Below are 1,153,433 nucleotides of genomic sequence, written 5' to 3'. Positions count from 1 at the left end.
GGGACTCTACTCATTGGAGTTCAGAAGAATGAGAGGCGATCTTATTGAAACATATAAGATTGTGAAGGGGTTGGATCGGGTGGATGCGGGGAGGATGTTCCCGATGATGGGTGAAACTAGAACTAGGGGGCATAGTCTTAGAATAAGGGGCTTCTCTTTCAAAACTGAGATGAGGAGGAACTACTTCACTCAGAGGGTGGTAGGTCCATGGAATATGCTGCCCCAAAAAGCTGTAGAAGCTACATCATCACATAAATTTAAAACAGAAATAGACAGTTTCCTAGAAGTAAAGGGAATAAAGGGTTATGGGAAACGGGCAGGAATTTGGACATGAGTCTAGGTTCGGATCGGTCATGGCCCTGTGGGTAGCGGAGCGGGCCCAGGGGCCGTGTAGCCTGATCCTGCTCCTATTTCGTGTGTCTAATTCTGTTAGATTCAGGAGATGGTTCTGTGATAGTGGATTGGCGGTTAGGATCAGATCAGCCATGATCTTATTGAATGGCGGAGCAGGCTCGAGGGGCCGATTGGCCTACTCCTGCTCCTATTTCTTATGTTCTTATGTAAAATCCCATTTGGCCTGGTTACGAGGTTTACCGCAGCCATTTTGGGTACCCTGGTTTTAAAATCAAATCCATCCAGGGTCCCTTTTGATTAATAATTTCAGGGAATGTTGGAATTTTGAGAACCTTACAGGCATCAGAGGCAGAGACAAAGATTGGAAAATGTGGCCAGAGGGAAGAGGGCCAATAGGGCTGTCAACAGGAGGCCTTACCCTCCCAGGGTATTCTGGGAGCTCTTCTCCTACATAAATTTAACTGAGGAGCAGTGTCTTAGAAGTCTCTGCTTCAACAGGCCACCTCCTGCAGCCAGACCTCGAGCCTCACATCAGGAGCACCACGTCTCTCTCGGTGGCAGTCAAGGTCACCGTCGCCCTCAATTTTTACACCAGTGTATCCTTCCAGTCTGCAGAAGGAGACATATCTAACATTTCGCAGTTCGCCATCCATTGCTGCATCCGGGAGGTAACAGAGGCTCTCTACAGAAGGAGAAGGGACTATATTTCCTTCCCCATGACCAGAGAGAAGCAGGACGAACGTGCATGTGGCTTTGCCAGGATAGTGGGCTTCACCATGGTGCAGGGCGCCATTGACTGCACCCATGTGGCTTTGTGGGCACCCCGTAACAATCCTGAGGTATTCCGTAACTGCAAAGGATACCACTCACTTAATGTGCAGTTGGTGTGCGACCACAGACAACGAATCCTCACCGTCAATGCCCGCTATCCTGGCAGCAGCTACGATGCCTTCATCCTGCGCCAGACCGGTGTTCCAGCACTCTTCCAGCCACCATGTCAAGCTCGGGGCTGGCTGGTCAGAGACAAGGGCTATCCGCTCTCCACCTAGCTCATGACTCCCCTCTGCAATCCCAACACTGCTGCTCAGCACTCATATAATGAGAGCCATGGTGCCACCAAGAACATAATCGAGCAGACCATCGGAGTGCTCAAGCAATGGTTCCGCTGCCTTGACTGCTAGGGAGGAGGTCTCCAGTACTTGGCTGAGCGAGTGTCCCTTTTCGTCATGGTGTTCTGCATGCTGCATAACTTGGTCATCATGAGGGCCCAGCCATTACCACCAGGCATAGCGGCACCACCTCAGGAGGAGGAAGAGGGAGAGGAGGATAAGGAGGAGGAAGAGCAACAGGAGGAGGAACAGAAGCAAGGGAGGAGGCAGCCACTCAATCGGCCTTCTGGAAGGGCCGTCCGTGATCACCTGATCAGACTGCGGTTCCAATAAATTGTGCCTCACATCCTGGTTGCTGACCACATCTCCATCATTTCATCCATTTCGCTTGCCATATCACAGCGCAAAGCTGAAATGAGAGACATCACAAAATCAGCAAAATTCCATTAATAAATTTATCAACGTTCAGTAAACACATATATACAACAACAATATTAACTAATCACCCTTGTGCAAACCCTTACTTCCCCTCTTTACAGTGCCTTTTCCTAATCCACTGCTCCTACGTAGTCTGTCCCCAGTGGCTGCAGCAGGGCTGGTGGAAGGCTGCTGAGTGTCGGTGCCAGAGACTACAGATGGCTTTGCAGGACACCCTCGACCAGCTCTGAGCCTGGAAGGCCCAGCTGTAAACTGCACCACCTCAGGCTGGGCTGGCTGGATGACAGGCAGCAACAAGGGCAATGGCGGAGTAGCAGTGGTGGGAGCAGGAATGCTGTCATCCTGAGAGAGGACAGCAGGTTCCTGCTCCACTGATACACTGCCACTCCCCTGGGGCAGCACCTCAGCATCCCTACCAATCTGCTGGAGCACAGATTGCTGGCTTGCTGCGACACTGTGAGATCCCCGGTGGACTGGTAGACCCAGCCATAATGGCTGCAATCAGAGCTTGCGTGGCATCAAGCTGAGATTACATGAGAGCAGTTTGAGACTCGATGGCAGCAACCATTGACTGCATTACAGCACTAAAACGTTGTGTGGCTTCCACCTGTGCTGCAATGGATGCTGCCACATCGCCCATGACATGCGGCTAGAGGTCTGGGTCCCCACGGTCTCTTAGGGAGTCCACCATCCTTTACAGTCTGCTGAGGATGGGCTCCATGGTGTGCGCAGAGCTCTGTGCAATTTTGGAGGCGGACTCCTCCACGCTCCTTACCATTGCCGAGAGGCTCTCGGGCACCCTTGCCATTGCACCTATGATCGCCGTGTGCATGCTCATCACCCTTCTTGTGAACGCCTCCCCATCGAGGTCTTCATCTGAGTTCTGTGCAGCAGAACTCGCCCTCCGGGCAGCTGGCTCCAGAGCTACCCTTTCCCCCTGGTCTTGCTGCAGCCTGCTCGTCCCCGGTGCATCACCCAGTGCAGACCCTTCTACTAAACTTGCCTCTAAAGATCGCGTAGTCCCAGTATCTGAGGCGGTGCCTGCGGGTGAGACATGCAGTAACGCGGTGCTTTCTTCCTCCTCCTCCTCTTCACCCACCTCACTCTCACTGGGTGGCTCAGGGACAGGCTGGTCATCTGGTTACTGATTACCTGAAAGCATAAAGGCACAAGACTCACATTAAGGTGAGGGCAGGGGGGCAGGAAGGGAGCAAGGAATGCGGACAGTATAATAAGCTGGAAAGTGGGAAAGGCTTGTGCTGTGAGGGGGAAGTGGGATGAGAGAAGGAGAGGGGATGAACATACTGGTGTTGCTCCCAAAGGGGTCAATGTCGCCAACGGCCACCACCTGGCGCCCAATGACTCTCAACACTCGCTCCTCCAGATCTGTAGGCTGTTGGATGTCCGCTTCACCACCGCCTGTTCATTGCTGCTCCCTCCTATTGTGGGCCAGCTTGGCCTGCAAGAGAAAGGAAAGTGTGTGATTGAGTGTGGAGCAATGTGTTTGGGAGATGTGCCTGCCATAGTTGAATAGCTATGATTGTAGGCAAGGCGTGAGATGTGGATGAGAGTTTTAGTAGGTGGAGATGCTTGGTGGGCGAGTGGTGCGGGTGTGGGGGTTTGTGCAGTGTGTATAGACTGAGGTTCAGATGCTGGTATGTAGGACTTATTGAAGCATATATTCATCCTGACCATCCGAGTGAGGTCGTTGAATTTTTTACGGCACTGTGTGAGGGTCCTGATGACCACACTGTTGGCTGAGATGTCCTGTACCACTTCCCTCCAAGTTGCCCTGAAGACCTGGGCAATGGCCTCCTGCCAGTGGCCGGGAACAGCACTGCTCGCCTTCTTTCGATTGCCGCGACCAATGCCTGGTCGCTGAAACGGCGAGCTCTCTCCCTGGGACTGGGATCAGCTATGAGGATAAGAGGTGTAGCTGTTGAGTTGCTTGGAGGTCGCCTTCAGAGCCAGCAATGTTGAGAATGAGGTTGTGCTGAATGATTGAACCTCCCCTTTAAGAGCTGGAAGGAGCCAGTGTGAATGATGAGTCCCGATTGCAGTGCACCTGAAATTGGTTATGGTTCTGCAGATAGCGTCCCACTCTGTGTGTGTGGCGCCCTAAGTTGGGTGATTAATGCTTGATTTAGCACTCCAGTTCTCTCTTGGATTGCTAACAATCAATTTAGCAGGAGGTCAGAAGGATTAGCGCCTGGTGCTAATTCTCCAACTTTTTAAAATTTAGCGCCCCAACCGGGACGATTCCGAATTCCTAGTCCAAAGTATCTAAATGGGGTATCGGTGCAAAGTGATCTAGGGGTATAAATTCACAAATCATTAAAAGTAGCAATGCAGGTTAAAAAAGCCATAAAAGTGCAAATAAAGCACTGGGGCTCATTTCTAGAGGAATAGAATTCAAAAGCAGAGATGTTATGTTAAACTTGTATAGAACCTTATCTGATGGACTCATGATTTGAGACGGTGGGGTGGCAATATGGCATTTCTGTAGATATGCTTTTAAGTGGTTGCTGTTGCTGTCATCATTGTAAAAGTTGTTGTTTTAACATTTGCTCACGGACGAAAAGGTCGTGCTCAAAGGAGTTCATGGCCCGCTCAGTACAAAAAAAAATTAGAGAGAACATTACATACCACCATCTGAACCACAATCTTCACACACTGCCCAAAGCACCACACCCCCAGCACTCCCCCACCAACAATCTCTACCTACCAACACTCACACCCACATCTCACACTTTGCACACAATGACAGCTATTCAGCTATGGCAGGCACATCACCCAAACACATTGCTCCACACTCACTCACACACTTTCTTTTCTCTTGCAGGCCAAGATGGCTCACAACAGGGGGGAGCAGGAGCGCACAGGCGGGGGACAAGCCAACACCCAACCTCTGTCTGCGCTGGAGAATTGAGTGCTGCAGATTATTGGGTGCCAGGTGGTGGGTGCCGTGGCCACTGGTGACGTTGACCCCCTTAGGGACAACAATGGTATGTTCATCCCTACTCCTTCTTCTCACATCCCACTTCCCCCTCACCCCACAAGCGTTTCGCACTTTCCAGCTAATCATGCTGTGTGCATGCATTTCTCCCTTTCTGCCCCCTCCCCTCACCTTAACCCGACTCTTGTGCCTTTATGCTTTCAGATAATCAGCAAGCACCTGAGCAGCCTGTCCCTGCGGGCACTGTAGCGAGCGAGGCGGGAGAAGGAGGAGGAAGAACACACCACGTCACTGCATGCCTCACCTGCAGGCACCAGCTCAGATACTGGCACCAAGCGTTCTTTAGAGGCTAGTATAGTAGCGGGATCTACACAGGCTGAGGCACCGGGGACGAGTGGGCTGCAGCAAGGTCAGGGGGAAAGGGTGGCTCAGGGGCCAGCTCCCCAGAGAGTGAGTTCGCGCGTGGGTGAATAGTTATTATTTTTGTTGTAAATATGTGTTCACTGATTTTTGATGAATTTATTTATTCAATTTGGATTCTTATGTGGTGTCTCTCATTCAGCTTTGCACTGTGATATGGCCTGTGACAGGGATGGAGTGATGGGGAGGTGTCGTAGTTCACTTAGTTATGGCATATAATCAGTATTTAAGGGCACCTTGCAAACAGTTAGGTTTCAATATTCAAAGGAGGTGCTGTTGCATTATTAAGTCTGACATATTTCTACCAATTAATTGCATTTTCATGTAAACTTTGCTAGTAGAAGTCTATTTCCACGAAGTATGATGGGATTATTAGGCAATGTCTTTTTTAAACATCCGGTTAGACTCCTGGCACAAATATAAGAAAGTCATAACAGAGATTAATGAGCCATGATGGTAAGTTTGGCTTTTCAAGCAATATCATCCAATAGTCATAGAAAAAAGCCTGCAAAAAAGTCAAAATAGACATTTTTCTGCATTTATACTAAGTATTTGTATTTCTTTTTGTGTTGACGCAGGTTTAAATTACTGACATATGTCTCCTTGGTTTCAAATTGACACTTTACTATATTGATTATTCTGACCTTTCTGTAGTTTTTTAAAAAAAATTCTCAGATTAAATCTGGATCTAAACTAAATATTACTGATATGTAACAAAAATTGGCTACTGCAGAAATGAATAGATTGTTCAGGACTTACAAAAGTTGTTAAACATTCCTGACTATGGTATTTTTATGAATAAACTGAAATTTTCTAACTATGTCATTTGTGCGTAAATTGTTGAGGTATAGTGTGTCAAACATTGACTGTATTGAATTGGTTATAGATATAGTCAGGCTCCTCACTTAGGGATTTACCAAGATGTAAATCTATTTTGGATGGAGAGGCCCCAGTAGTGGACACCTCTCCCTCTCCTCGGGTACCAAAACCACACCTCATCTCGGTCTCAGCTCAGGATTAAAAAAGAATTCAACTTCTGACCTGCGCAGCTCCTCTGCCCCTATTAAATGGCCTCCTCTCTTCTGGTGCTGCTTTGGCGCCCGCAGTTCTCTCATCAGCGTTGGCAGGCTCCCTCTTGGTGCTGGAGATCCCGACGGGAGTCCATCCCCCCTTTCAGAAAATGCATTACAATCAAAAGGAGTCATTGGTCTGAAACTCCTGTGGTTTTTCGGGTAAGGCATAAACCTCGACCTTTAGCATCTTTTAATTTTTAGCAAAGAGCAGAACTCTTTCCAGACTGATAGTATTAATGCAATTAGAAGGGCCGAGAAATACCTCACTTTTGCTCCACTGGCATTATTTCGCCGAAGTGCAGTAGAAACTCTGTTTACACGTGTAAAAGGGATTTCCGCCACACTTTCAGTGAAGTAACGCCGTCAATGTGGGAGCAGCTCCGAGGAGTTTCCTAGCCAAAGTGTTTCTGCACCTTTCTGCTCTGTTGGCATGTATGAAAGGAGAATGGTTGGGAAGCTACAATCTTAATGCCCAGCCATAGTTCTGTAGCACATTCCCTAAAGTAATAGTAGCATCTAAAGTTTTGTTTTTTCCTTGAGCTTGGAGAGTTGCTCCAGGCATATTCATGACTGTTTGCTGACCCAGAGAAACTTAACTGTGCATATTGAGATCATGGAATTACTGGGGCATGATCTTGCTGGGTAGCATTTGGAACAGTTAGAGGAATCAGGGCAATATATTGATTTTTATTGTATCTGTCCACCCTACAATATATATATCAATGATCTAGACGAGGGAACTAGATGTAATATCTCCAAGTTTGCAGACAACACAAAGCTGGGTGGGCGTGTGTGCTGTGAGGAGGATGCCGAGAAACTCCAGTATGATTTGGACAGGTTGGGTGATTGGGCAGATGCATGGCAGATGCAGTATAATGTGGATAAATGCGAGGTTATCCACTTTGGTGGCAAAAACAGGAAGGCAGATTATTATCTGAACGACAATAGATTGGGAGAAGGGGAAGTGCAACGAGACCTGGGTGTCCTTGTGCACCAGTCGCTGATTAAGTAAGCATGCAGGTGCAGCAGGCGGTTAAGAAGGCAAATGGTATGTTGGCCTTTGTAGCGAGAAGATTTGAGTACAGGAGCAAGGATGTCTTGCTGCAGTTGTACAGGGCCTTGGTGAGACCACACCTTGAGTATTGTGTGCAGTTTTGGTCGCTTTATTTGAGGAAGGATGTTCTTGCCATGGAGGGAGTTCAGCGAAGATTCACCAGGCTGATACCTGGGATGGCAGGAATGACGTATGAGGAGAGATTGGGTCGATTGGGCTTATATTCGCTGGAGTTTAGAAGAATGAGAGGGGATCTCAGTGAAACTTATAAAATTCTAACAGGACTAGACAGACTAGATGCAGGAAGGATGTTCCCGATGGCGGGGGAGTCCAGAACCAGGGGTCACCGTCTAAAGATAAGGGGTAAGCCATTTAGGACAGAGATGAGGAGGAATTTCTTCACCCAGAGAGTGGTGAACCTGTGGAATTCTCTACCACAGAAGGCAGTTGAGGCCAATTCATTAAATATATTCAAGAAGGAGTTAGATATATTTCTTAAGGCTAAAGGGATATGGGGAGAAAGCAGGGACAGGGTACTGAATTTGGATGATCAGCCGTGATCTCATTAAATGGCGGAGCAGGCTCGAGGGGCCGAATGGCCTATTCCTGCTCCTATCTTCTATGTTTCTATGTTACAACTCATGTGGGCAGGCTGCCTCACCTATTTAGGTTGGTGTATCTGTTTGCCATGGTCAAGATAGAAATGGCAATTATTTGTTCTGTATAGGAAGTGTAGGGGTTCTGTTACACCCAAGCACCATGAATGCTATAATCCCACGTGTTCTGAGTAGAAGCACTCTTTTTTCCTAAAATTTGTTTTGCACATTAATGTGATTTTTTTTTGTAGAGGTGGGGAATGGGTTTCTGGTTGACTTTCTGTCTCTGGAGTTTTCTCTTTCTGAAAAGTGTTGTGTTGGAAGTCGATGCAGCATGGAAGGCTTCCACTAGAGATGGTTTTTGCACTTCTGTTATTAATGAAGGAAAAATTAGTCTGTGCATTACATTTATCCCACAGGCAAAGTCATGTATCCACTATTACATTATCTGTGGGATAAATGTAACACACAGAGGAAATGTTACCGTGCTGAGTATTAAAAAGGTATGCCTGGAAGGCACTGTACACAATGCTTCTCAATTCAGTGTTGGAATACAGCATTTCCCTAGAACCCTTCTTTCCCTTCCAGGTCTTTGGCAGCTCTATTCCGTCAAATAGTTATGTGAGTCCTGACTCTCACTTCTGTGCACCAACTTTCAAAATCACCAATCCACATTCGATACTCTGCAGTTCTGAGCAATGTTTATACTGTACTTACTGTCAGTTAGGTCAGAATCTTTGTATTGTCAAATGTTTCAGTTTGTAATTGCAGAGTGTTTAGTTTTTTGTTTAACTACTGGCAATTGCAAAATGTTTTTTCTTCTCCTGTGACATCATTAACATTAGTAGGAAAGGGTGAAGAAAATTAGTTTTGCCGTTACACTTTTTTTACATTGCTTGTTGCAAACTAACAGATACAAATGGAAGAGTCTATACCACACTACTTAGCAAATAGCTTACCAGGGAAAGGAGAGCTATCGCAGCAGGTCAATAATGCACCCACTGTCTGTTAGTACATAGAGAAAAATGAGCAATGTATTTAAGATGTGTTAATTAAGGACAGTTTAATGTTAAAATAGTACACATTTGTGTAATTTGTACATAAATAGGAGGATATTGTTTTAACATTCACTGAACTGCTTATTCTTTATGATCTATTGTAGTGGTTTTGAGCAATTGGGCAAATATAGCTTTGCTCAATTTGAGGGGTTTTTTCAATCTGGAATACAGCTTTTCTAGTACTGTAATTTCAGACTTACAGGCTTAAGCCAATTTCTCAAATATAAGAATGTAGGAGCTGAAAGAAAAATTCAGGCCATTAAATTATTTTGTTATTCAGACCCAGTGACTATTTTAGGATCCAAATTGACTATTTTCGATATATTACACTGACCATCTCATATTCTTCTGTTCCCTATGGAATCAGAAGTTCTCTTTTGAAGGAAAAAAAGTAAAGTTCCAACCAAAGGTCATCAACCTGTCCCTCGGGTGAGTATTTCCAGCATTTTCAGTTTTTATTCCTTTTTGCAAGCTTCAATTGCCTGTTTACTGGACTCAGTGGCAGTTTAATCCATTATCTTAACACTATTCTATATAAGAAGTTATTCCTTAAAAGTGTTTACGAATAATTATAAAAGTGCACACAGTCTGGGCAGGTTTTGCATGGTTGGATTGCGAAGTTAGTTTGAAACTCACCCGTTGCTCCAGAAATCAGACCCAGCCTGTTTTAACTCCCGGGCCTCATTTAAATCCTACCAGATGACTTCCTGCCTGGAACGAGCAGGAGGTTGGTGGGAAGTGGCGGAAAATCACACGACCCAGGGGCCATTCGCCAACACCAGGTAGGTGGCAAGATTGGTTTCCGGGACATCTCACGGAGGTTACGCGTTCGGGAAGTGAGGACTCAGGGGTAGGTGAGGCCTAAACGTTCCTTGCTCCTCCTGGCCCCACAAAGGAAAGTGTAAAACTTAACTTTTATGGCCTCTTCTTCGGGGCAGGTTCTGACCAGTCTTCACCTGGTGGGAAAGCCAAGGCGCCTTCTCTACTCAGGCTGGAATTACAATTGCAGTTGGGGCCTGATGACATGATTGGCCCCTGATCTATATATTTAAAGAAGGACTTTGCCATCGTGAAGCCTGAGTGAAGTTACGGTTGACGGGATCTAGGCAGCTTTCTGGTGAGTAAGTAATCTGGGCGATTTTAATTACCCACCTGCTCGGTTTCCACCTGGTGAGTAGGGTTAAAATCACCTTCATGGATTTACCCAGTAATGCGGTGACAGTTTATTTAGTTTAATCTGTTGAAAACCTTAATATTAAAAAAAACTGGTTAAAACTTTCATCCAGCAACTAGTAAGAATTTCAAAACCGAAATGGATTGTTAAGAACTAATCAACTGGCAACCCTAGTGAGGGCTGTAAGATCAAACTATTAGAATGTGTGAGCCCATTAATGTGTATCTATAACTAACTCTGAAGGCAAGCTATTAACAAAATGGGTGAAAATTGGTATGACTGCTGATATAAACATTACTTTTTCAGGGAAATTAACAGTAGCAGTTACGAGGATGCTTTAAGGTGATTTTATAGTTAGTTATATTCTGATCATTATAACATTTCAGATGTAATAAGGTAGTGAAGTCAAAGAGGAAGCTTTTTTGACAGTGCTTAGTAACAGGAGTGCTGAATCATTACACCGCCTTCTAAGCAACTCGTTTGCATAATATGCAAAATTATATCAACCACACTAGCTTATTGACTGACTAGGCCAGTCTGGTGGTTAATAAGATGCTAAGTTCTTTATAATATAGAAAGCAAGTGTTGGTGAGTTCTCTTGGACTGGAGTTAGTTTATAATGCCAACAGAACTTGTCCCTGAGCGACAGCTCTGTGATACAGTTTGAAACTTGTGACCTATGATATGTACAAATAACAACTGCCAATTCTCTTTGTATTACCTCTCGAGCTGCAAGTTGCTCTGTGTCCTTTTCAGGCTGTCTAATATAATTGCTGTTGCTGAAATTACATGTAGTCCTTGGAGGGGTTGTGAAATACTGATGGATTTGAACATTATGTTGTCTGATAACACACTGCTGAAACTATTTTGTCTTATCAATTTTAAATACCCAAGTGCTTTTCCAACCGTGTTGGTTTTTCAAAGCCCATACTTAAAGGGGGTTATTTTGGTGAAAGTGTGAAAACAGGTGCTAAACGAGTGCTGTGCTAATAAGACACGCCTATTTGAAAGTCTGGTTTTAGCATAGAATTTGGGCCTAATTGCTCATTACCATAATTTGAACTTGCCTGGAGGTGCTAGAACAGACACCTGCAGGTTTAGCACTCAAGTGCTGATTAGAAACAATTTTCGTGGAGCACTGCATGTGGGCTCCACACACCCACTTCCACTGAAGGTGTGAAGTGCGCTGGCTGACACACAGCGGCAGGTTTCAAGATAGCTCAGGGAGCGAGGGAGAGGGCGCACAGGTTCTCGGATGCGGCACTGGAGGTCTTGGTGGAGGAGGTGGGATATCTTGTAACTGCAGTGAGTCCATCTCACCCTCCTGTCACTCTCTCCTCCAGCAGCAGTGCTACTCTGCCTGGCCTCATGTCCTCCTCCCATTCCTCCTGCAGACCAAGGGGGACCCCTAGCAAGGTGCCCATGACCAAGCACTCCCTTTCTCTTGGTGACTCCTATAAGGTGTCCAATAAGGTAGAGTAGCACAGCACTTACTCTTTTTACGTGAAGTCCTCAGAGAATTTCCAGAATAAATATTGATAAAGTATTGGTGAAGTCTTAACAAACTGTCTCAGAAAGTCTCCCTAATGTGTTTCAAAACTCCTCTTCAAACCTCCAGCAGCAAGTGAACAGTAAAAGGTGAGTATGCCTTTAAATAGTCCTCAAAATCCTCAGCAACGACATGTTTGCTTCCAATCAGCTGGTCACTGTTCGGAAAGGATGTTCGGTCAAACACTATCCACCAAAATGCCATGCAGCCTCGTTAATGAGTGTTAGCAGACAATTTAAGTGGAAATCAACTCCTTAAAAATCTTCCAGGTGGTTGTTCCTTCAACTCCTTTACCAAGATGGCGTCTTGCACTAACCGGCGTTGCAGCACAAGACCCTGTTTTGGCCATCTCGGAGACCTAAATGAGCTGGTGAAAATCACCCCCATTACATACTGGTCTGTGTTTTGTATATGGAATTTGAAAAAAAAAATCATTAGAATTGTTATAATTGTTATACTTATTACTTTCAAACAACTGGATATTAGATTTTCAAATAAGGAATAAAAATAATAAAACTAGCAATAACATTTTATAAACTAAAATAAGATTTTATGGTATATGAGTTGATTTTGGTTTTAGTGCCTTTGTAAGTGATTCATTTTCACAGAAAAACTGACAGTAGTGTTACATTCCAGCATACGGAGATATATATATTATGTAACTCTCCTCCTTACAAGTTAGTGAGGGATGCTGAGTGTGGTGTGGGGGAGGGGGCTTGTACTGAATTCCATCATATGATCAGTTTGCCATCTTACACTCGACTCCTTCTGCAGGTGCATAGCAGAAGCCCAAGGCCATAAATCTATCTGTGTTCTCCTGTTTTCCCTTAAACTGCCTGCAGAGCTCTTGTAGTCCAGATGGCTCTAATTTGAGGTCCAAGTACAATGCATTTGGTGTATTGAGTTTCTACCCTGAAACCAACAGCATTTGCTCTTGCATTTGCTTGGATTAAAAAGTTTCTCTCTGTTTTGGGCATAACAGGGAGTCCTGTAGCAACTGAAGGAAGGAAATCATTACAAAGTTACACAGAACAAGGCTATGTGCTACAGCTGCTCATCGTTTAAGAGGCAGAAATATGGGGCCTCAAACATGAAACAAGATTCTTTACAAATGCTTGAGAGTGATCCTAGAAAAAACATCCTTAGAGGCTCGTTTAATAAACATTATGTGTAATAGTCTCAATGTGTGCACATTTTTCCTGAGGTGCTTTCACAAACTTCCCTTAGCTAACAAGGTCCCAATATAGAACACTAAATAATTTAATATAGAGTTTTTACAATTTGTGTTAAAACTAATATGATCAATTAGTAGCTGTCATTTTTATAAACAATGAAGGTATATTGCTCTCATGTTTAGCATTAGATCATTACTTTCAACATTACTAATGACTGAGCTTTGTCATGTTTCCAAGTCCATGTACATATATAGACAGGAGCTACCAGACAAACAATGATTTCTGTCATTAGTATAAACTGGCAGAACTTACAGAATAAAGTAAATACTTTGCTTTTGCAAATACAGATGTCATCTTATGCACCTTGAACAACATTTCTTATTAAAACAGTCCATATAATAATAATGCCATGTAAGCTTCCAGTATGTTAAGGGCATGTATTTTTGATGATTTGCATTTACAATTAGTAAATAAAAAACAAAGGTTTTTTTAACATATCAGTTTTTTTTAGTTTACTTAAAAATTGAAAATTATGTCATATATGAACTGTTATTTCCTTGTAATTAGTGATGTTATCACATGATAAATTTACAGTAATTATGTCACAGCAGTTACTCCATTGGTGATGACATCATCATTCATCAATCCCATCTCTTAGTTGTCAACATCCGCTGCAACAACCAGTGCTAACAAAATAAAAACAGAAACATAAGTTGAATTTCACAGTATGCAATGTGAAAATAATAGATGCATAGTAATATTTTCAAAACAGTAATCATGGTCTTCAAACAGCTGTTTTTTTACGATTTTTATTTAAGATTTTCAAATGAAAAACAGTGAAAGACTGAATACAAGCAAGCAAAGTAAGTAAAGAAGGTAACATACACTGACCCAACAATCCATCATAATTAGTAGTTGGCAGTGATCAAAAGAACAAGCATAAGTGTGAGGAACCAGTGTCAAACATCCTCCCTGGCGGTAGTCTGTCCTCTTCAGAGGTTTAGGTATTCAGCACAGACAATGAATACTGAACATCACATGGCAGAGGTGGCAATATAATTGACTGATGCTAATTATGGCATTATGAAAGGAGTAATGGGGAATAGGAGAAGAAACGTTGATGTAAATATATCCCTATAATGCTAGTAGAACTATACCAAATATGGCTGCAAGTATTACAGCTAAGGCCCACAGTTTCAGTGTATGGGAAAAGACAATAGTTGAAACTATTGTTCCAGTGGAAAGGGCAGGATCAATAGATTTAACCTGGTTAGATAGTTACAGCACTCGGGGTCACCACTGCAATGAGGAGACGATATAGATACAGGTACTTTAAAGTTTAGTCTGACCCACTATGTCACAGCTGACATTTTTGAACTCATGTTGCCTTGCTCTCTCAGCTTAATACATCTAAACAATTCATTTAAACTGAGATTTTTTTTATTGTCCTCACACAAATCTGTTGTTCTACATTTAGTTTTGGGGGGGAATCACATAAAAGAATTATAAATGATTAATGAAGCTGCTAAAAACAGATCCTGCAGCTTTTAAGAAACCTATGTTTTACATTTAAAATAAATCACCTCTAAATTGGAAATTTAAAAAAGTCTGTATTTTTGTTTCCTAAGTTGTGAATATGATTTCAAATAAAAACATTTTCATTTAGTCTTTTCCCAGAGTTCACATGATCTTAAAGTAGAATTTTGCTTCACTCGAAAGCCAATTAACACAATGAATTGTTGATTTCTTGTTTAACAGGAGCTACTACCATTGAAAATAACTAGCAAGGAGGTCAGCTTTGATTTTCTGTTAAGAAAAATAAGGCTTTTTTGTTCATGTACTTTCTAAGATACACCATTATATTTTATTTTTTTGTTTCTGTCTCTCTTTTACCCCCCCCCCCCCCCACTCCACACACATAGACACACACACACACACACAAGCACACAACAGTCTGCTTGCCATCACACAGGCAGGGCAGGATAGATTACACAGTAACTTTCTTTTCTAGTGCTCTCAATACCATCCTATGCTTAGCTGGCAGAAGGCTCAATTCAAATAGGGTGTGCTGGATTATGTCAACCTTTCTTTCCTCAGGAAAAAGGGGGCCTGGGGGAAATGCCTCATTTCTACATAGCACTTCATCTAACCACATGGCCAAGAACTGAGCAAACTCAGTGACTATGGTAGGAAGAGTTGAGTAATAAGTACCCAGAACTTGAATTTATTATATGCTCAAATACTGCACTATATAGACTACTCAGCAGTGTGAAGAAGCATTTTGAAATTAGGAACAGTTGTACAGAAAAAGAACAACACAATTTTCTACTTTAGTATATGCAAAACCTTTTCAGCAAATGTGGAAATAAGACCATTCGGCAAATTGTTGTCTTAAATGCTCACAGCACAGAGGTTCACATGCCTGGTGTGCATATATAGACCTATTCTTTGATGTCATGCTCGGGGAGCAGCCCTTCGCTGGCAGCACATGAGGTCTGTAGAATCAGCAAAATAGGCATCAGCTCACTCAGTACTGAACTCCTGATTCCACGGGAGGACAAGTTTTCGCAGTTTTTGTTGCAGCACTATGTACATGCATTGGACTCATATCCCACAAAATTATTCAAATTCATTATGATTGGTTCACTATGCTCTGTAGTGCAGCTAAGGTTGGAGGTATGCATCATGGAATACTAAAATGTAGATGGAAGGTCCACAAACTGTTTAATCCAGTACTCTCACACCTAATGCCAAGATGCTGCATTTGTGAGAGTTGCATTTTGCCTACTTGGTTTTTTTGAGTAACGGAACTCGTGCATCGGTGCTAATGCATTTTTTCTACATTTTAACATTCCATGATGCATACCTCCAACAGCAGCATTTTAGTTGCCACCTTCAATTATAAGTACAGTGCTTAGCATTAGCATTTCACTGGGCCTGCTAGTGGCTATCCTGAATTTGGAGGAGGAAGAGAAATTGCTGTGGAAGGAGAAAAGCTGGAGTTGTTCTTCCTAGAGCAGATAAGGTTAAAGGGAGATTTAATAGAGGTGTTAAAAATCAGGAAGGGTTTTGATAGAGTAAACAAGGAGAAACTGCTTCCAGTTGCAAAAGGGTTGGGAACCAGAGGACACAGATTTAAGGTAAATGGCAAAAGAACCAGAGGTGAGATGAGAATTTTTTTTACACCGTGAATCATGATGATCTGAAATGCACCGCCTGAAAGGGTGTTGGAAGCAGATTCAATAATAACTTTCAAAAGGAAATTGGATAAATACTTGAAGGGGAAAAGGTTGCAGGGCTTTGAGCAAATGGCAGGGGATGGGACTAATTGGATAGCTGTTTCAAAGAGGCAGCACCAGCAAAATGGGCCAAATGGCCTCCTTCTGTGCTGTATTATTCTATGATTCTATGTGATTCTATGAACTACTTGGTCATGTCTTCATCATATATAATTCAGAAGGGAGGCAATCATCAAGTTGTGCCATCTTTGGAACATGATCTTTAGACTACATCCAACACAGGGCAGCCCTGCCCACTGTGGTTAAAGTAACTACCATATTGAACCTTTATTCAACTGGTTCATTTCATGCCATCACTGGTGACATTTACCAGAACATTCATATGTATTTATATCACTACATCAAGTAGATCACTGAAGCTTTGTTTGCCAAAGGCAACATGTTTGTCATTTTCCTCATGGAAAGGAGAGAATAACGGAAGAGTCTCAGCACTTTTAGCAGATGGCTGTTTTCCTAAAACTGCTGGCTGTCAGTGATGGCTCTTATGCAGCCATCAGGGCAGCAAACAACAATCCTCTGGCATATAATTGATTTGCAGGGGATTTCCTTCAATAAATGTCCAGGTGGTCAGAGACCACCACAACAGAGCACTGCAGGATTCAGGATACCTGGCAACAGTCAGAATACTTTTATCCTGAGACAGTCCATGATGTCACAACTATTTGAGGGAGCAGGCACAATGGATGGATAGTTGTGGGGACACGTCTGTCCGTGGGATCCCAACTATTAACACCAGTCATGAACCCCCACATCGAGGCAGAGCAAAAATACAATGAGAAAACATGATCAGGATCTCAAAGCAGTACTTCCAATGTCTCGACAGATCAGCTCGGGTCCTATGCAACCATCATGAAAAAGTGTCAAAGATCATTTATATCTGCTGTGTGCTACACAACTTTGCCATTTGGAAAGAGGAACCCATGCAGCCAGAATGGTTGGAAGGTGAGCCTGTATCCTGGCCTACAGAGGAGGAGAAAGAAGAAGAATAGAAAGAAGGAGAACTAGCTGAGACTGGTGCATAGCCATCAAGCAGTCTGGTGCATCAAGGAGTCCTTGACAGGTATTTCTCTTGAAAGCATCCTTAGTGCCCCTTCAAGAACAATTCTATGGTTCTTTCTATAGTATACTGATCCAGAACAACATAATGGCCCAAATTGCCCCAGGCTTCATTACCATTGCTACATATCAGCTCCCAACACCAATATTCATATGTCCTTTCTGTGAAAAAGCCACTTGGACCAAAGTGGGGGCAAGGGGGAGGGTAGATGGAATGAGGGAGTAGTGGGAGGGAATAGGGGGAAGTGTGGGAGGAGAAGGGAATGGGAGGGAGAGCAAGGGATGAGAGGCGGAGAGGGATAAAAAGGAGAGGGGAGGAGGTGGGAGGTCTGAGGGGGTGGAATGGGGATATGATGAAGGTTATAGATAGGAGGGAGAGGAAGAGAGAGCGGGATAAGGATGGAGAGTGTTACCAGTGGTGTCCCACAGGGGTCTGTTTTGGGACCACTTTTGTTTAATACCTTTATAAATGATCTGGAGCTAGGAGTCACAATCACAATGGCTAAATTTGAAGATGATACAAAGTTAATGAAGGTGTTAAACTCCAAAACTGAACACAATAAGCTACAGGAGGATTTGAAAATACTTGAGAATCGGACTGACAGATGGCAGGTGAAATTCAATGTAAAGAAATGCAAAGTGCTTCACATGGGGACAAAAATTCAAGGAAGGAACTATTACTTAATTGGAAAGAAAATGATGTGTATGAAAAATGAAAGGTATCTGGGGGTCCTGATTGAAAATAAATTAAAGCTCTTGCAACAATGCTCAGTGGCAGTGAGTAAAGTAAATCAGATGTAGGGATGTATTAAATGGTCAATATTGAGCCAAAATAGTGAGGTAATCCTTCCACATTATAAATCATTGATGCCACCGCACTTAGAATACAGTGTACCATTCTGGTTGCCATGGTACAAAAAGGATATTGCAGCTATTGAAAGGATACAGTAGAGAGCAACCAGAATGATTGAGGGGATGGATGGATTGGATTATGAGGAGGGATTATGTAAATTGGACATGATCTCACTGGAAACAAGAAGGTTTAGAGATGATATGATTGTTGTTTTTAGGATTCTAAATGGATTAGATAATGCAGACCATGACAAGCTATTTCATCTTGTTCAGAACAGTGGAATCAGAAAATATGGCCTGCGCTTGAAGTGGATAAAATTCAAAACTAATCTGCGGAAACATTGGCCCTGATATTTACTGGGGTGGAGGTTCGGAGTGTGGAGGGAGGCATTATAGTTGGGAAACCTGGAAGTGTGAGTTTCCTTGAATGCCGTGGAGTTTTAACTCCATGGTGTGTGTGATTTTTTTCCAAAAGGATCCCCGCCCGAAAGTCAGTCTGGTTGACCAGCTTGGCCGCCTGTCGGGTGAGGAAAGCTGTGGAAAATGCCACAACTGAGGAGCAGGTAGGTTTAGTAGTGGTGGTGGGGGAGAGTGATCACGGGGAGGCGTGGGTGGAGCATGGTTGGGGGGATCGGGGGTGATTGCGAGGGGGTCAGGAAGAGAGGTCGGGGGAGTTCGTGGAGATGGTGGGAGGGGGGGGTTGTTTACGAGGTAAACTTGTTGGGCTTGAAGGAAACACTCTTGCTCCTCCTGGCCCACAACCAGTGCTTATGGATCTAGCCCTTCTTGTCTCCTTTTACCTGCTGGGTTTCCCGAGGCCCAGGAAACCCGGATAACAGCAGTGAAAAATACAAGCCTTGTTAAAATGGAATCACGCAGCCTTCTGAAAAGGTTTCAATGACCAACCCACCTCCTGAAAGCGGATTGGTTGCCTACCTCTTGTCCCACCTCCATTACAACCAGAGGTGGGCGGGTTGGAGGCGATTTGACTTCCTGGTTGACATTTTTAACTTTTTTACTTCGCATCTGGCCAAAATCCACCCGTTTTGGGGTGTTAAAATTGCCCCCATTGTTTCAGTAAGTGAGTGGTCAATCTATGGAAGAGGCTCCCTAGGAAGACGGTGGAAGCAGAGAGTATTTATTAATTCTAATGCAAATTAGACAGATTTCTTTCAGAAAATAACATTTTGGGATACAGTCATTTGAGACATGATATATGGTAAGTGTAGTATGCTTGGGTGGAACAGGTGACTTTGGACCTATGTTTCCTAAAGCTCTCCACCATTAGGGTTTTCCTTGCCTTGTAGTGTCCGAGTATCAATAATACACGGACTGCAGGAGAACAATAAAAGAGGTATTTACTGAACAGAGGGTAAACTTAAGACTGAAGTACAGAATCCTGCTATGGCTTTTTATACAGGTGTGGTCATTGCCGGTACTGCAGTATAAAATCAGTTCTTCTCTTAAAGGTACATACACAACAATTCCTCCCCTTTTAGATAAACAGTACATAACATTCATTTAACAACTAAATAATAACGAATTACAATTACAATTTTCTCTGTACTATATACATCAACTGAAATAATTATTTATAAGTTCAGTGTTAGAGGAGGCTTCCTGATCCTGACTGGATAGCGCCTTTCTCGAGTATCCTGTTCTTGCGGCGGAGTTGATTCTGGCTCATTGTCATTGGTAGGTTCGTCAGCTTCCAATACCACTGCTTCTGAGGTAGACGCAATCTGTACTTCGGGTTCATTACCAGGTGCACATGCTCGTGGTATGGGTTTGGCTTGTTCCTGTGACTAGAATCTGGTCAGCATGGCATCTCACAATGCTCTCTCCAACGTCCACTATGTACATTGGTGGTCCCTGCTGTGTGCATTTCGTTCCTGGCTGCCATTTTTCTGTTCGGTAGTCGCGGGCCAAGACTGGTTGCCCTATCTTGAAGCTCCTGGTTGGCTTCTCATTGATGTGCTGGAATTGCTTATCCTCAACATCTCGTCTTATGTTTGGTTTGAGCAAATCCAGGCGACATCTTAGCCTTCGGTTGAAGAACATTATGGCTGGAGCTTGGTTGGTGACTGCATGTGTCGCATTCCGGTAAGCAAACAAGAAATTATCTACCTTGTGTTGTAGTGGTATGTCGTCGTTATACATCGCCTTTATTGCCTTTTTAAAGGTCTGAACAAACCTCTCAGCCAATCCATTTGTGGCTGGATGATATGGGGCGGATGTGTAATGTTTCACCCCATTATTCCTCAGAAACCTCCGGAAATCCTTGGACACAAACTGTGGCCCATTGTTGGAGCAAATCTGTTCTGGCAAGCCATTCCTGGCAAAGATGGTCCGTAGGACTGCAATAGTTTTCTCCGTGGTGGTGGAGGACATTTTGATGACCTTTGGCCATTTCGAATGGGCATCCACGGCGATTAGAAACATTGAGTCCATAAATGGACCAGCAAAATCAATGTGTACCTGTTGCCATGGAGATGAGGGCCACTCCCATGGGTGTAGCAGGGCCTGTGGTGGAGCGTTTTGGACCTTCTTGCATCCTGTCCATCTCTTGGTCATATCCTCGATTTCTTTATCGATTCCCGGCCACCACACAAACGTCCTAGCTAGGCTTTTCATTTTTACCCCTCCCAGATGACCCTCATGAAGCTCATTGAGCACTCTATCTCTCAACTTGGGCGGAATTACCACTCGGGATCCACACATCAAGGTCCCCCGGCACACTGACAGCTGTTCTCTCCTTCGCGAGAATGCTGGCAACTGTGAGTCGCCATGTGCTGGCCATCCCTTCACCGTCAAATCATAGACCCGAGAGAGTGTCGGGTCATTTCGGGTTTCCTTCTCTATACTTGAGTTTGTAACAGGTAGACATTCGACTATGGTCGCATGGAATATCTCAACAGGGTCCACTGCAGGTGCTTCCTCTACCATAGGCAACGGTAGGCGCGACAGCCCATCAGCGTTTCCATGCTGTTTTGTACCCTTGTACTCTATGTCGTACTGATGTGCCCCTAGAAAAAGTGACCATCTTTGCAGCCGTTGCGCCGTCATCACCGGAACGCCCTTCTTTGGGTTAAAAATGGAGACCAGGGGCTGATGATCAGTCAGTAGGGTGAATTTCTGCCCGTGCAGATAGTGATTGAACTTCTTTACCCCCCACACCAGGCTGAGGGCCTCCCTGTCAATCTGGGCGTAGTTACGCTCGGCTGAGGTTAACGAGCGCGATGCAAAGGCTATTGGCCTCTCTGAACCGTCAAGGAATTTGTGTGACAGCACTGCTCCAATGCCGTAGGGAGATGCATCACATGCCAACTGAATCGGTAGTGTTGGGTTGTAGTGGGCCAATACTTCTTTTGAAGTGATTAGGCATTTACATTTCTGAAAGGCACGCTTACACTCATCACTCCATTTCCATGTTACTCCAGTTTGCAGCAGGGCGTTCAGTGGGTGCAGAATTGTAGATAAATTCGGCAAGAACTTATGGTAGTAGTTCACCAACCCGAGAAACGACCTCAGTTGCGACACATTTTCCGGTGCTGGAGCCTTGACTACAGCCTCAACCTTGTCTGGCGACTTATGCAACACTTCCTCATCAGTCATGTGGCCACAATACGAGATTTGCCTCCTGAAGAACTCGCATTTGGGGCGGTTGGCTCATAGCCCATATTCCTGTAATCTAGTGAGCACCTGCTCCAGGTTGGCAAGGTGTTCACTGTCATTTTCGCCCGTAACCAGGATGTCGTCCAAATAACACTGGGTCCCCGGGAACCCTTGCAGGACTTGTTCCATCACCCTCTGCCAAATAGCCGGGGCTGATGCTACCACGAATACCAGTCGATTGTACTGGTAAAGGCCTTTGTGAGTGTTTATCGTGACGTATTTCCTAGATGCTTCTTCCACCTCCATTTGTAGATACGCTTGGGCCAGATCAATCTTCGTAAAGCGTTTCCCTCCAGATAGTGAGGCAAAAATATCTTCTATCCGTGGAAGTGGATATTGTACTGTGTGCAGGACTGGGTTCACAGTTACCTTGAAGTCCCCACAGATACGAACCTTCTTCGGCTCCCCAGGCGTGCTGCTCAATGATTTCTTCATTACAGGAACGATGGATGTGGCCCATTCGTTCCAGTCCACCTTGGACAGCACACCCGAACGCTCCAAACTCTCCAGTTCTGCTTCAACGGCTGGGCGGATCGCGTACGGTACCGGTCTGGCCTTAAAAAATTTTGGGTTTGCGTTATCTTCGATTTTTATCATTGCCGTTACTCCTTTTAGAGTCCCAAGCCCTTGTTGGAACATCTCTTTCGCGTCAGTTAGAATTTTTGACAGTCGTCCAGGTGTGACGTCATCATCCTTTTTGTCAGTCACAGTTAGCGCCTGAATGGAATGCCAATCCAATTGTATTTTTCGGATCCATTCATGTCCCAATAATGGTGGTCCTCCATCTTGTAGTATATATAGATACAGTTTCTGTGTTTCCTTGCCGTTGTATTTAACTGGCACCCTTATTTTTCCTCTGGGGTAGACTTTTTGCCCCGTGTATGTCTTCAATACAATGGACGTGTCCTTCAAGGGTATGTGTGAGAATAGCCGCTCATAGTCTCGTCGATTCATGAGAGTTAGGGCTGATCCTGTATCCAATTCCATCTTTACTTGGGACCCTGCTATCATGAGGGTGACCCAAATGGTTCGGTGATCCTCCTTTGCGATCACGTTGTGTAACTTTAGACAACTTAGTCTCCTGCTCCCGGAGTCATTATCACTCTCCTGATCTTCCGAACTACAGTCTGTCATTTTTTTAACTTTGTTGTACTTTTCCTTAGTAGTTCTTGTAGTGTTGGTTTTCTTTCCCGACCTGCAGACTCTTGCTATGTGTCCCATTTTCCCACATTGCCTGCATACTTTGTCCTTAAACCAGCAGTCCTTCTGATCATGGGTTGTTCTGCCGCAGCGATAGCACTTTTCTGCTCCATACGCCATTTCGTTAGCGCTGTATTCTTGTGGTTTCTGTTGTATTTCCACAGCTCCCCGTGCTGCTGCTTCGTAGGATACTGCCACGCTGAAAGCCTGTTCTAGCGTCAGGTCCTTTTCCGAAAGTAGTCGTTTCTGGGTTCCTTCACTCTGGAGCCCGCAGACAAACTTATCCCGTAAGGTGTCTGCCAGTCCTGCTCCAAACTGGCAGTGCTTCGATAACTTGCGTAGTTCCGTAAGATAGTCAGCATTGCTCTCATCTTTGTGCTGGTTTCTTTTATGGAACTTGAATCTTTCTGCTATCAGCAGCGGTGTAGGGTTTAGGTGTTCCTGTAAGATATTAATAATCTCTTCAAAACTTTTCTCCATTGGTTGAGCTGGGGTAATTAAATTCCACAATAGACCGTACGTTCTCGCGCCCATCAAATTTAATAATACTGACGCCTTCTTTCCATCGGCCACCTCATTTGCCTTGCAGTACACTTCAATTCTTTCCACATACGTGGTCCAGTCTTCTACCTCGTTGTCGAAAGCAGTGATACTGCCACTTTTCGGCATCTTGGGTGATTTAAAATGGCGCCTCCCGCGCTTTTTCTTCTTCCCCAATGGAATAAAATGGCGCCTCCTGCGCTTTTCCTTCTTCCCCAATGGAATAAAATGGCGCCTCCTGCGCTTTTCCTTCTTCCCCTTGCTGCCACGCTGCTCCTAGCGTTCTACAGGGTAATGGCGGCGACCCGCAGCTTTGGCGCGTCTCACTTTTCCTTCCCCTCGTTTTATTTTCTCTACGCTGCCCGGTTCTTGCGCACCGACCGCGCCCTGTGCGTTCCACCCTCTCTCACTCTTTTCCTCCCGGCGACGCTGCACGGCCCCTTTGCAGAGCCGCTCGATCGAGCTCGAGCCCGCCGCAGTCCGGAAGGATCAGCGCACTACCTGCTACCAGCACGATTTGCTGGAACACCTTGACTGGGGAGCCAAGCCCAGCTCTCCACAGCCTCTCCTGCAATTCTCCGAACTCCGATGGATCCTTGGGCGGTTGCCCGCGGTCGACGCCCGTTGCTCTGACTTCGACCTCCAAGAAGCTTTTTCCCAGGGAAAGATCCCCGTGAGGTGATGCAGTACTGCAGGTGAGTTCGAACCTGCTCGTCGCCAGTGTATTGTCCGAGTATCAATAATACACGGATTGCAGGAGAACAATAATAACAGGTATTTACTGAACAGAGGGTAAACTTAAGACTGAAGTACAGAAGCCTGCTATGGCTTTTTATACAGGTGTGGTCACTGCCGGAACTGCAGTATAAAATCAGTTCTTCTCTTAAAGGTACATACACAACACGCCTCACCTCTGGTTCTGTGGGAGTGGGTGGCTCAGACAATCATGGACGTGATTCACATAAGTATAACATTTCAAATATTTGAGTCATGGGCCCAGGGAACTGATGCTTCATTGGATGGGGGATAAATAACATTGTTTCTGGTGGGGGAAGGCTTCGTCGTAGGGTGAATTGTGAGAGTAAATGGGGTACATAATATAGTGGCAGATATGCTTGTGGTGGGAAAGAGTCTGAGGCAACAAGGCTTGTTATTTGGAAACTGGAGATGGAGGAATTTCCACAGGACACAAGGGCAGGAGTTGGCAGCTTGGAGTAGGGTCAGAGATCCGAGGCAGGAACTTAACCTGAGGAGCCTGGATGGAAAATGCATCAAAAGGGAATCTGCAGGTAAGCTGTATACATTTAAAATATTCTCCTAACCTCTATTACTTACCTTTACTAATTTACCTGGTACCACGAGAGTTCAGACACTTAAGCTGCTCCACAGCAACACCTGGTGGTCAGTGCATGCAGCCTCATAAGCCCCAATTTTCTTTAACCCGGAACAGAAATCGGAGTGGTGGGGTGGGTGCAAACCCACCTGATGTCGCCAGCGTGAAGCCTGGGCAATTTCTGCCAAGGAGTTTCAGTGTCATGATTGAAAGCACGGAGGTGTCTGCATCCAACCTATGTAATGGCATCAGCACTCTGAAGTCTACCTTGGAGAGTGTGGCAAACTCCAGGATTGCTGAAACCGGGCCCTCATAAAAGAAATAAATGCTACCAGCCTTTGCAGCTTGTGTTTAAGCTCAAATGGCTGCTATGCAAGCTCTGGACTCCAGCTTGAAAGGATTTGGACAGATTGGTGGACTGAATAGCTAGGTGCTTTCAAGGAGTCACTTATATTTTGCAGACTGCTCACCCGTAGATCAGTGGAAATGGTGAGCCCTAGCTTCACAGGAATAACAGTGGTGCTATGGGAATAGTACATGTTGTCTTCTCTCAGGGTGTCAGCATGTTTGATCCTTTGTCACCCCTTCAATCATGATGCCAGGAAGTCAGCTGGGCCAGCAACAGCTGAGACCCTCAGTCTTGAGCACCCAAAAGCCATCGACCATGAGCATCTCAGGGTCCCCACATGAGCAACAGCAGCCTCAGCTTTGCTGTGTTTACCATTAGATTTATCACCATTCTCATATTTGGCATGTTGGTCTGCAGTGTAGTTTCATAGCAATTTCTGAGTCTGCATTTTCGTCATTGATACAGAAGTTGGCTGAATGGTTTCAATGTTCTTAAATGCAGGATTAACGGAATGGTGAAGGATATAAAGGGGGAGAAATTGGGTATAGCCCCGCTTGGGGCGCTAGAATTGGCGGTGCGCAAATTTTATCACCATGTGCAACTTATCGCCACCTCCAGCGATATTGGGTTGCATCGCCCCTGAAGGAGATTGCGGTGTAAAATCAGGCACTGCATGGGACTCCTAAGGCGCTAACCTGGCAGCGCTACTCAATATTTAGGCGGACAGGCGCAGTGCAGGTACTGTCAATAATCGATGACCACGAGACATGCTGGCGCCGGCCAGCTCTTAAAGGGGCGGGTGATTTAGGTTCAGCAGCCACACTTATCTCCCTGTAGGCCTCAAAATCGGCGCTGTGCATTCTGAGGCGTTACAAACTTTGACCAGATGGAGAGGGTGAGGCAGAGAGCGGAGCGCTTTTCCGAAAGGGCATTGGATGCTTTGGTTGGTGCAGTGGAGCGCCGGCGAGGAGTGCTGTACCCTGACAATGGCAGGAGGCCTCATCAGAACGAGTACTGCAGAGCTTGGAGGGAAGTTTGTCAAAGAGTCAACTCCAGCAGCGTGGCGCCCAGGACTCCTGTGCAATGCAGGAAGAAGTTCAACGATCTCACTCGGGTCGTTAGGGTGAGTGGCTTGTTGGCAATCTTCTTCATCCCTCCATCTGCACCTGACTTTATGGCCAGAGGGTGCGCGATGCCCCAATGGCCATCTGTCAGCTAGCACCCATGGCCCTTTCTGGGAACGCACACGCACATTCAACTCAGGGCATAATGTAAGGGCTGATCCACCATGGGGGGCATGAGATGACAACTCAGGGCATAATGTAAGGGCTGATCCACCATGGGGGGGCATGAGATGACAACTCAGGGCAGCATGTTTCATAACTTCCCGTCCTTTCTCCTGCAGGCCAAGCTGGCCAGGAACCGGAGGGAACAGATTCGTACTGGAGGGGGCCCTCCTCAGCTGCAGGAACTCACGGACCTGGAGGAAAGAGTCCACCAGATTGTTGGAGGCCGGATGAGTGGTCCTGTCACCACTGGAGCTGCCGACCCCATTGTGCACAGCGATGGTAAGTCATCACCTTTTTGAACTGTCTCCTTCCACTTGTTCCCCCCACCAGCATGCTTTTTCAGTCTGGACCCATGTCAGAGCATTGCAGCACTCTTGCATCCCTTGCTGCCACCCTGTCCTTTCGCTAAAGCCACTCTTCAACCTCCCTGCTTTCAGATGCTGCATCACCAGCTTGGGAGCCAGGCCATCAAGCTGCCAGGGACACTGAATCCAGAGGCGATGAGCAGGAGGAAGCCGGACCATCCGTGCCACCCTCAGGCGAGCCAGCCCATCTGCAGACTGGGGATAGTACTTCCCTGGAAGGGAGCGGGGGGGGATGGCTCTGACGAGGAACCAGTTGCAGGAACCAGCGGCCTCCAGCAACGCAAGGGGGGTAGGGAAGTTCGGGAGCCGTCTCCCTGGAGGGCGCGTCAGGCCACGATGACTGCTGCACAGAGCGCAGAAGAGGTGCGTTCCCTCGCAGAAATGAGCGCCCAGGCTCGACTCAGGCACACTGAGCTGATGGCTGCAGTTGCAAGGATGCCTGAATCCATCGAGACACTGGCAAGGAGTGTGCAAGACTTCGGGGCAGCACAGGAAAGGAGCCCAGGGCTTCGGGGCAGCCCTGGAAAAGACTGCCCAGGGCGTCGGTAATCACTGGAAAGGACTGTCCAGGGCGTCGCCACATCACTGGAAAGGACTGTCCAGGGCTTCACTGAAGCACTGGCACCTGCCACGCAAGTGCTGAGTGCTGCCACGCAGTCCCTCGCTGGCCTCATGCAGAGGCTGATTGAGGCCACACAAGCACTGACTGCTGCCACCCTCGATGGATCAGGCAGGATTACCCGGGGCCCTTGCAGCACCACAGCAGGCCAGCAATCTGTGGACCAGCCGATTGGTGCGCATGCTGCGGTGCTGCCCCGTCAGAGTGCCAGTGTGTCGGCCGACCACGGAGCAGGTGTCCGCTCTCAGGATGTCAGCATTCCTGATGCCAACGCTGGCACGTCTCCACTGCAGCTGCCATCACCTGCAGGACAGACTGCTTCCACCCATGCCCATTTGGAGCAGTCAGCATCCGGCCCCTCCAAGCCCAGGGTCTGTCCAGGCCAGGCCATCCCTCAGGGGCATCTGCGCTTTTGGACAGTCAGCAGGCGTCCCCCAGCCTTCATGCAGCCACTGGGGTCCCATTACAGAGGAGCTGCAGGGAGGGAAGGGGCCATTCTCGCAAGAGAAGTAGATCACCATCAAAGGGGAAAGAGTAGAAGGTGCTGCTGAGACGTCCTATTTCTAGAAATCAAGGCCGTGGATGCTGGTCTGAATGTTAGTCATGTTTTGGATAGTCTCCCGGGTGTGCGAGTCACTTATGCGTTAGTTTGTTAGTTAAGCTTTCTGTTGCCATTGCTTTGTCATGTTGGAAGGAAGCACAGTTTTCAAAATAAACAAAAAAATTTAATGTCATTGGCCATGTCTGCTATTTACAATCATTCTGGCCTTCATAGGCTTTGGGTTATCCGAATGGTTCCATTCCTGGTCTTCGAATGGCACCAAGCAGTCCGTGAGAGGGGCCTAGAACCGACTCCTTATCAGCCTCTGACGGACGGCCCTTCCAGTTTCTCAGACCCTCCCATCTTGGTCCTCCTCCTTCTCCTCCTCCTCCTCCTCCTCCTCTGCTGGTCCTTCAATGTCTGCTGGCATTGGCTGGGTGCGCAGGGTGGCGAGGTTATGGAGCATGCAGCAGACAACGACGAAGTGGGAGACTCGCTCTGGTGAGTACTGCAAGGCGCCTCCCGAATGGTCCAAACAGCGGAACCGCTGCTTCAGCACGCCGATTGTGTGCTCCACAATGTTCCTCGTCACCTGATGGCTGACATTGTAGTGCTCTTCTGCAGGGATGCTGGGCGTACGGAGCGGGGTCATCAGCCATGGGCACAGTGGATAGCCCTTGTCGCCGAGAAGCCAGCCTTCTGGGTCTGGCGCAGGATGAATGCGTCGTGGCTGCTGCCTGGGAACTGTGCATTGACCGCCAGGATCAGCTGCCGGTGGTCACAGACCAGCTGCACATTCAAGGAGTGGAACCCCTTGCGGTTGCGGAACTCCTCCGGATTCAAAACAGGCGCCCGCAAAGCCACGTGCATGCAGTCAATGGCGCCCTGCACCATGGGGAAGTCCGCTATTGCCGCGAAGCCCTCTGCGCACTCCTGCTGCTTCTCCGGTGTCACATTGAAGGAGATGTACTGCCGCCGCCTTTTAAACAGGGCATCTGTACCCTGCTGGATGCAGCTGTGCACCGCAAACTGGGAGATGCTGGCAATGTCCCCAGTTGCTGACTGAAAGGAGCTGGTCGCATAGAAATTCAATGCCACTGTTATCTTCACAGCCACCGACAGAGAGGTCCTGCACCTTATCTGCGGCTGCAGATCTGCCTGAAGCAGGTGGCACAGCTCAGTCACCACCTCCTTTCTGAATCGCAGCCTCCTAACACACTGCTCCTCCGACATGTTGAGGTAAGAGAACTGCTGCCTGAATACCCTGGCAGCGAAAGGTCTGGTGTGGCGACGTCTGCTGGCCATCCTCCGTCTGGCCATTCCTGTCCCTCTCTCCCTCCGTCCCTGTGCCCTTTCCAGATGGTCGAGCAGCAGGACGTTCCCCTCCAAAGTAGCCCCCATAATAGGTTACCAGAAATTAAATAGGGTGTAAACGCTCACCAGCAGCAGGGTGATGGTATGAAGGCTGAAGGTCCTCTGGCAGCGCTGTGTCACTAGTGATATGGCTCAGAGTTCAACTTTGCTACTCTGTGTAAATCTCAAAGAAGTTGCGCTCCCAAAATGGCTGCCGCTTTTATACCAGTGCAGTCCCCTTTAAAGTGCGCCCCCCTAAGCCTGAGAGCGACTGGGGAACGTTCCAGGAAGCTGTCCTTATTAGCGCCGGTCGGAACGGAGGGGGGCGCCACTGAATTTCCGGTCCGGGGCGCCAAAAAGGCGTTGCACACTGAAATGACGTCATGATCTGCCAGCGCCGGCGCTAAAACCCACTCAATATGGCAAGAGGCGCTGGGTTCACTGCGCCCGCCCGAAAATTGGGTAACGCCCCAATTCTCGGCCTCTTTAGGTGCTAATCGCTGGCGCTACCAACCGAATTTCTCCAAAAGTCTCTTAATGCAGAGGAACTTTGTGTAAGTTTTCAGGGCAGGGGAATAAGCAAAATCATAATGCAATTAACTCATCCTTCACATCTCTTACTGCAAGGATTTGAGCATGAGCTCCTTCTCCTGCTGCTTCCTCGGCTTCACCCTGGTCTTCCTTGTCCAATGAGGTCTGCAGATGTTGCTCTTCCTCCTCCAAATGCAGGCCTCTCTATATTTTAAGAATATAGGCTTAGGAGGGCACTTGAGGATTGGGCATTGCAAGAGTTAAATGACCCTAAGCTTTTTGTTAGAACTGCTATTCTGCAAAATCAACTACTTTTGGACTCTCAGGATGATGAACAATCACAAATATCCTTGTTATTGCAAAAAAATAATTGTTATTGCTAGAAGAGAGGGAAAAAAACAGTTTTAGACTTGAAGCTGTCTACAGCATTATCTTATCTCTCTTTGACTGTGGAAATGCCCCCTTAGCTTTTGTAATTTCTTGAAATATAATCCCCTTTTACTATTTTGCTAGATTGTAGCTTAATATTAAGTTTGCTAATCTACAATTTTATTACTTTAGTTTTCTTTCTCCTCTGTTAGAATTAGGGAAAAGAACCCAGGTTTATTTACAGTTAGAACTCTTGTTGTCTTCAAGGTCCATAGGGTGCGTCATCAACTGTAGGAACAGAAAAAGCTTGTGTCTAAGGCTAAAAGATAAGGGCACAGAACTTGACGGGCCCATGATTGGGTAGAATGGGGGCTAGGGACGATACATGAGTGAATAGATTTTTCTGCAGTTCCGGTTTTTTGGGTATATTCTAGGAGGTTTGGGTCATTCTCAGTGAAGTCGGGCCAAGGAGGACACCAGACAGCTGTACAAGCATGTTTGAGTAGGCGGCACGGAGAATGGGTCACTCCTTCTACCCAAGGATCAATGGAGTAATGTAATTCTCAATTGTTCCTTGTAAATTGCTTGTGTTAAGTTTCACTTATGCTTAAATAAAAATCATAACTGTTACCAATATGGAGTCAGCTTTGAACTACTGAACAGACAGGCCAAAGGGACTAAAATATTATTGCAATATGACAAGGTTGTGCAGGCTGCAGCACACCGCTATGCTGCATGAGACTTTTTGCGGGCATATTTGTAGGGAGTCCCCAGACTTGTCGATACATCTTTACCTTTGTTTGAGGAGCCCTCTAGTGTGCTCAATTATGATCCTGATGGTTCCGTGGCTTAGACTCTACCTGTGTTGTTCAGGTGTGGTGGGTCAGCAAAGGGATGTCACAAGCCATGTATGTAGGGGGTATCCCTTTTCCCCAGCAGTCATCCTGTCACTTTCCTGGAAAGGTTGAATATTGCGCAGATAGTTGAGTGTCACAGGATAAAAACGTTGTGAAAGTTGCCTGGCACAAACTTGTAATATCCTATTTCTGTTATAGGAGACGAGCTGCACATTAATAGAGTGGTAGCCCTTCCTATTCACAAAGGCTGCTGGCTGCCGTTCTGGTGCCCTGATGGCAACATTTGTGCAGTTTGTGATGCCCTGGATGTGAGAGAAGCCAACCAATGCTGCATCTCCCTGAGCTCTCTCCTGATGACATTTGAACTGTAAGATTCACGAAATTTTCATTAAATAATCACGTAGGAAAATAGGGTTAATACAACAGCTTTATTGACCAAATGAAGCTTATACAGAGAAACCTTTGATAAAAGGGCACACAAAATGGCCGCCAGACCTTGTGACCAGCTTCTGGGACCATTTGAATTTCTGTTACTGCAAGCCAGACAGGCTTGTGGATTGAGGACATTAAAAGCCCGCGGAAACCAGTTTCGGGAAGCCGAAACTCATGGAACTGAGCATACATATTGATTAGATTATAAGTACAGGACAGATTTGGGTGGCAGGATGAGACCCATCAAGAAATGGGCGGACAATTGAACGAACGCTTAAACCCATTACACTGTACAAAGAGAAGCCGTTTAACAGCCATCCGGGGCAATCTCCAGACCGATCAATATACAAACCAAGTTACGGTAACAAAGCAAAGACATTATCGGCCCAGGAAGGCCAGTTAAGCTATCACCGACTCCCGTTATGAAGACAAAACACCCCTGCAGAGAGTTCTGCCCGCCAAAATTATTACAAAGACAGGACTATGATTTGGCGGGAGATAAGAATGTTCCAAAAAGTATAACTGTGGATTGAGTAAAGTCCATCGGGACTTCGCTACTTCTTCTGCTTCGGTTCGGAACGTGTTCGGTTCATGGTTCGGCAAACGGTGTCCAGCGGGGTGTTCAGCCGTGTGTTCCGCGACTTTGGGAGGTTCGGCCAGGCAAGGCCCGGCCACGACGAGAAGACGACGAGAAGAATTCGGCTTGGAAGCCAGCTCGGCCAGGCAAGGCCCGGCCACGACGGGAAGACGACGAGGGAGGCCCGGGTACTTTTGTCGGGAGATCATCGACGACCCAGGCCGGAGAAGAAGGCACTCAGGTCCCGGAGCCCAGGATCCAGTTGTTCCGACATCACATCGGTAACGGATTCATCCGTGGCGAGTGCTCACCAAGGCTGTACCGGCTGCCTACATCGCAGGAGAACCAAGAGGAAAACAAGCTGCGCCAGAAGCTTCCAAACCCACGTGACGACGGAAAGCTGTGTCGAAAGGCTGCAAAGCCTTTTTCGCAATTCTTAAAGTGGTGAGCATGATCCCGAGTCCCTCAAATTGAAACTTAGTTAGGTTTAGGTGAGGGGGTTAAGGGTAATTGTAATGTGTTACCCCTTTCACGATGTGCCGTGTGTTCCCCATTTCTATAGAGTTAAGTTTATAGATGTGTGCATGCTTGTAGTTGCTTTAATCTGTGCATATGACATGTATTTTATAATGCTGCAAACTGTTCAATAAAGGCATCCATTTCGTGCTATTCGACCTGGTCTATTGAGTTTTTCTGCACTACAGCTCCCTGCACCTAAGTCCAAGGTCTAGAACCGTAGGGGCGAGTGGGTCGAACCACTCACGGGTAATTATTGCAAGAAGCCCGGCAGGAGACCAGAGCAAGCAAGAGAAACCCCCTACAGATGTCAACGGCGAAAGTGATATACTGGCTAGCCCTGGTGAACAGGGCATTGGCGACATGCTTAATGCAGCTGTACACCGCTGACTGGGACATTCAGGAGTTGTTACCTATATCAGCTTGGGATGAGCCAGTGGCAAAGAAGTTAAGGGCTGTGGTGACTTTGAGAGTCGTTGGCAAAGCATGGCCACCTGGTCCCGCAGGCAGCAGATCCTGTTGCAGGAGGCTGCAGAGGTCTGCAACAGCATGTCTGGAGAAGCGCAGCCTCCTGATGCACTGCTCTTCAGATAGATCCAAGGAAGTGACTCTTGGTCTGTACACCCTATGTGCCAAGTATGACCTCTTATGAGCAGCTTCCCCACCGCTCACCAGCTGCCCTTTAATAGGCCCAACTGCTGGGGCACACAGCAGGAACGGAGCGTTAAGTAATCGGAAATGATTTTAACCAACCGCCTGCACCATTCCCACCAGGTGAGGTGGGTTTAAATCACCCCATGAACTCTTTTTGTGTTAATAGTTAGTGTGTCACCAACAGGTATTGCAGGTAAATGTAATGGAAAAATGTCATGAGTGTCAGTTGACATGGGTGTTCAATGCATTTGAAATGGAATATTGTGACCCACCTACCATTTTTAATGTATAATAGATGCATTGGGCAGGATTTTAACTCAGGTGTGGGATGGTGTCGTGTTATCCACATTTCGTGTTATCCACCCGAATCTAAATGGATGTGGGAGACTGATGCAATTTTAACTTAATTGTCCAATTGATTTCCAACGTGTGGGAACCCTTGGCAAATGGGTTTTTCCTGACTGAAAGTCGCCTCCGATGATTTCATCATTGCTGCTGCATTTAAGGTCTACAGCAAGCCTTGCTTCTTCTGCAGGCTGCCAAGCTTTCTCCGTTTGGTGTGAGAGACCTGCAGGAAAGATGACAAGCAGAAGGCCCAGATCAGCTCCTCACTTCGACGAGGCATTGGTGGATGGGGCTAGGGCCAACAGGGAAGTGCTCTTCCCTTACTCAGGGAGGAAGAGGCCTCCCAAGCAGACTAAGGCAGTGTGGTTGCAGGTGGCTGAGGAGGTCAATTCCTTGGGAGTCACACGAAGAACCTGGATTCAGTGCCGGAAAAGATTTCATGACCTTCAGCGCACTGGAAAAGTGAGTATGAATTCCCCATTACCCTCAATCTGATCCCCATTGCCTTTCCTCACCAGCACTCAGCTTCTGCAATCTCTTCCTCCACATCCCACTTGACACTGACATCCATGCACCCTTACCCATTCCCTCTCTCTCTATGCTCACATTCACATAACTATTTGGCAGCCCTCACACTCCCCATCACTGTGATGTTTTGAACACAACTGACAACACACAGGGAGGGCCCTTGGTCTTGCAACCTCACTCCATCTTTGTCTCCTTCTAAGTATCTATGCAATCTCTACACTCATTCCTTCATTCTCACTCAACCTCCACTTGTCTCCCTCATTGCAGGAAAAGAGAGCTCACAACAAAAGAGAGCGAGAGAGGACAGGAGGAGGGACAGCCTCAATAGCCCACCTGACCCCCTGGGAGGAGGCGGTACTGGAAATAGTGGGAATCGAGGATGATGCACACGTGGGGGATGGACAGACGGGTGCAACACAGCAAGCTGGTGACAGAAAAGTTTCCCATCTCTTTGACATTGCATGAGTCGCTGATAATGATTGTGAAGCTCTAACAGATGGACTATGAGCATCTGCAAAAAGCAATGTGCATGTAGCCTTGGCATCACATCTCTGACTCTTTCCTTTACTCCCCCACAGGACCACCACAAGCATCCGTCCCCCATAGCCAGGAAGAAGAAGCTGAGTAGCCAGACTCCTCAGAGGAAGCTGCAACCTCTGAGGGCGCAGCGTCACCAGAAATCTGCGCACCCAGCACCAGTGCAGACACTCACACCTTGGTGGGACCTTCGGGACATAGATTAGTGTTGTCACCTGGTGTATCACAGCTCACAAGTGAGCATCAGCAGATTGTGGAGACAGGGACAGCAGTGGAGAGTCCTAGTCGGATGGCACAGGACTCTGCCAGCTCGGCTCAGCAGCATGTCGACCCTCTGCCTCTGGATCCATCCATGAGATCAGCGGTGATGGAACTCCAGGCACAGATGCAGGAGTCTCTGGCAGGTTTTGTCTCTAGGGTCGCTGCAAGTGTGGAGCGAATGGAGGAGTCCATAGCGAACATGACCAGAGCCTTTGCGGAGTCATTGGCGCATGAACGCATCACCACGGAAAGGATGGCTACCTCTGTGGAAAGGATGGCTACCGTAAAGGAGAGGATGGCTACGGTAGAGGAGAGGATAGCTACGGCCATGGAGGAGCTTAGTCGCCAGGGTATGGTCATTGTTCAGAATAGAATGACATCTCTTGAGGAGCGATGGGCATCTATTGAACAGAGAAACCAGACCTTCATGGAAGTCTGAGCAGCAGTGCCAAAGGCGGCATTTTAATATTGTTGAAACATTATCTATTTCATATATTTGATGATAGCATGGCTTATCCAGACTTGGTGATGACCCTGAAATGGTGATCAATATCTCTGATTTAAAAATCATGTATTTTTTAACCATTTCAGTCAAAGCTATTACTGTGTTCAAAACAAAATTGTGCAGTTTTATTTAAAACTTGCCTAAATGTTAAGCATGGTTGAACTAGTAGTTGTGAGCTGTTGCAAAATATCAGGTGGAAACTGAGAAGTTCACACATCTCTTTAAATCGCAATTTCATCTTGTTCCAGTGAGATGCTTTCACCACAGTTATGGTTGAACTTTGCATGTGGCTTGCGTAATGGTGTAGAAACTGCACACGCAGCTCCAATGTTTCAAAGATTAGACATCCACATTTGGTTCATCTTCAGATATAGTGTGACAATTTATGGCAGAAATTTTCTGTTCTAAATATTCAACCATCTGGATTCTAATAAACATAAATCATTTTACAAGAAATGTGGTACTTGGGTGAGGAATTCTATAAGCTACAGATAAAAATTTGCGAATCAAAACCCCATTTAATCTTTCATTCATAAGAACATAAGAACATAAGAAATAGGAGCAGGAGTAGGCCAATCGGCCCCTCGAGCCTGCTCCGCCATTCAATAAGATCATGGCTGATCTGATCCTAACCGCCAATCTACTATCACAGAACCATCTCCTGAATCTAACAGAATTAGACACACGAAATAGGAGCAGGATCAGGCTACACGGCCCCTGGGCCCGCTCCGCTACCCACAGGGCCATGACCGATCCGAACCTAGACTCATGTCCAAATTCCTGCCCGCTCCCCATAACCCTTTATTCCCTTTACTTCATGGAAACTGTCTATTTCTGTTTTAAATTTATGTAATGATGTAGCTTCTACAGCTTTTTGGGGCAGCATATTCCATGGACCTACCACCCTCTGAGTGAAGTAGTTCCTCCTCATCTCAGTTTTGAAAGAGCAGCCCCTTATTCTAAGACTATGCCCCCTAGTTCTAGTTTCACCCATCATCGGGAACATCCTCCCCGCATCCACCCGATCCAACCCCTTCACAATCTTATATGTTTCAATAAGACCGCCTCTCATTCTTCTGAACTCCAATGAGTAGAGTCCCAATCTACTCAACCTCTCCTCATATGTCCATCCCCTCATCCCCGGGATTAACCGAGTGAACCTTCTTTGTACTGACTCGAGAGCAAGTATGTCTTTCACCAATTCAAGCCAAAATAATCAAAAGAAAACATTTAACAAAAACATATATTAATGGATGGAAAAATGGGTTAGGCCCCTTGTCTGGAGTAGTCAGCAAAACTACTAGGGAGCAGAAACAAAGGCCAACAGTAAAGAGGGTCAAAGTGCAGAAAAATATTAAACAGGCAAAGTTGAAGGCACTTTATCTAAATGCACATAGCATTCGCAACTAGGCGGATGAATTAATGGCACAAATAGAAGTAAATGGGTATGATGTAATTGCCATTACAGAGACATGGTTGCAGGGTAACCAAAGCTGGGAACTGAATATTCCAGGGTACTCAACATTTAGGAAGGACAGACAAAAAGGAGGTGGCATAGCACTGTTAATAAGGGATGAGATCGGTACAGTAGAGATAAAAAATCTTGGCTCGGCAGATCGTGATGTAGAACTGGAATCAGTTTGGGTGGAGCTAAGAAACAACAAAGGGCAGAAAACATTGGTGGGAGTTATGTATAGGCCACCAAACAGTAGTGGTAATGTAGAGCACAGTATCAATCAAGAAATTAGAAGTGCATGTAACAAGGGCAATACAGCAATCATGGGGGACTTTAATTTACATATTGACTGGGCAAATCAAATTACCACCAATGGTGTGGAGGACGAATTCTTGGAATGCATGCGAGATGGTTTCCTGGATCAGTATGTGGAGGAACCAGCCAGGGAACAGGCTATTCTGGATCTGGTACTGTGTAATGAGAAAGGGCTAATCAATAATCTTGTGGTAAAGGGGCCTTTAGGGACAAGTGAACATAATATGATTGAATTTTACATTAAGTTTGAGAGTGATGTAGTCCAATCTGAAACTAAGGTCTTCAATCTAAACAGAGGAAACTACAAGGGTATGAGGGACAGTTGGCCATGGTAGATTGGGAGACTACACTAAAAGGTATGAAGATGGACATACAATGGCTAACATTCAAGGAAATAATGCATAATTTGTAACAAACATATATTCCGCTAGGGCATAATACCCAAAAGTAAAAGTGATCCAACCATGGCTAACAAAAGAAATTAAAGCTAGTATTAAGTCAAAGGAGGAAGCTTATAAAGTTGCCAGAAAAAGCGGTCAGCCTGAGGATTGGGATCTTTTTAGAAATCAGCAAAGGGGGACCAAGAATTTGATAAAGAAAGGGAAAATGGAATATGAGCACAAACTAGCGAAAAATATAAAAATGGATTGTAAAAGCTTCTATAGGTATGTGAAAAGGAAAAGACTGGTGAAGGTAAATGTAGGTCCTTTACAGTCAGAGACGGGAGAATTTATAATAGGGAATGAGGAAATGGCAGAGAAATTAAATAAATACTTTGGGGTCAATTTTCTGGCCGTCGTCGGGCGGCTTTTCAGGCGGCCGGGGGCTGAAAATCGCCGATAAAGCGGGTCGGGACCCCCCCCCGCCTGATTCCCCACCCCGTCCGACTTTCGGACTGCCGTTTCCCCGCGCCCCGCTTCAGTCCCGGCCGCCGCTGGTGGGACTGGTCGTCGGCACACTAATTACCAATAATCAGCTTGTTGAAGTCGATTTTCCGGGGCCGTTGTGACTTTGGGGCTTTCCCCACATGAAACCCACCTGCGGGGAACCCCGCTGCTGAGACCTGACATGAAGCTTGCCTGCTTGCTTGCTGTCAGCTGCAGGTCAATCGGAGAAGCTGCGATTTAAAGGGACAGCACTTGTATGTTGAAGGACCTTGTTGTTGCAGGTTTGGGGCCACTTCTTCAAGGCTTAGGCACAGCTGTGGAAGGTTGGAGCCTCACACACTTCTCCAATGCGATCTCCTGGGAAGCCCCTCTCGCCACCCTCACTCAGCGCTTCCTCAGCGGAGGCATCTACGAGAAGCATGGGACGCCTTTTTTTCCTTCCCTTCTTGCCATTAGAGGATCTCCAGCAGCAGAGGTGGCAGCAGCAGAACCAGGAACAGCATGATGAGCACCAGGAGCACCAGGCTGCTGCTCACTCACCTGAAGCTGCACAGACCAGAAGGGGCCAGCGCTTGGAAGTGGCTTGAGACCACCTTGCTGCGCTTTAGGGGGCCATGGGGACCCATATCTGCACTGGCAGTCCTACTCAGAAGGACTTCCATGAGGATCTGGTTTCTCTGTTCAACAGATGGCCAACGCTCCTCAAGAGATGTCATTCTCTTATGTGCACTCACCATGTTTTCCGCACCCTGGCGAGTTGTCTCCTCCATGGAGTTTGCCAACCTTTCCATGGTGATGCGTTCATGCGCCAATGACTCCACAAAGGCTCTGCTCATGGTTGATATGGACTCCTCCATTCGCTCCACACTCGCAGCGACACTGGAGACAAAACCTGCCAGAGACTCCTGCATCTGTGCATGGAGATCCATCACCTCTTCTCTTGCGGATGGACCCAGAGGCAGAAGGTCGACATGCAGCGCAGCTGAGCTGAGCTGGCAGTGTCCTGCGCCCTCCGACGAGGACTCTCCACTGCTGTCCCTGTCTCCAGAATCTGCTGAGGCTCACTTGTGAGCTGTGAAACACCAGGTGACAACACTACTCTATGTCCCGAAGGTCCCCCCGAGGTGTGAGTGTCTGCACTGGTGCTGGTGTAAGATTCGCAATTTTCAGCAAAAATCACGCAAGAAAACTGGATAAAATAAGACTGTTTATTGACCAAAGTAAGCTTGCACAGAAAAACCTTTGATAAAAGGGCATACAAAATGGCCGCCAGGCCCCGTGATCAGTTTATGAACCATTTTATTTCTGTTACTGCAAGCCAGACAGGCTTGTGGATTGAAGACAGTGAGCCCACGAAAGCCAGTCTCTGGGAACCGAAACTCAGAGCAACAGCATACATATTCAATGGATTATAAGTACAGGATGGGGCCCATCAAGATATGGGCGGACAATGTAAAAACACTTATACCCATTTATCGTACAAAGGAAAAACCGTTTAGCAGCCATCAAGGAAAATGTCCGGACCGATCAATATGCGAATAGAGCCACGGTGACAATGCAAAAGACATTGAAAGACATTATCGGCCAGGAAGGCCAGTTTAAGTTATCACCGGCTCCGTTACAAGACAAAGCGCCCCTGCAGAGATTTCTGCCCGCCAAAATTAATACAAAGACAGGACTATGATTTGGCGGGAGATAAGACTGTCCCAAAAGAGTATAACTATGGATTGAAAGTCCATCTAAGTTACTTCGGACTTCGGGTTACTTGAACAACTTCTTCTTCACTGCCACGGCTTCTTGTTGGGCGACTTCAGGCTTCCATTTCTTCAAGAACTTTCTTCTACGAGGAACGAACGAAGGGCGGACGGTGCCCGGATCGGCGCCTCTTCCACTTCGGCAGATCGATGAAAACGTTTTCGTCTTTTTAAAGACGGACGGTTTCGGTAAAAGGACAACGTGGTCGGTGTTCAGCCAAACAAGGCTCGGCCACGACGAGAAGACGACGAGGGTGGCCCGGGTACTGGGGTCGGGAGATCATCGACGACCCAGGCCGACGGAGAAGAAACCCTCTGGAGGACTGGCGATCTAGGCCACAAGATTCTCCCAAGTGCATAGCCTGCATCTGGGTCTGCTCCATGAACCCAAATCGACTTAGTGGATCTCAACCTTAACGAGCGCTCATCGAGGCTGGGTCTACCCCACCGCCTCGAGGGAGGAGAGAATATCGACTGCGCCAGAAGTTTTCCAAATCCACGTGACGACGGAAAGCGGTGCCAAAAAGGCTGCGAACCCCCTTTCTCGCGATTTCGAGAGTGGTGAGCATGATCCCAAGTTCCCCAGGTCGAAACTTAGTTTAGGTATAGGGGAGGGAGTTAAGGGAAATCGTAATGTGTTTCCCCTTTTTCGATGTGCCGTGTGTTCCCCATTTCCATAGAGTCAAGTTCATAAATTTGTGCATGATTGTAGTAACTTTAATCTGTGCCTATGACATGTATTTTGTAATGCTTCAAACTGTTTAAAAATAAAAGCAACCATTTCGTGCTATTCAACCTGGTCTATTGAGTTCTTTCTCTGCACTACTGTTCTCTGCACCTAAGTCCAAGGTCTAGAACCGTAGGGGGAGTGGGTCGAACCACTCAAGGGTAATTATTGCATGAAGCCTGGCAGGAGACCAGAAAGAGCAAGAGAAACCCCCTACACTGGGTGTGCTTACTTCTGCTGACGCTGCACCCTCAGAGGTTGGAGCTTCCTCTGAGGAGTCTGCTGCACAGCCTCTTCCTCCTCCACAGTGAGGAATGGGGCTCTGGATGGTACTGTGGGGGAGTAAAGGAAGGAGTTAGAGATGTAATGCCAAGGTTCTTCTGGTGACTCCCAGCGAGTTGGCATCTGCTGACACCTGCATCCATGCAGCATTGGTCTCATTGGGAGGCCTCTTCCTCCCTGACCTAGGGAAGAGGACCTCCCTGTGAGCCCTAACCCCATCCAATAATGCCTGCAGTGAAGCCTCATCGAATTTGAAGGCAGCTCGGGGTCTGGCACTGGCCACAGCTGCTGCAGGCTCCTCTGCCATCCTGTATGGTTCATTTGGAAGCCTTCAGAGGATGCAGTGCTTGCTATGGACCTTGAAAGCACCACGAATGATGACATCATACTGTGGGGATTTCTGACTCGAATTGGACAATTAGCAAGGCTTCCCACATGCTGGGAATTAATTGGCCACTTGAGGGAAAATTGCGTGGAGCTGGCTGACACTTTTTTACGTGTGTCAGAAACCCCACATTCGGGGAAACCCGACCATTTCCCACACAAGCCAAAAATCGGGGCCTTTGTTTCTGTCTTCACGGAGGAAGACACAAAAAACCTCCCAGAAATACGAGAAAACCAAGGGTGTGGTGAGAATGAGGAACTTAAAGAAATTATTATTAGTAAAAAAACAGTACTAGCAAAATTAATGGGACTAAAAGTCAATAAATCCCAAGGACCGGATGACCTACATCCTAGGGTTTTGAAAGAGGTGGCCATTGGGATAGTGGACGCATTGGTTGTCATCTTCTAAAATTCTATAGATTCTGGAACGGTTCCTGCAGATTGGAGGATAGCAAATGTAATCCCGCTATTTAAGAAAGGAGGGAGAGAGAAAACGGGGAACTACAGACCTGTTAGCCTCACATCAGTAGTTGGAAAAATGCTGGAATCTATTATAAAGGATGCAATAACTGGGCACTTAGAAACTAATAGTAAGATTGGGCAGAGTCAACATGGATTTATGAAAGGGAAATCCTGTTTAACAAACCTATTGGAGTTCTTTGAGGATGTAACTAGTGGAGTAGACAAAGGGGAACCAGTAGATGTGGTGTATTTGGATTTTCAGAAGGCCTTCGATAAGGTCCCACACAAGAGGTTGGTGAACAAAATTAGGGCACATGGAATTGGGGGTAATACACTACCATGGACTGAGAATTGGTTAACAGACAGAAAACAAAGGGCTGGATTTTCCTAAGCCCCTGGAGTCGGGTTGGAGGTGTGCGGGCGATAAAAATCGGAGATCCGGGGGTCCCGACCCCATCCCGCCTCCAACCCGCCTCCATGTCAATTTCATAGGAGTCGGGTTGCCGACAAGTGCTGGAACCCGACTCCCAGAGGCGGGAAGGGATTAAAGGCAATTAAACTGCCTGTTAACAGGTAGTTAACAGGTAGTTTTTTGCCTATTCGCGATTTTTATTGCTGGTTTGTGGGCTTCCCGACAGCTCCAAACCACGAAAAGTTTTCGAGGCGGGACGTGGGTCTGAGGTCTTGGAGGGGTCGAGATGCCCAGTGTTCAGGTGAGTGAGGGGTGCAGGAGTGCAAAGGTAAGTGTTTTGCAAGTGTTTAAAGTGTTTAAATAAGTTTAACTTACTTTTACTTACCTTTACAGGAGTCCTGCATTCCGGTGTCGGGAGTTGGCTGCAAGAACCACAGAAGCTCCGATTTAAAAAAAAAAATCAGCTTCTTGGTTTCTGCAGCAAAATGATTTTAAAGTTATCCTGAGAAAGGACTGAGGCTGAATTAGCAGTTTTTCAGTGCTTGACAGCTTCAAACAGCTGTTAAACACTGATATTTCATCTGCCAAAAGCTTTTGACAGATGAAATGTCAATCTCTGACGTCACCTGTTGCCGGGTGGCCCTTAATTGGCCTGCTGAGCCCACAGGGCGGGCTCAACAAGGTCAATCAGAGGAAAATCCAGTGGGTTGGCCACATCTCCATGGAGGCGGGACAACAAGCCCGAATGTGGGTTTCCCACCTCCATCCCGCCCCCGTAGCAAAATCCAGCCCAAAGAGTAGGGATAAACGGGTCTTTTTCAGGATGGCAGTCTGTGACTAGTGGGGTACCGCAAGGATCGGTGCTTGGGCCCCAGCTATTCATAATCTATATCAATGATTTGGATGATGGGACTAAATGTAACATTTCCAAATTTGCTGATAATACAAAGCTAGTTGGCAGTGTCAGTTGTGAAGAGGCTTCAAGGGGATCTCGACAGGCTCAGTGAGTGGGCGAGAACATGGCAGATGGAATATAATGTGGATAAATGTGAAGTTATGCACTTTGGTAGAAAAAACAGAAAAGCAGAGTATTTCCTAAATGGTGAAAGATTGGGGAATACAGATGCTCAAAGGGACCTGGGTGTCCTTGTACATGAGTCACTGAAAGTGAATGTGCAGGTACAGCAAGCCATTAGGAAGGCAAATGGTATGCTGACCTTCATTACAAGAGGATTTGAGTACAGGAGTAAAGATGTCTTACTCCAATTATATAGGGCCTTGGTGAGACCACACCTGGAGTACTGTGTACAATTTTGGTCTCCTTACCTAAGAAAGGATATACTTGCCATAGAGGGAGTGCAGCGAGGGTTCACGAGATTGATTCCTGGAATGGCGGGACTGTCGTATGAGAAGAGATTGAGTAAACTAGGCCTGTATTCTCTTGAATTCAGAAGAATGAGAGGGGATCTCATTGAAGCATACAAAATTATTACAGGGCTTGATAGGGTGTGTTGTGTATGTACCTTTAAGAGAGAACTGATTTTATACTGTAGTACCGGCAGTGACCACACCTGTATATAAAGCCATAGCAGGCTTCTGTACTTTCAGTTTAAGCTTACCCTCTGTTCAGTAAATACCTGTTATTATTGTTCTCCTGCAGTCCGTGTATTATTGATGCACGGACACTACACTGGCGACGAGCAGGTTCGAACTCACCTGCAGTACTGCATCACCTCACGGGGATCTTTCCCTGAAAAGAAGCTTCTTGGAGGTCGAAGTCAGAGCAACGGGCGTCGACCACGGGCAACCGCCCAGTGATCCATCGGAGTTCGGAGAATTGCAGGGGAGGCTGTGGAGAGCTGGGCTTGGCTCCCCAGTCAAGGTGTTCCAGCAAATCGTGCTGGTAGCCGGTAGTGCGCTGACCCTTCCGGACTGCGGCGGGCTCGAGCTCGATCGAGCGGCTCTGCAAAAGGAGCCGTGCAACGTCGTCGGGAGGAAAAGAGAGAGAGAGAGGGTGGAGTGCACAGGGCACGGTCGGTGCTCAAGAACCGGGCAGCGTAGAGAAAATAAAACGAGGGGAAGGAAAAGTGAGACGCGCTGAAGCCGCGGGTCGTCGCCAGTACCCTGCAGAATGCTAGGAGCAGCGTTGGCAGCAAGGGGAAGAAGGAAAAGCGCGGGAAGCGCCATTTTATTCCATTGGGGAAGAAGGAAAAGCGCGGGAGGCGCCATTTTAATCCATTGGGGAAGAAGAAAAAGCGCGGGAGGCGCCATTTTAAACCACCCAAGATGCCGAAGAGTGGCAGTATCACTGCTTTCGACAACGAGGTAGAAGACTGGACCACGTATGTGGAAAGAATTGAAGTGTACTGCAAGGCAAATGAGGTGGCCGATGGAAAGAAGGCGTCGGTATTATTAAATTTGATGGGCGCGAGAACGTACGGCCTATTGCGGAATTTAATTACCCCAGCTGAACCAATGGAGAAAAGTTTTGAAGAGATTGTTAATATCTTACAGGAACACCTAAACCCTACACCACTGCTGATAGCAGAAAGAAAGAAACCAGCACAAAGATGAGAGCAATGCTGACTATCTTACGGAACTACGCAAGTTATCGAAGCACTGCCAGTTCGGAGCAGGACTGGCAGACACCTTAAGGGATAAGTTTGTCTGCGGGCTCCAGAGTGAAGGAACCCAGAAGCAACTACTTTCGGAAAAGGACCTGACGCTAGAACAGGCTTTCAGCGTGGCAGTATCCAACGAAGTAGCAGCACGGGGAGCTGCGGAAATACAACAGAAACCACAAAAATACAGCGCTAACGAAATGGCATATGGAGCAGAAAAGTGCTATTGCTGCGGCAGAACAACCCATGATCAGAAGGACTGCTGGTTTAAGGACAAAGTATGCAGGCAATGTGGGAAAATGGGACACATAGCAAGAGTCTGCAGGTCAGGAAAGAAAACCAACACTAAAAGAACTACTAAGGAAAAGTACAAGAAAGTAAAAAAAATGACAGACGGTAGTTCAGAATATCAGGAGAGTGATAATGACTCCGGGAGCAGGAGACTAAGTTGTCTAAAGATACACAACGTGATCGCAAAGGAGGATCACCGAACCATTTGGGTCACCCTCATGATAGCAGGGTCCCAAGTAAAGATGGAATTGGACACAGGATCAGCCCTAACTGTCATGAATCGACGAGACTATGAGCGGCTATTCTCACACATACCCTTGAAGGACACGTCCATTGTATTGAAGACATACACGGGGCAAAAAGTCTACCCCAGAGGAAAAATAAGGGTGCCAGTTAAATACAATGGCAAGGAAACACAGAAACTGTATCTATATATACTACAAGATGGAGGACCACCATTATTGGGACGTGAATGGATCTGAAAAATACAATTGGATTGGCATTCCATTCAGGCGCTAACTGTGACTGACAAAAAGGGTGACGACATCACACCTGGACGACTGTCAAAAATTCTAACTGACGCGAAAGAGGTGTTCCAACAAGGACTTGGGACTCTAAAAGGAGTAACGGCAATGATAAAAATCGAAGATAACGCAAACCCAAAATTTTTTAAGGCCAGACCGGTACCGTACGCGATCCGCCCAGCCGTTGAAGCAGAGCTGGACAGTCTGGAGCATTCGGGTGTGCTGTCCAAGGTGGACTGGAGCGAGTGGGCCACACCCACCGTTCCTGTAATGAAAAAATCATTGAGCAGCACGCCTGGGGAACCGAAGAAGGTTCGCATCTGTGGGGACTTCAAGGTAACTGTGAACCCAGTCCTGCACACAGTACAATATCCACTTCCACGGATAGAAGATATTTTTGCCTCACTATCTGGAGGGAAACGCTTTACGAAGATTGATCTGGCCCAAGCGTATCTACAAATGGAGGTGGAAGAAGCATCTAGGAAATACCTCACGATAAACACTCACAAAGGTCTTTACCAGTACAACCGACTGGTATTCGGGGTAGCATCAGCCCCGGCTATTTGGCAGAGGGTGATGGAACAAGTCCTGTAGGGGATCCCAGGGACCCAGTGTTATTTGGACGACATCCTGGTTACGGGCGAAAATGACAGTGAACACCTTGCCAACCTGGAGCAGGTGCTCACTAGATTACAAGAATATGGGCTACGAGCTAACCGCCCCAAATGCGAGTTCTTCAGGAGACAAATCTCGTATTGTGGCCACATGATTGACGAGGAAGGGTTGCATAAGTCCCCAGACAAGATTGAGGCAGTAGCCAAGGCTCCAGCACCGGAAAATGTGTCGCAACTGAGGTCGTTCCTCGGGTTGGTGAACTACTACCATAAGTTCTTGCCGAATTTATCTACAATTCTGCACCCACTGAACGCCCTGCTGCAAACTGGAGTAACATGGAAATGGAGTGATGAGTGTAAGCGTGCCTTTCAAAAATGTAAATGCCTAATCACTTCAAAAGAAGTATTGGCCCACTACAATCCAACACTACCAATTCGGTTGGCATGTGATGCGTCTCCCTATGGCATTGGGGCGGTGCTGTCACACAAATTCCTTGAGGGTTCAGAGAGGCCAATAGCCTTTGCGTCGCGCTCGTTAACCTCAGCCGAGCGTAACTACGCCCAGATTGACAGGGAGGCCCTCAGCCTGGTGTGGGGGGTGAAGAAGTTTAATCACTATCTGCACGGGCAGAAATTCACCCTACTGACTGTTCATCAGCCTCTGGTCTCCATTTTTAACCCAAAGAAGGGCGTTCCGGTGATGACAGCGCAACGGCTGCAAAGATGGTCACTTTTTCTAGGGGCACATCAGTACGACATAGAGTACAAGGGTACGAAACAGCATGGAAACGCTGATGGGCTGTCGCGCCTACCGTTGCCTACGGTGGAGGAAGCACCTGCAGTGGACCCTGTTGAGATATTCCATTCGACCATAGTCGAATGTCTACCTGTTACAAACTCAAGTATAGAGAAGGAAACCCGAAATGACCCGACACTCACTCGGGTCTATGATTTGACGGTGAAGGGATGGCCAGCACATGGCGACTCACTGTTGCCAGCATTCTCGCCAAGGAGAAAACAGCTGTTAGTGTGCCGGGGGACCTTGATGTGTGGATCCCGAGTGGTAATTACACCCAAGTTGAGAGATAGAGTGCTCAATGAGCTTCATGGGGGTCATCTGGGAGGGGCAAAAATGAAGAGCCTAGCCAGGGCGTTTGTGTGGTGGCTGGGAATCGATAAAGAAATCGAGGATATGACCAAGAGATGCACAGGATGCCAGAAGGTCTAAAACGCTCCACCACAGGCCCTGCTACACCCATGGGAGTGGCCCTCATCTCCATGGCAATGGGTACACATTGATTTTGCTGGTCCATTTATGGACTCAATGTTTTTAATCACCGTGGATGCCCATTCGAAATGGCCAGAGGTCATCAAAATGTCCTCCACCACCACGGAGAAAACTATTGCAGTCCTACAGACCATCTTCGCCAGGAATGGCTTGCCAGAACAGATTTGCTCCGACAATGGACCACAGTTTGTGTCCGAGGATTTCCGGAGGTTTCTGAGGAATAATGGGGTGAAACATTACACATCTGCCCCATATCATCCAGCCACAAATGGTTTGGCTGAGAGGTTTGTTCAGACCTTTAAAAAGGCAATAAAGGCGATGTATAACAACGACATACCACTACAACACAAGGTGGATAATTTCTTGTTTGCTTACCGGAATGCGAGACATGCAGTCACCAACCAAGCTCCAGCCATAATGTTCTTCAACCGAAGGCTAAGATGTCGCCTGGATTTGCTCAAACCAAACATAAGACGAGATGTTGAGGATAAGCAATTCCAGCACATCAATGAGAAGCCAACCAGGAGCTTCAAGATAGGGCAACCAGTCTTGGCCCGCGACTACCGAACAGAAAAATGGCAGCCAGGAACGATATGCACACAGCAGGGACCACTAATGTACACAGTGGACGTTGGAGAGAGAATCGTGAGACGCCATGCTGACCAGATTCTAGAGTCACAGGAACAAGCCAAACCCATACCACGAGCATGTGCACCTGGTACTGAACCCGAAGTACAGATTGCGTCTACCTCAGAATCAGTGGTATTGGAAGCTGATGAACCAACCAATGACAATGAGCCAGAATCGACTCCGCCGCAAGAACAGGATACTCGAGAAAGGCGCTATCCAGTCAGGATCAGGAAGCCTCCTCAAAGGCTGAACTTATAAATGATTATTTCAGTTGATGTATCTAGTACAGAGAAAATTGTAATTGTAATTAGTTATTATTTAATTGTTAAATGAATGTTATGTACTGTTTATCTAAAAGGGGAGGAATTGTTGTGTATGTACCTTTAAGAGAGAACTGATTTTATACTGTAGTACCGGCAGTGACCACACCTGTATATAAAGCCATAGCAGGCTTCTGTACTTTCAGTTTAAGCTTACCCTCTGTTCAATAAATACCTGTTATTATTGTTCTCCTGCAGTCCGTGCATTATTGATACACGGACACTACAGGGTGGATGCTGGGAGAATGTATCCCTTGGCTGGGGAATCTAGAACCAGGGGCCACAGCCTCAGGATAAAGGGTAGGCCATTCAGGACTGAGATGAGAAGAAATTTCTTCACACAGAGTGTGGTGAATCTTTGGAATTCTCTACCCCAGAGGGCTGTGGAGGCTCAGTCATTGGGTATATTCAACACAGAAGTCGATAGATTTCTGACTGGCAAGGGCATCAAGGGATATCGCGATGGGGCCGGTGAATGGAGTTGAGATAGAAGATCAGCCATGACCTCATTGAATGGCGGAGCAGCCTCGAAGGGCCGAATGGCCTGCTCCTGCTCCTATTTCTTATGCAAATTTGTAAAATTGGGCCTATATTTTACACTTTAGAAACTTGGTATGGCTTTACTTCAGTGAAATTGACAGTAGATTACCTATTCTTAGTGTGTTGAATTTATAATTTTGAGATAACTTGTGCTTGGAATATGATTTTAAGTAGTATGCTTGGATAAGGAATTATATGCGATAAGAGAGAATGGAAAGTAATGTGATACACTCTCATTTGGTATATGCATTAGGTATCAATTTATTTTGACTGAAATAAACTGAAGAGACATAGATGAAGAAACAAGCACAGCAGAGAAAGAAAGAGAATACAACAGTAATGAAATGGAAGTCTAGGCTCACTGCCATCTGAAGTCATGAGCAGCTGATGATGGTGAAACATATCTCACTAAAACATCCAGGTTTTTGGTAAAATATGTATATTTATAAAGTCTCCCAAGATGTTGCTCACTGTGAGTTTCAGACTATGCTGCTTGATCATAACAGGGAGCATTTTACAAATTAGAATGATAGATTATTACAGCAAAGGAACAGGCCATTCTGCCCATCAAGTCTGCACTATTACTTGGGCGTAAATAGGATTGGGCCAGAAATCAAGATGGCAACTGTCACTAGTTTGAAAAAATCTTTTGAGTGATTTGACTGTCTGGTTTACTGATGTCTGCTGGTTACTGATTGGTAGCTGTTTTCTTGTGAATGCTTAATATTTTATTAATAAGTTTGATCGAATCATGATCATTTTTGCCTATTGGATATTTTTGAAGTGTGATGCTTTACGGTCTGATGACCACTTTTCAGGTGCAACAACCTATAAGCAAGACTTTTATGCAAGTAGACTGATAGATAAATAGATAGATAGAATAATAGATTGATTTAAATTCATGATTGTCAGCTAATAGAAAACAAATTACTATTTTCTTTTTGCTTTTTTCTACATTACAACAATGACTACATTTCAAATATACTTCATTGGCCGGAAAGTGCTTTGGGACACCCTGAGATTGTGAAAGGTACTATATAAATGCAAGTCTTTCTTTTTTTCATTTTATTTACACTTCAATGCACATTTATGTCAATTTTTAAAAATGGGAGAAATTTTGGTCTTTACCACCTGGACATTAAGCATCGACTGGGTGGAGCATGGAAAGGAAAATCTGGCAGGGAGGATCACATGCGCAGAACCTGCTGGATTTCCTTCCATTGAAAATAAGGATTGTGCAATCCTCCGCACTAGATTTTCCATTCTGCGCTCCATCTAGGAGATGCTTAACTTCCAAGTGGTAAAGACCAAAATCTGCCCCACCATCTTTTTAAATTTGTATCTATATAAATGTACATATAATATATAGTAATTGGTTGCCTACACAAACAGACTACTTCAATATGAAATACGCTGTTCCCAGCTGCAGAATCTAGTTGAAAGCTTATGGTTGCTTCAAATGGATATCATACAAATTTTGGAGGGGTGCTCCGAATTTAATAAATATGGTGTCCTTTGTTGCCAGTCATATTAGGGTGGATTTGAACTGCCAGGCGGAAAGCTGGTGGGAGCTGTTTGCGCCCAAGAGTCTCCAGTCGATTTTAATGGCTGCATCTCATTTACATTCTGCCAGTCAGCTGCCCTCTTGAAATGGGCAGTAAGAGGTAGGTGGCCGGCTTTGGGGAGGCTCAGGATCTCGAGGCATCGAGGCCCAACCGTCCACCCGCCCACTGGCAGGAAGGTTACTTGCAGGGGGAGATCGGGGCTCTTTTGTCCATGGGATGGGGGAGTCCAGGGCATCAGAGCCTCGGACTTTCCTCGTAGGGTCTGGAGAAGCACACCTGCTCCTCCATAGCCCTGCTTGTTAAGTATGTGTATTGTATTGAACAATTAACACAAAGACTTAAACGTATAACTCAAACAGGTCTTTACTGGTTGGAGGTAGGGACTATACATAGGTCTTTACTTCATGCCCACAGGCGGGAACTGAGGGGGATCAGTACCCACAGTACTATTTATACCCCTATGGCCAGGAGTGGTACTGCGTATCACTACGCCCAACAAGTAGTGCAGTCCTGTCCATAGGTTCAAAGTAGCACACATATTACATACACAACATTCCTCCCTTCCTAGCTTTACAGTCATCTCCCCATTTAACATAACGTAATAACATATATACATATATAACTTCAGGTTTACATAACAGAATAACATAGATACATAGATAACTTCATGTCAAAACAGATCACAGATTCAGTCTCTGCGGAAAACAGTTCACAGATTCAATCTCTGTGGTGTAGTCGGTTCACGTTGCTGGAGTGACTCATTCAATAGTCCTTCCATGGATTTAACAGTTTGAACTTCCGAACTGAATTGGCTCCGTTCGGAGGGACCACGTGTGTGATCTGGTAGAGGTGATAATGGTTCAGATGGGTCATCTTCTGTTTTTACTTTCCCTTTTCTGCTTCTTGGAGACTCTCTGGGCTCCATTGTCAGCTGCCACAGCTGCCAGCTGCATGCGCAGTTCCTCCTTCTCTTCCTCCTGTTTCCGTCGTAGAGCCAGCTTCTCCCGATGTTCCGTAGACTTTTGGTGCTCCTCCATGATTTCTGCACTTTGGGAGTTGAAGTTACAAGCTGGGCAGGACAGGACATCGTAATATTCGGTGTCGTCCTGAGCTAGACCAGTGAGAGGGTCGTCTATTTCCTCCATACCCAGCTGGACGTTAGCCAGCTCTTGTTCCAAATCCAGACATCTTTCCTGAAGAGACTTCTTCATGTGTACCTCTGCATCCAGCTTTTTCTGGGCTTTCAGCAAGTTGTTTACTAGTGACCTCATTTGTGATTTTAATACTTCAACTTCCTTTGGAGATTGATTGATCGGACTATGCAATCCCTCTACCGGAGCAGCTGTTTCAGCGGTCTGTTGTTCTACGTTGACGTGAGTCAGCGTACTTTTGGCATCCAAGGGCTGCTCTGTTGCAGTCATCTCAGTCTGTGTTGCCACCTCAGCTCTTCCAATAACCTTTGAGAGCTCCGAACCCCTTTCGTTTGAATATTGAAGTTCATGTTCAAGTTTTTCCCATTTCAGAGTCCTGTCCTTCAGCATATGCAGAAGTTGGCTGACCGTTAACTCCTCTGACATCAGACGTTTTGTGTGCTCCTGCTCCATTTTCTCCATCAGCTGCTTCTGTTGTCTTTCCAGATTCTCCAACTCTATATCAAAGAACTCTTTCGTTGCATTCAACTCTTGCTCAAAACGGCGAAGCATTTGTTCTAATTGCTGTTGTAGTTTGAAATGGAGTTGAGTTCGAGCCCGGTGTCCCTCAGAAATGGGCACATCAGTAGACTTGCCAGACTCAGAATCCACAGTTAAACTATGTTGTTGTTGCTCAGTGGAATTCTGTGCTGAAACTTTGTCTTTTGCACCTGAGTTGGGCTTACCATCATCCGTTCCAGAGTCTGGGCCGACTATCTTCACCGAGTTCTCACTCGTTATTGTTTGTAGGAAATGCCAGTCCATATTTATTTTCCTAATCCACTCCCGTCCTAGTAGTGGAGGACCTCCTTCAGATATCACATATAAGTCCATTATTTGACTGTCTTCGCCCTTGTGGACCACTGCAACCTCTATTTTCCCGATGGGGTACACTCTTTGCCCCGTGTATGTTTTCAATATAATCCCCGTATCCTGTAGGGGAATATGTTGGAATAACTTTCCGTAATCTTTCTTATTTATGACCGTCAATGCCGATCCAGTGTCCAATTCCAGTTTTACTTGGACTCCTTCTATCTGAAGAGTGACCCAAATTGTCTGGAGGTCTGCACCCTTACCAGCGTTGAGTACTCTTAAGCTAGCCAGTTCATTACAGCTTAAGCTAGCCAGTTCATTACTGCTAGCGTCTGAATCAGACTCCTGTTCGGTCACCTTGTGTACCTTTGCGTATTTTCCTTGCGGTGACTTCTTGTTGCTGGTCTTCTTCCCTGACCTGCATACTCTAGCTATATGTCCAAGCCTACCACAAGTTCTACATTCTTGGTTTTTAAACCAACACTGGTTCTGATCATGCGTTGTCTTTCCACACCGATAACATTTGCCAGAACTCACACCCAATTTGTGTGCACTGAGCTCCGGTGACCGTAGCTGCATTACTGCCGTGCCTCTCGCTGCGGCTTCGTGTGCTGCTGCCATAGTGACCGCCTTCTCAAGCGTCAGCTCATTCTCCTCGAGCAGTCGCTTTTGTGTATCCTGTTTAAATAAACCACACACAAATTTGTCTCGAAGTGCCTCTGTCAGTCCCGTTCCAAACTGGCAATATTTCGCTAATTTACGCAATTCCAGCAAATAATCAGCATTGCTTTCATGCTGTAGCTGCCTTCTGTCATAAAATTTAAATCGTTCCGCTAGCATCAGCGGCGTGGGGTTTAGATGATCTTTCAGGACAGTAACAATCTCATCGAACGTCTTATCCGCCGGTTCATCTGGTGATAACAGGTGTTTCAATTGCCCGTATGTCTTCGCACCCATTAAATTTAATAATGTTAGTGCTTTATCAGCCTCACGAATTTTATTGGCCTTACAATAATTTTTAACTCGTTCAACATATATGGCCCAATCTTCGATGTCACTATCAAAGTTGCTAATATTCCCGTGTTTAGGCATTGTAGTACTTTATCAGATTTGCAATTTCTCAGATTTTTTTTTTTTTTACTGTTATCCAAGATGGCGGCTTCCCGCTCTTGCCGTCGTCCTCCGCCCACAAAATGGCGGTTTTCCCGCTTCTGCCTTCTTCCCCAGCGGTTTTCCCGCGTAAAATGGCGGCTTTCCCGCGCTTCTCGCTCTCCCCGCCCACTTCAATGGCGGTATTCCCGCGCTTCTCGTCGCTGACTTTCAGCCCGACTGCGGCTCTTATCTCCTGTGCGATCGCTGGTGCGCCGCCCGCCCGAAACGGTTCTCAGCCCTTATCACCGGTGCGATCGCTGGCCCGCTAAGCGCCTCCCGCTTGAAGCGGCTCCCGGCCTCTGGCTCACCCGCTCGGCGGCTCTTGCTCGCTCCCTCCCGGGCTCTGGCTTACCCGCTCGCGCCCTCCCGGGCTCTGGCTTACCCACGAGGTTATGGAGGCTTCAGGGTCCTAATGCCTGTCGCTTCCAGTCGCTGGAAGCTGTCAGGATTTCTGCTGCCCTTCAGTTTTCAGTGGGGTGTTGAGGATTGGAACCTCTCTTCAACGTCCTGTCTTTGGACGAAGCCGCTGTGGAATAACTGCCGCAGGGTTCGAACCGACTCGTCGCCAGTGTTAAGTATGTGTATTGTATTGAACAATTAACACAAAGACTTAAACGTATAACTCAAACAGGTCTTTACTGGTTGGAGGTAGGGACTATACATAGGTCTTTACTTCATGCCCACAGGCGGGAACTGAGGGGGATCAGTACCCACAGTACTATTTATACCCCTATGGCCAGGAGTGGTACTGCGTATCACTACGCCCAACAAGTAGTGCAGTCCTGTCCATAGGTTCAAAGTAGCACACATATTACATACACAACACTGCTAAGGAAGGTTTCTGACAACTTAAAGAGCCTCCTCTTCTTCCCTGCTCATTTGGCTGTTAAAATGCCATCGGGGTCCTGCAGATGTCATAGGACCCCTATTAACAAGGCTCCTAACTGAGTCTGGCAGGTGCCTCGGTCACCTAAAAAGGGGCCCAGTTAAGATGCCAGCTAACAGGAATTGAGCGAAAATGGGGCAGTAAGTCTTTGCACAGAAATTCTAACTGCGTGCCCACCCTGTTCCCTCCGGGTGAGGTCAGTTAAAATACCCTCATTAAGTCCATTTGCAAAACAGAACTTTTGGAATTAATTATTTGCATTAAATATAGTAATTAAATCTAGAATGAAATCTGGAAAGAGGATAATTAAATCCTTTATATGATTCATTAGTGATTATTGTGCCCAGTGGAGACAGTTGTCAAATATTTGTCTATCTATTTATGATTGGTTGCTGCCATAATCCAAAATGTATAGTTACTGACAGACATTTTTTTTAAATTTAAGTGATAAATAAATATTTCTTGGACAGATCAGAATTTATAAAAATAGCTGGAACACAGTCTGACCCAATAATTCACATCATTTAGCACTTGACTCCTGACAAAAATGTAATGAGCTTGAGTTCCGTAGTAGCCAGTCAGTTGATGTTGCTTGTCTCAACTGAAAGGAAGCACCAGGGACAACAACCCAGCAAGCCTATTCCCAAAACTGACCTACAATTCTATCCTTTCCTTATAGTTAAATAAAAGTCTACTATTGTTTTGAATACAGAATCATTTTTTTTCCTTCCCCACAAGTGATTCCCATCATATTAGAAGTGCCCATCCTACAAGCAATTTCCATGTTTAATGAGTGTTATCACTTAGTTAAGTCAGAGAAAAATAATTCTCTCTGTTAAACTTAGAATACTTTTAATGAAGCCAATTATTTCATCTTTCCCTGACACACAATAAATTTAGGCCAGCTCATTTATCTAATCGAGCATACTGGTACATTTTGCTAAAATGTCTGCTTCCACTGTTTTTCCTATTTTTAATTTTTTGAAACTTAAATTCAAGATTGCTGTAATATAAGGTTAGTGATTGACATTCAATCAGATATTTTGGTGAAATCAGTAAGAGTACTGTACAAAGAAAGTCTGTCAGTTGTCAGCTGGTCCACTAGATGGCAGGCCATGGAGAAAAGTTTGGTGGGGGGGAAATGAGATGGTCTGGGGGGTATATCTGACTTAGCTAATTTTAGCAAAAAAGTAGACATGAGTGAAACAGGTGGGATGCAGTACAATATGTGCTCTAAACATCCAAAATCGATTAACGAACATTAGTGCAAAGTTAATTTTAAAAAGGCAGTTTTAAGGTCATTAATTAAGGTCATCAAAAAGAATTTCACTGCCCCAAATTGTTAATTTATAATTATTGTTATATTAATGAGGCAATTGTTCACCATTGCCCAGCTGCAAATTCAAATCAAAAGATGAGTATTTTACTCCAGGTGAGACCTGCTATTAGTCAGCTTAATAAATGGGAAGTATTCAAAGGCCTAGAAGTTAGAAAGTGCGGGCTGTAGTGTATGTAACCTGTACCACCTTAAGAGGATACCTTAAGGTGATGGACTACTTTTTGATGGCTCCTGTACATTGTAGTACCGGTGGTGACCACACCGGTATATAAACCCTGTGGAGCAAAGTGTATTCCAATTCAGCCCTGACCCTCAGTTACTAAAGACCTGTTTAAGTATTTCTGTAGTCTGTGTCCAGTTATTCAGCATAACTACATTTGAAAGCACAGACTCAACAGTGGCGACGAGTCTGATCTTACCTAGCGGCAGTTGCATCAAAGGAAGCTTCGCCTCTGAAACGGGCGTCGAACAAGGACATCCACCCTCAACATCCTGCTGGGCACTGCATAGCATGGGAGGCAATCGGGAACCCGGGTTGGGTTCTGGCCACGAAGTCTAACATCAGTGAACATCCCTTCGACGACAGCGGCGGGTAAGCCCGATCGAGCGGCACGGGGGGGAAGTCGGCCGAGTTGTCAGAAGAGAACGGGAGGGAAACGACGAAAAGGGCGGAGAACACGACCGCAGCCGGTGTCAGGGGCCGGACTGCAATCGGGGCAGAGACGCGCAGCAGCCAGAAAAGCGTTTATGTCCACAAGGACCGCGGGAGCGGCGGGGAACAAGAGCAGCAGCGTCGGGGAAAATAAAGGACCGCTGGGAGGCGAGAACGGCAACAGCGCAGTAATCGCCATTTTTAGTCGGCGGGGGAAGAAGACAAGCGCGGGAAAAGCCGCCAAGCGCGGGAAGCCACCATTTTGAAAAATAAAATAAAATAATAATCATAATCCGAAGGAAAGGAAACTCAACAAGGATGCCAAAAACGGGTAACATCACTGCTTTTGATAGCGATGTGGAAGATTGGGCCACTTATGTGGAACGCGTTGAAGTTTACTGTACAGCGAATGAGGTACCGGTGGATAAGAAAGCACTAACCCTATTAAACTCGATGGGTGCGAAGACATACGGGTTATTAAGGAACCTTGTAACACCAGATAAACCGGTAGGAAAGAGTTTCGCGGATATTGTTACTATCCTGCAAGAGCATTTAAACCCCACGCTGCTGCTGATAGCGGAACGATTTAAATTCTACAAAAGAATTCAACTTAAAGAGGAAAGCAACGCTGAATTCTTAATCGAACTGCACAAGTTATCAAAGTACTGTCAGTTCGGTACAGGACTAGCAGACGCACTGAGAGATAAGTTTGTGTGTGGGCTACTAAGGGAAGGAACCCAGAAGCGACTGCTAGAGGAAAAGGATCTTACGCTGGACAAAGCTTTCAGCATTGCAGCATCGCACGAGGCAGCAGCACGAGGCACTGCAGAAATGCAGCAAAGGCCATTGGAATTCAGCACCAATGAAATGGCATTGGGCGCAGTAAAGTGCTATCGTTGCGGAAGGACAACGCATGACCAGAACCAGTGCTGGTTCAAAGATAAAGAATGCAGGCAATGTGGCAAACTTGGTCACATAGCGAGAGTATGCCGGTCAGGAAAGAAGACCAGCAGCAAAAAGTCACCGCAGGAGAAGTACAAAAAAGTACACAAGGTGACAGAGAACAGTTCGGATGAACAGAAGACGGATTCAGACTCCAGCAGTAAGGAACTGGGTTGTCTAAAAATACATAATGTGGGTAACACAGCAGACCACCAAACTATCTGGGTCATGCTTCGGATAGCAGGAGTCCAAGTGAAGATGGAATTGGACACTGGATCGGCATTGACGGTCATGAATAAGCAAGATTACAAAAGGTTATTCTCACACATTCCCCTGAGGGATACGGAGATTGTATTGAAAACATACACGGGGCAAAGAGTATACCCCATCGGAAAGATAAAGGTAAATGTGGTCTACAATGGTAAAGAAAGTCAGGAAATGGACTTGTATGTGTTACCTGAGGGAGGTCCGCCACTACTGGGACGGGAATGGATCCGGAGAATAAATATGGACTGGCATTCCATACAAGCACTAACTGTAGATTCCTGTAAAGAGGACGACGTCAAACCTAAACGACTGTCCAAAATATTGGACGATGCTAAGGAGGTGTTCCAACAGGGACTGGGAACACTGAAAGGAGTTACGGCAAACATCAAGGTTGAAGAACATGCAAACCCAAAATTTTTCAAAGCCAGACCGGTACCTTATGCGATACGACCTGCTGTGGAAGCAGAGCTGGAAGGGCTAGAACATTCAGGAGTACTGTCAAAGGTGGACTGGAGTGAATGGGCCACACCCATTGTTCCCGTCATGAAGCGTTCGTTGAGCAACAAGCCGGGGGAACCTGGGAAGGTTCGCATCTGTGGCGATTTCAAGATCACTGTTAATCCGGTTCTTCACACGGTACAATATCCGCTTCCGCGGATTGAAGATATCTTCGCTTCGCTGTCTGGCGGGAAACACTTCACCAAGATAGACCTGGCGCAGGCGTACCTACAGATGGAAGTTGATGAAGCGTCACGCCAGTATCTCACGATCAACACACATAAGGGCTTATATCGGTATAATAGACTGTTTTTTGGAGTGGCATCGGCTCCAGCGATTTGGCAAAGGGCCATGGAGCAGGTATTGCAGGGAATTCCAGGCACACAATGCTACCTGGACGACATTCTGATTACAGGAGATGATGATAAGGAGCACCTCGCGAATTTGGAGCAGGTGCTCACCAGATTGAAAGAATATGGACTCAGAGTTAATCGCCAGAAATGTGAGTTCTTTCAAAAGCGAATCTCGTACTGCGGCCACGTCATTGACCAGGAGGGGCTCCATAAGTCACCTGACAAGATCGAAGCTGTTGTGAAAGCTCCCGCTCCGGAAAATGTATCCCAGTTGAGGTCGTTCCTTGGGTTGGTTAACTATTACCACAAGTTTCTTCCAAATTTATCCACGGTGTTACACCCGCTGAACACTCTTTTGCAAATGGGAGTACCATGGAAGTGGAGCGAGGATTGTAAGCGGGCTTTTCAAAAAAGCAAGGCACTGATCACCTCTAAGGAAGTGTTGGCTCACTTTAACCCAACGCTGCCTATTCGCTTAGCTTGTGATGCTCCTCCATATGGTATCGGGGCAGTGCTCTCACATAAGTTGCCAAATGGCTTGGAAGGGCCAGTCGCGTTCGCATCCAGATCATTGACCTCCGCAGAGCGCAACTATGCTCAGATAGATAGGGAGGCTCTCAGCCTCGTGTGGGGAGTTAAGAAATTTAACCATTACCTGCAAGGCCAAAAGTTTACGCTGCTGACAGATCACCAGCCGTTGGTTTCCATTTTTAACCCTAAGAAGGGTGTTCCGGTTATGACGGCGCAGAGGCTTCAGAGATGGTCCCTTTTCCTAGGGGCACATCAATATGATATCGAATTCAAAGGTACAAAGCAACATGGTAATGCTGATGGGCTGTCGCGCCTGCCACTACCTACAGTGGAAGAGGCACCGGCAGTTGACCCTGTCGAGATATTTCACTCGACCATCATCGAATGCTTACCAGTCACCAATGCGAGTATTGAGAGAGAGACCCGAAACGACCCGACACTGTCTCGGGTCTACGATTTGACAGTGAAGGGATGGCCAGCACATGGCGACCCACTGTTACCAGCATTCTCAGCCAGATGAGAACAGCTGTCCGTCTGTCAAGGAACATTGATGTATGGAACAAGGGTGATTATTCCTCCTAAATTAAGGGAGAGAGTTCTGAAGGAACTGCATGAAGGTCATTTGGGGGGAGTCAAGATGAAAAGCCTTGCTAGGGCTTATGTGTGGTGGCCAGGTATCGACAAACAAATAGAGGATCTGACTAAAAGCTGCTCAGGGTGCCAAAAAGTTCAAAACGCGCCTCCAATTGCACCGCTGCATCCGTGGGAATGGCCTTCAACCCCATGGCAACGTGTGCATATCGACTTTGCAGGTCCATTCATGGATTCCATGTTTTTGATAGCGGTAGACGCACATTCTAAATGGCCAGAAGTGATTAAGATGTCGACCACTACCTCTGAAAAGACGATCGCAGTTCTAAGAACCATATTTGCAAGGAATGGGTTGCCGGAACAAATATGTTCAGACAACGGACCACAGTACGTGTCAGAAGAATTCCAGAAATTCATGAAAAAGAATGGGGTGAAACACTATACATCTGCCCCATATCATCCGGCTACCAATGGGTTGGCCGAGAGATTTGTACAAACGTTCAAAAAGGCGATAAAGGCCATGAGCGAAGACCATATTCCACTACAACACAAGGTGGACAATTTCCTGATGGCATATCAAAACGCCACGCATGCAGTGACAAATCAAAGCCCTGCCATAATGTTCTATAACAGGAGGTTGCGGTCCCGGTTGGATTTGTTAAAACCCAATGTGCGTAGGGAAGTCGAAAACAAGCAATTCCAGCATGTAAATAACAAGGCCACTCGGAGTTTCGAAATAGGACAACCAGTGTTGGCCAGGGACTATAGGAATGATAAATGGCAATCCGGAACAATTCGTGCCCGACAAGGACCCTTGATGTACACGGTAGACGTTGGAGAGAACGTAATACGACGTCATGCTGACCAACTTGTGGAATCGAGAACAAGGGTCGACCCCATGTCTACGGCAGAGACACCAGTTGAAGAAGTTATTGAGCCTGTAGCATCTACCTCAGACTCGAACGTACATGATGATGTTCAATCCATAGGAGATCAAATGGATGAGTCACCCCAGCAACGAGAACCAGAGACCCCTGAAAGGCGTTATCCGGCCCGGATCAGGAGGCCTCCTCAGAGACTGAATCTTTGAACAGTTTTGTGTGAAAGTTGTATATATGTTATCCATGTAATGTTTAAATTGGGGTGTACACTGTTAAGCTAAAAGGGGAGGAATTGTAGTGTATGTAACCTGTACCACCTTAAGAGGATACCTTAAGGTGATGGACTACTTTTTGATGGCTCCTGTACATTGTAGTACTGGTGATGACCACACCGGTATATAAACCCTGTGGAGCAAAGTATATTCCAGTTCAGCCCTGACCCTCAGTTACTAAAGACCTGTTTAAGTATTTCTGTAGTCTGTGTCCAGTTATTCAGCATAACTACATTTGAAAGCACAGACTCAACACGGGCCTCCCGGCACGAACTGGGCACAGGGAAGGATCCCTGCACTGGAACAGCTAGACCTGAGGCACACCCGATATTGGGCGTCGGGTTTCATTGGGCCTCAGACTTCATTTGCGTGAAGCTGCCAAGCTGCAGATGCCTGGTGGGCATCCCCAGACAGCTCGCGATGAAGTGGATTTAATTTTTTGGGCCGCTGTGTCACTGGCGGCAGCACTCAGGTAGGTCCTGGGAGAGGGGGGTCAAGCGATCAGGAGGGAGGGGGTGATTTGGAAGGAGGGGTTTGATCAGGAGGGAGGGGGTGATCGAGAGTGGGGGTAGGGGGTGGTGGCACTGCAGTGGAGCCAGGAGGAGCGCTCCTACACCTCCCGGCTCAACATTCAGGTAAGTATTTTTATAACAAACTTACCTTGTTGGTTGCAGCCTTCAGCGATCACTTTAAGGATCGCTGGTTAGGCCGCTATAGACCACGTTTTCCTGAATATAGCCACATGTGTTCATGCCGGCCCAATTCTGTAAAGGGGCCTCAAACAGCCATTAGGCCCCTTATTTGCATATGCAAAGGGCCTAACGCCTGTTTATCAATATGGTGGACAGCATACGTGCCCCGCCTGCCACATTGGTAGGCACCTGTGTCGAGCCTGAAAAATGAGCACATACCACCGAATTGCTAGTCCAAAGTATCTCCATAGTTGCCAGGATTATACAGTGTAGGCAATGTTGCTCCTAATTTTATTTGGGGTGCACGCCCCTTTCACACATGCGCAAAATTTAACATGGGAAAAGCCGATCCAGGCCGCGCAACTTAGAGATAACGTTGAGTGTAGATGTGTGGTGGGGTTCTAGCAATAAATCTATTACCATTAGGAATCTAAATTTATTTCCTAAGTGTCCCAGGCAATGTAAACCCGGAAGTGACTGTCCAATTGCAAAGGAGATCACAAAACCAATGTAGTAAAAACATTTATTTTGAGAACAAATAAAAGTTATTCAAAAGGGAAAGAAAGTCTAGAAGGTTTCCTTTTTGTCCAAAGCACTTCACTATTTCATAGAAGACAAAAGAGATTGGATGTCCCTCAAAATGGTGGTCGCCGCAGGACCCACCAGAAGCGGGCAGAAGCAATCGGGCCGCAGTTTTTTCTTCCAAACCGACCTTAACAGCCAGCTGTAAAAGCTCCAATGTCAATGCCACAGAGTGTAAACCAGGAAGTATAAAGCAGGAAGTATAAATTAGATTTAAATCATGTACATAAAGCAAAATAAAGAATGGGAAGGACAGATGGTTTAAGAGAGAGATAGATAAAAGAGACAGACAGAAAAAGTAAAAAAATACATTTTTTATTTTAAAATCTCCAACATTAATTAACTTCTGAAAGAATGTGCTCCAGACTTGTAAAATTAAATTTTCAGGGCCAGAGAGGTTGTTTGGCAGTAATGATCACTTATCTCGCCATCCTAAAAATTCACTTACTCCTGAAAGCACCAGCCCTAACTTTTTCAGGCATCTTTAGTGGGGAACTAGTGGGCAAGTACCCCAAGTTCATGCCATTGCATTGATTTCAGACAGCATCTTCCGGATTTCCATGTTTAACTGCGCATATGCAGATGCCAGAAATTGCTGTCTAATTTACTCCATTATAACGGTAAGCGCTGTTAGATTCACCGTTATTATCTACGCAAAATCCGGGCCAATGACTGCTACTGTTATGCCTATGTTTAACCCAGAACCATTGTCAGTGGTAGTGGCAAACAAAGAGCAAAAAATTGACTGAGCAGATGAATTAAAGTCTTCCCTCAAATATCATTTGAACTCTAACTTTGAAATCTAACCCTACTGAGATAAGATCCATTTTTAGTGGTTATTAGCCATTTAATAAGAAGGCAGTGTGGACACTGGAAAAACTAGGAAAGTGGGATTTGGGTCAATCGATCCACCATCCTGTTCAAGTACCCAATTCTGCCCTTCAGTAATAACCAATTAGCACCAACGCCAATGCTAGCAGTAATTAGACAAGTATACATCCTCAAAACTTACTCATTTCACATGTCATAGCTGTTTATTTGCATTATTCTTTGAATAAATTTGTGATGTTTGAACCTTCTTGGCACAAAAATGCTATGCTATGGGACTTGTGTCTATTAAAGAGTTACACGTTAACAAATGTTTAGAAAGTGATTGTTCTCTACAGCGTATAGAGGGTCTCCCTATTCTCAGAACAATTCAGTGACTATGGATGTCCCTCAAAAACAAAATCCCAGTTTCTCTAGAAAATTGATTTCTAAACCCAGGAATGGGCCACAAACAAAGCAGTTTTGTACTTCAAACTCACCTCTGTTTGAGATTTGGATAATGGCTGCACAGAGAATTTTCACCGAGGACCCAGAAAAAGGCAGCCATCAGAGAAAGGACACTTACGTCCCATCTCTCATTACTCGATTTGAGCCCTAACATGGACTCAGGACTCTAAAAGACAGTCCATGGCTTTTAGCCAATATTTCTCACAAAGCAAATTTTAAATCCCATTCACACCAGGCCAGATGAAAAGGCAACATTAAACATAAGAATATTATTAAGTATATGGAAATTGTATTAAGCACCGTGGACACCTGATTATGCCAACTACTCAAGAGACAGCAAATCAGTTCAAGTAATTGAGTTTGGCTAACCGGAAGTCAATAATTAAATACTGTAGTTAAATTGTTTGATTGACATAAAAGTGATTCACAAAATGCCTCTGTTCAGATAATTGGAAACCTGATAATTGGAATTGTACTGTACTGGATATCTGTTACACCCTTGGGCTAAGAGTTCAGTTGTGATTGTCTTAAATGTGGTTATGTAAGATTAAATCTAGAGTTTCAATTTGTCAGTGAAAAATGCTTGACACACTGAAAAATGTGTTATTTTGCCAAGTATAGTCATTTGGACAAAAAGCCTGGCAACACTGGGATATGAAAACATTTGAACTTGCCAACATTCACTTCAAGTTATGACAATTTGTTTTTAAAAAGTTGCTTCTTCTATTTGAAAAAGTGTTTTGCTTGAATTCTGAAATCCTTCAGTTTTACTATTGCTTTATTTACAGCTACCATAATCTGTGTTTGAAAGGAACTGCAAACATGTTGTGCTAGAACACTCCTTCACCTCTGGAATTGGGGCTCAAATCAAGTACGGAGTGGTGAGAGGCAAGTGTCCTTGAAGGGATATTTACTAGTCCTAGCCCCTTTGGGGCTATCCCGGATCAGGCGTATTTCTCAGACGTACACTTTCAACTAAAGTTGAGGTAGCCGAATCCTAAAGACGCTTAATTGGGTCTAAAGGTCCGGGCTATCTCTCCCTAAAGGAAAGGAACAACCTGAGAATGTTACCATCCTCCAAATAGCGCTTTTAATAAGTTTAGCTAGACTGTAACGTCCCGGATATTATGAGGGTCCGGAGAACTCCTTCAGAATCATGTAACTCTTCACCAAAGAGTGTACAGAGATTGAGTTCATGAGTTATTGATACAGAAGACTTATGTGAGACAATCCTAAAAATATATAGAGATTTATTAAAAGAACCGAGATGCAATTTACAGTTGGTGAATCAGTCAATCGCAACGTTAACACTTCTAAAAAGAGAAAAATACAATCTTTTTAACAGAGAATCTTACTTTTAAATCTTAACTTTGATACAGTATTACAGTTCTTAAAGTTTTCTATACAGGATATCCATCAATATCAAATACCTTTGATCCCTGAGCTACAAAGAGTTGGAGACCACAGAGCCGCCTGCGAGTCTGATATCCCATTTGAAACTTCAATAGTTATACCCTTTTCCAGTTGTATTTCTTTTAAGGTTTTCTGTTGATGCAAGTTCATTCATCTTTCTGTTGACCTCTGCAATTCTTACTGTTACATCAGCTTGTAATATTCCAGAATCTTGTCTTTCTCCAGGTGTTCTGGGTTAACCATATAAAACGGTGTGAAGGGCAGGTGTTCCTTATTTTATGTCATCTTTATGAGGGCAGATGTTCCTTATCTTATGTGCCATCTTTGCAAAGTTTAAATTAAAATACCTCATCCAGGGTGAACCAATGTTTTTGTTCCCAAAAGTCAGCCTGTCAGAGCCATGCACCTTCTGTTTCAATAAGGTTATTTATTCAGGGTCAACAACTGTCTTATCTCAATAGCCAGAATCCTTTCACAGCTATTTCATCGTTGGGTTTCTAAATTTCCAAACCCAGTTTGTCCTGTTTTAATAAGGCCAGAATTCTTTCATAAGATAGTGTCTTTTTCTGAATAGGTTATTTGGCTCATTCCTTCACATCCTGACCCTGATGGCTGTCTTTTACTTGGCCCTTGTTCAAAATTCTCTGTGTAGCCAATATCCAACTCTCAGACAGAAATGAGTCTGCCTTGTTTGTGGACCATTCCTGGGTTTAGAAATTCAATTTTCTGGGGAAATTAGGATCGCAAACTGTGGGACATCCATAGTCATTGAGCTGTTCCTCTAGCTCCCATTGACCTTCCCTGAGGTTTGCTAAACCTATTCATTGCCAGTAAGCCGTAAGCAATCGGTTCTTCAATGAAAGTTACAGATAATGTTGGGGTGGCACAGTTAAATAAGAATGTTATGCTTAAGCAGCTGTTATTGAAGAACCTGTAGGGGACATTTGGGAACATGTAAGCTAGGGACAATAAGAGAATAAACAGAAAGCAATATAAAAATAGAAAGGATAAGAGAAACAGAAGGAATGATAAAAGAACGATTAACAGTACATAACAAAATAATTTTAAAACTTTGGTCCTTTCTGCCTTATTACATAAAAATATTTTATTTTACTTGTGATTATCAGAACAAGTGCTGGCTGTATTCTTCTAGCAATATTATTGCAATGAATACTTGTCCCCAACCTAAAAAAATCTGACTTCTTGTGTGATATATTGCTGTTGGCACACGAGATTAATCATTCTGTTACTGTATGGAACACTATTTAACTTTGTTGACCTAACAGCAGTAAATATTTTTGACCCTATAGAGTAGATAAGGTAAAAGTCAGTCATATAATATGTACAATAGGTGGTTTCTAAAAGCTATACCTAGTCAAGAATGTTATAATTGCACATTCAAAGTAACTCGAGGTGCAGTAGTTTATCTTATTTTCAGACACTAAATATTGTTTTGTTCCAGTGTAGAAATTATTGTTACATTGAATTGATAGCTATCAATTGGAAACTATTTTGGGTTGAAATTATGTTTATTAATGGGTTAATACCATGTTAAAATAGCAGACAGAAGAGTTCCATACAATTGCATTAACATATCTATTACTAATATAACATACAGCCTGACCGTAAACCATCTGTGTTAAACTGATTAAAAAAACCTTTACTGCACAATCCCAACATATTTCTAACAGTAGGAGTCCTATCATAGACTGCATCAATGTATTTTTTTTAATAATAGGAAGGTTAATTTATAATACATAGAGCAGCAGGTGAATTTGTTGATATCATATTTTTATAATTATGATGCAAAACCAAATTGATTCTTTTCAGTCAGATATATTGAACAGTAAGTATCATAAAAGTCTGTTAAATATGAACAATGTTTGTATTAAAATAAAATTGACTAAATTTAAATTTATTTTAAAAAGCATATGCTCAGAGAAAAATCACAAAACAGTCACTGGGAAGGCCTAGAGACAATTGCTTAATTTATCAGGAATCATAAAGTCTCCTGAGCTTATGATTTCCTCCTAACCACAAATCTGTGCACAGTAAAGCTAAATTCCACAGCTTATTTTGCATGCTTTTAAATATGATACGTAAAAGCACAGTGGTCTATTTGTTTCTAGATATGTCTTACTGTTTAACATGTTTAATTATTTCAAATTTATAAGAAGCCTTTGAAGCAAGTAGATAATAAACTAAGCATAGGAATTCATTGTTCAATATTTAAAGGACTGCATCCTTCAGGTGTCAATGAAACTATGGTTTCTGACATCATGTTTAATGTGATGTTGATAGTTCAAACATAGGGTTAAAGGTTAAGTCCGAGGGAAGCTCCCCTCATCCTGCATGTGTCAGCATCTCTGTTTACTTGCTGTGTCCTGAGGCAGACGGTGACAGCATTTGCATTGACAGGCCTGGCATGGCATTCTCATTCTAATCAGGTGGGAACGGAAGCAATTTCATCTGGGCAGTGCAAGTACAGGATCAGCAATTGCAACATTTATTTAAATATTGTTTAATGATGCTTTTCTCATTATTTTATTGCAACTCAAAAATATATTTAAAATTTCTATATTTGTGCCAAACAGTTGAATGTTGGGCAACCGCTTAGAAACTGGTGCACGTATGAAGATATCAATAAAATATAAACTTTCCCTTTCTTTGTCAACATCTTTTATTATATAATTTTGTCAACGGTAGATATTGCATAGTAAAGCTTTTTATTCTGCCGAGCTTGTTCAAACATTAAAATTAAAAATGAAATTACATTCTCTTCTACATCTGGAAAATAAAAGTCTGAATGAAGGTCAAGAGTCCATAAAAGGAGAAACCTCACCTTGAAGTGAAAAATTTCAGCTATCAGCTCAAATGGTAAGCCTCACTATCAGTGACATGCCTCTCACGTATCCTGGAACTGAGCTGAAAAATGCTGACACCAGTGAAGCACCGAAAGTGCCGAGAAAGCAAAAGTAGGAGGATCAAGAGGGAACTGTGTGGTAAATAAACTCCAACTAATCTTTACTTAGCGCATAGATTTTTTGAACAAGTCTACTATTCTCCTACATTGAGACTGTAATATTACTGATTTTGCCCTGCCAAAAGAAGCCATAATACAATGGCCTGAAATCTGCGGTCAGCGGCGAAGCAAAGGCGTTCGCCGCTGGCCCCAAAGTAAGCTTCCCACAAAGACCTTGCGATTTCTGTGGCGAGAAGTTCGGCTTTCCGATGTGCAGTTGAAATCAGCGTAGTTTAGTGGGAATCCCACAGCGTGAGCTGCTGTGATGTCAGCAAGCTGTCTAAGCAGCCAATCACATTGCAGAATTCTCACAGACCGGGATCCAGGAAATAGAAAGCACTAATAATCAATCACTTTTTATAAAAAATTACAGAGAGCGAAATAAAGATTGGGACATACACATTGGGTTAAGGGAGAAGCTGAAATATCATGAACAAACTTTTACCAAAAAAAATGGAAAAAATGTGTTTTTATTTATTTTAAAATCTAATAATTTTTAACTTAATGGATAAATTTGGCATTCCACTAATATAAAATTCGTTTTTCAGGTCCAGAACGGTTGTTTATCAGTAGTTATTACTCAGATCACTGTTAAAAACACAGTTACATCTCATTTGAATGTGTCTAACTTTTTATGGGGTTTCTAACAGCGATATTTGTTCGGAAAAGGAGATGTTTTCATCAGATAAGTGATTTCACTGATTCCCAGCTCCGGGGGGGTGGGGGGGCCTCCACAGCACAGTTTGTGGAGGGGCAGTGAATGACAGACCACAACTTCAGGATTTCTGTGTTAGGCTGCACATGCGTCAAATCCTGAAGTTGCGGTCAGTTTCAAAGGCGAAATGATGGCGAATGCTGCCAGTTCGCCACCATCAGAACTACAAATCCGGACCAATGTATCTTTACATTTCTATGGTATATAGTTCCTTCCTATGTATTACTTCAGAAGCTTTTTTGTTGTTTACAAAAATAGAATCCATCCTTCTTGATACAGAGGAATAAAAGAGCCAATTTTCAGTCCTGGCTGCGATTGTGTTTATGTGTAGCTGCTGGCACACACCTGTCTCCAAATTGGTGGGTCAGTTCATTTGAATAATTGTTCATAGTTCCTTCTACAGCTTTGACTTTGTGCAAGGAGCTAATCTAATGAGGGATAGACAAAATCTGGCCATTAGCTCACATTTAAAGGGATGTGTGCCCTTTAAGCGGTTGCATATGGGGATAACTATTGTTTCAACCCTTATAAAGTTTCAAGATTAATTTCAAATATGCAGTGAGTCTTTGCCATGGTTAGGGGGAGGAGAAATGCGAAGGAGGATGCAAATATGAAGTGAAAAGAAACCCAATGCGAAGGACTGAAACAGAGTCTGTGGGTACGTGATGGAGCAGTATAGCACCCAACTCTCTACTTGATGGCGAGCAAAGCAGACTTCCTGTTGCATGAGGTGAGTGCGAGAAAGCTTTTCATGTTTGGCACTTCAGAGTACCCTCCCCTCAGGTGATGATCAGGTTCAATGCTGTGCATACTATCTGCAGGATCTGGGAACAGATGCAGAAAATGACAACCCACTTTAAAAAATCTGACAGAGTAAAACTACCCTACAGTACTATGTATTGGGTAGGTGACTCAAGAATGCATGCCATAAAACATTGCCTGTCAATACAATTACTGCTCACTCATGGCAAGTCCTTATTGTGCTTTTGCTGGATCTCATGTGTGGCCATACCTAAGTAGGGCACACATTCAAGATGTAACGTACAATTGAAAGCTTTGCCACACTCACATCTTCCAAGGGCTGTTACTGTAATGGAACCTAGCTGCATGATGACTAGTTATTTACTGACACTCAGATTAGTCTGCAAATTGGGCAGATATCTATCACTGTGCATGAGCTCCTTCAATTTCTAGTATTTGAAGATTAATTTTCTGCTTGTACAACAAGATAATACATTGAGAGCACAATCCTGACCTGGAGAAAGGCTCCATGTTGAGGCATAAATGGAGAAAGCATATGTCCTCTGAATCTCTGACATGTCCAAATAACTCTGGTAGAGTCTGTGTACCTGCGTACTTGGGTAATGGTGGGTCTGTGCAGCCTGCCTCAGGTGCAGGGAGACCTCCCATTGATTATTCTTCTGCAACTTCATCTTATCCTCAAACTCCTTCATGCCGTTGGCAACAGGAACTCCCAGAAGAATGCTCATAATATCACCTCAGAGTAATTAAAATGAGTTTTAAGTTTCCTGACATGTTATATGGAAAAAACAAGCACACCCAAAAAACTAGGGTGGAAAGTCTAAAACAAAAGAGTAAACAACTGCATCCAACAAAATGCAAACCCAGCAAAACATAAGAAAAGTAAACCTGAACAGCCAGGAAGGGTCTTCCACTGCACTGTTATTTTTTTGTTGGGTGGGGGTGGGTGGGCTAGAGCACTCGTTGCTTATATTCCAGGCAAACCGTTGGAAATTACAGGATGGTTAAATTTAAATAATCTCTGAGGGCTTAGTGAGGCCGTCAGTGATCCCAGCATAGGCCAGCAATAAATAGAACAGGCTACATGGTCCTGGCATATAGTAGGCACAAGACCTACTCCCAGGATTTTCTGACACCCTCCTACACTAGTCGCATGCATGCATGACTGGTGTATTGGATTGTAAAGGCTTCCTTAAAATATTCAAAGAAAGCACTTGGTATCAAATGTAGTGCCATGTATATAAAGTACTTTTCCACTGAACTATTAAATTCAGTGTAGGTATATAATCATCCTGTATTGCTTGTTTTAATGGAGGGAGAATTACTCTAAAATGTCCTTTTGCAAGGTACACTCAGAAAAAGCAATGATCATTTAAATTCTTAAAATCTTGTTACCTTCTGAAAAATCCTGCCAGATTCTCAAACTCTAAAAGGTGTGCATTAGGAAGGAAGAGTGTGAGTGAATTTCTAAACAGAAGCTGAATATTGATACTTAAGCTAAAATACATGCTAGTGGCTCAGTGGAGAGGTGTTTTAACAATGACAGGCCTCTCTCTGCAGCAAAGTGAATGTAATACTGACTATGAGACAGCCCAAGTTTCATAGCAGATGCTTTTGACAGAGAATATTGTTGGGATGGAAACATGCAGTTTTTAAGGCAAGCTCACACGTGTCCAGTTTGTGATACAGGTTTTCTCTGCAGGCCAGAAAACTTGCTCACTGGAATAAATGCTAATTATTTTCCAGTTAGGTATTAATTCCCACAGAGGTTTGTATTGATAAATCGCTTTGCTTTTGATGAGACTTTGTGAATTTAAAAATAAACTAGTAGATCTTCTGTGATATTGCCCGCAATGACTCAGAGGTAATGCTATTTATTGCAAGGGAAAGGGTGTCAGAATGGAAATGGTAGAGGGGTGCACATGACTGCTGAAAGAACTTGGAAAGTAGTTTGTAAGAGATATCCTTAAAGAAGATGAAAAAAAGACTTGCATTTATATAGCACTTTTCATGCTCACCGGACGCCCCAATGCGCTTTACAGCCAACAAAGTACATTTTGAAGTGTAGTCACTGTTGTAATGTATGAACAAAAATATTTTAAATTGGTTCCTGGAAATCTGAGCTGATTCGGATTTTTAGTGAGTCAGACACTCATTCTCATTCATGTGTGATGAACTCATTCTAGGTGCAACCATTATTTTACCTCTACCAGCAGGTATCCTATGGCTTTGCTTACAGTGAGTCAAATTTCCTGCTGGCTTTTTTGCAGGAGATTGACACAACCTGCAAAATTTCTGGGCCATAATGCTGAGTATGCAGGACAAATACATAATGAAAATGAACAAGTTCAGACTAAACAAACATTACCCTAAATAGGTTAACAAACAAATGTAATATAGGACCTGTATAAATCATGCAGAGAAAGGGGAAGAGATTCACTGGGATAAATATAAGAAAATGCAGAAATAAGAAAAAAGGGTCTGCAGAAGGAAAAGGAAGAGCTGGAAAAAATAATAGATGTGGAGGCCTAACATAACAGCAAAAAATATTTCAGTATTATACCAGTAAGAGGGCACTCAGAGAAGAAGTGAAAGCCATGAAAAGATGTAAATGGAATCAAAACTGAGGATAAGCGCAAAAAAGTAAATATTCTGAATGAATACTTCCTCTAAACATTCCCATTGAGCAACATGCCCTCCCCAAACAGAGACAACTAAAGTAAACTCATTGGGGCCTACATTCCTTAGCGCCCCAAACTGGGCGAGATTCCAGTGGTGCTCAGTGACGGCGTGCCAGAATACAGAGGCCCAAGAACAAATTTACAGAATAAATCGAGCAAACTGTGGTCGCCAATCAGGCGCCCAAACATAGCTCACCTGTCGGGGCTTTAATCAGTTCGTCCACACCGAGGCCCAGAGGTAAACCCAGTGGGAGAGAGGCGAAAGGGAGTGTTCTGCTTCTGCTTCCAATGTAGACTACAGATCTACAGATGCTGCCCGACCAAAGTGTTTCCAGCATTTTCTTTTTTTAATATTTGATGCTTTCCTCACCATCTCTGAGAGATAATCTTGCATGAATTTTTATTTGTCCTGTCAGATATTTTTAATCACTAGCAAATAAGCAGCAGTACAGGAGAGTGCTAAATTGCACTCATGCATGTGATTCATCGTGCATGTGCAGGGCTTTCATTACTCCCTTCCGAAGTGGTGGAAGCTGACTGTAACTGAACATTCATCTCTCCCACAGACATCACTGGGGAACTAGAACGTGAAGTCTGGATTCTGGTTTTAAAGGTATGTTAGTTCCAACTCTATGTGACCTGCAGGGCAGTAATGTCATGTCAGGATTAACATTTTGGAGTGTAGGGAACACAATAATGAAAACCTATTGTTTGGCTGTGCACATAGTCTGGCTTGTTCCCCCCCCTTTCTCCATATTGTAAGTTTGCAAAATCATTGAGGATATCAAGGCAAGACACTTCTCCTGAGGGAAGTAGGGACTAATAAATTGGAGGGCAATTGTAGGTACTAGTGGTCAAATCAAGACTGGAATTTGCAGTGGCCTGGGACAGGTTGTCTACCCAATTTCTCAAAGGTGGAATTTTGTTTCACATTTCATGGAGAATGTAATTCTAAAATCGGGTGCTTTTAAAAAAAAATACTACTTAAAGAAAACTTTCCATACTAGGAACTTGAAAATATATGAGGTTCTCAGTTCAGTGACTTATTATGATGACTACTTTTAATTTCAACTAAACTAATTGTGACATCCTGCAACTTTAAGCTCTGAGACCAGTATTTTCTTTGGCCCACTGGAAACATGGAGGGTAGGCCGTCCAACTGCCTATACAATCCCCCTGGCAACCAACAGCATTTTCCTGAGGGAGGGCACTAATTAAGCATGCAGGGTAGGTTCAAGATGGGAATCCCGCTGCTGAATGGTTTTCCCCTACTGGGAGGGAGGGAAATGTCACATAACTGCTACAGTTAAAAGGCTTCTGCAGCTTAAAGGGCCAGAAGGCAATCAATCGGCAAGGAGGCAGAGACAGAGCAAGAGCATAGAGAGAGGAGAATGGCAGAAGGTGGATCAGATTCAGGAGTGTCTGCTGTGGCCAAGGCCCAAGATTCCCAGAACCTTCTGTGGAGGTGATGTTGGCAAAGATAAAAGCAAGAAGGGAAAAACTATTTGGCAATGAAGGTAGGAAGCTCCTGAAAAGAGTGCTACAGTCAGAATGAAGGGAGGCGTCTCAGCCAGTCAGTGCTGCAACAACCACCCCATGAAAAGCAATATAATACTAAAAGCTTTTTAATGACATCACACTGTTGCTCAAGGTAAATAAAGGCATGAGTAACCATGCTGATAATGAAATAATGCTGGAAGCATGTCTCAATTCAGCACCATCCATGTCCACATGGTGTAAATGAAGAGATGAATGAGATGGTTAATATGAACATGAAACCTTACATCCCTCTTTCACTATTCCACTGTTCCTTATCCCACTCCCGGGGTGTTTGCACTAGAAGTGAATGGATTGCTGCATAGCCTGCACCTGAAATCATTATAACAATGAAACTTCTGCAGACGTCTGAAGAAAGTACTTGCATTTATAGAGAGCTTTTCACAATCTCAGCCAATGAAGTACTTTTGAAGTGTACTCACTGTTGTAAAGTAGGCAAATGCGGCAGCCAATTAACTCAGAGCAAAGTCCCACAAACAGCAATGAAATAAATTACTACAAAACCTGTTTTAGTTATGTTAGTTGAGTGATAAATATTGGCCAGGATACCAGTAAAACTCCTATGCTCTTCTGTGAGTAGTGCCATAGGGTCTTTTACGTCCACCTGAGAGGACAGATGGGGCTTTGGTTTAAGGTGTCATCCGAAAGACAGCATCTCCGTTAATGCAGCATTCCCTCAGTACTGCATTGACGTGCTCAAGTCTCTGGAGTGGGACTTGAATCCATGACTTTCTAACTGAGCCAAGGCTGACATCTGGGTGAAATTTAATTATTAATTATTCAGTAGCCTTTCTAAGTCTTAATTTTTTTTGCAGAGGAGATTGATCGCCCATAATCCACAGCAATAAGGAGCAATTCTTAGGGCATTTTTCCAACAATTGCATGGGTATTCTTTACTCTTATACTGATGAGCCAGACTTATTTTTTATTGGTTTACTTACAAAACAACAAATATCTTTGACAAATTCACATGATTTAAGGTGTGTGGAACATTGTTTTGGTCACTGGACTATAAGCAAAATGTATCTGCTTTTCTATTAGAAATATACAAATTTCAAGAGTCATCCAGGATAAATCTAAGTTCTTCAGACATTCAAAGCAGCAGTATTCATCGCTTTACTTATCCACACAAGACCACAATTTGAATCCGTTGCACAGAGGATATAAACCACTGGTAACCTATGTAATTCACTGTAAAAAAAAGTACACCCATCTATCTTCCCTGTGATTGGTTATAACTAATTAAATTATGTGCAACTATGTGGTGGAAATATGTGGATAACCAAGGTACCATGTAATAGTTAGAGCCATAGGAGTTTGCAGCACAGACCAAGTCCAAATCAGATATGTAAAGAATAAAAATGGACTCATCACTGAATCATCACTTTCAACCCTTCTCCAATCCAAGCAGAACTTATTAGCCATAACACTTTGTTTGCTGACTGTCATCCAACCTTTTATACATGCTGCTACATTTTGTCATATAGCTGAATTTTTGTAACAAAAATCCTGTGCGACGCCTTACTGAATTTTGTGTCAAATTTTGTCTGATAACGCTCCTGTGAAGCGCCTTGGGACATTTTTACTATGTTAAAGGCGCCATATAAATGCAAATGGTTGTTGAATGCCTTCTGAAGTTCCAAAAAACAACACATCAACTGCAATCCCTTTAAATACACCTAATTGACCACTTCTTCAACAAAAAATATTAGTTTTGTCAAACACGACCTGGCTTTAACAAAACTGTACTGCCTGCCCTTGATTAATCCATGCATCTCTAGATGTTCACTAAATTGATCTTGAATTATGGATTCTAAGAGTTTGTCCACAGTTGATGCTCGACTAACATGCCTATAATTCCCTAGGCTCAATTTGTAGATTTAAGGAGGATTGAAAAATTCTAGCCAGAGCCTTTGCTATTTCCTCTTTGATGTCCTTCAGTAGCCTAGGGTGCATCCCATCAGGACCCACTGACTTATGGGGGTGGAGGATTTGGTTTTGGGTGGTCACGCAAAGCGGGCAATAGTGAATCGGCAGCCCATTTTACATACCACCCAAATAATTTTTCTATTAAAGTCAATGGAAAAGAAAATCAGGCAATGCGTAAAACAGGCTGCCAGTTTACTATCGCCCGCTTTGCGCTGACGCTCAAGAACAATTTCACCCCCATTCATTATGAGTTTTGCTAATTGTTTCAGAAGCAAATCCTTAATACAGTTATTTCTAACAATGTTTCCACACTCTCCTCCAATGCACCTACATTCTTACTTCCACCACTGTTTATAAACAGACACAAAGGCCGCGATTTTATCAGCACTGAGAGGGTGGGTTTGGAGGCAGGTCAAAGGTTAAAATCGTTTTGATTGACAGCAGGGTCCGATCCTGCCGTCAACCCGCCTCCAAACAATTTTCCCAAGTGTCGGGTCCCCGATTTGCGCATGGACCCGACACCTAGCTGTGGGAAGAGGATTAAAGCCAATTACCTGCCAGTTAACAGGTACAGGAAACTTTCTGATATCCGGCACTGACGGGACCGAGCTGGTGCCATAACATCAAAAGTGCCGGACATACCAGAGTTAATGTTTAAACATACGGAACTGAGAAGCTCCATGTGAATCAACAAACGCTGTTGCTTAGCAACAGCTTCAAAACAGTCGGCTGCAGCTGCAAGCGTCTGTAGCTGAAGCTGTTGCTATAGCTACAGACCTTGCAGTGCTTGACTGGGAAAAAAAAAGCAACGAGAACTAAAAAAACATATAGAAAACGGCTCCTGATTTTTGCCGTTAGATCGAATATTCCGGACATATAACCTCCGGATAAACCAAAGTTTCCTGTAGTTGAGAGTAGTTGACAGGCTATTTTTTAATTTTGCCGCTTCAGCCTTGGGCTTCCCGACATCCGGACACCACGCCAGGTAAGTGTGGTGTGTTGTGAGTCTGCTGTAATGTTTCTGCATTGATGACAGTTGCAGAAGTGGTGTGAAGGATCCAATGGTGCACTGGTGAGTCTCAGAGGTAAGAAAATGTTGGGAAAATCATTTTTAATGCATTTACATATTTCTTTAGGTAACAAGTTTTGAATACAATGTCTAGTGCCACCTCATTGGGAGAACCTCTCTCACCAGTGACAGATTGCTTCTGTCACCTCATCTGCAGCTGCCATCTGTTCCAGCCTATGGAGGGAGACATTGGAGAGCCTGGGTGCAAGAGCTCACCTTTGTACAGTGATTGTCAGTGTTTGTAGCACCTCAATGCTGTCAAACACTGAGAAAAGAGCTGTCAAAAAAAATTGTGTGTGGTCCCTTTAAGAAAACCGGCAGATGACGTGTCATCAAATGACGTCATCTGACCAGCTTCCTCTTAATTGGCTGGCAAACCCACAGGGCGGGCTTTATATGGTCAATCAGCGTAAAATCACGACCGTGGGCCAGATATAGTTGGGGGCGGGACTGGAAGCCAGAAACCACCTAACCCGCTCCCAACCCGCATCCATTTACAAAATCGCGGCCAAAATATTTACCATACCTTCATCTCCACAGCTAGATTCTGCTCATCATGATATGTCTCCTGTTTAAGCTTCAGTTTAGTTTTATTCTCTATTTATCAAGAGAAGTCTGTTCTTTGCTGCACCCTCTTTTTGCATTATAGGAACAGATCTATTTTTTACTCTACCCATCTCATTTTTGAAGATTTTTCACTGCTGATCTATTGTTTACTAATTTTTCTGCCCTTTTAATTTGGCCAGATACTTTCTAATCTCGCTGAACTGTGCCTTTTCCAGTCCAGCACCCTTATTTTTAACTCTTCATTATTCTTTAGCCCATCATTTACATGACAAGGATACTGAATACAGAATCATGCAGGCCTTTTCAGGCATTTGTAGCATGAACGAGCTGATCTGGTTGCTATTGTCTCACTTTACATAGACAGCATCAGGGTAATTTTCCTACTTCTCTCTTCCGACGGGGAGCCTCACTCTACAAGAGCACATTTCAGAAATCTGAGCATGTGCTATACATCATTTTCCAATCATTTAAATGCATGGGCAGAAAATCGTGCTCAGAGTGTGCATTTTAAATTTCGTTATGTGCGGTTGGCAGGTGAGGCTTCTTGCCAGCAACATGAAGGCAGAAAATTACCCCTCGTGTCTTCTAATTTTCCAACCTTTGTCTCCCAGTTAATATATCCTTGCTTGTGGGGTCACTTTATACATATGAGCCAGACAATGTGGTTCAAATTTGTATGATATAAAATATTTGTAATTTGTCCTTTTTTTAAGTGGGTTAAGTTTGTGCGGATTAAAATGCAAGGGGAAGGAACATTTCCTCCTGATATTATCAAGTATGCCCAGCTTAGGTATAGCACAGGATAAGTTTAGGGCACAATACCCTCTACTGTGTCTCACCATATCCCGACCTCAGAAGACCACTCTGCCATACTAGTGCGTTAGTTCCATTTATGAATCCTGTTTTATGCTCCCATTGGTTTTTCCCTCAGATTAGGGGTGGAAGAGAATTTATCTGCAGAACCCAGAGATCAAAAAGCAGCATGCTAATCTGTTGCATCACTCGACTGATCGTTTTTTATAAACTTTAATAAAGCACTTAAACAAAATAAAAATGTGACAGTTAAGATATTTTAATAGCATTTTCTTCCAATGCTATTGTATAATTTCACCTTCTTTAAAGCTATTTCTACTATGTGCTCGCAAAGCAAGACAAAAATTGCTTCTGGAATTCTTTTGCTCTAATAAATCCATGCTACCACAACCATTGGAGAATTAATGATCAACTGACATCTATTTAAATGTAACACCGATATGAGTAACTTATTAATTTTTACCCTTTAAAACCCTGATATACGATGTTGGTATAAGCGTGATTACAATAGTTTCATATTTTGTCGTTGAATGGAATAATTAACCAGTGTGCATTGCTTATTATTCTTTTTCACTGGGGTTTTAACCTATAGCAATTTCAGATGAAAACCTTGTGCTTTTTGTGCACGTTATTTAATCCTTGTATGTATGCAGGCTCACACATCCCTGCAAACAATTAAATCACCCTGACCCACTCTGGGACAGCAGACCTGCAAGTGTTATGTGAGCAGTTCTCCTCCCCTGCTAAGTATTATTGACAAATCCATCAAAGCCAGTGATGCATTGGCTTCCACCTACCCCAGCAGGACACTAGGGCAACTGTGACATGCTGTCACCGTGGTAACTATTGCTGAAGTGAACAGCCTGTTGGGAAGATGACCTCTGTTGGCAACATGCCTGGAGGTGTTTTATTCGTGTGGCAACCATGTCACCAGGGCCCAAAGGAGAGGCCTGTTGCCCTGCAATTGATCTTTTCAGCTTCAAAGTTATTGATCTCTCCAATTTGCAGGAATTTATTATATTGATACCAGACTGATTAACATTTCATGCCAGAGCTGTTCGATGTGAGCTTGTAACAGCTTTTAATGATTAATTGACTTTTATGATTCCATCTCAGTGCTGTCAGCTGTGAACTGTGGGCAGACTCATTCCCAAACTGCCTCTCCTGTGACACAGAGAGAATGATTAAATACCTGGGAAACTATTGCTTTTACTGTCTTATTTTATGAAAGATAAACACTAAGAAAAAATTGATGTTTGATTCAGAGTTTAATCTGGAACAATACTTTAAATTTATGTCATAACAGTGCACATAAGTGGTTACTATATTCTGAGAGAGAGTTTAAAAGAATTCAGTTCAGAGTTCTGCTCACAGCGTGGTAGACATGGCCTTCAAAATGTGAGCTCAAAGTCATTTCTTGAATGGTATGTAATTCATATAAAAATTGTCACAACAGATCAAAACTCAATTTAAACTTTAAAGTCAAGGAATACTGAAGTTCACTGATGTTTTCTGTGCTAGAAAAATGCTGAATGACCACATGAAGTACAGGTCATTCTTCCTCATATTCTGGTCTTTTCTGTACATCTGTTGCCATTAACTAGTAGAGCAGACCAGTAGGCTATTTCCATGGTAAACAAAATGAATTTGCAGAGAAATTAATTTAAAAAAGAAGTATAGACTATCTTTCAAGTCTCCCTAAACCTCTCTGCATCTCTACCTCTCTCTCCTCCTTTAAGAGGCTCCTTAAAGCTCCAAGCTTTTGATCATCTGCCTTAATGTCTCCTTATGTGGCTGGTGTGTGTGACCTTACTCAATTTTCCAATGGGTGACTTTTGGAAAGGAAGAGGGAGCCTCAATTAAATTAATATGCGAGAATAGTCCCACACTGAATTTCACTGGTTTGGGCAATGCAAGCGCTGTGGGCACAGGTGATGAGCAGGTGAGGCTTTCTTTACATTGCTTCATAAAAGGAGTTGGTGGTTCTTCAGGCTGCACTTCAAATTACACTTTTTGTGAAGGGAGCATTTGTAAGTGCAAAGACACAACGGGGGTGTATTTCAGTGTGGGTTCTCTGGCTTGCCTGCTGCAACTTTGGCAACAAACTGGGATTCCATGGCTCTTCTGCCAAAGTTAATGCAAGTGAGCAGAAGAACCCCTGCAGAAATTCACTCACTATGTGTACACATAGGACCCATATCCAAGGACCCATACTTATAGATCACGCAACTCCTACTGTGACATGTCAGAGGAGACCTACCTTTGGCATCTTCACTTCAAAGTCACCAAGGTCTGTGCAACAGGATCCTTCCAGAAACCTGTATGGAATATCTGCCAGATAAACCAATCCGCAGTTCATTCCTGCATAAAGGAAGTGACCAATGCCATGATTGATCCCTTTGTCATTTTCTGTGGAGACATCTACTGGAGAGGGTCCAGAACCTTTATCACATGGCAAGCTTCCCCAGAGTCATGGGGGTTATAGATGGAAATCAATTTGACTGCAGCGATTTCCAACCCCAGTGCACATGGAAAGGAAAGGATACCACTCCATTAATGTGCAGGTGGTTTCAAAGCACAAATGTCTTCCTGTATGTTATTTCCTGCTATGCAGGAAGCACCCACAGTTTATTTTGCAGCAGTCCATGGTGCCTGTATTATTTGAAGGCGCTCAAAGTTGGCTTTTGAGAGACCTGGGCTACCTTTTGCACCCAGAGGTCATGAGCCCAGTTAAAACCCGCACACAGCAGCAGAGTGCAGATACAAGGAGGCCCATGCCACCATCTAAGTGACTGCGGAGCACACACAGGGCTGTTGAAGCAACAATTCTGCAGCTGAGTGAGATGCTGATATAAGGTGTACAAAATCATTACTGTCTGCTGCCTGTTATACAATGTTGCCATTCAAAGGCGGATAAGTTTGAAGCTAGAAGATGAGGAGGCCAATGGGGCAGCAGGCCCACACACGTAAGGAGCAACAGCAGCAACAACAACAACTTGAGCTTGAACCACCACCTTCTGAATCAGAGGTGCGAGTGCTCCCACCTAAGATCTCAAATAATGAAAGATACTTGTTGGGTGGTGACACCATGCCTCCAAGCTTGGCCTTTTTAATGCCTTGAACCATTTTAGGAATAGAGTGATGATTATCTCCTTATGTGGCGTGAACTGCTTCCAGGTTGCGAGGCCCCCACCTGTTGTGGTCCTCTCCTGGTGGTTGTGCACATCCTTGGCCTGCAAGCAGAACATAGTGAAGAATATCAGTGAGACTCATACAACACCCCAAATAGCACTCCTGTGATCACAGCACCTTCCTCCTGGGGACAGCAAGGTGGATAGTGTAGTGTTTGTGGTGGTAGTAATGAGTTAGAGTAAAATTTGCAAGTACTAAATAAAAGGTGTTACATTTCCCCACTGCATGTGCCCTTCAACTTGTATTTCATGCAAATGTTGTTTAAAGGGAAACAAGAGCACATTTTTCTCCCTGGGCTGCTACTGGGTATCTGATAAGCACAGTGCTTTGGAGGTGCACTGTACCTGTGATGGAAGGAGTGTGCTTTATTCTCCTGGCCCAGCTCATTTGCATGGCATAGGCACACTCTTGGTGTGCGCCTGCCTCTTGTCAAGGCCTTGCATTGGGAGCGGAGGTGGCAACAGAGCAAAGCTGAGAGGTGAGAGGCAGTTTGCAGCTACGCTCCTGGTCCACCAGCATTGAGGTCCATAGATCATCCTTGGGGGTACGGTTGTAGATACCATTTGTCATCTTTTGTCTTCAGGGTTTTCCCAGAAACCATGTAGACTTCCAGTTTATAAAGGATCCTGGCAACCCCCACCATCAGGTGCTCTTCCATTTGGGTGCTCCACAGTATAGCAAGACAAATGTGGCAGAAGGATTGGGACTGCCCCCTCCCACCTCCTGTACATTGTTAGGCTGCACCTGTGCCTAATCCAGACACAGGTCCTGCCATCTTACTTTAGGGAAGCTTTTCATTCCCAGGTGCAATGTAGAGGAAAATCTACCCCATCATGTTTTCCTAAGGGGCAGGGAGCACCACATCCTGTGTGTCACACCTTCCCGGGAGAGAGGGGCAGCATGCATCCCAAGGAGAGTCCACTTACCTAGGCACTACTGTGGATGCCGAAAAACATCTTTCATGTTTGCTGCCAGGTTCGCTGGACCTGAAGACGCCTCACGCGTTTACCAGTCATCATGAATATCGGCATATTGAAGCAGAGGTTCTGCTGTCTGGGTTGCAATACAATCCTGCAAAGGTCTCAAGGATCATTGTGTGTTGTTGTATTCTCTATAACATGGCCATTCAAAGGGACATCCACCGGGAGAAGGTACAAATTGAGCAGGGGGAAGAGGAGGAACCGATGACTCACCAGATGATGAGAATAAGGAGGCAGACAGAGCAAAGGTAGTGAAGACAGATGCAAAGTACATATTTAGTACCTCAGCCATGCCCTCTGCCTCCACAAGAAGATTTCCTTTTTGGTCCCCAATCGGCCCCACACTTCCTTTGACTGTCTTTTTACTCTTTACATATTTATAAAAAATTTAATAGTTCCATTACCCACTAATGTTTTCTCATACACTCTCTTTGCCCCTCATTTCCTTTTTCAGTTCTCCTCTGCACTTTCTGTATTCTGCTTGATTCTCTACTGTATTTATAACATTTAAATCAATGTCTTTAGTCATGTAGCTTTGGATGCCCTTCCTTTCCCCAGCATAGGAATATGTTTAGTCTGTACCTGAATGATCTCTGGAGGCCTCTGAGCATTCAGGAGAGAACCTATGACTGCCATTAAGGTCCCAGCTGGGGCTGTGTATTGGAAAGCCCTGGAGCAGCCATTCACTCCAAAGATGTCTGCCTACTTTCAATATTGTTTATCCACCTCTCACACATGCAAAATGTGGATTCCTCCATACTTGATGCCATGGTGCAGAAGCTGCTAGGCACATCATCAAATGACTGCAACAGTCTATCATGCTCTGAAAGCATTCTCCTTTTAAATGCAGGACCACAAAAATCCCTTTGCATTAAGAATGAGTGTGGTGCTCAGTTGCTGCTCTTTCATGCATTATATCCTTAAGTGCCGTTTCTGTGGCTTGTGACCAGGGAGTGTTTCCGAGATGGGCATGAGACCATACCATGATTACAAAATGTTACATCACAAGCAAAGAATAGTGAGTGACAGGAAGGGAACTCATGCTCGACCAACCTTATTGAAGTCTTTGAAAAAGTAACAGAAAGAGTACACAAGGGTAATGTAGTAGATGTAATATATTAAGATTTTCAAAAGGCCTTCGATAAGGTACTGCATAGTGGACTCATGACTAAGGTCAGAGCATATGGAGTCAGGGGATAAGTAGCAGAATAGATAGCAAGCTGGCTACAGAATAGAAAACAGAGAGTAGGGGTTAAGTGATGAGTACAAGAAATCAAAGTACGAGCTAAGAAAAACCATCAAAAATGCAAAAAGACAATACACGGATAAAGTGGAGTCACACTATCATAGCTCAGATTCGCGAAGGATGTGGAATGGACTACAATCTATTACGGACTACAAAGGGAAACCCAGCTGTGTCATGCCCAGCAATGCCTCTCTCCCGGACGAGCTTAACACTTTTTACGCCCGGTTTGAGGCCAACAACAACTGGCCTGTTACAAGGGCGCCCGCGGCTCAGGATGACCGAGTCTTCTCAATCTCCGTAGCTGACGTGAGCAAGACTTTTAAGAGAGTGTAAGAAATCACACAACACCAGGTTATAGTCCAACAGCTTTATTTTAAATCACAAGCTTTCGGAGCGCTGCTCCTTCGTCAGGTGAAGTTCACCTGACGAAGGAGCAGCGCTCTGAAAGCTCGTGATTTCAAATAAAGCTGTTGGACTATAACCTGGTGTTGTGTGATTTCTTACATTTGTCCACCCCAGTCCAACACCGGCATCTCCACACCATGGCTACTTTAAGAGAGTGAACACCCACAAAGCACCCGGTTCAGATGGAATCCCTGGGCGTGTCCTTAGAGCATGCGCTGACCAGCTGGCAGCCGTGTTTACGGACATATTCAACCGTTCACTGTACCAGTCTGTAGTCCCCACCTGCTTCAAGATGACATCGGTTATTCCAGTCCCCAAAAAAACAAAAGTAACCTGTTTAAACGACTACCGCCCCATAGCACTCACTTCTGTCATCATGAAGTGCTTTGAGAGGCTGGTCAAAACCCACATCAACTCCTTACTAACTGACACACTGGACCCACTCCAATTTGCTTACTGCCCAAAAAGATCTAGGGATGATGCCATCGCCACTGTACTGCACACTGCCTTATCACACCTGGATAAGAGGAACACCTATGTGAGAATGTTGTTCATTGATTATAGTTCAGCATTCAATACCATTATCCCCTCCAAGCTTGTCAACAAGCTCAGTGAGCTAGGATTTAACACCTACCTATGCAACTGGATCCTGGACTTCCTGACGGGCAGACCCCAGGTGGTGAAAATAGGCAGTAACACCTCCTCAACACTGATCCTGAACACGGGAGCTCCCCAGGGTTGTGTGCTCAGCCCCCTTCTGTACTCCCTGTTTACTCACGATTGCGTGGCCACACACAACTCCAACTCCATCATCAAGTTTGCTGATGACACTACCATTGTAGGCCTGATCACAGATGGCGACGAGACAGGCTACAGCGAGGAGGTAAGAGCTCTAGCAGAATGGTGCAAGTACAACAACCTCTCCCTCAACATCAGCAAAACAAAAGAGATGATTGTGGACTACAGGAAGCGGCAGGGGGAGGGACACACCCCAATCTACATCGAAGGGGCTGAGGCGGAGAGGGTCAGCAGATTCAAATTCCTGGGTGTATTCATTACGGAGGACTTAACGTGGTCACATCACATCAACATCGTAACGAAGAAAGCATGCCAACGCCTGTTCTTCCTCAGGAGACTGAAGAAATTTGGAATGGCCCCCCAGATTCTCACCAACTTCTACCGGTGCACCATCGAGAGTATCCTGTCTGGCTGCATCACTACCTGGTATGGCAACTGCACCGCCACAGACCACAAGGCTCTACAGATGGTGGTGAAAGCTGCACAACATACTATAGGAATTAAACTACCTGCTGTCCAGGATATCTACCCCGAGAGGTGCCGGGGGAAGGCCCTGAGATTCATTAAAGACGCGAGCCACCCCAGCCACAACCTCTTCGCCCTGCTCCCATCCGGTAAGAGATACCGAAGCATACGGTCTCGTACCAGCAGGTTTCGAAACAGCTTCTACCCCCAGGCCATAAGACTCATGAACGTATAATTTATTATTATTTATTACTGTTGATTTATTTATTATTACTGTATTTCTATTAGTATTTTTATCATTGTTATGCCATATTTATTCCAATGTTGGGAGGACTCGTAAAAATCAACATTTCATTGTGCAGTACACACGTCTGCTGCATATATGACAAATAAAATTGAATTGAATTGAAGTGTACCTACTCAGACTGGTAGAAAGTGGTAAGTGGTGTTCCATGAAGAGGGGGGGTTATGGTTGTTTAATGCGTGAGATGTGTTCTTCAGATATGCATTGTAGAACACTGGGTTTCCTGTGCTTCGTGAAGAGACAAGAATATGACTACATAAGCATACTTATTGATTTTGGGAACTGTATTGTTCTTACATGCACTAAATTGCACATACACTAACTGATCTCCCGTGGCATTGCTTATGGGCAGTCTGGAGCATGGTTGTGATGTTTAGGTCATAAGATGAAGATGTGTTTAAACTGGCCTGTCTGTTTGGGGAAATGGGTCAAATAGATATATGCTAAAGTGAATTAGAGGCTAATAGCTATTGCTGAGGGAAGTTTCTATAAAAGAAAGAACAAAAGACTTACATTTATATAGCGCCTTTCATGACACCGGATGTCTCAAAGCGCTTTACAGCCAATTAAGTACCTTTGGAGTGTAGTCACTGTTGTAATGTGGGAAACGTGGCAGCCAATTTGCGCACAGCAAGGTCCCACAAACAGCAATGTGATAATGACCAGATAATCCGTAGATTGAAGCTGGTTCCTTCCTTTGGGGAGAGACTAGATTTTGAAGGTCAGAAAGAACTAACAAGAAGTAACTGATATTTTTTCTCTTTTTTTCAGACTATTGTTACAGATTATTCATTTGAGCCAATCAGATGCAAGAGTAGCACATACTTTGCATGTAAGATGCTTTAAAATGTGACACTGATGTGTGACATATATGCGCTTGACTTAAGACATTTATATAGATCTTAAGCAACTGCTACATACCTTCATGTCTACAAGGTGGCAGGTGTTTCCTGCCTGAATGCAGCAGTGAGAGGCCCAGGCCATCTGCTACTGCCAAATGAGCAGTCTGAGGCAACTCGATGCTCAGGGAGGGCGTGAAATCGGCCAGCTCATATTCCGAGCCAACTAACAGTATGGACCTGCAGTAGGGAAGCGATCCCAGGGGAAATGTGCAAGGACTGAAGTACTTTTGTGGGGCTAGGAGAAATTAACCAAAAGAAATTTGGGACATTTTTGGAGCGGTCTGCCTTATAAGGAATGCTGGTTAGACTGCACCACATCAGAGACCAATGAGTGGGGCATGTGCAGCCTATTGGTACACAAACATTGCGTTGGGGTCCTACAGTGGACACAGGACCCTAATATAAATATTTAAATAAGGCTACTGTCTGTTTCGGTTGGGAGCGCTGAACACCCATTTTGAGACCCACTTAAAAATCGAGTCAGGCGGGCTTCGAGCAGCCGGTGGGTGGGTCTCTTTTTTCAAATTTTCATTTGCCTACCGCCTATTTTCCAGTGTAAATGGGGCAGTAAGCATGTGAAAATCAGCCCCGAAATGTCCTATATTGCTACTTTACAGTAGTATTCATGCCTTACTTTTGAGCTTTTTTGTAAGTTGTGCTGCCTCTTTCGGACATCCTGCCAGGTCATCTGAGTCTTTGATACCAAGTTCACTTTTTCAGTGACATGCTGCCCTGCTTGTTGCTTCCTTTGCATACTAGGAGACTTTACTGTCCCACCAAAAATATACTGATGTTTCTCCATAACAAAGATTATTCGTACATCCAGGGCCTAGTTGGTAAAACAGCTTTTTTGAACTTGCCATTGTACAATTTGCAGAAAATGTATGCACTGTAATGTTGGAATAGCAAACTTTTCTACATTTATACTGGTTAAGTGACTAGCTGCTTAAGCATTAAAAATCATTAGTACAGGTATGTCATGATAGGTTGTTATTATTCCTGCTAACAAAGTTCACATTCTCAGGAATTGCACTTTTCCAAACTACTTTTTGGTGCAATTTTGTTAGTGAGTCATAAATTACAATGAAAAATTGATATTTTATCCAGTTTATTTTTTCAGTGGCAAATATGGCCCTTGATCTTTAGTTATATTCACCCATATTTCTCAAACTGTACTGGTATCTTTACCTGAGGACAGATTGAGCTTAACAGAGATAGTTACCAGATGTGTTCTAATGTATATCAGAATCCAAGGTTATTATTATTTTGCATAACCATCCATAGGGAATATAATTTAACATGACTCTTTAGGTGGATAAATCAATAACTTTATGAGTACACTGCTGAACTCGCACCTTTCTTTACTCTGCCTGCATTTCTTTCTCCAAGCTTGATAGAGACCAAGGGGGAGAAATTCAGTATAGCCCCGTTTGGGGCGCCAAAACTTTAAAAGTTGAAGAATTAGCGTCAGTCACTAATCATTGTCGACTCCCGCAAAATTCATTGTTAGCGCTCCAGCAGGGAAGTGGAGCACTAAATCAAGCGCTACACTCCTAACTTAGGGCGCTAACCTCTGAGAGTGGGACGTTACTGGCAGAGCGATAAAGAAGGTCATGTGCAGTCCAAATGGCACTCTGTAATTACACAAGCTGCTTCCTTCTCTTAAAGGGAAGGGCCAATCACACTGTATAACCTCATAATCATCAATGGTGTTTTTCAAGGCAACCTGGACGACTGCCATTGCAGCCCCCATCACTTTCAGAACGTGCAGCATTTGGAGATGTTTGAGGAAAAGGTGTAAAAAATTTTGCGCAGGCAGCAGACTGGTGCAAGTAATAAATGGTGCGATCACTGAAAGGGTCTTTTTTGCGATGTTCAAGCGACACGGAAGCATTCCCTTTAATTACTGCTCCTGCAGTGCACTTCCGAGTGCACAATGCCTCCGCTTACTGGCGTTATCAGCGTAAGGTGCTAAAGCAGGGGGCGAAAGGCAATTTGGCATCGGAGCTGTTAACGGGGCGTTGCACACGCATTGATGTCACCATGTGAGAGGTGCTAGAGGCCTAGGTGCTAACAGTTAGCACCAGTGCTAATTCGCCACTGAAGGTCGCTTGCGGCGTTGGATTCACCGCAGCCAGCCGCTAACCCCTTAGCGCCCCGTTAGCGCCTCTGCCAGGTGCTAACGGGAGGTGCTAACCTACTGAATTTCGTGGCCCTAATATTTCCAGATTTGCAGTGGTGGAGAGATAACAATAAACCCTGGCAAGTCATGCTCCCACAACTACAATCTCTGATATTGGCCATGTATCAAATTATTTTGGATTCCCCCTCCCACACCAGGCTCTGTCCCACTCCACTCAGAAAATCTTGGCTCTGGCTCCAAATATGCCTTTCACCCTTTTGTCTCTGACCCGCTAAGGCCCTGCCATTTTACCTGCATGGTTGTTTTTCTCAGTACAGGCCGTTCGTGTTTTCCCATGTCAATTAGAGTAAGATCTTAATCAATGTTTTTTCTTCATTGACCTGGAACATGAAGGCAATAGACGTGCAACTGGCCTTCTTGTGTATTAAGGAAGAAATAGTGCACCCACTGTCTGAAGTCATTACCATGTTTGCTTCTTGATATCAGGACCGCCATGTCAGAACAGTGGCACATTGTACTTGCAACCTGATTATTCTTCCAATTTTCTTCCCTCCAGTCCTGAAGGTGCCAAGTCCTGCTGGTGTATGATTTTGTGAACACCAATAGTTCCCTGGTACCTCATCCAACTGCCTATCCTTCACGTGTGAGTCTGCCAGTGAGTGTCAGCATACCTAGCCACAGGGATAGGTATCAAAGCCAAGCTCAGTTCTGTTCTCGTCTGACATCCACATGTGGGCGCTTTCTAGCAGAGTCACTCAGTAGCAATCAGGATCAGGAATCCTAGCATATTTTTCCCTTCTCTCACTCAGAGGTGCTGAAGCCAATTGTAATGTCCCCAACTACCATTCCAGCTGAGATCAGTTAACTAACTCAGATCAGAGATCAAATGTGAGATCTTTCTGGACACTGATTGGTTGTTTACTCACTGAGTCGTGGGAAGAGCACCAAAAAATGGACACATTTGTTGTGCTATTGCGATTTATTCATCGGTATTATTGTTCAATAAAGTTAAAAGCAGGTGAACCATCTACATTTCCTATGTCCACAGGCCGATTTTGTTACTATTTCTTCTGCTTCTGTACTTCTCTCTTGCACTACAAGTTCTTGATTTACTACTGCATATTGGTAGGATTATTTGTTGGATCTAATCACAATAGCACTTCAGTTGAGAATCTATATAATCTATCTGGAGAGCTCAACAGTTCAGCCACTAGCTGAAAGCATATAGTTTGCATTATGAACTCTCTCCGAAAAGCTCCATAGGTCAATCTCCAAATATAGCCTGACATTATAGTGGCCACTTTTCCCAGTTAAGTTTGAAGTCTCTGCTGTTTTCCAAACTAATTAAATATTTAAAAGACAGCCAGTGGCTACATTTTCCCTTCTCTTAGAGGCACAATCTGTGGAGCAATTGCGCTGTCTTCTTCTGGAGCAATTGATAGTTTCTTGTAGGTATCCTGGACATTGACTTTGAGAAAACTCAAGGAGTATTCTTCCTTGCCGTGTTGAAGTAAAGGCCAAAGCTGTGAATTTTTAACAGGGATTCTGCTACTTAAATTAGGATATAGTAGTAGTTGCTGATTGATTTGACCATGATACTTATAAACAAGTATCTATGGTAAGCATTGCATTTAATTATTTGCTGTAATAAAATACATGATGAATGGTGCATCTTCACTAGACCGTAGCCTATTGGTGCAGTATAATTTACAATAAATTCAAGATCTACAATTTCTTTTTCCAAGCTTCTCCAAATTAAGCTAGAGTTCATTGAAGCCAAGGATACTTGCATGGCATTATTTGAAGCATCTGTTATTTGTTGCTAGTATGAATGCACCTTCCCTTGTTACATAATCAGAGAGGATCCCTGTGATCGGAAACATGTATATTTCATTAATTATCTGATACCTTGAGCAAAGTTCGACTCATGAACCATTAAGGTAGCTATTAATTACTATGGTACATAAAATGTTACATTCAGGATGATGTACAATGCTATTGGCTGTATGTGCTTCTACAGGAGTCTCCAGGTTTGTTTTATTATTCTGCTTCCAGCATTTACATTCATAGCCACAATGACGTTGCTAAATATTGAAGCAACTGCATAACAGCTTACTGCACTGTACTTCTCATACAGAGACCAGTGAGCAGTGGACAAGAAATGTCATGTACCTCTGCGACATCTGCTGCAGCAAATATTGTTACCTTTTACATCAGCTTTGACTGCATTTTAATGGACAAGTATTAAACACAGCTATCCACATATTCCCATTCCCAAATAATAAGCGAATGAGAAAACAACAAATATACAACTTGCTACGGTTAGGATGGCTTATGTATTACACACACACTGCTTTTAAGGAGAGAAAAAATACCGATATTAATCTTCTTCACTGTCACGTAATAGTTTTGCTTGTATGAAACAAATAGGACGTATTATTAAAATATTACTGCATTGTATAGTGCTTTGGGACATTGGCAGATTCTGGAAAGACAAAGCACCGTGCTAAAACTGTGATCCTGCTTCAGTCCAAATACACTCAACAATTCATTATAGTAAGTAAAATAATCTGGCTATTTTGTCTTATCCGTTTATGAGATACTTCAGGACACAAGCAGAGATAATCAGTGATAAAGGGAGACAGCTCCCCAACATCATGGTGAAACAAGATGTTCCACCACACTGAATAAGCAACTTTATGGCTAGCATCAGTCCTGTCAGCACTGTGACTGATGATAGCCAACATCAGTGCTGCAAGGTAGAGTCTCATTTCAACATGAGATCTGTAAACCTGTTTTCCTTAAAAAGTGTTCAGTTAAATGCCCTTCTAGTGTTGAAAACCAGAGATCTTTTTCAGTGCTGCATTCTATAATTCAACTTCAGTATAAAGAATTTTCACTGCCATCCTTCATCGATGACACCCATATTTGGGTGCCACCGGTGGGGTGCACACCAAGCAAACGGCCTGGACCAACAAAGACCGCAGAATTTTTTTTGAAAATGTTGCAGATCGGCTCCCTTGCTCAGATTGCTCATAAATCATAGGGGCAGTGGGGGTGTGGTGAGCAATTTCCCCACCCCCCCTCCTCCCTTCCAAGAACAGCGAATGGGTGAGTTTCCATGGGCATGGGTCAGGTCAGCAACAATGATGCACCTGCCCCAAGCTAATGTAATGCACTCCCAATAATCCTGCAAACTCTGGTGGGGTCAGTTCTGGACGGCACCATTGGGCACGATCCCAACGTAACTGCCAGGATCGCGACCTGAGTAATTTAGTGGCCAAATATTTAAAAATTGTGCCAATAGCTCTATTTGCATGTCAGTGTCAATGTCACCTGAATTGTCACTTAGAATATACAGAGCTAGATCTTCCTCCCCTAGCTAAGAATGTTGAGTAAGTTCTGATGAAAGATCATGAACCTGAAACAATCACTGTTTCTCTCTCCACAGATGCTGCCTGCTCCTAATCAGACCCTGGAGCACATCATTGAGCACTGCCCTCAGAGGAAATTCACAGGCAGCCTACAAGATATCCACGCTCTTACACCGAGAGCTTTGGCCTGGATATCTGACTTAGATATTGACATTTGATTTGCTTTGCTACTACCATACGAAGGAAGAAGACATTTTTCCAGAATTTTCTGTTTTTATTTCAGATTTAGAGTATTAGCAATATCTTTTCTTTTACCAAACAGACAATAATGTTGCCATCTGATCTCATGTGTGCATAGGCATTACATGCATTTTTTTTGCATTGAAATGGATAGTATTTACAAAGAACACTTGTTCATAGATATTAATAACTTCACAGAGCTCCCTTGATGGCTCAGCAGATGAGTAGCTGAGCCATACACACTAGAGGAAAATTGAGGACAGGATTACACCTCTCTGTGATGCCTCTCTGTGAAGCTTTCTGAAACTCACTGCCAAGGCTCACACATGCATAATGGTCACTATAGCAAGGTAGTGCATCATGTCCAGTACCATTGAAACCACGCCCCAGGGTCAACACATCCAGGAGAGGAACAGACAAAATGAGTGAGGAAAGAGAAAAAAAATCTTCATAGAACCTGACTTATTACAAAGAGATGTGCTGTTGAGTAATGCCAAACACATGGGCAAATTCTACAGGATCATGGGCTAAAAATTGAGTAGTGCCCCATTTGGGGCGCTAACTTTGCCGGGGCGCTACTTTTAGTGCCCCAGAAAAATTACCGCCCCGCACCAGAACTTGAATGGTTGCGCCCCAAGAGGGAAGCGGGACAATACTGGAAGCGACCCGCATCCCTCTTGGGGCGCTGTGAGTCAATATCACAATGCTACGGCACGTTGCGCCGCGGTATTGCAGGCCTTCCTCCCCTTCTTAAAGGGGAGGGGCCTTGTGCAGCGTGACCCGGGCCCAGCTGGGCCCCCAGGGATCGGAGTGCCGGCAAAAGAGCCCGGCACTGAAGAGAAGTGCCGGGCTCTTGAAGCACAGCCGGCACTCTGCGGGGGGGAGACCATTCAGGGGGCCGGGGACGGGAGCGCAGGCAGGTGCTGGCAAGTGGACAGCAACAAAAATGGCCGCCCCGCACCTCACCTTTAAATTGCGTCTCCCCGGCCGCAGGTAGGCCCCCCTGACCCCGTCGGACATAGCGTCCGGCGGTAAGTCAGGGGGTGCTCCCGAAGATCGCGCCCGGGCGCTAGTTGCTTTGCGCCCCATTAGCGCCCTCTTGAGGCGCAAAGCAACCCAATTGTGCCCCCATGTATTTTATGGTCACTAATCTTTTTCTTATTATGTGTGGTTTCATAAGGTGTCACATTATTTCTAAAGATGTTTGGCTAGTTAAAAAAAAATCTATCCAGTCACTATGCAATGACATAGAGATTTGTAGTAATGTTTGTCACTGCAGAATGTCAAAGTGCAAGTTTGATTCCCCTCCACTGTCAGCCATGTTACTGAGGGGAAGTACCTGACCTCCGCTTGGAGCAAAAGAAAGTTGCTACTAAACCGCTGTTGTGCACATCCTAGCATCTGACTGAAGATTAGCATCGGAAAAGGCCTCAGAACAGGTCAGCTCGCCTTCTTGCTGGTCACAGGAGATGTGTGGTTCAGTTGGACCTCCACAGCTGATCCAACCTGCGCTATCACTTCACAGCATTGTGGGCTTTAGGTGTTAGAGCAATAAAATCAGGAAACACCCTTGTTTCTAGAAGGCTAGTGAATTTTTGTTGTAGTTGTGTAAATAGGGCCAATATTACACTTCCATTTTTAGTGCAAAATTAAAATGTCATTTTTTTCCAAAAGCAAGATTTTTGAAAATGTTTATTATTCAGAAATTCTAATCCTTTATTAATTGTGTATTACCATGGAGTAGTAATTGAAATCAGAGGTACACAAAATCTCTGTTTCAAAAACTGATCATATTGAATTTAATTGGAGGTTAATTAGAGGTCACTTTGTATGAAAGTTTATTGCCCTGGCATTTGTACTGGTAACTACTTCTTTAACCCTTGTAGTGTGATTATGAAAACACCAATAGAGCAAAATGGTGAAACTAGAGATATTCTGTGGATGAAATGATGGATTGTCAAAAAACAATGCATTTCTCCTGTGGAAAATATTGTGAGTGATGCATCTTATTATATTCATCTGCACATATGTGATAAAAACTTTCTAAACGTGCACTAGAATGTATTAGGTATTAAAGTCCCTTTCCCAATATCGGTCACACTAACTACATATTATTTCCATGTGTTCAGTTGGATTAGGGCCATTCATTGCCCAAAACAATCATTGAAAGAATATATTGTGGCGTACCGATCACAGAAAGGACACAATCCGCTTTCCGGTCCGTAGACTATAAATCAGGCGTCATGCCTTTAAGAAGGATCACACCTTTAAGAAACTCGATCTGCAACATAGTTAAGCCCAGAGCGGGGGAGGAGCAGTGGAGGCTGTGCACTGATGAAAGGTAGTCGTACTTTGTGTAGTCTCTGACTCCATTTTGTGTTCAGCATGCAGCCTCAACAATTAAATCTTTTCTGTTGAACCTCTCCGAGTTCAGTATTTTTTGCTAGGAGTACGTAGACTCCTACATTGGTGACCCCGATGCTCAGGACGACTCCTAAGCGTAACCATGGCTGACACAAACGCAGTTTCTGTGAAGCTGCCGGAGTTCTGGGAGAACCTGGCCACCGCCTGGTTCCTTCAAGCCGAATCACAATTCCGACTCCGCGGCATCACCGCCGATGCAATGATGTACGACTACCTCCTCGCCTCCCTGGGCAGCTCCACAATCACGAAAGTCTGGACAACACTACAAAACCCTCCGGAGGAAGGCAAGTACGCACATTTCAAGGCCGCGCTCATTAAAAAATTCACAGCCTCCCAATTCTTGCGCAACTGCCACCTCCTTGACCTCCCGGGCCTTGGTGACTCCACGCCGTCAGACTTGCTCTCACACATGCTTGCTCTGACCGACGAGAAACCGCCCGGCTCCCTCTTCCGCACGCTCTTTATCCGCCAACTACCTCCCAGCATCCTCCCGGCGATCATGGCGTCCAGCCTCACGGACCTCGAGGCCCTGGCTGACGAAGCTGATAAGCTCCTGTCCGCCAGCTCCAAACACGCCGTCACCCCCAACCTGGCCTCCGCAGCGTCGGCGCGCGCTCCACCCTCTATCGCACGGCCACACAGCTCGGCCACGAGGCCCCCCAGGCCCCCACGTCCCCTAAGCCCTCCGACCCAGGGCTACTGCTACTTCCATACCCGGTTCAGCGCATGGGCACGCCGCTGCAGCCATCCCTGCACGTTTCCAACCGCCCCCACACCGGCCTACACGATGGCCGTGGGGCAAGCAGGCGCGCTGCTGTACGTTACGGACAGCGCCTCCGGACGCCGTTTCCTATGCGACACGGGCGCGCAGCGCAGCATCATCCCCGTGTCCGTCCTCGAGATCCAGTGAGGCGGCCGCGGCCCTGCGCTGGCTGCCGCCAACGGCACCGACATCCGGACGTACGGCACCCGCACTGTCACCATCGACCTCGCAGGCCGCCGCTACCACTGGGAGTTTATCACCGCCAAGGTGCTCTCCCCGCTCCTCGGTGCGGATTTCCTGTGCGCCCACAGCCTGTTGGTTGACATGCCTCGGCGCCGCCTCGTGGACATGAACACCATGTCACCTATCCCGGGCGCCATGGCCCCCCCCAACCCGCCAAAATGGCGTGGCAGTGCCGCGCCCGCTCAGCGGACAACTACTCAGCACTCCTGGCTGAGTTCCCAGCCCTCACCAACCCGACCTTCTCTGCGAAGGTTGCTAAGCACGGGGTAGAACACTTCATCCCCACCACAGGCCCACCGGTGTATGCCCACGCCCGCAGGCTGGACCCGGCCAAGCTGGAGATCGCGCGGGCCGAGTTCGCCACAATGGAACAGCTCGGCATCATCTGCCGCACCAACAACCCCTGGGCCTCCCCACTCCACATCATCACCAAACCCGACGGGGGATGGCACCCCTGCGGGGACTACCGGCGCCTAAACGACGCCACCACGCCGGATCGGTACCCCATACCGCACATTCAAGACTTCTCGGCTAGACTGGCCGGCCGCTCAGTCTTCTCCAAAGTCGACTGGGTGCGCGGTTACCATCAGGTGCCAATCCACCCCACGGACGTTCCCAAGATGGCCATAATCACCCCTTTTGGGCTATTTGAGTTCCTCCGAATGCCCTTCGGCCTCAAAAACGCGGCCCAGGCCTTCCAGGGGCTCATGGACTCGGTCCTCCGGGACCTGAAGTTCCTCTTTGTCTACCTGGATGACATCCTGGTAGCTAGTTCCTCCAAGCAGGAACACATCGAGCACCTCCGCACCCTGTTCTAGCGGCTCAGTGAGCACGGGCTCATCATCAGCCCAGCCAAGTGCCAATTCGGCCTCAGCAGGATCAAATTCCTCGGCCACCACATCACGCAGGACGGAACCATTCCCCTGCCCGCCAAGGTGCAAGCCGTCCAGCAGTTCCCCCGGCCTACCACCATCAAAGGCCTCCAGGAGTTCTTGGGGATGATCAACTTTTACAACCACTTCATTCCCGGAGCGGCCTCCCTCATGCGGCCCCTATATGAAGCCCTCCGGGGTAAGAAAGACAGAATGGCGATCGAGTGGTCGGCAGACATGTTGACCGCTTTCGACTCGACCAAAAAGGCGCTCGCCGACGCCACCATGCTCGCTCACCCACAGCCCAACGCCAGGGTGGCCCTCACCACGGATGCCTCCGACCACGCGGTCAGCGCCGTGTACGAACAGTGGGTCGACGGGGCCTGGCAACCGCTGGCCTTTTTCAGCCGCCAACTGCGCCCCCCGGAGGCCAAATACAGCGCCTTTGACCGTGAGCTCCTCGCACTGTACCTGGCAGTCCGCCATTTTAGATTTCTTCTGGAGGGCCGCCCCTTCACCGCGTTTGTCGACCACAAACCCCTGACATTCGCGATGGCGAAATCTGCGGACCCATGGTCAGCCAGGCAACAACGCCAGCTCGCCGCGGTGTCCAAATTCACCACGGACATCCGGCACGTCTCCGGTCGAGACAACGTGGTGGCCGACTGCCTATCCCGCCCCGCCGTCCACGGCGCCCACCTGGCAGTGGACTATGCTCAACTGGCAGCGGAGCAACGCACTGACCCCGATCTGCTCTCCGCGCCCACAACCCTCCCAGGGCTGCGACTGACCGACGTCGCCTGCAGCCCGTCCGCCGTCACAGTCAAATGCGACACCTCCTTGGCGCAACCCCGCCCCGTAGTCCCGGCGTCCTGGTGAAAACGGGTGTTCGACATCGTCCACGGCCTCTCACACCCCGGCACCCGCGCGTCCATTAGACTGGTGACCAACCGATTTGTCTGGCACGGCCTGCGCAAAGATGTGCGCGTCTGGTCCAGATCCTGCATAGCTTGCCAGCGTGCCAAAATCCACCAGCACATCAAAGCCCCACTCGAGGAGTTCACCGTGCCAGAAAGAAGGTTCGACCACGTCCACATCGACCTCGTCGGCCCCCTGCCGCCATCACAAGGTCACACGCACCTGCTGACAATCGTGGACCGTACCACCCGCTGGCCCGAGGCCATTCCACTGACGTCCACCACCACCGCCGACATCGCGAGGGCGTTCATCGGTACCTGGGTCGCTCGGTTCGGCGTCCCCTCCAATATGACGTCGGATAGAGGCCCGCAGTTCACCTTTGATCTGTGGGCCGCCATCGCCCGAAACCTCGGGGTGGCCGTTCACCGCACCACAGCTTACCACCCCCAAGCCAACGGACTGTGCGAGCGATTCCACAGGTCCATGAAGGCGTCCCTCTGCGCCAGCCTCGAGGATGAGGCTTGGATCGACCGCCTCCCGTGGGTGCTACTCGGCCTACGCTCCGTGGTCAAGGAAGACCTGCAAGCCTCGGCGGCGGAACTCATGTACGGCCAGCCGCTGCGCGTACCCGGAGAGTTCCTGCCCACCGCCACGACCCCCTGGTCGGCTGACCAGCAATGCCGCGCTTTCGCCAACCGAGCACAACAGTTCGCTCCGGTACCCACCAGCCGGCACGGCGAACCAGCAACCCGCGTACCACCTAGCCTGCACATGGCCAAATTTGTTTTCGTGCACCATGACGCCCACCGAGGACCTCTACGGCCCTCATACGACGGACCCTACAAGGTACTCCAGACGGGGAACAAGTTCTTCTTCCTCGAAGTGGGCGGCAGAACTGACAAGGTGTCGGTCAACCGGCTCAAGGTGGCGCACCTAGAGCCCGATGAACCCGTTCAAGTGGGCCAACCCCCACCATGGGGCAGACTGCCTAAGAGCCCGACGCGTCCGACCGCCCCGCTCCCGACACCAACCGCCAAGAGCCGTTCCGGCCGTGCCATCAAGCCACCACGCCGGTTCGTACACTCCCTACTAGTGGATTCTGGGGGGAGCTGTGTGGCGTACCGATCACAGAAAGGACACAATCTGCTTTCCGGTCCGTAGACTATAAATCAGGCGTCATGCCTTTAAGAAGGATCACACCTTTAAGAAACTCGATCTGCAACATAGTTAAGCCCAGAGCGGGGGAGGAGCAGTGGAAGCTGTGCACTGATGAAAGGCAGTCGTACTTTGTGTAGTCTCTGACTCCATTTTGTGTTCAGCATGCAGCCTCAACAATTAAACCTTTTCTGTTGAACCTCTCCGAGTTCAGTATTTTTTGCTAGGAGTACGTAGACTCCTACAATATCCTATTTAAAGTGTTTCTCTCTCTCACCTGGCAGCTGTCTCTTACCTGCCAGTACACTTCACACCTAATCTCAGCTGCCTTTTGTCTCCACGGGCCTATTACCATCTCGTCTGGCTTCGAATACCTTTTATTGTCTCTTTTTCTTCTTTTGTTCAATTGCAGCTTTGCCTTCGATCTATTTTCTTTTCTTTCCAGTTTTGAAGAAGGGTTTCGACCCGAAACGTCAACTCAAATTTCTATCCACGGATGTTGCCTGACCTGCTGAGTTTTTCCAGCACTTTCTGTTGTTATTATCATTCTCAGCATTACTGGCTGTGCAGCTGCCTCAGCAAGCAGCAGGTCAAGGAGAAGGAGCCAAAGGATTGAAGCAGCTGTACTCATGGCAGATCCACGCCCCAGAGAGACAGCCCGCAGATTCTGCGATCAAGCATTGGCGGCGTTGGTGTTCGCTGAGGAGAGATGGAGGGCGGTGCTCTACCTGGCCAGTGGCAGGAGGCCCTCACCACAAGTCTTCAGCACCATGTGGAGGGAGGTAGTGCAGCATGTCTTGGGCAGCTCTCTGGTCCCCTGGATCCACACACAGTGCAGGAAGAGATTTAATAACCTCACTCGGGTGGTGATGGTGAGTGAATGCGTCAACAAAAGCTACGTACCACTACCTGAACCACAGTCTTCACACACTGCCCAAAGCACCACACCCCCAGCACTCACCCACCAACAATCTCTACCTACCAACACTCACACCCACATCTCACACCTTGCACACAATGACAGCTATTCAACTATGGTAGGCACATCACCCAAACACATTGCAAGCAAGCCTGTCACTCACACACTTTCCTTTCTCTTGCAGACCAAGGTGGCTCACAAAAGGAGGGAGCAGGAGCACACCACTTTCTGCGCTGCAGATTATTGGGCACCAGGCGGTGGGTGCCGTGGCCACCAGCGACGTTGACCCCCTTGGGGACAACAATGGTATGTTCATCCCTACTCCTTCTTCTCACATTCCACTTCCCCCTCACCCCACAAGCATTTCACACTTTCCAGCTAATCATGCTGTATGCATGCATTTCTCCCTTCCTGCCCCCCTCCCCTCACCTTAACCCAACTCTTGTGCCTTTATGCTTTCAGATAATCAGCAAGCACCTGAGCAGCCTGTCCCTGAGGGCACTGTAGAGAGCGAGGCGGGAGAAGAGGAGGAGGAAGAACACTTTGCATCACTGCATGTCTCACCCACAGGCACCAGCTCAGACATTGGCACTACACGTTCTTTAGAGGCTAGTAAAGTAGCGGGATCTGCACAGGGTGAGGCACTGGGGACTAGTGGGCTGCAACAAGGCCAGGGGGAAAGGGTAGTTCGGGGGCCAGCTCCCCAGAGGGTGAGTTCTGATGCCGCGTGTGATGGGCGATCTGGTGATCTGGCAGCTTCCATTGCAGCACAGGCAGAAGCGACGCAACATCTTAGTGCTGTAATGCAGACTATGCTTGGTGGCATCCAATCTCAGACTGCTCTCATGCAGTCTCAGCTTGATGCCATGCAAGCTCGAACTGCTGGCATCGTGGCTGGGTCTACCACCGTCGACCGTGGCTTTCATGGTGTCTCAGCAAGCCAGCAATCTGTGCTGCAACAGATTGCTAGGGATGCTGAGGTGCTGCCCCAGGGGAGTGGCAGTGGATCAGTGGAGCAGAAACCTGCTGCCCTCTCTCAGGATGACAGCATTCCTGCTCCCACCACTGCCACTCCACCATTGTCCTTGTCGCTACCCATCATCCAGCCAGCCCAGACTGCTGCCGCCTATGCTGAGGTGGTGCAGTCTACAGCCGGGCCTTCCAGGTCCAGAGCTGGTCGAGGACGTCCTGCAAGACCATCTGAAGTCTCCCACACGGACACTCAGCAGCCTTCCACCAGCCCCGTTGCAGCCACTGGGCCAACACTTCGTTAGAAGCACTAGAGGAGGCAAAGGCACAGTAACAAGCGGTACTAAGGGATTGCACAAGGGTGAATAGTTAATATTTTTGTTGTAAATATATGTTCATTGATTATTGATACATTTTTGAATTCAGTTTGGATGATTTTGTGGTGTCTCTCATTTCAGCTTTGCGCTGTGATATGGCTTGCTACAGGGATGGAATGATGGGGATGTGGTGAGCAACGGGGATCTGGGGTTTAATTCATTTGAACTGCAGTCTGATGAGGCAGTCACAGATTGCCCTTTTGGAAGGCCGATTGAGTGGCTGCCTCCTCCCTCGCTCCTGTTCCTCCTCCTCCCCCTCATCCTCCTCATCTTCCTCCTCCTCCTCCTCTCCCTCTTCCTTGTCTTGAGGTGGTCCCACAATCCCTGGTGGCAAGGGCTGGGCCCTCATGATGGCCAAGTTGTGGAGCATGCAGCAGACCACCACAAAAGGGGACACCCGCTCAGCCAAGTACTGGAGGGGCTCCTCCCGAGCAGTCAAAGTAGTGGAACCGTTGCTTCAGCAGGCCGATGGTCTGCTTGATGATGTTCCTGGTGGCAGCATGGCTCTCATTATATGAGTGCTAGGCAGGAGTGTTGGGGTTGCAGTGGGGCGTCATGAGCCAGGTGGAGAGCGGATAGCCCTTGTCTTCCACCAGCCAGCCGCGAGCTTGACATGGTGGCTGAAAGTGCGCTGGCACACCGGACTAGTGCAGGATGAAGCCATTGTGGCTGCTGCTAGGATAGCAGGCATTGACATTGAGGATTAGTTGTCTGTGGTCACATACCAACTGCACATTAAGTGAGTGGTAACCTTTGCAGTTACAGCAGACCCCAGGATTGTTATGCTGTGTCCACAAAGCCACCTGGGTGCAGTCAATGTCACCCTGCACCATGGGGAATCCCGCTATCCTGTCAAAGCCACATGCATGCTCGTCCTGCTTCTCTCTGGTGATGGGGAAGGAAATGTAGTCCCTTCTCCTACTGAATGGAGCCTCTGTGACCTCCTGGATGCAGCGATGGATGGTGAACTGCGAGATGTTAGCTATGTCTCCTGTTGCAGACTGGAAAGATCCGTTGGTGAAGAAATTGAGGGCGACGGTGACCTTGACAGCCACTGAGAGAGCCGTGGTCACCCTGATCTGTGGCTAGAGGTCTGGTTGCAGGAGGTGGCAGAGTTCTGTGACCATCTCCTGGGGAAGTGGGGCCTTCTAATACATTGCTCCTCACTTAATTGGAGGTAGGAGAAGTGCTCTCGGAATACCCTCGGAAGGTGAGTCCTCCTGTTGAGAGCATTGACGGCCCTCCTCCTCCCTTTGGCCATATGCACATGCCTCCAATTAATATTGCAGTTGGATTGGGCCCTGATGATGTCATCCGAACCTGATCTGTGTATTTAAAGGAGGACCCCCTACCTTCCGGTGGATGTCCCTCTCACCTTTTCAGAAGACCAGGTTAAGATTGCAATCCATGCGACGGCAGCAGCATTGCTGCAGATAGGTTGCATGGCCCATTTTAACTGCCCACCCACCCAGTTTCCGCCAGGCAGGTAGGGTTAAAATCAGCCCTTAAGATTTCTGAGAAAAGTAGAAATGTAGGTATCAAAAAGGCGTTTGAAATATGAGAAGCTTGATTAAATTTTTTTAACTATAACTCTTTCCTCAACTTTTAAAATTGAAACCCTGAAACGGTGCTCTGCAATATTAGCATATGAGCATTTACTAAATTACTCTGATATTTTAACAGAGGCACCGATTCCTTTAATATAAAAGGATTCATGCTCCTGTGAGTGCATTAAACATCTGTACACTAATATTGCACAATATAATTTCTAGGGCAAAAGTTTTAATTTGGGGTGTAAGTTTGATTATGAATAATAGAGCTCTTAAATTGCCAGTTTTTTCCAGTATTTTTTTATACTGCAATAGGGTCCAAGAGATAATTAGGCCAAGAGAATATTAGCTCCCTGTGTATTTTCCATTTTAAACATACTGGACCTTTTATTATAACAATTACTAAATAAAACAGTTATAAAATTTGCTCTAGAATGCTGTAGTGGGTGGACCTTTGAAAACTCAAGCACAGATCTGGGTTTGATCTACTATGTTCATCTGCACATGTATGCTAAAAGCTTTATAAACGTTTGCTCTATGTTGGTCTTTATGGTTCACTAGAATCTATTAACTATTAATCTGTCATGTTAACCATGTGACATTTCTGTCTGTTCAATGGGACGAGGGATGAAGCAGTTTGTTCCATTATTTTTTTCTTGTGACTTGCGGAGAGAAGAGCAGGAACAGAAGCAGGGAAAAAGCAACAGCAGGACAGCCAGTCACTGCAAACGCGCTATTTGAGAGTCAGATGGCCAGGAACACACAAGGTCAGGTTGGACAGTAAGTCAGGAAGGCAGAGGTAGAAAAGCGTGTATGAGTCAAGAATGGGTTGGATGTAAAGGATGCATGGTGAGATATGGGTCAGGCAGAGCAGAGAGGCTGTGCTGGTTGGGCTTTGGCCAATTTAAAAAAGGGAGGAATGCTAAAGATAATTAAAAATAAAAAGCTAAAAATAAAAGTGGAAAATGGCAGTCTTGTGGGATTTGATTGGTCCATTTGATTGGTACATGATTAATATGGATCAATATGGATATCGCTGCAGGAGTTCCTCAGGGCAGTGTCCTAGGCCCAACCATCTTCAGCTGCTTCAACAATGACCTTCCCTCCATCATAAGGTCAGAAGTAGGGATGTTCGCTGATGATTGCACGGTTCCATTCGCAATTCCTCAGACAATGAAGCAGTCCATGCCCGCATGCAGCAAGACCTGGTCGACATTCAAGCTTGGGCTGATAAGTGGCAAGTAACATTCGCATCTCACAAGTGCCAGGCAATGACTATCTCCAACAAGCGAGAGTCTAACCACCGCCCCATGACATTCCACAGCATTACCATCGCCAAATCCCCCACCATCAACATCTTGGGGGTAACCATTGACCAGAAACTTAACTGGACCAGCCACATAGATACTGTGGCTACAAGGGCAGGTCAGAGGCTGGGTATTCTGCGGCAAATGTCTCACCTCCTGACTCCCCAAAGCCTTTCCACCATCTACAAGGCACAAGTCAGGAGTGTGATGGAATACTTTCCACTTGCCTGGATGAGTGCAGCTCCAACAACATTCAAGAAGCTCGACACCATCCAGGACAAAGCAGCCCGCTTGATTGGCACCCCATCCACCACCTTAAACATTCACTCCCTCCACCACCGGCGTACCGTAGCTGCAGTGTGTACCATCTACAAGATGCACTGCAGCAACTCGCCAAGGCTTCTTTGGCAGCACCTCCCAAACCTGTGACCTCTACCACCTAGAAGGACAAGGGCAGCGAGCGCATGGGAACACCATCACCTGCAAGTTTCCCTCCAAGTTACACATCATCCTGACTTGGAAGTATATCACCGATCCTTCATCGTCACAGGGTCAAAATCCTAGAAATCCCTCCCTAACAGCCCATGGACTGCAGCAGTTCAAGAAGGCGGCTCACCACCGCCTTCTCACGGACAATTAGGGATGGGCAATAAATGCTGGCCTTGCCAGCGACATCCACATCCCGTGAACGAATAAAAAAAAAAGAAAATATTGCGAACTGATTGATCTATGTTATCATATAATTAGCATGGGCCAATCATCAATGCTAAAAGCTCACAATGGCATTAAATAAAGAAGTGAGGAAGTGATGCTTCAGCTGTACAAAGCCTTGGTCGGACCTCATCTCCATTCAGTTTTGGGCTCCGAACCTCAGCAAAGATATATTATCCTCGTAGAGGGTCCATGCAGATTCACCAGAATTATACCAGGACTTAAAGGGTTAAATTATGAGGACAGGTTGAATAAACTTGATTTGTATGCCCTTGAGTTTAGAAGGTTGAGGGGTGATCTAATTGAGATCATTAAAATGATAAAAGGATTCAATAGGGCAGATACAGAGAAACTATTTCCCCCAGCAGAGGAAATCCAAAAAATGGGGCAAAATCTTAAAATAAGAGCTAGGTGATTTGGGAGGGAAATCAGGAAGCACTTTTTCAATCGAAGCATAGTGGAAATCTGGGACTCTGCCCAAAAGGATGGGTCAATTCAAATTTTCAAAACTGAGATCGATAGATTTTTAGTAGGTAAGGGTATCAAGGGATATGGAACAAATCATGGTAAATGGAGTTGAGGTACAGATCTAATTAAATGGCGGAACAGGCTCGAGTGGCTGAATGGCCTACTCATGTTCCTTTAGGCACACTGATATACAATATTACAGACAGAAATACCCTAAAATTAAGCTGTGCAATACTAGTGTGCCAATACTTAACACTTTGAAATTTTCTCTTCTCACTATTTTACCAGAAACGTTAACACAGTAATATCCCACAACTTAATTTCAGGGCCATAATTTTTTTAATTATTATTATTAATAATAATAATAATAATGATAATAGACACTGGACATAGAGTTTCCCAGTAATCATTTGCACATTATTTCAAATAAATCTGTAACAATTATGTCACAATCACTAATCCTCTTATGTGAATACCATCACGCATCAATGACCTACAGCACACTAACATTGCTGTCTGCAATGACAGCTGCAGCAGCACAAAAACTGAACAAAAACAGGATATTTCAACCCCCCCCCCCATACACATTCGTGAAAATAAATAATATATTAAAAACACAATAAAAATATACTAGCAACAGATTCTACAGTTGCAATCAAATCTTGGGGTTCACATGGTAATTATAATGTACTGGAGCTTCGGTCTCCATGGTTTATGATATCATCTGAACCCCTCAATTAGATTACTGCTTTATAATCACTTCCAGGTATCCATTATTTTTGAAACAAAGTTTAGCTTTGGAACAGTTTGAAAAATGCCTGGAACCAGATTTGCTGAAATATGTGACCTTGACATCTGACCCAAATCTTTGACCAACCATGCCCAAACTTTAATGGGTTCAAGAGCTCTGTGTTGAGTGATTGGCCTGTAATTACAAGCTTTGACTCTAAAAGTTGTTTTGTAAATATGCAAGCATGCATTACTCAATATAAACCCTTTGAGTACTGAATTACCTTTGTGAGTTTAAAATGTTCATGTTTTCTTTGCAACAACTTTCTTCCAATCTTAAATGTGGAATATGCAGAATTAGAGGAATGTATGGAACAACAACATCTTTTTAATTAACATTAAAGGTTGAATGAACTGTTTAGCTTTTTTTATTTTTGGTGTAGAAATTCAATTACAATCCTCAGAAGTGTTGCATTAGATTGTTCCCAGTTCTCTGTTGGCATGACTTTCAATAAGGATGTAGATTTAACTTTACTTTGATGTCTGACTAACAAAAAAACACTGTTCAGTTGATGGTGCTGTAAAACTATGCTGTTAGCATACTGATTTGTAGCCTACATATATTATGTAATATATACGCAGTAAAGTGAATAACTCTGGAAGACCAGTCCTATAATACCTTCAACCATGTACAATAACTTTTATTTACCTACTTGAAAACACTTCATATCACCTACAACTTATATTTATTTATGGAAGAATGGCCATTATACACCCTGAGGACAATTGTTATCCTTCAAGTAAATATGCAAGCAATGATATTTTAAACATTTTGAATTTCTTTACCGCATTGTGTATATATTACATAAAATAAGAAATGTTAATAAGTTAGTTAATGGCATTTCTGGAAGCCTGAAGGGCTCAGATAAAGCAAAAGACTCAAAATGTGCTATTGTGGCTTAAGGTATTACCTGATGATGTGTAACATTCTTATCTTATTCACTTCTTGCTATTCTATCTAGAATTTCAGCGCTAATGACCAGAAATATTAATACAAAAGCAAAACACTGCGGATGCTGCGGAACCAGAAAAAATAAGTTGGTTATGATCAGTAGTTACCACTGTTGCCAAGTGATTATTCAAGGGTACAAAATAATGGACAAGCATACAATTGCAACATTCTAAAGCAGAATGAAAAGTAAGAGAGATATACTGTAATTACAGCTGTGGATTATATTATTGTGTAAGCAATTCAAAAGGCTGCACACATGCATGCGTACATGTGCGATTATTTATTTTGATCACCCTTTATAATAATGCATGGAATAACAGTTATGTAATGCATTGAGTGGTAATTTGAAAATGCATTGTTTTAAGATCATTGACCTCACCAAGTTATTGGCCCAAACTTTTCTGTTAAAATAACGGCAAGACTAATAACTCTCACTGTTATTTGTGTGTAAATGCCACAGCAACTTTCAGGTGAGGGGAAACGTATAATAAAACTTGTAAATCGAAAAGTTGCAGTCGAAGATCCGCCGCTCCGCTGTTAGCTTGGCGAAAACAGCATCTCACTGTCAGGCTCCCCATTCAAATGCATTGAGAGCACATGAAGTTCCTGTACTTACACAGTAGATACAAAGTAAACTCACCACAGAAAGATAAGTCAAGTCATTTCAAGTCTAAGTACCCTTTTAACGACGTGGTAAGTGTTAATTACTGCCAGTCAATCTCTCTGGCACTGAAAGCTAACTATTACAAGTGTGAACTCTCATTCCTTCAGGTTTCAATTGTGGTTGGAGATTCATTTAAAAAAAAAAATTTCTTCCAGCAACTTGCAGCGCAAAATATTGCTGACATTAAACCGGTAAAGGCAAGTCCAACAGTGGGCGTGTTCATTGCCAGGAAATTTGGAGCCTTTATAACACCTGCCTGACATTACTGTAATGATACTGTGCCTAGCAATTTAAATCACCAAATCAGGTCAACTGGAACGGCTTATTTTCAAACATATTGACCAACAATTTAGTGGCACAATTTTTCTGTTGTATTTTTATACTTTCATGTAACTTTGTAATACTTCATAATACATGTGACAAGTTTAAACAGTGCAAAATATATGCTAGAAATGGGGCTGTTCCTACCTTGTTTACAAAACTTCAAATATTCCATCGGGGGAGGCTGATATGATATAGGTGCTGAGAGATTAAATAGTGTTCCACTCAAAAATAAATGAAGTAAATCAAACATTATGACGGGGTGCAGATATAATTTATTAATCTGCCAAACAGTCAACAAATGATCTATAGATCTGAAAGACTAATGTTTTCATTGCTTTGTGTGTTGGAGGGTGTGCGAAGAATTTTTGTTTTAATTTTAAATTGCACGAAATATCTTTATTCAGACAGCAGTAAAGTGTGCTGCACTTGCTTCCAGTGACATCTCCACTGATATGATACATTTTAGCTTCTATTTCACCCAAATTCATTACATTGCAATTTAACTCCTGCATACCATAGACCAGGTGCTAATAATCAGCAGTGCAAAAAGGTGCAAAATATTGAAAAATAACATGATTGGATAGGGATGTATAAGTTCTGCAAAGCCATGCATGCATACTTTTAGTTCAAAGCACACATGCTTTTCTAAAATCTAGTTCTGACTGATCTCCTGGTCAGCTACTTTTCTTAAATCATTTAAGAATTGATGTGGAAGAACTTGTTCAGTAAACATGGAAGTCCTGATTTTGTCCTTTGCTATCAGAAAATATGACTGAGAGTCATCAGCATGCGCCCTAATATGAACTATCGCTATTGTTTCCAAGTGACTGCTTCACCTCTAAAAATGCCACAAGTCATTATTGTTTGCCATGAAGGCACTGGCGCTATTTCTTGTTGTTACCATCCTCTGAACATCTTCATTCAGCAAAGTAAAACATTTCATGTTGATATGATGGATGGAGAGAGTAAAGATGAGACTTTCTTCATTAAATCTATTCAAATCCATATTGCAAAGAATCTTCATAGGGAATCAAATAAAAATGGATGCATTTGTTTTGGTATGGTGAATGTCATAATGATGTATTAATATCAAAAAGCTACTATGAGGCAAAGCACCTTTATGTATAAACATAGCTTGAACACAAAATAATACATGATGAGTCATTAAATATAATGTAATTAAAGCTACATTACACCATAGTTTTTATTTGCCATTACAGGAAATCTTAAGGATCCCAAGGGCACCAGGTGGTGAAACACAGTTCAGTTCCAATGTACTATGCCATGGAATGTTAAGACCAGTTGGGAGGGAGGATAATCAGAGGATCATTCACCTCCTACAAACCAGTTATACAGATAGAGATTGGCAGTAGGCTACTCCCCCATCCTTTGGCTAGTGATGGTATGGTTCCAAGAAAAGGGAATAGAGAAAATAATAAATAGTTCACCAAAATAAGAAAAGAAAATAATGAACTCCTTAGAATAAAACTGTAATGCTAGCCTACAGACACTAATATTGCTAACAGAAAGTTCTAGGTTACAGGTTTTTGAAACAATAAAGTAGAATCATATTGATTTTACAAGTGTTAGGTTGGCTGAGTTAGTATATTTTCACCTCTGATATGGGTTCAAGCCCCACTCCCAAAATTAAGCATGTGATCTAGGCTGAAACCTCAGTTCAGAACTGAAGAAATGTTCTACTGCCAGAGATAGTGTCCTTCGTATGAGATTTTTAACTTGAGGCTTGGTCAGGTGGATGATTAGGATCCCATGGCACTATTCAAATAAGGGAGCTCTCCTTGTGTCCTGGCCAATATATCTATCAATATCCCTACCTCAACCTACACCACCCAATTAAGAGCATCTTGTTGCTGTTTGTAGGATTTTGATGTGTGAAAAATTGCAGTAACAACAGCCCTGCACTTCAAAGTAATTCACTTTGAGATTTAATAAGACATGTGGATTAATTGAATAACCAAGGAAATAAAGAACTTTATCAAACTCTCGGGACATCCCAATATGCTTCACAGCAAACAACTTATATTTGAACAACAATCATTGTTGTTATGTAGGCAAATGTGTCAGTCAATTAATACTATTATTCTCTAACTACCAAAATTACATTTTTCCCAATTCTTATTTTTTCAATCACTGACTGTTGAAAGATTCTATTTTTGTCTCCTATCTTTTCGATGCATTATCAAAATTGATGTTTCTACTAATTTTTTCAGATTCTATCAATGATTATCTTATTGTTTCTCATAATGGTTTGTAAGGAAACCTATTTTCTACTGATAATATACTTTGATGAAACCGTAGATACAGTTACAGCCCAAAGTACGGAAGAGAACATATGTGTCATGAAGACTAATACAACCAGTAAACTCCTTTCTTAGTGCAATCCGATCAACTATTGGAGAGCTTTTAGGGAATGCCACTGTTGCATAGCAAGAATTCTGAATTATGCTGCAATTAAGTTCTAGAGAACTACAAAACATAATTTGACACACTGGATTAAACCTTTGTATATGCCTAGAATGGATTGTTGTTGTGATAAATGTGAGGGTACGTGTTTTTACATTAAATGCTCCTTTGTCTTTAAAGGTGCCAGAGATAAGGGCCTGATACCTATAGTTTTTGAAATTTGTAGAATGGTGCCATTAACAAAAATGATCTGAATTCTTTGTTGTAGAAGATTTAAGAAGATTAAAAGAAAATCATTGGGCCTATCAGGTGTAAATGAATACATTTCCCTTAACTGCAGGATGTCCAAATTTAGTAGCTTAACATGTGTTTGTGTTTATCCTGAACAAAATTCCTTTTTTGGTTTCTCATACCTCAAATGAAACAATATCCCTTTCTGCAAGCTGTTTATCAAAAGGAACCAAACGAGGGCTGCAATTATACTGACCTGCAACTGGTAGCTGTAAAGCTGTACCTGGCTGTGATTTGCAGTCTGCCTGTTAGGAGGGTGCTCTGTTCATGTGTGCTTACAAGTATATGCAAGCTTCCCTCTCTTCTGGGATTATCTTAATTTTGGAAGAAATAATAATAGTCACAGTAAAGAATGGGGTCAATATCAGCGGTTCCAGAATTTACAGACAGGATACTTCCTGGTGGCTTAATTTTTCAGAAGCGGTTGTTAGGTTTATATCAGAATGCGATATCCCAGTCGACTGGCTAGGATTTTTCTCGGGATATTCTCAACAAATTTCCTAAAGATTCTTTTGCAAGTGCTTCTTTTCTGTCCCGTTGGGATAAAACTCGACAAGACACTTCTGAAAGAACGTTGAGCAAAGAGTCCCTTGGGGGATAAACAAACATATGATCTGAAATGAGTTGGTCACTAAGGATGCAGGTCAGTCTGGTTTGGCAACGAGACCAGACCGCGCCAGTCTGTAAAGAGTATCCAGACAGAGGTAGAAACTGCTAAAATCAGGGGTGGGGTGGTCACCTGAGGATTATGAAGCTGGCTCTGTGACTACATCCTCTCAAAACTTATTCAAAACAAACTGAAATATGGGCAATGAGGGAATGTAGACAAGAGTGGCATAAAACAGATGTCTTGATCTTTGTACTGATCTCCTTAGAGATTTTAGGCCATGGAAATAATAAATGGACCAAACCAACATGCTGATGACTCAATGCTGGACACTTCTGAGGATTGGGCAACTTGCATTTCTGAAATTTCTGTGTTTTCTTCCTGCACCAAGAAAAATTAAAAGATTGCGCGATACTGAAAAGATTTAACTAATAATTAAAATTTTAGGTCATCCCTTTAAGACACAAAGTGAAGTCACTACTATCTGTAAGAAATCTGGAATTAAAAAGGGCCACGCACAAAAAAAATAAATGGCAAAGGCAACCCTAACTTTTGAATGTGCAGCTGAAAGGTAAATGGTCTGAAAGACGGGATAACTGGCAGGTGTAGAGAGAAGTAACTCTAGACAGCAAAAGGTGGCACTGTGAGGATGGAATGCAATATATCTCTAATGTGTTAGTGAGAGTGACCTTCTGGTATCCAATTTCCCACTAATTGGAAAAAGAGCAGGATAAACGTGGTTATTCAAAAACAACAATGTATAGTAGTGGCTTGGTACAAGGAAATAGGGTGAGGTGAAATAGAGGGAAATAAGGAGCTTACCTAGAGGTTGAAAATGAGGGTCCAACAGGTCCAGCTCTGAATGCTTGACATAATTCGTTCTTTCACTGAGAGCAAATTTGTTGGGGTGATTCCCAGGTTTTGACAAGAAAGGTTCATTGACTGTTGAAGACCCTGAAAGGAAGTCCATGATATGGGCAGTACATAGAGACAAACTTTCAGCCAGTAAAAAAGCGAGGGCAACCAGCTCAACATATAACTTAAGTCCTGTAACACACAAATTACTCTCTGACAATCTTGTATCACTGTTCAAGATATTTCAATGGCTATTTTCTCTCATATGCTCCTGAATTTACCATATGCCACACATAAATAAGGCTCAGATTTGAATCACTTTTTTCTGAGGATGTTTTTCTTCAAGGTAAGGCATGTCAGTACCAGGGAATGGAAAATAGTGCCTGGTGTCAATGTCAAAGTGCTACTTGATCAGGAACAGTGTGGGCTAGATGCAGAGTAAACCCCATTCCTTTGCCTTGGTAATGTGCTTTAACCCTAAACTCAGAAGAGAGTGCTCCTTATTGCATCAGTGTGAATTTTACATCGCCTGGGTGGGCTTGCCAATGTCTGCTAGATTATTATCAGTTTTGTTCTGTGATGCCACACCAATTGAGAACTGGTTTAAATTTACTTCATATAGGGGGCATAAAACATCTTACCAAGTCTGCCAGAAATGTCTCGCAATGCTTCACATACAATGAATGATTTTGGAACAGTCACTATATTGTTATATAGGGGAGAGCAGCAGCCATTTTGCAACACCAGGATCACACAGCAATTAAATGAATGACCAGTTAATGTGTTTTTAATAATGTTGGTTAACGGAAGAATGTTAGCCAGGACACTGGGAGAGCTCCCTGCAATTCTTTGAATAATGCCAAGAAATCGTTAGCGTCAACCTGAATCGCTGAAATAGGCAAATGAGGCATCAGTTTACTGTCCGGTGTGAATCGGGGCACTTCCAACTATGATGGCACCCCCTTAGTCCTGCACTGGAGTGCCAGCCTATAGTACTCAGGTCACGGAGCTAGGCTCCATATAGATAAACGATACAGTGTGCTTGCCCATGGTGCCATCCAATTCGTACAAAGTTGAATGTATCCAAACTTAGATGTCCAGTAGCTATTACATTGCAAGATAGAAAGGTTTCAAAGATAGCTTGGGTATTCTGTGTACCTCTGTATAGAGTATACAGAAATGTTCACTTGTTTCTCAACACACCAAAGATTTTCATCGGTTCGGACTTTCGACTAAATAAATGGGGTACAGTTGATTCAGGTGTCACGTAATACTCATGTTAACACTAGATGGCGCTAAAGACTTTGGAAATTAGTCTGAGGATCATCTGTTCCTTCTCCCGTCAGACAAATGTGAATTGGGTATATTTGGGAAAATATTACATTTAAGAACCGAAATTTTTGTATGCATAAGATGGCAGTGATATCTGAATTAAAAAAAAATAATTCTAGTGACTGATTAGTCGTTCGCATTCTACCAACACTAACAAAGGTTATTTGACTATTCAGCTTAAAACAAAATCTTAGTTTAATGTAATTGTTTATTACACACATATACTAAATTTATATTTTAAATAGAAAAGCATTCTGTTTTGAAACAAACTTACATCTGTAAGAATTTGCTACATTCAAAAGCGTGATGTTATACTATTTTAAATTTCCAATAAAGACGAAATATGAGCAAAAGTACAGAACTTTATAAATAAATGAGGGTTGTAAACTTTTCATTTGCAATTCGCAGTCACTTATCAAATGAATTAATGATTAAAATAGTTTAGATTTCGACTATTCGTCAATATTGTATAATCCGTAATATGAATCTTTCGAATTGGATATTTAGTCTTTAGTCCTATTTTTCTAATTTGTATTTTCTTGTAAGCAGTTGCTCCAAACACGGCAGAGCTTCCTTGTGTCTCTGGGGACTGGTTTAGTAAGTGAGACCAGACTAGATCGTTAAGGATGATTGATGGGTCTGAATTTACATTCGTATGTATGGGATCAGACCAAACAAAAAGGAATCGGTATGATGAAGAAGAAACGCTGCGGAAAGCACTCATATTCACACTGTCCGAGATATTGCAATTGTCAAAACATAAATGCGTACCTTTAAGGATAAATCTGCAATTTTAGCGCGTTCTCCTTTAAGAATTCATTCTTTCCGCATGAATATTTAAAGCTACACTCACTGCATAGATGACGTTTGCAAAAATTTAAACAGGACCGGCGTTAACATCGAAATAATACAGTTTCACATGAAAATATATACAGGCAAGATTCAAATTTGTTTTGTTTTTTTGCGACGAATTTCGACTTCATCTTGCATAATAATAATGAGGGGCTTCTGTCCAGTGCCCCCGCTCCTTTCTAGTTTAAACAGATTTGTCGTTTCCATAACAAAGCAGAAACCCCTTCTTTCTGCAGCATCTCCAAAGACCTGTTGTAGACTTTGAGTGCCAGCTTAAATAAAGCAAACGGAATTTTCAGTCGGACTTCGTTATATGCAAGTGTGGTGACTCTGCTATTTTAATTTGTTAGGGCGTTTATTGTGAAAGGTTGGCTGATTGGAAAATCTGCTAAAACATTTCAAAGTCGGCAGATCCGCTGCTGCTGAGCATGGAGCAGCCCAGCAATCGGTGAGTCAAAAGAAGAGACCAACTACATGCCCGGACTGTTTTATTTTTTAATTTGTTTTTATTTTTTCAATCTATTTAACTCGGCATGTAATTACCGGAAAGGCTGAGGGTGAAAAGATTAGTCTCGCTTTAGCGCCTGGTCTGTTTAAAACTGCAGCATGGCTGGTCATTGTTTCTATACAGTGGGAATGATCGGCTCTAGAATCTCACCCAATGCAATGTCCTTCCATGGTATGAGCGGGATAAGTACAAGACGGGTGCTTTATACACATCCACTACCTGCATTATACATTTTGAGTTTTCCAATATCTATTCTGTTGCGATAACAGGTCTGTTATTTATTTGACCGCCAAGGCTGTGGCATTAAAGCTTTCAATGACATTTTCTTGGGCTCTGTAATTTTAATTTCTTTTTAAAAATTAGTTTTATTGTTCAAACATTTCTGATAACTGTTTGAATTCTCAGATTATCAGCAAGGGGTTTTCTTCGAGCTCTGGGTCTGCGTTTTTATAGAAATCTGAGGCGAAATGCCCTCATTAGAGACTTGTCACACGAAAGTATGTTTAATCGTGGAGAAATTGAAGGAGGCCTCCCCATGTAGTTTAGAGAAAATCCCTTTGCAATGAATCGAAACGATTATATGAACGTTTTAAATTGGCGCCTATCTAAAGTGCGCTCTGCTTGTTATTGGTAAGAAATACTATTGGGTTGGACATGTGAATATATTAATGCACTGTAATTTTCCCATACAGACCAAGCATTTTATATTCAAAGTAAAGTGCACCATCTGAAAGGCCTATAAGACTTCAGATCAGAAATTTCTGTTATGGTATTAGTCGGACTGCACGAATTATATATATTTTAAATTGCTCACTCTTCACAGAGAAAAGTTAGGTTAAATTAGACAAGATACGTTTTATTTTAAAATAAGGCCTTAGCATTAAAGCCGATTAAAAAGTTAAGATTTCGCTCCCTCATAATTTGTTCAAATCTGTTGCATTCATAGCTGAATTTTGCTTCGAATAAAATGAAATGGTGCTTGGATTTGAGATACCGATGGGCGCAGGTTTTCTTAATTCATGTTTTTGTCTATAGTTTTTCTGATGACCTGTGAGATGATAGGACATGTAAAAAGTCAACAAGGCGAGTGAGGGTTTGTGCTGTGATGATTTCTGTCACCTAATATGGTGCTAAAAACGAAAAAATAAGTTAGGATTCACATCCGTGCGAGGCGGGTTTAGCGTTTTTAAGTGACAGCATACGAGGCTTTCGAAATCGTACAGAAAGCTTTTCCTTGGGCTTTCCTTGACATACATTGAAATGACAAGGACTCAATGTCGTTATGGTTGTTTTCTGATTTATTTTCAATTTATTTATTCTAAAATAAATTTTTAAAAATCAGAACGGTTGCTTCGAGCTCAATATTTCCGTTTAAAATGTAGTCTATACATTGGGACTAAATAATATGCCGATTTTCAGTTTTAATGCAGGTTATAAGACTGAAATATTTGCTGTAGAAAGCGAGACCATTGCTAAAGAATGAAAGTAGGCAAATGTTGCCTCGCAGCAGTTTAATGGGATCAGTGTCCAGCTCCACCGAAGGGGACAACTGCAGAAAGACGGTCACCATGGCACCAGATAAACATGGAATCTCTGCAATCCCTCGGGTTTATCCGCAGATCGGCCTCCAGAATCCTTTATTGCGTATGATTCTACCTTTTTGATCATTATGTATCTATCAGACTGGGGCTTGAGAATCGGTGGTCACGGAAGGTTGGTCACACTGCAGAGTACTGTGAGCAGGTCATTCAAGATCTATTGGCCAAGAATGCGATTCTAGACCATTAGTTATCCGTGAGAGGGTCATTTTCAGGAATGTTCTCTTCTCATTAGGTGTATCAAGTCGCACAATTTAGTGAGTCAGTAATTTTGAGTTGTTCTCGTCATGTTTTCGAAAATATTCAAAGTTATTAAAAGCTCCAGCGATACAGGATTCGGAGCTTTAACGTGCTGCCGTCAGTTCTATACTTAATATACACGAAATTCAGGAATTTCACTACGGAAATGAACCAGTGCAGCATTAGAGCAGGGATTTTCGCACCTAGCAGCCAAACTTGTCTTTTTGTTTCTGGCTGACGAGGAAAGTTTTGTGATGTGGTAACCTTGCTCACTGCCTTTATGTCTGACACTTGGCAACTTAGGATTTGCCCTGGCGTGTTCTCCCAAGTCACTTTCTGACAAAGAGGTATTGGGAGGTCATGTGACATACTGACAGGTCACAGTGAGAGCTGATAAATATAGGCAGTCCCAAGTCCCTTGTCAGCCATTCGCTGGTCACTCTGAAATAGCGAGGCAGCTTGGGATTTGTAGTCGGTGAAATGAAGACGATGTAATTGGCATCCGCTAGAATCTGACACAAGAAGAACTTTTTATAGTCATTGAACTGAAAATGACCGAGTTTGCGTGGGGTGGATTTGATGCCACTTTTACAGGATAAATAGCAAGCGTGTTGGTTTTTTTTAATGGGTATTTAAATTACAAAACAAAAGTGAAATTCGAAGACAATATCATAAAGAGACAAAAGATGAAAGCAGATCTCAAGCATTGCCAGTATTATATATATGTTATAATAATCTAAAGTGACCGTATTCTCATTGGATGTTGTTCCCTACAGACGCCTTGAACGCTCTCTGCTATAACCCTCTGGGGATTGGCATCAATCGGTGGAGATCTACTGAGCAGGGATTTGTCGTTTAATCGTCAGAGATCCACTGGTAACGATCAGCCACTGGTGTCAGAGCCCGCATCTCTCAGCAGATCCATTCTAATCCCCACTCACCTCATTCTGCACTGAATCCCTTCAGCTTAAAGTCAATCAGTCTTTCACAGTCTACCCGAAATCTCATCGCAGATCATCTCAAAATCGTGACCAACACTAATCTTCTGACACTTTGTTTAGGCTTTTAAATCTTTAATTTATGTGTCGCCATCGCATATAATTGGAGTATTTATTTCTAGATTGCTTGTTTTTTGATTTAATGGTGTACGTCACCGATTCAAATAGTTAACATTCAAATAAACGACACATTAAAAATAAAAAGTATAGTAAATAGAATAAATGCAACCTTCTTATCAACAAACCTAACAGATTTAAACATTGACATGGAGTGCTCTTTAATAAATCTATCTATCTATCTATCTATCTATCGATGTGAAAAGCGTCTCATATTGCCGGCACAGACACGATGGGCCGAATGGCCTCCACCCTGTGCCGCAAATTTCTATGATTCAATGTGTCGCTTTGATGGAAAGTTAACAGCATGTTTACAGGTTTTTTTTTAGTTTTACGGTTTTGCTTTTGAGGGCCGTATTTAGTTTTGATAAGCAGCGCATCTTTAATTCGCCTGTTTCTCTGCTCCCTCTCTGTACAACTATTTCGCCCAGGTGCCATAAACTGGTGGGTGTTTATCAAAGAGCGCACGAAGCCAGAATTCCAAACAGCTACTCAGAGATTTCGATTAACAACTCGCCGCAAATACTCATTGATAAGTCGACCATGTGAGAACTTCATAAACTTTAATGTGACTGGTAAACTCTAACGTCTACTAGACTATATAATATAGGATTCAAAAAAGCCGATAGTTCTTGTGTGTTTTTAATGTCTGTTCAAAGCAACTATCCTTCGAAAGGGAATCTGACTTTATGTTTGAGGTAGAGGGGTCTGTGCTCCTGGTCAGCGAGGACTATTCCTTTGCTCTGTATAGGTGCGTGCTAAAGAGTAAAGTTAGGCTTGATACTACCGATAGCTCTGTCCCTTTACTTCACTTCATTCTCCGCTCCGTGCAGTGACAGACATAGGTGCCGACACATTTACCAGGTGAATGTGTAATCTGGCTTCTATTTGAAAGGTTGAGTTACAGAAACGCCTCATTCGAATGTACACCAGAAAAGGGGAGGATTTTTTTTGGGGGGGCGGTATTTTTGTACATTGAACGGTATATACATATATTCAGACACAGTGTATATTGTGTCTGGGCTTCTGCCTCTCCGGTTGCTGTGGAGTCTTGTTGTACTGCTACTGACAGCACGTATTAGGAATGATGGACAGCAGCGTTGCTGCAAATTCTGGAGCCAAGTGAACGACGCGCGCCTCAGCAATTTACATTAGCACACTTCCCAATTTTTCATGTTTAATATCGATCCTTTGCACGTCCGTGTAAAAAGCCGGCGAGCCCCTTATGGCCATTCAATGGTGAAAAGCAGGCCTTCCCTATTTGTACACAACACTGATTGCCGGCTGCTTTATTTACCAGCTGCAGAGCTTTGCACGAACTGCTTTGACCCGCTACAAAATGCTGTATGTTAATATAGATCCCTCTGCATTTAGCCCCACGTTCACGCATACCGTAATAAACAGAAGACACGTCTTGCTTGACCTTTGACAAGATTTAAAGACTCGGGAGGAAAATCCTCGTGACTTTCCTGTCGCGCCGACATCACCCATATGTTAAAAGTGAAAGTAATGTGCTGGTGTTTGAAATGATGGGAAGCGCGCCCGGAATGGACGCTGCCAAGCGCCTGAAGAGAACAGCCGCTAGCATTTTGTGAGCGTGTCCCCATCAATCACCTCTCGGGGGCGAAAGGGATTTTTTTTGTTGTGGAAATGATACTACACGTGCGTCATAAGAACGGCGTATTTCAAATGAAAGCATGCGGGGGGCGGGAGATTTAAATGAAAGCACGCGGAGGGATGTATTTGCATGGCCGATGCGTTTGATGATTCCGTGTGTGGTAAAGCGAGGAGCTGAAAGTGCTCCGTGCATCTCTCCGCGGCACCGCAAACCGTGGCCAACTGATGGGCAAAATGAACGCAGAACTAAAACTCAGGGGACGCTGCAAATGTCAAGTGGAGAACACATGATCGAGGCTGGCGTGAACACTTACTGGGATGGGAGGGAGGAATAGACCCTAAAGGATATACCATTTAATACATTAGATTTGAAACAAGATTGAAAACAGGACAGAGACTGGAACATGATCTCCTTGACATCAGGGCTAGCTTTATTATTACAAAGCAAGGGACTGATTTGCTTTGCACCTTGCATCACAGACACATGCTTCCCTACAACTCTGCCACAGCCCTGTGCTTACAAAAGTCTCCTGTAGAATACTTTCGGGAGATGGTGGTGAGGATATTCAGCTGAACAACGCCAACAGTACGGCTTAATTCACAGCGCAATTCAAAGGTTTAAAATCTTTACCTGTATTTTCCCAGCTGGTCTTTCAAGCTTTCACCCATCCATTAAACATATTTCATCGCCGTCAGGACTAGTTTTACACCGGTGCTCATATATACCACCGACTAAATGAATAAACATAAACTGGGTGATTGTTTTAGGGTAGAAACGAAGAAGGTGTATTTTAAAATGAATAAGAAACATAAGCACAACCAGGTACGCTCGGTGTGGATAATGTGCCATTAATAAGATACCAGTATGGTTGAGAGTTCACAGGCAAACATTACAACACTTGGACATCACGGTCACTCAATGCACGTGTGATATTTGGAAGTTTTGCATTAAAATATTTCTTGTTCTACGTTTAAAACATATTTCGGACTTTAGCTTACGTCGCAAATGATTACAGGTTTTAAGTGAAACCGAGGTTATGCGATCCCACAAGTCTATGGTCAGATTCCATGACGTGCTTTAAACTCACACTTTTCACATCCTCGTTTCGAAAAATACGTTTATTCATTAAGGACAGTAAAACAATGAAGTAATGCAATTCACTAACTTTATCTGTAGACAGATAGAAAATGTAAACATACACTTCACAAACTTGGCGTAACATTGAATGTATGACATGCCCCTAGACATTGCACTCCGGAGTTTACCGGCTATGTTACAAACAGTCGCTATTATGAGGAATGTACTATTATTATATATTAATAATAATTTAAATACTATTAAGAAAACTTCAATTTAAATCTGTTTTCTGTTATTTTAGCAACTACCGCATTCCATAGCAATGGGCAGTCTCCACGATAACTGGCAACACGGCCCATTGGATAAGTGGTAACAGTGACTGTGGCCAGCACAACACGCCACAGTATCCAGATATTGCTCAGATGATGCAATTCCGATGAATCCCTCTACACTGGTGACTGCACATACTTTTAAATAGTTATACGTTGTTTAGTGACGGTGTGTTTTTGTATGTTCTTATTATTGTTCCACCACAATTTCAAATAAAATTTAAAGTAAGTCTTTCTATCTTAAGTCACTTCATATCAGAGTTCTTTAAAATTGTTTTATAACTGTACTGTAAGTGGTATTTATCCCCTTACTAAAAAAAGGTTTAATTCTTAGATCTGACTAATAATGCATTGAACGCGAATCGAGTTAATACAGTTTAAACTTTACATTCAGCAGCAGAGGGCAGCAATGCGCATGAACACGTCTGAAGGTGTTTCCAATACTGTACTGGAACAATGGCTGTGGTGAGCGGGCTGCAGCTGCGTGGTGAGTGGATTAACAACTGCTCTTCCAACTGTGGGACGTGAGATCGAATCAAACACAGACTGATGGGATGGAAGTTTCCCCTCTGGTCAGTGCGAAAATCTTTCTTGAAATGATTTTGAACAGACTCGGCCTCATTCTTAGTGACTTCAAATCTACAACTAAACTCTCCGCAGTTCAACGTGGATTAGCCCCCAGATTGAAACCCTCACTCCGAGGCTGTGAAAGAGGGCGCCTTTGGAGACTAGGTGGTAAGGCTGGTCCAATAACACACCAAAAGCACCGACATCCTTCATCTGATCAGAACCGTTGGCCTGCAAAAATGGTTAAAAAAAAGTCCACCTTTGAATTACGTCAGTGCCTCATAGCTTCAGTCACGGTGTCACATTCGGACGCTGCTGTAATATTTAGATAAATCACCGTTAACTTACAAATCATAAAAAATACATATGACAAAATGCAATCAAACAAGACGACACATTTTAATCACCTTGGAAGACTACAATGTTAATACATTGATTAAAAGTGAAAGGTTTGCCAGCTACTGTGTGTACAGTTTCTCTGTATTTTGTTGCTAGTTATTTGCAGATGAATCTACGTCACTGGTGAATATAACAAACCTTTGAGCGCTGCTGTGGCTGCCGGTTGCTCAGGCACACTTCCAACACTTCCATCGTAAAAGCAAAATACTGCGGATGCCGGAAATCTGAAATAAAAACAGAAAATGCTGGAAATACTCAGCAGGTCAGGCAGCATCTGTGGAGAGAGAAACAGAGTTAACGTTTCAGGTCGATGCCCCTTCGTCAGTTCTATGGCGCTTCATATTATCTTCGGTGTATTGTCACAATGATAACTTCCCAAAGCTCAAAATACCCATGAAATTTCACAAAAAACTACAAAATATTAAGTTAAAATTCCCTACACACTGCAATTTACGGACAATGATGGGTAGTTGTGAGTAAATGAAATGGTTGTAGCCTAATGCCTCAATTCATAGATGGTTTATCAATTGCTCTTAGTGACAGTGCTGTGACACAACCCCTTGGTGTATCACAAAGTCAGGTATCACCTCAAGCATACTTATATATCTCTAGAAACCCACTCCAGAGTGGCACTAGCAGAGTCTTAGGAGAGGGGAACTTGCTTGCATTCTTAGGGCATGCTGGATGCTACAGGAATCCTAAAAAGAATATAATACAATTTCCACACTATAAATATGTTACCAACACAACAACAACTTGTATTTATATAGTGCCTTTAACGTAGTAAAACGTCCCAAGGTGTGTTATAAGACAAACAATTTGACAACGAGCCATATGAGGAGAAATTAGGGCGGGTGAGCAAAAGCTTGGTTTAAGAGGTAGGTTTGAAGGAGTGTCTAAAAGGAGGAAAGAGAGGTAGCGAGGCGGACAGGTTTAGGGAGGGAGTTCCACACCCCTACATGTAATACTGTTCCCATTACAAAGTATAAAGCTGTTCCCTACACTGTACAAACTATGTTTCCTTGCACTAGATACAACTTCATTTCCCACACTATATTATCGTTCCCACTAAATATACAATTTCGTCACACTATATATAAGAACTTGGCTTACACTAGATAAACCATTCACCACACTGTTTGTAACACATTTCCGCACACGATATATAATACTTCACATAATTTAATAAGACCACTGCTGATGGTTATCACATCTTGTTGGGGCCACAGGGAATTTTAGGGATCAATCATAACAGGTGATGCACACACACAACCATACCAGAGCTGGCAGGCAGCTGCAATCTCCTCTTTCTCAACCGCGCTGCTGTATCGAGAGGGTCAGGCACTTTCCCAAGAGAGTAGACCAATTGAAGGGAAAGTTATCCCCAGGTGATTATGACCGTTGGGTGCTTCCCAGTGGATGTCCCAGCACAGTGAGAGAGCTGGCAGGGACCTAAGGGCAGGACACCTATTTGCGTTCTCAGCTGCAGGTGAGCCAAGGGATATGGAACAAAACAGATGGATTGATACTCCCACACAACACATAACAATGACACAAATTGCACTGCAATGTTTTAGTATGTTATGTACCATCCAATGTCCGTGAAAATGAATATCTTCATGAAGTTAAACATATATCATTGGTAATATATCTATAGAGAAAACGATCTCTTAAATATAATAAAAGTGTAAAATATCTTAGCAATTTTATTTTTTAAATATTACAACAAAGGACTTGTGATACAGTATTAGTAGAACTCATCAATCCAAACCATAGTACATTCACAAATTGATTGTTTATAAGTCACTTGGTTGCATTAGATGACATAAATATCACGAGGACATAACATGCATCTATCTCTGAATGTTCCGTTTCAGTGCAGCATTGGTAGAGGTCAGGGATCGTGCCACCCCCTTCCCTTCATCATCTTCCAAGTCACAGAATGCACATAGAACCATTGAATCATAGAATGAAACAGCACAGAAGAAGGCCATTCGGCCCATCGTGCCCGTGCCGGCTCTTTGAATCGAGCTATCAATTAGTCCCACTCCCCCGCTCTTTCCACATAGCCTTGCACATTTTCCCCATTCAAGTAAGAATCCGAGAACCAAGAAAGGGAGATAAGGAAGGAGAGGGAATGACTCAAAAAACTAAATACATAAATGTTGTATTAAATTGGGTTATATCCATTCTACTGTACCATTGAACTGATGTGTTAAATAGGATTGGTTAAAGAACAGTAACCTGCGATGGAGCCCAGCCTCGCTATTATCAACTATTCGATGTCAGTCACCGATTGAATAAAGATTGAGCTGCTAACATCGCAAGTCACCAGCTATGTTCTTCCAAACTCAAGTGGAAACTATTTCCTACCTCAATGTAAGGTTGACTTTCGTACATACAATAAATATTGTGCAATTTTCAGGATTCGATTAGTCCTTTAGATTATAGAAGCAATCTCCAGTGTACAGGCACCATCAATGGTAATTTCTCCAACTAGTAAGAGTTTTATTGATGTTTATTGTATTCAATATTTGTAGTGTATTAATGTCAGGAAATGAGATGGCGCTTGTTTTACGCGCTGGAGTCTTATCTGACCCAAGCATAGAATTTCAATATATAATTCTCGTTATGTAGTGGTTCTAGCAGGATTATTATATTCATATCAAAGCACAATGCTGGTGGCAATATAACATTTATTGGCATTTGTAAGGATTTACCTGCACTTGTTGGCTATCATAGCTTATCTGATGAGACCATTGCTGCTTTAAGACAATTGGTAGAGATGCTAAGAGTTCATGTATAAAGCCTGACGTTGAGATGCTAAGAGTTCATGTATAAAGCCTGACCTTGCAGTTTAGCCTTTCATCTTCCAGGTCTAAGTTTGGTTTTCATGTGCCAGTTTTATGGTCACAGGCCTGTCATTTTACGTGGCAAAAGAGACTAAGGAAGAACGTATTGACTGTTGCTCTCCAACATCACCCAACAAGCTGTTGCCCACCTGTCGCATTATACTGGCCCTGCATCTATAGAAACGTCTATAAACACAATGCTGCAAATCTACTCAGACACCATCCATCCTCATTTGATGTCCTGTGTTGATGTATTATGCTTTCATCGACCATTAAAACAGCATCGCTACGTATAAAGAGCCAAATCTGAACACACCTAGGTTATTCATTTCTACAGAAAAGTGCCGATATGCCCCTACATTCCAGATACGGCTTTACGGGGTTATAGGAAAGTGTAGGACTCCCCAAGCAAACGTGTGTCTGCGTGGATGTTGCGTAAAAAGAACGGTATCGTTTGCAACTCATTCTAAACAAATCAAGTCTTATGATGAGACTTGCGTGCTGCAAAATCCCCCGGCTTCCGAAAGACGTGGCCAGCTTTCTGACGATGGTACGCAGCTATTTTACCTCAAGCTATAGGAGTGACCATTATAATGTACCATAATGCGCTCAGCATGTGCCTGTGAGTACTGTAACAAACTATCAGCAAGCCTTGTAACCACTGAAGTTGAACTCTTATTGTTCTTAACAGCAGTTGTTACTTGTGTTCCACTGTTCCACACACCAAACCCAATTCACTTCGGGAAGCTGATTTGACACATTTTTTCGAAGAAAAATATGGTTAATCGTCCTTACAGTATTCAAAGCCATTTTGATGGAAAGAGAATACCAAATAGTTGTACACGAGTTGATCCTTAGTTTCGCTGCCTACTGACCTTCGGCTAGTATTAAAGTATTAGTTAGGCGTCTGAAATGACCGAGATTTCAATAATACACTTTAGGCATTTCTCCTGGGTATGAACTTCTCAAATAATCTCATTGAGCATAAACTCTTCAATTGACAAGTTATCTGCGTTGTTCAATTAACTTAATTTCCTCTAAAATGTTTGGTAGATTTACTGTCACTATTTTTGTTTCTTACAGTAAGGTAGTGTAATATGGATTGGGAGCAAAGATGGTGGTTGATTTAAAAGAACTCCCCGAACGCAGTGTGCGCTGCCGACCATCTGTACTGTGCACGGGTTGAATTTGCAGCATGGTTTAAAGCCTAGAGATTATTAGCCAAATAAGCTCAGATGTGGAAGCTGGCTACCGGCTGAGTTTAACTCCGATTTTCGTATATGCGTTACGTGTTGTAATTTGGTACACAAGGGCTGTGTGATTCCGTGGGAAAAGTAACTGAGTTAAAAATGCAAAAAAAATATGGACTCGTGGGCTCACGCCCAAATTATTGACAGTGACCAGTGACATTTAACTCCCATAAGTACTAACCCTTGCGAATTCTAAGACTTCTCTCACTTTAAAAAACTCATATTTCCTTTAAAAATGCACATATGTTCTCCTAATTCTAGTGCGCTGAATATGAGCAAACAAGATGGGAGAAATGTGCGGAACTATGCACATTTCTTAATTAGTATTATTGGGAAAATAACATTGTAATTGAGATAGATAACTACAAGGGCAGCTCTGGAAAGAATGCTTCTTCCCATCGCTGATAGTTCAGATGCATGCAGCAAAATCATCGCAGACAAAACTTTCTGTTTTCTTTGCTTGTTTAACGGATTTAATTTTAAAATGGAAAAGATATAAAGACAGTTAACACACTGCATTTTTGTTAGCGCTAACAGAATTGTTATAAGGATTGTTGTGGACTGTGGTGATGGCAGAATGAAAGATTCCTGTACATTTAAAATACTGATAAAATCATTATATGGGCCAACGGGACTTACACTATCACAGACTGGAAATGTTTCCGATTCAAACGCAGATGAACGGCAGTGACTACAATATCCGAATTCACCTCCTCTAAATTCCTTATTTAAAAAAACCTCTTTTTTTCCAAGCAAGTGTAGCGGTATTCAAGAACGACCATTTTTGTCATCTCATTCCTACTCTAGGGGTTTCCTACATTTACTGTGCGACTTACGCAATCTACAGAACACGGCTCGCCAGATTCAAAGTAACTCTGAAATGTATTTCAAAATTGCACATACCTGTTCAGCTCAGACTTGACCAGCCATATGGTGCCATCTGAAATTCTGCAGCAGGATATAATGGAGCTATAGCAAAGGGCATCTGTTGTTCATTGTGAAGAGCAATCTAAGAAAAAGTGCGCTGTTAAGCATCTGTCCAAGCATTTCGTACCGTTATGCTCAATGCCATAACAAACCCAGGATATAAGACTCACCGTTTGTACCTACATGTTGCTCCATATTGCATTCATATGTACCATATTCTAATTAATGAGCATGTCTCAGTTTCTGTGCTTAAGGTGCGTGCACAATCTGTCCTACTGATTATGTGTTGTACACAGGCATGTCGTACCGTATATTGGTTCATAAGAACATATGCCTGTTAGTGTGCATGCATTTCGTCCCACCATTCATATGCACATATTCATGAGTACTGCAGTGTACTATATGGCACACATTTATAGGCCTCGTATTTTTGATAGGAATTTGTGTTGTTGACTCCTTTGGTCTGGTAGTCAATGCACTTCAGTTCTAGATAACCTTTTCCATGTTGACAAAGATTAACCTCACAATAGTTCATGCATATACACAAAACACAAATACTACGAACAGTAACAATGTTGAGCTTACCTACCTGATCAATTTAAGAACAGCACTTCTGCTGGTCAACGGATTCCATTAAGCTCGACACAATCGTTATTATCAGGTTTTAATGATCACTGGCATTAATATTTATTTTAACATAAACGGTGTCATTACATAAATCTGATTATTTTAACTTCAGGATCTAACTTTTAGTGCATATTTGATTATTAAATAGGAGAACATAACAGCAATTAGCCGCTTTCCATGTATAATGTTTTAGTGATCCATAATGCAAATTTTGCGTTTTCACTAGTCATAAGAAGCTGAAGAAAATATTTTCCTTCCAGTTTTCCATTATACTAAAAAAAGTAACATTTATGAGGAAGTTAACCTTCAGCTGAAGGTATCCTGGAAACATTTAAACAGCAATATTTTATGGTATCCTTTGTAAATGAGGTCTATGGTTGAAAGGGTTAATCCGCCCCGGGGCTTGTTTGATGTTTCAGATATTATCCCTCCTCCCCCCTCCCACCCTCTATTCTGTCACTTTGTCTTTCTCGTCAGAATTGCTCTAACTTTGACATCCTTGTCCTCCACATACTAATTCTTCTCACCAGGCTCCACATCGACCCGCATCAGAATTAGCCGCGAGAAAAACAGCAAGTAATGGAATATTCACAAAACACACACACACACACATAATATTCCCATTATTTCTACTGCATCGCAGCGATAATTAACCTCGCCATCTAACTAGTAATAGTAACAACAAGGTGGAAGTACCTTTGTATTTGGCAGAATCAATAATTTAGCTTATAAAGTTTCAATAAATATTTGACAAAGTCTTCAAATACGATTAAAACAAGATAGTAAAACAATATGAAACCTAAGTATTTAAGCGTGCTTTAAAACGTACATTTGCCAATCTTTTTACTGTACTTTTTTTCAGTGATAATTTATGAGGTCAAGTTGACCAGTTTGTAAATATTACAGCAGTGACCGATCGGTGATGTGTGCAATTAAAGAAACATTATGCTTTTCTTTTACATACGTAGCATTTTGTTTCTGGAAACCACACACACCAGCATGACACCAAAAAGCCAACGATGTGGTTTTATGAAACTGCCAGACAGAAACTATAAACTGCATTGTGAGTGTTGTGAAATAGACGGTTAATTTCAGCAGCAGAGTCCAGACGCATATCTTCAAAGTCTGTAATACAGTCTGTATAAAGTCAGTGTATCTTTCCTCTGGCTGCAACAGTGCAGTTTGAACAAAGAACTCCCTACCTTTGTGGAGCTGTGCGGGAATCTTTGGAGACTCGGCTGTTCCCACATGGGTCACCGAATTAATATTTTTCTTTAAGGTATTTTGTGTGAGTGTAATTCTACTGTATCACTTCAGGCCTAGCTCGATTACTCTGCCCCATATAATCATTGCTTTAGGTCGGTAAAGAGCCAAGGATGAACGTACAGTATTTTAATTATTGGACCATCAGAACTAGTGAGCATTCCTGGCCATAAAACGAAAAGTTCAAATAATCGTGTAACTTCAGTTGTACACTTCAATAATATTTAAAACGGAATAGGTTGATCTACTAAGGCAGTATCTAGGTGCCTCTAGGCACTAATTTAACTATCAAACCTATGCACAACCATGCCTTAATTCTTACATGTCCGAACCTTCAACAAGACGAGCTATGCACTTTTAATACAATTCCACCTTGAATGTGGCAAATTAAATACAGACCTTTAAAAAGATGCTATGTAAAAGGCATTATACACTTTTGGCGCCGGCTTCTGCAATCAATCAGAAACTAACTGATATGTAAAGGAACGGTTAAGGTAAGCAAATAAAAACTCGGTGCAATTCAGAAATTTAAAAAGTATCCGGCATAGTATATTAATCATAAACAAAAAACTGTAACTTTAAGAGAATTGTTTTGAAATCTCGCTTGGTTACATTGAGGTTTATCACAACACTCGGATTCAGGCCCGAAGTGAAAATGTTTCCCCACCAGATGGAGTGACCTGTTCAATTACTACCCAGGCTGGGTAAGGACACGCTTCGGTTTCACCAGTCAATCTGCAACACTCTGCATGGGGAACCGTCTAAAGAGCAGCCCGCATCGCACAGCAAGAAATAAGCACAGAGCGCGACTCTATCTGAATTCATCAAGTATCCCAGAAATCACCTTCACAAACCACTTTTACAAATAATTCTAATGCCAGAGGACGTCAATGTATTATATGCTACTGAATAGTGTGGTGTAACCGAGCAGAATCCGTTTGTACTCCCTGCAACATTCCCTTATTCATGATAATTAAAACTGTATTCGGTTCCCAAGTTCTGAACACATCTCCAGAGTTGAATTAAAACACACTACAGTCAAGAGAATCTGGCAAGCGGTCGTTCTATTATTATTGTTCTCCCAATAAATAATAATATAAAAATGCACTTTATTTCAACTCCGCTTGAATTTAGTTGCTAAGCAACCGGTGTTAGCTAATCGATCCGAGAAATGCGATTTTTTTTTCAAAGGCTGCTGCGTTTTAATGAATGGTCGACACCAGAAAAACAACTTGTAGGATGGGCAGCATCTGCCTTACGTGCAAAGCAGTCGGGGCTCTCGGCAAAATCCCTTGCAATACGCCAGCACCGGCTGAGACAGACACCCCAACTCTAGGCCCTCTCTCGTGCAGCAAGAAGACAAACCATGTTAAGTTGATAGGGTTGCAGCACTGAGATATTTGCTTTTCTGTCTGTATTTGGGAGTATGTCAGCAAATTGGACGCACAAACTTGTGCATTGCAATGTTATTTTTCAAGGGGGAGGGGGTGGGTGGGTCAGTGGGAGGTTGTGGCAGCTGAAACTGCAGCCTTTTTTGCAATGGGAAAGGGGCAGTCTCAGCAGAATGGAAGCACTTTGACTTGAGCCAAGATGGGCTTCTATGGCGATTCGCAATTAAAATGTAGATCCGTTTTTGCAAAGATCCAAATATACACCTGTGCTTAAATGTGACTATTTCTGTACTACATATCGTTCCCAACATAGTCTTATTAGCAAAGATAAAGAACCCCTCGCAAAATAGCACTGCGTGATGTGGCTTCACCTATCAGCGCTCAACATTACAATAGTCTTTTAAAATGAAATCCATTTGATCTCGATATGTAGTAAGAAGATCCCTCACAGCATTAGGTATGCATGCTGTGTATTTTATATCTTGATAATAATTAAGATCAATTGTGGGAACACGCAGTGGTCAATCTCGCTTACTCAAGCTTTAAACACTATTGTTTCACAATGCATTCTGTCACTGACGTGTAACATGCTGTACAACTGTTGCGTAGATTGAGTTACTGCACACCTTGTTAACACAAGGTATTAACTAGAAACTCTTTTGCTTATACCACCCCCAACCCCAAACACGAAAACGCATAAAGTGTAAAGATCACCAGCAACATTTGTTTTTGGCGCCGCTTCTGCTGTATTTATAAAGCCACACAACCTACACCCAAACGTCAGTGTCACATATTTGTTCTCATGTCCATCCAAGTTAAACAAAAAGAGGAAGCATAGACTTGGCAATCCGTTTACGAGATAAGCCATGTGTATTCAAAAATAACGCAAGTATTTTTTTAATGAAAACGATGCAAACTGGTTGCCCACGCCGTGATTTGGAAAACTTGCATAATTAATGCAACCTGAATTGAACAAGTTCAGTACAAAATGCACCTGTTGCACCAGTTTGTGAGTTTTGATTAATTAACATTTAAGTTGGCAGCACAACTTCAACATAAACTAAGGGCTCGTGAGGTAACTTCAGAATGTTTTTCTAACTTGCTGTTTATTTTCAAGATTAATCACGCCAAACACTACTCAATCGCCAATTCTTTTAAAATTTACCTCGCCACCTCGAGCTCTTTTCAACAATCCACCCCCCTTCTCCTCTGCGACTATTGTACTTAAAAGCGAATAGATTTCAACGGATAAAAGCGACAGCAATGGCTATCTCAAACAGAACTTTCACAAGCATAACGTCTCGCAGAATGAAACAGAGAAGGAAGCAAGTTAACGGATATATATAGACTTAGTAATAAGTTCAAAAGATAAGATTGAAACACACACACACACATATATATATATATATAATATTATGTGTGTGAGTGTACTTCAATTACCCTGCAGTTTTTGCACATACACTCTAATACACTAATTTACCCTGCAAATAAATGATAACTAAACGTTTTGGAAGAGGCAAGAATGAGACAATTAAGGCTTCTACAGTATGAGAGACAAAGAAGGGGGAACCAGACATCTGAGAAATTGTGAACCGCTGGTAACCGAGAGTAGTTAAAGGTGTCACTAAAAGATACAGATAAAGGAGACAGAAATTAATGCAGCTTGATATCCCCGCAGCAGGAATCTTCCTACAAGCATATTTAATTTAGTGTAGCCATTCGCGGCGTATGGCTAACGGAAATAAGAATGAAATGAGTAAAAAAAAAGAAAAGTGAGTGCTAAGGAAATGTGATACTAAAACACAATTTGAAAAATATGAGGAACGGAATAATTGAGTAGCTGGATCCAGGCTGTCAGATTAGAATCATACAATTCAAAATTTACCACCTCAGAAAATATATTTTAAATTCTCTTACACTTTTTCTGATTCTGCCTTTTCCCACATATTTCAATTATTTTTCCAATGGATCTTCACGGAATTGAGCACAATGAGGGGTTTGGTTCAAACGGGGCCTTAAATGCAACTTCTGCAGAATAAATTGAACTAATATGGAAAACAATAGAACGATGTTTCCTATTTCACGCAATTCTCCAGTGGTTCTCCTCGTATCTAATGGAACACTTCCATGTAATCTGACTTCAACGCTTCATTTCCCCACAAACATCAAACTTACAAAATCAGAGACTAGACTGAGTTTCAGAGTTTTTAATCACTCGGGATTGACACATAAATCATTCTGGATTCCACTCTGCGCTGGGTGCACGAATCAACATCCTCCAGGACACTTCATACAGTCTTGATCATTTCCTAACAAGCAGCACACTTCATGTGTAAAAAAATGGATTTTTGGAATCACGTGTTATTATTTGCTAACAGAACTCTGTCTTACTGACAACCCTAATGTTGCCATAGCCCCCGCTATTCATTAGTATCGCTGTGCTACTTATTAACGCGTTTCCTGGTGACCATAGGTGCCGAGAAATATTTAAATTTGGCCAAAATACGTCCACCTATCAATTTGTGGTATTGTGATTGCGAATTGCCAATACAACGCGGCGCTGACCCACAACTTTCTATAGATACACACCGCACATATAGTACCCCTTAAAAAAACTAAAGCAGCGGCAGAAAAAATAATAATAACGGCAACATGATCAGGTTTTCCAAGATCTAATTGTAATATCGCACTTCACTGACGTCACATACCGAGCTGTTCAAAAAAAATACAACACAGAGCGTGCCAACAACCTAACATGCCTTGTCACCTCTTGTGGGCATTTTATATTTTAAAACAATAACGGATCTCTTTGCACCTAGCATCTCACCATATCAGCCTTCCCCTCCCCCTCCTCCTAAACGTTTTGACAGTGGAAAATATCTAGACCTGATTGTAAGTATTGTACCTGAACATAGATATGCTGGAATCATCACAGTAATATCGCACTTCAGTGTTAACCAGACATTTGTGAAGAACGTTAAACTATCAAATGGTAGGAAAAGCGGATATTCAAAAGTATATTCCCATATATTCACCTTATACTGTTGAACAGCAATACACTATTAAAGTATATAATTACATCCCATTTGTAATTCCAATGATTGCATTTTTAGTAGGGTGCTACTGGTATAAATCATGCAAAGATGTTTGTGAAAAAACCTGAACCGCAGTGAACTCTGCTGTAAATCAAATAAGCGTCTTACGACCTTTGTCAATAGGTAAGTAAAATATTAAATGTTAATAAACGTTTTTGTGATGGTCTAATCTTTTTTCATTTTAATATATTCCCTAAATAAGAAACGCGGTTTACCAGCAGAACTGTATAGGGAGTTATTAGACAAGACATCTTTGATTAAAAAATATATATCCAGACGCTCTTATTCCACTGGGTCTTGTTTTGGAAATACAGAGTAAACCAGTCTAAACTATATAAACACAACCCATTCAATGAAGCTGTGACCTGCAGCTGAACCTCTTTTAGAAATTTCCTTTGCCTCCTCTCCCAAACACTTCTAACATGTTTTATTTTAGATAAATAACTCCATATTCAAACTGACTGATTAAAGACCGGTATTTTTTGATAAGGTTAATTTATGTTCTCAAAAATAAGGCAAACCAATGGCTTGGAAAAATCATGTAAACCCATTCGGACAGAAGCAGAGGCTTGTTGTATTATGCATTTTGGAGACTCCTTAAAATACAGAAAACAGACACAGGACAAACATCCAAACTCAGCACGGGACTTAAGCGTGATTAAAAGCTTACCTAGTTCTGATAACATATAAATCAGACACTAATTGGATTTCATTTATAAATTCATAACGTAGTTTTATCCTACATCATACTTTCGGAATTAAAAAAAATAAACGTTGAATATTTAAGCCTAAAACGACATTAAATATTAAAGTGTAATTTAATGGTATGGCAATGAATTTATGGTTCATAAATAAATGCTCTATATACATCTTAAACAGACTAACGCTTTTCTGCAAAAAAATTGAGGTACTGTCATTGTACATCAGACACATGAGCCACAAAATCGTTTGACTCTAACAAATTTATTTCTTGAATCATCTCTTACGGAATCACTACTCAAATTAAATTACAATCAAATTATCACATCAAAAGATACCCTTATTACCTAACAACTGTCCATTTTTCATCGCATTTATTTGTGCTCGTTTTGAAAACATCTAATACAAGATCTGGGGAAAAATAAATTACCGTTTTGCAGCAGTTCATAGGTATTCTGAATAAAATATTAAAAGAAGTCAATTTTGATGAAAATATAAAGTAAATATTTTAGATCAGTAACTGATCTACTGACTCTATATTGCCGTCTTTGAAAAGTCTATATTGAAACCTACCAAGAACACTGCTTGGAAATGGCAGTTTTATACAGTCGCATCCACAGCACCCATTCATTCAACTTGGCAATGGTTTAGAAGAGGATAAGTTCAGTAAGTGCAGCTGCAGATGGTGGAGTGTTTTTTTTTTCTCTTTTTCTTTTTTTATTAAAAAATGCTTCTACTCCAATCGGCTGGAGATGAAATTAGAAAACATTCGGGCGAAGGTTTTTTGGGGGGTGGGGGGGATGAGGTCGAACACAACATAATGAACCAATCATCAAAGCCACATCTGGGACGATTTCTCGCCCAAATCCCCCAGTCTTTCTTTTGTCTTGTCTTTTCCAACAAGCCTTGCTGCTGAAAGTTCCATCTGTCATTATTTTTGGATCAACCCATTTAATTTTTGTGTCTTGAAATTTCCCCTGCCTTGCAGGTTTAATGTTGTTCTGAAGTTTTGCGTTTTTAAGACCCCCTTCTACTGGTCTTTTTATAGTCAGTACGGATTACCTCCTTTTCTCCTGCAGATTACCGTGTTTTACATAAGGGACAGTCTTCAGTATTTCACATAACAGAATTTTTTGTTTCAATGTTGTCTATGCACCTGATAGAGCCAAGAAAAACAAGCCGCTGGAAGTACACCAGGCACCTTCCAGGCAACCAGCGTCCACAGCCGATCTCACTGGACCAAATCTGAAATGATTTTATAAACCAGTCCTTCTGAAACAGCAGGCACATGTAGACGCACTTATCTGGAAGTATCTGGGGTCCACCTGCCGATCACCACAAGCCAAGGGGTTCGGATATTTTTTTCTATTTTTTTTAAAAGAAAAGACATCTGCAGTTTTGGTGCACTCATTCGATGCAATCGCCAGCCTCACAATCACAGTAGAAAACCTGCTATCATTGCGATAGTCCTGATCTTGTTGATTTCGTTTTGTCCTTTTTTTAAAAAAAAAATCCAGTCTAAACAGTCTATGTTTGCTGTTTTGCTTTCACTGCACGGCGGTTTGTAGTCCGTGGTGAGAGGGCGGTGTGTCGGCGTTTACATTGCCGACCTGTGAGTACACATCGTCCGTCTGCTGCACTCCTCCCGGCGGCGTCATGCGTTTCTCTTTCTGCCTCCGATTGCAGAACCAAACCCGGACAACTTCTTTTTCCAACTGAAGGCTGTCTGCCAGGGAGGTGATCTCCTGCGCCGAGGGCTTGGGACATTTCAAGAAATGGCTCTCCAGCGCTCCTTTCACGCTCACCTCGATGGAGGTGCGCTTCTTTCTCTTCCTCCCCTGAGCAGCGATTTTGTCGATGCTGGTGGGGCTGCCGGTCGACGAGTCGGCCTCCTCCAGCCACTTGTTCAGCAGGGGCTTGAGTTTGCACATATTTTTAAAGCTCAGCTGCAACGCCTCGAACCGGCAGATGGTGGTCTGGGAGAAGACGTTGCCGTAGAGGGTGCCCAGCGCCAAGCCCACGTCAGCCTGGGTGAAGCCCAGCTTGATCCTCCTCTGCTTGAACTGCTTGGCGAATTGCTCCAGGTCGTCCGAGGTCGGCGTGTCCTCGTCCGAGTGGTCGTGGCTGTGGTGCTGCTGCCCGTGGTCCACCAGCTCCGGCGTGTCCCTCAGCCCCGGGTGCAGGCTCTGCCCTCCCGCCTGACTCAGCATGCCGTTGACGGTGAACCCGGGCTGCGAGTAGATGAGCGGCTGCACGGCCGAGCCCATGGAAGGCATGTGAGCCGTGGTGGTCGCCCCCCAGGCGGTCGGGTGGCCGCCGTGAGACGGCTGGTGAGGAGGCAGGTGAGGCGGGCGGTGGTGATGGAGAGGAGCCGCTCCCGTGTGCAGTTCGTCCCGGCCCACGACCTGCACCGACGGCTTCACGTCCTGTTGCTGCTGCTGCTGTTGCTGCTGCTGCTGACCCAAGGGGCTGCCGGACATGGCCGAGGACCAGGGCGAGCCGGCATCGGTGTGCGGCAGCGCCGTCACCCACTGGTGTGCATGGCTGAGCATGTGGCCGTTGCTGGCGATGGCCCCCTGCATGAAGTCGCTTTGCACCATTTTCGAGGGATCCCGGTACGTGGTCGCCTGCTGCATGCCGCCTGAGTCGCTGTGCACGATAGAGTTGGACGACAGGATGCTATTGCTCGGCATGTAGGGATTGGACGTCGCTGTCGCCATGGCTTTTCCCCCTCTCTTGTCCTTTTTGTTTTGTAGCAGTAGTTGTTTGATTGCCAGAGATAAATAGAAATAAAGTGGGTTGGATTGTTTTTAAGTTCCTCTTTTCTCTCTTTTTTTTGCTTTCTCTCTCTCTCTTTTTTGTTGTTGCTGAGAGTTTTGTTGTTGTGTGTGGGATGCTGGTGGTGGTGGGACTTGGTAAAGCTGCTGTTTGACAGTTCCCTTCTCACATAGCTAGTGTTTACCTCGGCCGCCGCGCCGCGCTCTCCCCGCACACCACAGAAAAAAGGAGGAAGTTCAGCCAGAGGCTCCCGCTGATTGGCTACCCGCTGAGTGATTGACGCGTTCCGACTGCGCGACTCGGGCGCGCGGCTTCCTTCCGGCGGTTCCGATTGGCTGCTTTTTAATTAGGGGAACGTCGTTGTTACGGGCGGGGGGGGGGGGGGTGGTGGTGGATGCGGCCAAGCAGAAAAGCTGCAAACAGCCAGCGTTGGTGAATCAAGAGAATAGATTTTTAAAAAGTAGCAACCAAAACAAGGACAAGTTGACCATTCCTGAGGGAGTGAAGAAAAATAAATAAACTTAGTCCTGAATATGCAAACGAATAAGTTGTGTGTCTAGGAGAGAAATGCAACCGACTCATTTCGCATTGGAAACATAACTGTTCGAATGCGCTAGTTTCCGTCTTAACCGATTCACTCAGACCTGCAAAAATAAACTCCGTTTAGTGCACGATCTTAAGACCTTTGTGTGAGGTTCAAAATTTGAGTGGGACCAAATCTTGAACGGTAACAGGCACAGGATTTTAAAAACAAATATTTCTTGGTGTTAGTAGACTCGTTATATGTGGAACTGATCTGAAGCCTAAGTCTAATTCAACCCTCAGACCGTACGAATTTCTTCATTTCTAGGCTGCTAAAGAGTTTATAGATGTAACACAGATCTCATTTAAATCTCAGATCTCCAGGTGCAGACGCTGAATAGTCTGTGCCAGAGCCCCAACAGCATGTTTTCCTTTCCAGCAGATTTTCCTTGGACCACTCTCAAACCGAGTCTCGTGGTTTTGTTTACACTGAATGGGGAGTATAGGAGCGGTGCCATGGGGCCGTCTTTCATTAATATACAGTGAGGATTTTGTCTAAATTACTGCTACGAATTTCACAGTACACGCATTTAAAGGCGTCTCAGGTGGACTGATGAAACGTGAATGCGCCGCTGAAAAGAACTGCATTTCTCCCCATTAAAAAAAGCTTAAAGGTCAATGGTAAAGATGTAAAAGACCTAAAATATATTTTGTCTTTTAAAAAAAAAATATCCTCTATATCTTGTTTCCCCACCATGAAAAAAGTAAAACATCAGAGAGCAATTTGTACTGATTTACATTAGCATAAATTTTCATATATTTTGGTGAAAATAATAGACTAGTGAGTGCCGGGCTCAGTGGAGCCAGTACAAGGGTGCATCTTAGCGAGGATCGACGAAGAGCAATTCGGAGCGAAGGCAAAAAGCAAAGCAAATATTCCAAGCATACGAAACTTTTCAACGCTGTTTATGGTTTGAACAGCGAACAGCCCATTGGTAAGTCTGCTATCTTATCTCAAAAGGCTTCATTCACAGCTTCAGTTGGATTTTAGGAGTTGGGGCATTTGAGGATCGGAAGCGTTGGGCTCGATATTTTTTGTGCTTAAATTTTGTTAAATCGATCTGCCGTTCTGCGCTTCACCATTACTGTCGAGGAAATGCACAAGTAGAGAGCACTGGGCAAGGTCACGATGAATAGCAGATTCTAGCATGAATTGGGTAGCGAAAACGTTCTAAAAGCTCTCAGAAATAAACGTGCACACAGAAGCAGATCGTGCAACGACACCATATTAGACACTATAAACGAGCCCTCTGGTTCTTGGAAGTCTGTCCACAGCATCACGATCAATCACAACTAACGAGAACTTGGCTGAGTTCTCCGGAGAGGTGGGTGCGAGCGTCCTGCTCAGGCACAAACAGGCCGCCATCTCCCCACATTAAAAGCATCTTCTGCAACTTTCCTTCCATTGATTACAAAAGGTAAAACTCGGTGCACACCGGAAGCACTTCGATTGTCAAGGTCAAGTGTAAAAGAAATCTTCCAAATATGACATTTCATACAGTGTTGTCCTCCTCCGCAGCTCCCGTCTTTAAATCCAGGCACTTCATATTATTGATTCCAAAAAAAGATTCGCGTAGTGACGAGTGGAATTAATTTGAATGTCAAGCTTACTTAAATACACACAACACACATTTGTATGTATACGCGCACACACGTGTGCGTGTGTATGATTATAAGATATAACGGTGCATAGTTTTACACCGTTTTCAACTTTGATGTAGGTATTTTATGTCCATTTTCACTGCGTGATTGATTTTATAAACATTGATGTCTTTACCTTGTAAAGTGTTTGTGTATATATACTGCCATAAAAGCCTTTATTTGATCCCGTCGTTTCACTGTTTTCTCAATTTCATTATAGCATGAAAAATAAAGCTGAAAGTGTGCATCTAGTCGAAGAAATGTTGAATCATCAGTAACAAAAATCGAGTTTTTAAAGGAGCATTTTTTTTACATTGTTACATCTCACAGTCTGTCCTTTATTTTTCTTTCACACACGCACACCATTCTTTCTCCATCAACCACACATACAGTCCTCTCTGTTTCACACACACTTTCCCTCACTCACTCTCTCACACACATTTTGCACTCTTACCTTCCTTGCTTCCCTCTGTGCCCCTTTGGAACAGATGCCATGTAGAGCAGCTCCCCGAAGATCATTTGTTTTCTTGACGGGGTGCATTTCTGCGCACAGCATTTTCGTTGCCATAGAGAACCAAATAAAAGGAAAGAACAGTAGTCACATTAACCTATATGTTTGTGCACTCGGGTTTAGATAAAGGACTCCATTTCAGCCAGGAAGAACACTCGGGACCCCACGTCAGTGTATAGAGCTCTCTATATAGTCCCAATAAAGGTAGCCGTCTTCTATTCCCAATTCTGACATTTTAAAACATATAGCTTATTTTTTTTATCTGGGTGCCGTTAATTTCGTAAGACGCGGGGTCTGGAGTACACAATGCAAATTTGGGGAGTTTGAAAGACGCTGCTTTTGCACGCTGTGGGCGGTAGGGAGCACTGTCGTGCGGGGAAAGATACAGCATAGCGCAGACAAATGAACGGAGTTTGGAACCAAGTAATGAAAAGGAAGGGAAAAGTAGAGGGCACAGAATCAGTTTATAAAACCGGGCGGAAGATGTTGCGTTAAGAAAAAAAAGTCAAAATAACAGCCATTTATGTTAAAGTGAATGCAATGGGCGTGACTCTCAGCCTCTAATTTTAATTATAAAGTGTCTCTGTCACTTCTGTAGGAAGTTTTAGTGATTTAAAAAAGACATTTATTCTATGTGGCACAATATAAAAATATACGTAAAGGAATTAAAGCAACAAGAATTGGACTTACATGGAGGGTGGTGGTGGGGCGGGGGGGGGGGGTGTCTTGGGGAGGATGATTTTATTTTTGAAATTACATCTGTTGTTGAGCACAGGGTTGCTAAAGCAGAAACGCAGGCGGGAGAATTAGAGACAACTGTGCATTACTCGTCCTTCACTGGGGCACTTCCCTGTAACAGCCTGTGACGGACGAATACCCAGCTGGAACTGCAGGCCAATAGTTCAGCAATAGTCTCCTCAATTGTTTTTTCTTGTTGTTTTGAAAGTGAAATATATATTTTTGTCCGTGTTGTTACTAATTACCTACCTCAGTTTTGTTATGAAGTTTTAAGGTGAAGAAAAGTATCAGATTTTTTCTACACAGCCCCCACTCCCCCAGCCTATTTTTAAGAGCTTCCAGTTAACTTTGTAACTATTAGCTTGAATATTAAAGAAACATAGAGCGTCCCTCAAGATTTAAGATGCATGTTGAAGTGAACTTTCTGATGTACTACTAGAGTGTAGTTAACAGAATATGACGATGGTTTTGTGAAAAATCTCATTTAAAATCTTAATTTCGACACGAGAAGCAAGCCCATGGCCAGAAACTCCTTTCACTTTGAGAGATGAAACCCAGGTAAAGTATTGTTAAATCTGTAGCCTTGGAGGAATCTGAGGGATTGGTAAAGGTTTGCTGACAATGTGACCTCCACTGAAATAAATGTTCAAATCAAAACACTGATACAACACGAGGAATAGAAGAGGAGAAATGGCACGTGAAGTGTGTTATTTGTGAGGAAAAGGATGGAGATCAGCTTTAAAGGCCCAGCGACGTGTAAAGAGGCGAGATTCTGCCCGTCCAAAAATCGGATATCTTTTCTGGGGACGTTCATTATTTGCACGCTCTCTCCCATTGCTCAGACTGCAACGATGCCTGCATCTGCGAGAATCCATCTGACTGCTTTACATTTCTTTCAAAGAAAGGTTAAAAGAATTTCTTCTAGTCTGAGAATGTTTGCACAATTTTATAAATGGCAACTAGTTTTCTACATTAGAAAAAGACTCAATTTTTAAAAAAGTTTTTCATCGGCGTCGAGTCGAAACATCACAGAATCAAACGAGACCCCAAGCTATGGGTGAGCCGTTTCGAGGTTCCCATGGACACTTGACTGCATCATTAACTGCTGAAGATGAAAAATACCTTCCCAAAAAACACACAGGCATTTCCAAATGATATAATTTCTATTGTTTCCGGGCCCTTTTTATCTACGCCACTGTTCCCATTTAACATGTTACCATTCTAACAGTCTGACCTTATCGGCGTAGTCTACATTGGGTTTGGTTATCTATATTAGCATCGCTAATGATTACTTTTTGGTGGAGGAAAAGTTATAGAAGGACTCGGCTCCTGCAATGTGTTTGCATAACTCTGCACTCAATGGAGTGAGATATTACAAAGCCAAAGAGCGCCCTGTTCCTGTTCATTCATACACTGTTTTTTTAAATTAAGTTTTATTCAGCATTATTTTAAGATGTAAATTTGTGTTACATTTACTGCTGCAGTTTCTGACTGCATATCGGACCAACATTTAAATCAACCTATTGCTTGGCAGTGAGCATCTTGCAATAACGTATTTATATTCTCCTTTGGTTGACGTCAGCGTGCGGGGAAGTATTAGGGCTTTCTCGGGGGGCACTTTCATATATTTTGCAATTGCACATTTTAAGATTTAACGGTAAACAATTCAATCACTACAGGGTAATTTGTGGCAAGTGTAAATTATGACAAAACTTTTTTTGAAGCTGCAACTTTCCATAGTTTTAATTGATTGCCAGTGACTGGGAAACGAATCAAACCGCTGAACAATGTTTTCGACATACGAGCTCAACACAAAAGCGCACTTTGGAAAAGTAAGTGTTGAAACGTCAGCATGCAAAACATTTCCGCTGTTTTCGGGACTTGCTAAGATGTTGTTACACAGATGTACTTGTTGATTCACTAACCGTGTATTTAATCTAAATTCCGGTTTACATTGACTATCAACTATTGCGACATACACGTTTATTTTATAATCTGGCAGTGGGTAGGATTATAATATTAAGAAAGTTGATCGCGTGCTTCATATAAAGTTATAGTATGTTTCAGGTTGTGGACAAGTGCCATAGGAAACATTTTAATAAGATATAAAACTATAGTACACGGAAGATAGTGAAAACTTTTGGTGTGAATCATTTTCAAACGGTGTAAGTAATTATTGAACGCTTATTAGGCGCTAAATGAGAAGCTTATTATACTGAATCAACATTGTTGCGTACTGTGTTATGTTTTGAATGGTTTTATTTTTAAAAGTTATACTTAGAGTTTTCAGAAAATAAAGTACTAAATATGCAGTCAGATTTTCCCTTCGTGTGATATAACCTGTACCATTAGTGACAGTCCGGGTGTCTCTTGAATATCAATATATCAGATTTTATTAATTGCTAGGCTGGGAACTGTGCATCAGAACAGTTATCGGCCGAAGAGGCACACAGATATCCATCTCATTGCATTTTATAGAAGCTTTACGTGGGGGGCCCTTCTCTCTCCCCATCCCCCCACCCCCCACCCCCAACCATTCCCGACCGTATTGGGTTTTAATCTTATACAAGATAAAAACCGAATCAAACACGAACATGAACTGTGTAGCCGCGAAATCTTTTTGAAAGATATATTTTGGTGTTAAATAATAAATGATTAGGACCGCGAATGGTCGGCACAGACCTGGATCTTAGCATGTTCGATTTTAATTTGGATTGCTGTTATTTTAGTGCGATATAGCCTCGTTTTATGACTTATATAGCAGTGTACACTTAGCATATATTAAAAGGGAATAAATATGGATAGCAAAAGGTATGTTCCCTTTTGCTATTTTATGTCATAGAAAAACGTGAATGTTATTTTGAAGAATGGGGCTCTGGTGGTAGATTGCAATAGCTACTTCACAGTGTGACTGCTCTGGGTGCTTTGTTGTGTACTGGTTTCATGTTAGAATATGCTTATCATTCATCCCTGTTTCTTGGCTGTATTTATATTGGTTTTGTATTAGGGGTTACATACGACGATGGTAGAAGCCGGATAGCATCTATCCGGGGACATATTTCAATTGTTTCAAGATCAGGATGTGTATGTCACCTATTCTGTATTATGTCTCCCAGAGGCCCTGTGCATTTTATATAGTTTGAATTAGATCTGTGTGTATGGTGCCTATCTCCGAGCCAGTAACGGCGTGTAATAGTTAGAGCTCAATAGCAATGCTTTTCTTTTGGTGTTTTACACACAGGTTCTGGTTTACTTGCAGGTGACGGCATTTGTAACACATGCCCATTTATTTTATTTTAAAACCTTCACATCGATTTGATATTGGAAGGTGCATATTACCTGTCATGTGACTGCAGCTTGTCACGTTTTATTTGATGCAATCGTGACATTGGAATATACACATTATCCTTGTATAAATAAGCTTTTTGCAGCGGTTGCAAGGCTCTTTGACGTGAAATATTGTTCCAAATATTCAAATGTATCTGTTTTTCAACGCAGCCTGGGAGGAATTTCGAACACGTATTAAGTCAACGCGAATTTTTGTCGCTGTTTCCTGTTAGTTGCCATCGGTTAAGTGTGAGCGTGCGGTTGGAGACTGCATGGAGCCCGCTGTCAGAGCCTGGGTGCGGATCGCAGCGGTTGCAGCCCCCGCCGCTGCTCTTTTACTTCTCATTGTTGTAATACGCGTCTCCGCGAGTGGGTGCGGATTGTAATAGTTGCACTCGGCATGGCCGCTCTGTTTTTGTTTGTCAAACAGGGCTCGTCCCCAGGGAGCTGGGCATGTGGCGTATCCCTGCCTAGGATTACATTAATCAAAGCATTATTTCCCGAGGGATTCCCGCACACAAATGATAGTAAATCCTAATAAAATTGGATTGCTGAGAAATGGAGAACCAAAGTAACCTGTTCTCTTAAGATAAACACCAAAACCAAATGATTTCGATCTTGGACCTTCCCCGAACTTCACTGCATCCACACCAAACTATAACTACAACCGTGACATGGGGATATTTTACATTATAAGTGGTCTATTGCAAACATCTCGGGCTTGTCAGGGCAATGCGCAGGACTCCAGCATCCAATGACTTCAAACACGAACCAGGGCAAGCACTGGGAACTGCAGCTGCCGAATATCGGCCACGGTGACAGAAGAGCAGAGCCTCCCAGCAAAGACAGGGCAGGAAGCGGGTGGGAGTGCATCGAGTTGCAATTATTGTGATACAGAGCAAGATAAGCACTCACAAATAGTAGGCAAAATCTAAATCACTGGAACGAAGGTTAGAGCATCCTGACTGCGTTACAAAACATTATTGTGCTCTGCACACAGCCTCTGACTCCAACTATACAAATCTACATAAAATCGTCTGAGCGCTGGCCAAACAGTAAACCAGCGCAAGTGTAACCTGGGCAGATGACAGAGTCTGCAATATCAGAGAGATTCACATCTTCGCAGCCTCTCTGGGGGAAACGTTGGATATGCATATATGGTGTTTAAAATAAATCAACGCCTCACTGAAATGGGTGGAAGATTCCAGTGTCAGCGTAGAATGGAACTAAAATAAATAGCAGCAGGGATAAAGGTATATAGACTTCAAAAAAGAGCGAGCAAACACAAGAGCGTACCAATAGTCCGCGTGGCATCAGAACTAAACTAGGATATAGGAGAAAAAAACAAAATACGGCAGATGGTAGAAATTTGAAATAAAAACAGAAAATGCCGGGAAAACTCAGCAGGCCAGACAGCATCTGTGGAGAGAGGAAGGTAGGGTTAACGTTTCAGGTCGATGACCTTTAGTCAGAAAGGCCAATTGGAAAAACCTGGGAAATAAGGTTATGTTTAAATATATATTGAGGGGTGATTGCCTGATCCAGTACTCCCCTGGAGTGCTGAATCAAATTACCACTTTGATTTCAGCACGGTGGAGATATGAGGAGGATGTGTGTAAGGTAGCACATTTAGGCTAGAAGGAAAAGAGAAAAGTTCAGAGGAACACTGACCACAGGAGTGTCTATAAAGTGGACGATGACAAGAAACGTCTCAATGGAGGTTACAATGGAGAGAAATAGGGAGGTTGGGCACCAGAGCAAGAAAGGGAACTAGTCAGAGGGCAGGAGTGTGGGATTGGTAGGATGAGCCCTCTCAGAGGGGACAGCAATGTTCAAGCCTTGGAGATTACTCCAATTTTAAAACATATTCCCTTTGTGGATCATTTAAGTGATATTTTGAATGTTGATTGCCCCAATTTTATGTAGTCTGGTTTTATATGCACATACATTCACAAATAGAAAGGGCACAGTAGTGTAGTGGTTGTGTTACTGGTCTAGTAATCCAGAAAATGTGCATTCAAATCCCACCATGGCAGTTTGATAATTTGAATTCATTAAAACAATCTGGAAATAAAAAGCAGGTATGAGTAAAAATGATCATGAAGCATTATTGTAAAAACCCAACAGGTTCACTAATGTTCTTTAGGGAAGGAAACCTGCTTTCTTTACCTGATCTGCCTATATGTGACTCCAGTCCCACACCAACGTGGTTGACTCTTAACTGTCCTCTGAAGTGGCCTTGCAAGCCACTCAGTTTCTAGGGATGTGCCAGCAACACCGACGTCCGCGAAAGAATAAAAAACCCACATGTGCAATTATTTATACACATCCTACACATAAACCACACACTCATATACACACTAACACTTCTCCACATATCAGTGCACACACATACCCATATAACTCATGTACAAGTAATAACAGTCACATGCACATATTCATAATCATATGCATGTGACTGTTAGTACTTGTATACAAGCACAACATTTTCACATACACAAACTCTCACACATACAAGTACTAACAGTTACAGTCACAGGCAAACATGTATACACAACTACAAGTATTAATACCCAAACAAAACACTCATATGTACCCCATACAAGCTCTAACACTCACATGCACAAACACACATACATGCCCACACACACTTATCAAGAAGTAATAACACTCTCTACACAAAAACACATGCACAAAATACCCTTATATAAGCACTAACAACACTCTCCAACATGCACACATATCCATGTCCACAGACACACCCTCTTATACATGTATTAACAATCTCCAAACACTAAAAGAAATTCACAAATACCCCCTTCACTCACATACAAGCACTGACACTCACATGTATAAACAGTCATAGATAAGCAATCATTTTTTATATATTTACCCTCATTTACATACAAAACCCTAAATTATACATACACATTCAATACACAGATACTGTCACAGACAAAAATACCCATTTGCAAAAATACATCCTTCTCACAAGATTTAACATGTACTGTATATACATTCTCCATCAATAACACAGAACCCTTAAATATATACACAGACTCCATAGATATAGAAACATTGAAGTAACACAATTGGTGTAGGGGTTACGGGGATCGGGTGGGATATGTGTCGGTGCAGGCTCGATGGGCCGAAATGGCCTCTATCGGCACTGTGGGGTTTCTGTGATTCTGTGATTCTGTGAATTGTTTATAGACACAAACACTCAGAGACAAAGGCACATCACTCTTATGCATACAAACCCTTATAAACAGAATAGACAAACACACATGCACATACAAACAGAAAGAAAATGTTTACCACAGAAACAGTTGTATGTACACACAAACACCTTTATACAAGTACTCATACACATACAAGTACAGTCATACAGTCTCATGCAGAAACACAAATATACATATACATTTCTACATATATATATATACATACACACACACAAACAAACACACATACATGCATATATGTTTATAAAATGCTCTCATAGGAGCACACACATGCACAAAAATGCTTGTGCATACTCCTCACATAAGCAGTTTCACATGAATAACCCCCACATGAAACACTCTTAGAGATGCAGCGACTCCCTCATACATATAGATATAGAAACACAATGTTCCAAACTAATAGCCACACCAATACACATAGAAACACACTGACCCTCACACACATAGAACATTGACCTACACATAAACTGCTTTTGTACTGCTATTCTTTTAGTTGGATTCTGGGAGACCAGTGTTCATGAAACAGTTCTCAGTATTTACTAAATCCAAATCCCTTATCCCGGGAGCAGATTTGTAAATCAATTTCATCTGTCTACCACTGGGATAAGGCAGCCAGAAACATACACAGACATATGCAAATACTTTATTATTGCAAAATATGTAAGCACTCCGCACACATGCACTTGTACATGTAAGCATATGGTAACACAGAGAAATCCTCATTCATAATTACTACACATCCATAGATATATTCCATGGTACAGAGAATTTGGGTCTCCTAGAATCCTAACTAAAATAGTGTACCTATAAAACCATCTATTATTAAACATGCTCAGATAAAGAAACATTTACACATATTGAAACACATTTAACACAAGCACAAAGACACAACCATACAAATATTCATGGCAACACTGTCATACTGTCATTGGTCTTCCTTTCACACACAACACTGACACGGAAAAATACACTCATATACAATCACAACCACATTCTCCCACAAATCCTCTATCACAGCAAGAAACACTCTTACACGTTTTCTCAGACAGACGTACATAGACAAGTGCAAATATTTTCTCATCTTGTAATACTTTCAATCAGTCTTAACACCCAGGAACACACTTGCATAAATGTCATTATACACAAGCACACATATGTAAACAGACAAACACATGCAAGCATATGCACATAGAAACCCTTACCCACACTTACGACACACACTCACAGAAATATTCAATGGCATACAGACACACACACAAACTCCAACATAAATACATTCTTCCAACACAAAAATACACACAGAAATACATTGTCACACAAACAAATTCTGTCCACACAATTTTTCTTTCATACCCTTATAGTTCTTTCAATCTTTCTCAGTTTTTTTCTAACGCACACAGGTGCTATTAGACAAGGGTGCACACCAATACACAAAAACACTCTGTCACATGAACACTCTCAGCATAACACTATCTCCCCCAAAACTTAAATGTGATCTATCTCAGGCAATGCACTCACACAGCAACACACTTGGCACATAAAACACTCACCTACATCCCACATACTCAATACATCACAATCTGAGTGTACATTCCAAATGTGGGAGAGAGCGACAATTTGTTTTGCAAGGGTAGAAACTCAGATTGGTGAAGATCAGGTAAAAACAGCTGGCTTATAGTACATTCTTGTGCTCTGTTTTTACACATGCCTTAATCCATTTATATTAAACGCGATAATGCCTATGGTAAAAATGAACACATTAGGTGTTGGTATGTGAACTTCCCTGACTGGAATTTCTACCATTCGACCTTCATCTAATTTATAGCTTTAGATATTTATACTTTTCTTACTAGAAAGTTTAATGTTTATTTTATGTGTCTCAGTCATAAACTATAAATCAATATAATGAATGACAGCAGTCAAAGAGAATCAGACATAGATAGGGGATCCAGTTGCTTTTTTGATATGCACATATTTTCACAACAATAGTATCTAAATGTAAAACGTGGATCACCTAACCATCTTACTAGGCAAACTAAGGTGGTGAATTAACCATATCTGTTCATGGAAAACATTTTAGGGGTACACATATTGCGTTCAGGAATTTACCGCAACCTGTCAGATCTCTGGACACATTTTAACATAGAATCCCCAATAAAATTTCAGAGGAACAGAGATAGAATAGATGATAAAAGAAGGAAAGCAATTTTTAAAAAAAGGAAATTTGGTATTACTGATATTTGTGTGCAGGTTTGTATATACCAGCATTTAGCTGTGTAGTTAGATATGGTGATTGAATGTTGGCTGTTAGTGTTCCTGCATATTCGTGTTTCTTGTGCGTTAATGTTCTTGGCACATGTTCTATGAGAATAGTTGTGTTTCTGTGTTTCATTTATTCAGCATGTTATTATTTGTGACTGTGACTGGAGTGTGCGTGCGAGTGAGGGAGAGATTTCTGGGTTATTTGTGCGATAAGCCTGTGTGTGAGTTAAATATTTGTGCATGTATCCCTGTCTGTGTTTCTGTGTGGGTATTTCCAATCTTGGAATGCACAGTATACGAAAGCATGGCTGTGACATTCTGTTTGCCTTTCTGACATTGGTGGAAATCTGTCTGCATGCTTCATTGTTGATGATGTGTGTTTTGGTAGAGCATTGCTGTAATTGTATCTGTCCCTGTTCATTTTTGTCTCTGGATATCTTTGTTTTTAGCTATTTGATTGTATGTGTATGTGACTATGTAGGCATCTACTCATGTGCACAATTTTGTCCGGAATTTACTCAATTTGATTTATGCCGAAATTATACCAAAATCTATGCTGTTTTCTTTGCCAAACTTATGCTGAAATTTCCTGAGAATTATCAGGATAAAATACTGGCGTAAAATAAGCGGAAATCTGCATAAACATCAGGGCCCAAGGAAAGTGCGGAACATACACCATCCATCTTCTTTAAGTCCCTCATTATCTTATTGATGTTACAAAAATTAAAGTTTGAAACAAAGTATCATTTATGGACATTAGAACAACATGTTTAAGAAAATGCAATTGTGGAAGTTTTACTTTTTTAAATGTAACAGATTCTGATGCCATAAATGAAGCATTATAAAAAATACAGTGCAGGTCTCAGCAAGGAGAAATTTACAAAATTGCTAAAACAAAATAATCACTATAAAACACCAGGAATAGTACTTCGAGTTGTGTTGCGCCTAAAATTTGGGTGTAAATTTACACCTGCTTGGAACTGGATTAAATGCACTGAAACTTGCATTCCCAGGTCTTATGCATGGTGGTGCGGAGTTACGTTAATGAGCTAAGTGGGGGTTCGGCAGATTGTGCAAATGGTTGAGGAACTTTATGTGTAGTGATGTTTCAGCGTAAATCCAGAGTAAATCAGTTGTGGGCAATTTCCTCGGAAGAAACGTGCAACTCCACTCTTACTCTACAGTTACACTAAAACTTTCCAGGAAATTCCAGGCCTATGTGTTTGCGTATGTGGCTATTTATGATTGATTGTGTGATAATATGTGGCTGTATGTGTCTGCCTATGTGCATCTGTTTATGTATATGTGTGATTTTACATGTGTGATCGTGTATATATGTGTGAGATTATAGCCTGAAAACTATTGTGAGTGATACAGGATCATGTTAAATCACACTCTGCTATTTTAACAGAGATGTTCACCTATTTAAAATATACCTTATGTTAATTATTTATATAACAGTAATCACAGTAATGTTTGTCTCTGCTTATGTATGTGTGTGACTGTGAGACTATTGTATGTGTATGTGTGTGTGGGACGATATATGGGCAGTTATGTATTTGTCTTGTTTGTTCCTCTATGTGTCTCATGGTTGTACTGATTCATTTTTAATGTTTCTCGATGGTGCATCTTTATACTTAAATGTTTCCTTCCATTGTGTGTACAAGAATGATTCAAATGGTTTTGTACATCATACTACGTGCTTTGTGTAACTGAGCTATGACTCATGAGTGATGTGATTTGTATGTTCATACTTTGTTCCCAACAATGTCCTTGTGTATTGTACCTTTCTATGTTATTTCGATCTTTGTTAAGCATGTGCCTCTAGGTTTTAGTTAGTGTTCACATGTGCTTTGTGCCGTTTCTCTTCCATCTTTGCCAGTTTGAATTCGGGATGTGTTTTTTTTGTATCTGTGAGTAGTTTTTCCAGGTCTGAAAAAGAAAGACTTGCATTTATATGGCGCCTTGCACGACCACCGGATGTCCCAAAGCGCTTTACAGACAATGCAGTACTATTTTTGGAAGTGTAGTCACTGTTGTAATGTAGAAAACATTATGGGATTGATTTTAACTCCAGCCCCCACCTGGTAGGGGTTAAAATATTCAGAATCTACTTATCGGCCCTTTCCGCCTGGTGACATTTTATTTTTGTCGAGTTTGAAGTCGGCCAAGGCTCCTGCTTCAGGCAGGCGGGGGCCTAATTTAAATCTATAAATCTAAAAGACAGCATTTTAACTTCAGCACACGGGAGATCTGCATGGGGCCAAATTATGCCGAAAGTCATGGTGGGCAGAAGAGGCCAAGGTAAGTTAAAATTTTAAAATTTTATGTGGAGTCCTTGTGGGCTAGGAGGAGCAGGAGTGCTGCCCCCATGCCGCCCAAGCCCCAGGCTTACCTCTCCCTCCCACAACCATCATCAGCTCGGCAACCAGCTTCTGCCCCAATTCCCGATCCCTCCCGCAGAGACTGATTTAAAAAATGTAAATGTGGCCCAGCCAGTACAATCGGCTGGCCCTCATTTCCTTCATAACGCTCGGGTGCACCGCCCGGGTCAGGCCCACCCACGCACTGATCCTGCCCGAGTTAAAATCAATCCCCATTGTTTGACTTATGCAGTTAATTTTTCTGCAGAGATGGTTCTGTAATGGTATGGGCTACATGATGTTTATGAATGCTAGTCTCTATAGAAATCATTTAAAATTAGTGCCAGTGTATTTTCATACAGTTCTTACATGAGAGCTGAGTGTCACTTTAAAGAGCAAAATGTAACTTGAGGAGGAAACACACTAGACTGCATTTAGGAACTTTAGGAGGCATTTATATGGCAACTTTAGTGTTGCTGTGAAAATGTTCTGCTTTGCAGTAACACAAAAGTGACACCTTAACGTTGATTTTAACTTGGTGCAGGAATCAGGCCAGCGCAGCCGAGGTGGGTGGTAAACCATCCTGATCTCAGCAGCATGACACCTGGGCGATTTTAACTCCTGGGCCTCATCTGCATGCCCCCGGTCAGTTTCCCATCCGTAACCCTCAGGAAGTGACAACTGGCCGGCCAGTGGGGATGCAGTGCCAGGCGGCAGGAGGTCATCGGCAGTGACCGTAACAACAGTCCCAGATGCTCAGGTAAGTCGTGCGGAGGAGGTTTTGGAAGTGCCTTGTGATAGGGTGGGGTGGGGTGGGGGAGGGCGGTTGGGGAGGTGAGCCCAGGGCAGCAGAGGCCTAAACCTTTGTTGTGGGGCCCAGAGGAGCATTCCCACAAGGGAAGTAAAAAAAAAAGTTAAAAAGACTTAGGCTTAGAAATTCAGTATAGCCACGTTTGGGGTGCTACAGCATGGCGTTTGCTAACTTTTGCGCCCGGCGCAACTTAGCGCCACCTTCGCCGATATTCAGTTGCATCGCCCCAAGAGGTTGCTGCTGCGCTAAAGCAGGCGATGCACGACTATCATTAGGCGCCAAGCCGGCGATCCAGGGCGCAAACACCGAAGGCGGGCGCAGCGCAGGTGCGGCGAGTTGCTCATTGAGGGCAGACAGTCAGGCGCCGGTCAGCACTTAAAGGGGGAGGGTGGAATTGCTTGGCTGCCACGCCCTGCACACTGCAGCCCTAAGGCAAGGCCTGAACACTGCTTCTGGAACAGCTCCACGCCCAGGAGAATGGAGAAGGCCAGGGAGAGAGCGCAGCGCTTCGGCGAGGGTGACCTGAGGCTGCTGGTTGGCACAGTGGACCGCAGGTGCCATATCCTCTTCCCTGAGGGTGGCAGGAGGCTGCTGCCCGCCAAATATCGGAAAGCATGGAGGGATGTGGCAAACAGGATCACGTCCAACAGCGTGGTTGGCAGGACACCAACCCAGTGCTGGAAAAAATTCAACGACCTCACTCGGGTTGTCAGGGTGAGTACCCTTTCCAGTATCCTCCTCATCCCTGCATGTGCACCTCACTTTATGGCCAAACGGGTCTGAAAGCCCTAATGGCCAGCCCTCATCCAGCAGCTATGGGACTGTCATGAAAAGCACTTGCGCATTCAGGACTTTAGACACTGTCAGGGCTATTCGACCATGGGAGGCAGTGCGGGCAAGATCAGGGCTTGACACTGTCAGGGCTAATCGGCCATGGGAGGCAGTGCGGGCAAGATCAGGGCTTGACACTGTACTTAGAGGCTGTCCTTTCTCTTGCAGGCCAAGCTGGCGCATAACAGAAGACAGCAGCGACAGACTGGGGGAGGCCGTCCTGACCTGAAACAGCTGAGCGACCTCGAGCAGCGAGTGGAGCGGATCATGGCAGGCCGGCTGAGTGGCCCCATCGCCACTGGAGATGCTGACCCTGTTCTGGGAACCAATGGTAAGGTCATCACCTTTTTGACCTCTCCCTTTCCACTTGCGCCTCACACCAGCATCCTTTGCCACTATCGAACCAATGCAGTGCACAGCAGCACTCATGCCTCCCTCGCTGCCGCCCTGTCCTCACTCTAAAGCAACTCTTGTGCCTCCCTGCTTTCAGATGGTGACTCGCCAGGTGAGGAGGTGGCCCCTCAAGCTGGTACTGTGTCCGAGTCAGACATAGAGGAGAAGGAAGAGGAAGCCAGCCCATCAGGGACACCCTCAGCTGAGGCAGCCCATGGCCATGATGGTGACACGTCTTCCCTGGAGGGGAGCAGGGGGGAAGGGTCAGAGGATAGTGAAGCTCTGGGGACCAGCAGGCTGCAGCAACGCGGGAGGGGTGGGGAAGCTCGGCGGCCTTCTCCCCGGAGGGTGAGTGCGGCCTCCAGTCCTGCTACGGTGAGCACAGAGGAGGTGCGGCTCCTAGCGGAAATGGGCGCCCAGGCTGAGCGCAGGCACACTGAGCTCATGGCTGCAGTGGCAAGGATGCCTGACTCCATAAAGTCACTGGCAAGGAGTGTGCAGGAATTCGGGGCAGCACAGGCCAGGAGTCTGCAGGACGTCGCGGCAGCACAGGCCAGGAGTCTGCAACAATTCAGTGCAGCACAGGCCAGGAGTCTGCAACAATTAAGTGCAGCACAGGCCAGGAGTCTGCAGGACATCGCGGCAGCACAGGCTAGGAGTCAGCAGGACTTCGCTGCTTCACAGGCGGCTTCTAGCCAAGTGCTCAGTCGTGCCGTGCATTCACTGGCTGCTGTCATGCAGACACAGACAAGAGGCACACGGGCACTAACTGCTGCCATACTCGCTGGATCGGCCAGGCATCGCCGGGGCACTCGCCGTGCCGCAGCAGCCCAGCAGTCTGTGCCTCAGCAGATTGCTGCGCATGCTGCAGTGCTGGCCCATGCGCGTGCCAATGTATCAGCCGACCAGGGAGTGCCTGTGATCTGTCAGGTTGGTAGCATTCCTGCAGCCAACACGGTCACTCCTCCATTGCAGCTGCCACCAGCTGTTGGACAGACTGCTGCCGCCCAAGCAGAGTTGGAGCAGTCAGCAGCCGGCCCCTCTAGGCCCAGAGCTGGTCCAGGCCGACCCCCAAGGGCATCTGCCGTCTCACCATCTGACCCTCAGCAGCCTTCCCCCAGCCTTGCTGCAGCCACTGGGGTCCCATTGAGGAGGAGCTGCAGGGCGGGTAGGGGCCAGTCACGGAAGCGAAACGGATCACCCTCGCAGGGGAAAAAGTAGAAGGTGTGGCCAAATGTTTTGTTTTATATATAAAGGTCGAGACTGGTGTATTTTTTCATATATAAAGGCCGAGACTGCTGTATTTGTTTCATATATAAAGGCCGAGACTGCTGTATTTGTTTCATATATAAAGGCCGAGACTGCTGTATTTGTTTCATATTTAAAGGCCGAGACTGGTATATTTGTTTTAATTGTAAAGGCCGAGACTGGTGTATTTGTGTTTTGGGGGGGGGGTTCTCTCCATTAGTTTGTCATGTGGGAAGGGCACAGAGGTATCACAGTAAAAAAAATTCTTAAATCGCACTGTCCATGCTTTCTTTTGGAAGTCCTGGTTGCCCTGCTTGGCTGAGGGCTTGTGGAGCGGCTACATTCATCTTCTGCCATTGGCACAAGCCATTCCCTGAGAGGGGCCTAGAACCGACTTGCAATAAGCCGCCGACGGGCGGCCCTTGCACTTTCTGCCTCCCTCCTGTGCTGGTCCTTCTCCTCCTCCTCCTCCGGTGGTCCTCCAATGTCTGCTGGCAGTGGCTGAGTCCCGCGGAGAGCCAGGTTGTGCAGCATGCAGCACACGACAACGAAATCGGAGACTCGCTCAGGCGAGTACTGTAGGGCTCCCCCGGAACGATCCAGACAGTGGAACCGTTGCTTCAGCATGCCGATTGTTTGCTCAATGATGTTCCTGGTTGCTTGATGGCTGTCATTGTATCCCTCTTCAGCAGGGGTGCTGGGCGCATGGAGCGGGGTCATCAGCCAGGTGCACAAAGGATAGCTTTTGACCCCGAGTAGCCATCCTCGTGGGTGAGGCTGGGCCTCGAACATGTCTGCCACAAAAGTCTGGCGCAGGATGAAGGCATCGTGGCTGCTGCCTGGAAAGCAGGCATTGACAGCTAGGATGAGCTGCCTGTGGTCACACACCAATTGCACGTTGAGCGAATGGTAGCCCTTCCGGTTGCGGTAATCCTCGGCATTCTCTAGAGGTGCCCGCAAAGCCACATGCATGCAGTCAATGGCGCCCTGCACCATGGGGAAGCCCGCTAATGCTGCAAAGCCCATTGCGTGCTCTTGCTGCTTGTCAACGGTCATGGGGAAGGAGATGAACTGACGTCTCCTTCTGAAAAGGGCATTGGTCACCTGGCGGATACAGCAATGTACCGCAAACTGGGAGATGTTGGAAATGTCCCCAGTAGCGGATTGGAAGGAGCCGGTGGCATAGAAGTTGAGAGCCACTGTCACCTTCACTGCCACCGACAGAGACGTCCTGCTCCTCAGCTGTGGCTGCAGATCTCCGCGAAGCAGGTGGCAGGTCTCAGTGACCACCGCCCTTCTGAATTGCAGCCTCCGAACACACTGCTCCTCAGATATGTTCAGATATGAGAACTGCTGGCGGTATACCCTGGGTGGGTAAGGCCTCCTTTGCCGACGCCTGTTGGCCCTTCTCCGTCTGGCCATGACTGGCACTCTCTCACGGCGTCTCTGAGCCCTTTGAATACAATGGAGAAGCCCAACGTTTCCACCCATTGCAGCCCCCATTATATGTTTCCAATCAATGCTATGACACTGAAGTTAAAGACAACTGCAAAGCTGTGGCCTGAAGCCACAAGTAACTGTGCGAGTGTTGAGCCAAACCAGAAAGCTCTCTACCTTTGTCTCTCTCCAAAGATCCGTCTCTCACAAAGAAGGAGTGGTGCAAAATGGCTGCCATTTATACTGCAGGAGGAGTCCCCTTTAATTTGCGCCCCCCGCGCCTTGCAGCGACTGGGAACCGTTCCCCTCTACCAGTCGCTAGGGGCGCCAGGCGCACAATAGGCCGGCGCCACTGAATTTCCGGTTCGGGGCGCACAAAGGGTGTTGCACCATGAAATGATGTCAGGATCTGCGTGCGCAGCTGAGCGCGCGCAAAGGTTTTGCGCCACCGCTAAATCTTAACTGAAGTTCACGAGAGGCGCAGATCGCGCCGCGCCCGGGCGCTAGCCGCTTAGCGCCCCACTTCTCCTCCTCCTAAGGCGCTAGCGGCTGGCGCAAACAACTGAATTTCTAGGCCTTACTTCTTTGAGCCTCTTCTGGCCTGACTCTTCTTCCTGCTAGGTTGATTCGGTGGGAAAGCACAACAACTTCCCTCCTCAGGTCATTGGTTAAAATAGCAATTGGGCCCCAGATCTGCATATTTAAAGAAGGACCCCACTTGTTTCCAGCGTGTGTCCTTCTCACCTGCTCAGAAGAGCAGGTTAAATTTTGAAGCCTGCGGAAAGAGCACTGGACATCAGCAGTATGTCCCCCCAGGTGATTTTAACTGCTCACCTGGCAAGCAGAGTTAAAATCACTCCTTATAACTCACCTGTTAAGTCCCAACCTGAACCTGGAGGGGAGTTGTGGAAGTCCCCTGGAAGAGGCTGTCACATGCTGCCTGGATTTGACACTACATGGAGTATAACTCCACTGTGGTGTCAAACCGGTTTTAAAATGCTCTCAAGCTTCTTTGGAGATCTTGGGCACTTTATAAACTTACTCAAACCTTAATTATATGTACTGAGATTGCAAGATGTTTATATTCCTCTCAGGCCAATAGCTAAAATATAAATCTCCTCTTTGTTTCTCACCCAGGTACTCTGAGTCCAAATAGTTTCAGTCACACTGGGGATCAGCAGAGTAGAAGCTAACCAGTGATCCTTTTGACTGGTAAGCGGGATCATATACCCTAATAAAAAGCCATCAGTGTGGGATTTGTGTTTATGAAGCTAACCTTCTAAATGCAACCACAAATATAATTTTAAAATAAGTTGTTTTTCTGGAAGAGGATTAGTTAATATTTTCAAAGTTGATACTTGGAGCCGTCAACTTTTATACAAAATGCCCTGTGGAAAACCCCTCAAACTATTGCCTGGTGCTGTTAAAATGAAAGGATGAATCACAGCCACACAGTGAATAAAGGAGAAAAAACAAGGAAGATCTGCCAGAGGGTCTGGATGGATGAGGGCCCAATACTTGCTCCATTCTTCTAACTTCACTCAACAATGAGGTGCAAGCTTTGCTGCTTTGTTTCAGTTCCTACAGAAGCTCCTTTAAAGAAACATGTGGAGTCAGGGGATAAGTAGCAGAATGGATTGCAAGCTGGCTACAAAACAGAACGTAGGGGTTAAAGGTAGTTATTCAGACTGGCAAAAGGTGGGAAGTGGTGTTCCACAAGGATCAGTGCTGGGAGACTGTTGTTCACTATTCACATAAACAATTTGGACTCGGGAATCAGAAGTACAATTTCAAAATTTGCAGTCACCACCAAATTGGGGGATTAATACAGAGGACGGCTGCGACAAAATACAGGAAGACATTAATAAACTTGCAGAATGGGCATGTACAGTAATTGGCAAATTAACTTCAATATAGATAAGTGTGAGGTGGTAAATTTTGGTAGGAAGAATAAGGAGGCCACATACTCCTTGGAAAATAAGTGTCTGAATGGGTAGAGGAGCAGAGGGATACACAAATCATTAAAAGTAGCGATGCAGATTAATAAGGACATAAAAAGCAACAAAGCACTGGAGTTCATTTTTAGAGGGATAGAATTGAAAAGCAGAGAAATTACGTTAAACTTGTATTGAACCTTGGTTAGACCACCACACTTGGAGTACCGTGAACAGTTAGGTCTCCATATTATAAAAAGGATATAGAGGCACTGGAGAAGGTGCAAAAAAGATTGACTAGGATGATACCAGAACTGAGAGGTTATACCTACCAGGAAAGATTGAACAGGCTGGAGCTCTTTTCTCGAGGAAAAAGAAGACTGAGGGGTGACCTGATAGAGGTCTTAAAAACATAAGAAGTAGGAGCAGGAGTAGGCCATACGGCCCTTTGAGCCCGCTCCGCCATTCCTTAAGATCATGGCTGCCCTTCTACATCAACTCCACTTTCCCGTCCTATCCCCATATCCCTTGAGTCACTTAGTGTCCAAAGATGTAGCGATCTCATTCTTGAATATACTTGTTGTTGTTGTTGAATATACTCAATGACTGAGCATCCACAGCCCTCTGGGGTAGAGAATTCCAAAGATTCATCACCCTCTGAGTGAAGGAATTTCTCCTCATCTCAGTCCTAAATGGCCGACCCCTTACCTGAGACTATGACCCCTAGTTCTAGACTCCAGTCAGGGAAAACAGCATCTCAGCACCTACTCTATCAAGCTCTCTCAGAATTTTATATGTTTCAATGAGATCACCTCTCATTCTTCTAAACTCCAGAGAATATCGGCCCAATCTACTCAATCTCTCCTCATAGGACAGCCCTCTCATCCCAGGGATCGATCTAGTGAACCTTCGTTGCACTGCCTCTAAGGCAAGTATATCCTTCCTTAGGTAAGGAGAGAAAAACTGTGCACAGTACTCCAGGTGTGGGCTCAACAAAGCCCTGTACAATTGCAGCAAGACTTCCTTACTCTTGTACTCCAACCCCATTGCGATAAAGGCTAACATGCCATTTTCCTTGCTAATTGCTTGCTGCACCTGCATGTTAACTTTCTGCGTTTCATGTACAAGGACCCCCAAATCCCTCTGAATACAAACGTTTACGAGTCTCTCAACTTTTAAAAAATATTCTACTTTTCCATTCTTCCTAACAAAGTGGATAATTCTACACTTCCCCACATTATACTCCATCTGCCACCTTCTTGCCCAATCACTTAACCAGTCTATACCCCTTTGTCAACTCTACTCATAAACTGAAGCTCATCCAAAACTCTGCTGCCTGTATCCTAGTCCCGTTCACCCATCACCTCTGTGCTCGCTGACCTACATTGGCTCCCGGTTATTTGGGAATAAAGGGTTACGGGGAGCGGGCAGGAAATTGGACATGAGTCTAGGTTCGGAATGGTCATGGCCCTGTGGGTAGTGGAGTGGGCCCAGGGGCCGTGTAGCCTGGTTCTGCTCCTACTTCTTGTGTTCTAATTCTGTGTTAGATTTCAGGAGATGGTTTTATTCCTGTTCCTGGCTGGGGTGGAGATCGCCTTTACAGAAGGTAAGTACTGTAGAAAATATAGGGACAGAGTGATCTCCTGGAAGAATTTCGATCGCCTAGATGGGTTGGAGAGGAATTTCCCAGATTTTTTTCTCCCAAATTGGCCATTGGGTCTTTATCTGGTTTTTCGCCTCTCCCGGGAGATCACATGGGTTCGGGTGGATGCAGAGTGATAGAAGATTTGAGGTTAGGATCAGATCAGCCATGATCTTATTGAATGGTGGAGCAGGCTCGAGGGGCCGATTGGCCTACTCCTGCTCCTATTTCTTATGTTCTTATGTTCTTATGCTACATAATGTCTCGATTTTAAAATTCTCATCCTTGTTTTCAAATCCCTCCATGGCCTTGCCCCTCCCTATCTCTGTAACCTCCTCCAGCACTACAACCTTCCGAGGTATCTACAGTCATCCAATTCTGGCCCCTGATTTTAATCACTACACCGTTGGTGGCCGTTTCTTCCACTGCCTAGGCCCTAAGCTCTAGAATTCCCTAAAACTCTCCAACTCTCTACCTCTTTTTTGTCATTTAAGGCACTCCTTAAATCCTACCTTCTTCTGCCCTAATATCCCCTCATGTGGCTCAGTGTCAAATTTTGTTTGATAACACTCTTGTGAAGTGCTCCATAGGAATTTTTACTATGTTAAAGGTGCTATAGAAATGCAAGTTGTTGTTGTTGTTACAGCCTCTTTGCACCCTCCTCACAGCTTACTTTCCCACCTAGCTTTGTATCATCAGCAAACTTGGATACATTACACTCAGTCCCTACATCTAAGTCATTGATATAGATTGTAAATAGCTGAGGCCCAAACAGTAATCCTTGCGGCACCCCACTAGTTGCACCTTGCCATCCCAAAAATCACCCATTTATTTCTACTCTCTGTTTTCTGTCCAATAACCAATCCTCAATCCATGCTAATATATTACTCCCAATCCCATGAGCCCTAATTTTGTGTAACAGCCTCTTGTGTGACACCTTATCGAATGCCTTCTGAAAATCCAAATGTACTACATCCACTGGTTCCCCCCATCTACCTTGCTAGTTACACACTCAAAAAACTCTAATAGATTTGTCAAACACGATTTCCCTTTCATAAAACCATGTTGACTCTGCCTAATCATATTGTGATTTTCCAAGTGCCCTGTTACCACTTCTTTAATAATGGATTCCAGCATTTTCCCTACTATTGATGTCAGGCTAACTGGCCTGTAGTTCCCTGTTTTCTCGCTACCTCTTTTCTTGAATAGCCGGGTTACATTTGCTACCTTCCAATCCACGGGGGGACTGTTATAGAATCTAGGGATTTCTGGAAGATCAAAACCAATGCCTCCACTACCTCTGTTAAAACCCTAGAGTGTAGGACATCAGGTCCAGGGGATTTATCAGTTTTTAGTCCCATTAATTTCTCCAGTACTTTTTCTTTGACTTTAAGTTCCTCACTCTTATTAGCCCCTTGGTTCCCCACAATTTCTGGTATGTTCTTTGTGAATTCTACTGTGAAGACAGACACAAAATATTTGCTTAACATCATTGCCATTTCCATACTCCCCATTATAATTTCTCCTGTCTCTGCCTCTAAGGAACCCACATTTACTTTTGCTAATCTCTTCCTTTCTATACACTTGCAACCTGTTTTTATATTTCTTGCTAGTTTATTCTCATATTCTATGTAAACTCTTACCACATTGATGCTGTGAAACATCAAAATTTTCTTTATCATTAAATAATCACTTTAACCCACCTACCTATTCCCTGCCCGATAATGTCATTCTGCTTCTTGTAAAACTTTCAATCTTCACAGGCCCAATAACAAAGAAATTACTGCCAGTGATATCGGTAGATGAATGCAACAACAACAACTTGCATTTATATAGCACCTTTAACATAGTAAAACATCACAAGGTGCTTCACAGGAGCGATATCAAACAAAATTTGACACTGAGCCACATAAGAAGACATTACAGGTGAGATAGGTTTTAAGGAGCTTCTCAAAGAAGGAGAAAGAGGTAGAGAGGCGGAGAGAATAGGGAGGGAATTCCAGAGCTTAGGGCCTAGACAGCTAAAGGCACGGCTGCCAATGGTGGAGCAATGAAAATCAGGGATGCGCAAGAGGTCAGAATTGGAGGAGCACAGAAATTTCAGAGGTGTGTAGGGCTGTAAGATGTTACAGAGATAGGGAGTGGTGATGCTATGGAGTGATATGAAAACAAGGATGAATGCAGAACATGTTGGCACGACACTCCTCTGTCCACTCTTTTAATGGAGGCATTAACCCATTTAAAATAAATAGGCTAATGCCTGAGTTAACAAATAAATTGGTTCTCCATCTCCCAATGCAGTAAATTTAAAATCATCATCCTTATCCAAGTGCTTCCATGGCCTTGCCCCAAACTATCTCTGGACCGTCTACAGCTTTAAATCCCCTCCTGCACCCTTCAGTCCTCTAACTCTGGCCTTTTGTGCATTCCCTATCCCTTTGCCCCATTATTGCTGGTAGAGCCTTGAGCTGCTTCAGCCTTCATATCTGGACTTCCTTCCTAAACCCCCTCACCTCTCAACTTGTGTCTCTACGTTGAAAAACCTTCTCAAAATCCATATTTTCAACTAACCTTTCAGTGACCCCTTGTAACCTCTCCCTCCATGGCTTGGATCTCTATATTTCCATTTGTGAAGCCCCTTGGGACATTTTTTCACAAGGAAACCATAAAAAAATAAAACTTAACTGGGCCTCTTCAGGACAAGTTGCAGCCAGCTTTCACTGGCTGGTCCAGATTTGCACGGCTTGGAGTTAAAATCATGTCAGGACCCTAATTGCATCATTGGACCATGACCTTTACATATTAATGAGGCTCCTGGTTGCCTGTGGTGGGTGCCTTTCCTGACACCAAAATCAGCACTGTTAAAATGGCAGCGGTGCAAATGTACCGGGAAGTGCCTGACTGCCATTTTGACCATCCACCCGACCCAATCCCGCCAGGCACAGTTACATTCAGCCCTCAGGTTAATATTGGAACCCACGGGAAGGCAGTGGTATTGGAGGGGAAAGTCGCATGGGGCACTTTATCTGTCTGCCCACCCAGTTTCTGCCAGCTGGAGGGGTGTTAAAATTCTCCCCATGTCCCTCTAACACTTCACGGTACAAATTAAGTAAAAAAGCATTGTAATAGCATAACTTATCATTTTTGGTATACAGGTACCACAATACCGTACTGGGTTAAAAAGATGCTTTCAGACAGCCAGAGCACGTTTAACTACAAGAAGATCTGACATAAATTTGTAATTGGAAAATACAGTGGAAAATGCAGTGTACTCATACTGTAGGTGCAGCTACAACTGTCCAATTTCAGCAAAGCTATGATTAAGCATTTGAATTATCTTAATAAAGTGGCATTGAGCCAAATGAGCTTTTAAACAAGGGTCATGATAAGAATGCTGGTAGAAAAGAGGTGAAAGTGGTAACCAGTGACAAGTAGCAGCCTGCCAGACAGTGTAAATCTTGTGTTCAGGATTCAGAAGTGATGCTGAGGCATATTTATTCAGAACCATGCCGAAAAGCTAAATACAAGTAGAACAAAGCATGCATTCCACATAAAATAGGATACGGAGAACTGTACGATACTTTGAAATGATGCCGAGAAAGTACCAAGGGAGAAGGTATTAGTAAAGAACAGAAACCAAAATCGTACAGGAGTTTCATCAACCTTGAGACCTCTATAGCACCAGAGTAGAAACCCTTGGTCGTATTTCCTCTGGGTTATTGAAGAAGTGGAGAGGATGGAGTTTAAAGTGTACTATCAGCTTGAGGAGTGGGGCTTCATAAATGTGAAGTATACATAAGAACATAAGAAATAGGAGCAGGAATAAACCACTTGGCCCCTCGAGCCTGCTCTGCCATTCAATAAGATCATGGCTGATCTTGGGCTCAAAGCCACTTCCCAGCCCGCTCCCCATAACCCTTCACTCCCTTATCTTGCAAAAATTTGTCTATCTCCACCTTAAATGTATTTAATGACCCCGCCACCACAGCTCTCTGCGACAGAGAATTCCAAAGATTTACGACCCTCTGAGAGAAGAAATTCCCCTTCATTTCAGTTCTAAAAGGGCGATCCTTTATTCTGAAACTATGCCCTGGAGTTCTAGATTTCCCCACGAGGGGAAACATCCTCTCTGCATCTACCTTGTCGAGCCCCCTCAGTATCTTATATGTTTCAATAAGATCACCCCTCATTCTTCTAAATTCCGATGAGTATAGGCCCAGCCTGCTCAACCTTTCCTCATAAGTCAACCCCCTCATCTCTGGAATTAACCTAGTGAATCATCTCTGAACTGCCTCCAATGCAAGTATATCCTTCCTTAAATAAGGAGACCAAAACTGTACGCAGTACTCAAGGTGTGGTCTCACCAACACCCTGTACAGTTGTAGTAGGACTTCCCTGCTTTTATACTCCAACCCCCTTGAAATAAAGGCTAACATTCCATTTGTCTTTTTGATTACTTGCTGTACCTGCATGCTAACTTTTTGTGTTTCATGCACAAGGACCCCCAGGTCCCTCTGAATAGTAGCATTTTGTAATCTCTCTCCATTTAAATAATAATTTGAATTTTTATTTTTCCTGCCAAAGTGGATAACCTCGCACTTTCCCATATTATACTCCATCTGCCAAATGTTTACCCACTCACTTAGCCTGTCTATATCCCTTTGCAGATTCTTTGAGTCCTCTGCACAACTTGCTTTCCCACCCATCTTTGTATCATCTGCAAACTTGGCTACATTACACTCAGTCCCTTCATCCAAGTCATTAATGTAGATTGTAAATAGTTGAGGCCCCAGCACCGATCCCTGTGGCACCCCACTAGTTACCGTTTGCCAACCGAAAAATTACTCATTTATCTCGACTCTCGGCTTTCTGTTAGTTAGCCAATTCTCTATCCATCCATGCTAATATATTTCCCTTTGTGTGAACAAGTGATAGGGTGAGATGAAGTAAGGAGGAGGCTCATGTGGAGGATAAACACCGGTGTAGACTTATTGGGCCAAATTAACGTGCACTTGGAGAGATTTAAGTTAATTAAGTAGAGCCAACACGGATTTGTAAAAGGCAGATCGTGTTTGACTAATCTAATTGAATTTTTTGATGAAGTAACAGAGAGGATTTGATAGAGGTGTACAAGATTATGATGGGTTTGGATAGGCTAGACGGGGAAAGGCTGTTCCCCCTAGTTGATGGTACAAGGACTAGGGGAACACAGAATTAAGATTTTGGGCAAAAGATACAGGGGGGATGTGAGGAAAAACTTTATGCAGCGAGTGGTGAGGACCTGGAACGCGCTGCCAACGGAAGTGATGGAAGCGGAGACACTCAGGGGGAGAAATTCAGTATCGCCCCATTTGGGGTGCAATTATCGGCCGGGCGCAAAGATTAGCGCCTGGCGCTAATTATCGCCTCCGACTGCAAACTTGGCTTTTATCGCCCCTGGAGGTGATTGGAGTGCTTCACACCTGTCTTAAGGCGCAAAGGCCGAGGAGCGAGGTGCTACCTCAGAGCGCTGGCGAAGCTCATGTGATGTCAGTCAGCAATGGAACACAGACACAATGGCACCTGCCAGTTCTTAAAGGGGAGGGTTGACCTTGCTCTCCATCCACATCCTGCTCATTGCAGCCTGGAATCTTGGCCTGGAGAGACCTGTACATCAAATCTGCTGGAAAGAACAATGGAGAGAACCAGGGAAAGAGCTCAGAGTGCAGCCCCCACAGTCTCTTCTAAATCGATACAAGGAAGGGCAAATCAAAATGAATCTGCAAAGTGCTGCTCTGTACCAAAAACTCCTTCACACAGCGTTGAATCTCTCCAGAAGTCTCTCTCTCTCTCAATGCGTGGTGCAAAAATGTCACCAACAAAAAAAGGCAGGAAGCGTTCACCTTTAAATAGCGCTCCCCCAGTCCCTTCCTAACTGCAAAATGCTCCCCTCAACCTGTCGTTGCTAGCGGCAGGCAGTAAGGCAGGGGGCACCACTCAATATTCGGTCCAGGGCGCTACCGGGGCGTTGCACACTCAACTGATGTCACGATCTGCCGGTGCAGGAGATCGTGGCAGTAGTGTTTAGCGCCACCGCAAAATGTCTAGTTAATTTTGTGAGCGGCGCAAACATCGCCGTGCACAGGCGCTAGTTGCTTTGCGCCCCCATTAGCGCCCTCTTAAGGCGTTAACGGGAGGCGCAAACCAACTGAATTTTTCCCCCTCAATGTTTTCAAGGGGAGACTGGATAGGCACTTGAGGGAAATAAACTTGCTATGGGGATAGAGCGGGGGAATGGGACTGACTGGATTGCTCTACAGAGAGCCGGCACGACTCGATGGGCTGAATGGCCTCCTTCTGTGCCGTTATGACTCCAAGACTCTATACAAAGACGTATATTGTGCAAATAACAAAATAACACACTTATATAATGAATTGCACTGAAACATCCAAACACTGTCAAAGCCATTGTAACTACAACTCAAAATGTCAAAATGAAAGGCCATTTAACCTTGCCAATGGAGGGACAGTCTGATGATTTTTGCCATTCCCATTTGCAACATTTTATCTTTCCTGCCTCTTACAAAAGTACAGGATGTTCTTTCTATTTCTTCCTCCCCTCCTAACCCCCCACGCCCTGTCTCTGCACCTGCTTAATATGTTACATCTCCAGCTTTTTCCAGTTCTGATGAAGGGTCCCAGACCTGAAACGTCAACTCTGTTTCTCTCTCCACGGATGCTGCCTGGCCTGCTGAGTATTTCCAGCATTTTCTGTTGTTGGTCAGAATACTTGCAGTGGATGTTACCTATTTGCTCACTCCAAAGCAAAAATGCCCTATCTTATCACTTTCTTTCTCCTAAAAGTAGTTGGACATACTGAAAGGTGTTTCTTGTATGTGCGTTTGCACATGCACAGTACCCAGGATATCATGGCTTGCAACCAAACTGCGTTGTCTGAACCCTGCTGGTCTTAGGATTTGGGAGACCAATTGCCTATTCCGGTAGATTCTTGCCTAAAATGGGAGGGTTGGGGAGGAAAAGAGTGACAATCGGAACAGAGGGAGCCAGAGATCGGGGCATGTGGGGGGGTGGGGAAAGTCGCCGATTGCGGCAGGGGGGGAGGGGAGAGAGAAGCGGCTATCGGCAGAGGGGAGGCAGAACGCTTCCTCGAGGGACCGGGGGGAGCACTCCTGCTCTTCCTGTCTCACAAGGATTGCTGTAAAAGGGACTTGTCTTTTGGAGCCGGCAACTCCAGCCTTCATTTCGCTGCTGGGATTTCCGAACCCTGGGAAACTTGGCCCACAACAGTTAAATCTAAATCAGGCTCCGAATTGCACTGTGGGAGCCTGATTTAAATATGTTAATGATGTGTCCTGTTGCTCGAGCGCGAAACACTCGCACGGCACACTATCCGCCGCTGCAAAAATGGCAACTGGTGCGTACGTGGCGGATTGGGGATGCGCTCCCTATTTAATTTTTTTTTACCTCAGCCAGACCCTCCCCACCCATTGTGGGGGGAGGTTAATATCGAGACCGTGGTGTCATTAGAATGGGGACTCCTAGTGAGCCTGAAAACTGCCTTCCTGCTATCAGTGGCTTTGAGGCAACTCTTTGGGTTGTCACAACACAAATACCGGATGCTCTCTGGAGGACAGCATAGCAATTGGAAAGAAAGACAGATTTCAATCTCGTAAGAAATGTCTCGGAACAGGTTGTGGCTTTATAAAAGATCACAGAACATCTTAAAGCTGAGGGAGACCACACTTCTAATCTTTTCATCAATTTCTGTAAGGCTTTCGACATAGTGACTCATGCAGCTCTCGTGAAGAAACTGCAAATGATAGGAGCACAGGGCCAAATCTTACATTTTATCCGGATGTCCACTCCAACTACAAGATCCAAGTAAAGGTGATCGAACCTATCACAGTAACTATCACGAGGAGATTTTCAACTCCTGACTGCCCATTTCCCGCCTGAAAAATGAGCGACCGGTAGAGGAAAATTTGGTGGGGACCTTGGACACCCATTTGCCTGCCCGCTGATTCAATTTTTAGGCAGGCCTTTAAATGGGGGCCCAGCATCATGTCCAAAACAGGCGGGAAGCTGTTTATGCAAATTGGGGGTCTCACGCCTCTTGTAGGATCCTGATTGCAATTTTAATGTAGAAATGCGTACAGCATATGCGGTGTATGCTAGTCCTTGTTGTACCAGATGTTGGGTGGCCTAAGCACCGGTCTTTCAAGGGACCGATGGAGGTTACTCCAGAAGAGGCAAGTTTTTGGTTTGGTGATCCTGCAAAAATCTTCCAGCTCTCTTCTAGCCCATTCTCGCCTCCCCCCTCGGGATCCATTCCATCTTAATAGGCCCTACCTGCCAGCCATCTCCGTGCAGACGCTGGCCAGCTTTCCGTCATCTGAAATTGGTGAGCTGCAGGCCACCTGACTGTAGTCTTGGGCAAGCGCCATGGGCAAACGCTAATTTCACCTCCATTTTGAGCCATAGTTGAAAATATCACCTCTGTCTCAGAAGAGGAATGAGGCAAAGCGGCCCTCTGTCATCCATCCTGTTCGATGTTCATCAAACGATATTGTACGGAATAGCTAGAATGTCTGTTCCAGGCATTTCTAATAGTATTCAGCTCTCCATTCCACGGAAGATATGGGGTCACTGGTCGACTCACCTAGGGATTTAATGCTTGATTTGGAGAATCTTAAATCAAAATGTCCATATGAAGTGATTGTACATAAGTGCATAATATGACAATACAATGCACAAAGGTAGGGGTGTTAATTTACTCTTAGGGGTTGAAATTTTGCTGAGCACATTTCTTTTTAGCAGCGTGCTTATCATGCTTGTTTAAAATTCCTATGTGAGCTATTTTACCAAAACTGTTAACCTTTTTAAAAGAAGTGGGCAAAGGACTTAGTTAAAAAGTGTAGATAGGAACTTTACATGAGCACATTAAGTGCGTGCTAAACGTAGTGCTCAGCAGAATTTCAACCCCATAATGTATCATTTGCTCTCTTCAGAGGACAAGGAGAACACAGTGTACCACCAGGTGCACACTTGAAGCAGGCAGCAGTCCAGATGCACATACTAATTGAGAATATATGGTGATGTGCTGCACAGGATGAGGCACCAAGCATTGGTGAGGGAAATATATCAGTGTGGTTGTTGATGAAGGGCCAATCCCAAAAAGCTGAGTGCCATTTTTGTCTGATTACACTTCTGTGAAGCACCTTGGAATGTTTCTCTACATTAAAGGTGCTACTACATAAGTACAAGTTGTTGTTGTATGAGGACGACTTTAGAGATCTGCTTTTAAACAGAGGATGGTACATTAACAGCATAATATTGAATAATCATTTGCCTCCTTGCACACAACATTGGAAGATGAGCTGAGTAATTCAGTGAGTCTGACATTTGGATATGTGCTGCCATCTTCCTTAAGTGATGTCATGGATATTGGTTGCAGCATTGCAATCTGCCATTGAGCACATGGCAACATCAATGGGAACTCTTGTGGCAATCTCATTGGCTATCTCATTTCTCATGAATACACCCACTACCACCCCGTAAAGACTTTGAAGTAGAAACACCTTCATTTGCTTGGAGCATGGATCGAGGCAATTCTGACAGGAAACCTTAAGAAAATGACGACCCCAATTGACAAGCATCACGCAGAGATGCTCTCCACCAGTGACATGCATGAAGTAACTCATGTCAGCAGCATTTTTGTGCCATCATGTAACCTTGCAGAAAAACTGGTAGAGACTTCCTCAAATACTGAGAGCAAAATGGGCAAAGCAACAGAGATGTTTGACATTGATGCAGGTTAGTTAGCATTAGTCACATTTACAGGTCATGGGCCTTCTGCATCCCTTGAACTTCAGCAGTTGGCCATGTAATCATTCACCATTGCTACACCCTCAGTTAGGGAAATACATAGCAGTAGGGCACATCCACAAGCAACACAGAAGTTCATGGTAAACAAGGGGCAGAGTTGCTAGAAATACACATTAAACAAGCACACCTCCTGAACAACTTAAAGTTAATTCATTTTTAATTTATCACAGTTTGACACTCTTTCACTGTTCAGAACATAAAGCACACAGGAAATGCAAAAAAAGATATATATTAAACTCTTGCTTAAATTTTAAAAATAGTTAATAACCAATGCCAATGTCTGAACATAACTAACAAGAATGGCATACCTGATGTCTAAAAGTTATGAATTCTGATTTGAACCATTCAACCATTTTTATAGAATGTGCTGGTGTACAGCCAGTCTACAGAAAAGCTTATGTGAGGTGTATTACACATTTGTAAAATTGAATCTTGGCACTTGCACAGTCTCCACGTTGTGGGCAGAGTCTCATGTTGTCTTTAGGTTGCCCACCCAAGAGTTGGCTGAAAGTGAGCTGGCCAGCAGTAAAATATCAACAGCATCAGAGAGCGCTCTGTGGAAGAAATATGGATCATGTGGAGCTCAGAGTTTTCATTTTAAAAGAATGTCAAAAAGGTGAAGCATAGAAAAACTGGAAGAATCGAGAACAGGGGCCACTACTCCGTGTACACATACCCTACACACACATGCACACACACATATGTACACACACCAGATTTTCAAAAAATATTGGAATGATTTGATTTATTCCCCTTTTTCTATTGGTAGATTTTGCTGACCCCTCATGCTTGATTCTTTGCTTTATTATATCTTTAGTAGATCTTTTTATTGGAAGCTTATCTATCCACTTTCCTCTTGTTTGATTTGTACATACTTGACATCTTCAGTTGTGACTTGTGGCTGTTTTATGGATATAAAATTTGAGTTTAGCATGTGACGTATGATGCTTGCTTTGCATTAAGTGCAATGCCCGAGGTGTGATGCCTGAGTTGTAATACAAGAAATATAATGCCTCAATTACAATGGACAAAACACACACTAGAAGCAGTGACTTTACTTCTACTGGTGCATCTCCTGTGGTATTTCTCATGATGAGTTGGAGGAGATGCAATCTTATGCTATTGAACACATGGGCTGGATTTTGTCAATGGGGATGTGATGGAGGTGGGACTCCCACTTTTTGGGTTGTTGTCCCGCCTCCATCGATTTATGGTCAACGCACGCGATTTTCCCTTGATTGATCTTGTTGAGCCCGCCCAGCAGGCTCAGCAGGCCAATTACGGGACACCCGGTTACAGGTGACGTCAGGGATTGACATTTCATCTGTCAAGAGCTTTTGACAGATGAAATATCAGCGTTTGACAGCTCTGTGAAGCTGTCAAACACTGACAATCTGACTTCTAACTTGAGTCCTTCTCCACAGACTCAGTTAGAAATATCTCCAGAACAGAAAGCAGAATGCTGCAACTTTTGAAAGCTCGCGGCCATTCTGCTTTCTGTGCCGGTGAGATGAGGGACTCACGAGACCTGAAGGAAGGATGCCTGCATTAGTAAGTAAAGGTAAGTAAAACTTATTTAAACACTTTACACACACCAAACACACTTACCTCTGCACTCATGCACCCATCACTCACCTGAACACCGGACATCTCGAACTCTCCAAGCCCTTCAGCCCGACGGTCCGCCTCGCTAACTTGGCGTGGTTTGGAGCCATCGGGCAGCCCACACTTCAGGGCTAAAAATAGAGATTAGGCCAAAAACTGCCTGTTAACTACCTGTTAACAGGCAGTTAATTGGCACTAATCCCCTTCCCGCCTCAGGGAGGCGGCTCCCAGCACAGGTCGGGTACCCGCCTCCTGGGAAACGGGCATGGGGGCGGGAAGGGTTCGTGCCCCCCGATTCTGCAATTTTCCCCCCACTCCCGCCTCCAAACCCGCCTCCATGGGGCTTGGAAATTCGAGCCCATAATATCAAAGAATCAGAGAATGATACAGCACAGGTGGCTGGCTCTTTGAAACAGCTATCCAATTAGTCCTACTCCCCTGCCCTTTCCCTATAACCCTGCAAATTTTCCCCTTCAAGTATTTATCCAATTCCTTTTTTAAAGTTACTATTGAATCTGCTTCCATCACCCTTTCAGGCAGTGCATTCCAGGTCAACTCACTGCTTTAAAGTGTCTCCTTGTCCCCCTCTGGTTCTTTTGCCTTATATTTGTGTCCTCTGGCTACCAACTCTTCTGCCAGTGGAAACAGGTTTTCCTTACTTACTCTATTAATACCCTTCATGATTTTGAACACCTCTATTAAATCTCCTCTTAATCTTTGCTGCTCTAAGGAGAAAAATCCCAGCTTCTCCAGTCTCTCCACATAACTCAAGTCCCTCATCCCTGGCACCATTCTAGTAAATCTCCTCTGCACACGCTCTAAGGCCTTGACATCCTTCCTAAAGTGCGGTTCCCAGAATTAAACACAATGGCCCGATATTTACGGGGAGGGAGTGGGGGGCAGGGAGGAGTTCCGGACGGGAAACCAGAAATGACCCCCAATGGCTCCGATATTTACTTGAGGCCGGGAAGAGAACCGGCGACGGGAAACCCAAAAATAAGGGTTCCCGCGTATTCTGCAGAAATGAATCGCAGGACGTCTTTTACATTTTTGCAACAGGTTTCCCGCTTGTCAGCCAGCCAGACTGATAGGCTGACTGCCTGTCAGGCAGCAACAACAACGTGCATTTATACAGTGTCTTTATCGTAGTAAAATGTCCCAAGGCGCTTCACAGGATCATTATCAAACAAAATTTGACACCGAGCCAATCGGCAAATCGAATAACTAGGGCTGTAGATAGGGCTTTAAACTAAATAGTGGGAGGGAGGGATCCGCTGAGCGGAAATGTAAAAAGTCAAAGAAAAATGAGATGGCAAAAGTGCAGGGTAGTGATAGGGGTAATGATAACCAGAGTGTGACTGGAAGGGACAGAGCGTATACACATAAGAGTGCATCAGAAAGAGGGGTCAGAGTAGGGAAAAATGATAAAACAACAAAATTAAAAGCTCTATATCTGAATGCACGCAGCATTCATAACAAGATAGATGAGTCGACAGCACAAATAGAAATAAATGGGTATGATCTGATAGCCATTACAGAGACGTGGTTGCAAGGTAACCAAGGCTGGGAACTGAATAGTCAGGGATATTTTCCATTTCGTAAGGATAGGCAGAAAGGAAAAGTAGGTGGTGTAGCTCTGTTAATAAGGGATGAGATCAGTGCAGTAGTGAGAAATGATTTTGGCTTAGAAGATCAAGATGTAGAATCAGTTTGGGTGGAGATAAGAAATAATAAGGGTAAGAAGTCACTGGTGGGAGTGGTCTACAGGCCCCCAAACAGTACCCACACTGTAGGACAGAGTGTAAATCAAGAAATAATGGAGGCTTGTAAGAAAGATACGGCTATAATCATGGGATATTTTAATCTTCATGTTGACGACGCCATCTCCCTAACACTACACACTGCCCTGGAACATCTAGACAGGAGGGACACCTACGTCAGACTGTTGTTCATTGACTACAGCTCTGCATTTAATACTATTATTCCCTCCAAGCTGGTCCTGAAACTGAGGGACCTAGGCCTGGGCACCTCCATCTGCAATTGGATTCTGGATTTTCTGACTGGCAGGCCTCAAGTGGTGAAAATAGGGAACAACACCTCATCCACTCTGGTCCTCAACACCGGAACGCCACAAGGCTGCTGCCTCAGTCCTCAGCTGTACTCTCTGTTTACACATGACTGTACAGCCATACACAGCAACAACCGGATCATCAAGTTTGCCGACGACACCACAGTAATCGCCCTGATAAGCAACTATGAAGAGATGTAGTACAGAGATGAGATAGTCCAGCTGATGAGATGGTGCAATGACAACAATCTTGCCCTGAACATTGACAAGACTAAGGAGCTCATTGTGGACTTCAGAAGCCACCGAGGGAACCACTGCCCCATCAGCATAGATGTGACACCAGTGGAAGTTGTCAGTTGCTTCTGATTCCTGGGACTGTAGATCTCTGATGACCTGGCCTGGAATCACAACACTGAGGCAGTGCTGAAGAAGGCACACCAGTGCCTCTACCCTCTACGGTGCCTGAGGAAATGCGGCATAAGCACACAGTGGCTTGTGAACTTTTACCGCGGCACCATAGGGAGCGTCCTGACAGGTGGTGTCAATGTGTGGTATGGTAACACCACTGCACAGGACAGGAAATCCATCCAGAGGGTTGTGAGGACGGCAGAAAAGATCATCGGGTGTGCACTTTCGTCCATCGAGGAGATCTTTCAGACCAGGTGTCAGAACAAGGCCCGCTCCATCATCCAGGACCCCAATCACCCTGGACATGAACTGTTCTCCCTCCTGTGGTCCGGTCATCGGTACCGCAGCATTCGAACCAGGACCAGCAGGCTCAAGAACAGTTTCTACCCACAGGCAGTGCGCCTACTGAACTGCTAACCGCACTGCCCCACATACCATAGTCACATTCTCCCTCCCACCCTGGAACTGTATATCACTTGAACCGTGAGCACACAAGAACATTCTTGATCACTGGACTGTGTGCACATAGGATTCTTGTACCTCAACCTTAATTTATAACTTATATAACTTATAACTCATTTGTACATTGCACACTGCATTTTAACTTATACTTATTTATATTATACTTATACTACCATATACTTATCATATTACATTACTATTACTTCCAGTGGTAATAGAGGCTTTTTGCACTATTCATCATATCCTGCAACTTGGACTGTCATTGCTATACTTATTTGCTTATTGTTACTTTTGTTTTTTATATTTATACTTATATTGTGGGAGTGAGTGGGGAGTAAGCATTCCATTGTACCAGTTACATATGGCAATAAAAGAATCTTGAATCTTGATTGGACAAAGCAAATTGGCAAAGGTAGACTTGAGAAAGCGTTCTTAGAGTGTATGCAGGATGCTTTCTTGGAACAATACATCATGGAACCAACCAGGGAGCAGACTATTTTAGATCTGGTAATGTGTAACGAGGCTGGATTAATTAATGATCTCGAAGTGAAGGATCCTCTTGGGAAGAGTGATCATAGCATGGTAGAATTTCAAATTCAGTTTCAGGGTGAGAAAGCTAGGTCTCAAACTAATGTCCTGAATTTAAATAAGGGTAATTACAAAGCTATGCAGGCAGACTTGGTTAAAGTGGACTGGAAAAATATATTACAGGGCAAGACTGTTGAAAAGCAGTGGCAAACATTTAAGGAGATATTTCATAACTCTCAGCAAAGATATATTCCAGTGAGAAAGAAAGACTCTAAGAGAAGGATGAACCATCCGTGGCTAACTAAGGAAGTAAAGGATGGTATCAAATTGAAAACAAAGGCATACAATGTTGCGAACAATACTGGAAGGCCAGAGGATTGGGAAATTTTCAAAAACCAGCAAAGGACGACTAAAAAAATGATAGAGAGAAGGTAGCTTATGAGAGCAAGCTAGCAAGAAATATAAAAACAGACAGTAAGAGATTCTACAGGTATATAAAAAGGAAGAGAGTAGCTAAAGTAAACGTTGGTCCCCTAGAAGATGAGTCTGGGGAATTAATAATGGGAAACAGGGAAATGGCGGAGACTTTGAACAAATATTTTGTATCGGTCTTCACAGTAGAAGACACTAGAAGCATCCCAATAATGGATAATCAAGAGGGTGGGGGGTGGGGGCGAACTTAAAACAATCACCATCACTAGAGAGAAAGTACTAGGCAAACTAATGGGACTAAAGGTGGACAAGTCTCCCGGACCCAATGGTGTGCATCCTAGCGTCTTAAAAGAGGTGGCTGCAGAGATAGTGGATGCATTGGTTGTAATCTACCAAAATTCCCTGGATTCTGGAGAGGTCCCAGCGGATTGGAAAACCTATTTAAGAAAGGAGGGAGACAGAAAGCAGGCAACTATAGACCAGTTAGCCTAACATCTGTCATTGGGAAAATGCTGGAGTCCATCATTAAGGAAATGGTAGCAGGACATTTAGAAAATCACAATACAGTCAAGCAGAGTCAGCATGGTTTTATGAAAGGGAAATCATGTTTGACAAATTTGCTGGAGTTCTTTGAGGATGTAACGAGCAGGGTGGATAAAGGGGAACCAGTAGATGTCATGTATTTGGATATCCAGAAGGCACTCGATAAGGTGCCACATAAAAGGTTACTGCACAAGATAAGAGCTCATGGGGTTGGGGGTAATATATTAGCATGGATAGAGGATTGGCTAACTAACAGAAAACAGAGAGTCGGGATAAATGGGTTATTTTCAGGTTGGCAAACTGTAACTAGTGGGGTGCCGCAGGGATCAGTGCTGGGACCTGAACTATACTATACAATCTATATACTAATGACTTGGATGAAAGGACCAAGTGTAATGTAGCCAAATTTGCTGATGATACAAAGACAGGTGGAAAAGCAAATTGTGTGGAGGGTGCAAAGAATCTCCAAAGGGATATAGATAGGCTAAGTAAGTGGGCAAAAATCTGGCAGATGGAGTATAACATGGGAAAATGTGAGGTTATCCACTTTGGTAGGAAAAATAAAAAAGCAAATTATTATTTAAATGGAGAGAGATTACAAAATTCTGAGGTACAGAGGGATCTGGGGGTCCTTGTACATGAATCTCAAAAGTTAGCATACAGGTACAGCAAGTAATTAGGAAGGGAAATGGAATGTTGGCCTTTATTGCAAAGGGAACGGAGTATAAAAGTAGGGAAGTCTTGTTACAACTGTACAGGGCGTTGGTGAGACCACACCTGGAGTACCGCGTACAGTTTTGGTCTCCTTATTTAAGGAAGGATATACTTGCATTGGAGGCAGTTCAGAGAAGGTTCAGAGGTTGATTCCGGAGATGATGGTGTTGTCTTATGAAGAAAGGTTGAGCAGGTTGGGCCTATACTCACTGGAGTTTAGAAGAATGAGAGGGGATATATACAATTCTGAATGGGCTTGACAGGGTAGATGCAGAGAGGATGTTTCCCCTCATGGGGGAATCTAGAACTAGGGGGCATAATTTCAGAATAAGGGGGCACCCATTTAAAACAGAAATGAGGAGTAATTTCTTCTCTCAGAGGGTTGTGAATCTTTGGAATTCTTTTCCCCAGAGAGCTATGCAGGCTGGTTCATTGAATATATTTAAAGTGGAGATAGACAGATTTTTGAATGGTAAGGGAGTGAAGGATTATGGGGTGTGGGCCGGGAAGTGTTGAGGCCAAGATCAGATCAGCCATGATCTTATAGAATGGCGGAGCAGGCTCGAGGGGCCAAATGGCCTACTCCTGCTCCTACGTCTTATGTATGTTCTTATAAGGGGATATTAGGGCAGATGACCAAAAGCTTGGTCAAATAGGTAGGTTTTAAGGACTGTCTTAAAGGAAAAAAGAGAGGTAGAGAGGTGGAAAGGTTTAGGGAGGGAATTCCAGAGCTGAGGTCCTTGTCAGCTGAAGCCACAGCTGCCAATGGTGGAGCGATTAAAATTGGAGATGCTCAAGAAGCCAAAATTGGAGGAGCGCAGAGTTCTCTGGAGTTGTAGGGCTGGAAGAGGTTACAGAGATAGGGAGGGATGAGGCCATGGAGGGATTTGAATAGAAGGATGAAAATTTTAAAATCAGGCATTGCTTAACTGGAAGCCAATGTATGTCAGCGAGCACAAGGGTGATGGGTGAACGGGACTTGGTGCTAGTTAGGACACGGGCAGCAGAGTTTTGGATGACCTCAAGTTTATGATGGGTAGAATGTGGGAGGCCGGCCAGGAGTGCGTTGGAATAGTCAAGTCTAGAGGTAACAAGGGCATGGATGAGGGTTTCAGCAGCAGGTGAGCTGAGGCAGGGGCGGAGTCGGGCGATGTTACGGAAGCGGAAATAAGCAGTCTTAGCAATTGCACGGATGTGTGGTTGGGCGCGAAAGCAGCCGGGGAGTGGGTTATCAGATATGTCTGACATTGCGGACATCGCGGGGGTGGTGGAGGGCGGTGGTGCGGGGTTGGATGTCAGGGGTGGGGAATACATACATTGCGGGCATCAAATCGTACATCACGGGGAAGGGATCCGCTGATCATGAGGGTCCGATTGCGTGGAGGTTAACTTGTTGGGCCTGGGGGTAACACTCCTGTGCCTCCTGGTCCACGAGTAGTGTTGTAAAGGCACTTACTTCATAGATACAACCTTCTCACCTCCCTTTACCTGACGGGATTCCCAAGTTCCAGGAATTCTGGCCTCCACATGCTAAAAATGATCAGTTAACATGGAGGCATGCAGCCTCCTTAAAATATTTTAGTGAAAACCAGTTGCAGGTTGGGGTTGGGTTTGAGAATTTTTGCCTTCCCCCCCAATACTCCAGCTGGGGCCTAACCAGTGATTTATAAAGGTTTAGTATAACTTCCTTGCTTTTGTACTCTATGGTCCTGATGCACTGGGATAAAGGGGGGTCCCATAGCACATGGGAAACCTGGAAATAAGTGCAGCACGTCTGTGAGTGCTCTTTTAACTCAGCCACCTTATTATCATTTTATGTCTGGGTTTCCGGTCCAATCAGCGGCATCGGGCATGATGTGGACCCGCATGACACGATCTCAAGTCCGGTATTTAAAGGGACAATCCAAACATGCAAGTTGAAGGAGTTGGAGTTGGCTGTCAGAGAATTGGAAGTGTCAGAATGGAGTCCAGACAGGCAAAGGCTGCACGCCGTTTAACTGACGCCTCCCTGGATGTGTTGCTGGGGGCTGTGAGGAGTAGCAGAGAGATACTCTTCCTTGCAATGGGAGGTAGAAGCCTGCAGCTGAGACAAGGAAGGTGTGGTTGGAGTTGTGGAAGAGGTCAGTAGCAGAAGTGTGGTGTCATGCTTCTGTATTCAGTGCAGAAAGCGGTATAATGAACTAAGCAGGTCAGGAAAGGTGTGTACAGTGGCACATTCACCTACATCCAGCTGTGCTCACTCCACCACCTCACTCTTCCTTCTCAAGCCTACTCCATCACATCACTCCTTACATCACTCCATCACTTACCTTGCAGGTGCACCCATCCTTCTCTTTCTATGCACTTTCTCATGTCCCCATCTATCCATCCACCACTCCCACTCACCCTCATCCTTATGCAATGTCATGCCTCTTCTTTATAGTCACCCTCACCAAATGCACTCCAACCATCGGATGAACACTTGCCATTACACTCACTCATAGGCCTGTGCTTTCCCTCCTTGCAGGAGAAGAGAACACAGAACACCAGGGAGAGGGAGAGAACTGGAGGGGCCTCCACAGATCACGCAGCTGACAACTGCAGAGGAGGAGGCGCTAGAGTTCAGTGGAGCTTCGGCATCCCTGGCTGTCAGAGACGGGGAGGTCCCAGCTATCTGGTGACGCAATTAAAGAAAAGCCACCAACATGTCATACAGACAGCGAGTGAAATATGATCATCTTCATCGTGATAACTTGTACGTTGCCAGGACTAATTCATAACATTTATCTCCCACAGGGCCTTCATGTGTGCAGCAGGAGTTGGTGGACGTGGCAGGCGACGAGTCCTCAGAGGAGCAGAGTCTTTCTGGGGGTGCACCGTAACAGGACTCATGCAGACCAGGCACCAGCTCAGATACTCACACTTCGGTGGGACCAGTAAGAAAGATAGTTGGGTTTTCACCTGGTGACTCACACTTCACAAGTGAGCAAGAGCAGATGGTGGAGACAGGGACAGATGTGGAGAGTCTGTGTTGGAGGGCACAGCCCTTTCCAAGCTCTGCTCAGCTAGACGCAGATGCTGTAACCAGAGGCCTGCCAATAAAGAGGCAGATCATTGAGCAGCAGCAGACAATGTGTGATGCACTGACAGACCTTCAAAGTAGACTCACCAGGATTGCAGAGAGATTGGAGGAGTCTACCTCAAACATGATGGGGGTGATGTTGTAAGCCACTGAGATGATGCCTTCTTCCATGGATAGAGTGGCCAGCGCCATGGACCATCATACATTTCAATCAAATGAGTTCATGCACGTCTTGAACACTACCGTGCAGACTCTGGATGCCAACATGTCTGCCACCTTAAAAAGATTGACAGATACCTTAGCCTTGGCCTTACAGGGCTGCACTGATCTGCACCAAAGTGTCCTCCAGTATAGTGGCAGCAGTGAAGAGCGGCTGGGCCATAAAAGGGGTGATGGTGAAAGGGGTCATGGAAGTGGGGACTTCATTCAAAGCGCTTCCACTTCTCACCCACAGCTCACCTCTCTGTCAGTAGTTCACATACTGGTTCGTCTCCTGATGATCAAGTTTGCCCCTGCACAGGTGCAGGTGGAGCTGTCTTTGTTGGGCCCTCACGGGCTCCAGATCCCAGAGGACGTCGGCCAATAGCATCTCAGCAGTCAGAGCAAGGATCTGAGCAGCCTGCCTCTACCTCTGCTGAAGCCACAGAAGGTTGCACCATGTAGGAGTAGCAGAAAAAATTAGAAGTAAGGCTTTGTAATTGCACAAGGGTATGCATATGGGTGTCTGAGAAAATGTTGTTTTGATAAGTTTTTGTTCTTTATTTAAAACACATAAATGTTATTTTTCACCACTTTCCCGTCTTATCCATTCTTTGGTGCTGGGTGATAAGTGGCTTTCCAACTTGTTTGATGATGAATGTGAAGACATGACTTGATGGGGACCAATGGGGGATTGGTTAGCTGCAGGACTGCTTCATGTCAGTGGCATTGAGGGGGGAGGGGGAAGAGTGGCCATTGCATTTTCTGGTGACATGGATCCACTGGTGCAACCTAAGTGAACCTTGCATTAATAAGGGCATCCCTAGCATCCATGTGAGAAGCTGGGAGTGCATCGCCCTCATCACCCTCCTCCTCCTCCTCCTCTTTTTCTTCTTCCTCCTCCCACTCCGAATCATCCAAGGAGGATCTGAGCTCTTCATCTTGTTCCTTCTGCAGGTCAAAGCCTCGCTGTTGAGCAATGTTTTGTGGAGTATAGCAAACCACAACCATTCTGGAGACCCTGGCTGGTGCATACAGAAGGATGCCTCCAGATCTGTCCAGGCACCTGAAGTGCATCTTCAGCATGCCAATGGCCTGTTCAATCACACATCCCTGTGGTGATATGGCATTTACTGCAGCGCTGTTGGACTTCAGTGTTGGGGTTTCTGATGGGTGTCATGAGCCAAGTTTGCAGTGGGTATCGCTGGTCGCCTAGCGGCCACCCTCTAAGTCTGCTTCCGGGTCCAAAGAGATCAGGGAGCTTGGACTATCACAGCACAAAAGCATTATGGCAGCTGCCCAGGAATCTTGTGGACACTTGCATAAACATCTTTTTGCACACCAGCTGCACATTGATGGAGTGGAAGCCCTTGCGATTGATGAATACTCCTGGTTGTTCTGGGGCTGCCCAGATTGCCATGTGTCGATGGCGCCCTGCACCTGTGGGAAGCCAGTCAGAGCTGCAAAGCCGAGTGCCCGCTCATTCTGACTGGCATCATTGCAGGCAAAGTTGGCATAATTGCCGGCCCTGGAAAACAAGCTATCAGTGACCTGCCTTATGCATTTGGGGGCGGTTGACTGGAAGATCCTGGATATGTCTGTGGAGGGCGGTGGTGAATTTGACAGCCACTGGTTACGTGTGGCCACCAGGTCCAGCAGGCAGCAGGTCTTCTTCTAGGAGGCTGCAGATGTTTGCACCCACCTGACCTGACAACCTGAGCCTCCTGAGACATTGCTGTTCAGAAATGTCATGGAAACGGAGCCTCTGCCTTTATAACCTGTTTTGTGGGTAGTGCCTCCTGTGAACTGCAGCTTTCTGCTGGCCACCTCTCTGGTACGCAGCTAGAGGTCTATGACCAGTAGGCTGTGGGTGCTTTGCTGGTCATCTTGGTCCTCATCTGAGGTCCAATCTAAGGCAGTATAAGGGGCACCCATCCTGATGTGATAGAGCAAACCTTCAAACTGTAGAAAGTAACCGCTCAGCAAAAGTACTGTGAACAAACCCTTTCCCACTAGCAGGTAAGAAAGCAACTGTGAGTACTGAGTATTTCTTGGTGTATTTCCCTGAGATTGATTCAGTCCCCTCAATTACCGCTGTGTACTCGCCTTGCTTTTACTGGTGAGTTTCAGGAAGCCCGGGAAACCCGTGGACCTGACGTTAAAGTCAAAAGTGTGTGTTAATATCGCTCTAATTGAGCAATTCATATATGGTAATTGGCAAACCGCCTCTCCTGAGGGGGGTTGCATGCATGCAGCCTAACACGCTCGAGTTAAATGTGGAAGTCGGCGGGTTGTAGCCGGCTTCCCGATGCTCTGTCAATTTCCCTGGTTTTAACCCCCCCACCCGCACCCAAATCCACGCGCTCCTGCAGGTTAAAATTCAGCCCAATGCCTCTGTATCTAAAGCCAAGGACCCCGTATGTTTTTTTAACAGCTTTCTGATCTTGTCCTGCCATCTTCAAAGATTTGTGTACATACACCCCCAGGTCGCTCCGTTCCTGCATCCTCTTTAACATTGTACCATTTAGATTATATTGCCTCTCCTCCCTCTTCCCACCAAAATGGTGGAATCAAGGGATATGAAGATCGGGCGGGAAAGTGGAGTTGAGGTCGATGATCAGCCATGATCTTATTGAATTGCGGAGCAGGCTCGAGGGGTCATATGGCCGACTCCTGCTCTTATTTCTTATGTTCTTATGTATCACTTCACAGCTCTGTTAAATTGCATCTGCCATGTGTCTGCCCATTTCACCAGTCTGCCTGTAGTGTATGTACCTTGAAGAAGGAACTATATTCTGCAGCCCCTGTATACTGCAGTACCAGTAGTGACCACCCCTGTATATAAGCCTGTGTACTAACTTTGTATAGTAGTTCCAGTTTTGTCTCCATTCAGTAAACACCTGTTATAACCAACTTCTGCAGTCCGTGTCTCAATTACACACGGACGTTACACTGGCGACGAACAGATCCGAACTTACCTACAGTTCTGCACTACCTCACGGGGATCTATCCCTGAAGCGAAGTTGTTAGAGGTCGAGGCCAGAAGGAAGAAATCCAAAAAGAAAAAAAAAACAAACAGAAGAAACGGGCGTCGACCGTGGGCAACCGCCCTCTGATTCATCGAATTCGAAGATTTGCAGGAGAGGCTGTCGAGAGCTGGGCTTGGTTATCCAGTCTATGGTCACAGATCACAGATCACAGAAACCCCACAGTGCAGATAGAGGCCATTTCGGCCCATCGAGCCTGCACCGACACATATCCCACCCGATCCCCGTAACCCCTACACCAACACATATCCCACCCTATCCCCGTAACCCCACGTATTTAATCCCCCTAACACTAAGGGTCAATTTATCATAGCCAATCAACCTAACCCGCACATCTTTGGACTGTGGGAGGAAACCGGAGCACCCGGAGGAAACCCACGCAAACATGGGGAGAATGTGCAAACTCCACACAGACAGTCACCCGAGGCCGGATTCGAACCCGGGTCCCTGGCGCTGTGAGGCAACAGTGCTAACCACTATGCCACCGTGCTGCCACCGTGGTGTTCCAGCTAATCGGGCTGGTGGCAGGTAGTACACTGATCCTTCCTGGGCTGCGGCGGGCTAGAGCTCAATCGGGTGGCTTTTCAACGGGGCCGAGCAGTGTTGTCGGGAAGAGGAGAGAGAGAGAGAGGGTGGAGCACACAGGGCGCGGCTGGTGCTACGAAGCCGGGCAGCGTACAGACCCGAGAAGAGGGAGGAAAGTGTCCCATAGGGTCTGCTCTGACGACGGGGACAGTAATTAAAATAAAAGAAATTAGAAGCGCAGAAAGCCGCGAGGAGCTGCAGTTTGTCACGGGGACCGCGGAGAGCGGCGTTGGCAGCAGCGCGGGGGGGGAAGTGCGCGAAGACCGTAGGGCATCACCATCAAGGCATAAAAACGCCAGCAACAGCGCTAGCAGCAGCGGAAAAGACAGAAAGTGCGGGAGGCGCCATCTTAATCCAGCGGGGAAGAAGGCAAAGCGCGGGAGGCGCCATTTTGTTCAATCGGGGAAGAAGGCAAAGCGCGGGGTGCGCCATCTTAGATCTCCAAGATGCCGAAGACTGGCAATATCACTGCCTTCGATAATGCAATAGAAGGCTGGACCACGTATGTGGAAAGAGTCGAAGTATATTGCAAGGCAAATGAAGTAGCCGATGAGAAAAAGGCATCGGTACTACTAAACTTAATGGGCGCAAGAACGTATGGTCTATTGCGGAACCTGATCACTCCAGTCAAACTGATGGCGAAGAGTTTTAACGAAATTGTTGATATCCTACAGGAACACCTAAATCCTACACCGCTGCTGATAGCAGAAAGATTTAAATTCCACAAGAGAAATCAGCATAAAGATGAGAGCAATGCTGATTACCTTACGGAACTACGCAAGCTATCAAAGCACTGCCAGTTCGGAGCAGGACTGGCAGATACCCTACGGGACAAATTTGTCTGTGGACTCCTGAGTGAAGGAACCCAGAAGAGGTTACTCTCAGAGAAAGAGCTGATGCTAGATAAGGCTTTCAGCGTGGCAGTATCGTACGAAGCAGCAGCAAGGGGAGCTGCGGAAATACAGCAAAAGCCACAGGAATACGGCACCCATGAAATGACACGGGGATTTGAAAAATGTTATCGCTGCGGCAGAACAACCCATGACCAGAAGGACTGCTGGTCCAAGGACAAATCATGCAGGCAATGCGGAAAGATGGGACACATTGCACGAATTTGCAGGTCCAGGAAGAAGACTAACGACAACAAAAAGACTACTAAGGAAAAGTACAGGAATGTACAAAAGATGACGGACAGTAGTTCCGAAGACCAGAAGAGCGATAGTGAATCCGGGAACAAGAGACTAAGCTGTCTCAAACTACACAACGTAATCACAAAAGAGGATCACCGAACCATTTGGGTCACCCTCACAATAGCAGGGTCCCAAGTCAAAATGGAATTGGATACAGGATCAGCCCTGACCGTCATGAATCGACGAGACTACGAGCGGCTATTCTCACACATACCCTTGAAAGACACATCCATTGCCTTGAAGACATATACGGGGCAGAAAGTATACCCCAGAGGGAAAATAAGGGTGCCTGTCGAATACAACGGCAAGGAAATACAGAAATTGTATCTGTACATACTGCAAGATGGTGGACCACCGTTATTGGGACGTGAATGGATCAGAAAGATAAGTTTAGACTGGCACTCCATTCAGGCACTGACGGTGGCTGGTAAAAAGGATGACAACGTCACACCTGGCCGATTGTCAAAAATCTTGGCTAACGCTAAAGAGGTATTTCAACAAGAACTGGGAACTCTTAAAGGCGTAACCGCCTCGATAAAAATAGAAGAGAATGCAATTCCCAAGTTTTTCAAAGCAAGACCGGTACCGTATGCAATTCGCCCAGTCGTCGAGGCACAGCTGGAGAATCTGGAGAATGCAGGCGTGTTAACTAAGGTAGACTGGAACGAGTGGGCGACACCCATCGTTCCTGTCATGAAGAAAACGTTAAACAATAGGTCTGAGGAGCCAAGGAAGGTTCGCATCTGTGGGGACTTCAAGGTGACTGTGAACCCAGTCCTTCACACAGTACAGTATCCTCTTCTGAGGATAGAAGATATTTTCGCCTCACTATCTGGAGGGAAACGTTTTACAAAAATTGACCTAGCGCAAGCATATTTGCAGATGGAGGTTGAAGAATCCTCTAGGAAATATCTCATGATAAACACTCACAAAGGTCTTTACCAGTATAATCGACTGGTATTCGGAGTTGCATCAGCTCCGGCTATATGGCAAAGAGCGATGGAACAAGTCCTGCAAGGGATTCCGGGGACTCAGTGTTACTTGGACGACATCCTAGTGACGGGTGAAAATGACAGTGAATACCTTGCCAACCTAGAGCAGGTGCTCACTAGACTAAGAGAACATGGGCTACGAGCCAATCGCCCGAAGTGCGAGTTTTTTAAGAAACAAATATCATATTGTGGCCACGTGATTGATGAAGAGGGGTTACATAAGTCCCCTGACAAAATTGAAGCGGTAGTTAAGGCTCCAGCACCTGAAAATGTGTCGCAACTGAGGTCATTCCTCGGATTGGTGAATTACTACCATAAGTTTTTACGAATTTGTCCACAATTCTGCACCCACTGAACGCCCTACTACAAATTGGAGTAGCATGGAAATGGAGCGATGAATGTAAGCGGGCCTTTCAGAAGTGTAAAGGCCTGATCACTTCAAGAGAAGTATTGGCTCACTGCAACCCATCACTACCGATAAGACTGGCGTGTGATGCGTCTCCCTACGGCGTTGGAGCGGTACTGTCACATAAATCCCTTGCTGGTTCAGAGAGGCCGATAGCTTTTGCGTCACGCTCGTTAACTGCAGCCGAGCGTAACTACGCCCAGATTGACAGAGAGGCCCTCAGCCTGGTGTGGGGGGTGAAGAAGTTCAATCACTACCTGCACGGACAGAAATTTACTCTACTAACTGATCATCAACCTCTTGTCTCCATTTTCAGCCCTAAGAAGGGCGTCCCGATAATGACAGCACAACGGCTACAGAGGTGGTCCCTTTTCCTAGGGGCACACCAATATGACATCGAGTACAAAGGAACTAAACAGCATGGGAATGCTGATGGATTGTCGCGCCTACCGTTGCCGACGGTGGAAGAAGCACCTGCAGTGGATCCTGAGGAGATATTCCACTCTACCATAGTCGAATGTCTACCTGTGACGAATGCAAACATAGAAAAGGAAACACGAAATGACCCGACACTCTCCAGGGTCTATGATTTAACGGTGAAGGGATGGCCAGCACATGGCGAACCACTGTTGCCAGCATTCTCGCCGAGAAGAGAACAGCTGTCAGTGTGCCGAGGAACCTTGATGTGTGGATCCAGAGTAGTAATTCCACCCAAATTGAAGGATAGAGTGCTCAATGAGCTTCATGAGGGTCACCTGGGAGGGGTAAAAATGAAGAACTTAGCCAGAGTGTTTGTGTGGTGGCCGGGAATCGATAGAGAAATCAAAGAGATGACCAAGAGCTGTACAGGATGCCAGAAGGTCCAAAACACCCCTCCACAAGCCCCTCTACATCCATGGGAGTGGCCCTCATCTCCATGGCAAAGGGTACACATTGATTTTGCTGGTCCATTTATGGACTCGATGTTTTTAATTGCGGTGGATGCACATTCAAAGTGGCCAGAGGTAATAAAAATGTCCTCAACCACCACAGAAAAAACGATCACAGTCTTACGAACCATATTCGCCAGAAATGGGCTGCCTGAACAGATTTGCTCTGACAATGGACCACAGTTTGTGTCTGAAGAGTTCCGGAGGCTCTTAAAGAACAATGGTGTTAAGCATTACACATCCGCCGCATATCATCCAGCCACCAATGGATTGGCTGAGAGGTTCGTTCAAACATTCAAGAAGGCTATCAAGGCAATGTGTAATGAAGACATACCCCTACAACACAAGGTGGATAACTTCTTGTTTGCCTACCGGAATGCGACACATGCGGTTACCAACCAAACTCCAGCCATGATGTTCTTCAATCGAAGACTAAGATGCCGCTTGGATTTGGTTAAGCCAAACATCAGAAGAGCTGTGGAGAACAGGCAGTTTCAGAATATGAATGAAAGGCCAACCAGGAGTTTTAAGATAGGTCAACCAGTTTTGGCCCAGGACTACCGCACAGAGAAATGGCAGCCAGGAACGATCTGCACACGGCAAGGACCTCTAATGTATACCGTGGACGTTGGAGAGAGCATTGTAAGACGCCATGCTGACCAGATTCTAGAGTCACTGGAAGACGGCAAATCCACACCACGATCCTATACACCTGGTGATGAAACCAAAGTACCAATTGCATCTACCTCAGAATCGGTGATATTGGAAGCAGACGAACCAAACAACGATGTTGATCCTGAATCAACTTTGCCAGAAGAACCTGATACCCCAAAGAGGCGTTATCCGGACAGAATCAGGAAGCCTCCTCAAAGACTGAATTTATAATTGATTAAATTCAGCTAATGTATATAGCAACTGTAATTGTAAATATGTTATTTAATTATTAATCGAATGTTATGTACTGTTTAGCTAAAAGGGGAGGAATTGTAGTGTATGTACCTTGAAGAAGGAACTATATTCTGCAGCCCCTGTATACTGCAGTACCAGTAGTGACCACCCCTGTATATAAGCCTGTGTACTAACTTTGTATAGTAGTTCCAGTTTTGTCTCCATTCAGTAAACACCTGTTATAACCAACTTCTGCAGTCCGTGTCTCAATTACACATGGACGTTACACTGCCTATGTCCTCTTGAAGTCTATTACTGTCCCTCTCATTGTTTACTACATTTCTGAGTTTTGTGTCATCTGCAAGCTTTGAAATTATGTACCCAATATTATTATTATATCATTAATATATATCAAAAAGAGCAGTGGTCTTCATACTGACCCCTGGGGGACACCACTCTATACTTCACTCCAATCTGAAAAATAATATATGATCAATGTCTCTGATTTACAGTGACTTAATAAGCCACATTGCATTGTTATTACATGGTATTGTGGGAGAGGCAGTGATACTTGCAGCCTCAATTCCATGATTGTGTTCATATTTGCAGGGAAACTTTAAGTCTGTGGTCTTGAAATGTTTTATAACTATGATACAAATTTTATCTCCGTTTTACAAAAAACTCACAATACAGAGGAAAGTTGCTCCAGGTTGCGGGTAACTTGTGAAAATTGCATGGAGTGAAGCAGGGAGGTGGGCAAAACATTTGATTGGCTGTCATTGGGAGGGTGGTCCTAGGATCTGGGAGCATTGGGAGGGTGAGTCATGGATGTGGGAGCACTAAGAGTCATTGGCCGGAATTTTCCAGGGTGGTAGTGGGCAGGAATGGAGGCGGGTCGGGTGGGAAATTTGAAAAAATTGGGAGCGGGTCGAGAACCTGTCGCCATCCCGCCCCCACGCGCCTTTCCCACGGACGCATTTGTCAGTGCATCAGCGACCCGACCGGCAGAGGCGGGCGACCCAATTGAAATCATGATCAGGTAGCTTACAGGCACTGAAGAGCCTTTTCCCCCTACATTTTAAATTTCCTAGCATGGCCACGGGATTCACACAGCTCGGGATGCACATCTGTCAACCTGAGGCGGGAGTTCCATGGCCATTGCTGCAGCTGATTACTTGACAGCATCAAATGCACAGTAAAAGCTCCCACCTGACAGATGATCACTTTCCTCAGGCAGAAGCTGTTGCTCAGTCCATTTCCAGCACAGATTCTGCAGGCTGAAAGTTTTTCCAGCAAAGTCTCCATCCACTGTCACCTCATTGAAAGAACTCTCTCACCATTGGCAGAATGCTTCTGTCAACTGTACTTCACCTGCCATCTATTCCATCAACATGGGTGCTGTTTATACTGTCTTACCTTGGTCCTCAGAATCGGACTACGATCAGCTCCAACACCAGCAGCACCAGGCACACCAGCAGCACCAACAACACCAACCTTCTCCACAATCACCTGATGCTGCACAGGACAGAGGGCATCAGCACCTGAGCGCATTGCTGCCTGGGAGGCCAGGGCTGTCCTCATCATGGCCAGATTTAGTTAACTTTATGCTGTACACCCATATGGCTACCATATGATGTGCCAGGTTGGCACCACCCCACACCAACACCTTAAAGCACCCCTACAATGACCAAACCATTCCTTTCACACTCATCACCATTGCGGGGGGTACTGTTATGTCTCACCATTCACTGCAACTCACTAAGCCACTTCCAAAGGTGCACACAAATCTGTCCAAGACCGGAAAGTGTTGAAAATAAAGATTTTTATATTCGACACCACATTAACAGAAACTTTACATAAACATTGGATAAAACACCCAAGCAGCTACCCTTGTGTGTTGTTAGTTGGTATGATTGCACTAGGATAAGGGTGAGTGTGAGGGCTGGCTAGTGAGATGGGGATGTGATAATGTAGATAGAGAGAGAGGGATGGGTGGAGGTGCAAGGTATGTTGGTGTGAGTAAGGATGTGCAGGAGTAGGGTAGGGAAGGCAGAGTGATGGGAATGTGATGAGAGGTACAGCAGGATGAAGGTGAGTGTGGCTGTGTACTAACGTTTCCTGATCTAATGAGATCATTGAAACATTTGCGGCACTGCACCCAGGTCCTCCTGAACACATCCCTGCTTGTGACCGCCTCTGCAATCTGCAACTAGGCTGTTTTGTTCTCCTGGGGAGGTCTCTTCCACCCATGGGAAGGGAAAAGCCCTCCCTGCGTGCTCTGACTTCCTCCATAAGCATATGGAGGGAGTCATCGGAGAACCTGGGTGCAGCCCTCTGCCTCTGTGCTGTCATTGTCAGTGTTTGCAGTACTCCAATGCTGTAGTGCACTGACAGCACTATGTTAGATTAAACGTCAAATCTAATGTGGCCATGGTGCCTTTAAAGATCCCGGCTGAAAACATGTCATGAATGATGTCACCAGACCTGCTCCATTTAATTGAGCCGGGTAACACGATGGGTGGGCTTAATAGGCCCTATTAACACAAGTTCATTTTCAGCAGCGGGATAGAGCCAACAGCGGGGCCGCGACCCACCACGGACACTGCCAGCACTGGTCCCGCCGAGGTAGGCAAAATTTCGGCCATTATGTTTGGAAGGAGTGGGAAAGAGGTACTAAGGTCTGCTAGGAGTGGGAGGTACTAATTGGAGTATGGTAAGGAGGGGGCGGGGGGAGGCCCTGGGTTGTGGGAGTACCGAGAAGGTGGTATTGGATCTGTGTGAACTGGGATGAGTGCACCTTTACCTTTTCCCCTCTCGGATACCTCCGATTGTCTCTCGCCAATCCCAGTCCAAGCATCTGTATCATTCTGTACCCCTCTGCTACCTCGTGCCACCCCTCACTGCCCCTACTGTGCCACACTGAGCACCCATGCCTTCTCCCTCCCCCTCGCCACTGTTGATTCATCCTCAAGAAAACCCCAACCACTACACTTTGGTCAGCCGCACACCACAACACCTTTTCCGTGGTTACCAACACCACCTCCCCACCTCCAACCCAAGGTTCACTTTCTAGTACTCTCACACCCAGTAACTCTACAGCCAGTGGGAACCACGGAAAAGGAGCTGTGGTGCGCGCACAAATTTTAAAACTAACTCGGCCAGCAGAAACGGAGCGTGTTCGGGTGGGATGTCCATTTTACACCCTGCTCAATTTTATGCTCCATTGATGTCAATGGTGTGTAAAATCACGCGAGCTGTTAAACAGATGTCTGACCCGAATTCAGCGCTTGAATTTCTCAAATTCCATTTCCTTTTGTGCTCCAAAGACTACCCTAACTTGAAAAATGAATCCTGATGAGAGGTTAATAAATTTGCTTTAAGGATGATTCTCGATGCTGCATTATTCAAAAGATTTAATAGTTTACATTTGAGATAAATGGCACTTGTATGACTTAACAGAATCAAAATTATGGTGCATTGGTAATTTATGCAAGTGCATGGAAAATTAAATTAGCTCTGAAACCAGTTGCAATCCAGTCATTGCTGTTGATCAGCAGTGCAGTTATGCGGTCACTCTGGCATCACTGTATAGTGGTTTTGGATCTGCGTTGCTGTGAAAGTGGTTGTACTACTCAAGAGCCAGGTCCCAAGCTGACTGCTAAGCACACTAAAGACAAGTGATTTGATACTTCCTTCAGGAGTCTTTCTGAAACTAATTTCAGCTTATTGGTGCACTATAACTCCAGCCAGGTGCAAAGTTGCATTTTTTTAAAAGTGCCCAGATGGACCACTTTATAAACATACCATTCAATGCTTTAATGTTAGGAGAAAGTGGCGCTCACCTTAAAGTTGAACTGTTGGGGGCCAGAGTTCCGCATACGAGTCCAAACATGCAACATGATTGTTGTTGACCTCAATGAAACTTGCAGCAATACACGGTCAGGAATATAACTTATGTCTACCGACTGCATACTGATTGCCACAGAAACTGGTCTGAGATCAATGGCTGCAGTATAATTGTAACCTATGATTTATTTGATTTAGTGCTGGCATATCACAAACCCACCTCAGTAGGTTGGTTTCAAGAGACACTGATCTAAGTGCATATCAATAGAACATGACAGCAGGTATAATACAGGGTTAGTCACGATGCATTCATAAAATCACCAAGTTCCAATGGCTGCTTCCTTTCACTTTATGGCATCCAGTTGTCACATTTGTCTCAGTTAAAGTAAACAAAAATTATTTTTGTTTGCCCACATAGATGTATGCAACATGGACACATACATAAACAAAGTAGAAATAATGGAACATCAATGTGGAACTGCCCTACTGACAGCATCCAGTACAACTGAAAGTCCACATGAATTCCATTTACTGAGCCTAGATTAAGGCACCAGGAGTCAGATAGCCCTATCTTCACTAATTTTAGTGAAAAAGTAGAAGTGAGCTAAAAGTAATGGAATTGGCTTAGCTCTTCTCTGAGAGTTTTCACCCCATCAAAAATGGATTCTTGAATCTTAGCAAAAAAATTGGGAAAAAAACACTTATGCTAGATAATGTCTTAAGCATAAAAGTAGAACTGGAGGATTTTTAGAAAGAGTGTATTTAAGTCCAAGGCAGACCTGGCATTAGCTTAATGATTGATAAGATTTGAAATATCAGCAGAGCATGGCTACAGTGGCATTGCCAAGTTTCTTTTAGTGGAAGAGAAGAAGAAAGTAACCTGGGAGTGCAGATTAGATATCCTCGCAGGGAGGTTTGCTAGTGCTGTTGGGGAGAGTTTAATCTAGTTTGGCATGGGGGATGGGAACCTGAGCATAGATTCAGAGGGGAGAAATGCAAGCTGGAAATAGCAGGTAGTAAATTAGTAAGTGAGTTTGGAAGGCAGAGGAAACAAAGGCTAGAAAATAGACAACAACGGGGTTTGGCAGTGTTTAATGGTGTACAATGCAAGGAGTCTAGTGAATAAGGCAGATGAACTGAGGGCACAGATAGACATGTGGAAGTATGATATCGTAGCTAGTACTGAAACATGGCTGAAAGAAGGGCAGGGATGGAAGTTCAACATTCCTGGTTACAGGGTTTTCAGACGAGATAGAGAGGGGGATAATATAGAAGGAGGGGTCGTAATATTGGTTGAAGAAACAATTACAGCTGTGAGGGGGAAAGATATGTTAGAAGGATCATCAAATGAGTCCGTGTGGGTTGAACTGAATAACGAAGAAGGGGCAATCACACTGCTGTGGGTGTACTATAGACCCCTAAATAGTCAGAGGAAGATAGACGAGCAAATATGTAGGCAACTTTCTGAGAAGTGCAAAAAACAATAGGGCAGTAATAGTAGGGGATTTCAACTACTCTAATACTCTAATGTTAAAGGTATAGAGACCAAAAAGGTCACCTGTGTGTGGAGGCAGAAGACATGGGTATGGTTCTTAATGAATACTTCATGCCCGTCTTCACAAAAGAGAGGGACGATGCAGACATTGTAGATAAGGAGGAGGAGTGTAAAATATTAGAGATAAACATAATGAGAGAGGAAGGATTAAGGGGTTTAGCATTATTGAAAGTAGGTAAATCGCCAGGCCTGGATGAAATGTATCCCAGGCTATTAAGAGAAGCAAGGGAGGAAATAGCAAAGGCTTTGACCATCATTTTCCAATCCTCTCTGGCTACAGGTGTGGTGTGGGAGGACTGGAGGACTGCTAACATTGTACCATTGTTTAAAAAGGGAGAAAGGGATAGACCGAGTAATTACAGGCCAGTCAGCCTGACCTCGATGGTGGGTAAATTATTGAAAAAAAATTCTGAGGGACAGTATTAATCATCATTTAGAAAGGCATGGATTAATCAAGGACAGTCAGCATGGATTTGTTAAGGGAAGGTCATGTCTGATTAATGATTGAATTTTTTGAGGAGGTAACAAGGAGGGCCAATGAGGATAACGCATTTGATGTAATCTACATGGATTTCAGCAAGGCTTTTGACAAGGTCCCACATGGCAGACTGGTCAGAAAAGTAAAAGCCCTTGGGATCCAAGGGAAAGTGGCAAGTTGGATCCAAAATTGGCTCAGTGGCAGGAAGCAAAGGGTAATGATCGACGGGTGTTTTTGTGACTGGAAGGCTGTTTCCAATGGGGTTCTGCAGGGCTCAGTACTACGTCCCTTGCTTTTTGTGGTATACATTAACGATTTAGACTTCAATGCAGGGGGCATGATTAAGAAGTTTGCAGATGATACAAAAATTGGCCGTGTGGTTGATAGTGAGGAAGAAAGCTGTAGACTGTAGGAAGATATCAATGGACTGGTCAGATGGACAGAAAAGTGGCAAATGGAATTCAATCCAGAGAGGTAACGCATTTAGGGAGGGCTAGCAAGGCAAGAGAATACACAATAAATGGTAGAATTCTGAGAAGTATAGAGGAACAGAGTGACCTTGGAGTGCATGTCCACAGATCCCTGAAGGTAGCAGGACAGTTAGATAAGGCATACGGGATATTTTCCTTTATTAGCCAAGGCAAAGAATATAAGAGCAGGGAGGTTATGCTTGAACTGTATAAAACACTAATTAGGCCACAGCTAGAGTGCTGCATACAGTTCTAATCATCACATTACAGGAAAGATGTGATTGCATTAGAGAGGGTACAGAGGAGATTTACGAGGATGTTGCCAAGACTGGAGAATTTTAGCTATGAGAAAAGATTGGACAGGCTGGGGTTTTTCTTTGGAACAGAGGAGGCTGAGGGGAGACTTACTTGAGGTGTATACAATTATGAGGGGCCTGGATAGAGTGGATAGAAAGGACCTATTTCCCGCAGCAGAGAGGTCAATAACTTTAAATCTATGCCCCCTGGTTAATGGTAGAAGGATTAGAGGGGAGTTGAGGAGAACTTTTTTCACCCAGAGGGTGGTAGGGTCTGGAACTCACTGTCATAAAGGGTGGTAGAGGCAGAAACCCTCATCATATTTAAAAAGTACTTGCATATGCACTTGAAGTGCTGTAACCTACAAGGCTACGGACCAAGAGTTAGAAAGTGGGATTAGGTTGGAAAGTCCTTTTTTGGCCGGCACAGACACAACAGGCAAAATGCCTCCTTCTGTGCCGTATATTTCTATGATTCTATGATTCTAGATAGGAGGCTCAGGACTTACTCTAGCAATTATCCTAAGCAGCGATCTACCACAACAGAATCAGTTAATAAAACAAGAATCAGTTATTTGGATATAACAGATGAGCTAAAGTGGCGCAGGCTCAGTTGGTGGGCCACTTGGTCCATGAAAACCTGCAGGGACAGCAAATTTATTGGCACTTCATTGCCAGTGTCCATGAAAGGTTACCGTGGTCCCTAACTTTTATGCCACAGGGAACTTCTAGTTTTCACTGGATACATCATATTTATCAGTCAATTGGCCATGTTCCATTAAAGGGGTCACTCACACCAGATTTCACTAGACATGCACTTACATTTTGAGACAATCAAATGTGACATAGTTCTTTGAAGAAGGAGGAAGGATGGTGAGTTGTTTACATGGCAACATAAACCATGTACTGCACACATAGCGGATGGCACACTGCACGTGTGCTGTATGCCATCAGCCATATGTGCAGTACATGGCTCACGTTGTCATGGAAACAACCCTCAGGGTCCCCCAGTGAAGAACAACTGCAACAATGCAATAAGCAAACTCTTGCTCTCACTGAATAAAGCAAAGCTTCAGATGCTTGGGGGCTAGAATTTCCTTTCAGCATGTGGGCACTGGGAAATCAGACGTCCAGTGATCTTGCCCAAGTATCTGCTGGAATCTCCCCCACCAAATGCATGGTTTTTTGAATGGGCATAATGGCCATATACATTGCTCTTGCACAGAATGGGTGTCAAAGTCTGTATGTAGAAAGGAGCTCTTAAAAGAAGGAAAGACTTGCACTATAATGTGGATAAATGTGAGGTTATCCACTTTGGTGGCAAAAACAGGAAGGCAGATTATTATTTGAATGGCAATAGATTGAGAGAAGGGGAAGTGCAAAGAGACCTGGGTATTATTGTGCACCAGTCGCTGAAGGTAAGCATGCAGGTGCAGCAGGTGGTTAAGAAGGCAAATGGTATGTTGGCCTTCGTAGCAAGAGGGTTCGAGTACAGGAACAAGGATGTCTTGCTACAGTTGTACAGGGCCTTGGTGAGACCGCACCTTGAGTATTGTGTGCAGTTTTGGTCACCTTACCTGAGGAAGGACGTTCTTGCCATGGAGGGAGTGCAGCGAAGATTCACCAGGCTGATACCTGGGATGGCAGGAATGACGTATGAGGAGAGATTGTGTCGATTGGGCTTATACTCACTGGAGTTTAGAAGATTGAGAGGGGATCTCATCGAAACCTATAAAATTCTGTCAGGTCTGGACAGACTAGATGCAGGAAGGATGTTTCTGATGGCCGGGGAGTCCAGAACCAGGGGTCATAGTCTAAGGATAAGGGGTAAGCCATTTAGGACTGAAATGAGGAGGAATTTCTTCACCCAGAGAGTGGTGAACCTGTGGAATTCTCTGCCACAGAGGGCGGTGGAGGCCAGTTCATTAAATATATTCAAGAAAGAGTTGGATATATTTCTTGAGGCTAAAGGGATCAAGGGATATGGGGAGAAGGCAGGGACAGGGTACTGAAATTGGATAATCAGCCATGATCTCATTGAATGGCGGAGCAGGCTTGAAGGGCCGAATGGCCTACTCTGCTCCTATCTTCTATGAATCTATGAATAGTGCTTCCACATCCTAAGGACATCCCAAAGCATTTTACAACCAATGAAGTACAGAAAACTTTGTGATATCCGGCACCGACGGGACCGAGCTGTTGCCGATCTATCAAAACTGCTGGACATACAAAGTTAATGTTGAAGCATACGGAGGTTTTGATCTCCGTATCTGACAACAAACACTGTTGCTTAGCAACAGCTTCTAAACAGTCGGCTGCAGCTGCAAGCATCTCTAGCTGAAGCTGTTGCTATAGCTACAGACCTTGCAGTGCCTGACTGGGAAAAAAAAGCAACGAGAACTAAAAAAACTTACAGAAAATGGCTCCTGATTTTTGCCGTTAGATCGAGTATTCCGGACATATAACCTCCGGATAAACCAAAGTTTCCTGTACTTTTGAAGTGTAGTCACTGTTGTAATGTAGGAAATGCAGCAGCCAATTTGCGCATAGCAAGCTGCCACAAACAGCAATGTGATAATGACCAGATAATCTGTTTTTTTTAATGATGTTGGTTGAAGGGTACATATTGGCCACAAAACCAGGGATAACTTTCCTGCTCTTCTTCCAAATAGACTGGAGTGCCAGCTTAGATTTTTGTGTTCATGCCTCTGGAGTGGGATTTGAACCCACGATCTGCAGACTCAGAGGCGAGAGTGCTACCCATTGAACCATGGCTGACAGGGTTGGAGGATTTTTTTGTTACTTCTTTCTTCCAGAACATATATAAAATGTTCATGTTAATAGAAAAGCAGCCAAATCACCGTTTCCAAGCCATTGCAAAGCCAATTGTAAATAAAATAATCTTCAAATTTTAGAAGAATGGAAAGATCCTATAGAAGAGGGGATCTACAAAATGACTGCAAGAATCCAAACTTTCAGTCCAGCTTAGGGAACAACGGGCATATAACTAACTGCAAACTTCAGAGTCCAAACTAATTGCTTTTAAAGCACCTTAATTGCAATATTTAATGGCTAAAGTGCTACAAAATTAAAGAAGGCAATTCATGGAGATCAGCTAGCATCAGAACTTGACTGGCCACACCTACAATTATGCTACCAACCATACCTGCAGACCTACCGACCAATTACTGAGGACAGCATCCTCCATAGATTCTAGGCCAGCACACAGGCAGTTGTGCAGCTGTTCCACCTGCTGCAAGGAACCCTATAGCCAGTGGCAGTTAAGGTCACTTCCTCTCTCAACTTCTTTGCCGCTGCTTCCCTCCCTAATGAACTGCAGTATCAGCCAACTTGCTGCCAAAGAATGTTCAAATAATTGGCCCACTTATTGTTCATCTATTTCCCACTGACTAGCAACAAGACCCTAGCACAGGTGCCTAGTTTTGCTGCACTGCTATATTTCCCAGGGTACAGGGTACATTGATGGCATCTTCTAAGCCAGCTGGTTAGCGGATTCCTATTCCTCCTCTGACATCATCACATGACCCTTGTAAAAATAGTGATTGCTACTTGCTTAAGATGTGCACTGCAAACAGCCTGATGGCCCCTGTGATGGCTTGGAAAGAGCTGGTAGTTTGAAAGCTGCATACTATGGTCTTCTACAGGAAGAGCCAACTCTGTTCCAGATGTTGTATGTAGGTCATCTTGCAACAGATAGTGCAACTGTGTGAAAGTCTGTCTTGTGAAGTGGAGGCAATAAAGACATGCCCAGTACATGTGGCGTTGTCTTTAAACATGGTTCCCAGGAAAGCAACTGGTAAAAACCAAAGACATTTGGTGTTGTTGTCCCTGCATTCCTTGTCCCCTCAGCAATTAATCGTCCTCATCTAAATCCTACTGCACCATGGGAAGCTCCAAGGGAATTCTCATCCTCATCACTTTTTATGGTGCTTGTTATATTTTAGTTTTTACCATTCTTACTCTAGATTGTTTTGATAACCATACTTCAGATCTATCTCATGGATAATTACCAACTCCGTGTGTCTTTGAATATCTTCATTAGCCTTGCAATCTAAGTAAGTTTTTAATAATGGCCAAGGTAACAAATAGAAAAAGCTGTTTTACCGCCACAGAATCTCTATCCTGTCTTCAATAAGTGGTAGAGTGTCACAACTTCAGACTTTGTCTTAAGTTTAAATTATTAACTGAATTTATTTTAAAAGAAAATGAACAAGCAAGTAATAGCAATATAATACATATATTTACAGGAGACATCATTTTATCTTGTTCCTTGAAAGGAAAACAATCAAGGGTTGCAATGTAATATTGAACTATACTTTTGTAGCATACATTTATATGTGCAATGTTTCTTTTCATGTATTTCTTACCATTGCAGGATCTGATGCTGGCTTAAACTATTCTCATGAGAATTTGAAGCCCACTCAAAGATTTGAACAGATACAGCTCCTTAAATAGCCCCCAAAACAATTCTTGGGGCATCCTGGATTTGAATAACTGTCGACCACATTTGAAAATAATTGGCTATCATACACATAACTGAACAAATCACAGTCTGTGTTTGTTCGAAAGTAGCTTGGCTTCTCCCTTAAGCTTTGCATACAACTGAACAAAACTTGAAACATTTGTATTGAATTAAGCTTGATTCAACATTCAGGCTGCAGCTGGCATTTAAACTCCTTTGGCATTGTGATTAGATTTAAAGGGACAGCCATCAAGCTAAAATATTGGCAAAAATCTCCAAAAATACAAAAATGGTGCACCACCCAGCAAAATCAACGAATGAACGGAGCACAATGTAATTACAAATGCAAAATCAGCAATTTGAATGGTGATTTCTCTTTAAGAAGCCGACTTGACCAGGTCCCAGGGCTCACGATGAGCCCATTTAATATGGGCAATGTGTACGGTGTAGGTGAAATCTCGTTCAATGCCATGAGATTCAGTGTCAGACCTAATTTTAATAATTATATGACATAAATGAGGCTTGCTCATGTCTGCCCCTGTGCAGCCTCATTGTGCCCTTCAAAATTGCATTGCAAATTTGCCCTATTTCACACCATACCGCTGCTGGAGCCTCGTAAAAGTCATTTTTATTTGCTATCTTATTCTGCAAGCAGAGAAATAATCTTAAATTGTACTGTACTAAGATTAAAGCACATAACAGTGATTGACATATGCCCAACCAGTAGTAAATCTGGAACAAGTTGACATGCAATACTTTGTGGCATGCATTTATTGACCATCTGCTCTGGATGTTGTACAGTTGTGTAGCCTTATCTTGGCAGCTTCCTTAAGGTCTGCCACCTTCTTCTGCACTTGTTCCCAGCTGCTGCAAGTACGTACACAGGGCTGACCCTGATCACCATCCCTTGCCAGGCGTACGGCACTACTCTCTTCTGGGGTGAGTGGCTGAAGTGGTAAATGGAGCAACCTTTCCTGAACCCACATCAAGCAGCAACACCTCCACTTTACCAAAAGACAGAAGATCGGAGTCCTGCGCTGCTCCATCACTTGCCCAGAGACTCCTTTTCATGCCTCCAGATTTTTTTTTCCGTGGATTCTTTTACCAAAGCCGATTTGACATCCATATTCTTTTACCAGCCATAAACTCTGTGCCATTCACATTCATTACCTCTAAGTGGTTGATGCAGCCTTTTACATAGATGCAGCAGCGAATGTTATCCCCCCCACTCACTGCGCCATCTCCCAGTGGTAGGCATGTTCTGTGCCAGGAGCTCACACTGCGTATCTAATTAGGCTGACCCCAGAAGTTTTGGTGGCTCTGCATGTAGATCATGAGTGGGCATATCACCCACTGTACACTGGTCTCATCGCCCACTGTACACTGGTCTCATCGCCCACTGTACACTGGTCTCATCGCCCACTGTACACTGGTCTCATCGCCCACTGTACACTGGTCTCATCGCCCACTGTACACTGGTCTCATCGCCCACTGTACACTGGTCTCATCGCCCACTGTACACTGGTCTCATCGCCCACTGTACACTGGTCTCATCGCCCACTGTACACTGGTCTCATCGCCCACTGTACACTGGTCTCATCGCCCACTGTACACTGGTCTCATCGCCCACTGTACACTGGTCTCATCGCCCACTGTACACTGGTCTCATCGCCCACTGTACACTGGTCTCATCGCCCACTGTACACTGGTCTCATCGCCCACTGTACACTGGTCTCATCGCCCACTGTACACTGGTCTCATCGCCCACTGTACACTGGTCTCATCGCCCACTGTACACTGGTCTCATCGCCCACTGTACACTGGTCTCATCGCCCACTGTACACTGGTCTCATCGCCCACTGTACACTGGTCTCATCGCCCACTGTACACTGGTCTCATCGCCCACTGTACACTGGTCTCATCGCCCACTGTACACTGGTCTCATCGCCCACTGTACACTGGTCTCATCGCCCACTGTACACTGGTCTCATCGCCCACTGTACACTGGTCTCATCGCCCACTGTACACTGGTCTCATCGCCCACTGTACACTGGTCTCATCGCCCACTGTACACTGGTCTCATCGCCCACTGTACACTGGTCTCATCGCCCACTGTACACTGGTCTCATCACCCAACAAAATTGAGGCTCATGGAATAGTTGGGTCAGTGGCAGCTTGGATAAGGAATTAGCTTAAGGTCAGAAAACAGCGAGTTGTGGTAAATGGCTGTTTTTCAGACTGGAGGATGGTAGACAGTGGTGTTCCCCAAGGGTCAGTGTTGGGGCCACTGCTTTTTTGATATATATAAATCACTTGGATATTGGAATACAGAGTAGAATTTCTAAATTTGTCGATGACACCAAATTTGGGGGTGTGGCAAACAGTGAGGATGATATCAATCGACTGCAACAGGACATAGAAAGGCTAGCAGAATGGGCAGACAAATGGCAGATGGAATTTAATACAGAGAAGTGTGAGGTGATGCATTTTGGCAGAAGGAATATACATTTAATGGCACAGTTTTAAAGAGTGTGCAGGTACAGAGGGACCTGAGAGTTAATGTGCATAGGTCCCTGAAGGTAGCAGGACATATTGAGAGAGTGGTTAACAAAGCATATGGGATCTTGGGCTTCATAAATAGAGGTATTGAGTACAAAAGTAGAGAAGTTATGCTGAACCTTTATAAAGCGCTAGTTAGGCCATAACTGGAGTATTGCAACCATTTCTTGTCACCACACTTTAGGAAGGATGTGAAGGCCTTTGAGAGGGTGCAGAGGAGATTTACCAGAATGGTTCTGGGGATGGGGGATCTTAGCTACAAGGACAGGTTGGAGAAGCTGGATTTGTTTTCATTAGAGCAAAGGAGGCTGAGGGGTGATTTGATAGAGGTGTACAAGATTATGACGGGTTTGGATAGGCTAGACAGAGAAAGGCTGTTCCTACTAGTTGATGGTACAAGGACTAGGGGACACAGATTTAAGGTTTTGGGCAAGAGATACAGGGGGATGTGAGGAAAAACATTTTTACGCAGCAAGTGGTGAGGACCTGGAATTCGCTGCCGACTGAAGTGGTGGAAGCGGAGACACTCAATGTTTTCAAGGGGGGACTGGATAGGCACTTGAGGGAAATTAACTTGCAGGACTATGGGGATGGAGTGGGGGAGTGGGACTGACTGGATTGCTCTACAGAGAGCCGGCACGGACTCGATGGGCCGAATGGCCTCCTTCTGTGCCGTTATGACTCTAAGTGCTTGGACAGCAAAATCTACCATTTGGCCAGGAGAAGTTTGGGGAAAGCATAGTTGCATGCTGCACAATATTGACATGATAAAGACTTCACCATGAACTTGGATGAAGAACATCTACAAACTAGGGGACCATGGTTCAGAACATCTATCTGTAGCAGACTAGTTACTGTAGTCATTGAGACAGATACAGGAGGGTTCCTGGCTTCTTCTTCCACTGAGCTCTGTAATTAGACATTACTACTTGTTGTTAGTCAGATTTTACAATCACTGAACTGCTATTTGCTTTACCTGGTTCAGTTCGCTTTACTTTTAGACACTTGGGGGGAGAAATTGGGTGATTAGCGCCACCTGTTAGCGCCTAAAGAGGCAGTCAGTGGCTGTAGTGCCACTGGCTGCGTCTCCCGCGATATTCAGTAGGGGCGCTAATGGTGGCGTTAGGCATTTGCGCTGCGCCGCCACCGATGACGTCATTGGTGTGCGCAGCGCCCCATTCGTGCCCCGTTCGCGATATTTGGTAGCGAACGCCGCAGTTGCGCCGCTCGCTACCCGCGCCCGGTTCACAGGGCCTTACTGTGTCGGCAGCGGCGCAAGTTAAGGTGGAGGTGCGGAGCGGCCGCCTTCCAGCACCTCCGTCCCCGACCTCCTAAACACCCCCCCCGCGGCATTGCCGGCTGTTTTCCAAGAGCCCGACACTTCTCCTTGGTGCCGGGCTCATTTGCAGGCACTTGCAAGCGGGGATCGCGCTGTTGCAGGCACCTCCCCCTTAACAGTGGGAGGAAGGCCTGCAGTACCGCAGCGTGCCATGCCGCAGCGTGTGGCGCTGCGGCACGTTGCGCTGCGATATTCAGTTTCAGCGCCCTAAGAGGGACGCGGAGCGCCTCGAGCCGCGCCCCGTGTCCCTCGAACAGCAATGAAACTGAATATCTGACGATCGCTAAAGCCTCGAACGCTGCGCTAAATCCTGCGCTCAGGCGACTTTTGCGCCACTTTGGCGCCCCAACCCAATTTCTAGGCCTTGACATTTTCTTTTTTGTGAAACTAATTGCAACATATAAGCGCAATTTTACAAAACTGTGCTTCTGCTGTGGAGCCTTACCTGAAGGGAGCACATAGCAGGGATTTGGATGCATATCTCCCATGACTTTCCAATGTTAATGACAAACTGTGTGGGGTGGGGGTTGTGCCCCAATTCCTGATATGTGTTCCTGACAGGTGAGGATTCATGTCAGGAGCATAATTTCATAAAACTAGCCCTGTAATGAAAGTGAATTGATTTTATTGTATATTTTTGTGTGTGTGGGGTGCTTGTTTTGGGGCTGAGATCAGCTCATGTATGTTGTCAACTGTTGTTTGTCAGTTCTTGTGTTGCCTTGTCATTATGTGATCCTCTAGTTGAGGGAGTAATGTTACCCATCTGCATCGGTGCCAGCAATGTCCCTTGCTAAATTCACCATGGGTTCTTGGCTTCAGAGGTACCTACTGGAACATATGCAGGACTAGATGATTACACATATGTGCTCCTGATATGGCTATAGGGTGGCTGTTCCTGTGCTACTTCACACATGCCACTGCTGGAGAGCATCTCCTCACCATATACCCCACCCCCCGGCCCCCCCCGCTCACCCGCCCCCCCCGAATCTGTCTGAGTGTAGAACCGTGGATGTTGGCCAGTTCTGTCAAACCCTCTCTCATGATTCCCGTAAATGTTCCTAATGTGAGTTAAAGTTAGTCATACCTGCTCTTTGGACCCAAGAGTCTCCAAAGCAGCAGGGAGAGCATTCATGAGAGATGGCGCTACTGTGCCAATAGATTGTGGCCTAGAAATTCATTGACGCCACTTTTGGGGCGCTAAAGTGGGGCGTCCGCTAAAGTTTGCGTCCGCCCCCAAATCTAGGCCACTTCTCCGATATTCATTAGCTTCGCCCTACTAGTTCAGGCGAGCGCTAAAACTGCTGTTGGATGCCTCTCTTGGGGCGCTAAGCCGGAGGTGGTGATCGATAGCGCCGAGGCCGGGCGCAGCGCAGGTGCGGCCATCTCGTGACTGACAGCAGACACCCTGGCGCCGGCCAGCTCTTAAGGGGGAAGGGTCGACTGTGTCTGCTGCCACGCCCTGGATAGTGGAGCCCTCCAGCTAGGCCTGAACACTGCTGCTGGACCCAAATAGCGCCTGAAGACATGGAGAAGGCCCGTGAACGTGCGCAGTGCTTCTCAGAGCGTGGTCTGAGTGTGCTGCTTGCTGCTGTGGAGAAGAGGCGCCATGTTTTGTACCCGGACAATGGCAAGAAGGCGACGGTCCGCGTCTACAGGAAAGCCTGGAGGCATGTCGCCAGCAAGCTGTCAGCCAACAGCGACGTCCCCAGGACCGGTGCCCAATGCCGCAAAAAGATAAATGACCTCACACGCATTGTCAGGGTGAGTACCCTTTCCAATGACCTCCTCATCCTTGCATGTGCACCTCACATTATGGGCAAAGGGACCTGAAAGCTCTAATGGCCAGCCTTCATCCAGCAGCTATGGCACAGGCATGAGCATCAATTGCACATTCTGCACTGAACACACTGGCCAGGCTATTCCACCATGGGAGGCAGTGCACAGCAGATCATGGCGACACACTGGCCAGGCTATTCCACCATGGGAGGCAGTGCACAGCAGATCATGGCGACACACTGGCCAGGCTATTCCACCATGGGAGGCAGTGCACAGCAGATCATAGCGACACACTGGCCAGGCTATTCCACCATGGGAGGCAGTGCACAGCAGATCATGGCGACACACTGGCCAGGCTATTCCACCATGGGAGGCAGTGCACAGCAGATCATGGCGACACACTGGCCAGGCTATTCCACCATGGGAGGCAGTGCACACAAGATCACGGCGACACACTGTACTTAGAGGCCGTCCTTTCTCTTGCAGGCCAAGCTGGCGAATAATCGCAGGAGCCAGACTGCGACCGGGGGAGGACGACCCCATCTCCAGCCACTCACTGACCTGCAACATCGCGTGGAGCGCCTCATGGGTCGCCGGGTGATTGGGCCCGTGGCATGTGGAGATGCCGACCCTGTTCTGGGAAGCAATGGTAAGGACATCACCTTTTGCACCTCTCTCGTCCCACTTGCGCATCAGATCTACATCCTTTGCCACTGTCCGACCAATGCGCTGAATGCCACCACTCATGCATCCCGCACTGACGCCCTCTCCTCACTCTAAAGCTACTCTTGTGCCTTCCTGCTTTCAGATGGTCAAGAGGAGGTCCCTCAACTTGCCAGTGACAGACCCTCCGAGGAGGAGCAGGAGGAGGAGCAAGAGGAAGGCGGCCCATCAGGGGAACCCTCAGCCGCGGCCACCCAGGCCAATGTAGGGGACACGTCTTCCCTGGAGGGCAGCGTGGCGGAAGTGTCGAAGGGGAGGGGAGCTCCTGGGACCTGCGTGCTGCAGAAAGGCGGGAGGGGGGTGGAAGCTCGGCGGCCTTCTCCCCAGAGGGGGGATGCGTCGGAGGGGAGTCCAATTGCTGAGCCCAGTGGCCTCCAGCAACGCAGGAAGGGTCGGCCAGCTCGGCGGCCTTCTCTCCAGAGGGAGAGTCCGGCCTCCAGTCAGGAGATGCTCTTCGCCGAGGAGATGGAAGGCCTCGAAGACTTGTCCGCGGACTCGGAGCGCCGGCACACGGAGCTCATGGCGGCAGTGTCACAGTTGCCTGAGTCCATCGATTCCCTCTCTCGGAGTGTGGCCGAGTTTGGGCCCGTAGAGGCCACCAGTCGGGCGGAATACCGGGCAGATCTTGCAGCGACTGGCCAGGTGATTAGTGGTGCCGTCCAGTCACTGGCTGCTCTGCTGCGGGCAGTGAACAGGTCAACACGGGCACTCACTGCTGCCACACTCGCTGTGTCAGCCAGGCATCGCCAGGGCACCCGGCGCGCTGCAGCAGCACATCGGTCTGTCCCTCGGCAGATTGGTGCGCATGCTGCAGTGCTGGCCCGGGCGAGTGCCAGTGTCTCAGGCGACCAGCGAGCGCCTGCCATCCGCCAGCTTGCCGCCATTCCTCCAGCCGCCACTGCCACTCCCCCAGTGGAGCTGCCAGGAGCTGCTGCAGCGACTGATGCTGGCCAGCCACAGCTGCAGCAATCAACAGCCGGCCGCTCGACACCCAGACCTCGACTAGGCCGACCCCCAAGGGTATCTGCCGTCACGGCATGTGCCCCTCAGGAGCCTGCCCCCAGCCTTGCAGCAGCCAATGGCCTTACTTTGAGGCGGAGCACCAGGGCGGGCAGGGGCCACCCAAAGATGGCCAAGGCATCGCCCTAGCGGGCCAAATATTCGAATGTGTGGCCATTTGTGTTTGTTTCTTGAGGCCGAGAATTGGATGTTAGTTTTTTGAAGGCCGATGATGTGATGTTTGTTTTGGACGAAGGCCAACAAGGACGGCCATTTTAGTTGCCCTATTTTGTTAATCCTCCCCAGGTTGTGGGAGCGAGTAATGTGTTGGAGTGTTTTTTGGGGGTTTCCTCTGTTTTTGGTTTTCATGTGGGAAGGGCCCAGAGTTTGTACAATAAAGCTTTTTATTTATTCACATTGTCCATGTTTGATCTTTGAAGTGTTTGTTGCCTTAACCGGCTGAGGGCTTGTGGAGCGGCTGCAATCATGTTCTATCATTGGCACAAGCCATTCCCTGACAGGGGGCCTAGAAGTGACGTTCAATAAGCCGACGACGGGCGGCCCTTGGACCTTGTGCGTCCCTCCTGGGCTGGTACTCCTCGTCCTCGTCGTCCTCATGCTCCTCCTGCTCCTCCTCCTGAGGTGGTGGTCCAACGTGAGGTGGCAGTGCCTGAGTCCTGCGGATAGCCAGGTTGTGCAGCATGCAGCAAACGACGACGAATTGGGAGACTCGATCCTGCGAATACTGGAGGGCTCCCCTGGAGCGATCGAGACAGCGGAACCGTTGCTTGAGCACGCCGATTGTTTGTTCTATGAGGTTCCTCGTCGCTTGATGGCTCTCGTTGTATGCCTCTTCAGCAGGGGTCGTGGGCGCGCGGAGCGGGGTCATGAGCCAGGTACACAAAGGATAGCCTTTGTCCCCGATAAGCCATCCTCTTGGGGGAGGCTGTGCCTGGAACATGTCAGCCACAGTTGTCTGTCGCAGGATAAAGGCATCGTGGCTGCTGCCTGGAAAGCGGGCATTGACAGCTAGGATGCGCTGCCTGTGGTCACACACCAGCTGTACATTGAGGGAATGGTAGCCCTTCCGGTTGCGGTAATCCTCGGCATGCTCAAGAGGTGCCCGCAAAGCCACATGCGTGCAGTCAATGGCGCCCTGCACCATGGGGAAGCCCGCTATTCTTGCAAACCCCACTGCACGCTGCTGCTGCTTGTCCAGGGTCATGGGGAAGGAGATGAATTGATGTCTCCTTCTGAAAAGGGCTTCGGTCACCTGGCGGATGCAGCAATGCACGGCGAACTGGGAGATGTTAGCGATGTCCCCAGTAGCGGATTGGAAGGAGCCGGAGGCATAGAAGTTGAGAGCCACCGTCACCTTCACTGCCACCGACAGAGATGTCCTGCGCATCAGCTGTGGCTGCAGATCTCTCTGAAGCAGCCGGCAGATGTCTGCAACCACCTCCCTTCGGAATCGCAGCCTCCTAACACACATCGCGGCAGACATGGTCAGATAGGAGGTCTGCTGGCGGTATACCCTGCGTGGGTAAGGCCTCAGTTGGCGACGCCTGTTGCCCCCTCTGCGTCTAGCCAGGGCTGCCACTCTCTCACGGCGTCTGTAAGCCCTTCTGGCATAAGGCTGAAATTCAGCGTTGCCACCCAATGCAGCCCCCATTATATGCTGGCAAACACTGAGCTCTGAATGAAGGCTAAGATAATTGGTAAGCTCTGGCCTGAGCCAAAAATACCCGTCCAAGTGTTGGTCCAAAGCAGTAAACTCTCCTCCTTGGTCTCTGTCCAAAAAACCGTTGCACAAGAGTGAATGCTGCAAAATGGCTGGCCTTTATACTGCTGGGTAAGTGCCCTTTAATTAGCACTCCCCCCGGCCCGGCTGGCCTGTGTACCGTTCCACTTCACAGTCGCTCGGGACGCCCGGCGCACAATGGGCCGGCGCGAGCGAAGTTCCGGTTTGGGGCGCACAAAGGGCGTTGCACTATTATATGACGTCATGATCTGCGCGCGCAGCAGGGCGCGCGCTAAGACTTTGCGCCGGCGCTAAATGTGTCCTGAAGTTGGGGAGAGGCGCAGATCGCGCTGCGCCCGGGCGATAAGCGCCTAGCGCTCGAGATCTACTCCCCCTAAGGCGCTAACGGCTGGCGCGCCCAACTGAATTTCTAGGCCTGTGTGTCCGTCTCCCCGCAGGTGCCACTGGTGCTCCCATGTACTGAACAACAGACTGTTTTACAGCCTGGCCCTCCGTGGCATCACTACTGGGAGATGGCATAACATATCTGAGTGATAGACTCCTCCAGATTACTCAGTCCAGATTCACCAATGTCGTGTGTAAGGAGGCAAGTGACTTCTCAATACTCTGCTGTTGCTGTACAAATCTTAGCAGGCTGTCAGTGAAATCCTATGGACAAAAATGCCCATACTACTTCTACAGGGGAGTCATTTAGAAGACGTTGTAGGTTAGGTGTTAGACATCACCCGCAATCCATTAGCACAAAGCACAGTGGCAAAACACACCGACATTGTTCAAACATCACTCAATTGGTTCAAAGATTAAATGCACTTGATTTATACATCGCACTGAGAACGACTTTGTGATCATGCAGAATAATGCAGCACCACAGCAAAAGATGGGCATTGATGGTAGCAGATGGAGTGCTGAAGACTGTGTTGCTGAAGGTGCTTTGGACCAGTTTCCTTAAAGGAGCAACTAAAACTAATCACAGATCAGTATTGCATTGGTGTATTTTTGACTCTGCAAAGTACAAGTTTATTTACATATTCAGAATAGGGTAGGTCACATATCATTAATTTGAGTTAATTTGCAATAACAATTAGTATCTTCCATATATTATTTGTAACAATGCATTCTATAATCATGTTCATTGAATTACTGCTTTAAGGTTTGGGGCCTCTGGTCTTATTTTATTTTGTTATACACTAGCATTCTACATTTCAAAAATGGATTATTACAAAGGAGGTTGAGTTTAAAGGGCACTGGCATCCAGTAACTACATTTGATATCAGTGCGGATATGGTAAACAGCAGACTTTGAAGCATCGTATGTGAGAATGTAAGTAACTACTTTTCTGTAATAACAAAGACTTGGCATCAGTACAATCGAAGATAAATTGCTGGACCAAGTCGAAGATGCATTGAGGCTGTTAACTCAATGGACAGTGCCCATTGGGCTAATCCATTTTTGTTTATCTATTTTTGTTAAGCAAGGGTATTAAGGGTTACAGAATCAAAGTGGGTAGATGGAGTTAAAATACAGATCAACCATAATCTAATTGAATGCCGGAACAGGTTTGAGGGGCTGAATTACCTACTCCTGTTCCTATATTATCTATATGTAGCTCCCCATATTATAAGTGTGGAGGCTTGAGGACTGTTCTGCATCTGATGCACCCACCACCCCAATGCAACTATCTAGTGCATTGTGCACTGGGAGCCTGCACACAAGGTTTAGTAAGACCCCAGAAATTATCTAAATCAGAGGGGTGTCCACATAATGTGACTGAAGTGCCTGAGCCAGTAAGAAATAGGATCACCCTTACTTGTTCTTATTTTTTGGCCTTGCCGTCGCCACCTAGATTCTGCAAGGAAACTTAAGTCCCCAGTGACTGTAGTTCAGAAAAAAGTTGGCAGCAATCAACAGGCCCTTCCAGCGCTATTGGCACCTGACATTCTGATCCCCAACCCCCTGTGGCACTTGGAGTGCTTCAAGCACTATACATTGTCAAATTATGTAAATATAATGACCTCATATTATGGGGCGAGGTTAATGTGCTCTGCAGGATGTAAGCAACAGGGATCAAACAACACTCTCATTGATAGGCCTCAGTTGTTTCTTTTAGGTTCTTGGCATATGCTATAAATATTACTTATGGTTAGATATCAAAGTAACGGAGAAAATAAAAATGGAGAAAGTAAAAGAAATGGCATGAGGCTGAGGTCGTGTTCGAATATGTTTAAAGTCTAAACATGCCTGCGGGCAAATACAGTTTTACAGCTAGAACAAACATTTTGAAGATTTATTTTGGCTGTATCCAAGATTTATTCTTTTGAAGCTGGATTGCTCTAACATTCCCAAATGTTACACATTATGGATGTCTCTCATTCTTATACACACACACACACACACACACACACCGTGCATGTGCACACACACATACTTAAACAGAGTGCACTTAAACAGAGTGTTTTATTTGGGAATTTGGAGAGTGGGAATTCGGGGAAGAGGGGGAAGGAGTTGCTGCTTTTTGCCTCCACTATTTGTAGTGGTTTGTGTTGCAGGGAGATATTTAATTTCATTTACCCATAACTTAATCTAGATCAACTAAGTAGTCAAGAAACTAAACTGTAAACTAAGTTACTTAAATAAAAATGTAATTAAATAAAACAAGGTCATATAGGGATGGCAGTGCAGGTGGTGTTCAGCAACTGCAGCATGTGGGAGTTTGTGGAGAGCATCGAGATCCCGGACAACCACGTTTGCAGTAAGTGCCTGCATCTTGAGGAACTTCAGCCGCAAAATTCCTTGCCTCGGCGGGTCCGCTGCGGCCGGGGTCGGTGACGGGTTGCGACCCCGCTGCTGGCTCCAGCTCGCTGTCCAAAGTGATTTTTCATTCAATGGGCTTGTTAAGCCCGCCCAGCGCGTTTCCTGGTCATTGAAGGAAGCGGGTCTGATGATGTCATTTGATGGACCATGCGCAAATTGATTTTGACAGTGTGCTGTCAGTGTTCTACAGCATTGAGGTGCTGCAAACACTGCACAGAGGTGCACGGTTGCACCCGGGCTCTCCCATGTCATATGGAGGGAGTCACAGCATGCAAGGAGGTTCTCTTCCCTTCACGTGGGTGGAAGAGACCTCCTCAGCAGATCAACGTAGCCTGGTTGCACATTGCAGAGGAGGGCACAAGCAGGGATGTGGTCAGGAGGACCAGGCTGCAGTGACGCAAATGTTTCAATTATCTCAGTAGATCATGAAACATTAGTACAAAGCCACACTCAACCTCATCCTGCTATGCCACTCATCACATCCCTATCACTTTGCCTTCCCTACCCTACTCCTGCACATCCTTACTCACACCAACTTACCTTGCACCTCCACCCATCCCTCTCTATCTACATTATCACTTCCCCATCTCACTAGCCACCCCTCACACTCACCCTCATCCTAGTGCAATCATACCAACTAACAACTCACAAGGGTAGGCACTTGTGTGTTTTAGCCAATGTTCATGTGAAGTTTCTGTTAGTGTGGTGTCAAACATTGAAACCTTTATTTTCAACACTTTGCGTTCTTGGACAGATTTCTGTGCACATTTGGAAGTGGCTTAGTGAGTTGCAGTGAATAATGAGACATAACGGTACCCCCTGCAATGGCGATGAGTGTGAAAGGAATGGTTTGGGCATTGTAGGGATGCTTTATGGTGTTGGTGTGGGATGGTGCCAACCTGGTGCATCATATGGCAGCCAGAGTGTACTGCATCAAGTGAAGTAAATCTGGCCATGGTGAGGCCATCCCTGGCCTCCCGGGCAGCAATGTGGTCGGGTGCTGATGCCCTCTGTCCTGTGCAGCACCAGCTGATTGCAGAGAAGATTTGTGGTGTTGTTGATGGTGCTGCTGGTGTGCCTGGTGCTGCTGGTATTGGGGCTGATTGTGATGGGATTCTGAGGACCAAGGTGAGATAGTTTCAAGGGCACCGATGCTGATGGAATAGATGGCAGGTGAAGTTGAGATGACAGAAGCGATCTGTCAATGGTGAGAGAGGTTGTTCCACTGAGGTGACACTGGATACAGAGTTTACTCCAAACACTTGCAACCTGCATAAAGCTCAATCTATCTTCCAAATTAAGTAAGCACGTTGGAAAGTGAACAGCTGTGAGAGGGGAGCTTTTATAGCACATTTGCAGCTGTCAAGTAAAGAGATGATTTCATGGTGACACAACTCCTGACCTGCTTACCTGACGTGATCCCGAGCAGCGCAGAACCTGTGGGTGACCCCGTAAAATTTAAAGGTGAGCTCAAACTAGTTTTGAAGTGGTCATTAGCAAACTCTTAATAACCTAAATTGCCTCCCCCGCTACTTGGTGTCGGGTCTATTCAGCGATGACAGACCTGACATCTGGGAAACTAGCATGGCGGTGGGTTGACAGCGGGTTCCCTACCTGCTGTCAGAAAAAACATTTCCCACCCGACCTGCCACCAAACGCACCCGCTGACCCCCCGAAAAAATTGCCCCCTTCAGCTCAGAGTTGTTGAGCTGGAGTCTGAGGTGCAGACATTGTGGGGCATCAGGGAGGGGGAGAGTTACCTGGACACTTTGATCCAGGAGGCAGTCACACCCCTTAGGTTAGGTAGTGGTACAGGTCTGGTTAGTCGACAGGGACAGGAGAGTGTGACTGCAACTCAGGCAGGTAATGGGACCCCAGGTACTGTGCTGGAGGAGCCTCAGCCTTTGCCCTTATCCAACAGGTATGAGGTTCTTGCTGCCTGTGTGGATGAGGGAAAAGTCTGCAGAATGGATGAGCAGGCTAACTATGGCACCATGGTGCAGGAGGCCATTCAAGTGGGGGGAGTGAAAGGGATTGTAGTTGTGGTAGGAGACAGTATAGTCAGAGGGATAGATACTGTTGTCTGCAGCTGGGACCGGGAGTTCCGAAGGTGGTGTTACCTGCTAAAGACATCTCCTCGCGGCTGGAGAAGAACTTAGAGTGGGAAGGGGAGGATCCAGTTATTGTGGTCCACACAGGAACCAACGACATAGGTAGAACTAGAAATGAGGTTTTGCTGAGAGAGTTTGAGGAGCTAGGATCCAAATTAAAAAGCAGAACGTCAAAGATAATAATCTCTGGATTGGCATAGGAATAAGCAGATTAAAAGGTTAAATACATGGCTGTACTGTTTGAACTTTCTGACTTTTAAAAGAAAAAGACTTTCTTTTTTCTTTTAAAAGCCAGAACGTTCAAACAGTACTACTGCATTAATAGAGCGCCTTTCACGACCTCAAGACGTCCCAAAGCTCTTTAGTAACCAATGAAATACTTTTGAAGTGTAGTCACTGTTGTAAAGTAGGGACTGCCTTCACCGGTTCCTTCATGAATAAGGCCTTTGACGTACTCAGGGCATTCCATTCCTGTCCCCATTAGAAATGTTGGTTTTTGAAATCATACCAGTGTAACAGTCCAAGTGGTGCTTGTCTCAGGAAGTACTTACCTGTGCCTTTTCTGAATGGACACATAACAGCATCAGGAGAAGGTAAGGTAAGAACTAAATGCAGGAGCAGCTTGCATTTCATTACTATGGCAGTGACATGAAGCCACAATATGCCTGGTCATTGGAGTCAGCAAATTGAAAGGACTTTGGATTGGTAATAAATACTTTACCTGTTTTATTTTTGCATAGTATTTTGGATTTTAATTATAAAGTGAGTGTGTTTGTGTAAAAAAGCCATGGTTTGCATTTTCCCTTTGATTTTATTGGAAAGGAAAGGAAATTACAGAAGAAACTAAAAATGTTACATAAGTTACAAATCCCATGGCTCACAAAATACCTTGATGACAATTACATGACTGCTGCAAAACACTTTCTGCATTGTCACTGTTACTGAATATTAAGGGTGGGTACTTTTTAATCAGACCTCCTGGGTAGTGAACATAAGATATACCAATCATAACCATAAATATTCGGCCCATCTACCTTATCTGTCCAACAGAAACCTGCTGTCTCCCATTACAGTATCAACTGCCTATTGAATGATTCTAGCGTTTTTGAGTTCGCAACACTTTCCCGAAGACCATTCCAGGTATTAATAACTCTCTGCAAGTGATTATTTTGAAAACATTGCACTGCAGCTAATATGGGCAAGAAAGAAACACTGGGGGGTAATTTTGCATTTGGGTGCTAGCGTCAAACGGGCGATATCGATTCAGCCGCTCCGTTATACATCGCTCCGGATTTTCATTTCCATTGACTTCAAATGAGAGAGATGTATAATGGGGCGGCTGAATTGATATTGCTCACTTTACACTATCACCCAAAGTCAGAACTACCCCCCATTCAGTTACAGTGAATTGAATGTATTGGATACATTTAGTCAATTTCTTTGCAAATCAGTTGAGCCTGTGAAATACTAATTTTCTCAGCTTCAGACTGTTTCCTTATCTCTCTCGCTAATATTGTTAGAACATAATCAGCTTGTCCTCAAAAATAAACAGTAATAAATATGGAATCAATTTAGCAATATCACCGTGGAAGTACGTAAAATTACCATCTGTCAAAGTTCCCCTGTGCTTTAGATATTTGTAATCTCTTTTCTGTTAGGTGGCCCTTGTGCAATGTCTAGAGACTGAAAAGACAGACGTCTGCCATTGCTGCAATGTAAACCAGTCAATAGGAGGTGTGTGAGACTGGAAGGGGCTGACTCTCCCTCGAATTTCCCCGGTCTTCTAATAAAGAAGGTCTCTCATGTCTGCCTGGAGCCACCCATGATTGGATTGACATGGATCAAAAGTTCACCGTGTGGGGAAATCCAGATATAAACTGTTGTTCTACCATCCAGTCGCATCACAGCTCTTTAGAGCTCCTTTTGATTATACACATTTTATAAATCTGAATTTTGATCTTTTGGTCATGATATACTCTTCCAGAGTAACAAAATATAGAATTTAAGTAGACTTAAGAAACCGCATGATTGTATGACACACCCTATGATATCTCCTTAAAACATTTCTTCAATTTTTTTTCATATTTAAAGTGTGCAATTGAATAACACGGCTAACAAAACATTTAAAGAGGATCAAATTATTATGGCATGACACTATGAAGACTTCTACAGTGAAATGATTAATAAAAATGAGCGGGGATTATTTTCAAGAAAAAAATCATATAAATGTTTCGTTATGATAAATTAGAGAAAGTAACCAATATGAGCTCCCAACTTTTGCTAAGCAATTTCAGTATTATTCTTTAAATCAAGTTCAGAGTAGAATTCAGCTCTCCATATTATTAATAACATGACAGTTCAATTTTCCACCCATAATGTTAAATTATAGATTATTGTATTATGACGAAATCTTGATTTAACACTTTCTGCATACTGAATCATAACTGAAGATATCTTTATAAATTATCTATTTTCATACTTTAGGACTCAATTTACTTTAAGTCTTCTGTATTCAGGATAGATGGCACCTGTCATTATGTGTATTATTTAAAAGTGATGATTTAAGGTGTATATGATAATAATGTTTAAAATAGAATATAATTGTTTTGGCCTAAAAATCAATGTTGCTTATTAATAAAATTATAAACATTCCATTCACAAACCACAAACTTTTAAAAAGTGCATCTTTGTTTTCAGATCAGGTAGTTAAATGGCACAAAAACAATTTTGAAAGCACATGAAATTAGCCCCTTTGCAGGAAGGCTGACTCTCTGGGCCAAATGTGTGCTATTTCATTATTCCAGGGCGCTCATGTGGACTCCACTTCTGCCCAAGGAAGGTCCTGTATGCCTGTGTCTTGCAGGCATACTGTACATTAGCGCTACCAGAGATGGGACTAGTGAGAATCCTGGCAGATGACGCCATCCCACTGGTCCCAACTCCTTTTATTATGTCAGGCTGCAAGGGGCAGGCACAACTACTGACTGACACCCTCCCCAGCATCAGTTTCTACGTCACCCCATTTTCCTCTCCCGCTAATCCCTGCCCACTCAGATTATGCTGGTAGTTCACCCCATTCCATGAGGAAATTAAAGGCCCCAATCTGGTCAGCAGTAGCCTAAGCTCTTGGAAAGACCCTGAAGTAAAGAGGGTCAAAGTTTATAAACTGAAATTCATTTATTAAGTAGGCTTTAATCAGATTGCTGTCCAATTACTATGTACAGGTGGGTGCAGATCCTTCTCACATGCCATTCCTAAGAAAATATTTCTTGCTCTTCTTTCTTATAGCAAGATAACTCCAGCTTTGTTGTTCAGGTTATAGTAAGATTAATTTAATTAATTTTAATCCAAGTTTATTCTCCATTTATTAGCAGTTCAATGTAGTTGCTCAAGGACTCTTTATAGACAATGGCCTAGAAATTCAGTTGTTTGCGCCAGCCGCTAGCGCCTTAGGAGGAGGAGATGTGGGGCGCTAGGCGGCTAGCGGCCGGGCGCAGCGCGATCTGCGCCTCTCCCCAACTTCAGTAAAGATTTAGCGGTGGCGCAAAGCCTTTGCGCGCGCTCAGCTGCGCGCGCAGATCCTGACGTCATTTCATCATGCAACGCCCTTTGTGCGCCCCAAACCGGAAATTCAGTGGCGCTGGCCTATTGTGCACCTGGCGCCCCTAGCAACTGGTAGAGGGGAACGGTTCCCAGTCGCTGCAGGGCGAGGGGGGCGCAAATTAAAGGGCACTCCTCCTGCAGTAGAAATGGCAGCCATTTTGCAACACTCCTTCTTTGTGAGAGACGGATCTTTGCAGAGAGACAAAGGTAGAGAGCTTTCTGGTTTGGCTCAACACTCGCACAGGTACTTGTGGCTTCAGGCCACAGCTTTGCACTTGTCTTTAACTTCAGAGCCATAGCATTGATTGGAAACATATAATGGGGGCTGCAATGGGTGCAAACGTTGGCCTTCTCCATAGTCCTGGGCGTTGTACAGATCAAGCAGCAGTGGTCAGGCCTTGCTTCAGGGCTGCAGTGTGCAGGGCGTGGCAGGCAAACAAATCCACCCTCCCCCTTTAAGAGCTCACTGGCGCCAGAGTGTCTGCCGTCAATCAGCAACTCGCTGCGCCCGCCCTTGGGGGTATCGCCCCGGGCCGCCGGCTTAGCGCCTAATGATAGTCGTGCATCGCCTGTTTTAGCGCAGCAGCAACCTCTTGGGGCGATGCCACTGAATATCGGCGAAGGTGGCGCGAAGTTGCGCCGGGCGCAAACTTTAGCGGCCGCCCGGCTGTAGCGCCCCAAACGTGGCTATACTGAATTTCTAGGCCAATATCTTTCAGTGAAGCTGAAGGCAGCACATTACTTTTTCCTATATAGAGTAGTGAGGTGAACATCCCTAGAAATGTGAGTTAAAAAAATGACTCTGTCCAGAGGCTCAGTTAAGATAGTGCCTCCTGTCTATATGAGGCAGGTGGAGGAAAGATCACTTTAACCAGGTGTAGTCAGCTGAGCAATTGTTCCTATTGCCAGGAGCAGGACAGACAGCATGCCTCATTCCACAGGGTTTTAACGGTACATAGTCATAAGAAGCATGTTATTGAAAACAGAATATTCAACTTTGAAAATAAATTGGGCCATGTATGCGTACAAGATGGAGAAGAACTGTGAGCTTAAATCAGTCCTTTCAATATTACTAGACTGGAGAGTTCTAATAAAGTTATGTTTTCAATTGAAAGCTTCAGTATGCAAATCACATTCTAATTTGAAAACACTTATGCAGGATGCACAGACTAGTACCATCTTGGACACATGCCTAGAATTTCCAGGGGCTCTCCAGAGGGAGATTGTCGGAATCTTCGGAGAAATGGAGTAAACTGCTAAAAATGTCATTTATGCAGTTTCTCCAGGGTGTTCTGCTGATGTCCTGCCGAAGTTACAGAAGGAGAAAAGGAGAATCCGGCAGAAATTCAAGGCTATAACATTTTTACATAACTGATTTAGGTGCTTCTCCAGAGAGATTTGTCCATAGCTTAGATATTGTTATTAGTATCTGTTCTAAGGTCTTACCAAAATTGTTCACCTCCTTACTCTCTCCAGAAAGACAGCAATGAACATTGAAAAAGAGAAACCAACACTGAGTCTGTTCTTCATTCAGAAGCATGGTTTGGACTGGGGATGGCCAAGCTACCCCCGATATATATTAGATATTAAATTTATGATTGACTTGTTTCCTAAAAATGCCTTCAACTAATATAGTGGTTTGTGAGTGAAATACTTTTATTACTATTGCATATCCCCTTCTACGGAAGCTATAGGGGTAGAAATTTGCCTTGAGCAGTAGTGCAAAACGGGCATTATCGCATTGGCCCCCTGTTATACTCCCCTCCCCATATTCAGTCCTATTGACTTCAATAGAGCTGACTATCTAGTGATGCAATACCGCCTGTTTAGCGCTACTGCCCAAACATATATTAACCCCTTATATGTTAAGTGCGATTTTGCTTGTTTTTGGTAGAGCAACACCCCAGACAGTGTCACTTTCAAGTGCTTTCATTTGGTGTCATTGAGGATGTTCTTGTCTTGATTTATTTTCTTAAAGGTCTTTTCTGTATTTTCCATCATCGTTGCCTTTTTGGACATTCTTTGCTACTGCTCGAGGAAGCTATCAATGAAGATGCTGGATGGACTACAGCTCTACTGTTCTGCAGCCACAGCAGATAGCGCATTGTTTCTTCGATATTTGGTCTGAGCTTCATCAACATCCCCTGGCTGTGGCAGGAAAGTAACTTATCATTCCAGTGCAATAATCATATTTCATATCCACTTCCTTTTCAAAGACTGTAGTTCAACATAATTTTAAAAACTCTGCTGCACAAACAAAAGGAATCATTGCTATCCAGTTAACTTTCATTACTAGTTGTCACATTGTAATGTTTACTTATGCTTTTTCATATTGTATCTGTAGAATTGAAGAAATAGAACATTAGTGGGTGAAAAGAAAACATCAGCACACTGTATATTAAACAAACAGCTATTAGCAGAGGTGAAAAGAAAAACCGAGTGCTGAAAATCTGAAATAAAATCAGTGTAATGTTGGAAATGGTCAGATTCAGGAACAGAAAGCTATGTTAACATTTGAGCAGGATCAAGCCTGGATGGCAACAGGGCTGTTTACATTGAAATAGATGCCTTAGACTAGGGAGGGGGAAACTGGCCTTAGTTCCTGATTGCTATCCAGTAACCCCTGCTGAAAGTGAACGTAGGTGGGGATGTCTGGTGAGGGCAGGGTTGGGTTTGTCTGTCAACAGTTTGCCAGCAGTCACTGTCAAGACTCACACATAAATAATGGGCACTTGGTGAGGTACTGGAGAACCACCAGAGAGGAGTCAACACCTGCGGGAAAGGAGAAAATTAGCGCAAAAAATAAAACAAAATGTCACATACCATGGAAAAGATTTTGTTGGAATAAATCAGCAGTGAATTGAAACACTGAAGATAAGGCTTCACTTTTTGAGGGCAGTGGGATCTCTTAGTACAACAGCCAACTCAACCCAGGTTTCCTCATCCCCTCATTCCTTATTTCAGTCTTCACCTTTCTCTCATAAAGAGGTTCTTGCATTGATTTGCACCTACTGCTAGATTGCTCTTAAAACATTAATGTTTTTATATAGAAATCTATCAACCAGTTTAAAATAAGCAATCAATTAAAATAAGTTATAGGAAACAAGTATCTCTGTGTTTGCTTCCATGCTTATTTATGAAAACCTTGCATCTTATCCCTTGAGCTAACTTAAACAGTGTATAAATCTGTGGAATACCATGCAGATCACATTCTAGTAGAATGGATGTAACTACCCTAACTATCAAGTCATGCAGCATATTACAATGATGCTACATTGTTTGCAGTTGCCGCCTTAAGTGTATTTGAAGGATTAGATTTTTCATCACTAGTTTTTCTATAAAATCAGTGATGTAAACATGCGATCATATATCACTTCAGTCCAGATTAAGTAGAAGGAATGTGGGAGGGGTGGAGGTGTGTGAGTGCATTGCAAATGCCTGAAATGCTTGGCAGACTGGCTATTTTGAACTATGATTTTTGTGGGACAGGAGGAGGAAAGTGAGAGAAAGGATAGAAACTCACCTGAGCATCATTTTCATCAGCTAGCAACGACCTTGCATAATTAATTTTGTTTGTAGCTTTTTTCTGTAGGGAGTACCAGAACTTCAGCAGCATTTCTCCCAATTTAGAGCTTGGAATGTTTGTGTTATTTACATATGCAGAATACTGTTAGGGAACAAAACACACATGTCGTGATTGAATAAATCCCTTCTTCTTGCAGTGCAATGTTTAACGAGAACGGGACATAGGCTGAATTATACACGCCAACATGTGCAGGAAGTACTTTTTTTAAATTAGTAACTACTTAGGACTCTTGCATCATTTTTTAAATTGAGAAATCTTAGTGAAGGACCAAAGCTCACAAGGCCCACAGTGCAGGACACTACCAAGGCTGAAAAGAGTAGGAAAACAGATGAGATAAATCAAGAAGTCCTGGTTGAATGAGACCAAACATGGGTTTTAAAAGCCTGTAAATTGTATGAGGAACAGAAAGCTGAGGAAGGCAAAGAAATCCATTCAAGTGAATGGAAAGGAAAATTGGCTGATCTGCTATTGGCAATTTTCCATCTGGTGGTGAAAGTTAAAATCTACCTCTAAGAGTTTGTCCACAACTGACATTAGACTATAGTTACTTGGTTTATCCTTCTCACCATTCTTGAACAATGGTTACCCTCCAGTACCAAGGCACAATTTGTATATTTAAGGAGGATTGAAAAATTGTGGCCCGAGCCTCTGCTACCTTCTAAATAATAACAGAAAATGCTGGAAAAACTCAGCAGGCCAGGCAACATCCGTGGAGAGAGAAATAGAGTCAACGTTTCGGGTCGAAACCCTTCTACAGAACTGAGAGAAAAGGCAGTTTGGGGTCTGGGAAATGGGGGAGGGGATGAAAGAAGAGACATTAAGAGATATTCAAGGTGAGACGAGATAGTAATAGGATAGGTAAAGAAACAGACAATGGCTCTAAATGAAGTGTGAAATGCGCTGGCAGAGTGAAAGACAGCTGCCATGTGGGAGAGAGAAAAAAGGAAAAGTCACAAACCAAAAGTGTGGATAAAAAATATAAAAAGATAATAGGGGCCGAGGTTATGATCTGAAGTTGTTGAATTCGATATTGAGTCCGGAAGGCTGTAAAGTGCCTAATTGGAAGATGAGGTGCTGTTCCTCAAGTTTACAGTGAGCTTCCGTGGAACAATGCAAGAGGCCGCAGACGGTGAGGTCTGAGTGGGAATGGAACAGTGAATTGAAATGACAGGCGACCGGAAGCTCGGGGTCACCCTTACGGATTGAACGGAGGTGTTCCGCAAAGCGGTCACCCAATCTGCGTTTGGTCTCCCCAGTGTCGAGGAGACCGCATCGTGATCTGCTATCTTCTCTCTGAAACCTTTCAACAGTCTGGGGCCACCACAGCAAGGGCACTTATCCACCTTAAGTTCCGTTCATTTTTTTTTAGGAACCAATTCCTTTTCTAAAGTTATCCCAAATAATTGTGCCATATCCTCCTCGAGTACATCTGCATTCCCACTTCCACCATTATTTAGAAAAAAACCATGCAAATTATTTATTTAATATCCTGGCCATACCTTTATCCTTCACAATTAGGCTCGCTCTTTCACCCCTGAGTGAGCTTACTATTATTTTACTTTTTAGAGGCTTATTAAAACCCATACTATTTTATTTGTATTATATGCTAGCTGACATCATATCCCCTTTAAGCCCTTAGAATCATGTAATTATAGAATCATACAGCCCAGAAGGAGCTGATTCAACTCATTGTGCCTGTGATGGCTTTGTGAAAGAGTTATCCAGTTAGTTGCACTCACCTGCTCTTTCCCCATAGCCCTGCAAATTCTTCCTATTCAAGTATATTTCCAATTCTCTTTTTAAAGTTACTATTTAATCTGATTCCACTAACCTTTTCGGCAGTGCATTCCAGATCATAACAACACGCAGCATAAAAAAATATCTCATCTTCTCTCTGGTTCCTTTGCCAAGTATCTTAAATCTGTCTCTTCTGGTTACTAACCCTCCTGCCAGTAGAAACAGTTTTTCCTTATTTACTCTATCAAAATTTTGAACAACTCTATTTAAATCTACCCTTAACCTTCACTACTCTAAGGAGAGCAATCCCAGCTTCTCTAGTCTCTCCACATAACTGAAGTTCCTCATCCCTGGTGTCTTTCTGGTAAATCTCCTTTGCACCTTCTCCAAGGCTTTGACATCAGGTGCCCAGAATTGGACACAATACTCCAGCTGTGGCCTAACCAGTGTTTTATAAAGGTTTAGCATAGCTTCCTTGCTTTTGTACTGTGTGGGCAGGATTTTTATTGGGCCGTGGAGGCGGGATTGGAGGCGTGTGGGGGGTTAAAATCCCGAAATCGGGGGGCACGAACCCATCCCGCACCCAACCTGCCTCCATGCCAGTTTCAAAGGAGGTGGGTACCCGACCCGCACTGGGACCCGCCTCACCGAGGCGGGAAGGGGATTAGTGCCAATTAACTGCCTGTTAACAGGTAGTTAACAGGCAGTATTTAGCCTAATCCCTATTTTTAATGTTGAAGTGTGGGATTCCAGATGGCTCCAAACCACGCCAAGTTAGAGGAGGCGGACCGTCGAGATGAAGGGCTTGGAGGGGTCGAGATGTCCGGTGTTCAGGTGAGTGATGGGTGCATGGGTGCAAAGGTAAGTGTGTTTGGTGTGTGTAAAGTGTTTAAATAAGTTTTACATACCTTTACTTACCTTTACAGCCTTCCTTCCTTCAGGTCTCGGGAGCCCCTCATCTCACCGGCACAGAAAGCAGAATGGCTGCGAGCTGTCAAAAATTGCAGCATTCAGCTTTCTGTTCCGGGGAGATCTCTAAATCATCCTGAGAGGAAGGAATTAACCTGGAGTACAGACTGTCAGTGTTTGACAGCTTCAAACAGCTGTGAAACGCTGATATTTCATCTGTCAAAAGGTCTCGACAGATGAAATTTCAATCTGCGACGTCACCTGTTGCCGGGTGGCCCTTAATTGGCCTGCTGAGCCCGCTGGGCGGGCTCAACAAGATCAATCAAGTGAAAATCGCATGGGTTGGCTAGAACTCGATGGAGGCGGGACTGCAACCCCGAAAGTTGTAGTCCCAACTCCTCAATGAAAATCCAGCCCTATGCTTCTATTTATAAAGCCAAGGATCACATATTCTTTTTAAACCGTTTTATCAACTTGTCCTGTCACTTTCAAAAATTTGTGTATGTGAACCCGCTGGTCTCTGTTCCTGCACGCCTCTAAAATTGTATCATTTGGTTTATATTGCCTCTCTTCATTCTTCATTTCAAAATGCATCACTTCACACTTCTCTGCATTAAATTTCATCTGCAATGTGTCTGCCCATTTCACCAGTCGGTCTATGTCCTGAAGTCTGCTATTATCTTCCTCACAGTTTACTACATTTCCAAATTTTGTGTCAAATTTTGATGCAAATGATGTCCCTTGTACCTGAGCCTAGATCATTAATATATATCAAAAAGAGCAGTGGCCATAATACTGACCCCTGGGGAACACCACAATATACTTCCTGCCAATCTGAAAAATAACTGTTCACCACTACTCACTGCTTTCTCTTAGACAATTTCATATCCATGCTGCCACTGCCCCATTAATCCTATGGGCTTCAGTTTTGCTAATATGTGGCTTCTAATCTCCCTTTTCATCTCCCAACCACACTTTCTATATTCCTAATGCTGTTCTTCACAATTGCTAGCCCTAATTTTAATTTAATTTTAAGCTCTCTATTTATCTATGAAACTCTGTTCTTTGATGCACCCTCTTTATATCTGATAGAAATATATTTATCCATCCCATATTTGAAGATTTCCTACTGCTCATCTGTTGACCTATTTCCTAACTTTTCTGCCCAGTTAATTTGGCCCAGATGCCTTCTTATCTCACTGAACTTTGTCCTTTGCCAGTCCAGCACCGTTCTCATTAATTGATCATTATCCTTTTTTATTCTTACCTTGAACTTAACTACACTGTGGTTGCTATATCACAATTGTTCACCTGCATCAGTTATTTGCCTCACTTATTTTCCAGGACTAAATCAAGTAATGCTTGGACTAGAAACATACCATCTAGGAAGTAGTCTTGAATGCATTCTAAAAAAACATATTCGATTCTGACCACATGCGATCTCTTTATTCCAGTCTATCTTGCCATAGTTAAACGCACCCAATATGATTGTCCTGTTGTTCTTACATATCTATGCTTCTGTAGATCTCCACCTATCCCATTTCCACTGTCTGGGGACCTGTAACCCACACCAAGAATTGTACCATTTCCCTTCCATATAGATTTTGTCTTAATGTAATCCCTAGAACATCCTTGTGTTCTAGCACTGTGATGGAATCCTCACTAACACTGCCGCCCCACCATCCTTTCTTTCCTCCCTATCCCTCCTGACAATGCGATAACTAGGAATTCCCAGTTATCACTCAGAGGGCCTCAAGGCCGGCTGTTCTGGGAAATGAAAGTGATATATTGATGGAGTAGGGAATGGTCTTCTGAGCTCGGGCTGTCGAGAGAGCTTCACCCTGCATTTAACTGTGTTGTACCAGACCTGGGAATGCTTGACACTAACACTGAGTGCTAAAAAAGTGTTACTTTCCCCAGCACCAATAGCCTTCAGCTTAATGAACACAAAAACAAGATTAAAATATTAGTATTGTGATTTTTTTTAAACGTTGTCATATGACAATAAATGTAATTAAAACATAAGGGTTAATTTTTCCAATGCCATTTCAATCCAATTCCAACACAAGAGTGAACAAGTTTGAGTTTTAATACTTTTAAATTTACCACGCCTCAGATTACTGAAAACACGCTATCCTTTCATGGTATAGATATAAATGAGGGATCATTTTTGAAATAATTTCTGAACTGAGAAAATACTTCAGGGTGTTTGTGCCCCTACTTCTGTTGTCTGGTAATCCACACAATAAAATGACAGAAGATTGTAGCCCTGTTTTCATGATTAGTGAGCAGTACCTGCAGTACTTTCAGAGCGCAAGGATGCTAAATGAAAATTCATTCTCTTTATAGCTTTATTTCTTTCGTTATCTTAGAAACAAAAAGACTTAAAAAATTAGATTTACAACCTACTTTATCAGGAGGAAATGAAAGTATAGAGGATAATAGAATTTGCTAGTAAATCCGACTTTAGTCTTCTTGAATGTTAGATTTGTAGAAATTAAATTACAGAGCAGAATTATTGGCTGCAAAGATAAATACTCATTGAGTGCCATAAAGTTTTAAAAACAAATAAGCCCCAGTCTAACTTAACAGAAGATCTATTAAAATGAAATGTCTTTACCTTTGGATCTGACCAGGTAAAAGGAATATCATCTGCTTCCACTCTTCTTGTATTTTCATTAAAGAATTCTTCAGCTAGTCGCCCATCAATTTTATTTTGTTCCACAAGATTTCTGATATTTGCTAGCCGTTCACTGATTTTACCATGTGGAATACTGTCACGATTCATATCTGTTCCGATAAGAACATTAGAATTTTCAGCATTAGCCCATTCCTTTTTGTTAGGACTCAATCCGATGCATCCATCTTCTCGTAATATCCTTTCCCTCTCCAAAAACACGCGTATGATGACAGTTATACTACCATTTTTACATTGATGCATGGAGATTTTGGACATGCATCGATGCAAAAGAGGCAGTACAACTGGGGAGTTAGGGCCTGATCCGAGTTCTAAGCACTAAGGCCAGAAGTGTCTGACAATCTCCAGTGGGCAGTAGTGTAAATGCAGCCTGGTGCAAGGACACATTTTATAAGTTCTAAGGGAGCTCACATCACATCTTGGAACTTTCTAAACATATTTTGGAATGTTTTAATATTGAAAGATTCCCACCCACCCTCTGATAACATTTCAAATGAATTGCCCGCTGATCGGAGCTCTGTGCATACATCCAGGCTCAATTGAAGTGCTTGTTTGTTGTTGATCTCACTACAATTCTCAATAAGGTGCAGCAGCAGTGTACTTTTGGTCTACTATAATGCAGTATAAGGATACCTATCATAGACCTGTATCTGTAGTATAATGGCAATCTATTTGTCTCTTGAGGCTATTTACACTGTCTGCTTCACTGGCATTTACTGTAAATTATTTCACAATTTTATTTCCCTTTGTGAAAAAAAGTTCTGATTTCCCTTCTCACACCTAACTTTCTAATTTTTAATGGGTTAACAGGTATTTCAACCCTTCATCATAGTGATCAGTTTGCCTGGATCGCCTTTGTTAATTCCCATCACAAAATTTCATTTTGATCACCTTGATTTCTTCTTTTTTTCCCGAAGATAATAAACCTAACTTTCTTAACTTTTCCTCATCATTTAAATCTCTGATACCCAGAGAGTAAATTAATGAATGGAAACCTTGGTGCCTACCAGTACATAGGATGGTGCCCTGGTCCATTGCTCCACCTAAGAGCTTCTCCTCAATTGTACTCCTTTCACGAGACTACATTATTTTTTCCCCAAAAATATAGTAAGCTAGGTACTAGATGGCACAGTGGGTAAGGACATTATCCTTTTACTCGCAGACATGGGTTCAAATCATATCCAAACTGATGGGATTGAATTCAGTTTTTTTCCTCTAATAGCTGGAAGAGATTTGTTTTAATGCATTCTCAGGATGTGCGAGTCTCTGGGAAGGCGACCAACCCTGAACTAAATGGATTGTTAGGCCACTTGAAAGCACAGTTAAAAGTCAACCACATTGGTGTGGGATTGGAGTCACATATCGGCCAGATTGGGTAAGGATGTAGGTTTTCTTCCCTAAGTGAACCAATTATGTTTTTACAACAATCCAACAGCTTCCTGGTCACTTTTACTAATACCTGCTTTTTAATTTCCAGATTAAAAAAAAACTGAATTCAAATTCTCAAATTACCATGGTGGGATTATGAACTCACAATCTCTGGATTATTAGTCCAGGTCAAGTTCTGACGAAAGGTCTTCGACCTGAAACGTTAACTCTGTTTCTCTCTCCACGGATCCTGCCTGGCCTGCTGAGTTTTTCCAGTGTTTTCTGTTGTTACTCTGGATTACTAATCGAGTAACATAACCACTACACTACCGTACCATCCTGTGGAATGAGTTTGGGCAGTCTCATAATTATTTCTAATGGGCACATACCCACATCACAAAAATGACTGTAATTTGGCATAAATTGCTATATGGGGGAAGATTGGCTTTGTGCGCCAGGTGCAGTGAAATCATAAACACACTCACCATTTCATTGCACTCAGTGCACAGAGCAAATCTTCTGCTTAAATTAGCAACTCGTTGCAGAAAGATAATAAGGATAGCTGGCATAGAAAGGAGAAAATTTTCCAACATGGGCAAAGAAAAGGAAGATCTATGTTGTGTCTAATCTAACATTGTTTAACACGACTTCAGTACAAAAAGTGAAAAAAAATCCCATTCCCCAGCATTGTAATCTCACCTGGATAAATACAAAGTTTTAATATATCACAGCACCATGTCATTAATACATTCAGGAGGCCTTACCTTGGGAATACTGGACTAAATTTGTATCTTACAATTATGGATCAATCAAAATAACTATATCTGATCTTAAAAACATAAGAATTAATATATTAATGCAATCCAACTCAATTGTAATAGAAACAAATTTATCCCATATCCTGAATTGAGATGAAAAGGCAATATTTACCTCAGCTGATATAGGAAGTAAGGCAAGTAAGTGGTGGATGCAAGTACAGATTTACATTGTTAGAAAACACTGACCCATGTGGTTTAACATTTCAATACTAACTGAGGCTGTGCCAATGAATCGATGGGAAACATTCACCTGAATACACATTATGTACTTAGTTCACCAATGCCATTGAGAGAGCAAGGTTTGCAATGGTGCAATATTCTATTTTGTTTATGTTTGATCAGCTGGATGTCTGACACATGTAGAAACCTGTCACTTTGGCCAGGAATTTCCTCAGGGCTCCTCTTGATCCATCACTGTAACTACATGAAGTTATAGCAGCTCTGAGGAGATTGTGAGCCCATGTTTAAGAGTCTCCAACCCCAAGCTACTGAGCAATCCACATAGGTAGAGGCCAATATGGAGTGCACGCTGGCTCCATTTACTTAACTTCAGAGGCCTGGATTTTGTGGTAGTAATGAGGGCAAAATTGTCAGCATTCGCCGTCATTACTCCTCTGAAACTAACAGCAACTTCTGGAGTCCGCACATGCGCTGATAAACGCGTAAATCCAGAAGTTGCTGTCAGTGATTCTACGCTTCTCCACAGGCTGTGCTGTTGAACTTCCCGGAGCCCGAAATCAATTCAAATCACTGAATTCACAGAAACTTCCCCTTTTACGTTGGGATATTGCTGTTAAAAAGCACCCCAAAAAAGTTAAGCCTTGTTGAAAGAGATGTAACTGGGTTTTTAATGATGTACTGATTGCTGAACAACTGTTCTGGCCCTGAAAAACTAATTTTATATTGGTGGAATGTCAAATTTTTCCATTATGATAAAAATTCCAAGTTTTTTATAATAATTTTTTTTAAGTTTGTTTATGATATTTCTACCTTAATCCCATGTGTATGTCCCAATCTTTATTTCACTCTCTGTAAAATGATTAAAAAGTGATGGAAAATAAGTGCATTTTACTTCCTGGTTTGCTGTCTGTGAGGATTCTTCAATGTGATTGGCTGCTTAGCCAGGTTGATGACATCACTGTTGCTGGATGCTGGAGATCCCCTAGACTTGTTGCCAGATTCAAATAAACATTGGGAGAGGTGAAATCGGCATCACAGAGATCGCTAGATCTTTGTCAGCTTCCTTCAAGGTCAGCGGCGGGTGGCATCACTTTGCCACTGACTGCAAAATCCAGGCCATATAGTTTAGGCACAGATTGGTAGAGCCAAGGCTTCAGGATTCCACTATGTGAAGAGATAATGCTGCAGCTTAATCAGTTAAAGCCCCACAGCCTAGAGCACTGGTAAGCTTTCTACTGCTTGCCTAGCCAAGATCACACTACCCACTGGGGAATTGGTTTGTAGAGGTATCTGGAGCCAAGTGTCAATGGGAAATCCCAATGTCAAGGGACAGGCTCACTTCTCCAGGTTCCATGAATGAGTCAGGTTGGGTGGTCAATCATCAGCATTTCTCTGGAGTGCTGTGGGCCTGTCTGGCTGAAGAATCAGATTACCCAGTCTGCCACGAGGGAGTGACTGGTTCCAAATTTCAGAATATGGCAGACACTGAGCCCTCCATGTGTGAACATTTATTGTTATATCTGGCCTTTAGACAATATCTTCTAGCGGCTGTCATCTCAAGTTTTGAAGTTTCCTCATCAGCTACACAACAGACATCTGTCTTCAGCATGATGATAGGACCTATAAACAGTGACTTGTAATGTGCCAGCCATCTTGATGATTTAGATGTCCAAGTCCAGTGCTGTAATTCGGCTTAATTGTCATCAACTGCTTAATCCAGGTTGTCATGTGAAAGGCTTTGGCAAAGTGGTGTGCCGCCTGTGAGTCTAACTCTTCCCCCAAGTAACTCAGTGGCATGTTGGCATGGGCTAGTACTGTTCATCCATCCTTGGAACTGTTACCCCTTTTTGCCACAAATCCACCTCAAAACTTGGTCCTTGATCTCACACATGGACTCCGTGGAAGATGCCCTTCCATTGCATGACTAGGAGTTACGAAGAATGAAGAATTATTTGGACACATGTCTTATATGTTATAAGCTTAACCTGTGTTGGTATTTTGCTGTTATTGAAGAAAGGCAAGAAAGACCAACGTGCTCTTTGCCCCTTCATGGTGCTATTGCAAAGGACTTGTACAGGCTGAAATTTGCATCCATCAGGATTCCCTGGTACTAGTACGAACTAACATGCCTTTCGTCTTTCGCATCTTTCAATCGATGCCTTTAAAATCCCCTCTATAGATGTGCAAAACAATAATACCACACTTGGGGTCACCACGATTAAATCCCACTCATTAGCTCACCTAGTGTGCTCTACTCACCAAGATGGTAAGTAGAGCACACTAGATCCCTGGGTGATTCTGCCAACATTTACATTCTGTTCTATATTAGATATCCAACATCCAAATGGGATAATGCTACATGTATTAGGACTTAAGCTGTTTTCTGAGAATACAACATGTAAACTGGCCAAAATAAAAATGCAAACATGCAATTCAAAAGAGTTTGGGTGCACAACACAAACAAGGTGCATTTGACTGGAAAGTTGCACCACTTCCAGAATCATAGAATCACAGCATGGTTACAGCACAGGAGGCCATTTGGCCCGTCGAGCCTGTGCCGGCTCTCTGCAAGAGCACTTCAGCTAGTCCCACTCCCCCGCCCTTTCTGTGAGACATTCTGGTAGCTACACTGTATGTGATTAATTGGGCCACTAATCAAACGAGCATTTGAAAACAAATTAATCAGCTGGCAAACTTGAGTTAGGTGTGCGTTTTAATCAGAGGCCTGAATATTTATTGCAAAAATAACAATTAGAAGGCCTGTCTTGCAGAATCTGAAGGACTCTGAATGCTATTTTACATTCTATCTGTATTGTTAAATGAGACAAACCAATAGAAAGCTACAAAAGAAGAAATCCCACTGAAACGATCTGTATCTGGAAACCGTGAACACCACTATCTGCCAGCATTTGTACTCAATTACAGATTCAATCTCTTTACTTGATGCTATTCTCACGAACAATGGTAAATTAATTTACCATTATAAAGAGTAACAGACCTGTTATTTGCCTCAGGCAGTGCAGGAAAACTGACAATCTCTTACTAGAAGCAACAAACACTTTGGGCATTAAAAAAATGCCCAGCTGTTCTGGGATAAAGTATCCTGCCTCACTTTATGCTCGACTGAGGCTGTGTTTCTCAATCATGTCCACAGAAATAACTGCAACATAGCCTTTCTTGACCCTATTTCAACAAGAGTTGAGGTTCTGATTTTAAATGCAGTGACTCAGCCACATTGAGAGGCAGCAATAAGCTTGCAATACAAAGTAAACAAACTATGAATTTAATGTAAAACATCAAACACCAGAATGTGTATTTTCCTCAGATTCTTTGGTGAAATAGCTTTAACATCAGAAACAATGAATGCAACCATTACATTTGTACTCAGTCATGGGTAATGCCTTTAACCTGCATGTTTCCTTATATCCCAGCAGAGAGAAACTTGCTAAGCTCCTGATGTTCAATTTTCCTTGTATGATTCCTGCTCATTTTAGTACAAAAGCCATTTCAGAACTATGTTTCACCAGTGTTACGTTCAGAATGAAAGACAAAACAACGTGCCCATCAACTGTTAAAGTATTGATATGTCTTTGTCTAATATATAGTGGAAAAAAGCAGCTACCACAACAAATTTCATCTGTTCTGAACCTTGGCTGTAGCACTTTGCAAATAATCTGTAGCCATTTTCTTACTGGCATTCCGGTAAGCATGTGTATGCTAAATATTTTGTGTTTATTATTTGATGATTTCAAAAAGGCTATTGGGAGTATAGGCTACCTAGAGATTAAGAAAGAAAGGCACACTTAGGATCTGTAGATGTCACATTAGTTTAATTGATCCATTGGACACCAATTACTTCCTGACAATGATAGTGGAGGTGTACACTATCTCCATCTATTATGCTGCCGACACTTTTTGGACTCCCATTGCAGCAATTATGGATATCGGTCAGTCAGCAATGGCCAAAGAAATGGTCCTTTGGCCATCAGGACACATTGCTACATTAATTTCTCAATTCCATCATAATGGCAGCAGAAATCCTGCACTGCCAGCGGGGCCTCACAACCTGCAGGTGAAGGCTGTAAAATTCAACATGGAACTTTTATGCCTGCTACATCTTATAGTGGGCTTGCACAACTCCAATTTTTTTGGGATCATCCAGTCGGGCTACTGGATTTGAAATTATACATGTATACTGTCATGGGAAATGCTTCCATTTATTAACCTTGTGGTGCCAAGCATATCAGCAACAACAACTTGCATTTCTAACATAAAAACTGACTGTAAAAGCTTTTATAGATATGTGAAGAGAAAAAGATTGGTGAAGTCAAGCATAGGTCCCTTGCAGTCAGAATCAGGGGAATTTATAATGGGGAACAAAGAAATGGCTGACCAATTAAATACATATTTTGGTTCTGTCTTCACAAAGGAGGACACAAATAACCTCCCAGAGATGTCGGGGAACATAGGGTCTGATGAAGGGGAGGAACTGAAAGAAATCAGTATTTGTAGGGAAATGGTGTTAGGGAAATTGATGGGATTGAAGGCCGATAAATCCCCAGGGCCTGATACTCTACATCCTAGGGTACTTAAGGAACTGGCCCTAGAAATAGTTGATGTTATGCTGATCATCTTCCAGCATTTGATGGAATCTGGAACAGTACCCATGGATTGGAGGGTAGCTAATGTTACCCCACTATTCAAAAAAGGTGGTAGAGAGAAAACGGGGAATTACAGACCGGTAAGCCTGACATCGGTAGTGGGGAAAATACTAGAGTCCATTATAAAAGATGTAATAGCAGAGCACTTGGAAAACAGTGACAGGATCGGACAAAGTCAACATGGATTTACAAAAGGTAAATCGTGCTTGACTAATCTACTGGAATTTTTTGAGGATGTAACTGGTAAAATAGATAAGGGAGAAATAGTGGATGTGGTGTATTTGGACTTTCAGAAGGCTTTTGATAAGGTCCCGCATAAGAGATTAGCGTGTAAAGTTAAGGCACATGGGATTGGGGGCAAGGTATTGACTTGGATAGAGAACTGGTTGGCAGACAGAAAGCAAAGAGTTGGAATAAACGGGTCTTTTTCCGAGTGGCAAGCAGTGACTAGTGGGGTACCGCAGTGATCGGTCCTTGGACCCCAGCTGTTCACAATATATATTAATGATCTAGACAAGGAAACTAGATGTAATATCTCCAAATTTGCAGATGACACAAAGCTGGGTGGGCGTGTGTGCTGTGAGGAGGATGCTGAGAAACTCCAGGATGATTTGGACAGGTTGGGTGATTGGGCAAAAGCATGGCAGATCCAATATAACGTGGATAAATGCGAGGTTATCCACTTTGGTGGCAAAAACAGGAAGGCAGATTATTATCTGAATGGCAATAGATTTGGAGAAGGGGAAGTACAACGAGACCTGGGTGTCCTTGTGCACCAGTCGCTGAAGGTAAGCATGCAGGTGCAGCAGGCGGTTAAGAAGGCAAATGGTATGTTGGCCTTCGTGGCGAGAGGGTTGGAGTACAGGAACAAGGATGTCTTGCTGCAGTTGTACAGGGCCTTGGTGAGACCACATCTTGAGTATTGTGTGCAGTTTTGGTCGCCTTATCTGAGGAAGGATGTTCTTGCCATGGAAGGAGTTCAGCGAAGATTCACCAGGCTGATACCTGGGATGGCAGGAATGACGTATGAGGAGAGATTGGGTCGATTGGGCTTGTACTCGCTGGAGTTTAGAAGAATGAGAGGGGATCTCATTGAAACTTATAAAATTCTGACAGGACTAGACAGACTAGATGCAGGAAGGATGTTCCCGATGGTCGGGGAGTCCAGAACCAGGGGTCACAGTCTAAGGATAAGGGGTAGGCCATTTAGGACAGAAATGAGGTGGAATTTCTTCACCCAGAGAGTGGTGAACCTGTGGAATTCTCTACCACTGAAGGCAGTAGAGGCCAATACATTAAATATATTCAAGAAGGAGTTGGATATATTTCTTAAGGCTAAAGGGATCAAGGGGTATGGGGAGAAAGCAGGGACCGGTTACTGAATTTCGATGATCAGCCATGATCGCATTGAATGGCGGAGCAGGCTCGAGGGGCCGAATGGCCTACTCCTGCTCCTATCTTCTATGTTTCTATGTTTCTATAGTGCTCCTCATGTGCCGGAAGATATCCCAAAGTGCTTTACATTAAGGTGGACAAAAAAGTGGATGCCGAACAGCGGGTTAAAGAGGGAAAGTATTAGGGTATGGTCCCAAGGTTTAGTCGAAGAGAAAGTCTTTGAGGAGGTTTTTGAAAGCAAGAAAGGAGGTGGCAAGGCAAAGAACACTGGGCAGAGAGTGGATGTATATGTGGCAGTTTCCCTGGAAGCATCCATATCTCTTTTACCTTTGCCAATTCATTAATCTATGGGTATCAGTGTTTGCATTCTCTGTGTTATTTTTATGTAATACTAATCTCTCCTTTGCAGATGACAGAGGCAATACTCTGAAGCTGTGGTTTATGGCGGAGTGCCAAATCATCAAGACGGTGCACAGAGAGGTTTAATGGGGCTCACATTAGCACAACAACTATAGTACACTTTTAGCATTTTAAAAGTGAGATTTCAGTGATATGACTTCATAAAGGATAGTTTACGATACAGTGCAAAATCAGCTTTGCAAATATTTAATCTGTTGTTTCTGGTACAGCATGGTAGCATGATATTACTGTCAGATTGTGATTGTAACAATAAACAGACAGCTGGGGAAAACAATGGTCACTAATTCTGATGTCCCCTTACTGACCAGGGATTTCTTCCATGACTAAGTTGGAAGTGAGGCTGTGGTTGCAATGGTACTGGAGCTGATATTTCTCACCCCTCAGAATTGTTAAATCCTCCGAATTCCTTCACTTTACTTAGCTGCCAAGGGGTCGGGGGGGGGGGGTGGTTGGTGGGGCGGTTGGTGGTCTGCTCCTTCTTCATGGGTGGTGTGGGTAGTTTGGATAAAGGATTTTGGCCCCTCCTACAGCTTGCACCATCCTCCTTTTTAATCTGGGCTCATTTTTCTTTACCTCTCTGTCGGGTCACACCCAGCGATCTTTCCTTCGGTGCAGTTTTCTGCATCTGTTCATGCTTCTAAAGTGACGCTCAATTTGGGAAGCTGTCTGCTTATACCACATTAGTTTTATTTTGTTCCTCACAGTCTCTGGCATAAGAAGCACGGATTGGCACCGTTACAAAGAGCCGTCTTCTTGCTGAGTGCTCATCATCGTTGCTGCTGCAAATGCTGTCTGATTGTATCTGATTGTGAATATGCATCAGATTTCATAACTCCATCCTCTGGGCCACCCCTTAATAATACCACCCAACTCATTTTAAAACATTTACCATATAATTTTATTACTAAACTCAATATGGTGCACTAATCCATCATGACACAGATATAAAATTCACCAACATATAAAAATAATAGATCCAATATAAGGTATATTTTTTTGCCAACAACTGACTATAAGGCCTATATTTTTCAAGTTACTTTGACTGCTGCCAGTCCATATTGGAAATTAGTCATAGAGTCATAGAGTTATACAGCACAGAAAGAGGCCCATCGGCCCATCGCGTCCGCGCCGGCCATCAAGCCCTGTCTAATCTAATCCCATTTTCCAGCATTTGGTCCGTAGCCTTGTATGCTATGGCATTTCAAGTGCTCATCCAAATGCTTCTTGAATGTTGTGAGGGTTCCTGCCTCTCCCACCCTTTCAGGCAGTGAGTTCCAGATTCCAACCACCCTCTGGGTGAAAAAGTTTTTCCTCAAATCCCCTCTAAACCTCCTGCCCCTTACCTTGAATTGTCAGTATGTTGTCCATGATTTTCTGCCAATTTTCAATACCATTTTCATGAGCAGTGCTTTTAATGAATTATGCTGTTTACTTGAGTCTGAGCTCCAAAAAGGATCTCGTTCAGGGACAGCCCAGCCTATTGCTGTCCTGCTCCTGACCGATGCTCCACCACTGGGAGGGGAATATGGTTTAGCTGCAGAAGTTAAAAGGCTGCTGCAAGCTCCAGGTCCAGAAGTTCAGAGAATTGTCTGAAAAAGCGAGAGAGTGAGAGCACAAGAAGGAGGAGCAGCATCAGGGGTCCAGGTGTGGCAAAGACCCCAAGATTCTTGGAAGCTTCTGTGGAGCTGATGTTGGTGGAGATAAGGCCAAGAAGAAACAGCTCTTTGACAAGAAACCCCAGAACAGGGTGGTGCAGACAGGCTGCCGAGAGGTGGCTCAGGTAATCAGTGCCACCTCAACCACCCCACAAATGGCAATACAGTGCCGGGAACATTTTAATGGGGTTTGCCAAGGTAAGTAATAGGTATGAGTGATCATGCAGATACTGAAATAATGCTGGAAACATGACTCACTTCCACACTGTTCATGTTTAGGTTGTGTAAATGAAGGAAAGATAGAGTTAATACACACAAGCTTCCTGACCAACTTCTCTACCACATGTTTCTCTCCCACTATTTATTATCCCGTTTCCTGAGACCAAGGGTGGTAGTGCTTGAGTGAAAAGTGACGAGATTGCTACAAAGCCTACACCTGAAAGCATTATCACAATGGAATGTCTGCAAACACCGAGATGAATTCAACATTGAGGAGCTCAAGGCCCTAGGAAGGAGGCATTGCTGGATCTGGTGCTGGGGAATGAGGTGGGCCAGGTTGACCAAGTGTCTGTGGGAGAACACTTGGGTACGAGTGACCATTGTATCATAAGATTTAGATTAGTAATGGAGAGGAGCAAGGAACAATCTAGAGTGGAACTTCTAAACTGGAATAGGCTAACTTCAATAGGGTGCGAAAGGATCTAGCCAGGGTAAAATGGAACCAAAGACTGACAGGAAAAACTGTAACGGAACAGAAGTCACAGAAATCACAGAAACCCCACAGTGCAGATAGAGGCCATTTCGGCCCATCAAGCCTGCACCGACACATATCCCACCCGATCCCCGTAACCCCTATACCAACACATAGCCCACCCTATCCCCGTAACCCCATGTATTTAATCCCCCTAACACTAAGGGTCAATTTATCATAGCCAATCAACCTAACCCGCACATCTTTGGATGATCTTTGGGTGATGGGACAATGGGTGATCTTTACGGAGGAGATGTTCCAAGTACAGTCTCGGTACATTCCAACAAAAGGGAAGGGTAAGGGAACCAAAGCAAGGGCTCTTTGGATGACGAGAGAGCTAGAGAAGATGATGAAACAAAAAAAGAGGGTGTATGATGCATGTCAGGTGAATTCTTCAAGGGAGAACCAGACCAAATACAATGGCCTAGAAATTCAGTGGGCTGCGCCACCAGTTAGCGCCCAAAGAGGGCACTCAGTGGCTTTAGCGCCACTGGCCACACCTCCCGCGATATTTAGCGGGGCACTAATGGCGGCGTTAGCCTGTAGTGCTGCGCCGCCACCGATGACGTCATCGGTGTGCGCAGCGCCCCGCTCCCGCCCCGATCACCATATTTGGTCGCGCCCGCCTCTTTAACGCCGGTCGCAAATCGCGACCAGTTCACAGGGCCTACCTGTGGCGGTAGTGGCGCAAATTAAGGTGGAGGTGCGGGGCGGCTGCCTGCCAGCACCTCCGTCCCCGGCCTCCTAAACCACCCCCCCGCGGCATTGCCGGCTGTTTCCCGAGAGCCCGGCACTTCTCCTTGGTGCCGGGCTCATTTGCCGGCACTCGCGAGCGGGGCTCGCGCTGTTGCAGGCACCTCCCCCTTAACAGTGGGAGGAAGGCCTGCAGTACCGCAGCGTGCCATGCCGCAGCGTGTGGCGCTGCGGCACGTTGCGCTGCGATAATCAGTTTCAGCGCCCCAAGCGGGACGCGGGGAGCCTCGAGTAGCGGCCCGCTTCCGTTTGGGGCACTGAAACTGAATATTGGGATGGCGCTAGTGGCTCCGCTCGCAGCGGTAATTACGGCTCCCAGGCGAGCTTGGCGCCCCAAACGGGGCCCAACTGAATCTCTAGGCCAATAAGTTGAAAGGGGAAGTGAAGATGAAAATAAGATTGGCAAAGAGAGTATTTGAGAGTAGAATGGCAGTTAATATAAAAGGGAACCCAAAAATCTTCGACCGACATGTAAACAGTAAGCGGGTAGTAAGAGGCGGGGTGGGGTCTATTAGGGACAAAGAAGGTGATATATGCTTAGAAGCACAGGGCAAGGCTAGAATACTCAATGAGTACTTTGTATCGATGTTTCCTAAGAGGTGGATGCTGACAAAATATCGGTAGAAGTGGAAAAGGTAGAAGCAAAGGGGTGAAAATTGATAGACAGGATGTACTAGAAAGGCTGGGTATGCTTAGAGTGGACAAGTCGCCTGGTCCAGATGGCTTGCATCCCAGGTTGCTAAGGGAATTGGGGGAGGAGATAGCGGAAGGGCTTGCCATAATTTTCCAATCTTCCCTAGATGTGGGGGAGGTGCCTGAGGATTGGAAAGTGGCAAATGTGACACCATTGTTCAAGAAAGGGTGTAAGGACAATCCTAGTAACTACAGGCCGGTCAGTTTAACATCAGTGATGGGTAAAGTTTTAGAAACAATAATCAAGGAAAAAATTTACAGGCACTTGGGAGAGGTTAAAGCTAATTAAGGAGAGCCAACATGGATTTGTAAAAGGCAGATCATGTTTGACTAATCTAATTGAATTTTTTGATGAAGTAACAGAGAGGATTGATGAAGGGAATGCAATGGATGTTGTCTATATGGATTTTAGGAAGGCGTTTGACAAAGTATCACATAGAAGGCTGGTTAACAAAATTGAGGCTCATGGAATAGGTGGGTCAGTGGCAGCTTGGATAAGGAATTGGCTTAAGGACAGAAAACAGCAAATTGTGGTAAATGGCTGTTTTTCAGACTGGAGGATGGTAGACAGTGGTGTTCCCCAGGGGTCAGTGCTGGGGCCACTGCTTTTTAAAAATATATATAAATGACCTGGATATTGGAATAAAGAGTAGAATTTCTAAATTTGCCGATGACACCAAACTTGAGGGTGTGGCAAACAGTGAGGATGATACCAATCGACTGCAACAGGACATAGAAAGGCTATCAGAATGGGAAGACAAGTGGCAGATGGAATTTAATACAGAGAAGTGTGAGGTGATGCATTTTGACAGAAGGAACAGGGAGGGGCAATATACACTTAATGGCACAGTTTTAAAGAGTGTGCAGGGACAGAGGGACCTGGGAGTTAATGTGCATAGGTCCCTGAAGGAGGCAGGACACATTGAGAGAATGGTTAACAAAGCATATGGGGGGAAAAATTCAGTTGGTTTGCGTCTCCCGTTAGCGCCTTAAGAGGGTGCTAATGGGGCGCAAAACAACTAGCGCCCGTGCGCGGCGATGTTTGCGCCCCTCACAAAATTAACTAGACATTTTGTGGCAGCGCTAAACACTACCGCCACGCTCTCCTGCGCTGGCAGATCGTGACGTCAGTCAAGTGTGCAATGCCCCGGTAGCGCCCCAGACTGGCTATTGAGTGGCGCCCCCTTCCTTACCGCCTGCCGCTAGCAACGACAGGTTGAGGGGAGCGTTTTGTAGTCAGGAAGGAACTGGGGGAGTGCTATTTAAAGGCGACCGCTTCCTGCCGTTTTTTGTTGGTGACATTTTTGCGCCACGCATTCTGAGAGAGAGAGAGACTTCTGGAGAGATTCAACGCTGTGTGAAGGAGTTTTGGGTACTAAGCAGCACTTTGCAGGTTCATCTTGATTTGCCCTTCCTTGTATTGATTTAGAAGAGACTGTGGGGACTGCACTCTGAGCTCTTTCCCTGGGCCTCTCCATTGTTCTTTCCCGCAGATTTGATATACACGTCTCTCCAGGCCGAGATTCAAGGCTGCAATGAGCAGGATGTGGATGGAGAGCAAGGTCAACCCTCCCCTTTAAGAACTGGCTGGTGCCATTGTGTCTGTGTTCCATTGCTGACTGACATCACATGAGCTTCGCCAGTGCTCTGAGGTAGCGCCTCGCTCTTCGGCCTTTGTGCCTTAAGAGAGGTGTGTAGCACCTGATTTAGCACTCCAATCAAATCCAGGGGCGTTAAAAGCCAAGTTTGCAGTTGGAGGCGATAATTAGCGCCAGGCGCTAAACTTTGCGCACGGCCAATAATCGCGCCCCAAACGGGGCGATACTGAATTTTTCCCCCATGGGATCTTGGGCTTCATAAATAGAAGTATTGAGTACAAAAGTAGAGATGTTATGCTGAACCTTTATAAAATGCTAGTTAGGCCACAACTGGAGTATTGCGTCCAGTTCTGGTCACCACACTTTAGGAAGGATGTGGTGGTCCTTGAGAGGATGCAGAGGAGATTTACCAGAATGGTTCAGAGTATGGATGATCTTAGCTACAAGGACAGGTTGGAGAAGCTGGATTTGTTTTCATTAGAGCAAAGGAGGTTGAGAGGTGATTTGACAGCGGTGTACAAGATTATGACGGGTTGGATAGGCTAGATAGGAAAAGGCTGTTCCCACTAGTTGATGGTACAAGTACTAGGAAAATCTTTTTTACGCAGTGAGTGGTGAGGACCTGGAACTCAGTGCCGACGGAAGTGGTTGAAGCGGAGACAATCAATGTTTTCAAGGAGAGACTGGATAGGTACTTGAGGGAAATAAACTTGCAGGGCTACGGGGAGAGAGCGGGGGAATGGGACTGACTGGATTGCTCTACAGAGAGCTGGCACAGACTCGATGGGCTGAATGATCTCCTTCTGTGCCGTTATGACACTTTGACTTAGATCTCTGATCCAGTCATGAAAAGAACTATGATTTGGGAGCATAGCTCTCTTTTCCATGTAGCGGAGACAGTCATAGAATTACGTAGAATTAATAGAATATACAAAACAGAAACAGGCCATTCGGCCCAACCAGTCCATGCCGGCATTTATGCTTCACTCGAGCCTCCTCCCATCCTTCCTCTTCTAACTTTATCTTCATAACCCTCTATTTCCTTCTCCCGCATATGCTTGTCTAGCTTCCCCTTAAATGCATCTATACTATTTGCCTCAACTACTCCCATGGTAGCGAGTTCCACATTCTCACCACTCTCTGGGTAAAGAAGTTCCTTCTGAATTCCCTATTTGATTTCCTGGTGACTATCTTATATTGATGGCCTCTAGTTTTGCTCTTCCCCACAAGTGGAAACACTCTCTCTGTATCTACTCTAGCAAAATCTTTCATAATTTTAAAGACCTCTATTAGGTCACCCCTCAGCCTTCTCTTTTCAAGTGAAAAAAAATCCCAGTCTGTTTATCCTTTCCTGATAGGTATAACCTCGCAGTTCTGGTATCATCCTTGTAAATGATTTTTTCACCCTCGCCAGTGCCTCTATATCCATTTTATAATATGGCGACCAGAACTGTACACAGTACTCCAAGTGTGGTCTAACCAAAGTTTGATACAAGTTTAGCATAATGTCTATGCTTCACAATTCAATCCCTCTAGAAATAAACCCTAATATTTAGTTTGCTTTTTTTAGTGGCCTTATTAACATGCGTTGCTACTTTTAGTGATTTGTGTATTTAGAAACATAGAAGATAGCAGCAGGAGTAGGCCATTCGGCCCCTCGAGCTTGCTCCGCCATTCAATAAGATCATGGCTGATCATTCAAACTCAGTACCCTGTCCCTGCCTTCTCCCCATATCCCTTGATCCCTTTAGCCTTAAGAAATATATCTAACTCCTTCTTGAATATATTTAATGAATTGGCCTCAACTGCCTTCTGTGGTAGAGAATTTCACAGGTTCACCACTCTCTGGGTGAAGAAATTCCTCCTCATCTCTGTCCTAAATGGCTTACCCCTTATCCTTAGACTGTGACCCCTGGTTCTGTACTCCCCGGCCATCGGGAACATCCTTCCTGCATCTAGTCTGTCCAGTCCTGTTAGAATTTTATAAGTTTCAATGGGATCCCCTCTCATTCTTCTAAACTCCAGCGAGTATAAGCCCAATCGACCCAATCTCTCCTCATACGTCATTCCTGCCATCCCAGGTATCAGTCTGGTGAATCTTCGCTGCACTCCCTCCATGGCAAAAACATCCTTCCTCAGATAAGGTGACCAAAACTGCACACAATACTCAAGGTGTGGTCTCACCAAGGCCCTGTACAATTGCAGCAAGACATCCTTGTTCCTGTACTCGAACCATTTGCCTTCTTAACCGCCTGCTGCACCTGCATGCTTACCTTCAGCGACTGGTGCGCAAGGACACCCAGGTCTCGTTGCACTTCCCCTTCTCCCAATCTATTGCCATTCAGATAATAATCTGCCTTCCTGTTTTTGCCACCAAAGTGGATAACCTCGCATTTATCTACTGATGCGCTATCAATTACTCATAAAAGACTGAGAGTTAGAAGAGTAACTAAAGGCTTTTATTAACAACAGAATGGAGGTCTGCCTCGAGTGGTCGACCGGTCCAGGATACCAAGGGCTGGGGAGCAGTCACCTTTATACTAGGACCTGTGGGAGGAGTCAGCCAAGGCATGTCCAGGCATGTACACAGTGGAATACAAACAGGACAAACAGGAATACAAACAGTGGTTTACCACATCTACATTATACTGCATCTGCCATGCATCTGCCCAATCACCCAACCTGTCCAAATCATACTGGAGTTTCTCGGCATCCTCCTCACAGCACACACGCCCACCCAGCTTTGTGTCATCTGCAAACTTGGAGATATTACATATAGTTCCCTCATCTAGATCATTAATATATATTGTGAATAGCTGGGGTCCTAGGACCGAACCCTGCGGTACCCCACTAGTCACTGCCTGCCACTCGGAAAAAGACCCATTTATTCCAACTCTTTGCTTCCTGTCTGCCAACCAGTTCTCTATCCAAGTCAGTACCTTGCCCCCAATCCCATGTGCCTTAACTTTACACGCTAATCTCTTATGCGGGACCTTATCAAAAGCCTTCTGAAAGTCCAAATACACCACATCCACTGGTTCTCCCTTATCTATTCTACCAGTTACATCCTCAAAAAATTCCAGATTCGTCAAGCACGATTTACCTTTTGTAAATCCATGTTGACTTTGTCTGATCCTGTCACTGTTTTCCAAGTGCTCTGCTATTACATCTTTTATAATGGACTCCAGCATTTTCCCCACTACCGATGCCAGGCTTATCGATTTGTACTCCCTTTGCTCCTCTACCCTATTTAGATTCTTATTTTCCAAGTAATATGTGACCTTATTTTTCTTACCAAAATGTAATACCTCACACTTATCTATATGGAAATTAATTTGCCAATTATATGCCCACTCTGCAAGTTTATTAATGTCTTATTGTAATTTGTTGCAGTTCTCCTCAGTATTGACTCTCCCCCCCAGAAATTGTGTTTTTGATTCCAAAGTCTAAATAGTTAATATAAATGATGAACAACAGTGGTCCCAGCACTAATAGTTGTGGCACCCCACTTCCCACCTTCTGCCACTCTGAATAGCTACCCTTTACTGCTATTCTCTGCTTTCTGTCTTGCAGCCAGCTAGCCTGCTAGCCAGCTAATCTGTGGTGAAAGAACCAATGCGAGGGAAAAACCTACTCGACCTCATCGTCACTGAACTACCTGTCGCAGATGCATGTGTCCATGACAGTATTGGTAGCAGTGACCACTGCACAGTCCTTGTGGAAACAAAGTCCTGTCTTCACACTGAGGACACCCTCCATCATGTTGTGTGGCACTACCACCGTGCTAAATGGGATAGATTCAGAACAGATCTACCGGCTCAAAAGTGGGTATCCATGAGGCGCTGTGGGCCACCAGCAGCAGCAGAATTTTATTCCACCATAATATGTAACCTCATGGCCCAGCATATCCCTCACTATCATTAACATCAAGCCAGGCGGCCAACCCTGGTTCAATGAAGAGTGCAGAAAAGCAGGCCAGGAGTAGCACCAGGCGTACCTAAGAAAGATGAGGTGCCAACCTGGGGAAGAGGCAACACAGGACTAAATACATGCTAAACAGTAGAAGCAGCATGCTATAGACAGAGCCTTGCGATCTCACAACCAACAGATCAGATCAAAGCTCTGCAGTCCTGCCACATCCAGTCGTGAATGGTGGTGGACATTTAAACAACAACGGGAGGAGGAGGGCCCATGAACATTCCCATCCTCAATGATGGCGGAGCCCAGCACACGAGTGCAAAAGACAAGCTGAAGCGTTTGCAACCATCTTCAGCCAGAGGTGCAGAGTGAATGATCCATCTTGGCCTCCTCCTGGCCACTATCACAGAAGCCAGTCTTCAGCCAATTCGATTCACTCCACGTGATATCAAGAAACAGCTGCGTGCACTGGATACAGCAAAGGCTCTGGGCCCCGACAACACCCCGGCTGTCCTGCTGAAGACTTGTGCTCCAGAACTAGCCACGCCTCTAGCCAAGCTGTTCCAGTACAGCTACAACACTAGCATCTACCCGACAATGTGGAAAACTGCCCAGGTATGTCCTGTCCACAAAAAGCAGGACAAATCCAATCCGACCAATTGCCGCCCCATCAGTCTACTCTCGATCATCAGCAAAGTGATGGAAGGTGTTGGCGACAGTGCAATCAAGCGACACTTACTCACCAATAACCTGCTCACTGATGCCCAGTTTGGGTTCTGCCAGGACCGCTCTACTCCAGACCTCATTAGAGCCTTGGTCCAAACATGGACAAAAGAGCTGAATTCCAGAGGTGAGGCGAGAGTGACTGCCGTTCACATCAAGGCAGCATTTAGACCAAGTGTGGCATCAAGAACCCTAGTAAAACTGAAGTCAATGGGAATCAAGAGGAAAACTCTCCACTGGTTGGCGTCATACCTAGCACAAAGGAAGATAGTTTTGGTTGTTGGAGTTCAATCATCTCAGCCCCAGGGCATCACTGCAGGAGTTCCTCAGGGCAGTGTCCTAGGCCCAACCATCTTCAGCTGCTTTATCAATGACCTATCCTCCATCATAAGGTCAGAAGTGGGGATGTTCGCTGATGATTGCAAAGTGTTCAGTTCCATTCGCAAATTCTCAGATAATGAAGCAGTCCGTGCCCGCATGCCGCAAGACATGGATGTCATTCAGGCTTGGGCTGATAAGTGGCAAGTAACATTTGCGTCACATAAGTGCTAGGCAATAACCATCTCCAACAAGCAAGAGTCGAACCACCATCCCTTGACATTTAACAGCATCACCATTGCCGAATTCCCCACCATCAACATCCTGGGGGATCACCATTGACCAGAAACTTAACTGGACCAGCCACATAAATACTGTGGCTACAAGAGCAGGTCAGTAGCTGGGTATTCTGCTGTGAGTGTCTCACCTCCTGACTCCCCAAAGCCTTTCCACCATCAACAAGGCACAAATCAGGACTGTGATGGAATACTCTCCACTTGCCTAGATGAGTGCAGCTCCAGCAACACTCAAGAAGCTCGACACCATCTAGGACAAAGCAGCCCACTTGATTGGCATCCCATCCACCGCCTTAAACATTCACTCAATTCACCACCGACGCACCGTGGCTGCAGTGTGCACCCTTTACAAGATGCGCTGCAACAACTCGCCAAGGCTTCTTTGACAGCCCCTCCCAAACCTATGACCTCTACCACCTAGAAGGACAAGGGCAGCAGGCACATGGGAACACCATCACCTCCCAGTTACACACCATCCTGACCTGGAAATATATCACCATTCGTTCATCGTCGCTGGGTCAAAATCCTGGAACTCCCTCCCTAAAAGAACCATGGGAATACCTTCACCATTTGGACTGCAGCAGTTCAAGAAAGTGACTCACCCCCACCTTCTCAAGGGCAATTAGGGGTGGGCAATAAATGGTGGCCTTGCCTGTGATGCCCACATCCCAGGAATGAATAAAAAAAGCTATCCATTCTGTTATTTGTCCCCTGACCTTATTCATTAGTCTATTATGTGGTACTTTATCGAAGGCCTTTTGGAAATCTAAATATATTATATCTACCGCATTACTCTTCTTTATTCTCTCTGTTACCTTTTCAAAGAATTCAATGAGGTTGGTCAAGCAAGGCCTTTCCTTTTGAAATCCATGCTGACTATTCATTATTCTATTTTTGGTTTTTAGATGTTTTTCTGTTTTCTCCTTTTGTAGGGATTCCATTATCTTTCCTACCACCAATGTTAAGATGACTGGTCTATAGTTCCCTGCACATGTTCTATCTCCCTTCTTAAATATAAGTATAATAATGTTAGCTATCCACCAGTTCTCTGGCACTACACCTTTTCTAATGAATTATTAAATATATATAATAGTGCCTCTGCTATCTGTAACCTAGATTATTTTTAAATATGCGGATGGAATCCGTCCAGACTAGAGGTTTTGTCCTCTTTGAGTTTGATTAGCTTTTTAATTTTTCTCCTCTTTTTATTTTAAATGCGGTTATATCATTTCTAATCTCACCTTCAGATGTCATGTCCACCTGATCTGTCTCCCTGGTAAATACTGAAGCAAAATAATTATTTAATATTTCTGCCATGTCGCTATCGCTGCCTGAGATTTTAACCTGACCATCCCTTAGTGACCCTATTCCCATCCCGACTTTCCTTTTTTTATTTCTGTGCCTATATGTAGAATATTTTACTATTTTGTTTTGTGTTCCTTGATATTTTAAATGTTCCTCTTCGCCTTCCTAATTGTTTTTTTGACTTATCTCCTAATTTTTTCATATTGTCCCTCATCATGCTCTCCCCTGCTATCCATGTATTTAGTGTCTGCCTCTTTCCTTCCCCTCAAATGTTCCCTTATGTTTTTATTCATCCATGTGTCTCATTAGTGGTTACAGTATCACAGAATCACAGAATCTACAGTGCAGATAGAGGCCATTTCGGCCCACCCTATCCCCGTAACCCCACGTATTTAATCCCCTAACACTAAGGGTCAATTTATCATAGCCAAATCAACCTAACCTGCACATCTTTGGACTGTGGGAGGAAACCGGAGCACCCGGAGGAAACCCACGCAGACACAGGGAGAATGTGCAAACTCCACACAGACAGTCGCCCGAGGCCAGATTTGAACCCGGGTCCCTGGCGCTGTGAGGCAACAGTGCTAACCACTATGCCACCGTGCCAGTTTGTTCTCGTTTTACAGCGGAATATATTTTTCCTGGACTCTGTTGAACATCATTTTAAATGTTTCCCACTGCTGTTCTACATCATTGTATGCCAATATTGTTGTCCATTTTATTTTCCCAAGTTCGATTCTCAGCCCTACAAAAATCAGCTTTTCTCCAACCTATTACCCTGGTCTTTGTCATTCTCATGTCCTTCTCAATTATTATCTTAAACCATATTATATTATGGTCACTGCTGCCTAGATGTTCCTCTACTTTTACTTCTCTTATCTGCTCTGGTTCATTCCCCATTACATCAAGGGGTATGGGGAGAGAGCGGGAATATGGTATTGAGATAGAGGATCTTCCATGATCATATTGAATGGCGAAGCAGGCTTGAAGGGCCAAATGGCCTACTCCTGCTCCTATTTTTCTATGTTTCTATTACTAGATCCAATAACAAATCCTCCCTTGTTGGGCTTCTTCCATTGTTGAGTTAGAAAGGAGTCCTGTACACATTGTAAGAACTCCATTCCCTTTTCCCCTTTACCTACATCTTCCGGCCAATTAATTTTAGGGTACTTGAAATCCCCCCATGATTATTATTCTATATTTTTTACACATTTCCCTAATTTGCATATTTCTTCCTCCACCTCCCTTCCACTATCAGGTGGTCTGTAGACTACCCCTTTTAGTGTGATTGATCCTTTATTATCTTTTATCTCTATCTACATGGATTCTAATTCAATGTCACCTTTTTCTACTGCCAATATGTTATCCCCAATAAGTAGAACTACTCAACCTCCCCTTTTCCCCTCTCTATCTTTTCTAAATATGTTATGCCCTGCAATGTTTAATTTCCAGTCCCGATTTTTCTGTAGCTATTTCTCAGTAATCTCTACTATATCTGGTTCCTCGCATGTATTATTGCCTCCAGTTCTCCTGTTTTATTATGGACACTGTGCATTGCTGTACAGACAGTTTAACTAATTTTTAATAGCAGTTCCTCTCACTTTATTTTTAACCATCTTTTTACACTCCTGTGCTATAACACTATTTATTCCCTGGCCATTTGAGTCCTCCCTTAGTTTAGTCTTTCCCATGCTCTCTTTTCCTGTTTTGTTTATATTTAGGGTTGTTTTGTTTCTTGTAGTTCCCTCCCCCCATCTTACCAGTTTAAAGCCTTTGCCACCTCCCTATTTACCCTTTCTGCTAGGACACTGGTCCCATTCTAGTTCAGGTGGAGCTTATTATCCTATAGGCCCTGCTTTTTAATTTAGCTCCTAACTCCTGATAATTCCTTAGCAGGATCTCCTCCCTGTTCCTACCTATGTCATTTGTTCCGACATGGACCACGGCAACAGGAAATCCCCCCTCCCTTTCCAAAGTCCTCTCCAGCCGCCTCTTTTCATGTTGCAGATAGTGGGTAAATTGGAGTAGTCCATGACCCGCATCCACAACACAATAAAAAAGGTATGATAGGGCATGCAGAACACCTCAGTGGAAGTGGCTGTCCATGAGATTTCTATGGCAACAAGATGATAGGAGGTTGTTATAAGGGTGATTGTTGCTTCTGGGGTGGCAACCACAACTGCTTTCATAGATACCCTGCGTGACAAGTGTAAGATTTGCAAAAATTCTACATTTCCCCGAAGGTTGTTATTAATAATCGGGACCCTGCATGGACATTTTAAATCAAAAAGGGTACCCAAGATGGTGTTGGTGCCTCGTGGCAGAAAGCCTGTGAGATTTTTAAATGGACTCTGCAATGCAGACAGCTTGTGGATTGAAACCAAAGCTGCAGTTCCTATGAAGAGAGACTTTGTATTTTGAAACCAGACAGGACTTTGAATTATGTATTAGACCGAATTGGAATCAAATCTAAATTCAGTTAGGCCTGTAGTTAAGGCCATCAAGCAGTTTACATATATAATCGGAAACAGATTAAGGAAGCCGTCGAGGCTGGACAGGCCCATCAAGGAATATTCATGACAAAACAAGTCAATTATCAGGCCGGTAGATGCGATTACCGGCCATCTAAAAAACAGTTAGTATAGATTGCTACCATTATTTAAAATAGCCCGCCAAGATTAAGACAAAGAACTAACATGATTTGGCGCGCAGATAAGGGTTTTTTGAAAAGAGTATAATTGAAGGCCCCAGGTAGCAATCGCTCTCTTCTTTTCTCTCTCTGCTCTGCTCGGCTCTTCTGCCCCTCGCCCTCGTGGCTGTCGTTCTTTCCCCATCCCGCGCTTACCCCCTGGCCTTTGCTCGTGCCTTTTGCCACTCCATCTGGAAATTGCCCCGGCACTGCATCGGGCGGACACGGACAATTCAGGCTAGGCGAGGCGGGACGCGACAAGGGGAGGAGGGAAGACCAACTGAGGAAGACCAATTGAGGAAGACCAACTGAGGAAGACCAACTGAGGAGACGAACTGAGGGTAGGCTTTGAATCATCGGGCCTTCAGTCTCAGCCAGCCTGTGACTATCTTTATGCAAACTCAAACTGTCGGCCGAAGAAGAGGAATCATCCCTGCAAGGTAAAGTACCCAAACAGAGACTTTAACTTTGGGGTACTCGAACCTGGACAACGCCCTTGCAGCGCCCGGAGACCACGTGACGACGACAGGCTCCAGAGAGCACCAAGAGCGAACCCCGAACCCCACCGCTGTTTTGAATCCAACAAACCCTTTTGATTGGTGAGCATAAATTCTGGCCCCTCATAGCTTAATCTAGTTAGGTATAGGGGGTGGGATAAGGATAAGGGGATTGTTACGATAGTTGTTTTCCCTCGATGTGCCGTGTGTTCCCCATTCCCTGTATAAGTATAGTTATTTGTATTTGCCTGTAATGTTATATACTGGTAATTTCTCTTAAGACTGTATTAATTTTTCCTGTTTAATAAAATCCTGAGTTTTGCTTACATCCAAACCACCTGTCTACTCGAGTCTTTTCTGTATCGCTACCAGTACCTAAGTCCGGTGTCAAGAACCTCAGGGGCGTGGGAGTGATTCGAACTGCTCACGGGCAGTCAGAGGCATAACTGACTGGGCTCACGCGCCACCCCCTACACAACCTCAACAGCATCATAGATCAGGGCATTCATAGCTCAATTGAAACTATTTGGTCTGTTCTCACCCAGACAAGTAGCCCAGGTGAGCCTTTCCCAGCACAAGTGAGCTGCAAGGACTGGTGTCAGATGTTGCGCTCTCTCATGATAGTGACAATGTGGCTACAACAATCAGCCCCTTCACAATGCCAGCACAGTAGGTATCTTCTGGCCTGAGCCCAATAGACACTGGATGTGCAAGTAACATGACACCAGAAGCAGGTCCTGCAAAGGCATCAGCATCACTAAGAAAAGTGCCACCTCAGTCTTCAAGGGCTCCAATGGAACACTCCCTCACAGCCTCCTAATACTGAGGTAGCACCACATAGGTGGAAGAGATTAGGTTCATGTATGATTAGAGTTTTAGACTTAAGGCAGAGTCATGGTGATAAGAAATAGGAAGAGGCAATCAATAAATGTGCAAACCTTTGGCAGATTGGTGTTTTTGTGCATTATTTTAATAGAGGTCTCTTGCTCTTTATTATTTGGTAATGCATGTTTCCAACTATCCTTTCCCAGAAAGGATGTTAATTGTATAATAGTTGAATAGTTATCTAAGCGCAATGCAAGGGATCATCAATGACATTTTGTTTCCATAGCATCATACAGCTCAGAAGGTGGCCATTCAGCCCATCATGCCTGTGCTGGCTCTTTGAAAGAGCTATCCAATTAACCCCTCTCCCTTGCTCTTTCTGCATATTCCTGTAAATTTCCCCATTTCAAGTATATATCCAATTCCCTTTTGAAAGTTAGTATTTTATCTGCTTTTGCCACCCTTTCAGGTAGTGCATTCCAGATCATAACAACTCGCTGAGTAAAAACAAAGCCTCATTTCCCCCCTGGCTTTTTTGGCATTTATTTTCATCTGTGTTGTCTGGTTACCGACCCTATTGCCAGTGGAAATAGTTTCTCCCTATCTATCAAAACCCCTCATAATTTTGAATTACTTCCCTAAAATTAAATTCTTACTTTAAATTGTTTGAATAATCTAACAACAACCTTTATAGTGGTGATGTTTCCTGGTGGCAGGAACTGGGAGGAAATGAGGGGGAGTTCCAGGAACAATTAAGCCACACTTCCTACCTTCATCTAACTGTGGGGTGGACTCAGGTTGGCAAATTCAGCCTATGTTGAGGTCGCTGTACAAAAATAATGATGGGCAATTTTTGGGGCATGGTTTTAGTAGTTGGCCTCTCCACCCCATTTCTGTTGCTATATCATCTCTGTAGCGTTTGAAGTTGGGCAGATTTTGTCAGGAAAATTCAGCTCCTTGTAGTTTGATCACTTATATAAATGTAGAAATGAAGAAGAACATTAACACTAAAAATACATTGATATAAAATGATAAGTAAGTTAGTGGAAACTCATTATTGTGGATTGGTTTCTAGTTGCATATTAACAGCTTCTGCATGTTGTACAATGATATCCTGGTGCAACTGTGCTGTATCCAGAGCAATGGTTACTGTACCATGAGAATCCTTTCGAAACAGCTACTAATATTTTACTAACAATCTTCTCACATGTCTCTCCATAAGCTGCGTATATATATTTAGTGTACAAAATTGATTCTATCCCCAGCAACTCATTTTTCTGCTATCAAGCTATGAAAAATCTTGGCTCTGTTATCTCTCTAATACGTATCTGCATTGGGAGATTCACGTACTTTCTTCTCTTTTGGGGAGCGTGGCCTTGTAGGTTCCCCACAGCGTCAGCTGAAACTTGGTGATAAATCCTGATGTTGATTCATGCTCAGGTCTCTCACAATCCATGATGGAACTGCCATGATCTGTAATCTAAAAAAATAAAGTTATTATTTGAGCCATGGTGAGTTCGAACTTTGCCTTTTCAATCTTGAAACCTGGGTTCAAATCTAGCACAGACTGATGAGATGAAAGCCTTCTCTGTCTTCTGATTACAGGGTCCTATGTGTTTGAGCAGTCCGAGCTCAATCTCCACTGGCCACATTTCATAGCACAAGACTCCCCACAATTTGGTACTTTATAAAAATTATTTACAGAAGCCTAGGTGAAGAGTGAAGGCGTAGGGCACAACCAACATTGAAAATGTAAGAAAGGAATCTTAATAAAATCAAAAGTAACAACTAAATTACACGAAGTTTGGGTTCAAAGTCTGTGAATTGTAGAGGAAGGGAAGGTTGAGGGAGGTAAGGAGTTCTACAGTTTTGAGATCCTGGGAAAGAATGAGATACAGTGGCAGACTGCATGATGATGATTGATTTCAACTTAGTGATGATGCAATGAGGAGGAAAAGTCTGTAGGACAGTGCGCTTGGAGCTTGGAGCTTATGAGAAATTAAAGAAAGCCCAGAGGGGCAATGAGCGTAGAGGCATAATCTGACAGGGAAAAATTGCAACAGAAAAGTACTGGTTGGAGGCTAGAGAGAAGAAAAAGATCACTTGATGGACAAATCTTTTACTGTATTTTATTCATGAGTGCAAGAAACATGCGGGAAGTGCTTCCTTAGATTGGGAACAGTATTCAAGCCTTGGACACATATGAGTTTTACAAAGGGCTAAGAGTTGCTGAGGAGAGAAGAGGTAGTGGGCAGTAAAATGGAAACAAAGCTTCCTGAAGTTTGTTGTAACAATACAGGAGAGGTAAGAATTCCATTTGTTATCAGAGGGGACACTGAAGCTAACAATTGCAATAGATGAAGAAGGGCTGAGTTGAGCCAACAAAGGTAAGAGATGGTGGCCGCGAAATTTGGCTCTGTAACTGCCGTTTTAATGCTGTGGTTGCTGTTTTGGGTCCAAAATATGGCTCGCGCTGCACGCGCACACTTCTGCTGCAGGCCATGGCGGACGCCATTTTGGTGAGGTCGTTAGTGCGGGTGCTGGGAGCATATGCCGGAAGTATGTAGAGTGCGAAGATTGTGTAACGGTGATTTGATGCCATGTCGCCATTTTCGACCTCAATGCTCCTGCCATCGTCTCTTAAACACACACAGCTGAACATGCGTTCAGCAGCAGGAAGGACCCCCCACCAGCGTTATTTAAAGGGATCATCAACTGCTTTCAGGTTAGTTGCTGATTGAATTCTACTGGCTCTTGGTGAGTTTGTAAAAGTTTTTGGTGGTTTGTTATCTTATTTGACGTTCCAGGAAGTGGAATGACAGGTTACTTCAAGGGTTCTAATCAGACCAGTTGCTCCCAGACATGAGTGCAGTCATTTAAATTCCCCTTGACCTGACAGGGAGAACGAGCAGAGGTGACACAGAGGAGGACAAGCTGCTCGAAGAGGGAGGAGGAGGAGGGGGAGAAGGGCTCTCAGCAGGAGGCCATATCCACCCAGAGTCTTCCGGGAGCAATTCTTCAACCACAACCTCAGCGAGGAACAGTGTATGCGACGTCTCCGCTTCACTAAGGAGGTGCTCACTAAAATCTGCCACCTGTTGCAGGCAGAACTACAGGCACAGAGCAGTGTGAGGACGGTATTGCCAGTGACTGTGAAGGTGAGCATGGCCATGAAATTTTATGCGTCGGGCTCCTTCCAGGCTGGAGCAGGCGATATTGCCAACATCTTCCAGTTTGCCGTGCACTGTTGCATAAGGGAGGTCACTGAGGCTCTGTATGCAAAGAGAGGTGAATACATTTCATTCTCTCTCGCCAGAGAGAAGCAGGCAGAGCGAGTGCGTGGCTTCACCAGGATAACAGGCTTCCCCATGGTGTAGGGTGCCATTGACTGCACACACATCGCATTGCGGGCGCTGCATGTGAATTTGGAGATGTACCGCAACCGGAAGAGATTCGACTCCCTTAATGTCCAGCTGGCGTGCGCCCATACTCAGCGCATCATGCAGGTCAATGCTCGCTATCCTGGCAGCAGTCATGATGCCTTCATTCTGCTGCAGTCCGCTGTACCATCCGCACTTGAGCCACCATGAGAAACCAGAGTGTGGCTACTGGGTGACATGGGCTATCCGCTGACCATCTGGCTCATGACTCCGGTGCGCAACTGACGCACACTTGGGCAGCATATATATAATGAAAGCCATGCTGCCATGTGGAATGTGATCGAGCAGACCATTGACGTGCTTAAACAATGCTTCCACTGCCTGGACCGCTCTGGAGGAGCCCTGCAGTATTCGCCAGAGCACATCTCAAGATTCATCATGCTCTGCTGCATGCTGCAAAATCATGCAATCGTGAGGGCACAGCCCTTGCCACCAGGTATATGGCAAAGAGCTGAAGAATCCTAAGGCTCAGCACCTGCTCTGCTGATCACCACCCAATTTTGGTGAGGGGACTTAAAATAGGCATTAGGCCCCTCATTTACATTAGGACGGGGCCTGATGCCTGTTTTAGACGGCTGCCCGGACATCTGCAAAGTCGCCTTTACCAATATGGTGATAAAGATGAGGGTGTTGCGCCCCGAAATTGGTCCATTTTGCCCCATTTTCCGACCGGAAAATAAGCGCCATGAGGTCTAATTTCTACCCTACTGAAAGAGAAGCAGAAGTTTCTATGTCAAATACAGCATGGGTTAAAGCTGTGTTACCTCAGATTTTATACAATACACCAATTGATCTCCCATGGCATTGCACACATGGAGTCAAGGCCAAGGATAAAGTGGGGTTAGAGCAGAGAGAAAATTGAATCAGAGCATGCAGATGCAATTCTGTTTCCATTTTAAAATCATACATTCTCTCCTGATTTCAATCTTTCAATTATAAAATCCTATATCCACATTTGGAATAGAAACTGCCTCGAAAAATTGTCACACTGTAATTACACCATCTTGCCAGTGGTGGTGCTGTAGTGACTCCATTGGCAGGAAATTGTAAGTACAGCATAAATTTACATAGGTAGTTTTCGTTATGAATGTGAACATAGGATAGGAAAAGTCGACAGGAAGTGCACATAGATATAAGAGGGGTAAATTTCTGTGGGGGTTCTCCCTTACATCTTCTGTAACTTAAGAACATAAGAATTAGGAGCTAGGAGCAGGAGTAGGCCATACGGCCCCTCAAGCCTGCTCCGCCATTCAATAAGATCATGGCTGATCTTTGACCTCAACTCCACTTTCCTGCCCTATCCCCATATCCGTTGATTCCTTTAGAGCCCAAAAATCTATTGATCTCAGCCTTGAATATGCTCAATGACTGAGCAGTCACAGCCCTCTGGGGCAGAGAATTCCAAAGATTCACAGCCCTCTGAGTGAAGAAATTCCTCCTGATCTCAGTCTTTAAGGCCGATCCCTTATCCTGAGACTATGATCCCTAGTTCTACACTCTCCAGCCAGGGGAAACAACCTCTCAGCATCTACCCTGTCAATCCCCCTCAGAATCTTATATGTTTCAATGAGATCACCTCTCATTCTTCTAAACTCTAGAGAGTATAGGCCCATTCTACACAATCTCTCATCATAGGACAGCCCTCTCATCCCAGCAATCAATCTAGTGTACCTTCGTTACGCCGCCTCTAAGGCAAGCATATCCTTCCTTAGATAAGGAGACAATAACTACGCACAGTATTCCAGGTGTGGTCTCACCAAGGCCCTGTACAATTGTAGCAAGACTTCCTTACTCTTACACTCCAACCCTCTAGCAATAAAGGCCAACATGCCATTTGCCTTCCTAATTGCTTGCTGTACCTGCATGTTAACTCTGTGTTTCCTGTTCTAGGACACCAAATCTCTCTGAACACCAACATTTAATAGTTTCTCACCATTTAAAAAGTATTCTGCTTTTCTATTCTTCCCACCAAAGTGAATAACCTCACATTTCCCCACATTAGACTCCATCTGCCTGCTTATTGCTCACTCACTTAACCTGTCTATAGCCTTTTGCAGGCTCTTTTTTCCTCCTCACAGCTTACTTTCCCACCTAGCTTTGTATCATCAGCAAACTTGGATGAAGGGCATCCAAGTCATTAATATAGATTGTAAATAGCTGAGGCCCAAGCACTGATCCTTGCGGCACCCCACTAGTTACAGCCTGCCAATCTGAAAATGACCCGTTTATCCCTACTCTCCGTCCATTAAACAATCCTCTATTCATGCTAAAGGATGTCTCAGAGTGGCTGCAGAACGTTTTGGAAGGGGAGTGTGAACAGCCAGTTGTCGTGGTGCATATAGGTACCAACGATATAGTTAAAAAACGGTATGAGGTCCTAAAAGCTGAATATAGGGAGTTAGGAGGTAAATTAAAAAATAGGACCTCAAAGGTAGTAATCTCAGGATTGCTACCAGTGCCACGTGCTAGTCAGAGTAGAAATAGAAGGATATTTCAGATGAATACGTGGCTAGCGAAATGGTGCAAGGGGGAGGGATTCAAATTCCTGGGACATTGGAACCAGTTCTGGGGGAGGTGGGACCAGTACAAACCGAACGGTTTGTACCTGGGCAGGACCGGGACCAATGTCCTAGGGGGAGTGTTTGCTAGTGCTGTGGGGGAGGGTTTAAACTAAAATGGCAGGGGGTTGGGAATCTGAGCAGGGAGACAGAGGAAAGGGAAACACGGATAGAAGCAAAAGACAAGAAGGAGAAAAGCAAAGGTGGCAGTCAGAGTAATCAAGGGTTTAAATCAAACATGGCCACAGTAAATAATAATTCTAAAAGGTGTAAGAGTGTTAAAAAAACAAGCCTGAAGGCCTTGTGTCTTAATGCGAGGAGCATTTGTAATAAGGTGGATGAATTAGCTGTGCAAATAGAGGTAAACAGATATGATATGATTGGGATTACGGAAACATGGCTCCAGGGTGACCAAGGCTGGGAACTCAACATCCAGGGGTATTCAATATTCATGAAAGATAGGCAAAAAGGAAAAGGAGGTGGGGTAGCATTGCTGGTTAAAGAGGGGATTAACACAATTGAAGGTAAGGATATTCGCTCTGATGATGTGGAATCTGTATGGGTAGAACTGAGAAATACCAAGGGGCAGAAAACATTAGTGGGAGTGGTATACAGACCTCCAAACAGTAACGCTGAGGTTGGGGATGGCATTAAATGGGAAATTAGAGACGCGTGCAATAAGGGCAGCAGTTATCATGGATGACGTTAATCTACATATAGGTTGGGCTAACCAAATTAGTAACAATACTGTGGAGGAGGAATTCCTGGAGTGTATACGGGATGGTTTCCTGGACCAATATGTCGAGGAACCAACTAGAGGTCAGGCCATCTTAGACTGGGTATTATGTAATAAGAAAGGATTAATTAGCAATCTTGTTGTGCGAGGCCCCTTGGGCCGAAGCGATCATAATATGATAGAATTCTTCATTAAGATGGAGAGTGAAGTGGTTGACTCAGAGACTAGGGTCCTGAATTTAAATAAAGGAAACTACGATGGTATGAGGCGCGAGTTGGGTAGGATTGATTGGGGAATGTTACTTAAAGGGTTGACGGTGGATAGGCAATGGCAAACATTCAAAGAATTTGTTCATCCCTGTTTGGCATAAATTTTTTTTAAAAGGTGACTCAACCGTGGCTAACGAGGGAAATTAGGGATAGCATAAGATCCAAGGAGAGGACATATAAATTGGCCAGAAAAAGCAGTAAACCTGAGGATTGGGAGCAGTTTAGGATTCAGCAAAGGAGGACCAAGGGATTAATTAAGAGGGGGAAAATAGAGTATGAGAGTAAGCTTGTAGGGAACATAAAAACTGACTGTAAAAGCTTTATAGATATGTGAAGAGAAAAAGATTGGTGAAGTCAAGCGTAGGTCCCTTGCAGTCAGAATCAGGGGAATTTATAATGGGGAATAAAGAAATGACAGACCAATTAAATACATATTTTGGTTCTGTCTTCACAAAGGAGGACACAAATAACCTCCCAGAGATGTCGGGGAACATAGGGTCCAATGAGAGGGTGGAACTGAAAGAAATCAGTATTTGTAGGGAAATGGTATTAGGGAAATTGATGGGATTGAAGGCCGATAAATCCCCAGGGCCTGATAATCTACATCCTAGGGTACTTAAGGAAGTGGCCCTAGAAATAGTAGATGCATTGCTGGTCATCTTCCAAAATTTGATAGACTCTGGAATAGTTCCCATGGATTGGAGGGTAGCTAATGTTACCCCACTATTCAAAAAAGGTGGTAGAGAGAAAACAGGGAATTATAGACCGGTAAGCCTGACATCGGTAGTGGGGAAAATGCTAGAGTCCATTATAAAAGATGTAATAGCAGAGCACTTGGAAAACAGTGACAGGATCGGACAATGTCAACATGGATTTACAAAAGGTAAATCATGCTTGACTAATCTACTGGAATTTTTTGAGGATGTAACTGGTAGAATAGATAAGGGAGAACCAGTGGATGTGGGGTATTTGGACTTGTAGAAGGCTTTCGATAAGGTCCTGCATAAGAGATTAGCGTGTAAAGTTAAGGTACATGGGATTGGGGGCAAGGTACTGACTTAGATAGAGAACTGGTTGGCAGACAGGAAGCAAAGAGTTGGAATAAATGGGTCTTTTTCCGAGTGGCAGGCAGTGACTAGTGGGATACCGCAGGGATCTGTCCTAGGACCCCAGCTATTCACAATATATATAAATGATCTAGATGAGGGATCTTGATGTAATATCTCCAAGTTTGCAGACGATACAAAGCTGGGTGGGCGTGTGTGCTGTGAGGAGGATGCCGAGAAACTCCAGTATGATTTGGACAGGTTGGGTGATTGGGCAGAAGCATGGCAGATGCAGTATAATGTGGATAAATGCGAGGTTATCCACTTTGGTGGCAAAAACAGGAAGGCAGATTATTATCTGAACGGCAATAGATTGGGAGAAGGGGAAGTGCAACGAGACCTGGGTGTCCTTGTGCACCAGTCGCTGAAGGTAAGCATGCAGGTGCAGCAGGCGGTTAAGAAGGCAAATGGTATGTTGGCTTTCGTAGCGAGAGGGTTCGAGTACAGGAGCAAGGATGTCTTGCTGCAGTTATACAGGACCTTGGTGAGACCATACCTTGAGTATTGTGTGCAGTTTTGGTCGTCTTATCTGAGGAAGGATGTTCTTGCCATGGAGGGAGTGCAGCGAAGGTTCACCAGACTTGGGATGGCAGGAATGACGTTTGAGGAGAGATTAGGTCGATTGGGCTTATACTCACTGGATTTTAGAAGAATAAGAGGGGATCCCATTGAAACTTATAAAATTCTAACAGGACTAGACAGACTAGATGCAGGAAGGATGTTCCCAATGGCCGGGGAGTCCAGAACCAGGGTTCACAGTCTAAGGATAAGGGGTAAGCCATTTAGGACAGAGATGAGGAGGAATTTCTTCACCCAGAGAGTGGTGAACCTGTGGAATTCTCTACCACAGAAGGCAGTGGAGGCGAATTCATTAAATATATTCAAGAAGGAGTTAGATATATTTCTTAAGGCTAAAGGGATCAAGGGATATGGGGAGAAGGCAGGGACAGGGTACTGAATTTGGATGATCAGCCATGATCTCATTGAATGGTGGAGCAGGCTCGAGGGGCCGAATGGCCTACTCCTGCTCCTATCTTCTATGTTTCTACGTTTAATACATTACCCCCAACCCCATGTGCCCTTATCTTGTGTATTAGCCTTTTATGTGGCACCTTATCGAATGCCTTTTTGAAATCCAAATATTCAACATCCATTGTTTCCGCTTTACCTATCCTGCTAGTTACATTCTCAACAAACTGATAAATTTGTCAAACACAATTTCCCTTTCATAAAACCATGTTGACTCTGCCTAATCATATTGTGATTTTCTAAGTGCCCTGTTACCACTTCCTTAATAATGGATTCCAGCATTTTCCCAATGACCGATGTCAGGTCTGTAGTTCACTGTTTTCTCTCTCTTTCCTTTCTTGAATAGTGGGGTTACATTTGCTACCTTCCAATCTGCTGGGGCCGTTCTAGAATCTAGGGAATTTTGGAAGATCACAACCAATGCATCCACTATCTCTGCAACCACCTCTTTTAGGACCCTAGGATGTAGGCCAGCAGGTCCAGGGGATTTGTTGGCTTTTAGTCCCATTAGTTCCTCAAGTACTTTTTCTCTACTGATCTTAATTACTTTAAGTTCCTCACTCTTATTAGCCCCTTGTTTCCCACTATTTTTGGTTTACTTTTTGTGTCTTCTGCTGTGAAGACAAATCCAAAATATTTCTTTAAAGTCTCTGCCATTTCCTTGTTCCTCAATATAATTTCTCCTCTCTCAGCCTCTAAAGGAGGCTTGCTTTTGCTACTCTCTTCCTTCTTACATACTTGTAGAAGCTCTTACAATATGTTTTTATATTTCTTGCTAATTTACTCTCATTCTATTTTCTCCCTTTTTATCAGTTTTTTGGTCATCCTTTGCTGGTTTCCAAAGCTCTCCCAATCCTTGGGCTTACTACTATTCTTTGCAACATTATAAGTCTCTTCTTTTTCTCTCACACTGTCCTTAACTTCTTTAGTTAGCCACGGATGGATTATTTTTCCATTTTTCAATGGAATGTATATTTGTTGAGAATTTTGGAATATTTCTTTAATGGAGGAACTGCAGAAACCCCAAAAAAGTGCATAATTCATGGACAAACAGGAGAACACTGATTGAAATTTACCTCCAAGATTTTTAACATATTATATAGAAGATATATTGAGGGGGAAATTTCCTCTGTGCACTATGTGCAACAACATCGTATACTTGCTTGTAAAGAACCTGTTTACAACTTTGCTGCATGTAACATACAGAGGGAATCTTCCCCCATAGTTTCTAAAGACATGGAATAAAGAGGGATGAAAAATGAAACCTGTGGGGCTCTCTTGATCACAACTACAATGCAGTGCACCACTGACTGCTGCAGCTTCGATGAGGCTTTAGAATTACAACTAGATAAAAGACAAAAAAAGTAAAATGCTTTTCTAAATTGGAGTTGGTACTTTGTGAAATGGAACTGGTAATAGGTATCCTAGAGAGATTATAAATGTTTGGAGAATAAGAAATGTAGCATTGCAAAATGCTATGGAAAGCAAATGATAGCATTGTAAGAAATAGAGCATTTCGGAATGACCAAGAAGCATTTCAAATGTAATCTTTGAAATAAGATAGTACAAAATTGGCCCATTTATTGATAGAGAACGGCTTGAAACAAAGTAAACGACATTCTGGGAAAGCAAAGATCCTACATTCTGCAATTGTGCAGTAATGGATGCTGGGAAAATGCCTATATCAGAACAGGATTAACCTTACAGAGACTGTTATCATGTAGTTTGATTGGTAACTTGCACAACGGTCTACCTGGTATAAGTTTACTGCGAGTTTCAAGACCTCTGGATAGGTTCATTGGGTCATAAGGGTGATTTTGGAAGATCAATTTTGGTTCAATGAGGAATGTAGAAGGAGCAACACGAGGCATACCTTAGAATGAGGCACCAGTCTAGTGAAGCTATGACACTTGCATACCAAACACTGAAAGTAGCAGATATAGATAGTGTTAAGTGGTGCCATAACCAATAGATCAGAACAAAGCTTTGTAGCCTTACCAAATCCAATTGAGAATGGTGGGCAATCAGGCAACTAACAAGAGGAGGAGCCTCAATGTACATCCCCACCTTATCCATGGTGGAGGCCTGTATGTGAGTATAAGAGGCAAGACTGATGTGTTTACAAACTTCTTCAACCAAAAATATCAAATGGATCATTCTACCGATCCTCCTCCCAAGGTCTCTACCATCATAAATGCCAGTGTCCAGCCAATTTGCATAAATCCACATGACATTAAGAATCAGCCGAGTACACTGGATATTGCAAAGATTGTTGGCCCTGATAATGTTCCCGACTCTAGTGCTGAAGCCCTGCACACCAAAATTAGCTGGCCCCCTAGCCAAGCTATTTCAGTGCAGCTACGACACCAGTATTAACCTGACAATGGGAAAAATTGACCAGGTATGTCCTATCCACAAAAAAGCAGGGCAAATCTAACCTGGCCAATTACCACCTATTAGCCTCCTCCCAAATACTGTACTAGTAAAGTGATGGAAGAAGCCATCAATAGTGCCATCAAGTGTCACTTACTCACAAACAATCGCACCAATGCTAAATGTGGGTTCCATCAGAACCACTTGGCTCCTAATCTGGTAACAGTCTTAATCCAGATATGGGCACAAGAGCTGAATGCCAAAGAGGATGAGAGACTAGCTGCCCACAATATCAAAGTAGCATTCGACCAAGTATAGCATCAAGGAGCTATAGAAAAAGTGAGATCAATGGGAAAATCCTCCAATGACTGAACTCATACCTGATACAAAGAAAAATGGCTGTGGTTGTTGTATAAAAGTCATCGCAGCCTCAGAACATCACTGTTGGAGTTTCTCAAAGCAGCATCATTGGCCCAACCATCTTCAGCTGCTTCATCAATTACTTTCCCTCTGTTGTAAGGCCAGCAGGAGGGCTGTTCACTGACAATTATACAGTGTTCAGTTCTATTCACAACCCCTCCAATAATGAAGCAGCTCATGGCAGCCCACAGCAGGATCTGAACATCAGCAGGCTTGGGTTGACAAGTAGCAGGTAACATTTGTACTGTGTAAGTGCCAAGCAATGACCATCTCCAAGAAGAAAAGTCCCAAACAGCTCTCCCAATCTTCAATGGCACCACAATTGCTGAATCCTCCACCATCAACATCCTGGGAGTCATCATTGACCAGAAGCTTAACTGGATCAGTCATATCAACATTGTGCCTACAAGACCATGGCAGAGGCTGGGTACTCTGTGATGAACAGTTCACCTCCTGACCCCTCAAAGCCTCTCCACCATCTACAATCTCAAGTCAGGAGTGTGATGGAATACTCACCACTCTCCTGAATGGGTAAAGCTGTAACAACACAAGAAACTCAACATATCCAGATAAAAGCAGTCTGCTTTATCAGCGCTACTGCCACTGGGCTTAATATTCACCACCAGTGCACTGTGGCTGCATTAAGTACTATTTACTGCAATAACTCACCAAGCTTACTATAACAACATTTCACAACCCCATGACCTCGACCAGCAAAAAGGGAACACCATCACCTGTAAGTTCCCCTTCAAGTCACACATCATGGATATGTACTGCCGTTCCTTCGCTGCCAAGTCAAAGTCCTGAAATTTCCTACCTAACACCATTGTGAAGCACTATCAACTCACTGGTTGCAACAGTTCAAAGAGAAAGCCTATGGTCACCTCCCCAAGACTACTGGAGATGGGTCATCAATGCAGCCTTGTCAGTGTCGACCACATCTCAAGACCCCAAAAAATGAAAATGCCCACCAGGCAAGGGAACCAGCTACTCATAGCCAGTTTGACCATCACGTGACTCTAGTCCACACTACGGTTGGGAATTTCTGGAGTTTCTACTGCACTTCTGGTGAAGTTACAGTGACGAAGCTGGTGCAGCTCCAAGAAAATTACCAGCCTACGTGGTTGGTTCTTAATGCCCTCTGAAGTAATCCAGCAAACCATCCAATTGTAAAACAATTGCTACACACCATCACCTTCACAGGGCAACTATGGATGAGCACTAAATGTGGCCTTGCCAGCGATATACACATCCTGAGAACAAATTAAAAGAAAAACTCCATATTTACAATGTTTGAAATCAAGGTTCATTGCACCATCTCTATACTAACTCATTTTTTTCCACGGACTCAAAAATGTGGAATTCCTTATCCCTCCTATTTTAAAACCCAATCTATTCATCACCTAAAAATCATTTTCTGATTTAGCTCATTTTCTTTTTTTAAACTTTGGTGATGTCCTGCATTATGGGCTTAATCTGCATTTCTCAGTACAAAATTACAATATAGCACTAATTCCTAGGTCATAACTGTCTTTTTTTTTAATTTTAGAGTAAAAATCAGATTTTATTTGTTATATAGATCAGACGTTTTGATAAAAAGAACAAAAAGATTCAAGCAAGTGTTCAAAAGCTTCCCTGCTATCATCTTGTACAGTATGAAATTTGAGATTCTCTCAGGGAAATGTATCAGATTTTATAGGATAATATTTTCACTCTTACTTTTCTGACTGTTCCCTTAAGCTTCAATAAACTTAAATTTCAATTTTGTTTGAATGGATTCTTTGTTTTTAAAAAAGAGAAAGCATCAGATTTTATTTCTGACAAATTGTTATGTCGCTGTTAGTGACTGAATGTAATGTTCCCTCAATCAGAGACTGTGTTAATGTCCTGGAGATATGCTGAAGCATTAATGGTCAGCTTCCTAAGATTAATAATAGATTGTAGAGTTAGAGGAAAGATAATGACTGCTTTAGTCTAAGAATGTACTGTTAAGCACAGCCTGGGAAAGGAAGTAAACATCCAGGTTATTATCTCTCTAGGTTTCCTAATCTATTTCAAGCACTGTCACTGCAAGCATACAGACATGTAAATGCTAACCCTGTTTGACAAAAACTCCTAAAAAGCAGGTTTAAATACTAATTACTAAGTTATTTATAGAAAATTTAATTTTTTTTCCATTTGTTCATAAGGTAGAAAGATGGAATATCAAATAGTTCACCTCCCATGCACATACAATTGATGCCTTAAACAAACAGTGCTTGTCAGTAAAGTAAAGAGTAGGTTAAAAACTCAACAGAATTGACCAGGAGCTGAAAGCAGCATATGTCTGAATAAGAACACAAACAGCAGGGTAATAATGAGGTGGTCTTCAGTGTAGGTGAAAAGTCACTTTTATTGAACTTTCCCTTTATGCTGATTTTTTTCTTTCCTTATTCAACGTGCATGGTTTTAAATAAAAATAGAATAATTGAATGAAAACCACACAGCAATGGCTGGATGGACACATGCAGTCATAACACCCATTTCCTATTGGTGTAACCTGTAGTTGTGATTGAGCTTTGTGGACAGACACACTTCTAATCCATGATGGTGGGTGGAGGGGGGGGGGGGGGGTGAAAAAGTATATTTTGGATTGGCACACTCATTTAAGAGTAAGCCTATGGAAATTCCTGACTGCTCCATACTACATTGTGTAACAGCTATCAAATAGTTCAAAAAACCCCTGAAAATAACGGATGTATTTGAAATAAAAAACAGGAAATGATGGAAATCACAGAAGGTCTATCAGTATTTGACAAAGGGAAACCATTGGTTAATGTTTTGGGCCGGTACTCATCATCAGAACTTTGCAATTTCTAACAAAAGGTCTACCAAGGAAATGTTAACCTATCCTTTTTCTTTACAGCTGCTGATAAACCTTTTGCGCCTTTCCAGCATTTTCTGCATCTGTTAATGAGTCACTTTCTCTGTCCAGCAAAGGCAAGGCATTTTTCAGATGTTACTTTGTGTTCAGGGCTTTGTAATCTGCACAGAATGCATAAGTTAATGAATTCTGACAAATTTATGTTTTAGGGTATATTCAAACCCATAGAAGTGCGAGAGAAAAATTAAGTACTGCACATCTGCATTTGGACCAGCTCAGCCATTCAATATCCACATGTGTGACAGTGAGACTTGTCACTTTCCGCCAAATAATCCATTCAGCATCAAACTAGAAATGGTGAAGAAGTCTATCACTCAGACAATGGCCAGAAGGACAACAGCGCTAGAGGTGCAGAGCTACACACAATGAGAATGATAACGAATTCAGAAAAAGTAAAAAATAGAAAAAGAATCAGCAGCTACCTAGCCATTATGCTCACTGTAATGCAAATAGAACTGAGGCACTTAAACAGCTGAAATAGTATTAATTACACAAGCTGATGTACAACATTATGTTTCACAGCAATTTTATATAATGCAGTGGTGCAGTGTACTTTTTGTACCGAACAATCACTGGTGTATAATAAGGATGTAATGGTGTGGCTAAATTACTTTTTAACATGGAGCATTCTTCCAAGTAGAGCAATTTGCTGCTCCATATTTGACAGACTTTGAGACATGATTTTTGTCCTGCTCCTATAGGGAGCGTAACTCATATTCATGTGACTTACATTTGGATGTGGTAGCAATGGGAACCTGCTGCTCAATGACTAAGATCATGTACACTCTGTCACAGGAGCTCCATCGTGATCTGCATAATCTTATCTGTGAGCATTTACACAGTCTGTAATTCATAGAGAATGGCATCTGTACATTCTTCTGTGATTTTCTTTCTTCTTGTGGTAAGATTTAGTTTAGATAGCCTTTCAAAAAAGGCAGTAATATTCATTCTAAGCACAGTGTGAACACATTAAAATGATTTCCGTGGCCGCTCTTTTCACAACTTCTTTCTTGAAATAACATCTTTCATCTGCTTCCTTTGCTACTTTTTAACATTAGTTTTTATTTTCTCCCACTTCTCCTTGTCCTGTGCATTATCCTCCAGCTAAGAGAGTGGGCAGATGGCCCGGTCTGAGGCCCTTGCCAATGTTACCCTTGAGTGTAATAGCGCTCTGGGCCGACTGATCCGCTAATTTCTATTCCTTGTGTGCTAGGAACAAACTGCTGCTTACCACCCAGGATTAATCGCCGTTCCTTCATCATCGCTGGGTCAAAATCCTGGAACTCCCTACCTAACAGCACTGTGGGAGTACCTTCAACGCATGGACTGCAGTGGTTCAAGAAAGCGGTTCACCACCACTTTCCCAAGGGCAATTAAGGATAGGTAGGAAATGCTGGCCTTGCCAGCGACGCCACATCCAGTGAATTAATAAAAAAAGAGACTGTTATCTAAGGTAGAAGCCCATGGAATTGAGGGCAAATTATTGACCTGGTTAGGAAATTGGCTGGGCAGCAGGAGGCAGAGAATAGGGATAATGGGTAGGTACTCTAATTGGCAGGATGTGACTAGTGGTGACCCGCAGGGATCTGTGTTGGGGTCTCAACTATTCACAATATTTATAAACGACTTAGATGATGGCATAGAAGGTCATATATCCAAATTTGCCAATGACACAAAGATAGGCGGCATTGTAGGTAGTGTCGATGAAAGCATAAAATTACAATGGGATATTGATGGATTAAGTGAATGGGCAAAACGGTGGCAAATGGATTTCAATGCAAGCAAATGTGAGGTCATCCACGTTGGACCTAAAAAGGATAGAACAGGGTACTTTCTAAATGGTGAAAAGCTAAAAACAATGGATGTCCAAAAAAACTTGGGGGTCGAGGTACATAGATTATTAAAATGTCATGAACAGGTACAGAAAATAATCAAAAAGGCTGGCCTTTATATCTAGAGGACTAGAATACAAGGGGTAGAAGTTATGCTGCAGCTATACAAAACCCTGTATAGACCACACCTAGAGTAATATGACCAGTTCTGGTCTTGGAGGGAGTGCAGCATAGGTTTACCAGAATGATACCTGGATTTTAAGGGTTAAGATACAAGGAGAGATTACACAAATTAGGGTTGTAGTCCCTAGAATTTAGAAGGTTAAGGGGTGATCTACATAAGAACATAAGAAATAGGAGCAGGAGTAGGCCATTCGGCCCTTCGAGCCTGCTCCGCCATTTAATGAGATCATGGCTGATCTTCTGCCTCAACTCCATTCACCAGCCCTATCGGCATATCCCTTGATGCCCTTACTAGTCAGAAATCTATCGACTTCTGTTTTGAATAGACCCAATGACTGAGCGTCCACAGCCCTCTGGGGTAGAGAATTCCAAAGGTTCACCACCCTCTGTGTGAAGAAATTTCTTCTCATCTCAGTCCTGAATGGCCTACCCTTTATCCTGATGCTGCAGCCCCTGGTTCTAGACTCCCCAGCCAAGGGAAACATTCTCCCAGCATCCACCCTATCAAGCCCTGTAATAATTTTGTATGCTTCAATGAGATCCCCTCTTATTCTTCTGAATTCAAGAGAATACAGGCCTAGTTACTCAATCTCTTCTCATACGACAGTCCCGCCATCTGATCAAAGTTTTCAAGATATTAAGGGGAACATATAGGGTAGATAGAGAGAAACTATTTCCGCTGGTTGGGGATTCTAGGACTAGAGGGCATAGTCTAAAAATTAGAGCCAGATCTTTCAGGAGTGAAATTCACAAAGGGTGGTAGAAGTTTGGAGCTCTCTTCCACAAACGGCAATTGATGCTAGATCAATTGTTAATTTTAAATCTGAGATGGATAGCTTTATGTTAACCAAAAGTGGGTATATGGAGTTAGGTCGCAGATCAGCTATGACCTCATTGAATGGCAGAATAGGCTCGAGGGGTTGAATGGCCTACTCCTGTTCCTATACAATGGCAGTGCTGAGATTTGGAATCACTACGTAGGATGCAAAACAAAGTTGGACCAACTTTTCATCTTTTGTTAAAAACAGATGGAATGCTCATTTTTTATTATAATTAGGAACCTACTAACAAAGGCAGAGAACACACAGCTTGGAAAGTAAGATTCCTGAGAAAATTATTTAATTAATGTTAACCATAAATAATAGCACCCAATCAAACACATTTGCAGGAATCGTCCGCTAATATTCAAATTAACTAATATAAAAGTCGAAAAATGTACTAATGCAGTCATAAGGTGAACAACTTTTATGGAGAATAGTTCAGCAATAAAAGAGAAAATCCCAGTTTACTGATGAGGCCCTGACTTTTATCACTGCTGTAGTGATTCTTTGAAATTGAACCTCTCATTAAGCTCATTAACACGAGATCTGTCTGGAGTAAAATATTCACCTTTCAAGTTGACGGTATACATGCTGAGCGCTGTGTAATTGCATCGATTGTATTTGGCCTTAACAAGTAAAAAACTGACTTTATATACTTTTTGCTAATATTTATCAGACCATTACTGGAGGGGTAGGAATTCTCACACCAATGTTAAACATAGACGAATAGTCCATTAGTGCTTTCTGTTGCTGGCATTTTTTATTTGCAGCTACTTTTTCACTAAAATTAGCAAAAGTGGGAATGCCATTCCCAATATGCCAATTTGTGGCAAAGCATATTGGACCACCAGGGCACTGTTCTTCAATTTGTTTTGCTCATTTAGGTTGCTTCAACATCCTTATTAAGCATTACAATATGTACTGAACATTAAATCTTTGAAGGTCTATATTTGGAGCTAGCCTAATAAAACTTCTTAACTTCATTTTGTTACTACTGCAGCTCAAGGCATTACCCCCTTCTGTGATGACATTCTCTGAAGGAATTGACTCAGAGGGGTTACTGAGCCTGATGATGTGTTGGAGCTGAATTCACAGTTGAAGCGGTCTGATAGCTCCAGAGGCTCATCTCATTTCAAGATTGGTGGCAACATAAACCACCTAAAAGAATAATAGTCCTTAAAAACTACAATATATTGAGAAAATGCAGAACTGGAAGTTATCTAAGGTCACAAGATAATCAAAGGGGAATCAGGTGACATTAGATAGAGAGAAACTTTTTCCGTTGGTGGGGGAGTCTAGGACCAGGGAACATAACCTTAAAATCAGAGTCAGGCCATTCAGGAGAGAAGTTAGGAAATACGTCTTCGTGGTAGAAGTGTGGAACTCTTTCCCACAAAAAGCAGTAGATACTACAACAACAGCTTGTATTTATATAGTGCCTTTAATTTAGTAAAACGTCTCAAGGCGCTTCACAGAAGCATTATCAAACAAAATTTGACATCAAACCACATTTAGGGCTGTAAAGAGGTAGGTTTTAAGGAGGGAAGAGAAGTAGAGAGGCGGAGAAGTTTAGGGAGAGAATTCAAGTGCTTAGGGCCTTTGCAGCTGAAGGTACTGCCACCTAGCTCAATTAATCATTTTAAATCTGATATCGATAGATTTTTGCTAGGCAAGGGTATAAAAGGATATGGAGCCAAAGCAGGAGGATGGTGTTGAGATACAGATCAGCCATGTTCTCGTTGAATGGCAAAGCAGGCTTGAGGGGCTGAATGGCCTGCTCCTGTTCCTAGGTTCCTATGGTAGCTCTAGTGAGCAGTTTCAATAACTGAGTGTTGGAGTCCAAACTGAAAGCCATACACTTAAATCCTGGTCTCACGAATTACTGAAGCTTGCTTACCCTCTGTAGGTTCTTTCAGTGGATATTTGCTGGGCTGGCAAAGAGGGTACAACAAAGCAGAAAATGATGATGGAGAAAGGAAGGAGGAGAAGAAGAAACTGGCAGAACAAATTTCGTATAGAAGAACAAGGATTCAAGTATTCAAGTGCCTACATTACAACAGTGACTGCACTTCAAAAGTACTTCATTGGCTGTGAAGCATTTTGGAACATCCTGAGGTCACGAAAGGTATAAATGCAACTTCTTTCTCTCTTATTTTAACGGATGGATCAAAGTATTTGAATTAAAGGGAACTGTTGATTGCAGTGCCCTGCTCTGTTGGCTGAACCAGCACATGTAATGTTTGAAAGTAACAAAGTATCCTGAAGATCAACAAGGCAAGCAAAAGGGAAAAAAAGCCCAAAATAAGCAGTACTCACAGTAAGAATCCAGGCTCCTTCAGGTTTCTCCCCCCAAGAATGGACACTCATGAATGTCCAATTTTTTAGTCCTGCTTTGCTGAAATCTGCTGTACGGATTTCGAGTAGTTTAGATTTGGTACCAAATGGGGAGATGAGAGAAATCTCAAGATTACCACGGCAGATGCTTGACAGGGTGATAGTCACCTGAAAGAGTTAAAATACTTAAGCATGTGCAAAATATGACAACCCTGTCTGCCCAATACTGGTAGCCACTGAAGACAAACTGGATTTTGTTAGAGTTGTAAAATGTTCATGCCAGCTCTGTCTAAATGATTAACATTTTTCAGCAATTATACTGTATTTTATCTCATAACTGTTGAATAACCATTACCGATAACTCCTAGTGTACTAGTCATTCAGTCCGATAGGATTTTTATCCTCATACGTGAGGGTCAAATCTCAGAGCTGAACAGCAATGTTGTGGCATTCGAGCTGCTGTCTGTGTCCAATCAAACTTTCAGACACCAATGGATGTCATTTAATTGTCCCTTTATTATACTACTAGCTGGGGGGGCCCGGCGTTGCCAGGGCAATTTTGGGCCGCGCGGTTTACGACCGGGTGCTGCGGCTCCCACGCTCTGTGTCACTCTTTCCCTCCCTGACCCTCTCTCTCTGCTTCCCCCTCTCTCTCACTGCCCCTCTCTCTCCCTGCCCCCTCTCTCTCTCCCCCCCTCTCCCCCTGTCCCTGTATGTCCCCTCTCTCTGTCTCTGCCTCTCTCTACCTCTCCCCCTCTCATCTCCATCCCTCCCTCCCTCCCCCTCTTTTGGCACCCGGGGAAGGGCTTTGAAAACTGAGCCTGGCTGCGGTGGAGGTGCGGGGCCTAGCAGTTGAGGCCCGGCCGGGCTCTGGGGCCAAGACCGACCCCAGCTGAGCTCCCGGTGCGGCAGGGCGCCGCGCCGCGGGTGGTGCAGTTAACGGCCGGACGCTGATGCTCCCCCGCCCGCTCTGTGTCTCAGGCCGAGCGGTTGTGAGGCCCGGCCTGAGTGACTCCAACTCACCTCCTGCTCCCGGAGCTGCAATGTGGGGATTTGTTTGGCTGGTGCTGTCGCTGTGGGGATGAAAAAAATGGCGGCAAAGTTTCGGGAGGCTGCAGGATTAGGCCTGCCCACAGACGGCAGATTGGTCAACCATCAGGTCACTGAACTGTAGGATTAGTCAACCATCACGTCACTCAACGCTAATGAGCGGTAGGATTGGTCAACCGCTAATGAGCGGATTTTTGAGGATTTTTGAATGTTTTTTGTATAGTGTCCGAACAATTTTTGTCTGACCAAAAAGTAAATACACCTATTAGACTCCCCTAATGATAAGCTTTCTTTTGATATAACATGCGTGTAGGTACGCTCTATAACTTTTGAGTGTATAGTGGACAGACAGACAAACAGACAGACAGGCAGACAGACAAACAGACAAACCAACTCGTTTTTATATATATATAGATAGATAGATGATGATTCTCATGGTAAATTTATGCCAACAGTGGTGCAGAATCATTTCAAACAACATCAAATCTCAGTCTCATTTACTGCGCCACCTGAACTGAGATACAGTCAAAGTGGTGAAGTATTACTGTCCGGTCCAGAGCCAACACAATGCTCCAGGATCCAATGTGCATCACGGCACCACAATACTATTCAAAATCTCCATGGGGGAGAAATTGGAAACACCCAACTACAGGCGGGAAACAGGTGGTGCAACTGCAGAGCATGTCAAAGAGGTCGGCCCAAGGATGTTCCAAAATTGGTCCTCGGGCCTCATCTTAATGAGAGGCAGCTTGCTGGTCGGCATGGGACCAATTTGGATCGCTGCCTCACTGTCAGCGCCCTCACGAAAGTCCTGGGAGGTGGAGGGGGGTGGGGGGGCGGGGTAGGAGGAGAATGGGAGGTGATGCTAATGTCCTTCTGGGTCTGACCCAGTGGCCTGAGCCTTCAACTCCATTCAGACTGAACATTCTAGTATTACAGATTGTCATATTAATAGGAACGCCCTACTAAAAATGTGAAAACTTCATAGGCACTGTTGACATAGGAATTTTGAGTGGATAGATGACAGGACATACCAATTTTAATAATACATAGATAGATAAGTACTCTGTGCAGTTAGAACTCCTTCCTTTCAATTCTTACCTGAGTTAAACTACAAAGTGGTGGGATTAAAATTTAATGCTTCTGTCAGTTGCAAAATGAGTTTGGGGAGTTGCAACCTAGTTCTTGGTAAACATGGATGCAGTGTACCAAAATGACAATGCTGGGCACAAAATGTTTTAAGGGCACAAAGTGTCATACTAGCGTAGTTGGTTTTGTTTTTCGGACGTTGAAGCTGAGACTCGGGGGAATTTTGCCAATTCTGGGGAGGCGGGTATGGAGGCGGGACTGCCGGGAAAATGGCAGAAACTGGGAGCAGGTACCAACCCCGCTCCCAACCCACCTCCGCGCCATCTTCCCGGGAGGCGAGTCCATGACTCGCACAGGGACCCGTCTCCTCGAGGCGGGAAGGGGATTACAGCCACTTAGCTGCCTGTTAACAGGTAGTTAACAGGCAGTTAAGAGGATTATCCCCATTTTACCCACACAAGTGCGGGCTTCCCGACGGCTGCGAACCTCGCAAGGGTATACAAGGCGAGCAGTGGGTCTGCAGGGGTGAGAGGGGTCAAAAAATGTGCTGTGGAGGTGAGTGATGGGTGCAAGTGTGGAGAGGTAAGTATGAGAGCTAAGTGCAAAATGTTAGAAAAAGTTTACTTACCTTTGCTTCTTCCTGCAGGCTTCAAACCTTAGGGATCCGGAGGTGCCTCATCTCAATGGCAGAGATGACAGAATGGTTGCTGCATTCTCCAATGCAGCAGCTATCTGTTTTCTGCTAAGGAGAGAGGTTTGGTGAGTCTTCAGCCCAAGGGCTTACCTTAAAACAGAGATTGTCAGTGTTTGACAGCTTCCCAAAGCTGTCAAACGTTGACAATTCATCTGTCAAAAATATTTGACAGATGGAACGTCATACGCTGACGTCCTCTGTCACCGCTTTCCCTTAATTGGCCGGCTAAGCCGGCAGGGCGGGCTTAACAAGGTCAATCAAGGGAAAATAGCGTGGGTTGGCCGGATGTCACTGGGGGTGGGACTGAAACCCGACAACCAGCAGTACCGCCCCCAACCCACCCCCATTGAGAAAATCCAGCCCCCAGAGGTAATTTTCTGCGTATGTACCAGTGGCAGAAAACTTTGCTGTTAATGGATATTGGAAAATCATAAGCATGCTGCCTATAACAATTTGAAAAGCACAGACAGTGGGTGAACTTCCCCACCACAGGCATGTACATGGAAAGTGACCCCATATTAGAACAGTGTAGAGGCTTTAATCTACATTTTGCCTGTGCTGTGCTGATCTGGAAAGCATTCAATTCCCAGCTCTGATACTTGTCACCATTTCAGCCACTTCTCCCCCAAATAACTACATATAGAATAACACAATGCACACCAAACGCACTGTACTGGTGATAGCAACCTTGGGTTAGTACCAGTTCACGCTGACTGTCTCATCATGCGCTCGATCTCAATCTTCTGCCACTATTGCCAACAAAATGAGTGTAGTGCATCAAACAACATATAATTATCTTACATTTTAACACCAGTCGAACTATTATGTTAAGCACACAGCTGAGAACACTGACAAACTTCACATATGATTGCAACATCAGCTTCATCGGAGAGTCTGCCCGTAACCATGGAGGTGCCAGCCAATTGTTTTACTAAAGCGTTACTGAGTGAGGCCATTTTATGGGTAAAATACTTGGCTGACACCTCCATGGTTACAGGTCTGACTCTGGTGAAGTTGGATTTAAAGAGTTGGTGCAGGAGGGAGGGCTTTAGTTTCCTGGATCACTGGGTCTGCTTCTGGGGAAGGTGGGACCTGTACAAGTCGGACGGGTTGCACCTGAACCGGAACGGGGCCAACATCCTTGCGGGGAGGTTTGCTAGTACTGTTGGGTGGGGGGGGGTTTAAACTAACTTGGCAGGGGGATGGGATACGGAGTAGAGGGTGATAGTAGGGGGTGATGCACAGCCAAATATAGAGGGAAAAACAAGTCAGCCTGGAAGGCAAAGCAAATATGTAATGGCACAAGGGAGTATGGCAAGGCTGGATGGCATTTATTTTAATGCAAGGAGTCTTGCGAGTAAGGCAGGTGAATTGAAGGTGTTGATGAACACATGGGAGTATGATATTGTTGCTATCACAGAGACATGGTTGAGGGAGGGGCAGGACTGGCAGCTCAATATTCCGGGGTATAGAATCTTCAGCCGAGACAGAAGGGGGATGTAAAAGAGGAGGGGGTGTCGCAGAGTATCATTATTCAAGAAGGGTAGTAGGGATAAACCAGGGAATTACAGGCCAGTGAGCCTAACATCAGTGGTAGGGAAATTATTGGAAAAAATTCTGAGGGACAGAATTAGTCTCCACTTGAAGAGGCAAGGATTATTCAAGGATAGTCAGGAGGAGATCATGTCTAACCAATTTGATTGAATTTTTCGAGGTGGTGACTGGGTGTGTGGATGAGGGTAGTGCAGTTGATGTAGTCTGCATGAACTTTAGTAAAGCTTTTGACAAAGTCCCGCATGGGAGACTGGTCAAGAAGATAAGAGCCCGTGGGATCCAGGGCAATTTGGCACATTGGATCCAAAATTGGCCTAGTGGCAGGAGGCAGAGGGTGATGGTCGAAGGTTGTTTTTGTGACTGGAAGCCTGTGTCCAGTGGTGTACTGTACTGCAGGGATCGGTGCTGGGTCCTTTGCTGTTCGTAGTGTACATTAATGATTTAGATATGAATGTAGGAGGTATGATCAGTAAGTTCGCAGATGACACGAAAATTGGTGGGGTGGTAAATAGTGAGGAGGGAAGCCTCAGGCTACAGGATGATATAGACGGGTTGGTCAGATGGGCAGAAAAGTGGCAAGTGGAATTTAACCCTGAAAAGTGTGAGGTGATGCATTTTGGGAGGACTAACAAGGCAAGGGAATACACAATGAATGGTAGGATCCTAGGGAGGACAGAGGATCAGAGGGACTTTGGTGTGCATGTACATAGATCCCTGAAGGTAGCAGGACAGGTAGATAAGGTGGTTAAAAAGGCATATGGGATACTTGCCTTCATTAGCCGAGGCATAGAATATAAGAGCAGGGAGATTATGATGGAGCTGTACAAAACGCTAGTTAGGCCACAGCTGGAATACTGTGTGCAGTTCTGGTCACCACACTATAGGAAGGATGTGATTGCATTGGAGAGGGTGCAGAGGAGATTCACCAGGATGTTACCTGGGCTGGAGTGCTTCAGCTATGAAGAGAGACTGGACAGGCTGGGGTTGTTTTCCTTAGAGCAGAGAAGGCTGAGTGGGGACCTGATTGAAGTGTACAAAATTGTGAGGGGCATAGATTGGGTAGATAGAAAGGAACTTTTCCCCTTAGTAGAGGGGTCAATAACCAGGGGGCATAGTTTCAAGTTAAGGGGCAGGAGGTTTAGAGGGGATTTGAGGAAAAACTTTTTCACCCAGAGGGTGGTTGGATTCTGGAACTCACTGCCTGAAAGGCTGGTAGAGGCAGGAACCCTCACAACATTCAAGAAGCATTTAGATGAGCACTTGAAATGCCATAGCATACAAGGCTATGGACCAAGTGCTGGAAAATGGGATTAGAATAGATAGGGCTTGATGGCCGGCGCGGACACGATGGGCCGAAGGGCCTCTTTTTGTGCTGTATAAATCTATGACTCTATGGCCTAGAAATTGGGTATAGCCCTGCTTGGGGCGTTAGAATTGGCGCAGCGCAAAGTTTATAGCCAGACGCAACTTATCGCCACCTGGCGCGATATTGGGTTGCATCGCCCCTAAAGGTGATTGAGGCGCAAATTCAGGCGTTACACGGGACTCCTAAGGCGCTAAACTTCCGGCGCAACCCAATATCGGAGTGGACGGGCGCAGCGCAGGTGCTCTCAATTACCGATGACCACGAGACTTCCAGGCTCCGGCCAGCTCTTAAAGGGGTGGGTCAGTCAGCTTCAGCATCCACACCCTGCGCCTTGCAGGCCTCAGAATCGGCGCAGGCCCTTCTCTGGCGCTAAAAACTTGGACCAGATGGAGAAGGTGAGACAGAGAGCAGAGCGCTTCACCAATGAGGCTCTGGAGCAATTGATGGCCGCAGTGGAGCGCCGGCGAGATGTTCTCTACCCAGACAATGGCAGGAGGCCGAATCATAAGGACTACCGACGAGCTTGGAGGGATGTATGCCAAAGGGTCAACTCCAGCAGCATGGTGACCAGGAGCCCTGTCCAATGCAGAAAGAAATTCAACGACCTCACTCGGGTCGTGAGGGTGGGTGTTGTTTCTGCAAACTTCTGCATCCTTTCATTTGCACCTGACTTTATGGCTACAGGGTGGCCTGTGCCCCATTGGCCATCTGCCAGCAAGCACCCATGGCCCTTTCTGGGCACACACATGCACATTTGACTCAAGGCGTCATGTAAGGGCTCTTGCACCATGGGGGGCATGAGATGATCACTCAGGGCATCATGTAAGGGCTCTTCCACCATGGGGGGCATGAGATGATCACTCAGGGCATCAGGTAACATAACTTCCCCTCCTTTCCCCTGCAGTCCAAGCTGGCGAGGATTGGCAAAGACCAGCTTCGCACCGGTGGAGGACCTCCACAAGTGGTCACTCTCATGGATCTCGAGGAGAGAGTCCACCAGATTCTTGGAGGACGTCTGAGTGGTCCTGTAACCACTGCAGCTGCCGACCCATTGTCGACAGCGATGGTAAGGTTCTCACCTTTTACAACTGTCTCCTTCCACTTGTTCCCCCCGCCAGCATGCTTTCTCACTGTGGACCCATGTCATAGCCTTGCCGCAATCTGGCATCTCTTGCTGCCAAGCTGTCCTTTTGCTAAGGCCACTCTTCCACCTCCCTGCTTTCAGATGCTGCATCACCAGCTCGGGAGCTGGGCCCTCAAGCTGCCAGTGCCAGTGCCTCCAAAGGCTCAATGAGAAAAGTACTGTCCAACAGAAGGTCAGTGTTATATCCGTGTATCTTAATGTTGTGTCCTTCGATAATCAGACAATAGACTGCAGGGAAGGATCAACAGGTGTTTACTGAATGAGGGTTCAAACTGCAACTGACTGCACAGATCACTACTCAGGGTTTATATACAGGTGTGGTCACTGCCGGTACTACAGGATACAGGAGCTGTAAAAAGTAGTTCTCCCCCTTAAAGGTACATACATTACAATTCCTCCCCTTTTAGATTAACAGTACCATAACACTCATTTAACAATTAAATATCAAACTAATTACAATTAACACTTTTAACATGCAACATTAACTGAAAATAGTCTATTTATAAATTCAGTCTTTGGGGAGGCTTCCTGATTCTTTCTGGATAACGCCTTTCCCGAGTGTCTCGCTCTTGGTGCGGAGGCGATTCTAACACCCTGTCGTCAGTTGATTCATCAGCTTCCAATGCTATTGTTTCTGAGGTAGATGCGACCTGTACGTCGGGTTCCTCACCAGGTACATATGGCCGAGACATGGGGTTGACTCGTTCCTGTGACTCTAGGATCTGGTCAGCATGGTGTCTCACAATGTTCTCCCCAACATCCACTGTGTACATTAGTGGCCCCTGCCGTGTGCATATCGTTCCTGGTTGCCATTTCTCTCTTCGGTAGTCGCGGGCCAAGACTGGTTGCCCTACATTGAAGCTCCTTGTCGGCTTCTCATTGATGTGCTGGAATTGCTTACTCTCAACATCTCTTCGTACATTTGGTCTGAGCAAATCCAGACGAGATCTCAACCTTTGGTTAAAGAACATCATGACCGGGGCCTGGTTGGTGACTGCATGTGTCGCATTTCGGTAGGCTAACAGGAAATTGTCCACCTTATGCTGCAGTGGAATGTCGTCATCGCACATGGCCTTTACTGCTTTTTTAAAGGTTTGTACGAACCTCTCAGCCAATCCATTTGTGGCTGGATGATACGGGGCGGATGTGTAATGCCTTACCCCATTCCTTTTCATAAATCTTCAAAACTCTTCGGACACAAACTGTGGTCCGTTATCAGAGCAAATCTGCTCTTGCAAGCCGTTCCTGGCAAAAATGGTCCGTAGGACTGCAATAGTTTTCTCCGTGGTGGTGGAGGACATTTTGATCACCTCAGGCCATTTTGAGTACGCATCCACGGCTATTAAAAACATTGAGTCCATGAATGGGCCAGCAAAATCAATATGGACCCGTTGCCATGGAGATGAGGGCCACTCCCATGGGTGTAGAGGGGCATGTGGTGGTGCATTTTGGACCTTCTGGCATCCTGAGCAGCTCTTTGTCAGGTCCTCGATTTGCTGATCGATCCCCGGCCACCACACATAAGCCCTAGCAAGGCTTTTCATTTTCACCCCTCCCAGATGACATTCGTGAAGCTCATTGAGTACTCTCTCTCTTAACTTGGGTGGAATTACCACTTGGGATACACACATCAAGGTCCCCTGGCATACTGACAGCTGTTCTCTTCTGGATGAGAATGCTGGCAACAGTGAGTCGCCATGTGCTGGCCATCCCTTCAGCGTCAAATCATATACCCGAGACAGTGTCGGGTCATTTCGGGTCTCCTTCTCTATACCAGCGTTAGTTACTGGCAAGCATTCAATTATAGTCGAATGAAATATTTCGACAGGATCCACTGCTGGTGCTTCCTCCGCAGTAGGCAGTGGCAGGCTTGATAGCCCATCAGCGTTTCCATACTGTTTCGTGCCCTTATACTCGATTTCATATTTGTGCGCCCCTAGAAAAAGGGACCATCTTTGTAGCCATTGCGCAGTCATCATCGGAATGCCCTTCTTTGGATTAAAAATGGAGACAAGTGGTTGGTGGTCAGTCAGCAAGGTGAACTTCTACCCGTGCAGATAGTGATTGAACTTTTTCACTCCCCACACTAGGCTGAGGGCCTCCCTGTCAATCTGGGCGTAGTTACGCTCGGCTGAGGTTAGTGACCAAGACGCAAAGGTTACTGGCCTCTCCGAGCCGTCCGGGAATTCGTGCGACAGCACCGCTCCAATGCCATAGGGTGATGCATCAAACGCCAACCGAATTGGTAGTGCTGGGTTGAAATGAGCCAACACCTCTTTTGATGTGATCAATGCTTTGCTCTTCTGGAAAGCTCATTCACATTCATCACTCCACTTCCATGGTACCCCCGTTTGCAGTAGGGTGTTCAGTGGGTGTAGTACGGTCGACAAATTCGGCAAGAACTTATGGTAGTAGTTCACCAGCCCGAGGAACGACCTCAGTTGTGACACATTTTCCGGTGCTGGAGCCTTGACCACTGCCTTAATCTTTTCAGGGGACTTATGTAACCCCGCTTTATCAATAACGTGGCCACAATACGAGATCTGCTTCTGGAAAAACTCGCATTTGTGGCGATTAGCTCGGAGCCCATATTCCTTCAATCTAGTGAGCACCTGCTCCAGGTTGGCGAGGTGATCACTGTCATTTTCGCCCGTGACCAGGATGTCGTCCAAATAACACTGGGTCCCTGGAATCCCTTGCAGGACTTGTTCCATTGCCCTTTGCCAAATAGCCGGAGCTGATGCTACCCCGAACACCAGCCGGTTGTATTGGTAGAGACCTTTATGAGTGTTGATCGTGAGGTACTGTCTCGAGGCTTCTTCTACCTCCATTTGCAGGTACGCCTGGGCCAGATCAATCTTAGTGAAGCGTTTCCCTCCAGATAGCGAGGCGAAAATATCTTCAATCCGCGGAAGCGGATATTGTACAGTGTGAAGGACTGGGTTCACTGTCACCTTAAAGTCCCCATAGATGCGAACCTTCTTTGGTTCCCCAGGCGTATTACTCAACGACCTCTTCATTACAGGAACGATGGGTGTAGCCCACTCACTCCAGTCCACTTTGGACAGTACTCCTGAACGTTCCAAACCTTCCAGCTCTGCTTCGACGGCTGGGCGGATCGCATAAGGTACCGGTCTGGCCTTAAAAAACTTTGGGCTTGCATTTTCCTCTATTTTGATTGTCGTTGTTATGCCTTTTAGTATTCCGAGTCCCTGCTGGAACACTTCTTGTGCGTCAGTTAGCATTTTTGACAGTCGTCCAGGTGTGACGTCGTCATCCTTTTTGGCATCTACAGTCAGTGCTTGTATGGAATGCCAATCTAGCTGTATCTTCCAGATCCATTCACATCCTAGTAGTGGTGGTCCTCCACCTGGCAATACATATAGGTCCATTTTTGGTGTTTCCTTGCCGTTATATATAACGTTCACCCTTATTTTTCCTTTGGGGTAGACTTTTTGCCCCGTGTACGTCTTCAAGACAATCTTTGTATCTCTCAAGTGTATATGTGAGAATAGCCGCTTGTAGTCCCTTCGGTTTATGACTGTTAGGGCTGATCCTGTGTCCAATTCCATTTTCACTTGGACTCCTGCTATCTTGAGCGTGACCCAGATAGTTTGGTGATCCTCCCTTTTGATCACCTTATGTAGTTTCAGACAACCCAGCTCCTTGCTTCCGGAGTCTGTATCACTCTTCTGTTCGTCTGAACTACTCTCTGTCACCTTATGTACCTTCTTGTACTTCTCCTGTGGAGATTTCTTGCTGCTGGTTTTGTTTCCCGACCTGCAGACTCTTGCTATGTGTCCTACTTTTCCACACTGTCTGCACACTTTGTCCTTGAACCAGCAATCATTATGGTCGTGTGTTGTTCTGCCGCAGCGATAGCACTTCACTGTTCCGTATGACATTTAATTTGTGCCATATTCTTGCGGTCTTCGTTGTATCTCTGCAGCGCCCCGTGCTGCTGCTTCGTGTGATACTGCAATGCTGAAAGCCTTGTCCAGGGTAAGATCCTTTTCTGATAGAAGCCGTTTCTGGGTTCCTTCACTTTGAAGCCCACACACAAACTTGTCCCTTAAAGTATCTGCTAGTCCCGTTCCAAACTGGCAGTGTTTCGATAGCTTGCGCAGTTCCGTTACATACTCAGCATTACTTTCATCTTTATGCTGGTTCCTTTTGTGAAACTTAAATCTTTCTGCTATCAGCAGCGGTGTGGGGTTTAAGTGGTCCTGTAGGATTGACACTATGTTTTCAAAATCCTTTTCTACTGGCTTCTCTGGGGTTACTAGGTTTCGTAGTAAGCCATACGTTTTTGCACCCATTGAATTCAACAATACCAGCACTTTCTTGTCATCTGGCACTTCATTCACCTTGCAGTATACTTCTATGCGTTCGACATATGTCGTCCAATCTTCGACTTCATTGTCGAACGCTGTGATACTGCCACTCTTTGGCATTTTTGGGTGTGGTTAGACTGGCTTAAAATGGCGTCTCCCACGCTTTCCTTTCTTCCCCGCTGCGGCTTATAATGGCGTCTCCCGCGCTTTCCTTTCTTCCCCCTTGCGGCTTAAAATGGCGTCTCCCGCGCTGCTGCCAACGCCGCTCTCGGCGGTCCTCGTGGCAATGGCAGTGCCTCGCGTTTTCCTGCACGCCTCTCTCCCCCGTTGACGCTGCTCAGCCCTTGAACACCGGCTGCGCTCTGCTCTCTCTCGTCTCTCTCCCCGTTGACGCCGTTCGGTCCTGAACACCGGCTGCACCCTGTGCGCTCTGCCCTCTCTCTCTCCCCCATCGACGCTGCTCGGCCTTTTTCTGTGCCGCTTGGTCGGCTCTAGCCACCGCTGTCCGGGAAGGGTCTGCGCAGTACCTGTTGCCAGCCCATTTCGCTGGACCATCGTGACTGGAAAGCCAAGCCTGGCTCTCGACAGCCTCCCCTGCGATGCTCAAATCTCCGCTGGATGACTGGGCGGTTGCCCGTGGTCGACGCCCGTGCTTCTGGACTCGACCTCCTTCCACTGTTCTCCAGGAGCGAATCCCTGGGAGGTGATGCAGAGTTGCAGGTAGGTTCGAATCTGCGTCGTCGCCAATGTTATATCCGTGTACCTTAATGTTGTGTCCTTCAATAATCAGACAACAGACTGCAGGGAACGATCAACAGGTGTTTACTGAATGAGGGTTCAAACTGCAACTGACTGTACAGATCACTACTCAGGGTTTATATACAGGTGTGGTCACTGCCGGTACTACAGGATACAGGAGCTGTAAAAAGTAGTTCTCCCCCTTAAAAGGTACATACATTAAAGTCAGCAACTCTCTCCAGCAACGATCAGAATGGCCAGCCCAAATGGCTGCGGCCTTTATAATAGTGCTGTCCCCTTTAAATAGCGCCCCCCGAGTCCGAGAAGGGCCTGGGAACGCTCCATCCAACTGTCACTAATAGCGCCAGGCGGAAAGGTTGCGGGCGCCACCGAATATCCGGTCCGGGGCGCCAAAAAGGCGTTGCACACTGAAATGACGTCATGATCTGCCTGCGCCCGCGGGCGCACGCAAAGAGTTAGCGCTGGCGCTAAAAGGATACTCAATATGGGAGGTGGCGCTATATTCACTGCGCCCGCCCGAAAATTGGGTAACGCCCCAATTCTCGGGCTCTTTAGGCGCTAATCGCTGGCGCTACCAACCGAATTTCTAGGCCATTGACTCTAATGTGATCTGTTAGGAAGCCATTAGAATTCCTTCTACAGACTCAACAACAGTGAAGATAAAATCAACACTTCATATACTTAACAAATAACATTATGGCAGTTAAGCCAATCCAAGGTAAATGAGTGGACTGGGACATTTGCTTAGTTTATTCACACTGTAATACACATTTATAAATTCCAATTATACCATCAATTGCCACAATATAAACTGTTTTATCTCTTACTGATAATCAGTATTGATTTGGGCACCACTTTCTTTGTTTTTAAAGCTTACAGTTGCTTTTGCTTTAATAAAGTTGAGATAATAAAAGTACAGTAGTATGTTAAACTTAAGTGTCAACTTGGCTCTGTGGTAGCACTCTCATCCCTCAGTTATAAGGTTGTGGGTTCAAGCCCCACTCTGTGAGTTGAAATCACAAACTAGGCTGACACTTCAGTGCAGTACTGAAGGAGTGCTGCTCTGTCAGAAGTGGCAGCTTTCAGATGAAGACGATAGACTGAAGCCCCACCTGCCTGTGCAGGTAGATGTAACAGACCCCATGACATTATTTGAAGATGAGCAGTGGGAGTTTTCCTGCTGTTCTGGCCATCATTCATCCCTCAACTAATGCCACTAAAACAGATTAGCTGAAGATTTATTTATTTTCTGTTTGTGGGACCTTGTTACGCGCAAATTAGCTGCCACATGTGCCTACATAACAGCAGTGACTACACTTCAAAAAGCAATTTATTGGTTGGGACATCCTGAGGACATGATATGCGCAAGCTCTTTCTTGAGTTTAATTTCTGTTGTTTTTCTGGAAAATGCATTGCTACCAACAATAATCCCAGCAATAAGCACACTGTGCAACACATGCTTTGGCAGCTAGCTGCCCTGCAATTATAGATGGCACATTAGAAATGATTAAAGTTTCCTGAGATCAAATTCAACTGCTTTGTGGTTCAAGCAACTGCCTATAAAATCTGAATGACACATAACTGTGGGTGAAGTAGGGCAGCACAATATCATATCCAAAGCAGTGTCTCACAGAACATTAGAAAGAAAGAAAAAGCTAGTATTTATATACAGCAGTACCAAATGAAATCTCTCAGAAATAGCCCAGTGCACTTCACAGACATGAATAAATTGGAAGTAAAGTCATTGTTGTTAAGTAGGCAATTGCGGCAGCCATTTTGTACACACCAAGATCTCACAAACAGCAATAAGATGAACTAGTTAATCTGTTTTTTGATGGTGTTGGTTGAGGCATGAATGTTGGGCATTCCCTACTCTTCTTCGAATAGTGTTGTTGGATCCTTAATGTCCAACAAACAGTGCTTCAGTTTAATATCTCATTCGAAGGATGGCATCTCTAACAATGCAACACTCCCTCAGCACTGTGCTGAAGTGTCTGCTTAAATTATGTGCTTAAATCCCTGGAGTGGGGTTTGAACCCACAACCTTGAACCCATGACTAACGCACTGAATCATATGACACTGGATTATCTATTGCAGTGAAACAAAATACATGACTATTGGTGTACTTGTTAGTAATTGTTAAAAAGGAGCATAAAATAATTATGAATAAATCTGACCTCTCCTGTGGCAATTTTTAATTGCTCAGACAAAACATTTAATTTTCTTCAACTGGTCAACTTACCCACCAGTGAAATTAGCAAAGATCAGCGCAATGAAAGACTTGAAAAAAGAGATATGTGTCCATGTTGTCAAGTACTGGCTCCTAAATAAATTTTCAACCATTAATTGGGCTACAGCATAAACAATCCTATTATTAGCCACAGTAACCAGCAGGCTGAATGCACTGAATTGCACAAATGTCCTATTGTTACATATCTGACAAACTTACAGTTAGACAGATTTAACAGACAACACTAAATGTTCAACATTAAATGTCAGTGAAAATATTTGTTAATGTTTATGCAAAGCATTTCGATCAGACATAATCTGGTTTATGTCAGCCACTGTCGGCTTCATTTGTTGGGAGTTCATAAAATATTGTTGGACTGGTGGAAGCTGTGTTTGTTGGAGACTCTCTCACCTGTACATGCTCGAGTGTGTCAACTGCATTCGCTGTTCCCATGCACGCGTTTGTTGTTAGTTTCAGTGTCAGGGAACCTTTTGCAGGAATAGCTCTAGAGGATTCAAGGGAAGAGAGAGAGAAAAAAAGCAATTTTCCAGAAACAGCAGTGTTTAAAGAAAACGAGGCATTCTCCAGTCATTTAGGCTACACAGATCTAACACTGTCAGATGGTGCCCCTGCTTTTTTCCTGAATCTTTCAAATGTTCTGTCTATTTTTTATCTCTTCTGGGAAAGAGGCTTGAAAGTGAGTTGCAGGTCAAGGCAATAATTACCCGCTGCTAGGGATGCTATTTGATGGCCTGTACTACCTTTGCAGCCATGCATTCCCCAGTCAGTGGGGACTTCACGTTACCTATTCTAGTCACATCACTTTCTGCTGATGACACCATCATGCCTTCATCCATCACATTTACATTTCAAAATGCCACACTGCTGGTATTGATTAATTATTAACAACTCTGGTCACTTGTGAGGATTATCAAGTCTCGACTCCAGGTTATTGTCACATTTCATTTCTATACTCTTTCCTTTTATACTTATATACATTTCAATATTGATTAAAGTTGCCTCTCAGGACTGATCAGATGGTGCTGTATATTAGTGGCACTAACTAAATTACATCAACCGTTAGTATGCATGATGAAAAAGTAAATGGCACTACAGAATAGGGATGACTTTGGGACAGGTAGCTTGATGGCATAGGGCATTATTGCTCCAAATGCCACCAAAGGGGCGGAGTTCATGCGTGCAATTACCCAATAGCAACTTTCTGATCTTGGCTGTTTTTGAGGTGTGGCAAGTGTCTGAATTTACTCTTGAGAAACTCTCAATGCCCAACTGGGCAGCAGAGCTGACAGAAAGACTAGGAGCAGACTGCCTTTTTCGCCTTGTGGTCAGAAATTTGGTGCATGGTACCCAGGTACAGAGTGCGGCACATATGAAAACCATGGACTGACAGAGGATGCGCAATGTTAGGGAACAACAGTGGAATACTCAGTGTGATTCCAAACTCAAAATTCTATTAAAGCATCTAGTTTCCTACATTACAATATAGTGGCTACACTTCAAAAAGTGTACTTCATTGGCTGTGAAGTGGGTACAGACCAAGGCAACTGCCATGACATCCCTTTGAAGCAGCTGACAGCCAGAGCCTTCCTTATCCTTTACTGTTTCCTTGATTTCAAGGGGTTAGGTCCTCTCATCGTTAGCTTATGCTTTCCTTTCCTGCAGATGCATCACAGCATTGGAGGGGGGAGGGGAGAACAAGGCAGAGGATCATGATGATGAGGAGGGGAATGGGGGAGGGAAGAAATGTTTTCCTGGTGGACTATGATCATGATGAGGATGATGATAAAGAGGATGGGAAGGATAATAACCATGCCACACTAGAGCCCCTGGAGCAAGAGATGGCCTCATGTTCCTCTGATACAACCCCCTCGATCTCACCCCGTGTCATTTTCCACACACCAGCTCATAAACTTTCACCTAGCGAGAAGCAGGTAGTGTAAGTGCAGAAGTGACACTAGGTGATTCTCTGAGTATGAGGGAGCCAGATGAGGGGATGGGTGGGTAGGGATGTGTCAGCTTCCCAATGGAGGCTTAGGAGTAAGATGTTCTTAGCTTTGGAGCTGTGGGACCTAGATCTTCTGGGTACTCACCTGAAAAGAAGGCTGTTCGAAGAACATCAAACCTACTGGAGGCTCCGAGGTTAGTCTCTGAGATAGTGTGGCAAATGACAGCTGTGACTCTGGAGTCAACTGCCCTCATTGTGTCCCTATCAGGGAAGCTTTTTCCTCCTTGCAGGCTTCAATAGAGCATATGGAAGCTTCATTGCAGTCGGTGACAGACCCCCTTCTCAGAAGTTCCCTGAGAGCCTGGGTGTCTCTTCTGCCACTGAAGCACAGACTGCAGCCTTGATGACAGTAGGGAACAGGTTAGACTGAATTTTGCATACTGGCTTTCAGGCACTTGGAGTTGGGATACAGGCTGCTGTCTCTCAGGGCTTTCAAGTCAGATAACTACTATTAGACTGGCCAGCCTGCTGATCAGTAGAATCACAGATCCAGTGTCTAGTAAAATGGTGATGGCTGGAGCTGACCTTTATGATACTGCCATTTCTCAGGACAGCACCACATTCCAGACACCTAGCCTATCTCCTTAGAACAGCATATAAGGGGCACATAGGGGACAACATCAGGCTGCCCAGACAGAAGTTCAAGAGATACAGCCAGCAGAAGCAGGTACTGCCCAAAACCAAGCTGCCATGCGAGGATTGAGACAACAAAAGCAGCCAAACATCTTTTGCGACACTGCCCCTCAGGTTGCAGCTAGGAGAAGCAATAGCATAAGACAAAGTAAGGCATGTTTAGCCACCCAGGAGCAGCACAATGTGAAGTAAAAATGATGGCTAGTGCTCACTGATGAAATTGTAAGTGAAAAGGTGCAATTATATCATGTTCTGTTATTCACTGTTGCCACAGATTTAAGGTAATTGCTGAATGAGCCAGAGGGGAGATGAGGAGAATTTGTTTTCTGCAGCAAGTTGTTACGATCTGGAATGCACTGCCTAAAAGGGTGATTGTAGCAGACTAAATAGTAACTTTCAAAAGGGAATTCGATAGATACTTGAAGGGGAAAAATTGCAGAGCTATGGGGAAAGAGCATGGTAGTGGGGCTAATTGGATACCTCCTTCTGTGCTATAAGATTCTATGATTCTCTGATAAGAAAGGGTGCACTTACTTTGTGTTCAGTTATTCCTGGACCTTATAAAGACTTGCATGATAAGCAATGTTCCCTGCAGGTCTCTGCCCATTCCGCGCAGCCTGGGACTGGCTTTTGCAAGTTAAAGTTGGCACCTTAAAGGGGCCGTGCACCAAAAATAAATTACGGGGATCATTGGTGATAAGGTAAGGGACAACGAGATCTGAGATGCTGTGAAGCTCTTAGCTGTGTACCGCACTGAAGCAATTATAATTTCTCAGAAGCGGCACCCAAATTCCAAGAACAAAATCAAAAAAATAAAAGCATGCTAACCTACAAAACTAACAACAGCTGGCCAATAGCCTCAAAAAAGCAGACACAACCCAACAATGCCAACAACTCAAGTGTTGTTTGATTGAGGGGAAAATAATAGTTGAGACTGATCTTACCCTCATCTGACATGCACACTTGTAACTGCAATTATTGGATAGCGATCAGGAGGAGGAACACTGATCAATTTTCCCCTCTCTAACCCAGGGGCATAGATTAGGGGGATAGATAGAGTTCTTTGCAGCCGAGAGCGAGAGTCCCGAAGGCTGTGTTGCCTGCCCGGTGCCAGGGTTAAGGACATCTCCTCTGGGCTGGAGAGAAACTTGGAGTGGGAGGGGGAGGATCCAGTTGTCATGGTCCATGTTGGTACCAACGACATAGATAGGACAAGGAAGGAGGTTCTGCTGAGGGAGTTTGAGCAGCTAGGGGCCAAATTAAAAAGCAGAACCACAAGGGTAATAATCTCTGCATTACTACCTGAGCCACGTGCAAATTTGGCTAGGGTAAATAAAATTAGAGAGTTAAATGCGTGGCTCAAAGACTGGTGTGGGAGAAATGGGTTTTGCTTCCTGGGACACTGGCATCAGTACTGGGACAGGAGAGAGCTGTTCCGTTGGGACGGACTTCACTTGGCCAGTGCTGGGACTAGAATCTTGGCGAATCGAATAACTAGGGCTGTAGAGAGGGCTTTAAACTAATTAGTGGGGGGGAGGTTTTAAGAGAGCGAAAAATAAAAATGACAGCAGAGAAGGCAATAGAGCAAGGTAACAGTGGGGGAATTAAAAACCAGAGTGTGTCAGGAAGGGACAGAATGTATATAATGATAAAGGTAAAGTAGTAAAAGGGGTAAAAGCAGGAATACATTGTCAGAAAACATATTTGAAAGTTCTTTATCTGAATGCACGCAGCATTCGTAACAAAATTGACGAGTTGACGGTGCAAATAACTACACATGGGTATGATCTGGTGGCCATTACAGAAACATGGCTGCAAGATAATCATGACTGGGAACTAAACATACAAGGGTATTTGACAATTAGGAAGGACAGACAGGAAGGAAAGGGAGGTGGGGTTGCTATGTTAATCAAGGATGGAATCACTGTAATAGTCAGAAATGATATTGGGTCAAAGGATCAGGATAGTGAAACAGTTTGGGTGAAGATAAGGAATAATAAGGGGAAAAAGTCACTAGTGGGCGTAGTCTATAGGCCTCCTAATAGTTGCAACTCTGTTGGTCGGAGTATAAATCAGGAAATAGTTGGGGCTTGTAATAAGGGAACAGCTATAATCATGGGGGATTTTAACTTTCCTATTGACTGGACTAATCAAATTGGGCATGGCAGCATTGAGGAAGAGTTCATAGAGTGTATTAGGGATGGGTTCCTTGAGCAGTATGTAACTGAACCAACCAGGGGGCAGGCAATCTTAGATCTGGTTCTGTGTAATGAGACAGGATTAATAAAAAATGTCCTAGTAAAGGATCCCCTTGGAATGAGTGACCATAATATGGTTGAATTCCAAATTCAGTTTGAGGGTGAGATAGTTGGATCTCAAACCAGCGTACTAAGCTTAAATAAAGGAGACTATGAAGGTATGAGAGTAGAATTGACTAAAGTGGACTGGGAAAACAGATTAAAGTGTAAGACGGTACAAGAGCAGTGGTCTACATTCAAGGAGATATTTCACATCTTTCAAGATAAATATATTCCACTGAGGAAAAAGGGGAGTAAAAGAAAAGACAGCCATCCGTGGCTTAGCAAAGTAATAAAGGATAGTATTCGACTGAAAACAAGGGCATATAAAGTAGCCAAATCTAGTGGGAGGATAGAAGATTGGGAAGCATTTAAAAGCCAGCAAACAATAACTAAAAGATTAATTATGAAAGGGAAGATAGATTATGAAAGTAAACTAGCAAAAAATATAAAAACAGATAGCAAGAGTTTCTACAGCTATATAAAAAGAAAAAGGGTGGCTAAAGTGAACGTTGGTCCCTTAGAGGATGGGACCGGGAAACTAGTGGTGGGGAACATGGAGATGGCAAAGACGCTGAACAAATATTTTGTATTAGTCTTTACAGTAGAGGACACTAAAAATATCCCAACACTGGACAAACAGGGGGCAATGGGGGGGGGGGAGGAGCTAAACACAATTAAAATCACTAAAGAGATGGTACTCAGTAAAATAATGGGACTTAAGGTGGATAAATCCCCCGGACCTGATGGCCTACATCCTAGGGTCTTGAGAGAAGTGGCGGTAGGGATTGTGGATGCATTGGTGATCATTTTCCAGAACTCCCTGGACTCAGGAAAGGTCCCGGCAGATTGGAAAACTGCCAATGTAACACCCTTATTTAAGAAGGGAAGTAGACAAAAAGCTGGAAACTATAGACCAGTTGGCCTAACATCTGTGGTTGGCAAAATGTTGGGAGTCCATTATTAAGGAAACAGTAACAGAGCATTTGGATAAACATAATTTAATAGGACAGAGTTAGCATGGTTTTACAAAGGGGAAGTCATGTTTGACAAATTTGCTCGAATTCTTTGAGGATGTAACATACAGGGTGGATAAAGGGGAACCAGTGGATGTAGTGTATTTGGACTTCCAAAAGGCATCTGACAAGGTTCCACACAAAAGATTACTGATCAAGATAAAAAATCACGGGATTGAGGGTAATATATTGGCATGGGTGGAAGATTGGCTATCTAACAGAAAACAATGAGTTGGGATAAATGGTTCGTTCTCGGGCTGGCAATCAGTAACTAGTGGTGTTCCGCAGGGGTCAGTGCTGGGACCCCAACTCTTTACAATCTATATTAACGATTTGGAGGAAGGGACCGAGTGCAACATATCCAAGTTTGCCGACGATACAAAGATGGGAGGGAAAGCAGTGAGTGAGGAGGACATAAAAAACCTGCAAAAGGACATAGACAGGCTAAGTGAGTGGGCAGAGATTTGGCAGATGCAATATAATGTTGGAAAGTGTGAGGTTATGCACTTTGGCAGAAAAAATCAAAGAGCAAGTTATTATCTAAATGGAGAGAAACTGCAAAGTGCTACAGTACAAAGGGATCTGGGGGTCCTGGTGCATGAAACACAAAAAGTTTGTATGCAGGTGCAGCAGGTGATCAGGAAGGCCAATGGAATCTTGGCTTTTATTGCAAGGGGGATGGAGTATAAAAACAGGGAAGTCTTGCTGCAGTTATACAGGGTATTGGCGAGGCCACACCTGAAATACTGCGTGCAGTTTTGGTTTCCATATTTAAGAAAAGATATACTTGCTCTCGAGGCGGTTCAGAGAAGGTTCACTCGGTTGATTCCAGAGATGAGGGGGTTGACATATGAGGAAAGGTTGAGTAGGTTGGGCCTCTACTCATTGGAATTCAAAAGAATGAGAGGCGATCTTATCGAAACATATAAGATTGTGAGGGGGCTTGATCGTGTGGATGCGGTGAGGATGTTTCCACTGATGGGTGAGACTAGAACTAGGGGGCATAATCTTAGGATAAGGGGCTGCCCTTTCAAAACTGAGATGAGGAGAAACTTCTTCACTCAGAGGGTAGTAAATCTATGGAATTTGCTACCCCAGAGAGCTGTGGAAGCTGCAACATTAAATATATTTAAAATTTTCCTAGCAGATAAGGGAATTAGGGGTTACGGGGAGAGGGCAGGGAAGTGGACGTGAGTCTAGATTCAGATCAGCCATGATCCTATTGAATGGCGGAGCAGGCCCGAGGGGCCGTATGGCCTACTCCTGCTCCTATTTCTTATTGCAATGCCTGGGTTGAGATCAGCCAACCCCATGCAAACTGTGACTGTCTTGGTCTCTATGCCTCAGCCAATTGTTGTGTTAACCAGCGAAACCACCCAGCTCCTTTTTTAAAAGTAATTAAAGCAATTAATGCAGGTTTTACTACCTGCAAATCTGGGGGGGTGGGGGTGGGGGGATGGAGGATGGATAAGGTTTATGTCCTGGCTACACTTAATTTAATAGTATCTCTGGTCTAGGTTACCTTGGTTACCATAGTGCTGTGTTTACCACAGGACTATTTTAAATCTTTTTTTTAAGTTAAAATACAATGCATAAAAAATTGACCATGAACTGCTTGAGCAAGCAATCTGATTATTTCCCACATGAAGATGCCCTCCACAAGCCTATAGTGTGCTAGTCCTTACTTTTGGAATAATTGGCAAATTTTCACTGCGCTCTGCAGGATATATTACACTCATTACCTGTGATGAACATACAATTTTATCTATATGGAACCGGTTCCACATATGTTTTGAGAAGCCAAACAACTTACCTTTCCAGCTGAGGTTCATAATTAACCACACAGTGTCTCTGAGGACCAATGTTTTTCCACTCAAGGGCTGCCTTCAGCATTCGCCCAGCATCAAGCAAACCAAATCCGTATCTATTGGACAAAAACAATTACACATATTGAATATGAAAAGGTAGTGCAGAAAATTAATAAGCACTGTACCTAGGCCAGTAAAACGTTATCAGTGCAAGATGGATACAAGATGGCTCCTGTGCTGGCAGCTCCCTAGTGAGCTCCTTTGCCATCCTTGACAATCCATTGCCATCCTTTGCTCTCTTTCCCCCCAGTCTCCTCTCTTCTGTTGTTTAAGTTCCCCTGGCTCTAACAGTGGGTGCATTTTATCCCTAACTGCAAGTTCAAGCTGCAAGGTTAAAGTTACCTGAGCCCACTGCCCATCCCCCGACCATGCCTGTTCTTTGTTCTCAGTGAGCACTGGCTCTTCACTTAAACTTAGCTCCCAAAGCGAGAATATCAATGCTAATTTGATCCTGTGAGAGACAACATCATACATGTCTGGGGCTGGGACCCAGGAACGAGGACGAGCCCAGCAGCGAGGTCAAGGTGCAGGAGAGGCGCAGCGTGGACCAACAGTGGGGTCGGGGCCCAGGGAAGGTGCGGCATGGGCCAACAGCGAGGTCGGGAGGACCACAATGCATCCTACGAAACCCAAGCAAAGAAGACCTGCGGGAAGGAGGGAGGAGGACAGTAGAAATATGTTTGTGTGTGTGTGCTAGGCCGTTGTAGCAGAGCCTGGTCTCCAATCATCTTGGATCCCCTTGCCATTGAACCAAGACCTTGCTCTGTCAAGCCCATGTGGTAGCTGGTGTGCAACAACCACCCCACGTTAAAAGAATTCATGCACAGGCATCTTCCACCCTTTAAAATGAAGTTCGGGACCTGGAATGTCAGGACCCTCATGGACAACCCCAACAGTGACAGACCGGAACGCCGTACTGCTATCATTGCCTGGGAGCTCAGACACTTCGACATTGACATTGCCACCCTAAGTGAGACCCGGCGGGCAGGGGAAGGCCAGCTCAAGGAGTAAGGCGGTGGTTACACCTTCTTCTGGAAAGGCAAACCCGAAGAAGTACGCCGCCTCCATGGGGTAGGCTTCGCCATAAAAAATGAACTGGTCGGGCGTCTCAGAGACTCCCCTAGTGGTATAAAGGAGCGCCTCATGACTCTTCGACTCACCCTAGCCCGAAACCAGTGCGCTACAGTCATCAGTGCGTACGTCCCAACACTGGAAGCCACAGATGAGACCAAAGAGGAATTCTACTCCAGCCTCGAACAATCCCTGTCCCGAGTCCCAACGAGCGACAAGCTGAAAATCCTTGGCGACTTCAACGCCAGAGTTGGAAAGGACACAGACCTCTGGGGAGGTGTGATCAGCAGAGAGGGGGCAGGGAAAGCCAACTCCAACGGTACCCTCCTCCTGTTGAAATGCTTAGAAAATGGCCTCATCATAACCAACACCTTGTTCCGTCAGAGAGACAAGTACAAGGCTTCACGGCAGCACCCTCGTTCCAAGCACTGGCATCTGCTGGACTACGTCATCATCCGAGTGAGGGACCGCAAGGATGCCCGCATCACCCGCGCCATGACAGGAGCTGACGACTGCTGGACAGATCACCGCCTAATCCGCTCTGTCATCTTCATCAATGTAGCCCCAAAACAGCGGCGGCAACAGAAACAATGCCGCAGGAAAATTAACGCTGGAGCACTCAAAGACCCCGCTAAGAAAGCCCTATTCAGCCTGCGCCTCACAAACAACCTGACTGTTACGTCCGTGTAATAATAAGAAAAGGACTGCAGAGAACGATCAACAGGTGTTTACTCAACGTGGTTCAAACTGCAACTGACTGTACAGATCATTACTCAGGGTTTATATACAGGTGTGGTCACTGCCGGTACTACAGGATACAGGAGCTGTAAAAAGTAGTTCTCCCCCTTAAAGGTACATACATTACAATTCCTCCCCTTTTAGATTAACAGTACCATAACACTCATTTAACAATTAAATATCAAACTAATTACAATTAACACTTTTAACATGCAACATTAACTGAAAATAGTCTATTTATAAATTCAGTCTTTGGGGAGGCTTCCTGATTCTTTCTGGATAACGCCTTTCCCGAGTGTCTCGCTCTTGGTGCGGAGGCGATTCTAACACCCTGTCGTCAGTTGATTCATCAGCTTCCAATGCTATTGTTTCTGAGGTAGATGCGACCTGTACGTCGGGTTCCTCACCAGGTATTTATGGCCGAGACATAGGGTTGACTCGTTCCTGTGACTCTAGGATCTGGTCAGCATGGTGTCTCACAATGTTCTCCCCAACATCCACTGTGTACATTAGTGGCCCCTGTCGTGTGCATATCATTCCTGGTTGCCATTTCTCTGTTTGGTAGTCGCGGGCCAAGACTGGTTGCCCTACATTGAAGCTTCTTGTCGGCTTCTCATTGATGTGCTGGAATTGCTTACTCTCAACATCTCTTCGTACATTTGGTCTGAGCAAATCCAGACGAGATCTCAACCTTCGGCTAAAGAACATCATGGCTGGGGCCTGGTTGGTGACTGCATGTGTCGCATTTCTGTAGGCTAACAGGAAATTGTCCACCTTATGCTGCAGTGGAATGTTGTCATCGCACATGGCCTTTACTGCTTTTTTAAAGGTTTGTACGAACCTCTCAGCCAATCCATTTGTGGCTGGATGATATGGGGCGGATGTGTAATGCCTTACCCCATTCCTTTTCATAAATCTTCGAAACTCTTCAGACACAAACTGTGGTCCGTTATCAGAGCAAATCTGCTCTTGCAAGCCGTTCCTGGCAAAAATGGTCTGTAGGACTGCAATAGTTTTCTCCGTGGTGGTGGAGGACATTTTGATCACCTCAGGCCATTTTGAGTGTGCATCCACGGCTATTAAAAACATTGAGTCCATGAATGGACCAGCAAAATCAATATGCACCCATTGCCATGGAGATGAGGGCCACTCCCATGGGTGTAGAGCGGCATGTGGTGGTGCATTTTGGACATTCTGGCATCCTGAGCAGCTCTTTTTCACGTCCTCGATTTGCTGATCGATCCCCGGCCACCACACATAAGCCCTAGCAAGGCTTTTCATTTTCACCCCTCCCAGATGACCTTCGTGAAGCTCATTGAGCAGTCTCTCCCTTAACTTGGGTGGAATTACCACTCGGGATCTACACATCAAGGTCCCCTGGCATACTGACAGCTGTTCTCTTCTGGATGAAAATGCTGGCCACAGTGAGTCGCCATGTGCTGGCCATCCCTTCAGCGTCAAATCATATACCCGAGACAGTGTCGGGTCATTTCGGGTCTCCTTCTCTATACCAGCGTTAGTTACTGGCAAGCATTCAATTATAGTCGAATGAAATATTTCGACAGGATCCACTGCTGGTGCTTCCTCCGCAGTAGGCAGTGGCAGGCGTGATAGCCCATCAGCATTTCCATGCTGTTTCGTGCCCTTATACTCGATTTCATATTGGTGCGCCCCTAGAAAAAGGGACCATCTTTGTAGCCGTTGCGCAGTCATCACCGGAACGCCCTTCTTTGGATTAAAGATGGAGACAAGTGGTTGGTGGTCAGTCAGCAAGGTGAACTTCTGCCCGTGCAGATAGTGATTGAACTTTTTCACTCCCCACACTAGGCTGAGGGCCTCCCTGACAATCTGGGCGTAGTTACGCTCGGCTGAGGTTAGTGACCGAGACGCAAAGGCTACTGGCCTCTCTGAGCCGTCCGGGAATTTGTGCGACAGCACCGCTCCAATGCCATAGGGTGATGCATCACACGCCAACCGAATTGGTAGTGCTGGGTTGAAATGAGCCAACACCTCTTTTGATGTGATCAATGCTTTGCTCTTCTGGAAAGCTCGTTTACATTCGTCACTCCACTTCCATGGTACCCCCGTTTGCAGTAGGGTGTTCAGTGGGTGTAGTACGGTAGACAAATTCGGCAAGAACTTATGGTAGTAGTTCACCAGCCCGAGGAACGACCTCAGTTGTGACACATTTTCCGGTGCTGGAGCCTTGACTACTGCCTCAATCTTTTCAGGGGACTTATGCAACCACTCTTTATCAATAATGTGGCCACAATACGAGATCTGCTTCTGGAAAAACACGCATTTGTGGCGATTAGCTCGGAGCTCATATTCCTTCAATCTAGTGAGCACCTGCTCCAGGTTGGCGAGGTGATCACTGTCATTTTCGCCCGTGACCAGGATGTCGTCCAAATAACACTGGGTCCCTGGAATCCCTTGCAGGACTTGTTCCATTGCCCTTTGCCAAATAGCCGGAGCTGATGCTACCCCGAACACCAGCCGGTTGTATTGGTAGAGACCTTTATGAGTGTTGATCGTGAGGTACTGTTTCGAGGCTTCTTCTACCTCCATTTGCAGGTACGCCTGTGCCAGATCAATCTTAGTGAAGCGTTTCCCTCCAGATAGCGAGGCGAAAATATCTTCAATCCGCGGAAGCGGATATTGTACAGTGTGAAGGACTGGATTCACTGTCACCTTAAAGTCCCCACAAATGCGAACCTTCTTTTGTTCCCCAGGCGTATTACTCAACGACCTCTTCATTACAGGAACGATGGGTGTAGCCCACTCACTCCAGTCCACTTTGGACAGTACTCCTGAACGTTCCAAACCTTCCAGCTCTGCTTCGACGGCTGGGCGGATCGCATAAGGTACCGGTCTGGCCTTAAAAAACTTTGGGCTTGCATTTTCCTCTATTTTGATCGTCGCTGTTATGCCTTTTAGTATTCCGAGTCCCTGCTGGAACACTTCTTGTGCGTCAGTTAGCATTTTTGACAGTCGTCCAGGTGTGATGTCGTCATCCTTTTTGGCATCTAGTCAGTGCTTGTATGGAATGCCAATCTAGCTGTATCTTCCGGATCCATTCACGTCCTAGTAGTGGTGGTCCTCCATCTGGCAATACATATAGGTCCATTTTTGGTGTTTCCTTGCCGTTATATATAACGTTCACCCTTATTTTTCCTTTGGGGTAGACTTTTTGCCCCGTGCACATCTTCAAGACAATCTTTGTATCTCTCAAGGGTATATGTGAGAATAGCCGCTTGTAGTCCCTTCGGTTTATGACTGTTAGGGCTGATCCTGTGTCCAATTCCATTTTCACTTGGACTCCTGCTATTTTGAGCGTGACCCAGATAGTTTGGTGATCCTCCATTTTGATCACATTATGTAGTTTCAGACAACCCAGCTCCTTGCTTCCGGAGTCTGTATCACTCTTCTGTTCGTCTGAACTACTCTCCGTCACCTTATGTACCTTCTTGTACTTCTCCTGTGGAGATTTCTTGCTGCTGGTTTTGTTTCCCGACCTGCAGACTGTTGCTATGTGTCCTACTTTTCCACACTGTCTGCACACTTTGTCCTTGAACCAGCAATCATTATGGTCGTGTGTTGTTCTGCCGCAGCGATAGCACTTCACTGTTCCATATGACATTTCATTTGTGCCATATTCTTGCGGTCTTCGTTGTATCTCTGTAGCGCCCCGTGCTGCTGCTTCGTGTGATACTGCAATGCTGAAAACCTTGTCCAGCGTAAGATCCTTTTCTGATAGAAGCCGTTTCTGGGTTCCTTCACTTTGAAGCCCACACACAAACTTGTCCCTTAAAGTATCTGCTAGTCCCGTTCCAAACTGGCAGTGTTTCGATAGCTTGCGCAGTTCCGTTAAATACTCAGCATTACTTTCATCTTTATGCTGGTTCCTTTTGTGAAGCTTAAATCTTTCTGCTATCAGCAGCGGTGTGGGGTTTAAGTGGTCCTGTAGGATAGACACTATGTTTTCAAAATCCTTTTCTACTGGCTTCTCTGGGGTTACTAGGTTTCGCCGTAAGCCATACGTTTTTGCACCCATTGAATTCAACAATACCAGCGCTTTCTTGTCATCTGGCACTTCATTCGCCTTGCAGTATACTTCTATGCTTTCGACATATGTCATCCAATCTTCGACTTCATTGTCGAACGCTGTGATACTGCCACTCTTCGGCATTTTTGGGTGTGGTTAGACTGGCTTAAAATGGCATCTCCCGCGCTTTCCTTTCTTCCCCGCTGCGGCTTAAAATGGCTTCTCCCGCGCTGCTGCCAACGCCGCTCTCGGCGGTCCTCGTTGCAAATGGCGACACCCTGTGGGTTTCGTGCGCTGCTCCTACGTTGCTGCCAACGCCGCTCTCTGTGGTCCTCGTGGCAATGGCAGCGCCTCGCGTTTTCCTGCACGCCTCTCTCCCCCGTTGACGCTGCTCGGCCCTTGAACACCGGCTGCGCTCTACGCATTTTCCTGCGTGCCTCTCTCCCCCGTTGACGCTGCTCGGCCCTTGAACACCGGCTGCACTCTGCTCTCTCTCGCCTCTCTCCCCCGTTGACGCCGCTCGGTCCTGAACACCGGCTGCGCCCTGTGCGCTCTGCCCTCTCTCTCTCCCCCGTCGACGCTGCTCGGCCTTTTTCTGTGCCGCTCGGTCGGCTCTAGCCGCCGCTGTCCGGGAAGGGTCTGCGCAGTACCTGTTGCCAGCCCGTTTTGCTGGACCACCGTGACTGGAAAGCCAAGCCTGGCTCTCGACAGCCTCCCCTGTGATGCTCAAATCTCCGCGGGATGACTGGGCGGTTGCCCGTGGTTGATGTCCGTGCTTCTGGACTCGACCTTCTTCCACTGTTCTCCAGGAGCGAATCCCTGGGAGGTGATGCAGAGTTGCAGGTAGGTTCGAATCTGCTCGTCGCCAATGTTACCTCCGTGTAATAATAAGAAAAGGACTGCAGAGAACGATCAACCGGTGTTTACTCAACGTGGTTCAAACTGCAACTGACTGTACAGATCACTACTCAGGGTTTATATACAGGTGTGGTCACTGCCGGTACTACAGGATACAGGAGCTGTAAAAAGTAGTTCCCCCCTTAAAGGTACATACATTACACTGACGACTCCCAGTGATGCAGAGACACAGAGTGCCCACAGCATCTGGTCTGCACTGAAGGCCTCCATAATCAGCACCTGTGAAGAGACGCTCGGTCACTCAACCAGGAAACACCAAGACTGGCTCGACGAGAATGACCAGGAGATCCAGGAGCTAGTAAGCCACAAGCGCAAGGCATTTCTAATCTGGAAACAGCAACAGAACTCGAGAGCAAGAAAGCAGCGCTACAGAAGCCTGAAGGTCGAGGCCCAACAAAAACTCGCGACCTAAAGAACAGATGGTGGGTGGAGAAAGCGCAGGAGATCCAGCAGCTAGCTGACAACCACAACGTGCGTGGATTCTTTAGCGCAGTCAAGACCATCTACGGCCCAAGCACCCAAGGCCCTTCCCCACTGTGGGCCAAGAACGGAGAGGTACTCATCAAGGACAGGGAAGCAGTCAGTGCCCGCTGGAAGGAGCACTTCGAAGATCTCCTTAACCACGACTCTGTCTTCGACACAAGTGTCCTCAACTCCATCCCACAGCATGCTACCCGCCACCATCTCAGCACAACCCCAGCCTGGCATGAGGTTGAAAAGGCCATCCGACAACTGAAGAACAACAAGGCCTCAGGAGCAGATGGAATCCCCACCGAGGCACTAAAGCATGGCGGAGAAGCACTACTGGCGCGAATTCATGAACTAATTTCTCTTATCTGGAAGGAGGAGAGCATGCCAGGGGATCTCAGAGATGCCGTAATTGTGACCATCTTCAAGAAAGGTGACAAGTCCGATTGCGGTAATTACAGAGGAGTTTCCCTGCTATCTGCCACAGGGAAAGTCATCGCAAGAATCCTCCTCAAACGCCTTCTCCCACTGGCCGAAGAGCTCCTCCCAGAGTCGCAATGCAGATTCCGCCCACTAAGGGGCACAATGGACATGATCTTCACCGCACATCAATTACAAGAGAAATGCAGGGAACAGCACCAACCGCTGTACATGGCCTTCTTTGATCTCACAAAGGCCTTCGACACTGTCAACCGTGAGGGATTATGGAGTGTCCTCCTCAAATTCGGCTGCCCTCAAAAGTTTGTCACTATCCTCTGCCTGCTTCACGACGACATGCAAGCCATGATCCTGACCAACTGTTCCACCACAGACCCAATTCACGTATGAACCGGGGTCAAGCAAGGCTGTGTCATCACACCAACGCTCTTCTCAATCTTCCTTGCTGCAATGCTCCATCTCACCCTCAGTAAGCTCCCCACTGGAGTGGAGCTAATTTACAGAACAAATGGGAAACTGTTCAACCTCCATCGCCTCCAGTCCAGATCCAAGGTCGTCCCATCCTCTGTCGTCGAATTACAGTATGCAGATGATGCTTGCGTCTGCGTTCACTCGGAGGTCGAACTCCAAACCATCGTAAACACCTTCACCGAAGCATACGAGAGCATGGGCCTTACACTTAACATCCGTAAGATAAAGGTCCTCTACCAACCTGCCCCTGCCACACAGTGCTGCCCCCCGATTATCAAAATCCACGACAAGGCCTTGGACAATGTGGACCACTTTCCATACCTCGGGAGACTACTGTCAACAAGGGCAGACGTCGACATCGACGTCGAAGTCCAACACCGCCTTCAGTGTGCCAGTGCAGCCTTCGGTCGCCTGAGGAAGAGAGTTTGAAGGCCAGGACCTCAAACCCGGCACGAAGCTCATGGCCTACAGGGCAGCAGTGATACCTGCCCTGCTGTATGCCTCAGAGACATGGACAATGTACAGCAGGCACCTCAAAGCACTGCAGAGGTACCACCAACGCTGCCTCCGCAAGGTCCTGCATATCCATTGGCAGGATAGGTGCACCAACGTCAGTGTTCTTGCTCAGGCCAACATCCCCAGCATCGAAGCTCTGACCACGCTCAATCAGCTCCGATGGACGGGTCACATTGTCCGCATGCCCGATACGAGACTCCCAAAACAAGCGCTCTACTCGGAGCTCCGGCACGGCAAGAGAGCCCCAGGTGTGCAGAGGAAACGCTTCAAGGACACCCTCAAAGCCTCCTTGAAAAAGTGTAACATCCCCACCGACACCTGGGAATCCCTGGCCCAAGACCGCACAAAGTGGAGGAGAAGCATCCGGGAAGGCGCCGAACACCTCGAGTCTCTTCGCCGGGAGCAAGCGGAAGCCAAGCACAGGCAGCGTAAGGAGCGCATGTCAACCAAGCACCCCACCCACCCGCCCCTTCAACCACCATCTACCCCACCTGTGACAGAGACTGTAGGTCCTGCATTGGACTCATCAGTAACCTGAGAACTCATTTTAATGGGGAAGCAAGTCATCCTCGGTTCCGAGGGACTGCCTAAGAAGAGATCAGTGCAAGACTGTACTGAAAAAGGCAGCGGGCAGGGAATGTGGGGGTTTTCTCTTTATTCTTGTTGCTTTGATTCACCATTACAGATCGAGACAGCACTCATTTAAATAGCCTTAAAGACCATTTTACAGCTTATGTACTGGTCCTCTTGAACTACAGTTCCATTTTCTGATGAATGCCACCCAACAGTTATTTTAAAGAGGGCATAAGAGACTATACTGAGTTAAATATGGATAGAGCTTTTTATTTAGACTCTATTTGACTCCATTGTTAAAACAAAGAGGATTTCTGTCTGTTCTAGTTGCTGATCCCCCTACATGGACACCAGCGACGCACATCAAAAAAACAGGCAACGTATTGGTTAGAAACTTGAAAACTAGAGATAGTCTATAAAGAGCTGGAGGTTATCCTAGTCTCATATTTATTCATCAGCTCTTTTTCTCATTGTTTTAAATGCCATCAACTGATTTAAATTTGAAAAATATATCAAAAGGGATTGGACAAATATAGATACCATATCTCCTCCAATAGAAGCAAGCGTTTGGAATCAATGGATAATTTTTTTATTAAAGGTTGATTCCTGCTGTTCGCAGTCTGACCATTTGTACATTACTGGCCCATTGCAGATAGGACGGAAATGACTAATAAACAGTGGGAACAGGAGGAAAAAATGAAGCAAAGATGACAGGAAGAAAAATTTATTGGGGGAGCAATTTGGCTGCTTTATGCCTCCCATTAGCACCTGGGGGTGGGGCAGTAACGGGGCGCTAAGGGTTAGCGACAGGCCGTGGCGAATTCAGCGACGCCCGTGAACTTCCCTGCCAGTTTAGCGCTGGCACTAACACTTACTGCCTCACCCTCTAGCGCCTCGAAGATCGTGACGTCATAAAGTGCGCAGCGCCCTGTTACCGCCCCGGATGTGAAATTGCCTCCCACCCCCTGCTGTATCGCCAGGCTTCAGCAACAGCAGGAATAGGAGGCGATGTCACCTCAGCTGGCAGCTTGGAAAGCGCTAATTAAAGGCAGTGGTTTTCAGGTCGGCCAAACTTTATTCTTTGCCTGCTGAAGGGTTTCGATGCTTTATTGCTGCGAGATGTCCAATCCCTCCACTCTCAGAGTGTTTGGGGCTGTATTGGCAGTCACGCAGGTCGCCTGGCAACACAGCACTGAGCAGAAGCATGTTGTGCACCATCATTGGCCCTTCCCTTTAAGCGAAGGAATATGCCGGTGTCTTTGCGCTCCACATTGTTCGGCGCTCTGCTGCTACCGCCCTGCTCTTGCACTTTAGCACCCTAAGAGAAGTGGTTAGCGCTTGATTTAGTGTTCCACTTCCCTCTTGGAGCGCTAAAGCTCAATTTCCCGGGACCAGAAAATGATTATCGCCTGGCGATGCTTTTCCGAAATTTCAAAAGTTATCGCCCCAAATGGGGTGCTACGGAATTTCTCGGCCATTGAAAATAAAGATGAAATGACAGCAGAAAACAATTGCACGCTAGATTAATTTTGCATTTTATTGTTTCCATGGTATTTGTAATCCCAGGACTTTTTCTCAAAGACAGAATTAAAAATAAATTTGTTTTTAGGATATAAAATGGGCCAGAAATTCGCGGCCAAAGGCGTGAGTGCACTTGGGGTACTCACGCATCTGGCCGTTGGAAATGCCAGCGTTCAGCATGAACAGCGCATGCGGGGAACGCCGGCATTTCCAGACCTCGAGCGCGTGCGACTGCACAGGCAGCGCTTGCGCAGTGAACTTCATAGATTTCATTCATGAAATCCGTGAGGGTAAGTCCTCAGAAGTTACACTTGAAAAAAGCAAGTGTAAAGTGGTTCATTGGCTGCAGAGGAAGAAACATTTTATCGTGGAGCTTCTGAAATGCAATATTTTTGTTTGGGAAAGGGAGGGAAGTTATTTTAAGAAATTTTAAGTAAGTTTTAAAGTTAAATTTTTTTTTTTTTTAAAGGGTTTTCAGAGCGGTAGGTAGAAGGAGCAATTGTGGCTGTGTGAATGGAATGTGAGAATGAGTTATGTATGTATGTCCACATATATTCCTTTACGTATATGTATGTATGTTTTATATTCCTTTACTAATGTGTATGAATGTATGTTTTTAATTATGATTTTCAAATAAGTTACTTTCTCTGAAAGTCATAATTAAATAATACATTCATACACATAAGTAAAGGAATATATACATAACACGCAAAGGAATATATACAGACATACATACTTTCAGAAGCTCCACGATAAGAAATATCTTCCTCCGCAGCCTCTGGAGCAACTGTACCCATGCTTTTTTCATGTGTAAGTTGTAAGGACTTGACCTCACTGAAAGCAGTAATGAAAGCGGCGAATTATACTGCGCACGCGCTGCGTGTGCAGTCGCACGCGTTCTGCCTCTGAACCCCTTCGTTCAGAGGACAGGAAATGCCGGTTTTCCCCAAAAGCACTGTGCATGCTGAAAACCGGCATTTCATCCGGCCAGATGCGTAAGTACCCCGACCGTACTCGCGCAGTTGGAAGGGAATTACTGGGCCAACATTTTACATGTCAATAAAATGAAAAATTTAACAATTGCACGACTTGCCCCCTCGCATCTGCGACTGAGGGTCCAAGGAGGTGCATTGCGCAAGAGGTCATCATCGTACGTATCCTCACACTGTTCCCTTTGGGGAACTGTATGAAGTGGTGGAAGGATTTATGGCCGTGATTAACGCTCATTCCGTGACCGTAACCATCTTTGAACCAGCCATTAGGGTGGTTAGTCCTATGGCGGGAGGGTTTTACGGGCTCCCACAACCCATCTGAGGGGGGGGGGGGGGCCACCAACACCCACGGACGCAAGTATCCCGCTGGATGTCCACCCAGAATTTAAAGTTGGAACTCCGACTCCACTTGCCGGGACTGTCTGGAGTGGGGTTCAAAACCCTACTCCTTCTGGCCCAGCGGCGGGGATGCTTACTGCTACGCAAAAGGCCCACTCCGCACAAAAGGTGACACCCATACGTTTCCTGCGCCTTTTCCCTCCCCGTGACTGGAGCCCTATGCTGCCATTTCACGTTGCTAATCGGATTGGGCCTTTGTCATAGCGGTAGGATCCCCGCCGCTGGGCCAGATCAGGGTAGGGTTTCGAACCCCGCTCCAGACAGTCCCGGCAAGTGGAGTCGGAGCTCCGGCTCTAAATTCTGGGTTGACATCCAGTGGGATATTTGCGTCCGTGGGTGTGGGCGGCCCCCCCTCCTTGTATAGCTTGTGGGAGCCCGTAAAACCCTCCCGCCATAGGACTAACCGCCCTAATGGCTGGTTGAACTGGATCCTCAGGTAAGTCCCACTTCTGGCATTCAGGAGGCTGCCATGCTTGCTTCCACTTGGTGTTCCAGCCCACCATTACATTGCCAGGGCAGAATGCAGGAACTCCTGGCCTGGGAGTCCTTGCCTTTGGCTACGCCCCCTACTATGTCACTGACCATATTTGGAGCAGGTAGAGGCTCCACCCACAAGTAGACTCAGCAGAAATGCCAAAGGAGGGGCAGGACCTTGCTGTAGTTACAGCAGGAGTGCAGCAGCAGGGCAGTGGATTTTTGGCCCCAATGGATATGTGCTTTATTTTCATGCCTTGATAGTTGTATCCATGTAGTCATGATTTAGAGGTTCCACGGGTTTACTGAAGAACTCCATTAAATGACAGTAGTTTGCATATGTTAGTCTCATATATACTACCTCCACCACATATAAGACATCTTCATCTACTCCTGAGGTTTGACAGATCATCCCCATTCTCCTAGAATCCTACCACATATCCATTATCACCTAACCTGCACAGTACTTATGAGCTCAGAAAGGCGACATATTAACTTAATAATCTGGTATAGAAGCTAGAGGATCTCCACCCCAGTTTTACAAAGTAGAACCCACCCCAGACTACTGAAATCCACAATGTTCGTCAATTATTTGGGGCAGATCAAACCTAATTAGTAGGTTAGGAACTGAACCACCCTCCCCAACCAAACTCTTCTGCTAGATATGAAATTAAGAACTAATGAGAGTAGGACTAAAACCTGTATTGACTCTCTGCTAGTGTGCTTTTCAACATCCCTTGATTGGGCAAGCTACAACTATTGTCCTCCTGGAGAAGGAACACAGATTCAACAAGGAAAGAGAAATGGCTGATTCAGAACAGCCTCACATTCTGGTAGGGACTTGTAGGATACCTGGTCCAGATGAGATGCATCCTAGGTTGCTGAAGGAAGTAAGGGTAGAAATTGTGGAGATGCTGGCCACAATCTTCCAATCCTCCTTAGATACAGGGGTGGTGCCAAAGTACTGGAGGATTGAAAATGTTACACCCTTGTTCAAAAAAGGGGAGAAGGGTAAACCTGGCAATTACAGGCCAGTCAGTTTAACGTCAGTGGTGGGGAAGCTTTTATTAACAATAACCCGGGAGAAAATTAGCCACTTGGGAAAGCATGGGCTAATAAAGGTGCGCCAGCATGGATTTGTTAAGAGCAAATCGTGTTTGACTAACTTGATTGAGTTTTTTGATGAGGTAACAGAGAGGGTGGCTGAGGGCAGCGCAGTTGATGTTGAGCATGCACTTTCAAAAGGTGTTTGATAAACTACCATTAGGCTTGTTAGCAAAATTGAAGCCCACGAGTTAAAAGGGGCAGTAGCGGCATAGATACAAAATTGGCTAAGGGATAGAAAACAAGAGTTGTGCTGAATGGCTGTTTTTTGGACTGGAGGGAGGTATACATTGGTGTTCCCCAAGGTTCAGTACTAGGATCACTGCTGTTTTTGATATATATTAATGATTTGGACTTGGGGGTACAGGGCACAATAACTAAATTTCAGATGACATGAAACTTACAAGTGTAGTAAACAGTGAGGAAGATAGTAATAGACTTCAAGTGGACATAGATAGGCTGGTGGAAAGGGCGGACACATGAAATTCAATGCAGCGATGTGTGTGATGATACATTTTGGTAGGAAGAATGAGGAGAGACCATCAATACTAAATGGTACAATTTTAAAGGGGGTGCAAAACAGAGAGTCCTGAGGGTGCTTGTGCACAAATCTTTGAAGGTGGGAGGACAGGTTAACAAAGCAACTAATAAAGCATATTTGATCCTGGGCTTTATAAATCGAGACATAGGGCTCGATTTTGTCAATGGGGAGCTTTTGTAGGCGGGACTCCCACTTTTTGGGTTGTAGTCCCGCCTCCATCGACTTGTGGCCAACCCACGCTACTTTCCTTTGATTGACCTTGTTGAGCCTGCCCAGTGGGCTCAGCAGGCCACTGCGATTGACATTTCATCTGTTAAGAGCTTTTGACAGATGAAAAATCAACATTTGACAGCTCTGTGAAACTGTCAAACACTGACAATCTGTCTTCTAACTTGAGTCCTTCTACTCAGGCTCAGTTAGAGCAGACCAGAAAGCTTTTGACAGTTCAGCGGCCATTCTGCTTTCTGTGCCAGTGAGCTCAGGGACTCCCAAGAACTGAAGGAAGGAAGCCTGCAGGAGAAAGTAAAGGTAAGTAAAACTTATTAAAACACTTTACACTTACCTCACACACTTACCTCTGCATACATGCACCCATCACTCACCTGCACAATGGACATCTCGACCCCTTCAACCCTTGCAGACCCACAGCCCGCCTCGCTAACTTGGCGTGGTTCAGAGCCGTTGGACAGCCCACACTTCAGGGCTAAAAATAGGGATTAGGCAAAAAACTGCCTGTTAACTACCTGTTAACAGGCAGTTAATTGGCACTAATCCCCTTCCCGCCTCGGGGAGGCGGCTCCCAGCACAGGTTGGGTACCCGCCTCCTGGGACATTGGCACAGAGGCGGGTTAGGGGCGGGATGGGTTCCTGCCCCCCGATTCTGCAATTTTCCCACCACTCCCGCCTCCAAACCCGCCTCCTCAGGTCTTGGAAAATCGAGCCCATAGAGTAAAAAAGCCAGGAAGTTATGCTAAACCTGTATAAAACACTAGTTTGGCCCCAGCTGGAGTATTGTGTCCAATTCTCGGCACCACACTTTAGGAAGGACATGAAGGCTTTGGAGAGGGTACAGAAGAGATTTACTAGAATGGTTCCAGAGATGAGGGGTTACAGTTACATGGATAGACTAGAGAAGCTGGGATAGTTCTTCTGAGATGGCACAGATTTAAGGTGATTGGCAAAAGAACCAGAGGCGACATGAGAAAAAATATTTTTACGCAATAAGTGGTTAGGATTTGGAATGCACCTCCTGATAGGGTGGTGGATACAGATTCAATAGTAGCCTTCAAAAGGTAATTGGATAAATACTTGAAGGAGAAAAAATTGCTGGGATATGGGAAAAAGCGGAGGAGAGGGACGAACTGGATTGCTCTTCGAAAGAGCCGGCGCAGACTTGATGGGTCGAATGGCCTCCTTCTGTGCTGTACTGTACTATGATTCTCTGATTCTAGCATAAGAACAAATTACCTTTATCTTTATGAAGAGTATTGTGTGAGGAAATGAGCATGTAAGGCATCACAGTGATCTGTGAGTTCATTGCTCAATTTCTTGACACTGTTTCGGTGAATCGCCTCACTGTATTTATAGCAGTGAAAGTCACAGTCACTGTTGTGTTGATTACTTTTTGCCATAGGGTCCTTTCAAGATCACAGTGGAGATTGCATTGGAATTATTCACAACACAGTGTCCAATTTATTCAGGAGCAGATTCTTTCTTAGTGTTTCCTTCATGCTTCATTCATTTTTACAGAAAAAAAGAACAATTGTCAGGGCAGCAGATGTTCTACCCTATTGCAGGATTTCCAATAGTGCAGTGTGTGCTTGACTACACACATGTTGAGATACAGACAGCATTTGAAAAATCCACTTGGTCTACATTAACCATAAGGTATTCCACTCATGAAACATTTAGGTAGCTGGTAATCCACAAAATATCATTACGTTAATTAGTGCAAAATTGCATGTTTCCTTTACATTAGACAGTTCATGTATTGTTTGAGAATAGGCATGTGCAAGGATAGCTCTTAGGTGACCAAGGCCGGAATTTTCTTTACCTTGGTGGGTCCGGTGCAGGCGGTGGCCATATCGGGTCGCGACCCCACTGTTACCTCCATCCCGCTGTGAAAATGAACTTACCTTAATGGGGCCTATTAAGCCCTCCCAGCACGTTACCCGGCCCAATTAGATGGAATGGGTCTGGTGATGTCATTCGTGACGCATTTTCAGCTGGGATCTTTAAAGGGACCATGACCACATTAAATTTGAAGTTTAATCTAACAAAGTGGGTACTGAATCTTTACTCTACAATAATACAGTAAAAGGTATATATGAGTGACAGAATTTTTAAAAATATTATCATTATGTAATATGACACCATCTACAAATACGATCAAGAACATAATTAAAAAAGTACTTTAGTTGGGAAGTTATTTGCGCTTTAGTCACAAACCTATAGACTTTTGTATCAGTAACTGGTACAAATAAAAGATGTGTATGTATAGGTAATATATAAATTTAAGCAGATTTTAAATGTAATTGTGAAGGGGTGGATTTACAATCTTATGCAAGTTCAGCGGAAGAACTGCGGAAACCCTGACAAACAGTGTAAGTGGTGCTTATGTGTTTCTGGGATTTCTGCAGCTCTTCCGTTGAAGTTAACAATGGACAAGTGAGAGAACCTCTGCAGAAATTCACCCCCAAAGTCTCAGACTGAAAAATTAAATGAATAATTTCAGGGACTGAAAGCAAATTAAACCAGTGGAATGAGTGATAAGAATGAAATTGTGACGGTTGATGACGTGATTTAACCTGTAACTGGGCAATCATAGTATACTGTGAGAGAAACCTGACCAGAAACAACACAAACATTTATTTAACTTGTATATGACATTTTTTATAGTGCAGATCAATTTACTGCAATTACTGTTGAGTTGTAAGGCAACAGCCAAGAATGGCCAGTAAAAAATGTATTTCCCTCACCATCCAGGGAAGGAGGGGAGTCTTCAGCACTCACATCCCTTCAGGAATTTCTGAATTAACATTTACCAGTAGCTTTTCAAGTAGAACAGAATCTGCATCAATCTGATAGCTGATGTAATCAACATGTTTTTATTTTGGTTTGCTTTTCATGCTGTCAAGTAATCAGCTGGAGCAATGGCCACGGAACTCCCGCCTCAGGTTGACAGACGTGTTTCCCGAGCTGTGTGAATCCTGTGGCCATGCAGGGAAATTTAAAAAGTAAGTGAAAAAAGGCTCCTGGGTGCCTGTAAATTACCTGATAATCATCTCAATTGGGTCGCCCGCCACTGCTGGTCAGGTTGGCTCCTCGATGACAGATGCGCCTAGGGGAAAGGTGGGTGGGAGCGAGATGACAGCAGGTTCCCTACCCGCTGTCAAAAATAACAACTTTCCTACCCGACCTGCCGCCGATCTCGCCTGCTACCACCCCAGAAAATTCCGATCCAAGATTATGGTTTTAAACCATGACAGTACAGTTGAAATCCAAATGATAAAATTACAATCAACCACACTGGGCAGCCAGATAGTTATGGAACAGGCCATTGCAATATTAAAGTATAACTGTTGCTGTCTGGATGGATCTGGCAACACTTAACATACTAGCTGTACAAATTAATTGCTGCGTGTTGCATATGATGTGGTCTTCTTCTTCTTCTTAGGCAGTCCCTTGGAACCGAGGATGACTTGCTTCCACACTAAAAATGAGTTCTCAGGCGACTGATGAGTCCAATGCGGGACCTACAGTCTCTGTCAGAGGTGGGGCAGACGGTGGTTGAAGGGGCGGGTGGGTGGGGTGCTTGGGTTGACGTGCGCTCCTTCCGCTATTTGCGCTTGGCTTCCGCTTGCTCCCAGCGAAGAGACTCGAGGTGTTCGGCGCCTTCCCGGATGCTTCTCCTCCACTTTATGCTGTCTTGGGCCAGGGATTCCCAGGTGTCGGTGGGGATGTTGCACTTTTTCAAGGAGGCTTTGAGGGCTTTCTTGAAGCATTTCCTCTGCCCACCTGGGGCTCTCTTGCTGTGTTGGAGCTCCGAGTAGAGCGCTTGTTTTGGGAGTCTCGTATCGGGCATGCGGACGATGTGGCCCATCCATCAGAGCTGATCGAGCGTGGTCAAAGCTTCGATGCTGGGGATGTTGGCCTGAGCGAGAACACTGACGTTGGTGCACCTATCCTGCCAATGGATTTGCAGGATCTTGCGAAGGCAGCGTTGGTGGTACCTCTCCAGTGCTTTGAGGTGCCTGCTGTACAAGGTCCATGTCACTGAAGCATACAGCAGGGCGGATATCACTGCTGCTCTGTAGACCATGAGCTTGGTGCTGGGTTGAGGTCCTGGTCTTCAAACATTCTCTTCCTCAGGCGACCGAAGCCTGCAGTGGCACACTGAAGGCGGTGTTGGACTTCATCATCAATGTCTGCCCTTGTTGATAATAGGCTCCTGAGGTATGGAAAGTGGTCCATGTTGTCCAAGGCCTTGTCATGGATTTTGATAATCAGAGGACAGTACTGTGTGGCGGGGGCAGGTTGGTAGAGTACCTTTGTCTTACGGATGTTTAGTGTAAGGCCTATGCTCTCGTACGCTTCGGTGAATGTGTGGTGTGGTGATAAGGAAGGGCGCATTACTGCAAATGTATGTAGCAGAAACATAGGATGAGGATCTTCAATGAGCAGGCCAAAAAGGTAATATGCTGCCATTGTTTAGAGACTTGTTTTATCAAGTGGTTTTTGGGATTTATTTCTTGAAGGATAATTTTTCCTTGACTAGCAGTCAGGTTTAATACCATCGAATCATTTTCAGATATGCTGCCAGTAGAATGTCAGTCGTTGCTTAGTGGGCAGCGCTCTTGCCTCTGAATCAGATGGTTGTGGGTTAAAGTCCCACTCCAGAGATTTAAGCACATAATCCAAGTTGACACTTCAGTGCAGTACTGAGGGAGTGCTGCACTGTTGAAGATGCCGTCTTTTAGATGAGATGCTAAACCGAGTCCCCGTCTGTCCTCTCAGGTGGACGTAGAAGATCTCATGGCACTCTTTTGAAGAAGAACAGGGGAGTTATCCCCGGTGTCCTGACCGATATTTACCCCTCAACCAACATCACTAAAACCAGATGATCTGGTCATTATCACATTGCTGTTTGTGGGAGCTTGCTGTGTGTAAATTGGCTGCCGCGTTTCATACATTACAACAGTGACTATACTTCAAAAAGTACTTCATTGGCTGTGAAGCGCTCTGGAACATCCTGAGGTCATGAAAGGCGCTATATAAATGCAAGTCTTTCTTTTTTCTTTCTTTACTGTCCCTCATTTTGGTGCCTACAATTCTATGTCCTTTTAATCCTAACCCTCTACTTTTGCATTTCCATCAGTGGCAGGAGGTTCGGCGGTGGAGGGCTAATGCTTTCCAGCAGGAGCTTTAAGAATCTGAGGTGGCACTCCCATGTCTTTGATTGTGCTCTATTTTTCCCTTTCAGAAGAAAGTAAAGAGTGTGACGGTACTCTACTTGCCATCACATGGAATGAAACCCAATCGTCAGAAAGCATTCCTTAATGAGGATGATCACAGGGGCGGAAACTGAGATAATACAGAACATATGATTTTAGTGTCAGCTTGGGTCAGTGGTAGCACTCTCACATCAGAAGGTTGTAGGTTCAAACCCTAATCCAGAGATTTGAGTACATAATCTAGGCTAACACTATAGTGCAATTCGGAGGGAGGTTTTTTTTTATTCGTTCATGGGATGTGGGTGTTGCTGGCATCCCTAGTTGCCTTTGAGAAGGTGGTGGTGAGCCGCCTTCTTGAACCGCTGCAGACTGTGTGGTGAAGGTACTCCCACAGTGCTGTTAGGGAGGGAGTTCCAAGATTTTGACCCAGCAATGATGAACGATGATATACTTCCAAGTTAGGATGGTTTGTGTCTTGGAGGGGAACTTGGAGGTGGTGGTGTTCCCATGCGCCTGCTGCTCTTGTCCTTCTAGGTGGTAGAGGTCGCGGGTTTGTGAGGTGCTGCCGAGGAAGCCTTGGCGAGTTGCTGCAGTGCATCTTGTAGATGGTACATACTGCAGCCACGGTACGCCGGTGGTGGAGGGAGTGAATGTTTAAGGTGGTGGATGGGGTGCTAATCAAGCGGGCTGCTTTGTCTTGGATGGTGTCTGTTGTGTATGTAACCTGTTCCACCTTAAGAGAGCTTAAGCCTGTTCCACCTTAAGAGATGTACTACTTTCTCAGGCTGCTGTAGACGTAATACCGGGGGTGAACACACCGGTATATAAGCACTGTGCAGTAATCTTGTATTCAGTGTAGTCCCTACCTCCAACCAGTAAAGACCTGTTTTATTGTTACTGATTAAGTCTGAGTATTAATTACTTGAACAACTCACAGACTTAACACTGGCGACGAGTCAGGTTCTTACCCTGCGGCAGTTATTCCACGGCGGCTTCGTCCACAGACAGGACGTTGAAGAGAGGTTTCAAATCTCACCACCCCACTGGAAGCGACAGGCATTAGGACCCTGAAGCCTCCATCAGCGACTGAAAACTGGAGGACAGAAGACATCCTGCAGCTTCTTTTTCAACCTCGGTGGTGGGTAAGCCAAGCAGCGTTGGCTGCAAAGACAGGGCTGGGGGAAGTCGGAGGTAGAAGGGCCATCGATCGCAATCCCTGATAAGGGCCGCACTCGGGCTGAAAGGCGCAGCGTCGGCAGACACTGAAGGCGCGAGAGCCGCGGTGAAAAGCGTGGGCCATTGATCGCGGCGGAGATAAGGGCCGCACTCGGGGCTGAAGGGAGACGGCGTCGGGGGACGGGTGAAGACCGCCAAGCGCGGGAAAACCGCCATTTTGTGGGCGGAGGACGACGGCAAGAGCGGGAAGCCGCCATCTTGGATAGCAGTCAAAAAAAAAAATCTGAGAAATTGCAAATCTGATAAAGTACTACAATGCCTAAACACGGGAATATTAGCAACTTTGATAGTGACATCGAAGATTGGGCCATATATGTTGAACGAGTTAAAAATGATTGTAAGGCCAATAAAATTCGTGAGGCTGATAAAGCACTAACATTATTAAATTTAATGGGTGCGAAGACATACGGGCAATTGAAACACCTGTTATCACCAGATGAACCGGCGGATAAGACGTTCGATGAGATTGTTACTGTCCTGAAAGATCATCTAAACCCCACGCCGCTGATGCTAGCGGAACGATTTAAATTTTACGACAGAAGGCAGCTACAGCATGAAAGCAATGCTGAATATTTGCTGGAATTGCGTAAATTAGCGAAATATTGCCAGTTTGGAACGGGACTGACAGATGCACTACGAGACAAATTTGTGTGTGGTTTATTTAAACAGGATACACAAAAGCGACTGCTCGAGGAGAATGAGCTGACGCTTGAGAAGGCGGTCACTATGGCAGCAGCACACGAAGCCGCAGTGAGAGGCACGGCAGTAATGCAGCTACGGTCACCGGAGCTCAGTGCACACAAATTGGGTGTGAGTTCTGGCAAATGTTATCGTTGTGGAAAGACAACGCATGATCAGAACCAGTGTTGTTTTAAAAACCAAGAATGTAGAACTTGTGGTAGGCTTGGACATATAGCTAGAGTATGCAGGTCAGGGAAGAAGACCAGCAACAAGAAGTCACCGCAAGGAAAATACGCAAAAGTACACAAGGTGGCCGAACAGGAGTCCGATTCAGACGCTAGCAGTAATGAACTGGCTGGCTTAAGCAGTATTGAACTGGCTAGCTTAAGGGTACTCAACGTTGGTAAGGGTGCAGACCTCCAGACAATTTGGGTTACTCTTCAGATAGAAGGAGTCCAAGTAAAAATGGAATTGGACACTGGATCGGCATTGTCGGTCATGAATAAGAAAGATTACAGAAGGTTATTCCAACATATTCCCCTACAGGATACGGAGATTATATTGACAACCTACACGGGGCAGAGAGTGTACCCCATCGGGACAATAAAGGTTGCAGTGGCCAACAAGGGCGAAGGAAGTCAAATAATGGACTTATATGTGCTACCGGAGGGAGGTCCACCACTACTAGGCCGGGAGTGGTTTAGAAACATAAATATGGACTGGCATTCGCTAAAAGCCATAAAGAGTGAGAACTCGGTGCAGATAATCAGCCCAGACTCTAGAACTGATGATGGTAAGACCAACCCATGTGCAAAAGACAAAGTTTCAGCACAGAATTCCACTGAGCAACAACAACATAGTTTAACAGAGAATTCTGAGTCTGTCAAGTCTACTGATATGCACATTCTTGAGGGACACTGGGCTCGAACTCAACTCCATTTCAAACTACAACAGCAATTAGAACAAATGATTCGCCGTTTTGAGCAAGAGATGAATGAAATAAAAAAGTTCTTTGTTACAGAGTGGGAGAATCTGGAAAGGCAACAGAAGCAACTGATGGAGAAAATGGAGCAGGAGCACACCAACCATCTGCGCGAGGAGGCCGAACGAATCAAAGCTGATTCAGGTTCTGAAGGTGCGTGCCATAATCTGGTGTCAGAAGAGTTAACGGTCAGCCAACTCCTTCATATGCTGAGGGACAAGACTCTGAAATGGGAAAAACTTGAACACGAGCTGCGATCTTCAAAGGAAAAGGGTTCGGAGCTCTCAAAAGTCATTGAGATGGCTGATGTGACGACACAGACTGAAACGACTGCAACAGAGCAGCCATTGGATGCCAAAAGTACGCTGACTCATGTCAATGTAGAACAACAGACCGCTGAAACAGCTGCTCCGGTAGAGGGATTGCATAGTCCGATCAATCAATCTCCAAAGGAAGTTGAAGTATTAAAATCACAAATGAGGTCACTAGTAAACGACTTGCTGAAAGCCCAGAAAAAGCTGGATGCAGAGGTACACATGAAGAAGTCTCTTCAGGAAAGATGTCTGGATTTGGAACAAGAGCTGGCTAACGTCCAGCTGGGTATGGAAGAAATAGACGACCCTCTCGCTGACCTGTCGGACGACTCCGAATATTACTATGTCCTGTCCTGCCCAACTTGTAACTTCGACTCCCACCATACAGAAATCATGGAGGAGCACCGAAAGTCTACGGAACATCGGGAGAAGGTGGCTCTACTACGAAAAAAGGAGGAAGAGAAGGAGGAACTGCGCATGCAGCTGGCAGCTGTGGCAGCTGACAATGGAGCCCAGAGAGTCTCCAAGAAGCAGAAAAGGAAAAGTAAAAACAGAAGATGACCCATCTGAACCATTATCACCTCTACCAGATCACACACGTGGCCCCTCCGAACGGAGCCAAATCAGTTCGGAAGTTCAAGCTGTTAAATCCATGAAAGGACTATTGAATGAGTAACGTGAACCGACTACACCACAGAGATTGAATCTGTGAACTGTTTTCCGCAGAGACTGAATCTGTGATATGTTACGTTAAACATGAAGTTATATATGTATATATGTTATTACGTTATGTTAAATGGGGGGGTGACTATAAAGCTAAGAAGGGAGGAGTGTTGTGTATGTAACCTGTTCCACCTTAAGAGAGCTTAAGCCTGTTCCACCTTAAGAGATGTACTACTTTCTCAGGCTGCTGTAGACGTAATACCGGGGGTGAACACACCGGTATATAAGCACTGTGCAGTAATCTTGTATTCAGTGTAGTCCCTACCTCCAACCAGTAAAGACCTGTTTTATTGTTACTGATTAAGTCTGAGTATTAATTACTTGAACAACTCACAGACTTAACAGTGTCGAGCTTCTTTAGTGTTGTTGGAGCTGCACTCATCCAGGCAAGCGGAGGGTATTCCATCACACTCCTGCCTTGTGCCTTGTAGATAGTGGAAAGGCTTTGGGGAATCAGGAGGTGAGACACTCTCTGCAGAATACCCAGCCTCTGACCTGCTCTTGTTGCCACAGTATTTATGTGGCTGGTCCAGTTAAGTTTCTGGTCAATGGTGACCCCCAGGATGTTGATGGTGAAGGATTTGGCGATGGTAATGCCGCTGAATGTCAAGGGGCGGTGGTTAGACGCTTGCTTCTTTTTGGAGATGCTTATTACCTGGCACTTGTGTGGTGCAAATGTTACCTGTCACTTATCAGCCCAAGCTTGAATGTCATCCAGGTCTTGCTGCATGCGGGCATGGACTGCTTCATTATCTGAGGAGTTGCGAATGGCATTGAACACTGTGCAGTCATCAGCGAACATCCACACATCTGACCTTATGATGGAGGGAAGGTCATTGATGAAGCAGCTGAAGATGGTTGGGCCTAGGACACTGCCCTGAGGAACTTCTGCAGCGATGTCCTGGGGCTGTGATGATCTCCAACCACCACAACCATCTTCCTTTGTGCTAGGTATGAGTCCAGCCAATGGAGAGTTTTCCCCCCCGATTCCCATTGACTTCAGTTTTACTAGGGCTCCTTGATGCCACACTCGATCAAATGCTGCCTTGATGTCAAGGGCAGTCACTCTCATCTCACTTCTGGAATTCAGCTCTTCTGTCCATGTTTGGACCAAGGCTATAATGAGGTCTGGAGCTGAGTGGCCCTAGCAGAACCCAAACTGGGCATCAGTGAGCAGGTTATTGGCGAGTAAGTGCTGCTTGATAGCACTGTCGATGACACCTTCCATCACTTTGCTGTTGATTGAGAGTAGACTGATGGGGCGGTAATTGGCCGGATTGGATTTGACATTTTGTGGACAGGACATACCTGGGCAGTTTTCCACATTGTCGGACAGATGCCAGTGTTGTAGCTGTACAGGAACAGCTTGGCTAGAGGTGCGGCTAGTTCTGGAGCACAAGTCTTCAGCACAACAGCCGGGATGTCATCGGGGCCTAGAACCTTTTCTGTATCTAGTGCGCTCAGCTGCTTTTTGGTATCACGTGGAGTAAATCAAATTGGCTAAAGAAGGGCTTCCGTGGTGGTGGGGACCTCAGGAGGAGGCCGATATGGATCATCCACTCTGCACTTCTGGCTGAAGATGGTTGCAAATGCTTCAGCTTTTTCTTTTGCACTCACGTGCTAGGCTCCTCTATCATTGAGGATGCGGTCTGGAGCCTCCTCCTCCCGTTAGTTGTTTAATGGTCCACCACCATTCACAACTGGGTGTGGCAGGACTGCAGAGCTTAGATCTGATCCATCAATTGTGGGATCGCTTAGCTCTGTCTATAACATGCTGCTTCTGCTTTTTAGCACGCAGGTAGTCCTGTGTTGCAGCTTCCCCAGGTTGGCACTGCATTTTTAGGTACGCCTGGTGCTGCTCCTGGCATGCTCTTCTACACTCCTTATTGAACCAAGGTTGGTCCCCTGGCTAGATGGTAATGGTAGAGTGAGGGGTATGCTGGGCCATAAGGTGACCGATTGTGGTGGAATACAATTCTGCTGCTGCTGATGGCCCACAGCGCCTCATGCATGCCCAGTTTTGAGCTGTTAGATCTGTTCTGAATCTATCCCATTTAGCACGGTGGTAGTGCCACACAACACGATGGAGGGTGTCCTCAGTGTGAAGACAGGACTTCGTCTCCACAATGAATGTATGGTGGTCACTGTTACCAATGCTGTCATGGACAGATGCATCTGCGACAGGTAGATTGGTGAGGACGAGGTCAAGTAGGTTTTTCCCTTGTGTTGGTTCTCTCTCCATCTGTCGCAGGCCCCCACTGGCAGCTATATCCTTCAGGACTCGGCCAGCTTGGTCAGTAGTGGTGCTACCGATCCACTCTTGGTGATGGACATTGAAGTCCCCCACCTAGAGTATATTCTGTGCACTTGCTACCCTCAGTGCCTCTTCCAAATGGTGTTCAACATGGAGGAGTACTGATTCATCAGTTGAGGAAGGGTGGTAGGTGGTAATCAGCAGGAGGTTTCCTTGCCCATGCTTGACCTGAAGCCTTGAGGGAGTGCTGCATTGTCAGAGGTACCGTCTTTGGAATGTCTTGAGGTTGTGAAAGGAGCTGATCAAATGCAAGTCCTTTCTTTCCACTGCTTCCTTACATTTCACTAGAAAAATAAATGGTGCCGGAAGACTGGCAGACAGTAAAAAAGAAGGTAGAAATAATCCAGCAAGTTATAAAAATACTAAAATCTTTGGTAAAAGATTAGATAAATAAGCATCTAGGAAAGGAGAATATAAAAAAAAGTCAACCTGGATTACTAAAATGAAGGTCATGTTTAACCAACCTTATTGAATTCTTTGAGGAAGTAACAGAAAGAGTTGACAAGGGTAATTCAGTGGATGTGGTGTACATGGACTTTCAAAAGGCATTAAATAAGGTGCCACTGGCATAAACCAGTTGGACTGAATGACCTGTTTTTTGTGCTATGTAATACTTGCAGGGGAAGGAACAGAGTGTGAATATTGCTGATAAGTTGTAGATGGTGATTAATGCAGTGAGGGCAGGTTGGCTGGAATTGGGAAACATGTTTATTACATGGCATGACTGTTTCCTGTTACCTTGCTGGAAGTAGCACTCACTACTAAGGCCAACTCTTTCCACTGAAGCTGAATCATGCCCTTCATGGGCTTCCTTCCCTATGGGCCAGAAAGCTGTGTGCCCCTTTGTCAGATTTCAAATAGAATTACCTGAACTAAATTAGGGGGTTCAGCGCCCTGAATAATCACCACTCTCAGACATTGCAGTGACCCAAATTGGTGCAGGCTCAAAATGGCTGCCTTAGTGCTTTCAGCTGCTGCAGATGTAGGATCCGTTCCTCCCCCAGCGGTAAAAATTGGACTGTGAAATATAAAAACCCAGAACTGCACAGCCCGCAAAAAAAATGGGCAATAAAGGGTTAATTCAAACATTGCAGCCGAAGCTACGAACCATCAAGAGACTGGATATCAATTTTCACAGACAATCTAAAATATAAATGCTTCTGAAAAGGAACATTTACACAATTCATTTACCTTAAGGGGTTACATTGTTCATCTTGGACCATGGTATCAGTGCAGGCCTGGACAATGGGCCGGGCCCTGAACCATTTGAATATGAATGCTAACAGAAACCAACAACTAGCACATGCAGTCACCTTGGGAAGGTTGCATTGTCAGAAAGGACCTCAATACAGACAGTCAGTGCCCAAGTAATCAATGGACAATACAAGGGACAATTAGCCATCAAGAGTTCTCTGTTAGAGACATTCACACATTTTGATACGGCCATCGTGTGCACAGGAGGGGGCCAGGATATGTGTTTCAAGATACTGCAAGTTGGTTTTGGTTTAAAGTAAGGCACTTCGAGGTGAGTCAGCGTCGGAAGTTAACGCAAGAACAGCGAGCAGAAAGATTCAGGCCTACAATCAACTCCAGGAGACAGCCGATCGGGAGTAGGGATTGTATGTTTCAGTCAAATCATAGAGGGGGCTTTTGTGATTGAGTCTGAGTAAGTTTGTAAGTTTCAGTCAGATCACAATAAGGGTTTTGTGATTGAGTCTGGGTAACTTTATATGTAACAGTCAAATCGCAGACAGGTTTAACTGTGTCACATTGTGTCAATGCAAATGACCCTTGAATAGGGGTTTGTATTTTGGGGTTGTTAGTCTAATATAAATCGTAGGGATTTATACTGGGGAGGTAATTGTGTGTGTGTGTTCAATAAACTAATGAATCAAAGGTTGAGCCAAAACCTTGTGCCGTGTGTATTTTGTTCTTATAAATCCTGACGTCCAAGAACTGTGTGTAACGGGGGACCAGTATCGGAGAAAACCCCTTACACAGAAGTACTGGGTTTCCCTTTCTGCACGCTCCCCCTCTCAGGGGCAAGATCCCCCTAGAATGCACAATAGTGCTGGTATCCCACTCTGAATATTTAATTAGGGCCCACGGAGTAAAATCCCGCAGGTTCATTGCGGGGTCACATACAGAGTTAGAAATGCAGTTCCGGCACAGTTGTGGCAGTAAGCCCACCATGGAGGAAAATTTAGCTCAGCAAATATAAACATTTCAGCAAACAAAACATTTTAAAAAGCTGCAATGAAGCAAGTAAATGAATGATAATTAATATGTCGCATCAAATTTTAGAATCTACAAGTTAGCTTGATGAGCGGCAAAAGTAGGAAATCCAGTTGGTTAAACTATGATTAAGCTGCATGAATCCTGACTGGTCCACAGTGATTGCCAGTTTGATGCCAGTATCAACAGTACAACCATGAGAAAATTGCAGTCAAATGGAGAGCTTTTCCTGACAGAGGCTGAATCCATTTTGTTGGCATATTTTGGTCCCTGTGCAGAACACCATGTTCAGCTATTTGTGTGGTCAACGTGAGAACTTTATACTGTACTTATACCAGGGAATTCTGACATTCATTAACTAAGTAACTAAAACCTTTTGTTAATTATTGCAAATCTAAAAACCATTCATGATGTTCAGTCTATTTGCAATATAAAACTCCATAGGAAGTAACAAAAGATCCTGATTTTGCCTCCCCACCAACCTCACCACCACAAAAAAGTAGAAATGCATGTCGCTATTCTAACTTTAAAGTGTAAAACTCTTTTAATCCATAAAACATCTTTGCATTAGGAACAGTGTTTTACTGTTTTTACATCAAGTTTCCATCAGGGCATAGCGTTAGAGTAGGAATCCACAAGGGATTATACATATAGCACTAGAACCAAGCTGGTATGTAAGCCCCAATTTTAACTCAGGCACTGGTTCGGTGTGGGGGCAGCGGGGTAAGCCCACATCATGCTTGCCTGGCCATGCTGGAGGAAATGTTAACTCCTGGGCCCCATTTCCATCTCCCACCCGATCCTGGTCAGGAGTTAGTACGTGGCCGGGGGGCAGGAGTGGGATTTCGGGTGGCAGGAGGTTGTTGCCTGCGAGCCACAGGAACAGTCCCCAGCACGAAGGTAAGTTATAAATTAACATCACTATGCATAGTGATTAACTCGCGGTATTTCAGCGATCTTGTCATCTACAGTGTGCATGTTAAATAAGAAGTTCCTGGAAAACATTCAGAGGCATGCAAATAACTTTCTCATTTTCATCTGCCAATTTCAAATGAAGGTCCAACTATATTTTCATAAAAAAACACTTGATAAACATATTTTTGACATGACACAATGGGGGTGATTTTCCCAGCCCCTTGAAGGTGGGACAGTTGGCAAAATCGCAAAAAGTGAGCGCGATTCGGTCCCGCCTCCATCAGTCGGGAGAGGTAGTTAAGACCCTTAAATAGTTGTTAAGGTCCTCTATATTCCTATTTTAACAGGCCTTTGCTATTTTGCCACATTTTGTGCACGTTGCACGACCCTCCTAAACCATGCCAGCTAATCTTGGCGGGTTGACAAGTGGGTGGCCCCCTCACAGCTGCAGCTCCACCACAAAAACGGAGCTTTCATCAGGGAGCAGTTGCAGGTGGCAGAACTTTTGTTCCACAGGTCTTTCAGCACTTTTAGCAGGCCTACCGAAGTTGGAGGTGCTGCAGCTTCTATCTCTCAACTGTGGGACCTCCTTGGAAGTCCCTCTATCTGCTTGGACTGAGCGCGTCCCCAACGGAGGTATCTGCCAGCAGCATGGGAACCATTCATTTCCTTTCATCATTGACCTCAGATTCGGATGAGGAGCAGCCAAGGCAGCAGCAGAACCAGGCAGCTCAGCAGCAACAGCAGCAGGAGAGCCAACCTTTTGCTCACCCACCTGATGCTGCAGGGGCAGAAGGCACCAACACATGGAAGCACATTGCTGCAGGAGATACCCCTCTCTCAAGGTTTACAGACAGAGGATGAGCTTCCTCAACATGACTGAACAGCAGTGCCAAAGGAGGCTGAGACTTTTGCGAGAGGTTGTTGGAGACATCGGTACACTGCTGCACCAACACCTGGAGCCCAGAGGAGTGGGTGGACACACCTTACCAGTGGCTGTCAAAGTCACCACTGTACTCAACTTTTTTGCCTCAGGCTCCTTCAGGGATCATCAGCAGACATCAGCGGCATCTCCCAGTCGGCCGCCCACAGTTGCATCACGCAGGTTACCGATGCCCTTTTCGCAAAGGTGCACAATTACATCTACTTCTCAAGGGAACAAGCAAGTATAACCACGTGTTCAGTTGGCTTTGCAAATATGGCAGGCTTGCCAATGGTGCAGGGCGTCATAGACTGCACACATGTGGCCCTTAGGGCACCCCATCAAAATCCAGCTATCTTTGTCAACTGCAAGGGATTCCACTCCCTCAATGTACAGCTGGTGTGTAACCACAAGAAGGAGATTTTGCATGTTTGCACCAAGTTCTGTGGTAGTTGCCATGACTCGTTCATCCTGCGGAACTCTAGTGTTCCTCTGCTCTTCAATCCGCCAAACCAACTTAATAGATGTCTGATAGCAAAATACTGCAGATGTTGGAAATCCGAAATAACAACAGAAAATGCTGGAAAAACTCAGCAGGTCAGGCACAAGGTGTTGCCATGGGTACCCGCATGGGTCCTAGCTATGCCTGCCTTTTCGTGGGCTATGTGGAACAATCTTTGTTCCAGTCCTACTCGGGTCCCCTCCCTCACCTCTTTTTCCGATACATTGATGACTGTATCGGTGCCGTTTCCTGCTCTCGCCCCGAACTTGACAATTTCATTCACTTTGCCTCCAATTTCCACCCTTCCCTCACCTTCACATGGTCCATCTCTGACTCTTCCCTTCCCTTCCTTGACTTCTCCGTCTCCATCTCTGGGGATAGGTTATCGACCAATATTCACTACAAGCCCACTGACTCCCACAGCTACCTGGACTACACTTCCTCCCACCCCGCTTCCTGTAAGGACTCTATTCCATTCTCCCAGTTTCTCCGTCTCCGCCGTATCTGCTCCGACGATGCCACCTTCCACACCAGTGCTTCAGACATGTCTTCCTTTTTCCGCAACCGAGGATTCCCCTCTACTGTGGTTGACACTGCCCTCGACCATGTCAGTTCTATCTCCCGCACTTCTGCCCTCACCCCTGCCCCTCCCTCCCGGAACCACGATAGGGTTCCCCTTGTCCTCACCTTTCACCCCACCAGCCTCCGCATTCAACGGATCATCCTCCGGCATTTCCGCTACCTCCAAAGTGATCCCACCACCAAACGTATCTTCCCCTCCCCTCCCCTCCCCTTTCAGCATTCCGCAGGGACCGCTCCCTCCGAGACACCCTAGTCCACTCCTCTATCACCCCAAACAGCCCTTCCCCTTCGCCTGGCACCTTCCCGTGCAAGCGGAGGAGATGTAACACCTGCCCCTATACCTCCCCCCTTCCCACTGTCCAGGGCCCCAAACACCCCTTCCAGGTGAAACAGTGATTTACTTGTACTTCTCGCAATCTAGTATACTGTATTCGCTGCTCACGATGCGGTCTCCTCTACATTGGGGAGACCAAACGCAGATTGGGTGACCGCTTTGCGGAACACCTCCGTTCAGTCCGTAAGGGTGACCCCGAGCTTCCGGTCGCCTGTCATTTTAATTCACCGCTCCATTCCCACTCGGACCTCACCGTCCTTGGCCTCTTGTATTGTTCCACGGAAGCTCAACGTAAACTCGAGGAACAGCACCTCATCTTCCGATTAGGCACTCTGCAGCCTTCCGGACTCAATATCGAGTTCAACAATTTCAGATCATAAGCTCGGCCCCTATTTCATTTTTTCTTGTAATTTTTCCACTCCTTTCCCCCCCCCCGCCCTTTCCTTTTGTTTCTCTCTCACACCTGGCAGCTATCTCTTGCCCTGCCAGTACACTTTACATCTAATCTCAGCCTATTACCATCTCGTCTAGCTTCTAATCTCTTTTACTTCTTTTGTTTCTTTTATTCTTTTGTCCGATCACAGCCCTGCCTTCGATCTAGTTTCTTTTCTTTCCAGTTTTGAAGAAGGGTTCGACCCGAAACGTCAACTCAAATTTCTCTCCACGGATGTTGCCTGACCTGCTGAGTTTTTCCAGCATTTTCTGTTGTTATTAATGGATGTCTCCTTGGTGACAAGGGTACCCCCTGAAGAAGTGGCTAATGATGCTGATCAGGAGGCCAGCTAACGAGGCTGAGGAGCGCTACAACACCAGCCACATTTCGACCAGGTCCATCATCGAGCAAACCATTGACTTGCTGAAGATGCTATTCTGATGCCTTGACAGATCAGGTGGAGCCCTGCAGTATTCAGCAGCCAGGGTCTCCAGAATGGTCGTGGTCTGCTGTGCACTGCACAACATGGCACAGCGTTGTGGCTTGCAGCTTCCTGATGAGCAAGTGGCTCAGTTCATAGCCTCCTCCGATGAGGAGGAGGAGGAGGACCGAGCGGCGGCGTATCGACCAGCAGCAGCGGCAGCACGCGAGCACGTGGCTGCCCGTGATGCAAGGGGTGCACTCATCCTGGCCAGATTTGCATAGGTTGACCATTGTGGCACATGTGCTTGGCTCCTTCTTAACATATGATAGACAATGGACATGACTCTCTGGCCTCCTTTCATTCTGTCCACCAACCTGACCACGCAGGTGTCGCAGAGCCCATGTGGAGTTGCCTAAGCCGAAATAACAGATGCCATCATGCCAACAGTTTGCCATCACCTAATTTTAATACATTCACACAGGGATGGCATTTCATCAATAAACAGAAACAATCACCCAATCTGCACACCGATCTGGAGGTTATATCCCTTGCCAGCTGGACCCACACAGCCTTGGTTTCTTTGGGAGGCCTCTTCGTCCCAGATGAGGGGAAGAGCACCTCCCTGCTAGCTCTCGCCCCCTCAACCAACATACCCAGCACCTCATCCGAGAACCTCGGGGAGGCCCTTGCCTTGGAGCTGGCCATTCTTCAAGGAGATAAAAGTTTGGAGGTGGTGCACCATTGACCAAAAACCAGTGGAATGAGACAAGGCAGCAAGCAGCCCTTAAATGAAGCTGGATAAGTGACGTCAGCAAAGGCGAGTTTCAGTCCCAAAAGACTAATTGGCCCAGGGGAACCCACACCTCTGAAAGTAACTGGCCAATTAGGGGGAAAAAAAATCGCAATTTTTTCCCACCTGACAGTGGAAGCGGATTTGGAATGCACCCAAACTGAAACCCGCCTCCAACCCGCCTCCATTGGGAAAAGCGCGCCCAATGATTTAAATCATGTTTAATTGTATCATTGTGTCATTTGTGTGTGAGGCACTATTTTAATGAAGATGATGCATGTCTTTTCTGGCTTCACTCTCTCCTTAAACAGATACAAGGTTTGCTAAAGACTTTTTTTTATCAAAACATTGCCCTTCAAACAGAGCTTTCCCCATCTATGTAAGTGATTCCTTACAGCATGCAGGCGTGATCATTTTGCAATTAGCCTATGAGGTCATTAGTAACAAAATTACTAAGCTTGTCAAATAAGTCTCTCTGCTCACTGCCCTATACTGTTACTCCAAAAAACATTCATTTCTCTTTCGATCGCTCTCTTCCTTTTCCCTCCCCTCCCAACAAAAAATATCAGCTTGTAGGAGTCTCTGCACTCCTAACAAAGAATCTATAATTTACTGGAAGTTAACAAACTGAATTTATTGTCTAAGAACTTTACAAAACAAGAAACTACAGGAGAAGCTCAAAACAGGTCTTTTCTCTTTCAATCCACATGAGGACTGGCTGGCCCCGCCCTCTACCTCTGACGTCATGACGTTTCCCGCCAAAGGGGACGTCACATGACCCATGTGATGACGTCATCGCGTCAGATCGCGATGTTGTCGATCTAGCTCTGTTTAACCAGAGCCAACTTGAAAGGTAATAACATTGGTTACAGACAATTAATGCTAGAGGTAATAACATTGGTTACAGACAATTATGTAAGTCACTGTAAGACTCTCTTAGTGGTTTTGCCACATACGCCCCCCCAGAATTGTCTTTAACGAAAAGAGTCAATCGCTGAGGAGGTCGGACAAGTCTGTTGGACCGACTCCGAAATTCCCGGAGGGGAAAACGCTGAGCAGGCGGCAAACTGGTAGGCAGCACGGCGTTGTCAGGTGTGGTAGTGGCCGGCGGCCGGCCGCGGCACGGAGGCTGCGCCAGCTTGATCGGTCGTTCGAGGTCCAGGTGCGCAGGCTTGAGGCGATCGACAGAGATGTGATCCGGTTTGCCCCCGACGTCAATCACAAAACTCTTGTCCCCTGCCTGCAAAACCTTGAAGGGTCCGGCATACGGCGGTGCGAGCGGGGTACGATGGCCGTCCTGGTGCACAAACACGAACTTGGCTTTCGACAACTCCCCTGGGACGTTGGAAAAAAGCAAACCATGCCGTGAGGTCGGAACTGGGCGGAAACAGCGGGCCGCATCCCGGAGGGTCTCTTTCTGTGTGGCCGCGGACCATGGTCGCGTAGGTAACAGCAGGAATTCACCTGGGACTCGAAGCGGTTGCCCGTAAACCATCTCCGCCGCCGCCGACTGGAGATCTTCCTTCGACGCCGTGCGGAGTCCTAACATCACCCACGGTAGTTTGTCGACCCAGGATGCATCCAGCAGGCTGGCCCTGAGCGACGCCTTCAAGGAGCGGTGGAACCGCTCACACAAGCCGTTCGCTTGTGGGTGATAGGCCGTAGTGCGGTGGAGTTTAACGCCCAACACGGAAATCACCTCGTTCCACAGTTCGGACGAAAATTGCGGCCCCCGATCCGACGAAATATCCACAGGGACACCAAAACAGGCTACCCAGGATGAAACGAAAGCTCGAGCAACGTCCGCAGATGTGGTGGACGTCAGGGGAACTGCCTCCGGCCACCTCGTGGTGCGATCCACCATCGTCAAAAGGTACGTAAAGCCCCGGGAAGGTGGGAGTGGTCCCACTAAGTCGATGTGAATATGATCAAATCGCCGTTCCGGGACCTCGAAGGTGGCGAGCGGGGCTCTGACATGGCGCTGCACCTTGGACCGTTGGCAAACAACACAAGTGTTCGCCCAGTCCCTGACGTCTTTGCGTATTCCCCTCCATACGAATTTGGAGACCAGCAGTTTTTGCGATGCCCGCACTCCAGGGTGCGATAGGCCGTGTAAGGCATCGAAAATCAGACGACGCCATTTAGACGGGACAATTGGACGGGGTGCACCCAGCGAAACGTCGCAGAGCAGAGTGGTACCTGCGGAATGGAAAGGCACATCCCTCGGCTGGAGGCTGTTTGGAACCGAACGAAAACCCTGGGTCTCCGGGTCGTCCACTTGGTCAACTGCCATCTGTGCGTAGTCAATGCCCAATTGGACGGCCTGGACGGCGGCGCGGGATAGGCAATCAGCGACGACGTTGTCCTTACCGGCCACATGTCGGATGTGAACTCCGATATGTACGTCAGCTGCCGTTGCTGCCGAGTCGACCATGGTTCCGCAGACTTGGCCATTGCGAACAGCAATGGCTTGTGGTCGACAAACGCGATGAAGCCTCATCCTTCGAGGAGGAAACGGAAATGGCAGATGGCCAAAAACAAAGCCAACAGCTCTCGATCGAAAGTATTGTACCGGCGTTCATGCCGCTTTAGCTGGTGGCTAAAAAAGGCCAGGGGTTGCCACGCGCCATCGACCCACTGCTCCTGGACGGCCCCCACCGCGTAGTCTGACGCGTCCGTCGTGAGAGCGATGGTGGCTCCTGGCAGGGGGTGTGCTAACATGGTCGCATTGGCGAGTGCGTCTTTCGTCTCCTCGAAAGCGCGATCCATGACCTGTGACCATACCACAGAGCCCTTTCCCGTCGAGCCTCTGAGGGCCTTATATAGAGGACGCATGAGCTGTGCAGCCCTGGGGATGAAACGATGATAGAAGTTAACCATTCCCAGGAACTCCTGTAAAGCTTTCACGGATTTCGGTTTCGGGAACGCCACAATTCCTTCCACCTTGACCCGAAGTGGCGTTGCCCCCGTGGGGGTTATGCGGTGGCCCAGGAAATCCAGTTGCGATAGGCCGAAATGGCATTTGTCCGAGTTAACGATGAGGCCGTGCTGCTGAAGCCGTCTGAAAAGGACCTGAAGGTGCTCGAGGTGTTCCTCCTTGGAGGTGCTGGCAACCAGAATATCATCCAAATAAACAAACAGAAAGTCAAGGTCCTGCAGGACTGAATCCATGAGGCGCTGAAACGCCTGTGCCGCGTTCTTAAGCCCCAAAGGGCATTCGCAGGAATTCAAAGAGTCCAAAGGGGATAATTACCGCTGTCTTTTCGACATCCTGAGGGTGCACCGGCACCTGATGGTAACCACGGACGAGGTCGATTTTGGAGAAGATGGACGTCCCCGCCAAATGCGCTGAGAAGTCCTGTATATGGGGAATGGGGTAGCGGTCGGGCGTCGTTATGTCATTGAGGCGGCGATAATCCCCACAGGGCCGCCATCCCCCACCGGGCTTGGGGACGATGTGGAGAGGGAAGGACCAGGGGCTACTGGACCGACGGATGATCCCCATTTTTTCCATCATGGCGAACTCCGCCTTTGCTGCCGCTAGCTTGCTGGGCTCTAAACTTCGCGCCCTGGCGTAAACGGGCGAGCCGGTAGTCGAAATATGGTGCTCCACCCTATGCTTGATGGTCGGAGCTGAAAAGTTGGGCTTCGTCAGCTCGGGGAAATCCTCGAGGAGACAGGCGAAATCATCGGGCTGCGGCCGCACACATGAAATTGTGTGTGACGCAGCTGTGCTGCGCGCCCCCGAAATATCGTCGAGCGTGGCGGCGCGAACGAGGCGTCGATTTTTCACGTCCACCAACAGGCCGTTGGCGCCTAAAAAGTCAGCACCCAACAGGGCCTGTGAGATTTGAGCGGTGATGAAATTCCAGCTGAAAAACTATCCACCGAAACATACTCGGACGAGGCGCTTCCCGCAAGTGCGGATCGAACCCCCGTTGGCCGCTTGCATAGGGGGACCACGGCTGCCGGAGCGAAGGTCTATGACCGAGGCGGGCAGTATGCTGCATTGCGCCCCCGTGTCGCATAGAAAACGATGGCCGGAGATGGAGTTGGTTACGTAGGTGAGATTCCCGGAAGCACCGATCGCCATCGCGGCCGCGGGGGAAGTACCGGGACCGGCGTGCTTGACTCGCGGCGGTCTATTCGACGGTCTGGTAACGAAACTGCACGGCGAGCAGTAGCAGCGGGCCTTCGGGCCGAAACGGGCGTGGTAGTAGCAGAAACCGGTCATCGGAGGCGCCTTTGTCGGAGCCGGGGCCGGGCTCTTCGTGGCAGGGTGTTGCGCGAGGGCGCAGTATTGTTGCCGGACCGCGTAAATCTTATCCGCCTCTTCGGCGAGCGCGACGCAGTCTGCGGTCTCTGCTCGGGCGAGGGATGCCTGTACTTGCTCAGGAAGTTGAGTAAGGAACAGTTCATGAAACAGAAAGCACTGGGGCTCGGACCCCAGGAGAGTCAGCATATGACTCATCATTTCCGAGGGTTTGGAGTCTCCTAACCCTGGTAGAGCCAGTAAACGGCGAGCGCGCTCCGCTTTGGTGAGACCAAATACCTGCAGCAATCGTGTCTTGATGGCGACATACTTGTCAGCAGTCGGAGGACTCTCCAGCAGGCTGATGATTCTCGACGCCGTGGAGCTCTTGAGGGCGGAGACCACGTGGAGATATCTGGTCTGATCCTGAACGATGTTGCGGAGCTCAAATTGCGCCTCGGCTTGCACAAACCAAGAGGCTGCCTGTTGTTCCCAGAATTGGGGGAGATTCAAGGCCACTGCATTGGCCTCCATCACTGGCCTGTGTTCGGCGTTCACCGCGAAAAACGATCGCGAGGAATCGGGGTCACCAATGTAGGAGTCTCTGCACTCCTAACAAAGAATCTATAACTTACTGGAAGTTAACAAACTGAATTTATTGTCTAAGAACTTTACAAAACAAGAAACTACAGGAGAAGCTCAAAACAGGTCTTTTCTCTTTCAATCCACACGAGGACTGGCTGGCCCCGCCCTCTACCTCTGACGTCATGACGTTTCCCGCCGAAGGGGACGTCACGTGACCCACGTGATGACGTCATCGCGTCAGATCGCGATGCTGTCGATCTAGCTCTGTTTAACCAGAGCCAACTTGAAAGGTAATAACATTGGTTACAGACAATTAATGCTAGAGGTAATAACATTGGTTACAGACAATTATGTAAGTCACTGTAAGAGTCTCTTAGTGGTTTTGCCACAAGCTCAGCTTATTCATGTCTTCAATTTGCTAAGCACACTGGGAAACTTAAACTGAATATCCACCACAACATAATTTATTACATACTAACTGGGGGGGCCCGGCGTTGCCTAGGCTTTTTTGTGGAACGGCAGTTTACAGGGCCGCGCGGTTGACGGCCGGCCGCTGCCGCTCCCCTGCTCTGTGTCTTGGGCCGAGCGGTTGTCAGGCCCGGCCCGGCCCGAGTGTGGCAAACTCACCTCCTGGTCCGGCTGGCCGGGAGCGGGATACTGTGCCGGAGCCGCAATGTGGGGGTTTGTTGTGCTGGTGCTGTCGCTGTCGGTATGAAAAAAATGGTGGCGACGTTTCAGGAGGCTGCAGGATTAGACCTGCCCACACACAGAATGAAAGGCCCCCCGTGATGCACCGATTGGTCAACCATCAGGTCACTGAACTGTAGGATTGGTCAACCATCACGTCACTCAACGCTAATGAGCGGTAGGATTGGTCAACCACTAATGAGCGGATTTTTGAACGTTTTTTGTATACTGTCCGAACAATTTTTGTCTGACCAAAAAGTAAATATGCCTATGACACTCCCTTGATCATAACCTTTCTTTTGATATAACATATGTGTAGGTACGCTCTATAACTTTTGAGTGTATAGCGGACAGACAGACAGACAAACAAACTGCTTTATATGTATAAAAAAAATAGATAGATATCTTTCAAGAGAGGATCGGTACAATGGAAGGTGTAATAATGTTTGGGGCATGATAGTTAATTGGACAAGAGATTTTGATAAAATGAAGGTTCGCTTTAATTCAGCTTTCAATTGCCAGACTCTTCCAGGCCAAATTCTTTGATGTCATTAACATTCACCATTTAAGAAAAATCTTCCAATAAAAATCAAGGAAGTGGGCAGAGAAAAGATGTGATTTTTAAAAGGGATACTAATGGTATAACAGCAGTGGGAAGATGGTTAGGAGCAGCTTCATGGAAACTTGTCAGGTTTCTCAAAGCTTATGTAGACATTGGCTTCCTCCCAAGCAAATCCACAGTTTATTTAAATCTCCACAAGGTTCCACAAGCACTGGCAGCCATCTGGTACCGGTAGCTATTCTTTGTGCATGAGCCCAAACAGTGAGTGCTGCTAGACTTTTCAGTCATCAAGACCTGAGGTTAGAAATTATGGTTGGCGGTAATAGTGGACAATTCTACGTCCACTATTTTAATGGAGGTGTTAATTCATTTAAAACAAAAGGATTAACTCCTCTGCTGAAATAGAAGGCAGAGTGATGTCTTTGACAAATACATTAAGCAATCATCTACTTTTATTGGCAACAGTAATTTCTAACCTGTCTGGAAAATTTTAGTTTCCATTCCTAGGATGGTTTTAAAATCTTCCTATTCCCCAAGTTCACTCCAAAGTAATCTCACTTGATGTGGCTTAACTTAGAGTAAATCTGTTGCTAATGCTATTTAAACACAAACTCAGTCACTAAATTAGAGTGCTAGTTGAAGGTTGCTGTGTATCTGCTGACAAAGGAGAACACTAGTGTTGTGATGTGATGTCACTACATTGGTGCTTTTCTGTAAGTTGGCACAGATAATGTATTGACGATGAAATCTTCTTTTAAATTTAGAGTTTGGGGTTGTATTCATCAAGCCGAGGAATGTCTGTGCTCAGGAGTGGATCACTTTTTTCACTTTTCATGCTCAGCAAGGCAGGGTTTCCAAGTGTTGTCTGCTGGAATCTTGAATTCAGTAATTTTGTTCCTGTGCAAGCTACACAGCTCCCCAACAACTGGGAAGGTAACAGTTACCGGTCAGCAGCAGCCTGACCTCTGCCCAGCAGGAAGTTAAACCACCCAATTCAATTCGATAATCACTACTTAGCTCCTTAATAAGCACAACGAGCCAATATCCACACAATTCATCCAGTAATCCAGACAAGTTGATTGGAAACATGCAAACTGCAGCTCCAAAAACAAGAAAGGCAGGTGTTGCAGGCGTAGAATTGTAATTCACCATCAGGATACACAGGGATGTACCCTTCTCCTAATCTATTTGGCAGGAAACATGCTTGGCAGGAAGAAGTTGATTGTACAACACCTCCGCTAACTGAGGAACCTGGCAAGCGATGAGGAAATAGTTTCATGATGCTCAGAAGACCACCAAAGAAAAAATGATCTTCAAACACCAGGCCATGATCACCACTGATGCAGGATCTCAGGACGTAGGCAGTGCTGTGGTGGAACTCTTTGGCCTTGAGATTCTGGAAGAAGAGACTGAGGCCAGAAAGGTCTTATTTGTCTTCTCTTTTCCATGTCATTCAGTGTTCCACACTTTCATTGATATGAAGCACAGCTATAATGGCTGGACACATGCCATTACCAATAATGGCATGCATTAGGTATAGACTTATCTGTCTTTTACTACGTTCATTTAAAGAATACTTGTAACCGTGACAATAACATTTCTGTGAAATCGTATTAATGTCTGCTTTTTTTTGTTTCCATGGAAGATGCCACAATTGGATAGATAAGAGGGTGAACCACCTCAACATTTCCAGCACACTTACCATGCTACAATGCTGTCGGATACTATTTCTGTGAGGAAAGTTGGGTGGAAGCCTTTATCATCCAGCTTCCACATTTGAAACGCCTTCTCCCCGGGCTTCCTTGCACTTGTGCAGCTCACCTGCCATCTGGTGACTGAATTGCTATTAGCCTCATTTGATTATGTCAAAGTGAGAGCCAGTGGCGTCAGACCTCGAGTATCCTGTGGACAGACTTGTGCTTCACAGGGATGTCAGGGTGACAGTATAGGGGGTTTAAAGGTGGGACTGACCTACAGTGGCCTACCTGTGGTGTGCCATTGTGTGACAATCTGCCCTGCAAGAAGATAGAGTGAATGAAGATAAGGCTAGCAGTTGCGTGTGCAAGCAGCATGGGAGAGGTGAAGTAAGAGATGTGAGGGTATGAGGCTGCTAAAGTTGAGAAAGGGTTTTAGGGTTGTGCGTGTATTTGCTGTGAGAGGAGCTTGCTAGTCATAGTGCAAGATGCTGAGTTGGAGCCCTCTTTAATCAGAGAGCACTGTGAAAGTTCAGTTGTGGAAGTGTTGCTTTAAGAAGGTGAAGAGTGTGCTGGTGCCTAGGATGGGCAGCAACAAAAGGGAGAGGTATGCAGTGTGTTACCTTCCCTGCTGAGGATGTGGAACTTCTTGTGGCACTGTTCTGTAGTCCTGAGGGTGAGGGAGTTGGTGGTCAGTGCCAGCTCTACCAGGTGACACGATTGATAATCCTGGGTGACTTGGAGGTACGTCCACCCAGGAGTCTGTTCGTCCTGCTTCAATGCTGTCCAAGAAGGTCTGAATGAGTGAAGTTGTGCATTCTTCACCTCTGGCTTGGTGCCATGTTATCTGGGCACAGATAGTGCTTAAGTAGTCATAATTCTCTACAAGTGTAATAAAACATTGCTAATACATGCAGTGAAGTTTTTAGAGAGTGAGGTGCAAAAGCCAAGCACTGTTCCTTCTTTAACTCTTTGTCCCCCAGTTTGCTGCTGAAGCATGCAGTCTGAACTCTCTCTTTTTAAAGGCTGCACAGAGGTTTCCAGGTAGTTCAGCTGCTTGTACCAGTTTTACACCAATTCTTGCACCAATGGGTATGCAAATCAGCAGACCCGAGAAACTCATGTGTGTCTCCCTCTGGAGGCCAACTGTGGATGCAACACTTTTTTTTTTAAAGGTTCCACAATGGTGTAAGTCATTTGGAGGAGATTCTAGACCATCAGCTTTAATCGGCTGAAAAGACTTTTCTCATCCTGGATTTTCTTCAGTCAATGTATGGTGACTTGTCACTGCTCTCAGACAGATCACTGGCAGCCACCACCAATTCTGATTACCAGTTCAGTGATGTTGAATTGTAGGCCAGCAACCACTCCTTAATGTCAGAGATCCCTGGCTACACATTGTTGAATGTTGCAGTCCCCATTTGGACAAGCTATCCTCTGCCAGTCTGAGAAGGGGAACACAAAGTGCGCAAGTACATAGCCAAAGGGTGAGTAGAAGTATATAGGTGTCATAACATAAGGAGAGCAGATGGAGCAACTACCCTCTAGAGTTAATAATTGGGGTGCATTGATAATTTAATGCTATCAAGCTGATGTAGAAACTGCTCAGAAATACAATTTGTCTTCCTTTATTAATAAGCTGGGGGAATGTCTTTTAAAGGAAGATAAATCAAGCTTCTGAGCTGTTTCTGCATCAGTTTGAGAGCATTAAATTCAGCAATACACCTCCAATATTAACTTTGGGGCACAGTTACTCTCACTGCTCTCCTTAAGTCAGCTGTGTTGTCACATAATACCAATAAACTTCCACTCATTCTCTCTTTACACCAGACTGTTTGAACATTCATTCAATGACAGTTAGCCTTGGAGGTGGAGAGTGCAGAGGTAGCTTCAAGAGAGTGGGACTCACCATTAGTGAACACACATATTTAAGTCAGATGATTCAAACTTTCTGCACTCTGGGAAGTTGCAGTGCAAGTTAACTAACCTTTGTGAAAGCATCGATTATACAATTTCTCTGGTCTTGAATTTAAAAAAATATAATCCAAATTTGATAAAACCAAAATTAAGTGAAGTATCTCTATTTAAAGGCTGCAACTATAAGCCATTGATACAGCACTTTTCTTTTGCAACAGTCATTTCAGTCATTTACATTATTTGAAATTAAAGTGAAATACTATTACATAATCAACCAAAACATTGAAATCAGACATCATTAGCATAATTCATTCATATGTTATACTTAACAGCATAATGGTTATAACCTCCAAGTTTCATTTAGATAGGACAAACATTTTTTGGCTTATTGGGGAAACTGTACTTTGTAATTAACCTAATTTGCATATATAAAGTGTGTCTAATGAGCAGCATGCACTGATATGCGGCTTCTTAACATAATGAATATATTCTGCAACTTTCATAAAGATAGGCCTTACTGTTTTTGAGTTATAGAGGAAAATCTATTTTGTAATTAACCTAATTAGAATATGTAAATCACACTAATTAGCACATTGTTAATATGTTCTCCCATGTAGCATAACAAATGTGCCCTCTAAGTTTCACAAAGATAATGCTCATATAGTGTAGTTATTAATGAAAATGTGGAAAACTTTATTTTGACAATTGCGCTGTTACACAGGCAAAGTAAAATTATGACTTAGTATTTATCACAGTTTAAAAAAATAATTTGTAATGCATTGAAAATTATGTTGAGAAGAGTATAATTTGTATATGAACCATTTAAAGCTGTATTATTGACCTGTCTCTTATTTTGTTGATCTACTTACTAGATGCCACATTGAGTTAACACAGACTTTGACCTTTGCCACCTGGATTTGAATCCAACCCAAACTAATGGAATGAAAATCTCATCCCCATGTCGGCTGCTGTGTGAAATCATTCTGGGCCACCAAGGTTCTTAGTAAGCCACAGCATCAATTTGCACTAACTTGGAAAGCTCATTCAAAGAGGCGAAAAAAGGTGACAAGTGCAGGAGATTGAATAATAACAGTCGTGCAGCAGCAGGTGTTGTTCTGAAGTTGGGGGTTACAATGCATTGTTGGGGTAGAATAGAGACAGCCAGTGGGGGAGGATGAAGATTGGGCAGCTGGAGGCCACCCGCTGGCACAAGAGTAGGCTACCAGCAACAAGGTAAGTCATGGGGGGGTGGGGGTGGTGTGAGTGTTGTGGGGATGAGCCCAGGACAGAGACCTAGGGGGAAAAATTCGGTTGGTTAGTGCCTCCCGTTAGCACCTTTGGGAGGGCGCTAACGGGGCACTGGGAACTTAGCGCCCGAGCGCAGCGATTTTAGCACCGCTCGCGAAATTGACCAGTCGTTTTGCGGCGGCGCTAAACACTACCGCCACGATCTCCTGCGCTTGCAGATCATGACGGCAGTCAAGTGTGCAACGCCCCGGTAGCGCCCTGGGCCGGATATTGAGTCGCGCCCCCTGCCTTAGCGCCTGCCGCTAGGAATGACAGAGGGGAATGTTTTCAAGTCGGGAAGGGGCTGGGGGAGTGCTATTTAAAGGCAGGCGCTTCCTGCCTCTTCTTGTCGGCAAAATGTTTGGTTTTAACACTGTCCTAAGGAGCTTTGGCCCTCAGCACCACTTTTGTGGTTCCTAAGCGCTGAGCTTTTTCCCTGGGCCTATCCATTAGTATTTCCAACACAATTGCTTTTGAGGTCTCTCCAGGCCGAGATTCAAGGCTGCAATGAGCAGGGTGTGGCTGGTCAGCAAGATGGCCCTCCCCTTTAAGAACTGGATGGCGCCAGTCTGTCTGGCTTCCATGGTAATTGGCATCACCTGAGCTTCGGTAGCGTTCTGAGGTAGCGCCTCGCTCCCTGATGTTTGCGACGTGTGTAGAGCCTGATTTAGTGCTCAAATCACCTCCAGGGGCGATAGAGGCGGATTTTGCAGTCGGAGGCGATAATTAGCGCCAGGCGTTAAACTTTGCGCCCGGCCGATATTAGCGCCTCAAAATGGGTAATACCAAAATTTTCCTCCATAGACTTTCCTTATGGGGCCTGGAGAATCACTCCTGCTCCTCCTGGCCCCACCATGTGTTGTGTCGGTACCTAGAAACATAGAAGAAACATAGAAGATAGGAGCAGGAGTAGGCCATTCAGCCCTTCGAGCCTGCTGCGCCATTCAATGAGATCATGGCTGATCATCCAAATTCAGTACCCGGTCCCTATAGAAAGTCTTTCTACCTAGACACAATTTAGGACTCAGAACTCAGAGATTCAAACATGAAGTGCTTTATTGGAAGGAAAGGAAGTTCTGGAAAATTCCGAACAAAGAGAGCTAAACTTAACAGAGAACACCCAACCATTTATCTCCTGTGACAGCGCCACCACAGGTGGGAGGAGAACACACTTTAGAACACACAATACATAACATTTCCTCCCCTCTTAAATGGAAGGTCCACATTATTCCTCAACAGGTAAGTTACTTTCAATGCACTCAATGAACCTAGGGTAGAGGTCGACTGCCTCAAACCCTGACTTTACCCTGGGGTTTATTCTGCCCCAGTCTTGTGGGTAAGTCACTAAGCCTACAGATCCAAGCGTCTTGGAGGCCGCCGCTCTCTGACAGGATACCGGCGGTCATCGCTGGCTTCCACAGCAGTAGGCATTGACACAGGCCTGGATGGAGAAGGTGCCTGTGTCAGTCGAAAGTCAGGAGTTTGCACAGGTGGAACAGTCTCTTTGACTTCCTGTGTTGGAGAAGAGCACTGTGGCAAAGGATGCTGGTTTGCGGTATCATCCGGAAACAGTTCAGGCCAACCAGCCGTTGGAGCCTCTGTGGCTGTCTCTGCTCCTAGCAACAGTTGATCTGTGTGTCTTCTCCAGACGACGTCCTCAGCAGTCTCAACCGTGTAAGACACAGGGCCCGTCTGCGCGATCACCGTAGCAGGAACCCATTTCGGTCCAGTGTTGTAGTTTCGAGCTAGGACGTGCTCTCTAGGGTGAAACCGTCTCTCCTTGGCTCTTTTCTCTCTCTTTTCAACTTGAGCTTGTTGTTGACAATGGACAACCTGTTCTGCCCTTGGAGGTTTGAGTAAGTCAAAACTTGTCCGCAACTGCCTCTTCATCATGAGCGAAGCGGGGGAAGTTTTGGTTGTGGCATGCGGCTCGTTCCTGTAGGACAACAGGAAGCTGTTCAAACGTTGGTGGATTGAGCCCTGACCTTGTGATGCCTTCAAGGCGTGCTTCAAAGTTTGCACAAACCTTTCTGCCTGGCCATTAGTAGAGGGATGATAGGGCGCAGACCTGATGTGTTGGACACCATTCACATGCAGGAAGGTTGCAAACTCCTGTGATACAAATTGTGGACCGTTGTCACTTACGAGTTGTTCCGGTGAGCCATAATGGCTGAACATCTCACCAAGTTTCTCAATTGTTTTTTCTGCCGTGGTAGACCTCATCACAGCGACCTCCGGCCACTTGCTACGAGCGTCCACAACCACCATAAACATCTTCTCTTTGAAAGGACTGGCGAAGTCCACATGTACTCGCTGCCACACTTCTGCAGGCCAATCCCAGGGGTGTAGGGTTGCCAGCTGTGGAACATTCCGGATCCTTTGACATGGGGAACATGTTTTGGCTTTCTCCTCAATATTCCCATCGAGACCTGGCCACCAGAAGTAGCTTCTTGCCATTTCCTTCATCCGAACCATCCCACTGTGGCCTGTATGAAGTTGTTGCAGTATAGGTTCCCTCAGAGGTGGCGGAATGATGACACGGCGTCCCCAAAGAAGACAACCTGCCTGGACGGAGAGCTCATTTCTTTTTGAACCGTAAGGTTTCAAACTAGGAGAATCTCCTATAGCTCTCCCTCGAATGACATTGTCCATTACCTCAGACAGGACTGGATCGTTGCGGGTGTACCTTCGCACCTGAACTGCAGTGACAGGTGCTCCCTCTATAGTGTATGTACCTTGAAGAAGGAACTATATTCTGCCGCCCCTGTATACTGCAGTACCAGTAGTGACCACCCCTGTATATTAGCCTGTGTAGTAACTTTGTATAGTAGTTCCAGTTTTGTCTCCATTCAGTAAACACCTATTATAACCAACTTCTGCAGTCCATGTCTCAATTACACACGGACATTACATTGGCGACGAACAGATCCGAACTTACCTGCAGTTCTGCACCACCTCACGGGGATCCATCCCTGAAGCGAAATTATTAGAGGTCGAAGCCAGAAGGAAGAAATCCAAAAAAACCCAGAAGAAACGGGCGTCGACCGTGGGCAACCGCCCTCTGATTCATCGAATTCGAAGATTTGCAGGAGAGGCTGTCGAGAGCTGGGCTTGGTTATCCAGTCTATGGTGTTCCAGCTAATTGGGCTGGTGGCAGGTAGTACACTGATCCTTCCTGGGCTGCGGCGGGCTAGAGCTCGATCGGGTGGCTTTTCAACGGGGCCGAGCAGCGTTGTCGGGAAGAGGAGAGAGGGTGGAGCACACAGGGCGTGGCCGGTGCTACGAAGCATGGCAGCGTACAGACCCGAGAAGAGGGAGGGAAGTGTCCCATAGGGTCTGCTCTGATGACGGGAACAGTAATTAAAATAAAAGAAAAAGAAATTAGAAGCGCAGAAAGCCGCGAGGATCTGCAGTTTGCCACGGGGACCGCGGCGTTGGCAGCAGCGCGGGGGGAAGCGCGCGAAGGCCATAGGGCGTCGCCATCAAGGCATAAAAACGCCAGCAACAGCGCTGGCAGCAGCGGAAAAGGCAGAAAGCGCAGGAGGCGCCATCTTAATCCAGCAGGGAAGAAGGCAAAGCGCGGGAGGCGCCATTTTGTTCAATCGGGGAAGAAGGCAAAGCGTGGGAGGCGCCATCTTAGATCTCCAAGATGCCGAAGACTGGCAATATCACTGCCTTCGATAATGCAATAGAAGACTGGACCACGTATGTGGAAAGAGTCGAAGTATATTGCAAGGCAAGGCAAATGAAGTAGCCGATGAGAAAAAGGCATCGGTACCACTAAACTTAATGGGCGCAAGAACGTACGGCCTATTGCGGAACCTGATCACTCCAGTCAAACCGATGGCGAAGAGTTTTAACGAAATTGTTGATATCCTACAGGAACACCTAAATCATACACCGCTGCTGATAGCAGAAAGATTTAAATTCCACAAGAGAAATCAGCATAAAGATGAGAGCAATGCTGATTACCTTACGGAACTACGCAAGCTATCAAAGCACTGCCAGTTCGGAGCAGGACTGGCAGATACCCTACGGGACAAATTTGTCTGTGGACTCCTGAGTGAAGGAACCCAGAAGAGGTTACTCTCAGAGAAAGAGCTAACGCAAGATAAGGCTTTCAGCGTGGCAGTATCGTACGAAGCAGCAGCAAGGGGAGCTGCGGAAATACAGCAAAAGCCACAGGAATACGGCACCCATGAAATGACACGGGGATTTGAAAAATGTTATCGCTGCGGCAGAACAACGCATGACCAGACGGACTGCTGGTCCAAGGACAAAACATGCAGGCAATGCGGAAAGATGGGACATATTGCACGAGTTTGCAGGTCTGGGAAGAAGACTAACGACAACAAAAAGACTACTAAGGAACAGTACAGGAAAGTACAAAAGATGACGGACAGTAGTTCCGAAGACTAGAAGAGCGATAGTGAATCCGGGAACAAGAGACTAAGCTGTCTCAAACTACACAACGTAATCGCAAAAGAGGATCACCGAACCATTTGGGTCACCCTCACGATAGCAGGGTCCCAAGTCAAAATGGAATTGGATACAGGATCAGCCCTGACCATCATGAATCGACGAGACTACGAGCGGCTATTCTCACACATAACCTTGAAAGACACATCCATTGTCTTGAAGACATATACGGGGCAGAAAGTATACCCAGAGGGAAAATAAGGGTTCCTGTCGAATACAACGGCAAGGAAATACAGAAATTGTATCTGTACATACTGCAAGATGGAGGACCACCGTTATTGGGACGTGAATGGATCAGAAAGATAAGTTTAGACTGGCACTCCATTCAGGCACTGACTGTGGCTGGTAAAAAGGATGACGACGTCACACCTGGACGATTGTCAAAAATCTTAGCTAACGCTAAAGAGGTGTTTCAACAAGGACTGGGAACTCTTAAAGGCGTAACCACCTCGATAAAAATAGAAGAGAATGCAATTCCCAAGTTTTTCAAAGCAAGACCGGTACCGTATGCAATTCGCCCAGCCGTCGAGGCAGAGCTGGAGAATCTGGAGAATGTAGGCGTGTTACCTAAGGTAGGCTGGAGCGAGTGGGCGACACCCATTGTTCCTGTCATGAAGAAAACGTTAAACAATAAGTCTGAGGAGCCAAGGAAGGTTCGCATCTGTGGGGACTTCAAGGTGACTGTGAACCCAGTCCTTCACACAGTACAGTATCCTCTTCTGAGGAGAGAAGATATTTTCGCCTCACTATCTGGAGGGAAACGTTTTACAAAAATTGACCTAGCGCAAGCATATTTGCAGATGGAGGTTGAAGAATCCTCTAGGAAATATCTCACGATAAACACTCACAAAGGTCTTTACCAGTATAATCGACTGGTATTCGGAGTAGCATCAGCTCCGGCTATATGGCAAAGAGCGATGGAACAAATTCTGCAAGGGATTCCGGGGACTCAGTGTGACTTGGACGACATCCTAGTGACAGGTGAAAATGACAGTGAACACCTTGCCAACCTAGAGCAGGTGCTCACTAGACTAAGAGAACATGGGCTACGAGCCAATTGCCCCAAGTGCGAGGTTTTTAAAGAAACAAATATCGTATTGTGGCCATGTGATTGATGAAGAGGGGTTACATAAGTCCCCTGACAAAATTGAAGCGGTAGTTAAGGCTCCAGCGCCTGAAAATGTGTCGCAACTGAGGTCATTCCTCGGATTGGTGAATTACTGCCATAAGTTTTTGCCGAATTTGTCCACAATTCTGCACCCACTGAACACCCTGCTACAAACTGGAGTAGCATGGAAATGGAGCGATGAATGTAAGCGGGCCTTTCAGAAGTGTAAAGGCCTGATCACTTCAAGAGAAGTATTGGCTCACTACAACCCATCACTACCGATAAGACTGGCATGTGATGCGTCTCCCTACGGCGTTGGAGCGGTACTGTCACATAAATCCCTTGATGGTTCAGAGAGGCCGATAGCTTTTGCGTCACGCTCGTTAACTGCAGCCGAGCGTAACCACGCCCAGATTGACAGAGAGGCCCTCAGCCTGGTGTGGGGGGTGAAGAAGTTCAATCACAACCTGCACGGACAGAAATTTACTCTACTAACTGATCATCAAACTCTTGTCTCCATTTTCAACCCTAAGAAGGGCGTCCTGATAATGACAGCACAATGGCTACAGAGGTGGTCCCTTTTCCTAGAGGCACACCAATATGACATCGAGTACAAAGGAACTAAACAGCATGGGAATGCTGATGGATTGTCGCGCCTACCGTTGCCGACGGTGGAAGAAGCACCTGCAGTGGATCCTGTGGAGATATTCCACTCAACCATAGTCGAATGTCTACCTGTGACGAATGCAAACATAGAAAAGGAAACACGAAATGACCCGACACTCTCCAGGGTCTATGATTTAACGGTGAAGGGATGGCCAGCACATGGCGAACCACTGTTGCCAGCATTCTCGCCGAGAAGAGAACAGCTGTCAGTGTGCCGAGGAACCTTGATGTGTGGATCCAGAGTAGTAATTCCACCCAAATTGAAGGATAGAGTGCTCAATGAGCTTCATGAGGTCATCTGGGAGGGGTAAAAATGAAGAACTTAGCCAGGGCGTTTGTGTAGTGGCCAGGAATCGATAGAGAAATCGAAGAGATAACCAAGAGCTGTACAGGATGCCAGAAGGTCCAAAACACCCCACCACAAGCCCCTCTACATCCATGGGAGTGGCCCTCATCTCCATGGCAAAGGGTACACATTGATTTTGCTGGTCCATTTATGGACTCGATGTTTTTAATTGCGGTGGATGCACATTCAAAGTGGCCAGAGGTAATAAAAATGTCCTCAACCACCACAGAAAAAACTGTCACAGTCTTACGAACCATATTCACCAGAAATGGGCTGCCTGAACAGATTTGCTCTGACAATGGACCACAGTTTGTGTCTGAAGAGTTCCGGAGGTTCTTAAAGAACAATGGTGTTAAGCATTACACATCCGCCCCATATCATCCAGCCACCAATGGATTGGCTGAGAGGTTCGTTCAAACATTCAAGAAGGCTATCAAGGCAATGTGTAATGAAGACATGCCCCTACAACACAAGGTGGATAACTTCTTGTTTGCCTACCGGAATGCGACACATGCGGTTACCAACCAAACTCCAGCCATGATGTTCTTCAATCGAAGACTAAGATGCCGCTTGGATTTGGTTAAGCCAAACATCAGAAGAGATGTGGAGAACAGGCAGTTTCAGAATATGAATGAAAGGCCAACCAGGAGTTTCAAGATAGGTCAACCAGTTTTGGCCCGGGACTATCGCACAGAGAAATGGCAGCCAGGAACGACCTGCACACGGCAAGGACCTCTAATGTATACCGTGGACGTTGGAGAGAGCATTGTAAGACGCCATGCTGACCAGATTCTAGAGTCACTGGAAAACGTCAAATCTACACCACGATCCTATACACCTGGTGATGAAACCGAAGTACCAATTGCATCTACCTCAGAATCGGTGATATTGGAAGCAGATGAACCAAACAATGACGTTGATCCCGAATCAACTTTGCCAGAAGAACCTGATACCCCAAAGAGGCGTAATCTGGACAGAATCAGGAAGTCTCCTCAAAGACTGAATTTATAATTGATTAACTTCAGCTAATGTATATAGCAACTGTAATTGTAAATATGTTATTTAATTATTAATCAAATGTTATGTACTGTTTAGCTAAAAGGGAAGGAATTGTAGTGTATGTACCTTGAAGAAGGAACTATATTCTGCAGCCCCTGTATACTGCAGTACCAGTAGTGACCACCCCTGTATATAAGCCTGCGTACTAACTTTGTATAGTAGTTCCAGTTTTGTCTCCATTCAGTAAACACCTGTTATAACCAACTTCTGCAGTCCATGTCTCAATTACATACGGACATTACATCCTCCACTTGTCTAAAGTAGAAGATGTCTATCTGACGAGGCTCTGGGGGAGTAACAGGCAAGGGCAGCCTCGAGAGACCGTCTGCGTTGTCGTGCAAGTCTGATTTGCGATATTTGATGTCGTATGTGTGTCCTGACAACAGTAAAGCCCACCTTTGCATCCTGCTTGCAGCGAGAGACGGAATTCCGGTGTGGGGCCCGAAGATTGAAGTCAATGGACGGTGGTCTGTCAGGAGTGTGAACCTTCTCCCAAACAGGTACTGATGAAATTTTTGAATTCCAAAAACGATTCCCAAGGCCTCGCGCTCGATCTGCACATAGTTACTCTCGGCCTTGTTCAAGGTGCGTGATGCGAAGGCGATAGGTTTCTCTTCACCCGAAGGCATGATGTGGGATATGACTGCTCCCACACCATATGGTGATGCATCACATGCTAGCTGCATGGGTAGCTTTGGGTCGAAGTGTGTCAGGACCTCCGATTTCAGCAATGCTTTCTTTGCTTGGGCAAAAGCTTCGTTGCACAGTTCAGTCCATTTCCATGTTTTGCCTTGACATAGCAACTGATGTAACGGCTTCAGCAATGTTGCTAAGTCTGGAATAAACTTCCCATAGTAGTTAAGTAGCCCCAGAAATGAACGTAACTGGCTCACATTCTGGGGTGCTGGGGCCGCCACGATCGCCTTGACCTTTGACGGCACCTTATGCAGGCCAGAAGCGTCAATCACATGCCCCAGGTACTCAACTGAAGACTGAAAGAATTCACATTTGTCTTTACGAACTCTGAGTCCGTACTCTTTCAGTCGTTGTAGTGTCACATCCAAGTTCAGAAGATGATCCTCCTCATTTGTCCCAGTGACAAGGATGTCGTCCAGGTAGCACTGGACTCCTGGCAGTCCACTCAAAATCTGATCCATTGCCCTTTGGAATAGAGCAGGGGCCGACGTAATTCCAAACGGAAGGCAGCAGTACCCGTATAGCCCCTTGTGTGTCACAATTGTCAGCAGCTCCTTTGATTTGTCATCGACATGCATTTGTAGATAAGCCTGGCATAAGTCTATTTTGCTGAACTTTTGCCCTCCGGCCAGGCTCGTAAAAAGATCATCAATGAGGGGAAGAGGGTACTGTTCCGCAGACAGCACCGGGTTAATAGTCACTTTAAAATCCCCGCAGATTCGAACAGATCCATCCTTTTTCAGGACAGGAACAATGGGTGTGGCCCATTTGCTCACGCTCACAGGCTCCAGGACTCCATTCTCGACTAAGGCCTCCAAGTTAGCCTCAACTTTTGGCCTAATTGCATAGGGTACAGGTCGGGCTTTGTGAAACTTCGGCTTGCTGTCAGGTTTAATGTCCAGTCTCACGCTGATCTTTTTCATGCTCCCAAGTTCCCCATTGAAGAGTTCTGCATGTTTGTTTAACACTGCAGTCAGACCTGACTCCCCTTTTGACATCATGCGGACTGCAGGCCAGCCCAGCGTGATTTTCTCTAGCCACGCACGTCCCAGTCGCGATGGGTAATTTCCCTTTACCACATATAGTGGCAGTTTTGCAGTCTGTCCATTCAATTTAACTGTCACCTCAATGACGCCTCTCATGGCCACAGGTTCGTCAGTATACGTCTTTAGCACAATGTTTGTTGGCTGAAGGGTAAGATGCTTTAGCATTTTGTTGTAGATAGTGTCTGAAACAAGGGACACAGCCGCACCTGTGTCCACCTCCATCCGCACTGATTGTCCCTCCACCAGTGGTGACACCCAGTAGCCATTTAAATCACCTGCAACCGTCAGTATGTGCACCTCTTCCTCCTCAGAGGTGTCGCTCCCCTCCGTTTTGCTTGTTCCATCATACTGCACTGAATGAACACTCTTTTTCCTCTCTTGTCCAAATACAGACATTTTGCTTCCATGCTTCCCAGCTCTGTCTGTTCTTTTTTTACCTTTACAGGCGTGTTCAATGTGACCCTTTTTGCCACAATTTCGGCATTCCAGCTCCGTACACCAGCAGTCATTAGCGTGATGGCCCGTTTTCCCACAACGGTAACATGTGCCGTTCCACGCACCTTTAGGCTCAGACGACACCTTGTGAACTCTCCCTGTTGAACTCAACTGGTGAGCCTCCTTTTCCGCCATCTCCATGGAGACACTAACTTCAATGGCCTTTTCAAGAGTAAGGTTGTCCTTAGTAAGAAGGCGCTTCTGTGTGGCTGCATTTTGCAGACCACACACAAGTCTGTCTGTAATGGTGTCATTCAGCACCTCCTTGAACTGGCAGTGTTTCGACAACCTTTTTAAAACAGCAATAAACATCGTCACTGATTCCCCCTCCTCTTGATTCCGTTTGTGAAATCTAAATCTCTCAGCAATAACCAGAGGTTTTGGTGAAAAATGTGCTCCAAGAATTTCCACCAGTTGCTTATATGTTTTGGTTCCTGGCTTATCTGATTGCACGAGGCTGCGAAGTAAATTGAATGTCTTCGGCCCGATTACACTCAAAAAGGTAGGCACGACCTTTTCATTTGCCACTGCATTCGCCAATACAAAATAGTCAAAACGTTCTGTATAAGCGCTCCATTGCTCCACATTTTCATCAAAATCACCGATGTTTCCTAATATAGTAGCCATCTCACGTTTCAAATTAAATTTTCTGTTTACTCACTGCACCCGTAACGTACGCAGATTCATCCGCTCCTCGTTGCCACTTGTTGTGTCGGCACTTTCTACCTAGACACAATTTAGGACTCAGAACTCAGAGATTCAAACATGAAGTGCTTTATTGGAAGGAAAGGAAGTTCTGGAAAGTTCCAAACAAAGAGAGCTAAACTTAACAGAGAACACCCAACCATTTATCTCCTGTGACAGCACCACCACAGGTGGGAGGAGAACACACAATAGAACACACAATGAAAGTTTTTTAATGTACCTTTAGTGGTCTTGCTGGCTTCCCAACAGCTTTATCTGTCAGGAGCGAATGGGAAAGTCACTCAGGCACAACTTAAAATGGCCACTGGGGTCCGACGTACGTGTTGGGACCCTGATTTGCATTTATTAATTATGTTTCTCACATTAAAATGAGAAATTCGTGGAACGGAGCAGGAAATGGAGCCATTCAATTTTAACTGCTTGCCCGTTCTGTTCTCGACAAGTGGGGAAGAGTTAAAATTCCCCCTTAATGTTTAATTTAAAAATGCTACTAATTGTATTATCATAAAAGTGTTAGTAAAGAAATGCTACTTCATGACTTCATTATCTGATTTCCTCTGATGCTTTTGGCAAGAAGAGATAAATTCATTCACTGAGTAGAGCGCTGGTCCTCTGAAAAGAGGTAGGTTTTGTAAAGATTAATATAATTTGGTCTGGTTAATGTAACATTAATGGTTCATGCGAGCCAAATTAAGGCATCCAGTAATTCCTAGACATAGATGGTAAATCTCTAGATGGTCAACATCATTAAAAAACAGATTAGCTGATCATTATCACATTGCTGTTTGTGGGAGCTTGCTGTGCGCAATTGGCTGCTGCGTTTCCTACTTTACAACAGTGGCTACACTTCAAAAATACTTCATTGCCTGTAAAGCCCTTTGGGACGACTTGCGGTTGTGAAAGGCGCTATATAAATGCAAGTCCTTTCCTTCTTTGATAAGGACTTGAGGTGAAGGGATTATGGACTTCTCTGATCCCTTTTTAAGTATCATACCTTATAAGGTTTATGAGTTTACTGACCACAGCATTCTTCTTATGTACTACACGTGCTCAAACACTGTATATTCTGATACACACTGGTAATAAATTACAACACCCAATTGGATGCTCACTTGAAATTCAACAGAATAAGACAATTGTATTCACATTCATATGTATGGACAGAAAATGGTAACTGAGGTAAAACAACAAAGCTGATCATGTTGTTTTGGAGCTGAGCATTTTATATAAGTCCACCAATTTATCAAAAATAAAGATGAGGAGCATTGCAGCAAGGCTTTAAAACAGCGTGGGGGAAATGGGAGCAGTGGCAGTGTGGAGCATTATGGGAAGGCACAAAGCACATAGACAGAAGACAAGAGAGAAATTACAACAGCTAATATAGAAAGAGAGGAGCTACTAGCCAAACTTCCCAAACTTGAGGACAAAACCCTGGGTCCAGATGGATTGCACCATTGAATACTCAAAGAAACTAGGGAGGAGATAACAGAGGCACTGGTATCCATCTATATATAAAAATTCAATCAAAAAAGGAACAGTGCCAAAGGACTAGTGGACAGCAAATATAATTCCTATATCAAAACAGGAGATAGAACTAATCTAGGGATCTCTGGACCAGTTAGCTTAATGTCAGTGGTAGGAAAGGTACTAGATTTTATGTTAAAAGATGAGATAACAAAACATCTAGAGACAGAGAATATAATAGAAAAGAAAAATGGTTGCTGTGTAAATCAGGCTGCCGCCTCGCTATCAACTCATTTTGTGCTATCGATGTGGGCCAATTTTACACCCACACCCCACTAGTCTAGACCTGTGAACTGAGCTCAGAACTGAAGTGTAATTATACAAAGTCATGTTGCATGGAGTGACTCTACTTTGCTTCTGTAAATGAGTCTTAAGCTTCATTTTTAAACTCAAGTACATTTTATAAACACTGAGATTATGTTCAGTCTGGTTTGTGATGACCTGAAATGAATATATTCTCTTGGATTCACAAATTTTATTTTACGAGGATACAGATTCCGTTGATAGCTACGTAACCACAATCTCTGCACTTAAAGTCATTTGTTGTACATGAAGTGCTTGAGGTATTTCTGAGAGGAGCGATAAGACTCTATACAAATGCTAGTTTTTCTTTATTTTTCTTCTTCCTCTTGCTCAGTTCTCACCGGATTATACACTGTCTGTGCCCAAGTGGGTGGCCAATTGATGCCAGGCCACTGCTAATCATACTCTAGCTGCGAGAAGACATACAGAAACTCTGTTCAGTTTTCCCCAACTGGGGAGATACCAAGCTCCATTTATCATTCAGGGAGTCCGGATTGGGAAACTGAACATCCACTCTTCTGCAAAAGCAAAATACTGCAGATACTGGAAATCTGAAATAACAACAGAAAATGCTGGAAACACTCAGCAGGTCAGGCAGCATCTGTGGGGAGAGAAACAGAGTTGACGTTTCAGGTCGATGACCCTTCGTCAGAACTGGAAAAAGTCCATTCTTCTGCACTTTCTTAAAACCTATTACATTTGCAACATTTTCCACTTCTGATGAAAGGTCACAGGCAACGTTCCCTTTAAGCTGCATGGCTGTGCAGCGGTCTTGCACTCCCGCATAGCCGGTGAGCCGGCTTTTAAATTGAAAAAAAACACGCATGTGCGGAATTTTGAATGGGCCGCGCAGCCCCCAAAAAAATTACAGGGAACATTGGTCACAGGCCTGAAACATTTAGGCCTAGAAATTCATTAAGGCGCTGCCAGCTTTGCGCCCAGTTAACGCCTAAAGGGTGAGTTTGCGCCAAAAATGAGTTTGCGCAGATATTCAGCGCAGCGGTATTGGCGGCGGTAGCCGTTAGCGCTGCGCCGGCACCGATGACGTCATCGGTGTGCGCAGTGCCCCGGTTCCGCCCCGAAACCGCGCCGATCCCCGTATTTAGTTGCGGCCGCCTCCTCCGAAGCGGCCGCAAACAGCAACCAGAAAACGGGGCCGTCCTGCTGCCTTAGTGGGGCGCTTTAAAGCGGAAGGTGCGGCCGGCTGCTTTTGCGGCGGCAGCCTGCCCGCACCTCCTTCCCCGGCCTCCTCCACCACCCCCCCCCGCGGCATTGCCGGCTGCTTTCCGCGAGCCCGGCACTTCTCCGTGGTGCCGGGCTCATTTGCCGGCACTATCCAGCGGCGATCTCCCCGTTGCAGGCAGCTCCCCCTTAAGAGAAGGAGGAGGCCTGCAGTACCGCAGCCTGCCGCTGCGCAGCGCCTGGCGCAGCGGCACCAAGAGCGGTGATATTCAGTGTCAGCGCACCAAGCGGAGGCGGGCACACCCTGGTATAGCGCCCGCTTCCGAATTGGGGCGCTAACAATGAATATCTGCCGATCGTTATAGGCTTCCCGCCCAGCGCTAACTTTTGGGCGCTAGCCAGCTGGCGGGGCCATAGTGAATTTCTAGGCCTTACTCTGCTTTTCTCTCTCCACAGATGCTACCTGACCTGCTGAGTATTTCCAGCATTTTCTGTTCATATTATGTATTCTTCTCTCTATTTTCCTGTGTGTGTACTCCAATGTACAGCATCATGCAATCCCCAAGAACTTCCACAATCCTCTTCAATCATTAGGTTGTATTATATTAATTTAAATGTCTGGCTTAAATGCTAACTTTTGGTTTGCAACTAAAATCTGCAGAAAGTTCATATTAGGTATATATCAATTTGAAATAAGTTTGGATTGGGTGATAGGGAAGTCAAAATTTTGCAATATGAAGAAGTGAAATATACTTTTTAAATAGAATGCCAGTATCAACACAATAGAGGGGAGTGGAAAAAAAATCCTTTCCCATTGTAAGTGCCTCTGTAAATCCACCCCTCCAAAAAAAAGTTACTCCCAAGAACTGATAACGACTTGAAAAAAGGTAGATGTTAACTAGTGCCATATCAGATCTCTCAGAAATAACTCAAAGCTCTTCACCTATAATGAATTAGTTTGAAGTGCAGTCACTGCTGTTATGTAGGCCGATTTTCACACAACAAGATCACATAAACAGCAATGAGAAGAACAACTAGTTAATCTAGTTTTTGGGGTTGATTGAGGGAATAATGCTGGCCAGAACATTGGGAACTAAAAACAGAAAGTGCTGGAAATAAACAACAGGTCCAACAGCATCTTTGAAGAGAAAAGACAGGTGAACATTTCAGGTGTAGACTCTTCATTTTGAGTCTACACCCAGAACATTAAGCTGTCTCAACTCTTTGCAGCTGCTAATGGACTGTGGAATCTATACCTGAAATGTTAACTTGTCTTTTCACTTTACAGATGCTAATGGCCTTGCTGTGTATTTCCAGCATTTCCTGTATTTATTTCAGATTGCAGCATCTTTCATTTCATATTGGGAGGATTCCATGCTGTTCTTTAATTAATTCCATGGAATCTTTAACGTCCATCTGAATCAACAGAGCAGGCAGACAGAGCCTCATTTAACATCTCATCCAAAGGGCAGTACGTCCAACAATGCAACATTCCTTCATTACTGCACTGCACTGTGACCGTGGTAAACTATCCTTCGACCTGTCTGCAGCCTTTGACATGGTTGACCACACTGTCCTCCTCCAACGCCTCTACTCTGTCGTCCAGCTGGGTGGGACTGCCCTTGTCTAGATCCATTCCTATCTATTCAGTCATAGCCAGCAATGGCTTCTCTTCCCGATCCCACAGCGTTACCTCTAGATCTCCCCAAGGATCTATCCTTGGTCCCCTCCTATTTCTCATCTACCTGCTGCACCTCGGCAACATCATCTGAAAACACATCATAGGATATACGGCACAGAAACAGGTCATTCAGCCCAACCAGTCCATACCAGCGTTTATGCTCCACTCGAGTCTCCTCCTGTCTTTTCTCATCTAACTCTAGCAGCGTAACCCTCTATTCCCTTCTCCCTCATATGCTTATCTAGCCTCCCCTTAAATGCATCCATACTATTTGCCTCAACTACTCCCTGTGGTAGCAAGTTCCACATTCTCACCACTCTCTGGGTAAAGAAGTTTCTTCTGAATTCCCTATTTGATTTCTTGGTGACTATCTGATATTGATGGCCTTTAGTTATGCTCTTCCCCAGTGGAAGCATTCTCTCTGTATCTACTCTATCAAAAGCTTTCAGAATTTTAAAGATATCAATTAGGTCACCGCTCAGCTTTCTTTTTTCAAGTGAAACGAGACCCAGCCTGTTCATCCTTCCCTGATAGGTATACCCTCGCATTTCTGGTATCACCCTTGAACATCAGGTTCCACATGTACGCTGACGACCTTCAGCTCCACCTCACCACCACCTCTCTCGACCCCTTTACTGCCTCTGATTTGTCATGCTGCTTGTCTGACATCCGGCATTGGATGAGCAGAAATTTCCTCCAATTAAACATCCGGAAGACAGAAGACATTGTCTTTGGTCCCCGCCACAAACTCCATTCCCTAGCCACCAACTCCATCACTCTCCCTGGCCACTGTCTGAGGCTGGACCAGACTGTACAGGTATGAGGATCTTGCTGCCTGTGTGGATGAAGGAAAAGCCTGCAGGATGGATGAGCAAGCTGACCATAGCACCATGGTGCAGGAGGCCATTCAAGTTGGGGGAGTGAAAGGGAATGTAGTTGTGGTAGGGGACAGTATAGTCAGAGGGATAGATACTGTTCTCTGCAGCCGTGACCGAGAGTTCCGAAGGTTTTGTTGCCTGCCCGGTGTCAGGGTTAAAGACATCTCCTCGCGGCTGAAGGAGAACTTGGAGTGGGAGGGGGAGGATCCAATTGTCGTGGTCCAAGTAGGAACCAATGACATAGGTAGAACCAGGAATGAGGTTCTGCTGAGGGAGTTTGAGGAGCCAGGATCCAAATTAAAAAACAGAACCTCAAAGGTAATAATCTCTGGATTGTTACCTGAGCCATGCGCAAATTGGCATAGGAACAAACAGATTAGAGGTTTAAATGCGTGGCTCAAAGATTGGTGTGGGAGGAAGGGGTTTCAGTTCATGGGGCACTGGCACCAATACTGGGGAAAGAGGGAGCTGTTCCGTTGGGATGGGCTCCATTTAAACCGGGCTGGGACCAGTGTCCTGGCGAACCGAATAACTAAGGCAGTAGACAGGGCTTTAAACTAATGAAGGGGGGTGGGAGGATTCAGGAAAGAGTAAATTTAAAAGCAGTGAGTGAAATGTCAAGGCTCTGGAGCAGAGTAGAGTTTTGGGTAAAAATAAGCAGAGTGGGTCAGGAAGGGACAGAGAGAGTAACAAAGGTAATAAGGCATCAGTGACTAAAGTGGCATCAGGGAAAAATAGAAATAAGTCAAAGCTAAAGGCACTATATCTGAATGTGCAAAGCATTCACAGCAAAATAGATGAATTAATAGCGCAGATAGAAATTATTAGGTTGGATCTAATAGACATTACAGAGATGTGGTTGCAATGTGGCCAAGGTTGGGAACTAAATATTCCAGGATATTTAACTTTTAGAAGAGATAGGCAACATAGAAAAGGAGGAGGGGTAGCCCTGATTATAAAAGTTGGGATGAAGACAGTATAGAGAAAGGATCTTAGCTCCGAAAATCAAGAAGTAGAATCAGTTTGGGTGGAGCTAAGAAACAGCAAGGGGCAGAAAACATTGGTGGGAGTTGTTTATAGGCACCCAAACAGTAGTTGTAATGTAGGGCAGTGTATAAATCAGGAAATTAGAGGTGCACGTAACAAGGGTAATACAATAATCATGGAGGACTTTAATCTACCTATAGATTGGGCAAACCAAATTTGCAGTAATAGTGTGGAGGATGAATTGATGGAATGTATGCAAGATAGTTTTCTAGATCAGTATGCTGAGGAACCAACTAGGGAACAGGCTATTTTAGATCTAGTATTGTGCAATGAGAAAGGGTTAATTAATAACCTTGTAGTAAAGGGGCCTTTAGGGAAGACTGACCATAATATGATAGAATTTTGTATTGAGTTTGAAAGTGATTTAGTTAAATCCAAAACTCGGGTCTTAAATCTAAACAAAGCAAACTATGTAGGTATGAGGAGCGAGTTGGCTAAGGTAGATTGGGAAACTACATTAAAAGGTATGATGGTAGACAAGCAATGGCTAGCATTTAAAGAATTAATACATAATTTTCAACAAATATACATTCCTTTAAGGCACAAAAACCACACAGGAAAAGTGGTCCAACCGTGGCTAACAAGAGAAGTTAAAGATAGTATTAGATCAAAGGAAGAGGCTTATAATGTTGCCAAAAAGAGTAGTAAGCCTGAGGATTGGGAGGATTTTAGAATTTAGCAAGAATATGAGAGTAAACTAGCGAGAGAAGTAAAAACAGATTGTAAAACTTCTATAGGTATGTAAAAAGGAAAAGATTAGTGAAAGTAAATGTCGGTCCCTTGCAGGCTGAGACAGGAGAAATTATAATGGGGAATAAGGAAATGGCAGAGAAACTAAACAAATACTTTGGATTTTCATTGGGCCGTGAGGCAGGCTTTGAGGTGGGCGGGGTGGTAAAATCGCAAAAAATGGCGGGCGGGACCGGGACCCCCCCCAACTGGTTCCCGACTCCGAGCAATTTTAACCCAGGCGTGTCTGATGGTCCCGACTCTGTCCCGCATCCAACAGGCGGGACTGGTCTTTAAGGCCCTTAATTACCACTAAATGGCCTCTATAATCCTATTTTAACAGGCCCGTGCAACTTTAACCCTTTTCTCACGTAAAACACGCCTGGTGGGAATCACGACTGTGAAACCTGGCGGGAGCACTATTGGATTGGTGACTATCAACTGCAGGTCAACCATTAAAGTTGAGATTTGATCAGCCATGATTTGCAGGTGGCAGGACTTTGTGGTCTCAGGTCTGGGGCAACTTTTAGAAGGCTTAACCACACCTGTGGAAGGTTGCTGCCTCACACCCATCTCCATTGTGACCTCCTGGGAAACCCCTCTCACCACCTTCACTCAGCGCTTCCTCAACGGAGACATATACCAGAAGAATGGGAGCCATTTATTTCCTTCCCATCTGGGCATTAGAGGAGCTCGAGCACCAGCCGCGGCACCAGCAGAACCAGGAACAACAGCAGCACCAGCAACAGCAGCAGCAGCAGGAGCGCCAGGCTGCTGCTCACCCACCTGAAGCTGCACAGGCCAGAAGGGGCCAGTGCCTGGAAGCCCGTCGGTGCAGGAGATACCCCCCAAACAGGGTCTACAGATGCAGGGTCAGCTACCTCAACATGTCTGAGCAGCAGTGCCAAAGGCGGCTCCGACTTTCGCGACAGGTAGTAACTGGCATTTGCGCAATACTACAGCAAGACCTGATGCCCAGAGGACCAGGTGGACAACCATTACCAGTGGCCATCAAAGTCACCACCGCACTCAACATTTTTGCTTCAAGCTCATTCCAGGGATCAGCAGAAGACATCAGCGGCATCTCCCAGGTGGCCGCACATACTTGCATCATGCAGGTAACCGATGCCCTCTTTGCCCTCATGCACAATCACATCCATTTCACCAAGGATCGAGCAAGTGTCACGGCGCGAGCGGTTGGATTAGCTCACCTGGCAGGCTTTCCAAGGGTGCAGGGTGTCGTTGACTGCACATGTGGCCCTTAGGGCACCCCATCGCAATCCAGGTATTTTTGTCAACCGCAAGAGCTTTCACTCCCTTAACGTTCAGCTGGTGTGTGACCACAAGAAGGAGATTTTGCATGTTTGTGCCATGTACCCTGGCAGTTGCCATGACTCCTTCATACTGCGCCAGTCTAGTGTGTCTCCGCTATTCAGTCTGCCAGACCAACTTAACAGATGGCTACTTGGAGACAAGGGCTATCCCCTGAGGACGTGGCTAATGACACTGTTGAGGAGGCCAGCCAACGAAGCTAAGGAGCGCCACAACTCCAGCCACATTTCCACCAGATCCATTATCGAGCAAAGCATCGGTTTGCAGAAGATGCGCTTCAGATGCCTGGATAGATCAGGTGGAGCCCTGCAGTACTCAGCAGCCAGGGTCTCCAGAATCGTCGTGATTTGCTGTGTACTTCACAACATGGCACAGCATCGTGGCTTGCAGATTTCTGAGGACCAAGTGACTCCTCACATATCCTCCTCCTCCTCCTCAGAGGAGGAGGAGGAGCAGGGCGAAAAGTAAAGATCCTGCAGAGGCCCATCAACCAGCGGCTGCATTACGCGAGAACATTGCTGCCCGAGATGCAAGGAACGCACTCATCCTGGCCAGATTTGCTTAGCCTAGTCAATCAAACACTTTTGCTTCACAGCTTCATACCTGAGCATCGACAATGGCTAAGACCCTGCCGATTCCTAGCTATTTGACCAGCATACTGACAAGTGTAAGTAATCCTAAGCCCTCAATGTGAAAGTCCCATTCGTGAAATGACACACGCCACAACTGCAACAGTTGCCATCAGAATTTTTATGTACAAGAACCAACTGATGGCATTTTTACAATAAACACAACATCTCACCCAAGTGGCTACCCTTGTGACTACTTGTGCAGAATTTTTCTCTTACGCGTGCTCCTACGTAGTGCTTTCCCTGTGGCTTCAGCAGATGTGGAGGCCCCTTGCTCACTTTCCTGCTGCTCCTGTCTTGACACCTTTGGCAGGCGTCCTCTGGGGTTTGCGAGCCTGTGAGGGCTCATCAACAGTCTGCTGATACTGTGGCTGTGCAGGGGTTGAGACGCCTATCTCACTTGGGTATGGACTCTGGTGGGGCTCTGACCGAGGGCTCTGCAGTGGCATGGAAGTGTAAGCGCTTGGAGAGGAGCCCCCACTTCCTTGAGGCCTGCCACCAACCTCCCTCTCATGGGTCAGGTACCCCTCAGCGCCTGCAAGTGGCTGGAGAGCACCTTGCTGCACATCAGGGGTGCCATGGGGACCCGTACCTGTAATGGCAGCCCTACTGAGAAGGACTTCCATGAAGGTCTGGTTTCTCTGTTCAATAGATACCCATCGCTCCTCAAGAGATGTCATTCTATTCTGAACAATGACCATGTTTTCCATACCCTGGCGACTAAGCTACTCCATGGCATGAGCCCTCCTCTCCTCTACCGTAGCCATCCTCTCCTGCATGGTAGCCAGCCTTAACATGGAGGTAGCCATCCTTTCCGTGTTGATGCGTTCATGCGCCAATGACTCCACAAAGGCTCTGTTCATGTTCACTATGGACTCCTCCATTCGCTCCACACTCACAGCGACCCTAGAGACAAAACCTGCCAGAGGCTCCTGCATCTGTGCCTGGAGTTGCATCACCGCCGATCTCATGGATGGACCCAGAGGCAGAGGGTCGACATGCTGCTGAGCCGAGCTGGCAGAGTCCTGCGCCCTCCGACTAGGACTCTCCACTGCTGTCCCTGTCTCCACAATCTGCTGATGCTCACTTGTGAGCTGTGATACACCAGGTGACAACACTACTCTATGTCCCGAGGGTCCCACCGAGGTGTGAGTGTCTGCGCTGGTGCTGGGTGCGCAGAATTCTGCTGACGCTGCGCCCTCAGAGGTTGCAGCTTCCTCTGAGGAGTCTGGCTGCTCAGCCTCTTCTTCCTGGCTAGGGGGGACGGATGCTTGTGATGGTCCTGTGGGGGGAGTAAAGGAAAGAGTTACAGATGTGATGCCAAGGCTACATGCACATAGCTTTTTGCAGATGCTCATAAGTCCATCTGTCACAGCTTGACAATCATTATCAGCGACTCATGCAATGTCAAAGAGAGAGATGGGAAACTTTTCTGTCACCAGCTTGCTGTGTTGCACCCGTCTGTCCGTCCCCCATGTGCGAATCATCCTCAATACCAATGATTTCCAGGGCGGCCTCCTCCCAGGGTGTCAGGTGGGCTATTGAGGGTGGCCCTCCTCCTGTCCTGGCTCGCTCTCTTCTGTTGTGAGCTCTCTTTTCCTGCAATGAGGGATACAAGTGGAGGTTGAGTGAGAATGAAGGAGTGAGTGTAGAGATTGCATAGATACTTAGAAGGAGACAAAGATGGAGTGAGGTTGCAAGACCAAGGGCCCTCCCTGTGTGTTGTCAGTTGTGTTCAAAGCATCAGAGTGAGCGGGAGTGTGAGGGCTGCATGGTCGAATAGTTATGTGAATGTGAACATAGAGAGCGAGAGGGAATGGGTAAGGGTGCATAGATGTCAGTGTCAAGTGGGATGTGGCGGAAGAGATTGCTAAAGCTGAGTGCTGGTGAGGAAAGGCAATGGAGATCAGCTTGAGGGTGATGGGAAATTCATACTCACTTTTCCAGTGCGCTGAAGGTCATGAAATCTTTTCCTGCACTGTGTCCCGGTTCTGCGGGTGACTCCCAAGGAATTGACCTCCTCAGCCACCTGCATCCACACAGCCTTGGTCTGAGTGGAAGGCCTCTTCCTCCCTGATGAAGGGAACAGGACCTCCCTGTTGGCCCTAGCCCCATCCACCAATGCCTGAAGTGCTGCCTCGTCAAAGCGAGGAGCTGCTCTTGCCCTCCCGCTTGTCATCTCTCCTGCAGGTCCCTCTGACACCAAATGGAGGAAGCTTGGCAGTCTGCAGAAGAAGCAAGGCTTGCTGTGGACCTTAAATGCAGCAGCAATGATGATGTCATCAGAGGGGTCTTTCAGTCATGAAAAACCCCCTTGCAAAGGCTTCCCACACGTTGTAAATCAATTGGCCAATTCAGTTAAAATTGCATCAATCTCCCAAATCCATTTAGATTCGTGTGGGAAACACGAAATTCGGATAACACAACAACAGCCCGCACCTGAGCTAAATTCACCCCCTTCGTGTCTGTCTTCACGGAAGAAGACACAAAAAACTTCCCAGAAATAGTGGAGAACCAAGGGTCCAGTGAGAATGAGGAACTGAAAGAAATTAGTATTAGTAAAAAAATAGTACTGGAGAAATTAATGGGACTGAAAACCAATAAATCCCCTGGATCTGATGGCCTACATCCTAGAGTTTTGAAAGAGGTGGCTATAGAGATAGTGGATGCATTGGTTGTCATTTTCCAAAATTCCATAGACTCTAGAATGGTTCCCTTGGATTGGAAGGTAGCAAATGTAACCCCAATATTTAAGAAAGGAGGGAGAGAGAAAATGGGGAACTACAGACCAGTTAGCCTGACATCAGTAGTAAGTAAAATGCTAGAATCTATTATTAAGGATGTGGTAACAGGGCACTTAGAAAATAATAATAGGATTGGGCAGAGTCAACACAGATTTATAAAAGGGAAATTGTGTTTGACAAATCTGTTAAAAAATTTTGAGGTTGTAACTAGCAGAATGGATAAGGGGGAACCAGTGGATGTGGTGTATTTGGATTTTCAGAAGGCATTCGATAAGGTGCCACAAAATTAGGGCTCATGGAATTGGGGGTAATAGACTAGCATGGATTGAGGATTGGTTAATGGACAGAAAACAGAGAGTAGGAATAAACGGGTCATTTTCGGGTTGGCAGGCTGTAACTAGTGGGGTACCGCAAAGATCAGTGCTTGGGCCTCAGCTATTCACAATCTATATTCACGATTTGGATGAGGGGACCAAATGTAATGTATCCAAGTTTGCTGATGATACAAAGCTGGGTTGGAATGTAAGTTGTGAGGAGGATGCTAGGAGGCTTCAAGGGGATATAGACAAACTAAGTGAGTGGGCAAGAACATGGCAAATGGAATATAATGTGGAGAAATGTGAAGTTATCCACTTTGGTAGGAAAAATAGAAAAGCAGAGTATTTTGTAAATCGTGAGAGATTGGGAAATGTTGGTGTTCAGAGGTGTCCTTGTACATGAATCATTGAAAGTTAACATGCAGGTACAGCAAGCAATTAGGAAAGCAAATGGTATTTTGGCCTTTAATAAAAGAGGAGTTGAGTATAAGAGTAAAGACATCTTACTGTAGTTATATAGGGCCCTGGTGAGACCACACCTGGAGTATTGTGTACAGTTTTGATCTCCTTACCTAAGGAAGGATATACTTGCCATAGAGGGAGTGCAACAAAGGTTCACCAGACTGATTCCTGGGTTGAGGGGATTGTCCTATGAAGAGGGATTGAGTAGACTAGGTCTATATTCTCGAGAGTTTAGAAGAATGAGAGGTGATCTCATTGAAACATACAACATTCTTACAGGGCTTGACAGGGTAGATGCAGGGAGGATGCTTCCTCTGGCTGGGGAGTCTCAACCAGGGGTTACAGTCTCAGAACAAGGGTCGGCCATTTAGGACTGAGATGAGGCAAAATTTCTTCACTCAGGGTGGTGAATCTTTGGAATTCTCTACCCCAGAGGGCTGTGGAGGCTCAGTCGTTGAGTATATTCAAGACAGAGATCGATAGATTTTTGAATATTAAGGGAATCAAGGGATATGGGGATAGTGCAGGAAAGTGGAGATGAGGTAGAAAATCAGCCATGATCTTATTGAATGGCGGAGCAGGCTCAAAGAGTCAAATGACCTACTCCTGCTCCTATTTCTTATGTTCTTATGGACACAGGGAGACAGAAACACACACTAATTGGTTCTGTTTTTAAACTGAAAGCTGCATGGGCAGGCATTCACCAGACTGAGGAAGCTAGAATGCAGGAAGAGAGTTCAAATATATTTTGTTTAAGTCAAGCAATGTGACCCACTGATGTGGGGAAATGTATTTGTTATTTTGTATTATTATAAGACAAGTTATACTGATTGTACTAAGTGAATCTGATCATAAGTGTTGCTCTGTACATCCACTCACTGTGAAATAAGGCTGCTGAAATGATTCATATCTGGCCATCTGCTACCAAGTGTTTTCTGTCTGCCTACTAAAAGGTTAGAGAGGTGTAAGTAGGGCATGTAATGAAGACACAAATATCCAGTTCAGAGCACAAGGGGATACTATTGTTACACCCTTGGGTTGTAGTATTGTATGGTTAGATATTAGGAGCACCCATAAATGTAGTATACTCAGAGTGCTTATGGGAGTGATTAACATTGATGTATCCAAGAGAATACTAAGGTAAGACTGGAATTTGTTGTACAATGTCCTTACTGTGACTAAAAGCACTACTGCCTTGAAATTATGATATTAGAACACAAATATTTAAGCAATTATATGAAATTCCTTTGACGGAGCTTTGTTTTCTTTAGGGCTGCAAGCACAAGATTCAAATTTGAGGGCAAAGGGCATCGGCAAGTGTCTGTTTCCTGCGACAGTGTTTTAATAATTTGTAGTCATTGCTTATTGTTTAAAGTAAACCTATCATGTCCAACAGCTAGGGACTAACTATAATATCGAGAACAGTACTAATTGTGTCTCCAAATCCTTATGTGATATAGTTAGTATCATTGGGATTTTGAAGCTAGCCCCTGAGGAGGAATATTGTACATCTATGTGCTATGTGACATATCATGATGAATCCAATACAAAAGAAAGACATTCTATATCTTGGCTTTCATCTCCTCAGTGCTTCCCAAAGCACTTCAGAGCCAATGAAATACTTTTGAAGTGTAGGCACTGTTATAATGGCCCGGAATTTGCAGTCAGTGGCGAAGTGACGACGCTCACAGCTGACCTCGAAGAAAGTTGCCCACAAAGATCTAGCGATCTCTATGGCATGAATTTCAGCTCTCCCGCCCTTAATTTGAATCTGGTGCCAAATGAAACGAATCTCTAGTGTCCAGCAACAGTGATGTCATCAAGCAGGCTAAGCAGCCAAACACATTGAAGAATTCTCACAGACAGCAAACCAGGAAGTAAAGTGAACAGATTATAATTTACTTTTTATAAATTTTACAGAGAGTGAAATAAAGATTGGGGCATACACATAGGATTAAGGTAGAAGCTGAAATATCATAAACAAACTTAAAAATATATATATATTATATTAAAAGCCATGTAATTCTTATCATATTAATGGAAAAATTTGACAATCCAGAAATATAAAATTAGTTTTTCAGGGCCAAAACGATTGTTCATCAGTCAATGCACCGTTAAAAACTCAGTTACACCTCTTTCAACAAGGCTTAACTTTTTGTTTTGGGGCGGGGGTGGTTAAACAGTGATAGGGGAATTTATCATCAGGAACTGTGATTTGAATTGATTGCCGGCTCTGGGGAGTTCCACAATGCAACCTGTGGAGGAGCAAGGAATGACTGACAGCAAATTTTGGATCTCCGCATTTATCTGTGCATGCACTAACTCCAGAAGTTGCTGTCACTTTCAGAGGAGCAATGACGGTGAATGCTGACAACTCTGCTGTCATTACCATCGCAAAATCCGGCCCAAAATAGGCAAATCTGGCAGCCAATTTGTACCCAGCAAAGTCCCACAAATAGTAATGAAATAAATGACCAGATCATTTTTTTAAATGTTGGTTGAGAGATAAATGTTGGCCAGAACACAGGGAGAAGTCCCCTGCTCTTTGAATAGCATCATGGGATCTTGAATGTCCATCTTGAGCAGCAGATCGGACCTTGATTTAATGTTTCACCCTAATGACAGCATCTCCAACAGTGCAACACTCCCTCAGTACTGTGCTGAAGTGTCAACCTAGATTATTATGGCCATAAATCTCTGCAGGTGACTTGAACCCATGAACTTGTGACTCAGAAGCAAGAGTACTGCCACTGTGCCAAGGCTGGCACTAAAAGTTATTATATGATACACTGAGAACTTGACAATCATGAGACAGGTCAACTCCATAGTATACTGATTAGCAACAGAGACTAATAAAGTATTACAACTGTCATATTCCAGAACATTGACTTCTTAGAGAACCTGCAAAGAATCTTCTGTTCTCAAAGGGTTAAAGGCACTTTCATGGATTAATAAAACAACCACTTGCATTTATATAGTGCCTTTAACATAGGAGATCCAATTGTGTTTTACTATCAGTTTATATAGAACAGCATAAAAACAAAACTGAAGCAACATTTGACTAATTTTAGCCTCCCAATAAAGTTCATGGTTTTCAATAAATGTGCTGAACATTACCATAGTCACACCTTTTAACAAGCTTGTTGGTTTTATGAGTCTATAAAATGACTTAGTACAATTTTAAGGGATTTGTGATTTTTTTTAAAGACACTACATGGGACATAGTTGCTTATAGCAAGCATTTTATTAGAATTTTGAAATGCTGTCGCAGCAATTCGAAAAAGAGATGCTTAACCTTTTCAAAGAATTGACGTCCTTCTTCCATTGACCTCCACAGACTGTGTTTAATGGCTATTATGTAAAATCAGGTCCGCACAAGATTCTTAGAGTTCCCATTAACATTTCTAAATGATGCCATTTAAGATAAATATGCCGACTGTATAGAATCTGTTCGAATGTGGTGTAATGTTTCCTTTATGCATGGAATTTGCCTATTTATAAATTTATTCAAAGTATAAAACAAAAAAGAGCCATTTACCACAAATTCATCAGTGCCAAAAATCAGTTTCATTTTCATCAGGTAAAGCATACCAGACAAGAACCATGTTACGTTATAATCCTTACTATTCTACTCCATGATTTAAGCAGGAATTTACCCAACACAGCCTAAAATATGACAAGGTTACACGTGAGTCATATAATACTAAATGTATTAATGATTTAATAAGAAAGGTCTTCAATTCATTGGCAAGTGATCTTCTTTTACACAAGGGGCAAAGTAAATTTAAGTACTAAATGGCTAATGATAATTTCATTAAAATTCAGTGAACTACTTTATAAAAAAATTTGGGTCTAAAATAACCAGCAGCGCTTGAACTATGAGAACAAGGAACTGTTCTGTGCGTATCATCATTCATTCACAACTGACTAATGTGGAGCATTCACTATTTGTAATATAGTGTCTGATTTAAAAAAAAATCATTGTAAAGGGTTCCTTTCTCTTTTCCCCCTGTAAAATCAGGTGATGTTAAAAGAATTGTGCGAACAAATGGATTCTATTTGATGCTTCACTTTTTTAAAATGGTGAAACTCTGACCAAACATCTGTTTACAGTACGCTTTTCAGCACTGAGCTGTTTCAAAGCTCAATTGTGCATTTTGCAGATAAAGTGGGAAACTACTGGAGGCTGTATTGTAAGCAGTGGTTACCATGGCAACCCCAGTTTCGAGAGCTGGTTCTCCATTACCACTTAATTTAGGCTTCCTAATTGCATTCCACTGAATCAGTAGCGACAATATCTGCAGAGCTAAACTGCATGCCCAGTCTAGCGCAAACCTCTTTGAAACAGGCTTTTTGAAAGCCAGGAGCTATAAAAACCCAGCATGATGCAGACTATATGAGAAACCTGTAGCTTGGATGTGCTGCTGACTGCTTTCTCATCCTCAGGAAGTTCAGCTGCACTACTTCAATCTACTAGTTCATCCTACATAAAGATCATAAAGCACGGCCATGTGGAAACTTGCCTCTGGACTGACATTTCTGTGTAAAATACATTTAATTGTCTGCATACATAGTGTCATTGCCATCCTATTTCACCACACATCAGCAGGTAGTCAGCACAAGACTATACTTCCCTTGAACTGTCCTTGTCCCACAATACAAGGAGAACAATACTTTCACAGCTTAAATTATTTGCGACTGTTCAGCTGTGCGCTGAGCGACCGTCTGTACGTGACCTAAAGAGAGTCTCGTCAGAAGCACTAGACATAAAAGCATTCCAATTATCGACCACGCTGCTTTAATAGAGGAGGCAACTAATATGATAGTGAAAGTGATTCTGCCAGCAAGGAGCTTTTTGTAACTGTCAGATTAACACTTGAGCTAAATTCTTGTAAATCAGTCACATTATGTTACTGGTTGCAAATAAACAGTGAAGCCATTCTGATTATAATACTGCAGTGTTCACTTCCCTTACGTTGTGTGTTTCAAGTCCGAAACTATTCTGATTTTAAGTGCATTTATTATTTTACAATTAACAAAACTAGATTGGGTGTAAAGGATTCTGGTTTACTAATATTACATAATATTTGCACATTATCATTTGTGGCTGTAGGCTGCCCTAATATAAATATGAACACTTATTCTTTCTGATATAAGTGAACAGGAATGCAGTACGATCGGGCTTCTCAGATGCCACATTCAGGCCACAGCCAATTCCTCTTAAGTGGGCAAACTATTTGATATCAGTCAAATGTAATGCACTTGTCAGAAACAAACACTGAGCTGGAACTTATGCAGTACAATTAGCATTGAGCTAACCGTTGTGTAAACTAAACTTTACAACTAATAAAGATAATTAAATATTAATTACATATTGACTATTTAGTTAACTCATTCTTGCTGATTAACAGATCACAAAAGAGCCACACACCACAGCAGTGGACAAGGAGTGGAAGGGAGGGGAATTATAGCTTGGCTCTTTCTCTGAAGAAAAGTGGCGCAGAGCATGATGTCTGTGATTTTATTTGGGGTGGGGGCAACCTCTGTTGCACTCACTCACAAATTTTACACAAACACAGCAGAAAAAGTGACTTCAAATGCACTGCTCATCTGAAATGTAGTTACTGTGCAATCTAGAGAAAATAACATTCGAGAGGAATTGGCAGTTAAAGTATACAGTTAATAGAAGAGAGCAGAATGGCTACAGATAGGAATATGGGCTGCAAGATATGCATCAAGGTGAAATGTACCGCGCTGAAACCATTTAAAAATTACTGGACAACTAACGGGTGATTGGATTTTTTCCTAAACAGAAAATCAATTTTTATTCCTTGCACTGCATGTTTGACACTTTTGCTGCTTCTGGGATTTAAATGCATGGAACCACTATCTAGGTCCTACTAACGGCAGAAAAATGTGGCTTGAAACTGGTTTCCTAATAAACATATACAGGTGTAAATGGCAAGGTGTTTTTTCTTTGTCTTGCATTTGGCTTTAGGCTGTGAATCCCACTAAGCATAGTTTAACAGGCTCGCAAAATTATTCGTGAGCATACAAGAATCTTAGGTAAAACAAATTAATTATTTCAAGAACATGGTTTAGATAAACATGCAATTCTCCTTGTATTGGATATTAGCATCCCTGAAATGTAGTAGACACTGCGCGTTACTCAGAACGCTATAGCCATACTGACTCTGGTATATGAAGCTACATTTTAAGAAACAATGGGCTGGAGATTTGGTTAGGCTCATTTTCAAGCCCGAAATGGTCGGTGCATTCAGAGGACACACCAGAATCTGAAATTGGACCTCGGGCCTCATCAGCAGAAGTCTAGTGAGCTGCGAACACCAGTTGGGCGTCCAGAGACAGATCGTCGGCTTGTAGTACACCAATATGGGCTGGCTGCAATACCGGCAGCCTCACTGAGGTAGGCCCTGGAAAGTGGGAAGGAGACCAGGAGTGAGGGTTGAGCGGGGCCGACAGCAGCCCGCGGTAGTGCTATGGAGCTAGGAGGAGCATTCCTGCTTCTTTTGGCTGCACATTACGGTAAGTTAAAATTGAAAAAGTTACCTGTTTGCTGATGGCCTCCATCAGTCTCTTTAAGGACCACTGGTTAGGCTGCAGCAAGAATCTGAAAAACTGAGAGCAGCATGCCCCATGCATAAACTCAGTGCTAATGAATTTCTGAGAAGGGGCCCAAAACAGTTGTTAAACCCTCATTAGCTTATGCAAGGGGCATACTGCCTGTTTCAGGCGGCCTGAGCCGATATGGCGTGGTTGTATTTCAGGCACCCTTTGGGCACTGGAAATAGGCCCCATGAAATTGGTTGTTTATGCCCCAGTTTTACGCCAAAAAAATGGATAAAATAGGATTCAATGGGCAGGATTTTCATTGGGCCGTGGAGGCGGGATTGGAGGCGTGTGGGGGGGTTAAAATCTCGAAATCAGGGGGCATGAACCCATCCCGCCTCCAACCCGCCTCCATGCCAGTTTCAAAGGAGGCGGATACCCGACCTGTGCTGGGACCTGCCTTCCCGAGGCGGGAAGGGGATTAGTGCCAATTAACTGCCTGTTAACAGGTAGTTAACAGGCAGTTTTTAGCCTAATCCCTATTTTTATTCCTGAAGTGTGGGATTCCCGATGGCGTCAAACCATGCCAAGTTAGTGAGGCGGGCCGTCGGGCTGAAGGACTTGGAGGGTTCAAGATGTCCGGTGTTCAGGTGAGTGATGGGTGCATGAGTGAAGAGGTAAGTGTGTTTGGTGTGTGTAAAGTGTTTAAAGAAGTTTAATTACCTTTACTTACCTTTACAGCCTTCCTTCCTTCAGGTCTTGGGAGTCCCTCATCTCACCGGCGCAGAAAGCAGAATGGCCGCGAGCTGTCAAAAGTTGCAATATTCAGCTTTCTGTTCTGGAGAGATCTCTAAATCAGCCTGAGAGGAAGGAATTAACATAGAGTACAGATTGTCAGTGTTTGACAGCTTCAAAGAGCTATCAAACGCTGATATTTCATCTGTCAAAAGCTCTTGACAGATGAAATACCAATCTGTGACTTCACCTGTTGCCAGGTGGCTCTTAATTTGCCTGCTGAGCCCGCCCAGCAGCTCAACAAGGTCAATCAAGTGAAAATTGTGTGGGTTGGCCACAACTCAATGGAGGCGGGACTACAACCCCAAAAGTTGTAGTCCCGCCTCCTACACACCTCCAGAATGAAAATCCAGCCCAATGTCTTCCCCAATAGGCACAGGCAGAGTATTGGGGACTAAAGCTTAGGGAGGCTCAGACTGTCATGTTAAGTCCTTCAGTGGATCTGCTTATGCCCAGTTCCCTTGTCTAGCAGTATCTCCATATATATTGGTCTCTGTCACACAGCAATTTTGAGGAAACGTCCTCTAATTTTATTCAAAGTACCCTACTCCTATTATTGACATGTTGCAAATGGGGTGGGGGAATGGGGGAGCTGTAAAGATTGACCTTGATTGTAACTGTGGGCCAGTTTTTGAAGTTGAGTTTTGATGTCAGTTTAAAAATGAGGCCCGGGTGGTATTTCAACTCCCGGGCCTCATTTAAATCATGCTGGGTGATCTCCCACCCATTCGGGCAGGACGTTGGCGGGTAGCGTCGCAAACTCAGGCGGCCTGGAGACCTCCTGCCAAGAGCATGATGGGCTGTCGGGCCATTCCGCAGGGGTCCCTGCGATTGGGGTGGTGCAGTGTTTGTGGCAGCAGAGGCCTAAGATTTCCTTGTGGGGCCCAGAGGAGCACACCTACTCCTCCTAGCCCCACAAGAAAATTAGAAAAAAAATGTAAGCTTACGTTTTGGCCCTGATCCTAGTTGGATTGGACTGGTGGGAAACTCACTGCTGTTTCCCGCTCAGGCCTAACAGTAAAAATTGCAGTCGTGTCCCGATGACGTCATATACTAAAAAGGACCCGTTGGCTTTGGACGAGTGTGCCTGCTGCCTGTGCTGACCATGTTGGAAGGTTAGCTCCTGGCTGCTCCAGGGGTTTTGGGCGATTTTTCACTGCCCAGCTGCCTTGTCTCCACTAGGGGAGGTAATATTTCAATCACCCCGAATGTCTATGAGCTTTTGATATGGTTTGTTCAGTATACAGACACCATCACTGCTGAGGATATCCTCAATCATTTACAATGCCAGCAACCAATCACAACACTTTTATTTGAGCTTGGAGCAGGATCAAATCAAATATAAACTGAAAGCTAGCTCATTGATTCGCAACATAGAAATCTAATTGAAAAGTAAAGATGGCGGTATTTGTTTAAACAATTCGCAATACTTGTGCCTGCGTGCACATAATCAAATATTCTTCGGACTTGTCATGATCAGCATTCAAATATTACTTGTCTGAAATAATCCTGGAGTGTAACCACTGACATTGGAGTTATTGAGGCCCAGGTTTTTTGCGTATGTCTTTGAGGATCATCAAATGGAGAAGGAAGACTCCAGAGTTATTTTTAAAAAATTATTTACTTGAATGGAATTGTGCTATCAAAGTCATTCTGCATTTTCAGTGATGTGTATCTGAGCTTACAATTATTTTGTCAGTATTTGTTTACAGTTGTTTGATGGATTCTGTTTTTTATTGTTACTCATTAAATGCATTTTATTAAAAGCATCGTAGCCCATATTTACTTGTTTTCAATTGTTACACAAAGCCTATACAAATATTTACTTCTAGAGAGATACTATGGGGCACATAATGAGCAGCTCGATGCTCATTCAAGTAAAAAATTGGTTTTATACTGATGTTACATTGCTTTGTAGTTTGTTTCTTAGCTTTACACATTTTATATCAATGAATTAACACTTCAAAAGAAATGAGCACCCACGGATAGTCAACCAAGCTGAGTAAATTCCTTGCATGAGCAATAACTATGCAGACAAATATGCAAAAAAATGTCACCATTATATGGTGCATCGTACAGATTAATACTGATATAAATCTAAGAAAGACAATAGAGTAAAAGTGGACAAATTTGGTTGAAACCCAACTTTTGGCTCAAAAGCTCTGCTCCAACTTTTTTTTTTACTTCAAACCAGTATAATCATCCCATAATGCAGTGCCAAATGCAAATATAGCCAGGAGTTGACCAAGTTTTCAATGAGGAGCTGAATGGAGTATTTTTAGTTGGTAAGAGTGAGGAAATCAATTCCTGAGGAATCCACAGAAGATAGCGCATTGAAGCTTGAAATTCAAGTGGGTAATGTTGGACTTCCAATCGGAGGGTTCTTGTCACAGCTTCAACAGACGTTTTAATGTAAGTATCATATGTGGCTGTGTTTTGACCATTCTCAGCAGGGTTGTTGGAAAGGATGGCTTCCAGTTGCCATCCTGGAGGATGGAGAGAAAGGAAAATTTATTCAGGATGCATATTTTGCCCTGCAAAGTGTGCCTTCTGTTAATTGATTAATATACTGTAGCAATGAGAGGAATGATTGAGAAGTTCATTGCCTCGGCTGTCTCACCCTGTTAACTAAAGGAAAGTAGCATCAAGGTGGTTTATGCTGGGAATAAAATTTTAAAAGAGTGGCAACATTTCCAAATGACATAGAAAAAAGCTAAGGATCTTAGCTGTGCATAGGTCTATGAAATTGAAGCAGAAGAGAACAGGATGTAGGCTGTAGTGGAGATGTGGATGAGGAGTTTATGCTGCACTGAAGGTAGGTGGCCTGTGTTATGTGCACGTGTTATGTGCACGTGGTTGATAGGAATTCCAAAACTAAGAACCACATTATGATACCAGGGCAGTACATAGGAACAGAAGTAGGCCATTCAGCCCCTCGATCCTGTTCTGCCATTCAATGGGATCATGGCTGATCTGTATCTTAACTCCATCCACTTATATCATTCAAAAATAAACAATGTGGAGGCTGCTAAGAGTTACAAAAAAATAGTCACAGCCCTCATAATCTGTACAATGCGAGTGTGCTTAGGAGCTCCTTGTCTTATTCACTTTTTATTTCTCCCATTCTTTTTCCAGAGCTTTTCCAATCTGGTAAAGATTTTTCATAATCTTACTAGTCATTTGGGTCAGATTTCTTAGCATTCACTGGTTAATCATCGGCACATTTCCTTTAACCCTGCAGAGAATCCTTCTAATTCTCATTCAGATGGTCTTTGGGGTAGGATGGTGGAGGTGAAAACCATAGATTTAGTCAAGGCACTGTTGGATGACATGCTGGGAAGAACTAATATTTTTTATCTGGATGGATGAGCTAAGTTGGGGCGAATGAACTTCTTTATCTACATTTATCTTGCTATCTTGTGCTGACATCAATACTTATCACAACATTTTCAAGTCTAACTCATTCTTTCCCTTGGCTTTAGAACTGTGGAATTCTTTATTTACCTCCATCCTCCCTGCCTGCCAAAATTTACACTTCTTTAAAACTCAAGCTTCATCCAGCTTTTTTCTTTCCATCCTGAATACTTTTTATTCTGTCAGCCTGTTAGCTGTGTCAGTACTATCCTCAGATTAAATATAACAGGCACGCGTTCACCTCCTCAGGATTGCGGTTATGACACCTTGGGGTAGATTTTCACTGGTAGAAACAGGGCAGTAGCACTCCTAAAATGTTGGGAACAAGTTTACTGCCCCATTCCCCCTTTGGCTAAAGGGTCTATCGTTGGATGGCAGGAGCAGCTGCCTGAGTCAGGCGATAGGCCCTTTTAATATATAAACCAGGGTCCTATGACATACATAGGACCCAAAATGCCATTTTAAGACAGTACTGGGCAGAGCATGCACTGTGCACGCTATGCACATGATCAGATGGCGGTCCAGCTGAAGAGAAGCCCAGTAGCTAAGTATTACTCTTGAAGGGCTGAGAAGAGCAGAAGTTCCCCTCCAGGCTCTACAAAAACAACCTGGGCTGCTGCCGCACTTGATCTCCCCCGCCGCCCCCTCACTATCTTCTAGCCTGGATGGCTAGGCCGCCCAATATTTCAGTGGCTTGGAGCCAGCCAGACTGCCCCGCGGAGCTCATTTTTTGCCCATAGCCCTATGCTAACAAAGCCTGGCTCTCAAAATAGACCAGGCTTACCCTACCATTGGCACCATCGAGCAGACAGCCGGCGTGCTCTGCCGGTCGACTGCCCGATAGTTAAATTCTAACCCCCTTGTTTCAATGCGAGATAGGTGAATGCTCTCTAAATATGGATTACCCTCCTTGAAAAAGTGCAACATCCCCACCGACACCTGGGAATCCCTGGCCCAAGATCGCACAAAGTGGAGGAGAAGCATCCGAGAAGGCGGCGAACACCTCGAGTCTCTTCGCAGGGAACAAGTGGAAGCCAAGCGCAAACAGCGGAAGGAGCACATGTCAACCCAAGCACCCCACCCACCCGCCCCTTCAACCACCGTCTGCCCCACCTGTAACTGAGGCTGTAGGTTCCGCATTGGACTCATCAGTCACCTGAGAACTAATTTTTAATGTGGAAGCAAGTCATCCTTGGTTCCGAGGGACTGCCTAAGAGAGAAGAAGACCGTTCTGACCACCTTTCTGCTTTCCAGCTTAGATAAATGCAGACCTTAGAGTTCATTATTACCATCAGATTCTGCCTATGTTTGATACAAAGTTTGAATTGATTTTCAGTAACTGTCTACAATTAGCTTGACTTTGTTGCAGCCCCTCTCATACAGAACAATAAAAGCTTCTGAGGCTGAGTGAAACCACATTCAGTGGATTTTTTACAATGGCTCTTTGTCAATCAGAACCATTCTTTCTCTTCACCCATAAACTAATTCACACTCATCAATGTGTCCGCCCATGTATGGAACCTTTTACAGAAATGTCATAGAAGTTTCTCTGAATGTAAAGCCTCCCATAGAAATACTTCAGAAAATGCAATTTGTATTAATAGAAAACAGGCTCTGTATTCCAATCAATCTGTGTAGAAACAGCTTAGTATTTCACCATACTTTTTATTTCTGTTTAGAAACAGTTTTGTTATTGTTTGCAAATGGGCATTTACTGAAATATGCATTCTGTAAGAAATCACACTTTGTTTAATTCTGATTCTGATCTCAGTACCTAAGGTAAAAGTTTTACCTTAGCCACTGAGACCAGAACGAGAACTAACCACATTCATTTCTTACAGAATACAGGGCTTAGCTCAGGTCATTAGCTCACTCAGTTTCACCGCCCAAGTTTAAAGGCTGTATTACTTTTAATTATGTGTTGTAAAAGATGAAGTCTTGTATGTCCAACAGCCTGTTAAAGTTCTGCTCTACATAAAGAGGATCAATTATTCTTCACAATGTAAAACCTTCCTGGAGTATAATAAAACCTGGTGCAATTACAGTTAGTCAGTAGTCATAGTTTCAGCTCTGATTGACAAGCCTGTCCTGCGAAAACTGGAAATGTCACCCTGTGGTGAAGAGAGCTCATCCAAATTTGGGAGATACCTTGCACTGCTCCTCTAAATATCTCAACAACCACAACAAGAACTTGCATTTATATAATGCCTTTAATATAAAAAAATGTTGCAAGTTGCTTCACAGAGGTGTAAGGAAGAAATGAACGCTGAGCCAAAGAAGGAGATGTCAGGAAGAGTGGTCAAAGAATTTATTTTTAAGGAGTGTCTTAAGGTTGGAAAGGAGGTGGAGAGGTGAAAAGGTTTAGGGAAGGAATTTCAGAGCATGAGGCCTAGGTGGCTGATGGTATGGCTCGCAATGGTGGGGGTGAAGGTAAGGAGCAATGCATAAGATGCTGGAGTTAGAGGACTGGAGAACTCGGGGGAGGGTTGTCGCACAGTTTAGGGAGATAGGGAAGGGCAGGGCCGTGGACAGATTTAAACACAAGGATGAGAAATTCAAATCTGAGGCAATGGGAGACCAGGGGCCAATCTAGGTCGGTGATGACAGGGGTGATTGGTAAGCTGGAGGTGGCCTTTGTGATGGGGAGGATATGGGGTTGGAAACTCGGATCCAGGTTGAATATGATGTAAAGCCTGCAAACAGTATAGTTCAGTGTGAGACAGTATCTGGGGATGAGGATAGAGTTGGTGGTGACGGTAGGGACTTTCAGCTGGTGGTTGAAGACGATGGCTTTGGCTTTCCCAATGTTTAGCCGAAGCAAATTCACTAATGTCCTTTAGGGAAGGAAATCTGCCGTTCTTACCTGGTCTGGCCTATATGTGACTCCAGACCCACAGCAATGTGGTTGACTCTTAACTGCCCTCTGAAATGGCCTAGCAAGCCACTCAGTTATAACAAATGGCTACAAGAAACAATAATAAGAATAAAACTGGACGAGCCACCCGGCATCAACCTTGGCATTGGTTTTGGACACAACAATGGCACACCCAGCCCAGTCGACCCTGCAAAGTCCTCCTCACTAACATAGAAACATCAAAAAAAAATAGGAGCAGGAGTAGGCCATTCGGCTCTTCAAGCCTGCTCCACCATTTAATATGATCATGGCTGATCCTCTATCTCAATACCATATTCCCGCTCTCTTCCCATACCCCTTGATGCCTTTTGTGTCTAGAAATCTATCTATCTCCTTCTTAAATATATTCAGTGACTTGGCCTCCACAGCCTTCTGTGGTAGAGAATTCCACAGGTTCACCACCCTCTGATTGAAGAAATTTCTCCTCATCTCAGTCCTAAATGTCCTACCCCGTATCCTGAGAATGTGACCCCTCGTTCTAGATCCCCCAGCCAGGGGAAACATCCTCCCTGCATCCAGTCTGTCTAGCCCTGTCAGAATTTTATACGTTTCAATGAGATACCCTCTCATTCTTCTAAACTCTAGTGAATATACGCCTAGTCGACCCAATCTCTCCTCATACGACAGTCCTTCCACCAGTCTGGTGAACCTTCGCTGCACTCCCTCTATGGCAAGTATATCCTTTCTTAGGTAAGGAGATCAAAACTGCACACAGTGCTCCAGGTGTGGTCTCACCAAGGCCCTGTATAACTGCAGTAAGATATCCTTGCTCCTGTACTCAAAGCCTCTTACAATGAAGGCCAACATACCATTTGCCTTTGTTACTGCTTGCTGCACCTGCATGTTTGCTTTCAGTGACTGGTGTACAAGGACACCCAGGTCCCTCTGTACATCAACATTTTCAAATCTATTACCATTTAAATAATACTCTGCCTTTCTGTTTTCCCTACCGAAGTGGATAACTTCACAATTATCCACGTTATACTGCATCTGCCATGTATTTGCCCACTCATTCAACTTGTCTAAATCGCCTTGAAGCCTCCTTGCATCCTCCTCACAACTCACAATCCCACCTAGTTTTGTGTCATCAGCAAATTTGGAAATATTACATTTGGTTCCCTCATCCAAATCATTGATATATATTGTGAATAGCTGGGGCCCAAGCACTGATCCCTGTGGTACCCCACTAGTCACCGCCTGCCACCCTGAAAAAGAACCATTTATTCCTACTCTCCGTTTCCTGTCTGTTAACCAATTTTCAATCCATGCCAGTATATTACCCCCAATCCCATGTGCTTTAATTTTGCACACTAACCTCTTATGTGGGACTTTATCAAAGGCCTTCTGAAAATCCAAATACACCACATCCACTGGTTCTCCCTTGTCTATTCTACCAGTTACATCATCAAAAAACTCCAGTAGGTTTGTCAAACATGGTTTCCCTTTCGTAAATCCATGTTGACTTTGTCTAATCCCGTTGATATTTTCTAAGTGTCTTGTTATAACATCCTTTATAATAGACTCTAGCATTTTCCCTACTACTGATGTTAGGCTAACCGGTCTGTAGTTCCCAGTTTTCTCTCCCTCCTTTTTTAAATAGTGGGGTTACATTTGCCACCCTCCAATCTGCAGGAACTGTTCCATAATCTATAGAATTTTGGAAGATGACAACCAATGCATCCACTATTTCCATGGCTACCTCTTTTAGTACTCTGGGATGCAGATTATCAGGCCCTGGGGATTTATCGGCTTTCAGTTCCATTAATTTCTCCAGCACTATTTTTTTATGAATACTAATTTCCTTTAATTCCTCCTTCTCACTAGACCCTTATCTAGGGGACTGGGGACTTGTACGAAAATTGGGAGAGCTGTCCCACAGACTAGTCAAGCAACAGCCTGACATAGGTAAACTAACAGAATCCATATCTTTCTGTCAATGTCCTAGACTCCTCCATCACTATCCCTGAGTATGTGCTATCCCACTGGTAGGACAGACCCACCAGAGGTGGCTGCATAGTGGTTAGTATACAGTCGGGAGGGAGTGGCCCTGGGAGTCCTCAATAGTGACTTTGGACCCCATGAAGTCTCATGGCATCAGGTCAAACATGGGCAAGGAAACCTGTTGCCGATTACCACCTACCGCCCTCCCTCAGCTGATGAATCAGTACTCCTCCATGTTGAACACGACTTGGAAGAAGCACTGAGAGTAGCAAGGGCAAAGAATGTACTCTGGGTGGGGGACTTCAATGTCCATCACCAAGAGTGGCTCGGTAGCACCACTACTGATCGAGCTGGCCAAGTCCTGAAGGACATAGTTGCCAGTATGGGCCTGCGACAGGTGGTGAGAGAACCAACACGAGGGAAACACCTACTTGAACTCGTCCTCACCAATCTACCTGTCGCAGATGCAACTGTCCATGACAGTATTGGTAGCAGTGACCACCGCATAGTCCTTGTGGAGATGAAGTCCTGTCTCCACACTGAGGACATCCTCCATCGTGTTGTGTGGCACTACCACCGTGCTAAATGGGATAGATTCAGAACAGATCTAGCAGCTCAAAACTGAGCATCCATGAGGCATTGTGGGCCTTCAGCAGCAGCAGAAATGTATTTCACCACAATCTATAACCTCATGGCCCGGCATATCCCTCACTTTACCATTAATATCAAGCCAGGCGACCAACCCTGGTTCAATGAGGAGTGTAGAAGAGCATGTCAGGAGCAGCACCAGGTGTAACTAAAGATGAGGTGCCAACCTGGGAAAGCTGCAACACATGGCTACATGCATGCTAAACAATGGAAGCAATAGACATAGCTAAGCGATCCCACAATCAACAGATCAGATCAAAGCTCCGCAGTCCTGCCACATCCAGTCATGAATGGTGGTGGACTAGTAAACAACTGATGGGAGGAGGAGTGTCCACGACTAACCCCATCCTCAATGATGGCAGAGCCCAGCACGCGAGTGCAAAAGACAAGGCTGAAGTGTTTGAATCCATCTGCAGCCAGAAGTGCTGAGTGGATGACCAATCTTGGCCTCTTTCTGAGGTCCCCTCCATTACAGAAGCCAGTCTTCAGCCAATTCAATTCACTCCACATGATATCAAGAAATGGCTGAGCGCACTGGATACAGCAAAGGCCATGGGCCCCCACAATATCCCAGCTGTCGTGCTGAAGACTTGTGCTCCGGGACTAGCCATGCCTCTAGCCAAGCTGTTCCAGTACAGCTACAACACTGGCATCTACCCGATAATGTGGAAAACTGCCCAGCTATGTCCTGTCCACAAAAAACAGGACAAATCCAATCTGGCCAATTACCATCCCATCAGTCTACTCTCAATCATCAGCTAAATGATGGAAGGTGTCATCGACAAGGCTATCAAGCGGCATTTACTCACCAATAACCTGCTCACGGATGCCCAGTTTGGGTTCCGCCAGGACCACACGGCTCCAGACCTCATTGCAGCCTTGGTTCAAACATGGACAAAAGAGCTGAATTCCAGAGGTGAGGTGAGTGTGACTGCCTTTGACATCAAGGCAGCATTTGACCGAGTGCGGCATCAAAGAGCCCTCGTAAAACTGAAGTCAATGTGAATCAGGGGAAAGACTCTCCACTGAATGGAGCCATACCTAGCACAAATGATGATGGTTGTGGTTGTTGGAGGCCAATCATCTCAGCCCCAGGACATACCTGTAGAAGTTCCTGAAGGCAGTGTCCTAGGCACAACCATCTTCAGCTGCTTCATCAATGACCTTCCCTCCATCATAAGGTCAGAAGTGGGGATTTTTGCTGATGATTGCACGGTGTTCAGTTCCATTCGCAACTCCTCAGATAATGAAGCAGTCTATGCCCACATGCAGCAAGGCCTGGACGACATTTAGGCTTGGGCTGATAAGTGGCAAGTAACATTCGCGCCACACAAGTGCCAGGCAATGATTATCTACAAAAAGAGAGCGTCTAACCACCGCCCTTGACATTCAACAGCATTACTATCACCAAATCCCGCACCAATGGTGGTCACCATTGACCAGAAACTGAACTGGACCAGCCACATAAATACTGTGGCTACAAGAGCAGGTCAAAGGCTGGGTATTGTGCGGCGAGAGTCTCCCCTCCTGACTCCCCAAAGCCTTTCCACCATCTACAAGGCACAAGTCAGGACTGTGATGGAATACTCTCCACTTGCCTGGATGAGTGCAGCTCCAACAATACTCAAGAAGCTCGACACCATCCAGGACAAAGCAGCCACTTGATTGGCACCCCATCCACCACCTTAAACATTCACTCCCTCCACCACTGGCGTACCGTGGCTGCAGTGTGTACCATCTACAAGATGCACTGCAACAACTCGCCAAGGCTTCTTCGACAGCACTTCCCAAACCCACGACCTCTACCACCTAGAAGGACAAGGGCAGCAGGCGCATGGGAACACCATCACCTGCAAGTTACCCCCCCAAGTCACACACCATCCTGACTTGGATGTATATTGCCGTTCTTTCATCGTCACTGGGTCAAAATCCTGGAACTCCCTCCCTAACAGCACTGTGGGAGTACCTTCACCATACGGACTGCAGCAAATCAAGAAGGCGACTCACCACCATCTTCACAAGGGCAATTAGGGATGGGCAAAAATGTTGGCCTTGCCAGCATCGCCCACATCCCGGGAATGAATAAAAAAAATTGCAGCTCATGCAAGAATGTATGTTTGACAAGCACTCCAGCAACACAGAGACAGTAAAGCGGTCAAGAAAAGTGGTGGAGAGGTAGAGCTGGGTGTCACCAGCACACAGTTTGAAACTGATTTCATATCTGCGGTTGATGTCGCCAAGGAGCAGCATATAGAAAAGGAAGAGCAGGGGTCAAGGAAAGAGCCTTAGGGAACTCCCGGGGTGACAGTTCAGGGGTGGGAAGAAAAGCCATTGATAGAGAAGTGATAGACAAGATCTATGATCAGGTATGTAAGAGTGGATTAAGTGAGGGCCGTTCCATCAAGCTGGAAAGCGGAGCAGAGGCATTGAAGGAAGCTGATGTGGTCAAAGGCTGCAGAGAAGCTGAGGAGAACGAGTGATAAAGTACCATGGTCAGTCTAATACCTTATTCATATGTGTGCTGAAAATTCACAATTGTTGTGATTTTGCACCACAATTGCAGTAACTGAAGAAGTAAAAATGGTGAATTATTTATGTGATTGGTTTTAGAGATTAAAAACACCCACCTCTTCCCCTCGGTTTTATTTGGGGCTGTGAAACAGGAGATTCATATTAGGCTGGTATAAACACCTGATGCAAATCACTTGCCGATTTAAACTGTAAATTAAAAGTCAATGCATGTGTGGGGTAGGTAATTAATTAAATTTAAGACCTTATAGCATAGGAACTGACTGGGTGCAGCCTCTACTATAAACTCAGGGGAAATCACATTCAATCTGGGTCATCATGATGCGAACTGAAGGAGATCTCAAGGGTTTGAAATGAGAAAAAGGATTTTATTTTCCCTTTTACCATGTTAATGCTAATGCCTGCTGCCACTTCTTGGGATCAACATTTGAGGGTGCACTTATAAACTAGCTACCAGTCTCAGACAGTATAGGTTACAGCCAGGTATTGTACTTATACTACTTGACTTCTCTTTACATCCAGTTCGAATTCTCCTGGATAGGAGAGAGCCTACGGATCACAAAGGACCGCCCAGACTACTTTTAAACTTGCTACATTATGGAATGTTAAACCAAAGTTTTATGAGACTGCATTCCAGAGTTATACTGTCACATTTTGTACCCAGCAGCAAGCACTTCTAGGTCAGGTACAACACTAGTCAAATACAGAGCAAAGGTTTTATAATCTGTCCTAGCAATATAGCTTAACCAAACCTCAGCAGAGCGTCCCTTATTGTATCATTGCTCATTTTTACATTTCCCCCAATCAGATTGGCTCAATTGGTACCACTTTCATCATCTGACTCAGAAGGCTGTGCTTCAAGCCCCACTCTAGAATTTGAGCACATAATCTAGAATAACTTTCCAGTGCACTACTGAGACAGTGCTATATTGTTGGAGGTGGGAAGACATTGGCCAGAGTTTTCTGTACCTGGGCAGGTCGTGTGCGAGTGGTCGCCATGGCGGGTTGCGACCCTGTTCCTCATTCCATTCCGCTCCTGAGATCGACTTTCCCTTAATGGCACCTATGAAGACCGCCCTGCGCGTTACCCAGCCCTATTAAATGGTGCGGGTCTGATGACGTCATCGATGACGTGTTTTCAGCCAGGATATTTAAAGGAGCCCTGGCCACATTGCATTTGAAGGTTCATCTAGGATTGTACAGGCACTGTACTGCAGCATTGGAGTGTTCCAAACACCTGGAAACATGACTGTACAGAGGCAGAGGGCTGCACCCAGGTTCTCAGATGACTCCCTCCATATGCTTGTGGAGGGAGTGAGAGCACGCAGGGAGGTCCTCTTCCCTTCGAATGGGCAGAAGAGACCTCCCCAGCAGACCAAAGGAGCCAGGTTGGAGATTGCAGAGGAGGTGAACAGCAGGGATATTGCCAGGAGGACCTGGGTGCAGTGCCGGAAATGTTTCAATTATCTCATTAGATCAGGGAAGATGAGTGCACAGCCACACTCAACTTCATCCTGCTGTGCCTCTCATCCCATCCCCATCACTCTGCCTTCCCTACCCTAATCCTGCATTACTCACACCAACATACCTTGCACCTCCACCCATCCCTCTCTCTCTATCTACATTATCACATCCCCATCTGACTAACCACCTCTCACACTCACCCTCATCCTAATACAATCATACCAACTAACAACACACAAGGAGGCCATTTGGCATTGGCACCCACTCCATCATAGTCACCCTCTAAAGATGTTACCCATCCATTCCTTACATTCATTCCAGCACTCTCACTCAAACTTCTCTTCTTTGCCTCCTTGCAGGAGAAGGGAGCCCACAATAAGAGGGAGAGGAAGAGAACCGGAGGTGGCCCTCCATCATTGGCCACTTTAACTGCAGCAGAGGAGGTCGCCCTGGAAGTCTCAGGAGTCACAGAGCAGCTGGAGGTGGGAGATGGCGCGAGGGGGACATCTCAGCAAACTGGTGACAGAATTACATCTTATACAACCACATGGCATACAGCAGTCACTCATATGGGGACTGATGTCAGCAGCGAGTGAATGTTGATCATGTGCATAATGGTATTGTTACCCATTCTTGATATAACATTTCTAAATCCTCTCTTTACTCTCCCACAGGTCCATCAAGAGCCCCCAACTGCCCAAAAGGAAGAGGAAGATGACTCCTCAGAGAAGCCTTCAGCCTCTGTGGGTGCATCACCACCAGACATAAGTGCACCCAGCACCAGTGCAGATACGCACACCTCGGTGGGTCCGACAAGAGATAGAGTAGTGTTGTTACCTGGTGTCTCACCATTCACAAGTGAGCAAGAGGAGATGGTGGAGACAGGGATAGCAGTGGAGACTCCTCGCCGGAGGGCGCAGGACACTCCCAGCTCTGCTCAGCTGCATGCAGACACTGAACCTTGGGGGCTATCTAGAAAGAGGTCGATCCTGGAGGTGCAGCAAGAAGTGCAGGAGGCTTTGACAGGATTTGCGACCGCGATGTCTGCAAACATGCAGAGAATGGAGGATTCCATCTCCAACATGAGCACCACCATGTCGCAACTGTATGTTCTTCCATGGATAGGATGGCCACCTGAATGGAGCAGCTAATGCGCCACTCACAGGAGCACATGGAATCTGTGGAGAATAAATGGCAGACGCTCATAGACCTCCTCTCTAGGAGGAATGTAAACGTAGACTTGGGTCCTCATGGCCCCACTGCTGTGAGGCAAGGTGCTCTCCAGCTCCTTGCTAGCAGGGAAGTGCAGGTGGCCCATGAGAGGGATGACGTGAGAGGGGACATGGAAGTGGAGGCTCCTCTCAAAGTGCTAACAGTTCTTTCCTATTGCCTCCCCCTCAGTCAGAGCCCCAGATGCCTCCTAGGATCCCGATGGCTGAGTCTGCTCCCGCACAGTCACAGGAGGAGCAGGCTTTGACGGGGCCATCACAGGCTCCAAGACCCAGAGGATGTCCGCCAAATGTGTCTATGCAGTCGCAGCAGGGAAGTAAGCAGGCTGCCTCTACCTCTGCTGAAGCCACAGGGGTAGCAACTTGTAGAAGCATACATAAGAGAAAGATGACACACAAGTAGATGCACAAGGGTAATTACTTGAATGTTTTAATAACTTTGTGTGAAGATTCCGTTAATCTGATGTCACAGATAAAAATTATTATTTTCACCACTTTCAGGTCTGCAACTTTGGAAGTGGCTTAGTGAGTTGGAGTGAATAGTGAGACATAATGTTACCTCCAGCAATGTTGGTCAGTATGAAAGGAATGGCCTGGTCATTGTAGGGATGCTTTATGGTGTTGCTGTGGGGTGTTGGGAGCCTGGCACAGCATGTGACAGCCATATTGGTGTAATGCCTGGAGTTAAGTAAATCTGGCCATGATGAGGCCATCCCTGGCCTCCCAGGCAGCAGTGTGCTCGGGTGATGGTGGGATCTGGACCACAGGTTCCTCCTGCTCCTCCTCCTGCTTGTCATCCAGCTTATGCTCCTCCTTCTCCTCCTCCTCTGAAGAGGCTGTGCACTCAGAGCCTTGCTTCTCATGCAATGCTAATCCTCACTGCTGTGCTATTTTGTGCAGGGTGTAGCAGACCACGATGATTCTGGAGACCCTGGCTGGTGCATACTGAAGGGCTCCTTCAGATCTGTCATGGCATCTGAAGCGCATTTTCAGCATGCCTATTGTCTGCTCTATGACACATCTGGTGGAAATGTGGCTTTCATTATATCTCTCCTTGGCCTCAGTACTTGGCCTCCTCAAGGGTGTCATGAACCATATCTTCAGTGAGCCCTTGTCTCCAAGCAGCCAGCCGGAATGTCTGTTTGGAGGAGCAAAGAGCTGAGGGAGGGTGGACTGGCACAGGACGAAAGAGTCATGACAGCTGCCAGGGAATTTGGCACAACATGCATGATGATCTTCCTATGGTTGGAGACGAGCTGCACATTGAGGGAGTGGAAGGCCTTGTGGTTCACAAACACTCCTGGGTGATGATGGGGTGCCCTGATGGCCACATGTGTGCAGTCGATGACACCCTGCACCCGTGGGAAGCCAGACAGAGCGGTAAAGCCGAGCGCCCGCTCAGTAACACTGGCTTCATCAGTAGCAAAGTTGATATAAGTGACTGAGTTGTCAAACAGGGCATCAGTGACCTGTGTGATGCATCTGTGGGTGGCTGACTGCAAGATGCCACAAATGTCTGCCGCAGATCCCTGGAAGGAGAATGAGGTGAAGAAGTTGAGGGCAGTGGTGACTTTGACAGCCACTGGTAAGGCGTGTCCACCCGCTCCTCTGGTCTGCAGGTCTTGGTCCAGCAAATGTCTGCGACAATCTGGCGCGATAGCCCGAGCCTCCTTTGGCACAGCTGCTCAGTCCTGTTGAGGAAGCTCATCCTTTGCCTGTATACCCTGTGTTGGGTGTATCGCCTCTGGCGCAGTGCAGCCCTGCGCTGATGCCCTCTGTCCTGAGCAGCATCAGGTTGGTGAGAAGGTTGGTGGTGTTGTTGTTGGTGCTGCTGGTGTGACTGGTGCTGCTGGTGTTGGGGCTCATCGTGGTCCGATTCTGAGGACCAAGGTGAGACAGTATAAATGGCACCCATGCTTATGTAATAGATGGCAGGTCAAGTAGAGATAACAGAATCAATCTGTCAATGGTGTGATAGGTTCTACCAATGAGGTGGCTGTAGATCCCGACTTTGCTGAAAACACTTGTAACTTCTAGAAAGCTCAATCTGTGCTGACAATGCACTCAGCAACAGCATCTGCCTTAGGATAGTAACCAGGTGTCAGGTGGGATTTATTGATTGTACTTTCCATGCTGTGCAGTAATGAGCTGGATCAATGGCCACTGAACTTCCGCCTCAGGTTCACAGACATGGTTCCCGAGCTGCATGATTCCCGTGGTCATCCAAGGAAATTGGAACGGTAGAGTTAAAAAGACAATTAAAGGACTGACAAGTATCTCATAATCATCTAAATTAGCTCAGCCGCCTCTGCATTTGGGTCACTGTCGCACTGGCAAACGCGCCTAGGGGAAAGGGGCGTGGAGGCGGGATCCCAATCCGCTCCGAGTTATTTCAAATTTCACTCCTGACCCGCCTCCAATCCCGCCCGCACGGATACCACAAAATTCCAGCCATTAAAACCAAGGCCACTCTGTCTCTCTGCTACTTCAGGGAACTTCAAAGATTCCAAGGCACTAATTGAGGAAGAGCAGGGTGTCTCCTGATGTCATAGCCAATATTCCTCCTTCAACCAACAGCACCAAAATAGATTAACTGGTCATTCACCTCATTGCTGTTTGTTGGATCTTGGCTGTGTGCAAAATGGTTGCTCCTAATACCTGCATGAGCAATGACTCCACGTCAAAGAAATTAATTGTTTGTGAAGTGCTTCGGGATGTTTCTGAGAAATGTGATAAGGTGCTATGTAAATGCAAGTTCTTCCTTACTTCTGTTGTGACTCAGCCATCCTTTTAGCTTCTTTGAGTGCAATTTTCAGTATTATGAAAATTTGTGCAGAATAAATTCAGGACAGTTTTGTGCTGAAGACCCGTGTCCACCACACCAGGAAGTAGACTGAGATTGACTAAATTTGCTTCACAAAGGACGCTGGCAGAGAGAGGAGACTTTAATCCAATCAGTTTGATCTCATTTTGCATCCAGATCCCAGTGATAAAAGCCAATTTTCCCAACCCACTATGCTGCTCAGTCCTCTCTATGCATATGATGTTTGAGGATAAAACATCAGGGCCTGTGTACAAAATCTGTGAACAATGCTTAGATCTGCACAGAGATTTTAACTTCACAAAAGTTTACAAAAGTACTCAGAATATAGAGCTATGAATAAAAGTATCTGATCTTCCTTATCATCATCTGTAGGCTATTGCTTCTGATTATCCAACTCAGGCCTCAATCCGCTCAATTAAGTCATCTCTGCTTGCAATTCTGATGTTTTCAGCTATTGATCCAAAGTTCTGATTTTGTCAATTTCATAACATGATCACATGTATTTTTAATGTCACGTTAAAACTTTCTTCTTGCTACGTTTCTTCCTTCCTCAGTCAGGTGCACTAATCGACATACATTCCCATTCAACAACAACTTGCATTTATATAACATCTTTAACATGGAAAAACATCCCAAGGCACTTCACAGAAGCATAATGAGACAACAATTGACAACAAGAAGAAGATATTGAAAGGAATGACTAAATGTTTGGTCAAGGAGGTAGGTTTTGAAGAGGATCTTAAAGGAGGAGAGAGAGGTAAAGAGGCGGAGAGGTTTAGGGAGGGAATTCCAAGCTTAAAGCACGGCCACCAATGGTGGGGTGAAGGGAGTGGGGGATACATAAGAGTCCAGAGTTGGAGGAACTCAGAGTTCTCAGAGGGTTGTAGGGCTAGAGGAAGTTACAGAGATAGGGAGGGACAAGGCCGTGAAGGGATTTGAAAATGAGAATGAACATTTTAAATTTTCTGCATTAGTGGACCTGGAGCCAATGTAGGTCACTGAGCATAGATTGATGGCTGAGCAGGAACTTGTGCAGGTTAGGATATGGACAGCAGAGTTTTGGATGAGGTGAGGTTTGTGGAGGATGGGAGCCTGGCCAGGAGAGTATTGGAAGAGTTGAGTCTCGAGTTAACAAAAACATAGATGAGGTTTCTGCAGCAGTTGTGCTGAGGCAGGGATGGAAACAGGTAATGTTATGGAGGTGGAAGTTATTGTGATGGAGAGGATATGGGGTCGGAAGCTTAGTTCGGGGTCAAATGGGATGCCGAAGTTGCAAACAGTCAGCTTCAACCTGAGACAGTGGTGAGGGAGGGGGGATGGAATCGGTGGCGAAGGTACAGAGTTTGTGGTGGGGGCTGAAGACAATGGCTTCAGTCTATCCAATGTTTAATTGCAGGAAATTGCATCTCATCCAGGAGTGGATGTCGGACAAGCAGGCTGACAAAACTGAGGAGATGGAGGAGTCCAGAGAGGTGATGGTGAGGTAGGGGCTGCGTTTTGTCAATGTACATATGGAACCTAGCGCCATGGACCTGATATTTATGGCTGATTCAGAATATTAAATTTAATTCCACAATTTTCTATGGTAGGATCTGAATTTACAACCTTTGAGTTGCTAGTTGACTACCATAATCACAATGCTACCATGCCCAGATATCTCAACTAACTTTAACTGACAAACTAACCATACATTAAGTTGACAGTTTTGCATGCTATCTGCTTACAAACAGATACATGGAGTTAGTCTAAGTAAATGCAATTTTTTTAAAGACTGAACAATTCCTACATTGTGCTTCTCCCTCTTCCTGAATCAGCTACACTGGGAAGTAAAAAAATCTTTTGCTACTTTTAGCGCCCGAAAAGGTTAGCGCCCCTGCACTGAAAATTGAGTAGTAGCACCCCAAGCAGGAGGTGGGGCACTACTAGAAGTGCTCCCCCTCCTTCCTGGGGTGCTACCATTCAATATCGCGGTCCTATGTGCAACAGCTCTGTGGTATTACAGGCCTCTTCCCCTGATTAAAGGGGAGGGGCCTAGCGCAGCACACACCGGGGCCCTGCTGGACCACCGGGGAGCAGGGTGCCGGCAAAAGAGCCCGGCACTCAAGAGGAGTGGCGGGCTGCCCGATCATGGCTGGCACCCCACAGCAGGAAGCGAGAGGGGGCAGGTGCTGGCAGGCGGCCCAAAAAATGGCAACCTGGCACCTGCCCTTTAATTTGCTCCGCCGCGGTCGCAAAAACACCACCCTGACCCTGTTGGACATATCGTCCGGCGGTAGGTCAGGGGGCGCGACTGACGTTTGTGGACAGGGTGCAAGCGGGACACTGCGCACGGCAATGACGTCATCGCCGGAGGCGCAGCACCGTGGGGCGTTACCGACTACCACCGTCGCTAACCTCCCGTTGAACTTCGCAGGAGGCGTTAGCGGCACCGCACCCAGGCGCTAGGAACTTTGCGCCCCGTTAGCGGCCCCCCGGGGAGCTAACAGGAGGTGCAAAGCAACCCAATTTATCCCCCGTAGATTTTTTTTTAACAGTACCTCATTTAGCGTGATAAGAAAGTCATCAATTTGCACAAAACAGTCAACTTATTCCTTTTAGTCCTGATTGAAACCAACTAAGGATATTGTAGATTTTTTTTTAATTGAGAAATTTAGGTGAAAGGCCAAGGTCCATAGTGCAGGACATCACTACAGGTTGAAAAGAGTAGGTGAAAGTTTGAGCTAAATGAAGAAGCACTGATTAGGTGATATTGAGCTTGCATTTTAAAAAGTCTGTTGATTGTACGAGGAAGAAAAGATCGAGGGAAGCAAGGAGCTTCTGCGTTTTGAGATCCTGAAAAACGATGAGCTATACTAGGCAACGGTACGATGGCTCTTGACGTTAACACAGCTAGAGGTTCTGTCAGCCAATATTCCCAGGTTTCCCTAGCATACTTAACTGCATGAACAGAGCAGGACATTGACAAATACCACACTGCTTCAATGACAGAACATTTATTTATTCACTTTCAGCATGGTCTAAATCCACATGCAGTACTATGCAGCATGAGCCAACCCTGCAGTCAAGAGGCACTGGACTAAAGAGCTTGCTTCATGAATACTTTGATAGAATGGCTGCTTCGAGCCATGTATAATAATGATTACAATGTGGTGAAAAGTAACAAATACCATAAATTAAAGAGATTGGGAGCCAATTGATGTTCAACCAGATGCATTTTTCAAGAATTGATACAGTAAAGCTAAATGCACTAATAAATGGAGATCAAATCAGAGCTCACCATCAAACTTCATAAGAAATATTAAGTTAAGAATGTCAAAGAAAGTAATCAGATCAATACTAACTGTTTTTATTTATGAAATATAACCTTGTCCTGATCCTAAACTTTTGATGAAAGTTGATTTATTATTTTAATACTTTGCATAGATAAAACGCTGCTGAAATAAATGGGCAGAGGGAGATATCCCTAAGGTTACAAAATCTGCTTATAGCAGACTTGCAGTGAGGATCCTGGACTGGAACAAATGTATCTGCAGGATTAAAAATGTGTGATCGCTGCAAATAATAAATCGCACTGTGTGTTTTCACTGTAGCTGTAATTTAGGAAGAAATAAAGGTAAAGGGGGACTGGAGCAGTTTTCTGAATGCAAGTTTGAGATTTAAAACTGCAGCTGAATTAACAATGGAGGTGGAAAGGGAAATCCATAGTTCAAGGGCAGAGCTGAAGCAGAAAATGTGGCAATACTGAGCCTGCCAAAGGGCAAACAGAAGAAGCAGTTAGTTACAGTTTGTATTACTATGACCTAAGCCTGTTAGATAGAAAATTTAAATCTTTCAAACTATAATAAGTTAGATGTATTTTCTTATGTTTACCAGTTATCATAGAATCATGAAAACTTCAGCACATCAGGAGGCTTTGGCCCAATATATATGAGCCAAAGTGCTCGTGCTAGTTCCATATCAGAGCTATCTACTCAAATTCAATTCCCATGCTCCTTCTCCAAACTCTTTCAACACTTTGCTTCTTCAAGTGTTTTCTCTTAATCCCTCTTAAATATCACAACTGATTTGGCTTCAACAGCCACTTATGGCAACATATTCCATTTTTCTAAATTTATTTATTCATTAAAAAAATCCCAGCATTCATTTTCTAAAGTTGCTGTACAGGGTACTGAGAGGAGACTACAATAACACGTTGACATTGATGGTATCGTTCGGAGCAAGTTGGGAACCACACGCTTTGGGGGGCCTTTGTAACTTTGGTTTATTTGTTCTGCTTTGCGTGTCCCTGACAAGGCCGCATTTATTGCTCATCCCAAATTGCCCTGAGAAGGTGCTGGTGCCTTCTCCTTGAATCACTGCAATCCTTCTGATTATGGTGCTCCCACAATGGTGTTGGGTAGGGAATTCCACGAGTCAAACACAGCAGCAACGAAATAATAATGATATTTGTCCAAGTCCCATTGACTTAGCTAGGATATGCAGTTCACCAATGTATTCTAAACATGAAGATGTGCTACTGTCAGGAACCACACACTTCGATGCATTATTCCACGTAATATATCCAGGAAAATCAGCTGTAAAGTTGGGGGTTAGTTTTCATGCAGGCTCCAGTGATTATTCTGCAGTGCTATTGTACTATGTGACTCATACAGCAGTTATTTAGATTTTTATTTCATCAAGTGCTATGGAAGCATGTATCATTATTGAATTTGGTGCCTGAATGCTAAATTGATATAATATTGTGCTTGGGGCAATGATTTAAAAATATATATATATATATTCTCCCTCATCCCTTCCTTTCCATACAATGAATATAAATAAAGTTAACCATTCTTTTTAAAATAAAATTGGGTTTGAATGTAGTGCAATGACGGGGAAAGATTTCAGTGCTGGAAATTGGAAGAATTTTGAGGCTACAAGTTTGCTGACGCGTACCTAAGCATCTGATATGATGAGAAGCATGTATTCCGCTCCAGAAGTGCGCTGCCTGCCATATTGTTAAAGGCTGAAATAGAGGCAACCCAGGCCCATATCTGAAACAGGCCGCCAACAGAAAGGTAAGTTAAAAAAATAAAATTTTTCCTGAATGTAGAGCCAGGATCACCCCCTCCCTCCCAATCACCCCCTGCCTCCCAATCAACCCCTCCCTCCCAATCAACCCATCCCTCCCAATCACCCCCTCCCTCCCAACCAACCACTCCCTCCCAATCACCCCCTCCATCCCAATCACCCCCTCACTCCCAACCAACCCCTCCCTCCCAATCACCCCCTCCCTCCCAATCACCCCCTCCCTCCCAATCACCCCCTCACTCCCAACCAACCCCTCCCTCACAATCACCCCCTCCCAATCAACCCCTCCCTCCCAATCACCCCCTCCCTCCCAATCACCCCTTCCTCCCAATCACCCTCTTCCTCCCAATCAGCCCCTCCCTCCCAACCACCCCCTCCCTCCCAATCACTCCCTCCCTCCCAATCACCCCCTCCCTCCCAATCACCCCTCCCTCCAAATCACCCCCTCCCTCCCAACCAACCCCTCCCTCCCAATCACCCCCTCCCTCCCAATCAGTCCCTCCCTCCCAATCACCCCCTCCCTCACAATCACTCCCTCCGTCCCAATCACTCCCTCCCTCCCAATCACCCTCTCCCTTACAATCACCCCCTCTCTCCCAATCACCCCCTCCCTCCCAATCACCCCCTCCCTCCCAATCACCCCCTCCTTCCCAATCACCCCCTCCCTCCCAATCACCCTCTCCCTCCCAATCACCCCCTCCCTCCCAATCACCCCCTCATTCCCAATCACCCCCTCCCTCCCAATCACCCTCTCCCTCCCAATCACCCCCTCCTGCCCAATCACCCCCTCCTTCCCAATCACCCTCTTCCTCCCAATCACCCCTCCCTCCCAATCACCCTCTCCCTCCCAATCAACCCCTTCCTCCCAATCACCCCCTCCCTCCCAATCACCCCCTCATTCCCAATCACCCCCTCCCTCCCAATCACCCTCTCCCTCCCAATCACCCCCTCCTGCCCAATCACCCCCTCCTTCCCAATCACCCTCTTCCTCCCAATCACCCCTCCCTCCCAATCACCCTCTCCCTCCCAATCACCCCCTCCTTCCCAATCACCTTCTCCCTCCCAATCACCCCCTCCCTCCCAATCACCCCCTCCCTCCCAACCACCCCCTCCCTCCCAATCACCCCCTCCCTCCCAATCACCTCCTCCTTCCCAATCACCCCCTCTCTCCCAATCACCCCCTCTCTCCCAATCACTCCCTCCCTCCCAATCACCCCCTCCCTCCCAATCACCACCTCCTTCCCAATCACCCCCTCCCTCCCAATCACCATCTCCCTTACAAGCACCCCTCCTTCCGAATCACCCCCTCTTTCCCAATCACCCCCTCCCTCCCAATCACCCCCTCCCTCCCAATCACCACCTCCTTCCCAATCACCCCCTCCCTCCCAATCACCATCTCCCTTACAAGCACCCCTCCTTCCGAATCACCCCCTCTTTCCCAATCACCCCCTCCCTCCCAATCACCCTCTCCCTTACAAGCACCCCCTCCTTCCCAATCTCCCCCTCCCTCCCAATCACCCTCTCCCTCCCAAGCACCCCTCCCTCCCAATCACCCCCTCTCTCCCAATCACCCCCCACCCAATTACCCTCTCCCTCCCAACCAATCACCCCCTCCTTCCCAATCACCCCCTCCTTCCCAATCACCCCCTCCTTCCCAATCACCCCCTCCCTCCCAATCATCTCTCTTACAATTGCCCCTCTCTCCCAATCGTCAGTTCAATCTGAATCACCCCCTCCCTCCCAAGCAACCCCCCTCTTGATCACCCCTCCCTCCCAATCACCCCCTCCCTCCCAATCACCCCCTCCTTCCCAATCACCCCCTCCCTCCCAATCACCCTCTCCCTCCCAATCACCCTCTCCTGCCCAATCACACCCTCCTTCCCAATCACCCTCTTCCTCCCAATCACCCCTCCCTCCCAATCACCCTCTCCCTCCCAATCACCCCCTCCCTCCCAATCACCCCCTCCCTCCCAATCACCCCTCCCTCCCAATCATCCCCTCCTTCCCAATCACCCCCTCCTTCCCAATCACCTTCTCCATCCCAATCAGCCCCTCCTTCCCAATCACCCCCTCCTTCCCAATCACCTTCTCCCTCCCAATCACCCCCTCTCTCCCAATCAACACCTCCTTCCCAATCACCCCCTCCCTCCCAATCACCCTCTCCCTCCCAATCACCCCCTCCCTCCCAATCACCCCCTCATTCCCAATCACCCCCTCCCTCCCAATCACCCTCTCCCTCCCAATCACCCCCTCCTGCCCAATCACCCCCTCCTTCCCAATCACCCTCTTCCTCCCAATCACCCCTCCCTCCCAATCACCCTCTCCCTCCCAATCAACCCCTTCCTCCCAATCACCCCCTCCCTCCCAATCAACCACTCCCTCCCAATCACCCCCTCCATCCCAATCACCCCCTCACTCCCAACCAACCCCTCCCTCCCAATCACCCCCTCCCTCCCAATCACCCCCTCCCTCCCAATCACCCCCTCACTCCCAACCAACCCCTCCCTCCCAATCACCCCCTCCCAATCAACCCCTCCCTCCCAATCACCCCCTCCCTCCCAATCACCCCCTCCCTCCCAATCACCCCTTCCTCCCAATCACCCTCTTCCTCCCAATCAGCCCCTCCCTCCCAACCACCCCCTCCCTCCCAATCACTCCCTCCCTCCCAATCACCCCCTCCCTCCCAATCACCCCTCCCTCCAAATCACCCCCTCCCTCCCAACCAACCCCTCCCTCCCAATCACCCCCTCCCTCCCAATCAGTCCCTCCCTCCCAATCACCCCCTCCCTCACAATCACTCCCTCCGTCCCAATCACTCCCTCCCTCCCAATCACCCTCTCCCTTACAATCACCCCCTCTCTCCCAATCACCCCCTCCCTCCCAATCACCCCCTCCCTCCTCCCAATCACCCCCTCATTCCCAATCACCCCCTCCCTCCCAATCACCCTCTCCCTCCCAATCACCCCCTCCTGCCCAATCACCCCCTCCTTCCCAATCACCCTCTTCCTCCCAATCACCCCTCCCTCCCAATCACCCTCTCCCTCCCAATCAACCCCTTCCTCCCAATCACCCCCTCCCTCCCAATCACCCCCTCCCTCCCAATCACCCCCTCCCTCCCAATCATCCCCTCCTTCCCAATCACCCCCTCCTTCCCAATCACCTTCTCCATCCCAATCAGCCCCTCCTCCAATCACCTTCTCCCTCCCAATCACCTGTCTCCCTCCCAATCACCCCCTCCCTCCCAATCACCCCCTCCCTCCCAACCACCCCCTCCCTCCCAATCACCCCCTCCCTCCCAATCACCCCCTCCCTCCAATCACCTCCTCCTTCCCAATCACCCCCTCTCTCCCAATCACCCCCTCTCTCCCAATCACTCCCTCCCTCCCAATCACCCCCTCCCTCCCAATCACCACCTCCTTCCCAATCACCCCCTCCCTCCCAATCACCATCTCCCTTACAAGCACCCCTCCTTCCGAATCACCCCCTCTTTCCCAATCACCCCCTCCCTCCCAATCACCCCCTCCCTCCCAATCACCACCTTCTTCCCAATCACCCCCTCCCTCCCAATCACCATCTCCCTTACAAGCACCCCTCCTTCCGAATCACCCCCTTTCCCAATCACCCCCTCCCTCCCAATCACCCTCTCCCTTACAAGCACCCCCTCCTTCCCAATCTCCCCCTCCCTCCCAATCACCCTCTCCCTCCCAAGCACCCCTCCCTCCCAATCACCCCCTCTCTCCCAATCACCCCCCTCCCAATTACCCTCTCCCTCCCAACCAATCACCCCCTCCTTCCCAATCACCCCCTCCTTCCCAATCACCCCCTCCTTCCCAATCACCCCCTCCCTCCCAATCATCTCTCTTACAATTGCCCCTCTCTCCCAATCGTCAGTTCAATCTGAATCACCCCCTCCCTCCCAAGCAACCCCCCTCTTGATCACCCCTCCCTCCCAATCACCCCTTCTTCTCGATTGACCCCTTCACTCCCAATTGACCCTCTCCCTCTCGATCGTCCCCTCCCTCCAAGCACCCTCTCCCTCTCTATTGGCCCCTGCCACTGAATTGCCCCCTCCTTCTTGAAAGAATCCACCCTCCTGAGGACCTACTTGCGGGCCTCTGCTAGCAAAGCAACGGCCCAACATTTAACGATAGCAAAATACTGCAGATGCTGGAAATCCAAAATAACAACAGAAAATGCTGGAAAAACTCAGCAGGCCAGGCAACATCCGTGGAGAGAAATTAGAGTGACGTTTCGGGTCAAACCCTTTTTCAAACTGGAAAGGAAATAAAATAGATCGAAGGCAGGGCTGCGATAGAACAAAAGAAGTAAAAGAGACATTAAGAGGTATTCAAAACCAGACGAGATGGTAATAGGACAGTGGAGACAAAAGACGGCAAGATTAGGTGTGAAGTGTATTGGCAGGATGGGAGACAGCTGCCGTGTGGGAGAGAGAAAAAAAAAGGAAAGGGGGGGGGGAAGGGAAGATCCAAAACAAAGGGGTGGAAAAAAATATAAGTAAAAAGTGTAAATGTAATGCCCAACATTTAAATCTGCTTCATGGGCGAGCTGCCTGGGAACAGGCAGCCTCAGCTCGCTGGTCTAATTTAAATGAGGCACGAGGCTCAATATCAAGTGTGCCTCAATCCAGCACAGGGATTGTTCCCTGCACCCAGTTTGCACTGGGTGGGCCAGCGCTATCCAATTGACCTCCTTCAGTGTCCAATGTCAGTGTCATGCTCTCCTGGCATTGCTTAGATACAGGATTAATTGCAGATAAAATACTTGAGTGAAAAGTTCAGAACTGAAAGTATGGGTAATAAACCTGGGTTAATAGGGGTAATTTTACAACTTTGCACTCCCAGTATGGGACTTTGCCTGTTGAAATTGATTATCAGGAATTTGGATGTAAAAGTCAGTCAATCCCTTAGGAATTTCCACTCATTAACATTAACTCTGGTGCAGCCAGAGCACACTAGAAACTGCAACTTGACAAAATCAGCTCACGACCAGCAGACAGGGATTTTCATCCCACATTGTTGGCTGGACTTGAACTCGGGGCTCCGAGGTGAAATATCAGCGCTCTACCCAGTTCCTTGTCCAATTGCAAGAAGTTAATCATGTTTTTTTGGTGCAGGATTCACTGGACATCCTGTTTCTGTGGATGTAATGACAATAGAATCATACAGGAGTTGCCTAGCTACATGAGCACACAAGCATTTACTTAGGCAATAGATCCCAATCAGATATTTTATCACACTCTCAAGAAGTTTAAAAAAAAATCTATACTTTTTTTTCCAATTGCAAGGCCGCATGGCCTCTGCCAAAACCCCACCAGCGTCTCTTTTTGACAAGACAGTTATGATTCTTTTCCGCATGACATTGAATCACAATTCACACACATCAACCACAGCACAAAGCTCTACTGGAGGCACATGGAAGTACCTGAGATGGCCTTTGGGTTGAAGTGGCAAACATTAATTTTGTTCCTCAGGCTCATAGTCACTTTGACAAATCTCCTCTATATGACATTTTAATTACGTATTTACTTTTGTACGGAGGAAAAAGGATAGCCATATACAGAATAAATGTACTAATGGAAGACACTGCATGAGGAAGAGTATCCTCAAGCATGTCACATATCACACAACACATAATAAAATAGCCCTTCAGCCTAGCCAGTTACAGAACTGCTCTATTTTCAAAATATAACAAATGCCCATAACCTCCGGGGAGAAGAGTTGATTGAGATACCTGTAGTGGACTTAATTTCCACCATCCCCATCAAAAAAACTGCAAATGCAATTCCGTGTTTTTTTCATGCAAAATCCATTGATGCCATTTTAGTGATGGTCCGCACAACAGATGTGTCTGAAGTGAAAAGTGGGCATTACTTTGTACTTGTGTAATCTTTATTCTGCATATATATGTTGCTACAGATTCAGTGCAGCTTCAGCAGACGGAGAGCACGTGTATCGTTCCAACTCACGACACTGTTTACAGGATGAGGTTCGTGGCCCCACATCTAAGCACTTAAGCACGGTCACTGAGCACATCTGATGAACTGAGTAAAAAAATGAACCATGTCTTTGAGAGTGCATTGATCTCAGAGTGCTGGCTGATCCCTTTATTATCCGTCTATAAAGGGCAGAAGAAACAAAAGGGAAAAACACATACAGCAGATAGTGTAGACCATTGCCACCATGCAGAATGATAGTGTGATCTCTTTTGCATTTTCACTGTTGGTGATGCACATTGTTTCCGGTATCAGAACAACTCTTCCAGATGGCCTCTCCACCTGCGTAAATTCTAACATCGCCAACCTTTGATGATGAGTAGAAAGAAGGTAGAAAGTGTTTTATGTAAATTGTGTGGGGACACGATCCCAGCAGGTATGCCGGGATTATGGCTGCTCATGACCTCCGGAGCAAGCGGGCCCAGTGGGAGGTCAGCCCCTTCACATACTGTTGCCGGTGTTCGCGCCACTAGGGATGCAACTCAGGTGCTCAAGACACTGGGAGAACTCCCTGCTTTTTGTTGAAGGTCTTTTATGTGCATGGACAGATGGGACTTTGGTTTAATGTCTCATCCGAAAAGTGGCCTACCTCAGTAGTGAGCTGAAAGGCTCGATTTTGCCAGTGTGGACGGGCTAGGGCGTGTCAGATGACATTCGTGTCAGAACCCCGACTCCGAAGTGAAGTGGGGAAAAAGTGCGATTTTCCCCTAATTGGGCAATTGATTTCCAGCGTGTGGGAACCCCTGGCCCAACGAGTCTTTTCATACAGAAAGTCGCCTCCGATGATGTCATCAATGCTGCTGGATTTAAGGCCTGCAAGCCTTGCTTCTTCTGGAGACTGCAAACTTTATGGTGATTGTAGTAAGGACTTCATTGATCGACTATGCCCACCAGCAGGCAAAAGTGTGCTCCATGCTTCGATGAGCCCTCCCTCCAAGCTGTGGTGGAGGGAGCAAGATTGAATAAGGAGATGTTCTTCCCTTCCTCAGGGAGGAAAAAAGCCAACCCAGCAGGCTAAAGCTGTGTGGCTGCAAATGGCCCAGGAGGTCAACTCCATATCGATGAGCCGCAGAACATGGCTGCAATGCAGGAAGAGGTTTCATTACCTTCTCCGCACAGGAAAAGTGAGTATGACTTTCCCATCTCCCTCAACCTGATCCCCATCGCCTCTCCTCACCAGCACTCTGCTTTGCTAACCACTTCCTCCACATCCCACTTGACACTTACATCCCTGCACCCTTACCCATTGCCTCTCTCTCTATGGTCACATTCACTTAACTATTCGACCATGTAGCCCTCACACTCCCTATCACAGTGATGCAACAACAACAACAACTTACAACACACAGGGAAGGCCCTTTGTCTCCTTCTAAGCATCTATGCTATGGATTCTCTACACGCACTCCTTCATTCTCACTCAAACTCCACTTGTGTCCCTCATTGCAGGAAAAGAGAGCTCACAATAAGAGGGAAAGAGCAAGGACAGGAGGAGGGCCACCCTCAGTAGCCCAGCTGACCGCCTGGGAGGAGGCGGCCCTGGAAATCGTCGGGATCGAGGAGGATTCCCAAGTGGGGGACGGACTGACGGGCGCATCACAGCAAGCTGGTGACAGAATAGTTTGACTTCTCTCTCATTGACATTGCATGAGTCACTGATAATGATTCTGATGCTCTAACAGATTGACTTATGATCATCTGCACTATTCAATGTGCATGTAACCTTGACCTCACATCTCTAACTCTTTCCTTTACTCCCCCACAGGACCATCGAAAGCTCCCGTCCCCACTGTCCAGGAGGAACAGCCTGAGCTTCCAGACTCCTCAGAGGAAGCTGCAACCTCTGAGAGTGCAGCGTCAGCAGAATTCAACGCACCCAGCACCAGCGCAGACACTCACACCTCGGTGGGACCTTTGCGAGATATAGTGTTGGCACCTGGTGTATCACAGTTCACAAGTGAGCATCAGCAGATGGTGAAGACAGGGACAGCAGTGGAGAGTCCTTGTCGGAGGGTGCAGGACTCTGCCAGCCCAGCTCAGCTGCATGTTGACCCTGTGCCTCCGGGTCCATCCAGAAGGAGAGCGGTGCTGGAACTACAGGAACAGGTGCAGGAGTCTCTGGCAGGTTTTGTCTCCAGGGTCGCTGCGAATGTGGAGCGAATGTAGGAGTCCATCGCGAACATGAGCAGAGCCTTTGGGGAGGCATTGGCGCATGAACGCATCACCGTGGAAAGGATGGCAACCTCTGTGGAAAGGATGGCTACCTCTGTGGTAAGGCTGGCTACCGTAGCGGAGAGGATGGCTATGGTAGAGGAAGGATGGCTATGGCCATGGAGGAGATTAGTCGACAGGGTCTTGGAAACACGGTCATTGTTCAGAATAGAATGACATCTCTTGAGGAGCAATGGTCAGCTATTGAGCATACAAACCAGACCTTCATGGAAGCCCTCTGGAGTAGGACTTCCAGTGCAGAAATGGGCCCTCATGGCCCCCCTGAAGTGCAGCAAGGTGCAGTCAAGCCACTTGCTAGCTCTGAAGTGGGGCTGACCCATGAGAGGGATGTTGGTGGCAGACAGCAAGGAAATGGGGGCTCCTCTCCAAGCTCACATAACCATGCCACTGCAAAGCCCTGGTCAGAGCCCCACCAGAGTCCTCACCTAACTGAGATGGGCATCTTAGCCCCTGCACAGGCGCAGGAGCAGCAGACAGTTGCCAAGCCCTCACAGGTTCGCAACCCCAGAGGACACCCGCCAAAGGAGTCGAGACAGGAACAGCAAGAAAGTGAGCAAGGGGCCTCCACATCTGCTGAAGCCACAGGGGAAGCACCACATAGGAGTACGCGTAAGAGGAAGATAAAGCACAAGTAGTCACAAGGGTAGTCACTTGGGTGCTGTGATGTATTGTATTTGGACCAGCCATTCTTGTCATGGTATCATAAACAGATTTGATGGCAAACTGTTGAAGTTGTGGCCTATGTCATTTCGCAAATGGGACTTTTACATTGAGGGCTTAGGGCGATTTGGAATTGTCAGTATGGTGGTCAGAGTGATAGGAATCCGCAGGTTCTTGTCCATTGTCGATGCTCTGGTAAGAAGGTGCAAGACAAATGTGTTTGATTGTGCAGGCTAAGCAAATCTGGCCAACATGAGTGCATCCCTTGCATCCCGGGCAGCAATGTGGTCGCGCGCTCGTGCCTTCTGGCCTGTGCAGCTTCAGGTGGGTGAGCAGCAGCTTGGCGCTCCTGTTGTTGTTCCTGCTGTTGGTGGTGCGGTTGTTCAGGGTTCTGCTGCTGCTGCGGCTGGTCTTCGTCCGAACCTGATGTCCAGGAGGAAAGGAAATAAATGGTTCCCATGTTTCTGCTATATACCTCAGTTGAGGAAGCGCTCAGTCAAGGTGGGGAGAGGGGTTTCCCAGGAGGTCACACTGGAGATGGGTCTCAGACTCCAAACTTCCACAACAATCAGTAGGCCGCTAAAAGTTCCCCCAGACCTGAGACAACAAAGTTCTGCCACCTGCAAATGATGATTGCTGAAAACTCCTTTTTAATGGTGGAGCTGCAGCTGTTAGTAAGCAATCCACTTGTGAGGCCGCTAGGATTAACTGGCGTGTTCCAGAGGAGGCGTGCAGCATGTGGGAAATGTCTAAAAATCAGAAAGGCCTCTAAAAATGGGATTATAGAGGCAATTAAGTGGTTGTTAAGGGCCTTAAGGGCCTATCCCGCCTCTTGGAGGCGGGATGGAAATGGGATCTGAAACCCCGATTCTGGGAAAATTGCTTGGAGGCGGGGTGGAGGCGGGATCGAGATCGGGCCCGCGTGTCATTTTTTGCAATTTTATCATCTTACACGCCTCCAAACCTGCCTCCTCGTGCCTGGCAAAATCGAGCCCGAAGTGTCAGCCTAGATTAGGTGCTGATGATGCAAAGCTAGGTGGGAAAGTAAGCTGTGAGGGGGACGCATAGAGCTTGCAAAGGGCTATAGACAGGTTAAGTGAGTGGGCAGTAAGGTGGCAGATGGAGTAGAATGCGAGGAAATGTGAGGTTACTCACTTTGGTAGGAAGAATAGAAAAACAGAATATTTTTTAAATGTTGAGAAACTATTAAATGTTGGTGTTCAGAGGGATTTAGGTGTCCTCGTACAGGAAACACAGAGAGTTAGTATGCAGGTACAGCAAGCAATTAGGCCTTTATTGTAAGGGGGTTGGAGTATAAGAGTAAGGAAGTCTTGCTATAATTATACAGGGCCTTGGTGAGACCGCACCTGGAGTACTGCGCACAGCTTTTGGCTCCTTATCTAAGGAAGGATATACTTGCCTTGGAGACAGTGCAACAAAGGTTTACTAGATTGATTCCTGGGATGAGAGGGTTGTCCTATGAGGAAAGATTGAGTAGAATGGGCCTATACTCTCTGGAGTTTAGAAGAATGAGAGGTGATCTCATTGAAACATAAGATTCTGAGGGGGATTGACAGGGTAGATGCTGAGAGGTTGTTTTCCCTGGCTGGAGAGTCTAGAACTAGGGGGCATCGTCTCAGGATAAGGGGTCGGCGATTTAAGGCTGAGATGAGGAGGAATTTCTTCACTCAGAGGGTTGTGAATCTTTGGAATTCTCTACCTGAGGGCTGTGGATGCTGAATCATTATTCAAGGCTGAGATAGATAGATTTTTAGACTCTAGGGGAATCAAGGGATATGGAGATGGGGGGAAAGTGGAGTTGAGGTCGAAGATCAGCCATGATCTTACTGAATGGCAGAGCAGGCTCGAGGGGCCGAATGGCCTACTCCTGCTCCTAATTCTTATGTTCCCCTTTAAGGACTTACATGACTTTGCTGCCGTTGATGTAGCAGCTTGATCTTCCAGGCCTCCTCTCCGGCAAGCTGCCTGGGGATGCCCATTAGGCATCCGCAGCTTGCCAGCTCGATTATATCACGTGTGCCTCGTCCTAGCCATTCAGGTGCAGAGACTGTTCCCTGTGACCCCAGCACGCCGGTTTTTGGGTACGCTCGAATTTCTAGGCCCATGAGTTGACAATTTGGCACTTATGTACAGAATGATTTCAGAAATATCAGTGACTGGCACTGAGATTGCAGCCTGGGTTTTGGGAGAGTGAGCTAACTCTGCCACATTTCTACATTTACCTTTGTAATGTAGAAATAGTCTTTGGTAAATCAGCTGCACTGTTGAGCCACCATTCCACATATGTGCAGACCAACCCTGAGGTTTTGGATGGAGTATTGACTTCATAACGTTGTGCCATGAAATCACTATAGAGAGAATATTGATGTGTTTGTCTGATGATGTCGTGACATTGTGCCATGATGTCACCTCCAAAGTGCAATGCCTGCTGCCAACGCTGTGCATTTACTGATCTCAGAAGCTGCAGCACAAATGGGGCTTCCTGGCCTCCAATCTACAAAAATCCACCAAGTTTATTTTAATGTGGCCGCTTGCTTTGTGAAACTCACATTATGGGAGCCAACTGTTGAAGACCAATGCAAAAGCAGCTTTAAATGTATGTGCATATTTGAAAGGAGCCCACGGGACAATATGAGGAACACACCTGTCAACATTTGCTTAGGTAGTGGCCTGGAGTATTTTTGTGGAGCCAGGAGCAGCACACCTGCTCCTCCTGACTCCACTGAAACAAAACTGTTAATAAGTTTTCTGGCCATTTTTGAGCAGTTTCATGGGGTCCCTCTAAGGCCCCTTGGTTAGACTGCTCAAGACCCAGCACAACTGGATTGATTGCAGATTAATTTTGATCAGAATTCTACACCCGATATTAGAGGGAATATTGGTGAGTTTGTCTGATGATGTCACGATGTGGTGCCCTGATGTCGCCTCCAAAGTGACCGATTTCAGGCGGGCATCCTGCACACATAATTGCTGGCTTCCAGTTTGGCAGTTGGCGTACTTCCGGGGGAGATTGGGCCCAAGAAATCGTGACCTGAAATTAGTTCCCCCCAATGTTGCTTTTAGGCCCAAAGAACGGGTGCAACGATATTGAATTTCTCTCCCGCAGATGCTTAACACATTCATCTGAAATTCCTATTTGAACTATTTTGGCAGAGGCATTACAATAAACGTGGTAACACATCCACTAAAACAGTGAGGAAAGGAATTTCAGACAAATATATTCAGTATTGTACACTAACGTTCTATGGCACAATTTCAAGGCCCCAATGTCTGATGGCGAGAGTGTAGTTAAACACAGCAAAGTATTTTTAATTTATTGCGCTGACAAGCCAATGTTTATGGACAGGCATACAGATAGCAGCATAATCAAAACTGCTTCTGCTCTAATGGTGGCAGGTAGAGGGGGGGGTGGTAATGGGGGGGGGGGGGTGGGTAACATATCTTCCCAATCTTGTTTAGCGACTGCATACTAATGGTTCAGTGAAGAAAGTCAGCACTATTACACTGCCTGGTTGATTTTAAATTTGAGCATGACAACAACATGAAGACAAAAATAATGTAAAAGTGCTCAGACTACACCACATGATCAGGTTAATGAGCAACTAAAATGTGCCTGCGCATTCGCTGACTTTAGTTGTCCATTATGGTTTTCTTTAAGTCCTTTTGTATTTTGCTTCCCAAAGAACCTCTTTAGTTCTCTGTCTCTGTGTCACACATGTAACAGGCAAGAGAGCATATAGGTGACCTCCTTCTGCCAGTGCTGTCCTGTAACTGTCTGCCAGAGTGTGTGAGAACTTCCTGGGGAGAGCTGCCCTCCAATTATTCCTCCCTTCCTATGAAGTGCATGCCCTTCACTCGGCACAGCACCTCAATGACATGCTGAGATCAGAGCTTAGTGTAACAATTTAAGACACCTGCTACTCAAATGTTTGTCAAGCACTAACCATAAACCAGAGAGGAAGCTTGGAGTATGTTTTATCACTATTCATAATCTGGTATGAGGTGGTTAAAAGTTAAAATCTAATCGACAGGACTTGCACCAAGTGAACTTAAGAGCTGTCCCTAGCCTTTAGTAGCTTAGTGAGGACCTTCGTCTTGACTCTAATTGATAACCGAGAGACTCCTCCTCCTTAACCCTTTGACTTTTGCACTTTCCCTTCTCGGACCACTGCTGTTCCAATGTTTTCTTTCATTCAGTCATGCTTGACCTGGAGGTCCCAGGTTAATATTCCCTGGTGTTATTCAACCTAGGACCTTTCCATTGTTCCAGTCTGATGGCCTTTGCTACTCTCACATCTAACAAGGTGATCTGAAAATAACTCATTTTTCATGTACTATTTCACAGATCATCTTTCACTTCCTTCTGCCACTTTTCTTTTTTTTTAAACTCGTCAAAGGTTCAACATGCAATGCCCCCGTTTATAGCAGCACATTTCTGAACCCCTTAGTATTGTCAAAATGGTGCCTTCCTGACCTTTGAAGCAACTTCCTATATTTCAATTGTTAACTCATTAGGTTTGGAAGGCCAGCTGGGAAGAAAACGACTTTTCCCACAGTCACCTCCAGTGAGGAACTAGGGGTGGAGCTGGAAATTGCCTTTGCTTAAATAGGTCACTGATAACTCAGCCATTAACAGGTTCTCTTGACACTAATTGCCTGCAGTATTATTTAAAAACAACAGAAGTGCTCCATATTAATATTTGCACTGATGTTATAACTTGTGCTTCTGTACTTTAGCAATTGATTATTTATCTGACTTCATCTTTATTTTTTAAGGTATTTAGAATTTTCTTCCTTTCCCCTTCATTGACTTCCCCACACTGCGCACATTTGTGGCAGTGCAGGTGGGTAGATTGCCTCTTCCTGTGTCCTTGTGATAGAGGGCCGGGACAGTGTGGCTGAGTTCAGGAATTCACGAGACAACTGTCGGCACAAACTCGCACTCTTCCGGTCTGTGGCAGAGTTCAATGGAAGCATTTAATCACATTGCTTAAAGGGCCCAGAAGAAAGTCATTCCCATAACTTTTTTTCTGCCTTTGTCACACATAGCATAGCATGTCATTAGTGTTAGAAAACATCATTGTTTCCCTCCAGCATTGTATCTGCTGCATTATGGCATCACTGGAACACAGAATAAGGTGTGGAACCTCTGGACCAACACAACAACAACGATTGCTCTTGATTAATAACCATGCTGACCCACTGATTGAAAGCCTCTCCTCTGTTTCATTCAGTTTCACTTACGAGGGTGGATACAAAGAATAAAACAAAGGTTCCTCCCATTGGCTCAGTGAGTTGATTCGGCTGAACTATACACACCACTAAGTTTCCAGGTCCAATCCTCGGTCCTCACTAAGCTTGCGGTGATCTCAGTAGGGGGTGTTACAATTGTTTTCAGTGACCTAAGTTACTGAGGTGAAACAGAGCCAGGATTCTCGCTTCTGATCACTGACCAGTGACCTTTATTGGAACTGGGGGGGAGGGGGTGTCTGTGGATGTCGGGTGAGGACACAATTGGGTTTTTCTCTGATGCCTCCTGTAGTTAAATAGCCTGTTGACAATTCACTGTCTGGGCTCACATACGAGTAACAGCCACTTGCCTGAGTGGACAGGGCTCTCGTGGAACCATAGCCCAGTATGGAATCAATACCTTCAGGAGAAGAAGGTAGGGCAAAATATTGAGAGAGAAAAGAATAAAACACAGATGAGGAAGATCTTTTAGAACGTAAAATTTGTATAACTAGTCAAAACTATCAGCTTAAACTTATCAGTTTAAAACATCAAAGTTACCAAATATTTTAGATTATGGTATTATCAGAGATACCAGCATTTCAAAGTGTTTTCAGGGAATCTGTAGTCTGCGAGTCTGCTGCTGTACTGATGAAAATAGCTACATTTCTTACTTTTTCACGATGCTTATTCTGATGCTAGAGGAGCATTAGCTTCACAAATATTTTTGGCTATCTTTTGTTTTGGTTGCGAGGAGGAAGAGTCAGAACAGCTATGTGTTATTTTTGTTATGGTGAAACTGCACAATTGACATAACAATGTGTGTCAATGCAATTTATTACATTGCATCATGCGGTTGTAAACAAATGAAGAAAGGCTTGACAAACATGTTTTTTTACATTCGTTTATGGGATGTGGGCGTCGCTGGCAAGGCCAGCATTTATTGCCCATCCCTAATTGCCCTTGAGAAGGTGGTGGTGAGCCACCTTCTTGAACCGCTGCAGTCCGTGTGGTGAAGGTACTCCCACAGTGCTGTTAGATAGGGAGTTCCAGGATTTTGACCCAGCGACGATGAAGGATCAGCGATATACTTCCAAGTCAGGATGGTGTGTGACTTGGAGGGGAACTTGGAGGTGGTGGTGTTCCCATGCGCCTGCTGCCCTTGTCCTTCTAGGTGGAAGAGGTCGCGGGTTTGGGAGGTGCTGCTGAAGAAGCCTTGGCGAGTTGCTGCAGTGCATCTTGTAGATGGTACACATTGCAGCCACGGTACGCTGGTGGTGGAGGGAGTGAATGTTTAAGGTGGTGGATGGGGTGCCAATCAAGCAGACTGCTCTGTCCTGGATGGTGTCGAGCTTCTTGAGTGTTGTTGGAGCTGCACTCATCCAGGCAAGTGGAGAGTATTCCATCACACTCCTGACTTGTGCCTTGTAGATGGTGGAAAGGCTTTGGGGAGTCAGGAGGTGAGACACTTGCCGCAGACTACCCAGCCTCTGACCTGCTCTTGTTGCCACAGTATTTATGTGGCTGGTCCAGTTAAGTTTCTGGTCAATGGTGACCCCCCCAGGATGTTGAGGGTGGGGGATTCGGCAATGGTAATACTGTTGAATATCAAGGGGAGGTAGTTGGACTCTTGCTTGTTGGAGATAGTCATTGCCTGGCACTTCTGTGGCGCGATTGTTACCTGCCACTTATCAGCCCAAGCCTGAACGTTGTCCAGGTCTTGTTGCATGCAGGCATGGACTGCTTCATTATCTGAGGAGTTGTGAATGGCTCTGAACACTATGCAATCATCAGCGAACATCCCCATTTCTGACCTTATGTTGGAGGGACGGTCATTGATGAAGCAGTTGTAGATGGTTGGGCCTAGGACACTGCCCTGTTTTGGCAAAGGTAATGCTAGGGAAGACAGGCACCAACTGCGGCTTGCTGGCTACTTATAAGGTAGAAACTCCACTTGGCAAACTTCAGGTTATCAACGCTTAACGCAAGGATAATTCTCTGCTCCCAGAGAATATGGATCAGACAATCAGGACTTCAATGCTAAGAGCATGGGATCATGGAAGTAACCCATATATTCCTGTGTACATTCATTTGTCATAGGTGTTAACCCAATTATTTTAAGTAGATTGATGTCTGTGTATAACAAGCACACAGAGGAATGTGGTACTAGTATGTGAAGCACTGATTGAAATTTTTACCCTCATAAATATTATGAGTTTCTCATCCATACCTTTGTCAACTTCAGTGATCAACATGCTAGTACAACACTCCTTGCCAAACTCCATTTTCTCCTCATTTCCAACATGCACTGAATTCAAAATCCTTGCCCTCATCTACCTGCTCTATGGCTTTGCCTCTCTCTACCATTGCAATCTCCTTCAGCCCTCTATACCAACATGTGGCCTCTGTTCTTTTGCCCTCCTTAACTCTGTTCCAACTTCCATCGTGGACCCTTCAGCTATGTTGACCCAAACTCTGGAGCACTTTCCCCAAATCTCCACTCACCTTCTGAATCCCCCAAAAAACAAATCTGGTTGGTCATGCCTTCTGTCATCTCCCCTAACTTTTTCCCCTAAACTCTGTGAAATGCTCTGGTCTATTTTATTTCACTAAAGGAGCTAAATAAATGGATGTTGTTGTTATGATGGTGCATTGGAAAACAATAGTGAATGGGACGTATGAGGTTATTGACATGTCTGTATTACACACATGAATAATATGATGATTGTAAAGTCAAGCTATTAAATCTATTATTACAGAAAGTAATGTGTTTTCAGCATGGTACTAAATTGGCATAATTTATAATAAAAAAAAGGTAATTTTACAAATTTGCATTCCTGGTGCAGAGTTCACCTGCCGGGAATGCCAAAAATATAGGGAATTTGTGTACACCCTCTCTACATTCCCTGTAATTTTTTGGGCCCTGCGTGGCCCCTTTAAGGGGCTGCACGGGCCATTCAAAACACCATGCATTCGTGGTTTTTACATTGAAATGCCAGCAAGCTAGCTGCACAGGTTACAGGGAACACTGCACAGTCTCCATGATTATCCATCCATTAATTTTAATGGGCACAAAGTCACAAGGGGAGTCGATCTAAATTCCCAAGATGCATTCCTGAAAGGTGAAACACCATGTTGAGTGCATGAATCAGTAAAATACCCCTATAGTGTAAAATCCAGGGTGTAAGCCATTCACATTGTAGAGTACATGATGGTAAATATTTCAAAGTAGTCTGGATGAAGCAGTGGAGTGGGGAGGGAAGGGGCGGGGGGAGGAGAGACATTCTCTGGTCTCTATTTGTAGCAAAATTATAAAAGAATTCTAAAATAATGAATTTACCATTTGACTAGAAATAGGCATCAGTGAAAATCTTCCCCTCTGGTAACTTCGTACAATGATCATATTCCTTAAGGTCATACATTGTACAGCACTAATTTTCTTCAAAGGGAATAGACAGTCACAACATCAAAGCAATGAACCGCCATCAATCAATATTGTGTTTCCACCCACAAAAAATCATATTAGGATCACTGACAAATTCACTAGCCAGTATATATTGTAAAACATACCAGAGAGTGCAGAGAGTTTAGGGCATCAAGTTCGCATAAAATGCAGAAGCATTTGCCCTCTGTCATCTGAACCCTTTAACTGGATTACTATTCATAATTCACCAACAAGCACCAAGCATCCTCTTTCTAAATGGCTATACTCTACATAGATTCCTCACCTTCACTGAAATTCAAATACTGTCCCCTTGTTTTGGCAGGGTTTAGATCCGTGTTATTCTTTAATCTATGCAGATCTAACAATGTCATAAACACAAAAGGAGCACAAACTACTGCATGGAAAAAATTAAATTCATAGAACAGAATATAAAATAGAAAAGCCTCATTGCAGTGGACATACTGACTTGTCATCAGTTTGTAGACAAAGCTTTTGAAGTTGAAACAAATGTATCTATACTCTCTGTTCAAATGGAAAAAGTCCGCTGTTCTAAGGGTTTTCTGGTCACAGCAGGAGAGGTGTAGTTTCTATATAGGTCCATGCAATCAATAAAAAAAGCCACAGGAGGAATGATTTATCTTGTTGGTTACAGAATCTGTCACAGAGAAAAATTGTAAAGATCAATTTACACAATCCAGTGTGAGAAAGCTATTGATATAACGTGGATGATCAGCTTTTGGTCAAATGTACAACACCACTATTCAATGGGCAGGCTTGAGACACAGCGTTATATGTGATCGGTTTCCCAGTCATAATATAAATGGACTTTGTGCTCCGTAAAATGAACATTTGGCCAATGGATAACAAGACTCTTTGACCCGTGATAGGTTACCTGGCTAATTCCTCAAGTGATTGTATAGGGCTTGATTAGCTGTTTTTCTGTGTGGATTGCATGCATCATTTTTTCTGTGAGAAAGCCTCACTCTGAGACCAACTGGCTTAATTACAGTCAACCCTTTCACTACAGGTCACAGGAGTATGGCACTTAGCAGGAAATAAGGAAACACACTACCTTCCTGCAACAAATACTAACTTCCAGTTCTCAAATTAGTTTAATGAAACTTATCTTAGCTTCCTTGATTGCTCAGTTGGTCAGTGCACTGCCCAGTCTAGAAAAGAGCCATGCAGACAAGGAGGGTCTCAGGTTTGATTCTGTGCTGAATGAATCTTAACCAGGTTGGCAGTAAGGTGCTATAATTGGCTCCAGCATCCCTGGACTGGGGAAGAGAAAAACAGCCAAGGTCCATCCTCCTGGAAAGTGTACATGTGTGGGTGAGAATAAGACCGAGCTCGATTGTGATGCCCTCCACAATAGAATAGCCTGTCAGTGCCAACTGTGATGATGAAAATGATGCGTGACTTTTCTGGTTCATCTTCATCGCTAAACAGATAAAAATGTTTACCTTTTTCATGACTAATGTTGCTTTGAGTTTTTGATCTATTTTTTCACCAATGACAACCGTCATAGTAGACACTAATGGCCTTTAAATTCTGTGATGGGTTCTACCAATCTCTTACCAGTGTTACGGCAGGAGACCGGTAGAATCCCCATGGAATTTCAGGGTCTCTATGTCCTTGATGTTCACAGTTAAGGAATAACAATTGTGATAATGATAACTGTGTTTATTGAGTGATAATCTGCAGTTGATTACCATGAAATAACACACAATACTATAAAACAATCATTTGATTGAGAACTAGGAACATTCCCTACAAGCCCACTGACTCCCACAGCTACCTGGATTACACTTCCTCCCACCCCACTTCCTGTAAGGGCTCTATTCCATTCTCCCAGGTTCTCCATCTCCGTCTCATCTGCTCTGACAATGCCACCCAGTTCTGATGAAGGGTCATCGACCTGAAACGTTAACTCTGTTTCTCTCACCACAGATGCTGCCTGACCTGCTGAGTACTTCCAGCATTTTCTGTTTTTACTCTGTTTTAATGATGTTGGTTGTGGAATAAAAATTGGCCAGCAGAACTCCCATGCTCTTCTTCATATAGTGCCATGGGATTTTTTTTACATGATTTTTACGTGCCCTGAGAGGACAGACAGGGCCTTGTTGAATGTCTCATCCAAAAACTGACACCTACAACTGTGCAGCACTCCCTCAGTACTGTACTGAAGTGTCAGCCTAGATTATGTGCTCGTGGCTCTTGAGTGGGACTTAACCCATTGTGCTCTGACTCAGAGGCAAGTGCTACTGCTGAGCCAAGGCTGACACCATTACTACAAGATATCTGTGTTTCATTTATTTCCCCCAATTTTCTCCCCATACACTTCTCCTAAAGGTGTTCAATCACAGTGAGGCATTGTTGTATGGGCACTATCAGCCCTACACGATCTTGCCTAAGCAGTCTCTCTATCACCATGAGTCAAAACAGTGAAAGGAAGTGGGATATTTACTGTGAAAGACATCAAAGACAAGTTCAACCATGCCCAACAGCAATACATGGACACTTTCCAGCAGAGGACACTGAACAGGATCCATGCCCACTGTTTCATGAAATAAAGATAAGAACCTGCTGTTTGGTGCACAAAAAAATGGATGAACAAATCCAGTGGTCATCACAATAAATTTGGAGGCAGGAAATATAACCTGTGGACAAGTGATGGAGTGGCACAGCATCCAAACCCTCTGTTTCATGGGTAATAAATTGGAGGAGCTGCTATATGAGATAGGTGTGAGAAGTGTTGGCCCCTTTGCCACTCTAGGGTACCCTTCCAAGAACACAGTAGGATGCCTGGCAGGGGGTGATGGTGAAAACATTGAGGATAATCCACTTCAAAAAGTTGTCTGTCATTGGCAGTGCCATCCTTATGAGGCCAGTTGACTGCAGGTGTCCTTGCAGCAGATGGCACAGATTTGTATAACTGGTTCTGAGCACAGTCATTATCATGTTGGTGGGTGCAGGCAGTTGAAGTCTGATAGCTGTTGATCTCCCTGGCATGTCTTCTTTCATCTTGTACTACTTCAACCATGAAATACTATGATGGAGACACTTCAAAACCTCCATCACTAGGTTGAACTTGACTCTCTTAGGTACCTTGTGGATCCTTGAGCTCCTGTGCAAGTTTGCATTATGGGACACCCTTTTTCATTTCCCCTCTTTTTTCAGCGGTTCTGGTAAATGCTTCAAATACAGTCAGTTTTCCAATGAATTAAGAAACAATATTCAGCTAGTTTAGGTACTACAAACCACTATGAGGGTGAAGGGAAAAAACCCTCCTTTTTTTCAAAATGATGAATGTTTTGTAAGAATGTCAACAAAAATGTGCTAAAACCCTATACTAAAAATATAGTGGAAAATACAAAAAGCCTAAAAAACCTGCAGCCCTTAAGTACTCCATTGCTCATGAAGCTTCCCTCGGGCCCATACCAAACGGAAGAAGTGAGCTCTCAGCTCAATCCTAGCCTAAGAATATGGAAAATTGTGTTACTGTTCATTTAAATGTATTATGGATCATTTTTGGCATGAAGTATTTAAGCTGATTTAAAAAGTCCGCTGGAAAATCATGCACATTGTGCAATTTGCGTAGATCCAGCTCTGTGGATTTTAGCCAGACAGTCCCGATCCCTAGTACATGCTTTAGTCCAGCACCACCGTTCAAAAGACAGGGAAACCTACCCCCCAGTATGTACTGTGAATGTTGTACTTCATTCAGTTTGGATGCTATTATTTTGTCAATAGGGGTTCTTAACGAAGATGCATGTTGCCATCCATTTTACAAAATTAATGACCAACAGAATCACTGCAGGTTTATTGAGAAATAATTAATTGTGTATTACCAGGAAATTACAGGATGGGTATCGCATAAAATTTTAATCCACCCAGTAATGATAGAAAAAAACAAAACAGCACACATAGGCACATCATTTTGTGGTTGTAGTTTTTTAAGTTAGGTGGCACATGATGGCTGGGTTATGTTTTGTTTCAGTGGAAAGTATAGCAAAATTGAGGTAAAAAAATGGAATAACAAAAACATCAGAGAATATGGGTGATTTCAAGCGTTTCAAGACATTTTTCATGCCTCCAGTTAATCTGAAGAAAAACAAACAGCAATTTTTATTGCACACACAGCTTTTATTGTCCTTGTTTGACTTGCTCTGGTTCAAATATTACTGCTGCCAATATCGTTAGATGCGATTTGGAACATAACTGCACACACTTGTCATAGTGGCAGACAGCCAGTTTAGCAAATAGAAGCAACTCCGTCAAGTAATGATTGTTCTCCATTGAGTTCTGAAACTAATAGAAATAAACTTGGTTTCATCTATTTCTTCACATTAAACTGTCTGATTTTCAGTTTTAACTCCAGAACTTTATAGTCACTTTTTTTTTTAGGTGGGGGGGCGGTGGTTGGGGAGGATAGGAGAGTCACTTTTGGGGGATTTGCACCTGAAATCTCTTGGGGTATGGGTATGTGATACTGTAGCACCATTTTAATCATTCACCCGTAATGTGTCTTCCTTAATTCTTCTTTAGGTAAAGCTGACGTAAATAAAAGCAATATTTTTAGTATCTACACTTTCCTGTCACACGCTGCAACTGTAGTTTTCTAGTCTTCTGTGATCTTTGTAATAACTATATTTTAGGCAGTTGGAAAGATGCAAACCATTTTTGTATCATCAATACATCGAGTTAGTACATTAGATGATGTAATGATAAATATTTTATTAACAATTAGTGAAGAACAAAGTGGATAAAATATGAATAATTTGATTTGAGGGGGAGTGTCTCCCCTTACTTTACATGAGATGTTCAGATTTTAGACACTTTAAAATAATTTATGTATTATATGCGACACACCCAATTATGTATAATCATAAGTTGTAAAGATTTTAGCTGCTCTCATTTTCAGTTTACTTTTTACTGATTTTCTGTGTTAAATTGGCTGTTTTTTGCCAGTTGTACTAGTTTTTGTTGTTTTTGGTGCATTGGTCAAAAGTAAAAGTAAAAACCAGAGCAGGTATTTGAACTTTATTTATCTCACTAGATTCTGGCTGGTTTAATGCAAACACACATAGATTGTCCGCCAGTAATTCTGGTGAAATCTGTGAGGTCATTTCCTCTTTCTATTATTTTGAAGAAACTCAGAAGCATAATCCAATATTATTACAAGTAAATCATACAATTTTTTTAAATTCGCTTATGGGATATGGGCATCGCTAGCAAAGCCAGCATTTATTGCCCATCCCTAATTGCCCTTAAGAAGGTGGTGGTGAGCCGTCTTCTTAAACCGCTGCAGTCTATGTGGTGAAGGTACTCCCACAGTGCTGTTAGGTAGGGAGTTCCAGGATTTTGACCCAGCGACGATGAAGGATCGGCGATATACTTCTAAGTCAGGATGGTGTATGACTTGGAGGGGAACTTGGAGGTGATGGTGTTCCCATGCGCCTGCTGCCCTTGTCCTTCTAGGTGGAAGAGGTCGCGGGTTTGGGAGGTGAAGAAGCCTTGGCGAGTTGCTGCAGTGCATCTTGTAGATGGTACACACTGCAGCCATGGTACGCTGGTGGTGGAGGGAGTGAATGTTTGAGGTGGTGGATGGGGTGCCAATCAAACGGGCTGCTTTGTCCTGGATGGTGTCGAGCTTCTTGAGTGTTGTTGGAACTGCACTCATCCAGGCAAGTGGAGAGTATTCCATCACAATCCTTACTTGTGCCTTGTAGATGGTGGAAAGGCATTGGGGAGTCAGGAGGTGAGACACTCGCCACAGAATACCTAGCCTCTGGCCTGCTCTTGTTGCCACAGCATTTATGTGGCTGGTCCAGTTAAGTTTCTGGTCAGAATGTTGATGGTGAGGGATTCGGCGATGGTAATGCCGTTGAATGTCAAGGGGAGGTGGTTAGACTCTCACTTGTTGGAGATAGTCATTGCCTGGCACTTCTGTGGCGCGAATGTTACCTGCCACTTATCAGCCCAAGCCTGAACGTCGTCATGGTCTTGTTGCATGCAGGCATGGACTGCTTCATTATCTGAGGAGTTGTGAATGGCGTTGAACACTGTGCAGTCATTAGCGAACATCCCCATTTCTGACCTTATGTTGGAGGGAAGGTCATTGATGAAGCAGCTGAAGATGGTTGGGCCCAGGACACTGCCCTGAGGAACTCCTGCAGCAATGTCCTGGGGCTGTGATGATTGACCTTCAATCACCACAACCATCTTCCTTTGTGCTAGGTATGACTCCAGCCATTGGAGCGTTTTCCCCGATTCCCATTGACTTCAGTTTTACTAGGGCTCCTTGATGCCACACTCGGTCAAATGCTGCCTTGATGTCAAGGGCAGTCACACTCACCTCACCTCTGCAATTCAGCTCCTTTGTCCATGTTTAGACCAAGGATGTAATGAGGTCAGCAGCCAAGTGGTCTTGGCAAAACCCAAACTGGGCATCAGTGAGCAGGTTATTGGTGAGTAAGTGCCACTTGATAGCACTGTCGATGACACCTTCCATCACTTTGCTGATGATTGAGAGTAGACTGATGGGGCAGTAATTGGCCGGGTTGGATTTGTCCTGCTCTTTGTGGACAGGACATACCTGGGCAGTTTTCCACATTGTTGGATCGATGCCAGTATTGTAGCTGTACTGGAACAGCTAGGCTAGAGGCGTGGCTAGTCATGAAGCACAAGTCTTCAGCCCATAGCCTTTGCTGTATCCAGTGTGCTCAGCCGTTTCTTGATATCACGTGGAGTGAATCGAATTGGCTGAAGACTGGCTTCTGTGAAGGTGGAGACCTCAGGAGTATGAATGACTTATATTTAAGCAATTAATTTTAGGTGTATTTTCAGTGTCAACAAATAAATGCTAATTTTACTTATTTTGATAGGGGAGTTTTATTGGTTATTCTGGAAACTGGAACATTCTCAACTCTTTCTTCAATAAAGGTAATGTGCTTGACAATATTGAAAGAAATATTTTTAAATCTATACAATTCTGCTGCAAATGTAGACTCCAGACAAAAACCTTTAAATCCGAGTTGACTAGATGAAATAACTTATTATACATCAATTAATTTCTAATCACAATTATTGCACATTTTTGAGCTTTGTTGTTTATTGTTACAAATTTGCAGTGCATATTTGGGCCTTTTTTGTTTGTTCTAAACAAGTAAAATGGCTGGTGTACCCTCTCAGCTTGAAGGCCATAGTGTAGGCAAACTGAAGGCCGGTGATGACACCCTGCAGAGCAGCAGCAACATGGAGAGGGATTGCATGTTATGGAACAGTGGTGGCATACTGGACAATGATGCTAAGGTGTAGAGTGGAGCTGGGACAATGGAGATTAAGGGCATGATATAGAGTTGAGGTGATACACAGAGCGTTAGCAGCATGCTGGAGCATGGTGGTAGCAGGCTGGTACATGATGGAGACTGTAAAGTGCTGCAGGGATGTTGGATTAGTGTTGCCTTGCTCTCTGCAGTGTACTGTGTATTATTTCCGTACACATTTTCTTTAAGTGGAATAGAACAGTGCATTTTCAGTAAAGTTTCCAAGTGGATGTGTTTTGCACATTTAAATTGTAACATCATGGTGATGACATCTATAATGGAGACACAAGTTTGAAGTTTTCTTGCAATGTGCTACAATCACGCTAATGATGCGTTGTTGAAGCGCTAAAAAAAGTGAGAGAGACAGTCAGCGCTCTGTTATCATATTGCAAGAAAGCGTTACACTCTTATTCATATTGATGTCATCACCATGATGTTGGCAATTACATGGTGGCATCTAGGCAACCCTTCCTGACATAAAGAATCATTTTTAATCAGGCAATATTCATGATTCTTTTATTTAAAGGCACCAAGGCAAACATTAAGGGACCATTTATATGGAAAATATTTGTTCCCTATACTTTCCTTCCCCTTTAACATTCCTTCAGTAATTGATCAGATTTAAAATCATCACATATAATGCTGGTAAATGAATTGTAGTCTTGAAAAATCAAAGAGGAAAAAAGTTATGTATTTCAAATGTAGCAAGCTGCATTCATTTTGCTTTGGATGTGGCAGTTCTCATTATTCACTGTGGATAAAAATACCCCAGTTTACTCATAATAGCACAATCACCACTTTATCTAGTATTTGTTTTTCTATTCCAAAGTAAATTGTATCCAGTATTAAATAATAAGAACTAATGCAACTGGACTTGGCCCATCTGCAACCGCCTGAGGTAATTATATTTTCTAGGTTTAATAGCCCTCAGTGTTTATAAAGAACTGCGCTTATAATATTGCAGGGGGGAAATTATTCGACATATCAGACATCCTTGACTTTAGTTATTACTAGCACTCAAGAAAACATTTATAAGCCTGTATATTTTTCTCTATCTTGGGTACAAGAAACTGCTTATTTATCATCTTTCCCTCCATTCCCCAGAGAGGATGGCCCAAAACTCTAAGCTGCAATACAGGAGAATATTTTTCCAGTACTATCAAATAGCCCTGAAGAGCTTAGGCTCAAATTAAAAGCTTCCCATACTTCTGGGAATTTATGTGGCTTTAATAACTGAAATGTGTTTTTACTTTCTATTACAAAGGCCAAAAGGTTCCAAAGAAACAAAATTTAACAATTATTTAGACCTAATTTCTTCACAAGTGAAATTTTCAATATATTATTTGGTCTGCAAATTCAATGATCTGGGCCCAGCAGCAGCACTTTATTCATAACAATTTTCCACTAAACCAGATTTGTAGGTGGAACTTAATTTTCGCTACTCTGTTTGTGCTACAAAATATCAGCTGTTATAGACCTTGACTTTAAGTGGTGACTGACTCACAGAGAAATAACATAACTAAGCTTTTTTTAGAGCAACTTTGCTTTTTATTGCTGATGAATAATGCAGTCGAATACAGACGTTTAGTGATTGCAATTCTTTGTAGATAAACTGCTGTTTATGATTATTAACGGTTTCTTTTAAACGTTCGCCTTAATATCCCTGGCTGGGGAAGGAAAAATTGGTGAGATTTTTACCCAATGAGCTGTATACTATTGAGGAGGAATTCCTGGAGTGTTTACGGGATGGTTTCCTGGACCAATATGTCGAGGAACCAACTAGAGGTCAGGCCATCTTAGACTGGGTATTATGGAACAAGAAAGGATTAATTAACAATCTTGTTGTACGAGGCCCCTTGGGTCGGAGCGATCATAATATGATTGAATTCTTCATTAAGATGGAGAATGAAGTAGTTGACTCAGAGACTAGAGTCCTGAATTTAAATAACGGAAACTACGATGGTCTGAGGCGCGAGTTGGGTAGGATTGATTGGGGAATGTCACTCAAAGGGTTGCCAGTGAATAGGCAATGGCAATCATTCAAAGACCGCATGGATGAACTACAGAATTTGTTCATCCCAGTTTGGCATAAAAATAAAACAAAAAAGGTGACCCAACCGTGGCTAACAAGGGAAATTAGGGCTATCATAAGATCCAAGGAGAGGACATATAAATTGGCCAGAAAAAGCAGTAAACCTGAGGATTGGGAGCAGTTTAGGATTCAACAAAGGAGGACAAAGGGATTAATTAAGAAAGGGAAAATAGAATATGAGAGTAAGCTTGCAGGGAACATAAAAACTTACTGTTAAAGCTTTTATAGATATGTGAAGAGAAAAAGATTGGTGAAGTCAAGCGTAGGTCCATTGCAGTCAGAATCAGGGGAATTAATAATGGGGAACAAAGAAATGGCTGATCAATTAAATACATATTTTGGTTCTGTCTTCACAAAGGAGGACAGAAATAACCTCTCAGAGATGTCGAGGAACATAGGGTCTGATGAAAGGGAGGAACTGAAAGAAATCAGCATTTGTAGGGAAATGGTGTTAGGGAAATTGATGGGATTGAAGGCCGATAAATCCCCAGGGCCTGATAATCTACATCCTAGGGTACTTAAGGAAGCGGCCCTAGAAATAGTAAATGCATTGCTGATCATCTTCCAACATTCAATGGAATCTGGAACAGTACCCATGGATTGGAGGGTAGCTAATGTTACCCCACTATTCAAAAAAGGTGGTAGAGAGTAAACGGGGAATTACAGACCGGTAAGCCTGACATCGGTAGTGGGGAAAATGCTAGAGTCCATTATAAAAGATGTAATAGCAGAGCACTTGGAAAACAGTGACAGGATCGGACAAAGTCAACATGGATTTACAAAAGGTAAATCATGCTTGACTAATCTACTGGAATTTTTTGAGGATGTAACTGGTAAAATAGATAAGGGAGAACCAGTGGATGTGGTGTATTTGGACTTGCAGAAGGCTTTCGATAAGGTCCCGCATAAGAGATTAGCATGTAAAGTTAAGGCACATGGGATTGGGAGCAAGGTATTGACTTGGATAGAGAACTGGTTGGCAGACAGAAAGCAAAGAGTTGGAATAAACGGGTCTTTTTCCGAGTGGCAGGCAGTGACTAGTGGGGTACTGCAGGGATCGGTCCTTGGACCCCAGCTATCCACAATATATATTAATGATCTGGACAAGGGAACTAGATGCAATATCTCCAAATTTGCAGACGACACAAAGCTGGGTGGGCGTGTGTGCTGTGAGGAGGATGCCGAGAAACTACAGGATGATTTGGACAGGTTGGGTGATTGGGCAGAAACATGGTAGATGCAATATAATGTGGATAAATGTGAGGTTATCCACTTTGGTGGCAAAAACAGGAAGACAGATTATTATCTGAATGGCAATAGATTGGGAGAAGGGGAAGTGCAACGAGACCTGGGTGTCCTTGTGCACCAGTCGCTGAAGGTAAGCATGCAGGTGCAGCAGGCGGTTAAGATGGCAAATGGTATGTTGGGCTTCGTAGCGAGAGGGTTTGAGTACAGGAACAAGGATGTCTTACTGCAGTTGTACAGGGAATTGGTGAGACCACATCTTGAGTATTGTGTGCAGTTTTGGTCGCCTTATCTGAGGAAGGATGTTCTTGCCATGGAAGGAGTTCAGCGAAGATTCACCAGACTGATACCTGGGATGGCAGGAATGACGTATGAGGAGTGATTGGGCTTGTACTCGCTGGAGTTTAGAAGAATGAGAGGGAATCTCATTGAAACTTTTAAAATTCTGACAGGACTGGACAAATTAGATGCAGGAAGGATGTTCCCGATGGTTGGGGAGTCCAGAACCAGGGGTCACAGTCTAAGGATAAGGGGTAGGCCTTTTAGGACAGAAATGAGGAGGAATTTCTTCACCCAGAGAGTGGTGAACCTGTGGAATTCTCTACCACAGAAGGCAGTGGAGGCCAATACATTAAATATATATTCAAGAAGGAGTTGGATATATTTCTTAAGGCTAAAGGGATCAAGGGGTATGGGGAGAAAGCAGGGACCGGGTACTGAATTTGGATGATCAGCCATGATCGCATTGAATGGCGGAGCAGGCTCGAGGGGCCGAATGGCCTACTCCTGCTCCTATCTTCTATGTTTCTATGTTTCTATGTGTGGGGTGGAGTGCAGGCGGGGGGGGGGCAGGGGTGGGATTACATCTTGCCATTCATATCACCCACAGTTCAAATAGTCTACTGACACCCACTGTCTAGGCCACGTCTGAAGACTGGTCACTAGATTGAGCTACTGGAAGATTCCTGGCTTCATTATTCAAAGTCTTCAGGAAGGAGGGGTAAAGCAGGAATTTGAATGGAGAAAAATGCCAAACAATATCCAATATAAGAAGCAGAGGACTGAGGCAAATGCATCATTATATCAGCAATAAACAGTCAGGCTTTTTCAGGCTTCAGGTCCCCTAACATTCTGGTATACCTGAAAAGAAGTTTGATCCCAATAACACAAACTGGCCTATGGGTCTCTTTATCCATCTGGGAATGTCAAAGTTCCCTTCTTCTTCACCCGTAATGGCAGACACCATCTCATCAGTGGTGCACAACAAAAAGGAATTTTACCGATACTCTACAACTCCCTCACCCCCAGAGCTGTAAATTGCAGAGACTGTAAATATTGGCATTGCTTTCAATACCAGTATTTATAGTCTGCATTTCACTTCAACGCATCCTTGAACTTTCAGAGCTGTAGAAAATGCTGCATGGCCCATGTTGTCCCTTCACTCGGAGATCAGGATAGTCCAAGCTGCAGCCTTTCTGCCTCTGCCCTCAAAACTGCTTTGTATTAACCAGCAGGGGAGGAGGAGGATTTGAGGAGAAGGATTACTTCTTGCTGATTTCATCTTCCCAGAGCTAGCTATTACACTAGTGGAAATACCTCAGCTAAGTTAACCAATAAAGTAAACATACAGTCAAGAGGTGAGTTTGAATTAATTTATTGGTTGGGGCTTCAGTTTCGGCCCTCTCAGCATGTCCATTCCTCTAAACCTATTACAGAATATCTATGTTTGAATGAGTTGATGCTGGGACTTAAGTTATGCAGGGGCTCAAGTTAAACCCGTCTTAACTTGGCTCAAATGCACTCTAAGGACAGAGCACTTAACCAATTTAGTCATGTAGGCCCCAATGTACGTTATAAGAAATCGTTGGAATTGGCATTTAGTACTGAAAATGTGTTTAATTTTGCTAACCCAGAGATCTTTGCTCTAAATAAGTAACAAGCGAAAGTAGCACAGAGCCTGAAAAGCTAGTGGCCTAGAAATTCGATAAGGTCCGAAAATGGGCGGTGCCACCACGGGGTGAGATTTGCTCATGCCCATAAAAAAAAATCGCAAGCAGCACCGTTATTTTGGTGCTGCCTGCTGATTGGAATGATTTCAGCGCACAGCCGAGTGATCAACGCGCTGCTTCAGGCTGTGCACTCAGCAGGAGACCCAAGGTAGCATTCCTGTAGCGTCCCTGGAGTGAGGCTGCCTTTTCTTAAAGCAAGGCTGTCATTTTAGAAAGCAGTCTCGAGCCCTTAAAGGGGAACTGCCTTCTGAAAAAAAAACATTCAAAAATAGGCAGTCTCTAGCCCTTAGAGCTCAACTGCCTTCTCAAAAAACCCATAAAAAATCATTCCAAACTAGGCAGTCTTCAGCTCTTAAAGCTGAACTGCTTCAGCACTAACACAAATGGCTCAACCGGCCAAGGAAAGGGCATCTAGGGTCTTTCAGCTTTGTACAGGGGGTCAAAAGTAAAAGAGAGGTCCTCCACCCACAGTGGGCCAGGAGGCCCTCCAGAAAGAAGGATGTGGGACCAGATCACCAAGGCCATCACTGCCAGCAGTGTTGCCCCCACCACCTGGCTCCAGTGCCCAAAGAAGTTTCATTAGACCAGTGGTCAAGGTCAGTGAATGCGTCTTCAAAAGCTGTCTTCTACCAACTGAGTCACCAGCCTCACACATTGGTCAATGCACGACCACTCTCCCATCACTCACCTATCAACAATCTCAATCAAACATGAGGCACACCTCACATTGCCACCTTCACCTCACCTCCTTGGAGGAGACAGTGCTGGCATTCTTGGCAGGAGCATGGCTGAGCCCTTGGCCAGCGGCAGGGCTGAAAGAATACAAGATGCTGGTATCCTCATATGTTAACCTCCTTTTCACATTCCACTTCCCCCTCATCTCACAATATCTTCTGATGTACAAGCTGCACATGGTGTAAGCATGCAGCTCTTGCTTTCTTGCCCTCCCTTCACCACAACCCTACCCTTGTGCCTTCATCATTTCAGACACCCAAGAAATCCAGCCTGCGCAACCAGCAGTTGACCAAGAAGAGGGAGAGGAGAGTGAAAAAGATGATGAAGAAACCCCATCACTCGATTTCACACTCCCAGCCACCAGCTCCTCGAGGTCAACCAGCAAGGCCATCTGCAGTGTCCCCCACTGAAAGTCAGCAGCCTTCCACCAGCCATGCTGCAGCCACTGGGGTAGCACTGCTGACATCACTAGGGTAGGCAAAGGCAGATGCAAGGCAGTCACTAAGGGAATGCACAAGGGTGATTAGTTGATTTCTTGATGTCATATTGGTTGCATATATGAATAAAGTTGCATTGAAAAGTTTGCTTTGTGATGGCTTTTATTTCAGCATTGTGGCCAAGAGGATGCTGTGATGGTCAGTAACAGAGGGAAGGTAAGATGTGGGGCTAATGTTGAAAGGGGAATTGGGGTTGTGGTCACTGGTACCACAGGTGGATGATTCCATCCCGGATATCCCGGCCAGAAAGGGGCTGTCTGGATTGCATCCTTCCTCTGCTTCCTCCTTTTCTGCTTCCTCCTCCTCTGCATCCTCCTCTTCCTCCTGCGAGCAGCTTGTCCCCTTTGCTGCCTCTGTTTCATCTCCGTGTGCCCCCCAGGACCGTGAGCAAGTGGTCTTCTCGGGTGCAAAATACTGCAGATGCTGGAAATCTGAAATAAAAACAGAAAATGCTGGAAATACTCAGCAGGTCAGGCAGCATCTGTTAACTCTGTTTCTCTCTCCACAGATGCTGCCTGAATTACTGAGTATTTCCAGCATTTTCTGTCTTCTCAGAGGCCTTCCTATAACATACAAAGCCTTACAAGGGTACAGCAGCACTCCCTGAACACCTTAACAACTTTTTAAATGAATTGCACTAAGCCACTACTTCAATAAAACAAAAAAAGCTGAAATCAAAAATTACCTGAAAGATGTGTTTGTCTCTAAGAAGCACTGACAGCATCTCTGCAGTACTGCTGCACACACGTTGTTCCATGCCTGGTTAGGTGTTATGGCATGCGGCGGCATCCAAAATCGCAGTCTTGCGTCCAATCAGCCATTACACGCCGATTGACATCACGATCTGCACATTCGGATTGGAGAGGTGAGCGCTGGCAACAGCAGCGCTATCGACCTTTCCAAAATGGTGGTGCCGTGTCCCGTGTCGAAAGCAGGTGGAAGTGAAGCAGACACTATTTTTTGAAGCAATATGCCGTTAACGGTCGGCGCGAAGGTTGAGAGTTTCCTGGCCAGTATCTCCTTACATAAGACGTTCTGAGAGAACCAGAAAAATACTGACACAACACCGCTGTTAAACCACTTTTCATAGGAGGGGTTTTCATCAATTTTAATTCAGTGTTATCGATTAAGTTAAGGTTGATCCAGATCATTAGAATAATGAAATATTCTTCCAATTACTGAAACAAATAATAGAATATTTGGATAACATTGCAAAGCTTATTACACTGTCATCATAGTTATATGTATGTTCAGGATCTTTTACAGTATGCAAATATCTTAGTCAACCAAACCCAACTCTGCTTACATCTTTCAGCTAATTCAGCTGATAACTAAAGACTTGAAACAAATTTCAACAGCAGCTTTATTTATGCCAGAATTCCCCAGTATTTATAGTTATAGAATGTTATGTCATGGAAACTGACCATTTGGTGCATAAAGTATTCTGTGAAAAGAATCTTAAGCAGCCATTTTGAATGAGACAACAGTAATGTACCACACGTGGGCCCCAAAAATCCACAATGAGGCGTATTCCGGCGTAATGCACCCATCCTGGATCTCTGCTGCTGACCCTGCCGAGAGCCAACGGCTCGAGGGAAGTCCTCTGATTTACATGCGAATGGCAAGCGAATGCAGTAGTAGGGATGCATCTAGAGCACCTGCTATTGGAAACAGTCTGCAAAGTCCAGTGTAGGTGGCCGAGCCAGGAGGTGAGGGTGTCAGGGTCCGCCCAGAAAGAAGTTACGGGGCAACTTCAAAATTAATTTTTACAAAAAGGGGTGAATTTCCACAGAGCTTCTCCGGCTTGTCCACCACAACTTTGGCAGAAGAGACACAGAAACCACAAATTGCAGAGTGCAGAGCTAATATGGCTGAAGATGCTGCTATTGATGTTGGTGTGAAGGGAGGAGGGGCACAGCAGTCCAGGTACATAATGGGCCGTATTTTGCAACCCCTACGGGTGTGTACGAGGTATGTAGGCACCCATTGGGGCCATGCAAGTTCCGGGTTTAGGCATGCGAATCTTAACAGATCATCTGCATCGTCAGGAGAACGGCCTCTGTGGGCGGAGAGTTGCGCTATTTGACCAACTTCTGCCCGCTGAATGCCCGTGAAATTCTTACACCTGGTAGAAGCAGGTGTAAGGCCTGCTTTTACCAGCATAAGAGTCTTAAAAAATAGAAAAATAAAATTTTCTCACTCATTTATACATTCAAAATCCTGTCCAATAAGGTAGGTTTATTTTTAGCCCCGTTAAAACATGGGGGAAAAATTTGGTTGATTAGTGCCTCCCGTAAGAGGGCGCTAACGGGGCGCAAAGCAACTAGAGCCCGGGTGCGGCGATGTTTGCGCCGCTCGCGAAATTTACCAGACATTTTGCGGCAGCGCTAAACACTACCGCCACGATCTCCTGCGCCTGCAGATTGTGATGTCAGTTGAGCATGCAATGCCCCGGACCGGATATTGAGTGGCACCCCCTGTCTTTCCGCCTGCCGCTAGCAACAACAGGTAGAGGGGAACGTTTTGCAATCGGGAAGGGACTGGGGAAGCGCTATTTAAAGGCGACCGCTTCCTGCCTTTTGTTGTCAGCGACATTTTTGCACCAGGCATTCTGAGAGAGAGAGAGAGACTTCTGGAGAGATGCAACGTTGTGTGAAGGAGTTTTGGGTACTGAGCAGCACTTTGCAACTTCATTTTGATTTGACCTTCCTTGCATCGATTTAGAAGAGACTATGGGGGCTGTACTCTGAGCTCTTTCCCTGGGCCTCTCCATTGTTCTTTCCAGCAGAATTGATGTACAGGTCTCTCCAGGCCGAGATTCAAGGCTTCAATGAGCAGGGTGTGGATGTAGAGCAAGATCGACCCTCCCCTTTAAGAACTGGCCGGTGCCATTGTGTCTGTGATCCATTGCTAACTGACATCACATGAGCTTCACAATCGCTCTGAGGTAGCGCCTCGCTCCTCAGCGTTAGCAGCTTAAGAGAGGTATGTAGCACCTGATTTAGCGCTTCAATCACCTCCAAGGGCGATAGAAGCCAAGTTTGCAGTCAAAGGCGATAATTAGTGACAGGCGCTAAACTTTGCACCCAGCCGATAATTGTGCCTCAAGCGATATTGAATTTCTCCCCCAAAAATTATTTGGCATTTTAATTCAATTTAAATATGTAATAAAAAAAAAATGAATTCATGTGTTTGTGTATTTTTTAATTGATCTCCAATCATACTTATGGAGTTTCCATATGTATGGAACTCCCATAAGTATGAATGGGGATTCCCTTCTTTTATTGGTTGGGCCAGCCCACATGATCCCAGGGGCGCTTGCAAACCGTATGCACCCCTGGGATATGTGGGCCTCTGCCCATGCATACCCGGAGAAGGATCGCAAGTCTCCATACCTCCCGGGCCACCAGGTAAATTCGTAGATTTTTTACAGGTCGGAGGCATCCGCCCGCGGGAAGCCTCCGACCACAAATTTTCGGCCCTTATTTTTAGGTGTGAGCTGGGATACAGAGTTGGAGAAAGCTGCAGAGGTAGGGTGGAGTCAGACCTGGATGGCTTTGTAAATAAAGACAAGGATTTTGAGGTGAATGCACTGGGTGAAAGCACCAGTGGAGGTACGTGATGACAGAGGCAATAGATGAACAGGACCTTGTCTGATATAGGATGGGTGTAAGTGAATTCTGGATAGGTTGGAATCTATGTAGGGTATAGCTCGGGACATCAGCAAGGAGACCACAGGACAAGTGAAGTCTGGAATTGACAAAATCATGGGTGAGGATGTTACAATTCCTGCTCTCTCCCAACTTTCTTTATTCATGTTAACAGCAAAGTGCAGTCTTCATAAGCAGACCTGTTTCTCCTATGATCTGAAACTTATATCTTTTATACATGCTGTAAAGGTTGTATGATCTGTCCAGCTTGCGCTCCTGTCTACTCTGAAAAGTGGAAATCAACATGCTGTTAGACTGTATCTTTCAGGCTAAAACTAGGAGTAGTTAGATTAATTTACAAGATTTATAATTACACAGAAGCAGAGGAATGCATTAGATAATCAGAAATATAATGCTGGACTCACACAACACTTTCAACTCTCAACTCTCAAAAATAATAGTGTCTGAAATCTTACAGTTCTTTTCAAAATCTTTCACTAAGTTTACTGAACATAACGTGGGTGCTTCTTTGCTCCATGGGTTCCATCTCCCTACTGTAATAGACAGATCCAGATAGGTCCAGGGGAGCCACAGCATATGGAAAGCCAGCAGTACTCCCAAGAAGGTTTTGACACCCAAGGTCAAAGCAATGCCTCTAAAGTAGACATGTTCTGTTGAAGATATCCCAGATTATATTTGAAAAGTGATTATTTCTACTACTCAAATTGATGGGATGCGAACAGTAGCCCAGTGGCTATTTGGTGAGTCATTTACTTGGCCAGGTGTGAAACAAAGTAGATCAGAATTTCCGTCTGGGACGATACTTCCTTAATGATTGCATCAATCACAGACAAATGAGTTCCATCTACCCCACAGCAACTAGTTAGCGTACATTATCATTTCAATAACTTGAGGTAACAGTCAACACAACTTGATCTGATTAAATTCTGATTCCAGGCAGTCTTGTGGACCACCTCCCTTGGAACAATTAGCTACCTCCAGACATTATTTGTATTTTTCTTTATCCCAGGTACCAAAACAAAGGAATTCTTTTCAGAATGAAGCTAACAGAATTGCATTTTAAATTCACAACATATTGGCCTATCTAAAATTGAATAGGAAAAAAATAAAGTACAGAGGACTTTAATGGCGGGGAGTGGGTGAGTTAGGGAATGAGGTAAGCAATGCTTCAGAGGTGCAAATAGGTCATTTTGATAATGGGTTGGATGTGGAGTCAGCTCAGGTTTGATAGGACCCTGAGGTTGCACACCATTATCTTGAACTAAAATAACAACAGAAAATGCTGGAAAAACTCAGCAGGCCAGGCAACATCCGTGGAGAGAAAATAGAGTCAACTTTTCGGGTGAAAACCCTTTGAAAACCCTCTGCAATAATGTAAGGATATATTATCTTGAACTAGTATGAGTAGTCAGGGTGGGGGATGGGATCAAGAATCATGGTGCAGGGTTTTTGGATGTCTTTGGTCTTTCCAATGATGAGCTGGTTCATTACTGTGCAGTTATTGAGAAATAATCTGTCTCTAATGGCTGGTAAATTCTATGTCCAATAAAACTTATAATAGATTACCCAGTACAGCTTATGATTTAGTAATGAAAACTAAATGGTAACTGGAGACTCTGCAATAACGTAAGGATACAAGACACACATTTGTTATTGTACAGTACAGTTCCTATGATAGACCATATAAGGGAGAATGCGAGTCAAGCTAACAAATTTTATAGGGGCATGGTCACGTGTGAAAAGGTTTTTGTAGAATAAGCATTATCATTAATTTATTTTCTCTAGCTTAAGGGGTAGTAGGAGATCTATCTATTAGTTTTGGAATGATAACATCACAGGCATGCAGCACAGTGGTGTTTATGCAATGTGATGATGTGGCTTACATCATTGTGTCACGCATTTGGCAAACAACAACAACAACAACTTGTATTAATATAGTAAAATGTCCCAAGGCGCTGCACAGGAGTACTTTAAGACAAACTTTTTGACACTGAGCCACATAAGGATAAATTAGGGCAGGTGACTAAAAGCTTGGTCAAAGAGGTAGGTTTTAAGGAGCGTCTTAAAGGAGGAAAGCGAGGTAGCGAGGTGGAGAGGTTTAGGCAGGGAATTCCAGAGCTTAGGGCCTAGGCAACAGAAGGCACGGCCACCAAAGGTTGAACGATTATAATCAGGGATGCTGAAGAGAGCAGAAATAGAGGAGCGCAGATATCTTATCGGGGGGGGGGGGGGGAGGGGGTGGTGAAGGGGATTGCAGAGATAGGAACAAATAGAAAAAAATATGTGGCTATTTGGAAAAAAAATCCCAGAACAAAGAAGCCTCCACAGTATGAAAGCTGGTAAGAAGGGATCAGAAATCATACCACTTTATTGCCTGATCCAAATACTATTTTTATATAAGGAGATACACTCTCAATTTGAGCCATTAAAAAGTGAGGAAACAACTTATAGCAGCCAATTATAGTACCTATTAAACAGGTTTACATGCAAGTCATCAAAAGCTATACCGCCTTCTTAACTAGACAAGCTGATCTAAACTGGCATTAGTTTATCGTCTAGCTCAGGCCCATAAACCATGATAATCAATTTGTTTTAAAAACACCTTTTCAGAAACTTATTATGCACTTTAGAGATATATTATATTCCTTCAACTCCAAGCAAGAAAAATTACAGGTGCAGAAGCAGACCATTTTTCCAGCAGCTGGAATGATGCTGTATACTAGTCACAGGGGAGCAGTAAAAATTACACACAGACAGCAACAGGGCAGAAGCCCACAAAGCCACAGCAGTGCGAGTGGCACGGCCAGACAGCGTGCTAATAAATCAAGATAATTCTCTTCCTGCCTTGAACTTAGACCCGACTACAATTCATCGGGAGCAGCAGAAAAAGTCTGTTACTGGAATTCAGCTATACTGGGGGGAACGTGATTAGTCACCGGACAGATTGAGCCTCGATTGCATCTAAATGGTCCACTTTATGAACCATTTATCTTCCACTCAGACCATTTTCATTACGCAGAAACTGATGCTGAGCTACCAGCTGTAAGATCAGCCTTGTGAAAATTAATAACCTTTTTTTTGCCAGTACTCCTGAATATGTGAGCAGCAGCATTTATCCCTGTTTTGTTGCTATTTGCATCTCAGCATCCCTGGCAGTCTTTCAATTTTCTCAAGTCTCTTAGCCTTTGCCCCCTGTTTCGTTTTCCTTACACAAACAATCCATCCTGCACATTTAAAATTCTCTCAATGCCCTGACATCAGGATATAGCCTTAGAGCAAGTAGCAGTTTACACAGAAAGGACTTTTATTAATTCCTCTGTCCTAGTTTAGAGCTAAAATATAGGGATCTTGAGATTACTGCCTGGTCCCTTAAAGACCATTTAGAGTAGTGCAATTTTAAGAGGGAGACCTTTATTAATATTTGCTTAGACAACCGACTGCAGAGAGGGCAAGGGCTATGGCTATGATGGAAGATAGGCTCTTAGTGATTCCAAGTCACATGATGCATGATTCATGACTGGCACAGTGAGCAGTTTGGAGCTGCTGATATATATGCTGATACGATTACAATGACACACAATGAAATTATGCAGGATTATGCAGTGCTGATAGCCATTATCCACTGTTAGGAATTAGATCAAATTAACAGAAATCTAAATGGGAAATGTTAAAGATTTCATGGAGCTGATTCAGAAATGGATTTGTCACAATATTTATTAAGCAATAATATATGGTTACAGTGGACTTTTAATACTTTGGAAGTGCTTTTAGTAGGAAATAAATAAACAGACTGATTTCAAATGGATTCAAGTGATTTATAAATGCTTACACAGACATCCTCACAACTGCAACATTTATTTTCTTACTCATGCTTCATATTAAAGATGCATCTCAATATATTCCTTGAATTATATCATCATTATTATTGATTCTAGTAAGCTAAGCCAGATCGGATTTAGATGTTGTCAGGTGGAAGTAAGGAAAAATGAGAAATTGGCAGAATTCAGGTTTGGATGTGCATGTTCCTTTAAGAATAGAAGTGGCATGTGCAGAGGGACACAGTGTCTCTGCATGTAGTGGCATTTTTGGTGGTCTGCCATGAATTTCTTTTCAAATCCACCACAGCATCTGCTGCCTACAACTGGAACGAGGGCAACAAAAGTAGAACTGTTTTTCTTTTAGTTATATTTCTAGTGGTCTGATCATTCATTAGCTATTGAATTGAGCTGGTGATAGGGGAGGGGTATGTACCTAATCCCTTACTGTCCCATGGTAAGGGATAGGGATGTACCTATTCCTCAATATGGGAAGGGGGCAAAAAATTTAAGTGTAAGCTTTATCCTTAATCATTTAGCAGAGCTGGGCCACACAGCATGTGGTTAAATGTTGCTGGCAAAGAAAGTGGAGAGATCCTGGTGACATACTGATGGCATTCATCTGAATTTCTGTTGATCAATGTTCGGCACTTTATCTTCTTGCCTCTTTGGCCTGATTGCAATGTTAATAAGGTAGATAATGTGTGCTTCAATTCAAAATGGCTATCACTTACTTTCCAAAACTATATCTGAGTAAAATGGTCTTAGGGTCATTAATGTCCTCTAATGCTTTCTATCCACTGAGTGGTGAGAGATACGTGTACAAGATTTGGAGGATTCACCTTCTAGTTTAACATAACAGCCTATAACATGAGTATTTTTGGCTGAAATTTTTCCTGATTATTGCAGGCCAGGCACTTTAGCTTCTTTAGCCTACTAAGGAAAATGGACATATCCATTAACTGTAACACTAAGAAATATGCATGAAAACCCAACACTAGGCCACTAAAGAACCAGATGGAAGCCTATTAGACTGCCAGGAATCAGACAGGCTGGTTAACAGAGAATTGGACCGTTAAACCAGCACATCTTTCTTTTCTTACATTTTTTTTTAAGTACCTACCTTTGTCCCTTTGATTTAAGTCACAGCTGGCAGCTGCTTGCCCACCAACCACTGTGACAAACAGTTATGGCACATTCAGCAAACTGGAACACATATACTGAGCAGTATCTTGTTCCTCTGCACAAGGACATTGTAGAAAATACATATATATGACTATATATTTTAGTGGAGCCTGATTTGAATATTTACCAAACTAATGCTCAATTCAGGCATTTTAGTCTTAGAATTTGGTTCACTGCTCCTGAATTAGTAAATTCTGAAGTTCATTCTTATGTTCCACATGACTAGCAGAAGCCCTCTGTTTTAACCCTTTAACAGTTAAATCGCTTTGTTTCTCAGAAATAGCCAGTCAGACATTCCTCTTCTAGGATGAAAAATAGTTGCTGAATATTTCAGGCCATAATGATTTCAGGTTCCTCACATTCAACACCTTGTTCTAATTCTAGTAAGATCTTAGGAAAATCCTGTTCTATTTTTAGACGTGGCACAGCAATCCTCAAATGGTTGGAAGTTTTGTTGGAAGTCCAGAGTCAGAGAATGTAGGGTGCAAGCTGGGAAGTAGGACTGGGGGACTAGTAGAGGTTAGGACATGGATGATTTGTAAATGATGATGATTTTCAAATCAGTGTGTTGGGGATGGGGGAACTAGTGGAGGCCAATGAGCACAGAAGTGACAGGTTAGTACTGTATGGTTTAAGGTGCAGGTAGCAGAGTTTTTAATAAGTCGAAGTTTGTGTAGGGTGGAACTGTTGTAAAAGTTGAAATAAAAACAGAAAATGCTGGAAATACTCAGCAGGCCAGGCAGCATCTGTGGAGAGAGAAACAGAGTTAATGTTTCAGGTCGATGACCTTTCATCAGAACTGGAAAAGTTGAACCTGGAGGTGATGAAGGCATGGATGAGAATTCCAGTGGCAATGGAGGTGAGATCGGAATGGTGGCAAGTGATGTTATGGATAGACAATCTTGCTGATGAATATGATGTGGAGTTTGAAAGCTCATATTGAGCTAAAAAAAATGAAGTTGTTCATCATTGGGCTCATCCTGCATGAGGAACCAGAGAGGAGATTGGAATCATGGAGCATTTCAAAGGAGCTACATGGAAGGCAATATTAAACTGGAGAAAGCTCTAGTTCAGCAAAGGTACGAGAAACTTGATGTTTGACAAGCAGCCAGACTGCATAGTAACAGCCATGGAGTTGAGGATGGTGGTGCAGAAGTAAAGCTAATGTCATTAGCATTCATATGGAAACCAACACTATGCATATAAGTAATGTTGCTGAGAGCCAGGATATAGATGAGAAACAGAAGAGGGTCAAGTATGGAGTCTTGGCGCATTCCTGAGGTAACTGTGCTAAGGCAGGAGAAACTATTGCTGTCTGCATTGGGAAAGTAGGAGTGGAATCATGAGGAGGTAGTACCACCCAGATATATGATAGATGAGAGGAGCATGGAGTGCTCAACTGTTTTGAAGATCATTAAGAGATTGAGGAGGACAAGGAGATAATGTTCATGTTCACAGTCACAAAGGAGTTGCTGAGCCCTGATATCATCTTACCAGTTTCCCCACAAGTCAACACAGCCAGCTTTGAGAAGAAACATTATAAAATCAGTCATGAAATCACTGAATCTCATTAACTATTGTTGAGTAAACTTGACCTAAGTTTGTAATTGTATGCACACATGGAAATGAACGAGTAGCTATTTCTACTTTTAGAATACAGACCCTGGGACTGTAACTATGAAAAACAAACTGAAGCTTACATAAAACTAGGTAGGTGTTCTGATTACTCAGTTGGGAAATGCATTGCCCAGTGTGGAACTGAGCCTGCTAGACCAGGAAGGTATAAAGTTCGATCCTTGTTTTCCTTTGACTATCTGATCTCAGTCAAGGAAAGTGGTTCAGCACTGCCATTGGTTTCGATATCCCTGGGTTAGGCAGGTGAAAAACCAACCTAATTATTATCCAGAGACTCCTGCTGAAAGTGCACTCATGTGGACATTGGATGAGAACACGATCAGGCTCGGCTGTGACGTCCAGTGGGGAAAGTAGCTTATCAACACTCACTATTCAGGCTGACACATGAAGAATAGCTACCTGGATGAGGTACCGGCCATTGGCTGGCACCTGTGTCACTGTACCCCACCAAGAATCAGCTTCTGGAGGAGAAAATTGGAGGGGAAAAAAATGTAAGAAAATAGTTTGGCATTGGTTCATGTACAGGAAGATTACCCTTCACAATGGAAGACACAAAGTATCATTTGTACTAACCAATGCTGGGCTAATTTAATGGAGATAACAGAGTGCAAGTGAATAATACACTGTACTGAAGCAGATTCCAAGGCCTTTGGAAAAAAATAGGGTCTAATGCTGCCATAAAGGAACTAAAGAGATCCTTTTATGAATGGAAGGAAAATTGTAGGGTGCACATGCGTGAATTCCCGATGCACGATCCTGGTAGGCAAAGCTCCACACCTGGGGCGCAAATTCATATAATTACTCCTTAAATCATTAAGATTTGCACAAAAGCTACCAACAAGTGAAGCATTTGGTTTTTCTTCCTAATCCTTCCTTTCATACAACCTAATAACTCTCTATGATGCAGTTTTATTACAGGTATATGTTTTGTGCTTTTTTAAAAAAAATTCTGTTTTAACACAGATGCATGACATTTGCACAGTTTGATTTAAATCCATGTGTTTTTTGTGTGTGGGAGAATCTCAGGTGAGAATGGAGTCCGGTTTGGATGTAATGCTCTCCCACAGCTGAATTACCTCCAGACACTCACATATGAAGAGTGACCACTTGGAAGAGACACTGGATGGCTGCGGAACAGTAGCCCAGCATGAACCATCTCCTACAGAAGTAGAGGGGGGCAAAATTAGAAAAGGAAAAGAAAAAAAGAAAAAAGACATACAAAAAAAGGGAAACAAAATCCTAAAAATGTACTTGCATCCTTTCACGTTGACAGTTTTTTTCAATAACATTGCAATGAAAGGCTGCTGAATGTTTTCATCTATTTAGTTAGAATAACACCACATTAAGAAAAAAAGAAACTGATGTGCTTAGAGGTAGTAAGCACTGCATCATGTTCCGAGGTTTATTCTTTTCTTCTTCGTAGCCTCTCAGTTGATTAATATCCTGCAGTCAGATAAGAAGGGGCCTCTTCAAGAGAATAAAAAAAGAGATAGCCTAATCCATCATGCAGGGTTAAATAGTGTATGAAACACTGCAACTTCAAAGGATTCCTTCATAAATAAAATCTAAAAGTATTTTTCGCAGGAAATTTCAATACAATCCAACTGGAAAGGTTATAATGAACAGAGACAAGTGATCTTGTGAGCATCTAAACAGATATGCCACACTCTTATATTGTGTGAGGGCATCTTTCTTTTTAGCCGAATACCAGCCCTAAAACTTCATACACCGCATTTGTGAAAAATCATTGAGAGGTAATGCAACCTCTTGCACAGCATCGATGCTTTGATTTCAATATCTGAGAGTAAAAAGATCTTGGGCTTTAGCCATCCCATAGATACCAGTCTTAGACTGGTGTCTGTATAGTGTAGCTATGACACTGGCATCTACTCAACAATGTGGGAGATTGTTCAGGTATATCCTATTCACAAAACAGTTAAATCTAACTCGCTCCCAACAATCAGGAAAGTAGAAGGAGTCATCACTGGTGCCATCAAGTGACCTCTACTCACCAATAGTTTGGGTTTTACCAGGACCACTCAGCTCCAGACTTCATCCCAGCCTTAATCCAGACATGGATGTTAGAGCTGAATGGCAGAGGAGATGTGAAAGTAGCTTCCCTCAACATCAAGGCATTATTTGACTGAATATTGTACCAAGGAGCCATAGCAAAATTGAGGTACATGGGGGAGAGAACTCTCCAATGGCTGAGTTATATGTGATACAAAGCAAGATGGTTGAGGTTGTCAGAGGCCAATCATTGCAGCCACAGGACATGGCTGTAGGTGTTCCTCAGGGGAGTGTCCTTGGCTCAAGTAATAACTAACCTTTTATGGTCAATGGGGCATACAAGAGTAATGACAACATGATGTTACCCATAGAAATGTACTGTATTAATGTAGCACATGAAAACAGGGCCTCTTTATCACCTGTTTTGGTAATAATGATATTGGCAGCCTACTGTTTGCAGAAATCCTGATGGAAAATAGTAACAGCAAATCTAGAATCCACAAAAATCTAGTGTGGAGTTGAGAATGTGGCTTCTCTTCTCGCTAAAGTGAGTTCTGATGTGCTACATATATCAAATCACGCACCCAGTCTAAAGTTCCAAGTGGTAGGTTCCTGGCTTAGTTTGCTTATGTCAAATGCAGTCCCAAGTTCCATGGTGCAAAAATTACATTTATTCAGTAGTTCAAATAAAGGTTTGCTCTAACAAATATATATTCATCATGTGATTAAAATGCATTATTGGCGCACTTTTACATCAGCCCACTAGAATGACAGCAGTTATCCCTGGCTGGGCAGAATGGTGGAAGTTTAATGAAACATTTCTTTCCTAGTTGCATAACCAACAAACCTTCCCACCAAAGCTAAACTGGTTTCATAATTGCAGGAAGGTATCCATGAGACTGATCCCACCTTCCCCCTGCATTTTAAATGGATGATAACACAATGACACTATTTGTTACCTTTATGGTCAGCTGGTCAAGCCCAGTCAGCCATTGCAAAAAACCTTGAAATTTCACTAGAAAGCCCTTCCCACACGTCAATTGTAGTAATTTCCTCTCCACAACGTGGTAATAAATAATACAAATTCAGGTGTACTGTCAATAACTGTCATTAAGGTTCAGCTACGGTTTTACAAAATTTCACGGGCAATAATCTTAAATTTACCTGGAAAATGCTGTGCTAGCAAATGTAAAAATAAACAATCTAGTGACTCCTAACGCAGCACTGCACAAAGCAATCTGTCCTCTTGCGACAGTACTGTAACTATTGTGCCTCCAAAATGCTTGGCACCTGTAGCCAGTACTGAAAATACTGGCCTCTGTATCTCAATAGACTGAATTGTATCTCTTTGACACAACTGCACAGACAGCCTCCTTCTGCACTTCACCACCCACATCAGTCACCTTGATGGATTGTTTCTGTCAGAGCAAAGTGAAAATGCTCTGGATGCTGTCCATGCAGTAACAAGCTACAATAAAGAGAGAAGGAGCTGGATGCTGTTCAAAAGCTAGATAAACTTCCCTATGCTTTTTAATTTTTTTTACAAAGACTTTAAGCAGACCAATGCACAGCTGTTATTTGCTATACAACAGAGGCCGGAATTTTCCCGGCGGTCAGCGGGCGGGATCGGTGGCGGGTCAGATGGGAAAGTGTTTTTTTTCCACAACGGGTCGGGACCCCACGCCTTTCCCAATGTTGGGTCTGTCAGCGCTGAGCAGACCTGACACGCAGCAGCGGGGGACCAAATTAAGCTCATTACGACCTTGTTTAGACATCATTAATACATTTTAGCTTACCTTTTTACTTTACATGCTCAGCCACAGGGTCCTCGCTGCTCGGGGATCACGTCTGTTAAGCTGAGGCAGGAGATGAATGGCCATTGAATCAGTTGATTACTTGACAGCTTGAAATGTACTATAAAAGCTCCAACCTCACAGCTCTTCACTTTCCAAGCTCAGAAACTGTTGCTTACTGCATTTAGAACACAGATTGAGCTTTATGCAGGTTGCAAGTATTTGGAGCAAACTCTCTATCCAGTGTCACCATATTGGAACAACCTCTCTCACCATTGACAGAATGCTTCTGTCGTCTCAACTTCACCTGTTCCAGCAACATGGGTGCCCTTTATACTCTCTCACCTTGGTCCTCAAAATCCTACCATGATCAGCCCCAAGACCAGCAGCACCAGCACCAACAACACCAACCTTCTCTGCAATCAACTGATGCTGCACAAGACAGAGGGCATCAGTACCCGACCACATTGCTGCCTGGGATGCCAGGGATGGCCTCACCATAGCCTGATTTACTTCACTTGATGCTGTACACCCTGGCTGCCACATGATGTGCCAGATTGGCATCACCCCACACCAACACCATAAACATCCCTACAATGCCCAAGCCATTCCTTTCACACTCATCGCCATTGCGGGGGGGGGGGGGGGAACACACACCCTTATGTCTCACCATTCACTGCAACTCACGAAGCCACATCCAAAGGTGCACACAAATCAGTCCAAGAACGCAAAGTGTTGAAAATAAAGGTTTCAATGTTTGGCAGCACATTAACAGAAACTTTACATGAACAATGGATAAAACACCCAAGTGGCTACCCTTGTGTGTTGTTAGTTGATATGAATGCACTAGGATGAGGGTGAGTGTGAGGGGTGTCTAGTGAGATGGGGATATGATAATGTAGATAGAGAGAGAGGGATGTGTGGAGGTGCAAGGTAAGTTGGTGTGAGTAAGGATGTGCAGGAGTAGGGTAGGGAAGGCAGAGTGATGGGGATGTGATGAGAGGACGAGGTTGAGTGTGCCTTTGTAGTAACATTTCATGATTTACTGAGATCACTGAAACGTTTGCGGCACTGCACTCAGGTCCTCCTGACCACATCCCTGCTTGTGCCCTCCTCTGCAATGTGTAACCAGGCTGTGTTGATCTCCTGGGGAGGTCTCTTTCGCCCATGGGAAGGGAAGAGGACCTCCCTGCGTGCTGTGACTCCCTCCATAAGCAGATGGAGGGAGTCATGGGAGAGCCTGGGTGCAGCCCTGTGCCTTTGTGCAGTGCTTGTCAGTGTTTGCAGCACCTCAATGCTGTAGAACACTGACAGCACAAATGTCAAAATAAATTTGGACATGGTCCTTTTAAGGAAACTGGCTGATGACGCGGCATCAAATTACTTCACCAGACCTGCTTCCTCTAATTGGCCGGGAAACGTGCTGGGCGGGCTTAACAAGCCGTATCAAGGGAAATTTATTTTAAACAGCGGGATGGAGCCAGCAGCAGGCTTGGGACCCACCGCCAACATCACCCGCCACGGACCCGCTGAGGTGAGCAAAATCACGGCCAGAGTTACAGAACCGATATTAATGCTTGTGGACTTTACTACAGGGACATAATAAATGGTAAACCTGAATGGGTTTTTACTTTCTTAACTTGAAATGTGACTAATGGTGTGCTGGCACCTGAGTGGAGCATTTCACAATACTGTACCTGTGGTGATATCATGTGCCTGATGATGTAATGGCCATCCTGGTCCAAGATGTTGGTGTGAAAGCTATGAGACAAATGATGATGCTGCAGATTGCAACACTGCCCTGTTCCTGGCAATCACTGTGAGTCATTTTACCATGCAGGCAGTTCCTGGTTAGTTCAGGGTCTGAGTTTACAATGTGGAATCATTATTGTATTAGAGCCATATGATATCCCTCCTGCATAACCTTAACCACCTCATAGATAATTGTAAAATGACGTTCCACTTACCAAAGTGGGCACTTAATTAATATAGACAACAAAAGGAATGACCGTACATTTTGTTGTTTCCTGAATTACTGCAACAGTTGTCCATTGAACAGAAGAGAGACGTTGACATTTGTGAAGATATCTGTTGTACAGCACCAATATTTCAGGGACTCGACTGACTGTGGTAAACCATTTGTTTGATGAGGAGTTCACATGCATCACAGAGAATTACTTCAATCTGGCTTGCAGAATGTGAAGCTTGGAAACTAACACATGTCACAGGATATATATTAAGTAAATAATATTATAGGAAACTTTGTGCTATCCGGCACCGACGGGACCGAGCTGTTGCCGTCCCATCAAAACTGCCGGACAAACCAGCGCTAATGTTGAAACATACGGAGATTTTGAGCTCCATATCTGGCAACAAACCCTGTTGCTTAGCAACAGCTTCTAAACAGTTGGCCGTACCTTGCAAGCATCTCTGTAGTTTAGCAACAGCTTCAGCGAGACCTTGCAGAGCCTGACTGGTGAAAAAAAAGCAACGAAAAGAAAAAAAAACTAATGAAACGGCTCCTGATTTTTGCTGGTGGCTCGAGCATTCCGGGCAGTTAACCTCCAGATAAACCAAAGTTTCCTGTACTGTTTAAACACTGCATGTGCAATTTGAGCTCATTTGAATATCTTTGTTTTTATTTATAATTTGAATCCTGTATTTCCTGAAATTTTGTTCTTTATTACATGTTTAATATAGGTACATTTTAAAAAGGCTCTTCTGAGACACTTTAATCATATGACATTAGTCCAATGCCTGCCCCGATCATCGAAAACTAATTTTTTAAAGGGGACCTTAAACAGGCATTAACATACTTAAGGGGCCTAATGCCTGTTTTAGGCATCCACCTAGGGTGCCTAAAAATGGTCCCAGCTAATTTAGCAGTGGGACCAACCAATGTTCCTGTTAAAGGGGCCGCACATCCAAACAAATTTAATGGGCTAGGCGGCCCATTCAAAATACCGTGCATGCATGGAAGGACCAGAGGAAGGGAACATTGGGACCAACACTTGTGCAGATTGGGCACAGGATGTCTCACTGCTAAATTGGTATGCTTTATGCTCATTTTACACCTGATAAAGGGTGCAACACAAACCAATTTCTACCCCATTGACTTAACTGTTTCAGTTCACACAGCAGCATGAGCCCAATAGCAAGTCTCAATTTGCTGGACATGTTAGAGGAGTAGGATCAAGCAGAGCTAGGGAGGCCAGAGGACATTGGAGGACCAGCAGGACTTACCAGTACCCCAGACAGCTTGTTTATTAAGGGGAAAGAAGCTATTTGCTTTTACTGAGGACTGCTGTGTGAGGATGCTAAGGCTCACTGAAGAACCAGTGAATAAATTAGCCACGATTTTTCAAGTTCAGCAAGAAATAATTAACATAATCTCTAGCAGTGAGAAGAGTGGGCCGTGCAGAATGTTGTGTGGCAAGCCTCATCCCTTCATTTTCCAAATGTTCCCTGCAGATAGAACATGTGCATACTGTTTTGCTGGGAGGAACAATATTGGGCAATCCAGCAGGTCTTAAAGGGCTGCTGCTCACCATTAAGGAGGAATTCAGTACAGTGATGAACTGTTGTGGCTGGCTGAAGGTCAAGATTGTTTCCTTACCAAACTGGGTGCAATAATGCCAATGGGGAAAATTCCGTCACCTAGCCCCAATTCATTGGAAGCCCTGTTACAGGAGGTGCAGTATCGTAGTGGCCCTCTTTGGAGCCAAAAGTCTCCCCACCTGTTGAAGCACAGGTCAAAGCTGCATAAGTGTAGATGGCAGATTATGTAAAGGCGGTATGTAAACAACAGACTACAGCTCAAAATACTTCACTGGCTATGGAGTGCTTTGGGACATCTTGAGGTCGTAAAAAACACTATGTAAAGGCAAGTTTTTTTATTCCAGGGTGACAAGATTGGCTGCTACTCTCAAGCTGGGGTTTCTAGAATGAGGAATAAAGGTTTTAAAGATAAGAAGGCATTTAAAATTCTCCATTACTTTCATACTATTTGCATCAATTGCTTCAAACATGCTTGATAAAACTGTAGTACTAACAAGACTAGATTCAGGGTTGTCATTCTAATGTAGAGGTCACAGGGTCACAAATCCTGTGAAATTGTACATCTCACTGTAATTTTCCATTCTCCCTGATTGAATCCCAGAAAAAAAAATGTTTTGCTGCACATGTGCGATTGTGCGATTCAAGCCTATTAGCAGTAAATTAAATACTAGTATCTTGCCTCATTGTCTAGAAGAACTGGGACTGTAACTAAACAGATTTAAAAGAATAGAGGAGCATTTTGAAAAAGATTGCTAAAAACGTGTCCTTGTGTACGATTTGAGAAAAGTATTCCAGAATTAGTTGTTGAGTCTGACAATGATTTTACTGAGAGTTTACAGACTCTGATATTTTTAGTCTGGCTTGTTTTATGGGCTGAATCAAAAGTTCTTCTTTAGCTTGATCAACAACATGAATAGACTTTCTTCGTAGGCTGTTGTTTTAACTTTTTTTTTTAGAAACACAAATGAACACAGAATGGTTAAAAATTGACTGCGTGTGTCTGAACTGAACCATTAGCAGACTCTGACATTTCTCCCAGTAGCCTGAATTATTTTGTTGCGCACACTTGCAGTGAAAAAGACAGAACTTGTTTATCATTAAGAATTATTGGACCATCGAAAATGAATAGAAACAAACTTGTATAAATAATAAAATTAATCCACTCCTATATTATTTCATGTTGAGTTTCCTTCTTGATTCAACATGGGAGCCACCCACAAATAAGAAGAATTAAATTCAGCCTGCAAGTTAGAATGTACCTTCTGGTTTCTCTGAAAATAAATTCTCTGCTCAAATAACAATCCCAACTCTGAAACATTTCTAGGGCTCTGCACCTATGTATTTTCTTTGAGATATGTAATTCAGTTATAATCCTTTAGGGTGAGGATGTAAAGCCTTAGACTATCTGTATCGTGCTATGCTGAATTTTCTTATTCTTGGTACTAGGAAGTACTGTTGACCTTTGCTGCTAATCCCAGCTCCAGTGACTATGACTGCAAAGTCCCAGTATTAAAATCCTCTGTCACAGTCTGATAATCTCATTACCACCAATGACCCCTCCCACCACTATGCGTACTTTAAAGGAATTGGCCCGGAATTTGCCATGGATAATGACGGTGAACTGTCAGTGTTTGCCGCCATTACCCCTCTGAAACTGACTGTAACTTCAGGGTTTAGCGCATGCGCAGCGAAACACAGAAATCATTCACTGGTCCGACACAGGCTGCCCTGTGGACCAACTACACCCCCTCCCCCACCCACCCGCAATAGCCGGCAATCAGTGAAATCAGTGGAATTGACGAAAACTTAAGCTTTTCCACACTGATATCACTGTTAAATACCCCGTTAAATGTTAAGCCTTGTTGGAATAGGTGTAACTGGGGTTTTAACAGCGTATTGAATGGTAAACAAACGTTCTGGCCCTGAAAAACTAATTTTATACTTGTGGAATGTCATATTTCTCCATTATGATAAAAATTACTGGATATTTAAAAGATCATTTTTTTTTAGTTTAGTCATGATATTTCAGCTCCTACCTTAACCCCATGTGTGTCCCAATCTTTATTTCGCTCTCTGTAAAAAGTGCAGATAATCAGTGCTTTTCATTTCCTGGTTTGCTGTCTGTGAGAATTCTTCAATGCGACTGGCTGCTTAGACAGCTTGATGACATCACTGCTGCTCTATGCTATGAATCCCCTATTGATAGTGCTACAATCAATTACACGTTGAGGAAGCTAAAGCTCTCGCCACAGAGATTGCGAGATTTTTTTGGGCAGCTTTCTTCGAGGTCAACATCAATCGCCGTTGCTTCGCCGCTGACCGCAAATTACAGGCCAATGTTTCTAGTACAGTTAAAAGATGGGTAACTAAACCCAACATCCACAGTTTTCTACTAGAGTGTAGCTAAAGCCAAATTAGTAACAGTATACAAACTATGCAAATCTTTCTTGGAACCTGCATTTTACAAAAAAATAGCAATCGTATATGGAATAATGGATAATTATTGAAGCAATTACAAGCCAATACAGTAAGTCAGTGGTTCATAGCTGTTATTTGAACTCTATTGAACAATAGCCTGGATTTTCCTCTGCTATTCCGTGTGAAATCAGGCAGGGTAGCAGAGAAAAAGGCAGGAAAATTGAGCAGTCAGGCCTACCACTGCATTTCCATCAGAACCTCAATTTCCTTCCCCCTACCCCTGCTGGGACAGCTGCTGGCCACTACTTCCCTACCTGCCATATGTAAATGATGCTTGGGGAGGGGGGTGGGCAGCGCTCGGCAAGTCAACTCATTTCCTTGCCTTTTGCCATCCCAGGACGATCAGGAGATGGGTTGCAGTAATCCCTGGGGCAGTGATGGGAGCCCCTCCAATGCCCCAGAGGACTCCATGGTAGGGCATCTCACCCTCATATTAGGCCTCAGAGCCATCCCTTTTTATTTCTTATCCCAGTCCAAAGCCTAAAAGCTGCAGGACCCTCCTTGAATTCTGCCCCCTGTAAATGGTCCCACCTCAGTCCCACTGCACACCACCAGAATTTTCCTCGGGGACAGCAACAGGCTCCCTTTTGTTAGAGGGAATCTCGCCAAGAGCCCGCCCTTCATGATTAATGAGCCCGGCACAGGAAATTGGTCGGGGTTACGATGTGGTGGGGTCAGGACAGCAGGAGGAAGTCCCACCCTGACTCTCCTCTGGTGGGAAGAAGAAAATCTAAGCCTATAGCTTTAACATCATTCTCTATAACATGTAAAATGCCATATTGGTGATTGATTCTGTTTTTAGTTAATCTTTGAGCTGACAATAGTACTATATTCTGGATGCACAATAACATTTGCACAAGAGGGTTAAAGACTTTCACCAGAGACCAGACAACACTCGCCCGCCCCATCCTCCCAGCTGTGCCAGGCTACTGCAATGCCCACTGGCAGCTGTAAGAAAGTCCTTCGCTTTTCTGTGTTGGCACACCAACCCTTGACCCCCACTACCAACTTGTGAGCAAAACAGCAATCGGACATGTGTGGGTCAGAATGTGTGATGTGTGGACTTCAACTACACCTGGAGAAGTGCCAGGCAGGCTGTTAGCACTTTCGTATTACTCACAACCACCACCCCACCCCACCTCCTTAAACATCTAAGTCAACATCTTGGAAAAGGGGACAGACACAAGTCCTGTCAATACTGTACCCAAAGACCAATCCTGAACAGTGCCCGAGCCCACATGCCTAACAATCAGTGCTGGCAGGAACTCCAGCACAGTTTATGGTTGAGAAGTAGATCAAACACACCTCAGACAGTCACAATAGGAAGCATTGCTACAGAACATAGATCACCTCACTGTTGTAAGGCCACTGTCATAAATTATGAAATTTTATTCTCCCCTTCCATCTAGTGTTTCAGTATTGTTTGGTTAGAAGTGCAATGAATACTGGAGTACTGCGTTCAGTTCTGGGCACCAAACCTCAGGAGGGGGTACAGCATAAATTCACCAGAATGATACTGGGCTTAAAGGGTTAAATTATGAGGGCAGGTTGCATCAACTTGCCGTGTATTGCCTGGAGTTTCGAAGATTGAGGAGTGATCTGATAAGGTCGATACAGATAAACCATTTCTTCTGGTGGGGGAATCCAGAACAAGGGGGCACAATCTTAAAATTAGAGCTAGACCATCTACGAGTGAAATCAGAAAGCACTTTTTCACACAAAGGGTAATGGAAATCTTAAACTGTCTCCCCAAAGGCTGTGGATGCTGAGTCAATTGAAAATTTCAAGACTGAGACCGGTAGATTTTTTTTAGGTAAGAGTATCAAAGAATATGGATTAAAAGGCAGGTAAGTGGATCAGCCATGATCTAACTGAATGGCAGAATAGGCTTGAGAGTCTGAATGGCCTACTCCCGTTCCTATTTCATTGTGGACAATGTACCAGGTCAGGATTAGTTCAGAGAATGTGCTATTTGTGGAGCCTCCACACCATTGGATATCATTTGATGAAAAATGGTAGGTGGGAATGGAAGTTACTTACTGGAGGTAGTTCTCTATGACAGAGTTAACAGGTTGCTCTGCTGCCTGAAATTATGGCCCTCCACATCTTTCCTCCTTCCCCGCTTGAATAAAGGAGACTATGAAGGTATGAGAGCGGAATTGAGTAGAGTGGATTGGGAAAATAGATTAAAGGGTAAGACGATACATGGTCAGTGGTGTACATTTAAGGAGTTATTTTACATCTTCCAAAAAATATATATTCCACTGAGAAGAAAAGGGTGTAAAAGAAAAGACAGCCATCCGTGGCTAAGTAAAGAAATTAAGGATAGTATTCGACTAAAAACAAGGGCAGATAAGGTAGCCAAATCTAGTGGGAGGATAGAGGATTGGGAAAACTTTAAAAGACAGCAAAAAATAACAAAAAGATTGATTAAGAAAGGGAAGATAGATTATGAAAGTAAATTAGCAAAAAATATAAAAACAGATAGTAAGAGTTTTTATAGTTATATAAAAAGAAAAAGGGTGGCTAAAGTAAATGTTGGTCCCTTAGAGGATGAGGCCGGGAAATTAATGGTGGGAAATATGGAGATGGCAAAAACACTGAATGAATATTTTATATCAGTCTTTACAGTAGAAGACACTAAGAATATCCCAACACTGGACAAACAGGGGGCTAAAGGGGGGAGGAGCTAAACACGATCAAAATCACTAAGGAAGTGGTACTCGGTAAAATAATGGGACTCAAGGCGGATAAATCACCTGGACCTGATGGCTTACATCCTAGGGTCTTGAGGGAAGTGGCGGTAGGGATTGTGGATGCATTGGTAATAATTTTCCAAAACTCCCTGGACTTGGCAATGGTCCCGGCAGACTGGAAAACTGCTAATGTAACACCCTTATTTAAAAAGGGCAGTAGACAGAAGGCTGGAAACTATAGACCGGTTAGCCTAACATCTGTGGTAGGTAAAATTTTGGAGTCCATTATTAAGGGGACAGTAACAGGACATTTGGATAATCACAATTTAATAGGAGAAAGTCGGCATGGTTTTATGAAGGGGAAGTCATGTTTGACAAATTTGCTGGAGTTCTTTGAGGAAGTAACATATAGGGTGGATAAAGGGGAACCAGTGGACGTAGTGTATTTAGAATTCCAAAAGGCATTTGACAAGGTGCCACACAAAAGATTATTGCTCAAGATAAAAAATCACGGGATTGGGGGTAATATTCTGGCATGGATAGAGGATTGGCTGTCTAACAGAAGGCAGAGCGTTGGGATAAATGGTTCATTCTCAGACTGGCAATCAGTAACTAGTGGTGTTCCGCAGGGGTCAGTGCTGGGTCCCCAACTCTTTACAATCTATATTAACGATTTGGAGGAGGGGACCGAGTGTAACATATCAAAGTTTGCAGATGATACTAAGATGGGAGGGAAAGTAGTGAGTGAGGAGGACATAAAAAACCTGCAAGGGGACATAGACAGGCTAAGTAAGTGGGCAGAGATTTGGCAGATGGAATACAATACTGGAAAGTGTGAGGTTATGCACTTTGGCAGGAAAAATCATAGAGCAAGTTATTATCTTAATGGCAAGAAACTGGAAAGTACTGAAGTACAAAGGGATCTGGGGGTCCTGGTGCACGAAACTCAAAAGGTTAGTATGCAGGTGCAGCAAGCGATTAAGAAGGCCAATGGAATGTTGGCTTTCATTGCTAGGGGGATAGAATATAAAAATAGGGAGGTATTGCTTCAGTTGTACAAGGTATTGGTGAGACCGCACCTGGAATACTGCGTACAGTTTTGGTGTCCATACTTAAGAAAGGACAAAGTTGCTCTCGAGTCAGTACAAAGAAGGTTCACTCGGTTAATCCCGGGGATGAGGGGATGGACATATGAGGAGAGGTTGAGTAGATTGGGACTCTACTCATTGGAGTTCAGAAGAATGAGAGGCGATCTTATTGAAACATATAAGATTGTGAAGGGGTTGGATCGGGTGGATGCAGGGAAGATGTTCCCGATGATGGGTGAAACTAGAACTAGGGGGCATAGTCTTAGAATAAGGGGCTGCTCTTTCAAAACTGAGATGAGGAGGAACTACTTCACTCAGAGGGTGGTAGGTCCATGGAATATGCTGCCCCAAAAAGCTGTAGAAGCTACATCATTACATAAATTTAAAACAGAAATAGACAGTTTCCTAGAAGTAAAGGGAATTAAGGGTTACAGGGAGCGGGCAGGAATTTGGATGAGTCTAGGTTCGGATCGGTCATGGCCCTGTGGGTAGCGGAGCGGGCTCAGGGGCCGTGTAGCCTGATCCTGCTCCTATTTCGTGTGTCTAATTCTGTTAGATTCAGGAGATGGTTCTGTGATAGTGGATTGGCGGTTAGGATCAGATCAGCCATGATCTTATTGAATGGCGGAGCAGGCTCGAGGGGACGATTGGCCTACTCCTGCTCCTATTTCTTATGTTCTTATGTTCATGTGGGCCTGCTACCCCATTGCACTTTTCGTACTCTGTGGTAAACCACTGTTATACCTGTCTGTGTCTGTATGTGTATTCCACTAGGTACAGGTCTGGACATGCCTCGGCTGACTCCTCCCACTATTCCAGGTATATAAGTGACTACCTCCCAGTCCCTTAGTATTCTGGACGGGTCGACCACTCGAGACAAGACCTTCATTCTTTAGTTAATAAAAGCCTGATTGTTACTCGCTCAACCTCAGTCTTTTGAGTAATTGATGGCGCATCAATTTTATTAACTAAATTTTTATAATGGAGAAGATCCTCACACCAGCATGCCTGGACCTGGACAGTCGGGAAGCAGACGCTTCCACCAAGTTTGCTCACTGGCTCACGTGCTTCGAGACATTCCTGACTGCCTCCACTGCGGTCGAAACGGATGCGGACAAACTGTCTGTCCTGATCTCCAAGGTGAACCACCGAGTGTACTCAGTCATCCGGGACGCGACCTCGTACACAGCCGCCCTCCAGCTCCTCAAGACCCAGTACACGCGCCCTGTGAACGAAGTATACGCTAGGCACCTTCTGGGGAGTCGCAAGCAACAACCTGGGGAATCGACTGAGGAATACCTCCAAGCACTGTCCGTGCTTGGCCGGGCCTGTGGGTGTAAGGCGGTAACGCCCACTAAGTACACGGAGGAACTGATCCGGGATGCCTTCGTAGCGGGCCACAGGTCCAACTACACCCGACAGCGACTGCTGGAGCAGAGTGACCTCACCCTCGACAAAGCCTCCGACATCGCACTAACGCTGGACGCAGCCTTCCGGGGCATGGATGCCTACTCCTCTGCACCATGGACACCGCGGGGAACGACAACCTGGGACACGGTAGGACAGCCCCATAGCACCGTGCCACCCCAGCCACAGCCCAACAACGGCCCAACTACCGCAGCAGTGTCCCAAAGCCAGACAGCAGTATCCCAAGGCCAGAAATGCTACTTCTGTGGCCAGGCCAAACACCCCAGAGCGCGCTGCCTGGCGAAGAATGCGACCTGCTCGGGCTGCGGGAAAAAGGGACACTACGCCAGCGTCTGCAAGGCCAAAGCCACCCCGAACGCCAGCAGCGCCGCGCGTGGGCCGTGCGAGCCGCCATCTTGGGCCCCCAACAGCGCCGCGTGTGGGCCGTGCGGGCCGCCATCTTGGGCCTCCCCAGCCATGTGCGAACCACCGCAGCAGCAGCCATCTTGGACGACTCCAGCCACATGGGAATCATGGACGCCGCCATCTTGGACACCAGCCGGGACGCAGCAGATCGCCAACCCCCCCCCATCTGATACCCGCAGCGACACACCGACCCCTACGCTGGCCTCTGTGACGCTGGACCAAACGAGACCGCACCAGCTAGCTCGGTCCAAAATGGACGTTAAGGTAAACGGCCATGCAATAAACTGCCTTTTTGACTCCGGGAGCACAGAGAGCTTCATCCACCCCGACACGGTGCGGCGTTGCTCTCTCCCAGTCCTGCCTGCACACCAGCGGATTTCTATGGCCTCCGAGTCCCAGTCAGCGGACATTGGCGGCTACTGCGTGGTGACACTAGTAGTAGACGGGACTGTGTTCAATAATTTTAAACTCCTGGTCCTGCCCGACCTCTGCGCTGCCGTTCTACTGGGGTTGGATTTCCAGTGCCACCTCAAGAGCGTTACGATGGCGTACGGTGGCCCCCTCCCCCCACTCACAGTCCGCAGCCAGCAGCCTCCAAATTGCCCGCCGCGCACCAGATGCAACCTCTCCACACTCAGAGTCCCACCCCCCCCACTGTTTGCTAACCTCACCCCCGACTGTAAGCCCATCGCCACAAAGAGCAGGCGATCAGCCATGATCTTATTGAATGGCGGAGCAGGCTCGAGGGGCCGATTGGCCTACTCCTGCTCCTATTTCTTATGTTCTTATGTTCATGTGGGCCTGCTACCCCATTGCACTTTTCGTACTCCAGCTGCAAACTTATCTCTCTCTGAACGGTATTATGCAGCAAACAGTAATGATTTTGCAGACCTGTCGTGGACTGTACCTTTTTGGTAGCAGCCTGCAGCGGTTTGCCTGTTAAGCCACATGCAGACCTGTTTTTTCCAAACACAGTGCCAGCTGTGTTCAGGGCAACCCAATATTGCAGAGAGGGCATCAAACAGGTGGTAGGCTCCTTATTTGCATATGTAAAGAGCCTAACGCCTGTTTCAGGCATGGGCCCTGGACGCCTGTTTTTTTTTGCCTATACCAATATGGCAGGTGGCGCATTTCTGGTTCATAATGAATGTGTGCTTCTTGCCTGCTATATTGGAGGCCATTTAGCGCCCAAAAAACCAATGCTGTACAATTGAATTTCTAGGCCCATGTTGCTTTTTTTTAGTATAATAAGGAACATAACATCAGGGTGTTGCCAGAGACAACTGCAACAAGAATAGATCTGTCACAGGTTTACTCTGGTCATTACATCTTTCCTTCTGTCTGTCAGTTGTCCAAAAGCTAAACAAGACATTAACAAGTTAAATCAGCATTTTTAAAACTTTGCGCTGGTTTCTCTTTCTCCTATTTCTGAGGTAAGAATGCTCAAAGCAGTACTAAATAGGGACATTTAATCCATTCGTACTTTCTTCTGGCATTCTATCAGTCTTAGTCATGTTTATTCTTTTGCTAAGATTCACAGAGGACTTTACAATCCAAACCTGTTCACTGGATAGAAAGGATTAATTTTGCTCTCAGGGGAAGAAGGGATTATCACTTACCTCTTACTACAATAACAATTAAAATGACAACAACTTGCATGTATATAATGCTTTTAACATAGTAAAACATCCCAAGGTGCTTCACTGGAGCATTAACAAATTTTGACACCGAGCCACATAAGGAGATATTAGGGCAGATGACCAAAAATGTGATCAAAGAAGTAGGTTTTAACGAGCGTCTTAAAGGAGGAGAGAGATGTAGAAAGGTGGAGAGGTTTAGGGAGGGAATTCCAGAGCTTAGGACCTAGACAGTTGAAGGCACAGCCGCCAATGGTGGAGCTAACAAAAATTGGGGATGTGCAAGAGGCCAGAATTGGAGCAATCAACCCATTAATTATGACTGCAGCCTGGTTGGCAGTACAGGACAAAAATCCATTAAATATATCTTTCTTCAAAACTTATATTTTCTATTACTTCTTTGATTAAATGCTGACTAAACATATTTGAAGACCAACAATGACGTTTTGCATCATCAACATTATCAAGCAGGAAAATAATGCAGATGCCAGAAATCTGAAACAAAAACAGAAAACACTGGAAACATTAGCAGGTGAGGCAGCCCCTGTGCAGAGAACAGGCAAGACGCTTCAGCTATTGGCTGTTCATCAAAACTGAGGAAAGGTGCATACCCGAAACATCTGTTCTCTCCACAGATGCTGCTTGGCTTGCTAAATGTTCCTAGCATTTTCTGGTTTTGTTTAACATTAAATAGGGAGTGCCTGCAACAGATGAACTCAGAATAAATGATTTGGTGAACAAATGTTTCAGGTGTAATGGCAGGACTTTAACTTGAATATTTGTATCACAACTAAATGTGGATATCAGTCTGCTGGAGTTCTTTTTAAAGATGTGGAATGATTATCTCTGCAAGTATCCTGATGGCTACAATCAGTCATCCTAGATTGGAACCCATCTGAAAGAGATGTCAATTCAGGCTATTTCAGAGCTGGCCCCGCTGCATAAACCCAAAATCCAGGGAAAGCCCTGCAGGAAAACAAAGGAATATAGTATTTCTTTTGACTTCTAAATTGGCAATCGCAAGACTTGGAGGATGCTTCAGACCAGGTTTGCAAAGGCCTGAGTAGATGTTCCTAACTTGGTTGTTGGTGCCGATAATGGGTTGTGGTGGCTTCATTATTGAAATAAACATGTCTGGTTGTGACTTCCACACACATAGCAAAAGGGCGGCAATTTTGTCACTATGTTAAAAGCATTTGATTCTGACTTTATTTTGAGCGTGTTGCAAGCAAATTCAGCAAAAGCAGACATTGGGCTAGATCTTGATACTGGAGGCGTGTAGGAGGCAGGACTACAACTTTCGGGGTTGTAGTCCCGCCTCCATCGAGTTGTGGCCAACCCACAAGATTTTCACTTGATTGACCTTGTTGAGCCCACCCAGCGGGCTCAGCAGGCCAATTAAGGGCCACCTGGCAACAGGTGACGTCACAGATTGACATTTCATCTGTCAAGCACTTTTGACAGATGAAATATCAGTGTTTGACAGCTCTTTGAAGCTGTCAAACACTGACAATCTGTACACTGTATCCTTCCTCTCAGGCTGGTTTAGAGATCTCTCCAGAACAGAAAGCTGAATGCTGCAACTTTTGACAGCTCGCAGCCATTCTGCTTTCTGTGCCGGTGAGATGAGGGATTCCCGAGACCTGAAGGAAGGAAGGCTGTAAAGGTAAGTAAAACTTCTTTAAACACTTTACACACACACCTCTGCACTCATGCACCCATCACTCACCTGAACACCGGACATCTTGAACCCTCCAAGTCCTTCAGCCCGACGGTCCGCCTCGTTAACTTGGCGTGGTTTGGAGCCATCGGGAATCCCACACTTCAGGAATAAAAATAGGGATTAGGCTAAAAACTGCCTGTTAACAGGCAGTTAATTGGCACTAATCCCCTTCCCGCCTCGGGGAGGCGGCTCCCAGCACAGGTCAGGTATTGTAGAATTCGCAAAATTGAACATTGTCCTATAAGGGTCTATTGGCAGAAAAGGCCTTAACTTTTAAAGACTGTTTTAAAAGAAGCCCAGGAAAAGGGACACACAAAATGGCTGCCAGACCCCGTGACCAGCTTTTGGGACACTTTAAAATGGTTCCTGCAGTCCCCAGGCAGCTTTTGTGGATTCAGCCCACAGTAGGTTCTGGAAGGCAGTTTCAGGGAAAACGAAACCAGACAGAGCCCCATACATATAGATTGGATGCAGATCCGATCAGATCGGCCTGTAGATAAAGGCCATCAAAATGTTTACCCAGACAAAGGGAAACAGTTTCATATTCATAGGGGGAACATCAAGCACCATTTAAGACATCAGAAGGACATTAAAGACAATACAGGGTCGTTCCAGACCAGAGTTGGCCGTTACCGGCCATTCGAAGATACTTTAAAAACAAAGACTACCCCGCTGTGCTACAAGCCCGTCAAAAGTTAAACAAAGACTAACCTTGATTTGGCGGGAGATAAGGGCCTCCACGGTCTTATGTTCATTAATAAATAGACATTCTTATTATGAACACAGCTAGCTTTTGCTAGACACTTTTATTGAGCACATGTGGACTAGGTACAGTATCTGTAGAGGCATCCATCTTGACTGCTGCCTTGTGGGTAGCCTAGTGCCTCATGGGTAATGTAGTCTTAATATACATACAGCTGGCTAGTGTAGTCTTATACATACAGCTATATACAGCTCTACACAGCTCTACGGCTCCACCTAATGTCCACTATAGAATGACGTTATTGATCATTACATCCCCCTTTCTTTGAGGTTTAACAAAATCAATATCAATCAACTTTCAAGAAAACAATAAAGATAATATCAGTAACACTTTTGTTAGTGCTCTATAAACATAAACATTTTCAAAACAGTCAACACATTTTCAAAGCTTTACATTGTACTCAAAGATTAAGTCTATCAGGCTTTTTTACTTCACGTGTGGATCTTCTCAACACGGGTAAGTCTGATGTGTCTTCATGAGATTGTTCTGGCGGTGAATGACAAGATGCAGTTGCGGCATTGTCATCAATCTGGTCTTGAATAGTCTCTTGTGTTTTTAGGAGGGAACGGCGGTTCCTCCTGAGAATCTGTCCTTCCTCAGTTCTAACAGTGTATGACCTTGGTCCTACTTCCTCAAGAACTGTAGCTTTCCTGTTCCATGCATCTGGATCCTCAATCCTGACAACATCATCCCTTGTCAATTGGTGTTTCTGACATGTCTCACATTTGCCTATCATGTTCTCAATGTCCTTATTTATGCCAGGCCAATAAACAGTGTCTCTTGCTCTCCTTTTGCATTTTTCAATTCCGAGGTGTCCCTCATGAATCCTTTTGAGCATGTCTTGACGTAGAGCCTGTGGAATGACTATTCTGTTCTGTTTTAGTAATAGTCCACTTGCGACACTCAATTCTGACCTTATGTGAAAATATTTTGGACAGGAACCTTTTGGCCAACCATGGTGAATGTTCTCTATTACTGTTTGTAATACTGTATCTTTTACTGTTTCTTCTGCTATTTGCTTTGATTTTGTGTCTGACACGGGCAGCGCAGCAGTGACCATACTCACATGAACATCCATGTCTTCTTCAGTAGAGCTCACATGACTCATTGTGGGTGCTCGGGATAGTGCATCTGCTAACACTATGTATTTGCCTGGTGTGTAGATCAGTTCAAAGTCATATCTTTGCAGCTTCATCATGAGTCGTTGAATCCTTGGAGACCCACAGCCCCGAGACCGGAGAAGCAGCGGACCTGCACGGGAGCAGCCCGAGGCGGGAGAGCTTAAAGGCTTGAGAGGGAGCAGTCAGAGGCACCGAGGCCCACAGCCCCGAGACCGGAGAAGCAGCGGACCTGCGCGGGAGCAGCCCGAGGCGGGAGAGCTTAAAGGCTTGAGAGGGGGCAGTCAGAGGCACCGAGGCCCACAGCCCCGAGACCGGAGAAGCAGCGGACCTGCGCGGGAGCAGCCCGAGGCGGGAGAGCTTAAAGGCTTGAGAGGGAGCAGTCAGAGGCACCGAGGCCCACAGCCCCGAGACCGGAGAAGCAGCGGACCTGCGCAGGAGCAGCCCGAGGCGGGAGAGCTTAAAGGCTTGAGAGGGAGCAGTCAGAGGCACCGAGGCCCACAGCCCCGAGACCGGAGAAGCAGCGGACCTGCGCGGGAGCAGCCCGAGGCGGGAGAGCTTAAAGGCTTGAGAGGGAGCAGTCAGAGGCACCGAGGCCCACAGCCCCGAGACCGGAGAAGCAGCGGACCTGCGCGGGAGCAGCCCGAGGCGGGAGAGCTTAAAGGCTTGAGAGGGGGCAGTCAGAGGCATGCCAATCCAGGTTCCAGGAGAGAGGTAAAAAGTAATCCAAGTGTGACGTCACCAGGGAGCAGGTAAGTGATTGGTTGGTGAGTATTTCTCTCTTTTCAATACAAGATTGAATTCTGTGGTGTTAAATTTCTGTGGTGTAGTGGGGACAGTGGGTAAATAAAGCGCCCTAGAGTATACCTGCAACTGGGGTATTGAATAAATTTTTTAATTAATTAAAGGAGTAAGTCATGGCAGGAGAGCTCAGACCCGTGTTCTGCTCCTCTTGCTCCATGTGGGAAGTCAGGGATGCTGCCAGTGTCCCTGACGACCATATGTGCAGGAAATGCATCCAGCTGCAGCTACTTGTAGACCGCATTGTGGCGCTCGAGCTGCGGGTGAATGAATTTTGGAGCATGCGCGATGCTGAGAGGCTCGTGGATAGCACGTTTAGCGAGTTGTTCACGCCTCAGGGTAGGGCAGCACAGGGGGTGACCATCAGGCGGAGCAACAAAGGCAGGCAGGTAGTGCAGGGAACCCCTGCGGACATCCCCCTTTCAAACAAGTATACCGCTTTGGATACTGTTGAGGGGGATGACTCACCAGGGGAAGGCAGCAGCAGCCAACTTCCTGGCACTGGGGGTGCTCCTGCTGCCCAGGAAGGGGGGAAAAAGAGTGGGAGAGCAATAGTGGTAGGGGATTCTATAGTAAGGGGAACAGATAGGCGTTTCTGTGGCCGTAGACGTGAACCCAGGATGGTTTGTTGCCTCCCTGGTGCCAGGGTCAAGGATGTCACTGAGCGGCTGCAGGGCATTCTGGAGGGGGAGGGTGAACAGCCAGTGGTCGTGGTCCACATTGGTACCAACGACATAGGTAAAAAGAGGGATGAGGTCCTGCAGCAAGAATTTAGGGAGCTAGGTGAAGGATTAAGGAGCAGGACCTCAAGGGTTGTAATCTCTGGATTACTCCCGGTGCCACGTGCTAGTGAGTATAGGAATAGGAAGATAGAACAGATGAATGCGTGGCTAAAGGGATGGTGCAGGAGGGAGGGCTTTAGTTTCCTGGATCACTGGGTCTGCTTCTGGAAAAGGTGGGACTTGTACAAGTCGGACGGTTTACACCTGAACCAGAGGGGAACCAATATCCTTGCGGGGAGGTTTGCTAGCACTGCTGGGGGGGGTTTAAACTAACTTGGCAGGGGGGTGGGGTACAGAGTGGAGCTATAGTAGGGGGTGATTTACAGCCAAATACAGAGGGAAAAACAAGTCAGCTGGGAAGGCAGAGCAAATATGTGAAGGCAAAAGAGAATGTGGCAGGGCTGGAAGGCATTTATTTTAATGCAAGGGGTCTTGCAAATAAGGTGGATGAACTGAAGTTGTTGTTGAACACATGGGAGTACGATATTGTTGCTATCACGGAGACATGGTTGAGGGAGGGTCAGGACTGGCAGCTCAATATTCCGGGGTATAGAATCTTCAGGCGAGACAGAGGGGGGTGTAAAAGGGGAGGGGGTGTTGCAATATTAATTAAGGAGTCAATTACTGCTGTAAGGAGGGATGATATATTAGCAGGTTCCTCTAATGAGGCCATATGGGTAGAACTTAAAAACAAAAAGGGGGCAAGCACTTTGCTGGGAGTGTACTATAGGCCCCCAAACAGTCCGGGGGAGATAGAGGAACAGATATGTAGGCAAATCTCAGAAAAGTGCGAAAATAATAGGGTAATAATAGTGGGGGATTTCAACTTCCCCAATATAAATTGGGATAGTCAGAGTGTGAAAGGCTTAGAGGGTGCAGAATTCTTAAAGTGCATCCAGGAGAGCTTTTTGAGCCAACATGTAGAAAGTCCTACAAGAGAGGGGGCGGTACTGGACCTAATTCTAGGGAATGTAGCCGGGCAAGTGGTGGAAGTGTCAGTAGGAGAGCATTTTGGCGACAGTGACCATAATTCGGTGAGATTTAAGGTGGTCATGGAAAAGGACAAAGACGGCCCGGAAATAAGGGTTCTAAATTGGGGGAAGGCCGATTTTAATATGATAAGGCAGGATCTGGCCAAAGTGGACTGGGAGCAGCTACTTATAGGAAAATCCACATCAAAACAGTGGGAGACTTTCAGAAGGGAAATAGAGAGAGTACAACGCCAACATGTTCCTGTAAAGGTCAAGGGTGGGACCAACAAGCAAAGGGAACCTTGGATGACAAGGGATATACAAAAATGCATTAGGAATAAAAGGGGGGCTTTTGGCAGTTACAAAAGACTAAAGACGGAAGAAGCCCTAGAGGAGTATAAAAAGTGCAGGGGCGTACTTAAAAAAGAAATTAGGAGGGCGAGGAGGGGCCATGAAATAACACTGGCGAGCAAAATAAAGGAAAATCCTAAGATGTTTTATAAGTATATTAAGGGCAAGAGGATAACCAGGGAAAGGGTAGGGCCCATTAGGGACCAAAGTGGCAATCTGTGTGTAGAGCCAGATGAGGTAGGCGGGGTTTTAAATGAATTTTTTGCATCTGTGTTCACTATGGAGAAAGACGATGCAGACATAGAAATCGGGCAAGGGGACTGTGACATACTTGAACATATTAGCATCGAGAGGGAGGAGGTGCTAGCGGTTTTAGCAGGCCAAAAAGTGGATAAATCCCCAGGCCCAGACGAGATGTATCCCAGGCTGCTGTGGGAGGCAAAGGAGGAGATTGCAGGGGCTCTGACACAAATTTTCAGAACCTCTCTGGCCACAGGGGATGTACCAGAGGACTGGAGAACAGCTAATGTAGTACCATTATTCAAGAAGGGTAGCAGGGATAAACCAGGGAATTACAGGCCAGTGAGCCTAACATCTGTGGTAGGGAAATTATTGGAAAAAATTCTGAGGGACAAAATTAGTCTCCACTTGGAGAGGCAAGGATTAATCGGGGATAGTTAGCATGGCTTAGTCAAGGGTAAATCATGTCTGACAAATCTGATTGAATTTTTCGAGGGGGTGACTGGGGGGGTGGATGAGGGAAATGCTGTGGATGTGGTTTACATGGACTTCAGTAAAGCTTTTGACAAAGTCCCGCATAGGAGACTGGTCAAGAAGGTAAGAGCCCATGGGATCCAGGGTGCCTTGGCGCGTTGGATCCTAAACTGGCTGAGTGGCAGGAGGCAGAGGGTGATGGTCGAAGGTTGCTTTTGTGACTGGAAGCCTGTGTCCAGTGGGGTACCTCAGGGATCGGTGCTGGGTCCCTTGTTGTTTGTGATCTACATAAATGATTTGGATGAGAATGTAAAAGGTATGATCAGTAAGTTCGCAGATGACACGAAAATTGGTGGGGTGGTAAATTGCGAGGAGGAAAGCCTCAGGCTACAGGACGATATAAACGGGTTGGTCAGATGGGCGGAAAAGTGGCAAATGGAATTTAACCCTGAAAAGTGCGAGGTGATGCATTTTGGACGGACAAATAAGGCAAGGGAATACACAATGAGTGGTAGGACCCTAGGAAGTACAGAGGGTCAGAGGGACCTTGGTGTACATGTACATAGATCCCTGAAGGCAGCGGAACAGGTAGATAAGGTGGTTAAAAAGGCATATGGGATACTTGCCTTCATTAGCCGAGGCATGGAATATAAGAGCAGGGAGGTTATGATGGAGCTGTACAAAATGCTGGTGAGGCCACAGCTGGAGTACTGTGTGCAGTTCTGGTCGCCTCACTATAGGAAGGATGTGATTGCTTTGGAGAGGGTGCAGAGAAGATTCACCAGGATGTTACCTGGGATGGAGCGCCTCAGCTATGAAGAGAGGCTGGACAGGCTGGGGTTGTTTTCCTTGGAGCAAAGAAGGCTGAGGGGGGACCTGATTGAGGTGTACAAAATGATGAGGGGCATAGATAGGGTAGATAAAGAGGAACTTTTCCCCTTAGTAGGGGGGTCAATAACAAGGGGGCATAGATTCAGGGTAAGGGGCAGGAGATTTAGAGGGGATTTGAGGAGGAACTTCTTCACCCAGAGGGTGTTTGGAATGTGGAACTCAATGCCTGAAAGGGTGGTAGAGGCAGGAACCCTCACAACATTCAAGAAGCATTTGGATGAGCACTTGAAATGCCATTGCATACAAGGCTATGGACCAAATGCTGGAAAATGGGATTAGGCTGGACAGGGATGGATGGGCGACGCAGACACGATGGGCCGAAGGGCCTCTTTCTGTGCTGTAAAACTCTATGACTCTATGACTCTATGACATCTCATTCAGGTTCTTTTTTATGATGGCAACCAGTGGGCTGTGGTCTGTCTCAACTGTGAAGGTGGGAAGTCCATATATGTAGCCATGAAACTTTTCTAGTCCAACTACCAAGCCTAGACATTCCTTTTCAATCTGGGTGTATCGACACTCAGTATCAGTCATAGACCTGGAGGCATAGGCAACAGGCTTCCAATCTTCACCCTCTGCTTGTAGCAAGACCGCACCTCGGCCATCTTTTGATGCATCCGTTGACACTTTGATTCTTTTTGTTGGGTCAAAGAAGGTGAGTACAGGTGTGGTTGTCAGCACTGTTTTGAGGTTTATCCACTCTTGTTCATGTCTTTCTGTCCATGCGAACTCATTTGTTTTATATAGCAGGTCTCGCAGACAGGCTGTCTTGGCTGACAAGTTAGGAATGAACTTTCCAATGAAGTTTATCATCCCCATGATGCGTAGCACTCCTTTTTTGTCAGTGGGTCGGGGCATTTTGAGTATGGCGTTTACTTTTTCCATATCTGGCTCTATTCCTTTACCAGATAGATTATCTCCTAGGAAAGTGACTTCCTGGACACGAAACTGACACTTGGCTTTGTTGAGCTTCAGTCCATTGCAGCGTATGCTCTGTAGCACTTTAGTCAGTCTCTCATTGTGTTCTTTCAGTGTGGAGCCCCAGATGATGATGTCATCAACATAGACCCGAACTCCTTCCAGACCTTCAATTATGTGTTCCATCGCTCTATGAAAGATTTCAGATGCAGATATTATCCCGAAAGGCATTCTGAGGAAACAATACCTGCCAAATGGTGTGTTGAAGGTACAGTATTTGGTGCTCTCTTCATCCAGTTTTAGTTGCCAAAATCCTTGTGAGGCATCGAGCTTTGTAAAGTATCTGGCACCTGACATTTCATTGGTGATTTCTTTATGCTTGGGAATCTGGTAGTGTTCATGTTTTATGTTTGCATTTAAGTCCTTTGGATCCATGCATATTCTTAGATCATTGTTCTTTTTCTTTACACATACCATGGAGTTAACCCAGTCTGTTGGCTCTTCGACTTTCCTGATGACTCCTAATGTGGTCATTCTGTCCAGTTCATTCTTGAGCCGGTCACGGAGGGGTACTGGAACTCTTCATGGAGCATGTACCACTGGCTGAGCATCCTCCTTTAGCTGGCTCTTGTAAGTGAATGGTAGAACTCCAAATCCTTTGAACACATCCTGGAAATTATTCACTACAGAATCCACCGAGTCATCTGGTCTGCTTATGGCACAGTTTATACGGTAGACTCTCTTGACCAGTTCTAAGTCCTCACAAGCTTTGTCACCCAGTAGTGAATCAAGTCTTTCAGCCACAGCAGGAAACATGGGATGATGCACTTTGTCTTTGACTGTCACTTTGAGTCTGCATACACCTAAGCTATCTATTTTCTGTCCATTATAGTCCTTCAGTAGTACTGACTTTTTCTGTATTTTGGGCTTTTCTTTCATATTGTTAATGTCACTCATACTGATTAAGTTTGCTTTTGCCCCAGTGTCTAGTTTCAAGGTAACTAATGCTCCATTTACCTGCAGTGGGATCATCCATTTGTCCTCTTTTACTGCATTAACTTTATGTTCAGCATTGTCCATTTCTAAGGGCTGCACATTTTCTGTATCCTTTTTGATATTGTCACATGACACCATTCCTACAAAAAATGTCTCACTTAAATCAGTGTCCTCAATTACATTAACTCGTTGCCCTTTCTTAGTTTTTACTTTTGAAAAGCATTGTTTGGCAAAGTGATTCTTTCCATTACACTTTGTGCACATTTTTCCAAACGCTGGGCATTGTCTTAACTGGTGTTTGTAACCACAGCGTTTACAATTAAAAATTTTATCCTCCGATTGCTTTTCATTTCTGTTCTGCCCACTTTTCTTCCCCTTGTAGGACACAGCACTGACAGCAGCATTATCACTCATTACAATTGCATCATTATTGATTTCACTGAAAGTCTTCATGTGCTTTCAAGCTAGCTCGCTGGCTTGGCATATTTTCACCACATTTTCCAAATTTAGTTCGGTTTCTCTCAACAGACGTTCCCTGACTTTTTTATCATTAATACCAAACACAATCTGGTCACGAATCATGGATGCTTTGAGCTCAGAGAAATTACATGTCTGTGCTTTCAGTTTCAGATCAGTTATAAAGCTATCAAAAGTCTCATTTTGCTGCTGTGTCCGAGAACAGAAGATATATCTTTCATAGGTCTCATTCTTTTTGGGAGAGCAATGCGCATCAATTTTTTTTAGCACATCTTCTAATTTTTCTCTGTTCTCCTCTGGATTAAATACAAATGTATTAAATACCTCTATCGCCTGTGGGCCTGCAACCGTAAGCAGTAACGCTATCTTCCTTGCGTCTGGCTTCGTACCGAATCCGATGGCTGCAATGTAGAGTTCAAATTGTTGTTTAAAAGTCTGCCAATTGTAGTCGATTTTTTCAGTGAGTTTCAAACGCTCTGGTGGCTTCAAATTCTCCATGTCGCTTTTCACAATTTTCAGCAGATCTTCACCAATCCTGCACTCCTGGTACCATCTTATGTTCATTAATAAATAGACATTCTTATTATGAACACAGCTAGCTTTTGCTAGACACTTTTATTGAGCACATGTGGACTAGGTACAGTATCTGTAGAGGCATCCATCTTGACTGCTGCCTTGTGGGTAGCCTAGTGCCTCATGGGTAATGTCGTCTTAATATACATACAGCTGGGTAGTGTAGTCTTATACATACAGCTCTACACAGCTCTACGGCTCCACCTAGTGTCCACTATAGAATGACATGTTATTGATCATTACACACGGAAAAGTATAACTGGAATCCCGGGGTAGCCATCGGTAGCTTGTAGCCTGGAGCTTGTAGCTGGTAGCTTTTTGAGCTAGCTTGTTTTTTTCGAGAGCCATGGAGGGACGTCGATCCGAAGACCAGCCAAGAAGGTGATTCGAGTCTGCGTCCCACCCTGGGGTAACCATCGGGAGATCATCGACAAACCCCGGGCCGTTGACGAGATGAAGGACAGCAGCCCTTCAGAAGAAACCTATCTGAAAATGGTAAACCAGCTGGGCTCTGCGAAGAAACCTATTTGACCATGATCAAATAGGTGGTCTCCGTCCATGCCGCTGTCCAGGCCTGCCAGCATCCAGCCTGGCCGTGACCTTCACCTCGAGGAAGAGAAAGTGTCGCAGCCCGCAGCGTTGACCATGTGGAGACAGGACGCCTGAGAGGATCAAAACGCAGACTTTTCAAAATCTTATACTTTCTCATTGGATTGGTGAGCATGTTTCTGGCCCCTCATAATCTGATCTAGCTAGGCTTAGGGGGTGGGCATTTTGGGTATAATTAATTATGAGTTGTTGTCCCTCGATGTTCCGTGTGTTTCCCCATTTTGAGATGACTTTTGCAAAGTATATCATGCCTGTATATACGTTGGTTAGTCCTGTATTATGATTTGTTTTTCCCTCCCATGTACCTTATTGGCTTACATTCAATTTTGTTCCTTTATGCAATAAAATTTCATTTTGTTTTCATTAAACTTGGTCTATAGAGTATTCTCTGCATTGTAGTTCCTGCCTCAAAGTCCAGTGTATAGAACCTAAGGGGTGAGTGGGTCGAACCACTCAAGGTTTTACTGTGCAAGAGAGAGGCCTCTAGAGAGAGAAACCTCTGCGATCGAAAAACCCCTAACAGTGTCCGTCTCCTTTGAAACTGGCATGGAGGCGGGTTGGGAGCGGGATGGTTTTGTGCCCCCCCCGATTTCGAGATTTTAACCCCCCCACACGCCTCTAATTCCGCCTCCACGGCCCAATGAAAATCCTGCCCATTGTGTGGGAAATGCTGTTAATGTGAAATGCTAGTTGTTTCCATGTATGCTACCCCAGCATTCATAGCAGCAGTGAAAACTCTCTGGAGCTTGTAAAATCCATAGGTGTCTGTTGCTTTCCCTTTCTCTCCTGTAAGAGAAATCACCCAGAAGGTCCATGGTTCCACCTTCGGTCAGTACTCAGTTCGCTGATCTTGCAAGGTTGGCCAGAGAGAAGCTATAGTTGGCCTCAGCAACCCTGGGTTGGGGAGGCCTCAAGCTCCTGATCAAGCAGCTGCTGGAAAGTATTTTTTCTTTCTGCTGTTTTTCCCTTTTCCTTGCTGTTGTTTCTCTCTCTCTCTGCTGCATTTCATTATCTCTCTGCTTTGTGTGTGTCTCTTTCTCCTATTTTGCTCCCTGTCTCTTTTTTCTCTGCTATTTCTCTCTCTAACCAGATTTCCAGATTAAAAACCATCAGTGCAAGCAGTAATGGTGGCCATAAACTCCCACAATCCTTAGCTCCAGTGAAATCACGATGTCTTTTTCCATGTTCATTTCAAATTTTAATGGAAAGTGCAGAGCACCAGTTCCATCCCAGACAGTGAGAAAGAATGCAATTCACAGCAGCCATTTGATGAAACAGGAATCCTTGCATTAAATAATAATAGTAAGAATAGAATCTAATCAGAGGGGAGCTGAAGGATCCAAGGTAACATGGAGGTGAGATTTAGGAGCTTCCATCCTCACTGAAACTGATCAGGGAGAACAAAGGAGGTGATCAGCTCGGAGCTGGGCTGAGGGTTAGTGGACTCTGCCCATCCAGACTCTGAATGTCTCGTATTTGTTCATGTGTGGGAATAACCTGATTACCTCATGCACAGAAAAGCTTTGTCTACCAGCTATTCTGGGATAACCTCGGGACAGTGCGGAATGTTTAAATGCCTCGCTGATTTTTGGCAGCAAGCATTGATAAACAAAATATTACCTGGTAAACTCAGACTGTCAATATTCTTCGATATAGCGAATTGGATAAATTTGATTATGAGTAATGTCTTCCTTTAGTAACAAATGATACTTTTTCAGAAAAGATAGACTTGATTTTAACCCCACACAAGCACGATGACAACGGGTTGTGAGGTGGGGGGGATGGGGTTAATACTGGGGCAGCGTGGGACTCAACTTGTGTGCACCCTACTCGCGTCTTACGCCATTTTAACAGGTGCATTTTGGGCAGCGTCGAAGGCCCTCATCCCAGACAGGCGAGGGCCTCTTAAATATTCAAAAGTTGGGGACCGATGACATAATTTGTACCAGGACGCAAATTTAACCCTGGGTCTTGCAGTGTATGTACCTTTAAGAGGAACTATGTTTTTGAAGCCCCTGTATACTGTAGTACCAGTAGTGACCACTCGGGTATATAAGCCTGTGTAGCGTCTTGTGTAGTTAGTTCACCTCCAGGCTTTGTTCAGTAAACACTTGTTAAATCAACTCCTGCATTCCATGTCTCCATTAACACATGGATCTAACAGTGGCGACGAGTTAGAAACGAACTTACCTACAATTCGGCAGGACCTCAAGGGGATCGATTCCTCAGACGAAGGTCGAAGCCAGAAGCAAGAAAAAAAAACTGTGGTTTCACCAGCTAAATGGGCTGGTGGCAGGTAGTGCACTGATCCTTCCTGGGCTGCGGCGGGCTAGAGCTCGATCGGGTAGCTCTGCAACGGGGCCAGGCAGCGAGTCGGGAAGCAGAAGCAAAGAGAGAGGGTGGAGCACTCAGGGCGCGGCCGGTGCTGCAAAGCAGGTCGGCGTTCGGACCGAGCAGAGGGAGGGGAAAGTCCCAGAGGGTCCGCTCCACAACGGGAACGGTTCTCCAAGTAACGGAGAAACTATTGAAGAGATATATATATAAAAAAAATAGAAATACTGCGAAAAGCTGCAGGTCGCAACGGGAACCGTGGAGAACAGCGTTGGCAGCAGCGGCAGCAGCGGGAAAGCGCGGGAGGCGCCATCTTAACTCGGCGGGGAAGAAAGAAAAGCGCGGGAGGTGCCATTTTGATCCATCGGGGACGGAGGAAAAGCGCGGGAAGAGCCATTTTAGATTTTCAAGTTGCCGAAGACTGGCAATATTACTGCTTTCGATAGTGATATAGAAGATTGGACCACATATGTGAAAAGAGTGGAGGTATATTGCAAGGCGAATGAAGTAACGGATGATAAAAAGGCATCGGTGCTTCTAAATCTGATGGGCGTAAGGACATACGGGCTGTTACGAAACTTGATCACTCCAGCCAAACCGATGGACAAGAATTTTAAGGAGATTGTTGATACCTTACAGGAGCACTTAAACCCAACACTGCTGCTGATAGCGGAACGATTCAAATTCTTCAGGAGGAATCAGCACAAGAATGAAAGTAACGCTGATTACCTCACCGAATTACGAAAGCTGTCAAAGCACTGCCAATTCGGGGCAGGACTAGCAGATTCTCTACGAGACAAATTCGTCTGCGGTCTCCTAAGCGAAGGAACACAGAAAAGACTACTTTCTGAGAAAGATTTGACACTGGACAAGGCTTTCAGTGTGGCTGTATCATACAAAGCAGCAGCAAGAGGAGCTGCAGAGATACAGCAAAAGCCACAGGACTTCGGCACCCATGAAATGACACGGGGTTTCGAGAGATGTTATCGCTGCGGCAGATCCACCCATGACCAGAAGGACTGCTGGTTCAAGGACAAAGCATGCAGGCAATGCGGAAAGATGGGACACATTGCACGTGTATGCAGATCTGGAAAAAAACCCGCTGACAGTAAAAAGGTCAATAAGGAAAAGTACAGAAAGGTACAAATGATGACGGACAGTAGCTCCGAAGACCAGAAGAGCAATAGCGACTCTGGAAACAAGAGACTAAGCTGTCTCAAATTACATAATGTAATTGCCAAAGAAGATTACCAGACCATTTGGGTTACCCGCACGATAGCGGGGTCCCCAGTCAAAATGGAGCTAGATACAGGATCAGCTCTGACCGTCATGAGTTGACGGGATTACGAGCGGCTATTTCCGCATATACCTTTGAAAGACACATCCATTATCTTGAAGACATATATGGGGCAGAAAGTATACCCCAGAGGGAAAATAAGGGTGCCTGTTGTATACAACGGCAAGGAAATACAGAAGTTGTATTTATACGTTCTGCAAGATGGTGGTCCACCGTTGTTGGGACGTGAATGGACCAGAAAGATACGTTTAGACTGGCACTCCATTCAGGCACTGACGGTGACCAGTAAGAAAAAAAATGATGATGACGTCATACCTGAACGATTAAAAGAAATCTTGGCTAACGCCAAAGAAGTGTTTGAACAGGAACTAGGAACCCTGAAAGGTGCCACCGCCTCAATAAAAGTGGAAGATGCGGCAATTCCCAAGTTTTTTAAGGCAAGGCCGGTGCCATACGCAATGCGTCCAGCCGTCGAGGCAGAGCTGGAGAATTCGGAAAAAGCAGGCGTGTTATCCAAGGTAGATTGGAGCGAGTGGGCAACACCCATCGTCCCGGTCATGAAGAAAACGTTGAATAATGATAAATCTGAAGAACAGAGAAAAATTCGCATCTGTGGGGACTTCAAGGTGACTGTAAACCCGATTCTTCACACGGTACAGTATCCTCTTCCGAGGATAGAAGATATTTTCGCCTCACTATCCGGAGGGAAACGTTTCACCAAAATTGACTTAGCACAGGCATATCTACAGACGGAGGTTGAGGAGGCCTCTAAAAAGTATCTCACGATAAACACACACAAAGGCCTGTACCAGTACAATCGACTGGTTTTCGGAGTGGCATCAGCTCCGGCTATCTGGCAAAGAGCTATGGAGCAAGTCCTCCAAGGGATTCCGGGGACTCAATGCTATCTAGATGACATCCTTGTAACAGGAGAAAACGACAACGAGCACCTTGCCAACTTGGAGCAGGTGCTCACGAGGCTGAGAGAACGGGGCCTACGAGCAAATCGCCCCAAGTGCGAATTTTTCCAGAAACAAATATCATATTGTGGCCATGTCATTAACGAAGAAGGGTTGCATAAGTCACCTGAAAAAATTGAAGCGGTCGTAAAGGCCCCAGCGCCTGAAAATGTCTCACAATTAAGGTCGTTCCTGGGATTAATAAATTACGATCATAAATTTTTACCAAACTTGTCGATGGTTCTGCACCCTCTTAACGCACTGCTACAAACGGGAGTAGTTTGGAAATGGAGCGAAGACTGTAAACGTGCCTTCCATAAATGCAAAGGCTTGATCACGTCCAGGGAAGTGTTGGCTCATTACAAGCCATCACTGCCAATCAGACTGGCGTGCGATGCATCCCCTTATGGCGTGGGAGCGGTATTATCGCATAGATTCCCTGATGGCTCGGAGCGGCCGATAGCTTTTGCGTCACGTTCATTGAACTCAGCTGAGAGTAACTATACCCAGATCAACAGGGAGGCACTCAGCCTGGTGTGGGGGGTGAAGAAATTCAACCATTACCTACACGGACAAAAATTTACCTTGTTGACTGACCATCAACCCCTCGTCTCCATATTCAACCCTAAAAAGGGCGTTCCCATTATGACAGCGCAAAGGCTACAGAGGTGGTCCCTTTTCCTAGGGGCACACCAATATGACATAGAATACAAAGGAACAAAACAGCATGGGAATGCTGATGGGTTATCGTGCCTACCGTTGCCAACGGTAGAAGAGGCGCCTACAGTGGACCCAGTGGAGATGTTCCACTCTACCATAGTGGAATGTCTACCAGTAACAAATTCTGCCATTGAAAAGGAAACGAGAAATGACCCGACTCTCTCACGAGTCTACGATTTAACAGTGAAGGGATGGCCAGCACATGGCGAACCACTGTTGCCAGCATTCTCGCAAAGAAGAGAACAGCTGTCAGTGTGCTGAGGAACCTTGATGTGTGGATCCAGAGTGGTGATTCCACCCAAACTCAAGGATAAAGTGCTAAAGGAGCTTCACGAGGGGCATCTGGGTGGAGTGAAAATGAAGAACTTAGCCAGAGCGTTTGTGTGGTGGCCAGGTATCGATGGAGACATCGAAGAAATGGCCAAGAGCTGTCTAGGATGCCAGAAGGTCCAAAACGCCCCACCACAAGCCCTTCTACATCCACGGGAGTGGCCCTCATCTCCATGGCAAAGGGTACATATCGACTTTGCTGGTCCATTTATGGACTCAATGTTCATAATCGCGGTGGATGCACACTCCAAGTGGCTGGAGGTAATAAAGATGTCCTCCACCACCACGGAAAAAACCATCACAGTATTAAGGACCATATTTGCCAGGAATGGGCTGCCTGAACAGATCTGTTCTGATAATGGACCGCAATTTGTGTCCGAAGAATTCAGGAAGTTCTTAAAAAACAATGGGGTTAAGCGCTACACGTCCGCCCCATACCATCCCGCCACCAATGGATTAGCTGAAAGGTTTGTCCAGACCTTCAAGAAGGCCATACAGGCCATGGGTAATGAAGACATAAATCTACAACATAAGGTAGATAACTTCTTGTTTGTGTACAGGAATGCAACACATGTGGTTACAAACCAAACCCCCGCCATGATGTTTTTCAATAGAAGACTAAGATGCCGGCTGGATTTGGTCAAGCCAAACGTCAGAAGGGACGTAGAGAACCGGCAATTTCAAAGCATGAATGAAAGGCCAACTAGAACCTTCCAGATAGGTCAACCAGTTTTGGCCCGGGACTACCGTACCGAGAAATGGCAGCCTGGAACTATTTGCACACGACTAGCACTACTGATGTATACCGTGGACATTGGAGAAAGCATAATAAGGCGCCATGCTGACCAGATCACAGAGTCATCCGAAAAAGGACAACCTACACCACAACTCTATACGCCTAGTGATGAAGCAGAGATACCCATAGTATCTACCTCCGATCCGGTGATACTGGAACCAGATGAACCCGACACTGGCATTGAAGCCGAATCGACCTTGCCAAAAGAACCTACTACACCACCGAAACCTACTACACCACCGAGGTGTTATCCGGACCGAGTCAGGATGCCTCCAGAGAGACTGAATTTGTAATTGATTAACTTCAGCAAATGTGTAGATTATTGTTCTTGTAAAAATGTTATTTAATGATTACTTAAAATGTTATGTACTATTTATCTAAAAGGGGAGGAATTGTAGTGTATGTGCCTTTAAGAGGAACTATGGCCTAGAAATTGGGTTCTGGTCTTGCCAGGGCTGTAGCGCCAGAAAGTTTGCGCCAGCGGTAATGCGGCAGCGCCCGACGAAAATTCGGGTGCGCCGGGCCCAGACGGCGGCGGGCGCTAAAACCCTCCTTTAGCGCCTCAAAACGGGCGTGAACTTGGGTTTCCCGGCGCTAATCCCCCGCTGCGGCACCCGATGCGGTGCGGCAGGCGGGGGAACTGCAGGCCTCCTCCTCCTGTTAAGGAGGAGCTGCCTGCAGCCGACAACTGTCCAGCGGATTGACCCGACATCTGAGCCCGGCACCTCGGGGAAGTGCCGGGCTCGCATGAGACACTGATCAGGGCCGCGGGGGGGGAATGCAGGAGTCCGGGAAGGGAGGTGCGGGCAGGCGGCCGCCGGGAACGCGGCCGGCCGCCGCTCCACCTTTATGCGCCGGCGCACACTGGGGGAAGACTCTGTTGCCAGAGTCTTAGTTGCGCCTGCCACGGGCGAGGCGGGCGCAACTGAATTTCGGCTTGGGGCCGGGTTACCACGGCAACCGGGACGCTGCGCACACCGATGACGTCATCGGTGCCGGCGCAGCGCTACCGGTGCAACGCCGATTTAGGGCCCCAGGGAATTTCTCAACTGGCCATAACTCCGGCGCTAGGCCCTCTAGCGCCTCAAATGCGGCGCTAAGCCTACCGAATTTCTAGGCCTATGTTTTTGAAGCCCCTGTATACTGTAGTACCAGTAGTGACCACTCGGGTATCTAAGCCTGTGTAGCGTCTTGTGTAGTTAGTTCACCTCCAGACTTTGTTCAGTAAACACTTGTTAAATCAACTCCTGCATTCCGTGTCTCCATTAACACACGGATCTAACAGGTCTCGTGACTCTCGCTGAGTGCCGAACGTGCCCACTGAATGGGTCCAGATGAGGCCCAGCAAGGTAAGTTTTAAAAATATTATTGGTTCCCTTGTGGGCCAGAAGGAGCAGGAATTCCTTCCACTCACTCACTGGCAGCCTCGTCCAGCCGCCCAGACTCCCTCTCCCACCTGTCGCCCTCCAAGTCATCGCCACTGCGATTGGACTGGAGTCAACCTTCATCATAAATATAAGTGAGGACAGACGTTAAAATGGCCTGAGTCTCATGCTGGCATGGCTGTCCAAGCCTGTTGCTTGCTTCAGACCCCCACACCTTGCACTTATATACAAGTTAAAATCGGGACTTATACGACGGAAAAGCTGGTTGCAATGCCCCGCTCAGCAGATTTGATGTAAAAATTGATATCAATTCTACCTCATGGCGAATCTATGTATTATTCCATTTCTGTAGCTTCATTCAGTACTATTTGCTGAGTGGCTGTAACTTGGGAACAGAAGTCACTATTTTGCTGCCTGAGCAGCCTAGTAATCTTTTACTCTTCATAACAGTCGTGAGATATATTAAATCACACTTGACGCACCTGAACCAGTGCAACTTCATTCATATTTTATACACTGTAAATTTAATACCACAGCATATTTTAAAGTGATGTATTTATTAAATGGCTGGGGATGAACAATATTAAAATATGTGAAGAAATTCAGTTCAGTCAAAAACAAAATGAAAAGAGCCTGACAAGTTTATGAAGTAAGCAGAATAACTATATATTATTATTTTTAATGCACTACCCACTCTAGCGAATAAGTGCATAACTCAGACAGGGTATACATTTAAAAAATATTAAACCCATTACCCATCGCCACCTATTTGTTTCAGACCTGTTAATAAATACCATTCACCTTTCTACTCACTTGTCAGGTTCAGTAATTTATTGACTCTATGCAGTTAATTCCATTTACATTTGGAATTGCAGTTACCTTTCTGCAGTCTCTTTTGCCGATATCCAATGCAACATTTTGATGACAATCTATTGCCTTCTTATTACTATGCTGTTATTATTTGGGATTTAATGAATTTGACAATTTAATAAAGTTTAATATGCAGTTGAAATGAATGCCAAAGATACAACAAACCACAATGCCACCAACTCGGAACAGAAAGTGGAAGCCAGAAAACCGAGGGGCAATATTCCATAATCAGGCTGTACACACTGGAGCTGGAGTTCAGGTGACTATAAACCTTTCTTCCCAAGTCATTGGCTGAATGCCTCATCAATGCCTCACGAGGTCATTGATCATAGCATGACATGCTTTGCTACAAGGTTTCCAATTCTCCTCGGCCATACACACACCTTGTGCCTGCCTTTTCTGCGGCCTGGAGGAGTCCGTGTTCCATGAGCGGACAGATCGGGGGACCTCCTCGTGGGACTGCTCCTGGGCCTGGCCAAAGTGGCCATCAACTGGTCCAGGCAGCGGGCAGTCGAGGGGGTTGTTTGGTCTGACTGTCTGCCTCTCTTCTGCAGCCAAGTTTGCGCCCGGGTGGCCCTCGAGATGGAGCATGCGGTGTCTGCCAGCACGCTCGAGGCCTTCTGCGACAGGTGGGCACCGCAGGGACTGGCGTGCATCATCAGCCCCGGAAACCAAATTTTAATTTAAGTTGTTAAGTTTCATTTAATATTTTTTTAAGTTACAGTTTATTTATTTATGGTCCATACAAAAAAGTACACACATCTTGCTTGGAAATGCCGTCAGTGTGAATGGTATGCAATGAGCAGCTATATGTTGTCACAGCTATCTACACAAGCGAGGCTGAAGGGCTAAGTCTTGAGCAACAAAGTCAGGTATGGGTGTGTGCAGGCTCTACAAATTGAGGTATTTATATCAGCTGGTGGGCAATGGCCAGATTTTGCTGTCAAAATAATGATGAGGCTAATGGTGGTCGCCATTTTTTAAGCGTAAATGGTACAACAACTTCAGGCAAGGAGCAGATGCACAGTTAAATGCCAATATCCAAAAGTTGCTGTGCGAGTAGCGCTGCTCCACCGTTATCTTTGTGAAAAAGACATTTTGCTGTCTGCCTCACCGTTGACATGGATTGAATGTCGTGAAGTCTAACTAACGGCAGATGCTGCTGGATGCCCTGATGCAGCAAAATCTGGCCCATTCTATTTACTACATTTGTCGTATGTTTTCAATGGGTAAAAGGGACTTTAATGAGCATTTGTAGCAGATTAAAATGATTTGGAATTGCATTGAAATTTCCTTTCAACCACAATGATATCTTACACGTGAAAATGTATATTTTTCTACATGTTCAATTAAAATATTTGAATTATATCAAATTTCTATAGTCTTGCCAATAGACATTAAAGGAAAGGTAGCATTTCCAACATTCAATCTTTATTTTGATGTGGTTCTCTTCTTCTTAGGCAGTCCCTTGGAACCGAGGATGACTTGTTTCCACATTAAAAATGAGTTCGCAGGTGACTGATGAGTCCAATGCGGGACCTACAGTCTTTGTCACAGGTGGTGCAGACAGTGGTTGAAGGGGCGGGTAGGTGGGGTGCTTGGGTTGACGTGCGCTCCTTGCGCTGCCTGCGCTTGACTTCTGCTTGCTCCCGGCGAAGAGACTCGAGGTGCTCGGCGCCTTCCTGGATGCTTCTCCTCCACTTTTGTGCGGTCTTGGGCCAGGGATTCCCAGGTGTCGGTGGGGATGTTACACTTTTTCAAGGATACTTTGAGGGTGTTCTTGAAGTGTTTCCTCTGCCCACCTGGGGCTCTCTTGCCGTGCCGGAGCTCCGAGTAGAGCGCTTGTTTTGGGAGTCTCGTATCGGGCATGCGGACAATGTGACCCGTCCATCGGAGCTGATTGAGCATGGTCAAAGCTTCGATGCTGGGGATGTTGGCCTGAGCAAGAACACTGACGTTGGTGCGCCTATCCTGCCAGTGGATTTGCAGGATCTTGTGGAGGCAGCATTGGTGGTAGCTCTCCAGTGCTTTGAAGTGCCTGCTGTACATGGTCCATGTTGCTGAGGCATACAGCAGGGTGGGTATCACTGCTGCTCTGTAGACCATGAGCTTAGTGCCGGGTTTGAGGTCCTGGTCTTCAAACACTTTCTTCCTCAGGCGACCGAAGGCTGCACTGGCACACTGAAGGCGGTGTTGGACTTCGTCATCGACGTCTACCCTTGTTGACAGTAGGCTCCCGAGGTATGGAAAGTGGTCCACGTTGTCCAAGGCCTTGTCGTGGATTTTGATAATCAGGGGGCAGTACTGTGTGGCAGGGGCAGGTTGGTAGAGGACCTTTGTCTTACGGATGTTTAGTGTAAGGCCCATGTTCTCGTACGCTTCGGTGAAGGTGTTGCCGATGGTTTGGAGTTCGACCTCCGAGTGAGTGCAGACACAAGCGTCGTCTGCATACTATAATTCGACGACAGAGGATGGGACAACCTTGGATCTGGACTGGAGGCGACAGAGGTTGAACAGTTTCCCGTTTGTTCTGTAAATTTGCTCCACTCCAGTGGGGAACTTACTGAGGGTGAGATGGAGCATTGCAGCAAGGAAGTTCGAGAAGAGCATTGGTGCGATGACACAGCCTTGCTTGACCCCGGTTCGTACGTGAATTGGGTCTGTGGTGGAACCGTTGGTCAAGATCATGGCTTGCATGTCATCGTGAAGCAGGCGGAGGATGGTGACAAACTTTTGAGGGCAGCCAAATTTGAGGAAGACACTCCATAATTCCTCATGGTTGACAGTGTTGAAGGCCTTTGTGAGATCAAAGGTGGCCATGTACAGCGGTTGGTGTTGTTCCCTGCATTTCTCTTGTAATTGACGTGTGGTGAAGATCATGTCCATTGTGCCCCTTAGTGGGCGGAATCCGCATTGCGACTCTGGGAGGAGCTCTTCGGCCACTGGGAGAAGGCGATTGAGGAGGATTCTTGCGATGACTTTCCCTGTGGCAGACAGCAGGGAAACTCCTCTGTAATTACCGCAATCGGACTTGTCACCTTTCCATGGTATCCATGGTACAGTGTTGGTCAACCTCTGAATGAATATATAGCAAAGATAGCAGGACCCAGAGAACTGACAGGATGAAAGAGCTCCAGGTGTGGGAGAATTTTCCAGAATTTTTAATACAATTCATCTGTGAGGGGAAGAGCTACCCTGAGGCAACTAATCTAAGTACATATAGAATTGGAATGAAGGACTAGCCTGCAGGAGTTAAAGAAAAAAAGACACTGCCTATGGGAATGATAAGAATAAGCTGCTTATTAGACATTAGAAGATTGTTTTACATACAGAGCAGTGGATATGTAGAATGATCTCCCAGCAAAAGCAATTAATGCGGCATTGATTAACTCCTTTAAAATGTAACTAGATAGGGACTGAAAATCAGGGGGAGAAGTTTAGACAGAGATAATCAAGCATTCCATGGCACACAGTAGGATAAAAACGCTGTGGTGCTAGTGGGGTGGAAATGGAATTCCACCTGACTATTCACATACATCTGTTTCTGTCTGAACTATTGGTTCGGCCCTAAATTAAATATCCATGGCAAGCTTACACCCACAATGTGGGCAGGGCCTGGGAGCTCACAGGCACATGGCCAGAATGTGGAAGCACTGCTGCTGTACTTAAAAGTCCACAACAGCCTATCAAAGCAGACCTGATCCAGTAATAAGTGCTTGCAGGTGAAGTGACTGAAGAGCGTTAGCGCAGTAATTTCAATAGAAATAAAAATCAGGAGAGACGTATAATGGACGGCTGATCCGATACTGGCCGGTTTACACTATCGCCCAAAGTCAAAATTACCCCGTTTTCTCGCACCCTGTTAAACCTCTACTGTTGCACCATGCAAAGCACGCAGACAACCTAATAGCTCTTACAATGCTTACTGTGCATGGTCATCCAATAGAAGGGCAACTTAGCACTCTCACTATTGTGTCACTCACTTCTTAAAAGGCCCTCTTACCAAACACACTTACAATACAATATAGCTTCGTGAAGCATGGTCATTGATTCATACACGCACTGAGATACGGGATGGCCACTTGGATGCTGTTCAAACTGACAACCTCTCAACACGTTGCCGGTGTGCAAGTCAAATTGATTCACAACAGAAGGCAACAAACCTCCACCAAAGGAGGCCCCACTAATCTTGTGCCACTGCCATCATTTGAAGAGGCCACATTGGACATGATCAGCTACAAGTGCAAAGAGGGAAATGGGACAATGTGATAGCAGATAACTCTCGAGTCTACAGCTCTCACTCATGGTAACAGTGGGAAGCTTTGTCTTTGTTGCAGGCACCAATGGAGCGTGTGGCAGGTTCACTGAAATCTGCACTGGCCCCTCCCTTAAAAAACATCCAGGGACTATTTGCAGCTTCCAACTCCATAGAAGCAAAGACTGTAGCTCTGGTGGCAAAAGAAGAGAAAATAAACAGCACCCTGATACAGGCATCCAGGCCATGTCAGCTGCGATGCATGCTGTTGTTTCCCAAACTTCCAGGATCTGAGAGCTACCGTAGTTCAGCCATTAGACTGAACAGTGTGGACACAAATCCAGGATCCAGTGGAATGGTGATGACTGGAGTCCAGCTGCCCATTACTGCTGTCTCTCAGGACAGTAGCTCTATGCAAATCCTCTGCTGGAGGTGACACCAGGTTGCCCAGAGATGCAGCCAGCATTGGCTCCCTGTCAGGAGCAAGCTGTCATGTGAAGAAAGCCAACTCAGTCGCATGATCCTTTTGTACAGCATGAGCAACCAACCATCTCTGGTGATGCTGACCCTCCGGTTGTTCCTTTGAGAGGAACGAGAATAGGTGAAAGAAAGGCATGTGTGGCCACCCAGGGAAGAGCAGTGTTAGGAAACAATAGGTTGGCTTGTGTTCACTTTGGACTTTACTGTAATCAGATAGAATGTGTACTGAAATCACGCATTGCTATTCATGGCTTTAGAGTCATACAGGAAAGGATTCACTTATGTGGTGCTGAATTATTCAATCAGGTGATGATTATTGGCACAGTCATGTAGGGGCAAAGAGGGTTGACGTGTTGTCACGTTGTCGGATGAGTAGTGGGTTGAGGGAATGTCCCTTTATTTGAAGTTGGAGGAGAAAGAAGTAGGGCTGCAGTGTCAAAGGCAGACTGTGAAAAGAAGACATCAGTGATGAGATGTGCTCTGATTCCCCTTGCGGGAAATGCTGCCTGACTTTACGTGGCTCCATCCTGTGCTGTTCCTCCTCTTCCTCCTTCATGATAATGGAATACAAGGGTATGCCCATAGGGAATACTGTAGCTGCTCCTGAAAAGCTCTCACTGTGGGTAGGGAGTGGGATGGAAAATCTCCTGGTGGTTTCATTCTGTCAGAAGCAGTGAGAAGAAAGTCCAAGCTCTGCTGAGGCAGAATGGCAAACAAAAATCATGGAAAAAGTGTTTTGCAGCTGCAGAATTTGATTGTGAAATTCTCCATACTCTTCAGGCTCAGCTGATTTTGCAGCTGCTGCACCTTACACACAATTCTCAGTCCAAGTGTTTTGTGAATATAAAAGCAGGAAACTTGGAGCTGCAGCTGGCCCGCATTATTATATGCAAATTAGGCCACTCAGATTCAGTGGGCGGATCGCAGGAAGGGTCAGAAAGCACAAAGATTCGCGGGGGGTAGCAAATTTTGTTCGATAACGCCTCTATAAAGCACCTTGGGATAATTTACTGTGCTGAAGGCACTATATAAATGCAAGTTGTTGTTGTTAGGGCAGTTGATTTTCATAGAATCATAGAAATTTACAGCAAAGGGGGCCATTCAGCCCATTGTGTCTGTGCCGGCCGAAAAAGAGCTATCCAGCCTAATCCCAATTTCCAGCTCTTGGTCTGTAGCCCTGTAGATTACTTTTTAAATGTGATGAGGGTTTCTGCCTCTACCACCCTTTCAGGCAGTGAGTTTCCGACCCCCACCACCCGCTGGGTGAAAAATATTCTCCACAATTCCCCTCTAATCCTTCTACCAATTACTTTAAATCTATGCCCCCTGGTTATTGACCTCTCTGCTAAGGGAAATAGGTTCTTCCTATCCACTCTATCTAGGAATTGCATACATAGGATATATGGCACAGGAACAGGGCATTTGACCCAATCACTCCATGCTGGTGTTTATGCTCCACTCGAGCCTCCTCCCGTTTTTCCTCATCTAAATCTATCAACATAACCCTCTATTCCCTTCTCCCTTATATGTTTGTCCAGCCTCCCCTTGATTGCATCTATACTATTCGCTTCAACCAATCCCTGTGGTAGCGAGTTCAACATTCTCACCACTCTTTGGGTAAAGAAGTTTCTTCTGAATTCCCTATTAGCTTCCTTGGTGACTATCTTATATTGATGGCCTCTAGTTATGCTCTTCCCCACAAGTGGAAACATTCTCTCTGTATCCACTCTATCAAAATGTTTCAGAATTTTATAGACATCTATTAGGTCACCCCTCAGCCTTCTTTTTTCAAGAGAAAAGAGACCCAGCCTGTTCTTCCTTTCCTGATATGTATACCCTCGCATTTCTGGTATCATCCTTGTAAATCTTCTCTGCACCTTCTCCAGTGCCTCTATATCCTTTTTATAATATGCCAACCAGAACTGCACACAGTACTCCAAGTGTGGGCTAACCAAGGTTTGATACAGGTTTAGCATAATTTCACTACTTTTCAATTATACCTCTCTAGAAATAAACCCAAGTGCTTGGTTTGCATTTTTAATGGTCTTGCTAACCTGTGGCTAGGCCCCTCACTATTTCATACACCTCAATTAAGTCTCCCCTCAGCTTCCTCTGTTCCAAAGAAAACTCCAGCCTATCCAATCTTTCCCCATAGCTAAACTTCTCCAGTCCTGGCAACATCCTCGTAAATCTCCTCTTTACCCTCTCTAGTGTAATCACATCTTTCCTGTAATGTGGTGACCAGAACTGTACGCAGTAGTCTAGCTGTGGGATAACTAGTGTTTTATACAGTTCTAGCATAACCTTTCTGCTCTTATATTCTATGCCTCAGCTAATAAAGGAAAGTATCCTGCTTAAGCCTTCTGAACCACCTAATCTACCGGTCCTGCTACCTTCAGGGATCTGTGGACATGCACTCCAAGGTCCCTCTATTCCTTTACACTTCTCAGTATCCTACCATTTATTGTGTACTAGCTGGAGTGCCCGGCGGTGCCGAGGGAACTCAAGAACCCTGTGCCAGACAGAGAGAAGGGGGGAAGGAGAGAGAGAGGGGGGGAAGGAGAGAGAGAGAGAGAGAGGGAAGGAGAGAGAGAGGGAAGGAGAGAGAGAGGGAAGGGGAGAGAGAGAGGGAAGGGGAGAGAGAGAGGGAAGGAGAGAGAGAGGGAAGGAGAGAGAGAGGGAAGGAGAGGGAGAGAGAGAGGGAAGGAGAGAGAGACAGACAGTGAAGGAGAGAGAGAGGGAATGAGAGAGAGACAGAAAGAGATGGGGCAAGAGACAGAGACAGAGGGAAGGAGAGAGAGAGGCAGAGAGGGAAGGAGAGAGGGAAGGAGAGAAAGGGGAAAGGGGTGGGGGGGAAGGGGGGAGAGGGGGAAGGGGGGAAAGGGGGTGTGTGGGAGGGGGGTGGGAAGGGGGGGTTGGGGGGGAAGGGGTTTGTGGGAGGGGGAAAGGGGGGGTGGGAAGAGGGGGTGGGGGGAAAGGGGGTGGGAAGGGGGTTTGGGGGGAAGGGGGTGTGGTGGAAGGAGGGGTGAAGGGGGGAAAGGAGGGGGGGAAAGGCGGGGAAAGGGGAGGGGGGGGAGCCAGCAGACCCTCTTCCCTCTGCCAGTGTTGAGAGTTGCGCTGCCGGCGGCGGTTGGAGAAGGCTAGGCCCCGGGGCCTCGGGCACCCGCACTGACATGGCCCAGCCGAGCCCAGCGCCCCGGGCAGCCCGAGCTCTGCAGCTGCCGTTTGGCCGCAGGCCACAAAGCACCCAGCCCAGCGCCGGCGATGGCTCCGCGGAGCTCCGTACTGCCCCGCCAGCCTTTACAAAGATGGCGGCGGCGGCTATGCTCGGCTCAGGCCCGCCCGCCAGCCAGCCTTTACAAAGATGGCGGCAATCGCGGGCCACTTGTTGAGCGGGACGGGAGGTGCCTAGCTTGGGCGTGGCTGGGGAGGAGAGGCCGAGGCTTCGAGGCCTGCAGGCGGGGTAACCCTGGAAGGTTGCGGTGCCTGGCGGAGGTAGCGAGTCAAGAGGAAAAAAAAAGGGTGAAAGGTAGGAAAATTAATGAGGTTAGAGAAAATATTTACAAATTAATTAACTTTTTTTTAAAAACAATTTAATTGTGTTTTAAAAGCAACTTTTTTTTTGCTGGAAATCTAGATTTGAAAATAAAGACGCAGAAAGTGGGAAAAATAAATGAATAGTTAGGAATCAAGATGGCGGCCACTCACCTCAGCTCAGAAGGATTAGGCCCACCCACACATGCAATGAAATGCCCCCCATGATGCACCGATTGGTCAACCATCAGGTTAATCCCCTGTACGATTGGTCAACCATCACGTCACTCAACGCTAATGAGCGGAATGTTGCCGTTTTTTGAACCTTTTTTGTATACTGTCTGAACAATTTTTGTCTGACCAAAAAGTAAATACGCCTGTTAGAGTCCCCTAATGATAACCTTTCTTTTGATATAACATATGTGTAGGTACGCTCTACAACTTTTGATTGTATAGCGGACAGACAGACAGGCAGACAAACAGACAGACAGAGAGACAAACCGCTTTATATATATAGATTCCCTTGTCTTGTTAGCCCTCCCCAAATGTAATACTTCACTCTTCTCCGGATTGAATTCCATTTGCCACTTTTCTGCCCACCTGACCAGTCCATTGATATCTTCCTGCAGTCTGCAGCTTTCTTCCTCACTATCAACCACGCGGCCAATTTTTGTATCATCTGCAAACTTTTTAATTATAGCCCCTACATTGAAGTCTACATCATTGATATGTACCATGCAAAGCCCTGAAGAACCTAACTGGAAAAAGCCTGCCAATCATAAAAATACCCATCGACCATTACCCTTTGCTTCCTGCCACTGAGCCAATTTTGGATCCAACTTGCCACTTTCCATTGGATCCAATGGGCTTTTACTTTTCTGACCAGTCTGTCATGTGGAACCTTGTCAAAAGCCTTGCTGAAATCCATGTAGACTACATCAACTGCACTACCTTCATTGACCCTCCTTGTTACCACCTCAAAAAATTCAATCAAGTTAGTCACACTGATTGAAACACTCTGTCCTTGATTAATCCATGTCTTTCTAAATGACAATTAATACTATCCCTCAGAATTTTTTCCAATTATTTATCCACCACCAAGGTTAGGCTGACTAGCCTGTAATTACTTGGTCCATCTCTCTTTAAGCAACGGTACAGCGTTATCAGTCCTCCAGTCTTGTGGCGGAAAACCAACTGAAGTGGCTTCTGTCCCAGTTTCCTGCCACTAAAAGTTACTTGTCCGATTATAGAAACATAGAAGATAGGAGCAGGAGTAGGCCATTCGGCCCCTCGAGCCTGCTCCGCCATTCAATGCGATCATGGCTGATCATCCAATTTCAGTACCCGGTCCCTGCTTTTTCCCCATACCCCTGGATCCCTTTAGCCTTAAGAAATATATCTAACTCCTTCTTGAATATATTTAATGAATTGGCTTCTACTGCCTTCTGTGGTAGAGAATTCCACAGGTTCACCACTCTCTGGGTGAAGAAATTCCTCCTCATTTCTGTCCTAAATGGCCTACCCCTTATCCTTAGACTGTGACCCCTGGTTCTGGACTCCCTGATCATCGGGAACATCCTTCCTGCATCTAGTCTGTCCAGTCCTGTCAGAATTTTATAAGTTTCAATGAGATCCCCTCTCATTCTTCTAAACTCCAGCGAGTACAAGCCCAATCATCCCAATCTCTCCTCATACGTCATTCCTGCCATCCCAGGCATCAGCCTGGTGAATCTTCGCTGAACTCCTTCCATGGCAAGAACATCCTTCCTCAGATAAGGCGACCAAAACTGCACACAATACTCAAGGTGTGGTCTCACGAAGGCCCTGTACAACTGCAGCAAGACATCCTTGTTCCTGTACTCAAACCCTTTCGCTACAAAGGCCAACATACCATTTGCCTTCTTAACCGCCTGCTGCACCTGCATGCTTACCTTCAGTGACTGGTGCACAAGGACACCCAGGTCTCGTTGCACTTCTCCTTCTCCCAATCTATTGCCATTCAGATAATAATCTGCCTTCCTGTTTTTGCCACCAAAGTGGATAACCTCACATTTATCCACGTTATATTGCATCTGTCATGCTTTTGCCCAATCACCCAACCTGTCCAAATCATCCTAGAGTTTCTCGGCATCCTCCTCACAGCACCCACGCCCACCCAGCTTTGTGTCATCTGCAAATTTGGAGATATTACATCTAGTTTCCTTGTATAGATCATTAATATATATTGTGAATAGCTGGGGTCCAAGGACCGATCCCTGTGGTACCCCACTAGTCACTGCCTGCCACTCGGAAAAAGACCCGTTTATTCCAACTCTTTGCTTTCTGTCTGCCAACCAGTTCTCTATCCAAGTCAATACCTTGCCCCCAATCCCATGTGCCTTAACTTTACACGCTAATCTCTTATGCGGGACCTTATCAAAAGCCTTCTGAAAGTCCAAATACACCACATCCACTGGTTCTCCCTTATCTATTTTACCAGTTACATCCTCAAAAAATTCCAGTAGATTAGTCAAGCACAATTTACCTTTTGTAAATCCATGTTGGCTTTGTCCGATCCTGTCAGTGTTTTCCAAGTGCTCTGCTATTACATATTTTATAATGGACTCTAGCATTTTCCCCACTACCGATGTCAGGCTTACCGGTCTGTAATTCCCCATTTTCTCTCTACCACCTTTTTTGAATAGTGGGGTAACATTAGCTACCCTCCAATCCATGGGTACTGTTCCAGATTCCATCGAATGTTGGAAGATGATCAGCAATGCATCTACTATTTCTAGGGCCACTTCCTTAAGTACCCTAGGATGTAGATTATCAGGCCTGATTATTATGCACTGAAATTACACCAAAAATTGCTGATGAAATTCTTTCCCATGATATTTACTAATTTACAAAGAAGCAAAAATCTAAAAATCTAATTATCCATTGAGGAAGTAACGACACATCCCCTGCCACCCACCCCCCCACCACCCACCCCACCTCCTTATCCATACTCTCTTGCAGACTATGATTTATATTGGAGTATGGTTCCACTGGAAGCAGCGCTCAAAGACCGTCAGTCTAAAGATCGTACCTGCTCCCTGCCCAACGTCCAACCAAACTTAAAGCAACCCCATCTATTTCCAGCAGTGGACACTAGGCAGTGATCAGGAGCAGGATCCCTGGGCCAGTTTTACCATTCCCTGATTCACAGATGCTGCGGCCAATTTACTGACACCCCCCAACAACGAGATCAGGATTAACCTGGGGCCTTTTTGTTTCTATGACTCAGTACCATTCCATGTGATGCATTTACTCACTGAACCATTGGGCTGCTAACATGGCACTTAAAAAAAAAACTTAATAAGTTGCAGAATAAGGTTTAACAATAGTTCTGAGCAGTAGGAAGTGCTGGGAGCTGAACTGATCAAGAAAGTAACCAGTTTCAGTGCCCAGCCCTAGAAACGTTCACATAATGTCAGCTTGTGCCGAATACAAGTTACCTCAAGGTGAGTTGAAATAATTTTTAATCTTATCAGTAAAATGTATTCATAAAAATTATAAACACATGGTCCTGAAATCTTGTTGTGCGATATCAAGATATAAAGGGGGAGAAATTGGGTGAGTAGCGCCACCTGTTAGCGCCTAAAGAGGCAGTCAGTGGCTGTAGCGCCACTGGCTGCGCCTCCCGTGATATTCAGCAGGGGCGCTAATGGTGGCGTTAGGCATTTACGCTGCACCGCCACCGATGACGTCATCGGTGTGCGCAGCGCCCCATTTGCGCCCTGTTCGCGATATTTGGTAGCGAACGCCGCAGTTGCGCCGTTCGCTACCCGCGCCCGGTTCACGGGGCCTTACTGTGCCGGCAGCGGCGCAAGTTAAGGTGGAGGTGCGGGGCGGCCGCCTTTTTTGGCGGCCGCCTGCCAGCACCTCTGTCCCCGGCCTCCTAACCCCCCACCCCCACGGCATTGCCGGCTGTTTCCCAAGAGCCCGGCACTTCTCCTTGGTGCCGGGCTCATTTGCCGGCACTCGCGAGCAGGGATCACGCTGTTGCAGGCACCTCCCCCTTAACAGTGGGAGGAAGGCCTGCAGTACCGCAGCGTGCCGTGCCGCAGCGTGTGGCGCTGCGGCACGTTGCGCTGCGATATTCAGTTTCAGCGCCCTAAGAGGGACGCGGAGCACCTCGAGCCTCGCCCCGTGTCCCTCAAGGGGCAATGAAACTGAATATCTGACGATCGCTAAAGCCTCGAACGCTGCGCTAAATCCTGCGCTCAGGCGACTTTTACGCCACTTTGGCGCCCCAACCCAATTTCTAGGCCAAAGACTTAATGTGTTCCTCTGAAATTCCTCTTTCTGGTATTTTGGTGAAGATGTTAAATCACTTAAGTTAAATGAGTTATTATCTCTGCTAAAATAGCAGACTAATTTCACGCTAACGCATTAAGAGCCCAAAACCCATGGGCCCAACATCCTGGCATAAGTTCTGGGATGGGCCCACTGGTGACCTCCAGCACTGATCTTCTGCCTCAACTCCACCTTCCCACACTATCCCCATATCCCTTGATTCCTATAGTATCCAAAAATCTATCAATCTCTGTCCTCAATATACTCAACGACTGAGCATCCACAGCTCTCTGGGGTAGAGAATTCCAAAGATTCACAACCCTTTGAGTGAAGAAATTTCTCCTCATCTCAGTCCTAAATGGTCGACCACTTATTCTGAGACTGTAACCCCTAGTTCTAGACTCCCCAGCCAGTGGAAACATCCTCCAAGCATTTATGACTTTTATATGTTTCAATGAGATCACCTCTCATTCTTTGAAACTCTATGGAATATAGGCCTAGTCTACTCAATCTCTCCTCATAGGACAATTCCCTCATCCCAGGAATCAGATTATTGAACATTCGTTGCACTCCCTCTATGGCAAGTATATCCTTCCTTAGTACTCCAGGTGTTGTCTCACCAAGGTCCTATATAATTGTTGTAAGACTTCTTTACTCTTATAATCCAATCCCTTTGTAATAAAGGCCATTTGGCTTTCCTAATTGCTTGCTGTACCTGCATGTTAACTTTGTGATTCATGCACAAGGACACCCAGGACCCTCTGAATACCAACATTTCCCAGTCTCTCACCATTTAAAAAATATTCTGCTTTTCTATTTTTCTTACCAAAGTGGATAACCTCACACTTCTCCACATGCCATGTTCTTGCCCACTCACTTAACCTGTTTATATCCCTTTGCACCCTCTTTACGTCCTCCTCACAGCTTACTTTCCCACCTAACTTTGTATTGTCAGCAAACTTGGATACATTACACTCAGTTCCCTCATCTAAGTCATTGATATAGATTGTAAATAGCTGAGGCCCAAGAACTGATCCTTGTGGTACCCCACTAGTTACAGCCCGCCAATCCGAAAATGACTCATTTATTCCTACTCTCTGTTTTCTGTCCATTAACCAATCCTCAATCCATGCTAATATTACCCCCAATCCAATGAGCCCTAATTTTGGGTGGCACCTTATTGAAAGCTTTTTGAAAATCTAAATACATTACATCCATTGGTCCCCCCTTATCTACCCTGCTCGTTACAACCTCAAAAAACTCAAAGATTTGTCAAGCACGATTTCCCTTTCATAACTCCATGTTGACGCTGCCTAATCATATTATGATTTTCTAAGTGCCCTGTTGTCACATCCCTAATAATGTTATATGTTTCAAATGTTTACTGATAGTATCTTACCCTGGAATATTCCTTTAACATTCTCCATCTCTACATTCAAGTGTGGTAACCTGCTCTAACACTCCGTGCATTGCTGGACAGTTTTCAGTTTCTTTTTACTACTGGCAGCACAATACTTATTACCATTATGTCTTTTGAAATCTGCTAGTGATTATAAAACCTCAGCCAAGTTGTGCTCTTATTAAAGATACAAATGTTTAAAAGGAAAAAATGGCTGTGAAGATACTCCAAGAATATTGCACAAGGAGCTGATTTGTTTTATACTTTCACTCAATCTTTCTTCAAAATGATGATGATTAAAAATGGAAGAAAGTCTGCTGATGGGTAACTATTAAGAGTACCAATCATCACAAAACATGTCCTCATGTCAGCCTTCTCACTAATGTGCAAATAGAGAATACAGTCCCTGAACAACGCAATTATCTCTTTTACTTACTTTGACATTTATTTGGTTCAAAAAGTGATTAATTTGGTTAAAAAAAACTGGCCCTTTTTACCTATCAGAATGAGAAAGCATATGTGTGATATGAAGTATTAAGAATACTTTTATGTTCTTGATTACAGAACTTTAATGGTGCTTAATGCAGTTTCAATTTTTGCAGAGGAATTCCACCAAAATGACTGCAGATCTGCAAAAAGCCTTGTTCACAGGTCCCTCTGAATCCAGTTATAAAATAAATACTCCTACTGGCAATATAATGTAGTGTGGAATGACTGAAGAGAAATGAACAATTTTAAAGTAACAGAGCATAGATAAAAGAAAAATAAACCCTGAGTTGGGCAAAACATTTTGGTAGAAAAACCCTCATTTAAGACTTAGTAAGCCAGTTAAGCACCTGTCTTTGAAGTGAACTAATCTTCCTACAGAAGTGACCCAAATCTGTTTACTGCTCTGATTATGCTCGCACAATCAATCACCACCCCCACAGAGGCAGAAATGAGATGGGCCCGGAGAAAGGGGATTGGTAAAATGTTATTGTTGGTAAGCCATTATCCAGCAATCAGTGCAGTAAATGCAGGAAAATCACATCCATTAATCCCTCTCCAGGATTCTCCGAGTGCCAGAGGGGCTAGGTTTAATCTGACCTGCTTTCACCTCTCACCCTGCTCACACTGACCGCTGTATTTAAATAATAAATAACACTGTGTCCAAACACAGTGACTGCTGTCCAGCAACAGAATCTGTTGCCTGTGTGTCATTTTTACAATAGGGTTAACAGCAAGCTCACAATAAGAAGCTTCTGTGTGGGATAATTTATTAGTTCTTCTTAATTGAGCAGCTCAACTGGGGATAATGTTTTAGAGAAAGCAGTAAATTGTTTAGCAGAAATCAAAGATTTACAGAGAGTTTGGTTCAATGCAGCCAAATGTTGGCTAATTTCTGTTCCACTTATCAACAGCTTCCTAAGGCCATGCTGTTATTGATAAATACACAACCCCTCACATTAACACTATTAGCTTCTTCGCCATTAACTTTATTTCCACTATAAGATTTGTTTTTTTTTGTCCCAGCAGGCTACTGAATAGTCACATCAATATGAAAAGAGATCATAGATGGATTTGAACAAAAAACATTTCACTAGAAATAAAGGGAAATGCAAAATATTAAACAGACGATAAAGCAAAATAAATAAAAATGAGAAAAGAAATAAACACATGCAGGATAACCCAGTATTTTTTGGCCAGTTGGCTATGTCGAGTGTTTTTGAACAAAACAGAGTTGACTCTTGATAAAATATGACCAGTTTGTTAGTAATGTCTGTGCTTGCATTGGGATTTCTAGGAACTATGGATACAAATGGCTAATTGTCAAATCTTTGCAGGTCTGCCTATTTAATCAGTTAGCACTTCATATATGAACCATAACACAAAACAAAAACAGATACCTTGAACAAAAATGCAAAACCATGTTGCTGCCTCCAGCTGAAACTTGGCAGCTGCTTGACTCCATTTATGGGAAACAAAGGTGGGAATATTTTACAGTTAAAGCAGGATTTTGCCTTTAAAAGATATGCTGCATTAAATTGGAATTCTGCACAAGAGCAATGAATATGAGATGTCTGGGGCTTTGAATTTCATGTGTGACTCAAAATTATGCTTTTATCTGTTCAAATATACATATATGGACACACATAATAAACATATAGGCATAAGTCGGAGAAACAATGCAAAGATAAATCTAAACAAACTTGTAATACACTTCTGCCAATCACACAAATGGTCGTGGAGGCGGTCGAGCATGGGACGACAGTGGCCCACAGTAGTTTTGTGGAGCCAGGAGGAGCACTCCTGCTCTACCTGGCCCTACAAAAAATGTTCCCCAAAACAGTTTTGGGCCATTTCGTGAGCAGCCACAAGCAGTCCCTTTAAGGACCGCTGGTTAAACTGCTCTACAGCTGGTAGAAATAGGAGGGCCATGCATGGTGCATACTCAACCCACTGTATCTGAAAATTGCAAACCAGCGTAGGACCTCTACTTGCATATTTAAGCAGTCTCCAGTTGGAAACATATATTAATGACCTGGACTTGGGTATACAGGGCATAATGTGCTGCTCACCCTTTTACAGGCCAGCCTGAAAATTGCTTCCAGTGGGCCTTGGGTATCAATGGGGTGGCTCAAGTGTCCCCTGCCCAATTTTCTGGCAAGAAACAGGCGGCCAGCAGTTGCAAATTGCCTCATGGTGGTTTATTTTTGCAAAAAAGTTTATAATATTCTTTAATTGGGATCACCAGAATATACAACAATGAACAAAGTCATTAAATAATGACAACAGTAGGCTTTTACCAAGTTTTGTGCATAAATCAACAACAGATTCACTGGAAATTTTACATAAATGCAGTGTCAATATTCCTGCTGGCTCTGAAAACCATCCTGCCGATACAAGGGGCGGTGTTCAGAACCAACAGATTGGGGAAAACAAGATTACTATTTTCCTCAACTGCTCCTCCCCTGCTTTAGCTGACCTGTACCCCCATAGAGTGGCTCTTCTACCTGCCTTGAGTTACTTATCCATATATCCTGCAAGGCTACGGACCAAAAGCTGGAAAGTGGGATGAGGCTGGATAGCTTTTTTGACTGACGCAGACAGGATGGGCCGAATAGCCTCCTTCTGTGCCATAAATTTCTATGATTCTATATGCCAACCATCCACATTTGACTCGGACGCTCAGAATTCTGGGAGTTCCCTTCTTTGTCCACATTCATGGAACAAAGTCAGTGTATACCAAGCCCCTCCCCCAAGCACTTTTCCTAAGCTCATGTGTTTATGTTGCAATTTCAAAAGCCATCACAGGAAATGAAGAGAAAGATTCGAGACTGAGTTTTTCACATCGAGAGATTTACAGCTGGAAGTGAACTAGAACTGTTCTTAAATCTCCTGGTGTTATACCATTGAGCTGCAGAAGTTCCCGCCAAATAGACCTCTAGCTTGTCAATCAGGCTGGCTATGGGCGGGAAACCTACAAAAGAAAAATTTTAAGATTCGGGAAACCAGTAATTCTGGGCATTAGCCGATAGCAGCGCTGGCCCTGGAGATGCAAATATGAAGAGCGCTGACTTAACGTCATGATCTGCGAATTTGGACCTTAGCGCTGAGTTCAGCGCTGGGTCCTAAGCTCGCTCTGAAAAGTGAGTGTGCAGCAGACTGACAGAGGTGCTGCCAGCACTTCTTAAGGGGACACACACATCTTTCAGGTAAGTTTGAATTTAAGTTTTTGGGCCGGATTTTTTATATTTTATTGAAGTAATGGTTTGGTGCAATAATTGTTAAAAGTTTTTTAAGTGTGCAGGGAGTGCTGCGGGATGCTTGCAAGGCCACGGATAGTAAAGGAAGGCCTCCGAGAAGAGAGAAAGTGCTAGAAATACTCAGGTGGTCAGGCAGCATCTGTGGAGAGAGAAACAGAGTTCACGTCTCGGGTCCAGATGCTACCTGACCTGCTGAGTATTTCCAGCATTTTATGCTTTTATTTCAGATTTACATCATCTGCACGGAGAGGGAAGAGGAAGTCGCAAAAGAGGAGGAAGCAGAAGAGGAGGAAGAAGGAAGGATGCAACCCAGACAGCCTCTTTCTGGCTGGGAAATCTGGGATGGAATCATCCGCCTATGGTACCAGTGACCACAACTCCAATTCCCTTTCAACAATTGCCCCATACCTTACCTTCCCTCTGTTATTGACCATCACAGCATCCTCTTGACCACAATGCTGAAAGAAAAGCCACCACAAAGCAAACTTTCCAATCCAACTTTATACATCTCTCCATCCAATAAGGCATCAAGAAATCAACTAATTATCCTCCTGCATTCCCTTAATGACTGTATTGTGTGTGCCTTTGCCTATCCTACTGGCTGCATTTCTTGGATGTGTGAAATGAGGAAGGCACAAGGGTGGAGTTGTGGTGATGGGAGGGCGGGAAAGCAAGAGGTGCATGAGAGAAGGAGGATAATGTTTGAAGATACCAACATCTTGTTTCCTTTCAGCCACGCCACTGCCAGGAATGGCCAGCAGTGTCTCCTCCAAGGGAGTGAGATGAAGTTGGGAATGGGGTGTGTGCCTCGTGTTTGGTACAGATTGTTGGTAGGTGAGTAATTGTGGGGGGGTGGGGGGAGTCATGCATTGAGAAGTGTGTGAGGCCAGTGGTGCAGTTGGTAGGAGATGGCTTTTGAAGATGGATTCACTGACCTTGACCACTGGTCTGAGGTCATGAAGCTTCTTCGGGCAATGGAGCCAAGTGGTGGGGGTTTCGCTGCTGGCAGTGATGGCCTTGGTGATGTAGTCCCATATCATTCTTTCTGGAGGGCCTCCTGGCCCCTGTGGGTAGAGGGACTGTCTTGCAGTATTGACCTCCTACACAAAACTGGAATGCTGCGTGCAAGACCCTGGGTGCCTCTTCCTGGCTTGCTGAGCCATTTGTGTTAATGCTGAAGCACTTTTCCAATTTTTTGAGGTCTGGAAGGGAATTCAGCTTTAAGAGCTGAAGACTCCCATTTGGGAATTCTTTTTAATGTTAATTTATTTCAGAAGGCAGTTGAGCTTTATGAGCTAAAAACTGCCTATTTTTAAAAGATTTTAATTTTTTTCATTTTAGAAGGCATTTCCCCTTTAAGGGACTTAACTGCTTTCTGAAATGACAGCTTTGCTTTAAGAGAACGCTGTTCTTGCTGCAATTACGCTACGGCCACGACGCTACGGCCACACTACATTGGGGCCTCCTGCCGGGACTAACTTTGCAGTGCAATTTTGCACTGAGTGCGGTTTAAACAGAGTGCTGTGAGTTGGGAGAGTCAGGGAGTTAGGTGAGGAGTGGAAGGAGGAGCTCCCTTGCTTCGCCTTTGTTTTTCCTAACTTTCCACCCTGTAGGAATTGGTTCTTACTTTACACCAAGTCCGAGAGCGGGAGCAGTCAAAGAACAACAACTGTGAAACCGCTAAAGTGATGTTACAACCAGGGAAGGAGATGATTGGTAAGTAGGACCTGATGAGTATTTCTACAGTTCAGTCATTAAAGTAAAAGTGAGGTCTCTAGTTTAGAATAATTAGTGTTTAAAGGGAAGTAAGGTCCCTAGTGTATTTAATATTCTTTAATTTAAAGGAAGTAAAGGGAGTAAATTAAGGATAGGACACAGCAGGGCAGCTCGGCAGTGTGGAGTGCTCCTCTTGTGCTATGTGGGAAGTCAGGGACACTTTAGGTGTCCAGGGCGAACACATGTGCAGGAAGTGTCTCTAGCTGCAGCTACTTGAAATCCGCATTTCAGAGCTGGAGCTGTGGCTGGAGTCACTGTGGAGCATCCGCGAAGCTGAGATCTTCATGGATAGCACGTTTAACGAGGTGGTCACACTGCAGGTAAAGAGTGCACAGGCAGACAGGAAATGGGTGACCGCCAGACAGAGTAAAAGAACTCGGAAGGTATTGCAGGAGTCCCCTGGGTCCATCTCCCTCTCCAACAGATTTTCCGTTTTGGATACTGATGTAAGGTTCTCAAAATTCCAACAGTCCCCAAAGTTATTAATCAAAAGGGACCCTGGATGGACTTGATTTTAAAACCAGGGTACCCAAAATGGCTGCGGTAAACCTCGTGACCAGGCCAAATGGGATTTTAAAACAAAGGTTCTGCAAAACAAGCAGGTCAAGGAGTTCAAGTTTTAACCTAATCAAAGACTTTGTAAGGACTGATAAAATGAACAAAAAGACTGTGCATTCCAGTCATTAAGTTGGAATGGGCTCCATCAAGCCATTAGGCTTTCTGCATTTTAAATCGGGAACTGCTCACCAGAGACATTAAGCCTGAATGGGAGCAATTCACAACTTGTCTTTAACAACGGCCAGGGCTTCGAGGCTGCTTTAGACATAACGACTATCACTCTACAGGTCATTTTTATAAATGTTTAAACATTTAGACGAGCTCACCCAAATCAGACAAAGGACTGAACTGATTTGCCACGCAGATAAGGGCTCCCGATGGGGGTATAACTATGGGCCCATTAGGAAGCCACTCTCTCGCTTGCCTCTTCTCTCCTGCCTCCTGCCTCTCAACTCGCTGCCAGATTACAACCAGGACGGGTTGTATGAAGAAGACTGCGTGGGGCTTCGACTAAACGGGCCCTCAGTCCAGCTCATTCAACCCAACAGGATCAACCAAGGAAGAACATCAACTGAAGAAGAGCCCATCCTGCGAGGTAAAATACCCAGGCAGAGACTTTAATATTGGGGTATTTTACCTGACGGCACCCTTGCAGCGCGCTGGAACCACGTGACGTCGGCAGGCCAGAGTGCACGAGGAGTGAACCCAAAACCTTCAACTGTTTTTTTTTAAACGTAACAAGTTCTTGGATTGGTGAGCATGAAGTTCTGGCCCCTCATAGTCTAACCTAGTTAGGTATAGGGGGTGGGAATTAAGGGGATTGCTAATATAGTTGTTTGTGCCGTGTGTTCCCCATTCCCTTTAAGTATAAGCATTTTATGTCTGTAGTGTGCTGTACCAGTAATTTTCTCATGTAAGATCATTATAATTTTTCAGTTCAATAAATTCTTGGTTCTTTTACACCAAGCCACTTGTCTACTCGATTTCCTGTATCGCTGCCTGTATCTAAATCCGGTGTCCAGAACCCAGGGGGCGAGCGATTTGAACCGCTCAAAGAAGGTAGTCAGAGGCAAAGCTGACTGACCAAACACACCTGTGCAAACCCCCTACAGAAATGGCAACCGCGGCAGGACACTGGCAACAGGGTTGCGATACAGTAGACAATGGTTTGGATGAGCGAACCGTGATGGAGGAAAGGATTTCAGATTATGTGTTTAAGAAGGTGAATATCACCAAAAGGTGGATCACCACTCTGTTAAGGGCCGGGCGTCCGGTCGATGCCGCAGCCAAGTGGACAGAGGATAAAGAGCATAAGAAGCCTATAGAAAAGGCAGTTTGGCTGATGTGCTACAAAAGGCAGGTCCAGCTTTTGGAAGAAGTTGTTGCAGCACAGGCAGCCAAGATCAAAGAGTCAGCCCTGGAGATTCAGGATAAGGCCCTAGCAGGGGAGAAATTATTGGTAGCGCTCCAGGCTTTAAATCAGGAAAGGGTACAATTAATGGGGAAGCACCAGGCCAAGTTAGAGTACCTGGAGTGCCAGGTCACCGAGGCCAAAAGTAACGAAGAGAGGTTGCGGGAGAAAAATGCCCGCCTTGCACAGCAAGTGAGAGAGCAGGAGGAGAAAGTTAGGGAAGTTAAAGCAGCTTACAAGCTAGCATGTGATCGGGGTTTTGAGGGAAGCGGATCATGGCCCCTGCAGAGAGGAAATTGAAAGTCTAAGTATCGCCCTAGTAAAGGCAAAAGGCATGGTGTGCCTCATAAGCCCAAAGGCAGGTCAGGCAGATTTCATGGGGAACCAGGGGAGAACGGTTCCACAAGAACCAGTTGGGGAAACGGAGGTTTCACGGCCACCATCCATAGCGCCGAGCTTTAGCGAGGCCTGGCAGCAAGGGGGGGTGGAAACAAAAATAGAAGCGGAGGTAGAGCAACCCCCATTAGAAAGGTTGGAGCCGGGACCAATGTGCCCCGTCCGGCATCGGAGGTTTGGCCTGCCCGTTGATGGCAACGGTGATGGACCCCTCCAAAACCAGTTTGTGTTACCACATAGCACCCAACAGCTTAGGGCCATGGTGAGCCACATTCCCAAGCTCTCCGAAAAGGGAGACCCCTCGATACACTTCAGGGAAATAGAGCAGGCAGCCTGCGTCAACAAATGCGATGACGCTGAGCAGGCCAAAATGCTGTTATTCTCCCTGGAGAGTAAGCTCCTTCAGTCCCTCTCTGATGAGTGTAAAAGGGGACAGAAAGGGTATGCGGATCTCTGTGACGAAGTTCTGGAGGCAATGGGGATGAACGAGGGCAGTCCTTTCTCCCACGTGGAGAGGACCGTGCAGCTCGCAGGGGAGGCCCCGCAGGCTTTCGCGGACAAGTTGTGGCCGGTTTACAGGAGCGCCTGTCCGGGACCGCCTGATCGGACACTCCTGACCCGGGATCAATTGACCCACTGGCTCCGTTGCCTGGTGGTGAACAGCCTACCACAGGTCCGGGCCAAGGCAGAGGTTTGGTTCAATCCCCGAAATCCCCAAACCACTGAACTTACGGTGATCCGACAGCCTATAAAAATGGCAGAGGTACCGATGCTCCCCAACCTAAAGGGAAAGTGCACGAGGTAAAACCCGGAGTGCAGAGTAGGAAAGAATGGCACCAGGAAGGGAATCGCCCTCCCCAAGCCAAGCTCAATTGCTATGGGTGCGAGGAGGACAGTCATTGGCGTAAGGACTGTAAAAACCCGTGGAAAGATAACAAGGGAAAGAATTCCCCAGCCCCAGTCCAAAAGGTAGAGACAGGAATTCCTCCCGCCACGGTCGAGTCTCTTTTAGAGACAATGCGGTCTCTTCTGACCGGCCAGGGGAGAGCAGCAGCCACCACCGGTGCTGTAATTCCGTCAGCCCCGTCTAACTACCCGCAATGACTGGAGCCCGCACAGCCTGTTTACCTGTGCGCTCTCCGATATGATATATGGAAAAGACCCCTCGTGGAGATGGAGGTAGAGAAGGTAAAGGGGACCTATCTGTTGGACACGGGAGTATCGTGCACCGTGGTCCACTCAGCTAACCCCACCACCTCACCTCTGTCTAGTGGGGTTCCATGCACTCTGGCGGGTTTTACAGGCAGGGAACAGGCTGGGTCGTTTTCCATTCCGCTCTCAATTCGTCTAGGAACACTAGGTGTTGATGAACACATGGGAGTATGATCGTATGATATTGTTGCTATCACAGAGACATGGTTGAGGGAGCGGCAGGACTGGCAGCTCAATATTCTGGGGTATAGAATCTTCAGGCGAGACAGAGGGGGGTGTAAAAGAGATGGGGGTGTCGCAATATTAATCAAGGAGTCAATTACTGCTGTAAGGAGGGAGGATATCTTAGCGGTTCCTCTAATGAGGCCATATGGGTAGAACTTAAAAACAAAACGGGGGCAAGCACTTTGCTGGGAGTGTACGATAGGCCCCCAAACAGTCAGGGGGAGATAGAGGAACAGATATGTAGGCAAATCTCAGAGAAGTGTAGAAATAATAGGGTAATAAGAGTAGGGGATTTCAACTTCCCCAATATTAACTGGGATAGTCAGAGTGTGAAAGGCTTAGAGGGTGCGGAATTCTTAAAGTGAATCCAGGAGAGCTTTTTGAGCCAGCATGTAGAAAGTCCTACAAGAGAGGGGGGCGGTTCTGGACCTAATTCTAGGGAATGTAGCTGGGCAAGTGGTAGAAGTGTCAGGAGGAGAGCATTTTGGTGACAGTGAGGTACTAGCGGTTTAAGCGGGCCTAAAAGTGGATAAATCCCCAGGCCCTGACGAGATGTATCCCAGGCTGCTGTGTGAGGCAAGGGAGGAGATTGCAGGGGCTCTGACACAAATTTTCAGAACCTCTCTGGCCACGGGGGAGGTGCCAGAGGACTGGTGAATAGCTAACATTGTACCATTATTCAAGAAGGTTAGTAGGGATAAACCAGGGAATTACAGGCTAGTGAGCCTAACATCAGTGGTAGGGAAATTATTGGAAAAAATTCTGAGGGACAGAATTAGTCTCCACTTGGAGAGGCAAGGATCAATCAAGGAGAGTCAGCATGGCTTTGTCAGGGGGAGATCATGTCTAACCAATTTGATTGAATTTTTCGAGGGGGTGACTAGGTGTGTGGTTGAGGGTAGTGCAGTTGATGTAGTCTACATGGACTTCAGTAAGGCTTTTGACAAAGTCCCACGTGGGAGACTGGTCAAGAAGGTAACAGCCCATGGGATCCAGGGCAATTTGGCACATTGGATCCAAAATTGGCTTAGTGGCAGGAGGCAGAGGGTGATGGTCGAAGGTTGTTTTGTGACTGGAAGCCTGTGTCCAGTGGTGCATCACAAGGATTGGTGCTGGGTCCTTTGCTGTTTGTAGTGTACATTAATGATTTAGATATGAATGTAGGAGGTATGATCAGTAAGTTCGCAGATGACATGAAAATTGGTGGAGTGGTAAATAGCGAGGAGGGAAGCCTCTGGCTACAGGATGATATAGACGGGTTGGTTAGATGGGCAGAACAGTGACAAATGGAATTTAACCCGGAAAAGTGTGAGGTGATGCATTTTGGGAGGACTAACAAGGCAAGGGAATACACAATGAATGGTAGGACCCTAGGAAGGACAGAGGATCAGAGGGACCTTGGTGTGCATGTACATAGATCCCTGAAGGCAGCAGGACAGGTAGATAAGGTGGTTAAAAAGGCATATGGGGTACTTATATTCTATGCCTCGGCTAATGAAGGCAAAAGCAGGGAGGTTATGATGGAGCTGTACAAAACGCTAGTTAGGCCACAGCTGGAATACTGTGTGCAGTTCTGGTCGCCACACTATAGGAGGGATGTGATTGCATTGGAGAGGGTGCAGAGGAGATTCACCAGGATGTTACTTGGGCTGGAGCACTTCAGCTACGAAGAGAGACTGGACAGGCTAGGGTTGTTTTCCTTAGAGCAGAGAAGGCTGAGTGGGGAATTGATTGAAGTGTACAAAATTATGAGGGGCGTAGATAGGGTAGATAGAAAGGAACTTTTCCCCTTAGTCGAGGGGTCAATAACCAGGGGACATAGTTTCAAGGTAAGGGGCAGGAGGTTTAGAGGGGATTTGACGAAAAACTTTTTCACCCAGAGGGTGTTTGGAATCTGGAACTCACTGCCTGAAAGGGTGATAGAGGCAGGAACCCTCACAACATTCAAGAAGCATTTAGATGAGCACTTGAAACGCCATGGCATACAAGGCTACGGACCAAGTGCTGGAAAATGGGATTAGAATAGACAGGGCTTGATGGCCGGCGTGGACACGATGGGCCTCTCTCTGTGCTTGGAAAGCAGTGACAGGATCGGATAAAGTCAACATGGATTTACAAAAGGTAAATCATGCTTGACTAATCTACTGGAATTTTTTGAGGATGTAACTGGTAAAATAGATAAGGGAGAACCAGTGGATGTGGTGTATTTGGACTTTCAGAAGGCTTTCGATAAGGTCCCACATAAGAGATTGGTGTGCAAAATTAAGGCACATGGGATTGGGGGCAAGGTATTGACTTGGATAGAGAACTGGTTGGCGGACAGAAAGCAAAGAGTTGGAATAAACGGGTCGTTTTCCGAGTGGCAGGCAGTGACTAGTGGGGTACCGCAAGGATCGGTCCTAGGACCCCAGCTGTTCACAATATATATTAATGATCCAGACGAGGGAATTGGATGTAATATCTCCAAATTTGCAGACGACACAAAGCTGGGTGGGAGGGTATGCCGTGAGGAGGATGTTGTGAAACTCCAGTACGATTTGGACAGGTTGGGTGATTGGGCAGAAACATGGCAAATGCACTATAATGTGGATAAATGTGAGGTTATCCACTTTGGTGGCAAAAACAGGAAGGCAGATTATTTTTTGAATGGCAATAGATTGGGAGAAGGGGATGTGCAAAGAGATCTGGGTGTTCTTGTGCACCAGTCGCTGAAGGTAAGCATGCAGGTGCAGCAGGCGGTTAAGAGGCAAATGGTATGTTGGCCTTCGTAGCAAGAGGGTTCGAGTACAGGAACAAGGATGTCTTGCTGCAGTTGTACAGGGCCTTGGTGAGACCGCACCTTGAGTATTGTGTGCAGTTTTGGTCGCCTTATCTGAGGAATGACATTCTTGCCATGGAAGGAGTGCAGCGAAGATTCACCAGGCTGATACCTGGGATGGCAGGAATGACGTATGAGGAGAGATTGTGTCGATTGGGCTTATTCTCACTGGAGTTTAGAAGATTGAGAGGGGATCTCATTGAAACCTATAAAATTCTGTCAGGCCTGGACAGACTAGATGCAGGAAGGATGTTTCTGATGGCCGGGAAGTCCAGAGCCAGGGGTCATAGTCTAAGGATAGGGGGTAAGCCATTTACGGCTGAAATGAGGAGGAATTTCTTCACCCAGAGAGTGGTGAACCTGTGGAATTCTCTGCCACAGAGGGCGGTGGAGGTCAATTCATTAAATATATTCAAGAAGGAGTTGGATATATTTCTTAAGGCTAAAGGGATCAAGGGATATGGGGAGAAGGCAGGGATAGGGTACTGAATTTGAATGATCAGCCATGATCTCACTGAATGGCAGAGCAGGCTCGAAGGGCCGAATGGCCTACTCCTGCTCCTATCTTCTATGTTTCTATGTATAACTCTATGGGGGAGAAATTCGGTGGAGCTGCAAACGGGGCGCCAAGCTCGCCTGGGCGCCGGAATTAGCGCAGCAATCGGAGCAGTTGCGACCGCCGGAGATTCAGCTTGAACGCCCCAAGAGGGACACAGGGTGAAGCTCGAGGCGCTCCGCGTCCCTCTTAGGGCGCTGAAACTGAATATCGCAGCGCAACGTGCTGCGGTACTGCAGGCCTTCCTCCCATTCTTAAGGGGGAGGGGCCTGCACCAGCACGATCGGAGATCGCGAGTGCCGGCAAAAGAGCCCGGCACCGAGGAGAAGTGCCGGGCTCTCGGAAAACAGCCGGCACTGCCGTGGGGGGAGATCAGGAGGCCGGGGATGGAAGTGCTGGCAGGCGGCGGCCGGAAAAAACGGCCGCCTGCACCTCTACCTTAATTTGCGCCACTGCCGCCACAGGTAGGCCCCATGAACCGGGCGCAATTTGCGAATGGCGCTACAGAGGCGGGCGCTACCGAATATCGAGATCGGGGCGGTAGCGGGGCGCTGCGCACACCGATGGCGTCATCGGTGGCGGCGCAGCGCAACAGGCTAATGCCGCCATTACCGCCCCAGCTAAATATCGCGGGAGGCATGGCCAGTGGCACTAAAGCCACTGAGTGCCCTCTTTAGGCGCTAACTGGTGGCGCAGCCCACCAAATTTCTAGGCCTATGACTCTAACGCCATGAAAATGGCCTTGCACGGTAAGTTTAGTTCTGGGCTAATGTTAATTAGCAACCAGCGCCAATTTACCGGTCCTGCCAGTGCCTTTTACTCTGGCCCGCGGTGGCACCGGCAGGTTTTTAGCGATAGTGTCTGGAGCAGAGGTGATGTGTTGATTAACTTTATGTAACTGTGAAATTTCTTATGCCCTTGTGTGAATTCATGGTACAACAGATTTTTGGGTTGAATTCAAACATGTATCTCAGATCTAACTTGGAGAACACAATTAATTCAATCCATTAACTCTGTTAATCTAACAACAGTGTCTAAATTCACTCCTCTTTGGTTACTTTCTTTGCAGCACACATGTTCACACACAATTGGGCATTATCAGGGTTTTTAGATTTTGGTACATCTACTATTGGTAATTCCCAAGGCATAGGAGCATCTGCATCTTCAATTATATTGTTTTCCAATAGTTCATTTAGCGTCTCTTGATCTTGTTTCTGAGTTAGAATATGGATGTTTATGTCATCATATGATAGACTGCACAAATTTATCAATGTGTCGTTTCACTTGCATCAGCTTGCTATACTTGTTAAGATATTTGTTAACAATACTTTTTTAGTTACTCCATTGCTTATATCAGCAACTCCATCTCTGGTATCACCTGTAGGTTTGGAAGGCAGACTGGGGCTGAAAATCCCGTTGTGATTCGAGTGGGAGAATGCCGGAAGGACCGGAAAGTAGGCAAAGTCTTGGATACCCTGGGTTGAGGCTTACTGTCCTGAAGAAACACCAGCCTCACACATTGCAGTAAGCCACATAGGTACAGGTTCAAAATGGCTGCCATGACTCTTTCAGCTGCTGCTGCAGTACTGGAATTTCCTCCCTTCCCATTGGCCAGAGAGGCAGGCTGCCTATATGGGGCACTAATAGCACCTGGAACCCACCATGAGTAGATAATGATGCTGCATTGAGATAAATGAGGCACGTTCTCGACAGTATAACACCAGCAGATTTAGGAACAGTTCTAGTTCACTTCCAGCTGTAAATCTTGCCTGAAGTTGCTGTGCAATTTGTAAATAACGGTGAGTGCCATTAGCCTCACTGTTATTTTGACAGTAAATTCTGGCCCGATGTTTCTCGGGCAGCTAAAATCAGCCAGTATTTTCTCCGATACACTTTAAATCTGTAGCACAATTGTTGTATCTTTCCTTGGCACAGAGTTCATCTCTTCTCCGGTTTTCTCCTTTGCATGAAACAGATATTTCTCATCTTCTGATCTCCCATCATCTATGTCCTCTGATGTATTTCTAGTTTAGTTTGCGCACTTATTCACTGTCCTGTTTTGTTGGTTGTAACTCAGCTCTTTGTTTTTGTGCAATATTTTTTCCACAGGCAACAGCAGCATAAAACATTGTTCATTTCTCCACAGAACTGACATGATTTTCCTTTCATTGGACACGCATCCTCATGTATAACTGCAAATATAACAATTGTTGCCTTGAGCTTTTGTGTCCCTTTGTTTTGGTTTCTGTTGCTTAATATTTAGCTTCTTGACACTGACCTCTGGCTCCTTCCCTAGACCTTTCACTCTGATACTTTAATTGATTGTACTGGATCCAACACTTCGTACAGGCTACAGTCCTTCTCTCGTCTTTAAATCATGAGCTTCAATTGCTGATATTTGAAGTTCATGACCTACCTTATAGAACTTGGACTTCACTGATTTCTCCCTTAGTCATGCACAAAACTCACCCACTGTCTCTCCACATCCTGTTGAGCCTAAAGAAGATGGCATTTTTCTTGACCATAAAATGATTATTTACATGCTGTTTCAGCACAATCATAATCATCACTCCTCCCTGTAGTGTATGTGCCTTTAAGTCAGAACTACTTTTACAGCTCCTGTATACTGTAGTACCGGCAGTGACCACACCGGTATATAAGCTTTGCGCATGCCTCTGTACCCCCAGTCTAGAGATTACCCTCCTCCAGTAAAGACCTGTTATTTGTTAATGTACAGCATCCGTGTGATTATTTAATAATAGCATATCCACTGAACCACGGATCCAACAGTGGCGACGAGGGTCGATTCGAATCTACCTGCAACATAAAAAAAAAAAATAGTCGAGGCCAAGAACACGGGCGTCGACCACGAGCAACCGCCCAGCAGTCAGGCAGAGATCCAACTTCGCAGGGGAGGCTGTGGAGAGCTGGGCTTGGTTCCCCAGCCACAATGAGCAGTAAGAGACCGACGACAGGTCCAGCGCAGACCCTTCCCAAGCAGCGGCGGCTGGAGCCGACCGGCGGCGGAGAGAGAGCCAAGCAGCGTCGACGGGGTAAGACAGAGGGTGAAGAGCGCAGGGCGCAGCCGGGGGTTGAACACCGAGCGGCGTCGAGGAAAATAAAACAAACCGGTGAGAGAGAGGGTAAGAAACAGTCGTGTTCTAGACTGAGCGGCGTCGAAAAATATAAAAAGAACGCGCAGAGCACAGCCAGGGGTCACGGGCTGAACAGGGTCCATGGGGCGAAGAAAGGGGAGATGCCATTGAGCTGCGGAGAAGAAGGGGAAGCGCGGGAGGCGCCATTTGTGATAGTTAACGCACACCCAAGGATGCCGAAGAGTGGCAGTATCTCTACGTTCGACAATGAAGTCGATTGGGCGACATATGTGGAACGTTTTGAGGTGTACTGCAGGGCGAATGAAGTGCCAGATGCTAATAAAGCACTGGTTCTGTTAAATTCCATGGGTGCAAAAACTTATGGGTTACTGCGAAATCTAATAACCCCAGAGAAGCCGGTAAACAAGAATTTTGAAAGCATAGTAGAAATCCTACAGGACCACTTAAACCCCACACCGCTGCTGATAGCAGAACGATTTAAGTTCCATAAAAGGAACCAACACAAAGACGAAAGCAATGCCGAGTACCTAACGGAACTGCGCAAGCTATCGAAACACTGCCAGTTTGGAGCGGGACTAACAGACACGTTAAGGGACAAGTTTGTGTGTGGGCTACAAAAAATGAAGGAACCCAGAAACGGCTTCTATCAGAAAAGGACCTTACGCTGGACAAAGCTTTCAGTATGGCGGTATCACACAAAGCAGCCGCAAGGGGCGTTGCAGAGATACAACGGAGACCGCAAGAATATGGCACCAATGAAATGTCCTATGGAACAGGGAAGTGCGATCGCTGCGGCAGAACAACACATGACCAGAAAGATTGTTGGTTCAAGGACCAAGTGTGCAGACAGTGTGGGAAAGCAGGACACATAGCCAGAGTCTGCAGGTCTGGGAAGAAAACCAACAGTAAGAAATCTCCACAGGAGAAGTACAACAAGGTACACTAGGTGATGGACAGTGGTTCAGACAAACAGAAAAGTGACACAGACTCCGGAAGCAAGGAGCTGGGTTGTCTGAAACTACATAAGGTAACCAAAATGGAGGATCACCAGACTATCTGGGTTACACTCAAGATAGACGGAGTCCAAGTGGAAATGGAATTGGACACAGGGTCAGCTCTAACAGTCATAAATCAAAGAGACTACAAGCAGCTATTTTCACACATACCCTTGAAAGCTACAGAGATTGTCTTGAAGACGTATACAGGGCAAAAAGTCTACCCCAAAGGAAAAATAAGGGTGAAAGTGACATATAAAGGCCAGGAAATACCTAAAATGGATATATATGTATTGCCAAATGGAGGACCACCACTGCTAGGACGTGAATGGATCTGGAAGATACAATTAGATTGGCATTCCATACAGGCACTGAAGGTTGAGGCCAAAAAGGATGATGATGTCACACCTGGTCGACTGTCAAAAATGCTAACTGACGCAAAAGAAGTGTTCCAGGAGGGACTAGGAACACTAAAAGGAATAACAGCAATGATTAAAATAGAGGAAAATGCAAGCCCAAAGTTTCTGAAGGCCAGACCAGTGCCTTATGCAATCAGACCAGCTGTTGAAGCAGAGCTGGAAGGGTTGGAATGTTCAGGAGTACTGTCCAAAGTAGACTGGAGCGAGTGGGCTACACCCACCGTTCCTGTAATGAAGAGGTTGTTGAGTAATACGCCTGGGGAACCAAAGAAGGTCCGCATCTGTGGGGATTTTAAGGTGACAGTGAACCCAGTCCTTCACACGGTGCAATATCCGCTTCCACGAATTGAGGATATTTTCGCCTCACTATCTGGAGGTAAACCCTTCACCAAAATTGATCTAGCCCAGGCGTACTTGCAAATGGAGGTAGAAGAAGCTTCGAAACATTACCTTACGATCAACACTCATAAAGGTCTCTATCAATACAACCAGCTGGTGTTTGGAGTAGCCTCGGCTCCGGCTATCTGGCAGAGGGCGATGGATCAGGTCCTGCAAGGGATTCCAGGGACCCAGTGTTATTTGGATGACATCTTGGTCACGGGCGAAAATGACGGTGATCACCTCGCCAACTTGGAGAAGGTGCTCACCAGATTAAAGGAGCATGGGCTATGAGCTAATCACCACAAGTGCGAGTTTTTCCAGAAACCGATCTCGTATTGTGGCCACGTCATCGATGAAGAGGGGTTACATAAGTCCCCTGACAAGATTGAGGCAGTAGTCAAGGCTCCAGCACCGGAAAATGTGTCACAACTGAGGTCGTTCCTCGGGCTGATAAACTACTACCACAAGTTCTTACCAAATTTGTCTACGGTATTACACCCGCTGAACACTGCAGACAGAGGTACCATGGAAGTGGGATGACGAACGTAGATGAGCTTTCCAGAAGTGTAAAGAATTGATCACATCAAAAGAGGTGTTGGCCCATTTCAACCCAGCACTACCAATTCGTTTGGCATGTGATGCATCACCCTACGGTATTGGAGCGGTGCTGTCGCACAAATTCCCAGACGGGTTGGAAAGGCCAGTAGCCTTTGCGTCTCGGTCACTAACCTCAGCCGAGCGCAACTACGCCCAGATTGACAGGGAGGCCCTCAGCCTAGTATGGGGAGTAAAAAAATTCAACCACTATCTGCATGGGCAGAAGTTCACCTTGCTGACTGACCACCAACCACTTGTCTCCATCTTTAATCCTAAGAAGGGCATTCCAGTGATGACTGCACAGCGGTTACAAAGATGGTCCCTGTTTCTAGGGGCGAATCAATATGAAATAGAATATAAAGGCACGAAACAGCATGGGAACGCTGATGGGCTATCGCACCTGCCACTGCCTACTGTGGAGGAAGCACCAGCAGTGGACCCTATCGAGATATTTTATTCGTCAATAATTGAACGATTGCCAGTAACAAACGCGGATATAGAGGAGACCTGCAATGATCTGACGCTGTCACGGGTATATGAATTGACGGTGAGGGGATGGCCAACACATGGCGACTCACTGTTGCCAGCATTCTCATCCAGAAGAGAACAGCTGTCAGTATGCCAGGGGACAGTGATGTGTGGATCCAGAGTGGTGATTCCACCCAAGTTAAGGGAGAGAGTGCTAAATAAGCTACATGAAGGTCATCTGGGGGGAGTGAAAATGAAAAGCCTTGCTAGGGCTTATGTGTGGTGGCCGGGAATCAATCAACAAATCGAAGACCTAACTAAGAGCTGCTTAGTATGCCAGAAGGTCCAAAATGCACCACCACATGCCCCTCTACACTCATGGGAGTGGCCCTCCTCTCCATGGCAACAGGTGCATATTGATTTCGCTGGTCCATTTATGGACTCAATGTTCTTAATAGCAGTGGATGCTCATTCAAAGTGGCCTGAGGTGAGAAAAATGTCTTCAACCACTACAGAGAAAACGATTGCAGTCCTACGGACCATATTTGCCAGAAACGGTTGGCCAGAGCAGATTTGCTCTGATAATGGACCACAGTTTGTTTCCGACGAGTTCCAAAAATTCATGAAAAGGAATGGGGTAAGGCATTACACATCCGCCCCGTATCATCCAGCCACAAATGGATTGGCTGAGAGGTTCGTACAAACCTTTAAGAAGGCAATAAAGGCCATGTGCGACGATGAAATTCCACTACAGCATAAGATGGACAATTTCTTATTAGCCTACCGAAACGCGACACATGCAGTTACCAACCAGACCCCGGCCATGATGCTCTTTAACCGAAGGTTGAGATCTCGTCTGGACTTGCTCAGACCAAATGTGCGAAGAAATGTTGAGGACAAACAATTCCAGCACATCAATGAGAAGCCGACAAGGAGCTTCAATGTAGGGCAACCAGTCTTGGCCCGTGACTATCGAACAGAGAAGTGGCAACCCGGAACAATATTAATGTACACAGTGGATGTCGGGGAGAACATTGTGAGATGCCACGTCGATCAGATCTTAGCGTCACAGGAACGCGTCAACCCCATGTCTCGAGTACCTGGGGATGAACCCGACATACCGGTAGCATCTACTTCAGACCCAGTAGCAGTGGAACCCGATGAACTACCCGATGAAAAGGGGTCAGAATCGCCTCTGCACCAAGAACAAGAACCTCTGGAAAGGCGCTATCCCGAAAGGGTCAGGAAGCCGCCCCAAAGACTGAATCTATAAATGGACTTTTGTTGTTTAATGTACATGTTGAAATGTTAATTGTTATTTGAATATTAGGGGTATTACTAATCTAAAAGGGGAGGAATTGTAGTGTATGTGCCTTTAAGTCAGAACTACTTTTACAGCTCCTGTATACTGTAGTACCGGCAGTGACCACACCGGTATGTAAGCTTTGCGCATGCCTTTGTACCCCTAGTCTAGAGATTACCCTCCTCCAGTAAAGACCTGTTATTTGTTAATGTACAGCATCCGTGTGATTATTTAATAATAGCATAGCCACTGAACCACGGATCCAACACTCCCTGAATTACATAGCATTGAAATTTTCATAATAGGGAGCACAGTTCCTTTTCCACTCAGGTGATAGAAACATAGAAGATAGGAGCAGTAGTAGGCCATTCAGCCCCTCGAGCCTACTCCGCCATTCAATGCGATCATGGCTGATAATCCAAATTCAGTAGCCTGTCCCTGCTTTCTCCCCATATCCCTTGATTCCCTTAGCCGTAAGAAATATATCTAACTCCTTCTTGAATATATTTAATGAATTGGCCTCAACTGTCTTCTGTGGTAGAGAATTCCACAGGTTCACCACTCTCTTGGTGAAGAAATTCCTCCTCATCTCAGTCCTAAATGGCTTACCCCTTATCCTTAGACTGTGACCCGTGGTTCTGGACTCCCCCGCCATCGGGAACAGCCTTCCTGCATCTAGTCTGTCTAGTCCTGTTAGAATTTTATAAGTTTCAATGAGATCCCTCTCATTCTTCTAAACTCTAGCGAATATAAGCCTAATCAACCCAATCTCTCGTCATACGTCATTCCTGCCATCCCAGGTATCAGTCTGGTGAATCTTCGCTGCACTCCCTCCATGGCAAGAACATCCTTCCTCAGATAAGGCGACCAGAACTGCACACAATACTCAAGGTGTGGTCTCACCAAGGCCCTGTACAACTGCAGCAAGACTTCCTTGCTCCTGTACTCAAATCCTCTCGCTATGAAGGCCAGCATACCATTTGTCTTCTTAATCGCCTGCTGCACCTGCATGCTTACCTTCAGCGACTGGTGCACAAGGACACCCAGGTCTCATTGCACTTCCCCTTTTCCCAATCTATTGCTTTTCAGATAATAATCTGCCTTCCTCTTTTTGCCACCAAGGTGGATAACCTCGCATTTATCCACATTATACTGCATCTGCCATGCATCTGCCCAATCTGTCCAAATCATACTGGATTTTCTCTGCATCCTCCTCACAGCACACACACCCACCCAGCTTTGTGTCATCTGCAAACTTGGAGATATTACATCTAGTTCCCTCGTCTAGATCATTTATATATATTGTGAATAACTGGGGTCCGAGGACCGATCCCTGCGGTACCCCACTAGTCACTGCCTGCCACTCGGAAAAAGACCGGTTTATTCCAACTCTTTTCTTCCTGTCTGCCAACCAGTTTTCTATCCAAGTCAGTACCTTACCCCCAATCCCATGTGCTTTAACTTTGCACGCTAGTCTCTTATGCGGGACCTTATCGAAAGCCTTCTGAAAATCCAAATACACCACATCCACTGGTTCTCCCTTATCTATTCTACCAGTTACATCCTCAAAAAATTCCAGTAGATTAGTCGAGCATGAATTATCTTTTGTAAATCCATGTTGACTTTGTCCGATCCTGTCACTGTTTTCCAAGTGCTCTGCTATTACATCTTTTATAATGGACTCTAGCATTTTCCCCACTACCGATGTCAGGCTTACCGGTCTATAATTCCCCGTTTTTTCTCTACCACCTTTTTTAAATAGTGGGGTTACATTAGCTACCCTCCAATCCATGGGAATTGTTCCAGAGATATAGGCCTAGAAATTCAGTATTGCCACGTTTGGGGCGCTACAGTCGGGCGGCCGCTAAAGTTTGCGCCTGGCGCAAGTTCGCGCCACCTTCGCCGATATTCAGTCGCATCGCCCCAAGAGGTTGCTGCTGCGCTAAAACAGGCGATGCATGACTATCATTAGGCGCTAAGCCGGCGGCCCAGGGCGATACCCCCGAGGGCGGGCGCAGCGCAGGTGCGGCGAGTTGCTGATTGACGGCAGACACTCTGGCGCCGGTGAGCTCTTAAAGGGGGAGGGTGGATTTGTTTGCCTGCCACGCCCTGCACACTGCGGCCCTGAAGCAAGGCCTGACCACTGCTGCTTCATCTGTACAACACCCAGGACTATGGAGAAGGCCAACGTTTGCACCCATTGCAGCCCCCATTATATGTTTCCAATCAATGCTATGGCTCTGAAGTTAAAGACAAGTGCAAAGCTGTGGCCTGAAGCCACAAGTACCTGTGCAAGTGTTGAGCCAAACCAGAAAGCTCTCTACCTTTGTCTCTCTGCAAAGATCCGTCTCTCACAAAGAAGGAGTGTTGCAAAAAGGCTGCCTTTTCTACTGCAGGAGGAGTGCCCTTTATTTTGCGCCCCCCGCGCCCCACATCGACTGAGAACCGTTCCCCTCTACCAGTCGCTCGGGGCGCCAGGCGCACAACAGGGCGGCGCCACTGAATTTCCGGTTTGGGGCGAACAAAGGGCGTTGCACGATGAAATGACGTCAGGATCTGCGCGCGCAGCTGAGCGCGCGCAAAAGCTTTGCGCCGCTGCTAAATCTTTACTGAAGTTGGGGAGAGGCGCAGATCGCGCTGCGCCCGGCCGCTAGCCACCTAGCGCCCAACATCTCCTCCACCTAAGGCGCTAGCGGCTGGCGCAAACTGAATTTCTAGGCCATAGAATTTTGGAAGATGACCAGCAATGCATCTACTATTTCTAGGGCCACTTCCTTAAGTACCCTAGGATGTAGATTATCAGGCCCTGGGGATGTATCGGCCTTCAATCCCATCAATTTCACTAACACCATTTCCCTACAAATACTGATTTCATTCAGTTCCTCCCTCTCATTAGACCCTATGTTCCCTGACATCTCTGGGAGTTTATTTGTGACCTCCTTTGTGAAGACAGAACCAAAGTATGTATTTATTTGGTCTGCCATGTCTTTGTTCCCCATTATAAATTCCCCTGATTCTGACTGCAAGGAACCTACGCTTGAATTTACCAATCTTTTTCTCTTCACATATCTATAGAAGCTTTTACAGTCAGTTTTTATGTTCCCTGAAAGCTTACTCTCATACACTATTTCCCCCCTCTTAATTAATCTCTTTGTCCTCCTTTGCTGAATCCTAAACTGCTCCCAATCCTCAGGTTTGCTGCTTTTTCTGGCCAATTTATATGTCCTCTCCTTGGATCTTAAGCTATCCCTAATTTCCCTTGTTGGCAAATGTTGAGTCACCATTTTTGTTTTATTTTTATGTCACACAGGGATGAACAAATTCTGTTGTTCATCCATGTGATCTTTAAATGTTTGCCATTGCCTATTCACGATCAACCCTTTAAGTAATGTTCCCCAATCCATCCTAGCCAACTCGTGCCTCATACCATCGTAGTTTCCTTTATTTAAATTCAGTACCCAAGTCTCTGAATCAACTACTTCACTCTCCATCTTAATGAAGAATTCTACCTATTATTTTCGCTCCTCCCCAAGGGGCCTCGCACAACAAGATTGCTAATTAATCCTTTCTCATTACATAATGCCCAGTCTAAGATGGCCTGATCTCTAGTTGGTTCCTTGACATATTGGTTCTGGAAACCATCCCGTATACACTCTAGGAATTCCTCTTCCACAGTATTGTTACTAATTTGGTTAGACCAATCTATATGGAGATTAAAGTCACCCATGATAACTGCTGTGCCCTTATTGCACGCATCTCTAATTTCCCATTTAATGCCATCCCCAACCTCAGCATTACTGTTTGGGGGTCTGTATACAACTCCCACTAACGTTTTCTGCCCCTTGGTATTTCTCAGCTCTACCCATACAGATTCCACATCATCAGAGCTAATATCCTTCCTTAGTATTGTATTAATCTCATCTTTAACCAGCAATGCTACCCCACCGCCTTTTCGTTTTTGCCTGTCCTTCCTGAATATTGTAAGAAGTCACACAACACCAGGTTATAGTCCAACAGCTTTATTTGAAATCACAAGCTTTCGGAGCGCTGCTCCTTCTTCAGGTGAAGTGGAGAAATGCATAAAGACACAGCTTATATAGTCAGAGAATCATGTCAGATGTTTACAGGTAACCTTTCCAACTGCCATTTGTCACACCTCGGCAGAGAGATAATCACAGCAGTCAAAGGTGTGAATGGTGTCCAAACAGGTCAGTCAGGGAAACATTACATCAAAGAACAATGAGGTGGGGTCACAAGGGGTCAAATATTGCAGATGCTGGGGTCTGTATGAAAAACAAAAAAACAAAACAAAAAACATTTTTTTTTGGCTGGAAATCACAGCAGGTCCGGCCGCATCTGTGTAGAGAGAACAAGCCAATGTCGACTCGAGTCTGGATGACCCTGCATCAGGTGGGGTTACATGTAGCGTGACATGAACCCAAGATCTCGGTTGAGGCCGTCCTCATGAGTGCGGAACTTGGCTATCAGTTTCTGCTCGACGATTTTGCGTTGTCGTGTGTCTCGAAGGCCACCTTGGAGAATGCTTACCCGAAGATCGGAGGCTGAATGTCCTTGACTGCTGAAGTGTTCCCCGACTGGGAGGGAACACTCCTGCCTGGTGATTGTTGCGCGGTGTCCGTTCATCCGTTGTCGCAGTGTCTGCATGGTCTCGCCGATGTACCATGCTCCGGGGCATCCTTTCCTGCAACGTATGAGGTAGACAACGTTCGCCGAGTCACATGAGTATGTACCATGTACCTGGTGGGTGGTGTCCTCACGTGTGATGATGGTATCTGTGTTGATGATCTGGCATGTCTTGCAGAGGTTGCTGTGGCAGGGTTGTGTGGTGTCGTGGTCGCTGTTCTCCTGAAAGCTGGGTAATTTGCTGCGAACGATGGTCTGTTTGAGGTTAGGCGGCTGTTTGAAAGCGAGTAGTGGAGGCGTGGGGATGGCCTTAGCGAGGTGTTCGTCGTCATCGATGACATGTTGAAGGCTGCGAAGAACATGGTGTAGTTTCTCCGCTCCGGGGAAGTACTGGACGACGAAGGGTACTCTGTTGGTTGTGTCCCGTGTTTGTCTTCTGAGGAGGTCTATGCGATTTTTCGCTGTGGCCCGTCGGAACTGTCGATCGATGAGTCGAGCGTCATATCCCGTTCTTACAAGGGCGTCTTTCAGTGTCTGTAGGTGTCCATCGCGTTCCTCCTCGTCTGAGCAGATCCTGTGTATTCGCAGGGCTTGTCCATAGGGGATGGCTTCTTTAACGTGGTTAGGGTGGAAGCTGGAGAAGTGAAGCATCGTGAGGTTGTCCGTGGGCTTGCGGTAGAGTGAAGTGCTGAGGTGTCCGTCTTTGATGGAGATTCGTGTGTCCAGGAATGAGACTGATTCTGAGGAGTAGTCCATGGTGAGTTTGATGGTGGGATGGAACTTGTTGATGTTATCATGTAGTCTTTTCAGTGATTCTTCGCCGTGGGTCCATAGGAAGAAAATGTCGTCGATGTATCTGGTGTATAGCGTTGGTTGGAGATCCTGTGCAGCGAAGAAGTCTTGCTCGAACTTGTGCATGAAGATGTTTGCGTATTGGGGTGCGAATTTGGTCCCCATGGCTGTTCCGTGTGTTTGGGTAAAGAACTGGTTGTCGAAGGTGAAGACATTGTGGTCAAGGATGAAGCGGATGAGTTGTAGGATGGCGTCTGGAGATTGGCTCAGACGAGGAGGAACGCGATGGACACCTACAGACACTGAAAGACGCCCTTGTAAGAACGGGATATGACGCTCGACTCATCGATCGACAGTTCCGACGGGCCACAGCGAAAAATCGCATAGACCTCCTCAGAAGACAAACACGGGACACAACCAACAGAGTACCCTTCGTCGTCCAGTACTTCCCCGGAGCGGAGAAACTACGCCATGTTCTTCGCAGCCTTCAAACTGTCATCGATGACGACGAACACCTCGCTAAGGCCATCCCCACGCCTCCACTACTCGCCTTCAAACAGCCGCCTAACCTCAAACAGACCATCGTTCGCAGCAAATTACCCAGCTTTCAGGAGAACAGCGACCACGACACCACACAACCCTGCCACAGCAACCTCTGCAAGACATGCCAGATCATCAACACAGATACCATCATCACACGTGAGGACACCACCCACCAGGTACATGGTACATACTCATGTGACTCGGCCAACGTTGTCTACCTCATACGTTGCAGGAAAGGATGCCCCGGAGCATGGTACATCGGCGAGACCATGCAGACACTGCGACAACGGATGAACGGACACCGCGCAACAATCACCAGGCAGGAGTGTTCCCTCCCAGTCGGGGAACACTTCAGCAGTCAAGGACATTCAGCCTCCGATCTTCGGGTAAGCATTCTCCAAGGTGGCCTTCGAGACACACGACAACGCAAAATCGTCGAGCAGAAACTGATAGCCAAGTTCCGCACTCATGAGGACGGCCTCAACCGAGATCTTGGGTTCATGTCACGCTACATGTAACCCCACCTGATGCAGGGTCATCCAGACTCGAGTCGACATTGGCTTGTTCTCTCTACACAGATGCGGCCGGACCTGCTGTGATTTCCAGCCAAAAAAAAATGTTTTTTGTCTGCTTTTTTGTTTTTCATACAGACCCCAGCATCTGCAATATTTGACCCCTTGTGACCCCACCTCATTGTTCTTTGATGTAATGTTTCCCTGACTGACCTGTTTGGACACCATTCACACCTTTGACTGCTGTGATTATCTCTCTGCCGAGGTGTGACAAATGGCAGTTGGAAAGGTTACCTGTAAACATCTGACATGATTCTCTGACTATATAAGCTGTGTCTTTATGCATTTCTCCACTTCACCTGAAGAAGGAGCAGCGCTCCGAAAGCTTGTGATTTCAAATAAAGCTGTTGGACTATAACCTGGTGTTGTGTGACTTCTTACATTTGTCCACCCCAGTCCAACTCCGGCATCTCCACACCATTCCTGAATATTGAATACCCCTGGATGTTGAATTCTCAGCCTTGGTCACCCTGGAGCCATGTGTCCGTAATCCCAATTATATCATGTGATGTAGAAATATAGAAACATAGAAGATAGGAGCAGGAGTAGGCCATTCGCCCCCTCGAGCCAGCTCCACCATTCAATGAGATCATGGCTGATCATCCAAATTCAGTACCCTGTTCCTGCCTTCTCTCCATATCCCTTGATCCCTTTAGCCTTAAGAAATATATCCAACTCCTTCTTGAATATATTTAATGAATTGGCCTCTACTGCCTTCTTTGGCAGAGAATTCCACAGGTTCACCACTCTCTGGGTGAAGAAATTCCTCCTCATCTCTGTCCTAAATGGCTTACCCCTTATCCTTAGACTGTGACCCCTGGTTCTGGACTCCCTGACCATCGGGAACATCCTTTCAGCATCTAGTCTGTCTAGTCCTGTTAGAATTTTATAAGTTTCGATGAGATCCCCTCTCATTCTTCTAAACTTCAGCGAGTACAAGCCCAATCGACCCAATCTCTCCTCATACGTCATTCCTGCCATCCCAGGTATCAGCCTGGTGAATCTTCGCTGCACTCCTTCCATGGCAAAAACATCCTTCCTCAGATAAGGCGACCAAAACTGCACGCAATACTCAAGATGTGGCCTCACCAAGGCCCTGTACAACTGCAGCAAGACATCATTGTTCCTGTACTCAAACCCTCTCGCTACGAAGGCCAACATACCATTTGCCTTCTTAACCGCCTGCTGCACCTGCATGCTTACTTTCAGCGACTGGTGCACAAGGACGCCCAGGTCTCGTTGCACTTCCCCTTCTCCCAATCTATTGCCATTTAGATAATAATCTGCCTTCCTGTTTTTGACACCAAAGTGGATAACCTCGCATTTATCCACATTATATTGCATCTGCCATGCTTCTGCCCAATCACCCAACCTGTCCAAATCATACTGGAGTTTCTCGGCATCCACCTCACAGCACACACGCCCACCCAGCTTTGTGTCATCTGCAAACTTGGAGATATTACATCTAGTTCCCTCGTCCAGATAATTAATATATATTGTGAATAGCTGGGGTCCAAGGACCGATCTCTGCGGTACTCCACTAGTCACTGCCTGCCACTCGGAAAAAGAGCCATTTATTCCAACTCTTTGCTTTCTGTCTGCCAACCAGTTCTCTATCCAAGTCAATACCTTGCCCCCAATCCCATGTGCCTTAATTTTACACGCTAATCTCTTATGCGGGACCTTATCGAAAGCCTTTTGAAAATCCAAATACACAACATCCACTGGTTCTCCCTTATCTATTTTACCAGTTACATCCTCAAAAAATTCCAGTAGATTAGTCAAGCACGATTTACCTTTTGTAAAGCCATGTTGACTTTGTCCGATCCGGTCACTTTTTTCCAAGTGCTCTGCTATTACATCTTTTATAATGAACTCTAGCATTTTCCCCACTACCGATGTCAGGCTTACCGGTCTGTAATTCCCTGTTTTCTCTCTACCACCCTTTTTGAACAGTGGGTAACATTAGCTACCCGCCAATTCATTGGTTCTGTTCCAGAGTCTATCGAATTTTGGAAGATGACCAGCAATGCCGCTACTATTTCTAGGGCCACTTCCTTAAGTACCCTAGGATGTAGATTATCAGGCCCTGGGGATTTATCGGCCCTCAATCCCATCAATTTCCCTAACACCATTTCCCTAGAAATACTGATTTCTATCAGTTCCTCCCTTTCATTAGACCCTATGTTCCCTGACATCTTTGGGAGGTTATTTGTGTCCTCCTTTGTGAAGACAGAACCAAAGTATGTAATATTAAATCAAGTCCCCCTTCAAACCTCTTTAGCTACTTTGTCCAGATGCAACACAACTGTGAACAGGCCAAAATGTATATCAAATTCAAATCAAATAGGATAGGAACTGACAGCAGACTCACGGATAGGTAGGTTTTTTTCAGCTACTATAGCTTACTTTGTCAATCCTCATCACACAAGATGTGATTACGAGGATGGTGGCCATGCATTCACGCATTTTATGGTGAGTTGTGCTCCTTACCATGTCACTCATGAAAACCATGGAAGGATTTGAACACAAGGGTGAGAACTTGAGGTGTTGGTGGACTGGGAGCCAATGTAGGTCAGCGAGCAGAGGAGATGAATGAACGGGACTTGGTACAAGTTTTTTATTTATTTGTTCATGGGATGTGGGCATTGCTGGCAAAGCCAGCATTTATTGCCCATCCCTAATTGTCCTTGAGGTGGTGGTGGTGAGCCACCTTCTGGAACCGCTGCAGTCCATGAGGTGAAGGTACTCCCACAGTGCTGTTAGGGAAGGAGTTCCAGGATTTTGACCCAGCGATGATGAAGGAATGGCGATATATTTCCAAGTCAGGATGGTGTGTGACTTGGAGGGAAACTTGGAGGTGATGGTGTTCCCATGCGCCTGCTGCCCTTATCCTTCTAGGTAGTAGAGGTCACGGGTTTGGGAGGTGCTGTTGAAGAAGCCTTGGTGAGTTGCTGCAGTGCATCTGGTAGATGGTACACACTGCAGCCGTGTTGTGCTGGTGGTGGAGGGAGTGAATGTTTAAGGAGTTAGGATACAGGCAGCAGAGTTTTGGATGAGCTCAAGTTTATGGAAGTTGGAAGCTGGGAAGCTGGCTAGGAGAGCATTGAAATAGTCAAGTCTGGAGGTAATTAAAGCATGGATGAGGGTTTCAGCAGCAGATAAGCTGGGCAATGCTATGGAGGTGGATTTATGGTCAAATAGGAGGCAAGAGTGCTACCACTGAGCCAAGGCAGACAACTTGTGAGTTTTATATTTAAAGTGTGTTTGTGCCAGTCACTTTTTGTAAAGTATTTCTCAATGTGTCTTCTCCCAATTAAATAGTCCATCTGATCAGAGAAAGATAGACAAACCAGAGAGACTCCCTGGATAATCAGCAACAAACTGTCATGGGGAAGTTACTATTCAGGGACATGGTGTCCAGTCCAGTTTACATTGCAAAGAAGAGATAGGTAAACCCGTAGCTGCTGTAGATTTATCCGTTTATTGTTTAATAAATCTATTTGGCAGTTTATAGCCTAAGTCATGGTCGACTGAAATGTTTATTCTACCACCTTCCAAAGTTGAGAAAGATCACTTGAGGACGCATGTTATAACCAGCAGCTAAAATACAGAAACCTGGGTTTTCTGTTCAATCCCTAAACTCACTACAATTTACCTAGATATTGGGCAGGTAAAGGAAGTTTTTGCATCATAAGAAATGGAGCTCGCTTATGAGAATGGTCTGAGGTGTTGAACCTAAGATATTAGGGAAAACACAAAATCATAACAGTAAGTGCACCTCTGTCTGCCGATGCCAGTGAGTAGATGCAGGGCTCCTTTTGTGTAGCCTGGCCTGGTCAGAATATATCTTTTAAGTTTCCAATCAACAGCTACTGAAGTAGAGCGAGTGTGTTTTTTTTAACGTGCCATGTATTGCTCTTCTCCCTTCCCTTTTCCCTCCTCCCACCCACTCCTTGCTCCACCTATCCCCCTCTCCCCTTTACCTCTCTCCCTCCTCGAATGAGGGGGCTGTCCTATGAGGAGAGATTGAGTAGAATGGGCCTATATTCTCTGGAGTTTAGAAGAATGAGAGGTGATCTCATTGAAACATATTGGCCCAGAAATGCGGGTCAGGGGCTTCCCGCGGGTGCAAGCCCCCAACCTGCACTTACCTACCGCGCCGGCCATTGAGCTGTGGGCCCGCATGGGATTCCAATCCTGGGCCTCCTGCAACTGCCGGTGCGCAGTGCTTGTGTATCCCAGGGGCGCAGTTAGTTCGATGCATGCCCTGGGATCACATGGGCCAATGGTAGCAGGGAATGCTTCATTCATAAGTTTGACAGGAAGAGCTGTCAAATCTATAAATACTATAAGCCCCAAAACATCACTAAATCTTCGAATAAATTTTTTTTTAAATCACATTTTTAAAATAACTATTTTAAACAATAATTTAAATTTTTGAAAAAATTAATTACATTTTCTAACGGGGCTAAAAATAAACTTACCTTTCTTTAAAGTATTTAAAAATAATAAACCTGTGGAAAAAATGTTTTAATTTTAATTAATTCACCACTTACCTTGTTAAAAGCAGGCCTTGTGCCTGCTTTTTAAAAGTGTAACTGCTGGAGACTTACCCTCCCGGAGAAAGCTGCAAAAAAAACTTAAGTTCGATGCGCACGCGCTGCCTCTCCGGCACACGCGTTCCACCTGTCAACCCCTTCTTTCAGGGGAACGGAAGTGCCGGTTTCCCGCGCATGCGCAGTGCATTAACAAAACCGGCACTTTTGTTGGGCCTACGGGTGAGTACCCCATGTGTACTCATGTGTTGGGACCCGAATTTCTGGGCCATTAAATTCTTAGAGGGCTTGACAGGGTAGATGCTGAGAGGCTGTTTCCCCTGGCTGGAGAGCCTAGAACAGGGGTTATTGTCTCAGGATAAGGGGTTGGCCATTTAGGACAGGGATGAGGAGAAATTTCTTCACTCAGAGGGTTGTGAAACTTTGGAATTCTCTACCCCAGAGGGCTGTGGAGGCTCAGTTGATGAATATATTCAAGGCTGAGATCAATAGATATGGGAATATTGCAGGAAAGTGCAGTTGATGTAAAAGTGATCTTATTGAATGGTGGAGCAGGCTTGTGGGGCAGTATGGCCTGCTCCTGCTCGTGGGGCAGTATGGCCTGCTCCTGCTCGTGGGGCAGTATGGCCTGCTCCTGCTCGTGGGGCAGTATGGCCTGCTCCTGCTCGTGGGGCAGTATGGCCTGCTCCTGCTCGTGGGGCAGTATGGCCTGCTCCTGCTCGTGGGGCAGTATGGCCTGCTCCTGCTCGTGGGGCAGTATGGCCTGCTCCTGCTCGTGGGGCAGTATGGCCTGCTCCTGCTCGTGGGGCAGTATGGCCTGCTCCTGCTCGTGGGGCAGTATGGCCTGCTCCTGCTCGTGGGGCAGTATGGCCTGCTCCTGCTCGTGGGGCAGTTTGGCCTGCTCCTGCTCGTGGGGCAGTATGGCCTGCTCCTGCTCGTGGGGCAGTATGGCCTGCTCCTGCTCGTGGGGCAGTATGGCCTGCTCCTGCTCCTAATTCTTATGTTCTTATGGATCCCCTCCCTCTTTTCTCTCACTTTTCCCTTCTCTTCCTTTCTAGCCAAGCTTACCATACTGGTGTCACGTGCCACAACAGTGCAGTCATTTCCTCTGAGCTTTGCTCAGGCATTTTCTAGCAAATTATTCTCTCTTCCCTAACACTTCTCTGCCCCTGGTTATCCTCTGGTTCTGTTTCTGCCCAGGCCTCTAACCTTGTTCCTCCTTCTCTCCTCACATACTCTAACTGTGCTCCACCTTCCACCTGCCCCAGTCTCTAAGTCAGCTCTACATTCTCTTCCCCATGCCTACTAATCCTACTCATCCTTTTCCCTCCCATCCACCTTGCTCCATCTTCTGTCTCTGGCCTCAATTTTCATAATCCTCCCTCAGCCCTCATCCAATTATCCTTTTTCCTCTAATCCCGTTTCACCTGAAGACTACACTTGGTATTGAGTCCGAGTCCCCGCATGTAACACGAGTAATATATTAAAAATCATACATCTGCGCATTCTTCCTGTCGAATTTCCCTTCCCACCTCCCAGTACAAGTGCTGCAGTGCTACCACTGAAAAGAGGCTGTAACACCACAGGAAATTGATGAGTAAGAACAGTATGTGGGGCTGCTGAAGAGAAATGATCTGGTGCTGCACTCAAAATGGCTATTTACCAAATCTGCTAATCCCCAATCACTAAACACATTTAAGGGAGCCTTTGAAACCCCAAAAGCGTTTAGAGACTGAGGAACTGCCTAATACAAGTTTCTGAAAGCAGAGCAACAAAACAGCAGCTTAATGCCACAATCATATCACGTCTAGATGCAGAAAGGATGTTTCTGATGGCCGGGGAGTCCAGAACCAGGGGTCATAGTCTAAGGATAAGGGGTAAGCCATTTAGGACTGAAATGAGGAGGAATTTCTTCACCCAGAGAGTGGTGAACCTGTGGAATTCTCTGCCACAGAGGGCGGTGGAGGCCAGTTCATTAAATATATTCAAGAAAGAGTTGGATATATTTCTTGAGGCTAAAGGGATCAAGGGATATAGGGAGAAAGTAGGGACAGGGTACTGAATTTGGATGATCAGCCACGATCTCATTGAATGGCGGAGCAGGCTCGAAGGGCCGAATGGCCTACTCCTGCTCCTATCTTCTATGTTTCTATGTTTCAAGAACATTGTGAACAATGCTACTGAATTGAGGTGTATAAATATTGGGCCCAAATTTACTGGTGAGTTTCATTTCTTTGAAGTACCACACCACTAAACAGTCATATATTGTGTAACTATTGTATAGCATGGAGTCATCCAGCACTAGAATATGTGATTTCTAAGTAATTTAATGAAAGACAGGAAAAAAGGGGCGGGCCAAGTGCGGCAGCGCGAGTGCGGTGGCGTTGAGTGAAGCGAGAGTTTGGTAAGTGAGAGAAAAGTTATTTAAGTTTATTTAGTGAGTTTAAGTGAAGGGATAATTTAATTTTCTGAAGTAAGTTTAATTTATTAAAGTAAATTAAACTGCTGGGGAGTTTAAACCGGAAGTAGAATCCGGGTTTAAAAAGGGGCGGGCCAAGTGCGGCAGCGCGAGTGTGGTGGCGTTCAGTGAAGCGAGAGTTTGGTAAGTGAGAGAAAAGTTTGGGCAAGTGGGAGGGGAGGGGGTGTTTCTGTCCTGTTTTGTTTCCCACTCTCAGACTTAGCCAGCACTGTGGAAGCGGAGCAGTGAGACGACTCAACCTTACAGGCCCCACAGACAGCATTCAAAAGGGAGGTAGGTGATCAGCTGGTTGGTAGGTCCTCTTCCTTCTCTGTTATACCTTATAAGTTGGTAAGTCCTATTAAATAGTGGTGAGATATTCATCATCTATATCGGGGCAGAGGGTCTTCATAACTAATAATAAGAAATTTAATTACTTACATCGAAATGGGTGAACAGGTGATGTGTTACTGTTGCGAAATGTGGGAGCCGATGGCCCCCATTGAGGCTCACGGTGATTACATTTGCGATAAGTGTTGGCTGCTAGAGGAACTCAGGCTCCATGTTAAAGAGCTTGAGACCGAGCTTCAGACACTGTGACACATCAGGGAGGGGGAGAAGTACCTGGACTCTATGTTTCAGGGGGTAGTCACACCTATGAAATTAATTAATTCAGATGTAGTCCGTGGTCAGGGAAAGGACGGTGTGACTCTGAGTGAGGCAGGTACGGGGATCCAGGAGGTAGTGTTGGAGGAGCCGCAGCCCTTGCTCTTGTCAAACAGGTTCGAGGTTCTTACGCCCTGTGAGGGCGGGAGCAGGGACTGCAGGGGGGATGAGCAACCTGGCCACAGCACCATGGAACGGGGGGCCATTCAAGAGGGGGGAGTAAAAAGAAATGTTGTAGTGGTAGGGGATAGTATCATTAGGGGGATAGATAGGATTCTCTGCAGTCGAGAGCGGGAGTCCCGAAGGCTGTGTTGCCTGCCTGGTGCCAGTGTTAAGGATATCTCTTCTGGAGGGGGAGGATCCAGTTGTCGTGGTCCATGTTGGTACAAACGACGTAAATAGGACAAGGAAGAAGGTTCTGTTAAAGGAGCATGAGCAGCTAGGGGGCAAATTAAAAAACAGAACCTCAAGGGTAATAATCTCTGGATTATTACCTGAGTCACGAGCGAATTTGGCTAGGATAAATAAAATTAAAGAGTTAAATGCGTGGCTCAAAGACTGGTGTGGGAGAAATGGGTTTTGCTTCTTGGGACACTGGCATCAGTACTGGGGCAAGAGGGAGCTGTTCCGTTGGGATGGACTTCACTTGGCCAGTGCTGGGACTAGAATCCTGGCGAATCATATAACTAGGGCTGTAGAGAGGGCTTTAAACTAATTAGTGGGGGGGAGGTTTCTAGAGAGCAAATAATAAAAATGACAACGGAGAAGGTCATAGACCTAGGTAGCAGCAGGGGAATTAAAAACCAGAGCATGTCAGGAAGGGACAGAAGGTATGGAGTAAAAGGTAAAGTAGTAAAAGGGGAAAAAGCAGGAACTAAGTGTCACAAAACATATTTGAAAGTTCTTTATCTGAATGCACGTAGCATTCGTAACAAAATGGACGAGTTAACGGCACAAATAACTACATATGGGTATGATCTTGTGGCCATTGCAGAAACATGGCTGCAGGGTGACCATGACTGGGAATTAAACATACCAGGGTATTTAACAATCAGGAAGGACAGGCAGGAAGGAAGGGGAGGTGGGGTGGCTATGTTAATAAAGGAAGGAATCACTGTAATACAGAGAAATGATATTGGGTCAAAGGATCAGGATAGTGAAACAGTTTGGGTGGAGATAAGGAATAATAAGGGGAAAAAAACACTAGTGGGCATAGTCTATAGGCCTCCTAACAGTTGTAACTCTGTTGGACGGAGTATTAATCAGGAAATAGTTGGGGCTTGTAATAAGGGAACAGCTATAATTATGGGGGATTTTAACTATCATATTAACTGGACAAATCAAATTGGGCAGGGCAGCCTTGAGGAAGAGTTCATTGAGTGTATTAGGGATGGGTTTCTTGAGCAGTATGTAACTGAACCGACCAGGGGGCAAGCAACCTTAGATCTGGTCCTGTGTAATGAGTCAGGATTAATTAAAAATGTCCTAGTAAAGGATCCCCTTGGAATGAGTGACCATAACATGGTTGAATTCCATATTCAATTAGAGGGTGAGAAGGTTGGATCTCAAACAAGCATACTGAGCTTCAATAAAGGAGACTATGAAGGTATGAGAGCGGAATTGATTAGAGTGGACTGGGAAAATAGATTAAAGGGTAAGGCGGTACATGAGCAGTGGTGTACATTTAAGGAGTTATTTTACAACTTTCAAAAAATATATATTCCAATGAGGAAAAAAGGGTGTAAAAGAAATGACAGCCATCCGTGGCTAAGTAAAGTAATTAAGGAAAGTATCCGACTAAAAACAAGGGCATATAAGGTAGCCAAATCTAGTGGGAGGATAGAAGATTGGGAAGACTTCAAAAGACAGCAAAAAATAACTAAAAGATTGATTAAGAAAGCGAAGATAGATTATGAAAGTAAATTCGCAAAAAATATAAAAACAGATAGCAAGAGTTTCTATAGTTACATAAAAAGAAAAAGTGTGGCTAAAGTAAATGTTGGTCCCTCAGAGGATGAGACTGGGAAATTAATGGTGGAAAACATGGAGATGGCAAAAACGCTGAACAAATATTTTGTTTCAGTCTTTACGGTAGAAGCCACTAAGAATATCCCAACACTGGACAAAGAGGGGTCTCTCGGAGGGAGGAGCTAAATACAATTAAAATCACTACGGATTTGGTACTTGGTAAAATAATGGGACTCAAGGCGGATAAATCCCCTGGACCTGATGGCTTACATCCTAGGGTCTTGAGGGAAGTGGTGGTAGGGATTGTGGATGCATTGGTAATAATTTTCCAAAACTCCCTGGACTCAGCAAAGGTCCCGGCAGATTGGAAAACGGCTAATGTAACACCCTTATTTAAAAAGGGTAGTAGGCAGAAGGCTGGAAACTATAGACCAGTTAGCCTAACAGTTGTGGTTGGTAAAATTTTGTAGTCCATTATTAAGGAGACAGTAACGGGACATTTGGATAAACATAATTTAATAGGACAAAGTCAGCATGGTTTTATGAAGGGGAAGTCATGTTTGACAAATTTGCTTGAGTTCTTTGAGGATGTAACATACAGGGTGGATAAAGGGGAACCAGTGGACGTAGTGTATTTAGACTTCCAAAAGGCATTTGACAAGGTGCCACACAAAAGATTATTGCTCAAGATAAAAAATCACGGTATTGGGGATAATGTTCTGGCATGGGTGGAGGATTGGTTATCTAACAGAAAGCAGAGAGTTGGGATAAATGGTTCATTCTCAGACTGGCAATCAGTAACTAGTGGTGTTCCGCAGGGGCCAGTGCTGGGACCCCAACTACTTACAATCTATATTAACGATTTGGAGGAGGGGACCGAGTGTAACATATCAAAGTTAGGAGGGAAAGTAGTGAGTGAAGAGGACATAAAAAACTTGCAAAGGGACATAGACAGGCTAAATAAGTGGGCAGAGATTTGGCAGATGGAATACAATACTGGAAAGTGTGAGGTTATGCACTTTGGCAGGAAAAATCATAGAGCAAGCTATTATCTTAATGGCAAGAAACTGGAAAGTACTGCAGTACAAAGGGATCTGGGGGTCTTGGTGCACGAAACTCAAAAAGTTAGTATGCAGGTGCAGCAGGTGATCAAGAAGGCCAATGGAATGTTGGCTTTTATTGCTAGGGGGATAGAATATAAAAACAGGGAGGTATTGCTGCAGTTATACAAGGTATTGGTGAGACCGCACCTGGAATACTGCATACAGTTTTGGTGTCCATACTTAAGAAAGGACATACTTGCTCTCGAGGCAGTACAAAGAAGGTTCACTCGGTTAATCCCGGGGATGAGGGGGTGGACATATGAGGAGAGGTCGAGTAGATTGGGACTCTACTCATTGGAGTTCAGAAGAATGAGAGGCGATCTTATTGAAACATATAAGATTGTGAAGGGGCTTGATCGGGTGGATGCGGGGAGGATGTTCCCAATGATGGGTGAAACTAGAACTAGGGGGCATAATCTTAGAATAAGGGGCTGCTCTTTCAAAACTGAGATGAGGAGAAACTTCTTCACTCAGAGGGTAGTAGGTCTGTGGAATTTGCTGCCCCAGAAAACAGAAATAGACAGTTTCCTAGAAGTAAAGTGAATTAGGGGTTATGGGGAGCGGGCAGGAAATTGGACATGAGTCTAGGTTCGGATCGGTCATGACCCTGTGGGTGGCGGAGCGGGCCCAGGAGCCGTGTAGCCTGGTCCTGCTCCTACTTCTTGTGTTCTAATTCTGTGTTAGATTTCAGGAGATGGTTCTATGCACAGGGATTAGTGGAGACCTCGGGAACAGGCTGCCAGCTAGGAGTCCTTCAAGAGTAAATTGGGCCTGTTCCTGGCTGGGGTGGAGATCATCTTTTACAGAAGGTAAGTACTGCAGGAAATACAAGGACAGAATGATCTCCTGGACGAGTTTCGATCGCCTAGATGGGTCGGAGAGGAATTTCCCAGATTTTTTCTCCTAAATTGGTCATTGGGTTTTTATCTGGTTTTTCGCCTCTCCCGGGAGATCACATGGGTTCGGGTGGGATGGAGAGTGGAAGTAGATTTGAGGTTAGGGTCAGATCAGCCATGATCTTATTGAATGGCGGAGCAGGCTCGAGGGGCCGATTGGCCTACTCCTGCTCCTATTTCTTACGTTCTTATGTTATTTGAATGAAAGCTACAGAATCCACTGGAAACTTATTTTTGTGATGGTTGTTGCCTCCCTGGTGCCAGGGTAAAGGACATCATTGAATGGGTGCAGAAATTTTGCAGAGGGAAGGGGAACAACCTGCTAACAGGCAGTTAAGTGGCTGTAATCCCCTTCCCGCTTCCAGGAGACGGGACCCAGCGCGGGTCAGCTACCCGCCTCCTGGCAAGATGGCAAGGAGGCGGGTTGGGGGCGGGATGGGTACCCACCCCCAGATTCTGGTAGGAAAAAAGTTGAGGGCCTACAGACAGTTTCAGGAGCTAGGGAGGAAGATAAAGAGCAGGACCTCAAAGCTTGTAATCTCTGGAATACTCCCAGTGACACGTGCTAGAGAGTACAGGAGCAGTAAGATAACACAGGTTAACGTGTGGCTGGAGAAATGGTGCAGGAGGGAGGGCTTCAGATGCCTGGGGCATTGGGGCCAGGTCTGGGGCAGGAGGGACCTGTACAAGACGGATGGGTTGCACCTCAACAGGACTAAGACAAATATCCTCGCAGGGAGGTTAACTAGTGCTATGGTAGAGGACTTAAACTAATTTGGCAGGGGGAGGGGCACTAGGATGAAGCTTTCGAGAGGAGATACAAGATGCACAGAGGACTGAGAAAGACAAACAGTGTTACAATAAAGAATAGTTCAGAAATAGGTGAGATCCGATGGGGGGGAAATGCGAGGCAGACAAAGGTGGGTTTAGAGTGCATGAGCGTAAATACACGGTGGTTACGTTGGTGAACTGCAGGCACAGGTAGCAACATGGGATTATGATATAGTGACAATAATAGGATACCTGGCTCAAACAAGGGGAAGACTGGTTACAATGCATTTAGAAAGACAGAAGCAAAAAAAGTAGGGGGTGGCAGCAATGTTCCATTTTTTTTTTCGGTTCGCGGGCCTTTAATGGGCTGCGTGGCCCAGCCATATGTTTGCACATGTGCGATTTTTCTCACATACAAGCTGGTGCGCGGCCTGTGCAGGACCTCCAGAGTGCTACACAGTGCTTAACGGGAACATTGGGTTGCAGTATTGATCAAAGATACTGTTGTAGCACTGGAAAGGAATTATTTACTTGAGGGTTCAAAGGCAGAATCTATTTGGTTAGAATTAAGGAACAATAGAGGAGCTATTACGCTGCTGGGTGTATACAGGTAGACTACCCTTTATCCGGACTTCCGAAAACCGAAACCCTCTAAAAACCGAAGGTTTTTTCGTTCAGCGTAAGTCGTGCGTACGACTTACGCTGAACGAAAAAACCTTCGGTTTTTAGAGGGTTCCGGTTGCGGAAGTTCGGATAAAGGGTAAGTCGTGCGCACGACCCCCCGCCGACCCCCCTGCCGACCCCGCCAGCCCCGACAACCGCCGACCCCGCCAGCCCCGACAACCGCCGACCCCGCCAGCCCCGACAACCGCCGACCCCCCCGCGGACCCCGCCGGCCCCGACAACCGCCGACTCCGCCAGCCCCGACAACCGCCGACCCCCCCGCGGACCCCGCCAGCCCCGACAACCGCCGACCCCCCCCCCCGCGTACCCCGCCGGCCCCGACTGACTTACGCTGAGCGTCAGCGTAAGTCGTGCACACAACCCCCCGCCGACCCCCGCCGACCCACCTTCCGAAATCCGAAATTCTCCTTTATCCGAAACTATAAGCCATCAAATAGTGGGAAGGAGATAGCGGAGCAATTTTTCAGTCAAATTTCAGAAAGATGAGGGGCGCGATCTTGCCAGCCCTGGGGAGGCGGGTATGGAGGCGGGACTGCTGAGAAAATGGCAGAATCTGGGGGCGGGTACCCATCTGGCCTCCAACCCGCCTCCGTGCCATCTTGCCAGGAGGCGGGTAGCTGACCCGTGCCGGGTCCCGTCTCCTGGAGGCGGGAAGGGGATTACAGCCACTTAATTGCCTGTTAACAGGTGGTTAACAGGCAGTTAAGAGAATTATACCCATTTTTACATCAGAGGCGTGGGCTTCCCGAAGTTGGGAAACCCCGCCATGGTCACCGAGGCGAGTAGTGGGCCTGCGGGGGTTGGAGGGGTGCAAAAGTGTGCTGTGAAATTAAGTGATGGGTGCAAGTGTGGAGAGGTAAGTATGTGAGGTGAGTGGAAAGTGATAGAAAATGTTTACTTACCTTTGTTTCTTCCTGCAGGCTTCAACAGTTGGGGATGCGAAGAGTCTCGCATCTCACCGGCAGAGATGACAGATGGCTGCTGCATTCTCCGATGCAACAACCATCTGATTTCTGCTAAAGAAAGTGGTTTGATGAGTCTTGAATACAAGGACTCATCAAACAATATAGAATGTCAGCGTTTGACAGCTTCACAGAGCTGTCAAACGATGACAATTCATTTTGACAGATGAAACGTCATGCGCTGGTGTTCTCTGTAACTGGCTTCCCTTAATTGGCCTGCTAAGCCCACTGGGCGGGCTTAACAAGGTCAATCAAGGGAAAATAGCGTGGGTTGGCCAGAAGTCGATGGAGGCGGGACTGAAACCCGACAAGCAGCAGTCCCGCCTCCAACGCGGCAAAATCGCCCCCGAGATAACTTTAGTGTAGTGATAATGGGGGACTTCAATTATCCTAATATAGACAGGGAAAATAACAGTGTAAAATGCAAAGAGGGGGAGGAATATCTGAAATATGTACAAGAGAACTTTCTTGACTGCAGCGGTTTAAAAAGGCGGCTCAGCACCACCTTCTCACGGGCAATTAGGGATGGACAATAAATGCTGGCCTTGCCAGCGATGCCCAGATCCCATGAACGAATAAAAAAAACTGTGGCCTAGAAATTCAGTGCCCTTAGCGCCGATTTTGCGGCGCTAGAGGGCCTAGCGCTGCAATTGGCGCCGGCGCCGAAATTGCCTGGGGCCCTTCCGCCGCGGTAGACCGGTAGCGCTGCGCCGGCACCGATGACGTCATCGGTGTGCGCAGCGTCCCGGTTGCCATGCCGACGGGCCCCAGCGCCGAAATTCAGTTGCGGCCGCCTCGCCCGTGGCAGCCGCAACTAAGACTCTGGCAACAGAGTCTTACATGAGTTTGCGCCGGCGCATTAAAGGCACCGCGGCGGCCGGCCGCTTTCCCGCTGGCCGCCTGGCCGCAGCTCCCTCCCCGGACTTCCCCCCCCCCCCCCCCCCCGGAACAGAAGCAAGCCCGGCACTTGTCCGAGGTGCCGGGCTCATTTTTAAAAAGATTTTTGCGGGCCGCGGCCGGGTGCAGGCAGCTCCTCCTTAAGGGAAGGAGGAGGCCTGCACTTCCCGAACCTGCCGCACCGCAGCGGGCGCCGCAGCGCCAGAATAGCGCCGATATTCAGCGCGTAGCGCCAGTTTTCAGGCGCAAACAGCTCTCAGCAGCGCCGGCAGCCGTTTGGGCGCAGAATTGGTGAATTTTGGGCCCGAACAGCGCGACTTAGCTCCGGCACTAACTTCCGGCGCTAAAGCCCTGGCTGCGCCAAAACTCAATTTCTAGGCCTCTGTGTTTCCAGCTGAGTGAGGCAGGAAGCAGTGCTGGATCTGGTGCTGGGGAATGAAGTGGGGCAAGTGGAGAATGTTTCAGTGGAAGAGCATTTGGGAAACAGTGATTAAGGTATCATTAGCTTTAGAGTAGTTACGGAAAAGAAAAAGGAAAGATGAAGTGTGAAAATACTCAACTGAGGGAGGGCTAATTTCAATGAGTTGAAAAAGGATCTGGCCCTGGTGGATTTGAATCAAAGATTAACAGGTAAAGCAGTAAATGAGCAATGGGAGGCCTTCAAAGAAGAGATAGCTCAAGTACGGACTAGACACATACCCACGAGAGGGAAAGGAAGTGTAATCAAAGCTAGAGCTCCTTGGATAACTAAAGTCTATATGGGCTAAAAATTCAGGAGCTTTACGCCACCCGTGACTAGCAAAATGTAGCAAAAAGACGTCAGCCATAGATCTTTCACCAGCTGATGGCAGGTTCCAAGGCGTCCGCCATTTTCCGAGGTCCGGCAATGCTGTTTTTCAAACTGGAGGGAAGTGTGCAGTGGTGTCGCCAGGGGTCAGTGTTGGGAACACTGCTCTTTTTAATATATATTAATGACCTGGACTTGGGTATACAGGGCATAATGTCAAAGTTTTCAGATGACACAAAACTCTGAAATGTAGTAAGCAGTGAGGAGGATAGTAACAGACCACAGGAGGACATAGACAGACTGGTGAAATGGGCAGACACATGGCAGATGAAATATAACACAGAGAAGTGTGAAGTGATTCATTTGGTAGGAGGAATGGGGAGAGGCAATATAAACTAAACAGTACAATTTTAAAGAGTGTGTAGGAACAGAGAGATCTGGGTGTATGTACACAAGTCTTTGAAAGTAGCAGGACAAGTTGAGGTATTAAAAAGGCATAAGGGATCCTTGGCTTTATAAATAGAGGGATAGAGTACAACAGCAAGGAAGTTACGCTAAACCTTTGTAAAACACTGGTTAGGCCCCAGCTGGAGTATTGTGGCCAATCCTGGGCATCACAATTTAAGAAGGACTTCAAGGCCTCAGAGAGGGTCCAGAGGAGATTTACTAGAATGGTACAAGGGATGAAAGACTTCAGTTAGAGAAATTAGGGTTGTTCTCTTTAGAGCAAAAAAGGTTAAAGGAAGATTTGATAGATTTGTTCAAATCATGAAGTGTTTTGTTAGAGTAAGTAAGGATAAACTGTTTCCCCTGGCAGAAGGATCGGTAACCAAAGGACACAGATTTAAGGTAATTGCCAAAATAACCAGAGGCGACACGCGGAATTTTTTTCTGTGCAGTGATCTGCAATTTATTGCCTGAAATGCTGCAAATACTCAGCAGGTCAGGCAACATCTGTCGAGAGAGAAACAGAGTTCATGTCTCAGGTCAAGATGCTGCCTGACCTGCTGAGTATTTCCAGCAATTTATGCTTTTATTTCAGATTGACAGCATCCGCTCGCAGAGGGAAGAGGAAGAAACAGAAGAGGAAAAAGCCAAAGAGGAGGAAGCAGAAGGAAGGATGCAACCCAAACAGCCCCTTTCTGGCCAGGATATCTGTGATGGAATCATCTGCCTGTGGTACCATGACCGCAACCCCAATTGCACTTTCAGCATTTGTCCCACATCTTACCTTCCCTCTGTTACTGACCATCACAGTGTCCTCTTGCCCACAATGCTGAAATAAAAGCCACCACAAAGCAAACTTTCCAATCCAACTATCCATCAATTATGACATCAAGAAATCAATTCATCACCCTTATGCATTCCCTTAGTGACTATCTTGTGTGTGCCTTTCCCTATCCTACAGATGTCATGCAGTGCTACTCCAGTGGCTGCAGCATGGCTGGTGGAAGACTGCAGGCTTTCAGTGGGGGACACTGCAAGTGACCTTGCTGGTCAACCTTGAGGAGCTGGTGACTGGGAGTGTGAAATCAAGTGATGGTGTTTCTTCTTCACTCTCCTCTCCCTCTTCTTGGTCACCCACTGGCTGGGCAGGCTGCATTTCTGGGGTGTGTGAACTGACGAAGGCACAAAGGTGGAGTTGTGGTGAGGGGAGGGCGGGAAAGCAAGAGGTGAATGAGAGAAGGCGGATAACATATGAGGATACCAGCATCTTGTATCCTTTCAACCCCACTGCTGGCCAAGGACTAAGTCATACCCCTGCAAAGAATGGCCAGCACATCTCCTCCAAGGGAGTTAGGTTAAGCTAGGAATAAGAGGTGTGCCTCATGATTGGTATAGATTGTTGGTAGTTGATACGTGGCTAGAGGAATGGTGCAAGGGGGAGGGATTCAAGTTCCTGGGACATTGGAACCGGTTCTGGGGGAGGTGGGACCAGTTCAAACCGGATGGTTTGCACCTGGGCAGGACTGGAACCGATGTCCTAGGGGGAGTGTTTGCTAGTGCACTGGGGGAGGGTTTAAACTAAAATGGCAGGGGGTTGGGAACCTGAGCAGGGAGACAGAGGAAAGGTAAACAAGGATAAAAGCAAAAGATAGGAAGGAGAAAAACAAAAGTGGCAGTCAGAGAAGTCAACGGTTTAAATCAAACGTGGCTGTAGTGATCAATAGCATGTCATTCTGTGGTGGACACTAGGTGGAGCAGTAGAGCTGTGTAGAGCTGTATGTATAAGACTACACTACCCAGCTGTATATATATTAAGACTACATTACCCATGAGGCTAGGCTACCCACAAGGCAGCAGTCAAGATGGAAGCCTCTACAAGATGCTGTACAAGTCCACATGTGCTCAATAAAAGTAACTAGCAAAAGCTAGCTGTGTTCATAATAAGAATGTCTATTTATTAATGAACATAACATGGTACCAGGGTGGTGAAGCTCTGCTGAAAATTGTGAAAAGCGACATGGAGAATTTGAAGCCACCAGAGCGTTTGAATCTCACAGAAAAAATCGACTACAATTGGCAGGCTTTTAAACAGCAATTCGAACTCTACATTGCAGCCATCGGATTCGGTACGAAGCCAGACGCAAGGAAGATAGCGTTGCTGCTTATGGTTGCAGGCCCACAGGCGATAGAGGTATTTAATACATTTGTATTTAATCCAGCGGAGAACAGAAAAAAATTAGAAGATGTGCTAAAAAAATTTGATGCACATTGCTCTCCCAAAAAGAATGAGACGTATGAAAGATACATCTTCCATTCTCGGACACAGCAACAAAATGAGACTTTTGATAGCTTTATAACTGATCTGAAACTGAAAGCACAGACATGTAATTTCTCTGAGCTCAAAGCATCCATGATTCGTGACCAGATTGTGTTTGGTATTCATGATAAAAAAGTCAGGGAACGTCTGTTGAGAGAAACCGAACTAAATTTGGAAAATGCGGTGAAAATATGCCAAGCCAGCGAGCTAGCTCGAAATCACGTGAAGACTTTCAGTGAAATCAATAATGCTGCGAATGTAATGAGTGATAATGCTGCTGTCGGTGCTGTGTCCTACAAGGGGAAGAAACGTGGGCAGAACAGAAATGAAAAGCAATCGGAGGATGAAATTTTTAATTGTAAACGCTGTGGTTACAAACACCAGTTAAGACAATGCCCAGCGTTTGGAAAAATGTGCACAAAGTGTAATGGAAAGAATCACTTTGCCAAACAATGCTTTTCAAAAGTAAAAACGACGAAAGGGCAACGAATTAATGTGATTGAGGACATTGATTTAAGCGAGACATTTTTTGTAGGAATGGTGTCATGTGACGATATCAAAAAAGATACAGAAATTGTGCAGCCCTCAGAAATAGACAATGCTGAACATAAAGTTAATGCAGTAAAAGAGGACAAATGGATGATCCCACTGCAGATAAATGGAGCATTAGTTACATTGAAACTGGGGCAAAAGCAAACTTAATCAGTATGAGTGACATAAAAAATATGAAAGAAAAGCCCAAAATACAGAAAAAGTCAGTACTACTGAAGGACTATAATGGACAGAAAATAGATAGCTTAGGTGTATGCAGACTCAAGTGACAGTCAAAGACAAAGTGCATCATCTCATGTTTTCTGTTGTGGCTGAAAGACTTGATTCGACACTAGGTGACAAAGCTTGTGAAGGCTTAGAACTGGTCAAGAGAGTCTACCGTATAAACTGTGCCATAAGCAGACCAGATGACTCAGGTGATGAAGCAGAGAGCCCATCAAGGATGAAAAGGCCAAAGGGTATCCATGTTTTCAAAAAGCCTAGTTTCTCCAAGAAGAAAGAAAAAGACTTTAAGCACAAAGAGAAAAAACACAAGGAGAAAAAGTCCAAAGATATAACCGCAGCAGATGTTGTCAAGCAGTGGAAAGAGAAAAAGAAAAAGAAGAAGCCTGCACCAGAGCAGGAAGCAGTTCTGGTGGATACTCCTTCTTCCCTCAGGCCAATCTTTGGTGTTCCATTAGCCGAGGCTGCTGAGAGGACTATGCTGTATGATGGGATCCAGCTGCCAGCAGTTTTTCGAGAGTGCATTGACTACATTGAGAGTTCTGGCATGAAGAGTGAAGGAAACACTGAAACCCTCTCCAAGCAAAGATCGCAAGGAGACCTCGATCTATACAAGAGCAGATTGATGACAATGCCGCAACTGCATCTTGTCATTCACCGCCAGAACAATCTCATGAAGACACATCAGACTTACCTGTGTTGAGAAGACCCACACGTGAAGTAAAATAGCCTGATAGACTTAATCTTTGAGTACAATGTAAAGCTTTGAAAATGTGTTGACTGTTTTGAAAATGTTTATGTTTATAGAGCACTAACAAAAGTGTTACTGATATTATCTTTATTGTTTTCTTGAAAGTTGATTGATATTGATTTTGTTAAACATCAAAGAAAGGGGGATGTAGTGATCAATAGCATGTCATTCTGTGGTGGACACTAGGTGGAGCAGTAGAGCTGTGTAGAGCTGTATGTATAAGACTACACTACCCAGCTTTATATATATTAAGACTACATTACCCATGAGGCTAGGCTACCCACAAGGCAGCAGTCAAGATGGAAGCCTCTACAAGATGCTGTACAAGTCCACATGTGCTCAATAAAAGTAACTAGCAAAAGCTAGCTGTGTTCATAATAAGAATGTCTATTTATTAATGAACATAACAGTGGCCACAGTAAATAATAATTCTAATAGGTCTAAGAATGTTAAAAAAACAAGCCTGAAGGCTTCGTGTCTTAATGCGAGGAGCATTCGTAATAAGGTGGATGAATTGGCTGCGCAAATAGAGGTAAACGAATATGATTTGGTTGGGATTACGGAAACGTGGCTCAAGGATGGCAACTCAACATCCAGGGGTATTCGATATTCAGGAAAGATAGGCAAAAAGGAAAGGGAGGTGGGGTAGCATTACTGGTTAAAGAAGGGATTAACACAATTGTAAGGAAGGATATTAGCTCTGATGATGTGGAATCTGTATGGGTAGAATTGAGAAATACTAAGGGGCAGAAAACGTTAGTGGGAGTGGTATATAGACCTCCAAACAGTAAGGCGGAGGTTGGGGATGGCATTAAAAGAGAAATTAAAGAAGCATGCAATAAGGGCACAGCAGTGATCATGGGTTACTTTAATCTACATATAGATTAGGCTAAACAAATTAGTAACAATACTGTGGAGGAGGAATTCCTGGAGTGTTTACGGGATGGTTTCCTGGACCAATATGTCGAGGAACCAACCAGAGATCAGGCCATCTTAGACTGGGTATTATGTAATGAGAAAGGATTAATTAGCAATCTTGTTGTACGAGGCCCCTTGGGTCGGAGCGATCATAATATGATCGAATTCTTCATTAAGATGGAGAATGAAGCAGTTGACTCAGAGACTAGGGTCCTAAATTTAAATAAAGGAAACTACGATGGTCTGAGGCGCGAGTTGGGTAGGATTGATTGGGGAATGTCACTCCAAGGGTTGACGGTGGATAGGCAATGGCAAACATTCAAAGACCGAATGGATGAACTACAGAATTTGTTCATCCCAATTTGGCATAAAAATAAAACAAAAAATGTGACTCAACTGTGGCTAACAAGGGAAATTAGGGATAGCACAAGATCTAAGGAGAGGACATATAAATTGGCCAGAAAAAGCAATAATCCTGAGGATTGGGAGCAGTTTAGGATTGAACAAAGAGGACAAAGGGATTAATTAAGAAGGGGAAAATAGAATATGAGAGTGGGCTTGCAGGGAACATAAAAACTGACTGTAAAAGCTTTTATAGATATGTGAAGAGAAAAGGATTGGTGAAGTCAAGCGTAGGTCCCTTGCAGTCAGAATCAGGGGAATTTATAATGGGGAACAAAGAAATGGCAGCCCAACTAAATACATATTTTGGTTCTGTCTTCACAAAGGAGGATACAAATAACCTCCCAGAAATGCCAGGGAACATAGGGTCTGATGAAAGGGTGGAATTGAATGAAATCAGTATTTGTAGGGAAATATAGATATGTGAAGAGAAAAAGATTGGTGAAGTCAAGCGTAGGTCCCTTGCAGTCAGAGTCAGGGGGATTTATAATGGGGAACAAAGAAATGGCAGACCAATTAAATACATACTTTGCTTCTGTCTTCACAAAGGAGGACACAAATAACCTCCCAGAGATGTCGGGGAACATAGGGTCTAATGAGAGGGAGGAACTGAATGAAATCAGTATTTGTAGGAAAATGGTGTTAGGGAAATTGACGGGATTGAAGGCTGATAAATCCCCAGGGCCTGATAATCTACATCCTAGGGTACTTAAGGAAGTGGCCCTAGAAATAGTAGATGCATTGCTGGTCATCTTCCAAAATTCTATAGACTCCGGAACAGTTCCCATGGATTGGCGGGTAGCTAATATAACCCCACTATTCAAAAAAGGTTGTAGAGAGAAAACGGGGAATTATAGACCGATAAGCCTGACATCGGTAGTGGGGAAAATGCTAGAGTCCATTATAAAAGATGTAATAGCAGAGCACTTGGAAAACAATGACAGGACAGACAAAGTCAACCTGGATTTACAAAAGGTAAGTCATGCTCAACTAATCTACTGGAATTTTTTGAGGATGTAACTGGTAGAATAGATAAGGGAGAACCAGTGGGTGTGGTGTATTTGGACTTTCAGAAGGCTTTCGATAAGGTCCCGCATAAGAGATTAGCGTGTAAAATTAAGGCACATGGGATTGGGGGCAGGGTACTGACTTGGATAGAGAACTGGTTGGCAGACAGGAAACAAAGAGTTAGAATAAACGGATCTTTTCCTGAGTGGCAGGCAGTGACTAGTGGAGTACCGCAGGGATCGGTCCTCGGACCACAGCTACTCACAATATATATTAATGGTCCAGATGAGGGAACTAGATGTAATATCTCCAAGTATGCAGATGACACAAAGCTGGGTGGGCGTGTGTGCTGTGAGGAGGATGCCGAGAAACTCCAGTATGATTTGGACAGGTTGGGTGATTGGGCGGATGCATGGCAGATGCAGTATAATGTGGATAAATGCAAGGTTATCCACTTTGGTGGCAAAAACAGGAGGGCAGATTATCTGAATGGCAATAGATTGGGAGAAGGGGAAGTGCAACGAGACCTGGGTGTCCTTGTGCACCAGCCACTGAAGGTAAGTATGCAGGTGCAGCAGGCGGTTAAGAAGGCAAATGGCCTTCGCAGCGAGAGGGTTCGAGTACATGAACAAGGATGTCTTGCTGCAGTTGTACAGGGCCTTGGTGAGACCACACCTTGAGTATTGTGTGCAGTTCTGGTCACCTTATCTGAGGAAGGATGTTCTTGCCATGGAGGGAGTGCAGTGAAGATTCACCAGACTGATACCTGGGATGGCAGGAATGACATACGAGGAGAGATTGGGTCAATTGGGCTTATACTCGCTGGTGTTTAGAAGAATGAGAGGGGATCTCATTGAAACTTATAAAATTCTAACAGGACTAGACAGACTAGATGCAGGAAGGATGTTCCCGATGGTGGGTTAGTCCAGAACCAGGGGTCACAGTCTAAGGATAAGGGGTAAGCCATTTAGGACAGAGATGAGGTGGACTTTCTTCACCCAGAGAGTGGTGAACCTGTGGAATTCTCTACCACAGAAGGCAGTTGAGGCCAATTCATTAAATATATTCAAGAAGGAGTTGGATATATTTCTTAAGGCTAAAGGGATCAAGGGATATGGGGAGAAGGCAGTGACAGTGTACTGAGTTTGGATGATCAGCCATGATTTCATTGAATGGCAGAGCAGGCTCGATGGGCCGAATGGCCTACTCCTGCTCCTATCGTCTATGTTTCTATGTCTTAGTGCTGAAGTACTTTTCTCCTTTTTTGAGGTGCCGAACGGAATTCAGCTGTAAGAGCTGAAGACTCCCATTTGGGACTTCTTTTTAATGTTAAATCTTTTTCAAAAGGCAGTAAGGGCTGAAAACTGCATTTTTTTACTTCATTTTTATTTTTATTTGTTCAGAAGCCATTGCCCTTTTAATCCATTATCCTTTTAACATCCCACAATACTTAGCAAACTCATTGCCTCAATTCCAAAGGCTGTTGGAAGATGGAACGCCGCTTCTGGACGCCAACTTCGCCACCGATACCTGCACTAACTCCACCAGGAGGGCTTTACATGGTGAGTTTAGCACTGGGCTAAAAATCTTTAATCGCCAGAGTGAATTTTTCTCTTCTACCAGTGCGATGGTTTTCAGCGGCTGTTAACCCGAGCATACAGTGACACCGGCAACTTTCTTGTCGCAGTCAAATTTCTAGGCCATAACGATTAAAATGCAACAGTAAAAGGAGGCTAATGATAAATGTTGGGTTCATATTTCATTAGAGAATCAAGCTGAATACAAAAAGTGCAGGGGACAACTGAAAAAGGAAATCAAAGGGGCAAAGATAGTGTATATGAGAATAGGTTAGCGGGTAGCATAAAAGGGAATACAAAAGTCTTTTATAAACATATAAATAGTGAAAGAATAAGGACCAAAAAGGAACTCTTCTTATGGAGGCAGAGGGCATGGCTGAGGTATTAAATGAGTATTTTGCATGTGTGTTCACAAAAGAAGAGGATTCTGCCAATGTCACAGTAAAATAGGAGGTAGTAGAGAAATTAGACAGGATAAATATAGATAAAGAGGAGGTACTAATAATGTTGGCAGCACTCAAAAGTAGAAAAGTTACCTGGTCCGGATGGGATGCATCCTAGGTTGCTAAGGGAAGTAAGGATGGATATTGTGGAAGCTCTGGCCACAATCTTCCAATCCTCCTTAGATATGGGAATGGTGCCAGAGGACTGAAGGAAATGTTACACCCTTGTTCAAAAAAGGAGAGTGGGATAAGCCTGGCAACTATAGGCTAGTCAGCCTAACATCGGTGGTGGGGAAACTTTTAAAGATAATAACCCGAGAGAAAATTTATTGGCAATTGGCAAAATATGGATTAATAAATGAAAGCCAGCGCGGATTTGTCAAAGATTGAGTTCTTTGATGAAGTAATGGAGAGGGTTGATGAGGGTAGTGCGGTTGCTGTTGTGTATATGGACTTTCAAAATGCATTTGTTAAAGTACCAAATAATAGACTTGTTAGCAAAATTGAAGCCCATGGGATTAAAGGGGCAGTGGCTGCATGGCTACAAAAATGCTTAAGGGATAGAAACCAGAGAGTAGTGGTGAACAGTTGTTTTTCAAACTGGAGGGAAGTGTGCAGTGGTGTCGCCAGGGGTCGGTGTTGGGACCACTGCTATTTTTAATATATATTAATGACCTGGACTTGGGTACACAGGGCATAATGTCAAAGTTTTCAGATGATATAAAACTCTGAAACGTAGTAAGCAGTGAGGAGGGTAGAAACCCCACCAGGATCACCGAGTCGAGCAGTGGGTCTGCGGGGGGCAAAAGTGCACTGTGGAGGTAAGTGATGGGTGCAAGTCGAGAGGTAAGTATGTGAGGTGAATGTAAAGTGATAGAAAATGTTTACTTACCTTTGTTTCTTCCTGCAGACTTCAACAGTTGGGGATGTGGCAGAGATGACAGGTGGCTGCTGCATTCTCCGATGCAACATCCATCTCATTTCTGCTCACAAAAGAGGTTTGATGAGTCTTGAGTGCAAGGACTCATCAAATAACAGAGAATGTCAGTGTTTGACAGCTTCACAGAGCTGTTAAATGATGATAATTCATCTGTCAAAAATTTTTGACAGATGAAACATCATGTGCTGACATTCTCCGTAACCAGCTTCCCCTTAATTGGCCTGCTAAACCCGCTAGGCAGGCTTAACAAGGTCAATCAAGGGCAAATAGCATGGGTTGGCCAGAAGTCGATGGAGGCGGGACTAAAACCCGACAAGCATCAGTCCCGCTTCCAATGCACCCCCATTGACAAAATCGCCCCCTTAGATTCTAACCTATCAAACAAGTACATTTAATATAATGCCCAGTATGCTTTAAACTTTGCTTCTCTCTTAACATTGGATATTATATTTTAGGCAGGAACATCCCACAATTTTTTTCCTCATCAAAGTTAAAACAAACTACTTGCAAAATAAATGAAAAAGCTCAGTGCTGAAAAGTTCTAAAGACTCAGGACATATCATGTATTTATATACTACAATGAACCTTTTTATAGTGAGTTTGGATATAGCAAATCGCAGTAACAAAATTCTAATGCTCCAATTCTGGTATCATGTACGACTGGCATGACATTTCTATTATAGTGGAGTGACTTTCTGCTTATAGTAAATGTCGAAGTGCTAATCTCCCATAGCAATGAAACATACCTAACAAATCAATGAAAACTAGTCACTTCTAGCCATAAAGCTAAAACATATGTGCATAGATAATTACACTTAAAAAAAAACCCATTGCAGTTCAGTTGCAGGAAACAGTTTCATTTTTACGGCAGACTAAAAACTCTAATGTTAAGTTCAACAGGAACATATGTGTAATATTGGAAACTAGAAGATTTCTCTCTATCTTCATCTCCAACTCAATCAGCCGAATCTAGTTATAATAAAACTCCTTACGCAATGAAGACACAACTAAAAAAAATCCTTCCATGAATTGGTTTCTTACTTGTGGTGAATGTGGTAACCCGCTCCATTAATCTTCCAATCTTTGTTCAAGGGGTCAGAGATTTTACAGGTTCGAACGATCAGGTGCTGCACATCTCGCCATGTGAGACTGGGTCTAATTAAGAAAAGAGATTTGTAAATAAACTAGATCATCTGATTTTGGTATAAATAAGCTGGCTTTGAATTTTCAGCTTCAGCATTCCTTAAGTCTGCATTATCCTACGTGTGGAGTCACGTGCATTACAAAATGTAGTCCCAGCAGTGAGTACAATTTCCCTAGACAGGCGGCAGCAGATTTACGAGTAATTTGGCTGCTGTTAAATTGTCTACTGCCCCAAATCCAAATGTTCGCAATACTGTTAGTTTTAATCAACTGAAATATTGTAGTCTATTCTCGTCTCATAGAGTCATAGAGTCACAGAGTTTTACAGCACAGAAAGAGGCCCTTCGGCCCATCGTGTCTGCGTCGCCCATCCATCCCTATCCAGTCTAATCCCATTTTCCAGCATTTGGTCCATAGCCTTGTATGCAATGGCATTTCAAGTGCTCATCCAAATGCTTCTTGAATGTTGTGAGGGTTCCTGCCTCTACCACCCTTTCAGGCATTGAGTTCCACATTCCAACCACCCTCTGGGTGAAGAAGTTTCTCCTCAAATCCCCTCTAAATCTCCTGCCCCTTACCCTGAATCTATGCCCCCTTGTTATTGACCCCCCTACTAAGGGGAAAAGTTTACAGCGAGTGGTAATTCTACCGATGGGATAAGTACTTCATTTAAAAATGTATTTATGCTTTCCTTTGAAAAATTGTCATACATGGCTGGGGTCCTTTCCTGCTTCTAGTTAGCATCAGTGGGGGAAAAATACCTTGATATTACCACATTTTATCTGTGACTGTGCCCCTGGACTCAAGCAATCTGTGGTTTGCAGTAAGGTAAATGCTATAGATGTTGGACTGGTACCAGAGTTAGTCTGCCAGCAGCGCTCTCTGCAAGGATAAATGTGGCTTTCATTTTCAGCTAACGCACATGCAATGATATCCTTATTTATACAAATGGACTTGGCTGATGATAAGCCCATACATAAAACAGCACTGTGAATGAACTGGGATTTCTCACATATAAAAGTACCCTGTGTAAAGAAACAAACAAAAATACCAACATAGCATTATGTTTAATAATGTATTTATTCAGTTCTAGAAATACATTTTTACTAAACTAGTGCCATTATGGGAACAATAACATCTCTCACACACACATACACACAGTCACAAACTGTGATAATTTAATATCAAAGTCACCACACAAATGTTAAAATTCCTATTTCATCTCCATGCATGCTATGCAAAGGGGGAAAATGATGAGATTACATAATTTCAGAGTTTATCCCACAAGAGGGTTGAATGTTTAAGAAACTGCATAGACATGAGTAAGAACATAAGAATCAGGAGCAGGAGTCGGCCATACAGCCGTGCCCCACCATTCAATAAGGTCATGGCTGATCTTCACCCTCAACTCCACTTTCCCGCCTGATCCCCATTTCCCTTGAGGTTGGTTGTGTAGATTCCCCTTCACATATTGGGTAATTTTTTTTTGCTTGCAAGTTTTGTGCTCAAGATGAGGAAAGTTGGTTTTGGGTACCCAGAGTAAGCATCAAAGAGTCCCAGGTCAGGCATACTGAATCTAAATGCAGAGTAAAGCTTCCTCTGTTCTACCTCAAGAATATGCTGCCCTGTAATCTCAGAAAACCTCCACTGGATCAGTGTGACATTCTTCCATTTCACACATCAGCCATCCTGAGTGAGATTGCCAATTTAGTACCAAATTAGTGGCGGTTTGGTGCTGTGGGTTCAAAAACAGTATTGAAACTGACCAAACTCATTTTGATTATTACCTTCACAGAGAAAACTTCCACCACATCAATTTGGACTGGATTTCAGTCCAGCATCTCAGACATGAAGAGCCATGGTTTAATCCAGTGCATTACAGTTGAGTGCTGTGTTTAAACAGATAATTATGTCATCTAACTGTATGTTGAATAATCGAAGATTTTCCCCTCCATGATCCATTCCAGATGCTGATCATTTTTTGCATGAAAAAATGGTTCTAAATTGTCCTTTTGTGACTTTTAGCCTCTGGTCCTTGTTCCAGTGACTTGACTTGCCTTGAACTACTGCTCTGGATGTACCTTATCTATACTGTGGCAGAGCCACCAGGGGACTCTGATCTAATGTACATAATTATCTTTAACAAATTATTAGCTACAGAATGAATCTGTATCTTTGTTCATATTATTGCATGTACATAGCGCGGTCCCTTTAAGAATGAGACCAAACACGATGACATCATCACGTTGATCACATGATCCTCCAGTGGCGGGAAAACGTGATGACGTCATGACGTCAGGCTGGGGAGCCGCCCTAGCCAGTCCTCGTGGAGCCAGCAAAGAGTACAGACCTGTAATTTAGCTCTCCTGTGTTTTCGTGTTAAACTCTGTTGAATAGTATTAAACATCGTTTGTTTGATAGACTGACTCGGCCTCAGTCCTTTAGTTAGGAATCTAACCATTCCTAAAGTGCTGACCCCGAATTTTCGTGAACAATTTTCGCGGAAGAAGCGAAGCGAAACGAAACATGGAAGTGAACTCCGTGGCTTTGAAGCTCCCACAGTTTTGGGAACAACAGGCGGTCTCCTGGTTCATACAAGCAGAAGCACAATTCGAACTCCGAAACATCGTTGCGGATCAGACCCGTTACCTTTACGTGGTCTCCGCACTCGACAGCTCCACGGCCTCATGGATCATCAGCCTGCTCGAAAACCCCCCGGTTGACAGCAAGTATGATACTCTTAAAGCGCGGTTAATACAGGTCTTTGGGCTCACGAAGGCGGAGCGTGCCCGCCAACTGCTCGTTATGCCCGGGCTTGGCGATTCCAAGCCATCTGAGTTAATGAGCCAGATGCTCACGCTCCTTGGCTCCGAACCACAATGTTTCCTCTTTCGGGAATTATTCCTGAGTCAACTACCCAAGCAGGTTGAGGCTGCCCTCGCCAGATCGGAAGCCACAGATTGCGCAGCACTTGCTGCAGAAGCAGATACGATTTATGCGGTCACGCAGCAATCCTGCGCCGCCAGGAGGCACCCCTCCCCCGCGAACACCGCCCTGACGCCTCCATCCCCCAGCTTGTGCTTTTACCACGCCCGTTTTGGCGCGAAAGCCAGAGGCTGCCGCCCTCCCTGCAGTTTCGCACCTAAAAAAAAGAACCAACATCAACACTAGCAGCAACTCCAGAAAAGGAGGACCGAGTCTGAGGGTCGTTCCACGGCCGCGATGGCGATTGGAAATTCCGGGAAGCTCCTCTACATTACAGATTCCCTCTCGGGCCGGCGCTTTTTACGCGACACCGAGGCGCAGTGTAGCATCCTTCCTGCCTCAGCACTCGATATTCAGTCTGGGAGGCACGGCCTCTCCCTCGAGGCAGCTAATGGCGGGGCCATTCGTACCTTTGGCAAACGGCGGGTCCAGGTGTGCTTTGGCGGGCAACGGTTTCAGTGGGAATTCATCACAGCCAAGGTTTCACAAGCCATCCTTGGCGCGGATTTCTTATGCGCCAACAGCCACTTGGTGGATGTCAGAAATTGTCGATTGGTTAACGCGGCCACCTTCCACTCCAACCCTTGCTTCCGCAGTTCCGCAACGTCGCACACTGTCTCCTGCGCGTTGCCCTCGCCGGACGAGTTCACTCGCCTATTAGGTGAATTCCCGGAGCTGACCAAGCCCACTTTCTCCTCCTCAGCCATGAAGCATGGTGTTGAACACCACATTACTATGGCTGGCTCTCCAGTTTACGCACGAGCTCGGCGCCTGGAACCCGGCAAGCTCGCGGCTGCGAAGGCAGAGTTTGCCACGATGGAATGGCTGGGGATTATTCGCCGGTCGAACAGTCCCTGGTCTTTGCCTCTCCACATCGTCCCGAAGCCCGGCGGCGGATGGCGGCCATGCGGGGACTACTGACGCCTTAATGACGCCACTACTCACGATCGGTACCCGATCCCGCATATTCAGGATTTCTCCGCCCATTTGGCGGGAAACTCAATCTTCTCCAAGGTCGACCTCGTCCGTGGCTACCACCAAGTTCCCGTACACCCGCAGGACGTCCAGAAAACTGCAGTCATCACTCCCTTTGGACTGTTCGAGTTTCTATGGATGCCATTTGGGCTCAAGAACGCTGCACAGGCTTTTCAGCGACTAATGGACTCGTTCCTGCGGGATCATAAGTTTTTATTTGTCTACCTCAACGACATCCTGATAGCCAGCTCTACCAAAGAGGAACACGTCTCCCATCTACGCACCCTCTTTCGCCGCCTCAGCCAACATGGCCTCATAATCAACCTGGCCAAGTGTCAGTTCGGCCTACAGCAGATTGACTTCTTGGGCCACCGCATTACTTCGGAGGGCGAAATTCCGCTGCAATCAAAGGTCGATGCAATTACGGCATTCCCAAGGCCGCAGTCCACCAAGGCTCTTCAAGAATTCCTGGGCATAGTGAATTTCGACAACAGCTTTGTACCAAAGGCAGCACAACTCATGCAGCCCCTCTACGAGGCCCTCAAAGGCAAGGCTGGAAAGGATACAATAGCCTGGACGGTCGAAATTGTAAGATTCGCAATTTTCAGCAAAAATCACGCAAGAAAACTGGATAAAATAAGACTGTTTATTGACCAAAGTAAGCTTGCACAGAAAAACCTTTGATAAAAGGGCATACAAAATGGCCGCCAGGCCCCGTGATCAGTTTATGAACCATTTTATTTCTGTTACTGCAAGCCAGACAGGCTTGTGGATTGAAGACAGTGAGCCCGCGAAAGCCAGTATCTGGGAACCGAAACTCAGAGCAACAGCATACATATTCAATGGATTATAAGTACAGGATGGGGCCCATCAAGACATGGGCGGACAATGTAAAAACACTTATACCCATTTATCGTACAAAGGAAAAACCGTTTAGCAGCCATCAGGGAAAATGTCCGGACCGATCAATATGCGAACCGAGCCGCGGTGACAATGCAAAGGACATTAAAAGACATTATCGGCCAGGAAGGCCAGTTCAAGTTATCACCGGCTCCGTTACAAGACAAAGCGCCCCTGCAGAGATTTCTGCCCGCCAAAATTAATACAAAGACAGGACTATGATTTGGCGGGAGATAAGACTGTCCCAAAAGAGTATAACGATGGATTGAAAGTCCATCTAAGGACTTCTTCACTGCTGCGGCTTCTTGTTGGGCGACGTCAGGCTTCCATTTCTTCAAGAACTTTCTTCTACGAGGAACGAACGAAGGGCGGACGGTGCCCGGATCGGCGCCTCTTCCACTTCGGCAGATCGATGAAAACGTTTTCGTCTTTTTAAAGACGGACGGTTTCGGAAAAAGGACAACGTGGCCGGTGTTCAGCCAAACAAGGCTCGGCCACGACGAGAAGACGACAAGGGTGGCCCGGGTACTGGGGTCGGGAGATCATCGACGACCCAGGTGGACGGAGAAGAAACCCTCTGGAGAACCGGCGATCGATGCCACAAGATTCTCCCATGTGCATAACCTGCATCTAGGTCTACTCCATGAACCCAAATCCACGATTGTGGATCTCAACCTTGACGAGCGCTCATCGAGGCTGGGTCTACCCCACCGCCTCGAGGGAGGAGAGAATATCGACTGCGCCAGAAGCTTCCAATCCACGTGACGACGGGAAGCGGTGTCAAAAAGTCTGCGAACCCCTTTTCGCGATTTCGAGAGTGGTGAGCATGATCCCAAGTTCCCCAGGTCAAAACTTAGTTTAGGTATAGGGGAGGGAGTTAAGGGAAATCGTAATGTGTTTCCCCTTTTACGATGTGCCGTGTGTTCCCCATTTCCATAGAGTCAAGTTCATAAATTTGTGCATGATTGTAGTTACTTTAATCTGTGCCTATGACATGTATTTTGTAATGCTTCAAACTGTTCAAAAATAAAAGCATCCATTTCGTGCTATTCAGCCTGGTCTATTGAGTCCTCTTCTCTGCACTACTGTTCTCTGCATCTAAGTCCAAGGTCTAGAACCGTAGGGGGGGGGTGGGTCGAACCACTCAAGGGTAATTCTTGCACGAAGCCTGGCAGGGGGCCAGAACGGGCAAGAGAGCAGGAAAAAAAACCCTACAGAAATGGCGACCGCGACAGGACCTTGGCAGCAGGAAAGTAGTGTGTTAGATCAAGATCTGAATAAACGAAATGTGATGGATGAAAGAATAGCAGATTATGTTTTCGGAAAAGTCAACCTCACAAAACAATGGATATCTGATCTACTAAGGGATAGGCGCCCGCTAGACGCAGCCATCAAGTGGACAGCGGGTAGAGAGCATAAGAAATCTGTAGAAAAGGCGGTCTGGCTGATGTGCTACAAGAAGCAAGTCCAGCTTTTGGACCAGGTAGTTGCAGCACAGACAGTCCGGATCAACGGCTTGCTTAAAGACGTAGAGGAAAAGGTTGCGGGAGGTCAAAAACTGATTGAATCGCTTGACGCGCTGAATCAGGAACGCCGCTCTGTAATTCGCTGCCACGAAACCCGGGTAGAATATTTAAAATGTCAGGTCGTTGAGGCGAAGGCCAGTGAAGGTAGAATGAGAGAGAGGTGTTTCCGTCTAGCCAAACAAGTAGATGCCCAAGAGGAAAAGCTCCTGGGAGCCAGGGCAGCATATAAGATGGCCATGGAGGATAGATCTGAGAACACCGACCACAGCGCTTGCCGCCGGGAGCTAGAGGACCTGAGAAAGGCCCTAGCGAAGGCAAACGGGTTGGTGTGTCTCATAAATCCACCAGCGAGTCAGCTGTTGCTAGCCAAGGAATCCAAAAGACCGATTCCACAAGAGGCAGTTGGGGTACCAACCCCCGAACCTTCTGCACCTCCTGCCTATGAGGAGTCTTGGACTCCGGGACAGGAGACGGAGACGGTAGAGGAAGAGAGCCCTGAGGTAGAGCAACCCCAGACAGTAGAGTCGGGGCCGGCGCCAATGTGTCCAACGAGACACCGGAGGATCGGTCCAAATGAAGAAAATGGCGATGACGGACCCCTTGAGAGTCAGATCATAATGCCTCATAGCGCACGACAGCTAAGAGAGATGATAAGTCACATCCCAAAACTCTCCGAGTCAGGAGATCCCTCCGTGCATTTCAGGGACGTGGAGCAGACCGCAGCAGTCAATGACTGCGACGGGGTTGAACAGTCTAAAATGCTGCTGTTCTCCCTGGACAGTTCGCTCCTCCAGTGTCTCCCTGACGAGAGCAAGAGAGGGCACAGGGACTATGAGTTGCTACGGGATGAGATTCTGGAGATCATGGGAGAGGGGGACGGAACTCCGTTCCTCCGTTTAGAAAAGACAGTGCAGCTAGAGGGAGAACCCCCACGGGTTTTCGCCGACAGGTTGTGGCCAGTGTATCGGCGCAGCTGCCCGGGCGGGCCGGCCCGGGCCGGGCTGGATGGCGAACAAAGGGCTCACTGGCTTCGGTGCCTGGTAGCAGGTTGCCTGCCAATAGTGAAGGAACAGGCCAAAGCATGGTTTGACCCCACTAACGCCCGCTCCACGGAGGAAGTAGTACTAGATCAGCTCACGATCAGTTATAGAAACAACAAGGGCAAGAAAACGCCTGTTGTGAAAGGAAAGGTGCATGAGGTGAGACCCGCAGCCTCTGCTAAAAAGGAATGGCGTCAGGAGGGAAATCGCCATCCCCAAGCCAATAGCAGTTGTTACGGGTGTGGGAAGGAGGGTCATTGGCGCAAGGACTGTAGGAATCCTTGGAAGGATAAGAGGGAGAGAGCGTTCGCCGCAGCCCAAGATCAAGCCCAAGCCCGAGTCGCCAACGGCCCGAGAGTTTACCCAACACCAGCACAACCACAAGTGCAGGCCGCTGCCCCAACACCAGTCCAGAACCCAACCGTAGCCTCTGCCCCGAATAAAGGGGGTGGTGCGGTTGTGGACCCCGCTGCGATCGAGTCAGTCTTGGAGACTATGCGGTCTCTGATGACCTGGCAGGGGAAGGTAGCGGTTGCTAACAGCCCTATCGCCCCCGCGGTCTCTGATGACCTGGCAGGGGAAGGTAGCGGTTGCTAACAGCCCTATCGCCCCCGAGACCCCAGCCGAAACACCTAAATGACTGACGCCCGCGCAGCCCATCTACTTGTGTCCGCTCCGCTATGACGCTTGGAGAAGACCTGTGGTGGAGATGGAGGTGGAGAAACGAAGGGGTAGTTACCTGTTGGATACGGGAGCTTCGTGTACCGTGATCCACACGGACAAACCTTTTGCCTCACCTCTGTCCGCCCAGGCTCCATATTTAGTAGCGGGTTTCAGAGGTAGAGAACAGGCTGGCGCGTACTCCCTCCCGCTCTCCATTCAGTTGGGAGCGCTCCACACCACATGGACGTGCATCCTATTGAAGTGGAATGAGGGGGGGGGGAAAGGCATCCTCGGGGCTGATTTCTTGGTGGAACACGGGATCCTCGTGGACCTGAGAAATCACTGTCTCTGGGGAGCCGAGGGCGGTTTAGGTAAGGTAGTCGTAATCCCGGGGAAGGAAGAAAAGGGGGCCCTGTGCACTATGAAGCCGTCAGGAGGTTACGATCTCGAGCTCATGGTAACAAACGTCCCAACGGACTTGCAGGCGCGTGTGTCAGAAAATCTGACCGCGTTCGCCACCCACAAGCACGACTGCGGGAGAGTCACTGGGTTCGAAGTCAGCGTAGACGGGGACCCCATGATCCGACCCCAAAAGCAGTATAATTTCCCCAAGGAGGCAGAACCCGACATGGAGACAGCAATATCTTCATTGGTACAGCAGGGCGTGTTGAGGATGATAGCCACCCACGTGAACTCCCCATTATGGCCGGTAAAGAAACCGGACAATTCGTGGAGAGCCACGGTGGACTACAGAGTCCTCAATAGTAATATCCCAGCCTGCGCGCCCACGGTAGCAGCAGTTGCAGACTTAATAGGGAGTATTCCAGCATCGGCGACCACATTCACGGTGCTGGACATCTCGAACGGTTTTTGGTCCATTCCGCTGCGGCGGGAGGACCAGTACAAGTTTGCCTTTACTTTCAAAGGGCAACAGTACACTTGGAACTGCTTACCACAGGGTTTTCACAACAGCCCCAGCATTTTCCATCAGTGCATGGCGGGGAGTTTGAAAGAGTTCAGCCAGCCCAACCAGATAGTGCAGTATGTGGACGACTTACTCCTGTTCACAGATACAAGGGAGCAGCACGGCCCACTGTTAGCCGAATTGTTGGAACTGTTAGAAAGGAAGGGTTTCAAAGTAAACCCAAAGAAAGCCCAGATCGGCCAGCAGGAAGTTAAATTCCTGGGTCTGGCCATCCGCGCTGGGGAAAGAGCCATAGATAAGGCCAGACGGGAATCTATACAAGATCTGCCGATTCCCAACACAGTAACGGATGTAAGGTCCTTTTTGGGATTGACCGGGTACTGCAGAGATTTCATCGAGGACTATGCTGCCACAGCGGCCCCGCTACTTCGACTCTTACACAAGGGAGTCGAGTGGTCTTGGGACGAGGGGTGCCAGGCAGCATTCGAGAAGTTGAAAAGAGATCTGCAGACCGCGCCAGCCCTAGGGGCCATAGATGGGGGAGAGGAGTTCTTTCTGGAGGTAGCCGCTAGTGGGGACAGCCTGAGTGCAGTGCTGCTCCAAGAGCGGCACGGCAAGCTAAGACCAGTAGTTTATTCCTCCAGGGTGCTCACGGATGTGGAGAGGAGTTTCTCCAATTGCGAACGGCATCTCCTGGCCACGCATTGGGCTGTGAACAGATCAGTGATCTTCACAGGGACCTCTCCCATTACGCTCCTCACCCATCACACCCCCACGAAGATGCTTCTGGACGGGAGGATTAAGGATGGGACCGTAAGCAGCGCTCGGATTGCGCGCTGGACCCTCCTCCTTTCCCAGATGGATCTCAAAGTTAAAGGCCTCTGCGCGCCAAGGCTCGCAGCCAATATGGCATATCCCGGGACAGCCCATCAATGTTCCGTAGAAGGGGTATGGGAAGTTAACATAGGTTTACGGGCCGGGATACATCCCACAGGCCGCGAGATCTACGTAGACGGTTCTAGCACTGTAGCTGACGGCAAGCGACTCACAGGGTGTGGAGTTTATGACCCTGCGGCAAACATTGCCCTGGCAATTAAGCTCCCCAGCACTATGAGCGCGCAGCAGGCTGAACTGTCCGCGGTGGCGTACGTGGTTACCCACCCCGAGATTTTCCCAACCCCATACACGATTTGCTCAGACAGCATGTTCACGTGCAATTCGTGTACAGAGTACCTCGCCATCTGGTCCCGACGCGGGTACACCTCCGCGGACGGGCGGCCTTTAACAGTTAAGCCCTTGCTGGAGAAGATCCTAGCAGCTGTGGGGGAGAAAGGAGAGGTGTTCATCCATAAGGTGAAGGCTCACTCCAGTACAGAACCCCGCAGTCAGGGCAACCAGCAGGCGGATGCGCTAGCCAGGGAGGGTGCCCGCAACGGCATTCTCTGGGACCCATACGAACCCGGACCCGTGGCGGCGATCCAAGGCAGGGAGGGAATTCCCGGGAACACAGGGGTGACACCGCCCCCAGACCTAAAGACCGTCCAAACCCTGGATCCCGCCCTAAAAGCAGTCCTAAAAGCCATCACAGAGGGCAAACAGGTAGAAGGTCCATACAGTACGGCAGCCCTCACAGTCAAAGAAGGTATGCTGTTCCGAGAGGAGCAGTGGGTTGTGCCGCAGCAGCACCGAAGGGAATTCCTGCAATTGGCCCACGAGGGTCCAGGAGCGGGACACCCCGGACCTGAGGTCACCTGGCAATGGGTGGAGCAGGCGGGATGGTGGCCGGGACTTCGGGACGATGTCCGCGAGTTCTGCGCAAGCTGTCTTGTGTGTGCTGCTAACAACCCAGACCCCCACAAAAGGAAGGTGCCCATGGGGCACATCAGGAGGGTAGAGGGACCATGGCAGTCGATTCAGGTCGACTACATAGGGCCCCTGCCCGCCGCCCAGGGAGGCTATAAGTACTGCCTTGTCCTGGTAGATGTGTTCACCAAATGGGTAGAAGCCTTCCCGTGCAGAACAGCTACGGCACTGGGTACTGCTAAGATCTTGATTCGGGAAGTGTTCTCACGGTGGGGACTCCCCCGTTTTGTAGAGTCCGACCAAGGGAGTCAGTTCACCGGTCAAGTAATGCAGAACGCCCTCATGCTCTTGGGCATTGAGGGAAAGTGGCACGTAGCATACAATCCCCAGTCATCCGGGATTGTTGAGCGTATGAATCGGACCCTCAAGGAAAAGCTGAGGAAAGAGACAATGGGCTCGCCCCAGAAATGGGCGGAGGTCCTGCCTTTAGTCCTCATGGGGATCCGAGCCAGCCAGTCTAAAAGCACGGGGTATTCCCCGCACGAGTTAATGACTGGAAGGATCATGCGAACACCCACCCATGTGCTAGCCCCGGTGCTCACTGAGGGCCAGCTCCGAGAGGTGAAACGGGACAAATTCGCCCAAACCCTCTTGGAGCGCCTGAGACAGATTTATGGGCAGGCGGCTGGGAACATGGGAAGACAGCACCAGGGAAATAAACTGTTGTTGGAACCTCGGAAACAACAAGAGTGGGTAGTCGGAGACCAGGTCATGGTCCAAAACTACGCCAGGATAGGGAGTTTTGAACCACTGTACATGGGGCCATACAGCATTGTAGACAAGGCCAGCCCCATGGTTTATGCAGTGAAGACGCCCCGACGTACCAAATGGTTTCACATCAACCAGTGTAAACTGTTTAAACCGGGTACACAAGGGCCACCAAAGGGGACCAGGTCTGAGAACAAAGATCCTCAGCCTGTAACAGAGTCACAGACCACACAGGCTGGAGCAGTAGCCTGCATGAAGGGAGAGGCCATCCCATTGGAGTGGGAGGTCTCATCTTTTGAATGGGATTTAGGCAGGGGAGAGCCCGAACAGCTCAACCTCGCTTTAGACCCAATCACGGAGGAGGAAGAGTCAGAGGACGGCAGTCCCGCCCTCGACTCAAGCTTGGGGGAGGTAGGGAGTGGGGGTGGAGACTCGTTACCTGTAGGGACAGGTGAGGTGGAGTCAGAAGCCACAGATCCCGACCCCGGGGGGGCGGAGCCTGAGGGAGGGGAGCTGGAGCCGGCAGCTGTGGAGGAACCACAGGCTGTAACGGTAACAGTCACAACCCCCGGTCCATCGGCCCCGGGAGCCCAACCCAAAGCAGCCCCTCGTAGGTCGGCTCGAGCGCCCCAGCCCAGAAAATTTTGGCCAGATTCTCCCCATCCTTCCCAACCACGGTTTAAAGCAGCCCCAGGAAGACATGATCCCCGTTCAGCAGCGACAGGCTGCGGGGGATCAAAGCCAAAGATCAATGCAGCCCCACCGCAGGGTGTGGCACACGACAGACCTCACAGGGATTCGGAAAGCCGCCCCACGGAGGGCGGCGCTGTACATAAGTTAAGTTAGGTAATTATGGTCATAGTTTAAGGAATGTAAAGTATATGGTGTTAAGAGTACAATTTTGAGGTCTGCCCGGTATGTGTGTTTGTTAGGGAGCGGGGTCCAGGAACCCGCGCGTCCAATTAATTTAGGCCAGCACCTATCGGGAGCCCGGCTACATCATTTTGTTGGTTACAGAAACCTGGGATACGATGGAAAGGATTGTCGTCGCGTTCATGGCGATCGGGTGCGGGTGGGCCGACCGAGGCCGCACCAAAGATGTCATCATTTTCGGGTGCCCCGGGGACACGGCCCCCATCGCAACGGATGGGACGGGGGAGCGAGAGGTAGAGGAAACCGCCACCTACTTCCACCAAGGGAGATGGCCAGGTTGGCTGGGAACGAATTCTACGGAATATTCCAGCAATTTCGGTTTTGCCTACCAAGAGACTTCATTAACGTGCCCTCGAGTGAGGATCCTAGCGCCCAGAGTCAGCGTTACCGTGGGAAAGAGGATTTGTCTGGTGTGCAATGAGAAACTCTATGGTCGAGTGGGAGCGACTGGGTAATAGTACCCATCGGACTATTACGGGAACTCACGGACAATTACGTGTGTGTTGGGACAAATGGTGGGAACCAGATGAGGGAATATATGTCTGTATGTGGGGTTCGAGACACGTCTGCCCCAAGGGCGTGTCCATCTTCTTCCAGAGGCAGTGGCAGGATGAAGGGAAGGGGATGAGATGGGATGTTAGCACTCGAGCGTGCGGAGCCCCATACTCCCCTATTCCGGTGAACGCCACTGAACTCATCACCCGCCCACGCAAGCCCCTGCCCACGCTTCCGGTAGCACTAGCCCAGAAAGGAGGGTGCCCAACCACCACCAAGGGACCCGGGAACGGTTTAGTATTGGTACCCACCGGTCAGGTGCTGTACCAAGGGGTACACTACGCGGTGGCCTCAGTGATTTTAAATCTCACTGAGGTAAGATTGCCGGAGTGGTGTCCCAAAGAAACGGAACAATTATACCAGGTCCTGTTAACCCGTATGTTTAGACAATTTTACGAATTTGACTTTGCCGACATCGACAGAGACAAATTATACACCACACCGCCAGAAGTTTTGGATCGAGTCGGGAGGCAAAGAAGGGGTACTGTAAATGACATATTCACTGCTTTTAATACCGGGACATCTGTTGTCAACGCTCTAGATAACGTGGAGCTGCAGACACAGATCAACGGTTTAAAAGCCCAGTTAAGGAACATATTGACAGACGAAAACAAGGTAGTGGGTTCTGAGTTGCATGAGGACCAGGCCATGACACTACACTTTAAGGACATAATTGCTGAGCTGGAGAAACACGCGAGAACGGTAAATGCACTCATTAAGGAGGATCGGAATGCGTCCGATCAAGCTGCGCAAAACGAGGCCTGTGTGCTGTACGGGGCGTGGTTATTGGGCGAGGGCCGCAGTAATCTTGAGGATTTAAAACAGGGTTTGGTCCCGTCCTGGATCAGCAACAAGCACTTGCAAGCGCTCCACCCTTTTGAGAATGCATTAAGCCCGTGCCAGCTCAGGCTAGCCGCAGAAGCATACCCAGTTCCAGTGGACTGCGGACATTCGAATCACACTATTATGGGAATAGTAGTAAGAATGCCGGTGTTGGGTCCCGCAGCAAAGCCCGCCCCGGTATACAGAGTAGAGAACATTGGAGTCATTCAGGGGGGCGCACACATTCGTTACGCAGTGGTCCCGCCTTACGTCATCAGATGGGAGCGTACGATGGCAGGCACCGACCTCTCGGGATGTCGGAGCCGGGGAGCACACATCATCCTGTGTCCCCAGCACTTGAACGCCTTTCTGAAACCGCAGTGCGGGTTCAGGACTGCTAGCGCAAAGCCGGTGAATTGCACCATGGAGGCAATGGCAGAGGACCATGTGCCCCCACAGGTAGCATATATCGGGGGTGGGACATACTGCGTCACCACTGCAGCGCCTCAGTACCGATATGGACAACACGAGTGGTGTTCGATCGGTGATAGCAGTTTCTGTTTCAAACCCAGGGCCGAGGTTCAAGTGGCACAACAACGAATTGTTCCCATTCCTGCGCCCTCCACCGTACACATCACTATCAAAGAGAATTTCACAGACTTACAACGATTTGTCGCGCATTTTGGTTATGTCATTCCCCCTCTTCCCGAACACCTCACCAAGATTTTAAAAGCCGTTATAATTTCGCAGAAACATTCCTACACACTGGAGCAGAAGACTTTAGAGATAGGAAAAGACATATTGGACATAACCATCCCACCATGGTGGGACTTGTTCACCAACATAGAGGTCCCCGCCTGGATTAGAATAGCATCCCATATCCTAGTAGTATGTCAGGTTTTGATTGTGATATTTTTGCTCTTCGTGCATTGCAAGAGAGGCAAACGCCTCCAGAGGCATGAGAACGCGGGCGAATGGAAAGAACGCTATGTGCGAATGGGGGAAGAAGACACCCCACTTTAAGCTGCTAGTATAAGGTTAAGCGTCCCTCCATTTAAAAAAATTTTTGTGATTGTTTTGGGTTATAAGGAAATAAGTATTGTTATGTTATTAGTTGTTCTTAAGTTTTTTTGGATTAATAAAAGATGCATGCAGATGGTGCCAGGGGGTATCAACCCCCGCACATCTGACAAGTGAATGTGTTATAGTTTAAAATACGCTGTCTATGATTGTCCAAATGTACAAAAGGTAATTTTCGTTTTCTGCGGAAATGGGAACTGCATGTGTCGTGAGGGTCATAGATAGCTAAGTGCCAGGAATGTTTGGATGTGGGGAATCAGGGAAAATTTGCTCATCAAGGATTATTGATACTTTAAGCAAGCTATCAGTATCACAGGGGGGCCTGTAAGATTCGCAATTTTCAGCAAAAATCACGCAAGAAAACTGGATAAAATAAGACTGTTTATTGACCAAAGTAAGCTTGCACAGAAAAACCTTTGATAAAAGGGCATACAAAATGGCCACCAGGCCCCGTGATCAGTTTATGAACCATTTTATTTCTGTTACTGCAAGCCAGACAGGCTTGTGGATTGAAGACAGTGAGCCCGCGAAAGCCAGTATCTGGGAACCGAAAATCAGAGCAACAGCATACATATTCAATGGATTATAAGTACAGGATGGGGCCCATCAAGACATGGGCGGACAATGTAAAAACACTTATACCCATTTATCGTACAAAGGAAAAACCGTTTAGCAGCCATCAGGGAAAATGTCCGGACCGATCAATATGCGAACCGAGCCGCGGTGACAATGCAAAGGACATTAAAAGACATTATCGGCCAGGAAGGCCAGTTCAAGTTATCACCGGCTCCGTTACAAGACAAAGCGCCCCTGCAGAGATTTCTGCCCGCCAAAATTAATACAAAGACAGGACTATGATTTGGCGGGAGATAAGACTGTCCCAAAAGAGTATAACGATGGATTGAAAGTCCATCTAAGGACTTCTTCACTGCTGCGGCTTCTTGTTGGGCGACGTCAGGCTTCCATTTCTTCAAGAACTTTCTTCTACGAGGAACGAACGAAGGGCGGACGGTGCCCGGATCGGCGCCTCTTCCACTTCGGCAGATCGATGAAAACGTTTTCGTCTTTTTAAAGACGGACGGTTTCGGAAAAAGGACAACGTGGCCGGTGTTCAGCCAAACAAGGCTCGGCCACGACGAGAAGACGACAAGGGTGGCCCGGGTACTGGGGTCGGGAGATCATCGACGACCCAGGCCGACGGAGAAGAAACCCTCTGGAGAACCGGCGATCGATGCCACAAGATTCTCCCATGTGCATAACCTGCATCTAGGTCTACTCCATGAACCCAAATCCACGATTGTGGATCTCAACCTTGACGAGCGCTCATCGAGGCTGGGTCTACCCCACCGCCTCGAGGGAGGAGAGAATATCGACTGCGCCAGAAGCTTCCAATCCACGTGACGACGGGAAGCGGTGTCAAAAAGTCTGCGAACCCCTTTTCGCGATTTCGAGAGTGGTGAGCATGATCCCAAGTTCCCCAGGTCGAAACTTAGTTTAGGTATAGGGGAGGGAGTTAAGGGAAATCGTAATGTGTTTCCCCTTTTACGATGTGCCGTGTGTTCCCCATTTCCATAGAGTCAAGTTCATAAATTTGTGCATGATTGTAGTTACTTTAATCTGTGCCTATGACATGTATTTTGTAATGCTTCAAACTGTTCAAAAATAAAAGCATCCATTTCGTGCTATTCACCCTGGTCTATTGAGTCCTCTTCTCTGCACTACTGTTCTCTGCATCTAAGTCCAAGGTCTAGAACCGTAGGGGGGGGGTGGGTCGAACCACTCAAGGGTAATTCTTGCACGAAGCCTGGCAGGGGGCCAGAACGGGCAAGAGAGCAGGAAAAAAAACCCTACAAAATGGACAACGCTTTCAACAACACAAAAACCGCTCTAGCCAATGCAACTATGTTGGCACACCCTCTGCCAGGTGCCACCATCGCCCTTACCACTGATGCTTCCGACTATGCCATAGGCGCCGTACAGGAACAGTGGGTCAAAGGGACGTGGCAACCACTGGCGTTTTTCAGCCGCCAACTCCAGCACAATGAACGCAAGTACAGCACTTTCAACCGGGAGTTGCTGACGCTGTTCCTGGCTATCCGCCATTTCCGTTTTTTGTTAGAAGGACGTCCCTTCACTGCGTTTGTAGATCACAAACCACTGACCTTCGCCATGGCCAAGACCGCCGAACCGTGGTCGGCTCGACAGCAGCGACAGCTAACTTTCATTTCAGAATTCACGACAGACATCCAACACGTAGCTGGCAAGGACAACTTGGTAGCTGATTGCCTTTCTCGCACGACCGTACGGGCGGTCCAGCTGGGCATCGGTTATGCCCTCATGGCCACTGATCAGGCATCCGACCCTGAAACACAGGCGTATCGCACCGACACCTCTAGCCTCCAACCAGCCGATGTGCAATTCCACGCAGCAGGCACCTCGTTACTCTGCGATGTCTCCATGGGAGATCCCCGCCCGATCATTCCAGTTACCTGGCACCGCAAAGTTTTTGATGCCATACATGAGCTTTCCCATCCTGGCGTGAAGGCATCTCAAAAATTAATGTCGGCTAAGTTCGTCTGGAGAGGAATGCGTAAGGATATCCGCGACTGGGCTAACACCTGCGTCGTCTGTCAAAAGTCTAAGGTGCAACGTCACGTCAAGGCCCCATTGCCACGTTCGCAGTACCAGAACGTCGATTCGACCATGTCAACGTGGACCTCGTCGGGCCGCTTCCACCGTCACAGGGGTTCACACACATCCTCACCATGGTCGATCGTACTACTAGATGGCCAGAGGCAGTTCCTTTGACGTCTACTACGTCCGCTGATGTCGCCAGAGCATTCCTCTCCTCGTGGGTCTCACGTTTCGGCGTTCTGGCGGACATTTCTTCAGACCACGGTCCACAGTTCTCTTCCGAGCTCTGGAACGCTGTGGCCCAGGGTCTCGGCACCAAGCTTCACCGCACCATGGCCTATCACCCGCAAACAAATGGTTTGTGTGAACGTTTCCACAGATTGTTAAAGGCATCGCTGAGGGCCAGCCTCCAAGGCGCCGGATGGGTGGATAAGCTTCCGTGGGTCATGTTGGGTCTTCGCACGGCACCCAAAGAGGACCTGCAATCGTCCACTGCGGAGCTCATGTACGGCCAGCCACTCTGTGTACCGGGAGATTTCCTGCCGCTTCCAACTGAGCCGTGGTCCGCAGCCGACCAACTCAGCAACCACCAGGAAACAGCCAAGGCTTTTGCACCATTCCCAACTTCGCATCATGGCCTTCCATCTTCACACGTACCAGCAGAGCTAAAGAATGCTGAACTTGTATTCATTCATCATGATGCCCATAGGGATCCGCTCAAGGCCCCTTACACAGGCCCTTTCCGCATACTGGAGACAGGCGACAAGAGTTTCTCCGTAGACATCGGTGGTAAACCCGACCACATATCCATTGAACGTCTCAAACCGGCACACCTGGACATCGACCGGCCAGTAAAGAGCGCACAGCCTCCACGACGTGGTCGACCTCCCGCTGCATCCACGCATGACCCAAGGCTTCCATCCGCCAGCCCGCCAGCTGTTCAACAACATCCACTCCAAGAATACAGGAGTCGCTCTGACAGGCTTGTCAGGCCTCCTAGTTGACTGACTTTTACTGTTAAAGACAATTCTGCGGGGGTGCATGTGGCAGAGCCACCAGGGGACTCTGGTCTAATGTACATAATTATCTTTAACAAATTATTAGCGACAGAATGAATCTGTATCTTTGTTCATATTATTGCATGTACATAGTGCGGTCCCTTTAAGAATGAGACCAAACGCGATGATGTCATCACGTTGATCACGTGATCCTCCAGCAGCGGGAAAACATGATGACGTCATGACGTCAGGCTGGGGAGCCGCCCTAGCCAGTCCTCGTGGAGCCAGCAAAGAGTACAGACCTGTAATTTAGCTCTCCTGTGTTTTCGTGTTAAACTCTGTTGAATAGTATTAAACATCGTTTGTTTGATAGACTGACTCGACCTCAGTCCTTTAGTTAGGAATCTAGCCATTCCTACAATACCACTTAATATCTTGGATACAGTCATCTCCTTTCAAATTTAAAGGGCCCCAATTTCTCCATCCTTTCTCATAAATCAATCTTTTTACTTTAGGAAGCAGCCTCATAATTCTTCCCTGCACTATGATAATGCATGGTGACGTAAGAAAACTACTAGGCACTTGGTCTGAGTATTAAACAAGGCTTTAATCAACTGTTTTTCAACGTGGAGATCTAGTTGTGTCCTTCACTAGTTCCTGTTAAAAAATGTCCTGAGCAAGCTGGGCCCATGCCCGAGTATTTATGCTCTCCCTGGACAGTGCCACCAGCAGGCCGCCCAGTATTATTACATAAGTCATTTTCACATGAATGACAAGATTCATGTCATTCTTCCCGCCTGAAAGATTGGAAGTCCGGCGGCTTCCTTCTACAGAATTAATCGGACTAAGAATAGAAGCAGTTGTTTAGATCTCCATTGGAGGCCGGAAGGCACGTCTCCTCGGACCGTGTTTTGGTCCCTGGGTCGCTTGGTTCGTACTGGCAGGCCGGCAGAGTCATAAGAACATAAGAAATAGGAGCAGGAGTAGGCCAATCGGCCCCTCGAGCCTGCTCCGCCATTCAATAAGATCATGGCTGATCTGATCCTAACCGTCAATCTACTACCACAGAACCATCTCCTGAATCTAACAGAATTAGACACACGAAATAGGAGCAGAATCAGGCTACACGGCCCCTGGGCCCGCTCCGCTACCCACAGGGCCATGACCAATCCGAACCTAGACTCATGTCCAAATTCCTGCCCGCTCCCCGTAACCCTTTATTCCCTTTACTTCTAGGAAACTGTCTATTTCTGTTTCAAATTTATGTAATGATGTAGCTTCTACAGCTTTTTGGGGCAGCATATTCCATGGACCTACCACCCTCTGAGTGAAGTAGTTCCTCCTCATCTCAGTTTTGAAAGAGCAGCCCCTTATTCTAAGACTATGCCCCCTAGTTCTAGTTTCACCCATCATCGGGAACATCCTCCCCGCATCCACCCGATCCAACCCCTTCACAATCTTATATGTTTCAATAAGATCGCCTCTCATTCTTCTGAACTCCAATGAGTAGAGTCCCAATCTACTCAACCTCTCCTCATATGTCCATCCCCTCATCCCCGGGATTAACCGAGTGAACCTTCTTTGTACTGACTCGAGAGCAAGTATGTCTTTTCTTAAGTATGGACACCAAAACTGTATGCAGTATTCCAGGTGCGGTCTCACCAATACCTTGTACAACTGAAGCAATACCTCCCTATTTTTATATTCTATCCCCCTAGCAATGAAAGCCAACATTCCATTGGCCTTCTTAATCAGTTGCTGCACCTGCATACTAACCTTTTGAGTTTCGTGCACCAGGACCCCCAGATCCCTTTGTACTTCAGTACTTTCCAGTTTCTTGCCATTAAGATAATAACTTGCTCTATGATTTTTCCTGCCAAAGTGCATAACCTCACACTTTCCAGTACTGTATTCCATCTGCCAAATCTCTGCCCACTTACTTAGCCTGTCTATGTCCCCTTGCAGGTTTTTTATGTCCTCCTCACTCACTACTTTCCCTCCCATCTTAGTATCATCTGCAAACTTTGATATGTTACACTCGGTCCCCTCCTCCAAATCATTAATATAGATTGTAAAGAGTTGGGGACCCAGCACTGACCCCTGTGGAACACCACTAGTTACTGATTGCCAGTCCGAGAATGAACCATTTATCCCAACTCTCTGCCTTCTGTTAGATAGCCAATCCTCTATCCATGCCAGAATATTACCCCCAATCCCGTGATTTTTTATCTTAAGCAATAATCTTTTGTGTGGCACCTTGTCAAATGCCTTTTGGAAGTCTAAATACACTACGTCCACTGGTTCCCCTTTATCCACCCTATATGTTACTTCCTCAAAGAACTCCAGCAAATTTGTCAAACATGACTTCCCCTTCATAAAACGATGCTGACTTTGTCCTATTAAATTATGATTATCCAAATGTCCTGTTACTGTCTCCTTAATAATGGACTCCAATATTTTACCTACCACAGATGTTAGGCTAACCGGTCTATAGTTTCCAGCCTCTGTCTACTACCCTTTTTAAATAAGGGCGTTACATTAGCAGTTTTCCAGTCTGCCAGGACCTTTGCTGAGTCCAGGGAGTTTTGGAAAATTATTACCAATGCATCCACAATCCCTACCGCCACTTCCCTCAAGACCCTAGGATGTAAGCCATCAGGTCCAGGTGATTTATCCACCTTGAGTCCCATTATTTTACTGAGTACCACTTCCTTAGTGATTTTGATCGTGTTTAGCTCCTCCCCCCCATAGCCCCCTGTTTATCCAGTGCTGGGATAATCTTAGTGTCTTCTACTGTAAAGACTGATACAAAATATTCAGTGTTCTTGCCATCTCCATATTTCCCACCATTAATTTCCCGGTCTCATCCTCTAAGGGACCAACATTTACTTTAGCCACCCTTTTTCTTTTTATATAACTATAAAAACTCTTACTATCTGTTTTTATATTTTTTGCTAATTTACTTTCATAATCTATCTTCCCTTTCTTAATCAATCTTTTTGTTATTTTTTGCTGTCTTTTAAAGTTTTCCCAATCCTCTATCCTCCCACTAGATTTGGCTACCTTATCTGCCCTTGTTTTTAGTCGGATACTATCCTTAATTTCTTTACTTAGGCACGGATGGCTGTCTTTTCTTTTACACCCTTTTCTTCTCAGTGGAATATATATTTTTTGGAAGTTGTAAAATAACTCCTTAAATGTACACCACTGATCATGTATCGTCTTACGCTTTAATCTATTTTCCCAATCCACTCGACTCAATTCTGCTCTCATACCTTCATAGTCTCCTTTATTCAAGCTTAGCACGCTTGTTTGAGATCCAACCTTCTCACCCTCTAATTGAATATGGAATTCAACCATGTTATGGTCACTCATTCCAAGGGGATCCTTTACTAGGACATTTTTTGTAGTGTATGTGCCTTTAAGAGCCCCCTGTGTACTGTAATGCCGGTAATGGCCACTCAGGCTATATAAGCCTGTATATTGTGTTGTATCAGTTCGTTGACCTCCAGACTTTGTTCAGTAAACACCTGTGAAACCAACTCCTGCCTTCAGTGTCTCTATTAACACATGGATACAACAGTGGCGACGAATTGGAAACGGACTTACCTGCAATTCGGCAGCACCTCAAGGACATCGATTCCTCAGACGTCCAATGTCGAAGAAAAGCAAGAAAAAAAAACTATGGTTTCACCAGCTAGCCGAGCTGGTGACAGGTACTGCAATAATCCTTCCTGGGCGGCGGGCTGGGGCTCCATTGGCTGGCTCTGCAGCGAGGCCGAGCAGCGAAGGCGGAGGCAAACAGAAACAGAGGGGGGGAGCACTCGGGAGACGGCCGGCACTGCAAAGCAGGTCGGCGTTCAGACCAAGCAAAGGGGGGGAAAGTCCCAGAGAGTCCGGCGGTAATGAGTCGCCACCTGTAAATTAAAAAAAACGCTGAAAACAGCGTTGTCAGCAGCAGCAGCGGCGGGAAAGCGCGGGAAGCACCATTTTTTTTCTGCAGGGAAGAAAGGAAAGCGCGGGAAGCGCCATTTTTTTTCCCAGGATGCCTAAAGCTGGCAATATTGATGCTTTCGATAACGATATAGAGGATTGGACCACATATGTGGAAAGAGTGGAGGTATATTGCACAGCAAATTGAATAGAAAATGATAAAAAGGCGTCAGTACTTCTAAATCTAATGGGCGCAAAGACATACGGGCTGTTACGAAACTTAATCATTCCAGCCAAACCAAAGGACAAGAATTTTAAGGAGATTGTTGATACCCTACAGGAGCACTTAAACCCAACACCACTGCTGATAGCGGAACGATTCAAATTCTTCAAGAGGAATCAGCACAAGAATGAAAGTAACGCTGATTACCTCACCGAATTAAGAAAGCTATCAAAGCACTGCCAATTCGGGGCAGGACTGGCAGATTCTCTTCGAGACAAATTCGTCTGCGGTCTCCTAAGTGAAGGAACACAGAAAAGGCTGCTTTCTGAGAAAGATTTGACACTGGACAAGGCTTTCAGTATGGCTGTATCATACGAAGCAGCCGCAAGAGGAGTTGCAGAGATACAGCAAAAGCAACAGGAATACGGCACCCATGAAATGACACGGGGATTTGAAAGGTGTTATCGCTGCGGCAGAACAACCCATGACCAGAAGGACTGCTGGTTCAAGGACAAAGCATGCAGGCATTGTGGAAAGATTGGACACATTGCATGTGTATGCCGATCTGGACAAAAAAAATCCACGGACAGGAAAAAAATCAATAAGGAAAAGTACAGAAAAGTACAAATGATGACGGACAGTAGCTCCGAAGACCAGAAGGGCGATAGCGACTCCGGAAACAAGAGACTAAGCTGTCTCAAATTACATAATGTAATTGCCAAAGAAGATTACCAGACCATTTGGGTTACCCTCACGATAGCGGGGTCCCCAGTTCAAATGGAGCTAGATACAGGATCAGCTCTGACCATCATAAATCGACAGGATTACGAGCGGCTATTTCTGCATATACCTTTAAAAGACACATCCATTATCTTGAAAACATACACGGGGCAGAAAGTATACCCCAAAGGAAAAATAAGGGTGCCTGTTGTATACAACGGCAAGGAAATACAGAAGTTGTATTTATATGTTCTACAAGATGGTGGTCCACCGCTGTTGGGACATGAATGGATCAGGAAGATACGTTTAGACTGGCACTCCATTCAGGCACTGACGGTGACCAGTAAGAAAAAAAATGATGATGACGTCATACCTGAACGATTAAAAGACATCTTGGCCAACGCCAAGGAAGTGTTACAAGAGAAACTAGGAACCTTGAAAGGCATCACCGCCTCAATAAAAGTGGAAGATGTGGCAATTCCCAAGTTTTTTAAGGCAAGGCCGGTGCCATACGCAATTCGTCCAGCAGTCGAAGCAGAGCTGGAGAATTTGGAGAAGGCAGGCATATTATCCAAGATAGATTGGAGCGAGTGGGCAACACCCATCGTCCCGGTCATGCAGAAAACGTTGAATAATGATAAATCTGAAGAACAGAGAAAAATTCGCATCTGTGGAGACTTCAAGGTGACTGTAAACCCGGTCCTTCACACGGTACAGTATCCTCTTCCGAGGATAGAAGATATTTTCGCCTCACTATCCGGAGGGAAACGTTTCACCAAAATTGACTTGGCACAGGCATATCTACAGATGGAGGTTGAAGAGGCCTCTAAAAAGTATCTCACGATAAATACACACAAAGGCCTGTACCAGTACAATCGACTGGTTTTCGGAGTAGCATCAGCTCCAGCTATCTGGCAAAGAGCTATGGAGCAAGTCCTCCAAGGGATTCCGGGGACTCAATGCTACCTAGACGACATCCTTGTAACAGGAGAAAACGACAACGAGCACCTTGCCAATTTGGAGCAGGTGCTCATGAGGCTGAGAGAACGGGCCCTACGAGCAAATCGCCCCAAGTGCGAATTTTTCCAGAAACAAATATCATATTGTGGCCACATAATTAACAAGGAAGGGTTGCATAAGTCACCTGAAAAAAATTGAAGCGGTCATTAAAGCCCCAGCACCTGAAAATGTCTCACAATTAAGGTCGTTCCTGGGATTGATAAATTACTACCATAAATTTTTACCGAACTTATCAACTCTTCTGCACCCTCTTAATGAACTTCTACAAACAGGAGTAATTTGGAAATGGAGCGAAGACTGTAAACGTGCCTTCCATAAATGCAAAGACTTAATCACGTCCAAGGAAGTTTTGGCTCATTACAACCCATCACTGCCAATCAGACTGGCGTGCGATGCATCCCCTTACGGCGTAGGAGCGGTATTATCGCATAGATTCCCTGATGGCTCTGAGCGGCCGATAGCTTTTGCGTCACGCTCATTGAACTCAGCTGAGCGTAACTATGCCCAGATCGACAGGGAAGCACACAGCCTGGTATGGGGAGTGAAGAAATTCAACCATTACCTACACGGACAAAAATTTACCTTGTTGACTGACCATCAACCCCTCATCTCCATATTCAACCCTAAAAAGGGTGTTCCCATTATGACAGCGCAAAGGCTACAGAGGTGGTCCCTTTTTCTAGGGGCACACCAATATGACATAGAATACAAAGGATCAAAACAGCATGGGAACGCTGACGGTTTATCGTGCCTACCGTTGCCAATGGTAGAAGAGGCACCTACAGTAGACCCAGTGGAGATGTTCCACTCTACCATAGTGGAATGTCTACCAGTAACAAATTCTGCCATTGAAAAGGCAACGAGAAATGACCCGACTCTCTCACGAGTCTACGATTTAACAGTGAATGGATGGCCAGCACATGGCGAACCACTGTTGCCAGCATTTTCGCAAAGAAGATAACAGCTGTCAGTGTGCCGAGGAACCTTGATGTGTGGATCCAGAGTGGTGATTCCACCCAAACTCCAGGATAAAGTGCTAAAGGAGCTTCACGAGGGGCATCTGGGTGGAGTGAAAATGAAGAAATGAAGAACCTAGCCAGGGCATTTGTATGGTGGCCAGGTATCGATGGAGACATCGAAGAAATGACCAAGAGCTGCCTAGGATGCCAGAAGGTCCAAAACGCTCCACCACAAGCCCCTCTACATCCATGGGAGTGGCCCTCATCTCCATGGCAAAGGGTACACATCGACTTTGCTGGTCCATTTATGGACTCAATGTTCTTAATCGCGGTTGATGCACACTCCAAGTGGCCGGAGGTAATAAAGATGTCCCCCACCACCACGGAAAAAAACATCACAGTATTAAGGACCATATTTGCCAGGAATGGGCTGCCTGAACAGATATGTTCTGATAATGGACCGCAATTTGTGTCCGAAGAATTCAGGAAGTTCTTAAAAAACAATGGGGTTAAGCACTACACGTCCGCCCCATACCATCCCGCCACCAATGGATTGGCTGAAAGGTTTGTCCAGACCTTCAAGAAGGCCATAAAGGCCATGGGTAATGAAGACATAAAACTTCAGCATAAGGTAGATAACTTCTTGTTTGCATACAGGAATGCAACACATATGGTTACAAACCAAACTCCCGCCATGATGTTCTTCAATAGAAGCCTAAGATGCCGGCTGGATTTGATCAAGCCCAACATCAGAAGGGACGTGGAGAACCGGCAATTTCAAGGCATGAATGAAAGGCCAACTAGAACCTTCCAGATAGGTCAACAAGTTTTGGCCCGGGACTACCGTACCGAGAAATGGCAGCCTGGAACTATTTGCACACGACTAGGACCGCTGATGTATACCGTGAACATTGGAGAAAGCATAATAAGGCGCCATGCTGACCAGATCATAGAGTCATCCGAAAAGGGCAACCTACACCACAACTCTATACGCCTAATGATGAAGTAGAGATACCCATAGTATCTACCTCCGATCTGGTGATACTGGAACCAGATGAACCCGACACTGGCATTCAAGCCGAATCAGCCTTGCCAAAAGAACCTACTACACCAACAGAAACTACTACACCACCGAGGCATTATCCGGACCGAGTCAGGAAGCCTCCAGAGAGACTGACTTATAACTGATTAACTGCAGCAATGTGTAGATTATTGTTCTTGTAACATGTAATTAATGATTACTTAAAATATTATGTACTGGTTGGCTAAAAGGGGAGGAATTGTAGTGTATGTGCCTTTAAGAGCCCCCTGTGTACTGTAATGCCGGTAATGGCCACTCGGGCTATATAAGCCTGTATATTGTGTTGTATCAGTTAGTTGACCTCCAGACTTTGTTCAGTAAACACCTGTGAAACCAACTCCTACCTTCAGTGTCTCTATTAACACACGGATACAACATTTTTAATTAATCCTGTCTCGTTACACAGGACCAGATCTAAGGTTGCTTGCCCCCTGGTCGGTTCAGTTACATACTGCTCAAGAAACCCATCCCTAATACACTCAATGAACTCATCCTCAAGACAGCACTGCCCAATTTGATTTGTCCAATTAATATGATAGTTAAAATCCCCCATAATTATAGATGCTCCCTTATTACAAGCCTCAACTATTTCCTGATTGATACTCCGTCCAACAGAGTTGCAACTGTTCGGAGGCCTATAGACTACGCCCACTGGTGTTTTTTTCCCCCTTATTATTCCTTACCTCCACCCAAACTGTTTCATTATCCTGATCTTTTGACCCAAAATCATTTCTCTGTATTACAGTGATTCCTTCCTTTATTAACATAGCCACCCCACCTCCCCTTCCTTCCTGCCTGTCCTTCCTGATCATTAAATAACCTGGTATGTTTAATTCCCAGGCATTGTCACCCTGCAGCCATGTTTCTGTAATGGCCACAAGATCATACCCATATGTAGTTATTTGTGCCATTAACTCGTCTATTTTGTTACGAATGCTATGTGCATTCAGATAGAGAACTTTCAAATATGTTTTGTGACACTTAGTTCCTGCATTTGCCCTTTTTATTACTTTACCTTTTACTCCATACCTTCTGCCCCTTCCTGACACACTCTGGTTTTTAATTTCCCCACTGCTACCTAAGTCTATGACCTTCTCTGTTGTCATTTTTATTATTTGCTCTCTAGGAACCTCCCCCCCACTAGTTAGTTTAAAGCCCTCTCTACAGCCCTAGTTATATGATCTGCCAGGAATCTAGTCCCAGCACTGGCCAAGTGAAGCCCGTCCCAACGGAACAGCTCCCTCCTGCCCCAGTACTGGTGCCAGTGTCCCAGGAAGCAAAACCCATTTCTCCCACACCAGTCTTTGAGCCACGCATTTAACTCTCTAATTTTATTTGTCCTAGCAAAATTCGCTCGTGGCTCAGGTAATAATCCAGAGATTATTACCCTTGAGGTTCTGTTTTTTAATTTGACCCCTAGTTGCTCATACTCCTTTAACAGAACCGGCTTCCTAGTCCTATCTATGTCGTTTGTACCAACATGGACCACGACAACTGGATCCACCCCCTCCCACTCCAAGTTTCTTTCCAGCCCAGAGGAGATGTCCTTAACCCTGGCACCGGGTAGGCAACACAGCCTTCGGGACTCTCACTCTCGGCTGCAGAGAACTCTATCTATCCCCCTAATAATACTATCCCCTACCACTACAACATTTCTATTTACTCCCCCCTCTTGAATGGCCCTCCGTTCCACGGTGCTGTGGCCAGGTTGCTCATCCTCCCTGCAGTCCCTGCTCCTGTCCCCAAAGGGAGTAAGAACCTCGAACCTGTTGGTCAAGAGCAAGGTCCGTGTTGCCTTGATCGACCTGAGGGGGACTGGGGAGATCGTGGCTCCGGGTGCGGGCCCCCACCGGTGCAGAGCTGGCTTCACCCTGCTCAATAGTCGGTGACTGACCGGCGTCCTGGCTTCGGGTGGCCATCCCCCGGGGAGCGCTCTGTTCCCCAGATTGATCCTGCGGAATAGCTGGCATATCCCTTGATGTCCCGGGTAGGGCATCATCCTCAGAGGAGCGCAGGGTATTGGCGTCATTAATATGGATCCCACTATCGATTGGGTCCATGGTACCGGTTGGGCAGGGAGCCAGATCCCAAAGTGGCAATGTGGATTCCCGGCCATCAGGGGCACGTACATGGGATTGACATCCGTCAGTTCCACTTCGTCGATGAGGGGATCACTCTTAGAGAATCGGACAAATCTTCGGAGCAGCACGGAGCCAGGAGCTGCCAATCATGATGGTAGGGACTTCCCATGAGTGGAGTGATGCTGGAACCCGAAGAATCATTCGTTAGGAGTCGCGTTGGTGGATGTAGAAAGAAGAGACCTGATGGAATGCAACGCCTCAGGGAGCATAGTTTCCCACTACTGGTCTGATAGGTTGTGTGACCTCAGTGCAAGACGAACAGCATTCTAAACGATGGTGTTGTATCTCTCAACCTGTCAGTTTCCAATAGGATGATACGGTGTCGTTTTACTTGTGGCGATTCCCTGTTGGAAAAGATAACTTTTGAGGTTACAATCTTTGCTGAGCCTGTGAAGCTCTTGAAGGAATTCGTCAAGTGATACCTCGGGTTGTTGTCGAGTTGTGGCCAGTAGGTACAGAGCAAAAATTTCGTTTGGGGCCTTAACATATAGTTGCTGTAATGTTTGGATTGCGGAGTCATAGTCTACACAGTCTTCGATATAGTCAAACACATGAGGGGATACATAATTGGCAAGCATTCGTAACTTATTAGGAACATTCTCACCACATTACTCGAGGAAGTTGCTGAAGGTACGATACCAGTGTTTCCATACCTCAACAGCTGTAAGTGAATTCGGGTCCAGGTTGAGACGGGCAGGTCTGAGTAGTTTCTCCATGATGGATTGATTACTATGTCCGAGTTCCCTTCTACAGTGTGAATCATAGCTGTCTGTTCCCAAATCACTCAGAGCGTGGAACGGGTTGCAGTTGATTAAATTGACGTAAGAAAACTACTAGGCACTTGGTCTGAGTATTAAACAAGGCTTTAATCAACTGTTTTTCAACATGGAGATCTAGTTGTGTCCTTCACTAGTTCCTGTTAAAGAATGTCCTGCACAAGCTGGGCCCATGCCCGAGTATTTATACTCTCCCTGGACAGCGCCACCAGCAGGCCGCCCAGTATTATTACATATCATTTTCACATGAATGACAAGGTTCATGTCACATGGTTCTAATATTTCCCTCATGTCTTGGTGACCAAAACTGAAACCGTATTCAAGTGCAGTCTAACCAGGGACTGTATAGTTTTAGTATGACATCTTCCAAATTTTTCTCAGCTGGTCTAGCAATATAATATAGCATCCTGTTTTCTTTTCTCATTCTCGTGATGTTGGCATTGCTGGCATTTATTACCCAAAACTAGTTGCCTACGAGAAGATAGTGGTGGTCCGCCTTCTTGAACGTCTCCAGTCCACATGGTGAGGATGCTCTCACAATGCTGTTAGGTAGGGAGTTCCAGGATTTTGACCCAGTGATGATGAGGGGACGGCGATATATGTCCAAGTCAGGATGGCATGTGACTTGGAGGGTAAATTGAAGATGATGGTACTCCCATGCACCTGCTATCCTTGTCCTTCTAGCTGGTGGAGGGTGTGGGTTTGAGAGGTGCTGCTGAAGAAGCCTTGGCGAGTTGCTGCACTGCATCCTGTAGATAGTACACACTGCAGCCACACACTGCAGCCATGGTATAATGGGGATGGAGCAGGTGGATTTTTAGGTTAGTGGATGAAGTGCTGATCAAGCAGACTACTTTGTCCTGGATGGTGTCGAGCTTCTTGAGTGTTGTTGGGCTTATACTCACTGGAGTTTAGAAGAATGAGAGGGGATCTCATTGAAACTTATAACATTCTGACAGGACTGGACAGACCAAATGCAGGAAGGATGTTCCCAATGGTTGGGGAGTCCAGAACCAGGGGTCACAGTCAAAGGATAAGGGGTAAGCCATTTAGGACAGAAATGAGGAGGAATTTCTTCACCCAGAGAGTGGTGAACCTGTGGAATTCTCTACCACAGAAGGCAGTAGAGGCCAATTCATTAAATATATTCAAGAAGGAGTTGGATATATTTCTTAAGGCTAAAGGGATCAAGGGGTATGGGGAGACAGCAGGGACCGGGTACTGAATTTGGATGATCAGCCATGATTGCATTGAATGGCGGAGCAGACTCGAGGGGCCGAATGTCCTACTCCTGCTCCTATCTTCTATGTTTCTATGTTTGTTGAAGCTGCATCCATCCAGGCAAGTCGCATTGAGTTTAAGCAGAGTTTGGTAAGTGGCAGAAAAAGTCTTTTAAGTGCATTTACTGAATTTTAGTGAGTAAAAAAGTTAATTATTTGAAATAAGTTTAATTTTTTTTTTAGAGTAAATTAAGCTGTTGGGGAGTTTAAACTGGAAGTAGAATCCGGGTATAAAAAGGGGCGGGCTTAGTGCGGTAGGCTGAGTGCAAGTCGCATTCAGTTTAAGTAGAGTTTGGTAAGTGGCAGAGTTCGGGCAAGTGGGAGGTGAGGGGGTGCTTTTTGCTCTGTTTTGCTTCCCTCTCTCAGGCTAATCCAACACTGCGGAAGCGGAGCAGCGAGACAAATCAACCGGACAGGTCCCCCAGACAGCATTCACGAGGGAGGTTGGTGATCAGCTGGTTGGTAGGTCCTCTTCCTTCTCTTCTATACATTTAAGTTGGTAAGTCCTATTAAATAGTGGTGTAATATTATCATCTATATCGGGGCAGAGGGTCTTCATAACTAATAATAAGAAATTTAATTACATAGATATGGGTGAACAGGTGATGTGTCACTGTTGCGAAATGTGGGAGCTGGTGGACCCCATTGAGGCTCACGATGATTACATTTGTGATGTGTTTGCTGCTAGAAGAACTCAAGCTCCATGTTAAAGAGCTTGAGACCGAGCTTCAGACACTGCGACACATCAGGGAGGGGGAGAAGTTCCTGGACTCTATGTTTCAGGAGGTGGTCACACCTATGAAATTAATTAATGCAGATGTAGTTCGTGGTCAGGGACAGGATGGTGTGACTATGAGTGAGGCAGGTACAGGGATCCAGGAGGTAGTGTTGAAGGAGCCACAGCCCTTGCTCTTGTCAAGCAGGATCGAGGTTCTTACTCCCTGTGAGGGTGGGAGCGGGGACTGCAGGGAGGATGAGCAACCTGGCCACAGCACCGTGGTACAGGGGGCCATTCAAGTGGAGGGAGTAAAAATAAATGTTGTAGTGGTAGGGGATAGTATCATTAGGGGGATAGATAGGGTTCTCTGCAGTCAAGAGCGGGAGTCCCGAAGGCTGTGTTGCCTGCCTGGTGCCAGGGTTAAGGACATCTCTTCTGGGCTGGAAAGAAACTTGGAGTGGGAGGGGGAGGATCCAGTTGTCGTGGTCCATGTTGGTACAAACGACGTAGATAGGACAAGGAAGAAGGTTCTGTTAAAGGAGTATGAGCAGCTAGGGGTCAAATTAAAAAACAGAACCTCAAGGGTAATAATCTCTGGGTTATTAGCTGAGCCACGAGTGAATTTGGCTAGGATAAATAAAATTAAAGAGTTAAATGCGTGGCTCAAAGACTGGTGTGGGAGAAATGGGTTTTGCTTCTTGGGACACTGGCACCAGTACTGGGACAGGAGGGAGCTGTTCCGTTGGGATGGACTCCACTTGGCCAGTACTGGGACTAGAGTCCTGGCAAATCATATAACTAGGGCTGTAGAGAGGGCTTTAAACTAATTAGTGGGGGGGAGGTTTCTAGAGAGCAAATAATAGAAATGACAACGGAGAAGGTCATAGACTTAGGTAGCAGTGGGGGAATTAAAAAACAGAACGTGTCAGGAAGGGACAGAAGGTATGGAGTAAAAGGTAAAGTAGTAAAAGGGGAAAAAGCAGGAACTAAATGTCATAAAACATATTTGAAAGTTCTTTATCTGAATGCACGTAGCATTCGTAACAAAATGAATGAGTTAACGGCACAAATAACTACATATGGGTATGATCTTGTGGCCATTACAGAAACATGGCTGCAGGGTGACCATGACTGGGAATTAAACATACCAGGGTATTTAACAATCAGGAAGGACAGGCAGGAAGGAAGGGGAGGTGGGGTGGCTATGTTAATAAAGGAAGGAATCACTGTAATACAGAGAAATGATATTGGGTCAAAGGAGCAGGATAGTGAAACAGTTTGGGTGGAGATAAGGAATAATAAGGGGAAAAAAACACTAGTGGGCGTAGTCTGTAGGCCTCTGAACAGTTGCAACTCTGTTGGACGGAGTATTGATCAGGAAATAGTTGAGGCTTGTAATAAGGGAACAGCTATAATTATGGGAGATTTTAACTATCCTATTAACTGGACAAATCAAATTGGGCAGAGCAGCCTTGAGGATGAGTTCATTGAGTGTATTAGGGATGGGTTTCTTGAGCAGTATGTAACTGAACCGACCAGGGGGCAAGCAACCTTAGATTTGGTCCTGTGTAATGAGACAGGATTAATTAAAAATGTCCTAGTAAAGGATCCCCTTGGAATGAGTGACCATAACATGGTTGAATTCCATATTCAATTAGAGGGTGAGAAGTTTGGATCTCAAACAAGCGTGCTGAGCTTGAATAAAGGAGACTATGAAGGTATGAGAGCAGAATTGATTAGAGTGGACTGGGAAAATAGATTAAAGGATAAGACAGTACATGATCAGTGGTGTACATTTAAGGAGTTATTTTACAACTTCCAAAAAAAAATATTCCACTGAGGAAAAAAGGGTGTAAAAGAAAAGAGAGCCATCCGTGGCTAAGTAAAGTAATTAAGGATAGTATCCGACTAAAAACAAGGGCATATAAAGGTAGCCAAATCTAGTGGGAGGATAGAAGATTGGGAAGTCTTTAAAAGACAGCAAAAAATAACTAAAAGATTGATTAAGAAAGGGAAGATAGATTATGAAAGTAAATTGGCAAAAAATATAAAAACAGATAGCAAAAGTTTCTATAGTTATATAAAAAGAAACAGGGTGGCTAAAGTAAATGTTGGTCCCTTAGAGGATGAGACCGGGAAATTAATGGTGGGAAATATGGAGATGGCAAAAACACTGAATGAATATTTTGTATCAGTCTTTACGGTAGAGGACACTAAGAATATCCCAACACTGGACAAACAGGGGGCTTTGGGGGTGGGGGAGGAACTAAATAAGATTAAAATCACTAAGGAAGTGGTACTTTGTAAAATAATGGGACCCAAGGCAAATAAATCCCCTGGACCTGATGGCTTACATCCTAGGGTCTTGAGGGAAGTGGCGGTAGGGATTGTGGATGCATTGGTAATAATTTTCCAAAACTCCCTGGACTCAGCAAAGGTCCCGGCAGATTGGAAAACTGCTAATGTAACACCCTTATTTAAAAAGGGTAGTAGGCAGAAGGCTGGAAACTATAGACCTGTTAGCCTAACATCTGTGGTTGGTAAAATGTTAGAGTCCATTATTAAGGAGACAGTAACAGGACATTTGGATAAACATAATTTAATAGGACAAACTCAGCATGGTTTCATGAAGGGGAAGTCATGTTTGACAATTTGCTTGAGTTCTTTGAGGAAGTAACATATAGGGTGGATAAAGGGAAACCAGTGGACGTAGTGTATTTAGACTTCCAAAAGGCATTTGACAAGGTTCCACACAAAAGATTATTGCTCAAGATAAAAAGTCACGGGATTGGGGGTAATATTTTGGCGTGGGTGGAGGATTGGCTCTCTAAGAGAAAGCAGAGAGTTGGGATAAATGGTTCATTCTCAGACTGGCACTTAGTAACTAGTGGTGTTCCGCAGGGGTCAGTGCTAGGTCCCCAACTCTTTACAATCTATATTAACGATTTGGAGGAGGGGACCGAGTGTAACATATCAAAGTTTGCAGATGATACAAAGATGGGAGGGAAAGTAGTGAGTGAGGAGGACATAAAAAACCTGCAAAGGGACATAGACAGGCTAAGTAAGTGGGCAGAGATTTGGCAGATGGAATACAATACTGGAAAGTGTGAGGTTATGCACTCTGGCAGGAAAAATCATGGAGCAAGTTATTATCTTAATGGCAAGAAACTGGAAAGTACTGTAGTACAAAGGGATCTGGGGGTGCTGGTGCACGAAACTCAAAAAGTTAGTATGCAGGTGCAGCAGGTGATCAAGAAGGCCAATGGAATGTTGGCTTTTATTGCTAGGGGGATAGAATATAAAAACAGGGAGGTATTGCTGCAGTTGTACAAGGTATTGGTGAGACCGCACCTGGAATACTGCATACAGTTTTGGTGTCCATACTTAAGAAAAGACATACTTGCTCTCGAGTCAGTATAAAGAAGGTTCACTCAGTTAATCCCGGGGATGAGGGGGTGGTCATATGAGGAGAGATTGAGTAGATTGGGACTCTACTCATTGGAGTTCAGAAGAATGAGAGGCGATCTTATTGAAACATATAAGATTGTGAAGGGGCTTGATCGGGTGGATGCGGTGAGGATGTTCCCAATGATGGATGAAACTAGAACTAGGGGGCATAATCTTAGAATAAGGGGCTGCTCTTTCAAAACTGAGATGAGGAGAAACTTCTTCACTCAGAGGGTGGTAGGTTTGTGGAATTTTCTGCCCCAGAAAGCTGTGGAAGCTACATCATTAAATACATTTAAAACAGAAATAGATAGTTTCCTAGAAGTAAAGGGAATTAAGGGTTACGGGGAACAGGCAGGAAATTGGACATGAGTCTAGGTTCGGAATGGTCATGGCCCTGTGGGTAGTGGAGTGGGCCCAGGGGCCGTGTAACCTGGTTCTGCTCCTACTTCTTGTGTTCTAATTCTGTGTTAGATTTCAGGAGATGGTTTTATTCCTGTTCCTGGCTGGGGTGGAGATCGCCTTTACAGAAGGTAAGTACTGTAGAAAATATAGGGACAGAGTGATCTCCTGGACGAGTTTTGATCGCCTAGAAGGGTCGGAGAGGAATTTCCCAGATTTTTTCTCCCAAATTGGCCATTGGGTTTTTTAGCAGGTTTTTCGCCTCTCCCGGGAGATCACATGGGTTCGGGTGGGATGGAGAGTGATAGAAGATTTGAGGTTAGGATCAGATCAGCCATGATCTTATTGAATGGTGGAGCAGGCTCGAGGGGCCAATTGGCCTACTCCTGCTCCTATTTCTTATGTTCTTATGTTCTTATTCCATCACACTTTTGCCTTGTAGTTGGTGGAAAGGCTTTGGGGAGTCAGCAGGTTAGTCACTTGATGCTGAATACCTAACTCCTGACCTGCTCTAGTAGCCACAGCATTTATGTAGATTTGTAGAATTAAGTTTCTGGTTAATGGTGACCCTCCACGATGTTGATGATGGGGGACTCAGTGATGGTAAATGCCATTGAATGTCAGAACTAAACAAGTACCAACATAAAAGAGCCAATTAAGCTTCTGATCAATGGTGATCCTTAATTCAGAAGTCATGAGTCCAAATCCCACATTTTAATACAGTGCAATTTGACTTATTAAGTCACTGTAAATCAGTGGTTCTGATGTTATCCCCATGCATGGCATAAAACCCCATATTGTTATTAAATAGTGTATCCTCAGACACACCGTAAGAAATGCCATGGGAGATCTGCTAGCTTTAAAAAAAAAACTTTCATCTCTTGAGTACAGACAAATGGGAAGAAAAATTACACATGAAGCACACTCCCCACCAGCTGTCTGCCTGTTCAGAATAAATGGCTTTTGACTTAGGTTTGTGAAACTTGAACCTTTTGCTCATAAATACTATAAAAGGGCTAGAGAATAAAAGTAAAGGCTTTAAAAAAAAACTCAGCATTGGTAAATACTCCATTAAAAAACAATAAACTTTTGCTGAAGTTTACACTCATCTTCTATTATCTTGCAACTAGGACCTGTAGATCATTCCATTACTCAGTGAAACTTAAAACAATACCATGAACATCAGCAGGTAGAGACCAACCACTGTCAGCCAGCCTTGCAGCACAGGCCGCGTTCTACCACCATTAGTAGCAAGCCAATTTATAAAACCATTAGTGACACTTTCTTTCCTACAGATAAAAACAGTCAAAATTATCTGGCAGCAATTAATCTTAATGGCTGTGTGCAGTAAACAGCAATAGGCTAATTCCAGTTCTGTCAGCCCCATCAAACAATCCCACATTAGGCAGGTTTTCACTGATCCATTAAGCATATTCAGTACAACAACAAATCTAGTGCTGAAGGCATATGCACTAAACATTACTACAGTGATCTTCCGAAACCATCATTATCTCTTAAATAGTACTTCCCCCGTGTATTATCATTGTGCTCTACATTAGAAATACTTTGATTAAACTCCCCTAATTCATAACAGACAGCTGCAGACCATTTAAGCAGTTAATCTCAACACAACGGCTATTGAGGAAATGTAACAAATGAAAGCTGTAAACTGCAAGTCATTACCACAGCAGTCACTTGCTTTCTGTTATAGCAAAGTGCTCACTTGAGAGGGTTTTTTTTGTTTAGAATTATATAGTGTACTGTCCTTGTGTAACTGTCCGTTTTTTAAATCTTTAACAGAACTTTGCTCAGGTACAAAGTGGTAGGGCAATTAGAGGTGTCATCAGCACTACAGAGTTAATGTTCTGATATTCACACTCAGTCCAAGAATCATATCATTCAATTTGGAAATAATAAGTATGGACTTAAAATGTTTGCACTCTTCTTTGCAGCGTGATATTTTGAGCATCTTGCTAGGTAAGGATTAGAGATCTGTTTCAGTCTGAGGTCCTTTGATGTGCTACTTTGACCTTTTGTTTTTTTTATTCCAAAGTCACAGTACTGCTGTATTCCCCAAACTTTGAGAATTTTTTTTTCTCAAATTTATCATTTGGTTCTAATGAGAACAAGTAAAAGTCACTTGTCTCTAACTATTTAGTCCCTCCTTCACTGAGGATTCACACATGCTAACTACTGAAGTAAAGAAGCCTTTTCATTCTTTCAAAAACAAAAATAAGTATTGTAGCATTTCTGGAATTTTAACAGTAAAGTATTTTGGTGTGAATTAGATTGACTGCTTGCTTTGACTGTACAATATTAAAACAATTAAGTGCTGATGCACTGTTACTGCACTCGCTTATATAAGTTTATTGTATTACTAAACAGACGTGTGTGTGTTACGTGTATGTGTGTTACATGTGTGTGTCGTGTGTGTGACGTATGTACGTGCGTGAGTGAATTCTGACAGATCTCAATCCCCAGCAGCAATCTCTCTCTTCTGAATTATCACTAAACCAAAAGAAAAACAAGCAAGAGACTAACAAGCTGAATGACAATCTACAAATATTTACACAGTGCACAAACCACTTTTTTGGGTTTCAGTGGTAGTTCCAGTATTGCAGGCACATGTATGCTTGCACTAGTTGCTTTAAACTAAGTTTGCCAAGGTTTGTTCTTCTGCAATCTGCAGTATAACATAGTCATCATAATTATATATTGGAAAAACAAATAGATAAACACAATAAAATTGCCACTAACTGAGGCAAAATGTGAGGAAAATGTAGTACTATGTCATTTACTCTTGTACTCAAATGTTCAATGAGAAAACGCACTCAAATTAAAATCCAAACGTGGTTTGTGTTCCGGATTAACAGCCATTTTAACTTGCCCTGCAATTTGTTTCTTTAACACAAACTTCATTTTTTTTTTACTTTCCTCAAAATCAAAAACACAGCTAAAGAGGACAGTGAAATATTTCTCAAGTCTCTGGATCAGAATTTGTTTTGTCTAGAGACACCTGTCAAAATGTCTAAATCTTGATCTGCACCTTCTGCATTCTTACATTTTAAATGGAAATTCTCCCGGCAGTAGTTCAAAAGAATAGTTCAGTACCTCACTAAGGGCTCAAAAAGGACAGCGAGGTACTGAACTATTCTTTTGGCAAATTTACTACTGTGTTATTTCAGTGAGGAAGCGATCTCCACTCTAGACTGCCACCTAGACAAATGGTAGTTTTTATACGTGCTTTGAACAAGTGAAGGTTAGTAGGGTATTTTGGGCTGTCAGGAGAATTTCCATTTAAAATGTAAGAATGCAGAAGGTGCAGATCAAGATTTAGACATTTTGGCATATGTCGCTACACAAAACAAATTCTGATCCAAAGACTTGAGAAATGTTTCACTGTCCTCTTTAGCTGTGTTTTTGATTTTAAGGAGAGAAAGTTAAAACATTTAAGTTTGTGGTAAAGAAACAAATTGCAGGTCAAGTTAAAATGGCTGTTAATCCGGAACACAAACCATGTTTGGATTTTAATTTGAGCGCGTTTTCTTATTGAACATTTGAGTATAAGAGTAAATGACATAGTACTACAGTTTTCCTCACATTTGGCAGAATAAATACAAGCCACCTAGACCCTACAGCCTGGAATTTCTTCCCTCAACCGCTCCATCTGTCCGCCTCCCTGTCCTCTTATAGGACCCTCCTTAAAACCAACCTCTTCACCTCTCCTAATGTCACCTTCATTGATTCAGCATACAGTATTGTCTGAGTATGCTTCTGTGAAACACTTTGGTATGTTTTTCTATATTAAAGGTGTTTTATTGTACATATAAATGCAAGTTGTTGTTGACTCGCGCCTAACTCCAGTGGGACCCATTGGAAAAAGGCAGGGATTTGGTTAAGAGGGGTGAGCTAGGACTCAAAAGGGACTTGGCCTATTACAATAATCTGGGCACAATCCCAAAATAATCATCAGGATTGTGGACCCTGGATTTTTGGTGCCCCTATGCTTATAACATCCATGAACCAAACATAATTGACTGAGGGGCTGTCACTTCTTACAAACTAATTATTGGTACTGGCTACTAATTCATGAATGGTAGTTCTGTGCCAGCATTGTCAACAAGCAATTGATCGGAAACTAGTGTCCACTGGAATCACAAAGTAAAAGCTATTAAATTTATTCACAACATAACATCAGAAATGTAAAATGCCCTCTGAAGGTCAAAGGGAAAAAGATGTCAAGATTTTCATAAAAAGAGTGAAGTGAAGTACTTTATTTAACACTCCTTTACTACTGACCATCAGATCATTAGAGGTTCCTACCAAAGAAGGACAGGTTTTTAAGCAAGTGTAGGGGCAGGGAGAGGGAGGAGGGGAGGAAAGAACAAAAGGGAAGGTCTGTGATAGGCTGGAAGGCAAAAGAGATTAAGAGACTAAAGGGATGATGGTGCAAGGAAGGAAGGTTCCGGAGGGGCGCTGGTGTCCAAGAGTTGTTGAAGCTTACAATCCTTGACACCTGAAAGGAAGAAAAAAAGTTTTCTGTTAAAGTGCCGGATGAGGCAAAGGATGAAATCTGTTACATCTCCAACTTTTTCCAGTTCTGACGAAGGTTCATCAACCTGAAACGTTAACTCTGTTTCTCTCTCTACAGATGCTGCCTGACCTGCTGAGTATTTCCAGCATTTTCTGTTTTTATTTCAGATTTCCAGCATCCGCAGTATTTTGCTTTTGTGAAAATATTTTCGAGTTGTTTTCACCACTTATTATCCTAAGGATATAACAAATCAAATACCCGACTGCAGGTTCAGAGCTACAATTAGAAGACAAACTCCTTGAGCTTCAAAATTGACTTTAAGTTTGTAACAATTGCCTCAGTGCTCAACTTGAAAATTAAAACATATGATGATTCCTGGTCTCTTCTGGAATCACCAGCCAACAGGTTCCTATTATGATAACCAATTGTTGTATAATACAATCACCTGTGAAGGTTCCTAATCAGCAGTGATGGGTGCTTGGATTTTATGCTGTATAAAGACTGAATTCAACATGTTGAGGGCTTGCTGATGCTCGAGTATTGAATCTGAGGGCCGAACCAATCAAAGAACTGTGAAAGCTTAGCTTCAGCCTCAATAACAGTTGTCCCAAAGAAGAATTCCAAATCACGAGCCAAAATATGAATGCTCATCAGCAATAGAGGCAGAATTTAATTATCAAGAGAAGTTAAAATGAGTAATCATATGGAGCTATTTGAAATGTTTCATTTATAAAGGGAATTTCTTTATAGTAGTTTATGGTAACATTCCTTCAAGGTATTTATTGGTGAATCATTTAGGTACTGTTCTCTTGTTGCTACCATGGATAATAGGAGAATTGAACAGTAATCCAGGTGTTACATAAGTATAACATGTGTATTAAGCATACTTGTTTCACTACATGTCTACCGTGCATGTTAAAAGCCCTCAAACAAATATCCCTTAGATGCTGAATTTATTGTGATTACTGTTGTGTATGTAACCTGTTCCACCTTAAGAGAGCTTAAGCCTGTTCCACCTTAAGAGATGTACTACTTTCTCAGGCTGCTGTAGACGTAATACCGGGGGTGAACACACCGGTATATAAGCACTGTGCAGTAATCTTGTATTCAGTATAGTCCCTACCTCCAACCAGTAAAGACCTGTTTGAGTTATACGTTTAAGTCTTTGTGTTAATTGTTCAATACAACACACATACTTAACACTGGCGACGAGGATGGGATATGCCCAAATTGTGATGGAAACTCCAAAAGTGCTGAAATCCGGAGGAAGCACTTAAGGTCTAAAGAACATAGAGAGTTGGTAGCATTACAGCTGTCCGCCGAGAAGATGGGAACGACAAGAGTTGTAAAAAGGCAGAAAAGAAAAAGAAGAGGCCGAAAATAATAATTGTTTAAAATATTGTTACTTCTACTACCTCCGGCCGAACACTACGAAAAGATGCTGTCTGGAACGAATTAAGATCAGAGACTGAATTTACGAACTGTTCCCACAGAGACTGAACCTGTAAACTGTTCCCACTAAGAGTATGTTGCAACTGTTCGTAGAGATTGAATCTGTGAACTGTTTTCTGCAGAGACTGAATCTGTGATATGTTACGTTAAACATGAAGTTATATATGTATATATGTTATTACGTTATGTTAAATGGGGGGGATGACTATAAAGCTAAGAAGGGAGGAGTGTTGTGTATGTAACCTGCTCCACCTTAAGAGAGCTTAAGCCTGTTCCACCTTAAGAGATGTACTACTTTCTCAGGCTGCTGTAGACGTAATACCGGGGGTGAACACACCGGTATATAAGCACTGTGCAGTAATCTTGTATTCAGTATAGTCCCTACCTCCAACCAGTAAAGACCTGTTTGAGTTATACGTTTAAGTCTTTGTGTTAATTGTTCAATACAACACACATACTTAACAAATACAATGTACCAAGACCTTCCTCAGGGAAAGGGGTTACTATCTCCTATCTCCTCTCATTCATAATACATTACAAAAATACCATGGCCACATCTGGATCTCAGCATCAGTAACCAATAGTTCTGAAAGTTTGAATCTAAAGCAAATGTTTGGAAATAGTGAATACAAAATGTTATCAATCTGCAATCTGCCAGCAATTTACAGCTAATTTATCAATGACCATGCAGCTGCACTCAGTGCAGCAGAGAACTCCGCATAACTATTACATACTCGCAGAAAACAGTGTTTGTTAGTAGGGAACAGGAAACCACTAGAGTAATTAGAAAGGTACACTGTAGTATACGTAATGGTAGAAGGCTGTTGTGTTATAGTCCAACATATCATTAAAGATACAATTATTATTTAATGTGGCACAATCATCTTTCTGATCTTCATCAATTCCACTTAAGTAATTATAACTTTCTTAGTTCACTGGCTCTGACAGCTGGCTGGGCTGGAAAGCATTGTATTTAATGGTATGTAAGTCATGCTCCAGCAAAGGGAGTTAGCATGTTATGCATACACAACACAAATTTAACTCGTGGCACATAATTTCACTTCATATATATATATATAAAAATGGTCCCTGCAACCTAATACTTGTGTATTCTCCTGATGGCTTAATGATTAAATGCATGATGTGATGTGCTACCGAACCATACAGAGTAAGAGATCCCCAATTTCACCACTTGATTTAGCCAATGTCAACCAGGATGGCAGTTGAAGTACTACAGTTGGCAGCATTGTCCCCAGGATAAGGAGGAGAAACAAAAGATTGCCCTGGACCCCACATCTGATTTTTATCCAGTAATGCTCTACTTGAAGAGTAAGCACATGCAAACATTAGGTGAGAAAAGATCAAGTTCACCTGTGATAGTGCTCACTGACTATGATCATCCATGAAACATGTCCACTTAGGCAGTATTGGAGTTCTTCTGGTGCCTGTGGATTGTTTCCCAAATAAAGCATCTCCAGGCCAAGACAGGGGAAAAGTGGGAAAACACAGCTTTTTGCGCTCCTAGTCTTTCAGGGTGTTGGGGTGAAATTCAACTTTGGCGGGGGTGCAAAATGGGTGGTATTTTATACACGCCAGCTGATTGTTCTTTCCATTGACTTCACTGTAAAGGAAAATTGAGCAGGCTATATAATTGGATCAGGTACACCTGTGTGTTGAGGATGTCAAGGCCTTTGAGAGGGTGCAGAAGAGATTTACTAGAATTGTTCCAGGGATGAGGGACTTCAGTTATGTGGAGAGACTGGAGAAACTGGGGTTGTTCTCCTTAGAGCAGAGTAGGTTAAGAGAAGATTTGATAGAGGTGTTCAAAATCATGAACGGTTTTGCTGGAGTAAATAAGGAGAAACTGTTTCCAGTGGTAGAAGGGTCGGTAACCAGAGGACACAGATTTAAGGTGATTGGCAAAAGAACCAGAGGCGACATGAGGAAACTGTTTTTTTTACACAGCAAGTTGTGGTGATCTGGAATGCACTGCCTGAAAGGGTGGTGGAAGCAGATTCAATAGTAACACTCTAAAGGGAATTGGATAAACACTTGAAGGGAAAAATTTGCAAGGCTATGGGGAAAGAGTAGGGGAGTTGGACTAATAGGATAGCTCTTTCAAAGAGCCGGCACAGGCACGATGGGCCGAATGGCCTCCTTTTGTGCTGCATCATTCTATGATATAACGTGCAGCAGATCTGCTACCACTCATTTTGCCCTTTTGCTAAAATTGAATTTTACCCCTAATGGCTTCATGAAACATTACTGGCAAACCCTTCACAAGCCAGGTCAGATGACCATTGCAGCACCTCTGTGTGCCATCTTAATAATGAAAATGACAGGGTTATTCTTGTTTCTCAAATAACAAAGTAAAGGTTTGTTGTATCCATTGAAAATGACTAAGTGCAAATTATGACAATTATCCGCCAAAGGATTTTGCAACTGAACCCCCCTCCCTTCCAGCTCTTAATCACAGAATCACAGAATCACAGAAACCTCACAGTGCAGATAGAGGCCATTTCGGCCCATCGAGCCTGCACCGACACATATCCCACCCGATCCCCGTAACCCCTACACCAACACATATCCCACCCTATCCCCGTAAGGGTCAATTTTTATCATAGCCAATCAACTTAACCCGCACATCTTTGGACTGTGGGAGGAAACCGGAGCACCCGGAGGAAACCCACGCAAACATGGGGAGAATGTGCAAACTCCACACAGACAGTCACCCGAGGCCGGATTCGAACCCGGGTCCCTGGCGCTGTGAGGCAACAGTGCTAACCACTATGCCACCGTGCTGCCTGTAGAGAAGAATCTAAACATATTCTAACTCTAGCCCATAAACCTACAAATGGCACGGCGTGCATTTTATTGTCCCTTCTGGTGTTAGTATGGGTGCTTCAGGTGGCTCTGTGTCTCCAGCAGTCACTGTTGGATACATCTGTGATGCTTGGTGCAACAAAACATCTGTTCTTCCCACATCCACTTGGAGACACCATCTAAATTATCTGAGTGGATTTTTTTTTAGATATGACTCATATTTATTGACCTATACACAGACATAGCTGTGATATTTTTGTTTTGATTATATACAACCTTCATACTCCAATTTAGGGTCAAGTACTAAAAGCAGATAAATGTAACAGCTAATCCACATTTCTGGTCATTTTCAAAGTCTGTAATCATGAAAATTATTGTCAGTGAATAGAACTGGACCAGATTATGGTGGCTGGAGATGGAATCAGTGTCAGGCAGCAGCAATTTACATAATAATGGGTTCTGAGTGTTTCATCAGCACCTTTTGTTTGCTTAGTGTGCAGTGCTACAGTAAATTGTAAAAAAGTCATTTCTCTGCAATCAGCTGCAAAATATCAACAGTAAATAAAGGAAAAGGAAAATAAATTCTGATTAAAGGAATAAACAGAAGCAGTTAGATCGATCTTCTGTGACATGTTGACTACTCAGATCAACTGAAAACTTTCAACATTTAATCAAAGCTCTATATTGCCATTTTCCTAAAATGCAAATAGTTGAGATGTGTGCATTTACTGGACATCACACAACAGTAATCAGAAATCTGCCCCACAAGTGAATTGTTTTGGTCACTACAATATTAAAATTCATTCCTAGTAACATAAAATATAATTGCCACACAACAGCAATTGCAATCTCAAACAACTATTACAAGCAAAGTTTATTTCTGAATAATGCCAAATATTCTTGTATTTCTAGAATCATAGAATTAAAGAATCATAAGATGGTGACAGCACAGGAGGCCACTTGGCCCGTTGAGCCTATGCCAGCTAACGTGAACCATGGGTCTTACAAAATGTAAGCAATGACTCCTCATAATTTAAAAACATATACTAGTAAAATAAAACTGTATGGTCCCACAATTTTATTTGAATTTTGAAATAGCAATCATAGCAACCAAAATTAGCATTTGACTATTGTTCCCAATATACTCCTAAATAAAACATTTGAAGGATTGCTTGCATTAGCTCTTTATTCATATTCTCCAAACTCTTTTAGTTGTACAGAGGTGACAAAAGGATCTAGAATGTATAACTTGAACTCCAGCGGATGAATTTCCACAGCGATTCTCCTGTTCATCTGCCACAACGTCAGTGGAAGAGCCACGGAGACCCTGGAAAAACAGCAGAAACACCTAGGGAAAGTCATCCCCAATGATTTTAACTCACAATGTTCTTAGAGCTGTTTATTTTGGTGAGTTCTGTTATTTTAGCAATCGAGAAAATTACGTGTAGCTGCCACCTTCTCCGATCACCCCAAATCCCTCAAACACCCCCCGTCACTCTGCAGCTTCTCTCTCAACACTGCATCCTCTATCATAATTTCTTTCATGAGAGCCACCTCCTGCTCCCTCAATCCCCTTTACACCGATCACCTGAGCATTCAACTACCTTTTCTGGCCCCAACGCATGCAATATTGTGAGAGGTTTTCGGCTCCCTTTGCTCAGGCACTGTCATTCTCCCTTTCAAAACCATCATTACACCCTCCTCAAAAAGCTCACCTTTGATTTAACCTCTCAAACAATCATCTGAAAAGCCCATCTCTGATAACCTCCATCCTGACCAACTGCAGTCTCATCTCTCACATCCACTTTTTTCTCTAAGATCCTTGGAGATGTTGTCACCTCCCAGCTCCATGCTCACACCTCCCATGACTGTTCGAATCCCTTTGGTTGCATTCTGCATTGCCTATAGTACTAAAACTGCCGTGATGAAAGTCAACATCTTCTGACCACATTATCTCTCTTTTTTCCACCGTCTTCTCTATGATTGACCATGCCATTCTCGTCCATAACTTCTCCTTCATGGTCTTGTTTTGTGGAACTGCCCTTGGGTGGTTCCACTCATACCTGTTCCAACACAGCCAGTGCATCTCCAGCAATAGCTTCTTCTTCTGTCTCCAAGTGGTAATCTTCAGACTTCCAGAAGGATCTATCCTTTGGCCTCTCTTTCTTCTCATGCATGCTACTCCCCAGTAACATTGTATGCAGGCTTTGGGTCACTCCCATATCTAAGCTAATGACAGTTCCACCTTTACACCACTACCCATGACCACCTCTGTGCTATCAGACTGACTGTCTGACAGTTGAGCAACAATTTCCTCCAATTGAATATTGGGGAGACAAAAGCTAATATTTCCACAAACACTATCTCTAATGCACATGTTTGCCACTGACTCTAGCCCTGGTTGAACAAAGATACCTTTTGATACCAAATCCCGGCATTCGGTTTGACTCAGAGCTAACTTCCAAAAACCCTGTCCACACCTCAGGACATGATTTCTCCAATGTCCTTCTTGCTGACCTCCATAAGTTGCAAATCATCCAAAACTCGACAATCCACTTCCTATCCCACTTATCCTACAACCCAATCTTCACTGACCTAATTGTTATGCTATTCCCCAATGCATCAAATTTAAAACCTTTATTCTCATCTAGAAACCGCTCCATTGCCTTGCACCACCCTACATTTGCAACCTTCGTTAGCCATATGCCCTCTCCCTCATCCACTGGTCCTCTGAGTTTGGTGTCTCTTGCATCTCCCCCTTCACTCCACTATTGGTGGCAGAGTTTGCAGCTGTCTCGACCCAGCTCCTCTCTACATCTTTCCATCTTCATCCCCATCTTCAAAAGCCTTCTCAAAATTTATCTTTGATCAAGCTTTTAGTCACCTTTTGCTTTTTCTTTTCCTTCCTCTGTGAAGCCCCTTGGAATTTTTTTTATGTTAAAGTATTCCATAGTATAAGTTATTGTTGTTAATATGGTTTTCCAAGAAAGGGTCTTATAACTGTTCTTATTACAATTGCTGTTTCTGCGAAGTGAGACCTAGGGATTGATTATGCAGTTCACTGCGCTGGGACTGCTTCTCATCAAGTACTGCCTGTGCCTTTGCTGAAATGAACTGACCTTGTACAATAATGCAAGGGCAGTTCATTCAAATATTTCTGTGGCACTGCTGACATGTAATGCATGACACGTTGGGAGCACCATGTGGTCAGGGCTGGAATGTTGGGTGCGGCACAAAAAAATAACAGGGACAGCAGGAAGGGTATATCAAGGAGAGGGCCATCCAAGAGCTCATGTTCCTTCTTTTCCAATAATATTTTTAAAAAGACGGAGTATTTCCAAAAAAATCAAACTTGCTGTATATGTATTATTATGGAGGCAGACTTCAGTGTTTCTAAGCAGACAGTTCCATGATCTGAATCTGCATGAAAACTCTCCTTTAGGTGAACCATGTTATGTTTTACAAAATGAGAGCATCCTCTTGGAACAATAATAGGTCTGAGATGTAGAAAATACACAAATATCAGCAGTGGGGTGACAGCAATTGATCTCAGTGTACCTGACCAGGAACAGGAAGAATCGGTTATCATTTCTACTCCCAGTTGCTTTCCTGTGACTCCTGTTGGAAAGTGCTTTTGTGTGGGCATCAATTGAGGACAGGACCAGAGTTAAATGTGCCTCCCACTCTACGGTTGGATAGCCTGATGACACTCCCTATCTAAACTCTCACGGACTACTTGGGTGAGATATTTGCGTCCCAACATAAGTTGCCTCTTTCAAGAGAAAGGAGAGGGGAGGGAAAAAGAAATATCTGATTTTTTTTAATTGTAAAATATTTGGATGTTCTAACCTTTTACCAGGAATGGGCATTAAATCTAATACAATTATTGTTCCAGTACATTAAACCATATTTCATCTTATACCACAAACTAGGCCAGAATTCTCACATTTGATATAAACACTTTCAAAGTTATCCAGACATTCCATTTTATTTTGCTTCTAACTGTGATATCAATTTGACTAAATGTGAACATAAAATGTACTTAAGATTTGTTAATAATTATTAGAAATGCTGAGGGACATTTGGTTTTGATGAACTCTTCGTTTCACATAAACATCTACAACTATCCTGCTGCTTTAATTTTACCTCCAGTTGTTTTATTATGTTCAGGACTGTCAGCAGGAAGCACTATAACATTCTTATTGGTGGCACTGAGAGATTTTCTTGTGTACACACCAAACTTGCTTTTGTTGCTAAACAAGTTAAGGCAGGTTTTAAAATCAGACTTGTAAAATCCCTGAACTCAAGGGAGCACCAAAACAGCCATCACTGCTGACAGTAAATCTCCATGTAGAGGAAACACATCATGCTTTTCAATAGGTACATATGCCAAATAAGAAGGAGGAATTAAACACCATGAAACCTTTAGAAACCAGGGTGCAAGAAAACACATAGCAGGAGGGGAGCATCCGGCAAAATGGCAACTAGTTAGCAGCTGCCACTATGACCTCTAACTGCATCCATGGCAACTAGGCTAAAGATGGAGTTCAGTTTTATTATTCTCACACCCACAATGTCAAGCTTGTGAATCCCAGTGCTATTTTGTAGCTGAAATCAGTAGACAGATCTGTGTTCATTGGACCAGTGCCGATATCCTTTAGCTAATGAGTGCAATCATCACTTTCTTGCCAGAAACTGCTGCATGAGGAGATAATATGTACTATAGTAATATTTACCCAAAACATGATGAAATGGTCACAGAAAGGAGCAAAAGCTTAACTCGAAGCAAAGATGTTTCTACTGCCTGTGTTACTTGATCCATTTGTGTTTTTAATTTTGCTACCAATTTTATAAGCATATGAGCCACAATATTATGGTATGTTGGAATTACAGTCTGGCTTTCTAAGGAAATATTATTTCTTCAGAGACTTTGTAAGGAGAAGCACTGAAAGCACACCGGTAGAGAAAGAAACCATGGGCTGAATTTTCCTTCACTATACTGCCCAAAATTGTGTGATAAAGATCTACAACTATCCTGCTGCTTAAATTTTACCTCCAGTTGTTTTATTATGTTCAGGATTGTCAGTAGGAAGCACTATAAAATTCTTATTGATGGCACTGAGAGATTTTCTTGCGTACACACCAAAGTTGCTCTTGTTGCAAAAATGGTAAGGAGATTTTACAATCAAACTTGTATGATCACTGATCTGAAGGGTGCACACAAACCATCACTGCCCACAATATCTAAAGGCAAATGGGATTGGGAGGCATCTCCACTCATACTAGCACCGCTCTAAATTTCCCTCCCTTCCCCAGTGCAGAGAAATCAGCTAGCTGCTCCTTACCAGCCTAATGCATGGAAATGACAGCATGGGGTTGGGGGAGGGTGGATTTTGTTGCCTTCTCCTTCTACTGCTGTTTATCCCAAGGACCACCAGGAGATGGGTAGCAATTGGACCTGGAACAGTGGCAGTAAGCTTGCTCTGAAGAATGTTGGAGACAAAGGTCCTAATCGTGAGCTCCTCTCATTCTCTTAAGGCTCCTCTTGTTTGCTCTAATCATGAAAATCCTTGTATGACATCATCTTTCACCCCCGACACAAACTCCGTACCATTGCTATCGATCCGATCCCCCTCTCTGCCCAGTCACTGCCTCAGGTTAAACCAGACTCTGTGCAATCTCACTGTCCTATTAAGATCCAAGCTCAGCTTCCAATCCCATATCCTCTCCATAACAAAGACTGCCTACTTCCATCTCTGTAACATCGCCATTTATGACCCAACCTCAGTCTATCTGCTGCTGAACTCCTCAACCATGCCTTTGTCACCTCCAGACTCAACTATTTCAGTACTCTCCTGGCCAACCCCCCATCCTCCAAGAACTTCAGCTCATCCAAAACTCTGCTGACTGAATCCAATCCCGCATCAAATCCCACTCACCCATCACCCCTGTCCTCGATGACCTACTCTGAGCTCTTCATTCCTCTGTTGCATTTTTCCCCCTCCCTTAGCCCCACCATTGGCAGCTGTGCCCTCAACCACCTGGGCCTCTGGTCTGAAATTTCCTGCCTAAGCTCCTCTGCCTCTCCACTTCCCTCTCCTCCTTTAAAACCATCATTAAAGCCCATCTCTTTGATCAAGCTATTGGTGATGTCTCTCAATATCTACCTCATGAGCTTGGCATCATTTTATTTCTGATTATGCCTGTGTGAAGCACCAGCACCTTTTTTTAGTGTTAAAGACACTATATAAATGCAAGTTATTGTTGTTGTTCAACTTTTAAAAAAATCTTCAGAGCTTTCATAGAATCATAGATATTTACGGCACAGGAGGCGGCCATTCGGCCCATCTTGTCTGTGCCGGTTCTGACCATTTAACCCTTCCTCCTTTTGGTGCTAGCTGGGAGTCTGCCCTCTATGTGCATTAAACATAGAAGATAGGAGCAGGAGTAGGCCATTCGACCCCTCGAGCCTACTCTGCCATTCAATGAGATCATGGCTGATCATCCAAATTCAGTACCCTGTCCCTGCCTTCTCCCCATATCCCTTGATCCCTTTAGCCTTAAGAAATATATCTAACTCCTTCTTGAATATATTTAACTAGCTGAAGTGCCCGGCGGTGCCGAGGCTTTTTCGAGGGCATGTTGTTTTTGGAAGAGAGAGAGAGAGCGACTGGGGGAGAAGAGAGAGAGCGACTGGGGGGAAGAGAGAGAGCGACTGGGGGAAGAGAGAGAGCGACTGGGGGAAGAGAGGGAGGGGAGGGGGGAGGGGAGGGTGGGGGGGGAGGGGAGTAGGGGGGAGGGAGGAGGGGAGGGGGGAGGGAGAGGGAGGGGGAGGGGGGAGGGTGAGGGGGAGGGGAGGGCGGGGAAGGGAGGGCAGGGGGGAAGGGAGGGCGGGGGGAAGGGAGGGCGGGGGGAAGGGAGGGGGCGGGGGGGAAGGGAGGGGGGAGGGCGGGGGGGAAAAAGGGGGGGAAGGGAGGGCGGGAGGGGAAGGGAGGGAGGGAGGGCGGGGGGCCCCCCCGAGGGTCGCGGCCCCCCCCCCCCGAGGGTCGCGGCCCCCCCACCCCCCGAGGTGAAGACCGCCGATTGCGCGTGCAGCAGGAGCTGAGACGCGGCGTCTCTCTCTGGCTCGGCCGGCGGGCCCGGTTGCCAGGGTAACGGTGACGCTGACCAAGCCCCGCCCCCCGGCCGAGCCAGAGAGAGAGACGCCGCGTCTCAGCTGCTCCTGCTGCGCGCGCGGGCCCCCCCCGAGGGTCGCGGCCCCCCCCCCCGAGGTGAAGACCGCCGATTGCGGCTGTGCGAGACGTCCGGCGGGCCCGGTTGCCAGGGTAACGCTGGACGCTCAGCAAGCCCCGCCCCCCGGCCAAGACAGAGAGAGACGCCGCGTCTCAGCTCCTGCTGCGCGCGCACCCTAGCGGTGCTGGGCTGAGGCTCGGCCCTCCAGCCTTTGAGTGGGGCCGGGAGGTGCCTAGCTCGGGCGTGGGTGCAGAGGAGACGCCGAGGCTTCTAGGCCTACCTGGAAAAACGGGGAAAGGTAGGAAAATTAATGAGATTAGATAAGTTAATTACTTTCTAAATCATTTTTTTTTAAAACAATATGTGTTTTAAAAGCAACGTTTTTTTTTAAGACGCAGAAAGCGGGAAAAAGAAAGGAAAAGTTTGGAATCAAGATGGCGGCGACTTAACTCGGTTCAGAAGGATAAGGCCCGGCCACACACGCACCGATTGGCCCGGCGGCACACGCCAGCAACCCGGCGTACAATTGGTCGAGCTCGAGGTCACTCTGTCATTAATGAGCGGATAATGAGATATTAATGAGCGGAATGTTAAGGTTTTTCGGATACCGCGGGCGCGATTTTAGGCCGGCCGAAACGTAAATACGCTTAAAACCATCTCGGAAGCGTAAGCTTTCTTTGGAGGTAACGCGCGCGTAGGTACGCCCTGTAACTTTCGAGCGCATACCCGACAGACGCACACGTGATGACAGACAGACAGACAGAATGACAGACAGACAGACAGAAGTACTGATTTATATATATAGACTAGCTGAAGTGCCCGGCGGTGCCGAGGCTTTTTCGAGGGCATGTTGTTGTTGGAAGAGAGAGAGAGAGCGACTGGGGGGAAGAGAGAGAGCGACTGGGGGGAAGAGAGAGAGCGACTGGGGGGAAGAGAGGGAGGGGAGGGGAGGGGGGAGGGGGAGAGGAGGGGAGGGGGAGAGGAGGGAGGGAGGGAGGGGAGGGGGGAGGGGAGGGCGGGGGAGGGAGGGAGGGGAGGGCGGGGGAGGGAGGGAGGGGAGGGGAGGGGGGGAGGGGGAGGGGAGGGGGGAGGGGGAGGGGAGGGGAGGGGGGAGGGGGGAGAGGGGAGGGCAGGGGGGGAGGGGGAGAGGGGATGGGGGAGGGAGGGCGGGGTGGGGAGGGGGGAGGGGGGAAGGGGAGGGGGGAGGGGGAGGGGGGAGGGGGGGAGAGGGCGGGGCGGGGAGGGCGGGGGGGTGGAGGGGGTGGGGGGAGGGGGAGGGGGGAGGGCGGGGCGGGGGAGGGGGAGGGGGAAAGGAGGGCGGGGCCCCCCCAAGGGTCGCGGCTCCCCCCCCAGGTGAAGACCGCCGATTGCGCGCGCAGCAGGAGCTGAGACGCGGCATCTCTCTCTGGCTCGGCCGGCGGGCCCGGTTGCCAGGGTAACCGTGACGCTGACCAAGCCCCGCTCCCCGGCCGAGCCAGAGAGAGAGACGCCGCGTCTCAGCTGCTCCTGCTGCGTGCGCGGCCCCCCCCGAGGATCGCGGCCCCCCCGAGGGTTGCGGCCCCCCCCCCCGAGGGTCGGGGCCCCCCCTCCGAGGGTCACGGCCCCCCCCCCCGAGGGTCGCGGCCCCCCCCCCCCCCCCGAGGTGAAGACCGCCGATTGCGGCTGTGCGAGACGGCCGGGGGGCCGGTTGCCAGGGTGACGCTGGACGCTCAGCAAGCCACGCCCCCCGGCCGAGCCAGAGAGAGACGCCGCGTCTCAGCTCCTGCTGCGCGCGCACCCTAGCGGCGCTGGGCTGAGGCTCGGCCCTCCAGCCTTCGAGTGGGGCCGGGAGGTGCCTAGCTCGGGCGTGGGTGCGGAGGAGACGCCGAGGCTTCTAGGCCTACCTGGAAAAACGGGGAAAGGTAGGAAAATTAATGAGATTAGATAAGTTAATTACTTTCTAAATCATTTTTTTTAAAAACAATATGTGTTTTAAAAGCAACGTTTTTTTTTAAGACGCAGAAAGCGGGAAAAAGAAAGGAAAAGTTTGGAATCAAGATGGCGGCGACTCACCTCGGTTCAGAACGATAAGGCCCGGCCACACATGCACCGATTGGGCCGGCGGCACACGCCAGCAACCTGGCGTACGATTGGTCGAGCTCGAGGTCACTCTGTCGCTAATGAGCGGATAATGAGATGCTAATGAGCGGAACGTTGAAGGTTTTTGGGATACCGCGGGTGCGATTTTAGCTCGGCCGAAACGTAAATACGCTTAAAACCGTCTCGGAAGCGTAAGCTTTCTTTGGAGGTAACGCGCGCGTAGGTACGCCCTGTAACTTTCGAGCGCATAGCCCGACAGACGCACAGGCGATGACAGACAGAATGACAGAATGACAGACAGACAGACAGACAGACAGATGTACCGATTTATATATATAGATGAATTGGCCTCAACTGCCTTCTGTGGTAGAGAATTCCATAGGTTCACCACACTCTGGGTGAAGAAATTCCTCCTCATCTCAGTCCTAAATGGCTTACCCCTTATCTTTAGACTGTGACCCCTGGTTCTGGACTCCCCAACCATCGGGAACATTCTTCCTGCATCTAGTCTGTCTAGTCCTGTTAGAATTTTATAAGTTTCAATGAGATCCCCTCTCATTCTTCTAAACTCCAGCGAGTATAAGCCTAATCGACCCAATCTCTCCTCATACGTCATTCCTGCCATCCCAGGTATCAGTCTGGTGAATCTTCGCTGCACTCCCTCCATGGCAAGAACATCCTTCCTCAGATAAGGTCCTGACCTGGAAAAGGGGTCAGGGTCATGACAATGTTGGGGTAGTGGCCAGAAGTTCCTTTGGTGGTGAACCCCCCGGAGAAAATTCCCAGCCCACACATTCAACATTTCTGATTTGGACTATGTACAAACAAAAAAACTTCAAGTATTTGTAGTTTTTGGGAAACAGAATAGAACACTTTTCTCAGATAAATCATAACTGTAGTTCAGTAATCTTTTATTTCCAATAATAATCATAAAGATAATTTAACATTAGAAAAATTAAGTAACAGCTGGTAAGAGCCCATTTTTGAAGGAGATGTGTCTTTTGGACATATTTTATGATCATGATTTGGTTTTATTTGAGAAGTCACAGACATTTTCAGGCCTAACAATGGTTTTGTCACAAATGCAGAGGACTATCCCTCCATGTGTGTCGTTTTCTAAATTTCTCCCCTTCAAATCACAAATTTGCATCAAAATGATTTGAAATGAATTTAACTGTTGAACCACTGATAATAGGGATAGATAGGCTAACAACCAAAAGAACTTTTCAGGAGAGTTAGGATTTATATCACCTGACCTCAGTCACATTATTAAATTGATGATTCAGACGTGCACCTATGTCAGTTGGCCTCCTGAAAGGTAATTATTAAGGCCAGGTTTCTTAGTATTCTCCCATCCTACCAGCTGTGACACAAATGTTCTGCTCTGTGCCTTTATCCAATGTGAAATGTGATTCCCGATTTAGAGAAATTATTTGGTATTTTGAGCCAGAGTTCTACAGGTTGTCAAGATGTAAGACTTTTAATTTTGAGCTTCAGTGGCCTCAAATAAAATATATCTAATCTTCTCTCTGAACTCATTGCTAATATTCAAATGTCTCCATTCCTAGAATTGTGATATTAAAATAATTAATTTCCCTTTCTAATGTATTTCACTGTATGGTGTATTCACACTTGCTGCTTATGATGTATGGGGTTTTCTATATAATGTACACAGGGGAGCTGTTTGTAAGGCTGGTCACCCTTTGAAAGAAAATTTACTGGTCAAGGGGGTTGATTTTGACTTTTGGGCAACTCACTGACAGCGCACTCTGGCTGGTTGCCTGCACACGAAAGCGGAAGTAGCCGTGATTTTAAGGCCCCAGCCTCGTTTACATTGGGCTGCCGATCTGCGTAGCATCAAATGTGCATCTCGATGCAGCTCGCCGGATTGAAGCCTACCGGTCTTGGACTGCCCTGTCCACCAGCAATTTAAGTTTGGGGGAGAGTGAGGAGGTGGTGCTGGACGGCAGTGGCCCAGATTACTTTTGCGGGATCTGGTGATGCATTCCTGCCAATGTGACCTCAGCCAGCTACATTTTCTGTTTCATTTCATTTGACTGATATCAACTCACCTATTACACTCTGGTAGCATCTGCACTTATATCAACATGATTGCTATGCATAATTACACCAAATGACTGTGAACCAATTTATAAACACCTCATTTTCATTATGTCCAAACTTTCATTTCACGAAAACAACATCAATTAGTGAAATAAATGCACAAAATTAAGTGCAAAATCATTTATCTTCCAAAATGTCAATGCATGTGTATTCCTATTGCACATATTTTGTTGTTTTACCCTGTGAAACCCTTGTACTTCTTCTCACTGAGTGCCTACTTGTTCCTAATTGTGACCCATTTGATACCCTCATGGGAACTGTATCATTGTTGGAAAGATTCACATCCAAATGTGTAATTTGGGGTGTGATAAAGATAAAGGCAGCAGTGATACTGATTGATTTCTGTGCCTCACAAACAAGTGCCTTGACTCATCTTCATTGAGGGCTTAATACCACTACGGGAAGTTGTGAAAATATCCTACTAGAACGATTTGCCATCATCATTAGATTACCATAAAAAACTCCAACCATCTTGGCCAGTTTTCAAGCGTCAAACCCTGTGCCCAAAGACAAAGGCTCGAGGATCACATGAAATTAGTCTTCGGACCTTATCCAAAATATGGCGGTGAATTGCCAGCACCTATTGTGCCTCCACAGGCAGCTCGCCCAACTGAAGAATCGAATTTGGGCTGACTCCGTTGCTGGCAGCCACCCTCAAGCAAGTCCCAGGGAGGTGGGGGTGGAAGCTAGCAGGAGGGGAGCATATCATAGCCGTCAGCAGCTGGCAGAAGTGCTGTGGAGCCATTCCTGCTCCTCCTCATTTCCACATCAATTTAAAAACAATAATTAAACTTACCTTTTCATTGGCAGTCGCTGGATACACCGCATCCATGTCTAGAAAACATGAGCAGAGCAGGCAAGGCAATTTCCCACAGGGGTCCTAAAACAGGCGTTAGGTCCGTCATTAGCCTATACAAGGGGTCTAATGTCTGTTTTAGGCAGCGGCCTCAAACGGCTGAAAATGGCCTGAAGCAAATTTCACGTTGAACATTTTTCAGGAATTGGTCCCCGAAATTCGGCATCGTTGTGCTCGTTTTCTCCTGAGGTTCTCAACCAGTTGATTTCCTAGCTTGGTGGTTGATTGCAACCTTTTCCTTGCTGGTTTTGATATCATTTAACCTTTTTGAACTCTGGCCATTTCGTCTTATTTTTGAAGATTGTGCTCCTTCTGAGAGACTCCTTCCTGCCTACCTGTATGTAGATCTGGTGGATCTATTCCTCTTTCAGACACCGAGGACTTCTGGCAGTTGCTCCCTCCCTAATCAGGGCCACAACCTGTTCAGAGAATCTGGGCTTCTTGGTTTTCTTTGTACCAGACTCTATTTACTGATCAAATAAAAAGCAACAAATTTGCAAATGCTAGATATCTGAAACAAAAAACAGAAAGTGCTGGAAATCAAAAGCAAGTTAGCCAGCATCTGTGAAAAGAAAAGATGGGTTGATATTTCATTTTGAATAGAGCCCTTCTTCAGATGTGTCCTGCCAGAAACAATGATTGTCTTTGCTCTCTACAGAGACTGACTGACTTACTGTGTATTCCAATCATTTTCTGTTTTTATATCCAATTCCTGATTTGCTGTACTTACACACCAAACTTACTTTTATTGCCAAACAAGTTAAGGCTTATATAATACTGGAATTTATACAGCATCTTTCAAGTCAAAATGTCTCAGTCTATAACACACACTTTTGAAGTGCAGTGACTGTTGCTACGTAGGCAAAAATTGCATCCATTCTGTGCCAACAATGTTCCACGAACAGCCATGAGATGAATGACCAGCCAATCCACTTTCGGTACTATTCAATGGAAAAATATTGGCTAGGATACCATGCAAATTCCCTGATCTTCTTGGAATTGTATCCTGGGATCTTTAAAGTTCTCTTTGAGCACTGAAATAGGCAGATTGGTTCTCAATTTAACACCTCAGTTGAAGGACGGCATCTCCAGAAATGCAGTACTCCCTCAGTACTGCAATGGAGCATCAGCTTAGATTATGAGCTCAAGCTTGGTGTGTGGCTTGAACCCACAACCTATTGACCCAGGGATAAAAGGGATACCAATTGAGCCAAGCTAACACACAGGCAGTCACAAGCCGGATTTCTATCTTGCTTAAATACTCAACAGAGATTATTGCTGATGTCTGCTGACTGGATGTCTTAACTTACCATCTGCGTTATGTTATGAAGCATTATATCGGAATATTTAGTGTTAGCACCTTGTCAGCAAATGTTATCACCACAGAACTTTCTAAAGTGCCTTTATGCCAGCAAGTCCAAACATAGGACCATATTTTATTTTTAAATATGTACTTTAATGCTCAATATGAATTTCTAGGGCTGAGATGCTGGATGCGGGTTTTCCTGTCTTGACTGTGGGCCAGGCATTCATTATATGTGACGTGTTTCCTGTCTGATGGAATGAAAGATAGCTGACTCCACCAATTATTCCGGGGCAAGCCTACTATTAATAGTTTCAGTGATGTAATACCCTCCCACTGGGCACTCACTGATTCTGGGGTTGGATATCTGATGCTGCAGTTGAACCTTAAAGGGGAGTTGCATTATGTGTGGTAAAATTTAGAAAATAAATCAAAGTATTTCAATTCCCAACAGGAGACGAGAGATGCTGCAGTACCACGCCAGGCACCATTTTTAAATGTTTCCTGGGAAATACTATTGGAACAAGTGCAGCAGAGGATGGTGACCCTCTGTGGCACTCCAAGCAACTGTCCAGAAAGGAGAGCAGTAGTGTGGTTGACAGGAGGCGGCAAGGCACGTCAATGCAAACACCCAAAGGAGTTGATGGCAAGTGAGTAATATGTTTAGAGATGTCGCCAGATTAGCAAAAATTGGATTATCCATCAATTCCTTATATGAATTAACTTTTTCAAAATATACATGGTACAATATGCTCAAATCATACAGGGTCACCAAATAGGAAACATCAGAATGCTAAATGCTAGATACATGCACGCATCACTTTTAGCATTTAGTTACACTTCAATTCAGCTGTGTCCAAACAGTATCCTTGGTACGGAGTTGGATAATAATTCAGCAAAGCGAAGGAGTGGGATCCGTAGTACTTTAGATGCAGCAATTTTGGCAGTGTAAGTGAGGGTTTATCTTGCCATGGAGCAGTGAATACATAGAGATAATGGCATGCTTATGAAAAGGTCTTATTTATGAGAGCCCAGTGTATGACTCTGGTAAAGTGTAAAGATGCTTTAATAGACAGATCTTCTGCTTCTTCCTGTTAGTGTTGTTTGTATTCTGGAAGAGGATTAGTTGTTCTTGTCCTCCATCTGCTCTATGCTTATGCCTTGTTATATGACAAAGTTGTGCAGTAGATAATGATGATCTAGACAACCTTTGCTTATCTATATTGGAGCAACCCCACCCCCACCCCCGACTTGCCAAACCATCTGAAGCACTGTTTTCTATGGTGATTCATGGCTGCTTGAGAATTGTTGATAGCCATAGCTTCACTGTGTAGCCTTGGTCATCTAGCAGCCAACCTTGCAATCTTCTATCTGACTCAAACAATGGTCTAGCATTTCCACACCAATATTGGAGGTTGGCTGGAGGTCAGTTTGTAGCATGTGACATAACGCAGTCACAGCCTCTCGTGAAGTACAGCCTACAAAGACACAATTCCTCAGACAAAGCCAGAAAAGTGCCCTTTTGATAGATATGAGTTGGAGGGTAACAATATATGATGAAGGGTCCCAGACCTGAAACGTTAACTCTGTTTCTCTCTCCACGGATGCTGCCTGGCCTGCTGAGTATTTCCAGCATTTTCTGTTGTTATTTGAGGTAAGTACACCTCTGGTACAATCTCACCTTCTAGGCATCTGTCCTTTGCATCTCTTCTTCCTCCAAGTAACAAACACACATGATCTCTCACTGAGATGACCCAGTTGGTTTAAATTATTCCCTCTTAGAAAATGGTTATGGCAAAACCTGTGCCACAAAGTGAATTCTAACCAATCGTGCCAAACAAATATAAAAATAAAACCATGAATGATGTACTGATGATGCAGCTTAAAAACAGAAACAAAAAAATGACACTGCAATTGTTAATCTTCAGGGCTGTGATGACAGGACCTTTCAACCCTGGATGTCTGTTTTGGGTGTGATCAAAGTTGGTCTCAAAGACATGGCATTGTATGGGCTATCATTTACCGATTCTCAGGTGAATGTAAAAGATACCATGGCACTATTTGAAGAAGAGCAGGGGAGTTCTCCCCGTTGTCCTGGCCAATATTTATCTTTCAACCAATATCACCAAAACAGATGATCTGTTATCTGTCATTATCACGTTGCAGTTTGTGGGACCTTGCTGTGCTCAAATTGGCTGTCACAGTTCCTACATTACAACGGACTACACTTCAAATGTACTTCATTGGCTGCAAAACGCTTTGGGAAATCCCGAGGTCATGAAAGGCGCTATAGAAATACAAGTTATTGTTGGTTGTACATTATAACAAGAGGGCAGTTGCTACTTTGGCTCACAGGAATAAAAAAGTAGCATGTGTCAAACTAGGAAAGGACTTCTACATTGTTTCATGGTGTTACATTGGAACTATACAGTCCTTACACCATGATCAAGAACACCTTACAGAAAACTTAAGTTCTAACATCCCAGCATCAGAATTTTCTCCAGTGTTTTGGAATACACTGGTACTATATATGCTATTTTTAAATTACAGAACAGTTTATGCGAGACAATACTTACTTGGCCTGAAGGACCAATGCAATTATACCAGCTGCCATTGGAGCTGCACTCGAAGTGCCTTTGAAGGTTTTGGTGCATTCATTGTTAAGTTCAGTTGTCACCTGTTGAAAACAAAGTAATTGCACATATTGTACCATTAACAAGGTTGGTGCGCCAATTAGTTCCCGCCTACATATTGCATCAATATTGAGAACAAAGAAGCTATGAAAAATAGTAAGAGGTATTTATAAAAGCAAAATCTGAAATATTATGTTTACAGATCCATAAAAATAATGGGAATTGATGCATGCTGGTTATTATGTGTGAAACATAACCTCAGTCTGATCCTGATGTAAAGTAACAGCATTGTTTAGCCCTTTGTGGACCGTGGTAGCATCTTGGCTTATATTTTTGATTCAAATGTTATGCATACAGAAATGTTGTGGTCCTACATGCTGCCTTAATTCTGGTTTACAACATTCACTATTCAAACATCATAAAATTGGGCTGAGAGTGCTTCATTTCGAGTGGTACTATAAGTTTGCAGATCAAATTATGGAGATAAATTCAGAGTTCCCCAGGATCTGTAAGTTTGGCAACACATTGGGAAGCACCTTACCTAAATCTGCTCTTTGACCATCATTTCTGCTTTTAATATGTTTTATTATGAAAGAAAAACAAACACAAACATAAATTAATGCTACATAAAATCTTGTTCCTGAACCACCTACATAACAAAAATGACAACACTTCAAAAAGAACCATTGGTTGTAAAGTCCTTTGTCATGTCCTGAGAATGAGGCATTTTATAAATGCAAGCACTTTCTTTTTTCTTGACTAATACAGAAGTATATTATCCTTTCTTTGTGTAGAAGCAGTTTCAGCCCATACAGAAGTCCTCTCTCAAGATCAAATGTTAACACATGAAATTAGTAGTATTGTGTACCCCTGTCAGTATGTAGTGGTTCACAAGTATTGAAAATTGTACTGATTCCCTATGCTAAACAATACTGCATGTTTCATAGGCATTTTTAATTGTTCAAAACTGGCAGTTACTACAGTCCTGAAAGAAATGTCAAGGCTGGTGATAATGGGGTGATGATGGGGGTGAGGCACATAACTTTGGACTGATTGGCAGCTAAAGAATTGAAAACTGCTGAAGATAAGCTGCATTGGCGCGAAACGGAAGAAGGAGAATCTACAAAGCAAAGAAACCTGACAATAATGTATCTTCAAAATAAACACGTGTAAGTGTCAGCTTGGCTCAGTTGTTCCCACTCTTGCCCTGAGTCAATAGATTGAGAATTCCAGCCCCTCTCCATGATTGAGCACCTGATCTAGGCTGAGGGAGTGCTGCATTGTTGGATATGTTGGGAGTGAATTTTGATAACGCATAAAAACGGGCGTGTGCACCGCGATGCGTGATATGCCCATGCCCATTGCAAGGAGCTCAGGCAGCACATCAAATTCGTGCTACCTGCTAATTATAGTGATTGTAGCACACAACCCAGCACAGAACGTACTGCTGACAGGCTGTTCTCGATGTTCACGTGAGGCTAGCTTTATTTAAAGCTAGCCTGCCTGCACCTCTTAAAGGTGAGCTGCCTTCTGGTGATGATTTTTTTTTTTAAGTGCCCCAAAGACCTGGCTCAGTGCCCAAAGAAGTTTCATGACCTCAGGCGAGTGGTCAAGGTCAGTGAATGCATCTTCAAAAGCCGTCTCCTACCAACTGCTCCACTAGCCTCACACACTGCTCAATGCACGACCGCACCCCCTCCCCCTCCGTCCCCATCACTCACCTACCAACAATCTCTACCAAACATGAGGCACACCTCACATTCCTAGCTTCACCTCACCCCCTTGGAGGAGATGGTGCTGGCCATTCTTGGCAGGGGCATGGCTGAATGAATACAAGATGCCTGTAACCTCATAAGTTATCCTCCTTCTCACATCCATCTCATCCCACAATATCTTCTGATTTACAAGCTGCACATGGTGTTAGCATGCACCTTCTACTTTCCCCCCTCCCCTAACCACAACCCCACCCTTGTGCTTTCCTCATTTCACACATGCAAGAAATCCAGCCTGCCCAGCCAGTGGTTGACCAAGAAGAGGGAGAGGAAAATGAAGAAGAAGAAATACTGTTACTCGATTTCACAATCCCAGCCACCAGCTCCTTGAAGTCCTCCTGCAAGGTCATCTGCAGTCTCCCCCACTGAAAGTCAGAAGCCTTCCGCCAGTCATGCTGCAGCCACTGGGGTATCACTGCGTAACAGCACTAGGATAGGCAAAGCAGATGTAAGACAGTCATTAAGGAAATGCACAAGGGTGATTAGTTGATTTTTTGATGTAATATTGGATGCATATATGGATAAAGTTGGATTGGAAAGTTTACTTTGTGGTGGCTTTTAGTTCAACATTGTAGCCAAGAGGACACTGTGATGGTCAGTAACAGAGGGAAGGTAAGGTGTGGGACAAATGTTGAAAGGGGAATTGGGGTTGTGTTCACAGGCGGATGATTCGATCCCAGATATCCCGGCCAGAAAAGGTGCTGTCTGGGTTGTCGTCTCCTTTCTGTTTCCTCCTCTTCTGCTTTTTCCTTTTCTGCTCCCTCCTCTTCCTCCTCCTCCATCTGCGAGCAGCTTGCCCCCTTTGTTGCCTCTGCTCCATCTCCAGGTTATGCTGCAGCCCAAAGGGGACTGCAACTAGATCCCCCAGGACTGAGAGCAAGTGCTGTTCTCAGAAGCCTTCCTTTAAGAGCCAAAGCCTTGCAAACATCCAGCAGCACTCGCTGTACTCCCTTCATACAAATTTTTATATGTCTTCCATAAAATGTAAAGAAACCAGTACAAAAACAAAAGCCTAAACTTACCTCAAAGTTGTGTGTGTCCCGTTAAGAAACGCTGGTGGAGGGATCTGTTGTGCAGCTGTGCATGCTTTGAAGAGGGCGTTAAAAGGGGTGGCAAAGTCCAAAATAGCAGGTCGTGCATCAATTTAGCGTTGTACGCTGATTGACATCACAATCTGACTAATTACCATATTTGCAACATGCGCAGGCAATGGCAGCGCTGCCGACCTTCCTAAAATAGCGGCCAGTGCGTTCTGCACAGGAAGTGGGCGGAAGCGAGACGACCGCCATTTTTTCACCGAAATCGGCCTCATCAGCTGGCGCTAAGGAGCCAAATTTCATGGCCAGTATCTTTCAGGTGAAATGTTAAACCAGAGCACTAACTTCCTACTCAGGTTATACATAAAAGATTCCATTGCACTACTCAAAGAAAAGGAAGCTGATAACCCCTCCCTGTACCAAAAAGCAGATTATCTGGTCATACAATAATTCACTGTTTATGGGCCCTTGTCATGTACAAACCCCACATGTGACTGCACTTCAAAAGTAAGCCATTGGTTGGAAAATACTTTGGGGTGTGCAAGAATATGACATTGTTGCACTATATAAGTGCAAGGTCTTTCAGTAAAACAATGAAAACCAAAGAAGTACTTAAAAAGCTCTTCACAATTTTTGCTTTAAGATACAGTTCTGTACAGACACACGGGGGGAGAAATTGGGTGGAGCCGCAAACGGGGCGCCAAGCTCGCCTGGGTGCCGGATTTAGCGCAGCGTTTGGAGCAGTAGCGACCACCGGAAATTCAGCTTGAGTGCCCCAAGAGGGACACGGGGCGAGGCTCGAGGCGCTCCGCGTCCCTCTTAGGGCGCTGAAACTGAATATCGCAGTGCAACGTGCCGCAGCGACGGCGCGCTGCGGTACTGCAGGCCTTCCTCCCATTCTTAAGGGGGCGGGGCCTGCACCAGCGTGATCAGAGATCGCGAGTGCCGGCAAAAGAGCCTGGCACCGAGGAGAAGTGCCGGGCTCTCGGAAAACAGCCGTCAATGCCGTGGGGGGCAATCAGGAGGCTGGGGACGGAGGTGTTGGCAGGTGGCTGCCGAAAAAAACGGCCACCCCACACCTCCACCTTAATTTGTGCCACTGCCGCCACAGGAAGGCCCCGTGAACCGGGCGCCATTTGCGAATGGCGCAACAGAGGCGGTCGCTGCCAAATATCGAGATCGGGGCGGTAGTGGGGCACTGCGCACACCGATCACGTCATCGGAGGCGGCGCAGCGCAACAGGTTAACGCCGCCATTAGCGCCCCAGCTAAATATCGCGGGAGGCGCGGCCAGTGGCGCTAAAGCCACTGTGCGGCCTCTTTAGGCGATAACTGGTGGCGCAGCCCACCAAATTTCTCGGCCACAGTTTCTGACAGAGATCCTTTTGGCAACAAAAAACATTCTTAAAACAATTCAACTATTCTTGTGAGATCCTGCTTACATACAACATATATATAGGATTTTCCCCATTTACTACCTTGACCTAATATAGTTTGTGAAAGAGTTCATATGGGCTTATTTGCAAACACATGCCAGACGGATGGGAGTTAAGCAATTGGGATGAGGTGGCGACAGAATCAGATAAACTGCTGCTGTAAGGATGATATAATGTAATTTTTTTTTCTGATTAAACCTTGCTACTGGATCACTAACACAAGTGACTCCAGGACAGTGTTTCTTAGGTATTCTTAATGACAATTTGAATACTGGTAAGTTTGTTCCAAAATGAACAGGATTGCTTTTGGGAATCAGCATTTTTTAATATGACTCATACTGATGCCATGAACATGCATTCAAAGAAACAATGGCCCGGATTTTGCAGTCGGTGGTGTAATGAAGGATGACGCTGCCGGCATCTGAACCGAATGTGCACTTACTTGCTGGGATCCCTCCTCCAAGAAGTTGCTGTCAGATGCTGTGGAGTAGAGGGCAGCGTAGTGGCCCACGAATCCAGGGGCGCACCGTTTGCGGAAGAATACCTGGGATCACTTGGGCCAGTATTCCAAGCAACAAACAGAAGGGGGCAAAAATTGGGTTGATTTGCACCTCTTGTTAGCGCCCCCCGAGGTGCAAATCTGCTAGCGCCCGGGCACAACGCCGCTAATGTCTCCCGCGAAATTCAGCGGGAGGTTAGCGGCAGTGGTAGCGCCATGCAGCCAGCGATGACACCTTCGCCGTGTCCCAGCCACAAACTTAGCTTGTGCCGCCTGACCTATTGCCGGACGATATGTCCAACAGGGACAGGGGGTGTTTTTGCAGCCGTGGCGGCGCTACTTAAAGGGCAGGTGTCAGGCGGACATTTTCTTTGGGCCGACTGCCAGCACCTGCCCCCTTCCCCTTTTTTCTTCAGGGTGCTGGCCGTGATCGCACAGCCCAGCACACCTCTTGAAAACTCCCCCTCCCCTTTAATCAGGGGAGGGAGGCCTGCAATACCACGGTGTGATGTGCCGACGCACGTGGTAGAAAGGGAACGGGTGACCAACAGGCAGAGTACTAGGCACAGGCAGGTAGTGCAGGGGTCCCCTGTGGCCATCCCCCTCTCAAACAGATATACCGCTTTGGATACTGATGGGGGGGATGGCTTACCAGGGGAAGGCAGCAGCAGCCAACTTCCTGGCACCAGGGGTGACTCTGCTGCACAGGATGGGAGGAAAAAGAGGGGGAGAGCTATACTTGTTGTGTATGTACCTTTAAGAGAAGAACTGATTCTATACTGCAGTACCGGCAGTGACCACCCCTGTATATAAAGCTATAGCAGGCTTCTGTATTTCAGTCTTGAGTTCCCCTCTGTTCAGTAAATACCTGTTGTATTGTTCTCCTGCAGTCCGAGTATTATTGATACCCGGACATTACATTGGCGACGGGCAGGTTCAAACTCACCTGCAGTACTGCATCACCTCACGGGGATCTTTTCCCTGAAGAGAAGCTTCTTGGAGGTCGAAGTCAGAACGGCGGGTGTCGACCGCGGGCAACCGCCCAGGGATCCATCGGAGAGTTGCAGGGGAGGCTGTGGAGAGCTGGGCCTGGCTCCCCAGTCGAAGTGTTCCAGCAAGTCGTGCTGGTAGCAGGTAGTGCGCTGACCCTTCCGGACTGCGGCAGGCTCGGGCTCGATCGAGCGGCTCTGCAAAGGGGCCGTGCAGCGTCGTCGGGAGGAAGAGAGAGAGAGAGGGTGGAGCGCACAGGGTGCGGTCGGTGCTCAAGAACCAGGCAGCGTGGAGAGGATAGAACGAGGGGAAGGAAAAGTGATACGCGCCGAAGCCGCGGGTCGCCGCCATTACCCTGTAGAATGCTAGGAGCAGCGTGGCAGCAAGGGGAAGAAGGAAAAGCGCGGGAGGCGCCTTTTTATTCCATTGGGGAAGAAGGAAAAACGCGGGAGGTGCCATTTTATTCCATTGGGGAAGAAGAAAAAGCGTGGGAAGCGCCATTTAAAACCACTCAAGATGCCGAAGAGTGGCAGTATCACTGCTTTCGACAACGAGGTAGAAGGCTGGACCACGTATGTGGAAAGAATTGAAGTGTACTGCGAGGCAAATGAGGTGGCTGATGGAAAGAAGGCGTCGGTATTATTAAATTTGACGGGCGCGAGAACATACGGCCTATTGCGGAATTTAATTACCCCAGCTAAGCCAATGGAGAAAAGTTTTGAAGAGATTGTTACTATCTTACAGGAACACCTAAACCCTACACCACTGCTGATAGCAGAAAGATTCAAGTTCCATAAAAGAAACCAGCACAAAGATGAGAGCAATGCTGACTATCTCACGGAACTACGCAAGTTATCGAAGCACTGCCAGTTCGGAGCAGGACTGGCAGACACCTTATGGGATAAGTTTGTCTGCGGGCTCCAGAGTGAAGGAAACCCGAAATGACCCGACACTCTCTCGGGTCTATGATTTGACGGTGAAGGGATGGCCAGCACATGGCGACTCACTGTTGCCAGCATTCCCGCCAAGGAGAGAACAGCTGTCAGTGTGCCGGGGGACCTTGATGTGTGGGTCCCGAGTGGTAATTCCACACAAGTTGAGAGATAGAGTGCTCAATGAGCTTCATGAGGGTCATATGGGAGGGGTAAAAATGAAAAGCCTAGCCAGGGCGTTTGTGTGGTGGCCGGGAATCGATAAAGAAATCGAGGATATGACCAAGAGATGCACAGGATGCCAGAAGGTCCAAAACGCTCCACCACAGGCCCCGCTACATCCATGGGAGTGGCCCTCATCTCCATGGCAAAGGGTACACATTGATTTTCCTGGTCCATTTATGGACTCAATGTTCCTAATCGCTGTGGACGCCCATTCAAAATGGCCAGAGGTCATCAAAATGTCCTCCACCACCACGGAGAAAACTATTGCAGTCCTACGGACCATCTTCTCCAGGAATGGCTTGCCAGAACTGTAGTGTATGTGCCTTTAAGAGCCCCAGGTGTGCTGTAATGCCGGTAATTCCCACACGGGCTATATAAGCCTGTATATTGTGTATATCCGTTAGAACCCCCCCCCAGACTTTGCTTAGTAAACACCTATGAACCAACTCCTGTCTTCAGTGTCTTTATCAACACACGGACACTACAGTGGCGACGAAGTGGAAACGGACTTACCTGCAATTCGGCAGCACCTCAAGGACATCGATTCCTCGGGCGTCCAGAAGACTCAAGAAAGTGAGAGAAGCTGTGGTTTCACCAGCTGGCCAAGCTGGTGGCAGGTACTGCGCTAATCCTTCCTGGGCGTCAGGCTGGGGCTCCAGCGGCTGGCTCTACAGCTGAGACAGGCAGCGAAATCGGAGGCAAGCAATAACGGACTGGGAGGGAGCACTCGGGAGATGGCCGGCGCGGCAAGCAGGTCAGCGTTCAGACCTGGAGAGAAAGTCCGGCGGGAACGAGTCTCCAACTGTAAATAAAAACATTTAAAAAAAGAACGGAAACCGCGGGAAACAGCGTTGTCATCGGCAGCAGCGGCGGGAAAGCGCGGGAAGTGCCATATCTTTTCTGAAATGCCTAACTCTGGCAATATTGATGCTCTGTTTGCGAAATAGAGGATTGGACCACATACGTGGAAAGAGTAGAGGTATATTGCACTGCAAATGGAATAGAAGATGAAAAAAAAGCTTCAGTACTGCTGAACCTAATGGGCGCAAAGGCATACGGGCTGTTACGAAATTTAATCACTCCAGCCAAACCAAAGGACAAGAATTTTAAAGAAATTGTTGATACCCTGCAGGAGCACTTAAACCCAACACTGCTGCTGATAGCGGAACGATTCAAATTCTTCAAGAGAAATCAACACAAGAATGAAAGTAACGCTGATTACCTAACCGAATTAAGAAAGCTATCAAAGTACTGCCAATTTGGGGCAGGACTAGCAGATTATCTTCGAGACAAATTCGTTTGCGGTCTCTTAAGTGAAGGAACACAAAAAAGGCTGCTTTCTGAAAAAGATTTAACATTGGACAAAGCTTTCAGTATGGCTGTATCATACGAAGCAGCAGCAAGAGGAGCTGCAGAGATACAACAAAAGACACAGGACTTCGGCACCCATGAAATGGCACAGGGTTTCGATGGATGTTATCGCTGCGGCAGATCCACCCATAACCAGAGGGACTGCTGGTTCAAGGACAAAGCATGCAGGCAATGCGGAAAGATTGGACACATTGCACGGGTATGCCGATCTGGACAAAATAAATCCACAGACAGAAAAAAAAAAATCAATAAAGGAAAGTACAGGAAGGTACAAATGATGACGGACAGTAGCTCCGAAGACCAGAAGAGCGATAGCAACTCCGAAAACAAGAGACTAAGCTGTCTCAAATTACATAATGTACTTGCCAAAGATGATTACCAAACCATTTGGGTTACCCTCACGATAGCAGGGTCCCCAGTTAAAATGGACCTAGATACAGGATCAGCTCTAACCGTAATAAATCGACGGGATTACGAGAGGCTATTTTCGCATATACCTCTAAAAGACACATCCATTATCTTAAAAACGTATACGGGGCAGAAAGTATACCCCAAAGGAAAAATAAGGGTGCCTGTTGTATACAACGGCACAGAAATACAAAAGTTGTATTTATACATTCTACAAGATGGTGGTCCACCGTTGTTGGGACGTGAATGGATCAGAAAGATGCGTTTAGACTGGCACTCCATTCAGGCACTGACGGTGACCAGTAAGAAAAAAAACAATGATGACATCATACCTGAACGATTAAAAGACATCTTGGCCAACGCCAAAGAAGTGTTTCAAGAGAAACTAGGAACCTTGAAAGGCATGACCACCTCAATAAAAGTGGAAGATGCAGCAATTTCCAAATTTTTTAAGGCAAGACCGGTGCCATACGCAATTCGTCCAGCAGTCGAGGCACAGCTGGAAAATTTGGAAAAGGCAGGCATATTATCCAAAATAGATTGGAGCGAGTGGGCAACACCCATCGTTCCAGTCATGAAGAAAGCATTGAATAATGATAAATCTGAAGAACAGAGAAAAATTTGCATTTGTGCAGACTTCAAGGTGACTGTAAACCCGATCCTTCACATAGTACAGTATCCTCTTCCGAGGATAGAAGATATTTTCACCTCACTATCCGGAGGGAAACGTTTCACAAAAATTGACTTGGCACAGGCATATCTACAGATGGAGGTTGATGAGGCCTCTAAAAAGTATCTCACGATAAACACACACAAAAGCCTGTACCAGTACAATCGACTGGTTTTTGGAGTAGCATCAGCTCCAGCTATCTGGCAAAGAGCTATGGAGCAAGTCCTGCAAGGGATTCCGGGGACTCAATGCTGCCTAGACAACATCCTTGTAACAGGAGAAAACGACAACGAGCACCTTGCCAATTTGGAGCAGGTGCTCACTAGGCTGAAAGAACGGGGCCTACGAGCAAATCGCCCCAAGTGCGAATTTTTCCAAAATCAGATATCATATTGTGGCCACATAATTAATAATGAAGGGTTGCATGAGTCACCTGAAAAAATTGAAGCGGTCATAAAAGCCCCAGCACCTGAAAATGTTTCACAATTAAGGTCGTTCCTGGGATTAATAAATTACTATCATAAATTTTTACCGAACTTATCAACTCTTCTACACCCTCTTAATGAACTTCTACAAACAGGAGTGATTTGGAAATGGAACGAAGGCTGTAAACGTGCCTTCCATAAATGCAAAGACTTAATCACATCCGAAGAAGTTTTGGCTCATTACAACCCATCACTGCCAATCAGACTGGCGTGCGATGCATCCCCTTACGGCAGTATTATCCCATAAATTCCCTGATGGCTCAGAACGGCTGATAGCTTTTGCGTCATGCTCATTGAACTCAGCTGAGCGTAACTATGCCCAGATCGACAGGGAAGCACACAGCCTGGTATGGGGAGTGAAGAAATTCAACCATTACCTACACGGACAAAAATTTACCTTGTTGACTGACCATCAACCCCTCATCTCCATATACAACCCTAAAAAGGGTGTTCCCATTATGACAGCGCAAAGGCTACAGAGGTGGTCCCTTTTTCTAGGGGCACACCAATACAACATAGAATATAAAGGATCAAAACAGCATGGGAATGCTGACGGTTTATCGCGCCTACCGTTGCCAATGGTAGAAGAGGCACCTACAGTAGACCCAGTAGAGATGTTCCACTCTACCATAGTGGAATGTCTACCAGTAACAAATTCTGCCATTGAAAGGGAGACGAGAAATGACCCGGCTCTCTCATGGGTCTGCGATTTAACAGTGAAGGGATGGCCAGCACATGGCGAACCACTGTTGCCAGCATTCTCGCAAAGAAGAGAACAGCTGTCAGTATGCCGAGGAACCTTGATGTGTGGATCCAGAGTGGTGATTCCACCCAAACTCCAGGATAAAGTGCTAAAGGAGCTCCACGAGGGGCATCTGGGTGCAGTGAAAATGAAGAACCTAGCTAGGGCGTTTGTATGGTGGCCAGGTATCGATGGAGACATCGAAGAAATGACCAAGAGCTGCCTAGGATGCCAGAAGGTCCAAAACGCTCCACCACAAGCCCCTCTACATCCATGGGAGTGGCCCTCATCTCCCTGGCAAAGGGTGCACATCGACTTTGCTGGTCCATTTATGGACTCAATGTTCTTAATCGCAGTTGATGCACATTCCAATTGGCCGGAGGTAATAAAGATGTCCTCCACCACCACGGAAAAAACCATCACAGTATTAAGGACCATATTTGCCAGGAATGGGCTGCCGGAACAGATATGTTCTGATAATGGACCGCAATTTGTGTCCGAAGAATTCAGGAAGTTCTTAAAAAACAATGGGGTAAAGCACTACACGTCCGCCCCATACCATCCCGCCACCAATGGATTGGCTGAAAGGTTTGTCCAGACCTTCAAGAAGGCCATAAAGGCCATGGGTAATGAAGACATAAAACTTCAGCACAAGGTGGATAACTTCTTATTCGCATACAGGAATGCAACACATATGGTTACCAAACAAACTCCCGCCATGATGTTCTTCAATAGAAACCTAAGATGCCGGCTGGATTTGGTCAAGCCCAACATCAGAAGGGACGTAGAGAACCGGCAGTTTCAAGGCATGAATGAAAGGCCAACTAGAACCTTCCAGATAGGTCAACAAGTGTTGGCCCGGGACTACCGTACCGAGGAATGGCAGCCTGGAACTATCTGCACACGACTAGGACCACTGATGTATACCGTGGACATCGGAGAAAGCATAATAAGGCGCCATGCTGACCAAATCATAAAGTCATCCGAAAAGGGACAACCTACACCACAACTCTATACGTCTAACGATGAAGTAGAGATACCCATATCTACCTCCGATCCGGTGATACTGGAACCCGATGAATCCGACACTGGCATTCAAGCCGAATCAGCTTTGCCAAAAGAACCTACTACACCACCAGAAAGTACTACACCCCCGAGGCGTTATCCGGACCGAGTCAGGAAGCCTCCTAGAGACTGACTTATAATTAATTAACTACAGCAATGTGTATATTATTTTTCTTATAACATGTAATTAATAATTACTTAAAATATGATGTACTGGTTAGCTAAAAGGGGAGGAATTGTAGTGTATGTGCCTTTAAGAGCCCCAGGTGTGCTGTAATGCCGGTAATTGCCACTCGGGCTATATAAGCCTATATATTGTGTATATCTGTTAGAACCCCCCCCGCAGACTTTGCTTAGTAAACACCTATAAACCAACTCCTGTCTTCAGTGTCTTTATCAACACACGGACACTACAAGAACAGATTTGCTCCGACAATGGGCCACAGTTTGTGTCAGAGGATTTCCGGAGGTTTCTGAGGAATAATAGGGTGAAGCATTACACATCTGCCCCATATCACCCAGCCACAAATGGATTGGCTAAGAGGTTTGTTCAGACCTTTAAACGCCATAAAGGCAATGCATAATGACGACATACCACTACAACACAAGGTGGATAATTTCTTGTTTGCTTACCGGAATGCGACACATGCAGTCACCAACCAAGCTCCAGCCATAATGTTCTTCAACCGAAGGCTAAGATGTCGCCTGGATTTGCTCAAACCAAACATAAGACGAGATGTTGAGGATAAGCAATTCCAGCACATAAATGAGAAGCCAACCAGGAGCTTCAAGATAGGGCAACCAGTCTTGGCCCGCGACTACTGAACAGAAAAATGGCAGCCAGGAACGATATGCACACAGCAGGGACCACTAATGTACACAGTGGACGTTGGAGAGAGCATCGTGAGACACCATGCTGACCAGATTCTAGAGTCACAGGAACAAGCCAAACCCATACCACGAGCAGGTGCACCTGGTAATCAACCCGAAGTACAGATTGCGTCTACCTCAAAAGCAGTGGTATTGGAAGCTGACGAACCAACCAATGACAATGAGCCAGAATCAACTCCGCCGCAAGAACAGGATACTCGAGAAAGGCGCTATCCAGTCAGGATCAGGAAGCCTCCTCAAAGGCTGAACTTATAAATGATTATTTCAGTTGATGTATATAGTGCAGAGAAAATTGTAATTGTAATTAGTTATTATTTAATTGTTAAATGAATGTTATGTACTGTTTATCTAAAAGGGAAGGAATTGTTGTGTATGTACCTTTAAGAGAAGAACTGATTCTATACTGCAGTACCAGCAGTGACCACCCCTGTATATAAAGCCATAGCAGGCTTCTGTATTTCAGTCTTGAGTTCCCCTCTGTTCAGTAAATACCTGTTGTATTGTTCTCCCACAGTCCGAGTATTATTGATACCCGGACACTACAATACTAATAGGGGATTCTATTGTAAGGGCAATAGATAGGCGTTTCTGTGGCCGCAAACGAGACTCCAGGATGGTGTGTTGCCTCCCTGGTGCAAGGGTCAAGGATGTCTCGGAGTGGCTGCAGGGCATTCTGGAGGGGGAGGGTGAACAGCCAGTTGTCGTGGTGCGTATAGGTACCAACGATATAGGTAAAAACCGGGATGAGCTCCTAAAAGCTGAATACAGGGAGTTAGGAGGTAAATTAAAAAATAGGACCTCAAAGGTGGTAATCTCAGGATTGCTACCAGTGCCACGTGCTAGTCAGAGTAGAAATAGAAGGATATTTCAGATGATAATGTGGCTAAAGGAATGGTGCAAGGGGGAGGGATTCAAATTCCTGGGACATTGGAACCGGTTCTGGGGGAGGTGGGGCCAGTACAAAATGGACGGTTTGCACCTGGGCAGGGCCAGGACCGATGTCCGAAGGGGAGTGTTTGCTAATGCTCTGGGGGAGGGTTTAAACTAAAATGGCAGGGTGTTGGGAACCTGAGCGGGGAAGCAGAGGAAAGGGAAACAAGGATAAAAGCAAAAGACAAGGAGAAAAACAAAAGTGACAGGCAGAGAAATCAAGGGTTTAAATCAAACATGGCCACAGTAAATAATAATTCTAAAAGATCTAAGAGCGTTAAAAAAACAAGCCTGAACACTTTGTGTCTTAATGTGAGGAGCATTCGTAATAAGGTGGATGAATTAGCGGCACAAATAGAAGTAAACGAATATGATATGATTGGGATTACGGAAACATGGCTCCAGGGTGGCCAAGGCTGGGAAATCAACATCCAGGGGTATTCAATATTCAGGAAAGATACGCAGAAAGGAAAAGGAGGTGGGGTAGCATTGCTGGTTAAAGAGGGGATTAACACAATTGAAAGGAAGGATATTAGCTCTGATGATGTGGAATCTGTATGGGTAGAACTGAGAAATACCAAGGGGCAGAAAACGTTAGTGGGAGTGGTATATAGACCTCCAAACAGTAATGCGGAGGTCAGATATGGCATTAAACGGGAAATTAGAGAAGCGTGCAATAAGGGCACAGCAGTTATCATGGGTGACTTTAATCTACATATAGATTGGACTAACCAAATTAGTAACAGTACTGTGGAGGAGGAATTCCTGGAGTGTATACAGGATGGTTTCCTGGACCAATATGTCGAGGAACCAACTAGAGATCAGGCCATCTTAGACTGGGTATTATGTAATGAGAAAGGATTAATTAGCAATCTTGTTGTGCGAGGCCCCTTGGGTCGGGGCAATCATAATATGATTGAATTCTTCATTAAGATGGAGAGTGAAATAGTTGACTCAGAGGCTAGGGTCCTGAATTTAAATAAAGGAGACTATGATGGTATGAGGTGCGAGTTGGGTAGGATTGATTGGGGAATGTCACTCAAAGGGTTGACGGTGGATGGGCAATGGCAAAGATTCAAAGATCGCATGGATGAACTACAGAATTTGTTCATCCCAGTTTGGCATAAAAATAAAACAAAAAAGGTGACTCAACCGTGGCTAACAAGGGAAATTAGGGATAGCATAAGATCCAAGGAGAGGACATTTAAATTGGCCAGAAACATAGAAGATAGGAGCAGGAGTAGGCCACTCGACCCCTCGAGCCTGCTCCGCTATTCAATGCGATCATGGCTGATCATCCAAATTCAGTACCCAGTCCCTGCTTTCTCCCCATACCCCTTGATCCCTTTAGCCTTGAGAAATATATCCAACTCCTTGAATATATTTAATGAATTGGCCTCCACTGCCTTCTGTGGTAGAGAATTTCACAGGTTCACCACTCTCTGGGTGAAGAAATTCCTCCTCATTTCTGTCCTAAATAGCCTACCCCTTATCCTTAGACTGTGACCCCTGGTTCTGGACTCCCCAACCATCGAGAACATCCTTCCAGCATCTAGTCTGTCTAGTCCTTTTAGAATTTTATAAGTTTCGATGAGATCCCCTCTCATTCTTCTAAACTCCAGCGAGTACAAGCCCAATCGATCCAATCTCTCCTCATACGTCATTCCTGCCATCCCAGATATCAGCCTGGTGAATCTTCGCTGAACTCCTTCCATGGCAAGAACATCCTTCCTCAGATAAGGCGACCAAAACTGCACACAATACTCAAGATGTGGTCTCGCCAAGGCCCTGTACAACTGCAGCAAGAAAAAGCAGTAAACCTGAGGATTGGGAGCAGTTTAGGATCCAACAAAGGAGGACAAAGGGATTAATTAAAAGGGGGGAAATAGAGTATGAGAGTAAGCTTTCAGGGAACATAAAAACTGACTGTAAAAGCTTTTCTAGATATGTGAAGAGAAAAAGATTGGTGAAGTCAAGCGTAGGTCCCTTGCAGTCAGAATCAGGGGAATTTATAATGGTGAACAAAGAAATGGCGGACCAATTAAATACATACTTTGGTTCTGTCTTCACAAAGGAGGACACAAAGATGTCGGGGAACATAGGGTCTAATGAAAGGGAGGAACTGATAGAAATCAGTATTTGTAGGGAAATGGTGTTAGGGAAATTGATGGGATTGAGGGCCGATAAATCCCCAGGGCCTGATAATCTACATCCTAGGGTACTTAAGGAAGTGGCCCTAGAAATAGTAGATGCATTGCTGGTCATCTTCCAAAATTCGATAGACTCTGGAACAGTACCCATGGATTGGCAGGTAGCTAATGTTACCCACTGTTCAAAAAGGATGGTAGAGAGAAAACGGGGAATTGCAGACCGGTAAGCCTGACATCGGTAGTGGGGAAAATGCTAGAGTCCATTATAAAGGATGTAATAGCAGAGCACTTGGAAAAAAGTGACCGGATCGGACAAAGTCAACATGGCTTTACAAAAGGTAAACCGTGCTTGACTAATCTACTGGAATTTTTTGAGGATGTAACTGGTAAAATAGATAAGGGAGAACCAGTGGATGTGGTGTATTTGGATTTTCAAAAGGCTTTCAATAAGGTCCCGCATAAGAGATTAGCATGTAAAATTAAGGCACATGGGATTGGGGGCAAGGTATTGACTTGGATAGAGAAGTGGTTGGCAGACAGAAAGCAAAGAGTTGGAATAAACGGCTCTTTTTCTGAGTGGCAGGCAGTAACTAGTGGGGTACCGCAGGGATCGATCCTTGGACCCCAGCTATTCACAATATCCATTAATGATCTGGACAAGGGAAGTAGATGTAATATCTCCAAGTTTGCAGACGACACAAAGCTGGGTGGGCATGTGTGCTGTGAGGAGGATGCCGAGAAACTCCAGTATGATTTGGACAGGTTGGGTGATTGGGCAGAAGCATGGCAGATGCAATATAACGTTGATAAATGCGAGGTTATCCACTTTGGTGTCAAAAATAGGAAGGCAGATTATTATCTAAATGGCAATAGATTGGGAGAAGGGGAAGTGCAACGAGGCCTGGGCGTCCTTGTGCACCAGTCGCTGAAAGTAAGCATGCAGGTGCAGCAGGCGGTTAAGAAGGCAAATGGTATGTTGGCCTTCGTAGCGAGGGTTTGAGTACAGCAACAAGGATGTCTTGCTGCAGTTGTACAGGGCCTTGGTGAGGCCACATCTTGAGTATTGTGTGCAGTTTTGGTCGCCTTATCTGAGGAAGGATGTTCTTGCCATGGAAGGAGTGCAGCGAAGATTCACCAGGCTGATACCTGGGATGGCAGGAATGACGTATGAGGAGAGATTGGGTCGATTGGGCTTGTACTTGCTGGATTTTAGAGGAATGAGGGTGGATCTCATCGAAACTTATTAAATTCTAACAGGACTAGACAGACTAGATGCTGGAAGGATGTTCCCGATGGTTGTGGAGCCCAGATCCAGGGGTCACAGTCTAAGGATAAGGGGTAAGCCATTTAGGACAGAGATGAGGAGGAATTTCTTCACCCAGAGAGTGGTGAACCTGTGGAATTCTCTGCCAAAGAAGGCAGTCGAAGCCAATTCATTAAATATATTCAAGAAGGAGTTGGATATATTTGTTAAGGCTAAAGGGATCAAGGGATATGGGGAGAAGGCAGGGACAGGGTACTGAATTTGGATGATCAGCCATGATCTCATTGAATGGCGGAGCAGGCTCGAGGGGCCGAATGGCCTACTCCTGCTCCTATCTTCTATGTTTCTATGTTGCACGTAGCTCCGTGATATTCAGTTGTAGCGCCCCAAGAATGAAGTGGAGCGCTTCCAGTAGCACTCCACCTCCTGCTTGGGGTGCTTCAACTCAATTTCAGGTGGAGGGGCGCTAATTTTTTCGGGGCGCTAGCGCCCCAAAAGAAACAAACCCAAATTTTCCCCCCAAGGTCTCTCACTAATACAATTAGAGAGCATATGGCTATTCTCCATTTAAACTTCAGTACTTCAAAAATATATTTAAATTTGTGATTTGGGGGTCGGGGTGCTTCAAAAAAATAGCATGGATAGCTCGAAATTCTGGTGCTACTTTGCTTTTTAAAAAGTACTGATTTGGAGCAAGTTACATTTCCAATGCGTTAGATTGAAAATCACCACTACCCTTCTGGGCCGCACACAACCAAGTGTTCTCCAGTGAGAACGCTTCCATCCAGAGAGGACGGACCCCAGACCTGCTGTGAGTGGAGCTGGAGAAGTTTTCTCTCTGCAAAGCAAGTTTGAAGTGCGGCTTTCTTATACACACTGGAATTCCTATAGTCTCTGGGAACTATGCTTGACCTTCCATAATATGCATTTCAGAATCGTCTAAGCAAATCTTTTTTTTGTGTACAAATTGGAAAGCTATTTTCAGCACTTCGTATTACTGTTTAACCTTCCTTTTTAATGAATGGAGTGCAATTTCTTAGTTATCTTGTCAGGAGGTATTCCCTTACGCTGTGCAAACCGGCCCCTGTGCCTGTTTGCACCAGCCGTAAAATTTTCATATGTTAATGCTGGGCAATTAGCCCAACTTTGCGCCAGCAATTAGGATTTCAATGTCGGTGCGGATCATCTGTCCAGTCGGAACTTGACAGATCGCAAGTTCGTGATTTAGTGAATACGCAAACTTGCTATCCATTTCAAAGGTGGTATGATGGCTTACTCTGAGAGTATGCTGTCACACTGACTGCTAATTCTGGCCCATTGAATACAGTGCAGGTCTCAGTGAGGATAAGTGAAAACAAAAATCGCTTCAAATATCTCAATAAAACACTGGAGGAATGATATTTCTTCTTGCAGCGCCTATATCATGCACACCCATTTTGAGCCAGTGTCACTGCAGGAAATTTGCATGCATGGCTCTTTAAACTGGGGCAGAGCCATTATAATGAGCCAAGATGCAGGGAACAATAGACGGACAAAAAAGATTGAAGAAATAAGGTCATAGTGTAATTAAGTGGGTAACACACTTGCACTTGATCTTTTAGGCCAGCTATTTGTTTTAAGCCTTGATTCTGCAGGCTTCTGGGTGCAAATACACAGGAAATTCCACCCCTACAGTATTGTATTTCGGTACTTTGGGTCAGATTTGTAATGATGACAATGACAATTAATACGGATTGCGATGAAAATCGGTAGCTTTATTGACACCTCAGACAGCGATAGTAGAGTGGCAATCAGAAATTCAGATCATGTAAGTCAGTTTTTCCTTTGTTCTCTATTATCACTCTTGGCAAATGATGTGTTTAAAAACATAAGAAATAGGAGCAGGAGTAGGCCATATGGCCCCTCGAGCCTGCTCCACCATTCAATAAGACCATGGCTGATCTTCAACCTCAACTCCACTTTTCTGCCTGATCCCCATATCCCTTGATTCCCCTAGAGTCCAAAAATCTATCTATCTCAGCCTTGAATATACTCAACGACTCAGCGTGCACAGCCCTTTGAGGTAGAGAATTCCAAAGATTCACAACCCTCTGGGTGAAGAAATTTCTCCTCATCTCAGTCTTAAATGGCCTACCCCTTATCCTGAGACTATGCCCCCTAGATCTAAACACCCCAGCCAGGGGAAACAACCTCTCAACATCTACCCTGTCAAGCCCCCTCAGAATCTTGTATGTTTCAATGAGATCACCTCTCATTCTTCTAAATTGTATAGGCCCAATCTACTCAATCTCTCTTCCCAGGAATCAATCTAGTGAACTTTTGTTGTACCGCCTAAGGCAAGTATATCCTTCCTTAGATAAGGAGACCGAAACTCTGCACAGTACTCCAGGTGTGGTCTCACCAAAACCCTGTAAAATTGTAGCAAGACTTCCTTACTCTTATACTCCAACCCCCTTGCAATAAAGGCCAACACGCCATTTGCCTTCCTAATTGCTTGCTGTACCTACAGGCTAACTTTCTGTGTTTCTTGTACGAGGACATCCAAATCTCTCTGAACACCAACATTTAAAAGTTTCTTTTCAAAACATATTGGGCAGTATTTTGCGACCCCTATGGGTGTGTACGAGGTGTGTGCGGGCCCGTAGGGGCCGTGCAAGTTCCGGGTTTAGGCATGCGAAGTGCATGCATCCCCAGGAGATGGGCCTCTGCGGGTGGAGAGTTGCGCTATTTGCCCAACTTCCGCCCGCTGAAAGGCCGTGGAATTCTTACGCCTGCTTTTACCAGCATAAGAGTTTGAAAAAATAGAAAAATAAAATGTTATCACTCATTTAAACATTAAAAACCCTGTCCAATAAGGTTATAATTAGCCCCGTTAAAACATAATTTTTTTTTTCAAAAAATTAAATTTTTGTTTAAAATATTTAATTAAATGTCATTTTAATTAATTTTATGTATGTAATTTAAAAAAATTTATTTCATGTGTTCGTGTATTTTTTAAGTCATCTCTATTCATACTTATAACAGTTTTGTACATACAGAACTCCCATAAGTATGAATGGGGATTCCCTTCTTTCATTGGTTGGGCCGGCCCACGTGATCCCAGGGGCGCTTGCGAACTGCATGCGCCACTGGGATACGTGGGCCTCTACACATTTCTACCAGGAGAGGCCCAGGATCGCAAGCCTCCGTATCTCCCGGACCACCAGGTAAATGCATAGATTTTTTGATGATCAGAGGCATCCGCCCGCAGGAAGCCTCCGATCGCAAATTCAGGCCCATTCTGTTTTTTTATTCTTCCTACCAAAGTGTATAATCTCACATTTCCCCACATTGTACTCCATCTGCCACCTTCTTGCCCACTCACTTAACCTGTCTATATCCCTTTACAGACTCTTTGTGCCCTCCTCACAGCTTACTGTCCCCACCTAGCTTTGTATCGTCAGCAAACCTGGATACATTCAGTTTGAGCTTAGGCAGTCCCTCGGAACCGAGGATGACTTGATTCCACATTAAAAATGAGTTCTCAGGTGACTGATGAGTCCAATGCGGGACCTACAGTCTCTGTCACAGGTGGGGCAGACGGTGGTTGAAGGGGCGGATGGGTGGGGTGCTTGGGTTGATGTGCGCTCCTTGCGCTGCCTGCGCTTGTCTTCCGCTTGCTCCCGGCGAAGAGACTCGAGGTGTTCGGCGCTTTCCCGGATGCCTCTCCTCCACTTTGTACAGTCTTGGGCCAGGGATTCCCAGGTGTCAGTGGGGATGTTACACTTTTTCAAGGAGGCTTTGAGGGTGTCCTTGAAGCGTTTCCTCTGCCCACCTGAGGCTCTCTTGCCGTGCCAGAGCTCCAAGTAGAGCGCTTGTTTTGCGAGTCTCGTATCGGGCATGCAGACAATGTGACCCGTCCATCGGAGCTGATTGAGCGTGGTCAAAGCTTCGATGCTGGCCTGAGCAAGAACACCGATGTTGGTGCGCCTATCCTGCCAATGGATTTGCAGGATCTTGCGGAGGCAGCATTGGTGGTACCTCTCCAGTGCTTTGAGGTGCCTGCTGTACATGGTCCATGTCTCTGAGGCATACAGCAGGGCGGGCATCACTGCTGCCCTGTAGACCATGAGCTTAGTGCTGGGTTTGAGGTCCTGGTCTTCAAACACTCTCTTCCTCAGGCGACCGAAGGCTGCACTGGCACACTGAGAGCGGTGTTGGACTTCGTCATCGACGTCTGCCCTTGCTGACAGTACCAACCTCCCCCCGCCACACAGTGCTGCCCCCCGATTATCAAAATCCATGACAAGGCCTTGAACAACGTGGACCACTTTCCATACTGGATTACACTTGGGCCCTTCATCCAAGTCATTAATATAGATTGTAAATAGCTGAGGCCCAAGCACTTATCCTTGCAGCAGTCCACTAGTTACAGCCTACCAACCTGAAAATGACCCGTTTATTCATACTCTCTGTTTTCTGTCCGTTAACCAATCCTCTATCCACACTAACATATTACCCCCAACCCCAACCTAAAAAAAACTCTAATAAATTTATCAAACACAATTTCCCTTTCATAAACCATATTGACTCTGCCTAATCATATTATGATTTTCTAAGTGCCCTGTTACCACCTCCTTAATAATGGATTCCAGCATTTTCCCGACGACTGATGTCAGGTACAAATGTTTGACACAAATAATGCCAGACTTAAGACAAGCAGCAACTAATCTGCATAAACTAATATGCCACTGAAAGGCAGGAATGAAATTCACAGGTAAAAACTCTGTCTGGGAACAGGTACCATCAAGAAAGCAGCAAAACAGCAGTTTCCATATTGTCACAAGGGAGGAGGCACATTTTAAAAAATAAAACATCTATCCAACTGCATACCCAACTGAAAGATATTTTCCCCATTCATTTTTGTATTGGAAAGTGATTTGAATGGTTCAATTCTGGTTCAGGGTTCAATGGGCTTGAGCTCGCTCCAATTAAATTAACTGGATGCCTGACTGAAGGCCCATTTGCTTATCACTAACAGGCCATATTAATATTCACAAGTTTATTATTTTTAAAATGTAACAGGTTTGTCAGAGGTATATGTAAATTAATACAAACCAAACTGGATAATTTAACAACTGTAAAACACAGATTAAATTAAATCAGCAATTTGATGTCCTAACTCAGGCTGTATTTCGAAACTTACCAAACTCAAATCAATCCTACTCACCTCGGTTGGCCTTGTCACCATGTTATTTTGCATTCTTGTTTTGCATAAATAGAAAAAGATATTGATTCACAGTATTTAGCACAGTACACTGAAATAATTATGCAATGCCCCAGCATGCCTGACTGTACTAACCAGCTCAGTGTATTAATTCTTGATGTTGAATGTAGCATATGGACATAATAGGGCCAATTCTACAGTCAAGTCCAAAAATAGTCCACTTTTTCAGCATGCGGAGGTGCTCCTGCACAGTTAGTGAGGTAGCCTATTCCATCGGATTCTTTAGATTCATAATTTGCCTATTTGTAAAATGCTCCCTGCACGGATTTCCCAGGTGCAGAGAACATTCCACCTAGACTAGTGCTGAATCGGGAGTACAGCAGTTCTTACAGGGAGGCAGCATATTTTGTTGGAGGTTGAGTTAAAGGCCAAGAATGACTAGAGGAATTCACAGGACTGCCCCTTTCAGTGAAAAGAGAATGAATGTCTTGTTGCAGGGGGCCCTGACAAAATTGGCAATTTTAGAGCAGAGGGACATCCTCCAAATAGAACCACAGTAACCTAGCGTCACACGAGGTGGCCAATTGTGTCAATGCTGACTCCTCAGTTCATTGTTCATGAGAACAAATGAAAAAAAGTTCTCCAGACTGGAGAAGAGCACCAAGGCAGTGAACAGATGGGTGTCCACTCAAAGTAAGGAGATTGCTGCACAATGCATGCACTCAGAACACAGTAAGCTGCAATACAGCCTGCAAACCATAGGCTCTACCTTGCACTTCCTCAGCCTCCTAAATTTCTCAAGATGCATCTCCAACTTGGTGGCTGACAAAGGAATAGGTTTTTAATACTCACATAGTTCTGCTATGTTTTCTCATCAACTCATTAAGTGACCTCCCTAAAATTATGTATATACTCTGTTCACCCTTTCACACCAGGTGCAATGTAGGTGCTCACTGGGTTACCTCCTAATACTCAAAGTATTTTTGTCTTCTCAAAAGAGCAGGCTGCACATAGTCATCAATGAATCTGCACTGGTGGCAGAATGGCCAATCTACTCCAAGCAACAGACCCTATGAATAATTGGAGTGGGGGACGATCAAGGGAGTGGGTGAGGGAGAGCTTGTTGGATATATTGATGGCTCATATCAATTTCCTCTTCTCTTCTAACACTCAGTCATCTGCCCCTCTGCTGCAAGATACCATAGTGGCCTTGTTACTCTGTGTAAAGCCAATGGCTGCCCTCCCTATTCTACATAAGAAATAGGAACACGAGTAGGCCAATCGGCCCCTCGAGCCTGCTCCGCCATTCAATAAGATCATGGCTGATCTGATCCTAACCTCAAATATAACTCCACTCTCCATCCCACCCGAACCCATGTGATCTCCCGGGAGAGGCGAAAAACCAGATAAAAACCCAATGGCCAATTTGGGAGAAAAAATCTGGGAAATTCCTCTCTGACCCACCTAGGCGATCGAAACTCCTCCAGGAGATCACTCTGTCCCTGTGTTTCCTGCAGTACTTACCTTCTGTAAGAGGTGATCTCCACCCCAGCCAGGAACAGGCCCAATTTACTCTTGAAGGACTCCTAGCTAGCAGCCTGTTCCCGAGGTCTCCACTAATCCCTGTGCATAGAACCATCTCCTGAAATCTAACACAGAATTAGAACACAAGAAGTAGGAGCAGGACCAGGCTACACGGCCCCTGGGCCCGCTCCGCCACCCACAGGGTCATGACCGATCTGAACCTAGACTCATGTCCAATTTCCTGCCCGCTCCCCGTAACCCGTAATTCCCTTTACTTCTAGGAAACTATCTATTTCTGTTTTAAATTTATTTAATGATGTAGCTTCCAGCGCTTTCTGGGGCAGAAAATTCCACAGACCTACTACCCTCTGAGTGAAGAAGTTTCTCCTCATCTCAGTTTTGAAAGAGCAGCCCCTTATTCTAAGATTATGCCCCCTAGTTCTAGTTTCACCCATCATTGGGAACATCCTCACCGCATCCACCCGATCAAGCCCCTTCACAATCTTATATGTTTCAATAAGATCGCCTCTCATTCTTCTGAACTCCAATGAGTAGAGCCCCAATCTACTCAACCTCTCCTCATATGTCCACCCCCTCATCCCCGGGATTAACCGAGTGAACCTTCTTTGTACTGCCTCGAGAGCAAGTATGTCTTTTCTTAAGTATGGACTCCAAAACTGTATGCAGTATTCCAGGTGCGGTCTCACCAATACCTTGTATAACTGCAGCAATACCTGCCTGTTTTTATATTCTATCCCCCTAGCAATGAAAGCCAACATTCCATTGGCCTTCTTGATCACCTGCTGCACCTGCATACTAACTTTTTGAGTTTCGTGCACCAAGACCCCCAGATCCCTTTGTGCTGCAGTACTTTCCAGTTTCTTGCCATTAAGATAATAGCTTGCCCTATGACTTTTCCTGCCAAAGTGCATAACCTCACACTTTCCAGTATTGTATTCCATCTGCCAAATCTCTGCCCACTTACTTAGCATGTCTATGTCCCTTTGCAGGTTTTTTATGTCCTCCTCACTCACTACTTTCCCTCCCATCTTTGTATCATCTGCAAACTTTGATATGTTACACTCGGTCCCCTCCTCCAAATCGTTAATATAGATTGTAAAGAGTTGGGGTCCCAGCACTGACCCCTGCGGAACACCACTAGTTACTGACTGCCAGTCTGAGAATGAACCATTTATCCCAACTCTCTGCTTTCTGTTAGATAACCAATCTTCCACCCATGCCAGAACATTACCCCCAATCCCGTGATTTTTTATCTTGAGCAATAATCTTTTGTGTGGCACCTTGTCAAATGCCTTTTGGAAGTTTAAATACACTACGTCCACTGGTTCCCCTTTATCCACCCTGTATGTTACGTCCTCAAAGAACTCAAGCAAATTTGTCAAACATGACTTGCCCTTCATAAAACCATGCTGACTTTGTCCTATTAAATTATGTTTATCCAAATGTCCCGTTACTGTCTCCTTAATAATGTACTCCAAAATTTTACAAACCACAGATGTTAGGCTAACTGGTCTATAGTTTCCAGCCTTCTGCCTACTACCCTTTTTAAATAAGGGTTTTACATTAGCAGTTTTCCAATCTGCCGGGACCTTTGCTGAGTCCAGGGAGTTTTGGAAAATTATTACCAATGCATCCACACTCGCTACCGCCACTTCCCTCAAGACCCTAGGATGTAAGCCATCAGGTCCAGGAGATTTATCCGCCTTGAGTCCCATTATTTTACCGAGTACCAATTCCTTAGTGATTTTAATCGTATTTAGCTCCTCCCCCCCTAGAGCCCCCTGTTTGTCCAGTGTTGGGATATTCTTAGTGTCCTCTACCGTAAAGACTGAAACAAAATATTTGTTCAGTGTTTTTGCCATCTCCATGTTTTCCACCATTAATTTCCCAGTCTCATCCTCTAAGGGACCAACATTTACTTTAGCCACCCTTTTTCTTTTTATATAACTATAGAAACTCTTGCTAGCTGTTTTTATATTTTTTGCTAATTTACTTTCATAATCTATCTTCCCTTTCTTAATCAATCTTTTAGTTATTTTTTGCTGTCTTTTGAAGACTTCCCAACTTCTATCCTCCCACCAGATTTGGCTACTTTATATGCCCTTGTTTTTAGTCGGATACTATCCTTAATTACTTTACTTAGCCACGGATGGCTGTCATTTCTTTTACACCCTTTTTTCCTCAGTGGAATACATTTTTTTTTTAAGTTGTAAAATAACTCCTTAAATGTACACCACTGCTCATGTACCACCTTACCCTTTAACCTATTTTCCCAGTCCACTCTAATCATTTCTGCTCTCATACCTTCATAGTCTCCTTTATTGAAGCTCAGTATGCTTGTTTGAGATCCAACCTTCTCACCCTCTAATTGAATATGGAATTCAACCATGTTATGGTCACTCATTCCAAGGGGATCCTTTACTAGGACATTTTTAATTAATCCTGACTCATTACACAGGACCAGATCTAAGGTTGCTTGCCCCCTGGTCGGTTCAGTTACATACTGCTCAAGAAACTCATCCCTAATAGCTGTTCCCTTATTACAAGCCCCAACTATTTCCTGATTAATACTCCGTCCAACAGAGTTACAACTGTTAGGAGGCCTATAGACTACGCCCACTAGTGTTTTTTCCCCCTTATTATTCCTTATCTCCACCCAAACTGTTTCACTATCCTGATCCTTTGACCCAATATCATTTCTCTGTATTACAGTGATTCCTTCCTTTATTAACATAGCCACCTCCCCTTCCTTCCTGCCTGTCCTTCCTGATTGTTAAATACCCTGGTATGTTTAATTCCCAGTCATGGTCGCCTTGCAGCCATGTTTCTGTATTGGCCACAAGATCATACCCATATGTAGTTATTTGTGCCGTTAACTCGTGCATTTTGTTACGAATGCTAAGTGCATTCAGATAAAGAACTTTCAAATATATTTTGTGACACTTAGTTCCTGCTTTTTCCCCTTTTACTACTTTACCTTATACTCCATACCTTCTGTCCCTTCCTGACACACTCTGGTTTTTAATTCCCCTACTGCTACCTAGGTCTATGACCTTCTCCGTTGTCATTTTTATTATTTGCTCTCTAGAAACCTCCCCCCCACTAATTAGTTTAAAGCCCTCTCTACAGCCCTAGTTATATGATCCGCCAGGATTCTCGTCCCAGCACTGGCCAAGTGAAGTCCGTCCCAATGGAACATCTCCCTCTTGCCCCAGTACTGATGCCAGTGTCCCAAGAAGCAAAACCCATTTCTCCCACACCAGTCTTTGAGCCACGCATTTAACTCTTTAATTTTATTTATCCTAGCCAAATTCGCTCGTGGCTCAGCTAATAACCCAGAGATTATTACCCTTGAGGTTCTGTTTTTTAATTTGACCCCTAGCTGCTCATACTCCTTTAACAGAACCTTCTTCCTTGTCCTATCTATGTCGTTTGTACCAACATGGACCACGACAACTGGATCCTCCCCCTCCCACTCCAAGTTTCATTCCAGCCCAGAAGAGATGTCCTTAACCCTGGCACTGGGCAGGCAACACAGCCTTCGGGACTCCCGCTCTCGACTGCAGAGAATCCTATCTATCCCCCTAATAATACTATCCCCTACCACTACAACATTTCTTTTTACTCCCCCCCCTTGAATGGCACCCCGTTCCACGGTGCTGTGGCCAGGTTGCTCATCCCCCCTGCAGTCCCCGCTCCCACCCTCACAAGGAGTAAGTACCTCGAGCCTGTTTGAGAAGAGCAAGGGCTGCGGCTCCTCCAACACTACCTCCTGGATCCCCGTACCTGCCTCACTCATAGTCACACCGTCCTGTCCCTGACCACGGGCTACATCTGAATTAATTAATTTCATAGGTGTGACTACCTCCTGAAACATAGAGTCCAGGTACTTCTCCCCCTCCCTGATGTGTCGCAGTGTCTGAAGCTCGGTCTCAAGCTCTTTAACACGGAACCTGAGTTCTTCTAGCAGCAAACACTTATCGCAAATGTAATCACCGTGAGCCTCAATGGGGTCCACCGGCTCCCACATTTTGCAACAGTAACACATTACCTGTTCACCCATTTCTATGTAAGTAATTAAATTAAATTCTAACACATATTACCTTTCTCCTTGTGTAGGGGGTCTCTCAGGATGTGGAAGGTGGCACCAGGGAGCAGCAAGATGCAACCTCATCACAACAGCACCCCTCAAGGAACTCCAAAGTCTGCAAGCACCAGTGCAGATACTGCCCATCAGGAGGGAGCACTGGCTGAAGCACCAAGGACCAGTGAGCAGGAGCAAGTGGAGGTGCCAGCAAAGAGCAGCAACCAGATGAATTGAGGGTTAGGGTCAGAGGGGCAACTGCTGCAGTGCTGTCTGATTCATACACCACAAAGGCTGCATCATTCTGAGCTACATTCATTAATTAGCAGAAGCTCTTCATGCAATCCTTTAAGAATCTTCAGGGGTCCCTGCATGGAATGGCAGAGAACATACAGCGGTTCTTCTCTGACATCTGTGCAGGCAAGCCAGAGGATTTTGGAAGCCTGCAGAGTACAATGGAGTGATGGCACCTTCAAGAGATCCAGCTGGAGAGCCTCCAAGGACAGAGCACAAAACCCAAATGAATTTTTGCTTTGTTCATTATTGAGATCTTACAGGTATGTTTGCAGGCTTTTGTACTGTTGTTGCTTCCTTTCCCAACCTTAATCTGTTAAGTATCCCAATTTCCTTGGTTTCCCCATGCACTGTGACCATGTTATCACAACCTTGTCCTTGGTTATAATGATCTTCAGTCCTACTCTCTGATGGTTCAATCTCATGGTCTATTGTTTGCCTACCTTAAAAAGTCTATTATTATCTACTCACTCTCAAAAATGCTCTAATTTTTGTCTATTTTTGTCAGTTCCTGTACTTTGTTCAAGCAAAATCTATGCTGTCACTCACAAACTACCACTATTTAGTCTGTTGATATTGTTCAGGGTTGGCTTAAGTGATTTAAAGTTCTGATGAAGCATTCCATGTGACTTTGTAAATATACAAAAGAAAGAACTTGCATTTATATGGCACCTTTCAGGTCCTCAGGATGTCCCAAAAATACTTTGCTGCCAATTAATTACCTTTGAAGCATAGTCACTGTTGTAATGTAGGGAAACGTGGCAACAAATTTGTGTAGCAAGGTCCCACAAACAGCAATGAAATAAATGACCAGAAAGTTTGTTTCATTGGTGTTGGTTGAGGGATAAATGTTGACTAGGACACTGGGAGAACACCCCTGCTCTTCCATGCTGAGAGGGCAGAAGGAATGTCTGTTTAACACCTCATCCAAAGGACAGCACCTTCAACAGTGCAGCACTCCCTCAGTACTGCACTGAACTATCAGTGGCCAGAGCGCTACCACTTAAGGCTGACATCCAAGCATAAATTAAGTTAGCTGGCAATATCCCCCTATCCCAGATGGTCAGTTCAATTGATGTTTTTAGTCTATTGGTGTAGGATATGTACCAAAGTGATAAATTAAAATTGGAATTTTCAAACTATTACCGAAAGAAGCCTCATCGCTTAGACTACCTTTTTCTGCAAGGCAGTAAATTAGTGTAAAAACTAACAAACTCAATATACCCTCAGGACACTAGACTTAAGCCAACAGAAACAGAAGTGTTTTGAGAAATAGTTTGTTGTTTTACTATTTTATAACATTCCAGTTATTATTATATACCATTACTTAACAGTCTCTGGTACTCCATTTTACAACACTAGACTGACTCACCAAGGCTAGTTCATCTGCCATGTGTATATCATAAGGCGAGTCACTTGTTCCTCCTGTAGGAATTACTGCCATAACTCCTGGACAAGCCTCTGAGTAGAAGGTACTGAGGCCTACATTACTAACAGCTCCAACTGCCACTGTAAAAATACTATTCACATATCCGTCAGCACCACAGTGATCATTATCCAGACCGCCATTTCCTGAGGCCCAGATGAAAATACTTCCTTTACCATTGCGACCCTATAAAATAAAAAGGGAAAGGAGTTTTTTTCCTACATGAAATACACTTTCTTTAATACAGTCAGTTATGAATAGCTGCCAGATTTGGAAGATATTTTTGATTATAAAACTTCAATTATAGCATCTCTCACACAGAGACTTTTCTGCACACATAGAAGGCTGGTTTCAAAATGTACAGGAACATTCATTGCAAAGATATCTGCAATGTTAGCACTTTATTCAAAGGGGCTCGTGCTTTTATTGAATTGAATACATATAAGGCAGTGCCAAGCAGAAACTTAGCCAATCTCGATTTGCAAAGAATCTTTCCTTTTATGCTGTGACACATTCCTCAAGGCCTGTAATGACTTTGATTGTTTTTTTTTTATTCGTTCCTGGGATGTGGGCGTCGCTGGCAAGGCCAGCATTTATTGCCTATCCCTAATTGCCCTTGAGAAGGTGGTGGTGAGCCGCCGCCTTGAACCACTGCAGTCCGTGTGGTGAAGGTACTCCCAACAGTGCTGTTAGGGAGGGAGTTCCAGGATTTTGACCCAGTGACAATGTAGGAACGGTGATATATTTCCAAGTCAGGATGGTGTGTGACTTGGAGGGGAACTTGGAGGTGATGGTGTTCCCATGTGCCTGCTGCCCTTGTCCTTCTAGGTGGTAGAGGTTGTGGGTTTGGGAGGTGCTGTCGAAGAGGCCTTGGCGAGTTGCTGCAGTGCATCTTGTAGATGGTACACACTGCAGCCATGGTGCGCCAGTGGTGGAGGGAGTGCATGTTGAAGGTGGTGGATCGGATGCCAATCAAGCGGGCTGCTTTGCCCTGGATGGTGTCGCGCTTCTTGAGTGTTGTTGGAGCTGCACTCATCCAGGCAAGTGGAGAGTACTCCATCACATTCCTGACTTGTGCCTTGTAGATAGTGGAAAGGCTTTGGGGAGTCAGGAAGTGAGACACTCGCTGCAGAATACCCAGCCTCTGACCTGCTCTTGTAGCCACAGTATTTATGTGGCTGGTCCAGTTAAGTTTCTGGTCAATGGTGACCCCCCAGGATGTTGATGGTGGGGGATTTGGCGACAGTAATGCCGTTGAATGTCAAGGGGCGGTGGTTAGACTCTCTCTCTTGTTGGAGATGGTCATTGCCTGGCACTTGTGTGGTGCGAATGTTACTTGCCACTTATCAGCCCAAGCCTGAATGTCATCCAGGTCTTGCTGCATGCGGGCATGGAGTGCTTCATTATCGGAGTTGGGAATGGAACTGAACACTGAGGCTGAAAATTTTCAAAAATGGTGAAAAAAACAATCATGTGTAGTTCTAACTATGTACCCTTTGCTTAAAGAGGAAGGAAAGTGCAGGGAACAGACATTTTTCAAAATGAAGCTTTCCTTACAGTTAGTCTTGATGTCTTTATTTAAAATAAACAAATACTTAGCTTATAAATATGATATTTCTCTGGATGCCATATTGTAATTTGATGAAGTTATGGTGATGACATCTATTACAGGGAATCGATGGGTAGCCTTGGGTGTCAGCGCAAAACGGACATTATCACATCGGCAGCCCGTTGTACGGCCCACTTGATAACCAGTTTGATTGAATTCAATTGAACTGAATATCAGCAGAACGTATAATTGGCAGCCGATATGATGAGACCCGTTTTGCGCTAATACCCAAGGTGAATTTCTACCCCGAAATGTGAAGCTTCTTTTTGTAATATGCTGAAGTCACATTACCAGAAAAATTCATACACATTTTCCCATAACATAGATATATTTATCATATTGTCACCAAATTAAATGGTGGCATCAAGGAATCTGTTGCTGACATAAAAAACGAAAAGGCAAATATTTGTACTTTTTTAATAAAGGTATAAGGACTAACTGTAAAGTGCATCTATATTGCTTGCCACACTTTCCTTCCATTTTCAATAAGCAATATTTCAATTATTATCTGCCATCAACATCATATATGTATTATCTTTGACAAACCCCACACCCCCCCACCCCCACCAAAAACTCTCCTGGTTCCAAACTGTTTAATTGCAGATTTACACCAATAACACTCCATCCCACAACTTGAATATATGTGATCCTATTCTATCTAAGCAGTCATTACCTTAATTTCAGACTAGGTGTATGTAACTTGCAACATTCATTCCATTGTCAGTTGATCCTTAAAACAAAGCCCATCTTTAATATCTATTTGTGAATCTCTTACCTTCTCTGCTCCTTCCTGTAGAGCTTTGGTTGTCAGTGTTCCGGGGCCATCAAATGTCATCCCATTATCTTTGGGGCCCCAACAGCAGCTGTAGATATCTATATAATTGTTATTGTAGGTGAGAGATGCGGCTTCTAAGGCATCAGTCACTTTCCCATCCAGGATGCGAATGCCTAAAGCAGAAATATAATCCTTGCATTTATGTTGAAATGTCGCAGAACGCTTCATTTTACATAACAAATTACTTTTATACTATTATATGGTAAATGCAGTGATACATGAAACAATGACTGGGAATTTCCTCTAGCTTGCTCCTGGTCTGCCACCGTATGCAAGTAAATGAGGTTTCTTCCACCTCTCTTCCATCCAAATTAAGAACACTTTCGAGGAAATTCCCAGCCAATATCATTATTTCTGCTGATGAAAGGAACTGTGTCCATTGCTTATGATCCTCCTGCAAAATGTATTAATGACCTTAAAAGATTAATAACACGGATACCTTTGTCACAGTTCGACAAAGCTAGGTGTCGTCCCTACAGGATTTCATCAAATACATTGACCATTAGAATGGATTGCTTTCTGACACAAGTGTTAGGGGAGGTTAATTTTCAACCAGTGTCATACGTATGAGGAATTTTCTAACAGCCGGGTTTTATTATAGGTGCCTAGTGTTGGGATGGCTGGCCTCCCTTCAACAAGTTTAGTTCTACTGCCTGTTGTAGCCAGATGATCATGCCACTAAGAATCCAAAAAGAGTTATAAAACAGGTCAACCGCAGTAGGAAGGAACAGGTCAAGGAAAATTCAAGCAACAGCCTATGAAGATATGGTGTACATATAATTTTAATTACGCTGCTTGGCGATGAAACAGTTAAAACTAAAATGCTGATAGATAACACAAGAGAGAGCCATATATCCAAGTTTGCCAATGACACAAAGATTGATAGTATGGTAACAACAACAACTTGTATTGTTATAGCGCCTTTAACATAGTAAAACATCCCAAGGCGCTTCACAGTAGCAATATAAAACAACATTTGACACCCAGCCACATAAGGAGATATTAGGGCAAAGCTAGGTCAAAGAGATAGATTTTAAGGAGCGTCTTAAACGAAGAAAGAGAGGTTCATAGAGGGAATTTCAGAGCTTAGGGCCTTGGCAGCTGAAGGCACGGTCACCAATGGTGGAGCGATTAAAATCGGTGATGCTCAAGAGGCCAGAATTAGAGGAGTGCAGAAATGTAGTATAGACAGGAGCATTAAATTACAAAGAGACATTGATAGTTTCAGTGAGTGGGCAAAACTGTGGCAGATGGATTTCAATGCAGGCAAGTGTGAGGTCCTCTATTTTGGACCAAAAAAGGATCCAAGTATTATTTAAATGGTGAAAAGCTAGGAACAGTGGAGACCCAAAGAGATTTAGGGATCCATGTACAGAGATCACTAAAATGTAGTAGTCAGGTACAAGAAGTAATTAAAAAGGCTAATGGAATGTTAGTCTTTATATCTAGAGGGCTAGAATATAAAGGGGAGGATGTTTTTCTACAGCTATACAAAGCCCTGGTTAGACCACATCTGCGGCACTGTGTACAGTTCAGGGCACCGCACCTTAGAAAGGATATATTGGCCTTGGAAGGAGTGCAGCGCAGATTCACCAGAATGTTACCAGGGGTCCAAGGGTTAGATTATGAAAAGCGATTACATAAACTAGGCTTATATTCCCTAGAATATAGAAGGTTAAGGGGTGATTTGATTGAGGTTTTTAGGATTTTGAAAGGAACTGCTAGAGTAGATAGAGAGAAACTTATTCCACCGATGGGGGAGTCTAGGACAAGGGAACTTAACCTTAAAATCAAGCCAGGCCATTCAGGAGAGAAGTTAGGAAACACTTCTTCACACAAAGGATGGTAGAAGTGTGGAACTCTCCCATAAAAAGCAGTAAATGCCAGCTCAATTAATAATTTTAAATCTGTGATCGATGGAATTTTGCGAGCTAAGGGAATAACATGATATGGAACCAAGGCAGGTGGATGGAGTTGCAGATCAGCCATGATCTCATTGAATGGTGGAACAGCCTACTCCTGTTCCTATGTTCCTGGTAGTAGAGGTAAAGCTACAGAGGAGAAGAGAATACTGCTCGGGTTATGACTACTCAAGAAGGGAATGGGGTAATATCATTCTGTTCTCATAACTATCATTCGAGCATTGTAATCGTCTTAATTTGTCCTTGGTTTCATCACCTCAATAAAGAATCTCATCACCACCCATAAGGTGTCAGGGTCAGATTTATTACACCACCTACTATCTCAATTCCTGCATTTTAAATTTAAACTAGATTCTTAATTCAGCAGGTGGAATTAATCTTGCCTCAGAGAAGATCACAGTAGAGATTTACAGGACTCCATCTGAACAAGACTCAATCTACTGCAAAAGTCTATTTATAGCATTAGGTAATAGAACCTTCGGCCTAAAAATTCCTGGTTTCCCAATATAGCAGTGTAAGTGTGACAGGACTTATTCTTGTTGCCACATGCAATTAAAGGGCTGAGCAAGCCCTTTAAGGGGAAATGTGAATATCTAACCTCTCTGCAGCAGTGTGGACCATGTGGAAGGAGGTGGCTGTGAGTGCAACCTCCATAACCCCAAGGACCCCCTTGCAATGTTGAACAAGGTTTAATGACCTCACTAGGTCAGCAAAGGCAAGAGAATTCTCAGATGACTAACAGGGCAAATAATGGAATCACAGCGAAACACATGGGTAGTCAAGCATTGCTGTCTGGGGTATCACAGAGAACTAGGTTGCTTGTCCCAGAGCAATTTTACTTGGCACCACTCATGTCATCTCACATTCTATAATATACAGTAAAGTCTCACATCCTAGGTCCTTACTCATTTACACCCACCATTACTAACATCCATTCCACAAATCCGGACAGCTTGTGACTGCAGGATCTGTACACTGCAGCAGCTAATTAACACCACAGATTCCTCCTGCAGGAGAAAAATAACACACAATACCAGGGGCTGCCAGGCCACTGGTGGGGGGGGGGGGGGAGGACGTGCCAACATCCAACATTTAACATCACAAGTAGAAGACGCAATGGCAATAATTGGCATCAACTATGTCCTGGCAGTTGGACATGGAGATGTGGGAGTCTTTGTTCCTCCATGGATTAGTGAGATTGTATACCTTTTTTTATTTAATGTATAATTCTTCTTTCCTCATAAGAGAGCCACAAAGTAGCTGATTAGGATAGAATGCTGCTCATGCAGATCAAAGTTAACAGCACCGTTGTTTCCTCCAGAGGCTGCAAACCAGGATACAGTGGAGAAAATTGGCTACACAGGTGACCATTCACTCACCCCATCCTTCACCCTGTCCCTTGTACTCAGCAGTCCAGTGACACCCACTCAAGGGAGTACAGATAGTGTAGATAAGGAACTGACACATGGTGAGACGCACAGCACAAGGAGGCCAAATGATGCAGAAATGGAAGTGGAGCTTGATATATGAGCAGAGGCAGAAGAAAAGTTAGCCCCGGGCTGCAGAGCAAACAATGATGATCTCAGGGGTCCTGCCATGAAGGGCCTTGTGAGACAGAGCTCCAAGAAAACGTTTTAAAAAGTGGGCTTGTGTCTATACATCCTGCTGCATGGGTAGTGCTTGGATGGACTGGCTCACGTTTGGCTTCCTTTACAGCCTCTTGCTGCTCCTCTTCCTCTTCTAACACCAGCATATAGATCATGTAAGGATGGATTGCTGTTGGGGAAGTCCATTGTGCAACCACCATTACTTCAGTGGAAGGGCTGCAGAAAACCTGGAAAAAAGGCAGAAACAGCATTTATGCTGTTTTTTCCAGGTTTCCGCCTATATTCCACTGTAGTTACGATGGATGAGCAGGAGAAACCCTGCAGAATTTCACCCACAATGTGTATTTAATAATAGATGGTAACTTTGATACAGGTCAGCAATATAAAGACACATAACCTTCTAATGGATCTGGTAAGAGGGAAGCGGACAAGGGTTAGCAAGTAGTGGCAAGGTTAAGCAGTAGTGGATGAGAGGCAAAATGATGTTCCATCAGGTTGTCCTGCAGAGTGAGGGAGGGAAAGAGTTCAATATAAGCAGAGATGGAAGGGGAGATGGGCAAACATCTTGCTCTGTGCACCCTCCAGCCACGCCACCTGCCACATCACGTGTTCTCCTCCAATTTTCCCTGTAAGCTGTGCGGCTGCTCCAGGGATCTCATGCAGCCGGCTTTTGAATGCAAAAATCATGCATGCGCTGTACTTTGAATGGCCCGCGCAGCCCGCGGCCCCAAAAAAAAATTATAGGGAACATTGCTGCCCTCCCTCTGCCAATGATGCTGATGGTGGCCTCCTCTATTCATGTGAGCACTTGCAGTGATGCCGGCCCTTTTCCAGATCTTGACAGCTCCCTCCTGCTTTGCACCAGCTTGTCCTGCAAGAGTCAGAGTGGGCAAGTGTGTCTGTTGCAGGGTTGTGGAGATGTGTGAGGCAGCATAGCATAGTGTGCATGCTGAGAGTAAGCAGAAAGAGGTGTAGGGAAGAGCGGGGAGTCGTTGTGAGGACACTAGCAAGTGTTGAGTGTGCAAGTGGAAGCATAAGGAGGTGCAGTGAAGTGTGCTGCTGTGATTGGAGGAAAGAGATGGGCAGCAGGGGAGGGAAGGATTGGTAGTGCTCGAGCTAAAGCATGGTGGTGCAGGACTGAGTGGAGAGTAAGAGATTTGTGAATGGGAGCCTTACTGTAGTGTCCGGGTATCAATAATACTCGGACTGCAGGAGAACAATAAAACAGGTATTTACTGAACAGAGGGGAACTCAAGTGTGGTATCTTGAGGTGGCCATAGATGGAGACAGACACAGGTTAACTCCTTAACATGGTTCAATCAACACTTGCACATAAAAGCTTCTGCCATGAGGCAGCAAAAACAAAGAGTACCACCAGTACAGATCAGACTTAACTCAGGAGAGCAATTGCCACAGCACCACCTGGTGGATCAGGTTACTCATAACCTCCCAGGTTACTACACTCCTCCCCCCTTAAGATTGGCATATGCAATTCTTAAACAATAACCCTTACTAGGTACTACGTTTTAATTAACCAGTATGCTCTAACCATGGTTAACCCCTGACTAATTTAACAGGTTTGTATAAGTCTTTCTGGTTGCTTGCGAATCCTTTGTGAACGTCTTAATTCCACTTGTGGTGGATTCTCAGATTCATTCGCACTTGAGATTGGAGTAGTCTCTGATGTTGGTTTTACTCTGTCCCGCTGTGGCCTGGCAGCACTGGTACCTTATAAGCTGTGCTGGGTCCTGGAACAGCCTCCTCTACTGCCCTTTGTTCCATCTGAGGCAGTTCCCCCTGCTGCCGGCTGAAAAGCTGATCCACATGCCGACAAACCCCTCGACCATCCCCTAGTAACACGGAGTATGACACAGGTCCTGTAATGTCCTGGATTAGTCCTGGTATCCATTTAGGTCCATAACCGAAGTTCCGGGTGTACACAGAGTCCCCTATCGTGAAATGGCGAGCTTTAGTATGTTTGTCATGGTACGCTTTTTGGTTTGTTTGTTTTGTCTCAACCTTGCTTTTGAGCCCTGGGTGTATCAGGTCTAACGTGCACCGCAACTTTGTCCCCATCATCAACTCAGCCGGAGAAAGCCCCGTGGTAGCTTGGGGTGTTATACGATAACTAAACAAGGCTCTATTGAGCTTGGTCTCCAGGGTGTCACCTGAGCTCTTCCTCATGAGCTCCTTAAAAGTCTGCATGGCTCGCTCGGCTAACCCATTTGAGGCTGGGTGATATGGAGCCGAGGTGACATGTGTGATTCCATTCCTTACCATGAATTCTTTGCTCCCTTCACTAACAAAACACTGTGCATTGTCGGATGCAATCATTTCTGGAATACCATGCGTGCTGAAGCTGCTCCCGAGACAATTCAGTGTGGCATCAGTCGTTGCAGAGCTCACTGGATAAACGTCGATCCACTTTGAGTGAGCGTCAACCAGCACCAAAAACATTTTGCCCATAAAAGGTCCCGCATAGTCTATGTGAATTCTCCTCCAGGGTTTGCTGGGCCACTCCCAGGGATGGAGTGGTGCCCCAGCAGGTGCTTTCCTCTGTTCCTGACATATAGTGCATGACTTTACCTTTGACTCAATTTCAGCATCCAAGTTAGGCCACCACAGGTAGCTCCTAGCCAGTCCTTTCATTCTAGTCATTCCTGGGTGCGATTGATGCAACTGTTCCATCAAAGTAGAGCGTCCCCGCTCTGGGACTATGATGCGTGCTCCCCATAGCACACATCCATCTTGGAAACTGAGCTCATGCTGTCTCTGTCTGTACGGCGCGAACTCCGGTCCCTCACGGTGATCTAGCCAGCCTTTCAACACATACTCACGGACCCTTGACAGAACGGGGTCCTTGGCTGTCCAGCCCTGGATTTGCACTGATGTCATCAGGGGACTGATCTCCTGATCCAGCATCAGGACATGCTCCTCAGGGGAAGTACTGCGAGGAGATTTTGAGAGGGGCAGGCGGCTGAGAGCATCCGCGTTCCCGTTTTCCTTGCCGGCTCTGTACATGATCACATATTCATAGGCTCTTAGTATTACTGCCCATCTCATTATTCTCTGTGATGCCATTAGAGGCACCGCTTTCATCTCATTCAGTAAGCTAATAAGAGGCTTGTGGTCAGTACTGATTACAAACTTCCTCCCATATATGTACTTATGGAATTTCTTTACTCCAAATATAATGGCCAACCCCTCTTTATCAAGCTGTGAATAGTTCTTTTCCACAGCTGTGAGCGTGCGTGAAACAAACCCGATGGGCCTTTCCGCTCCATCTGGCATGCGGTGGGCCAACACTGCCCCCACTCCATAGGGTGATGTGTCACAGGACATTATCAGCTCCTTCTTCTCGTCATAATGCACTAACACCCTGCTGGACTGAAGTAGCTCCTTTGACTGCTGAAACGCTTTCGCTTGCTCTGGCCCCCAACGCCATGGCTCCTCCTTTCTCAGCAGTTTGTGCAGGGGTGCCAGCAGCGTCGATAAGTTTGGAAGAAACCGGCCATAATAATTCAGGAGCCCTAGATAGGCTTTCAGTTCAGTCACTGAGGTGGGTGCAGGTGCATCCTGCGCTGCCCGCACTTTCCCTGGTAATGGATGGAGGCCTGTGGCATCCACCCGATGTCCCAGGAATGTAACTTCCTTCTCCATGAAACTACACTTACTCCGTTTCAGGCGTAGCCCCGCCTCTTCCAGCCGCTGTAGCACTTTGTCCAGTGTTTTTAAGTGATCCTGATCGTCACTTCCTGTTAGCAGAATATCATCTAAGTACACGGCCACCTTTGGAATGCCCTGCAGAATGCCCTCCATAGTCCGTTGGAATATTGCTGGGCTAGAACTGACACCAAATGGTAACTTGGCATATGTGAATAGCCCCTTGTGCGTGTTCACCGTGACAAACTTTTTTGATTCTTCATCTAGCAATATCTGCTGATACGCATGACTCATGTCCAGTTTGCTGAATCTTTCTCCCCCAGCGAGCGATGTTAACATGTCCTCCATTCTCGGAATGGGGTACTGTTCCAGTGATGATACTCTGTTCACTGTTAACTTATAGTCACCACACACCCTTACGTTACCGTCGGGCTTCAATACCGGGACTATTGGTGTCGCCCAGTCTGAAAATTTCACTAGTTCTATTACTTTGTCCTTTAGCAGGCGATCTAGTTCCGCCTCAACCTTGGTTTTCATTGCAAAAGGTACCGACCTTGGTTTAAAGAAACGAGGTATGGCATCACTGGCTACATGAATCTTGGCTGTGGCTCCCCTTAAGGTGCCCAGTTCGTCCTTGAACACTAACTCATGCTTCATCAGCACTTCTTGCAGTGGCTCTGTACTGTCCTCCATTTTATTCATTGCCTGCCAGTCCACACTCAACTCACTGATCCACCCTCGCCCTAACAGGTTTGGCCCTGACCCTGCTACCACTACCACCGTAAGCTCTTTGGTGACTCCTTTGTGTTCCACTTGTACTTCGGCCACCCCCAAAATGTCCACCTTCTTTCATGTGCAGGTTTTGAGACTAATGGGGCATGTACCTAGCTCTGGTACTTTTGCTTCCCCCCATAGCTTGGCGTACTCAGTCTGCGACATTATGGTTACACTACATCCGGTGTCAATCTCAAACTTTACTTGACCTCCGTTCACTATCAAATACTGAGTGAGAGGGGGTACGTTGGGCCTTGAAGTGTCTATACTGTATATAGTGAAAACCTCCTCACTAGACTCTTCCTCTTGTATGTAATTTGCCCACTTTATGTACTTCTCCCTCCCCCCTTTAGCATGCTTTGCCCCTTTAGCACTGCTTCTCTCACTCACTGCCCTTTTACAGACTTTCTTTAAGTGCCCTATTTTTCCACAATTGTGGCACTTTGTCTTTGCAAACCTGCAGTCCTTTGCATAATGGCTTGTCCCGCCACATTGGTAGCAATCCCCAACCCCAACTGGTGGACTTTTCGCGCCAGCTTCCATCTTGAAAACAGCTCCTCCCACTGGTTTGCTCCATTTCTCCTTGCTCATACTGTTTAAGTCCTTAATGTCCTTGTTAGCCATCTCCATGGCTTGTGCTTTTTTAAGTGCCGTCTCAAACATTAATCCTTCTTCTGACAGCAACCTTTGCTGTATACTGTCATCATTAACTCCACATACTAGTCTGTTCCTTAACATGACTGTGAGCGCATTTCCAAAATTACAGTCCTGTGCGAGCTTCCGAAGCTCCTCCACATACTCAGTAACGCTTTCTTCCGGCCTCCTAATCCTTGAATTGAATTTCCATCTCTGTACTATTTCACTAGGTTTCGGATTGAAATGATTCTTTAGTAGACTCACCAACTCGTCAAAAGATTTTTCTCCTGGCCGCTCCGGGCTCAGCAGGTTCCTCATCCGTGCATAGGTTTGCGCTCCCACACAACTCAGTAAAATGGCCCTTTTCTTTTCAGCACTGTCCACCTCGTTTGCCATAAAGAAATGGCCCAGTAGCTCACAATACTCCTCCCAAGACTGCGACTTGCTGTCAAAAGGTGCCACGGAGCCTACCGTTCCTGCCATCTTTGGAGTCCGGTCACTTCAGCCAAAAAATCAAACTCTGTTTCGACTCCCGCGGCCTAGCCTCGTGCTTTTCCGACTAGTTTACTAACCAACCCGAGCACCTCTTCCGAATACTCCAAAACTCTTCCGTCCTTTATTCTCGTCGCCATATGTGGTATCTTGAGGTGGCCATAGATGGAGACAGACACAGGTTAACTCCTTAACATGGTTTAATCAACACTTGCACATAAAAGCTTCTGCCATGAGGCAGCAAAAACAAAGACTACCACCAGTACAGATCAGACTTAACTCAGGAGAGCAATTGCCACAGCACCACCTGGTGGATCAGGTTACTCATAACCTCCCAGGTTACTACATCAAGACTGACGTACAAAAGCCTGCTATGGCTTTATACACAGGGGTGGTCACTGCCGGTACTGCAGTATAGAATCAGTTCTTCTCTTAAAGGTACATACACAACAATTCCTCCCCTTTTCGATAAACAGTACATAACATTCATTTAACAACTAAATAATAACTAATTACAATTACAATTTTCTCTGTACTATATACATCAACTGAAATAATCATTTATAAGTTCAGTCTTTGAGGAGGCTTCCTGATCCTGACTGGATAGCGCCTTTCTCGAGTATCCTGTTCTTGCGGCGGAGTTGATTCTGGCTCATTGTCATTGGTTGGTTCGTCAGCTTCCAATACCACTGCTTCTGAGGTAGACGCAATCTGTACTTCGGGTTGATTACCAGGTGCACCTGCTCGTGGTATGGGTTTGGCTTGTTCCTGTGACTCTAGAATCTGGTCAGCATGGCGTCTCACGATGCTCTCTCCAACGTCCACTGTGTACATTAGTGGTCCCTGCTGTGTGCATATCGTTCCTGGCTGCCATTTTTCTGTTCGGTAGTCGCGGGCCAAGACTGGATGCCCTATCTTGAAGCTCCTGGTTGGCTTCTCATTTATGTGCTGGAATTGCTTATCCTCAACATCTCGTCTTATGTTTGGTTTGAGCAAATCCAGGCGACATCTTAGCCTTCGGTTGAAGAACATTATGGCTGGAGCTTGGTTGGTGACTGCATGTGTCGCATTCCGGTAAGCAAACAAGAAATTATCTACCTTGTGTTGTAGTGGTATGTCGTCACTATACATTGCCTTTATTGCCTTTTTAAAGGTCTGAACAAACCTCTCAGCCAATCCATTTGTGGCTGGATGATATGGGGCAGATGTGTAATGTTTCACCCCATTATTCCTCAGAAACCCCCGGAAATCCTCGGACACAAACTGTGGCCCATTGTCGGAGCAAATCTGTTCTGGCAAGCCATTCCTGGTGGAGATGGTCCTTAGGACTGCAATAGTTTTCTCCGTGGTGGTGGAGGACATTTTGATGACCTCTGGCCATTTCGAATGGGCATCCACAGCGATTAGGAACATTGAGTCCATAAATGGACCAGCAAAATCAATGTGTACCCGTTGCCATGGAGATGAGGGCCACTCCCATGGATGTAGCGGGGCCTGTGGTGGAGCGTTTTGGAACCTTCTGGCATCCTGTGCATCTCTTGGTCATATCCTCGATTTCTTTATCGATTCCTGGCCACCACACAAACGCGCTGGCTCGGCTCTTCATTTTTACCCCTCCCAGATGACCCTCATGAAGCTCATTGAGCACTCTATCTCTCAACTTGGGTGGAATTACCACTCGGGATCCACACATCAAGGTCCCCTGGCACACTGACAGCTGTTCTCTCCTTGGCGAGAATGCTGGCAACAGTGAGTCGCCATGTGCTGGCCATCCTTTCACCGTCAAATCATAGACCCGAGAGAGTGTCGGGTCATTTCGGGTTTCCTTCTCTATACTTGAGTTTGTAACAGGTAGACATTCGACTATGGTCACATGGAATATCTCAACAGGGTCCACTGCAGGTGCTTCCTCTACCATAGGCAATGGTAGGCGCGACAGCCCATCAGCGTTTCCATGCTGTTTCGTACCCTTGTACTCTATGTTGTACTGATGTGCCCCTAGAAAAAGTGACCATCTTTGCAGCCATTGCGCCGTCATCACCGGAACGCCCTTCTTTGGGTTAAAAATGGAGACCAGGGGCTGATGATCAGTCAGTAGGGTGAATTTCTGCCTGTGCAGATAGTGATTGAACTTCTTCACCCCCCACACCAGGCTGAGGGCCTCCCTGTCAATCTGGGCGTAGTTACGCTCGGCTGAGGTTAACGAGCGCGATGCAAAGGCTATTGGCCTCTCTGAACCGTCAAGGAATTTGTGTGACAGCACCGCTCCGATGCCATAGGGAGACGCATCACATGCTAACCGAATCGGTAGTGTTGGATTGTAGTGGGCCAATACTTCTTTTGAAGTGATTAGGCATTTACATTTCTGAAAGGCACGCTTACACTCATCACTCCATTTCCATGTTACTCCAGTTTGCAGCAGGGCGTTCAATGGGTGCAGAATTGTAGATAAATTCGGCAAGAACTTATGGTAGTAGTTCACCAACCTGAGGAACGACCTCAGTTGCGACACATTTTCCGGTGCTGGAGCCTTGACTACAGCCTCAATCTTGTCCGGCGACTTCTGCAACCCTTCCTCATCAATCATGTGGCCACAATATGAGATTTGTCTCCTGAAGAACTCGCATTTGGGGCGGTTGGCTCATAGCCCATATTCCTGTAATCTCGTGAGCACCTGCTCCAGGTTGGCAAGGTGTTCACTGTCATTTTCGCCCGTAACCAGGATGTCGTCCAAATAACACTGGGTCCCCGGGATCCCTTGCAGGACTTGTTCCATCGCCCTCTGCCAAATAGCCGGGGCTGATGCTACCCTGAATACCAGTCGATTGTACTGGTAAAGGCCTTTGTGAGTGTTTATCATGAGGTATTTCCTCGATGCTTCTTCCACCTCCATTTGTAGATACGCTTGGGCCAGATCAATCTTTGTAAAGCATTTCCCTCCAGATAGTGAGGCGAAAATATCTTCTATCCGTGGAAGTGGATATTGTACTGTGTGCAGGACTGGGTTCACAGTTACCTTGAAGTCCCCACAGATGCGAACCTTCTTCCGTTCCCCAGGCGTGCTGCTCAATGATTTCTTCATTACAGGAACGATGGGTGTGGCCCACTCGCTCCAGTCCACCTTGGACAGCACACCCGAATGCTCCAGACCTGCTTCAACGGCTGGGCGGATCGCGTAAGGTACCGGTCTGGCCTTAAAAAATTTTGGGTTTGCGTTATCTTCGATTTTTATCGTTGCCGTTACTCCTTTTAGAGTCCCAAGTCCTTGTTGGAACACCTCTTTTGCGTCAGTTAGAATTTTTGACAGTCGTCCAGGTGTGACGTCATCATCCTTTTTATCAGTCATAGTTAGCGCCTGAATGGAATGCCAATCCAATTGTATTTTTCGGATCCATTCATGTCCCAGTAATGGTGGTCCTCCATCTGGTAGTATATACAGATACAGTTTCTTTGTTTCCTTGCCGTTGTATTCAACTGGCACCCTTATTTTTCCTCTGGGGTAGACTTTTTGCCCCGTGTATGTCTTCAATACAATGGACATGTCCTTCAAGGGTATGTGTGAGAATAGCCGCTCATAGCGTCGTCGATTCATGACAGTTAGGGCTGATCCTGTGTCCAATTCCATCTTTACTGGGGACCCTGCTATCATGAGGGTGACCCAAATGGTTCGGTGATCCTCCATTGCGATCACGTTGTGTAACTTTAGACAACTTAGTCTCCTGCTCCCGGAGTCCTTATCACTCTCCTGATCTTCCGAACTACTGTCTGTCAATTTCTTTACTTTCTTGTACTTTTCCTTAGTAGTTCTTGTAGTGTTGGTTTTCGTTCCCGACCTGCAGACTCTTGCTATGTGTCCCAATTTCCCACATTGCCTGCATACTTTGTCCTTAACCCAGCAGTCCTGCTGATCATGGGTTGTTCTGCCGCAGCGATAGCACTTTTCTGCTCCATACGCCATTTCGTTAGCACTGTATTCCTGTGGTTTCTGTTGTATTTCCGCAGCTCCCCGTGCTGCTGCTTCATAGGTACTGCCACCTTGAAAGCCTGTTCTAGCGTCAGGTCCTTTTCCGAAAGTAGTCGTTTCTGGGTTCCTTCACTCTGGAGCCCGCAGACAAACTTATCCCGTAAGGTGTCTGCCAGTCCTGCTCCGAACTGGCAGTGCTTCGATAACTTGCATAGTTCCGTAAGATAGTCAGCAGTGCTCTCATCTTTGTGCTGGTTTCTTTTATGGAACTTGAATCTTTCTGCTATCAGCAGCGGTGTAGGGTTTAGGTGTTCCTGTAAGATATTAACAATCTCTTCAAAACTTTTCTCCATTGGTTTAGCTGGGGTAATTAAATTCCGCAATAGGCCGTACGTTCTCGTGCCCATCAAATTTAATAATACTGACGCCTTCTTTCCATCGGCCACCTCATTTGCCTCGCAGTACACTTCAATTCTTTCCACATACGTGGTCCAGTCTTCTACCTCGTTGTCGAAAGCAGTGATACTGCCACTCTTCGGCATCTTGAGTGATTTAAAATGGCGCCTCCCGCGCTTTTTCTTCTTCCCCAATGGAATAAAATGGCGCCTCCTGCGCTTTTCCTTCTTCCCCAATGGAATAAAATGGCGCCTCCCGCGCTTTTCCTTCTTCCCCAATGGAATAAAATGGCACCTCCCGTGCTTTTCCTTCTTCCCCTTGCTGCCACGCTGCTCCTAGCGTTCTACAGGGTAATGGCGGCGACCCGCGGCTTCGGCGCGTATCACTTTTCCTTCCCCTCGTTCTATCCTCTCCACGCTTCCCGGTTCTTGAGCACTGACTGCGCCCTGTGCGCTCCACCCTCTCTCTCTCTTCCTCCCGACGACGCTGCACGGCCCCTTTGCAGAGCCGCTTGATCGAGCTCGAGCCCGCCGCAGTCCGGAAGGGTCAGCGCACTACCTGCTACCAGCACGACTTGCTGGAACACCTCAACTGGGGAGCCAGGCCCAGCTCTCCACAGCCTCCCCTGCAACTCTCCGATGGATCCCTGGGCGGTTGCCCGCGGTCGACGCCCGCCGTTCTGACTTCGACCTCCAAGAAGCTGCTCTTCAGGGAAAAGATCCCCGTGAGGTGATGCAGTACTGCAGGTGAGTTCGAACCTGCCCGTCGCCAGTGTAGTGTCTGGGTATCAATAATACTCGGACTGCAGGAGAACAATAAAACAGGTATTTACTGAACAGAGGGGAACTCAAGACTGACGTACAGAAGCCTGCTATGGCTTTATATACAGGGGTGGTCACTGCCGGTACTGCAGTATAGAATCAGTTCTTCTCTTAAAGGTACATACACAACACTTACCTTAGCAGTTCTGGTGAAGTCATTGAATATTTTGCTCCTGGGAGTAATGCTGCTTACATTGGCATTGACAGCCACCTCGTTCCACTGCTGCAGTGCTATTTGCCTGATTATGCAGTGCCTATCACTGGAAATGAGGACCTCCTTCCTGCTGTTTACCTGCTCAACAAGAACTTCCACAGCACCATCTGAAAACCTGGGGGTCCTGGCTGCAGTTATCTACTGCACTGAGTTTTGAAAAATCAGCTGCAATATGCTACATATAAAAAGTGCACCGCCCCTTTAAGAGGTTCAGGCTGCCTTTAATTAGAGGTAGTATAAATAGCTACGGCAGCCGTGAATCTTAGAATAAGGCCCAACCATGAAAATGGTTTGGGCCTCCCACCAACATCATCGGGCAACTTCCAGCCCCCCGATATACGTGCAGCATGAAAATAGCTGCATTGTCTCTGGGTTCGGCAAGATGAAAAGCATTCAGCTCCTCCACTCCTAATCACTATTGAATGGCCCCCGCTGGAAGAATGCGTGCGTACAGAGGTCAGCTGAGGACTGGATCAGGCTTAGCTGTAATTCCCCCACATCAGAATAGCCTACAGAACAGCCCGTGTTTAGTGGTGCGCACCAGCTTTTGTTCCAGTGCTAAAATTCAGCAAAGAGGAACATTTAACCATCTGTGTATCACAGTATTTACCAGACCTGTTGGCATGAGACAAAGATGAGTGCTAGCTGGCAAAGTACAAGGCCTAATATACACACGCCTTGGAGTTCATTACTGTCATTGGATTGCTGTGCTTTCTGTGTAACATTCAGCTTTACTGTCTTTAATAAAGGAAACAAACCCGATTTAAAAATATAAGTGACAGTCGCATCAGCAGCAGGAATAAGAGTGACACAGAAAGGCAATTAAAATTGAAAATGAATGTTCTGGAGAGTATACCAGGGGTTTCACAACAGTGTGACAGCCAATCACAGCAATACTATTGTTTCACTCCTGATCTAATGTGTTTATAATGCTGCAGCTAGGATCTTTTTTGTGCTGGGAATGCTGAAAGTCAAGTTTTATATTTAGAAAGTTGCTGACAAAAACTTTATTAAAATCAGAAGAAAGTGGCAATGGACCTGTGCTGTATAATCAAAATGGCATTGCTGCGATCTGTTAGCATCAGAACGCACACTTGCATATCATTTTCAATTGGCCAGTGTGCCACTCAGCAAAACTGCAGTTACAATCTTACCAGAAATAATGCAATGGCACTACAAAAAAGATATAGAACTCTATTCACATTCTTCCCGCTGCATTTGTAAATTTAATTACCTCCAATCTTTGCATTGTATGCAATTCCAACCCCACAGAAGCGGTTGTTGGCCTCCATTGCCACTTCTCCTGCACATTTTGTTCCGTGACTTGGTAACATGAAAAGAAACACAAGAGCAGAGCCCATGTGATGAGTGTGATATGTCTAAAGGACGTCTCTGCAACAAAGCTAGGAATTTCCAGCCTTGATTCAGAAATAAAAGAATTGACTTTATATTACCCCATCAGTCTTTCATGTGGAAATAACAATATCAACAAACAAGCTGAATATATTGTACTGATGGAAACCCACAGTTACTCTACATCAATATATTGCTTCAATCTGATATGTCAACATTTAGTTGATATTTACTGAAAAGATGCCTGAATATGTTAATTTTTGATTAAAACATTTTTAGCTACAATGTTGTTACCTAATTTCTTTATTCACAAGAGAAAATGGAGGCCCCCACAATCTGGATGTCTTGTATTTTATAGAGAATGCAAAAGGGGAAGCTGCAAAGAGAGAATTGGAAAAACAAACAAACATTCCCGAGGTGATAGAGATGTGGATTGTGGATTTAGTAGCAAAGGGAGATGTGGGGCAGAGGAGGGTGTGGTTTTGGAGGTGAAAAGAAAGTTATGTTAGCAGCAGATTGGATGTGGGGAAGGAGGTTGAGCTCGAGGTTGGGCAGTATGCCAAAGTTCTGCACCTCAGAGCCTGAGCTGGCAGCCAGGAGGAAAGGCTGAAGGTTGTGTCGGTGTTTTCAGAAGCCAAAGTAGACGGCCTTTGCCTTTGTTGACAATTAGCTGGTGGTCCTATTAAATTAAAACTAAGCCAAATGTCACTGATGGGAGTATTTGCCAGTTGGGGCAATGTCCAACAAGCCAAACATGTGCAAGTCACCAGCACCAATAATACCGCTTCTATCAGCTGTACCTTCCAGGAAAATAAAAAAAATGTTAAAAATCTTTGAAAATTATACAGGTTGATTTAAGAAGAAAAATGGATGAAGAACAAAATTGTGGATGCTGGGTCAATTGAAATTTCCAAGACTGAGGTTGATAGATTTTTGTTAGGTTAGGGTATCAAGGGATAAGGCGGGTAAATGGAGTTCAGGTACAGATCAGCCATGATCTAACTGAATGGTGCAACAGGCTCGAGAGGCTGAATGGCCAACTCCTGATCTTATGTTCTTTTGATACACTAGCAGGAATGACAGCATAAGATTAATAAAATGAGGGAAAACTTCCTTTGCATTCCAACTGTAGAAAACGTGGTTATAAAGAACGGATTTAAAACTTTGTTACACTTAGCACATAAAGAATACCTTCCTCCACAGTACTGTAGTATGGATCATAACCGATCAATTCGCAAGTCTTATAATGCTGAACAACTATTGCATCTGTTTAGGGTTTATCCATAAAAGATCCATTGTCTACTATTACCCATTAATATCGATAAAATAAGGTTACAACTTTTTCACTTCCATTGATAAATATTTTCAGCTGTACGCCCTTTGTATTATTTTACTCGAATGGATTTCTGCTTCAAGATCGACTCAGAAGAAATAATTTGATACTAAATATTCTGTTGAAATATCTTACCCATTAGAGGCATCTGCATAATTTGGAACTGGATCATGCTGATCATCAAAATGGTCATTGAAATCAAAGCTGGCATTAGGATCCTGTGAAAATACAATAGTGAAGTTAACACATTTCTTTATAGAGTGTAATGGCACTAAACACATTTCAACTAGTATAATACCTTTTCCCTAAGCCAATTAGTTTTTTAAGTGCTTTGAAAGTATGTTGACTACTATTCCTTGACCTCAACCTTGAGTATTCAGACTCTCAAGCTTGCAGTTACTGCAAACTTTCAATAAAGTGGCCACAAAACCACTTTGCTGGATGTTTGTGTTTACAGGGTATTTACAACATGAAGTATTCTGCCAATAGTATATTCCTGAGTTTGCTGACTACAGACATTGACAATGCAAATATAGGTACACATGCAAAATTGATTAACTCTAATTAACTGATACTGCGCTATTTGTGAAACTTTTCTAATTCACAAAGCTTTACAGAAAACTGAATTACAGGAACTTCAATCTCCTGCTACTGACATTAAAACAGCACAAGTAACACAGCATTGGTATGGATTACATTTTTATAATTTGTTTGGGTGTGTGTTTAGTGCTCATCAAGTTGATAAATGCCCATATTAGAAAATGAGCCACATTTTCACTTATGATACCAATACCAGCATCGAGCAGTACCAGGTAGATTCAGAGTAAAGCTTCCTCCACTTTGCTCAGAGTCAGGTTTCCCACTAGAAGCAGGGCAGGGCAAGACTGCAGGCTGCCGTTCTAACCCTGCAGTGGTCCCATCCCATTTTCCTAGGGTGGGATTAATTTGTTATGCAGAGTGAGCTCACAGTGCTCTGATTCGGTGCCCACCACTTAAAGAATGGAAATTCAATACAGCTTCAGAGTCTGAATTTCTGCAGCTGCTTAAAGGGGCAGGGGCCTATTTTAAATTATGGCAGTAGTGAGCCAGCATTGCAGCAAATCTGTCTGGGGGAGCAGCAGTGTCAAAAAACCCTGAATTCTCAGAGTCTCTTGTAAAGGTAAGGGCAAGGAGGGGCTAGCTACTGGGAAGTGAAGATAGAGGGTCCCACAGAAAGGTGGTTGCAGACATTATAGAAAGATGTATCGATGACAGTCAATGCCACCTCCACCATTCCCTACAACAGCGACCCATTGCAGGAAAAAGATCAATGATCTCACGAGGATAGCTAAGCTAGGCAGCAGCAGAAAGACACACCTTATAATCACATGTAAGAAGCAATGGTTCCCAGATTCAGCCACCTTGTCCTCACCGTGTTAGGCACAAGATACTATGAGACTCCCACACACCCTCTTTTCTCCACTGCAATTATTTCCTCACTGGCTGCCTAAGATGAAGGGTCATAGTAAAGGGCTCACATCAAAAGCGATTGCTACTTGCTTGCACCTGTAAGCACTCACATCATTGACACCCGAGTGCCTTTCGAATTCCATGATAGTGGAGACCACTCTCTTTGCACAGGAGAAAGTTGTCCACTTTCAGCAACAGATATCAGTCACTGGGGGAGGAAACTTCACCATTCATTCTCTCACTCTGCAAAGAGGAAGCCCTGAAACTCCTGGGAAGGCATGTAGGAGACTCAGTGAGAGATGGGGAAGTAGGATGTGAGCTGCCACATGTAGGTGGATCACAGTATTTATCTTCTTGTATCCCTACAGCTACTTCATTGCCCCACAATCTGACATTAACACACAGTCTAGATTTAATTAATTAAAGGGTAAGACATGGTAGGACAGCGCAGCCCCGTGATATGCTCCTCCTGCGATATGTGGGAACTCGGGGACACTTCCTGTGTCCCTGACAACTACGTGTGCAGGAAGTGCATCCAGCTGCAGCTACTGACAGACCGCATTGCGGCGCTGGAGCTGCGATTGGATGCATACTGGAGCGTTCACGATGCTCAGGACATCGTGAATAGCACGTTTACGGAGTTGGACACACCGCAGGTAGAGGTTGGACAGGAAGAAAGGGAACGGGTGACCAACAGGCAGAGTACTAGGCGCAGGCAGGTAGTGCAGGAGTCCCCTGTGGCCATCCCCTTCTCCAGCAGATACATCACTTTGGGTACTGTTGGGGGGGATGGCTTATCAGAGGAATGCAGCAGCAGCCAACTTCCTGGCACCAGGGGTGGTTCTGCTGCACAGGACAGGAGGAAAAAGAGTGGTAGAGCTATAGTAATAGGGGATTCTATTGTAAGGGGAATAGATAGGCGTTTCTGCGGCTGCAAACGAGACTCCAGGATGGTGTGTTGCCTCCCTGGTGCAAGGGTCAAGGATGTCTCCGAGCGGCTGCAGAACATCTTGGAAGGGGAGGGTGAACAGCCAGTTGTCATGGTGCATATAGGCACCAACGATATAGGTAAAAAGCGGGATGAGGTCCTAAAAGCGGAATATAGGGAGTTAGGAGATAAATTAAAAAACAGGACCTCAAAGGTAGTAATCTCAGGATTGCTACCAGTGCCACGTGCTAGTCAGAGTAGAAATAGAAGGATACTTCAGATGAATACGTGGCTAGAGGAATGGTGCCAGGGGGAGGGATTCAAGTTCCTGGGACATTGGAACCGGTTCTGGGGGAGGTGGGACCAGTTCAAACCGGACGGTTTGCACCTGAGCAGGGCTGGAACCGATGTCCTAGGGGGAGTGCTTGCTAGTGCTGTGGGGGAGGGTTTAAACTAAAATGGCAGGGGGTTGGGAACCTGAGCAGGAAGACAGAGGAAAGGGAAACAAGGATAAAAGCAAAAGATAGGAAGGAGAAAAACAAAAGTGGCAGTCAGAGAAATCAACGATTTAAATCAAACGTGGCCACAGTAAATAATAATTCTAATAGGTCTAAGAGCGTTAAAAAAACAAGCCTGAAGGCTTTGGGGGAGAAATTGGGTGAGTAGCGCCACCTGTTAGTGCCTAAAGAGGCAGTCAGTGGCTGTAGCGCCACTGGCTGCGTCTCCCGCGATATTCAGTAGGGGCGCTAATGGTGGCGTTAGGCATTTGCGCTGCGCCGCCACCGATGACGTAATCGGTGTGCGCAGCGCCCCATTCGCGCCCCGTTCGCGATATTTGGAAGCGAATGGCATCCGCGCCCGGTTCACGGGGCCTTACTGTGCCGGCAGCGGTGCAAGTTAAGGTGGAGGTGCGGAGCGGCCGCCTTTTCGGCGGCCGCCTGCCAGCACCTCCGTCCCCGACCTCCTAACCACTCCCCCGCAGCATTGCCGGCTGTTTCCGAGAGCCCGGTGCTTCTCCTTGGTGCCGGGCTCATTTGCCGGCACTCACGAGCGGGGATCGCGCTGTTGTAGGCACCTCCCCCTTAACAGTGGGAGGAAGGCCTGCAGTACCGCAGCGTGCCGTGCCGCAGCGTGTGGCACTGCGGCACGTTGCGCTGCGATATTCAGTTTCAGCGCCCTAAGAGGGACGCGGAGCGCCTCGAGCCTCGCCCCGTGTCCCTCGAGCAGCAATGAAACTGAATATCTGACGATCACTAAAGCCTCGAATGCTGCGCTAAATCCTGCGCTCAGGCGACTTTTGCGCCCCAACCCAATTTCTAGGCCTTTGTGTCTTAATGCGAGGAGCATTTGTAATAAGGTGGATGAATTGGCTGCGCAAATAGAGGTAAACGAATACGATTTGGTTGGAATTACGGAAACGTGGCTCAAGGATGGCCAAGACTGGGAACTCAACATCCAGGGGGATTCGATATTCAGGAAAGATAGGCAAAAAGGAAAGGGAGGTGGGGTAGCATTACTGGTTAAAGAAGGGATTAACACAATTGTAATGAAGGATATTAGCTCTGATGAGGTGGAATCTGTATGGGTAGAATTGAGAAATACTAAGGGGAAAAAAACATTAGTGGGAGTGGTATATAGACCTCCAAACAGTAAGGCGGAGGTTGGGGTGGCATTAAAAGGGAAATTAAAGAAGCGTGCAATAAGGGCACAGCTGTCATCATGGATGACTTTAATCTACATATAGATTGGGCCAACCAAATTAGTAACAATACTGCGGAGGAGGAATTCCTGGAGTGTTTACGGGATGGTTTCCTGGACCAATATGTGGAGGAACCAACCAGAGATCAGGCCATCTTAGACTGGGTATTATGTAACGAGAAAGGATTAATTAGCAATCTTGTTGTACGAGGCCCCTTGGGTCGGAGTGATCATAATATGATTGAATTCTTCATTAAGATGGAGAATGAAGTAGTTGACTCAGAGACTAGGGTCCTCAATTTAAATAAAGGAAACTACGATGGTCTGAGGAGCGAGTTGGGTAGGATTGATTGGGGAATGTCACTCAAAGGGTTGACGGTGGATAGGCAATGGCAAACATTCAAAGACCGAATGGATGAGCTACAGAATTTGTTCATCCCAGTTTGGCATAAAAATAAAACAAAAAAGGTGACTCAACCATGGCTAACAAGGGAAATTAGGGATAGCATAAGATCCAAGGAGAGGACATATAAATTGGCCAGAAAAAGCAATAATCCTGAGGATTGGGAGTAGTTTAGGATTCAACAAAGGAGGACAAAGGGATTAATTAAGAAAGGGAAAATAGAATATGAGAGTAAGCTTGCAGGGAACATAAAAACTGACTGTAAAAGTTTTTATAGATATGTGAAGAGAAAAAGATTGGTGAAGTCAAGCGTAGGTCCCTTGCAGTCAGAATCGGGGGAATTTATAATGGGGAACTAAATACATATTTTGGTTCTGTCTTCACAAAGGAGGACACAAATAACCTCCCAGAGATGCCGGGGAACATAGGGTCTGATGAAAGGGTGGAACTGAAAGAAATCAGTATTTGTAGGGAAATGGTGTTAGGAAAACTGATGGGACTGAAGGCCGATAAATCCCCAGGGCCTGATAATCTACATCCCAGGGTACTTAAGGAAGTGGCCCTAGAAATAGTAGATGCATTGCTGGTCATCTTCCCAACTCGATAGACTCTGGAACAGTACCCATGGATTGGAGGGTAGCTAATGTTACCCCACTATTCAAAAAAGGTGATAGAGAAAAAGCGGGGAATTATAGACCGGTAAGCCTGACATCGGTAGTGGGGAAAATGCTAGAGTCCATTATAAAAGATGTAATAGCAGAGCACTTGGAAAACAGTGACTGGATCGGACAAAGTCAACATGGATTTACAAAAGGTAAATCATACTTGACTAATCTACTGGAATTTTTTGAGGATGTAACTGGTAAAATAGATAAGGGAGAACCAGTGGATGTGGTGTATTTGGACTTTCAGAAGGCTTTCGATAAGGTCCCGCATAAGAGATTAGCGTGCAAAATTAAGGCACATGGGATTGGGGGCAAGGTATTGACTTGGATAGAGAACTGGTTGGCGGACAGAAAGCAAAGAGTTGGAATAAACGGATCGTTTTCCGAGTGGCAGGCAGTGACTAGTGGGGTACCGCAAGGATCGGTCCTAGGACCCCAGCTGTTCACAATATATATTAATGATCTGGACGAGGGAATTGGATGTAATATTGTAAGAATTCGCAATAATTTACAGTTCTGAAGATTAATTTTTTTTGATTAAAGAATCCCTGGGCGTTGTGCTTTTAAATTTCCAGGGATAAAAATGGCTGTCATACCACATGGCTGAAGACAAAGGGGCTTGGAAAGCAGCTTTCTGTGTCTGGAAGTAAGGTTCAATGGAGACAAAACGTTACCACAGGACAATGCTTTGTTTACAAAGCAATTGAATGCTATTAGCATTTGTTTGTATATCGAGTGCATACATCTAAACTGCAGAAGAGACTTTTGTATCTTGAATGGGATCCGTTTAAGAACTGAATGGGTCTAAATCACCTAGCATTCTGGACAATAGAGCAGTTGAATTTCCCTTTTGTTTCAGCCCAGGGAGCTCCGGAAGACACATTAACCCAGTCCAACCACTCTGAGTTAGCCAATCACAGCTTTCTCTTGTGTATTGGACCCTTTGGGCGGGGAATTTTGCACACAGCCCTTGCAGGGCAGAACAGCAGGACCTCACCAGGTATAAAGATAGCTGCTGAGAAGCTATCACTCTCTTTTTACTTCGCTGGACCACAGGTGAGCAGGGTGTTCTGACTCCTCGGCAAGGCAACCTAGCAGGAGTTTGGGGTGGTGATTTAAGGGAATTGCTAAGATTGTTTAAATAACATTGGAGCCATTTTATCCCTCGTTTTCGCCATCTGCAACCCCCGTTATATAGTTTTACTGTAATTACTGTGTTCGTGTGGTATAGTTTATTCTTTTGATTGTAGTTTATTTAGGTAATAAAACTTGATTTTTCTCTCATCCAAACCACTTGTCCATTTTAATGTCATTAATTATAAGTTCCTCCACTCAGAACTGAAGGAGGGGTAGCGATTCGAAACCGCTGTTTGTAAATTGGTTTAGAGTGCAGCAGCAAAAGCCTGCTGACCAGGTGAATTACCGTAAACCAGGTAAAAGGTTGGAATTGGTCAGAGCTCAGAGGCAAAGGCTGCTGGCCAGGTAAATTACCATAAACCAGCTAAAAGATGCCCCCCTTACAATATCTCCAAATTTGCAGATGACAAAAAGCTGGGTGGGAGGGTATGCTGTGAGGAGGATGTCGTGAAACTCCAGTACGATTTGGACAGGTTGGGTGACTGGGCAGAAACATGGCAAATGCACTATAATGTGGATAAATGTGAGGTTATCCACTTTGGTGGCAAAAACAGGAAGGCAGATTATTTGAATGGCAATAGATTGGGAGAAGGGGAAGTGCAAAGAGACCTGGGTGTTCTTGTGCACCAGTCGCTGAAGGTAAGCATGCAGGTGCAGCAGGCGGTTAAGAAGGCAAATGGTATGTTGGCCTTCGTAGCAAGAGGGTTTGAGTACAGGAACAAGGATGTCTTGCTACAGTTGTACAGGGCCTTGGTGAGACCGCACCTTGAGTATTGTGTGCAGTTTTGGTCACCTTACCTGAGGAAGGACGTTCTTGCCATGGAAGGAGTGCAGCGAAGATTCACCAGGCTGATACCTGGGATGGCAGGAATGATGTATGAGGAGAGATTGTGTCAATTGGGCTTATACTCACTGGAGTTTAGAAGATTGAGAGGGGATCTCATCGAAACCTATAAAATTCTGTCAGGCCTGGACAGACTAGATGCAGGAAGGATGTTTCTGATGGCCAGGGAGTCCAGAACCAGGGGTCATAGTCTAAGGATAAGGGATAAGCCATTTAGGACTGAAATGAGGAGGAATTTCTTCACCCAGAGAGTGGTGAACCTGTGGAATTCTCTGCCACAGACGGCGGTGGAGGCCAGTTCATTAAATATATTCAAGAAAGAGTTGGATATATTTCTTAAGGCTAAAGGGATCAAGGGATATGGGGAGAAGGCAGGGACAGGGTACTGAATTTGGATGATCAGCCATGATCTCATTGAATGGCGGAGCAGGCTCGAGGGGCCGAATGGCCTACTCCCGCTCCTATCTTCTATGTTTCTATGTAAGGTCCAATCTTATTGTTCGGTGGCAGAGAATATTAACCGTCTCATACACACCTGCTTAAATGCTTCTTTTTCCAACTTTTTAGGTGTGCTGCAGTAACAAGGTAAGATGGACTTGGGAACTCTGCTTCAACTCTACCCAGAGCCTCCTCACCAACCCCATCCTGATATTGAAATGCCAGCCCAGATACACCAGATCTCAAGGGCCTAGTATTCAAAAGAAGAATAGAGTCTAAATTTAACTTCTTTGCGCCCATTTTATGGACTTACCAACTTAGCCTGATCTGCACGGGCTCCTTTAAACGGCTCCTGTGCTCATTTCAGGCCCCGACTCCTAAATTTGTTTGGCCTAGTCAGAGCCTGCAATGCCCAAAAAAGGTCCAAAAACTTGGAAATGTTTTATTATTTTGTGGAATCGGAAGGAGCAGGAGTTCTCGGGCCTCTCTGTTCCTCCACACCACTGAGGTCGCACCCGGTTTGGGGCGCTAAGGAATTTCGCATCAAACCCATTTGCAGGCAGTGGAAACGGTGTCCCAGAATGTGCTGCAGATGGTGGGTAAATTGGAGGAGCCCGTTATCCACATCTGCAACAATGTGAGGAATATATTTGAAGCCCTGGAGTGTGTGGCAGCTCAGAAAGGTCCTGCAGCATCCAGGCCTCAAGAAGAGGACCCAAGGACAGTTGTAGTTTCTGAAATGGCAGCTCAAGTGCTTGCACTGATGCCTTGGGTGCTAAAGTGGAAACATGCTCTATGCAGCTGCGATCAGTTGCTTCATGCACTTAGCAGCTGAACCAGCAATCCTTGAAGGACCGCTGGAGGCTGCCACCTGACAGGTAAGTTTTAACTTTTTTACTTACCTTATTGTGGAGTTGGCAGAAACACTCCTACTCCTCCCGGCTCCACACTATATCCGTGGGTTGCTCCTGGCCACTGTTCGCACCCCACCTCCCGAAGGCCTGCCCCATGCATCGCTGGACTCTGCTGAAGTCCTCGACTAGCGTCCAAGCAGGCCGAAATTACACCCTCTCCACAGCGGCTGAGCTGCCACTGAGGCCACGAATGGTGCCCACAGCATGCCGGTAATAAACAAATGAGGGTGGTGGACCAATTTGCTGTGATCCTGAGCTGGATTCAATAGGCACATGCAGTGTGTGCAGCACCAGGACTCGATTCCTATCTCAACTCTAGCTTCTAGCCTCTCTCTCTTTCTTACTATCTATCTGGTCTTTATTTTATTGTTACTATTGTAGTCAGTGCGCCTCTGAACTTGCTTCTCCAACTACACCCTCCTACAAATGTTCTCACTACATTCCCACTGTTTTGAAATGAAAGCTCATTGCGCAGTGCCCTACTTTAACTCATTTGCTGCAAAACTGAACCCTGTCATGCATATTTTTTGGGCGCAAAATGGGGGCAAAAAAAACACCCATTTCGCAGGGCTATGTTCCACACTTGTACGTCCAACACCATATTGGCTTGGGAATGATAAAGGCGTCCCTGGCGGAAGCCTGAAACAGGCATTAGGCATATGCTAATTAGGGGCCTAATGATTGTTTCATGACCCCGCTCTGAAATTTGGCATGCCCGCCAACAAAAAGGTAAGTTTTTGAATTTTAACTTACCTTAATAGGGAGCCGGAGGAGCAGGCGTGTTGGCTCCTGGCCTCGCAGCACTACTACAGGCTGCTGCCAGCCCATGCTTGCCCCCCTTCCAGGACCTACCTGAGGGCTGCTGCCATTGTCACATCAGGCCCAAACCTACAAGCTGCATCAGGATGCCCAATCAGCATCCACAGCTCGCCAGACATATGTTAACGAGGCACAAGGTCCAGTTTCGGACAAACCCTGGGCTTCTGGTGCGCACTCTGAGCGCAATTAACATTTGGTGCCCAAAAATGGCCTTGAATAAATTTCTCCCCCATTATTTCTCAGCAAATCAGAACCATGACATTTCTGGGTTTCTCCAATCTGTGGCTTATAAAAACTATGCTTGGTACCACCTAATCATAACTTCCTGATATATTTGTGTTTTCTTTTCCTCTTTTAAATTTTGGTGGTGTCATGTTCTATGGGACTTCATCTTTCACCTTGATTCTCAATAAAAAAGCTTATGAGCTAGAAATTCATGTGATGAGCGCCACTCCGTAGCACCACGAAATGGCGATAAAATGGCAGCCATTGCTCTTTCGCCAGATGGTGGTGGGTCCCGCGGTGGCCACCATATTTGTGTCCGCCTTTGCGCTGCCGGTAACTGTCAGTGCCCTGAAAGAAAAATGGTGGTGCGGTGCCGTCAATTGGCGTGCAATGCCACTTACCATCAAATGCCGAACTTTGACCCTGGGTCCTAAGCATGCCAGTTTAACCTGGCATGCAAGCAGGCTGACAGTGGCGATGTCAGCACCTCTTAAAGGGACACACACATCTTTCAGGTAAGTTTGCATTTAAGCTTTTGGATTGGGTTGTTTTGATTTTATTGAAGTAGTGGCTTACTGCAATAGATGCTAAAAGTTTTGTAAGTGTGTAGAGAGTGCTGCTGGATGCTTGCAAGGCCTCAGATGCTAAAGGAAAGTCTCTGAGAAGACAGAAAATGCTGCAAATACTCAGCACATCAGGCAGCATTGATGGAGAGTGAAGCAGAGTTCACGTCTCAGGTCGAGATGCTGCCTGACCTGCTGAGTATTTCCAGCATCTTATGTTGTAATTTCAGATTTACAGCATCTGCTCACAGAGGAAAGAGGATGACACAGAAGAGTCAGAAGCTGAAGAGGAGGAAGCAGAAGGAAGGATTCAACCCAGACAGTCCCTTTCTGGCCGGGATAATTGGGATGAAATCATCCGCCTGCGGTACCAGTGACCACAACCTCAATTCCCCTTTCAACATTAGTCCCACACCTTACCTTCCCTCTGTTACTGACCATCACAGCATCCTCTTGGCCACAATACTGAAATAAAAGCCACCACAAAGCAAACTTTCCAATCCCATTTTATACATCTATCCCTCCAATATGACATCAAGAAATCAACTCATCACCCTTATGCATTCTTAGTGACTATCTTGTGTGTGTCTTTACCTATCCTACTGATGTCACGCAGTGCTACCGCAATGGCTGCAGCATGGCTGGTGGAAGGCTGCTGACTTTCAGTGGGGGACACTGTAAATGGCCTTGCAGGTGGACCTTGAGGAGCTGGTGGCTGGGAGTGTGAAATCAATCTTCTTCTTCACTCTGCTCGCCTCCTTCTTGGTCAACCACTGGTTGGGCAGGCTGCATTTGTTTAGTGTGTGAAATGAGGAAGGCACAAGTGTGGAGTTGTGGTGAGGGGAGGGTGGGAAAGCAAGAGGTGCATACCAGAAGGAAGATAATGTATGAGGATACCAGCATTTTGTATCCTTTCAGCCCCGTCATTGGCCAAGGGTTCAGCCATGCCCCTGCCAAGAGTGGCCTGCACCATCTCCTCCAAGGGGATGAGGTGAGGCTAGGAATGGGAGATGTGCCTTGTGATTGATGCAGATTGTTGATAGGTGAATGATTGGGGGTGGGGTTCGTGGATCGAGCAGTGGTGCAGTTGTTAGGAGACGGCTTTTGAAGATGCATTCACTGATATTGACCAGTGCTCTGAGGACATGAAGCTTCTTTGGGCACTGGACAATTACATTAGGAAAAAGGGGGTAGTCAGGACCAATGCTGGCCCCTTAAAAACTGAAAGCGGCGATATTGTCAATGATAATAAGGAAACAGTAGACATGTTGAATAATTACATTACTTTGCATCAGTATTTACAGTAGAGGAAGAGGGTAACATGCCAGAAATCCCAAGGAAACTAATATTGAATCGGGGACAGGGACTCAATAAAATTAACGTAAGTAAAATAAGAGTAATGAAGAAAATAATAGCACTAAAGAGTGACAAATCCCCATGACCAGATGGTTTCCATCCCAGGGTTTTAAAGGAAGTAGGTGAGAACATTGCTGATGCCCCAACTATAATCTTCCAAGTTCTCTCGATGCAGGAACTATTCCTTTAGATTGGAAAATTGCTATTTAAGAATGATGAGAGGGGAAACCAGGGAATTAATGACCAGTTAGCCTAACATCTGTTATCGGGAAATTTATAGAGTCTATAATTAAGGATAGCGTGACTGAACGCCTCGAAAATTTTCAGTTGATCAAAGAGAGCCAGCATGGATTTGTGAAAGGTAGGTCATGCCTGACAAACCTGATAGTTAAAGAGGTGACTAAAGTAGTGGACAGGGGAATGTCTATTGATGCTATTTATATGAACTTCCAGAAGGCATTTGATAAAATCCCACATAAAAGATTAACTAAGGTAGAAGCCCATGGAATTGAGGGGAAATTATTGACCTGGTTAGGAAACTGGCTGAGCGGCAGGAGATAGAGGGTAGAGATAATGGGCAGGTACTCAAATTGGCAGGATGTGACTAGAGGTGTCCCACAGGGATCTGTGTTGGGACCTCAATTATTCACAGTATTTATTAATGACTTCGATGTTGGCATAGAAAGTCATATATCCATTTTGCCGACGACACAAAGATAGGCAGCACTGTAGGCAGTGTGGATGAAAGCAAAGGGATATTGATGGATTAAGTGAATGGACAAAACTGTGCCAAATGGATTTCAATGTAGGCATATGTGAGATCATCCACTTTGGACCTAAAAAGGATAGAACAGTGAACTTTCTAAATGGTGAAATGCTAAAAACAGTGGAGGTCCAAAGAGACGTGGGGGTCCAGGTACATAGATCATTTAAATGTCATGAACAGGTACAGAAAATAATCAAAAAAGCTAATGGAATGCTGGCCTTTATATCTAGAGGACTAGAATATAAGGGGGTAGAAGTTATGCTGCAGCTATACAAAACTCTGGTTAGACCACACCTGGAGCACTGTGATCAGTTCTGGGCACCACATCTTCGGAAGGATATATTGGCCTTGGAGGGAGTGCAGCGTAGATTTACCAGAATGATACCTGGACTTCAAGGGTTAAGTTACGAGGAGAGATTACACAAATTAGGGTTGTATTCCCTAGAATTTAAAAGGTTAAGGGGTGATCTGATCAAAGTTTTCAATATATTAAGGGGGGCAGATAGAGTAGATAGAGAGAAACTATTTCCGCTGGTTGGGGAGTCTAGGACTAGAGGGCATAGTCTAAAAATTAGAGTCCGATCTTTCAGGAGTGAAATAAGGAAACACTTCTACACACAAAGGATGGTAGAAGTTTGGACCTCTCTTCCGCAAAAGACAACTGATGCTAGATCAATTGTTAATTTTAAACCTGAGATTGATAGCTTTTTATTAGCCAAAGGTATTTTTTAAGGGATATGTGGCAAATGCGGGTATATGGAGTTAGGTCGCAGATCAGCCATGATCTCACTGAATGGGGGAACAGGCTTGAGGGGCTGAATAGCCTACTCCTGTTGCTATGCTCCTATGGAGCCAGGTGGTGGGGGCGACACTACTGGCAGTGACGTCCTCTGTGATGTAGATCGTTCTTTCTGGAGGGCCTCCTGACCGCTATGGGTAGAGGACCTGTCTTCCAGTGTTGACCCCCTGCACAAAGCTGGAGTGCTGCGTGAGAAACCCTGGGTGCCTCTTCCCTGGCTTGCTGAGCCATTTGGGTTAGTGCTAAAGCACTTTTCCCATTTATTGAGGTTCAGAAAGGAATTCAGCTTCAGGAGCTGAATAATCCCATTTGAGACTTCTTTTTAATGTTTAATTTTTTTTTGAAAGTCAGCAAGGCTGAAAACTTCATTTTTTAACTGCATTTTAATTTGTATTACTTCTGAGTGCATTGCCCCTTTAATTCATAGCCCTTTTAATTACCCACAATTCCTTGCGAGCTCCACAACCTCACTCGCAGGGGCTGTGCAAAGCTCGACCGACACTTCAAGATGGGAACTTCGCCTTGGAGGTCTCCACTAACACCAGCAGGAGCGCGTTGCATGCAAGGTAAGCGCTGCACCACCATTCTCCAGCCCCCCAGACAAATTTACTCAGCTTAGCGTGGCGGCCATTTTCAGCGGCCGGTCACACCGGCAACTTTCTTGACTAACACGCATTTTTAGCCCTATGTGTTTAAAAGCCTATTATTTAAAATGCTAGCAAAAGGGTGTAAAATGTTGCGCACTTTACAAAGAGGATCTCAATTTGGGTTAGATATGCAGACATTTTAAAGATAAAAAGAAATAAAGGGATGAGTCTGACATGGCTTTAAGATGGAAAGGAAAATAGCACAACATGAATAAAACCATTTGGGAGAATCCAACAGGAAAATAGGGGATACAGCTAATGGTTTTACAAGCCTGTAAAGTGCAAGTGTGTTCAAGGCTTAACTATTGCCCTGATATCTGGACAGATCCCCTTAGCACTTCTCTGACTGGATACAAAAAAGCTTTCATCTGTTAGGCAGTAGATCTCTCACCTACAGCTGAGGTATGAAGTTATATCAGCGTTGAAACCAAAAAAGTTGAAGAGTCTTCAATACTCACTTAAAGTAAACAAAAGGTGGAAACCTTGGCCTTGATAGAAGGACACGACTGCTGCCAACGGCATAAAGTAGTTGCATGTGGGCAGTTCTAGTGGTTTTTTGTTTGTTCTCGACAGACTTCCCACAGATTAGTGAGAAAGGTGAGGGGTGGAAATTTCAGGTATTGGGAGGACTGTAATGTGACTTGAAGGTGATATTAGGATTATGTCAGCTTGTGAGAGTTTCATTGTACTCTCACGGAGTGTGTTTATTGCTATCAGGTCCTCTGTCGGTTATGGTTTACACACGCGGCTGGTGAACAAAATGCAGGCGCAGGCTGTTAGGACTTAACCATCGTCCAGCTGGGTGGGACTGCACTCGCCTGGTTCCATTCTTATCTATCTAATTGTTACCAGAGAATCACCTGCAACAGCTTCTCTTCATGCTCTCGCATTGTTACCTCAGGTGTTCCCCAAGGATCTATCCTTGCCCCCTCCTATTTCTCATCTACATGTTGCCTCTTGGTGACATCATCCGAAAACACAGCATCAGTTTCCACATGTACGCTGACAACACCCAGCTCTACCTCACTGCCTCTTCTCTCGATCCCTCCATAGTGTCTAAATTGTCAGACTGCTTGTCCGACATAGAGTTCTGGAAGAGCAGAAATTTTCTCCAATTAAACATTGGGAAGACCGAAGCCATTGTTTTCAGTCCCCGCCACAAACTCCGTTCCCTAGCCATTGACTCCATCCCTCTCCCTAACATCTGTCTGAGGCTGAACCACACTATTCGCAACCTTGTTGTTGTATTTGACCCTGAAATGAGCTTCCGACCACATATCCACAGCATAACAAAGACCGCCTACTTCCACCTCCGTAACATCACCCATCTCCGCCCGTGCCTCAGCTCATCTGCCGCTGAAACCCTCATCCATGCCTTTGTTACCGCTAGACTTGACTATTCCAATGCACTCCTGGCTGGCCTCCCACATTCCACCCTACGTAAACTTGAGATCATCCAAAACTCGGCTGCCCGTGTCCTAACTCGCATCAAGTCCCGTTCACCCATCACCCCTGTGCTCGCTGACCGACATTGGCTCCCGGTTAAGCAACGCCTCGATTTCAAAATTCTCATCCTTGTTTTCAAATCCCTCCATGGCCTCACCTTTTCTATCTCTGTAATCGCCTTCAGCCCCACAACCCCCCCGAGATATCTGCGCTCCTCTAATTCTGCCCTCTTGAGCATCCCTGATTATAATTGCTCAACCTTTGGTGGCCGTGCCTTCTGTTGCCTAGGCCCTAAGCTCTGGAATTCCCTCCCTAAATCTCTCCCCTTCTCTACTTCAATTTCCTCCTTTAAGACGCTCCTTTAAACCTACCTCTTTGACCAAGCTTTTGGTCACCTGCCCTAATTTATCCTTATGTGGATCGGTGTCAAATTTTTTGTCTTAAAATACTCCTGTGCAGCACCTTAGGACATTTTACTACATTAAAGGCGCTATATAAATAAAAATTGTTGTTGTTGTTGAAAAGGATCATTGAGAAAGAGAGTAGAGACAGTACAGAGAGATAGAGAGAGGAGCGCTAGCCAAAGAGATTGGGGAGGAAAACGAGAGGGAGGGCGGAGAAGGAACACGAGATGAGAGAGTGGCAGCGGAGTGATTAATTCATCAGAATGAACTGCTAAAATTTCCAGTACAATTCAACAAGGAAAGGTGACTTGAAGGTGATATTAGGGTGTTGTCAGCTTGTGAGAGTTTTATTGTACTCTCGCCGAGTGTGCTTATCACTATCAGCTCCTCTGTTGTGGTGAAAGTTACTTTTTCCATATTTGGGGCCTGACATTTATGTGCAGAATGCTTCTGCACAGCTTCCGATTCGTTGGCAGCAGTCACTCCGCGGATCGAAATAGCTCAAATATGGTTATTGAGTTCATTCAGTAAAAGCAGCCTGAAATTGAACCACAGGGCAGATAGGCCAATGCTTGATTCCTGGTCTGTGCTCAATTAGCCAGGATGACAATTTGGACACTGCAATTGGCTTCAGCACCACTAGGCTAAGAAGAAAAAAATCTGACCAGTGTCTCAGTCCTGATTCCTGTCCAGTGACCCTGGTGAAAAGTACAAGTGTAGACACTGGGTGAGGAGAAGATGGGCTCACTGTAGTATTCCTAAGGTTGAATAGCTCACTGAAACTCATTATCTGGGGGTGGTGCATAAGGAATGGCCCCATTGGAGAGGTATCAAAGACCACCCAGCATTGGTTGACCATTACCCTAACATGAGTCAGTACTGTCAATAGAGGAGGGAGAAAACTGGCAACCTCCCCGAAAAAATCACATATTCATGACCGAAGACTTGGGTGGAGAAAGGGAGAGATGTTACATCAATACCTAATGTGGGGTTTGAAGCCTGTTGCTGGAATTCTGAAAGGAATTTTAGGAAAATCTTCTCACCAAAATAGTGAAGGTGTCTGCAGATGGATTCTGAGACATCACCATTTGGAACCGACATTGAAAAAAATAGACAATGTAAGTGTAATTAAAACAGATAAACCTGACGCAAAGGTTAGATAGATGTTTAGAACTAATTAAGGGGGAATCATGAAAAAAAACTGCAGGAAAACTAAAAGAATCTGCTGAAGAAGGGAAGAGAATGAAACCTTTGTCAGGCACAATTAAGTTGGAAGCAAAGACTGAACCTGATGCACAAAATTCCGGTGAGGAAAGAATAATGGGCAGAGTGCAGCTGTCAGACAGTGAAACCAGTGCTGGTAATAGAGTAACAGGAGAAGTTTAAGTATGAAAAGAGATGAAATGAGAAATCCACTAGAGCTTTAGAAAAGAATGCTTCAATATATCAGAGCCTGATGTTGGCAGTTAAGTGGAGAAGTGCACCAATAGCCCTTTCTCTCCTTTGACTGAGAGAAACTAGAAAACGTCCTGACTGCGTAGTCACTTTGTTGTTCTACATCAATTTTAAAGAATGTGGAAATACTGGCTTCTAAATCTTTGCCTAAAAGTATTGTAGACAAAGCTGAGGAATAATGCTACCCTTGAAGAAATTTTCACTAACGCTCAACTGCGGGTAACTAAGACAAAAAGTCCGTCTAATCCAAAATATGGGTGGGACAATCGGTGTGACTTGTTTCATTAGAAACTCCTACCATTGATTTCATTAGTGCTGTGACGACTGGAATCTCAAGTGTGTTGTCAGTGGGAGCCACTTTCAGGTAGAACAACACTGAATGAGCTAAAACTATCAAAGAAAGGTGGTAAGGACAACAGTTAAACAGCAGCTCTTAGATGTATGAGCTCCAGAGCTGAAGGTACAATGAGAGGGCAGGAAAACCATTTGAGACTATTAATGAAGAAAAATCGCATTTAATTTTTGAATCATGGGAAAACAAATTCTGAAGCTCTTTAAATTGACAAAGAAAGACAAGGGAGGTGATTTTCATTGCCTTTGCCTGGCGTTAATAGAGCAGTAACGGCATCACCAGCGATGCGGCCAGTTCCAGTTTGAAAGGGGCCTACTGCCAGGCATCCAACGCGCCAGCCTGTTTCAGGCAATAGGCCCGTTCTAATATGGAAATTGGGGTCTTATGACGTAAATAGAGCCCTGATTGCCGTTTTTGGTCAGAACTGGTCAGAGCCTGTGCCATGCAGGCTCTGACCAGTTCCACGGACAATGGAACAGAAGAAGCCCGACAAAGTAGTGTGTCGAATTATTTTTGTGGGCTCAGGAGGAGCATTACTCGTCCAGGGCACACAAAAACAATCTAGGCCACTGCTGTCTCAGGACCCCCATCCTCCACGATTACAAATGCCCCCCACCTTACCACCCTGGCAGTCGCCCCGGCTCAATCTTGAAGCGAGTTGCATCGGGACATCCCGCAGCTCGCCTGTCAAATTTAAATGAGGCCTGGGCCTCTTCGCTGCTGAAGCGAGCTGCCAGCGAGCTCTGCCGCTCGGTCACCCTAAAGTTAAAATTGACCCCCATGGAATATGCTAAGTGTTTGATTGCTCATTCTATATTTTTTATATTTCACTTGACCCAATGTGCCATAAGTTTACATTAATCCTGACTTTCCTGTTGTTTTTATTCAATCATAATATTCATCTACCCTGGCCTGAAAAACGTGGGGGTTATTTTAAACGAACTTGCTCAGTGGGAAATTGAGAGGATCGGACCTGCCCTGCTTTACCTCACATTATCCTTGATGGAAAGTAAAATCGGGCAGGGTATAAAATGGGCGGCCAATCCAATCCAATCCAATCTCATCAAGTTTCCGCTGGGAAGGTTAGGTTAAGATTACTGCCATGTAAAGAATTATTTTTCGTAAGGGGGAATTTGAAAATTAAAAAATCTCAATGGGGGGGTGGTGTGGTGTATGTAACCTGTTCCACCTTAAGAGAACTACCTTAAGAGATGTACTACTTTCTCTTGGCTGCTGTATACTGTAATACGGTAATACCGGTGGTGACCACACCGGTATATAAGTGTTGTGCAAGGATTTGCTGGGCAGTTCAGCCCTGACCTTCGAATAGTAAAGACCTGTTAAAAGTTATTCTTGTTGTCTGTGTCCAGTGATTGATCCTAAACCTAACTGGAACATACAGACTCAACAGTGGCGACGAGTCCGACCTTACCCCGCGGCAAATTTACATCCAAGGCAGCTTCGTCCTCAAAACGGGCGTCGAGAAGAGGCATCCGCCCTCATCATCCTGCTGAGCACCATCGCACGGGAGGCATCGAGAACCCGGGTTAAAAAGAAAAAGAATTCTGCCCACGAAGCCCTCCATCAGCGACAGGCAGTGTTCATCCCTTCTACCACGGTGGTGGGTAAGCCGATCAGCGACACGAGCAGAAAGTCAGCCGCGTTGACTGTGGAGTAGGGGAGGGAAAACGGAGGAATAAGGGCGGAGAGCTCGACCACGGCCGGTAGAAAGGGCCGGGCTGCAATCGAGGCCGAGAGGCGCAGCGACTGGGGCAGCTTAAGGCTCGAGAGCCGCGGAGAACTCAAATGCAGCCGGTGTACAGGACCGGGCTGCGAGCGGGGCTGCGAGGCAAAACAGCGTCTGGGAGTTGAGAAGCTTAAGGCACGAGAGCCGCGGAGAATTCAAACGCAGCCGGTGTAAAGGACCGGGCTGCAAGCGGGGCTGCAAGGCAAAGCAGCGTCGGGGAGTGAGAACCGCTGGGGCGGCGAGAACGGCAGCAGCAAGGCAATCGCCATTGCAGCCAGCGGGGGAAGAAGGCAAACGTGGGAATCCGCCATTGTAGTCGGCGGGGGAAGAAGATGAGCGCGGGAAAGACCGCCAAGCGCGGGAAGCCGCCATTTTAGTAGGCGGGGGAAGAAGACAAGCGCGGGAAGCCGCCATTTAAAAAAAAAAAATTAAAAAACTTGCAAGGATGCCTAAACATGGGAGTATTAATACCTTTGATAGTGATGTCGAAGATTGGACCACGTATGTAGAACGCATGGAAGTTTATTGTAAAGCAAATAAGGTACCAGATGATGAGAAAGCATTAACCTTATTAAGCTCAATGAGGGCGAAGACATACGGGCTATTGAAGCACCTTCTATCACCAATTAAACCGGCGGATCAGACCTTTGCGAATATTGTTACTGTCCTGAAAAATCATTTAAACCCCACGCCGCTGATGATAGCGGAACGATTTAAATTTTACAGAAGAACGCAGTTGAAAGACGAAAGCAACGCTGAATTTTTAATTGAACTACGTAAGCTATCAAAGTACTGTCAGTTTGGGACAGGGCTAGCAGATGCGCTGAGAGATAAATTTGTATGTGGATTGTTAAAAGAAGGAACACAAAAGCGACTGCTTGAAGAGAATGATCTTACGCTTGATAAAGCTGTCACTATTGCAGCATCGCAAGAAGCCGCAGCAAGAGGCACTGCGGAAATGCAGCTACAGTCACCGGAACTCTGTACCAATCAAATGGTCTTGAGTACAGTAAAATGTTATTGTTGTGGAAAGACAACACACGATCAGAACCAGTGCTGGTTCGAAAATCAGGAATGCAGAAAATGTGGCAGGCTTGGTCACATAGCTAAAGTATGCCAGTCAGGAAAGAAGACCAGCAACAAAAAGTCACCGCAGGAAAAGTACAAAAAGGTACACAAGGTGACAGAGAACAGTTCGAACGAACAGAAGTCAGATTCAGACGCCAGCAGTAATGAACTGGGTAGTCTAAGAGTACACAATGTTGGTAAGGAAGCAGACCTCCAAACAATTTGGGTCACACTTCAGATAGCAGGAGTCCAAGTGAAGATGGAATTGGACACTGGATCGGCATTGACGGTCATGAATAAGAAAGATTACAAAAGGTTATTCCCACATATTCCCCTACGGGATACGGAAATTGTATTGAAAACATACACGGGGCAAAGCGTATACCCCATCGGGAAGATAGAGGTAAAGGTGGTCCACAAGGGCAAAGAAAGCCGAGGAATGGACTTATATGTGCTACCTGAGGGAGGTTCACCACTACTGGGACGGGAGTGGATTAGGAAAATAAATATGGACTGGCATTCCTTAAAAGCACTAACGGTAGATTCCGGTACAAAAGATGTCAAACCTAAACGATTGTCCAGAATATTGGACGATGCTAAAGAGGTGTTCCAACAAGGACTGGGAACACTGAGAGGAATTACGGCAAACATCAAGATTAAAGAACATGCAAACCCGAAATTTTTCAAAGCCAGACCGGTACCTTATGCAATACAACCTGCTGTGGAAGCTGAGCTGGAAGGGCTAGAACGTTCAGGAGTACTGTCTAAGGTAGACTGGAGTGAGTGGGCCACGCCCATTGTCCCAGTCATGAAGCGTTCATCGAGCAACAAGCCGGGGGAACCGGGGAAGGTTCGCATCTGTGGTGATTTCAAGATCACTGTTAATCCGGTGCTTCACACAGTGCAGTATCAGCTTCCACGGATTGAGGATATCTTCGCTTCATTGTCTGGCGGGAAACACTTCACCAAGATAGACCTGGCACAGGCGTACTTACAGATGGAAGTTGAGGAAGAGTCACGCCAGTATCTCACGATCAACACGCATAGAGGCTTGTACCGGTATAATAGACTGGTTTTTGGAGTGGCATCGGCTCCAGCAATTTGGCAGAGGGCCATGGAGCAGGTATTACAGGGAATTCCAGGTACACAATGTTACCTGGACGATATTCTGATTACAGGAGATGATGATGAGGAACACCTTGCAAACTTGGAACTGGTGCTCACCAGATTGAAAGAATATGGTCTTCGAGTTAATCGCCAGAAATGTGAATTCTTTCAGAAGCGGATCTCGTACTGTGGTCATGTCATTGACCAGGAGGGGCTTCATAAGTCTCCTGACAAGATTGAAGCTGTTGTGAAGGCTCCCACTCCGGATAATGTATCCCAATTGAGGTCGTTTCTAGGGTTGATTAACTATTACCATAAGTTTCTGCCAAATTTATCCACGGTGCTGCACCCGCTGAACGCTCTTTTGCAGAAGGGAGTACCATGGAAGTGGAGCGAGGACTGTAAGAGGGCCTTTCGCGAAAGCAAGGCATTGATCACCTCAGAGGAAGTGTTGGCTCACTTCAACCCAACGCTGCCTATTCGTTTGGCTTGTGATGCTTCTCCATATGGTATTGGGGCAGTACTCTCACACAAGTTGCCAAATGGCCAGGAGAGGCCAGTTGCATTCGCATCCAGATCATTGACCTCCGCTGAGCGCAATTATGCTCAGATAGATAGGGAGGCTCTCAGCCTTGTGTGGGGAGTAAAGAAGTTTAATCATTACCTGCAGGGCCAACAGTTTACGCTTCTGACAGACCACCAGCCGTTGGTATCCATTTTTAACCCGAAGAAGGGTGTTTCGGTGGTGACAGCACAGAGACTCCAGAGATGGTCCCTTTTCCTAGGGGCACATCAATATCAGATAGAATTCAAAGGTACAAAGCAGCATGGTAATGCTGATGGGCTGTCGCGCCTGCCACTATCTACAGAGGAGGAGGCACTGACGGTTGACCCTGTTGAGTTATTTCACTCGACCATCATCGAATATTTACCAGTCAACAATGCAAGTATTGAAAGAGAAACCAGGAATGACCCGACACTGTCCAGGGTCTACGAAGTGACAGTGAAGGGATGGCCAGCACATGGTGATCCACTGTTACCGGCATTCTCAGCAAGACGAGAACAGCTGTCCGTCTGGCAAGGAACATTGATGTATGGAACAAGGGTGATTATTCCTCCTAAGTTAAGAGAGAGAGTTCTAAAGGAACTGCATGAAGGTCATCTGGGGGGAGTCAAGATGAAAAGCCTTGCTAGGGCTTATGTGTGGTGGCCGGGTATCGACCAACAGATAGAGGAGCTGACGAAAAGCTGCTCAGGGTGCCAAAAAGTGCAAAATGCACCTCCGATTGCACCGCTGCTTCCATGGGAATGGCCTTCAACCCCATGGCAACGTGTACATATTGACTTTGCTGGTCCTTTCATGGACTCCATGTTTTTAATTGCGGTGGACGCACATTCTAAATGGCCAGAAGTGATTAAGATGACTACCACTACCTCGGAAAAGACGATCGCGGTGTTAAGAACGATATTTGCGAGAAATGGATTGCCAGAACAAATATGTTCAGACAACGGACCGCAGTTCGTGTCAGAAGAATTCCAGGGATTCATGAAGAAGAATGGGGTGAAACATTATACCTTTGCCCCATATCATCCGGCTACAAACGGGTTGGCCGAGAGATTTGTACAAACGTTTAAAAAAACAATAAAGGCCATGAGCGAAGATCAGATTCCACTACAACACAAGGTGGACAAATTCCTACTGGCATATCGAAACGCCACTCATGCAGTGACAAACCAAAGTCCTGCCATGATGTTCTACAACAGGAGGTTGCGGTCCAGGTTGGACTTGTTAAAACCAAATGTGCGGAGGGAAGTTGAAAACAAACAGTTCCAGCATATAAATAACAAGACCACTCGGAGTTTCGAAATAGGACAACCAGTGTTAGCCCAGGACTATAAAAACGAGAAATGGCAATCTGGAACAATTCGGGCCAGACAAGGACCCCTGATGTACACGGTAGATATTGGTGAAAATGTAATACGGCGTCATGCTGACCAACTGGTAGAATTGAGAACAAGAGTCGAACCCATGGTTACGGCAGAGACAACCGTGAAAGAAGTTAGTGAACCTGAAGCATCTACCTCAGAAGTGAATGTACCTGATGATGATGTCCAATCCATAAGAGACCAACTAGATGAGTCACCCCAGCAACGAGAATCAGAGACCCCTGAAAGGTGTTATCCAACTCGAATCAGGAGGCCTCCTCAGAGACTGAATCTTTGAACTGTTTTGCATGAAGTTGTATATATATATGTTATTATGTTATGTTAAATGGGGATATAACTGTTAAGCTAAAAAGGGAGGATTGTGGTGTATGTAACCTGTTCCACCTTAAGAGAACTACCTTAAGAGATGTACTACTTTCTCTTGGCTGCTGTATACTGTAATACGGTAATACCGGTGGTGACCACACCGGTATATAAGTGTTGTGCAAGGATTTGCTGGGCAGTTCAGCCCTGACCTTCGAATAGTAAAGACCCGTTAAAAGTTATTCTTGTTGTCTGTGTCCAGTGATTGATCCTAAACCTAACTGGAACATAGACTCAACAGGGGGGGGTGACCAACCTGTGCCCAGGGGGCGGGTCGCTCACTTAAATATTTTAATGAGGGTGCATGGCTAAGATTGTATCTGTACTTGACGCTGGCCGGCCGGTTTTCCCCAGCTTTGGGAAACCCGACCGCTAAAGGGAGGCGAGGACTGCTACATGGAAGAGGTAAGAGCTTTTCCAGCACTGCTTCTGGGCCAGGAGGAGCAGGAGTGCTTCAACCCGGCCTACCAAGCAAACCCTCACGATTTGACCCCTCCTCCTACGATTATCGAACATCCCCGCAATCACTGATCCCCGGCAATCGCCGACTCTCCCCCGACCCCCCATCTCTATCTCGAATCTCTCTCCACCCACCTCCGATCTCTCCCTCCGATCTCACTCCGAGCCCCCACGATCACCCCCCAAACCATGCTGTACCCATCCCGCACCCGCCTTGCAATCTCTACCCCGAGCAGCAGGAAACCTACCTGCTCCTGGGCTGCGGCCTCTTCTGCAGCGTTCCCCACCCGATAGGGAGCCAAGCCTGTCAATCAGGCTGGCTTCCGGCAGGGAACCTGGTTAAAAAAAGGACATCGACCTGAAACATTAACTCTGTTTCTCTCTCCACAGATGCTGCCTGACCTGCTGAGCATTTTTGTTGTTGTTTCAGATTTCCAGCAGCCGCAGTATTTTGCTTTTGTATTAAAAAAAAACTCCATGGTGTTCCAGAACCTCTCCTCCCTGCATCTAAATCCTGCTCCAGTAAATATCGGGGCCATAAAGTCCATGTTCACAGTAAACATTCCAAATTACAGGCATCTCTGGCAGTCACACATCACACTTTGTGGCATCACACCTTTTTACATGCGAATTCTTGCATCACACTTACACCTGATTGGCTTAAATTCCATGTTCATGAAGCACCAACAAATCACAGCTGAACAAGTATGAATGTGTCAATTAACACATAGCAACTAGGAATAAAAACTACCAAACAGCAATTTCTAAAGTTTCCAATCAAAAATTAACTGTCTGGAAAATCCTCCAAAAGCAAGGAGCAAAAGGACAGCCAATCAAAGTGAACCTATATTTTTATGAAAATCCTTTCATCTGCCAACTTGAACTCTCACTAGCTGGGAAACATGGTACTGGAAATAAAGTTTGCAAATACATAGAATGATACAGCACAGAAGGAGGCCATTTGGCCCATCACGCCTGTGCTGGTTCTTTGAAAGAGCTATCCAATTAGTCCCACTCCCTTGCTCGTTCTCCATAGCCCTGCAATTTTTTCCCCCTTCAAATATTTAGCCAATTCCTTTTTGAACGTTACTATTGAATCAGTTTCCACCACCTTTCAGGTAGTCTATTCCAAACCACAACTACTTGCTGTGTAAAAAAATGTCCCCTCATCTCCCCTCTGGTTCTTTTGCCAAACCTTAAATAAAAAATACTTTTGTGAGAAAATTATTAAACGTATCTATACACTAGAATTTACTGTTTAAAAAAACAATGTTTTCCATCGGAGGCCTGTATCATGTGAGAAGCCCAAGTCTTAGATTTATACAGATTACCAGACCCATCGCGTGCATTTGAAGAAACTCAAGCTGGTAGGCTACAGCTCTCACCTTACCAAGTGGTAAAAATATAGAAATGGGATTGGCAATTTCAAAGTGGGGCCACGACAGGAATGGGGTAGAGGACCAGGAAATCAATTGGGGCTGGCAAAACCTCTCACGGTGGGGCTGTGATAGATGATGCAAATGCCATATGGCTGGAAGCTGCTTAATAATTTATACCACACACACTGCATATATTCTGAGGACCTGCAGTCATTTGTTTGGACATGTACTAAAGCTGTGACAGCACAATTAAGAGGGATTTTTAATAGAATTCATATAGGTATCAAGGACCATCTATTAAATTATTTTGGGGGAAACAGTGCTGGCATCATTTATTTATTTTAGATTTAGCACATCTAAAAATGTAACTTTTCTATTTGATGATGGTTAGCACGAGCAGCTGGATTTGGGAGAGGGCGAGAAGGTCCCCCGAGCTACAAGGGTTCAAGAAAAAAAGAGGCGTGCCCATAGTGGATGTGGGGCAGCTTGCTATGAACAGCAGCTGGGGGATAGGGTGGAAAGGCAGTGCAGGCCCTGATGGCCAAAAAAGAAGCAGTCATTTAGTTCAGGACCATCAGTAAGTGGTAGGGAGTGGGCCTCAAAGAGGGCATAAAGCAATTTATATACATTTTAAAAAGTTAACCATTAAAAAATGTTAAATAATATACTTGCACTTCATTGCCGGATGAAGATGCAAGAGCTCTTCACACAGTAGATGGACCTCTAGAGAAATTAAGGCAAAGCAGTACAGCACTGAACGTGATGTGACAGGCAAGTGCAACTTTTTAACTCAACATTTATTATTGAGGCCTAGAAATTGGATAAGGCCTGAAAACGGGCATGGGCATCACAATCCACGACTACCTCCGCACCTGTTCCTTCCGATTCAGGCAGCACACAAACTTCGTGCTGCCTGCTAATTTAAATGAGAGCAGCAGGCAGCCCAGCACTAAACGCACTGTTGAGTAGCTGCACGCCTCAGCAGGGGGCCCAAGTTCGTGTGAGGCTAGCACCAATTAAAGCTAGCCTGCAGTTCTTAAAGCCAGCCTGCACCTCTGATAAGGGAGGTGCATTCTGGCTGGAGTAGATACTGGAAGTCATTGTAGAGGAGTGTGTGACCTACAGGATGGCGCAACATGGCAGAGAGGGGGCTTCCAGATTTTGCGATGCAGCACTCGACGCCCTGGTGCAGGAGGTGGACAGGAGGAGATGTGTCCTCTATCCACAGGGGGCCTGAAGGCCCTCCAGACACATGCTGAGAAGGGAATGGGAGCAGATAGCCGTCACTGTCAATGCAAGCAGTGTAGCCCCAAGGACCTGGATGTAGTGCAGGAAGAAGTTTAATGACCTCACATGAGTGGTCAAGGTCAGTGAATTCATCTTGAAATGCCATATCCCACCATCTGCACCACTAGCCTCACACACTGCTCAATACACCATACCTACCAACAATCTCTATCAAACACGACTCATACCTCACATTCATAGCTTCACATCACCCTCACACAACCATCACGGCTGCAAGCCTCACACCCACATCTCACAACTTGCACACACTGCCAGCTATTCAACCATGACAGGCACATCACCCAAACACATTGCACCACACTCACTGACACACTTCGCTTTCTCTTGCAGGAAAAGATGGCTTATAACTGGAGGCAGCAGGGGCTACTCAGAGGGAGACAAGCTTGCCTGCATGACCTAATCTCCATGGAGGAGACGGTGCTGGAGGTAATTGGAGCGGCCATTGCTGAGCCCATGGCCAGCAGCGGGGCTGAAATAATCCAAGGTGCCAGTATCCTCATACTGAATCCTCCTTCTCACATCCCACTTCCCCCTCATCCCAAAATGTCTTCTGATTTACAAGCTGCAGATGGTGTAAGCATGCACCTATTCTTGTGCCTTTTTCCTTTCAGATAGCCAATGCCACCTGGCCAGGCAGTGGGCGAGGAGCAGGAAGTGGAAAAGCAAAGAGGAAATGATGCAGAAGACGCACTGTCACTCGATTTAACACTCGCAGCCAGCAGCACAAATACTGACATTCTGTGCATTTTAGCGGATAGGTTAGACGTGGGATCTGCATGTGGTGAGACACCAGGCACGAGTGGCCTGCAGCCAGGGCAGGAGGAAATGGTAGCGCAGGTGCCAGCTCCCTGGCGGGCGAGGTCGTACATGAATTCTGCTGCACAGGACTCAGATGAAGACTTCGATGGGGGCGGCCTACAGAATACTGAAGGGTATGAACAATGGTGCATTGGCAGGCCTCCCAGAAAGCCTGAGTGAAATGTCAAGAAGCATGGAAGTGTCTGGCACCAACCTTGCACAGGGCTTTGCACAGAGCATGGAGCCCATCCTTTCCAGCATGGAAGTGATGGCCAACTCCATTAGCACACTTGTGGACCCAACCATGATGTACTGTCTGATGGTCGATATCTCAGCTTCCATTGCAGCACAAGCAGGAGCCACCCAACGTCTGAGTGCCGCAGTGGAAGCTCAGACTGAAGTCATGCAGGCTCAGCTTGCTGCCACACAAGCTCAGACTGCTGCCATCGTGGCTGTGGTTACCATTGTTGAAAGGGGCTTGCAGGGTGCCACAGCAGTCCAGCAATCTGTCCTACAACAGATTACTAGGATTGCTGAGGCACTGCCCCGGGGGAGTGGCAGTGACTCTGTGGAGCTCGACCCTACTGCCCTCCCTCAGGATGACAGCATTCGTCCTCCATCACTCCCACTCCGCCAGTGCCCTTGCTGTTGCCCGTCAGCCAGACTGATGCTGCCTATGCTGAGGTGGTGCAGTCTACAACCAGACCTTCTAGGCCCAGAGCTGCTCGAGGTCATCCTGCAAGGCCATCTGCAGTCTCCCCCACTGAAAGTCAGCAGCCTTCCACCAGTCATGGTGCAGCATGGGGTAGCACTGTGTAGGAGCACTAGGACAGGCAAAGGCACATGGAAGACATGCACAAAGGGAATGCACAAGGGTGATTAGTTGACTTTATTATGTAATATTGGATGGATTGATGTATAAAGTTGGTTTGGAATGTTGTTCTGTGGTGGCTTTTATTGCAGTATTTTGCCCATGAGGACACTGTGATGGTTCATAACAGAGGGAAGGCAAGGTGTGGAACTGTGGGTGAATGGGAAATGGTGAATGGGAAATGCAGATTGCATTCACTGGTACCGCAGTCAGATCAGTCGATCATAGGCAGCCCGGCCAGAAAGGGGCTGTGTTGGTTGCCTGCTCCCTTCCTCCTCCTCCTCTTCCTCCTCAGCTCTTTGCTGTATACATGGTGGCAAAGGCTGTGCTCTCATGATGGCGAGGTTGTGCAGTATGCAGCAGACCACGATGAATCTTGAGATGCGCTCTGGTGAGTACTGCTGGGCTCATCCAGAGAGATCCAGGCAGCAGAAGCATTGGGTTGGATTTTCTCAGCCCCAAGGAGGTGGGCATGGAGGCTGGACTGCTGGTAAAGTAGCAGAAAGTGGGGGCGGATGGCAAATCTGCCCCCATCCCGCCTCCGTGCCCTTTTGCCAGGAGGCGGGAAGATGTGCTGCTTCGGGTCCCGTCTCCTGGAGGCGGGAAAGGCATTAAATCCTTAGTTAACAGGCAGAAAAAAGGATTAGCACCATTTTGCCTTCACAGGAGAAGGCTTCCTGACCTCGGAGAACCCTACCGGGTTGGAGGAGACATGATGGAGGGCTGCGGGGATCGGAGGCACCTGGAAGTAAGATGCAGAGGTGAGTGATGGGTACAAGTGTGGAGTGGTAAGTATGGAAGGTGAGTGATAAGCGTTAAAAAATGTTCACTTACCTTGTTTTCTTCCTATAGTCTTCATCCACCCTGGATCGGGAGACCTGGCATCCTCCTTGTCGATTTGACAGACTGGCTTCACAGAGCTGTCAAACGCCGATATTTCTTCTTTCAAGAAGTCTTGACAGGCAGCACGTCTGACATTGATGTGCTCTGTCAGTGACTTCTTCCCTAATTGGCGGGCTGGACAAGGTCAATCAGGGGAAAATCCCTCTGGTTGGTCAGATGATGATGGAGGCGGGACATTGACACGACAAGCAGCAGTCCCGCCTACAACTCATCTCCATTGAGAAAATCCAGCCCATTGTTTAAGGATCCTAATGGTCTGCTTGATCAAATTCCATGTGGCACCATGGCTTTCGTTACATGCATGCTGCCCATGTGTGGTTCAGTTGCCCACCAAAGTCATGAGCTAGTGGTCAGCGGATAGCCCTTGTCGCCCAGAAGCCACCCTCTGGTTTGTCATGGTGGCTGAAAAGCGGATAGTACAGCAGACTGCTGCAGAATGAAGGCATCATGGTAGCTGCCAGGATACCCAAGCATTGACTTGCATGATGCGCTGTGTATGGTCGCACATGAGCTGGACATTGAGGGAGTGGAATCCCTTCCAATTGCTGTACATCTCCAAGTTCACATGTGGCACCGGCAAAGCGATGTGTGTGCAGTCAATGGCACCCTGCACCATAACAAAACCTGCTATCCTGGCAAAGCTGTGTGCTCGCTCCACCTGCTTCTCTATAGCAAGAGAGAATAAAATCTATTCATCTCTCTTTGCATACAGAGCCTCAGTGACCTCCCTTATGCAATGGTGAATGGTGAACTGTGAGATGTTGGAAATATTGCCTGCTCCAGCCTGGAAGGAGTCCAACGCATAAAAATTCATGGCCACGCTCACCTTCACAGCCACTGGTAATACCGTCCTCGCCCTGCTCTGAGGCTGCAGGTCTGCCTGCAACAGGTGGCAGATTTCAGTGAGCCCCTCCTTAGTGAAGTGGAGACATGGCATGCACTGTTCCTTGCTGAGGTTGAGGTAGGAGAAGTGCTCCCTAAAGACCCTGGGTGGATATGGCCTCCTGCTGAGAGCACTTCTCCCCCTCCTCCCCCTTTGAGCAACTTGTCCTCCTCTGTTCATTCTTCCTATCATGCTCCAGGCCAAGGGCGATACAAACTGCAGCATCCATGTCTGGGAGCAACTGGCCTGAATAGAAGCCTTGAAGTAACCTGTAAGAAGTCACACAACACCAGGTTATAGTCCAACAGTTTTATTTGAAATCACAAGCTTTCGGAGCGCTGCTCCTTCGTCAGGAGCAGCGCTCCAAAAGCTTGTGATTTCAAATAAAACTGTTGGACTATAACCTGGTGTTATGTGACTTCTTACATTTGTCCACCCCAGTCCAACACCGGCATCTCCACACCTTGAAGTAACCTGTCACACCACTTCCTTGAGACTTCAAATAAGACACCAAACCAAGAAACACCTCTACAAACTCACCAAGAGTAAGTAGAAATCAATCAGCAACTAACCTGAAAGCAGGTGATGATCCCTCTGCATAGTGCTGGTGGGGGTTCCTTCCTGCTGCTGAATGCATGTTCAGCTCTGTGTGTTTAAGAGAAGCGTTGGCTGCAACATTGAGGTCGAAAATGGCACCACCAGCGTCAAATCAGCATTGCACGCTGGCTGACATCATGACCTGCGTACTCTGCATAGTTCCAGTGCATGCTCCCAGCGCCCGTGCTCGCGACCTCACCAAAATGGCATCCGGCGCGGCCAGCAGCAGAAGAGCCAGCATGCGGACACCATTTTGAGCACAAAACGACATCCAGAGCACTGACAAAACGGGCACTACGGAGCTGAATTTCACAACCTGAAAGTTCTATCAAATCACCACCGACTGGCAATGTAACAGGAAGTGTGGGTTCTCTATAGGAAATGTTTCTATAGAGCTTTTATCGAAATGGGCAACACCCATATCGACACATCAGAGACAACACAAATTGTCTTTTCTTCATAAGTGCTGATTGACCTGGCGTGTATTTCTAACATTTTCTGTTTTATTACTGATGGATCTCCCATGGCGTTGGATGTGGTGAGTCAAGACCAAGTGATATGTTCAAATGAACGATGACTTGTTGATCTCTCAGCACATTGCACACAGTAATCAGGAGAATATGGTCACGCTCTTACCTATCTCCGATGTCTTTATGTTGCTGATTCTCTTCTGCTCTTTCTCTCCTTTTCTCTACTGCTTCTCTCCCCATAATGCTTCTTTTTGCCTCTGTCTTTTTTTTATTTTCTTCTTTCCTTTTGGATAGGAAGTATGGCATGGTGTGATGGGGAATGGAGCACCAGTGGCTGCAGCCTGCAACCCCCAAGCTCTCTGCTTCTATCACTGAGCTTCTGGATCTCTTCTCAAATTTGGCTTCCAAGTTCCTGGGCTTCTCTCGACATCAAGACTACGATTCTGCACTGGACTACACTACACTCTGGACATCAAGACTACTCTCCTACAGTGGACTACACTGAACAAGCTGCCCTTGTTGCTTAAATTTTAAAGAAACTTTGGTCAGCTTACAGCCCTTCCCCCACTGCTGCTGTTCTCTGCTGAGACTGTGACTCGTACTACTGTTTTTTCAGTTTCAGCCTGGTTTTCTGTCTAGTGTTTTACTCTCCTGGGCTGAAGTATATTTCTCCGCCACTTCTGGACCTTTTGGGGACCTCCAACTTCGCCATCATCATTCTGCCCCACAACTGATTCTGCACATCTCCTGCATCTTCAGTCCCATGGAAATACCTCCATCTTCTGATACTCTACCCTTCAAATAGCTTCTGGATTTCACTCGCCCACTACACCTGTCTCCAAACTTGGACAACAGTTTGTTGATGCTCCATGCCGACTCCACCCTACCTACGTCAACTTTATCCCACCACGGGACCTCTGACTTCAACTCTGGACTCCCTCCTATTGTCTCCTATCTAGTCCCTGTTACTACCAGTATATATGTATCCTAATAATTGCTACGTAATCAGGCCTATTTTTTCCCTGTGTCCATTCGTGTGTGCATTTTGGCTGCTGCTCCAGATCTGAGCCCACCACTCCTATTTCCGCTTTGTCCTCCCTCTTCTTTTCTCTCCTCGACTGCTCCCTCCTGTCGTCAGGCCTCCTTTCATTTCTCCCCTCTTGGGTACTCTGCCCTCCCAAATCCCTATCCCAACCCTTCATTATTCTTCGACCTTCTGACTCTCCTGCCGCTGTCCCAGGCTCGTCTCCCTCTTAGATAAGCCTACAGCTTCCCTCTGTGCCTCCCTTGGCGTCCTCCGAAGAGCCCAATGAGGCACTCATCGCTGCCTCCTTACAAGCAGCAATCCCAACTGCCCCATCCTACACTCTCGTCGACCTTCCCGCCCAGCATGCCCGCTGGGGGCTAATCTTGCCAATCTCCTCCCCGTCCAACTCACCCCTCCCAGTGCTGACACTGTGGACTCTGGCAGTACAGTAGCTATCACTGCCCCTCTCCGCATCTCCCTTTAGAATATCCGTTCAATTGTGAACAAGGCCCTTGCCATCCATGAGCTTATAGTGGATGATTGCAGCGACATCATGAACTTGACGGAAACCTGGCTGAGGGGTGATTACACCTTCCTTTAAATGAAGCCTCCCCGCCCGGCTATACCTTCCACCACTTGCCCCGCCCAGACCGTTGCGGTGGCGGTATGGCTCTTATCGTCAAATCACACCTTGGTCTGTCCCCCTACTCCTCTGGCACTTTCTCCTCCTTTGAGCATCTCACCTTGTTCCACCCCCTCACCTCTCATTTAAAATCCTTGTTCTCTACCGCCCACCTAATTACCATAAAAATGTTCTCACCGAGATATCTTCACTGCTTTTCTCCCTCAGCTTCTGCACCAAGCAGCTTCTCATCTTCAGTGATTTCAACCCCCATCTCAATTCATCATGCTCTCTCTACTCTGAGGTTATGGCCCTCTTATCTTCCCTTAATCTCTCCTTCCATGTAAACTCCCTAACCCCTATTCACAGCCACCCCCTTGACCTTGCCATCTCATGTGGCCTCGCTACTCCCATCATGTCAATCTCAGATAAGGCCATCTCTGATCACTTCCTTGTATCGCTCTCCACCCACATCCCTCTTCCCCCTCACAACCCTACTTCCTTCTGTGTCCGCCCCTGGAAAAAACTCTCTCCCAATTCACTTGCAACTGCACTTTCAAAATCCCAACTGTCCAGCCTTTGGCCCTCCATTCACCACGACGTTCCTGTAGCTACCGATCTACTCAACCACACCCTCACCTCCACCTTTCATGCTCTAGTCCCTATTAAAACAATTACTCTCTCTCACCCTGGGTGTTCCCCAGGTACAGTCCTCATCTCCACTCCCTTAAGTCCAAGGGATGAAGACATGAACAGATATGGTGGACAATTGGTTTAACCATTCACCACCAGATCTGGCTGGACCACATAAAGCACTCTCGGGTGCTGCTCTCATCTGACAAAACTGTTCACTATTCCAGGATCATTCTGGAATGCAAAGATAACCCCAGGCTTCTTTTCTCTACTGCAAACTGACATCTTAAACTCCTCCCCATCTCCTCCACCCTCACCTCCAATAACATGTGTGAAGAGCTCATGGAATTCTTTGTCGTTAAGATTGAGACCATCCAATCAGCTGCCTCTGCCCTGCCTTTCCCTAGCCGACCGGGCCAAACTTCCTCTAAGGTTCCCCCGCCCTAACCCTGAACTCACATCTTTCACCAGTTTCTCTCCGATCTCCCCTCATGCCCTCTCCGAGCTCATCTTGTCTATTAGACCCACTTCCTGCTCCCTCGACCCTTTTCCCACTAAACTGCTGTCCACCCAGCTTCCTTTCCTGGCTCCCATGTTAACTGATATTGTTGACGGTTCTCTTTCCTCAGGTACTGTCCTCCTCTCCTTCAAATCTACCGTCATTACCTCTCGCCTCAAAAAAGCAACTCTTGATCCCTCTGTCCTTGCAAACTACCACCCCATCCTCAACCTCCCTTTCCTCTCCAAAGTCTTTGAATGCGTTGTCACCTCCCAAATCCATGCCTATCTTTCCCGGAACACCTTGTTGTGAATCCCTCCAATCAGGTTACTGCCCCTGCCACATTACCAAAATGGCGCTTATCAAAGTCACAAATGACATCCTATGTGACTGTGACAAAGGTAAACTATCCCTCCTCATCCTTCTTGACCTGTCTGCAGTCTTTCACATGGTTGACCTCACCATCCTCCTCCAATGCCTCTCCACCGTTGTCCAGCTGGGTGAGACTGCACTCGTCTGGTTCAATTCTTATCTAATTATAACCAGAGAATCACCTGCAATGGCTTCTCTTCCCACTCCCACATTGTTACCTCTGGTGTCCCCCAAGGATCTATCCTTGACCCCTCCTATTTTTCATCTGCATGCTGCCCCTCGGTGACATCATCTGAAAATATTGCATCAGTTTCCACATGTACGCTGACGACACCCAGCTCGACCTCACCACCACTTTTCTTAACCCCTCCACTGTCTCTAAATTGTCAGATTGCTTGTACGACATCCAGTACTGGATGAGCAGAAATTCCCTACAACTAAATATTAGGAAGACCGAAGCCATTGTCTTCGATCCCCGCCACAAACTCTGTTCCCTAGCCACTGACTCCATCTCCCTCCCCGGCCACTGTCTGAGGCTTAACCAGACTGTTCGCACCTGGTTGTCATATTTGACCCTGAAATGAGCTTCTGACCACATATCCACGCCATCACTACGACCACCTATTTCTACCTCTGGAGCATTGCCTGACTCCACCCTTGCCTCAGCTCATGCTGCTGAAACCCTCATCCATGCCTTTGTTACCTCTAGACTTGACTATTCCAATGCACTCCTGGCTGGCCTCCCACGTTCTACCCTCCGTAGATTGAGGTCATTCAAAACTCTGCTGCCTGTTTCCTAATTTGCATCAAGTCCCGTTCACCCATCACCCCTGTGCTCACTAACCTACATTGGCTCCCGGTTAAACAACGCCTCGATTTAAAATTCTCATTCTTGTTTTCAAATTCCTCCATGGCCTCGCCCCTCCCTATCTCCGTAATCTCCTCCAGCCCCACAACCCTCCAAGATATCTGCATTCCTCTAATTCTGGCCTCTTGAGTATCCCTGATTTTTATCGCTCCACCATTGGTGGCCGTGCCTTCAGCTGCCGAGGCCCCAAGCTCTGGAATTCGCTCCATAAACCTCTCCGCCTCTCTACCTCTCTTTCTTCCTTTAAGAGGCTCCTTACAACCTACCTCTCATCTGCCCTAATATCTCATGTGGCTCAGTGTCAAATTGTGTTTTATAGTGCTCCTGGAAAGCACCATAGGACATTTTACTATGTTAAAGGCGCTATATAAATACCAGTTTTTGTTGTTGTTGTTTGGGATGGGGGTTGCAAGGAAAATGTGGCCCTCAATGACCTCCTGTCTCCTCCTCCAATCACTCGTGCTTCCCCACCCATTCACTCTTGTCATATCTCCAACCTCCTCACCTTCCAACCCTCTTCCTTCCACCTCAACACTACACCACATCTTCCCCTTTGAAATGAGTTCTCAACTGTTATGTATTGTGTGTTCTCCTCCCACCTGTGGTGGCGCTGTCACAGGAGATAAATGGTTGGGTGTTCTCGGTTAAGTTTAGCTCTCTTTGTTCGGAACTCTCCAGAACTTCCTTTCCTTCCAATAAAGCACTTCATGTTTGAATCTCTGAGTTCTGAGTCCTAAATTGTGTCTAGGTAGAAAGGTACCGACACAACAAGTGGCAACGAGGAGCGGATGAATCTGCGTACGTTACGGGTGCAGTGAGTAAACAGAAAATTTAATTTGAAACGTCAGATGGCTACTATATCAGGAAACATTGGTGATTTTGATGAAAATGTGGAGCAATGGAGCGCATATATGCAACGTTTTGACTATTTTGTATTGGCGAATGCAGTGGCAAATGAAAAGGTCGTGCCTACCTTTTTGAGTGTAATCGGGCCGAAGACACTCAATTTACTTTGCAGCCTCGTGCAGCCAGATAAGCCAGGAACTAAAACATATAAGCAACTAGTGGAAATTCTTGGAGCACATTTTTCACCAAAACCTCTGGTTATTGCTGAGAGATTTAGATTTCACAAACGGAATCAAGAGGAGGGGGAATCAGTGACGATGTTTATTGCTGATTTAAAAAGGTTATCAGAACACTGCGAGTTCAAGGAGGTGCTGAAGGACACCACTAGAGACAGACTCGTGTGTGGTCTGCAAAATGCAGCCACACAGAAGCGCCTTCTTACTGAGGACAACCTTACTCTTGAAAAGGCCATTGAAGTTAGTGTCTCCATGGAGATGGCGGAAAAGGAGGCTCACCAGTTGAGTTCAACAGGGAGAGTTCACAAGGTGTCATCTGAGCCTAAAGGTGCGCGGAACGGCACATGTTACCGTTGTGGGAAAACGGGCCATCACGCTAATGACTGCTGGTGTACGGAGCTGGAATGCCGAAATTGTGGCAAAAAGGGTCACATTGAACGCGCCTGTAGAGGTAAAAAAAAGAACAGACAGAGCTGGGAAGCATGGAAGCAAAATGTCTGTATTTGGACAAGAGAGGAAAAAGAGTGTTCATTCAGTGCAGTATGATGGAACAAGCCAAACAGAGGGGAGCGACATCTCTGAGGAGGAAGAGGTGCACATACTGATGGTTGCAGGTGATTCAAATGGCTACTGGGTGTCACCACTGGTGGAGGGACAATCAGTGCGGGTGGAGGTGGACACAGGTGCGGCTGTGTCCCTTGTTTCAGACACTGTCTACAACAAAATGCTAAAGCATCTTACCCTTCAGCCGACAAACATTGTGCTAAAGACGTATACCGGCAAACCTGTGGCCATGAGAGGCGTCATTGAGGTGACAGTTAAATTGAACGGACAGACTGCAAAACTGCCACTATATTTGGTAAAGGGAAATTACCCATCGCTACTGGGACATGCGTGGCTAGAGAAAATCATGCTGGACTGGCCTGCAGTCCGCATGATGTCAAAAGGGGAGTCAGGTCTGACTGCAGTGTTAACCAAACATGCAGAGCTCTTCAATGGGGAACTTGGGAGCATGAAAAAGATCAGCGTGAGACTGGACATTAAACCTGACAGCAAGCCGAAGTTTCACAAAGCCCGACCTGTACCCTATGCAATTAGGCCAAAAGTTGAGGCTAACTTGGAGGCCTTAGTCGAGAATGGAGTCCTGGAGCCTGTGAGCATGAGCAAATGGGCCACACCCATTGTTCCTGTCCTGAAAAAGGATGGATCTGTTCGAATCTGCGGGGATTTTAAAGTGACTATTAACCCGGTGCTGTCTGCGGAACAGCACCCTCTTCCCCTCATTGATGATCTTTTTACAGGCCTGGCCGGAGGGCAAAAGTTCAGCAAAATAGACTTATGCCAGGCTTATCTACAAATGCATGTCGATGACAAATCAAAGGAGCTGCTGACAATTGTGACACACAAGGGGCTATACAGGTACTGCCGCCTTCCGTTTGGAATTACGTCGGCCCCTGCTCTATTCCAAAGGGCAATGGATCAGATTTTGAGTGGACTGCCAGGAGTCCAGTGCTACCTGGACGACATCCTTGTCACTGGGACAAATGAGGATCATCTTCTGAACTTGGATGCGACACTACAACGACTGAAAGAGTACGGACTCAGAGTTCGTAAAGACAAATGTGAATTCTTTCAGTCTTCAGTTGAGTACCTGGGGCATGTGATTGACGCTACTGGCCTGCATAAGGTGCCGTCAAAGGTCAAGGCGATCGTGGAGGCCCCAGCACCCCAGAATGTGAGCCAGTTACGTTAATTTCTGAGACTACTTAACTACTATGGGAAGTTTATTCCAGACTTAGCAACATTGCTGAAGCCGTTACATCAGTTGCTATGTCAAGGCAAAACATGGAAATGGACTGAACTGTGCAACGAAGCTTTCGCCCAAGCAAAGAAAGCATTGCTGAAATTGGAGGTCCTGACACACTTCAACCCAAAGCTGCCCGTGCAGCTAGCATGTGATGCATCACCATATGGTGTGGGAGCAGTCATATCCCACATCATGCCTTCGGGTGAAGAGAAACCTATCGCCTTTGCATCACGCACCTTGAACAAGGCCAAGAGTAACTATGCGCAGATCGAGCGCGAGGCCTTGGGAATCGTTTTTGGAATTCGAAAATTTCATCAGTACCTATTTGGGAGAAGGTTCACACTCCTGACGGACCACCGTCCATTGACTTCAATCTTCGGGCCCCACACCGGAATTCCGTCTCTCGCTGCAAGCAGGATGCAAAGGTGGGCTTTACTGTTGTCAGGGCACACATACGACATCAAATATCGCAAATCAGACTTGCACGGCAACGCAGACGGTCTCTCGAGGCTACCCTTGCCTGTTACTCCCCCAGAGCCTCGTCAAATAGACATCTTCTACTTTAGACAAGTGGAGGCAGCACCTGTCACTGCAGTTCAGGTGCGAAGGTACACCCGCAACGATCCAGTCCTGTCTGAGGTAATGGACAATGTCATTCAAGGGAGAGCGATAGGAGAGTCTCCTAGTTTGAAACCTTACGTTTCAAAAAGAACTGAGCTCTCCGTCCAGGCAGGTTGTCTTCTTTGGGGACGCTGTGTCATCATTCCACCACCTCTGAGGGAACCTATACTGCAACAACTTCATACAGGCCACAGTGGGATGGTTCGGATGAAGGAAATGGCAAGAAGCTACTTCTGGTGGCCAGGTCTCGATGGGGATATTGAGGAGAAAGCCAAAACATGTTCCCCATGTCAAAGGATCCAGAATGTTCCACAGCTGGCAACCCTACACCCCTGGGATTGGCCTGCAGAAGTGTGGCAGCGAGTACATGTGGACTTCGCCGGTCCTTTCGAAGAGAAGATGTTTATGGTGGTTGTGGACACTCGTAGCAAGTGGCCGGAGGTCGCTGTGATGAGGTCTACCACGGCAGAGAAAACAATTGAGAAACTTGGTGAGATGTTCAGCCGTTATGGCTCACCGGAACAACTCGTAAGTGACAACGGTCCACAATTTGTATCACTGAAGTTTGCAACCTTCCTGCATGTGAATGGTGTCCAACACATCAGGTCTGCGCCCTATCATCCCTCTACTAACGGCCAGGCAGAAAGGTTTGTGCAAACTTTGAAGCACGCCTTGAAGGCATCGCAAGGTCAGGGCTCAATCCACCAACGTCTGAACAGCTTCCTGTTGTCCTACAGGAACGAGCCGCATGCCGCAACCAAAACTTCCCCCGCTTCGCTCATGATGAAGAGGCAGTTGCGGACAAGTTTTGACTTACTCAAACCTCCAAGGGCAGAACAGGTTGTCCATCGTCAACAACAAGCTCAAGTTGAAAAGAGAGAGAAAAGAGCCAAGGAGAGATGGTTTCACCCTGGAGAGCACGTCCTAGCTCAAAACTACAACACTGGACCGAAATGGGTTCCTGCTACGGTGATCGCGCAGACGGGCCCTGTGTCTTACACGGTTGAGACTGCTGAGGACGTCGTCTGGAGAAGACACACAGATCAACTGTTGCTAGGAGCAGAGACAGCCACAGAGGCTCCAACGGCTGGTTGGCCTGAACTGTTTCCGGATGATACCGCAAACCAGCATCCTTTGCCACAGTGCTCTTCTCCAACACAGGAAGTCAAAGAGACTGTTCCACCTGTGCAAACTCCTGACTTTCGACTGACACAGGCACCTTCTCTATCTAGGCCTGTGTCAATGCCTGCTGCTGTGGAAGCCAGCGATGACTGCCGGTATCCTGTCAGAGAGCGACGGCCTCCAAGACGCTTGGATCTGTAGGCTTAGTGACTTACCCACAAGACTGGGGCAGAATAAACCCCAGGGTAAAGTCAGGGTTTGAGGCAGTCTACTTCTACCCTAGGTTAGTTGAGTGCATTGAAAGTAACTTACCTGTTGAGGAATAATGCGGACCTTCCATTTAAGAGGGGAGGAAATGTTATGTATTGTGTGTTCTATTGTGTGTTCTCCTCCCACCTGTGGTGGCGCTGTCACAGGAGATAAATGGTTGGGTGTTCTTGGTTAAGTTTAGCTCTCTTTGTTCGGAACTCTCCAGAACTTCCTTTCCTTCCAATAAAGCACTTCATGTTTGAATCTCTGAGTTCTGAGTCCTAAATTGTGTCTAGGTAGAAAGGTACCGACACAACATCAACCACTGTATCCCTCCCTCTCCTTTCTCTGCTGTCATTCACTTCATTCTTAACTCTCTATCCACCTCCCCCTACTGTGCTTGCTCCTCTCAAGTGTGGATGCTGGGAGGCTGGAGGCTCCCACACCCTCAAACAGTTTCTCTCCTCCCTCCCCCTCCTAGCCACCCTCTCTTCCTGTTTCCCTCCGAGGCTTTGTTTGCTTTTAAAAATTAATGTTTTCCCCAAAATGTGTGATAAAAATATGATAACAGCAAGTCAAATTGTGCAGTGCTGAAGTGCACATGGACATAAAAACACACAAAATATATACATTATATGTACAATACACAGATTGTGGCGTACCATCATCCCCGCGTCCGCCCTCGAGATCCAGCGAGGCGGCCGCGGCCCTTCGCTGGCTGCCGCCAACGGCACCGACATCCGGACGTACGGCACCCGCACCGTCACCATCGACCTCGCAGGCCGCCGCTACCACTGGGAGTTTATCACCGCCAAGGTGCTCTCCCCGCTCCTCGGTGCGGATTTCCTGTGCGCCCATGGCCTATTGGTCAACATGCCTCGGCGCCGCCTCGTGGACATGAACACCATGTCACCTATCCCGGGCGAAATGGCCCCCCGCCAACCCGCTGAAATGGCATGGCAGTGCCGCGCCCGCTCAACGGACGACTACTCAGCGCTCCTGGCTGAGTTCCCAGCCCTCACCAACCCGACCTTCTCCGCGAAGGTTGCTAAGCACGGGGTAGAACACTTCATCCCCACCACAGGCCCACCGGTGTATGCCCACGCCCGCAGGCTGGACCCGGCCAAGCTGGAGATCGCGCGGGCCGAGTTCGCCACAATGGAACAGCTCGGCATCATCCGCCGCTCCAACAGCCCCTGGGCCTCCCCACTCCACATCGTCACCAAACCCGACGGGGGATGGCGCCCCTGCGAGGACTACCAGCGCCTAAACAACACCACCACGCCGGATCGGTACCCCATACCGCACATTCAAGACTTCTCGGCTAGACTGGCCGGCCGCTCAGTCTTCTCCAAAGTCAACCTGGTGCGCGGTTACCATCAGGTGCCAGTCCACCCCACGGACGTTCCCAAGACGGCCATAATCACCCCTTTTGGGCTATTCGAGTTCCTCCGAATGCCCTTCGGCCTCAAAAACGCGGCCCAGGCCTTCCAGCGGCTCATGCACTTAGTCCTCCGGGACCTGAAGTTCCTCTTTGTCTATCTGGATGACATCCTGGTAGCTAGTTCCTCCAAGCAGGAACACATCGAGCACCTCCGCACCCTGTTCCAGCGGCTCAGTGAGCACGGGCTCATCATCAGCCCAGCCAAGTGCCAATTCGGCCTCAGCAGGATCGAATTCCTCGGCCACCACATCACGCAGGACGGAGCCATTCCCCTGCCCGCCAAGGTGCAAGCCGTCCAGCAGTTCCCCCGGCCTACCACCATCAAAGGCCACCAGGCGTTCTTGGGGATGATCAACTTTTACAACCACTTCATTCCCGGAGCGGCCTCCCTCATGCGGCCCCTATACGAAGCCCTCCGGGGTAAGAAAGACAGAATGGCGATCGAGTGGTCGGTGGACATGTTGACCGCTTTCAACTCGACCAAAAAGGCGCTTGCCGACGCCACCATGCTCGCTCACCCACAGCCCAACGCCAGGGTGGCCCTCACCATGGACGCCTCCGACCACGCGGTCGGCGCCGTGTACGAACAGTGGGTCGACGGGGCCTGGCAACCGCTGGCCTTTTTCAGCTGCCAACTGCGCCCCCCGGAGGCCAAATACAGCGCCTTTGACCGCGAGCTCCTCGCACTGTACCTGGCAGTCCGCCATTTCAGATTTCTTCTGGAGGGCCGCCCCTTCACCGCGTTTGTCGACCACAAACCCCTGACATTCGCGATGGCGAAATCTGCGGACCCATGGTCAGCTAGGCAACAACGCCAGCTCGCCGCGGTGTCCGAATTCACCACGGACATCCGGCACGTCTCCGGTTGAGACAACGTGGTGGCCGACTGCCTATCCCACCCCGCCGTCCATGGCGCCCACCTGGCAGTGGACTATGCTCAACTGGCAGCGGAGCAACGCACCGACACCGATCTGCTCTCCGCGCCCACAACCCTCCCAGGGCTGCGACTGACCGACGTCGCCTGCGGCCTGTCCGCCGTCACAGTCAAATGCGACACCTCCTTGGCGCAACCCCGCCCCATAGTCCCGGCGTCCTGGCGAAAACGGGTGTTCGACATCGTCCACGGCCTCTCACACCCCGGCACCCGCGCGTCCATTAGACTGGTGGCCAACCGATTTGTCTGGCGCGGCCTGCGCAAAGATGTGTGCGTCTGGTCCAGATCCTGCATAGCTTGCCAGGGTGCCAAAATCCACCAGCACATCAAAGCCCCACTCGAGGAGTTCACCGTGCCAGAAAGAAGGTTCGACCACGTCCACATCGACCTCGTCGGCCCCCTGCCGCCATCACACGGTCACACGCACCTGCTGACAATCGTGGACCGTACCACCCGCTGGCCCGAGGCCATTCTACTGACGTCTACCACCACCGCCGACATCGCGAGGGCGTTCATCGGTACCTGGGTTGCTCGGTTCGGCGTCCCCTCTGACATGACGTCGGATAGAGGCCCGCAGTTCACCTCTGATCTGTGGGCCGCCATCGCCCGAAACCTCGGGATGGCCGTTCACCGCACCACGGCTTACCTCCCCCAAGCCAACGGACTGTGCGAGCGATTCCACAGGTCCATGAAGGCGTCCCTCCGCGCCAGCCTCGAGGACAAGGCTTGGATTGACCGCCTCTCATGGGTGCTACTCGGCCTACGCTCCGTGGTCAAGGAAGACCTGCAAGCCTCGGCGGTGGAACTCGTGTACGGCCAGCCGCTGTGCATACCCGGAGAGTTCCTGCCCACCGCCACGACCCCCTGGTCAGCTGACCAGCAACGCCACGCTTTCGCCAACTGAGCACAACAGTTCGCTCCGGTACCCACCGGCCGGCACGGCGAACCAGCAACCCGCGTACCACCTTGCCTGCACATGGCCAAATTTGTTTTCGTGCACCATGACGCCCACCGAGGACCTCTCCGGCCCCCATACGATGGACCCTACAAGGTACTCCAGACGGGGAACAAGTTCTTCCTCCTCGAAGTGGGCGGCAGAACTGACAAGGTGTCGGTCGACCAGCTCAAGCTGGCGCTCCTAGAGCCCGACGAACCCGTTCAAGTGGGCCAACCCCCACCGTGGGGCAGACCGCCTAAGAGCCCGACGCGTCCGACCGCCCCGCTCCCGACACCAACCGCCAAGAGCCGTTCCGGCCATGCCATCAAGCCGCCACGCCGGTTTGTACACTCCCTACTAGCGGATTCTGAGGGGAGCTGTGTGGCGTACCGATCACAGAAAGGACACAATCCACTTTCCGGTCCGTAGAGTATAAATCAGGCGTCATGCCTTTAAGAAGGATCACACCTTTAAGAAACTCGATCTGCAACATAGTTAAGCCCAGAGCGGGGGAGGAGCAGTCGAAGCTGTGCACTGATGAAAGGCAGTCGTACTTTGTGTAGTCTCTGACTCCATTTTGTGTTCAGCATGCAACCTCAACAATTAAACCTTTTCTGTTGAACCTCTCCGAGTTCAGTATTTTTTGCTAGGAGTACGTAGACTCCTACAAGATACTGTTAACAAACAGCATTGTGTTATACATACATGCACGTTGGCTGTTTAACCCACAGCTGTGTGATATGGATACATATTGACTGTTTAGCTCACAACACTGTGATGTACATATATAAATAGCAAGAGTTTAACTCTCAGCATTGTGATAATATACACATGTACTGCATAGCACACAGTAGTGTGATATGTATGTGAAGCTGAATAGATTTCATGGTATTCCGAATATCTGTCCTCATTACAACTACCAACTAAGTAAGTCGAAGCACACTGATTCTTCATGTGCTTTGGTCAGCACCTGTCAGGATCTAACATGGCTGATCGAAGACAGTTCTAGAAATTTCAGACCATAGGAAACAGTAAGTGTGGATAAAGGGTCTGCTGCAGAATGATTTCAAATGAGCTCTTTCAGTTTACATATTGTGGGACTAAAGGAGTGGTATACTTCAATTGCCATTGTTAATGTCTTGCACTTACAATACTATTGTCATACCACTACCAACCATCTGCAATTAAAACATCTTCATTTTATTTTAATCCAAGAAAGTGGGAATGCTGCAAAAATAATTCCGTTTAATCCTCATTCATTTATACATTACACATGTAAATACATACTGCACAAAGTCTGACTGATCTGCCCTCATTTCAGCTACAATTTTTTAATTTGGTCAGGGTTTCCAGACTGAAGCTGTGCATTCCCTTATACCAGCAGATAGCTTCATTTTCCAGACAGGCCGTGGAAGAACACATCTAATAGGCTCACAATCAAGTTAGTTGCTGATCTGGAGGGAAGTGGTACCAGCTAGGTGAGGATTAGACTAGATTAATTGAAGTTTTTAAATAAAGGAAGATAAGGATAAGTTGCTCCGTGTGGTATTTTTACTATCTTGGTTCATGTATTCATGCCAAATTCCAGTGTACTGTTTAACAATGTTGTTAAGCCATATAAAATTAATGGGTTAACAACTTTATTAAAATAGTGCAGACTGGAGTATGATACAAATCCATTAGCCAGTGCATTTAACATATCACAGAGGAATTTCAACGCCTCGCCACCCCCCCCCGATATAAAATATTTAACAAATACAGTTCCTTTAAAAAATCCATGTGGTTTTTATACCGAGGGTGCTACCATTATAGATTTTTTTGATCAAGTGCCCCTCCGTTTGATTGTTAAATATTAAACAGAATGATTGTGTATTGTTTTCCACGCACTCCTTGTTCTGAACAAACTTACTATGTATTTCACAAACAGCACGTGTAGTGCCGCTGATAAAATGATCAAATTGATGTGAAATATGCAACAGCAAAAAATTGCACAGATATAATACTTACAGATTCTCAAAATCAAATCAGGTACAAAAAAAAAAATTCTCAGGGAAATGCATTTGTAACTGTAAAGCTACTTGCCTGTTGCTGCAGTAACGGGTAGAGTTTTTAAAAATATAATAATTACAACCTCGTGGTATTCTTCAGTATTCTTGCCAAAATTGTCTCATACAAATTGGCTGCCTCATTTTCTATGTTACAACAGTGACTACACTTCAGGAGCACTTTATTGGCTGTAAAATGCTTTGGGACTTCCTGACGTCATGAAAGATGCTACACAAATGCAAGCTTTCTTTCTTCAAAATTAAACAAGGCATTTAAAAAAAACCTTCAGTCTCTTAACTGCACAGGCACAGAAATTTTCACAATGATTTTCACAAATAGTTTAACTTTTAATAATTTTAACCCAATAACTTTAGTGAGGCCTGGAGTTAAACACCCGAAGCATGCACTCCACTTACATAGTTTTTCTTTAAATCTGTGTTTGCGTGGTCAATACCTAGAAAAGAAAAGGAGAGAATAAACAAAACAATCACGGAGCCACGATGTTTATGTGAAAGAAAACAACTGTATGGGCTTATGATGATTCCGCCCCACAGGTAGAGGACAGGCAGTGGAGAGAGAGAACAAAAAGAAAATAGAAAAAGAAAAGGAAAAGAGGATGGCACAGGATGCGGATGAGATTCCGAAGCCTGGAAGCATGAACGACTTGATTGTGATCCTCAAGCCACATCATCAGCCATGCAAAACAGGACATACCTTTCTGGCTTACTGCTTCTGCTGCTAAAACAAAGCAATGCCGTTCTCAGCAGGAGGCCAAATCCAAATGAAATTTTATTTAGACTGCAATGCCCTGAGATTGGGTTTCATAAAAGCTGCTTGGTGAGATGGGTTACTGTAGATACAGTGGGTACATGCTTTGCATATGAAAATACAGCAATAGAGAATACATCTGCTGATTGTACATCTGGAAAATGTGTGTTACCAAAAGAAATAGCACTGTCTTGGACAATATATTGAACCATTAGCAGATTTCTGAAAACAAGCAGCACTGATAATAAAAAATACAATCAATACAGTGCTCTGTTAACCTGAACAATGTAATATTTTGATATATCTTTGATTTCTCTGGTAGCATCTGTACAATGTATAAAAGAAATGGCCAGTGTTAAAATATGACAGTTCCTTCTATTTCTGTAATACTACTGTATTTCTATAAATAGTGCAGGAATTAGAAATATTGCATATTATTCTAATTCCTTTATAATATTTACAATGACTATTTTACAAAAGCATTACATTGTATTGCCTGTATGCTATAGATATGACAAAGGAAATTTAAACTTGCAGTACAACACAATTGATTTTTCCCCTGAAGTAAAGATCATTACTAAAGAAACATACTTCTGCATTCCAAATGAGATCTATTCTTTATTTATTTTTATGTTTTGTTGTTTTAACCCCTCCTTTTTAAAAATATTTTTCTATCCCTCTTCAATTTCTCTCTCCACATTGGCAACATTTCCCAAACAAGGGGGAAGAAGACAGCCAACCTGCTCCCAGGCCACCGCCAACATTGCTTTAACCTGGCCATTAAAAGATTAACTTACTCCCTCATTTTCCTCCCTCCTTCGGGAAGGAAAGATTTTAAGTAGCAATTGTACAATAACCTGAGGTTACAGACTAACTTTGTGGAGAATTAAAAATGACAGTGTAGATTCCACTACTCTATGGTATCATACAATAGGTGTCAGCCTTAGTTGTACTCTTGCCTCTGAATCAGAAGGTAGTGGGTTCAAGCTCCATTCCAGGACTTGAGCACATAATCTAGGCTGACACCTCAGTGCAGTACTGAGGGAGTGCTGCACTGTTGGAGGTGCGTCTTTCAGATGAGATGTTAAATTGAGGCCCTGTCTGTTCTCTCAGGTGGATGTAAAAGATCCATGGTACTATTTGAAGAGCAGCATGGGAGTTCTTCTGGTATCCTAGCCAACATTTATCCCTCAACCAACACCACTAAAGCAGATTATCTGACCATTGCTGTTTGTGTGACCTTGCTGTCACATTTCCCTGCAGTGACTACACTTCAAAAGTACTTCACTGGCGGTGCTTTGGGATCTCTTGAGGTCATAAAAGACGCTATATAAATGCAAGTTCTTTCTTCTTACCAACATGCAGCATGGTTCTGCCATGAATTTTATTTAGAGTGGTGGTTGACACTGTGTGCTGCTGAAATCCTTATACACAACTTTGTCACTTCCAGACTCAACTTGCTGGCCTCCTATCATCCACTCTCCGTAAACTCCAACTTGTCCAAAATTCTGCCACCCATATCCTATCCCGCAGTAAGCCCCATTCGCCCACCTCCCCATCCTCACTAACCTATATTTACATCCCATCCCTCAATGTATTCAATTTAAAATCTTTGTCCTAGTCTATAAATCTCCCCCATCCCCTGCCTGCCCACCCACCAACCGCAGCCCCCCGCCCCGCCGCACCCCTCCCCCAGCCCTGCTCTGCAATCTCCTCCAGCCCTAAATCCTCTCCTGAAGGCACCAGTCTTCTGATTCCGGCCTACTATGCACCCAGCTGCCTTCCTTCAACCCACCATTATTGACAAAGCCTTCAACCATCTCTGCCCTGCTCTTTGGAATTCCCCACTTAATCTCTCCATATCTACATATCCCTTTCCACCTTTAAAAGTCTCTTCAAAATTGATCTGGTTGGCCTAGCCTTCAGTCATCCCTTACTGACTTAGCATCTATTTTCATTCTGCCTCTTTTGGGAACTGCCTTTGGATTTACTTTTACATTAAAGGCAAGTTGTTGTTATGCTGCATTTCCCTGTTTTTCACCAGGACTTCCTGTCAATCACATGGGTAGGAGCCAGGGGTGGTGAGTTAAGGTCAGCACTGTTCAGTATACAAACTGGTTTGGATCCCCAGTATTAAAAGTAAAATAATCACAAAACAGATCTAGTCAGGTTGGTTTCTTTAGTGATGACCTTTTAGTCTGAAAAAGATCAATCACAGGGCACTCTGCAGCTTGAACCCATTCCCCAGCCTGACACTGCCAGGATAATGGTACAGCAGCTAATCCTGGTTCAATATGGTGTTCAAAACTACAGAGGGGTTAATGCCATTGACAGTATGTTTTGTTCATATGTAGACAGACTTGTAATGAGGAAAGATTGGCCATTTATCCTGCTGAATTGCAACAGTGCTTAAATATATCTGAATGCATCATATTATGGCATCAAACCAGTCTAAGAACAGAGGACTATAGCAGCTCATTTATAGTGAAACGTAATATCCAAGTTATTTTGTATTATATTACAGTGAATGAATGAATACGCAGGAGTATTTACATTTCCTTATTTCCACCTTCAGTACTGAAGCACAGAAAATGGCTCCAAATTAAATAAAGGATTTCGCTGGGCTTCCACCAATAACTCCAGTGGGACTCCAGCAGAACCCACAGGAAAAAGGCAGGGAGGCATTTCCACCAGTTGGCCTTGTGAGGGGAGGTTCCTCTGCCTGCAGCTTACAAAATCAATAATGCCAAAATCAATAATGCCAAAAGGGGCGGGGACTTCCTACACCGAGAGTTCTCGCTTCCCTGCCTCCGAAGGGACTCGGCTTAATACTGGAAACTTGCACACAAGGAGAGCTGAGATGTACTGGTCTCCAGATGGGCACAGGTAGGGCTTGCGAGCGGGGGTGTGGGGGGAGAGGTCCAGGCAAAGGGAACAGCCCAGCACAACCCCCACCCCAACCCCCAACACCAAAAGAGAGGTCAGTGCTTTTTAAAAGACATCTTTTTTGGACTGACTGCACAGGCTGAGTGGGAGATGGATGGGGATTTGGGTAAGGCAACCCAGGCACCTCCCCGCTCTCATGATTGGCAGCCTTTCTAGTTGCGTTGGGTGGTTGGGTTCTGGAGGTGTGCCCGTAGTGGTGTGTGCACCCGCTCACCCTATGCAATTGAGTTGCCCTCCCGCTGACTCCGCGAACTCCAGCGGAGGACATCCCCCAGATTGCAGCCCGCAAATTTCTGGGCCAATCCCTGTTTTTTTTAAAAATTAAAATGGGATGTAAATTATCTTTATTTTTGAAGGGCACAGGGAAATTCAAAACTCAAATATATTACGGTTCTGCAATGCGATGGAATTTTGTCTTCATTTTTTTTAGTACTCTAAGCTTCGAAAAAAACAAGTTAAAATAACCAAGCAATATATGTTTTCGGGAGAAAAACTATTTCTCCCATTATTTTAATGGAGTGACTTTTCCCACATGAATAACATAGCACAAGCCTACCTCCATTATCATTTCCTATTCCTGTTAGTATAAAGAAACACACCACACAATTTTTTGCTTCGCTGCATTCTGTTTTCGGTGGGAAAAGATTCAGGAATTGTATTATTTCAGAAATGCCCATATTTAAAAGAGTTTTGAATATTTTATAACTGCTAAAGGATTAGAATAAATTGATACTGCGGGAACTCTATAGAATTTTCAATAAAGCAAGCAAAGTATGTAAATTATTGTAATGCTGTCAACAGCGTGTTCTTGTAATTGTCCCCTATTCCACATTAAAAGCCTCAATAATGTTTATAAAATGTTGTGGAATCCCGGTAGGTTTCCTATTTAACAAGCCATGTATGACAAATCACACTGTAATGTACTATGTTCTTAATCTTTAATTAGAATGTGAAAATCTGCTGCTGAACGCAGTTAACTTTGACACATTAAATCTTCTGGTTAAACTGTCTTACAGGAAGTGCATGGATGAAACATTGTAACAATCTACTGCCTCCCTCCATTCACCCAGACAGTCTGGGAAGGATGATAACATCTTGTAATACCTGCTCTGCACTAATTAATCGCTGTGGTATTTAGGACCATTCAAGTAGACAAATATGACAGAGACAGGGACAATTAGGAACCTTGTTCAAGCTACATTAACTTTTCTAGTTATTACAACAGAGCAACTAAAGTTTGCTTGTAAAAGCTACAGTGGGATTGTTATACATTAGTCATGCAATTAAAAAAAATGTGGTGTTATGTTTACTGTAGTTCAGGATAAAAATAACTACAGTATCCCCAGCTCATTAATGGGGGCAGGACAAGCCATTTTAACCCTTCAGTGGCACAAAACTACACCGAGGTTTGAATCAACCACATTTCAGGTAGCAATAACCAAGATTTCTTCTTGCATTGAATCATTTAAATAAATGTTACAGCTGTGGAATTTTGTGATTCAATAATAAAGTTAGCATAATAGAGAAATATATTCTTACTAATTAACAGCCAAGAGCAACATTGAGAAACAGCATCTCACAAAAATATCTATCCTTCTTGGGCTCTAAGAGGACATGCCTGGTGATGGAAGACTTCAACGCAGCCTGTCGTTCGGGTCAGATTCAGTAATCCAACACCTGAGCCGGGTAGGTCTGCAGTACTCTAAGGCATTGTTTCAGAAAGAGCTGCCAACCTGACTCATTGATAGGAGCTAGAGGTAAACCTGTTACTTGGGCTGGGATTCTTCTTATTCAGCTCCAGATAACCCTGCAAAGCCAGTGTCCTAATGGAGAGGGTGCTCCTAGTTGGATAAGCTCAATGCTGGTTAAATGACATGGTTTAAGTTAACTAAACTCTGGTACAATCCCTTTGCACACCTGAAGGTCCCTAAGCCTCGGCACTCGCCAACCTGGAGAGCTGGAGAACTCTGGGGTATGTCCCAAGAGGGATAGAATGCGCCCTCCATACTGGAATCTATACTTATGTGGATTTCTCAGTAGCTCATTTTGGAGACTCTTAAGCATAGTGTTGAGTGTCCAGACACTTGGGTGAGAAACAAAATCACAAACCGCAACTTTATTTGTTACATAGAATATACAGCACAGAAACAGGCCATTCGGCCCAACCAGTCCATACCTGCGTTTATGCTCCACTCGAGCCTCCTCCCATCCTTCCTCATCTATCAGCAGAGCTCTCAATTCCCTTCTCCCTCGTATGCTTATCGAGCTTCCCCTTAAATGCATCTATACTGTATGTTCTTCAGGAAAGGGTTGATATGACAGTTTTAGAATTCAATGATTTTATTTTATCTGAATCTAACCAAGCTGTTACTAAAATCATTTGTAAAATCATGAAAGGGGGGATTTTTTATTTCAAGACATACACTGGGTGCAAATTTTTGGAAATTGGGAAGTAGCCTGTGATTTTTCATCAGTTAAACCTCCCCTTAATATCCCAAACATATTGCCTCTAGTTATTGGATGGATTTTAACAGTGTGAGGTGACTGACATGGTTCCACAGCCCACTGTTATTGTGGAGTGGGGGATACTCCATGTATATTGTTCCTGTACAGATAACATTCCACATAAATGCTGAAACAACAATTGTTTGCTGTATCCTGACTGCCACGGATATTTCCAATTAATCAAAAGAATCGGCGGTTAGCTGTTCTCAAACCTTAAAATGGAAAGTTATTTTTTAATATGAAACCTAACTGTTTTAATTAACGGCACTATATAAATGCAAGTTGTTGCTGCTGTTGTCGTGGAACTGCAGCCAACGCATGCTGTTAGCAGCAAAGGAGGCTCCAAGTACAACTAAACATTACTACAATGTCAGGTCAGCATTTATCCTGAAGATGGTGGTGGAGTCTTTTATGCTTTTTCAATACAAACCTGTCGTATAACTACGGTACCAGACTTGCAATGCAGCATTAATTAAATAGAAAGCCTGCATTGTTGCTGAGCATTACACAGATTGTATTTAGACAATATGTTGACTTAATCTATTTTTTATATAATGTGTCAGCCACCTGATTTTCAGACATCAATTTTCTTGAATGTGAGTCAAAACAAATTGGATGAAATCTTCTGTGGGCAAATACATGTTACCTTGGGTCAAAAATAAAATGAGATGCCTGTGTTCAGAGCACTTTACAAAACTATTTTGGAAAAAAACAAATAAAATACTTTAACAACAACAACTTACTTTTTTATAGTACCTTTAACATAGGAAAACATCACAGGATGCTTCATAGAGGAGTGAGGAAAACTGCCACCAAGCCAAAGGAGGAGAGATTAGGAGGGCTAACCAGAAGCTTGGTCAAGGAGGTAGGTTTTAAGGGGGGATCTTAAAGGAGGGTGGTGGAATGGTGAAGGGGGTTTAAGTGGGGAATTCAAGAGACAGAGGAATGGAGAGTTCAGAAGGGAGGCGTTGCAAGGCTGGAGGAGGTTGCAGAGATAGGGAGGTGCAAGGCCATGGAGGGATTTAAATAGGAGAAGAATTTTTAATTTGAAGCTTTGAGGGACTGGAGCCCAAATAAGTCAGCGAGGACGGGTTGATAGGCGAGCGTGACTTAAGGCAGGATATGAGCAGCAGAGGTTTGGATGAGATGAAATCTATGGAGGTAGAGAATGGAAGGCTATCCAGGAAATCTTTGGAATAATCAGTCTGGAGGTGACAAAGGCATGGATGAGGATTTCAGCAGCAGATAGGTTGAAGTTAGGGCAGAGGCGGGCGATGTTACAGAGGTGCAAGTAGGCAGTCTTTATGACGGAGAGGATATTGGGTCAGAAATTCAGCTCAGGGTTGAACAAGATGCCGAGGTTGCGATCAGTTTCATTCCGTCTATGATACTGGCTGGGGAGGGGGAATGGTGTCCTTGGCAAGGATACAGAGTTTATGGTGGAGGCTGAGGATAATGGTTTAAATCTTCCCAATATTGAGCTGGAGGAAATTAACACTCACCAAGAGGCAGGACATAGACGAGGAAGAGGAGGGGGAAAGTGCTTGGGGACCTTGAAGGTTACAGTGTTGAGGTTGGAATAGAAGCCCATTGTTGCCGCTGCTGTGGTTACTAATGGATATGTAAGAGTGGAACTAGGTGAGGGCAATCCCACTGAGCTGAACAATAGGGAAGAAATGTTGGAAGGGGATAGTGTGGTCGACCGTGTCAAAGGCCGCAGAGAGGTCAAGGAGGAAGAGATCTCAGTCACAGAGAATGTCATTTATGAATCATTAGGGCTGTTTTGGTGCTGTGGGAAGAACAGGAGCGATTCAAACAGGGAATTACTGGAAAGATGGATGTGGATCAAGGCGATACCAACAAATTCAAGAACCTTGGAGAGAAAAGGAAAGTTACAGATGGAATGGTAGTTTGCAAGGACAGAAGGCTCAAGGATAGGTTATTTGAGGAAGGCAGTGATGACAGCAGTTATGAAAAGGAGGGTGACAGTGCCTGAAGAGATGGAATCATTTACAACGCCAGTTAGTATGGGGTCATAAAGAGAAGCTGGATAGTCATAAGTTTAGTGGCAATGGAATCAAGGGAGCAGAAAGTCAGTCTCATGGACAAGATGAACGTGGAAAGGACAGTAGGGGAGACTGATATAAAGACAGGGACTTCATGAATTGGACCCTGATGGTTGCCGAGAGTATAAAATGTACTGGATGTAAATCGGAAATGCAAAGATTTCACACAGCTCTAATGCATACCCTGACATCTCTGGTTTTGCAGTAACTCTGCACTTAAACTTCTGCACAAACGAGGCAGAACTCAAGGCAGAGGCTTTCAGGAAGAGAGTTCCACAGGCAGGAAAAGTGATGTTTGAAGCCTCATCACTGGTATACAGCACACTGTTTTTAGACTGATGCAGAATATTAAGATGCAGTAGCTTTTACCTTTCTGACATTAGCTGAACATTAAAGGAACGCTACCTTCCTGAAAAAGTCTTTGGGGAATCATTTTATTCATTTCAGGAAGGAGAAGTGCCATGTATCATTTTTATCATGATGACATCATTCACAGGTATCATAATGATGTGCTTCAACATTGCATGCTTGTAAACAAGAGATAAAAGGCTTGCCAAATACTTTTCTTGCTGTCAATGGCCCCTTACAATGTAGTAGTGTTGGATGGCATGGTGTATTGGCACACTAATATGTGGCACCATACAGGTTTCAACCCCACTTCATTGAGTTCCTTGATTCATGCTGCACTGGTGAAGTGTTTCTCCACAAGAGATGAAGGAAAACAGGAGGGGAAGAATCACCGGACCACTCTTGTGTGCCTCCTAGTGATCATTCACGAGTGGTACAGGAAGAGTCCTGGGGGGCAGCCTGCTGTCCTTTTGGCTGCAGGAGGTGCAAAGTCAGTGAGAGCAGAAAAAGGAGGGAAAAAGGATGAACAGTTAGAGGGCAACACCCTAAATATATTTGTCCCAATTTATTATTTTAGTGATATTTAAATTCCTAACAATATTAAGCCTTATTGAAACCATCCCGGTGGATTCAGTAGAGCATTTAGCTCCAGCTCACAGAAAATTAGTTCACATCCTAGTTGCGATTGACAGTTCAACTCAGAGTCCATTTCTAAGCATATTTTGGTAATTCTCAGCTGGCCTGCAAGGTAGAGGGCCTTGTGGTGGTGGATTGCTCCATCTGGGGGTTAGGAGAAGAAAAGGAGAGATTTTGTGTGCAAAATACCTCACCTGTCAGCCGATAGCATGTGGCTTTTGTAATGGCTATCAGGAAGTGTGACAATCAACTGTCCTGCTGCACCTCACTATGGAGCGAGTGCTTCATAGCAAGGAAAGAGTTCAACGTGGGACATTAAAGGAGAGAAGTAGAAAAAAATTCATCTTGGCCTATAATGCACACCAGCTCAGACCTTGAGTAAGTCCAGCAGTCCATGTAGTTTTTTCAGCTCCATTGGAGTACATAGAGTCATGGGGGGGGAATTTCAGTTGCTTTGCGCCTCCCGTTAGTGCCTAAAGCAACTAATGCCTGGACGCGGCGCCGCCAACACTCCCGCGAAATTCAGCGGGAGGTTAGCAGCGGTGGTCACCGTTAGCACCCCGCGGCGCTGCGCCGCCGGCGATGACGTCATCGCCATGCTCAGCGCCCCGGCCACGATCTTCGGTATCGCCCCCTGACTTACCGCGGGACGCTTTGTCCAATGGGGCCAGGGGGGCCTACACCTGCGGCCGAGGTGGCACTAATTAAAGGTGAAGTGCTGGGTGGCTATTTTTGTTGTTGGCCGCCTGCCAGCACCTGCCCCCGTTGCCATCCCCGGCCTCCTCAGCAGCCACCCCATGGAGTGCCGGCTGCATTCCATGAGCCCAGCACTCCTCTTGCGTGCTGGGCTCTTTTGCTGGCACTCCGATCCCTGATGGCCCAGCTGGGCCCCGGGTCATGCTGCGCTAGGCCCCTCCCCTTTAAGGGGAGGAAGGCCTGTAGTACCATGGCGCGATGTGCCGCAGAGCCCGTCGCATCGCAATATTCCCTTGCATCGCCCCAAGAGTGAGGCAGGGTGCTTCCAGTAGCGCCCCGCTTCCCTCTTGGGGCGTCACCGATGAATTTCGACCACGGGGGCGCTAATTTTTTTGGGGTAGCGCCCCGGCGAAGTTAGCGCCCCAAAGGCGGCGCGACTCAATTTTTCCCCCATAGAGTCATAACAGCACAGAAGGAGGCCATTTGGCCTATCAAGTCCTGATTAGGTTGCCTCAAGCCAGGAACTTTATTTATCCGATACATGTATTTTGATATATCATTTTGTTGTGATTCAATCTTTTCCTAAAGAAACAAAAACTTAAATAAGAAGGGCTCAAAGACAAAATGGTTTTCTTCTTAGTCCTGGCTATGTGCCCTACATAACTGGCTAAGAATTAGTTGGCTTAGTGAAGAAATGGGTGTTATTTGTGCAGAGAAACTGTTTAAGATACATAGGAACACACGAATTGGAAGAGACCATCTAGTCAGTCTCAAAATTCAAAAAATATCATGCACTAACTTATTTCTCATACACCTGAATTGCTTTCTCTGACAAATATCTATCTAGCACCCTCTTGAATTTATAGATACTATCCACCTTGACAGCCTCTCATGTTGCTCCATACTTTTAAAACCTATGAAAAGGAGTTAAATCTGAACTGTGAGTTTATCTTCCTTCTACTGAGCAGGAGTCTGTGTCCTCTTGTCCCAGAGCCTCTGACTGAATTATATTTTGGTGCGTGTGCAATGACACTAAAAAATGTAAGGATTACTCCACTCTGCAATGTTTTGTGACGAAGGACAGACAGTAAGTTTGGAACTGTAAAACTGTGATTTTAGGAGCATTTTTTAATGCTCATGATTCACATGAAAAATGTAGGTTCCTTGAAAATTGCTACATTTTTTAAATTCTCATGTGAATTGTAAGCATTAAAAGTCATCTTAAAATTACAGGCCTTATGAGTGCTGGTAATATCGGGACTAATCAATTCAAAATTCCTCAGCAATTTGCTCAGGGGCTCAAGTGCAGTAATATTTATTTCTGGGATGGATTTATTTTTGTACAAAATATATGGCACATGAGGAAAATAATCCAATTGATTATGTTTGTGAGGTGCTTCAGCAGTGCACAGGGCTCACAGTGATAGGTTCCTGCCCCCGTGAAAGACTAAAAATAAGGGAGAAGATCCAGCTGAGGGCAAAGTGCACCTTTACTGCTCTCTCAGCAGCGCCCATTGTTTATAAACAATGGAAATTTGTACGATCTGTTCCAAAATAAACCCTCTTATAATGAAACTCCCTGTATAAATGACAAGTTTCTAAATTCCTAATGCAGTTAGTCATCTAGTTAGTTATACTAAAGCGAAACTTCTCTTTTAATGAACTAATAACATAGAACAGCACATTATAAAAATTCCAATTTTTGAAAATCTGTAATGTGTAATGATTCGTTTCTTAAATTGACATTTATTAAAAACATAGTGAAACAAGGTGGTAGGTGGATTTGGACTTCAATGGATCCGAGTATCAGGCAGGACATATAACAGGCAGTCCATGTGATACTGCCTATTTAGAAACATAGAAGATAGGAGCAGGAGTAGGCCATTCGGCCCTTCGAGCCTGCTCCGCCATTCAATGAGATCATGGCTGATCATCCAAATTCAGTACCCTGTCCCTGCCTTCTCCCCATATCCCTTGATCCCTTTAGCCTTAAGAAATATATCCAACTCTTTCTTGAATATACTTAATGAACTGGCCTCCACCGCCCTCTGTGGCAGAGAATTCCACAGGTTCACCACTCTCTGGGTGAAGAAATTCCTCCTCATTTCAGTCCTAAATGGCTTACCCCTTATCCTTAGATTATGACCCCTGGTTCTGGACTCCCCGGCCATCAGAAACATCCTTCCTGCATCTAGTCTGTCCAGGCCTGACAGAATTTTATAGGTTTCGATGAGATCCCCGCCTAACACAAATCTCTATCCCACTGATTTGGCATCATTGGGATATGGGTTCCAATTCAGTTCAGTCTGTAAAAGCTATATAGCAAATGGCTTCAGTGAGAATCAGCCCATCTCCCAGAGGAGATGGCACAGGCGTGCCCCATAACCAGGCTGCAAAAAGAAACTCATTCCACTCCTCAACTCTGGTGTTTTTTGCCTTGGTAAGGGCAAAGAAACCCCACTAAAAATTGATTTAAAAAAAAGGAAAGGTGAAAAGAATGAGGAAGATGAGTAAAACTGACATGAGTTTGAATGAAGAAAATTCAGAGTTTTCAAAAACTTCCTGCAATGCCATTGCACCTCCAACAGCCTAACAGGACAAACCAGTAACTAACCTGCATGGAGTGGATGAGCCCTTTAAATTGCACTGCTGAAGGATTTTTCCTGCCTGTCAGTACCACGAGTTGCTGAGTGAGTTTATCATGTGGCGAGCCAGACTCTGGGTCAGACCAATTTCACAAAAGGGTCCTACAACAAGCGTAGGACCCTTATGCAAATATTGTAATAAGGCTTTATAATACTTCCAGCATGTGCCCTGGACGCCTAGGGAGGAGCCCGATCCAAAATGGCAAGCGCTGCACTTCAGCGTAAGCCATAATTGGACTCTTAAAATGGTCTCTTGACTCTTTGCTGGGAGGCACAAGCCAGTCTGGCCAAAGGTATTGATGGCTCCAATGTCATTTTCTGTTACTCCCTCGCTGGTGGGCCCCACATCTAAACAGCAATCGATGTCTTTTGGATCAATTGTCATTTGAATACAGCATTGTGAGACCCACATACAGCTCTGTATGGGCAGTACGTTGGCTTCCTGCAGGCATACTTAGCATTGGCCACTCAAAAGGCGTAATTGGCGGGATTCCTGGGGGAGCGTGGGTTCCCACCAGACATGCCAAAAGTGACGTCAGCACGATGAAGGGGAGGCCTGGATGGAAGAAGCCTTATGAAAGAGCAGAATTCCTAAGCCAAATTGTTTACTATGAGCATATAAAAGCATGACAGTTCTTGAAGGCAAATTATCCAATATTAAAATGGAAATCTTCAGATTCTTTACCAATAGCCATTAGCAACACAATACTGCCAGAAAGCAGAAAGAATATACAGAGTAGAAATCATTCAGCCCCTTCTTCTGAAGGTATCTAATTATTAGGAAGGATTCTGTACAATGCTCTATTTACATATTGCTCAACTAACTGAGTTTGCAGTATTGCTGATGTCTCATTTCTTCCTGCATCTACCACATGGTGAATGTTGTTAGTTAAATAATGTACGCCTCATTATATAAGCTTGTGTCACATTTATTGCTGACTAATGATGAAATAATTTCTCCCCCCACTGATGATAGCCAAAGTATGAGTTGCTTTTCAATAGTGAACTTTACACTGCCAAATAAATATTAATTCAACCATGCTGTTATTGTAATAAGCTTTAATAGCATGCTAATGATTAATGTTAATGGTGGAACCCATAGCCTGCTAATCATACACAAAGGAATGTCATCAAGGCACACAGTTAGTAAACTATTGTACAAAGAAGACACTGTGTCATTCTATTCTCATTAGATTACGACATACATGGGTCAGTAATATGGCACAGATTTGCATATGTACTGCAGAAGAGGAGCTCTTCAATAACCTTTCCATTGGGTGATCGTATATTAGTACTTCACTGAGTAAAGTGTATTATGTTAGCTACATATGGTTTATTTCCTGTTTCTCCTTCTCCCATCTCTTTTGTAATGTTATTTTCTCTACCTCGCTTTAGGTTAGATATTCATCTTGGGCATTATCACACTGGCCGTCCATTATACATCTGGCGCGATATTCTGTTCCATTAATTTCAATGGAGCTGAATATCTAATGGGGCGTAGAACAGGTGGCTGATGCTGTACCGCTCATTTTGCACAACTGCCCAAGTCAAATTTCTGCACATTTAAGTCTAACAGGACCATGCATTGCTCCCCTGGCTGAAAGGGCACAGAGGCCACCCATGTGAAATACTGCCATACCTCTGCCAATGCTGTTCTGTGACTGGCTCTTGGAAGATGTGTGTCAGAACAACCTGCAATGACTCAAAGGTTTTCTTTCCCTCCTTGAGCAAAAGCATCTGGTCTCTACTTATGATGAGACTCAAGGACGGGGAGCTGATTATACAGGCCACTGGTAAATGTTCTTGTCTTACTGCACTATGGCATAATCTGCTTGTGCTCCCCTGCACGTAGTCTGCTATACAATGCTTTATAATATAAAATATATCAGATTTTCAAACACCTGGATTCATGTGGGAAGGCTGTAAGACGGATCAGGATTTTTCTCATCGTCTTCTATTCCTTTCAGCAGAAAACCAACCCACAGATTGGCGGCTCGGGTGCAGAGGCCAGCCTGCTCGATTTATGCAGCTCCTGATTTTCCAGCCAGCAATGGCCTGAAAATCAGGTGCACTGACCTCTGCACCCAATTCCCTGATCTGCTGTCGAGTGAGCCTCCATGAAGGGAATGGCAATTTTGGAGCGACAAGGGTAAATTTTCCGATTGCAAGCTCCCGGCACAGAACCCTATCTGCCCCAGCAGCACATATTGGGAAATGAAGCACGAGCTGCCCACAATTGTTCTAATATTAAAATTAATGAACAGAAAACTGTAGGCTGTATACGCACAGTTTCCTGCTATGCGCTCCCGACGGGACAGGTTCTGCATCAAGAGCATGCAATTGGAAAATTTAACCTGTAACGTCATCTTTACATTGCCTCCGAGATGGAATTACCAGCAGAAAAAGATTGCTGCGCTACCTGTAATGTTTGGGATTAAAATAGGGCGCTTAATTTGGGAACTGTGAGAGCTGCTTTTTTATTGCACCTAGTGGGACATTAGAATTCTGGCTTCTGATGCACAGGTTTTGCATAGGCAGCTGCAAACCCCAAGTAAACTTGCCACGTTTGCTCACACCAGCCAACAGAACGACTTATATTTTTTTATTAACAAGGTATACTCCAGTAGCCCAAGTGCTACATTATGCACAATATAATGGCAGTTTAAATAGCATGGGCATTGCCACTTCTATTTAGAACTGGTACAGTGAGAGTAACACAGTGGGTAAAGTAAATTATATAGCATTACATAGAATGTACAACATAGAAACAGGTCATTCAGCCCAACTGGTCCACACTGGTGTTTATGCTCCACATGAGCTTTCTCCCATTCCTCTTCATCTAATCCCATCGCCATATCCTTCTATTTCTTCCCCCCTCATGTGTTGATCTAACTTCCCCTTAAATGCTGTTCCTTATGGTAGCGTGTCCCACATTCTAACCACTCTTTGGGTAAAGAAGTTTCTCCTGAATTTCCTACTGGATTTATTAGTGACTATCTTATATTTATGGTCCCTAGTTTTGGTCTCCCCCCACAAGCAGGAACATCCTCTCTACGTCTACCTGATCAAACCCTTTCGTAATCTTAAAGACCTCTATCAGGTAACCCCTCAGCTGCTACCTGTTGAATCTACAATTCAGTTAACTTTCCTAGGTTAAAACAAACAGCAAAATCAATTAGCATTGTAGCGGCAAAAAGAAAAACCAGTGAGTGCTGGAAATCCAAATTCAAAATAGGAAATGCTGGAGATGTACAGCAGATCAGTTGCCGTTAGTTCTGATAAAGGGCCCATCTGATCCTAACTTTATCCTTCAGGTGCTGACTGACCTGCCGCACATTTCCAACATGTTTCATTATTATCTCAATTTGAATATTCTTGCCTGACACCAGTGTGCTTAAAATAATAGCACATTTAACATAAGTGTAATAAAAGACACCATGATTGATAAACATAGAAACAAATTATTTTCTAAACATTAGTTTTGAACAAAACTCAGAACAGAAGTTGCTTTGCTAGAACTTTTAAGAGCTTACAATGTTTTTCTTGAATTGCATTCTGCTAAATAAAAGCAAAGGCCAGTCTAGCATGGCTCAAATCTGCATCTCCACCCTTGAATTTGTTGTCTCAAAATGAAAAACAGCAGCTCAGTGCACAGGAACAATTATTTCTCAGCTGAGCTGGAATTATGTCAGCTTTCTGATTACAAACTGCTTATTTATGCTCCAACAGCTGCCAAGAGCAGCAAATAAGTGGCTAAAAGAGTGTCTAGACCAGGCATTCAGGCCTCTATTGTTTGAGGGCTGTTACCTGGTTAACAGCGATTGGGACAGCTGCCTGGTGTGAAAGGGAGCAGGGATGGGCGGACGATGATTGACAGAAGGGCCCAGTGGGTCAGGCACAACCACCCTGATGGCCCCTTGCTTTTCATACTTGGTGCTCTAAAGGGAGAAGCCCTGGCCTTGCCTTGGGGTTGGAGGTGAAAGGAAATGTTTGGGTGTAATGAAAAAATCCTCTGGCCAGTTTGGTGATCATGAACACCACCCTCTCGGGAATTCTATGCTATCATTGAAAGCTATATATTATTCATTTCCAATTTTAAATCATTGAATTGTATATATTATAAATGATCATCCTATTTGACTTGATTTTTTTTGTTGCTTAATGTTGTTACTTGCTTCTAGGTTTTGGACTTGAATTTTTAGCTGAATCTGCATTGGTTTGTACATTTGATTCTTCTGAATGTCTGATATTCTAATAGATGCCTTTAACTAGAGAAAATATTGCAGCTAGAGATATCATGGGGACAATCACTAGGTGATCATGCAGTGGGGATAGAGAAGAATAACTTTTTTCGAATAAATTGTTCATGAACGAATTTCCAAGTTTTATTTTGCTAAATTATATCGTAAATTTGTCACTGAAATTTTATTGATATCCATGGGGTATCTGTGCGTAAAACAAATAATATAGATGCTACATATCATAGCCAGCATAGGTCAAAGATCATCAACCAGATTATATGATCTCACATTGGTTGCTTCTCCTGAAAGAAATATTGGCCCAGATTTTCCTGGGGCATGCTCCAGTGTAATGGGGCTTCTGTGGCATAGGAACCCTTGAATGGCGCAAAAGAAAGAGGAAATTATGGAGTAAGTGACTTGTGTCATTAATTAAACCACTCCACATTTCCCTGGGACTTCTACACCACTCCGCCATCACCTTAATCGAGAACAGTGAGAAGTTAATTATCATAGCACCACCCTATTCAAATCAACAGCTACAGTCCTTTTTCTGGATTAATGCCAGCTTTCATGCCGCTGCCACATTGACTTAAAAATAATGGTACTGGTGGGCCCTTGGTGACTTGGTAGTGGCATGGGTTAAACAGTTGGCCTGAGCTTGTTTGCTTAGATCCCAGAGAGCCTGATCCCAGCTGAATGCTGCCTTTTTGCAGGTGTTAATTCATACAGCAACTTCACTCATAGTTTATTACAAAATCAGATGCCAGAAGAGAGTTTAAAAATCAGAATAATTAAATCATAAAAAATTGAAAACACATGACACCCCCGCCCCAGCATTTCCAATTCCTTCCTGGTGAACCTGTTTTCCAGGAATAACATCAAGGAGCTTCCCTAGGACAACAGGCATCATTGTTTTACAGACTGGAGCGAATTCCTCTTCAAGTATCTGGTTGAATTATCTCAGAGACAAGCAGCTGGTCCTGCTCGACCACTTCCTGGAGATGTAGAGGCTGCTGAGAGAGGTTGAGTACTTCCAGCTCAGCAAGCTGATCAAATTTATTCGGCAAATCTCTGGAACATAATTGGCCGCGCCCTTCTGATTTGCTATCATGCTCGCTGCGGCGTATTCTAATTAAAAATGCAAGAAAATATGGAGGAAGTTATCGACAGTGAAATCAGTGTGCTCGATGGCTAAATTTACATGTATGTCATCGATCTCATTGTTACAGGAAAATTCGGGCCAAAATTCTGGTGTATATAAGGAAGTATAAATGCAAAACCGCACTTATTATTAACTAAAGGGCCAAGATTCCTGGGTTTACTAATCTTAAGAAATTGTTGGGGTGGGTAAAGAGTAATGGCGTGTTAGGAGAATGTGCCGATGGACAATTTATTCTGGTTTAATGCTATTCTGAACATTGCTACCCCTCTAAAAAGGATGAAAACTGATGACAAAAAGTGAGAAAAGGTCAATTTAATTTATTAAAGGTTATTATTGATGAATTAGTGCAGCATTGTGCAGTTGCAGAGTCAGATTGAAAAGTCAATATTTTACTTCAGACCAGACCTGAAATTAGTGAGTTGAACAAAAAGGGAGATTTAGTACCATAACAGCAGGTGCATGGCATAAAGGAGTTTTCTGTTCAGCAGCACAAATGACTCAGCCATCGATAGGTGTATCACAGTGGAGCAGCAGGAAGAGGCGGAAAGAGCAGTCCAGAAGTGTAGAGACCATAAGACGTACAAAATTGCAACATGTATAACCCCAGGCAGTGTCAGCTACTTATGTACACTGGAGGAACTGCTCTGTTGCACTGTTCAGAATGTTAGTGTTATTATTTTGTTCCATTCATTGCTCTCCATCCAAAAATGGCACATTGAGAGTCACACTGCTCAGCAGTTTAAAGTGCTAGTGGACGCTAAGTAGCACTGCTCAGCAGTGTAGTCATTGAGTTATTCTTAGGATCCTTTACATTTAACCAATTAAGACCAATTAAAGTCTGTTAGCAGTCCATTAGTAATGTCACTGCCCATTCATGTTAGACCTTGCTGTTGCCATAATCACTTGGGACTCAATGGGGTAGTTTTTTAGCTTGCCGCCCTGGCAATTGAAAACAGTGGAAATGAAAATTGGGAGTTTTCTAAAATGGGCGGCTGATCTGCCAGTTTTCCACCCAGCTGGCATGTTGAAAATCTACCACAATAGGTGACACCTATTGTCCCAAGACAGGATTTCCAGTGACGTAAATAACAACTGGCTGCTTTTGTGGTATTCCATGTATGCTACTGGTGGAAGGCAGCTCCTCACGATCCCCTGTAATCATGTGGGGCATTTACAAGGTTTGGAATCCCTCCATTACGGTTGTCTGTGACCTTTCTCTGAGCAAGATACAGCTGGCTGTGAAAGCATCTTGCAATTTGGGGGTCAATTTTCCTGAAGCTGTCAGGAAGAAGGCGGGACAACAACTTTCGGGTTTTAGACCCGCCTACTTCGACGTCCGGCCAATCCGTGCGATTTTCCCTTGATTGACCTGGTTCAGCCCGCTCAGCGGGCTCAGCAGGCCAATTAAGGGCCACCCGGCAACGGGTGACGTCACAGACCGCAATTTCATCTGTCAAGAATTCTTGACAGATGAAATATCAGTGTTTCACAGCTGTTTGAAGCTGTGAAACACTGACAGTCTGAGTTCTAACATGAGTCCTTATGCACAGACTCAGTTAGAACTCTCAGCAGCACTCAAAGCTGAAGGCTGTCACTTTTCACAAATCGCAGCCGTTCAGCTTTAAGTGCCGGCTGAGTGATGGGCTCCCGACGGCTACAGGAAGAAAGGCTGTTAAGGTAAGTACAGGTAAGTAAAAGTTCTTTACACACTTTAGACACACCAAACACACTTACCTTTGTACTCATGCACCCATCACTCACCTGAGCACCGACATCGCGACCCCTCCAACTCCTTCAACCCGACGGCCCGCCTGCTCTAACCTGGCGTGGTTTGGAGCCATCAGGAATCCCACACGAAACCCCTCAAAATAGGGATTAGGCTAAAAACTGCCTGTTAACTACCTGTTAACAGGCAGTTAATTGGCACTAGTCCCTTCCCGCCTGGTTTCGGCAGGTCCCAGTGCGGGGCGGTTACCCGCCACCCCTGAAACTTGCGTGGGGCAGGGTTTTGGGCAGGATAGTGTCGGGACCCCCAAATTCGGGATTTCCCCCCCCCCCCCACACGCCTGAAACCCCGCCTGACGGCTCCAGGAAAATCGACCCCTTGCACCAAAACCTCCACAGGAGCAGTGGAAGCATTCATGAATGAAGCACCTAAAACTGAGGTCTCCATGTGAAAAATGACAAATTACTCCTCAATGTACAACCCTCTGTTTCAAAACAGGCCCACTGAAGCCTATGGGGCCAATAGTGTGTTCCATCGTACCTGTAAATTGCTGTACTTTGGGTGCTGATGCTCTAGTCTACTCAGCACCCGATATGCACTGCACATGATAACGCAGACTGGAATTTCCTTCAGCAGCATGTTTTGCACATATCTTTAACTACTATTTTTCTCGATGTCCATATATGTCCTGTGCGGTTACATTACAATGATATTCATACCTTACCTTTATGTTTTTCTTTAAGTCATGTATCTTCTTCTAGACTGTCTCACAAATTGCATGCTTGAAAGCTATGGGTTTCTGCAATTTACATTAGTCAAACACATTCTGGCCCTGATTTTCCTCTGTTGGTGCACCAATAAACTGATATAATCTGGGTAAACAAGGGTGCAAAATCAGATGGGAACTCATTACGCTGCGTTTGAGCCACTTTCTGCACCTGTCCACACTTGCATTGGAAGTGGGGGCGGGAGCATATTCTGCCTGGCCAGAAATGTGTGGCTGTATTATACAACTGCAAATGAGGGGAAATGTAATAGGACATACTTTTCATCAGTTATACTCTAACACTGCTGAGAACACAGGCACCTCCCCTGACATCCAAATCTGAAATACAAATGCCAAGACTTGAAAAATTGGGTCTTATTTTGTTACAACAATGCAGCTTACAGGACGATATTACAGAAGTGTTTAAAATTATGAAAGGATGGGGCTGGGTAAAAAGATGCGAGACTGTTTTCAGCAGTTGCGGGTCAAGAATTAGGGGTCATAGCTACAAGATTAAATGTCAGAGATTTAGAACAGATGGCAGGAAAAACTTCTTTACAGAGAGTTGTGAGATCTGCTGAATTCACTTCCAGGGTTAGTGGTTGAGGCAGAAATTATGTCAACATTCAAGATTAGATTGGATAGGTGGATGAAGGAAAATGGATTGACGGGATATAGAAACAGGTTGGGTAAATGTGATTAGAATTATTTGCTTGCATGGAGGGTAAACGGTGAAACAAACTGCTTGGGTTGAAAGTCCTGTTTCTGTGTTGTAATTTCTATGTGTTCCAGCATTGCTAAAGGCCTCTGGGCAGGTGGGGGAGCGGGAGGTGAATTTTGAATTTTTCCTGAACGCAATTGATTGCAGAGGCTACCCAAAGTGAATGCCCCAGTCGGCTGGCTGTAAGTGGCACCACCTGTCCAAAATATTTAAATGTCTCTGATCCTGGGAAATGAGCCCAGGTCAGAGGTACAAGTTACAGGTGGGCAGAAGTCTCTCTGCATTGTACTAATAGCAATGGAACAGGAGCAGAGGAAATTTGGGGCTTCTTGTCTTCTGTTTATTTTGCCCTAATAATAGAAATGTTTGTCCCTAAATGAGTGTGGACTGAAAATGTTATTCAATGTAGGATACTCATTTGCGTCGTTCCTTTACCGTGGATTAATACTTATCGTCAGCAGACTCGGCACTGGTTGGTGTAATGGTTTACACAGTGGCTCTCAAACATTTTTGCATCTGTTTTTGCACCACTTCAAACCTTTTCAAAACTGAGCCCCAACAATAAATCATCATATTCTCTCACTTATCTGTAGTTAAGGATACCAGAACCTGTAAGTCTATAGAAAAAGTTTCTCTCTCTTTTAGTTTTGTTTCCCTTTCTTTTTCCTTCTTCAGTTCTGTTACTCCTTCTCTCCTCCTTCATATCTTGTTATCTTTCTCCTCTCACTTCTCTCTCTCTTTTTCACTTGTTTGCTCTATGATGGAACTAAAACATGTGAATTTTCATTTATTCTAGGTACAACTTACTAAAACACTATACAATCTGACCATTGTGCTGACACATCAGTGTCTGGCAGTGTCCATTGATTGCTGGGCCAGTGTATGCATTTTCTATAAGCAGATATGGGCTTGGCATTTGTGTGCACATATTCAATACCAATCTAGCCGTTGTTGTTCATGGCAGAGTTGCTGACCTTGCATGTCTCAGCTAGCATTGTTTAAATTGAAACAATAGATTTTAAAGTACAGTTTAATGTTTTCCAAACAGACATTAAATATAGCAAAACTAAATGAACCATATATTTAAGAGCTCTTTTTAGGCCTAACACAAGCTAGTATATTTTGCAAAATAGGTATTACTGAACCTGCAATGACATTTCTGCCTTTCAGGAACCCAGCAAGAAAAAGCATTATAATGTTTATTGGGGAATTGGGGAGGGGTGAGTGGAGAATCTGTCCAGAAGAACTATGCTTTATTTTCTTCATAATGACATAACTATATGTTTATGAATATGTGATGTATTTATGAAGTATTTATGTATTTGTGATGTATTTGCAATGTCATGAAAATGTGTCTTGATAAACAGTGCGGTTTTTTTTGCCCCTCCTCTCTTGAAGATGTATACTGGGGCACTATTCCACAGGCACCAGCAGCCCTATGATAATTCACTCAGGTGACCATTCACCACGTATGAGCCTGGACCTGTGTCATCAGGCTATTCAACCATGGTGGGCACAGCAGCCAATCCAATCCTGCCTTCACCTAGCATTCACGCGTGGATACTTTCCAGCTGGGGTTGCTGGATAGGGATTAGGCCGACTATTTTCACACTTTAGATGAATTTACACTACAAGTTCAGCATCAGCACAAGATGGTTTCCACGTTATACCAAAGTTAAATTTATGTGGTGTAAAGTCATAGTGAAGCAGAGAGAAAGTTGCTCCTCCAGGGAGTCTTACTCTGCTTTGGCCTGGTTTCAGACAGGGTGCTGTGTCAGGAATTAAGCTGCATTTATACTATAACTGGTGTGTCAATGTGAAGGGCTATTTCATATCAACACTGCAATACTAGTGTAAATGAACCCTGGTATGCCACTAAGATAATGTTGGATTTGCAAAGTAGATCTGATGGGAAAGTTACTGGGGTTAGGGACCTGATGCTACAGAAACTTGTCGAGAGAGAGTTGTTCACTACTTTCTCTTTCTTTGTCCACTTCATTTGATTTTCTCTTGATCTGTCCTTCTCTTACTTTTTCATTCCCTGATCTTGTTATATTATCAGGAAAGAGATGTGGCAAGTTTAGTTCAACATCAATGTTTGAGCAGAGTACAGGGCCAATTTTCCGAATTTGTGCTACTGGGGAAAGCCTAGCCCTTCCAGGGCATATATTGGGAAATTGTGAGTTTGCTACCCATGACTTCCTGATAGGCATAGCCAGCAGCGAGGCTCCCTGCCAGTAACGTGAACTTGGAAAATTACCCCTATTGCGCCCATATCTATACCCATATTCTTGATTGGTGTGGCAATTCATCTAATCTCCTAGGTCTTTTCCTCAACATGGTTTCTATTCCTTTCATACCAGGCCCTTCTAACCACTGTCTCCTGGCTGCCACTTACAGAATACCCTGCAGCAACTCACATTCTTTGCTGCTTTTCCCTGATTTGACTACCTTTGCCTTGTTATTCTTCTGAGTCTTCTATCTGTATCAGAGAAGTAACTGACATGATTATTTTTGGCATGGAAGGCTTCATAGCTCACCCTTCTCCTTCCATCAGACCCAAGATGTTTTTTTGCTTTAATCATACCTTGATCAGTCTTAAGTATCTGCGACTTTATCTTTCCTGTAAGCTTTGCAAATCCACCGTTAGAGATCCCAAATGTAACTTTATTGAATAGAAATGTCAACTGTTATTTCCTACTCCAGCAGCTTGTCATTTTAGTCCCTTGTTCAGGGTCTGTCATAACTTTGATGAATTCTCCTTTCCAATCTTCTTCCATCCTGATGTTACAAATGTTAACTCTCCCAAAAAAAGTTGGTGTTTTCTTTATCTCTAATCTCAATGATCTTGGTGAAGAACCCCCATCTATTGCAGTACCATTATGTTCTAGGATGACCAACATTAAGTTTTATTCTCACTAGGCCTGCAAGATGAGCTGCGCTCTGGACTTCAATTAGACCATTCGTTCTGTTAGTATGCCTCCTATCATGTTCAAGATGTGTGCCTTCAAACTTACCCGTATCTTATGCCATTTCTTCATTCTCTTATTTTCATGATATCGTTCCTTCTTGTAAATTTTCTTATATTAACTCACAAATTATTCATCATCTTACAAATTTTGGCCTAACCATGGTTGCCGTGCGGTTGTCACCATGATCATTCCACTGGTGATCTTATGGCCTCTGTTACACACCTCCGGCACTCTGTTCTTGAACATTTTATTGAATCATTTGTCATTGCTTTGGGCATCTGCTAATCATTTGACAGGGTCTTGACAATTTTCTCTCCTGAAGGCATTAATTCCTTTCTGAGGTTCAGTTCCACAGATGTCGGTCAGCATTTAGTATCTTACCCAAGTGCCAATTATTAATGTGGTGGCTTTGACAGTGAGGGATAGCAGGATATTCCATCAAGGAGTCTATCACAATCAAGCCCAATGATATCCTAGCGCAAAAACAAAATACTGCAGATGCTGGAAATCTGAAATAAACAGAAAATGCTGGAAATACTCAGCAGGTCAGGCAGCATCTGTGGAGAGAGAAAGAGAGTTAACATTTCAGGTTGATGACCTTTTTCCAGTTCTGACGAAAGGTCATTGAGCTGAAACGTTAACTGGTTCTCTTTCTACAGATGCTGCCTGACCTGCTGAGTATTTCTAGCATTTTCTGTTTTTATTCCAATGATATCGTAACCTGATATTCACACTGGACCAGGAACCTTGTAAGATTTCCCCATCCCAATCCACGGCACAGAAGACAGTTGTAGCAATCCTGAGATCAGCTAGCTCAGTTGGTAGCACCCTTGCCTCTGAATCAGAAGGTTGTGGGTTCAAGTCCCACTCCAGAGACTTGAGCACAAACATCTAGGCTGACATTCCAGTGCAGTACTGAGGGAGTGCTACACTGTCGGAGGTGCCATCTATTGGATGAGACCCGTCTACTCTCTCAGGTAGATGTAAAAGACTCCATGGCAGTATTTCAAAGAAAAGATGGGGAATTATCCCTGGTGTCCTAGCCAATATTTATCCCTCAATCAGCATCACTTAAACAGAATATCTGGTCATTATCACATTGCTGTTTGTGGGACTTTGCTGTGCGCAAATTCGCTGCCATGTTTCTTACATTACAACAGTGACTACACTTCAGAAAGTACTTCATTGACTTTAAAGCACTTTGGGACTTCTGGTGGTCGTGTAAGGTGCTATATAAATGCAAGTCTTTCTTTTCTCAGCACAGCCGAGGGAATAAACCGGACTCCTTCCCTCTCAGTAGAAGAATGTAAGAAATAGGAGCAGGAGTAGGCCGTATGGCCCCTCGAGCCTGCTCCACCATTCAATAAAATCATGCTGATCTTCCACTTTCCTGCCAGGCCCCCATATTCCTGGATTCACCTAGAGTCCAAAAATCTAGCAATCTCAGTCTTGAATATACTCAATGAATGAGCATCCACGGCCACCTGGTGTAGAGAATTCTAAAGATTCACAACCCTCTGAGTGAAGAAATTTCTCACTGAATTCCTAAATGACCGACCCCTTATACTGAGACTATGACCTGTAGTTCTAGACTCTCTAGCCAAGGGAAACAGCCTGCTTAGTATGGTGCAGCTACTCACTGCCTTAACCAGCTGAATCATTGGGGAAGTCAATCTAACATTATGTTAGATAATACTGGATATGTTGATGGTTACTTGCTAAAATATTTCAAATCATCAGAAATGAGATTAGAAAACTAGAATGAAGGAATAGGTGGTACAGTATTTTATCACTCTTGGGATTGATTTTAATCCAACAAAGAACAATGGGATGTCATTCTTCTCTTTGTCCATTGTTTCATGATAGGAGTTTGAGTTATCTCAACCTTTGTGAGTGAGCATGTGTCCAGTTATTCCTAATTCAACAGCAGTTGGAACTAAATTGAAATGGAATGGGTACTGAAAGAGACATGTGCTTCTCAGGATGGAATGGGTTAAGACACATTTTTGGAACAGAGTAGAAGGTTCTTTATTCTACATTTAATCCATACTACTGTGACCTGGGATACTTAATGCTGACATTGGGGGTAAAATGTGGAAAATATTTCATTTCCGAACACTGACAAGACTCCCCTTAAAAAGTAAATGTTTCATGTAAATGCTTCAAAAAATCATGAATAAAAGATGTTAAACAGGTACCATTTTAGTTCATTATTTGAGGTTTAAGGGGTAATAATACAATATAAAGCAATTATAAAATAGACAAGTGTTGAAGTATGCCTTGCAGTATGATAGTCTATCATATAGTAATTGTACCTTCTCCAATCTGACAATTAAAGAGTCTGTAGTAATCATTTCATAAACAATATTTGTTGGCAAACTAACTATCATATCAGCCACGTATGTGTCTTTATTGCTGGACTGACTTCATTGTGACAGCATAGAAGATGAGGTGTAGTACAAAAATCATGTTAACTACATTAGTAAACATAAGTTTTCAGACAATAATGGTAGGTGCTTGGGCATGCTTATAAGTTGAAAAAATGACTAGGTTAAGAGCCATCATTAATCGTCAAGTTGGTTGAATAACATTTAAAAAAAAAAAATTCTCTCTGATCTGCTAGTGTTCACAACCAGGTTATAATAATTAATGGATTGTCAATTCCTTATAATTCTGCTCAAGAACTGCAAACTGTCTGCTAAGATATGGAAGCAGTAAAATAAATCCCAATAGCCCTGCTGGTTTAACTAAGTGGTACACAAGCAAGAACCATCCATCTGTTGCTATCCCTGCCACCAACAGGACAAAAAAGAAAAACTGGATACAGAAAGGTGTAAGGAACCATTATATTTCCATGTGTCGCTATATTTCCAAATATTATAAGTAAGAACCGAGTCTTGAGTGTGCATCAAGGCAGTAACAAATTTTAGGATTACGATGATCGTTAATAATTTGGTTAACCCCTCGCCCTATTACTTCCCTGTAACAATTGCTAAATTGTGTCTGGTCTTGTATTTTATATCCTGCTGTGAATCATGTGACACAATTATCTAGCAGTAATAACATCACACCAACTTCTCAACATCTTCAATCAAATAAAGAGATAGGGTAATGTTCAAGTGTGACCCTTCACTAGTTCTGATGAAGGATCCCACCCAAACAGTAACCTTTCTCTTTCAGATGCTGATAGACATGCTGTACTTTTTCTGTTTTTACTTGAGCATCACTTCACCTTTAACTGCTAGTGTAGTTTTCATTTTATGGGATTTACTGGACATATTATGAAAATGGTAGATTGTGATTAACAAGGCAGTATTATAATTTCAGAGTTCAAATGATGTCCATAAACTACTCAAGTTTTGCTCGTGGTTTGCGATGTCATCCAAACTCCTGGATAAATTACAGCCACATTATTCACTCCCAACCATCCGGGATTCTATACATCATGTGCTTACTGAACTGGTGCTACAGGAGCCAGGCACATTAATATGTTGTAACACCACCGCAAACGGATCGTTTCCTTATGACCTGCACATGAGATTTGCACTGGCAATTACGCTACCTTATATTCTGGTTTAGCATGGCTGCTATCAACTTATGCTATGGAACATTTAGATGCTTCGCCAACTTTTTGTTGACTAGTTTTGAAGTTTGTACTGAAAGCTTTTGTGAGACTGAGGAACCAATGGAATATGCTGTTAAACAAAATTGTTCACAGTTTTTTCTTTGGAGATGCCATCACCTCTGATGGGAGAAATGTTTCCTAAAGTAATAGTAATCAAACAACCGGGGGGGAATCAGGAAATTAAAATAATGGAAATTATCCATTAAAAGCAATTCTTGTCATTCTGTCTGGGGGGAGCTCTGAAAATGGTCATTTTGATTAATTTTAGTGCAACAGATAGAACACTGAAGTATATTTTCTGCCACAAGTTCAGTCATACCATTGCTGGCACTAAGGCAATGCTAGTGCACAGAAATATTATTAAATCAGCCCCTGTGTGATTTACATGCCATCCTTACCAGGCTCTGACTATCTGGAAATCAAACTATACTCTGCCAACAACTTTTAACAAGCCTCCCTATTTCACTTTGTTTACAGTCCCTGCAAATTTAATTTGCTTTCTTACTTTAAGTCTTTTGCAGGTCAAATTAAATATTTTGTTTCACCACAGCAATAATTTACAATGTTACAGCAATTAAGGAAATTTAGTACTTGCTGCCTCAGATAACTCTCTCAAAGGCTGACTTCTTACTGACCATGTTTCAATGCTATAGTGGATTTACAGTTTGAAATGCATAAGCTATACTTTATTCATTGTTCAATGGTGCACTAAGTTTCAAGTCTTATGGTAAGGACTTTCTTTTAAGCAACGCATTAATGGAACACATATTTAGCTACCTAAATGTTAGGCAATAATTTTTTTTTAACTGCCAATGAAGTGTTTGTTTTCCCAAATGAAAGAGCTACAGATTACTCCTTCATAAATTAATATAGAACTGTAAGAGTGTCAACAGCGCCCTCTCAGTTCAGGTGACATTACTGAAGTAATTCAGCAATTGATCCTTTGGAAGTGGGAAGCCCTAATTTGAAACTTTATATCAGCAGTAAAAATGGAGATTTTTTCTTGTGCTAGGTTTAAAATATTATCAAATGAAAATTGTTACATGAAAATAATGAAAAGCCAGACATTGCCATTTTTGATATTTTCATCTGAAATATCACTGTAGCTAGATGGATGTATTTGTCAGGTCACATACTTGCTTTTGGTCCCATCATGCCTTGGTGGGTGAGTGCCAGAGCAGCTGGTTAAGGTAATGAGTGCCTGAAAACGGCATCAACATTAGGACGATAGGCCTGCATGAATTTTACGAGTCTGGGTATCAAGGTTGCCTTCACCCAAGGGACTTCACAATGAGAGAAAAAAAAGGAAGGCAGATGTGTGAATAACTGGCATTGTAAATCTTCACCGTGGCAACCCACAAGCGAAAAAAAAGGCCAATCTGCAGCGAGCCTGCAACTTGTGAGCAAAGTGACATAGCAGAACGTGAAAGGATTTTTCCACAGCAAACTTAATGCACTGCTTACAGCAGATTGAGAGCGAAAAACTGTGGAAAGAGGTTAGAAGGAATTACTATAACTATACAGCATGGTCGCTTCAAATGAATAGCATTTACCCACAGAATTTAAATGAGCAGATTTGACGGCAAAGGTTTGGTCTATGTATATGTCTGTGTGTATGGGGGGTTGGGAATTATGCAAGCATGGGAACAATGAGCAAATTGGACCCTTAACAACACAGCACAAGGTCATGACGAAAGTCACAGGATTACGGTTGGTGGGGGGGTGGGTGGTTTCTTTTATGGAAACACAACCACAGAAAGCTCCCTTCTATATTTGGCAAAATCTTGTAATCTAATGGCATTATGATGGCCTTTAGTTTTACTAAAAGGTTTTACTGAGGTATGAAAGCAAGCACTGCCACTAATTGCACAATTATAAAACAGATATGATATGGATACAGCAACACAGCTGAGAATACAGTCAGCTCAATAATATTGTTTAATAACTAGCAAATAAAGCTCGGAGGGGAAAGAGGTGACTGTTTCTGGTTCAGACTCATTAAGGAACCTGAAGCATATTGTAAGGGAGAGATATTTAATTATGGGCTGGACTGATAACACAGATCATGGCCTCACCGGGAGAAGCAGACCCTGTGCTATCGAAAGCTGGCTGTTCCAAACATCAATTACCATCATTATGTACAGCAGCCCTGCAAAATGTAGCACGCTACGCGTTTCTGCAGCGACCCGTAAACAGGCGTACATAGATAAATTTATTTTCACGGTCATTATTAAACAGGTGTGGAGACAGAATTCCTCATTGCCGGACTAAGGATAAAAGAAAAATTTGTCTGCCCCACCGCTGAAAGAGCAATTCATTACAGCCTGTTCAAGGCAGACAGAATTTTTTGCCCTGGTGCATTCTTTGCCTCTGCTGCCTGCCTAAATGAGAGATGGGAGTATATTACCAACTCATAGGGTACAGAGAACAGCTTGGCATCGTCAAATAAGCTTAGCACGTTGAAGACGGGTCGAAGGTTGAGAGAGTATAAATGACCAAAATTTTAAAAACATAATCCAAATTCAAGAAAGTACTTTCTATAAACACAATGATGGCAGGAATTTAAAAAACATGGAAGGTGATAATGCAATAAAGGCATTTCATATTTTTAAACAGATGTGCACTGGTTACATAATAATGTAGAGTTTAATTTTTTAAATCTTGCCAATAAAGGTAGATAACACCCATAGTGTAGCTTAATATTTTCCAGTTATCTCTTGTGTAATCATGGCACCACTGCTACTATTTATCTCACGTCTTGCTATTTGATAGCTACCCGCTACCGCCAGCCTGACCTCTGTTGAATGCACATTAATTTTACCTCAGTATTGCTATCACATCAATTAATAACAAGTGACTGTTTTCAACAAATGAACATGTCCTGATAAATGAGTGCCCTGACTTAATTATCCTGTACAAATAAAGAGCTTCCAAAGATGACACTGCATATTACTTTTAATATGGAGAAAACCTACTAAAACGGTTCATGTTTTAACACATGTTTTAGCTGTAAAGCTGTAAAGTGAATGTCCTTCATAAAGCACTTTTTTTAACTCCACAATGATGTTATTAAAAATGTAAATTTTTCCGCTTAATTTTGTTCTTTTCTTTTCTGAAAGTGCTGATTTTTATTTTTGCTGTGGTAAGGTTCCATGGATGTTAGCCACTCTCAGATGACTATTTTAGTGAATGAGCCAAGGCAGTGATTGCCAGCATTCTATTGAACCATGGGGTGCATTGCAGCCAAGCACCTTCACTGTACTGATGCTTTGCAAGAGGGGTCACTGGACAGTGCATAAGAGCTGGAAATATGGCTGATTATCCCCCCCACCCTAGCCCAGGGGTGCTAAGGTCAACTGTTACCACCAATTGCTTCCCCAACTCAGATCAGCTAACTTTGTGTCGACTAGAGGTCAAACCAGGGATAGAATGACATAAAATATACAGCACAGAAACAGGCCATTCGGCCCAACCAGTCCATGCTGGCATTTATGCTCCACTTCAGCCACCATCCACTCTGCCTCATCTAACTCTAGAAGCAAAACCTCTATTCCCTTCTCCCTCATGTGCATATCTAGTTTTCTCTTAAATACACAAAATACACTTATACTATTTGCCTTAACTAGTGTGTGTGTGTGTGCGTGTGTAAGTCCAACACCGCCTTCAGTGTGCCAGTGCAGCCTTCGGTCACCTGAGGAAGAGAGTGTTTGAAGACCAGGACCTCAAACCCGGCACTAAGCTCATGTTCTACAGAGCAGTAGTGATACCCGCCCTCCTGTATACTTCAGAGACATGGACCATGTACAGCAGGCACCTCAAAGCACTGGAGAGGTACTACCAACGCTCCCTCCGCAAGATTCTGCAAATCCATTGGCAGGATAGGCGCACCAATGTCAGTGTTCTCGCTCAGGCCAACATCCCCAGCATCGAAGCTCTGACCACGCGCGATCAGCTACGATGGATGGGTCACATCATCTCCCAAAACAAACGCTCTACTCGGAGCTCCGACATGACAAGAGAGCCCCAGGTGGGCAGAGAAAACGTTTCAAGGGCACCCTCAAAGCCTCCTTGAAAAAGTGCAACATCTCCGCCGACACCTGGGAATCCCTGGCCCAAGGCCGCACAAAGTGGAGGAGAAGCATCCGGGAAGGCGCCGAACAGCTCAAGTCTCTTCGCCGGGAGCAAGCGGAAGCCAAGCGCAAACAGCGCAAGGAGCGCACGTCAACCCAAGCACCCCACCCACCCACCCACCCCTTCAACCACCATCTGCCCCACTTGTGACAAAGACTGTAGGTCCCGCATTGGACTCATCAGTCACCTGAGAACTCATTTTAGTGTGGAAGCAAGTCATCCTCGGTTTCGAGGGTCTGCCTAAGAAGAAGAGAAGAGTTGTGTGTCCCAGCTTGTTCATCCTTTCCTAATAGGTATAACCTCAGTGTTCTGGTATCATCCTTGTAAATCTTTTTTTGAACCCTCTCCAGTGCCTCGATATCCTTCTTATAATATGGCGACCAGACTGTACACAGCGCTCCAAGTGTGGTCTAACCAAGCTGACACCGATAGATCACTCACATAATCAACTAGCTAAGCATGCTAAAAAAAAATTTAAACATTTTTCTCTCTTTGCCCCTCCCAATAGTTCATACCATTGCTCATTTTTTTACATTCAGCATCACAATAATGAGGTTTATATTAATTAATTAGTGACAATCATTTATTAAAATTATTAGTTTAATGTTTAAGATGTGAAAAGTTAAGGATTCATTACAGCCCGAACTGCATTTATCATGCAGGCTATCAGCGTGGTTCTTACATAGGATTACATAGAATATACGGAGCAGAAACAGGCCATTCGGCCCAACTAGTCCATGCCGGTGTTTATGCTCCAATCGAGCCTCCTCCCGTCTTTCCTCATCTAAATCTATCAGCATAACCCTCTATTCCCTTTCCCCTCATATGTTTGTCTAGCCTCCCCTTAAATGCATCTATACTATTCGCTTCAACCACTCCCTGTGGTAGCGAGTTCCACATTCTCACCACTCTGGGTAAAGAAGTTGCTTCTGAATTCCCTATTGGATTTCTTGGTGACTATTTTATATTGATGGCCTCTAGTTATGCTCTTCCCCACAAGTGGAAACATTCTCTCTGTATCCACTCTATCAAAATTTTTCATAATTTTAAAGACCTCTATTAGGTCACCCCTCAGCCTTCTTTTTTCAAGAGAAAAGGGACCCAGCCTGTTCATCCTTTCCTGATATGTATACCCTCGCATTTCTGGTATCATAGGAACATAGAAACATAGAAGATAGGAGCAGGAGTAGGCCATTCGGCCCTTCGAGCCTGCTCCGCCATTCAACGAGATCATGGCTGATCATCCAAACCCTAGCACCCAGTCCCTACACCGACAGCCATCCCACCCAAGCCCTATCCCCGTAACCCCATGTATTTAATCCCCCCTAACACTAAGGGTCAATTTTTATCATGGCCAATCAACCTAACCCGCACATTTTTGGACTGTGGGAGGAAACCGGAGCACCCGGAGAAAACCCACGCAAACACAGGGAGAATGTGCAAACTCCACACAGACAGTCACCCGAGGCCGGATTTGAACCTGGGTCCCTGGCACTGTGAGGCAACAGTGCTAACCACTATGCCACCGTGCTGTCCTTGTAAATCTTCTCTGCACCCTCTCCAGTGCCTCTATATCATTTTAATAATATGACGACCAGAATTATATGCAGTGTGTGGTCTAACCAAGGTTCGATACAGGTTTAGCATAACTTCCCTACTTTTCAATTCGATAACTCTAGAAATAAACCCTAGTGCTTGATTTGCTTTTTTAATGGCCTTGCTAACCTGTGTTGCAACTTTTAGTGATTTGTGCTCCTAGATCACTTTGTTCCTCCACCACACCTAGACTCGCACCCTCCAATTGATAAGTGACCTCCCTATTCTTCCTACCAAAATGCAGTACATTTATCTGTACTGAACTTTATTTGCCAATTATATGCCCATTCTGCAAGTTTATTAACGTGCTCCTGTAACTTGTTGCAGTCCTCCTCAGTCTTGACTATCCCCCTCCCCAATTTGGTGTCATCCGCCAATTTAGAAATTGTGTTTTTGATTCCTAAGTCTAAATCGTTAATGTAAATTGTGAACAACAGTGGTCCCCACACTGATCCTTGTGGAACACCACTACCCAACTTCTGCCACTGTGAATAGCTACCCTTTATTTCTACTCTCTGCTTTCTGTCCTGAAGCCAGCCAGCAATCCATTCTGCTACTTGTCCCCTGACTCCACGTTCTCTGATCTTGTTTATCACTCTATTATGGGGTACCTTATCGAAGGCCTTTTGAAAATCCAGATAAATTACATCTACTGCATTACCATTGTCTACTCTCTCTGTTACCTCTTCAAAAATTCAATAAAGTTGGTCAAGCAAGACTTTCCCTTTTGAAAACCATGCTGACTATTCATTACTATGTTTTTGGTTTCTAGATGTTCTTCTATGTTCTCCTTTAGTAGGGATTCCATTATTTTTCCTATTACCGATGTTAAGCTGTCTGGTCTATAATTCCCTGGACATGTTCTATCCCCCTTCTTAAATATTGGTATTACGTTAGCTATCCGCCAGTCCTCTGGCACTATACCTTTTTCTAACGAATTAATAAATATGCGTAGTCTCTGTTACCTCTTCCCTAGATTCTTTTAAAATGCGTGGATGCATTATTTTAATCCTCTTTGAGTTTGATTCGTTTATTTAATATATCCCCTTTTTTATTTTAAATGCACTTATCTCATTACTAATCTCATCATCCAATGTCATGTCTACCTGTTCTATCTCCCTGGTAAATACTGAAGCAAAATAATTATTTAATATTTCTGCCATCTCTCTATCGTTACCTGTGGTATTATCCTGGCTATCCGTTAATGGCCCTATTCCCATCCCAAACTTCCCTTTTTTATTGATGTGCCTATGAAATATTTTACTATTTTGTTTTATGTTCCTTGATAATTTAATTTCATAGTTCCTCTTTGCCTCCCTAATTATTTTTTTTGACTTCTCTCTTAATCTTTTCACATTCTCTCTTATCATGCACTCCTCTGCTGTCTACGTACTTATTGTATGCCTCTGTCCTAACCCTCAATTGTTCCCTTATGGCTTTATTCATCCATGGAGTCTCATTACTGTTTAGTTTGTTCTTTCCTTTTCGTGGAATATATTTTTCCTGCACTTTGTTGAACACCATTTTAAATGTTTCCCATTGCTGTTCTACATCGTTGTTTGCCAATATTGTTGTCCATTTTCCCCCCCAAGTTCTATTCTCAGCCCCTCAAAATCAGTTTTTCTCCAATCTATTAAACTGGTTTTCATCATACTTATGTCCTTCTCAATTATCATCTTAAAGCATGTTATATTATGGTCACTATTGCCTATATGTTCCCCTACTTTTACTTCACTTACCTGCTCTGGTTCATTCCCCATTACTAGATCTAATAGCAAATCCTTCCTTGTTGGGCTTTTTACATATTGAGTTAGAAAGGAATCCTGTACACACTGTAGGAACACTATTCCCTTATTCCCTTTACATACCTCTTCTGTCCAATTAATATCGGGGTAGTTAAAATCCCCCATGATTATTATTCTATGTTTTTTACTCATTTCCCTAACTTGTCTGCATATTTCTTCCTCCACCTCCCTTTCTCTATTAGGTGGTCTGTAGACTACACCTATTAGTGTGATTGATCCTTTATTATCTTTTATCTCTATCCATATGGATTCTATTTTTATCTTGTTGGTATCTGCGTCACTTTTTTCTACTGCCATTATGTTATCCCTAATAAGTACAGATACTCCACCTCCCCTTTTTCCCTCCCTATCTTTTCTAAATATGTTATACCCTGCAATGTTTAATTTCCTGTCCTGATTTTTCTGTAGCCATGTCTCAGTAGTCCCTACTATGTCTGGTTCCTCACAACGTTTGATTGCCTCCAGCTCCTCTCACTTTATGTTTAACCATCTTTTTAGACTCCTGTTCTACAACTCCATTTATTCCCTTGCCATTATTCTTTCCTATGCTCTCTTTTCCTGTTTTGTTTATATTTAGGCTGGTTACGTTTCTTAATGAGCTCTACTGAAGGGTCTCTACCCCCACACATTAATCTTTCTTTCCTCTTCCTGGGTGCTGGTGGATGTGCTGCGTATTTTCAGCATTTGCAGTTTATATTCCTTAATATAATTTGCAATACTCTTATACTTTCTTGCACTTGTAGGGTGGCGTAGAATCCTTCAGATAAAGTGGCACTGCATGTTCAAGCAAAGATGGTTTGCACCATGGGATGGAGGAATGCATCTTTCCAATTCTGAGAGTAGCAAGGGCACAGCACATACTCTGGGTGGGGGTCTTCAATGTCCATCACCAAGAGTGGCTCAGTAGCACTACTACTGACAGAGCTGGCTGAAGGACATAGCTGCCAGACTGGGCCTGCGGCAACTGGTGAGAGAACCAACACGAGGGAAAAACCTACATGACCTCGTCCTCACCAATCCACCTGTCGCAGATGCATCTGTCCATGACAGTATTAGTAGCAGTGACCACTGCACAGTCAATGTGGAGTCGAAGTCCCATCTTCATACCAAGGGCACCCTCCATCATGCTGTGTGGCACTACCACTGTGCTAAATGGGATAGATTCTGAACAGATCTAGCAGCTCAAAACTGGGCATCCATGAAGCGTTGTGGGCCATCAGTAGCAGCAGAATTGTATTCTGTCACAATCTGTAACCTCATGGCCCGGCATATCCTTCACTCTACCATTACCATCAAGGGGACCAACCTTGGTTCACTGAGGAGTGCAGAAGAGCATGCCAGGAGCAGCACCAGGCGTACCTAAAAAAGAGGTGCCAACCTGGGGAAGCTGCAACACAGGACTACATGATGCTAAAAAGCGGAAACAGCATACTATAGACAGAGCTAAGTGATCCCACAATCAACGGATCAGATCAAAGCTCTGCAGTCCTGCCATGTCCAGTCGTGAATGGTGGCGGATAATTAAACAACTAATGGGAGAAGGAAGCTCCAGGAATATCCTCATCCTCAATGATGGTGGAGCCCAACACCCGAGTGCAAAAGGCAAGGCTGAAGTGTTTGCAACCATCTTTAGCCAGAAGTGATCCATCTCAGCCTCTTCCTGACCTGAATGACTCAGTATCACATGACATGGTGAGGTGTATCTAGGATATGTCACTGAAATGGGGACATCCATTCATTCACATCTGGAACTGAATATACCCATTTCAGGCCTGATGTTATATTTCATGTCAATATTAAACAACATTTGCATTTGCATTTAATAGAAAAATATGGCTTGGTGCTGTTTCAACAGAACTTGCAATTTTAGAAATATATTTAGTGCTGACATGGGGGCTGGGGGAAGGTAAATTAAAAGATGAGGTGGCCTGGCAGCACTGCAACACACACAGCAATTATTTATTTCCTTTGTTTGCTATCACAAAAAAAAATGAACTGGAAACAGTCAATCTTGATAGGAAAGCAACAGGGCGACATCTCCATACTGTTTCGCCCTAATAAACAATTTAATGTATGACAAAGGGATGCAGGTCAGTGAAACGACTGCAGTCCAATAACAAGTAAAGAGTAAATCGGAAATGATGGGAATCTGGAATAAAAATGAAATATGCAGGGAATATATACAGTAATCTGAAGTTTAGCTGAATCCAATTAAAGAAAAACTGAATTAGGACTATGCCAGAGAAAACTGACGAAGTCGTTGTGAAAGGCCCCACCCTAAAGAGTAGCTTATTTTTCTCTTCCACCTGCTGTGCATTTCCAGAATTGTCGTTTTTAATCCAATAACACAGGCAGAACAATTTACACGAGTAAAGAAAAACAGCAGTGGGGAAATGGCTCCCTGATTTACCAGCAGTTCACACAGATGGTCCTCTCATGCACTGTGGGGAATGATAACTTAGCCGCCTGAGCCTTCTGTGAGCTACCTTTTTTATACTAAATACAGTCATGTTAAACGGTGGTACAAGTAATAAAATAATCAAATGAAATGGCAAAGGCAGCCGAATGTGCACAGGTGCATATACAGGAAACTTTCGATTAACCGGCCCCTAAATAACCGGAACGCTCTATCCACCGGCAAAATTCAGGAGTCGGTTCAGGTAACATTTTTTACTTTTAGTTACTTTTTTTACTCCATTTGTTGCTGTGCAAGGGTGTAGCTGAAGCTATTGCTAAGCTACAGAGACGCTTGCAACTTGTGCCGATTGTTTTGAAGCACAGGGTTTGTTGCTTTATACGGAGCTCTGAGCTCCGTATCTTTTACTATAGCGTTCGGTTATCCGGAATTGTTGATGAACCGGCAACACGTCGGTCCCGTCCGTGCCAGATACCAGAAAGTTTCCTGTATATGAAAAAAGATAAAGGGCCCTTTCTCAAACAGTCTGGGCTGGATTTTCCTCTGCTATAGTGCACGGATGGTATATATTATGTCCGTGAATAATTGAGACACGGACAGCAGAGTTAAACAAAACACATCTTTACTGGTGGAAGTCAATAGTGAAACTAAAACAACAGAGGCTCACTAGCGCCTTTTATACAGGGGTGGTCACTGCCGGTACTGCAGTCTGAGACCAGTTATTCTCTTAAAGGTACATACACAACAATTCCTCCCCTTTTAGATAAACAGTACATAACATTCATTTAACAACTAAATGATAACTAATTACAATCACAATTACTGTTGCAAGATACATTGGTTAAGTTTAAGCAATTATAAGTTCAGTCTTTGAGGAGGCTTCCTGATTCTGTCTGGATAACGCCGCTTTGGGGTATCGGGTTCTTCTGGCAATGTTGAGTCGGGATCAATGTCGTTGTTTGGTTCATCTGCTTCCAATATTACCGGTTCTGCGGTAGTTGCAATTGGAACGTCGATTTCATTACCAGGTGTATCAGATCGTGGTGTGGAGTTGACGTTTTCCAGTGACTCTAGAATCTGGTCAGCATGGCGTCTTACAATGCTCTCCCCAATGTCCACAGTATGCATGAGAGGTCCTTGTCGTGTACAAATCGTTCCTGGCTGCCATTTCTCAGTGCGGTAGTCCCGGGCCAAAACTGGTTGACCTATCTTAAAACTCCTGGTCGGCCTTTCATTCATATTCTGAAACTGCCTGTTCTCCACATCTCTTCGGACGTTTGGCTTAACCAAATCCAAGCGGCATCGTAGTCTTCGATTGAAGAACATCATGGCTGGAGTTTGGTTGGTAACCGCATGTGTCGCATTCCGGTAGGCAAACAAGAAGTTGTCCACCTTGTGTTGTAGGGGTATATCTTCATTACACATTGCCTTGATAGCCTTCTTGAATGTTTGGACAAACCTCTCGGCTAATCCATTAGTGGCTGGATGATATGGGGCAGATGTGTAATGCTTAACACCATTGTTCTTTAAGAACCTCTGGAACTCTTCAGACACAAACTGTGGTCCATTGTCAGAGCAAATCTGTTCAGGCAGCCCATTCCTGGCGAATATGGTTCGTAAAACTGTGATAGTTTTTTCCGTGGTGGTTGAGGACATTTTTATTACCTCCATCTACAAATATGCTTGTGTTAGGTCAATTTTTGTAAAACGCTTCCCTCCAGACAGTGAGGCGAAGATGTCTTCTATCCTTGGAAGAGGATATTGTACTGTGTGAAGGACTGGGTTCACCGTCACCTTGAAATCCCCACAGATGCGAATCTTCCTTGGCTCCCCGGACTTATTGCTTAACGTTTTCTTCATGACAGGAACGATGGGTGTCGCCCACTCGCTCCAGTCGACCTTAGACAACATGCCCGCCTTCTCCAGATTCTCCAGCTCTGCCTCGGCGGCTGGGCGAATTGCATATGGTACTGGTCTTGCTTTGAAAAACTTGGGAACTGCATTCTCTTCTATTTTTATCGAGGCGGTTATGCCTTTAAGCGTGCCCAGTTCTTGTTGAAATACCTCTTTGGCGTTAGTTAAGATTGTTGACAATCGTCCAGGAGTGACGTCTTCATCTTTTTTACCGTCCACTGTCATTGCATGAATGGAGTGCCAATCTAAGTTTATCTTCCTGATCCATTCCCATCCCAATAATGGTGGTCCACCATTTGGCAGTATGTAGAGATACAATTTCCGTATTTTCTTGCCGTTGTATTCGACAGGCACCCTTATTTTTCCTCTGGGGTATACTTTTTGCCCCGTATACGTCGTCAAGACGATGGATGTCTCTGTCATGGGTATGTGTGAAAATAGCCGCTCGTAGTCTTGTCAATTCATGACGGTTAGCGCTGATCCTGTATCCAATTCCATTTTAACTTGGGACCCTGCTATCGTGAGGGTGACCCAAATGGTTCGGTGATCCTCTTTTGCGATTACATTGTGAAGTTTGAGACAGCTTAGTCTCCTGTTCCCGGATTCACTATTGCTCATCTGGTCTTCGGAACTACTGTCCGTCATCTTTTGTACTTTCTTGTACGGTTCCTTAGTAGCCTTTTTGTTGTCGCTGGTCTTCTTCCCAGACCTGCAAACTCGTGCAATGTGTCCCATCTTCCCGCATTGCCTGCATATTTTGTCCTTGGACCAGCAGTCCTTCTGGTCATGGTTAGTTCTGCCGCAGCGATAACATTTTGCAAATCCCCGTGTCATTTCGTGGGTGCCGTATTCCTGTGGTTTTTGTTGAATTTCTGCAGCTCCCCTGGCTGCTGCTTCATACGATACTGCCACACTGAAAGCCTTATCTAGCGTCAGCTCTTTCTCTGAGAGTAACTTCTTCTGTGTTCCTTCACTCAGGAGTCCACAGACAAATTTGTCCCGTAGGGTATCTGCCAGTCCTGCTCCGAACTGGCAGTGCTTTGATAGCTTGCGTAGTTCCGTAAGATACTCAGCATTGCTCTCATCTTTGTGCTGAGTTCTCCTGTGGAACTTAAATCTTTCTGCTATCAACAGCGGTGCAGGGTTTAGGTGTTCCTGTAGGGCAGCAACAATTTCGTTAAAACTCTTCGCCTTCGGTTTGGCTGGAGTAATCAGGTCCCGCAATAGGCCGTACGTTCTAGCGCCCATTAAGTTTAACAATATCGATGCCTTTTTCTCCTCCGCTATTTCGTTTGCCTCGAAATATACCTCGACTCTTTCCACATACGTGGTCCAGTCCTCTATTGTATTATCAAAAGCAGTGATACAGCCAGTCTTCGGCATTTTGCAAATCTAAAATGGCACCTCCAGTGCTTTGCCTTCTTCCCCGCTGATTACGATGGCGCCTCCCGCGCTTTGCCCTTTTCCCCGCTGTTGTTAGCGCTGCTTTCCACGGTTTCTTGCGCGTTTAATATTTTTTTTTTTTTATTATTTTCCCGTCGTGGAACAACCCTGTGGGACTCTTGCCTCCCTCTTCGCGGGTCTATACGCAGCCCGGCTTCGTAGCACCGGCCGCGCCCTGTGTGCTCCACCCTCTCTCTCTCTCTTCTTCCCGACAACGCTGCTCGGCCCCGTTGCAAACCACCCACTTAAGTTCGCGACCGCCGCAGCCCAGGAAGGATCAGTGCACTACCTGCCACCAGCCCGATTAGCTGAAGCACCGTCGACAGGAACCAGGCCCCGCATCCGACAGCTTCTCCAGCAATCTTCAACTCTGCAACACAGGGCGGATGCCCACGGTCGACGCCCGTTTCTACTGCCTCTTACTTTCTTTTCTTTCTGGCCTCGACCTCTGCTCACTTCGTTGTCGGAATGGATCCCAGGAGGTGGTGCAGACTGTAGGTAGGTTCGTATCTGCTCGTCGCCAGTATTATGTCCGTGAATGATTGAGACACGGACAGCAGAGTTAAACAAAACACGTCTTTACTGGTGGAAGTCAATAGTGAAACTAAAACAACAGAGGCTCACTAGCGCCTTTTATACAGGGGTGGTCACTGCCGGTACTGCAGTCTGAGACCAGTTATTCTCTTAAAGGTACATACACAACAGTATAGTGGTGGAAAATCAAGGCAAGTTGGGCAGGGAGGCCTACTGTCACACCAACATCAGCATGGATTTTCCTCCCTATGCCTCAATAGGGAAGGCCAGCCACTCCTTGACTGCCCCGCCATGTGTAAATGATGGCAGGGAGGGGAGGCCCAGAAACCGGTTTGATTTCCTTGCCTTCCGCTGCTATTTCCACCAATCCTGCAGAGCACCAGGAGAGGAGTAGCGGTAGAACTTGGGCTAACAGAAGGTCTGTTAAAGCCCCTTTTAGAGGCAGAGGACCCAGTAGTGGGCATCTTTTCCTCAGGTCTCAAAAATTTACTTTGTTTAGGTCTCGGCTCAGTTCAAGGGTTAAACATCTTCACTGCCATTGCAACACCTGAAAACAAGGATCAACGCTTAAAAGAGACAGAAGTGAGTCGCTCCTAGGTGGTGGGAACCCAGCAAAGTCGGCCAGCAAAGTTAAATAGCCTCAACCCAGGAAAATGCATTGGGGTCATTGCAGGGTCGCAGTGGTGAATCTGCTTTAGAGGAAAATCTAGGCTCCATGGCTTGGAGAAGTAGTATGCTCATGATTCCCCATATAGTGAGTTCTATCTCTGATGTGCCAACAGGAGTTAGCACTGACTGTGGGGCAGGTGTTTTCTCACAAGGAGGAACGGAAAATCAGCAAGTCGCCCTGCAGTGCTGTAACCCACTTCCTTGGGGCATGTCCAGAGGAGCTGCTCTACTTTCTCAGCAGGGAAATGAAACTTTCTCTGCAGGGATATGAAACATGACATGAAGGGAACCTTAAAGTTACTCTATCAAACATTGCATTTAATCATTCATAAAATTACAGTATTATTTTCACTACTCGACATGTCTGAACCCCACCCCCCTTCCCCCCCAACCAGATTACAAATTTCCATTGTATTCAGGTTTACTGATGCCTGGTATATATTTATGATAATTCATTCTGATTAATAGGGGCAGTATGATTGTGGAACTCATTCCTGCTCCAATTTGCTACATCACAGGTCATCAGGGTGCGCTTTTGTTTTTCTGATTGCCCACATTAAGGTAGGAAAAACCAGAGGGCTGCTCTCAAGCTGATGGTAAAGCAACATTGGCAAGGTGGAACTTCTAAGCTGACCTCTCCTTCTGAATTGGTGCACTACAAGCAGGGAGACTACAAGGGGGAAGGAGAGAAGAAAGGCCATTTCTGGTTAATGTGTCGATGTTACAATCTGCAAAGAAAGATCAGCGCAGAAAGGCAAGATAAAAATGCCAGGACATTCTTTCCCTCCAAGTGTAGTCAATTGAAAATTACTAATATATTTTGCAACACTTTTTGTTATAACAATGAAAGGACACTGGCTTTCTGAAGAATGTGGCAATTTTTTTCTCATTTGTTTACAAAAGCATATTACATCAATGGACATCATGTTAGATTGCACCATTGTGCCAATTACACTTGGTGTTATCATGGCAGGCCACTGTTCTGGCTCTTTTTCTCCCCAAACAAAAGTTTGTTGAATGTTTTTGTTTATGAAGACATGACTTTGACTTTTCTCTTAATCAGTTAAAAGAATGTTTTTTGAATTCTTAATCATGGACATTCATTATTGAAGAAAGAGACTTGCAGACTGATGCGTAAGGAGACTGATGTTAAAAGTTCTTTGAACAACACAAGATGATGAATAAATGCCATGTGACATTTATCCACCAGTTAACTCTTGTAGCTACATGTGCATATTTTTTTTTGAGGTGATCACAGATTCTTTTATCGCACCGCTTGGCCAAGGATTTAAACAGGGGCATAAATGCTCAAACACACCTGGTAAAATGATTCCACTGAACAGAACACTTTCACCAAAATTGAAGGCACTTAATGCCTGTATTTGTGACATTCTCTTCAATTCCATTAGTGGGCTCTAGTATGCTACCTTTTCTTCCTGTTTCCTTGCCAAATGTTCTCCTTTACCTTGCATTTCTGAAAGCATCAACCTCTAGCTGGAGTGCAGTTCCACGGCCACCATTATTCATGTGTCTTGGCAGGCTATTGAACCACAGGGGAGGGAGAATCATAATTGAACCTAACAACATCCCCAACAGCCATCCACACACATGTACTTCCAGCAGGGGTCACTGGATAGTGATCATGAGAGCCTTGAAAATGTATTCTTTAATCCAGGGACACTCAGATCAGCAGTGCTCCTACAGCCACTCAGCTGAAGCATAGTGTGGGGAATGAACTTGGGTCTGTATGGCTATACTACTTAAGGGTAAATGCACTGAACCATTAAGGGAGTCCAGCCCATAATAGAAACAATATTACATGGTATACCAAGTTTAATGATGGGAGGTAATTGTTTTTTTCAAAGATTAATTACATAGATATACATAGAACCTACTGCACAGAAACAGGCCATTCAGCCCAAATGGTCTGTGCCCGTGTTTGTACTCCACACGAGCCTCCTCCCACTGCATCCTCCCACCTTGCCTCAGTATCTATTCCCTTCGCCCTCACGTATGCATCAAATAATTTCACAATTTTTTTTTTACTACCTCTAGAAACTAAGATGAACTGGTGATATCACCGTGCCTGCCAGATATCAATAGAAACTCAGGGGGGAATTTTCCCAGCCCTGGGGAGGCGGGTATGGAGGCAGGACTGCCGGGAAAATGGCAGAAACTGGGAGTGGGTACTGACCCCGCTCCCAACCCGCCTCCATGCCATCTTCCCGGGAGGTGGGTCCCCGACTCGCGCAGGGACCCGTCTCCTTGAGGCGGGAAGGGGATTAGAGCCAATTAACTGCCTGTTAGCAGGTAGTTAACAGGCAGTTTTGAGGTTTATCCCCATTTTAACCCTACAAGTGCGGGCTTCCCGACAGCTGCGAACCTCGCCAGGGTCAGCGAGGCGAGCAGTGGGTCTGCGGGGGTGAGAGGGATCGAAAAGTCCGCTGTAGAGGTGAGTGATGGGTGCAAGTGTGGAGAGATAAGTATGAGAGGTGAGTGTAAAGTGTTGGAAAAAGTTTCCTTACCTTTGTTTCTTCCTGCAGGCTTCAACCCTTGGGGATCCGGAGGTTCCTCATCTCAATGGCAGAGATGACAGAATGGCTGCTGCATTCTCAGATGCAGCAGCCATCTGCTTTCTGCTGAGGAGAGAGGTCTTGGCGAGCCTGTGTGCAAGGGCTCACCTTAGAGCAGAGATTGTCAATGTTTGACAGCTTCTCAAAGCTGTCAATTCATCTGTCAAAAAGTTTGAGACAGATGAAACGTCATACACTGACATCCTGTGTCACCGGCTTTCCCTTAATTGGCCGGTAAGCCCGCAGGCCGGGCTTAACAAGGCCAATCAAGGGAAAATAGCGTGGGTTGGCCAGTCGTCACTGGGGCGGGACTGAAACCCAACAACCAGCAGTCCCGCCCCCAACGCATCCCCATTGACAAAATCCAGCCCTGTTTTTATTTCCACACTTTAGGGGTCATGAGCGCTGGAACATGTAATGTACAAGCAGTCAGTAAATAAAGTTCTCACATCTATCAAGCGGGAGGTATTCTTGCTTAACTTTGGTTCATGCTGCAGACTGAAATTAATTGATTAAATGGATATAGAACAAAATGAACCACTACATATTCTGTCAAACTGCAACATTCCTTATTCAATAGGAGACCAAGCTGCTGTTTAATAAAGGAGAATGAAAGTGTCTCTCTATTTTGTTGTATTGTACAATATTCCACTCAGTGCTGCCACTTTATAAAAGGGAGGATTTCGGAAGTGAACTGGAAGTATTGTCGTAAGTGCACTTAAAATATAATTGAACACAACATACTTTGCAAGCAGGTCCAAGCACATTCTTTTACAATTGAAAGAAAATCCATGTCTAATTTTGCTTTTCATTAATTAGCATCCAATCAAAATACAGAATAGAAAGAAATTAGATGTACCAGGTTTTTTTGTGCTAAGGTAAGTGTCTAATTATATTTACATAAATAAAGAAGGGTAAATTTTGAATTTGCATTAAGAATTAAAGTGCCCCTAGGTGGGGTTGGGGGGCGGGGCGTGGGGTTGAATGAACCATCGTTTCTGCTCTTGTGTACTATTCAGGGACCCATGTTGGAAAGTGCATATGTGTGGATGTCCGGTGAGGATTGGGCTTGACTCTGACACCGCTATGGTTGAATAGGCTGCCAACACTCACTGTCCAGGCTCACACATGAAAAATGACCACTTGAATGAGGCACCAATAGGCCACCAAAGCCCATGGAACTGTAGCCCAGCGTGAGTCACCAGCTTTGGGAGAGATGGGAAGAAAACGGGAAAATAAATTTAAGATAATATCTAGTGAAGATAATTGGAGCCAGTTAGAAATGCATTTTTTTATATTCTGAAAGTAAACAGAGCTAAGATCTTCCCTATAATGATCAACCATGAAAGTCTACACAATCAATCCATATATACAGAGACATATTTAAAAATGTTTTATCTGTCAATAATTCAAATATGTATTGGGGCAAGGAAGACATAAGGAGTAGAAGAATATTGCTATATAACTGATTACAGCATTTGTTAATCCCATTTTGTTTGGCCATTATTACACATTCACAATTGTCTTCATTTTACCTGAAATATTTCTCAATTCTGTGCTTTTTTCATATCAATATGGATTGGTAATGAAATAAGGGCCAGTTAAATCCACAAAATAATGACAAACACAATTAATTAACTAATTGATGATTAGTTTGGTCAACTGTTGTGTCTTTCCTAATTATTGATGCTAATTGGCAGAAAGTATATTAAAATGCAGTAAAACACTAACGCAAAAGATTCTGAAATTGATTTCTGACTTATTTTCCACTTCTACCATCTCATGCTAATATATTGATGGTGAGCTGCTGATTACCTCAGCAGGAATATTGAGCCTTGATCAAATTGCAGCGTTCAGCATTTTGTAGTTGCTGTGACAAATGACACAACCATGTTGGTCTAAATTAAATAGCAGAACTAGTTAGACCCACAACAAATATGCTGAAATTTTTATTTTGTTATAGTTCGAATGGCCACAAACCTAAAAGAAACTCACCACAACATCACCAGAGAGGGGGGGGGGGGAGGGCGAAACAGCATTAGAAACTTTTAATAAAAAGGTTGTGTCGAGTAAATTAGTGCAACCTCGTCAAAGCATAAACAATTGTCTTTCTGAAATGTGCTGGAAGTTGTGAGATTCTCTGTAGTTCTCATTTTAAAAGCACTGCCTCAGCGAGCTGAACTTGTAAAGTTTCCTTTGGAGCTGCTGTTGGTTGATTAGATCTATTTCAGCCTGGTAGCGGTAATAGGCTCCTCTCTGTGAAACTGCTTAGCCTCTGCTCCCCTGGCAGCTGGAGAAACTAGAATTAATCAGGTCTGCTGGGAACTTCTTCAGCTTCTCCGCAGGCTGGCGACTCAGGAATCATTTGCAACAGAATCTTACTGTCAAGTCTTTGTCATTTAGGCTTTTGATTATGCTTTCTCTTTTCAAAAAATGGAAATGGATGACAGATTTGCCTAATGTAGAGTTTCACTGGTTACTTTATATAGACATCTATTATTACCCTTTGTGCTGCTCATATACTGAAGATAGGTGTGTACAAGGATTTTTGGCACAAAAATGAAGGACAACTATGCAGGTGACTGCTTCTCTTTTAATTAAGATGGTTCATCTGTTAATGAACCCAAGCCGGCAACATTGACCGTGTTGCATTTTTCTCACTCAAACCAAGACTCTTGACCTTGTTTGATGTTTGTGACAATAGAAAACATTAACAAGGTCTTAATGGAATAAGATGCTTCTGACTTTTCATCGTTTTCTTTATAATGTTAGCTGGAAAACAACAAATGACTCCAGTCCAGATTACTGATTATTGTTGAAAAATCAGCATTCTCGTGAATTTTATGTTAGAATCTGTTTAAATGATTAGGGCTAAATTCTCTATGCTTTTACTGTGATGTTTTCTTCAAATAACAAACCAAAAAGTTAGATTTTCACTTCTGTCCTTATATGTTTATCCATCTACATGGAGGATAACGGCTGGCAGTGAGTTACAAGACAGTAATTTAATTGAAGACTTCTGATGTCAGAAACTACAAGAGCAAAGCCAAGGAGTTTCTGAATATCCACAGAACTTTTTATTTAACTGCATGTGAAACTTTGATTTTTTTTACATTTTCTGATGGTCATTCAAAAAAAATGAACTTTGGTTTGTTTATTAGCTGGAGCACATGGTAGGTGTGGCATGACAGGTAAAAAGATCAGAAAAGGGACAAATGATGTAGAATTTAGAGATATATTACACCTCAGACTTAACTCTGGTTAATATCGGGGTTTTCAGCAGTGGATTATCAGGAAATGTACCCTTTGACTTGCATATATACTGCCCTTGCACCAAATGTCAATTTGAACCCTCCAGCTCGGAGAAAAATTCCCATTTAGGCTGCACATCCAATTTAAACTGAATTTTTGGCTTTAAAAAGTGTAGCCAATATGCGAATTAACATAGCATCATACACAATATGACTTTAATGTGGTATGAATCGATGGTTGGGTGCTTTCCTGAGACCACAACTCTTCTTCAATTTCTGGTTTAAATTTAGTACTGTGCTGTAGGTTGGAACTTAAACTCAAAAAATCTCAGGAATCAGATTAAAATCTGTGATCTCCTACATATGTTGTGAAAAATGACTTAAGAAACAAGATGGATTCAAGATTCATGTAATAATAGCTAATCTTCAAATATCAAGTAAACACCAGCCATATATCCACTAACCACTGTATGACTTCATATATCCAGATTAATAAAAATATTCTGTTTCATCTTCACTAACATCTCCCAGCTACTGCTACATGCCTTAGCTCAGGATTGATGGCTAGGAGGAAGAATGAATGGTTTGACTGTTTTTTTTAATTCGTGGAATTAGTTGTCTACCAACAAAATACCTTTTTAACATTCATTTACTCCTTCATAGCATTAACAATCAATTTCTAAAATTGATTTTCCTTTTGAACAACAGGATCACCATATCACAGACAGCATAATAGAGGAGTATGTAATAACACCACTAGTTTTTTTTATTTTGTACTAAATGGATGCCAAGCTTGTATACACAGTTTGGGAACCCTTTTGTTGTGAAGGTGACAAATATGACTCCTACCATGAATGTTGTAATACAGACATCATCCAATTCCTCTTGGTATGTGTTTTGGCAATGAACTGAATGTCTATCTGCCCCCTATGTTCAGCTAATGTTTTACAAAGAGCAGTTGCAGGCATCCATCCAAACTAAAGGCTCATTTTTACATAGGCTTTAAAAGAGGTTGTGCTTTCCATGCTAGGTTCTCCAAAGTCCCAGCCTATGATTTATGAAGGCTTGGGTAATACTGAAATACATTTTTCCTAGAGTTCATTTCCTGCAACAGGGATAATGTACTGACAAACAGCAGTTCACATAGAGACAAACAATAGTGGCAGTGAATTTTCTCTCTGCCTCTTAAGCTTCTCAATCTCTGACCTCTACTATTATGCTCTGTTTTACTACTGCTTGATTGGATTGAGATATGCATTCAGATGAATCCTATAATAAGAAATTATAGCAAGAAACACAACTTGATTTATACCTCAAATATTTGTGAAAAATGTCTACTCAAAGAAGCAACAATTGGAAGTTGTTTACTCAAACTGATGTGGGTGGAACAATTATGTAAGATTCACTTAAAAGCAAACTGAAGACAATGTGGCAGTGATGTACATGAGGCATGTGCATGCCATTACTGAGTGGTGAAACATAGCTTCATATCAATGATACTTCACTTGTTGAGTTTCTAATCTCAGGAACATTTTTGTGTCAGGAAGTAATTAGTGGATAACAAATTCTTCTTCACAGGAAGAGAGGGAGATCAGAGCAGAGAAGGAAACTTTCACTGGGCTACTTCCACGCCTTTCAGTGGCTGATTTCAGAGTGGCATGGGCAGAGGTTTGAGGAGAAGGCCAACAGCTTACTCCCTTGCCTGAACATTTCACAGCCTGGGAAACCCAATTGGAGGGCAAGGGGGAAAAGCAATTCATTCATTTGGAGTCAGAATAATCCATTCTGATTGAACAATTGAAAAATATATCAAGCTGTAATAAATCTATTGCGCATTCCACAAGAAAAATATATTGCTCCATTTTCATTAATAATAAATTTATCGGGGTAGGGTTTCCGCTTTGGGCACATTGCACCCGTTTTGAAAAGTGTTTTATTTCCCCCGAGTTTCCACACAAACTCATTTGCATATCGCCAAAGGCAAAATCTGCCCTGAACCAGGGCAATCGGGCAGCGTTTTAAAACATTAAAAAAAATTATTTTATATATTTAAGAGTGGTAACTTGGTGAAGTTTGATTACTACAGCAAAATAGGTTTACCACAAAAAAAAAAAGCATTTTAAATCACAGTGTCAATCCACCACCTCTGAGAACCCAATTTTAAATTATTGAAATTCACTTTAAAAAAAATATAAAACTATGTCCCAGTTATATTGGGGTACAGTAGTTTGTTTCTTAGTAAATTAAAACAAAAATTGAATTCAAAATGTAGCTTTTAGTGTCCATGTGCCCAATAGAACCAGCTTAATTTTTAAAGCCTGCCTGAAGACCTGTAAACGAGCGCAATTAGCGGAAACTCCCAATGGTGATCAATTCACTCTGTGGGCATGGCCTGCTTCTCGCGCAACATTTTAAAAACTAGCGCAAAAGATCACGGAAACTCCAGTTGCGCTGGGCGCAAATTGCGCTTAAAATTCTGTGATCTTTTGCGGCGGTTACGCTGGATTCAGCCGAATTGCGGCCAAAAAAAACAGCACAATTAAGCGGAAACTCCAGGCCATCATATTTAAAAATAAGAAAATCATAAAATACAGCTAATTATGATTAGAATTATGAATATTCAGTGGTTTATTATAATGAGAGCTTTACTTTATTTTATTGTCCTATGCATCTAATTTTTCACAACAAACAATTAATCTACATTCATAAAAGTCATTTTGTTATATTGAGTGATTTACACACTTTCTACACACATCAGACTGAATCAAGAGAAGGGACGTTTCAAAATTTTTTAAGCTTACAGCAATGAATTGTGAAAATCCAATGTAAAAGGAAGTTTTAAATCAATTCTTTGCTTTGCGACCACCCGTTTTGCATGAAAGGTTAAAATTGGCCCCATTCACACGATTCCAGCATGTGTCACAAATGATATGTTGAAGCTTCTGCTCTGGCTGTGGGCTCAGTGGCCGTTGTCTGGCAGAAAGCCACTCTCGGGAGGGCGATGAAAGAAAGCAAGAAACACATAGGCCAGTCAGTCTAGTTAGGGCTGGGAAAGGAGCCCAGCTTAGCGAGGGGAAACTTGCTTATCTTAAGCTCAGGGCTATTTAGAACCCCAGAAAAAATGAAGTTAGCCTACTAACGTGGGATAGTGTGACTTTTTTTCTTATTCATGATGTGTTTAAAGTTAAGTGAAGCAAGTCAGTTTTGATTATAATCTCACACTGTACATTCATTTGCTGTCTGTAAAATAAAGCAGCTTAACGCCTGACCACGTCTCACTAAAGCGTTTTTAGTTTGCCTACTGAGAGAAGGAAGAAACACGTGATGGTACATGTGAAAGACACGTGCTAGTAAATTCCGTGGAACAATGCCGCACCATAACTTAAGTGGAAAATCCAGTGAAATGGTGTATTACATAAAATTTACAGCACACAAACAGGCCATTCGGCCGAAACTGAAATAATTTCTAAGGTGGATCCAAAATGTGTAACAATAGTCATTATCCAGGCAGCAGCCATGATGCCGTCATTGTGTGGCAATTCAGGGTGCCCACATTATTTGATAGAAGAAGAAAAATAAGGCTATCCTCTGCTTCCATGGCTCCTGACCCCTCAGAGAAACCCACTAATGACCTGGGTGCTTCAATATCCTCTTGCTATTCCTTAGCAGACCCCTCCAACTTCAAGAAGAGCATAAAGTTCTCCGAGTATTCTTTCCTGTTTTCTCTCAACAAACGCCAACAAAAACAGATTATCTGCTCTCTCTTTCACTTGCTATTTATGGGATCTTACTCTGTGCATATTGGCTGCTATGTTTGCCTATGCAACAAAAGTGACTGCACTTAAAAAGCATCCATTGTTTGTAAAGTGCTTTGGAAGTCCTGAGGACATGGCAAAGTGCATAGGCAAATATAGCAGTCAAAATGCACACAGCAAGGTGCAAGTATGCCACATACATTGAACATGAAGTGTGATGCTTGAGGTGTGATAGAAGGAAATGTGGTGCAGAAAGTGTGGCTTAAGCAGTGTGAAAGAAAAAACACATGCTAGTTACAATGTTTTTATTTATATACCAGCAAACTTCCTCTGGCATTGTTCACGTCGAGTTAAAGCAGGGCTGGGCAATTATTTGGGCTGAAGGGCTGCTTAACAAGGTTTGGTGAGCTGTTGAGGGCCGCACATCAATGTTCCTTCAAAGGTGCACGGCTGAGCACCAATCGCGAGGTCCCGCGTAGGCCACTCACCAGCTCCTGCCGTTGGAAGAGATATTGGGCAGAAAATTTAAAGGGACCACACACGAGGACCAATTAGAGGGCCAGAGCAGCAGGGGGGCTGTTGGGACAGATTGGAGGGTCAGGGGGTGGGGGATTGGATTGATTGGAGGGCTGGAGGAGCGAAAGGTGGGGTTTGTCGGGACCAATTAGAAGGCTGGAGGCGTGCCGGGGGGTGGGGGGGCGGTGTGGTGTTGGAAGCAGATCGGGGGGCTGGGGGAGTGGGTGCCAGAAGAGCATGGCGGGTGGGGGGGGGGGGGAGCAGATCCAGGGCTGGAGTGGTAGATCAGGGGCTGGAGGAGCAAAAGGGGCCAGGAGGAGTGGGGGGAGGAGGGGGGAAATCGAAGGCTTTGGGGGGAATCGGAAGTCTTGGGTGGGGGGGTGGGATTGGAGGCCTCGTGGAGGGCGTCTCCGACAGCGGGGGCAGGTTAGGCAGGGTCATTGGATCCTGGAGGTAAGTGTAAAGTCCTCGCCTTCCATTAGCTGGTGGGTTTCACAAGGCCTGCAAAACTCGACCAGCCACTGTTAAATTTAAAATGGTGGTTAAATCTGAGGCACGGTAGCCTCATTATAATATTTAAATGGATGGCCCGCCTCCTGGGAGCGGGTTGGCTACCCACCCCCGTCCCACCTCCATTAAAACCGGCAGTGGGCGGGCCGGAGGTGGGTTTTTGTCAGGATTCAAATTTTTAACACTAACTTCCCACATGACCCCAACCCACCTGTTTTTTGGGTTAACATTTCCCCCAGTGAAACAAATTGTTTTTGATTGGTTCCTGGAAAATAAATACTGTTTCCATACCTACAAATGGACTGATAAATAAACAAGCTAAAAATTTACATAGTTCCAAACAACACGATTCAATTCATCCATTGAATTGTATTTTGTGCATATTAGACTCTCCTAAATGCATGAGTTTAGAATTTATATTTTACCCAGAGGTGTAACCATTTGAGCTGAATTTGGATTGTACAGTCTGAGCAGATGCAGTGTCCCCGATTTCCCAGGATGCATCGGTACTGTCCAGTCAGCTGTACTGACGGAATATGTTTCTTTAGCATCTAACATTTTCTGCTCAGTAGGTTTTCCTCAAATAATTTTGAAAAACTAGCTGATCAATTTCAAACGTGTTACTGAGGTATAATTTAATTTATATGTTTTTTTTTCAGCGGAGAGAGACTATTGGTACGATAGCAAAATACTGCAGATGCTGGAAATCCAAAATAACAACAGAAAATGCTGGAAAAACTCAGCAGGTCAGGCAACATCTGTGGAGAGAAATTTGAGTTGACGTTTCGGGTCGAAACCCTTCTTCAAAACTGGAAATAAAATAAAATAGATCGAAGGCAGGGCTGCGATCGGACAAAAGAAGTAAGAGACAATAAAAGGTATTAGAAACCAGACGAGATGGTAATAGGCTGAGATTAGGTGTGAAGTGTACTGGCAGGATAAGAGATAGCTGCCAGGTGGTTGAGAGAAACAAACGGAAAGGGTGGGGGGGAGGAAAGGAAGACCCAAAACAAAGGGGTGGAAAAAATTGTAAGTAAAAAAGTAATAGGGGCCGAGGTTATGATCTGAAATTGTTGAACTCGATATTGAGTCCGGAAGGCTGCAAAGTGCCTAATCGGAAGATGAGGTGCTGTTCCTCGAGTTTACGTTGAGCTTCCGTGGAACAATACAAGAGGCCAAGGACGGTGAGGTCCGAGTGGGAATGGAGCGGTGAATTAAAATGACAGGCGACCGGAAGCTCGGGGTCACCTTACGGACTGAATATGTGCACGTGTTTGTTCACATGTGTGTGTGAGGTAGAGAGGAAAATGACTAATTACAGTTTTTAGCTTTTATTTTCTATTCTATAAATTTCAGAACATGTACTGTGATGAAGCAGAGAGGGAGAGAGATTGGATTGTGGGAGGGGTGCGCTGTAGTTTGGCAGTAGTGGGAGTGGTGTGTGAAGATGCTGTAGTGATGGGAGAGGGAAGGTCACAACTCCGGCAGTGATTGGAGGGTGTTGCTGGGATGTGTGAGATGTATCAGTGAACTGCAATACATAAAAAAAACACCTAAAGCAAATGTTTTGCCACTGGCACACATCACTGAAATGAAACGGCGCAGATTAACCCTTTTGAGTACTGAATGTCTTTTGGCACTTGCATGTTTGTTAACTGCCAAAAATGATTTTTCTAGGAGTTATCCTATTAGATTTAGGAATAGTGGAGGTAGTTTGACGATGTTGGAGTATTGATGAGGGGGTAATTGGAAGTAGTGTGTCCTGAGGGTCCCATACTATAACAGAAGTGAGAGGGCAGTTGGTATAGTGGGAAGGGGCTACTGGTGTTTGGGAGCAGTGGGAAGTATGCAACAGGGTATGGTGTAAGAGGAAGAAGATGTGGTGTTTTTTTGAAATATAGGCCGCAAATTTAATTCTGGAGGTGGGATGGGGCAGGTCAGCTGGTTTCCAGGTTCTGGTCCCGCCCCCAGCTGCCTCCACCAAACAGGTTTTCCCTTGATTGGCCTTGTTAAGCCCGCCCTACAGCCTTACCAGCCAATTAACAGGAAGCGGGTCTGATGAGGCCATTTGATGATGCGTCATCTGCCGGTTTCCTTAAAGGAACCATGCACAATTTTATTTTGACAGTTGATCTGTCAGTGTTTGACAGCATTGAGGTGCTGCAAACACTGACAATCACTGCACAAAGGTGAACACTTGCAACCAGGCTCTCCAATGACTCCGTCCATATGATTTTGGAGGGATGCACAGCACGCAGGGAGCTTCTCATCCTTTCCAAGGGCAGAACAGACCTCCCCAGGATACCAACTTACCTTGAACCTCCAACCAACCCTCTCTATCTTCTTTATCACTTCCCCATCTCACTAGCCACCCCTCACACTTACCCTCATCCTACTGCAAGCATACCAACTAACAACACACAAGGGTAGGCACTTGAGAGGTTTAGCCAATGTCCATGTGAAGTTTCTGCTAATGTGTTGTCATACTGTATGATTTCTTTTTCCAAAAATGCCCCTTATTCAGACAGATCTGAGCACACATTGAGAAGTGTCATGGAGTTTAGAAGAATGAGAGGGGATCTCATCGAAACTTATAAAATTCTAACAGGACTAGATAGACTAGATGCTGGAAGGATGTTCCCGATGGTCGGGGAGTCCAGAAACAGGGGTCACAGTCTAAGGATAAGGGGTAAACCATTTAGGACAGAGATGAGGAGGAATTTCTTCACCCAGAGAGTGGTGAACCTGTGGAAGTCTCTGCCAAAGAAGGCAGTAGAGGCCAATTCATTAAATATATTCACGAAGGAGTTGGATATATTTCTTAAGGCTAGAGGGATCAAGGGATATAGAGAGAAGGCAGGGACAGGGTACTGAATTTGGATGATCAGCCATGATCTCATTGAATGGTGGAGCAGGCTCGAGGGGCCGAATGGCCTACTCCTGCTCCTATCTTCTATATTTCTATACTGAGTTCCAGTGATTGTTCAGTTATAACTCCCCACTCCGCTATAGTGATGTGTGTGCATGGAATGACTTGGACATTAAAGGGATGCTTCATGGTGCTGGTGTGGGATGGTGCCAACCTGACGCATCATGTGGCAGCCAGGGTGTACAGCATCAAGTGAAGAAAATCTGGCCATGGTGATGCCATCACTGGCCTCCCGGTCAGCAATTTTGTCAGGGGCTGATGTCTTGTGTCCAGTGCAACTTCAGGTGGGTGAGGAGGAGGTTGGCGCTACTGGTGCTGGTGTTGGTGTGGCTGCTCTTCCTCGGAATCTGACAACCAGGATGAGAGGATGTAAATGGTTCCCATTCCAATGCTATAGATTTGAGTTGAGGCAAGAAGCTTGCAAGCGCACACTCAAAGTGGCCTGAAATTATTCCAATCAGGTAACACTGCAGACGGGTGTCAGCTTAACCAGTCACAAGGTCAGTAGATTTGCAAAATATTATCCCAAACCTCCAACAACAAAGTTGTTGCATTTGAATGTCAGCCATGTTACAGGAGCACTTTTAAAGTGCTGCACCAATGACTACAATTCATGTCCTCGAGAAACTCATCTCCTTGCAGCTGGCGTGTTTCTGACAAGATGGGAAACAGGAGCCAGAAGCACGAAAATGGGAAACCACTATAAAAATAGGATTAGCAAGGCAGTTATCAGGCTGTTAACTGCCTTAACTACCTGTCCCACCGGTTCCAGTCGAATCAATTTGGGAGTGGCTGACATAACACTCACGAAAATCGGGTGGGGGCGGAATGGAGGCGGGTTGGGTGTCTGAAGCCATTTTTTCTCGATTTTCGCTGCCGACCTGCCTCCTCAGGGCTGTTAAAATTGAGCTTGGGGGTATCAGAATTCTGAAAAGTGACCAGGGAGAGATGGTGCAGTGGCGATGGTGCAGTGTGGGAATAGTGGTAGGGAGTTCAGAGATCGGGGAGTAGCGTCTTAGGGAACAGCAGTGATAGGGTGGGTAGTGCTAGGATATGATGTTTTCATCTAGGAGTATAGAAGAGGGGTCCTGGGATGGTGTGGTACTGGGGAAATTGGGGCTTGGGAGTATTGGAAATGGGTGCCATGGAATGTGGCAGCATTGAGCTCCTAGCTTTTAAAATTTCAATTCCCTGCCCTTTCTCTACATCCCTCATACCCTTATTTCTTAAGTATTGATCTCTTTAAACACATCAGTTGACTGCAACTGTGACCTTCTGGGACAGTGCATTTCACATTCTCACAACTCTGAGTGTCTTGCTTTTAATCAACTTCATTCTAATTTTAAGATTATGTCCCTAGGGTTGCTCAAGATTCCCCCAGTGTGGGGAAATGTTGTTCCGTATCTATCCTGTCAATTCCCTTCACTATTTTAAACATTTCAATCAGATCACCGTTTAATCTTAACCTCCGCAGTGCCATGAAATTTAACCCAGTTAACCAAATTTCATATAACTTAGTAATTTCAACACAGGCATCCTTCTGGTGAAACCAAAGCCTTCCTAACACAATGAGGGAATTTTAGCCCCCAAAAGTGGGTGGGTTGGGGTCGGGTGGGAAGTTAAAGTATTAAAATTGTAAATCCTGACCTCAACCCGCCTCCAACCCACCCGTTTCCGGGTTTAACGGAGGCAGGACCGGGGCGGGGGCAGTGGCGGTTAGCCAACCCGCTCCCAGGAGGCAGGTTGGCACTTTAAATATTATTTATTATATTTTATTATATTATTTATTATTAAATATTATAAGAGGAAGTTTCTGATTTAACTGCAGCTGGCTGGGGGATCCTGAGCCTCGGGATTTCCAGCAGCTGCAGCAAGGCGAGGACAACCTCGGGAGCTTCCTCTCTGCCCTCTCAGGTGGGTGTAATAGATCCCATGGCACCATTTCGAAGAAGAGCAGGGGAGTTCTTCCAATGCTCAGGCCAATATTTATCCCTCAACTGATATCACTAAAACAGATTATCTGGCCTCTAGCACACTGGTGTTTGTGCGACTTTGCTGTGTGCAAATTAGCTGCTGCATTTCCTACATTACAGCAGTGACTCACTTCAAAAAGTACTTAATTGGCTGTAAAGCAGTTTGGGAAGTACTGAGGATGTGAAAGGCACTATATGCAAGATTTTACTCCTTCCTTTTTCCTTGCATTTATATTTAATACTTCTTATGATGAAGCCCGACATCCAATAATCTCTCCAAATTTTGCCACTTTGGTAAAAGTTTGGTAGACGCCCCAAGGGAATTTCCAGCGGGGATATTTAGGGGGTGAATTTCCATGGGGGTTCTACTGTTCATCCACTGTAATGTTGGCGGAAGAGATTTACACCATTTATCTGGGGTTTCTGTGGCTCTTCCACTGAAGTTACAGTGGATGAGTAGGAAAGCTCCCATGGGAATTCATTGCAATTACATCTGCCTGAACGAGCAGGCAGGAGCATTGGTTTAATCTCTCTTTTGAAGGATGGTACTTCTGACAATGCAGCACTCCCCTGGAATTTTACCTTTGATTACATGCTCAACTGCTAGAATGGGTTTTCAAACCCACAGTCTCCTGCTCAGATAAGAGTGCTACCAACTGAGCAGAACTGACACCCTTTAACTCCGCTAAACTGACTTGGAGAGTGTAGTCCACATATGCCTCTCTGCTGAATCTGGTTTTTCCAGACATTGTAAATATTTTACAAGATTACAAGCTAATTAAAGACTATTTGGCCCATCTTAATTCATCCATCCGGAGAGATCAGAACATCCTTCCATTGTAGCATCCAATTATTTCTTAAATGCTTCCAGGGTTTTTGCCTCCACTTTGCTACCTAGAAGCTTATTGTAGACATTGATCACTCTTTGTGTGAAGAATTCCCTCGTATCAGCCCTAAAATGACCATTTACCACTTTGAACCGGTGTGCCTTAGTTCTACTTCTTGCTATTTAATTTTAAGTAATATTCTGAGTTGAGTTAACTTTTTCTATACCCTTAACAATCTTATATACTTCTCTAAGGTGCCTCTTTTCCAGGCTGAAAAGCCCAAGTTTCTCTGGTATTTCCTCATTAAGCAGATCCCCTGACACTGAGGATCAGTGTTCTGGCTTTTCTCTGCACTGTCTCCAAGCGCTTGAATGTCTCTCTTGTTTCCTGGCAACCAGAACTTGAAACTGTATTCAGGGTAGAGTCTGACCTAAGCACTGTACAGTTTGACCATTACCTCCTCTGAGTTATACTTTACTGTTTCAGCTATATAGTTCAACATCGTATTCGTTTTGCTGATTGCTACTTTGCATTGGTTGGATGTGTTTATCATTGAGTCTATAAGAGTCCTAGGTCACTGAACACTTCATTCTCATCTGTTTCATGGAGTATGCATGTCATCTATTTTTTCTTCCTATTCGTCGTGCTTTATGCTTCGCTGTATTAAAATATCATCTGCCATTGTTCTGCACACTTCTATGTTTTGTACAATTCATTCTGTAATTTCTGAGATGCCCCCTTCATTCCACTATCCATTCTAGTTTGGTATCATCTGCAAGTTTGACCACTTTACAATGAATTTCTGAATTCAATTCATTTATGTATATTAGAATCAGTACTGCTCCCAGCACTGAGCCCTGAGGTATCCCATTCAGTACTCCACCCACCACCCCACTCTGTTATAACTCCTCCAATGAGTACTTGTTATTTACAACCCTTTCACTGGTTTGTAAGATTCGCAATTTTCAGCAAAAATCACGCAAGAAAACTGGATAAAATAAGACTGTTTATTGACCAAAGTAAGCTTGCACAGAAAAACCTTTGATAAAAGGGCATACAAAATGGCCGCCAGGCCCCGTGATCAGTTTCTGAACCATTTTATTTCTGTTACTGCAAGCCAGACAGGCTTGTGGATTGAAGACAGTGAGCCCGCGAAAGCCAGTATCTGGGAACCGAAACTCAGAGGAACAGCATACATATTCAATGGATTACAAGTACAGGATGGGGCCCATCAAGATATGGGCGGACAATGCAAAATCACTCATACCCATTTATTGTACAAAGGAAAAACCGTTTAGCAGCCATCAAGGAAAATCTCCGGACCGATCAATATGCGAACCGAGCCGCGGTGACAATGCAAAAGACATTAAAAGACATTATCGGCCAGGAAGGCCAGTTTAAGTTATCACCGGCTCCGTTACAAGACAAAGCGCCCCTGCAGAGATTTCTGCCCGCCAAAATTAATACAAAGACAGGACTATGATTTGGCGGGAGATAAGACTGTCCCAAAACTATGGATTGAAAGTCCATCTAAGTTACTTCGGATTACTTGAACAACTTCACTTGACTGGACGGCGGCTGCTTCTTCTTCTTGGACGACTTCAACTTCTTCGGACGGGGCCAGGATCGGCGCCTCTTCCACTTCGGCAGATGCAGAATCGATGAAAACGTTTTCGTCTTTTTAAAGACGGACGGTTTCGGTAAAAGGACAACGTGGTCGGTGTTCAGCCAAACAAGGCTCGGCCACGACGAGAAGACGACAAGGGTGGCCCGGGTACTGGGGTCGGGAGATCATCGACGACCCAGGCCGACGGAGAAGAAACCCTCTGGAGGACTGGCGATCTAGGCCACAAGATTCTCCCATGTGCATAGCCTGCATCTGGGTCTGCTCCATGAACCCAAATCGACTTAGTGGATCTCAACCTTAACGAGCGCTCATCGAGGCTGTGTCTACCCCACCGCTTCGAGAGAGAGAGAATATCGACTGCGCCAGAAGTTTCCAAATCCACGTGACGACGGAAAGCGGTGCCAAAAAGGCTGCGAACCCCCTTTCTCGCGATTTCGAGAGTGGTGAGCATGATCCCAGGTTCCCCAGGTCGAAACTTAGTTTAGGTATAGGGGAGGGAGTTAAGGGAAATCGTAATGTGTTTCCCCTTTTACGACGTGCTGTGTGTTCCCCATTTCCATAGAGTCAAGTTCATAAATTTGTGCATGATTGTAGTTACTTTAATCTGTGCCTATGACATGTATTTTGTAATGCTTCAAACTGTTTAAAAATAAAAGCATCCATTTCGTGCTATTCAGCCTGGTCTATTGAGTTCTTTTCTCTGCACTACTGTTCTCTGCATCTAAGTCCAAGGTCTAGAACCGTAGGGGGAGTGGGTCGAACCACTCAAGGGTAATTCTTGCATGAAGCCTGGCAGGAGGCCAGAACGGGCAAGAGAGCAGGAAAAAAAAACCTACAGAAATGGCGACCGCGGCAGGACCTTGGCAGCAGGAAAGTAGTGTGTTAGATCAAGATCTGAATAAACGAAATGTGATGGATGAAAGAATAGCAGATTATGTTTTTGGAAAAGTCAACCTCACAAAACAATGGATATCTGATCTATTAAGGGATAGGCGCCCGCTAGACGCAGCCATCAAGTGGACAGCAGGTAGAGAGCATAAGAAATCTGTAGAAAAGGCGGTCTGGCTGATGTGCTACAAGAAGTAAGTCCAGCTTTTGGACCAGGTAGTTGCAGCACAGACAGTCCAGATCAACGGCTTGCTTAAAGACGTAGAGGAAAAGGTTGCGGGAGGTCAAAAACTGATTGAATCGCTTGACGCGCTGAATCAGGAATGCCGCTCCGTAATTCGCTGCCACGAAACCCGGGTAGAATATTTAAAATGTCAGGTTGTTGAGGCCAAGGCCAGTCAAGGTAGAATGAGAGAGAGGTGTTTCCGTCTAGCCAAACAAGTAGATGCCCAAGAGGAAAAGCTCCTGGGAGCCAGGGCAGCATATAAGATGGCCATGGAGGATAGATCGGAGAACACCGACCACAGCGCTTGCCGCCGGGAGCTAGAGGACCTGAGAAAGGCCCTAGCAAAGGCAAACGGGTTGGTGTGTCTCATAAATCCACCAGCGAGTCAGCTGTTGCTAGCCAAGGAATCCAAAAGACCGATTCCACAAGAGGCAGTTGGGGTACCAACCCCCGAACCCTCTGCGCCTCCTGCCTATGAGGAGTCTTGGACTCCGGGACAGGAGACGGAGGCGGTAGAGGAAGAGAGCCCTGAGGTAGAGCAACCCCAGACAGTAGAGTCGGGGCCAGCGCCGTTGTGTCCAACGAGGCACCGGAAGCTCGGTCCAAATGAAGAAAATGGCGATGACGGACCCCTTGAGAGTCAGATCATAATGCCTCATAGCGCACGACAGCTAAGAGAGATGATAAGTCACATCCCAAAACTCGCCGAGTCAGGAGATCCCTCCGTGCATTTCAGGGACGTGGAGCAGACCGCAGCAGTCAATGACTGCGACGGGGTTGAACAGTCTAAAATGCTGCTGTTCTGCCTGGACAGTTCGCTCCTCCAGTGTCTCCCTGACGAGAGCAAGAGAGGGCACAGGGACTATGAGTTGCTACGGGATGAGATTCTGGAGATCATGGGAGAGGGGGACGGAACTCCGTTCCTCCGTTTAGAAAAGACAGTGCAGCTAGAGGGAGAACCCCCACGGGTTTTCGCCGACAGGTTGTGGCCAGTGTATCGGCGCAGCTGCCCGGGTGGGCCGGCCCGGGCCGGGCTGGATGGCGAACAAAGGGCTCACTGGCTTCGGTGCCTGGTAGCAGGTTGCCTGCCAGTAGTGAAGGAACAGGCCAAAGCATGGTTTGACCCCACCAACGCCCGCTCCACGGAGGATCTAGTGCTAGATCAGCTCACGATCAGTTATAGGAATAACAAGGGCAAGAAAACGCCTGTTGTAAAAGGAAAGGTGCATGAGGTGAGGCCCGCAGCCTCTGCTAAAAGGGAATGGCGTCAGGAGGGAAATCGCCCTCCTCAAGCCAATAGCAGTTGTTACGGGTGTGGGAAGGAGGGTCATTGGCGCAAGGACTGTAGGAATCCTTGGAAGGATAAGAGGGAGAGAGCGTTCGCCGCAGCCCAAGACCGAGCCCAAGCCCAAGTCGCCCACGGTCCAATCGTTTACCCAGCACCAGCACAAGCACAAGTGCAGGCCGCTGCCCCAGCACCAGTCCAGAACCCAACCGTCGCCCCCGCCCCAACCACAGGGGGTGGCGCAGTTGTGGATCCCGCTGCGATCGAGTCAGTCTTGGAGACTATGCGGTCTCTGGTGACCTGGCAGGGGAAGGTAGCGGTCGCCAACAGCCCTATTGCTCCCCCAGCCCCAACTGATGTGCCCAATTGACTAGAGCCAGCGCAGCCTGTCGACCTGTGTCCTCTAGGAAGACATGCACAGGAAGAGACCTCCTGTAAAATGGAGGAATACCTGCGGTGCCAGGTTGCGGAGGCTAAGTTAGTTGAGCAGGTTTTAAGGGAGGAGAACGCCAGGTTAACAGCGAGGGCTGGCAGTTTAGAGGGTCAGCTAAGGGTTTTTAAAATGGTTCATGACCAGTGTAAACTGTTTAAGCCAGGTGCAAAAGAACCAGCAGGGAAAGCCAGGTCTGAGAGTAAAAGCAATAAGCCTGAGGCAAGTAAAGAGTCACAGACCACACAAGCTGGCGTTGCAGCCTGCTTGAGGGGAGGAGCCATCCCGCCCACCTGGGAGGCTTCCCCGATGGCCTGGGACTCGGACGAGGAGGGACCCGAACAGCAAGGTCCCGCCCTCGACACGATTCTGGAGGAGGAGGAGTCGGAGGACGGAGGTTCCGCCCTCGACTCGAGCGTGGGGGAGGTAGAAATTGGGGGCAGAGATCCTCCACCTGTAAGGACAGGTGGGGAGGAGCCGTCTGCCACAGACCCAATTCCTGAAGGGGCGGAGCCTGAGGGGAGGGAGCCGAAGCCCACAGTCGTGGAAGAGCCACGGGCTGTGAGAGCTGAAGTCCCACCCAAAGGTCCACTCGCCAAGGGAGCCTGCCCAAATCCCAAAGGGGCGGAGCCTGAGGGAAGGGAGCCGAAGCCTACTGTCGTGGAAGAGCCACGGGCTGCGAGAGCTGAGGTCCCACCCGAAGGCCCACTCGCTAAGGGAGCCACGCCCAAAGTACCTTCTCGCAGGTCGGCCCGAACGCCTCAGCCTGTAAAGTCTTGGCCCGAGTCACCCACTCCCAGTAGACACCGACTTCAGAAATCATTAAGAAAGCACAGTCCCCATTTAACAGCAAAGGGCTGCGGGGAACCAGAGATACAGGTCACTGCAGCCCCGCCACAGGGAGCGGTGAGCTGCAGTCCAGAGCCACAGGTCACTGCAGCCCCGCCACAGGGACCGGTGAGCTGCAGTCCGATCAGGGATTAGGCAAGCCGCCCGGAGACGGGCGGCGCTGTACATAAGTTAAGGTAGGTAATTATAGCAATAATTTAAGGAAATGTATATAGCGTTAAGCTATATTAAGAGTACGATTTTCAAAGTCTGCCCGATATGTGTGTTTTGTTTGGGAGCGGGGTCCAGGAACCCGCGCGTCCAGTTAATCAGGCCAGCACCTATTGGGAGCCCGGCTACATCATTTTGTTGGTTACAGAAACCTGGGATATGATGGAAAGGATTTTCATCGCGTTCATGGCGATCGGGTGCGGGTGGGCCTACCGAGGCCGCACCAAGGACGTCATCATTTTCGGATGCTCCGGGGACACGGCCCCCATCGCAACGGATGGGACGGGGAAGCGAGAGGTTGAGGAAACCGCCACCTAGTTCCACCAAGGGAGATGGCCAGGTTGGTTGGGAACAAATTCCACGGAATATTCCAGCAACTTCGGTTTTGCCTACCAAGAGACTTCGTTAACGTGCCCTCGAGTGAGGATCCTTGCGCCCAGAGTCAGCGTCACCGTGGGAAAGAGGATTTGTCTGGTGTGCAATGGGAACGTACCACTAAGGCGATGGTGGTGGCTACGAAAGCTGGGAAAGGACATGAGAAACTCTACGGTCGAGTGGGAGCGACTGGGTAATAATACCCATCGGACTATTACGGGAACTCACGGACAATTACGTGTGTGTTGGGACAAATGGTGGGAACCAGATGAGGGAATATATGTCTGTATGTGGGGTTCGAGACACGTCTGCCCCAAGGGCGTGTCCATCTTCTTCCAGAGGCAGTGGCAGGATGAAGGGAAGGGGATGAGATGGGATGTTAGCACTCGAGCGTGCGGAGCCCCATACTCCCCTATTCCGGTGAACGCCATTGAACTCATCACCCGCCCACGCAAGCCCCTGCCCACGCTTCCGGTAGCACTAGCCCAGAAAGGAGGGTGCCCACCACCAAGGGACCCAGGAACGGTTTAGTATTGGTACCCACCGGTCAGGTGCTGTACCAAGGCGTACACTACGCGGTGGCCTCAGTGATTTTAAATCTCACTGAGGTAAGATTGCCGGAGTGGTGTCCCAAAGAAACGGAACAATTATACCAGGTCCTGTTAACCCGTATGTTTAGACAATTTTACGAATTTGACTTTGCCGACATCGACAGAGACAAATTATACACCACACCGCCAGAAGTTTTGGATCGAGTCGGGAGGCAAAGAAGGGGTACTGTAAATGACATATTCACTGCTTTTAATACCGGGACATCTGTTGTCAACGCTCCAGATAACGTGGAGCTGCAGACACAGATCAACGGTTTAAAAGCCCAGTTAAGGAACATATTGACAGACGAAAATAAGGTAGTGGGTTCTGAGCTACATGAGGACCAGGCCATGACACTACACTTTAAGGACATAATTGCTGAGCTGGAGAAACACGCGAGAACGGTAAATGCACTCATTAAGGAGGATCGGAATGCGTCCGATCAAGCTGCGCAAAACGAGGCCTGTGTGCTGTACGGGGCGTGGTTACTGGGCGAGGGCCGCAGTAATCTTGAGGATTTAAAACAGGGTTTGGTCCCGTCCTGGATCAGCAACAAGCACTTGCAAGCGCTCCACCCTTTTGAGAATGCATTAAGCCCGTGCCAGCTCAGACTAGCCGCAGAAGCATACCCAGTCCCAGTGGACTGCGGACATTCAAATCACACTATTATGGGAATAGTAGTAAGAATGCTGGTGTTGGGTCCCGCAGCAAAGCCCGCCCCGGTGTACAGAGTAGAGAACATTGGAGTCATTCGGGGGGGCGCACACATTCGTTACGCAGCGGTCCCGCCTTACGTCATCAGATGGGAGCGTACGATGACAGGCACCAACCTCTCGGGATGTCGGAGCCGGGGAGCACACATCATCCTGTGTCCCCAGCACTTGAATGCCTTTCTGAAACCGCAGTGCGGGTTCAGGACTGCTAGCGCAAAGCCGGTGAATTGCACCATGGAGGCAATGGCAGAGGACCATGTGCCCCCACAGGTAGCATATATCGGGGGTGGGACATACTGCGTCACCACTGCAGCGCCTCAGTACCGATATGGACAACACGAGTGGTGTTCGGTCGGTGATAGCAGTTTCTGTTTCAAACCCAGGGCCGAGGTTCAAGTGGCACAACAACGAATTGTCCCCATTCCTGCGCCCTCCACCGTTCACATCACTATCAAAGAGAATTTCACAGACTTACAACGATTTGTCGCGCATTTTGGTTATGTCATTCCCCCTCTTCCCGAACACCTCACCAAGATTTTAAAAGCCGTTATAATTTCACAGAAACATTTCTACACACTGGAGCAGAAGACTTTAGAGATAGGAAAAGACATATTGGACATAACCATCCCACCATGGTGGGACTTGTTCACCAACATAGAGGTCCCCGCCTGGATTAGAATAGCATCCCATATCCTAGTAGTATGTCAGGTTTTGATTGTGATATTTTTGCTCTTCGTGCATTGCAAAAGAGGCAAACGCCTCCAGAGGCACGAGAACACAGGAGAATGGAGAGAACGCTATGTGCGAATGGGGGAAACAGATACCCCACTCTAAGCTGCTAGTATAAGATTAAGCGTCCCTCCATTTTAAATTTTTTTGTGATTGTTTTGGGTTATAAGGAAATAAGTATTGTTATGTTATTAGTCGTTCTTAAGTTTTTTTGGATTAATAAAAGATGCATGCAGATGGTGCCAGGGGGTATCAACCCCCGCACATCTGACAAGTGAATGTGTTATAGTTTAAAATACGCTGTCTATGATTGTCCAAATGTACAAAAGGTAATTTTCGTTTTCTGCGGAAATGGGAACTGCATGTGTCGTGAGGGTCATAGATAGCTAAGTGCCAGGAATGTTTGGATGTGGGGAATCAGGGAAAATTTGCTCATCAAGGATTATTGATACTTTAAGCAAGCTATCAGTATCACAGGGGGGCCTGTAAGATTCGCAATTTTCAGCAAAAATCACGCAAGAAAACTGGATAAAATAAGACTGTTTATTGACCAAAGTAAGCTTGCACAGAAAAACCTTTGATAAAAGGGCATACAAAATGGCCGCCAGGCCCCGTGATCAGTTTCTGAACCATTTTATTTCTGTTACTGCAAGCCAGACAGGCTTGTGGATTGAAGACAGTGAGCCCGCGAAAGCCAGTATCTGGGAACCGAAACTCAGAGGAACAGCATACATATTCAATGGATTACAAGTACAGGATGGGGCCCATCAAGATATGGGCGGACAATGCAAAATCACTCATACCCATTTATTGTACAAAGGAAAAACCGTTTAGCAGCCATCAAGGAAAATCTCCGGACCGATCAATATGCGAACCGAGCCGCGGTGACAATGCAAAAGACATTAAAAGACATTATCGGCCAGGAAGGCCAGTTTAAGTTATCACCGGCTCCGTTACAAGACAAAGCGCCCCTGCAGAGATTTCTGCCCGCCAAAATTAATACAAAGACAGGACTATGATTTGGCGGGAGATAAGACTGTCCCAAAACTATGGATTGAAAGTCCATCTAAGTTACTTCGGATTACTTGAACAACTTCACTTGACTGGACGGCGGCTGCTTCTTCTTCTTGGACGACTTCAACTTCTTCGGACGGGGCCAGGATCGGCGCCTCTTCCACTTCGGCAGATGCAGAATCGATGAAAACGTTTTCGTCTTTTTAAAGACGGACGGTTTCGGTAAAAGGACAACGTGGTCGGTGTTCAGCCAAACAAGGCTCGGCCACGACGAGAAGACGACGAGGGTGGCCCGGGTACTGGGGTCGGGAGATCATCGACGACCCAGGCCGACGGAGAAGAAACCCTCTGGAGGACTGGCAATCTAGGCCACAAGATTCTCCCATGTGCATAGCCTGCATCTGGGTCTGCTCCATGAGCCCAAATCGACTTAGTGGCTCTCAACCTTAATGAGCGCTCATCGAGGCTGTGTCTACCCCACCGCTTCGAGAGAGAGAGAATATCGACTGCGCCAGAAGTTTCCAAATCCACGTGACGACGGAAAGCGGTGCCAAAAAGGCTGCGAACCCCCTTTCTCGCGATTTCGAGAGTGGTGAGCATGATCCCAGGTCGAAACTTAGTTTAGGTATAGGGGAGGGAGTTAAGGGAAATCGTAATGTGTTTCCCCTTTTACGACGTGCTGTGTGTTCCCCATTTCCATAGAGTCAAGTTCATAAATTTGTGCATGATTGTAGTTACTTTAATCTGTGCCTATGACATGTATTTTGTAATGCTTCAAACTGTTTAAAAATAAAAGCATCCATTTCGTGCTATTCAGCCTGGTCTATTGAGTTCTTTTCTCTGCACTACTGTTCTCTGCATCTAAGTCCAAGGTCTAGAACCGTAGGGGGAGTGGGTCGAACCACTCAAGGGTAATTCTTGCACGAAGCCTGGCAGGAGGCCAGAACGGGCAAGAGAGCAGGAAAAAAAACCCCTACAGTTTCTTATCCATTCCCAGGATTTACCCCAAGTTGCCACAGCTTTAATACCCTTTCATTTGGAACTTTACCAAAAGCTATTTGGAAGTCGATATATACCAAATCATAGGGCTTACCACAATCCACTTTGGCTGTCACTTCAACAAAGAAGTCAAGGAGGTTGATCAAGCAGGATCTTTCCCTTTTGTATCTGTGCTAACTAGGTTATTGTTTTACAGATGATTCTCAAGTGCACTCCTGATAATAGATTCCATTATTTTATATGGAAGTAAGGCTAATGGGTCTATAGCTGCTCATGTCTGTTTTGTCACCTTTTTTGAATATAGACACAACATTAGCCTGTTTCCATTCTACTGGTACCCTCCCCAGTATCCACTGACTCCTTCATAATGATGGTTAGTACCTCACAGATCTCCTACCTAGTTTCTCTTAGCACTCTAGCATAAATATCAGCCCCCGATCTGCACTCACCCTGCGCGCTGACATCTGAAGCCCGGGCCTGCTTGCATTTCCTGTCACAGGCCCGGTTCAGATGTCGGCGCGCTGTGCTTACCTGATCCAGCGGCGTAGTTAGTGCGATGTGCCGGCTGGGATCAGGTGAGCACTGTGCAGCCAATCAGGGGAGGGGAAGGTTCATTCATGAGTTTGAGAGTAAGAACTGTCAAACTCATGAAAACTACGGGGGCCCAAAACACTACTTAAACTTTAAATAAAAATTTAAAAAAACATCCCAATCATTAAATTAAGTATAAATAAGTTTAAAAAAATAATTTAAACAATAATTTTTTTTTTTGGAAAAAATAAATTTTTAATAAAAAGGGTCTAAAACTAAACTTACCTTATTGTAGATTCTTTAAAATAATAAACCTGTGGAAAAAAAATTCTAAATTGCACTGAAACACCACTTACCTGTAAAAATAAATACTTCCGTGTGCTTTTTACAAGCGTAAAGACCGGAGGCCTTTACACATGCGCAAATCCCCCAAAACAGAGGAAATCCAAGACGCACGCGCTGCCCCCTACAGCGCACGCGCTAGCCTCTTCACCTCTTGGGTTAGAGGAGAGGAAATGCCGGTTTTCAGCGCATGCGCTGTGCATGCTGAAAACCGGCATTTCCTCCGGCCAGACGCGCGAGTACCCCTTCCGTACTCACGCGTTTGGGGAGGAATTACTGCCCCAATATCTATCCCTGGGCTTCATTTGCTTTGAGCCCATTTAGCTTGTCTAGGATTTTTATCTAATTTATAGTGAAGTAATTGATTATAATTGGGACATCTCTGTTTGGAGAGTACCTGTTCCTCATTTCTTCTTTTGTGAATATTGGAGCAAGTTTTCATTTAGAATATGTACTATGTTGTGCACATCCTTTGTTTCAAGCCTGTTTGCATTTGTTATGTTTTTCACCTCTCCTCTGACTACCCTCTTATTGTTGTGGTACTGATTTTTTTTAAACTGTCAACTGTGGCTCAGTGGGTAGCAGAAGGTTCTGGGTACAAGTCCCACTCCAGAGACTTGAGCATAAAAATCTAAGCTGACACTCCAGTGCAGTGCTGAGAGAGTGCCACACTGTCGGAGGTGCCATCTTTCAGATGAGGCGTTAAACCGAGGCCCTGTCTGCCCTCTCAGGTGGATGTAAAAGATCCCATGGCACTATTTTGAAGAGGAGCTGGGGAGTTATCCCCGGTGTCCTGGCCAATATTTATCCCTCGATCAACATAACAAAAACAGATTATCTGGTCATTATCACATTGTTGTTTGTGGCTGTGCGCAAATTGGCTGCCGCGTTTCCCACATTACAACAGTGACTACACTCCAAAAGTACTTCATTGGCTGTAAAGCACTTTGAAACATTCAGTGGTTGTGAAAGGCGCTATATAAATGCAAGTCTTTCTTTCTTAGCCTCAGCATCTCTGCCTCTTTCCCGGTCTCTATTTGCCCCTCTGAGCACCCTTTTAACATGTTTCTACATTTTTTATTCATCACAGTGAGCCCTTTCTCTTTTATCCCTGTAAGATTTATGTGAACCATTTTTCCTCTTTATTTCACTTTCAGTTTGTTTGTTAATCCTTTTAGGATCACATTTGCTTTGTTCAGAGCTTGTTGGTTTTGGGAATGTATTTATCATGCGTGCTCTTAATTTAAAGGTATACTATTTGCCATCCACTAAAGTGTTGATCAATCAAACTTGCCCAATTTATTTGCTTTAGTTGTTCCCTTATTTCTTTGAATTTAGCCCTTTTAAAGCTACGTACCTGGTCTTGGGTATTTGTGACTTAGAGATCATGTTAACCTTTACCATTCTGTGATTGCTATTGTCCAGAGTGCTATAACTTCCATTTTGTGTACATTTTCTAGATCTTTAACAAGATGAGCATTGTCGCTCATGACTTCTTTGACACACTGGGTCAAGAAGCAGTTGTTAACTAGATCTAACAACTCTGATTCAAAACCGCTAGGGGTTTCCCAGTTTATATTTGGTTGATTGAAATCTATTAAAATAACCTTCATTTTCTCACTTATTCTTCCCTATCTTCTTTTTCTGACCTGGGGTCTATAGCATACCCCTAGTGTTAGCTTGGATATTTTTTATATTATAGATGTTCATTATATAGAGTTCATTTTGTAGCTTTTGATTCCCACAGGATCTATTTCTTTTATTCCTCAGGTGCCCCCGACATATAGGACTATAGCACCTTTTTTGCATACAGTCTTGCCTAAACATTTTGAACTCCTGAATGTGATGAGCATTTGTAACCTCAGCATTTAGCCATGTTTCTGATATTCCCACCACATAATTGTTCCCTCCTGCTATAACAGCCTCCAGTTCTGCCATCTTATTTCTATTGCATCTACTGTTTATGTATATACATCTTGCGATAGATTTGCTTCCTTTCACATTCCCCAGTGTTTGCTTCAGGGTGAATTCCCATGGTGGTTCTTTCGCTCGTCCACTGCAACTTCGGCAGAAGAGCTGTGGAAACCCTGGGAAAACTGCGTAAATGTCATTTTTCCAACAAAGTTATGGTGGATGAGCGGGAGAACCCCTGTGGAAATCCACACCCCTTATTCCCGGTCTACAGATCATGTGAGTCTTTCTCAGTCTATACCTGCTTGTTGACTGCCTTGCATCCTACAATCTGTCTTGTTTAAAATTCTGTTTCCTCTCTGCCCTTCCCCACAACCTGCCTAGTTTAAATGATTTTCTATTGCTGCCTCAATTTTCATCACAACTCTTTTTTCCCTATTTGGTTTAAGTGTAGTGCATTTCTCTGCCAGTTATTTATGAAGATGACATTGTTGTACTCACACCACGCTGCCAGATACTTGTTTACATCCTCAGTTTTTTTTTAGTGAACTCCCCCTCTCCCTAAATACTGGAAGTATACAAGAGAATATTACTTGGTATCCTCTATCTTTGCATATTGAGCCAGTCTTCTTTAACATGGCTTCTAAGGCCCTTGTATTATTCTCTCAATGTCATTTATTCCAACATAGACTACTACCACTGGATCCATTCCTGTCCCCTTCAGTGTTCCTTCTAACCTTTCCTCAATACATACTGCTCTAGCTCCAGGTAGACAGCTCATCATCCTGTAGGTATTGTCCTTATAATACATCTTGCACACCTATGACTACAATCTGTCTGTGATCTGGAACCTGCAACTTTTACAGGCTATCCTCTCTGGTTTTCTAACGGCCTTTTGTGCTAGGACCTTATTACCTTCTGCAGTGTTGGACAGTGGTTGCTATTGGTTCACTAATACAGTCTCTTGGGTAGTTTTGGAAGGTTTTCTACCTTTCTTGATTCTATTACCAACCTTAGTTCATCCAGTATCACCATTTCCTTGGATTCCTTCAGCACTTGTCCCTCTATCTATGATGACACCGTTCCTGATTGTATAGCTCCATTCTGTAAATGTTCACTCTCGAGGTCTGATGCTAGCATAGCCTAATCACTTACCTGAGCGGAGTCAATTCCTCAATCTAACATGATTCATTCACTCTCAAAAAAAATCCCCACACCTCTGTCAGACTTTGAATGTTCCTGTACTTTGCCTTCTAAGGCTATAATTCTTTAAGATTAATGATTAACAGATAGTTTTTGGATCTCTTCATCCCTCTATTGTATCTGGCTCTCTCATTTGTGAACACCCCATAGCAAACACACTCACGGTCTCCATCTTAGTTATACTTCTCTCAGCTGTTTCCTTTACTTGTTGTATTTCTCCTGTTGCCACCTTTAAGTATTTCTTTCTAATCCCAGGTGTTCCCTTTTGAGTTCACTTCTATCTGGTGCCCCCTTTTAATTTTTACTTCTCTCAGGAGTTTTGTTTTACTTGTTTCTTCTTTCGAGTATTCTTATTGATCATGACCTGTCTCAGGAGGTTTTCTTCATCAGCTACTTCCCACAGGTGTTATCTTTCATCTTATTTCTTCTCCCCTGCAACCCTTTAACCTTAACTTCTCAAGCGCTCGCCCTTTAAATCTACATCTGCCTGTGCTACCCTTTAAGCAGATAGGTGGAGTTATTGATCCGTTTTTCTTACCTGCTCCCCTATTTTATTACCTGACAGCTGGAGTTTTGTGCTGTTCGGGGACTTGGGGAGAGTCAAGCTCTTTATTTAAAAGTTGCCTGGTCGTGCTGAAACTGGAGTGGAGCTGTCCCACTATAACTGTAATTATTTAGATACTTAGCAATATTCGCAGCTTCCGATGGAATCTATGGTACTCTTGTTGTATTTATGCTGGTATTTTAATTTGGTGTCTGTGCGCAGGGATGATTGCCAATGTTCCCGATGGTTTTTGAATTTTACGTGAGTGCTGTGGAGCAGCTGCCACATGTTTGTTCCACTGCACTGATTTTTGTTTTTTATTTTTGCTGTATTTCACTTACAATCTTCACAGCCCCCGATGGAGACTGCGATCTGTCTTTGCCAGTATTTAATTCTTTGGCGTCTGTGCACCCAATGCCTGCAGATATTTTTTCAAAGTTGGCGGGAGCACTCCCCAACAGCTGGCGCACTGGTCAACCAACAATCCAAATCTGAATTCAAAGTTGCTGCGGCATGTCTTTAATTATAGCTCTTTTCAGACATCTGGCTTTTAGGCGGAAAAACAACGGTTGTTTGCTCCCATTACTCTGGGTAGGAGCAGTCAACACAACCGCTACTCAGGATGGGAAAGCAATATAAATGAGTTGAAATAGCTGTGCGGTATTAGTAATTAAAGCATTCATATGAAAAATCTCTGTCCGCCATCGTAACCTTTTAAACAGGTTCATGCCTTTGTTAAAATAAAGGACAGGAATTTCATACAAACGCATTGACATGTTTGCTACTAATATTGCACAGTGAGATTTTACAAATGGCACAGGGAGAGTCTGCTATGGGTTGCACTGCTTGAACAGGAAACTAACAGATGCAGGCCCACACAATTTCTTATGCATTTTGCAAGTAGTGGGTAATAACCAGGGTATGCGAAGGAGGCCGGAAGTGAAGAGATAATGATGTCTGATGACACGTGATGTGCAGTATAAAAATATATACATCAGCCATTTCATTATCACTAATAATGTATTCAGTGACTAATTTAGTATTATGGGCTGCACAATTTCTGTGAATTCAATACTTTCAGCAGTCCAGGATTCTGGGCATGCACCCACATTTGTTAAAAAAAACTTTGGCTTCCCTGAATAAGAAGCTCTTTCACTGTAGCTAAATCAACGTAAAACAGATTGCATCACGGGCAATGGGAAATCTAAACATTATAACATTTTTTTTTAAAGTTACATTTATTTTATGACATTGAAAAAAATATATGGAGATGAAAAGCTTATTCAGCATGCCAAGGACATCTGGTTTCTTATTCTACTGACCAAAAGGAAATTGCAAGAAGACTGACATCTTCTGCTTTGATTTATATTATTATTTGTGAACTTACAAAGCTTCCAGTCACATTTCTGAAGTTTATGAAGATAAGTTGGGAAAACATTGGAATGCTTAGAAAATACTTTCAGCCATATGCAGGCATTAAAAAAAATATATAAGCTGTAAGGAAGAGACAAAATTGTAGAAGGAGGGCTATAAAAAAAAGAGACTTGCATTTGTAGACTTTATACCGGAAGTAAAATGCTTAGGGATATAAAATATTAAACTTGCATTAACAAAAATAGGAAAAGTTGGAAATACTGGGCAGTCACCACCTATATCTGAAAGAGAAAGATTGGTCAATGTTTTGGGTGGGATATTTCATCAGAATGAGCATGCACAGACTGGAGAAGAACCTTTGTTACTCTGGCTGATAATAGGCTTCTCTAGCTTGACTGTGCCAGTTCTGATGAAACGTCCCAACCCAAATGACAACCTATCTTTCTCCTGTGCATTTCCAGCACTTCTTGATTTGGTTTCAGATTTCCCGCATTCATCTGATTTTCTTTTTATCTAAACTTATGTCATCTGTGTCTAGGCTTTCTGAATGGTAGGTTTGTGAATTTTCACACAATTACTCCCAGTTTTATTTAATTTAGTGTACACATGAGAAATATAGCACTGCAACTATCCATAAGGTTTGTATAGTATGTTTTTAAGTTGATGGCAATCCATTTGCATTCTAATGTACCCAATCAAACTGACAGTGGCCAAGATATATAATTTGGCCTTGTGTTATACTTTGATGGAATATTCTGCTTTGATCCAACATAGAAATAATGAGAGCGCATTATACATGTAACACTAATACCAACAAATCATCAGTTAGTGAAAAGGATGGCCCTTGCTTTTCATTTACAACCATGAAGATACAAAGCATCAGTATTTAATGGACTTGGTTCCATCATCATGTATAGCCACTGAATGGAGCCAAAATCATTGCAGAGAATGCCAGGTTAGCTGTGATGGCTTCCTTCTTTCAATGCTCCAAGCAAACCTCGCTGTGACAAAAATTGAGTCCTCTTTCCATAATTTACAGATTCTCACTTTGCACTATAATTTTTTATTTACAAATATTGGGATAGAAATTGATATGCAGTGCATCTGTTTTTGGGCATAAAATTGGGGTCATGATGATAAATTTAGCCGTGGGACAGCCCATGCTCGATCTGCGCGTGTGTTTGGATCACTGCTAAATTTGTGGGACCCTTTTTTTTTTAAGGCATCCCATTAACCAAAAACTTAACTGGACCAGCTACATAAATACTGTGGCAACAAGAGCAGGTCAGAGGGTGGGTATTCTGCGGCAAGTGTCTCACCTCCTGACTCCCCAAAGCCTTTCCACCATCTACAAGGCACAAGTCAGGAGTGTGATGGAATACTCTCCACTTGCTTGGATGAGTGCAGCTTCAACAACACTCAAGAAGCTCGACACCATCCAGGACAAAGCAGCCCACTTGATTGGCACCCCATCCACCATCTTAAACATTCACTCCCTCCACCACCGGAGCACTGTGGCTGCAGTATGTACCATCTACAAGATGCACTGCAGCAACTCACCAAGGTTTCTTCGGCAGCACCTCCCAAACCCGCGACCTCTTCCACCTAGAAGGACAAGGGCAGCAGGTGCATGGGAACACCACCACCTCCAAGTTCCCCTCCAAGTCACACACCATCCTGACTTAGAAGTATATCGCCGATCCTTCATCGTCACTAGGTCAAAATCCTGGAACTCCCTACTTAACAGCACTGTGGGAGTACCTTCACCACACGGACTGCAGTGGTTCAAGAAGGTGGCTCACCACCACCTTCTCAAGGGCAACTAGGGATGGGCAATAAATGCTGGCCTTGCCAGCGATGCCCACATCCCATAAAGTAATAAATTTAAAAAACTGCCTAAAACAGGCATTAGGCCCTTGCATATATTAATGAGGAGCCTATTGTCTGTTTTAGGACACCTAGCAACTGGCCACCACCAAAAAGATAAGTTACAATTTTTTTAAAGTTTGATGTGGAGCCAGGAGGAGCAGGAATTAATTCAAATTCATTACCTCAGCAACAGTTATTTTCTCATATGCTTCCTAGTTCAAGACTGAAATTTAAGAACGTAAGAACCCACATTATCTGTTGACGTAGTTTAGACCATGATGGCTATTCACAGCTTTTAGATACCAGACACTGCATTCAGGCGCAAGGTGGAGAAGGGTGGAACATCTGCCCATTTTCTGCTCCTGGCTGCTCATTTTACCACTCGAAATCCATTCAAAGAAGAGAAAGTATGGAGTAAGAAAAGGTCAATCAGCTCAGCAAGCATGTTCCCTCCACAGATCATGGACTATAACCAACACAATCTCCTGATGGAGGCAACAACCTCAGATATGACCTCAAAATAAACTTCCCTGAAATTTCTTCCTAACACCCAAATTTAATCATTAAAAACTCCAGAGGGGAAGAATGCCACTAAAGTGGCACTGTCAATGTGAGTATAAAGGATGCATTTAGAATTTCATTATGAATAGTAAAGAAATGCAAATCCTGTCCCCCAGCAGATCATAAAATAATCAGTCTGGGTTCCTCTGTGACTGTGGTTTGCTCACAAGTTTCAGTGAGAGCAACAGTATACCTGTCCTTCTACCATGAATATGAGGACACTGGTTACCTGCATTCCCTGCTAGATCTAGTTCCGATTGTAGCATGGAAAGTCACAGGATACTGCTTCACGTTTTTTACAAATAATCTACTCTCGTCCAGTCAGTAATTTCTAGATAAAAGTTAAAATAAAGGCCCTGGAAATCCCAGGAAGATTTTGGGAGGTGGATCTGGGGCAGAGCAGAACTTGCACCCAACCAGCACTGAAATCTTCGATCCCATTGGAAATCCTAGCGTCAGGGTGATTTCCATGTTGCGGACAGGTGTCCTGCACAACAGGGACTGACTGGGGGAGTGAGAGGAGTGGACTGTAGCACTTGTAGTCCCACAAGACTTAGAGAGAGAGAGGGGGGGAAATAAAGAAAAAGTTCTTCTTTCACATGACGGTTTTAGAAATGGAATTGGCCATTCTGCAATCAATTGCATAGCTGAAATCTGTCTGACAATTTTCAATTCACCCACTCATTCCACTAGCAACGCTGAACATAATGTACTTGCAGGGGTCCCTGTTATCCATTCAAATGCAATCATATTATGGACCCAAAAGTACTAGGATTTGTGGTGGGGCCAAAAAAGAACACCCTGGCGGATCTGGGTTCTGCCTCAACTCCAGCCCTCCCAATGGCAGTCCATTGTAATACTGCCCTCGCCAGCCCCACAAATTCCAGGGCCAAAATATTTAAAAACCAAACCATTGCTTATTGTTATAATACATCGTGATTAGCAATAAAGTATGATTTTATTTTCACTCACATGGTTAATCATAACTCACTCATAATTTAGTCTTCTGAGAATTATCCAGTCAGTACAGCCAGAGGAATTCAAAAGTCTGCTATAGGCATCTAAGTAATAAACAGGTAGTAAGAGGTGGGATGGGGCCGATTAGGGACCAAAAGGAGACCTATGCATGGAGGCAGAGTGCATGGCTGAGATACTAAATGAGCACTTCGCATCTGTCTTCACCAAGGAAGAAGTTGCTGTCAAAGTCAGTGAAAGAGGAGATAGAGGACATACTGGATGAGATAAAAATTGATAAAGAGGAGGTACTAGAAAAGCTGTCTGTACTTAAAGTTGATAAGTATCCAGGACCGGATGGAATGCATCCTAGGATGTGAAGGGAAGTTAAGGAGGAAATCGCGGAGATACTGGCCATAATCTTCCCATCCTCCTTAGAAATGGGGGTGATGCCAGAGGACTGGAGAATTGCAAATGTTACACCCTTGTTCAAAAAAATGTGTAAGGATAAACCCAGAAACTACAGGCCAGTCAGTTTAACCTCGGTAGTGTGGAAGCTTTTAGCAACGATAATCAGGGACAAAGTTAACAGTCACTTGGGCAAGTGTGGATTAATTAAGGAAAGCCAGCACGGATTTGTTAAAGGCAAATTGTGTTTAACTAACTTGATTGAGTATTTTGATGAGATAACAGAGAGGGTTGATGAGGGCAATGCGGTTGACGTGGTGTACGTGGACTTCCAAAAGGCGTTTGATAAAGTGCCACATAATAGGCTTGCCAGCAAAGTTGAATCCCATGGAACAAAAGGGACAGTGGCACATGGATAAGAAATTGGCTAAGTGACAGAAACAGAGTAGTGGTGAATGGTTGTTTTTCGGACTGAAGGAGGGTATACAGTGGTGTTCCCCAGGGGTCGGAACTAGGACTGTAATGTATATACCTTTAAGGGGGGAACTATCTTTTACAGCTCATGTATACTGCAGTACCGGCAGTGACCACACCTGTATATAGCACTGAGTAGTAATCTGTACAGATCAGTTCCAGTGTGAGCCACGTTGAGTAAACACCTGTTGTACCATTTCTCCTGCAGTCTGTGTCTTATTATACACGGACACAACATTGGCGACAAGGCAAGTTCGAACCTACCTGCAACTCTGCATCACCTCCCGGAGATTCGTTCCTGGAGATCAGTGGATTGGAGGTCAAGGCCAGAGACTCGGACGTCGACCACGGGCAACCGCCCAGCCATCCAGCAGAGACTCGAGAATTGCGGGGGAGGCTGTCGAGAGCCAGGCTTGGCTTTCCAGTCGAGGTGGTCCAGCGAAACGGGCTGGCAACAGGTAATGCGCAGACCCTTCCCGGACAGCGGCGGGCTAGAGCCCGACCGAGCGGCACAGCAAAGGGCCGAGCAGCGTTGACAGTAGTGCGCAGACCCTTCCCGGACAGCGGCGGGATAGAGCCCGACCGAGCGGCACAGCAAAGGGCCAAGCAGTGTCGACGGGGGAGAGAGAGAGAGGGCAGAGCGCACAGGGCGCAGCCGGTGTTCAGGGGCCGAGCAGCATCGAAGAGAGGGAGAGAGAGAAGCACAGAAACTCGCGAGGCGCTGCCATTGCCACGAGGACCGCCGAGAGCGGCGTTGGCAGCAGCGCAGGAGAAGCGCGCGAAACCTACGGGGCACCGCCATTGCCACGAGAACCGCCAGGAGCGGCATTGGCAGCAGCGGGGGAGGAAGGAAAGCGCTGGAGACGCCATTTTAAGCCATTGGGAGACGCCATTTTAAACCACACCCAAAATGCCGAAGAGTGGCAGTATCACCGCATTTGACAATGAAGTCGAAGATTGGACTACATATGTCGAACGAATAGAGATATACTGCAAGGCAAATGCGGTGTCAGATGACAAGAAAGCGTCGGTATTGTTAAATTTAATGGGTGCAAAGACATATGGTTTATTACTAAATCTAGTAACCCCAACGAAGCCAATGGAAAAGAGTTTTGAAGACATAGTAATGATACTACAGGACCATTTAAACCCCACACCGCTGCAGAAAGATTCAAGTTTCACAAACGGAACCAGCATAAGGATGAAAGCAATGCTGATTATTTAACAGAACTGTGCAAACTATTGAAACACTGCCAGTTTCGAGCAGGACTGGCAGATACCTTAAGGGACAAGTTTGTGTGTGGGCTTCAAAGTGAAGGAACCCAGAAACGGCTTTTATCTGAAAAGGACCTTACGCTGGAAAAGGCTTTCAGCATTGCGGTATCATATGAAGCAGCAGCACGGGGCGCTGCAGAGATACAACAGAGACCACAAGAATATGGCACAAACGAAATGTCATATGGAACAGAGAAGTGCTATCGCTGCGGCAGAACAACACATGACCAGAATGATTGCTGGTTCAAAGACAAAGTGTGCAGACAGTGTGGAAAAGTAGGACACATAGCACGAGTCTGCAGGTCGGGAAAGAAAACCAGCAATAAGAAACCTACCAAAGGAAAGTACAAGAAGGTACATAAGGTGACAGAGAATAGTTCAGACGAACAAAAGAGTGATAACGACTCCGAAAGAAGGGAACTGAGTTGTCTGAAACTACATAATGTGATCACAACAGAGGATCACCAAACCATTTGGATCACTCTCAAGATAGCAGTAGTCCAGGTAAAGATGGAATTGGACACAGGATCAGCCCTAATAGTCATAAACTGATGGGACTACGAGCGGCTATTCTCACACATACCCTTGAGAGACACAAAAATTATTTTGAAGACGTACACGGGGCAAAAAGTCTACCCCAAAGGAAAAATAAGGGTGGCCGTTATATATAACGGTAAGGAAACACCAAAACTAGACCTGTATGTATTGCAAGATGGAGGACCACCATTACTGGGACGTGAATGGATCCGGAAAATACAACTGGATTGGCATTCCATACAGGCACTGACTGTGGCTGACAAAAAGGATGATGACGTCACACCTGGGCGACTGTCAAAGATCCTAACTGACGCGAAAGAAGTGTTCCAGCAAGGACTTGGAACAATAAAAGGCATGACAGCGACGATTAAAATTGAAGGAAACGCAAGCCCAAAATTTTTAAGGCCAGACCGATACCTTATGTGATCCGCCCAGCCGTCGAAGCAGAGCTGGAGAGTCTGGAATGTTCAGGTGTACTGTCCAAGGTAGACTGGAGCGAGTGGGCTACACCCATCGTCCCTGTGATGAAAAAGTCGTTGAGCAGCATGCCTGGGGAACCAAGGAAGGTTCGCATCTGTGGGGACTTTAAGGTAACAGTGAACCCGGTCCTTCACACCGTACAATATCCACTTCCGCGGATTGAAGATATTTTCGCCTCGCTATCTGGAGGGAAACGCTTCACTAAGATTGATCTGGCCCAGGCGTATCTGCAAATGGAGGTAGAAGAAGCATCAAAAAAATACCTCACAATCAACACCCATAAAGGTCTCTACCAATACAACCGGCTGGTATTCGGGGTAGCATCAGCTCCAGCTATTTGGCAGAGGGCAATGGAACAAGTCCTGCAAGGGATCCCAGGGACCCAGTGTTATTTGGACGACATCCTGGTCACGGGCGAAAATGACAGTGATCACCTTGCCAACCTGGAGCAGGTGCTCACTAGATTGCAGGAATATGGGCTCCGAACTAACCGCCCCAACTGCGAGTTTTTTAGAAAACAGATCTCGTATTGTGGCCATGTTATCGATAAAGAGGGGTTACATAAGTCCCCAGAGAAGATTGAGGCAGTAGTCAAAGCTCCAGCACCGGAAAATGTGTCACAACTGAGGTCGTTCCTCGGGCTGGTAAACTACTACCATAAGTTCTTGCCAAATTTGTCGACAATACTACACCCACTGAACACCCTACTGCAAACTGGGGAGCCATGGAAGTGGAGTGACGAATGTAGACGAGCTTTCCAGAAGAGCAAAACACTAATCACATCGAAAGAGGTATTGGCCCATTACAACCCAGCATTACCAATTCGGTTGGCATGTGATGCGTCACCCTGCGGCATTGGAGCGGTGCTGTCGCACAAATTCTCGGACGGCTCAGAGAGGCCAATAGCCTTTGCGTCACGATCACTAACCTCAGCCGAGCGTAACTACGCCCAGGTGGACAGGGAGACCCTCAGCCTAGTGTGGGGAGTGAAAAAGTTCAATCACTATCTGCACGGGCAGAAATTCACCTTGCTGACTGATCACCAGCCTCTTGTCTCCATTTTTAATCCGAAGAAGGGCGTTCCGGCGATGACTGCGCAACGACTACAAAGATGGTCACTTTTTCTAGGGGTGCACCACTATGAGATTGAATATAAGGGCACGAAACAGCATGGAAATGCTGATGGGCTATCACGCCTGCCACTGCCTACTGCGGAGGAAGCACCAGCAGTGGATCCTGTCGAAATATTCCATTCGACTATAGTTGAATACCTACCGGTAACTAACGCTTGTATCGAAAAGGAAACCCGAAATGACCAGACACTGTCTCGGGTATATGATTTGACGGTGAAGGGATGGCCAGCACATGGCGACTCACTGTTGCCAGCATTCTCGACAAGGAGAGAACAGCTGTCAGTGTGCCGGGGGACCTTGATGTGTGGATCCCGAGTGGTAATTCCACCCAAGTTAAGGGATAGAGTGCTCAATGAGCTTCATGAGTGTCATCTGGGAGGGGTAAAAATGAAAAGCCTAGCCAGGGCTTATGTGTGGTGGCCGGGAATCGATAAACAAATCGAGGACCTGACCAAGAGCTGCTCAGGATGCCAGAAAGTCCAAAATGCACCACCACAGGCCCCTCTACACCCATGGGAGTGGCCCTCATCTCCATGGCAACGGGTGCATATTGATTTTGCTGGTCCATTCATGAACTCAATGTTTTTAATAGCCATGGATGCGCACTCGAAATGGCCTGAGGTCATCAAAATGTCCTCCACCACCACGGAGAAAACTATTGCAGTCCTACGGACCATTTTTGCCAGGAATGGCTTGCCAGAACAGATTTGCTCCAACAACGGACCACAGTTTGTGTCCGAAGAGTTCCGGAGGTTCTTGAAAAAGAACGGGGTAAGGCATTACACATCCGCCCCGTATCATCCAGCCACAAATGGATTGGCTGAGAGGTTCGTACAAACCTTTAAGAAGGCAATATGTACAATGACAACATTCCACTGCAGCACGAGGTGGACAATTTCTTGTTCGCCTACTGGAATGCGACACATGCAGTCACCAACCAGGCCCCAGCCATAATGTTCTTTAACCGAAGGTTAAGATCTCGCCTGGATTTGCTCAGACCAAACGTACGAAGAGATGTTGAGAGTAAGCAATTCCAGCACATCCATGAGAAGCCAACAAGGAGCTTCAATGTAGGGCAACCAGTCTTGGCCCGTGACTACCGAACAGAAAAATGGCAGCCAGGAACGATATGCACACGGCAGGGCCCACTAATGTACACAGTGGACGTTGGGGAGAGCATTGTGAGACGCCATGCTGACCAGATCCTAGAGTCACAGGAACAAGTCAACCCCATGCCTCGCCCATAGGTACCTGGTGATGAACCCAACGTACAGGTCGCATCTACTCCAGAAACAGTAGCATCGGAAGCTGATGAACCAACCGCCGACAGGGGACCAGAATCGCCTCCGCACCAAGAGCAAGACACTCGGGAAAGGCGCTATCCAGAAAGGATCAGGAAGCCTCCCCAAAGACTGAATATATAAATAGACTATTTTCAGCTAATGTTGCATGTTAAAAGTGTTAATTGTAATTAGTTTGATATTTAATTGTTAAATGAGTGTTATGGTACTGTTAATCTAAAAGGGGAGGAATTGTAATGTATATACCTTTAAGGGGAGAACTATCTTTTACAGCTCATGTATACTGCAGTACCGGCAGTGACCACACCTGTATATAGCACTGAGTAGTAATCTGTACAGATCAGTTCCAGTGAGCCACGTTGAGTAAACACCTGTTGTACCGTTCTCCTGCAGTCTGTGTCTTATTATACACGGACACAACAAGGACCACTGCTTTTCTTGACAGATATTAATGACTTGGACTTGGGTGTACAGGGCACAATTTCAAAATTTGCAGATGACACAAAATTTGGAAGTTTAGTGAACAGTGAGGAGGATAGTGATAGACTTCATGACGACATAGACAGGCTGATGAAATGGACGGACACATGGCAGATGAAATTTAACAGAAAAGTGCGAAGTGATACATTTTGATAGGAAGAACGAGGGAAGGCAATATAAATTAAAGGGTACAATTCTAAAGGGGATGCATGAACAGAGACACCTGGGGGACTACGTGCACAAATCGTTGAAGGTGGCAAGACAGGTTGAGAAATCAGTTAAAACTGCATACTGGATCCTGGACTTCATAAATAGAGGCAGAGGGCAGGATTTTCATTGGACCGTGGAGGCGGGATTGGAGGCATGTGGGAGGTTAAAATCCTGAAATCGGGGGTCCCGACCCTATCCCACACCCAACCCGCCTCCATGCCAGTTTCAAAGGAAGTTAACAGGCAGTTTTTAGCCTAATCCCTATTTTTAATGTTGAAGTGTGGGATTCCCGATGGCTCCAAACCATGCCAAGTTAGAGGAGGCGGACCGTCGGGATGAAGGGGTCGAGATGTCCGGTGTTCAGGTGAGTGATGGGTGCATGAGTGCAAAGGTAAGTGTGTTTGGTGTGTGTAAAGTGTTTAAAGAAGTTTTACATACCTTTACTTACCTTTACAGCCTTCCTTCCTTCAGGCCTCGGGAGCCCCTCATCTCACCGGCACAGAAAGCAGAATGGCTGCGAGCTGTCAAAAATTGCAGCATTCAGCTCTCTGTTCCGGGGACATCTCTAAATCACCCTGAGAGGAAGGAATTAACTTAGAGTACAGATTGTCAGTGTTTGACAGTTTCAAACAGCTGTGAAACGCTGATATTTTATCTGTCAAAAGGTCTTGACAGGTGAAATGTCAATCTGTGACGTCACCTGTTGCCAGGTGGCCCTTAATTGGCCTGCTGAGCTCGCTAGGTGGGCTCAACAAGGTCAATCAAGTCTAAATCACGTGGGTTGGCTAGAACTCGATGGAGGCGGGACTACAACACCGAAAGTTGTAGTCCCGCCTCCTACATGAAAATCCAGCCCATCGAGTACAAAAGCAAGGAAGTTATGATGAACCTTTATAAAACACTGGTTCGGCCTCAACTAGAGTATTGTGTCCAATTCTGGGCACCGCACTTTAGGAAGGATGTGAAGGCCTTAGAGAGGGTGCAGAAAAGATTTATGAGAAAGATTTCAAAGATGAGGGACTTCAGTTACGTGAGAGGAGATTTGATAGAAGTGTTCAAAATCATGAGGGGTCTAGACAGAGTAGATAGAGGGAAAATGTTCCCATTGGCAGAAGGGTCGAGAACCAGAGGACACAGATTTAAGGTGACTGGCAAAAGAACCAAAGAGGAAAAACTTTTTTACGCAGCGAGTGGTTAGGGTCTGGAATGCACTGCCTGAGAGGGTGGTGGAGGCAGATTCAATCGTGGCTTTCAAAAGGGAATTGGATAAGTACCGGAAGGACACTTCTGTAACTATAAAATAAATAATTTTATTGTGATCCTCCATTCTTGGATAAAGCAGTCACTGGCTATGGATGGAAGACCTATATAAATGTCAGCCATGGCTCAGTGGTTCTCCCCGGTGTCCTGGGCAATATTTATCCCTCAAGCAACATCGCTAGAACAGATGATCTGTTATCTGTCATAACATTGCTGTTTATGGGACATTGCTGTGTGCAAATTGGCTGCCGCATTTCCTACATTAAACAGCGATTACACTTCAAATGTACTTCATTGGCTCTGAAGCACTTTGGGGGCATCCTAAGTTCATGAAAGGTGCAATATAAATGCAAATCGTTCTTTGATCTATGACCTTCATAATGTAGTGAGAACAAGACACTTCAGGTGTTTAGTAAGTGCCTTGTATGGTTCAATCAAATACAATCGATTCCATATTTTACATTAGGTACATCTATTCCATTTCACATTTTGTGGAAGATGCTGGCAACTAAGTAACTGGCATAGGAATTGTTTATAGAACTTACAAGAAAGACTAAGTTGTTATAAAATAGTTCCCAAGTATTCTCATGTTCAAAATGGGCATCTATTTTCCAAAATGCGAGGTTTAGTTCTTTGGACAAACGGGATGCTTGAATCACACAGTCTGTTTTGGAGCTGCGTTATATGTTGGGCTAATGGTTGCTATACTGACACATACATAGAAACATAGAAGATAGGAGCAGGAGTAGGCCATTCGGCCCCTCGAGCCCGCTCCGCCATTTACTGAGATCATGGCTGATCATCCAAATTCAGTACCCTGTCCCTGCTTTCTCCCCATATCCCTTTAGCCTCAAGAAATATATCCAACTTCTTCTTGAATATATTCAATGAATTGGCCTCAACTGCCTTTTGTGGTAGAGAATTCCACAGGTTCACCACTCTCTGGGTGAAGAAATTCCTCCTCATCTCAGTCCTAAATGGCTTACCCCTTATCCTTAGACTGTGACCCCTGGTTCTGGACTCTCCGACCATCGGGAACATTCTTCCTTCATCTAGTCTGTCTAGTCCTGTCAGAATTTTATAAGTTTCAATGAGATCCCCTCTCATTCTTCTAAACTCCAGCGAATATAAGCCCAGTCAACCCAATCTCTGCTCATACGTCATTCCTGCCATCCCAGGTATGAACCGTTTGTCTCTGGGACTGAAACAGATACTTGGTTGTTTACAAATACTAAAATATTATGCCTTGTAGGCAGGAACACAACACCCAGCAGATATTATGAATAGAATATTCTACTAATGGCCATTTTAGCACGTCCCAATTTAATCCATGACTAGGCCCCAGAAACGTTATGTTTGGGGAAAAAGGATGATATCTTGATCCAGATGGCTGCACTTTAAAAAAGAAGGGATTACTCACCATCATCTATGATTGTCACGACTACTCCAGCGCCAGTTATATTTTTCTTCCAAGCTGGCATCACATTGATGTCGAATCCCCTTGGTCCATTGGTCTGGCCAGTGTTGAGCTGCAAATAAAAATAATAACTGTGAGTTTTACAGATGCTTTGCAGCACCACAGCCCAGGAAGTTTGAGAATAGATGCCAAGAATTGCAAACATGGTTTCTTTGAACAAAAATAAAATCTCCCCAAGGCAATCAGGAGATTTCAACGTGCTTGAAATGAATCTGCTGAAAAGTACAATCGCACCCAGCCTGCCATCACAGAAAGTTTATCTAATATTCGACTCATGTGCTGCCAGTATTAATGAAATATTACACCAGGTTTTCACAAAACTCATACACATCTTGTATCCCTATTCAAAGTAACAATCATATTACAAAACAATAATCAGGGATTTCATTTTGTTCAACATAGTAAATTAGAAATAAGGATGTATACATAGATGGCTGCATTAGAAATAAGTTAAAGGGTATCGGTCAGAGAGAATGGGAATACAAATAAAATAATTCGTGCTTGCATAAATATTAAAACAATATTTAATAATGAAGTCGACAAAATGATTTCAGTCAGGAACAAAGCGAGTCCTGGCTGATTTTAACTGCCTGGTCTCATTATCATGTTGCAGCACGAACTACCGCCCAAAACTGGCGAGAGTGACAAGGTTGCCGGTGGGTGTGAGTGCGATTTCCTGCAACTGTAGACTGCAGTCAGGGACTCAAGAAAACGTCAGACATAGTGGGTTGATTGTAACACCCCCTCGTTGCCGGACGGGAGCAGTTCGTGGGAGGGGTTAAAAACAGGTGCGTGGACTTACCAGCCCGATATTGCTCAGTGCCATTTTATCTTCGCTGACTTTCCAGTTGGCCAAGGCTCCCGCTGCAGGCAGGCTGGCAGGGGCCTCAGAGTTGGACCTATTCAGGACAGCTTGCAATGTGTCAGCCACTTTACTGTTATAGATTTCAAGTCCAATTTCACGTACCAGAATTATTTATCACCAATTGCTTAATCCAGGCCTTCATGTCAGAAGCTTTGGTAAAGAGATGTATCCATCATCAGATTGCCTACCCATATAGAGGGCTGAGTAACAGGTTGACGTAGGCCAGAGTCTTCACAAAGAGATCAGAAATACCAGAGTGCTCTTTGCCCATTCTCGGTGCATTTCCAAGCCAAAGTCGGCACCCACTAGGATCCCAGATACCAAATATGTATCAACAACTGGGATAGATGGCCATTACCTTTAAGCTCCCTCTAGAACTTTTCAGAGCCATAATAAGGCACTTGAGGACACCCAACACCATATCCCACTGGTTAACCTGGTGTTGAAGATGATGGCCTAGCAATTTGCATGCACCCAAAATTGGATTAATGCCTGTGCATAAATGGATAGGCCCGAGGTGCACGTGATTTTGGGCCTCGGGCCTCACAATCATCAAGCTGGCGAGCTGCAGACAACTAATAGGCATTCTCAGGCAGCTCGCCGGCGAAGTGGAATCAAAGTTCAGGCCGCCGCGATGCCAACATCGGCCCTCAGGTATGTCTTTGAAGGGGACTGGGAAGTGGGACTGCTGGAAAAGGGGGAGATCGGGAAGGGAGGGTGACTGATCGGGTCAGGAGGGAGATTGATCAGGTCGGGAGAGTACCAGTGGCTGGGAGGGAGGGTAGCAGTTGGCAGCGATTGGGGATGTCAGATGGCGATGGACACTGTGATCGTGATGTGTGCGATGATTGGCAGCAGTCCGCATGGTTTCAATGTGGGGTCGGGAGGAGCACTGCTGCTCCTCCTGGCTCCACATTCAGGTCAGTATTTTTTAAACATTTACCTTGTTGGTTTAGCTGGCAGCAGTTTCCCAAGGCCCTCCTGTTATGCTGCCTGCAAACCTAACTTTTATGAATGCATCTGGTGTCGGCTGCCTCAGGGCAATCCAATATTGCATAGGAGGCTTCAAACAAGCATTAGACCCTTTATTGGCATATGCAAAGTAGCTAAGGCCTGTTTCAGGCATGGACCCAGGACAGCGATTTTTTTGCCTACATCAATATAGCGGGCGGTGCACTTCCAGCTCGCAATGAGTGTGCAATTCTTGCTCACCATATTGGAGACTTAGGGTACCATTTAGCTCCCGAAGAAAGGGCGCAGCATGATCCAATTTCTAGGCCGCCGAGTTAAACACACCAGATCCCAAAGTGAATCCATCAATACATACACAGCAAAAAGAAGCACCACAATTCTTTCAGAAGTGTATGGAACAAACAATCCAACACTGACGAAGGGTCCCTGACTTGAAACGTTGACTCTGTTTCTCTCTCCTCGATGCTGCCTGACCTGCTGAGTATTTCCAGCATTTTCTGTTGTTAATCCAACACTATTCTTTACAATGCTTTCCAACACACCATTGATAGATATATTGAATAGGATGAGTGACTGTAGACAACCTTTGCTCACTTATTTTTCAAGGAAGATAGGCTTAGTGAGTCTCCCATTGGCCCTTGTACAGATCATGATGCTGGAGTACATATCCGTACGGAGCTAGACAAACCTGGAAGGTTCAATCCCTAGTTGATATTGACTTGGCTGATCTCAGCATGGATATCAGTAAGACTACAACAATTCACTCCAGTAACTCTGGGCTAGGGAGGCGTGAATATGCCAGGATTCCTGCTCCTGTTTGCTATCTAGTAACTCCTGCTTAAAAGTGCACATGTGGGTGTACGGTCGGATTGAATCAAGCCTGTACAGTTGAAAGAAGTGCATGAATGAGATACCAGAAGGCTGCCATCACCTGTGGAACCATGCCTCAGCAGAGGAGGGGTGAAAATTGAGTAGAGGTTGAATAGTTTTATGAGAAGTAATCAAAACCTACGTTTGCTCTTCAATCAGGGTGTGCTAGAAACTTACTATTTGAAGCACCATACTTTTTAAATGAATCACAATATCTTGGATATGCAACATGGAAATGTCGATACACATTTTTATTTCAATTATATAATTTCAAAAAGTTCAACAAAGCCCCTTTAGAGAGTAATCTTACAGATAAAATATAAATTCTGCAGACCACTTAAGATCATCCTCTAAGTCTTTCTGTGTACTTTAAAATACTTTGGCCCTGAATTCTGCTGCAGTTCTCTCAGTTTCCCACTAACCTTGGTGGGAGACCACTGGAACCTGTCATCTCGCTCCCACGTGCCTTTCCCACAGGGACGTCTGTCATTGCAGAGCCGACCCGACCGGCAGCGGCGGGCAACCCAATTGAAATCATTATCAGGTAGTTTACAGCCACGTAAGAGCCTTTTTTCACTTACTTTTTAAATTTACATGCATGGCCATGGGATTCACGCAACTCGGGAACCACGTCTGTCAACCTGAGGTGGGAGTTCAATGGCCACTGCTCCAGTTGATTACTGTACATTTACACCTGGCAGATGATCACTTTCCTCAGGCAGAAGCTGTTTCTCAGTCCATTTCCAGCACAGATTCTGCAGGCTGCAAGTGTTCCAGCAAAGTCTCCATCCAGTGTCACCTCATTGGAAGAACTCTCGCACCATTTACAGATCGCTTCTGTCATCTGTACTTGACCTGCCATTAATTCAGTGAACATGGGTGCTGTTTATACTGTCTCACCGTGGTCCTCAGAATTGGACCACGATGAGCCCCAACACCAGTAGCACCAGGCACACCAGCAGCACCAACAACACCAATCTTCTTCGCAATCACCTGATGCTGCACAGGACAGAGGGCATCAGCACCCGACCACATTGCTGCCTGGGAGGCCAGGAATGGCCTCATCATCACCAGATTTAGTTATCTTTATGCTGTACACCCATATGGCTGCCACATGATGCACCAGGTTGGCACCACCCCACACCAACACCATAAAGGATCCCTACAATGCCCAAGCCATTCCTTTCACACTCATCACCATTGCTGGGGCGGGGGGGCGGGGGAGGGGGGGTGCTACCTTTATGTCTCACCATTCACTGCAACTCACTAAGCCACTTACAGGAAACTCTTGATTTACCGGCACCTAAATAATCGGAAATCTCTGTTAACCGGCAAAATTCAGGAGTAGGTTCAGGTAAATTTTACTTCATATTAGTAGCAGTTCCTGGATCTGTGGCTGTGCAACTGGGGTTCCTGCACTTGTTGCTAAGCAACAGGGACACTTGGTCTGTGGTCGGAGTTCCTGCACATGTTGCTAAGCAACAGGGAAGCCTGGATTTGTTGCTGTGTATGGAGCTCTCGTACCTTTTAACTATACTTCTCTGTAATCCGGACTTTTTGATAAACCGGCACCACGCCGGTCCCGTCGGTGCCGGATAATAAAGAGTTTCCTGTGCAAAGGTGTGCACAAATCTGTCCAAGACTGGAAAGTGTTTAAAATAACGATTTTTATGTTTGACACCACATTAACAGAAACTTTACATAAACATTGGATAAAACACCCAAGTGTGTTGTTAGTTGGTATGATTGCACTAGGATGAGTGTGAGGGGTGGCTAGTGAGATGGGGAAGTGATAATGTAGATAGAGAGGGATGAGTGGAGGTGCAAGGTATGTTGGTGAGAGTAAGGATGTACAGGAGTAGGGTAGGGAGGGCAGAGTGATGGGGATGTGATGAGAGGCACAGCAGGAAGCAGTTGAGTGTGGCTTTGTACTAATGTTTCCTAATTTAATGAGATAATTGAAACATTTGCAGCACTGCACCCAGGTCCTCCTGGTCACATCCCTGCTTGTGACCTCCTCTGCAATGTGCAACCAGACTGTTTTGTTCTCCTGGGGAGGTCTCGTCCGCCCATTGGAAGGGAAGAGGACCTCCCTGCATGCTCTGACTCCCTCCATATGCAGCCCTCTGCCTCTGTGTAGTCATTGTCAGTGTTTGCAGCACTCCAGTGCCGTAGTGCACTGACAGCACTATGTTAGATTAAACTTCAAATGCAACGAGGCCATGGTCCCTTTAAAGATCCCAGCTGAAAATGAGTCATGAATGACATCACCAGACCCGCTCCATCTCATTGGGCTGGGTAACGCGCTGCGCCGGCTTAATAGGCCCCATTAAGATAAGTTAATTTTCAACAGCGGGATGGAGCCAGCAGTGGGGTCGCGACCCACCACGGACACCGCCCGCATTGGACCCGTCCAGGTAGGCAAAACTCCGACCCATGTCTCTGGAGGTTCCACCGGTCAGTGGCTGGAGTTACAGCAAGAGACTCGAAGAGCCTCCCATGGAATTTCAAGGCGTTTCGGTACAGTCTTGCAGCTGTGGTAATGTTGAAATGTTCTAGCTCCTAATAAGATGAGCTTGTGTCCACTGGTAAAATAAAAAGCACAACCACCATCCAATAAATTTCCTTCAGAGTACAACTATTAGAAAGCCCTTCACTCCAGCTGAGATAGCAACGTCACGAAGAAATCCCGAGAGAGCACACAACCTACCATCCTGTGGTTTGGTGTGTTGATGCAGCAAATTACTGCATTACCAGGCGACCATTAAGGATTGCTTTAACAGTAATATGTCTTTATTATGTTCCTTTTAATAATATAATTAAAAGGAACATACTAAAGACATTATCAGGCTTTTAACACCTGCTTTTATTCAGTGTACCAGTTTATTCCTGTATAAAAAATTGTAACTAGTAAAGAGATGGAGCATACATGGGATGGAGAAACACGTGGGCCTTGGATCCTGGAGTAAATGCTGGATCCACCTGCCATGACCTCCCAGCTGAGCCTGCCATAGTTTGTGGGGCCAGGTGGAAGTTAACTTATTTGCATAACCTGGGCAGGTACCTGCACCAATAGGGGAGCATCTCATGCACCTGCCATGCGAAGAGGCCAGGAATCCCAGAGGAGCATCCAGGGTTAGGGTCTTTTCTTGGGAAGAACACGGAAGGTCCCCCTCAACCAAAATGTCCTCCAAAAATGTCTTCACTCCTTGGGGGTGGGATCCAGGCATGGATCCTCAGGTGGGTCCCACTTTCACCCATTAGCAGGCCTGTAGCACCTGCTTTTATTCAACGTACCAGCTTGCTGGTGTCCCACCATGCCGAGAACAGAATTATGGCAGGAGTATGCCAGTAGAATCACAAATTTTGGCCTTCGAGTTTTGAAAACAAATTGATCCCTTCTAATCAAATTGCACGTAAATTTGCTTTTGAACCATTAACCTGAAAGTCTCTTGACTGGTTGTCAGACTAAAACAACAGTAGTAATAATGATGATGCTAATGGCAATAATATGCTATTTAGAATGTTTAGAAACAGCACAAAACATTCATTGATGCCTGACTCTCATGAAAGGTTTGTAAGTGCCTTTGGATCTCTGTGTTAGTGAAATACCAGTGAAGCAGATTAAATAGGTCTGCAATTGGCTGCCATTGTGCTTTGCTGTATCCGGGGAAGGTTTTGAGTAATAATGGCACATGAAAGAACCAATTAATCCATATAATTTTGGTTTTGGCTGGTCAAACCCAGAATAAGTTTTGCAATTAAATACTTAGCTCTGGCACTTGAAGAGATATTATATAAAAGTTTGTTACTTCCCCATTGAAATGATGTATTCTCAATGTTTCCCACTTTTTATATGAAACTTGTGATATAATCATTGCATATTTATTGAGAAATAATCTATTATTAGGAAAAATATGATTGTCAGTTTTTTTTAGATTGAAGATATTTGTGATGCTAGTGTCGTACTAGTTAGATGGATATTAGCTTACAGTCATTCTCTACATATAAGGTTGACTCAGTTGAAGATCATTCACAGATTCTAAACCCACATCGGGTTAGCTGTCCGAGGGTAGGTGTTGGCGATGTGACTCAGAAGAGGATACATTTTTCACATGTTGTAGCATTGCCCTAAAATCTTGTACTTCTGGGAAGTGGTAGTTGGGACCAAAGCCATTGATGGTATTCTTAAATATGCTTGTTGAGATTACTGGGAAACTGTGTGTTTTATAGGCATTTTAGGAAAAATTCATGAATTTTGCACTTCTAGCTACAAGCACCAATGCTTGAAGGAAGTGTGGGTTGGGGGATAGGACTAAGACACTAGCTCCAATACTCCTTGATCTGCACTTCTTTCAAATGCAGCTCCCCACTGGGAGTGTGAGATTGGTGAATTTACCCTCATATGCCATAAATTGGTTGGACTAGTGCAAAATTGGAAAAGCATCCTTTATGTTGGGCGGTATGATTATTATGTATATAATTGAATAGAGCCATCTAATGGTCAGAAATGGGATGTATATAAAAACCACCATGTGATCTGCAACATTTTGGAATAAAGCTCGAGACATGCTGCAGACAGTCTCTGGAGTATTGTTAAAATAGACTACAAACCATTATAGGCAGTTGTCTAGAAATACATTAATCACAGGGATGTGCAAGTCGTACCGCTATACTTGCAGCTCATAGAAATGAACAACTTATGCATCAGATTTTACAGTATGCAAAAATGAATACCACAGACCCAGGTCAAAACAGAATCAAAAGGCTAGGCTGGGCCAAAGCTGAAGTTTGCTTTTTAATGTTTCTTTCTGTCCTGATAAGGAGAAATACTTCCTGATGATAGAAACATTGATGAGATTTCATACCCTTCTCAGAACATCACATCACATCAGTGAGATTATCCCTTCATCTGTAATGTCTCCAGAAATAGATTCAGCCAAAAAGTGAAGCAAGTTGGCAAATCCCAACTGTGAGAGTGTGCAGATCTATTAGGATGTTCTTGGAAAAAAGTGTCTGGAACTAGAATTCAGAATTGTCCCAATATTCACTATGTGTAGCTAAAGCCTGCAGGACCGATAAGGAAGGATTGTGATTGAGGAATGTAACACCAGGTACCCCCTTCTAAAATAGTAAACTAGGATTAAAGAACCTGGATCCTAAACACTTACTCATCATTTCTGAATTAAATCAGTAGAATTCATTTTGCAAGGATGGATGCTATGTACAGTTATGTCAATGGAGGGCCAATAACTTTGACTAGATGCAGTGGGAAGTTTTAATTGTACTGTAGTAGGAAAAAGGATTCAAAGAATTCAGTCTGCAATTAATAAACTCGGATTAGTATGATTTAGGAAAGACCGGATCAAATCTTCAAACTGAAGCCAATTTGTTAACTTCACACATATAACATGAGGAATATTCAGAATTCAACTGATATCTATCTATGTGCAACAAAGTCTCAATGTTCTGATAATCTGAGGGCCAATGAAACTGTAAACTGTAATCTGCTTTGCTCATTGGCAAACATTCAAATTTAAAATGGCATCGAGACTGTATTGCATCTGACAGTAATGAATTTCAAAGCCTAAAATCTCAATGTATTAATAATATATGTAGGGCTAAAAATTCGGTAGACCTCGGAAACGGGTGCGAGGATCGCGATGCGAGATCAGCCCACGCCCGTTGAATGGAATGCATGCAGCACACAACCTATGTGCTGCCTGCTAATTACAATGATTGCAGCAGGCAGTTCAGCACTTAATGCGCTGCTGAGTGGCTGAATGCTCAGCAGGGGGACCAAGTTCATGCGAGGCTAGCTCCAATTAAAGCTAGCCTCCACTTCTTAAAGGCAGTCTGCACCTCTTAAAGGGGTGTTGCATTCTGCCTGCATCAACTCATGCAACTGGTTGTGGAGGCAAGCCTCAGAAAGAGGACTACTGAATAATGGCTCAACAGGCCAGAGAAAGGGCTCCAAGATTCTCGGACACAGCACTAGAGGCCGTAGTGCAGGGGTTGGAAAGGAGGAGACAGGTCCTCTATTCACAGGGGGCCTGGAGCTGCGAAGGCAGTGGGAACAGATAGCCAACGAGGTCAATGCCAGCAGTCTTTCCTGGTGGGGACAGATAAGTCTTTCTATCCTTACCCAGCTGGAGGAGATGGTGCTCCACATTATCGGAGGGGCTGCCACTCAGGCTGTGCTGAGCGGCGAGGCTAAAACCATTGAAGATGACGGTACGCTCATCCCTAATCCTCCTTCTCACATCCGATTTTCCACTCATCCCACAATCTCTTCTCACTTACAAGCTGCTGATAGTATAAGCATGCACATCTTGCTTTCCCCCACCTCCCCTCACCACAACCCTACCCCCTTGTGCCTTTCTCCTTTCAGATACCCAAGAACTCCAAATCTGGCCAGCCAGTGCAGGAAAAGACACCTTCACTCAATCTCACACTCACAGGCAGCAGCTCAGATACTGGCACTGTGTGTACTTTAGAGGGTAGAATAGAGATGGGAGCTGCACGTGGTGAGTCGCCGGGCACGAGAGGGCGAGGTCGCACATGTGTTCTGCTGCAGAGGACTCAGATGAGGACTTCGATGGTCTACAGAAGAAGGGTGATGGGCATGCATACAGAAATGCTTGGTGCATTGGCAGGCTTGCCAGAGAATATGTTTTCACTTTCAAGGAACATGGAGGTATTTGGCACCAACTCTGCACAAGACTTTGAGCAGAGCTTGGAACCCATGATTTCCAGGATGGAAGTGATGGGCAACTCCATTAGAACACTTTTGGACCCAACCATGATGCAGGGTCTGATTGCTGATATCTCAGCTTCCATTGCAGTACAAGTGGATGCGACCCAACATCTGAGCGCTGCAGTGGAAGCTCAGAATTCTGTCATGCAAGCTCTGACTGCTCTAATGAAGACTCAGCTTGCTGCCATCATGGCTGCATTTACCAGTGTTGAAAGGGGCTTGCAGGGTGTCACAGCAGTCCAGCAATCTGTCCAACAGATTACTAGGATTGCTGAGGTGTCGCCCTGGGGGAGTGGCAGAGGCTCCGTGGAGCGTGAACCTGCTGTCCTCTCTCACGATGACGACATTCACCCTCCCACCACTGCCACTCCGCCAGTGCCCTTGCTGTTGCCTGTCAGCCAGCCCAGACTGCTGCTGCCCATGCCAAGGTGGTGCAGTCTGCTGCCAGGCCTTCTAGGCCCAGAGCTGCTTAAGGTCATCCTGCAAGGCCATCTGCAGTCTCCCTCACTGAAAGTCAGTAGCCTTCCACCAGCCATGCTGCAACTTCGTAGGAGCAATAGGACAGGCAAAGGCACACAGAAGTCAGGCACTAAGGGAATGCACAAGGGTGATTAATTGACTTTGTTATGCAATATTGGATTGATTGATTTATAAATTTGGTTTGGAATGTTTGTTTTGTGGTGGCTTTCATTTCAGCATTGTGACCATGAAGACACTGTGATGTTCTGTGACAGAGTGATGGTCAGGTGGGGAAGTGTTGAGCAATGAGGATCTGGGGTTTCATTCACGGGAACCGGAGTTTGATGATACGCTTTCAGACAGCCTGTCTGGAACGTGGATGTGCAGGCTGCCTCTTTCCTTCCTCCTCCTTCTCCTGAGGTGGTTGCAGAACCCGTGGTGGCAAGGGCTGCGCCCTGATGATGGCCAAGTTGTGACGGATGCAGCAGACCACCATGAATTGGAACACCCGCTCTGCTGAGTACTGGAGGGCTCCTCCCGAGCGGTCAAGGCAGCGGATGGTCTGCTCGATGATGTTCCTTAAGGCAGCATGGCTCTCATTATAGAGTGATTGTTAGCACTGCGCATGCGCACTTGATCCAGTTGGACATGCACAGTACGATATACGAGGAAGCCGGAAGTGGGGCCGGACCACGTTGTCGAGCCTGGAGTTGCTGCTCAAGCCTAAGCCTGCTACTAGGGCTTTTGGGTTATCTGTCGAAAATCAATGACTGTACAAAAGGAGCCTCCAGGACTTTCGCCCAGAATATCGCTGTGATTATCTGCACAAACATTTTGCAGCCTTCAGAGAGAGTGAGGGAATCGGAGGTGGAGAGTTGGGGAGAGAGTGTGGGGAGAGGGAGGGGGGGAAGAGAGAAGAGAGAGAGAGAGAGAGAGGGGCTGAGAGAGAGGGGGAGAGAGAGAGGGGGAGAGAGAGAGAGGGAGAAAGGGAGAAAGGGAGAGAGAGAGAGGGAGGGAGAGGGGGGGAGAGAGAGAGAGGGGGAGAGAGAGAGAGAGAGAGAGAGAGAGGGGAAGTGAGGGAGAGAGACAGGGAGAGAGAGAGAGACAGGGAGAGAGAGAGAGAGAGAGAGAGAGAGGGGGGGAGGGGGAGAGAGGGGGGAGAGACAGAGAGGGGGAGAGACAGAGAGGAGGAGAGGAGGGGGAGAGAGGAGGGGGGAGAGGAGGTCAGGAGCTCGGGGAGAGGAGGTCAGGAACTCAGGGAGAGGAGGTCAGGAACTCGGGGGGGGGGGGGCTGGGTAAAGAGCACAGACAGCAGTGGGGATTGGGGAAGAACGCGATCCAGGTCGAAAGGGGTGGGATGAGAGCGAGAACGTGTTCCAGATGATAAGATGGACCATGTTCTTCCAACCCCACCTCCTTTACACCCGCACCACGTTCTCCCTTTCCTCCCCCTAGAGCTGGTTGATTTCTCAGAAAGCTCGGTGCGTGTGTGACATTTGACATAATTGGATTGGACAAAATTTGGAAGTCATGACACTGTCACTATTCACTTCATATCCAATAAACCTGTTAACAATCCATGACCCACACAAAATGCCCCATATATTTGAGGGGGGTGCGGGGCAGGGAAGGTCAGGAACTTGGGCTGGGTAGGTGGGGAGGTCAGGAACTTGTTTCGGGGGTGGGAGAAGGTCTTTACCCGCAATGTTCTATGTGAGCTCTGTTCTGTCTGGAACCTGGATGTCAGAATGGCCCGAATTACACTTTGCAAAGTAATTGATTATGTAGGCAGGGAGGATCTAACTACACATTCCAGACAAACTGAAATGTGTGTCTTGTCCTCCAAGGGAACCAATCAGAATTTTGGTGTTGCGTATAGACACGTCCCTCATTATATGAGTGCTGGTCACGAATGGTGGTGTTGCGGAGTGCAGAGCCCTTGTTACCAAGGAGCCACCCTTGGGTTTGGCGTGGTGCCTGGAAGATTGCTAGCACAGCAGACTGGTGCAGAATGAACGCATCATGACTGCTGCCAGGATAGTGGGCATTCACCAGCTGATGTGCTGGGCATGGTCGCAAACCAACTGTACATTAAGTAAGTGATAGCCTTTGCAGTTACAGTACATCTCATCATTGAGATGTGGCGCCGGAAAGCCACGTGTGTGCAGATGATGGCACCCTGCACCATGGGGAAGCCCGCTATCCTGGCAAAGCCATGTGTGCGATCCTCCTGTTTCTCTCGGTTTAGAGAGAAGACAATGACGTCCCCTTTCCTACCGTACAGAGCCTCTGACCTCCTGGATGCAGTAACAGATGGCAAACTGCAAAATGTTTGCTATGTCACCTGTTCCAGCCTGGAAAGATCCGCTGGTGAAAAAATTCAGGGCCACGGTCACCTTGAGGGCTGCTGGCAGCGCCGTCTTTGCCCTGCTCTGAGGCACCAGGTCTGGTTGCAAGAGGTGGCAGAGTTCTGTGACCACCTGTTTGGTGATGTGGAGCCACTGAACACACTGCTACTGGCTTAGGTGCAGGTAGAAGCAGTGCTACCTGAAGACCCTAGGTGGGTAAGGCCTCCTGCTGAGAGCCCTCCTCTTATTCCCTCTGTGAGCAGATGGTCTTCTTTGCTGCCTCTGCTCCATCGCCCTGTCATGCTGCAGTGTGAGGAGGATTGCAACTGAAGCCCCCATGACTGGGAGCAAGTGGTGTACTCAGAGGCCTTCCAGTAGCAGCCAACGGACACGAGGCGGATGTCAATTTTCCTTCAAAACCAGCCAAAACTACCGGCACTACGGAGCCGAATTTCACGGTCTAAATGTCTATATCTACAGCACACTTCCTGTATGTGTAACATTTACTTTCTATAAGACTTTTCCAGTCACACTGGCCCAGAAATTCGGGTCGGGGGCTTCCCGCGGGTGCAAGCCCCCGCTGTAGGGCCCCGTGGAATTCCGATCCGGGGCCTGGCCCAGCTGTAGGCGCGCAGTGCTTGCGTGTCCCAGGGGTGCAGTTAGTTTGATGCGTCCCCTGGGATCACGTGGGCCATGGGAAGCCAATCGGAGCAGGGAATGCTCCATTCATAAGTCTTGACAGGAAGAGCTGTCAAGACTTATAAATACTACGGCCCCAAAATAGCAGTAAACCTTCAAATAATTTTTTTTTTTTTTTAAATCACATTTTTAAAATAAACTATAAATTACATTAAATAACTATTTTAAACAATAATTTAAATTTTTGAAAAAGATAATTTTATATTCTAACGGGGCTAAAAATAAACTTACCTTGCTTTAAAGTATTTAAAAATAATAAACCTGTGGAAAAAATGTTTTAATTTTAATTAATTGACCACTTACCTTGTAAAAAGCAGGCTTTTTAAATTTCTAAATTCTAAAGACTTATCCTCACGGAAAAACCTGTAAAAAACTTAAGTTCAAAGCGCACGCGCAGACTCCCCCGCGCACGCGTTCGACCTCTGAACCCCTTTGTTCAGAGGAACGGAAGTGCCGCTTTCCCGCGCATGCGCAGTGCATGCAGGAAGCCGGCACTTCCATCGGGCCTACGGGTGAGTACCCCGTGCGTACTCACCCGTGGAGACCTGAATTTCTGGGCCACTATGTTGATAACATCCCTATTGTTATAAAAGACTGTTTCCTCTGACTCAGTGTGAGCAACACCACAGGAGATCTGATGATATATTAAAAGTCTCATGGGTAGCGCACACTTCCTATAAGTGTCACATTTATTTTCTGTAACAGTTTCTCTGTCACACTTTGTTGATAACATCCTTATTGTAAGTCAGTGTATCCTCCAATTCATCGTAAACAATACCACAGGCAATTTGCTAATTATTATAAAAGAAATCTCAGATTAACATGCATGGGGGAAAATCTTCAGATATTTCTCAAATTTAGAGGCATAAGCTAAAATCTCCCTGCACCCAATGGCCATTAATACATAAATTCATTATCACTGTAATAGATTATCCACAGTCATCTCCACTACCCTCTGCCAATTAAATCATTCTTATCACACGGGAGTTCCCCTCATTATGTCCTTCTCCCCAAATCCTGTCTACAACAATATTTCAACTGTGCCACCCACCATTTGTAAAGAGATCTTTCATTCAAATATTACAATTATTTTTAATGTTTACTTTTCAGAAGAACATTTAAAAAGGGGTTGGGATTTTGTTATTCAATTCATAATTGATTACAGCTGCAGTCAGTTCTAAATTTGATAGCTGAATAGTTGCTCGGTGACATTTTGGGCAACAGCACAAGATTCCCATGATACAGCACTTCCATGGTTCAGATCCTGTAAGATGAGTCTTGTATAACACGTGTATAGTCAAAATACTATTGTCTAAGTATATATCAAGCACCTGGTCAAAATTAAGGAAAATTATACTGTATATGCCTTTGAAATTAATAAACAGTGGATAAACCTGGGAGGAAGATAATTGCATTTTGATTACTGCATCATTAATCAATAATGGTTCCTGATTATTTTAGTGTGACAATATATAATCATTGCATTTTAATTATCATTTGCATTTTGTTGAAAAACTCCCACCGTGTAATGTTCTCAAATTTACAATGAAGGAAGATTTTAGTTCCTTTTTAATAAACGCATATGATGACTAAATAAATTCCTTAACATTCTTACTATAGTGACTCCAATTAATCCAATACATTTCAGTCACATAATACAAAAAAGTAAAATCACGTAAAACCAAGTCTAACATAGCAATGAGGAAATGAGATTGAAATGGAAAGCTACAGAAAAAAAATGTTTGGCAGAAGCCAAGTTCAATTCCTGCTGGGGGCAAGTAGGTTCTACTAATACTAAACAGATACTTCCAGTGAACACAGTACAGCTGGAATGTCCTTGGAGAGACTCGATTTTTTTGTTTGCCACCATTTGTCATCTCCTGTTCCCAGGGATCAACAATTTTCAGCATACAGATCAATATTCTCTCAGCTCAGACCTAATCTAAAGAGAGTTTCCCTGTGTTTCACCTTGGCTTACACCTAAAGACAGACTTGCCCTTTTCTACAATAATTTTGCCGATGTTTGACAGCAATTTTTCATCCTTTGGTCAAAATTGGTGACAAAAGAGGGAATTATGGTTGCTGACATATCAAATGATAGATTTGACACATGGCATGCTGAGCTGGGAGTATTCACGTGCCAAAGTAGAAAGACAGATAAGCAGCCTAATAGCTCTCCTGACATTGCTGTTTTTTTAAACAAAACAACCTAAGCTGAGTAGTTTTTCTGTAACTTTCTCAGGAAAGCAGGGGAAACTGGCATTTTGGGCCAAAGTGAATGTTTCCCTCAGCTCTGAATGACCAATTTAATTCTCCTTCTGTCAGCTTGGCATGGTAATCAATGAAGCTGGATAGGAAATATTAACAAATAAAATCGTCAAGAGGGAAATAGATGGGACTTAGAAATGAAGCAGGCAATTTCTGAACATTATCGATGAATATGGCTTCAAAGGCTGAAATAAAACCAACATCATATTTTAAAACAGATCTTAATATGTTAATATGATCAGCAAGTGTTCAATCCTTCCCATTTAGTATCTGTGATGTAATGGCACAAAGGATCTTTTTATCACCATGGTTGAAGTAAATTAATTCTTACAAAAGCCAGTGTCAGGTTGGAGATACAAGGCTTGTTAGTTTCTTTCACACTGGTATTGGGGCAGAAATAGTGGCCTGTGTACCACAGGGCATAGCTCCAGGCCTAGGCTCAAGTTACTTCTTTACACACAAAAGCTTCTTTCAGAATCTAAACTAACAAAACAAGGAAGAATGTTTTTTTTTAATTCCTGCATGGCTTCCTTCATAGCATGTGTTCACATTTAAAATCCTGACCTCTGGTGTAGTGGCTTTCCATGAAAAGCTCAATTTAAAAATGTACAGTTTTTATGAATGTTCTGAAGCAGAATTAAGTTGCATCATTTTAAATAATCTGGTGTAAAGATTACAAATATGAATTACAGCATGACACTGACCAGGTTTTTCTACTACTTTCAGTTTGAAATGTTATAACATTTATTTCACAGGTAGTAACATTCTGAGAATGCAGGCTAATTTTGAATGACAGTGATTGTGAAAGAAGTCGTAGCTACAAATCTAAATTTAGTGACTGATAAATTTATCTCTGAACAAACTGAATGCAAATCCTATTTTCCACCGGGGTATGGTACCCAAGTAATGACTACAAGCTTTGTATTTGATAACATTATGGTTTCAATTGATAATTTTAACATTATCAGGAAATGTATAAATTAAATTATTTACCACAACCTCTTTTAAATATTGTAAAGGGAGAATTTCAATTTAGCAATTATGATTAATTGAGATGTAAATGATATTGGTAATTACTTGCAGTCAAACTGATTAACTGTTCTGATAGTGTGCCCCTTTAAGCATGAGCACCCCAAGCTGCCTCCCTGTGTCCTTTGGACTGAATAGATATTTCACACCTACTTCCCATATAAGCACTCACCATAGCCATGGGGGAGGGGGGAGCATTAGGCCATTAATGCCTCCTCCAGATTATATGTCAGCATTTGTCACATCGTTCGCCCAGAATGTTTGATACTACTTGCTGATTTATTAAGTTAGTGGCTGTCTATTTGTAACTGCAATAATAGAATCAGTACATTTTTTAAAACTCCTTGGCAGACAATTTTATTTCAGAGTTGGGGGTGGGGAAATGACCCTGAGGTTACACCTTCATATAGCTTTAATAACTAGCATGGGATAGAAGTAATTGTTGGTATTAACCGTTAGTTTGCTGGCAGATCCAGAGAAATAACAATCTAGTCGATGTCTTAAATTTGAGTTTATGCAGAATGTGGTGAAAAAACACAAATATGACTGTAATAAAACTACAAACTCCAAGAGCTGCTTTATTACTGTAATATTAACCAAATACTTTGAAAATAAACACCAAATGCATATGATTAAATAAAAAATAAAAATGGTGTTCTCTTTTCTCCATTCTCCCACATTCTCTCTCTTATTTTAACCTTAAGATTTTTTCTATTCAATCTGACCCATTTATTCCAATCCTTTCTCATTTCTTTTCTTCTGGATCTCAACATCCATTTTAAAGTTGGAGAAACTTCTAAAATGCTGGACCAGAATTTACTAGTGACAATATTTGCGGGCAAATGCTTAACATATGATATTCCTCTGTCCGCTATTTTAACACAGGCATTAATTGTTTTACATTTGCTAATGCCTCTGCTAAATTGGCAGGCAAAGAAATATCATATAAAAGTATCAAGTGTACATCCACTGCTATCCAACAATAATTCTGGATTATTGTCTTTAAAACTGGCTTTCAGGTTCGTAAGATTGAGTTTGCCATCTCATAAACATGACGAGGTGATATATACATTTTATCATAATAGAAGGGACTCTGCTGGATCATTAAACTCATTGGCAGCCCCTTGGTGCCCAATAGAACTCAGAAGAGCTACCTAAAGGTTAAGACTGGGGGATAAATATTAGACATGCTGGATCCCTATGTCTGCTGATAAGAGTGCTATATTTCCATTAATATTCTTATACTGGCTTCCAGGGTTAGGCTCCAAAGCAGTTCTGCTTCTATTCTAGTATTTTGTATTCTAACTAGTGAGATTGTCAACATGGTGTTAACGTTTGCATAATTGTGGGTCAGCTTGTGTTATGGGTTTGTGTATTCTGGCAACTGGATTGAGACTATGCTGAATTCAGGCTCAGGTCCTAGAATCGAAAGGAATATGTAATTTATTCCTACACCCAGTCCCTTGCCATTCTACAGCTGAATGCTGGCCAATTTAGGAGCAAACCTGGGTGCCTTGAAACCCGATTTCAAATGGCTTTGGAGCTGTTTCCTCCAAAAGTGCACTATACCTGTGGGCCTGCCTTTGTAACCCAACCTGATTGGTGTTCAAATACAACTTCTTGCTAATGAGCTTTTATCCCATTGGTTCTGTTCCTGGCTGCTGACGACAGTATCCTATGATGACATGATGACTGTGAGTTCCACCTAGGGATGAGGGGAAAGTTGGTTTAAAAAGGGGAAGAGTCAGGAAGATCTGTTCTTCCACATTGCAAATCATCTCTTGTTAACCCAAGAATGGCACAAATAGTGACCATGGTGAAACCTGGTGCCCAGATCACTCCAATTCCTGAGCTAATGGAGGTTAGCAAGAATTTGGGATTGACCAATTAATGCAGAAGATGTCAACTGCTTTGAAAAATCATGTAACTTGACAGATTAAAATTAAATTAAATTATATTCAGAAATGTGAGTTTCACAATCTCTTTGCGCAGAATTCTTAAATTTTTTGATTAATGTTTTGTATTCAAATAAAGTGCTTTAACAATGATCAGAAAACTTAACCAAAAAATCATCAGTCAGATCTTATTAAAACTTCAAATGCTCATATTTAAAAAGATCTCAAATATCCCAGTGAATCTCGGTACAGCTTAGTACTAAGCATCATAATTGATTATTCATGAACTATGGAAGTTTTAAACATGTGTGACTACATACTGATATTTATATGGAGAAATTATTCATAAACATTCAAATGTGTTTAAAATTCAGTACGAATATTGTTCCATCCTAGTTGTTACTGCAAAAAAATTTGAATTTTTCATATTCAACCCAGTCATCCAAGCACCTTATTCGTTTGAACATGATCTGCTGAGGTAATGTTCCTAGCAGACCATTCATGATACAACTGTCAACTTAAAATGCCTAATGCAATAATTACCATAGCTTTCTCTCTTCCTTTCTTGCAATGTAGAAGAGGTTCCACATTTTGCTTGTGAAATGGCTCAGTGGTAGCACACTGTTATCTTTAAGTCATAATGTTGTGGGTTCAAGCTCTACTCCAAGACTTGAGCACAAGTTTGAAGTTGAAGCTTCAGTGTAATACTGAGGGAATACCACATTGTCAGAGGTGCTGTCTTTCAGAAGTTGGCCTGTTTATGTCAACTGAAAATATCCTATGACACTATTTGAAGATGTAAGAAATCACACAACACCAGGTTATAGTCCAACAGCTTTATTTGAAATCACAAGCTTTCGGAGCGCTGCTCCTTCTTCAGGTGAAGTGGAGAGATGCATAAAGACACAGCTTATATAGTCAGAGCATATATATCATCTGACATGATTCTCTGACTATATAAGCTGTGTCTTTATGCATCTCTCCACTTCACCTGAAGAAGGAGCAGCGCTCCGAAAGCTTGTGATTTCAAATAAAGCTGTTGGACTATAACCTGGTGTTGTGTGATTTCTTACATTTGTCCACCCCAGTCCAACTCCGGCATCTCCACACCATGGCTACTATTTGAAGAGGAGTTCAAAGAAGTTCTCCTTTTGCCCTGGCCAACATTTCCCTCTCAACTAACATCACTGAAACAGTATTACTGGTTATTCATCTCATTGCTATTTATAAGACCCTGCTGTGTGTAAATTGGCTGTTGCATTTGACTACATCACAACATTGACTGCACTTTAAATTACTTTATTGGCTGTATAGCACTTTGGGGCATCCTGAGGATGGTGAAAGCTGTTATATAAATGCTATTTCTTTCTTTTGTAACTCATGCTTGTAGACCCATGCTGTGTATTTTTCTGTAGATAACTTGCACTTAGTGCGTACTACAAATGGACTTTGCTTTATTTTAATAGAATATGAAGTGAGGTTGTACAAATTTGGATAAAGTGCAGGCATTCATGACACAATTGAAGTGAAATCAATGCCCATTTCATATATTTGGTATAGATAACATACAGGGCTGAAAACTTGCTACGCCATTATTATGGTGCAGAAATTCCATCAAATTATAGTGTGACTGACTTACGCCATAATTTCCTGGGACTTAAACGCAGCTCTCCAGGGACCCTCGCCGAAAAAGTTGAACAATTAATTATCATAGCCCCGCCCCCAATAAATTCAATGGCGATATCGAGTTTGCTGAATTAACTCCACTGTGATCACTACAGCCACTTAGACCATTACAGAATGGCACTGGAGGGCTAGAGCCATGTTTGGTACAATTATAGGACTCATACTTTACTGTTGAAATGAAGAAATGTTGCCCTCATTAGGTGCTTTTTTTAAATTACTCAGTGGTGCAGTTCTGACAGTGTCTGGGGTCATTAATGCAAAGTGCAAAGCTGCAGGAATTATATATATCTGGCGGGAGCAGGTTGCCAGTCCCTAGCCTTAAACTACTAATGGAATGTGACTTTTTTTATTTGTAATTTGGATCGTTAACCCTATGTGTTGTGAATGTGGTTGTTATTGATCAAAATGTGACCATTCACACCTTATTAAAATCCAAGTAGTAAATCAGAAATATCTCTGTGATTACAGACTGCTTGAGCAACTGAAGACTAAGGGGGAAAAATTCAGTTGATCTGCGCCTCCCGTCACACTGTCAGTTCTTTCACTGTCGTGGGTTAACACAATGCATATGATTCATATTCTTTAACAATATTAAATGTCACGGTGACATCTTCCCATACTCACACATTGTAGCTTAAAATATTTGGTATCAAGGAATAATGAGGCTAAGATATGCAGCGGCATATACCGTGCATTCTTTTCCAGCCGGCATAAAAATTGAGCTGTATCTGTACTGGAGCAGGTCAGGTGAAGGAGAACGCTGGAAGTTGGGACAAAGAAACCTGCTATTGCACAACTTTCATCAAAAATATTTGCCTTAAATTATTAAAACTAGTAATGCCACCTATAGGTGGTTCTTAACTAAGACTTTTTAAACACTTCGTACTTAATACAGACAATGTTCAAGAGATTAAAACAATGTGGGTGGTGTTAAATTAACCTGCATTACTGCAGGGACCAAGTTCCTCATCACTTGGATATTGATTCTTGGGTATCGTATCACATTAATTTTTCTGTTGTGTGACAATATTTTTTACCAATGACTAGTCTAGAACATTTACTTTTACTGTACACACACAAATCCTTTGCCAAGTCTTCAGATCTCTCCAGTTTTTGATGCACTGGGTTTTCAGCTGCTACAGAAGACCCCAAATTTAAAGATTGCAAAATGTTTAAGGACTTCAGTGAGCACATATTATAAACTATATAAATCAGCAGATAAAGATTAAGCTGCACAAAGATATCAGAAAATTAATATTTTAAGTTGTACAAAGTGCCAAGATACGCTTATATGTACAAAACAGCAAACACAGGTTATACAGGAAACTTCGCGATATCCGGCACCGACGGGACCGAGCTGGTGCTGTTAGATCAAAACTTCCGGATAGACCAGCGCTAATGTTGAAGGATACGGAGGTTTTCATCTCCGTATCTGACAACAAACACTGTTGCTTAGCAACAGCTTGTAAACAATCGGCCCGTACCTTGGAAGCGTCTCTGAAGCTGTTGCTAAGCTACAGAGACGCTTTCCACAGCCTGACTGTTTAAAAAAATGCTAGGGGAAGAAAAAAAACCTAACAAAACGGCTGCTGATTTCTGCCGTTAGAGCGAGGTTTCCGGACATACAACCTCCGGATAAACCAAAGTTTCCTGTATATAAATTGTACCAGGCATCGGCAAACATTGATCATAAGATGAATGAGTGCATGAGTTAAAAACTATATTGGGGCTTCAGCAAGCTCGATTCAGAAAATGAATGGAAGCATCATATTCACTGAAAGTAATGTTTACTTTGTATATTTTTAAGAACATTTATTATTAAATTTAACCGACTTGAAAAACTTAGCCCTCATTAAAAGAGAAATAAAATGTTTAGGATGGTGCCTGACTATTAATTGAGCAGTTTCACATTAACATCACAGAGCATAAAACTAACAAAAAATAAAAGTAATGGGGAATATTTTGTGATGAATTAATCAGGAAACACTTTCTCTTACAGTTCTTTTTGCCTGCTTAATAAGGATAGAGACAACCAGAAAAATATCAAAGATTGTATGAAAGTTTACCTTATATTTATTTGCTATACATAATACGGTTTTGATCATTATACAAGATGCATCACTCCTGAATTTAAACATTTATTTGCGTTCTTGTGTATGTACATCCACTTGTGGCTGCATGTTTGCATGTATAGCCATCCCCCTTGTACCCATGTTTGCATGTATGTGCATCCCATTGTATCTGTGTATTAGTGTGCGTGTGTATTTTATTTGGGAACTCTTGAGCAGCTTGTGTTTCAAGGGTTAACTAAAGAAGAAATGAATAAACTGGTGATGCAGTGCTTACCAGCTCCCACTGTGCAGGCCACATAGGGTCATTGAACTGCAGTGCATTTCCTTTTTTACTTTCTGACTCCAATACTTTGAAGACTGCTGTAGGGATAACCTCCTTCTTCTCTCGCTCTGGAAACCACACAGAAAGATCAGTCACTGCTCTTATTTTGTAATTCAAATCTAGCAAAAAATGATTTCTCCAAATAACATTTAAAACATTTTAATGAAATGACACAACAATTTTGTTGACATTAAAATGCCCCAGAATTTAAAAAAAAGTTACAACCCTCCCACCACAGACACATACAAAAGATTCTTCTTTAGCAATATAGGCTAGAAATGACAGTGTCCTGTCATTGTACAAATGCTTAACTTGTTGGTATCCATTCCGTGTCAGCTGTTTTAATCAGCAAGTTAACCCTTTTATTTTAAAAGTTTAATGCTTCTAAATCAGATGGGAGAATATGATGCAAACACATGAAATGTTCATATAATGTCACACAATATAATTTCCAGAGTTTACACAGAATGTCAAATAAGTAGAAGCCTGCTGACATGGGGTTTTATTTTTTTTGAAGTGTCACAGCACATGTTCAATTGTTTTACATTTCACCTACCCTGTGCTTTTAATGGAAATTGCCATTTGTAGTAGCAAAGCCTCTAACTGTGAAGGTGTTCACATAAATGAGGGTCTTGTGACATAAAAGGAACATGTGCATATCTTTCATAAAATGTCCCAAATCTCCTAATTTTTTCTGAAAATGAAGAGCATTTAGAATAAAAGGGAACAGTTTGAGGCCTAAAACTACCAGTCCACTGGATCACATAAAAAGATAGGTACTTTTATTTATTTTTTCTACCAATTTTTTTTCATCCTTTCCTGATGACACAGACTCATGCTGTGCTACACTTCCATAGGTATGGCAAGCCTTCCATTACCTGAGCCAAGTGGCCATTCTTCAGGTGCGAGTGTCAGCGGGCAAGGTAACTATGGAGGTTGGGGGAGGCATCACAGCCGAGCTCACTTTTGTCCTTACCGACATCCGCACATGTGTGCTCTCCAGCTGGGATCCAAAATAGAATTATAAAATGGTTACAGCACGGAAGAAGGCCATTTGGCCCGTCGAGCCCGTGCCGGCTCTCTGCAAGAGCACTTCAGGTATTCCCACTCCCCCGCCCTTTCCCCGTAGCCTTGCAAATTTTTTTCCTTCAAGTACTTATCCAACTCCCTTTTGAAAGCCGTGATTGAGTTTTGGTCCACCACCCTTTCAGGCAGTGCATTCCAGATCCTAACGACTCACTGAGTAAAAATGTTTTTCCTCATGTCGCCTTTGGTTCTTCTGCCAATCACCTTAAATCTGTGTCCTCTGGTTCTCGACCCTTCTGCCAATGGGAACATCTTCTTGCTATCTACTCTGTCTAGACCCCTCATGATTTTGAACACCTCTATCAAATCTCCTCTCAATCTTCTCTGCTCTAAGGAGAACAACCCCAGCTTCTCCAGTCTATCCACGTAGCTGAAGTCCCTCATCCCTGGAATCATTCTCGGAAATCTTTTCTGCACCCTCTCTAAGGCCTTCACATCCTTCCTAAAGTGCAGTACCCAAAATTGGACACAATACTCCAGTTGAGGCCGAACCAATGTTTTATACAGGTCCATCATAATTTCCACACTTTTGTACTCTATACCTCTATTCATGAAGCCCAGGGTCCGGTAAGCTTTTTTAACTGCTTTCTCAACCTGTCCTGCCACCTTCAACGATTTGTGCACATATACCCCCAGATCTCTCTGTTCATGCATCCCCTTTACGATTGTACCCTTTAGTTTATATTTCCTCTCTTCATTCTTTCTACCAAAATGTATCACTTCACACTTTTCTGCATTAAATTTCATCTGCCACGTGTCCGCCCATTCCACCAGCCTGTCTATGTCCTCTTGAAGTCCATCACTATTGTGGTAAACCACTGTTATTGTTATTCACTGTTGTTGTTGTTGTTGCACACTGTTGTACCTATGCATGCCTCAACATGTCTCGGCTGGCTCCACCCACAGGCCCAGGTGTAAAGGTGATTGACCTGCAGCCCCCTGCCTTCTTGGAACCCAGTCAACCACGAGAGGCATGCTCTGTTCTTTGCTAATAAAAGCCTTTAGTTACTCTCCTAACTCTCCGTCTTTTATGAGTAATTGATAGCGCATCAATTTTATTAGCAAAAACAAAATGTCGACAAACGCTGAACAGCAGGCTGCTGCACCAAACGCTGAACAGCAGGCTGCTGCACCAAACGCGGAGCAGCAGGAGCTGCTGCGAGCCCTCAGACCAACATGCCTGGACCTAGACCCCCAAGAAGCGGGTTCAGCTACCAAATTCGCGCATTGGCTGCGTTGCTTCGAGGCCTACCTGCAAGCCTCAACTGTGACCCTGGACGAAAACAAGTTGGAAATCCTGGCCTCAAAGGTGAGCCACCAAGTTTATACAATAATCCAGGACGCGACGACCTACGCGGCGGCTATCGATCGGCTAAAAGGGCAATACGCACGCCCGGTAAATACGGTCTATGCCAGGCACCTCTTAAGATCCCGCAGACAGCAGCCCGGGGAATCGGTGGAGGCCTTCCTACGGGCATTACGGATACTCGGCCGAGACTGCGATTGCAAAGAAGTATCAGCCGCAGCACACACGGAGGGACTGATCCGAGATGCTTTCGTTGCGGGTCTAAGGTCCGACTACTCCCGGCAGAGACTGTTGGAAAAGGGAGAAATGGACCTGAGAAAGGCAGTGTCCCTCGCGCTCTCACTCGACGTGGCCCACAGGAATATGGACGCCTTCTCCCCTAACCGCTCCGCAACGTGGACGCCACAACCTTGGGTCATGGGACCGCCACCTTCAACTGCTGCTGCGATGTCCAAGGCACAGAAATGTTATTTTTGTGGCCAGGCAAAACACCCCAGAGCACGCTGCCCGGCGAGAAACGCTACCTGCTCCGGCTGCGGGAAGAAAGGACACTATGTCAGCGCCTGCAAAGGTAAAACCGCTAACGCCAGCAGCGCCGCGTGCGAACCGTGGGGGCAGCCATCTTGTCCGCCATCTTGGGCTCCCCCAGCCGCGTGGGGATCGGGACCATGGGCGCCGCCATTTTGTCCGCCATCTCGGACGTCTCCAACTTCAACCACGGGGGACCCGGACTCAACCACCGCCTCATCTGATGACCACATCGACTCGCTCGACCATACGCTGGCCTCCGTGACGCTGGACCAATCTCTCCCTCATCAACTGTCCAGGTCCATGATGGACATTACGGTAAACGGCCGCGCCACTACCTGCCTTTTTGACAGCGGGAGCACGGAAAGCTTTATCCACCCCGACACGGTGCGCAGTTACTCTCTCCCGGTCCTGCCGACGCGACATCGGATCTCTTTGGCTTCCAAAGCCCAGTCAGCAGACGTCGGTGGCTACTGTGTAGTGACCCTTTCAGTAAGGGGCACAGAATACAAAAATTTTAAACTCCTGGTCCTGCCCCATCTTTGCGCTGCCGTTCTACTGGGGTTGGATTTTCAGTGCTACCTTAAGAGTGTCACATTAGCGTACGACGGACCCCTCCCCCCACTCACAGTCTGCAGCCAGCAGCTTTTAAATCGCCCGCCGCGCACCATTTGCAGCCTCTCCACCCTTAAAGTCCCCCCCCTCCTTGTTCGCTAACCTCACCCGCGACTGTAAGCCCATCGCTACCAAAAGCAGGCGTTACAGTGCCGGGGATAGGAGCTTCATTAAATCCGAGGTAGCAAGACTCCTGAAGGAAGGGATTATTGAAAGTAGCACCAGCCCATGGCGAGCACAAGTGGCGGTAGTGAAGACTGGCGAAAAACAGCGCCTAGTTATTGACTACAGCCAGACGATCAATCGCTACACCCAGCTAGATGCATACCCACTCCCCCGCATATCTGACATGGTCAATCAGATAGCACAATACCGGGTGTTCTCGACGATTGATCTGAAGTCGGCATACCACCAGCTCCCCATCAGGGCTGAGGACCGCCAGTACACAGCTTTTGAAGCTGACGGTCGTCTCTACCACTTCCTCAGAGTTCCCTTCAGCGTCACCAACGGGGTTTCAGTCTTCCAACGGGAGATGGACCGGATGGTTGACCAGAACGCGCTCCAGGCCACTTTCCCCTATCTAGACAATGTCACCATCTGCGGCCGCGACCAGCAGGACCATGATGTTAATCTAGAGAAATTCCTCCGTACGGCCCAGCGGCTGAACCTAACATACAACAAGGACAAATGCATGTTTCGTACCAAGCGCCTTGCCATTCTTGGCTGTGTAGTGGAGAACGGAGTCATCGGCCCCGACCCCGACAGGATGCGCCCCCTTATGGAGCTCCCCCTCCCCCACTGCCAAAAAGCACTGAAGAGATGCCTAGGGTTTTTCTCGTACTATGCTCAGTGGGTGCCCAACTATGCGGACAAAGCCAGACCCCTCATCAAGTCCACCTCCTTCCCCCTGACAGCAGAGGCCTGTGCAGCCTTCACTCTCATAAAAGGAGATATTGCGAAGGCCACAATGCACACAGTGGATGAGTCCATCCCTTTCCAAGTGGAGAGTGACGCATCCGACTTTGCCCTAGCTGCAACCCTTAACCAGGCGGGGAGACCCGTGGCCTTTTTCTCAAGGACCCTCCAGGGCCCCGAGATTCGACACTCCTCTGTCGAAAAGGAGGCCCAGGCCATTGTGGAAGCTGTGCGACATTGGAGGCATTACCTGGCCGGAAAACGATTTACCCTGCTCACTGACCAGCGTTCAGTAGCTTTTATGTTTAATAATAAGCAGAGGGGCAAAATCAAGAACGACAAGATCTTGAGGTGGAGAATCGAACTCTCCACCTACAATTACGATATCTTGTACTGGCCCGGGAAACTCAATGAGCCCCCAGATGCCCTATCACGTGGTACATGCGCCAACGCGCAGGTCGATAGACTGAAGACCCTCCACAATGACCTCTGCCACCCGGGGGTCACCAGGTTTTTTCACTTCATCAAATCCCGTAACCTGCCCTACTCCATCGAGGAGGTCAGGACCATGACCAGGAACTGCCAAATCTGTGCCGAGTGCAAACCGCATTTTTATAGGCCAGACAGAGCAAGCCTGATCAAAGCCACGCGCCCCTTTGAACGGCTGAGCGTCGATTTTAAAGGGCCCCTCCCCTCCTCCGACCGCAATGTGTACTTCCTCAACATAATTGATGAGTACTCCCGTTTCCCGTTTGCCATCCCTTGCTCAGACATGACCAGTACCACGGTCATTAAATGTCTGAATGACCTCTTCGCCTTGTTCGGTTTCCCTAGCTATATTCATAGCGACAGGGGCTCATCCTTTATGAGCGACGAACTCTGGCAGTACCTGCTCTCGAGAGGTATCGCTACAAGCAGGACCACCAGCTACAACCCCCGGGGGAATGGCCAGGTGGAAAGGGAGAATGCGACGGTCTGGAAGGCAGTCCTTTTAAACTTGAAATCTAAGGGCCTTCCGACCTCTCGCTGGCAGGAAGTCCTCCCTGCGGCGCTCCATTCCATTCGGTCACTGCTCTGTACAGCCACCAATGCTACCCCTCACGAGAGAATGTTCTCCTTCCCCAGGAAGTCCACATCGGGGATCTCGTTACCGACATGGCTGACTTCTCCAGGACCCGTCCTACTGCGGAAGCACGTGAGGTCCCATAAGATGGACCCCCTGGTCGAGAGGGTGAGCCTCCTCCATGCCAACCCTCAGTATGCTTACGTGGTGTACCCGGACGGGCGGGAGGACACAGTCTCCATACGAGACCTCGCACCTTCGGGTGCTCCCGAAACACCTCCCTCGCCACCCACCACTACCCACGCCTACCCCCAGTACGCTTACGTAGCGTACCCGGACGGGCGGGAGGACACAGCCCCCACACGAGATCTCGCACCTTTGGGTGCCCCTGAAACACTACCATTGCCATCCACCACTACCCACAACCCAACCCCGCTAGACGGCATGCCGCAGCCCCAGGACCCGTCACTGACCACCCAACCACTCAATGAGACGCCAGATTCAACGTTGGATGCTGCACCATCACCGCCACCACCACGACGATCAGGACGGCATACAAGGCCACCTGATAGACTTACTTACACGAACCTTTAGTACACTTCACCCCGCCGGACTCAATTTTAAACAAGGGGTGAATGTGGTAAACCACTGTTATTGTTATTCACTGTTGTTGTTGCACACTGTTGTACCTATGCATGCCTCAACATGTCTCGGCTGGCTCCACCCACAGGCCCAGGTATAAAGGTGATTGACCTGCAGCCCCCTGCCTTCTTGGAACCCAGTCAACCACGAGAGGCATGCTCTGTTCTTTGCTAATAAAAGCCTTTAGTTACTCTCCTAACTCTCCGTCTTTTATGAGTAATTGATAGCGCATCAACTATCCTCCTTAATGTTCACTATACTTCCAAGTTTTGTGTCATCGGCAAATCTTGAAATTGTGCCCTGTACACCCACATCCAAGTCATTAATATATATCTCAAGAAAAGCAGTGGTCCTAGAACCAACCCCCGGGGAGCACCACTGTATACCTTCCTCCAGTCCAAAAAACAACCATTCACCACTACTCTCTGTTTCCTGTCACTTAGTCAATTTTGTATCCATGCTGCCACTGTCCCTTTTATTCCATGGGCTTCAACTTTGCTGGCAAGCCTATTATGTGGCATTTTGTCAAACGCCTTTTGGAAATCCATGTACACCACGTCAACCGCATTGCCCTCATCAACCCTCTCTGTTACCTCATCAAAAAACTCAATCAAGTTAGTTAAACACGATTTGCCTTTAACAAATCCATCCTGGCTTTCCTTAATTAATCCATACTTGTCCAAGTGACTGTTAATTTTGTCCCTGATTACTGTTTCTAAAAGCTTCCCCAATACTGAGGTTAAACTGACTGGCCTGTAGTTGCTGGGTTTATCTTTACTCCCTTTTTTGAACAAGGGTGTAAAATTTGCAATTCTCCAGTCCTCTGGCACCACCCCCGTTTCTAAGGAGGATTGGAAGATTATGGCCAGTACCTCCGCGATTTCCTCCTTCACTTCCCTCAGCATCCGAGGATGCATCCCATCTGGTCCTGCTGACTTATGTACTTGAAGTACAGCCAGCCTTTCCAGTACCTCCTCTTTAACAATTTTTACCCCATCCAGTATCTCCTCTACCTCTTCCTTCACTATGCCGATGGTAGCATCTTCATCCTTGGTGAAGACAGATGCAGTTTTCATTTAGCACCTCAGCCATATCCTCTGCCTCCATGTGTAGGTCTCCTTTTTGGTCCCTAATCGGCCCCACCCCTCTTCTTACTACCCTTTACTATTTATATACCTATAGAAGGCTTTTGGATTACCTTTCATGTTAGCTGCCAATCTATTCTCATACCCTCTCTTTGCCCCTTCCATTTTCTTTTTCACTTCTCTGAACTTTCTACATTTAGCCTGATTCTCAGATGTATTCACAACCTGACATCTGTCATACGTGCTCTTTTTCTGCTTCATCTTACTCTCTATCTCTTTCATCATCCAGGGAGCTCTGGTTTTAATTGCCCTATCTTTCCCCCTCATGGAAATGTACCACTAGTGGGACTAGGAATAGAAACCTGAACAATTTTTCCCCCTCTCTGGCCTAGGAACATAGGAACAGGAATAGGCCATTCAGCCCCTCAAGCCTGTTCCACCATTCAATGGGATCATTGTTGATCTGTATCCTAACTCCATTTACCTGCCTTGGCTCCATATTCCTTAATACCCTTGACCAGCAAAAGTGTATCAATCTCAGATTTAAAATTATTACTTGAGCTAGCATCTACTGCTTTTTGCAGAAGAGAGTTCCACACTTCGACTCTTTGTGTGAAGAAGATTTTCCAAACTTCTATCCTGAATGGCTTGGCTCCAATTTTAAGGTTATATCCCCTTGTCCTAGATTCCCCCACCAGTGGAAAAAGCTTTTTTCTATCTACCCTATCAATTCCTTTCAAAATCCTAAAAACCTCAAGCAAATCACCCCTTAACCTATGATATTCCAGGGAATACAAGCCTAGTTTATGAACTTGCTCCTCATAATTTAATGCTTGGATCCCTGTTAACATTCTGGTAAATCTGTGTTGCACTCCTTCCAAAGCCAATATATTCTTCCTAAGGTGTGGTGCCCAGAACTGTACACAGTAATCCAGATGAGGTCTAACCAGGGCTTTGTATAGCTGTAGCAAAACCTTTTCCCCTTTATATTCTAGCCCTCTCGACATAAAGGCTAACATTCCATTAATACAAAAACAAAATACTGCGGATGCTGGAAATCTGAAATAAAAATAGAAAATGCTGGAAATACTCAGCAGGTCAGGCAGCATCTGTAGAGAAAGAAACAGAGTTAACGTTTCAGGTCGATGACCTTCGAGGGTCATTGACCTGAAACATTAACTCTGTTTCTCTCTCTACAGATGCTGCCTGACCTGCTGAGTATTTCCAGAGTTTTTTATTTTTATATCTAACATCCCATTAGCCTTTTTGATTATTTTTTGTAACTGACCACTGTTGCGTCCGTGTATAATAAGACACAGACTGCGGAGAACGGTACAACAAGTGTTTACTCAACGTGGCTCACACTGCAACTGATCGGTACAGATTACTACTCAGTGCTATATTCAGGTGTGGTCACTGCCGGTACTGCAGTATACATGAGCTGTAAAAGATCGTTCCCCCCTTAAAGGTATATACATTACAATTCCTCCCCTTTTAGATTAACAGTGCCATAACACTCATTTAACAATTAAATATCAAACTAATTACAATTAACACTTTTAACATGCAACATTAGCTGAAAATAGTCTATTTATATATTCAGTCTTTGGGGAGGCTTCCTGATCCTTTCTGGATAGCGCCTTTCCCGAGTGTCTTGCTCTTGGTGCGGAGGCGATTCTGGCCCCCTGTCGTCGGTTGGTTCATCAGCTTCCGATGCTACTGTTTCTGGGGTAGATGCGACCTGTACGTCGGGTTCATCACCAGGTACGTATGGGCAAGGCATGGGGTTGACTTGTTCCTGTGACTCTAGGATCTGGTCAGCATGGCGTCTCACGATGCTCTCCCCAACGTCCACTGTGTACATTAGTGGGCCCTGCCGTGTGCATATCGTTCCTGGCTGCCATTTTTCTGTTTGGTAGTCGCGGGCCAAGACTGGTTGCCTTACATTGAAGCTCCTTGTTGGCTTCTCATGGATGTGCTGGAATTGCTTACTCTCAACATCTCTTCGTACGTTTGGTCTGAGCAAATCCAGGCGAGATCTTAACCTTCGGTTAAAGAACATCATGGCTGGGGCCTGGTTGGTGACTGCATGTGTCGCATTCCGGTAGGCGAACAGGAAATTGTCCACCTTGTGCTGCAGCGGAATGTTGTCATTGTACATAGCCTTTATTGCCTTCTTAAAGGTTTGTACGAACCTCTCAGCCAATCCATTTGTGGCTGGATGATACGGGGCGGATGTGTAATGCCTTACCCCATTCTTTTTCAAGAACCTCCGGAACTCTTCGGACACAAACTGTGGTCCGTTGTCGGAGCAAATCTGTTCTGGCAAGCCATTCCTGGCAAAAATGGTCCGTAGGACTGCAATAGTTTTCTCCGTGGTGGTGGAGGACATTTTGATGACCTCAGGCCATTTCGAGTGCGCATCCACAGCTATTAAAAACATTGAGTCCATGAATGGACCAGCAAAATCAATATGCACCCATTGCCATGGAGATGAGGGCCACTCCCATGGGTGTAGAGGGGCCTGTGGTGGTGCATTTTGGACTTTCTGGCATCCTGAGCAGCTCTTGGTCAGGTCCTCGATTTGTTTATCGATTCCCGGCCACCACACATAAGCCCTGGCTAGGCTTTTCATTTTTACCCCTCCCAGATGACCCTCATGAAGCTCATTGAGCACTCTATCCCTTAACTTGGGTGGAATTACCACTCGGGATCCACACATCAAGGTCCCCCGGCACACTGACAGCTGTTCTCTCCTTGTCGAGAATGCTGGCAACAGTGAGTCGCCATCTGCTGGCCATCCCTTCACCGTCAAATCATATACCCGAGACAGTGTCGGGTCATTTCGGGTTTCCTTTTCGATACAAGCATTAGTTACCGGTAGGTATTCAACTATAGTCGAATGGAATATTTCGACAGGATCCACTGCTGGTGCTTCCTCCACAGTAGGCAGTGGCAGGCGTGATAGCCTATCAGCATTTCCATGCTGTTTCGTGCCCTTATATTCAATATCATAGTGGTGCGCCCCTAGAAAAAGTGACCATCTTTGTAGTCGTTGCGCAGTCATCACCGGAACGCCCTTCTTCGGATTAAAAATGGAGACAAGAGGCTGGTGATCAGGCAGCAAGGTGAATTTCTGCCCGTGCAGATAGTGATTGAACTTTTTGACTCCCCACACTAGGCTGAGGGCCTCCCTGTCAATCTGGGCGTAGTTACGCTCGGCTGAGGTTAGTGATCGTGACGCAAAGGCTATTGGCCTCTCTGAGCTGTCCGAGAATTTGTGCGACAGCACCGCTCCAATGCCGTACGGTGACGCATCACATGCCAACCGAATTGGTAGTGCTGGGTTGTGATGGGCCAATACCTCTTTCGATGTGATTAGTGTTTTGCTCTTCTGGAAAGCTCGTCTACATTCGTCACTCCACTTTCATGGCACCCCAGTTTGCAGTAGAGTGTTCAGTGGGTGTAGTATTGTAGACAAGTTTGGCAAGAACTTATGGTAGTAGTTTACCAGTCCGAGGAACGACCTCAGTTGTGACACATTTTCTGGTGCTGGAGCCTTGACTACTGCCTCAATCTTCTCTGGGGACTTATGTAACCCCTCTTTATCGATAACGTGGCCACAATACGAGATCTGTTTTCTAAAAAACTCACATTTGGGGCGGTTAGCTCGGAGCCCATATTCCTGCAATCTAGTGAGCACCTGCTCCAGGTTGGCAAGGTGATCACTTTCATTTTCGCACGTGACCAGGATGTCGTTCAAATAACACTGGGTCCCTGGGATCCCTTGCAGGACTTGTTCCATTGCCCTCTGCCAAATAGTCGGAGCTGATGCTACCCCGAATACCAGCCGGTTGTATTGGTAGAGACCTTTATGGGTGTTGATTGTGAGGTATTTTTTTGATGCTTCTTCTACCTCCATTTGCAGATACGCCTGGGCCAGATCAATCTTAGTGAAGCATTTCCCTCCAGATAGCGAGGCAAAAATATCTTCAATCCGCGGAAGTGGATATTGTACGGTGTGAAGGAGCGGGTTCACTGTTACCTTAAAGTCCCCACAGATGCGAACCTTCCTTGGTTCCCCAGGCGTGCTTCTCAACGACTTTTTCATCACAGGGACGATGGGTGTAGCCCACTCGCTCCAGTCTACCTTGGACAGTACAGCTGAATGTTCAAGACTCTCCAGCTCTGCTTCGACGGCTGGGCGGATCGCATAAGGCACCGGTCTGGCCTTAAAATATTTTGGGCTTGCGTTTTCTTCAATTTTAATCATCGCTGTCATGCCTTTTAGTGTTCCGAGTCCTTGCTGGAACACTTCTTTCGCGTCAGTTAGGATCTTTGACAGTTGCCCAGGTGTGACGTCGTCATCCTTTTTGTCAGCCATAGTCAGTGCCTGTATGGAATGCCAATCCAGTTGTATTTTCCGGATCCATTCATGTCCCAGTAATGGTGGTCCTCCATCTTGCAATACATACAGGTCTAATTTTTGTGTTTCCTTACCGTTATATATAACGGTCACCCTTATTTTTCCTTTGGGGCAGACTTTTTGCCCCGTGTACGTCTTCAAAATAATTTTTGTGTCTCTCAAGGGTATGTGTGAGAATAGCCGCTCGTAGTCCCGTCGGTTTATGACTGTTAGGGCTGATCCTGTGTCCAATTCCATCTTTACCTGGACTGCTGCTAACTTGAGAGTGACCCAAATGGTTCGGTGATCCTCCATTGTGATCACATTATGTAGTTTCAGACAACTCAGTTCCCTGCTTTCGGAGTCGTTATCACTCTTTTGTTCGTCTGAACTATTCTCCGTCATCTTATGTACCTTCTTGTACTTTCCTTTGTTAGGTTTCTTATTGCTGGTTTTCTTTCCCGACCTGCAGACTCGTGCTATGTGTCCTACTTTTCCACACTGTCTGCACACTTTGTCTTTGAACCAGCAATCATTCTGGTCGTGTGTTGTTCTGCCGCAGCGATAGCACTTCTCTGTTCCATATGACATTTCATTTGTGCCATATTCTTGCGGTCTCTGTTGTATCTCTGCAGCGCCCCGTGCTGCTGCTTCATATGATACCACAATGCTGAAAGCCTTTTCCAGCGTAAGGTCCTTTTCAGATAAAAGCCGTTTCTGGGTTCCTTCACTTTGAAGCCCACACACAAACTTGTCCCTTAAGATATCTGCCAGTCCCGCTCCAAACTGGCAGTGTTTCGATAGTTTGCGCAGTTCTGTTAAATAATCAGCATTGTTTTCATCCTTATACTGGTTCCGTTTGTGAAACTTGAATCTTTCTGCTATCAGCAGCGGTGTGGGGTTTAAATGTTCCTTTAGTATCGTTACTATGTCTTCAAAACTCTTTTCCATTGGCTTCGTTGGGGTTACTAGATTTCGTAATAAACCATACGTCTTTGCACCCATTAAATTTAACAATGCTGACGCTTTCTTGTCATCTGACACCTCATTTGTCTTGCAGTACACCTCTATTCATTCGACATATGTAGTCCAATCTTCGACTTCATTGTCAAATGCGGTGATACTGCCACTCTTCGGCACTTTGGGTGTGGTTTAAAATGGCGTCTCCCAATGGCATCTCCCGCACTTTCCTTCCTCCCCTGCTGCTGCCAATGCCGCTCCCGATGGTTCTTGTGGCAATGGTGGCGCCCTGTAGGTTTCACGCGCTTCTCCTGCACTGCTGCCAACGCCGCTCTCGGCGGTCCTCGTGGCAATGGCGGCACCTCGCGGGTTTCTGCGCATCTCTCTCTCCCTCTCTCCGACGCTGCTCGGCCCCTGAACACCGGCTGTGCCCTGTGCGCTCTGCCCTCTCTCTCTCTCCCCCGTCGATGCTGCTCGGCCCTTTGATGTGCCGCTCGGTCGGGCTCTAGCCCGCCGCTGTCCGGGAAGGGTCTGCGCACTACCTGTTGCCAGCCCGTTTCACTGGACCACCTCAAGTGGAAAGCCAAGCCTGGCTCTCGACAGCCTCCCCCGCAATTCTCGAGTCTCTGCTGGATGACTGGGCGGTTGCCCGTGGTCGACGCCCGAGTCTCTGGCCTTGACCTCCAATCCACTGATCTCCAGGAACGAATCCCCGGGAGGTGATGCAGAGTTGCAGGTAGGTTCGAACCTGCCTCGTCGCCAATGTTGCGTCCGTGTATAATAAGACACAGACTGCGGAGAACGGTACAACAGGTGTTTACTCAACGTGGCTCACACTGCAACTGATCTGTACAGATGACTACTCAGTGCTATATACAGGTGTGGTCACTGCTGGTACTGCAGTATACATGAGCTGTAAAACATAGTTCCCCCCTTAAAGGTAGAAACATTACAACCCCGACATTTTAGTGATCTGTTTACATGGACCTCTAAATCTCTTTGGATCTCCACTGTTCCTAGCTTTTCACCAGATAAAAAAAAAATACTCGGTTCTATCCTTTTTTGGTCCAAAATGGATGACCTCACACTTACCTGCACTGAAATCCATTTGGCACAGTTTTGCCTACTTACTTAATCTATCATTGTCTCTTTGTAATTTTATGCTCCTGTCTACACTACCTACTGTGCCACCTACCCTTGTGTCATCTGCAAACTAATGACAATTGCAATGCCCCAGTTCAAATTAAACAACTCAGCACAAACTGTGGCACAAATTCCTGTCCTTCCTGATGCTATGGCAAACCAGGTAATGCCTTTAGCTGCTGAGCCACCAATGAGACTTACAGAATCTTTTCTGCTTAACATAAGTAAATCACAGGCTTTTTTTAAGTTATGGTTTTAGTACAGATTTTTTTGAATGCTATTTAATAAACAAAAGACATAGTAGAACATACCCCTTCTTTTGTTCTAACTGACTGCATGGCCCAGCCAGTGGGAACAAGAGTAGGTGGGTAAATAATGTGTGAAGCATTAATAAAAATTCAATAAACAGCTGTACTGTGTGATATATGCATTACATTAGAGTGAGAGGCAATAATCCTGGAGATGAAAGGACCGTGATCAAAGTTTAACACAAATGGCATTAACAGTCATCAAATTAAGAATCAGAAACAGACTGGGCAGAACATGCAGGGTTTGAAATTGAATCAAAGTCTCTCACACTTTTCATCAGCAATTGTTTATCAAAGAGTGTAATGATCAGTAACATGTCATTCTAGAATGGTACACTAGGTGGAGCTGTATGTTTAGTGTGGGCTACCCACAAGGCTGTAGTCAAGATGGATGCCTGTACACTAGTCCACATGGCTGAATAAATGACTAGCTCAAGCTAGCTGTTCATAATGAAAACGTCTATTTATTTATGAACAGAACATGGTACCAGAAGTGGTAATATCTGCTGAATATTGTGAAATGAGACATGGAGAATTTGAAGCCACCGGAGGGTTTGAAACTCACGGGGAATGTCGACTGCAATTGGCGGACTTTCAAACAACAATTCGAACTCTACATTGCTGCCATCGGGTTCGGTATGAAGCCAGATGCAAGAAAAATAGCGTTACTGCTCACGGTTGCAGGCCCGCAGGTGATAGAGGTATTTAATACGTTTGTATTTGATCAAGAGGAGGACAGAGAAAAAATGGACGATGTGCTAAAGAAGTTTGATACACATTGTTCTCCCAAAAAGAACGAGACCTATGAGAGGTACGTGTTCCATTCACGGACACTGCAGCAAAATGAGACTTTTGATAGCTTTGTGACCAATCTGAAACTGAAAGCACAGACATGTAATTTCTCTGAACTGAAATCATCCATGAATCGTGACCAAATTGTGTTTGGTATTCATGATAAAAGGTCAGGGAACGTTTGTTGAGAGAAACCGAACTAACATTGGAGAATGCTGTGAAAATATGCCATGCCAGTGAGCTAGCTCAACAGCACGCAAAGACTTTCAGTGAAATTAATAATGATGCAACTGTAATGAGTGACTGTGCTGCTGTCGGTGCTGTGTCCTACAAAGGGAAGAAACATGGGCAGAACAGAAATGCAAAGCAATCGGAGGATGGAATTTTAAATTGTAAACGCTGTGGTTACCAGCACCAGTCAAGAAAATGCCCTGCGTTTGGGAAAATGTGCACAAAATGTAATGGAAAGAATCACTTTGCCAAAAGTAAAAACAAAGAAAGGGCAACAAATCAATGTGATTGAGGACACTGATTTAAGTTAGACATTTTTTGTAGGAATGGTGTCATGTGACAATATTGAAAAGGATACAGAAAATGTGCAGCCCTCAGGAATGGACAATGCTGAACATAAAGTTAATGCAGTAAAAGAGGACAAATGAATAATGCCACTGCAGGTAAATGGAGCATTAGTTACATTGAAACTAGACACTGGGGCAGAAGCAAACTTAATCAGTATGTTTACATTAAAAAATATGAAAGAAAAGCCCAAAATACAGAAAAAGTCAGTACTACTGAAGAACTATAATGGACAGAAAATAGATAGCTTGGTGTATGCAGACTTAAAGTGACAGTCAAAGACAAAGTGCATCATCTCATGTTTTCTGTTGTGGCTGAAGGACTTGATTCACTATTAGGTGACAAAGCTTGTGAGGACTTAGAACTGGTCAAGAGAGTCTACCGTATAAACTGTGCCATAAGCAGACCAGATGACTCAATGGATTCTGTAGTGAATAATTTCCAGGATGTGTTCAAAGGATTTGGAGTTCTACTATTCACTTACAAGATCCAGCTAAAGGAGGATGCTCAGCCAGTGGTACATGCTCCACGGAGAGTTCCAGCACCCCTGTGTGACCGGCTCAAGAAAGAACTGGACAGAATGACCACACTAGGAGTCATCAGGAAAGTCGAAGAGCCAACAGACTGGGTTAACTCCATGGTATGTGTAAAGAAAAAGAACAATGATCTAAGAGTATGCATGGATCCAAAGGACTTAAATGCAAACATAAAACGTGTACACTACCAGATTCCCAAGCGAGAAGAAATCACCAGTGAAATGTCAGGTGCCAGGTACTTCACAAAGCGCGATGCCTCACAAGGATTTTGGCAACTAAAACTGGATGAAGAGAGCACCAAACACTGTACCTTCAACACACCATTTGGCAGGTATTGTTTCCTCAGAATGCCTTTCGGGATAATATCTGCATCTGAAATCTTTCATAGAGCGATGGAACACATAATTGAAGGTCTGGAAGGAGTTTGGGTCTATGTTGATGACATCATCATCTGGGGCTCCACACTGAAAGAACACAATGAGAGACTGACTAAAGTGCTACAGAGCATACACTGGAATGGATTGAAGCTCAACAAAGCCAAGTGTCAGTTTGGCGTCCAGGAAGTCACTTTCCTAGGAGATAATCTATCTGGTAAAGGAATAGAGCCAGATATGGAAAAAGTAAATGCCATACTCAACATGCCCCGACCCACTGACAAAAAAGGAGTGCTACGCATCATGGGGATGATAAACTTCATTGGAAAGTTCATTCCTAACTTGTCAGCCAAGACAGCCTGTCTGCGAGACCTGCTACATAAAATAAATGAGATCGCATGGACAGAAAGACATGGGCCCTGAAATTAGATCGGGGGCTTGCCGCGCGTGCAAGCCCCCAATCTGCACTCACCCTGCGCGCCGACATCTGAAGCCCGGGCCTGCTTGCATTTCCTTTCACAGGCCCGTTCAGCTGTCGGCGCGCTGTGCTAACCTGATCCAGCGGCGTAGTTAGTGCGATGTGCCGGCTGGGATCAGGTGGGCACTGTGCAGCCAATCAAGGGAGGGGAAACTCATTCATGAGTTTGACAGTAAGAGCTGTCAAACTCATGAAAACTACGGAGGCCCAAAACACTACTTAAACTTTAAATAAAAATTTAAAAAACATCCCAATCATTAAATTAAGTATAAATAAGTTAAAAAAAATAATTTAAACAATAATTTTTTTTGAAAAAAATAAATTTTTAATAAAAAGGGTCTAAAACTAAACTTACCTTATTGCAGATTCTTTAAAATAATAAACCTGTGGGAAAAAAATGACTAAATTGCACTAAAACACCACTTACCTGTAAAAATAAATACTTACGTGTGCTTTTTACAAGCGTAAAGACCGGAGGCCTTTACACATGCGCAAATCCCCCAAAACAGAGGAAATCCAGACGCACGCGCTGCCCCCTATAGCGCACGCGCTAGCCTCTTCACCTCTTGGGTTAGAGGAGAGGAAATGCCGGTTTTCAGCGCATGCGCTGTGCATGCTGAAAACCGGCATTTCCTCCGGCCAGACGCGTGAGTACCCCTTCCATACTCACGCATTTGGGGAGGAATTACTGCCCCATGAACAAGAGTGGATGAACCTCAAAACAGTGCTGACAACCACACCTGTACTCACCTTCTTTGACCCAACAAAGAGAATCAAAGTGTCAACGGATGCATCAAAAGATGGCCTAGGCGCGGTCTTGCTACAAGCAGAGGGTAAAGATTGGAAGCCTGTTGCCTATGCCTCCAGGTCTATGACTGACTGAGTGTCGATACGCCCAGATTGAAAAGGAATGTCTAGGCTTGGTAGTTGGACTAGAAAAGTTCCATAGCTACATATATGGACTTCCCACCTTCACAGCTGAGACAGACTGGTTGCCCACTGGTTGCCATCATAAATAAAAATCTGAATGAGATGTCTCCAAGGATTCAACAACTCATGATGAAGCTGCAAAGATATGACTTTGAACTGAGCTACACACCAGGCAAACACATAGTGTTAGCAGATGCACTATCCCGAGCACCCACAATGACTCTTGTGAGCTCTACTGAGGAAGACATGGATGTTCATGTGAGCATGGTCACTGCTGCGCTGCCCGTGTCAGACACAAAATCAAAGCAAATAGCAGAAGAAACAGTAAAAGATACAGTGTTACAAACAGTAAGAGAGATCATTCATCATGGTTGGCCAAAAGGTTCCTGTCCAAAGTACTGTCACATCATTGAGTGTCGCAAGTGGACTATTACTAAAACAGAACAGAATAGTCATTCCACAGGCTCTACATCGAGACATGCTCAAAAGGATTCATGAGGGACACCTCGGAATTGAAAAATGCAAAAGGAGAGCAAGAGACACTGTTTATTGGCCTGGCATAAATAAGGACATTGAGAACATGATAGGCATATGTGAGACATGTCAGAAACACCAAAACAAACAAGCAAAGGAACCAATGATAGTAGCTGACTTACCAACAGCACCATGGCAAAAGGTTGGTATGGACCTTTTTCATTTGAATTGTAAAGAATATCTATTAGTGATTGACTACTTTTCTAACTATCCTGAGATGGTGCTGCTCTCAAGCACATCAGCAAGCAGTGTCATAATGCATGTTAAATCCATCTTCGCCAGACATGGAATTCCCAGGATTGCCGTTAGCGACAATGGTCCGTGCTTCAACTGTAAGGAGTGGCAACAGTTTGCAGCACATTATGACTTTCAGCACATCGCATCCAGTCCTTTGTATGCTCAGTCGAATGGTAAGGCAGAGAAAGGTGTTCAAGTTCTCAAACAGCTACTGAAGAAAGCAACAGAAAGCAAGTCTGATCCTTATCTCGCCCTGCTGAGCTACCGAGCCTTCCTTTTAGACTCTGGTTCTTCACCTGCTGAACTCCTAATGGGTCGCAAGTTGCATACCACGCTACCCTGCTGTGCAAAAGAAAAGCAGAGTAAGGAACTGAGACAGAGACTTCAACTGTTAAAGCTGAAACAGAAATCACACTATGACAAGTCATCCAAAACTCTGAAACCATTGACAAGGGATGATGTTGTCAGGACTGAGGATCCAGATGCATGGAACAGGAAAGCTACAGTTCTTGAGGAAGTAGGACCAAGATCATACACCGTTAGAACTGAGGAAGGACAGATCCTCAGGAGGAACCGCCATTCCCTCCTGAAAACACAAGAAACCATCCAAGAGCAAATCAATGACAACGCCGCAACTGAATCTTGTCACTCACCACCAGAACAATCTAACACAAACACACATACAGGCTCTCATGAAAACACATCAGACTTACCTGTGCTGAGAAGATCCACACGTGAAGTAAAAAAGCCTGATAGACTTAATCTTTGAGTAGAAAGAAAACTATAATAAAAGAATGAAAAGCTTAGAGTTCATAAAGTAAAGCTTTGAAAATGTGTTGACTGTTGTTAAGATGTTTACGTCGTTATGATTGATTGATATTGATTTTGTTTAACCTCTAAGGAAGGGGGATGTAATGATCAGTAACATGTCATTCTAGAATGGTACACTAGGTGGAGCTGTATGTTTAGTGTGGGTTACCCACAAGGCAGTAGTCAAGATGGATGCCTGTACACTAGTCCACATGGCTGAATAAATGACTAGCTCAAGCTAGCTGTTCATAATGAAAACGTCTATTTATTTATGAACATAACAAAAGAGCTCTTGTCAAAACACAAATAAATTACGAAAAAAAGGTTTCTTTTCATGGAAAAGCAGCTTGCACATTGTAGCTGGAACCCTGAATTTTTTGTGGGTTTTGCAAAGACAAAATGTAAAAGCACATCGGGTAATGATCAAAGGGCTTTCAGTGTGGGAAGGGAGGGGGACATATTGTTGATATGTGTCCATCAGCCATGTATACCATCAATTATTTCTGCTGTACAATAATAAATAACTAATGTGGTTTTGACATCCAGTATTTCAAATAGGGAACACAGAAAAATAAACACAGAAATTCTTTCCTCAGTTCCATTCCAATAAGAAAAATGTTCCCAATTGCACACAAATCGTGAACCAGCCAAATAAAATATCACCGTTCCACCAGGAAATGGCAACACAAACAGAAAGTGCTATGAATCTGCTGTTGATGAATATAAAGAGATCTCCATTTACTCTCCTGTGCCCAAAACTCTAATAGAGGCTTTTTGTAGCTTAGAGTATTCCCAAGGCTAGTTTCTTACTGTATGTACAAGAAAAACCCATATGAATTATGGTTAGAGAGAGAAAATGTATTAAACATGCATTTTGATATTAGACATAAAATAGATTTTATCACTGTGCGGAAATGCAATGCTCTCATAGGATGCAACTATGACCCATAAAGATATAACAGTTAAAAGAATTAAACAAAAAATATAGAATCCAATACAGATATATTGTTCTTTTCAGCTGCAGACTAAGCACTGTTTTTAAAGATATTGGGGGAAAATTCAGTTGGTTTGCGCCTCCCGTTAGTGCCTTAAGAGGGCGCTAATGGGGCGCAAAGCAACTAGTACCCGGGCGCGGCGATATCTGTGCCTCTCGTGAAATTGACCGGACATTTTGCGGCGGCGCTAAACAATGCCGCCTGATCTCCTGCGCACGCAGATCTTGACATCATTCGAGAGTGCAACGCCCTTGTGATGCCCCAGAATGGAAATTGAGTGGTGCCCCCCTTCTTTCCGCCTGAGCAACCAGCGACAGGTAGACTGGAACGCTTCCCAGTCGCTGTGGGGCTGGTGGGGCGCTATTTAAAGAGGGCCTCTTCCTGGCTTTTGTATGGTAGCCATTTTTGCACCACTCGTTCTGAGAGAGAGAGAGAGAGAGAGAGAGAGATTTTGAGAGAGATAAAGAGAGAAAGAGACACTTCTGCATTGAGTCAACGCTGTCTGAGGTAGTTTTGGCTTCTGACCATAACTTTGCAGGTACTTTGGTTTTTGACCTTCATAACTTTGATTGCCTAGATATTATGGGGGCTGCAATGGATGGGGACGCCATCCTTCTCCATCACATTCGGAGGGCACAGAGACGCAGAGAGAGAGTGGCAATAATGGCCAGATGGAGGAGGGCCAACAGGCCTCTGTACAGGAGACCTTACCCTCCCAGGGTTTTTCGCCAACAGTTCTCCTACATTAATATGTCTGAGAAGCAGTGTTTGCGAAGGCTGCGATTCAGCAAGGAGGTGGTCACTGAGCTCTGCCACCTGATTCAGCCAGATCTGCAGCCTCAACTGAGGAGCAGGACGCCTCTGTCGGTGGCAGTGAAGATAACAGTGGCTCTCAACTTTTATGCCACCGGCTCATTTCAATCAGCTGCTGGGGACATCGCCAATATCTCCCAGTTCGCGGTGCATTGCTGCATCCGTCAGGTCACAAATGCCCTCTTTAAAAGGAGACGAGAGTACATCTCTTTCCCCATGACCCTGGACAAGTAGCAAGAATGCGCAATGGGCTTAGCGATGATAGCGGGCTTCCCCATGGTGCAGGGTGCCATTGACTGCACGCATGTGGCTTTGCGTGCGCCGCAAGAGAATGCCGAGGATTTCTGCAACCGAAAGGGCTTCCATTCCTTAAACGTTCAGTTGGTCTGTGACCACAGACAGCTGATACTCATTGTCAATGCCCACTTTCCTGGCAGCAGCCACGATGCCTTGATCCTGCGCTAGACTTTTGTGGCAGACCTTTTCCAGGCACTGCATCACCCAGGTGGCTGGCTTCTCAGGGACAAGGGATATCCACTGTGCACCTGGCTGATGACACCGCTCCGTACACCCAACACCCCTGCTGAGCTGCAATACGAGAGCCATCAAGCTACCAGGAACATCGTTGAGCACACAATCGGCGTGCTCAAGCAACGGTTCCGCTGTCTGGACCATTCTGGAGGAGCCCTTCAGTACTCGCCTGAATGAGTCTCCCACTTCGTTTTTGTGTGCTGTGTGCTGCATAACCTTGCAATCCTCAGGACCCAGCCAATGTCACCAGGCATTGGAGCACCACCAGAGGAGGAGGAGAAGATGAGGAGGATGATCATCAGCAGCACCAAGGCGGGAGGGAGGCACACAATGTACAAAGTGGAAGGGCCGTTTGTCAAAGGCTCATATAGCAAGTCGCTCTAGGCCCCTTCTGAGGAAATGGCTTCTGCCATTCAAACAACTTGAATGAAACCATCCCGCAACCCCTAAGCTGGTCAAGGCAACAAAGATTGCAAAGACCAAACATGTACATTTTGAATACAGAAACTTATTTATTTTACAAACTGTGTGTGTCTCATTTCTGCAGGACAAACTAATAGAAAGAAACACAAAAAAAAAACAGTAATTAACATAACTGGCTCTCACAACCTGGAGATAATATCCAAAACAGTTAAAACAATTTGACCACGAACCGCGGCCTTTAGTAAAACAATGAACAACATTTGGTCACACCTCCTACTTTTTTCCCCATCGAGGGTGATCTGCTTCCCTTGCGAAATTCCCCCCTTCCCACCCTGCAGCTCCTCCATAATGGGACCCCAGTGGCTGGAGCAAGGCTGGTGGAAGGCTGCTGATTGTCACAACCTGAGACTAAAGATGCCCTTGAAGGATGGCCTTGACCAGCTCTGGGCCTGGAGAGCCCGGCTGCAGACTGCATCAACTCCGCATGGGCGGCAGCAGTCTGTCCTACAGGCGGTGGCAAGTGCAATGGAGAAGTGACAGTGACGGCAGCAGGAATGCTGTCATCTTGAGAGAGGACAGCACCTCCCTGCTCGACTGACACACTGGCACTCCCACGGGGCAGCACTTCAGCATCCGGAGCAATCTGCTGGAGCACAGATTGCTGGCCTGCTGCGGCGCAGTGAGAGCCCCGGGGAAATGTGTCCGAAACAGCGAGGATGGCAGCAGTGCTCGCGTGGCCTCAATCTGCATCTGCATCAGAGCAGCCAGTGACTGCATTGCAGCACTAAGCATTTGCGTGGCAGCCGCCTGTGCTACAGCGAAATGCTCCACACTCCTTGCTAGTGATTCAATGGATTCGGGCACCCTTGCCACTGCAGCCATGAGCTCAGTGTGCCTGTGCTCCACCTGGGTGCTCATTTCAGCGAGGACCCGCTCCTCCTCTGCGTCCAGTGCAGCAGGACTCGATGGCATACTCTCCCTCCGGGGAGAAGGCCCCCGAGCTTCCCTACCCCCATCGCGTTGCTGCAGCCCGCTTCACCCTCATCAGACCATTCCCCCCGCTCCCCTCCAGGGAAGGCATGTTCCCAGTGTAGGCATGGGCTTCCTCGGGAGAGGGTGGCGCTGATGCTCCAGCTTCCTCTTCCTCCTCGCCTTCAGCTTCACTCCCACTGGCAGCTTGAGGGCCAGTCTCCTCACCTGGTGAATCACCATCTGAAAGCAGGGAGGTACAAGAGTGGCTTTAGCATGAGGACAGGGTGGCAGCAAGGGAAGCATGAGTGCAGCGATTTAGTGATTTGGATTGAAAGTGTCAAAGGCTGGTATTGTGAGGAACAAGTGGAAGGAGAGAGGACAAGAAGGTGATGACCTTACCATTGCTGTCCAGAACGGGGTCGGCGTCTCCAGTGGCGACAGGACCAATCACCCAGCTTGCCACAATCCTGTGGATGTGCACCTCAAGATCGCTGAGGGGTTGCAGCTGAGGCCGCCCTCCACCGGTCCATTGCTGCTGTCTCCTATTATGAGACAGCTTGGCCTGCAAGAAAAAGGACGGTGTCTGAGTAAATATACAGCCATGGTCTTGCCCGAAATGCCTCCCATAGTTGAATAGCCCTTACTGTATGCAAAGTGTGGAATGTGCGTGTGTGTTTGATGAAAGGGCCATAGGTGTTGGATGAGTGTTGGGCATTGGGGCTTTTAAGACCCTCTGGCCATAAAGTGAGGTTGAGATGGAGGGATGGAGAGGTTTTGAAAAAAAGGCACTCACCCTGACGACCCGAGTGAGGTCGTTGAACTTCTTCCTACATTGGAGATGGGTCCTAGGCACCATGCTGCTTATACTCGCGTGGCAAAGGCCTCCTGCCACTCTCTGGGTACAGAATGGATCTTCTGCGCTCCACCGCGCCAACCAGAGCTTCCAAGGCCCGCTCGCAGAAGTGCTGAGCTCACTCCCTGGCCCTCTCCATAGTGTTTGGCTGCAAGATTTAGCCACAGGTCTGCCCAGGCTGAGATTCAAGGCTCCAATGAGCAGGGTGTGGCTGCAGAGCAAGATCGACCCCCCCCCCCCCTTTAAGAACTGACCGGCGCCAGTGTGTCTGTGTTCAATCGCTAACTGGCAGCACCTGCGCTGCGCCCGCCCTCTGAGGTACCGCCTCGCACCTCGGCCTTAGCGCCTTAAAAGAGGTGTGTAGCGCCTGATTTAGCACTCCAATCACCTCCAGGGGCGATAAAAGCCAAGTTTGCCATCGGAGGTGATAATTAGCACCAGGCACTAAACTTTACGCACGGCCGCCCCAAACAGGGCTGTACTGAATTTCTCCCCCATAGTAATTGCACACCGGTATTTGCAAAGTTTGCTTTTATGTAAGTTGCTTATGCATTTTTTGCAGCACATCATTTAAAAAAGTCAAAGTTACGTAGCAAGTCTGCCACAATTTCTGCAGATGTTCCTGTGAAATTTTGAAAGTGTAAACTGACGCAAATTGTCAATTTCTTACAAAATCAGGTTTTAGCTTTAAACTTTGGAAGAAAAATGGTTCTTTATTTTGTCTTTACAGAACAAGGCAAGTTGCCTTTTCCTGGAATCTTTTTTAAGTCATTTATTTGTGACATGACAATAATTTTTTCCTTCAAATTTACCTTCACAGCTTATATGCATTTACAGGCCTGTGTATATGGTTCACATTTGTATATATTTCCCTTTGCATTTGGTATTTGAAAGGCAAGGGGTTGTTGTCACTGCTGTGGTTTCTGTAATATTTCTCATTGCATCAGCTTTGTACCATGATTTTGATTTAAAAAATAATTATGTGAATGTCATGGGCAAAATCACTTTAAAAATGTTATGATTTAACAAATTATTACACATTTTTTTTTCAAGTGAATCATCAATAGGAAATAATATAATGACATTCATAAACTCCTCTATAACAGGCTTGGCAATAATAGGTTTCTGCAAATCACATATACAATGTAGTGTATCCATATTCATTTGCTGTGCTTGAATTAATTAAATCAATCATTGGTTAATTCTTTGTAAAACTGTCTTGTAAAAATATTTACAGTCCAAAACCAGTGAATGAAAATATTCTTTCTTCCACAAGTAATTATTTAAATTCCACGTCCTCAGAGTCACACCCGGAACATCCTGGAAGGAGGAGAGAGGATAATAAGGGCAATGCTGAGACATTTACTCGGAGAGTGGAGGGGGCGGGGGGGAAAGAAGACAACCACCCCGCCCCCCCCACCCCCGCCCCGCAAAAATGAGGGATCTGAGGTTCAGAGACTATACTGCCATTGTAACAGAATCGTGCACAGGGTATTCTCTGGATTGCACCATATAAGCCAAAGTTTGGGCACATTACCCACAGGGGTAACAAGGAGGGTCAATGAGGGTAATGCATTTGATGTAGTCTACATGGATTTTAGCAAGGCCTTTGACAAAGTCCCACATGGCAGATTGGTCAGAGAAGTAAAATCCCATGGGATCCAAGGGAAAGTGGCAAGTTGGATCCAAAATTGGCTCAGTGGCAGAAAGCAAAGGGTAATGGTTGACAGGTGTTTTTGTGACTGGAAGGCTGTTTCCAGTGGGGTTCAGCAGGGCTCAGTGCTAGGTCCCTTGCTTTTCGTGGTACAGTATATATATATCAGTGATTTAGACTTCAATGTAGGGGGCATGATTAAGAAGTTTGCAGATGATACAAAAATTGGCCGTGTGGTTGATAGTGAGGAAGAAAGCTGCAGACTGCAGGAAGATATCAATGGACTGGTCAGGTGGGCAGAAAAGTGGCAAATGGAATTCAATCCAGAGAAGTGTGAAGTATTGCATTTGCAGGGGAAATACACAATAAGTGCTAGGATACTTAGAAGTGTAGAGGAACAAAGGGACCTTGGAGTGCATGTCCTCAGATCCCTGAAGGTAACAGGACAGGTAGATAAGGTGGTTAAGGCGGCATACAGGATACTGTAGGAGTCTACGTACTCCTAGCAAAAAATACTGAACTCGGAGAGGTTCAACAGAAAAGGTTTAATTGTTGAGGCTGCATGCTGAACACAAAATGGAGTCAGGGACTACACAAGGTACGACTCTCTTTCATCAGTGCACAGCTTCGACTGCTCCTCCCCTGCTCTGGGCTTAATTATGTTGCAGATCGAGTTTCTTAAAGGTGTGATCCTTCTTAAAGGCATGACGCCTGATTTATAGTCTACGGACTGGAAAGCAGATTGTGTCCGTTCTGTGATCGGTACACCACACAGCTCCCCCCAGAATCCGCTAGTAGGGAGTGTACGAACCGACGTGGTGGCTTAATGGCACGGCCGGAACGGCTCTTGGCGGTTGGTGTCGGGAGCGGGGCGGTCGGACGCGTCGGGCTCTTAGGCGGTCTGCCCCGCGGTGGGGGTTGGCCCACTTGAATGGGTTCGTCGGGCTCTAGGTGCGCCAGCTTGAGCCGGTCGACCGACACCTTATCAGTTCTGCCGCCCACTTCGAGGAGGAAGAACTTGTTCCCCGTCTGGAGTACCTTGTAGAGTCCGTCGTATGGGGGCCGTAGAGGTCGTCGGTGGGCGTCATGGCACACGAAAACAAATTTGGCCATGTGCAGGCTAGGTGGTACGCGGGTTGCTGGTTCGCCGTGCCGGCCAGTGGGTACCGGAGCGAACTGTTGTGCTCGGTTGGCCAAAGCGCGGCGTTGCTGGTCAGCCGACCAGGGGGTCGTGGCGGTGGGCAGGAACTCTCTGGGTACGCGCAGCGGCTGGCCGTACACGAGTTCCGTCGCCGAGGCTTGCAGGTCTTCCTTGACCGCGGAGCGTAGGCCGAGTAGCACCCACGGGAGGCGGTCGATCCAAGCCTCGTCCTCGAGGCTGGCGCGGAGGGACGCCTTCATGGACCTGTGGAATCGCTCGCACAGTCCGTTGGCTTGGGGGTTGTAAGCCGTGGTGCGGTGAATGGCCACCCCGAGGTTTCGGGCGATGGCGGCCCACAGATCAGAGGTGAACTGCGGGCCTCTATCCGACGTCATGTCGGAGGGGACGCCGAACCGAGCGACCCAGGTACCGATGAACGCCCTCGCGATGTCGGCGGTGGTGGTGGACGTCAGTGGAATGGCCTCGGGCCAGCGGGTGGTACGGTCCACGATTGTCAGCAGGTGCGTGTGACCTTGTGATGGCGGCAGGGGGCCAACGAGGTCGATGTGGACGTGGTCCAACCTTCTTTCTGGCACGGTGAACTCCTCGAGTGGGGCTTTGACGTGTTGGTGGATTTTGGCACGCTGGCAAGCTATGCAGGATCTGGACCAGACGCGCACATCTTTGCGCAGGCCGCACCAGACAAATCGGTTGGCCACCAGTCTAATGGATGCGCGGGTGCCGGAGTGTGAGAGGCCGTGGACGATGTCGAACACCCGTTTTCGCCAGGACGCCGGGACTACGGGGCGGGGTTGTGCCAAGGAGGTGTCGCATTTGACTGTGACGGCGGACGGGCCGCAGGCGACGTCGGTCAGTCACAGCCCTGGGAGGGTTGTGGGCGCGGAGAGCAGATCGGGGTCGATGCGTTGCTCCGCTGCCAGTTGAGCATAGTCCACTGCCAGGTGGGCGCCGTGGACGGCGGGGCGGGATAGGCAGTCGGCCACCACGTTGTCTCGACCGGAGACGTGCCGGATGTCCGTGGTGAATTCGGACACCGCGGCGAGCTGGCGTTGTTGCCTGGCTGACCACGGGTCCGCAGATTTCGCCATCGCGAATGTCAGGGGTTTGTGGTCGACAAACGCGGTGAAGGGGCGGCCCTCCAGAAGAAATCTAAAATGGCGGACAGCCAGGTACAGTGCGAGGAGCTCGCGGTCAAAGGCGCTGTATTTGGCCTCCGGGGGGCGCAGTTGGCGGCTGAAAAAGGCCAGCGGTTGCCAGGCCCCGTCGACCCACTGTTCGTACACGGCGCCGACCGCGTAGTCGGAGGCGTCCGTGGTGAGGGCCACCCTGGCATTGGGCTGTGGGTGAGCGAGCATGGTGGTGTCGGCGAGCGCCTTTTTGGTCGAGTCGAAAGCGGTCAACATGTCCGCCGACCACTTGATCGCCATTCTGTCTTTCTTACCCCGGAGGGCTTCGTATAGGCGCCGCATGAGGGAGGCCGCTTCGGGAATGAAGCGGTTGTAAATGTTGATCATCCCCAAGAACTCCTGGAGGCCTTTGTTGGTGGTAGGCCAGGGGAACTGCTGGACGGCTTGCACCTTGGCGGGCAGGGGAATGGCTCCATCCTGCGTGATGTGGTGGCTGAGGAATTCGATCCTGCTGAGGCCGAATTGGCACTTGGCTGGGCTGATGATGAGCCTGTGCTCACTAAGCCGCTGGAACAGGGTGCGGAGGTGCTCGATGTGCTCCTACTTGGAGGAACTAGCTACCAGGATGTCATCCAGGTAGACAAAGAGGAACTTCAGGTCCCGGTGGACCGAGTCCATGAGCCGCTGGAAGGCCTGGGCCGCATTTTTGAGGCCGAAGGGCATTCGGAGGAACTCGAATAGCCCAAACGGGGTGATTATGGCCGTCTTGGGAACGTCCGTGGGGTGGACTGGCACCTGATGGTAACCGCGCACCAGGTCGACTTTGAAGAAGACTGAGCGGCCGGCCAGTCTAGCCGAGAAGTCTTGAATGTGCGGTATGGGGGTACCGATCCGGCATGGTGGCGTTGTTTAGGCGCCGGTAGACCCCGCAGGGGCGCCATCCCCCGTCGGGTTTGGTGACGATGTGGAGTGGGGAGGCCCAGGGGCTGTTGGAGCGGCGGATGATGCCGAGCTGTTCCATTGTGGCGAACTCGGCCCGCACGATCTCCAGCTTGGCCGGGTCCAGCCTGCAGGCGTGGGCATACACCGGTGGGCCTGTGGTGGGGATGAAGTGTTCTACCCCGTTCTTAGCAACCTTCGCGGAGAAGGTCGGGTTGGGAGGGCTGGGAACTCAGCCAGGAGTGCTGAGTAGTCGTCCGTTGAGCGGGCGCGGCACTGCCATGCCATTTCGGCGGGTTGGGGGTGGGGCCATGGCGCCCGGGACAGGTGACATGGTATTCATGTCCACGAGGCGGCGCCGAGGCATGTCGACCAACAGGCCGTGTGTGCACAGGAAATCCGCACCGAGGAGCGGGGACAGCACCTTGGCGGTGATAAACTCCCAGTGGTAGCGGCGGCCTGCGAGGTCGATGGTGACGGTGCGGGTGCCAGACGTCCGGATGTCGGTGCCGTTGGCGGCAGCCAGCGCAGGGCCGCCTCGCTGGATCTCGAGGGCGGACGCGGGGATGATGCTGCGCTGCGCGCCCGTGTCGCATAGGAAACGGCGTCCGGAGGCGCTGTCCGTAACGTACAGCAGCGCGCCTGCTTGCCCCACGACCATCGTGTCGGCCAGTGTGGGGGCGGTTGCAAACATGCAGGGATGGCTGCAGCGGCGTGCCCGTGCGCCGAACCGGGTATGGAAGTAGCAGAAGCCCTGGGTCGGAGGGCTTGGGGGATGTGGGGGCCTGGGTGGCCTCATGGCCGAGCTGTGTAGCCGCGCGATAGAGGGTGGTGCGCGCGCCGACGCTGCGGAGGCCAGGTCGGGGGTGACGGCGTTGTTGGAGCCGGCGGACAGGAGCTTATCGGCTTCGTCGGCCAGGGCCTCGAGGTCCGTGAGGCTGGACGTCACGATCGCCGGGCGGATGCTGGGAGGTAGTTGGCGGATAAAGAGCGTGCGGAAGGGGGAGCCAGGCGGTTTCTCGTCGGTCAGAGCAAGCATGTGTGAGAGCAAGTCTGACGGCGTGGAGTCACCGAGGCCTGGGAGGTCGAGGAGGTGGCAGTTGCGCACGAATTGGGAGGCTGTGAATTTTTTAATGAGCGCGGCCTTGAGATGTGCGTACTTGCCTTCCTCCGGAGGGTTTTGTAGTGTTGTCCAGACTTTCGTGATTGTGGAGCTGCCCAGGGAGGCGAGGAGGTAGTCGTACATCGTTGCGTCGGCGGTGATGCCGCAGAGTCGGAATTGCGATTCGGCTTGAAGGAACCAGGCCGTGGCCAGGTTCTCCCAGAACTCCGGCAGCTTCACAGAAACTGCGTTTGTGTCAGCCATGGTTACGCTTAGGAGTCGTCCTGAGCATCGGGGTCACCAATGTAGGAGTCTACGTACTCCTAGCAAAAAATACTGAACTCGGAGAGGTTCAACAGAAAAGGTTTAATTGTTGAGGCTGCATGCTGAACACAAAATGGAGTCAGAGACTACACAAAGTACGATTGCCTTTCATCAGTGCACAGCTTCGACTGCTCCTCCCCCGCTCTGGGCTTAACTATGTTGCAGATCGAGTTTCTTAAAGGTGTGATCCTTCTTAAAGGCATGACGCCTGATTTGTAGTCTACGGACCGGAAAGCGGATTGTGTCCATTCTGTGATCGGTACGCCACAATACTTTCCTTTATTAGCTGAGGCATAGAATATAAGAGCAGAGAGGTTACGCCTGAACTGTATACAACACTAATTAGGCCACAGCTATAGAATTGTGTACAGTTCTAGTCACCACATTACAGGAAAGATGTGATTGCATTGGAGAAGGTAGAGAGGAGATTTACAAGGATGTTGCCAGGACTGGAGAACTTTCGCTATGAGGAAAGATTGGACAGGCTGGGGTTATTTTCTTTGTAACAGAGGAGGCTGAGGGGAGACTTGATTGAGGTGCATAAAATTGAGAGGCCTAGTTAGAGTGGATAGGAAGGAGCTATATCCCTTAGCAGAGAGGTCAATAACCATGGGGCATAGATTTAAAGTAATTGTTAGAAGGATTAGAGGGGAGTTGAGGAGAATTTCTTTCACCAAGAGGGTGGTGGGGATCTGAAACTCACTGCTTGAAAGAGTGGTCGAGGCAGAAACTCTCATCACATTTAAAAAGTACTTGGATGTGCACTTGAAGTGCTGTAACCTACAAGGCTACAGACGAAGCGCTGGAAAGTGGGATTAGGTTATTCCTAATAGCTATTTTTCAGCCGGCACAGACACAATGGGCCGAATGGCCTCTTTCTGTGCCATAAATTTCTATGATTACTTCAATCTACTGGCTCCTCATTGCTTTAAACAGATACCATTCGTAAACTAGTAATGGAAGTCTGCAAGCACGCATGGAACTCTAGGTACTATTTTACTACCTTCAGGAGACAAGGAGGATAGTTGGGAGAAAAAAATCATGAAGTGAAATTATAGATTATAAAAACTTAGTGAATTGTAGTGAAGAATTGATAAAGCATGTTAAAATGGTGATATCGTAGTACTGCTTGTCGAGGGTTTAGCAGCACACAATGGTAGGAGGCAGGCTCATGAATGTGATTCCCAGACAGCAAGTTAACCTTTTCCCGCATGTTATTGTGGGAGAGATTGACGAGCCCAGGCTCTCTACCACAGGAAGAAACGTTTGGAAGGAGAGTCACCTGAAGCTGCGTTTACACATCTCCCTGTGGCTCGTTTCTGATTTTCCTTGGCTGGAAGCTGGGTGTTATTTATCCAATCACCCACTCAGCAAGGATTAGTGTGTAGCACAGGGAAGTCGAAGAAATAAGAAAGGGGAGAAAAATGAAAAACAAAATTGCATTTATATAGCACCTTTCATATCTGTGAGTGCTTCACAGTCAATTAGTTATTTTTCAAATGCAGTCACTGTTGTACTGTAGGTAAACATGGCAACCAATTTATGAACAGCAGGAACTCACAAACAGCAAATAAGATAAATGACTCCGCCCCTGCCTCAGCTCATCCGCTGCTGAAACCCTCATCCATGCCTTTGTTACCTCTAGACTTGACTATTCGAATGCACTCCTGGCTGGCCTCCCACATTCTACCCTATGTAAACTTGAGATCATCCAAAACTCTGCTGCCCGTGTCCTAGCTCGCACCAAGTCCCGTTCATCCATCATCCCTGTGCTCGCTGACCTACATTGACTCCCAGTTAAGCAATGCCTTGATTTAAAAATTCTCATCCTTGTTTTCAAATCCCTCCATGGCCTCGCCCCTCCCTATCTCTGTAATCTCCTCCAGCCTCAGAACCCCCCTGAGATATCTGCGCTCCTCTAATTCTGGCCTCTTGAGCATCCCTGATTTTAATCGCTCAACCATTGGTAGCCGTGCCTTCAACTTCCAAAGCACTAAGTGTTATGTTCATTAATAACTAGGCATTCTTATTATGAACACAGCTAGCTTCTAGCTAGTCATTTATTCAGTACACGTTCTCTAGGTACAGTATCTGTAGAGATGCAGCACGTGTGCTCCTGTGTGCAGGCTGCCATCTTGACTGTTGCCTTCTGGGTAGCCTAGCCTCATGGGTAATGTAGTCTTAATATGTATACAGCTGGGTAGTGTAGTCTTATACATACAGCTATATACAGCTCTACTGCTCCACCTAGTGTCCACCACAGAATGACATGTTATTGATCACTACACTAAGATCTGGAATTCCCTCCCTAAACACCTCTACCTCTCTTTCCACCTTTAAGACGCTCCTTAAAACCTACCTCTTTGACCAAGCTTTTGGTCATCTGCCCTAATTTCTCCTATGTGGCTCGGTGTCAAACTTTGTTTTATAATACTCCTGTGAAGCGTCTTGGGATGTTTTATGACATTAAAGGTGCTATATAAATACAAGTTGTTTTTGTTTTCATCTGCTTTGGTGGTGTGGTTGAGGAATAAATGTTGGCTTTGAATGGTACCATAGCCTATTTTACATCCACCTGAACAGGCATATCGGGCCTTGGTTTAACATCTCATCCAAAAGACACTTCCCCTCACCAGTGTACGGAAGTGGACTCAGGTCCATAGTGGCATTTGAACATTTTGATTCAGAGGCGAGAGTGCTACCTTGAGCCAAGCTGACAACCGAGAAATAACTTTGAAAGAAACAATAAAACATTTTAAATGGCCCAGAAATTCGGGTCCCAACGCGTGAGTACGCACTGGGTACTCATGCGTAGGCCCAATGAAAGTGCCGGTTTCGTGCATGCACTGCGCATGTGTGGGAAACCGGCACTTCCGTTCCCCTGAAAGAAGAGGTTCGCAGGTTGAACGCGTGCGCCGGAGAGGCAGCGCGTGCGCATCGAACTTACGTTTTTTTTGCAGGTTTCTCTGGGAGGGCAAGTCTCCAACAGTTACACTTTTAAAAAGCAAACGCAAGGCCTGCTTTTAACAAGGTAAGTGGTGAATTAATTAAAATTAAAACATTTTTTCCACAGGTTTATTATTTTTAAATACTTTCAAGGTAAGTTTATTTTTAGCCCCGTTAGAAAATGTAATTAATTTTTCAAAAATTTAAATTATTGTTTAAAATAGTTATTGCATGTAATTTATAGTTATTTTTAAAATGTGATGATTTTTAAAAAATGTATTTGAAGTTTTAGTGATGTTTTGTGGCTTATAGTATTTATAGGTTTGACAGCTCTTCCTGTCAAACTTATGAATGAAGCATTCCCTGCTACCATTGGCTCTCCATGGCCCACGTGATCTCAGGGGATGCATCGAACTAACTGCGCCCCTGGGATAGTCAAGCACTGCGCGCTGGCAGTTGGAGCAGGCCCAGGATCAGAATACCACGCGGGCCCACAGCTCAACAGCCAGCGCGATAGGTAAGTGCAGGTCGGGGACTTGCACCCGCGGGAAGCCCCCGACCCGAATTTCTGGGCCAATAATTTGTTTAAATGTTTGAAACCACTCACCGTTACATCTCAAGTGCTCACTAAACAATCCACAAGCAACAAAACCTATTATATCAGCAATTTCTTAGAATGATTACTTCATGCAAAAATAAACAACCTAATTCACGTTTTATGCTATTTCAGAATGAAAAATTCACAAAATGCAAGCAAAATAAGTGCAATATTAGGTTTATCTCCTCTTTGTTCTCTTTATCTATAATGCATGCTGATGGAGAAATTATGGAATAAATGAGCCCTTGTTTTCTACAAACTGAAGTGTACCTTTACTTGCCTGATATCTGGGTATTTGTAGCAAGCCCAGAGGACAACCAAAAAAACCCTCGTCACTGTATGCCAGCTTACTGTTTATATCACATGCTCTCACATGATCTTCCTTGACTTTGGAAGGCAGTACAATAAACATCCCAGTAGACCACTGCTTAGGCTATAAACTGCCAAACGGATTTATTAAACATAAAATGGATAAGTGAACACTGTTGAAGTTATTGGCTTAACTATGCTTCTGTGGAAGATAGAAAATAACTCGTGTCTACTGCACTAAACTTCAGTGTGAACTGGACCTGGTACAAGGTTGCCAAAAGGTTTTGTGCCAGTTTGCTGCTGACTTCTCATGGAGTCTCTTTACGTTATCTCTCTCCTTCTGACAACTTCAGATAGACCGCTCAATTGGAAGAAGATAGGCTGAGACATACTTTCAAAATTTGACCTGGAGGGAGGAAATTTAAATATGTATGTCTGAAACTCAAATAGTCAGGTAAACATATAGTCAAATAAAACCCACAGGATGTTGTATTTGAAATGAATGCTTTGGCCCTTCCTTTGGATACTTGCCATTGATATAACATCTGTTCAGGGGCAAATAAGTATTAAAACATTTTTCTAGCTCTTTATGTACCACAGCAGAAAGAAAGAAGTCAATAAAGTGATACATCATGTTTCACTTTTGTGACAATTAATAATAATATTTAACGTTCATTAACAATAACTTGCATTATATAGCACCAACAATAGAGAAAAAAATCCCAAGGTGCTACACAGAAGTGTAAGGAATCATTGAATGCAGAGATAAGGAGATATTATGAGCAGTGACCTACAGTTCGGTTGAAAAGGTGGGTTTTAAGGAGGGTCTTAAAAGGTAGCACAATCGCACTGGCTGCCCAATATCTCATCAGTCACAATCATTATACCCCTCTGCCCTCACCCCGCAGCCACAGAATATGAACCCCTTCAGGAGAGAAATGAATAGAAATCAGTTTAAATTTGCCAATTTTGGCCTATCTAAAATTTGGGATTTTTGAATTTGAAACAGGATGGATCCTTGTTTCTATGACAAGATGGATGGCTGCTGTCAGAGCATAGTGTGGCCCATGTTAAAAAGCATACAGTCTCTGACTCACCATGACTAATGTTATGGAAAATTCACTAATATAATAGTTGTTCTCCCATGACATTGTACACGGAGAGTCAAGACCAAGTCCAAAATTCAGGTCAAGTCAGTTAGAAAGTGGTGGGATACAGGTGGAAGAGAGGAGTTATGGCAGGGAGTGAGGTGGGGACGGAGAGAGGAGAGAGTGATGGTGGAGGGGGCAGGGCAGAAGGAGGGGGTGAAAGAGAGGGACAACAGAATACAATGAGGGAGTGCATCCTATTGTTCAATATGTGCTCAGTGGGGGCTTAGTGTGTTTCACCTATCAAAGTGCACAGTAGGCAGCCTGTTATTCCTATGTGAAAAATCTCAGTTAAAGGGTAATTGTTAAGTAGGTGTCATGCTAATCCATTTAACCCTTGCATGAGGTTAAAAGTTTTGGTTCATAGGAGATATGGATCTGTCTATGAAACTGCCTCGCTGCTATCAGTGTGAAGGTGGTGTATTGGAGAAAGCCCAAATTGTAACAATTATTAAAAGTGTAAGTCATTACACAGAAATGAGAATGTCACCTCTGAAATGAAAATGAGCTGGAAGGCTTGTAAAACGTTCAACTACTCAATACGCTGCAGGTACATTCACTCTGAGGTATATGCAGTACCAGTGGTTCTGGTGGGTGGGAGGAATTCGCTTGCTCCACAACCAAATCCTAAAATTGCAACGACTGACACTTTCTACCTTGTGTTCTGAATGTGAAATGTACATTTCCAGGGTAAATATAATGTGCTCAAACCCATTTACTCTAAAATAAAAAAAATAGTCCACCTAAATTGCAAGGTAACATCCATTCTGGGGTAAAAGTTCCTCTCATTGCTATGTTACTGTCATGGTAAATACATTTGTGAACAGTTCCACTGTGTAGCAAAATTGTTAACAGATTCTAAAAGTATTTACAATTTTTCTACAAATAGCGATGAGCAAACCTTCCTCTGTTGTCTATTCTTTGCAGTGCCCCTACCAGAAAGAGAATTACTTAGTCCTCCATTACAATTTCTCCAGTATGTACACAGGTGTAGTGGCTGGTCTTCTCCCTTTCTATTCTCAAAGCCTGCACATGTCATTGAGTATACTGTTTGCACGTAACATTTTCTTTTACAATTGTTTGGGTTTCCTTGGGCTATCTGACTTTGTAAGCATTTTCCCAGCTCAAGACCACCAACTATATATTATCTCTTTGGCTAACCCGGCTCAGATTGGTTAACTTTATACAGACTAGAGGTCAAACCATTACCTCACCATGTGGTGCCATTTATTTGCTGAGCCATCGGGTAGTTAGGTAAGGGTATCAAGGGATGTGGATCCAAGACAGGTTAATGGAGTTGAGGTATAGATTAGCCGTGATCTAATTGAATGGCGGAGTAGGCTCGAGGGGCTGAAAGGCTGACTCCTGTTCCTATGTTCCTTAGTTCACATAATCTGATTTCATAATTCTGTCTTAGATAATGGAACAGTACACTAATCTATATAAAGTACATTTTTCACAGCATGGCAGCTCGTCATGATGAATGAGTTTCAGTGTGGTGATCTACAATACCTCGGCAAGGTACCTTAATATCAGTAGGCAATCATCTCTGTGATGATGCTTGCTGAGGTCTTCCACTGAAGTACATCATTGGTAGACACAAATTAGTGTGCACCATTGAAACGCATTTCGTCATGCATAATGGCTTTCCAGTCCCTGATGAGGGGACTCTAGGGGAATCAAGTGATATGGAGATAGGGTGGGGAAGTGGAGTTGAGGTCAAAGATCAGCCATGATCTTATTGAATGGCAGAGCAGGCTCTAGGAGCCGTATGGCCAACCCTTGCTCCCAATTCTTTTGTTCTTATCTTATGATTTTCATTTCAGTCCTAGGGTATAATCTATTTTATTGTCTCTTACTTAATTAATATAATGTCATCTGAAATATTTAATTTTCACAGTTTACAATAATCTTCAAAGTAATGTTGAGTAACACATTGTTTATGCAGCTAATTCAATTTTGCATTATCTTCAAGCTCTTTTAATTGCATTGAGAAGTTTACAACACAGAAGGCGGTCTTTACGCCCATCATGTCTGCATTAAATTGCATCTTTCAGCTATCCACCCATTCCGCTGACCAGCCTGTGTATTCCTGAAGTCTTTTACAGTTAGAATCATAGAAATTTACAGCACAGAAGGAAACCATTTGGCCCATCATGTCTGTGCCGGCCGGAAAAGAGCTATCCAGCCTAATCACACTTTCCATCTCTTGGGCCGTAGCCTTGCAGGTTACAGCACTTCAAGTGCATATCCAAGTACTTTTTAAATGTGATGAGGGTTTCTGCCTCTGTTTGTTCCTCCTCACTGTTTGCCAAAGCTATTGTATCAGCAGATGTCATGATTATGCATCCTATGCTCAAACCTAAATTACCTATTTTTACCTCGAACAAAAGTGGACCCAGCACTAACCCTTGAGGTACACCACTTCCAACACTTCTTCAATCTGAGCAACACCCATTTTCTCCAACTCTGTTTTGTGTCATAGAATCATAGAATGGTTACAGCATGGAAGGCGGCCATTCGGCCCGTCGAGCCCATGCCAGCTTTCTACAAAAGCACTTCAGCTAGTCCCACCGCCCCCCTGCCCTTTCCCTGTAGCCCTGCAATTTTTTTTCCTTCAGATATTTATCCAACTCCCTTTTGAAAGCCGTGATTGAGTCTGCCTCCACCACCCTTTCAGGCATTGCATTCCAGATCCTAAACACTCGCTGAGTAAAAACGATTTTCCTCTTGTCGCCTTTGGTTCTTCTGCCAATCATCTTAAATCTGTCTCTTCTGGTTCTCGACCCTTCTGCCAATGGGAACAGTTTCTCTCTATCTACTCTGCACCAGATCCCTCATGATTCTGAACACCTCTATCAAATCTCCAATCAATCTTCTCTGCGCTAAGGAGAACAACCCTAGCTTCTTCAGTCTATCCATGTAATTGAAGTCTCTCATCCCTGGAATCATTCTCATAAATCTTTTCTGCACCCTCTCTAAGGCCTTCACATCCTTCCTAAAGTGCAGTGCCCAGAATGGGACACAATACTCCAGTTGAGGCCGAACCTGTGTTTTATACAGGTTCATCATAATTTCCACGCTTTTGTACTCTATACCTCTATTCATGAAGCCCAGGATCCCGTAAACTTTTTTAACTGCTTTCTCAACCTGCCCTGCCACCTTCAACGATTTGTGCACATATACCCCCAGATCTCTCTGATCAAGCACCCCCTTTATGATTGTAACTGTAACATTTGCATATTGATTTATCATTGGCCCGCAGGCATCTGTAAGGAATACCTATTATATTCACATGTGATCACATGCTGAGTTGTCATTGGCCTGCAGGCATCTGTAAGGACTGCTATTGTTTAGAAGACCCAGGGGGTCCTGACTCCATCTTGTCCACACGGTGCTGTACTGCTGTGAGTCAGATCAGACCTGATGCTTCATTAAAATAGTTTAAACTGTAATACTCCGTTGTCCTGCAATTTATTATTTTTGTACAAAGTGTGCAAAACAAGACATGGTGTCAGAAGTGGGATTTGAAATGGACATCGTTGGAGCTCCCTTACCTCGAATGAATTGGGGATCTTTGAACTTACATAGAGAATGGTGCAAGTTCAAGCAACACGTGGAATTGATGTTCTCGGGTCCACTGAAAAGCAAAGGGGAGGAAGAAAGATGCAGCTACCTACTCTTGTGGATCGGAGAAAAAGGGAGAGACATTTTTAACACATGGTCTCTCACCGCAGATGAAGCAAAGGTACTGAAAAGTTATTTTGACCGTTTTGAAGCATATGTGATGCCCAAGACAAATACGATATTCGCTAGGTACAAGTTTCAGGAGAAAGTACAAGGAGCTAGTGAGTCGTTTGAACAGTTCGTGACTGAGTTAAAACTGCTGGTAAAAGACTGTGTATATGCAGATAAAGATGAGATGGTCAGAGACCGCATCGTGTTTGGAATACATTCAGCTAAATTGAGAGAGAAACTTTTGAATGTTGGGTCTGGGCTAACGCTGGACAAAGCTATAGACATAGCTAGATCGCATGAGATAGCCCAAGCACAGTTGAAAATCATAACCGGCGCCACGAGCAGCTCGAGTGAACAGACAGTGCACGCAGTTAATAGACATACACCAAAGAACACTGCCTAGAGAGCGTGTTTCAGAACAGAAAGAACAGCGAGAATTCTAAAAATGAGCGACACAGACATAAAACGCTTCAAAAACTGTGGATATTGTGGAAACAACTGGCATGGAGAAAAGGAGTACTGCCCTGCCAAAGGAAGGCAATGTACTAAATGTGGTAAACGGAACCACTTTGCTAAAGTTTGCAGGACTGTTTTCTGAAAACAGTACACACAGTGAGTGACAGCCAAATGCCAGATAGAGAGCCAAACGCAGAGGAACTGTTTATTGATTCTGTGTCACAGAAAAAACAGATTTCAGAGACTGAGCAAGCTTTTGCCGAGATTGAGATAGGAAAACAGGGCAAAGAGCTTAAGTTTAAACAAGACACTGGATCTCAGGTTAATGTAATTCCTCTGAGTGAGTATCACAGCTTGAAGGATGAGTGTGAGCTACAGCCCACCTCATGCAGACTGACCGGCTATGGGGGTGAGCAGCTCATTGTAAAAGCCACATGCGTGATGAAATGCAAGTACAAAGAAAGCGACATGATGTTGGACTTTTACGTTATTGACACTCAAGCACCTCCAGTGCTAGGCCTAAAGGCATGTTTAGACATGGACCTCGTCAAGCTAGTGCTATCATTGACAGCACCAGTTGAGAAGCAGACAGTCATGGAGGAGTTTTCTGATGTTTTCAAAGGAATCGGACTATTCACCTTGACCCAGCAGCAACCCCTGTGGTTTGCCCACCGAGAAAGATACCCCTTGCTCTACGTAGTCGCCTGAAGGAGGAGCTGCAGAGCATGGAGAATACAGAAATCATCGTCCGGGAAACAGAACCGACAGAGTGGGTCAACGCGTTAGTAGTGGTTGAGAAACCACGTACAGGTAAGCTCAGAGTCTGTCTCGACCCCAGAGATTTGAACAAGGCTATCAAACGCCCTCACTACCCTCTACCAATGCTAGATGACATCACACCCAAGCTAGTGGGAGCACGTTACTTCAGTGTAATGGACGCACGATCAGGATACTGGACTACAAAGCTCACGGAAGAGTCATCTAAGCTAACAACATTCAACACACCATTTGGACGCTACCGATTTCTGCGTTTAGCATTTGGTCTTATCTCAGCTCAGGATGAATTCCAGCGGAAGATCGACAAAACCTATGAAGGCCTCGACGGAGTAGTCGCAATCGTAGACGACATCCTCATCTATGGCAGGAACAGAGAGGAACATGACAGGAACCTCCATGCAATGCTACAAAGATCACGGGAGGAAAGCATAATCGGATCCACCGAGATCAGTTATTTCGGGCATCGCCTCTCAACTGATGGCATTAAGCCGGATCCAGAGAAAATCTCCGCCATCAAGAAGATGGAGCCGCCGAAGAACCGCGCAGAGCTAGAGACAGTACTAGGCATGGTTAACTACTTAGCCAAGTTTGCCCCGAGTCTCTCCGAAATCAACGCACCCATGCGTCAGTTGCTCAAACAATCCAATGAGTTCTTGTGGGACAAACAACATGACACAGCATTTCAGAAAATGAAAGACCTAATCACCAGAGAACCAGGACCGGTTCTTGCCTACTTCAACCCCAACAAAGAGCTCAGGCTACAAGTGGACGCATCAAAGTACAGACTAGGTGCAGTATTACTGCAAGAAGGAAAGCCCATCGGCTACACTTCCAGATCTCTCTCAGACAGTGAAATCAATTATGCTCAAATCGAGAAAGAGCTGCATGCAATTCTGTTTGGATGTAAGCGTTTCCACCAGTACGTCTATGGCCGACAAGTCATTGTGGAATCCGACCACAAGCCCCTCGAGTCAATCATGAGGAAACCACTAGCCGCAGCCCCACCAAGGCTACAGAGAATGATCTTTCAGCTACAGAAGTACGACTTCACAATCATTCACCGTCCAGGCAAAGACATTCCTGTCACAGACACGCTCTCCAGAAAGTCTCTTAGCTACCAGGACAGCAGCCTCAGTGAAGGCATGGATGTGCAGGTGTACATGGTATACAACAGCTTACCTGTGAGTGACTCAAAACTGAAGGAGATCCAAGCAGGAACAGAGAAAGATGCACAACTCACACTGCTGAGCAAAGTCATACATGAAGGATGGCCTGAGGAAAGGAGGAAATGCCCTCAGAGCATATCTGAGTTCTGGAACCACAGAGACAAACTGTCACAAATCAACAGAATCGTCTTCAAAGGGGAGAAAATCATCATTTCTACCAGTCTCAGAGAAGAGATATTGACAAAAATTAATGCTGGACATATGGGCATGGAAAAATGCAAACAAAGAGCACGTGACATTATGTTATGGCCTGGAATGTGCAAACACATTGAGGACATTGTCAGAAAATGTTCCATTTGTCTAGAATGCCACCCATCAAATGTCAAAGAGCCCATGATACCTCACCGTATCTCAGACAGGCCCTGGCAGGTCGTCAGCTGCAAGCAAGTGCATGCAAAACATGTACAGAGACAGCAACACCAAAAGAGGTACTATGACAGGTCAGCTAGACTACTGCCGCTGCTGCACAATGGAGAATCCGTCAGAATCCAGGAGCATGACTACTGGAAGCCAGCAGCCATCATCCAGCCAGCTGACACTGAGCGATCGTATCACGTCCGCACCCCAGAAGGACAGGTGTACCGCCGCAATCGCAGGCACCTCCTGAACACCAAGGAACAACACCGTCATTCCGACGAGAGGATCAGTTCAACAGAGTGTGATGAACAGAGTAATACACAAAACACATCATACTTACCTGAACCTAAACCTGAACCAGAATCGTTGACCGATTCAGGAACATGCTCAGTTTCATACCACACAAGGTCAGGACGAGAGGTCAAGCCTAGAGTTATCCTTGACTTGTGAACTGTCAAAGGGTGTAGGCGGATCGCTGCCCTAAAAAAACTGTACATCGTTATTGAAACGTTGAGATGTTTTCAGTGCTAGTTAAATGTTGAGTTTACTTATATGTTAATGTTACTGAGAACATTATGTAGAAGAAAGGTTCAAAAGTAATGCATAACATTTTTCTTTTAAAAGGGGATGTAACATTTGCATATTGATTTATCATTGGCCCGCAGGCATCTGTAAGGAATACCTATTATATTCACATGTGATCACATGCTGAGTTGTCATTGGCCTGCAGGCATCTGTAAGGACTGCTATTGTTTAGAAGACCCAGGGGGTCCTGACTCCATCTTGTCCACACGGTGCTGTACTGCTGTGAGTCAGATCAGACCTGATGCTTCATTAAAAGAGTTTAAACTGTAATACTCCGTTGTCCTGCAATTTATTATTTTTGTACGAAGTGTGCAAAACAAGACAGTGTAGGAACTGGGGTTCCTAGCTGAAGAATTGAGATCGACTCAGAAAATCAAAAACAATAAAATTTAATGAACAAGCGAAGCTGTACAGGAAACTGTAGGATACAATGCAAATAGGTCTGGTCTGCTTGAAAGCCTCTCTGGAAACTGCAAGAAGGTTCCGAGCTCAACTGCTAGCAGGTTCCGAGCTCAACTGCTAGAAGGTTCTGAGCTCTGACGTCATGACGTTCTTCCCACCGTTGAGAGATCACGTGACGGATGGCATGACGTCATCACGCGGAGTACAGGAAAGAAGCCCTAGTACAGTTAACAGCTACATTAAAGGTGCAGCCCCCAGCTGCACTACATTGCTGTAAAAGGAATTATATACAATTGTCCGTAATCCTCTGGTGGTTCCGCCACATGCGCCCCCCCAGAATTGATTTTAACAGAGAAGGTAAGGCGAGAAGGGGGTCTGACGAGTCTGTCCGACCGACTGCGATACCCCGGCAGCTGGAACGGAGCGCTAGAAGATGAACTGGCCGTTGGCTGTGGTTGGGATGACGCCGCAGGCGGAGGAGAAGAGGAGGCCGGCTGTGGTCATTCCGGTGAGGCGGGCACTGGCGACTCGGCGGATGACTGTGGCTGTACTGGACCGGCAGTCGACAGTGGACGACCACGACGAGGCGGCTGAGCGGTTACGACTGGTTCGCTCAGATCCAGATGCGCCGGTTTCAACCGGTCGATGGAGATGTGGTCAGGCTTACCGCCGACGTCGACTGTGAAGGACTTGTCACCTGACGAGATGACACGGAACAGACCTGTGTAAGGTGGTTTGAGCGGGTTTTTGCGAGCATCCTACCGAATGAACACGTATTCTGCGCTCTTAAGATCCACCGGGACATTGGAGCGCTGCAGGTCATGATGCGACGTAGGCACTGGGATGAAATTCCTAGCTGCTTCCTAGTGGCTGACGAGCTGCTGAGCTGGGGACCAGGGTTCCGTGTGAGGAGGAAGAAAATCGCCAGGCACTCTGAGTGGTTAGCCGTAAACCAGCTCTGAAGAAGAATGCAGGTCATCCTTGGGCGCCGTGCGAAGACCTAGCAGCACCCAAGGGAGCCTGTCCACCCAACTAGGCCCACAGAGACTAGCACGCAGTGCGGCTTTAAGGGACCTGTGGAATCTTTCACATAGACCGTTCGCCTGTGGATGGTAGGCGGTGGTACGATGAAGCTTGGTGCCCAAACCTTGAGCTACGGCATTCCAAAGCTCAGAGGTAAATTGAGGCCCCCGGTCGGAGGAGATGTCAGCCGGTACCCCGAACCGAGCTACCCACGATGAGATGAAGGCTCTGGAGGCGTCTGCCGCTGTGGTGGCAACCAAAGGAATTGCCTCTGGCCACCTGGTGGTGCGGTCTACCACGGTGAGGAGGTGAGTGTACCCGCGAGAGGAAGGGAGAGGACCAACCAGGTCCACGTGCACATGGTCGAATCGACGCTCCGGAACCGGAAAAGTGGCGACTAGGGCCTTAACATGGCGTTGTATCTTTGACTTCTGGCAACTCACGCAGGTATTGGTCCAGTCACAGATGTCGAGATGCATGCCCTTCCAGACGAATTTCTTTGCCATGAGTCATTGTGACGCTCTCATGCCAGGGTGTGACAACCCGTGGATAGTGTCGAAAATTCTCCTGCGCCATTCGACTGGAATGATTGGACGTGGGACGCCCATCGAGATGTCACACAGGAGTGTGGTCCCTGCGGCCTGGAAACTGACATCAGCCACTTGTAAGCTGGAAGGTGCGGTCCGGCATGCCTGCACTTCAGGGTCTGCCTTCTGTTCTTTTGCCAAACCAACATAGTTGACTCCCAGGTGTACTGCGTGGAGCTGGGTGCGGGAGAGACAATCCGCCACCAGGTTGTCTTTGCCCGAGACATGTTGTATGTCGGTTGTAAATTCAGATATGTACGTAAGATGACGTTGTTGCCGTGCCGACCATGGTTCCGCTGTCTTGGCCATCGCAAAAGTAAGTGGCTTGTGGTCTACAAAAGCCGTGAATGGGCGTCCTTCCAGTAGGAAGTGAAAATGGCGGATGGCCAGAAACAATGCCAACAACTCCCAATCAAAAGTACTATACTTGCGTTCGTTCTTCCGCAATTGGCGGCTGAAGAAAGCCAGTGGTTGCCATGTGCCGTCGACCCACTGCTCCTGTACTGCCCCGATGGCATAATCAGATGCGTCGGTGGTAAGGGCAATGGTTGCGCCCGGAAGGGGATGTGCCAACATGGTCGCAGCAGCCAAAGCGTTCTTAGTGTCGAGGAAAGCCTGGTCCATCTGGGGTGTCCAATCGATCGGGTCTTTGCCCGATTTACCTCTGAGGGCCTCGTACAAAGGTTGCATCAACAATGCCGCCTTGGGGACGAACCGATGATAAAAATTGACCATTCCCAGAAATTCTTGGAGGGCCCTGACGGTATGAGGAAGAGGGAACGAGATGACTGCTTCCACCTTCGTGGCCAGTGGGACAGCGTCTTCTGAGGTGATTCTGTGTCCCAGGAAATCAATGCTGTGCAACCCAAACTGGCACTTGGCCGGGTTGATAATAAGGCCATGTTGGCTGAGACGAGAAAAAAGGGTACGCAAGTGCGTAATGTGTTCTTTCGTGCTGTTACTGGCAATAAGGATGTCGTCTAGGTAGACGACGATGAACGGCAGATCGCGCAACACGGAATCCATGGGACGTTGGAAGGCTTGTGCTGCATTCTTCAGCCCAAACGGCATACGAAGGAACTCAAAGAGCCCGAAAGGTGTGATGACGGCAGTTTTGGGGACGTCCTGAGGATGCACAGGCACTTGATGATAGCCTCGGACGAGGTCTACTTTGGAAAAGATGGAATTCCCTGCCAGATGGGCCGAAAAATCCTGAATGTGAGGAATTGGGTACCGATCCGGTGTGGTAGCCTCATTCAGGCATCTGTAGTCGCCGCATGGTCGCCATCTGCCGCCCGGCTTAGGAACAATGTGTAATGGCGAGGACCAAGGACTATTCGAAAGTCGAATAATACCCAAGCGTTCCATTGTATGGAACTCCGCCTTGGCGGCTGCGAGTTTACCGGGTTCCAGCCTTTGAGCTCTCGCATAAACGGGGGATCCTGTCGTGGTAATGTGGTGCGCCACACCGTGCCTCGCAACTGAAGAAGAAAATGTGGGCCTGGTGAGCTCAGGGAACTCACTGAGAAGACGAGAGAACTCATTTGGAGATGGGACTGCACAGGCAACTGACCAAGACATCGCGGTGCTTCGGTGGCAGGGGACCGAGTGAAAAGTGGAGGCACTGATTAGCTGGCAGTGTCGGACGTCGACGAGAAACCCGTTTGCGCAGAAGAAATCTGCCCCCAGGATGGCCTGTGAGACTTTCGCCGTGATGAACTCCCAAACAAAACGTTGGCCGCCAAAACTCAACGGGACCCTACGCTTTCCGAACGTGCGAATGGCCGCACCATTGGCTGCCTCGAGGGGGGGACCTTGACCACCGGATTGAAGATCTAGCTTCGACGCTGGTAGGATACTGCACTGGGAGCCAGAAAACGTCGCCCTGACAGGGAGTCTGTAATGTATAGGAGTTTCCCTGCGGACCCGACAGCCATCGCAACTCCGGCGCGTCCCTTAGGCCTTATTGATCTTCTCAGAAACTGCTGGTTTTGAGGTAGGTTTTTTTTTTGGTGAGAAACTGCAGGGCGGACGGCAATTTCTGGCCTTCGCGCCGAAACGAGCGTGGTATGCACACCAGCCTGCAGGAGGAGGAGTCGGATTCGCTCTTGTGGGGGATGGGCGCCTCGTGGCTGCACAAGATTGTTGTGAGATGGTGAATATTTTATCCGCTTCCACAGCGAGTTCAGCACAATCCGTGATCGTGAAATTGGCCAAGGCTGTCTGTACTGGCTCTGGTAGTTGACAGAGAAACAGCTCGTGGAACAGAAAACATTGCAATTCCGAGCCCAAAACATGAGCATTTGGCTGACGAGCTCTGAGGGTTTTGAGTCCCCGAGGCCGGGCATGGAGATAAGTCTGCGAGCGTGCTCCGACTTAGACAGACCGAAAATCTGCAGTAAACGTGCTTTTAAAGCTTCGTACTTGCCATCGTTCGGTGGACTCTCGAGGAGGCTGATGACCCGCGAGGCCGTGGCGCTGTCGAGGGTGGAGACCACGTAATAATAACGGGTCGAATCCGCTGCTACTCCCGATTGCAAATTGGGCTTCCGCCTGGAAAAACCACGCGGCCGGTTGTTGCTCCCAAAATTGCGGCAGTTTGAGGGTGACGGCATTCGTGTCCATGATGTAACTTCAACGAAAACTGTTCGAAGAAATCGGGGTCACCAATGTAGGAACTGGGGTTCCTAGCCGAAGAATTGCGATCGACTCAGAAAATCAAAAACAATAAAATTTAATGAACAAATGAAGCTGTACAGGAAACTGTAGGATACAATGCAAATAGGTCTGGTCTGCTTGAAAGCCTCTCTGGAAACTCCTAGAAGGTTCTGAGCTCAACTGCTAGAAGGTTCCGAGCTCAACTGCTAGAAGGTTCCGAGCTCTGACGTCATGATGTCATCACGTTCTTCCTGCCGTTGAGAGATCACGTGACGGACGGCATGACGTACAGGAAAGAAGCCCTAGTACAGTTAACAGATACATTAAAGGTGCAGCCCCCAGCTGTACTACATTGCTGTAAAAGGAATTATATACAATTGTCCGTAATCCTCTGGTGGTTCTGCCACAACAGTACCCTTTAGTTTATATTTCCTCTCTTCATTCTTTCTACCAAAATGTATCACTTCGCACTTTTCTGCATTAAATTTCATCTGCCATGTGTCCGCCCATTTCACCAGCCTGTCTATGTCTTCTTGAAGTCTATCACTATCCTCCTCACTGTTCACTATACTTCCAAGTTTTGTGTCAGCTGCAAATTTTGAAATTGTCCCCTGTACACCCACATCCAAGTCATTAATATATATCAAGAAAAGCAGTGGTCCTAGTACCAACCCCGGGGAACACTACTGTATACCTTCCTCCAGTCCAAAAAACAACCATTCCCCACTACTCTCTGTTTCCTGTCACCTAGCTAATTTCATATCCATGCTGCCACTGTTCCTTTTATTTTCAACTTTGCTGGCAAGCCTATTATGTGGCACTTTGTCGAACGCCTTTTGGAAATCCATGTTTACCACGTCAACTGCATTGCCTTCATCAACCCTCTCCGTTACCTCATCAAAAAACTCGATCAAGTCGGTTAAACACTATTTGCCTTTAACAAATCCGTGCTGGCGTCAAACAAATTATTATCCATGCAGTTACTTTTCCTTTTATACCATGAGCCCGAATTTTTCTACCGAGCCTATTGTGAAGCTGCTTATTGAAAGCCTTTTGAAATTATATCTACTACATTCCCTTTATCTATCCAATCGGTCACCTCTTAAAAAAAAACGCTATGAAATTCATAAAACTTTACTTGCCTTTAACAAGTCCATACTGACTGTCAGTGACTAACCCATACATTTCTAAATACTCACTAATTTTATCTTGAATTTTGTATTAGCGCTGGAATGTGCTCAACTCCCTGATTTGGTTAACTTTCGAATGCATGCTGGAATGTAAATAATAAAAGGTCTGCTTTATATTATATTAAAAAAAAAAAAATCGAGGCACTGGTTACAGTTCCACTTCCAGAAAAAAGTGTATTGTGCTAGTTCAGCAGCTATTTTGTGCACAATGGTTTGGCAGTGTAGAAAATCTTATTTAAAATGAATGGTCTTTTTCTGTGCCTGTGAAGAGGCCTTATTATGCTTGATCACTATAAAGAAGCGATAAAATGCTTCAGTATTCTAATGAGATAATTTCCCATTCATTTTTCAATTTTAATTTTTATTGCTTTTCTTAGGCCAGCCAATTGCCACTTCCTCAAAAGAAAGGGTACAAAGCAGGAGGGCAAATCACCCCAAGTTTTAAAAGATTGGGGAAAAAAAGTAGGACAAGATACTATGAGCCTTTTTTATAGCCTCTGCCAGACAGGAATGGAGCGCTGCGAAAATAGCAGCATTGAACTTACCATCCCGTTCCCGCTACTGACCCGCCTGCCATTATTCCCGACCCGTCGTGAAAAGGGAGGCTAGAGTATCTGCCTGTTTCAGACAGAAGCCGATTTGAAATACCCAAATCGGGGTCTTGCGCTGTTTGTGCGACAGCAATGTCATTTTCAGACGCCGCACATACTCTGCTCATTGGTATTCGGCGCAGAGCGGTCTAACCAGCACTTCTTAAAAGGACCACTGTAGGCTGCTCAGAAAACATGGCAGAACGCCTGTGGCACTGGTTTTGTAGGGCCAGGAGAAGCATGAATGCCAAGCCACTGTCAGCCCATCTGCATGTCTCCTTCCACTCCTTTAACTCTAAACTTCTGCCCAGTCTTTCAAATACCTCAGTCATTCAAATACCTTAAACTGTACATATTGCCCCAGATTTTGTGGTCAGCGGCGAAGAAACGGCTATTGCCGTTCACTATGCTGACAGCTGCCCAGAGACTTTTTGCGGGCTTTTAAGTGGAGACTTGCTGTCATCAGTCCTCTAATCCAGCGCGGCGCCCTCTACAGGGGATCTGTGGCATCTGTGAGCAGAAAGAAATGACAAGGCTCTTCAACCAATCAGATTGAAGAATCCTCACTGACAAATGCAGAGTCTAAATCAGGAAGTATAAACCAGGAATTAGAAATTCAATTTAAATCATGTACAGAAAGTGAAATAAAGATTAGGAAAGAAAGATGTGATTGAGAGAGAGAGAGATAAAAGAGACAAACAGAAAAAGTTAAAAAAAATGATTTAAATTTAAAAAAAAATCTCCAACACTAATTAAATTCTAAAGGAATGAAACTCCTTGTAAAATAAAATTTTCAGGGCCAGAGAGCTTGTTTGGCAGTAGTTATGACTGGTCACGTCATTAAAAATTCACTTACACCTGAATGCACCAGCCCTAACTTTTCCTGGCGTGTTTAGTGGGTAAATATCGCAACTTCACGCCCTTACATTGATTTCACTGCCGAGTCTATTGACGAGGTGCTGCTATAACACAGCCTATGGAGAAGGGTAACTCGGACTGCAACTTCCAGAATTCCGCATTTAACTGCGTACTCCGGAAGTTGCTGTCTGATTTACTCTATAATGGTGAGCACTGTTAGCCTCACCGTTATTCTCAAGGCAAAATCTGGGTCATTATGATCTGGAATGCATTGCATGAAAGAGCGGTGGAATTGAGTTCAATAACTTCTCCCTTACCTGCTCCCTTCCACACTCATATAAGCAGGTCTTCTGCACCGTCCTTCCTACATTTGACCAGCTGCCTAGGAATCTTATTTGGTAAATGATAAAAAACTCATCACATTGTCCCTGAAGCTGTCTATCTAATATCTCCAGATTAACACTGACTCATTCGTCTCTCATCTAGATTCTTACCAACTTGATCTCCACGTTAAATGTCTGAATCATTTAAAAATAAGTAATATCCCTTACACAATTCCTCATGATGACTTTACCCCCCACCCTCCATCTCATATGTTAAAGCATTCATTTTCCCTGTTGAACATTAATTTGTTGATTTTCCTCCTTGAAACTCTAGTTTCAGGTCCCACAGTAACAGTAATGTGCAATAACCAGATTCTTGTTCCTCACCACTACCCAGTGATTCCTGTTGAAAAGTGTATGTATGAACATTGAGTGAGAACAGGATCAGGCTTTTCATCAGTTCTGAGCTCTCACGGATAGAACGACAAGTTAGGCAATGTGTCAGAAAGCAGACATTCATGGAACTCTGCTCGAGAAAGAATCACTACCTTCAGGAGAGAAGGAAAAAGGGGGATACATTGAAAATGTAACTAAAGTTTCATCTGGAACCTTTTATACTTTTTTTTAGTGCGTTTATGGTATGTGGGCGTCGCTGGCAAGGCCAGCATTTATTGCCTATCCCTAATTGACCTTGAGAAAAACTTTTAAACTCCTCCATACTAAACTATACATAATACTTTGAGTTAGTTCAATAATCCTGATTCTAATGCATTTATGTTGTGTCTATTCTGGATAGCTATGCACTTTACACAGCCCATAATCTCATAATATTGTTTATGGTTGTTACACTACAAGAAGTAGTCATGAGGCAGGTCCATTTGTTCAAAACCTCAGTAATGCAATTTACTAATATTTATTTGTAATGTTTCCCTCGTCTAGTTCCAGATGATCGTTCTCAAAGATCTGGCATTCATTATTTTGTAGTTTGTTGTCTGATAGATAATCTTTCAATAACTTCTAAAATCCAACCTCTCTACTACTATCGTCAATGTTCTTCTGAAATGTCCTCTCCTTTCCTCTGAGGTTACAAATAGAAGAGTCTGCTCTTTCTTACTGATCGGGCTCATTGATGGGGAATGGCCAATTGGGTCAGAGAGCAGAAGACTTCAGGACCCGAGATGAGTCAGCACCTTCAAAAAAGGAGGGGGTTGATTTCGAGGTTTGGGCGTTCGGCCACAGATTATGCTGGCTGGTCACCCGCACTTGAAGCAAAGGAGCGGCAGTTATTCTGAGCCGCGGCCTCCTTAACATTGGGCCTTCAAGCTGCGGTGTGCCAAATGGACCTCCCAATGCAGCTTGCCAGATTGACACCGAGCAATATTGAGCCGCTCCGGCCGGCAGAAAGGTATCGGCAGGGGAGGAGGGTCGCAATGCAGGGGGCGGGCGAGGGGGATGGCAGCACCCCAGGTTATTTTTGTGGGGCCTGAAGTAGCACTCCTGCTTCACTTGGCTGCACAAAAATGTCAAACTTATCTTGGTTGGACCTCTTCTCTATTACTCAAGGAAACGATCGGAGTGTGCACAGCACATGCGCCGGCCATTTCTAACCTAAAATGGTCATTGGCCTCTTAGGATTCCGATTTGAATATTGAAACGGGTGTACTGCTTGAAACAGGCAGACTCTTCGGGCGCCCTGTGGTAGGCCCCTTTTGAATGATGCCTTAAGGCATCGTAGGGGTTAACGGGGTGGGAAGGCTGCCGACCTCATCTTGAGGTTGTTACTGCCCCATTAATCCCAGGCGACACAAGTTAAAATCAATCCTGAGGTGAAAAACAGGCATAAATAAAAAGTAAAGCAAAACAATTCAGTTATCAGATGCTGCACCGTCCATTAACATTAGTTCTCTTTCTTTGCATTTGTAGAGCTTTAGTCCTTCTGTTCCTTTCTCTCATTTTAGTTTCCTTTTAATGGTTTGCTCTGCTTCTGTGATTTTCACACTTCAGCAAAGACACGATGTTTCTTGGTTCTTCTTGTTAAACATTAACAAACGTGGCTGTAGATTCTTGGGGACAAGGTAACAGATTTCAAACATGATCATTAAACTTGGCAAAATACTTTCGCACCACATGAGAGAAATGCAAGCTGCATCAAAATCCGGATTTTTGGCTTCCAGTCAAAAGTTTGAAAGCCGCACAGTGGAACACATTTATCAGCTCTGAAGACAAAGCTGACTCTGCGAGGACTCAGCGTGGATAACTGGCCACTGGAGAATCAAGATTTTAGTTAAAGATCCCGACTAAGTTAAACATGTCCACAGCTTAATTGAATTTATTTTGGGGTCTAAAGCATTGTGAGGGTTTCAGATGTTAGCACATCATAATGCTATTTTCAGTAATGTTTTATGCATCACAACGCTGACACTTCTACTACTTCACTATAAATCAGAAGAGGGAAACTTCTGCAATTTAAAGGGACACTGTTGCCATGGCTTACAAATGTCTGATTGTGTTTATACACAGGGCTGATCAGCAACACGATGAGGTCATCCTCATTGGTGACAGCATCCAGCTCCTGGAATTTAATTTTTGGTGCAGCTTTAAACAAGAAAACATGCAAAACACTAGATTTCCAGCGAATACCAGTCTCCCTGGGCTGGTCATTTTTTAATGTTTCTAATTCACTCCGATGATGAAACAAACTTTAATTTTACAGTGATAGGCTTCTCAAATGTCATGTGTGTCATTATTACTGTAAATTAACCATACACTATCATAGTCAGTGATTTTAAAGAATCTAAATGCTATATCTGTTTGCCCTGTCAGTCTTTACACTCTCTTCTTTCTTCTTCCACGCTTCTCTCTTCTATATTCATATAAACTTTACTTTATAATCCATTTCAACATTTTTATTGCTTTTCTTTTGTAAACAAATACATTTGGATACATTTTCCTCTTGTTCGATCTGACTATTTGAGGTCCTGCTGTCTACTTTGGGCAAAGCACCCACCAGATCAGAATAAATTTGACTTTAATTGACTGAAAACTATTTCTAACAGCTACCTTTTGAGGATCAACATGATCATACATCTATGGGAATCAGGTCAATCTCCTTCATGGTGCCAGCAGCCTACTTGTACCTGGATGAGGTAACTTTGCTGTGGCAATCAAATGTTAAAAACAACATTGAAAAAGTTTACACTGTAGCAGTATTAGCATTTGCTACAATGCAAACTTGGTACGGCAGCCAACAAGGCACATCTGCAGCACAGCATTTGGACTGAATCTGCCTACATACTCCCTGGTATGGAAACATTGTCCCTTTAAGTAAATTAGACAGAGTGGGAAATGTCACATTCATGAAGTTTTTTTATTCTGTCCCAGTAGAAGGCAGCAACAACAGTGGGTTCATTTTCTCCGTGTGCTATTTTAATGCCTTGGTCAATAGTTTATATAAATTACTGGCTGCAGTCCTTTTAAAATGAAGGGCATAATAAATACATTAAAATAGCACAGGCAGAGAATTTGGGCATCTGTGTTAACCAGGGCGTTAAAAATAGCACAAAAAAGAAAGGAAACCCAGAAACACACAGCATAAGATAATAATATGCATCCCAAGAAAATTCAGTAGAGCTGCAGTTAAGATGCTCATGTCACAGTTCAGCGACTGCGGTTTCTCAGTCCTAGCCCTGGTTGACAATTGAACCTCCCAATATGTGCGATATGAGCTTTGCCAGCAACCAGCTGGACTGCTTGGTAGGACATCCCACCTCAAGGAAAAGTGACAAGTGATTTGCATACTATGGAAAGAGTGTCTCCAACGTAATGAGATACAGAATAACACAAGCAGGATGCATAGGGGTCTGCAGCCTTTTCACCCACCCTCCCTGTCACTGGTCTACCCAAGAAGCTGTGTTTTCATCAAGGGCAAAAGAGGTTAAAGACAAAACTCAAAGAAAATCTAAATAAAGTATACATTAGTAGTAGAAAGTAAATTTAGTATTTTATCTGAACAAGGCAATAGTTTATTGAGACTAAGTGTATATTAAGAAAGAAAAACTAGGACAATGGAGTATAAGCCAATATGTTAGAACCACACAAATTATCCCCAGTTTTGAATGAGTTATGTATAAAGATTAAAAACATACAGCAACATTCTGAAATTCTGGTGAAAGCACACTGATTAAAAATATTGATTCAGGACACTGGGGAAAATGAAAGAATAAGGGTTTGGTCACAAATTCAACAATTTCTTAATGCTTAGTTGAAGCTACATTCAAGATGAGAATCACATAGTAAATATGTAAAGACATTAAATGCCCCTAAAAATTTGCAGATACATAAAATAAAGTGTAAGACTGGAATCAGATCAATGCTACTACAACAGCATATGGTTACCTTTGGGATACTTTAACAGTGGTTGAGTTTACAAAATGTAGATGTCAGATCCTTGATGCCTGTTCTTTTATGATGGTGTAGATTTACATTAAGAGTTCTGTTATTTAGTACTTACCTAGTGGTTCAAAGAATGAGTTGAGACGATAGTCTTTGGAAAGGAATGGGAGATCAGGTAAAACAGGTTTGTCTCTTTTTTCCACTTCATGAACATCTTGTTGTTCTGCCCACTTGACCTAAATGAAAGAATTCATGCCTAAAGTTAACATACAATTCGAAACATCATAATTTTACGATTTGGTATGCTATTAAACAACGACACACCTAACACTCTCCCATCCTTTCATTTCCTAAACATAATAACCGTATTTCTAATTTAAAATAAAACTAAATTCTACAGGTAATATGTAAGCTGTACATTTTTACTGTGTTCCATATTATCTATAATAAATTATCAGACACCTGTCCACCAATCAGAGTGCTCTGTTTTATGAGCTGAGGCACCTTTTGGTACCTTTGAGAACATCCAATCTTCAGCCACTGTCACAGAGCCCTCTAGTGATGTCACAAGGAATTTGTTTTAAATAATAGTCAACTAATATTATTGGCACGGCAAGAGAAATGTATTCCTCAACACTAACTTAACTGATGTTACAATGTTATCTGTTTTCTTTAAATGAATGGAACTTTTTTTTTAATATAAAGGGTAAATCTTTAAGCTTTTTGTGCTCTTACTTTTTTTTATCGTTAGACTATCAGATATTTATAAAAGACATTTTCCTCCCCCCACCCCCCTCCCCGCCATTATATTATTCTACTCAGTGTACTACTGTGGTACAGAACTGCTTACTCTGCAGCCACCTGACAGTGTTATTAAAACCCCCATAAGGAAATAATGACGTGATGGAGTGCATAGCTGACATTTTGGGCCCAGCTTTATAATGTTTGCTGGATCCCATATTAATTTAAAATAATGACAGTGCTGGCCTACCGTGACCTAAAATGGCTCCCACACACCACAGTCATGGAATCGATGCGTTACCTGGCAGACACCTAACTTGAATTTTAATAAACTTGCCACATGGTACCAATCCTTGTGACATTTCACAGTAACCGAAGGAATAAGAAATATAAACAAATAATGGGATCCATTAAGGACTGTTTATTTCATTTAGCATTATCTCTCTGTATCCTTTGTTTAAATACTTGTTCCCTCCCTTCTCGTAGTCCCAAGTAACAAAGCACGAGAGAAAACCTAGATTTTCTTTAGGTATGTTGCTGAAATTGCAGGAACACGCTGTTTGAAACATGCAATTTCTAAGAGTGCAATTTCGTTAGCAGGTCATTAATTATGCAAAAATGCCATTCCCTTGTTTCTCATTGAGAGGAATTTCATTGACATCATGGTTTTTCCATGTTGTGTACCATTCCTGGCAGAGAGATGGGAAAAGGCCCTGCCTAACAAATCACTGCCAACCACCTGCTTTTCTTTCAATGTTATTTTATTTCTATAAATTCTCTTATAATTTGATTATATATCTTTTAACTGACATTCATAACTCAATTTAAAAGAGGTACTCTAGAATACGACCTTACAATATCTTCAGTTTGCTGATAAAATATGGCCTATTTCTCAAAAGTATTTATCTTTTGAAAAAAAACAAGTCAAAACAACTTTTTATTTGTAAACAAGCAGTATATGAGGTGCCTGCCTCCCGATCAGTGCTGGCACTTTTGATGAATTTTCACAACTTTGATGGGGAAAACATGACATTCTTGAGATGAGAGGGCTGCCCTAGGAGGAGATATTGAGTAGATTGGGCCTATACTCTCTGGAGTTTTGAAGAATGAGAGGCAATCTTTTTGAAACACAAGATTCTGAGGGGTGTTGACAGGATAGATGCTGAGAGATTTTTTCCCCTGGCTGGAGAGTCTAGAACTAGGGGGCGTAGTCTCAGGATAAGGGGTCATCTTCTAAGACTGAGATGAGGAGGAATTTCTTCATTGAGAGGGTTGTGACTCGTTGGAATTCTCTGGCCCAAAGGGCTGTGGATGCTTAGTCATTGAGTATATTCAAGGCTGAGATAGATAGATTTTTGGACTCCTGGGGAAATCAAAGGATATGGGGATCAGGTGGGAAAGTTGAGTTGAGGTTTAAGATCAATCATGATCTTATTGAATGGCAGAGCAGACTCGAGGGGCCCTATAGCCTACCCCTGCTACTAATTCTTATATTCTTATGCTTTATTAGTTGCTTTGTTAACCTGTCCTGCCACCTTCAAGGATTTGTGCACAAGCACCCCCAGGTCTCTCTGTTCTTGCACCCCCTTTAAAATTGTACCATTTAGTGTGTATGGTCTCTCTTCATTTTTCCTAACAAAATGTATCACCTCACACTTCTCTGAGTTGAATTGCATCTGTCATGTGTCCGTCCATTCCATCAGCTAGTCTATGTCTTCTTGAAGTCTATTACTATCTTTCTCACTGTTTACTACAATCCAAAGTTTCGTGTCATTTGCAAATTTTGAAATTTGCCCTGTACCCGCAAATCCAAGTCATTAATGTTCATCAAAAACAGCAGTGGTCCTAGTATTGAACCTTGGGGAATGCCACTGTATACCTCGCTCCAGTCCAAAAAACAGCCATTCCCCACAACTTTCTGTTTTCTAGCCCTTAACCAATTTTGTATCGATGCTGCTACTGCCCCTTTTTATCCATGGGCTTCAAATTTGCTAACAAGCCTAGTATGTGGTACTTTATCAAACACCTTTTGAAAGTCCATATACAAAACATCAACTACACTGCCCTCATCCACCTTCTCTATTACCTCATCGAAAAACTCATTCAAGTTAGTCAGACATGATTTGACCTTAACAATTCTGTGCTGGCTCTCCTTTATTAGTCCATGCTGTCCAAGTGGCTGTTAATTTTCTCACAGATTATTGTTTCTAAAAGCTTCCCCACCACCGACGTTAAACTGACTGGCCTGTAATTGCCAGGTTTATCATTCTCCCTTTTTTAGCGCCAGGGTGTAATATTTGCAATCCTCCAGTCCTTTGGCACCATCCCTGTAACTAAGGAGGATTGGAAGATTGTGGTCAGCACACCACTGCAATTTCTACCCTTAGTTCCCTCAGCAACCTAGGATGTATCCCATCCAGACCGGGTGACTTATACACTTTAATTACTGCCAGCCTGTCTAGCGCCTCCTCTTTATCTAGTTTTATCTCATCGAGTATCCCAGAAAACTCCTTGTTTACCATAGCTCAGCCATGCCTTCTGCCGCCACTAATAGATCTTCATTTTGGTCCCTAATCGGCACCATCGCTCCTCTGACAACCCTTTTACTGTTAACTTTATCTAAAAAATACACCATTGCTAACTGCATATTGTTCAAAAGTGTGGTTTAAATATCTCTTGCGATAATGTTCACTGTCACACCAGTTCATATCTATGGAATTAGGATTGAAGACTATTCATGGAAGATGCATTCCATCCTCATTATAAGGCTTTTAGAGAGAGTACTCTATGTATTATAAGTCTACTAGATTTTAGCACATGACCTTTCCATGTTGCATTTTTGTTCAGTGATGAGACACTCACTAAGACCTTGTTATAACATGCAAAGTTCTTTGCTACTGAGGCCCATTCTACTAGGAGGGTGAAGTTTGTCAATGGTGTAGAACTTCGTCTCGGGCAGTGGCGTAAAACGGGTGGTATGGGATCGGCCGCCCGTTAGACGCAGTGCCCGATAGTCAGTTCCACTGTAGTCAATGGAATTAAATAGCAGGCGCTGCGTTTAACGGGTGGCCGATCCGATACCAGCCACTGCCCAAGACGAATTTCTCCCTAAGGTGTCTTTACTAAAATAAGACGAATGGAATTTCTGATTCCTTTCCTCTAAAAGGCACAGTATCATACACACACTTAGAAAGAATGTGCAGCTAAATGAACTTTAAAAAAGAAATTAAGGAACTTAATGACTTTGCAGTGTATTGTATATTTACTTGAAGGTTGCGGCCCCCTTCCATGGTTTTGTAATTTCTTCCCTTCCTAATGGTTTCTTCATGTTACAACAACAACTTGCATTTATATAGCATGTTTAACATAGGAAAATGTCCCATGGTGCTGCACACAGAGATAGGTTTTAAGGATGGTCTTAAAGGAGAAGATAGAGATGGAGAGGCGGAGAGATTTAGGGAGGAATTTCCAGAGTTAGAGCCCAGGCGCCTGACGGCACAGCCACAAATAGTGGGGTGAAGTTCTCGGAGGGTTGTAGGGCATGAGCAGGTTATAGAGATTGTTGAATCTGTGTTTTCAAATGTAGTTATGCTGAATAGCAGGACACAGACTACAGAAATAATTAAACAGGTCTTTAGTGATTGAGGGTCCTCTTTTTGTTTGAACCCAAAAAACCCAATTGGACTGTAAATAAACAAAAGTTCAACTAAATCTTAACAAATCAAATTAAAATGTGGTTTTCCGGGTTGATGATGCACTCCAGTCCCCGCGGCGCCCACCGGTCGCGGAAATACTCAAGTGCACCGGCGGACACCGCGTGCTCCATCTCCAGGACCACCCGGGCGCGAACATGGCCGCGGAAGAGAGGCAGGCAATCTGGCTGGATGACCCCCTCGACCGCCCGCTGCCTGGACCAATTGATTGCTCTTTTAGCCAGGCCCAGGAGCAGGCCCACAAGAGGTCCCCCAGCCTGTCCGCTCCCCTCCGCACCGGGTGACCGTAGATCAAGAGCGTGGGACTGAAGTGCAACCAAAAATCGAGGAGCAGCCCCTTCAAGTAGTGAAAGAGGGGCTGCAACCTCTCACACTCGACGTAAACGTGAAACACGGACTCCTCCAGGCCGCAAAAAATGCAGGCAGCCTGGGAGCCCGTGAACCTACTTAAAACCTTATTGCACGTGACCGCTCCATGCAACACCCTCCAGGCCAAGTCCCCGATGGAACAAGGGAGGACTCCCGCGTAGAGAGCCCTCCATTGGGGACCTCCGCCACCGCCAGTCGGCAAGACGCCAGACGGTAGATGAAGATGGCAAAGTGGAGAGTGTGCAGGAGCAGCCCGTACAGGAAACCCCTCCGGCGGAATGAAAAGGCACGGAGGGTATTTCCTCAAGACGGCTCAAGTTGTGAGGCGCCGGCTCCCGAGGGGAGTTTCGGGGCTGGGCGCCAATGAGGAATTCCATCCGGACGGGGGTAAGCTCGGACGGGATCGCCCCACGTGCTTGAGCCACCTCGATACACCTAGTGGAGTCGGGGCCCAGTGCCGCTTTCACCGATTCGATGGCTTCGGCCGCGAGACGGACGTTGGCCCAGGACAGGCGCCATGCCAGCTCCTCCAGCGCCATCCAGCCGGCTCCTCCGCCATCGAGCAGGTCCCCAACTCTGGTCACCCCGCCAGGCACAGCCCTGCCCTCCGCCAGCCGCCCGAACCCGCGTTCGTGGAGGTGCGGATTCCTGAGCAGCGGCTCCCGAAGGAGAGCCGCCGCTCCTGACGGGGGAGAGCTCCGCCTGGAAGCGACGTAGTTGCAAACCCATAGTAGTTCCTGGTAGAAGACAGGCAGCTCCCGCAGGTCGGCACGCCTGCCGCCCACTTTCACAAACAGGAGCTGCGTGTCGTAATTGAGGCCGTGCAGCTGGCGGAAGAAAAACGTCGCCAGCGCAAACCATCTCGGAGGATTCTCGACGTACAGGTATCTCTGCAGCGTCTGAAGACGGAAAGTCGCAGCCTGGGTGCGAAGGCACACCAGCGCCTGACCGCCCTCCCTAAGCGGGAGACTCAGAACCGCGGCAGAGACCCAGCGCTTCCTTTTGTCCCAGAAGAAGTCAATGAGCTTCTTCTGCATCTTGGCGACAAACGCAGGGGGAGGGATCAAAGTGACCAACCGGTACCACAACATGGCGGCCACCAGCTGGTTTATGACCAGCGCTCGACCCCTGTAGGACAACACTCGGAGCAGTCCTGTCCAGCGTCCTAGGCGAGCGGTGACTTTGGCCTCCAGCTCTTGCCAGTTCGCCGGCCAGGCGTCCTCGGCAGGGCTAAGGTAGACTCCCAAATAGAGGAGGTGCGTGGTGCTCCAGGCGAAAGGCCTGAACTCCTCCGGCAGGGAGTCCACCCGCCACTGACCCACCAGGAGTCCGGAACATTTCTCCCAGTTGATCTTGGCGGAGGATGCGTCCGAGTAAATCTGCTGGCATTCCCACATCCTCCGCAAGTCAGCGGGATCCGTGACCGAGAGGACCACCTCCACGCCCGGCCCTTGCAGAGCCAGTCCCGTCAACCTCTTCCGCAAGAGGCACAGGAATGGCTCCACGCAAATGGTGTATAACTGACCGGACATGGGGCATCCCTGATGCACCCCCCTCCCGAAGCGAAGGGGCGCCGTCAAGGACCCATTAACTTTAATCAGACACTCTGCGGCGGCGTACAGAAGTCGGATCCGGGCGACGAAATGCGTCCCGAACCCGAATGCGCGCAGAGTCCCGAAGAGATACTCGTGATCCACCCCGTCGAACGCCTTATCCTGATCCAGGGAGAGGAAGGCGACCGACAGACCAGCCCTCTGGGAGTGGTGGACCAGGTCCCGGACCAGATGGATGTTATCGTTGATGGTCCGGCCCGGGACCGTGTAGGACTGGTCAGGGTGGATCATGTGGGCCAGCACGGTGCCAAGGCGAGCAGACATGGCCCTGGCAAAGATTTTATAGTCCGTGCTGAGGAGGGAGACCGGGCGCCAGTTCTTAAGGAGGCGGAGGTCGCCCTTCTTAGGCAGCAGGACAATGACCGCCCTGCGCCAAGAGAGGGGCATCTCCCCGGTCACCAAACTTTCCCCCAGGACCCGCGCGTAGTCGCCCCCCAAGACGTCCCAGAACGTCCTGTGGAACTCCACGGTCAGCCCATCCAGCCCCGGGGACTTTCCCCTAGAGAGCTGGCGGAGGGCGCCGGTCAGCTCCACCAGGCTTAGCGGAGCGTCCAATTTTTCGGCGCCCTCCGGACTGACCTTCGGCAGGTCCTCCCACAAAACTCTGCGCGCATCCTCGCTGGACGGATCCGGAGAACAGAGCCCCATAGTAGGTGCAGGTCTCCGCGCTGATTCCCTCCGGATCCGAGACCAGAGATCCGTCGTCGGCCAGCAGCCCCAAGAGCTGCTTACGGACCCCCGTCTTTTGTCCAGCGAGTAGAAGAAGGGGGAGCCGCGGTCCAGGTCCCGCAGGAGCTGGATCCGCGACCTCACGTACGCGCCTCGGGACCCGATGAGCTGCAGGTCCTTCAGCGCGCCCTTCTTCTCTTCGTACACCTTCCGCAGGGCCGGGTCCCCGACGACTTGACCGAGACGGGACTCCAGGTCGAGCACCTCCTTCTCCAACCGCCCGACCCGGGCCTCCCGCCTCTTGGTCGACCCCTTCGCGTACTCCTGACAGAAGAGATGGACGTCAGCCTTGCCCACGTCCCACCACAGCCTCAAGGAGGGGAAGCCCCCCTGCTTCCTTCTCCAGTCGGCCCAGAACCGACGAAATGAATCCCGGAACCGCGCGTCCTCCAGCAGCAGGTTGTTAAAGTGCCAGTACGCGGACCCCCCCCCGCGTGCGCAGCGGAATGAGCTCCGCCCACACCAGGTGGTGGTCCGTGCATGGCACCGGCCGCATGGAAGCCGCCGGAACACAGGAGACGTACGCCCGGGAAATGTAGAGGCGGTCGATTCTGGACCCTCCTCCTCCAGACCTCACGTTAGTGAAGGCGCTGGAGTAGGGATGAAGATTTCGCCAGACGTCCACCAAGTCGAAGGACCCGACCAGGTCCCTCAACTCCTCCATCGCCGCCGGGCATCGTGGGGTCCCGGACGGTCCCTCGCCTCGAGGGTGCAGTTAAAATCCCCCCCGAGTATGACGCACTCGCCCACGTCGATGGAGCCCAGAAGAGCGGACGCTTCTTGAAAGAAGCGCACTTGCTGTGCACCGGCCTGAGGGGCGTACACGTTCACTAGATGGAGCGGCACGCCCCCCAGGCGAACAGTGACCTGGAGCAAACGGCCCAGCACGTGCTCCTTGACCCCCAAGATCTCCGGCTGAAAATGCGGGGCCAGCAAGATAGCCACCCCGCTGGAATTGTTGGAGAGGTGACTCATGCTGACCCCTCCTTGCCACTCCAGGAGCCACGTGGCTTCGTCTCCCGGAACGGTGTGGATTTCTTGCAGGAAGCACACCGCATACTTCCCGTCCCGAAGGACCGAGAAGCTATTGAATCTGCGGCACGCCTCCCTGCTGCCGTTGATGTTGAGGCTGGCTATGGTTGTCTTCATGTCAGAAGCATACTGCAACCTCTACCTACACCTAACGGGGGGAGGAAGCGCAGCCGCTGGTCAGCCGCCACTTCCTCAGCAGCCCAGTGAGAAACGTTCTGAGCCGACGCAGCTCGAGCGGGTTCACACCCTCGTCCGCGCCCATGATCTTAACGGCGGCGCGGACGGATACGATGAGCAGTGCCAGCTCCGACCACCTGTCGAGGGCCAGCCGGACCTTATTGCGCCGACCCAGGCATGTGGCCATAAAATCCCGGAGTTCTCTTATGGGAATGAGGGGAGACTCGGCAAGGGGCACGAGGTCATCCATCGCCTCGTCGGCGCTGGAGTCCGAATCGTCCTCCGTGCCCATCACCGAGTCCCCATCCACCTCCGGGGGTCGTCACCAGCGGCCGACCCGTCCGCCGCGCAGTGCGCAGCGAATGGCTTGGCCGCACCAGCCAGCCCCGCCTCCGCCCGGATCCCACCCCCAGGATCGGCGGCAGAGGATTCCTCCCTGGGGGTGCTGGGCCAGAAGATGGCGGCGATTCAGAGCTCCCCTCCGCCCCAGATGCCGGAACGACCGGAGAAACCAGGGAGAGAACAATTCCCAGCTCCTCCAGTACGTCCGGCACCAGAGACGCAGCCAGGGGGCCATCCTCCTCCCTGCCACCAACCTCCGACCCAGCGGATGGGGTGTTTTGAATAAAAACCTCTACCATGTCGAGCAGCCCCTGGGAGATGTCCGGGTCGCATTGGGCGAGCTCATTATCCCCGAGCTCGCCCGACCCAGACCCCAGGCCGCCCGACCCGGCGAGGGGTAACGGCACCGATAGAATGTCAATTTCATTTTCCGACGTGGGTTGTTCCGCGACCCCCGCCACGGGCAGGGTCTCGTCCCCATCCCCGGGAGGCACGCGCCGGACAGACACATCTGCCTCAGCCTCCCGAGGGACAGGCGACCCCTGCCGATCGCTGGTGATGACGACAGCGGGGGGGGGGCGATGACTCCCCCTGCTCGGGGGGACCTTCCTCCTCCCGGTCCTCCTCCTCTTCCAGGGGGTCGCGCCTTCTTTTTAGCACGGAGGGAGCGAGGGAGACCTCCATGTCTGCAAAGGCCTCCTCCTCAGCTCCCTCCGGCGGAGCAGGTTTGTCGGGTTCCTCGGGCCCGAGCCCGACCGCAGGTATCGGCGTTACCGCTGCGGCGGTTGCGGCCACAGGCTCGGGCACGAGGCCCCTCCCGCTCGCGTCTGCCCCGATTAACTCCGCGAGGAGCGCGGGTGTAAGGGGCTCAAGGGGCAAGGGCTGGCTAGCCACGGGGGGACCTGCCCTAAGGTGTTTATTTTTTCCCCGCGCCTTCTTTCCAGCCGGACACGCTCCCTCCCCCCCCGCCGGAGGCCTTGGTGGCATCGGCCCCCGACGTCAACCACGCATCAGACGTTCTCGACGCGCGGGCAGATCCGGGGGGAGGAGCGGCGGCGGCGGCGCCGCCAGCCACGGCCACACGAAATGATCCGGCGGCCTTGGAGGCAGGGCAATTTTTCCTAATGTGCCCCACCTCCTTGCAGTCATGGCACCGCACACCGTCCGATGTCCAAAAGACGCGATAGGCTGTCCCCTCGTGGAGGACGACGAACGCCCCATCGGTGTCCTCCTCCCGCGCCAGCTGGATAAACAGCTGGCGCCAGAAGGAGAAGACGTGGCGAAGGCTGGCCTCCCGGAAGCCGAGCGGGATGGGTGTGATCCCCGACCTCACCTCCCCAAGTTGACGTAAATGGGGAAGGAGGAGCTCACCAGGAACATAGGGCGGGACGTTGGAAATGACGATCCTCTGCGCGGTGGCCTCGAGAGGATCCACCAGCAGGAAGGTCCCGCCCACAGTGAGCCCCTTGGCGACGGCCAGGGACACTGCCCGCTCCGACCCCAGGAATAGCACAGCCTTCCCATACGTTTTTGAGGCCGCGACGATGGCCGAGGGGCCGACAACCCCAGCCATGGCTTTAACGCAGGTCTCAATGGTCATAGTGGGATGAGTGTAGCTCTTCACCCCAAGCTTTTTTGTTATTAATCTGAATGGTGACGGGGCAGCAGAAGTAGCGGGAGCAGCTGTGGTTGCCACTCCCGCATAAGTCCTGGCTTGCCCCGCCACCGGCGAAGATGCAGTCGTCATTCTGGGGTGCTTTTATAAGGGCTACACTCACCCCAAGTCACAGGCCTGAAGGTTTTAATGGCCTCGGGTATTTTTTTGGTCCTCTATTGAGCAGAGGGAGCTGTTTAAATTGAAGGCACACCTCTCCCCCTTATTGATTGAAATTGGGAGAGGGGCCTTCTCCCCTCTGCTCAATAGGCAATTAATAAAAAGAGATGAAAATGAGATGCCTCAGAGAAATAGGCAGAGAGAGACAAAGAGAGAGAGAGAGGGGGGTGGGAAGGAGGGAGGCCGCAAGGGCAGTGTTGCCACTCAGGATGGTGGGTGGGTGTTGGCAGGGGTGCACTCTCCGATGGGATTTAAAAGTCTTTGGTGGTGGTGGTCTTCTGGCAGGGGGAGAAGATTTCTTCACCAGGGAAAGCTGGAGATGCCCAGGCTCAGTCCTGCAGCAGGTCTTAACGATGCAATTAATGGAATTAAAGACTTCACCGAGGCAGCTCCAGCTCTCCCAGGCCAGGCAATAGAAGGGGTGCTTATTAGTGGTGTGCGTGGCCTAGCTTTTAACAAGAGCCACACATACACACACACACACTACACCCCTTGATGATCCGGCCTTGTTTCTTCTTTTCTCCCCCCACCTAAAATACAAAGTCTTTGGGAGAGTGCCCCAAAAAGCACCCACCTGTAGATGTTCAGAAGAGATGATTTTGTTCTTCCCTCCTTCCAAATAGTTGGTGGTTGTTGGTTGTTTCTCTCCCCTCTCTCCCTCTCCTGAAGTGGAGGCCAATTTGGGGAGGCAGTAATGGAAAGGCCTCTCCCCTGGTTGGTGTTGTTGCTGGCCTCCTTTCTCCTTCTCCTCCTCTGTCCTATCTCTCCAGGCACCTCAGTTGCTGTGATGATGGTGGAGGAGGTGGAGGTCTATCGTTCTCCTCCTCTTCCTGGTCAGGAGACCACCACTTTCCACTCTCCACTCTCTTGGTTTGGCTGCTCCTTCTCCTCCTGCTGATTGAGGCAGCTGCACAGCCAGAAATGCTGGAACAGAGGGTCACTGAAGACTCTTCGTGATTGAGGGTCCGGGCTGAACTGGGATACACTTTGCTCCACAGGGTTTATATACCGGTGTGGTCACCACCGGTACTACAATGTACAGGAGCCATCAAAAAGTAGTCCATCACCTTAAGGTATCCTCTTAAGGTGGTACAGGTTACATACACTACAATTCCTCCCCTTTTAGCTTAACAGTGTACACCCCAAATTAAACATTACATGGATAACATATATACAATTTTCACACAAAACTGTTCAAAGATTCAGTCTCTGAGGAGGCCTCCTGCTCCGGGCCGGATAACGCCTTTCAGGGGTCTCTGGTTCTCGTTGCTGGGATGACTCATCCATTTGATCTCCTATGGATTGAACATCATCATGTACGTTTGAGCCTGAGGTAGATGCTACAGGCTCAATAGATTCTTCAACTGGTGTCTCTGCCGTAGACATGGGGTCGACCCTTGTTCTCGATTCCACAAGTTGGTCAGCATGACGTCGTATTACGTTCTCTCCAACGTCTACCGTGTACATCAAGGGTCCTTGTCGGGCACGAATTGTTCCGGATTGCCATTTATCATCCCTATAGTCCCTGGCCAACACTGGTGAAATGAAGAATAGATTTGCCTTTCTAATCTAGGCTTTATTAACTTAAAAATCCTGTAGCACATCTTTCAACACCCAGTCCCAACTAAAGGCTGGAAAGAACTGAATTTAAGATGGCCACCACAAATCACATGACATCAACTACCAATGAGATTACAGCATATATCCCAAGGCAGGAAACAAACAACCAATCATAATACTTCTTACTAAACATAAAGAATAATCACCACATTCACCCCTCCTTTTAAAATATACTCCAACCTAAATAACCTTTACAATTTATAATTAATTATTTACAACTAAAACTATGCACAGACAAAATAAAACTATTCAACATGACACAATACTAAGTGAGCAACAACAAATAGTAACATTGCACATAAGTATTAAGTATCTCTCAACTAAAACAATATAATATAATATTTCAACAATTTTAAAACATTACTATCAATTTAAAAGTCCATTTTCAATCGGTCGACCGGATATCTTGTTCGTGTCGACCTTCGAACGCTACGAAATAGCCACTTCGTAAGTTTTACAGTCCAAAATATACTTATATACACATCCGGAGCAATGTAGTTGATCAGCATATTCAGCTTATTTAGAGACTCTTGATCCAACACGCCAAAAAAAATTCAAATGCTTCTCCTTTGCAAACTGAAGACTTATAAAACTCTCAGTACTGCCCGTATCTATAAGGGCCTTCACTTCCAACCCATTAACTTGGGCCGTAACTATAGCTTTGTTTAGGCCATGAGCAAATGCAGCAGAAATTGATGCAATAAATGCCCAATCTAAAGGCTGAATAGTCACAGAGGAGGTAATTGAACCTGATTTACACACACGTGCGTAATGACCTCTCTTGCCGCATTTACTACACACAGCCTCCCGAGCAGGACACTTCAGACGAGGGTGCCAGACGTTCCCACAAAAATAACACTTCTGAATCCTAGAGGCAACAGCCGCTGAAGTAGAAACTGTTTCAGAATCTAGTAAACCACTCCTATTAAGTCCACATAATTCCTTTTCATCCGGAACTGCCGAAACCAGTGTCACAGGCCGATTAAAAAGAGCATAAGAATCCGAACTTCTCTGAGCCACATCCAATGTAGAAGCTTGCTCAAAAGCACTCTTAAGATCCAAAGTCTTATTTTCTAACAACCGCTGATGAATTGATCTAGACAGTAATCCATTAATAAAAGCATCCCGTACCAATTCTTCCTTATATTCTTCAGCCGTCACGGCCTTATAATTACAGTTAACACTAAGGCACCGAAGTGCTTGTAAATAAGTATCCAAAGATTCTCCCACCTGCTGCCTACGGGCAGATAGAAGGTGACGTGCAAATACCTCATTCTTTGGTTTAACAAAAGTCTTTTCCAATGTAGAAATAGCCACTTCGTAAGTTTTACAGTCCAAAATATACTTATACACATCCGGAGCAATGTAGTTGATCAGCATATTCAGCTTATTTAGAGACTCTTGATCCAACACGCCCAAAAAGTTTTAAAATGTACAATACCAGTGTTTCCATTTATCATCCACTCCTGCAGAATTAGGGTCAGCATTGAATCGTTCTGGTTGAAGATATCGCTCCATTCTGACATAAAGTTAATAAATTGAAATGAAGAATAAATTTGCCTTTCTAATCTAGGCTTTATTAACTTAAAAATCCTTTAGCACATCTTTCAACACCCAGTCCCAACTAAAGGCTGGAAAGAACTGAATTTAAGATGGCCACCACAAATCACATGACATCAACTACCAATGAGATTACAGCATATATCCCAAGGCAGGAAACAAACAACCAATCAGAATACTTCTTACTAAACATAAAGAATAATCACCACAACTGGTTGTCCTATTTCGAAACTACGAGTGGCCTTGTTATTTACATGCTGGAATTGCTTGTTTTCGACTTCCCTTCGCATATTGGGTTTTAACAAATCCAACCGGGATCGCAACCTCCTGTTATAGAACATTATGGCAGGGCTTTGATTTGTCACTGCATGCGTGGCGTTTCAATACGCCATCAGGAAATTGTCCACCTTGTGTTGTAGTGGAATATGGTCTTCGCTCATGGCCTTTATCGCCTTTTTGAACGTTTGTACAAATCAGAATCACAGAATCCCCACAGTGCAGATAGAGGCCATTTCGGCCCATCGAGCCTGCACCGACACATATCCCACCCTATCCCCGTAACTCCACATATTTAATCCCCTAACACTAAGGGTCAATTTATCATAGCCAAATCAACCTAACCTGCACATCTTTGGACTGTGGGAGGAAACCGGAGCACCCGGAGGAAACCCACGCAAACACAGGGAGAATGTGCAAACTCCACACAGACAGTCGCCCGAGGCCAGATTTGAACCCGGGTCCCTGGTGCTGTGAGGCAACAGTGCTGACCACTATGCCACCGTGCCCCCCCTCGGCCAACCCATTTGTAGCCGGATGATATGGGGCAGATGCATAGTGTTTCACCCCATTCTTTTTCATGAATTTCTGGAATTCTTCTGACACGAACTGTGGTCCGTTGTCTGAACATATTTGTTCCGACAACCCATTCCTTGCAAATATGGTTCTTAGAACTGCGATCGCCTTCTCAGAGGTAGTGGTCGACATCTTAATCACTTCTGGCCATTTAGAATGTGCGTCTACTGCTATCAAAAACATGGAATCCATGAATGGACCTGCAAAGTCGATATGCACACGTTGCCATGGAGTTGAAGGCCATTCCCATGGATGCAGCGGTGCAATTGGAGGTGCATTTTGAACTTTCTGGCACCCTGAGCAGCTTTTAGTCAGATCCTCTATTTGTTTGTCGATACCTGGCCACCACACATAAGCCCTAGCAAGGCTTTTCATCTTGACTCCCCCCAGATGACCTTCATGCAATTCTTTCAGAACTCTCTCCCTTAATTTAGGAGGAATAATCACCCTTGTTCCATACATCAATGTTCCTTGACATAAGGACAGCTGTTCTCGTCTGGCTGAGAATGCTGGTAACAGTGGTTCGCCATGTGCTGGCCATCCCTTCACTGTCAAGTCGTAGACCCAAGACAGTGTCGGGTCGTTTCGGGTCTCTCTCTCAATACCCGCATTGGTGACTGGTAAGCATTCGATGATGGTCGAGTGAAATATCTCGACAGGGTTAACTGCCGGTGCCTCTTCCGCTGTAGGTAGTGGCAGGCGCGACAGCCCATCAGCATTACCATGTTGCTTTGTACCTTTGAATTCAATATCATATTGATGTGCCCCTAGGAAAATGGACCATCTCTGAAGCCTCGGCGCCGTCATTACCGGAACACCCTTCTTAGGGTTGAAGATGGAAACCAACGGCTGGTGATCTGTCAGCAGCGTAAACTTTTGGCCTTGCAGGTAATGGTTAAATTTCTTAACTCCCCACACGAGGCTGAGAGCCTCCCTATCTATCTGAGCATAGTTGCGCTCAGCGGAGGTCAATGATCTGGATGCGAACGCGACCGGCCTTTCCGAGCCATTTGGAAACTTATGTGAGAGCACTGCCCCGATACCATATGGAGAAGCATCACAAGCTACGCGAATAGGCAGCGTTGGGTTAAAGTGAGCCAGCACTTCCTTAGAGGTGATCAGTGCCTTGCTCTTTTGAAAAGCCCGCTTACAACCATCGCTCCACTTCCATGGTATTCCCATTTGCAAAAGAGTGTTTAGCAGCTGTAACACCGTGGATAAATTTGGAAGAAACTTGTGGTAATAGTTAACCAACCCAAGGAACGACCTCAACTGGGATACATTTTCCGGTGCAGGAGCTTTCACAACAGCTTCGATCTTGTCAGGTGACTTATGGAGCCCCTCCTGGTCAACGACATGGCCGCAGTACGAGATTCGCTTTTGAAAGAACTCACATTTCTGGCGATTAACTCTGAGCCCATATTCTTTCAATCTGATGAGCACCTGCTCCAAATTCGCGAGGTGATCCTTATCGTCATCTCCTGTAATCAGGATGTCATCCAGGTAGCATTGTGTGCCTGGGATTCCCTGCAATACCTGCTCCATGGCCCTTTGCCAAATCGCTGGAGCCGATGCCACTCCAAAAACCAGTCTATTATACCGATATAAGCCCTTGTGTGTTGATCGTGAGATGCTGGCGTGACGCTTCATCAACTTCCATCTGTAGGTACGCCTGCGCCAGGTCTATCTTGGTGAAGTGTTTCCCGCCAGACAGCGAAGCGAAGATATCTTCAATCCGCGGAAGCGGATATTGCACCGTGTGAAGAATCGGATTAACAGTGATCTTGAAATCGCCACAGATGCGAACCTTCCCAGGTTCCCCCGGCTTGTTGTTCAACGAACGCTTCATGACAGGAACAATGGGTGTGGCCCACTCGCTCCAGTCCACCTTGGACAGTACCCCTGAACGTTCTAGCCCTTCCAGCTCTGCTTCCACAGCAGGTCGTATTGCATAAGGTACCGGTCTGGCTTTGAAAAATTTTGGGTTTGTATGTTCTTCAACTTTGATGTTTGCCGTAATTCCTTTCAGTGTTCCCAGTCCCTGTTGGAACACCTCCTTAGCATCGTCTAATATTTTGGACAGTCTTTAGGTTTGACGTCGTCCTCCTTACAGGCATCTACAGTCAGTGCTTGTATGGAATGCCAGTCCACATTTATTCTCCGGATCCATTCCCGTCCCAGTAGTGTCGGACCGCCATCAGGTAACACATACAAGTCAATTTTCTGACTTTCTTTACCATTGTAGACCACATTTACTTTTATCTTTCCTTTGGGGTATACTATTTGCCCCGTGTATGTTTTCAATACAATCTCCGTATCCCTCAGGGGAATGTGCGAGAATAACCTTTTGTAATCTTGCTTATTCATGACCGTTAATGCCGTCCAATTCCATCTTCACTTGGACTCCTGCTATCCGAAGCATAACCCAGATAGTCTGGTGGTCTGCTGTGTTACCCACATTATGTATTTTTAGACAACCCAGTTCCTTACTGCTGGAGTCTGAATCCATCTTCTGTTCATCCGAACTGTTCTCTGTCACCTTGTGTACTTTTTTGTACTTCTCCTGCGGCGACTTTTTGCTGCTGGTCTTCTTTCCTGACCGGCATACTCTCGCTATTTGACCAAGTTTGCCACATTGCCTGCATTCTTTATCTTTGAACCAGCACTGGTTCTGGTCATGCGTTGTCCTCCCGCAACGATAGCACTTTACTGCGCCCAATGCCATTTCATTGGTGCTGAATTCCAATGGCCTTTGCTGTATCTCTGCAGCGCCTCGTGCTGCTGCCTCGTGCGATGCTGCATTGCTGAAAGCTTTGTCCAGCGTAAGGTCCTTTTCCTCTAGTAGTCGCTTCTGGGTTCCTTCCCTTAGGAGCCCACACACAAACTTATCTCTCAGTGCGTCTGCTAGTCCTGTACCGAACTGACAGTACTTTGATAACTTGCGCAGTTTGGTTAGGAATTCAGCGTTGCTTTCTTCTTTAAGTTGAATTCTTTTGTAGAATTTAAATCGTTCCGCTATCAGCAGTGGCGTGGGATTTAAATGCTCTTGCAGGATAGTAACAATATCCGCAAAACTCTTCCCTACCAGTTTATCTGGTGTTACAAGGTTCCTTATTAACCCGTACGTCTTCGCACCCATCGAGTTTAATAGGGTTAGTGCTTTCTTATCCTCCGGTACCTCATTCGTTGTACAGTAAACTTCGATGCGTTCCACATAAGTGGCCCAATCTTCCACATCATTATCAAAAGCAGTGATGTTACCTGTTTTTGGCATCCTTGTTGAGTTTCCTTTCCTTCGGATATGATTATTATTTTATTTTATTATTATTATTTTTTTCAAAATGGCGGCTTCCCGTGCTTGGCAGCTTTTCCCGCGCTTGTCTTCTTCCCCCGCCGACTCAAAATGGTGATTCCCGGGCTGTTGCCGTTCACGCCTCCCAGTGGTCCTTTATTTTCCCCTACGCTGCTGCTCTTGTTCCCTGCCACTCCCGCGGTCCTTGTGGTCATAAACGCTTTTCTGGCTGCTGCGCATCTCTGCCCCGATTGCAGTCCGGCCCCTGACACCGGCTGCGGTCGTGTTCTCCGCCCTTTTCGTCGTTTCCCTCCCCTTCTCTTACTGACAACTCGGCCGACTTCCCCCCCGTGCCGCTCGATCGGGCTTACCCGCCGCTGTCGTCGAAGGGATGTTCACCGATGTTTGACTTCATGGCCAGAAACCAACCCGGGTTCCCGATGGCCTCCCGTGCGATGCCGTGCCCAGCAGGATGTTGAGGGTGGATGTCCTTGTTCGACGCCCGTTTCAGAGGACGAAGCTTCCTTTGATTCAACTGCCGCTAGGTAAGATCAGACTCGTCGCCACTGTTGAGTCTGTGTTTTCAAATGTAGTTATGCTGAATAACAGGACACAGACTACAGAAATAATTAAACAGGTCTTTAGTGATTGAGGGTCAGGGCTGAACTGGGATACACTTTGCTCCGCGGGGTTTATATACCGGTGTGGTCACCACCGGTACTACAATGTACAGGAGCCATCAAAAAGTAGTCCATCACCTTAAGGTATCCTCTTAAGGTGGTACAGGTTACATACACTACAGAGATAGTGAGAGGTGAGGCCATGGAGGGCGTTAAATACGAGGATGATCATTTTAAATTGGAGGCATTGGGGGACGGGGGGGGTAAATGTAAGTCAGCGAGTACAGGGGTGATGGATGAACAGGACTTTGGGTGGGTTAATGGAGGGTGGAGGTTGGAAGGCTGGCTAGGAGAGCATTGGAATAGTCGAATCTGGAGGTGATAAAACATGGATGAGGGTTTTGGCAGCAAACAGGCTGAGGCAGGGGCTAAGAGAGGCAATGCTATGGAGATGGAAGTAGACGATCTTTGTGATGGAGAAAATATGGGGTCAGAAGCTCAGCTCCAGGTCAAATAGATGGCACATTATTCATGTTTTGTAGACAAAATTGGTGGATATTTTGAATATTATCCATGCAGCATTTGAGCAATCAGGAGTGCCTCAATGTACGTTAAACTATAATGGCCCAGATATTCCGTTCCCTATGGGTGGGTACGCGCTGTGTACCCACCCGTAGGGACATCGGAAATGCCGGTTTCAGGCATGCACTGCGCATGCGCTGAAAACCGGCATTTCTGATCTGCCAAGAATGCCATTGACAGATCCTGCAGCTGCCCTAGAGAAGGGCCTCTGTGGGCGGAGAGTTCCACTTTTTGGAGACCCTCCACCCACAGAAATCCCTTACAATTCTTACGCCTGGTAAAAGCAGGCGTTAGGCCTGTTTTTACTAGGATAAGAATTGGAAAAAAAGTTTTAAAAAAAATTTCACTGATTTATCATTTAAAATTACTTTTAAAAAAGTAAGTTAATTTTTAGCCCCGTAAAAAACTTTAATTATTTTTTTCAAAAATTTAAATCTTTGTTTAAAATACTTAACTTATTGTAATTTCAAGTCATTTTAAAAATGTGTTTTTTTTTATTTATTTAAAGTTTTACTATGTTTTTGGGGTGATCTCCATTCATATATTTGACAGGTCTTCCTGTCAAGTGTATGAAGGGAGATTCCCTTCTGTGATTGGCTCCCCATGACCCACGTGATCCGAGGGACGCTGCGAACTACATGCGCCCCTGGGTTATGTGAGCCCTGCGTACTTGCAGTTTGGCAAGGCCCAGGAGCGCAAGCGTGTGTGTCCCAGGAGCCCTCAGGTAAAGGCGTAGATTTTTCCAGATTGCAGTCCTCTGCCCACGGGAGACCTGCGATCAGAAAATACGGGCCATTGATGTATGTCGTGCAATTGTGATAAATGCATCTTCTCTGCACCAAAATCTGCACAGAAAGGAAAATGCGGCACTTTAACCTGGGCTGCTTAGGAACTAGAGCAGGGAAACTAACCAGAATGAAGTTAATGGCAGCTGCTCCCTCTCCCAGTAATAATAACTGTACACGCTATCTCCTTTCCATAACAGAAATTAATATATTGTCATTAACAGAATCCAGCATGATATACTCATATCTTATTAAGTTAGCTATTGAACTTCAATACCTTAATGAATTTTTTTGTTTGCTGCAGGATTGACAGCAAATTCGAATCAACACGTCATTTCACCACATGACATTTGTATCAACTTACAATTTTTCAGTACACCTGGAGCATAACTATTACACAACAATGAGAATTTCTCCAAAACTTATCTGCAAGTCTTTTTCGAGCTACAATGAACTTGCTTGAGTTGCGAGTTTGAAATGTAATGCAGTGCAGTGCAAAACTCCCCACAAATACGAATGATGTTGAGGAAACACCAGGGGCTAAAAATTGAGTCGCGCCCCCTTTGAGGTTATGGCCCCGATTTTCCCGAAGGTGCGGGAAATTGTCGGGTTCCCCGAATGTCGGGTTCCGACCCGAATCTAAATGGGTCAGCCAGCTGCACGCAATTTTCCCTCAATTGGCCAATTAATTTCCAGCGTGTGGGCACCCTTGCTAAGTGTCCATTTCCAGTCAGAAAGCCCCACAGTATGATGTCATCATTCGTGGTGCTCTCAAGGTCCACAGCAAGCACTGCATCCTCTGAAGGCTTCCAAACGAACCATACAGGATGGCAGGGGAGCCTGCAGTAGCTGTGGCCAGTGCCAGACCCCAAGCTGCCTCCAAATTCAACGAGGCTTCTCTGCAGGCATTATTGGATGGGGTTAGGGCCCACAGGGAGGTCCTCTTCCCTAGGTCAGGGAGGAAGAGGCCTCCCACTGAGACTAAGGCTGCATGGATGCAGGTATCAGCAGATGTCAACTCCCTGGGAGTCACCAGAAGAAACTTGGCATTACATCTCTAACTCCTTCCTTTACTCCCCCACAGTACCAATCAGAGCCCCCATCCCCACTTTGGAGGAGGAAGAGGTTGTACAGCCAGACTCCTCAGAGGAAGCTCCAACCTCTGAGGGCGCAGTGTCAGCAGAAGTATGCGCACCCAGCACCAGCGCAGACACTCACCTCGGGGGGACCTTCGGGACATAGAGTAGTGTTGTCACCTGATGTTTCACAGCTCACAAGTGAGCATCAGCAGATTGTGGAGACAGGGACAGCAGTGGAGAGTCCTCGTCGGAGGGCGCAGGACTCTGCCAGCTCAGCTCAGCTGCATGTCGACCCTCTGCCTCTGGGGCCATCCGCAAGAGAAGAGGTGATGGATCTCCATGCACAGATGCAGGAGTCTCTGGCAGGTTTTGTCTCCAGGGTCGCTGCGAGTATGGCGCAAATGGAGGAGTCCATAGCGAGGATGAGCTGAGCCTTTGCGTAGTCATTGGCGCATGAACGCATCACCATGCAAAGGTTGGCACCCTCCATGGAGGAGATAAGTCGCCAAGGTATGGAAAACATGGTGAGTGTTCATTATAGAATGACATCTCTTGAGGAGCGATGGGTATCTATTGAACAGAGAAACCAGACCTTCATGGAAGTCCTTCTGAGTAGGACTGCCAGTGCAGATACGGGTCCCCATGGTCCCCTGATGCGCAGCAAGGTGCTCTCAAGCCACTTACAAGCGCTGGCCCCTTCTGGCCTGTGCAGCTTCAGGTGAGTGAGCAGCAGCCTGGTGCTCCTGCTGCTCATCCTGCTGCTCCTGGTTCTGCTGCTGACGCCTCTGCTGCTGGAGATCCTCTAATGGCATGAAGGGAAGGGAAAAAAGGCCTCCCATACTTCTGGTAGATGCCTCCGTTGAGGAAGCGCTGAGTGAGGGTGCCGAGCGGTGCTTCACAGGAGCTCACACTGGAGAAATGTGTGAGGCTCCAACCTTCCACAGCTGTGCCTACGCCTTGAACAAGTTGCCCCAAGCCTGAAACAACAAGATCCTGCAACCTACAAATGCTGTCTGATTAAATCTCTTCTTTCCTGATTGACCTGCAGCTGAAAGCAAGCAAGCCAACTTTGTTCACACCAGGTTTCATCAGCGGTGTTCTCACCAGGCGTGTTTAGCGTGGGGAAAGGCTGAAAATTGCAAGGGCCCCTTAAAATAGGATTACAGATGCCAATTATTGCTCATTAGGCTCCCGCCGACCAGTCCTGCCTTCTGCGGGCGGGACTGATTCGGGTCGCGCTGAAACACCGGGGCGAAAGTCAGGCGGGGCAGGGGATCGGGCGGGGGGGTCGCGACCCCCTATTTCTGCGATTTTCAGCCCCCGCCCGCCTGAAACCCCGCCTGATGGCTCCAGGAAAATCGGGGCCAATAACTTTGATGGGGCGCTACCTTTAGCACCCCGGAAAAATTAGCGCCCCCGTGATGGAAATTGAGTGGTAGCGCCCCAAGAGGGAAGCAGGGCAATATTAGAAGCACCCCGCCTTCCTCTTGGGGCGCTGCGAGGGAATATCGCGGCGCTATGTGCCGCCGTACTGGAGGCCTTCCTCCCCCCTTAAAGGGGAGGGGCCTTGCAAAGTGCGGCCCGGGGCCCAGCTGAGCCCCCGGGGATCGGGAGTGCCGGCAAAAGAGCCTGGCACTCAAGAGAAGTGCCGGGCTCATGGAGCACTGCTGGCACTCCGCGGGGAGGGCGGGTCAGGAGGCCGGGGACGGGAGTGAAGGCAGGCGGCCAGCAACAAAAATGGCCACCCGGCACCTTGGCTTTAAATAGAGCCTCCCCGGCCGCAGCAAGTCCCCCTGACCCCGTTGGACATAGCGTCCGGTGGTGAGTCAGGGGGCGTTACCAAAGATCGCGGCCGGGGCGCCGTGCATGGCGAGGACGTCATTGCCGGCTGCGGGGCGCTACCGGTTACCTCCGTCGCTAACCTCCCACTGAATTCCGCGGGAGGCGTTGATGGCACCGCGCCTGGGCGCTAGTTGCTTTGTGCCCCCGTTAGCGCCCTTAGGGCGCTAATGGGAGGCGCAAAGCAACCGAATTTTTCCCCCCAAAGCTTTAGAATGTTTAAAGATAATTAAATCTTTCACTTAAGGTATTCGCACAAGTAACCTCTTCCAATGATTCCACCCAGCATTGTACACAGGGTATTAGAATGCTGAAGATACTTATGATTTAGAAATACAGTTGAAAGCCATAATTGAGAGAATGTGGTTAGAGATCAAATTGCCCCATTTATCAAATCAACCCCATTAAGGAAAACAACAACAACTTGTATTTATATAGCACCTTTAACATAGTAAAATGTCCCAAGGCATTCCACAGGAGTGTTATCAAACAAAATTTGACACCGAGCTACATAGAGATATTAGGGCAGATGGTCAAGGAGGTAGGTTTTAAGGAGCATCTTAAAGGAGAGAGCGGTAGAGAGGCGGAGAGATTTAGGGAGGGAATTCCAACACTTAGGGGCTTGGCACGGCCACCAATGATGGTGTGATTAAACTCAGGGTTGCTCAAGAGGCCAGAATTGGAGGAGCGTAGATATCTTGGAGGGTTGTCGGGCTGGAGTAGGTTCTGATTACCTAGCATTATAGGTATTGAGCATTTGCTCTCTTCTCCTTTGCCCAAATGCTGTAAAAATTAGTTTTCTGTGTTCACAGAGACGTATTACTAATTGCAGAAGCTACCACATGATCAGAGGAGATATTTTGTAAAGAGTAGGCTGTGTGCACGTTTTATATTAAAACATAAGACGTTGCTTGTATTGGGTCGGCAACTGGACATGGCTGGTGCCTTAGATGTTATACTTTGTTTTCTGACAGGTTTCAATAAATGTTTAACTCAAAATGCTCAGCATGACATTAATTGTATTAACCATATGGTGTATCTGTTCATTTATTCAGTAGGATATATATTGGCACTTTCTTTGCATTTAAGATAATCTGAATACAACTAATTTCATTTATTTCTCAAGATTTATAAAATGTGCATGGTAGTGTGTAATACTTTATTGACTAGTGAATTCAAACAGCAGTCAGGGTTAGACATTGATTTTTAATTATGACAAAGGCATGTGCTATGGTCAAATTTGTTTTGGGATTTGAAGTATTTGGATTAATAACTGACACCCGTTCAACAACTGACCTATTTACATGATGAGGCTTCCCATTAGACTCACTGGCCTACTGAATGTGAATCAAGTGCAGACAGATTAATTAGCTTAGATATTTCACAGAATCAGCCTAAGTGCAAAAACTGATTTCATCTCAGGTACAAAACTGAAACATAATACTGATGCCACTTATATCTGGTGTATAAAAATACAGAAAAAGGTAAAATTGTTTAACTGTCCACAGGAGAAAAAATTATAACAAACATACAACAAAAGGTGTCTTTCAGACCAGTTAGATAAACATTTTGTATCAATGTCATCAGTTTCAGTTTCAGACATTACAAAATGTGTAGTACGAGTTGTGTGTGAAGTTACTGATCTGAAGGCATTTGGTATTCCAGCAAGTGGTGTGAGAACACTTGAGGATGTAGTCTCTCTGTGATTCAGCTTCATACTATATAACTTCTACCTTTGTGATGTAAATCATAGTTTCACCTAAATTTATCCTTTGGTCCTTAAAGGCTGATTGCAGAAGTATTGGAGTACTTCAGTAATTTAACCCCTTCCCAAGATGTGTCACTTGTCATCTACACCATACGTGTTCTCTGAAGTGATGGCCTGAGCTTGCAGAAATGATTTTCCACTGTTGCACTGTGAAGGGCACCCTGATGTTGTAAAGAATCAAACATTTCCAATAGTCTGTTAACCTTTAAGAATCCGAGAGCCTTGCTAAGCAAGAAGCCTTATTCAGTGGGGAGGCAGAGTTGGTGGAAAGAAGTACCATTTTCAACTTTTACAGACATGTATTTTATTCATTCCTTGGGCATGCGTGTGTTCTGATGAACTTGAAACTGATGACAGCACTTTATCTAGTGCCAAAATAGATGTCGGCAAAGCACAAACTGCAATAATCACAAACCCTCCCATTCATTATTGTTTAATTATATGCAATTATAATAAAGCGACTGAATATTAACTCACGCAGACTTTAAAGTGCTCCTGTGCTACTTGTCAGTCTGTCATCCTAAGACCATTCTATTTTTTTTACTGAATAAACAACCATTAATAACTATGGTATGCAAATTTGGTATTTTTCACACAATTATTGTGAAGCAAATATACCTGGACTCAAAGGTCATTTGCCAGTCGGATGAGCACCTGTAGTTTTCTAGTGTGCATGAATACAAAAACCACAGGAAGTTTTCTCCCTAACTCAGATTTGTGATTGGAAAAAAAAATGAATCCACGGCCCACTTATCGCTCGTTACAGCTGAAATGTTCATCATTTCTGCGTGCATTAGTAAACAAATCATGTATTTTTGTAGGAGAAGGCTGTCACAAATTTCAGGAACTAATTAAAGCACACAGGCACATCTTTCAAATGGGCTCCTTTCAGAAATGATCTAAGCATTGTTTCTCACTGTTGGACCACTGGGAGTTTTCTAGTAGAATGGCAGATGAGCTGGGTTATCAATCACTCGGAGTTCTATTAATTTTATCACAATTTTGATGGCTGCTGACATTAAATGACATGGATTTGGCCATAACAATCTCTAGGGTAGCTCAACTTGTGTGTCTATTCAGATGCTAATCACATTTTGACCTTAAGAAAAAGTCCCAAAAAAATCTTTTTTTTTTGTGGTGCAAAAACCCGCGTAGGCGACTTTATTTTTTGCTGGCTGGCCTCTCTGCTCATTGCAGCAACATCCCCTTACAAGATTTCAATAAATGCTCTTGTACAGAATGATCCAAAATAGTGCTGACACCAGCTTTCAGTGAGATGAAGAAAAGAGAATGTGTGATGAAGACGACGTTTCAAGGACACCCGCACTATGTAATAGCTATCTCACCGGGTCAGTCAGTGCTTCAGATTGCTTAATTACTGCAAACTCACGCAGGTAGCTGTGATGAACACATGGAAAGCCATTAGGAGGTCTAACTTATTGTTTAATTACTAAAAGAGAAGATTAAATATTTAAAACTGAAGTTCTCTGGTGATCACATTTTTGTTTGTATATTTAGGTTTACAGTGGTACAGTTAGAATGTGTAATAGTTTGTCAAGAGAATCTTTATTTTGAGACAAGAATAATTGCACTTATAACATAACAATTTTACATTTTGTAATTTATATTCATTGGCTCCTCGCTGTACCAGTCCAGAATAACTGGATTTTAAACATAAGTGAACATTAGTAACATTGCTGTTTTCCATTTAAGAAATAGGTCTCTTTACAACAGCTTTATATTTTTCTTTAATTACCAATGCGAATCAAAACTTCAGTGCAAGTATAAAAGTATAGTCAATTTTGTACTTAACATCACTTTTTTTTGATCATATTAGTGAATGAAGGAAAATATACCATCTAGTATTTAATTTTAAATATTGGTCAGAACACAGTCACATGTTGATTATATAACACACAGACAATTTATTCTGATATCTTTACTGGACCAATCAACATGATAGTTAGCGCGCACAAGCTTTCAAGAATACACATATGCCTTTACCTGATGATGGGAGCTTCATGATGGCAAGAACTCATGTGCTTTTTAAATGCATGTTTCATCCAGCAGCAGGTATTAATCTACTCTGTTTATCCAATATTTGTGAATGATGATTCATTATTACTAATTCATAAAGATAAATCATCCTTCCCACATTGTTTTCATGTGAATGCCCAGAACAACCTTGGCATAATCCATCTTCACATACAATATATTTCAATTACAAATGGACCTCGTTTTTATTTGTTGAGAAACCTAAGTAAATGGATAAGGCCCATAGAGCAAAACACCATTAACATTGAAAAGAGGAGAGAAGATGAGGTAAGTGAAAAAGTTTTGGAACAGTGATGCCAAGCTTGAGTTTTAAAAGTACGCAGAATATATATATCACTAGGTTCCAGATCCATCACACTCAGATATTACAGCAGTAGCTACACTTCAAAAAGTACTTAATTGGCTTTAAAGTGCTTTGGGATGCCCCAAGGTCATGAAAGATGCTATACAAATCAACTCTTTCTTTATCATTCTAATTGGCTTGAGTAATCACCAACATGTTGATTTGCTCAAATATTGGATTCTAAACTAGAAGGTAAAAGCTACCAGACAAGTAGCAGAAGCTACAGTTACAAATGAGGAAGCAACAACTCGTAATCCAACCAAACTGTCCATTTTTTTTCCCCATAGCAACCAACCAAGGGTGAAGATTTCCTCTGTGGGCTATGTATAACAAAATTGTAAACCTCTTCTTTATATATGGGTGACGACTTTGTTACATGTAGTATACAGTGAAGATCGCTGCCCACTCAATTTATTCTAATTTCTTTGACTGAATGCTAACCATATACATTTAAAAATAAAATATCTAAAAAAACACACAAAAAGAAATAATTCATAAAACAATATTTTAACTTATTGATAAATTGCCTGTTGACAGTTTCCTTTTGGAGCTCTGTCCGATAGGTTTTGTTCTCTCAGAGGCCCAAGGCCTGACCTTCGCTCTATTTCTGGAGCTGGCATTCCTTTTGATATTTTTTAGGCCTCTGCGCATACAATACTTCAGTGCCCAGTAACGTCCATGCAGGTCCTCCAAGCTCATCTACAAGGTTAATTTTGAAAGACCCTTTGCTTTTTACTAAACCATCTAGGGAAACCATGCTACAGGAAAAGTTTGTCCTTTAGCTTTGAACTTTTTTTCCTGTGGAAGTGACTCCTAAATAACAATGACTTGCAACATGTTAGAAACAGCCAGTTGGCAACAAAGAACTTGGGGCTTCAAACAATAGAATTATTCAAGTATTATGGTAAAACTGCACTGAAATGTGAGGACATGACAGGTCATGTTGAGTGAGGCATGTTATATTCCGCACTATTGTAATACACTTTACATTTTCATGTTACTTAAACCACCTGTTACTAAGTATTGTGTGCTCAAATGAGTAAACAACAGCTATCAGCATGTAATTGCAGTTTGGTTTGTAACCCAGTATTTTCACTGTATAATTTCCTAGAACCCATTAGTTCTCCCAGACTCCCAAGCTCATGAATGTGCCCAGTCCGCAGATCCTCCCTGGAGTCCTTTTCCTCATTACCCCAAATGCTCCCAGGTACCATCCTTCCCCAATAATACCACACACAAGGTAGGTGGGCAAAGCATGCTTGATGAAAATGGACGATTTTGGTTTCTCTTCAGCTCCATTTTTCAGCTGAAATGGGTCAGCAATGAGACTAAATTTATTTAAAAAACTTAGCGTAGACTTCCTACCCCAGGCTTGCCTGCTGCCATTTTTGAGTGGGCTTTGATTTAGGTGACCTGCACTCCCGTCAGAGCCTTATTATGCCATGCAAATTGGGATCTTATGACATCATTAGGACTCCGATGCCTTTTTGGTACAGTAAAGCACAGGTTAGAAAAATGTTTTGTTGAAATTGGCAATTTTGCTGGCAGCAGATGGAGTGCTCTGCACCATTACTATTGATGCCCATCATCCCTCCCCTGATTGGCCTTTTAAATGGATATCTGCATCCAGCATTTTAATAGTTGTTCCTCTTCTGTTATTGTAAGCTCAGAAAAGCAGCCTCCTAGCACTGCCAGTAAATCAAACCAAAGCAGCACCACACAGGGCCCTGCATCCCTCTCAACAAGCAACAGCACAGGTATACCCATGCTGGAGGCCGCAGTTAGTGACCTTGAGGACATAACATCAGGTGAGTCACAGTATACCAGTGAGGAAGTGCAATGGTGGTGATAGGAGAGGAGCAGGATCCTGAGCCTGGGGGCATGCCATTGATAATGTCCCATACTTTGGGGAAACCAGTGCACAGTAAAAGTGCAGTGTTCATGGTCATGCTGCTGGCTGCTTTCCGGGAGGAAAGTAATGAAGCAGCTAGCCCTGGAAAACAAAGCATTTGTCACCTATATTATGGATCACTGCACTGCTGTTACTTGGAAGTTCAAGGCAGTGGCCACCGTGACAGTCACAGTCCTACAACTTGTTTGCAGGTTTGCTCCACAGCTCCCAAGTGAATAGTAGCCAACAAAGGCAAATCTCCTGAGACAGGTGCACCTTGGTCTATACATATGGGTGGCTGAGTAGGGGTCAGTATGGCAAGACCAGCACAGCCTTTAAGGCATCGTTCCTCATGCTTTCTCAGATCCTCTTCTTCCTCCATAACCAGCAAATATGCTCAGTAGGATGTCCACCTTCAGAACTGTGGCTGTGACAACTGACATTATAGCTGGGAACAATTCATGGATGGAAAATAGGGAGCTGCAAATAAATGCCAAAAATTACAAAAAGGGTCTCTTCTCTCTTAGGCAGTCCCTCGGAACCGAGGATGACTTGCTTCCACATTAAAAATGAGTTCTCAGGTGTACCACAAGCAAAACCAACAATAAATGTGATGAAAAAATGCAAAGAAACTCAAGCAGCAACAAATGCTGTAAGAAAAGCCACAAGGCTGATCCCTAGTGTCAAAGGTCTGAATTAGAAGGAAAGACTGGAGAAAATTGGACTTTTCAGCCTGGAAAGGAGGCGTCTGAGTGATGATCTTTTGGGAGGTAGATAAGATAGTTGAAGTAAATTGAAAAGGTAAACCTGGAATATTACTTTAAGTTTATAAGTGGCACAAGGATACATGGATTTAAACTACTGTAATAAAGGGTAAATTTAGGAAATTCTCCTTTACACAAAGGCTGATCATGGTATAAAATAAACTTCCAAATGCAGTAGTGTCAAAAACTCTGAATTCATTTAAGAAACAACTGGATGCTGAAATGGATTAACTTTAGGATCTTACTGGGTGGATTAACTAAGATGCAGTAAATGGTCTTCCTTATCTATAATGGTCCGTATTTTCTGATCGCAGGCCTCCCGCGTGCGGATAGATCTGGAAAAATCTATCCCCTTACCTGAGGGCTCCCGGGACGCACATACTTCCGACCCTGGGCCTCTCCAAACTCCAAGTGCGCAGGACCCACGTATCCCAGAGGCACAGGCAGTTCGCAGCGTCCCTTGGATCACGTGGGCCATGGGGAGCTAATCAAAGAAGGGAATCTCCCTTTATACACTTGACAGGAAGACCTGTCAAATATATGAATGGAGATCACCCCAAAAACATAGTAAAACTTTAAATACATTTTTTTTTAAAAATCACATTTTTAAAATGACTTGAAATTACAATAAATTAAATATTTTAAACAAAAATTTAAATTTTTTTTTTTTTTTTTTTACTTTTTTCAACTCTTATCCTGGTAAAAGCAGGCCTTCTCCAGGGCAGCCAGAGGATCTGTCAAGACCATTTTTGACAGATTGGAAATGCCGGTTTTCATCGCATGCGCTGTGCATGCCTGAAACCGGCATTTCTGATGTCCCTACGGGTGGGTACACAGCGTGTACCCACCCATAGGGATCAGAATATCTGGGCCAATGACAATACTTTGTAATCTTGCAACCTCTTGACATGCTAAGGCATGACAACCTGTTCCTAATAATTCAAAGTTCTTTCCTCTGCTAAAAAACTGAATTATCAGATAATTTGAATTAAGCGATTTTGAATTTAAAAAGTGTAAATAGATCCTAAACATTATTTGTACTAAAAATATTTACCCTTTCTGATAATGAAACTCTCATGCCAGTTTTCTTTCAAGTGTTGATGTTTCAGCAGAGTATCAATGAATCATGAGCTTACATTCAATTTACTATTACAGATGTAGTGTATTTAAACCACTTTACACATTTATTCAGTTAGGCCCGTTTTTGGGTGCAGAATTGACGGCACACTGTGAGCGTGTGCCAGAAGCTGATGGCTCGAAGCTCACCCGACATTAGGCCTTGGGCCTCATCAGCATATTTTCGGCAAGCTGCAGATACCAATCAGACCAATTGGGACCGCTTGCTCGCCGAGAGCAAACCTCAGGTAGGTCGTGGGGAGGAAGGCAATCGCCGGCCAGCAGTGGCCCTCAAAAGTGCTGTGGTGCCAGTAGGAGTACTACTGCGCCTTCTGGATCTAAGTGAAGGTACAATGAAAACTTACCTTTTCATTGGCGGCTGCTGGTTAGGCCACAGCAATCGCTGGAAAACCTGAGTGAGTATACCTGATGCATTCTTCACTCAGTACTGACCAATTTGACTAGAGGAGTGCTTAAACAGGCATTAGACAGCTCATTAGCATATGCAAGATACCCAACGCCAGTTTAAGGCAGCTGCCCGGGACACCTGAATATTGCCCAAAGTCAATATGGACATAGAGGCTGAAATTAGTCATTTTTAACCCTGTTTTAGCCCCCAAAAACAATGAAACTGGGTCAAATTTTCTAGGCCATTGCCTCCATCAAACACTGCTTTCAAACCAAAGAAATCAGTCCTGGCATGTTTTTCCCTTGTTGGAAAGTTTAGTATTCTGCCCAAGGGTATTGTCTGTGTGCTTATGCTGGATGGTTTCTTGTATCTCCATCAATTCTGTGAATCAGAGGAAATTCCAATGTAAACTATTGTTTGCACTGATCCAAAACAAAGATAATTTTTCCTCCTCTGTCACAGTGGGATTTGATTTTAGCCCACTGCGACAAAGCTTAGCATTGTCTACATGACATATGGTATTGGTTTCTGCAGAGGTTGGATCAAAAGGATAACAGTTAACTGGAGAAACTATCCTATTGATTGCATATGGTCTATTCCCATCTAAGCTAACTTGTCAGAGAACATTTTCACTTTTGGAGATATATCCTGAGCAAAACCTCACCTATGATCTGCTGCTTTATTGGAGGTTGCCTCTAATAATATTATTTTACATAGGATTACATAGGATATACAGCACAGAAACAGGCCATTCGGCCCAACCAGTCCATGCTGGCATTTATGCTTCACTCCAGCCTCCTCTCGTCTTTCTTCATCTAACTCTATCAGCATAACCCTCTATTCCCTTCTCCCTCATATGCTTATCTAGTCTCCCCTTAAATGCATCTATACTATTCACTTCAACCACTCCCTGTGGTAGTGAGTTCCACATTCTCACTACTCTCTGGGTAAAGAAGTTCCTTCTGAATTCCCTATTTGATTTCTTGGTGACTATCTTATATTGATGGCCTCTAGTTTTGCTCTTCCCCACAAGTGGAAACACTCTCTCCGTATCTATGTTATCAAAACCCGTCATAATTTTAAAGACCTCTATTAGGTTACCCCTCAGCTTTCTCTTTTCAATCCATATGCAATACCTATCCTTTCCTGATAGGTATACCCTCGAATTTCTGGTATCATCCTCTCCAGTACCTTTATATCCTTTTACAATGTGGTGACCAGAATTGTATGCAGTACAACAAGTGTGGTCTAACCAAGGTTCGATACAAGTTTAGCATAATTTCTCTATTGTTCAATTCGATCCCTCTAGAAATAAATCCTAGTGCTAAGTTTGCTTCCCATCTTCTGCCACTCTGCTACCCTTTACCCTTACTCTCTGATTTCTGTCTTGAAGCCAGCTAGCCTATCCATTCTGCTACTTGTCCCCTGACTCCGCATTCTCTGACCTTATTCATTAGTCTATTATGTGGTACCTCATCAAAGGCCTTTTGAAAATCTAGATAAATTACATCTACTGCATTATTCTTGTCTACTCTCTCTGTTACCTCTTCAAAAAATTCAATGAGGTTGGTCAAGCAAGACTTTCCCTTTTGAAATCCATGCTGACTATTCATTATTATATTTTTCATTTCTAGGTGGTCTTCTATTTTCTCCTTTATTAGGGATTTCATAATTTTTCCTACCACCGGTTAAGCTGGCTGGTCTATAGTTCCCTGGACATGTCCTAACCCCCTTAAATATAGGTAATACGTTAGCTATCCACCAGTCCTCTCGCACTACACCTTGTTCTAACAAATTATTAAATATGTATAGTAGTGCCTTTGCTATCTCTTCCCTAGATTCTTTTAAAATGTGCGGATGTAATCCGTCCGGACCAGGGGTTTTATCCTCTTTGAGTTTGATTAGTTTGTTTAATATTTCTCCTCTTTTTATTTTAAATGCAGTTATCTCAGTTCTAATCTCATCATGTCTTGTCCACCTGTTCTATCTCCCTGATAAATACTGAAGCAAAGTAATTGTTTAATATTTCTGCCATCTCTCTATTACTTCCTGTGATATTATCCTGTCCATCCCTTAGTAGCCCTATTCCCACCCCGACTTTCCTTTTTTATTTATGTGCCTATAAAATATTGTACTATTTTGTTTTATGTTCCTTGGTAATTTAATTTCATAGATCTTTTTTGCCTTTCTAATTTTTTTTTTACTTCTCTCCTAATCTCTTCGTATTGTCTCTTGTCATGCTCTCCTCTGCTGTCCATGTACTTAGGGTATAGAATCATAGAATGGTGAAAGCACAGAAGGAGGCCATCTGGCCTGTTGAGCCTGTACTGGCTCTCTGCAAGAGCACTTCAGCTAGTCCCACTCCCCTGCCCTTTCCCTGTAGCCCTGCATTTTTTTCCCCCTTCAGGTACTATTCCAATTTCCTTTTGAAAGCCACTATTGTATCTGCCTCCACCACCCTTTCAGACCGTGCATTCCAGATCATAACCACTCGCTGTGTAAAAAAGGGTTTTCCTCATGTCGCATTTGGTTCTTCTGCAAATCACTATCAAATCTCTTCTCAACCTTCTCTGCTCTAAGAAGAACAACCCCAGCTTCTCCAGGCTATCCACGTAACTGAAGTCCCTCATCCCTGGAACCATTCTTGTAAATCTTTTCTGCCCCCTCTCTAAAGTCTTCACATCCTTCCTATAGTGTGGTGCCCAGAATTGGACACAATACTCCAGTTGAGGCCAAACCAATGTTTTATAAAGGTTCATCATAACTTCCTTGCTTTTGTACTCTATGCCTTTATGAAGCTCAGGATCCCATATGCTTTTTGTAAGTACTTTCTCAACCTGCTCTGCCACCTTCAATGATTTGTGCACATATACCCCCAGGTGTCGCTGTTCATGCACCCCCTTTAGAATTGTACCTGTTACATCGTTATATTACATCGTTAAATGGAACTACTTGTTACATTGTTATATGGAACTACTTTGGTTAGTGTATTTATATTGCTATGCGGCACACTGTGAAATGCAGTGGCAGTGCAAGGTCGGACATCTTGTATCACTCCGCACCATGCGGCAGCAACATCATAAAAGCAAGAATACAACTGAGTGAAAGTCATAAACTAAATGAGTTAAAAGTGTCTGTATTACATAGTAATAAGAACACAAGGAGACACAACAGTACCCTTTAGTTTATATTGCCTCTTCTCGTTCTTCCTACCAAAATGTACCACTTTGCACTTTTCTGCATTAAATTTCATCTGCCATGTGTCCACCCATTCCACCAGCCTGTCTATAACCTCCTGAAGTCTATCACTAAACTCCTCGCTGTTCACTATACTTCCAAATTTTGTATGCCTCTTTCCTTAATCTCAATTTTTACCTTATGCCTTTATTCATCCATGGTGTCTCATTTCTACTATGGTGAGCTATGTTGTATTCATATCAGCTATCCTACATTTTCAATGATACCTTCAGTCACTTCCCCTAATTCTTATCCCAATTCTTGCTCCATATTTGATTTCTGACCCTTCACCCCAATTTGCAAAGCACCTTGGGATGTTTCACAGTATTGGTGCTTGTGCTGAGTTATTGCATGCTACCTTGTCTTTGATTTCTCCTGACTGGTGAGGAGGTCCTTGCTCAGTTGGAACTAGAACTACATGGAGCAGACCATCATAATGAACAGCACTCAGGAATCCTTAGTTACTGATGCAAGGGGCATCAGAACACAAATCTCTCTGATGTTTTCTCTTTTGTGTAACTCATTCCACATTTGACACCACAGCCTGACCTCTTTCGCCCTCACTTTCCACTAAAGGGAAATTGCCTCAAACCACTACCCATCCTATCACATGAAAACACATTGGTCCTCTCTGCCGCGGTTTAATGTCTCATCCAAAAGACAGCAACACTCCCTCAGTACTGCACTGGAGGGCCAGCCTAGATTTTGTGCTCAAGTCTTTGGAATGGAACAACTGAACTAAATCAACAACCTTGTGACTCAGAGGCAAGACTGCTACCACTGAGCCACAGCTGACATCTACATAAATGCAAGCTGTTGATATAATATTCTTCCTTGACCAATATCAATTATATCCATTAGCAAATTAGTTGCAATTTTGATGGCTGAGATGAATGGCACTTGGAGCTCCTCTTTCAGAATCTTGAATCTGTTTATATTTGTGTATTCCATTTGATACACTTTTTGACATGGCATGGGAATGTATTGTTTTTTCAATAAATGTTCCCTACCAGTTGCACAATGGGGGAATATTTGCAAACTTGTTACACTCTGATCCATGTTAGCTAACTCTCAGTAGATTGTGTAATTTTTTCTGAAAGTATTAGATGATCCAATTACTCTATTTCAGCTTGGTGTAGCCATATCATGTTTCTTTAATTGTTCCTATATACCATCTATTCCCTCAAATATTACTCAAAATATATGTATTATATGTCAATGAAATCTCAATAAGTGATGCATTTCTGCTATTTTATGCTTTTAAGCATCAAATTCATTAGATGGAACATAACAACATCTTCTCAGCCAAAATACATCATTCATTTAAGTGCAATCTATTGTGAGTGATAAACATGGCTTGCACCTTATTTTCAAGCTCAATCTGTCAGTATCCACTACAAAAGTCTAAGGTGTGAAAATTTTTTGCTCCACTTAATCCACGTAGAATGTCTTGAATGTTTGTTATCAAAAATGCATCTGACTGTAAACTCACTCAAGCATCTGTTGTTCATAGAGAACCAATAACTTTCATCTTTCTTCACCACATTTAATACTGGAGCTGTCTAAAGAAATTTGGATGGTTCAATAATGACTTGTCGCACCATTTTTCTACAAGTCTATTTTTTGCTGTCTCCTTTGGTGAATAGGCATATGGGTGTTGATATCTTCACAATGCATTTTCTGTACTTATGACATGCTACATACTTGCCATCTGTCCCACCTGATGAGAAATTACATTAGAGTAAGGTTGTGGAAATACACTTATTCTTCAAAAGTCGACCTTGATATTTCTTCAACTGTCCTCCTGTACCAGCCATTTCATTCAATTTTGGATGCAACAATTTCCCTTGATTTTCAGGATTCCCAAAGCAGTTATCAAATTATATCCAACAATACTATCAAAATCCAGTTGCACTCAAAGACCAGCTTTTCTATGACTGAGGCAGAGTCAGAGGTGCTGTGGGAGGAGGTGGAAACCTCATTGGAGAGGTTCAAATAAGGTGTTGTTGCAAAGATTGGCACAAATTTGGGGGACAATAACAGGTTCAAGAACTTTGGAGAGGAAAGGGAGATTTGAGATGTGGCGGTAGATAGAGGGCCAACATTGGCTTTTTTTTTGGAGAGGTGTATTATGATGGCCGTTTTGAAAGGGAGAGGGCCAATACCTGTGAAGAAGGAAACATTTACAATATCAGCTGGCTGGGGTTTGGGAAGTTCGGTGGTCAGCTGTTTGGGAGTCAAGGGAGCAGGTGGTGAACTGAGAGAGGGCATGAGGGGAGAAGAGGAAGAAGCTAGAGACAAATGCCAATTCAGGCCTAGGGCAGGAGAAAGCCTGAAGAGAGGTTTGGTTTTGTGGGCTAGGGGAAGGGGGAAGCAAAAATGACAGCAGAACGGATGGTCCCAACCTTAATGACAAAGAAGTCCATGAGATCCTTGCAGTTGTTGGAGGTGAGCCTAGAGGGAGCAGCAGAGAGGAGTTTAAGGAGATGGCAGTGGAGAAAAGAAGCCAGCAGTATCTTTACTCTCCAGGATGATCCTGGAGTAATGTATAGTTTTGGCCAAGGGAATTGGGGCCCAGTAGTGCTTGATGTGGTCCAGCCAGATCTGGTGATAGATGCCTAAACCAGCTGTGCACTATATATGCACAAGACTCTGCCCCTTGGGCTTGAGGGAGTGAAAATGGGTGCCATACCAGGGGGAACAACCGGGATGGGAGAAAGTAAAGGTGCAGGTGGAAATGAGGGAGTGATTGAGAAAATCAATGTCTGCAGGAGTATCATGATGAATGGAAGGCCAAAGGCTAAGCAGTTGGAAGTTTGAAACTGCAGTTGTAAATAAACTTGGGGGAGAATTTTTCCCAAGGATGGATGCAGAAGGTGGTTGGAAGAGGGTAGGGATAGAAGTTAGGATATGGTGAGGGAAGGCACAATGTAGTGGTCAGAGATAGGCTTGCCAGTGATCAGGATCATGGGAATACAGAGGCTGTGGGAGATTGCAAGGTGAGAAGGAGGTCATGAGTATGAGTAGGAGAGTTTATATGGAGGAAGAGGTTTAAGGAGGACAGGAGGATAATGGACTCACAAGAGAGAGAACACCCAGAAACTCTGCTGCCTAATACTCCCAAACCCCACTATCCCAGTGTTCACAAATCTGAAAACCACCCTCCCACTGCTCCCAGATTAAAGGACCCCCTCTCCAACACATGCCTTCTACCTACCAACAACTCGGCACATCATCCCTAATGGGTATCCTGGACTTTTAACAAAAGTTCAGACATAAAACCGAGTACATAGCCAAACAAACACATAATCATCGAATAGTACAGCACAGAAGGAGGCCATTCGGCCCATCGAGTCTGCGCCTGCTCTTTCAAAGAGCAATCCAGTTAGTCCCACTCCCCCACTTTCCCCATATCCCTGCAATTCTTTCTCCTGATGTCCTGCACAAATAGTGTGCCAATACTCGCTAGGCTCACACACAAGAGCTTGCATTTATATAGTACCTTTCACGTCCCAAAGTGCTTTACAATCAATTAATTACCTTCAGAGTAGTCACTGATGGTCAGGAAACACGCACAGCAAGGTCCCACAAATATCAATCAAATGAACGACTAGGGAGAATTCCCCAGCCCCCTCAGTACTGCAGGGAAGTGTCAGCCTAGATAACGTGTTCAAGTCCTGGAATGAGGCTGGAACCCATAACCCTCTGGCTCAGGTGTGGAAGTGCTAACACTAGCCAAAGCGAACACTCGGAACCACTTGGGGGATGTGTTGCCAGGTGACCAGGAACATGAAACTACAACCCTAAAAATCTGCGGGAGGGAAGGGGGAGAAAACCATGATAAAAAAAACACTTTGTATATCTAAACGGTTTGGAAGTGTAGAATAATGCAAATATTCTAAAATGCAGAAATATTTTTCTTGGTCATTAATGGTATTTTATTAGTTGATCAATGGAAATTTAACTGACAACTTACAGAAAAAACACATACGGAACTGAAGATTTAATCCAACTCATTCAATTGTAGCTGAAATTCATGAACTTGACCATGCTAAATAATAAAAGCTGCAGTTATATTCAAACGAGTGCATACTAAACACTTTGAAGGAATGTTTTTCTCTGACCTCGCTTCTTCTGAAGTCAGATACTTGCAAGTCTGTAGTATCCGGTCTGAACTGGCTATTCCCCAGGTATGAATCTATACTGTGGCCACTATCACAGGAAAGTCAGATCCAGTCCTCACTCAATGTCCATATGCACACAAAGGTCACTAAGCAAGGTTATCGGGGGTGGGCGGGAATGTGGAGTAATCAGATCAGCCATGATCTTAGTGAATGGCGGAGCAGGCTCGAGGGGTCGAGTGGTCTACTCCTGCTCCTAATTCGTATGTACGTATAAGAGTCTGAATCCTGGCTGATATTCCCTATTTGCAAACCAGGTCCAGGCAAAGGGTCTTGTTGGTCTATATAAAACTTTTCATCTACTAATCAACTAATCATCATTGCCATCACCAAGGTAACAAATTTACAATTTCCAAGGAAACATGGAGAAATATCATTATTTGAACTCAAAATACTCCAAACATTCCCATAACAATTCATTAAATATCAATAAAATATATAAAGCTGTGTTTATTTTGAAAGAATGGACAGGAGGAAATGTATATAAAATGTAAAGTTTTGCTACCAGCAAGTCTTCCCAAAATCAAAGATGCAAGCTCTTGAAATATAGCGGTAAAACTTCCACGGGGTTTGCCCAGTCTCCCATCATAACTTCAGCGGAAGATCGACGGAAATAGTGGCAAAATGGCGTGAACAGCCATTTGCACTGGCACATATTTTCCGATCAGCGGCTTCCTGAATGTGGAGGCCTCCAATCTGGAAAAATCTACGGACTTACCTGAGGGTTCCCGAGGTGCGTATACTTCCATTCCTGGGCCTCTCCAAACTCGAAATGCGCAGGGCCCACGTATCCCAGAGGCGCATGTGGTATGCAAGCATCCCTAGGATCACGTGGGCCATGGGGAGCCAATAGGAGAAGGGAATCTCCCTTCATACACTTGACAGATAGACCTGTCAAATATATGAATGGAGATCACCCCAAAAACACGGTGAAACATTAAACAAATTTGTTTAAAAAATCATGTTTTTAAAATGAGTTGAAATTACAATAAATTAAATATTTTAAACAAAAATTTAATTTTTTGAAAAAAATAATTAAAGTTTTTGACGGGGCTAAAAATAAACTTACCTTTTCTAAAAGTATTTTTAAATTATAAATGAGTGAATTTTTTTTTTTTTTTTACTTTTTTCAACTCTTATGCTGATAAAAGCAGGCCTTATACCTGCTTTTACCAGGCGTAAGATTTCTAAGGGTTTTCTGCGGGCAGAAGTTCTCCAGAAGGCGGAACTATCCGCCCGCAGAGACCCTTCTCCAGGGCAGGCGTCCGATCTGTCAAGAGCATTCTTGACAGATCGGAAATACCGGTTTTCATCGCATGCGCTTGGCATGCCTGAAACCGGTATTTCCGATGTCCCTACGGGTGTGTACACAGCCCATACAAAACAGTAGGCATCAGAATATACGGGCCACTGTTTTTCTGGGATTTCCACCAATCTTCTGCTGGAGCTATGGCAGGAGATTGGGAGAACCACTGTGGAAATGTTGCCCCATAGCTTTAAGAGATTAAATGTATATTTAAAAGGAAAAAATGTAAAACAATGGGCAAGAAACATTAAATTAAAACAAGGCTAAAAAAAAATGACTAAGTCAAGATGTCCGCAATAGGGTCCATTGCAATTACAGTACCTCGATTTACAAACTGTCGAGGATTTATAATGGTCATTTCTTTTCTGAGCAGACAGTAAATTCGGAGCATGTGGAGCTGAAGTTAACTTTGCATGCTGATAATAGACTGATTTGTTCTAAATATCAAGCTCCAATTGTCTCACTTTCACACCTTCAACTGTTAATGAAGGAACATCTCTTAGGTACTCGCTGTACGTTGGGTGTAGTAATCAAGTGATATTTTGTATAATAGTGATTTCACAGTCATTATCATGTACATTCTTGTTCTAATATTCTCCAAATAAAAATGTTCACATATTCCTCTCAATACTCTTATAGGTTGTGTGGACCTTCATTAATTCAGGCTGGACAATGGCGAGATGGTGGAAACAAAATTCCTTGGGGTTTCTGTCGGTCTCCAACTGTAACTCTAGTAGGCGATTGATGGAATTCCAGTGGAAAATGGCAGAAATTCAGTTGCATCAGGTTATCACCATTTCCTGGTTACGTCATAAGGGGCAGAACCTCTCCTCACCCCTTAAACGGCAAATGATGCCGGAGAGTGGAGGCAAGGGCGGGGACTCCCTAGGCCAGCTGTTCCCACTCCTTAGGCTCCAGTGCCTGAAAACAGGCGCAAACTAATTTCCAGGCCTTGTCTCTGTGACTGCAGCTTCTGCCATGTCCAAGTAAATATATTCATGTGGGTAACCAAGCAACACTCGTATAACCCGATGGATGGTTCGGTGGACCAAGTGACAAATCATGGCTGTTCAATACCTCATTGGTGCCTGAAGACTATCTGTAGCATAAAAATTAAGTGCAGTCATGACCTTTACTGGTACAGAGTGCAGCGTTCACAAATGATTGGCACCTGTTGCATAATGAACTGCAGAGTTCTGTGACCATCTCCCTGGAAATTCTTCGCTCCAGTGCATAGCCCTTCTGCTAGACCAGGTAAGCTGGCCCTGGGTTAGTGGGCACAATGGCTTCCATGGAGCCTGTACCCCTGTTCGGTCCCGAGTCTCTGGCAGCAATGTAGGACTGCACAAAACATTGATTACATTCCCCTGTCAGCCACTTGGGTAAAGCTATAACACCAACTCAGCTGTGGAGAACATTATATTACACGAGTCTCTCTAACATCCAGCGGAGGACATGACAAATGAAACTAAATAGCCTGTAACAAGTGCTTAATTTAACTTAACAAGCTTTGGGTATCATTTCAATGCCATTTTGTTAATGATAACTACTAAATGGACTGGACTAACATGCAGAATAACAGTAATCACAGCAGCAAATGCAGCAAATGCATTTCTCACTTTTTCTGCTAGTTTTAATGACCACCTTTATGATTGCTAAGATGATGGAGCAGCACAAAATATGTCTGTTCTCAAAGTGAAGTCCTAAACTCTAAAAACTGGCACTCCTAAAGACCATTATTATAAAATAATAATCACAGAGGCTGTTGAGAAGAAGTCACTTATCAAGTTTTCTGAAAATCAGTCAACTTTTTAAAGTTATCAGGCTACAATGACCAACCATTTACATCAGGCCTTTCTCATAACAAAATATGTTAAGGGACTTTATAGGAGGAGCTGGTGAATGAGCAGGAAGTAGATAAGGTCAGTTAAAACATGGTCAAAGAGGAGGCTATTGGAGGAGGAGGAGAAAGAAAACAAGAAGAAGAGGCGTAAGGAAAGAGTTTCAGGAAGCAAGAACAGAGTGGCAGAAGGCTCTGTTGCTAATAGTGCAGTAAAGGGGGAAATGCACAGATGTTTGCAGTAATGTTTACAGCTACATTGGAGGAAGATTTTCTCTGCGCCCAATGGGGTAGATCTTGACTTGGTGTGACAGTGTAAAAAAGGTAATAGTGAATAGGCAAGTCATTTTAACATCACACCCGATTTTTATTTCCATTGGAGATGAAAATCAGGAGAGATGTAAAACGGGCTATCGATTCGCGATCACCCGTTTTACACTGTCGCACAAAGTCAAAATCTACTCCAATGTGTGTAAACGGGATATGGGATTTCTGCTGTACTTCTGCTGAAGTTATGCTAGTGGAGTGAGAACAGCTCCGCGCAATTTCCCTGCTCATCTGTTAGTTTGAAGCTGCACCTCAATATGATACTCTCCAGGCCATCTTCGGTAAAGAAATAAAATTCACACGGCGCTAAGGATCATATTTCAGTAGCTGGTATACAGAGTAAAGGTTCACTGTCACAGTTCCTTGCTCATGCTATTGTTGAACTAGATATTGGGCAGGAAAAGGCGCACTCCAGATAATAGGGCATGCATGGTCCACTGACAGGAGTGACTATTGATGCAGACCCCAAGAGAATATCTAGTACCAAATCCTAAAAGTTCGGACATTGTCCTCTGGATAAGTGATGAAGTGCCCAACATGAAAAACAATTCATCGTCGACTTGACATATGCAACGGTGCACTGAAGACTGACTGACAGATGTCAACTAAGGCAGTTCAAAGGAGCTGGTGGCATAAATGTTCAAGGCATTTGTGACTTTCACCACCCTAGATAGAGCCACCCCAGTTGCAGACAAAATTTGGAGGTCAGACTGCAGGAAACAACAAAGTTCTGACACGGACTCCCTGGAGAAGTGCAAGCAGAAAAGACGGTGTTTACCCAAATAACTGTGGCCTTCTCTATACTTACAGCTCCTTGTGTAGAATTAACTTTGTACAGCAGCTAACATAAAAGGGAATCTAAAAGTCTTCTGTAGGCATATTAACAGTAAAAAGGTTGTCAAAGGAGCAGTGGGGTGATTTGGGACCAAAATGGAGATCTATTGGTGGAGGCAGAAGGCATGGCTGAAGTACTAAATGAGTACTTTGCACCAGTGTTTACCAAGGAAGAGGACTCTACCAAAGGTATGGTAAATGAGGAGGTTGCCAGGATGAGATAAAAATAGATAAAGATACTAGGAAGGCTGGCAGAACTTAAAGTAGATAAGTCACCCAGTCTGGATGGGGTGCATCTTAGGTTGCTGAGGGGAGTAAGGGTAGAAATTGCAGAGGTGCTAGCCACAATGTTCCAATCCTTCTTAGATACAGGGGTGGTGCCAAAGGACTGGAAGATTGCAAATGTTACAGCCTTGTTCAGAAAATGGGAGATTACAGGCTGGTCAGTTTAACGTCAGTGGGGGGGAAGCTTTTAGAAACAACAATCCGGGAGAAAATTAATAGTCATTTGGACAAGCATGGACTAATAAAGGAGAGCCAGCACAGATTTGTTAAGGGAAAATTGTGTTTGACTACCTTGATTGAGTTTTTTGATGAGGTAACAGAAAGGGGTGGATGATGGCAGTGCAGTTGATGTGTATATGGACATTCAAAAAACATTTGATAAAGTACCACATATTGGCCTAGAAATTCAGTGGGCTGCACCACCCGTTAGCGCCCTAAGAGGGCACTTAGTGGGTTTTGCGCCACTGGCCACGCCTCCCGCTAAATTTAGCGGGACGCTAATGGCGGCGCTAGCCGTTAGCGCTGCGCCGTTACCGATGATGTCATCGGTGTGCGCAGCGCCCCGCTACTGCCCCGATCGCGAAATTTAGTAGCGCCCCCCTGCTTTAACGCCGGTCGCAATTTGCGACCGGTTCAGGGGGGCCTACCTGTGGCGGTAGAGGCGCCGAGGTGCGGGGTAGCCATTTTTTTTTGCTGGCCGCCTGCCTGCACCTCTCCGCGCCGCCGTCCCCGGCCTCTTGAGATCCCCCCCCCCACCGCGGAGTGCCGGCTGTGTCCCAAGAGCCCGGCACTTCTCCTCGGTGCCGGGCTCTTTTGCCGGCACTCACGTTCTTTGAGCGTGCTGCAGCAGGCACCTCACCTTTAAGAAGGGGAGGAAGGCCTGCAGTACTGCAGTGCGCCGTGCCGCAGTGTGTGGCGCTGCGGCATGTTGCGTTGCGATCTTCAGTTGCAGCGCCCCAAGAGGGATGCGGGGCGCCTCGAGTAGCGCTGCACTTCCATCTGGGGCGCTGAAACTAAATTTGCGGTGGGCGGCCGCGACTCCTTCCGGGGCGGTACTTCTGGCGCCCTGGCGAGGCTGGCAACCCAAACGGGGCGCCAGTGAATTTCTAGGCCATTAGGTTTGTTAGAAAAATTGAAGCCCATGGGATAAAAGGGGCAGTAACAGCATAGTTACACATTTGGCTAAGTGATAGATTTGGCTGGTGGAATGGGCTGACACATGGCAGATGAAATTCAACACAGAAAAATATTAGGTGATACATTTTGGTAGGAAGAATAAGGAGACACAATACATGGTAAATGGTACAATTTTAAAGAGGGTGCAAGAAGAGAGAGACCTGGGGGTGTTTGTGCACAAATCTTTGAAGGTGGCAGGACAGGTTAACAAAGCAGTTAATAAAGCAAATGGGATCCTGGGCTTTATAAATAGAGACACTGACCTAGAAATTTGGGTGGTTTGCACCAGTTATTACCACCATGAAATGGTAGCAGGTCCCGCGGCGGCCGCCATTTTTGGCAGCTCGACAGCGCTGCCGTTGCCTGCCATCTGCAAGATTATTTTATTGAGTTGGAGCCGATGTCAATCGGCGTGCAACGCAGAGTTGACGCCAGCTCATCCATTTTGGAATCCTCCGCTGCCATTGCTGCTCACGTTAAATCATGCCAGTGAGTGCTGCTGCTAAAAGGTGTTTCAGCAACGCTAAGTGTTATCAGGCATCTGGCAGGACTTATGAGGATGGACGTTGACAAGTGGAAAACACTGCTGATGGATGTCGGAACTTCAAATGCTTCCTTTGCCAAGATTCTTCTTTTAAACGTTCATTTTTTGCCCATCAGTGACGGGCGGTGGGGGGGAAGGGTTGCCTTTTCTGGCAGTTTTCCAGGAGACCTATAGTGTTTGTGGGTCAGTAAATAATTTCACCCCATAACAAAAACACACCCATTTCCTATCAGTACTTGACTCAACAACTGAACCTAAACAGTAGTTGTTGTTCAACGTCCGCAAAAAACATAACACTCGCAGTGAAATTCCCATTGATGCAACTCTGGGTAATAATGTTATTCCATTTATTGATACAGGTCAGTAGTATATTTCTATCTGCCTAAACTGAAAACCAAACATGATCAAAATACATTTGCGATCTATGGTGGTGGATTCAGACTGTATTATATGACAAGACTCACAGTTGGATTTCAGATGGATAGGCCCAAATAATCAATGGGCCCCGTTTGGCACAGAAGGATATCTAAACTTAATGATGAGACTCTACCAGACCTGTTCCCAGATTAGATACTTATACAAGTATTTTTCATAAACCCTTTAATAAATGAGCAGACACCACAGGATTCACTGTAGGGAACTACATTTGCTGTCGTGCACCTCTCAGTCTTTGCAACACAACAGGGAATATAGACATTTCAGTTACTCATTTATTATATGGAGCCAGCATTATATGTTCCAGAATAACACTGCAAAGAGCGCATTACACTAGAAAATCACCGCCACGCTGATGTTAATGAGCAGGCAGTACCAAAGCGCCGGTACTGCCTGCGCTCTCTCAGCTGGCGGCCGTTATCCTTGGCTGCCGATGTTATCGGCAGGTTTCTGGTGTTCTCCAATTTCTAGGCCCCCCCCCCCCCAGTACAAAAGCCAAAAAGTTATGCTAAACGTATATAAAACACTAGTTCTGCCCCAGCTGGAGTATTGTGTCCAATTCTGGGCACCACACTTTAGGAAGGATATCAAGGCTTTGGCGAGGTTACAGAAGAGATTTACTAGAATGGTTCCAGGGATGAGGGACTGCAGTTACCTGGATAGACTGGAGAAGCTGGGATTGTTCTCCTAAGAGCAGAAAAGGCTAAGGGGAGATTTGATAGGTGTTTAAAATCATGAAGGGTTTAGATAAAGTAAATAAAGAGAAACTGTTTCCAATGGCAAACACATCTTCCCTTCCCCTCCCCTTTCAGCATTCTGAAGGGACCATTTCCTCCGCGACACCCTGGTCCACTCCTCAATCACCCCCAACATCCCCTTCCCTTCCCACGGTACCTTCCCGTGCAAGTGCAGGAGATGCAACACCGGCCCTTTCACCTCCTCCCTTCCCACCAACCAGGGCCCTAAACACTCCTTCCAGGCGAAATAGCGACTCACCTATACTTCTTTCAATTTAGTATACTGTATTCGCTGCTTGCGATGTGGTCTCCTCTGCATTGGAGAGATCAAATGCAGATTGGGTGACCGCTTTGCGGAACACCTCCGTTCAATCTGTAAACGTGACCCCGAGCTTCCAGTCGCCTGTCACTTTAATTCTCCGCTCCACTCCCACTCTGACCGCTCGGTCCGCAGCCTCCTACACTGTTCCAATGCAGCTCAATGTAAGCTCGAGCAACAGCACCTCATCTGTCGATTAGACACTTTACAGCCTTCTGGGTTCAACACTGAGTTCAACAATTTCAGATCATACCCTCTGCCCCCATGTTCTCGGGCGGCAGCAGTTGATGATTCTGCTATACCAATCTACACCTCTTCTACACCCATCTTTTGTTTCTTTACTTGTCCCATTACCATCTCCTTTTCCCTTGTACAATCAGACCTTTTGTCATTTAATCTCTCCTCCCTTCCACCCTATCACAGACCTTTCCTTTTGTTCTTTCTGTGCCGTACTATTCTATGATTTCAGCTGCGTCCACTGAGCCCTTCTCCAATGTAAGTGCATCTGCCTTGCCTCATGCCTGTATAAACTCTACTTCATCCTCTACCTTTGGAGGGCAACAGGAATTCTCAAAGAAATGAACATGCTGGGCTGCATGAACTGTTTCTAGACAAAGGGAAATTGGGGGGGGGGGGGGAAGGAACAAAATCAGAAGTAAAATGAAAACTGCCAAGAAACCCAATGGAAGCTACAGAAAGGCAGCAATATTTAACTCAAAAGTACAAAAAATACCTAGCTCCCCATTACTGGGAATAGCAAGGACATTTACAGCTTTTACTACTTTTGTGCTACGGACCGGGAAATACGCTTGCAAGTGTACCCAATTTATACAGGCACACCAGTGATGTTGCACTGATGAAGTGCAGGAGAGGGAAGCCTCGGCTTCATTTGCATCTTGTTTGAGGGTTTTAATGAGACTTGCGCACTCCAGCAGTGTGGGCCTCCTGCTCCCCCAGTGCTGGGCAGTGCCGTCCCAGCATATTGTTAGCAGTCAGACTCATGGCTAGATTTTCCACAAAAATCATGGACAAACTCCTCTTGTGCATTAAGGTGGCAAGCTGGTGATCATGAACAGATAAATAGATTGTTAGACAGAAAGCAGCATAGCATAAATTGTCCTGTGGCACAGGGGAATTAAAAATAAGACCCATTTAAAATGGGTAATTTCACTTGGCTTCTTTTGCCTACCAGCTGTTTCCAGCCAATGTAATGCACCAAAAAATGAGAGAAACCGGAATTTATGATACCCGTCTACACAGATTTTACACAAGACATTGCTATTCTACCTATAGATAGTTGAGAGATAAATGTCTCAGCTCTCAGAAATTCCCACAGGTGTTAAAACGACACTTCCTTGCCTTTTCAATGCTTGCTTGAGCTGAAAAGATCCTTATTATCATAATAGCACTGAAAGGGGAGGTGGTGGCCCCTTTATACCCATACACAAATATGGTCTTAGACTTTGGATACATTTCTGATCCAAATTGTATTCTTCTTATCTATCTCCCCATGCAATTCATTAGGGACTATATTGGGCTGGAAGGACAGCGTAATCTGGTCCACATTAACAGCAAGTGGCGGAATTCACAAAGGGAGTAAAAGCTGGACAATGGCAGCTCTTTTGCTCTCTTCCCTTCCCATTATGACCACCAAAATAGAACTCTTCATTTCAACAAAGCAGTCCATACAGTAATCTAACTTGGAGCTGACAAAAGTGAGGGAGTTTGAATGAAAAACAACTCACAGAGTTCATGGTTTTCTGGTTGGGAATCAGTATCATGGGTTAGATTTTAATTCCAGGCATGGAATTGGTGGGCAGTGGACACAACACCTGCCCGTTCCTGCTGGTGAACGGCCCGGACTATCTCCAATGTCAAACATCATTACCATGCCGCTGGCGAGCTGGACTCCTTTCTCCAAACCTTGAACACACCACTGCTGAGACTCTGGCCAATCTGTTGTTTGATATATCTGTCCTGGCTCAGGTTGTACCTCCCTGGCCCTGCTAAATCTTGCAAGTTTGCTCAGTCTTCAGCTAAAAGTCTGGTTGGAGGGGCATGGCACTTCGAAAGCAATTTGTCATGAAACTAGCTAAATATCAGGAATGAAGTAACTGGTGTGCATTATATCGAAGGTGTCAAGTTTTTTTTAAATCAGAAATTAAAAAAAAACAATATTCTTCAGTTCACTGAGGTTCAAGAGTCAACAAAATCTTTTGAATTATTTGTGAGATTTTACCATGGAGAAGATTTTAAATACTTCAATATTATAACAAAACATTGAAAAGAAGTGAACAAGGCACATTAATATTTAATCAACTATCTCATACTCTACAAAACCAAGGGAAAAGTCTCCAGCCAAGTGATTGCAGTTAGACAGGGTGTGTTGCATATTCTTACTCTTCCCCATCTCTAAAACTGTTAGTCAAAATTAACACTCTTATTTCATGAACTTTAATTGCAAGCAGACGTGTTAACTGCAGCACAAAAGATAAAACTTGCAAAAAGAAAACAAAAGACAGCATTACAAAGTAGTAGGAAAAGCACATTTAACAATGTGTTCAGCAACAGATATGGGCCTAGAAATTCAGTATAGCCACGTTTGGGGCGCTACAGCTGGGCGGCCGCTAAAGTTTGCGCCCGGCGCAACTTCGCGCCACCTTCGCCGATATTCAGTGGCATCGTCCCAACAGGTTGCTGCTGCGCTAAAACAGGCGATGCACGACTATCATTAGGCGCTAAGCTGGCGGCCCGGGGCGAAACCCCCGAGGGCGGGCGCAGCACAGGTGCGGCGAGCTGCTGATTGACGGCAGACACTCTGGCGCCGGTGAGCTCTTAAAGGGGGAGGGTGGATTTGTTTTTTTGAAAGGCCGAGACTGGTGTATTTCTGTTTTTTGAAAGGCCGAGACTGCTCGATTTGTGTTTTTGGGGGGGGGGGCTTCTCTCCATTAGTTTCACAGAGGTATCAAAGTAATAAATGTTCTTAAATCGCACTGTCCATGCTTTCTTTTGGAAGTCCTGGTTGCCCTGCTTGGCTGAGGGCTTGTGGAGTGGCTACATTCATCTTGAGCCATTGGCACAAGCCATTCCCTGAGAGGGGGCCTAGAACCGACGTTCAATAAGCCGCCGACGGGCGGCCCTTGCACTTTCTGCCTCCCGCCTGTGCTGGTCCTCCTCCTCCTCCTCCTCCTCCTCCTCTGGTGGTCCTCCAATGTCTGGTGGCAGTGGCTGAGTCCTGCAGATAGCCAGGTTGTGCAGCATGCAGCACACGACCACGAAATGGGAGACTCACTCAGGCGAGTACTGTAGGGCTCCTCCGGAACGATCCAGACAGCGGAACCGTTGCTTCAGGACGCCGATTGTTTGCTCAATGAGGTTCCTGGTTGCTTGATGGCTGTCATTGTATCCCTCTTCAGCAGGGGTGCTGGGCGCACGGAGCGGGGTCATCAGCCAGGTGCACAAAGGATAGCCTTTGTCCCCGAGAAGCCATCCTCGTGGGTGAGGCTGGGCCTGGAACATGTCTGCCACAGAAGTCTGGCGCAGGATGAAGGCATCGTGGCTGCTGCCTGGAAAGCGGGCATTGACAGCTAGGATGATCTGCCTGTGGTCACACACCAACTGCACGTTGAGCGAATGGTAGCCCTTCCGGTTGTGGTAATCCTCGGCATGCTCTAGAGGTGCCCGCAAAGCCACATGCGTGCAGTCAATGGTGCCCTGCACCATGGGGAAGCCCGCTAATGCTGCAAAGCCCATTGCACGCTGTTGCTGCTTGACAAGGGCCATGGAGAAGGAGATGAACTGATGTCTCCTTCTGAAAAGGGCATTGGTCACCTGGCGGATGCAGCAATGTACGGCAAACTGGGAGATGTTGGAAATGTCCCCAGCAGCGGATTGGAAGGAGCCGGTGGCATAGAAGTTGAGAGACACCGTCACCTTCACTGCCACCGACAGAGACGTCCTGCTCCTCAGCTGTGGCTGCAGATCTCCGTGAAGCAGGTGGCAGATCTCAGTGACCACCGCCCTTCGGAATCGCAGCCTCCGAACACACTGCTCGTCAGACATGTTCAAATATGAGAACTGCTGGCGGTATACCCTGGGTAGGTAAGGCCTCCTTAGCCGACGCCTGTTGCCCCTTCTCCCTCTGGCCATGACTGCCACTCTCTCACGGCGTCTCTGAGCCCTTTGAATGCAATGGAGAAGGCCAACGTTTGCACCCATTGCAGCCCCCATTATATGTTTCCAATCAATGCTATGGCTCTGAAGTTAAAGACAAGTGCAAAGCTGTGGCCTGAAGCCACAAGTACCTGTGCGAGTGTTGAGCCAAGCCAGAAAGCTCTCTACCTTTGTCTCTCTGCAAAGATCCGTCTCTCACAAAGAAGGAGTGTTGCAAAATGGCTGCCATTTCTACTGCAGGAGGAGTGCCCTTTAATTAGTGCCCCCCGCGCCCCGCAGCGACTGGGAACCATTCCCCTCCACCAGTCGCTAGGGGCGCCAGGCGCGCAATAGGCCGGCGCCACTGAATTTCCGGTTTGGGGCGCACAAAGGGCGTTGCACGATGAAATGATGTCAGGATCTGCGCGCGCAGCTGAGCACGCGCAAAGGCTTTGCACCGCCGCTAAATCTTTACTGAAGTTGGGGAGCGGCGCAGATCGCGCAGCGCCCGGCCGCTAGCCGCCTAGCGCCCCACATCTCCTCCTCCTAAGGCGCTAGCAGCTGGCGCAAACAACTGAATTTCTAGGCCATGGTGTTTACATGCCAGCTACTAATTTGCAAGTTAGCAGCTATACTGAATTAGTTGAGACTATCTAAATGCACCAAACTTTAAGCTATATATTTAATTCTGCTTTGCAGCAAAATGATTCATACTTTAATAGTGCAGCCCAGTGGGACAATGCATTGGTTTGTAAAAAAAAATGCATCACATGAGTTTAAGATGAATTTGTAGGATCCATTCCCAAAATGGCAAAATCCTGATTTGAGATATTCAAAGTCAAGGTGAGATGTTTTAAAAAAAAGACTTGCATTTATATAGCACCTTTCACGACCTCAGGACTTCCCAAAGCATTCACAGCCAATGAAATACTTTTGAAGTGTAGTCACTGTTGTAATGTAGGAAACACGGCAGCCATGTTGCACACAGCAAGCTCCCACAAACAGCAATGAGATACTGACTAGATAATTTGTTTGAAGTGTTGGTTGAGGGATACATATTGGCCAGGACACCTGGGCGAACTCCCCTGCTCTTCTTCAAAATAGTGCCATGGGATCTTTTGCGTCCACTTGAGGGGACAGACGGGGCCTCGGTTTAACATCTCATTTGAAAGGTGGCACCACCAACGGTGCAGCATTACCTATGTAGCTCACTGGAGTGTCAGCCTAGATTTGTGTGCTCAAGTGTCTGGAGTAGGATTTGAACCCACAATCTTCTGACTCAGAGGCGAGAGTGGTACCAACTCAGCCACATCTGACACACACGAGTACTATCGGAGGGTGAGTCAGCTAAAACTGCTGTCAGTGACTTTCAAGCAGACTACAGAACTTCGGCAGGGCTGTGGAGCAGTTTGCCCTCCTATGTACACACTTTACTAGAAAATGGTATTTAGCAGAATGTGAACATAAACAGTGGAGACCCTTGTAGGTTTCTTGTCATGAAAGTTCAGAAGAATCACTGCAGGTTATAGTTACAAAAATACTCATTAAGGCTCATCAATTTTAAACACTGTGGCAATAGAGATATGAGCCGGGAAATTAATGAGTCAACTTATTCTCAGAATACCTAACGTGATCGTGTCAAATTTCTCTCACCTTTAATGGAGCCGTTAACCCATTTATTTTAAAATTAAATGCTCATACAGTAACACGGCTCACCATCATTCCCAGGCCCAAGTAACTCTGTCCACTACCATGCCAAATAAAATTTTCAACAGGTTTATTACTTTTTACCCAGAGAGTGGTTAGAATGTGGAACTCGCCACCACGAGAAGTGGTTGAGGAGAATGGCGTAGATGCATTTAAGGGGAAGCTAGACAGGTGTATGAGGGAGAAAGGAATAGAAGGATATGATGGTAGGGTGAGATGAAGTAAATTGGGAGGAGGCTCGTGTGCAGCATAAACACTGGCACAGACCAGTTGGACCAATTAGCTTGTTTCTGTGCTGTAGATTCTATGTAACGTTTTATGGTACTTTACAATAAATTTTGCGATTAATTTCAAAAACTGAAAGTAACTGTACCCCATGTTGAAGGTAAAAGAAGAAACATTTGCCTTTAATGTACTTAAAAATAATAAATTAGAACTTTTCAGCTACCAAATGTTTTTCAGCATGTATATTTCATTCATAACTGTACAAAATTGATACTTATAACGTCTAAAGGAGACCAACAGCAGGATCAGCCCCAGGCAGATCAGGTTGGCCCTGGGGTACTCTGGGCTCTTTCGCCTGCACAGGTACGCACACCTCAACATCTGCAGAGAGGTAGCAAACCTCACACTGGCAGACGTTGTTGGTGGAGGCTCCTTCCCCAATAACAGCTGTATCAGCAGGCCTCCCACTGGCATCACTATAAGATGTGAATGCTTGTCTAACCATTGTGCTGGGTGGTTCTTCAGAAGTTTTGGTATTGCATGAATGAAAACCTGTCAGGGTGATCAGGAGTCAGCATTGCCTGTTTTGTCACACTTTCCCAAGATGTCACTAACCATTTCTGTGAACCTTGGGAAACCTATCTGGGAATGACTGTGGTGATCTCCTTTCTTAGAGTCTGGATCAGCAAAGGGAGGATGCCAAGCTCTGGTATCTGCTTTAAAGACAGTAGCAACCACCATGCAGCACTGAGCTTGCAGATGTGCAAGGACAGTAACAGTCAGCTTTGGCATGAAACTTGGCTGCACTTTCTTGCAGGCATGTGGCAATGCTGACCTATGGGATGGTGCTGTAGAGTGGCACAGAGGAAAATCCTTCATGTAAGCCTCTGATGCAGCCACCAAAGTGCTGGGCTACACTATCACTTGTCTGCTGATTCATGCCTGCATCTACGGGTCTCTTTCCCTTCATCCCGGACTGTCACTTGTTAATCCTATGCCCTTTCAGCCTTGCTGATTGGTTGAGATAACTTTTAACGCTCTCCAGGAGTTTCTAAATTTTTGTCTCCCTTGTTGTGACATTCCCTTTTAATTGTTCCCATCCCTTTAAACTTGAGCCATCCATCTTCTACCAGTGCTTTCATAACAGTTTGTCCCTGGAAGTATGAAGCATTATATGAGCAAGTAACGTTAGACAGGAAAGTTGCAAGCTATTAGCACTTAGGATTCTGGCAGGTCTTAAAGCTGTGCAAATTAGAATAGAACTGAGTAGAATAGAGTAAATAAGGAGACTGTTTACACTGGCAGGAGGGTTGATAACCAGAGGACACACAGATTTAAGGTAATTTGCAAAAGAACCAGAGAGAAGATGAGGAGAAATTTTAAGCAGCAATTTGATATGACCCAGAATGTTCTGTCTGAAAGGCTGGTGGGAGCAGATGAAATAGTAACTTTCAAAAGAAAATTGGATAAATACTTGAAAAGGAAATAAATTGCAGGGTTATAGGGAAAGAACAGGGGATTGGGACTAATTGGATAGCTCTTACAATGGGCCGAATGGCCTTCTTCTGTACTGTAATATTCTATGATTCTTTGAATGAAGAACAGAAACAAAAAACGCACAAAATGAAGAAAGAAAAAAATTGAAGGAATGAACCAAAAAGGAAAAGAAAGGAAGAATTGCCTGAAGTCAATAAAATTAGGGTGACCGATAAAAATACAAAATGCGAATAACGAAGAAAAATTTAAAAATGGAATGACAGAAGTAAAACATAGAACAACAAAAAATAGCAAGGTTGGTACTGGGGTTGGCTTATGACAAGAGCTTGCATTTGTAATCATCTGTGAGCTAATCTGTATCAAAAGAGGGAGGTGATGATGCAGAAAGTGAAGGAAATTTGGAAGGTTGTCACCCTGGATCACTGTACCATTTTCTAGCAGCCAGTTCAGGAGCAGCACTGGTGGAACCCTGGGTGTAAAAGGAAAGGAAAGGACGTGCATTTATATAGCGCCATTCACAACCTCAGGATGTCCCAAAGCACTTTATAGCCAATGAAGTACTTTTGAAGTGTAGTCAGTGTTGTAATGTAGGGAAACGTGGCAGCCACCATTGGTGCTTGGGAAGGAAATCAAAAATAACAGTAAAAAAAGTCCTTTCCAACTCTCTATCCCTCGCTATGAAAGAAGAAATAAGTTCAATTTATATAGTGCCTTATCAACAGAGTTTGGGATGATGCTATTAGTTTCAGTATTATCTAATTTCTTTTGAGTGATGTATTTTCACTGTCACTCCACGGTCTCTAAATTATCAGACTGCTTGTCTGACATCCAGTACTGGATGAGCAGAAATTTCCTCCAACTAAATACTGGGAAGACCGAAGCCATTGGGCTCGATTTTCATTGAGGAATCGGATAGGAGGCGGGACTACAACTTTCAGGGTTGTAGTCCCGCCTCCATCGAGTTCTAGCCAACCCATGTGATTTTGACTTGATTGACCTTGTTGAGCCCACCCAGCGGGCTCAGCAGGCCAATTAAGGGCCACCCGGCAACAGGTGACATCACAGATTTGTATTTCATCTGTCAAGACCTTTTGACAGATGAAATATCAGCGTTTCACAGCAGTTTGAAGCTGTCAAACACTGACAATCTGTAACCTAAGTTAATTTCTTCCTCTCAGGCTGATTTAGAGATCTCCCTGGAACAGAAAGCTGAATGCTGCAATTTTTGACAGCTCGCAGCCATTCTGCTTTCTGTGCCGGTGAACATAAGAAATAGGAGCAGGAGTAGGCCAATCGGCCCCTCGAGCTTGCTCCGCCATTCAATAAGATCATGGCTGATCTGATCCTAACCGCCAATCTACTATCACTGAACCATCTCCTGAATCTAACAGAATTAGACACATGAAATAGGAGTAGGATCAGGCTACACGGCCCCTGGGCCCGCTCCGCTACCCACAGGGCCATGACCGATCCGAACCTAGACTCATGTCCAAATTCCTGCCCGCTCCCTGTAACCCTTTATTCCCTTTACTTCTAGGAAACTGTCTATTTCTGTTTTAAATTTATGTAATGATGTAGCTTCTACAGCTTTTTGGGGCAGCATCTTCCATGGACCTACCACCCTCTGAGTGAAGTAGTTCCTCATCTCAGTTTTGAAAGAGCAGCCCCTTATTCTAAGACTATGCCCCCTAGTTCTAGTTTCACCCATCATCGGGAACATCCTCCCCGCATCCACCCGATCCAACCCCTTCACAATCTTATATGTTTCAGTAAGATCGCCTCTCATTCTTCTGAACTCCAATGAGTAGAGTCCCAATCTACTCAACCTCTCCTCATATGTCCATCCCCTCATCCCCGGGATTAACCGAGTGAACCTTCTTTGTACTGACTCGAGAGCAAGTATGTCTTTTCTTAAGTATGGACACCAAAACTGTATGCAGTATTCCAGGTGCGGTCTCACCAATACCTTGTACAACTGAAGCAATACCTCTCTATTTTTATACTCTATCCCCCTAGCAATGAAAGCCAACATTCCATTGGCCTTCTTAATCACTTGCTGCACTTGCATACTAACCTTTTGAGTTTCGTGCACCAGGACCCCCAGATCCCTTTGTACTTCGTACTTTCCAGTTTCTTGCCATTAAGATAATAACTTGCTCTACGATTTTTCCTGCCAAAGTGCATAACCTCACACTTTCCAGTATTGTATTCCATCTGCCAAATCTCTGCCCACTTACTTAGCCTGTCTATGTCCCCTTGCAGGTTTTTTATGTCCTCCTCACTCACTACTTTCCCTCCCATCTTAGTATCGTCTGCAAACTTTGATATGTTACACTCGGTCCCCTCCTCCAAATCGTTAATATAGATTGTAAAGAGTTGGGGACCCAGCACTGACCCCTGCGGAACACCACTAGTTACTGATTGCCAGTCCGAGAATGAACCATTTATCCCAACTCTCTGCTTTCTGTTAGATAGCCAATCCTCTATCCATGCCAGAATATTACCCCCAATCCCGTGATTTTTTATCTTAAGCAATAATCTTTTGTATGGCACCTTGTCAAATGTCTTTTGGAAGTCTAAATACACTACGTCCACTGGTTCCCCTTTATCCACCCTATATGTTACTTCCTCAAAGAACTCCAGCAAATTTGTCAAACATGACTTCCCCTTCATAAAACCATGCTGACTTTGTCCTATTAAATTATGATTATCCAAATGTCCTGTTACTGTCTCCTTAATAATGGACTCCAATATTTTACCTACCACAGATGTTAGGCTAACCGGTCTATAGTTTCCAGCCTTCTGTCTACTGCCCTTTTTAAATAAGGGCGTTACATTAGCAGTTTTCCAGTCTGCCGGGACCTTTGCTGATTCCAAGGGAGTTTTGGAAAATTATTACCAATGCATCCACAATCCCTACCGCCACTTCCCTCAAGACCCTAGGATGTAAGCCATCAGGTCCAGGTGATTTATCTGCCTTGAGTCCCATTATTTTACCGAGTACCACTTCCTTAGTGATTTTGATCATGTTTAGCTCCTCCCCCCCTATAGCCCCCTGTTTGTCCAGTGTTGGGATATTCTTAGTGTCTTCTACTGTAAAGACTGATACAAAATATTCATTCAGTGTTTTTACCATCTCCATATTTCCCACCATTAATTTCCCGGTCTCATCCTCTAAGGGATCAACATTTACTTTAGCCACCCTTTTTCTTTTTATATAACTATAAAAACTCCTACTATCTGTTTTTATATTTTTTGCTAATTTACTTTCATAATCTATCTTCCTTTTCTTAATCAATCTTTTTGTTACTTTTTGCTGTCTTTTAAAGTTTTCCCAATCCTCTATCCTCCCACTAGATTTGGCTACCTTATATGCCCTTGTTTTTAGTCGAATACTATCCTTAATTTCTTTACTTAGCCACGGATGGCTGTCTTTTCTTTTACACCCTTTTCTTCTCAGTGGAATATATATTTTTTGGAAGTTGTAAAATAACTCCTTAAATGTACACCACTGATCATGTATCGTCTTACTCCCGAGACCTGAAGGAAGGAAAGCTGTAAAGGTTAGTAGAACTTCTTTAAACACTTTACACACACCAAACACACTTACCTTTGCACTCATGCACCCATCACTCACCTGAACACCAGACATCTCGACCCCTCCAAGCCCTTCATCCCGACGGTCTGCCTCCTCTAACTTGGCGTGGTTTGGAGCCATCGGGAATCCCACACTTCAACATTAAAAATAGGGATTAGGCTAAAAACTGCCTGTCAACTACCTGTTAACAGGCAGTTAATTGGCACTAATCCCCTTCCCACCTCGGGGAGGCAGGTCCCAGTGCGGGTCGGGTACCCGCCTCCTTTGAAACTGGCATGGAGGTGGGTTGGGTGCGGAATGGGTTCGGGACCCCCAATTTCGGGATTTTACCCCCCCACATGCCTCTAATCCCGCCTCCATGGCCCAATGAAAATCCTGCCCATTGTCTTTGGTCCCAGTCACAAACTCCGTTCCCTATCCATTGACTCCACCGCTCTCTCTGGTAACTGTCTGAGGCTGAACTGGACTGTTTACAACCTTGGTGTTATATTTGACCCGAGATGAACTCCCGGCCTTGTATATGTGCCATCACTAAGACCGTCTAATTCCACCTTCATAACATCGCCCGACTCTGCCCCTGTCTCAGCTCATCTGCTGCTGAAACCCTCATCCATGCCCTTGTTACCTCTGGACTTGGCTATTCCAATGCACTCCTGGCCGGCCTCACACATTCTACCCCCCATAAACTTGAGGTTATCCAAAACCCTGCTGCCTGTGTCCGAACTCGGACCAAGTCCCGTTCACCCATCACCCCTACGTTTGCTGACCTACACTGGCTCCCGGTTAAGCAACACCTCGATTTTAAAATTCTCATCCTTGTTTTCAAATCCCTCATGGCCTCACCCCATCCTATCTCTGTAATCTCCTCCAGCCTCACAAACCTCCGAGATATCTGCACTTCTCTAATTCTGGCCTCTTGAGCATCCCTGATTTTAATCGCTTAACCATTGGTGGTCGTGCCTTCAACTTCCAAGGCCCTAAGCTCTGGAATTTCCTCCCTAAATCTCTCCACCTCTCTTTCCTCCTTTAAGACGCTCCTTAAAACCTACCTCTTTGACCAAGCTTTTTGTCATCTGCCCCAATATTTCCTTATGTGGCTCGGTGTCAAATTTTGTTTAATAACATTTCTGTGAAGCACCTTGGGACGTTTTACTAATTTAAAAGTGCTATATAAGTACAAGTTGTTGTTGTTGTTATTTAGAAAGACATGGTCTGCTGAAAGCCAAGGCCTTCATTAAAAGCTGATTGCTCTAGTGTACTACAACGATTAAAAATCACGAGAGTTAAAATTGTGCTGTGTCATATTAGTAATAAATGCATTAATGCAATCATATAATATGTTGTTGTCCACTATTTTAACCAAGATGTTAACCTATTTAAAATTTAAATAGATTGAAGCTTTTTTTTAAAAAAGTGGACAGACGAATTTCATACAGTGTGTTAACACAGTCACTCCTAATATATCACAGTGTGATTTCAATCCCATGGTGTGAAATCTGATCAAGAGAAGTTAATTGATTCTGGAAAGTTTATAATCTGTAATTCTACTCAATTATTTCAGTACTATTTTGTTATTGCATTCATAAAATAATTTGTTTGTACTAATTTGAACTGAATACACTTATGGAGTAGAAGAAATAGTTCTTATAAGGATAATTGTAAAATGCATTACAATTTGAATTCACTGAAACATGCTGTGAATAGATGTGTTTTAGTCAATAATAGACTAGACTATTCTAATTAAAATGACAGAACTTTCACATTTATATAGAAAATATTTACTTCAAATTAATTGTAAATGTTATAAAATCATTCTCCAAAATAATAATACACTAGTATTGGAACACAATCAGCAATTGTGCGTAATAAAGTAGCAAAAAGTTAAAGCCAGTATAACTTTAGTGTTATCCATGTATGTCAGCAGGTGTATCGATTCCTATCTGAGTAAGCTTTTAGAGTAGCTTTCAACAAGATTACTATAGAAACCAGTTACTGGGAATTTGAGAAATCTTGTAGGAAGGATATCACCACTCGAAGGTTGAGTAATGTTGAGGGTCAACCCCTTAAGGACTTTTAGGCCTCTACAGAGCACAATTTAGAATGTTTGGTTGGATTGATAGACATTGCTCTGTTCACTAATGCAACCTAAAAAAACTCACCTAATCTCACATCTAAATCTCCATCTGCATGTCAAATGTAAAATGGTGTCTGTAATAAAACTGTGTGTTCATGTTTCTCTGTACCATGTTGTAATTGCATCATTATGTTATCTGGCTTAGTAGCTTATACCTGTTAAAAAGCTATGCTTGATAGATAAGGCTTGTGGTAACTTTTGACTGTACTTGTCATTTGCACAAGTAAACCCCAGAGTGTTACTGATCCAAAAGCCAATTTCAATGCCTCATTATCTCTAACACACACACACAAAAACAGAGTATGGTTTGACTATTTTCCTGCAACACACAGCACCTGAAGATTCCTTTTCCTTTAAATTTACTTTTTGTCTACTCAACTGTCTATATTGTTCTTGTAGTCCAGCATGGACTGCTCACAAGCACGAGATTTGTATGGAGTTTATATGCCCAGTGCTCCCACCATTAGCAATTGCCAATACACAGCACAGAGTATTTACTTCAACCATTAAGTTAAACCCTTTTATTCACCTCTTGTTTTATTTTATTATTTCTGTGTGCATCACTACACAAGTATTTTCACTCCAGTTGCAGAGTATATAGGTAATAATCTACTTTGATGTAGATTGTAGATTGAAAGTAAAATGTTTCATTTGAGCTTGAGGAAGGGGAAGATTTTTGCCATGGAATGCTGTATTGTTTCAAATCCAAATGTTGCAGTAATCAAAGGGTAGAGACTCTAGTTCTGGATAGGGGTAATGGAGCAAGGGGTTGATAAAAGTCAGGGACTGATGAGCTAGAATTGAAAATAGGCCACAAGGGAAGTAGTCAAGAGGAGAAATCAAAGAAAGAGTACTGATACATTACAACAGTGACTACACTTCAAAAAGTATTTCATTGGCTGTAAAGCGCTTTGGGACATCCGGTGGTCGTGAAAGGCACTATATAAATGAAAGTCTTTTTTTTTTTTTAATAAGAACAACTGATTAGGTTTGTGTTTACTAGGGGTTACAATGTGCAGAATGAATATAGGGTATTTTTGTGATCTGTACTATACCACGTCACCAGATCTGTCAGACTATAGAATCTTTGCTTCAGCAATTCAACTGTCTACTCAATTAGGACTCTTGTGGAGGCATGGATCTGGTTCCATTGCATTTCTGCCAGTAATCATGAGTTTCTCAAAGGAGACATGAGCCACGCGTGCAAGGGATAGCCCTTTTCACCAAGCATCCAGCCTCTGACTTGATATACGGGGTCAAAGATTGGGGGGGAGGGGGGGGGATGCAGGACTGGCACAGTATGAAGGCATCACTACGATGCCAGGACAGCAGGCACAGACTTGTGTATATTATGCGCTGTTGGCTGTCATACCACAATTGGACATTCAGAGAGTGGAAGCCCTTGTGATTCCAGGGTCTTTCAAGGGAGCTCGTAAGACAATGTGAAAGAAAGACAGACTTGCATTTATATAACGTCTTTCACAACTTCAGGATGTCCCAAAGTGCTTCACAGTCAATTAAGTGCTTTTGAAGTGTAGTCATTGATGTAATATAGGAAACACTGCAGCCAATTTGCGTACAGCAAGGTCCCACAAACAGCAATGTGATAATGACAAGATAATCTGTTTCAGTGGTGCTGGATGAGCGATAAATATTGGCCAGGACTCCGGGTGAATGCCCCTGCTCTTTTTGAATAGTGCCACAGGATGTTTTACGTACACCTAAGGGGACAGATGGGGCCTCGGTTTAACGTCTCATCCGAAAGACGGCACCTGTGCAGCACTCCCTACAACCCTTGCGAAGAATGGCAGCGGCCACTCTAACGTCCTAACACATGGGACTCGGTGGCCACCATTTTGTTGAGGGCTTTAGCGCTGCCAATAGCAGCACTGGCCCTGGAAATGCAAATATGGAGAGCGTGATGTCAGTCGGCATGCAACGGCAACTTAACGCCATGCTCTCTGAACTCTGATCTTAGTACTGAATTTAGCACCGAGTCCTAAGCTCGCTCTGAAAAGCGAGCATGCAGCAGAATGACAGAGGCACTGTCAGCACTTCTTAAAAAGGGACACACACAAGTTTCAGGTATGTTTGCATTTAAGCTTTCGGACTGGATTTTTAAAAATTTTATTTAAGTAGTGGCTTGGTGCATTACATGTTAAAAGTTTTTTTTTAAATTGTACAGGGAGTGCTGCTGGATGTTTGCAAGGCCTCAGATGGTAAAGGAAGGCCTCTGAGAAGACAGAAAATGCTAGAAATACTCAGCAGGTCAGGCAGAATCCATGGAGAAACAGAAACAGAGTTCACGTCTCAGGTCGAAATGCTGCCTGACCTGCTGAGTATTTCCAGCATTTTTTGCTTTTATTTCAGATTTACAGCATCCACTCACAGAAGGAAGAGGAAGACGCAGAAGAGGAGGAAGCAGAAGGAAGAATGCAACCCAGTCAGCCCCTTTCTGGCTGGGATATCTGGGATAGAATCATCCGCCTGTGGTACCAGTGACCACAACCCAAATTCTGCTAAGGGAAATAGCTCCTTCCCCTCCACTATCTCAGCCCCTCATAATTTTATACACTTCATTTAAGTCTCCCCTCAGCCTCCTCTGCTCCAAAGAAAACAACTCCAGCCTATCCAATCTTTCCTCATAGCTAAAATTCCCCAGTCCTGGCAACATCATCGTAAATCTTCTCTGTACCCTCTCTAGTGCAATCACATCTTTCTGGTAATGTGGTGAGCAGAACTGTATGTAGTACTCTAGCTGTTGCCTAACTAGTGTTTTATACATATCAAGCATAACCTCCCTGCTCTTATATTCTATGCCTCAGCAAATAAAGGAAAGTATTTTGTATGCCTTCTTAACCACCTTATCTAACTGTCCTGCTACCTTCAGGGATCTGTGGACACACACTCCAAGGTCCCTCTGCAGCTCTATACTTTTCAGTATCCTACCATTTATTGTGTGTTTCCTTGCCTTGGTAGCCCTCCCCAAATGCATTACCTCACACTTCTCCGGATTGAATTCCATTTATCACTTCTGCCCAGCTGACCAGTCCATCGATAAAGCAGTCCACAGCTTTCTTCCTCACTCTCAACCACATGGCCAATTTTTGAATCATCTGCAAACTTCTTAATTGTGCCCCCTACATTGAAATCTACATCATTGATATATACCACAAAAAGCAAGGGACCGAGTACTGAGCACTGTGGAACCCCACTGGAAACAGCCTTCCAGTCACAAAAACATCCGTCAACCATTACCCTTTGCTTCCTGCCACTGAGTCAATTTTGGATCCAACTTGCCACTTTCCCTTGGATGTCGAGGGCTTTTACTTTTCTGACCAGTCTGCAGGGTGGATGAGCAAACTGACCACAGCACCATGGTACAGGAGTGAAAAGGAATGTTGTCATGGTAGGGGATAGTATAGTCAGGGGGATAGATAATGTTCTCTGCAGCCGCAACCGGGAGTACTGAAGGCTGTGTTGCCAAAATCATAGGGCTGGATTTTTCCAGCCCTGGGGAGGTGGGTTTGGAGGTGGACTGCCAGGAAAATGGTAGAATCTGGGGACGGGTACCCATCCTGCCCCCAACCCGCCTCCATGACATCTTCCCAGGAGGCGGGTAGCCATCCCGCACCGGGTCCCATCTCCTGGAGGTGGGAAGGGGATTACAGCCACTTAACTGCCAGTTAACAGGTAGTTAACAGGCAGTTAAGAGGATTATCCCCATTTTTCCACCAGAGGCGCGGGCTTCCCGATGTCAGGAAACCCGCCAGGGTCACCGAGGTGAGCAGTGGGTCTGCGGGGGTCGGAGGGGTGCAAAAGTGCACTGTGGAGGTAAGTGATGGGTGCAAGTGTGGAGAGGTGAGTATGTGAGGTGAATGAAAAGTGATAGAAAATGTTTACTTGCCTTTGTTTCTTCCTGCAGGCTTCAACAGTTGGGGATGCGGAGACTCGCATCTCACCGGCAGAGATGACAGATGGCCGCTGCATTCTCCAATGCAACAGCCATCTGATTTCTGCTCACAAGAGGTTTGATGAGCCTTGAATACAAGGTCTCATCAAACAACAGAGAATGTCAATGTTTGACAGCTTCACAGAGCTGTCAAACGATGACAATTCATCTGTCAACATTTTTTGACAGATGAAACATCAGACGCTGAAGTTCTAGGTTATTGGCTTCCCCTTAATTGGCCTGCTAAGCCCACTAGGCAGGCTTAACAAGGTCAATCAAGGGAAAATCGCGTAGGTTGGCAAGAAGTTCATGGAGGGGGGACTAAAACCCGACAAGCAGCAGTCCCTCCTCCAAAGCTCCCCCATTGGCAAAATCACCCTCATAGAATAGAATCATAGAATGGTGACAGCACAGAAGGAAGCCATTCGGCCCATCGAGCCCGCGCCAGCTCTCTGCAAGAGCACCTCAGCTATTCCCACGCCCCGCCCTTTCCCCATAACCCTACAATTTATTTTCCTTCAGATATTATCCAATTCCCTTTTGAAAGCCACAATTGAATCTGCCTCCACCAGCCTTTCAGACAGTGAATTCCAGATCCTAACCACTCATTGCATAAAAAAGTTTTTTTTCATGTCGCCTTTGGTTCTTCTGCCAATCACCTTAAATCAGTGTCTTCTGGTTCTCGAACCTTTCGCCAATGGGAACAGTTTCTCTCTAGCTACTCTGTCTTGACCCCTCATCATTTTGAACACCTCTATCAAATCTCCTCTCCACCTTCTCTGCTCTAAGGAGAACAACCCCAGCTTCTCCAGTCTATCCTCGTAACTGAAGTCCCTCATCCCTGGAACCATTCTTATAAATCTTTTCTGCACCCTCTCTAAGGCCTTCACATCCTCCCTAAAGTGTGGTGCCCAGAATTGAACACAATACTACAGTCGAGGCCAAACTAATGTTTTATAAAGGTTCATCATAACTTCCTTGTTAGCAGGCCCCAAAACAATAGCTACAGCATTGGACAACATGTAATAGGAGCTTGTAACAAAGGTAATACAATAATCATGGGGGACTTTAATCTTCATATAGACTGGGAAAATTGTAATGTATATACCTTTAAGGGGGGAACTACTTTTTTACAGCTCATGCATACTGTAGTACCGGCAGTGACCACACCTGTATATAGCACTGAGTAGTAATCTGTACAGTTCAGTTCCAGAGAGAGCCACGTTGAGTAAACACCTGTTGTACCGTTCTCCTGCAGTCTGTGTCTTACTACTGACGGACACAACATTGGCGACGAGGCAAATTCGATCCTACCTGCAACTCTGCATCACCTCCCAGGGATTCGTTCCTGGAGACCAGTAGATTGGAGGTCAAGGCCAGAGACACGGGCATCGACCACGGGCAACCGCCCAGTCATCCAGCAGAGACTCGAGCATTGCGGGGGAGGCTGTTGAGAGCCAGGCTTCACTTTCCAGTCGCGGTGGTCCAGCGAAACGGGCTGGCAACAGGTAGTGCGCAGACACTTCCCGGACAGCGGCAGGCTAGAGCCCGACTGAGCGGCACAGCAAAGGGCCGAGCAGCGTTGATGGGAGAGAGAGAGAGAGAGGGCAGAGCGCACAGGGCGCAGCCGGTGTTCAGGGGCCGAGCAGCGTCGAGGAGAGGGAGAGAGACGCGCAGCAATCCGCGAAGCGCCGCCATTGCAACGAGGACCGCTGAGAGCGGCGTTGGCAGCAGCAGGGGAGGAAGGAAAGCGCGGGAGATGCCATTTTAAACCACACCCAAAATGCCGACGAGTGGCAGTATCACCGCATTTGACAATGAAGTCGAAGATTGGACTACATATGTCGAACGAATAGAGGTATACTGCAAGGCAAATGAGGTGTCAGATGACAAGAAAGCGCCGGTATTGTTAAATTTAATGGGTGCAAAGACGTATGGATTATTACGAAATCTAGTAACCCCAGCGAAGCCAGTGGAAGAGAGTTTTGGAGACACAGTGACGATACGACAGGAACATTTAAACCCCACACCGCTGCTGATAGCAGAAAGATTCAAGTTTCACAAACGGAACCAGCATAAGGATGAAAGCAATGCTGAATATTTAACAGAACTGCGCAAACTATCGAAACACTGCCAGTTTGGAACGGGACTGGCAGATACCTTAAGGGACAAGTTTGTGTGTGGGCGTCAAAGTGAAGGAACCCAGAAATGGCTTTTATCTGAAAAGGACCTTACGCTGGACAAGGCTTTCAGCATTGGGGTATCATATGAAGCAGCAGCGCGGGGCGCTGCAAAGATACAACAGAGACCGCAAGAATATGGCACAAACGAAATGTCATACAGAACAGAGAAGTGCTAGCGCTGCGGCAGAACAACACACGACCACAATGATTGCTGGTTCAAAGACAAAGTGTGCAGACAGTGTGGAAAAGTAGGACACAGCACGAGTCTGCAGGTCGGGAAAAAAACCCAGCAATAAGAAATCTACAAAAGAAAAGTACAAGAAGGTACATGAGGTGACGGAGAATAGTTCAGACGAACAAAAGAGTGATACCGACTCCGAAAGCAGGGAGCTGAGTTGTCTGAAACTACATAATGTGATCAAAACGGAGGATCACCGAACCACTTGGGTCACTCTCAAGATAGCAGGAGTCCAGGTAAAAATGGAATTGGACACAGGATCAGCCCTAACAGTCATAAACCGACGGGACTACGAGCGGCTATTCTCACACATACCCTTGAGAGACACAAAAATTATTTTGAAGACGTACACGGGGCAAAAAGTCTACCCCAAAGGAAAAATAAGGGTGGCCGTTATATATAACGGTAAGGAAACACCAAAACTAGACCTGTATGTATTGCAAGATGGAGGACCACCATTACCGGGACGTGAAGGGATCCGGAAAATACAGCTGGATTGGCATTCCATACAAGCACTGACTGTGGCTGCCAAAATGGATGACGACGTCACACCTGGGCGACTGTCAAAGATCCTAACCGACGTGCAAGAAGTGTTCCAGCAAGGACTCGGAACACTAAAAGGCATGACAGCAACAATTAAAATCGAAGAAAATGCAAGCCCAAAATTTTTTAGGCCAGACCGGTACCTTATGCGATCCGCCCAGCTGTGGAAGCAGAGCTGGAGAGTTTGGAACGTTCAGGAGTACTGTCCAAAGTAGACTGGAGCGAGTGGGCTACACCCATCGTCCCGGTGATGAAAAAGTCGTTGAGCAGCACACCTGGGGAACCAAGGAAGGTTCGCATCTGTGGGGACTTTAAGGTAACAGTGAACCCAGTCCTTCACACCGTGCAATATCCATTTCCGCGGATTAAAGATATTTTCGCCTTGCTATCTGGAGGGAAAGGCTTCACTAAGATTGATCTGGCCCAGGCGTATCTGCAAATGGAGGTAGAAGAAGCATCAAAAAAATACCTCACAATCAACACCCATAAAGGTCTCTACCAATACAACCGGCTGGAATTCGGGGTAGCATCAGCTCCGGCTATTTGGCAAAGGGCAATGGAACAAGTCCTGCAAGGGATCCCAGGGACCCAGTGTTATTTGGACGACATCCTGGTCACGGGCGAAAATGACAGTGATCACCTCGCCAACCTGGAGCAGGTGCTCACTAGATTGAAGGAATATGGGCTCCGAGCTAACCGCCACAAATGCGAGTTTTTAAAAAAACAGATCTCGTATTGTGGCCACGTTATCGATAAAGAGGGGTTACATAAGTCCCCAGAAAAGATTGAGGCAGTAGTCAAGGCTCCAGCACCGGAAAACGTGTCACAACTGAGGTCGTTCCTCGGGCTGGTAAACTACTACCATAAGTTCCTGCCAAATTTGTCTACGATACTACACCCACTGAACGCCCTACTGCAAACTGGGGTGCCATGGAAGTGGAGTGACGAATGTAAACGAGCTTTCCAGAAGAGCAAAACACTAATCACATCGAAAGAGGTACTGGCCCATTTCAACCCAGCACTACCAATTCGGTTGGCGTGTGATGCATCACCCTACGGCATTGGAGCGGTGCTGTCGCACAAATTCTCGGACGGCTCAGAGAGGCCAATAGCCTTTGCGTCACGATCACTAACCTCAGCCGAGCGTTACTACGCCCAGATTGACAGGGAGGCCCTCAGTCTAGTGTGGGGAGTGAAAAAGTTCAATCACTATCTGCACGGGCAGAAATTCACCTTGCTGACTGACCACCAGCCTCTTGTCTCCATTTTTAATCCGAAGAAGGGCGTTCCGGTGATGACTGCGCAACGACTACAAAGATGGTCACTCTTTCTAGGGGCGCACCACTATGAGATTGAATATAAGGGCACGAAACAGCATGGAAATGCTGATGGGCTATCACGCCTGCCACTGCCTATAGCGGAGGAAGCACCAGCAGTGGATCCTGTCGAAATATTTCATTCGACTATAGTTGAATATCTACCGGTAACTAACGCACGTATAGAACAGGAGACCTGCAATGACCCGACACTGTCTCGGGTATATGATTTGACGGTGAAGGGATGGCCAGCACATGGCGACTCACTGTTGATAGCATTCTCGACAAGAAGAGAACAGCTGTCAGTGTGCCGGGGGACCTTGATGTGTGGATCCCGAGTGGTAATTCCACCCAAGTTGAGGGATAGAGTGCTCAATGAGCTCCATGAGGGTCATCTGGGAGGGGTAAAAATGAAAAGCCTTGCCAGGGCTTATGTGTGGTGGCCGGGAATCGATAAACAAATCGAGGACCTGACCAAGAGCTGCTCAGGATGCCAGAAAGTCCAAAATGCACCACCACATGCCCCTCTACACCCATGGGAGTGGCCCTCATCTCCATGGCAACGGGTGCATATTGATTTTGTTGGTCCATTCATGGACTCAATGTTTTTAATAGCCGTGGATGCGCACTCGAAATGGCCTGAGGTCATCAAAATATCCTCCACCACCACGGAGAAAACTATTGCAGTCCTACGGACCATTTTTGCCAGGAATGGCTTGCCAGAACAGATTTGCTCCGATAACGGACCACAGTTTGTGTCCGAAGAGTTCCGAAGGTTTATGAAGAAGAATGGGGTAAGGCATTACACATCCGCCCCGTATCATCCAGCCGCAAATGGATTGGCTGAGAGGTTCGTACAAACCTTTAAGAAGGCAATAAAGGCTATGTACAATGACAACATTCCGCTGCAGCACAAGGTGGACAAGTTCCTGTTCGCCTACCGGAATGCGACACATGCAGTCACCAACCAGGCCCCGGCCATGATGTTCTTTAACCGAAGGTTAAGATCTCGCCTGGATTTGCTCAGACCAAACGTACGAAGAGATGTTGAGAGTAAGCAATTCCAGCACATCCATGAGAAGCCAACAAGGAGCTTCAATGTAGGGCCACCAGTCTTGGCCCGCGACTACCGAACAGAAAAATGGCAGCCAGGAACGATATGCACACGGCAGGGCCCACTAACGTACACAGTGAATGTTGGGGAGAACATCGTGAGATGCCATGCTGACCAGATCCTTGAGTCACAGGAACAAGTCAACCCCATGCCTCGCCCATATGTACCTGGTGAGGAACCCAACGTACAGGTCGCATCTACCCCAGAAACAGTAGCATCGGAAGCTGATGACCCAACCGACGACAGGGTGCCAGAATCGCCTCTGCACTACGAGCGAGACACTCGGGAAAGGCGCTATCCAGAAAGGATCAGGAAGCCTCCCCAAAGACTGAATATATAAATGGACTATTTTCAGCTAACGTTGTATGTTAAAAGTGTTAATTGTAATTAGTTTGATATTTAATTGTTAAATGAGTGTTATGGTAATGTTAATCTAAATTGTAATGTATATACCTTTAAGGTGGGAACTACTTTTTTTACAGCTCATGTATACTGTAGTATCGGCAGTGACCACACCTGTATATAGCACTGAGTAGTAATCTGTACAGTTCAGTTCCAGAGTGAGCCACGTTGAGTAAACACCTGTTGTACCGTTCTCCTGCAGTCTGTGTCTTACTACTGACGGACACAACAAAAATCAAATTGGCAAAGGTAGTCTGGCGGACGAATTCACGGAATGCAATTGAGACAGTTTCCTAGAACAATACTTCATGGAGCCAACCAGGCAACAGGTAATTTTAGATCTTGTACAGTATTGTGTAATGAGACATGGTTAATTAGTAATCTCATAATAAAGGATCCTCTGTGGAAGAGTGATCATAATATGATAAGTATTTCACTCTCATGCTCAATGTGGTATGGGGAGGAAGCAGGGATCGTGTACTGAATTTGGATGATCAGCCATGATTGCATTGAATGGCGGAGCAGGCTCGAGGGGCTGAATGGCCTACTCCTGCTCCTATCTTCTATGTTTCTATGTTTCTATGTGAAATTCTAAGTCCGAAACGAGAATCTTAAACTTAAATAAAGCCAATTACATCGGTATGTGTGGTGAGTTGGCTAAGGTAGATTGGAAAATTAGTTTAAAAATATGATGATAGATAAGCAGTAGCAAACATTTAAAGAAATATTCAAAAATTCTCCATAAACATAAATTCCATTGAGAAATAAAAACTTCAAGGGAATAATGATCCATCCGTGGCTAACTAAAGAAGTTAAGGTTTAGTATTAGATTAAAAGAAAAGAATGTTGCAAAAAAAAATAGAAAGCAAGAGGATTGGGAGAGCTTTAGAAACCAGCAAAGGATGACCAAAAAATTGATAAAAAAGGGAGAAAATAGAATGAGAGTAAACTAGCAAGAAATATAAAAAAAGACAGCAAGAGCTTCTACAAGTATGTAAAAAGGAAGAGAATAGCAAAAGTAAGCATTGGTTCCTTAGAGGCTGAGCCAGGAGAAATTATAATGGGGAATAAGGAAATGGCTGAGACTTTAAACAATATTTTGTATCTGTCTTCACAGTAGAAGACATAAAACGCACACCAAAATAGTGGGAAACCAAGGGGCTATTACGAATGAGGAACTTAAAGTAATTAATATCAGTACAGAAAAAGTACTTGAGAAACCAATGGGACTAAAAGCCGTGGATGCATTGGTTGTGATCTTCCAAAATTCCCTAGATTCTAGAATGGTCCTAGTGGATTGGAAGGTAACAAAATTAACCCTGCTATTCAAGAAAGAATGGAGAGAGAAAACAGGGAACTACAGGCCAGTTAGCGACATCAGTCGCTGGGAAAATGCTGCCATCCATTATTAAGAAAGTGGTAACAGGGCACTTAGAAAATCATAACATGATTTTGCAGAGTCAACATGGTTTTATGAAAGGGAAATCATGTTTACCAAATTTATTAGAGTTTCTTGAAGATGTAACTAGCAGGGTAGATAAAGGGGAACCAGTGGATATAGTATATTTGGATTTCCAAAAGGCATTCGATAAGGTGCCACATAAAAGGTTGCTACACAAGATAAGGGCTCATGGGGTTGGGGGTAATATATTAGCAAGGATAGAGGATTGGTTAATCGACAGAAAAGAGAGAGTAAGGATAAATGGGTCATTTCCGGTTGGCAGGCTGTAACTAGTGGGTTGACACAAGGATCAGTGCTTGGACTTCAGCTATTTACAATCTATATTAATGACTTAGATGAAGGGAACCGAGTGCAATGTATCCAAGTTTGCTGACAATGCAAAGCTAGGCGGGAAAGTAAGCTGTGAGGAGGACATAAAAAGCCTGCAAAGGGCTTCAGACAGGTTAAGTGAATGGGCAATAAGGTGGCGGATGGAGCATAATGTGTGGAAATATAAGGCTATTCACTTTGGTAGGAAGAATAGAAAAGCAGCATATTTTTAAATGGTGAGAAACTATTAAAAGTTGATGTTCAGAGAGATTTGGGTGTCCTTGTACACGAATCACTGAAAGTTAGCATGCAAGTACAGAAAGCAATTAGGAAGGCAAATAGCATGTTGGCCTTTATTGCAAGGGAGTTGGAGTACAAGAGTAAGGAAGTCTTACTACAATTATACAGGGCTTTGGTGAGACTGCACCTAGAGTACTGTGCACAGTTTCTGTCTCCTTATCTGAGGAAGGACATACCTGCCTTAGAGGCAGTGCAACGAAGGTTCACTACATTGATCTCTGGGATGAGAGAGTTGTCCTACACGTAGACTGGGCCTATACTCATTGCAGTTTAGAAGAATGAGAGGTAATCTCGTTGAAACATGTAAGATTCTGAGGGGGGTTGACAGGGTAGATGCTGAGAGGTTGTTTCCCCTGCCTGGAATGTCTAGAACTAGGGGGCATAGTCTCAGGATAAGGGGTCAGCCATTTAAGACTGAGATGAGGAGGAATTTCTTCACTCAGAGGGTTGTGAATCTTTGGAATTATCTACCCCAAAGGACTATGGATGCTGAGTCATTGAATATATTCAAGGCTGAGAGATAGATTTTTGGACTTTAGGGGAATCAAAGGATATGGGGATCAAGCGGGAAAGTGGAGTTGAAGTCGAAGATCAGCCATGATCTTATTGAATGGCCATGGCAGGCAGGCTTGAAGGGCCATATGACCTATTCCTACTCCTAATTCTTATGTTATGTTCTTATTTCTCCCTTTTTAAACAATAGTACAACATTAGCAGTCCTCCAGTACCACAGCTGTAGCCAGAGAGAATTGGAAAATGATGGTCAGAGCCTTCGCTATTTCTTCCCTTGCCCCCTGCTTTTCTTAACAATCTGGGATACATTTTATCCAGGCCTGGAGGTTTCCACACTCCGAGGCTTTTTGCAGTATTTAGCTCTCGGTATCGGACATAAGCTTCCCTTTCTTGCCTTATTCTACCCTGTATGCTCCTTGAAATTAACCCTTTGGGACTCCCACCCTTTTTCTTTGTGGGAACGTATTTTCTTTGAACCCTCTCTATCTCCTCCTTGAATGCCTCCCAGTGCTCTGACACTGATTTACCTTCAAGTAGCTGTTTCAAGTCCACTTTTACTAAATCAAATCTCAGCTTAGTAAAATTGGCCTTTCCCCAATTGAGAACTTTTACTCCTGGTCTATCTTTGTCCTTTTCCATAACAACACTAAATCTAAGTGAATTATGATCACTACCACCAAAATGCTCTCCCACTGATACCCCTCCCACCTGCCCAGCTTCATTTCCTGAAACTAGGTCCAGAACCACCCCCTCTCTTGTGGGGCTCGCTATGTACTGGCTAAAAAAGTTCTCCTGAATGCATTTTCACTATATACTGAGGCAAAATGAATAAACAGAAATAATTGTAAACTGTACATAACTAATGGAGCCTGATGGAATGTAGAGAACTACAATCAGAGCTGATTTCAATTATCTTTAAATAAAATGCTAAGAATAAGAGCCACCCTTGGAATAAAGAAACAAATGGTATTTAAAGTCTACTTTTCTGTACAGTGTGTGAATAAGAGCACCAGGCCACAAGCAATATTAGAGTCAGCACTTAATGGAGAGCCAGAAATGATTAGTAACCTAGTGGTGGGGATCAATTAGGCACAAGTGATTTCCATATTAATGGAGATTAACCTAATAACAGTAGAACTGGAATGTCTGATTTTAAAAGAACATATTTTAATGCTGTGAGGAAGGGAATAAAAAAAGCAAATTAGGAGACTGCATTGGAAAGGAACCAGCAGTGGACTGATAACAGTCTAGAAGCTTTGGATGGGCTACTGTACTGCCACAGGCGCAGGAGAGTGAAACTTCTGCTAACCAATCTGCCCCGGCATTAAACACATTCCAAATCCCTGGGATGGGATCATTTGCATAAAAGGGGCAGGCACTTGCACTATTTATGACATTCCATGGATACCTGCCCAATAGGAGTACTGGAGAATGAAGGAAATTGGATTTCTTTGTGTAAAAACCATCATAACAACATGAACTTTGGATCTTTCTCTGAGGTAACTTTCATAGGAAATCGATGCTAGTTATATTTCAGAAATTGTTAGTTTCGCAAATATAGCATGTTCCATGCATGATAAGTCAGACATGGTACTTTGAAATATAGCCATAGCTTAATTTTTATACTCGTTAATACATTCTAAATTAGAACATGAGCATTTATTTAATTTTTATATATCCAGGAGACAACTCAAAACAACCAGCAAAAAAAAAAGCAGAAAGGCAAATTCTGCAGGAATTTTCTGTTTAAATAAACATATTTATTGTTGGGCATTTTATTCAGAACCTCCACCAATTTCTGTCCCCTGACAGAGAACTCCTTTTCTGTCCTTCCCCCAACCCAGGAATTTCAGCCCTAATGTTTTGAGAAAAATAATACAAATTGTAATTTCTATCAAAATTTCCTTCAGAGAGACTTCAAAATAGCTCCTTAACTAGAAAATCAAATGGGCCAAACAGAAAATTTTAGTAAAATTAAATATTTTTATAGATGTATTTGGTAAAGAAAGAAAAATACAAATTAGTTTAATATTTCCTTCAGTTTTATATCTCCTGCACTTGAGTATAAAAATCTTACCCTAAATAGATAGGGCAGTTGGCCCATTTGATTTTCTAGTTAAGGAGCTATTTTGAAGTCTCTCTGAAGGAAATTGTGATAGAAATTACAATTTGTATTACTTTTCTCAAAACATTAGGGCTGAAATTCCTGGGTTGGGGGAAGGACAGAAAAGGAGTTCTCTATCAGAGGACAGAAATTGAGGGCACAACCCAATTCTATCTGATTTCTACCCCATTTTCATTGTGCCCTAAATTCAGGCTGGGGGAAGTGGGTAAATTATCTGCATGCCCCCTAAGTAAAGAGGACATGTCTGGGGAGACACTGGGAGTTCCACCACATAAGTCCCCATTAGACCTGATAGAGCTCTCACTAGCTGAGAGCTGGTGAGAGTTTCATTCAGGGTCTAGTAAAGGTCACAACAGGCAAAAATCAAAGGTAATTGATCCTGAAGGGGTTTGATTACCTTTTAAATCATAGTCCTTAGCTTCTTTAGAAGTTGAAGAGAAAACATACCTCTTTATAATCTTCATCCTGTAGGAACGGTGGTTCCTATCAAAAAGACTGAGTTCGACTCAGGCAATTAAAATAATGAACTTTAATGAAACCAAACGAGTGTAAACTGGAAACTGCTGGAACACATCAATAACAGGTCTACTCTCCTTGAGGGCTCCATGAGGACTGATCCTCTGGTCAGAAGACTGACGTCATGACGTCATCACGTTCTTCCCGCCATTGGGGCATCACGTGACTAACGGCATGATGTCATCACGTTGAAACCGTGCTGTAAAGGTAACTAGACATTGTACAGTCAAACAGTGTAATTAAAGGTACAGGCACAGACAGTAACTACATTGCTGATAAAGGAATTATGTACAACTGCTCTGAGTCCTTTGGTGGCTCCGCCACATGCGCCCCCCCAGAATTGTCTTTAACAGAAAAGGTGAGGCGAGGAGGAGGCCTGATGAGCCTGTCTGATCTACCCTGGTAGAGGAAGTTGATGACCGGTGGTCGAGTTGGCAGTCGGTTGCGGCTGAGCAGGCGCGGCGGAGTTGGCAGGCGGCTTTGGTTGATCTGGTGCGGCGGCATCGGGCGGTCAGCCACGTTTGGGTGGTTGAGTGATTACGACAGGGTGGTCCAAGTCCAGGTGAGCCGGCTTCAAGCGATCCACAAAGATGTGATCCGGCTTCCCTCCGACGTCGACCGAAAAGGATTGGTCTCCTGGTTTGATGACGCGAAAAGGACCAGTGTAAGGGGGCTTGAGCAGATCCCGGTGAGCGTCGTGGCGGATGAAGACATACTCCACATTCTTCAGTCCCAGTGGCACGTAGGAGTTCTGCAAACCATGATTGGACGTAGGTATCGGAGCGAAGCATCTGGCCGCTTCTTGGTGGCGAACGAGTGGCCGGGAGGCGGACCATGGCTCTGTGGGAGAAGGGAGGAAATCTCCTGGTACATGGAGTGGCTGGCCAGAGATGAGTTCAGCCGAAGACGATTGTAGGTCATCTTTGGGCGCCGTACGAAGACCCAACAGGACCCATGGGAGTCTGTCCACCCATCCTGCGCCTTGAAGGCTGGCCCGAAGAGAGGCTTTAAGTGACCTGTGGAATCACTCACAAAGGCCGTTTGCCTGCGGATGATAGGCGGTGGTGCGATGAAGTTTGGTACCGAGCCCCTGAGCCACAGCGTTCCAAAGATCCGAGGAAAATTGTGGCCCGCGGTCAGAAGAGATGTCCGCCGGTACCCCGAAACGGGCAGCCCAACAGGAGATGAAAGCTCTAGCGACGTCTGCTGACGTGGTGGAAACCAAAGGAATCACCTCTGGCCACCTAGTGGTGCGGTCCACTGTGGTGAGGGGATGAGTATAACCCTGAGAAGGCGGAAGCGGCCCCACGAGGTCCACATGCACATGGTCGAAATGACGCTCCGGAACAGTGAACGCAGCCACCGGAGCCTTGACATGACGCTGGACTTTGGTCTTCTGGCAAACGACGCAGGTATTAGCCCAGTCACGGACATCAATGTGTATACCTTTCCAAATGAACTTGGCTGACATAAGCTGTTGCGAAGCCTTCATCCCCGGGTGCGACAACCCGTGTATGGCATCAAAAACCTTCCGGTGCCATGCGACTGGCATGATAGGTCGAGGAACTCCCATGGAAACGTCGCAAAGGAGTGTGGCACCTGCGGCCTGGAAGATGACGTCGGTCGCTTGGAAGCTAGAGGGAACGGTTCTATATGATTGGACCTCCAAGTCCGAAACCTGATCTGCCGCCATGAGGGCGTAGTCGATTCCCAGGTGCACCGCGTGGACCGTCGCACGGGAGAGGCAATCTGCCACCAGGTTGTCCTTACCAGACACATGTTGAATGTCCGTGGTAAATTCGGAAATGAACGTCAAGTGACATTGTTGACGAGCGGACCATGGTTCGGCGGTCCTGGCCATGGCGAACGCAAGGGGTTTGTGGTCGACAAAAGCCGTGAAGGGGCGCCCCTCCAATAAAAACCGGAAATGGCGAATGGCGAGGAAGAGGGCCAGTAGCTCCCTATCGAAGGTGCTGTACTTTTTTTCATTCTTTCGTAATTGACAGCTGAAAAACGCCAGCGGTTGCCACGTGCCATTGACCCACTGTTCTTGCACTGCACTGATGGCGTAGTCTGACGCGTCGGTGGTAAGGGCAATAGTAGCACCTGGAAGTGGGTGCGCCAGCATGGTTGCATTGGCCAAAGTGTTCTTGGTGTCGCCGAATGCCTGGACCATTTCAGCTGTCCAGCTGATTGGATCTTTACCGGACTTGCCCTTGAGGGCCCCGAACAAGGGTTGCATGAGTTGAGCTGCCTTGGGGACGAAACGGTGGTAGAAGTTGACCATCCCCAGGAACTCCTGCAAGGCCTTGACTGTTGACGGCTGCGGGAAAGAAGTAACCACCTCAACCTTCATCGACAAAGGGACGGTGCCGTCCGATGTTATGCGATGTCCCAGGAAGTCGATTTGTTGCAGGCCGAACTGGCACTTGGCCGGGTTGATGATTAAACCGTGTTGGCTGAGGCGCGTAAAGAGGGAACGCAAATGGGAGATGTGCTCCTCCTTGCTGGCACTGGCGATGAGTATGTCGTCAAAATAGACGAAAATGAAACGCAGGTCTCGAAGAACAGAATCCATTAAACGCTGGAACGCCTGTGCTGCGTTCTTTAAGCCAAACGGCATCCGCAGGAACTCAAAGAGGCCAAAAGGGGTGATGACTGCGGTTTTCGGGACGTCTTGTGGGTGCACTGGAACCTGGTGATATCCACGGACGAGGTCGACTTTAGAGAAGATAGAATTTCCCACCAAGTGGGCCGAGAAGTCCTGGATATGTGGGATCGGGTACCGATCCGGAGTGGTGGCGTCGGTAGTCACCGCATGGCCGCCAACCGATGCCTGGTTTCGGCACGATGTGGAGAGGCGAAGACCAGGGACTCTTCGATCGCCTAATGATCCCGAGCCGCTCCATTGTGGCGAACTCCGCCTTCGCAGCTGCGAGCTTGCCGGGTTCGAGCCTTCTAGCCCGCGCATAAACCGGGGAGCCAGTAGTGGTGATGTGATGCTCAACACCATGTTTCGTCGCCGAAGAGGAGAAGGTGGGCCTTGTCAGCTCTGGAAACTCCCCGAGGAGCCGCGTGAAGTCATCTGGAGGAGGGAAAGCACAGGCAATGGAGCGCGCCACGGAGGTACCATGGAAGCACGGAATTGAGTGGAAAGTGGCTGCGTTGATCAGTCGGCGGTGCCGGACATCGACTAGTCGGCTGTTGGCACACAGAAAATCCGCCCCTAGCATAGCCTGTGAGACTGTGGCCGTGATGAATTCCCAAAAGAAGCGCTGACCGCCGAAACAGACTTTGACCCACCGCTTTCGGAACGTTCGAATAGCTGCGCCATTAGCCGCCACGAGGGAAAAACTGAGGTTCCCAGTCTGCATGTTGAGCTTCGACGCAGGTAGAATGCTACACTGTGCCCCGGTGTCACAAAGGAAACGGCGGCCCGAGGGGGAATCGGTGATATAGAGGAGTTTCGCCGTAGAACCGACGGCCATTGCCACCGCGGAACGCCCGTTAGACTTGGTCATCCATCGCCAGGGACGCCGCCTGTGCCTTCTTGGTTTTTTGGGGGTGAAAAACTGCAGGGGGAACGGCAGCATTGTGCTTTCGCGCCAAAACAGGTGTGGTAGGAGCACCAGCCCGCTGTAGGAGAAGCTGGGGCCGCGTCTGTGGGGGGTGGGCGCTTCGTGGCCGCGCAACACTGCTGGGTAACCGTGAAAATCTTATCAGCTTTGGCCGCAAGCTTGGTGCAGTCTGTAATGTCGGATCTGGCTAGGGCAGCCTGAACCTGTTCAGGCAGTTGATAGAGGAAAAGCTCCCGGAAGAGGAAACATTCCGGTTCAGCACCCAAGAGCATGAGCATTTGGCTCATGAGCTCGGACGGTGTAGTGGCGCTTCTTAGTTTCCAAACAGGCAGCCACTGAGCTGTGGGGCTTTTAACAACGAGTAGACGCGTGTCGAAATAAAACGTTCCCAAACGTAGCTTTGTCTTTTAAACTGTTTACTATAACACTTTACGAACAGAATTACAAAGCAAACACGTATAAACGAACACGGTCAAAAACTGTATTGCTCCAAACCTCACAACTTCTGCCTCCTTCAGCCACGTGGAGTTTAAACTGTAAAATGGCTGCATACCATGTGTGGCTTAGGGACTGTACCATTGTGGCAAGAATGAAGGGGGTGTCTCGGACTATACTACTGGAGCAAGAAAATAGGGGGTTTCTTAATACAATAAGTCAATCAGGTAAATTAACTGTATTATGCTATTTAACCAATATTTTAAAGTATTTTCTTAAGCCTTTATGGCTCTTACATTCCGGCCCCTAATTGACTAGACACATGAAGCGTATCAATTACTCAAACATTAAGAGTCATAAACTAATGAGTTCAACATATTTACAATATAAGTGTCCACTTTTTTCGTTCAGGAACTTTTCACGCTGCTTCTTGTAGCAGGCAGAGCTTTGTGATCGGTCTTTCCAGGGTACTGGTCTTGGTTTGCAAACAAACGCGACGAACGACGCCTCTGGAGTCTGGCATGGTCTTAATTATTTTTCCCATCAACCAAGAATTTCTAGGGGCTGAATCATCCACGATTAAGACAATGTCTCCGACAGTGAAGTTCCTCTTTATTTTGGACCATTTTTGACGCTCCTGTAGCAGAGGTAAGTATTCTCTTGTCCATCTGGTCCAGAAAAGGTCTGACATATACTGAACTTGCCTCCACTTCCGACGGGCATACAGATCTTCCTTTTTGAAGACTCCCGGGGGCATGGCTGGCTGTGTTTTCAACAACAACAGGTGGTTCGGAGTCAGGGCTTCGATGTCATTGGGATCATCTGATGTCTTAGTTATCGGTCGGTCATTAATGATGGCTTCGACCTCGCACAGAACGGTTTGGAGTCCCTCGTCGTCAAGCGCTTGCTGCTTCAGTACAGAACTGAGTAGTTTTCTTACGGTGCGTATCTGTCTTTCCCAGACACCTCCATGGTGGGATGCAGCCAGAGGATTGAAGATCCACTTAATTCCTGTTTGCATCATGGCTTCCTGTATTTTAAGCCGATTCCAACCTTCAATAGCTTCCCGTAGTTCTCTCTCCGCTCCGACGAAATTAGTGCCATTATCAGAACGCATAATGGACACCTGACCTCTTCTACAGACAAAGCGCCGCAAGGCGTTAATACAGGAATCAGTGTCAAGCGTGTGTGCCAGCTCAATATGAACTGCTCTGATGGTCAAACAAGTGAAAAGCACACCATATCTCTTGACAAGGCTCCGTCCTCACTTTACCTCGAAAGGCCCGAAATAGTCCACCCCTACGTTTGTAAATGGGGGCTTGTCTGGTAACAAACGGTCTTCAGGCAGGTCTGCCATTTTCTGCTCCCCAGCTCTAGCGTGTAACCGTCTGCAAACAATGCATTCAGAGAGTATTTTTCTTATTACAGAATTAGCTCCTGAAATCCAGTATCTTTGTCTTAGCTTCGCAAGCACGTGATTCCTCCCACTGTGTCCAATACTCTGGTGTATATGCTGAAGAATGAGAGTAGCAACCCGGAGGTCCTTAGAAAGGATAGCAGGATGCTTGGCCTCCTCTGGCATAGCAGATTTGTTTAGTCTCCCACCCACCCTCAGTACTCCATCTTGCAGTGTATGGTCCAGCTTGTAGATATGACTACCTTTCTTGATTGGAGTATTTCGCTGTAAAGCTTCGATTTCTTCTGGGTATCTTTGTCTTTGACTGAAGCAAACTATCTCCATCTCAGCCTTGGCCAAATCCTCCACGGTCAATGAATTCTTACCCAATGTGGTCTTGTGCTGATGCATATACTGCTGTAGAAGCATTCTCTGCCTATCGGGGTTACTTTCAGACTGACTGATAGTAGCTCGGTACTCTTTTCTCTTACCGCTCAGGTGTAGCAGCAACTCTTTCAACCTTAGAAACCATGCAACTGCTTTCCTCAACTGGTGCCATCCTGAGAAATGGTTAACAAGCTTGTTCACTGTGTCAAAGTTCTCTTTCGTAGTTATGAGATTTACTGTGACTGATCTCTTGACTTCGACGTCGTCTTCAGCAATCTGACTTGGCATATCTGGTCTTTCTGGCCATGATCTCTCTGTTTCCAGCAGATAACTTGGGCCTTGCATCCAAGTTTCACTCCTCATGAAGTTTTCAGCCTTCAATCCCCGTGAGGCTTGATCTGCTGGGTTTAATGAGGTGTTTACATACCTCCATTGAGATGGTTGTGTAGCTTCTCTAATGGATGAGATTCTGTTTGCTACGAAGGTCTTGAAGCGTATCTTCTCATTCTCTATATACTTCAGCACCGTCGTGCTATCCGTCCAGAAGACAGATTCTTCTAGTGGGAGCTGTAACTCTTTCCGCATCGCCTGGTCAACTTTAACTGCAACAACCGCTGCCGTCAATTCCAGTCTCGGGATGGTGACCTGCTTCAGCGGAGCCACCCTGGATTTCCCCATGAGGAAGGCACAATGTTTCTGGCCCTGTTGATTTGTCAGCAAGAGGTAAGTAGCCGTGCCATAGCCGTCCTCACTGGCGTCCGAGAAATGATGTAGTTGAGCCGTCTTTGTAACTCCAAAACTCACGGGCTTGATGCATCTACTGACGTTGAAGCTAGAAAGTTGTTGCAAATCTGTCAACCATCTGTGCCATCTCTGAGCTTGACCTTCTGGGATATCTTCATCCCATCCTCTCTTGTCTCTACACAGCTCTCGTAGCATCAGCTTCACCGGCAGAATGAGTGGTGCCAGGAATCCAAGAGGGTCGTAGATGGAGCTGACCACGGAGAGAATCCCTCGTCTTGTGGATGGTCTTTCGTTCACCATTATCCTGAAGTTGAACGTGTCTGACTCAATGCACCATTGTACACCAAGAGCTCTCTCGATAGGAAGGACATCGTGGCTCAGGTCCAGATCTTTGACTTCAGTGGCTCTTTCCTTTTCTGGGATAGAAGCTAGAACTGCTCTGCTGTTGCTTATCCACTTAGTCAGATGGAATCCTCCATTCGAACACAGAGTTCTAAGGTCTCTTGACAGTGCGATGGCATCGTCTTCTGTTGACACGGACTTCAGACAGTCATCGACATAAAAGTTTCTGAAGATTGTCTCCACAGCCTCTGATGGTGCTTTGCCTTTGCCATCTTCTGCAGTTTTTCTGAGAGCGTAGCTTGCACAGCTGGGAGATGATGTGGCTCCGAACAAGTGTACGGCCATTCTACATTCCACCATCGCTTGACTAACGTCGCCATCTGGCCACCAAAGGAAACGCAGAAGATCAGCATCTTCATCAGGGATTCTGACTTGGTAGAACATTGATTCTATGTCTGCCATCATGGCAACGAGCTCTTGTCTAAACCTAGTCAAGACGCCAATGAGGGTATTAGTAAGATCAGGACCTTGAAGCAGCTGGTCATTCAGTGAAGTTCCTCTGAATGAGGCGGCGCAGTCAAACACTACACGGATCTTTTTCTTCTTTGGGTGATACACACCGTGATGAGGAATGTACCAGACCCTTCCATCGTCTCTGTTCAACTGTTCCTCGGGCACTTTTACAGCATAGCCTTTCGCTATGATGTTTCTCATGAAGCTTTTGTAGTCTTCGTGAAAGTCGGGGTTCTTGTTCAGCTTTCTCTTTAGACTGATGGCGCGTTGCTCTGCTATGCAGCGATTGTTCGGCATCTTCGCGGTCTGTCTTCTCAGTGGCAAACCAATGTGATAGTGGCCATCAATGAACTGTGTAGACCTTGCCGTCAAATCCATGAACTGATGGTCTTCTTGTGACATCTCTGTCTTTTCCTCACAGCTGCGTTCTGAAAAGTCTGCGTTGAACTGCTGTATCAACAGCTCTTCAATGCTTGCGATAGAGATGCGATTAACTGTGACATTTTGTCGTTCCTCCTTGTTCGACTTGTTGCCATCATCTCTCCTTACCGGTCCATTGACTACCCATCCAAGGGCTGTCCTGACGGCATAGGGTCCGTCATCCTTGCTGTTTATCACCTGCCATGGCTCCATAGTTTTGTAGGCATTGGTTCCAATTAATAGGCCAATTTCTGCTTCAATGTATGGGAGACGCACCTTTTCTAGGTAAGGCCATTTATCCACATCCTTCTGCAGGGCTAAGTTCCCTATTCTAACAGGAATCTCCCTCTGTGTGAAAACATTAGGCAGGTCGATGAAGTCCTTCTCTTCAAGTCCACACACTTTTAAGTCTGACAGGATATAACTTTGCATTGACTTCTCATGACCCATGGTGCGTAATAGGATTTCTGTTCTTCTGCCTCTAATGTTCAGCTGTCGCATGAGTGATTCTGTGCAGAACGTTGCTGAACTACCTGGATCCATGAAGGCGTAAGTCTCCACAAGCTTCTCGCTCCTCTTAGACTTGATCTTTACTGGTACGATGGCAAGAATACAATCACTGTCACCGGCCCCAGTGAGTCCACAAGTCTCTGGTTCTAGCGACACCAGAGCACTTGAAACAACCTTCTCGTCGGTATTGTTTTCTTCACTCTTCTTAGAGACTTGTTCTTCTTTATGGATATGCAGCAGACTGGGATGTTTCCGAGTGCACTCTCTGCATGTTGTTCTTTGCTTACAGTTTCTACTCAGGTGCCCCTGAGAGAGACATCCAAAACATAGGCCGTTGTACTTCAGGAATTTGATTCTGTCCTTATGTGGCTGTGCTTTGATGTCGCTGCAGAAATCCAATGTATGATTCTTCTGGCAGAATAAGCATGGCTTCTGAAAGGCATTAGCAGGTGTCACTGTGCTGCTCTTTTTGGGAGATGAGTTCTGGGGCCTTTCTTCCTCGGCCTGAGTGACGATAGTTGCAAAGCTGCTTCCCCTGGAACCACCTTTCCTGAGAGTCTTTGATTCAACAGGCTTGGCTTTCACTCTTCCATCGGTGGTCGGGCTGGCGTCCTGGATGTTTCCAAACAATGGGTCCCTAGCAATTTTAGCCTGTTTGTCTATGAAATTCACTAAGTCTGCAAACCTGGCTCTACTTTTCCGTCTCTCCATTATCTCAAAGGCTGTTCTTCTCCATTGTTCTCTCATCCTGTAAGGAAGCTTAGAGATGACGATTCTCATAGTCGTAGGATTGTCCATCTCTTCCATGAATTCAACATCCTCCATGGTGTTGCCATCCTATGAGGAAAAGAACATATGCGTTCAATGCCTCTCCGTCCTCCGGTCTGATCTGTGGCCACTTGGTAGCCTTTTCAATATATGCAGTGGCTATCTTCAGCTCGTTACCATAGTGCTCCTGCAGCAACTTCCTGGCTTCTATATATCCCCGGTCCGGTCTCATGTGTTCACAGCTTCTGACCAGGTCTTGTGGTTTACCACTGGTGTACTGTCCCAGGTAGTACAACTTATCACTGCTGCTCTCTGTTTTGGAGTCAATGGCTTGTTCAAAGGATCTGATGAAGGGCTTATACTTGAGTGGGTCGCCTTGGAACACTGGTATGTCTCTTTGAGGGAGTCGAAACAGATTCTGTTGTTTTACAAGCATCTCTGTAATTTTGTTCTGACGTTGCATCACTCGGTATAGGCTTCTCCCTGTGTCTTCAGGCCTCTGGTGGTCATCAGCAGGGTCTAGTCTAGACCGTCTGACATCTGGGGTAGCATCACGTGCTCCTGTTAGTGGAGAGGCCACTCTTCCATGCTGTAATGCCAGGGGATTGCCTTCGGACTCTCTTGCAACTCTTGAAGGTGCCCTGGATCCAACTCTATGTGACAACATTGACTGGCAGTATTCGCTCCCGCCGTCCCGTGAGCCTTCATAATCTTCATACGCACTCAACCTGGCGTCTGAGACCGCGATAGCTGTTTTTATCTCCAGCTGTTCTTTCTTTGCCTGCACCTGGGCCTGTTGGGCCTGCAGTTGGGCCTGTTGGGCCTGCACTTGGGCCTGCAGTTGGGCCTCTTGGACCTGCAGTTGGGCCTCTTCCCGTTCAAGAGCTTGCTTCTCCGCTAAAGATGCTGCGCGCGCCATCAACGCCGCCCGTTCAACCTCCTCTCTCATGCGTCGCGACGAGCTTGTGGTCGAAGCGACTGACCTGCGTCCAGAAACAGAGCTACCTTCTTTTCGATTTTTGCTCGGTCTGGCGGAAGTCTCTGAAATGCTATCGTCTGGTCCGACTTCATCGTCAACTTTATCTTTCTCTGCTGTATCAGCATCTTGACGAATCTTTAACATCCACTGTTCTGTGGCCTTGATATAGTCCTTAATGCTGGTTGATTTAAGATCAAACCAGTTGTGCTGATCAGCATTTCCCTCTTCTTCAGACAGAAGTGCTAATACATCTTCATTGAGTACATTAAATTCTTCATGCAGCTTGGAGAAATCGTAATACATTATGTCTTCAGCTTTCTTAATATTAGCATTATCTTCCATGGGACGATCAATTATCTTCATTTTTCCAGTTATCTGAGCTAATTTAGCCTTCCTTGCACCTATGCTTCTATGTAACTTCTCTTCCATTGCCTTTGGGGGGAGCTTTATTTCCCTCTTTTGGCCAGCAATCCTTCTGGCTGGGGGAAGCTCCTGGCTCCGTAAGGCCTCGGCCATTTTACCCGCAGCTCTTATTTAGCTTCTCAATAGAATGAACAAAGCAAGTAACAGTCACTGTACCTTCGCTTTCTTATATTGTCGTCTGGCTCCGTGACCATTCATGTATACGTTCGCCAACGATTCCGTCCTTTCCTTCTTAGGGAGCAAGTTTTTGACTAATGTAGTGGCGCTTCTTAGTTTCCAAACAGGCAGCCACTGAGCTGTGGGGCTTTTAACAACGAGTAGACGCGTGTCGAAATAAAACGTTCCCAAACGTAGCTTTGTCTTTTAAACTGTTTACTATAACACTTTACGAACAGAATTACAAAGCAAACACGTATAAACGAACACGGTCAAAAACTGTATTGCTCCAAACCTCACAACTTCTGCCTCCTTCAGCCACGTGGAGTTTAAACTGTAAAATGGCTGCATACCATGTGTGGCTTAGGGACTGTACCATTGTGGCAAGAATGAAGGGGGTGTCTCGGACTATACTACTGGAGCAAGAAAATAGGGGGTTTCTTAATACAATAAGTCAATCAGGTAAATTAACTGTATTATGCTATTTAACCAATATTTTAAAGTATTTTCTTAAGCCTTTATGGCTCTTACAGACGGATTGGAGTCCCCGAGGCCGGGCAGCGTGATGAGCCGGCGAGCACGCTCCGACTTTGATAGCCCGAAAACCTGAAGCAACCGTGCCTTAATTGCATCATACTTGCTGTCAGTAGGAGGACTACCGATGAGGCTGATGATCCGTGATGCAGTTGTGCTGTCGAGGGTGGAGACCACGTAATAATAACGGGTCTGATCCACGATGATGTTCCGAATGGCGAACTGGGCTTCAGCCTGGATGAACCAGGCGTCTGGTTGTTGCTCCCAGAACTGTGGCAGTTTCAGCATGACGGCGTTCGTGTCCATGTCGAATCTTCCACGAAAATCATTCGTAGAAGTTGGGGTCACCAATGTAGGAACGGAGGTTCCTATCAAAATGACTGAGTTCGACTCAGGCAATTAAAATAATGAACTTTAATGAAACCAAATGAGTTTAAACTGGAAACTGCTAGAACACATCAATAACAGGTCTACTCTCCTTGAGGGCTCCACGAGGACTGATCCTCTGGTCGGAAGACTGGCATCATGACATCATCACATTCTTCCTGCCATTGGAGCATCGCGTGACTAACGGCATGACGACATCACGTTGAAACCATGCTGTAAAGGTAACTAGACATTGTACAGTCAAACAGTGTAATTAAAGGTACAGGCACAGACAGTAACTACATTGCTGTTAAAGGAATTATGTACAACCGCTCTGAGTCCTTTGGTGGCTCCGCCACAATCCCATGAAGGGCTTCAGGGTCCACCTAGTGGAGCAGCCCGTATTGTGCCAGCTGATCAGTGCCGCTGCTTCTGATCATAGAATCATAGAATGGTTAGAGCACAGAAGGAGGCCATTTGGCCTGTTGCACCCATGCCGGCTCTCTGCAAGAGCAATTCAGCTAGTCCCGCCACCCCCCCGCCTTTTCCCCCATAGTCCTTCAGGTATTTATCCAATTCCCTTTTGAAAGCCACAATTGAATCTGCCTCAACCATCCTTTCAGACGGTGCATTCCAGAACATAACCAGTCACTGTGTAAAAAAGTTTCTCCTCATGTCGCCTTTGGTTGTTCTGCCAATCATGTTAAATCTGTGTCCTCTGGTTCTTGACCTTCCACCAATGGGAAAAGTTTCTCTCTATCTACTCTGTTTAGACCCCTCATGATTTTGAACACCTCTATCAGATCTCCTCTCAACCTCCTCTGCTCTAAGGAGAAAAAACCCAGCCTCTCCAGTCTATTCATGTAACCAAAATCTCCTTTACAGGTGCAGGCTGCTTGCCAAAATATGATAATAACCCCATCCCTGCCATTTGCATAGGTCTATGACTGAATCCATCAGCAAAATGTAGTCCTGCTCCATTGCACTTCTGTCAAAGGAGGAGGACTTCTGAAATTGCCGCCCCGTTGTCTTTTATACCTCTTTCTGTGTAGGAAACACAAAAGGAACTGTAAATTAAAATACTAATGTTTAAAGCAGTGTTTGGAAGAAATGCTAGTTAATACAGGAAGCTGTAACTTGGTTTGTGTGCTTTACTTTATATCTTACAGATCAGATAAATATAGATTTTTATATTTGCGACTTTTTGCTTCCAGGAACAAATTCCCATTTGATATTGCAGCTCACAGTGATGATCTGGATTCAATGAAATCTACTTTGTTGCTAAGTAAAAATAGTAATTTTAATTCTCACGAATGTGTGAGTGTAAGTGAAAGAGAAAGAGACAGAGTGATAATGAGGGAGAGAGAGACAGAAATAAAGAATGAGAGTCACGTGTACTAAAAAAAAATCTTTCAGAAACACGAGTGCCCATGTGAAAGGTCAAATACCCATTTTCATAGAGAAAAGTAGAATTGTATTCTCCCTGGTGACACATGTGGAATTTATTTATGCATGTAACTGTCATACATGAGGGAAAGAATTTCTGGGAATTTCCTCCAACTGCTCCCACTCTGCCACCATAACCTCAAAGGAGTGTGATGGAATACTCTCCACTTGCCCGGATGAGTGCAGCTCCAACAACACTCATGAAGCTCGACAACATCCAGGAGAAAGCAGCCTTCTTGATTGGAACCCCATCTACCACTTTTCAACATTCACTCCCTCCACCACCAGCGTACCGTGGCTGCAGTGTGTACCATCTACAAGATGCACTGCAGCAACTCGCCAAGGCTTCTTCGGCAGCACCTCCCAAACCCGCGACCTCTACCACCTAGAAGGGCAAGGGCAGCAGGTGCATGGGAACGCCACCACATCCAAGTAATGCTCCAAGTCATGCAACATCCTCACTTGGAAATATATTTCCTTTCCTTCATCGTCGCTTTGTAAAAATCCTGGAACTCCCTCCCTAACAGCACTATGGGAGTACCTTCACCACACGGACTGCAGTGGTTCAAGGCGGCGGCTCACTCACTACCACCTTCTCAAGGGCAATTAGGGATGTGCAATACATGCTGGACTTGGCAGTGACACCCAGATCCCGTGAATGAATAAAAAAAAGTATTTAGAAATGGCTTGATAGCATTGCAATTCCCAAAATTTGGATAGTTTCTAGATGGTGTTAGATCCGTGATTCTGAGTATGATGTTTTTCAATAACCACACAGATGCTGTAACTTAACAATCAACAGGTATTTACTGGAGTAGGGTAGTCTCAAGACTGGGGTACAGAGGCATGCTCAAGGCTTATATACAGGTGTGGTCATTGCCGGTACTACAGTATACAGGAGCTGTAAAAGTAGTTCTGTCTTAAAGGCACATACACTACAATTCCTCCCCTTTTAGATTAGTAGGCCTAGAAATTGGGTTTTGGCGCAGCCAGGGCTTTAGCGCCGGAAGTTAGTGCCGACGCTAAGTCCCCCTGTGCGCGCCAAAAATTCAGTAGCGCCGCGCCCAAACGGCTGCCGGCGCTACTGGAGGGTTTCAGCGCCTCCCAATGGGCGCTACCTGCCCCATTGCGGCGCTGTTCCGGTGCTGCGGCACCCGATGCGGTGCGGCAGGCTGGGGAAGTGCAGGCCTCCTCCTTCCGTTAAGGAGGAGCTGCCTGCACCCGACCGCTGGCCATTGACGGCTGAATAAAAATGAGCCCGGCACCTCGGAGAAGTGCCGGGCTCGCGGCCCACACGCATCTGTGCCGCGGGGGGGTCTTGGAGGAGTCCGGGGAGGGAGGTGCGGGCAGGCGGCCGCCGGGGAAGCGGCCGGCCGCCGGGCGACCTTAATGCGCCGGCGCTAACTTCAGCAAGGCACCTTTTACAGAACGTTGCTTGCGGCTGCCACGGGCGAGGCGGCCGCAACTCAATTTCGGAGTTCGGGCGGGTTACCACGGCAACCGGGACGCTGCGCACACCGATGACGTCATCGGTGCCGGCGCAGCACTACCGGTGCAACGCCGCTTTAGGGCCCCACTCAATTTTTCAAATGGCCATAACTCTGGCGCTAGTCCCTCTAGCGCCTCAAAAGCGGCGCTAAGGCTAGTGAATTTCTAGGCCGTAGTACCCATAATATTCAAATAACAATTAACACTTTAACATGTACATTAAACAACAATAGTCCATTTATAGATTCAGTCTTTGGGGCGGCTTCCTGATCCTTTCGGGATAGCGCCTTTCCTGAGGTTCTTGTTCTTGGTGCGGAGGCGATTCTGGCCCCTTTTCATCGGTTAGTTCATCGGGTTCCACTGCTACTGGTTCGGAGGTAGATGCTACCGGTATAACAACAGAAAATGCTGGAAAAACTCAGCAGGTCAGGCAACATCCGTGGAGAGAAATTTGAGTTGACGTTTCGGGTCGAACCCTTCTCCAAAACTGGAAAGAAAAGAAACTAGATCGAAGGCAGGGCTGTGATCGGACAAAAGAATAAAAGAAACAAAAGAAGTAAAAGAGATTAGAAGCTAGACGAGATGGTAATAGGCTGAGATTATGTGTAAAGTGTACTGGCAGGGCAAAAGATAGCTGCCAGGTGTGAGAGAGAAACAAAAGGAAAGGGGGGGGGGGGGAAGGAGTGGAAAAATTACAAGAAAAAATGAAATGGGGGCCGAGCTTATGATCTGAAATTGTTGAACTCGATATTGAGTCCGGAAGGCTGCAGAGTGCCTAATCGGAAGATGAGGTGCTGTTCCTCGAGTTTACGTTGAGCTTCCGTGGAACAATACAAGAGGCCAAGGACGGTGTCGGGTTCATCCCCAGGTACGCAAGACATGGGGTTGACTCGTTCCTGTGACGCTAAGATCTGATCAACGTGGCGCCTCACAATGTTCTCCCCGACATCCACTGTGTACATTAATGGCCCCTGCCGTGTGCATATCGCACCAGGTTGCCATTTCTCTGTTCGGTAGTCACGGGCCAAGACTGGTTGTCCTACATTGAAGCTCCTTGTCGGCTTCTCATTGATGTGCTGGAATTGTTTATCCTCAACATTTCTTCGCACATTTGGTCTAAGCAAGTCCAGACGAGATCACAACCTTCGGTTAAAGAACATTATGGCCGGGGTCTGGTTGGTAACTGCATGTGTTGCGTTTCGGTAGGCTAATAAGAAATTGTCCACCTTATGCTGTAGTGGAATTTCATCGTCGCACATGGCCTTTATCGCCTTCTTAAAGGTTTGTATGAACCTCTCAGCCAATCCATTTGTGGCTGGATGATACAGGGCGGATGTGTAATGCCTTACCCCATTCCTTCTCATAAATTTTTGAAACTCTTCGGACACAAACTGTGGTCCATTATCAGAGTAAATCTGCTCTGGCAAGCTGTTTCTGGCAAATATGGTCCGTAGGGCTGGAATCGTTTTCTCTGTAGTGGTTGAGGACATTTTTATCACCTCAGGCCACTTCGAATGAGCATCCACTGCTATTAAGAACATTGAGTCCATGAATGGACCAGCAAAATCAATATGCACCCATTGCCATGGAGAGGAGGCCACTCCCATGGGTGTAGAGGGGCATGTGGTGGTGCATTTTGGACCTTCTGGCATCCTGAGCAGCTCTTGGTTAGGTCTTCGATTTGTTGATCAATTCCCGGCCACCACACATAAGCCCTAGCAAGGCTTTTCATTTTCATTCCCCCCAGATGACCTTCATGTAGCTCATTTAGCACTCTCTCCCTTAACTTGGGTGGAATCACCACTCTGGATCCACACATCACTGTCCCCTGGCATACTGACAGCTGTTCTCTTCTGGATGAGAATGCTGGCAACAGTGAGTCGCCATGAGTTGGCCATCCCCTCACCGTCAAATCATATACCCGAGACAGCGTCGGATCATTGTGGGTCTCCTTCTCTATATCCGCGTTCGTTACTGGCAATCGTTCAATTATTGACGAATAAAATATCTCGATAGGGTCCACTGCTGGTGCTTCCTCCACCGTAGGCAGTGGCAGGCACGATAGCCCATCAGCGTTTCCATGCTGTTTTGTGCCTTTATATTCTATTTCATATTGATTCGCCCCTAGAAACAGGGACCATCTTTGTAACCGTTGTGCCGTCATCACTGGAAAGCCCTTCTTAGGATTAAAGATGGAGACAAGTGGTTGGTGGTCAGTCAGCAAGGTGAACTTCTGCCCATGCAGATAGTGGTTGAATTTTTTTACTCCCCATACTAGGCTGAGGGCCTCCCCGTCAATCTGGGCGTAGTTGCGCTTGGCTGAGGTTAGTGACCGAGACGCAAAGGCTACTGGTCTCTCCAACCCGTCTGGGAATTTGTGCGACAGCACCGCTCCAATACCATAGGGTGATGCATCACATGCCAAACGAATTGGTAGTGCTGGGTTGAAATGGGCCAACACCTCTTTTGATCTGATCAATTCTTTACACTTCTGGAAAGCTCGTCTACGTTCGTCATTCCACTTCCATGGTACCCCTGTTTGCAGTAGGGTGTTCAGTGGGTGTAATACCGTGGACAAATTTGGTAAGAACTTATGGTAGTAGTTTATCAGCCCGAGGAACAACCTCAGTTGTGACACATTTTCCGGTGCTGGAGCCTTGACTACTGCCTCAATCTTTTCAGGGGACTTATGTAACCCCTCTTCATCGATGACGTGGCCACAATACGAGATCTGCTTCTGGAAAAACTCGCGTTTGTGGCAATTAGCTCATAGCCCATATTCCTTTAATCTGGTGAGCACCTTCTCCAAGTTGGCGAGGTGATCACTGTCATTTTCGCCCGTGACCAGGATGTCGTCCAAATAACACTGGGTCCCTGGAATCCCTTGCAGGACTTGATCCATCGCCCTTTGCCAAATAGCCAGAGCCGATGCTACCCCGAACACCAGCCGGTTGTATTGATAAAGACCTTTATGAGCGTTAATCGTAAGGTATTGTTTCGCGGCTTCTTCTACCTCAATTTGCAAGTACGCCTGGGCTAGATCAATTTTGGTGAAGCGTTTACCTCCAGATAGCGAGGCGAAAATATCCTCAATTCGTGGAAGCGATATTGTACCGTGTGAAGGACTGGGTTCACTGTCACCTTAAAATCCCCACAGATGCGGACCTTCTTTGGTTCCCCAGGCGTATTACTCAACAACCTCTTCATTACAGGAACGATGGGTGTAGCCCACTCGCTCCAGTCTACTTTGGACAGTACTCCTGAACGTTCCAACCCTTCCAGCTCTGCTTCGACAGCTGGTCTGATCGCATAAGGCACTGGTCTGGCCTTCAGAAACTTTGGGCTTGCATTTTCCTCTATTTTAATCGTTGCTGTTATGCCTTTTAGTGTTCCGAGTCCCTCCTGGAACACTTCTTTTGCGTCAGTTAGCATTTTTGACAGTCGTCCAGGTGTGACGTCGTCATCCATTTTGGCCTCAACCTTCAGTGCCTGTATGGAATGCCAATCTAATTGTGCCTTCCAGATCCATTCACGTCCTAGCAGTGGTGGTCCTCCATCTGGCAATACATATATATCCATTTTAGGTATTTCCTGGCCTTTATATATCACTTTCACCCTTACTTTTCCTTTGGGGTAGTCTTTTTGCCCCGTGTACGTCTTCAAGACAATCTCTGTAGCTTTCAAGGGTACATGTGAGAATAGCCGCTTGTAGTCCCTTTGGTTTATGACTGTTAGGGCTGATCCTGTGTCCAATTCCATTTTCATTTGGACTCCGTCTATCTTGAGTGTAACCCAGATAGTCTGGTGATCCTCCATTTTGGTTACCTTATGTAGTTTCAGACAACCCAGCTCCTTGCTTCCGGAGTCTGTGTCACTTTTCTGTTCGTCTGAACTACTGTCCATCACCTGGTGTACCTTTTTGTACTTCTCCTGTGGAGATTTCTTACTGTTGGTTTTCTTCCCAGACCTGCAGACTCTTGCTATGTGTTCTGCTTTTCCACACTGTCTACACACTTGGTCCTTGAACCAACAATCCTTCTGGTCATGTGTTGTTCTGCCGCAGTGATAGCACTTCCCTGTTCCATAGGACATTTCATTGGTGCCATGTTCTTGCGGACTCCGTTGTATCTCTGCGGCGCCCCTTGCGGCTGCTTCATGTGATACTGCCATACTGAAAGCCTTGTCCAGCGTAAGATCCTTTTCTGATAGAAGCCATTTTTGGGTTCCGTCACTTTGCAGCCCACACACAAACTTGCCCCTTAATGTATCTGCTAGTCCCGCTCCAAACTAGCAGTGTTTCGATAGCTTGCGCAGTTCCGTTAGGTACTCAGCATTGCTTTCGTCTTTGTGTTGGTTCCTTTTATGGAACTTAAATCATTCTGCTATCAGCAGCGGTGTGGGGTTTAAGTGGTCCTGTAGGATTTCTAGTATGCTTTCGAAATTCTTGTTCACAGGCTTCTCTGGGGTTATTAGGTTTCGCAGTAACCCATAAGTTTTTGCACCCATGGAATTTAACAAAACCAGTGCTTTCCTAGCATCTGGCACTTCATTCACCCTGCAGTACACCTCAATACATTCCACATATGTTGCCCAATCTTCGACTTCATTGTCGAACGTAGAGATACTGCCACTCTTCGGCATCCCTGGGTGTGATTTAACTGTCAAAAATGGTGTCTCCTGCGCTTCCCCTTCTTCTCCGCTGGCACAAAATGGCGTCTCCCGTGCTTTTCTTCCTTCCCGCGCTCGGCCTTCTTCTCCGCTGCGGCTTCTAAAAATGGCATCTCCCACGCTCTTCCTTCTTCTCCGCGCGGACACTGTTCAGCCCTTGAGCCCTGGCTGTGCTCTGCGCATTCTTTTTTTTTGTGCGCCTTTCCGGTTTCCGCTGCTCGGTCCTGAACCCGGCTGTTGCTTTACCCTCTCTCTCTCCATTTTGTTTTTCCTCGACGCCGCTCGGTTTTCAACCCCCTGCTGCGCCCTGTGCGCTTCACCCTCTGTCTTACCCCAGCGACGCTGCTCGGCTTTTTCTCCGCCGTCGGTCGGCTCCAGCCGCCGCTGTCCGGGAAGGGTCTGCGCTGTACCTGTCATCAGTCTACTGCTGATCGTCGTGGCTGGGGAACCAAGCCCGGCTCTCCACAGCCTCCCCTGCGATGTTCACTCTTTGCCGGATGACTGGGCGGTTGCTCGTGGTCGACGCCCGTGTTTCTGGCCTCGACTTTCTTCCACCATCCTCCCGGAGCGAATCCTCGAAGGGAAATGCAGAGTTGCAGGTAGATTCGAATCGACACTCGTCGCCACTGTTAGATCCGTGATTCTGAGAGTATGATGTTGTTTAATAACCACACGGATGCTGTAACTTAACAATCAACAGGTATTTACTGGAGTAGGGTAGTCTCAAGACTGGGGTACAGAGGCATGCTCAAGGCTTATATACAGGTGTGGTCACTGCCGGTACTACAGTATACAGGAGCTGTAAAAGTAGTTCTCTCTTAAAGGTACATACACTACAGATGGTATACCAATTTGCAAGAGAAGAGCAGCATGACCTTTGCAGTTATAGACTGATGAGTTTGATATCAGCATATCAGCAGTCATAAAATATTTGAAAGTTTTATAAGACGCAATTCAGGATCAGCTATCAAAAATGAATTTAAATTAAAAGCCAACACTAATTTATGAATGGGAAACTATGTCATAAAAATTTACTAGACTTTAAAGGGATTGTTACATTATGTTAATTAGTAGATATACTGTATATTGCGGTTTTCGAAAGAGGTCTAAGTACGCACAGAATAGGGAGGAGACAGTAAAGTGGATCAAAAAGTGGTTCGACAAAAAAGGAAAATAATTCTAGAGAAGCATTATTTGAGAAGGTAGAAGTGGCCAGTGTGTTCTGCAAAATTTGGATCTCTTGGCTTTTTAAGAATCCCTCTAAATGAGGACATTCAGTGCTGAATTTGTAAGCTGCTAACAAGATTAAATTATTTGGGAAGAGAAACTCTGGAGCAGGGACTGACACTGCAAGTGATCTGTGGAAACATGCACGTTTGTACCAAATGCCTGAGTGCGCTATTTTAGCACGGTTGTTAACCCATTTTCACATTTATTTGAAATGAATGAACATCGTTGTTAAAATATTAGAAAGGGGAATTTAAAATGAACTTACTAGCCAGTGTACTAAAGCAACACACAGAGGAATTTAACATGCTCACTAAAATAGTGTTTTGAGGAAATTAAACCTGAGTGAAAACTCTGAAAAGCTGTTCCTGCAAACCTGAGTGAAGGACTAGGTGTTGGACTATACCTTTACAAGAAGGAATGTCATTCATATAACCAAAGATGAAAGAAATAAATGATGAAATATGGCTGCCTATTCAAACAGGAGAGGACACGGAGGTATTCCAAATGAAAGAGGCACTTGACATTTGAACAATTAGCACAGAAACTAGCTCTTTGATGAAGGCACAATGATTTTAAAACAAATTGGACCAGCACCAGTCCACAGTGAGGTTTCTCTCTGCGGGGCCCATTTATTTCCTCTCTTTCTATCTGTCTCTAATAAAAAAAATCTTTCTTTCCATTATTCATTAATTTTTTATATTTAATCAGTTACTATTTTAAATTTCTCTTTCGACTTTATTTTATATTGTCACTTATTTTCTTCTCTCTGATTTTTAAATTTCTCTTACTTCTATTTTCTTTTCAAGTCTCTTCTCATCACTCCTTCCTCATTGCTGTTTCGCCATTTGATTTTCATTTACTGTACCCACGGTCTTTGGCTTGATCATTTTTCATTCCTATCCATGGGATCTGCTTTCTCTATATTCCTCAGACACTATTAGATCGCCAGTTACAGACACAGTGGTCGGAATTTTCCCATTAAAAAAGCGGGTGGGTTTGGAGCGTGGGGGCAGTTAAATTGTTAAAAATGGGATTCCCGACCTGATCCCGCCTCCAACCTGCCCACGTTTTTTTGCCAGAGGCGGGCGACCAAACCGCTCCCAGGGGGCGTTATCACAATTTAAATATTGTAATGAGGCTGGAAGCCTCTATTTTCCCCTTCATTTTGAACTTAACTGCCTGGGGATGGGTTTCACACAATCCATAAAACCCGGCGGTTAAACAGAGGCAGGGACTGCTGCATCCAGGAGATAAGTGGCTTTATACCTACCTCCTGGATCCAAGGTAACCTAACCCACCCCCCATGATCAGAGACCCCACCACGAGGCCTCCGATCACCTTCCCAGGCTTCCCCCACCCCCCACCACGCCTGCCTCCCCAAACGACGATGAGGAGGTCACCCCCCCGCTGATCCTCTGCCCACCCCCCATCGTTCCCTGGCCAACCCCCCCCCACCGCGATCCCCGACCACCTCCTGCAACAACCCCCGCCGATCCTCTCTCCCCCCTCCCAATTGCTGACTCCCTCCCGATTCCCGACCACCTCCACCACCCCCCCCCACCCATTGCCGACACCCTCACGATTGCCAACCCCCCCCCCCATCCACCGATTGCCGACCTCCTCCCCGCCATCCCTCCCCCGGACCCATCCCTCGCAACTGAGGCCTACCCGCCCACAGCCAACCAGCCTCTCAGGTTGGCTGCAAGTGGGAAGCAGAGGCCTTGCATTCAAATTAGGCCCTGCCAGTAAAGTCGGCAGGGCCTGCGGAAAACCTGGCCTCCCGGGTTTCCCGCCCGCCTCGGACAACCCCTGCCCCCAACCCACCTCCCCGAAGAAAATTCCGGCCATACACATTGGTCATAGTGACCATAAAACCATTTTGTTCTGTTCCCACCATCACTATGCTGTTATTTCATTGATATGAAACTTTATTTAAACTAAGTTAGAAATAACTATGAACTGCCAAAAATCAGTATGAAAATGAAACTGGAAAAGTTATTATCTGAAGATATTTGAAACATACAGACACATTGATAATAAACAAGTGAAGTATAGAATGCCTTCAAGACTCACTATCGAAGTGAATGGTTCGAAACAGTGACAAAAATCTCAAGTTAAACCATTTTATGGAGATATTAGTGGTAATATTACAAATTTGCGCTCCCGGCATAAAGCTTCACTCTATGGGTGTACAAATTGGAGGTTTCACCACGTGCCCCCAAGGTTTTCTGTCCATTCATATGAATGGATGGATAATCATGTGGGCACACGCTTGAATTCCCGACATACATCTTAGAGGCATTGTTCCCTGTAGGCAGCGCGGGTGCGCGGAACAGCAGTGGTCTGTGAAGATACTGCGCAGGCTGCTCACTAACTATCCAGCTGAAGATACGGCGCATGCAAATTTAAAGGTATCGCACTTTAAATAAACAGGTCAAGCACCCATGGTAATATTTAGAGGGAGCACTGCTTAGAGGCCAAGGCTTTGCATTCCTGCATAGGGTACAGTAGTGGAGTGGTAATGTTACTGGACTAATAATCCAGAAGCCTGCACTAATAATCCAATGAAAGCAAGTTCAAATTCCACCATGGCAGTTTGAGAATTTGAATTCCATTAAAAAAAATCTGGAAATAATAAGCTGGCATCAGTAAAAGTGACCACGAAGCGGAAAGGTTGTTGTAAAAACCCAACTGGTTCATGAATGTCTCTTTGGGAAGGAAACCTGCTGTTTTTACCCGGTCAGGCCTATATGCGAGTCCAATCCCAAAATGAGTAGCAAGCAACTCAGTTGCCTCAAAGCGCTAGTGGTTCAAGCAGGTGGCCCACCGTCGCAGGTCAACAAGGGATGGGCAATAAATGCCAGACTTGACAACGATGCCCACATCCTGAGAATGAATAAAATAAAAAATTGTAATATTATCCTTATAACCTCCATAACAACTGCTCAAAGTACCCTTTCTATATTGAGATAAACTGTGAAATCAGGAAGGGAGTCAGGGTAGTGAAACTGGAATAGCTCTTTGTGCTGAATCGGAAAAAGAGAACTAACGGATATAAGCTTAAACCAAAGAAATCTCATGCTAAATGCAATTTAAGGAATAACGACTCCACACTTAAGAGCTGTAGTCTGCTAATTAGTGTAATGAATGGAGACACAGTTGCAATATTAAAAGAAGAAATGAAAGTTACCTGATTTACTAATGAGTGAAGGGATATAGGTTTAGTGCTAAAGTCAATGAGAGATGAAAATGATCTGCGCAGGTATTGGATACGACTCTGAGCAAAAGGTCAAAATAGAAAGGTTGTTTTCCTCTTTCTCATTCCTACCTTCTGCTGTTAGAATCATGGAGATTGCAACTCAGGAGATCATTTCCACTGCGGCTATTTACTTTAATCTAATTTCTTCACTATTTCCATGTTTCCTTTTATATTCTCTCTTTGCACATACTTAACCGATTCCATTTTGAATGATATAATAGTCTTTGCATCAAAAACTACTCGTGGCAAAATGTTCCATGTTCTAATAATCCTCTGTTTGAAAACAATTCTTCTAACATCCTCCTTTTTTCTAGTGATAATTCTCAGTCCATGCCCTCACATAACTGAATTGTTAACCTGTGGAAGCAAGTTCTGCTCGAAATACGGTGAACATTTTCCCCCTAAAGCATCCAGCATCAATGTAACCTGCAGCACAAACTTTCCACAGCAGTTCTGCACCAATAACTTTATTTTATATTATATTATTTTGATCTGATAATTCATACCTGGTCATCACCATGCATGTGATGATGTAATTATGGGCACAGTATTGTTAAACAGAATGGGGGTAAAGTTGCTCTGGGCCAGTGGCGCAAAACAGTCAATAGCGAATCGGCAGCCCATTTTACACTCCGCTGGATTGAACAATGGTAAAGAAAATCGGGCAGAGTGTAAAATGGGCTGCCAATTCATTATCGCCGGTTTTACACTACCGCCCAGGATGAATTTCTACAACAATGCCTCTTATGGACTTAAGGAAAATATGATGTAAATTTTATATTAAGGTAACAAGAACAACATTTTGGTTTGCTTTATTTTATTAGACTATGTGAAAGGTTTTGGGTAATTGCAATTTGGGATTTATGGAGCACCATCTCATCCAAAGGTTATATAATAGGGCAGTTTATCTAGCAAAGATTTTCCACACCATTCTCATTAAAGTCAGTTTTTAGTATCCTCCACCCACTACTACGGAGAAATCTCTCAGCTTCTTTCACAGCTAATATAGTGAATTCAACAGCTTCTGTTCACACCTGACATCTATTTCCTTTGATATTCACAGTCTACATGAGAAAACTTCAATAGGCTCCATTCCGAAAGCAACTGTCTAAATTATTATGAAATGTACCTACCTCATTAAAGAAGCTGTAACAGATGAAGTCAGATTCTAAACTTCACCGCCCTCTTAATTAATGACTATGATAGCTATCCAAATAAAAATCATGTAATTAAATGTGCTAAAGTTTAAGAAGGGAAGAAAGCAACTAAATAAAATTTCAAATAAACTCTACAGTTAATCAAGCTCATTTTAACAAGTGCCATTTCTCAGGCCTATTGTTTGATCTGCCATCATGTTTTTTACAAGATTGGTGGAAAAACAGGTCGATGACTGAGCTAGTAAAAAAAAGGATTGTTAAATTTTTGAAAAATATGTACTTACCTCGACAGTCAATTCCAGTTAAACCGAAGGAAAATTTTGTTTCTTTAGTTTGTGAAGTGATTTTCGTGTAAATTTGCATAACCAGGCTTTATAGATTAGAGCTGTGCAACGTATTGACAATCAATACTTAAATATCTTTAATGAATGTGGAAGAAACCCATCATTCACAAGGAACAATTGCATATGCCTTGACTGAAGAACGTAACACTACCACTGGAATAAGACTTCCCTGCAGCACAACTAAAATTAACCAATTCTTCTCCTCAGGCAAAATCCACTGTTCCAACTCTAACTGTGATTGCAATTACAACTTGTATATACAGCTCAGCTACATTTATAGCTGGAGTCTTACTAGCATGGTTCATAAAAATAAGTTGTAAATAATTATAAACACTTGTTTTGCTCTTTTCATTCTGTTTTTCACCAAATATTTTTGTTTAAGTGAGGACTTAAGATCCCTTCAGTGTACGACTAAGCTCAACATTATGAGGAAACTGAATTAACATTCAACTATGGACGGATTGTTGGTCCATGACTGTTTCTCTATTGTTGTTAATTTAGTTCATTTTCATCATCAGCATCTGTAACACCTCCCAAACTCTATCTTCCTGATTCACTATTCAACATTCACTCTTTAAACAAGAATATCCAATAAATCAATAGTAAAGAAACCCAAAAAGATGTTGAAGTTCAAGAGAATCCCTCTGAGAATGTGATTGGAACTAAACATTTACTAGGTTGGGGGTAATATATTAGCATGGATAGAGGATTGGCAAACTAACAGAAAACAGAGGGGACAATTTTCTGGCCGCCGTCGGGCGGCTTTTCATGCGGCTGGGGGCCGAAAAATCGGTGAAAAAGCGGGTCGGGACACCCCCCACCTGATTCCCCGCCCTGTCCGACTTTCGGACCACCGTTTCCCCGTGACCCGCTTCAGCCCCAGCCGCCGCTGGCGGGACTGGTCGTCGGCACACTAATTACCATTTATCAGCTTGTTGAGGTAGTTATTCCGGGGCCGTTGCAACTTTGAGGCTTTCCCCACATCAAACCCGCCTGCGGGGAACCCCGCTGCTGAGAGCTGGCGTGAAGCTTGCCGGCTTGCTTGCGGTCAGCTGCAGGTCAATGGAGAAGCTGCGATTTAAAGGGCCAGCACTTGTATGTTGAAGGACCTTGTTGTTGCAGGTTTGGGGCTACTTCTTCAAGGCTTAGGCACAGCTGTGGAAGGTTGGAGCCTCACACACTTCTCCAATGCGATCTCCTGGGAAGCCCCTCTCGCCACCCTCACTCAGCGCTTCCTCAGCGGAGGCATCTACGAGAAGCATGGGATGCCTTTTTTTCCTTCCTTTCTTGCCATTAGAGGATCTCCAACAGCAGAGGTGGCAGCAGCAGAACCAGGAACAGCAGGATCAGCAACAGGAGCACCAGGCTGCTGCTCACTCACCTGAAGCTGCAAAGGCCAGAAGGGGCCAGCGCTTGGAAGTGGCTTGAGAGCACCTTGCTGCGCTTTAGGGGGCCATGGGGACCCATTTCTGCACTGGCAGTCCTACTCAGAAGGACTTCCATGAAGATCTGGTTTCTCTGTTCAACAGATGGCCAACGCTCCTCAAGAGATGTCATTCTCTTATGAGCACTCACCATGTTTTCCGTACCCTGGCGAGTTATCTCCTCCATGGAGGTTGCCAACCTTTCCATGGTGATGCGTTCATGAGCCAATGACTCCACAAAGGCTCTGCTCATGGTCGCTATGGACTCCTCCATTCGCTCCACACTCGCAGCGACCCTGGAGACAAAACCTGCCAGAGACTCCTGCATCTTTGCATGGAGATCCATCATCTCTTCTCTTGCGGATGGACCCAGAGGCAGAGGGTCGACATGCAGTGCAGCTGAGCTGAGCTGGCAGAGTCCTGCGCCCTCCGACGAGGACTCTCCACTGCTGTCCCTGTCTCCAGAATCTGCTGAGGCTCATTTGTGAGCTGTGAAACACCAGGTGACAACACTACTCTATGTCCCGAAGGTCCCCCCGAGGTGCGAGTGTCTGCGCTGGTGCTGGGTGCGCTTACTTCTGCTGACGCTGCGCCCTCAGAGGTTGGAGCTTCCTCTGAGGAGTCTGGCTGCACAGCCTCTTCCTCCTCCACAGTGAGGACGGGGGCTCTGGATGGTACTGTGGGGGAGTAAAGGAAGGAGTTAGAGATGTAATGCCAAGGTTCCTCTGATGACTCCCAACGAGTTGGCATCTGCTGACACCTGCATCCATGCAGCATTGGTCTCAGTGGGAGGCCTCTTCCTCCCTGACCTAGGGAAGAGGATCTCCCTGTCGGCCCTAACCCCATCCAATAATGCCTGCAGTGAAGCCTCGTTGAATTTGAAGGCAGCTCGGGGTCTGGCACTGGCCACAGCTGCTGCAGGCTCCTCTGCCATCCTGTATGGTTCATTTGGAAGCCTTCAGAGGATGCAGTGCTTGCTATGGACCTTGAAAGCACCACGAATGATGACATCATGCTGTGGGGATTTCTGACTGGAATTGGACAATTAGCAAGGCTTCCCACATGCTGGGAATTAATTGGCCACTTGAGGGAAAATTGCGTGGAGCTGGCTGACACTTTTTTACGTGTGTCAGAAACCCCACATTCGGGGAAACCCGACCATTTCCCACACAAGCCGAAAATCAGGGCCAGAGAGTCGGGATAAATGGGTCATTTTCAGGTTGGCAAGCTGTAACTAGTGGTGTGCTGCAGGGATCAGTGCTGGGGCCTCAACTATTTACAATCTATATTAATGACTTGGATGAAGGGACTGAGTGTAAAGTAGCCAAATTTGCTGATGGTACAAAGATAGGTGGGAAAGTAAATTGTGTGGCGAACGCAAAGAATCTCCAAAGCAATATAGATAGGCTAAGTGAGTGGACAAAAATCTGGCAGATGGAGTATAATGTGAGAAAATGCGAGGTTATCCACTTTGGTAGGAAAAATAAAAAAGCAAATTATTATTTAAATGGGGAGAGATTACAAAATGCTGAGGTACAGAGGGATCTGGGGGTCCTTGTACATGAATCACAAAATGTTAGCATGCAGGTACAGCAAGTAATTAGGAACGCAAATGGAATGTTGGCCTTTATTGCAAAGGGAATGGAGTATAAACGTAGGGAAGTCCTGTTACAGCTATATAGGGCGTTGGTGAGACCACACCTGGAGTACTGTGTACAATTTTGGTCTCCTTATTTAAGGAAGGATATACTTGCATAGGAGGCAGTTCAGAGAAGGTTCACGAGGTTGATTCCGGAGATGAAGGGGTTGTCTTATGAAGAAAGGTTGAGCAGGTTGGGCCTATACTCACTGGAGTTTAGAAGAATGAGAGGGGATCTTATTGAAACATATAAGATTCTGAAGGGGCTTGATAGGGTAGATGCAGAGATGATGGGGCCGATTTTCCCGCAGGTGCGGGGAATTGTCGGGTTCCCCGAATGTTGGGTTCCGACACGAATCTAAATGGGTCAGCCAGCTTCACGCAATTTTCCCTCAATTGGCCAATTTATTTCCAGCGTGTGGGCACCCTTGCTAATTGTCCATTTCCAGTCAGAAAGCCCCACAGTAGGACGTCATCATTCGTGGTGCTTTTAAAGTGTTCAGCGAGCTTTTCAACCTCTGCAGGCTTCCCAACCAGTCATACAGAATGGCAGAGGAGCCTGCACCAGCTGCTGCCAGCGGCAGAGGCCGAGCTGCCGCCAAATTTGATGAGACGTCACTGCAGACATTGGTGGATGGGGTTAGGGCCCACAGGGAGGTCCTCTTCCCTAGCTCAGGGAGGAAGAGGCCTCCCAAAGAGACCAGGGCTGCAGGGATGGAGGTGACTGCAGAGGTGAACTCTAAGGGAGTCACCCGCCGGACCTGGATGCAGTGCAGGAAGCGCTTCCATGACCTTCACCGTACAATCTCTTCCTCCACATCCCACTTCACAGTCACATCCATGCACCCTTACCCATTCCCTATCTCTCTATGCACACATTCACATAACTATTCCACCCTGCAGACCTCACACTGCCTCTCACTCTGATGCTTGGAACACAACTGACAACACATAGGGAGGGCCCTTGGTCTTGCAGCCTCACACCATCTTTGTCTCCTTCTAAGTATCTATGCTATGCAATCTCTACACTCACTCCTACACTCTCACTCAAACTCCACTTGTCTCCCTCATTGCAGGAAAAGAAAGATCACAACAGGAGAGACCGAGCCAGGACTGGCGGAGGGCCACCCTCAATCGCGCACCTGACCCCCTGGGAGGAAGCAGTGATGGAGATTGTCGGGGCTGACGTCACTCCGGAAGCTGGGGAAGGAGAGGTAGGAGCAAGCCCGCAAGCTGGTGACAGAATAGTTTTCCATCTCTCTTATTGACATAGCATGAGTCGCTGTAACGATTCTGAAGCTACATCATTTGGCCTTATGAGCATCTGCAAAACCCAATGTGCATGTAACCTTGGCATCACATCTCTAACTCTTTCCTTTACTCCCCCACAGGACCATCCAAAGCCCCCGTCCCCACTGCGGAAGAGGAAGAGGCTGAGCAGCCAGACGCCTCAGAGGAAGCTCCAACATCTGAGGGCGCAGCATCAACAGAATTCAGCGCACCCAGCACCAGCGCAGATACTCACACCTCGGTGGGGCCTTCGCGAGATAGAGTAGTCTTGTCACCTGGTGTACCACAGCTCAGAAGTGAGCATCAGCAGATTGTGGAGACAGGGACAGCAGTGGAGAGTCCTCGTCGGAGGGCGCAGGCCTCTGCCAGCTCAGCTCAGCTGCATGTCGACCCTATGCCTCTGGGTCCATCCACAAGAGAGGAGGTGATGGATCTCCATGCACAGATGCAGGAGTCTCTGGCAGGTTTTGTCTCCAGGGTGGCTGCGAGTGTGGAGCGAATGGAGGAGTCCATGGCGAGCATGAGTAGAGCGTTATTGGAGTCATTGGCGCATGAAAGCATCACCACAGAAAGGATGGCACCCTCCGTGGTAAGGTTGGCTGCAGCCGAGGAGAGGAGGGCTGCAGCCGAGGAGAGGGCGGCTGCGGCCGAGGAGAGGAGGGTTACGGCCATGGAGGAGCTTAGTCGCCAGGGTATCGAAAACATGGGGAGTGCTCAGAATAGAATGACATCTCTTGAGGAGCAATGGCCATCTATTGAGCACCGAAACTAGACCTTCATGGAAGGCCCTCTGAGCAGAACTTCCAGTGCAGATACGGGTCCCCATGGCCCCCCTGATGTGCAACAAGGTGCTCTCCAGCCACTTGCAGGCACTGAGGGGGAGCTGACCCATGAGAGGGAGGTTGTTGGCACACCTCAAGGAAGTGGGGACTCCTCTCCACGCGCTCTCACTTCCATGCCACTTCAAACCCCTTGGTCAGAGCCCCGCCGGAGTCCACACCCAAGTGAGATAGGAGTCTCAACCCCTGCACAGCCACAGGAGCAGCAGACTGCTGCCGAGCCCTCACAGGCTCGCTACCCCAGAGGACACCCGCCAAAGGTGTCGAGACAGGAGCAGCAGGAAAGTGAGCAAGGGGCCTCCACATCTGCTGAAGCCACAGGGGTACCACTACGTAGGAGCACGCGTAAGAGAAAAATAAAGCACCACTAATCACAAGGGTAGTCACTTGGGTGAAAAGTCTTGTATATAGTTTTAATGCCATCAGTTTCTTGTACATAAAAAATCTGGTGGCAACTGCTGAAGTTATGGCATCTGTCATTTGGCAAATGGGGATTTCACATTGAGGCCTTAGGATTACTTGCAGATGTCAGCAAGCTGGTCCAATAGGTAGAAATGCGCAGGGATGGGCCACTGTCCATGGTCAGTTAAGAAGCAGCGAGGCTACAGTGTTTGAGGTACCAGGTGATGTGCCATCTATAACTCAAAGACAAGAAGTTAAAGGATTCAACTGAAGGCTTTTAATCGCTAAGAACATTGCCCGCCATTCCACATCGGATTCGTCTGGCAGGAGGACTCATACAGCTCGAGACCTTTATATGACAAAAGACAGGGGCGGAGCCAATACACACAATAGGGGAAAAGGGGGCGGTACACACAATACAATGCAGGTAAAACACAGGGGCTGATGAAGACATATATTTCATCACTTTCACTCCTTCTACAGATTTAGTCTGTCCGGGGGTGTGATAGTCCTTCCTGAACGTCGCAACAGTACCTCGGGTTCCGACCGGGAGTCCGTGGTGCCCTCCTGGGCATACCCATGTGCTGGGGGTGTTGCAGGTACTTCTGGGGGTGGTGAGGATACCTCTGGGGGTGGTGGAGGTTCTTCTGGGGGTGGTGAGGATGGGTCGTCATCGCTTCCTGCCGAAGCGAGGTCTTTTATGGACACGGTGTCCTCACGCCCGTCGGCGTGCTTGACGTACGCGTACTGTGGGTTTGCGTGGAGTAGGTGTACTGCCTCCACGAGGGGATCCGTTTTGTGGCCCCTCACATGCTTCCGTAATAGGACTGTCCCTGGGGTGGAGAGCCACGAAGGTAGGGACACTCCCGAGGTTGATTTGCGGGGAAAAACAAACATCTTCTCGTGAGGAGTGGCGTTAGTAGCAGTACACAGTAGCGACCTTATCGAGTGGAGTACGTCTGGGAGGACCTCTTGCCAGCGGGAGGTAGGGAGGCCTTTAGACCTTAGTGCTAAGGTCACCGCCTTCCACACCGTTGCGTTCTCCCTCTCCACTTGCCCATTACCCCGGGGGTTATAACTAGTGGTCCGACTCGTGGCTATCCCCTTCGACAGCAGGTATTGGCGCAGTTCGTCGCTCATGAACGACGCCCCCCTGTCAGTGTGGATGTAGTTCGGCATGCCGAACGTGCAAAACAGGCTGCCGAGGCACTTGATGACCGTGGCACTGGTCATGTCTGGGCAGGGGTAGGCGAATGGGAAGCGGGAGTACTCGTCCACAATGTTGAGAAAGTACACATTGCGGTCGGTGGAGGGGAGTGGTCCCTTGAAATCTAAGCTCAGGCGCTCGAATGGCCGTGTAGCTTTGATCAGGTGGGCTCGGTCGGGCCTGTAAAAACGGGGCTTGCATTCCGCACGGGTGCGGCAGTCCCTGGTCATAGACCGGACCTCCTCGATGGAATAGGGCAGGTTACGGGATTTTATAAAGTGAAATAGCCGGGTGACCCCCGGGTGGCAGAGGCCATTGTGGAGGCCCTGTAGCCTGTCCCCCTGGATGCTGGCACACATCCCTCGTGATAGGGCGTCAGGGGATTCGTTGAGGGCCCCTGGCCTATATATTATGTCGTACTCAAACGTGGAGAGTTCGATCCGCCACCTGAGAATTTTGTCGTTCTTGATCTTCCCCCTCTGTTTGTTGTTAAACATGAAGGCTACCGACCGCTGGTCGGTAAGCAGGGTGAAGCGTTTGCCGGCTAGGTAGTGCCTCCAGTGCCGCACTGCCTCCACTATGGCCTGGGCCTCCTTCTCTACCGAGGAGTGCCTGATCTCGGGCCCTTGGAGGGTTCTTGAGAAAAAGGCTACGGGCCGCCCATCCTAGTTGAGGGTGGCTGCTAAAGCGAAGTCGGACGCATCGCTTTCGACCTGGAAAGGGATGTTTTCGTCCACTGCCCGCAGCGCGGCCTTCTCAATGTCGTGTTTAATGCTGTTGAAGGCGGCGTGGGCCTCGGCCGTGAGCGGGAAGGACGTTGATTTCAGGAGGGGACGGGCCTTGTCGGAATAATTGGGGACCCATTGGGCGTAATAGGAGAAAAACCCCAGGCACCTTTTCAGGGCCTTGGGAGTGTTTGGTAGGGGTAGCTCCCGTAGGGGGTGCAATCGGTCGGGGTCCGGACCGATTTCCCCGTTTTCCACCACGCAGCCCAGGATACAGAGGCGCGTGGTGCTAAAGACACACTTATCCTCGTTGTAGGCGAGATCGAGTCTGAGGGCGGTTTTCAGAAATCTCGCGAGGTTCGAGTCGTGGTCTTGCTGGTCGTGGCCGCAGATGGTGACGTTGTCTAGGTATGGATAGGTGGCTGTTAACTGGTTCTCATCGACCATGCGGTCCATCTCCCGCTGGAAGACCGAGACCCCGTTCGTTACCCCAAAGGGGGCTCTGAGGAAGTGGTAGAGGCGTCCGTTCGCCTCGAAGGCGGTGTATGGACGGTCCTCCGGCCTAATGGGGAGCTGGTGGTATGCCGATTTTAGGTCGATGGTGGAAAACACCCGGTGTTGCGCAATTTGGTTAACCATATCCGCTATGCGGGGCAGAGGGTAGGCGTCTAGCTGGGTGTATAGATTAACCGTCTGGCTATAATCTATCACCATCCGCTTCTTTTCGCTACCCTTAACTACTACTACCTGGGCGCGCCACGGGCTGGTACTGCATTCAATGATACCCTCCCGCTTGAGTCTTTCTACTTCAGACGCAATGAACCGTCTGTCCTCCCAGCTGTACCGCCCACTCTTGGTCGCTATGGGTCGACAGTTGGGTGTGAGGTTGGCGAACAGAGAGGGCGGCTTGACCTTCAGGGTAGCCAGACTGCACACTGAGGGGCGACTGGGACCCACCGTAGGTAAGCGTGATACTTTGGTGGTGGCACTGGAAGTCCAGACCCAAGATCACGCTCACACAGAGATCTGGCATTATCAACAGTTTAAAATCTCTGTAATCAGTGCCTTTCACCGACAACATAACCGCGCAGAAACCTGTAATTTTTGAGGTATGAGTCTTATCAGCCATGGCGATTTTGCCCTGTGTAGGGACTATCGTTAGTGAAAGTCGTTTTACCAGGCTAGGATGAATAAAGCTTTCGGTGCTCCCGCAGTCAATCAAGCATTTAACCTTGTTCCCGTTTACCTCTATGTCCATCATCGATCTAGACAACGGATGCGGCCTGGATTGATCCACTGTGATTGAGGCCACCAGTGGGTCCTGGGGGTCCGTGTAGTCAGGACAAGATGGTGGACTCCATGAGGGTGGACAAGATGGCGTCCAAGATGGCCGCCCCACGGCGCGCACGCGGCGGTGGCGGAGTTGGAGGCGGGGTTCCCTCTGCAGACTTTACTGAAATGTCCTTTCTTCCCGCATTTAAAACAGGTGGTGCCCTTCGCTGGGCACAGATGCCTGGAGTGTTTGTCCTGGCCGCAGAAGTAGCATTTCGGGCCCCGATGCTTTGCGGCAGTAGTGGGGCTCCTGGGTGGAGGCTGGGGCTCCGACGGTGCTGGGCTGGCTTGAGACCTGGGAGGTGAAGATGGCTTCCAAGATGGCGGCCCCCACGGCGCGCACGAGGCAGAGTGGGTCGCGTGGCCTGAGGAACAGGATTCAGAGTTCCTCTGGGCCATATCCAGCGATCGCGTTATGCCCATAGCCTGTTTTAAGTCCAGTCCCTCCTTTTCAAACAGTTTCTGCCGAATGTAATTTGAACTGAGGCCCGCAATAAAGGAGTCTCTAATCAGCTCCTCCGTGTACACGGTGGCAGACACGGCCTTACAGTTACAGTCTCTGCCCAGTAATTTTAGGCTTAGCATGAAGTCCTTTAGTGACTCACCATGCCGCTGCGTGCGAGTAGTCAGAAGATGCCTGGCGTACACCTCGTTTATTGGCCGCACGTAGTGGGCCTTCAGAATGGTGCAGGCATCCTTGTAGCTGGTGGCATCTCGGATGAGAGGGGAGACCCGATGACTCACCCGGTTTCGCAGAATTCCCAGTTTCACGTCTCCGGTGGCGGTCGCGGCTGCTATGGCGGTGGCTGAGGTTTCGATGAAAAATTCGAAGCATTGGAACGAGTGTCCGAACTGTGTGGCTGCGTCTGTGGCATGGGGGTCCAGATCCAAACGCTCTGGTTTCAGGAGTCGATCCATCTTGGTGTTTTAGCGATTAAAATTGATGTGCCATCAATAACTCAAAGACAAGAAGTTAAAGGATTCAACTGAAGGCTTTTAATCGCTAAGAACATTGCACGTCATTCCACATCAGATTCGTCTGGCAGAATGACTCATACAGCTCGAGACCTTTATATGACAAAAGACAGGGGCGGAGCCAATACACACAATAGGGGAAAAGGGGGCGGTACACACAATACAATGCAGGTAAAACACAGGGGCTGATGAAGACATATATTTCATCACACCAGGCTACGCAAATCTGGCCAGGATGAGTGCGTTCCTTGAATTCCGCCCAGCAATGTTCTCTCGCACTGGTGCCGCTGGTTGATGGGCCTCTGCAGGATGCTCGTTTCCATCGTCCTCCTCCTCCTCCTCATCCGAGGCGGCTCTGTGAGGAGCCTCTTGGTCCTGCGGAATCGGCAAGCCACGACGCTGTGCCATGTTGTGAAGCACACAGCATACAACAATGATTTTGGAGACCCTGGCTGCTGAGTACTGTACTCCACCTGATCTATTGAGGCATCTGAAGTGCATCTTTTGCAATCCGATGGCTTGCTCGATAATGCATCTGGTGGAAATGTGGCTGGAGTTGTAGCGCTCCTCAGCTTTGTTGGCTGGTCTCCTCACCGGCGTCATTCGCCAAGTCCGCAGGGGATATCCCTTGTCTCCAAGTAGCCATCCCTGAAGTTCGTTTGGTGGACTGAATAGCGGAGGCACAGTAGACTGGTGCAGTATGAGGGAGTCATGGCAGCTGCCAGGGTACTTGGCACAAACATGCAAAATCTCCTTCTTGTGGTGACAAACCGGCTGAACGTTAAGGGAGTGGAAGCCCTTGCGGTTGACAAAAACTCTTGGATTGCAATGGGGTGCCCTAAGGGCCACATGTGTGCAGTCAATGACGCCCTGCAACCTTGGAAAGTCTGCCAGCTGAGTTAATCCACGCGCTCGCGCCCTCACACTTGCGCAATCCCGGGTGAAATGGATGTGATTGTGTGCGAGGACAAAGAGGCCATCGGTGACCTGTTTGATGCAAGTGTGTGCGGCCGCCTGGGAGATGCCGCTGATGTCTGCTGCTGATCCCTGGAAGGAGCCTGAGGCATAAAATTTGAGTGCGGTGGTGACTTTGATGGCCACTGGTAAGGAGTGTCGACCTGGTGCTCTGGGCTCCAGGTCTTGCTGTAGCATTGCGCAGATGTTAGTCACTACCTCTCGCGAAAGTCGGAGCCGCCTTTGGCACTGCTGCTCAGTCATGTTGAGGTAGCTCACCCTGTGTCTGTAGACCCTGTTTGGGGGGTATCTCCTGCGCCGACGGCCTTCCATGCGCTGGCCCCTTCTGGCCTTTGCTGCCTCAGGTGGCTGAGCCGCAGCCTGTCGCTGTTGCTGGTGCTGCTGTTGTTGCTGGATCTGCTGCAGCCTCCTCTGCTGTTGGAGATCCTCTAATGCCAAGACGGGAAGGAACAAAAGGCCTCCCATGCTTCTGGCAGATGCCTCCGTTGAGGAAGCGCTGAGTTAGGGTGCTGAGAGGGGCTTCCCAGGAGCTCACACTGGAGAAGTGTGTGAGGCTCCAACCTTCCACAGCTGTGCCTAAGCCTTCAACAAGTTGGCCCAAGCCTGGAGCAACAAGGTCCTCAGCCTACAAATGCTGGCTGATTAAATCTCTTCATTCCTGATTGACCTGCAGCTGAAAGTAAGCAAGCCGACATTGTTCACACCAGGTTTCATCAGCGGTGTTCCCACCAGGCGTGGTTTATGTGGGGAAAGGCTGAAAATTGCAAGGGCCCCTTAAAATAGGATTACAGATGCCAATTATTGCTCATTTGGCTCCCGCCAACCAGTCCCGTCTGCTGCGGGCGGGACTGATTCGGATCGCGCTGAAACAACAGGGCGAAAGTTTGACGGGGTGGGGAATCGGGCGGGGGGGGGGCGGCGGAGGGTTGCGACCCCCTATTTCTGCGATTTTCAACCCCCGCCCACCTGAAACCCCGCCTGACGGCTCCAGGAAAATCGGGGCCGATGTTTCTGCTCATGGGGGAATCTAGAACTAGGAGGCATAATTTCAGAATAAGGGGGCACCCATTTAAAACGGAAATGAGGAGGAATTTCATCGCTGATGGTCGTGAATCTTTGGAATTTTCTTCCCCAGAGAGCTGTGGAGGCTGGGTCATTAAATATATTTAAGGTGGAGATAGACAGATTTTTGAATGGTAAGGGATATGGGGAGCGAGTAGGGAAGTGGAGTTGAGGCCAAGGTCAGATCAGCCATGATCTTATTGAATGGCGGAGCAGACTCGAGGGGCCAAATGACCTACTCCTGCTCCTACGTCTTATGTTGTTATATGTTATGTAGGTTGCGTCCAGGTAAAATATTTACTCGCTTAATTAGGCCATATTTCATTATAAATTAAAAAAAAGAATATAATGCCACTTCCTTTTTCAACAATTTTGTAATCCCTACTGCATTTGATTTAGTTCCTTTTCAATGGTTGATAGTGACTCATTACCACCCCCTATCCCATCCTATATCTTTTACTGTCTTTCTCTCATTGTCACCTCTTTATATAGGCTTAACTATGCTTCCTCCTCACTGTTGTACAAACTGGTTTCAGTGTACAGTGCTTTGCTATGTGAACAGATATATTTTTCCATTTTCTACATCATCAAATTCTCTGTCAATTGTAGGAAATATTGAGCTGCGGTCTACACAAACTAATTTTGAGAGACACAGACAGGGAAAGAGAGAAGGACACAGCATGCACAGTACAGCAGAAGGGAAGTACCCATGGCACCAGTGTGAGGCCGAGGCAATTTTAACTCTCAGGACTCATTTAAACCTCGCCACGCTGACTCCCACCCTTCTAAACTCTAGGGAATACAAGCCAATTTTATTCAACCTGTCCTCATATCTGAACTCTTTAAGCTCTGTTTAAGCCCTGGTATCACTCTGGTGAATCTGCACTGTACCCCCTTTTAAAAGCAATATATCTTTCCTGAGGTTTTGTGCCCAGAACTGAACTCCAGATGGCTCCATACAACTAAAGCATCACTTCCTCACTTTTGAATGACAAGCCTCTTGAGATAAATGCATGGCACACTGAGGTGGGGAGGGAGGTGCATTTGTAGGTAACAGGCGGTACCAATTCTTCTTTCCCCCCTAATAGAGAGGTCCCAAGCCTTGTGCACTGTATCCTAACAGCAGTGTGGGTGAGAACAAAACTCAAGAGAAAAAATAAATCTGAATCTGCTTCTACCACACATTATTGCTCCAGCTCAATATGCCTCATTGCAGCTAACGCGTTTCCCTTCACCATGCTTTCTTTTCTGCAAGAACATCTACACATTTGTGCACTGTGGGCAGTTTGATGGGACCCCATCTCTTGCAAGGAAATGTACAATTGTGTAAATGTTCATCAAAAACCTCTGTCAAACTTTTCACTTTGGCTTTCATTGATACTTACCTTTCACAAATCAATGCAGGTTCAAAAAGTACATGAGTAAGTAGTCCAGTAATTTCAAAACCAAAATCAGCTGCCTGAAAGACCGCTGAGCATAAATTCCAGTAAGTGATTTTCAGCTGAGCTTGAATACAATCCAGGTAGCAAAGTCCTTTGGATTCAGTCAATTAGCAAAAAGTTTTGCAACACCATTGGGAATAAATCCTCCAGCTATCGTATTTCATGTAATCATTGTCCTCTTCTCACTGGAGAATTTCCTATTATTCAACAACATATGGACCACTAATTCCTTCAGCAAACATGGTTGATCACTTTTTCCATTCTTGTATAAGCTATTATTTTGGCAGTAAACCGAATGGACATTATAATGCTTAATAAACCAATTAATTTGAATAGTATACATTGCAAGATCAGACTCGTAAAACTAACACGCACATTAATGAAATACATGTTAATCTACAAAATTTTAAATTGTAGCATGAAATTGAAAGAATGATGTTTATCCTTTACAAAACTAATGAAAAAACAGCATTTAACTAGTTTAAAGAAAACACTAATAGTGTGAACTAGATCCAAATTGCTTATAAATATGTTTAAAAAAATGATAAGCAGAACAGGAGATTGGAAGATTTCATTTAAACAATCTGCTGCACCTACTTCCCTAATTCCTGCTATTGTTGGATATATAAAATGGCCCCAACCTTTAAAATGTATATTGTTTATATTAAAATGCAACTTAAACAGGAATCTTCCCATGTATCCATAAGCACATCTCCAGAAAAACCATTATTAATATCTATTGTCTACCCCATTGAAAGGCACAGCTCTAAAACCCAGGAGAAATGAAAATGTTGTCATTTACCATATCAAAAATAGTTTTGAATCTTGAAAATTGATATAAATATGTACACTAGGCAGTGTTTTATCAAAGTTTGACCCTTAAGATATCAGCTTAATTAAGGAAAATTCCCCTCTGGATGTTTTTCTCATTGTATCAAGACTGAACAACACCTGGAATTTTAATTTTAAACAGAAGATGCCATGGCCTCAAGCAATTATAAGAACCAAAGTAAATGTAGATGTCAAAGCATTATGTGATACTGTAACAAATATTTTGTTCATAATTTCTTCCTGCAAAGGAAGAAAGCAAGTCAAATGGGAATGATTGACTCCTCGGCTTTTTGAAGCAAAATAAACCTTTACAACTTTGAAACTAAATAATTACATTTGTGCTCCAATCTTTGAATCAAAGTCATCCATTAAAGAAGGAAATTTGGGAGCTCTATTTTGAATACATAATGTCAGAGGTAATGCATTGGGTTGGAACTACCTTTTCACCTCTGCAGCTTGAGTTTAAATCTGTCATAAACGTCTCCTTCTTTCTGCTGACTGCAAGGATTCTGTGATCTGAATGGGGGAGTTATAACCTATTGCCTAGTGGATACAATACATAGCACAAAACTACACACAATATGGAGCTAATTGACAATCGTTCCCAGCCAGGAGATCAAAGCTATCAGCTCACAGCACAAAACTGGCCATAATTTGACACTGACCTTTACTGCAACGTGAACAAGTTATCAGGTCAAACTTTATGATTCTAGGTAACAACAGAAAATGCTGGAAAAACTCAGCAAGTCAGGCAACATCCGTGGAGAGAAATTTGAGTTGACGTTTCGGGTTTGACCCTTCTTCAAAACTGGAGAGAAAAGGAACTAGATCGAAGGCAGGGCTGCGATCGGACAAAAGAATAAAAGAACCAAAAGAAGTAAAAGAGATTAGAAGCTAGACGAGATGGTAATAGGCTGTGATTAGGTGTAAAGTGTACTGGCAGGGCAAAAGATAGCTGCCAGGTGTGAGAGAGAAACAAAAGGAAAGGGGGGGGGGAAAGGAAAGGAGTGGAAAAATATAAGTGAAAATGAAATAGGGAAAGGTGTTGCCATGGGTACCCGCATGGGTCCTAGCTATGCCTGCCTTTTCGTGGGCTATGTGGAACAATCTTTGTTCCAGTCCTACTCGGGTCCCCTCCCTCACCTCTTTTTCCGATACATTGATGACTGTATCGGTGCCGTTTCCTGCTCTCGCCCCGAACTTGACAATTTCATTCACTTTGCCTCCAATTTCCACCCTTCCCTCACCTTCACATGGTCCATCTCTGACTCTTCCCTTCCCTTCCTCGACTTCTCCGTCTCCGTCTCTGGGGATAGGTTATCGACCAATATTTACTACAAGCCCACTGACTCCCACAGCTACCTGGACTACACTTCCTCCCACCCCGCTTCCTGTAAGGACTCTATTCCATTCTCCCAGTTTCTCCGCCTCCGCCGTATCTGCTCCGACGATGCCACCTTCCACACCAGTGCTTCAGACATGTCTTCCTTTTTCCGCAACCGAGGATTCCCCTCTACCGTGGTTGACACCGCCCTCGACCGTGTCAGTTCTATCTCCCGCACCTCTGCCCTCACCCCTGCCCCTCCCTCCCAGAACCACGATAGGGTTCCCCTTGTCCTCACCTTTCACCCCACCAGCCTCCACATTCAACGGATCATCCTCCGGCATTTCCGCTACCTCCAAAGTGATCCCACCACCAAACGTATCTTCCCCTCCCCTCCCCTTTCAGCATTCCGCAGGGACCGCTCTCTCCGAGACACCCTAGTCCACTCCTCTATCACCCCAAACAGCCCTTCCCCTTCGCCTGGCACCTTCCCGTGCAAGCGGAGGAGATGTAACACCTGCCCCTATACCTCCCCCCTCCCCACTGTCCAGGGCCCCAAACACCCCTTCCAGGTGAAACAGCGATTTACTTGTACTTCTCGCAATCTAGTATACTGTATTCGCTGCTCACGATGCGGTCTCCTCTACATTGGGGAGACCAAACGCAGATTGGGTGACCGCTTTGCGGAACACCTCCGTTCAGTCCGTAAGGGTGACCCTGAGCTTCCGGTCGCCTGTCATTTCAATTCACCGCTCCATTCCCACTCGGACCTCACCGTCCTTGGCCTCTTGTACTGTTCCACGGAAGCTCAACGTAAACTCGAGGAACAGCACCTCACCTTCCGATTAGGCACTCTGCAGCCTTCCGGTCTCAATATTGAGTTCAACAATTTCAGATCATAACCTCGGCCCCTATTTCATTTTCACTTATATTTTTCCACTCCTTTCCTTTCCCCCCCCCCCCTTTCCTTTTGTTTCTCTCTCACACCTGGCAGCTATCTTTTGCCCTGCCAGTACACTTTACACCTAATCACAGCCTATTACCATCTCGTCTAGCTTCTAATCTCTTTTACTTCTTTTGGTTCTTTTATTCTTTTGTCCGATCGCAGCCCTGCCTTCGATCTAGTTCCTTTTCTCTCCAGTTTTGAAGAAGGGTCAAACCCGAAACGTCAACTCAAATTTCTCTCCACGGATGTTGCCTGACTTGCTGAGTTTTTCCAGCATTTTCTGTTGTTATTTCGGATTTCCAACATCTGCAGTATTTTGCTATCGTATTTATGATTCTAGGTCTAGTTTGGCTGAAAAAACAGCCTTTGGAACGTGTGTTGAGAATATTGTTCCTACCTAAAAAAAATGATGTTAAGAGCAGAAAGAAAGAAGGTAACATGTAAACAAAGCATTTAAATGTTTATCATTCGCTGCACTTGCACAATTATAGTATCCATTTATTTCACACCAATGCGAAGGTTGTACCGTAAATCTGGAGTTAGGGCCCAATCTGATTCCAGAGCTAAATAGAGAGACGTTTTCAGAAGGATTGTGTTTCACTTCACTTTGCTTCCGGTTGAGTCCTTTCTCCAGATTTACATTACAAATTCTTTGAGCCAATGAGGGACAAAATCACTTTGTACCAATGGTATAATTGTAGTGCAAATGTATCCTTAGAATAAAAACAAAGTGGAATAGCTCTATTATATTAGATAGAGATGGAATGGAAATTAAAATAATAAAATGGGAGAGAAATTGGGGAAAATAGCAAGTTAGTGAGAAATGCTTAAAATATTTTATTCAAAATTATAAATTATATTTTGTTAAATTTAGTAGCAGAGTTAACAGTACAATAATAAAGCTACTTTTGACAGTAGAGTGACTTATTGTTAATTGTAGGATTTCATTTCATGAAAATGTAAAAAAATGTCTGAAATCTCCGTAGGCTAATCAACAGTTGAAGGCATATTGCCTTGTTGACGATGTCTCCCAAATTAATAATTGGACAGTTGCACCTTAATTTTACTCGTTGACATCAATACCAACTTATGGCACATCATTGTTGCTGACTGCCCCAACTGGCAGGTGGGGTGAAGAATCATAGAATTTTGAGGTCGTACACACATTTAATGTCATATTATGGTATCATCACCCAGACCAAATGCAGCAACCTCCTGGCACCTCTAACTCAGCTGTCCACTTTTGAAACGGGAGATCAGCTGTTCTCATATGCATTATTTTAACGGCAGCAACAACCCATTTAAAAGAAATGCAGGTTACTGACAGCATTACGATACTGCTGATCAGAAAATCTAGGTTTGGAGGTCATATTTGAGGAGAGCTTTCTTGTGCACTGGGTGTAATGAAATCATAAATACGCTTATAAAGAACAGCTTTATGATTTCACTACACTTAGTGCACAGAGGAGTACTTCTCCATGATGTGCTACTTGGCTGTCATATTGTATAGCAATTTCTGGGATCAAGATCTCTTATTATTGATCCTCAGCTAAGAAAATCAAATAATATAAATGCAACAAAGTTACAATCATTCAATACTCAACAGAGTTCCAGGATATATGTTGTGTAATATCATAGCGCTTAAGAAACAAGGAATGTATAATGTGGGTCCAATGATGTCACGTGTGATCATTTACTAGATGGAGGATAAGCCGAGTTACTATGGCGATGCATCACACAATGGTTTATGGTGCCTGGAGATCCATAGGCGATTGTTTCAGTTCTATGAAACACACCAAAACATGTAAGCTTGATTCCTCTGCATTCAATAAATGTTCAATTTTCATAGTTACCGATGGGTATCAAACCAGTTTTTGTTTTAAATTTAGTTCTGGTTTTCATCTATAAACAAGGTTCAAGTATTCAGTCACTGTGGTTATGGGATGGATAGTGTGAGAAATAGATAAAACAATATTTTACTATCTCCTTTTCTGAGAACACTATCCTTGACCTAAGAGTGCTTGTTGCTGACATTGTGTGCACAAATAAATGATTTACCAGGCGCCAGAAAAATCCCCTCAGTATGACAACCACAAAATTGACTCCTTTGAAAAAATACATGAAACATGCACAATTGGACATATACTTGAAGAGGACTAATTTTCAGGGTTATGGGGAAAAAGCTGGGGTGTGGAACTAAATTGGACAGCTCTTTCAAAGAGCCGGCACAGGCACGATGGGCCGAATGGCGTCCTTCTATGCTGCAAGATTCTATGATTTGGGAAGTCTGGACCTTAATTAATGCATTGCTGATTAAATACAGCTTGACTGACACTGTAACTGATTAACTTTGGGAATCAGGAGGTGCTTCTTTTCCAAGAGGTTTATTGACCTTTAAAATAGGTTGTCAGCTTGTGCAGTAGATAGATTCACTGCAAACGTACAAAAGTGAGCTGGGAGCTCCCCAGGGTTGTGTGCTCAGCCCCCTTCTGTACTCCCTGTTTACTCACGATTGCGTGGCCACGCACAACTCCAACTCCATCATCAAGTTTGCTGATGACACTACTGTTGTAGGCCTGATCACAGATGGCGATGAGACAGGCTACAGGGAGGAGGTAAGAGCCCTAGCAGAATGGTGCAAGTACAACAACCTTTCCCTCAACATCAGCAAAACAAAGGAGATGATTGTGGACTACAGGAAGCGGCAGGGGGAGGGACACACCCCAATCTACATCGAAGGGGCTGAGGTGGAGAGGGTTAGCAGCTTCAAATTCCTGGGTGTATTCATTACGGAGGACGTAACGTGGTCCAATCACATTGATGTCATAACCAAGAAGGCATGCCAACGCCTGTTCTTCCTCAGGAGACTGAAGAAATTTGGAATGGCCCCCCAGATTCTCACCAACTTCTACCGGTGCACCATCAAGAGTATCCTGTCTGACTGCATCACTACCTGGTATGGCAACTGCACCGCCATAGACCGCAAGGCTCTACAGATGGTGGTGAAAGCTGCACAACATACTATAGGAATGAAACTACCTGCTGTGCAGGATATCTACCCCGAGAGGTGCCGGGGGAAGGCCCTGAGAATCATCAAAGACGCGAGCCACCCCAGCCACAACCTCTTCGCCCTGCTCCCGTCCGGTAAGAGATATCGAAGCATATGGTCTCGTACCAGCAGGTTTCGAAACAGCTTCTACCCCCAGGCCATAAGACTCATGAACGTATAATTTATTATTTATTACTGTTGTTTTATTTATTATTACTGTATTTCTATTAGTATTTTTATCATTGCTATGCCATATTTATTCCAATGTTGGGAGGACTCGTAAAAATCAACATTTCATTGTGCAGTACACACGTTTGCTGCATATATGACAAATAAAATAGAATTGAATTGATAAGTTCCTAGATGAGACCGATAGCGCTGCAAATAAAAAACTATGTGGGTTGTTGGGTAATGCACTGTTAACTCTTGGAAGAAATCACAGCATAGGAAAATTCTTAAATGTATGGAAACAGGCGCAAACTCATGAATCCACATGCAAATAGCATTGTTTCACTGAATTACTGCCCCAAATGATTAGAATATAATTGCATTAACGTCTATTTCTTTCAGCTTCCTTTACAGAAAGCTGAAGTCAGATTCAGTAAATTTGATAACCTGAACATGCTTGTGTAGTGATTGCTTTTTAATTGTGATTTATTTTCTTTTGTTCTGTTTTAAATTCATTCATGGGATGAGGGCGTCACTGGGAAGGCCAGCATTTATTGTCCATCCCTAATTGCTCTCAAGGTGGTGGTGAGCCGCTTTCTTGAACCGCTGCCGTCCGTGTGGTGACGGCACTCCCATGGTGCTGTTAACTAGGGAGTCCCATGATTGTAACCCAGCGATGATGAAGGAACGGCGATATACTTTCAAATCGGGATGGTGTGTGACTTGGGAGAGGAACTTGGAGGTGGTGGTGTTCCCATACACCTGCTGCCCTTGTCTTTCTAGGTGGTGGATGTTGCAGGTTTGAGAGATTGTGGTGGAATACAATTCTGCTGCTCCTGATAGCCCACAGCGCCTCATGGAAGCCCAGTTTTGAGCTGCTAGATCTGTTCTGAATCTATCCTATTTAGTACGGTTCCACACAACATGATGGCAGATGTCCTCAATGTGAAGGTGGGACTTCATCTCCACAAGGACTGCGATTGGTGAGGACAAGGTCAAGTAGGTTTTTCCCTCATGTTGGTTCTCACCACCTGCCGTAGGACCAGTCTGGTAGCTATGTCCTTCAGGGTGCGGCCTTCTCAGTCAGTAGTGGTGCTACCAAGCCACTCTTGGTGATGGACATTGAAGCCCTCCACCCAGAATAAATTCAATGCCCTTACTACCCTCAGTGCTTCTTCCAAGTGGTGTTCAACATGGACGAATACTGATCATCAGCTGAGGGAGGGCGTTAGGTGGTAATCAGTAGGAGGTTTCAAACCCATGACTTCATGGGTTCTGGAGTCAATGTTGAGGACTCCCAGGATCACTCTCTCCTGACTGTATACCACTGTGCCACCACCTCTGATGGGTCTGTCCTTCCGGCGGCACAGAACATACCCAGGTATGCTGATTGAGGAGTCTGGGACGTCAGGCTGTTTCTTGACTAGTCTGTGGGACAGCTCTTCCAATTTTGGCACAAGTCCCCATGTTAGTGAGGAAGACTTTGTAGGGTTGACTGGGCTGAGTGTGCCTTTGTCGTGTCAGAATCCAGTGCCTAGGTCGTGCCAGGTGGTCCATCCAGTTTTATTCTTATAGTTTTTCCATAGCTGTCTGATACAACTGAGTGGCTTGCTAGGCTATTTCAGAGGGCAATTAAGAGTCCTGTGGTCTGGAGTCACATATAGGCCAGACCAGGTAAGAAAGGCAGATTTCCCTTTTACAACATTGTCACCATTACTGATACTAGCTTTTTATTCCAGATTTAGTTAATTCACTGAATTTAATCCATGGTGGGGTTTGAACTCATGTCTCTGGATCATTAGTCCAGGCCTCTGGATTACTAGTCCAGTAACATAATCACTATGCGACCATACCCTGTTTGAACCTGAAGCACCTGTAAAGCCTTTATGGGGAGCACTATTACTCTAAAGGTTATTCTGTTATTGATACAAGCACTAATGGTAAATCTGGTTCAAACTGGTTTCACATTCATGCATCTCCAACAATGACAATAAGTTAGGATTCTTCCTCATTGAATCAGTCACCATGTTGATTTAAGTCACAAACTTCCCAGTTACACTGAAGATAAATAACTAGACATGAAGAATTCTAATTAATTTTGGTAATTTTTTATTTCAAAAGGTCTGAATGATTATTTTTGCATAACCTTATGTAATTTTTAAGGAGTACATCTGATAACTGATCTATCAATATTACTGCTATTCACACGTTTACTAATCAATGTGCACTCTACGTTAACCATGGCGTCAATAAGCCAGGAAAAAAGCGAGTATTGATAGTTGATACTGTGTGCATTGAAGGTGACAGCAGGACATATAACTAGAGAATTAAATGTTGGCCTTCTACATGGTGTGTATAAACAAATCTATCTGAGCAAGCCCCAAATGTAGCAGAACTGAAGTATTGCTTAATCATTCTCTGGGCTAAAGTAGGTATTTCCCCAGAGCAATTAGTACACTGAATGAGTCATTAACTAATAAAAGTTCCTTGAAAGTTTCTGTATGGGCGGTTAACAATGGTTTCTGTATCTGTGTAAATGCATAAAATAGAAGGTAATTTAGTTCAAATACTCTTGATGATTCACTTAGTGAAGCTTGATTAAACTTTAAATGCATTGCAATATTATCGGGTGGCACATCTTATGACTGCAACAAGCATTATAAATTTTACTGTGCTCTCAAGTAAACAGCATTGATCGCTGCTTTATTTGGCGAGTAATAAAAGTGGTACAAGCAATTGGGTGTCATAGTGAGTTAGGCACTGTCCTTTCACGTTTGCAACTGGGGCTGATGGGGTGGAAATTGGTCAACGCCAGCTCGAAATTGGTCTTTGAGCCTCATTAACATTTTTTCCGCGTGCTGCCAGCACCTGTTGCACCTCCAAAAGGCAGCTTGCGCGTTTCGCCCTGAAGAATATTGGGTTGCTTGCCTCACCGACAGTGGCCCGAACACAGGTCCTGCAAAGTGGATTGGGGTGACAATGGTGGCGGGGCTGATTGGAAGGGTTGTGGAATCGGTGAGCATGCCTATTCCTCCTGGCTCCACAGGAATTTTATGGAAAACCTTACCTGTGGGTGGCGGTCGCTGCCAAGGCTACAGGGACCGCTTGAGAATCCCTAGGCCTGGCTCGTACTCTGCTCATTCCAAGCCAATTTCTACAAGGGGGCCTAAAACAGGCGTTAAGCCCCTCATTTACATATGTAAGGGTCCCAACACCTGTTTTAAGCAGCCACCCGTGATACCTTCAAAGCCACCTTTACCAATATGGTGGTGCTTGTAATGCAGGTGCAGATCGAGCATGAGACGTTGCAACCTGAAACTGGTCCTTTTTACTCCCATTTTCTGCCAGGACAACGGGTGCACGAGAACCAATTTCTGCCCCTCTGTCTGCTGACTGCAAGGGTTATGTGTGAAAAACATTTGTGTAGCCTCAATCCAGATCATTGTTGGCACTATTTGGGAATCTCAGTCAGCAAAGCCACAGGATGGCTGGTGTAGGAAATGGAAATGTCACACTAATGTAGCAAGGGTGCTCTTCTGAGTTTAGACTTAGGACAGAGTAAAGGGAGCTTTAATCTGACCTGGGAGATTTTGATGTCTGTAATTGGAAGAGTTACATTGGCCAGCACTAACATTCATCACCTTGTGGACCACAAGAAAAACTGAAGAAAAAGTGCAAAGCTGTTTGAGGAGGCATGCCATTTTGTAATGGGAAAATGTTATTTTCAATAACCTATTAAACAATGCCAAATTAATAATACAAGCACACCTCAAATGGACAAAGTAAACAAGCAGTGCCACTGCAGCTGTTATTTGCAGCACAGGTTAGTGTTTGCAGCTTTAATTTACATGCAATGGTTCCAGCTTTAGTTTACAAGCGGTTTATGCTTCACAAGAGCGGCTGCTGGATCGAATTTACAACAATCTCAAACCAGTGTCAGGCCTTCAGTTTGTTCTTGGCCTCATGTCTTTCCGGCCCACAGTTCACTGTCTCTAATCCAATGCAATTAACAAGGTACTTGAATCATGCAACACTGGATTAAACATTTTGTGGTTTATTTCCTCCACCAGTACACGGCTTAGCATGTTGTGTAAATTCCTTTGTTGGGTATTTTAGTGCAGTCAATAAACCATTTATTTTAAATGGGTTAAAGGCTCTTTTAAAATATATGCAAAGAAACTGCATGTGAACACATTAAGCAGTGTGCTACCAGAGGAAATTAAACCCCTTTATTGGTAATGAGATAAAAAAAACACGATAATTCAAAGTCACTATCTTCCTGCCTACATGCTAATGAGCTGTTACAGATATTCAACTTATAAAGTACTGTTTGAAAAGACATGATCAAATTTTATAATTTTATTTATATTCTGTAAACCCATATAGTTTCTAACAATTTCTCCCCCATATTTATGCTTACACAACCAATAAACAGAGGGGCGAAGAAAGCCAAGACAAAGGATGCCTGTATCACCAGCCATGTGAGCAGTGCCAGTGCATCATCGCAGAATGATTCCACTTCAGCAAGTCCACTTCAAATTGGCAAATTAAACAACTGAGAAAAAACCCCACCTTCTTTCAATATTACACTAATAAAATAATGGCCCTGAAAATCCATGTGGGCCGGGGAGGGGGGTTATACCACCACAAGTGCTAAGCTGCCGTAGCTGGAATCTCCATTGCTCACTCTGCTAAAGTTAGTGGGATCAAAAGGGGGGTCCCTTCATTTCCTCAGCATTGGTCGGCAGCACAGAACTCATCAAAAATTGTTAAAGATTGAAGCTGTGTTGTTAAAAGGTCATCCTGCAGCACTTAATGACATTAGCTACAAATAGTACAATTTTGTAACATTTTGCATAAAGTATTGGAACCCAATCAGAGCTGCAAGCCGCTCGGTACAGTATATGTGAAAGTGAAAGCTCTGGGGTTTGTGCTTTGCTGTATTATTGATGAGGAGGAGGAGCCACTTGAGGAGCCTCTTAAAAGGCAGCCGCAATAATGCTTACCTCCAGTCTTCCATGGCTGTAGAGATCCACGACCGCAGGCCCTCACCCTTAACCTCCTGTCCTGCATCGGAGCTTCCATATTATGCTAGTCCCTTGATCTCAAAGGGTGACTGTGAACTGGGTGAGAAATCACGTGCATGCGCAAGATTTCATAAGAGCAAGAATCCAAGTTTGTGCAGCAGAGGTAAATTGGCATTTCTGAGGAAAGCGTGTCGACCTGAAAACCAGAGAAAATTGGGCCACGTGCTAAAAAGAAACATTATTTTCCTCTTCCAGTTTAAAGTCAGAAAAAAGCTGCTATTCCTTCAATAAACAGACAAGGAGCAGCTCTAATTATATTTTACACAATGTTTTTCTCTCATTTACCTGGAACAACAAATCACATGTATTTTAATAATTTTCTTCATTAAATGCATTAAGTTACTTTACAGAGGGATTTTTATTTTTAGATAAGAAGAATGAACACTGAGCCATGATGGCTCACCAATGATTTAGTTAAAGGGATGAGTATTGAAAAGGCTATTAAAAGGTAGAGAGAGGTGGAAGGGTTTTGAGAGGGAGTTCCAGAGAGTAGAGCAGAAATGGTTGAAGACCCTGTCACCTATGGAGGAGTGAATGAAGGGGAGAACACATAAAGCCAGTGTCAGAGGACCAATGGGCATGGGAAGGAGTGCAAGGCTGAAGAAGGTTGCAAAAGGAGGGGTGAGGCTATGGTGGGTATCTGCATCCCTGTGTAAGGGAGTGGGGGGTGGAAATTAGTCAAGGCTCCCACTCAAGATAGCTCCCTAGAGATTTCCTGTTGAAAAGATATGTGTGTGCATATGCATGGATGTTAGATCAGAACAGGATCGGGCACTCGACCGTGATGCTCCTATGGTTTAATGTCCTGCCAACACACATTGTCTAGGCTCATGCATGAAGAATCTCACCTGGGAGAGCTGCTGGGGCCTGCGGAGATACACCCAGCCATGAGTCAACTCCTTCAGGAAAGGAAGAGAGAAAATTGAGGAAAAAAATTAAAACGGGAGTAAATGGAAAAAAAGGTGGAGTCAGGCCATCATTTATTTTCTGCAGAACTAAGCCCACCTCTCCTAGAGCAGTCGATATAGGGGCCATAACTTGATATCACAAATGGATTCTGACATGTCCCATAATCTTTTAAACCAACAAATTACGGAATTGTAAACTTGGGCAAAGTTTCTAGATTCCTTCTTTGGAATCGAGACAATTAATAAAATAGGACACATTTTAAAAAGGGGAATAATTATACTTACACCTTTGCACTTTCAATTCTGGACAACAAATCTTCATATTTAATGAGCTAGTTGCAAAGACATTATAAATATTTTCATAAAATTTCCAATTTTATCAATTAGTCTTTTTAAAGTTGAATTGCAGTTTGTCAAGCAGCAATAAAAATGACTGAATAAATCAAGTACTAATTGCCAGTGGTGCTAAATTTAGTGTGAGATCAGGAATGCTTTTGATCAAAACCACTGAATATGAAATCGTCCTCAGCTCTCCAGGCAACTTTATACGCCTTTCTATTCTCCATCTGTCAGTCACCTGGGAATTTGTGAACTATTCCATATGTCAGTCTTGTCAATCACTTAAGAATGTGGGAACTATCTGCCTACTGAATGAGAATTCTTGTTAGCAGTTTAATCCATGTATGGTGGAAAGTTATTGAAAAAAAAACTGAATTTGTGTGATTTACAATAATAAAAAAACTGGGAGAGAAGGAATGTAAATGGAGACAGGAAGCATTTGAAATAAATTTTTGAAGCATTATTAAATTATGTTTGAAATTTCTAAACTTGAAACCAGTAGAATATTGTTTTAAGTATGTACAGATTTTCTTAATTACTAAAAAGGTAAAGGGTGAGATTTTTAAAGCTCCAAAATGCTACACAAAGCGAGGGTAAATTTCCATGGGGAGTTTTGCTGCTTGTCCAGCATAGCATCAGTGAAAGTGCCGCAGAGACTCCAGAAATCACCCTCATTGCCAGTTGCGACATTTATCCAGGGTGTCTGTGGTTCTTCTGCCGAAGATGTGGCAGATAAGCGGGAGGGTCCTCCACGGAAATTCACCTCATTATACAGCCAAAGGGACATTCCTCAGGGACATAATCCTGACTATTCCATCGGGACCATGTGCACCAGCAACTGTCACTACTGACCCCGCTGAGTACGCTGGGTCAGTGGGTGGTCACCTATTTTACATATTTCCAGTAAGCCCCTGTGCCAGCATAGGCACATCTTGGCTGCCCAGGATGCTGCAAAATGCGACATTAGATATGAATTTGGGGGAGTGAGGTGGTCAGGTTTGGAAAGCTGTAAACAATGCCTCCTTCATCCTCTTTATAAGGGGTATATGAAAGTTTTATACAAAACATTTGTACCCTAACCTTCAGGGATCCAAGACACTTCTGCCATGGAAGAGACCGCTACCCTTCCTTTAACTGAGCGTACCGGCCTCTGAAGATGCCATGACCTTCTTGAAGCCGAGGTCCTGAGGACTTAAAATGTAGGGAGTCCACCCCTGTAACTCCACCCTCTGCACGTCACTGGCCTTGTAAGCAGCAAGTGGAGGTTCTGCCCCTTACAAGGCCCTGCAGGAACTCCCAGTGTAGGCCGGGACCAGACGTGTCTGGGTCACGGCCTATTTCCTGGTTCTTCCACTACATTCCCACTGTGTTGCAGCAGGAGTGCACCAGAAGGGCTGAGGAATTACATTAAAACTATTATCATTCTTAGCCAGTTAACAGAATTTCTATACATTACTTTTAAAACATTTTTATTGGAAAGTCATTATTAGCTGCCTACTCTGGATGGATAGCATCTGGCGGTAGGTCATGGGGCGCAAGAGGGGCGCTGCGCATGGCAATGATGTCATCGCTGGAGACGCAGCGCGGGGGCCGCTACCAACTACCGCTAACTTCCCGCTGAATTTTCGCGGGAGGCGTTAGCGGAATCGCGCCCGGGCGCTAGGTGCTTTGCGCCCCATTATTGCCCCCTTGGGGTGCTAACGGGAGGTGCAAAGCAACCCATTTTTTCCCCCTTACTTCAGTTATTGTAAGAACTAGTTGTAGTCACAAATGAAATATTTACCTAAGCAGAGAAAAGATTATTCACACTGGCGGCAAGAAACACCCTCGTTTTGGTTTAATATGATTTATGAATCTGGGAGTGTGAACTGTGCACTAGTGCAAGTGATTGTGTGTCAGTTGGGATAAAATTTAGAAGTGCACCTTTTACACTGGTGTGATATATACCCCAGTTTTTATGGTGTATGAAGTAAATTTCAGGAAGGTGTGACTTATGTAATGGACTTTTAGGGTGTCATACTGTCTGCCTAAAGGAACAGTAATTACACTGTTAAACTAACTGCCAACTCATATGAATGAAATGTAAAAACATATACATGTGAATTATAAAATCACATTACTTGTGCTCCATCGACTGTCACTTTTTAAAATGATCATGAACACATTTTAGAAAAATATGTTAATATTTATGTTTAAGCTTACGTTTTCTTTCCCAAGGAAAAAAATCTTTGCATAAATAGTATCACAGAGTACCAAATGTGGGTGCAGTTATTAGTGGTGTAAATCTCCATAACCACTTGTATCTTTGGGATGGTGAAATAAAACAATCCTTTCATTGGCTCATTAAGATAGGAGATTAAAATCTTTTAATCTGAGTCAATTACGTCCACATGTTATCATCAGATATAGTAACTATATCTTGCATCATCACCATTCCTGTTCACATCAATTAATTAACATCTCAAATACTGAAGTAGAAGTTGACAACAATCAAATGATTATCTGAGATATTTGTTTTGCCCTCTTGAGGATTTTTTTGTTATTCTGACTTTTCAACCAAGAATTTGATAAGAAAAACAAGGTAAGAGGTGAACAGGATTATTACTGATACTTCCATTACTCTTGGAACTGTTTTGACTATTAGTAACACGACTATTGCTACCAGATTCAGGTTCTATCCTCATCCATATCAATTTCAATGTCACCATCAAGGTTCTCAGCTACTGCAACAAGATGATTATTTTTTGATTACTTTTCATCTATTTACAGTAGACTTATCCTAAAAACTTTTATTGCAACAGGATATATAGTGAAATAATTCCAGGTATTAAATGTTGCTTTGCTCATCCTGAGAGCAGTCAGCAATAAAAAAAAACACCATTCTTCACAGCAGCTCAAACAATGATGTGTTGAATATAGCTGACTGCTAGAATATTGAGTCGGGGAGCAGGATGGCATTGGTAGATATGGTAGCATCATTACCTGCTAGCAGTGGTAGAGTCACTCCAACCTCTGATGATGATATACAAGGGTTTAGATAGTCTGTTGGGGTTTCTTCAAGAAAGAAAAGCCTTTGTTGGGGTAGCCTCAGAAGCAGTTAAAAACAACAACTGGAGCTGTAGGAGCACGCTTGGAATTTCCTGTCTGAACTGGTATTGTAATTCTAGGGTTAGGGTCATCAGTAAAGGGAGTAGGTTTTGAGATCCTAGAATAATAATTCCAGTACATAGGGTATGATAGTGTAGTGATTATGGTCATACACTAGTAACCCAGAGGTTGGAAGTTCAATCCCACCATGGCAAATTGTGAAATCAAATTTAATAAATATGTTAATTTGTGGGATGGCACCAGATAAAGTGACCTTCAAAGTTACTGGATTGCTGTAAAACCTAACTGGTTCACTAATGTCCTTCAGGGAAGGGACCCATCACCCTTACCTGGTGCAGCCTCCATGTGACGCCAGTCTCACATTTTTAATGCCCACATCCCATGAACAAATAAAAAAAGTTCAACTACATATAGTTTTGAGCAATTTTCCCCATCAAAATAGGTCGGAGGATAAGGAACAGATCTAGATTTATTGGGAACGATGGTGTGCAAGATTAAAACATAATTAGCATTTTCTGTTGTTATTTCGGATTTCCAACATCTGCAGTGTTTTGCTACAGTAATAGTTAAGCTAATTTATTGGTACGGAATAAATGCAAATCTAATCTAAGTCACATATTTGTAAGACCAAATATTTGATTAAAAACAGTTCTCACTCTTTACTCTCAAATTGGAATCTTCACCATTTATTAACAGATGTAAAATGCATAATTTTTGCTTAGAGGCCATAGATTTAAATAATTTGGACTAACTTCTAAATGTGTCAACTTACTGCTGACAAGATGTTAAATCGCTGTTTGTTGGAATTTGCAGTTGAGACATTGCTCCCTTTATATTTAAAACACAATCCACATTGCTGTATTTGATTGTGGTTAGGATCCATAACTTTATCAAAACTTTTAACAACATTTACTGTTGCTTTGCTATGTTGCCAGCTTTTTAACAAAACATATTGGGGTCGATTTTCATTGACCCGTGGAGTTGGGATTGGAGACGTGCGGGGGGGTTAAAGTCCCGAATTCGGGGGTGTCGACACCATCTCGCCCCCAACCCACCTCCATGTAAGTTTCAAAGGAGGCGGGTACCCGCCCCGCACTGGGACCCGCCTACCCGAGGCGCGAAGGGATTAGTGCCAATTAACTGCCTGTTAACAGGTAGTTAACAGGCAGCTTTTAGCCTTATCCCTATTTTAAAGCTTGAAGTGTGGGATTCCCGACAGCTCCAAACCACGCCAAGTTAGAGTCGTCGGGCCGTCGGGTTGAAGGACTTGGAGGGGTCGAGATGTTGGTGTTCAGGTGAGTGATGGGTGCATGGGTGCAAAGGTAAGTGTGTTTGGTGTGCCTAAAGTGTGTAAAGAAGTTTAAATTACCTGTACTTACCTTTTCAGCCTTCCTTCCTCTAGGTTTCGGGAGTTCATCATCTAACCGGCACAGAAAGCAGAATGGCTGCGAACTGTCAAAAGTGACAGCCTGCAGCTTTCTGTGCCGGTGAGATTTCTAACTGAGTTTGTGTAGAAGGACTCAGGTTAGAAGTAAGACTGTCAGTGTTTGATAGCTTCAAAGAGCTGTGAAACACTGATATTTCATCTGTCAAAACGTCTTGACAGATGAAATTTCAGTCTGTGATGTCACCTGTTGCCGGGTGGCCCTTAATTGGCCTGCTGAGCCCGCCCAGTGGGCTCAACAAGATCAATCAAGTTAAAATCGCATGGATTGGCCGCATCTCGATGGAGGCGGGACTACAACCCCGAAAGTTGTAGTCCCGCCTCCTTCCCGACTTCTGAATGAAAATCACCCCCATTCTTTCAATAATTTGATTACAACAAAAAAATAAAAACAAGTTCCTTTTGGTTCAGTCCAAATCGTTCCTTCAATTCATTGGGCACAACTGAAAGTTGATCCAAGCTGGTTGCTTTAAATTAGAGAAGGAAAGCAAATCCACATAAATGGAAATTGGCACTTGCACAATTATAATCTTCAGAAAGCTCAAAATAAGTGCCATTGCCTATGTGATTTACACTTGAACAAGTAGTAAAACAGTCAACTATTAAAATATTTCACCATTTATTAAGAAAGAAAAGAAAGAAAACTTGCAATTTTCACGATCTCAAGACATCCCAGAGTGTTTCACACCAATGAACTATATCTTTATGTAATGGAAACTGAGGGGAGTGATGCATACTTTAATTATGCTATTGAACCTACACGAGTCAGGAAAAATGCTGTTCTGATCTGTACAGCTCTAAGGTAAACCTTATAATAGATAGGTGCAGATCTTGAATTAGAATAGAAGATAGGAGCAGGAGTAGGCCATTTGGCCCCTCGAGCCTGTTCCGCCATTTAATGAGATCATGTCTGATCATCCAAATTCAGTACCCTGTCCCTGCTTTCTCCCCATATCCCTTGATCCCTTTAGCCTTAAGAAATATATTTAACTTCTTCTTGAATATATTTAATGAATTGGCCTCAACTGCCTTCTGTGGTAGAGAATTCCACAGGTTCACCACTCTTTGGGTGAAGAAATTCCTCCTCATCTCAATCCTAAATGGCTTACCCCTTATCCTTAGACTGTGACCCCTGGTTCTGGACTAACCCACCATCGGGAACATCCTTCCTGCATCTAGTCTGTCTAGTCCTGTTAGAATTTTATAAGTTTCAATGAGATCCCCTCTCATTCTTCTAAACTCTAACGAATACAAGACCAATCAACCCAATCTCTCTTCATACACCATTCCTGCCATCCCAGGTATCAGCCTGGTGAATCTTTGCTGCACTCCCTCCATGGCAAGAACATCCTTCCTCAGATAAGGCGACCAAAACTGCACACAATACTCAAGGTGTGGTCTCACCAAGGCCCTGTACAACTGCAGCAAGACATCCTTGTTCCTGTACTCGAATCCTCTCACTATGAAGGCCAACATACCATTTGCCTTCTTAACCGCCTGCTGCACCTGCATGCTTACCTTCAGCGACTGGTGCACAAGGACACCCAGGTCTCGTTGCACTTCCTCATGATTGAAAATGTTCAAAATGCTGTCTCACTCCAAGATCATACTATTCCTGAAGGTGACAGAGAAATATTCTACCTTTGGACATAAACCAGTTAAACTGACCCTGGTAATCTCTTCCATTTAATACTAGAAAGCCTCACCATTGTAAGGACACCTCTTAGCCCATATATCCCTAAGGAACAGATCTGAAAAGTTATGTAGCTAAGATTTAAACATACAAACTTGCTTCCCCTGAGAGCTTACTCCAGTTTTTCCAGTCAGTAGCTGAGACATGAAGACTATCCTTATCAATGACCTGCTAGCAGAGTGGAAGAACTTTGCCTTTTAAATTTCTCACCATAGCAGCCTTCCTACCCCACCAACCGTTAATTTCGGCAGGGCCTTAGGGAAACCGGGTTTCCTGACTACGTTCCAGCACACCCCACCTCTCCCCAGCCTCCAAGTTAAAATTCCGGCCGTGAAGCCCAAGTACAGATTGGCTCTGACTGAGGCTCTCAGTTCAGAGTTGTTACCTTCCATAGAACCCGAGTCCAAACCAGAATCCAAGGAGACGGGAGAGAGGTGGGACTTATTAAAAGTGGCATCAACTGGTGGGCATGACTGCACCTTGTACAGTGCAAAGAGGTTCTGGTTGTAGTATCTGGATGAATATCAGCGGTTATAGGATTACTACTAGTTACAGATAATATATTCAAGGTGCCAGGATATTTATTGTTGCCAAGGGCTTGGTTAAAATTCAGGTGAATAGGCTAAATCTGGAGAAAACAATTCATGTAAAAGTTTGAAAGGGAATATTGGTGTTCTGAACAAAGAAAGAGGGTGGTTAGTACAGGAATCTTCTGACAAGCGTGCCCATTGCTCTCTTCTGTGCACTCGAATGACCAAGAAATGAAGTAGTATCAAGACTACAGGAAATTCTTCTTTAAGGTAGCTGAATCACAGCAATATAATTATTCGTAGAAATATTTAAATTATACAATGAGGAAAATATATTCCTTCATGTCAAATTCCAAGATCTCTATCTTTTGAAATCACCCATTGTTATAATGGCAACATATGATGTAATCCAAACTCTTAAATTAGCTTTAGCTGCTTCCAAAGGTAGTGCTTTTGCCACACGGAGCTGTCATTAAGCCGAATATATTCCTGAAATTCCTTTGCCAGCATAGACTTAAAGGCTCCATCATGCACGGAGCCTCCATCAAGTGGTTTTACTGCTCTTAGAAACAAGTTAAAAGTCAGCTCACACAGGAACATGATCAGAAATGGCTCTGATGTGTTAGCTATTTCTAATTTTTCAGTTTTCTAAATCATAGTTACTATGGTGGAACTTTCAGATTTGTCTCAAACTCCAGTAGTTTTATTGTTTACATTAGCAAAGGAACATTTAACTTAATTGCTAAGTCCATGCTCAAATGATTGTCTAAAGAATTCTGTAAATAAACTGAGTAATCACACGAGTTAAACACTGGTAGAGAGGGTGTAAACCAAAGAGGGATTATGGTTTCAATTAGATTTGTTTGTTACAGTACTCTCTGGCCAACTTCTGTTTTTGCAGATCAAAGCATTGCTGGCACTTTGAGTGTTTGTGGTGTCTGGTACAGGTTTAACAGTGAAACCTGACAGGGATCAATTCAACTTGCAGTCATGTGTGTCAAATGTTGTCATCTTCATTGCTCTATTCGTTTTACCATTCACTGTCACTAACAAGAAGTGTAAATAGCTATGGAAATGCACAATGTGATTTCAACACACATTTAAGATTAAGTGCTAACAAGCTGAGCTGAGTGAGGCCTATCCCAGCAGGCCTATTTTTTCTTTCCATAAATTTCTCTATAGAACTCCAGTTTCACACTATCCCTCCTTTGCACGTAACTTCAATCACATCCTATAACCATTCTTCTACTAACTGGCAAAAAGTGGTGAACGTTAATTTCACCACTGCTACTGTGAGGACAGATTGCTACCCAATACCCCTATTGGGTTGTATTACGTTAAAATTAGAACTTTGCTTTCAATTTCAAACATAAGAATGACTGAGAAACATAAAATGGCAGACTCGAACCTAAAGGAATATATTTTCCTCATTGTATAATTTAAATATTTCTACGAATAATTATCTGTTGAACGATTCTTTACATGCCAGTTCTTTACTGTATATACACAAGTTAGGTGAAACTATTATGGACACAATTCATGAGGAAAACTAATTGAGAGGCCTCTTGGAATCCATTGAGGCAATTTTCAGCAGTATTTGCTTATATAAATAGGAGAAAAATAGACCGATTGATACATTTTTTTAGCGCACAAGAGAAGACACGACAGAAAATATTCTGCAAAAGTCATTTAGAATAATTAAAAAGCCCCACATTGAGTGATAGTTAGCCTATTACATCATTTTTTTTTTTTTTTAAAAAGGTGCTTTGAAAGTGATACTTGTTCCAATGAAAAAATATTTTTTCTTCAAATGTGTATTTTTGCTTTTGCTGGTAAATGCCTATTTCTACACCACAAGCTGCCAAACTATTTAATAATATGTGTAGTATTAAATTTCTTATTGATCAATGCATACACAATACACGGTGCAGAATGCAATTTGGTACAGGAGCTGTATTGTGCATTGCTACAGACTGTACCAAAATTAACATGTAAAACTGGCATCTGTTTAAATGATTCTTAGTTGGGAAAGAAATGCTAATTTGGCAGTTTATTATAGAAGGGTTTTACCTGATGCTGCACAGCAGACTTTTTGGGGATGATTTTAATGAAGCGCGGGATTGCTGCGCCCGGGGAGCGAGGTGCAATGGAAGCCTTTCGGCCCTCCGCATCTCGAGGCCTGGGAGATTTTAACTCCCGAGCCTCACCTACATCTCTCGCCTGAACCTGGCAAAAAGCACTATCTGGCCAGTGAGTGGGAGCAGAATTGTGGGCTGCAGTAGGTCCCCACTGGAGTACCAAAGGAACGACACCCGGCACCAAGATAGGTGGGTGGGAGCCAGGGTCAGAAGGTCGAAGCAGGAGGGAAGCCAAGGGCAGGGGAGGCACAAGGGGGGGGAAATTTTAACACACAAAAATGGGTAGGTTGTGTTTGGGTCAGATGTTAAAATTTTTAAAATCTGATCCCCGAACCCAACCGGCCTCCAACCTGCCCACTTCCGGATTTTATGGAGGTGAGAGAAGGGGGGCAGCCAACCCGATCCCAGGAGGCGGGTTGTCAATTTAAATATTTTAATGAGGCTGGCAGCCTCTGATTTACAGGTTTCACAGTGGGCGGCCGAGTTTCCCAGGCCTCGGGAAACCCAACAACTGAAGTGACGTGAGGACAGCGTAAGGGAGAAAGTAAGGGGCTTCATAGCACAGCTTGTGGGCCAAGAGGAGCAGGAGTGCTTCCCCCCCAAACCCCAAGCTCACCCCCATACAAAGACCCCCGGGGTTGGGATTGGAACCCCCCAGGATCGGACAACCCGCCCCTTTGGGGTCAGGGAGTAGACCCCCCCTCCCCCCCTGGGGTCAGGGTTTAGACCCCCCTCCCCCCCCCCCGGGGTCAGGGATCGGACGCCCCCAGGGTCGGGGATTAGACCCCACCCTCTCCCCCTGGGGTCAGGGGTTAGACCCCCCCCCCGGGGTCAGGGATCGGACCCCTCCCACCCCCGGGGTCAGGGATCGGACCCCTCCCCCGGGATCAGGGATCGGACCCCCCCTGGGGTCGGGGATTAGACCCCACCCTCTCCCCTCGGGGTCAGGGGTTAGACCCCCCCCGGGGTCAGGGGTCGGACCCCCCCCCCCCAAACCGGGGTCAGAGATCGGACCCACCTGGTCTTTGGCCTGCTCTGGAGTGCTCCCCACCCAATTGGAAGCCAAGCCTGTCTATCAGGCTGACTTCTGGGCAGTGAACCTATCAGGGCCAAAAAACGCACTCTGTGGATAGAATGCTCTGCTTAGCACTCAGTCTAATCTAATCCATTATCTGTTTATAAATTAAAAGTGGAATAGAAATTAAGCTTTCAGAAGATTCCACATTTAAAATGTAAAACCTGATTGGAATATACAAATATTTTGAGAAAAACTAGGTAGCAAATTAAAGGCACCTTGAAAGCTTTTGATCACTGCACATCACACATAGCAGACAATGGAAGCCTACACTCCAACCTCACTATAACACAATCCTTGAGTACCAAGCGTTGTGTGTGTGATAATGATGTGTATATCATTGTAAATGTACTGCACAGCATAAAAGATACTATAAAAAATTTGGGGCCTGTGGTCCAGGACCCTGATAACTGTTATTTATAACTCAGCCTTATAATGAGGTATGTATTACATTTATCACAGTCAAGGCTAGGCTTTGACAAGCAGTTTACTACCTCATTAAGGGACAACAAAATCGAAATCATAAGTAGAATAGAACATTTAATAAAATGGAAAACCTTCATGCCACTGCAAAGTTTTGACCATTTTTTAATACTTCCCCCTCCCATGTGGCAGACTTCCTCCAGTTTATTGCAGTGGCACAGGAAAGAAGAGGAGAGACCACCCACAGAGGAACTGTGACATTCTGCGTGTAACCCCCAACACAGACACCCACACACAGACCCCCACACGCACACAGGCCCCCACACGCACACAGGCCCCCACACGCACACAGGCCCCCACACGCACACAGGCCCCCACACGCACACAGGCCCCCACACGCACACAGACCCCCACACGCACACAGACCCCCACACGCACACAGGCCCCCACACGCACACAGGCCCCCACACGCACACAGGCCCCCACACGCACACAGGCCCCCACACGCACACAGGCCCCCACACGCACACAGACCCCCACACGCACACAGACCCCCACACGCACACAGGCCCCCACACGCACACAGGCCCCCACACGCACACAGGCCCCCACACGCACACAGGCCCCCACACGCACACAGGCCCCCACACGCACACAGGCCCCCACACGCACACAGGCCCCCACACGCACACAGGCCCCCACACGCACACAGGCCCCCACACGCACACAGACCCCCACACGCACACAGACCCCCACACGCACACAGACCCCCACACGCACAAACCTGCACAGACCCACACACAGACACACACACACACACAAACCCCACCCACACACAGACACACACACACACACAAACCCCACACGCACACAGACCCCCACACGCACACAGACCCCCACACACACAGACCCACGCGCGCACAGACCCCCACACGCACAAACCTGCACAGACCCACACACAGACCCACACACACAGACCCACGCGCGCACAGACCCCCACACACAATCCTCAGGGGATTTGACACTCTTTCTTCCTACCCCTACACTGATCCAGACAGCATATCAATTGTTTATTTTTAATATTTGATCTTTCCTATAGGAGCCAATTTAAAAATAAACTCAGTTTGCTCTCATCTCTCAATATACATAAAATGATTTATGATAAAGTGCTCATAAACAATACTATTCTTTACTTTCAGTAGACACATGAGTTTTTACAGTACAAGTATTCAGCAAAAATAGGAAATTCTAAATTTGATCAGGAAGCATCCATTGAACCATAGCAAGTCTTCCCTGCCTACAGCAGCAGGAAACTGTTGCCTTTAAGGTAATTTACTGTCATTAGTTTTTGAATCATGCTGAGTAATGCTGCTGGTATTAGTAACTGAATACAGCTCATCACTTGAACTGTGTTCACATTTCTTCTATTTTCTTTGGTCATTATGTAACTGAGGACTGGAAGTTTCTGCTGCATACCCTTCTTGTGCTGGAAATGCCATAAAAATAAGTTTTAAAGGTATTCCTTTTCCTGTGCAACTAACTAAACCAATAGAATAAACTGTTATAACAAGTCACAAAAACACAAAAGGCATTGAGACCATTAAGCCTACTGCTGCCACAGACCATGAACAATCCACTTTACCATGGGTTGTACCCAAATCCATTTAATCTCCCGAGGGAAAATTCTGCATAAAAAACCCCTGAACATTAAAAGTTAACCAAGATAAAAACTACAGAATTCCTATTCTTCCCCACACCTCCATCATTTAACAGTCACTGTCCACCCTCAATGCAGCAGCACAGGAACCGAGCGGGGAGGTGAATTTGGCAGGAGCACAAAATGGTCAGTAGCAAATTGACGTAAATGGAAAGGAAATTTGGGTGGGGTTTATGGCAGGTAGCCAAATCGTGACCCCACTGAAGTTGAATGTGGAAGATTTGAACATCTCCCTCTGTACCTATACCCATAGACTTCAATACTGTCCCCAACCCAGAAAACCTTCTATTTAGCACAGGAATTCCTACAACAGGAGCTTCGAGTCCTCAACTATATCAGACTCCCATTTGCACTTCATCAACAGCTTAGGTGGGCTGCAGATTATTTTGATTTCCAAGACCATTGTCCAGTTAGTCACAAATAAATTTAGTTACAACAATAATTAATCTTTGAGCATATCCATAATTGTCACTCATTCAATTCCCTTTACATTAGCCAGCATAATAGTCTTTTTTAAATCTGCAAACTATTTTTATTGTTCTTGCTAATGACAATAATAATAGATTTATAAACCAACATAATTAAAACCGCTTGTCCAGCCAGTAAAGCTCATTCAGTATTCAAAAGGAAAAATTGTGTACAGTGGTTTTCTTCTGTGGTTCTATCAGCTAAGTAGATTGATAAAGATTAATTATATCAGTTTATCTTTGTGATTTTGGAAATATTTAGTCAGTGACAAGTTCCAAAAGGCTTGCAGTAAAATATTTCAAGCACAAAAAGATTTCACATTCATCTGCTACATTAAGCTTTACAACTATTTTACTCAACAAATTGCTTGTCTGTCCAAATCAGCTACTCAGTAACATTTCTGTTTGACTTGTTTTGTAATTTTGTGACCCAACAGCTCACTCACTTCTTTCAGCAAAACCAACAGAAGAAATGGCAGAGGATGTTATTAATAGAGTTACCAATATTATTTGATGCCTATTAATCTGAATGAAAACACTCGATCAAATCTAATCGAGTTTTTGATCACAAAATTAAGAAATGCGTTAGAAATATGAAACTAAGTAACTAGTTCTCTCCAGGTTAAAAAAAAGTCAGTTGTTTCAAAAGATTTCTATATGCAGCTCATACTAAAAAGATTCAAAATTAAATGGGAATAGTTCCCCTTGGATGTCCTGAGAACTTTTTAAAACTTGGCTTTGCACCAGGCTGCAGTGATACTGCAATGATCATGAAGGACAAATGGTGTGGGACCTCATACTTATACACACACCTATATTACGCTGCACAGTTTGTGTTGATACAAAGCTGAAACTGCTGTGTAACATAACTTGTTTATTATTACAGACTATGAGATTAACATTTAAAAAAAGGTTGAAACAGAAAATGCTGTAAACACTCAGTAGGTCACGCAGCATCTGTGCAGAGGAAGGTAGGGTTAACGTTTCAGGTCAATGACCTTTCGTCAGAACCTTGCAGTATTTTGCTTTTCATTTTAAAAAGCTTAACTAATTAAAACAATAAGAATATACTGGTGAGTTATTAATTCACAGATTACTGGTTCATTTAAACTGGAATAGGAAACAAAGATTTTTTAACAAGTGTTATCTGTGTGCATTGAATTGTTTGTGCACCATCACTATATCGTTTTCAGGATTTAGTAAAATCCTTATCAATCTTAAAGGCTTTAAAGGTTAAAGGTTAACACTCACACAAAAAGCAAATAGGAACAAATTACTTATGAAAAAGAGACAAATGACTATTCAGTGCCTGTGTAAAATAACGAAATAGTTTTTTAAAACCCTTCATATATTTAAAAATATGTATTAGAAGCAAAATATAATGCATTATTTAACATTTTAATATAATTGTAACCTTAGTAAAAATTATTTTGGGTGCGACATATTCTGGTTTGATACATATTAATTAGGTTATAATCATGTAATCTGCCATTTGTACATTGAAAATAACTCAAAACTCCAGCTGAGTCTCATTTAACACACCAAGACTCTGTTCTGTATCAGACAGGGTTGCTTTGAAAATGTGAACTCAGCCGTTAGCAGAGGTATCCATCTCACTTTTCAGCATTTACCAACACATGAAACCCACCTGGGGATCCTGGGAAAGCCGTTTCAGCAGCCGCTCTATGCTCCGTTTTTTGATTCTCTTCCTGAATCGTTTACTTGGCAACCTCAAGATGTGGAACCCTTTTAGATTTCCAACCTGCATCATCACAAAATAAAGAAAAGAGATTATGGACTACAATATTGATTACCGCGAACCTTATTACAACATATGCTCAACCCTTGCCAAACATTTAAGCCACTCCATTGAGGATGCCTCAGACCATGCTGTCAATAGTATTATAAGTGAAACTCTTGCCTTATCTAAGTCCACTGGGAGTTTACAAAACATCATGTGGTGACAATTTAAACACAGTGTACTCTTCTGATGGGTACATAAACAAATAGACTGTAAATAAAATAACTTTAAATAAAACTTAACAAATTAAATTAAAATTTCGTTGGCCGGGGTGATGATGCACTCCAGTCCCCGCGGCACCCACTGGCCACGGAAGGTCTCAAGCGTGCCGGCGGACACCGCATGCTCCATCTCCAGGGTCACCCGGGCGCGAACATGGCCGCGGAAGAGAGGCAGGCAGTTGGGCCGAATGACCCCCTCGACCGCCTGCTGCCTGGACCAGTTAATGGCAACTTTGGCCAGGCCCAAACGGTAACCGTCAAGGCAGAAAAACACACACCTACACTATGCGTGTGCGTCACAGTGTGGGGGGGGGGGCGGGTGGTGGGGGAACCTTCATTACAAAATATAAAGCAACTGTAGGTGAGGTACGTATTGAGTTTACTCAATTATTTTTCAACACATCAGGGTAGAAATTGTTAGGCATTGCACCCGTTTTTCAGGTGGACGCAAAATGTACCAATTTAGCAGTGGAATGGCGTGTGCCCAACCTGCGCAGACATTGGTCCCATTGCAAAATTTGTGGAACCCATTTTTTAGGCATCCCGACTTAAAACAGTCATGAGGCTCCCTGAACATGTAAATTAGGGGCCTAACCCCTGTTAAAGAGCCCCTTTCACAAATTGCCACCACATGAGCGGGGAGGGCATTTGGGCTGCCTGCTTAGGATTTTTCAGTGGCCCCTGCCGCCAACTAAAGATTTTTGAATTGTTTTTTCAAAAACATCTTCCTATGGAGCCAGGAGGCGCGGGAGTGCTCCCCCGACTCCACAGGAGTCACAATCGCCTCCCCCCACCGCTCCTGTAGCCCGCTCTAATCGGCCTCCCGTGACTTAACTGCGGGCCGCTGCTTACGAGGCAGGAGACCTGAAATTGGTTTCTCCACAGACAGCTCACTCGAAGTAGGTGGATGAGGCCCAAGGGCCAATTTCTAGCGATCCTCGGGCCTCTTTCTTTGGGTAAGTATTGCCTCCGCTGAGCGGAGTCTGGGCCTCAATGCAGGCCCAGACTAATTTCTACCCCATCATCTTTTAATAGTGCTGTCAGATCATATATGTATTGATTATTGTGGTATTATAACAGCAGCTGTGATCATCTATTTTAATATTTTTGTAACCACGAGCAACATTAACATTTCATTCCATAAAAAAGACTCAAGTATGACAGATTTAATTAAGAAAATTGTTTTCTATTTGTACTGTGTAACCTTTAATTGTAGGGCATACAACTCAGTATATTGTCATGTTGCAATCCTTTTATTTTTTAAAGACAAGGTTCCCTATTCATTTCAACATAAATTTATTACTATTTCAACTACAGTGATATAATTTTAAGAAATTCAATTAAGATATGCCCTTCAATACACAGCTTGGCACTTTATTACCAAAAAGTTTTTTTTTTTTTTAAATACTATAATGCTGATGTCATCACAATACTAAACAGTATAAGCTTCTTAAATGATCCCATGAGATTAACAATTTGGCATTTAAAGGCCACTCTTATTTACAAACCAACATATTATTTAAGCATAGTTATGTTACCTTCTAATAATGAGGTGTAGTTGATTTAGACAGAAAATATGGCTTCTAGAGTAATAGCAACTGCAACATTAACTTTTTAAAAGGCTCCTATAACCCTTCTGTCATTAATGACTTGCTTAACAGTTTAAGTCTACTTTTAATTATCACAGCCTGTCTTTTAAATATCAAATTTCTATCTCTAAATTGTACTGAGTTCTTTTTACAGTCTCAATTGTCACTGTAAATGTCATCACTTTATACCTTCACTGAAGCAGTGACAGGCCCACTCTTATCCCTGGCTTTATCTCCTTTTCCATCCTTTATTGTACTACAAAGATCCCTTTTTCATAGTTTACAGCTGTATCCGCTTTCCACACGTGGCAAATGATTGCCTCCATAGAGGTATTTTCTGTTTCAATCTTGCATTTTCCCAAGGGAGAACAAAAGGGACAAGCTTTTTGGAGTTGGTTTCACTGAGAAAATTGTTCAGAATTGCCTCATTCCTCAGCAGATTAACGAATGCATACAATCCCAGCCTAAGTGCTATTGTACAGCACAATTTGGCCATTATACTTTGTCCTTTCCATTTAGAAATCCTCCTTACCAATTAAAGTAATACAGCCTACCAATACCTGCTCCCAATTAAATCTGAGCTGTATTACCTGCCTTGATGCAGCTGGTCACAGATTCCTACCACTTACTTGTATTCATTAGCCCTATTCATCATCAAGGGCTGATGGCAGGAATTCAAGCTTCTGGCTTTATTTCAGGACTCACCAAAATTATTAGTTTTCAGTTTATGGTCCCAATAAGCACTGGATTAAATAGAAAGGACTGATTCAAGCTGAGGCATCTAACACTATGTATAACTTCTCTCATCTTCCCATCTATATTAACACATCAGGATATTGCAGCCATCAGTATCTAAATCAAAGACTGTGCATAAAGGGAGCCCTTAGAGTTTTGTCCATGTTACTGTCAGCCGCCCGACCCCTCCCTCACAAGGGAAGACCAAACTGAGATCAAGAGTGTAGATGGCCATTGATCAGTCCATAGTTAAATGGTATATACAATCAGACTCCAGCACTTTGTGCTACAGTTTTACAATTTCCCATGGATTCTTTGGAACAAAATAAAGGAAAAAAATTAATCATAATCTTGTAACTATTGGATTTTTTGAAAAGGGTGCCCTGTAAGTGAGACTCACTACTTACAATATCTTGTACCTGGTAGAATAAATCTTAGTTTTAATCTTCTTCCCACAGCTTCAGAGAGATACAATATCTTGCTGAAATTGGCAAAGCGCCCCTCATCTGCATCAGTGGCGGGTCTGTCAGTGAGTACTCTACAGGGTTAACGAGAACCGTCATCCTTTTCAGTGCTGAATACCCGATCAGGAGGTGTCAGCGCTTTAAAAATTCAGTGCCAGCTGTGTACTGCTTTGTACTTTGCCGGTACTGAGTTTTAAAATCGCTGATTCCTCTTGATCAACCTCCAGGACTGAAAAGAATGCTAATTACAATGAGCTATGTGGAGATACACACTGATAGACCCACACCAGTGAAAAATAAACCAACAGGCCAGATGTTACTAAATCTAAGGAAAGCACAATTTGACGCTGTGTTTTTTTAAACACTGTGCATGGTATTTTTCCCTTAATTTCCCACTACCAATCCCCATCATTTATGAAACCAAATCTACCAAGGTCTAAGTATATTGCTCCATCCTACACTAATGTTTTTTTACAATGATCTTAAATAAGTAGATTGTAGGAAACAGCAGTAAGATGTATTTTAATAATTATGCTTAATCGTTCCCTTTTCTGCAGCTACATGATCTTTGAAAATGTTTGCTGCCTCTAAAATGGCAAGCCGGTTTAGCAATACATTAATTTACTCACATGGGCACTGCAATACATAAAAATGCACATGATTTTTATAGCAGTACAATTTAATTTTCATATTTCTCTTCTTTGGGCAGCGTACAATTCTTTCCTGAAAGGTATTCCAGTTCTCAACCTAGTTCCAAACTAAGTCATGTGTTTTGAGTTAGTATTTTATCTGACTGGAAGAAAGTAAGATGGTAATATTCCCTGTCCTCCTATTCTGTAGTTGCCGTGTGAATGTTCCAGGTCGTGACTTGGCAAGCTACAACGAAGGAAGGAGCAAACAGCAAACAGCAGAAGGTGTATCTTGATTCTGAGACACTACAAGACTGATGACATGTTCACTCCATCTGGCAAAATGCTTGCTCAGTTCTGCCTATTTAGGCTCTCCATTTCCATGGATTGTCAGAGCTCTACCAAATCAGAATGTAGCTAAACTGCACTCTCTTCTTGGACATCCATAAACTGGGAGAAAATAGGAAAATACCATTGCTTTGCAAGGTTGCTGAGGTCACTTTCTTCTTCTTGAAGTCTTCTGCTTATTCCTCTGTGGAGTTTGAAAGGAGACGAGGTCAGAAACTATGCCCTACCAGCTGAACCAATTTACAGACTTTCTCCTGAGGCTCATTTGACCTGCTCGACCTGACTGAGGTGACCCTATGTACCTTGGTATTGAGCCTATGGCTGAGGAGGTCCAGCTTATTAGAAGTCAAGCTGGTTATAAATCCTGAATCAAGCTCTGTGGAAATAAAAAGCAATCCTTTGCTCACAAAATTATTGTGCACTAACAGCAACACCATTCAACCTCTTCCTAAAATGTACTTGCGTTTGCTATTCCTGACAATGATGATTTACTATGTAAATTAATTTTTATTTCAAATTTAAAAACAAACGAATTAATCGGCATATATCTGACATTTTCTACATTAAAAGATAATTCAAAAACCCCAAAAGTTCAATAGGGTAAAGGCCATACTTGTTTTAAATATTTTACAAATCTTTGGTTGTCCTTCCTAAAATGCAACCTACTAAATCAAGAGTTTCAAAGATACAAATAAATTCTGACACTTGTTATTTGACTTAACCTCCTTACCATATAGTAGGGAAAACAATTGAATCAGTCTTGTCTCACCTGCAATGAATTACCATATGATACCAGACTCACCTGTAGTTGGCTCCATTTCATATTTCACGGTGTCCAAATTTTCTACCAGTGTAAAATTTTTAATTATTCGCAACAGCTTTCCCACCCCCACTTTTATTTTTTTAAATTAATCTTATTTGATAATGTCCTTCTAGATTTTTCTTCGCTCGTGGAGTTTGGAGGGTTGTGGGTAGTCCAAAAAAGCATCCTTGATGCAAAGGATTTCTAAAACAAGCTCCACTTCAGTATTCTTCAAATGTTTCACTGCCTGTCACATGCTGGTTTCTCTGTCTGTTATTTTGCTGAAGCACACACATTAACCCTGCGAGTGATTCACCATACTTGGATGAACGTGTACATTCACTTATTTTTTTCCAAAATTCAAATGGTTCAATTACAATGGCCCAAATCTTGCTGGAAAAGTATCGCGAGTTCATGACGCACGCAAGTAAATGTGCAAATTGGCCAGCAAATTTAGGTGAAGAAGAGATATGCCATGAATTGTGAATCGCCATAAATCGCTGGTGGATTTACGCCGCTCCGCTGTTTGCCTAGCACAAACGGCATCTCGCCCTTAAACTACCCATTATTTTTTAAAACTTGCTGGATTTGCACATTAAAGTTGAATTAAATGCACCACAGAAAGTTAGACTTGGTACTTAACAGTGTTACGTACCCTTTTAATGAAATGATAATTGTTAATGCAATGCCAATCAACCTCTCCGGCCCAGAAAGGGAACTATTTAAGCTGCTGACTCTTATTCTTAGAGATTTAAAAAAATAACAAATGTTTTCTTACTTTTCATTAGGGTCTCTTTTTTTCTCTTTCTCTTAATCCAACTTTTCTGCACCTGATTTGACTCTAATTCACCCACTCTAATTCACCCTTTTTCTCCATCACTCCTGTTTCTTTCTCAATCTTTAAATCTCATTAGTTAAGGAGATAAATTATTGGTCCTGCCATTCACCAAAGTCCTAGATGCCCCATTGCCCTCGCTGCGCTGTTATCAGCTTGCAGCTGCAGGGCAAAGAAATTTCGAGCTGAAGGGTGCAGGAAAAAGTCTAATTAACAGTACATGCCACAAGATGCCCTGCACTTGCAAAATATGGCCCAATAGTTCAGGATAGAAAGAATATAAGTTTTCACCTAATCGTACTACTGTCATTTTGCACCAAGATTAGTTTTATGCTCTGTTTACATTCCAGCCAGGCAGTACCTCGTTTACAGTGACTCAATAGAACCCCAATCCTCCTGCCCAAGAGAGAGCTTTGCTCATTCGTGGTTGAAGGTAAGTTAAAGGCAGGTAGGTTTAAAGGGTACTGACAAAATCACCGAGACACACTGGGCACTTTTGAAACACAATTTAACATTAGCCTGGAATTGCATTCCATGCTGCGTCAAATCCAAGGGCCTCTCATGTTGTTGGCCCCGATTTTAACTGCGGGTTAGTTTTGGATGGGCGAGTTTTTGTTTCAGTTTAAAACTCACCCACTTCAGCCAAAAATGGGGATATTTTAATTCCCAGGCCTCATTATTTCACCGATGGGCTCCCCACCGTGCAAGGGTTAAGACGATAAAGGAGCGCAATCAAATCCAAAAAGATTTAGATGTGCTAGGGGAGCGGGACACACATTGGCAAATGACGATTCATTTAGATAAAAGTAGTGTCATGCATGTTGGTTAGGCCAACACAGAATACATGCATCATTTGCAGGGAACAATACTGAAAGAGGTTGAGAGAGAAACAGATCTTGGTGTTATTGTACTAAAGCTAACAAGGTATTGGGCTGCATTAATAGAACCCTTCAGTATAAATCAAAGGACTCCATTTTGACAGTATATTGGTCGCTGCTCAGACCACATCTAGAGTACGGCACCCAGTTTTGGTCCCCTGACATGGTGGATGGTATAATGGCCTTGGAAAAGGTCCAGAGGAGATCTACAAGAATGATTCCTAGCTTAGACGTTCCTACATTACAACAGTGACTACACTTCAAAAAGCGGCTGTAAAGCACTTTGGGACATCCGGTGGTCGTGAAAGGTGCTATATAAATGCAAATCTTTCTTTTAAAGAACCTCAGTTTGGTCTATTTACTTTAGAGCAGTATAGACTTAGAGGTGACCTGATAGAAATTTGTAAAATAATTAAAAGGCTGGATAGCAAACCTATTAATAGATTATTCCAGTTTAACAGATTAGGGATGGCCAAAGGACATGAGTTTAAAATATGCAAGTGTAGGAATAGACTGGATGTCAGGCAGTTCTTCTTTTCCCAGAGAGTAATGAGCCTCTGCAATACATTGCTGGCTAGTGTGGTTGGTGCTGTCTCTCAGCATGCCTTCAGAGGGAGCTGGACCGGTTCCTGAATGGAGCAGAGATTGCATCATAGGGAAGGTAACACATGGTCCATGTGATCCCCTGGACTGGTTTTGACCAACAGAGGGGGTCGGAGAGGAATTTTAAAGAGTATTTTTTCCCTTATTAGTCTTGGATTTTTACTCCGGTTTTTGCCTCTCCCAGGAGATTACACGGCTACGGGAGTCTGTGAGGTGGGCGGGGAGGTCAGGGGAGGAAAGAAGTGTTTATCCATGATGGTCCGGCCATTATGGTGTGGGGAAGAATTGATGGACAAGCTGGTCTTTACCTGCCCATCAATTTCATATGTTTGTAACTGATGGACCCGACCTGAAACACGCCCACTTCCAGGGAGCAAATTCCAATGGGTCAGCAAGAGGCTTATTGAAAGCAGGAATGCACCTCTTAAAGAAGTCGCTGACCACAATCATCTTAACCATTCCCACTTGAGAAACAGCAGCCTCCAGAGACTGGAGCACAAAATCTAGGCTGGCACTCCACTGCAGTACTGAGGGAGTGCTGCACTGTCGAAGGTGCTGTCTTTTGGACCCTTCCTGTTGAGAAAAGCTTGTGGCTCGTCCTCTGATGCTGTTATAGCTACACGTGTGCAGTCAATAATGTCCTGTGCAAGAGGAAGCCGACCACTGGTGCAAATCTCAGCGCTCTCTCATTCTGGCTGTTGGCTTCCATTGAGAAAGTAATGTACTGATTGGCTGTGGTTAAGAGGGTATTTGTGACCTGCTTAATGCAGCTGTGCACTATAGACTGGGTTATGGGTGATAGCCTGGAAGGGGCATGAGGGGAAAAACTTCAGGATGCTGGTGACTTTGACAGTCATTGGCAAAGCATGGCTCTCTGTACTTTCACTTGCCTGCCTGGGCTTTCTTTCCCATCATCATTTCTGCCTGCCACTTCTTAGTTGTTTTCCTCTTCAAACTTGGCAAAGGCTACTAATGCTTTGAGTTGTGTTTTGAGCCTTTCCATAGGCTTTCAGAATATTTTCCACCCTGTTCTGCCACTACACTTTAATTGTTCACTTCTTTTTAAATTTTAATTACATGCAATTTTATGCTCCCAACAAAGTGTGCTGCCTGCATTGGTTCAATTCTTGGAAAACTGGTATACTTCCATTTGAGTCTGTCTAAAATTCATCACTAACTCTTCAGGTCCAAACATAAGTTATATCGGAAATATCTCATCTGGGATGTTCAGAAAGAACAGGAATGAAGTGTATTAGGTGGAACTTTCAACCTCTGCGAGGATGTAAAACAGACAGCAGCGAATCGACCACCATTTTAACACCCCACCTGATTTTCTTTTCCACTGACTTCAATCATGTAGGGTATATAACGGGTGGCCGATCCACTGCCGTCCTTTTTACATCCCCGGAGTTGAAAGTTCCATCCATTGTGTTTTCCTTCGCTTTTTGTATCAGTAGAAAGCTGAAATAATACTGTGCCACAAATCTGGGTGCAGTACTTGTGTGTGATGTTGGAATGCCCTTTATCTGAGGACAACTGAGTGTCTTGGTGCACAATACTCTGCAACTGTATCACATTGAGGTAGGATGTGGTTTTGTGCCTGCAATCAATCCCCCACATGTTGAGTTCCCAATCTGAGTTGTGCCAACACGAAGAGACATTGAATGGAGGCCAGGTGCTTCTCCACAGGGATGAGAGAGAATTGGAGGAAGAACAATTCTCTCTTAACAGCAATTTGCTCCTATGTACCATTTTGTTTTTGAAAATAACATTAGAAACAAACAGCAAAATTGTTATGAGTACAATTTGTCTACAGCTATGTGACCTCAAATTGTTCAGATCTTATTGCTGGAGTACTTAAACAGTTTCTGACAACACTTTAGAAAACTTTGTTTCATTTTGCTAAAAAGCAATTGTATTTTATTAATGCGGTGACTATTTTGCCCATTATAGTCAAACACTGGAAAACTCAGACAAGATAGTTAACCTAAAATAGGCTTGACGGATAACACTTCACCATCATAGAATTTTGGCTATAATTCTCCATTCTATGTGCTCAATTACAGTTCAATGTGTGACGTCATGGATAATTCTGCGTGTGCACTAATCCGACATTCCCTTAGCATCCCCTGTGCAGAGGACATTTCATTATGCATATGTGAAGGCCGTGTCATGGCAAAGAGTGAAATATTTATTCTTTTATGAATTTTTGCGATATGAAAAAGTATCTCCATATTTTCCAGTTATTAGATATAAAATTTAAAAAAGTACAAGCCTTGAATTGGCTAATAGAAACATGTTTCAGCATGGTCACCATTTGGGCCAATATTGAGAAAACTGAATAAAAAATAAATAGTTCAAGAATTACTTGCTATCATTTATTATTTTGTTCTTGAAATATTAAATCTAAAAGGACAATAGTCACAGATGAGGTTCATTTAAAGTGGATCCGATCTTCAAGAATAATCTGCACACAGTCTGAGCGTGTCAGAAGCCAAAAAAAATCAAAAGTGGGTGCAGGATACAGATATTCCCCTACATGGTAAGTTCCTGACGTCAGTGTGCTGTCTGAGGGAGGTGTTGAACAGAAGCTGAACACTTCTCCAAAGAGAGAGAGGCAAAATCATAAAGAGTAAACATGACCTGCTCGCACACATCCCCTTGTGGCTACTCAAGCCGCAGCATTGATAGAGGCCTGGGAACAGGGTACCCTTCAAAATGATCAGTCAGGAATCTAAAGAGGGGAAGGAAAAAAATAACAAAATGTGGAAGATATTTAAAAATAAAAATTATAAAAGTAAAATTGTGAGGGGTGGGGAAGAGAACAGGTCAGGCAGTCTAAAAATATTCTTAATAAACAAACAATTGTCTTACTCTGATGAGTTTGTGACATTTTATGAATGCGGTTAAAGCTATCAAACTACAGAACACACTTTATAATGGGTATGAACAGCAGAAATGTTTTCATGAACAATATTAAAAAGAAATGAGGTCAGACATTAGCAGGGTGAAGAGTGTGCAACATAATACAATTCCTACAGAAAATAACTAACACCAAATAAGAGGATGAATGCAATCTAATTTCTAAGAGTCCAGACACTTGATATAGCAACTCTTCCAGCTGAGTCTTCAGACTTTTTTTTACACTAGATTCATGTAAGAGCACAGCTCAAAGGAATTCCTATCACAGTGACCATCTAAAGTATCATATTACATAGTGTCCCACACAACAGAATAGAAATTGAGTAACAGTCTACCACATTCATGTACAAGACAGAAGTCAGGAGTTGTTGATGCCCTTTTCAACAACCCTTTTCACTATTTGTTTTTTTGTTCATAAAATATTTTTACACTCTATAACTATCTCTCACTAAATTCTAAGAATAAAACATAACTAAAATTGATCAAAATACAAATATAGCGCACCTTTTAAACAGTATCGCAGTGGTAATATATAAAATCGAATCTTTGTTTTTTGCCAAAATCCGTTTCCTTAAATCTTGCTTCCCCCTGCTGGTTGATCAATGTGGAATTGTTCCGAAAATTCTCCCAAAGCAGCACAGGCACACAAAAGGCAATTGTAGCTAAAGCATTGCCGTTACCAAGGAGTCTTTTGAGGAATTCCATTAAAGCAAAACTGAAATGGTCAATGGTGCAGTCACACTTTAGGTCATCAGTTTACGTTCTGTCACTCCATTCGTGACCTGCTCTGCAAGCTATGTATATTGTGAAGGACATGCAAAATTAAAAGTCACCCCAAGACAAATCACATTCTCAGTGGGGGATCTAATGACACTGTACTATCTTAGGGTTTTTCACAAAATTAAATTGTTTCCCCTCTTTACAAACTTTATTTAGCACAATCTGTGCACTCACAGCACAGTGCATTCACTCTGTTGTAGCAATGATGTAAAACTGCAAACATTTTTATTTTTTGCAGTCTGTTAGTAGAGCCTTGAGAGAAATTGATAGAATTAATTGAAATTGAGTCCAGTCTGTATCCTTGAGGGAAAAAAAGCCTTTCCTATTATATCATAATGATGTATTCACATTTGCGTTTTGTCCTTAGGTTTAATTCAAATGGGTTAGTTAAACTGTAGGACTGTATATAACAGATTAGAACCAGCCAGCTAGCTAGCCACATTGTCAATAAGATTTTTGTTTGGCTAAAATGTTCTATGTATTTTAGCCAAGTCATTTAATTACTCGAGGTTGAAAGCAGAGGAATCATTTCCTTCATGGAATTGGCTAGCTGTGATCATTTCTCCCCCAAAAATTGTTTTAAATTCTTGCTAAATTGCTTACATTTTTTTTAAACTTTCAGAACAAATCCTACATGGTATCAGAGGTTTATAGTGAGCAGTCACTGTAATATTTAAATATGTGATTTAGAGTGCGACATGGCTTTCAATATTATTTTACCCTGAAATAATTAACAAAGTAAACAAAAAACAGAAAAAAGCTGCAGATGTTGGAAATCTGAAACAAAACTCAAAATGCTGGAAACACTCAATGGGTGAATCAGTCAGCACCTCTGGAGAGAACAGATAAGTTAATCAGATAAGTTCACCTTGTGGGTGTAGAACACCTCATCTGAACTGTTTCCTAAACTTGGCCTCAAGTTCATGAAAAGTAAAGTATTGCATGTGCCTCTGTGACAATTCAACAATGAGAATAAATTCTGGAGAAACTCCAGTGCAGAAATGACTACTGGAAAAGGGTGGGGGTGGGGGGGGGCATGAACTTAAAAAAACTACCAGTGTTCTCGCTGTCACAGTTAGTGAAAGCAGCATTTATCTGAGCAGTATCAACCAGAAAGTCAAGGGCTCGATTCCTGGTCTGTGTTGAAAAAGGGTGATCTTCAGCCTTAGAAGAAATAGGGCATAACTGGCCTTAAGTGTGTCTGGACCAGGGAAGGGAAATTCAACTGGAATTCCCACTCCGGTTTGTTATTCAATGACTGCTGCTGAAAAGTGCAAGTGGGTGGATTGCAAGTGAGGACATGAGAAGGCTTGGATACAATGCCCCTATAGTCCAATAGTCTGCCAACTTTCACACATGAAGAATGTACACTTAGATGAGGTACTGGAGGGTTAACTGTGACCTGAGAAACGGTGCGGGCGATTTTCACCCTACTGGTCTGGCGGAAACTGGGCAGGTGGGCGGTTAAAATCGCCTAGGTTACATAACCACCCTGGAGCCACGAGGAGCTGACCAATCACAATTTTAACCTGCACAACTGAGCAGGCAGCAAGGGCACCCGCCTGAACCTGATGTGGCCTTTTTTTTAAAACATGCTCCATTCTGATGACGTCTTCAGGACCTGACTGCAATTTTAACTGCCTGATAGGGAAGGCGCAGTGAATTTCTCGCCAAGCCAATCCAGCAGCGTAAGAGGCCCAAACAATAAGGGGGAAAAATTCGGTATCGGCCATTTGGGGTGCTAGCATCGCCTGGGTACTAACTTTAGCACCTGGTAAATGCAAAATTGAGTTTTAGCGCCCCAAGAGGGAAGTGGAATGCTAAATCAAGCACTTAGGGTGCTAACGTCGGAGAGCAGGGCGGAGACTTCAGCAGCGCTGCACACTGGGCCGTGCAACGCTGTCACATTCAAAGGCTCCTTCCCTCCCTTAAAGGGGAGGGCCATCGCTGCAGGCTCTACAATTTAAAAAGTACCTACCTGGACCACCAAGGCAGCCGCGATCTCGCGCGATCAGTCCCGCACCCAAGCAGAGGTTGATCGATCGCGGGCAGGAACCCGTGAAAAAACTAGAACAGTGAAAGGTAAGTTTTTTTCCCACTTACCTCGGCCACCTCGCCTTTAATCATCGCCCCTGAAGCGGTCGGCCGCCCGATGCACGCCTCCTGCATATGTCGGTGTTTTCAACCGGTGCTGCTGCAGGGGGTGGAAGCCAATTTCGGGTCTGGCGCGCTACCAGGGTGATGACGTCAAGATCTCCAAGCGAAGGAGATTGGAGGCGCAATGCCATAACACCGCCGCAAAATTCCTGCCGAATGTGGCGGGAGTTGATATCTGTGCCGCGCCCGGTCACAAAGCCATTTGCACCCCCCGCCCAGGGCGCTAACTGGAGGCGCAAAGGCACCCAATTTCACCCCCCAAAGTTCTAAACTTTTTTAAATTTTGCTTGTGGGGCCAGGAGCAGGAAGTTGATCCTCCAACGCCCGTATCTGCCGAGTGGTAAAAGTGAAGATTTGCCCCATGCAGTATTATAAGAACATAAGAACATAAGAATTATTTAAATTATTATTTGATTTAAAACAGTCAGATGCAGGAACCATAGCACTGGTAAAACTAATTTAAAAACAGGACAATCCAAGGCAGGTGGAAAGTAGTGGGGGCTGATGATGGCCATTGTTTTTTGGCTGCTGTTTTCCACTCATGCTGCTGAAATGTGTCAGCTGTGGCTCAGTTGGTAGCACCCTAGACACTGAGTCAGAAGGTTACGGGTTCATAGTCCCACTCCAGGGACTTAAGCACAAAAAGCTAGGCTGACACTCCAGTGCAGTACTGAGGGAGTGCTGCACTGTCGGGGGTGCTGTCTTTCGGATGAAACATTAAACCGAGGCCCCATCTGCTCTCTCAGGTGGACATAAAAGATCCTATGGCACTATTTTGAAGAAGAGAAGAGAAGTTATCTCTAGTGTGCTAGCCAATATTTATCCCTCAACATCACTAAAACAGATTATCTGGTCATTATCACATTGCTGCTTGAGGGAGCTTGCTGTGCACAAAATGGCTGCCATGTTTCCTACATTACAACAGTGACTACACTTCAAAAAGTGCTTCATTGGCTGCAAAGCGCTTTGGGATGTCCAGTGGTCTTGAAAGGCGCTATATAAATGCTTTCTTTTTTTGAAATGCATATATCAGCAGAGTGGATTTACTATTGGAGAGTTAAACTGTAAACATGCAGAAGCACTTTCAAAAAAAAAAGCTCTCTACTATAAATGTAATGCAAAAGTTTACTTTTGAATTTCAATGCCCTCAGTGACTTTTATTTCCTTGCCTGTGCTGGAGTCAAAGCAGAGGTTATATAATGGCCAATGACTCCGAGAAACGTTTTAACCTCAGCCAACTGTGCCACCTAGCCTGTGAAGTCTAGCTCGTGAAGTTTTTATAAAAGATTCACTATACACTGCCAATGTGATGGGACTTGCTGCAGTCTACTTCCACTCTGTACAGCTGCAATAAAGATGCCATCTGGCATCTACATGGGACCAGGAACCGCAGTGGGAATTATGCCAAAAAGCATCTTTAGTAGTGAGTAAGTTAACCTAGGAATGATTATATTCTAGGCATGGTCGTGATTTTGCAGTTAATTTGGTTTCATGCATTTTTACTGTATTTTTCTTTTACGTTTGCAGATAAAGTGAGTTCAAACAAACTAAATAATGTAATATTTTTCCGGAACCTATCTACACCTTAAAACCTTCTGAGATGGTGAATTGTTCTTATACAGTTCAGGTATATTTATTTAAAGGAGTTAAAATCTGAAGGATATTTGGTAATCACAAGTTTCATAAGAAATGCTATGAGACTGTTTGCCATGGATATTCATTGTAATATGTGTTTGATGATATTTAATTAAATTTATATTACTCATATCTATCTTTGCCACTTGTAAAAATACAGAGCAGTTTAATAATAAAATGGTGCTAACACCTATGGTCATAGACTAGTAATAGTTAAGTTAACATTCTAATTAAACCCATTATAATAACATGTTAAGATTTACAGCAATTGTCCATTACAATATTCTAACGTGCAGGTAAGACCTGAGGTAATAAATTAGCTATTCATGCAGAAAAAAAAGAAAAAAAATTAAGTCAAGTTTATGTTAGATTAAACACTATTACATTTTAAAATGCATACATCACTCTTTCATGTTAAAATAGAAAGGCACATCTATCATTTTCATTGAAAATGTTTATTACTAGGTTAAAATGCATTTATACAAATCATTGAAACATTTCTGCTAGTCAATGAAATTCATTTGCATAATTTATGCAGGTGTGGTTATCGACACTAATTTCTCATGTTCCACTCAGAACTACTGCAATCAAAGCTCCAGAACCAGTAATTTGAATCATTTGTCTCAATAATACACTAAATTTCCATTTCCACAAATCTTTTGGAGGCAGCATTTTGTCCCTATTGCTGGTAGTTAGCAGCAACAGCAGTGGTAAAATTAATTTACACCTTTCTAATTTTGGCATTTTTATTATTATAAACAATAATCTTGTAATATGTGTTCCATGAATCATGAAATATATCATACTATATATTCTATACATTTGGCACAACAAATAAATCACAAAAGGAAGAAATTCAATTGGCTCCATTAACAAATTATAAAAGAATATGGTTACCGGAGACATATCTGACAATTTTTAACTTCAAGCATTGCTATTTCGAGTTTCACAATGGCAGACAAAATCATCTGAAAAGGGTTAAAAGCCGCTTTGCATAAGGACATGGGAAGCATAATGGAACCCTCTATATTTACAATAGGCCAGAGCAAGTTAAGTTTGAATTTACTAATAAAATAAAACATCATGTTTCCGCTAACGGCATCATTTTCATATGAAAAAAATACTTAATGGTAAGCTGCTGAATGTACAGCCTCCTTTTCAGCAGGACCTTCACAAGTCACTTGTGTGCTGATGTCAGTGAGTTAGGCAGGCCTCTTTCCTTGTGGGATTAATTCTATATCCAGAGTTATGCATTGAGTAACTTCAGATGTGTGTATGCACGTACAGCAGTATATGTGCAGAATCTTGCACGTGTACTGTCATTTAGTGACCTACAACTCATGAGTGATGTAGTTATAAGTGAGTTATAATGTAATTCACACATGTTTAATGTTAATGATATCACTGATAAGAACAGAAAATGCTGGAAATTCACAGCCAGTCAACAACCGAAGGAGAAAATTTCAGGTGTAGCAGCTTAGTCAGAATTGGATCTAGACTTGAAACGTTAAACCATCTTTTCTTTTTCCAGATGCTAGTGGACTGCTGTATATTTACTGCATATTTTTCTGTTTTTATTTCAGATTTCCAGCATTTGCAGGTTTTTTTGATCTCTACATGCCAACGTGAATGATACCATTAATGCATTAATTGTATGAGCTTGTTTTATTGCTAATTATGTTTTTGGAGGAGAGGGGTTGACTGTTATCGCATTATGATAAATGTATTTAGAAGAAACGTAATGTGAGTTATTGAATAAGGTTAAATTAAATGAAACTGGAGCAATTCATGAAAGTGGAGGTAAAAAGTTATTTATCATAAGTGAAATCTTATTATTGATCACATCCTTATTAAGATATCATGGAGATTTAATGTTAAAATACCTACTCATTGTATAAACATGTGCATTTTTGTCTTAAAATACTCCTGTGCAGCGCCTTGGAACGTTTTACTACGTTAAAGGCACTATATAAATACAAGTTGTTGTTGTTGTTATGGATATAATATTTGTGTATTTCTATACAAATTCACCTTAGGTTAAGTTGCAGAAAGCCCGAAGCTTTCAGGAGAGATCATAAACTGCTTGAATGAAGACCAATTGATTTACATATGTTACTCAAACCTTCAGATTATTTTATCAACTTTAATTCCCTCCTTTGGCATTTGAAGTTATAAGCTTCTAGTGGCCCAGCAATATTTAGCAGAGTGCTTTCAGTGAGCAAGTTACAAACCTGTCTCATTTAAGCCCATGGATGATATTGCACCACAAGGTTTATAGAATAGCAGTTACAAGGTTATCGCTTGTAGTGAAGCTCGTGGTAATTATGTGGTGGAAGTTCATTTTTCTTCCAATGTTCTTGTAGTTATTCTCAAATTATTTATCTTAATCTGCTTGAATGGTTCTCAGTTAAAGAGGTGGCTAATGACAAAAAAATCAATTATGGGTAGATAGAGCATTTAATAGTCTGTGTTAATGATGCATTTTAGACATAATTGTTTGTCATTTCCAGTACAGATATGATATTTTAATTCAGCATCTTTATTTACTTTGATGATTTCTCGCATCAGAGCGATACAGAACACAATAATGGAAAATCTGTGAAATGACCAGAGCTGGCTGACTGAATACACTTCACTGCAGAATGACCGACAGGATCCTCTATAAACACATCCAAGTGTGTCTTAACATAAAACATTGAGGAATATGGTAAAAGATTTAAAACAGTAACCCTTTGGAGACTTTTGAAACTTTTCTGCTATAAAAATTAATTTATTTTGTTTTATGAAGAAAGTTCTTTGAATTGGGGATTATTCTATAATATTCAGTATTAAAAGTTATATATAGATGTTGTAGGAGCAAAATTATGTTCATATTTTGAGAGTTGCCAAGGATAAGCAGTACTTTTTGGATAATATGTAGCTGAAATGGCAAACTTGTTTGTATGAAATTTATCTGTTTGCTAATTTATAAGTAAACTGGTTAAAATAGCAAGAGACAAATTTCACACAAGTGTATCAATGTGTTTGTTACCAATGTTGCAGAGTACGATTTCAATCCCTACAATTGTTCATTTGAAGTCCTTGCTAGCACTTTGAATTGAGTTAAATTTAAAAAAAACACTTCTTTTTGCAGAATGATACATTGGTTTACAGGTTGGTGCAGGTGCACATTTTGTTCACGTGGCATTGTAGTTCGTACATTGATAGTTATACATACTGGAATAGTCATTTTACACCAACTTTTTAACCAAAAGTCACTAGGTAAATTATCTTTCCTCAAACTTCCAAACCTAAATGTACTGCTGGCATATATTTTAACAGGAAGGAAAAGACAAATAAATTGCCTTTTTTATGCGTAACTTCTATTTTAGGTTGACAGGGCTAAAGAGCAGGCAACAAATGCAATTTACTATTCAATGTCATGGTAAAGTGCTCAGTTTTTGCTCATACAACTATAGGTCTTTGTCAGGCTTTACAGCTCCAGAAATAAAATCTTGATTTTATCCCAGAAAAAGTGTGTCTAGCTATAGTAAGGTAACAGTTTAAAGTTTTGGGGAAAAATGTTAACAGTTGAATCGCAGCAGATTTATCAAACCAATCTCTTTTGGACTCTGTTCTCAGTCGCTATTCCTCATTTCTACTCCAGTGATTCTGCAGTCAGATACGAGCACAATGAGGTCTGTCAGGGACCCTGCCCCATTCCTGGCCACCTCCAAAGGCATTTTCTCCACACTCTGCGCTGGCTCTGCACGTAGCCAGTCAAGTTTATGCATGGTTTGTGCTGGACAAAGTTGTACAATCAGTTTCAGAACACGATGTCACTCAGTGCTGTCACACATGTGCAACCTCAAAGGGTGAAAGAAAATGGGACAAGGCAGGGGTCAGTGACAAGTGGCCATGCACGGTTGGTGTACAGGGTGAAATGGGGTGGAACAAGGGCAAAAGGAACTATAGGATTTTGTTTTCCCATGCTCTGATACCCTCACCAGGAAGGGATTCTCTCTGCCATGTGCACTGCACAACACATATCATCCTTTCAACAAGACCAAGGTTGGAGGGAAAAAAAGGCCAAGCACAGCTCAGTTACAGACCTTAGGGCAACATGTGTTCATGGCATTCATACAGAGACAAAACAGGCAGCTGGAGTAAGTGCCAGAGAAATCTTGTGCTCAAAACTAATTTGTTATCACTCGCATGGAAGCATTGTGTATTAAATATCTAGAACATTCGGCTTTGTTTTTGTTTTATTAAATATCCAAAGTGTAACAGGTCCAAAATCAGCCTGCTTTGTTCAGTTCAGTCTGCATGCAAAATTTCAGAGGTTTTTTTTGTAGTTATCTCTAAAGAAACGCTCTTACTGAAGGACAAGCGCAGAACTGCCTGCTTCGCAGCTAACTTTCTTTATTCCAAGCCGTGAAGAACCAGATGCTACAGTTCAATTCTGGTTATTGTTCACTGAGGGGGTCTCAAAACTATAAAGGTTGTCCAAATTGCAGTCCTGGGGCCACCTGAGGCAATCTGGCCCTCAAAGCCTGGGCAACTGGGTCCAATTTTTGCTTACATTTCTTCTTCGCTGCTTTGTCCTGTTTGAATTTTGTAGGCTTGGAGGTCTGAACAGGGCTGTTTTTAACTGTTACCTCATTGGCAAATAAATCCTAAAGTCAGAATTGGGTTAGATACAGGGAGCTTCAGCATGACAGGCAGGATTTTCAAAATAAGATTATAATGTTGCGGAAGTGACAAAATTGTGGTGTCTACATCATTTTACAGCCATAAAAATTGGTTGAATGCCAAGTGCAAATCCAGCCCATAAATAGCGGATGTGCAAGAGTTACTATACATGAGCTAGATACGGCATTACATTTCAAGGGCCTAGCAGAAAGATTCATCCACCAATTCTAAAGCCATTTCTGAATCGTTATTCTTCATTTTTCTTTGTTCATGTTCTGCTGGCACTTAGGTTCTTTTTGGCCTTTCTGCAATTCTTTTGGTCCCCCAGCTCCAATACTGGAATCACTGGGTTTCCCGAAGGAAGTGTGTTTGAAAGAAGAGGAGGATCCAACTGAGGGATGTCAACCAAATCAGGCTGCATGAGAGATGCTCTTTAGCCACCCACTGATACCCACACTCCTGCATCTGTAGCGAGATGACCACACCTCACTTTAGCAGACAGTTAGTGCATGCAGAGGCTTTACAGTATACTCTGGATAACTGGAATCATTTTTGTGCTCAAAAAATTAAATTATTCAATTTATTTTGAAATAAATAATATCAGTAAGACAACAAAGTGCGAATTTAGCCCTAAAAATTAATTTTTTTAATCATTTGAATTAAGCTGTCCTTATCCTGCCAGTACACTTCACACCTAATCTCAGCTGCCTTTTGTCTCCATGGGCCCATTACCATCTCATCTGGCTTCTAATACCTTTTATTGTCTCCTTTTCTTCTTTTGTTCGATCGCAGCTTTGCCTTCGATCTTTTTATTTTCTTTCCAGTTTTGAAGAAGGGTTTCAACCCGAAACGTCAACTCAAATTTCTCTCCACGGATGTTGCCTGACCTGCTGAGTTTTTCCAGCATTCTTTGTTGTTATTTTGGATTTCCAGCATCTGCAGTATTTTGCTATCGTATTTGAATTAAGGGGAGTGGACTGTATTCCCAAAGGAAGCTGGGACGATGGATTGGATGGCACTACTAAGATACGTGAATGCTTGGGTAACTGTTATGTTAAATAGTTCTCGAGAAGCACCCTAATCGCAGTATGTCGTGCTTTCAGTGGCACAGCATGAAAGAAGTCAATCCAGGGTGATAAACACATGGCATAGTCTGATTGGCCACACTCGCCAAGATGCCACAACCATTTCTGTAAGTCCTGGCACACCTACTTAGCAATGATCATGAGGAATTGCCTGCACAGAATCTGTATTAATAGAAATCCAGATGTCAAGCGTGGGCCATTTGATGCCAGGACACCTGCAGCTACCATGCAGCACAGGGCTGGCACAGCCAGTGACAGTACTGGTCAGCTGCATACTCTAGCCTGCCTGCACTTCTTTCCAGACATGCTGCTGTGTGGACTTGTGTATGATGCCATAAAGTGGCATGGTGGGTGTGATAATAATAATAACTTCCGGGAAGTTATGTCATCACTTCCTGTGAACTGTGAACTATGAACTGTGTACATACCTCACTTCCTGTCATATGTCACTTCCTGTTGGACTGGTATAAATACTGGACTGTTCAGTATTGTAAGAGGCTTCTACCAGAGGCGTGGTAAAGACCTCTCTTGTATATTGTGTGTTTATAAGTTACTTAAAGCTTACTTTAAAGTTACTTGATGGTAAGACTCCTTTTTCTTACATCAATTTAAGTAACTTAGATATTTACACTTACAAATACTAGACCTTCGGACAAACTCGGAGTTAAGGATCCAGGGAACCACCCATCATGGAGAGAATCCTTAGACCTATTCGTCTGGACTTGGACCCGAATACACCAGCAGCTGGCAGGGTATGGAAGCATTGGTACCGTACTTTTGAGAATTTTCTGGATGAATGTAAAGCGGATGCTCCTACTAGATTGAGGATACTTATCAATTATGTGACCCCAAAAGTGTTCGAATATGTTGATGAATGGGATAATTACGATGAGGTGATTCGGGCACTTAAGAAACTGTATGCCAAGACCCCAAATGAGGTCTATGCTAGACATCTACTGGCCACAGCCCAACAAGGGCCAGGGGAATCAATTAACGAATTCCTGCAAAAACTTCGCAGGCTCAGCATAGATTGTAACTTTCAGGCAGCCTCAGCTGAGCTGTACCGCGAAGAAATGATTTGTGATGCTTTCATCTGCGGGATTGCCTCTCCATTTATACGCCAGCATCTACTAGAAAGTAAAACACTTGAGCTACAAAAAGCTTTTGACCTAGCTTGTTCTCTGGATTTGGCAAAGAGAAATGCAGACCTCTATCAGCTGCCCAGATCTCGATCTGCTGCTGTAACTGCAACCAGACAATTCAAGCGGTCTCAGGTGAACCCTATCATGGGGGAATCTAATTCTGATAATTCTGATGAAGAAGAGGAGGATGACCCCACTTTAGCAGCCTCTTGGCAATCTAGGAAGGAATGCTTCTTTTGTGGAGATGCTTTTCACCCTAGGAAAACCTGCCCTGCTCGCAATGCAATCTGCAGTTATTGCAAAAAAAAAGGACACTTTGCTAAAGTTTGCCTATCAAGGGCCTCTACGAGGGCCAATCCAGCTAAGGCCTACCGAACTGCCCCAATTAGGGCCTATCAAGATGCTCCAGCTAGGACCTATCAAGCTCCCTCTCGAGCTCTCTCCCGAAGAAGCACACCGAGAGTTTTAGCCACTCTCTGTGCAACGACACCAATTACAGCTGCTTGCCCACAGAACCTGTCTCATGCAGCCACAAAAATTTCAATTAAAGGGCATACCTTCGATGCCTTAATTGACTCAGGAAGTACTGATAGTTTCATTAAGGAACAGGTTGTTGCAAAATTGAAACTACATGTCTTCCCATCAGACCAGGCAATTGCGATGGCTCAGTCATCACTTAATACCAGAATCTCTGGCTTTTGTGTTGTTGATATGACACTTCATGGTCGTATGTATCCCTCCACCCGACTTTCGGTGCTCAAGGACTTATGTCGTGATCTCCTCTTAGGGCTGGACTTCCAAAAACAGCATAAGAAACTCACCATTGAATTCGGTGGATCCAAACCCGGACTTACTATTTCTAATATACCGTCTAAATTACCGTTTTGTGCATTGTCAGTAGCTTCACTTGATGAACCCTCATTATTTGCCAGTATTCCGCCTCGATGCAAACCAATAATAACGAAATCGCGGCGCTTTAATCAGGAAGACCAATCTTTTATTGCGGCTGAAATCTCTCGACTTCTAGCAGAGGATATCATCGAACCATGTTCGTCGCCCTGGCGGGCTCAAGTCGTCATTGTCAAGAACCCTCTAAAACCTCACAAACAGCGACTATGCATTGATTATTCGCAAACCATCAATCAATATACCGACTTGGACGCCTACCCATTGCCACGCATTGATGATATGGTTAATAAACTGGCCGAATACAAAGTGTTCTCAACTTACGATTTAAAAAGTGCCTATCATCAGCTACCCTTGAAGGTCTCAGATAAGCAGTACACGGCCTTTGAGGCTAATGGACGGCTGTACCAATTTCGTCGCCTCCCATTCGGGGTTACTAATGGAGTGGCTGTCTTCCAACGGGCAATGGATGGCCTGGTTAAGCAGGAAAACCTAAGGGGCACTTTTCCCTATCTTGATAACATTACCATTGCAGGTCACGATCAACAGGAACACGACGCCAACCTCCAAAAATTTCGGGATGCCCTCCATCGCCGTAATTTGACCCTGAATGAATCCAAATCTGTTGAGTCGCAACCGACCATCAACATCCTTGGCTACTGCGTAGGCAATGGTATCATTAAGCCAGACCCAGAAAGACTTCGCCCGCTCCAAGAGCTCCCGTCACCTAAGAATCCGGCTTCTTTACGTCGGGCTCTCGGTCTGTTTGCATACTACGCTAAATGGATTCCTCATTTTTCGGACAAAATCCAACCCTTGCTGCATGCTAGATCATTTCCACTGGGAACAGCGGCTGTTGCAGCCTTTAACCTTCTCAAAAAACAGTTGGAGAAAGCGGCTCTTCACTCCATCGATGAGAATCTCCCTTTCGTGGTTGAATGTGATGCCTCGGAGGTGGCGATCTCGGCTACTCTGAATCAGGAAGGTCATCCTGTAGCATTTATGTCCAGGACCTTACAAGGTGCCGAGCTACATTATCCTCCGGTTGAGAAAGAAGCCACAGCCATCATAGAGGCAGTATGGAAGTGGAACCATTTTCTAGCTCGCCAGCACTTTACATTGATCATGGACCAACGATCAGTCGCCTTCATGCTCGATAATCGAAAACGAACCAAAATTAAGAATAATAAAATACAACTTTGGAGGATGGAACTGGCCTCTTTTGGTTATACCATTCTCTATCGGCCTGGCAAGGAGAATGTGGCCCCGGACACCCTCACACGGGCATTCTGCTCCACTATGTCATCCTCTACTCTCATGGATGTCCACAATAGATTGTGTCATCCTGGCGTTACGCGCATGCTACATTTCGTACGATCACGGAATCTCCCTTTTTCCACTGGAGATGTAAAGAAAATATGCTCAGAATGCCGGCTTTGTGCGGAATTAAAACCTCAGTTCTTCCGCCCCTCAGATGGTATACTCATACATGCAACCCAACCGATGCAACGACTTAGCATCGATTTTAAGGGCCCAGTGCCCTCTTCAACTCGGAACACATATTTGCTCACCATGATCGACGAATATTCACGTTTTCCGTTTGCCTTCCCCTGCTCCAATATGCTGGCATCCACAGTAATCTGCTGCCTTGAGCAGGTATTTTCTCTCTGTGGCATGCCGGCTTATATTCACTCAGATCGGGGTCCACCCTTTATGTCAAGGGAACTCAAGGACTACCTCTCAGAACGGGGAATTGCTACAAGCAAAACAACACCATACCATCCCATCGGAAATGGGCAGGTAGAGAGGTATAACGGTATCATCTGGAATTCCGCACGTCTCGCTTTAAGATCTCGGGGCCTACCAGACCAGCAATAGGAAACAGTGCTTCCGGATGCATTGCACTCTATACGGTCCCTGCTTTCTACAGCCACAAATACTACACCTCATGAGCGGTTCTTTGGATTCCAGCGTCGCTCATCTCATGGGACATCACCCCCGTCATGGCTAACTACTCCTGGACCTGTATTACTCTGAAGATACGTTCGGACGTCTAAAAATGACCCTCTCGTAGACGAGGTCGAACTAACCGATGCCAACCCCACCTATGCAAACATATGATATTCCGACGGCCGACAATCTACCGTATCATTACGGGATCTGGCTCCCTGCCCACCAGGACCTAGTGGGACATCGGGTGATGGCATTTCACCAGGAAACTCTTGGGACCTATCGGGTACTCCTCTCCAGGATCCTGATCGGACACCAACTAGCTTGGTGCCGGTAGAACCCCGTACTCAAAGTTGCGACCCTCCCAGTACCGCGCATGAAAGTACTGATCCGCCACAGACCAGCTCTGCACCTCCCTCTGAACAGAGGCAGTCCGACTTTGAACCTATTAGGGCTCGTACACGAAGCCATGATCTCCCCGACCCTTCACAGGGCAATCCAGGCCACACAGACTCTGACCAATGGCCAACCGCATGTAAGCGGACCAGCGACCCTCTACGACGGGAATCCAAACGGGTGCGACTCTTCCTCGTTCGGCAGCTGTGGAACAAAAGGTAGACCACAGCCTCCTAATCCTGCAGGAGGGAAGAATGTGATAATAATAATAACTTCCGGGAAGTTATGTCATCACTTCCTGTGAACTGTGAACTATGAACTGTGTACATACCTCACTTCCTGTCATATGTCACTTCCTGTTGGACTGGTATAAATACTGGACTGTTCAGTATTGTAAGAGGCTTCTACCAGAGGCGTGGTAAAGACCTCTCTTGTATATAGTGTGTTTATAAGTTACTTAAAGCTTACTTTAAAGTTACTTGATGGTAAGACTCCTTTTTCTTACATCAGTGGGCAACCTTCCTCGCAACCACCTCACACAGAATCATCTCCAAATCAGGAACCATCAATGAGGGGCATGCTCGGTCACTTACCTCCAGACTCATGCTTAACTTTGAATTTGCTTTCACTTCAATTTTGGATGTCAGTTTTTAGCCCCCTCACTCTTCAACCTTGACAAAAGTAGGCGGTGAAGAGAGCACGCCTGTTTCGGAGTCCGACCATTCCCCATTGCCCCCCACCTCTCCCCTCCCACAAACTTACCTCTCTATACTCCACCTGGGTGATGCTTAATGCCCTGGTGGTAAAGATGGAAATTTACCCCATTATCTTTACTCTCACTTCCAGCCTCTCCCTCTCACTGTTGTTCCTCTCCCTCTCAGCCTCACTCTCTGATTGTTCTTCTTCGTCTTCCTCCTAGTCTCTCCCTCTCACTCTCTCTACTCCCCTTCCTAACCATTTCATCTCACTGTCTCTCCTTTCCCAACCTCTTGCTCCTCTCCATTTCACCATTGCTCCTTCTTCTCTCAGCCTCTTCCTGTCACTGTACCTACTCACCTTCTCAGCTCCACTCATTGTTGCTGCAATCCCTTCTGGCTTTTCCCTGTTCTTCATCTCTGTGCCATCACTTGTCAAGCGTCTATTTATATCTTTCGATTCTTCTGGCATCAAAAACATCAGCAAGATTACTGTGTCAGATATCATTAAATGGTTTATTTTTGGAATACTCCCATATCTACAGATTTTCCTGTATTGTGAAGGGAAAATAAATCCAAATTAATTATTGCCAAGGGAAACAAACTCAAGTGCTTGTGTTCCTGTTGACATCTTTTGTAGCTTTTAAAAAGGTAGCTTCATGCAAACTTTTATAATGAATTTTATATTGGCTTTTCCCAGTCATTTAAAATGGTAGCAGAACTATTTAGCAAAGTACGACAGCAATGGTTTTGGCGCCAAGCTTTTTCTCTGATATTTTTATTTGTGGTATATACACACAAAATCCACCAAATAATCTAGGATTTGTGGGTTAACATGGAAGAAACTGCACTTCCTACAGGAGAAATCCAACCATAAAGGTTGGAACACTGATTTCAGAAAACTACCATTCCATCATGTTATCCTATGTATAATACAGAAATAAGCTAAGATATGTACAATCATAGATATCACAGCAAGGAAGGAGGCCATTTGACCCACTAGGCCTGTGCCAATGCTAGCTTTTCAATTAGGTGCTATCTCCTCTAATCCCATCTCCCTGTTTCCCCATATCCTTTTATGTTCTTCCTTTTCAAATACTTATCCAATTCCTTTTTAAAGGATGTTATGGTTTGCCTCCAAAGCCACGTGTTCTGATAACTAAGGAATGTTCTAATAATTAAATAAAAGAATCATTAATCGGAATCACAAAAGTTGGCAGTGAATGAATAAACACTATTTTATTACAATATATTACCTGCAGTGTAGATGATATAATTATGCTCAGCAATAATACTGAAACCACTGATTAGAATATTCTGGTGCTACAGATGACTGTGAACGAATCCTGTGTAATTATGTTTTCTTTTAAAGTCTAGAAGCAGTGCAATACATTCATAAAAATAATGAATGATTAGGGTGCATTCATGAGGGAGTTTGGTCATAGATGCACATATAAGCCAAACTGACAAGTATGATAACATTGACATTTGCTTCTATATCCAGATGTTGCACATGGACCATGTTACTGAAAGGCTATGACACGGAGTAGATGGGACCAATATTGAGAATTGAGCAATGAATGAAGTCAGAGGCAAAGAAATTACAAATTTATTTTGTGTCCATTCGTACACCAAACTTAGTTTTAAAAAGGTAATTTTATGGTGTAAAGATCATAGCAAGTGCATTGTAAAGTCAGAATTTTAGTGATTATAATAACATTTTAATTAAAGGAAGAGCTTGCATTTATATAGCGCATTTCATGACCTCAGGATGTCCCAAAGCGTTGTACAGTTAATAAAGTACTTGTTGAAATGTAATCACTGTTGTAATGTAGGAAACACAGCGGCCAATTTACGCACAGCTAGGTCCCACAAACAGCAATGAGATAAATGACCAGATAAACTGTTTAATTGATGTTGATTGGGGGATAAATACTGGCCAGAGAATTCTCCTGCTCTTCTTCCAAAAGTGTCAGGGGATCATTTATGTCCACCTGAGAGGGCAGACGGGGCCTTGGTTTAACGTCTCATCTGAAAGACGGCACCTCCAACAGTGCAGCGCTCCCTCAGTACTACAGTGAAGTGTCAGCCTAGAAAATTGTGCCTATTTTTACAGTAGAGTATTAATAGACATTTTGAAAAAAGGGGGAACTGGGGACATGAACACCTTCACCAGTAACCTAAGTAATATCAGGAGACACTACTGGCTCAGCATGAAGGCTTTGTGAAATGTTTTAGTGCATGTAGTTCAAATATGCAGTATTTTATTATTAATAGTATATTAGAATATATGCAAGTGTTTTAATATTCATAAAAATGATACTCTCACGATTAAGACTACAATTTCTTCTTAGGTTCGTTTTGGATAAACGTTTCATTAGCAAAGAAACGTGTCACTAAATAGAGTTCTTCAGTGTTGTGAAATCCCATCTGTTAACAGGTGATTTGGTATTTCATACATTTTGAAATGTCTCCTCTATCTTCATCCTTTTATGCTGAGGGTTATTCTGTTGCAGTAGTGGAAGCAACTGGCTGCAAACAATGACCTATCCAACCCTGCATGCATGAGGTCGCTAATAAATCACACGTGAGCCCATGCCTCAGAATTTCATCAGCTATGCCAGCAATTTTGCACTGTCAGAATGTGAGATTAATGGGAAATACTATACGTGTTGTTGTAAAGCAAATAAAGCATATAAGCACCAGTCCAGTCCAGATTCCTACAAGATGCAGGTTATTTGTGAGCAATTATACAGAATACATTGTTTGCATAATGTAAACATCCCGTCACACCATTTTGCCTATTAGTCTTTTGTTAAACTTCTATAAACTGAAGTACAATAAGTGCACACCTATATTATGACTAGAGCTTCTTTGTAACCATTGCAAGCGTACAAGTGCTAAAGTACATTACATGCATCCTCTAACAAAAGCAAATCTTGAAAATCAAATCATGCAGAACAAGCCAAGAACAAATTTCCTTCATCTTTAACTGTGTTTCTGAGCTGTGTGATAAATGCATTTTTTCATGCTTACTTATAGTTTTTAAAACCAATATCCATTGTGTTATCAAATACATACTGCTGAATTGCATATTGTATTCATATTACACTGTATAAAACCTGACCGCCTCTGACAGCTACATTAAGAAAAATATTTCCAAATAAAAAGCACTTCATGTTTTTGTTGAAATTATTACAATTCAATCTTGAGAAATGCATAATTTGTTTTGCAAAGTGATGTTATGCTTTTGGTCAGAATGTCTAGAAACTGGAGAAAACACAACCGATTTGCAAATTTTTTACCACAGCCCATTTTATCATTCATTCAGTAATTCAGTCGAAACCAAAGCAACAGAAAATAATTGGCAAAACCAGAAATTTTGCACAAATGTGATTAGACAGCTGAATGTGCAATGGGGCAATGGATAGGTGCTGTTCATTGAAAAATGGAGACTTGGATCAGGATTTTGTTTCAATATTTTGCTTGGGTTAGGAATTCTGAACAATGAGAGTGAATGGAAAGAGGTTTGGTCAACTAGAACTCTTAAGGGGTAAGAATTCTTTTGGTTGGTGTGTGTAGCAACATCATAAATATGGTCATATTATTTCCTCTGTTTGATAATTCTAGCAAAATCATCAATACTTTCCTTTACAGCATGTTTAATATTTCATTAGAAGTAACAAATAGAAGAAATCTTCACAAATTCACTTAGAATTTTTCAACCAGAGGCAACCTTAGCCTATGTTCCAGTGATTGATTTCTTTGTTTGACAAGTGATTAAAATCTACAGGTTAATTTTTCTCTGATTTTCTTTCAGTTAAACATACATCAACTTTGCCATTACTTTCTCTGAGAAATCCAACTAGCTAGGATATAAGGTGAAAAGTAAAAACATGAATAATTCTGAAATTAAAACAGAAAATACTGGAAATCCACAGAAAAGACTAGGTTATTGTTTTGGGTGTATTCGCCTGATGAAGGATTATACACCTGAAAGCTATCTTTCCCTTTTAAACACTGATAGGCCTGATGCACATTTCCAGCATTTTCTGCCTTAAAAGTGGATTATCAAATGTACAATGCACCATATGGAATGAAAGGCAGACTGCTGCAGAGTATAACTTCAATTATACTGATTCCCAATGTTAAAGTATAGGAACAAATAACAAAATGAATAATTCTGAAAGTATCACTTATAAAGATAATATACTCAACACAAATTCTGAAGATTCACAATTTGTCAAATTAACTGGTGAACTGATCTAATTGGAGAAAGTAGCACCAACGAATGGTTCTGCAAAGATTAAAAAACCCCAGACAGTTGTGGGAGCTAGAAGATGGTACGAGGCTGAGAGCTGCTACAAAGTTAACAAGTGAAGGGGTGGAGAAGATAATGATCACGACTGAAGCAGGTTACAGAGCTTGGGGAGAAGAGGTAGTTACTAAATGAAAATGCTTTTGGCAACTGTTGACCTTTGAATTTGCTACCTTTAAAAATACACAAACAACACAATGTATACTGGCAACTTTTCACAATAACCTGCTGGAATATGGGCAGAATATCCTGAAGCCATTTTGCATGCACAATTTAACAATCAGAGGCAAGATGACTTTGTAAAGCTGGTGGGTACTGCAAACATTCAGAGGCTTAAAGCATTTACAAAGGATTCTTATAGATTTTTTTTCACACTGTTGCCAGGCTCTTAAATTCTAAAAATGAATGCAATGTAATATTTTTCTTTAATGCTGAACTAATTTGCACTTCCATGTGAAATTATGCTTGATTTAATTAGCTAATCTAAATCTATTCATTTCAGACTTATATTTCTGAAGCCTAAACTTTTTCCAAAATAAGTAAACACTGTTAGCGATGGAATGTCTTTGCTCTCAATATTTCTCAGATTTCATTTTGACTAAAAAATGCACCGTGCCAAAATTAATTATTGCTATGCAAATGAAAGCATGAGAAAGTCAGAGCCCGTGACATTCAAATACTGCCACGTTTTAGAAAATGGAAACAAAACCATTTTCCAGATCTGCGACAATCTATGGATGTGGAATAAGAATAAAAAGAGCCTATGCTGGAGGTTACTCAGGAGATATACTTCTAATTGGTTGTTTCCACATTCTTCATACCTTCATCAATCAGATGTAAATTGTAGCATGCCTGATTGGTTCCCCTTCCACCCTGACTGTTCCCTGCTGACTGGCACTGGCTGCCAACTGCTCCAGGAAGTGAGTGGAACAGCAATTACAGTGTTCTGGTGGGCCTTTGCCATCACAAGTGAGAACAGGGAGCAGCTGCTCCCACAACACCTACAGTGTGGCCAGAGCACAATTAGATAATGCTTGAATTCCCCCCACCCACCCTACTGCAAAGTAGAAAGCAAAGAGAATATCTCTCAAAATAACATTGAATACAATTAAACCTTTAACCTCATAATCAGTTACATAGTTTATGAACTATTTCAACGCATTAGTTGTGATTTAAGCACTCACACTGTTTTCATTTTTTTCCCTTTAGTTTGTTTCCACGGTCACCTTTAGTTGCTGATGTAACATATTTGTTGTCAGATATTTGGCTCCTACACATGTTAACTCAGTTTATTCAGTGAGGAGACTAACAGTAATTCATTGTGCCTCTCTCCTACTCTCAACCAGACTGGTTATGTTATTTAGGAAGATGAATGGAATTACTTCAGAGCCTTCACTACAGAAATAAAGCTGACCCCCTCCCCCGCACCAACATTTACAAATGAGCAGTATTTAAACCTTTGCTCTCACTGGTAGACTTTTTTTTTCACCACCCAGCCATTCAATTCAATGGAAGCATTTCTTTTGTAGAGAGGGCAAAGGGTTAAGGCATGACGAAGTGTCAAAAGCAAAATTCCTGTTATTAGGAAGTAAAGTCTGAAATAAAATGTAAAAGGGAAGATTTAAATGAAACTGCAGGAAATGTTTTCAGCAAATCAGTATAAACAGTTAGTGAAAACCACACAATTCCTTTTTCCTTATCAACTGCATTATATTAATTGACAGGAAAATGGAAAATAAGTAGTGAACAAATTTTGGAAAAGATTGAGTTATGTTTTAACACTTCCACCCAATTTATTTTCAGTACGCTCGCCACGGTAGCCTCCTCCAGTTGGGAGGGTTGCTGGGAAAGTCCAACCTCAGAGGCAAAATGGAAAATATTCATTTAATTCTCTTCATCCCAACCTGAATCTAAGGTGAACAACTGGTTTTCATGAAAGGACCAACGTAGTGATCTGGACGAGAACTACTAATGTGTATCCTAACACTGCTAGTCACATTAAAATAACAGACATACCTTGAACTTGAGCACAAGCCTTTGTTTGACTGGGACTAAAAATTTAAATTTCTCTCCAATTTCTCCCTTCACCTTTGGGTTATCTTCTCCCCATACATCTACACTATCCTCCTTGGAAAGAAAAGTAACACAATATAGGCCACAGACATCTCTAGATGTGTGGTTTAGCAACAATAACTTGCATTTTTATAGTGCCTCATTGTGGTAAACCACTGTTAACTCTGTACAGGTCCGGGCATGTCTCCGCCCCTGGCTCCACCCCTAAGCCCGGGTATAAAGGTGACTCACCACCCTTCCCCCGGGAGCTCTTAGGATGGATCCACTAGCAGAGGCATGCTCCAGTTCTTAGTCAATAAAAGCCTACTTCGTATAAGTTCAACTCGTAGTCTTTGGTGTTGTTGATAGTGCATCAATTTTATTGACTAAATTTTCGACATGGAGCAAATCTTGAAGCCGGAACGTTTAGACCTGGATCCTCAAGCAGCAGATGCAGCCAATAACTTTGAACACTGGCTGAGCTGTTTCAAAGCCTTCCTGGAGGCCTCCAGCACTACCGTCACTACAGATGACGCGAAACGGCTTGTCTTGAACTCACGGGTGAGCCACCGAGTCTACTTGATCATCCGAGACGCCACAACTTACGCAGCCGCCATCGCGACGCTAAAGGAACAATACGTGAGGCCTGTTAACGAGGTCTATGCCAGACACCTCCTGGCTACCCGAAAACAGCGCCCCGGGGAATCGGGCGCCGAATATTTACTGGCACTGAGAGTCCTCGGCCGGGCCTGTAATTGCAAAGCGGTGACGGCCAAGGAATGCATGGAAGACCTGATCTGAGACGCCTACGTAGCCGGCATCAGGTCCAACTATACTCGGCAGAGGCTGCTGGAACAGAGGGGGCTCGACCTGCAGAAGACGGTGGCCCTCGCTAACTCGTTAGACGTGGCCCTCCAGAACATGGACGCCTACCCCCTTGACCGGATGGCCACGTGGATGTCACGGGAGCAGCCATCTTGGGACCCGGTAAGGCCACAAGCCGCCAGCAGCCCAACTACAGCTGCAATGACCAGAGGCCAGAAATGCTACTTCTGCGGCCAGGCCAAGCACCCCAGACAGCAATGCCCAGCAAAGGACGCGACCTGCTCCAAATGCGGCAAGAAAGGCCACTACGCGAGAGTGTGCAGGGCGAAATCAACCCCCAATTCCAGCAGCGCCGCATGTGAACCGTGCAGGCCGCCATTTTGGACCCCACCAACCACGTGTGAGCCGTGCGGGCCGCCATTTTGGGCACCACCAGCCGCGGGGGAGCCGCCATCTTGGACACCATTTCGAGACCAGGCCCCCGGCGCGGGCGAATACTACAGCGACCCACCGACCTCGACGATGGCCTCCATCACCCTGGACCAATCTAGGCCCTATCAACTAGCCAGGTCCATGATGAACGTAAAGGTAAATGGCCATGCCACAAATTGCCTTTTCGACTGCGGAAGCACGGAGGGCTTCATCCACCCCGACACGGTGCGACGCTACTCCCTATCAGTTATGCCCACACGCCACCAGGTCTTTATGGCCTCAAAGTCCCATACGGCGGACGTCGGCGGCTACTGTGTAGCGACTCTGACAGTGAACTGCGTGGAGTACAGAGATTTTAAATTCCTCGTCCTGCCACAGCTCTGCGCTCCCGTACTGCTAGGATTAGACTTCCAGTGCCACCTGGAGAGCGTCACGATGGCATATGGCGGGCCCCTGCCCCCACTTACAGTCTGCAGCCGGCAGAATTTAAACACGGCGCCGCGCAAAGTATGCAGCCTGTCCACCCTGAAGGTCAAACCTCCTCCGTTGTTCGCTAACCTCGCCAAAGACTGCAAGCCAATTGCTACTAAAAGCAGGCGGTACAGTGCCGGGGATAGGAGCTTTATTAAATCAGAAGTAGAAAGACTCCTGAGGGAAGGGATTATCGAGGGCAGCACCAGCCCATGGCGAGCCCAAGTGGTGGTAGTGAAGACCAGTGAAAAACAGTGCCTGGTTATTGATTACAGCCAGACGATCAATCGATACACGCAATTAGACGCATACCCACTTCCCCGCATATCTGACATGGTTAACCAGATAGCACAATACCGGGTATTCTCGACAATTGATCTGAAGTCGGCATACCACCAGCTCCCCATCAGGCCTGAGGACCGCCAGTACACGGCCTTCGAGGCCAACGGTCGCCTCTACCACTTCCTCCGAGTCCCCTTCGGCGTCACCAACGGGGCCTCGGTCTTCCAAAGGGAGATGGGCCGGATGGTTGACCAGAACGCGCTGCAGGCCACCTTCCCCTATCTCGACAACGTCACCATCTGCGGCCATGACCGGCATGACCACGACGCCAACCTAGAAAAATTCCTCCGCACGGCCCAACGGCTGAATCTGACATACAACAGAGAAAAATGTATGTTCCGCACCACGCGCCTCGCTATTCTTGGCTGCGTGGTGGAAAACGGAGTCATCGGCCCCGGCCCCGACCGAATGCGCCCCCTCCTGGAACTACCCCTCCCCCACTGCCTAAAAGCCCTGAAGAGATGCCTAGGGTTCTTCTCTTACTACGCCCAGTGGGTGCCCAACTATGCGGACAAAGCCCGGCCCCTCATCAAGTCAACCTCCTTCCCCCTGACGGCAGAGGCCCGTGCGGCCTTCACCCTCATAAAAGAGGACATTGCGAAGGCCGCAATGCACGCAGTGGATGAGTCCATCCCTTTCCAAGTGGAGAGCGATGCATCCGACTTCGCCCTAGCCGCAACCCTTAACCAGGCGGGGAGACCCATGGCCTTCTGTTCATGGACCCTCCAGGGCCCCGAAATTCGACACTCCTCAGTCGAGAAGGAGGCCCAGGCGATAGTGGAGGCTGTACGGCACTGGAGGCATTACCTGGCCGGTAAACGTTTCACCCTGCTCACTGACCAACGGTCAGTAGCATTTATGTTTAACAACAGACAAAGGGGGAAAATCAAAAATGATAAGATATTGCGGTGGAGGATCGAGTTATCCACCTACAACTACGATATCTTATACTGGCCCGGGAAACTTAATGAGGCCCCAGACGCCCTATCCCGTGGGACATGTGCCAACGCACAAGTCGATAGGCTACGGACCCTCCACAATGATCTCTGCCACCCGGGGGTCACCAGGTTCTTCCATTTTATTAAAGCTCGCAACCTGCCTTACTCCATCGAGGAGGTCAGGACCATGACCAGGAACTGCCAGGTCTGCGCCGAATGTAAACCGCATTTTTATAGGCCAGACAGGGCACACCTGATTAAAGCCACCCGCCCCTTCGAACGTCTCAGCGTCGATTTCAAGGGGCCCCTTCCCTCCTCTGACTGCAACACGTACTTCCTCAATATTATTGACGAGTACTCCCGTTTCCCCTTCGCCATCCCCTGCCCGGACATGACCAGCGCCACAGTCATCAGGTGCCTCAACGACCTGTTCGTCATATTTGGCTTCCCCAATTACATCCACAGCGACAGGGGCTCGTCGTTTATGAGCGACGAGCTGCGCCAGTACCTGCTCGAGAAGGGCATAGCCACGAGCAGGACTACCAGCTACAACCCCCGGGGTAACGGACAGGTAGAGAGGGAGAATGCAACGGTGTGGAAGACCGCCATGCTCGCCCTAAAATCCAAGGGCCTCCCAATCTCCCGCTGGCAAGATGTCCTCCCCGATGCGCTCCACTCCATACGATCACTGCTCTGTACTGCCACAAACGCCACCCCTCACGAGAAGATGTTCGTCTTCCCCAGGAAATCCACCTCGGGGACATCACTACCGCCATGGCTGACATCTCCGGGACCCGTCCTGCTCAGGAAACACGTGAGGAGCCATAAGACGGACCCCCTGGTCGAAAAGGTTCAGCTCCTCCACGCCAACCCACAGTATGCCTACGTGGCGTATCCTGACGGGCGGGAGGACACAGTCTCAATTCGAGACCTCGCACCCTCAGGTACCACCCGAAACACCATCGATCACCATCCACTACCTCCACCCACCACCACTACCCACGACGCACCACCGGGGTGTCTACCATGAACTGATTACATGCCGGTGCCATCCCTACCCCGAGAGGACGACACGCCAGTGCTCCGTCCCACGCGAGAAGCGGCCGCGGGCAAAGAACCGCCGCAACTGGCACCACGAAGATCATTACGGCAGACAAGACCCCCGGAGAGACTTTCGTATACGAACTTTTGAAACACTTCACCCCGCCGGACTCTTTTTTAAACGAGGGGTGAATGTGGTAAACCACTGTTAACTCTGTACAGGTCCGGGCATGTCTCTGCCCCTGGCTCCACCCCTAAGCCCGGGTATAAAGGTGACTCACCACCCTTCCCCCGGGAGCTCTTAGGATGGATCCACAAGCAGAGGCATGCTCCAGTTCTTAGTCAATAAAAGCCTACTTCGTATAAGTTCAACTCGCAGTCTTTGGTGTTGTTGATAGTGCATCACTCATAAAAGAGTAAGTATTGCAGGTGACAAGAGGTGATCCTCAGAAGTTTCGACATCTATTGGGTCTCCCTGAACAGATCTGACTTTAAGAAAACTTTTTAATTGCTGTGTCATTAATGAAAATAATCTGAGTGAATATCCTCCCCAAACAGAGTTAACCAAAGTAAAATTAATGACTTCGATATAACTGAGATGGCCAAAAGTGATCAAAGACAATAAATTCCCTGCATAGATGGTACTTATCCAAGAGTGCTGAATGAAACTAGGAGGGAGATTCGTGAGGCGTTGATAATAATTGGAAGGGAATCACTAGATACAGTGGCGGTATCAGAAGATTAAAAACAGGCTAACATGGTGCCCCTATTCAATAAGGGTGACAAATCTGACACAGGTAAAGACCTATTAATCTTACTTCAATCCTATGTAAAATAATGAATCAATTATCAGGTGTAAACTTGAAAACTATTTGTGCAATCTTCTTCTTCGGCAGTTCCTTGGAACCGAGGATGACTTGCTTCCACACTAAAAATGAGTTCTCAGGTGACTGATGAGTCCAATGCGGGACCTACAGTCTCTGTCACAGGTGGGGCAGATGGTGGTTGAAGGGGCGGGTGCGTGGGGTGTTTGAGTTGACATGCGCTCCTTCCGCTGTTTGCGCTTGGCTTTCGCTTGCTCCCGGCGAAGAGACTTGAGGTGTTCGGTGCCTTCCTGGATGCTTCTCCTTCACTTTGAGTGGTCTTGGGCCAGGGATTCCTAGGTATCGGAAGGGATGTTGCACTTTTTCAAGGAGGTTTTGAGGGTGTCCTTGAAGCATTTCCTCTGCCCAGTTGGGTCTCTCCTGCCGTGTCGGAGCTCCGAGTAGAGCTCTTGTTTTGGGAGTCTCGTATCGGGCATGCATGTCCAAAGATGTGCAGGTTAGGTTGATTGGCCATGATAAAAAAATTGACCCTTAGTGTTAGGGGGGATTAAATACGTGGGGTTACGGGGTTACGGGGATAGGGCTTGGGTGGGATGGCTGTCGGTGTAGGGACCGGGTGCTAGGGTTTGGATGATCAGCCATGATCTCGTTGAATGGCGGAGCAGGCTCGAAGGGCTGAATGGCCTACTCCTGCTCCTATCTTCTATGTTTCTATGTTTCTAGGCGGACGATGTGACCCATCCATCGGAGCTGATCGAGCGTGGTCAAAGCTTCGATGCTGGGGATGTTGGCCTGAGCGAGAACACTGACGTTGGTGCGCCTATCCTGCCAATGGATTTGCAGGATCTTGCGGAGACAGCATTGGTGGTACCTCTCCAGTGCTTTGAGGTGCCTGCTGTAAATGGTCCATGTCTCTGACGTATACAGGAGGATGGGTATCACTACTGCTCTGTAGACCATGAGCTTGCTGCTGGGTTTGAGGTCCTGGTCTTTAAACACTCTCTTCCTCAGGCGACCAAAGGCTGCACTGGTACACTGAAGGCGGTGTTGGACTTCGTCATCGATGTCTGCCCTTGTTGACATTAGGCTCCTGAAGTATGGAAAGTGGTCCACGTTACCCAAGGCCTCGTCATGGATTTTGATAAGCGGGGGGCAGTACTGTGTGGTGGGGGCAGGTTGGTAGAGGACCTTTGTCTTACAGATGTTTAGTGTAAGGCCCATGCCCTCGTATGCTTCGGTGAAGGTGTTGACGATGGTTTGGAGTTCGACCTCTGAGTATGCGCAGACGCAAGCGTCGTCTGCATACTGTAATTCGATGACAGAGGATGGGATGACCTTGGATCTGGACAGGAGGCGACGGAGGTTGAACAGTTTCCCATTTGTTCTGTAGATTAGCTCCACTCCAGCGGGGAGCTTACTGAGGGTGAGATGGAGCATTGCAGCAATAATAACTTAATAGCAGTAAACATAGATTCAGAAGTGAAGGATCCTGCCTGATCAACATCCTTGACTTTTTTGAGAAGTAACATCTCCAAGTGGACTACAGTTGTTCCTAGACTTTCAGATGGCAATTGACAAATTTCTACACAATAGGATATTAATTAAGATTTCAGGGTAAATCTTGGGTATGGATATGAAATTTGCTGAATAGTAGAAAACAACAGATACCAGTTAAAGTTATATTGAGATGGGGGTGGGGAAGTATCGAGTGGGGACCACTACTGTTCTAATTTACATCAATGATTTGGAACCAGAAAACGAATGCAATGTGGTCAAAATTTGCAGATGTTACCAAACTAAGAGGGGCAGTGGAATTAGAGGAGACAGCTCGGAAATTACAGGAGTTGGACAAAATAGGCAGGACAGTGGCAGGTGAAATTTAATATAGACAATGGAAAGCACGACACATTGGATGGAAAAATGGGCAACAAGCCTACTCCATGATTGGTGCTGAAATAGATAAGGATGAAAATGAAAAAGATCTATGAATCTTCGTAGAGTTCGGACTCAAAATACAGAGCAGCAATCAAAAACAGCAATAAACTGTTGAACCATACAGCCAAAACAGTAGAGTACAAGTTTGAAGAAATCATGATCAAACTTTTATGGCCCAGATTTTGCTGTAGCAGGGCATCTAATGGCATCTCTCATTAGTTAGACTTGCCCTTGCATATTTAGGTTTTTTAATTTTTTGCATGGCAAGTTGCTGAAAGTGCGAGCTGATAACGTCACAGCAAAGGAAGCAAGGCATCTGGGGCCTGAGTGAACAGGGCAAGCAACTGTGTATCTCTTTAACCAATTGGATTGAAGGATTGTGATATAAACAGTGTAAGGACTAAGAAGGATGAGTAAATTAGAGTGGGTGAATTCAATGTCAAATCAGTTACAGAAAGAGTTTTAAAGAGAGGGAAAGAAAGATTGGATTAAGAGATAGAAAAAGAGACAGAAAGGAAAATTTTTTTTTTTAAATTTTACATTTAAAAAATCTCCAACAACAAATAATACCTAAAGGAATGAGGCTCCACACCTATAATAGTTGATTTTCAGTGTCACACACACAGAATCACACAGAAACCCCACAGTGCAGATAGAGGCCATTTCGGCCCATCGAGCCTGCACCGACACATATCCCACCCGATCCTCGTAATCCCTACACCAACACATATCCCACCCTATCCCTGTAACCCCACGCATTTAATCCCCCTAACACTAAGGGTCAATTTATCATAGCCAATCAACCTAACCTGCACATCTTTGGACTGTGGGAGGAAACCGGAGCACCCGGAGGAAACCCACGCAAACACGGGGAGAATGTGCAAACTCCACACAGACAGTCGCCCGAGGCTGGATTCGAACCCGGGTCCCTGGCGCTGTGAGGCAACAGTGCTAACCACTAGGCAACACAGTGATGTTGATTGGCAGTAATTAACACTTATCACGTTGTTAAAATGGTACTTAGATTTAAAAAGATAAGACTTAATTTTCTGTGCAGTTTAGTTCACATCTACCCCGTAAATGCAGCAACTTCATGCCAATTGAATGCATTTTGGCATTGCACCGTATTGCGGGTACGGTAGTGTAGTGGTTATGTTACTGGACTAGTAATCCAGAGGCCTAGACTAATAGGGCTCGATTTTGCCATTGGTGCGGGCTGGGGGCGTGTCAGCCGCTTTTCGTGTTAGCCACCCGACTCCAATTTGATGTGGGAAAAATATGCGATTTTCCCCTAATTGGGCAATTGATTTCCAGCGTGTGGGAACCCTTGGTCCACTTAGTCTTTCCATCCTGAAAGTTGCCTCCGATTACGTCATCAGTGCTGCTGGATTTAAGGCCTGCAAGCAGCCTTGCTTCTTCTGCAGACTGCAAACCTTATGCCCTTTGCTGTGATAGATTCCTCCAGCCAATATGTCCAGCAGTAGGCCAAAGTCTGCACCAAGGTTCGATGACGCCGCGCTGCAAGCTCTGGTGGAGGGAGCAAGAGGAAATAAGGAGGTGCTCTTCCCTTCTTCAGGGAGGAAGAAGCCTCCCCAGCAGACAAAAGATGTGTGGATGCAAGTGGCCCAGAAGATCAACTCTTTGTCTATGTGCCGCAGAAGATGGCTGCAGTGCAGGAAGAGGTTTCATGACCTTCTGCGCAGTGGAAAAGTGAGTATGAATTTCCCATCATCCTCAATCTGATCCCCATTGCCTCTCCTCACCAGCACTCAGCTTTGACAACCTCTTCCTCCACATCCCACTTGACACTGACATCCCTGCACCCTTACCCATCCCCTCTCTCTCTATGGTCACATTCACCGAACTATTCGACTGTGCAGCCCTCACACTCCCTATCGCTGTGATGCTATGAAAACAACTTACAACACACAGGGAGGGCTCTTGGACTTGCCACCTCACTCCATGTTTGTCTCCTTCTAACCATCAATGATATGGATTCTCTACACTCACTCCTTCTTTCTCACTCAAACTCCACCTTTCTCCCTCATTGCAGGAAAAGAGAGCTCACAATAAGAGGGAAAGAGCGAGGACAGGAGGAGGGCCATCCTCAGTAGCCCAGCTCACCCCCTGAGAGGAGGCGGCCCTGGAGATCATGGGAGTGGAGGAGGATGCGCAAGTGGGGGACGGACAGACGGGTGCATCAGAGCAAGCTGGTGACAGAATAGTTTATCATCTCTGTCATTGACGTTGCATGAATCACTGATAATGATTCTGATGCTCTAACAGATTGACTTTTGATCATCTGCAATATCCAATGTGCATGTAACCTTGGCCTCACATCTCTGACTCTTTCCTTTACTCCCCCACAGGACCATCGAAAGCCCCCGTCCCCACTATCCAGGAGTAACAGCCTGAGCCTCCAGACTCCTCAGAGGAAGCTGCAACCTCTGAGGGAGCAGCGTCAGCAGAATTCAGCGCACCCAGCACCAGTGCAGACACTCACACCTCAGTGGGACCTTCGGGACATTGAGTAGATTTGTCACCTGGTGTATCACAGCTCACAAGTGAGCATCAACAGATGGTGGAGACAGGGACAGCAGTGGAGAGTCCTCGTTGGAGGGCGCAGGATGATCCCAGCTCGGCTCCGCTGCATGTCGACCCTGTGCCTCTGGGTCCATCCAGAAGGACGGCAGTGCTGGAACTCCAGGAACAGGTGCAGGAGTCTATTATGTCCGTGTATAATTGAGACACGGACTGCAGGAGTTGATTATAACAAGTCTTTACTGAATGGAGACAACCTGGAAACTGAAACTACAGAAGCCTGCTAGGGCCTTTTATACAGGGGTGGTCACTGCCGGTACTGCAGTCTGAGACCAGTTATTCCCTTAAAGGTACATACACAACAATTCCTCCCCTTTTAGATAAACAGTACATAACATTCATTTAACAACTAAATAATAACTAATTACAATTACAATTACGGTTGCTAGATACATTGGTTGAAGTTAAGCAATTATAAGTTCAGTCTTTGAGGAGGCTTCCTGATTCTGTCTGGATAACGCCTCTTTGGGATATCAGGTTCTTCTGGCAAGCTTGAGTCGGGATCAATGTCGTTGTTTGGTTCGTCTGCTTCCAATGTCACCGATTCTGCGGTAGATGCAATTGGTACTTCGGTTTCATCGCCAGGTGTATCAGATCGTGGTGTGGAGTTGACGTTTTCCAGTGACTCTGGAATCTGGTCAGCATGGCGTCTTACAATGCTCTCTCCAACGTCCACTGTATACATTAGAGGTCCTTGCCGTGTACAGATAGTTCCTGGCTGCCATTTCTCTGTGCGGTAGTCCCGGGCCAAAACTGGTTGACCTATCTTAAAACTCCTGGTCGGCCTTTCATTCATATTCTGAAACTACCTGTTCTCCACATCTCTTCTGATGTTTGGCTTAACCAAATCCAAGCGGCATCGTAGTCTTCGATTGAAGAACATCATGGCTGGAGTTTGGTTGGTAACCGCATGTGTCGCATTCCGGTAGGCAAACAAGAAGTTATCCACCTTGTGTTGTAGGGGTATATCTTCATTACACATTGCCTTGATAGCCTTCTTGAATGTTTGAGCAAACCTCTCGGCCAACCCATTAGTGGCTGGATGATATGGGGCGGATGTGTAATGCTTAACACCATTGTTCTTTAAGAACCTCCGGAACTCTTCAGACACAAACTGTGGTCCATTGTCAGAGCAAATCTGTTCAGGCAGCCCATTCCTGGCGAATATGGTTCGTAAGACTGTGATAGTTTTTTCTGTGGTGGTTGAGGACATTTTTATTACCTCTGGCCACTTTGAATGTGCATCCACCGCAATTAAAAACATCGAGTCCATGAAGGGACCAGCAAAATCAATGTGCACCCTTTGCCATGGAGATGAGGGCCACTCCCATGGATGTAGAGGGGCTTGTGGTGGGGCGTTTTGGACCTTCTGGCATCCTGTACAGCTCTTGGTCATCTCTTCGATTTCTCTATTGATTCCCGGCCACCACACAAATGCTCTGGCTAAGTTCTTCATTTTTACCCCTCCCAGATGACCCTCATGAAGCTCATTGAGCACTCTATCCTTCAATTTGGGTGGAATTACTACTCTGGATCCACACATCAAGGTTCCTCTGCACGCTGACAGCTGTTCTCTTCTCGGCAAGAATGCTGGCAGCAGTGGTTCGCCATGTGCTGGCCATCCCTTCACCGTTAAATCATAGACCCAGGAGAGTGTCGGGTCATTCCGTGTTTCCTTTTCTATGTTTGCATTCGTCACAGGGAGACATTCGACTATAGTCGAGTGGAATAACTCCACTGGATCCACTGCCAGTTCTTTTTCCACCGTCGGCAACGGTAGGCGTGACAATCCATCAGCATTCCCATGCTGTTTAGTTCCTTTGTACTCGATGTCATATTGGTGTGCCCCTAGGAAAAGGGACCACCTCTGTAGCCGTTGTGCCGTCATTATCGGTACGCCCTTCTGAGGGTTGAAAATGGAGATGAGAGGTTGATGATCAGTTAGTAGAGTAAATTTCTGACCGTGCAGGTAGTGATTGACCTTCTTCACCCCCCACACCAGGCTGAGGGCCTCTCTGTCAATCTGGGCGTAGTTACGCTCGGCTGAAGTTAACGAGCGTGACGAAAAAGCTATCGGCCTCTCTGAACCATCAAGGAATTTATGTGACAGTACTGCTCCAATGCCGTAGGGAGACGCATCACACGCCAGTCTTATCGGTAGTGATGGGTTGTAGTGAGCCAATACTTATCTTGAAGTGATTAGGTCCTTACTCTTCTGAAAGGCCCGCTTACATTCATCGCTCCATTTCCATGCTACTCCTGTTCGTAGTAGGGCGTTCAGTGGATGCAGAATTGTGGACAAATTCAGCAAAAACTTATGGTAGTAATTCACCAATCCGAGGAATGACCTCAGTTGCGACACATTTTCAGGCGCTGGAGCCTTAACTACCGCTTCAATTTTGTCAGGGGACTTATGCAACCCCTCTTCATCAATCACGTGGCCACAATACGATATCTGTTTCTTAAAAAACTCGCACTTGGGGCGATTGGCTCGTAGCCCGTGTTCTCTTAGTCTAGTGAGCACCTGCTCTAGGTTGGCAAGGTGTTCACTGTCATCTTCACCTGTTACAAGGATGTCGTCCAAGTAACACTGAGTCCCCGGAATCCCTTGCAGGACTTGTTCCATCGCTCTTTGCCATATCGCCGGAGCTGATGCTACTCCGAATACCAGTCGATTATACTGGTAAAGACCTTTGTGAGTGTTTATCGTGAGATACTTCCTAGAGGATTCTTCAACCTCCATCTGCAAATATGCTTGTGCTAGGTCAATTTTTGTAAAACGCTTCCCTCCAGATAGTGAGGCGAAGATATCTTCTATCCTTGGAAGAGGATATTGTACTGTGTGAAGGACTGGGTTCACCGTCACCTTGAAGTCCCCACAGATGCAAACCTTCCTTGGCTCCTCAGACTTATTGTTTAACGTTTTCTTCATGACAGGAACGATGGGTGTCGCCCACTTGCTCCAGTCTACCTTAGATAACACGCCTGCATTCTCCAGATTCTCCAGCTCTGCCTTGACGGCTGGGCGAATTGCATATGGTACCGGTCTTGCTTTGAAAAACTTGGGAATTGCATTCTCCTCTATTTTTATCGTGGCGGTTACGCCTTTAAGAGTGCCCAGTTCTTGTTGAAATACCTCTTTGGCGTCAGCTAAGATTGTTGACAATCGTCCAGGAGTGACATCGTCATCCTTTTTACCAGTCACCGTCAGTGCCTGAATGGAGTGCCAGTCGAAACTTATCTTTCTGATCCACTCACGTCCCAATAACGGTGGTCCACCATCTTGCAGAATGTAGAGATACAATTTCCGTATTTTCTTGCCGTTGTATTCGACAGGCACCCTTATTTTTCCTCTGGGGTATACTTTTTGCCCCGTATACGTCCTCAAGACAATGGATGTCTCTCTCAAGGGTATGTGTGAGAATAGCCGCTCATAGTCTCGTCGATTCATGACGGTTAGCGCTGATCCTGTATCCAATTCCATTTTGACTTGGGACCCTGCTATCGTGAGGGTGACCCAAATGGTTCGGTGATCCTCTTTTGCGATTACGTTGTGAAGTTTGAGACAGCTTAGTCTCTTCTTCCCGGATTCACTATTGCTCATCTGGCCTTCGGAACTACTGTCCGTCATCTTTTGTACTTTCCTGTACGGTTCCTTGTAGCCTTTTTGTTGTCGTTGGTCTTCTTCCCAGACCTGCAAACTCGTGCAATGTGTCCCATCTTTCCGCATTGCCTGCATATTTTGTCCTTGGACCAGCAGTCCTCTGGTCATGGTTTGTTCTGCCGCAGCAATAACATTTTGCAAATTCCTGTGTCATTTCGTGGGTGCCGTATTCCTGTGGCTTTTGTTGTATTTCCGCAGCTCCCCTTGCTGCTGCTTCGTACGATACTGCCACGCTGAAAGCCTTATCTAGCATCAGCTCTTTCTCTGAGAGTAACCTCTTCTGGGTTCCTTCACTCAGGAGTCCACAGACAAATTTGTCCCGTAAGGTATCTGCCAGTCCTGCTCCGAACTGGCAGTGCTTTGATAGCTTGCGTAGTTCCGTAAGGTAATCAGCATTGCTCTCATTTTTATGCTGATTTCTCCTGTGGAATTTAAATCTTTCTGCTATCAGCAGCGGTGTAGGATTTAGGTGCTCCTGTAGGATAGCAACAATTTTGTTAAAACTCTTTGCCTTCGGTTTGGCTGGAGTAATCAGGTCCCGCAATAGGCCGTACGTTCTTGCGCCCATTAAATTTAGCAATACCAATGCCTTTTTCTCATCGGCTATTTCGTTTGCCTCGCAATATACCTCGACCCTTTCCACATACGTGGTCCAGTCTTCTATTGCATTATCAAAGGCAGTGATATCGCCAGTCTTTGGCATCTTGAAAATCTAAGATGGCGCCTCCCGCGTTTTGCCTTCGTCCCCGATGGATCAAAATGGCGCCTCCCGTGCTTTTCCTTCTTCCCCGCCGAGTTAAGATGGCGCCTCCCGCACTTTCCCGCCGCTGCCGCTGCTGCCAGCGCTGTTGCTGGCGATTATATTTATTTTACTATCCTGTAATGGCGACGCCCTATGGTCTTCGCGCCTCCCCGATCGCTGCTGCCAACGCCGCTCTCCGCGGTATTTTTATTTTTCTATCGCGCTTCAATATTTGCTCCGTTAATTGAAGAACCGTTCCCGTCATGGAGCGGACCCTCTGGGACACTTCCCTCCCTCTTCTTAGGTCTGAATGCTGCCCGGCTTCGAAGCACCGGCTGCGCCCTGTGTGCTCCACCCTCTCTCTCTCTCTTTGCTTCCCGACTCGCTGCCCGGCCCCGTTGCAGAGCCACCCGATCGCGCTCTAGCCCGCCGTAGCCCAGGAAGGATCAGTGCACTACCTGCCACCAGCCCGATTAGCTGGGAAACCACAGACTGGAGAACCAAGCCTGGCTCTCGACAGTCTCTCCTGCACTTTTCAATTTGATGATTTGAAGGGCGGTTGCCCACGGTCGACGCCCGTTTCTCGAGTTTCTTTGGATTCTTTTTTTTTCTTTCTTCTGGCTTCGATCTTCAATAACGTCGTCTGAGGTGCTGCCGAGTTGCAGGTAAGTTCGTTTCTTACTCGTCGCCAGTATTATGTCTGTGTATAATTGAGACACGGACTGCAGGAGTTGATTATAACAAGTCTTTACTGAATGGAGACAACCTGGAAACTGAAACTACAGAAGCCTGCTAGGGCCTTTTATACAGGGGTGGTCACTGCCGGTACTGCAGCCTGAGACCAGTTATTCCCTTAAAGGTACATACACAACAGAGTCTCTGGCAGGTTTTGTCTCCAGGGTCGCTGCAAGTGTGGAGCGAATGGAGGAGTCCATCGCTAACATGAGCAGAGCCTTTGTGGAGGCGTTGGCACATGAACGCATCACCACGGAAAGGATGGCAACCTCTGTGGAAAGGATGGTTAACTCCGTGGTAAGGCTGGCTACCGTGGAGGAGAGGATGGCTACCATAGAGGAGAGGATGGCTACGGCGATGGAGGAGCTTAGTCGCTAGGGTCGTGAAAACATGGTCATTGTTCACAATAGACTGACATCTCTTGAGGAGCGATGGTCAGCTATTGAGCATACAAACCAGACATTCATGCAAGTCCTCGGGAGTAGGACTTCCAGTACAGAAACGGGTCCTCATGGCCCCCCTGAAGTGCAGCAAGGTGCTGTCAAGCCACTTGCTAGCTCTGAAGTGGGGCTGACCCATGAGAGGGATGTTGGTGGCATACAACAAGGAAGTGGGGGCTCCTCTCCAAGCGCTCACATGACCATGCCACTGCAGAGCCCCACCAGAGTCTCCACCCAACTGAAATCGGCGTCTCAGCCCCTGCACAGCCGCAGGAGCAGCAGACTGTTGCCGAGCCCTCACAGGTTCGCAACCCCAGAGGACGCCTGCCAAAGGTGTCGAGACAGGAGCAGCAAGAAAGTGAGCAAGGGGCCTCCACATTTGCTGAAGCCACAGGGGAAGCACCACGTAGGAGCACGCGTAAGAGGAAGATAATGCACAAGTAGTCACAAGGGTAGTCACTTGGGTGTAATGTTGTGTTTATTTTTTAAATGCCATCATTTGCTTATTGTTATAAAAAATTCTGATAGCAATCTGTTGCAGTTGTGGCGTGTATCATTTTGCAAATGGGACTTCCACATTGAGGGCTTAGGGCAACTTGCAATTGTCAGTATGGTGGTCAGAGTGATAGGAATCCGCAGGTTCTTGGCCATTGTCGATGGTCTGATAAGAATGTGCGAGGCAAAAGTGTTTGATTGTGCAGGCTAAGCAAATCTGGCCAAGATGAGTGCGTCCCTTGCATCCTGGGCAGCAATGTGGTCGCGTGCTGGCGTCTTCTGGCCTGTGCAACTTCAGGTGGGTGAGCAGCAGCTTGGAGCTCCTGCTGTTGCTCCTGCAGTTGGTACTGCTGTTGTTCAGGGTTCTGCTGCTGCCGCGGCTTGTCTTCGTCTGAATCTGATGTCCAGGAGGAAAGGAAATAAATGGTTCCCATTCTTCTGGTATATACCTCAGTTGAGGAAGCGCTCATTCAAGGTGGGGAGAGGGGTTTCCCAGGAGGTCACACTGGAGATGGGTGTCAGGCTCCAAACTTCCACAACAATGAGTAGACCTGTTAAAAGTTCCCCCAGACCTGAGACAACAAAGTTCTGCCACCTGCAAATGAAGATTGCTGAAAACTCCTTTTTAATGGTGGAGCTGCAGCTGTTAGTAAGCAATCCACTTGTGCTGCTGCCAGGTTTCACTGACGTGTTTCAGAGGAGGCGTGCAGCATGTGGGAAAACTGTTAAAATCAGAAAGGCCTCTCAAAATGAGATTATAGAGGCACTTAACTGTTTGTTAAGGGCCTTAAGGGTCTATCCCGCCTCTTGGAGGTGGGATGGAAATGGGGTCAGAAAACTCGCATGTGGGAAAATTGCTTGGAGGCGGGATCGGGCCCACCTGCCAGTTTTTGCGATTTTATCACCTCACATGCCTCCAATCCCGCCTCCTCGGTCCTGGCAAAATCGAGCCCATAGCCTAGAAACGTGAGTTAAAATCCCAGCATGGCCATTTGTAAATTTGAATTCAGTTTTAAAATAAAGCAAATAAATCTGGAATAAAAAACGAGTATTAGTAATGGTGACCATGAAGCTATCAGATTGTTATAAAAACCCAACTGCCCTTTAGGGAAGGATACCTGCCATCCTCACTCGGTTTGGCCTATATGTGACTCCAGACCCATGTGTGATCTGGTTGACTCTTTACTGTCCTGTGAAATGGCCTGGCAAGCCACATAGTTCTAACAAACCGCTTCAAAGGATAAAACCAGTGAGACCACTCAGCTTCGACCCACGCATTGGATTCGGGTATAACCAAGACACACCCAGCCCAGACGACCCGGCAAAGTCCTCCTCACTATCATCTGGGGACTTGTGCCAAAGTTGGCAGAGATGTCTCAGAGACTAGCCACGTATACTCACAGAATCGTACCTCTCAGCCAACATCCCAGACTCCTCTATCACCATTCCTGGGTATGTCCAGAGGTGGCGGCACAGTAGGAGGAAGTGGCCCTGGGAGTCCTCAACATTGACTCCGGACTCCATGAAGTCTCATGGCATTAGGCTAAACATGGGCAAGGAAACCTCCTGCTGATTACCACCTACCGCCCTCCTTCAGCTGATGAATCAGTACTACTCCATGTTGAACACCACTTGGAAGAATCACCAAGGGTAGCAAAGGCACATAATGTAATCTGGGTGGGGGACTTCAATGTCCACCACCAAAAAAAAGAGACTTGCATTTATATAGTGCCTTTCACAACCTCCGGATGTCCCAAATCTCTTTAAAGCCAATGAAGTACTTTTTGAAGTGTAGTCACTGTTGTAATGTAGGAAACGCGGCAGCCAAGGTCCCACAAGCAGCAATGTGATAATGGCCAGAAAATCTATTTCAGTGATGTTGATTCAGGGATAAATATTGGCCAGGACCTAGAGTGGCTCGGTAGTACCATCACTAACCGAGCAGGCAGAGTCCTGAAGGACACAGCTGCAGATTGGGCTTATGGCAGGTGGTGAAAGCAGTAACATGAGGGAAAAACCCACATAAGCTTGTCCTCCCTTGTCACAGATGCATCTGTCCATGACACTATCGGTAGGAGTGACCACCACACAGTCCTTGTGTAGACAAAGTCCTGTTTTCACACTGAGGACACCCTCAATTGTGTTGTGTGACACTACCACTGTGCTAAATGGGATAGATTCAGAACAGATCTAGCAGCTCAAAACTGGGCATCCAAGAGGTGCTGTGGGACATCAACGGCAGTAGAATTATATGCCACCACCTCAGCATATCCCTCACTCTACCATTACCATCAGCCAGGAGACCAACCCTGGTTCAATAGGAGTGTAGAAGAGCATGCCAGGAGCAGCACCAGGTGTACCTGAAAATGAGCTGCCAACCTGATGAAGCTACAGTGCAGGACTACATGCATGCTAAACAGCAGAAGCAGCATGCTATAGACAGAGCTAAGCAATCCCACAACCAACGGATCAGATCAAAGCTCTGCAGTCCTGCCACATCCAGTTGTATATGGTAGTGGACAATTACGCAATTAACGGGAGGAGGAGGTGCCATGAACATCCCCACCCTCAATGATGGTGGAGCCTGTTGAGTCTGTGCTTTCAAATGTAGTTATGCTGAATAACTGGACACAGACTACAGAATACTTAAACAGGTCTTTAGTAACTGAGGGTCAGGGCTGAACTGAAATACACTTTTGCTCCACAGGGTTTATATACCGGTGTGGTCACCACCGGTACTACAATGTACAGGAGTCTTCAGAAAGTAGTCCATCACCTTAAGGTATCCTCTTAAGGTGGTACAGGTTACATACACTACAATTCCTCCCCTTTTAGCTTAACAGTGTACACCCCAATTTAAACATAACATGGATAACATATATACAACTTTCATGCAACTGTTCAAAGATTCAGTCTCTGAGGAGGCCTCCTGATCCGGGCCGGATAACGCCTTTCAGGGGTCTCTGGTTCTCGTTGCTGGGGTGACTCATCCATTTGATCTCCTATGGATTGAACATCATCATGTACGTTCGAGTCTGAGGTAGATGCTACAGGCTCAATAACTTCTTCAACTGGTGCCTCTGCCGTAGACATGGGGTCGACCCTTGTTCTCGATTCCACAAGTTGGTCAGCATGACGTCGTATTACGTTCTCACCAACGTCTACCGTGTACATCAAGGGTCCTTGTCGGGCACGAATTGTTCCGGATTGCCATTTATCATTCCTATAGTGCCTGGCCAACACTGGTTGTCCTATTTTGAAACTCCGAGTGGCCTTGTTATTTACATGCTGGAATTGCTTGTTTTCGACTTCCCTACGCACATTGGGTTTTAACAAATCCAACCGGGACCACAACCTCCTGTTATAGAACATTATGGCAGGGCTTTGATTTGTCACTGCATGCGTGGCATTTCGATATGCCATCAGGAAATTGTCCACCTTGTGTTGTAGTGGAATATGGTCTTCGCTCATGGCCTTTATCGCCTTTTTGAACGTTTGTACAAATCTCTTGGCCAACCCATTGGTAGCCGGATGATATGGGGCAGATGTATAGTGTTTCACCCCATTCTTTTTCATGAATTTCTGGAATTCTTCTGACACGAACTGTGGTCCGTTGTCTGAACATATTTGTTCCGGCAACCCATTCCTTGCAAATATGGTTCTTAGAACTGCGATCGTCTTTTCAGAGGTAGTGGTCGACATCTTAATCACTTCTGGCCATTTAGAATGTGCGTCTACCGCTATCAAAAACATGGAATCCATGAATGGACCTGCAAAGTCGATATGCACACGTTGCCATGGGGTTGAAGGCCATTCCCACAGATGCAGCGGTGCAATTGGAGGTGCGTTTTGAACTTTTTGGCACCCTGAGCAGCTTTTAGTCAGATCCTCTATTTGTTTGTCGATACCTGGCCACCACACATAAGCCCTAGCAAGGCTTTTCATCTTGACTCCCCCCAGATGACCTTCATGCAGTTCCTTTAGAACTCTCTCCCTTAATTTAGGAGGAATAATCACCCTTGTTCCATACATCAATGTTCCTTGACAGACGGACAGCTGTTCTCGTCTGGCTGAGAATGCAGGTAACAGTGGTTCGCCATGTGCTGGCCATCCCTTCACTGTCAAATCGTAGACCCGAGACAGTGTCGGGTCGTTTCGGGTCTCTCTCTCAATACTCGCATTGATGACTGGTAAGCATTCGATGATGGTCGAGTGAAATAACTCGACAGGGTCAACTGCCGGTGCCTCTTCCGATGTAGGTAGTGGCAGGCGCGACAGCCCATCAGCATTACCATGTTGCTTTGTACCTTTGAATTCGATATCATATTGATGTGCCCTTAGGAAAAGGGACCATCTCTGAAGCCTCTGCGCCATCATAACCGGAACACCCTTCTTAGGGTTAAAAATGGAAACCAACGGCTGGTGATCTGTCAGCAGCGTAAACTTTTGGCCTTGCAGGTAATGGTTAAATTTCTTAACTCCCCACACGAGGCTGAGAGCCTCCCTATCTATCTGAGCATAGTTGCGCTCTGCGGAGGTCAATGATCTGGATGCGAACGCGACTGGCCTTTCCAAGCCATTTGGCAACTTATGTGAGAGCACTGCCCCGATACCATATGGAGAAGCATCACAAGCTAAGCGAATAGGCAGCATTGGGTTAAAGTGAGCCAACACTTCCTTAGAGGTGATCAGTGCCTTGCTTTTTTGAAAAGCCCGCTTACAGTCCTCGCTCCACTTCCATGGTACTCCCATTTGCAAAAGAGCGTTCAGCGGGTGTAATACCGTGGATAAATTTGGAAGAAACTTGTGGTAATAGTTAATCAACCCAAGGAACGACCTCAACTTGGATACATTTTCCGGAGCGGGAGCTTTCACAACAGCTTCGATCTTGTCAGGTGACTTATGAAGCCCCTCCTGGTCAATGACGTGGCCGTAGTACGAGATTCGCTTCTGAAAGAACTCACATTTCTGGCGATTAACTCTGAGTCCATATTCTTTCAATCTGGTGAGCACCTGCTCCAAATTCGCGAGGTGTTCCTTATCATCATCTCCTGTAATCAGAATGTCGTCCAGGTAGCATTGAGTGCCTGGAATTCCCTGCAATACCTGCTCCATGGCCCTTTGCCAAATCGCTGGAGCCGATGCCACTCCAAAAACCAGTCTATTATACCGATATAAGCCCTTATGTGTGTTGATCGTGAGATACTGGCGTGACGCTTCATCAACTTTCATCTGTAGGTACGCCTGCGCCAGGTCTATCTTGGTGAAGTGTTTCCCGCCAGGCAGCGAAGCGAAGATATCCTCAATCCGCGGAAGCGGATATTGCACCGTGTGAAGAACCGGATTAACAGTGATCTTGAAATCGCCACAGATGCGAACCTTCCCAGGTTCCCCCGGCTTGTTGCTCAACGAACGCTTCATGATGGGAACAATGGGTGTGGCCCATTCGCTCCAGTCCACCTTTGACAGTACTCCTGAATGTTCTAGCCCTTCCAGCTCTGCTTCCACAGCAGGTCGTATCGCATAAGGTACCGGTCTGGCTTTGAAAAATTTTGGGTTTGCATGTTCTTCAACCTTGATGTTTGCCGTAATTCCTTTCAGTGTTCCCAGTCCCTGTTGGAACACCTCCTTAGCATCGTCCAATATTTTGGACAGTCGTTTAGGTTTGACGTCGTCCTCTTTACAGGAATCTACAGTTAGAACTTGTAAGGAATGCCAGTCCACATTTATTCTCCGGATCCATTCCCGTCCCAGTAGTGGCGGACCTCCCTCAGGTAACACATACAAGTCCATTTCCTGACTTTCTTTACCATTGTAGACCACCTTTACCTTTATCTTTCCGATGGGGTATACTCTTTGCCCCGTGTATGTTTTCAATACAATCTCCGTATCCCTCAGGGGAATGCGTGAGAATAACCTTTTGTAATCTTGCTTATTCATGACCGTCAATGCCGATCCAGTGTCCAATTCCATCTTCACTTGGGCTCCTGCTATCCGAAGCATGACCCAGATAGTTTGGTGGTCTGCTGTGTTACCCACATTATGTATTTTTAGACAACCCAGTTCCTTACTGCTGGAGTCTGAATCCGTCTTCTGTTCATCAGAACTGTTCTCTGTCACCTTGTGTACTTTTTTGTACTTCTCCTGTGGCGACTTTTTGCTGCTGGTCTTCTTTCCTGACCGGCATACTCTCGCTATGTGACCAAGTTTGCCACATTGCCTGCATTCTTTATCTTTGAACCAGCACTGGTTCTGGTCATGCGTTGTCCTTCCGCAACGATAGCACTTTACTGCGCCCAATGCCATTTCATTGGTGCTGAATTCCAATGGCCTTTGCTGCATTTCTGCAGTGCCTTGTGCTGCTGCCTCGCGCGATGCTGCAATGCTGAAAGCTTTGTCCAGCGTAAGATCCTTTTCCTCTAGCAGTCGCTTCTGGGTTCCTTCCCTTAGTAGCCCACACACAAACTTATCTCTCAGAGCGTCTGCTAGTCCTGTACCGAACTGACAGTACTTTGATAACTTGCGCAGTTCGATTAAGAATTCAGCGTTGCTTTCCTCTTTAAGTTGAATTCTTTTGTAAAATTTAAATCGTTCCGCTATCAGCAGCGGCGTGGGGTTTAAATGCTCTTGCAGGATAGTAACAATATCCGCGAAACTCTTTCCTACCGGTTTATCTGGTGTTGCAAGGTGCCTTAATAACCCGTACGTCTTCGCACCCATCGAGTTTAATAGGGTTAGTGCTTTCTTATCCACCGGTACCTCATTCGCTGTACAGTAAACTTCAACGCGTTCCACATAAGTGGCCCAATCTTCCACATCGCTATCAAAAGCAGTGATGTTACCCGTTTTTGGCATCCTTGTTGAGTTTCCTTTATTTTATTTTATTTTTCAAAATGGCGGCTTCCCGCGCTTGGCGGCTTTTCCCGCGCTTGTCTTCTTCCCCCGCCGACTAAAAATGGCGATTACCGCGCTGTTGCCGTTCTCGCCTCCCAGCGGTCCTTTATTTCCCCCGACGCTGCTGCTCTTATTCCCCGCCGCTCCCGCGGTCCTCGTGGACATCAGCGCTTTTCTGGCTGCTGCGCGTCTCTGCCCCGATTGCAGTCCGGCCCCTGACACCGGCTGCGGTCGTGTTCTCCGCCCTTTTCTTCGTTTTCCCTCCCCTTCTCCCACTGACAACTCGGCCGACTTCCCCTCCGTGCCGCTCGATCGAGCTTACCCGCCGCTGTCGTAGAAGGGATGATCACTGCCTGTTGCTGATGGTGGACTTCGTGGCCAGCAAACCAACCCGGGTTCCCGATGGCCTCCCGTGCGATGCAGTGCTCAGCAGGATGTTGAGGGCGGATGCCCCTTTTCGACGCCCGTTCTGAGGACGAAGCTGCCTTGGATGCAAAACTGCCGCTAGGTACGATCAGACTCGTCGCCACTGTTGAGTCTGTGCTTTCAAATGTAGTTATGCTGAATAACTGGACACAGACTACAGAATACTTAAACAGGTCTTTAGTAACTGAGGGTCAGGGCTGACCTGAAATACACTTTTGCTCCACAGGGTTTATATACCGGTGTGGTCACCACCGGTACTACAATGTACAGGAGCCATCAGAAAGTAGTCCATCACCTTAAGGTATCCTCTTAAGGTGGTACAGGTTACATACACTACAGAGCCCAGCACGCAAATGCTGAAGACAATGCTGAAGCATTTGCAACCATTTTCAGCTAGAAGTGCCAAGTGGATGATCCACTTCAGCCTCCTCCCAAGGTCCCCACCATCACAGATGCCAGTCTTCAGCCAATTTGATTCACTTCATGTGATATCAAGGAATGGCTGAGCGCACTAGATACAACAAAGGCTATGGGCCCCAACAATATCTTGGCTTTAGTGCTGAGACTTGTGCTACAGAACTAGCTGTGCCTCGAACCAAGCTGTTCCAGTACAGCTACAACACTGGCATCTATCCGACAAAATGGAAAATTGCCCAGGTATGTCCTGGTCACAAAAAGCAGGACAAACCTAGCACAAAGGAAGGTGGTTCTGGTTGTTGGAGGCCAATCATCTCAGCCCCAGGACATTGCTGCAGGAGTTCCTCAGGGCAGTGTCCTTGGCCCAACCATCTTCAGCTGCTTTATCAATGACCTAATCTTATGATGGAGGGAAGAAGTGTGGATGTTAGCTGATGATTGCACAATGTTCAGTTCCATTCACAATTCCTCAGATAATGAAGCAGTCCACGCCCACATGCAACAAGGCGGCGGCAGCAGTGTTTAAAAGCGACCCGAGGCTCCAAGAGACCAGGTAGGCCCCAGAACGGCATCAGTGCAGACCTGTGTGGGAAGCGGCGGCGGCGGCAGTGTTTAAAAGCGACCCCGAGGCTCCAAGAGACCAGGTAGGCCCTGGAGCGGCATCAGTGCGGACCTGTGTGGGAAGCAGTGGTGGCGGCAGTGTTTAAAAGCGACCCCGAGGCGGCAGAGCAGCAGGTAGGCTTTTACTAATCTCCAATCTCAGAGGGAGAGATGTAAAAAGTAATCGAAGTGTGACGTCACCAGAAAGCAGGTAAGTGATTAGTTGGTGAGTATTTCTCTCTTTTTAAACTATAAACCACAGAGTTAAAGTTTATAAAGTCTCTGTGGTGTAGTGGAGACTGTTTATAAACCAGGGCCCTTAAATATACTATTTAACGGTAGTGTAATTGGTGGGATTGATTTGATTTAATTTAATTGCAAGTCATGGCAGGAGAGCCCGGCCCCGTTGTATGCTCCTCCTGCACTATGTGGGAACTCAGGGACACTTCCTGTGTCCCTGACAACTATATGTGCAGGAAGTGTGTCCAGCTGCAGCTACTGGCAGACCGCATTGTGGCGCTGGAGCTGCGATTGGATTCATACTGGATCATTCGCGAGGCTGAGGACGTCGTGAATAGCACATTTGATCAGTTGGTCACACCGCAGGCAAAGGTTGGACAGGCAGAAAGGGAATGGGTGACCAACAGACAGAGTACTAGGCACAGGCAGGTAGTGCAGGGGTCCCCTGTGGACATCCCCCTCTCAAACAGATACACCACTTGGGGGAGATGGCTTACCAGAGGAAGGCAGCAGCAGCCAACTTCCTGGCACCAGGGTCATAGAGTCATAGAGTAATACAGCACGGATAGAGGCCCTTCGGCCCATCGTGTCCGCGCCGGCCATCAAGCCCTGTCTAATCTAATCCCATATTCCAGCATTTGGCCCGTAGCCTTGTATGCTATGGCATTTCAAGTGCACATCCAAATGCTTCTTAAATGTTGTGAGGGTTTCTGCCTCCACAACCCTTTCAGGCAGTGAGTTCCAGACTCCAACCACCCTCTGAGTGAAAAAGTTCTTTCTCAAATCCCCTCTAAACCTCCCGCCCTTTACCTTGAATCTATGCCCCCTAGTTATTGACCCCTCTACTAAGGGAAAAAGCTCCTCAGCATCCATCCTATCAATGCCCCTCATAATTTTGTACACCTCAATCATGTCCCCCCTCAGCCTCCTCTGCTCCAAGGAAAACAAACCCAATCTGCCCAGTCTCTCTTCATAGCTGAAGCGCTCCAGCCCTGGTAACATCCTGGTGAACCTCCTCTGCACCCTCTCCAACGCGATCACATCCTTCCTGTAGTGTGGCGACCAGAACTGCACACAGTATTCCAGCTGTGGCCTAACCAGTGTTTTATACAGCTCCATCATAACCTCCTTGCTCTTATATTCAATGCCTCGGCTAATGAAGGCAAGTATCCCATATGCCTTTTTTACCACCTTATCCACCTGTTCTGCCGCCTTCAGGGATCTGTGTACTTGCACACCCAGATCCCTCTGACCCTCCGTCTTGCCTAGGGTCTTTCCATTCATTGTGTATTCCTTTGCCTTGTTAGTCCCCCCAAAGTGCATCACCTCGCACTTTTCCGGGTTAAATTCCATTTGCCACTGTTCCGCCCATCTGACCAACCCATCTATATCGTCCTGCAGACTGAGGCTACCCTCCTCGCTATTTACCACCCTACCAATTTTTGTATCATCCGCGAACTTACTGATCATACCCTTTACACTCATATCCAAGTCATTAATGTAGACCACAAACAGCAAGGGACCCAGCACCGATCCCTGTGGTACCCCACTGGCCACAGGCTTCCAGTCACAAAAACAACCTTCGACCATCACCCTCTGCCTTCTGCCACTAAGCCAGTTTTGTATCCAATGTGCCAAGGCACCCTGGATTCCATGGGCTCTTACCTTCTTGACCAGTCTCCTGTGCGGGACTTTATCGAAGGCCTTACTGAAATCCATGTATACCACATCCACTGCGTTACCCTCATCCACACACCTAGTCACCCCCTCAAAAAATTCAATCAAATTAGTCAGACATGATCTTCCCTTGACAAAGCCATGTTGACTATCCCTGATTAATCCTTGCCTCTCCAAGTGGAGACAAATTTTGTCCCTCAGGATTTTTTCCAATAATTTTCCTACCACTGATGTTAGGCTCACTGGCCTGTAGTTCCCCGGTTTTTCCCTACTACCCTTCTTGAATAATGGTACTACATTAGCGGTTCTCCAGTCCTCTGGCACATCCCCTGTGGCCAGAGAGGTCCTGAATATATGTGTTAGAGCCCCCGCAATCTCCTCCTTTGCCTCACACAGCAGCCTGGGATACATTTCATCCGGGCCTGGGGATTTATCCATTTTTAGGCCAGCTAAAACCGCCAATACCTCCTCCCTCTCGATGTTAATATGTTCGAGCATATCACAGTCCCCCCGCCCTATTTCTATGTCTACATCGTCCTTCTCCATAGTGAAAACAGATGCAAAAAATTCATTTAGAACCCCTCCTACATCTTCCGGCTCCACACACAGATTGCCACTTTTGTCCCTAATGGGCCCTATTTTTTCCCTAGTTATCCTCTTACCCTTAATATACTTATAAAACATCTTAGGATTTTCCTTTATTTTGCTCGCCAGTGCTATTTCATGGCCCCTCCTTGATCTCCTAATTTCTTTTTTAAGTATCCCCCTGCACTTTTTGTACTCCTCTAGGGCTTCCTCCGTCTTTAGCCTTTTGTATCTACCAAAAGCCCTCCTTTTTTTCCTAATCCATTCTCGTATATCCCCTGACATCCAAGGTTCCCTGTGGTTTTTGGAACCACCCTTGACCCTTACGGGAACATGTTGCCATTGTATGATCTCAATCTCCCTTCTGAAAGCCTCCCATTGCCCCGATGCGGATTTTCCTACAAGTAGCTGATCCCAGTCCATTTTGGCCAGATCCTACCTTATCCTATTAAAATCGGCCTTCCCCCAATTTAGAACCTTTATTTCCGGCCCATCCCTGTCCTTTTCCATGACCACCTTAAATCTTACCATATTATGGTCACTATCACCAAAGTGCTCACCTACTAGCACTTTTTCCACTTGGCCGGCCACATTCCCAGCAAGGTGCTTGCCCCCTTTTTGTTTTTAAGCTCCACCCATATGGCCTCATTAGAGGACCCTGCTAATATATCATCCCTCCTTACTGCAGTAATTGACTCCTTAATTAATATTGCGACACCCCCTCCTCTTATACCTCCCCCTCTGTCTCGCCTGAAGATTCTGTACCCCGGAATATTGAGCTGCCAGTCTTGCCCTTCCCTCAACCATGTCTCCGTGATAGCAACAATATCATACTCCCATGTGTTTATCAACACCTTCAGTTCATCCACCTTATTTGCAAGACTCCTTGCATTAAAATAGATGCCATCCAGCCTTGCCCTTATATATTTGCCCTGTCTACCAAGCTGACTTGTTTTTTTCTCTTTAATTGGCAGCACATCCCCCCCTATTTCAGCTCCCCTCTGTATCCCATCCCCCTGCCAAGTTAGTTTAAACCCCCCCCAACAGGGGTGGCTCTGCTGCACAGGACGGGAGGAAAAAGAGAGATAGAGCTATTGTAATAGGGGATTCTATTGTAAGGGGAATAGATAGGCGTTTCTGTGGCCGCAAACGAGACTCCAGGATGGTGTGTTGCCTCCCTGGTGCAAGGGTCAAGGATGTCTCAGAGCGGCTGCAGAACATCTTGGAAGGGGAGGGTGAACAGCCAGTTGTCGTGGTGCATATAGGCACCAACGATATAGGTAAAAAGCGGGATGAGGTCCTAAAAGCGGAATATCGGGAGTTAGGAGGTAAATTAAAAAATAGGACCTCAAAGGTAGTAATCTCAGGATTGCTACCAGTGCCACGTGCTAGTCAGAGTAGAAATAGAAGGATATTTCAGATGAATACGTGGCTAGAGGAATGGTGCAAGGGGGAGGGATTCAAATTCCTGGGCCATTGGAACCGGTTCTGGGGGAGGTGGGACCAGTTCAAACCGGACGGTTTGCACCTGGGCAGGGCCGGGACTGATGTCCTAGGGAGAGTGTTTGCTAGTGCTCTGGGGGAGGGTTTAAACTAAAATGGCAGGGGGTTGGGAACCTGATCAAGGGGACAGAGGAAAAGGAAACGAGGACAAAAGCAAAAGGTATGAAGGAGAAAAACAAAAGTGGCAGTCAGAGAAGTCAACGGTTTAAATCAAACATGGCCACATTAAATAATAATTCTAATAGGTGTAAGAGCATTAAAAAAACAAGCCTGAAGGCTTTGTGTCTTAATGCGAGGAGCATTCGTAATAAGGTGGATGAATTAGCTGCGCAAATAGAGGTAAATGAATATGATTTGATTGGGATTACGGAAACATTGCTCCAGGGTGGCCAAGGCTGGGAACTCAACATCCAGGGGTATTCAATATTCAGGAAAGATAGGCAAAAAGGAAAGGGAGGTGGGGTAGCATTGCTGGTAAAAGAAGGGATTAACACAATTGTAAGGAAGGATATTAGCTCTGATGATGTCGAATCTGTATGGGTAGAACTGAGAAATACCAAGGGGCAGAAAACGTTAGTGGGAGTGGTATATAGACCTCCAAACAGTAATGCGAAGGTTGGGGATGGCATTAAAAGGGAAATTAGAGAAGCGTGCAATAAGGGCACGGCAGTCATCATGGGTGACTTAATCTACATATAGATTGGGCTAACCAAATCAGTAACAGTACTGTGGGGGAGGAATTCCTGGAGTGTTTAAGGGATGGTTTCCTGGACCAATATGTTGAGGAACCAACCAGAGATCAGGCCATCTTAGACTGGGTATTATGTAACGAGAAAAGATTAATTAGCAATCTTGTTGTACGAGGCTCCTTGGGTCGGAGCGATCATAATATGATCGAATTCTTCATTAAGATGGAGAATGAAGTAGTCGACTCAGAGACTAGGGTCCTAAATTTAAATAAAGGAAACTACGATGGCCTGAGGCGTGAGTTGGGTAGGATTGATTGGGGAATGTCACTCAAAGGGTTGACGGTGGATAGGCAATGGCAAACATTCAAAGACCGCATGGATGAACTACAGAATTTATTCATCCCAGTTTGGCATAAAAATAAAACAAAAAAGGTGACTCAACCGTGGCTAACAAGGGAAATTAAGGATAGCATAAGATCCAAAGAGAAGACATATAAATTGGCCAGAAAAAGCAGTAAACCTGAGGATTGGGAGCAGTTTAGGATTCAACAAAGGAGGACAAAGGGATTAATTAAGAAAGGGAAAATAGAATATGAGAGTAAGCTTTCAGGGAACATAAAAACTGATTGTAAAAGCTTTTATAGATATGTGAAGAGAAAAAGATTGGTGAAGTCAAGCATAGGTCCCTTGCAGTCAGAATCAGGGGAATTTATAATGGGGAACAAAGAAATGGCAGACCAATTAAATACATATTTTGGTTCTGTCTTCACAAAGGAGGACACAAATAACCCCCAGAGATGTCGGGGAACATAGGGTCTGATGAAAGGGAGGAACTGAAAGAAATCAGTATTTGTGGGGAAATGGTGTTAGGGAAATTGATGTGATTGAAGGCCGATAAATCCCCAGGGCCTGATAATCTACATCCTAGGGTACTTAAGGAAGTGGCCCTAGAAATAGTTGATGCTTTGCTGATCATCTTCCAGCATTTGATGGAATCTGGAACAGTACCCATGGATTGGAGGATAGCTAATGTTATCCCACTACTCAAAAAAGGTGGTAGAGAGAAGACGGGGAATTACAGACTGGTAAGCCTGACATCGGTAGTAGGGAAAATGCTAGAGTCCATTATAAAAGATGTAATAGCAGAGCACTTGGAAAACAGTGACAGGATCGGACAAAGTCAACATGGATTTACAAAAGGTAAATCGTGCTTGACTAATCTACTCGAATTTTTTGAGGATGTAACTGGTAAAATAGATAAGGGAGAACCAGTGGATGTGGTGTATTTGGACTTGCAGAAGGCTTTCGATAAGGTCCTGCATAAGAGATTAGCATGTAAAGTTAAGTCACATGGGATTGGGGGCAAGGTATTGACTTGGATAGAGAACTGGTTGGCAGACAGAAAGCAAAGAGTTGGAATAAACGGGTCATTTTCCGAGCGGCAGGCAGTGACTAGTGGGGTACCGCAGGGATCGGTTCTGGGGCCCCAGCTATTCACAATATATATTAATGATCTGGACAAGGGAACTAGATGTAATATCTCCAAATTTGCAGACGACACAAAGCTGGGTGGGCGTGTGTGCTGTGAGGAGGATGCCAAGAAACTCCAGTATGATTTGGACAGGTTGGGTGATTGGGCAAAAGCATGGCAAATGCAATATAACGTGGATAAATGCGAGGTTATCCACTTTGGTGGCAAAAACAGGAAGGCAGATTATTATCTGAATGGCAATAGATTGGGAGAAGGGGAAGTGCAACGAGACCTGGGTGTCCTTGTGCACCAGTCGCTGAAGGTAAGCATACAGGTGCAGCAGGCGGTTAAGAAGGCAAATGGCATGTTGGCCTTCATAGCAAGAGGGTTTGAGTACAGGAACAAGGATGTCTTGCTGCAGTTATACGGGGCCTTGGTGAGACCACATCTTGAGTATTGTGTGCAGTTTTGGTCGCCTCATCTGAGGAAGGATGTTCTTGCCATTGGAAGGAGTTCAGCGAAGATTCACCAGGCTGATACCTGGGATGGCAGGAATGACATATGAGGAGAGATTGGGTCGATTGGGCTTGTACTCGCTGGAGTTTAGAAGAATGAGAGGGGATCTCATTGAAACTTATTAAATTCTGACAGGACTGGACAGACTAGATGCAGGAAGGATGTTCCCGATAGTCGGGGAGTCCAGAACCAGGGGTCACAGTCTAAGGATAAGGGGTAGGCCATTTAGGACAGAAATGAGGAGAAATTTCTTCACCCAGAGAGTGGTGAACCTGTGGAATTCTCTACCACAGAAGACAGTAGAGGCCAATACATTAAATATATTTAAGAAGGAGTTGGATATATTTCTTAAGGTTAAAGGGATCAAGGGGTATGGGGAGAAAGCAGGGACCGGGTACTGAATTTGGATGATCAGCCATGATCGCATTGAATGGCGGAGCATGCTCGAGGGGCCGAATGGCCTACTCCTGCTCCTATCTTCTATGTTTCTATGTTTAACAAAACCTTGACAACATCCAGGCTTGGCTGATAGGTGGCAAGTAACATTCGCGCCACACAAGTGCTAGGCAATTAACATCTCCAACAAGAGAAAGTCTAACCACCTCCCCTTGCCATTCAATGGCATTACTATCGTCAAATTCCCCACCATCAATGTTCTGGGGGTCACCATTGACCAGAGACTTAACTGGACCAACCACATATATACTGTGGTTCCAACACCAGATCAGAGGCTAGGTATTCTGTGGCGAGTGACTCACCTCCTGACTCCCCAAAGCCTTCCCACCATCTACAAGGCACAAGTCAGTAGTGTGATGGCATACTCTCCACTTGCCTGGCTGAGTTCAGCTCCAACAACACTCATCACCATCCAAGACAAAGCAGCCCACTTGATTGACACCTCATCCACCACCTTAAACATTCACTCCCTGCACCACCAGTGCATTGTGGCTACAGTGTGTACCATCTACAAGGTGCACTGCAGCAACTCGCCAAGGCTTCTTCGACAGCACCTCCCAAACCTTCAACCTCTACCACCTAGAAGGGCATGGGCAGCAGGCACATGGGAACATCAACACCACAACCTCCAAGTTCCCCTCCAAGTCACACACCATCGAGAGATATTTTGCTGTTCCTTCATAGTCGCTGGGCCAAAATCCTGGAATTCCCTATCTGACAGCACTGTGGGAGTACCTTCACCACACAGACCGCAACCATTCAAGAAGATGGCTCACCACCACCTTCTCAAGGGCAATTAGGGATGGGCAATAAATGCTGGCCTTGTCAGCAATGCCCACATCCCATGAATGAATAAATAATTGGTTTTTTCTTGAAATTTTAAAGGTGAGGCAGACAGCGAGATGCTGTTTTCACGAAGCTGATGGTGGAGCGGCGCAACTCAGACAGCAACTTTTGGATTTTCATGTATAACTGTGCAACTGCCCCTCGCCTGAAGTTGCTGTAGCACTTACGCATAAATAACAGCAAGTGCCATTAACCACACCATTATTTTGACAGAAAATTCTCGCCCATTGTTCTCTGGCCAAACCACACAATGAGCATAGTCTCCGATTTTGATTCCCAAGACATTCAAGCATCGAAGGCAGTTCAGAAATAAGTCACAAGGCTGATCCCATTTTAAAGGCTGCTGTTATGAGAAAAAGGCTGGAGACCTGGAAAGGAGACAACTGAGAGGTGACCTTAAAGAAAATTGGAAATGGTATGGAAAAAGTAAGTCTGGAAAATTGCTTTAACTTGAATGAATTGTGAGAGCAGAATAAGGGGTCACAGAGTTAAACTAGCAAAGGCAAATTTAGGACTGATATCAGCAAGTTCTTCACACAAAAGAATGATCAGTACATTTAATGGACTCCCAGATAAAGTAGTGGAAGTGAAAATCCTGGAATCATTAGAGAAGCAATTGGATGCTGCGATTAGAAGATTTTAGGGTCTTTCTGGATGGATGAGCCAAGATGGGCTGAATGGCCTCCCCCATCTGTAATTAGCTTGTGATCTTGTGACTGCAACGTATACTTTGCAATGTAAAAATATGATATCCCTCAAAGAATTCTAATAGGCTAATAGGCCCTGTTGAACTTAGTTTAATATATAGCTGGAGTCTGTTATTTCGTGACTTTAGCAATTCTTGTAATGGGTGGTTGTTAACGATTAATTGTACTGTATTCACAGGGATTAATTAATCAGATGGCAACATCCTTAACATTTCTTTAGAACATAAGCCAAATTTTAAGATGGTAGTCATTGATAAAGTACAGATGCTTCGGCTGGGCAATTGCTGTTATTTATGCGTAAGTGGTGCAGCAACTTCAGGCTGGGCAAACTTTTTGACTAAATGAAGGAACTAGTTACGGTATTATATAATAATGTAAAGCTCGATCCAAATTCAACTGAACCAACATTAAATGAGGCGTGGGTGTTGCCACATATATATCTGTCAGAGCTCAGGGAATCCAAACTATTCCAGGCTTGCTGAGCTACAGACATTCAAAGCAAAACTGATGCTTATTTGGGATATATATATATTCCAGTTTTCAGAATAGAACCTGGAAACTAGAATGCTAGTGACTGATAAAATGATTTTATGCTGCATCATATTGCCTCAGACTAGTTCAGTTGATATTCCTTGCAATTTGACTAAAGTGTCAGTTGTGGTGTAATTTTGGGAGCATTTCTGACAGTGGTGCAAGTGGAAAACAGCAGTTTTGTTCTCTCTGTTTGCTTCCCCTTTCTCCCCTTCTTTTCCTGTAGGCTTTGACTCCTATAGGAGCTGTCAGAACTCATAGCTCCATACTAACACCCAACTGGCCACCCTTCGTGGGTGAGGGTTAGCAAGCTATTTATGGAGGGCAATCACAGCCAAACTTGATTTTGTGTTCAAATGACTGTCCCATACACACTTTCCAGAAGGGGTCACTAGATCATGATCAGCAATGTCTGATTTTTCTTTCCCCTACAAGGGAATGCTCAGATCAATTGTAGAGTCCCAACTGCTGCCTTTGATGACAGCAGAAAACTCAATCTTTATGGCTTGGTTCTGTTCCAGATGGTGGCTTTATATTGTAGGCCAGTAGGGGAGCTGAAAATGGCAATTATTCTGCCCACTTGCATTGCACGAGAAGGAGAATCCAAAATTCTTCAAGTGTAAGTTTGAACACAGAATTGTGCTGATAATCTTCTAACTAACAGGGACATTTCTAATAGAGAGATGAAAAGATAGCCAGCTCCTTTCGGTCATCAGAATTTTTCAGGTGGTGTAGCAGGAGCCAGAAGGTCTCTCATCATAGCTACAGGTCAATGGTACTGGCAGCCCTCCAATTCCTTTGCATTATGAGGTACCGTGTGAGTTCAAACAGTGAGCGTTGAGAAGCAATGGGAGCATTACAGCCAAGGCAGTCGAGGTCGCAGCATAGCAAACCCAGGTGGATATTTTTCTTCCTCCCTTGTTTGGTTATGCTGGGGAAAATTGTATTGCTCTACTGATGCCTCGCCTGAGATCAGCTAAGTCGGCGTAGACCAAGGATTGAGCCCTGTTTACATTGCCCATGGATTTCCTGACCATCCCCAGAAAAGACACAGCCATCTAATGAGGTAGGAGGGGTGTAACCAGCTTTCTCATTTTCCTTTCCCAGTGCGAGAGGGGTGCCTAGAAGAAGGTGGCCTTGGGTCCTGTGCCCAACCCATCTCTGACTAGAGGATTGGAGGGGCAAGCTGAAAAGTCCCAGAGACCAAAGAAAGTAAGTCCCTTTTTCTTTCAGGGACAGTGAAACAGATATCAGTTGTTCTTTTTAGATAGCTCCCAGGAGGTCCCAAAGTTGGCAGTTATTATGATGCTGTTTCCAGGCATGAGGATCTACCAAGTAGTGGGCCTTTACCTGGTAAATATACACCAGTATATATTATAATGTAGCGATTCATGTACATTGCCACTAAATGACCGAGTTCGACTTCGACAAACTATAAATAAGTTGTTTATTTACAGGAACTGGTTAAATACAGCAGGTAAGATGGCTGACTGTAGGAGCACCGTGGTGTAGGTCTTTCCCCAGCGGGGACACCACAAGGACTAACTAGAAGTTTCCGAACTCAACTGCTAGCAGGTTCCGAGCTCAACTGCCAGCAGGTTCCGAGCACAACAGCCAGCAGGTTCCGAGCTCTACTGCCAGAAGGTTCCAAGCTCTGACGTCATCACACAGAGTATAGGAGAGAAGCCGGAGTGCAGTAACAGATACATTTAAAGGTAAGTTAAAGGGAATTATGTATCTCAATGTAAGCGACAACCAGTGGTACCGCCACATAGCCCCCCCCCAGAATTCGCTTTAACGAAAGTCCAAGGATGAGATGGTCTGACGAGCTAGTGGGCATGGCGGTCGTGCTGTCTCGACTTGGTAGGCGAGGTCTGAAGATGCTGCTCGTGAGCGGATCCTTACGCACGTCGTGGCGAACAAAACGTATCCGTCAGGCGAAGGACCGTGGAAACGTGCAAAACAGCAGGCCTTGTCAAAGTGACGGGCAGGTCGGGCGGATGCGGGCGATGACTCTGTTGATGTTGGAACAAGTCCTTGTTCTGACAAAATCTGCAGGAACGCCGACAGGTGATCCAGAAGGACTTGACTGGTGAACTCGCCGACAGGTGAGCGAAACCTTCAGGAGGCTGGAAAACGCGGAACGGTGCGTGCCATTGTGCTACGACGTTAACACAACAGAGGGTGAAGAGTTGCTGCGTTGATCAGTGATCGGTGAGGCCAGCAACTTTCACGTGGCTGATCATAGCCGCAGGATGCCCGTTGGACCCGTCCTCGATGAGTGCAGCGTCAGTAGAGGTTTGCGTTTGTTAAAGGGAAAACTGGAGAAAGGGCGGCAATGGTCTGGGTTGTTGTTGCTTTCAGGAGGGGTCAACTCTGCCTGGAGAGCGGCAACACTTGTAACTGTTGTAGATTTAGGAGAAAACAGCCGTGAGGGCAGCAACGCTTTTCGTTCGCGCCGAAACGTGTAATAGTTAACACAACCAGCAGGATGACGGGCTGGTGCGTCGTCGGCGGGGAAGGAGTCTTCGTTTTTCACGAGGGATAGGTCCTCGTGGTTCGCGAGGGATGGGTCCTCGTGCGCGAGGAGTGCGTCCTCGTGTTTCATGGTGGTGAGTCCTCGTGGTATCCCCGCAGGGCGCGCTCCGATTTTGTGGGCCCGAACATGCTGTACCCCGCGCTTGGAGAGATGTATACTTGCTGTTGCTTTGGACGTAGAGGCGGACGATCCGTGTGGCGGTAGGAAAGATGAGTACGGGGACCGTAAGCAAGTGTGTGGTCGGCGCCGCATCGATGTTCTCGTCGAACGGGGCTTCTACCTTTATAAAGCATGAGGGAGACTGTGGCTCCCTGGATTGCGGTAGCGACAGCGAGACGGCTGGTGCTTCCATGGCGTGCTTCTTTTGTGAAAATTGCTCACAAAAAAACGGGGTCCGGTTGAGTTTTGTCCGTGTCAAACGGGATCTGCTCCAGACTGCACTGACCTTGCGAATACGTTCGCAAAGACGGGGTCGCCTTTGGAGGAATCGGTGTTAGGCGGTTGCTGTTCCATGGTTGTTCGTCGGTTGTGCATCGGTCGTCTTGTGGGAAGACGAGGTTCAGGCGCGCGTTGCTACCGTGAAAATCGTTCACGGATACGGGTTCACCAATTGTAGTGTTGGAATTGATGAGCTCCCGTACTCACGTCGTTGGGTCACCAATGTAGCGATTCATGTACATCGCCACTAAGTAATCGAGTTCGACTTCGACAAACTATAAATAAGTTGTTTATTTACAGGAACTGGTTAAATACAACAGGTAAGGTAGCAGGTAAGATGGCTGACTGTAGGAGCACTGTGGTGTAGGATGCCACGAGGACTAACTAGAAGTTTCCGAACTCAACTGCCAGCAGGTTCCGAGCTCTACTGCCAGAAGGTTCCAAGCTCTGACGTCATGACGTCATCACGCAGAGTACAGGAATGAAGCCTGAGTGCAGTAACAGATACATTTAAAGGTAAGTTAAAGGGAATTATGTATCTCAATGTAAGCGACAACCGGTGGTACCGCCACAATAATGTATTTTAATTCTGAACACAGGATGCTCACCCGCTCTAAAATATAACATCATACATTTATATAGCTCTTTTAGCATAGAAAGTTGTCCCAGGACACTTCACTGAGTTGTAAGGAAAATGGACGTCAAGCTATAGAAGGAGCGATTAGTTGGTCAAAAAGTTGGGTTTTAAGGAGACTGTTTTATTTGTAAAATCAACATGAAGGATGAACAGCAATTCTGTTTGCGCATGATAGCCATTAAAAGCCCTGAAACTACTGGTCTAATTAAAAGAAAGACAGTAAGGAAAACCTCAGAGCTGGCAAAAGTCAAAAAGTATAAAGCACAAACATTATATTATCGCTGTCAATGGACGTGACTAATCTAGTGCTGTTCACACCCAGTGCTTCCTTAGCCTCTGCCTGTGATCTGAGAGTGCTGTGTAGACCCTTCTGCTGTTGTATTATTGTGCTCTCCAACTCTAGCATGATTGGTTCAGCAGCCTTCGCACACAATGGATCACCTGATGAGGTGTTTTGATTGGCTGCGTGGCCACAGACAAATTTATCAGCCCCATAACTCCTCATTAATAACTGGGCTAAATCGTCATTAGGCCACACAGATTGATGATAGTTACGATTAAAAATATCGTTTTTCTATGAAAGGTAGCAATTCAGCAAGGACTACTTAATGAGCACAGATAAGAAATGACAGCAACAGTTAATGCCAGGAAACACTGTAAAAAATATAACCAGTGCCATTCTTCTCTAAGGTTTTTAAAGGAACTGTAAGATGCCTCAAAATAGTTAAATATCTCTTGTGATTTAAATCACTCATAGGCTGACTAATCTGCAATTGCACATACAGCTGATCTGTCTTTTGAAAAATGCCATTCATATTTCTGCAAGAATCTGAATGCATATGTGTGGGAAAGCCAATCCATGATGCCAACTTGCTGTCATGTTGACATCTCCTGTTATTGCCTATTCCAGCTGATGAGTCTATTCTCCAGAAGCAGGGAGTCCCCGGTCTACAGTTGAGTATTTGTTTTTTTCTCCCACTTTTCATCAACACAAATGATTGAAAACTTGTTAACTTTAAGAGAAGTGACAGAATGCATCAGGAGTCCTGAGCATGGCATTAATGGTTGTATAGGAGCAAAAACTGTTTGATAACCCTTACAGCAGAATAAATACCAACCTAGTAAATTAATAAAAGCTGAACAACAACTTCAAAAAGCTGACAACTCAACAGCCCTGAATATAGGCCTATGACATGGAGTTACTCTAAAAGTGCAGTGGAGAACAGGCTATACCCAACATTCCAACATGTGTATAATGGAAGATCGTGGCTAAGATTTGGGGGGGGGTTCCCCTCATTTTTTGTGGGGAAAAATATGGATTTATACTGGTACTTTCTAATGATAAATTTGATTATTAAATTGTTTTAAAATTAACATTTTATAACATTGGCACCAAGGGACACTGCCCCCAGTTCATTCTGATATTTTTCACCCCTCCCCACTCTCAGTTCATGTGGAACCTTTCGCTCACTTCCTTCGCCAGTTCACACTGACACTCTTTATCCCACCCAACAATTAATGCTGCCACTCATTTTCTCCCACTTCCCTCTCTAGTACACAATGTCACTCTCCTCCGCCACTCAACTAGCTTGTGCTGGCACTCTTATTCTCCCATACCTCCTTAGCTCACATTGGTACTCATCCCTTACCCTTCCCAATCAGTTTGCTACACACTGCGGGCAGAAATTCCTGATTTTGAATAACTATAAAGGGCAGAGTTTAAATACTCCAGAACAGCAGCTTCAGGCAAGGGCAAGGGGGGAAAATCAGGAAGCGGCGCTGATTTTTGTCCACACACATGGACACCGAGTCTGAAATGCTGACTGTGTGTAAAACATGAATGACTGACATGTATGACATGTAAGGGATTCAGAGCATTAAATGAAACAAATACAAATAACCTCATTTTAACACAAGGTGAAGTATAGAATAGAATACATCATTAGAGAAAAGTCCCAAAGAACAGTTGGATTATTTTACATAAAAGAGCAAATTTTTTGAGCGTTTACCTGGGGTGTGGAAACTTACCCACCGCCAGTGCACATGAACGAATGGGGTAAATTTTGACGTCGTGTGATAGTGATAGTGAGTCACCAGCCCGTTTAACATCTCTCCCGATTTTTATTTCTATTGAAGTCAATGGAAATAAAAATTGGAAGAGATATAAAACGGACTGCCGACTCACTATCAACCTTATTACACTATCGCACAAAGTCAAAATCTACCCCATTGTTTCCAGATTGGTGAAATTAAGGCATATATTCAAGGTTATCCCTAGAACAAAAACAAGCAGAACTTAGAAGAATTTTTTTCAGGCAGAAGGTTATTAAAACATGAATACTTGACCACAAGTGGCAATTGAGGCAGCAACTAAATAATCATTTTAAAAGGAATTGGGGAAGTATTTGAAAAGGAAGAATATTCAAGGGTGCAAGGAAAGGGCACGGAAATATAATTAGAATTTTTAGCTGCCGTTGAAGAGCCAGCACTACTGCATGTGACAAGTTGAATGGCCTCCTTTTATACTGTAATTTCTATTACTCCTTTTCTGATTGACTAAATGTGAATATTTGATTAAGTCAGCAAGTACCAGTAGGAAATAAGTAGGCAGCGGAATACTGAGCAATCAAGTTATCCAAACTCAAATTGGCAAGTAGCAGCAAAAGTCAATTCTGAAATGGGAAGTAGCACAAAATGACCAGTCAAATCATCAGAGTAACTTTGTGAAGTTTATTTCAGCTGCCATCTTGAATTTTTCACCTACCTGAAATTGTATTGGTAAAAGTAACATTTAGAACATAAGGATCTCATTCTGGATAAAATGCTTATTGTTTCTCATAGAGTATTGGAAATCTCTTGGGAAACATTTTCTTGGAGAGGTCTACTCCAGTGTTGGGGGCCTTGGACTTAACTTCGGAGTACCTAGTTACAGCTTAAATATTGGGTAAGACACTTTTTACTGCAAGTTGTTGGTTTGTTCAGCTAGGCTGCAGTTTTTGCCAATCATGGCAAGATTGTTATCTATTCATTTTGGCTTCACCCAATGCCTTTGATGAATTTTGATGACATACTCCTTGTGCTCCTTTAAACATCCTGCCGCGACCCGTTCCCTTAGTTCCCCTTCAGCAGCCAGGCCAGAATGGACTCATTTCCATGCTCCATTCAGTAGCCTGGCCCCACGTGCTCCAGAGGTTCTCTTTCATTGACTCAGCCAAACCTGTCCCCAAGCTCTCTTCAGTGCCCAACGCAATCTGGCCAGTCATTCCAGCCCCACCCTACTCCCAGAGTCATTCCCTCCCTGTCAGAGGTGAGTTGAGAGTGGCTGCCCTTGACATCAAGGCAGCATTTGATCGAGTGTTGCATCAAGGAGCCCTAGCAAAACTGAAGTCAATGGGAATCAGGGGGAAAACTCTCCACTGGCTGGAGTCATACCTAGCACAAAGGAAGATGGTTGTGGTTGTTGCAGGACAATTGCAGCAGGAGTTCCTCAGTGCAGTGTCCTAGGCCCAACCATCTTCAACTGCTTCATCAATGACCTTCCTTCCATCATAAGGTCAGAAGTGGGGATGTTCGCTGATGACTGCACAGTATTCAGTTCCATTCACAACTCCTCAGATAATGAAGCAGTCTGTACCCGCATGCAACAAGACCTTGATAACATTCAGGCTTGGGCTGATAAGTGGCAAGTAACATTTGCACCACACAAGGGCCAGGCAATGACCATCTCCAACAAGAGAAAGACTCTACCTCCCCTTGACATTCAATGGCATTACCATTGCCAAATCCCCTACCATCAACATCCTGGAGGTCACCATTGACCAGAAACTTAACTGGACCAGCCACATAGATACTGTGGCCACAAGAACAGGTTAGAGGCTGGGTAGTCTGTGGCAAGAGACTCACCTCCTGGCTCCCCAAAGCCTTTCCACCACCTACAAGGCACAAGTAAGGAGTGTGATGGAATACACTCCACTTTCCTGGATGAGTGTAGTTCCAACACTCAAGAATCTCAAAACCATCCAGGAGAAAGCAACCCGCTTGATTGGCATCCCATCCATCGCCTTAAACATTCACTCCCTCCACCACCGGCGCACCATGTCTGCAGCATGTACCATCTACAAGATGCACTGCAGCAACTCGCCAAAGCTTCTTCAACAGCAACTCCCAAACCCGCAACCTCTACCACCTAGAAGGACATGGACAGCAGGCGCATGGGAACACCACCATCTCCAATTCCCCTCCAAGTCACACACCATCCTGACTTGGAAATACATTCCTTCATCGTCGCTGGGTCACAATCCTGGAACTCCCTCCCTAACACCAGACGGACTGCAGTGGTTCATGAAGGCGGCTCAGCACCACCTTCTCAAGGGCAATTAGGGATGGGCAATAAATACTGGCCTTGCCAGCGACGCCCACATCCCATGAATGAATTAATAAAAAAACATAAGAGTGTCAGCCTGGATTATGTGCTCAAGTCTTGAGTGGGACTTGCACCTACAACCTTCTGACTCAGAGGTGAGAGTGCTACCACTGAGCCATGGCTGACACCGTGGACCCCCTTCCATCCTGCCCAACCCCCTCTCCAACCCACCCTGAGTCATTCCTATCACAGTCCCATGGTTTTCTGTGTTAGACTGTCCTACAGTATTGACTGACTGTATATCACAGCTATGGAGAATGATCCTGGGTAGGTTGGGATGGATTGAACCACAAAGAACTCAGCGTGGGGTCAGGACTAAGGGATTGTAAGTGAATCTGAGTGGCTCGGTGGGGGGGGGCGGAGGGGAAGACACACTGGGCTGGGAAAGGCTCTGGATGAAATGGGATATGCAGGGATAGGCACAGATCTCTGAATGGATCATGGCTGGCTGGGTAGCAAATGTTGGGCCAACCCATCCCATGAATTTTTGGCCCATCGCTTCTCTTGCCCACCTGTCCAGCCTGACTGCATCTTGGCCCACCTGCTTTCCTGCCTGCTTAGCACAGGTGGTTCTCTACCTGTTTGCGTGCCCATCCAGCCAGAGTGCTTGCTCATCCACTTGCTCGTGCTTTTGAACCCTCCATCTTGCACACTGACCGCATTGCCCTCTGGCCACTCATGCAGAGTGCTTCCTGGTCTGATGAACAGCCCTTGCAAGTGCTTTCCAGCCTGCCAGTTCATCTGTCTGTCCAGCTGATACAAGCAATTGCTTACTGACACACCCGATCATCTGCCTGCATCCCTCAGGTGTACCCCAACTCTTCTATTTACTTGTACATCAATTTTAAGTACTTCCCAGCCACCCAGGTGTGAAAGAGGAGAGCGAAGGAGAGCAAGAGGTGGAGGAGGAAAGCAAATAAGAGTCACAGTTAAAAGGAGGAGAATATAAAGTGATGGGAGCAAGTCAAAGAATGACAGAAGTGAGAATTTGAGGAAGAGTGAGAAAGAGAGGATTGAGAGAGAGTGAGAAGTAGGAGAAAGATAGAAGTCGAGAAAGAAAGATAGAAGTGGAGAAGGAGCGACAGAAGTGGAAGAGGAGAGACAGAAGTATTCCAGCACCCCCACACCCCATCCCCCCATAACAACTCCCAAGTCCTACTCTCCATCCCACTCCCTCACATGCCATGGCTCCCTCTGTCCACTGTCTCCTAACTCCAGCCCAAACGCCTTGCATCCTATTGACTGACATCTTTCTCCAAGTCCCTCCTGGCCTGACCCTTAGCCTCACCTTTCCCTCATCCAAGCAATATTGCATCTCTCCAACGGTCTCTCTCCACTCCATCATATAGATACCCATACGGCTTAGAGCTAGGGGGCACAGTCTCAGGATAAGGGGGCAGCCATTTAGGACCAAGATGAGGAGAAATTTCTTCATGCAGAAGGTTGTGAATCTTCAGAATTCTGTACCCAAGAAGGCTGTGGATCCTCAGTCATTGAGTATATTTAAGGCTGAGATCGATAGATTTTTGGACTTAAGGGAATCAAGAGGTACGGGGATTCAACAGGAAAGTGGAGATGAGGTTGAAGATCAGCCATGATCTTGTTGAATGGCAAAGCGGGCTCGAGGGGCCGCATGGCCCACTCCTGCTCCTATTTCTTATGTTCTTATGTTCTTATGTTCTTAAAAAAGTAAAGGGACATGTGTGAGTCACACAGAGACATTGGAGACACACAGAAGATAGAGAAAACAAAGGGGAGGAGAGACCTATAGAAGGAATGAGAGAGAATCATTGAGAAAGAGTCGGGCAGAGAGATACAGACGCTGCATTAAGAAATGTGTGTGACAGCTATACACAGAGCAATAGAAAGAAAAACCTAGAAGACAGGAAGAGAGAATGACACAAAAAAATGAAGCACGGGAAAGAAACAGAGGTCTGCTAGTCTCATGTAAATGACCTTCAGATGATGATGGCAGGGGTTGTAGGAACAAAATGCATCAACCATTTCCTACCTCTTAAAAAAAATCTAAAGGTTTATTAAAATTATCTGGGTCAGGTAATTGTGCTTATTTAGTTACTTTTTCATTAAAATGTACCTGCAATACATCAACACATGGGTGAGAGACAATGCTGAAGATAGAAAGTTGGTTTATAGCACTATTGTGCTGAATTAAGTCAGCCTCTGCTATAAGTTGCAGAATTTTTCTTGAGGCAAAAAGTATTTGCATCACAAAGTTAGGGGCTGATGTTATTTTGTGCAGTATTTTTAGTGCATTGGTTAATGCAGTTGCATCAAGTCCCTATGTGCACCATTTTAACAAAGTTGTTAACTCATTTAAAATTTTCTCTGTAAAAGTAGCGCAAACAAGAATCAATCCTTTGGCGAAAACACACCTTTGCCTCAGTTGAGTAAAATGCCCATAATCGTAGCTTCCTCCATTCTTCCAACCCTTTACGAGTTAACCTATAAATCAGATTGATGTTTGCCAGATCTTTGTAAAGCTTTATTGTAGATAACTTGCTGAGTGTACGATCCAAAATGCAACTGGAACCTCTTTTGGATTACTTGCCAGAAATTATAGTTAATATTTTGTAAAATATGTACACATATGGGTAAATTCAGCAAGGCTACGCTCCTGCAGGAAACCTTGCTCAACAGATTGGAAAGTTGGGTTTAGAAGTCAGTGTACCCGATATCTGATGCTCTTGGTTTTTCATCCATTAGAATGAAAAAAAGAACTTGCATTTATTTAGCGCCTTTCACGTGCTCAGGATGCCCCATTAATCTTCATAGCTGGAGAATTAGAATGGCTGTGAATTGGGCCATTGACTTTCATGCTCCTTTCTCCAATCTGCATTCCTATCATGCAAGGCCGTACACTGGAAATATAGGGCAGGATTTTCATTGGGCCGTGGAGGCGGGATTGGAGGTGTGTGGGGGGTTAAAATCCCGAAATCGGGGGGCACAAACCCATCCCGCCCCCAACCCGCCTCCATGCCAGTTTCAAAGGACACGGGTACCCGACCCGCACTGGGACCCGCCTCCCTGAGGCGGGAAGGGGATTACTGCCAATTAACTGCCTGTTAACAGGCAGTTTTTATCCTAATCCCTATTTTCATTGGTAAAATGTAGGATTCCCGACAGCTCCGAACCACGCCAAGTTAGCGAGGTGAGCCGTCGGGATGAAGGGCTTGGAGGGGTCGAGATGTCCGGTGTTCAGGTGAGTGATGGGTGCATGACTGAAGAGGTAAGTGTGTTTGGTGTGTGTAAAGTGTTTAAAGAAGTTTTACTTACATGTACTTATCTTTACAGCCTTCCTTCCTTCAGGTCTCGGGAGTCTCTCATCTCATCGGCACAGAAAGCAGAATGGCCGCGATCTGTCAAAAATTGCAGCATTCAGCTTTCTGTTCCGGGGAGATCTCTAAATCATCCTGAGAGGAAGGAATTAACCTGGAGTACAGATTGTCAGTGTTTGGCAGCTTCAAACAGCTGTGAAACGCTGATATTTCATCTGTCAAAAGGTCTTGACAGATGAAATATCAATCTGTGACGTCACCTGTTGCCGGGTGGCCCTTAATTGGCCTGCTGAGCCCGCTGGGTGGGCTCAACAAGGTCAATCAAGTCAAAATCGCGTGGGTTGGCTAGAACTCGATGGTGGCAGGACTACAACCCCGAAAATTGTAGTCCCGCCTCCTACCTTCCTCCTCAATGAAAATCCAGCCCATAGTCTCTGAATTTACCCTACAATCTTAGTAGCATAAATCACATAATCATGGGTTTACTTTGTAATTCCCCTAATAAATTAGCCCAACGTTATTAGGTCTTTAATCAGTAGGAATGCCATAAGTTACCAGAAAAATAGCACTCCTTTTTTTTTGGTCTATCACGAGCAAATTAACTGCAGCATTGCTCACAGGTAGGCTGGAAGATGGAGCACAGCTGTGAGTCTTGCCAAATCCATGTGGCCGTTCATGTGTGCTGGAGGAACAGGACTTCCATCCGCTACATGAGATGCTGGCAGACATGAATTTGTAGGGTCAACTCATTATAATAATCATAGGTGGCCCAGAAACACAAGTCTCCATGTAAAATCGGAACAAAGTTTCATTGAGGGAGGAGTTCTTGGAGTGCTTCCTGGCCCCACAAAAATAGTTTTAAGAGTACCTTTTTGATGCCTGTTCTGCTGCACCACTGGGTAAAGCTGGGCAGAGCTTGCACAGCACAATTTCTGCCCAATTGTCTGCCAAAGTTACAGTGGGAATCCTATGACTGTCATTTTCAGGCCACTTCCACCCCGTTTACGCTGGGCTGCCCAAGTTAAAAGCTATCCCCTATAACCTTGCCTTTTTCTCCATCTTCCAGGGTGGCAAAGATTCACAGGGCCACTTTCTCACTAGAGCTCACATAGTAGACCCATGGCCGATTAGGTCTCAACTACATAATCTACCGTATTACTGTGCAGACACTCCTATTTCTTTTACTCTTGACCACAAGTGGTATTCCAGCTGGATCACAGCTAGTGGTACAATGATTGACCCAGTGAGACCACAAAGGTGGGCCTTCCTGTCCGAGTATATGTTGTCCTGCACTAGATGTGGTCATACCAATGTTAAGGTATACCTAGTACCATGTAATCCTTAGATGGGCAACTTGGTTATTAAGACTGGGCTGTCTAAGAATGTTGTCATATTTCATGAATCAAGTTTCATATGTAGTCTCATGTCTTATAACCAGTTTGGTGCCACACCTGGACCAGTAACCATTTGTACTGTGCCCCATTTTGTTACAGTTAAAACATCTGAGATCTCTGTTGTCATCTTTTTTTTCCCCTCTGTTGTGCACCTCCAAGCTCTCAGGGTGTGAATTCACACCATGCTGGGTGTATCTACCTCTGGCTAACTGATGAGAGTAATCTGACCACTCGCGTGCTTTAGAGGTTCCATAATGGTCTTCTTGTTTTATGGTTTAACTTTCCTGATTAAGTGACCATATCCTTTGATTCCCTGGAACTGTTTTTATAAATCTATCCCTTAACATTAGGTCGCAAAGCCTATTATAATCTTTTACATTTTCACTCTCCAGCCATAACTGTCATACGTCTTGTCTTGTGGTGCTATGATTAATCTCATGGGTGCCATGTGACTCTTATATTTTTGCCTGTATGCTTCAGGCATTGAGTCACGGCCATTGAGAACAGCACGTTTCTGTAGTGTATGTGCTTTAAGTCAGAACTACTTTTTACAGCTCCTGTATACTGTAGTACCGGCAGTGACCACACCGGTATATAAGCTGTGCGCATGCCTCTGTACCCCAGTCTAGAGATCACCCTCCGCTAGTAAAGACCTGTTATTTGTTTATGTACAGCATCTGTGTAATTATTTATCCACTGAACCACGGATCTAACAGTTTCACTGTCCATCAGCTGAACGTTAATAAAAAGCCACAAGTGATCTACTGCTGAAGGGGGGTTCAAGCCATTTAGCTCAGACATGTTTGTTCCACTTGTGGTGCTGCACAGTAATTTGAAAGCTCAAATGAAATGATCAATATTGTCCTCTTCTTTAAAATTTGGAATAAAATTAGATTTAGCAAAATGAATCCCAATTATGTGTTAAATTATTTGTTCCCTCACCGAGTGCACTCACTACAGTTACTGTTTCTCTTGTATTCACATCTATGTTGCTGTTTCTCTTTGTGCTGTTCTTTCTCCTGTTTGTGTAGTGTATGTAACCGTCTACCTTTAAGAGACTATTGTATGTAACCGTTCACCTTTAAGAGAACTATTTTAGGTGTGGCACTACTTGTTTGGCTTCTGTATACGGTAATACCGACGGTGACCACACCGGTATATAAGTGCTGTGGCATGATTTATAGGGCAGATTCGCCCTGACCTTCGAATAGTAAAGTCCTGTTGTATGTTACTCCTGAAGTCTGTGTCGTAATTAACTGCACAACCCACAGACTTTACAGTGGCGACGAGTCCGATCGTACCCTGCGGCAACAATATTTTCAAGCAACGAAAGAGCGTCGAAAAGAGGCAACCGCCCTCGTCATTCGGCTGGGAGAAAACTCAAGGCTGCAGCAATAGAAAGGAGGAAGACTTTAGCGACAAAAACTTCCATCAGCAACAGGCACTGACTGTCCCTTCTGCCACGGTGACTGTGAGTAAGGGAAAGTGAAAAGAATAGCCGGAGGATAAGGGCTGGGCACTCGACCACGGTCGAGGGGGAAAAGGAGCCGGAAAAAAAAAAAAAGTCGGGTCCAACAGCGTCGTGAGAGACCGCGACCGGCGGGAAAAGCCAGGCGGTGACCGAAGCCACGAAGCGCTGCGACCGGGAGCGTAGGCGCGGGAAGAGAGAAACTCAGCCGCAGCCGGGGAGAGAAGCACTGGACTGCGAGAGGGCTGGGAGGCGCGATTGGGGTCCGAGCGAGCGGGAGAGGCAGAGCCGACCAAGAGAGACTGCGCGAGAGCCAGTCCAGCGGCTGAACTGTCCTCCGTCAATGGGGTGTAACCAGCGCCGGTAGAGCCGAGCGAGCGGGAGAGAGGCAGAGCCGAGCAAGGGGAACTGTGCGAGAGCCAGCCCAGCGGCTGAACCTGTTCGCCGTCAACGGGGTACCCAGAGCCGGTCGCCCTGCCAATAAATAAAAGAAAAAGGGAAAGCCTTGAAGCCGACGCGCAGGCTGTGAACCTGAAAGCCAGCGGCCGTCGCCCGTGGGGGAAAGTGTACCCCTCCCGCCAGGGAAGAAACGCGGGAAGCCGCCATTAGGCGGGGAAGAAGACAGAAGCGGGAAACCGCCATTGAAGTGGGCGGGGAGAGAAGATAAGAGCGGGAAACCACCATTTTCGCGGGAAAACCACCATCTTAGAAAAAAAAAAGAAATAATAATTTAAAGAAATACTTGTGTTGTTCCCAAAGAGAGGAAGATGCCTAAGCGTGGTAACATCAATGATTTTAATTCGGAGATAGAAGACTGGGCCACGTACGTGGAACGCATTGAGATCTATTGTGAGGCCAACAAAATAGAAGAAGACGACAAAGCTATAACCTTGCTAAACTCGATGGGCGCAAAGACATACGGGCTCTTGAAGCATCTACTATCACCAGCTAAACCGACGGATCAGACTTTCGATGAGATAGTGGCTGTTCTGAAGGATCACTTGAACCCCACACCATTGATGTTGGCTGAACGATTCAAATTCTATGCGAGAACGCAACGGAAAGACGAAAGCAACGCGGAATACTTGGTCGAACTGCGTAGACTAGCGAAATACTGCCAGTTTGAAGGGAATCTGACAGAGGCATTGCGAGACAAGTTCGTATGCGGACTGTCCAAGGAAGGGACGCAAAAGCGACTACTCGAAGAGAACGACCTTACACTTGACAGGGCTGTCCTTATAGCAGCATCGCACGAAGCCGCAGCGAAAGGAACTGCGGAAATGCAGCTAAAGGCAGCGGCACTCGGTGTGGACCAAATTACCTCGAGTATAACAAAATGCTATCGCTGTGGGAAGACAACACACGATCAGAACCAATGCTGGTTTAAGAACCAGGAATGTAGGAAATGTGGCAAACTGGGTCACATCGCTAAGGTATGCCGGTCAGGGAAGAAGACCAACAACTAAAGGAAGCCATCACAGGAAAAGTACAACAAGGTACACAAGGTGGCTGAGAAGAGTTCAGACGAACAGAATTCAGACTCAGACCCAAACGGCCAGGAGCTGGGTAGTCTGAGAATTCATAATGTGAGTAAGGAAGCTGACCTACAAACTATCTGGGTCATGCTAAAAATAGCTGGAGTCCAAGTGAAAATGGAGTTGGACACTGGATCAGCTGTATCAGTCATAAATCGAAGGGATTACCACAGGCTATTCTCACATATACCCTTAAGAGATACCAAGTTCGTATTGCAGACATACACGGGGCATAAAGTATACCCCATGGGAAAGATAAGAGTCAAGGTGAGAGATAGGGGTAAAGAACACCCAAGAATGAACTTATACGTACTACCTGAGGGAGGACCACCACTTCTAGGACGGGAGTGGATCAAGAAAATAGACATGGAATGGCACTACCTACAAGCAATGACGAATGAGGACTCGGTGCAGACAAGCAGCTCAGACTCTGAGCCGGAAGACGATAAGTCCAGCCCAAGTATGAAAAACAAGGTTAACATGAACTCACTGACTAAGGTTGGAAAAACGATGGCGTGTATAAAGACAGAGAATTCTGAGTCTGTTCAAGTTACAGACATATGCATTACGGAGGAACACCGGGCTCGAACTCAACGTTATCTCAAAGTACGACAACAATTAGAACAATTGAGTTACCGTCTCGTACAAGAGATGAAAACAATGAAAAAGTTCTATGACACCGAATGGGAGAGTCTGGAAAGACAACAGAACCTGCTGGCTCAAGCAGAGAGCGACCATAGAGCCATCGTGACCAATTACCGATCACATCTCCCTTATGATGTTCAGGAGTTAGAATATTTGCATGATCTAGAGATACAGCATAAAGGCAAACCACGCTACACTGAGGATTTTGTCCTGCAATTGGAGACGGAGCTAGTGCAGGCAAGGTTAAGAGAAGCTGAATCGCAATGTGCACTTAAAGAGATGCAGAAAAAAATCTTGGACATAGAAAAGAGAAACGCTTCTTTACCTGATGAGAATAATGTGGCCATGTTGCAAGAGGAGCTTATAGGGGCGAAACTGAAAGAAGCTAAGCAAAGGATGTTGGAACTTGAAACACAGAACCAAATCAGCAGTAACCAGCTATGTCGTGCAGAGAAGGAGTGCAATGGTCTACAGGAGAAGGTGCAATATCTCTCAGCCCAGAATAAGGGACTCCTCACTCAGTTAAATGAAAGTAAAGGGAAAATGGCTGAGATAGACTGCAAGAATAAAGAAGATTTGATGGCAGTGAGACTTCGAGAGGCAGATAGCATAGCAGCCTTGGCTGAACTCCAACAGAAAATTGCGAAAGAAGCAAATGAAGAGGAATCTTCAGGAAGCCAGGATTTTATTCCAGTTCTTCTCTACGACTCCTTACAAGCAGAGTGTGAGAAGTTGAAAGAACAGTATGAACAGGCCCAGGCTATAATTCTGGAGGGGGTTAACTCGGCAACCTCCGAAAAGCTAGTTTCAGTAGAAGCATATGAGCAACTAAAGGTTGAACATGAGCAAGAAGTCCAAAGGCTGCAGGAAATTCTTGATGAGCTCAAGGCCAAGACAGACTCATCGGTAGAAGTTCCATCCATAGATGAGAAATTAGAGGTGAAAGACATGGCAGAACATGAAAGACAAGATGTCCAAGAACTCATAAAAATATTGAAGGAAACCCAAGACAAATATGAGGCGGCAATGACCGAGGTTCAACAACTTGAAGAACAGATTCAACTGGGAATCCTTTCAGTGGAAGAAAAGGAAACTGTAAGAAACACAGAGACTGTAAGAATGGCCCCTGAACATGAGCTAGAGAGCATCAAGGCGCAACTTCTCCGAGCGCTGAAAGCCAAAGTACAAGAGGAAAAGAAGGTGAAAGCATTGGAGGAAAAGGTGGATGAAATGGAGAAGACTCTGATCCACAGTGTTCCCGTGGAAGAGTTACCAGTCAGCCAACTCCTTCATATGCTGAGGGACAAGACTCTGCAATGGGAACAATCTGAACACGAGCTTCAATCTTCAAAGGGAAGGAGTTCGGAGCTCTCAAAAGTTATGGAAATAGCTGAGGTTGCAACACAGATTTTACTGGGATGCCAAAAGTACGCTGAATCACGTCTATGTGAACAACAGAATGTTGAAACAGCTGCTCCAGTAGAAGGATTGAATAGCCCGATCAATCAATCCCTGATGGAAGGGGAAGTATTGAAATCACAAATGAGGTCCTTAGTGAAGGATTTGCAGGAAACCCAGGAAGAGTGGGATGACTATGAACGCATGAAGAAGTCCCTTCAGGAAAGATGTCTAGGGAGGGAACAACAGTCGGCTAACGTCCAGTTGGGTAAGGAAGAAGTAGCAGGCCCTCTCGCTAGACTAGCTCAGGATGACACCGAATATTACCATGACCTGTTGAGTGACACGGAATATTACGAGGACTTGGTCTGCCCAGCTTGTGATGAAAACTCCCAAAGTGCAGAAATCAGGATGAAGCACTTAAAGTCTAAGGAACATAGGGAGATGGTGGCGCTACAGCTGGCAGCTGAGAAGGGAGCCCCGAGAGTCTCCAAGAAGCAAAAAAGGAAAAGACGAAGCCGAAGATGATAACCATCTAAATCATTATCACTTCTAATGGGAAAGTAGGGAAAAATTACTAAGGCAGTCCAGCTGTTTGTAAAAGTCAGCACTGCTGGTTCAGCAGGACGGAAGTTCAAGCTGTTACGTCAAGGGAAAGACTATTGGATGAGTCACGCTAGCAATGTGAACCGGCTACACCACAGAGATGTTGTTCGGACCGAGTCAAGACCAGAGACTGAATCTGTGAACTGTTCCCACAGAGACTGAACCTGTGAACTGTTTTCTGCAGAGGCTATATCTGTAAATTGTTTTACACGAAGTTGAATATATGTTATGTTTAATGGGGAATACGTATGTTGTAAGCTAAAAAGGGAGGATTGTAGTGTATGTAACCGTCTACCTTTAAGAGACTATTGTATGTAACCGTTCACCTTTAAGAGAACTATTTTAGGTGTGGCACTACTTGTTTGGCTTCTGTATACGGTAATACCGACGGTGACCACACCAGTATATAAGTGCTGTGGCATGATTTATAGGGCAGATTCGCCCTGACCTTCGAATAGTAAAGTCCTGTTGTATGTTACTCCTGAAGTCTGTGTCGTAATTAACTGCACAACCCACAGACTTTACAGTTTGCATCACTGTTTCTCTTTGCATCTCAGCAATGATAGTCAAAACTCTCATCCTTTTGCTTTATCTTCTGTCGTTAGGTGAGTAAACTGTGATTCTTTACTTGATTCTCAGACTCTTACATGGAACTTTCCTTTGTACTGTAAAACTCAATACTTGGCTTGTTTTTGCTCTATGAATCAGACACACTGGCACCACTGTTACATTTTTGGATATTTTTAAATCTTCTTGCCCTAAATTATCTTAGCTCTCATATCTTAACTCACTCTCATGGGTGAGCCCAAACTCCTCATATGTTTGAGACTATCTATTATTATGTGTTTGGCAAATGCCATTAGATGTTGGACTATTTTATGCCTCCATAAGCTGTCACTACATTCTTCAAAAGTGGTAGAGCATCATATTACACTTTTTTTTTAAGTTTAAGAAATCAAGCACATTTATTAAACAATGAACAATTAGTCCAACTACGATATAATAGTTATATATTTGCAATAGAAATTTTTTTCCAATTTGAGTTGACGAAACGATAAGAGTCACAATATAATACTAAGTTATTCCTTTATAAATAACTTTAAGTGTAATCTTTAGCTTTCCTACAATCTTTTCTCACTACAGGAGTTAGCAAGTCTATTTTATCTTTGCCTGTGGAGTTTACAATTTGTTTGACTACCTTCTGATAACTCAACTCCATGAACAAATCCAGCCACTTAAATGCCCTTTCACTGGATGCCGTGGCTGGTTTGGAATTTTCCACAACAGTCAAATTCAAAATCTATGTATTTAACTGAACAAATCTCACAGTTTGTGTTTGTGGTAAGACCTGCTCTCTTGAGAGCTGTCACCTACAGTGCACAGGCTGCAATCTCAGCCAACAACACTGGGAGCAACACTGAGCAAAGAAAGACTGGTCTGGTGGATTAGCAGCTGGGCCCATACAGGAGCAGGACTGAGGGGCAAGAAGCCTGTGATTGCTTTTGCCAAAAAACATTGACACGATAACTGGGCCCCCAAAACAGTGATTTTCTGCATGAAACACTGATGGTTGGCACATAAGTTCACCACAAAAATCTGGAACTCCAATAAGACACTTGTACTAGTTGATCATGTAAATCTCAGTTCCCTTAATCTGTCCTGCATCATATGCCTTCTATTTCCATCAATTGCATACTGATGGCTGCAAATAGTTGAAACTAAGGCTTGGCTATTTAATTTATTCTACACAGCAAGCTGTTTGAAAATTTGGTTCTGCCCAATGACAAAATCAGATCTTCAGTTTTGATCACCCATCTTTTAGAAATTACCATTGTTAGGCAAATTCAGTTTGACTTTTTTAATCTAAAGAAAGGGATGCCTATTGTATTAAAACAGAAATATTTAGATGTTATATATTCATCAAGAATAACATGGTAACCAGATTTTGGATACTGTTTGCTAAGACTACGAAATAATTCTTGATTACGGCTGTAGTGCTTTTTTATATAGTAACACATCAAAGTTAATTGGTCATAAAGGAGATTCAAATTTTTTCTACAGTGTTTTCACATCCCACCTTCTGTATTTTAGCTCTGCTATGCACTTCACTAGTCTCTGTTTTACCACCCCACCCCCAACCAGCACCACCCACCCCAAAAACTACCACTTGGCAGGAACAATGAGGAGGCTGTTGCCCCCCTCTTCCCAGATGACAGGTGATCAAACCAAGTTCACCAAGTTTACACATGCAACTTCCACAGAAAAACATGAGTCTACTTGGTATCATTTTTCACCTTGATGTGTTGTGCCGAGTTTGCAGTGTCTTCATTCACATTGTCATTGTATTGGTGATGTTTCATTATCCGGTGACAGATGTTTTGTTTTCTTGAGAAGTCCAAATCTAATCTAATCGTGTTGAGACTAACTCTGTTGCATTTACAACTCACCCAGAAATTTGTCTGTTCTCTTCCCTTCATTGAAAATAATTGAATTCAGAACACAGAATTCAGGTGCAGTGATTACAATGTAAAATAATTGGTTTGGATAACGTAGTGTTGGAATATTTGGAAGTAACAAAATAAAAAGTACAGTATTGCTTTGCAGTGCCTTGGGGGAGTGAAACTAGATGATGGTATGTTTATGAAAGCTGTGGAAACCAAACCAGATGATCCTCTGTTTGTGATTATTGATAAATCCTCTGTCCAGACAACACATCTTTAGCCTTCTCAGAAACCTTCAGCTTTGGCTGTGGACATTTTGCTTCAGGGGTCAAAGGTCATTCCTGACACGCTGATGCATCTTTCTCTGAAGCTAAAGGGAAATTCCTAAGTTGTCTCCTTTGCATCTTCCAGCTCCTGTAAATATTAGAATATAAAAAATCCACAATGGACATGTTCCTGTTTTGTTTGGTCAGTTCACTCTCCTTTCGGTATTCGCACTTCATTCAGCATTTGTTTGGATGTAGTTAGGAGCCACTTCATGAAATGGGTCTTCCTTCCCCCCCCCCTTTCCTTTAGTTTCTCTCTCCCACCTGGCAGCTGTCTCTTACCTGCCACTACACTTCACACCTAATCTCAGCTGCCTTTTGTCTCCACCGGCCTATTACCATCTTGTCTGGTTTCGAATACCTTTTATTGTCTCTTTTACTTCTTTTGTTCGATCGCAGCCCTGCCTTCGATCTATTTTATTTTCTTTCCAGTTTTGAAAAAGGGTTTCAACCCGAAACGTCAACTCAAATTTCTCTCCACGGATGTTGCCTGACCTGCTGAGTTTTTCCAGCATTTTCTGTTGTTATTTCATGAAATATTAATTTCATCATCAATTGCATGGCTGTAGATAGTTGAGCTTTACTTACAATCAACAGGTGTCATGCTGTGAATCTCCCAAAGCAACACATTTATGTGCAGCTCCAAGGATGTTGAGATTATAAGCATTAAAACTGGGAAATCTTTGGCTTTAGTGGCTGATTTGTAATGGCTATAATATACATCTTTAGAATTAGGAAAATGTATATTCTTTTATGGAATTATGATGCACATACACAAATACATTCCCAGAAATGTAGAGGCCAATGTTTATTTGGGAAATAGCCAATCCTTATCTGAATCTCGTTACCAGGATCCAAATCTCAGACTTTCCATTTATTTATGGAACGCATTATAAATGACTTCATTTGTATTCAGCAAACAAATCATTAGCAGTATCATTGCAAATGTCACATACACAGACACATAATCAATCTGTCATACTGTGTGTACTGTAAAAACCACAGAAGCAGTTCAAATGATGACTTGAAGTTCCTCGCTCTCTCACTTTTGTCCATTTTTTTTAGGTAATCCACTTGAAAATGTGTGCTTTAAAGTTGCAGTATCCCTTCTCCTAAACCTCTTCTAAAATATATATTTAAATCATTAACAGGTTCTAAAGTGTCAGCTCTATCATTTAAAAAACTGCTTAACCATTTGAGTGCAGAATGTTCTTTGTATTTTTAAAATTCATATTTTAGTATACCATGTACAAAAAATGAATTTCAGGAATATTTTTGGAACTAAAATATAATCAAGAATGCAGAAAACCATAGAAAATGTCTTCATTTTTGACATTCGTTGTAAATCCTTTGGCAAGGAAAAAATAAACCAAATTGACTTTCTTCTCAAAAATCCAGTTTAACCTAGCTGAATTTGAATTTTATTTTTACATTTTTACTTTGCTGTTATGAGTTATTGCCCAGCTTCAGGTTTGCTTGGCCTTCATTCTCCTGCTGCCAAAGAGGCATGCATGTCACATGCTCCCATAGCAATTAAAGTCAACACCTTCCTGTACCTGGCTCCCAGGAGCTGCAAGGTGCCACCCAGGGTTCCGTCTTCCTATTTCCCATACTTCTGGAGGCAATGCCGCCGCACAGCTCATGGCCTCATTTTGGAAATCAGTGGCGACGGGACTGAAGCTGTATGACTGATTTCCAGAGCTCTAACCCTCATAGCACCACGCTGCCCCAACGTTTGCATCCGTTCTTTCACTAACTATTCAAATCTTTCTGTTGTGATTATTCAGAATGACTTAAACTATTTGCCTGCATTCCATGTCGTGAATGACACAGTCGCACTCGTCTCATGGAAAGTAATGAGGGAAGAACATAAGATGTGACTCTTTCCAGCTGAATGTAAATCTGTAATTGCTCAGTTATGCATTATTCAGGAAAAAAAATTGTACTTCTCATAACCACTTAGTTTGGAAAATATTCATGTTTGTATAGTCATTAATGACAATTAAAACTGAAACAACCTGAATAATTTGAAGATATATGTATATATGGTATGTGTGTAACATGGTTATGATGAAATGTTGCTGCAATAAAATTCCATGGTATCAAAAATGTCATTATAACAGGAGCTTCACTATTTCAGGAATTCAATGATTAAATGTTATTGAGAGACACTTGAGTGAGACAGAGAATAATAAGGTCATCCTCAGGTCAGCTGCAGTGACAATAAATGGTCACAAGCAGATAAGAATATTTGGGAATGGGAACAGGAAAAGGCCATTAAGCCAAAAAAGCCTCTCCCTTTTTAGGAGGACTAGTCCTAGTTGCCCACCTTCTCATTCTTTCCCTTTCTAGATTCACATCAAGTTGAATGCATTTATATATTCTTTCTCAATGGCTTTCCTGGAAACTTATTCCACAAGTTTATTACCCTTTGGATGAAAATGGTCTGCCTGACTTTGTTTCTTACTCCTAACCTTCTCATTTTAACTTGTGTCGCTTGATATTGAATCTTTCACCATAGTCAACAATTAACATAGATTGGCTGGATTTTGCCAGTCTTGGGAGGCGGGTTTGGAGGCAGGACTGCCGGGAAAATGGCAGAATCTGGGGGCGGGTGCCCGACCCACCCCCAACCCGCCTCCGTGCCATCTTGCCAGGAGGCGGGTAGCCATCTCGCGTCAGGTCCCGTCTCCTTGGAGGCGGGAAGGGATTACAGCCACTTAACTGCCTGTTAACAGGTAGTTAACAGGCAGATAAGAGGATTATCCCCATTTTGCCCATAGAAGTGCGGGCTTCCCAAAGGCTCCGAAACCCGCCAGGGTCACCGAGGCGAGTAGTGGGTCTCTGGGGGGTCGGAGGGGTGCAAAAGTTTGCTGTGAAGGTAAGTGATGGGTGCAAGTGTGGAGAGGTGAGTATCTGAGGTAAGTGGAAAGTGTTAGAAAAAGTGTACTTACCTTTATTTCTTTCTGCAGGCTTCAATCGGTGGGTATGCGGAGAGTCTCGCACCTCCGCGATAGAGATGACAGATGGCCGTTGCATTCTCCAATGCAGCAACCATCTAATTTCTGCAAAAGGAAGAGGTTTGAGGAGGTCTTGAATTAAAGATCTCATCAAACTACAGAGAATGTCAGTGTTTGACAGCTTCACAGAGCTGTCAAACGATGACAATTCAACTGTCAAAAATTTTTGACAGATGAAACGTCATACATTGACATTCTATGTAACAGGCTTTCCCTTAATTGGCCTGCTAAGTCCACTGGGCGGGCTTAACAAGGTCAATCAAGGGAAAATAATGTGGGTTGGCCAGAAGTTGATGGAGGCGGGACTGAAACCCGACAAGTGGGAGTCCCGCCTCCAAAAGCTCCCCATTGGCAAAATCCAGCCTGACATGTCCAATACAAGCTTGAAATTGCTGCATTATTTACTGATTTGAAAAGAGAGTGATCCAAAGAACATGGGGCAGATAATGCTGTGAAGGTAATGCACCATTGCCTATGGAGCAAAAGGCCCATCTTGTGATAAAATACGGGGTCAACTAACTGAAATGAATTTTCTGTGCAGCCAGTGCTTAGTGCATGGCATTTTGGCAATACTTGCCTGTACTCTATGGCATGAGCACAATAATACAGGAAGATGGATTACCCAGCACAACTGGGTAAAATTAAAGCGATATGGCTACTTAAAGGTGAGGGAAAAAAGTTCTTCCAGCCATTAGAAAAGTTGATTTAAAAAAAAAATACCTGCCAATGTTTCCAAAGTTCATAATGGGGAGGTAAGGAGATAAGTGGTAGGCTGAAAACAAATGAAGGCGAAATCCAATACTGTAGCATGAAATGAAACTTGTGAGTTAGTGGTGGAGCATCGCAAGCCCAACTTCCTGTTTGATGGTGGGTGAAGTGGTAATACTGCTCTGATGTATCTCCCCTCAAGATGGCAGTCACTGCACTTGGAAGAAGGCGGTGGCCAGCTGAACAGTGTGTACAGTATCTGCGGCACCCAGAAACAGAGAAGACAACAGACTTTGGCAGCACGGTGGCATAGTGGTTAGCACTGTTGCCTCACAGCGCCAGGGACCCGGGTTCGAATCCGGCCTCGGGTGACTGTCTGTGTGGAGTTTGCACATTCTCCCCGTGTTTGCGTGGGTTTCCTTCGGGTGCTCCGGTTTCCTCCCACAGTCCAAAGATGTGCGGGTTAGGTTGATTGGCTATGATAAATTGACCCTTAGTGTTAGGGGGATTAAATACGTGGGGTTACGGGGATAGGGTAGGATATGTGTTGGTGTAGGGGTTACGGGGATCGGGTGGGATATGTGTCAGTGCAGGCTCGATGGGCCGAAATGGCCTCTATCTGCATTGTGGGGTTTCTGTGATTCTGTGATCTGTGACTTTCAGGGACCTGGCAAGGAAAGAAACATTGTGCAGGTAAGATTGCATGCCAAAAATTATGATCTTTCAACCGGTCCTGTGTTTACTGCTGACCCATGCCAAGCCCTCACCAACCTTACAGCTCTTTCACTGCATCTCCTGCATACCCATACTTCAGCAGGACACACAGTCAAGGCACAAATTATAATAGAAAGCCTTGCCACACTCATATCTTCCAACATCTTCACACATCAAACCACTGTAACACAAACATGAACACAACAGAATGAATTTCAGGTTGAACATGTGGCAGCATTGACCATTGATACTTGGGGACATGCAGCATATGGTGACTTTGGGCAGCTGTGTCATGTTATTCAGTGGGACAAGAGATGAAAGTGCTGGCTCTACTGAATGAAGTATTAATCACCCTTTTAGTTCACGTTTGAGAAGCACATTAACTGATACTACAGTTTCAGCTGGGAATGAGCCACCAGTAGAACAGCTGTGGGCAGTAGTAACCTCGCTAATCATTGGCAGTGCCATTCCTATTTTGCAGTGTTGCTGCAGGTATGATTGCTGGCAGGTAGCAAAGTTCTGCAACTGGTACCCTGCTAACCCACAGGAAGTTGAAGGAGTTGTCCTCAGTCGTGCTCAGGTAGGTGTGCCAAGGTCTGCAGTTATGGTCTGTTGTTTGCTTATCTCCCTGGCATGCCTTCTTCCATCTTGCAGCACTTTAGCCATGAATTATTGTATTTGAGGCATTTAGAAAATAAATGATCTTATTAAAAAAAAAGTCTGCCTCAATTTGTTAAAATTAAAATACTAAAATTATGGAAATAATCTGTAATAATAGCAACTTTGTACTAAAATGTACTGTAAATATTGAAAAAAGTGCAAAGCTTTTGACATTGTAATCATTCCTCTACCCATGGAGCTTTCCAAGTTACCACAAAATAATGCTATGTGCTCACTTGCATGAAATCTGGGGCCTTAATGAGGCTAGTGCATACCCGGTATGTAGACCTCAGCACTTCCCCACCACATTAAACTGCAGTACAGGTGCACCACAGGCCGAGGGCTTCGGCCCCAGAAAATGCAACAAGCTAGCACCCATAGCGCAAAGGAGCGTATTATCAGCCCCAGGCTGTAATCTCTATTTGAGATGAGAAGCTGACGTGAAGCTGGCTATGCTTTGCAAAAATCACTATCCGTGGACTAACTCACATATTTAAACTCAAATTAATGCTTCTACAAAATGTAATTAAGAGACTTGGTCAGTGCACAGACAAATATTAAAGTGCTTTATGACTGGAGGCATCATTTCTCTTCATGTATGAGGCACATTCCATTGCTTCTTGTAAGTTAAACAATAGAAAATTAGCCTGCGATTTTCACAATAAGCAGTTTGTTATTTTACTATAATGGGAATGTCATGCCATTCACTCGCACAGTAAGTGAATTGGGAAACTGGAGTTTTATTTTAATCATAAACAGAACATAATACGCTCCAGAATAAAAACAGAAAATACACATCAAGTCTATCAACATCTGTGAAGAGGAAAATGGGCTAATGTTTCAGATACAGAGCCTTCATCAGAACTAGAAGTAGTGGCAAAGAGTCTACAGCCAAAACATTGGGGTAGATTTTTCATTTGTCACACTGGCGTAAAACTGGCCTTGCAGATTGACTATCCGTTGCAGACAGCACACATTGTTTGTTTCCACAATGGAAATGAATATTGGGCGGTTTCTATAACAAGCAGCTGATCCACAACACTAATTGTATGCCTGGGTGGCAAGTTGAAAATCTATCTTATTAACCCAAATTTTCTCTTTACAAATACTGACAGACCTGCCATGTATTTTCAGCATTTCCAGTCATTATTCCACTTCACATTAGTATTTTTTCTCTTTGTCTATAATATATACTGTGCTCGTCACAATTAGGTACAATTGCTGTTAGTAATATTTTCATTTTATTGTAACTATGGCATGTGGATTTTTTTTAATGAAGAATTATTATACGGTTGCAATTCAACCAAGATGTCTATCTCTATTATTTATTATATTTCCACCTAAATTCTTAATTAAATGGCACTGTTATTATTATTACCAAGATGGTATGCAAGATATACCAGCTGGAGTTAGTTATCTGGAGGCTGATAATGTGCAAGTCCAAAATCTTGGCACTTAAGCCAGGTTTGCATTCACCAGTGACCACTGCCCCAACCCTGCTGGAATATGCAAGGTCTGGGGGAAGTGACTTAATTTGCATTCCCTCCAATAAATTTATGCAAATAATAAATTTGGTGTTTCTGATTGGTTCTTGGAAGTGTATCTGCCTTTCTCTCTGTCTCCATCTCTCCGCTGGGCTGCCTATTTTTCTGTCTGTCCTTCTTTCTTTGTGTCTTTCTCTCTTTCTCCGTCTATCTTTCCATATCTCACAGTTGTCAGTAATTAGAATTCTCACATTTATTTCCAAGAACTCAAATTATGATGAGGAAAGGCATCTTATCTGTCTATGAGTGGGTATGTTTCTGTCTTTCCTTCTCTTTGCGCCTCTCATGCCTCGGTCTCTGTCTCATGGGTGATAGTAATGATAAATTCTGTGGGGACTTTGCTGGTCTCCTGCTTAGAAATGGAATTTCGGGTCTGGTTTACCTTTTCTATCAATCAACAAAACACAGGTGATAATCAAATGATATTTGAGGTGGTTTGTTTTCAAAGTTCAACTGATGTGTGTTTTTTTTTAAAGAACTCTAATTAGGATGAAGAAAGACTGTCACACTGGGGCTCTGATAAGTTTACACTTGTATTTTTTTTTAACCTCTCTTTTATTAATTGTAAAAGCAAAAGCAAAATATTGCAGATGCTGGAAATATGAAATAAAAACAGAAAATATTGGAAACACTCAGCAAGTCAGGCAGCATCTGTGGAGAGAGAAACAGAGTTAACGTTTCAGGTCGATGACCTTTTGTCAGAACTGAAAAAATTAGGGATGTAACAGGTTTTAAGCAAGTACAGAGACAGGGAAAGGAGGGGAGGGAAGGAAAGAACAAAAGGGAAGGTCTGTGATAGGATGGAAGGGAGGAGAGATTAAATGACAAAAGGGATGATGGTGCAAAGCGAAATGAGATGGTAATGGGACAAGTAAAGAAACAAAAGATGGGTCTAGAGGAGGTGTACATGGGAATATCAGAATCATCAGCAACAGCTGCTGTCCAGAAAGAATGGGGCCAAAGGTTATGATTTGAAATTGTTGAACTCAATGTTGAGTCTGGAAGTGCCTAATCGAAAGATGAGGTGCTGTTCCTTGAGCTTATGTTGCGCTTCATTGGAACAGTGTAAGAGGCCGAGGACAGTGAGGTCAGAGTGGGAGTGGTCCAGAGAATTAATTGTAATCTTGTCCAAAGAACATAATATTCTGCTAGTCCATTACAGTGGTAAGCACAATTAAAGGGCCTGGATGCGTCATTTCTCACTTTTTAATTAAGAGGATTATATTTCCTCATTCCTTTAGGTTTTTATTTCTTAATGGATATTTCAGCACAGCCAAGTCAATCCTGACTTTCCCGTGAACAGCTGGAGTGATGTGGGGTAAACAAAGTAGGCTGAAAAATTAAAATATTATAGAACTAGAAAAGATACAAAAGGGCAGATATAATGGAATAGTAATGGGGATGATAGAAAGCAGTATAACTGTAGAAACATAATAAATGGACAATCACACTAAGAAATAACATAAAAAGGTCAGAAATCATGGCTATGGATACCAAAAGTTCTGTACACAAACACTAGAGGCCATAAGATCACGATATAAACACACATGAGAATGGCCATTCAGCTAACCTGAGCTCACTCTTCCAGGAAGACACTATAATCCCCTCTACATGGCATCCATTTGTTTCATAAATTATTTCTGGCTTTTCACCTTCACTACTCTACCCAGAAGTCCATCCCACTTGTTGACCACACTCTGTGCGGCAAACTTCCTATCAATCCAACATTTGGTCTTTTACTAATTTGAACCGGTGTCTTTTTGTCCTACTGGTTAAGTTTGAAATCATTTTCTGATTTTACCTTTCAAAGTAATTTTCGAAGTCTACCTTTTTCATATAATTTACGACCTCAGAGTTCTGTAATATCACCTCTCAGCCAACCTCCTTTCAAGTCTGAAGAGCCCAAGTTTCTCCAGTCCCTCCTCATAACTCTGTCACCTGATGCTAGGAATCATCCTTGTGGCTGAACTCATGGAAGCCTATATTAGTGAGGGAAGGTGTGATTTCATGGGTATCATGGCAATTTGGCTAAATAATGATATAGATTTGGTCATACAGATTGCTACAGAGGGATTTAAAAAATAAAGTTTGAGGAGGATTTTGCAGTATTTTGCTTTTGTAAAAGTGTGTGAAGGTGTGTTTTTTATCTGAAGAATATGATAACAGAGATATATAAATATGACACTAAAATAGAAAATCAGATTAAGATTGTGAACATAAAATGCAATGTCATAGACTTTTATAAATGTATTCATAGCAAACAGATGGTTAAGGAAACAATAAGACCACTGAAGGATCCAAAGGACAACAAGATATTGAGTGACAAAAGGATGTAGATATCCTAAACTACTTCGTTATGTCTATGTGCATAGAGGGAATCAAGGGTTTCTTACCAATGTGGAGCTAGAATTTCTAGGGCAAGAAAAAGAAATATCAAGAATGCCAACAAAGAGGCAATGGATAGGTTTATGCTACTAAATGAGGTCAAGGCACCTAAATAAAATAATAAAGGGTGTCCTGCAGGAAAGAATAATGAAGTACATAGAAAAATATAGAATAACAAGAGGAAATCAGATGGCTTTACAGAAGAGATGTCATGCTTGACAAATTGTAAAGCAATTTATAGACTTGGTGAACATGGATGTTACATATTTAGATTTGAGCAAAACTGTGGCACAGTGCCACAATGGAGTATAATCCATAACATTGGAAAGCACAAAATGGGATGGGGGCAGGGGGAAGGGGTAGGGGTTTTAAAATGGATCAGAAATTGGTGGAGTTAGAGGAAACAAAAGGTAGTTGCACATGAAGCCACAAAAGTTTGGAAGGAGGTGACTAGAAGATACCTTAGGAACCAAAATTGTGACCATTGCTGCCTGAAATGTACATTGGGTCATACACGCCAGTAAGGTTCCACACTTAATCTTTAATTTGTGCTCAGTTAGCAGATCTCACTAATGTTACATTTGCATCAGCTCTACTGGCTAGGGAAGGGGCAAGAATCAATCGGGATTCCCATTTTTGATGAATTTCAGTGCCCCTCTTGCTGTAAAATACTTGTGTATGGACTTTGGGTGAAGAGAGCTTCAGATTGTGAAGTACACCATGGTTGAATAGCCCAGTAACATTCCCTGCCTGGGTACACATATATTTTGCACAAGACATAGAAGAGTGGTTGGGACCTGTTGGACCACAAACCTAGAAAGAAAGAGTCAGCACATTCAGAGGGAAGGAGAAACCTGAAAGGATAGAAGGTTTAAAAACAAAATGATAAGAAATGGACAATTTACTTTAATGCATACGCTGCTCTATAAACCTGTGAATACCAGAAATAAACAGCTAACTTTTAAAAATTGAAATAGTACAATTTAAACAATGTTTAACGCATTCTCTTCTATGATACCTAATGATAAAATTTCAAAAATATAACTTTGACTTAGAGGCCGCTGTGCAGTGGAAAAATATGTGTAATGTATAGCCTTTAAATAAATTCCAGTGCTTCAAAGCCTGATATAGTACACAATAACCCTGCCCATACTAGGTTAGATATGTTGCCCTTTGCCAAAGCCATAAAATCTAATTCAGTACAGGGGAAGAAAAAGTTAACAAAAGCAAGATTATCTGAATTAGCCTTATTTTCACAGAAAAAGTAAAATTCCATGCTCTTCATGGTTATGCTACTCCATAAACCAAGCACTGAATTGAATCAGCAGCACTTTTCCCCCATAGCTGAGTGTGAAAATGCAGTGAAAAGTGTGTAAACCTCAGTAGGACTAGTGCTGTAACCCAGACTTCAGTGGAACATACAAGTACAAGTACACAGACTGATTAATGGGGCTGTCACTTTATTTGTTGATTAGTGAATTATTTATACTTATAACTGTTTAATAATTCAGAACTGATAACTTTACAAATTACAGCTCAAAGCAAAATAGGAGGCAGTGAGACTCAAATGTGATCAATGTCCTTGTGCTTGGTGCACCTTTTCCGTGTGGTTTCTGCTGATGCTTCTCAGTATTGGGAAACACAAGCCAATTCTATAACAGGGATCGGATGTTATATTTCAAACTACACTAATAAGATTCAGCAAGGATAACAGCATGATAATTAATTCAGGACATTATATGCATGTGGCATTTTAGGATTTCTTTTCTTTTCAAACTGATGTTAAGAATTGTACTTTTATGCATTTCATAATTGACATGATTCAGACCCTAAGGTAAATTTGTTTTCTTGCTGTGCTAATTGTTTAAAGTAATTGGGTAATTCAATGTTGTTTGGGATTACCTTACATTAAAGAATGTTCCAGAATTCAAATACTGGAAAAAAAATCAATCATTCCAGCAGTTAGTAATACCCACCATATCTGCATATAAATTTACTGCACAGGTACCTATTGTTTAAATGCAATAAATACTGCTCAGAACGTAAAACTTTATTTATTTGAACTCTAACTTTGGTTTCTTGTTATCTTTTAAAGGCCTTTATGTTATCTACTCTTTTACTGGTATTAAATTGAAATATGTTACTCAGTAGAAGCCAGACTGGCTAATTTTAATGTCTGGTGATGTGGCTCAGCACTGTTCCAGTTATGTTAACTTCATTAATTGCTTCAGATACAATTTCTCAGCAGATATGAAACCTAAAATGTTTGATCAGAAATGTAAAGTGTGCCTTGTCACTACCTTTTTTTTCTCATTGAACTCATCCATTATATATTTTAAATGATATATTTGTTTTACCTTTGTGAAGAAAAACTACTGTATATAAAACATCTGCTATTGTTCATTACTCACACTACAGCACAAGGTAAAACATGGGGAAAAAATAGCCAAAGGCAAACTTTGCACCTGGTGAAAGCCTACTGGAGCAGTGTGAAATTGTAGAGGCAATCTGCTCTTTGACCTTGCTAAATTTGAGTTCTGTTATTCTGCTGTAGGGAAAAGACAAGCATTATGCTTTGAGGATTTAATGACCTTTATGCTAATTGTTCAGACTGAGATGTGAACCTTTTCTAATTATTTGTTGTGAAGTGAGCAAAATATGTTTATTTAAGAGTGAGATTAATAGCTCACATATACAAAATTATTTCTCATCAGTCTCATTTAAAAATAATTACCAAAACAACAAAAATACATTTTTCATCATCGCAGCATAAAACTATAAGCGATTGTGGTATCTTATTAGCAAAACTTCCAACAATTAGTTACTGTTGTTACATTGGTTAACTGCTTTTTTCTTTCACTCCTGATCCAAGCAAAGGTCTAATTCAAGCATAAAATTCCAATATATCAATTACTTTCCATTCACTCTCATTTTATGGAATTTCTAGTCCAGGCACAGTCTTAAACATTTAATCATGATCCAAGCCCATCATCATCCTCAATTACATTATCACTCAGTGCATTGAATGCAGTCAATCTATTACCCCCATTCACAGATCTCAGTTTAATGTGTATTAAAAAGACTAATGTTTCATCCACAAATGTTTTCTAGTAATAGATAATTTTGCTTTTTTTTCCCAAGCATAGAATGTTTTGAGTATCTTTCATTCAGACTTAAATGCAGAATGAGTGAATAAATCCAAATATTCTAAATTGGTCATTTTGTTATAAATCCTGATCTAATCACAACTATTGACAAACTAGACATGCTTTAACCAGGACTCAGAAGTACTGGGTTGGTGGTAACAAAGTGAACTGGAGCTGTGAAACAGTAAGTACACATTTTGCTTTTACTGACTCCACAACTGAAAGCATTCGAAACTTGTAACTCCTCTGAAGCAGATTTAGGAAGAATTTTAAAACGTGTAATATAATAAATCATAACTTTTCAATACAACTTGTAATCTGATAAACCACAGTTTTTCAATACTCGCTATAAGCAGTTTTACTGTTTACGTAGCTAAATTCTACATTACACTAGTATATGCAAGGGATTTGTTCACCCTAATACACAACAGGCTCAAACATTAAAGTGATTTTACACTTTAATAAAATTAAATAACAACTAGTCATATCATGCAGTAAAAATCAAGAGTCCTGTTGCTTCAGAACTGTAACACTTTCCCCCAGAGATAGTTTTAACTTCAAAGATGGAACACATTAGTGAAGAACTGCATGCTACACGTCTATGGGACTCCACACCTGGAGCCACTACTAGCCCGTGCTTTAAATTCCATTCTCTGGTTCATAATATGTAACGTTCCAATATAGAGCTAAAAGGTCACTATTATACATAAGGAAAATTAAGCCGATGTTCTTGGTTGCCTTACAGTTCTTCTAGTTCAACTACTCCAATAAATGAACATGTACAACAAGCCAAAGGGCTTTTTATTGCAAATTTAATTCATTTCTCTAGACAACTGTGAAATTTGCCATTGACATTAGTCATTACCCCAAGGCGAACTAAAAGATGATCTCAGTTAATAAATGATCCTTAACAAGGAACACTTCTATCTACTGTGATAATGGCACAGGCACATTTTATTAATGCCGGCTAGCTTCCTGCCAGAATCATAGGATTCTCAACTATTTGGTGTCTGCTTGTTTCCTGTTCCCACTCGTGATATTAATAATTATGCAGTGGGATAATTAGCAACACAAAGAGTCATTCCTACCAGCTTGCAGCTAGATTTTTTTAACGCATGTTAACCTTCTGGGAGCAGAAACGACAAGCTCAGTCAAATAACCAACACAGGTTGAACTTGCAGTGTCCAAAAAGGTTAACTATCTGTGGCATCTCTTGCCTTAAATAACAAAATCATAGATATACGGCGATTTTACAGTAGCATTTCTCCAGATAAAACTTGACAGCTTAATTTAAATTTGAATCATAAAATGTCAATAATATTTACATTTATCGCTAGTTGATTTCTAATTGTGCACAAGGATTTTTTTAAAGCATTTGGCATAAACTGGCAATTAATTACATAAATAAATATTGTATTTTAAAATTTCAAGTGTTGTCCACATAAAAAGGAAAATAGTAAAAGAGAAAATACCAAATAAATAAGTTACAAGCAAATAATGAGGTCATATGCTTGTGCATCCACTTCTTAGCAAAAAGACATAAAACCTATAAAAGAGGCAGAAACACTTAATATGCACGCTTCCCTTTTTCCTATTCATAGTTTCAACTTCTTAAAGTAACAGAGCAGAAAATAAATGAGACAGCTGTTTTGTTTTATTGAGAATGTGAGCAGTGTGCTCTGGACACATAAAACATGAACTACTGCATCTCAATAATTGCTACCGTCTCCCCACTAAAAGGAGCACCTTGCATTCATCTTCATGGGAATGAACCAAACTGGTTTCATATCTACCTTATTTTTTTAAGAGAAATTAATTGCAAACTGCATGCACATTCCATTAAGAAAAAAAAACTTGCATTAAATTCTTGAGACAGTAGTGTGATACCTTTTTTTAAAATTTGAAGGCATGCAGAAAAAGACTTCCAACTTGAAATCTGCTATTTTTGTTTAAATAACCTAAACTGTGCAAGTATCATTCTTTACCCTCAATGTCTCTTTTCACAGCAGTGGCTTTGGCTGCACTGCTAACTATATGAAATACCCTTTTCCCTGCAAATAATGATCACAAAAATCACTGAAAAAATAATTTAAAAATTCTTTTAAGTGTTACACAATATTTAAAACAGTTGCACTGACCGGCAGGACGTAGTCTAACCCATTCCTTTTAGCCACGTCTCTGGCTACGTCTTCTCCCTCCTCTATCTCTATGGTGTAGTAGCTGAGAGGACCAGCGGTCTCCTCCCCTCTAGTGGTTACCAACACACTTTGCAGGAAGCAGAGGGAAAAAAATAACTGGACGAGTTTTCCAAAGGCCATGAATCTAAATATGAAAATGAAAAAAAGAATCAGGCAACACTTATCATGAGTCACATATGGAAAAACTTCCCCGAATTGATATGACTGCAACTCAATAATTGCTGGTGGCAGGAACTTAATCAACACTACACTACATTTACATGTTGTGGGTTACATTCACAACTTGTTTCAACCTGTCTGTGCATTATTGTTTTGTTAAAGGTTACATTTACAATAACCAGATTTTTGCTGGTGGAATACTTCAGAAACCAACATCATTACAAAATAGACACTTTAAGGATACAACTCCACATTGTCAAAGCAGGAGTTTAAAGGACTGGAGAAAACTCGTGGTGAAATCTGAGTCGCGAGTTCAAGCGACTCATTCTCAATGCCACTTTCAAAAGTTATTTTTTGCATAGTTATCAATAGAGATGCAGCATGGAAACTTTGAGGGGAACTATCATCTCTACAGATAAAAGGGTAATTTCTTGTCTATTTTTGGCCATTTCTTTTGTTTTGTTATATAAAACCAGGTAAACTGCATGTCTAACGCTGCTTATTATATATGTGTAGCTTGCATTTTCATAATCTTCCATTTTACCTGCAAGGTTTACAACAGGTTTGAACAGGTGCAAGCCTTTTTTTAACAAACTGGTGACTTTGTCAAAATCTTACGTTTTCAAAATGGTCCGCAAAGAGAAAACGTGCATCAACATTCCCAAGACTCGCAGAGTTCTAATTTCACGCAACTTATTGCCTCTTTCACAGAACACATGCAAACCTTGGAGTTAGGAAAATATCATGTATTGCACAAAAATGCACAGCCACAGGATGAAAACTCATTGCAGAAAGTAACTATTTCTAAAATGGGGTTCACTGTCTTTGAAAAATTGTACTATTTAATGTCTAATTTTGTTTTAAGGAATAAAGGGTTGAGACCAGGATTGCACGATTAATTTTAGGGCCCCCACCATTGGCTCAGTAGATTAATCCAGTGAGTGGATAAGCTATACAGAATAGGAAGATCCCAGGTTTGATTCCCTGATCTGTGTTGAGGAGCAGTAGGGGTAGTACAGTTGTCCTCAGTGCTCCAGAGTTTGGTTGGGGAAATTGCCTAGGGTTCCTTAATGATATCCAGTGATGGAAATGCACATAGCTAGACATTAGGAAGTGGATTTTGGTGGGGGTTCTCTCTCTCCCCCTTTGTACCTTCAGCGAAAGAGCCATGAACAGGATTGGGCTTGCCTGTGATGCGATCTAGCCTAAATAGCCTGTTGGCATTCACATCTGTTTAACATGTGGTTCAATGGCTGCTTGGAGGAAGTACAAGAGAGCAATTGATACCTGTAGAGTTGCACCCCCCCCCCCAAGGAGTTAACTCCTTCAAGATGGTGGATGGGAAGCAGAGAAAGTCTAAAAGATACATTTTCTTATTGATCTAAATTCTGTTCACCTAAAATTGCTGACAGTTATGGTAAGAGTGAGATTAGATGTGAAATTCATATTTTTTCACAGTTAACTCATATTCTACTGCTTAGAAGGTTTCATTGTTTAAAAGTGTGGTTACCCCGGTCGGGAGTGTATATATTTATTAAGGAATTTTTGCAACAACAAATAATGGATTATGATTACTAGTGAAATATTTTGCACTGCACATCAATGAGTAACACAATGTGGTATAGCTTTAACTCTCTCATTCAGAACCCAGCTTTTTCGTGGCGGCTGATATGTCGAGTGAGTGGAGCATACCAGCCTCCTCAAGGGCCCAACTCACCTGGACCTTTAAATCTTAAATTGGGTGTCTAGTAATAGCATGTGTTGTTGGGTAGTCTAAGTCCTCCTTTTGAGTTTGGGAAGTTGCAGGTAAGTACAGGAAGATGGAATTACACCAGCAGCTGCTCTAGGTGCCACAAGAATAGTGACCAAATCCTGGACCAAGTAGGTTATAGGTCCGATTGGCCTAAAGTAGGTTCACTCCAATCAGTTTCCCCCTTCCCTTTTGCCACTGCCAACAATCTGAACCTTTCATGTAACATTAATATATCAATGTGTACCAACATGTCAACTAACTTGTTGCCCCACAATTTACTGGACATCTCATGGTGAGCACTGTGAGATGGGCTTTTTGCACACCATTCAGCTCCAATTAATTTTGCGCTGCAACTTGCTGGATGTGTGAGTTGATAATGGTGTGACCAAGTCAACGAGGCATCTGGGAGCTTGGTGAATGACGGGACCAATAGTCTATCTCCTTAACCAATTAAATTTAAGGAAAGAGGAAGAAACCTCTGAACAATGGGTGAATTAGAGTCAGTTAGATACAGAGAGAGAAAGAAAGTTTGGATTAAGAGAGAGAAAAAAAAAGACAGAAAGGAAACGTAAGAAAAAAAATAAAATTGAAAATTGAAAAAAAACCTCTAGAAACAATATACCATCTGTAGAAATGAGACTCCACGGTTTCAATTGTTCCCTTTTGGGCCTTTAAGGTTGAGTGGCATTGCAGCAACGTAAATCTCATCATTAAAAGCGTTGTTACATTGTGAAATATCAGCCCTATCTTTCTTTGGTGAGTTTAATTCACTTTTACGGCACAAATGCAGCAATTCCTTGATGCTCGTGGGGAGATTGACGGTGAGCTCTGGTTTCCACGAGGCGAGCGGCAGAGCCGAGCGACACAGTGCAAATTGTCCACCAATTTGTGCCGATTCACATGTCATGGTGTATCTCTTCCTTGCTACTAATTGCTGGGTCATTTACACACTAATAATGACGTGCGCCTTACCGTCACTGTGCAGGAAAATTCTGGCCTATTGTTACATTTTACATAGAATTACATAGAATTTACAGCATAGAAACAGGCCATTCGGTGCAACTGTTTATGCTCCGCATGAGCCTCCTCCCATCCTACTTCATATAATTCTATCAGCATAACCTTCTATTCCTTTCTCCCTCATGCACTTATCTTGCTTCCCCTTAAATGCATCCATGCTATTCACCTCAACTACTCCATGTGGTAGTAAGTAACACATTCTAACCACTCTCTGGGTAAAGAAGTTTCTCCTGAATTCCTTATTGGATTTATTCAGGACTATCTTGCATTTATGACCCCTAGTTTTGGATTCCTCTACAAGCGGAAACATTTTCTCTACGTCTACCGTATCAAACCCCTTTCATAAATTTAACGACCTCTTGGACAACTCCTCTGCCTTCATTTTTCTAGAGAAAGGACCCTCAGCCTGTTCAGTCTTTCCTGATAGATATAACCTCTCAGTTCTGGTATCCTCATTTTCTGCTCTGTTAAATACTATGTAAGCAAAATGTACAACTGCACCAATATGTAAACCCATATGATTCTCATTATTTTTTTAAAAAAAAGCTAATTTGGTCTGGAGCTGGATTAATTTCAAATGGACTCTTTGCATGGGGTTTGTATAAATGAGGCCACCAACATTGGTTAGACTCTCATAGTTAGTGAATAACAATTTTAAAACTGACCCACTTAAATTGAACAATGAACAGTATCTGCCAAGGTCTATGCTGAAAATCCTCAACCTGCTGCTTAAGTGTGCAATGTTCATATCAACTGTGAACAGGACAGGTTTTCATTAAAATGAATAAACCAAATCTCAGGTAATATTTTATTCTTTGATATATGAGTCAGCATTAGCAGTACTAAAAATATACTTTATTTGGTTAGGCATTATGAAATAATACACTCATGGTGAATGCTTAATTTATAATTTAAATACTGTTCTGCCACACTTTTGCACCAGTTCAATTAGTGCCCTGTTCCAGCACTTTTATTTCCTATGAACTGGCTGGTAATGGCAAAAATGCCAAACCAATGAGGGAGAGGGATCTGATTATACTGTTGTAGCGGCAATTTTTTAAAGTAGGTACCCTATACATCTAGGTGGGTCTGGGAGGAATGCTGCCTAGAAATTTTTCATGTTTGTCACTTCATTTGGTGCATTTCTTAGAAGTTTGCAGTAGAACGCATTACATTTGTTGGTGCCACAATGGAAGTGGATAGACTGCAAAGTACTACTGCATCAAATACTACACTGCTCACTGGCCAGAATGAAACTTGTTTGGAGAGACATTTACTGATCCTAACATTGTTAGAGACTGTAAGATTGACTCTTGTGTAGTGGGTCCTACACCAGACACTTGAGCACAAAATCTAGGTTGACACTCCCAGTGCAGTACTGCAGTACAGAACTGATCTCTACCTAGCGGAGGCTGAACGCCAACTCTCTGACACCTTCTCCTACCTCCGCCTGGACCATGACCCCACTACCGAACATCAAGCCACTGTTTCCAAGACCGTCACTGACCTCATCTCCTCTGGAGATCTTCCCTCCACGGCCGCCAACCTCATAGTTCCCCAACCCCGCACAGCCCGCTTCTACCTCCTTCCCAAGATCCACAAACAGGACTGCCCCGGTAGACCCATTGTTTCAGCCTGTTCTTGCCCCACGGAACTTATCTCTTCCTATCTCAACTGTAATGATCAATAACATGTCATTCTATAGTGGACACTAGGTGGAGCCGTAGAGCTGGGTAGAGCTGTATATAGCTGTATGTATAAGACTACACTACCCAGCTGTATGTATATTAAGACTACATTACCCATGAGGCACTAGGCTACCCACAAGGCAGCAGTCAAGATGGAAGCCTCTACAGATACTGTACCTAGTCCACATGTGCTCAATAAAAGTGTCTAGCAAAAGCTAGCTGTGTTCACAATAAGAATGTCTATTTATTAATGAACATAAGATGGTACCAGGATGGTGAAGATCTGCTGAAAATTGTGAAAAGCGACATGGAGAATTTGAAGCCACCAGAGCATTTGAAACTCACAGAAAAAATCGACTACAATTGGCAGACTTTTAAACAACAATTCGAACTCTATATTGCAGCCATCGGATTCGGTACGAAGCCAGATGCAAGGAAGATAGCGCTGCTGCTTACGGTTGCAGGCCCACAGGCGATAGAGGTATTTAATACATTTGTATTTAATCCAGAGGAGAAGAGAGAAAAATTAGAAGATGTGCTAAAAAAATTTGATGCACATTGCTCTCCCAAAAAGAATGAGACGTATGAAAGATACATCTTCCGTTCTCGGACACAGCAACAAAATGAGACTTTTGATAGCTTTATAACTGATCTGAAACTGAAAACACAGACATGTAATTTCTCTGAGCTCAAAGCATCCATGATTCGTGACCAGGTTGTGTTTGGTATTCATGATAAAAAAGTCAGGGAACGTCTGTTGAGAGAAACCGAACTAAATTTGGAAAATGCGGTGAAAATATGCCAAGCCAGCGAGCTAGCTCGAAAGCACGCAAAGACTTTCAGTGAAATCAATAATGATGCGATTGTAATGAGTGATAATGCTGCTGTCGATGCTGTGTCGTATAAGGGGAAGAAACATGGGCAGAACAGAAATGAAAAGCAATCGGAGGATGAAATTTTTAATTGTAAACGCTGTGGTTACAAACACCAGTTAAGACAATGCCCAGTGTTTGGAAAAATGTGCACAAAGTGTAATGGAACGAATCACTTTGCCAAACAATGCTTTTCAAAAGTAAAAACTAAGAAAGGACAACGAGTTAATGTAATTGAGGACACTGATTTAAGTGAGACATTTTTGTAGGAATGGTGTCATGTGACGATATCAAAAAAGATACAGAAAATGTGCAGCCCTCAGAAATGGACAATGCTGAACATAAAGTCAATGCAGTAAAAGTGGACAAATGGATGATCCCACTGCAAATAAATGGAGCATTAGTTACATTGAAACTGGACACTGGGGCAAAAGCAAACTTAATCAGTATGAGTGACATAAAAAATATGAAAGAAAAGCCCAAAATACAGAAAAAGTCAGTACTACTGAAGAGCTATAATGGACAGAAAATTGATAGCTTAGGTGTATGCAGACTTAAAGTGACAGTCAAAGACAAAGTGCATCATCTCATGTTTTCTGTTGTGGCTGAAAGACTTGATTCGATACTAGGTGACAAAGCTTGTGAAGACTTAGAATTGGTCAAGAGAGTCTACCGTATAAACTGTGCCATAAGCAGACCAGATGACTCAGGCGATGAAGCAGAGAGCCCAACAAGGATGAAAATGCCAAAGGGTATCCATGTCTTCAAAAAGCCTAGTTTCTCCAAGAAGAAAGAAAAAGACTTTAAGGTCAAAGAGAAGCCAAAGGAAGAAAAGCACAAAGAGGAAAAACACAAGGAGAAAAAGTCCAAAGATATAACCGCAGCAGATGTTGTTAAGCAGTGGAAAGAGAAAAAGAAAAAGAAGAAGCCTGCACCAGAGCAGGAAGCAGTTCTGGTGGATACTCCTTCTTCCCTCAGGCCAATCTTTGTTGTTCCATTAGCCGAGGCTGCTGAGAGGACTATGCTGTATGATGGGATCCAGCTGCCAGCAGTTTTTCGAGAGTGCATTGACTACATTGAGAGTTATGGCATGAAGAGTGAAGGAGACACTGAAACCCTCTCCAAGCAAAGATCGCAAGGAGACCTCGATCTATACAAGAGCAGATCGATGACAATGCCGCAACTGCATCTTGCCATTCACCGCCAGAACAATCTCATGAAGACACATCAGACTTACCCGTGTTGAGAAGATCCACACGTGAAGTAAAAGAGCCTGATAGACTTAATCTTTGAGTGCAATGTAAAGCTTTGAAAATGTGTTGACTGTTTTGAAAAATGTTTATGTTTATAGAGCACTAACAAAAGTGTTACTGTTATTATCTTTATTGTTTTCTTGAAAGTTGATTGATATTGATTTTGTTAAACCTCAAAGGGGGATGTAATGATCAATAACATGTCATTCTATAGTGGACACTAGGTGGAGCCATAGATCTGTGTAGAGCTGTATATAGCTGTATGTATAAGACTACACTACCCAGCTGTATGTATATTAAGACTACATTACCCATGAGGCACTGGGCTACCCACAAGGCAGCAGTCAAGATGGAAGCCTCTACAGGTACTGTACCTAGTCCACATGTGCTCAATAAAAGTGTCTAGCAAAAGCTAGCTGTGTTCATAATAAGAATGTCTATTTATTAATGAACATAAGATCAACTCTATTTTTTCTCCCCTTGTCCAGTCTTTTCCCACCTACATCCGCGACTCTTCTGACGCCCTCCGTCACTTTAACAGTTTCCAGTTTCCTGGCCCCAACCGTCTCCTTTTCACTATGGACGTCCAATCTCTCTACACCTCCATCCCCCCCACCAGGATGGCCTGAGGGCACTCTGCTTCTTCCTTGAACAGTGGCCCAACCAGTCGCCATCCACCATCACCCTCCTCTGCCTGGCTGAACTTGTTCTCACATTGAACAACTTCTCCTTTGACTCCACTCACTTCCTCCAAATTAAAGGTGCTGCTATGGGAACCCGCATGGGTCCTAGCTATGCCTGCCTTTTCGTGTGATATGTGGAACATTCTTTGTTCCAGTCCTACTCAGGTACCCTCCCTCACCTCTTTTTCCGGTACATTGATGACTGTATCAGTGCTGTTTCCTGCTCTCGCCCTGAACTAGAAAATTTCATTCACTTTGCTTCCAATTTCCACCCTTCCCTCACCTTCACATGGTCCATCTCCGACTCTTCCCTTCCCTTCCTTGACTTCTCTGTCTCCATCTCTGGGGATAGGCTATTGACAAACATTCACTACAAGCCCACTGACTCCCACAGCTACCTGGACTACACTCCCACCCATCCCGCTTCCTGTAAGGGCTCTATTCCATTCTCCCAGTTTCGCCGCCTCCGCCGCATCTGCTCTGACGATGCCACCTTCCATACCAGTGCTTCCGACATGTCTTCCTTTTTCCTCAACCAAGGATTCCCCTCTACTGTGGTTGACACAGCCTTTGACCGTGTCCGTTCTATTTCCCGCATTTCTGCTCTCACCCCTTCCCCTCCCTCCCGGAACCACGATAGGGTTTCCCTTGTCCTCACCTTTCACCCCACCAGCCTCCACATTCAACGGATCATCCTCCACCATTTCCGCCACCTCCAGCGTGATCCCACCACCAAACACATCTTCCCCTCACCCTTCAGCATTCCGAAGGGACTGCTCCCTCTGCGACACCCTGATCCACTCCTCTATCACCCCCAACACCCCTTCCCCTTCGCCCGGCACCTTCCCGTGCAAGCACAGGAGATGCAACACATGCCCTTTTACCTCCACCTTTCCCACTGTCCAGGGCCCCACACACTTCTTCCAGGTGAAACAGTGATTTACTTGTACTTCTTGCAATTTAGTATACTGTATTTGCTGGTCATGATGCGGTCTCCTCTACATTGGGGAGACCAAATGCAGATTGGGTGACTGCTTTGCGGAACACCTCCGTTCAGTCCGTAAGGGTAATCCCGAGCTTCCGGTCGCCTGTCACTTTAATTCTCCGCTCCACTCCCACTCAGACCTCTCCGTCCTCGGCCTCTTACACTGTTCCAATGAAGCTCAATGTAAGCTCGAGGAGCAGCACCTCATCTTTCGATTAGGCACTTTACAGCCTTCTGGACTCAACATCGAGTTCAACTATTTCAGACCATCACCTCTGCCCCTATTCTTTTTTTTCCCATTTATTTTATTTATTATTTATTGTTTTTGCTCATCCGCATGGCAGCTGTCTTTCATTCTGCCATTTACACTTCATCTAGAGCCATCTTTTGTTTCTTAACTTGTCCCATTACCATCTCCTTTTGCCTTGCACCATCTCTTAATGTCTCTTAATCTCTCCTACCTTCCATCCTATCACAGACCTTCCCTTTTGTTCTTCCCTCCCCTCCCCCCTTTCCCTGCCCCTGCACTTGCTTAAAAACCTGTTCGATCTCCAGCTTTTTCCAGTTCTGACGAAGGGTCATCGACCTGAAACGTTAACTCTGTTTCTCTCTCCACAGATGCTGCCTGACCTGCTGAGTATTTCCAGCATTTTCTGTTTTTATTATCTGAGGTAGTGCTGCACTGTCAGAGATGCAGTTTTTCAGATGAGACTTTAAACCAAGGCCCCCGTCTATCCTTTCAGGTGGACGTTAAAGATCTTATGGCACTATTTTTGAAGATGAGCAGGGGAGTTCTCCCCGTGTCCTGGCCAATATTTATCCCTCAACCAACATCATTTAAACAGATTATTGGGTCATTATCACATTGCTGTTTGTGGGATTTTGCAGTGCACAAATTGGCTGCCGCCTTTCCTACATTACATCAGTGACTATACTTCAAAAGTACTTCATTGGTTGTAAACCGCTTTGGGATGTCCTGAGGTTGTGAAAGGTACAATATAAATGCATGTCTTTCTTTTTAGAGCATTACCACCTTAATGGCACACAAGGTTACTGCTTATGGGCACCGGGAGGGACGAGCCACCATCCTTTTGACTCCTCCCAGTTTCAAAGTCAGCAATCCAGGAAAAATACATGTCAATTAAAGTAGCAAAAGCTGACCAGCAGCTTCAAAAAAGCTGAAATGACTCCAGGAGCAAACAACTCAAGATGGCTCTGATTATAAACCTCTGACATGTGAAAATGAGTGGTTTCATGGGCTTTTTAACTTAAGCTGCAGGTATACCAACTTCTTTCACTTACATTAGAGACAGGCAGTGCATTTCTAGAGGATCTGGGCATGCGTCTATGGAAATTTTAGAAGTTTTAAATTAGAAATTTTAGCCTTTGTAATTGATATATTTTTAATCTTAAAAAAGGAAAGAAAAAGTGACATTTGGATTTTCAGCTAACCAACCATAACATAAATTCCCCCAAATTCACCTGGTGATTTCCTGGGAGATCAACGAATCTCCGAGAGAAATGCCATGAATGGCTGAAAAGGGAGTTAAGGTAGGAGTTCAGGAGAACCTCCATAGAATGTCCAGACCACTTTCTCTTCCTCTAACCCTCCCAAATCATACTAGCCCTTTTATCCCTCTGGCTCTTCAATTCAACCTCGCACTCTTCTTCTGCCCCTCATTCAAGCTGATGCTCTTCTTCCCTTCCAACCTAGTCCAAGCTGATACTTTTCTTTCACTTCTCCCATTCAAGCTGACACTCTCTTTCTCCTCGAATTTTCTCAGTTCATGTTGCCACTCTTTCTCCTCAGCTCAATTACTGCTGATTTAAGCTTCTCCCCCACCCCCCCCACACATTGAGTAAATGCTCAGAACTTCTGCCCACTTCCCTCTCCTCTTCATTGTTATTACATTCCCCCATTCCTCGCTCCTTTGCGGCTATTCATTTCTCTTTCCCCTCTCCTTCATTGCCATCTATTCCCCTTTCTCTGTCCGCATCATTACTATCCTTTCCCCATCTTTCCTTTCCTCTTAATTGTCATCCACTTCCCTTTTTCCCTCAGTGCCACTTCTGCTTGATTAATGTTGCTGATGGACCAGACCAGGCCACATTCTCCTTGGCACTGCTCTCTGAGTACTGCAACTATTAGAAAAGATCCCTGCCTTTGCATACTGTAGGCAGGGACTCCTGTTCTCATGAGATTTCTGATTATAATTTTCAAAGGGGGCAATTCCTTAGATTATTGAAAACTTTTGACGAGTGGAAATGAGGGGTGAAAGGTTCAGTCAGCAATTTCACTGGGCTGATGAGTGGCAAGTAGTATTCACGCTACACAAGTGCCAGGTGTGATGAAATATATGCCTTCATCAGCCCCTGTGTTTTACCTGCATTGTATTGTGTGTACCGCCCCCTTTTTCCGATTGTGTGTATTGGCTCCGCCAATGTCTTTTGTCATATAAAGGTCTCAAGAGCTGTATGAGTCATTTCTGCCAGACGAATCCGATGTGGAAAGACATGCAATGTTCTTAGTGATTAAAAGCCTTCAGTTGAATCCTTTAATTCCTTGTCTTTGAGTTATTGATGGCACATCAATTTTAATCACTAAAACACCAAGATGGATTGACTCCTGAAACCAGAGCGCTTGGATCTGGACCACCATGCCTCAGACGCAGCCACACAGTTCGGACACTGGTTCCAATGCTTCGAATTTTTCATTGAAAGCTCAGCCACCGCCATAGCAGCCGCGACCGCCACCGGAGACGTGAAACTGGGAATCCTGCGAAACTGGGTGAGTCATCGGGTCTCCCCTCTCATCCGAGATGCCACCAGCTACGGGGATGCCTGCACCATTCTGAAGGCCCACTACATGCGGCCAATAAACGAGGTGTACGCCAGGCATCTTCTGACTACTCGCACGCAGCGGCATGGTGAGTCACTAGAGGACTTCATGCTAAGCCTAAAAGTACTGGGCAGAGACTGTAACTGTAAGGCCGTGTCTGCCATCGTGTACACAGAGGAGCTGATCCGAGACTCCTTTATTGCGGGCCTCAGTTCAAATTACATTCGGCAGAAACTGTTTGAAAAGGAGGGACTGGACTTAAAACAGGCTATGGGCATAGCGCGATCGCTGGATATGGCCCAGAGGAACTCTGAATCCTGTTCCTCAGGCCACGCGGCCCACTCCGCCTCGTGCGCACCGTGGGGGCCGCCATCTTGGAAGCCACCTTCACCTCCCAGGTCTCAGGCCAGCCCAGCATCATCGGAGCCCCAGCCTCCACCCAGGAGCCCCACTACTGCCGCGATGCATCGGGGCCCGAAATGCTACTTCTGCGGCCAGGACAAACACTCTAGGCAACTGTGCCCAGTGAAGGGCACCACCTGTTTTAAATGCGGGAAGAAAGGACATTTCAGCAAAGTCTGCAGAGGGAACCCCGCCTCCAACTCCGCCACCGCCGCGTGCGCGCCGTGGGGGTGGCCATCTTGGACGCCATCTTGTCCACCCTCATGGAGTCCACCATCTTGTCCCGACTACACGGACCTCCAGGACCCACTGGTGGCCTCGATCACGGTGGATCAATCCAGGCCGCATCCGTTGTCTAGATCGATGATGGACATAGAGGTAAACGGGAACAAGGTTAAATGCTTGATTGACTGTGGGAGCACCGAAAGCTTTATTCATCCTAGCCTGGTAAAACGACTTTCACTAACGATAGTCCCTACACAGGGCAAAATCGCCATGGCTGATAAGACCCATACCTCAAAAATTACAGGTTTCTGCACGGTTATGTTGTCGGTAAAAGGCACTGATTACAGAGATTTTAAACTATTGATAATGCCAGATCTCTGTGTGAGCGTGATCTTGGGGCTGGACTTCCAGTGCCACCACCAAAGTATCACGCTTACCTACGGTGGGTCCCAGCTGCCTCTCACAGTGTGCAGTCTGGCTACCCTGAAGGTCAAGCCGCCCTCTCTATTCGCCAACCTCGCACCCAACTGTTGACCCATAGCGACCAAGAGTAGGCAGTACAGCTGGTAGGACAGACGGTTCATTGCGTCGGAAGTAGAAAGACTCAAGCGGGAGGGTATCACTGAATGCAGTACCAGCCCGTGGCGCGCCCAGGTAGTAGTAGTTAAGGGTAGCGAAAAGAAGCGGATGGTGATAGATTATAGCGAGACGGTTAATCTATACACCCAGCTAGACGCCTACCCTCTGCCACCATCGACCTAAAATCGGCATACCACCAGCTCCCCATTAGGCCGGAGGACCGTCCATACACCGCCTTCGAGGCGAACGGACGCCTCTACCACTTCCTCAGAGTCCCCTTTGGGGTAACGAATGGGGTCTCGGTCTTCCAGCGGGAGATGGACCGCATGGTCGATGAGAACCAGTTAACAGCCACCTATCCATACCTAGACAACGTCACCATCTGCGGCCATGACCAGCAAGACCACGACTCGAACCTCGCGAGATTTCTGAAAACCGCCCTCAGACTCAATCTCACCTACAACGAGGATAAGTGTGTCTTTAGCACCACGCGCCTCTGTATCCTGGGCTGCGTGGTGGAAAATGGGGAAATCGGTCCGGACCCCGACCGATTGCGCCCCCTACGGGAGCTACACCTACCAAACACTCCCAAGGCCCTGAAAAGGTGCCTGGGGTTTTTCTCCTATTACGCCCAATGGGTCCCCAATTATTCCGACAAGGCCCGTCCCCTCCTGAAATCAACGTCCATCCCGCTCACGGCCGAGGCCCACGCCGCCTTCAACAGCATTAAACACGACATTGAGAAGGCCGCGCTGCAGGCAGTGGACGATAACATCCCTTTCCAGGTCGAAAGCAATGCGTCCGACTTCGCTTTAGCAGCCACCCTCAACCAGGATGGGCGGCCCGTAGCCTTTTTCTCAAGAACCCTCCAAGGGCCCGAGATCAGGCACTCCTCGGTAGAGAAGGAGGCCCAGGCCATAGTGGAGGCAGTGTGGCACTGGAGGCACTACCTAGCCGGCAAACGCTTCACCCTGCTTACCGACCAGCGGTCGGTAGCCTTCATGTTTAACAACAAACAGAGGGGGAAGATCAAGAACGACAAAATTCTCAGGTGGCGGATCGAACTCTCCACGTTTGAGTATGACATAATATATAGACTGGGGGCCCTCAACGAATCCCCCGGCGCCCTATCACGAGGGATGTGTGCCAGCATCCAGGGGGACAGGCTACAGGGCCTCCACAATGGCCTCTGCCACCCGGGGGTCACCCGACTATTTCACTTTATAAAATCCCGTAACCTGCCCTATTCCATCGAGGAGGTCCGGTCTATGACCAGGGACTGCCGCACCTGTGCAGAATGCAAGCCCCGTTTTTTCAGGCCCGACCGAGCCCACCTGATCAAAGCTACACGGCCATTCGAGCGCCTGAGCTTAGATTTCAAGGGACCACTCCCCTCCACCGACCGCAATGTGTACTTTCTCAACATTGTGGACGAGTACTCCCGCTTCCCATTCGCCTACCCCTGCCCAGACATGACCAGTGCCACGGTCATCAAGTGCCTCGGCAGCCTGTTTTGCACGTTCGGCATGCCTAACTACATCCACACTGACAGGGGGGCGTCATTCATGAGCGACGAACTGCGCCAATACCTGCTGTCGAAGGGGATAGCCACGAGTCGGACCACTAGTTATAACCCCCGGGGTAATGGGCAAGTGGAGAGGGAGAACGCGACGGTGTGGAAGGCGGTCATCTTCGCACTAAGGTCTAAAGGCCTCCCTACCTCCCGCTGGCAAGAGGTCCTCCCAGACGTACTCCACTCGATAAGGTCGCTACTGTGTACTGCTACTAACGCCACTCCTCATGAGAAGATGTTTGTTTTTCCCCGCAAATCAACCTCAGGAGTGTCCCTACCTTCGTGGCTCTCCACCCCAGGGACAGTCCTATTATGGAAGCATGTGAGGGGCCACAAAATGGATCCCCTCGTGGAGGCAGTACACCTACTCCACGTAAACCCACAGTACGCGTACGTCAAGCACGCCGACGGGCGTGAGGACACCATGTCCATAAAGGACCTCGCCTCGGCAGGAAGCGACGACGACCCATCCTCACCACCCCCAGAAGAACCTCCACCATCCCCAGAGGTATCCTCACCACCCCCAGAAGTACCTGCAACACCCCCAGCACATGGGTATGCCCAGGAGGGCACCACGGACTCCCGGTCGGAACCCGAGGTACTGTTGCGACGTTCAGGAAGGACTATCACACCCCCGGACAGACTAAATCTGTAGAAGGGGTGAATGTGATGACATATATGCCTTCATCAGCCCCTGTGTTTTACCTGCATTGTATTGTGTGTACCGCCCCCTTTTTCCGATTGTGTGTATTGGCTCCGCCCCTTTTTTTCATATAAAGGTCTCAAGAGCTGTATGAGTCATTTCTGCCAGATGAATCCGATGTGGAAAGACATGCAATTTTCTTAGTGATTAAAAGCCTTCAGTTGAATCCTTTAATTCCTTGTCTTTGAGTTATTGATGGCACATCACCAGGCAACGGCCATCTCCAACAAAAGAGAGTCTAACCACCTCCAATTGACATTCAACGGCATTACCATCACCGAATCCCCCATCAACATCCTGGGGGGGGGGGGTTACCATTGACCAGAAACTTAACTGGATCAGTCACATAAATACTGTGGCCATAAGAGCAGGTCAGAGGCTGGGTATTCTGCATTGAGTGACTAACTTCCTGATGCCCCAAAGCTTTTCTACCATCTACATTACACAAGACAGTTACCTGGATGAGTGCAGCTCCAACAACGTTCAAGAAACTCGACACCATCCAGGACAATGCAGCCCACTTGATTGGTACCCCATCCACCACCATAAACATTTACTCACTCCACCATTGGCATACCATGGCTTTAATGTGTACCATCTACAAGATGCACTGCAGCAACACATCAAAGCTTCTTTGCTAGCACCTCCCAAACCCGCGACCTCTACCGCCCAGACAAACAAGGGCAGCAGGCGCTGGGGAACTTTACCACCTGAAAGTTCCCTTCTAAGTCCGCTACCATTTTGACTTGGAAATATATCACAATTCCTTCATCATCGCTGGGTCAAAATCCTGGAACTCCCTACCAAACAGCACTGTGGGAGTACCATCACCACACAGACTGCAGTGGTTCAAGAAGGCAGCTCACCACCACCTTCTCAAGGACGGCCACATTCCGTGAATGAATTAAAAAAAAGTCTCTCCTGAAATTGAAAGTGGTTAAAACCCTGGTGATCCAGATTTTTTGGGGTGTTCTACTATGTATTTTGTATTTATTATTACAAAGGGAAATTGTTCTTTACTGATCTGTGGAATCTGACATCCTTTTGGAATATAATTGACTTAAACTCAATTACTGTGCTGGAAATAAATTTATGAAGACCATGACAAGCTTACTATGGCCACTGAATTGTCCCTTTTAAGAAAAACAACAGCTTTAAGAAAACCACCAATAGATTTTTACCTCACTTTTCTTCAGTTGGTTCCTCCTAATGGCTAGGGTGATCGTACAAAAAATTGCTATGCAAAGGAATGTGTGAGGAGATGGCGGCCATGTCTTTGGGAGGGAACCAAATGAAGAAAAGTTAAGTTTAAAAGAAAAACTGTTGAGTGGTTTTCTAAATGTTGCCATTTTCTTAAAGGGGCATCATCATTTTAAGGTGGGGTTTCAGGCAATCTTAGCTCCAAAAATGTTGCCAATTTAGTGGCCATAGTAAGCTTGTACTGCAGAAGACACCGTAGCTGCTGCAACATCAACATCTTAGTTTTATATTTTTTATTAAAAGTATGATAAAAATAGCAGCAGCAAACCTGGCTGGTAAATTAATTGTATTACTGCATTTCAGATCATGTCATTGCACTCTCTGTTTACAAACATGGAGAAGTGTGCTACCTTGAATACATCTCCACTTTAATATGTACACTCAAACCCGTGTCTAACAACATTGTACTTCAGCACAACACTTTGTAAAAACTGACCCACAAAATTATTTACATTAATTTGACTAATTATTAATTTTGCATATTTATACCACAAACAGAATGTTTTGCATTCAAACTTTTTCAAATATTGATGGTTTTATGCTATTTGAGAAGAAAATTTCACAATGGGCACAGCGAAAGGAAACAAACAGATAATTGCGTAAAATGCAGCTCTCTATCTTGAGTGCTATTGCTGCACAGACGCCGTTCTCTTTTCAATAGAATAAATGTTTAACAGAGTCAAGGGGATATATTTATTGCAGACAATCCTGATTAGTCTTCAAAACATCACAAGCACAAAGGGTAGAACAATGTACAGTGTACCAATTGGTGAATGACTGACTGGAACAGATAGAAAATATACAACAGATCAACTGGAGTGATTTCAACTCCATTAGAGCGATTCCCCATTAATCAGTCACTGGATTTCCTACCCATTATACCCATTCAGTAGACCAAGATTTTATTACACTGTTTTCCTTTGTGACATGAATCATATTTGAAATTTAAAAAAAAACTGTTAGCATTTGACTAAAGATTTCATGCTTTAAAAAACCCCCACAAGGCACACATTTAACTGAAGCTATAGACTTGTTGCAGAGGGTAATATGTATATCAACAACATTAAACTTTTAATGGTGCTTGAGAGGGCAATAATTGTTATAAAGACTACACACTTGGGAAACCTTATTGAAAAAAGTAATCAGTGCTGTTGTACTCCACAGCATCCCTCTTAGCATTGTAGCTAGCTCTTTAAAGCTGTTATTTAGTAATGGGCCAAAAATATCAAACTAGAGGAAACCTTACCCTCTCGAGGTCATTTCATTACGAATTGCTGGCGTGACATAGAATCATAGGAGGGGATTTTTTGGGGGGTCAGCGGGCGCGATTGGTTTCAATGCCCAAGCCATTCCTTTCACACTCATCAGCATTGCGGGGGATACCGTTGTGTCTCACCATTCACTGCAACTCACTAAACCACTTCCAAAGGTGCACACAAATCTGTCCAAGAACGCAAAGTGTTGAAAATAAAGATTTCAGTGTTTGACAGCACATTAACAGAAACTTCACCTGAACATTGGCTAAAACACACAAGGGTGCCTACCCTTGTGTGTTGTTAGTTGGTATGATTGGACTAGGATGAAGGTTGAGTGTGAGGGATGGCTCGTGAGATGGGTAGTGATAATGTAGATAGCGAGGGATGGATGGAGGTGCAAAGTAGGTTGGTGTGAGTAAGGATGTGCAGGAGTAGGGTAGGAAAGGCAGAGTGATGGGGATGTGATAAGGGACATAGTACGATGAGGTTGACTGTGGCTTTGCAGTAACATTTTGTGATCTATTGAGATCATTGAAAGGTTTGCGCCACTGCAGCCTGGTCCTCCTGACGATATCGCTGCTTATGCCTTCCAGTACAATGTGCAACCAGGCTGCATTGGTCTCCTAGGGAGGTCTCTTCCACCCATTGGAAGGGAAGAGGACCTTCCTGTGTGCTGTGAGTCCCTCCATAAGCATATGGAGGGAGTTATGGGAGAGCCTGGGTGCAGCCGTGCACCTTTGTGCAGTGCTTGTCAGAGTTTGCAGCACCTCAATGCTGTAGAACACTGACAGCACAAATGTCAAAGTAAATTTGCGCATGGTCCCTTTAATGAAACCAGCTGATGACGCGCCATCAAATGATGTCATCAGACCTGCTTCTTTCAATTGGATCGGGAAACATGCTGGGCGGGCTTAACAAGCCCAATCGGGAAAGTCATGTCAGAGGCCGGGACGCAGCCAGCAGCGAGGCGGCGACCCACCACGGACCTACCGAGTTAGGGAAATCATAGGCCCTAGAATCATAGAATGGTTACAGCACAGAGGGAGGCCATTCGGTTCTTCAAGCCCATGCCAGCTCTCTGCAAGAGCACTTCAGCTAGTCCCACTTTCCCGCCCTTTCCCCGTAGCCCTGCACATTTTTTTCCTTCAGGTACTTATCCAATTCCCTTTTGAAAGCCATGATTGAATCAGCCTCCACCATCCTTTCAGGCATTGCATTCCAGATCATAACCACTCGCTGCGTAAAAAAGTTTTTCTTCATGTCGCCTTTGGTTCTTCTGCCAATCACCTTAAATCTGTGTCTTCTGGTTCTCGAACCTTCCACCAATGGGAACAGTTTCACTCTATCTACACTGTCCAGACCCCCTCATGATTTTGAACACCTCTATCAAATCTCCTCTCAACCTTCTCTGCTCTAAGGAGAACAACCCCAGCTTCTTCAGTCTATCCACGTATCTGAAGTCCCTCATCCCTGGAACCATTCTTGTAAATCTTTTCTGCACCCTCGCTGAGGCCTTCACATTCTTCCTAAAGAATTGGATACAATACTCCAGTTAAGGCCGAACCAGTGTTTTATAAAGGTTCATCATAACTTCCTTGCTTTTGCACTCTATGGGTTGGATTTTGCCAGCCCTGGGGAGGCGGGTTTGGAGGCGGGACTGCCGGGAAAATGGCAGAATTTGGGGGCGGGTGCCCAACCCGTCCCAACCTGCCTCCATGCCATCTTGCCAGGAGGCGGGTAGCCGACCTGCGCCAGGTCCCGCCTTCTCAAGGCGGGAAGGGGATTAATGCCAATTAACTGCCTGTTAACAGGTAGTTAACAGGCAGTGATTTGGCTAATCCCTATTTTGAGCCCTGAAGTGTGGGTTTTCCGATGGCTCCGAACCTCGCCAGGGTCAGCGAGGCGGGCCGTCGGTCTGCGGGGGTCGGAGGGGCCGAGATGTTCGGTGTGCAGGTGAGTAATGGGTGCATGTGTGCAGAGGTAAGTGTGTGAGGTGTGTGTAAAGTGTTTTAATAAGTTTTACTTACCTTTACTTTTTCCTGCAGGCTTCCTCCCTTCAGGTCTCAGGAGTCTCTCAGCTCACCGGCACAGAAAGCAGAATGGCCGCTGAACTGTCAAAAGCTGCAGCCTTCTGTTTTCTGGTCAGGAAGGCTTTCTAATTGAGTCTTGAGTAAAGACACAACTTAGAAGACAGATTGTCAGTGTTTGACAGCTTCACAGAGCTGTCAAACAATGACATTTCATCTGTCAAAAGCTCTTGACAGATGAAATGGCACTTGCTGATGTCACCTGTAAATGGCTTTCCCTTAATTGGCCTGCTAAGCCCGCTGGGCGGGCTTAACAAGGTCAATCAAGGGAAAATAGCATGGGTTGGCCACAAGCTGATGGAGGCGGGACTAAAACCCAACAAGTGGGAGTCCCGCCTCCAAAAGCTCCCCTTTGACAAAATCCAGCCCTATGCCTCCATTTATGAAGACCAGGATCCCGTAAGCTTTTTTAACCACTTTCTCAACCTGCCCTGCCATCTGCAACAATTTTTGCACACATACCCCCAAGTCTCTCTGTTCATGCACCCCTTTAGAATTGTACCCTTTAGCTTATATTGCCTCTCCTCATTCTTCCTACCAAAATGTATCACTTTCCAATTTTCTGTGTTAAATTTCATCTGCCATGTATCTGGCCATTCCACCTGCCTGTCTATGTCCTCTTGAAATTTATCCCTATCCTCCTCACTATTCACTATATTTCCAAGTTTTGTGTCATCTGCAAATCTTGAAATTGTGCCCTGTAAACCCAAGTCCAAGTCATTAATATATATCAAGAAAAGCAGTGCTCCTGGGACCGACCCCTGGAGAACACCACTGTATACCTTCCTCCAGTCCGAAAAACAACCATTCGCCACTGCTCTGTTTTCTGTCACTTAGCCAATTTCATATCCATTTTGCAACTGTCCCTTTCACTCCATGGGTTTCAACTTTGCTGGCAAGCACTTTATCAAAAGCCTTTTGGAAGTCCATGTACACCACATCAACCGCATTGCCGTCATCAACCCTCTCTGTTACCTCATCAAAAAACTCAATCAAGTTAGCTAAACACAATTTGCCTTTGACAAATCCATGCTGGCTTTCTTTAATTAACCCACACTTGTCCAAATGATTATTAATTTTGTCCTGGATTATCGTTTCTAAAAGCTTCCTCACTTTTGAGGTTAAACTGACTGGTCTGTAGTTGCTGGGTTTATCCTTATACCCTTGTTCAAAAAAGGGTGTAACATCTGCAATTCTCCAGTCCTCTGGCACCCCGCCCCCCGCCGTATCTAAGGAGGATTGGAAGATTATAGCCAGTGCCTCCGCAATTTCCACCCTTACCTCACTCAGCATTCTAGGATGCATCCCATCCGGTCCTTGTGACTTATCTACTTTAATTACAGCCAGCTTTTCTAGCACCTCCTCTTTATCAATTTTTATCCCATCCAGTGTCTCAACTACCTCCTCTTTCACTATGACTTTGGCAGCATCTTCTTCCTTGGTAAAGACAGATGCAGAGTACTCATTTAGTACCTCAGCCATGCCCTCTGCCCCCACATGTAGGTCTCCTTTTTGGTCCCTAATCAGCCTCACCCTTCTCCTACTGCCTGTTTATTATTTATATGCCTATAGAAGACTTCTGGCTTCCCTTTTATGTTAGCTGCCAGTCTATGCTCATACCCTCTCTTTGCCCCTCTTATTCCCTTTTTCACTTCCCCTCTGAACTTCCTATATTCAACGTGGTTCTCACTTGTATTTTCAACCTGACATTTGTCTTACGCCCCCTTTTTCTGCTTCATCTTACTCCCTATCTCTTTCATCACCTAGGGAGCTCTGTTTGGGTGTCCTACCTTTCCCCCTCATGGGAATGTACCTCGACTGTACCCGAACCATCTTCTCTTTAAAGGCAGCCCATTATTCAATTATAGTTTTGCCTGCCAATCTTTGATTCCAATTTACCCGGGCCAGATCTGTTCTCAACCCACTGAAATTTACCCTCCTCCAATTAAGTATTTTTACTCTAGATTGCTCCTTGTCCTTTTCGATAGCTAATCTAAACCTTATGATACTATGATCATTTGCTCCACTTGACCCACCTCATTCCCCAGATCCAGCAATGTCTCCTTCCTCGTTGGGCCAGAAATGTACTGATCAAGAATGTTCTCCTGAACACACTTAAGAAATCCTTCCCCCTCTCTGTCCTCCTTGGGAGTTCTGCTGGCCTCCTGCCATAACTCTGTAGGGGTGGAACATCTGCCTTTCAAGAAAAATGTCATCACACAGTAGAACCAATGATAGGGACTCCTGACTCCAGTACCATTTCACCCCCAGAACTGCAGACCTGTGCTAGAAAAGGTTTAATGATCTGATGAGGACAGGAAGTGACTGAGCACCAATATGATGATCATCCTCTAAAACAATAGTTGCATAATTAACCTTTCACACTGTACTGTGATTAAGAGGGATATTAACTCTTACAGTATATGTCTTAAGCCTGGCGTAGAGAGGTAAAACTGGCTTATCTTGAGCTCAGAGCCTGTCAGAACCAGAAGGCTGACCAGGAACAGTTAAGTTTGCCCACAAATGGGATAGTGTGGCATGATTTCTTATTCACAAGGAGGGGTTTGAAGTTAAGTAAAATAAATGAGTTTTGATTGTAACAGCTACTCTGTACATTCACTTGCTATCTGTAAAATAAAGCAGCTTAATGATTCTTATCTAGCCTAACATCTATTGTGGGTGAAGAGGGGATAATGAAACACCTACATAGGTGTAGTATGGTAAAAGGTACTCGGCATAGATCTATGAGAGGGAGGTCTTTCTTAACAAATTACTGGAGCTCTCTGAGAAAACGATGAACCTTGTTGACAATGGAAGTTCTGCAGATGTGTTATATTCAGTTATGCTTTTGATTGGCCAACATGCTAGGAAGGCATGGAATAGGAGGCATGATGATGCAGAGTGTGTAGTGATCAATAGCATGTCATTCTATAGTGGACACTAGGTGGAGCTGTGTAGAGCTGTATATAGCTGTATGTTTAAGACTACATTACCCATGAGGCACTAGGCTACCCAGAAGGCAACAGTCAAGATGGCAGCCTGCACACAGGAGCACACATGGAAGCTTCTACAAGATGCTGTACAAGTCCACATGTGCTCAACAAAAGTAGCTAGCAAAAGCTAGCTGTGTTCATAATAAGAATGTCTATTTATTAATGAACATAACATGGTATCAGGGTGGTGAAGATCTGCTGAAAATTGTGAAAAGCGACATGGAGAATTTGAAGCCACCAGGAGGTTTGAATCTCGAGGGAAATGTCGACTACAATTGGCGGATTTTTAAACAACAATTCGAACTCTACATTGCAGCCATCGGATTCGGTATGAAGCCAGACGCAAGGAAGAAAGCGTTGCTGCTTACGGTTGCAGGCCCACAGGCGATAGAGGTATTTAATACATTTGTATTTAATCCAGCGGAGAACAGAGAAAAATTAGAAGATGTGCTAAAAAAATTTGATGCACATTGCTCTCCCAAAAAGAATGAGACGTATGAAAGATACATCTTCCGTTCTCAGACACAGCAACAAAATGAGACTTTTGTTAGCTTTATAACTGATCTGAAACTGAAAGCACAGACATGTAATTTCTCTGAGCTCAAAGCATCCATGATTCGTGACCAGATTGTGTTTGGTATTCATGATAAAAAAAGTCAGGGAACGTCTGTTGAGAGAAACCGAACTAAATTTGGAAAATGCAGTGAAAATATGCAAAGCCAGCGAGCTAGCTCGAAATCACGGGAAGACTTTCAGTGAAATCAATAATGATGCGAATGTAATGAGTGATAATGCTGCTGTCGGTGCTGTGTCCTACAAGGGGAAGAAACGTGGGCAGAACAGAAATGAAAAGCAATCGGAGGATGAAATTTTTAATTGTAAACGCTGTGGTTACAAACACCAGTTAAGACAATGCCCAGCGTTTGGAAAAATGTGCACAAAGTGTAATGGAAAGAATCACTTTGCCAAACAATGCTTTTCAAAAGTAAAAATGACTAAAGGGCAACGAGTTAATGTGATTGAGGACACTGATGTAAGTGAGACATTTTTTGTAGGAATGGTGTCATGTGACGATATCAAAAAAGATACAGAAAATGTGCAGCCCTCAGAAATAGACAATGCTGAACATAAAGTTAATGCAGTAAAAGAGGACAAATGGATGATCCCACTGCAGATAAATGGAGCATTAGTTACATTGAAACTGGACACTGGGGCAAAAGCAAACTTAATCAGTATGAGTGACATTAACAATATGAAAGAAAAGCCCAAAATACAGAAAAAGTCAGTAATACTGAAGGACTATAATGGACAGAAAATAGATAGCTTAGGTGTATGCAGACTTAAAGTGACAGTCAAAGACAAAGTGCATCATCTCATGTTTTCTGTTGTGGCTGAAAGGCTTGATTCACTACTGGGTGACAAAGCTTGTGAGGACTTAGAACTGGTCAAAAGAGTCTACCGTATAAACTGTGCCATAAGCAGACCAGATGACTCGGTGGATTCTGTAGTGAATAATTTCCAGGATGTGTTCAAAGGATTTGGAGTTCTACCATTCACTTACAAGATCCAGCTAAAGCAGGATGCTCAGCCAGTGGTACATGCTCCATGAAGAGTTCCAGCACCCCTGCGTGACCGGCTCAAGAATGAACTGGACAGAATGACCACACTAGGAGTCATCAGGAAAGTCGAAGAGCCAACAGACTGGGTTAACTCCATGGTATGTGTAAAGAAAAAGAACAATGATCTAAGAATATGCATGGATCCAAAGGACTTAAATGCAAACATAAAACGTGAACACTACCAGATTCCCAAGCGAGAAGAAATCACCAGTGAAATGTCAGGTGCCAGATACTTTACAAAGCTCGATGCTTCACAAGGATTTTGGCAACTAAAACTGGATGAAGAGAGCACCAAATACTGTACCTTCAACACACCATTTGGCAGGTATTGTTTCCTCAGAATGCCTTTCGGGATAATATCTGCATCTGAAATCTTTCATAGAGCGATGGAACACATAATTGAAGGTCTGGAAGGAGTTCGGGTCTATGTTGATGACATCATCATCTGGGGCTCCACACTGAAAGAACACAATGAGAGACTGACTAAAGTGCTACAGAGCATACGCCGGAATGGACTGAAGCTCAGCAAAGCCAAGTGTCAGTTTGGCATCCAGGAAGTCACTTTCCTAGGAGATAATCTATCTGGTAAAGGAATAGAGCCAGATATGGAAAAAGTAAACGCCATACTCAAAATGCCCCGACCCACTGACAAAAAAGGAGTGCTACGCATCATGGGGATGATAAACTTCATTGGAAAGTTCATTCCTAACTTGTCAGCCAAGACAGCCTGTCTGTGAGACCTGCTACATAAAACAAATGAGTTCGCATGGACAGAAAGACATGAACAAGAGTGGATAAACCTCAAAACAGTGCTGACAACCACACCTGTACTCACCTTCTTTGACCCAACCAAAAGAATCAAAGTGTCAACGGATGCATCAAAAGATGGCCTAGGTGCGGTCTTGCTACAAGCAGATGGTGAAGATTGGAAGCCTGTTGCCTATGCCTCCAGGTCTATGACTGATACTGAGTGTCGATATGCCCAGATTGAAAAGGAATGTCTAGGCTTGGTAGTTGGACTAGAAAAGTTTCATGGCTACATATATGGACTTCCCACCTTCACAGTTGAGACAGACCACAGCCCTCTGGTTGCCATCATAAAAAAAAACCTGAATGAGATGTCTCCAAGGATTCAACGACTCATGATGAAGCTGCAAAGATATGACTTTGAACTGATCTACACACCAGGCAAATACATAGTGTTAGCAGATGCACTATCCCAAGCACCCACAATGAGTCATGTGAGCTCTACTGAAGAAGACGTGGATGTTCATGTGAGTATGGTCACTGCTGCGCTGCCCGTGTCAGGCACAAAATCAAAGCAAATAGCAGAAGAAACAGTAAAAGATACAGTGTTACAAACAGTAATAGAGAACATTCATCATGGTTGGCCAAAAGGTTCCTGTCCAAAATACTATCACATAAGGTCAGAATTGAGTGTCGCAAGTGGACTATTACTAAAACAGAACAGAATAGTCATTCCACAGGCTCTACATCAAGACATGCTCAAAAGGATTCATGAGGGACACCTCGGAATTGAAAAATGCAAAAGGAGAGCAAGGGACACTGTTTATTGGCCTGGCATAAATAAGGACATTGAGAACATGATAGGCAAATGTGAGACATGTCAGAAACACCAAAACAAACAAGCAAAGGAACCAATGATAGTAGCTGACATACCAACAGCAGCATGGCAAAAGGTTGGTATGGACCTTTTTCATTTAAATGGTAAAGACTATCTAATAGTGATTGACTACTATTCTAACTATCCTGAGATGGCGCTGCTCTCAAGCACCACAGCAAGCAGTGTCATAATGCATGTGAAATCCATCTTCGCCAGACATGGAATTCCCAGGATTGCCGTTAGCGACAATGGTCCGTACTTCAACTGTAAGGAGTGGCAACAGTTTGCAGCACATTATGACTTTCAGCACATCACATCCAGTCCTTTGTATGCTCAGTCAAATGGTAATGCAGAGAAAAGTGTTCAAGTTCTCAAGCAGCTACTGAAGAAAGCGACAGAAAGCAAGTCTGATCCTTATCTCGCCCTGCTGAGCTACCGAGCCTCACCTTTAGACTGTGGTTCTTCACCTGCTGAACTACTAATGGGTTGCAAGTTGCGCATCATGCTACCCTGCTGTGCAAAAGAACAGCAAAGTGAGGAACTGAGACAGAGACTTCAACTGTTAAAGCTGAAACAGAAATCATACTATGACAAGTCATCCAAAACTCTAAAACCATTGACAAAGGATGATGTTGTCAGGATTGAGGATCCAGATGCATGTAACAGGAAAGCTACAGTTCTTGAGGAAGTAGGACCAAGGTCATACACTGTTAGAACTGAGGAAGGACAGATTCTCAGGAGGAACCGCCGTTCCCTCCTAAAAACACAAGAGACTATTCAAGACCAGATTGATGACAATGCCGCAACTGCATCTTGTCATTCACTGCCAGAACAATCTCATGAAGATACATCAGACTTACCCGTGTTGAGAAGATCCACATGTGAAGTAAAAGAGCCTGATAGACTTAATCTTTGATTACAATGTAAAGCTTTGAAAATGTGTTGACTGTTTTGAAAATGTTTATGTTTATAGAGCACTAACAAAAGTGTTACTGATATTATCTTTATTGTTTTCTTGAAAGTTGATTGATATTGATTTTGTTAAACCTCAAAGAAAGGGGGATGTAGTGATCAATAGCATGTCATTCTATAGTGGACACTAGGTGGAGCTGTGTAGAGCTGTATATAGCTGTATGTTTAAGACTACATTACCCATGAGGCACTAGGCTACCCAGAAGGCAACAGTCAAGATGGCAGCCTGCACACAGGAGCACACATGGAAGCTTCTACAAGATGCTGTACAAGTCCACATGTGCTCAGTAGAAGTAGCTAGCAAAAGCTAGCTGTGTTCATAATAAGAATGTCTATTTATTAATGAACATAACAGAGTGAACATTGGCAGAACCAGAGGAAGCAAAGAGTGGTTCCGAATTGAGCTGCATTGACATGACAAGAGGTCGCTAGTGGGGAGCCACAGCGATCAGTGCTAGGGCCATTTTTGTTTACAGTGTGTATAAATGATTTGAGCTGGGCACAGTTTGAAGATGACACTAATTTGGGAGGCTGGGAATGTTTCAAACAAAAGACAGGCTAAATACAAAGGGATCCAGATTGGTTGGGAAAGTGGGCTGATGAGTAGCAAATTCCATTTGATGTGGACTGTCCACATCAAAGGTAATGAGACTAAGGAAGAAAAATACACAGTGTGGATAAAAACTAAGTGGCTCTAGGCTACAGGACATGCCACAGGAGAAGCTCTGAAGGCATTGGTGGATAGTTCACTGAAACCAAATCCTGTATTTAGAGCGTTGTTGTTTGCACGAGAAGAATAAGGAACCACCTAAACTTTATCATGGTACAGATTTGGAATAATTACTGCATTTGGGAATTTATATTTTAAAAAACTGTTTTTAATCTTTGGTGCCCGAAGAACACCCAATATTTGAATTATCTGCAGATGACAGGCATACTGTCCAAGGTAGTAAGAAATAAACCTGTAGGGGATATTCTTTCTGCACTAGAGCAGCTTCAAGAAATCAATGGAATTGGCAAACGATTTGTTGCTAAATGCCTAAATTTTCCAATAAACCAAATAGATAATATGTCTCAATTAGTGAGTGCAGCTTCAAGCATAGACGTTGGGTTAGAAATGGAAACTTCCCGGTGCAGGCATATTTGTTCCGGGATCATGAGGACTACCTGCAGTGCCTGTCTGTAGCCCATTAAGCTTTTAAGATGAATATCGAATAGGATCTGCCTCACACCATGGTGACACTATTGAATCGGAGTATAAAAGACATTGGTATGCAGCTGAATCAGTGACAGAATGGACATGCTTTTACATTTATTTTCGGCATGTCATTTATTTTGTCTTTTTGCCAAGAAGTGGCCAATGTTTTGATGAGTACAGTATCTGTAAGTGCATATTTCTAGCAAACTGGCTGTATGCATGCCACAAAATCCTGTTCTGTTGTCAGCTCTGCAGACCTAAGTACAAGACACGACAGGTTGCATTTATCAGTTGCATTTAAGTGTATTTTTGGGACTTGTAAGGATGCTGCAGTCACCACAATGGAGAGATGGTTGACAGAAATGATAATGGTTTTAGATTTTGAAAGTTTCGGTAATATAGTTGCAAATAGATAGCTCACCTCAGGTGGGCCAGAGGTGTGAGGTGGTGTTTTAATTGGCCGCAATACTCGTGATAAAAGGAGGGGAATAAATCAGTCAAGGATGCTGTTGCTGTAAAATGTGTGTGCATTGTGTTTGTGTGTATGATGGGTGAAGACAGGAATGGGTTCAGCTGCATTATTATCTACAACCATTCATTGGCCTCACATGTGAAATATGATCATTTGGGCAAAGTACTAGAGCACTGCCAGCACTATACAAAGTCAAAACAAATGATTCCAACATAGAGGAGGGGAGAAAATAGGAGAAAATTGCAGGGGAAAGAAGCGTTACAAATAAGATTTGGGATAAAGCACTTTGGGATGTTTTACTATGTTAAAGGTGCTATATAAATGCAAGTTGTTGATAAGAAACATCACATTACCTCAGTAAAATGCATAAAAAGAGCAAAATCCATAATTGTTGGTTCTAATTCATTGGTTCACCAGAAACTATATATACTAAGCAGAAGTGAAGAGTTTAACTGATTTTTTTGGTCATTAAGATGAGTGTGTATGTGTGTACGTGCGTGCATGCGCACATTTGAAGTATTTAATGTCAATTGTACTGTGTATGTTTATATCATTTTGTATCCTTTCAAATCTCAGTAACATTTGTTTAAAAAAATAATTAACATTTACTAGACACGGCTTGATTTTCAGACATGATTCATGATTGTTACCTTTTATGCTTGTTAGAGATTCAAATTATTTCCTTTATAACAGACTTCTGATTATTTTCCTACTGTAGATGTCCAGCTAACAGGCTTATAATCCCCCAAATCACACTTCTTATAAAATTAGGATAACATTAACTATTTTTCAGTCTTCTGAGCTGAGAAAATATAATCCATAGTGCCTTCTACTTGTATCTTTATTCCCTTGAGTGTACTTCAGTCATTCCATCATAACCATTTCTAGAATGTTACTTTCATAGATTGTTTAAATTTATCTCTATCAGCTTCTGTAGACCCCTATTTATATGCTTTTATTATGTGTGAAAAATGTGTTTTTCACCCCAAGTGTTACATATATCCTCCATCTTTCGGATGAGAAGTTAAACCGAGGTCACGCCTACTCTCCCAGGTGGACGTAAAAGATCCCATTGCATTATTTTGAAGAAGAGCAGGGGAGTTATCCCTGGTGCCCTGGCCAATATTTATCCCTCAACCAACATCACTAAAACAGATTATCTGGTTATTATCACATTGCTGTTTGTGGGAGTTTGCTGTGCGCAAATTGGTTGCCGCATTTCCTACATTACACTTCAAATAAAGTACTTCATTGGCTGTAAAGCACTTTGGGATGTCCAGTGGTCGTGAAAGGCGTTATATAAATGTAAGTCTTTCTTTCTTTTTCCTACTTTAAACCATTTATAATGAGACTTAGGCCCTGATTTTAAGTGGGGAACGGAATTGGAGCATGCGATGACTGAAGCGGGCCGTGAAGCACAACTTTACAAGACGTGAAAGTCTTGCCACTCATAATGGTCAGGCCTAATTTCCATAATGCTTCCAGGTTTTCCAGTGAATTGACATGTCTGCGGGAGTCCCGCCCGCCTAGATGATGCAATTTCCAGTCGGAGTCCCGGCACTATTTAAAGCATCAGTCCAGCTCTTCAATGTAGGCTGTATTCAGTCAGGGCTCACATTAGAGGGATCGTACAGCATTGGTGGTAAGTGCCTAGATGGCTGAAAAGACAGGAAAGGTGGCTGCCCAGATTCTCTGATGACTCCCTGGAGGTGATGATCGCTGCAGTGAGGGCCAGGAGAAACGTGCTGTTCCCCACAAGTGGAGAAAAAGAGACCTGGTGGCCCAACTAAGAAGCCATGGCTTGAGGTCGCTCAGGAAGTCAGCAGCAGGAGTATGGCACTGAGGACCAGGATCCAGCGTAGGAACCATTTCAAATACTTCACTAAGTCAGGAAAGGTCTGTACAGGTCCTTCTTTACCCATCTCTGGCAATGCAGCTGATTTCACACCCTCTGGTGCCTCTTAGATCATTCACACCAATCATCACCCATGCATCGCTTTCCCTCACCACCAATCACAAGGGCACACTGTACCACCTCATCCTCACTCCTAACACATGCTCACCTCTCACTTCCTCCTTTCACTGCTGCCATTAACACCATCCTCCTCTTATCTCCTCTAAGTTACTCGACCTGCACCACCTCTCAGCAAAACTTCTCAGTTCAAACTGTAGTCACTTACTGCAAATGCATGACATCCCCACACCCATAACATCTGCCTGATTTTCCCCTTTGCCTTATGCACTACATGCAGAAGAAGCACGCTTCCTTGCTAGCCACTAATAATGCTGTCCCACCCCTTTTGCTACCAGTGCCACGAGCTAATAAGTTTAGAGAGAGTAAGATAGATAAGCTAAATACGTGGCTTGAGCAGTGGTGCAAGGGAGAGGGATTTAAATTCTTGAGGCATTGGAACCAGTTCTTGGGGAGGAGTGACCTGTACCAAGGGGACGGTCTACACCTGAACTGTGAGGGAGCCGATGTCCTCGGGGTAATATTTTCTAGGGCGGTTCGGGAGGATTTAAACTAATTTGGCAGGGGGATGGGAACCTAGGTAGTGGAAAAGAGGGAAGTCATATGAAGTCAGAAATAGATGGTAGAAAGGTGAGAAGCAATAAGCAAAGGAGAGAAACACAAAGGGCCAAACTAATTCATAATGAGAGTGTGAAAAAAGCAAGCCTGAAGGCTTTGTATCTTAATGCTAGAAGCATTAGGAACAAGGTGGATGAATTAGTTGTGGAAATAGAGGTAAACAAGTATGATTTGATTGGGATTACAGAAACGTGGCTGCAGGGTGGGCAAGGCTGGGAACTTAACATCCAGGGATATACAATATTTAGGAAGGATCGGCAAAAAGGTAGGGGAGGTGGGGTAGCATTGCTGGTAAAGGAGGGGATTAATGCAATGGAAAGGAAGGATATTAACTCGGATGAAACGGAATCTGTATGGGTAGAAATGAGAAATAGCAAGGGGAGGAAAACGTTAGTGGGTGTGATATATAGGCCTCCAAATAGTAATATGGAGGTGAGGGAAGGCATAAAAAGGGAAATTAGAGAAGCGTGCGATAAGAGCACAGCTGTCATCATGGGTGACTTTAATTTACATATTGATTGGACTACCCAAATTAGTAAAAATTCTGAGGAGGAGGAATTCCTGGAATGTTTTCGGGACGGTTATCTGGACCAATATGTCGAGGAGCCGACTCGAGATCAGGCCATTTTAGACTGGGTATTGTGCAATGAGAAGGGACTTATCAGCAATCTTCTTGTACGAGGCCCCTTGGGTCAGAGCGATCATAATATGATCGAGCTCTCAGTCGAGATGGAGAGTGAGGAAATTGAATCAGAGACTAAGGTCCAGAACTTAAATAAAGGGAATTACGAGGGTATGAGACGGGAATTGGGTAAGATTGATTGGGTGGTGTTTCTGGGGGGATTGACAGTGGAGAGACAATGGCAAGCATTCAAAGATAGAATGGAAGAATTCCAGAACATGTTTATACCGGTTTGGCATAAAAATAAACCTAAAAAGGTGACTCAACCGTGGATAACGAGGGAAATTAGGGACAGCATAAAATCAAAAAAAAGGGCATATCAACTGGCAAAAAAAAGCACCAGACCGGAAGATTGGGGGCAGTACAGGATACAGCAAAAGAGGACAAAGGGATTAATCAGGAAGGGGAAAATAGAATACGAAAGTAAACTTGCAGCAAACATAAAGACAGACTGCAAAAGCTTTTATCGGTATATCAGGAGGAAAAGACTGGTAAAATCCCAAGTCGGTCCCTTGCAGTCCGATTCGGGAGAATATATAATGGAGAATAAGGAAATGGCAGACCAATTAAACTCATACTTTGGTTCTGTATTCACAAAGGAGGACACAAATAACCTCCCAGGAATATCGGCAAACATGGGGACTAATGAGAGGGAGGAGCTGACAGAAATTAGTATCTCTAGGGATATGGTGTTGGGTAAGTTGAGGGGACTGAAGGCCGACAAATCCCCGGGGCCTGATAAACTACATCCTAGGGTACTTAAGGAGGTGGCCCTGGAGATAGCAGATGCTCTAAGGATCATCTTCCGGAACTCCATTGACTCGGGAACAGTACCCGTGGATTGGAGGGTAGCTAATGTTACCCCAATATTTAAAAAGGGGGGTAGAGAGAAAGCAGGGAATTATAGACCAGTAAGCCTTACATCGGTTGTGGGCAAAATGCTAGAGTCCATTATTAAGGATAAAATAGCGGAGCACTTGACAAATGGGGAAAGGATCGGACAGAGTCAACATGGATTTACAAAGGGTAAATCGTGTTTGACTAATCTGCTGGAATTTTTTGAGGAAGTAACTGGTAAAATAGATGGGGGAGAGCCAGTGGATGTGGTGTACCTTGACTTCCAGAAAGCCTTCGATAAGGTTCCACACAAAAGATTATCATGCAAAATTAAGGCTCATGGGATTGGGGGCAAAGTATTAACGTGGATAGAGAACTGGCTGGCGGATAGAAAACAGAGAGTTGGAATAAACGGCTCGTTTTCGGAGTGGCAGGCAGTGACCAGCGGGGTGCCGCAAGGATCTGTCCTGGGACCCCAGCTGTTCACAATATATATAAATGATCTGGATCAGGGAATTGGATGCAATATTTCCAAATTCGCTGACGACACTAAACTAGGAGGAGGGGTGGGCTCTGATGAGGATGTCAGGAGGCTACAGTGCGATTTGGACAGGTTGGGGGAATGGGCGGATACGTGGCAGATGCACTATAATGTGGATAAATGCGAGGTTATCCACTTTGGGGGTAAAAACAGGAGGGTAGATTATTATCTAAATGGCAATAGATTGGGAGATGGGGAAGTGCAGAGGGACCTGGGTGTTCTTGTGCACCAGTCACTGAAGGAGAGCATGCAGGTGCAACAGGCGATCAAGAAGGCAAATGGTATGTTGGCCTTCATATCAAGGGGGTTCGAGTATAGGAATAGGGATACCTTACTACAGCTGTACAAGGTGCTGGTGAGACCGCATCTGGAGTATTGTGTACAGTTTTGGTCGCCCCATCTGCGGAAGGATGTTCTTGCCATGGAGGGAGTGCAACGGCGATTCACCAGGCTGATACCTGGAATGGCGGGAATGACCTACGAAGAGAGATTAAATAGTTTGGGCTTGTACTCACTGGAGTTTAGAAGATTGAGAGGGGATCTCATCGAAACATATAAAATTATGGCAGGCCTGGACAGGCTGAATTCAGAGAGAATGTTTCCAATGGCCGGGGAGCACAGAACCAGGGGCCACAGTCTAAAAATAGCGGGCAAATCATTTAAAACAGAGATGAGGAAGAATTTCTTCACTCAAAGAGTGGTGAGCCTGTGGAATTCCCTGCCACAGAGGGCTGTGAAGGCTAATTCAATAAATATTTTCAAGAGAGAGTTGGATATATTTCTGAAGGCTAAGGGGATTAAGGGTTACGGAGAAAAGGCGGGGACGGGGTACTGAACTGGTAAGATCAGCTATGATCTCAGACGAAGATCAGCCATGATCTCATTGAATGGCGGAGCAGGCTCGAAGGGCCGAATGGCCTACTCCTGTTCCTATCTCTATGTTTTTGCAGCAGCAGAATGTAGAATAGTGTGGAGTGGTCCAGGACCAGTGGAGGGCCACGCAAATATGTGGAAGTGACCATGGTGGAGGAGGACGCACTGGAGATAAGTGGTGCATGTAACACTGGTAGCATTGTCGATGGCGAGGTTGGCGGCTCGGCAGAGCAGGGTGACTGATTTAACCTTAGACACCTTCAATTCCCACAACCAACTGCAACTTCAGCCGAATTCAGCACCTCAACCGGTATGGTCAAGTGCTAAATGTGGAAATTTAAATTTTCTTATCACCATTTCTAAATTTTCACCCTTTCCTCTTTCTTCCAGGTCCTTCACATAAAGAACACAAGCACAGGCTTACAGAGGAAGAGGATTCTTCAGAGGAATTCATCCCTCCTGAGAACACACTGTCAAACACTACTCATTGCAGGCACCAGCACAGCATATCGAGTGGTCTTGTTAGTGGGATAGATGAAGCAGCACCTGGTGAATCTCACAGCACAAGTGAGCAAGATCAGATAGTGGTGGTAGGGATAGCCGAAGAGAATAGGCACCGGAGGGTGCCATCCCCTCTAAGCAGTGCTCAGCAGGACAGAGAATTAGAACTCCAGGGTCCAGCCATGAAAAGGAGAATACTGGAAGTACAGGAACAAATGTGTGAGGTGTAGGCAATCCTGTCAGCCACCCTATGGCAGGGAGGATGGGGGCTGGAATACAAAGGGGTGGAAGTTATGCTACACCTGTATAAAGCTTTGGTTATCCCACATCTGGAGTATTGCATTCAGTTTTGGGCACTGCACCTCAGGAAGGATATATTGATCTTGGAGGGGATGCAGTGCAGATTCACCAGAATGATACCAAGACTAAAAGGGGTAAATTATGAGGACAGGCTACATAGACTAGGCTTGTATTCCCTTGAGTATAGGGTGATTTAATCGAGATGTTTGAGATGATTAAAGGATTTGATAAAGTAGTTGGAGAGAAACTAATTCCTCTGGTGAGGGTGTCCAGAACAAGGGGACATAACCTTAAAATTAGAGCAAGGCCGTTCAGGAGTGATGTCAGGAAGCACTTCTTCACACAAAGGGTAGTGGAAATCTAGAACTCTCATCCCAAAAAGCTGTTGAAGTAGGGCAATTGAAAATTTCAAAATTGAGGTTGATAGATCTTTGTTAATTAAGAGCATTGACAGATATGGAACTAATATGGGTAAATGGAGTTAGGATACAGATCAGCCATGATCTAACTGAAAGACAAGACAGGTCCGAGGGGCTGAATGGCCTACTCCTATTCGTATGTTCCTAATGTCGTTAAGCTGAACAACACATGGCCATTTCAGTTCTACTTCCTCATGGCATAGAATGTGGTCTCATTTTATAAGATGTAGACACTCGCTGTCTGGACTCACACATGAAGAATAGCCTCTCGGGCGAGGTACTGGAGAGTGGCCACCACCTATGGACCTATACTCCAGCATGCTTTCTTTATGAAAGAAAGCAGAAAATAAGGAAAAATATGTTTCAAAAAATGACTCCCCATTTGAATGTCCACACTCTGATGGGAATGACCTGATCTACCTCTGTGGTTCCCTACTGCAGTGCAACATGAATCAGAATCTCAGCAGAATGGGGAATCAATGGGATTAAAGGAATACCTGCCAGTGGCTGGAGTCATACCTAACACAAAGGAAGATAGTCGTGGTTGTACGACGCCAGTCATCACAGTCCCAGGACATCACTGCAGGACTTCCTCAGGGAAGTATCTTCAGCTCAACCATTGACAGCTTCTTCATCAATGACCTTCCTTCCTTCATATGGTCAAGAGTGGGGCTGTTCACCATTCACAACTCCTTTGCTAATGAAGCAGTCTACAATGGGGCCTGAATACCATCTAGGCTTGGGCTGATAAGTGCAAGGTTAGCACGTGTGCCACACAAGTGTCAGATACTGACTATCTCCAACAAGAAAAACACAGCATTTATCTTCAACAGCACCACCGTTGCCGAGTGTCCCACTATCAACTACTTGGGGTCACCATTGATCAGAAGCTTAACAACCATATCAACACTTGGTTAAAAGAGCAGGGCAGAGGCTGGAAATTCTGTGACAAATTGCTGACCTCCGGACCCCTCAAGGCCTATCTACCATCTAACAGGTTCAAGTCAGGAGTGTGATGGAACACTCTCCACTTGCCTGCCTGGGTACAGCTGTAACAACACTCAAGAAGCTCAACACCATCCAGGACAAAGCTGTCTGCTTGATTGGCATTTCATCCACTAGCTTAAACATCCACCCCCTCCATCACCAACGTACTGTGGCTGTGGGATGCACTGCAACAGCTCACCTAGGTTTCTGTGGCAGCATCTCCCAAACCCGCAACCTCCACCACCTAGAAAGACATGGGTAGCAGTTCCTCTCCAAGTCACAAACCAGCTTGACTTGGACATATATCTCCGTTCCTCATCATCGTTGGGTCAAAATCCTGGAACACCCTACCTAACAGCATTGTGGGGGCATATTTGCCACACAGATTGTAGCGGTTCAAGGAGAAGGCACGCCAGCCCCTTCTCAAGGACAACTAGAGATGGCCAGTAAATATTGGCCTTGTCAGTGATGCTCACCTCCCAGGAGTTAGCTGACATTGTAAATAGTTCCCTCTCCTCAGGTACTGTCCCCCTTCCTTTCAAAACCACTGTCATCATCCCCATCCTAAAAAAAAACTACCCTCAGTCCCACTGTCCTTGCAAACTGAACAACAACAATTTGTATTTATATAGCGCCTTTAACGTAATAAAACGTCTCAAGGCGTTTCACGGGAGTATTATAAGACAAAAAATTTGACACTGAGCCACATAAGGAGAAATTAAGGCAGATGACCAAAAGCTTGGTCAAAGTGGTAGGTTTTAAGGAGCGTCTTAAAGGAGGAAAGAGAAATGGAGAGGTCTAGGCAGGGAATTCCAGAGCTTAGGGCCTAGGCAATAGAAGGCATGGCCACCAATGGTTGAGTGATTATAATCAGGAATGCTCAAGAGGGCAGTATTAGAGGAGTGCAGATATCTCAGTGGGGTAGGGGGGAGGGTGGTTGCGGGGGGGAGGGGTTGTGGGCTGGAGGAGATTACAGAGATAGGGAGGGGCGATGCCATAGAGGGTTTTGAAGACAAGGATGAGAATTTTAAAATCGAGGTGTTGCTTAACTGGGAGCCAATGTAGGTCAGCGAGCACAGCGGTGATGGGTGAACAGGACTTGGTGCGAGTTAGGGCATGGGCAGCTGAATTTTAGATGACCTCAAATTTACGTAGGGTGGAACATGGGAGGCCAGCCAGGAGTGTGTTGGAATAGTCAAGTCTAGAGGTAACAAAGGCAAGGATGAGGGTATCAGCAGTGGATGAGCTGAGGCAAGGGTGGAGACGGGCGATGTTACAGAGGTGGAAATAGGCGGATATGTGGTCGGAAGCTCATTTCAGGGTCAAATATGACACCAAGGTTGCGAACAGTGTGGTTCAGTCTCAGACAAATGTTAGGGAGAGGGATGGAGTCAGTGGCTGGGGAACAGAGTTTGTGGCAGGGACCGAAAACAATGGCTTCGGTCTTCCCAATATTTAATTGGAGAAATTTTTTGCTCATCCAGTACTGGATGTCGGACAAGCAGTCTGACAATTTAGAGGTTGTGCAGAGTCGATTATTCCAATGCATTCCTGACCTGCTTCTCATCTTTGAACCTCTGTAAAGTTCAGCTCATCAAAAGCTCTGGTGCCTGTACCCAAACTCCAACCTTCCTTTTTGTTCCAAAGTCCCTGAATGTGTATTGACCTTCCAAGTCCAGCCTATCCTTTTCGCAACTCCATGTTTGAATCTCTCCAATCAGGTTTCCACCCCGCCACACCGCTGACATGCCCATATTCCAACCCTCGTCATCCTTCTCGACCTAGCTATAGCAATTGACATGGTCGGCTACACTGTCCTCTTCCAGTGCCTCTCTTCCTTTGTCCATCATCCTTGCTTGGTTCCACTCCTACTAGTCTGATTGTGGCCAGAGTATCTCTTCCCATTCCCATCCATTACCTCTGGAGTTGCTAAAATCTATCCTTGGCCTCCTTCTCTTTTTCGTCTATATGTTGCCCCTTGGCGACATCATTTGAAGACATGGGGTCAGTTCCCACATGTATGCTGACAACATTCAGCTCCACCTCCATCAACGTCTGCACTGCCCATGCTGCCTGACTGCTCGTCCGACATCCAGTCTTGGATGAGCTCCGAATTCCTCCATGTTGTGTCGGTACCTTTCTACCTAGACACAATTTAGGACTCAGAACTCAGAGATTCAAACATGAAGTGCTTTATTGGAAGGAAAGGAAGTTCTGGAAAGTTCCAAAAAAAGAGAGCTAAACTTAACCGAGAACACCCAACAATTTATCTCCTGTGACAGCGCCACCACAGGTGGGAGAAGAACACACAATACATAACATTTCCTCCCCTCTTAAATGGAAGGTCCACATTATTCCTCAACAGGTAAGTTACTTTCAATGCACTCAACGAACCCAGGGTAGAGGTAGACTGCCTCAACCCCTGACTTTACCCTGGGGTTTATTCTGCCCCAGTCTTGTGGGTAAGTCACTAAGCCTACAGATCCAAGCGTCTTGGAGGCCGCCGCTCTCTGACAGGATACCGGCGGTCATCGCTGGCTTCCACAGCAGTAGGCATTGACACAGGCCTAGATGGAGAAGGTGCCTGTGTCCGTCGAAAGTCAGGAGTTTGCACAGGTGGAACAGTCTCTTTGACTTCCTGTGTTGGAGAAGAGCACTGTGGCAAAGGATGCTGGTTTGCGGTATCATCCGGAAACAGTTCAGGCCAACCAGCCGTTGGAGCCTCTGTGGCTGTCTCTGCTCCTAGCAACAGTTGATCTGTGTGTCTTCTCCAGACGATGTCCTCAGCAGTCTCAACCGTGTAAGACACAGGGCCCATCTGCGCGATCACCGTAGCAGGAACCCATTTCGGTCCAGTGTTGTAGTTTCAAGCTAGGACGTGCTCTCTCGGATGAAACCGTCTCTCCTTGGCTCTTTTCTCTCTCTTTTCAACTTGAGCTTGTTGTTGACGATGGACAACCTGCTCTGCCCTTGGAGGTTTGAATAAGTCAAAACTTGTCCGCAACTGCCTCTTCATCATGAGCGAAGCGGGGGTAGTTTTGGTTGTGGCATGCTGCTCGTTCCTGTAGGACAACAGGAAGCTGTTCAGATGTTGGTGGATTGAGCCCTGACCTTGCGATGCCTTCAAGGCGTGCTTCAAAGTTTGCACGAACCTTTCTGCCTGGCCGTTAGTAGAGGGATGATAGGGCGCAGACCTGATGTGTTGGACACCATTCACATGCAGGAAAGTTGCAAACTCCTGTGATACAAATTGTGGACCGTTGTCACTTACGAGTTGTTCCGGTGAGCCATAACGGCTGAACATCTCACCAAGTTTCTCAATTGTTTTCTCTGCGGTGGTAGACCTCATCACAGTGACCTCCGGCCACTTGCTATGAGCGTCCACAACCACCATAAACATCATCTCTTCGAAAGGACCGGCGAAGTCCACACGTACTCGCTGCCACACTTCTGCAGGCCAATCTCAGGGGTGTAGGGTTGCCAGCTGTGGAACATTCCGGACCCTTTGACATGGGGAACATGTTTTGGCTTTCTCCTCAATATTCCCATCGAGACCTGGCCACCAGAAGTAGCTTCTTGCCATTTCCTTCATCCGAACCATCCCACTGTGGCCTGTATGAAGTTGTTGCAGTATAGGTTCCCTCAGAGGTGGCGGAATGATGACACGGCATCCCCAAAGAAGACAACCTGCCTGGATGGAGAGCTCATTTCTTTTTGAAACATAAGGTTTCAAACTAGGAGAATCTCCTATAGCTCGCCCTCAAATGACATTGTCCATTACCTCAGACAGGACTGGATCATTGCGGGTGTACCTTCGCACCTGAACTGCAGTGACAGGTGCTCCCTCCACTTGTCTAAAGTAGAAGATGTCTATCTGACGAGGCTCTGGGGGAGTAACAGGCAAGGGTAGCCTCGAGAGACCGTCTGCGTTGCCGTGCAAGTCTGATTTGCGATATTTGATGTCGTATGTGTGTCCTGACAACATTAAAGCCCACCTTTGCATCCTGCTTGCAGCGAGAGATGGAATTCCGGTGTGGGGCCCAAAGATTGAAGTCAATGGACGGTGGTCCATCAGGAGTGTGAACCTTCTCCCAAACAGGTACTGATGAAATTTTTGAATTCCAAAAACGATTCCCAAGGCCTCGCGCTTGATCTGCGCATAGTTACTCTTGGCCTTGTTCAAGGTGCGTGATGCGAAGGCGATAGGTTTCTCTTCACCCGAAGGCATGATGTGGGATATGACTGCTCCCACACCATATGGTGATGCATCACATGCTAGCTGCATGGGTAGCTTTGGGTCAAAGTGTGTCAGGGCCTCTGATTTCAGCAATGCTTTCTTTGCTTGGGCAAAAGCTTTGGTGCACAGTTCAGTCCATTTCCATGTTTTGCCTTGACATAGCAACTGATGTAATGGCTTCAGCAATGTTGCTAAGTCTGGAATAAACTTCCCATTGTAGTTAAGTAGCCCCAGAAATGAACGTAACTGGCTCACATTCTGGGGTGCTGGGGCCTCCACGATCGCCTTGACCTTTGACGGCGCCTTATGCAGGCCAGTAGCGTCAATCACATGTCCCAGGTACTCGACTGAAGACTGAAAGAATTCACATTTGTCTTTACGAACTCTGAGTCCGTACTCTTTCAGTCGTTGTAGTGTTGCATCCAAGTTCAGAAGATGATCCTCCTCATTTGTCCCAGTGACAAGGATGTCGTCCAGGTATCACTGGACTCCTGGCAGTCCACTCAAAATCTGATCCATTGCCCTTTGGAATAGAGCAGGGGCCGACGTAATTCCAAACGGAAGGCGGCAGTACCTGTATAGCCCCTTGTGTGTCACAATTGTCAGCAGCTCCTTTGATTTGTCATCGACATGCATTTGTAGATAAGCCTGGCATAAGTCTATTTTGCTGAACTTTTGCCCTCCGGCCAGGCCCGTAAAAAGATCATCAATGAGGGGAAGAGGGTGCTGTTCCGCAGACAGCACCGGGTTAATAGTCACTTTAAAATCCCCGCAGATTCGAACAGATCCATCCTTTTTCAGGACAGGAACAATGGGTGTGGCCCATTTGCTCACGCTCACAGGCTCCAGGACTCCATTCTCGACTAAGCCCTCCAAGTTAGCCTCAACTTTTGGCCTAATTGCATAGGGTACAGGTCGGGCTTTGTGAAACTTCGGCTTGCTGTCAGGTTTAATGTCCAGTCTCACGCTAATCTTTTTCATGCTCCCAAGTTCCCCATTGAAGAGTTCTGCATGTTTGTTTAACACTGCAGTCAGACCTGACTCCCCTTTTGACATCATGCGGACTGCAGGCCAGTCCAGAGTGATTTTCTCTAGCCACGCACGTCCCAGTAGCGATGGGTAATTTCCCTTTACCACATATAGTGGCAGTTTTGCAGTCTGTCCATTCAATTTAACTGTCACCTCAATGGCGCCTCTCATGGCCACAGGTTTGCCGGTATACGTCTTTAGCACAATGTTTGTTGGCTGAAGGGTAAGATGCTTTAGCATTTTGTTGTAGACAGTGTCTGAAACAAGGGACACAGCTGCGCCTGTGTCCACCTCCATCCGCACTGATTGTCCCTCCACCAGTGGTGACACCCAGTAGCCATTTGAATCACCTGCAACCATCAGTATGTGCACCTCTTCCTCCTCAGAGGTGTCGCTCCCCTCTGTTTTGCTTGTTCCATCATACTGCACTGAATGAACACTCTTTTTCCTCTCTTGTGCAAATACAGACATTTTGCTTCCATGCTTCCCAGCTCTGTCTGTTCTTTTTTTACCTCTACAGGCACGTTCAATGTGACCCTTTTTGCCACAATTTCAGCATTCCAGCTCCGTACACCAGCAGTCATTAGCGTGATGGCCCGTTTTCCCACAACGGTAACATGTGCCATTCCGCGCACCTTTAGGCTCAGACGACACCTTGTGAACTCTCCCTGTTGAACTCAACTGGTGAGCCTCCTTTTCCGCCATCTCCATGGAGACACTAACTTCAATGGCCTTTTCAAGAGTAAGGTTGTCCTCAGTAAGAAGGCGCTTCTGTGTGGCTGCATTTTGCAGACCACACACGAGTCTGTCTCTAATGGTGTCCTTCAGCACCTCCTTGAGCTCACAGTGTTCTGACAACCTTTTTAAAGCAGCAATAAACATCGTCACTGATTCCCCCTCCTCTTGATTCCGTTTGTGAAATCTAAATCTCTCAGCAATAACCAGAGGTTTTGGTGAAAAATGTGCTCCAAGAATTTCCACTAGTTGCTTATATGTTTTAGTTCCTGGCTTATCTGGTTGCACGAGGCTGCGAAGTAAATTGAATGTCTTCGGCCTGATTGCACTCAAAATGGTAGGCACGACCTTTTCATTGGCCACCGCATTCGCCAATACAAAATAGTCAAAACGTTCCGTATATGCGCTCCATTGCTCCACATTTTCATCAAAATCACCGATGTTTCCTAATATAGTAGCCATCTCACGTTTCAAATTTAAATTTCTGTTTACTCACTGCTGTAACGTTAATGTGATGCTGCAATCTCTGTTCCGAGTGTTTTGTAGTCGAAAACAAGAAAGTTCCCACAACACAGATTCATCCGATCCTCGTCGCCACTTGTTGTGTCGGTACCTTTCTACCTAGATACAATTTAGGACTCAGAACTCAGAGATTCAAACATGAAGTGCTTTATTGGAAGGAAAGGAAGTTCTGGAAAGTTCCGAACAAAGAGAGTTAAACTTAACCGAGAACACCCAACCATTTATCTCCTGTGGCAGCGCCACCGCAGGTGGGAGAAGAACACACAATACATAACACTCCAGTTAAACGTTAAGAAGACCAAAACCATTGTCTTGGGCCGTTGTCACAAACTCTATACCCTTGCCATTGATTCCATTCCCCTGCCCAACCATTGTTTCAGTTTGAAGCCAACTGTTCGCAACCTTGATGCCGAGCTGAGTTTCTGACACCATATGCTCTCCATCACAAAGACAGTCTACTTCCACCTCCATAACATTGCCTGCCTCTGCTCCTGCTTCAGCCTATCTGCTGCTGAAACCCTTATCCATACCTTAGTTACCTCCAGACTTGACTATTCCAATGCCTTCCTGATCTGCTTCCCACCTTCCTACTTCTGTATAGTTCAGCTCATCCAATACTCTGGTGTCTGTACCCTATTCTGCACCAAGTCCTGCTCAGTTATCACCCATGTTCTAAATGACCTGCATCAACTCACAGTCTAATATAAAATTCACATCCTTGTGTTTAAATCCCTTCATGGAATCGCCCCACCTTATCTCTGTAAACTTCTCCAGCTCTAACCTCCCGCTGCCCCCCAGAACTCTGCGTTCATTCAACATTGGCCTCTTCTGCTTTCCCACCCCTTCGCCCACTATTGGAAAGCCTGCCTTCAGCCGTATAGGCCCATGCTCTAAAATTCCCTCCCTATCTTCCACCAACAGTGTCAGCTGTGGCTCAGTTGGTAGCACACTCGCCTCTGAGTCATAAGGTTGTGGGTTCTAAGTCCCACTCCAGGGACTTGAGCACATAAAGCTAGGCTGACACTCCAGTGCAGTGCTAAGGGAGTGCGGCACTGTCAGAGGTGCCGTCTTTCAGATGAGATGTTAAACCGAAGCCCTGTCTGCTCTCTCAGGTGGACGTAAAAAATCCCATGGCACTATTTCGCTTGGCCAATATTTATCCCTCAATCAACATATTAAAAACAGATTATCTGGTCATTATCACATTGCTGTTTGTGGGAGCTTGCTGTGTGCAAAGTGGCTGCTGCGTTTCCTACATTACAACAGTGACTCCACTTCAAAAGTACTTTAAAGCATTGGCTGTAAAGCACTTTGAGACGTCCGGTGGTCGTGAAAGGCGCTATATAAATTCTTTTTCTTTTTTCTTTCTCCATAAACCTGAGCTCATCCAAAACTCTACTGCCCGTATCCTAACTCGCACCAAGCCCCGTTCACTCATCACCCCTGTACTCGCTGACCTACATTGGCTCCTGGCTAAGCAACGCCTGTATTTTAAAATTTTCATCCTTGTTTTCAAATCCCTCCATGGCCTCGCCCCTCCCTATCTCTGTAACCTCCTCCAGCCCTACAACTCTCCGAGATATCTATGTTCCTCCAATTCTAGCCTCTTGCGCATCCCCGATTTTAATCGCTCCACCATTGGCGGCCGTGCCTTCAGCTGCCGAGGCCCTAAGCTCTGGAATTCCCTCCCTGAACCGCTCCACCTCGCTATCTCTCTTTCCTCCTTTTAAGATGCTCCTTAAAACCTCCCTCTTTGACCAAGCTTTTGGTCACCTACCCTAATAGCCCCTTATGTGGCTCAGTTTCAAATGTTGTTTGATAATGTTCCTATGAAGCATCTTGAGATGTTTTACTACGTTATAGGCACTATATAAATGCAAGTTGTTGTTATTGCTTGCCACCTCCATTAAAACCATCTTTAAAACTTGCCTGAAATGACAACAGAAAATGCTGGAAAAACTCAGCAGGCCAGGCAACACCCGTGGAGAGAGAAATAGAGTCAACGTTTCAGGTCAAAACCCTTTGTCAGGACTGAAAAAGCTTAACTATTTGATTAAGCTTAAGCTTTTGGTTTCCCCTCCTAATATCTCCTTCTTTGACTCAGCGTCTATTTTTGCTGGAGTATACTTCTGTGAAGAGCTTTGGGATGTTTTTCTATGTTAAAGATGCTATATAAATACAAGTTCCTGTTGCTGTTGACTTGGATATGTATCACTGCTCCTTCCTTAATCACTGGGTCAATATCTTGGAATTCATTGCTTAGCACATTGTGGGAGCACCTTCACCCAAAGACTACAGTGAAGACCCACCACCACCTCCTCGGGTCAACTCGGAATGGGTGATAAATGCCGCCTTGCTAATGTGCCCACATCCTGAGAACAAATATGAATTAAAACGTATGTTCTGTGGCCCCGTGCCAGTGCTAACATAATCGGCTGCTTTCCAGTTTATAAGTAGTAAAGTTTAAATGATTACAATCATTTATTGTTTCGCATTAGCTGTATGTTTCCTGTTGAGCTCCAAAGTTTCACCTGAAGCCGTAAATATTTTTGGGCTGCGTGAATTTGAATCTACTTGGAAGTTTATGAGTTTGCCTAGTTTGTATCATTTCAGCCTGCAGCTGCCACATGTTAGGTGGTTCAGACAAGTGGAGCTACATAACATGTGACGTGATTCAAAAACCTAAAGCTGTATTACACACACAGACGCAACATGAATGAATCCAAGCCCTACTGCTTGTGAGTATAGAACAGCTGCCTTATTAGGGTCTTCTGAACCAAATTGATCCATGGAAGTCAGACAAATTCACAAATATACTCCTTTGGTGTGGGATTCTGCTATTAATATCTAACATTTGAAGCCAGGTTTACTTTCATCATTACTTAAAGCTAAAACACAGATTGCTACAACCCCTTGTAGCAGTGCTTACCCCTATCATTATATAGTGCTGCATTTTGTTGTACATGGCTGTATACAATCATCTTAACATACACTGGTTGAAAACATGAAACTGTACAAGAAGATTACTGGCAATTCATCCCTTTCAGTTACATAAGAACATAAGAAATAAGAGCAGGAGTAGGCCATATGGCCCCTTGAGCCTGCTCCGCCATTCAGTAAGATCATGGGCGAACTTTTACGTCAACTCCACTTACCCGGCCTATCCCCATATCCCTTGATTTCCTTAGTGCCCAAAAATCTATCACTCTCTGTCTTGAGTATCCTCATCGACGGAGCATCCACAGCCCACTGGGGCAGAGAATTCCAAAGATTCACAACCCTCAGTGAAGAAATTTCTCTTCATCTCAGTCCTAAATGGCCGACTCCTTATCCTAAATATATATATTAAATATTGTACAGGGCCCAGCCTGTTATATACAAGTCTGCTTATGCCATTTTATTTTGTCTGCTCCAGCTGCATACAACAACATTTCATACTGTATAAGGTGGACTTTGCTTTTACCTGTGAGAATTTTTCACAGTTTCATAGGTGTTCTATTGTCAGTGTCTTTGAAAATTGATTTATTTGGCATGGTTTGATTCACTACTATTATTCTTATCAATATTTAATATTGCTACAGTTGATGCTAATCCAAGATAATAGATCAAAAGGCCCTAAAGATAGTGGCCCAGAAATTCAGGTCTCCACGGGTGAGTACGCGCTGGGTACTCACCCGTAAGCCGAATGGAAGTGCCGGTTTCCTGCATGCACTGCGCGTGCGCTTTGAACTTAGGTTTTTTTGCAGGTTTTCCCGGGATCGTAAGCCTGCAGTATTTAGAAATGTAAAAAGCAGGCGTAAGGCCTGCTTTTTACAAGTTAAGTGGTCAATTAATTAAAATTAAAACATTTTTTCCACAGGTTTATTATTTTTAAATACTTTAAAGCAAGGTAAGTTTATTTTTAGCCCCGTTAGAATATAAAATTATTTTTTTCAAAAATTTAAATTATTGTTTAAAATAGTTATTTAATGTAATTTATAGTTTATTTAAAAAGTGTGATTTAAAAAAAAAATTATTTGAAGGTTTACTGCTATTTTGGGGCCGTACTATTCATAAGTTTTGACAGGTCTTCCTGTCAATCTTATGAATGGGCTTTTCCCTCCTCCGATTGGCTGCCCATGGCTCACGTGATCCCAGGGGACGCATCGCACTAACTACGCCCCTGGGACACGCAAGCACAGTGCGCCGGCAGCTGGGCCAGGCCCCGGAGCGGAATTCCACGGGGCCCTATAGCTCAACTGCCGGCGCGCAAGGTAAGTGCAGGTCGGGGGCTTGCACCCATGGGAAGCCCCCGACCCGAATTTCTGGGCCATTAACAGTCTGTGCCACATAAGGGTAAGTATGACTGCTGCATGGATTTTCTCCCATTCACTTTCACAGAACTGATAAACATAAATGTTCCTTCTCATAAACAAGTATATTCTTCACTGTGGGGTACTGATAGCAAGAGCCTTATCTATGATTGTCTGAATGAGGTGCCTGCTAACTGTCAGTTATATTTTGCTGTAACTTTTAGAAAATTGTTGTGTTGTGTTCCATAAGTTTCTTTGCTTCCAAGGATTAGGTGGTCTCCCCAGTGGCTCCGCATTTTCATCCAATAAGCAGCTGAACTATACAGACCAGGAAGGTTCAAGGTTTCATCCCTACTTTGTACTGAGTTATCTGATCTCAGCCAGGATGGCCATAGAGGCACAATAATTGGCTTCAGCATTAAGGAGAATAAATCATTAAGGAGTCCTGCTGGAATAGTGCATGTGTGTGTGTGTGTGTGTGTATTTAGGATCAGGCTCATCTGTAGTTCCTTTTATGGTTGAATAGCCTACTGACAGTCGTCCAAATTCACACCTGAATAATGGTCACTAGAGTGAGGTACCAGAGGGTAACTGGTGCCTGTGGATCTGTACCCAGCAAGGGGCCAATACCCAGGAGAGGAGAACATTGGTGAGAAAAAGTGTTGAGGTTGAGGGTCTATTTACCCAAATCTATCAATTCTAGCATCAACTGGTGTGGGTAGAACAGTATGTCCTGATAAGAACAATTCCTAAGGTTAGTATTTTTTCCTTGGCAAATTGAACCTTCTCTTGACACACTGATCTTCTAGAATAATGTATGTGATGTATAACATATTTTGAGGTATATAATGTAAAGAACAATAAATGTCTGGTAGAGACAGCATAAAATCCAAAGATAGGGCGTATAAAATAGCCAAAAAAAGCGCCAGAGCGGAAGATTGGGAACAGTTTAAGATAGAGCAAAGGAGGGCAAAGGGCATGATCAAGAGGGGCAAAATAGCTTACGAAAACAAGCTGGCGGAAAATATAAAAACTAACTCCAAAAGCTTTTATAAATATATCAAAAGGAAAAGACTGGTGAAAACCAAAGTTGGTCCATTGCAGTCAGATACGGGGGAATATATAATGGGAAATAAGGAAATGGCAGATCAACTAAATGCATACTTTGGGTCAGTCTTTACGAAGGAAGACACAAAAAACCTCCCTGGGATATCGGGAAAAATAGGGACATTGGCAAAGGAGGAACTGACGCAAATCAATATCTCTAAGAATATGGTGTTAAGGAAGCTAAAGGGATTGAAGGTGGACAAATCCCCAGGGCCTGATAACATGCATCCTAGGGTACTGAAGGAGGTGGCCCTAGAGATAGCGGATGCACTAAGGATGATTTTTCAGAATTCATTAGACTCGGGAACAGTGCCGATGGATTGGAGGGTAGCTAACGTTACCCCACTATTCAAAAAGGGGGGTAGGGAAAAAGCAGGTAATTACAGACCTGTAAGCCTTACATCAGTTGTGGGCAAAATGCTGGAGTCCATCATTAAGGATGAAATAGCGGAGCACTTAGCAAATGGGGACAGGATAGGACAGAGTCAACATGGATTTACAAAGGGTAAATCGTGCTTGACTAATCTATTGGAATTTTTTGAGGGAGTAACTGGTAGAATAGATGGGGGAGAGCCAGTAGATGTGGTGTACCTGGACTTCCAAAAGGCCTTCGATAAGGTCCCACATAAAAGATTAGCATGGAAAATTGAGGCTCATGGGATAAAGGGGAAAGTTTTGGCGTGGATAGGGAACTGGCTGTCAGATAGAAAACAGAGAGTTGGAATAAACGGCTCATTTTCTGAATGGCAGGCAGTAACAAGTGGGGTACCACAGGGATCTGTCCTGGGCCCCCAGCTGTTCACAATTTACATTAATGACCTGGATCAGGGAGTCGGATGCAGCATTTCCAAATTTGCAGACGACACTAAACTAGGAGGTGGGGTGGGCTCAGAGGAAGAGACCAGGAAGCTCCAGAGCGATTTGGACAGACTGGGCGATTGGGCGGATAAATGGCAGATGCACTATAATGTGGACAAGTGCGAAGTTATCCACCTTGGGTGCAGGAACGGGAGGGCAAATTATTATTTAAATGGCAATAGATTGGGAGAGGGGGAAGTACAGAGAGACCTGGGTGTTCTTGTACACCAGTCACTGAAGGCGAGCATGCAGGTGCAACAGGCGGTCAAGAAGGCAAACGGTATGCTGGCCTTCATAGCAAAAGGGTTAGAATACAGGAACAGGGATACCTTGCTGCAGCTGTACAGGGCACTGGTGAGACCACACCTCGAGTACTGTGTACAGTTTTGGTCGCCTCATCTGAGGAAGGATGTTCTTGCCATGGAGGGGGTGCAGCGGCGATTCACCAGGCTGATACCAGGAATGGCGGGAATGACCTATGAGGAGAGACTATGTAGTTTAGGGATGTACACACTGGAGTTTAGAAGATTGAGAGGGGACCTCATAGAAGTGTATAAAATTCTGACAGGTCTAGACAGACTGGATGCAGAAGGAATGTTTCCCTTGGCGGGTGAAAACAGAACTAGAGGACATAATTTAAGGATAAGGGCTAAACCATTTAGGGCAGAGATGAGGGGGAATTTCTTCACTCAGAGAGTGGTGAACCTGTGGAACTCATTGCCACAGAGGGCAGTGTACGCCAGCTCATTAAATATATTTAAGAGGGAATTAGATATATTTCTACGGGCAAAAGGGGTTAAGGGTTACGGAGAGAAGGCGGGGACGGGATACTGAATTAAAGGATCAGCCATGATCTCATTAAATGGCGGAGCAGGCACGAAGGGCCGAATGGCCTACTCCTGCTCCTATCTTCTATGTATCTATGTATCTATGTAAATTTAAGGCAGCAATTCAATATTTTGGTTCGATTGATGATTGTAAACTGTATTTTTCTAACAGTTTATGACATTGCCAGAATTATTCAGTTGAATTACTGCCCAGTGACTCACTGTCAACAATTTATTGTCGTGTATAGTAGTTTTCTTTGACGTGCAAGTTCTACAATCTATACACAAATATGCCTGAGTCTATAGCATTCAAGTTTTATAACCGTCACAAAGCGTAGAACCAACCAGTACTGTACTGGGTGCTGGTTAGCCATTTATATATGAATAAATAATATTAAGGATGATAACTCATCTGTAGTAAATGATGATTGTCTTTAATCACCAAGTTAAAACTGCAGTGAACAGTATTATCAAACACCTTCATTTTCATAAAAATATCTATCACACACAATATAGACCTGATGAAAAGAAAGGTGGAAGTAATCAGGACAGAATGCCAATTACCTCATTACTTGTCATAGCACATTGTAACTGGAAATTGCTTCTTTCAGGTTCTGTTTGCTCAGGCAATTACAATAAACTCTCTGCTTGACATGTTGTTTGCACAGATGTAGTGCATTAATAAACATGAGGGACTAATCTGAATTATCGAACCAGCTGCAATCATTCAGACAAAAGGCTTTTTAATAAGTCAAAGAAAGGAGAGGTATCACTGGAATTCCCTTTAAGTAATACTGACATACTTTATCAAATGTGAAATCCACTACTTTAACGTGCAGTATTGTAAAGCTTCCCACTGGTGTTTTATGCTCTTGTTACTTGCTCTATAAATTAACGCCCTTCAAAGTGTGTATTGTTATCAGTTTATGTTTTTATTGTATTCAGAATGATAGGCCGTTTTTAATCATAACTTTATTATGTTTTGGAGGTTGAGGTTATGTTAGCATTTTTGTGCCAAAAATAGGCATGTGTACAATTTTTCAATGTATCACCAATGAAGAAGTGTCCAGGGGTTCTGAACGTCTCTCTATTTCTACTTTATCACATTATTCGGTAGATATGGAATGATTATTTTTTAATCTTGTGTGATACAACTATTATACAGAGCTCAAACTGGGATGGCATGAGGGATAATTGTATCCAAGCACTTGTAATCACTTAAAACATAAAGGGCTATATTTCGCTCTGTTTCCCTCCAAAAGTGGATTGACAAACATTAGCAAATGTGCAAGAAAAAAGCCTATTTTTACTTGGTATGGCTTTAGTGAGATAATTACTGATGATCCTGGAGCAGCATTTTACAAGTTGAAAACTGGGTGGGTAGAATTTCCACAGCAGTTCCCCGATTTCTGACTGTAACATTGGTGGAAGATTGAAGGAAATCCAGGGGAAATGGTCGTTTCCGCTGTTTTTTTGGGGTTTCTGCTGACGAGATCGCCAGAAACTGGCAGGATCCCCGTGGGAATTCCTGCCATTGGTACTTTATTCCGGGTGAGAGCTGATGTAACAGAGAGGAAGATTTCAAAGTACCAGTAGCAAAAGTGAATAGGATATCACAGTGGAACAAGTGGAGGAGAGGAGAGGTTAGCCCAGGAATTCAGAGAGCAGGGGAAATGCAAGACTTGCTGCAGCTACTACCCCAAGCTGAGGCCCTGCTGCAATCGAGGCAGCTACCTCTATATGGGAGAGGAAACGTGCATGAGGATGCTTAGACTCAGTAGCAAGGATGTCCCTGAAGTGTATCACAGGTCCACAAAGAATCTGAAGCTTGCTACCACATGGCGTACTTGAGGCGAATGGCATAGCTACATTTAAGAGGAAGCTAGATAAGTACATGAGGGAGAAAGGAATAGAAGGCTATATTGATAGGGTGAGATGAAGCAAGCTAGGAGGAGGCTCCTGTGAAGTATAAACACTGGCATAGACTTGTTGAGCCAAATGGCCTATTTCTTTGCTGTAAATACTACATAATACTATGTAATGCCTACAGGGATAGTCAGCCAACTGCACTATTAGTGGCTATGATGGTCACAATGACCCTCAAATGTAATGCCGCAGGATACTTTCAGACACAAATAGAGGTCATCTGAAGAGCAACCACTTAGTTTGCCGTTTGGATAACTGAAATATTATTTTCTGAACAGTGAAAGACTACAAACTATAGTAAAAGCCAAGACCGCTTGGCTCCCGACCTCATTACAACCTTGGTCCAAACATGGACAAAGGAGCTGAATTCCAGAGGTGAGGTGAGAGTGACTGCCCTTGACATCAATGCAGCATTTGACCGAGTCTGGCATCAAGGAGTTCCTCAGGGCAATGTCTTAGGCCCAACCATCTTCAGCTGCTTCATCAATGACCTTCCCTCCGACATAAGGTATGAAATGGGGATGTTCGCTGATGACTGCACAGTGTTCAATGCCATTCACAACTCCTCAGATAATGAAGCAGTCCATGCCTGCATGCAACAAGACCTGGACGATGTTCAGGCTTGGGCTGATAAGTAGCCGGTAACATTTGCGCCACAGAAGTGCCAGGCAATGACTATCTTCAACAAGCAAGAGTCTAACCATCGCCCATTGACATTCAACAGCAGTACCATCGCCGAATCCCCCACCATCAACATCCTGGGGGTCACCATTGACCAGAAACTTAACTGGACCAGCCACATAAATACTGTGGCAACAAGAGCAGGTCAGAGGTTGGGTTTTCTGCAGCGAGTGTCTCACCTCCTGACTCCCCAAAGCCTTTCCATCTTCTACAAGGCACAAGTAAGGAGTGTGATGGAATACTCTCCACTTTCCTGGATGAGTGCAGCCCCAACAACACTCAAGAAGCTTGAAACCATCCAGGACAAAGCAGCCTGCTTGATTGGCACCCCATCCACCACCTTAAACATTCACTCCCTCCACCACTGGCGTACTGTGGCCGCAGTGTGTACCATCTACAAGATGCACTGCAGCAACTCACCAAGGCTTCTTCAACAGCACCTCCCAAATCCACGACCTCTACCACCTAATAGGACAAGGGCAGCAGGCGTATGGGAACACCGCCACCTCCAAGTTCCCCTCCAAGTCACTCATCATCCTGACTTGGAAGTATATCACTGTTCCTTCATCGTCGCTGTGTCAAAATCCTGGAACTCCCTCCCTAACAGCACTGTGGGAGTACCTTCACCACATGGACTGCAGCGGTTCAAGAAGGCGGCTCACCACCACCTTCTCAAGGGCAATTAGGGATGGGCAATAAATGCTGGCCTTGCCAGTGACACCCACATCCCATAAATTAATTTTTAAAAAGTGAATTAATTTTAGTCAAATGTGCAGTTTTAGCGACGTATATGTTTATTATAAATAAAAACAGAAAATGCTGGAAATACTCAGCAAGTCAGGCAGCATCTGTGGAGAGAGAAACAGAGTTAACGTTTCAGATCGATGACCATTCAGCCCTTCGAGCCTGTTCCGCCATTCAATATGATCATGGCTGATCCTCTATCTAAATACCATATTCCCGCTCTCTCCCCATACCCCTTGATGCCTTTTGTGTCTAGAAATCTATCTATCTCCTTCTTAAATATATTCAGTGACTTGGCCTCCACAGCCTTCTGTGGTAGAGAATTCCATAGGTTCACCATCCTCTGAGTGAAGAAATTTCTCCTCATCTCAGTCCTAAATGTCCTACCCTGTATCCTGAGACTGTGACCCCCTCGTTCTAGACCCCCCAGCCAGGGGAAACATCCTCCCTGCACCCAGTCTGTCTAGGCCTGTCAGAATTCTATACGTTTCAATGAGATCCCCTCTCATTCTTCTAAACTCTAGTGAATACAGGCCTAGTCGACCCAATATCTCCTCATACAACAGTCCTGCCATCCCAGGAATCAGTCTGGTGAACCTTCGCTGCACTCCCTCTATGGCAAGTATATCCTTTCTTAGGTAAGGAGACCAAAACTGCACACAGTACTCCAGGTGTGGTCTCACTAAGGCCCTGTATACCTGTGGTAAGACATCCTTGTTCCTGTACTCAAATCCTCTTGCAATGAAGGCCAACATACCATTTGCCTTCCTAGAAACAAAGAAACATAGAGGATAGGAGCAGGAGTAGGCCATTCGGCCCCTCGAGCCTGTTCTGCCATTTAATGAGATCATGGCTGATCATCCAAATTCAGTACCCTGTCCCTGCTTTCTCCCCATATCCCTTGATCCCTTTAGCCTTAAGAAATATATCTAACTCCTTCTTGAATATATTTAATGAATTGGCCTCAACGGCCTTCTGTGGTAGAGAATTCCACAGGTTCACCACTCACTGGGTGAAGAAATTCCTCCTCATCTCAGTCCTAAATGGCTTACCCCTTATCCTTAGACTGTGACCCCTGGTTCTGGACTCCCCTGCCATCGGGAACATCCTTCCTGCATCTAGTCTGTCTAGTCCTGTTAGAATTTTATAAGTTTCAATGAGATCCCCTCTCATTCTTCTAAACTCCAGTGAATACAAGCCCAATCGACCCAATCTCTCTTCCGAACTGCTTGCTGCATCTGCATTTTTGCTTTCAGTGACTGGTGTACAAGGACACCCAGGTCCCTTTGTACATCAACATTTTCCAATCTATCACCATTTAAATAATACTCTACCTTTCTGTTTTCTTACCGAAGTGGATAACTCCACATTTATCCACGTTATACTGCATCTGCCATGTATTTGCCCACTCACTTAACTTGTCTAAATTGCCTTGAAGCCTCTTTACATCCTCCTCACAACTCACAATCCCACCTAGTTTTGTGTCATCAGCAAACTTGGAAATATTACATTTGGAATGAGAGTAATGATTACAGAAGCTTTGCAGGAGGAAAAAGAAAGTAAAATCTAAACACTGGAGAGTCACCAAAAATAACAGAAATATGTCAGCAGCAGTTTGAAAGCAGCAGGCAGGGGAGCCGATACAGCGAGCAGCAGGCTGAGAAAATAACACACAGCAGGACAGATTAAGAAGGTCAAGACCAAGAGGGAAAGCCATACTATGTGAAGATGACAAGCTCACCTTCATCAGAACAGAAGGATAAATAAGGGTAAGCTCAGTAAGAAAGAATGTAAATAACTATTTTTTCCATGTATGAAATAAAGCTTTCTTCTGTGCACTGAGCTATGATGTCAGTTAGTGTGTCAGCATGGCTCAGTGGGTAACACTTTTGCCTCTGGATCAATAGATTTGATTCTGAGCCCCGTATCAACAGGAAATTCCCCCAGTGTCCTGTCCAATATTTCTCCTTAAACTAAAGTCACCAAGAAACAGATTCATGTTTCATTATTGGCCCAGATTTTGCGGTAAAAATAACTGTGAGGCTAACGGCGTTCACTGTCATTAAAGTCTAAATCAGACAGCAACTTTCGACGACCACACATGCGCAGTTAAAAGTGGAAATCAGGAGGTTGTTGTACAAGATGCCCTACTCCTCCAGAAACTGGGCTATTACAGTGCCTCGCTGAGAGGCTCAGCATTGATAGACATGGCACGGCGTGAAGTTGCTGTCCTTACGTGATAGATACCCACTAAACTCAGCAGAAAAGTTAATGCTTCTCAATTCCGGTGTAAATACATTTTTAACAGAGTGATGAATGTTAATTATAAACAACCTCTCTGGCACTGAAAATTAACTTTTACAAACATGGAGTCTCATTCTTTTGGAATTTAATTATTATTGGAGATTGAAAAAAAAAATGTTTAATATTTTTTAAATTTTCTTTCTGTCTCTTTTATCTCTCTCTTAATCAAATCTTTCTTCCCCTCTCATTATTTTGCTTTCTGTACCTGATTTGGCATTAAATTAAATATTCTAACTTACAGGGGGCTAAATTGGATATACCAAAAATGGGCACGGGGGGAATCGCGGATTCTTCCGCTGCGGGCAGCACGCCAACTATGTGCTTCCATGCAACTTTGCATGATTGCTGCATGCAGCCAGTACTAAATGTGCTGTTGAGTGGCTGCATGCCTCAGCAGGGGGCCCAAGTTTGTGCGAAGCTAGCACCATAAGAAACATAAGGAGCAGGAGTAGACCAATCGGCCCCTCGAGCCTGCTCCGCCATTTTCTGTAGGTGGTGGCGGGTGTGGCGCGTGCGCCCAGTCAGTTATGCCCCTGACTGTTGGTGAGCGGTTCGAATCGCTCCCACACACCTGGGTTCTAGACACTGGACTTAGGTGCAGGCAGCGATATGGAAGAAAATTGAGTAGACAAGTGGTTTGGTGTAAGAAAACCAAGATTTTATTAAAACAGAAATAACAACACAGTCTTATGAGAAATTACTGGTAAATGATTACAGGCGTAAACAAAATAACTATACTTATACAGGGAATGGAGAACACATGGCACATCGAGGGAAAAACAACTACATTAACAATCCCCTTATCCTTAGCCCACCCCTATACCTAACTAGATTAAGCTATGAGGGGCCAGGAATTCATGCTCACCAATCCAAGGCTTGTTGCCTTAAACTTTGCGAGTTTTGAGGTTTAGTCTCCTGTCCTTTGGGGTGCTCCATCGCCACGTGGTCTCAGGGCGCGGTGCTGGAGCTGATTGCTGCGGCACACCTTTCCTCTCCTCAGCTACCACCGTCATCTCGTCGCGATGGGTTCTCTTCTACTTCTCCCTCGGGCGGTCGTCGGCGGCAACGTTGCGTTGGCAGTCTTTACTGCTTAGATTTTTCTACCCATTCTTAGAATGCCAGCATATTCGTAATATGAATTCTTCCCCAAGCGCCAGCTTATAACTAGGCGTTCGGTCTTTATCAAATGCGTCTTTTGCTGCCCTTCCCTGCTCTTTGTCGGGGCTACCTTATTCTTTGTCTTGGTTCGTTTTGCCTCGTTTCCTCTGCCCTCTCTCGTTGCCCGGGTGTCCTGGGTGACTTTGGACTCGGATCTGTTGTAGCCGTGTGTTAATGGAGACACGGAATGCAGGAGTTGGTTTAACAGGTGTTTACTGAACAAAGTCTGGAGGTGAACTAAAAGATACAAGACGCTATACAGGCTTATATACCCGAGTGGTCACTACCGGTATTACAATACACAGGGGCTCTTAAAGGTACATACACTACAATTCCTCCCCTTTTAGATAATTAGTACATAACATTTTAAGTAATCATTAATTAACATGTTTACAAGAACAATAATCTACACATTTGCTGCAGTTAATCCATTATAAGTCAGTCTCTCTGGAGGCTTCCTGACTCGGTCCAAATAACGCCTCGGTGGTGTAGTAGTTTTCGGTGGTGTAGTAGGTTCTTTTGGCAAGGTCGATTCGGCTTGAATGCCAGTGTCGGGTTCATCTGGTTCCAGTATCACCGGATCGGAGGTAGATACTATGGGTATCTCTGCTTCATCATTAGGCGTATAGAGTTGTGGTGTAGGTTGTCCCTTCTCGGATGACTCTATGATCTGGTCAGCATGGCGCCTTATTATGCTTTCTCCAATGTCCACGGTATACATCAGCGGTCCTAGTCGTGTGAAAATAGTTCCAGGCTGCCATTTCTCGGTACGGTAGTCCCGGGCCAAAATTTGTTGACCTATCTGGAAGGTTCTAGTTGGCCTTTCATTCATGCCTTGAAATTGCCGGTTCTCTATGTCCCTTCTGATGTTTGGCTTGATCAAATCCAGCCGGCATCTTAGTCTTCTATTGAAAAACGTCATGGCGGGAGTTTGGTTTGTAACCACATGTGTTGCATTCCTGTATGCAAACAAGAAGTTATCTACCTTATGTTGTAGATTTAATGTCTTCATTACCCATGGCCTTTATGACCTTCTTGAAGGTCTGGACAAACCTTTCAGCTAATCCATTGGTGGCGGGATGGTATGGGGCGGACATGTAGTGCTTAACCCCATTGTTTTTTAAGAACTTCCTGAATTCTTCGGACACAAATTGCGGTCCATTATCAGAACAGATCTGTTCAGGCAGCCCATTCCTGGCAAATATGGTCCTTAATACTGTGATGGTTTTTTCCGTGGTGGTGGAGGACATCTTTATTACCTCCGGCCACTTGGAGTGTGTATCCACCGCAATTAAGAACATTGAGTCCATAAATGGACCAGCAAAGTCGATATGTACCCTTTGCCATGGAGATGAGGGCCACTCCCATGGATGTAGAGGGGCTTGTGGTGGGGCGTTTTGGACCTTCTGACATCCTAGACAGCTCTTGGTCATTTCTTCGATGTCTCCATCGATACCTGGCCACCACACAAACGCTCTGGCTAGGTTCTTCATTTTCACTCCACCCAGATGCCCCTCATGAAGCTCCTTTAGCACTTTATCCTGGAGTTTGGGTGGAATCACCACTCTGGATCCACACATCAAGGTTCCTCGGCACACTGACAGCTGTTCTCTTCTTTGCGAGAATGCTGGCAACAGTGGTTCGCCATGTGCTGGCCATCCCTTCACCGTTAAATCGTAGACTCGAGAGAGAGTTGGGTCATTTCTCGTTTCCTTTTCAATGGTAGAATTTGTTACTGGTAGACATTCCACTATGGTTGAGTGGAACATCTCCACTGGGTCCACTGTAGGTGCCTCTTCTACCGTTGGCAACGGTAGGCGCGATAAACCATCAGCATTCCCATGCTGTTTTGATCCTTTGTATTCTATGTCATATTGGTGTGCCCCTAGGAAAAGGGATCACCTCTGTAGCCTTTGCGCTGTCATAATGGGAACGCCCTTTTTAGGGTTGAATATGGAGACGAGGTGTTGATGGTCAGTCAACAAAGTAAATTTTTGTCCGTGTAGGTAATGGTTGAATTTCTTCACTCCCCACACCAGGCTGAGTGCTTCCCTGTCGATCTGGGCGAAGTTACGCTCAGCTGAGTTCAATGAGCGTGACGCAAAAGCTATCGGCCGCTCCGAGCCATCAGGGAATCTATGCGATAATACCGCTCCTATGCCGTAAGGGGATGCATCGCGCGCCAGTCTGATTGGCAGTGATGGGTTGTAATGAGCCAACACTTCCTTGGACGTGATCAAGCCTTTGCATTTATGGAAGGCACGTTTACAGTCTTCGCTCCATTTCCAAATTACTCCCGTTTGTAGCAGTACGTTAAGAGGGTGCAGAACAGTTGACAAGTTTGGTAAAAATTTATGATAGTAATTTATCAATCCCAGGAACGACCTTAATTGTGAGACATTTTCAGGTGCTGGGGCTTTTATGACCGCTTCAATTTTTTCAGGTGACTTATGCAACCCTTCTTCGTTAATTATATGGCCACAATATGATATTTGTTTCTGGAAAAATTAGCACTTGGGGCGATTTGCTCGTAGGCCCCGTTCTCTCAGTCTAGTGAGCACCTGCTCCAAATTGGCAAGGTGCTCGTTGTCGTTTTCTCCTGTTACAAGGATGTCATCTAGGTAGCATTGAGTCCCCGGAATCCCTTGCAGGACTTGCTCCATAGCTCTTTGCCAGATAGCTGGAGCTGATGCTACTCCGAAAACCAGTCGACTGTACTGGTACAGGCCTTTGTGTGTGTTTATCGTGAGATACTTTTTAGAGGCCTCCTCAACCTCCATCTGTAGATATGCCTGTGCCAAGTCAATTTTGGTGAAACGTTTCCCTCTGGATAGTGAGGCGAAAATATCTTCTATCCTCGGAAGAGGATACTGTACCATGTGAAGGACCGGGTTTACAGTCACCTTGAAGTCCCCACAGATGCAAATTTTTCTCTGTTCTTCAGATTTATCATTATTCAACGTTTTCTTCATGACCGGGATGATGGGTGTTGCCCACTCGCTCCAATCTACCTTGGATAACACGCCTGCCTTTTCCAAATTCTCCAGCTCTGCCTCGACTGCTGGACGAATTGCGTATGGCACCGGCCTTGCCTTAAAAAACTTGGGAATTGCCGCATCTTCCACTTTTATTGAGGCGGTGACGCCTTTCAAGGTTCCTAGTTCCTGTTGAAACA

General features: G+C 45.1%; 2 protein-coding genes and 2 long non-coding RNA genes across 5 annotated transcripts; 1 reads left to right on the top strand and 3 right to left on the bottom strand.

Moving 5' to 3' along the window:
• Positions 1-120,025: 120,025 nt before the first annotated feature.
• LOC147111769 (uncharacterized) lies at positions 120,026-126,428 on the bottom strand. Its single transcript, XR_015079856.1, has 3 exons — positions 126,327-126,428; positions 121,460-121,545; positions 120,026-121,153 (listed from the first exon to the last, which is right to left on the bottom strand). It is a non-coding gene; the product is annotated as an uncharacterized LOC147111769 (long non-coding RNA).
• Positions 126,429-133,670: 7,242 nt separating this feature from the next.
• On the bottom strand, positions 133,671-136,463 carry LOC147111768 (POU domain, class 3, transcription factor 4-like). The gene has a single exon (XM_085998975.1). It carries the CDS (start codon positions 136,143-136,145, stop codon positions 134,973-134,975), a length of 1,173 nt encoding a protein of 390 aa, XP_085855101.1. The 5' UTR covers positions 136,146-136,463; the 3' UTR covers positions 133,671-134,972.
• A 76,642-nt stretch (positions 136,464-213,105) lies between these two features.
• On the bottom strand, positions 213,106-993,505 carry LOC147111767 (PC3-like endoprotease variant B). Of its 2 annotated transcripts, XM_085998973.1 has the most exons (18): positions 993,364-993,505; positions 853,500-853,617; positions 798,953-799,068; positions 776,702-776,810; positions 690,250-690,287; positions 644,498-644,580; positions 642,911-642,999; positions 627,128-627,300; positions 624,690-624,929; positions 595,266-595,366; positions 534,877-534,990; positions 291,741-291,851; positions 284,367-284,460; positions 269,717-269,902; positions 251,061-251,190; positions 224,770-224,939; positions 219,441-219,584; positions 213,106-218,065 (listed from the first exon to the last, which is right to left on the bottom strand). In XM_085998973.1, exons 1-18 carry the CDS (start codon positions 993,484-993,486, stop codon positions 217,991-217,993), a joined length of 2,214 nt encoding a protein of 737 aa, XP_085855099.1. In that variant the 5' UTR covers positions 993,487-993,505; the 3' UTR covers positions 213,106-217,990. The 2 variants fall into 2 exon arrangements, with proteins under 2 accessions (XP_085855099.1, XP_085855100.1); XM_085998974.1 differs by lacking the exon at positions 269,717-269,902.
• Positions 993,506-1,007,706: 14,201 nt separating this feature from the next.
• LOC147111766 (uncharacterized) lies at positions 1,007,707-1,010,093 on the top strand. Its single transcript, XR_015079743.1, has 2 exons — positions 1,007,707-1,008,106; positions 1,009,698-1,010,093. It is a non-coding gene; the product is annotated as an uncharacterized LOC147111766 (long non-coding RNA).
• The last annotated feature ends 143,340 nt before the right edge of the window (positions 1,010,094-1,153,433 follow it).

The sequence above is a fragment of the Somniosus microcephalus genome, chromosome 10, assembly GCF_052327205.1.
Source record: "Somniosus microcephalus isolate GS21.2 chromosome 10, FLI_Smic_1.0, whole genome shotgun sequence".
In the NCBI taxonomy this organism is placed as follows: Eukaryota; Metazoa; Chordata; class Chondrichthyes; order Squaliformes; family Somniosidae; genus Somniosus; species Somniosus microcephalus.
The sequence above is the reverse complement of the archived record's forward strand: the minus strand, read 5'-3'. Positions and strand labels throughout refer to the sequence as shown.

Bases quoted from the DNA above. Each gene is read 5' to 3' on its own strand.
- LOC147111768 (XM_085998975.1), bottom strand. From the start codon at position 136,145: ATGGCGACAGCGACGTCCAATCCCTACATGCCGAGCAATAGCATCCTG.
- LOC147111767 (XM_085998973.1), bottom strand. From the start codon at position 993,486: ATGATGCAGGTTGGAAATCTAAAAGGGTTCCACATCTTGAGGTTGCCA. The intron at 291,852-534,876 runs GTAAGAAACCAA...TTTGTCCAATAG, and splicing joins GGTTACCACATTCACCACAA to ATACGGATTTGGTTTGCTTG. The intron at 219,585-224,769 runs GTAAAGACATTT...GTTCCCTAACAG, and splicing joins TTACCTGGTCAGATCCAAAG to TATTCTGCATATGTAAATAA.